General features: G+C 35.1%; 19 protein-coding genes and 5 long non-coding RNA genes across 58 annotated transcripts; 11 read left to right on the top strand and 13 right to left on the bottom strand.

The window, feature by feature from the left end:
* The first annotated feature begins 18,569 nt into the window (after window positions 1-18,569).
* Window positions 18,570-319,046, top strand: fru (sex determination protein fruitless). 7 transcript variants are annotated; one of them, XM_070113189.1, is made up of 7 exons: window positions 18,570-18,708; window positions 279,194-279,341; window positions 279,411-279,611; window positions 279,684-280,466; window positions 281,379-281,678; window positions 285,288-285,417; window positions 301,687-302,550. In XM_070113189.1, exons 1-7 carry the CDS (start codon window positions 18,587-18,589, stop codon window positions 302,271-302,273), a joined length of 2,271 nt encoding a protein of 756 aa, XP_069969290.1. In that variant the 5' UTR covers window positions 18,570-18,586; the 3' UTR covers window positions 302,274-302,550. The 7 variants fall into 7 exon arrangements, with proteins under 7 accessions (XP_069969290.1, XP_069969286.1, XP_069969288.1 ...); XM_070113185.1 differs by lacking the exon at window positions 301,687-302,550 and adding an exon at window positions 292,983-297,453; XM_070113186.1 differs by lacking the exon at window positions 301,687-302,550 and adding an exon at window positions 292,983-297,449 and having other exon boundaries at window positions 18,571-18,708; window positions 279,684-280,460.
* On the bottom strand, window positions 45,476-142,931 carry LOC138859035 (uncharacterized). The gene is made up of 4 exons (XR_011398076.1): window positions 141,931-142,931; window positions 133,412-133,502; window positions 99,023-99,101; window positions 45,476-46,212 (listed from the first exon to the last, which is right to left on the bottom strand). It is a non-coding gene; the product is annotated as an uncharacterized lncRNA (long non-coding RNA).
* On the bottom strand, window positions 115,855-116,596 carry LOC138859036 (uncharacterized). 2 transcript variants are annotated; one of them, XR_011398077.1, is made up of 2 exons: window positions 116,416-116,596; window positions 115,855-116,326 (listed from the first exon to the last, which is right to left on the bottom strand). It is a non-coding gene; the product is annotated as an uncharacterized lncRNA (long non-coding RNA). The 2 variants fall into 2 exon arrangements; XR_011398078.1 differs by having other exon boundaries at window positions 115,855-116,349.
* On the bottom strand, window positions 182,814-186,505 carry LOC118680004 (uncharacterized). The gene is made up of 3 exons (XR_004975533.2): window positions 186,224-186,505; window positions 186,017-186,121; window positions 182,814-183,143 (listed from the first exon to the last, which is right to left on the bottom strand). It is a non-coding gene; the product is annotated as an uncharacterized lncRNA (long non-coding RNA).
* On the top strand, window positions 218,426-235,956 carry LOC138859034 (uncharacterized). Of its 2 annotated transcripts, none has more exons than XR_011398075.1 (3): window positions 218,426-218,703; window positions 231,453-232,060; window positions 233,720-235,956. It is a non-coding gene; the product is annotated as an uncharacterized lncRNA (long non-coding RNA). The 2 variants fall into 2 exon arrangements; XR_011398074.1 differs by lacking the exon at window positions 233,720-235,956 and adding an exon at window positions 232,157-233,194.
* Window positions 319,047-329,740: 10,694 nt separating the features above from the next.
* On the top strand, window positions 329,741-342,343 carry LOC106620332 (mitochondrial protein C2orf69 homolog). Of its 5 annotated transcripts, none has more exons than XM_014238795.3 (7): window positions 329,741-330,038; window positions 335,100-335,339; window positions 336,160-336,287; window positions 336,378-336,482; window positions 336,556-337,177; window positions 338,564-338,729; window positions 338,796-342,343. In XM_014238795.3, exons 2-7 carry the CDS (start codon window positions 335,154-335,156, stop codon window positions 339,197-339,199), a joined length of 1,611 nt encoding a protein of 536 aa, XP_014094270.1. In that variant the 5' UTR covers window positions 329,741-330,038; window positions 335,100-335,153; the 3' UTR covers window positions 339,200-342,343. The 5 variants fall into 5 exon arrangements, with proteins under 5 accessions (XP_014094270.1, XP_014094267.1, XP_014094266.1 ...); XM_014238792.3 differs by lacking the exon at window positions 329,741-330,038 and adding an exon at window positions 330,288-330,868; XM_014238791.3 differs by lacking the exon at window positions 329,741-330,038 and adding an exon at window positions 332,734-332,772.
* Window positions 332,864-334,435, top strand: LOC118679687 (TWiK family of potassium channels protein 18). The gene has a single exon (XM_070113191.1). It carries the CDS (start codon window positions 333,228-333,230, stop codon window positions 334,383-334,385), a length of 1,158 nt encoding a protein of 385 aa, XP_069969292.1. The 5' UTR covers window positions 332,864-333,227; the 3' UTR covers window positions 334,386-334,435.
* Window positions 342,344-343,844: 1,501 nt separating the features above from the next.
* Window positions 343,845-345,029, bottom strand: LOC106620334 (transmembrane cell adhesion receptor mua-3). The gene is made up of 2 exons (XM_014238799.3): window positions 344,463-345,029; window positions 343,845-344,408 (listed from the first exon to the last, which is right to left on the bottom strand). Exons 1-2 carry the CDS (start codon window positions 344,780-344,782, stop codon window positions 344,090-344,092), a joined length of 639 nt encoding a protein of 212 aa, XP_014094274.1. The 5' UTR covers window positions 344,783-345,029; the 3' UTR covers window positions 343,845-344,089.
* Window positions 345,030-345,268: 239 nt separating this feature from the next.
* Vti1b (Vesicle transport through interaction with t-SNAREs 1b) lies at window positions 345,269-346,237 on the top strand. The gene is made up of 2 exons (XM_014238800.3): window positions 345,269-345,424; window positions 345,487-346,237. The coding sequence occupies exons 1-2, from the start codon at window positions 345,269-345,271 to the stop codon at window positions 345,694-345,696; spliced, it is 366 nt and encodes a 121-aa protein (XP_014094275.1). The 3' UTR covers window positions 345,697-346,237.
* Wdr37 (WD repeat domain 37) lies at window positions 345,984-348,886 on the bottom strand. 2 transcript variants are annotated; one of them, XM_014238798.3, is made up of 6 exons: window positions 348,751-348,886; window positions 348,433-348,596; window positions 347,767-348,367; window positions 347,312-347,692; window positions 347,003-347,249; window positions 345,984-346,942 (listed from the first exon to the last, which is right to left on the bottom strand). In XM_014238798.3, the coding sequence occupies exons 2-6, from the start codon at window positions 348,572-348,574 to the stop codon at window positions 346,817-346,819; spliced, it is 1,497 nt and encodes a 498-aa protein (XP_014094273.1). In that variant the 5' UTR covers window positions 348,575-348,596; window positions 348,751-348,886; the 3' UTR covers window positions 345,984-346,816. The 2 variants fall into 2 exon arrangements, with proteins under 2 accessions (XP_014094273.1, XP_014094272.1); XM_014238797.3 differs by having other exon boundaries at window positions 348,687-348,883.
* Window positions 348,887-349,472: 586 nt separating this feature from the next.
* On the top strand, window positions 349,473-355,325 carry Skp2 (S-phase kinase-associated protein 2). 4 transcript variants are annotated; one of them, XM_014238804.3, is made up of 6 exons: window positions 349,473-349,633; window positions 352,938-353,616; window positions 353,684-354,202; window positions 354,288-354,699; window positions 354,779-354,938; window positions 354,997-355,325. In XM_014238804.3, exons 1-6 carry the CDS (start codon window positions 349,575-349,577, stop codon window positions 355,181-355,183), a joined length of 2,016 nt encoding a protein of 671 aa, XP_014094279.1. In that variant the 5' UTR covers window positions 349,473-349,574; the 3' UTR covers window positions 355,184-355,325. The 4 variants fall into 4 exon arrangements, with proteins under 4 accessions (XP_014094279.1, XP_014094280.1, XP_036213746.1 ...); XM_014238805.3 differs by lacking the exon at window positions 349,473-349,633 and adding an exon at window positions 352,091-352,599; XM_036357853.2 differs by lacking the exon at window positions 349,473-349,633 and adding an exon at window positions 352,091-352,512.
* A 5,909-nt stretch (window positions 355,326-361,234) lies between these two features.
* On the bottom strand, window positions 361,235-367,546 carry Vps15 (vacuolar protein sorting 15). 2 transcript variants are annotated; one of them, XM_036357850.2, is made up of 16 exons: window positions 367,376-367,546; window positions 367,215-367,317; window positions 366,954-367,134; window positions 366,706-366,876; window positions 366,353-366,636; window positions 365,709-366,297; window positions 365,438-365,633; window positions 365,158-365,376; window positions 364,603-365,083; window positions 364,421-364,535; window positions 363,450-363,663; window positions 363,184-363,375; window positions 362,642-363,098; window positions 362,144-362,573; window positions 361,914-362,089; window positions 361,235-361,844 (listed from the first exon to the last, which is right to left on the bottom strand). In XM_036357850.2, the coding sequence occupies exons 2-16, from the start codon at window positions 367,301-367,303 to the stop codon at window positions 361,610-361,612; spliced, it is 4,029 nt and encodes a 1,342-aa protein (XP_036213743.2). In that variant the 5' UTR covers window positions 367,304-367,317; window positions 367,376-367,546; the 3' UTR covers window positions 361,235-361,609. The 2 variants fall into 2 exon arrangements, with proteins under 2 accessions (XP_036213743.2, XP_014094276.2); XM_014238801.3 differs by having other exon boundaries at window positions 367,215-367,545.
* A 9,672-nt stretch (window positions 367,547-377,218) lies between these two features.
* Window positions 377,219-743,949, bottom strand: sba (six-banded). Of its 3 annotated transcripts, XM_036357846.2 has the most exons (9): window positions 741,664-743,942; window positions 738,108-739,089; window positions 644,340-644,463; window positions 511,194-511,536; window positions 393,155-396,873; window positions 392,993-393,086; window positions 390,451-390,741; window positions 382,830-383,328; window positions 377,219-380,338 (listed from the first exon to the last, which is right to left on the bottom strand). In XM_036357846.2, the coding sequence occupies exons 2-9, from the start codon at window positions 739,040-739,042 to the stop codon at window positions 379,804-379,806; spliced, it is 6,540 nt and encodes a 2,179-aa protein (XP_036213739.2). In that variant the 5' UTR covers window positions 739,043-739,089; window positions 741,664-743,942; the 3' UTR covers window positions 377,219-379,803. The 3 variants fall into 3 exon arrangements, with proteins under 3 accessions (XP_036213739.2, XP_036213741.2, XP_036213742.2); XM_036357848.2 differs by lacking the exon at window positions 382,830-383,328 and having other exon boundaries at window positions 377,219-380,267; window positions 741,664-743,944; XM_036357849.2 differs by lacking the exon at window positions 382,830-383,328 and having other exon boundaries at window positions 380,171-380,338; window positions 741,664-743,949.
* Window positions 743,950-744,274: 325 nt separating this feature from the next.
* Ndc1 (Nuclear division cycle 1) lies at window positions 744,275-746,589 on the top strand. The gene is made up of 3 exons (XM_014239995.3): window positions 744,275-744,927; window positions 744,984-745,606; window positions 745,684-746,589. The coding sequence occupies exons 1-3, from the start codon at window positions 744,512-744,514 to the stop codon at window positions 746,406-746,408; spliced, it is 1,764 nt and encodes a 587-aa protein (XP_014095470.2). The 5' UTR covers window positions 744,275-744,511; the 3' UTR covers window positions 746,409-746,589.
* Window positions 746,590-746,603: 14 nt separating this feature from the next.
* LOC106621239 (optic atrophy 3 protein homolog) lies at window positions 746,604-747,522 on the bottom strand. The gene is made up of 4 exons (XM_014239998.3): window positions 747,330-747,522; window positions 747,101-747,269; window positions 746,890-747,032; window positions 746,604-746,827 (listed from the first exon to the last, which is right to left on the bottom strand). Exons 1-4 carry the CDS (start codon window positions 747,463-747,465, stop codon window positions 746,697-746,699), a joined length of 579 nt encoding a protein of 192 aa, XP_014095473.1. The 5' UTR covers window positions 747,466-747,522; the 3' UTR covers window positions 746,604-746,696.
* Window positions 747,523-750,288: 2,766 nt separating this feature from the next.
* LOC106621238 (putative OPA3-like protein CG13603) lies at window positions 750,289-752,373 on the bottom strand. Its single transcript, XM_014239997.3, has 5 exons — window positions 752,290-752,373; window positions 752,087-752,229; window positions 751,608-751,776; window positions 751,405-751,547; window positions 750,289-750,963 (listed from the first exon to the last, which is right to left on the bottom strand). The coding sequence occupies exons 2-5, from the start codon at window positions 752,226-752,228 to the stop codon at window positions 750,665-750,667; spliced, it is 753 nt and encodes a 250-aa protein (XP_014095472.2). The 5' UTR covers window position 752,229; window positions 752,290-752,373; the 3' UTR covers window positions 750,289-750,664.
* A 678-nt stretch (window positions 752,374-753,051) lies between these two features.
* Window positions 753,052-775,019, top strand: LOC106621241 (probable Rho GTPase-activating protein CG5521). Of its 2 annotated transcripts, XM_036357835.2 has the most exons (8): window positions 753,052-753,679; window positions 761,084-761,194; window positions 761,998-762,015; window positions 766,305-766,476; window positions 766,546-770,848; window positions 770,918-771,915; window positions 771,977-772,146; window positions 772,228-775,019. In XM_036357835.2, exons 1-8 carry the CDS (start codon window positions 753,574-753,576, stop codon window positions 772,470-772,472), a joined length of 6,123 nt encoding a protein of 2,040 aa, XP_036213728.2. In that variant the 5' UTR covers window positions 753,052-753,573; the 3' UTR covers window positions 772,473-775,019. The 2 variants fall into 2 exon arrangements, with proteins under 2 accessions (XP_036213728.2, XP_014095474.3); XM_014239999.3 differs by lacking the exon at window positions 761,998-762,015.
* Window positions 775,020-782,359: 7,340 nt separating this feature from the next.
* Window positions 782,360-822,323, top strand: LOC106620604 (uncharacterized). 14 transcript variants are annotated; one of them, XM_070113194.1, is made up of 8 exons: window positions 798,828-799,104; window positions 803,763-804,114; window positions 804,914-805,066; window positions 819,414-819,680; window positions 819,740-819,910; window positions 820,097-820,238; window positions 821,308-821,463; window positions 821,533-822,323. In XM_070113194.1, the coding sequence occupies exons 3-8, from the start codon at window positions 805,003-805,005 to the stop codon at window positions 821,954-821,956; spliced, it is 1,224 nt and encodes a 407-aa protein (XP_069969295.1). In that variant the 5' UTR covers window positions 798,828-799,104; window positions 803,763-804,114; window positions 804,914-805,002; the 3' UTR covers window positions 821,957-822,323. The 14 variants fall into 14 exon arrangements, with proteins under 14 accessions (XP_036213729.2, XP_069969295.1, XP_069969294.1 ...); XM_070113193.1 differs by having other exon boundaries at window positions 803,763-804,094; XM_070113200.1 differs by having other exon boundaries at window positions 803,763-804,094; window positions 804,994-805,066.
* LOC106620605 (mitochondrial import receptor subunit TOM40 homolog 1) lies at window positions 812,210-813,616 on the bottom strand. The gene is made up of 3 exons (XM_014239147.3): window positions 813,111-813,616; window positions 812,482-813,032; window positions 812,210-812,418 (listed from the first exon to the last, which is right to left on the bottom strand). Exons 1-3 carry the CDS (start codon window positions 813,390-813,392, stop codon window positions 812,295-812,297), a joined length of 957 nt encoding a protein of 318 aa, XP_014094622.1. The 5' UTR covers window positions 813,393-813,616; the 3' UTR covers window positions 812,210-812,294.
* A 9-nt stretch (window positions 822,324-822,332) lies between the features above and the next one.
* LOC106620603 (aldehyde dehydrogenase X, mitochondrial) lies at window positions 822,333-826,929 on the bottom strand. Its single transcript, XM_014239145.3, has 6 exons — window positions 826,734-826,929; window positions 824,630-824,734; window positions 824,439-824,539; window positions 823,784-824,355; window positions 823,371-823,720; window positions 822,333-822,784 (listed from the first exon to the last, which is right to left on the bottom strand). The coding sequence occupies exons 1-6, from the start codon at window positions 826,767-826,769 to the stop codon at window positions 822,491-822,493; spliced, it is 1,458 nt and encodes a 485-aa protein (XP_014094620.2). The 5' UTR covers window positions 826,770-826,929; the 3' UTR covers window positions 822,333-822,490.
* Window positions 826,930-830,586: 3,657 nt separating this feature from the next.
* Window positions 830,587-833,304, top strand: LOC138859038 (uncharacterized). The gene is made up of 2 exons (XR_011398081.1): window positions 830,587-830,971; window positions 832,142-833,304. It is a non-coding gene; the product is annotated as an uncharacterized lncRNA (long non-coding RNA).
* LOC106620599 (aldehyde dehydrogenase X, mitochondrial) lies at window positions 831,397-835,759 on the bottom strand. Of its 2 annotated transcripts, none has more exons than XM_014239139.3 (6): window positions 835,582-835,759; window positions 833,700-833,804; window positions 833,464-833,564; window positions 832,816-833,387; window positions 832,396-832,745; window positions 831,397-831,810 (listed from the first exon to the last, which is right to left on the bottom strand). In XM_014239139.3, exons 1-6 carry the CDS (start codon window positions 835,615-835,617, stop codon window positions 831,517-831,519), a joined length of 1,458 nt encoding a protein of 485 aa, XP_014094614.1. In that variant the 5' UTR covers window positions 835,618-835,759; the 3' UTR covers window positions 831,397-831,516. The 2 variants fall into 2 exon arrangements, with proteins under 2 accessions (XP_014094614.1, XP_014094615.2); XM_014239140.3 differs by lacking the exon at window positions 835,582-835,759 and adding an exon at window positions 835,004-835,058.
* A 2,633-nt stretch (window positions 835,760-838,392) lies between these two features.
* On the bottom strand, window positions 838,393-839,635 carry LOC106620601 (leucine-rich melanocyte differentiation-associated protein). The gene is made up of 5 exons (XM_014239143.3): window positions 839,374-839,635; window positions 839,076-839,312; window positions 838,855-839,003; window positions 838,588-838,766; window positions 838,393-838,524 (listed from the first exon to the last, which is right to left on the bottom strand). The coding sequence occupies exons 1-5, from the start codon at window positions 839,413-839,415 to the stop codon at window positions 838,439-838,441; spliced, it is 693 nt and encodes a 230-aa protein (XP_014094618.1). The 5' UTR covers window positions 839,416-839,635; the 3' UTR covers window positions 838,393-838,438.
* A 31,787-nt stretch (window positions 839,636-871,422) lies between these two features.
* On the top strand, window positions 871,423-873,929 carry TwdlC (TweedleC). The gene is made up of 2 exons (XM_014239144.3): window positions 871,423-871,665; window positions 872,583-873,929. Exons 1-2 carry the CDS (start codon window positions 871,569-871,571, stop codon window positions 873,629-873,631), a joined length of 1,146 nt encoding a protein of 381 aa, XP_014094619.3. The 5' UTR covers window positions 871,423-871,568; the 3' UTR covers window positions 873,632-873,929.
* Window positions 873,930-877,803: the final 3,874 nt, after the last annotated feature.

An 877,803-nucleotide genomic window follows, 5' to 3' on the forward strand; every position in this document is an offset into this window, starting at 1 on the left:
GAGTGAGTGTGTGTGTGGGGGCACATATCACAAGGCACAATCACAACATTTTGGCTGCAGTCACGTACCGGTATTATTATTCGCATCGGCATTAGTCGCGACAATCGTCAGCATACAATCGGCACACAGTCAGTGTGAACAGCTGCAGGAGATGGACTCGGAGTGGATGAGTATTGCAGCTTGAGGAATCAAGCAAATGCACGCACTAGCATTCACTTCAACTGTTTCTTTCAGCAAAAATATCCTATTGGAGAATACGTGCAGCAACTTATTGCTACAGACTATAATAGTTTTGTTCACTTAACGGTTGTTTGTATTACCTCCAATAAATCGAAAAATATATAGAGTTATACATGTATGGTATATATAAATGATCAGGATGGCGAGAAGAGTTAAAATCCGGGTGACTGTCTGTCCGTCTGTCCGTGCAAGCGATAACTTTAGTAAAAACTGAGATATCTTGATGAAACTTGGTACACATATTCCTTGGCACCATAAGACGTTTGGTATTTCAGAGAGGCCAACTGCCACGTTCACAAAACGACATTGATCGAAAATTTATAATTTGGTACAACGGATCGCCTCGCCTCCTAGTGGGTTTAATATATATATCTCTCAAACCATTCAAGCTATATCACTCAAGTGTGCACAAGGCAAATCTTTGTGATACTCCTTATGACAGTGTGAAAATAAGGTGAATTCTTATGCCCCATCCCGGCCATTCGCCACATAACGATTTTTTTAAAAACTACTAATAGTGCGATAAAGCAATAGCTACATAATTGCCTCAGAGACATTAGGGATGATATAATTTCAATTTCAACCAAATTCGGTTGGTAACATTATTCTGACATTTCTATGTTTTACTGCGAAAATAGAACTCAAACCACGCCTACTTTCTATATAACACAACTTTGAATTACATCTGATTCTCTCACTTTTAGTATACAAATCAAGCACCAATTAATATATCAGGATAAAACTTTTCACAAATAGTGCGTATAAAGTATGCCATCTCAAGTCTAAAAACTGCCAAAATCGGGTCTCAAATGCTCAAGACCTTGGATACCGAAGGTGTGAACCCACTCAGAGAGTATCTTTTCCTGTTTATAATTTGTATTGTAGTAATGGCCAAAATAGATAAAATCCTGTAATTAATATCCTTATCTCACATATACCTAATATACGATTTTCAAACTTCCGGTTAGCTCCTTATGGTTTATCAATATGTAAGACATCTTAGCAAAATTAGCTGAGAGTATAATATTGGATATACAATAATATATATGATATTACTCCAACTGCCGTATTTGGTACTAAATTCAATATAATGCTTTTCATGAGTTCAGAATCAAATAGGGATTTTACATCCTTTTGTTGAAGGTTTCCTCATATTACCCATATAATAACCTCCTATACTCTATTGACTGAGTTTATATCACTTAATAAAATACTATATTTTATTCTAATCCATCCACGATTTCGTTGAATAATGAATGTTTAATTCTTCCGCTACATTTTTATGTTCTGGCAACTTGTTGCTACAGAGTATAATAGATTAATTTACCTAACGGTTATTTGTATTACCTAAAACTAATCGAGATATATATGGTCATGATGGTATGATCAGAATAATGAGACGAGTTGAAATCCAAGTGACGGTCTGTCCGTCGTCCGTCTGTACATTTGTACAAGCGATAAATTGAGTAAAAATTAATATATCTTAATAAAACACGTGATACGTAATACACTTACACGCCCACAAAACGCCATTAATCGAAAACCTATAAATTGCTAAATCTAATGTTTTAAAAGTGGTCGGGGCCCCGCCCAATAAAAGATTTGATGTATATATCTCCCAAACCTCATTTCAACACTTCTTGCAACTGTATGAAAAAAGGTGAAATCAGATGATCCACGTCTACTCACCACATAAGGGTTTTGTTAAAACTACTTAAACTGCGACAAATCAATAACGAAATGCGTCAAAAACATTTAATTTTGTACAACGGGCGTGGCGCTGTCCACATTTGGATGAAATCACATGTCTCGGGACTTGGGGACTCCACCGATTTCAACCTAATTCGATATATAATATTACTCTGACATTCCTACAGTACATAGCGAATCGACAGTTTTGCGATAGGACAGCAACAACGCCTACTTTCCATGTAGCATAACTTTAAATATCACATAATTTATTTCACTACCCAGTATACAAATCAACCAATAATTAATATATCGGGATAAAATTTTGCACGAATATTTCATTTAAGGTACACCATATCAGGTCAGAAATTTATCAAAATCGGACCATAACTACGAATGCCCCCAGATACCGGATATGTGGACCCCAGAGCTTATGTCTGACGTTTTGCCTAAAATATCGGTCAATATATGAGATATACGGTATAATTGAAATTCGGAGAAAATGTTTTCTTTTATAATAATAAACCCTTGTGTCAACAATGGGTTGAATCAGATCAATACCTACCTTAGGCCCCATATACTTAATAAAAAGATTTTTGAACTTCCTGTTCACTTTATACTGCCAGTTATTTTACTGAAATTGAGAGGTTTTCTAATAACAGTAAATTTTTGTGTTTGGATAAAACCGGGCGAATACTTCCCTTAGTCCCCATATAACTGATTTTCACGATTTTGAAGCTTCCTGCTGACTTTACTCCATATATATATTAAGTTTTTATTTATATATTTATTTATACAAATAAGGAAGGGCTAAGTTTGGGCGTAACTGAACATTTCATACTCCTGCAACTTACAAAGAGCAAAGGCGGAGAAGCACCTACAGGTTTTGGCAAAACTTTACATCAAACTAAGGAAAGTATCGCTATGATTTCATCTATTTAAGGAAAGAGGATACACTGTTATTAGAAAGAGATTCTTTCTGAATTTCTTTACGATTTTTTTCATATTGATCAATAGATGGTACAAATTGAACCGGACTTTCGAAAATATTTATGTTAGGTATATGGGGCTAAGTGCTTTTACCCATATTTGGCAAAAGTTATAGTGCGATTTCGACAATTTTTGGATGTAAGATGAAATACCTTGAGGCTACTATTTGTGCAAAGTTTTATTTTAATAACATTATTGATGTTATTTGTAAACTGTCAAGTAAAAGATTCAGACAGAATTAAAAAGTTTGTTGTATGGGAATTAGGCGTAGTACTCATAAGATTTCGCCCATTTTTCTTATTGTCAGTGTCTAATAGAAATGGAATTGGATAACCTCAACACAATAGTGTTCTGGGGCAAAACTAATTTATCTGAAGAGAATATTCAACATTGCTGACACCATTTTTTTCTAAGATAAAGGTGAAGTCGGCAATTTCATGGAATATATGGTAAACAGTTAAATATTTAAAAATGTATTTTACTAAAATTGAGAGAGCGTGGTTTTCTGATAACAGTAAATCTTTGTGTTTGGATAAAATCGGGCGAATACTTTCCTTAGTCCCTATATAACTGATTTTCATTGGGTTAAAATTAGTATTTCATTTTTAAAATGCACAGTTTTTTTGACAATGAAGTTTGGATATGCGCAAAAATTCGCAGTTATCTATTATACGCTGTAATAATGACATTTTACAAGCTTTATTATTTATTACAATTTTTTTAGACTCCACTTTGGTAGCGGCAAAACAAACTTTATTGACAGCATTTTTCAGCTCATGCTCATAACTATTGCTCAGTTGACATATACCTACATTTTAATACTATTGCAAATTGTTTCTACAGAGTATAATGGTTTCGTTAACCTAACGGTCGTTTGTATTACCTAAAACTAATCGAAATAGATATAGGGTTATATATGAATGGCAAGACGATTTGAAATCCGAATGACTGTCTGTTCAATCGTCTGTCCGGGCAAGCGATAACTTCAGTAAAATTTTTGATATCTTGATGAAATTTTGTATACATGTCCTTAGCGCCCACAAAACGCCACGGAAACCGATTAAATACCATAATTAAGCTCTAAATTAAGATGAAAAACTGTAATTTGGTACAGAGGATTACAGGTGTGAGGGGCATCTGTATTTTGAAAATCTTTAAACATGGGGCGTGGCCAAATTGGTCCTGTAAAAATTGGTGATGTCAAATTATAACCCCGCAAACTCCCCATACATCGACTTTATTAAAACTTACTAAACGTACGATAAATCTATAAAAAAAAATGAGCCATAGACATTAAATTTTACATCCGAGATGGTAGGCTTTATTGGAGCTGGTGTTAAATTCGAGCGATGGGCGTGGAACCGCCTACATTTAGGTGAAACCCCATATCTCGGGACCAACTCGAGCGATATCTACCGAATTCGGTAGGTAATATTATCTTGATATTCCTACACTACAGTGCAAAAATGCCGAAGACCACGCCTACTTCCTATATAGGTAAGTAACACAATTTTAAATTCCTTCTGAATTTTTCACTTTCCAGGATACAAGTCAAGAACCTAATAATGTATCCGGATAAATAATTGCACTAATAGTTCCTTTGAAGTGTGCCACTATTCAAGCAACCAAATACCGAATATTTGGACTTCAGTTCCTATTGCGAACTTTATATCGAAAATATCGATTAATCTGTAAGATATAATATAGAGATTCGGAGAAAATCGTTTTCTGATAATAATATGTCTGTGTGTCCAAAATGGGTTTAATCGGGTCATAAATTCCCTTACTGAACGTATAATATTACATATACAAGAATTATAGTTTAATGCCGAAAATATGCGAAATTGGTCCTAACACTAACCAAACTCCCATATACTACATAAATGGTTCTCGTTATTCTAGCAAACCTTTTGCACCAAAAAATATTTCGCCGACTTTAATCCGTTGCAAGAGTTTAAAATGTTCGGTTACACCCGAGCCTAGGTCTTCCTTACTTCTTATACTTACATGCGACATTTTGCAATCAGTGTTGTACAATCATGTAATCGTATATGCCATACAATTACACACTAATTCATATATTTTTTCGAACCTGAAGGCACTTAGTTAACTTAAGCAGCTCATAAAACCCAATAAAAGTAAATGACATTACCACAAGCAGTAAAAAGTGCGAACTGTTGATTTTTTCAACTAAAATGAGAAATTGTAAAAAAATTTAAAAACTGTGTGAACGTCATATAATTAAGCAAAATATGTAAATGTTGCCAAATATATTTAATGGAAATGTGCCTGTGTTAGCAGTCATTGATAAATAGTAGATTTAACAAATGAGATAACTGATTAGAAGACTTTGCTATTTTTAATACAAATTTTGTTGAGCTATTAAATTGCAAATAATAGTAGTACTCAAATAATAATTAAATATATACCATATATGTGTACATAAAGGTTACTTTTATATATGTATGTATAATTTTTCTTTTATCTATCTATCTTCTATGTATATAGGTATATAAAAATGAAACCCGTTTCCCGTTGTCACGCCATAACTTGAGAACGGCTAGACCGATTTGGTTTTTTTTTTTTTTGTAGTTTTCTAATACTCTGTAGAAGGTTCTTAAGAAAATGTCTCAGAAAGATTGGAAAAATACGTTTAATTTTGCATATTTTAAAAAATGCGCGTAACGAATGTCATCGACATTCAGAGTCATAGACTATATTGAAAGAGCATCATTTGTTCGGAAATGTGGTTACTTAATTAAATTCTATCGCACTAATTTACTAATTTTTTAAAATTACTCGCCACAATTAAATGTACCGACTTTGACGGTAATATTAATAAAACATATAACTAAAAATATTGTTTATCAAAAATAATTAGAATAAAGCAGAGAAGGGTATAGAGGCACCATGTGGGCGTAACCGTGAGAACTCCATTTATGTATGTGCAAAACTAACATCAACTCAAATAAAGCTATTAGTTGCTTTCTAGAGCGCGCGTGGTGTTGAGCTCAGTGTTTACTTCAAAATGCCAAGTTGTTCGGTAGCTATTTGTAAAAGTGTAAGTGGAATTACGAAACCCTATGGAATAAACACTATTATGACAAAAAATATTTTTTTTTTATTTAATAAATAAATTGAATACGTGCTCATACCTAAGATAGGCCAACTGTCAGCTATACAAAATAAAGTAGTGCATCAAAGCTACGCTATGGCAGTACGAAGTTCGCCGGGTCAGCTAGTATTAAATACAAAAATTAATAAAATTGCTATATTTTATTCACCTGTCAACTGTGTCTTATTAATTCTTTAACCCTCCTTTTCTTTTTTTTTCAATATTTTCTACAGGATAGTCGACCTCACCTGGCCCATAATCAGAGTGAAGTTTCCAATTGCTTATTCGTATCTGGTATATCAGCTATAGTCTAACTTAGTCGAATGACGTGATCTAGTTGAATAATTTACAAAGCCACTCTTTGATACGAATCGGTAAACAGCGAAGTGATTTTGCAGTAATTTTCAAAACTTTTATACATACATATTTTTGGTCAAAATTAAAAGTTGAACTTCCCCTTATTCGCTCATTTTGTGAACGCTTTTAAAAGAGAATTATTCAACTTATTAAAAGTCAATATATTATCGTATACTTATAACTTGCCACGAATATGTGTGAATACAAATGATAACAGAAAAAGAGTCTGAATTTTCGCTATGTAATTAGTCTAACAACAATTCAATAAATAGTTAATATCATTCAAGCTGGGTAAACGTTAAAATTGTTGCTGGCCAACGAATATCGTAGAAACGAAAAAAGAAAATGCTCAAACGCATATTTCAAGCGGCTCAATGGCCTAGTGTATGATTCTTGCCTTGGGTGCGAGAAGTCCCGGATTCAAATCCCGGTTGAGTCCAAATATTTTTTAAATTTTTTTGTATTGTGGAAAATTTGTTGTTGTGCAAATAATGAATCAGCTTATTTGAAGCTAAAATTAATATAAATACAAAACCGAGCTTTAAATATAGGCAAAGAAAATATCTTAAATAATTTCAAAATCCAATTCTGGTTTAGGAATTCAAAATGAGGACAATGCTTCAATTAAAACCGTAAAAACTACATCTGGTGCTAAAATATGCAGTTAAATGCGATATTGTCAGAAACATTTTCAATTCTAAATTAATTCTACATGCATACCTGTAACCATACGGTCACTCACTATGTTTTATTTGAATATTTTCACGCAATTTCATTTATTGTTTACTGTCACATCATGGCGCCCCCTGAAACCATTTGAATTATGTACAATAGTGGCTGCCAACGTGTGGGCTGGATACACCGCCATATATGCATGTATGTATATACAAACGAATGATTGTGTTTATTTATGTAAAAGTCCGTTAGGATTGTAATGGACTGTTGGTTTGCAGTCAGGTGAAAATCAATGCTCAATGTGAATTTCATTTGGCGAACGAGTGTGGCGTTTGGCTGCTGGCTTGTCAACGCTTAGGGGACTACGGTGAGTTGTCACTGGTCAGCGCTGACTTTATTGCATTTTGAAAGCTTAGCTTCGCCCAAAATCATGTTGGGAGTCCATAAATTTTACATTTACCATCGTCGAGCAATTTCAAGTACCTGCTCGCTTCCGTATATGGTTTTTGTAGTCCCAACGAAAAAAATTGCTCACCTGTTATTAAATGTTGATGACGTTCACGATGGAATATTTGATCGATGTTATATTTTATGCGATTGCAATTGCATTTCATTACTAGTTATATCTATATATATCTATATCGGGATGTAGAAAGTGACAAAGTGTATTGTACCTCCATAAGGAAAATTAATTGTTTAAAAGCACAGAAATTCTAATCTTGAAAATTCAATGTTTTTTGCTTTCATTAATTTTCCTTTTAAAATTTGAATAAGAAATGTTTCTCACCAAAAAATAGTTTAATTCTTTAAATTAGGGCAACCTTCATTAGTCTATAGGGTACAATTTTTATGTCGACATAAAACGATAAAAAACAATGAATAATATTACTCAAGTAATGGTGAGACAAGTCTTGGAAACCTCAATTTATAATTTGTATCTTTAGTCGCCTAAATAATGATGCGAATAATCGGAAATATTTTTGGAAATAGGCACCGTCCCATAACACTATTCGTCAATCGGATTTTGTTTCAAAGGATGGAAAGAGTTCATCTTCTTGCAGTGCATCAACGACCAAAACTCACGAATTAATTGACTGATAGAATATCGATTATCAACCACCATTATTGAAGGTGCGTTCCAAAGTAAACAGAACTTTAAAAAAAAAAGACAGAACAAATGGTTTTATCGGCAAAATCAATTAATTTTATTCAAAATAGTCTCCTTCTGCTTTGATACAGCTTTTTGAACGGTCGAAAAGCATGTCGAACGAGTGTTTTAGCTCGTTGCCCGATATGGCCGCCAGTATGCCGGTGCAAGCCTTTTGAATGGCCTCCACGTCTCCATAACGCTTTCCTTTCGTCGGCAAATGCTTTTTTCCGAAAAGATAGAAGTCGCACGGTGCCATAACAGGTGAATAGGGGGAGTGGTTGATTGTTAAAATCTGATTTTGGTCAAATAATCGGCCACAAGCGTCGATCGATGAGACGGCGCATTATCGTGAAACAAACGCCAACTTCCATCTTTGCGATATTCGGGCCGAATACGTCGAATACAGCGCACCAAACGCTTCACAACTCCAAGGTAGAATACCACATTAACGTTTTGGCCGGGTGGAACAAATTCTTTGTGGACAATACCCTATAAAAACAAATAAGCATTGTCTTTATGTCCGCACGACCACTTTGAAAACGTTGAAACCACTCGTGCACTCTGCTACGGGATAGGCAATCATCGCCATAAACTTGTTTTATCAATTAAAACGTTTCGGTAAAAGTATTACCAATTTTAAAACAAAATTTAATGTTGGCTCTTTGTTTGAAGCTCATTTTCGCACCGATGACAACAACATACTGACACTTAAAACGCAATAACTTCACTTCCAATATATGAAATGTCATGAAATTTTTACTGGCAGTCGATAAAGGATAGCAGATTCTAACGCACTAGTCGACATATAGATGGCGCCACTAGAGTTTACTTTGTTACTTTTTTACTGTTTACTTTGGAACGCACCTTGTAGTTCCGAAAAAAGGAAAATCGTATCAAAAATGGCTTGTCTGTTGTAAATAATAAAGTTGGCCACTTGATTGATATCGAACTTAATTATAAAGAACCAAATCAAATCAGAATATTAACTTGGGATTTCTTAAAATTATTCAACGCTTACATACCGACGTAAAATATAATGGAGGCTTTCCTAATATTCTTTATGTAGGCGTGGTTTCATTAATGGTTACATACTTTTATCTAAATATCTTAGAAACTGTCACTTAATTTGTTTAATGTTACTCAGGATGTAACTAAATTGTTTACATATTTTCTGCAATGGCAAATGTTAAGAACATAATAAAATCCCGATAGAAACCCGCAACCACTTAGCAGTCATAATGTATTTACTTTTGGCATTAAACGAAAGCATGCCTGATATGATCTTTTCACCCACTATTACTAAGACGACTCACACATTGACCGATATATTCTGCACAAAGTCGACTTGAATAACCATGTATGTATTATATGGGGGCTGGGATAATTTAGATTTCATTCACTTTCGGTGCCAAAATACAGTATATTTAATCAATGTTCACGTAATGCTAATGACATATTTTACATATTGACCACTTTATAGTATATGATATTACGTAACCGATAGTTTACACATCCTTATAATAAGTATACAACGGGTAGAGGAAGTACTGAACTGATTTTATCCATGTTTTTGACGGATTATGAAAATATACCTTCTGAATTTCATAATGAATCTCGCAGAATGTTCGATAAAAAGTCAGCTATAGACACTAAGTTCAACATATTTGGTATGAGGGCTTGAAAAATTATGATCAGTCATTTTTGGTACCATAATATGAAGAATAATATGAGGACACTTTGTTTGCAATGTTTTATTTCGATATATTATAAAAGCTATATGTGTATATTGAAAAATTAAGGTTAATTTACAAAAACCGATATCCAGGAATTGAAAACTAATCTCTACCTATCTAATATATACAGTGTCGGACATTATATTAGGCATACATTTTATTTTCAATTTAGCCTAGTTTGGTGCTTCCGAGTTTCATATGTTTTTAAGGTAAATTAAAATGACTTAGATTAACTTAAGTTGACTTAAGCTATGTCGCAATATATGCAAACATATTAATCTACGTATTGGTATGTAAATTTATTGCCGAAACTATACGAATCTGCCATTTTGTACCCACATACATATGTACTCACATAAATATATACTATATAGTTTGTATTTTTGTATAACAGCAATCGCTTCAAGGGTAGTGATATATTTATTACTCGTATGTTAACTTCACATATATGCGCCGCTATTTTCAATGCAAATTACTTTGTAAAAGACGACTTCTACTGATAATTTCCGCTCAACCCAAGTGGGTGCCGCGATGCTGCTGCTTGCTGCCGGCTATGTAAAATTAGTGATTTATCACCGATAAGATTAGAAAATGGTATTGCAGTAAACTGCTATCACAGCATTTACAACGATAAATTTGAAATTAATAAAATAAATTTCACATAACTGTTAATAATTACATTTCATATGTGTGTACATATGGTTTTTTTAGCACCAATAATGATAACATTTATTTTATTGTTTGTACTGCAGAAAAACTAATAAAGTAACAAAGAAAAAAGGAAAATCTTTTTCAAAAAAAATTCCTCATTGTTTTTTGCACGCAAATAGTGAACTTAAATTAGTTTTTCAACTCTATTGCATACTATTAGGCGAAGGGTGAAATAATGAGCATATAAACTCGCTTGGTATTAAGACAGTACAGCTTGATAAACATTACTTACAAGTATTAAATATTTCTTGCAATTAAACGTTTATTTAGTATATGAGGGTACAATAATATATATGTATTTAGCTTACATTAGAAATAAAAAAATTTGGAGAAAATGGCGTCTTATTTTTCAAAATATCATTTTAACTCAGTATACTAGTATCAGCTATTTTCTATCTTCTTTAACCCGTGCGTCTGAGTAATACGTTAACTACCGGTCTTCAATTTAGGGCTCCGGGGCAGCGATTCAAATTATCGGCGAGGAGCTTTTTCAAGTTTGAAAACAGAAAGAAATTTACGGAGCCAAAACTGAGGTGCATGAGGCAACAGATCGTTGCCAAATTCTACCGAATGGCTGTGTAAGCCATTGTAATTAAGTATTTTTTCGCTATAGGAATCAGCTCAACCTTCTCCAGGCAGGCCGTGTAGATCATACCGTTGGAATCCCAGAAAACAGTGACCATCCTTTTTCATACTGACAATAAAATCCATTGTTTCTACTATTCCTTAGTCACTAATATGTATCCATCGGCGACGGTCGTAAAACTATGAAGAAACATCTTCCGATTGCGCTGAAGGAGTATCACACACTGCTGTGAAGGTTGTTATCCGAAGTGAGCAAATGCGGCACCCATCGTGCTACAGCTTTCTCATACCCAATATTTTAGTTGCTTGCTCTTATAGCTATCTCGCATAAGTTCAATTGAATCCGATTCGGCTGATTTTTGGAAAGTAGCCGACTACTGGAATGCAATATATGTTAATAAATTTATATAGCAATAGTGGCGGCATTGGGCATTGATACTAAATCATTAACGGACCGCCTTCATATCTTAAGCATATCCTGAATCATATTCAAAGAATTTATAACTCAAAAATATATTCAACCCAAAAATTTTATATTTTTCTCATTAAACGTAACTTCATAAAATAATAACTGCATAAATAATAATTTAATTATTATTAAGCATCTAAGTTTCCCTAACTAAATTTCGTTTGAACTTTATCAAAGCAATTAATTTAGATTTCGTAAGAGCTGCACTCCGGAGAAGCGATTATGGCAGAGAGCAGTAACCAACTTATACATAGTTCAAACAGTTTAAGAAGAAAATCTCAACCCACATTTATTTTTCTCATTGCAGCTAACGTCCATCAACCAACCGCCTAATCTAAGTAAATAGCCGTCAAAATGTTGGCCATGTCACAAGGTTTCTTCGATAATCCATATGCTCAAATACGTGCGCCAACAACAACGATGCGCCCACCACATGGTGACAGTCCGCTCAACACCACATCGGCGCTCGATTTGCAGACATCGAGCCGAGCACAGGTGCCGCCACCGCCACCGCCGCCGCCGAGGTAAGGTTACACCCAGCGGCGTGAGAAATTAAACAAAACAAATGACACATAAAATTGAAATAAAACAAAATAAAGAAATTTGAGATTGGTTGGCAAAATAAAGGTTGTCTTCGCCGAAACATCTCTGCAATCAACATTTTATGAATAAAAAATTATTTGGGGATAGAGAGAGAGAGATATCGGCAATTACTACAATCAACATTTGCATAAAAACCTCTTTGTACGAATTTCTCTAAACTTTTTGACTAAACTCACAAGCGCTGAAGTTTCTCTTAAAAAATCGAAGCGAAAAGTTTGGAAATTTAAGTATTAGTAATAAAACATCCCAAACGACTTCAATTATAGAGCTAAAGGCAACTTATGTATACGTAACTCATAATCGAATTTCGAAGCATTTTTTGATGAAATTAAATGTATTCAATCTCGCATTTTACCAGCTTTCATCCATACACATATGAATTTGTAGTGAAAATATATTTTTTTAATAGTTGAATGACAAAGAAATATAAATTTTGGTTGGTACTATCTATATATAAATAAATATATGTGCTGCGCTGAAATTCTAAAATACGTAGCTTAGCTAAGATCAAACCTTATCTCGATAGTATTGCAATATATATATAAATAATTTTAACCTAATATAAACAACTTTGATTTAGCAAATTTCGAATATTCAGTGCTGTATAAACAATTTTTAAAGGACTACATGACCCACTAACATACTTGGTAAAAGCAATTTTAGACTATAATATTAAGTGAAATATAAGCTTAAATGTAGAAATAATGACATAATGGTAATGGTATTAACTGCTTTAAAAATTTAAAGCCATAATTAGTTTAGACGAATTTACAAAAAATTAAGTAAAAATATACATATTTTCTACAGAGTTAGTGGTAATCTCCATTTAATGGTAAAAAAATTATTCAGAATTGTACAAAAAATAAAAAAGTAAGTAAATAAAAAATAAATTAACAAAATTTATAAAAAGCATATATAAAAACCTGAATAAATTAAAAATACAATTAAATTAGGTAAATTACAAAAATTCTTTAACTAACAAAAAATATAAAAAATAATTCAAATTCCAAAGGAAAAATAATCGTAAAAAATATTATTGAAAATAAATATAGACAACAAATAAAAAACAAATATGTATATTGTTTCACCAATCTGAACTAAAAAAGCTCAATTATTCGTACTATTTATATGAAACTCCATTAAAGCTAAAAAAGTGAACAAATCATTGGTGGCTGTTTTTTTGTTGAATTTTTTGTTTTTTTTTTTTTGTACAATTATTAGATAGCATAAAAATAGAAAATTCGGCATGCCTAATGCTCATGGAATGTCGTAGATCAGTCTAATTAGCATTTCAATGTTAGCTCGCTGAATTTCGAAAAATGAACTCAAATGAAACATTATAAAAAGCATTGGGACAGTTTGAGTTGAGACAGATGAGCTGAGTTAATTTAGTCGTTGATATCCGTCTGTCTGTCAGTCTGTCTGTATATATACAAACTCGTCTTTCAGCTTTTAAGCTATCTATTTGAAATTTTATATCTGTCCTTTCCTCAAAGGAGCTGCTCATTGGTCAGAATGGTCAATATCTGACCGCTATAACATATATCTGCCATACAAACTGAACAATCGAAATCAAGTACTTGTATGAGAAACTTTTTTATTTGACGTAATAATGTAATCTCCGAAGAAATTGTTTAGATTGGGTCACTATAGCATGTAGCTTCCATAGAAACTAAACGATTGGAATCAAGTGCTTGTATGAAAAACTCTTTAATTTGACGAGGTATCTTGAAAATTTGGTACGGATTATTATTTAAGGCAATAATCCAACTTCGAAGAATTTTGTTCAGATCAGAGCACTATTTCGCAACCGAAGATAACATTGTTTCTTGTTCTGGAGTGTGATTGGCTGACGTCATTTCGGGAACTGTTAGCCTTAACTAAGATATCATACAATTATCAACATTTTAGTCTGTGGATTGGTAGGATTTATTTTTGGAATCACTTTTTAGTGCATTTCCTACCATTAATCGTTTCATGCTGAAACAGTGTGCCATAATAGATTGTAAATAACCCTTTCACGCTGTTTACTCAAGTGCATGTTGCATGTCAAGTGAGAACTGAAAGTTCATTCAAGATCCCATTTTTTTAAATTATTCTTATTGTACATACCGACATAAATTTAAAATACATGAAACAACATTATATACAATTAAAACTGAAAAAAAATAATAATAATCGAAATATATTATTAGATATATATAAAATACAAACAATAAGTATAAAAGCTTATTAAGTGAAAACAAGTCTTTATTCCAAAACTATGTCATTTACAACAAATAAAAGCTAATCAAACAATAAAAATTTAAATACAATTACGATATAAACCAATAATTTACTGATCATTAGTTGTAAAAAATGTAAAATATTACTACGCTATTATATGAGAGTTGTAAGACAAATGTCAATAGTAAATCATGCCAATATTTATTATAGTAATTAATAAATATATATACTATTTATAGTACAATTCACTTACACTCATATGTATATAATTACGTGTGTAAGCTCATAGCTAATTTAGGATTATCAAACGCCACAATATATACGATAAATTCCTAAAAAGCCATAAAAGCGTTGTAAAAATATTTGAATATTTGTATTTGAAACAATAGTTACCATAGGTGACACAAGCAGTAAGCTTTGTATATTTATTACTTACCATATTACATTTTAAATTCCATTAAATATAAAATGAAATGCGATTAGAAATTAGGTGTTAGCAGTAAACATATTAATTAGCATTTAAAAATCGTGAATTGGTATTAAATTATTTAACCCAGTATTTTAAATAATATTCATATATCTAAATGAATACTTATTCTATTTATAAAATATACAATTCAAAGTTATCCAGCTCAATATAATCCCAATACAAAAAAAGTTTGTAGAATAATATTTGTGGCAAAGTGGAAGAGTAAACTAGTATAAAGTAGCTTATAATCTAAATCTTTTATATACGGCTTTTCTCATATGAACATGTATATAACATATAATCCATTAATCATATCAATATTTACAATAATCATATCTAAATTTTTCAATATTTTTAAAATAGCAAATCATTCGTAAGATATTAATATATATAAAAGTTTGGTCGTACGTTCCAACCAGAATTAAAGGAAATATTATAAACGAATACATTATTCTATTATATATTAGACAGCACTCATTTTCGCAAGATATTCTAGTAACAAAGTAACGGCATTAATAAACTTATGTTAAATGTATTTATTAACTAAAACTACTCACATATATAAACGCTAATGAATAACGTAAAATCTGCTGAATATAGAAATTCATCCGTAGCAGACAGACAAAACAGAATATCAAATCAAAATTTTACTTAGAATTATCTATGTATATATCTCGTCTTTGTCTTTGTGCTCAAATTCGAGAGATATATTTTTTTTGTTTCTTAATAATAAGCAATCTCACTCGTTTGACTCTTCGAATTCGCGATTCTCAACCATTTATACAGCTTACAAATATTGAGATTATATTTCAACATTCCGCAGGAAACATAGATAAAATGATCCGAAACTCCTCTCTTTGCTTTCTGAGAGAGCTCATAAACTTTCAGTGCTGCCAAAAAAAACCACGAGTCCATGAGCTAAGATGACAACCAAAACAATGAACTACCACTAAAAATTCCGCAGAAATAAAATGCGAAATCAGTGGGTAATTTGTGAGATCAGATTTTTTGGTGACTTTTACGTATATTTCTAATCTTTATTTAAAGAGTTTTAATATAGCTTTGATTTTAAAAAAGAGCGTGTATTTTGTCGCAGAGTATTGTTTTGCTTAGCAGTACCAATTGCCAACGTATATACATATTTAAGCTAGAATTCCCAGCAAATGTGATGTAAACTTTGACTTCCGAATAAATTATCGAAATATATTTGTTTATTCAGTATATAAAAACTAAGTAATGTTCATGTTTAGCTTATTTAAAACTCGAAAGTGTTTTGAAATATTAAAATATTTTGGTAAAATTAGTTTTAAAAGTTAATTTAGAAAATATTTTGTGATTAAAATATACAAGTACATATATTTAAAAGTCATATAGGATATCTAGCTTGTTAAACTAATTTTAATTATGTATATTTTTCTGTAAAATGGAAACCTAAAAATACCCAAGAAATACATTTAAAAATCTCAAAAATTATTTCTTCCCTTAATGGCACTACTGTCAAATGTTATAAAAAATGTGGACTTTGACAGCGCTCTCTCAAATCAAAGAGTTTCGGATAATTTTATCCATGGCTGGAAACTCTGTAGCAGAGATAGAGAGATGACTAACTTTCCTATCAAATCAAAAACGTAAATCACCTATCCGACTTTGACAGTTGACTGCAACGGGTAGGTTTGACGTTTAGCAATATTGGATGAAATATTTTGATGCTTCAGGGTTTCAATTCACAATTGAAAATGTTAAAAAATAAGAAAAAATTATTAGTTGACAGTTAAAAAGTTTAATACACTTTATTTATTATTGAAACTATTACTTTGTCGCATAAATAGCTACTCAACATATTTAGCGGCCAATACACTTAAAAATTTTTAATCGTAATAAATGATTAGTGTTATAATTTAACAACCCAAAAATGATGAATTTGTCTGATTTGGCAACAGTGTAAAATGTCATAGAAAATTATAATTTTGAGGCGCTCTCACACTGGAAAGAAGTAGACCTCCCCTTTATCCCTACAACATAATAAATTTCTTCAAGAAACATGCAAAGACATGTTCTATTAATTTACTCTAGTAATTAACTTCAAAACCCCAAGAATTGTTATTTGTGCTCCCCGAATTTAGTTGAACCACTTTCTAAAATTTATTGGTGAATGTAAAATCTATATTTCTCTATCTAGACGAATCTTCTATGGAATATAAAGTTTGTTAAAAGATCAAGAGATGTGTTTAAAATCATATCCTCCTTGAGCGAGCTTCATTGCTATTAAATTATCGATAATTTTTATTAAAAAACGTAATACATTTTACAAAAAGAAAATCAAATATTAATCAAGTACTTTGCATAAAACTAGTGGTTTAGATAAATATGACATATTCTGAAAGCGTTTAATAAATGGTTTGAAAAAATTGCATTTAATATATTAGTGGCTATTTATCATGAATACTAATATGGTAGTAAGTTTATAACTACAAATAATAAAAAACAATAATTTGCAAAATTAGTGCATTACAACGATTATAAAACTATAAAAATCACAATGTATACGATACAGTGCTGCTTAATAATTCGTAGAATAACATATAAAATACTACTAACCAAAAATTCACTACTACTTACAGTAAAACAATAATATTTAAATAAAAAAAACTTACCTGCAAAAAAAAGTTTCACTACTATAATATACAAATTAGAAAATTCATTTCTAGTAATCGTATAATAATTGTAAAATTATTTAAAATAACATTCTAAATATATATATACATATTGTATATATATTTTTTTTTCAATAATACAGCATTTATAATGCATAGTAATACTTTAGCTAAGTAGAATAAGTACCAAAGGGAATAATTTTGTAAAATATCTACTATAACCGAGAGTACAAAATGTCAAAAAACTAAGCGATTAAATCCAGTTACTACTTGGAAGCATACAATATATTCTAACACATACATACATATAAATATATAGATTATAAGCATACAAATTGTATACAAACACCCAAAGTAGTAATTAAACTAAATGGTGATAAACGGTGTAAACACGGCCAATCATGCTTTGTACGTTATATTTTCAAAGGCACTGTACAAAAAAAAAATAATAAAAGCAACTGCAACACCAATTAAAATAAATTAGAAATAATTCTAGGAAAAAATATTTATAATCGATATTTAAACTATACTAACAAAAAAGAATATAGCATTACGGTTAATATACATATACATATAATAAACTCTTTAAAGTTAACTAAAAGGTATACACTAAACACTTTGCAAAAACAACTTCTTCCTTAATAGTAGTCGTGTAGTGAAAATATTTATAGAAAACTATTTATATGAAATATAACCAAAATATATCTATATTATATAAGCTTGTATGGCTAATAAAAATTGCATTTAAACAATTAAAATATATAGAAACTAGTATCTGAGAAAATATTAAAACCAACCAAAATTTATAATACAAATATCATAAGAGCGAGTAAAAACTACATCCAAAAGTATGAGAAAATAACACAAAATTTTTTCGATAATATTTAAATATCCTATTAAACAATGCAATCTTAATATTAATGCTATATCACTACTATTCAATGCTATTAATTGAACCACGCGCGATAATTAAAGTTATTCTGAAAGTTTCGCGCTTCAATCAACCAACTATTTGTGTAAACCATGCAATTTGGCGCCTTCGGTAAGTCTGTTATTTAATCTCTATACATATAAATATACTACAGGAATGAAATATGCAAGAAAATACATACTTATGTAGATAATATAACTTAGCTAGGCTCGATTAGATTATATTTATAAAACAACTATTAAAGCATTTTGAAGTAGAGAATTAATAAAAAATATAAATAAATAGATATATATTTAGAATAAAATTATTAAAACAAGACTGATAGAGACGTTACGTTACGCAATCTCATAAACAAAAGGAAGTCTCCTATTTTCATAATAATTTTAAGCACGTCATTCCCCCCCTTCTTTCCTTTCTTTATGACGTCACGAACCCATATTTTATCTGTCAAATGCACACTATAAATGAATGAGATCAAAATGTCGTAACAATGTTTTTATCAGTCTTGTTATTTAGAGATTATAATAACGCAACTTAAACTATATAATATTTATTCAATATATATATATCATAAATAGACGTTCATAAATATTTATATATACATATACTACTTGACATCAACAATTTCTTTTTATATTTTCTAAATTTAAACGTTTTACTTTTATTGTAAATGCTAAATATTTTAATTAAACTGAAGTTAGTCGCGATTATATGATTTTGCTGGACTCATTCACAATACTACATTTACACTTTATGTTTTTTAAAAGTATGTGGTCACGTTAATGTACCTAAAAGACTCCCCACGAAAATAACTGAAAGTAAATAGGTAATGACAAAATTGTATGGCTAAAAAATTAGTTTTACTGTTTTGTCGTTTAAGCTTACAGTTCAAAGTATTACAGTTTTCCGATTAGGTACTGTTATACTAATTTGCTGTATTATAGTATAACATTGAATATACATACCCATTACTTCCGAAGGTGAGAAATATGGAAACATTATTTTATTATACTCTCGCAACATGTTGCTACAGATTATACTAGTTTTGTTCACCTAACGGTTGTTTGTATTACCTCAAAAAAATCAAACTAGGTATAGAGAACAATATATATATATCTAAATGATCAGGATGAAGAGACGAGTTGAAATCCAGGTCACTGTCTGTCCGTCCGTCCGCCCGTGCAAGCTGTAACTTGAGTAAGAATTGATATATCTTTATGAAACTTTGCACACATGTTTCTTGGTACCGTAAGACGGTTGGTATTGCAGATGGGCGTAATCGGACCACTGCCACGCCCACAAAACGCCAGTAATCAAAAACGAATAAATTGACATTACTAAGCTCCACAATATGATACAAGACTGTTATTTGGTACACAGGATCACATTAAAGAGGGGCATCCGCAGTTTAAATAAAACTAAAGGTGGGTGTGGTTCCGTGGTCCCTAATCTCGGTCGGTATAATGTGCATATCTCCTATACCACTGAAGCTATAATAACAAAATGCACTGGGAATTAATGTTTTTAGCATCTCTATCGACGGTGTGAAAATGGGTGAAATCGGGTGACAACCCCGCCCACTCCCCATATAACGGTACTGTTAAAAACAACTAAAAGCGCGATAAATCAAGCACTAAACAAGCCAGAGACATTAATTTTTATCTCAGGGATGGTATGAGATTACTTTGTAGGAACCGTGTTCAAAATTAGATAGTGGGTGTGGCACCGCCCCCTTTTAGGTGAAAACCCATATCTTGGGATCCGCTTAACCGATTTCAACTGAATTCGGTACATAACATTATTTTCATATTTCTATGTTATAGTGCGAAAATGGGCACTTTCCACTATGCAAACCAAGCAACAATGATTGTATCGGGATAAAAATTTGCGTGGATAATGCGTAAAGTATACCACCTTATAACCAAAAATTTTCTAAATCGAACCAAAACTGTTAAAGCCCCTAGGTACTGAATATGTGGACCTCAGTTGAATTTTTACCGAAAATATCGGTCAATGTGAAGGATGCATATGTTCCTTTAATATAAAATTTTGCCAACACCTGAAGTAATTTGCCGTTCTTTGATCTTTGCAAATTGCGAGAGTATGAAATGTTTGTTAACACCCGAACTGGGAACTTCCATACTTGTTTTTTTATATTTTTATTTTTAATTTTTTATTTTTTTTTGCAATGTGGCCCTCTCCCATTAGCTTCTCTAATATTACTAGACTACTTTCTATGTAATGGACACTACTTGAGGCAGCTACAGTAATAAGTAGTAACAAGTAGTTGACTTTTTTCTAAAAACCAAACCAAACAAAAAAAACCTTTATATATATGCCTATGCAAATTCCCAGTAAATGTATAAAATACCTTTATGCTATATGTCGATTTTTGTGTGTGAAAATTTGTATTTGCCTGATATTATTTACGTTATAATAACTTAAAAGTTTTTAAAAAATGATGAAACGATTTCATACTATTTAAATTAAAAGAGTGAAACTACTTTGTTTTAATAGTTTCTTCTTTACAGTGTCTGAAAACTTAACTTACCATATCTACGGAAAAATCGAGAAAGAAATTTGTCCGAGAAAAATTACCTAAAGTATCAAATTTTTATAAAACTCATTCATTCTTTTGAATCATCATTTAATTGAATGCACATGTAGTTAGAAAATGGTTTTAGTTTTATTATAACACTCTCATTCATTCTATAAACAAGTGACCGAGACTATCAAAAGCTCTGTGCAAAGTGTGTGAAACCACTCGCATTAAAAATCACAAAAAATAATGCAAGAAATGGCAAAGTGCTTGCTCATCCAACTTATTGTTCGGATCTGGCACTAAGCAACTTTTCGCTTTTTTGTAAGAGAATGCTGGAAGTGAAAAACAAATTGTGAAACAATCATTGCAAGGTTCTCGACGTCAATAATGTTGAACCGCAAAATCGAATTTTTCCAAAGAAAGATGTGTTCCTTTAATCTGTCTATGTGGTCAAGAAAGAGGTTTGCCGGACAAGAAAGAGTAAAGATGTGATAAATTAGCGGAGGTATCAACCTTATTGCAGTAAAATTTATCCGATGCATAAAAAACTAGCAAATAAAACTAATAGTTTCAAACATTCATTAATTGGCATTGAATTAAGCATAAAATTCGTTTTATTTCATTTTACTACAACTTTTTAAATTAACCAAATTAAAAATATTTCTTTAAGCAATTTGTTACCTCGAATCACAAAAATTATTAAATATTTCAAACTATTAATTGAATAATGTATGTATATACATTGGACAATAGGAAGAAAATATAATGTCCTCATTCAAATTGTAAACATAACTGCGTATGAGTAACATTCTGAGGCTTTGAATTTTAGGCATACACGCGTGCAGACAATAATGTTTGTCCAACACCATACGAATGGTCTTAAGCGATTACAGCAGCGAAAAACCACATCTACAGTAAAGACAGCCGCTGTGCCTTGGTGTGTGCACAAATTTCTTCCAGCAAAATGCCAAGATGAATAACAAAGGAATTTGCTCAAGATAAATTTAGGCAAAATGGTGAAAAAATAATAAATAATAAAAAGGCTTAAACGCACAGATAATATTTAATTTGCGACAAACAAATATGGCTAAAACTATATTGCACTTTCAAATTTTCTCAGAAGTTCAAAAGCGTAAGAAAAACGATTACAAAGCAAATATTAAATATGTGCCGAGATTAGCACTTGACAGCTAGGCGTGCAAATATCCCATTGTGTGCAGATATTATTCAACTTAAGCGTATGTTAATGTCACGCACGCTTTTGTAATTTTGCCAAAGTTTGATGCAAATTTGGGCGATTGTCATAAATTGAGGGACTTGCTTGTTTAGTTTTTAAATGTATGCAAGTCGCTAGAGATCTGTGCGATTGTGTGTAGTAAATAGCAAATAAAATTTATTACTTATATAAACAATATTATTTGCCCCATCTGAGTAGCTTTTATTTGAATTATTTGAATTATTTTATATGTTTGATTTATTTATTATTTTAGTTCAAGTTCTTACTTATTCGTCAAGCAAATGTCATATTCACACTTTTCCAATTTCCATTTTCATTTGGCCTATGTTGTGTGTATATGTGTGAGATCTCCCGTGAAAAAGCGAGAGTGTAATAATTATTCAATTTCAATTTATTTGAATTTTTAGTTTCTCAGCAAACATTTTAAAGTATTGCAAAGTAACACTATGCGATGAATATTGTAATTATATTTGTGAAATTATAAAAGAATTAATAAATCTGCCATGATGAGTTACTGTGACAAATGCTAGTCCATTTATTTAACTTTTCTTGTCAGTATTATTTTTAGCAGAAATAATTCAAATAAAACAGTGGTTTTATCGTCATAGATATTTCTAGAATATCTTATTTTACAGGAATTTCAAGATTTGGCTTAAGCTCTAAAATTCATTTTCGTTACCATCTCGCAAGTAATAACATAATACAAGTAGATACTCTCCTCAGGGTATATTAAGTTTGTTACGAAGTTTTTAACACCAAGACCCAATAAAATATATAAATGATCAGCATGTCGACTTAGCCATGTCCTTCTAGTCTCCCAGTTTTTGAGATATCGATCTGAAATTTTTCTCACGTCCTTTGCTCTCCAAAAAGCTGCTTACTTTTTGGAACCGCCGATATCGAATTTATTAATTTCTTTCATATTTCTATGGGTTACCTCGAAAAATTTGTGATTTTTGTCTTTACAAATTTGATCAAGTCATCTGAGAAAGGTGCAATCTCATGCTGCATTTCTGGGATAGAAATGCTCTTATAGATTCCAATATGGATTTAACTGTCACGTTAGATTCACCTTCGTTATTTCATCCATATGCGTTCATATTTCGTTTATTGCCGTTACGTACTTTGTTCTGCACAAACCCTTATGATATAATCGTATATAGTATTAAGATTTTAATATACCTATTATTCAAATTATAGTTTCTTTCAGATTTCTATTGTTGAATTAAAGCAACTTTTCACCACATTTTTCCTCGTATATTTTTAATCAGATGTTACTAAACATTGACTTTCAGACAATAGAGTTCTAGACCGAAATTTTATCTAGATTAGCAATAGGCTTTCAGCCTTACATTCCATCTGGACCAAGGATTCCTAGCTTATAATACTGGCTTCAACACAATACAACATATTAGAATAATCTCCATACTGCTGTTTTCTAATAAATTGAGATTTCAACAAACTATAAACTGGCTGCAGCCGCTGAAAGATTTTACAATAAACCTACAATTCACTGAATAAATTTCACACCCTCAATGTTCTATTAATGATGGCTTTTTAAGATTATATTAAATTTTTCAGAAAACTTCAAATCCTGTGAAAATAAATGAATGAATAGTCTTATTCCCCTTTGAATAGTTTTGTTCATCATACGCCGTGTTGACTCCTCAAGTAAAACTGTTAAATAGTTACAAATACTTATTCTGTATTCCCTTATATTTAATTAAGGCTTTGATATTGCCATTATTCGATGGCAAATCAAATTTCAATATATTTTAACGTTTTTGTAAATAGCAAAGAAACTACTGAAATTTAAAATTAATTTCATCACAAGTGAGAGGTATTAATTTCTTCGAGCATTCTGGTTTTGACAGCATCTTAAATAATATAATTCAGCTTTAAAATGAAAATGCACTAGAACTTGTCTGCCCATTATGAGACTACCAGGAAGTTATTGTGTGTATGTAAATTTAATATAAAATCTTTCTTCTGACAGGTTCATATTTGCATTTCGCTTGTAAAGGATGCTTCAAGGGCTTTTGTTATTGTCATCTCGTTTGACACTTTTATAGTTCCTTATGTCATTTTTGTCTAGATATATGAGCTTTTGTTGTTATATTATATTTGTGTTGCAAACTAAATTGCTTTGTTTAAGGTATGACTATATAATAAATATTTAAATTTCAGTTTAGTCGGAAACTAGTTAAATCCCCAGGAAACAAAAGGCTAATTTTCAAAAAATAAATAGTTTCTTTATATTTCTCTGAGTTTTTGTACAATGTTTATATAAAATAACTAAGAAAAGACAGTTCTTGTAACTGTGTATGGTTATAATACCACTACGCCTAGGGTTTTTTTCTTTTGCCAGCTTCATCAGCTTTTACAAAAGAAGATATAATTCATTCGATTCAAAGAAAAAAAAAATTTTTTTTTTTATTATTTTTAGAAAGATATAAGCAATGTTCAGGATTAGGTAAGTTTTGTACGTTTATAAGCTCAGACATGGCGAGTTTTTCAAAATATTACAATAGGTCTAGTAAAATTCATTATTTCTGTATTAAACCGAAGGTTTTATTTAGCATAGCTATAATGATCCGAGGTGTGGCACCTATACATCGAGCTTCTTTAATGGTTCCAAACAGCTTCTTTAGCTTCTAGACAATCGACATAGTATTTTCATGACCGGAAAATTTGACGATTTCTATCATTTTATCGATATTCCTAACAATTGGCCTTCCAAAGCGTGGAGGACCTTTGACATTAAAACTATATAATTATATTAGTGGAAGGAGTTATTAGAACACAAATTATTTGACAAACTACTGACCAATTTTTATACTACTTGTTGCTACAGAGTATAATAGTTTTGTTCACCTAACGGTTGTTTGTATAACCTAAAAGTAATAGAGTTAGATATAGGATTATATACAATATATATAAATGATCAGGATGAAGAGACGAGTTGAAATGCGGGTGACTGTCTGTCCGTCCTTCCGTCTGTTCGTCCCTCTGTGCAAGCTGTAACTTGAGTAAAAACTGAGATATCTTTTTGAAACTTAGTACACATGTTTCTTGGTACCGTAAGACGGTTTGTATTGCAGATGGGCGTAAGTGGACCACTGCCACCCCCACAAAACGCCATTAATCAAAAACAAATAAATTGCCATAACTAAGCTCCACAACAAGGTATAAGACTCTTATTTGGTATACAAGATCACATTATGGAGGTGCATCAGCAGCTTAATTTTTTTAAGTAGGCGTAGTTCCGCCCCCTAATAAGTTTAATGTGCATATCTCCTATACCACTGAAGCTATAACAACAAAATTCACTGAGGGCAAATGTTTTTAGCATCTCTATCGACGGTGTGAAAATGGGTGAAATCGAGTGACAACCCCGCCCAATAACGGTACTGTTAAAAACTACTAAAAGCGCGATAAATCAAGCACTAAACAAGCCAGAGGCATTAAATTTTATCTCTGGGATGGTATAAGATGATTTTATAGGAACCCCGTTCAAAATTAGATAGTGGGCGTGTCACCGCCCACTTTTAGGTGAAAATCCATACCTTGGGATCTGCTTAACATATTAGTATGTTATAGTATAAAAATGAGCGAAATCGGATTACAACCACGCCTATTTCCCATATAACCTCATTTTAAATTCCATCCAGTAAATTCTTTCCAGTATGCAAATCAAGCAACAATGATTATATTGGAGTAAAACTTTGCGTGAATAATACGTTTAAAGTATGCCACCTTGTGACTAAAAATTGTCTAAATCGAACCAAAACTGTTCAAGCCCCTAGGTACTGAATATGTGGACCCCAGTGCCTATACTAGACTTTTTACCTAAAATATCGGTCAACATAGAACAAGGCGGCAAGATCCACAAAGAAATCTAAAACGAGTGTACCATTTGACTTTGTGAGAGTATAAAATGTTCGTTTACATCCGAACTTCCATTCCTCACTTGTTGTTGGTTGTTTTGTTTTCCAAGGACTGCTAAATTTTTTTTCGATCCTTTTATGAAATACTTAAATCAATATTCACGATCGTTGGAATCTCTCTTTCATGAATAAAGCTTTCCGAAAAGCTTCACATTAGAGAAAATTAGAGTTAGAGATATTCTCACATCTGTTCCATAACGGAGAAAGCATTTAATATAAGTAATTTGAATAACCACCGGGAATTCACAAACAATAATACTGCGTAGCCCGCGGAAGCCTATAATCAAATAGTTTTAAATTCAGTTAATTCACTTGACCAATAGTCAAATTAACTCGTTATAAATTACGGTACAACTGGTACGAAACAATTGCAACTAGTCTGCTAACTGCCTTTTTCCATAAGGTCAGATAGTATTTTCGACGAGTTTATGTCCAACGGAATGCTGCTGTCAAGTTTCGGTCAGAAATACACCTGTCTCATACTTTAATTTATAATCTGAGGAATAATTTTGCAATTTTGCTTAGCCCCTTCAATTTTTATTCAAAAATCAATTTTCTAAAATTTAATAAATGTTTGACTGGACCGATTTTAGTCCGAAAATTCTGCATATAAACTGCTTATTTTTTCATGACTAATTTGATGATTCACCGCGGGGTATCTAAGAGAATATTTATTCGTGCCATACGCCTGGTCAACACATTTTTGATTGTAGGTATTCTATTGGTTTTTTTACTAAACTTAAGCCATCATATACATATAAATATAACAACAGTTTTAAACACATTTTCTGAGTGGGAGCATGTACTCGTATGTACATATGTATTAATGAGATGGCACGTTTTTTAAATACTTATTATATCCCTAATATAGAAAACATATTTTCATGTATATAAAGGGTGCTCTGTTAACCAAAAAAATTATTTTAAATTAAAGCTGGTACTGTTAAATGTGGTAGTTGCATTTACCGAAATATCAGAATATACATACTTATCCCGGACTGAAATCAAGACGAAATATAAGATTCTGTGGCTGCTACAACAACAGCAATAGCAAGAACTCAGGAAAAAAAAAACATCTGTATTTGTGAGCTCCGGGATCTACTACTGAATCTACTCATGAATCAACAGTGTCTTCAGCCTTTGGCTGGCACAATTACTCGAAAATAATAAGACTGACAATAAATCACCCCACAGTCACCCTGTATGGTATGTAATAATATAAATTTATTGCAAATATAATCGAATTGAGTGTGTATTGAATGGCAATTTCGGCAATGCAATTGTCAGTTGACGCCTCAACCATATATAAATAAATTGTGCTCAATTGTTGAAGTAATAAACATAATAAATAGTCCAGTCATTTAAGCTTTTGTATTTTGTATTCTACAATATTGATAATAAATACCAATAGCAAAAAACCCATAGGAAATGAGATTTTTCAAAAAAAGCGCAAAAAACCGATTTTTGTGACCTTTGACCTTGAAATTTAACAGTTGCGTACACCCTACCATATGTAAGTTTTGAGACAACTTTTGGGTGTCAATATACAAGTATTTACAGACTTACAGCTGGGTATCTGAATTCCGAGGTGAACTTACTAAAATGACTGGAACATTAAGGAACACTTACAAACAAGTAAGTAAGGGCTAAGTTCGAATGTAACCGAACAGTTTATACTCTCGCAAAGTCAAATGGTATACTCGTTTTAGATTTCTTTGTGGATCTTGCCGCCTTGTTCTATGTTGACCGATATTTTAGGTAAAAAGTCAACTATAGGCACTGTGGTCCACTCACAATTTTTAGTCACAAGGTGATATATTTTAAACGTATTATTCACGCAAAGTTTTACGCCGATATAGTCATTCTTGCTTGATTTGCATAGTAGAAAGTGAATAAATCAGATGGAATTTAAAATGATGATATATGGGAAATAGGCGTGGTTGCAATCCGATTTCGCCCATTTTCTTACTATAACATAGAAATATGAGCAGAACATTATGTACCGAATTTGGTTGAAGTCGGTTAAGCAGATCCGAAGATATGGGTTTTCACCTAAAAGTGGGCGATGCCACTCCCGCTATCTAATTTTGAACGCGGTTCCTATAAAGTAATCTCATACCATCCCTGAGCTTAAAATTAATGTCTCTGTCTTGCTTAGTGCTTGATTTATCGTGCTTTTAGTTGTTTTTAACAGTATCGTTATATGGGGAGTGTGCGGGGTTGTCACCCGATTTCACCCATTTTCACACCGTCGATAGAGATGCTAAAAAATTTGCTCCCAGTGAATTTTGTTATTATAGCTTCAGTGGTATAGGAGATATGCACATTAAACCGACCGAGATTAGGGGGCGGAACCCCATTCACTTTTAGTTTTATTTAAACTGCAGATGCCCCTCCCTAATGTGACCCTGTGTACCAAATAACAGTCTTCTATCATATTGTGGAGCTTAGTTAGGCAATTTATTTGTTTTTGATTAATGGCGTTTTGTGGGCGTGGCAGTAGTCCGATTATGCCCATCTGCAATACCTACCGTCTTACGGTACCAAGAAACATGTGTACCAAGTTTCATAAAGATATCTCAATTTTTATCCAAGTTGCAGCTTGCACAGACGGATGGACAGACGGACAGACGGACGGACGGACAGACAGTCACCCGGATTTCAACTCGTCTCTTCATCCTGATCATTTATATATATTGTATATAACCCTATATCTAACTCTATTAGTTTTAGGTGATACAAACAACCGTTAGGTGAACAAAACTATTATACTCTGTAGCAACAAGTTGCGAGAGAATAAAATCAAGAAAAAACGTTAACTTCGGTTGTAAAGAAAGCTATAATACCCTTCAGAAATACAAAGGCTCTTTACAAAAACTTGATTCTGATCGTTCAATTTGTATAACAGCTATATTATATAGTGATCTGATCTGAGCAATTTCTTCGGAGAATACATTGTTGCCTTAAACAACAACTCGTGCCTAACCTGGTGAAGAAACCTCGTCAAATGAAAGAGTTTTTCATTGAAGCGCTTGTTTATGATCGTTCAGTCCGATACCGGCCGTTCCGACAAATGAACAGCTTCTTAGTGAGGAAAGGACGGGTCCCAAATTTCTATTGAAAGCTTAAAAACTGAGGGACTAGTTTGCATATATACAGACGGACAGACAGACGGACATGGTTAAATCAACTCAGCTCATCATGCTAATCATTTATGTATATATTTTATAGGGTCTCCAACGTTTCCTTCTGAGTGTTACAAACTTCGTGGCAAACTTAATACACCCTGTTCAGGGTATAATATCAAGTTTCCTCTCTGAGTAAGGGAAAAATTATTTGTCCACAAAAAGTGTATCCTATTCGATTTAAAGGTAAATAGTACAAAATATTATTCATATGACAATATTACATAACAACGTCTTTCATAAACTGCATGACATTTCGGTATTTTTTGATGGTTCATTTTGTGTATTTATTGTAATATCCGGATGACATCTGTTGCCAAGTGGTTTAAGTGCATTGTTTTTCGTTTTAGGTAATGCTTAAAATCATAATGCAGAGCTTTATTGTTGTTATTGAGTGGTTATTTAGCGCTTTTTAACGGCAAATGGGTTAAGTATTGCCTAGTTTGAATTTACGTTCATTGGTTATTACTCATATTTGTAGCGCTTCCCTTCGGTTATGTTTCATCTAACCAAAAATCAGATAGTTTCTCTCCTAAAGCTACGTAATAGCTTCTTCGGATACTACAAAGTGCTTGTTTCCATATATATTTATGAGATAACAAAATTCATCACAACAAAATCCCAAATGAACAAATGATGGAATAATTCATTAGCCTCCTAAAATCCCTTGGCAACTTTTGTTTGGCAAATACCTATTAAATTGTTAGAAAAATAATTAGCGTCCTCCTGAATCACTAACAAAAATGGATTACATTGGAATTTTTTGACAGTTAAAGTTTTAAATCACCCTAGATTACAGGATCAACTCTTGGACCAGGATAACATCAGTTAAATGTTGTTGACTGTCAATAAATTTGAACAGTGAGAACTGCACATTATATTACTTGAAAATTAAAACGAAAATTGATATGAGTTTATTATAATGGATCAACAGAACACGCACTTGGTGATGAAATTTGATCTTTGGAAAATATTCAACTATATCGATATTTTAGGTAATTCTGTGCAATTGGCGAAAAACATAAAACCATAGACCATAGAAATATTAGAAGCATATGTAACCAATAATTGCTGATAAAGACTCTGATTTGTTGAAAAAGGAACACATTCCATAGATTCAAAAACTGTCATCTAAAAATGTTAAATCCGAAATACCCAAATTAATTTTACTCTAATTGACTTTATACCGTATAATACAATATATAATACCTATATCGTTAACTATTATATAAAAGGTATCGTACATATCGGTTCGTGAGGGTATATCGAAAAATATATTTCGCTTAGCATAATATGTTGGTTGGTTTGTTGAAAAAGGAGGCCCATTATGCTCCTGGAGAATAATATGTACTAAATGATATTGGTTCATTCATAAGGGACATGACGTCTCATAGGGTACTACTTTCAAAGTTAAATTTTTTCATAAAATAGCATCTAGCTGATTTTAAATTGTGCTGATATTTAACTATTGGAATGTAATAAAACAAATTTAAATGAATTTAATTAGTATTTATTTTTTTTTTTTTTTTTAATATGTTAATTAACAATTTGTGGTACTTTTCAGCCTTAGCTGACATGAGATCCTTGTTTAGCAGTTTAATAGACCTTATATAAATAAAATGACCAATTTTACATTTTTTAATAAAAATCTAATTAAGAAAGATCACAAAAACACAAGTTCTGACACCTACTCAATTTGATATAAATCATCGGCCATTTTTGCACAAGAGGCCAGCACATTGCAGACATATGGGATTGCAACTCCCGACACATGTGTACACTGTGATTCTGTGCAGTTTGGGCAGACGAATAATGCATGCCCTTCGCTTTCCCTGACTAGTTTCAGAACTTTGGATACCTCCTTCAACCATATCCTCACCCAGTACTCGCTTTAACACTAGCCGTAGCGCCATCGGTTACTGACTGCACACAACACGTCTTTACATTTGGGGTAGCAGTAGCGAGCGGGCTAAAGACTTAAAAATTATATAATATATAGGCAGCTATGCCCCAAAAAATTTCACAATGCGGTAGAATAACACCATTGGCCATCTGCTCGTTCGGCGGCTGCAGGAAAAAATGGAATATTTTTTATCTGCTTCATCGACGCCTCCTTTTGTTGTGTCACAATACAGAATTATTGCTAGCTTTCCAGAATCGGCATCAACTGCTTTTCCATGATGCATTGAGGAAACAATTATCACAGCTCTTTTCTTCTTAGGATTTTGATTTGTAAATCCAAAAAAAATTGACTGGAAATCTCTATTTTTTGGGCTAAAATTCGCTTGGTATTTCGCGTAATAAATCATGTGAGATCATCCTCAAAACTTCACTAATCTCATCTTTGGTGACGCATTCACTCAATTCACTCAAATGTTGAAAATAAAGGATATAGCGGCCAACTTATAATCGATTTCCTTTCAGCGCGATCGTCTGGATTATCGAAACGCAAACACAGTAACAAAATAACAAATATATTTTCTGACATGTCACATCCAAATATTTCACACCCTGTGCCATCCCTAGCAAATAAGTAACTTGTGCGTTCGTGGTTAGATTTCAAAATAGCTGAATAAAGTAAAAGACCCACAAAAGCCTTCAGCTCAGTTATGTCTATAGTTCAGCTTTATTCTGACAAAGAAACTTTATTCTATTATATAAGGAGACATTTTTCGGTTTGTCCAAGTCAATATTTGTTCCAGCATTTGCTCGTCAAATAATTTATGCCAAATGGTGATAGGGTCTTTAGCATCCGCGTCTGTCTTAGACCATTTATTAACATTTTTTCCGTAATAAAAATTCGACCTTCGTAATTTCGAAAGAGGCGTGGCATTATCAAAACTATCGATGCTACCTTCATCATCGGAAACCAACAACTCATCAATATCATCTTCACTGACAGATTGGTCTGAAGCCAGCAAGAGGGTATTGAATTCCTCTTGAAATAATGGACTGTCTACTCGTAATATACTTATAGCGTTTTCAGCCATTTTGCACTAAAATGAAAAAAATATTTCAAAAATATATTTGTATGAAAACTAAAAAAAAGAACTAAAAAAAAAGCTACTGAGACGCGGGTTCGTGGCAAGTGGGGGAAATTGATCAATTCTGAGAATTTTCGAAACACGCGACTCCTGTGAGACTAGTTAAAGGTTAAAACAACATTGACAACAACTGAAACGATATAATTTGTAAGTTCCAACGATTCTCCCATGACCCTTTTGCATGGTTTTTTTCGTGTGGAAAAAGCCACATGTTTAAATTTGTTAAAGCTAAGCGACCTGAATTGGACTTAAGAACCGTGTGCGAGAGGCTAGACAAAATAATGGTAGAGTGCATGAGCGTAACTTCCCGTCGGTTGCCACTTGAATTTATGAACCGAGCTATTTCACACTTCACGCTTTTTATACTCTCGCAACCTGTTGCTACAGAGTATAATTGTTTTGTTCACCTAACGGTTGTTTGTATCACCTAAAACTAATCGAGTTAGATATAGGGTTATATATATATAAATGATCAGGATGAAGAGACGAGTTGAAATCCGGGTGACTGTCTGTCCGTCCGTCCGTCCGTCTGTCCGTCCGTGCAAGCTCTAACTTGAGTAAAAATTGAGATATCTTTATGAAACTTGGTAGACATGTTTCTTGGTACTATAAGACGGTTGGTATTGCAGATGGGCGTAATCGGACCACTGCCACGCCCACAAAACGCCATTAATCAAAAACAAATAACTTGCCATAACTAAGCTCTGCAATAAGATACAAGACTGTTATTTGGTACACAGGATCACATTAGGGAGGGGCATCTGCGGTTAAAACTTTTTTTTAAAAAGTGGGCGTGGTCCTGCCTCTAATAGGTTTAATGTGCATATCTCCTAAACCGCTAATGCTATAATAACAAAATTCACTAGAAGCAAATGTTTTTAGCACTTCTATTGACGGTGTGAAAATAGTTGAAATCGGGTGGCAACTCCGCCCACTCCCCATATAACGGTACTGTTAAAAACGACTAAAAGCGCGATAAATCAAGCACTAAACACGCCAGAGACATTAAATTTTATCTCTGGGATGGTATGAGATGACTTTATAGGAACCGCGTTCAAAATTAGACAGTGGGTGTGGCACAGCCCACTTTTAGGTGAAAACCCATATCTTGAAATCTGCTCAACCGATTTCAACCAAATTCGGTGCATAACGTTCTTTTCGTGTTTCTATGTCATAGCGAAATCGGACTACAACCACGCTTACTTCCCATGTAACACCATTTTCAATTCCATCTGATTCTTTCACTTTCCACTATGCAAATCAGGTAACAATGATTATATCGGGGTAAAACTTTGCGTGAATAATGCAATTAAAGTATGCCACCTTGCGGCCAAAAATTGTCTAAATCGAACCAAAACTGTTCAAACCCCTAAGTACTAAATATGTGGACCCCAGTGCCTATAGTTGACCTTCTACCGAAAATATCAGTCAATCCACAAAGAAATCTCAAACGAGTATACCATTTGACTTTGCGAGAGTATAAAATGTTCGGTTACATCCGAACTTAGCCCTTCCTTACTTGTTTAATGTACAGGTTGTGTTTGGCAAAAAACTCTTGGTCACAAATGTACTTTAAAGCAAAACTACGGTTTAAACGAGAACTACAAGTATGTTAATGTAAAGGCTTATGAAAATTCAAAATCTTGAAATCTGCATTTCTTTTATTTCAACGGAGAAATAGGTAGGCATTTGAAAACACGCAAGAAGTTAATTAGATACATACATAAATGGATAATCTTGCATATATAGGGTGTTTTTTGAGAACTGTGGCAGCTGTCAACTCAACTGTCAATTTTTCACGGTTTGCTTACGCCTTAAGTTCTCTAACCCCAAAAAGGGCAATATATCATGTGTGGTTTCCGTTTCCGACGTCAAACACGTGTAACATATTTGCATATTTTAAACAAAATTTATCGATGTGATTGTGCTTATATAAAAAATTAAAATCACCATTTTACAGTGTATTACAATCTATTTAGTTTAAAATAGAAAGTATTATTCTCATTGATTTTCATAAAGAAGCAATAATGACTGTGAATTGGCCTCCCTTTAACCTACAGCAACGAATATATGTGTAGTATATCTTATCCTTCAAACCTTTCTTACTGTAATCAGTTCCAAAATTAGAACTCATGATCTCGCCAGAGTAGTCAGTGACACTTTTTTCTTCAATGCTAGGCTAATAACTAGAGTCTGATAGAAGCGGGTCTTTCTCTCTCTGAAAAGTCAACCTTGTTTAATTAAAGCTTTAAATTTAAATATCACAAAATATTCTCAATAGAGTATCGGCCGAACACATACCTATCAGGTCTAAAAATACGAACACAAACTTATGTAACATACTAGTATCTTAAGGGCACACCTAGTGTGACAACCTAAATGGGGCGATTTTTGGGAATTTAAACAAAAAACTAGTCTATCAATTATTTTTGAATTTTATTGGTATATTTATACCTATGTTACCACACAGTATAATGTTTGAAGAGTAAAATTCCAAAACTGACAAATGCCGACGTTTTTAAGAAAATAGTTGAATTCTATCCAAAAATGTTGGTGGTTTTTGACCCTCGCTCGCTGTAACTCAAAAACTATCGGAAATATCGACTTATTTAATACTTTTTGTTTCTTATTTTAAAAGGTATATGTTAACCTATTGAAATGAGAAAAAATAATCGATTTTTTGCCACTAGGCGTGCTCTTAAAAAAATATTTTTTTATAAATTCATTTACTTAAGAGTATGTGCGATCTACATGATGGTCCAAAATTGCGGCACCTTGCAAGACATATCCAACTTAGTTTTAAAAATTTCTAAGGTCTATATGGAACAAAAGGAGCTTGCCACAAGTTAGAGCCGAGATTGCTACACTTCTTTTACTGTGAGAATAATTTTGGGTCTAACGGAAGCTGTTAGTAAAGAAAGAAAAACTATGAGTGCCTTTGTCGATCATTTGAAAAGGATAAAGAAATATTGAAGTATTCGGTGGTCGAAAACAAAAAAAGGACCAAAAACAAAATCATTTAATGGCATTGAGTCTTTATAAGAATTCGATAGAAGATGGTTTAGCAAACCGCAGTGATCAAGATTGTACTATAATCGACCCATGTTTGGCCTTTTTCCCAATTTTTTCTTAATAATCAAGAAAATCTAGCTCCTTATCTAATTTTTTGATTATATTCATATTCGCTTTTGCTCAGTTAAATCAATTAACGAGCTGTATTATTTCTATCAGTTTCTGTGATACAAATAGTCTGTTCCAATAGACTGTTCACTACAAAGTCATTCCGAAAAGGTGCTCTCTGTGCAATTAACGGCCTATTTCGTCAGATGCTATTGGTGGCTGGCGAAATCAATTAATGTTGCGACTACCCTTTTATTAGTTTTGTTAAGAAACTAAGCATTACGGGTTGTAATCTCACTTACTATCTAAATTCCTCATGGATAATGAATCATCATATACCATATATACTTTTTATGTACATACTATATACTTGTAGTTCTTATCAACCCGAAATATCAAAATTTATTTATAAACTCGTTCTCTTCCTTTGAAATTTCGTTCAAACAGTATAAATATAGTCACACTGTATCCTTATAAAGGTGTCAGAATAAAATCGGCCAGCAAACGGAATTGCGCTCCAGGTGAACAAGTAAACAACAATGTAAATACAATTTAATAAATTTTCCCCTTTACGGCGCAGCGTGATTGAAGTGTCATAGCTTGTGGCTACCACTGCGAGCCACCGAAGAAGAAGGCGACAAAATACTAAATAAATAAAGCAGCATGGGATTGTTTGCTTGTTTGTATTATTGCGATTGCTTTCCAATACACATAGCCATAAGCCGTTGTAATCCGCTTAAGATTTCCGGTTGGCAGCAGACACGTGTCCTTCACTTACTTCCTTGCTTCCCAGCAAGTGTCTGCACATGAACTACTTTCATCAACACGTCAGCTTTCTCACTTTCTCTGCACTTTATATACATATAAAAATGTGGTTGTCCACACTCACTTTATTAAAGAAACGGAATTCCCCCAGGACTTAGCCTTTCGTGTGCGCTCAACACTTGTTGCCATTGATTTTTCACCAATATATGTATGATGTTTGTCACTTTAAGTTGCTTCAACTTCATTGACTTTGTGCTTTTATTCCGGCAATTATTGGGAGTCGTGCTAGTCGAACATTTCCGGTAATCAAAGAAATCCTTGCCATTTGCGGTTATATGCACCAGTATTCAAAAGGATATGGGCTTAATGTGTGTACATAAGTAGGTCTGTTAAGTGTGGTATATTAATCAAAGATGTGTGTGGAAAGTGGTTTTTAATCAAATGCATACACATGTGTGTATTAATTGCTTATAACGGTAAAATTACTTAAACGTAATAGAACTCGTCATTATATAATCAAACCTGGCCTATTGTTCAACCCTTTAATATTCTTGAAATTTTTTATAAATATACTATCAATTATCAAAACAAGATATGTCATCAGCCCATTTATTTGGTCAGTCCAGTCAAAGTATTATTTAGGCCGATAGGATGCTCCACGTAACTTGCCCATCAGCACAAATATACAATTTTAGAAATACATTCCAAAGATGCTGGAATTCTTACCTCATAGACAAAATTGCATGTTAGCATTGTGGAAGATTTTCTAAGAAACCTTCACACTCAAGTTCTGAGATTTAACAATCCACAAAGAAAAAATGCTCCTACATCAGTGGAATTGTAGCAGAGAGGGCAGGAGCAGTGGCAGGTTTTTCAGCTACAAAGTGGTTGAAAGTGGTTTGGGTATTCTACTTTATTAAGACCTTAAGTAATTGAGTGGCACCCAACATTCAGTGAAAGTCATGAAGTCACTTGCTCATGCGAGTTATTCCTACAACTCTACCTATGTTAATGACGATAAAAAGTATAACAACCTAGCAGAGAATCCTACATTCATCAGAAGCAGCACTATTGGAGATGAGACGGGGGTATATGCATATGACGTCGAACTGTCGAACAATCTCAGGAATGGTGCCGAAGGCCATTCTAACCGAAGGTTATAAAAAGTGTATGAAAATTTGGATTAACTTTGGCATGCTTGCATTAGTTCAGGAGCCATTTTGGCAACGATAATATTGATTTGTATTAAAATACGTGCACATATTTTTTTTGTCAGCCCGGGTCAAATTAGATTAGATGGTATTTCTATTGTAATTATTAACCAAGGGAAGCTCGAGCTTGTAGGGATCTTTATTGCGAACATATATATGTCAATCGATCGGCTTTTGCCAGGAACTTGGGACCAGTCCAACTTTGTTCACGATGCAGCAGTTCAGACGGTCGTATAGCTCTGCTCAAATGGACGTTCGAATTATAAGTCTGGGGTATTAGTCACGCCACTGCCTGATTATGTGATGGTCTACTCTAATATATATATATGGCGTTAGCGACTTTATGACGAAAAGTCTTCTATATTAACTTCTGATATTGTAAAGATATATTATCGAGGGACTCGACCTAATGAGAATGTACCACTTAAGTGTTAGAAATTAATATTCTAAGTCTTATTTGATAGTAGGTATGTAACTCTAGGGCAGAAAACGTTTACATTTTTTGGTAAATACTGATTAATTTTAGGAAAGTACTTTTAACGCAATTGGGAAAGAATGCCTTGGTTATGCAAGTCAACTCGAACTCTATATAAACTTTGGTGATGTTCTAAAGGTCACGTCATCTCGATTAAAAAGTTAACGAAAGTGTTAATAGTTGTGAGACTGGTTGGTCACTTTTTTTATAAAGTTGGTCAGTTGAGCAATCTGTTTGTTGATGATCGAATATTAGAAACTTAATAAATTAATTGGCTTTGGAAAACGTTTAGATTTCATTTAACGCGTGTTTTTGGAAATAAGTGAATGTCCTTTGTGACTCAAATAACAAATATAATCTCGGTTGAGAACATTAGAATTATTATTAAACATTTTAACAAAATTGTAATTAGTTGCCGAGAGTTAGTATTTAAGACATATGAATCTAGTTTAGATTCATCATCTTCAGTAATCGCAGCTCTAGGATTCATCTCCATACTTTGAGTTTAAGCCGACAGCTGATGAAGTTAATCAGGAAATTTTCATACCTGAAGTACTCGGAGCTATTTAACGGCGAGAAGCAGAAGTTGGAACAAAACAAGAAAAAACGTTAACTTCGGCTGCACCGTAGCTATAATAGCCATCACAGGCTCATTTCCTATAGCAACTATATATGCTCCGATCTTAATTTGATCGGAGATTAAAGCGTGTCAGTCAAATTTCGTGAAGATATCTTGCCAAATAAAAAGGTTTTCCACTGCTGAGTAAGTAGTTTGCATATATACAGACAGACGTACATGACTAAATCGACTCAGCTCGTCACCCTCATCATTTATATATGTATATACACCGACGTTTCCTTCCAGGTATTACAAACTTTGTGGCAAACTTAACCTGTTCAGGGTATAAATGTTATAGTAGGTCTGGATTCGAACATACAACTCGAAGAATATTGATATTATAGTCTTGTACTCAAAGTGCTTTCCAATGTATATATTGGTAAAAAATTTGGTTTTCTGTAATTTAATTCGACAGAAAATATATGTATATTAGGGTGGGCCAAAATAAAGGCTGTGTTTTTTCGCTTCTCTTAAAATTTTGTTTATAGACTCCTTTAAGAAAGGCTCTCCATGTATGAGCTCTTAATTGTAACGGGGAGGACCTTCCCTAACCTAATGGTTTTATATTTTTTTCTTATTATCAGATAGAAAAATCCATACCTCGCTTCCAATCATTTGAAAAGATATTTCTTTCATGAATTTTGTTGGAAATTGAATACTTTACAAAATGGTTTTTAACGGTTTTTCTTAAATTTAACATTTTAAAAGATATGACTAGTTTGACTATTTTTACCCAAATTTGTTTTTTTCTTTTGATATGATATGATTTTATAACTCAAAAAAAAACATCATTTTAAATTAGAAATCTAATATTGTAGTATTGTAACGAATTTACTGGTCTCTTTTGTTTCATTTTTTTTGTGTTTTCCTTTGATAGGCATTGATATTTGACGATGAATATCTCGTATATTCTTAACTTTATCAAAAAATTAAACATCCCATTTTGTAGAGCAAAAAATTCCCTACAATACTATGATATTTTCAATTCAAAATGTTTTTTCATTATATTATAAAATTCAACAGAAAAAAAATTCTCTTAAAATAGTCAAATTTCAACTGCTGATATCTTTTCTACGGTTAAGTTTACGAAAAAACGTTATAGACTTGTTCCGAATTCAAATTTTTACAAAATCCACAAAACAAAATATGCTTTCAAGTAGTTCAAGAGCTCGTTCTTGGAGAGCTATTCCAACCAATATTTTAGAGTAAGAAGCTAAAAAAAAAACATTCGGTTTCTGACCCACCCTAATATATATCTATGTATATCGGACCACTTCGGTGCACCCGAAGTTAACGCCTTTTCTTGATTTTATAAGTTGACTTAAGCCTGCCCCAATTATTTCTGATTTTCTAATATAAATATGTATATAAAGTCGGTTGCACTGAAGCTATAATACCCTGCACAAATACAAAAGATTTCATACAAGAACTTGATTTTGATTGTTCGGTTTGTATTCTTGGAGAGAATAGGACGAGTGTCAGATCTGTATCTCGAAGACTAGTAGTTCAGACTGACGGACATCGATTATGCTCCTTTTGCTGATCATTTACCTATATATTTAGTATGGATGTACTCTCCGAAGTTTGTATTTAGGGGTTATAAACTCGTTAATACTGTTCAGGGTATAAAAACACTATTTTAAGAAAATAATCAAAGAAATTAATACATTCAGATAAAATATTTTTTTCTTGGAAATTTTTCATATTAATCAGCATAATTTTTTACCGTGATTTCCTACAGGCCCACATACCACTTGCTTAACCAAAATCTCGTCAAACAGGTTAAAGACATTGTCGCATACTTTGCGGCATTAAAGATACCACAACATATTAACCCCTAAAAGTATGCGTCGTCCGCAGTGAACTGCTTTCAATTGCGCCGGTAAACCACTCTTGTTCATCCCAACGCCCATACACAAGAACATATATGTATATATACCAGTATGCAAACTGCAAGCCATGTGACATTGGCATGACAGCAGAAAAAACCAAAAACACAAAAATAGCCATACAAAATGCCATAAAAGTAAAATAAGTCAACAACGAAAAATTTTCTAATCTAATTATTACCTGCTTTACATTTTCCACAACATTTACTTTGCTATGCAGCGACAAAAAATCGTAAAAAAATTTAAATGCACACATGACAACCCTACGCATCTACCGACGCCTCCAATCGGCCAGGTGATTATTACTAATACTTTGCGCGAATGTCCGCACAACGGCGCCGCCATTTCTCGTTATTTTGTTGCAGAATTATAAGCCGATTTAGTAATTTACACGACGCACTCACTGTCCAACATAGCCGGCGTACACCGTGTTGGCAGTCGTCTGTGGGCCTTCGGTGGGCGTTAGTGAGTTACCTGTTTAGGCATTTTGCACCAGATTCACACAAGTAGCGCCGGAGCTGCCGCCATAGACGCCTTCAAGCATGCAAGGGTTGCGTTTGAGCCGCTTCAACGGTCAAATGCCAACATGGTACCTTTGATGGCCTTCAACTGTCACAGTTACAGTTAGCTGTGTATTGCCGCAAATAGCCTGCTTTCACCTGTCAGCTCTTTGCACGCCTGGCTTTGCTTTATTGTTGTTTATGTATGTACATACATATAAGTATGTATTTTCGTGCCGGTTGGCATTCGCTAACAGTCATATTGTTGCTTTTGTTATTGTCTGTAATAGAAACATGAATATCATGCCTAGCGCCAGTCAGCAAAGCTCTTGGGCCGGCATGCGAAAGTAAGCAAGAACAAAAAGCTCGCGGGAAGTAGTCGAAAGCTCAATGGCTAATTTTACGCTCAAATGCCGAATTGAGCTCTAACGAAGTGTCGGCAATAGGCAAAATGAAATATACATTGAGTCTTTATGACAGCGATTTCGCTTCAAAACAGCTGTTTTTGACAACTCCTACGGCAGTGTGTGTTTGTGCTGCTGCCAGCTGTAAAATAACAATTTGCTGTATGTAAATACACAGAATAGAAAAATTTATGGCTACATTAGGTAGGTGGTGGTTTGTCACTATATAGAAATTAGTCGATTTACATACAAGTATATACCATCTTTATATTCGAATGCAGCGCTGATTTAATATTATATAAAGGTTTCTTGTGCTGATGATGCGTTCTAACCAATATCCGGTACTCAATTTATGTTGAACGACTTAATATTATGATGATGTTCGATAAATGAACGTTTTTTTTTAGACAACGGTCTGTTCAAAAAGGTGAACATTTATCAAGAAAATTTTTTTAAGAAAAAATTCATCTGGATTTTTGAAGAAAAAATTTCATATTTTATTAATTTCGTATCTGGGCGTATATAAAGTTGCCAATGAAAGTATCTAAACAAAACTAGTTTTAAAGATATTATTATCAGGAAGAAATTTAGGGATTTATATGATGAAACATTCTCTTTAAGATATTGGTTTAAATTAACACTACAACTTAACTTGTTTTCAAATGTAATATAACCCATATCATGAAGTATTTTTTGTTATATCTACAAATAATTCTTATGTTGTCATTGTTCAGAATCTTTTCATGATATATTCCGACATCCTACCTCCTCCTTAATGGATTCTTCGATCGTTCGTCACTTTTACATCACCTTGGTCTTTTAAGTCCCTTCTTTCTTCATCAGTTTCCATGTTGAATTCCTCTTTTTCTCTTCAAGTCTTCATTTGTTCATTTGTTAGAGAGTTTTAATCTATTAATTTATTAATCTTACCGCTTAACAGAACATTAAAAAATAAATACAAAATCTGCTTTGGGTATTTTTTAAAAAAATTGGGTCTGAATACTTAATTAACGGACTTAAAAACTATAAAAAATAAATTTGTAGTATTAATAATGTCATACCCTACGATGACTACGAAATATACAGAAAAGATAGAGAAAACCAGTTTTCTCTCTCCTTAATATCATAAAACTGTTAGTGAGTGAGAGTACAATTATCCTTTCGTCATCTAGCGCTAGATGACTGGGCCCCAGATGAGCTTGATGACCGTGTCGAACTGCGGTTAGGCTAAATATTCTATGGATGCGAATCGTTAAAGTTAACTGAAGGAAGTCGAGTTCGAAACACCTCGACACTTTTGGTTTGTAAGGTTAAAACATCAAACTAATCCAAGATACATTATCGTAGATTATGTTTGTTTATGGTGAAATCTTAATACAAAGAAACATATTTCTATAATTATATACGTGCGGTTTGCCAAGAGATGGATTGTGCGTCTTTTTTAGTATATGTCATGCATTTGGTTGGGGGAGTTCTTTTTCATTACTTTAATATGAAGAAAACTCAGCGAAAAGTATTTTGATGAAAGTTTATAGTGAACCTACTCTAAGCGAGCGAACGTACCTTGCACGATTCTAGTCATCTTGGCTTGGAAAAAGAAGTTCTGGGTGGCCAAAAAAGTTTGAAGATGAGAAATTGGAAGCATTGTTCGATGGAAATTCTTACCAAATACAAGTAAAGCTCTTAGAATATAACGGGTTATACCATTAATTGGGAATGCTACCGACAACAAATCATCAAATTGAAGCGAACGCTTGCCGAAAAACGCCCTAATTTTGCAACTAGGCACGAGGCACGACGCATTAATTTTCCATCATGACAACATTCGGCCTGATGTCGCAGGACTGGTTCAAAACTATTTGAAAAACAGCGAGTTGTCCGTCTTATAGCTCAGACCTTGCCTGTTCTATTCAACCATTTTACGGGCGACGCAGAGCCCCTTACTGAACAGCAGTTCATATCAGAATGAGGTATCAAAAATAGGATTAATTCATTGTTGGCCGCTAAGCCCGCGAAGTTCTTTTGAGCTGGAATCCACAAATTGCCAGAAAAATGGGTAAATGTTATAGTTTTATATGGGCAGTACTTTGAAAAATCATATTCCCATGATATTCCAATCGAATAATCACAATATTAAGGTCCGTAAACTCAATGAAGAAATTCGCCAATTCTATTCGTCTCCGAAAAAGGATTTTAATATCCGATTAATCAATAGCATTAAAAATTAATGATAGCAATGCCGATTAAAGTACAAGTATATTAATATAAGTATATATCTACGCCTAATTCATCATACGCCGGGTAAGTCATCCACACATAAGTAACTGTCATCATATCACCTTCAACTACGAACTCGATACGCTTGAGTGTCTGCAAACCGTGTCGAATCATTGTATTAACGGTAACTATCAGCTGCTCGGCGCAGCTGACGTGAGCAACCTGTTACTGCGGCACGTGTCAATTCAGCTGTAATTTGAGCAGCAAGTGTTTATTACATACATATGTATGCGAGTGCCGTTATTGCGGCGAATTCGGTTATGTTGTTTTTATCAGCTTCGCTTTCGTTTGCCCATCAGCAACAATAACAAATTGGAAATATCAAACGCCAAAGCCTCAACAACAACAACAAGCCATATTTGTTGCGTTCGGTTTTCGCAAAAGAAACTGACTCATTTGAAGAAGTATCCCTCATTTGTAGGCATGTTGATGCATGTGGTCGTTGCCAATGGCAACACATTGTCTAAGTTTCACTCAGGCGTTCCACATTTTTCAAAAAGAAAATAAGAAACAGCGATAAGATGTGAAAATAAAAATCGCTCGAGCAAAATGACACTTGCGAATACTATTTTGAGGCAATTCGTGCAAAACCAGCCAAGTGCTGAACGCCCAAACTCAGCTTGATGCTAAATAACTGTTTTAATTTGTTATGAAATTACATTTGTTGCTCTGCTAATAGGCTAATTGGTATCCTATTGTTTGACTGTAGCGGAATTGGGGTGCAATAATATATAATAAAAGCAGTTAACTATACACAAGGTGATTGCAAAGTGATTTGTGTGGCAGCATCTATATTCGGCTATGCTCGTGCCGTTGCTTGCCGGCAGTTGAAGGAAACGGCGCAGAGCAGGTGAGTCGTGGAGGTGAATAGCAATAAATTAGAATACGTAAAAATGTGTGTAAAGAAAGTGAGGCTCTTTACGTTTTCTCAAGCCTTCAAAGGCTTCACAGAAGAAGAGAGGATATGATAAAATATACATAATGTTTAAAAATGTATCCAGGTCATCATATTGTAATGTCAGCAAGCTAATATAATTACAATTGTAATGTAATGTATAGATAGTATTCAGTATTATAATATAATCAGTTGCTTTCCTTTTTACCAAAGAGTTCTGCCTCTTAGTATTTGCAAGGCCGAATACTTCTTTATTTCCTTCTAAACACTAACAGGTACCGTATATCCTAATAGCCGGAAAATATATGTATGCTCTAATCATAAATGGCTCAGCAGATGAAGTCACTGAGTTTTCATCATACGTCGCTGAGGTACAGTTAATAATATGAGCTCTCCGATAATCAATGAAAATAGCCTAAAATTCATTATAAACTCTCTCCGGAATGAGTAAATAAACAAAACCATAAACATTTCGTATCAGAGCTGCTAAATCGGCCAGATCTGCTGGTGATAGGTGTATACGTATGGTCAAAGTACACTCCACAGACCCATTTGCCGGGGTTTCTAATCTATTTTCAAAATAATTTGTTATTATTCAAAAATCTTAACATTTACTGTTAAGACAATTTCAATTTACCTAAAATTTCGCTTTTCTACTATCCAATAGCTTACAAAGATCCCCTCCAATTTTGTTAGGCTATTACTGGTAATAAGTTAAAATGTATTAAATAATAATTAAAATATATTGGTCAAGTAAGAAGTTCGTTCGGTTTTTTATTGATTTTTCAAAAGATGATAACTTTGTGTACATTTTGCCAACGAGATGCCAACTGCATTATATCCTTCTCGTAGAAAGCTGCGTCCCTATTGGCAAAAAACTCGGAGAGCCAACTTTCACAGGCCTCTCTTGAGGCCAACCATTAAGCGCGTTCGCCATGGACAGGAAAAGATGGTAATCACCTGGTGCCAGGTCCGGACTATAAGGTAGGTCCATAAGGACCTCCCATCCGAGCTTCTGGCGCGTCACCAAAGACATGTGTGGCCTGGTGTTGTCCGGATGGAACACAATTCGGCCTCTGTTGATCACAGATGGCCTCTTCTGGATGAGTGCTGCCTTCAAGCGGTCCAGTTGTTGGCAGTAGAGGGCCGAATTGGGCGTTTGGCCATAGGGGAGCAGCTCGTAGTAGATGATTCCTTGCCAATCCCACCAAACACACAGCAAAACCTTCCTGGCCGTCAATCCGGTCTTGGCCACCGTCTGGGCCGCTTCCCCGAGCTTTGACCACGACCGTTTGCGCTCGATGTTGTCATAAGTGAACCATTTTTCATCGCCAGTCACAATCCACTTCAGAAACGGGTCGATTTTGTTGCGATTCAGCAGCGATTCCCAGATGGAAATTCGGTCCATCATGTTTTTTGCGTTAGTTCGACATCGAGCTTCTTTTTGAATCCAAGGTTATGCAAATGGTTCCAAACGGTTTTCTGGTTTATCTTTAGTTCCTCAGCTAATTAGTAAATCAAACTCAGATTTAAATGACAATTTATAGTGAAATTAATTTATTTAACAATTTAACTTAAGTATAACATACCACTTCAACTTAAAATCTCTGTATCTTAAAGAGTATTAATATTTTCGAGATAATTCCAAAAATACGCGAATTTCATGGAAAAATTAGGTTTGGGGGCCCGTTCTACCCCGCAGGTGCAAGTTATAACTTTACCGCAATGGAGACTTTTGTAGAGCGTTCGATTCTGAGGAATACCTAATGACGGGTGAGATAATCCCATCAACTGCCGCTAAGTTATAAAATTAAAAAGAAAAAAAATCAAGTTTTACGTGTATTTTATATGGGAAATCTTTACAGGCCTAGGTCTAGTACTTAATATTAAAATTAAAGTCCCAAATTTTTAGGGAATTTTTTTTTTGGTATTTCCAACAAAATTACACCATGGGATCGAAAAAAAAAATAGTTAAAAAAAAAAGCAGTCTAATGTATATATTTTCTCGGAAGCATGACTTAGAGCCAGAGATGTGTAACTTTACAGTACTGCCAAGTGACATATCAAATTACTACTTGAAACTTGAAAACAATGCGGTACAACAACTAGGCAGCAATAAAGGCATGTACACAAAATTGAACAACCACAACAACATAATTAACGCTTAAATCGACAGCTGGCAAGCGCCAGCTATTAATGGCGCTAATAATGTCCACTCGAGTTGTTTGCTCGACCAACTGTCACACACACACACATGTATATATCTCCAATGTTTGCGCACCTGCAATTCGCGCTTTACGCCTGAGAAATGCATCGCTCCCCCGGAAACAGCAAGCCCCAACAACAAACTATTCGACCATTTAACCGTTTGTCCAGTTGTCAACTGGCGCGATCGAGTGTCTTTAGCTGGAAGCGATGGCCGCAAATAAGTTCGAAAACCTGAGCATGTAAGTGTGTGTGTTTCGGAGCATATTTTAACGCCTGCATTCCAAGGCAGTCCACACAGTGCCGTTGTCCGTCCACGCAGGCGGTTTGTTTGCTCCAAATTGGCCGCCACTTATGTTGTTCCGTTTGTCAGCGCAAATTGCCACACCCTACTGCTGCTCGTGCCCGCTGTTAGAGTTTTCGTGGCTTTGCTTTCTTCTTCTTATGCGCCTCTGTGGGCCACTCTTGTCCTGCAGTACCAAGAATGAAACGATTACAATTACTATGGCGACCTCAAACACAATGTCACTTTGGTGTTGTTGTTGTAATTTGTGCGCTGGTTTGCTACTGCATCCAATACTTAATGTGTCCTACCGTTGCGCCTCGAAGCTACCGTTTCAATTGCAAATAGAAGAGCACTTTTCTCAATTACTTATTTGAATAAAATTATCTAGCGTAATAGCTCTGCACACATGCTTACATACATATAAACACAAATTCTTTTCTTTTCTTGCCACCGCGTTGCAGGCAATAATTTGGAATTTGCGTGGAACTGACCTGCAAGTGGCAGGAGATAAAGAAAATTAGTTTACTCGCCCCTTTAGTCATTTGTGTTCGCAATTACCACACATGTGTATGTGTGTACAGGATGGTTGATAGGGGTTGTGTTTATTTTGAAAAGTAATAAGAGTGAAGTTTGCCAGATTTTTTTTTGATTGTTTTGGAAGACCACCTTCGGTTAAGAGACTTTCTCGAGTAGCTTCACAGCAGGGAACTTATAAGTTAGTTTTGCAAGACCTTGGAGATGGTTTTGGTCCAATCTTATAAATCACTAAAGTCTTGAAACAATGAACCTCAGAGGTGAACCTCAGGTCTTTGAACATTAACAACACAGGACAAACCACAAAAATACTTTGGGGTAGTGTTGATGGTGAACAGATCAAAAAGCTTTTACTTTTAGGCAAGAGGGGACTTAATAACATAGTAAGGGTCATCACAGGGCATGTATCTCTAAAATCTCACTTTCGAAAAATTGGAAAAGTGGATTCGGCGGAATGCAGAGCTTGTGTGGAGGAAGATTATATGCTGGCACATTATTTTTACGAATGCCCAGCCTTCAGCCGGTTGAGACGGAATATCTTCCACGCTCCCAATGTTCCAACTTAAAAGACTGCCCAATAGCTGGGGTGAAAAAAATCAAATATAATATTTCACCAAGTCAACTAAGTTGCTGAATAAGGGTCGGGAGCCCAATGGGCCTAATGATGGCCTAGGTTCGGCTGCCTGTGGTCTGGCACTCCTGCACCTTTTTTTCCAACCAACCAACCAAGGTCTTGAATCTTCTAGCACCGAAGAGCTGACTCGTAAGACAATTAGTGAACTAGTCGCTCAACACATCGATTCTAGTTTCAGTTTCTATGTATGTTTCCCTATCCTACTGAAACCAAAGATCGTTCAAAGTTTTATTTTACATACATACATACAAAGTGTATATTGATATACTTGTACTATTTTCACCAACGTTTCAAGGAAAAAGCTAAACCACTCATTCCATAATTTTTCAAAGTCTACTCCAACGGCCACTCTCTGCGGATGATTTACTTCTGAACCATAAAATATCTTAAACGACCACAAAAATGTTTTAGAAAATATATTTGGAAGAGTGAATTCGTTGAATCATTTCAATCCGCAAAAATTAAATAGATATAATCTCTTTCACCCCTTCTCTCTCTCCCTCTAGACATCCAGCGGCACAGACTTGTCATTATCGAAACAACCCAACAAGTATTTTGTATGCGATATATTTTTAACCGATCAGGTGATTCAAATAAGGGGGAAAATCAATTAACCGGGGGTCAAAAACGAATGATACTGTATTTATTAATATATGTTTGAAAAGAAACCACTATATAGAACACCCTGTATCTATGCAGTAAATCCACATAGCATTCCAATACTCGCTTAAGCCTGGCGTGGCAATTTTCCAATTGCTTTGTATCTGCTACCTCGGCACCTTACGGCGTATGAGCGTATGGTATACGCTAAAATCACTCTTGTCATTCGTCGGCATCACGTTCTCACTATATTCCCGCCGATTTGTGTCGAGCGAGTAAATAGTGGAAATTTAGTGCATTTCAAATGCAAAGTAAGGAATGCGAAAAGCGGAAAACAACGGTGCGTTGCTGCTGTTACAACGCCCGCCCAGCTTGGTTAACTACTCCATTGCCTGCCACATGCAACACACTGTCAATCAAGTGGCGGCGGTTTACTTCCTAGCACATAAAATTGTTGTAGTGACAGTTACAGTTGCACTCGTGGAAAATTATAGCGATCAAGTTGGAGGAATTCATTCGTCATCAGCTGAAATGTACTCCGCAATTGTTGTGCTCCTAGCATACAGTGGATTGTATTAGGAATCGTGGCATATAGTTTTTATTTGAAGATAATTGCGAATTGATTTTAATTGACGATTCAAGGACTTACAAGGTTTAATTCACCTCCGAGTGACTGATAGATTTCGTGAGAAACCCTATTATATCAAAAATATCGAAGAAATAAGGTTTTCTTATCCCTTTATGCTCTATAAATTGTTGCTCTTTACCTCTGGGTTGTATGGTATTTTGACTTAAGGGTTGTTAAATCTATCAATGAAACTAGGCTCCGACTATAGGAATATACACATGAATCGTCTTTTAAAACCGAGATTTCTTACATTGATTCCGATACTAAGCTTGTATTTTACAATCAAAGAATAGTAAAATGGTATTTTCTCACGATAGCGCAAGGGTCACCGATACTTCAAGCGACTCAAAAGCGGTCGTTACGTTCAAATAGCCAATAAGAAGGTATCGGTGAATGAAAATTCCTGAGGAAGGTAAAGATGTATGATAAAAACTTTAAAGAGATTAGGCTGATACCACAAAGGATGGGCTTTTTATATACGAGGTGTGTTCCAAAAATAACGGGAATGTTTACCTTAATGTTGTCGCCTTCGAAGTATTTCCTTTAATTAATTAATAATTTAATTGGCCTTCGAACCTGCCATAAAAACATATGTTTAAAACGGAAGCCGTTTGCACTAAGACAGATGTCCGCAGTAGCCGTCACTATCATGTGAAATAGTCGCTTTGTCCTATAAGAAAACGAATTATTTGGAAAAATTGAAAAATCCAGTTACTAAATTCATAAAGCGAAAATACGACAAATTTAGGTCGTATTAGAAGCAGTTATATTATATTTGTTATATTTTTTCATAAGCGTAGAATCTGTCATATTATTTTGTGTCATAAAACATTTGCGACCCACTGTGGTATATCAACGTCAACACAGTTTCCAATCATTCGACATCCAGATGTGCTGGTGTTCCAATGTGTTTAAGTCTCTGCGTTGCTGCGAACGGCAATTGCAAATTCTATGCATGTAAAACCAGATGCCAGGCTGATAATCAACGTATTATCTCACCGTTTTACCCTCGATTTCCTATTCGCAACTGATACGCACACCTATGGCTTGGATTTCTCTTTCTTTTCTTTGCTTTGTGATCTCTATTCTACAGCCTTAGAGACAGCTTCACCGCTATATTAGCCGCGATGCTAGTTTTAAGTCGAAACACAAAAAAAAAACGTTGCAAATAGAGCAACACGAAATTTTCAAGTGGGCACATTACGGCGCGAAGAACTGCCGTAACAGTAACAATAAAAACATTAAGTGCGATGAAAGCACACAAAGGCATTTGCAGTGACAGGTGGCGCTGACACTCCAGTAGCGCAGATTCCGTTTTTAAATTATAATTAAATTTCGCCCCAAAATCCAGTTTTCCATCTCTACACGCCAGCGTTTAGCCAGCACATCAGCTGTGCTTAGAGATGTATGTGCATACGTATGTACTCAGAGCTGACTTGCACCGTTGCATAAATATGTATGTATATTCAGTAATTTTACAACATCGGTATCAGCTGTTAGCCGGTTGAAGTGTGAAATTTAATGTTCACATTAGCCGCAGCATGAGTTAACTATGTAGGTTTTGTCGGAAAGTCATAATGTAGCTCATATAAGGACTTATAACCTTTCGGAGCTTAATGGAAAAATAAAAGTAGATCCATCGTGACAACTTTCAACTTTACCGGACTCTTCAAATGCACTATTTCTTTTACATGCATTAGAAAGGAAGAGCGGACGACCATTTAACAAGATTTTATGGTTAACACTTTTTGGATCTTAAAAAATTATGTTTTTTTAATGCCTGACATAAAACAATTTGAGATTACGACTAATATTATTTTTACCTATTCATGTAATTATTATTTTATTGAAATATGGAAAACTAATATATTTCGTTTAAACTCCGGTTATGTTAAAATTTAAAGTTTTAAATTAGCTCTTGTAAAGTTAAATGAAGTAGAAAAGTTAGAAGGTGTATAACTATCATCAAGTACATTCCTATGATTTCAATACTTATTTTCAAAGCACGATGATGTAAATCATCTGATAAAAAAAGGCCACGACGAATAATGGAAAACTTTCAAGCATTATCAACGAAAACTAAATTTAAAAAGAATTATATTATACTTGGAAACTCCTTTCGATTGCACTTGTTAACACTAAGTTCACAAATATTGAGTATTGATATATCTAAATGGTGATTGCGATCGATTCTTTTACAAATTATCTACTTTGGGAGACGATATTGCACAACACTAATATATAATTTTTATTATATTTATTCCCAGAACAGGACATATTAAGTTTGCAGGTTTTGAGATATCATCTGAAATTTTGCACACGTCATTGTCCCCTGCTTGTTTGGTGGAACCGTCGATATCGGACCACTATAAGATATAGCTGCCATACAAATTGTCGGATCAAAAATCAAAGTAAAGATTTTCATAATTTTTTTCCTTATTAAGTAGTTTTAATTTGACAACATTCAAGGCGACGTGGCTAGAGCTTATACATATAGTTGCTAACCTAAATGCACCTGTGAAGGATATTGAGACTTTGGCGCACTCGAAGTTAACGTTTGTTATTGTGTTATTTTTACTTTTATTTTTATTTTTATTTTACGCTTAGGCTTATCAACATCTCCGCAATAATTTGCCTGGAAGGATGCAGGCATTTGCCAACTAATGGCATCGTTGCCCATTTCTCGATGCGTTAAAGTTCAGGCATGTGGAATATCTGGAGTGTAATAATCCCACAGCTTATGTAGTTAATTTTTCATCTGAATGATTTTTCCAACAGCTACCGAAATAATCGTATTGCAGCCACAATGGCCGGACAGTTGTGCCATGACACAAAGGCAACAACATGCAACAGCAGTAGCAACATCAATAACAGCAAATGGCCAAATGCGTGTTGGCAAGCGGGACTTCTTTAAAAGATGCACCTGCAGTAAGCTCAAAACACACACACACCTGAAGACATGGTATTTGTTGTAAGAGCGGTTGATGGCGAGCAACGGCGCTTTCTGCAGTTGCAGCTGCTATGATTGCCTTTCGCAATAAATCTCAATTGAAATGGCGCCCAGCCTCGGCAACTTAACAACGGTTTTTTCTGCTTTCTTTCATTGCCGGTTATTTACCATATACGAGTGGTTGCATGAGGATGTATGTGTGTGTGAGCAACGCTTTTGTAAGCGGTCATTGCGGTTGTGTGCGTGTGTGTTCGTGTATCGGATTCACTTGCGCTACTTTTCTGCTACTTAAATGCTTTCTGTCGGGTCCATTGCAGCCTTCTTTTGCCAGCACGTCGTTTTTGCCACCAACTGGCAAAAAACCATTCAATAACCGTTCAACCATTCAACCGTTCAACTGTTCAACTATTGCCGTTCGATTCCGTTTTATTCGCTAGCTTTGCTAATATCTTGTAGCAACAACAATATAATACAACAACAAAAACAACCGTAATAAGCCACTACCACATTCGCTGCGATTATTATCCGAACGCAATTTATGCTGCCTGCGCCGGCATTGAAGCAAGTGGTACAGGCGCAGGCTGTATGAACGCGTGTTGCATTATTGATAAGGCCAAAGTCAGCGTGTAACAGCAACATGTATACATGCATACTTATCAATATATGCGAAGCTATGCCACATTTAACAACAACAACGATAAAATGCAACAATATGTCCATGCCAATGATGACATGATGAAATGCAGCATCACTTGCGATCTGTTGCCAACTGTCAAAACCAGTTGAACACGCGCCAAAGCGTTCACTTTACAACATTCGCCGCCGCTTGCTAAACAAACATGAACATTCGCACACTCACCTCACACACACACACATACATGTGCGAGTTTACGATCACAGCTATCACGATCGCCACGAACTGCCAAGATGATTTTGGCAACAGCTTGCTGTCATAGCCGTCGATCTGCATCGACAGACAGACAGACAGGAGAAGGCGCAACCAGCGACCCGACATTAGCTGCCCCCCTCTTCACCCTCCAACGTCTTCGTAATCGAGCTCATCATGGGATTAGTCACCGTTTGTGTGTAGAATTGGCCGAAAATTATTGAAATAAAAAAGAGAGCCGAAGCAAAACTTGATCTACCGTTGCGCTACGACGGCACTCGTCCGTGAAAAATGAGCGTGAAGATTAACATACGGCCTAGAACGCATTTGAAATTTGAAATGCGCTGTGCCAAGCTGGACAGGATCGTGTACTTTCCACAACAAGATTGGTTGGAAATTTGCGATTGGTTTAGGAATTCAATTTCTGCAATGCAAATTAGAGAGGCGCAAGAAGGTCGTTGACCCGAACTGTGTCTGTAATTATGTTATTGCGCAATATTTGAAGATTAAAATAACCGACATTTGCATAAGTTGGAATTTCAAAACTAGCCTTACTTTTAGAGAGTGGATATTTTAGCTATATGCAGCAAAGCTCATTTTTTCTGTTCTTATAGTTTTGAAAGTAATTTTAATTTTGAAATATTTGTTTATGAATATATTTTTTAATAACTAAACTATTGAGCGATGAAAAACTCGATTTTTTTTTATTTCGAAATCTGTATATCTATTCTGATCTATGTTTTAGTTATCTGGATACCAAGAATGGGCTAATATCCAATAATGTTGTTTTACTAGGAATGATGAGATCTGTTTGTAGTTTTCTACTTCGTATACCTGATCCAAAATAACAGCAGATCGCAGCACAGGGTGTATCAAAAGTTTAAATTTGGTTTGATTAGAGTATTTTCGAAAAAATAATTATTCTAATATAGAGAAGTGTAAATTAAATTTTACATTTATTCGAAAATGCTGATGTAAATTTTGTGATGTCTGGTTTGTGATAGAGCTGGGCACTCACAGAGGAAGCGTAGAGTCGTTTCCTCCCTTATTCCGAGTTTGCAGCTACGGCAAGTGCTATTATAGGGCATACCCATTTTTAGCACATGGTCTCCAATGGCCAGTGCCCTGTTATGATAGCTGTAAGTCTATATATATGTTTCCTGGGCCTATGTGATAAGTCCAGAGTTTTTGTCTTGTCATAATTTGGCGTATCTGTTTGACTATCCTGCATTTTTTTGTGGATTTCCATCTTATTAGCGCTATTTGTTGGAATTGCGTATTGAGCTGCCTCGTGATCGTTCCCGGCGGACACGGTATTGTCTCTGCCTCGGATTCGTCTAGAGAGGCTCCTGGCTTAGCCAACTCGTTCCAGTGAAGTTGAAAGAGTCTATGCTGAAAAAATCAATACTGAACGATATAGTGCGAAGTTACAGTATTTGTATGCTCCAACCCTATACACTTCAATAATTTTAATCGACTTAACTGTAAGTTTTGATTACAACCCTCAATATTTTCAGGAATTAAGGAAATATATTCGGGAAGCTCGGTAGGATCATGCAGCGAATTTTCACTTCAAACGTTTTAGAGGGTATGTAAATATTCCATAATGACATCCTTATTTACGCATTGTCGTAATATATACAAAGTCGTTATCTTCGTTTTACAAGTTTGTAAATTAGTCATAACTTCCAAATGGTTCCATTGAACGAGAGTTTGAAAGAAATATTTTCGAACTTCTATTAATCAACTTAATTTTGTGTTTCGCATTAGCGTCAATTTCGAAGTAAAAGTAAAAAAACAAATTGGCAGCCTTATGAAATGATGATCCATTCCAATCCAATCCATTATGAAAAGCTTTATTGAACCCTATTATAAACAGAAGCATTATGATATGCATTCGTTGCAGGGATGATCCCCTTATTCTTTTAGCCTGTGTAGATAGACATACCGAGAGCGACTGCAGTCAAAATCGAATATGTAGATGTTAACGGGAGTAAAGCATATAGTAACTACGATCACAGGGATTAATGTGTAATGATAAATATATATACAAGTATATGATCGTAGGTATTAGCTCTCTTTGATTGAGCTGGATTGCCAAAATAACAATAAGTAACAACAACAATTCAAAGATATTAAGTAAAATATGCTTACTGCACAATACAAATCTACAATAACAATAAAATTAGTGAAATCAATAGGCCGCAAAGTGGCCATAATCCATAAAAACGATAATCTGATACCACAATAGCTACAAATACCAACAAACTAACTAACTTGACAAGCAATGGCAACGCGCTCTTAAACGAGGTATGAGATATAATCAAGAGAGAAAATAAATTAGAATATTAAAAAAGCAACAACACCAATGATATTGGCAAACGAGCAAAAAAATGCGAAAACAGTAATAATAACAACAAAAAAGCGGACTGACTTCGAAAAGCACAACAATTGCAACAGCAACAACTGCCACACAAAAGTGAGTTAAGCATATGAAAACAGGTGGAAAAACGGTTGCCACAACGGCAATAACAACAATAATAATAACAACGATAATAATAGCGCCAACAACAGCAGGAATAGCAACAGCAACCAAAAACAACAAGATCAATAGTTACTTTGGCACTGGCCTATTGTTCAATTGTTCAATTCTGTGGCAGTTAATTGTATCCATTGCAATTACTACCGTTTGTTGTTGCCACTGTCATTCCTGTTGCCTTATTCTTTTATTTTCCACTCGGCGAGTATGCAGCGAAAAATGGAAAAAATTAAATATATTTATTACCGATAAGCGTTGGAAGGCTACCTGCAACAACTACAACAAAGCAATTGCAGCAATAACAACAACAACAGCATGGTGTTGAACTCAAATAAGTACCGCAATGTCGATCGGCACAAATGAACGCGCCAAGAGACACACCACACGCATACATACATATATACATTCAACCATATTGGCCTAAACATATGCATATCTGGACATGGATGTATGTGTGTATATGTGCGAACTGGAGTCAATGCATAAGCAAGAGATATTATAGAGCAGGTTTTGCTTCAGTACCAGGTAGTGGTATTTAGGCAGAAGACTGAACTAAACATAAGTTGCGTTATTAAAAACTAGTGTGGAATGGAGGTAATGTGGTAAGGGTATTCCACAAGATCCTTACACCAAGAGGTTATCGGGTGCCAAGTAGAGCCAGAGGATTCCGTCTCTCAACAAGCTTTCTTTTGCCTGTGGTATATTCACCTTCGTCTGATGTAGTTTCGACACCAGAATTTTAGAATGGCTTTCGCGCATTTTATATTATAAATTATAAGCTTTCAGCTGGAGGGTCTTAAAAAAATATGCCGTTGCTTTATTATCAAGTCTTATCAAGATTCAGAACCAGTTTTTATTTGGTTTCAGTTATCACGAGTTCCTAGAATTATCGACGCCCGTAAAACTCTCTTGAAAAAGGGAATCCCGAGGATTGGTCCAGTCCATTTTATAAAGAAATTTTATTATAATTATTAATTTATTCACGTATTTAGTAAAGTTTGAAAAAGAGAGAAATTTGGAACCTTTTTCCTTACTTAAAAAAAAAATATCAAAATTATATGTTTTTGAGGGTTACACCCGGCCTAACCCCTTAATACGAATTACAATAGCGTGCACCCACTAAAAAAATATCGTTAGTCACTAGCTCTCTGTACAAACTAGTTTAAACTCAAAAATAACTATTTTGAAGTTAATTGATCACACCACTTGGCTTAAGACACCGTTATGGAAACTGTTATTGGCTATTGTGGCGCTTTGTGTTGCTTGATCATCACTTGTTGGCCACTTGTTGTGCTTGTGGCGGATTCCTTTTTGCTACTTTATTGGCCACCGTATAGCCTTGGTCAATTTCTACTTTGCTGTTTTTTCATGTACAACGTTCCTGTCGTTCGCATTGTGTTTGTTAATAAAATAATTATGGTTTTTGCCGCATTATTGTCTTAATAGTTTATTGTTTTGTTATTGTTATACTGACAAAAGGAGTCAATTATTCGAAATATTTGTGTATACCGCCTTTTGAGCGTTAACTCAATTGCGGGAAAATTTTAAGGAATCTCATGAGTGTACATAAATAAGTTAATCGTAAATATTATACTCATCTTCTACTTTATAAATCTTTAATCGATCGTATCACCGACATAAATGGTGTGCTCTTTAATTGAGATATGCACATTTTTTTCCGATATGCTGACAGCAGCAATGGAATTTGGTTTTCCAAAGAAAAATTATCGACATCTTTGTTGGTACAGTTAGAGCACGGATGACAGTTGGCAGAAAATTTTTATTACCTTAGTAATAAGACATACATACATTCATTCAATGCAATATGTGTGTCAGCTTTGAACAGTTTTATTTAACAGTATTCAAACTTTCCAATTTTGTGGCGGAATGCGCAATGTGTAACGCTTGTAAAAATGGATGTAAGTATTAGTAATAAACTAATTCGTTTTACATTTGATTCCTTTTGTACTAATTTTAGAGTTTAAGTGAGAATTTGACGTAAAGTAGCCGCTTTATTTAGGGATGCCGCGTCGGCGTTAACATTGAGCGGTAAAAAACGCACCGGTCGACGCTTTTATGTAGGACGGCAGTAACATTTACCGCATTAATAAACGCTTTTAAGATCGATTTTTGGGGCATATAACGGTGATACCACATTATTTTCTGGTCAGGTGTAATATAATCCGAAGAATCCCTGTTACTGCTTTCGTATGTATTACACTCTTACCTAAGTTTACATACACGAGGATCAATTCCCACTTCATTCAAGGAAAACGCATAGCAACAGTCGGTTCGGATTCGGCAATTCGGTCACAGTTATATACAACTGAATACTTGTATTTCCTCTCCTTTTGCCTATATAACTTTGTCAATATCTTCCACGTGGAAATATGAGACATTGAAAGGCCGGTTGAGATACAACAATAGAATAATAGTACAAGTTGGTAGCAAGTTCCAACAGCTTGGCAGTACTATATTAGCAACGAATACTGTATTTCAAAGTGTGAACGCAAATGTTAGATGTTTCTAAATTTGGTGGCGAGGCGAAATACATATTTCTAACAAGTGATCTAGTCAATATTGAACATTCTTTAAAGAATAATGTTCCGCCTCATTACTCTTTAAAGAATCATATCCATATAGTTTTCGTTCGAAGCAATACTGGAGCTCCAAGAGGTATATGTGAGACAACCTAGCAAATGTGAGGGTTGCCACCTGTACGAAAGTAAAAAAATTTATGAGATAAACTAAATGTTACGTTAGGGGTATCAAACTATCAACCTCATAGTTTAAGGCTTGTAGTTTGATATATTTTTTATAAGAGTTGCCATTTTCTAACTTTTTTATTAAATTACATAGAAAACATAAGAATAATATTATAAAAAGGGAATTTAACAAAGTGTTTAAGCAAAGTTCCTATCGGTTAATAGTTGGAAAGGGTTGCCACACAAATTTATAAAATAAACACAATGTTGATTTCAAAGTAAAGATATTTGCGTAACATTAGTGGAAATATTTTCAAATGGATCAAAAGTTTGTGTTGCACTTTAGTTACTAATCGGAACTATGTTCTTCACTTACTTTGTCTATAATTATTACTTGTTAAATATCCGTACTCTCATATATCCGTATATCCCTTTACTGAATTCACCGAGAAGAGTTTCACTTCTGGTCGCACACAATTTCATTTTCCTTTCAACAAATAAATTCCATCAACATTTTTGCTTTATACTCACAATGTAAATGGAACCTAATTTACATGGCTTAATGTTATTTATACTTAACCGTAAGTTTTCAAAGCTCAAAAGCGGAATAAACCTCAAACCTTATGCGCATGTGCAGCTTAGTTATTACTAATGCGGCTTGTTGTTGTGGTATTTTTATCGCTCAATGGGTTCCTTAATCCTCCATTAGTCATGCCGCAAAGTACATCAATAATCACAAACACACTCGCCTGCTCAGAGATTAAGTTGACCCGCCTTCAGCTCGTATCGGCACACCCAGTTGTCAACGTTTTCATTGAATGAGAAATATTTTTTATTTTTTGCTTGTATGTGTGCATGAATTCACCAAAAATTATGGAAAGGTTGACAGTAAAATAAAATAATAAAAACATTAATAAGACAAAAAATATTATGTATACTACTCAAAATAATTAATAAATTTAGGTTTCACTTTGATTTACTGAAATTCAACATAAAACATAAATAAAGACCGATATATTTTTTGAGGAGGGCACACTACTCTAGTGGAACGTTAGTTTTTACTACCGCACTTATTATAATATTAAATAAAATGCTCTTTTAATTTTTGGTGGAAATACTAGGAACTCTATGCATTCTTAGAATTTTATTGAAATCAGTGAAATTTCCATTTTTGATTTAAAAAATTTCGACGACCAGTGCGAAAAAAGACGTGCCGCGCACAATCGTTGAGGTGTCGAAAAGCGTTGAATCACTATTGTATGTATTGAATGTGTAAGCGAAAAGGTAGCGCGCGGAATCGTTGGCGTATAGAAGCGCACTTAACGCGGAGGCTAGCTTTCGTATTGAGTGTGTTGAATCGAATGTGGTGGGGGCGATGATCCCGCCCTTCTTGTTAATTTTATGTGTGGTGTTCTCAAATGTTGAGTGTGGTAGTGTCGGCGTATGTGATAAGATCTTGTGAGTGTTCAATAGGATGCTCCAGTTTTTACCGTTTAGAGTGGTCTGTTAATTTACTGAGTCTTAGTACAATAAAACAAGAACAATGGGGGGTATGGACCCAATTTTGACCATTTTTGGCAATACGATATATTATTAGCAGAAAAATATGATCTCTGAGTTTCATTAAGTTACCTCACAGATTGGCCGGTTATCCTAACGTTAGGTATATGGGAGCTAGAGGACCCACTGAACTGAGTTAATCCATTATGATTTTCATTATTATCAGAAAAAAATGCCCATTGTTAATCTATTTTACACATCTGCATAAAGTCAGTCATAGACTCTGAGGTTATCCTCTTTTGTATCTGAAGGGTGGAAAAATTATTATTCGGTATCTGACATTATTAGATGAGCCTTTATGTTACTATGTATTTCTGTTAATTTTTTTGCGATATATTTATTAGAATTTTAATTATTAATTACACTGGCCTACAGTGGTTTTGTTGCTCATGCAACTAGCAATGATTTTGTAAGATTTGCTCTAGTTTACTTGTAAACAGAGGGCCAAATGTTATATTTCAATAAAACTATTTTTATAAACTTCAGTTTAATATTTTTTTAGTTGACAATCTCTGAGCAGTAATTTGTCATCATGTGACGATCCCATCAACTTAGATACACTCCTCATCACTTTTGGATCCTAGTGGAATGACTCTCCTTTTTCTTCACACTCGAATAACTTTTTATGCGATATAATTCTAGATATCTCTTCGTTTGATATTTGTTAAAACCTTTAAACCTTTCGCATAATTATACCCTGAACAGGGTATATTAAGTTTTCCACGAAGTTTGTGGCATACAAAAGGATACGTTTTCGATTAACGGCACTTTGTGTGCGTGACAATGCTCTGAGTCCGCCCATATGTAATACCAACCTCCTCAGAGCACCAAAGAACTATACCTCCAAGTCCAAGTCTCATCGCAATTTCTAAATATTTACTCAAGTCATCGCTTACACTTCAACTACTCTCTACATCTTAATCAATTTGTTATATACCATATAGCTCTACATCTACAACTATATCAATTTGTTCTAGGTGTTACAAATAACCATTAGGAGTACACAAGTATTATAATCGCTGTTGCTACATGTTGCAAGTTTATTAAAATACTTAAATTTATCAATAAGTTTTATACTCTTGCAACATGTTACCACAGAGCATAAATTTTTTTTCACCTAACGGTTGTTTGAATCATCTAAAACTAATCGAGTGAGATATAGGGCTATATACACATATATAAGTGATCTGGATGATGAGAAGAGTTGAAATTCGGGTGACTTTTCTGTCCGTCCGTCCGTCTGTTCGTCTGTGCATGCTGTAACTTGAGTAAAAATTGAGATATCTTTATGAAACTTAGTACACATGTTTCTCGGTCCCGTAAAACGGTTGATGTTGCAGATGAGCGTAATCGGACCACTGCCACGCCCACAAACCGCCATTAAACAAAAAAAACTTGTCATAACTAAGCTCCATAATAAGATACAAAACCGTTATTTGGTATTCGGATCATATTAAGGAGATACATCTGCAGTTTAAAATTTTTTTAAAAGGTCAGCGTGGTCTCTCCTCCTAATAGATTTAATGTACATATCTCCTAAACCGCTAAAGCTATAATAACTGAACAAATTCTTTTGGCACCTCTATCGACAGTGTGAAAATGGATGAAATCGGGTGGCAACCCGGCCCACTCCTTAAATAAAAAAAATTAAAGCGCGGTAAATCAAGCACTAAACACGCCAGAGACATTAAATATAATATTATCTCTGGGATGATATAAGATGACTATAAAGGAACGGTGTTCAAAATTAGACAGCACCGCCTACTTTTAGGTGAAAACCCATATCTAGGGATCTGCTTAACCGATTTCAACGAAATTCGGTACGTGATATTCTTCTCATATTTCTATGTGACCAAAAATTGTCTAAATCAAACCAAAACTGTTCAAGCCCCTAGGTACTGAATTTGAAATCCCAGTGCCTATAGTTGACTTTTTAAAAATGTCGGTCAATGTGTAAGATATATAATATAATTGAAATACATATTATATAATAAATTAATGAATCTCTCGATAATAGTATGTTTTTGTGTCAAAATGGATTGAATCCGATCAATACTTGTTATAGCCCTCATATACCCAATATAAAGATTTTTGAACTTCCGGAAGACTATATACCGCATATATCGGCCAATACGTGAGTTTTCTCAATGAAAATGAGAGAGCATGTATCTCATAATTTGAGTAAATTTAGTTTACAAGTTGCTCTAATTAATTTGACTGTGAATGTAAATAACTGAAGCAACAGTTCCTACTACTAATTATTAAAATATATATAGAAATCTCTTACGAGTATACTATTTGACTTTGCAAGAGTATAAAATGCTCGGTTACACCCGAACTTAACCCTGTGTAACAATGTGACTTTATTCGCAAACTGTGAAAATTTTTTTGCTCCAATTATTTTCAGAAAATATGATTAGCAATTTGGCACTTTCATAGAAAGTGTGCCAATAAATATCTATCAAACAGAGTTATTTAAATAACAAACATTCGACTAACTGCGCGTTTATTAAATAATTTGTACAATAAGGCATACTTAGATAAATTAGGGTGGTTTGAAATTCGGGTTTTGTGGAAAGTAAGATATCAATAAAGACTGCTGGACATCCTAAATCATAAACTCTGCGTTAATATTAAGAGATGTGAGGTTATTGGATATGTATACCTTGAGAATATGTTAAAATTAGAGGTAAATATAGTACAATAATAAATTATCATTATAGAGAACTATAACGAGCGGTTCTAAGAACGAGCGGTTCCATTTCTAACGTTACGATTCTTGTAAACTTTGGCTAGGAGGCTTGTTGGACTTCAGAGTTTTAATTTTAATAAAGATAATATTAAATACGAGTAATAGAAATACGATCGTATTTTCTTTTATGTCTTAGTTTTGAGTTTGAAAATTCTTAAGCTTAAACTTACAACTCGATTGAATCTTTTTGACCATATGGGGATTACATCCATTACTTTACTAAGATAAAATGACAATAAAATTTGTGAATTAATATATCGAAATTGTTTTACAATGTTTTATTTGTAATAAAACTCTTATAGTATAGTATATATCATATTATAAAATAATGTCGCTACTGTATCAAAAAAGGCAAACAACTGGGGGCAAGATAAAATGGTTTTTGGATCTAAGTAACTTAAATCAAAATTACAAAAAAGAACAAGAAAGAACGTTAACATCGGTTGCACCGAGGCTATACCATAATATCTTCATACAAAAGGTTCTTTACAATAACTTGAGTCCGATCGTTCAGTTTGTATGGTAACTATATGCTATAGTTATCCGATCTGAACAATTTCTTTGGGGATTGCATTATTACCTTAGACAATAATCCATTTCCCAAACTAAATTTCGTGAAGATATCTCATCGCATGGAAAAGTTTTCCATACAAGCACTTGATTCCGATTGTTCAATTTGCATGTCAACTGTATGCTATTGTAGGCCGATACCAGCCGTTCTGACAAATGACCAATATGCGAAGTTGTCGAGATTACTAGGAAATTTATGAAAATAAATTAAAGAATTTACCGAAGATCAATGCAGATCAGTTTTAGAAGCATAGTCAATTGGAATCCTGAAAATAAGGATAAACCTAATGCGCACACACACATACACTTGTACACTTGCATATCAACATACGTGCATTTACACCGTTATACAAAAGTCTAGGTATGTAATTCGAGTGCAAAAATTCACGCTCGGTCAATATGAGGACAAAATATGCATCATAACAGCACAACTATTCAAATAGTCTACAATATAATTGTATGTACATGTATGAATGTATGTACTTGTATGTATGCTCGCGTGTGCAAATGTTACATGTAGTGGCATGCTGTTGCATAGCAAACGGCAATAAATCAACATTGCAACCGTTGCAACAATGTGTTGCATTCATTGCATTTCGCAATTTTTATGCGAATCATAACAAACTTAATTTCATTGGAGAAATACATATGTTCTTTTAGATCACACAAAAAAAGTCACCTGTTTGTATAGAAAATGAAATTCAAAGTTCGTACAAAAAGAACAAAAAGTTGATGGCCTGAAATACAGAGACAAAAGTTAAGAATGGTTGTTTGTGTATATATGTATTTATATATTATATATCTAAAATCCATATATATCTTTGAATTTCATAATACATTTTAATACGTTTATAATGGGGCACACCTAATGTGAAATTAAAAATAATCGATTATTTTCATACTTCGATAGGTTATACCTTTAAAAAACCTTACTAAAATTTTAAATTACTATTTTAAACGATTTTTTAGTTACAGGCTTCTAAACTGTAACCACTCAGTTTAATAACAGTTTAACAGATGAAATTCTTAGTAACCACAGTCCAAAAAATATTAATAACAATAATTTTCGAAATTTTTCCACTTTCGAATAATCGTTAAAGCTGCATTTTTTATTTATCGTTTAGAACCAAAAAGCCAGAAAAGCTTGACCATCGAAAAAATGCGGGTACACTTGGGAGGTTCTGTTTCATATATTAAAGGTTTCGAAAACTCTAGATTGGTCTAAATACTGTTATAGCTTACGAGGCGGATTGTTCCAAGATCAAAACCTGAAATAATAATTGTATACTAGCAGTCCCGTTAGACTATATCAATTACATATTTGAATTGCAAATCGGCCTTAAAGTGATAAATTTATCCATATTAATATGTTATTTAAAGTAATTTTACCTGTTTACCTATAAATTAATACAGGTGAATAGAATACACAGTTACAGCGTGTTTTAGTTTCTGGCCTTGCGTAAATATTCGTACATCTATGTTATGCTTCATTTACGAAAGCCGCTAAACGCTTGCAGAAACAACAACAGTATGCCAGCAACAACAATATCCACGATATAAAGGAAAATAATCAGCCGCAACTAGTAGTTAAAGCAAAATAGTTACAAATACGCAAGCGAGACAAGACGGCCGTATCCAACTACGGCTGCCAGTCGGCCAAACCGTCCGCGGCTCGGCAGGCGCCCGCACAAGGCTAGCATTAATAATAATAATTTTTGGGAAAATTAAATTAGCACTAAGAGTTGCACGGAAGATTACAACAACAGTAGCGACAATAGCAATAACAAAAACAAATGCAATAAACACAGCGGACGGTACATGGCAACTATCTTGGGGCGGGAAAACAATTATGCGCCACCAAGGCTTCGAAGAGCGATGCATTGGATGCCTGGGAAGCAGCCACCGAAATTTTTTGTGCAAAGCGCTGTTTCCTTTTTTGTGGTCCACAGTGCTATTGCCTCGAAAGACAGCTAGCTGTGTGAATTTCCAACGAGTAACTGCATTTGGCCAGTCTTCGTGCTATGCTGTGTTGTCCAGTTCGTGTGCCGTGTGGCACCATGAACCAGTGGCAGTTTGAGAAGGCGGAGCGGAAGGGTTAAATGTTTTAACTGTTGTGTTTTTTATCTTCAGCTCGGTTGGGCCAAAATGGTTATGTAAATTGAGTTTACTTTTGGGCGAATCAATAGCCACTTGCAGTGTGGTGGATAAGTAATTGTTGGTTGTAAAGTTAGCTGTATTTTTTTTTGCATTTTCTTAGAGCAAGTCTTTTTTAAGGTTTTTCTGGTGTATAACATTGATTGTTATTTTCAAGCATTGTAAGTTTAATGTACGTAACGTAATGTACGTAAAAATTGTCTTAATCGGTCCATATCTTCTATCAGCTTTCAAATACCAAATATGCGAATCTCTTTCCTTGTTTTTGGTCGACTGGATAGCGTACTCTTGTGAATATATGAAAAAAATAAATAGTAAATTGGTTCTTACTATTTTCTACTCTATTTTCCGTACTCTTGTTATAAGCCTCTGCTGGGACCTTAAACGAATTTTGGTTTATTTGGTTTAATCTTATTTTTGGGTCGCCACTCTCTAGATTGTTGGACTGTTACAATTTCGACGTCACATTGATAAACTCATGTCTCATCACCAGTAATAATGTGTTTGATAAATGCAGGATTCTCAGCTACGTTGTCAAGTTTCTCTTTTGAGATCTCTACTCGAAGTGGTTTTTGCATGTGTATAATTGGTACACTTCATATACAAATCATGAACAAAAGTGTGTTAAGTCGATCCATAAGAGATGTTGTTCCTCTGATATCTCTCTAATAGCACGATGATTTTCAAGCACTGTTTTTTAACATTTTCGATGTATAGTCATTAGAGATCGATAGACGACTCGCATGAGGCAAGTGTTCGTCTTTTATCAACCTAGGAAAAAATCTTTATTGATATCAATTGTTAGAAGATTCTGCAGTCAAATCTTTACTTTACTGTTGACAAATGTGACAGTTCACCAACACATACTTAATGTCAGTCAAATTAAACTCTCAATTTCTTAAACACCACAATGAATATACTTCGAACACAAAACTCTCAATGTGAGTTTATGACCCTGTAATCCGTTCCCATGACGTCAGGTTTTGAAACGGAACGGATTTATATGCGGTCAAGAACTAACAACATTGTCAAAAAAACCACCATATCTGGTAGTATCAAGAGAATTTAAAAGAGTTCGATTGAATATTTTTCAATTAAATGAAATAATTCATAATTTCCCGAAATATTTGTCAATAAAAGTTTGTTATAGTGTGTTCATTACGCAATTATAATTATTACTAATGTGGATCCTTATCTCAGATGTAATTAAAAATATCAGACTACAAACATACCATATACTAGCAAATCCTTGTTTAATTATTTAAGAAAATCATTAACCCTGCAATCATTTATTCTGCTCAAATTCACAATCAGCCCGGCATTATCCGCTCAACGCAATCGTTTAAGCAATTATCGTTTACGACAGTCCGAGTTAAACCAGGATTTTTCTCATCAATCCCGTCACATGGGCAAATAAACATGGAAATGCACTTTCAAATGCTTTTCATAAACCATAACGGCACGCATAATGCAATAGTGACAACAACAACAGCAGCGGCAAATGTTATAGCGGTTAATCTTTCACTTGGGTGTATGTAAAAAGACGAAAAGAGAATGGATGCAAGAAAAAAAGAAGACAAAATTAAGAAATAGGAAATATGCCAACTCATTCAGCCCCGACACAGCAGGTCATATTGGCAGTAAAATGTTGTTGTGAAGTGTAGTGCAGACATACATAAATCGCCAAGTCAAGCTTACGCAAAGTCCAATACACGCATTAAGGGGTATGCACATGTGAGTATATGTGTGCGTTGCACCGGCTTATGGGTTTAGAATTTTCGTCAGTTATTTTTGCCTGTAGATGCGTCGTCTGCGCAAGTGCACAATCGCAGCGCGCAACTGACGCCGCACAAAGGCCCGTCGTCGGTCTCCATATTTGGGCTGTGCAGGCTCAATGCAGGAGTTAGAAAGCTTTGGTGAGCAGGCGAAGCGACTGCAACAACTGACAAATTGCAGTTAGCTACGGGGCACAACAACACTAACCCGGTGTCTCTTTTCTTGAGATTATTGATACTTACAGTTTGCTATGCTCGCTGGCAGCATTCATCTTTTGCATTTTATTTATTGTGCTAATTGGTGAAGCTTCTTTAGCTCATCCGTCTATGGCCAGTCATTTCAAGTTATCAGCAATAATAGCATTAGTACAACAAAAATAAGTATGCACATAGGAAAGTTCAACGATTCATTGCTGTCACATTGTCGACGGTAGCCGAAATGGATTAGAATGACTTGAGCATTTATGAGTGGCACTCAGGAGTCGTAGAACAGAAAAGGTGTAAAGAATTGATATTTTATTGATATTGGCGGCTAATGGAGCTAATAGTTGACTGAAAGGAATAACTCGTTTAATCTCTTTTGTTTTTAACGACTCTCTTGGTATACAAACTTCGTCCTGACTAGGGTTGCAAATAATGCCTTCACTAATAATTGAGTTAGCTTTTAACATTTTTTTTATTTTTTTTGCTTTTATTCCAAAAGTTCTTATTAAAAATAATTTTTTTATTTTTATCCCAAATACCGGATTAAACAATAATAAAAAATAATAATTTCAGGTGTATAATTAAAAATTTTAAAAATTGTTTTAAAATTTAAATGTTTTCGTTCTTGCGAACTTTGTATTCTACCATTCTGAATTAGCGTTCGACAATGAAGCCACCCTGCGAGAGGACGATCCTCGTAGCGTTGGACTTGTCGAAAGCCTTCGACACAGTCAACCACACAACGCTACTTGAGGACATCGAACAATCTACGCTCCCTCCAGCGCTGAAACAATGAATTACCTGAGCCGTCGGCATTCATCCGTACTGTTTCGAGGTCAAAACTCCAAACTGAGAAGAATTAAATAGGGGGTTCCGCAGGGTGGTGTCCTCTCCCCTCTACTGCCGCAACAAAATCCCGAAATCGCTTGCCGGCAGCTCTTGGAGAAAAGACAAAGAAACGTTGCTTTCGACATACAAGGCAATCGGCCGGCCGGTCCTAAATTATGCAGCCCCAATATGGTCGCCTGTATGTAGTGTCACGCAGAGGAAGAAGCTCCAGACCTGCCAGAACACTGCACTCCGGATTATCACGGGATGCCTCTTGAGGTCCCCAATCGAACACCTACACAGTGAGGCCCGTATGCTTCCGGTTAAGGAACATAACGAGCGCCTCTAAAAGCAGTTTCTGCTGCGATGTTCTTGTAGAAACCACCACTGATTTCTTGATTACGTCGACGACATTAAGCAGTACGCCGACCGGACTTCGGACGCAACCAACTTCAGACAGGCACTGACCGCCATTCACAGTGGAGCCATCAACACCTTCACCGACTCCCTCTCAGTGAATGGCGTATTACGAGTCAAACCACCACCCATAGCAGACGTAGAGCTCGAGTTGCCTTGCGAAACCAGAGTGACCCTCGCGCAACTTCGTTCTGGATATTGTAGCAGGTTAAATTCCTACATGTCCTGCGTGCAATGAGTCTCCGCATGACACTAACCACCTCTTTGCATGCCCAATAAACCCCACTCATCTAACACCCTTTTCCCTATGGTCTGACCCTGTCGAAACAGCCCGTTCCTTGGGCATCTTGTTAGATGACCTCGACGACAACCAATCTGGAATTTATCACCCAAACGGGGACTAGGTAACCGTTACAACAACAACAGCGCTCGACAATGCCATCATCTTCAAAATTCTAGAGCACTGGTCGGCAAACTTACGCACTTAAACGACAGTGGAATTAAAAATTGAAAATATTCCAGCATCACAGATTAAAAATTGGATTACAAAATGTAAAATTCTGACTTTTTAATTTTTAAATAGAAACCTCGAGACGCTTTAAAATCATACAAACATCATCCTAGTATAAACTTTCAGACAGACTATCAATAATTTTAATCAATATTTCATTAAAATGGGCAACAACAATAACAATTTATCCTGATTCTATCTAGTTATTGTATTTGATAATTTTCGAAGGGCTCTTATAGCACTGTTTATACAATTCCACATTCAAGCGCAAACATATATTTTATAAAAAATAAGAAGTATGACCTCGATGATTTTGCCACAGCTCATAAAGCAATAACAATTTCATATGCATGTCTGCTATTCTACTAACCACCAAAGTTGAGTCACCCCCAAAAATAGTATGTGTTCGTAGTTTTTTTAATGACAAGGAAAAGGTATTTTACTACTCTTAAAAGATCTCTAATATGAGTGCCATACTGTAGCATAACCATTTCGTACAAACTATATCGCAACATCTGCGTACACAACAAATAACAAAAAAGTGTTCCCATATGATTGATAAGGCATATATTATATAAGTTGTATACCTATATGGTCCTCCATGAAACATAATATCACAAGTTGTAACAAAAAATTCTGGAATTCCCAACTTGAACTGGCCAACATATTGCATTAGAATCTTTCTAATCTTGGAAAAGACCGTAGTATTCTAGATATCATATAGAATCACATTACACAGCATCAGTACCCGTGAAACTATTGGACCATAACAAATATAATAATTTTCTTTTAAAATAATTATAAATAACTTACATACATATATTGCTTGATCATTCTATCACATTAAATCACATTTTATTTTTCCAAACCATATGACATCAGATTACATCTTAAAACATATCTAGGTATATTCCGAAATTAATGCCATATTTAACACTACATTTCATCAAATCTTATCATAACATTACTTACAACTAAAAACATATCACATCTTCATTACATCAATTTATGTGTATCATATTAGTTAAGATATAAATTTATTAAAAAATTATTTAAAATTGTCAAGTAAGCATCTCAACAACAGCAGTATAATTATTCCCTTGACCCTCTATCATAACATAACACACCACTTCATTTTAAATTATAAATATTTACCATACATATTGCTTTAAATTCTTGTTGTCACATCATGTAAGATCCTAATAAACTTAGGAAGGGGAAATTATTTCCAAAATAATTTGGAGGAACGCTGCCGAGTTAACAAAACTAGGCCGAATAAAAATACAATTCCGTTCCGGTGACGTATGCATGTCCTAGGTCAAGGGAAAGGCTATTAACTGCGGTAATAACGTTTGTTTCTGCTGATAGTTTGAGGATCGATAAGCAGTTAAAAAGAAGAACACTCTTATTCTGCATTCCCGATAAAATATTACTATCTAAAAAACTGAGAGGTTGTGTTTAAAAAATTAAAAGTCTGCGTACGAAAGAACCTCACTTCACAAAACTTAAGGTCCTGTGTGAATTGAGTTAAACAGGCAGAGGACCAAAAAAATTACTGACGACAGGAAGATTGTCACAAAAAAGAGGAAAAAGAGGAATGAAGCCCCGGCGAATCTATCACTGCTTTGGTCAACGTGAAAACTCGAATGACGACTTCGTCATACATCTGAATGAGAATATCAGATAATTTAACGGACACAATGAATTACAGGTTGAAGGTTAAATGTTGTTGTTGTCGCACGCACATTGACGGTTTGCCTTACGTCTTGTATTACTCTTGTTGTCACCTCTGTTGCAAATTGCGACGCGCCGTCCATTATTCGATAATGGATAATCATGAAACATTGTAAAAAAAAGTTTACTGGTGTTACGCGAAACTACTTACGGCAGCGGCAGCAGCAGTTGCCAAACAGCTGAAGAGACAGCAAAGTAACGTAAGCTAGGCAACTGACCAAGCATGCGACCCAGAGTCAGTCACTCAGGCACTCATCCGCTCAGCCATTCAGGTAATTAACAGTCCACCTCAGCCCGCTTTGTGCTACTTTAGAAGGCTATAAATTGATTTATTTTTAGAACCGTGTAGTTTATTCTTTGCCACACAGCAGCATGCAACAAACAACAACGGCGGACAGCGAGTGGCAAGCCGCGGCCAACTTGAAGCCATTCCAAGTGGTCTCTTCAATCAGCGTCAATTGTTTGCAACAACGTGGAACAAGCTGGCAAAAATGAAAGATGCATGGAGTGATCAGTGCTGGCTGTATAAACTGCGCTCGGTGCTATATGCCACACTGCTTTCCTCATTTGCATCCACTCCGTTGTCGCGTGGCGGAGTTCACGGTGAAAAGAAACGGACAGTGGTCGTGTGGACTGTTTATCTTGTTGTTGTGACGGTTATTTACTGTTTATAGGTTTGTCAGCTGGTGCCACTTTTATGCCACCATGCTGCCATTGCCTAATAAGCTATTAAAAGGAACATCAAGGTGCGCGCTCATGTTAAAGACGACGATACCTGCACCGCCGCTGCACAAACATACAGAAACAATAAAAAACACTTACGGCGATGCAACAACAACAAAGCAGAAGTTTGAAAGAGTATCCACAACAACAACGGCTATTTTACGAGTACTGTCGATATGACCATTAGCGTTAGCTATTTGCTGCCGATATTGTTGACATTGTGACTGCTGTAAGTGCAACTAAGAAGTGCGCAAACCCATACACACATACGTATATATCAAGCATTTGTGCAGCACACAATTACACGCCACTAGCAACAATTTTAATCGCAACAATTTGCAATTAGAAACATCTGAACTTCATTGTTGTTAATGTTGTTGGTGTTTTTGTATTCTTTTCACATTTTTATTGCATTTCTCCTTTTGTTCGCTTACAACAACACAAATTGGTACAGCAAAAGGACATTGTTCTAGGTTATGCTGTTCCATGGTTATAATCAACAAAATTTTATCCAATTTGTATGTTACTGTTTGCTAACGGTATATTGTCCGTCTTCTTCCAAGTTCTTTGCTCATAAGCTTTTTTATGGAAGTTTGGGACTTTTTGTTGCAACATATTTGTTTATTTAGTCCTATTTTCTTTGTTTTCACTTCGGAATAATTTGTTCTGAAAAAACCCCACAATTACCCTATTGAGTACCTGAGACGTTTACGACCGAGAAACCGTCTTAAAATCATTAAAAATCACAAAAGCAGTTGATAACGGGTTTTTGCTTTATAAACTAAAAGTTCAAGGGGCACATCTAGAGTGATAGCCTAAGAAGGGGATTTTCGGGATTTAAAAAAAGTATTCCAGCAGCGGATCCAGAAATTTTTTGAGAAATTAAGTGATTCCGTCTTTCTCCGTGGATGCCCACTGGTCCTTAATAATGCCAGATGGAGACACAGTTTAATATGAGCTGCAGTCTTTGTCATATAGGACGTCAACGCTTTTTGCGGACCTTAAGAGCGACTTGATATCTAGTTTTCATACTTTACCCAGTCCTTTTAACTGAGAAGCTCCTAGATATTTAAGTCGAGTTCACGATAATGCTTGGCAGAAGCATAAGACGGGTTCCAGCGTCTCTTTCATGCCTACTTCCTACATGTAGTCGTTACTTACGCCCATCCGGCTCGCATATGATGCCACTAGGTTGTGACCTGTCATTAGACCAACAACCGTTTGGCAGTCCTTCTGAGACCGTGTGAATAAAAAGCCGGCGTGTTTTCCTTCGAGGCTCTTGCACATGATCTAAGGCTCACTGTTGTTAACTTGAATGTATAAAAACAAAAGTTGAATTTTACCCAAAATTTTGATCTGATCAAAAACCTGGTAGGTCAGTGTATAGAGAACTATATACAAAACATGCAGAAAAAATTTGATAGAGATCGGATTATTTGTCTCCGGTCTCCAAGTAATCACTGCAGCAAATCTGTTTGAACTGAGCAGCCACACTTAAAAACTATTTGAGATAATGAATTAAAATGTAAAAGTGTTATTTCTAAAGATATAACCTAACGATATATGAAAAAACTATTCACTATATGTTCATCTTAAACGATGGAGCCGTGGTCACTAGGATCCATGTTGAAACCGGCAGCATCTGTAAGAATTTGTTTAGTCTTCGGTAATTATTGATCTTCAGCTCTAGATCTTTTAGATGTACTACATTTAGTCATGAGTTGTTTTGCGATATGCTGTCTAAGTAACATAAAAATTATCTCAAATATTTGGAGAAATAATATACATACACGTACATATCTCTATATACTCGATCTGATCTGCCAACAGACTTAAAACTTTAAAATCCATTATTTATTATTGGTGAAAAATGTGGTATCATAGTAGTTAGTTTGACTAACTAGTTGACTTTCCGTTTCCAAAACGCTACAATATCCGTATCCGAACTTCAACATAACCGGTATGAGTTGTCAGGATTCATTAAAGTTTATTACAAAATATTTGCAAATATATCCAAGAATCGTAAGCCACAATTCACGTTTCAGTTTTGGATGGTATTAAGTTAGATTACTATGATTTATTTAACTTATATTTCAAAAAATAATGTAAGTGTTGCCGGATTTTGTAGTATAAATTTGCTTTTTTGTATGCAACTTAATTCAATATATCATTCAAAAATATATATAATCGCTTTCTGATTACAAAATCTGCAGTAGTTAATATAATTTTTCCGTGGTATCGTAAATAATTTTCTAAACCAAAGAATTACAATGACATATACATATATAATGTCATATCTAATTGTTTACCCTCATCTCCAATTCCGTCCAATATCCCCTCTTTTTCTTTAAAGTCTACCTTCAGTAACAGTTTATTTTGTTCGACTATTTTTTCACCGTTTTCAGAAACTCATTGCGCTGACTCGCCAACCAATTCGTTCAAACACTGTAGTAATCGATGTTTTATATATGATAATTTTTTTGTTCACGATTTTCTTGGATGGCTCCAGTGTTCATTCAATAATTTGGATTTGATACGTTCCTCAATTCCTACCTTTTTACAATTGCTTTCAATTTGTTAATGTGTCGCAGAATCTATTATAAGATCATTTAATAATTTCAGAAGCTCTGCGGATTTATCCTGAAAGATATATACAAAGCCAAACACCTTCTAAGATATATAATATTTTCAGTTCATCTTTAACAATGGAACTATTCTTTTTTTTCTCTAAAACCCTACCCCAAACATTAGGTCTCCTGTTGTTATCTCAAAAGAAGTGAAAAACCTTTAAGTTTTTGGGAAAGAACTCTGCCATATAAACAATAAATGAAGTCTATTTTAACTTTAGGACAACTACTCGACAGTTTAACATATTCAAGTTAGGGATGCTTTAGCTTCTAAGGCTGTACACATTCCATAAATGGACATTCGAGAAAAGATGGTAGGAAGGTTATGTCGTAAAACTTTCTAAACAACTAGTGCAATGAATATTTTTGCTATTTTAGTAATGACCTTGGCGCCAATCTTTTTTTTTCCAGAATTCCAGCAAATATCACTGAAGTTGACTATCAACTTTCGCGTCTAAACGCAGGACAACGAGGAAACTTTCTGAAAAACGAAATTGCGAGAAAGGAAAACTACTTGAGTTTGTTCAATAATAGAATGATATAAACTGCTTCAGCGGCTACCCGTTCGAGTCTGCGGTGGAGTGCAAGGAATTGCTGAAACGTGTGCGAAAGCAATGCATGCGTATTCGCCGCGACACGAAGATAACAAAAGGATGATGAGCGAGTAAATGGCAGGAACGCTGCCTCGATGCCATGTCGAAACGCAAAGCAGAAAGTCAGTTTAGGCAGCGCAGCCAATGTCTGCACTGAATGACGAGCGCAAGCAATTTAATCTGGCTGCTGGCTAAACGTAATAGGCTACGCGTATACTCACCCACCTACACACGCTCGCAACTGTGAGTACGAAAGGACTTGCGCGCCTGAACTAACAAATAGTTGTTTTGCTTCTCTAGTTGTTGTAATAGTTTGAGTCATTGTTTGGCAAAAGTTTTCACGCTGCAATGAATCCGCTATTTCCCTTATCTGTCGAGCTTGTTTGTCGCCTTGTTTGGTGGCAATCACCAACGGAAGTGTTTAAATAAGCCACCCAACCCTATTAGTGTGTGGGTGACTCTGTGTCTTGCTTGTTGTTGCCATTGGGTTTGCGCTTTGTCAGCACTCGTTTAGCTTTTCATTGAACGACACTTCAGCGCAAATGATATTCCTGGTCCATAGTGCGTAGAATATTCAAGTAGCAACAATCTGTGCTGCCGTATGTGCGACAACGGTAAATCAACGCACCAATATTCGCTTTCCCTTTACGTGTCACCACGACGAGTATCCCTGCTTTCAGAGGACTCGCCATTTTCACTTGGCTTCTTCTAATATATGGTTTTAGATATACATAAGTATACAAGTACATGTAAGTCTAGCATTACATCTGTTTGTATTTAGCCATCTTGTGTGTACCCCCATTGCGTTGAAGGATTATGATGCGTTGCATGCCTTCAATTTCCTTGCTGTTGGCTTGTTCTTTTCACCAGCTTCAATTGTCCACTGGAGCTTGCTGTGTAAGTTCTTGTCTTGGTTTTTTTCGTAATTTGGTCCACATTGCGTTTCTGATAAGTATTCCAGTTTGACACTTTTACGAGGATAAGATTAAAGATTTAAGTGAGCACGTTTAATTGAATTGCTTGGTGTTACTCAGTTCCCGTGGCGGAAAGTAAAATAATTCCACCACTGGCATTTAGATAATAGATTTATTTGAAAGTTTAGTCTTAAGCTATGCGAATACGGAAAATTGAATTTTTACAAAAAAAAAGAGAACCAACAAATTAATATTTAGGTGGTTTAAATCTATGGTAGGGAGATGCGATGTTAATAACACGAGACAAGACATTAATAACGGTTGAGACACACCTAAAATGTCGGAAAAAAAACTTTAAAGGAAAATTTAAAAAACAAGTAAGGAAGACCGAGCATTTTATACTCTTGCAAATTGCAACAATCAAAGCCCTGGAAATTCCTTCAGGTGCTGGCAATACTTTATATTACGAAATGTTGCGAAAGAATTAAACATCCATTATTTGATGGAATCGTCAATAAATTACAATAAAATTTGGTGAATATGCCACTCCTATTGAAGGCCATTAACTTAGACTTAGTATTATTGTTCTAAAATACGCGTCAGCTAAAAATATATTAAAACCACCTTCAAATGAAATATACCATATGTATGTCAACTCAATCGAAGAGGCTAAATTTAATATATGGAATTTATGTGGAAAACTTCAACCAGAGGATCGGAATTCATTATATTAGGGCCCAAGGTATAAACCAATTCCATTCTAATTCAGCGCTAAACCACATTATTTGTAAGAAAACTTATCCATTTAATTTCATTTAAATATTACATTTTGACCAACCTGAACGGTTTAAAGTCCGGTGGAAAGACGGCAGTCATAGGGGTATATTGAGGATAGAGGGGCTGATTGCATTAAGTTTGACATTGCTCTAGGAATACTCGAAAACATATTTTGAAGCAATTTTATACATAAATAATATTCACTGACCGACATATTCGGCATAAAACTTTTTAGAATAACGAATATCATTATAATTATTATATGGGAGTTGAGGGGTAGTATTGACCCGATTTTATCGATTTTTGCCAATATCTACTAATATATCACAGACTTATACTAATGTTCCCAAGATATCGTTAAGGTATATCATATACCATCACCAATCATATGGAGTAAAGCCTGTCGGATGTTCAAAAATCTTGATATGAGTTTATGAGGGCTAGGTAAAATTTTCACCCGATTTTATCCATTTTTTACCGGTATTTTCGGTAAAAAGTCAACTATAGGCACTGGGGCCACAGGGGCTTGAACTGTTTCGATTCGATTTGGACAATTTTTGATTATAAGTTAGCATACTTTAAAGGTATTATTCGTGCAAGGTTTTATTATATAGGAATATCAGAGTAATGTTATATACCGAATTTGGTGAAATCGGTCTAGCAGAACTTGAGATATATGATTTCACCTGAAAGTGGGCGGTGCCACGCTTATCGTCGAATTTTGACTGCGGCTCCTATAAAGTCCTTTCAGGCCTCTTGGGGGAAAAATTTAGCCCACTAGTACCCCTTGCTACTGCGATTTCCTGCACAAGGAATATTTGTATAAAGTTTCATCCATATATCTCAATTTTTAACCAAGTTATCGCTTACACGGACAGACGAATCTGAATTCATCTCATTACCCTGATCATTTATATATGGTATATATAACTTCATATCTATCTCGATTAGTTTTCGGTGATGAAAACAAAAATTAGGTGAACAAAACTATTATAATATGTACCTCATGTTGCGAGAGTATAAAAAATAATAATTTATTTAGAGTAAATATTCTTCGTCTCAAACTGAGCTACTCTGAAGCCTAATCTAACCAAACATCGTTTCTTACTTTTTTTTATCAAATCTGTACGCAACAAGAGCTTTCAAGTACTCGCATTGCTATTTAGCATATTTTGATTTATGAAGGATTTACAGTTAGCATTCATGTACTGTTAGACCAGCACCTTTTGCTGTACGTATAGCCTAGAAAACTAAGAAATGCACTTGAACACGTAGAGCACAGATGCAGAAAAACAAAGTAACTGTAAGGCTGATGCACAGCTAAACTCCCAGCTATTCTGAAGAGGAACGATCAAATAAAGCCACACTTGCACACACGATAGCACACATTAGAACTCGTATGCAAGAAGTGTGAGCCAATAAATATTCTAAGTATGAAGAGAAACGTTATAAATATCTATGGTAAGTAAATATAATAAAATATTTAAAGCAGTTGCTGCTGGCCAGTAAATTAGCTTAACAAAACAAGGAAAGCTCAAGAGCAAACAGCAAGCATGCCGGTGAATATTATGTATAGGGTGAGCTATCTAAGAAGGTTCATTTATGGTATTCATTAATTTAATTGACAGAAAGTTAACATATTCCAAATTAATGTTTTGTAATATAAACCAACCAGAGTTTTAGTTGAAATAAAGCAGCAGGTTCTTCAAAATACTCCTACACCATTCACGAGAATCGCCATAATCGGAAATTTCTGGCTTAATTCCGAGTAAACTCGCCATCGAGTTCTCCAGCTCAACTCATTATCCAGCAGTACAATATAAAACTGGACCAAAATAATAGAGTTTTTCCGTTCCTTTTTGCTAATGACCTCAAAACAACTCGCGATGATCAAGATTTGAATATATTTTTTAATGAAAATCATCTCCAAGTTTTTGTAAAGAATAAAAACTACATTATTCAGAGAGCGGATAAGCCTCTAGCAGTGATCACCACGAAGACAAAAAGTTCTTAGAGAAAGAGACCGCATTGTGCTCATTTTGGAATGAGTATATCAATTATATTCTCCACACAAGTATTTTTTGTGGGCGGTGATTAGAGATAGGGACTTGGGCGATGTTGTTCCTGTTGTAGTTACCCAAGCAATTTTAAGGAATGCTGTTGAGTTGCCAGACTTTGTCCACTAAAAATCCGGGCCGGCTCTGGTTAAGTGGACAGGACGTTATGGTAGCGACCGACTTCGACGATATTTATTATAGGTGGGAAGTTACGCCCACAAGCGTTCTCTTAAACTTCAAATTCTAAAAAAGCAACCACCATCTCTCTTTGACGTCGTTAGCTGTTTTGGAATACCAAAACCCCTTGCTACGAAAATGAAGAAAGATGCATCCAATAGATCAAAATTATTATATAAAATATTTTACTTTCTACAGTAATAGAGGGTGTATTAGCGATCGTTGAAAAACTCACCTCTCTCTCGAGACTCTCTACATATTTCGAGTTATATTTCCGTACTTCTTTCTGATTGACTGCCGAAATGATTTTGGTTGAAACCAAACGGTTAATAAAATGTGCTCCAGATTATGGATGTGTGGATCCGAGAAAAATTCCAAAGCAGAAAAACGAAACAATCAATAAAAAACGGATTGAAGTAGAAGTATAACCTTTTTATCACCACCCTGCACCTGTTGGCACTCATATCATAACGTGAGAGTGTTACTCATATCAGCACTCGGGAATCCAGCTAATCATTCGTTAAACATCAGCAAATGTTGCCGCACAAATTGTTGTTGTTTGTGTACATTAAACAGCAAATAAAGTTTATATTTGCAAAAGAGTAAAAGAAATTGGAGCTGATAAAATGTGTGGAGGAAACTTAAAAATACACAGACCAACAAAAACATAACAGGTTACTTAAGGAATCTTAGCGAGTGGCAAACGCTACTTTTCTGGTGACCTCACCTATCTACGGCGTTGCACGCTGGCCAATCGACCGACAAACGAACGCATCACGTTCGGCAAACGTTCGCTGCAGCGGTAGCTGCATACCTTGAGAAGGCCGCAAGTGCGCCTGTGTTGCACGCTGCCCGTTACATGTTGTAGCAATACATTTTCGAAGCTTTGGCTACAACAACATACAGTTTTGCCTTTAGCGGTCAGCAGCAACAATATCACGGCCATTGATGTTAAAACCTTTGATTACTGTTGCTTGCCACACCACACCACGCTGTACAAGGCAAATATACATCAGTGGCGTGTTGCGCATGTTTCACCGCCACTCATTTTCTCTTGCTTACTTCAATTTTTTCTTTTTGCCATTTTTGAGGCGCTCATTGAAAACTTGAACTCGATAGTTGATCTGCGCGATCTTCACCTGATCTAAAAGCCAATCACTGTTATACGTTTATTTTCTATTTTTCCAATGCAAGTTAACCCTCTTACAATGTTGTTGTTGTTAATGTTGCCGCCTAGATTTCTGTATTTCTTTATTTATATGCAGCTTATTCGCATTGCTTGCATTGTTCCTGTTTTTGACGCCGTTGTTCCACCACATGTGGTTTTTGAAGCACAGTTAAAGCCGCAATTGCTGCCAAACGCTCACTCCACTCAACTTTCAGCTTAAGAACGCATTTATTTCGTAGATATTCTCAAATATTCTTCCTATAATCCCAGCTCATAGACGATCGCCTGTCGTTTCTCTTTAGGATACATTAGAGTTCCTCAACCATCGGGACCGAATAAAATCAATTCCAGATATGCCACAAATACTTAGGCTATGAATATATGTAATCTTACTTAAAATACATACATACTTGTAAGTGTATTTGTTAGTATGTTTGACAGCACCGCATATTTGATGCGTGTCAATTTTGTTTAGCGCAGAAGTTGGCATTACACGCGAAAACATGGGAATGCCATTGTTTTTATACTCTCGCAACCTGTTGCTACAGAGTATAATAGTTTTGTTCACCTAACGATTGTTTGTATCACCTAAAACTAATCGATTTTGATATAGGGTTATACCTATATATATAAATGATCAGGATGAAGAGACAAGTTGAAATCCGGGTGACTGTTTGTCCGTCCGTCCGTCCGTCCGTGCAAGCTTTAACTGGAGTAAAAATTGAGATATCTTTATGAAACTTGGTACCGTAAGACGGTGGGTAGATGGGCGTAATCGGACCACTGCCACGCCCACAAAATGCCATTCATCAAAAATAAATAAATTGCCATAACTAAGCTCCGCAATAAGATACAAGACTCTTATTTGGTACACAGGATCACATTAGAGAGGGTCATCTCCAGTTAAAAAAAAGTGTGCGTTGTCCCGCCCCTAATAGGTTTAATGTGGATATCTCCTAAACCACTAACGCTATAATAACAAAATTCACTGGAAGCAAATGTTTTTAGCATGTTTTATTGACGGTGTGAAAATGGGTGAAATCGGGTGACACGCCCGCCCACTCCCCATATAACGGTACTGGTAAAAAATACTAAAAGCGCGATAAACCAAGCACTCACGCCAGAGACATTAAATTTTATCTCTAGGATGGTATGCGATGACTTTATAGGAACCGCGTTCAAAATTAGTCAGTGGGTGCGGCACCGCCCACTTTTAGGCGAAAACCCATATATTGGGATCTGCTTAACCGATTTCAACCAAATTCGGTGCATAACATTATTTTCATAATTTTATGTTATAGTGCGAAAATGGGCGAAATCGGACTACCTATTTCCCATATAACACCATTTTCAATTCCATCTGATTCTTTCACTTTCCACTATGCATATCAAGCAACAATGAATATATCGGTTTAAAACTTTGCGTGAATAATGCAATTAAAGTATGCCACCTTGTGACCAAAAATTGTCTAAATCGAACCAAAACTGTTCAAGCCCCTAAGTACTAAATATGTGGACCCCAGTGCCTATATTTGACCGTCTACCGAAAATATCAGTCATTCCACAAAGAAATCGCAAACGAATATACCATTTGACTTTGCGAGAGTATAAAATGTTCGGTTACATCCGAACTTAGCACTTCGTTACTTGATTCATATACATATATGTATATTTTCTAATTAAAAAAAGAGTAACACATCCCTGAAAAATAAAATTAATAGCTTTAATGTTACAAAATTTATCTCTCTAAAATTAAATTTAAAAAAGCGTTAACTTCGGTTACAAAAGTGTTTAATAACGCTCGCGGTTAGATGCAGAAGATGAAAGTAGATTATAGCGGATTGAAATTAAACACAACCTATCTCTTCAAAATCCTTTATTAAAGAGAGCGTAAAAACTAGTGATAAGCGATACTTCACTTCTAGTGATTTTTTCACTGTGATTGAAAAAATCGCATATGGCAACTGCGATCACTTTTTGTAAATAGCAATTCAATTATGTGAATTGCGATAGCAGTTCGATTCTGTGAACTGCGATTCCAATAGCAGTTCGCAATAAACTTGGAATTGGAACCGCAATTTAAAACCTTCTGTATCGAAGCTCTCAACAACGAGTAAATTAGACACAAATAAGCCGAAAGGTACTAGCACACCGAGGACAATAATCGAAGGTGGTCATTAGCCAAACAGAAGATTCGTTGCAATGGTGGAAAACAAGTAGTTATAAGGTACCTATCACCAATTGCGCGTGATTAATTAGGATGCTAAGCATAATCACTGCCTTCTGAAAGGTTATTTTCTACGGCCGGAATAATACTAAGCGAAAGGGGTTTTTACGATGAAAAGGCGAAAATGCTAATATTTTTTAAATGCAAATGTTAAAAACATGTCTTGCAACTGGTTATGGAATTTTTATACTCTCGGAACATGTTGCTACAGAGTATAATAGTTTTGTTCACCTATCGGTTCTTCAGATGAGTATACCATTTGACTTTGCGAGAGTATAATATGTTCGGTTACACCCAATTTTACAATTTTATATATTGTTAAAACCAAATTTTAAAATTTGCGATCGCAATATAAAATCACAGTGATTTAAAAATAGCAATCACTGAAATCACAGATATCGAAAAATCGCAATATCGCTCATCTTACTAGTGATGAGGATGCTAGTTTGACAGCAAGCTGTAATACCCTTTAAAAATAAAAGTAGTTCCATAGACTTAGTTTTGATCGATCAGTTTAAAATAGAATTGAATTGAGACTTGCACCGCGACCTAAAACCATGTTCCGACCGACACTGAATTACTAGGTTTAGGCTATTGAGTAAATTATCTCACTAATCTACTTGATTTAGAAAGGTTTCGCCATAAAAAAAAGACATTTGTTAATCTCGTCACCGAGGAGATTTGAAGCTAATCTACTTGAAATCTCCCTGTGCGCCCCGATTTAGCGTCATCTGTTAGTCACTAGAGAAACTTACACATTATCACAGATGATTTAGACACTACAAACTGTTTACACTACTACAACTACAAACAATTAAACAAACAAATACAATAAAAAATAAGATATTAAATCAGTATATACCAAAAAAAGGAGGCTAATTTAGAGTGAGGCTGCCGAAGCCGATATAATAACTTCAAATTTTTGGTGGGAACATAGTATAAGGTTTATTGCGTCCACCCCTCTATCATATGCACTCACACAGGCCCTACACTCTGATGAATTTTAGGAGTTTGCTGGGCGCTATTGAGATGATGTGATTCCTATCCAGAATATGAATCCAAGGGCCTTAAACGTGTGTTTAAAGATTGCTCTGCAACCTAGAATCAGGTGCTCAGGAGTTTCCGGTTCCATGTCAGAAAATCGGCAGTTTGCACAAGAGGCTATGCTCATACATGTGCTTCTTGAGCCTGCAGTGCCCAAAATGCGACTAGTAGACGGAATTTGTTTCTGTGGAGTTTTATCATGTTTTTAAACCTTGTTAGATTGCAACCATATCAGCAGCTTTGCATGGCGTATACCTGTTGCTTGCTGCCAATAACTTTCTCTGCCCACTCTCTTCTTCGTCGGAGCAACTTATTTATTGTGTAAGACCCCACCATAACATAGGGTTCTAGTTTCACCATACTAGTTCGTGAGTCAGCTCGTTGCCCGCTTAGTAGTAGATCAAGCAAGGAATCATTCCATTCAGCTTTACTGTCGAGGGTAACTTTGCGCTTCTTTGTGAAGTTTACCCTTTTCATAACACCGGAGGGCTAGTGGTGTGTCTTCACCTAAGGCCTTAGTTTGTTGAGACGTTATTATCTTCCTTTTCCATACCCTTTTTGCAAGACTATCATGGTACGCTATGCTGTCTGATTGTTTACTATATGGAGCGGTGTGAGCTCCAGCATGACTTCAAGTCTTTCAAGCTTCGATAGGTGAAGTTCTATCAAAGTTTGCGACGCCTTCGGGGTCGCTCTATATGTCACAATCGGTCTCATGGTATACAGCAACCTGATGATGCTTGGCTTACAACGCAGGGATTTGCTAGCCAAACGTCTGCCAACCATTAATATTTTTTAGATAATGTTAGTTCCACATGCCTATTCAACTGTAAGGTGGAGTGCAATGTGAGGTCTAGGTTTTTGGTCCGATTCTAATTCTCTGCCACCAAGGGTTAGAGACCTTAAAGCCCCTTTGAACTATATCGCACAGAGTATTCTCGAATTTGCCTCATGCCTTAATAGCACTGTCGTCAGTGTAAGCTTGACATCGAATACCGTTGTTTGTGAGCAGCGCAAGGAGCTCATCTACAACGACTCTTTAAAATACAGGGGTCAGTACCCCACCTTGAGGGCAACTCACGTAGTACCAAGAAGAAGCTGCCACATACGCCTTCTCCAGTGCTCTAACTATACATGCGTGAGACGTATTGGCAAAAGCACAGTCGAGGTCTAGAAACCTTTCTATTTTCCAGCGAATAATTAAAAAGAAGATATATGTACTAAGCAATAATGATTTAGATGTTGTACAAACAATCATCCTTGGATGAAAAATTAAACAACGTCCAGATTTCTTTTATTGCTATGATGAAGTGGACTTTTGATATCGGTTTCCCATTAGCATATTCTTTTATTTCTTTTAATTCATAATTTTGTATTGAAATCCTGGCTTTAAAGATACACCTTGCAACTCTTAGAACAACAGATTTTCCAAATTCTGATTTTAATTATTTTTGAAGTCCATTTCTTCTGATTATTGTTATCGACGTATTTGAATAAACTTATATGAAATGGTTTTTGAGGTTCCGTATCAAATTTTTTATAGGTCTACAATGCTAAGCATAATATAAAAGATGATTCCTTCTGTATAATAAGTTAGTATAAGTGTTGGCAATTAAATTAAGCGGTTATTTCTTCATACCGCCCTTCGTATAGGGCTGTTAATCAATTAGCAGGCTCTTTAAATCATGGAGATCGACAAAAGATGTACTAAAGTCGGGTTCCGAATTCAAGTCGTTACCAGATGTATTACGAAACGAAGGCGCAGGCATCCTCAACTTGGTAACATCAATTAAAGATTAGTTTCGTATTATCTATAGTATCAACTTAGTGTACAACGAAGAAATTTCTGGCCCGCTGTGATAATTTCAACCAAAATTGTATCGGCAAGCCGAATACAGTTTCTTGTCAATCGCTATTAAAGGCTGGTAGAAAAAGGAAAATATTCATTATAACAATTATGGTGATCGATTGTCCAACTCGTCAATTAGACATATCAAAGGCAACTCATAACTAGTTTCGGCACCTCATCGGAATTCCAAATGGCTTGGATGATATTTCTTTCAATCCAGACTACATACAAGTAGATAGAAGCAATATCAAATAAAATCCACCATATAAGGGGCATCGTCTAACCTGGGGATTATTCACTCGAGAAAAAACGCGTGATATATCATCTGCAAAAAAAAATTCTTATATACTTAATATAATATTTATTCAATTCAATATGAGTTTCGAGGCATTTTCGACTAACGGTACTTTTCCTTGCAGCTTGTCCTGCAGCATTCAGCCTTACCACGTAAAGAGCAAAGACACACATTTTTATTCGTATACTAACCTTAAATTCTCGAACGTGGTCAATAAAGGCCCAACAGAACAATTCTAATGCACTTGTGCGCCCAGAGATGGCATTAAGAGGTAAATGCAATCGTTCTTGCAACACACATACACTCTCATATATACACTCATTTTTCGCGTAACAGCTATGACAATAACAGCAAAAGCAATATTGAACAGCAAATCAAGTTGGGAAATTTTATAGATCTTTTTACTTGTTGCTGCTTTAAATGTGAGTACACGTTTATATGTGTGTATGTATGAGTGTATTGTAATGCTAAGGAACTCGTTTTCGGCCTAAACATTTTATTCTAACCGTTTGATGATGATGATGGCCATGCTGATGCCGTTGTGGAGTGAGTATTTGTTGTTGTTGCATTACTTGGCCGCAGTGATCGTCGTCATCCACCAACAACAGCAACAAGATGGACAGCAAAAAAGCGCAATAATCTGAGCAGACTAATAAAGCGCTGCAGCTGTTGACGCACCTCTACCTCGCGCCCAACCGCCCCACCAAACCCAATGAACGAGCGCGCAACGCATCACAAGCGCAGGGATAAACGAGTCACAACAGCACCGCTGCAGCTGCATAGCAATGGGGATCTATTGTTGCGCAACGCTAGCTGGACACTGGGCCTACACGCTGTACACGCACACCTGCACACACGCTCACGTCCATAAGCGGTTGAAGTATGCGGATACCGGGGGGAGGGCTTTCGTATGCGAACCGCTGTGCGGCCAGTCGATTTGGATCCGCGTCACCGTTTCATGCCTTGTTTCATGGGCATGTCGTTGATTATGTCTAAGCCCGTGCCCATGTGGCGGTGTGTGCGTGTGTGTGTGTGTGCAATTGTGCAGACATTGCGCACTTGCGCATTTCGCATGTGAACCTTCGGGCTGTGAAGATACAAAATTCCTAACTGCAAATGCTGCTCAAATGAACATGCAACAGGCGTACAAGTGGGGCTTGGGCTTGGGCTTGGACTTTATCTTGCATTCATTATTAAAAGATTTTTTACAGCCCTGTATGAAAGTTGAATGAAGGCTGCTGCGATAGTTTTAGCCCGTTGTAAGTATTCATGGTTACGTATTCGGTTTAGAGTTGAGTAACCGCTTAGAAATGTAAAAATGGTTTCAGTTTTGTGAGTGTAAGTAATCTGAGTTTAGGTATCTTCAGTCTTATGTGAATAATGATTTAGTTAGGTTATGATTCATTAGGACACCAAAGACGCTACACTCCAATTGACCTTTCTAAAGTCACGTCATTCAATGAATCCGAACGAGGAAGTGGAATAATGACGAAATCTCTCCAAAATCAACTAACTACAATATCGAAAGGGCCTAATAATATCTTTCAACTACAATTTACGCCCCCTCCGCCATAACAATATGTCACAGGGATTGAGTTTAAACAATGAAAAAGATGAGGTAACTGAGGGGAACAAGGTAATATTGATATCAGTTATTGATGTTTAAGGAACAGTAAACATTTCACTAAGGAACTTTTGAAAAATCTTCAAGTTTTGAAAATTTTGGTTTAAGTATCTAACTGTAAATGTTCCCTCCAGCCTTTAGCTCTTACTTTGCAAAAATTTTTGCATACGAATTCTAGATAGGAATACCAGATCATAAAAATATTTACGAGTTCTGGGCCAATAACACTTCGACATACATTTCGCAGTGTATGCTCTGTAGCATTTAATTTTCTATCGAGATCTGAACATTGCATATAAGTGAGGGTTAGAAAAGAGAAAGGTACAAAAAAAGACTATTCTACAAAAAGTCATAGGTCTCTCCTCCCGTATTGGTACTAACAAGTGGAGTCCTTAAAAATATGTAACTTCCCACTCCACAAAAAGTAACCACTCCACCATGCACAGCACTAAGGTGAGCAACCAAAAACCAGCACAACATCGATGGAATGAGCACCAAGTTGTTCCATTAATTCACTGCGCATAAAATATACAACAACCCTATGCAACAAGATAGCGGAAAATATGCTTCCTGCTGCTACAACTTCTTGTGGCAAGTAACCGTTTGTCGGAGCTGTGAAGTTAAGTTACGGCCTCAACCTAAGCCGCAGCAATAAGAAGTCCAAGTTAAAAATGGACCCGCTGACGTCGCCGTTGCGGCAGAGGTTACAACGGTTGGACAAACGAGCAGATGCAAAACAGGTAAGCGTACAGCGGAGAGGTATGATCAAGACCAATAGTGGCAGCCAAAAGCAACAATAACAATACAAGTATTAATAGAAACAACAATAACAACAAACAACGCCAGCAAATGTAAAGGCAGCAACAATGCAGCATCTAGGGATGACAAGCCGAAGCTGGCAAGTCAAGCGGACTAAACAATCTGCCACACGAAGCGACAGCAAACAATAACAGCAACAAACTATATGCATACATGGGTTTGTATGTGTGTGTTGCGTGTGTTTGCTGGCAACGATAAGCAGTCCCGCAGGAAGGAGGGGAAAAATGAATAAAAACAATTACCCAGCTCCGTATGAAGACGAAGGTAAATGATGCAAGGTAGTGCGCTCGTGTGTTGCCACGTAAATATGTATGTGCGTGTAAATATTTGTGGGCAAGCGTGTATGACAGTCCACTTGCCTCGAGCCATTCAAGCCAGCTGAGTGCACTTGCATAGAGAAAGATGCATGTAATGACAAGAAAAACAACAACAACAACTGAAGGCAAGCAGCAACAACAGTAGCGATACAAGTTAAAGCCGTGCTGCGCCGCCACCAACTCGGCTTTGTGGTAAACCAAATATTTAGTACAACATTTGGCAAAGGGGCAGCAATGAATTTGGCTAAATTTGTTGGTAGCACCAAGTAACTAACCACACTACGTGGACTATAACTAAGGGAAGCTGCGAGTCGGGCGGTGCGCGCATATGTGGGAAGCATTAACAGTTGCCCCTTGAAGCGTTGCAAAATAAGAAAGAGCGCCGGCAACAATAACAACAGCAACAGTAACAAAAACAACTGCAGCAACAGTAACAATAACAGTGCCTTATCTACAACGTACGTACCTCAGCGCCTACAGTATTAAACGTAGCGCGCCACGCGGCCCACGTACGTACTTAGGTTCGATAATATATTGTAATAGCGGTAGAAGCACACATACCCACACACTTTTCTATATTTATGAACCAGGACAGGGCGCTTTTGCATGATCGCAGCGAATTAGGCAGATCGTTGACATCGTGGCGCGCGAGCGCTAAGAGAAGGCTGAGGACCTAGTAGTTGCAGGGCAGACGTATATGAGTGAATGTATGCGATGGTGAGAGGCCACTGTGGATGGGGATGTGTATGTGTGCGGCACCGCTTGGTAGAAAGTCTGACAAGGGCGCTGGCTGCACGACGTGCGCATAGCGTGGGCAGGTGAATGCGGCACTCAGTGCGGTGCCCGGTTAGGGCATGGGCTGTTCAGCGGTGGCAATTGCATAGCTCACCTAGCTTTGTTGTTGATTTGCATTGCCACTATATAAGAAATTTTTTATTTGCATTCGGTGCGCTCGTGTCGCTTCGGCCGGTTCCGCATTGTACTTGCAACGCGCGCTGCTTGCCGCTTGCTGGCGATTATTATGATAGAATTTATTGCTGTTATAAGTTGGTGGTTTTTTTATACCCTGAACAGGATATATTAAGTTTACTACGGTATTTGTAACACCCAAAGGGAAACGTCGGATATCCTATAAAATTTATAACTAAATGATTAGCATGAAGAGCTGAGGCGATTTAGTCATGTCCGAATCATGTGGAATCAAGTACTTTTATGAAAACCTTTTTCATTTGACAAGATATTTCCAAGAAATTCAGCTTGTATATTGTATTAAGCAACGGTGCACTCTCCAAACCAATTGTTCACATCGGATCACTCTAGCATATAGCTGCCATACAAACTGAACGATTAAAAACAAGTCCTTGTAAGGACGTCCATATATTTGACGAGATATCTTAACGAAGTTTGGCAGAGATTATTTTCTAAGACAACGCTACAATACCTGAAAAAATTTTCTAGATCGTACTACTATATCAGATAGCTGTTATATAAACTGAACGATCAAAATTAAGTTCGTGTATTCGTTATTTGTAAAGGGTATTCCAGTTTCGATGCAACCGAAGTTAACCTTTTTTCTTGTTTTTTTTTTTTGCTTTGCCGCTCTTTCGACTTTTTTCTAAGCAGAGCGCGTATCATACTACATTCCCTCGCATTACACACTTGTTTTATCCGCGCGCTTCGAAATTAAAGTGTTATTAATGTTTATTATGGACGAATGAATTTAATGGTTTCTAAAGTTATCATTAAAACGCTATAAAAATGTGGCGAGAAAAAGCAAGCGAACTCAAAGAAGCGGCTCATAAGAGCGAAATTTCTTATTATTTCAACAGAGGCTTCCATTGATGGGCGGCAGTGGCCTTTCAAAATTGAATTTATAAAAACAATTTTACATATTTGTTGTTTTTACTGGTCCTTGTCTGTTAACTCAGTACCAGGAAATGTTTTGCATAAACGACGTGCGTGGCTGGATGCGTCATAAAATTAGCTAAATTCGAACTTAAAATAATTAGATTCTATTGTTTGTTCAATACTTTAATGGCTTACAGGTGTTAACTGTGGTCTTAGAACGTTCGAAAATTGTGTAGCAGTAGAACAATGTCGTACACAAGACGAGTCAGTGATGAGTGACGGAGTGGGCGCGGTCAACCTCAGTTGCTCATTTTGTGCAATATCGATTCAATTAGCACTTAGAACTCGATCCTTCACAGACTCCTTAGCATATTCAATTCTAAAGTATCAGCACTACGTAATAGAACTTATCGTTTACTGCCTAAAAAGGGTATCTAAACATCTTAGAGTCTGGCATAAAGCTACTAGTTTAATGGTAGGTGAAGTAAAGTGAACTAAAGGTGAATTTTAGACGTTGATTTGAATTGGTCTAAATTTGTAGACACATCAAGCACATAGACTTGGTTTCAACTTTTAATGTGGTTCGCCATTAATTTGAAACCTTACTCAACACTTAATTATAGGAAGAAAATATTATGAAGCATTAAGTTTTAGTTGATATTTGTAACGAATTATTCGTTTACAAAATGCTAAATACTTTTCGAATCCAAACATGGAAAAGTTAACATAACACCCAGGAATGTTTCTATCCATTATCCTGGAAACCGCTCAATGGATAGCGTTTAGAAGAGATAAAGATAGAAGAACACAAGAGAAGAGTCAACTTGCGATTAAGGCCTTTGGTAATTTTGATTACAGAAAAATTGTTTGTAGCTTGTTTGAAAAGGGAGTTCGAAAAATGACTGACGCCAGTGGTCGCATTCAAGCCATCATTGGGTCATTCTGTACCCAATTCAATCCTAGTCAGTCTAACCACCGTTCTACAATTAATGAAGTTTTCAAGTTTTTTTCCATCCTAGTGGCCCAATTTCCTTAAAATTAAAGCATTAGGAAGCGTACCGTCCTCTCATGACAATCTCCAGCCTTCTGCTGATTCCAAGCTATTACTAAATCTCTACTTCCCTAATACCCCCATTCACATTACATCTTATTTTGTAATCGATAAATATTCATACCGGTAATCTGCTAATCAGACTTTCGTGGAATTGGACCACAATACTTCTGCGAAACAAATTAAGGCTTTAACTTAAAAAATGTATAATATTATTACAATATTATTATTCCTTATATCAACTCATTCCCGCTTTATATGTTTGGATATATCGCATCGATGCGCTATTTCTACACGTACTTGTTCGAGTAACGGAACGACAAAGCCAATGTAGCTGAAAATAGTATTTCCTTTAAGGATTGTGCTTATCAAGATCTTGAAAACCTTCAAATCTCTCGACTGTATGGCTATATAGTCTACTCTTTTTGCTGCAGCGTGGTTGTTTGAGTTACTTGGCGAAGTTACTTTGGCTATGAAAAAAAGTTTTTATAAACAATGATCCGAAAAATAATAAAACCTTTAAGTGTTATCTCATACTTACTCTATGATCGAATACCCCTTAAAAATTATAATTCATCCCAGTAATCTTGAAACGCAACAGGACTTCGTTAATTTTAACGGTCAATTGAGTTGGACATTTTTAATACACACTCAGATGCTTCGAACGGAATGGACAGTTAGTTTTCTAATCGAATGCGCTTCGATGACGATGATTAAAACAAAGCAACAGCACCGGACAACAACAGCAATTACATGCACGCGAGTACTTGTCCCCATAGAAAAATGTGTGCAAACAGGAAAAGGCATCTCTTCCAGTCATCAAAGCAAGTGTGTATGCGTGTGAGTATGCAGCTGCAGTTAAGTTCCTACGACAGGTTTATTTGCCAACGTTTAATGTATTCTAAACATGGGCAACAGTGCAATAACATTTCAACAACAACAATAAAAATAACAAGTAAGGAAGAGCTAAGTTCGGATGTAACCGAACATTTTATACTCTCGCAAAGTCAAATGGTATATTCGTTTGAGATTTCTTTGTGGATTGACTGATATTTTCGGTAGAAGGTCAATTATAGGCACTGGGGTCCACATATTTTGTACTTAGGGGCTTGAAAAGTTCTGGCTCGATTTAGACAATTTTTGGTCACAAGGTGGCATACATTAAACGTATTATTCACGCAAAGTCTTATCCCGATATAATCATTGTGGCTTGATATGCATAGTGGAAAGTAAAAGAATCAGATGGAATTTAAAATGGTGTTATATGGGAAATAGGCGTGGTTGTAGTCCGATTTCGCCCATTTTCGCACTATAACATAGAAATAGAACGTTATGCACCGAGTTTGGTTGAAATCGGTTAAGCAGATCCCAAGATATGAATTTTCACCTAAAAGTGGGCGGTTCCACGCCCACTTACTAATTTTGAACGCGGTTCCTATAAAGTCATCTTATACCATCCCAGGGATAAAATTTAATGTCTCTGGCGTGTTTCGTGCTTGGTTTATTGCGCTTTTAGTATTTTTTAACAGTACCGTTATATGGGGAGTGGGACGGCTTGTCACCCATTTTCACACCGTCAATAGAGGGGCTAAAAGCATTTGCTCCCAGTGAATTTGGTTAATATAGCTTTAGCGGTTTAGGAGATATGCTCATTAAGCTTCTTAGGGGCGGGACCACGCCCACTTAAAAAAAAATTTTAATGCAGATGCCCCTCCTTAATGTGATCCTGTATGCCAAATAAGAGTCATGTATCTTGTTGTGGAGCTTAGTTATGGCAATTTATTTGTTTTTGAATTATGGCGTTTTGTGGGCGTGGCAGTGGTCCAATTACGCCCATCTGCAATACCAACCGTCTCACGGTACCAAGAAACATGTCTACGAAGTTTCATAAAGATATCTCAATTTTTACTCAAGTTACAGCTTGCACGGACGGACGGACAGACAGTCACCCGGATTTCAACTCGTCTCTTCATCCTGATCATTTATATATATATAACCCTATATCTAACTCGATTAGCCTTAGGTGATATAAACAACCGTTAGGTGAACAAAACTATTATACTCTGTAGCAACAGGTTGCGAGAGTATAAATATAGAGAGCATGCCGCACGGAACGTTACAATAATTCGCATTCTTGTAAACAATTTTCTACTTGACTACGTTTTCTGCTACACAAAAAAGACACATACAAGTAAATAAAACGAAGAATAACTAAGTCTTTTGTTCTATCAAAACCAGAACCGAAAAGTTGTAATACTCAACGCATACGTATATATTTAAATATATGCACTGATTAGAAAAATTGGTGTGGGCCTTGAGAGTATCTGATACAAGGAAAAGAGCTCAAGACACCTTTAGGAGCTAATGGAATTAATGAGATATTTTTCGTATGCCAGCACTGTCACATAGAGCCTTTACTCCTTTTAACCCCCGAAAGCTTGTTAAATTTTCCTAAATTGAATTTTGCCATCTCTAAATCGCTCTTCACCCTTCAAAAAAGGCTCTACAAATATAGAAGTATACGAGACGGGAAGAACCAATAGAAACCGCGGAGTTGTTATATGTGGTTTTCTCTCACAATATTTCTGACAGGATACTGAGTATGAGAGATGGCTCTCTTTGTTTTGTAAGGTGTTTTCATGTATCAAGGTATCGAGTAGGTATCTGTGCTTAAAAGTATTTGAAGAGGTCACTAGCTAACTGCAAAGCTATATATTTGTTCAAAATACAAATCAAAAAAATATAATTTCACTATTTTTTTTTGTTTTTTTTTTTTACTTTACGTCAAATTGTGCTTTGTAATAATGCTATAAAGAATATGCTGGAACTCATCCTATGCTACGTAGTTCAATTACCTCCTATTTAAGGAGAGCTTGAAGAGTACAATTATGATTCGTATACTAGGTATAAGAACACCTCTTTTGACAAGGCTGGATGGTTTCTGATGAGGTTATTTATCACAAATATGAAATATTTTATATATACCGTATCCACGTTGTGATAGATGGAGTTTTTTCAGCAGGTATTTAACTTCAAATATGGAAAGTGTGTACCACGCGTTCATTTTAAAAAAATACCTCTTCAAAACAAGTTCAAAAAAAGGGATATTATCCTTGAATTGGTTTTGTGAATGCCAGGTTATTTTCCAATCAATTCTTTTTTTCCAATATAAATTTTTATACTCTCGCAACTTGTTGCTACAGAGTATAATACTTTTGTTCACCTAATGGTTGTTTGTATCACCTAAAACTAATCGAGGATCAGGATGAAGAGACGAGTTGAACAATGTTGTTGCACAACAAACACATCAACTTGGACAAATTACATTAATACAAAAACAAATAGAAATATATACAAAAATGTATAGGTACTGTATCTTGATGGCACTTCTAATATATAGAAAACCGTTGTAATGCCGGTTCGCGCGTTGCAGCGCAATCGCAATCGCAATCATTTTGCCACGCAGCGCAGCCGCCACAGAAAACTACGCCTATTCCGTCATGTGCAATAAAAATCATTTAGCGCACATGTGTGTGTTTGCATTCGCACACCCGCGGCATAGGGCTACGCCAGATTGAAAGCTGCTGGACACCCTTACGTGGGCATATTATGTGCTCGGCGCGCTAAACAACTTCAAGCTATGACTGACTTGCAGCGCTCACACGAACGCACACATGTTTGCAGATAAATGCATTTTTTTGTATGAGCGCGCGCGCAAACTTCTGATTAACGCATTTTTCATTCGCCATTTATGGGCTGTTGTCGCCGCGATTTCTTTCAGCATAGGTGCCCAAGTACCTACACTGGCTCTGCCGCGCGTACATTGGCCTAATCCTGCCGCGCAACTTATGTGCGCGCTGAGTGCTTGGGCGGCGGGTGCATTCGGGGCGCCCGCTCAACCGCTGATCTACAGTTGCCATGGAACCGCTATGCTTGTGGCATCTTGTAACGCGCGATTTGCACTGGGAGCCGGAGTAGACAAACCTGATATTGATAACGGCTCATTGTGGCAGCGGCTTCGAATGGCTGTGGCATTGCGGCAGTAAAGTGCTGTTACTCGTGGACTCGTCTCCGTGAAGCGACTGCAGCAGCCGCATACTGAATGCTGTGCGGTGCCTACTGTTGTTGTTTGTGCCATTGTGAATGTACAAGCTGGCGACAACAATAATAAAAATATGCTAACAACGAGCTATCCTGCTTCTAATGCCTTGACGCCTTACTGTTGCTGCTGCTGCCGCTGGTTGTGAGGGACAAAACGCGTTTTGTGCTTAACTTGCCACAAATGTTGCATGCATGCATGCATACGCCTGCCAAGCCGCTTATTTATTTTACCAACCAGCCGACTATTGCTGTTGATGCCGCTGTTGTTGTTGCTTTTATTTTTGTTGTTTAATTCCAGTTTGTGCTGCTTAAATAATCGTAGGTATTTTACGAGCGCTCACTGTGGTGGCGTGGCGACGCAAGGGTGGCACCTGAGCACAGGTGGCACGTTACCTCAGGTGTAACCAAATCGTATGTTGCACGTATGTACCGTTGATGTGGCTGCTGTTGTTGTTGTTATGTTTCTTGCCATTGCTCGTTAAGTAACGCTGTTGTTGTTGTGCTGGTTCTTATTGTAATTTTTCGCTTCGGCGTCGTTGTTGTTGTTGATGTTGCCGCTGCAATTGCATCAGTGCAGCATTTCCAGTTTGTCTCCTTCTGCCAGTTTTAACTTGGCTTCGCAATTATTTTTTAGATCTTTCGCAAAATTAGCAGCTGGCCCACAATCAAAGCGGCATGCCTGCAGCGCTCCAATACCTTTTATAAGCTAGTCGCATGCATAGTTTTGCTCGTAGCCGGGCGCGCCGCTATCCCTCCGGCGCAGGCACTGCCCTCGCATACGTTTCGATTACACACTGCGTACCTCAAAAGGTGAATGTCCACGGCTATCCATCCAACCCAGTCATCCATCCACACAATGCAATATATGTATGGGCAAGCGACCAAGCAGCCAGGAAGGCATACCGCTACCCGCCTTGTCGCGCCGCGTACCGCCACCTCATTGCAACTTGACCACGATTGTCCGGCCGCAACAAATCAGGAACTTGATTCTAATTGTGAATTTTTGCAAATGTTTAATTGCCGCACTCGCAAACAATCCAATCCCATTACAGCGCTTAACTGTGGGACTCTTAGCCACTAGCAGTCGCCGACTTACATATTTAAATCCCTGCATTCTTCTTATTTTATTATCAGTTCCTTTAATACCGCGTTTGCCAGTATTCTCATAGCGCGGTTAATTAGGTAAAATTGCACTTTGATTGCAATTTGCGAAAAAAACCACTCATTATACACACATATACAAGCGCAAACATATGGAAAGAAACTTGAAATTATTTGTTCACTCTTTGTTACCCCTATACATTACACAGTGTGCTTCTAAAATGCTGGTATGAACAGTTAAATTATTATTTATACATTTGTTGACTTATAGATCATTACCACATACACAACTGCTAGACCCTTGGTAGAACTTCTACGCTCATATGTGGACGTAGCTTTATTCAATCCGGCAAATCGAAATACCTACAAGTATTTGTCAACTTTTAACTATTGATAAATTGGAGGGGTTCATATTAATTTAATATCGGTATAATATTTAATTTAATTTATCTTTTTAACGTAAACATTTCAAAAAGATGGCAACATCAGATATCTTCAATCTGCATGAATTAATTTTCATATTGTCATAATTCTATTATTTTATCTATTCACTTGAATAAAAATTTCAAAGAGTTGGCCACCCTGTCTCAAAATATTTCAATATTTCTATATCTATTATTTTTTCCAAGAAATTTGTAACACCCAGAAGGAAATGTCGGAGACCGTATAAAATATATGTATAGTATCAAAATTTATAAATATGATTGTTAGATCCAAATTCGAAAAATCCAAAAACTTTCATGGAACGGAGACCAATTAGAAGATACGGTAGTATGTAATTCATGGATCCCGGAATTGTCATCTATAACTATCAAACACTATTCGTTACAATCTTAAAATGTAGGGAATACGTTTAATGATTGAAACCGATAGTGATACCTGACTTATACTACATAGTACAGTAGTTGTCAGGCCTTTAAATCTCAAACACATTTTTAGTAATATTTGACAATCCCGTTCATCTCCACATAACTTAAATCAATTGATGGATTTTGAAAAATACGCCTTACTTGTAAATCCTATTCTTATATTTCTTGAAACCAAAACGAAATATTAACAAGTAAGGAAGGGCTAAGTTCGGATGTAACCGAACATTTTATACTCTCGCAAAGACAAATGGTATACTCGTTTGAGATTTCTTTGTGGATTGACTGATATTTTCGGTTCACATATTTAGTACTTAGGGGCTTGAACAGTTTTGATTCGATTTAGACAATTTTTGGTCACTAGGTGGCATACTTTAAACGTATTATTCACGCAAAGTTTTACCCCGATATAATCATTGTTGCTTGACATGTATAGTGGAAAGTAAAAGAATCAGATGAAATTGAAAATGGTGTTATATGGGAAATAGGCGTGGTTGTTGTCCGATTCTGCCCATTTTCGCACTATGACATAGAAATATGAAAAGAACGTTATGCACCGAATTTGGTTTAAATCGATTTAGCAAATCCCAAGATATGGGTTTTCACCTAAAAGTGGGAGGTCCCACGCCCACTGTCTAATTTTGAACGCGGTTCCCATAAAATCATCTCATACCATCCCAGAGAAAAAATTTAATGTCTCTGGAGTGTTTAGTGCTTGATTTATCGCGCTTTTAGTAGTTTTTAACAGTACCGTTATATGGGGAGTGGGCGGAGTTGCCACCCGATTTCAACTATTTTTACACTGTAGGTAGAGGTTCCAGTGAATTTTGTTATTATAGCGTTAGTGGTTTAGGAGATATGCACATTAAACCTATTATGGGCGGGACAACGCCCACTTTTAAAAAAAAATTTTACCTGGAGATGCCCTTCCCTAATGTGATCCTGTGTACCAAATAACAGTCTTGTATCTTATTGCGGAGCTTAGTTATGGCAATTTATTTATTTTTGATGAATGGCGTTTTGTGGGCGTGGCAGTGGTCCGATTACGCCCATCTACCAACCGTCTTACGGTACCAAGAAACATGTCTACCAAGATTCATAAAGATATCTCAATTTTTACTCAAGTTAGAGCTTGCACGGACGGACGGACAGACAGTCACCCGGATTTCAACTCGTCTCTTCATCCTGATCATTTATATATATATAACCCTATATCTAACTCGTTAGTTTTAGGTGATACAAACAACCGTTAGGTGAACAAAATTATTATACTCTGTAGCAACAGGTTGCGAGAGTATAAATTGGCTTAATGATAGAGAATTTGAGTTTAGTAAATTTTTTCTTTCATTTGGTTCTATTATTGCTAAAATTGCAACGCCAAAGACTTTTCTAACATACTGTACATATGAATACGGATTTAATTTCTATGCGCAGGAATTCGAATTATGGTTTAAAGCTGATAATCATTCGACATTAGTATTTAATTATACGATTCGTTCTATTTTTAAATGCAGTACTAATTTGAAGGGTACTTATTGTACTTTAATATACTGTATGTAAGTATACATATGTACATGTATGTAAATGAGGAAATCAGATATAGTGTAAATGTATGAATAGACGATTAAGAGTTTCTGTTATAATGTAGAGAATGCATCTACTTACCTTCAGAAGGATAATTATTTGCCTGGACACTTCCTTGTTACATAGGCTGTTGATTAAATATGTCCAGTTACCGGCAAAGCTATAAATATATAAATTGGTTCAACTTGTATACTCTCACAAGAGAGTAATGGTTTTATGTAATAACTTAAAACAATAGTTTAGGTTATTAATATCAAATTTAAACAAAGTAAAATCATTACGATTAAAATTTGGGAGTAGCTACACTAAACTCACATGCAGTAATATATTTCAGAAATGCTTTAAAATTCTAAACGATAATAACTAGATTGCGAAAATAGCCTTCAAACATAGTACCCCAAGAAATATATTTCGGACGAGCTTTGAGGTGGAGCATCCGAAAATTATTTCTGTAATCCTACTATAGAATAAATTTGTATAATATGCCATTCAAATAGTATTTTTCTTCGATTCCTTTTTACGTCTACAATAGGCAAATGCGTACCTAAGAGTTTAAAAGTTATTTTTAAGGATTTTTCTTTGTTAATATATATGTCAGATAAATAACAAAAGTGAGTTTTTAATTAAATGTAGAAAGTGTTCTTCTATAGCTCATAACTAATATTTGAATTTACTTTGAGTTTAGTCAAGACGGTATATGACGTATGTTCAAAGGTTCTTAAAAGAAATATTGATGGGATTAGCGAGTTGAATTCATTTTAATGCATATGAATGAAAACTTGAACAAAAATTCAAATATATCGTATATGTATACATATTGATTATTATACAATAAAAAAAAATTTAAGTAATCTAACTCAGTAAGTTATTAACGTAAAAACTGGGAAAAAGGCAGCAGTTTGTTTTTTGACATTCTCATAATGTTCTCTTGATAGAGTTTCCATTGGGATCAATCGGATGTCGTTTCAATTATATTCAATTCAATATTACATCCAATAAAACGTCTTTTGTTATTTGTCGTATTAATAACTCAAGCATCAACAAAGATGTCGAAATAAATCTCGGCACAAATATTACTTTTTACTGGTAAATATTATTGGCGAAATCGGGTTATATATAGACCTAACCCTCATATGCTGAATATGAGAATATCTGTCTCTCCTTCCTTTCCTGTCTCTTTATACGACATGTGTATATCGATCAATACGTTAAATACTACAATATAAAATACACATTATGTTATCCTCCATATACCCACTATAATGATCGTTGTACGTTAGGTGAATTTTTGAAAATAATCATGTGGTGAGGTGATGTAAGATCCAAAAAGGAAAAAAATCTTCTTATCTTCCTTTAAGGGCGAATATTTATCGATCATTGTAATTAATATAAATATTCAAACACGTAAAAGCTACTGTAATTTACTATTGGCCACTGTATATAAAATCATGTGATTAAGTTAAAACCCGCCATTGTTTTTTGCGACAGTGGTGGATATTATAAAAGAAACATATATATTAATATTACTTATTACTTATACTAGCTCTTACTTATATAGCTCGCATACTCACACAAAGACAAACCTATATTCACATTACCATATGTATCAAACAATAGATATTCGTAAAAATTATACAAGTAATTCCGAAACATTTAAACTAAGTTTAACTCTAAAAGTCAAAGCTTGAATGCAAAAGATTTGTAGCTCTATGACGGTGCCCTTGACAAATCACCAAAAGCAGATGAATTTCAAATTTTATTATATATACATATTCACGAATTTATTTCAATATATTGTTGTTGTTGGGCAACTAAAACTTTGCGAATTTTTTGCGAATTTCTAATTAAGCGGAGATTTAATGCTTTTGCTTTGCATTTTTATGTGTGCAGATTGCCATTTTTAGGGTGAAGAGCATCCGCATATGTTTATAGCCACATAGTTATGTGCGAGGCTGTGTGTCTAGGTATCTATATGTATGCGTTTGCAAAATTCGCACATTTATTCATCAGCTCATAGTAGGTGATTTTTTGCTGTTGTTTTTGTCGGTTTCTCATTTGTTATTTATTTCTTCGATTGTTCATCGGCAGCGCAAAGTGGTGCATGTTGGTATCGGGTCTCACCTGCCTGCATATCATCGTTAATTTGAATAGTTTTATCAAGTGATTTTGTGTGCAAATTAGCAATTATATGGACGGGAGAAGAAAAGTTTCGAGAGAAAAACTAGTAAATCCAGAAGTGTGCATTCGTTGTCAACTTTTAATGCTGATACACACAGTTCTATGTTATGGTTATTACTCGACACCAGTCAAAAAATAGAGTTGGCAATGAACTGGACATTATTGCAGCGTCGCACTGCTTTGCATCTCATGAATACTTGATAATAACCTTGAGCTTTGGAGTAGGGTTTGATACTCTTTTTTTTATTGTTTTTGGTAGATTGTAACGAGTTTCTTTTTGGCATAACCGAATGCGCATATATGCTTATATATTAAGTGTTAGAAATAAATAGTTCGATAATTTTTATTGTCGACTCTCTTTGCACTCAGAGCTTTGGAAATGAAAATAACTTAACTTTAACTTATGACTTCTAATACGTGTTTAAATATGCATATAAAGTTTTTAATTTCACTCTATCCAATACTCATTCAGAATCAGTATATAAAACGAAATCCATAATTTTTCCATTAAATTTAAGGTTTTATTTAGGATAGTTAGAATGATCAGGTTTAAGTCAAATATGCTACCTTTTGCTCGATAACTTGCTAACATTTTGAAGGTAATTTCATAATTACACTCTCATAGAAACCCTCGTCCCTACTGTCAAAAAACTAGGACAGTCGATTCTCACGAGCTTCTCCTGTGATGAATTCTTCACAAGGAAAATCATTCATCATAGACAGCAAGAGGTAGTAATTACTTGCTGCCTGTCCTGGACTATAAGTTGGGTGCATAAAAACCTAACACGAACACGAAGAAAACCCTTCCTGACTATCAATCCCCGATTTGACGGCGACCGTTTTCACTTGCTATTCGTAGCTTGAAAATCGATATATAAGGTTTTTTTTGCGTTAACTCGTGTGACATCCATACATCGAGCTTATTTTTGTATCCAGCCATATTTGAATGGTATAAACCGGAGTTTCGTGCAATGTTTAGCTCCTGAAAAATCGAAAAAGTGATGACTGTCGACATTTTCGATAATTGGCCTTCCAGAGCGTGCATCTTTGACTTCAAAATTACCGGAACGGAATCGACGAAAGCAAAAATTGTGCTTGATTAACTGTAAAAAGATATAAATTGATTTCACCAAGTTTTTATCATTTGATCCACATTTTATTTTAAGTTTGTCTAGTTTTTTTAATTGCGCGAGTCAAATTAGTCAAATTAATTGTTGTTGTTGAATGTATGAGAGAAACGGGCAGCCGTATTCTGTTCAGATCGGCCAAATAAGTATTGTAGTTTATGTGACATCTCACAAAAGAAGTTCTCACTAAATTCTGAGGTTTTATATATTTTTAGGCAGATTCAAAGAGTACGGTTATAAAGGAAGGGCATATATAAATTATTGGCTAAATAATTATGCTGATACATTCTAAAACTTTATCAACAACACCAAAAACAGTGCAATTTCTTCGAGGGCACAGTTCGATTCAAGTTTCCTTAATCCAGTAAATCGGTTTAACTACTCAAAATGAAAAACATGTCCAAATCATAATAGTTGATCCCCCATGTTTAACCGTTTTGGGTGGCCAATAAAAGTGCTCATTTTCGAACATCAGCCATTTCTTGAGGTGTGAGCTGCTAAATCACAACCTCGCATGTTTCATTCATCAATTTGTACATTAGGGTATTTAGAATCATCATCGGTGAACAACCAATCAAAATTTCAATAAGTTCGCGCTGACAAGCCGTGCAGCCTCATAATAAAAAAATAAGCATTGGGTATTTTAAATTATAATGATACTTTTTTATTGAACTCTATCTATAAAGCAAATAAGGAAAAAGGGAAAAGCTATTTATACCGGACTATGTGCAGCAGTAGCACTACTATTATTTTGACCGCAGCTGTATATAAATGAGTAAACTTTATATTTGTTTATATACGCTGATATAGTTTTGTAGGTATAAATTGATGATATATGATTTTTTAAAAGCCAATATTTAGGTAATTTGTTTTATCACTCTCATGTGGAAACTTTGTGAACAGAGATAAATATGCGAGTAAATGTCTTGTGGTTAATGAACCCATCCAAGTGATTTTTTTGGTTTTTTGGGTTTTGTAGAGCCTTTAACAGTCATGAATAAGTAAAATTTAAAAAAAGCTCATAATATCTTCAATATTGTTCAACTCTAGATGTGGATGGCCAACTTATAGGCAAAATTGGCATTGGCCTCCCTGACCGCCTTTATTCCCCTTCAAAAAGTTTCATCTGCATCTGAAGATGCCGGTTTTTATGTCTCATCGTAAGCCATTATCATTAAATTTATTAAACTTGAGTGCATTTGTCTTCCTTCATTCTCTAACAGAATTCATCTCTAACGATAATATATTATATAATGCTAAAAGTGGATTATCGCCAGTCGTTCCACGTGACGGTTTACCAAATTTCAGGTTGTACACCGATGCATCTGTTGAAACATCACTGAAAAGAGTGTACAAATTTATCGATTTCTTATAACTGTGTGTGTAAGATCATTCTCGTAATTTAGATTTCTCTCTAGTAGAGATTGCTGCAATGCCGGAAGGTTTTTTAAGCTTGTTAGGAGTGCATAACCGGCTCAGTGTCTTCATTTTATGATTTCACCTCATTCATTTAACATAATATAGACATATTCAATTAAGAACACATTTCACATTTACCTACAGGGTCACTCGATCTACGGCAGACAATATGGTTTCTTTCTTTCCGACCATCCACACGCAACTCCCTCATACATCCCCGCAGCACCATTTGCGCTCAAAAGCCCATTACGCGTGTTCTCATCCAGCAACCACACTGGAGAACATATACATATAAATACATATGTATGCATGTGTTCGATGAATATTACACCAACTTATGGCACATGTCTGTTTACCTACGCAAAATCTAAAGCAAATATACAAACTTACATTTTCATTTGGTCGCTTTCAATACGAAATTGCTTTTTTGGATCGTTTTTTCGCTTCTATTTTTTGCAACAATGTTGTTGTACCTATTATAGAATTTATGGGCATGTTGTTGCTTTTGTTGTTATAGGATATATTGTAGTTTATATACCACAATGATTTGCTCATCAAAATTGGGCCAAACGATTTGTTTACACTGACACTAAAACCTAAAATCTAACGTATAGTTCGAGAGTTCTTTTGTAATAACGGCGAATGACTGTTAAGCAGATGGCGAGTATTTTTGTACATACTTAAGTACATACATATGTATGTTCTTTTACACGTATGTTTATGCTTGTTGTCATATGGGAAATAAATTAAAAATCTAAATATATGTGTAAAAAGTTGTTGAGAGAATGTAGAACCACCTAAACATTTTGTGACAGGAGTTGGAATCCAACATATTACTTTATCTTAAGATCTTCAACCATTGATTTGGACGTAATGAAATATGTACATAATAAAGGAATTGAAAAAGGGAGTAATCTTAATTGCGCGTACATATGTAGGCATTTAAAAAGTTGAAGTTAGAAAAAATTCATTGGAAATGTAGCAAAGTCTATATTCATATGACACCATTTATAAAATAATGGAAATTTGTCTCCGATATTGACCTAATTATGAGACTAGCGCTAATCTCTAAGTTGTTACAAACGAGACACAGAAAATGTAGAGCTTCATACATTTCGACTAGGTTTTAACCCAAAACTATATTATATACTAAATAATCCGCCCAATCTCCCAGGTCGGCCTTCGCCTTAAAGAACATCAATCTTCAAATTACAGGTAAAAAATTGGCCAAACACGTAGTACAAAAACAAATGTTGATTCATGAGTAATAGTTTTAGAGAACTTTAAACGATAATGGTTTTTACTGACACTGACAAAGGTCTATCATGTTTAAACAAATCGTTAAATAAACTACAGAATAAGCAAGTAAATGGAGTTTTAAAGAAAAGTTAAGTTTATAATTGAGTCAAATATCAGTGGGAAGATAAAAAGCTTTTTTCGACATGTTATCAGCCATAAAGTATAAAATAGCTGCTGGCAATATATATAATATATAGACTAATATTTCAAAAAGCCAAAAGAGCGGAATTCCATTTATTAGGGATATTAATATAATTTTATAACTTTTAAGAAAACGTGTCCACCTAATTATATTAAAATATCTCCCATTTTGACCAACCTAAACGGTTTAAACTCAGGTGGAAAGTCGGAATCCGTTATATATGATATTATTGGGGCAGAGAAATGGAAGGGCTGACTGTACTAATTTTATACATTGCTCAGGTATGCATGAAAACTTATTTTCAAGAAGTTTTATAATATATTCTAAATATAGGTAAACATATACTTGTACATATATGTAGTAAAGTCAGTCCGACGTTTTCAAATCCTTAATATCACTTATATGAAGGCTAAGGCAAGTTTTCACCTGATTTTATTAATTTTTGGCACAAAGATACATTGTTTATTATAAAAATACGCTCTCTGCATTTCACTAAAATAACTCCTACATTAGCCGATATATGTGGTATAAAGTCAAGTGGAAGTTCATCTTTATATAATATTAGGTACATATATGGGACTATAAGAAGTATTGACCAGATTCAACGAATTTTTGACATAAGCGTATATTATTATCAGAGAAACACTTTCCACGAATTCAAAAAAATATATTTCATATCCGCCATACGTACTGGGGTCCACATGTTCGGTATGTGGGGGCTTGAACGGTTATAGTCCGATTTTGACATTTTTTAAACCCGAGATGGCACTTTTTGATTTTATTGGAATATATTAATTAGTACTTAATTCGAGTACTGAAAAGTGAAAGATTCATATAGAATTAAAAATTGTGTTATAAGGGAAGTAGGGAAAGTAAAGGAAGGGCGCAGTTGTGGTCCGATTACGCACCGCAATATAAGGATGTCATAATAATGCAACCTGTAGAGTTTGGCTGATAGATTTGATATGGGTTTTCACCTAAATGTGGGCAGTGCCACGCTCTTCGTTATAAAAACGGCTCCTATAAAGCTCTCTTGTAACATCCTGGGCGTAAAATTTAATGTCTCTAGCGATTTAGTTAATTATTTATCGAACTTTTAGTAATTTTTAAAAAACCCATGATATGGGAAGAGGACATTTTTACATTGACGGTAGGGGATATTAAAGAATTTATCCTGTGCGAATTTTGTTATTTTAACTCTTAGAGGGCGGAGCCACGCCCACTTTTTTCAAAAATTTTAGTTCGTAAGTGACCCTTGCCGTTGCGATCCCCTGTGCCAAACTTAATATTTATACTCTAATTTACTCCTTAGTTATGTAATTTTATAGATTTTCGATTGATGGCGTTTTTGGGCGTGGCAGTGGTCCTATTGCGCCTATCTAACTCGATTATTTTTAGATGATACAAACAATCGTATAAATAGAGACTCATTAGAGTTGACCAAAAGCGATCGTGTTTTGTGAAAATATTTTTTGCATTAAATAGAAATGTTTGAGAAGGTAAAGGTTGAAAACCAGAAATTAAAAAACTTATTTGAAACACTCTAATGTATATACAATATACATAAATAACAGTGAAATTACATGGTTTACTTGGATGTCTATAGTCCTAGGTTAATGAAATGTTTACAATAAACCGATCCACAGATCCCAAGAAAAAGTGTAAGCTTCAATAACACCTACACATGCTTACATAATATGTAAATATATCCTTATATAATATTTCATACGAAATTGTCTTTCTTCAGTATTCCGTTCATGATATAATTATTTATGAATTTAATAAAATGTTCACGTTTATTGCCCACTGTGAAAAGAGCGCCAAAAATAATGCTTCAACACTCTTAACTGCTCTCCAATGAACTCGTTTTTTATACTCTACTCTTCACTTAAAACACTTTTATCACCATATACACCTTTATAAAAATGTATATGTACACTTCTCAAAACATTTTACTAACAGAGAATAAGCAACGCACTCGTATCAACGAAGAGTGTGCGAAATAAGCGTAAAAACGAAGCTTTTCACGCTCAGCGCGCACTTTTTGCGAAGCATTACGACAAACGACCTTGCCAATTACCGCAGCCGTCAATTCGTTTGCTCGCTTTCTTAGTGTTTGTTCGATTTTCTCGCTCCGAACCAAGTAGTTAGCATGCTAGTTAGATCGCTGATGTTGAGCGCTGGAGTCAACAGAATTGATGAGAACTTCTCCCATACAATACACAATGTTTCTTCTACTTGTTTAGCTGTACTAAACTCGATTTAGAGATGTGAAAAGCCATAATAAGCCATTCACACTTCTTTAATTTCTTCTTAGCGAATTTTATCAGTTAAAAATTGTTTATTGTTTGTTACTAATAAATGTTTTAAACTGATAAATGTACATAGATAGGTATATTTATCAAGCAGTGTCTGTCCCATATTATAACAACCCTCTCGACAAAAATTTACAAATTTTTTTAATCAGAAAAATTTTAATTTTTGAATGTACGCAGTATAGCCAAATAGTGCATTCTTTTTATACTCTCGCAACCTGTTGCTACAGAGTATAATAGTTTTGTTCACCTAACGGTTGTTTGTATCACCTAAACCTAATCGAGTTAGATATAGGGTTATACCTATATATATAAGTGATCAGGATGAAGAGGAGTTGAAATCCAGTCACCCGGTCTGTCCGTCCGTCCGTCCGTGCAAGCTCTAACTTGAGTAAAAATTAATATATCTTTATGAAACTTGGTAGACATGTTTCTTGGTACCGTAAGACGGTTGGTATTGCAGATGGGCGTAATCGGACCACTGCCACGCCCACAAAACGCCTTTAATCAAAAACAAATAAATTGCCATAACTAAGCTGCACAATATGATACCAAACTGTTATTTGGTACACAGGATCACATTAGGGAGTGGCATCTGCAGTTAAAATTTTTAAAGTGGGCGTGGTCCCGCCCCTAATAGGTTTAATGTGCATATCTCTATAGGAACCGCGTTCAAAATTAGTCAGTGGGCGTGGCACCGCCTACTTTTAGGTGAAAACCCATATCTTGGGATCTGCTCAACCGATTTCAACCAAATTCGGTGCATAACGTTCTTTTCATATTTCTAGGTTATGTGCGAAAATGGGAAAAATTGGACTACAACCACGCCTATTTACCATATAACACCATTTTCAATTTCATCTGATTCTTTCACTTTCCACTATGCATATCAAGCAACAATGATTATATCGGGGTAAAACTTTGAGTGAATAATACGTTTAAAGTATGCCACCTTGTGACCAAAAATTGTTTAAATCGAACCAAAACTGTTCAACCCCTAAGTACTAAATATGTGGACCCCAGTGCCCATAGTTGACCTTCTACCGAAAATATCAGTCAATCGGTTACATCCGAACTTAGTCCTTCCTTACTTGTTTATCATTCTTTTTCGTTATATAATTGTTAGTTCTGATTCCTTTATAATTTTATTGAAAAAATCTACAGAGTAGTGAAAGAAAACGTTGTTAGATCTGATTAGATTTAAATATAATGGAAACGTGAACATAACAGCAGACAACTTTCCCTCCACACCATCTTTGAAGCAATCGTAAAATATTTAGATTATCTCCCGGTGAATACGTACCAAAAAACCGACAGTTCAAAAGACTTTCTCTCCATTATTCATTTAAGAAGACCATTTTATGTGTTAAGTGATAATAAGGAATAATACTAAGAACTTGTAATCTAAGGAAAAACTAAATATATAAGACAAATATTTTATTCCAGTAAATATTGGTTGTAACAACTGGGACGACTTCGATCTAAAATTATTAACAATATTCGGTCCTTTCAAACGAGCAAGTAAGGAATGATCAAATATTTCCATAGAAGGGGTTTTAAATTAAAAGTAGTAATATTGTACCACAATGATCCAGTCTGATTGTCTTCATTACGTAATAATTATATCACTATAAACACCAAAGCTACTTGGTTCCGTTTGCTACCTTTCTGTATATCATCCTGTCCCAACGCCCTTACGAAAATGCTCCTTCAGCCACAAATTACTTCATATGCAAAGAGATGTAAGTCTCTTCAAATCCCATTTTGCTTAAGTATCTTTATACTTTGTTCTTTATAAGTGCACTTTTACATTGGGACTCAAAAGAGTCTCAAACCAGTTTATTGTGGGCGAGGGGACGACGAGGAAAGACGAAGGGACCGTGCCACTTGTGTTCGGGTGGCACGCTTTGTGTTCTTGTTCGTAACAGCTCGCTGCTACCCCTTTCAGCATTCCTTTTCACTTTCAAATCCTTTGAATGGTTGCAAGAGCGCTCGGTTTCAAATGAATTCGATCGCAAATTTGAGTTCTGTTATCTATTTTTGTATCTAATATGCAAATATGTATGCATTGAATAATAGAAATATTTTCAAAAATTGTAAATAAGGAGAAAATTAAGATATAGATTATGGTGGAGTGAAGAAATTATGAATTTTTAATACTTAAAGATTAGGAAATTCCTATTATAAATTTGGCCTTGAAAATATTAGTAGCGGATATTCAATACATTCTTGTCTTTAGTATTCCTTTGAAAATATTTAGCGGGTAGGTACTTGTATTATGCATATTGTTCTACCATATTCATGGTAATTCATTGCAAGCAAAATGTGTGACCATCATCTCAATATACAAATGAAATACGCAGCACGCAGTGTTGCGCAGTCGAACCGCACAAATATTTACGAAAATTTTGTGAAAAGGAATGCAGAAAAACTAGACTCGAGTTGCTGGACTCTTTTTGACCGTGTGAATGCACAGAGCGACACCAAAAGAAAATTTGAAAAAAATGAGACTCTTTTGAGTCCCTATGTAAAAGCACACTAAGTAGGCTTACCCTCTTTTGTATTCGTTATCTTCTTAAGCTTATTTCCATTGTTTACCTCTTACCCTTTCTGTTTTCCATTGTATCTCTCTGCGCTTTTGTGTGTCTTACCCACATTGTGTTCTGTCTTTACATATGTTTTAGTAAACGCTTTGTTTAGTGGAGTCCTCCAATTGAGTATCGGATGTTTGCCGCTTTGTTTGTTTTGCCTATTATTATTGTTTTTATTGTAACTGTCATTTGATGTGCTCAGATAGGAGCTAAAGACGAAGTGAGCGCTTTGCTAGCGATGCGATCATCTGTAATCTAAGTGGGCTTTTACACACAGACTCTTTTGTAAACCAAACCGGTTTATTGTGGGCGAGGGGACGACGAGGAAGGACGAAGGGACCGTGCCACTCGTGTTCGGGTGGCACGCTTTGTGTTCTTGTTCATAACAGCTCGCTACTACCCTTTTCAGCATTCCTTTTCACTTTCAAATTCTTTGAATGGTTGCAAGAGCGCTCGGTTTCAAATGAATTCGTTCGCAAATTTGAATCTGTCAAATCTGAATCAAATGGAATCTGTTATCTATTTTTTGTATGTAATATGTATGCATAGAAACATTTTGAACAAGTAAGGAAGCGCTAAGTTCGGATGTAACCGAACATTTTATACTCTCGCAAAGTCAAATGGTTTACTCGTTTGAGATTTCTTTGTGGATTGACTGATATTTTCGGTAGAAGGTCAACTATAGGCACTTGGGTCCACATATTTAGTACTTAGGGGCTTGAAAAGTTTTGGTTCGATTTAGACAATTTTTGGCCACAAGGTGGCATACTTTAATCGCATTAATCACGCAAAGTTTTATCCCGATACAGTCATTGCTGCCTGATTTGCATAGTGGAAAGTGAAAGAATCAGATGGAATTTAAAATGGTGTTATATGGGAAGTAGGCGTGGTTGTAGTCTGCTTTTACCAATTTTCGCAATATAACATAGAAATATGAAAAGAACGTTATGCACCGAATTTGGTTGAAATAGGTTAAGCAGACCCCAAGATATGGGTTTTCAGCGAAAAGTGGGCTGTGCCACACCCACTGTATAATTTTGAACGCGGTTCCTATAAAGTAATCTCATACCATCCCAGAGATAAAATTTAATGTCTCTGGCGTGTTTAGTGCTTGATTTATCGCGCTTTTAGTAGTTTTTAACAGTACCGTTATATGGGGAGTGGGCGGAGTTGCCACCCGATTTCAACTATTTTCACACCGTCAATAGAAGTGCTAAAAACATTTGCTTCCAGTGAATTTTGTTATTATAGCATTAGCGGTTTAGAAGATATGCACATTAAACCTATTAAAGGCGGGACCACGCCCACTTTTTAAAAAAAATTTTAACTGGAGATGCCCCTCCCTAATGTGTATTATACTCTGTAGCAACAGGTTGTGAGAATATAAAAAAATTATGGGATTTTAATACTTAAAGAGTAGGAAACTCCTGTTATAAATTTGGCCTTGAAAATATTAGTAGCGGGTATTCAATACATTCTGGTAGATTAGGGAATTCCCGTCTTAAGTATTTCTTTGAAAGTATTAAGCGGGTATAATGCATATTGTTCTACCGTATGCATGGTAATTCCCTGCAAGCAAAATGTGAGACCACGACAAACAACTGAAATATGGCGTAGCCGAAACGCACAAACGTTTGCGAAAATTTTATGAAAAGGAATGACAGAAAAACTAGACTCGAGTTGCTGGACTCTTTTTGCTCGTGTAAATGCACAGAGCGACACCAAAAGAGAATTTGCCGAAAACGAGGGTCAAAACGGTCTGTGTGTAAAAGCCCACTTAGACTACCACTGATTGACAGCGTACCATGTTAGAATACTCGTAACCATATGAGATCAAAGCAAATAATAAATTTGGTTTCTCGTGCAGCATCTTTTCGCGAACTGCCCGCACACCCAGATAGTGTTTGGTACTTAGAAATGGGTGAACATTTGTAAATATATACATACATATTATGATATAGTTGTAAAGCATACATATATTAATTGCCGTTACGCAGCATTCAAACCCAAATTTCACTAAGCTTTGTAGGCTCAGACGATCGGCGTTAGAACGGAGCAGTTTGAATCGGCTGCTCATGTGGTTTATATTCGAGAGAAAAGCTCACTCTTCTGCCATAGCGATCTCCAAATTGAGCGGTTTCTACCTTTCTCTACAGTACCGTTTCTACATTGCGTTGAGCTATTTTATTGAAAAGTTCTAAGCAGACGGTATAGCATGGTCGACTCAGCAGCTAGTCTACCGCTCTTTCAGGGCCCCATCTATACTTTCTCCATACATATACAGATGGATGTAAGTATTTAAATCACTATCTAACTGGCAACTCTAGAGTCTACTAGACCGTACATCGAGAGAATAGCAGCGGTAAAAAAACAACAACAACTAAAAGTAGCAACAACGCTCTGTCCGTTATCGGCGCTGAGAAACAAGAATTCACGAGTAACACAATTTCATATAAGAGCAACAACAACACTAACAACAAGCATACGCATAAAAATACAGCTTGCTAGCGAAACTCCAGCAGAACCAGAATATCTAAGCCTATTCTAATGTTGCTGCTGCTGCTGGCTGTTTGCAGTCATCTCTGCACCCGACTGCTGCTCGCTTCCCTCGCCCAGTGCCGATAGCAAGAGTCAGCATCTGGCACTCATGCGCCCGATCGCCGCCTGTGTGTGTGTATGGTAGCAATTTCAATTGCACTGTGCGCCAAGCTAACAATCACAACAACTACAGTAACAACAACAACACGCAGCAATGCAAAGAATACTCTAACAGCAATCATAACAGCAAAACATTGCCACTTGTGCTTGCGCCTGCCAGTTAGTAGCCAGCCGACCATGCCTCCACCTTCCCTTCACCAATACTCTGGGCGGTGGCAGCAGCAGCCAACACTTTACGCGCACCATCGCTGGTGTGTTTGGTTTATTTAGTCGATTTTGTTGTAGAATTTTTCTTAGGCACTTTTCGTTGGTTGCTGCTTGGCTGTGCATTGTTGTTGTTGTATTGTTATCGTTTGCGATTTTTTTATTGTGCACGCCACTGAAAGTATCTAATTCAAGTTAGAGACTTTCAGCACAAGCTGAGGCATTTGCAACGAACACTCGCGAAAAACAACTGCAACCGCAACGTTGTGTGGCACGCGAATTTAAAACGGAAGAATCGAAAAGAACTGCACATTTTGATGTTTAATATTTTTTTTTGTTTAATTTTGTATAATTTAAAACACATTACAAACGTACATAACTTATTGGTCGAACGTCTTTTTTTTATTGCTTTTGCATTGTTTGTTTGCTCGTCCGAGTGTTTGTTTCATTGGAACGGAAGAAAACAATAAAAACAGGATTCCAAAATTGTTGTTGTGCACACAAAAGCGTGATTTGATTTTCTGACAGTACTCATAATATTTGACATCGATTTTTTCAAACAATTTGGTGAAATGCGCTGCCACCTCAGGCTTGGCAAATGAACTAATCAAAGCAGGTGGCAAGCAAATATGTAGCAAGTTGCAGGCAACGATCCTTACTAAGCAGAATGTTTGAGAAATAATAGTAAAAAAGTTTTTTTTATAAAAGCCTATCACTTATATTGGAATAATAAATGTTAAAAATGAAGACAAATATATATAAATTACTCTATATTTGTGAATAAGTAGATATAAATATACAAATATTTCATTATAAAAAACGTTTTCTTTGACAAGATAACCAAACCAAAATAACTTACAACTAAATAAATGTATATATATAATATAAATAAATAATAAAAATTTAAGCCAACAAATTTATTTCAAAATCAATTTAAATTTTGTACATATGTAACATACAAGAAAAAATATTATTAATCAATTTAGAAACAAATGTATTTTGTAGTTTAATAATTAAATATACTATAAAAAAAAATTACAATTACAAGTAAAATAAAGTAATAATAAAATAAATAATAACAATATAACTAATTAAAACATAAAACTTTTAAACAATATGAAATTATTTGAAAATTAAAATAAAGCAAGTGTAAGTTTTTAACTTATAAATAATGAAAACCAAAAATCATTAACTTTAGCTGCACCGACTCTTCTCAAGTTAAAATAATTTGATTTGTATCGGTCAGTTTATGGGGCAGATATAGTTTTCCGATCCCAATAATATATTGGGATTATAAATATATTTCGTGAAGATATCCTGTCAAATAAAAAAGTTTTTGATACAAGATTTTGTTTATGTTAAGTTTGTATGGAAGATATATATTAAAGTGGTCCGATATACAATAGTATAGAATTGGGCAGCATTCTTCGGAAGAAAATGATGTGTGCAAAATTTCAGATCAATATCTCTAAAGCTGAGGAACTAGCGCGCGTGACTAAACCAACTCTACTCGTCATGCTGACTACTACTTCCTAGGGTCTCCGACGTTTCCTTCTAAGTGTTAAAAACTTATTGGCATGATTAATATACCTTGTTGAGGATATAAAAATAATTATTTTGAATAATCAAAATTTTATTACAATAATTAAAAGGAACACAATTTTAACTATCTAGATATAAACTAGTAAAGAATTCAATGGATATAACGAAAATAATTTATTTCTGGAACTTATGTAAAATTGTTAAATCTATAAAAAATGTTTATTATAACTTTCTTTATATAACTGCCGCTTAAACACAGTTAGATCAACAAATTTCAATTTCGAAAAATCGAAATAAACTAACTTTTACGATATAGTATTTTAATCATTTGAAATAGCCATAAAATAATATTAATTTGATTTAATAAAGTAAAATACTAAATATTTTAAAAAATAAAAAATAATTTTACAATATTAAACGTGAAATGACGATTGGAAATGAGTATAAATAATTTAAAAATATAAATTCAAAAAATATTTTAAAAGTTTTAATCATCAAAGTTCTTAGGAAAAAATAAACAATAAATCCATACAAGTATTCAATTAAGCGCTTTAAAAACTGTAATAAATAAATAAAAACAGTAAAAATATAACAAGAACTGTGCAATACTCCAAACTGACAAAAGAAACTTTTTTATCGAAGCAACATAAAAGTGCTTTAAATTATATAATGTAACAATGAGCTCATTTAAAAGAAAATGGTATCTAATACAAGGGGCTTGTGGTGCAATTTGACCTATTTAATGCTAGCTTTTTGAAAAAGTAAAAAAATTTACGAAAATAAAACAAGAGAACACTGAAAAATAATATATTTATATTTAAAGACACACAAAAAATTAAAACAAAACTTCTTTAGAATTACAAAAAAAAAAACAATTATTAACGAAAAAGTACTGAAGGCGCAAACAAATTAATAAAGGTTGTTGGTGCTTAATTAGATTAATTAAATCACAAATATAGCAAGTTAAATCAAGAAACATTGCATGACAGTATTAAAAAATATTGAATAAATCCAAATACAAGTGAGGAAATTTGCATCGAAGTTTCGTTAAATAATGGACAACTTTTAAAAACTTAAACACCAAGTTTCAACCACAGATACAAAGGACTCGCCTGTGGGCGTTGCTTTTGTTGAAATTATTTGCAATTAAGGTAACGCATTTAATTTTGTATCATTTACATAGACTGTACACCTTTCCATTACCTGAAAAAAATTTTAACAAATTTCTTTTACTTTTAAATAAAAGTGTAACACTTATCTCTAAAATAAATATTATATAATTATATTTTTAATGAAATTTAATCATCAATTTAGCTTTTTTAATTTGTATGAAGTGTATGTATAAGTTTTATTTTTTGAATTTGAAATCTAATTAGTATCATGGCTATTCCGGAAATTATGACAGTAATATATCACTTGTTCTAGTGAGCTGCTGTAATTGAAGCCCTAAAACAAATGTGCTATACAATATTGGTAGGTATGTATAAAAGTGCTCGAATGCAGAGACAAATGAAAAAATTTTCATAAAAAATTCGTCACTTCTTTTCAAACGCTCAAATTGCAGACAATTCCCATTTCTCGAATATATGTACAAGTACATACAAATTAAAATTATAGCAAAACTAGAAAAAAAAGTCGGTTGCACCCAAGCTATAAACCCCTTAACAAATAAGTATTCCATACAAAAACTTGATTTTGATCTTTCAGTTTGTATGACCGATATCGGTGACTCCAATAAATGAGCAGCTTCTTGAGGAAAAAGGACAACATTTCAGATCGATATCCCAATGGCTCCTTTGCGTGGTGGCTAATTAACTCAACTTGTCACCCTGATCATTAATGTATATACTTTAAAGGGTATCCGACGTTTCCATCTGCGAGTTACAAACTTTGTGACATTTTAATATATCCTGTTCAACGTATAAATATGAATCTTCGTTTATAAGATAAAAACAAAAGAGGTTTTACTTAGAAGTTAAATAAATGTTCACTAATTTACCAGTACGGTCCTAATGGATTTGTTTTCTATTTACGGTTCTCTAAAAAATATGATACATATATTTTAATGTTCCGCTTAACTTCTAAATTTTATTAACCCTCGTCGAAAATATATTTTGAACTGAAAGCTCACTTAAATTTATTGACTTTGATGCTCATATTATATTGTTTCATTATCTTGCCAAAATTTTTGACTCGAATACAGGTAATTCTTCTTGAAAGTATTTTCAATGCAGATCTTACTCAAATATTTTTAGTTTGATGTCAGTATTCTGAGAATCAAATATTTCTAAAAAGTTTTCATAGGGACGACAACTCTTCTTAATGATATTCTTAATCATTTCTAGTTTTATTCACATGATGTACAAACTGATTTAAGTCATCAATTTTATGAAAATAAAAAATTTCTACAGGTGGCAGTCATACCCAAAAATACATAATAAACTGTAAGCTTAACTAGAAGGTATGGCAACCGAGTTACTTCAACCTTAGTCTGGTAAAAGCTGGATAATAGAAATCTTCACCTTCATCTTTATCAGGACAGCGTCCAGTTAGAACACCTATTATTCCTGGGACGTGAACCTTGCTAATAGCAGCATCAATAGACACTCTAGGGTTGACCTGAGCCGAAAATATATCACAACCGCATAAATGCTGGTTGCTGACCAAAGCTTGTTGAGCTCGTGCGCGACCCATAGATCCAACGTCAAAACGCACAAATACAGAGAAACACGGGCTCGTTCCCATCCTGAAGAAATTAGCTCCTTTAGGTACTTTATATTTGAAAATTTATTTTTACTTTAAAGTTGAGTTTAAAGTTAAAAACTGGTTATTATTTAATCTAAAGATTACGACGAAAAAACCAAATGAAAATCATTGAGACCATTTCAGTATTTTTTCTGGTAGACTGTACCATGCAGGTTTGACGAAATTGTACTACAGATGTTGTTGCAGACGGTGTATTTTATTACTAGTTTTCTTACAAATTATAAGCGTTTATTAGATAAGATTTCTTTAACTGTTCTGCTGATTGGGGCTTGTTATATTCATTTGATTCTGTTTCTGTATATTTAATAGTCAGATCAAAGGTTCTTAATGTAAGTTTTATCAAGCACCTCTGATTATTGCGGGGTTAGGAGGGTTTAAGAAGTTAAAAGAGTTTTCTTTTTTACTATTTTTTTAGTTTATACAATCACATTTAATTTAAACAATTCAGCATATTAATGATACATATATAAACAGTATTTTGTGAAAATTTATTTATTTACAATAAAAATTTCGAAAACATAGTCGTTGGTACCTCATCTCATTATATAACTTAATATTATTTCATCTTAAATCAAAAAATAAAAATAAAATTCAGTAGTAGTACATAAATAAGTATATTTATTGGACGAAGGATAAAAATAATTAAAATTTGAATTTTTGACTGGCATTGAACACATTTTTTGGTTAAATTTACGTTTACGTGCGAAGCTCTGTACTGATGTGGCCTGATGGGCTCAACTTCCGGATTTTGAGTAAATATTTTAAGCATATTGAACTATTCAATAAGACAAAAAAACAAAATCGATTTTTTTTAAATTCTCAAACCCACCTAACCCATACGTGCAAACGCATAGTTGATATTGTTGTTTTTTAACTGAATACACATCGTCTATGTAATAGGGACATAACTATTAAAAGACAGGTAAAAAAGATCAGTACTTGATATTAATCTTGTGATGTCTGTCTTTTATGCCGCCGTGACTCGAAATGGTGAATGAATAGATATTAACAGCAGAATATTACATTATCCATGTATTATCTGTATAAAGCAAGTACAGCCCGGCACAACAAATTATTTTTACCAGAACGAGAACAATAAGGACTCCTTTGGCATCGACGAGCTTACTTTCAATAAATATTCACTACTCCCTTTTTATACTCTCGTAACCTGTTGCTACAGAGTATAGTTCTGTTTACCTAACGGTTGTTTGTATCACCTAAAACTAATCGAGTTTGATATAGGGTTATGTATAATGTATGTATGTAATCCGGGTGACTGTCTGTCCGTCCGTCTGTGCAAGCTGTAACTTGAGTAAAAGTTGAGATAGCCCACAAAACGCCATTAATCAAAAACAAATGAATTGCCATAACTAAGCTCCACATTAAGACACAATACTGTTATTTGGTACACAGCATCACATTAGAGAGGGGCATCTGCAGTTAAAAATTTGTTTTAAGTGGGCGTGGTCCCGCCCTCTAATAGGTTTAATGTGCGTGTCTCCTAAACCACTAACGCTATAATAACAAAATTCACTGGAAACAAATGTTTTTGGCACCTCTATCGACGGCGTGAAAATGGGTGAAATCAGGTGGCAACTCCGCCCACTCCCTATATAACGGTACTGTTAAAAACTACTAAAAGCGCGATAAATCAAGCACTAAACACGCCAGTGACATTAAATTTTATCTCTGGGATGGTATGAGAGAACTTTATAGGAGCGTTCAAAATTAGACAATGGGCGTGGCACCGCTCACTTTTAGGTGAAAACCCATATCTTGGGATCTGCTTCACCGATTTCAACCATATTCGGTACATAATATTGTTCTCATATTTCTATGTTAAAGTACGAAAATGGGTGAAATAGGATTACAACCACGCCTATTTCCCATATAACACCATTTTAAATTCCATCTGATTTTTTCACTTTCGTGTATGCAAATCAAGCAACAATAATTATATCGGCGTAAAACTTTGCGTGAATAATACGTTTAAAGTATACCCTCTTATGACCCTTCTAAATCGAACCAAAACTGTTCAAGTCCCTAGGTACTGAATTTGTGGACCCCAGTGCCTATAGTTGACTTTATGCCGAAAATATCGGTCAATGTGTAAGATATATTAGGTCAAGTAAAAAGTTCGTTCGGTTTTTATCTAAGAGATGGCGTTATTGTCCATAGTAGTAGTTTACGTGTCGCATCATGTCATACTATACGGTGCTGAAAACGTTTTTATTCGCGCTAAAAGTTTGTCTTTGACAGTTTTTCAATTGATTTACTCAGTTAGTTGTGAGCGCTCGTCAAAGATGGACACCAACAAAGAGAAAATTTGCTATATTTTACAATTTTTCTTCGATCAAAGCGAAAAAGCAGCCAAAGCGGCTGAAAACATTAATTTAGTTTATGAGTCCGATACTGTGAACGAACGTGTAGCACAAAAGTGATTTGCTAGGTTCCGTTCCGGTAATTTCGACGTCAAAGATGCACCACGCGTCGGGAGGCCTGTCGTCGAAAACTGCGATAAAATCATGGAAATAGTGGAAACAGACCGTCACGTGAGCACTTATTTAATTGTTGAGGAACTAAAGATAAACCAGAAAACCGTTTGGAACCATTTGCATAACCTTGGATTCAAAAAGAAGCTCGTTGCCGAACTAACGCAAAAAAACATGATGGACCGAATTTCCATCTGCGAATCGCTGCAGAATCGCAACAAAATCGACCCGTTTCTGAAGCGGATTGTGACTGGTGATGAAAACTGGGTCACTTATGACAACATCGAGCGCAAACGGTCGTGGTCAAAGCTAGGGGAAGCGGCCCAGATGGTGGCCAAGACCGGATTGACGGCCAGGAAGGTTTTGCTGTGTGTTTGGTGGGATTGGCAAGGAATCATCTACTACGAGCTGCTCCCCTATGGCCAAACGCTCAATTCGGCCCTCTACTGCCAACAACTGGACCGCTTGAAGGCAGCACTCATCCAGAAGAGGCCATCTTTGATCAACAGAGGCCGAATTGTGTTCCATCAGGACAACGCCAGGCCACACACGTCTTTGGTGACTCGCCAGAAGCTCCTGGAGCTCGGATAGGAGGTTCTAATGCACCCACCTTATAGTCCGGACCTAGCACCAAGTGATTACCATCTTTTCCTTTCCATGTCGAACGCGCTTAATGGTGAGAAGAGAGGCCTGTGAAAATTGGCTCTCCGAGTTTTTTGCACATAGGGACGCAGCCTTCTACGAGAACGGTGCATATTTGACTTAAATCGGACAAATGTACACAAAGTTATCATCTTTTGAAAAATCACCGAACGAACTTTTTACTTTACCTAATATAATTGAAATTCTTATAATAAAATATATGAATGCAACTCTCGATAATAGTATGTTTTTGTGTCAAAACTTGGTTGATCGCATCAATACTTTCTTTAATATACAATTTTGCAAACAACTGAAGTAATTTCTCGGTGTTTAATCCTTGCAAGTTGGGAGAGCATAAAATGTTTGGTTACATCCGAACTTAGAAATTCCTTACTTGTTAAAATTCAACAACAGCCCCGAAAAAACATATAAAAAACCAGTTCTGTATCAACCGATCAGCAGAATATTAACAAATAGAATTAATTAACAATGAAAGTATGAATGTGTGATGTAAGTTTGTAAATAAGTATGACATTAGCTCATTCAGATATTTAAGGAAAAAACACTTTGTCATTCTTTGTTCATATGTAAATATGTCTGCGCGATGATGTAGGCTATTGTATTGCAAAGGGTACAAATTCTGTCATCTATGGAAGACAAGATCTTCAATGCTTACAGAACAAGGCATTAAAATGTGCTCTCTCACATTGCTTTTCAACTGTCTATCCTGTTATTCCCTTTTGCTAATTTATTCTGGTTTTTTATGTGTACTTGAATGTGTGTATGTAAACAGGAAAAATCGAATTACAACACCCTTTTTTGCTCTGCTCTGAACTCTGCCAGAGCAAACCCTGCGTTTTGATGGCTTCTCAGGCTTCGCTGGACTGCATTTTTGAATTGGAATTTGTGATTTGAAAAATTATTCCGAAAATAAAAATGAATACAACACAACAAATAAAAGAAAGATGCACAACCAGATATACCTCACATACACACACACATACATGTGTACATACAATATGTTATTTCAAAATGATCCGCAAGTAAGTGAGTGCTGTTGTAGACTTTTGTAAAAGTCGCCTCGATTTCACATTTGGGTTATGGCGTTCTTACACAGTCGACAAAAAAGTGATCACCGCACACAAAATCACAGATAAATACAAATACATACATATAAGTTATTATATACTTATATGGCAGACAGTCATTAGAAAGGAACGAAGTCTGTAAACTTATGTGCACAGACACACAACCAGGCACACTTAGATGTACGCTTACCTCTCCTTTCGTTAATACTTACATTTTGTTGTTCGTTTGCTTGATCGAAAGACAATAAAAGCGCTTTGAGCCTAAATACCAGACAGCCGAATTGGAATAACACATACATAGATACATATATACACACATGTATATACATAGCAGTACTTACGCGCTGCGCCAAGGAGCATGACACCGTTGTATATGCTAACATTGAACGCAAGTTTTCAAGGGCACTCGGGCCTCCTGTCTGTGCCCGTATGTGGCACATGTGTTTGCACTTCTTTGAATGGGAATATTTTCGGTTGTTGTGGTATTTGCTAACCACTTTTGAGTTTTTTTGTATTTTGCATTTGGTAGGTCTGCGCGTTAAGACAAACTTTAAGTTCGAATAAGCTCTGGCTCCAGATTAGAGCTACGAAAATCACCGATAGCAAGAGGTAAGGATAGAATTTAATATGAAACTGATTCATTGTAGGCATCAAAGGAAGCCGCAATAATTCAGATAATCATTCAAACAGTATCATAATCAATATTTTAATATAAAAACAGGTTAGGGAAAGTTTTATATTAAAAACCTACAATAACAATCAAGTTGCATCGTAGGCATCGGAAAATATTGTAGAAGCTCGCATCCGTTTATACGATTAATGCTACAAACGCTTCCATAATCATTAAACTGCTTTGAATAAAATCGGAAATAGCATCCGAAAGAATATTTACGGTAAAATCTAGTATATCGATAGGCGATCCAAAAATTCTTATGATATATCCCTTTGCGCTTGATACTACTCCCTATTACAGTTCTCTGAGTATTAAAATCCGCCAAGTACTCAACTATCAAAATAATTTCAAGAAAATGTCAGACTCGTATATCTCAATAACTCTTTGGTATATGCCCAAGTAGTCTTACTATTGCAACTATTCGGTCAATCAACAATCTTTAAATACATGACAAAATTTGCTAATTGGTTATATCAAGGTCTAGTATAAAACATTTCACCTATGTTAAAAATCTGAGGCACAGTTTTTATCAAAAAAAAAATGTTAAAACCATCAAAAGCTCATTTCCGACAAAGTCCGACAGAGAAAAAAATCTAAGTTATATTCTATTCAAGATAACAAGTGTACGGAAATAAATTTTGTAGTAGTATGGACCCTGGAGTCACAATCAAAGATTATTATTGCAAAAAAATCTACAAATAGTATCAAGAAATGCTAAAAAGTTTATTTTTCAATGTAATTGGATCTTTCATGATAAATTTTGATCATAATTTTAATCCGATATTTTAAAGTATCTGAACACTTCCTTAGGTGGGTTTAGTCGATTCGTTTAGTCATAACTGTCCCGATTACCTTTTTCCCGAGCTTTAGATTTAACCTCTCATACAACGGATTATTCAACTATAAATTTATCTTCCAATTAGGTAACTAAGAAACATGTTTACTGAAATCCTTTTCGAATAAACAAACTCACTAACTTATTATCCCTGCAGCTCATATGATTTTGAATGTTTTAATAATTTCAAGGTACGATTAAATGTTACAAATTTGGAATACATTTCCTTCCATAGAAGGTTTGAAATAACTTTTTATCTTAAAAATTTTTCAAACTGAATCGCAATTATCTCAAACGTCAATATACAGAACATATAGTATTTTATCTTTATTTTTCAATTCAAATTTTAAGAAACAAAAAGACTCGTGTAAAGACTCAGTAAAATGTTTTTTTTTTTTCTAAAGCATTAAAATTTACAACGAAAAAGCATTGTACTTGTAGTAAATGACAAAACACTTGTTTTCGTAACAACTTCTGTACAAAACTTTTCATAATCCATATACAAAACAATAAGTATATCCGTGCAAATCTAATCTGTATACTAAAACATTTTTCACATATCAATTTAAGAACTTCCAAACGAAAAACATTTCCAGAAAAAAAGCTTATTGTAATAAACACTTTTTTCCTAACACATTGCAGATAAAGAATTCTGATTTCAAGTTTGCAAAATACGCGAATTTGGATTGCCAATATTTTTATTTGGGTGTCTGACTTTTGCACAACAAAAAACCACTAATGACACGAACGAGTGAATTGTGAAAAATTTTTGAGTGAAAACTATTGTTTTTTTTTTTTTGGCGAAAAGCGTGAGTTGTGCTTCGGACTACGGGTTGAGTTGTGAGGAAGAAGCAATTAACAAAAAACAGGACTTAACAAATTTAAAGATTTTCCTCAAGAAACCATCGTGAATTGGAAAGCTCTTGAAATTCATTGAAATTTGAAATCAAAAACGTGCAGATTTTAAAGTTTTCACCGAGGTTTGAAGAAATTTGAAATCAAAAACGTGCAGATTTTAAAGTTTTCACCGAGGTTTGAAGCGATTTGCAGAAGATAGACGAAGGTCAGTTATTCTTTCAGTTGCTCTTGTGTGATTCTTTATTTCAGTGGACTGAAGGAGTATAATAGCACAGACACTTTTTCATGAAAAAAACAACAACAAATTACAAATTTTATATGTACACAACAATGCTCGAGATTATGAGAGAAATTCAATACCGGATGCCTCTTTCTTTCCGTCCATTGTGCACAAAAGTCATAGCTTTGGAAAAAACTTGGATATCTGGAATATTCTATCGTGACATTCTGAGGTGATTGGTATTAAGTTGAAGTTTTTTATGTAATGCCTTTCCCACCCAAAATCATAATGCCAAAATCGGAATATTATGAAATTGTACAGATGTACTAAATCATCATAAATCTTTTAGCAGTGTATTAAATGATGTATACTTTGTCGATATGACACAAGTTTAATAAGAAACATTTTCGATGGATAACTTCGTGTGACTATGATACAATGCTCCAGTTTTAACCCCTTTTTTTGAGTATTGTATTGTTGTATAGAGGTGTAACGGTTTACAGGACACTTCCTACCAAACCATTACAGCTGGTGCCCGTAGAACCTTTGTCTGTAGAAGTTTTTGCCTTTTATGTGAACATCATCTATAATAAAACATAACGGCATTTTTTTCTGCGAATTCGCGGTTCGAAAATACCAACCTTTTTGAACCAATTCCTTTAGATAACATTTAGTGAACTTTGGTGAACGCATTTCTCTTTCGATAACCTGAGTTGGTGTTAAATATATGTATATTTATTGATTAATGAGATCGGTGATACCTTTTCTAAATTGTACATAACGAGTTTCTGATAACCGTATATAGATTTTTTAGCAGGCTCCTCAAGCAATAGATAAAAACACTCACTGGAATTAAAGGTCCAGATAAGCTGATTCAAAGTCGTGGCAATCGTTCATTCACGTTCACTGGTTACCATCGCGATATTTTCGTAATAAATTTATGAAGGCATCTCGAAAAGTTTTAACCATCTTTATTTTTAGTGAAAGGAAAATATTTAATTAAAAATTTAAAAAAAAAAAATGTTTTTAAAACCGTTAACTTCGGTTACACCGAAGCTATAATCCCTTCACAAACACAAATGTTCCCCTCCTCTTCAAATAAAAAAGTTTACCTTTATTCCGATCGCTCAGTTTATATAGCAGCTATATGCTATAGTGATTCGATATCGGCCGTTCCAACAAATGAGTAGCTTCTTAGTGAGGAAAGGAGCGACTAGTTCGTATATATACAGACAGACGGACGGACGGACAGACAGACGTTTCCTTCTGGGTGTTACAAACATCGTGAAAAACTTAATATACCCTGTTCAGTGTATAAAACTTGTAATCGGACGACGGAAACACAGACTTGTCGAAATGAAACCGATTCGCATTTTAGGTTAAGGCCCAAAAAAGTGTATAACATTTGCATTTCGGTCACAATAACTATGTAAATATATCACACGATGATGACTAACTAACTTAAAACACATAAACAACAACAACAAGAGCAACTCATTTAACACCTACAATATTTGTTGAACAAGCAAATTAAATGCAATAAATTCCGAAGCGTGAAAATCTAGCCAAACAAACACCAAAATACACACACATATTTGCAACAACAAACATGCACATGGAAATGGCAACAATTGCATATTCAATTACAAATATAAACATGTATGCAGTTGCGGGCGCTTGTGTAATTAGCTTGTTAGTTAAAGCGTAATCAATTAAAAATAAATATACGTCATTGATTGTGAATTTCAATTTGAATGTCAAACTCGCGTGCAAATCACACGATTGCAGGCGAAAGCCACGCGTATGGTGTGTGTGTTGTTGGCGCTTTTAGCGCTGTAACGGCTGCACTAGCCACCCACATGCGGCTGTTTGGCGGGGAGCTAGGAGCGGATGTGCTGGTGGCTAAAGCATAGTCTGTGCCGGCGGCTCGCTAATTCGTGCTTGCAACGTGGCACTCGGACTCACTTTGTTGCGTTTGCCAGTCAAATTTGGCTAATTTAGTTGTTTGCGAATTTTCGCAATTTGCAGTTATTATACGTGAACACACATCCACATTCACGCTCTTCGACGTTGTTGCATCGCTAGCATAGTTGTCAACATTGCTTACACGCACACTCATTAGCACATCAACACGTCTAATGACATTGTGTGCGTGTGTGTTTGTTTGTATGCGTGGGCGTTTCGAGTCGAGCAATGCAGGCTGCCAACTGCATTTTGCTAAGCACATGCTCAAATATTTGTAGAGATAAACGACAGCCCAGTCGCCAAGAATATTTCCACCAAACAACTAGTTACAAATAAGTTTGTGGCATTGGTGTTCGGCACAAAACAATGACACAAGAGAAAATTTGCTAAGGTTACCTAATCTCCATTTCTATACTTACCATATATACATAAAATAAATATTAATTTACTGAAAATTACATAAATCAACTAAAAAATGTATAGCAAATCTATTTATTGAAAGAAAGTGGCAGCAAATAATGCTCAACTCGGATAAAATTGCATAAAATTTACTTTTCAGGTTTCTATGTTTTTTATTTCTTTGAAAAATATAAAATAATCTCTAAACATTTTATAATTTTGGGCGAATAAAAGTCAGCTTCATTGTCGCCGAGTCAGGTGAAGAATGTTCAGTTTTTGTATTTTCATTGATCGAATTTCCAAAATCCTTAACGAACTGCGATATTTTCATCAATGAGATAATCTCTTTTTATATCTACTGATTACAATGCAAAGAACTTGACACATTAAAGTAATATTAGATAAAAAATACATTGCATAATCACGCAAAAAGAGCCAAACAAAATTTCCATTATTTAAATTAGAAATTAACTAATTTCCGAAAGATAATAATGATTAAATTGAAAACTCTCAAATAAAAATAAATTCACAATTGCTTTATTTAATTACTTATGACAAAATTTTAATCTTTACTCATACTGCTTCAAATATTTCCTACTGGGTATTAACCGACTTTGCAAAGATGAGCTGCAATCTTTGGCGCTGTCTTATGCTAAGCATTCGTTGCAGCTGCACGCATGTAGGCGTCACTGCCGTTGGTGACTCTATTAAAGCTGCTCGACAGCAACTAATTTGCAACAATCAATAGTCGAATTTAAAATGCAATAAATGTGTAATATTTATTTATATACTATTCGAGCGCAGCTTGTTTCGTTTTGTTGTTGTTTTTTTTTTTTTTTTTTGGAATTGTTTAACTTACTTCTGCTGTTATGGTCTGATTAATTGCCCACACGTAACGCGTGTCAATTGAAATAAATGTGTATTTAATTAACACTAAATTCAACTGATTTCGTTGCACAAATATGGTGAAGTGATTCGAAGCAGAGTTTAAGTAAGAATTGAATGTCAATAAAGGCCACCATGGTTTGGTTGTTGTTTTTCCAAGGTTTACATACATAAATATTATATTATATCAGCGACTTGAAGGATGCACCATTTTTGGAAATTTTTTCTGAACAATAAGTCTTTTTAAGCTCCAAGAACAAGTTACTTGCTACTAATCGGCTAACATATGCTAAGTATATATACTTGTATAACTACTATCGTATGGGATAAGCGGTGAGAATTTCACCACTAAACTCAATGTTGAGAAATCGTGAAGAGATGGTAAGGCATCTGTTTGAAAATTTTTTTGTTTAATTGTTACAAATTTTTCTAGACTTATAAAATAAAGTGAACAGTGACGAGTGAACATCGTGACGAGCTGAGTCGATTTAGCCATGTTCGCCTGTCTATATGTCGCATACGCATATACGCAAGCTAGTCCTTCAGCTTTTGAGATATCGATCTGAAATTTTGCACACGTTCTTTTCTCTCCAGAAAACTGCTATTTTGTCGGTACCGCCGATATCGGACCGCTAGGCTAGACCGGACTGGCGATCGGTTTAGTTCATGTATGGAAAAAATATGAAAATTGATATGAAAAAGTGAAAATATAATATTATAAAATGTGGGCCAAAAATAACAGGTGACTTGTAAGGCGTTTAATATAAAAATAAAAAAAAAATTTCCAAAAATCATTATTCATATTTTAGACGGAAGTAAAGGCATTCAATAATTTTTAGGACAGGGATAGGTATATATATGATATTTAGTGCCGAATCTCTTTATTCTAAGCGAAATACTTTCACTTAACTGCAATGAGATATTTCATCCTTCGTAAGTCAGACAGATGACAATCAATATATTGATCATATGGGACTTAGGGATGGCGTGGACCCATTTCATTGATATTAAAATTCAGGCCATAACGGAAGGACGGAAATACTTGGTATCAATTTATGGGACCTTGCGAATTGTACGGATCGATGATGGTCATATTTAACACATGTAAATAATACTATTTTTGCTAAGTTTTATATTGTAATGTAAATCTGCATGTACATCACAAGAACAAAATGTGTTCGTAAATTGAAAATTTTTTTACAGCTTTCTTTTCTTGATATCATTTACTTTTGGAAAAAATACTGAAAGATTTGTCATGGGTTTAAGGCGCTTTGTCGACAGTGAAGACCTAATTAACGAGTGCTTTGTCTGGATTCACAAAAGAACCAGCCCCATGGTAGAATATCAGTCATAGAACCTAACCTTACCTAACTCTGGTAACGATCTAAGTTTATGCTATAATAGGGTGCGGAACTCCGACAACAGTCTGAAAAATCGTAGATGAATATCATATGATAACTTGATACATCTGTAAAGACGGTATGCTCCCAATTTAAAGCTATGATGGAATGATCGTATCGCCGGATTGCATAAGCCCGTATGCGTACTAGAAATCGGTTCACTAAAAAAGGTGTTTTGCAGAGAATTGACAACACTATGTAGTATATGGGTTATAGTAACGCGAAGTTTGAAACCTAAAATTTATTTGAAAAATCTCAAACAGTAACCAATTGGAATCATCGGTTTTATTGTATTAAAATAATCGAATGATGTCATTCCGTGTTATTGCTGCGCATCGGCAGACAATATGTTGTTATGATTCTCCTGGCATTGTCACATTTCGTCATACGTCCAATGAACCAAATGAAGCAATCAACGAATTTAGATGAGAACAACAACAACATCAACATATTATAAGACGATATAATGGTGGCAGCAGCGGCGCAGATAACGCTCACTGCAGTGACAGGCATGCAGGGTCAGGTTAAAGTTGAATCATTCATCAGAGCATTTACATGCTTACAAGCATAATATTTGTCGCCGCTTTCTGTAGCCGTTTAGAAAAGCCAAACGCTGACCAACTGGCAAACGCCTGACAATTGTCCGTTGACAGATGCAAGTGTGTCAGCGTGGAAGCGCTGACCGGCTGCCAGCAACAGCGATGAAAGCAACAAAGACAGCTACACGATTTCGTTGTCAACGCGACTGTTATGGCAGTGCGCGTCATCACAAATATAATATCTCCAGCGCGAGGTACGAGCATTGAGACGTGGCTCTCCAAAGTAGACAGCGGCGCGCAAAGTGACCGCATCAGCGTGTCGTATGCGTTATTGAATGCTTTTACTTTGGTTAATTAATCAAACCTACTACGAACAATATTGAACAATATTATAATTAACTGCTGTTACTACAATAATTACATACAAATACGGATAAGTATACTTAATGGTCAGCTGCTATGGTGGCCGCTCTAAGTAATTAATCGCTGTGCAAAACCCAAAAAGCAAAAAAAACGCATAAAAATGGAAATTGCATGAAAATGAACAACTGTTCGGCTAATGAAGCTGCGCGAATTTCGTGCGAAATATTGAACGCTTTCAGATCATTTATTTCTCATGCGTCACAACGCTGGCCGGCCAAGCGGCGCGGTGCGGAGGTCAGACGTCGCGGCACGCCTCTTACATACACTTGAAAAGTAACAACAGCGCTCTAGCCGCCACAAACACACATAGTACATACCTATGCGCGATCCCAAACTGATTTATGTATATATATATACCTAAGTGTATATGCTTGTGTGTGCGTGTGCATGCGAAAACTTTACAAAGTCGGCTTGTATTGTGTCCTTGAAAAACTTTAATTCGTGCTGTTACTAGTTTAATATGTATTTATTGCGCACTCTTGTTGCTTTTATTGTTGCTTGTGCGACTCGCCAATTTCTTACAAACGCAAAACTGTATAGTCTCAAACTAAAAGCAACAAAAAGTTGTGTGTTAACCTTGAACGCGCGAATTTGGTTTGTAAGTCACGTCTATCGCTTTGTCGTTATTGTTATTATTTTCTATTTTTTTTCGTTTCTTGGTTTTGGTTTTTTTGTGACGACAACGCAATTGCAAAAAGGTCTCGACGCAGCACAAAATGAAAATATGTAAGAGATATAAAAAGTAACAGCGCGTCTGCGGTAGCACGCATGCGCGGTGGCCAGAACAACGCCAGAAGCAAGATGTGCCATGGGTTAAATTTTGCACATTTTCTGTGCGCTTGCGAATTTTTGTTTATTTCAAAGTTTTTTTTTTCGTTTTTTAGACTGTTTATTTTCATTTTACCTTTACGGTTTTCATGTAGTAAGCAATAGTTTTTTAGTCGCTTTTATCAAAATTATAATAAAGCATTTTGCTGACCACATTGACGAGAAGTTTTGCGTCTTTTACACGTTTCCAAATTAACGCGTCGCGTCTTTAAATGCCTCGGTTATTTATGCATGTTGGCTCACATATTTCAAATACTTCTGGTTTGTTTCGAGAACTCAGCATTTAGATAGTTAGTATTTGTAAAGTTTGTATTTGAACAAACACCTCAATGCCAAATCGACATTGTTTTTCCCTTTACTTATTTATCATAAAACAATCACGTAACTAAACGAGATAAACTTCAAAGTAGTCCTATCTTGAAAGGATTTTATCATTTCGATAGCCCAACTTCTAAGGAGGCTAATGTATCAAAGAAGCTATACGACGAAATTTCGTGTGAAAACTTACTATAAGAAGAAAGATAAGTTTATAATATACACTTATGGACAAAATAATAGGTGTGCGTTTAGCTGGTACTGTTTTTTATCCAAATGGTGAAGTAACTGTTTCTTTTTTTGATACCGTTACATATTTGCGATGAAGGCGAAAGAGTAGTACATAAGTATCAACAAATTGCACTACTATTTTGTTAATTTTGTGTATAAGTAATATGTTTTAAAAAATAAATGTTATTTCGAAGTGTTTTTCATATTAATGTTCCTTTGAACAACATAAACTAAAAACAAGAAATTATTTTAAATGGGTCGTAAAAGCCACTGTTCCGATGTAGAGTATCGATTGGTAAAAAATTGCTTGATGAAGGAAAAACGTATAAATTCATTGCAAACACGTTAGGGAGGTCGAAAAACTTTGTAACTAATGCTCTAAAACAAAAAAATGAAAAGGAAACTCGTGGTCGTAAAAGAAAAACTGGCCTGATTAATGATTGCCGTATACTTCCCATGGCAAAAAAGGAACATTTTGTGACTTTAAGGCGAATTGCAGCAGAAGTTGGACTAAATGTTAGCTCAGGGACAATTCGGCGTCGATTAGTGAACCTTAATCTACCGGGGCGTAAAGACAGAAAAATTTCTCTTCTAAGAAAGATCGACATACAGAAGAGAAAAGCTTTTGCCGCTGAACATAAAAATTGGTTCGGTCCCACTGAAGAAAAAAATGGCGAAATATTTGATTCAGTAACGAAGTCAAGATTAATTTTTATGGAAAGGATTACCGAAAAAATGTACCGAAGAAAGGATAACTTGAATTTTTTGATTTTATTCAGAAAAAAATATTTTACTTATTTTATTTTGACCAATGATATTTCTTATTTTGAAAAAAAAATTCAGTTTTAAAATTCGGAATGAAAGATTTTCGACATATTATATTTAATAAAGTAAAGCGTAAATATGTCTAAAACAACAGTTCTTATGATGTAAGTTCAACTAGTTCAAATTCCAGTATTTTTCTGCTAAGTTATTGAAGCACAAAACTAATAGACTAACTCAAAAGCACTTACAAACAAGTAGTTTTACAAATTTATATTGACAAGAGCAGGCAAACGCCTCAAAGGCATTTCGCATCAATAAAACGTGAATATTGTGTGCGACTAGAATATGGCAAAAAAAAACAGAGATTTCGAAATCATGAAATATTGCGAACAACGCAAAAAGAAACCCTATAAAGAATGTAAAATTTGCAAAACATTATGCGAAATAAGACGAAATAAGACGAAATGAAAAAACACCGAACAAGAACTGTAGAAAAAATAGACAGAAAAATTAAAAACAACAACAAAACGCATGTTAAGCTTACTAAAACACCTTTGAAAAGGCGAAACGTTTAGAAGCGAACAACAAAAAGCGCTAACGCGCAAAAATATTGATACAAAAATGTGCAAAAACAATTACACAAGCAACAACTAGATAGAATTTTAGCAGCAAGCAAACGAAATTAATATAAACATTTGTGTGAATTTTATGTCTTCCTTCTAATTTGCAAAAAGAAGCAATAACAACTGCGCCGAAATAAAAAAAAAGTGTTGCTATGTTTGCATTGCAGTGTCCGCCCGCGCGCCGTAAACTCCTGTACTGCGTCAACAACAACCACGCGCACTAACACATGCGCAATACATGTAAAGTCGGCGAAGTGTTGGTGGACGCGCACAATGTTTGCACGTGTTTGGGAGCGATTTTCTATGTGTGCGTGCGTGCTACGTGTAAATATGTTTTCGCAAAAATTTCAAACTTTAAATTGAATGAGCTCCAATAAACACTTTGTGCGTGTATGTGTATATTTGCAAACGCGTACCTAAATTGAACCCTAAACAACTGCTGCTCCAAAATGTTTGCATTCTCGCACTACTCACTTTTCGTTTGCGCTCTGTCTCCGATTCGCACCTCACACACTTCGCATTCTCTTTCGTTATGTGGAGCGCGCGTTGCCCGTAAGCAAAGCTTTGCTCAAATTTATGCTGAGCTTAAGCGGCGCAGTGAGCGTGCACTGACCGACTGACTGAGTGCCTTAGTGACGGTCACACGCGCATTGTCCGAAACAACGGCGATGCGCTGATCCAACGCTCGCGCGGCAGCGACATCATCAGATGCGCTGCGATGCTTGTCATCGATATTTTAGCAGTTAATGTCAAAGTTAATGGTGTCATTGTTGTTGTTGTTGTCATGTAAATTTGCTCTTATTGTGATGCTGGCTACTGCTGCCGCCACCGCCTAAACCTCACTTTTCGGCTTTGCGGCTGCCGCTGATATTATTGACGTAGTGTTGTTGTTGTTATTACTATAGTTTTAACTGCTGTCTTTGCAGGTTTCTGTGAGGTTTTTCTTATGTTATTTGTGTAGCTGGCATCATTGCATGTTGTTAGGTTTTATTTCTTCGCCATTTTTTTTATTTCACATACATTTTTGTTGTTGTTTCTATTGACTTACTTACGGATTGGCTGCTTGTTTGGTTACTTTGTCTGCTAGCTTCAGCTGCCGATCCAAACTTCTTGCCATTCAAGGACAGTCCAAATAAAACCTAAAGTAAATAGATATATGTATATAAAAATATATATTGTATTTACACATCACATATACAGTTGTGTTCATAATAATAACAGCACTTCATCAAAATTGAAAATTAAGCAAATAACTTTGGTTCTGTGTATTATACAATTAATACTATATATTATTAATATAATATATATAAAGGAGGTGAAAGAGGTGAGGGAAAAAGAGAATGCTAAAAATAATTGTCCACTGAGATTTAAAGATACAGTTTTTGTTGAATATATGAAATATACGTTGTTCACAAAAAAAGCAGCACTGCATATATTGACACAAACTTAAAAATTGCAAAAACATAATGAACTAATTCAAAGTTTTAATCTTATATTTGATTAATTAATTAATATTTAGTAGCAAGGCCAGCATTTTTGATTACAGCGTTACAACTGCGCTGCATGTAGTCAACTAACTTCCGACTCTTGTATTTTCGTCCAAAGCTCTGCACTATTTTTAGGCTTAGCTGTCTTTATTGCGTTTTTAACATCTGCCTTTGATGGGATTTACATTCCATTACATCGATTTCTTTTTTATGGAACCATGATTTCACCCGCTGGCTAGTATGCTTAGGATCATTATCTTGCCGATACACTTTAAGCGGCATATTCTCCTCCGCATAAGGAAACATAGTACACTCAAGGACTTCCTAATACATAAATTGATCCAGGACGCCAGAAATCTTGTTTATCGGATCGTCACCGTAGTATGAAAAACACGCCCATATCATAATGGCAGCACCACGATGTTTTACGGTCTTCACTGTGAATCTGGCGTTGTATGCTATATTAATTGGTCTTCTTACATGTTCCCGACGTCCATTAGAGCTGTCCATTCAAATCCAGAGCTGATTGTTGGACTCATTTTCGTCATTTATACAATTGTTCGTTCTATGCGAGCACTTGTCGCACAGCTTGTTCACGAGTTTCACGTTAATTTTTCCATTTTATCGCATTTGAGATCATTTTAGAACTGCATTCCATAATTGTTTCAATTTTCCGGTATGTTTTTTCATTTTCTCTTAGTTTTTTAATAACAGTTCGTTTTTCTTTTGTGCAGTGTTTAGATCGGCCCATTTTACTACGTTTTTTTAAATAAGCAAATTTGTAGATGTATTGTCTAAATATTCAATAACACGTACCAATCTTAATAAAAAAATTTCTGTAATTAAAATGTTTACGCAAAAATAGACATTCAGTATACGCTGCTATTGACAGCTTGAAACGCACGTTTGCAACTACCATAACTGCCTGCGAAAAACATTTAACCATTCATTTTTGCCTGCACATAATACACCGTTATAACTGCGCATAGCAATAGTAAAGAACAATATACCATAAACTGAGTGCTTGTAAATTAAACTTAACAACTGTTAGGAAGAATAAAATTGGATGACATGCTGCTATCTTAGTGAACACAACTGTATATGTGTACGCTATATCGTAACTGCTTCGCCTGCAATTTTCAGTTTATCGAGACGCAATTTCAAAAGGGAGTAATAACTTTGTAGCTTTCATGAATTTTTAAGACTTGATGAGGCTAAGAAAATACAGTTGACGTCTAAAATATGTACTGTATGCAATGTATTTGTATGTAAATGTCTATCCCATTTTCTACGTCCTGCATCTACAAGAATTTGTGCAATGTGCCATAAAAAGGGCACCTACCTAAAAATTTGTTGAGAATTCATAAAATTGTTGATCAGAAACACTTCCTGAGGTGTATCAGTGTGTAACGAGTGATATTTCCCAGTTAAAAATTAAGTAGAAAAAAAATCTATGATGCTACGCAAACCGCTTATCTTCTCTCACTAAGTCGGCGTTCACATGGGGACTCTTTTGTCGCTCATTATCGGCAAATTCTCTTTTGGAGTCGCTCTGTGCGAACACACGAACGAAAGAAATCCAGCAATTCGAGTTTCTCTGTCATTTCTTTTCACAAAATTTTCGCAAATGTTTGTGCGGTTCGGCTGCGCGACACTTAGAGCGTGCTGAATTGTTTAATTTGTATGTTGGGATAGTAGTCTCGCATTTTACTAACAAGGAAGTATCATAAATAGGATAGAACAACATTTTGAATAACCGCTAATAATATCTTCAGGAAAAACGGAAACCCCGAAATGGGTAGCAGCGAGCTGTTACGAATAAGAACACAAAGCGTGCTACCCGAGCACGAGCGGCACGATCCCATGGTCTTTCCTCATCGTCCCCTCGCCCACAATAAACCCGTTTGGGCGACAAAAGAGTTCGTATATGAATTGGGATTAAATTGTTTGATTTGATGTCCATATTTGCTTTATCTAAGTAAATAGTTGGACTAAACATAAACAGATGGCAGCCTTCCCTTAAAACTAGAAACAACTTAAGGGTTTCTTAACCCCGTTTAGTTTGATATCAAATTGGTATTAATTTATATATCTTACCAAAAGGTGTATTCAGGTTCGGTATCCCCAAAAAAAGTTTGTGAATTCATAGATTATCATAAATAGTGAACTTATCGCGTTGTGGAGTACGAATGAGTAATTTCCATGTTAACTATTGTGAAGACACATGTATGGTGGGTTGCTGAATTAGTTTAATAGCATTTTCTTTTCTCGGTCCAAATATTGCCGAATTATATAGCAGCCTTATATAAATGCTTCGTTAAACCTTGTAAAAATGTTTCATTTCAAACATAAAAAAAGAAAACAAAAATGCCAACTAACCCATTCCCAGTTTCCAGCATTGATTATAATAATTATTAGGAAAATTGGATTTAAATAAATAACTGTCAAAAACAATAAACACGCAAGCAACTACCACCTTTACGTTTTGAGAAGGGCAGAAAATGCGGCTGGTTAGAAGTCAACATGCCTCGAGCATGGGGCAGAATAAAAGCAATATTTACGGTCGCTGGAATGGCGGATTTTATTCTGAGAACTAAAATGACGTTAACAATTCTGAATTGATATACATAATTTCAAGGGAGTTAATCTATATAAGGGTAGTAACAGTCTCCTCTGCGGTTAGGTAAAATCGTTTTTTTGTGAGCTGGTAGATACTCCAATACTTCTCTTTATTGCTTAAGATAATAAAAATTTAAATTTAATTGGTCCTGCCTTATTATCCTCTAAATTCTTTTTAGATTTATGCATAATAGCATTGAATTTTCTACGGACCAATCTACATATGTATTTAGGATTATGTAATACATTTTTTGACCATTCCTAGTACAAAGTATTAAAAGAGACCAGCACGTCCAGCATATGTATGTAAATCATCTGAAAAATGTGTACCTGAATTAAAATTTAAAGTTGGTCGGTTGACATAATGAGTCACGACTTGTGTAAATATATTGGACAGTATTTTTATAACTCTATATATTTGTTAACAAAGAGGTTTGATTTTTTCACCGAAATCTGTTTTACTTCCTGATGTAACAATAAAGGTTGGTTTAGAGTTGTAGAAGTGCTATATATAGCACATGGATCGATTAAAGTCTAGAACGTTAACTATTTTAAATACGAACGAAGAAGCTATCGTCATTGTAAAGAAAAGTGTAACCCCAAAGTTATTGGTTTGACTTCTTTGCTTTTCGAGTTTCACAAAGCATGTCTCAGGGGACAATCGTCTTTATTAAAAAAATATTTTCTATTACATTTATATTGTAGCATTGAGTACAATTTAAGTAGAATATAATCACATAAATAAAAAATAATTTTTTGATACTCGTGTCTGTAATGATCCGATTAAAGTCGACGTTTTTACGGATACTATCTCTCTCTACACCCTCACCAAGTGCATACCCCTGTTCTACTACCACAGTATCCACTTATTGGAATCACAACCATCAACTATCAATTAGGTTATTTGTACACTCCTGTGCATAAAAAACCGGACAGCCTGGAAGCTCCATTTTTTTGAGATGGTATCGAATTTATAAAATGTGTTGTGTTTTTAATACAAAATTATAAAGTCAAGTAAATATGCTTAATACAATTTTTCAATATTTTCATACTTTATTTGTTTTTAGCATATTCAATAACAAACGTTTTATTGTCAGTTTTTCCTTATTATTAGATCTTACAACAATTTAGCCGTCCCACCGCTTTAATAGATCTTGGCATTGATGTAACCATTTTGCAATAATTTTTCTGAAATACAGTTGTGCCAAGTGTTCATTATAATGTTATCCAGATCAGTTTTGTTTTCGGCTTTTTTCAGCTACCTGTTTCTTTACAGCGGTCCAGAGGTTCTGAATTGGGTTTGGGTCGGGGCTATTACCGGCATTTCCAATTGGACAATGCCGTTTTTTTCCAGAAATTATTTTACCTGCAGCATATAAGGAATAAATGATTGGTTTTTGATTTGAAATTTAAACAATACACTTGCAAGATATTAACAAAAAAACTTTACTTGCCTTCTGAGATCGGCTACTTACAGTAGGCTATATGCATTCAGTATTGTACCCTTCGCCAGATCTGCGTCTCACATGGTGGATACATGCCATGGACATCACCTATTAGCTTCGATCTTGGCATATTATTAATGTAAACACTTGTCACAAGTCAACTATTTCACTTATTGGTTTAATGATGGTAGAAATATATTCGAAACTGTTCTATTTATACACAAAAAAATATACCTGCCGCTAAGAAGATTCACACCCAAGTTTTAGAACTTCAAATAGGGATATTTTACTGTCCTTTTTTTTTGCACATTACTATATATCGATATGTTTTTTACTAATGCGTGCGTACTTATATTAAGGGAAAACATTTTTTTTCTAAACAACTTTACTTATGTTCCCGTTATCGTTTGGTAATGACCTCTTCTTGCGCCCGCTCTTATTACACACTTTCTGCACGTGGCTGCCTTATCAGAACCCAATTCACACGCCGCGCTGCCTGAGTACATTGTGAACGACACATTCGTGCGATAAGCGAATTGAAGAAAATGATAACGTTCGCGACACGTACTGCGTTTGCCAAAAACGCTTATTAACTCACAGTAGTAATAGTCGAACCTTTTGCATTGAATTGCGCCAAAAAAATTAATTCTTAAAAATGTTTTTTATGGAACGTGGACCGATAGTAAGCTTCGCAGAATCGCAGACTATCTATCTATTTTGATTCAGGAAATTAAGCTATTTATATACTGGAAACATGTTGCATAGTTTTGTTCACATAACGCTTGTTTATAGCACCTTAAAATAATCGAGATAAATTTACATAGAATGACGAAAAGGCAACTCTCTCATAAAAAGTCTCCGTCCTCGATTCGCTAATTATTTGTTCTTTTTTGTGTTTGAAAACTCCTCTCTAGACAAAAATTTTACAGCTGAATACAATGATAGTAATTTTACATAATGTTAGATCTAGAAGAGTAAGAAAAAAGTCTAATGGGTGGTTTCTTTTGAGTACCAAGTTAGATCGCAAGTTTATTTTCCTGGATCTCCAATCGACAAAGATAACGACTACTAAATTCTTTCTTTACGGTGCGCTTCGTAAATAGAAAGAAGCTATAGTCCGAAGAAATGTATTTAGCGGAGTTGCCCCAGATTTGGATTCCATAAGACCAGATCGGTCGGAACATATAAAAAATTTAATATACATATGTTATAATATACTATGTACATATAATATATAAAAAACAAGTAATCAAGGGCAAAGTTCGGGTGTAACCGAACATTTTATACTCTTGCAGTTTGCAAGAATGAAATGCCTTCAGGTGCTGGTAAAACTTCATATTAAAATGTTGCGAAAGAATAAAAACATTCATTACTCGAATCTATCTTCCTGACGTACATAGGTATATTGAACATCATTAATTTAGACTTAATTTTATTGCTTTATTTTAAATCGCTTCAGCTAAAATTACATTTAAGTGAGATATATTGTACTTATGTATGTGACAACCACGCCGTTCGTTTTCGACCATTATATAGGAATGTCGGACGAATGTTATATACTGAATTAAGTTGAAATCGGTCGGGCAGGTCTTGAGATATATGATTTCATCTGAAAGTAGGCGGTGCCGGCAGATTTCATCCATTTTATTACATTATTGATAGAAGTGCTCAATGGATTTGTCCCAAGCGTATTTGGTTATTTTAGCTTGAAAGGTTTGGAAGATATGTACAGTTAACCTTTATAGGGCGGATTTTAAACAAAATTTTAACCCACCCCCCTTGCTACTGCAATTTCTTGTGACAAATCACAGCTCTATATCTTAATTTAGTGCTTAGTTATGGCAATTTATCACTTTTTAATTATTGGCGTATTGTGAGCCAGGCAGTGGTTCGATTACGCCCATCTATGAACACGTCTTCACTTTTTTGCCATGGAATACGTGTATCATTCGCTTGCACAGACAGACGGATAGACAGACGGACAGAAGACCGTCACTTCGATTTCAACTCGTCTCACGATTAGGTTTAGGTGATACAAGCAACTGTTAGGTGAACCAAACATTCTCCCATATTGAAACTGTCGGAAGGTTAAGTTCTAATATTTTACAACTCCTAGTGATAAGAGAAATCCATTTGGAGTGCCTTCATTCGTTCCATGGTATCTGTTTTATAATACTGATTCTTTCTCTTAAGAAGAATATAGCTTAAAAAAAAATATTCTTTTAAGAAATTACTTAAAAATTTTTAAAAAGTAGATGAATTGAATATTACGAAAGCTTGGTCTAAACAGAAAAATGCTTATTTTTTTTTTTTTGTTTACTTCCTTTGCTAGTTGGTCAAAACTGTTTAATTTGGTCGAAATTTGGAAAAAATCAACATTTGACTACCAAATGTTCAACAATAATGTTTTCTGCCTTCGCATTGCGTTGATTTACTTTTAGAACATCACAATAATTTTATTAACATCTAAAGTGATCCGGAGATTCAAAAAATTTATGTTAATTTTATGGGGGCTAAGGGAAGTGTTCATCTGTTTTTACCCATTTTTGGCACAAGTTATAGTGCGACTTCGACAATTTTTAAACGTTAGATTAAATATCTTTAGGGAACTATTTGTGCAAAGTTTAATCTGATAACTTTATTGAAGTTTGATTTGTATACTGTAAAGTGAAAGAATCAGACGGAATTGAAAAGTTTGTTATATGGAAATTAGATGTGGTGTGTGTGAATGGGAATTAGATGTAGTCATCCGATTTCGCCCTTTTTTGCAGTGTCTTGTAGTAGGTAATGTGTGGGGTACATTAAATTTGGTTATAGTAGTTCCGGTCGAGTAGTTCCTGAGATATAGGATTTCACATATGGTGGGCGGTGCCACGCCCTTTGTCCTATTTTCACACCAGATGCTATAAAGCCGTTTTCTTCCATCCTGCTTGCGAAATTTAACGCTTGTGGTTCATTTAATCAGTGAGTAATCGCACTTTAAGTCGTTTTTAACATAACCATTATGTGGGGAGTGGGCATAATTAATATCCGATACCCATTTTCACACAGTTTGAAAGGGTTCTAAAAAAACTTCTTCTTTTTAGCACGCTTGGTTGATATATCTTAAGCGGTTTCGAAGATATGTACATTAAGCAATTTGGAGCCACGCCCACTTTTTAAAAATGTTTAGCCCACAGGTGCCTTTCTACCGCGATCTTCTGTACCAAATTACAGTTAATTTGCGGCTTAGTAGTATGTAGTGATGCCAAAAATATATAAAATCGGGTACATAGTACACCTATCTCCCATAAACCTAACATAAGATTTTCAAACTTCTAGTTGGCTTTATACCGTATATATCGGTCAACATGCAAGACATCTTAAAAAAATGAACTGAACGAATAATATTGGACATACTATAGTTTATTGCCGAAAATATGTGATATTGGTCTAAAGTTACCTAAACCTTCATATAACACATATAAAGATTTTCGTTAGTCTTACAAACCTTATGCTAAAAATGTCGATCAGTGTATAAGTTACTTAAATATTTATAAAATTGAATAATTAAAGGAATTTCCCCGGATTTTATATGAAATATTCGGTTACACCCGAACTTGTTATATACATTTTTGGCAAATTTGCGGTCAAATATCTTAATATACATATGTGTCTGTGTATGTGTTTGTGTACATACACTTACCTAACAAACGATATCTGATAACGACTGCCAGATTCCATGAGAAAATAAGGAAAATCGACTATTCTCTGACCAAACTTTATTGTAATCTGGCGTTACAAAACAATTTCCCAGAATTTTCATCGGTGGAATATTCTAAGCTCCCAAATATACATACAGATGATGAGAGTATGAGAGAATGAATACGATTTTTTAAAATTATATATTATATCTTTTGGATTTGTAAATTGTAGTCAGTGTTTACTGTATAAAGAAAATAGTTTTTTGAAAATTGCATTAAAGATATCAAAAAAATTTACTACAACGAAATATATACAAACCCATACATACTTACAGACGTACTCGTAAATACTTTTGTATCTCGATATGTCTTTATATATAAAGTAAACGCATTCAAAACACTCTCCTCTGACGAATTTAATTCTTAAAATGCTCTTTATTCTTACTGCTTCAATTAAACAAATTCACCTATCCCCCAGTCCTTCTTTACACCAACTGCTCTCAATTGCTACTGTTTTGCATAGGAATTTCTTTACTTATTTCTCGCCTCATTTATTTAATCAAAACATTTGGCGTTGTCTGATTCGCCCTGTGCCGTTCTCTTTAATTTTGGTTTTGTTTCTATTGTTGCTGTGTTTGTTGTCCCTTGCGATAGTTAATTTGTGTTTAGCTGTTACTCTGCTTCCTCTTATCTATTTCGCAAACATTTTGGCACTTTTTCTTGCTGTCAAGCAATGACTGCGCTGCGCGGGCCTTACTACAACATTGCTCCACCACCGCTACCTCCTTTGCCCACACTGCCTCCCGCAACTACAACACCAGCAACGGCACTTATGTCGCTTTGTTTCAGCGACGAATGCGGAATCGGTGAATACAGCTTTGTCGACCCCATATTCCCATTGTGGCCTCAGCAGCGCGTGTGCGTGTATGATTTCACTTGGCTGTGTGTGTGTCTGCCTGTGTTTATGTCGCTCGTTTTGCATTGCACACTGGAGTCTCCTTAGCATTGACCGTGTAATGCTATTGTATTAATTAGGTTTCTTGTTGGTGTTGTGATAATTTCGTAATTTTTTATTTTCCACGCTCACTTATGTGGTTGTACGTATAAATATTTCTTGATGTATATGTGTGTGTGTGTCCGTAAGTTTACTTCAATTTGCCAATATGCTTTATTGTTGTTGTATTTTATTGCTTAATTGCTGCTTTTTCCTACTTGCTTAGCCTTTCAACAACAACAACAAAAATACAATAACAACTATTTGCTTAACGCAAACAACTGTTCGTATGTATGTATAATCAAACACATACATATGTATGTATATATGTATTTATGTGTGTAATATATTTTCGCACATCTCTTCGTTGTCTTCATTTCATCATATCGCTGTGGTTGTTGTCGCGACGCGCTTATTGTTATTATTATTTTTTATTTTCTTGTTGGCTTTTATATCAGTTTATTTTATTTTGCCGTTTTTCTCCTTTTGCATGCACGTTTCGGCAATGACCTTGATTTTTTACTTCGCCTAGTTGTTGTTGCTTCTGTAGCTGTTGTGGTTGGTATTTTGCTGTTGTTGTTGCCGCTATGTTAGTGCGAGTAGCTGGGTCTCTGCTTATAAGCTGCCAATGTACGGAGCACAGCATACATATATGTATGCAAGTATTTACATATACGTATGTATATGTATATAGTACATATATATAGTATGCAAGTTACTTGTACTTGTATATATTCAGGTACTATAAATACTCTCAATTTATATGTGCATACATCCTCTACAAATTAATTCTAATACACCTAGACTCTGAATTCACTAACGATTACTTCCATGAAATTCGACCATGGAGGCCAGCCTCAACAAAACGACGCGCGACAGTGCGTTTTATATTCTTGAATCAACTTCATCTAAATTTTTCCTCCACTTTAACTCTGTTGTAACAGCCTGATACGTCATACTAGCGTCTAGCAGATCAATCTTGCGTATGGCAGGTTACAAATTTCGCCACTACCAATGATTTATGACCATTTCCATAAACAAAATTGGTAAGAAACAACTATACTATAACCAGTGACTCCCCACCAGGGCTCTCCCCCATTTCAGCCTGGTCCTCAGCAACAATTTTTTACTTACATATATACTTGTATACAAATGATCAGCGTGTCGAGATTTGATTGATTTAGCTATGTTCTTATGTTTGTCTGTCTGTATATACGCGAACTAGTCCCTCAGTTAGAGATATCGCTCTGAAATTTTGCACACATCCTTTTCTCTCCTTGTATGGAAGACTTTGTTTGTCAGACAAGATATCTTAACAAAATTTTGCATGGATTAAAATCTAAATTATTACTGCAATATCAGAATATATTTTTTAGATCGGACCACTATAGCTTATACCATAGCTGCCATACAACCGACCGATCAAAATCAAGTTCTTGTATTGAAACTTTTTTACTTGTGAAGGGTTTTCTCTCGTATTAGCTGATTTATGTATGTATGTATTTAAAGTAGTTTAAATATTAGAGTGAGCAAATAAGAACGTTTAGTTTCAATCGATTCGAGATGGCATTTTGCCCTAAAATAACTTTTGAACGAGTAGACTTAGCAAAAGAGCTTGTTTGTAGATCCTTATATTCCCTAAAACAATAACTTTTCATTTTCACTATACAATTTGTTCAAATCCATTAAACTTCCAAACAAAATAAAAAATATATTCCTGTTTTGTTCATATGGAAAATCTAAAATCATAATGCTCCACCTCTTAATACTAATATATATTAAGAGCATAAGTTTTGGAAGAATTTTTCTTCATTAGTAAAATTTACAAATATCTGTAACATCAACACATCTAATAGTCCATATCTAGCATTCTTTTGGTGGAGTGGTTTTTCAATGCAGTAAGAAAATTTTAAGGAAACGATTGGAAAAATTAAATTTTTACATACATTTTACGTAGGTTGTCTTTTATATTCCTGGATTTGGCAATCCTAGTATTGCAATCTGGAAACTCACAACTTTATCATAAAGTTTGACATTTTTGATGATATACAACTTTTTGACATACGAGTGTTATTTGTATTGTTTACAGTAACTTAAAATATTTATCTCAGCCAAAATATGGAATTAAATCGCGAAAATTCTCGTCCGATTAATTTTTAAAACTTTCCACGTGGATTAACTCAGTAAAAGTACATCGATGAACTTAATTCAAATTTTGACGATGAAGCTCCATCAAGGCTTATCGATGGTATGGTGAATTTAATTGAGGTCGTAGATCACCCGAAGAGAAATTTCGTGAACCAGAAACTTTTTTACTCAATCATATATTAAGTTTGCCACAAAATTTGTAAGGAATTGGATAATTTGAATAGTTTTCCTCCGGAACGCGCTCACTATTCACGCTTTAAAATCGTTTTCTCAAAAGTAATGTTTTTTATAAGTTTGGCATGCTTCTAACAAAACTATAGAGGATATTCTATATCTTTACATTATTTCTGATTGAAATTTTTCTAAATTGGTGCCATATTCTTAAATTTTCCAATATTCAAAAAACCTTGTTCTGAAGCTGAAGTCTTTTTCCAAGAAATCGACTACGTCGCACTGAGAGTCGTACAATCAAGGACGCGACAAGGGCAGAGTTTTGAAAAAAGTTATTATATTTTCTATATCCAAGTTTAAAAATTAAAAACTCGACGAACAAGAAAAAATTCCCTAAACGTTTTCAAGCGAACTGTTCTACAAAAGATCTTCGCTCTATTCGTAATGCGTTCGTTAAATATAAAAGGCGAAACGGAAAAAAGATTGCAGCCTATTAACGATATCACGACTCGTGATGATACGCTGATATAAGGCACTATTTCCGTTATCAAAATTATTCGGTCTAATCAAATACTTAATATTGATTAAGATTCTTAAAATTTTAATTTCAGAACAGAACTTAAAATTATCAGTTTTATTTTTGTAATTTCAATCAAAATTGCTACCAAAACATTATTTACCCCCCATTACTAAAGCAATTATAGGGGATTCTATATTTTAAACGTAAGAAACTTCATAAAAATAAATTCTAAATTCAGAAACAAAATGGAAACAAAAACAAAACTTTTTCCTTAATGGTTTTCAAAATGCGAAAAATGTTACTAAAAACTTCATATAAAATGCAATAAGCGTGTATACCAACACTTGCGGAGAAACACATTCACATATAGACACCTACAGGGTGGTGCGATAGTGCATTTGCTTGTCGTCTGCCAGCAGTCAGCTCCGAGTGTCATTTAATTGTCAACTTAATTAAGCCAACAACTAAATATTATTATTCACAATAAATAGTTGGCCGTTTAACTACAGAATGCCGAGCAACGAAAAACACACACATACACACACATGAGTAGATCGCACTCGAAATGGTAGAAAGCGAAAGCGAGAGCAAAAACTTTTGGCTGATTACTCAGTGTCAGCCGAGCGCTAGGTTGCTTGGTTGGTACAGCACAAGCGGCGCAAGAAAGTGTCACTAGATTTTTGGGTTTCTATTTAATTTTTATTAGTTGTAGATATTCGCCATGTGCTTGTCGTAAGAATAAATTTGTTAGCTTTTACTTTTAACAATCTTGCCTCCCAATTGCTTTCAATTTGATCAGTTTTTATTAATTTGACCTAAATATATTTGTTTTTAGCGAATGTGCGCCAATACTAATATTTGATTAGTGCGCTTGCATTACATTTAATTTATATCTATTAACTATATTTAGATACCAGATTTGAAGTGAATATATACAAGTATTTATTAAATTAAAGTAATGCATATGAAGCGTAGAACGTGGAATCATATTTATGATACATAACCCGAAGTTCAACAGCACCTTCATCCGAAGCTTTTGGAACCTCAAAAGGCACTATTTTAGACTAATTCTCAGTCAGATAATTTGATTAGCATCTACCATTATTATTTCATTGAAAATGCTCTGTAATTTGTATACATCAAATTAGAAAGGGAAGAAAAAGATAAATAAATAACGTGTGTATGGAGAATGTAAAACTTTTTTCTCCAAATTGTCAATGATTAGATGATCTGTGCAACTCGCGAACGCTTGAAGAACCTAAGATTGATATTTACTTCATATTTCTAGCTTCATCGATGATTTCAAGACTTAAAAATATTTGGTAGTGATCAAATTCAAGAATTATTCAAAAGAATTTATACAAAATACTTTGCTACATCTCACAAAGGTGAAAGCGGTACTTTCAAGAAGAATATCTCGTCAACAACGCGGATGTTTAAAAATATAATTTAACACCATTGCACAAAAAAATTAAATTGAAGTGACTTTGTGTGAATTTTATTAAAATGTATACTTAAATAAGTACAGTGCCGGTGCAACGGGGCGTATGCGTACCATTGGGTGCCAAGTGCCTCCAGTTTGCCCAACAATGCGGGTTAATGGGGAGCGCTCACTTCTCGGGCAATATATGTTTACTTAATGGCTGCGATGACGATGATGGTGGCGACGATGACAATCACACACACACACTGGCAACAACAACCGCAATTTGGACAACAAGCAATGTATCAACAACAACAACAAATTGTAGCTGTGATTAAAGAGTGTTGGCGTCGACAGCGTCTACCTACTTTAGGTGCCGTTAATTACGAGTCCCCGCACCCGCAGCCGCACCATCGCTTGCATAGCGGTACAATAAATACATTGTACAATATGCTGTCATTGTCCACTTGTTGGCCTCCTTTGCGCTGACACTTATCTTTATAATTAAAAGTAAATTTTACATTTTGCACTCGGCAAATATTTGAAAATTTAAATTTAGTTGCAAATAACCACTACACTTGTTGTTATGCATGAATTTCTTGTACGCTGCTTAGTGACCGTATGTGTATGGGTGTGTGTGAGGTTGCTTTGCACTTTGCATGCGCAAGCCGAAACATGTTGTCCATAGAATTTACTTAGAATTTAGTGGCACTCAGAGCATTACAACAACACACACTACATCCGCCGCCACAACAAACACAACGCCCCAAAGTGGACATTTGGAAATCTTCCATTTGCTGTTAGTTTCCCCTTTTCCCCTTTGCGGTGGCAGTAGTTCTTTCGCTAGCGCCTTCGCTTGTGCTCTTTCTGTCAAGTTTGCTGTCTTCTGATTGTCCACCACAACGCTGCCAGCGTCCCCCGACGCAAAGTGCGCTCAACTTTTCTGGTGCTTGTTGTCTATCCGTGTGGAGGCACCGTCAGCGCTCACTTCAAATTGCCAACTCTTAGTTCAATGGGACAAGTTAATTTCTTTTGTAAAATGTCTTGCACGACACAACATCAACAGCGCAGTGCACACACCTACACACCCACCGATACACGCGATTGCAGGCAGCCTTTGACTATTCCCTGCCTTTGCTTGCTTTCCGGCTAGCTTTTAGCTGCTGCCAGCGGTTGGAATACTCGAGCTACTTAGCAACGCATGAATGAAACATCAAGAAATGGAATAAAATGATAAATGATCCTTGAGGAATGTTGGAGCATTTGCTGCCAGCACTTGTTAGACAAATTGCCACGCTCGGAGCAAGTATGCGGCATGCCACAAACGCATGTGTTGGCACACTTATGGTATTTAGGCACGTGGATTTGCGTATAATTTATTTATGCGCATATTTACATATGAAGGGTGACTTTTTAGAGCTAAATTTTTTTTTATTTAATAAAAATTAATCAAAAAAATCGAAAATTTTACTTTATTAATTCGAAAATCATGTGGAAATCATAAGCAGAATGCCCCAAGAGGTCCCAGTTACCTTGTTTAGAAAAATAAAGCCAGAGACATGCCTCATCGCTGAAGAAAATATCCCGTCTGAACCGGCTGAAGGCTGGGTATACGCAAAAGTAATTTTCCAGAGTGTCATCAACATACACGCATGACTGCCTTCCGCCGAATTTACTTAACCAATATTTCAAGATGCAACCTTAGAGGTAGATGTCCTGTAATGATGAAAAAAAGAATTATGGCCACCATCAACACATCACAAAGTATCTTCGTGGTATGCCCTGTGATTCTAGAGTTCCAAGACTTGAGGTGTGTCTCTAGGGACCTTTGGTTCAAACAATCGTTGAAGTAGCTGAATGGTCTAGGGCCACTGAGCCACTGAGCCACAGTTTCCCACTGAGAGTTTAGTTATTATCTCTTTGAATCATCTAACACAGTGACACTTAGTATTGGTGCTACGACAGCCTTAATTTCCACTTGGCTTTCCATTAGAAGGTTAATGGACTTGCCTTCTGAATGCGTGGCACATGCATTTATTTATGTATCGACTGCTCTTCCTCCTAGGAATTCCATCCACGAAGCATACCCTTTATTTATACTTTTGTGCTGAAATAAAGTTTATTTTACCAAACCCACAACAACAATAAAAACAGCACCAAGCCATATAGCTCCATTGAATTTCGTAGTACACGTCACTCGGTTGAGGCTTTATTCAACAATTTGTAGAATTTTCGAGTTTACATGTAATAATGTGTAAGTTCCAAAAAAAACAAAATGTTCGACTAAGCAAACGACTTCAAAGACAAATATGACCAACTCCATGTTAAAATTTATGTATTGTATTATAAATATACCAAACACTACGATTGAAATGGTTTCTATAAACATATGTGGCTACCAACTATATTTTTCGGGTGTGAAGGAATGTTTGCACTGGACTTTCGTTCGTTGATCGAACTTTTTAATTTCCACTTTGTGTTCCAAGTAGCACCTATTGACAAGAACTATTCTGTCTTTTAGCGCAGTGCTATATTTTGGGGTCATTATTTGTTAAAGAAAATTTTCAACAATTTAGATTGAATAGCGTTCAATGATGAAGTGGAAGTGAATATTTCACTAATAATAAATGCCGTTTTACAATTATTAAGTATTGTGTTATACTTCTATAAATACAACTAATTTTTAAGTTTAAAACCAAGCTTTACTAATAAATGCTTACAAAAAAATTTAATTCAAAAGTCACTAAATATTACTGCTCTGTGGTTGGGCTTATACCGTATATATCGATCTATATGTAAGGTATATTAGAAAAATTATGTTATAGTATGATATTGGATATATTATTGTTTAAAGCTGAAAATGTGTAATATCGATCCACGAATTACCCTAACTTCCATATACTACACAATGATTTTCATTAGTCCAGAATGAAATTAGAATTTCTTATCCTTTGGTTAATATTTTCCTCATATACCCTACATATTAAATTAGCTTTGATTGATTAGATATCACATATATCTCATTTAAGTACATTAGGTTGATCTTAATATAATATTATATTTTAGACATGCAAAATAAAGTAAAGAAACTAGGTGAGTCTATGTAGACTAATAATAAACATAAGTTAATAAGACAACAAATTTGATTGCAATCTTTTCTCGATTTCGTCGAACAATTAATGTCGAATACTTTCAAAACAGTTTTGAAAACACCTGAAAGTATTTCTCTCGAACTTAACCCTTTATTACTTGTTTCACTTTATAATATAAAAATGAAGCACTAAACAATTGAAGTTATCGAAAAAACACTTTGCACAAATAGGGCCTTTATAGTATTCCATCTCGAGTCGAAAAATAGTTGGAATCGAACCATAACTTTCCAAGCCCCGGTACCTATGGCTGACTTCCCGAAAATATCGGTCAATCAATAAAATTCAGAGAAAATCTACACCTTGCGTGAAATCGGGCTCCTCCCCAGATTTTTAAACTTCCAGCTGGAATTATCTTCGGAAAACTAAGTGAACGTAAAATATTAACTACGGTATAATATAGTATAATGATAAGGATATGTAAAATCGGCACACGCATTAACAAAGCTGTCATATACTACATCTAATGTTTTTCTTTATTTTAGATTGATCTTTGATTTCCACCGAACTTAGCCCTTCCTTACTAGATATATAAATAAAATGTGTACTTATTTTCAGAAATATTAAGTTTTAAAAATTAAAGAAAACAAAAGAAATAAAAAATTATATTTTTTTTCATATTTATATGTAAATCTATAAGTAAAAATTCCGTTTTCTGACATTCATACATATTTATTTGTAACTTAAATGTGCAACCAAGTGCCAAAATGCCCCTTGTCGGCAGCATCCATCAGTCAACGTTATTACCTACACGAGAGATACAAGTAGCGGCGACATCTACAAACTTGCTCATACACATATATGTAAATATAAGCTGCCGCAATTTGGGCAACAAAGTGCCAGCGTTTACAAGTGGCTATGCATGACAAAGTGCTAACGATGGCACTTAAACGCCGAGGCGGTCAGCAAGCGAACTAGTAGGCTATTCAGTGGGCCAAGCTGCTACCGGCCACACAAAGTGCTCACCTACACACACAGAGACGCTTAGTAAAATCTAAGCAATTCTACCATATAATCTACAAGTAGAGATCATATTGTTTTGCGCCGCTTCTCTGCTTTCATTTATGCAACCAGCCGTTTGGCAGCTGCTTGCCACTAAGTGATTTGTTGTGTCTTTGCTGAGGTATTTTCTGCAAAATATGCTTGGGAGTAAAGTGACATGGCCCAAAGCGTGTGGCGTATTCTTGGTGGTCCAAGGCAATTATGGTGTGCGACTTGTAGGCCAAGTGAGATAATTTTGCGATTTAATTTAAATTTTCTTCGCAAATCAAATTTTTGATGATTTTTATTTTTTATTTATTATTTTTATATTTAATATTTTTATTGAAAGCACGAGAGTTATTATTTCAAATGTATTAATATATAAAAAAAATATTTAAATTACCGTTAAATTGAAAAAAAGTTTCAACCCAATTTACCTAATTTCATTTCATATATTAAAAACTTTACGTTTCAAAGTGCCATCAAAATAAATTTACGCTAATTGATTGTTTAAAACAACTTCAATCGTAAAACTGTCCAAATTGACATGGTTCTTCTTTTTGAAATGCGTAAGGTGTAAGTTTCCTCTGATGTCTTTGCGTTTGTCCAACACTCAAATGAAATGTCAAAACAAATTCATGATATGCCAAAAGCACTAAACGATAATTTATGATGGCGAGTGTGTTGCTTCGAAAATCACAACGCATTACAAAAATAAAAAGTGCAACAGTTTTGCGTTGACCGCCTATTATTGGCGTTTCCGGTGTGATTAAGCAATGAGTGCAATTTTAAATATATTAGAACTGACAAAAAACTAAATATGAAATCAAAATGTCTTATTTTACTTTATTTTTCTTTTCAATATAGAATTTTTTTATTTAAAAAGCTTACGATCGAGTTTGATTTATCGGAAGGTCAAAATCGTAAATGTATGTAGAAACATATTGATATATATATAAACATACGAGATTTGTTAAAAAAGTATCGCAAATTTTGTATTTCTTAAGAAAGTGTTTAGGGTAAATTTTAGAATAGCATCCCCTGAATTCGGAGTTAAAGTGGGAATGTAGCCCTAGTCGGTCCAACACCGGGGTGTCCTAAGTTCTTTCGCGTAGAACTCCATTTTTCGTTGGCGGACTTCCGCTGCGCATCAAAAGGATAACCTAGTCGGTTCAACATCGGGATTTACGAAGAGAAAGGAAATCCTGAAAGAGTTTGCGTTACTTATCTTTACTTCTTTTTTATTTATTTTTATTCCATTGGAAAATGTGGTAACACTTATTTTTTGTTCGCATACAACCATTTTGTTATTGTATGAATAAAAGGATTTGAACCAAAGTTAAATATTAAATTAAAGTTAGTTTTGCACTAATAAATACAAAACGTGTAGAAACGTGTAGAAACGAATTAATGAAGTGTTAGTGGATATAAAAGTTAAGAATATAAATCTAAGATTCATTATAAATCAAAGAAACACGCACTTTAAATAGTCGAATTTTTGAACTATAAATGCAAATATCTAAAAAACCATAAGTCAGTGGCACTATATATATTTTCTTAATCTGGTGAACATCCTCTATCCACATATACCCATTTTAACCCTGAATTCGGGGGATGCTATTCTAAATCCCAGCCAGTGTTCCTATATTCATAAATATCTATTTTGTCCTCTTCAAAGTAATCACCCCTAGATATAATATACCTACCAGCGAAAATTCAAAATTCACGGTACTTTGTGAACAAACTTCGTAATTGACCAAAAACAACACAATAATGGTACCGCAGCCACCGTATTCCCCAGACCTGGCTCACTCTGACTTTTTTGTTTCAATTAAAATTACAATAAATTACTTTTAGAAGTGCTTTGAGGATTGGAAAAAATGCTGGCTTAAGTGCATTATATCTAGGGTGGTTATTTTAAAGGGGACAAAAGAGGTATTCATGAATAAAAATTTCGTCTTATTTTAATGAAAAACAATTTCTTTTTCGAAATTCTCATTTATTCTTCAACAAAACAGATCTCAGAATCGGTAATTTCTTTCTAGCGTACATACTTTTAGGTTTGATTACGAGATGAAGTCTCTAGGGAGCCAAATCTAAAGAATATGTTTTCATTCACCTGTAATACACCTAAAACTAATCGAGTTAGATATAGGGTTATATAATATATATATACCTATATAAATGATCAGGATAAAAATTGAGATATCTTTATGAAACTTGGTACACATGTTTCTTGGTACAGTAAGACGGTTGGACGATCAAAATTAGATAGTGGGCGTGGCCTCGCTCACTTTTAGGTGAAAATCCATATCTTGGGATCCGCTTAACCGATTTCAACCAATTTCGGCACATAACAATCTTTTCATATGTCTATGTTATAGTGCAAAAATGGGCGAAATCGGACTACAACCACGCCTACTTCCCATATAACACCATTTTAAATTCCATTTGATTTTTTCACTTTCCAGTATACAAATCAAGCAACAATGATTATATCGGCGTAAAACTTTGCGTAAATAATACGTTTAAAGTATACCACCTTGTAACCAAAAATTATCTAAATTGAACTAAAACTGTTCAATCCACTAGGTACTGAATATGTGGACCCCAGTGCCTATAGTTGACTTTTTACCTAAAATATCGGTCAACCTAGGACAAGGCGGCAAGATCCACAAAGAAATCTAAAACGAGTATACCATTTGACTTTGCGAGAATATAAAATGTTCGGTTACATCCAAACTCAGCCCTTCCATACTTGTTTTATTTTACAAAATACCGAAATATGCGTTGCTCAAAATCTTTTACGCCACGAATCAATTGACAGCGTGTCTTCTCTCTACAAACCGAATGCATACAATTTTAGTGGCTCTCTCTCACTGAAACTGTATAAACTTTTGAACTTGCTTGGTAACTCAATAAAACAGAGTTCTCTATTTTTTCTAAGTCTCAAGAAGTCGTTTTACATTTTCCATAAACACTAGTATTCCTGTGGTCAGAAAAAATCAATATATAACCTTCCATGTATTTTTATGTAAAACTTTTGTAGTTGGACTTGAAACCTTTACAGTTACCTATCTAATTACGTAACGCTCCCATATGGAGAAAATTTTACAAAGAAATTATGGTTCATTGTACATTTACAGACATCCTTTTTAAAGAATGAATCAATATATTAAAATTCTTGGGTTGTTATCTCTATAGGATATAGATCGTATCACTTTCTTGTGCGTTGATCAACCAATTATTTACCAACTTATGGATATTTACTTTTTAGTTTGACATTCGTTCGCAAAGATTTTTCTTTTCGTTTCGTCGCAGGCAGTCAATATTTAGTAGATTAATATCAAGTTAAATACTAAAAGAATAGGAGCGATCTCCAAATATTGCTTGAAAAAAAATTTATTGAAATTTTACTTAGATAGACCATTGCCACGCCCACAAAACGTCATTAGTCGAAAACCTTTTAAATGCCATAGCTAAGCACTAAAATAAGTTATAAACCTGTTATTTGCTACAGAGAAATGCAGTAGCAAAAGGCACCTGCCGGATAAAATTTTTTTAAAAATAGGCGTCCCGACGTCTAATAGGTTTAATATACCCGTAGATATCTCCTAAGCCACTAAAGCTACAATAGCCAAATTCGCCTAGGACAAATTCTATAAAAACCACTACCGACGGTGTAAAAATGGATGAAATCGGATTATAACCCCACCCCATTTAACGGTTTTGTCAAAAACTACCAAAAGCACGATAAATCTATAACTTAATGCGCAAGAGACAGTACATTTTACATCCAAGATAATACAAGTGAGCTTTATAAGAGCACCGCCTACATTTAGGTAAAATCACCTATCTCCAGACCAATCCATCCAATCTCCACCAATTTTAACAAAATTCTGTACACAATATTATCCTGACAATCTTATGCTACATTGTGAAAATATTTTCCATATAGCATAATTTTAAATTCCATACATAAAAAGTAATGCAACCACCCCTTCCATTTCTCTGCCCCAAATATATCCTATATAATGATATCCGACTTTCCAAAATTATATAAATGGTTTGGCGCTTTATAAAAATGAAATTAGTATTGGTTCAAACCTCATATCCCTAATACAAGAAATGCAGATCTTTTGGTTGACGTTTTTCACATAAACTCAATATATTAAATTTAGCCTCTTCGCTTGAGTTTATATCACATAAGTATATGTATCTCATTTGAGGATGATTTTAGTATGAGTTTCGCTGACGCTAAGTAAAATATAGTAATAAAACTAAGGCAGTCTCCAAAATAAATAAATATGATATCAAATTTGATTATAATCCATTCACGATATCGTCGAACAATGAAGACGAACCCTTTCGATACATTTTTTTAATACTACCAACACCTCAAGGTATGTAGCCAGCTATGATCGTTGCAAGTTGCAAAAGTATTAAATGTTCGGTTACACCCGAACTTAGGGCTTCCTTACTGGTTATACTCTAGCATCATGTTACTACAGAAATGTATATATATATATATATATATATATATATATATGTATATAAATGATCGGGATGACGAGACGAGTGGAAATCCGAGTCCGTCCGTCCCTCTGACCATGCAAGCGATACCTTGAGTAAGAATGGAGATATATTGATGAAACTTGGTACATTTATTCCTTGGTACCCATTTCCAATAAACAAAACGCTATTAAACATAAACTTTTAAAGTGCTATAACTAAGACGCAAACTAAGGTACAAAACAGTAATTAAGTACAGGAGATCACAGTAGCCAGGGACACCAGTGGCCTAAAATTTTCATTAAAGTAGGCGTGGCTCCGCCCCTAAATGGTTTAATGTACATATCTTACAAACCGCTTAAGATAAATCAGCCTAACTTGCTGAAAAGAAGTGATTTTATCACTCCTTCAAACTCTGTGAAAATGGGTATAACGGTTATGTTAAAAACTACTAAGTACTACAAGTATAACTTACTGAATAAATGAGCCACAAGTATCAAATTTCAGTACCAGGAAGGCTTTTTAGGATTTTAAGTGAAAATTGGACAAGGAGGGTGGTTGAAATCCTATATCTCGGGAGCTACTCGACAGATTTTAACCAAATTGATGGGTGAGGTTACGCTATTAGACACTGCAAAAATGGGCGAAATCGGATGACTTCCACATCTAATTCCCATACAACAAACTTTTAAGTTCCGTCTGATTCTTTCACTTTACAGTATACAAATCGAACATCAATAAATTTAAAGTCATATTAAACTTTGTACAAATAGTTCCCTAAAGGTATTTAATCTAACTCCCTTCCCTTCCCTTAGCCCCCATATACTTAACATAAATATTTTCGAACCTCCGGTTGACTTTATATCGCATCTATCGGTCAATATATAAGCAATCTTATTGAAATTCAGAAAGAGTCTTTTTCTACAATAATAATAATAAATATCTTTCCTGAAATAATTGAAATCACGGCGCTACTTTCCTTAGTTTGATATAAAGTTTTGCCAAAACCTGAAGGTGTTCCTCCGCCTTTGTTCCTTGCAAGTTGCAAGAGAAATAAATGTTCGGTTACACCCGAACTTTATCCTTCCTAACTTGTTTTTTTATTAGATTGGCCTTAAGGGTGTCTCTTTGGAGTTTGAATGCCGTTTGTTTAAGAAATGCTCCCAGGAGAGGTGCTGACATTTTACGATGCTTTGAGAAACAAATAAATAAAGTTATAGTATTATACCCATACATACATACAGATCCACACAACATTAATTTCCGTAAATGAAAGCTCAAATGCAAGCAAGCTCTTCAAAGTATGGGACAGCGGATGAGCTCACGCAGAACGCTGTTGTTGCTGTTAGATGCGGTCACCATATCAGACTTTTTATCTATTTGTGTATTCACTTAAGTAGTTGCTTTTACCAAATTATATTCTCTGCATATTTTTGCATAATTAGGTGGGTATTTGCTGTTGAAGATTTTATCTAATGTTCATAAACTCTTTGTAAAAGTTGTTTGTTTCTTCTAATTTTGTGTCTAGTTTTTATTTGTACGTATACTACTATAAAATGTTTAATTTACTTTATACTTTTTATTCGACCCTATAGTAAAAATAGAAAAATGTATACGGTATAAGCCTTTCTTTGGAAGCAAAATGCAAAAGCATACTCTCCAAACTATGAAAAGAACAATAATTTTCTTAGTTAGGTGAGTTTTATTACATATAGGCGAATTTATATATTTTCTGAAAAAATTAAGATATTAGTCTAAGTAGTATAATATAGTTCAGTTCGGACGAATAAGAGATTTTACCATTGGAAAATAATCCGTCCGACTTTCCGTGAAGATCTTTTGTCAAATAAAAAGGTTTTCCATGCAAGAACTTAATTTTGATCGATCGGTTTATAGGACAACCATATGCAATAGTGGTTCGATATCATGACGTGTGAAAAATTTTAAATGGATTTCTCAAAAATTGAGGGACTAGTTCGCGTATATACAGACAGATGGACATAGCTAAATGAACGCTAATCATTTATAAACATTCATATAATATATACTTTCTTTAAAAGTTGGGCATTTTTGATGAAGGAAACTCAGAAATTTGGTCAAACCCATCGAGTTAAATAGTACTTAGTTGGAATCGCTTGAAAGTACAATATGAATAATATTTAGACCTTTCTTTTCAACCGAATAAATAAAAAAACCGATGTAATCACAGCATAATTTGCTTGGTTGACAGAATCAATCAATCAATCAAGATTAATTTTTTTACTGGGTGTATTTGGCGTACTTATTTTCAGACCCATATACAAACATACATACACTGACACATACAAAAATATATTACTATTTTAATGAGCTCTAGCTCTTAATCACTGATTTATGAACGCTTCTACATATTCCCGCTCGCGCAGACGGCTGAGGCGGTCGTTTGTTTTCACGCAGAATTATGACAACAACATTTAAATTCTTGTCGCATAATTGAAATTGCAATTCACAAAAAAATCTACAATTACACATTTATTATCCTTGTAAAAAAATTCAACAAATCCGAATGCATTACAGTTTATGCATGAAAGTGGGTCTTCCAATTCTTCAACGCATTTCTCACGCTTTTGGAGAGAAATTTTCTTACATTAAAAAGTTCTTTTGGAAACAAGTGAGGAAGGTCTAAATTCGGGTGTAACCGAACATTTTATGCTCCCGCAGGGTAAAGTGATATACTAGAATTTCGTATATATTTTAATTAAAAGTAGGAAGTATTGCATCCATTGTTTACAATTACAGGTAGGAAGTTACACTATTAATAGAAAGAGATTCTTTCGGAATTTCTCAAAGACTTCTAACATAATTACCATTTAGAGGGCAGGCCATGCCCACTTTAAAAAAAGTGCCTCTCCCTAATGTGATCCTGTATACCAAATAACAGTCTTGTATCTTGTTGTGGAGCTTAGTTAAGGCAATTTATTTGTTGTTGATTAATGGCGTTTTTTGTGCATGGCAGTGGTCCGATTACGGCCATCTGCAATACCAACCCTTCTTGGGTGCCACAGAATACGTGTAATAGGTTTCTTAAGATATCTCAATTTTTACTCAAGTTAACGCTCACACGGACAGTGGGACGGACGGATAGACAGTCATTCGGATCTCAACTCCTCTCCTCAGCACACATAAAGTGGATAGAAATGATCTGCATGAGTCAAAATAACAGCTGCGAAGCTCAATCGTTCTCAACAATTATCCCTAAATTGATATGTGAGGTATCAAATCACTGTCAAAATCATCATGTTGCACACTGCGTATGAAACCTGTCGCAATAAAGCAACGCCAAAGAGAAAATTGAATTCCGACTACGTGTTAAAGCTTGAAGTTGGATGGAGGCAGAACTGTATACACATAAATTGAAATATGTCTATTTTTTAGTAAAATATATATATACGTATGTTCAAATTTTTGAAACAAAATTATGAACTTTGAGAGAATAAGAAAATCTAACTTCAATCTCTTCCCAGGGTTGGAGTAGCTTAACGAACTATAGGGTATATTAAGTTTCCGTCTCAGTTTTGAGATATCGATATGAAATTTTGCGTGTGTCCTTTACTACCCAAGAAGCTGCTCATTTGTCGGAACCGCCGATATCGAACCACTATAGCATATAGTTGCCTAACAAATTGAACGACCAAAATCAATTGCTTGTATGGAAATATTTTTTGTTTTGTTTTAGGTACCAGAAATTTTCTTAAAATATTTTTAGTCCTGAATTTCTGATAAGATTGAATCTTGTCGATTTTTAACGGCTTGGAGTTGAGTTAGAATGTTGTTGAAACGTCGTTATTCAGCCTATTGGATCATATTATATTGTTGACCAAAGCAAAACGGCAAAATTAAGGCAGGCTACCACACTATTTGATAACTGCTTGTAAGGAATATGCCATATGCACAGATACAAAATAAAAGAATGACTTTACTACTCATCTCTTTTTGTTTCGACAGCTATCCAATATATAACTTTGTTGAGCTCCGTTCCATAAGCATGTCCGCGCTTCTTGAACCTGAACACCGCAAATTCTCCTCCAAATTTGTATTTATATATAATATTATCGAATTTCATTGTACAAAATAATGATAAGTACATTCAAAATTAAAATAAATTTAAATTTAAATTGCATGCGCACTTTTCTTGTAAATAATGCAAGTTATGAGTGCGCACTAAAGTTCAGGTACCACGTTATCTATTTAAGTTCATTTAAATGGTGTGCGCTCCCCAGTATATTTGGTACACATTTTATATAATATATAATTTTATATTTCCGTTTCCGAATTATTTGATTCCGATTTTTTATCCTTTAGGTATAATTCCATTATACAAAAGTAACCAGCTGTTCAGCTGACATATCTTGAACTGTGTACAGGACAACGATATCGTCCATAAGTTACAGTGAAGTTTTAATTTACTACATTTTGATTCATGTTAAAGAGTTATAAAACAAAATAGTTTATTGAGATATAACAGCTGTTTTGCTATCTAGATAACGAAAAAAAACATTGTCACCATATCAAATAAAAAACTTAACGTCGGCCCTAAATAATTACTACAAAGCACTTCTGTAATTAAGTTTAAGTATTATTCAGTCAAAAAGAAATTGGGTTAGCATTGAAAAATTTACCTGAGTTTAAAATACTTTTATCTCGTAAATTAGCTGACTTTAATCTTCTTTTGTATCCAACCTGTGGGATTTCATTCGAGATTAATACTACGTACATCAAAAATTAAATACCAACTCTGACTTCTTTTACATCAACTTCTTCCAACAACTATCGAACTATTGCAGCTGAGTCAGTAGGTCACAAATACTAAACTCAACATTTATCTAGTTTTTTACATTGCCAGAAGCGAAAGCTCAAAGGCGAAAATGAAAAAAAAAACTCCTAATAAGCTAATGTCAATGCTAATGACGGCATCAATCAAGTAATGAAATGAGTTCAGTGACGTTGTAAAGCCGCTTACGACACTAAACTAATTGAGATGCCGCTGTACCTGGGCTTAAGAGCGGCAAGAGGCTTAAACGACTATTAATTTAAATAGTAGAGTAACACCATTTAGACTTAGCATAAGCTAAACTGTGCCCTGCTGCCCTACTCGTTAGTGCCAAAAATCATTATATTATATATTATAATACTTGTATAATCATTTACTGTGTAGGGCTTTAAGCGCAACGATATATGGGAATTTCTTTTCCCCTTTCTCTCCTCCATCCTCTGCCGAGATTAACATTTTTATTCTTTTTTGTTTTAAAAATTTTATATTCGCAATACTTTTGTCTGCTGCTTCCTTCAAATTAGCATAAAAAAGTGTGTCAGTGGGGCAAAGGGCGAATTGTCGAAGGCACTACGGCGGCTAGTTGTTCGCGTGATTTTCGACTTTATTTGGAATTATAATTTTCCGATGTTGGAACTTTATTTTTAAATTTTTTGTGTGCATTTTGTCGTAAATGATTTAAAGTTTTAATCCAAATTTACACACATAACATAAGATAGTTATGGATTCAAAAATCACAGCAGCAGCAAGTGGTATGTACGAGTATATGTGTGTGTGTCTCTAATCTGCTCTTCACACACGCTTTATTACATATTTTCTCTATTACATTTTAAGCAAGTGTTGTTTGGCTTACAACTGCTTTTCAAGGTTGGCTCAAAATGTTACCGAAATTTTGCCGTGTCTGCGACCTTGAAATTTTGCGTTGTTTTGTTATTTAAATCGCGTTAGTCTCTTTTTATACTCTCGCAACCTGTTGCTACAGAGTATAATAGTTTTGTTCACCTAACGGTTGTTTGTATCACCTAAAACTAATCGAGTTAGATATAGGGTTATATATTATATAAATGATCAGGATGAAGAGACGAGTTAGAATCCGGGTGACTGTCTGTCCGTCCGTCCGTCCCTGCAAGCTCTAACTTGAGTATAAAACGAGATATCTTTATGAAACTTGGTCCACATATTTCTTGGTACCGTGAGATGGTTGGTATTGCAGATGGGCGTAATCGGACAACTGCCACGCCCACACAACGCCATTAATCAAAAACAAATAAATTGCCATAACTAAGCTCCGCAATAAGAAACATGACTGCTATTTGGTACATAGGATCACATTAGCGAGGGGCATCTGCAGTTAAATTTTTTATTTAAAGTGGGAGTGGTTCCGCCCCTAACAAGTTTAATGTGCATATCTCCTAAACCGCTAAAGCTATATTAACCAAATTCACTGGAAGCAAATGCTTTTAGCCCCTCTATTGACGGTGTGAAAATGGGTGACAAACCCCCCCACTCCCCATATAACGGTACTGTTAAAAAATACTAAAAGCGCAATAAACCAAGCACGAAACACGCCAGAGACATTAAATTTTATCCCTGGGATGGTATGAGATGACTTTATAGGAACCGCGTTAAAAAATTAGTCAGTGGGCGTGGCACCGCCCACTTTTAGGTGAATACCCATATCTTGGGTTTTTCTTAACCGATTTCAACCAAATTTGGTACATAACATTCTTTTTATATATCTATGTTATGGGGCAAAAATGGGCGGAAGCGAATTACAACCACGCCTATTTTCTATATGCCACCATTTTAAATTTCACTTGATTCTTTCACTTTCCACTATGCAAACCAAGCAACAATGATTGTATCGGGGTAAAACTTTGCGCGACTAATGCGTTCAAAGTATGCCACCTTGTGACCAAAAATTGTCTAAATCGAACTAAAACTGTTCAAGCCCCTAAGTACTAAATATGTGGACCCCAGCGCCAATAGTTGACCTTCTACCTAAAATATCAGTCAATCCGCAAAGAAATCTCAAACGAATATACCATTTGACTTTGCGAGAGTATAAAATGGTTGGTTACATCCGAACTTAGCCCTTCCTTACGTGTGTTCAACTCGTTTGCCGCCAACAGCGCTGACCGATTTTTTCTATCGTAAATTCATTGCTTTTACTTTTGCTGTGTTTGTCATTGTTGTATATTTTTTGTTTTTGTTTTCATTTGTTTTTTTTTTTTTTGTTTGGTACTCTAACCTTAAAGAGGGTCAGTGTTATGTAAAAAGTCGGTTAACATAATTAGTCAGCGATTTATTTCGCTTTATATACATATGTTTTTTCTGTATTTTTTTATTTTGCACGTTTTAAAAATCAAAAGGTTTGTCAGCGTCGTGTTGAGTTGAAGATTGGTTTGCAATTTTGTTGAAATGTAACCAGCAAATTATTGCAAAGTTAGCCTACTAATCTCTTTCAAGGCTATGCTAACCCCATAGGCCTGTAAAAATTGGCATACAAAAGATGTACGTGAAAGAAATGACTCATGTCAAGTATAAATCCATCGGCCTATTGTAATTCCATTAAGGCTCGTGGAATGAGTAAGAAAATTGTATATAACTTTGTATTTAGGTGCTCTAGGGGAGATTTATTGCTATAAAGAAGAGAACATAAAGTTGTTGACAAAAATGATAATTCACTACACTTTCATTTACTGTAAAAAATTATTTATCCTGGTCTATATTGCGACAATTTTGCCGTTAATCATTTGCTTATATTCATCAATAATCCAAGAATATACGTTGTGTTTCGAATAATTCGACAGGAAGTTAATGTCACCATTCCAGTTTCTTTAAATATGTTTGATGGGTCATGAGGAATGTCTAAATATAACGGAGCCTCACGTTTTAAATTTTAGATCTGTGTCACCTTGTCTCCGTTAAAGATTTCGAGAATGAAATAAGAGAAGAGGCATTTGTCTTCACCAGTATTTAACTCAGAACCGTTTTAAGGTAATAAAGAAAATTAAAGTTTTTGGCGAAAAATTTAGGCAAAGTTAGTTGAGTTCTTTGCCTTTGAGTTGAATTTCTTACTTCACCTCACGTTTTGCTACATATTTATACCCTGAACTGGGTATATTTAGTTTACCATGAAGTTTGTAACATCTAGTAGAAGACGTCGGAGACCTTACAAAGTATATAATACTGTGATTAAAAAGTAAGGTGAGGTAATTATCGTGGTGTGGTGCACTACTATGAATTCCAAAACTGTCAACAAAGAATATTATTATTTCAGCTATTCGACTGGAGCAGTTGGATTTATACAGAGATGGTCCAAAGTGTTAACACATTGGACTTTTTTTGCACATTCCACTGAAATCTCTTTTTCTTGCTATCATTTTTGTTGCTGGGAAATAAATGATATGTTGTTGTAAACCTTGATTTATGCCTCAGCGACTGAAGTAAGACTGACTTTATTTTCTTGTATTTATTTAACGATAATTTTAAATTTTATTGCTTAGCCTAACTTACTATTATAAGGTTATAAATTAGTAATTGGTTACATCGCCTTTCGCATCAATAACTGCCTGCAATCTGTTTGGAATTGATTCAATTCAATTCTGCGCAAAGTCAGCTGTATATTTAGACCAAATATCAGATATTTCAGTAATTGTGTCATTACGTTTTCGGTCCTTATCAATTGTCCTCAGACGTTTGATGAAAGACCAAACATTTTCAATAATGTTTAGATCGGGGCTCTGCGAAGCCATGAAAGTGCAATTTGCTTTGTTTTATTTCGTAAGTAACCATCCTATATGGAGCGTTGTCGTGTTTTAAAAACCAATCGAGTTGGAAAAAGCCGATTTCTCGATACAAAAGAATGATCGTTTAAAATTGTAGTATACCCGGACTGATTTAAAGCACGCTCAATTGGCACCAAATCTCCAAAGCCGTAGTAAGACAAACATCTTCAAAACATCACCGTGCAACCTCCGAATCTGTTTAGCGGCGGAACTGCATCTTACTTCTTCTCACGTCGTAAATACATGAAGCGTTTACTAAACGAGCTCTGGAACTGAAATGCAGCCTCATGTTTCCACAGCACGTTGTACCAAAACTGTATAAGCTTTTGGATGTACTCTAAAGCAAATGATAGGCGTCTTTCTGTGTAAATTCCGAAATGCCGACCACTTTACGTACAACGTAAGTGTTTATATTAATTTATTTTAGTCTCCGGTGGAATGTAGCATCACTGACTTTTTTCAATAAGTTGATTCGATGCTGCTGCACTCCTAACGTGACTTGTTGTTCGACTTTGGATGACTGGGCCTATTAATTTTCGACATTCTCCACTCTTAAACTTAGTAACAATTTCCGATCAAGTTTCAATAGACAATTCCTTTGTTTCCGCATTTTATTTGAAATTTTCATAATTTAAAACAGTTTAGTTAAATACGAATACAATATGTGCCAACCACTGCTCTGACCTGAAGCAAATTAATGAATTGTATAAATACTTTTGACGCTCTAAAAATGTGTGTGTAAACTCAAGAAGCCAATGCGGGGACGCCGTTTTAATACGATTGAGAAGATAAAAACCGAACAGAAGAAGGCTATACCGGAAAACCATATTCCGACTGTTTCAAGAATTGAAAAAACCATTGACAAAAATACGCTTTATCGTTTTGTTCTGTTCTCTTCTGTTTTAAAAGTTCCAAAATGGTAAAACATTAGAAGAACTCAAAGCCTTATTAAAGCAATATCCAAATAATTCCTCAGATGATCTGTACCATAAATCACCAATGCAAAGAATATGTACTCACACTGTATGATATGATACTTATTACACTTATGATAACTTTATTTATTTACTTATTTTTTGCGCTTAAACTGCTGAAGTGACAATAAAATATAGCAAGAGCTGTTGGTATTTTCGCTTGTCATTCGCGTTGTTCGGCTACTACTTGTACTTATCCGCTTAGGTATGTGTGTATATGCTGAAGTTCATTGGTGATATATTATATATTACTGCATGAGTTAATTGTTGTGTGGCGCTGTAATTTATTTCCATTTCGTATTGCTGTTGTTAATGTTTTTTCGAAATTTTATGCCTTCTATGCAAAAATATTTTCAATGAAAGTTGCTACAGTGGGCTGGTGTAGTGGAAATGTTTTAAGGGCATTAAATCTGTACACAATATAATATATATAAAAAAAATTCGTCGAGATCGATCATTGAATATACTCACTTGTTACACAAATTTTAGGAGACACCCGTTGACATTGTAGATCATCTCTTAAGAAGTACACCTATTGTGACAGCCTAAAAAGGGTGATTTTGGAAATTAAAAAAACAACTACCTTATCAATTTTTTTAAGACTACACAGTATTTTTCTATCGAAGAAGAAAGTTAAATATTTTTCGAGTTAGGCACGGTCTCCGACGGCGCTAAAAGCAAACGTCTTACACTGCTGCAGTAATCGCGATCGGAAATAATGCAGAAAAGCATATGGCCTGAATAGATTTGTTGTCCAGGGCTATGATAAATATGGTGTATATTTTCACAATAATCCTCAGTAAAAAAGACTAGTTATAAACTATTTTACAACTAAGACGAGTCGCAAGCCCAAACTAGTCAACAGTCTCTCTTTTTCTCAAACAAGCAACCGGTATTTTTAATATGTCGATGTTCTATGGCATGCGAATGGAATTCAGTCAGAAATATATCAATTCGATACTAGTTCTTTAAAAATATATATCTGGTCTATCAATTTATATTATATGGTTGGTGGTTTTCCTTAAGAACATTATTTTGCTAAAAAATCACTCAAAAGTTTGATGTTACGAAGCAGGTGAACACTCAACTCGATTAGTACAATCTAAGATTTTGTTTTGTCCTCCCGTCATTCTAAATCATACATACATATTTTGTAAATATTATAATATCGTTTTATGAGCGGGGCTCTTTGATTTACATATAAGAACATATTTATAACATAACAGTATCGACGCCACTATACCGCCTTGATTTTGTTAAAAAAACACTTAATTCCAAAAAATATTTTGATATCCAAACATTTCCAAAATGCTAAGCGCTGCAAATCATAGCTCATTCATATACATATATACAAGTATGTACATAAGCAAATATATAGAAATAAACATGCATATAGGTATATGTAAATATAATATAAGTATGTTTTTATGTGTCTATGCACTAAAATTTAACTCCATTTATTCACTTATGAAAGACTACAACCACTATGCGGCACATAAACAACGGCGTAAGCAGTTACAATGGCGCCGCGCCGCACAAGTCAAGTGGCCGGGGGCTGCGCCAAGCGAATAACGGCGCTCAAGCTTGAAATGTATGCGCACACGTCCGGTGGCGCCCCGCTAAGGTCTCTTACACACGTTCTTTATTTTGATTTTTGTTGCTGTTTTTTTTTAGCTCCGACTTGTTATTTTATTGTTTACCACTTTTTCTCTTCATCATTGTTGCTTTTAGCCACTCATTTTCGCAAAGTTGTGTTTTATTAACTAAATAATCGCGGTTACTGGTGCGTTTTCCACAGCTTGCTTAGGTTGCTTTCCGAGCTTTGGCACACGTCTGGCCAGTTTGGTTAAAATTTTGCATTCTGTTTTCTTTTCTTAATATTCTTTACCATTTCATTTTTTAAAATAACTATTTTTATTACTGCTCATTTCTGGCTGTGATCCCACAATTTCGCAAAAGTCAGTTCTACTGGAAATCATAAATAAATATGCTTTGCAACAGATTTGGCCATGCAACTTTAAGCAAACATTGTTTTGCATGATTTTCTGTTGTTTCCACTCGAGAATCATCTGTGCAGCTCAATTTGCGTTTGTTGATTTGATTTTTGTTAAACTGATTTAGAATAAAATCTGCGTAAACAAAGTGTGTGTAGTAAATTTGTGTGCATTCATCGAAATGCAAAACTTGTTTGTTTGCGTAATATAGTACGTGGTTATGGAGTTGAGGAGATTGAATTTATTCCTCTGAATTTTTTTATTTTTATTTAAGCGCACATGTGAAAAAAACGATTGCAGTGGCTCTACTCATAAACATACATAAGTATATTTTTATATATTTTTCTCATAAGTATAAGCATGTTTTATTAATAATATATAATGTACAATTTTTTATTCACTTTATACGAGTAATTTAATTATATTTAAGGTTCTTTTAATAAAATTTAAAGATATTCAGTCCGAAATTCTTGATTGAAACTCCGTGCTAAGTTTAGTTTTCATTTCATCACATTACTTTTCGACCAGTTACATCTTCTTTGGTTAGTTTACCAACGGTTTTTTATCTTTCTTCGACTCGCCAAGCAGTAGGGAGTAGCGGATCGAATAAACTATGCCACTTGTTCCGACAGCACAGTGCAACCTTGCGCTAACATATCCGCTTACGCGAAGAACGAGTATAACACTTTTATATTCACAAACGGCTATTGTACAAAAAACCACTACAACACGCCAAGTTAGTAATCACAGGAAAACATTGATTGTTTAAACTTCTCTGTCCCATTATTATAGACATTAGAACTCTTCTAGGTCGACTATGACGATCCTTTGACATAAAGCATATTGAAAATCTGTTGAAAATTTGCAGCGGACTCCTAACATCCCAATTTATAATACTCGTCGTAAGAAGTATTTGCAATTAATTGCATTATACTCATACTATGTACACAATTATAGTAAGTAAGTAATTTTACACATTATAACTGCCTTTCCTTGCGCTTACTGGTTGAGTGTTCTTTGGTTAAGAGATAGCTTCCCACTTCGCCGCTTCTCTCTCTCTTGTAGCGGTGTCTCCACAATTCAATTTGTCGCCGATGAAATATACAATTTAGTTTGGGAAATTAAATACAGCATTAAGAATAAAAACAGATTAAATTATAAAAACAAAATAAATGCTAAATAAATGGTATTTGGAATGGTCAGTCAAGAAAATGAGTGGGCAATGAAAGAAGTTTCAAAGTTAAGTTTGTAGAAAAATGTGCAAAAATCGCAACAAAATTTAATTTGAGAGATTATGCAGCTATACAAATAACATGGGAAGCAAAAGGCGCTCGCAAAACAACCTCCCTCCCCGTCGTTGTCGCACAACAAGCGTAGCTAGTTGGCCGGGTAAACAGCGTTACTAAGTTAGCGCTTCATAGCTGGTTAAGCTGGTTTTCTTTTGCACTGCCAAATGCTTTTGAACCAACAAAAATTTGTATTTTCTTTTTTGGTTTATTTTTTTTGCCAACAAACGATCAACATTAAAATTTTGTTAGTTGTTGCTGTTGCTTTTTTCTTCTTTATGTTGTTGGTTGCATTGTTGCATTTGTTGTTGTTAACGTTGTCGCATTTGGCTCTATGTCTTGTTGATGTTAGTTAGAGCTGCTAAATTGGTTGTTGTTACTGTCGCTATATGTTGTTGTTAACGATTGAAGGTCGTTGGTGTTGATTTCAGTTTAAATGTCGAGTTGTAACTCCAAGCTGAGCTGAATTAAGTTGCTTTGGCGGGCGGGAGCTCAGCGGTGCGCCTCAACTATGCGCACACCCACACACATACACACGGACGCTTTGCTGCGCATTTAGCCAAGTTTTTATTTTTTGCATTTTGTTTTTTTTTTTGTCTGATTTTATATTTCCACTTTAAGTTAATTTATTTTGCAGTAAATTGTATTTGAATTCGGACGAAAAAGCAAATAAAATTTCATATGTTAGCAGCGGTTGCTAGGCATGTAAAAATGTTTGTACTTATGTATGTAGTTTGCATTATTTATAAATATAAACTTACGTGTTCATTCGTGGCGTGTTTTGGCACTAAATTCGTTTAGAGCATTTGATCATTTTCGCCGTTTGATTCCACAATTAATTGTATTAATATGTTTCTTTGTTTTCCTTATTACCTTTTAGCTGTTGTATGTGGGCTGTGTGCAGTCGCACATGCGCTTTTGCAGCAACGAGTGTGTCACAAAAAGCTACTAAACCTTGACTTTACTCGTTTGCCCGGCCATATTTTTATAAAAGTTTTCCTGTGTATGTTCATGTGAGAGAGTAAATCTACATTTTAATTTATTATAATAGAAGATTTCCATCAATACTATTTCTTTCGATATTTTAAACATAAGATGTGATTTAGTAAATTGAGTATCAGGATAAAATAAAACTACTGAAAATTATTTTTAAATACCACGAAAACAAGGAGTAAAAATTTATTATAGCATAAAGAGGTATAAAAAGATCTTTTCTTTGACTTTGATCGATCAATTTGTATAATAGCAATAGCCTATATGCTGATCTGAGTAACTTGTTTGGAAATTGTTCCGTTGTCAATAAAAAGTTTTCATTCAAGAACTTATATCGGCGGTTCTGACATATAAGCAGCTTCTTGTGGAGAAAAGGTTGTGTGCTAAACTTCAGAGCGACATCTCAAAAGCTGGGGTTTGATGTCGCGTATATAAAGACAGACGTGAAAAATAGTAAAAAAGTAAAGCGAAAAACTTAAAATATATTAAATAAAGAAAAACAAAAACAAACCGAAAGTAAGTATAATTATTTTTTTAAAATTTCTTTAATAAATTGCTAACAACGCATCACGCACAAGCCACCGCGGCGGAGGCAAAAACAAAAATGTAGGCAGTGCAGCGCTCAATGAGCGTAAGTGGCACTGGGTTTGATGCACTTGTGCGCGCACTACAACGGCGCATTAGTCCAACGAGTATGTACATATGTTAAGTGGAAATAAGCAGTGGCAGGCAACGCGCGTCGTCGTCAAGTAGTCAAGCTCCATACGTTACCAATGCAATGCCTACAAGAGTTGCGCTAGCGCTAATCTTCATTTTAGTGTTTAGCTTACACCAGCGTTGTTGTTATTGTTGCCCCAAATTTATTTCTTAGTGCTCGCACGAGCGTTAACTAACTAACTGCGCTAACATTTATACTTCCACACATTCGTACTGCTGCTGTGCTTCGGGGCCCGATAGGCCTACATAGCTTGACTAACGGAACGGTTACCCTTTTCCTAGACGCAATTGCAATCAAGAAAAACAACAATGTGCTTGCTTTGGTATGCCTTGAAATGCAGTGAAGGTTTTAGACACAAATTCAGAAGCACTAAAACACATTTGGACATTTATATATATACATATATATATGTATACATATATACGTATATATATACATATGTACATACATACATACCTAACAAGTGCATGTTTCTACATCTCCATATCCATACCAACCAAATAAGTATGTATGTTCGCGTGTTGTTGCATTGGGCGTCCATATAAGGAAGTTGCATTTGTTGCAATGTTGCACGATTAAATGCATTGCCGCACTGCACTTGCTACAATCGGTAATCGGTTGTGGCGGCATTAGACAACTGCATAACTGTATATTTGCCTTGGCAAACAGCAACCAGTAAACCTTCCGCACATCTATGGGCCAAAACAATAACGACCACTATGCCACAGCGAACACAGTTGCATGCATATCTGCGATCAAAAGTTCTGCTTTTCTCTGTGCGCTTTTTTGCCGTTATTTATTTGTATGACTTTTTGCCGAGCATTTTATTAGCACAATTCATATGAGGCGGCTCTAAGTCGAAAAGGTTGCCGTAAATTTACAAAAAGTGCATTCCAGCGGCGCACATCCCTTTGCAGCACCATCTGCTTGTGAATGTACGTATGTATGTGGCATGTCTGCCATATTGTTGCCACAGCGGCGATATATGCCGGTGATAGTAAAATGCCACACAACCACTGTAAAGTGAATTGTTGTCCTAAACGCGACGCGGCAGCACATAACTGTCTTGCCACGGCAGGCGAACAATTATGTAGCACTTTAGCAAGTTGTAACTTTCCACATATGTACATGTGTATGTTAACGGCAAGCGCGGCAACGTATGGTCAGCGATGTCAACAGCAACAGCACAGCGCTTAGTTACGCAAGAATGCCAACAATGCGACTACTCTGATTCATACGCTATCATCTTTAAGAACTCTGCCACATGCAACACACACACACAATCACACATAGTGCATTATGGTGCAATGCTGCTGCACGGAGTTGCCTCTTACTTTGCGTGTTGTTGTTGATAATCGCAAAAGCATACAGTAACAACAACACGTTACAGCAACGAAGTCAACAACATCAACAAGCAGGACTAGAAATTCCAGCGCAAGTGACGGAAATGTTGATGATGACCAAAAAATTTAATTTTTTTTCTGTAAATGATCGGAAACCGTTGAACGCTAACGTACATATGAGTAGCACCGTTCGGCGTACCGTTCAATAAGCACTCAAGTCTTTCATTGCTGCCCATCCATACATATGCACTCAAAAAAATTACTCAACTAGCCGTGCCGCTTAATTGCCGCATAAACTGTTACTAAACCTCAATTCGCTTATGCAGCGACATTTTAGATCTACACAGCTAAGGCTAATCGCTCGCACCAATTTTTCCAAATTTTATTGAATATTACAGTTGCATCGGTTAATTTGATGGCGTTTGAAAGATAACCAGATCTTGGTGGTAAATTTATTGGTGAAAAACATACACTTGTATACATATAATTAAGTCATTCGGCCATTCTTTGAATTTGAAATACATTATTAGTGATACCTCTTGTCTATCTTCGATTCGGTAGTGTGTAACGCGTGGTGAATCGAAAAAAACACCGAGAAATTACTTTCTTTGCCACTTTAGCGAATCGAACAAGCTAAACGAGCTATGCAAATAAACTGGCAGCGAAGCAATCCTGCGTTAGCAATTGTTCTCTGACGCACGCCAAATTATGTTGCGCTTCTTTATTTAATGGAAAATTACTTTTTTCCGCTTCAAAGGCATTTTCGTTACCCGTTTATGGGACCATCCAAGTTATACGTTTTCTATAAAAATTACGTTTTATTTCGTGTCTTAAAATTTTAAACTCAATAAAAAAAATCTTTGTATTTTTATTTTGATAGTCATTTGTGCCTTTCACAATTGTAAAAATGTGTAGGAAACAAGTAAACATGTTAACTTCGGCTGCACCGAAGCTATAATACCCTTCATAGGTGCATTTCTTATAGCATAAAAGGGTATAAAAAGATCTTGATTTTGATTGATCAGTTTGTATGGCAATATATACAAAATCAGATCGGTATCACGTAAACTGTATTGTATATTTCTGGAACAACAACTGATTTTGGATGACATTCACGAAAAACGTATTAGAATGATCTCGACCTCGATTGCTGAGTTAATGAACGTCTAAAGTTGTAAAGTTGGCGGAAATGAATATTTTAAGTTACTGTAAACAACAAAAATAGCGCTAGTATGTTTAAAAGTTATATACCATCAAAAATGTCAAACTTTACGGAAAAGCTATGAGTTGCCAGATCGCAACGCTAGATTTGCCAATTCCTGAAATATAAAAGTCAACCTACGTATTAGTTAAACACTGGCGAAATTCAATTGAAAACTCTGTGACTTTTGTGGCAACAATTTTAGCAATTACAATCAAATACAGTTTCTAATTGGTCCAATAGATAAATCAGCCATATGCACTAGTGTTCAAATGCTTAGTGTCTGGGTCCTTGAAAAGTTATTGTGCGATTTCGACAATTTTTGCGCGTTACATTAAGTACCTTGAGGACACTATGGGTAGAAAGTTTTATCCTAATAACTTCATTGAGGTTTGGTTTTTATACTATAAAGATAAAGAATCGGATGGAATTCAAAAATTTGTTATGTGAGAAGTAGGCGTGGTTGTGAACCATTTCCGCCTATTTCCATAATATACAATAGTGATAATAGGTAATCTTACACACCAACTTTGGTTGAAATTGGTTAAGCAGTTCTTGAGATATAGGATTTTGCCTAAAAGTGGGCGGTGCCACGCCCATTGCCCAATTTTTACACTGGCTCCCATAAAGCCCTTTCCTACCATCCTGGTAACCAAAATTATCTCTGTGCAAAATTTAGCGAGAGTATAAAAACTGTTTAGTTGAGCTAATGCTATACAAATTTCAAATGCTTTGAATGATTGGGTAATATCTGAAATCTATTGTTTGGTTTTTAGCGACTTTGTTTGCCCGAACGTGTGTTAAATATTTGAAAGTAGGTACATAGGTAAAGCATTTTTTTTAAACAAACCAATGCGAAACTTTTATTTCTAAATGAAAAAGTTTGCCTCTAAAAAAATATAAGAACCTTCTGGCCTCTAGGAACTTTTCACCTGTTCCAACAAACAACTACTTGCCAAAGAAAACAAATGCAAATATACATATTTGTTAGTAAAACCATGCATGCTCATATGTAAACACTTTTATTTGAGTACTTTTCATATTTCATTTGCAACAAGTGGAACAAAATACTTGCATAGAATTAAAAAAAAAGTTGGGTTTTTACCTAAATGCTGCACTCAGCGATGAAGGATTTTTACACTCTTGCAACATGTTGCTAGAGAGTATAATAGTTATGTAGTTCTAACGGTTGTTCGTATTACCTTAAACTAAGCCAGACATAAAATTTTACAACCGAGATGGTACAAAAACGCGTTATAGAAGCCAGTGTCAAATTTGAACTATGGGCGTGGCACTGGCAACATTTAGCTGAAAACCCATATCTCGGGACCTACGCGACCGATTTCAACCAATTTCGGTAGGTAATGTATTCCTAGATAACAGTGCGAAAATGGGCGACAAAAACAACGAATTCTTGCCATATAACAATTTTATATTCCTTTTGATTTTTTCACTTTTCAGTATACAAATCAAGAACCAATCAATGTATCCGAATAAAATGTTGTACGAATAGTGCCTTTGAGATGTGCCACTTTATGACCTAAATTATCCAATTCGAACCAAAACTATTCAAGCCCCCAGATACCGAATATGTGGACCCCAGTCTCTATAGCTAACCTTTTATAGAAAATATCGGTCAAACTACGAGATAGAAATTCACAGAGGATCCTTTTCTGATACTAGAATGGCTGCATGTTTAAATTGGCTTAAATCAGTTCAGTAATTCCCTTAGCCCCTTATATCTAATAGAAAGATTTTCGAACTTCGGGCTGTGTTTATAACGTATATATTGACCAATATGTAAAATATTTTAGCAAAATTAAGTGAACATATAATATTGGATATACTATACTTTAATGCCCAAAATATGGGAAATTGGTCAACGAATTACCCAAACTCCCATATACTACATATATATAATTATTTTCGTTATTCTAACAAACCTTATGCCGAATATATCAATCAGTGTATAAGTAATAAATTTATAAAATTACTTGAAAATAAATTTTCGAATATACCTGAACAATGTCAAAAGTATGTGCATTTAACCAAAACTTTTTTTGCACCCAATATACCCTTTATAGTGACCGGCTTCCCATCTTTATTTAAACCTTTCCGTTTGATCAAAATGTGTGATATTTTAGTGAAAGCTTCTCCACTTAAGCTTTCTTAAAAATTTGTGGTTTAGCGCTAAACATGAATGGAGGTATTCTAGATCTTCGTCTTAATTTCATATCCCAGATATCATCCATTCCGATCTTCTGGTTGACGTTTTGCACATCAACTCAATATATCAAATTTAGCCTCTTCGGTTAAGTTTTTGTCAGGTATATCTCACTTGAGAAGGTTTTAATTAAATATAGTTATAAATCTAATTTAGTATGTGACCTATAATACCATATAAGTTAATGAGATACAAATTTGATTGACGTCCATTCACGATTTCATCAAACAATGAAAGTTGAATTCTTTCACAGAATTTTTAAAACTAGGCTGTGCCAACACCTGATGGTATTACCCCAGCATGTTGCAATGGTATGAAATATTCGGTTACCCCTGCCATACTTTTTAATTTACTTTCCTATTTAAGTTATTCTGTGGGTGTAGGGAATTTAAAGTAAGCATTACGGAAATACAGTATAATTATGAAGAATCGGGGAGAATTTGCATTTACAATTTCCAGTTGAACAAAAATCACATTCTCTAGATATTTTAATCGACTAGTCCACAACAATTAACATGCGCATAGAAAGTATAGAGCTTTGTCACCCGGTACTAAATATTTTCGGAATTGCTTATGACAATGAGTGCTTAGTAAATTGACAGATATATATTATCCTTTGTTCCTTTTCCTTATTCATTAATTTATGTCTCGTCTCAATATTACCAGACCTACTAGTATTTAATTATAACTATTGAATTTATTTCAAGTATACCTGCCACTAAGTACCTCACTCCTAATCCTTCACTTTGATCAAAAGTTTCTGCATTTCTGGCAGCCTAATAGTCAAAATTTCAACTCTAACCCAACTTTTATTAAATTTTGATTGGTTACAACTCAGCAGCACGCAAACTTTACCATGTGATTAAAGTGTTCCACTCAACAAACCAAACAAAGCTCTATTGAATTAACTTTCATGTTTGCCATCCGTCATACATACACACATATAACCAAAAGTCCAATGTATATTTAATGCTCCAAAAGGGAACGAATCATCAAAGATTTGAAATGATAAATCTGTAAAGCTAACAAACCGCTCACAGTTTTACAGTTAGCGCATATACCTATGTATATAACTTTTAGCAGTGTATATTACAGTTACATACCATACATAAATTCGGCGGAAAAGAGACTATCTTTTAAGTAGTGTAATTTATGCAAAATGTCAGACACCTCCCCACTACTGCAATTCTGTTAACTTGTAATGAAGAAGCATTGTCAGGGGCATTAAGAATAATTGTAAGGTAGCTGGTTTACCTTTTGAATTATTGTAGTTTAAAATTAGAACAATGGACGTGGCACCGCTCACTTTTAAGTAAAATCTCATATTTCAACCAAATTTGCCTCATTAGATTCCCTTCACATGCTTATGTTACATAAGTATTGAAAAAGATCGAAATCACTGTACAAACTCGCTTACTCTCCATATGACATTAGTCTAAATTCCATCAGGTTCTCTCTCATTATGAAGCTTCAATGCACGTATCAAAATGACTTGACAAAAATGGTCCTTTTAAAGAGTATTTTCATTTCAAAAAGTCAAAAAAGTCGGATCATAACTTTTGAAGTCGCTTATCGCTAAGTATGGGGACCTACATGCTTACGGCTGACTTTATACCGAAAATATCGGTCAGTTTGCATGGTATCGTAATGAAGATATTGTCGTGACCATAATGTGATTGGACTCAAAAGTGGATGAAAGCGATTCAGTTATTTTCTTAGCCTCCATAGTATATCTATTATAAAGATTTTCAAACTTCCGATTGACTTTATACTGTTTGAGTCGGTCAAGATAAAAGATATCTTAACAAATTAAATCCACTTAATATTTGGATATCTACAGAACACACTTCGGTTCAATGCCAAAAATAGATGAAATTGATTCAGACCCTCCCGTACCTAACGAAGTGATTTTAGGCTGGTGAAACCGATGCAAAGGTTTATATTCTAAATGGCTGTGCAGAATATAACTGACTTTATAGATTTGACCTATATATGAATAAAATGTGAATTCAAGATAGTTGGATCTTCATGGAGTTCACAAAAACCCTTAATCAATGTGATCGCCAGTAATGTTTTCAAATACAGTTGATTATTTGTTATCAAGTATTTAATGCAGAAGGCGATAAGCTAACGATTCGGCAGATGGCGCTGTAGTCTAAATCATTCAAAAGATCATATTCACCACCCGATTTCATTCAATTTTCGAAAGCATAATAGTAATAGATCTTTGTGTTAATCAAAGATGCAAGCGACTTTTTTAATTATCGTGTTCATTTATATACGACTTTTAATTTATTAACTCAATTCTAAGCCCTTGGAGACCTACTCTCAACTTTAAATGTGCTGGTTCCACGCCACACTCCATTTTACTGCCATGTTATTTATGCCCATATCCATATACCTACATATACCTATATCCATACATGTATAAACTGGCATACCGTAAGTTGCTCGGCAGCCGAGAACACACTCGAATGGTTTAGCTTTGACTTAGTGCCAATTGGTGGCAAAGTAGTTTAGGTGCAAATATTGACCTGATGCTATCTGAACTTTACACAAAACTTCTCGCACATACATACACACTGAGCCACACACGAAAGTGGCATAGCTAGCTGTAAAGAAGAAAGATCATGGGTAACTAATCCAAGCTTTGCAGCCGGCAGTTAAGTGCCACTTGGCACCGTAAGATGATCAATTATTGTTTGTCTACCAACGAAACACTCACTAAAAGAACTGCTACTGTGCGAAAGCAAGAAAAACAACAACAAGCACTTGCATTACAGCAACAGTTGTTTGCAGACGGTTATATACGGCTCGTTTTCAATTTGTACCACCTTTCCATCTTTCCATGGTCAAGTGCAAGAAATTTGTCAAATTTTTGCAACATTACTTGTTGAAGCGTGGCAACTGCTGGATGGAGATTAGAAGGAAAACAAAACAAACGGCAAAAACAACAATGAAAACATGTAGTTAGCTAGCAGTTGAGCAGTTGATTGTTCGGATGTGCATTGGTGGTCTCACTCCTCTTGACTGTCAGCCTGTTAAATTGCTTGCTCGCCTTGTACGCTGACAAATTGCTAGTGTGCCTAACTGTTTGCTGTGCCGCTACCGAACTGCTCAGCTAGCAAACGAGCAATTGCCAACTGTTGCACATTGCAATTTCATACTCATCCCAAAGGTGTCGTTGCCCACCATAGGTGTTGTGTGGAAATACATATCATACAACCCTGTTGCTCCCGCCTGTGTGCAAATTTCCTATATGTGTTGTAGCTGTGATTCGACGGCTGCGCAGAGTGACAAGTGAATGCATATCGTCGCTGATGGAGTTCAGCTGTTGGTGAATTGCAGTTGTCTACATCTGGTTGTTGCAACAACTGTAATTTTCAACGATTGACTGATTGAGAATTAACTCACACACATATCGCACAGTCAGCGTGCTGGCGCGGCAGGCAGGAAATTGTTACTGTAATCCAATAATTAGCGTTCCTGCGAGGCGTTTTCTGGTAGCGGTTCTTAATAATCACAATTATCTCGCTTTGATCCATATTATTTTCAATTGGATGAACAAATTAACTTTTGCTTGATGAGTTTCTGTCTTCGGTTTTTCATGGAATTGGAATTGAAAATTGTTGATGTTAGAAAATAGTTTAAGAAAATAAAATCAATTTTGTACTTTATTTCTAATTTATCTTCTAGTAATCTACTGACAGTCTTTGAGTCCTACAAGAGGATATACAAATACATTAGTTAAGAAAAGCAAATCTTCATTATAATCTTTGAAGCATCCTCTTTTTTGTACAATACCAGCTTCATTCCAGAACGAGTCTTATTTCTTTCAGGGACTTTCTTTTAGTGATCTAAATTTCCCACACATAATTTTGAGACCGAATATTTTAGTTTAAGGAACAGGATAACGTTGTAGAGAACCAAATCTAGTAAATAAAGAGTTCATAGTTGGCAAACAACTTACTTAAACATGGAGTGTTATGTGACGGCGCATCTGTTTGGTGAAAATTAGAAACGCCATATTGCAGGTAACAATCAGACTCAGCATTTTGCGAAATTCTGGAAGCAACAATTTTTATTTGAAATCAAAGGAGGTTGGAATTAACTTCTAACTGTCCAGTTACAATGATTAGTTGTAAACTTTCAAAACTAGCGTGTACACAATTTAAAAATAAATCGAGAAAACGCATTTAAAAATATACTAGTTTGTATGCTGAAGGAGAGCTGCTCACTTTAATGACTAATAATAATAAAACAAATGGAAATTTACATTTAAAATTTGCTGAAGATATTTTTCAACAATTTTTCTAACGATTTTATAAATAAAAGGAATTATTTTTGATCATCTAACCGTATTTCCTTCCCTTAAAGTCTTGTATGTCACCAGTAATCAGTTTCAAGCCAATCTAACGCAAATTACTTTCATTTCTAAACGAATTTTGTCTGAATCATTATCATCTCTCGATCTTTTTATGACCACAACAGTAAGTCTCAACTATATATATGGTAGTATATGGTTTTAATGAATTCTCTGAGGACCCAAAATTGGCAAATTCTTCTACATTTTCAAGAATACTCTTGGCCAAATATTGATCATCTTCTCGAAGAAAATTTAAAATGAGATCCTGGCATTTAGCATTAACTTATTTTTGTAATCTAGCCTCAATATAAATCATACGTATTTAACTTCTGAGATGTTCTCCGTGTTTTTAGTTATCTTCAATTAAATCTCATATCAGTCATAACCTTTTTTTTCTAACATATATGTATTAAAGTATTAATAGAATCGTATATTAGAACATTGCTCGCGGCAATCAATCCTACTGACCATAAATAGACTTGTTGTATATTTTTCTCTCAATTATGTCGTTCCGATAAAACTTATTATATTTTTAATATTTATATTAGACGTCTCAGATTCTCTGGTCACTATCTTTGGGCCCTGCTCTCTTGTCAAAAATGTTCTTCAGAAAATAATCTTTATCGAGTAGAATTATATACAATAGAGTATGCTGATACTTCATTAGCTTAATATAACCGCTATCATTAATTCTACCAAGGTTTGTTTTGAATTGCTCAAAGCAAAAATTTCAATTAAAATTAAAATGCAATGTTATTTTGTGGACTTTTACATTTATTTTTATTAGCCTTATAGAAGACGTAAGAGGTAATATTTGTTCGACACGCTACTCACAAACGTTTATCAATTCGATGACAACTTTCGATAATTAAATGTTCACGTTAATGCCGGTCTATACTATTAAATTAGTTCGAACTTAATTTAGGAATATATCACAGCATAATTAAAAAATAATGAAAAACTTATATATGTACATTTTTAAAAAAACAGAATGTTATTGTTGATATCATACAATATAATCTATATATTATATTACCTACATTTACATACAAATGTTAACAGTATCTGCTATTATAAAAATATTTAGTGGCACATTAGTGGTAGTGGTAAAATGCATATTAAGCACACTACTATTATTAGCAGATTAATAAGTACAGTTATTATATATACATAATAGTATACATATATATTATTAAGCCATAAAAAGTCGAATTATTAGCTTTGGCTGAAATAACAGTAATAATAATAGTAGTAGTTGCGAATAAAATTAGCTATTAACATATGAATAGAACAACGAGGTATGCAAAATATTATGGTTATGAAGAAGTTAATGACTATATGATATATATATATATATGGTATATATACATATAGATGTACATATGAATATTGATATATTAGTAATATATAAACTATACATATGTATATAAGGCGCACAGAAGTACAACTGAACAAACAGTTAATCATAATGCACAATTAAATTGTATGTATATGTGTATTTAATCTGATTAAGATCACTAAATATACGCCCAATGGCATATTTATAGTTATAATATTATATTAACACTAGTGCATAAATAAGTATGTGTACATATACTCGTACGCATTCGTCTGCCACGATTAACCGTAGTAATTACAATTGCATCTCCAATTGACTGCCGCATACTATTGCTCGCTCCCCAGCTGGTCGAACCGCACGCTCGCCAATGAAAATGCAAATAGATTTTTAATATATTTCTAAACACTCCTCTTCAATTGACAGAGATACTAATTGTTTTTCTTTTCTCTTCTCCCATTTTTGCTTTTTTCTTTACAGGTAAGTGTTAGCTAAGTTCGTAAGGTTTTTTTGACAGAGTTCTTGAAGTACTCATACAATATAACTTTGCCAAATAATGTGATGTGTTGACGAGAGCGATGTGGAATATTTATTTTAGATGATAGTGAAAAATGGTAAGCTATAAATGAAAATTTTATCTGAATATAGATCGTGAAAGTTCATTTTTATTCTTATATATGGACAGTTCTGAAAATTTATCTTCAAAAAACTAATTTTCCAAATCAACAAAAAGGTTTTATATACTATGTACATACGAAATGTTTTATTATTACTCGTGCTTTACAGTTTTATTACCACGGTTGATCATTAATCTATAAAGTATTACAAAACTCGTCCGGATTGAGTTTGAATATTATTATTCATGGACGGCTTATCACGCTTATCATTTATGTCTATATACGTTATATGGTCTCCGACGATTCCTTCTAGATGTTACAAACTACGTGGCAAACTTAATATACCCTGTTCAGAGTATATAAATCGCGTGAGGTAATTCGGTATATTTCCTAGGCCTCCCATATGGTTTACACAAAAAGGTTTACTTCAACTTATTTCGGATAATTTATGAATCCTGAAGTTAGTTTCTAATCACATTGTACTTAACTTTTAAGCTTCCTCCTCACTACTATCTAACACCAAATTTTTTATAAATAGCTACCATCATTGTATGCGATTAAATTAAATATTTTATTGTGCTGCGATTTTGATTTATTTGGCTTTGATTTTCTACGACGCACACAATTTTTACTCAATATATTAAGTAAAGTGGCAGCAATACTACGAACAATTGTCATCGCCGGACGGCAGATAACGAGCCAAAACAAAAAAAAATGTGCAAAATAGAAAAACGCCGTTAAAATGCCACATACGACAAGTGTAACCTGTCTGCGATCTTTTGCGCAAGTGCACAAACGAGCACAAATGGCAGCGTGTGTCAGAATGCCACGCCAAAACGATGCGATCGCTTGTAGCCTGCTGCCCACCAATGGCTGGTCCGATGCTTCTTGACGCCCATTGGGCTTACGGTACAATTTAATACGTCATATAGGGTGTCCATAAGAGGTACAGAATAAAACCGATTTCCATATGTAAATAAAAATTTAGTTTTACACTGCAAAACTCGAGACACAATGCTAAGTATATTGATGGTGATGATCGAGAACAATTCAATTCATTTTCGATAAATGTGTGTGCTGTGTGGAATTTGGTAAATATATCTCGTTAAATGAAAAGGCTTATATTGGTCCGAAATCGGCAGTTCCGACAAATGAGCAGGATCTTGGAGAGAAAAGGACGTATGCATTTCAGATCAATACCTCAACGGACGAACAGACAGACGGACATGACTAAATCGACTCATCTCATCATAGTGATCGTTTCCTTCTGTGTATTACAAACTTCGTGGCAAACTTAGTATACCCCATTCGGGGTATAAAAATGGCGTTAGGTTCTCGTTGAACTTCCAATATGGTCACCATTGGATAAATATCTTGATAGCACCCTGTATATGAAGCCTGCGTGCACAAACTTCCAGAGTGCATATGATGGACAATTTTGGAACAATACATACATAGTATGTATACAAGTATATACTTTGTAATTGCATTTGTGTTTTCTCAAATTAATGGACGTTTACCACCGAATGGTCACACTGTTTTTGGCCAAAAACCACTTTTGGCCTTTTCTGCCACAATGTACATACATATGTGGTAGATAGGCAACGATCGCATCGTATTTCTTAACGGACGCTATTAGATGCCGCTTCTGCACTATAGTTAGTGTAAAGTTTTTTTTGAAGTTTTGTTTTTATGCAAAATTACAAATCTTTTGCATAAATCGAATTGGCAAACAAATCAGACTTAACTCAGTCTTTTAACGTGGTCTATAAGTCAATGAAAACATTGCAGCGATGGTAAATTTTTGTTTATTATTTTATGCTCTTTGTCGTTGTCAAGTATAATTTATCTTTTAAAGATTTTAAAGTTTTGTATTGAGTATTGGTCACACTGAAAACGCAAAGAGAAGACACTACAAGGCCAACATCGGAGTGTAATTCTGAAAAGGATTTCCTCTGCATAAAACATAAAAGCTGCATCCTCCGCTACTGCGATCTGGAATACAAGAAATAAACAGTAGCTTCTTTGAGATTTGGTGATAAAGGAAAGGCAAGAAGGCATGTGGAGTTGAAAATTGATTTGATATTTAATTTTTAAATCTAACGGAAATGTGGGGGTAAACCCTACATTACTTAGTTGCCGAAGTCGATTCCTATTATATTTCTTGTAAATTCTTAAGTGTCGCCGATGACCACTAAAAAATTTGGATCTCCCAAACACACAGCAGAACTCTAGAGATTAATTTAATATGTAATGTCGGAATTTGTCACAGATTAGACAGTTCTCTTAAAATCTGATAAGACAGTGGAAAACAAAGGACTGTTTTTTTTTTTAAATACAATAGGAATCGAAAATATTTTTTGGAAAATTGCCACATATTATAAGAAGGTTAATATATGCCATTTTTTTAGAAATGACAACTGAAAAAATTTTAGGAACTAAAGCCGTAAAAATATGGGAGTCAAGCGAAAAAATTAAACAAGTTTTGTGGAATATATGTATGTATTATTGAAATTAAACTGTAAATAAAACAAATTTTTAAAATATACTGCGTACATAAATAACGGTTGAGCTTTGTTAAGGTTTACGTTTGAAAATATTTTTAAAAATTGTTGTCAACTATTTATACAAATATTTTTTAATTGAAGCACCTATTTTAAATAATTTAAGAAAAATAATATTATAATATTATAACTAACTAAGTAATCCCGCTTAGAAGAGTTTCGGTCGAATATAAATTTGGCAGATTAGCCACCTGATAAAAAATTAGCTTATAATAAATTTCGCTCATCAAATGTAATCAATTTAATAAAGTTATGAAATTTCATCCGCTTTAGGTTTGATTAGACTAATAGTAGATATAATAATTGGTAGGGGTTGTCATCTGTTTAAATTAATAAAATAAATGAATAATTTCGTGTGTATATATTTTTGAGAAGTGTTGATAACAAATTGAAAATCTGTTTAAGTGAAATTGATAAGTAAATACATTAAATCAATATTGATTAAATGACAATTTTTTGAAAAATTTTTTATTGTATTTATTTAATCTTATTTTTATAATAGCAAGCTTAAGCTTATAACTTTTTATGAAATACGCTCTTTTTTGCTGTAAGTGTAATGCCGAACTTGTCATGGTAAGAAATTATTATTTCCGTTATTATTAGCCTGGCAAATAACTGTCACACTCTCAAACAACCAAAACTTTACAAGACAACCAAACAGTAACCAAAAATTATAACTAATAAATGGCAACAGAAAATGTTAAACCAAGTGAATTCGATTGCAATCGGCGCAAACAGCTCCTTTAATGTGCCACACTTAACAATCGTGCCGACTCCCACACCCATTGTGACAAAAACCACAACCCTCATCGACATATAAATATACATCTATATATATATATATATATATGTATGTATACATACCCCAATGCCCGATCACACAAAAAATACCATTTAAGGTGACAAGAAAAAGGCCAGTTGTGAGTAATGACAGTGGACCATGGCGGTAAGCAGCGCCTAGAATAACAAACTAGCTACAAGAAAAATAATAATAACAATAAGTAACATTAGTATTGAAACTCAACGGTTAGTATTGAAACTCAATTCGCAAATGAATGCAACAAAATGCCCTTATAAAGTCAATTGCAAGCGAATACAAGGCTGAATGCAAAATAAAAAACAACAATAACACAAAATAAGAAAAATATAAGAAAATTACAAAGCATAAAAAAAAACATTTGTAAAATTGTAGCAACATAAATAACAACTACTCATCCACAGACGGATAAAAACCAATTGACAGTCTACACACAAAATCGGAAAAACCTACGCGCATGCGCCATAGCGTATAGTTGGTCCTGTGCATAGTTGCATATAAACAAGCCTACATACATATAGAGTTATATACATATATGTATATGCGCGTGTATAGTTTTACTCATGTTTGCTTTAATTCTAAAAATAAAAAATTACCAAAATATAACAACACACAGTTACATTCATACATACATATGTCAGTCAGTCAGTTGATATGTACTAAGAGTCTAATAACAGAACTAGCAAAAATAAATATTGCAAATAAAAAATAACAACAACAACAACCATGCGATCATGGCCCGTGATCGTGTCGAGAGGCCGCGGCCGCGGTCCGTGAATGGACAGCGCCTAGGCGCATGTAAAGTGTATTCGTTCAATTGTTATGCCAGCAACGTAACGCATTCAAATCACGATTTGCAATTGCGCGCACCCGCACCCCCACACTGCCCCATATCGATTAAACTACACCTTCCGTTTTCGTACCGCAACACAGCTCATCTACATGCATACATATACAATTGTATGTTTACATGTGTGCCTGGCTTTTCAATATGTCTGTATGTATGAATGTGTAGGTGGGTGGCTTACAGCTCCGTTGCAATGCAAATCCGCTGGTAACTGATACAACGACAAAGTTCTCTCCTTTTGTTCTACCAACTGCATCTGTAATGCTGCTATGGTCTGCAGAATAGTGTCAAGGAAACTGGCACTGGCAGTGGCGGTAAGTGTACTGAAGTACTGCAGTGCCAGTGACGACATCGTAACCTTTTTTTTCTCCATTGCAGCGATCGTTCAGCGTTAATCATTTTTGTTTTGCTTAGGTTTTATTGCTAAATTAATTTTTATAGGTCAACTCAAGCGCTCGAAAAAAGAAACATAAAAAGAATAAAAAGTGTATGGAACTATGTTGTAGGTACTACTAAATCATGACAACAGCTTCTAGGTATATACGTTGGTCAGCCAACGTTTACATACGAGGGTGAAACTGCAAATTGCGAAGTTTTTGCGGCGGTCAACAATTTTTGTGAAGACTTCTATAGATCTTACCGGAATTAGTAGATAGACTTCTGAGTACTCAAGTTGCTGATTTTTGTAGATAGTCTTCTCAGTGCTCACCAGAAATTTTCAAGCTCGCTGACATCATTAGGCAATCTCAAATCCAAAGGGTTGTTTTTAAGTAATAAAAAAAGGGTTTCTTATACAATCAGTCCTTTATGGGTTCACACTTGTAGATCTCTCAATTTATTTATTTACCTTTGAAACTCAGGTGCAAGTGTAAATTTTTGATTTTATTAACCGGAAAAAACTCTAAATGATCTCCCAAATAAACATTTGTAAAATTTTTAAATTATACGGTTCACAACATTTTCATAGTAGAGTCTACCTAAACCTCTGCAGGGATTCCATTCCTTTGATACAGATTGCAACAGCTTTCGAATCCCACTAATGTATAGTCAAACGAAACGATTTATGACATTTAGTTGCTCGTTGCTGGCCTTCTGGTCGTGCCCTATTGCTCAGCGCTTGCACACCTGTCTAACTCACAAACTACAATGTGACTGGCTACTAGTCTAAGCCATCGTAGCAAGCGTCTCGTAGCGCCTTTACCGCACAAGTTGTTATTGACTGTTGTGTGGGCAAGTTTCTACGTTTGATACCGCCGTTACTAGTTTCTTGTAGGAGTCTTTGCCACTATTCGATTTCTGAATTTCTAAAATGTTTGACATTCTCATGTTGCATGCCACTGGACAAACTCACGTAAAATACAAAGATTTCCACAAATATAATATATAAATAAAGCGGGTTTTCCCGGCAATCTCATACCTCATATTATATTTTCGAGATGAAAATTTTTCGAATAAAAATGAATAAAAACTTTGCCGAATTATCGTATGTGGATCAAAGTATCGGTTTGGTAAATCTTTAAATATTTAAATCATTTGAAGTTTCAGAAAGGACAATAAAAAAAGGTCCAATTAAGCTCCAAAAGCTACTTTTAGTGACTCCTACTAATATAAGTCTTTACTGCAGCACACCGAATTATTAATATTTTCATTACGCTGCATCGATGGAAAAGCGTAAAAAAGTAGGAAAAGGAATAAATTACTTAATCAGAAATCTTTAAAAGAATAACCCAAACTTAATTCTAAATTTTTTAATTAGCTGGACAATGGTATCTTCAACAAGTTAGGAAGGCTTGTTCTATGTTGACCGATATTTTCGGTAAAAAGTCAACTATAGGCATTGGGGTCCACATATTCAGTACCTAGGGGCTTGCACAGTTTTAGTTCAATTTAGATAATTTTTAGTCACAAGGTCGATTACTTTAAACGCATTATTCACGCAAAGTTCTACCCCGATACAATCATTGTTGCTCGATTTTTATAGTGAAAAGTGAAAGAATCAGATGAAATTTAAAATGGTGTTAATGGGAAATAGGCGTGGTTGTAGTCCGATTTCGCCCATTTTCGCACTATAACATAGAAATGTGAAAAGAAGGTTATGTAATTTGGTTGAAATCGGTTAAGCGGGTCCCAAGATATGGGTTTTCACCTAAAAGTGGGCGGTGCCACACCCACTGACTAATTTTGAATGCGGTTCCTATAAAGTCATCTCATACTGTCGCTGCTTAAGCAAATAACAATTTTATATACATTTTTTTAGATTTGTTTAAATAATTTTTTTTTTAATAATCTTTTATAACTCAAACATACATATGCATTTGCTTACCTGTACGACTTCGATACTTCAATAAGATTGAAGGGGGTTGAAAACTTACATTATTTTTGAGTATAACCAAGGGTTTCCTCTCAAAACACCTTAAAAAATAAATATCTGGCATTCAGCAGGTGTTAATGGATGATTAATATTCAAAGCTTTACAATGTTAACATTTTCCTCCTACCTTGCACTATCATTTAATTTATTTGCTTAAATTTGTATAATGCAATCACTGTTGTTAGCGTTCTCCACGATTCTTACACTCCTCACCATTGGTGACATCACACATATCCCATTTGGCGTATCAACACTTCCCTTAGGCCCACTTCTCTACCTTGATTTTCATTAATGTCGGCATATTTACTGCTGCAATGTTATGGTGGAATCGTTTTATTACTCTTAATAAGCGACAATAATTATTTTGTTGTTCCTCACGCATTTAATACAAAGAGCTAAGATATAGCGTAAATGCTTTTGCATGTAACCGATTGTGGCTATTATACCTAATATAACGTAGTGCATCTATATGACCCTGTAGGAATATATTTCTCAGAGAACTGAAAACCACAAAGCTACTTAGTTGTTAAGGCGTAACAAATGTGCTGAACTATTAATAATAGCAAAGCAGGACTTTGAGAATTGAATCCAGAATATTGGGTACTCATTTTGTACAAAATTCTGGAGCGAAATACTAGGATCACATATTTTACGTTTCCTTGCGGAAATCACTAAATTGTGAATTTATCATTCTACAATTTTCGATACAATGATGTTTCTAGCACAGAAAAGTAGAATCCTATTCATGAACTGAAATTTAAGAATTTTTCTGCAAGTGACGCAAACGCAGAATCTCAGATTTCTTGAGCTCGCTTCAATTGATAACCTCAAAGAAAAATAAACCAGCTGTGATACCTTATTCGGTTCAGCAATACCTTAATTGTTAGATTTAAGCTAGATTCTCTTCTGCTCGCCTCGATGGTCGTTGCAAATGCCAGAAAAATACCTATAAAATTTCTACGACTACCCGCACACACTGTCACCTCAACAAGCGAAAGTAGTCCTCGTTATATGCAACACAGCGCCATTGCAGCGGTTTGAAAGTACGTGCCACGCGCTCACACTTACAATTTACGTAAATGAATGCCACGTCCTAGTACTTACGAATACTTTTTTATCTTAAACCATTAAACCATTGAACCATTAAACTGCATTTACGCGTTTCTGTCTTGGCGCAGTAAAACGCATCTGCTGAGCTGCAAACTCTAGTCGCTAACAATAAAATCGTTACAAAACGAACAGGAACTAGCGTGAGGCATATAAAACGCAAGAATATTTCACTACATTATACATATTCTGGTGAATTTTCGAATTATTTTGGTTAAACGAAAAATTATCGCGCTCATTATTATTTACGCTTACAACACCGCGCCGACCACAGTGCAGCAAGTGGCAAATGACACAGCGATGCAAATTTGGTTATAATAAACATTTTTATTACTTAATCATAAATTTAGTATCGCCAGCGTTGCTCGAGGCCTGGGTGCTCGCCCCACCGGAAGGAAGCGGGGTGACGTCATAAAAGATGCACATTTTCTGTTTTTATTTTATTTTAATTTTGTTTTTTTGGCGTTGCATAAGTATTTAAATTCTCGCTACTCGCCACTTACTTTCGAATATAAAAGACTTAGCTGTAAGCCTTTGTCACCAAGTGAAGTTGTTGTACGCGCTTACATTACAAAGAGCTTTCGTCCACAAATTGCCAAGTGAATTTAAGGCGCTTGAGAGAGAAATTAAATTGAAAGGAAAATCCAAGCGCAGGCTATTTAATTAATATGTGACATTAAGTTGCCATAAGTAAATGATGCATTTCGAGAGGTATAGAATTTTTATTTCAAAAAATAAAACACAGAAATTGAATTAATGAAAGCGCCAATGATTTGACTTCATTATTTCCTTAATATTAAGGCATATATATAATAGATATATATTTGAATAAATAAAAATAAATACATATATATATTCCCATATATATTATATATCCCCTTAGTTTTTTTGTCGAACAATATACCCTATGGCAAGTGGCATATGGTGTTTGAATAAAATTTCGGGCATTTGAACACTGCGACTGTGTCTTCTGAAGACCATGTTTGCACTACTATAGACCTGCCGTACCTTCAGGAAAATAAATATAACGAAATCAAGACACATATGATATGATTCACTCATAGTCAAAACTCGATCCAATAAAGATGTAACTCTGCTTGAACTATTCAGCACTTAGGCCAACTTGTTTCCAAAACAGAAAACGTGTCCGCTAATCCAGTAAAAAATAATAGTAAAAGTATCTTAGAGTTTGACATATATGTATATACGTAGTTTGGGCTCAAAAGTGTAATGTCTGTACTGCAGCCAAACGTCATTAGGAATCCTGTCCTTCTTCACCCACACGTCTGGAGGTTCATATCTAGCCAACTGTTTCAACATAGTTTATAAATTTTCGATTGGGTTCAGATCTTTGCTGTCAACAGCCCACTGCATTAGATGAAAACTTTGATCATGTAGCCAATTTTATCATTATATTTGGTCTAGCTCTATGTTTATTGTAATGTCCGAGATGAGTTAGGCACATTTATCCATGAAATCTGCTCAAGTCTTTAAAATATGAAAAAAATCTTCTTGTTTCATTATCCCATAGATGTTCACCAATAGGCCGACATTCCGCAAAGTGAAGCAACCCCCTGCGGTACAACCTTGTGCTAATATGTTCTGATGCATTAAAAATTGAGTAGAACTAATTTTTTTGATGATGAAATGCATCTTTCCACACCAACATTTTAGTACCCCATGAAGCAGTATTTCAAGTATTTATAATCGAGAAGCAGGTCTAAAATTTGTCAAACAAAATTTGATGCCACTGAAGAAACCGATTATGCTCCTCTTGGGAGGTACTCACATACTTTATTTTTTTAAATTTTATTTGAGTGCGCAGCAGGAGACGATGGATCCGATTACTATCAAATTTTTTCTCCATGTTCTTTACATAATTCTCCATGCAATGACCTACCAGGGCGTCATTTCATTAAGTTTTTTTTCCAGCGCAGGTCAGGATAATAACTTCTAGTAGAGAATTTCGGTTTTGGGTTTTATTCACGGTAAAGGCAGCAGTGGAATATATTTTTTTAACGCCGTCGTAGTGTAACCCGAAAAATTTTTAATTTTATTCCTCAGAAATTTCACTGCGTATTCTTAAAATATGTTTAAATATGCATTAAAATTTTTAAAAGAATTGACAAAGTAGTTTTTTTTAATTACAAATGTCACATTAGGTGTGCACCTTGAATAACTTTTTCTCCTACACTATGTTAGCGAGTATCATCCCAGAGTATACCGTCACTTCTACCAGCGCGCTTGTCTTACAGAGTGAAACAAATGATTTGAAACTCACACACGCTTTATTATAAATTTTGACCACAACGTAATACAAATCACACCTTTCCATTAACCCTGCTAATATTACTCACGTGTGGATACCCCACACTCTACTAAACAGTAATATTTATAGACGCAAATAATTAGACAAATAAAAATCGGCTTCTGAAGTGGCAATTAATCACAACGTAAACTGTTATGCACACACACATACATACATATGTATGGCTGTATGTGTATGAGTTGGGGTTGATAATTTTTAAAGCAAAGCTTTTTTTTTTTTTTTAATCCTGAATTATTGTATCTAATGCAGCTGTTATTATTATTATTGTTGTTTTTATTCAATTTCATTTAATTACGGTATTAAAATGCAACTAAACAGCAAAAGGCACATACAATTATTAACTAAAAAAGCCCAAAAGCACACATCAAACAACACAGAGCAAATAATTGAATAATAAACGGTAATTGCAGAGGTGTTAAAACAAAAACAACAATAACATGAGAGAGAAAATCCAAATTAAAGCGTAAATTATCAGCTTTTTGTTGTTGTTTGTGCTCGAAAGCGCAGCAAGCGTAAGACGCTTGGTGCATGTGTGTGTGTGTGTGTGTAACGGTAGCGTTGAAAACAACCTGTCTTGACTTGACGCGCCGCCACCAGCCAACGCAGAGATTGCACGGTAATTCAGCGCGGCAGCAAGTGCAGCCAACAACAGCAAAAACCAACCAACAACCAAACCACCGGCAATTACACAATCAGACGAACGGTCCAAAATATACATAGGTATATATGTATTTGGCTATGTGTGTTCGTGGCTGTGTAGTATAGACAGCTGCACGCGGCCAAACGGAAGGAAAGGCAGACTGATTGCTGTGAGTACGTACATACCGTTATATTGCGCGCTGAATGAATTCATTCACTTGCGGCGGATAACCAACTTGACAGACAAACAGACAGACGGAGAGTTAAACAAACAAACAGCGAAAAGCCAGTCAGCAAGCCGCGAGACAGGCGCTAAGGTGGCTATACAAGAAACAAAAAATAAGCAGCAACAATAAACAGCGAAACAACGAGTAAAAAATGCTACAGATATGTTCAGCAATGAGCAATGGATGGGCAAACCGCGACTGGTTGCGCGAATGACTGAACAAACAATGATGTGAATAACGGCAATGGACGGATATTGTACGCGCAGCGCCAGTCGAGTAGATAGGCGTTCGTTGTAGTACATTACCTGCCTCAACAATGAAACCCGTTAACAGCAACACCAACAGCAACGGCAATAGCAGTAGCAATAGCAACAGCAGCCGTGTTGTGGCTGTGTGTGAATTCTGTTGTTAGCTATCTGCCAGTTGCGTTGATGCAGCGGCGTTGATGACGTGCGGCATGCGGTTGCCCACTAAGCAGCCGCGCGCTTGCACTTTCATACTACAATGCACAAATTTGCGCACGTTTGCGTGTATATGTGTGTGTGCGATACTGTACTTGCAAGTAAGTTAAGGGGGAAAAGGGCACGCGTCGTACGTTCCGCTGATAGCGCGGCGCTGTGTGTCGGTGCAGTGTTTGGCGATTTGTAGGGCGCGCTGCCACCGCAAATCGCTCTAAAATCAACTTCATCTTCACTTGGCAATCAGTGGTGTCCAACACTGTGGTTTTTAGTGTGTTTGCGTTTTTTTTTTTCGTTATTTATTTCGTCGGTGTTTTTTTGTTGCTGCTCATAAAGCGTGTCTGCTGGCGCCAATGTCTATTACTTAGAGCCACTTACTTGCGCGCAGCTTCTGCTCATAATACAAATGGATTTTGTTTTCAAGAAATAGTATTTCATAAAAAAAGTCAGACTGATGATTGGATGCATACATATATGGGTTAAAATAAATCAGGTTGTTTATTACTAAATAAATAATAAGAAAATTAAAAAAAAAACTTTACAGACAAAATTTTTTTTCTTACAAAGAAAAAAATTGTTTCCGTTTTCTTATGTCTTTTAATTTGACCGAATTCATTTTAGTACGCAATTCGCTTCTTAGTTTCACAAGTTCACTGGTTGTTGGCAATTCACCACACCAAATGTGAGCAAACTATATACATACATATGTAATTTGGCTGACGCTGTTGGGCTGAATTTTATCTGCTAACTTTTATTGATCAACACTTTATCATGCAGTATATGCGTCTCAACCTTACCTCATAAAGTTTCTAAAAGCAACAGTAATGACTTTAGTAAACTGTTTTTAATTTTTATAAGTTGAACCGACGACTTTACATCATCAGCGTATGTAATAATAAATTCTCTTGTTCCCAAAGCCGACTTTGCGAAAATGGAGAGTTTCCAGATTTTTAAGTTTCCAGATTTTGCTGGTAAGATGTTTCGGCGTGAATATTTACTTGTGGGCATTAATCTCTTTAATGACTTCTATACAGCGTTCGTTTAGCAAAATATTCAATAAAATTTTTAGAGTTAATCTATAAGGTTTCCACTGAGACTCTGATCTCCCTCGTGCTTTGAGGAAAAAGAGAAATGAACGACTCGCTTAAATCTTTATGTCACTAAAATGTCTTGAATTCTCGATACAGGAAAATCCGCAAAACTAGTTAAACAAGAGTTTTCATAATTCCGTGTCTCGTACTCGATTGCATTCCTACAACATTTTTATTTCTATTTCAAAAATGAACATACCAACTTTGTTAGCCATAAAGATCTATGTTGTACCTAAACTTCTCAAAGTTTACTTCAATATCCGATTATTTTTACTTCGGGTTCTTTAGTTGACTCCACACTAAGTTTTTTTCGATTCGCGTGGTTTACCAGAAAGCCAAAGTATTTCAACCCTCCTCCTGTTGCTGACAGATATTTGCATTACTCTACTTTAAGAAATTTTATCGATGTGGTAAAATGTTCGGAATACTACTTTTTTACATATGTACATATTTATTTCGGATATATGTAAAAGGTTGCAATTTTATGTCGATGATTTTAAATGTTTTGTGTTTCCTTCCAAAGTACTCATATGTGCTATCAAGATCTTCAGGTTAGTTTTGCGTATTGATTAGCAAACGTTTTACAGCCTGACACCTTTACTCCCACATCAAGTCAATAATTCAGTACATGATGATGTATTACTTGATAAAGTCTCTCACTAAATATGAACTTGATACGTAAATAGAATCTAGGTAGTCAAGAGCGTATGGTGTACAAAGTACAATCATACAATGTTTTCATTATTTTTGAATCCAACCCTAATTTTAAACCTTCACTGTCACCAACAGAGTATAGTCTAAGTTTATAAGAGGAAACAAATCTGCGACTGAAAGTAATTAAAAAATGCTATATTTTGTTTGTGCCACCTTATTTTTTTGATAAGAATTTGAGTGCAGTTTTCAATGTCTTCTCAAAATTTAAGCCAATTTCCTCTTTAAAAATATAAAAAACCAAAACATGGAAAGTGTTCGAACAAAAAGCACTCAAGCAATTCAGATATTTTCTAGTCATACGAGCGTGTTTGTTGTCCATCAGTTATTCTTCCAGTTCATACTTATATGTATACCATATGTACGATATACTGTCATGTACTTCCTCGAAGCTTTTACGCTCTCCTTTGCTGTTATTCTGCTTTCATGTCATCACTATCCTTTAATAGGTATGTGTTACATATGTATAGTCCACGCACGAACCTTGTAATTATGTATGTATATATTAGATGTTGTCTGTCACAGTGTCTGTCTCTTAGCACTCATTTTCCACAGATTACATGCAGACGACGCTGAACATTCTGGGTCTTCTATACACTCTTCTGCAGAAATACAATGTGAATAGAAGTAAAAACGACGGTATATGCATACATAGTGGTTTTTATACCGTAAATGTTAGATACTAATAATGATAGATAGGCTAATCGGTTAGCCTTAGTGAATGTGAAGAATACTTCACCTTCACTTTTAAAATCTTCTTCCAAGACTCTCAAGAAGAACGAAAATTAAGGCATCAAACAAAATTTTTTTTATTAATTTATTAAAGCCGTGCTGTACAGGGTATACACCACATTTCTGTTACAAACTAACGGCAAAAGCATGTTGCAGAATGCAACGGCAACAAATGAGCTGAACTTGAATGTTGCGCAATGACATAGAAATTATGGTTGACACACTTGCATCCAGCTGATAAATTACTTAAACACTTTAAGCAGTGAATATAAATCGGAAAATGTATCTCTTCAAAAATTTAACAATTGTATGTATATATTCTTTTCCTCAAGAATATAAAACTAAATCTGCAATGCTTTTCGAACTCGGAACTCTGCCAATGCCAAAAAAGAGTTGAGAGCTACGGCCGCAATTGATATACATACTTACATATTGGCTGTATAGAAATGTATGGAACTCACTTATAAAGAAGTACCCCATTGAATTCCAGAATAAAGGCAGTGCTCCTTGCATACCAAAATTCGTCGGTGTTAAAGACTAAAAATTCCTAAAAGTAACAGGCAACGGTCCCAATGTTTAACGCGATTGGACTCAGCATTACTAAGGACATGGCATCATGTTTTTTTTTTTCAAAAATTCGGCTAAATTAGCAAGGTGAGCGTAATAAGGTGATTTATAGACGAAGAAAATAACCTATTATTTCCCCGCTATGAAAAATGACCCAAAATCAGTTAACAACGATGTTGATAATGAAATCTAAATTAATGTTTTCAGCCGCTTTGGCTGCTTTTTCGCTTTGATCGAAGAAAAATTATAAAATATAGCGAATTTTCTCTTTGTTTGTGTCCATCTTTGACGAGCGCTCACAACGAACTGAGTAAATCAATCGAAAAACTGTCAAAGACAAACTTTTAGCGCGAATAAACACGTTTTCAGCGCCGTATAGTACTATAACACTAGTATTATGGACAATACAGCCATCTCTTAGATAAAAACCGAACGAACTTTTTACTTGACCTAATATAATTTAACCGGCACTACATATAATATTCTCAGCAGCTTGCTAAAATCGTGTTTCGCCGTCACCCTCGGAAGATCAGCAAAAACTTATATAAACTAAACAGTCCTGGAAAATTAGTACAGAAACTAATTTAGAAATTTTTATACTCTCACAACCTGTTGCTACAGAGTATAATAGTTTTGTTCACCTAAATGTTGTTTGTATCATCTAAAACTATTCGAGTTAGATATAGCATTATGTATATACAAATGGTCAGGATGAAGAGACGAGTTAAAATTCGGGTGAATGTCTGTCCGTCCCTCCATCTGTCCGTCCACCCGTCCGTCTGTGCAAGCTGTAACTTGAGTAAAAATTGATACACAAGTATCTTTATGAAACTTAGTACACATGTTTCTTGGTACCGCAAACTGTTTTTTGGTATACAGGATCATATAAAGGGGAAGCATCTGCGGTTTGAAACTTTTTAAAAAGAGTGCGTGGTCTAAACACGCCAGAGACATTAAATATTATCTATGGGACGATATGAGATGACTTTATAGAAACCGCACTAAAAATTAGACAGTGAGCGTGGCACCACCCACTTTTAAGTTGAAAAACCCATATCTTGGGATTTGCTTAACCGATTTCAACTAAATTCGGTACTTCTTCTTATATTTCTATGTTATTGTGCGAAAATGGGCGAAATCGAATTACAACCACGCCTATTTCCCATATAACACCATTGTAAATTCCATCTGTTTCTTTTACTTTTCACTATGAAAATCAAGCAAAATGTATAAAGAAATCTCGAAAGAGTATACCGTTTGACTTTGCAAGAGTATAAAATGTTCGGTTACTTGTTATTATAATTTTCTTCTCAACCAGTTTGTTGCAGTGCACCATATTATTATCACAAATTCTAAGCTTCTCCGCGGTCAATGAAACTACAACAGAATGTGTGCACAAGAGTGCGAAGTGTAAGTAATTTCTTTAATAAAATAATGACACGGCAGTCAATTAATTTAATTGTGGCATGTGCCATATGCCTGCCGAGAAAGCGAGCTGCCTGGCTATATTCTGTTAAAATTTTACCTCACAACGGTAAAATGCATTTTATTTCCTAAAAATATTAAACTTTTACAACTCATAATGCTGTCAACTATATTGATTATTAAACTTCAACAATAAAAATTGAAATAATTTAAGTTTCAAAGGCAGCACAGAATCTAAATTTTATGTGTTATAGATATTGCCTTGTCAAAAATCATGCAAATAAATAAAACTGACATCTTATGGAATATTGTAGCCAATTTCTTCTTTTTCCTTTTCTATATCAATTAATAAAATTTCTGTTACAAATTTAACAGAATGTACTACAACAGCTAAGTAATTAATGAATTTAGTTTAATTAAACGGTTAGCATATTTGAGAAATTTAAAACATTTATATATCCACATATGTATATGTAAACAAGTAAGAAAATTCTAAGTTCGGGTGTAACCGAACATTTTATACTCTCGCAACTTGCAAGGATCAAGGCCCGGGAAATTACTTCAGGTGTTGGCAAAATTTTATCATAAAGGAAGTACTGATCCGATTCAACCAATTTTTGACACAAAGACATACTATTATCTATCTTACACATTGACCAATATTTTCGGTAAAATGTCAACTATAGGCACTGGGGTCCACATATTCAGTACATAGGGGCTTGCACAGTTTTGGTTCGATTTAGACAATTTTTGGTCACAAGGTGGCATACTTTAATCGCATTATTCACGCAAAGTTCTACCCCGATACAATTATTGCTGCCTGATTTGCATAGTGGAAAGTGAATGAATCAGATGGAATTTAAAATTATGTTATATGAGAAATAGGCGTGGTTCTAATTCGATTTCGTCCATTTTCGCACAATAACATAGAAATATGAAAAGAACGTTATGCACCGAATTTAGTTGAAATCGGTTAAGCAGATCCCAAGTTATGGGTTTTTCAACTTAAAAGTGGGTGGTCCCACGCCCACTGTCAAATTTTGAATGCGGTTTCTATAAAGTCATCTCATACCATCCCTGACATAAAATTTAATGTCTCTGTCGATAGAGGTGCTAACAGCATTTGTTTCCAGTGAATTTTGTTATTATAGCTTTAACGGTTTAGGAGATATGCACATTAAGCCTATTAGAGTAGCAGGACCACGCCCACTTAAAAAGAAACTTTAACTGCAGATGACCCTCTCTAATGTGATGCTGTATACCAAATAACAGTCTTGTATCTTACTGCGGAGCTTAGTTATGGTAATTTATTTGTTTTTGATTAATGACGTTTTGTGGGCGTGGCAGTGGTCGGATTATGCTTACGGCACCAAGAAACATCTGTACCAAGTTTCATAAAGATATCTAAATTTTTACTACACAGTACAGTAATAGCTTGCACCGACGAACGGACGGACAGACATGCACCCGGATTTCCACTCGTCTCTTCATCCTGATCCTTTATATATATATAACCTTATATCTAACTCGATTAGTTTTAGGTGATACAAACAACCGTTAGGTGAACAAAACTATTATACTCTGTAGCAACAGGTTGCGAGAGTATAAAAATTTAAAAAAAAATGCAACTAAAATTTGTTGTCAAATAGAATAGAATTTTCGTTTTGGGTAATTTTAGTTAACATGCAGTTTATATAATTTCTTGTGAGAAAAGGAGCTTTTAAAATAGTTTTGATCCTCTTTTGGTTAAATAATTTTATTTGGAATATAAAGACGCTTTAAATTTTATAATAAAACAATTAATAATAATTTTAAAGCTTTTGAGAATTATTTTTAAGACTTTTAAGTAAGCCACTACAGTATTCGTCGCTTAAATGGTCAAAAAAATCACATATGAAGATTAAGTTCAAGTCAAGTCCGCTTTGGCGGACCAGAACATACATATGTTTCGAACAACCTCTGAGCGTATTTCTTTTATGAATAAATTTTCAAAAATCTGTCGTTTAATTTTTTAACTTCCCGCTAAGAAAATGGAAAATTTTCTAAAAATCGGGAAGATATTGGTTTCACCCCATTTCTACGATGATGTCCAAAAACTAATCAGTTCTAAACCTTGAAGAAACACATCGTTTGCCGCAAACCGGGTCGAAATCGGTTGATTTACTTGCTAGATATCGAAAACGAAAAATTTCGAAGAGCTCAAAAGCAGTGAAAAAATCGAAATTTGAACGTTAGCGTATGAAATTAGAGGGAAGTTGCAGGGATGGCCCTTGAGGCCAACCGTTTTCCACATTTTTTTTTAATCATAAAATGTCTTGGGTCTTTGCGGTTGTAGTACAATTACACTGTGTATTCCTGAAATATGTATAAATAGACCCTGAAATTTTCAGAACAATCGTAGTAGTTTTTTTTTCCAAAAATCAACGTTTTTAATGCTTTCACACTAGGTGTGCCCCTAAAATTGTCTTCTAAGTTTCAGTAATTAACAACTGTATAGAAATTTGTGTCTATATGTATGGCATGAAGATCTAAAAAAAAATATATCGGCCATTTCAAAATGGATGGTAGTGTCAGTTGGTAGTACAATTGAGTTTCAAATTAGAAATTGATGTAACTATGAAGAACCTTTCACTCTTCGCTCGAAATTATGTCTTGCAGTTCAACCTAACTAACTAGTTGATTTTTGTTGCAATAGTTGATTTTCAGTCTAATTTGATCGACACAGAGAAATTTTTATTCGATTATAAACCAAATTAAGGTCTTACAGATAAAATTTCATCGAGGAAAAAATTAAAAGTATTGAATTTTGTACGCACCACAAACGATCTCTAGTTTAAACTACTATTTATATGATTATTTGGTGTACTCAAATTGTCACAGCTAGATAGTATTTTATTAAAAATGTTAGTTTTAAAATCATATCGTAGATTTGTACATTTTTTTTAAAAACACCGAATATTCCATGAAGAAGTCTTTCAAAATGAACCATGTTGTCTAAGAATTGTCTACATCGGACCACAACTTTTCTAGCCCCAGATACAGAATATGTGAACTTCAGTACCTGTGGTTGACTTTTTATCACTAATATCGGTGAGATGTTTTCCCAACAAAACTGTGCTCTAGAGTCTAAAAGTGTCTACAACAATTAGACTGCAATAAAGTTTTCGAAAAATTGGAATATTGCTATTATTTGCGTATCGTCCTAAAAAGCATGTAATCTTAAAAATAAACCTGAATATTATCAAAAAAAATTAATAAATCAAACAGCCAGCTTGTCAAATTAAAAAGAATTCATGATATGCTGCGAATTATTTTTCTAAAAATATTTTGTACATTTTATCATGAATGCATTCATTAAATATATAATATTATTGAATAAAACCTACAACTATGTTAGCGATGAGCCATGTGAATCATATCATGCACGTTGTCTCTACAAAATGTGCTCAAGGAGCTTCGATTGCAATCTGAATTAAACTTAAGCCACAGTCATTCCACATTTACGATCTCTGCACCTCAAATGCACCAAATCTACCAAGTGTTATGAAATTTAATCAAATTGTTGACTGGAAAACAGAGCGAAAAAAAAGAAATTAAAACGATAAAAATAACAGAAGCTCAAATTACGATTGGAACTATTTGAGACGATAAAAAGCGCGCGGAATCGCCCATATGCATAAAAACACGATAACGAAAGGAAGTGTGGAAAATAAATAAAAATTTGAAGAAAGCGAGCTTGCGAAAACAAATAAATCGACGTGCTTAAAGCAAATTAAGGAAACAAAGGGAGGACGAGGAAGATGGGAGTCATCCAAGAGCAGAGCATGTCAGCGCTCGTAGTCTCTATGCCCCCGCCTTTATCAACAACCTGCAAACCACAACCAGCCATCAATCGCACTCAATCCCACAATGTAATTGCACGCGCAACGCCCAGGCACTCAAGCGCCAGTTGACAACATTTAATTGTGTCGGCAGCGCTGCGAATGAAATGGCTGCAGCAGTCGTTGCCGCTTTGCTGCTGTCAACGCTTATGCATTTTTTAGCAATTAAGGGTAAATTAAGGAGTGCAAACGATAAAATTTCAATTCACATAAACCAAACTGTCATGAAATATGTTTGTGTGCACGAGCGCAGCAAATAGTTGCCATGCACCGGCTTACAATCAGAGCACACTGCGTATACGCAACATTTGTGCATGCTGCACTGTACTGCCTTGGCGCTTGGCTTTATTATTATAATTTAATTGTGTCATAATAACACTCAGAATTGCAACGGTAGCTGCCGCAGAAATTGTTCGTCACTTCTTACATTAATAGCAACAACAACTTTAAATAAATTTTCGTTTGAATTGAATGCAATTTCTTCGGCCGAAATTTATTTCGCGGCGACCGTTGCGGTTGTAAATAATCACTGCATGCTCGCGCATTTCGCTGCACGAAGCGTATACACACACACATGTGTTAATATTAATCATTGCAATGTTATTATGATTATTGTTATTGTTTCTGTTGACTTAATTTGTGTTTTTTTCGCAGCGCAAGAACGCTTTAGGGTACGTTCACACGCGTGTTTGTACGCACGCACAACACTTCCACCACCATCGCTGTCAGCTCAATGCTCACGGGCATTGTATGCTAAGAGCAGTACATTGTTGTTATGTTAATTTGTCAAGGCTTCATGCGCCAACCGTGTCAGATCATCGGTCCGATTTTAATAATATTTCCTCTTTTGTGCGACTTTTTTTATCGCTATTTATGTCGTCGTTTTTTTCCGTTTTATTGATTATATACGAGTACACATGTATGTTGTTCTGCAGTTCCGATTGGCTGACATTAACAGGCGTGTGGCACTCGGTCGACTTTTCCAGCTTGCAGCGTCTATAACTTTAGTTTGCTTCTTCATGTTTTATTTAATCACCTCAGCACTGCACTCTTTGCTCTAAACGAATTACGTTGTATTTTTGTAATTTAACACTTCATTTTAAAGTACTTGGAGTGTATCGGAGATATCCCAAATAAATATAAAATGATAATAATTAGATGGTTATTGAATTTAGTTAAAGTGAAAAACAGTTATTTTTTCTTGTTTTTTGTATTTTCCCCAGTTCCCTCTGATTCACTGGCATTTGAAAGTTATATTTTTCGATAACATGCCGAACTTTTGCCTGAAAAAGTATTTTTGCATTGACTTCTTCTACATTACTTTAACATGAAGAAAACATCAGCCGAGTCATCATATTTTGGTGGAAGTTTATGGTGAACATGCTCTAGCTGAGCGAGTGTGCCAACGTGGTATGCACTATTTCAAAGTGGTGATTTTGGTTTGGAAGACGACAAACGTCCTGGGCTGCCAAAAACGTTTGAAAACGAAGAACTGGAAGCATTACCACATGAAGACTAAGGCTAAAGACAACAGGTGCTACCAGAATATTTAGGAGTCCCACAAACACTTATTTCAAAACGTTTAAAAGCAGCCAAATACATTTAAATGCAAGCAAATTGGTGGCCATGTGAATTGATGCCATGAAACATTGAAAGACGATTTTACATATCAGAAATGCTGCTTGAACGCTACAAAAAGAAGTAGTTTTTGCATCGGATTGTGACTGGTGAATAATATTGGATCCATTACGACAACCATAAATGCAAAAAACATATGTGAAAACCAGCCAAATCCACCGCAAAGCTAGAATAACGTGCTGCTTTATAAGATTCTAAAACCGGGTGAACCCGATAAATGTGAACGCTACCGACAACAACACATCACATTGAAACAAGTGATTGGCGAGAAACGAATACGAGGTAATAATTTGCCAACGCCCGGCTTCATGCTACAAGACCGGTGAAAAAATATTTGGAAAACAGAGACTGCGAAGTTTTGTCTCACCTGTTTTATAGACCTTGCCTCTTCCCCATTTGTTTTGATCGATGCCGCATACCCTCACTGAAATACGGTTCACAACAGAACAGAGTATTAAAAGTTGGCTTGATTTATTCTTTGCCGCCAAGCCGGCGCAGTTCTTTAGGGATGGGATCCACAAATTGACAAAAAGGTTCTAGCTTTAAATGGGAAATACTTTGAACATACGATTCTACATGTTTTTCATAATAAACATTCACATTTTGTAACAGAACGCACGAATATAGTCTCAGGCCCAATATTTTGCACTTATTTGTCTTCTGAAAGTAGAACCACTTGTATCGCTTGCAAGTGACACATCCGACTCTCTAACTCTTATAACAGTTAGGCACATGTTAACCAGAGGATTTCAACTTATTATATTATTATATAGATCCTTATACCTGAATAGAATATCTAATCGTCGGAGTCCTTATAAAATAAAGTCGATTTGAAAGTTTGCACACGTGCCTTTTTCACTATAACATATAGCCTTACAAACTTACCCATAAAAAATCAAGTTATTTTATGTAATCTTTTGTATTTGTGAAGGGTATTATAGCTTCGGTGCAAACGAAATTCTAGTTTTTTCTTGTTCTTGATTACATTTGACATAAATACTTCTTAGTTCGTCACATCATAAAAGAAACAAAAAAGAAATGTTTACAACTCCTTTGAAAGTTTGCCAGCTTCTACATTTATGACGTTTAAAGCCGTAGTTTGGAACTTATGTCTTTAAGCATAACTGATCTTTATTTGTTATGTAATGTTTTTGTAATTGTATGAGTAAAAATATTTTTAGAAATAATAGCTTACATAATCATAAATTTCATTAAATGAATGTAAGTTTTCATAAAATATTGGAATTATTTTAATTAAAGCGAAAAAGTTTCAATTTTATGTTTATATTAGGTAAAGTAAAAAGTTCGTTCGGTTTTTTATTGATTTTTCAAAAGATGATAACTTTGTGTACATTTGTCCGATTTAAGTCAAATATGCGCCGTTTTGTTCGTAAACTTGTTGCCAACGAGATGCCAACCTGATTATACCCCTCTCGTAGAAGGCTGCGTCCCTATTGGCAAAAAACTCGGAGAGCTAATTTTCACAGGCCTCTCTTGAGGCCAACTTCTCACCATTAAGCGCGATCGCCATGGACAGGAAAAGATGGTAATCACTTGGTGCCAGGTCCGGACTATAAGGTGGGTGCATTAGAACCTCCCATCCGAGCTCCAGGAGCTTCTGGCGAGTCACCAAACACGTGTGTGGTCTGGCGTTGTCCTGATGGAACACAATTCGGCCTCTGTTGATCAAAGATGGCCTCTTCTGGATGAGTGCTGCCTTCAAGCGGTCCAGTTGTTGGCAGGGGATGGTCGAATTGAGCGTTTGGCCATAGGGGAGCAGCTCGCAGTAGATGATTCCTTGCCCATCCCACCAAACACACAGCAAAACCTTCCTGGCCGTCAATCAGGTCTTGGCCACCATCTGGGCCGCTTCCTCGAGGTTTGACCACGACCGTTTGCACTCGATGTTGTCATAAGTGACCCATTTTTCATCACCAGTCACAATCCGCTTCAGAAACGGGTCGATTTTGTTGCGATTCAGCAGCGATTCGCAGATGGAAATTCGGTCCATCATGTTGTTTTGCGTTAGTTCGACATCGAGCTTCTTTTTGAATCCAAGGTTATGCAAACGGTTCCAAACGGTTTTCTGGCTTATCTTTAGTTCCTCTGCAATTAAATAAGTGCTCACATGACGGTCTGTTTCCACTATTTCCATGATTTTATCGCGATTTTCGACGACAGGCCTCCCGACGCGTGGTGCATTTTTGACATCGAAATTACCGGAACGGAACCTAGCAAATCACCTTTGTGCTACACGTTCGTTTTCAGTATCGGGCTAAATTAATGTTGTCAGCCGCTTTGGCTGCTTTTTCGCTTTGATCGAAGAAAAATTGTAAAATATAGCAAATTTTCTCTTTGTTGGTGTCCATCTTTGACGAGCGCTCACAATGAAATGAGTAAATCAATCGAAAAACTGTCAACAACAAACTTTTAGCGCGAATAAACACGTTTTCAGCGCCGTATAGTATGACATGATGCGACACGTAACACTAGTACTATGGACAATAACGCCACCTCTTAGATAAAAACCGAACGAACTCTTTACTTGACCTAATATATTCTGTTTTCATTTTCACCCATTAATCAAAGTAACTGATCTTCCCTCACCAAATATGGCGAGTAGAAAAAATATGTTTTCAATAAAACAATAGCCAACATTTGTCATCGATATCGCGGTTGTTTTTTATCTTATTTCTTAAACGAGAGCGAAATAATTAACGACCAAAGAGTAATCAGTGTGTCTGATAAGCGTGTAAAAAAATCAATTAAAACGCCTTGAATAACTATAACAGTAATTTACGAGCATGTAATTGCGGATTAAATGGTGTGGAATGCCGTTCAATTCATTTGTGTAAACACAATAAAAAAATCAGCGCAAATTAATCGACTTTACAAACATTAGTGGTAATTACAAATTCACTTCGGTTAACAAAAACACACACCCATACATATACAGGTAGATTTATGCACTGGCAAATATTTATTAGTTGAAAAAACTTGGTTTTATTGGTAACCATAATTGAGTTGCAATCGCAATTTAAATTAGCTCTGTCGAGAGCTGAAAATTATTAAAAAAAATGAAATTTCAAAATTATTCAAATTTATTTTAGAAACCAATAGTTGGAATAACTTAATGATTTGTTAGCAGTGTGACCACTTTTTTACCTAAAACAGTCTTCAGGGTTACCGAAACATATCAAGGAATTCAACGCTGTACAGCACGAGACTGGTTATTGGATTAAACCGATTTTTCGAGACATTCAATCATTGGTAATAACGTGATTTTTGCGCTTTACGAAGTTTCTAAATCGAAATATAGACCTATAAGTTTCGGAATTGGGAATATTGTAAAAACTTATTATTAAATATAGTAAGTGAGTAAATAAGGGAGCAAATATATATATATATATTAGTATGTTTCGGACAAACTGATATTACAGATTCTTAACGGAATCGAGGTCCAGATGTAATATTATGCTTTAAATATTTGCTTAGTTTGAATTTTGCAATGAATTTATTTCTGAGAAGATATTAACCGTCATCCGTATTTAATACAAAACATGAAAAACCGTTAACTTTGGCAATAATTTAAGAAGCTATAATACCATTCAAGTTACATTTCTTATAATAGCTATGCCATATTTACAAGTATAACTACATAATATTATATTATATTTGGAAGAAGTTCTTTCTAGCAACTTTGTTTGATATAAGCAACCTTCAAGTCGAATTACGACAGTTTATGAAGAAATGTATCTTGTTTTTGATCGGTTAGATATATGTGATTCGATCTAAACAATTTGTACGGAAATTGTAGAGTTCCCTTTGACAATAATATGTGTCAAATTTCGTTAAGACATCTTGCCAAATAAAAACAGTTTTTCATGCATTGATCGATCAGTTTGTACGACAGCTGTATGCTATAGTGGTCCGATATGGTTCCGAAATGAACAAATTCTTGGAGAGAAAATAATGTGCTTTAATGTGATATTTCAAAAACTGAGCGGCTATATCGCGTATAGACAGACACACATGATCTTATTCGATCTCCGACACTTCCTTCTTTCAAATTTTTTCTGGCAAATTTCATATTCCCTGTTCAAGTAATAATGAATTCACGCTAATTGCCTCATACTGACCTATATACATATACGGTTAAGGTCACCCGAAATAATGAAAATAATTTCTTATATGGAGACTGGAGAAGGACCGATTTCAAATCACAATATTTTTATTAAAATATTTCATATGCTGCCGATATGGTATAAAGTCAACTGGACGTTACGAGATCTCCATATTCAATTTTCAAAGAAAGTTCGTCCTTGTTGATTAAGGTTGAAATCTGTTAGATCTCAAATCCATCCTGATAAAATAAAAGGCATAAGCATTAGGTTTGAGGTTTGTGAATAAGAGGAGTATATAAGTTTTTCTAGTTTCACAAAGAGCTGTATTCAGTAGTAGAAGCGCGATACCCATTGTCGGAATCAAGGATAGAACATAACGAAAACTTTATTCACAATTAGTTTGCTATTTATCAGAGTTTTAAGTTCGCATAGCGCATATGGTATATACTGGCGATTGGCAATATAAGCCCACTTTTTACACAATGATGCACTTCAAAATCCGAATTCAATCTTAAAATACTGTTTGACCGTTCTGCACTATTTCAAACAACTTGGTTTACACCAACACCTTCTTAACGGAGTTAACTACCTAATCCAGCAACGGTAGATATTCTTATAGTACAAACAGTCACCGACATTTCTCCCCTCCGTACTTACCGTCAAAAGTTATACCCGTAATAGCTACGCAGAAATAAGTTGTTTTCTTTTGTTTTCATTTCACCAATGTTGCCATTGTTCTATTTGTATACACGATTTTTCGTTCATTTAAAAATTTAAAATCCAACTATTACCTATTTATAAATAAGTGTATTCGACTGTGATTTTGAGTTATTTTAAGAATATTTCAAATATATTCAAGTTCATTTTTTATTTACTACAAAATATCGAGATTGGCAACCCTGCGTTGCAAGAGATTGCTCTCTCACTCCCAGCTTACTCGTTCTTATGGAAAAAATCCAATTTTCGAACGGTAGATGCGGTGGTGACTGTTCATTTACATTGCGCTCTCATAAGATAGGTCGTATCAGCTGATTCGATCCACGGTTTTACGTCGGTGACTGTTTGTGCCATTAGATAGAGTCGTCCCTTTATATGCAACTATGTAAGCATTTATACTGAAAAGCTAACCTCAGCTACTGTGCAAAAATAATTTTGCGAAATTTGGAAACAGCTGTAAAGAGTAATATTGATGCCGAAGCGGTTCACACGCGTAAAATGTCATTAACTTCTCTAGTGCGGAATTTCTCCCTTCACTTATTACTTCAATTATGTGCAAACAAATATGGGTGTATGTTAATTAAAAGCAAAACTAAATATGTAAAGATGTTTGTATGTACGTATGTTCATATCTAAGCACATGTCTAAATACTTATGTGTTTACATTTACCTCAATTAAACATGTACGCATTCACACCTACTACATACATGCATACAAAGTAATCACACTACACATATACAAACCCACATACATACCAACAAACAGATCTAAATACATATGTACATGGCATACTCGAATTTAGCATTTGCGTTTGTTTACGATCTACTCGACTTGCTCCACTTTTTCCGCCGAGGTGAATGCACGACAATTATCATACACATACACATACATACAGACACCCACTGAAGATCATTGAGTATTTAGATATATAGTAGTTTGAATTTTTGTTTGTATTATTTTCAAACCTATTTCATTCACTTACAAGAACGCCCACATTCGCACATAACTTAGTAAAATACCACAACAACAACAATGTACAAGTCCATACACTCTTCAATGCCCCATTTATAGTGTATTGTAACTCGTATTTACAAGTATTTTTGCCATAGTGGGCAGTTTTGGCGTTTGAACGCACCAAACCAACATGATTTCTACCTTTTACAGTTACGGTTTTGGCTCACTTTTGGCTCTTGTACTTTACCAATTTCTGGTTGTACTGTCATAATAAGAAACCGATCGCATGGTTCTTCATTATTCAGCATCAAGTGCTGTATAATCACAAGTTCATGTATAGAATTTTCGGTATTTGTATAGGGTATTACAGTTTCGAATTAAAAGCAGAGTTACAACCTTTTTAAAAATGTTGGATCTGTAAACTTCCTTAAAACTATTTCATTGAGGGCACATATTGAAATATCTAATACATGGTCCATGATGATGATTATATTATGTATTATTTCACACAGTTGTCAACCCCACTCATAAATATTTACAACGTAAGCATTCTCTACCTTTTTCAGTTTGATACCCTTTTTTTTTGTTGTTTAAAAATATTTATTACCACAAATTTTGAAACTGGTGGCTACAATCCAACTTGGTTTTGTTTTTCATTAAATGTCTCCAACTAACACCTGGAGCAAAATGTTGCTTATAATTTCTATATTTACCCACTATCTTAGTGTTAAGTCTGTTCGAGATAAGTATAACTACGATATAAACTGATTACCGGATATATATATATGTACAATATGTAAGCCAATTAAAAAGTCCTATCTTACAAAAATTAATATTTATTAAACTGCGAATCACTATTGGAATATACTGTAGGGAATGTAAAGCCAGCAGTTTACTAAATATTTATACTCTCTACAGAGTATAATAGTTTTGTTCACCTAACGGGTGATACAAACAACCAAAAACTAATAATTAAAACTAATCGAGTTAGATATAGGGTTATGTATATATAAATGATCAGGAGGAAGAGACGAGTTGAAATCCGGGTGACAGTCTGTCCGTCCGTCCGTCCGTGCAAGCTCTAACTTGAGTAAAAATTGAGATATCTTTATGAAACTTGGTAGACATGTTTCTTGTTACCGTAAGACGGTTGGTATTGCAGATGGGCGTAATCGGGCCACTGCCACGCCCACAAATCGCCATTAATCAAAAACAAATAAATTGCCATAACTAAGCTTCGCAATAAGATACACGACTGATGTTTGGTATACAAGATCACATTAGGGAGGGTCATCTGCAGTTAAAGTTTTTTTTGTTTAAGTGGGAGTGGTCCTGCCACTCTAATAGGCTTAAGGTATAAGATATTAAGAGATATGCACATCTCCTACACCGCTAAAGCATACTAAGAAAATTCAATGGGAACAAATTTTTTAGCACCCCTATCGACAGTGTGAAAATGGGTGAAATCGGGTGACAACCCCGTCCACTCCCTATATAACGGTACTGTTAGCCCGATAATCAAGCGCTAAACACGTCAGAGACATTAAATTTTATCTCTAGGATGGTATGAGATGTCTTTATAGGAACCGCTTTTGAAAGTAGACAGTGGGTGTGACACCGCCCACTTTTAGGTGAAAACTCATATCTTGGGATCTGCTTAACCGATTTCAACCAAATTCGGTACTTCTTCTTATATTACTATGTTATATTGCGAAAATGGGCGAATTCGGATTACAACCACGCCTATTTCCCATTAACACCATTTTAAATTTCATCTAATTTTTTCACTTTCCACTATGAAAATCAAACAACAATTATTGTATCGGGGTAAAGCTTTGCGTGAATAATGCGTTTAAAATATGCCACCTTGTGACTAAAATTTGTCTAAGTCGAACCAAAACTGTTCAAGCCAATAGGTACTGAATTTGTGGACCCCAGTGCCTATAGTTGACTTTTTACTTTTTAATATCAGTCAATGTGTAAGATATATAATTGAAATTCATATAATAAAATAAATAAATGAAACTCCTGATAATGTATGTTTTGGTGTCAAAAATAAGTTGAATCAGATCAATACTTCCTTTAATATATTGGGTGTATGCATTACGTGTGGTTTTTTTTCGAAAATTAAGACTTTATTGTGAAAAAATTGTTATACATTTAATGTTCAAAGTATTGCCCATCGGAAGCTACTATGTTTGCCCATCTTTCTGGCAGTTTATGGATCCCATCCCAAAGGAACTTCTCCGGCGTGGAGGTCAAGAAAGAATTGAGCCAATTTCTGATACCCTGTTCTGAAGTGATGCGTACTCCGGTGAGGGCATTATGCATTGATCTGAACAAGTGGTAGTCGGAAGGTGCTATGTCTGGGCTATAAGGCGGGTGAGGTAGAACTTCCCACCCACAGTTTTCCATATAGTTTTTAACTGGCCTTCCAACATGTGGCCGAGCGTTGTCATGATGAAAAATTATTGATTCGTGTCTAGCCGCATATTCTGGTCGTTTTTCCGCGATGGCCTTTTTCAAACGAATCAATTGTTTTCGGTAGAGGTCCCCATTGATCGTCTGACCCGATTTAAATAGCTCATAATAAACGACGCGAAATGACAGTACCTTTGAAATGAATATAGCCACAGATGATACATATAATACTAGTAAAGCTCTCTCTTAGAAAACCACACGAATTAATGCATACACCCAATAAAATTTTGCCTGAAGTCACTTCCCGGGCTTTTATCCTTAAGAGTTGCGAGAGTATAAAATGTTCGGTTACACCTGAACTTAGAAGTTCCTTACTTGTTACCCTTGTGCTCATTTCGGATTACGAATATCGATTACTCGTTGGCTAGTAGTCACGTATATTTTATTTGAATTAATCCGCCGATATTTGTTTCCTGTGTCTCTAGGGTATGAAAAAGGGAGTAAAAAATTCGCATATTAGTTGAAACTACACTAATATATAGTGAGCATCTGTAATTGGCAGACTTAGCGAAGGTCCAATGCAAATAAACAAATTAGTAATTACCGTTTGTGAAAACTACATCAGAAAATCATATACACTCTTTCATTACCTTTTGAATCATCTACGTTCCCTGCATTGTTAGCATTGTACATAGATATGTATTGTATATATGCATAATAACGAGCGTCAACGATCGCTGGCGAAGTGACGAAACAACAAAAGAGCATTTACAGTTGTAGCGCTTCACTGAACTAATAAATGTATAGTAACGATCGTGTGCAAGCACCAATGTTCGGAAATAATCCAACTATTTTTAACTAAGAAGAAGAAGAGTAACAAATAGCCCATACTCTAAACGAGCTGCCTAGATATTTATTGACAATTCTTACGCAGCAATCATACACTGTAATGACGGAAAACAAACCAGTAACGATGTGTTTTTGGTGTTCGCAATGAAGCGCTCAATAAAGTTGCAAAAATTTATGAAAGAGGATATTTGAAGATTAGCTAGGACTTAATGCTTACCAAAAGTTTCCATCGACAGCTACAATATACATATGTATGTATAATATAATATATAGAAGTTTATATATCTACGTTTACCAATTACTTCTTTCCTAGTTTGAAAAACTTATCCTAGAAATCTGGCGACATTCGGAATTTTTCAACTCTTGAACCGCGCTATTTTTGTTCAAACTGTGTCTTTATTGCTTAAAAAGTTACGGTCAATATTAATATTGCATTTTTTTATTCTCAACTGGCTTCTACAGCTAGAGTTGAAAATTACAACAGTCATTAAATCAATTAATCTCACTCATTTCAGATCATGTTAATGATGCATCTTTTAAAGAAATAGCGTTGAAATCAAAATAAATACACAAGAAATCACAATGCTTGTAACTAAAAAGCGACTGAATCAATTTTAATGATCTTTAATGTATTGAATTCGTTGTAACTTAAGTTTAGCTTGACAAGTATAACAATCATTCATTGACAGTTACGCTGTTCAAAATTCACGAGGTAAATTAGTTTTTCATAAAACTCCAATCTCTATCAGACAAATTAAGAGTTAAAATTTCGGTGCCATAGATATTTTGACTGACGGGGTTCAATACTGGTCATTTGCCTATTTAATATTCTAATGTTTAGTGATCTCCATATATTTTACAACCGTTTAGTTGGTTATTAGTGCATTCAAGACGACATAATGAGTGGGAGCTCAGCCAGTGGAAATATGAGGTCTGGAGCTACGAAACAAATCTTAACCGACTTAATCCAGATATTAGCCGTCTTACATATGGCTGAAAGTAACAAAGATTCTTCCCAAATACGTTTCCATTGTCGTCAAGCACGGCGGCGAAAAAATCAATATTATTTTTGTTGTTGTTGTAGCGAGAGCCCTGTTTGGAGGAAAGTCAAAAATCACGTTCAATCGAAATCACTTAGCGGTTCAGGAAATTGGCTGTTTCGACGGGGTTGGACCAAAGAAGGAAGGTTGTTAAATGAGTGAGTTTAGCGGTTTTGCACGCAAGATATAAGTCTTGTATTTCGAGTTCTATTCTAGATAAGTAGGAGCTTAACCTACTACAGTATCCAAAACGAAGTTTCGCTAGAGTCACTCTTGTGTGAATGGCGATCAGTACATGTCTGAAGTTTGTGGAAGTCTGTAATGAGAATCTAACCCTCTTTGGAAAAATCAATATTTGCGGATACTTTTCACAGAACGGTGGTCTCAATAAATAAATGTATGTACAATAGTTTGATGAAAAAATGCGTAATTTGATGCTACCAGAGACAAAAACAAATATCCTTGTAAATTGGACTTATCAGCAAGATAATATTCCATTCAGCACGCCTTAATAAACAATTCTTTGAGCAAAACTCAGGGAGCGTTATTCCCTGGCCATCATTCAGTCTATATATTAATCTCACTGAGCAGTTATAGAAACGATGTCAACAAAATTTCAAGTGTCTCAAACAGTCAATGTATCGTCGGTGTAGTGCGGTAATACAACAAAATACAAGGTGTGTTCCAAAGTAAACAGTAAAAAAGTAACAAAGTAAACTCTAATGGCGCCATCTATATGTTGACTAGTGCGTTAGAATCTTCTATCCTTTATCGACTTCCAGTAAAAATTTCATGACATTTCATCTATTGGAAGTGAAGTTATTGCGTTTTAAGTGTCAGTATGTTTTTGTCATCGGTGCGAAAATGAGCTTCGAACAAAGAGCCAACATTAAATTTTGTTTTAAAATTGGTAAAACTTTTACCGAAACGTTTCAATTGATGAAAAAAGTTTATAGCGATGATTGCCTATCCCGTAGCAGAGTGCACGAGTGGTCATCAATGACTATGAGCCGGAACCCAAAACATCGCGCCTGGAGAAGTCAAAAGTGAAGACAATGCTGATTTGTTTTTATGATTCCAAGGGTATTGTCCACAAAAAATTTTTTCCACCCGGCCAAAACGTTAATGCGGTATTCTTTCCTCCTTGGAGTTTTGAAGCGTTTGGTGCGCCGTATTCGACGTGTTCGGCCCGAATATCGCGAAGATGGAAATTGGCGTTTGTTGCACGATAATGCGCCGTCTCATCGATCGACTCTTGTGGCCGATTATTTGACCTAAAATCACATTTTAACAATCAACCACTCCCCGTATTCACCTGATATGGCACCGTGCGACTTCTACCTTTTCGGAAAAATGCATTTGCCGATGAAAGGAAAGCGTTATGCAGACGTGGAGGCCATTAAAAAGGCTTGTACCGGCATACTGGCGGCCATACCGGGCAACGAGCAAAAACACTCGTTCGACATGCTTTCGGACCGCGCAAAAAGCTGTATTAAAGCAGAAGGAGACTATTTTGAATAAAATAAATTGATTTTGCCGATAAAATCATTTGTTCTGTTTTTTTTTAAGTCCTGTTTACTTTGGAACGCACCTTCTACAATAGATTTCCGACAAAATACAACTGATTGACAATGTTAAAAAAAAGTTTGTAAGTATATTTTCTTTGTTTATTTTTTAGAAGAAAAAATTCCTGGCACAGACATTTATGTGGTGTTTGACGTATTTATTTCCAATTAGATTTTGTGTAAATCATTATATCATGAAGTTAAGCTTGGATTTGATTAAATTGTGCTCGAAGATTATGAGGCAAATTGAACTTAAAATAGCCGGCACCACAGCTATAATTCTTTTGAATCGCTTAATTAATCCGAAAAAACCAAAAACCCGTCTAAAGTTAAAGACCAATACTTGTACCAGAAAAAAGTTACAAGTATATAGGCATACATACCTAAAAACACATATACACTTGGGAATGCATCATACACATACATATGTACGTATGTATGAAGGCATGCCCATTAAAGCATTAGTACTCAAATACACACGTAGTACACCGATTAGTAGCGGCCGACAGCATTCAAACTATGTACGATACCTAGGAGCGCGCAACTCGTGGACCAAACTGGTACTACAAGGTTCACTTCTGATCTAAGCTGCTTTGGCACTTACTGACATTGCGCAATAGTTCGATTTAAATGCGTTTTAGTGAATTTTTTTAATTTTTGTTTTGTTTGTTTTGCTTTTTGCTCACGCTTGTGTGTATGTGCGCGCTAATTTCGCAGCACAGCAAACGAGGCGCGTGCAAGGGGGACTGCCGCGACGCAGTCAGGTGTCAAAGTACTCAAAGTCAACGTACAAGCGAGCTGGTTCGGTGCCAGTGGCGACAACGGCGGTGGGGAGGGCGCACAACGTTTCAGGCGACATTGATAGTAAGTAGAGGCTAAGTTTTGTTGAGTGCATGTGTGCGTGGCGTGGCGCTTATTACAAGCCGCTGATTTTACGATTTAGCGGCGTTTATTAGTAGATTAGGTCATGAGATTCCGCGCTGCAACGTGTTGAGCGCGCAAAAGGGAAGGCCTCACTATGAGCTTGTGTGTTTGTATGTGTGTGCGCTTGTGAGACTGCAGAGTGATTTTTTAATGCCGGCGTTTTTTCTCAATTTTTCTTGCCGGCAATGCGACACCATTTAAGGTGTAAGAACGCGCAACAGCGGCAACAAAGTGCGCGCAAAAAGTCGGCGCCCCCCTGCAAGTTCTCACGCTCGTTGATAATACTATTTATGTATGTTCACATGTGCGTACAATTGTTTATGTATGTATGTCTCCTTGTAAGCGATCACTTTTGTCTAATTATGTGTATACGTCGTAACTCGTGCATTGGGGCGCGTTCGCTGAGGTTCACGCTCAACAAATGTATTTAGTTGCATTGTGTTTTTGTTGTTGGTGGCGCATACAAATCTTACTGACTAAAATAGTAAAGCGCAGGTATGTAAGTGAGCAGTTCATAGCCTACAATGTGGGCTTGTGGGTCACGCATGGGTGCGGTATCGCATGGCGCTGGGGGTAGAGTGTGCCAAGGCTTTCGCTGCTGTAAAAGGAGTTATTCGATTAATATCGCTGTCACATCTGGCGGTTTTTGCTATCCTATTCACAGTGATCTGCTTTATTGCCATGCCATTAGGGGGGTTTATGTGCAAGCAGACTTACGAAACGTGCTTGCAAACACTCGCGTCCACTTGTGTGTCTATGTTTTGGCACATCGTGAAGGTATCGCGTCATTCCAAAATATCATAAAACGATTTTTACGTTCCTTATTTAATTACCTGATCTCAATTGTATGGCACAAATTTTGTATTCAGCAGTAATTAAATACGAAGCAATACATAAAGAGAATTACAGTAAACGCACAGACACACAAAATTGAAAAAGGCCAAATTTGATTCAGCTTCCGATTTGCATATTCTAGCGCTTAAAGGTAACAGGCGCTTGCTTATACTATTCTGGCCAAGAAATGTATGTGATAGCCTAGCTTAAATTCTTGCTCAATTTGGACTTACCTATTAGGTATATACATATATGTATATATGTATCTATGCAACTGGGTCCCTAAGTAGTTGCTTGTACCAGCAAAATATCGGAACCAAGTATTAGATAAGCAAATATGGTTACATGAAAATAAAACATTATTCTGAACAAAATATAGCTCATGTCCTACTTTTACTCTCATGTTATCAGACAGTGAACAGGATATATTAAGTTTGCCAAGATGTTTGGAACACCCAAAAGGAAACGTCAGAGACCGTACAATATTTATATAGTATATGGATACACACGATCAGCGTGATCGATTTAGTCATGTCCGACTGTCCGTCCGTCTGTATGTACAAAAAATGATTTAAAAAAATTGACTTTGTCTCAAAAAGTGACAATTTTTAAATTTGTCTAATGGTCTATAAAATGTGATCTCTACATTGGAACAGCATTTGCAACAAATCGAATAAGTATACCGTCAAGAATAGGTTTTTGCGAAATTTTCTTGGAACCAAATGTAAAAAATAGCTGACAATTTAGATAACATCAAAGAACTCCAATCAATTATGAAGCAAATCAAGTTTCTACTCTTCTGGCACATCGTCATATGTACTTATTATGCCGTTAGAAGCACAGAATTTCATATAAAGCGATAGATATTTAAATATTAATGAATCATATATGTAAGTATATTATACATATGTATGTACCTGCTCCCTTCTCATCCACATTTACCTCGCTACCATATGAAGATTATTTATTCTCTAACATGGCACATATTGTATGTACATACATATAGTACATAACATACGTAATCAGAGCCCGAAAACCTACCCCGCAAAGTCCCATTCGGTTTTACGCGATCTTCCGCAAAATTCGCGCGAAATGAAATTTGTAAAATATATTGTATTAATATGTAAAACCGCCCCATTAGCTGAACTGCTTTCGAGGCCAAAGCGACGGCGGTGACGGTACATGCAGCCGAATGGCCTTCTACAGCTCACGAGCGCATACTTACACGATTCGCAAACTTAGTAAACAATTTGCTCAAATTTTGCAATTCTCTCGTTTGCATTAATCGCGCCACTTGCGTTCGCCAACAACACTGGCGTGGAGCTGATGATGACGCGCACTGAGTATAAGCAATTACGAGTTTGAAGGTGGCCAGATGTTTTTATAGAGAACAATGCTTTTACTACAGAGGTTACATAAGTTTTTCAATTGTCTCTGTTTTTACTTCTTGCCGACTTTTTCATTACTTTATAATAACAATATTGAAGCAGTTACTGCGCTACGAAAAATAATTGTTCATTTTGCAAATAACCGCTGTCCGGTAACACTACGTTAAGCGCTCCATTTAACTAATGACGATCGCTGATGCTCTTTGCGCACCTCATTGCTATTCATGTGCAAATATTTCGGTCACCTTCTCTTCCCTCTTCTTCTTGTTATTTGCAAATGCATGCTCATTCCATCACAGCTGTCTAGCTGTGGTTCTATTTACCGGCGGCGCTCTTTGCAAAGCTCCGCACTGTTATTGTTAATAGTGCGCTCGCCACGCTCTCGTAACGAAATTATTTATGTATATAGTATACGTACGTTAAAATATTGTTTGTACATTTCGCCAGCGAGTGAGAGAGCTTAACGCCACAATCATTCATTGCCTGTTGCTGTATGTTGGCAGCGGCGCAACGCTGCTGTCGCGCGCGTTTCCCGTGTCAAATTTTCGCATTACTAAAGTTCCATTTTGACACTTCGCTGCTAAGCTGCAGATAATGTTTGACAAGCGCTGTCGGCTTCACACGTCGACAGAGGTGGCGCGGTTACTCTTTGCGAATTTTTCGTTTGCTTGGGCGCAATTTAGTTACGTTTGGTTCGGTTTTGATACACATATGCGCGCGGACCTACTGTTTTCTGCGACTGTGTGCACCGCAAATACGGCGCTCTCCCCTCTCTAAAGCTTACCTCTCCCTCGGTGTTTACTGCGCGCCTTGCAGCGCTCTAATGGTATTTGGCTTTTTTTTAACTATATTTGAAAATTTTCTGCTGTTGCCGCTCGCATCGCGTACTTTTTTGCGCACTTTACGCCGTTTTGTTGTTGCTCGTGCTATATGTAGAGTGTTGTTGGTGGTCGCCACTGCCGCGCTTCTATATGTGTTTATTTAATAATTCGCATATTGGCGAATGCTGTTGTTTTCGTCATTATTGTAGTTGTAGTTTGGCAGCGACGTTTCTTGCTCATAATGAAGAATTTTTAGTTGTCTGCGCTGCCGCTCAGCGTTGCGTTGCGTTCAGTTCTTTTTTAAACGGTGCGCGGTGTAATTCTAATTCGATTGAGTAATAGCTCAACTCGCAACGCATCATCGCACGTTTTAGCGTACTAAGTTTAATTTGTACACGCAAAAAACTACATTACTAGAAGAAAATTGCACACATAGGTCCAAGCCTATTCATGCGTGTTTGAATTACTGGAACCAACGGTTGCTCTAAATATACACACCCTAATTGACTTTTTGGTAATTACTAAGTTGTTGGGGAATAATTACTAACAAATTATGAATATAAAAAAAGTGTTTTGAGTTCTATGCGAATTCGTCAAATCCGACGCTGAATTGATCACAATCGCGATCGCTTGAGAATTTTCTGATAGTTCTCATTGTTATTAACTTCTCATTCTTTGCCATACAAGAATTGATTGAAAATGAATTTTAAGTGAATACTCGCAATAAATCGTATAATATACATATGTATGTATGTACAACCTACATATTAATAATTAAAGTGTTTGAAGTAATTTTTTGTTCGAGGAAATGATTTTCTTTTCAAGGAAAATACCTAAACCAGTTTTAAATTAAAAAATAGCTATAAAAATTTTATAAAAAATTCGAAATGTCCCACATTGAAATAACAAATGATTAACAATGATTCCAAATATTAACATAAATGACATAAAAATTTAAAACGAATAACCTATAAAGTAATAAAGGTACAAAGAAATTTGAAACACAATCACCGACTACGCCTTTGCAAATAAATTAAAAGTTGTATTTAAAATAAACACAAACAGATCTAATATATTCAAGAGAGTGGAAATAACAGGAAAAATAATTCACTGAGTTTATTCGGTAATGGTTGGATAGCTGATGAAATCTTCTACTTTGAGATAATATTATATTTCTCTGGAATCAATTCGAATTCAGAGGCGGGTCTGTTAACTTTCAGATTACTTTGGTGTTGAGTTCGGTATAGCAATGAAACTCGAAAAGTATGCCGATTATAATCCGTCACTCACTATGGAAGTTCTTCAATAATTTGTAGCGCAGTATAATTATATTATAATTTTAACTCAATGTTAGAATATTAAAAAATTACTACCAAAGTAGCTTTTAACTTAAATGTAGTGCTCAAAAAGAAATATTTGTTCCAACTATGATTTTCGTTTGAGTTGTAGGCACCATTACTCATCTCGACACCACAAGAAGATCGCAGGACCTAATTTCAACCATTGTTTTAAATATTTCTTGGTTACCAGTTATTAAGGCATTATTACATTTGTGTCATACTAATAGTGATTCACAATCGGTTTGGGATTCAATAAAAGTTTAACGATATAACTGAGTATATTACCAGTTCATGCATTGAGAATTGTATTTCGCATGGTTCGATTCATTTTCGGCATCGCAGGACAATAACAAACGTAAGAAATTGTTACGAAATTGATTCCGTTCCCTGAGTTAAGGCATAGAACTGAATCTTTCATAGTATTCAATGTTCGGAAACAAGAGGTGAGCGACGAACGACATGCGAAATATAGTATACGATAACCAGAGCATAATGCGATAAGAGACCGACTATATGGAGCTAAGCAACAATTTTTTTTTGAAACTCTTTAACTTCTCTTAAATATAAAAAAAAATCATCGTAATAATAATTTGAGAACTAACCTTTCAAAGTTGACTGCTTTCACTATAGTTAAGAATACATATGTAACTCAACCACTGTCGGTTTTTTTTCTAAAAATTTCTGTCAAATAGAAATGTGGATGCATAGTTGCGATCTTACAATATCATTTATTAGATTTTATACTAGACTATAGGTACCCGGTACTATCGATACTCATCAAGACATTTTTGAAAAGATTTTTTGGCGAGTTTTATTAATGGAAAATAATAATAATTCTCAATAACTTTCGTTATTTATTACGTTTCTATTTCATTTTGGTTTATGAAAACTTATCAACTGCTATTTTCCTGAATATATTGACCAACACTGGTAACACCTCAAAAGTCAAACTAACTGTTTGTGGTTAGTATTTCATGTAACTTTGTTATTAAAATTCAGTGAGTTAATAAATTCAATTTATTATCAACTTCGCCTATCTTGAAAAATAGCCTTAAACAGCCTGAGCAAGGTATATTAAGTTTGCCACGAAGTTTGTAACACCCAAAAGGAAAGGTCGGAGACCCTATAAAGTATATAACATATACATATATGATCAGCGTGATTAGTCCCACAGTTTTTGAGAAATCGATCTGAAATTCTCCTCAAGAAGCGGCTTATATGTCGGATCTAATAGCGTACCACAGTTTTAATATAGTTGCCTTATATGAATTTCTGCAATTTCGAACAAACAAAAACGAAAAATTTATTAAAAATTGTATATTGTGATGAATTGCGCTTATATGTATGCGTACAAATATATGGTCGAACGGTATTAGGAAACCTATACATTGTGCAGCAAAATACTCTCACTTTTGTTTCTTATTTATTTATATAACTAATCGTATTACTTAGGATCTTATCGCAAAAATTTTATAATATATACACATAGTCATTACATACATGAACAAAAAAATATTAATGTTTGCATGTATATATGCATTAAAATATTTGTATATTGCTGGTACGAATTAAAATGCTTGCAAAGTTTTTACTTGATAAGTGTAATGAATTAATTTATAACCATATTTTCGTGGAATAATATATGTATATATACAGTACATGCATATACAAACAGGCATGCAATTTTATGCCCATCGAAAGCTCAAAGTTAACACATATATTACTTACATATAGGATCCAAAAAATGTATATATCATTGTATGTACAAGTACATTAGACATACGAACTTGAATACTTATTCGCGATGATAAAATCTTCAAAGCTTAACGGCGGATTGTATCTCTTTACAACGATACTTTAATTAACATATCACACCTCTCCTTTTCTCCCAAGAGGCTGCTCATTTGTCGGTACCGATATCGGACCACTGCATGCAAACTGAACGATCAAGTTCTGGGATGGAAAACGCATTATTGTTTACAGCAACGGTACAATCTCTAAAGAAATTCTTCAGATCAGACCAAAATGACCAATCAAATCTTTTTTGGAATCTTTTGTGTATGTGATGGGTGTTATAGCTTCGGTGCAACCGAAGATAGCGTTTTTTCTAGTTTCAAAATAATACGACTCTGTGTCACCTAATGCGATTTTATTGCATATCCCATATAATAACCTCCTTTCAAATACAAACAATGTTTTGACAAAATTTTATCGATGGCAGTGAAATGTTTCAACGTCAAACAAAAAAAAAACTATTCTATATATTTTAGCTAAATAATAATACTGTCATAAAATGGTTACAAATAAATATCTCAAACTTTTTAAATTGAATTTAAAAGCGTATCAGGATAGAAGTCGCTTTCCAGAATAATATTAACTTTCAAAACTCAAAAATCAGAGGGTTCCAAATCGGTTTCCTCACAAATGTGTAAAGTATTGTCGATTATGCCGATCAGTGATCTCTCACTCTTTATTCCTGAATTTCGGGGAATATTTTAGGAGTATAGGGGAAAAATAGTATAATACCACGTACGTGACTTCGAACTCGATTAGATCGCAAGGACCAACAACAGCGATCAAGCATACCATGTGACGGCATTTTGAATTATCTAAAAGGATAACTTAAGAGCCTGCTAAATATACATTTTGCAGCCGATATGAAGAAATAATAGTCATAAGAACGAGAATTAAGAATAAGAATTCGGTTAATTTTACAATGCATATCTTGATAAGATAAATAAAATATCTCTATAGAACCACTTAGGTACGTGTATTTTGAAATAATGGAAATAAAACACAAATTTTATGAAATTTTACCACTCCCTCGAGCCATATGTTGCAAATTTGAGAATATCTCTCAAAATAATTCATTCTCATTATTTTATTTTATGAAGAAACAAAAGAACCAGACCTCGTTACGTTGTGTCTTAAACGAAACGAGCTGCTAAATTTTCTTAGTACTTGTACTTGTGTGTCTTCATTAATGATGTCAAAAGGAAAGATATTTTCTATCTAACGCAGTTCAAACAACAAAAAATGTTATTACCCTTCACAAATAAAAAAGTTTCCATAGAAGAACTGGATATGGATCGATCAGTTTGTGTGGCAGCTATAGTTATCCGATCTGCCGTTGTAGCGTTGCCTTGGACACTAATTTATGCCAAATTTTTTAAAGATATATTGTCAAATAAAATAGTTTTCTATACGACAACTTGGTCTTGATCGATCGGTATGCATGGCAACTATATGTTAAGTATGTATATGAACATGAACAGATTCTTGGGGAGAGAGAAATATATTGAAAATTTCCGTTCGATATCTCAAAAACTTCGTGTCAAATTAATATGTCCAAACAAATAAGGAAGTGCTAAGTTCGGATGTAACCGAACATTTTATACTCTCGCAAAGTCAAATGGTATACTCGTTTGAGATTTCTTTGTGGATTGGCTGATATTTTCGGTAGAAGGTCAACTATAGGCACTGGGGTCCACATATTTAGTACTTAGGGGCTTGAACAGTTTTGGTTCAATTTAGACAATTTTTGGCCACAAGATGGCATACTTTAATCGCATTATTCACGCAAAGTTTTATCCCGATACAGTCATTGCTGCCTGATTTGCATAGTGGAAAGTGAAAGAATCAGATGGAATTTAAAATGGTGTTATATGGGAAGTAGGCGCGAATTTGGTTGAAATCGCTTAAGCAGATCTCAAGATATGGGGTTTCACCTAAAAGTGGGCTATGCCACGTCCACTGTCTAATTTTGAACACGGTTCCTATAAAGTCATCTCATACCATCCCAGAGATAAAATTCAATGTCTCTGGCTTATTAAGTGCTTGATTTATCACGCTTTTAGTAGTTTTTAACAGTACCGTTATATTGGGAGTGGGCGTAGTTGCCACCCGATTTCACCCATTTTCACACTGTAGGTAGTGGTTCTAAAAACATTTCCTTCCAGCGAATTTTGTTATTATTGCATTAGCGGTTTAGGAGATATGCACATTAAAACTATTGAGATATCTTTATGAAACTTGGTAGACATGTTTCTTGGTACCGTGAGACAGTTGATATTGCAGATGGGCGTAATCGGACCACTGCCACGCCCACAAAACGCCATTAATCAAAAGCAAATAACTTGCCATAACTAAGCTCCGCAATAAGATACAAAACTGTTATTTGGTACACAGGATCACATTAGAAAGGGGCATCTGCAGTAAAAACTTTTTTTTTAAAAGTGGGCGTGGTCCCGCCTCTAATAGGTTTAATGTGCATATCTCCTAAAATGCTAATGCTATATTAACAAAATTCGCTAGAAGCAAATGTTTTTAGCACTTCTATTGACGGTGTGAAAATAGTTGAAATCGGGTGGCAACTCCGCCCACTCCCCATATAACGGTACTGTTAAAAACTACTAAAAGCGCGATAAATCAAGCACTAAACACGCCAGAGACATTAAATTTTATCTCTGAGATGGTATAAATTGGCTTTATAGGAACCGCCTTCAAAATTAGTCAGTGGGTGTGGCACAGCCCACTTTTAGGTGAAAACCCATATCTTGAGATCTGCTCAACCGATTTCAACCAAATTCAGTGCATAACGTTCTTTTCATGTTTCTATGTCATAGTGCGAAATCGGACTACAACCACGCTTATTGTCCATATAACACCATTTTAAATTCCATCTGATTCTTTCACTTTCCACTATTCATGCCAAGCAACAATGATTATATCGGGGTAAAACTTTGCGTGAATAATGCGATTAAAGTATGCCACCTTGTGGCCAAAAATTATCTAAATCGAACCAAAACTGTTTAAGCCCCTAAGTACTAAATATGTGGACCCCATTGCCTATAGTTGACCTTCTACCGAAAATATAAGTCAATCCACAAAGAAATCTCAAACGAGTATGCTATTTGACTTTGCGAGAGTATAAAATGTTCGGTTACATCCGAACTTAGCCCTTCCTTACTTGTTTATTATATATACATACATATGTATATGTATATATTTTTTTTTGTTCTCGGCAAATTGTTCCATCATCGTTAAGTAACGATTTGTTGCACAATCGATAGACGGAAACCTTGGCCGCACCCACCACACAACTTTCATTCTCTACGGCTCAGCAACGAACAGCCAATATTAAGTTCAACCAAGTGTAAAAAATTACACCCACAAATACCTATATAATTGTATATAGTAGACATATGCGCGCATATAGTTGTATTTCGCCAGCAGAACACCAGCAAAACAAATTTCCTTCAATTAAATATTAGCAAATTTGTCTACATGCTTTGCCCTTCTTCTCTCCACCTAAGTTATTTTTACCTTTTTACTTGCAAAAAAATTATAATACCAAAATAACAACAACAACAATTCGCAGAACAAAACGAAGCAGCCCATTCGTAAATGTTCACGCTAAAAATAGAGCAGAAAAAAATTTAAATATAAAAATTTGAAAAGCAGATTATTCCAACATTTACAAGGTAATAGGGTAGTGTGCGAAAACGCGCACACATTGACACATATATGAGTATGTACCCTACAAGAAACTGCTGATGGGTTCACCAATACACTCACATTTGTTATCAGTACTGACGGTCTATTTACCCGGCAATTGACCGTCACTGTCGTTAAAAAGAGATCCTTACGATTTATATTGCTTACTATAGCTTTACATATGTAAGGATGAAATAACTGCATTCCTTAGTACTGTCACCACTGGCAGTCAAATGAACAGTAAAATGACTGTTAGTGTTTACGATTGATATGTAGTTGTTATTCCGTGCGAGAAACCAAAAATGTTGTGTGATCCTTATTGCGCTCTTTTTGTGTTAAAAAAATAAATAAATAACGAAGGAGTCTTCAAATATAATAAACTTGTACGTAAATTATTATTAAGTTTCAAATGATTATATTATAGTTAGTTAGTTAGTAAATTTTTATTTTTATTTTGTCATTTTTAAATTCAAAAATATCCATGAACTAGAGAAACACGTACAGCAGAGCTTTTGAGAGGAGCAAGCAGGGAATCAAGTGAAATTTTAGTTTATTATTCAATTATATTTTTGTTGCGCCCCTTTTTTATATTTATGTATATTATCATAACTGATTCTAATTAAAATTTTTGAATTTATTAAAGATAAAAAAAACTGCATTATATACTGCGCCAAAGAATTGTTCACTTGTGATAGCTTTTCAGTCATAACTGACAATATTCAGCTTTGATAGATTTATGATCAGCAATGACTCAGGAAAAGACATGAGAGTATGCAGTATAAATATATAGTGAATCAATTTCGAATATCTATGTGTTAAAGGGAGATGCAAAATCACACACATGCGTTGCACAGGGCTCTTAAGATATTCATATAAACTTAGCTCTGCGCGCACAAAAATTTTTCAGCCATAATATCGGTCAGATGACTGTCACAGTTCTCGTAGGGTATAACGTGGCTGCGGCTGTGTGCGTGCGGGTGCCCTCCAAGCACGCACACATACCTATGTACATGTCTGTATGTAAATGCGGGCAGAATTCGACTTACACATGGAGACAGGCGATAGCGGATCGTAAGCGATCGCGTGCAAATAAATAAAACTAAGAAATGCCAAAAAACGCCTGAGCAAAAAGCAGAAAAAATGCTGCGCGAAATGTACGAAAAAAAAACTATTAATAACATAAAAGTAACACAGGCAACAACAATAGCAACAAAAGTACTGTACAACAATAGCAACGCCGCGACAACATACATTTATGTAGCTACAGCCCTCGTGTGCGTGTATGTGTGTCGCGCTCTTTTGGGTCGTAAAGTTGACCTTCAAACAGCAACATTTGCCAAAAACAAAAATTCGCACAACCTTTTTATTTCTACATTTTTATTTTCGTTTTCGTGTTGCATGCTTTTTCCGTTGTTGTCGTTGACTTTTTATAATATTTTCGCTTTCTAGGCTCGCCTTTTCGTTGTGCTTTTGCAGCGGCAGTCGCAGTGCTTTTTGTTGAACAACTTTGTTGCGGGCTTCGCCCAGTTTAGACGTTTTCATTTCGTTTAATTCACGATCGCTTGATTGCTCTTTATTGTTTTTTGTTTTTGGTTGCTTGTGCGTTTTTTCTTTAGAGTGTTTTGTTATTAGTTCTCGGCAATTCGTCGAATGTCGAATTTGCAGGCAACAAAGCTGATTGTTTTACTGCCCTACACTGACTTCCTTATATACACACACACATTCATATATACACACAGTGAGTATCTGTGTATTGCCATCCAAATTTATTACACTTACGTGTGTAGTTGCAAAGCACAGTTGCGTATAGCGATGTTTTTGTTAATGTTGTATCGATTGTCTGCTTGGTAAATTAGCGTTGGTTGCGAAACTAATCAGTCCACCAACTGTACCAAAATGATCCAATGCTTCAGCGCCCTGCCCTGCCTGTGAGCTCTAACTGAGAGGATAAGAGTGATCTAGTTAGTGATCGTAGCGAACCAAAATGGGTTCGAGCTGGAAACTGTATAAGATAATACAAAGTAACCTAGTATTAATCGGTGAGTTTTCCAAAGAAACCGAAATTTCACGAATTGCATTTATAGTATATACATTCCTGGATGTCTTTCTAGAATTCCAAAAAATTTACAAATTTTAGTTAGGGTGCTGAATTCTATGAAAAATATTTTATGATCGATAATCATTCGCCACTTAACAAGTTATCTTCGATTAGCCAAGCTTCAGAGAGTAGCGAACACAGTAAAAGTCACATAGACTGGCGTTTCTTTCAAAGAGGGACAAGAGAGAAAATTATAAACAAAGTGAGCAGAAAAGCCGCATAGAAAATATGGGTATGCATTTTTTTTTTAAATTAATTGGAAGTACTTTATCCCTCAATTAACTCCCACTGTCTTTAAAAAATATTTTCTTTTAATACATACAGAATTCATTGTCAGAATACCGTTTAGAGGGTCCTATTTATAGGATGCTATTGAAAAACAATTATCGAAATGCGGAATGTCTTGCGATCACTATCACTTACGCCTTGTGTACAGGTTCAGTAAAAAGAACCTATGCTTATGAAATGTTAAAGCTTTAATAGATCCTTAAATCGTGACGTCAGTTTTATTGAACAACTTTCACTTTCACTACGCCAGCGACCCAATTTCTGAGCCAAAGTACACCACAAATATTTACATTTTTACATTTATACCAAGATGAAATGGCATTGGATTTAAAGCCTTAGGGTCACACCTAAAGGTTCCAGCCAAAGTCTAAAAAATGCTGCCTGTTAGTTTGATCAAACCGTAACGTTGCGGTAATTATTCCCATAAATATTATTAATAACTCGGTCCAACCTTTTGCAAAGCTGCAATTATCAATACTAGTTATCTCAGAAAAGCTCATTTCTACAGATTCAACTTAAAAGAGTGAATTTTAGTAAATACATATAAATTACCAGAATGGATTGAGTTCAAATAATCGAACAAATTTGGCAATATCACTGTTCACTGTAACAACTCGCTCAACAGTCAACCTAGGGCGCGTAGCTGTCAGCTCGCATACATAGATCGCACAAGTATATCGTTTATATGTATATTTGTATGTCTATCAACACTACACGCGCATACGTCATTTTATTGCCAGTTTTTCCCCTAGTCCCCAACAACGTACGCGCACGCTGTCGCAGATGGGCTTACAGCACTATCTGTGCCTACCTACCTAAACGCGGGAGCTTAGCTGCTTGCTTGCGCCGCGCTGTGTGCTTTGCGCACATCTAAGCATAACGCCTGCGTCAATGTCGCCGTCGTGATCAACGGCATTGTCAACGCCATCCGAGGCGCTGACGTCGCCGCACTATACCACCCGACGTAGCGCCGCGCCGCACCTTACTACCGATCGTGGTTTGCAGAATTTCGTTTTCGCATGTGGCCCACACATTGTTAGCAGTTAGACGCGCTGCTGCTCGCTCGTAAGCTTCAAATGTGCTGTAGGTGTGCGCTTGTGTGTGCGTTTATGCGCATATAGTTTGCTGGTAGGTGCACACGTACGCGGCTCCTCCACAGCGCCCACTGCGTTGATCGCAATTTTTTATGTGTTTCTTATTACTGTGTTGCTGTTGTTGTTCGCTTCATGTTTTTCGGTATTTTAGGTTTTGGATTTGGCGAGTGCGCGCTCGTGTATAAATGTGCGCGCGTGTGTGTTAGTTTTCTGCGATCGGTATCAAGGTTTTTGGCAATTCAGTTCGCGGTTGCGACTTTAGTCGGTTGGTTGATTGTGTTGTGTTGTCACCGTCGTAATCGTTATATTCGACGCTGATTAACATTGCGTTTGTCTTCAATCGTCTTTGCTTTCGTTCGCAAAATATTGATAAAAGTGCAACGCAGATTTTAAGGTGATCTTGTAAATCAAAAATTAGTTTTGCTATTATAGACTATTGCTTTAAACAAAAATAGGTGTGTAATGAAATAAAATTGGAATTTTATCATTCAAAAAGAGCTAAATATAACAAAACCAAAGTGCGCCAGTCAAGCACTTAGTGAATACAAGTGTGAGAAGATCACTACAAGGCCCTGACGACAAGCGCGCGTGTGTTGGTGTGCATTCGCTGGGATTGGGATAGAACTCACTGCTTTAAAAACAACAATAAACAAGAAATACATTCAGAGGCGTTGCAGTACGCTCATCATTTTGAATTCGTTTCAAATTCTTTGCGCTGGTGTGTGAGCGCGTTTTTTTGTACCTTTCTTACTGCTGCTGGAAATGTGTGTAAAGGGTGCCAAATACTTGTTATTGCGTTGTATGTACATCTCCTGAGGTGTGTGCGCGTGTTATTTGCTTCTGTTGTTGTATTACGTTGGCATTACTATTCGCCATTTTTTTTTATAGCTCGGTTGCATTAGTGTTAGTAGTTGTAGCACCGTAGCTGGCGTATAAGCCAGAAATGTGTAGTTAGTATGTATGTATGTATGTGGTAGTAGTCGTGGTCTCTTAACCCACGAACCAAAATCGAGACATTGAGATTGAGCCATTCGCAAACTTTAGTTACATTTATGTGTGGAAGCGCGCGCGGTAGATACGACAGCAACGGCATAGCCAAAGAACGCAACAACTATAGAACGGATACGGATACGGATGCGGATGTGCCTTTATAATTCTCAGTGCAACAAATATAAATTACATGTACTCATATACAAAGGCTTGTGAATACACTTCTGCAAAGGAGATGCACATTATATGAAACAAGTGCAAAAATGATTGTGAAAAAATATAGCAGTGCTACATATATCTTTAAGCCCAAAATGTGTGCAATATAAGAGTCTACACTATATCAAAACAAAATATTTTTAAGATTTTGCTACAAAAATTTAATTTCGGAATACACCAAATCTTAAGTGGGGAAAAGTATTTTGCGACGTACAAAAATTAATAACACAAAAACTATTTAACTTATCGAAGTTATTGGGCATTTTTTAAATAAAATTGTTTGTTGTTTTTCTAACGCTGTGCAAATTAACAAGTAAAAGTATATTTACGCGTTTAAGAATAAGAAAGAGTGGAAAAGAAGTAATTTTTGCAAATCGAAAATAGAAAAAAATTTTTATTAATTACTTAATATAAACTTGCATCAACACATTAAAATTTAAATTAATATTAATTACTTTATTAAAAGAGTCCCATAGTTTCAATAAAAAACATGAAAATATATAAAAGGTATATCTAGAAACATTTTCGAATTTATATTTAAAATAATAATTTCATAAACTCGGTTCAAAAAAACCAAAATTGGATCCAATAAAATAAATATAAAAAACATGGGTAATTAAAAAATTTAAAAAATTGAAGTATAAAAGTTATTATACATATGTATATAATAATAATAGAATAAAAAATAATAATAATACAAAATAAAAATAGAATAAACAAACCAAAAACTTATAATAAAATAATAAACAGAGTACAGCAAAATAAAAAAAAATTATTAGTAAATCAAATAGACAAATATATTTACAAAAATTGGAATTTAAAAAAACTAATATTTTTTAAATAATAATAATAAACAGTTAATAATTAAGTGCAGTCTTATAAATAAATAAGTTAAAATTTAATGAGCTAAAAAAATAATACTAATATTCTAAATTGAAAAATATTATATTTGTAAACAAGTTAAAATAACATAAGATACGTGGAATAAATAATACAAAATTAAGACATTAAATAAAGCAAATCAATCCAAGTCAAAGAAAATACAAAAAATAAAATATAAAGTTGCTATAAAAATTAGAAAATATAACATATTTTACTAATAATAATAGTATTTATAATATAAGTAATGAAAAATTAAAACAGAGCTAATAAGCCAAACAAAGCAATTAAAAATATGTAATTAAATGAAGCGAATTTTATTTAAAGAATTAAAACAAACAAAAAATTTATTTCGAATTGAAAATGTGTTTGAACTATCATAATAATAATAATATAATTTAATTTCATTTAATTAAAAAGGCAATCTAATAAAGCGCATTGTGTAATAATAAATGATCCAAACTAAAAAAACTTTAAACAAAAGTTTACGTACTTATAAAAATATATATGCACGTATCAAATAAATTTTTCATTTACATACATTACAAAACTAAAAGAAACTAAATTTTAAAAATAATAAGTAAAAAATATGTAAATGAATGTTAAAATAAAATTATAAAAAATATAGGTAATCGAAGAGTACATAAAGAAATTAAATAAAAATTATTTATAACTAAATTTTTCCTAAGCTATATGTTCTCAAACAAAAAAAGTTATAAAACTGCCAAAAACCCCAAACGCAAACTTCTTTATTTGAACAAAAAAAAACTGCTGTTTACTACTGAAAAACACTTTAAATGCAAGCTTCACCTATCAATTTTTCCAACAAACGTGCCAAACTCAAAGTCTTCCTTTCTTCCAGCAAACAATAGTGCCTTAAATTTTACTTATAATTAGTAATAAAGTAAAATTCACAACCAAAAACCATTAACCTGAACTAGCAGAATACAGAAAATCAACCAACTATGCGTTACAAATGAAAAGCAACAACAAAGAAAAATCACTATAACATATGTACAAATTATATACAATAAAAATGTATTGGGCTGAACATAATAAATATGCTGTGAAGTTGCAGTAAAAGTGTTCTTGAAGATTGCTCGAGTTAAACGAAAATCAGAAACACACACACACATACACATATACATACACAATCAATAATTCAGAACAAAGAAACAAAATTTTCCAATTATTAGTTTACAAATAAATAAATGAATCAGAAAACATATCACAAATCTCAGTATAAAAGTAACCAAGAATACCACAAAATAGTTCAATTGGCTCACCAACACACCCACACATTGGATTACTTTTAATTGGATTACATTGGATTTATATACCAAAATTTATTGAAAATAAGTCGAAAGAGAAAACCTACACGCTGGCTTACAACAACGACGAGAGTTCAGTGCAAGAAACCCTCTCACAACTGGATTACTACGCATATTGGTTGACACACTGTTTGGGAAGGTTAGTAAAAACGCCAAAAATTATAATACATACTTGTACTCTCTTTATTTAATTTTTTGTTTTTGTTTTACATATGTTTTCGTATACTGCACTCAGGGGAGCGGAGTGCGCTTAGAAAATACGTTAGCAAACACGAGCCATACCAAAACGCCATGAACTCGTTCGCCGCGGACACACTTAACTTTGCATTTATTATTTAATTATTTTTTCTTTGCTTTTGTTTGCTATTTGGGTTTTTTTAAGTTTATTTTATTTTTTCCTGTTTTGCTGCTCAACTACGGATCTTTTCAATTGATATAACTGTGTACAAATATTCATGTGTTTCGAAAATAAAGTTTATGCTGACCTTCCTTAGACCATGAAGGTGATTCGCTTTGCCTTTGGCTTGTTGTTGTAGATCACATATGTATGCAAAACATTTGACAGAAGGATAAAACTGAAAAAAAATATTTATTGAGCTATAGAAACACAATTTTACCCAAACACAATCACCCAACTTATGTGAAATTCATAGTTAACAAACTTTACTTAGAAGCTTTTGGAAATTTATCCAAAACTATGCACTATTCCACTTTTGGAACATTATAGGCTCTCAGCATTTTTTCTCGATTTCCAAGCAAAAAAGATTATCGAAAACCTTGCTTTTAAGTAAGATTTTGTTTGTCATTAATGATCAATGAGTGTAGAAATTTTTCCATCGAAGCTTTGCCTGCGTTATCACATTGACCAAAACAAGCGTTATCGCATTGCGATCGTAAAGCCACAATAAATTTAAATTGAGAAGAGAAAATATTTCAATCTCCTGATTAATATTTACTTTAATTCATTATGAAAAATAGTATGACTGTAAAGTAGAGCTCGGACATGTAAATTTTTCAATATTCGAAAATAATTAAAATGATAACGACATTACTTTTTTATTAAACGCTTTCAAAATATTTGGTTTTAAAATATTTTAAAAGACCTGGACATAAGAAACTAGTTTAAATTTAAATGACAGGTGGTAACTCTGTTCCAAGAAAAATTTACTGAATACTTTGCAGAATCTTCTCTTATCTTTGTTGAACTAATCGTTTTTAGTTTTTTGCCAGATGGCAAAATGTTCCGAAAAAATTTTAAATAAAAAAATGTATCCAACATTTTTCTTCATTGTGTTTGATAGCTACGTGTATTCTAATATTTCTTACTTTAAGATTTGTCAATATTAAGTCGCTATAAATAATACAATAATAAATTGCTCGTTTTAATTTTTTTGTAAAGGGACAACTCTATATCAAAAAGTGTCTAATTTAAAATTTATCGAACACTTTGATTGAAATTTTGCTTAAGAGCCTCAGTTTTACTTTTTGGAGATGTGGCAATCCTACACCGATTTATATCTAAATTGAAGTTATAAAGATTATTTTCCGTTTGATAGCTGCATATATTAAATCAATTCCTATTTTAGAATGTGTCAAAATAAAAAGGACCTGTTTTTGATTTCTAAATTAAAAATGTATCACATATTTTCCAGAAATTCTTCTTAAGCGCTTAATATTTTACATTCAGTTTTACTTTTTCGGTACGTGGCAACTCTAACTCAGATTATTATAAACTTAAACCAATTTTTCTTTCATACATATGGATGTTATTTTATGTGTTTCTTATTTCTTGCTTTAGGTTTTCAGATGCTACCTCGAGATATCGATTTCTGATGCAAGCAACGAAAGCTCTGCTCTCCGACTAGCTTTTCCTACCACCTATTACACAATTCAGAAGCTTCAGAAAGTTTTGGCTATAAAAGAGATTTTAAAACGAATAATAATCATTATTTTGTTTCCAATATACTTATTCAAAAATCTAGGGCACAAAAATTGTAAAGCCTTAAAAGTGTCAAACTCCAAATACACGTTGCTGGTTCATGTTTTCCGAACGTAAAATCTCGAAATAAGTAACCGAAACGATTCGGCTTTTATGCAGTTTCAATAAAAACTCCTTAAAATCAGTTATATCTAATTATCTAATTAATCTTAATTCAAAATGTAATGCACTGCACTCCAATACTCAAACGAAGGCACTTAAATAACAACATAAAGTCCAGGCGATACGGCAACCACAACAAGCTGATATGCAACTAAAACAATGAAATGCTGCTGATACGATTTTTTCAAGAAACTTACAAAGTAGCTAATTCATTTCGTTTTCTATCGCATATTCCTCTTTTACACTCTTGCCATTACTCGTAAATAAAAATCTACTTCGCGCACAAGTGCTGGCGTCACGATGAGTTGCTGCTCAATTAGCGATATCTCGAAAGCATAACTGTGTACTTAGATATTTGGCTAAATTAATGCATAATCACGAGATACCATCCAATATATCCACACACACATACAACGTAAATAATGTAACGTCGGCAGCTCCAATTTTGTTGTTGCGCTTATTTCTCAGCGAAAATTATTTAAATCGTTCAAGTGGTGCTGGTGATTTTGTGAAATTAAATTATTTTTGTATTCTTGTTAAATTACTCACTGATAATCGTATACAAATATTTAAAGTTCCATTTCGAATTCTGAATTTGTATTGAAATAATTTATATAGCAAATTTTCTATCTTTTTGCTCACCTACCTGATCATAAGTATACTAACCAGGTTGTAGATAAACATCTTAAAGTATACCAGATAATCGAAAAGGAGCCTCACGTGGTGCTACAAGAAGTAGTATTTGTAGTTGAAGTATATGACTTGCAAAAATTTAGGGATACAACAAGAAGGCTGAAAAGTTCGTAACGGTTTAGCTCACTGGAAACGGTGCCATCCTCAACAGCAAAGCATCCGACTCTGGATACCTTTTTGGTAGTTTGGACTATTTTTTTTTTAAATAGGCCTTAGTCTGGACGATTCCTTTCTAGCGATTCTTTTGTGATTTGAGGACAGAAAAAGAACTCTGAAGGTCAAATTCAAAAAATATGGGAAGCAATTCGTAGCCCATGCCATCGCATTAATGAATTTACGACACGGTGAACCCATTGATTATGGGTTCGTGCGCTACACACTTTCAATAGACTTTCGCATACAAAATTTTTTTCGAACTATCTTTTGAACTCGTTACATTCACGTCTATATAGTATTATTTATCAACTCATTTAATTTAAGACCATCCAAAATTATTACCTGGATTTTTTGATACTTTCGTCCGTAACAGCTTTTTTTGAACGTACACTTTGTTCGATATCCTCGGCATTCATTTGACCTATTCGGATTTAGGGAACCTTTATCTAATTGTTGCTTGGCTTAATGCAGAGCCCAAATTACACGCTACAACCCAACTATCGTTTAAGTCACTAGTTAATTACCCAAAAGCGCTACTAGAAATTGAAAGATAATCGAAATCTAAGCGAAACTCATGTGCGTGTGTGATCGCGCATCCCTTTCTTACTCAAAAGGCTTAACAGTTGCATGATGTGAGTGTGTTAGTTTCCACGTTAGATCTTAGTACAAAACAATTATATTGACTCCCTCTCATAGAAATTAGAATTCATAAAATTACTTGCAATCGTGAAATAACTTTGGGTGCCTGTGTCAATTAAATTTATTACGAAAATTGTCGAAATTTCTGAATTATGTAATGTCAACGCCAGTATGTACGTGACAAATATTTTCGAATGTGTACACGACATTAGAATATTATTACTTGCGCAAATGAAATCGTCGTCGGCAGCGCAACGTACAAAGTGATCGGCACAACGGGCAGCATTTGGGCAAAAGTACTGAAAATAAACCACAGATGTTCGTGCAAATTTTACCCTTGTAAATAGACGTGTGGAAATTTTTGTTAGCTGCCATACAGTTAAGGGCATATTAATAGTGATATACAATACTTGTAAGATATTTTGCGTGAAAAGTACGTTTTATTTTTATAGACTTGGACCTGAAAGCAGAGAGAAGTTATAAAACACATGGTGGATAATTATAACACATTGGCAGCTTTTTGTTTTTTGTAATGTATTTTATTTAAAGTAAGTTTTACAATAGTAATAACTTTCTGGAAAGTTTAAAATTTTTACCAAAACTGCAAGCATATTTAAAAAAAAATCAAAGTCTATCAAAATGAAATAATATTAAAAACTAACCTAATTTTTCAAGTTCAATTTTCAAAATTTTAATTTTTAAAATATTTTTAAACAAGATAATTTTTTTAAATTATGATTAAAAATTTAAATAAGCAGATTTTTGTTTCACATTTTATGCCCAAATTTTTTTTAATTTTTAATATACATAATTTTCATATACAATATGTATTTCAAAATAAATATAATATATGGTAACCTTGTCCGAAAAAGCTCATAGAAAGATCATTTCAGTTATATTATATTTTATAGTTGGTATCAGGCGTTTTGATCCTCGGACAAAATATCCCCGACAGAATATCCCCGACAAAATATCCCCTTGACACAATGTCCCACACACACAGTGCGGAAAGAAGTTTGACGCGATTTAATTATGAGCACCACGGTGTTGGACCGACCAGGGTTACACATTAATTATTCATATTATTTCAATCGTTCTTATAGTAATACTAATTATAAAAAAATTAAACTTTTGTTGATAATTTTGTGAAAAAACATTTATTAAAGATCAATTTCTCTTACTTGATAATACATTTACGTATTTATTTATGTTTTTGTTGTACAATGCTTAATCTGTGAATTATGTTTTTATGTGTTAATTAATTTTGTATTCGTTACTCTGATAAATTAAAATTTTTATTATTGAATTGCGCCAAATGTTGAAATAACTATTGTAATACAATTTTATTAATAAATTCAAGCTTACATTTGTAAGTAATTGTTAATTCATTATTATAACTGATAGTTTGTTATCAAAAATTTTTATTGTAGTATTAATTGTCGGGGATATCGTGTCAAGGGGATATTTTTTTTTTCCGGGGATATTTTTTCCGGAGATCAAGAATCATGGAACCTTTATAGTTACACTAGTTCACTAAATATTGCTTTCAAAGTTAAGAAACATGTATGGCAACACTATTTAAAAACTACAACAACTAACTAGAAACTATAATAAGAAATCTGGTAACCCTTATCAAGTTTATTTTAAGGATGAATTGGTAGTTACATATAATATTAATGTAACATCCCATCAACTTACCATATTTGTCATAAAAATTAGGTGGAAATTCGTGATCACTCTCATAGGACCTCTTAAAGGCATAAGCTTCGTCAAACATCCGCTCTACCCACCTACCTTATATTTACAGGAGTAATTTATCAAATTTCTGATGCAAAGTAAATAAAAATGAAGCAACTCCTTTCGGAAAAATTGTGATCAAAAAATTTAACTAATTTAGAAAGATCTTTTAATGTGGAATTTTTTTATGTAAAGCAAAAAACAAATACATAGCAACTCCATTTAGCTTATACTTATATAATTGTAACTAATTTGGTGAGAAGGTAATGTTTTTAGTTAAATCAGTAATGTGGCATATTTTTCGGAAAAAGTTAATAAAAACTAAAAACAAAAACTATTCATAAACATTGTAACATTATGGATATCCACTTCTGAAATATCTTATAAAGTAAGGAGTGCTGTCCACAAGGACTCAATTACCTCTGAACGCGCCATTTTGGTAAAATTGGTTTTAAAGTTAAGTAGCAATGCAAATATAAGTGAATGGCAATTCTGCTCATAAATACTTTCATGTGTATATATTACATACATTTTTTAACGGTTTTTTATAGTTAAGTACAGAAGCCAAAAAAATATATAGCAACCCTGTTCATAAATGGAAATTTATAACTAATTAAAAAATAATATGTATGTAACTTTATTTAGTTACTAATTAGTAAGCAAACTAAGATCTTTTAAAGTAATAAATATATTTGCGACTCTGTTTATAAATATTTCCATGGAACTTTATAACGAATAAGAAAACTTAATATGTCATTTTACTTACTTACTGTGTGAAAGTGATTTTTGAAGCGTCATCTAATACTAATAATAATTTTCCATAATTAACAATTCATGGCAACTCTATTCAGGAATTTTTGCTTGTAAAAAGTGTATTATATAATATTAAATAATTATTTGTCAGGTTATCTACAACAGGTGTACTACCTGACGTTACTATTAATCTGTACACCACTGTAAATCTGTAAATGGTATAGCATTATGAAAAAATGTACAATACCTTTGAAAGAACATATGCCAAAGCAATTATTTTATTTATTTAAACATTAAAATTTTACAATTTCTCCCAAGTCATATTTTCTAATACGACAGCTGTGCCGCTGATTGTTGCTGTTGTGCGTCCTGTTGGATGGCGATAACGTTTTTCGAGAGCACAACACACTTCTAAGTACTTATGTATGTATGTGTACATGTTTATGATGGTACGTTTGTGTGTTTGTTAGCAAAATTAGCGCTGAACTAGTAAATCAAACGTTGAAGTGTATAACATAGAGGCAGCCGAAAATCGTTTGACGTCACGCACAAAAATAAAAAAACCAAAAGCAAAAAGAACCAAAAAACAAAAAACGGCAGAGAGAAGTTAAAAAGCAAACAACCTATCCGATGAGGAAAGTTTGTTACACAATTTGGCAAATGAAAGACAATGACAAAAATTGTATGCCTCTGTGATCAAGTATAAAAAAACGTACAAATATAAATATCAATAAAAATGTTAGCAATTTTTTCATAAATATTTATGGTATATTATATAATGTAAATAGTTCATATGCATATATATATATATATATGTGTGTATGCTTGTATGTATCTATGTGTGTCTACACTCAAAGGCACGAGCTAGATTTGTTATAATTGATATAAAATTCGTATACGCTGCATATACACGCATACATACACACATACATATATTTTACGTTAATTTAGTTCGACCATGAGTGTAGCCGGCGAATGCGATTTTGTCAACAGAAGTATACATATATATGCTGAAACTAGGGTTATATATTTTACATATATATAATTGGTCAGGATGGCGAGACGAGTTGAAATCCGGGTTACTGCCTGTCTGTCCGTCCGTCCGTGTAATGTATGTAACTTGAGTAAAAATTTAAGTATTTTGATGAAACTTAGTACACATGATCCTTATCAGCATAAGAAGTATGGTATTGTAGGTGGACGTAGTCGGACCAACGTCACCCCCACAAAATCCCATTAATCGAAAACCTAGAAATTGACATAACCAAGCAGCAAATTAAAATACAAAACTAGAGTTTGGTACAACAAATCACATGGGGAAACCACATATCTTCGAAACCGCTTGACCAATTTCAACCAAATTTGGTACATAACTGTATCATTTCAATACTACACACTACTACAGTACAGGCTAATTCGGACTACAACCATGTCTACTTCTTATATATCACAATTTTAAATTCTATATGATTCTTTCACTTTCCGGTATACAAATCATAAATATACATATATGTATAAAACTTGACACAAATAGTGTCTTTGAGAAATATCTCATCAAACTAACGGAAAAATAGTTTAACAAATAATATCAGAGAGAATTTGTTGTAATTAGTGCAATGCAAAGAAAGAGAGAAAGAAGTTAGCAAAATTAAAACTAAGAGTGCGTTTATACGTATATGTGGCACTGTATTAGAGTTGTAGGAAAAACGCTTTAAAGTTACGGTTTAGACACTAAAAAATGTAAGATGAAGCATTCATAAGCGAGGTATAAAAATGTCATGATTTTAATTGTCATTTCAGCACATTTGACTTATCTGACACACTTTTCAAAATTAAAAAGACTTTATTACTTTCTCTTAAATCTTAGCTGTTGAAATTTTTGGTTATGTTGCCGAGCAGTTTTAGATTTCAATACACTCTTGCCTTTTCTGACTCTGCTAATTCCGCACGTATGCGGATTGCGTCCCTCCTAGACTCTAATACATTTAAATGTAAAAGAAGTCGGTTCCTGAAACGAGAACATCTTCAGATGGGAAAGATGATTGTACGGCAAATAGAACACCTCCTCCGATTCTGTTCAGTCGATCACATCTAAACATTTGAAATTCGCTGTTTAAAATCTCATTATCAATAACGTGAGGCCTTGGTCATGTTTCTGCAAATCCAATTATATGGATATTAAAATTGGAATTGTTTAAGTGCAAGTTGGTTAATTTTGTATTAAGACCTCTAACATTTTGATAATAAATGCTTAACGAATTTAAACCAATCAGTTTTTTATATCGGTGGTTGCTTTTGGTAATTTAACAATGTTTTCCTCAGTATGATTTCTAAGTTTAGACTTAAATTCGCCTTCAAATGTTATGCATTTATTCAAAATAAAAATTAAAAACCGAAGGATAAATTAGAAAACCCTATTCCCCCTGGATGAAATTCAGCAAGCATTTAAGATTTTCAAACTTCCGGTTGGCCTTATACCATAAAAACCAATCACTACGAAATATATCTTAGCAAAATCAACTGAACGTATAATATTTAATGTCTATAGTTTAGCACCGAAATGCGAATGCGAATACAAATTTGTCTCTACTCCCATTTACTACATATGTATATATATTATATATTGATTTTCTTTATTCCAACAAACCGTATGACGAACAAGTCGTTCAGTGTGTGAGTTATATATTATTTATAAATTATAAATATGTTAAATATATATTTATAAAATTGCTTGGAAATACAATATGCTCTTAAGAATACCTCAGCCATGTCAAAATTATCTGTTTTTATCTGCTCTCAATATAGCCTAAAAAATGTGGTATACTTTAATAAAATTAAATGAACACGTTTTCTTAAAAATTATGTGGCTTACTGCTGAATATGAACGAAATTCTAAACCTTATATGCTTAATATAATGAATTGCGATCCTCTGGTTAAGTTTGCACATCTACTCCTTACACTAAGTTTAGCTTCTTTAATTGAGTTTATATCACATATTTTTCATTTAAGGATGATTTTAATATAATTTTCGTTGACGCTAAGTAAAATATAGTAAGATATCTAAGTGAATCTATGACATTCAATATAAGTTAATAAAATACCAAAATGGATTGTAATTTCGTTGAACAGTGAATGTTGAATTCTTTCGCTACATTTTGTAATATGAAATTTTGAAAACACTTGAAGGTATTTAGCCGGCTTTGATCTTTGCAAGTTGGAAGAGTATAAAATGTTCGGTTGTACTCGAAATTAGCCCTTCGCTACTTGTTATTAGCACACATTGTGTGCTTTCCACCTATTAGAAGGGCAAATGCCCACAACTACTCCCCAACTGTGCTAACAAACAGCACACACAGCATAGGAATGAAAATAAATGCTGTAGTTAAATAAAAATACAAAAAAAAACTATTCGCCAAAACATTGTAATAAGCTCCGCACTATTTTCGGTTATTCGCGCGTGTGTGCGAACTTTATCTTTACAGCGCGTAGATAAAGTACACGAGTGCCCCCGACGCCGCCAACACCCGCTTATTCATTCGCTAGCAGCGTGCCTACCAAAAATCATATATCATTAATGTGTCATTGTTGTATTTTTTGCCTTGTCTCCTCTATGCCATCGCCACCCACTCGTTCTATGTATCACCGCCGTTGTGTGAGCTTACACATGTCGCCGCATGTTGTTTTTACTTTTGCCGGTGTTCTCCTCATGTGTACGTAGTTAAAATTATTCTATTGTTTTTTTATACTCTCGCAAACTGTTGTTACAGAGTATAATAGTTTTGTTCACCTAACGGTTGTTTGTATCACCTAAAATTAATCGAGTTAGATATAGGGTTATATTTATATAAATGGTCAGAATGAAGAGACGAGTTGAAATCCGGGTGGCTGTCTGTCCGCCCGTGCAAGCTATAACTTGAGTAAAAATTGAGATATCTTTATGAAACTTGGTAGACATGTTTCTTGGTACCGGGAGACGGTTGGTATTGCAGATGGGCGTAATCGGACCACTGCCACGCCCACAAAACGCCATTAATCAAAAACAAATAAATTGCCATAACTAATTTCGCTGGAAGCAAATGTTTTTAGCACTTCTATTGACGGTGTGAAAATAGTTGAAATTGGGTGGCAACTCCGCCCTTTCCCCATATAACGGTACGGTTAAAAACTACTAAAAGCGCGATAAATCAAGCACTAAACACGCCAGAGACATTACATTTTATCTCTGGGGTGGTATGAGAGGACTTTATAGGAACCGCGTTCAAAATTAGACAGTGGGCGTGGCACAGCCCACTTTTAGGTGAAAACCCATATCTTGAGATCTGCTTAACCAATTTCAACAAACTTCGGTACATAACGTATATTTCATAAATCGGACTACAACCACGCCTATTTCCCATATAACACCATTTTCAATTCCATCTGATTCTTTCACTTTCCACTATGCATATCAAGCAACAATGATTATATCGGGATAAAACTTTGCGTGAATAATACGTTTAAAGTATGCCACCTTGTGACCAAAAATTGTCTAAATCGAACAAAAACTGTTCAAGCCCCTAAGTACTAAATATGTGGACCCCAGTGCCTATAGTTGACCTTCTACCGAAAATATCAGTCAATCCACAAAGAAATCTCAAACGAGTATACCATTTGACTTTGCGAGAGTATAAAATGTTCGGTTACATCCGAACTTAGCCCTTCCTTACTTGTTTTTGGTTTGTTGTTGAACGCAATTGCGTGTTCTCTCACTTATGATATCCGAAGATCTTTCTGTCTCGCTCTCTAGCTTTCAGATGCTTATCGCGAAAGAAGATTTCGCACTCCTCTTTTGGTATTCAAAAATATACCTTCCACTTCTTGCTTTTGTTCATAAACCTAAAAGGAAACATCAGAAACCCTATAAAATGTATCATTAAATGATGAACATAATGAGTTGATTCGACTTGGCCATATCCGTATGTCTGTCCGTCCACACATTTTTTCCTCCCGGAACCGCCGATATCGGACCACTATATCGTATAGCAGCCATACAAATTGGTTGATCAAAATCAAGGTCTTGTATGGAATATTGTTTTATTTGACAAGAATCTCACTAAATTTAGCGAGCGATATTATATAATATATATAGTACAATCTTCGAAGAAATGATTCAGATCGAACCACTATAGCATATAGCTGCCATACAAACTGATCGATCAAAATCGATATAAAGATCTCCTTGTACCCTTTTATGGTATTATAAATACACCTATGAAGAGTACTATAGTTAAGATTCATCCGAAGTTACCGTTTTTTTCTTTTTACTAACGATTAGTGTTAAAACATAGTAGAAATAAGGTAGATCATTGAGGGTTACAAAGATATCGAATCAGCTCCATCACAGAAGTATACATACCTCTGAGTCTATGATCATAATCTACTATCTAGCCTGGCAGTGTACATGACACAAGAATATGTAATATTTGCGGGGTGTTCTCAAAAACTTCTGAACTAGGATTGCAATAGAATGCACTATGCAACACCGAAATCTGTTCACCAGAACTTTTAGCTAGCAACGAATTAGAATTGTGCACTGCTTTGGTTTAGTGAAAGAACGGTTCAACAATTTAAAAGAACTGAAAATACAAAAAAATATAACAGTTTTGCCTTTCCAGGGCACTGCGGATACATAAGGTGTTAAGCGCCACCCAAAAGATCCACTGAAGTGCCGGAGTACTTATTTGCACCTTCTTGTAAAACTTTTCGGCCGTCATTTTCTGAAAAACATTAACAAATCTGGAATAAATATATGCACATAAATAAAATTGTTATCTTCAACTGCAACATCAAGCGACTCTAAACTCTCTTTCACCATATTGGCAACTGCTTGCAGCAAATGAAGCACCTGCGACTCTGTCCAGCGGTCAGTTGGGTTAATGCGTTTTCGTTTTTGGTTTTTGCTATGAGTTCTATAATAGGTATAATAGTTAGAGTAGAAATTAATTCAAATATTAATTTTTAAGTTTAATGCTTACCTCTTCCACTTTGATTTGGCAGGGTTGCATTCATACCCTCGTAAGTTTACGCACATTTCTTGCACAACGAATTTGCTAAGTAAATTTATCCGGTGTGCGTAAATGAATTTTCATACAAATTTTGACAAGTCATTTACGCAATGGTAAACTTATATGGCTTACGAGACTTTTATCTATTTAAATGAATACCCATGGTAGAAATAAGGTAGATCATTAAGGGTTACAGAGAAATCGAATTAACTCCATCAATCTAAACTAATAATGCCTGATATTAGTATCAGAAGCCGCTTCGACTTAAATCCCATTGGTTGTTAGTGAAAATCGCCAAAGATGTGTAACCTCGAACGACTTGAAATTCTAGCATTGGAAGGAATGAGCTGTATTTACTCATAAAATTTCTGTTGGTAACCTTCATACAAGTATGTACATTTGTAGGGGAAACTACTACCAAAAGAATTTTAAATTCTTATGAGAATTGCTTTATGAGTTATGTAATTTTTCAGTGGTTTCACATATCTCTATTTGATATAGTAATTTATATTTACTTTCCCTTATTTTCAGGTAAGCATCCCTTAAAATTTATCACTTGATGTAAATCGTTTACACAATTGGCTTTGTAAGTAATCATATAAGCACACACGTGTCTCTTTGATTAGTTTCGTGAATAAATACATATATGTATATTATTAATATGTATATAAGTAAAATATATTTTATTTGCTAATTTTATATGGCTTGTTTACTGCAACGATTAAGGATGAAAACTTCTAGACGTACCATTTATTATTTTAATTTATGTAGCTTTCATCAAAGAATGAGATGTAAACCAAATACCAACACAAGAACGTATACAAAACCGGTTCAACAGAATAAATGGGAGTCAATTCAGCATATAAAGAGCTGACACAACCTTCCTCTCTTCAGTTATCCATACCCAACGCCTCTCATGACATATGTATATATTATTTGCAGTGAAGATATAATATGACATAAAGCGTCATTAAATCTACTTTTACAACCTGAACAGGGTATATTAAGTTTACAACGAAGTTTGTAAGACCCAGAAGGAAATGTTGGGGGTTGTAGTAATAAACTTCGTCTGCTGTATAAACAGGAACTGGTCCCTCAGTTTTTGAGATATCTATATGAAATTGTGGACATGGCCCTTTCGTTTGGAAATCACGAAATTTGGAATAGATTATTTTCAAATTATCTTGTTTTAATGGAGTTAATGCATAGTATCAGTAAGGATGGTAAATTATTATAATGCTTTTATTAGTTTCACCTGTATGTTTGTAACTTTTATCAATGCAAGCGATAACTTGAGTATAAATTGCTATCTATAATCTTGCTGAAACCTTATACATATGTTCCTTAGCACCCGGATCACTATCACGCCCACAAAATATCATTAAAAGAAAACGTATAATACTATGTTCGCACCGAATTGAAATCCTCTTGAAAACACAATTTGTGGATTGTGGAACCAAAGTCGTTTTGACCGACATTGTGCGTTTTCGATGAGTTTTCATTGACAGTTCACACATCTATTTGTTTACATTTGGTTGGTATTGCAGATGGGCGTAATCGGACCGCTGCCACGGCCACAAAACGCCATTAATCAAAAACAAATAAATTGCCATAACTAAGCTACGCAATAAGATAGAAGACTGTTATTTGGTACACAGGATCTCATTAGGGTGGGGCATCTGCAGTTAAAAGTTTTTTTTTTTAAGTGGGCGTGGTCCCGCCTCTAATAGGTTTAATGTGCATATCTCCTAAACCGCTAATGCTATAATAACAAAATTTACTGGAAGCAAATGTTTTTAGAACTTCTACCTACAGCGTAAAAATAATTGAAATCGGGTGGCAACTCCGCCCACTCCCCATATAACGGTACGGTTAAAAACTACTAAAAGCGCGATAAATCAAGCACTAAACACGCCAGAGACATTAAATTTTATCTCTGGGATGGTATGAGATGACTTTATAGGAACCGCGTTTAAAATTAGACAGTGGGCGTGGCACAGCCCACTTTTAGGTAAAAACCCATATCTTGGGATCTGCTTAACCGATTTCAACCAAATTCGGTGCATAGCATTCTTCTCATATTTCTATGTTATAGTGCGAAAATGGGGAAATCGGACTACAACCACGCCTACTTCCCATATAACACCATTTTAAATTCTATCTGATTCTTTCACTTTCCACTATGCATATCAAGCAACAATGATTATATCGGGGTAAAACTTTGCGTGAATAATACGTTTAAAGTATGCCACCTTGTGACCAAAAATTGTCTAAATGGAACAAAAACTGTTCAAGCCCCTAAGTACTAAACATGTTGACCTTCTACCGAAAATATCAGCCAATCCACAAAGAAATCTCAAACGAGTATACCATTTGACTTTGCGAGAGTATAAAATGTTCGGTTACATCCGAACTTTGCCCTTCCTTACTTGTTGTTTGTTTTGTTTTTTTCTGAGTCATTGCGGACCATAAATCCGTCATAGCTGAAAATTGTTAGTTATGACTGAAACGCTATCAGAAGTGAATAATTCTTTTGCGCAGTAGATAATATACTTTTAATCAAAATTAGTTATAATAATATAATTAAATATAAAAATGAATGCAACAAAAAATATTATATAATAAAATATGAAAATATAAAAATAAATTTTCACTTGATGCCATCTCCTCCTCTCAATAGCTCTGCGTACGTCTTTCTCCAATCAGTGGAGAGTTCTGAATTTAAAAATGCAAATGTAAATTAACAGTACTGACATATCAAATGAGAGTGTATTGGTGAACCCATCAGCAGTTTCTTGTAGGGTACGTTTAGGACAATTATGGAATGTAAACAAATTGTCAACTGACATTTAGGGCTGGCAAAATTTGTCTTCTAATACTATCGATTAAACTAGAGCAGGCACCGATTATAATGAGTGGAATGTAAGTTTTCAAGGGGTTTTCAGCGCGAAAACTGTTTTTTCGTTTGACAGATTTTGTATGGATGAAAACACAAGTTTTCGCGTGAAAACCTCTTTTGTCTATGAAAACACGAATTTTGTGTTGGTACGAACATAGTATAAGGTATCATAACTAAACACTAAATTAGGATACCGTACTGTAATTTGACACTAGGGATCGCGGCAACAAGGGACACCTACTGGCTGAAATTTAAAAGTGGTCATAGCCCACTAGTCAATTTATATAAGGAATTATTTTTCACTTTTTGGTTTTTTATTTTTGTAAAACTATATTTATTTCTATATCATTTAGTAGGAAACGTGTTCTACATGATTCTGAAAATTAACCAAAAATTTACAAAAGTCAAAATTACGTATTTGTATGTAACAGAAATAGCGCCCTAACACCTTCGTACGAAATACCTATAGTTGCTGTGGTAGACACCATAAGCCTACTGTATCTGCCCCCAAAAACAAGAAATGGGAATGTCGAAAAATTACGCACACAAATGCACATATGTACGTAGATACATATATATATTTTGAACACCACCTACGCCAAGTTTTCTTTGAATTCACCGCAATTTAGTACAGATAGTAATAATTTAATTTAACAGTTGTGCTCCTTTCAAGGCGGTTCAGTCGAATTTTTACCGGCCGAGTAAAACTTTAAGACGTTCATTCAAGAAATTCGCATTTCATTTGATATATCTACATATGTATAAGTATATGTATATGTACACATATGTATGTATGGTAGTTAGTAAGTCGATCTTTATTCTTGTTGCTGTTGCTGCTGCTGTTAAGTTGCTCACTTGTTTGTCTATTCTAAATTTAGGTCATGCTAAACACGCTGACAAATACAAAATGTCATTGTAATTGCAAATAATATTTGTTTTTGTATTTTGTTTAATTCTCCTAGTTTTCACCTTATTTTACCTTATTTTTTGTTGTTGTTGTTGTTTGGTTTCGTTGATATTTTGTTTTATTTTTTGAATATTTTGAAATTTCACTTGCTCTCATTTCCAAGTTCTGAGTAATTTTTCAAATGTTCAAAATTATTTGTATCTAGTGAACATATGTATGTTTGTAGTATTCATAAATGCTAAATTTTATTTCAAATAATTTCTGCTAGCTTTGTGATGATTTTGAATATGTGCAAAATTTAACATTTTCAAAATTTTACTTATACACCTACGTTCCCGCTGGGTTCCTTAATATTATTTATTTATCTTTAAAATTACTTACAAACGACTAATGGATTCATCCCCAGTCTCTCTCAATGGGTTTGAATAAACATTTCCCAATACTGATGAAGATGGATATTGTTATTAATAGTTTGAAAAAGTTGATTATATGGTAGAACGAGCGATCGCACTGAAGCCAGCGAAGCACTAGATATAAATTAAATTTTGTTTTTATAAACATCTCGATATACACTCACGACATCTATAGGCAGCATCGATTCGACCTTTTCTCTGCTCGCTATCTTCAGGTGATGTTCTCTTGTCAAAAACTTTACACACAAAAGCAACAACAACAAAATTGAATTTGATACAAGAAACCGCTCCCTTTTTTATACCAAGTTTTGCTCTACAGAGTTTAGACCAGTTTTACTAATGTGAAGCGCTCAAAAGCTCAGTACCTGCCAAATGTGACAATACAAAGAATGTACTAATTGGTTTTAAAAAATTAGGCTTAATATCGAAAATAATTGTTAAAAGTATACATAAGGCTTAATCAAACCTCGAAACCAAGAATTTGTTATTTGGCCTTTAAATAAACATTTCTCCACAAATGGGAGAAACTTTACACAACTTTGCATGCATCAGAGAACATATAAACGCATCGCTGCACCATAAATGCTGCCAATCCGTTTGAGCACCTGGCATAGTTTGATCGATTCGCTACTCTATAACCTTTAGCGTATCGAAAGCAACTAGTATTAAATTTAAGGGGTATAACCATTCGTAAATTGATTACAGTTGTTTGTTCGATTCTGCAAGAATTCGCGAATCGAACACAGCTTATATCTAACTAGTCGTGCTAAACTATTTTACGTATAACTGAGCAATGAACTTTAAAATTCGGATTATGAAACTTAAACTATTTTTTTATACCCTGAACAGGATATAGTAAGTTTGCCACGAAATTTGTAACTCGGAGATCCTATAAAGTATGTTTGTATATAACTGATCAGCTGTGTCGATTTAGCCATTTCACTCAGTTTTAGAAATATCAAACTGAAACTGTGCCCACGTTCTTTTTTTTCCCAACAACCTGATCATTTGTCAGAAGCTCCGATATTGGATATATCGATGAAAAGGGCTCGATCAAACTCAAGATAAAGTATTCTTTGTACTCTTTTATGCAATAAAAAATTCACCTGGGAAGAGAATTGGCATTTTATGTTATTGACATAACTGTCTTTGGCATAAATATTTGGAATGCATATTTCAAAAAAAAAGTGTTTGGAAAATTAAAAGATTTATAATAAAATATTCTCGACAGAAAATATGTACTTCTGCAATTAACGGAATAATAAATATTTTATAGACTGCGCTCAACCAAAATATAACTAATTTGCCTTACACAATCAACTATGCACCATCTTAAATCGATTTCCGCAACAAATAACATTTAAGTTCCTTAAAACACACACACATTTACAGCATCAAACAAGTACCGAAATTGACAAATTTAATCGCCAGAAGTTACGTCTTTAAGCAACGGCAAAAATTAGCACGCTTAATTGCCACAAAAGCTGCAACAACTTTCAGTTGAGAAACACAGCTGCACAACGCACACAAATATACCCAGCAAGCCAACATACAAACATACACAAACGCACTTACAAATGAAATCACTTGTCGCCACTGAGCAAAGCGGCAATTAGCCACATTACACTGTACACCCTGCACACCGTGCACCGCCGGTGCACCACCAACACCAGCGCTTGCCGCTCAATCAGCCGCTGTTTGGCAATCCGCCGCCTTCGTCGCCACTAAATGACAACTAACGGCCACCAGCGAGTGTTGTACATTTATTACTCATAATTCCAATATTTGTACAGCACATATGAGCACAGGCTGAAAATATTGTTGTTGATGTTATTCTGGTTAGTGTTGTTGTTGTTATGATTGTTGGAAATTTGCGTACGCGTAGGCGTTGCACACGTCTGTTGCAGCAAAGTTGCAGTTGCATGCCCCACACCCGGCACTCGCATCGCCGACGCAACTTGTATTTGCTCGCCCTCTCTTGGGCATTCAGTCGGTGCGCGGCATGCCGCTTTTGGCAGAGTGGGTCAACGCATCGAAATGCCAGCCGTCAGCTATTCATTACAAATTATTACAATACACTTTTTTGGAGAGTGCGCAAGTGTGGGTGTTGCTCTTGTTTTTGTATTCACATTTTTGTTGTTGCTTTTATTAAAGTGTTTTTGTTGCTGTTGCTCATTCATCAACTGTTGCTAAGTCTGCTTTTACATTGGGACTCAAAAGAGTCTCATTTTTTTCAAATTTTCTTTTGGTGTCGCTCTGTGCATTCACACGGTCAAAAAGAGTCCAGCAACTCGAGTCTAGTTTTTCTGCATTCCTTTTCACAAAATTTTCGTAAATATTTGTGCGGTTCGACTACGCAACACTTAGAGCGTGTTGCATATCTTATTTGTATGTTAGGATGGTGGTCCCACATTTTGCTTGCTATGAATTAGCATGAATGTGGTAGATCAATATGCATAATACCTACCCGCTTAATAGTTTCAAAGAAATACTTAAGGGAATTCCCTAATACACCAGAATGTATTGAATATCCGCTACTACAGGAATTTCCTAATCTTTAATGATTAAAAATTCATAATTTCTTTACTCCATAATCTATATCTTAATTTTCTCCTTATTTACAATTTTTCAAAATATTTCTATTGTTCTATTCATATATATTTGCATATTACATACAAAAAAAAGATAACAGAATTCAAATTTGCGAACGAATTCATTTGAAACCGAGCGCTCTTGCAACCGTTCAAAGGATTTGAAAGTGAAAAGGATTGCTGAAAAGGGTAGCAGCGAGCTGTTACGAACAAGAACACAAAGCGTGCCACCCGAACACAAGTGGCACGGTCCCTTCGTCTTTCCTCGTCGTCCCCTAGCCCACAATAAACTGGTTTGAGACTCTTTTGAGTCCCAATGTAAAAGCGGACTAACTAGACTAAGACTAATTCTCTCTTTCTTCTCTAACTAAACCTAGTGTGATGTGTGCATGAGCATATGTACATATACAAGTATATATATATATATACATGTGTGCGTGAAATGATTACATGACGCTCGAACTAACTTTTCTATTAAATATTGGGATTTGTTTTGTATTTGTAGTGAAAATTATTATTTATCCTATCAAAATTGGCGATTTATGAATAATATACATATGAACAACAACAAAAAATTCATTCGCTAGAATTATAAGTCGTTCGCAAACAGACCGAAAATTGTGGATCAGGTAGCCCGTCTAAAGGTATTTTCTTTATAACACTTATTATATAAATTAACCCATTTATATAATATTAAATGTTTTTTAGTTAGTCAACGCAATTATTACTTTAGAGCTGATAAAAGAGTTTGCGGTGACTTCTGTATGAAATAATTGAACAAAGTATGGACATACCAAATTAAACTTCACGAAGTTAAGTTTTCGTTTAGAACACACTACGAAAAATTGCACAGGGGACTTATCCCCTATATATATAGTCCTAGTCCCTACTAACAATTAAATACTTAATTGACAATAAAGAACGGAATTTGCCGTAATTGACTGGCAATTAAGTACTAATAGGCAATTTGAACAAAGTATTTAAACATTAGAATATATATTGGAAATTAAGTATTTATTGACAAATAAATTATTAATATAACAAATTAATTTGAAGAGCTTATTTGGACCTAATTGTTAATCAATAAATACATCCCCAATCGACTGGAAATGAAATACTAATTGACAATTAAGCAGTTGAAGAGGGTCTTTACCCCGAATTTCCAGTGTACTAATTGAAGATTTGAAGATCTGATACCTAATTGTCAGTCAAAAAATACAATATAATTAAAAACTAACTGACTTAGGCACTTGAACATGAAATTTATCCCTAATCAACTGAAAAATAATTTATCATAATATGTCTCTCCGTTTTTATATTGTACTTAGTTTAGAGGGAAAATAAGAATTTGGCTACAAAAATACGATTATCTGCCAACCGGAACCACTCAAGCAATTAGCGTTTAGCTATTTTACTTCTTTCAAACACGAAACTCTGCGGGTTTGCTTGAAAAGATTACGTAAAAGAGTGAAAATTGTCAATCCAAGCACTCGATATAAAGCCGGACCGCGTTCATGCACTTAGTTTTACCGATTCTGTGCAGGAAGATGAACTTCTAGACCACTGTCAACTGAATGGAGCTTTGTAACAAAAGAAATGCGTCGAAATTTGCTATAATATTTTGCATTAACGAAATATCATTTCACCGATGATTTTTTAAGTTTAAATACCATTAAACTTTACTAGTTTAGAGGCCGAATGAATCAATTATAAAGTGAAGAATAAGTGACAAAAAAATTACATGCAATTACCCGGCAACAAGTGTTAACCTTAGTAATGTTTGGAATTTCAACCTTCGTATTTCCCTGGAAATTATAAATGTAAAAGGCAAACATTCGCACACACACATACCCTACAGATAGTCAACAATAGACCATGTAATAAATCCCAAGTAACTTACACGTTTCTAAGCATTGCTCACAGTAAAAGACGCATAAAGCGATAAAAAGGTACTAATAGGTGAAATGTACCTCCAAGCGGAATTTCTGAAATGTACAGTGCATCATAAAAATAAATATGCAGTATTTTCACGTGTTTTACAATAAGAAGAAAAAAAACAAAGGAAAAAAAAATTTTTCAATTATTTCACAGTTTAATTAAAAGCAATTACAAAAAACAGAACCTTAAATTAACAATTTTTCAAATTCGAGAAAAAAATGTTAAATAGCTGAAAATTACGTCACTAAATTTTGTATGCACTAAGAATAAATTTCAAAAAATAAGTTCCAACGGGTTTATTTTTGAGCCTTGATGACCCGTAATACTTTGTTGGATAGCATATATGTTTGTACTTTGCCAGTTTTTAGGTCACTGAAGGTGGAATCTTAGCCCATTCTTCGGTTAACGCAAATTTCAAAGATTATTTGCTGGTTATTTAGAGTTCTGATTTTCATATTTTTTTAATGCACTGTATATGCACTCACATATAAACATTACAAGCATATATGTGTATGTGTCAACATAAATTGTTACTTCTTATAAGGTATTTAGATAATCACACATACCCATACATATACCATATACTCATATATATGCATAAACCCACGACCACGATTAGAACCCAACCGACGTACTTTACTCTTTACGCATGTATGTACTTATGTTACATACTCTTCAATAGCTTTGTTGTTATTGCAACAATGAGTACTGCTGACTGTAGAATAAGTAATTTAAACAACTAACTGTTGTTGTTGTGTAGACCAAAATACAAAACGAAAATCAGTAGATAAATTCGAAAGGAAATGGCAATAACAAACAAAAACGAAAAATGGTAATGGACAGAATAGGTGCAAAAAAATCCCAATTCATAGTTAGGCCGCACATTTCAAATACCCAAGGCACACACTCTCACCGCTTAACACACACGCAAGCGGAGCGAATATGAAATATTAATAGAACGAATGCTGAGCCCTACAGGAACAGTGACAGTCATCTGACCGGTAATATGACAGTCACAGCTAAAAAAATTTGTCGGCGCAGAGAACAAAGTGTCTCTCAAGCAAACGCATGTGTGTGATTTTGAATCTCCCTTGAACACATGGATATTCAGAATTGATTCACAATATATATATATTGCTCACTCTCATGCCATTTTCTGAGTCCTTGCTGATCCTAAATCCATCCAAGCTGAAAATTATGACTGAAAGTCTATCACAAATGAACAATTCTTTTGCTTAGTATATAATATAATTTGTATTTATTTAATAATTCAGTGCAACAAAAATATAATTAAATAATAAACTATGTAAAGAAATTTTCACTTTATTCCCTGCTTGCTCCTCTCAAAAGCTCTGATTTACGTGTTTCTCCAGTTCATGGATATTTCCGAATTTAAAAATGCCTAAATAAAAATGAACATTAACTAAAAATATAATTTTATTTGAAACTTAATAATAACTTACGTATATTATATTTGAAAACTCCTTCGTTATTATATCCTGAACAAAGTATATTGAGTTTGCCACGAAGTTTGTAACACCCAGAAGGAAACGTCGGAGACCCTATAAAATATAATGTATATAAAATGAACAGCATGTTGAGCTGAGTTGATTCAGCCATGTTCGTCCGTCCGTCCGCCCGTCTGTATATATGCAAACTAGTCCCTCAGTTTTTAAGCTATCGATCTGAAATTTTGCACCTGGACTTTTCTCATGCTTCCTTGTATGGGAAACTTTTTTATTTTACGTAATATCTTCACGTTATTTGGCATGAGTTATTTTCTAGGGTACAAATATAATTCCCGAAGAAATTGTTTTGATCGGATGACTATAGCATATAGCTGCCATACAAACTGAACGATCGGAACCAAGTGATTGTATGGAAAACTCTTTCATTTGACGAGTTATCTTCACGAAATTAGGCATGAGTTATTATTTTAGGCAACAATGGAATCTCCGAAGAAATTGCATTGATCGGATGACTATAGCATATAGCTGCTACACAAACTGAACGATCGGAGTAAAGTGCTTGCATGAAAAACTTTTTCATTTGACGAGGTGTCTTGACGAAATCTGGCATGAGTTATTTTCTAAGGCAAGAATATAATCTCCGAAAAAATTGTTTAGATCGGATCGCTATGTCATACAGCTTTCATATAAGCTGAACGATCGGAGTAAAGTGCCTGCTTGGAAAAAAATTTTATTTTTTATTGCCGATTCACGAAATTAGATCTGAATCAAGTTATTGTAAGGAACCTTTGTACTGTGAAGGGTATTATAGCTTCGGTGCAACAAAAGTTAACGTTTTTTCTTGTTTATTTATTTTTTTAACGCAAAAAGAGTTATTGCACAGAGGCACGCAACACTTTTGCTTAATCGCACGGAATAACAGCTACTAGGTATCTCACAAATTCTCGAAACTTCTATGGAAAGGTATGTTGTCTCTTTTCAACGTATATAGAATTTGCTTTTGGAAAAATCGCAAATACTGACAGTCATTTTACTGTTCATTTGACTGCCAGTGGTGACAGTACTAAAGAATGCAGCTATTTCATTCTTACATATCTAAAGCTATAGTAAGCAATATAAATCGTAAGGATCTCTTTTTAACAACAGTGACGGTCAATTGCCGGGTAAATTGACCGTCAGTACTGACATAACAATCTACCCTACAAGAAACTGCTGATGAGTTCACTAATACACTCACATTTATTATGTCGGTACTGACGGACAGTTTACTTATCAACGTCACTGTTATTGTTAAACAGAGACTTCTTCGAATCATATTGCTTACATGTGTAAAAATGGAATTGCTGAATCCTTTACTTAAAAACTGTGCGAAACAATTTTTAGTGTTCTTCTTGCCACAAACGAAAAGTGTTGCACGCTTCTTTTGGGTTTGGTGTTAAAAATATACATTTTTATGAAAGAGAGGAGTTTTCAAATATGATATACATACATAAATACATGCGTAAGTTAAATAAGTTTCAAATAAAACTATGTATTTAGTTAATTTCCGTTTGCATTTTTAAATTCAGAAATATCCACTGATTGAGGAAAGAGGTACGCAGAGCTATTGAGAAGAGGAGATGGCATCAAGCGAAAAGTTCTTTTCATTTTTATTTATTATTTAATTATATTTTTTGTTGCAAACCTTGTTATTTTTATGTATATTATTATAAATAATTTGGATTAAAAGTTTAAAAATTTATTAAAGATTTGTGACAGATTTACAGTCATAATTTTCAGCTTGGATGGATTTAGGATCAGCAACAAAGGCATGAGAGTGAGCAGTATAGATATATTGTTTATCAATTCTGAATATCCATGTGTTAGATTCAAAATCGCACACATGCGTTGTTTGTTCTGCGCGCTGACCGATTTTTTTCAGACTGTTCTTGTAGGGTTGTAGGGAAGATAGATGAGGCGAAGGCACACACACATACATATCTGTATATTTACTTATGTAGGCGAGCTTTTATGTTTTTACATGCGTGAGTGTGTGTGTACTTGTGTAGTCATAAGCCAGTCAGCACCTAAAGCTACTCAATATAACTGTAAATTTTACGTTAAGTGCCGCAGTAAAAGTGGCAGCGTGGATGTACACATATGGTGTGTTTTGTTTATTTAGGAGTGCCCTACCTACTCGCAATTTCTATTTAAAAAATGTTACTTGTAATATTGTAAAAAATGTTACGCTTAGTTTTTTATTTTTTGAATAAATACAAAATTTACTTTTGAATTTATCTTTTCTCGCAAAAATTTGATCAACATATTAATCAATTATTTTTAATTGTTATGTTTTAAATGGAAAATAATGCTTAATATTTTTTTCTTGTGTATTGATGAAAAATTTCGATGAAGGCCTTGTCTCTAGTGCTGTTATATTTTATAGGTAGTATAATTATTTATAATTGTATTTCCTTTAATAAATAAAATAAAAATTTATTTATTCTTGAATTTAAATCAAAAAATCTCAAAAATGGGTAAAAAATGCATATATTTTTGACATTTGACAAGAACATTAATGTATATTGAAGACACATTGTACAGTTTTCTGTAGTAATTTGATTAAATCATAAGTCAGATAGTAACGACATTTGTTGATCGAAAAATAGCAATCCAAAAAATTTAATAAATATTTTTAACTATATACTGATTAGGGTATATTAAGTTCCCTACGAATTTCGTAATATTCAGAAGGAAACGGCGGAGATCGTATTAAGTGCATATATAATTGAAAATAGGGACGAGCGGAGTCCATTTAGCTATGTTCGTCTGTCTATCCGTCCCTCTGTCTGTCTGTAAATACGCGAAATATTTACCTTAGTTTTTGAAATATCAATCTAAAATTTTGCACACTTCATTTTTCCTTAAGAAGCTGCTCATTTGTTGGAACCTCCAAGGATCACTAAAGGCCTGCAAAGACTATGTCTTTGTGTAGACAAATTTTTTTAGATTATTGTTCAAGGCAACGCTAAAATTTTCGAACACATTGTTCAGATCGGACCACTATAGCATATAGCTCCCATACAAACTGACCGATCAGAATCAAGATAAAGATCTTTTTATACTCTTTTTCTATAAGAAATGCACTTGTGAAATACCCTATAGCCTTAGTGGAACCAAAGTTAACGTTTTCTCTTATTTTTATTTTTTTTTCGAAAGTTTTTCAAAAAAATTAAAGAAATATGAGGGTATATCTAAGATTAATACAATATCTAAGATAATCTTTCATAAATTACTAAATACTTTTTTAGTTTCTCTCCAGCGATTTAAAAATATATAGGTATGTATGCATATAAAAAAATATGAGGACATCCCTACTATTCAACTAAAAGTTTGATATGATAGAATATTACAGCTAAAGATAGTGGGTGTCAAAGTGTGGTGCGCAATACACATGTGTGCAAATATATATATTATAAGTATACATAGAAACGTTAACATATATACAGGAACAAGGATGAGAGAAATGTACATAACATTACACATTAGCACCAACCCAAAAGGGCGCAAAGGTACTAATGTACATATGTATGACCAAAATGTGGGTTCATTACATATTAACAGTACCGCACGAGCACGCATACTTACATACGAATTGGTGGGCCAAGTTGAGCACTCAAAATATTGGAAAAATAGCGGAATTTTGATGGCTTATCTATTTTTACAACGGTCCAATTTGTGCAAATACATACTATGTACATATGTATGTATTATATTTATGTTTAGACATACTAAGAAAATCACGCCACTATGTCTATATGTAAGATCTTACATAATTAAATTTACGTATAGCAAGTCTTACGTGCAAATTGTAATATAATGTATTTTTTGACATTATAAAAAATGTGATATATATGTGTGTGTGTACACATGTACTATGCCCGAGGCCTGATAACTTTAAGAGCAGTAACAAATTGTCAAAAACGACAACCAAGGCATCTCGTACTAAAAAAACTATTCTGTCGTTCAATCTAGTAACATATACATACATACCTCCAACTGAGCAATCCACCACAGGGGTAATCGTAAGTGTTCGCGGCCAAATTGAACTTTACGACCCTTTTAATATTCAGTTAGTCAAAGTCATAGAAGCACACTTATAAATATATACATATGTACATAAATATGTATATACATAAATACAGTTGTGCATGCGAGCTCGCTTTCCTACTTGATTGCAAAATTTTTATTACTCGTCAGCATTCGAAAGACGTTTGAAATTTTTCGACAAATCAGCACTAATATACTACATACATACATATATACAAGCAATATTCCGGAAATCTGCTCTGCATTACTGAGTATTTTCATGATGATCAAAGAAAAAAAATTTATTAAGAGGTTTTCTAAGCATTACTTTTCTGTTAAAGATTATCACAAGCCAGGATATTAGTTATACTTGGATCTCAATTCAACCAACCCCATATTTATGAATTTAAATAGTTCACATATGGCTCTATTCAGAGCTTTCGACCAAAATACATTTATTAAAGAACAGTCTCTTCAACAGGACACTAACTGGTCGAACTGTGTCTGATACTATCCTTAGATCAGATCTAAAGAATGCTTAAACTAGAATAGATTCACACCGCTGACAGTAACTGATACCTTTACCAAATCTGTGGTCATAGATAATTGTTGCTTAGAAAGCTATTATTAGAACTGTTGTTGTATTCGTATAGTGGTTAAATGTGAGCTCTAACAGTGTGCAGGACTTGGGTTCGATCACAGTGCCGTCTAACATTTTAAAGGTTTTCTAATAGCGGTCCCCTGTCGATAGGCAACGACAAATCTTCGAGCGTATTTCTACTTCTTAAAAGCTTCTCCAAACATCATTTGTCCTTTGTCGTCGGCTGAAAACTTGAAGGGCGTTCCGTTCGCAGAATAAAATGGGAAGAGGATCTACAAAACATTAAGCGCACCTGTTTTGGGTAAATCTTCTAGTCTAGGGATTTACTGTCTTCAGGAAGGCTGGTATCCATAAATAATGACCAAAAAACTAGCATACAACTTATCGGCCCCAACAGGATTTATTGTCGAAATAAAACCCCTTGACCGTATTAAATCTGAGCCAACGCTTGTAACATAGAATTTGCAGCCGTGTTAATCAAAGCCATTCATGACTTCGCTGACAATTAGTAAATCAAAAAACAAGAAACATACGAAAATAACGTTAATAGGAAAAGTGCCCGATTTAATTTACTCAAAAGATACAGTATATTCGTTAAACAATTTTAAGACGGATATGGCTCAACAACACACCCACTTTACTTTTACAACAATCAAAATGCAAAATACGAGTACAACACCACTGTCACTTAAACTATTGTGATTGATGGCGTGTGGCAGAAAAGTATACAACAAAGTTGTTAACTCCACAAGTTCCAACTGCACAAAACAACAACAAAAACTTCTACAACATTTAAATTACACTCCGTTGATGAAAAGGCTGGGCGGTCTCGGCAAGTGTTGGGCGAACTGACGAATTTAATCGAAAGCATAATATCACACCACCCCGACACTTGCACTCAGTTGCAGACTTTGCTTTGTTATTGTTTTTTATAAAAACAGAAAGTTGCTAGATTCAAAGTGCATCAGCAACATATCCTAAAAGAATGGCTGAGAGCATTCAAGAAACACTTAAGAAAATTTTGCGCACGTGTAAATTGTAAGGTTTTAACCAGAATTAATTGCTTCTAACTGGTTGAAAGTCACAAATACTAAAAGTTAGTAATGGTATAAAACTTGATAAATATAATTGCTAGTATCTGCCGAAGGGTATATAAATATGAGTATGATTTGACAGAAATATGGAAATTCACTTTTTTAAAAATATTTTTTTTTAGTTTCATTATTATAATTTTTTTATTAAAATCAAAAACTATAATTACCCGTACAAATCACAAAAATATACACAGTCAGAATAACATTTCATAACAATAAAAACCCGTTATTATTTCATTCTCGTCACAATCACTGTCAGCTGTGAATCACTTTACAATTAATGATCAACAAAAAAATTAATTACTTCAATTCACTTTCACCCTTTTTTATTTGTCATGACTATGCATTTGCATTATTATAAATATTAACTTGTTTGCTGATGTCATTACAACAATAACAACAACAAAAGTAACCTTATCAAGCACAGAAACTCAATGCCGCGCTAAGCTTTGCATTCATAAAGTTTATTTTTAATGCTTTTTGTATAGAAATTCGCTTTCGTTCGAGATTACCTATTATCTAATAACAATACATATGTACATATGTTTTTATTTTTTTTTTAAATATAGTTTTTCTATCGCCTAACGTACTTGCTTTCCATGGTTTGCTTTTGATTTACGCTTAATTTCTCAAGATTTGCCGGTAGCGGCATTATGTTGATAAATGTTAGGTGCACACACACGCACATATATATGTGCATCCCAACAGTGAAAGGTCAGATTAGAAAGGTAAAAATATAGTCTACAATAAGAACCTGTGATTGATATCAAACTATTCGGGAGAAACGAACTTACATATGTTCACGACTCGCTTGTTAGTATTACTTTAATAAATAGGGTATTAAATTCCCGATCGAAAGGTAGCGTATCGGTTAGTGAAAAACGATACATCAGGCTATGACGTTATCCAGAATGTGTTTTCAAGTACCAAATTAAGAATAAGCATTATCGCACTCTCACTTGTAAGCATGTGCTGAAGAAAAGTTGCGATGCACATCAGTTGAGAACGCACCTAGAGTGTTCGAAACCCTTAGTTTTGTGAAAATCTTCCTAATATTGCGAGTTGAAAGGGTAGTTTTAGCGATAAATTTAATAACTTGACGGTACCTTAATACTTTCGGAACCAAGTAAGAAATTGTCAACAGGTTTAGCAATGATATGCTCATCATTGCACATATCGGAAATATCGAAACGGAATTATCGACACACGCGCCTGACGCACAAAACCGTGGAACCAGGCATGTTTTCCTTAATTGCGAGAAAGAAAAATTACTCAATATTATCATGATGTTTGATGATTTTCCAGAAACGAAAATATTTCACAGTCACAGCATATTTCCGAGTTTCGCATTGAAAGTGACAAGGTTTGGTGCCAACGACTTGGCACGGCTCGACTCCACGACGCATGCAAGATCTGCAAGGTTTCAGCATACACACAATGCCCGATCAAGCATTTCGATGATCTTTTACATACGAGATGGAATTAGTGGAGGCATAAGCGAACTACAAAAATGCCACACTCAGTTACCCAATACCGGTAATACTGGCTGATGTCACCGTTGGCGGTAGCTGCAAATGCACAAGCTGAAGCAACCGATTTCTCGACCGGCACCTGCTTGAAGCGACGGGTGTTCTCTTGCATTTTGCTGCAGCAAAATTCGATTTTAAAAGAGTCGATGGATCTGATTCTAATGCGCATTCTTGATCATGGCTTGCGATAATATTGGATTGGTATGACATATATGGAGGCGATGCATTATGGCGATATACCGAATATTATGCATATGGATTATGTGGCTCTTGTATTTTTTGCGGTTGAATAACTAAGGGTGCATTGGAGATCGGGGATCCAAAGTAGAAAAATACGCTGATAAATAATAATTATAATATAATTATAATATAAGCGCTTTGCATTGTTAGTTTTAAGTGTAATAAAAGTGCTAATAAATTCAAAGATGGTTAACTTTGAGTTTAGCTCTTAGTGGTTGTCATTGTAAAATAAATTCAAGTCCAATTTTATTAGAACTATTGAAATCACACGCTGTGCGAGTCAGAAAAGAATTAGATGGGAAGAGAGTAGATTTCTCAATATAACAAGCAAGCAGAAAAGTTAGTTTTAATGAAAATTATATTTTTTGTAAAGAAATCGATTTTATCAGAGAGACAATCACGATGGATGCGGAATCAATAAGAGGCCGAATTTATGCATTTTCGCTTCCGTTGATTTGTGGATTGTGGCTCGATGGACTGCATCTTATCCAAAAATACATGTGTATCGTTTTCCGATGGCCTATCACTTTTAAAGAGTTGCTTCGTCTAAGGAAGAGCTCGGATAATACTTATCAAGGCTCTTTTATACCCTGAAGAGTACTTGCATGGATAACTTTTTTATTTGATCAAATATCTGTACGGAATTTGGCATAGACTATTGTCCAAGGCAAGGCTATAACCAACGAATATATTGTTCAGATCGGGTCACTTTTGCAAATTGGTGTCAACGGAACTGATAGATTAAAACCAAGATAAAAGAAATGTCCTTATTAACCTTAATTCAAATTGAAGGTTGTTTTTATCAAATAGCGTACCTTAAAGGAACAAACCAAACGTTTTCCGTTAGGAGAGACTTTCTTACAGGAGTCTATCAACCTATTTTTCGGAGTACCGAGCGGGAAAAAAAACATTCGATTTTTGACCCACGCTATATAAAAAATGCTCTTGTGAAAGATACTTGTATTATATCTTCGGAGCATTCTTTGGTTTTATCATGTCCGAACTTAACACTTCCTTACTTAATTTATTTTTCTTTTTCTTACATTCATAATACCTAAATCACTCGGTGTCAAATTATATTTTAACAAGAAAAAACCTTAACTTCAGTTGCGCCGAAGCTATAATACCCTTCACAAATACAAAGGCCCCTTACAAGACCTTGATTCCGAACGTTCAATTTGTATGGCAGCTATATGATATAGTGATCTGATCTGACCAATTTCTGTGGAGAATAATTTCTTGCCTTAAGCAATAACTTGTGCCTCATCCGATCTATACAATTTCTTCGGAGATTAGATTAATGCTTAAAATAATAATACACGCCAAATTTCATGAAGATACCTCGTCAAATGAAAGAGTTTCCCATACAAGCACTTGATTCCGATTGTTCAGTTTGTAGAGCAGCTATATGCTATAGTCATCCGATCTATACAATTTCTTCGGAGATTAGATTAATGCTTTAAATAATAATACATGCCAAATTTTATGAAGATTCCTCGTCAAATGAAAGAGTTTTCCATACAAACACTTGATTCCGATTGTTCAGTTTGTATGGCAGCTATATGCTATAGTGGTCCGATATCGGCCGTTCCGACAAATGAGCAGCTTCTTGGTAAGAAAAAGACTTGTTCAAAATTTCAGATCGATATCTTAAAAACTGAGGGACTAGTTCGCGTATATACAGACGAACGGACGGACAGACGGATACGGCTAAATCAACTCAGCTCGTCACGGTGATCATTTATATATATACTTTATATGGTCTTCGCCGTTTCCTTCTGGGTGTTACAAACTTCGTGGCAAACTTAATATACCCTGTTCAGGGTATAATAAGAGTTTAATTAATTACCAAATTAATGAAAAACAAGAAAACCCGTTAACTTTGGTTGCACCGAAGCTATAATACCCTTCACAAATACAAAAGTTCCTTAAAAGAACTTGACTGCGGTCGTTCAGTTTGTATGGCAGCTATACGCTATAGTGATTCGATATCGGCCATTCCGACAAATGAGCAAGTTCTTGGTGGGAAACGGTATGCTTAATTAAAGACCGATATCTCAAAAACAAGAGACTAGTTCGCGTATATAGTTTTGTTGTCAGTTAGGATGATACTCTTGTATCGATCCTGGATGACTGATCTTGAACTAAAATGAAAGAAACAAGCTTCTTTGCTCTTATCATATGTTTATATCTCTAGGCATCCTTTCAAATTACATGTATCTTAACACTAATAAAACTGTACATATGTTTAGTTGGTGGTGGGAGTGTATATCAACATGTTACTATATGCAGACAGACAGACGGACATGGCTAAATCAACTCAACTCATCGGCTGATCATTTATGTATATATATAATATATTTTATATGGTCTCCGACGTTTCTTTTTGGGTGTTACAAACTTCGTGGCAAACTTAATATACCCTGTTCAGGGTATAATTAGGCATTTGTATCTGCGAAATCTAATTTCTAATCCTTTCACATGCATTTGTACAGGCATGTACTTGGCGCCAATTAAACGCATAATATTTGTGTTATCATTTGCGCTGTATTTCACACAATTACGCTACGGCCAAGCGACAATCACTGCAACAATAATAATAACAAACTGTGACAGCAGCGACGCTAAATGGCGCGGCGCGCTGCATCTGGGCACACGCTGTGAAGCATGCGAGAGACAATTGTTCTAAGCTATTACTTTTTTACCAACCGACCGTTTGCGCTGATTCTTTCTCCGCCTCACCGCCTATTACTGCGCGCTCAGCAGATAAACTTTCGCTTTCATTTGCGATTACGACTTTGCATTTGCATGAGTTGTTTGCTGGCTCTGCTCTTCGACAATCGAAAGTGACTACGTGAAATTGCATTTACAATCAGCTGTGTCAGCGTCATGCAATTGCAAACGCGTGAATTGCGGCGACGCGAGGGAATAAGTTGCGGCGAATGGTTTTTGCACTTGTACAATTAAAAAATAATAATTTCTGAAGTATTTGGTTAATTTTATTTGTTGTAGTGGGTCCTTTTTGCTCTTACTGATGCGGTGTGCAATCATCGTCATATGCAAACGTCGTAATAGAATTGTGCCTATCAAATATTTTATACATACAAGCTCGCCACACATACAACTACAGCGATGTATGTGTATGTGTGCGTAGGCGCTAATGTGGCTGCGTGTGTGCACGGCTTTGTTTGTGTTTTTCGTTTAGTTTCACTCGGTAATCATTTTCACTTTCTTTGTTTGAACAGCAGCGCAAGAACGGGCGAAGAGCGCTTGTCTGCAAAACACACCCAAAAGGTATACGTATATATATAAGTATACAGAAATATTATATATATTGCGCGCAGCCCAGCACGCGTCTTCTTTACAGATAACTTCTTCTTCTTCGGCATTTAGGTAAATCGTTGAATTATACTGCGTTCACATGGGAACTCTTTCAACGCTCATTATCGGCAAATTGTCTTTTGGTGTCGCTCTGTGCATTCACACGTTTTCAGTAAAATGATAGTCGAACTAAATACTTTGCGGTTAAAAGAAGTAAATACGAAAGCATTATAATATTTAATGTAATTATAAAAAAGAAAAGTTACCATTTTTGTTAGAATTATTTTATATATACTCTTATATTATTACTTCTAATACCGATATGTTATTAAACATTTAAATTGAATTTTTATCCTTATTTACAATTTTTAAAATATTTATCTTATTGTATGCATACATATTTGCATAATACATACCAAAAATAAATAACAGAATTCAAATTTCTGAATATGGTATATTTATTAGAAACCGAGTGTTCTTGCAGTCATGAAAAAAAATTTGAAAATGATAAAAAAAATGCTGAAAAGGGTAGCAGCGAGCTGTTTCTTTCCTCGTCGTCCTCGCCCACAATGAACCGGTTTGGGTTACAAAATAGTATGGGTGTGAACTGGTACTTACTTTTACGTCGCTCAGCGCAGCGCCAAACACAAGTTGGCAAGTATTTTTATGGACTCTAAAAGAAATAAATACCCAAAGGCTACATTGTGATCACAAATTAACACGTGTTAGGCCGGCGGCGGAGGGTGGAAATGCGCGGCGCAAGGTGTGATAGCCGAAGCAGAGGGGAGATTCACAGCTTTGTTGAACGAATGGGGGAGCAGATAGATAGTATGTCGTTGTTGGTTATTATTTGCGTTTGTTTTTTTTGTTTTCGTTATCTGGCAACAAAAGCACTCGACGCATTATGTGCTGCTGCTGATGTAATTCTCACATACAAATGCACGTAGTGAGAGATAACACACTTCACGCTATTCTATATTCTGTTAAGTAACAAGCTCCCGGTGTTAGAAATTCATTTTGTATGAAATTATGCTTTATAAAATTGTTATAACGCCATTATTGAGGTTTCACGTTTTCGCATTATATTTTTGTCGAAAAATACAATACACAAAAATCTCAATTTCCATTAATTAAATACCTAAGAGAAAAGTATGAGAATCAAAACACCCAGAAAAAACTAAAAGAATAGAAAGAATTTTTTAAGAAATTGACTATAGGTTAAGAGGTTTTGCCAATCCAAGTTTTTCTAGAACTCAAAGTTTTATATATAACTAAGCTCCACAATAAGATACAATACTGTTTTTTGGTACAGGGGATTACAGTAGCAGGAGGCACCTGTGGGGTGTACTAATAAGTTTAATGTACATATCTCCCAAACCCTCCAAGCTAAATCGGCCAATGTGGGAGGTTTTTCAATGAAATTAAGAGAGCATGTTTTTCTAATAACAGTGCATCTTTCTGCTTTAAATGAATAAAATCGGGCGGAAACTTGGCTTAGCTCCCAAATAACTCATATTCACGATTTAAAACATCCGGCTGACTTTACTCCATATAGATAATATATGTTTATATTTATATATTTATAAAATTGCTTGAAAATAAGTTATTAAGTATACCTGAGCAATGTCCAAAATTAATGCAATCCATCATCAATTCCATTTCTCTGCCCCAATGATTTTAGTATAATTTTTGCTGACACTAAGTAAAATATAGTAATACAACTAAGAGAGGCTATGAGGCTAGAGGCTATATATACCTTCAAAATAAGTTAATATGATACCAAATTTGATTGTAATCCATTCACAATTTCATCGAACAATGAAGTTTAATCATTTCGCTAGATTATTACCAACAACTGAATTTAGCCGGGTTTGACCCTTGCAAGTTGCAAGAGTATGAAATGTTCGGTTACATCCCTGTGATAGGCATTGATGTTTGACGATGAAAATCTCGTAAACGCTTAACTTAATCGAAAAATTATACAAACAATTTTTGCAGAACAGAAAATTTCCTACAAGACTATGAACTTTGCAATTTAAAATGATATTCTTTAATTTCAAAAGAAAAAAACAAATTTGCTTTAAAATACTTGTAGTCCAACTTCAACCGTTAATAACTTTTAAACGGTAGCGGTTTAAATTAGGTTAACGAAAAAGCTGTAAGAGACCATTTTCTAGAGCACTCAATCTCCTACAAAATCTACAAAATGAGATATTTTTAAATCAGTTGGAAACGAGATAAGAATTTTTCTATCTGAGAATCTAAAAAATATAGAAAACCGTTACCCAGAGGTCCTTCTCGTTACAATTAGAGCTCATACTTGAAGAGCCTTTTTTCGAAGTGTCTATCAACCAAATTTTCAAATTACAAAGCGAAAAAACATTACTTTTTTTATCCACCCTAATATACATACATATGTACATAGTATACTATTCATAGATTGTGCTTACGGTAGAAAGCATTTATTTGGCATTTGTAATGTAATCACAAAAGTTGTTCCAAGTATTTACAATCAAATATGCGAGTAATGTTGCGAGGCTTTTGAACACAGAACGCTACTGGAAAACTATGCTGTGGGAGATAAATAAAAACTTAGTACAAATTTGAATTATGTCAATTTAGGTATATGTACATATGTATGTATAAGTTCTATTTGTATAATATTTATTTATGTTAATAATTTATACATGTATAAAAATGTAAGTATTAAATAATATACACAGTTTTAGAATTATGTATGTGCTTTTGAAATTTTTTTTTCAAAATTTAAATTATACAGTATTGCACATACATACTTATGTATATGTATATACAAGTATATACGTTTTCATTATAAAATATACATATATATATATACATATTTTTGTTTACGTGTATTAGAATTACAGTTGGAGTGAAGTATACAAGTAATTATTTTCCAAATTAGCTGCTATATTTGCAAAAGTGTAAAAAGTTTTAATAAAAGTCATAAGTTTTAATTTCAAATGTTTATACTTACTATATACATTGTATATCTAATATATAAATATTATACCTACTGTATATACAAGTTATATATAATTATACACAGGTGCTGTTATCTCCTTCTTATTTCCCACTTCTAACTACCTTTATAATCTATGTACGCACTAGTCAATATATATGTACATAAATTATCAGTATGATGAGTTGACTTAAGCCATGTTCGTCTGTCTGTCTGTATATACGCGAACTAGTCTCTCAGTTTTCGAGATATCGTTCTGAAATTTTGCACACGTTCTTTCCTAACTAAGAAGCTGTTTGTCGGAATGGTCGATATCGATCCACTACAACAAATAGCTGCCATACAAACTGAACGATTGGAATCAAGTGCATGTATGGAAAACTCTGTTCTCTCATTTGACGAGGTATCTTCACGAAATTTGGCATGAATTATTTTTTAAAGCAACAATGTATTCTCCGCAGAAATTGTTAAGATTAGATCACTATATCATACCACACAAATTGAACGATCGGAATAAAGTTCTGTGAAGGGTATGATAGCTTCGGTTCAACCGAAGTTTACGTTTTTTCTTGTTTTTGCTTTGCTATTACCTTTTTCGTTGCATACAGCATTCGCTGTCCTGTACTTTGTAACTTGCACACTTTTTACGCTTAACCTACAGCTAATCTACAATTTATTTGTTATTATTATTTTGCCCTGTTTCACGCATATACGGCGCAATCACCTTACATCGGTTGTTATCACCATAAATTTACACACACGCAGTAAATATATAAGTAAAACATGTATGTATATATATATAAGTATTACATATATATGTGTGCATGGGTTTATGTACATTATATAGGTGTTTTGAAACTTTATATATTTGTTTACGCACATTTTGCGTTGATTGGGTTCATTGAACGCTGCGTGTGAAAAAAATTTGTTTTAAGTATAATGTTTGTATATAAACATACAGGCATACTTGTATAGTCGTATATGCAACGGCCTTAGATAAACGGGATATTTTATTTTTGAAGAGTACTAAATACCGTCGAATACCACACTTTTAGGCAATTTGTCAAATATTTTAGGTAAAACCGCAGGCAGGGTTACAAAGAAATGAATATTTTATGAAATTTTTTCAAAAAGTTTTCTATACGACTACTCTTATTTTATTGTTATCTGCACCGAAATTGGTTATTATTTTTTGTGAGGGACTGATAATGAAATTTTCTACTAACTCATAAAATTTCTTAAGAAGTCTTAAACTATAAAGCTGTTTTGGTTCCATTTGCGTACTTAGAATCAGAATTAATTTTGTCTCCCTTCTCTTTCATTGCTTTTTAACTCAATTGACTTAATCTCAACTCTATATTGACAAACTTATAAAAATAAAATTAAATATACCTGCAAAAAAATGCGACAAGCCGAAAATGAATCCATAATTGCTCTTAATATACTTACATATTTGTATATGTACGAACTGTTCTCATTTATTTAAGCATATCCTATGAAGAGACTAATTCCCCCTTCGTAACCGAAAGTCAAAAAGAGAGACTAAACACCCAAACTGGCACAGAATGAGACTAGTAATTTTTTATACAATTAATTCACTAAAGAAGAAATATTTAAATCAAAATTGTAAATTAAGATAAAGATTATTAAAAAATTAACCTTCGCTTCGAGTATTAAAATAAAGTTGTGTATAATTAGAACCAAATTTTTTAAAATATTTGTATATACATATGTATGTACATAAATTTGCTATTAATGGCAGTTACATAAAATGATAACGTTTCAATTACAATTAATAAATAAAAACTATTCAAAATCAGTTATAACATGTTAAAAGTAATTGATCACCTTTTATACTCTAAAATTTTCGTTAGAGACTACTTAATACATAGTCGTATCCTCCTAAAAGAATATGTTGCGGCCGGGTATACTATCTTTAAAAAAAAAAGTTTGGAGTGCTACTGATCTACCATTGAAAAAAATATCTAATCTTCTATCTATTTTTGTAAGTGTTGCCTACATTTGAGCGCCAAAGATTTCGGATACAAGTTCTGTATCGTTAAATGGTTAACTTATTTTAGAAAATTTTAAGTTAAAAATTGATTTCTTGTACAAATGTACAAGACTCAAGGATAAGTGGATTTTCTCTTATGAATAAAGTTATACAAGTTTATATTAAAACAAGTAAGGAAGGGCTAAGTTCCATTTCATATTCTTGCAACTTACAATGATCAAAGCCGGGTAAAAACTTTCAGGTGTTTGCAAAATTTTATATTAAGAAATGTAGCGAAAAGGTTCAACTTCATTGTTCGACGAAATGGTGAATAAATTACAATGAATTTTGGTATTTTAATAACTTATATTGAACTTACTTTACTTACTTACTTACTCACTTAGTTTTATTACTATATTTTACTTCCAGTCAGCGAAAATTATACTAAAATCATTAGGGCATAGGAATGGAAAAGCTAATTGGATTAATTTTTGACATTACTCAGGTATACTTGAAAACTTATTTTCAAACAATTTTATAAATATATATGGATTAAAGCCAGCCGGACGTTTCAAAATCGTGAATATCAGTTATGTGGGGCTATACTATATATGGGAAATAGGCGTGGTTACTGTCCGATTTCGCCCATTTTGGCACTGTTACATGGGACATGCACATTAGTGTAGTAGGTTCGAAGATATGTGATTTCGCCTAAATGTGGGTGGTGCCACTCCCATTGTCCTACTTTGACACCTGCTCCTATAAAGCCCATTTGTGTCATCTCGGATGTAAAATTAAGTGTTTCTGACGCATTTGCTTATTGATTTTTCGCAGTCTTAGTAATTTTTAACAAAACCGTTTGAGGGATATACATACATATGTACATATGTACTTAGTTTGAATAGTTTGGGAGATTTATACATTAAACCTGTTAGAGGGCGGGGTCACGCCCATTTTAAACAAATTTTCAAACGACGGTGCTCCTTATTATTGCGACTCTTTGCACCAAATTACGAATTTGTATCTTAATTTGCGGCTTAGTTACGAAAATTTATAGGTTTTTGATTAATGGTGTTTTGTGGACGTAACAATGGTCTGACTATGTCATCTACGAACTCATCCTCACTTACCAAGGAACCCGGGTACCAAGTTTCACGAAGATATCTCAATTTTTACTCAAGTTATCGTTTGCAAGGACAGACAGACAGGCAGTCACTCGAAATTCAACTCTTCTCGATAACCCTATACCTAACTCGATTATTTTTAGGTTATGCAAACAACCGTTAGGTGAACAAAACTATTATACTCGTAGTAACATGTTGTCAGATGATATACTATGTAATTACAAAGGCAATTAATACTGCTTCAGTACCGTACTTAAACTATTGGTATTAATGTATATGAACGCCTATGCAATGCAAAGCTTCTTATAATTTCTAAAACTGTAAGAAGCTTGTATCTCGATATTTCTTTGTATTTGTAAGTTTATATTTCGCATATGTATGTAGATATTTGCACCCATATAAATATAACTGTAAAAATCTCTCGCTGCTCAATTACATAAATCTTTTACGCAGCTGTGAAATTATCAATTAAAGAATATACTCGTGCGTGTATGTGTGCTTACGCGCCCTAAAAGGAGGTCAAACCGCCCATCCGGTATAGCGCAAATACTCGCATTACATACTTATTTACAAACACACGCGCGCTTATTGGCGCTGCTGAGTCGTCCAAATTACAAACGGACGTGCTCACTTGCTCAAATCCATCAATGCGAATGAGTAAAAAAGGCATATGCACAGACGCACACATACATACTTTTATATAGCAGTGAAACGCAACAACAGCGCTAAAGAATGTAACAATATTTATATAATAAAAATAAAACAACACATAAAAACAATGTTAATTACCTCCGCGTGATCACGATCTGTATACGATGCTCTCTCACATCTAACCGACAGCCGCGCACACACTCTCTCGTCATTTTTCTATTTCTCTCCTTCGCTCTCTACGTTCTTCTAGCAAAAATTTACATACATGCATAGGCACGTATGTAGGCGTAGATATAAAAGCAAAAATAACTATGAAAATAAGTAAAACATAGAGTCAGCAGCTGGTGAAGGAATGAAGTGCGAATAACAAAACCAACAAAACGTCAAAGAACTTTTTCGCAAACTGCCGTGCCGCTCTTCCAACTGTAACAGCATGTACACGCCGCGCAAAGCAATCGCCATGGCTTGGATGCCGGCGTCACCTGACAAAGTCGCAGCGCGTGCAGTGCCGACCGCGACATCGCACACTGTATGTTCTTTCGCAGAGCGCAAAACGCCTGATAGCGCCGCGCCATAAAACATCGCTTATAACGAGCTTTTTTGTGCAAAAACTTTATTTTGCTTCGGCGATTACGTAACGCTTACGTTGGCTTTGACTTTGTGTTGCGTTGCACTACGTTTCTCGTTATTGTTGTCGTGTATGTACTTAAGATAAGTTCTAGTGCGGCTACTTGTTGGACTTATTTATTAATAATGATTACGACAATGTAGTAGCAACCCTTGAACGCCTTCCCCCAACGTATTTAAATGGTAATTTGTCGCATATTCGTTCTTGGTTTGTAGGGGGTGAGAAGTCTGGGCTGAAAGGTGTGGGACACGAGTAAATGTGCATACGTTATAGCACAATTTAATCACTTTCTATGCAATGAGCTTAATTTGACGTACAGTGGATGACGTTAAAATGCAACCAACAAAAATTAGAGAGTTACGTAACCGCTTCCGTTGTATACAGATGAAATTTTAAGCGAAATTATGAAATATAATATTTTTTGAATATCGCATTGAACAAGTTACTAAATTTATAGTATTAAAAAAAAGTCACTTACCAATTTCTTTTATTTTACAGCACTCAGTATTTGAACATATTTTTACTATCGAAAGCATTTCGTTATTGATTATTTCGAACAAGTGCGAACTCGATTATTCCGAAAAAATATATTTAAGACCTGATAAGAACCATTTTGCTTAAAATGGTTTAACGCATTAATTTATTTTCTAGGGATTAATTACCGAAACACTTTTGTGTAGTTAAAAATTGTAGATTTGCCGGAATTTTTACAATACATGTTTCCCGCGAAAATGTTATGCTATCAAAGCGTGGCATTTCATAAATATTTGTTACTCACTTAAATGTATTACTAAATGCAAGTTTTTTTATACTCTCGCAACTTGTTGCTACAGAGTATTATAGTTTAGTTCACCTAACGGTTGTTTGTAGCACCTTAAACTTATCGAGTTAGATATAGGGTTATACCTATATATATAAATGATCAGGATGAAGAGGAGTTGAAATCCGGGTGACTGTCTGTCCGTCCGTCCGTCCGTACAAGCTCTAACTTGAGTAAAAATTGATATATCTTTATGAAACTTGGTAGACATGTTTCTTGGTACCGTGAGACGGTTGGTATTGCAGATGGGCGTAATCAGACCACTGCCACGCCCACAAAACGCCTTTAATCAAAAACAAATAAATTGCCATAACTAAGCTCTACAACAAGATACAAGACTCTTATTTGGTATACAGGATCGCATTAGGGAGGGTCATCTGCAGTTTACATTTTTTTGTTTAAGTGGGCCCACCCCCTAATAAGTTTAATGTGCATATCTCCTATACCACTGAAGCTATAATAACAAAATTCACTGTCAACAAATGTTTTTAGCATCTCTATCGGCGGTGCGAAAATCTGGTGACAACCCCGCCCACTCCCCATATAACGGTATTGTTAAAAACTACTAAAAGCGCGATAAACCAAGCACTTAACACGCCAGAGACATTAAATTTTAGCTCTGGGATGGTATGAGATGACTTTATAGGAACCGCGTTCAAAATTAGAGTGGGCGTGGCACCGCTCATTTTTAGGTGAAAACCCATATCTTGGGATCTGCTTAACCGATTTCAACCAAAGTCGGTATATAATATTGTACTCATATTTCTATGCATTCGAAAATGGGCGAAATCGGATTACAACCACGGCTATTTCCCATATAACATCATTTTAAATTCCATCTGATTTTTTCTCTTTCTAGTATGCAAATCAAGCAACCATAATTATATCGGCGTAAAACTTTGCGTAAATAATACATTTAAAGTATACCCTCTTGTGACCAAAAATTATCTAAATTGAACCAAAACTGTTCAAGCCCCTAGGTACTGAATACGTGGACCCCAGTGCCTATAGTTGACTTTTTACCGAAAATATCGGGCAACATAGAACAAGGCAGCAAGATCCACAAATCTAAAACGAGTATACCATTTGACTTTGCGAGAATATAAAATGTTCGGTTACATCCGAACTTAGCCCTTCCTTACTTGTTGACTATCAATTCAAATTGCAAATATAAGTTAAATTGTTAATATGGTATATTTTGGACTGAATCATGGTACAGAACAATAAAAAAATTGATATTGATCGGATTATTTGTTCCGAGTAATCACTGCAGCAAATTTGAAAAATGCTGTATCGTAAAAATGTATTTAAAGATAAACTGGTAGAGCTTATTGAACTGAGCGACTACACTTTAGAAGCCTGTAAAATATTTGAAATTATAATTAAAAATGTTAGTATGGTATTTTTGAAGGTATATGTAGACTATCGAAATATGCAAAAAAAAAAATTTTTTCAAGACTAAACACTAGGTGCCCTTTATAATACTGTGTTAAAGAAGAGCTTGTATGGAAAACTTTTTCATTTAAGAGACATCTTCACGAACTTTGGCATGGGTTATTTTCGAAGGCAACGATGCAATTCGTGAATGGATAATAATCAAGTATCATATCATATAACCTTATTTTGACTTGTTTTATTTCTATATTTTACTTCCAGTCAGCGAGAATTTTACTTAAATCATCCTGAAATGAGATATACTTGTATGTGATATAAACTTAACCGAAGATGCTAAATTTAATATATTGACTTGATGTAAAAAACGTCAACTAAAGATCGAAAGGGATATGAGGTTTAGATCAAGACCAATTTAATTTACATTGAGCGCCAAACCATAAATATAATTTTATAAATTTAAGGAAATCGTGTACGCTTAATTTCATTAAAATTTCAACATTTTAATTAACTTAAAAGATTTAAAGTCAAGTGGTCAAGCCAAAAATCATTGTATGGAATATACTTGTATTGGGGGCAGAGAAATGGAAGGGCTGATTGCATAATTTTTGACATTGTTCAGGGATACTTGAGAATTTATTTTCAAGCAATTTTATAAATATATAAATATAAACATATATGATATATGGAGTTAAAATAAATGGATGTTTTAAAATCTAAGGCAAGTTGTTATTAGAAAACAGCGCTCTCTCAATTTCATTAAAATAACTCCTACATTGGTCGATATTTATTAGGTATATGGGGGCTAAGGGTAGTATTGACTCGATGAAACACATATTCGGTAAGCGGAGCTTGAATAGTTATGGTCCGATTTTGACAATTTCAGACTCAAGATGGCACTATTTGTGCTATTTATCTGAATATATTCATTGGTGCTTGATTTGTGTACTAAGTAAAAAGTGAAAAAACAGAGGAAATTTAAAATTATGCTATATGGAAAGTAGGCGTGGTTGTAATCCGATTACGCGCATGTTCATCATGTGTTTGACATCATATCAACAGGAATTGTTAATTTAATAATTTGGTTAAAATTGGTAGAGTACTTTCGCAGATATTGGAGTGGAGTTATAACCCGATTTCATTCATTTCCACACTCTCTGTGGGGACTCTTATAAGATTTATTCTTGATGAATCCGGTTACGCCCATCTACAAACTCAACACAACTCCTCACTTTTTTGTCAAGAAACATGTGTACTAAGTTTCATTAAGATATCTTGATTTTTACTCAAGTTATCGCTTGTACAGACGGACGGACAGACAGGCAGTCACTCGGAATTAAACTTGTCTTGTCAGCCTGTTCATTTATATATACATATGTAAATAACCCTATATCTAATTATTATATTATACTATATTATTATTAGGTTATACAAACAACCGTTAGGTGAACAAAACTATTATAGTTGCTACCAACATGTTGCAAGAGTAATAATTATTACTACTATATTAGTATTATCTTACGGTTATTTGTATCTTTATTCTATTTGAACGGCATTTATGGCAAAGACAAATACGTATGTATGTATTATATACATCGCTCCATAGTTTTGCACATTAGTTAATACAGTCAAACCTGTTGGCATTGCATACATAGAATTTCAATTCTTGGTATTTAGATTATTGTTGCTATTCTAACTAATACATAATTTAATTATCGCCGCATCTTCGTTTTCACATTCGCTACCCATTTGCTCAGACATACATACATACTCATGCGCGTATGCATATAAATACAAACATTCCACCAATTGACTTTCACTTTCGTTTGACGTTCGATCGGCATCTGTTGATTGCTGTCGGAATTCGCCGGCGAATGAAGTAATTATTGAATTAAGAGTCACGGTGTCTGATTATTGTTGGTATTGTTGTTACTACTAATGCCTCTGCGGCTATACTGATTGTTTTTCTTCTTTCGGAATTCTTTATTTATTATGATTTCTTATTGTTTGTTTGGCCTATTACCTCATAGTAAGCAGACATTCGTTACGTTCTCACACACATAACATACACAATGTTTGTTCACACTCGTGCAAAATACACATTTATACTTATTATATTTTGTTGTTTTTTGTATTTGTGTATTTGTTTAGAGAAAGCGAACTTTTTTCGCCCATTAGTCTCGGGATTTGATATTATCAAAATATACTACATTTGTATGCGTAATAAACAATCTCCCGATATTTATTTTCGGGTGCATTCGCATTTTTGGAAGTTTTTTTGCGACACACAAAACAATGTAAATTGTACATATTGCTATTTTGGGGGAAAGATCAAGGGCAATGCTGTTTCCGCTATTAAATCTTTATGTAGTAATTTAGCACATTCTTTTTGTCATATGTGGGTAAATTAGGAAATTATAATAACAAAACTACTACAGAAATTATAAAAAAATATATACATATAAACCGCAGAAAGCTGTGAAAATTATTAAAAAAAAACAAAACCAAGTAAGGAAGGGCTAAGTTCGGATGTAAACGAACATTTTATACTCTCGCAAAGTCAAATGGTATACTCGTTTGAGATTTCTTTGTGGATTGACTGATATTTTCGGTAGAAGGTCAATTATAGGGGTCCACATATTTAGTACTTAGGGGCTTGAACAGTTTTGGTTCGATTTAGACAATTTTTGGTCACAAGATGGCATACTTTAAACGTATTATTCACGCAAAGTTTTATCCCGATATAATCATTGTTGCTTGATATGCATAGTGGAAAGTGAAAGAATCAGATGGAATTGAAAATGGTGTTAAATGGGAAATAGGCGTGGTTGTAGTCCGATTTCGCCCATTTTCTATCACTATGACACAGAAATATGAAAAGAACGTTATACACCGAATTTGGTTGAAATCAGTTAAGCAGATCCCAAGATATGGGTTTTCACCTAAAAGTAAGCGGTGCCACGCCCACTGTCTAATTTTGAACGCGGTTCCTATAAAGTCATATCATACCATCCCAGAGTTAAAATTTAATGCCTCTGGCGTGTTTAGTGCTTGATTTATCGCGCTTTTAGTAGTTTTTAACAGTACCGTTATATGGGGAGTGGGCGGAGTTGCCATCCGATTTCAACTATTTTCACACTGTACGTAGAAATTCTAAAAACATTTGCTTGCAGTGAATTTTGTTATTATAGCATTGGCGGTTTAGGAGATATGCACATTAAACCTATTAGAGGCGGGACCACGCCCACGTTTAAAAAAATTTTAACTGCAGATGCCCCTCCTTAATGTAATCCTGTGTACCAAATAACAGTATTGTATCTTATTGCGGAGCTTAGTTATGGCAATTTATTTGTTTTTGATTAATGGCGTTTTGTGTGCGTGGCAGTGGTCCGATTACGCCCATCTGCAATACCAACCGTCTCACGGTACCAAGAAACATGTCTACCAAGTTTCATAAAGATATCTCAATTTTTACTCAAGTTATAGCTTGCACGGACGGACGGACAGACAGCCACCCGGATTTCAACTCGTCTCTTCATCCTGATCATTTATATATATATAAACCTATATCTAACTCGATTAGTTTTAGGTGATACAAACAACCGCTAGGTGAACAAAACTATTATACTCTGTAGCAACAGGTTACGAGAGTATAAAAATGAATGCGTGAATAATACGTTTAAAGTATGCCAGCTTGTGACCAAAAATTGTCTAAATCGAACCAAAACTGTTCAAGCCCAGTTCCTATATTTGACTTTCTACCGAAAATATCAGTCAATCCACAAAGAAATCTCAAACGAGTATATCATTTAACTTTTCGAGTGTATAAAATGTTCGGTTACATCCGAACTTAGCCCTTCCTTACTTGTTTCTCCTTATATTGACATAAGATCGAAAAAACCCCAATTTTCCATCAAAAAATCTCTCAAATCAAAAGGTCTCTACTTTCAAAGATCACCTTACACTTCAAAGAGTAGATTAGCTTGTTTTCTTACTAAAGCATATGATGATTTATGAGACACATCAGCGAAGTCAGAAAAAACTACAAATAAAATTTTTTTAATCTACATCTGCCCCTTTTACACTCCAATTCGCTGGCGAAGGACGGGGATGACAGCTATATACTATAGTGGTCCGATCTGAACAATTCTTTTGGAGATTGTAGTGTTGCCTTGGATCTATGGATAATATATGCTAAATTTTCAAATAAAGAAGTTGTTAGAAACTTCCTGGCAAACTTAATATACCCTAATCAGGGTATAAATATAAACCAAAAGTACAAAATTTTCTTCAAATATTATTTTATTAGAACACCCTTTAATGATCAAATGTTTATCATAATGCTGGCCTAGTGTAGATATAAATATTTATAACTTTTCCTACCATAAAATCAACTAACTAACAGAACTTACAGAGATAAAAATATCTCTGGATTTTTAGCATAATTATAAAAGGTGTTGAATTAACACTTTAATTTTTTTTTGCAGATACCACACTGACCAAGGAGCTATGGACCAGCAATTCTGCCTACGCTGGAACAATCATCCGACGAACCTAACTGGCGTGCTAACCTCGTTGCTGCAGAGGGAGGCACTATGTGATGTGACGCTGGCATGCGACGGTGAAACAGTCAAGGTAAACTAAATTTGGCTTCCTAAATCTATAAATACAATAACTATATTTGAATGACTTTCATCGAAACAGGCACATCAAACCATTCTATCAGCATGTAGCCCATATTTCGAGACAATTTTCCTGCAAAACCGCCATCCACATCCTATCATCTATTTAAAAGATGTCAGATACTCAGAAATGCGCTCCCTGCTAGACTTCATGTACAAAGGCGAAGTCAATGTCGGTCAGAGTTCGCTGCCGATGTTCCTCAAAACAGCCGAGAGTCTACAGGTAAGCCAGAATATTTTACACTTTTACTTCTGAAGGAATAAATTCATGAAAATTCTCACTTATTCCACACAGGTTCGTGGTCTAACGGACAACAATAACCTCAACTATCGCACGGAACACCGTGATTCGCCCATATCCTCGCCCACCGGCCGTATACCGTACAGTAGTGGCGGTCTCGGTGGTGGCGGTAGTGGCGGTAGCGAATGTGAGCCACGCGAACGCGATCAACAGTTACGTGGCCGCGGTACTGAACGCGAAATGCGTGACGAAATGCATTCACATCGCAGCAGCAGCAGTTTGAGCGAACGTAATGCCGCTGCAGCAGCAGCAGCTACCACTGCAAATGTGGGCAGTGTGAGTGCTAGTCTACAATCTGCAGCAGCAGCTTTGGGCTTAGGAGAACGTTCGCCAATCACAGCGGCCGCAATGGCTGCCGCAGTAGCGGCTGCGGCCACACGCAGTGCCAGCGCCGATCCGCTCGGTGGTTCAACGAATACAGCCTGTTCCGGCGGCACTATCAGCGGTGCTGGTGGCATATTGAATAGTCGCAACAGCGATGCGAATAGTGAGCGCAGCGTTAGTGGTGGCGGTGGTGCTGGCAATGGGGGCAACTGTGGCGATCGTAGCAGCAGCATTGGTCGCGAACGCGCCGATAGTCGTGATGAACTCATGCAGCTAGACTATAGTAACAAGGATAACAGAGATCGTGATAGGGAGATGTCCACCACGCCGGTGGACCATATAGGTAGTAATAAGCGAAGACGTAAGAACTCATCCAACTGTGATAATTCGTTGACCTCGACGCATAACGCAAATGTACAGGATAGGCACTACACACAGGATTCTCAGGTGAGTGTAAGATGAAAAAATTAAGAATTAACAAAAAAATGAGTCTGCCTTGCTATGATTATTTAGGTATTTCACAAGCTTTGTATTATGTCTTATATCGTATTTCAATGGTGTTAACATATACGACACTTGCACACAGCACACCAAGTGGTTTTTCCTAAGAACTAGCCTCATTACATTAAATTTGTAGATTTGTAGATTTAAGAATTTTTGATAAAAATAGGCAACTACACATAAATAAAAAGACGACTTAGAATGAGTTGCGATTTCATTTCAGCCTAATTAAAAAGTTCTTAAATGGCTTTTCTTTAAATTAGGGAGAAAACATTTTAAAATGTATTTTAAGCTATGAATTATAGGATTCTGAAAATCCATTCTTTAAATTATCTGGAAACTAAGAATAACATAGAGGTGATAATATTAACAATCTCTAGTTGACACCACATGGAAAGGGTTCTAAAAATCTGAACACATTATAAAATTTGTGCAAACATAAGATGTCTAAGAAACTCTTTAGAAAAGGTTTCAAGATATCTTGAATTTGTATGTATTTTGAAATATAGTTGCCAGCTATCAATAACAGTAAATCCAATAACGGTAATTTAAAAAAAAGGGATCGTAGAGGTAAATTAGTTGGGCAGGCTTTAAATTGAATATGTGTCATAACGGAGTTGCCACCAATCGAAGAAAGTTTTTCTGTAATAATAGAAAATGTTGACCGCGGAAGTTTTATTCTTGAATGAAGCCCATTTAGTGTACCCAATCGTTAGACATTTTATGTCCATATTTGAAGGTATACATATCCTAGAAATATGAACTTACATGTTACAATAGTTGAAGAAAAGAATACTTTATTTATAAAAAATTTATTAATATATTCTTCACAAACATTTTCTAAAACATTCACATTTCCCTTAGGCATCCTCGCGCAGCAATTTTAAATCGAGTCCCGTGCCAAAAACTGGCAGCACGTCTGAATCGGAGGATGCCATCATCACAGGTATTAACGAACGGCGTGATTCACCACTTTCCGTCAGTCAATTGAGTATCAGTGGTGGCGGACTAGGTGGCGTAGGTAGCGGCAGTGTTAGTGCGATTCCCAGTAGTATTGGTCTCAGTCATGCGCTTAGTATTAAACAAGAATTAATTGAAGCACAGCAACAGCTGCAACAACAACAACGTGAGACTCATGTACCTTTGCCAACCGAATACTTGCCGGTGAGTAGTCATTACAACAAATTCGACAATTAAAAAATATATAGGCTTAAATACCTAAAATAGATCTGAGAAACTAAGAAAAAGCTTGAAATACATTTTTTTTGATATTAATGTGTTTGTCGTGTTGATAAGAAAATGTTTATAAACATGTTTCCGGTAGGAAATAAAATGTTATTTTATGTGTAATGTGAGGTTTAGTATATTTTGAGAAAAAGAAAAGAACGGTTTCATAATGAAAAAACATACAGGCACTTAATCTATACTCCAAAGAAATTACCAACATGTTCTCAATATAAAAACATACAATACATATTGCCTGTCGACATGTTTATAAACATTTTCCATTTCTATATACATACGAGTACATATGTATGTAATGTGGAATTTAGTGTATTCGTTTATAAGAGGTATCCAACTGAGATCCGTTTTTAAACTATCATAAGTACATACAACATTTGTGTAAGCACTATCAATTGTTAAGGTTTTTTCTTTGGACCGGTACGATGGTTCCAAGTCCAGTAAATACATACTTGTACAATACATATAAAAAACTTTACATAAATAAAGACAATAAAATTGTAAACTAGTTTTTAAAATATATATGCTGCAAAACTTAATGCGTAAACATCAAAAACAGTGTGCAACAACAAAAAAATTTTGCAACAAATACAAAGAAAATGCTTCCAGCAAATGTTTCTACGAAGCGTACAGCACAATTGTTTAGTACAACTTAAGAAAATGTGGAAATTCCCTAAACAGCAAGGACGAAGGATTTACGTTATTGCTTTATATAATTAATTAAACCAAAAATAAAAATAATAAATACTGTAATTTACTGTTTATTTGATCACTTAGTTAAGACAAGTCTAATAGCTAACCCTTGTAAATACTTACATATAATGCAACTTGCTCATCGTCCGAGAAAAAGAAAAAATCTGAACAACTTTGCTTTGCTAAATACCGCACCCGTCTCTTCGCTTGCTAACGCTCTCACCTTTCCTACGACCTTATACGCTCCTCCTTAATTCCTTACTTTCTTTCTTAACTTCACAGTAAACGTTTTTTCTTATAATAGTACTTCGTCCTCCGTACCCATGGCTTTCTCCTACTTTTCGAAAATTCATACTCACACATTCACGAAAAGGCGTTGCGGCCAGTCTCATAGCCATATAATTGCAAAAACGAAATCCTTCCTCCTCCCAAAATACTCACAAATTTGCCACTTTTCTGAAGTTGTTTTTGTTGCTATTATTTTTATCAACATTTTTATTTGTTTCCTTTATTTTAAATTTTTTCGAAACTGATTTCGACAATGCCGTCGGTCGGTAAAAACGAAAACCGGCGAAATCTACCGATATCACGCCTCGAACCGCAAAACACACTCTCACACATATGAAATATAGGAGAAGCACACGACTGCGAACGAGCAGTCACCGGAGCGTCGGCGTCGTGCATCGTCGTTGCTATCAGCGTCGCATGCGTCAACACAGGCGGTGCAGCAGCAGTATATGCGCCAGCAGTTTGAATTCCTGCAGCAGCGCGGAGAACAAGAAACACAGCAGAATATTTTGCTACAGCAGGCAGTACAAGCACAGTTAAAGACTATGCAGCAACAGCAACTGCGCGTAAAACATGAACAAACCCACAAATGCCAAAGTAACACAAATTGGTACTCGACGCAAGCGCAAGCACAACTCTCCGCCAGCAATCAGCCCGCGCAGCACCTGACCACCGATCTCGAACTCGCGCAAACCACCGCCACTGCAACAGCGACCATACAAAGACTACTGCAACAACAACAACAATTTCTGCTCAACACCACAAACAACTTTCAGCGACCGCTGACACCTGCCGACCCTAAAGCTGCCAAGTATGCGACCTACGATAACACGCCACACAGTAAGCAGTTCGTCACTGCAGGCGTGCATGCGGGCGGCAGCACGACCACGAGCAGTGGTAGCTTGCGCAAAAGTGGGCGCTTCCGCTCCAATTGGCTGTTTCAATTCGATTGGCTGCAATACGATGAGGTCGCGAACACAATGTTTTGCAAATTCTGCCGCAAATGGTCGAATGACATACCGGATATACGCACCTCCTTTGTGGAGGGCAATTCAAACTTCCGTTTGGAGATTGTAAATCATCACAATAAATGTAAATCGCATCGTTTGTGCTACGAACGTGAATTGCTGGAGGTCGACAAGTTGCAGCCGCATAGTAAAGAGAGCGCAACGGGTGCGGCAAGTCTAGGAAATGCTCAGAGTGATCTTGTTGTTGGTGGTGGTGGTGGTGGTATGCGCAATATGTCAGTGGATAGTGAAATTGGTACAATTTTGCGCGAGACTATGAACAAACGCAAGGGGGCGCCAGAAGTGATCACGATAAATGTGGGAGAGGATAGCGTGTGAAGTACACTCGCAGCGTTCTCAGAGAGAAAACAAACCACCCAACAACAACTGTATAAGATCTCGCCTTGATTGGTTAATTTAGTATTAAAGTGTAATTTAATTATTATTTTTGAATTGCAGAATTTTCAAAATTTTGTACTTTCATTATAATTGAAATAAAAAAATCTTGGTTCCATACCTTTAATGTGCAAGCACAAATATAGAATAACTATGAAGCATTTTCTTTGTGAAGTTGAACAGCGAATGTTATAATATGGTATAAATAAACGAATTGAAATTTTATAACAATTTTAGTGTTGCGATTTTAGTTTACAGTATCGTCAAGTTAAGACTTAAATTTTAATTAACCAACATAGCTATACATATATTTACTATGTATGTACCAATATGAGTATGAAAAACCTTAACAACTAAAGTTGAACTTAATTATTATAATTCTATGTTCCGGCTTTAAAGCTCTTTTTAGTTTTAACAATTATGGTTTTGAGTGCTTTTCACATAAGATAGAAAAGCTATATTATCTATATTGAAAAAGAATAGAAAAATATCGTTTTTGCTACGTACATCGTACTCCTACGATTTCTGAGGTTCAGAAGGCTCAGAAAGTTCATTACTTTTATTTTCTATCAATCTTATATAAGTCTAGAGATTAAAAAAATATATCCATTAAGTCGTTTAGAATTAGAAACTTAGGGAAATGTCATTGGAGACTCAACTGTATACTTAAATTAATTATTATTAAAATTGAAAGTTTGCACTATGTACCTATACATCTTGACAGAAAAGCATCTTCAAGCTACTCCAATTCTGATTGCTCTTAAAAAATGCTCAGTTTTTTTTTTTACAATTTTCGAAACGGTTATACTTCTCGTAGATTGGAGAGCTATTTAAAAAACGGAGTTTCAAAATAGAGCTTTTGGAAGCTTTTTGAATTAATAAAATTCCAAAAATTAAGAGCGGTATTATGAAAAATATCACTAGTTGCGAATAATTTTAAATTTGTTTAACCCCCTTATATAATTCAAAAATCAGTTTTACAGTCTTTCCACTGAAAATTAAACACTCACAATTTCAACGAAAATACGTTTTTAGAATTCTTAAAAGCAGTATTTTACATCCATAAATTCAAATATTTTCCATTAAAGTCACACAATAATGTCAACTTATCTATATCATTCAAAAAAAATCTACAAAACCTATACAGCCCGGTGCATTGAAGCTACACTCCGAGGAAATGTCTCAACTATTATCCTCACATGGCCTACAGCAAGAGAGTCGAGAAGATCAGAACGATGGTAAACAGCTACCACTGGATCAGTCGGATAACATTGATGGTGAGTACAAAAGTGCCGTTTTTGCCAAATTATTTTTGCGTTTTTTTTTTTGCCTTTACACACGCTCTCTCTATATATATATCTCTTTTGTCAATCGCTCATGCAGTTAAGGCTTTACTGTACTATATATATATCTATATACCAAACTCAACCACTTAGAAAGTTATATCAGCCCTTTGGAAATAAATAAAATATACTTTCCCTTTTTTGAAACTGACACCTGAACTTACCACAGGCTTCTTTTGTTTGCAAGTGAAAAATTTTTAATATTTTATATAAAGTTATTAACGTTCTATTGCAGTTAATAACAGTAATATAGGAATTCGTATATAAAATTTAGCGTTGATGTATGTAAAAATCCAAAAAACACGTTACTGTGTTTTTTACTTTTTCATTTGTAGTAATTACATAATACTAGTGATTGATTTATTTCCGTTTGCGTTAACCTTTCTTTTTGTTATTAGTTTTATAGTCAAACTTCATAATTTTAGTTGGCATTTCATAATATACTACATATATATAATATTGGCATATAGTTTGAAGACAATTTCTGTAATACCATTTTTTTTTTAATATTTAAAAAAAGCGATAAATGAAAGTAAATTTGTTGCAAAGGAAAATGCAATAAAAACTGTTGCAAGAAACAACAATCCAATTTTTAAAGAAAGAAGTAAGAAAAGCGTACTTTAAAGAAAACGCGCGATAAAAGTGAAAATTCCTTAATTTTCTGTTGCTGCTCGCGACCTACTAAGTGCCGTTACAGATTCAACGCGCGGCGCAACGCTGAAAAAATTTTCAAAAACTTTATAAACATACATATATTAAAAATTTGAATTGTCGCAAAAATATTTACAAATTACTTTGCACCTTCTAATTGGTGTTCATTTCGCTCAAAATACATTTAAGTAATTTTAGTTTCCTCTATATCCCAATATTTCCTGTTTACCTAGTTCTTACACATACTGATACATACTTATAACTTACATGCATACGCACATACATACATACATACTTCATTTAGAAACGCGCGCGCGTGATTTATCTCCAGCTTCCTTTTGTTCCTGAAGGGCTCCTTCCTACCTAATTATATTGTACAGGGTTTGAAGTGTAGTTGCCATTTTCCGAATATTTAACTACATAATCTGTGTTCTTGAATTAATTAAAATACTACAATGCTATTTATATATATGTAATTATATTACTTTGTAAACTTTTACCGCTTTCCTCTACTTTACTTTTGCATGATATAATTTTACTTTTTCTTTTGTTTAAAGACAAGTAGTTTTTTACAAAAAAAATTAATAATAAAACTCCACATTTTTTTATTAAATAATTATTAATAATAGTTATTGTGCCATTTGAATAACTCAAAGATGTGGAGTTTGGCCTTAGCCGATCATGGTATAAACAACACATTAACTTATAAGCTGGGAGTAAAGTATCTTGAACCACTAAAAGCTCGACTCAAACAATTATTGCAAAATATTCTTATAAAAGCAGGCAAAAGCTTAATCCCCATAAATCGATATGAATTTCTTCACTAATCCTGAATAATTTTAAATAAAGTGCAAATTGCACTAAAGAATTAGTGCTATAGTTAAAACTCACAAAAATATGGCTCTAAAACAGGGTGCAAAGAGAAATTTTAAAATAAATTAATTTCGAATAATTTTTAATCTAACAGTAAGGACTTTATGTATGTTAAAACATACCTGAAGTTAATAGATAAGTGCATATTATTTCAAAATCCGATTTTATTATCCAATAATTTGGCTTTAACTTTTCGATAATTTTTTTGTAGTACGATTTGTCTTTCGTGAGAAACAGACCTTACTCCCGATTTCTTGTGGCTAAATTTATTTCCAGCAAGCATGTTTTGAGGTCTGAGGACGAGAAAAAGTCGCTGGGCTGAAATTTCGAGAATACGCCTGCTATCAAATCAATTCGAAGCCGAATTCATAAACTTTTTGATTTGTAAGCTCGCATGGCCCCTACGTTTCAAAGGGTTTTCTCTTACCGACATTTCTAGAGCGGTATGTCCAACATCTTTCTTTGATATCAGCTATCTCGATGAACTTCTATTTACGATCATCCAAAATCATTTTGGGGCGCTTTCCCATTAAAACGTTACGCCGTATTTTACAGACTTCCTGCTCCCTCATTCTATCGATTCTAGCACAATTTTTCTTTTCCGTTGTGTTATTGTTATCCAAACTACAATAATCGTAAACTTAATGACAATACCAGTGAGATATTTGTCAAAAAGTTTGTCCGTGACTGACATCATTTTATTAAAATGTATATTATTATTCCCAGTGTAAAATGTGTTGTATATTTCTTGGTTTAAATAGTAATTTAATGGTAAAATTTATTGCTACATGTTTCAAAAAATTCTCTGTAAATTTACAAATAAGTAAGAATAAAACCAGCTGTAAAATAACAATAAATTTATATAAATTCAACACCTCTCCTACTGATTTTTTTCCTTTTGAAACAAACTTAATTTTTTCTAAATGTATTTTGCAAACGCATGTTGCAAAAAATTCAAGACTATTAATTTATCTACACTAATATTATTTATCATACTATATAGAACTTTTTTTTATTTATCATTCTTAGAAATTTATCTTATTTTTTGAATTTGAATTTTATTTACATAGTTCTTATGCCTGCGGTAAAGTTTAGTAGAGCATGTTTGTTTGCATGAACCAACCTCAGCTGTTACACTGTAAAATTTAATTAATTATAATACATTACGGATCATTTTGGCTTGGCTTGTTTTGATCTGTTCGATTTTTTTAGCTACAAGTTTCGTTTTCCTTTAGTAAAAGTTATTACAACCAATATTATTATTATTATTAATTTTTTCTGCTTTATTAATTTTTTAATATTTCTTACATAACTACTTTCTTTATTTAAATCAAATATTAATAATAAAATTATTTTTTTTACCGTTAATTATGTTTATTTTTAACTACACATATTCCTTGCCTGACGTTTATTTTACATTATAACAGCAAATGGAACATTTAGACTGTGGGTAAAAATAAAACAGCGAAATTTTGGAAAATAAGAAAATAATGAGCCTATGTTATCATAATTGTTAGCAGCAGACATTAACCAAATACAAATTATGGAAAGGGTTTAAAAAGATTTATAACGAAAGTAAAATATTATTTTGTTGAATTTGTTGTAAATATTTTTTATTATAGGTATATGGATACGAATATACCTGGCCCTAATATATAACAGCATCTAAAAATTATTACAAAAATCATTAGTTCTTTTTCCTTTCTCTCTTTCTTACTCGAAAACTATTATGTATGACGATATAAATAAATATATCTTCTTATCCTCGGTGCCTAAGCGCTAATACTTATGCTTTAAGTTTTGCGATGGGGTCAAATTTGACATCTATTTCTATGTTTTATTTTATCTATCCAGAAACTTTCAAGTTTCCTTCATTAACTAGATGAATAATATACTTTTAATATTCCTTTGGTTCTCAATTTGAGTTGAAATGTCGTCATACCACCGTGCCGCATTTTTAGGAAGTATTATATAATATAATATCTTAGCTAAGGGGTGTTTTTTAGACATTTGAGTTTTAAGAAGAAATAAGAGGCATGTAATTTAATATTAAGGCATGTACGAGTAAGTGACCCTCGCGGCTGGCTCAAATAAGTTCCAAATTTCGACCACATTTTGCAGCAATTGGGGCCGTATGTCAACAATAACGCGCCGAATATTCTCGATGAAGGCGTCAATCGTCTCGGGCTTTATCTACACATACCCCCACCAAAAATCCAGCATTGTTAAATCTCACGATATTTCCTTTAATAAATTTATTGTTTCGTTAGCTGTATGGCATATAGACCCATTTTGTTGGAACCAAAGGTCATCCACATCTATATTCTCCAATTCAGTAATTAAAAAGTCATTAATGTATGCGTTCCCCGTTGACTGTAACACTATAAGCGGCTTCATTTTTGAAGAAATATGGACCAATGGTTCCCTCTGCGCATAGAGCACACCAAACAGGGACTTTTTGAGGATGTAACGGTGAGACGCTGTTAATAGCTTGTGGATTATCATCAATCCAAATGCGACAATTTCATCGCTGAACGAAACTTTCTTGTGAAAATCAAGATAGGTGACTAACATATCTCGTTTTGGGCCCATTCACCGAACGGTGTTCCGGAGTAAATCTGTCCATTATGAAATGCCAAACCAAACTGAGTATAAATCAAGTAACAGCTGTCAAAAAGACCAAGCTCCAAAAAAAGTATTGCATCATTGAAAACCACACGTCTAAGAAAATACTCGTTATATCGGTACTTAGTGTTCTCATTTTACTGAGACTCGTTTGTAAAATCCTTGGAAAACTTCGGCAAGGCTCAAAATGCCGATTGACGCAATAGTTAACTGTTTAGAATGTTTATGCATAGTTATTTTGTAACAGGTTGAAACAAGTCGGTTATACTTTTACCCTTCTTTAAGCCAACGAATATTTATACTATTTCTTATGATGAAATTTGATTTCGGATTTAATATAGTATAATGAGTAATATAAAATATATTTTTGCTATTGTGCAATTCGAATCAAATTCTTTTTAACACATTAATTACCTATTACTTGCTTTTAAAACAACACTGTTCAAATTATTCTTTATAAAAATTATTTTAACTAACAAAACAAACATTTTGTCATTAATCTATATCCGATATTTATGAAATATCTTTCTCATTCGCTGTTACGAGAAACAAATAGTAAGGTTAGATTTTTTGATAAATAAGAAGGAGGCTGGAGAGACAAATCATTAAAAATAATAAAAATAACAAAGATATGTGAATTTTAAATACGATCTAATTCGTCTTGTTATGAAAATGTCAAATCATTTATTGGAGATACTAGTATATTGCTATTATGACTTATTTCTTTTATCTATTTATTATTATTTTCGATTTTTCAAGATACTTACGCAAGACATATATTTTTTCGTAAACGATCTGACACCTTAGAGAGTTTTATTCAATTAACAAATAACTTGAAATTCATAAAAGGTATTCTCGAAACATATTAGTGATCAAATAATATTAATATTAAAATATAAATTTACAATAGTTTAAAAAAAAATTTTTTTTTTAATTTAATTTCTCCAATTATTTTTATATAGCGGCTATCGTGAATACCCTTCCTAATGTTATCATTTTCATTCTTACTACTTTTCACAAATGAAAACTAAAGTAAAATACATATTTTATTACTTTAGTGTCATAGCTAATACCATTTTTTATTTACCTAAAAATATTTTTATTAACCTTTTCTTCACAATTCAAATAATTACCTCTTCCTGATTGCGTGTACTTTTTGTAAAAACGCTCTGAAAATTGCGAAGCACATTTTTTACTATAAAAAGGTCTGTTTCAACATTAAGAAACACTTCATAAAATAGATATCGAAGAAATTTAATCAACTCAAAAACAGCTAAGACGCAATACAATGCTAAAATCATAATGAAACCAAAAGCTTTGAAGTGAAAACTATAAAACGATTCAATGCGCGAAATTGCGTTTAAAATTGTATAAAATGCGTACTTTCCAATAATAATGTAGAGTAGAAAGAATAGAAGAAGAAAGTAAGGAGTTTTCATATTACTAAATGAATATATCTATGGCCATTTGTTTACACATTTTTTTAACGCAATTTACATTTTATTGAAATTGCATTTGAAATATTATTTTAATTTAAATAGTTTTTTCCAGAATATTATAAACATAATCCTTAGAAACACAAAAAAGATCCTTCAAGATTCTTAAAGAGACTTTGTTTTTATTATTGTGTTCACTTAATTTATTTAGAATTATATCATAAAATTTCCACTCATTTCAAGTAATTGTTTAATTTAAACTACATACAAATTATTGCAGTAATTTTTCGTTATCAGTCCCATACTATGCCACAATCGACCTTTACTGTTATAAAAAAGTTTACTTTACACACAAACATGGATGCTTAGAATTGTTTACCGATTATTACTTTGTTTTGTTACACCTTTCGTTTAGCATTTTCTCTTTTTAGCTTATTTGGCTTTAAGTTTTAATATACAATTAGAGCTTTGTTTTATAATAGTTTTGATATCTGAAAATCACTGCCTAGTTAAAAAAAAATAAAATTATTTTTTAAAAAAGAAATACATACATTAAATATATTTCTACATACTTAGCCCGATATATACCTTTACTACTACACATACTTAATTACATAATACAATAATATATAATAACAATTGTAGTAGATTGTCGTTAATTGCATAAAATTATACACCTTCGTTATTATAGACTAGAACTCCCTTTACATACATACACGCTTATATGTTTTACCAACGTTATACGTTGGAATCATGAAAAATATACCATAACCTCAATTTGTTGAAAAAAAATGTAAGGCTTTTGTTTGCCCATGGAATATAATTGGGTTGCTATATAAATCCTCCTTCTCTTTTCTTAATTTATTCCCATTTTTTTATATATTTATATAAAGGATTAGCGTGTGAAGCTGAGTCGATTTAGCCATGTCCGTCTGTACTTACAGACCCTCAGAGTTTGAGAAATTGATCTGAAATTTTGCATATGTCCTCTTCTTTCCAAGAAGCTTACCACCATAGCCTATAACTTATATAAGTAGCTATTAGAAATACATTTGTTAACATAAGTCGACTCTCACTTCGCAAGTTAGGTTAAGTTAACTTGAAAATGATTTCTTTCAAGAATATATGATAAAAAAAATGTTTTCAAGCGATTAGTGAGTTCTTAAAAACATGCAACTATTGAATTATTAGTTTGAATTTATTGCATAAATGTTGACGATTGCTTGGATCTAAACTCTCTAGAATGACACCAAATATACTGATAGATACCTATTTATAAAATCTTAGATTTAGAAATGATAGATAGGTTTTTGCAAAAGATTATCTGATAATGTTTAGCACACATTATATATGTATAAGAAGACTGTTAATTATAACAATTCGTTTCGCAGATTTCTGCCTGTAATTACTTTTGGATTACAATACATTACTATCCCAATACAAAATTCTTCACACCAAAGTACATACAAATTTTCATATAATATCCAGGTTCAGAGTTGCCAGCTTTTTAAAAACAGTTATCAGCTTTGATATGATCACATTTTAAACAACCTTTTATCATAAAAACCTTTAATAATTTTGCGAATTTAGTTGCCTAAGCTAGTTGTTTCCCCCACTCCTCATTGTTTTCGCTATTTGAGTTTGATGCCGACAAGCTTCCCCCGATTAGATTTGTGTTCATTTTGCGCTTTAACCAACTGTTCAATTATATTCCATGCTGAATGTACAGAACTATACGTAACTGTAGTCACTTGCCTCTTGCCCTCAAGCGAAATATGCTAGTGCAAGCTATTATTCCAAATTATACCCGCGAGTAAGCGCTACCACATCAAATTCCACCAAAACGTTTAATTCAGTCCAACTTCCAACCATGAAAGTGTCTGGTGACTGCATAATTCCCAACTGTGATTACAGGTGATGATGGTGTTGGTAGCAATGACATACGCGTTGAGGATGATGACGATGAGGATGATGATGACAATGAGGCGGGCGTTGATGCTGACGCCGAGGACGTGCATCGTCACATTGCCTATCGTCACAATAGACGGCGTGTTATACGTTCGACAGACGCCATACAAGTTCAGCAAAGCGTCGCCGAGCATATTGATGTTGTGTACGAAGGTCACACGCATGATTTGTGTGGCGATGAAGAGGATTACGATTACGACAATGATTGCCATAGCGATTGTGATCACAAAATATTGGATAGCAACTACAATTGTCACTACAAACGTTGCAAGCAAGAAGCGGCTATGAGTAGCCAACAAGCCGCACAGCAGCAACAACAACTGTACGCGCAACATCAGCAACAGCAAAAACATTTACAGGCACAACACTATCATCAGCAACATGTTGCTGAGATGATTTTGCACGCACGTAATGGCCCGTTTAACGATGTTATTGCGCTGACGACGACGCCGCAGCCAGCATTGTCAACACATCGTCACATGCATCCACAAACGGTTATTAATCTCGGCCGCTGTAGTAATGCTTTGGATGCGCTTTGCTCTGCCGAGGCTGCTGCCGCAGCCGCAGTAGCTGCGCTCTCGCCTGCTTCGTCGAATGCGTCGGCAGCATCGACAACACTACAGAAACAGCAGCAACAACAGCAACAATTTGCGTCCGCACAGCAACAACATTCTGCTCCAGTCAACTATCAGCAACAACAACAGTATTACCAAAAACATCAGCAACAACATGCGTTAGCAACTGCTGGCAACATAGTGCAAAATCGCCATAATCACCATCATCAACAGCAACAACAACACCATTTGCAAAACACCCACACACAAGTGATCAATAACGCCACAGGCCACGACAGCAACACCACACAATTGCAACTAATTGCCACGAACGCCAACCCATCCACCGTTGCCAACACCGCAAATGCGGCCGCCGTCGCCGCTGCAGCAGCAGCCGCCGCCAATCGTCGTGACCACAATATCGACTACTCCACGCTTTTCGTTCAATTGTCCGGCACGCTTCCCACCCTGTATCGCTGCGTCAGCTGCAACAAGATCGTGTCGAATCGTTGGCATCACGCCAACATTCATCGGCCTCAGAGTCATGAGTGTCCTGTCTGCGGGCAAAAGTTTACGCGTCGAGACAATATGAAAGCCCACTGTAAAATAAAACACGCCGATATTAAAGATCGTTTCTTCAGTCATTATGTACATATGTGATCAATTTTTTATGTGGTCAAATAAGCAGTTAAACTATTTATTAAATCCGATTAATGGCACACAAACACGTAGTAAAAATACAATAGGCTCACACACCCAGAGGACACACAAATGATACTGAGGCAACAAAGATTTACTCATCGAAGTCCGCACTTTTTGATTTAGTTTCACCACAATTGAAAATGTTGAGAAATGTTGTGAACTCATCTCTATATACTCCTAAATACAACAAGTGCCGTCATAAAAGCTGGCAACTTTAAAAAGCTTTAAGGGTTTTCTTAAATATCCGTGTATATGGGTTAATAGGCATAACATTGTCTATCTTTAGGCGACATGTGCAATAAAGCAGAAGGCTTTGATACCGGTGAATCTTCTTACTACATATAATGTGTTCGACTTTCGGAAATGACGCATACCTTTAGGCGTTATTCTTTGAACTATACATTTTCAATCTGTTTAGTTTGTTAGTTTGTAAATATTTAAGCTGTGAAATAAGCTTACCACCTATCTGAATAGTAATATTAAATTTGTCACCAAAAAGTATCGAGCTAAGTACAAAACTATCGAAAAAGAAGCATGTCTTTTCGCTTTATTCTTTGAATTACCAGTAGTTAATTTAATTCTTATAGTTGTTGCTTCAAAAAAGTCCTTCGAAATTACAAATTTTCTTCAATATTTATTAAATATCTCTTTCTCTAGTACTCTTGATTAATTTTTTAAAAAAGCTATTAAAATAAAAAAAGTTTGTCGACATTTTCTGAAGAGTGTTTTTAGTATAAGGTTGCCTATAGGTAGGCAATGTAGAATTGCCAAATTTATTCCAAGGAGGAAAAGATTTCCGCTTTCTCCCTTAAGACGAGCGGAGTCACTTGAACCAAATTTACTATGAAAATCTCAGCTAAATAAGCTTAATTTCATAAAACATTAATTACCCTTTATCAAATCATCACATAATTTTACTTTTGTGTGGCAATATAAGTTCAGTTGCCTGCCTTAATGAGCACTTCAAAGTTGTATACACACAAGCTCTACACAAACTAAATACTGTAGTACATTTCAATATTTTCTTAGAAAACAAATAAGATATCTTTAAACTTTCCTCGTAACTATACAAAATATATGTATTTATTATATATGTAGTTGTAAATCTCTAAAACACAGCAAGTAACCAAAGAACTCACCAAGAAACCCTACAAATATTATATGTATTATAAAACTGTGCTGGATTTTCGTGTAATCTGAAATTAGAACGAAGTCAGTATAATTAGTATTAAAACTTCAACGACAAAGCGATTGTAACAAAACAAAGTACTAGTATTAACCCACCCGAGTAATTTGTGGATTTTTTAGTAGACTGTAGTATTGCATATTTACCATTAGTATTTATTTCTACTAAACGAAAGTGAACACTGAGTTAAAGGGAACATTTATAAAATATACATTTTGTTTTTCTTATTTTAGCTGTTAAATATTTTAAATTTCATGTACACGCCAATAAACAAAAAATTATTGCAATCTCGCGTGAGAACACGTGTGTCATATATTGAGACGAATACTATGTACCGTTAAGTGCTAATACACTTTGTATTTTTTACCATTTCAATACCTTTGAAAAATATTTGAACAAAGCAAACAAGTATTATGTAGTTTAGGAATTCCAAAACGAAAGCGAACGCGATAAGTTAACACTTCTAGTAGTGAGTCAAGATTAACACTTTAAGCCCTGCCATATTTAGTTTTTAGTAAGTTAATTACAAATTGACTGTTTAGTTGAATTTATTAATAAATTAAATGTTTTCTGCGAATAAACGAAGAACTGAATGATTTTCTTTTCGTCGCAAACATGTATGTAAATTTACGAAAGTGTTGCCGCATAATTGATCAAATAATTGCCTTGCTGGGATTTATACATAATTGGCAATGCTTAATTTGATTGTTTTTAATTATTTTCGCTGCTTTGTAGAAATAAGCTCTTATAAAATTTCAGTCAGCTGTTTTTGAGTCTGAAATGTGCTAGCGCTAAATCTGGCAACAAAAAGTGTTGATTTGACTTAAACACCCAAAACTTTCGCAACATAGCCAAAAAGTGCTTACTTAAATTTGGCTTTAACTGTTTACACACATTTTGTAGGCAGTGTAGAGCAATAACATAGAATATTTCAGACTTTTTTGTCTTATTTGTCATTAATAAATACGAATGTATTTTTCAACTTGAACATACATAATGTGAGTTTCAGACAGCCGTTAATTGAGGCAATTAAAAATTTGTTCATACCAGTCGTTAAATATATTTTTTTAATTTACTAAATTAGAAAGATAATTCGCTAATTGAGATACTATTGAGGGCAGTTCTGGCAATCAAATCAAAATTTCTCGGTCTTACTTAAAAGGCCCTATTCTGTAGATCACTTTGAAACAAGAAGTTATATATTTCCTTTTTTTTCATTGAGCAAAGCAAGAGCAGTAAGAAAAGGGTTTCAACGTATGTGTGTAAACAAATGCACTTCATACAGCATTGAAAACAAGAAATTTTGAAAAATATTAATTACTATAATGTGGTTTAACAATATAGAACTAACATAAAATAAATAGTTCTTCCTCTAGACACAAAATAAAAATGATTGTATGTAGTTTACTGAAAGACATATCTGAAATCATAGATGAAAATAAAACTTTTCAGAATATTAAAAAAAATCGACCCAGAAATTAGTGTACATTTTTCTTATAAGTTTTGGTGAATTTAAATTATTTAAAAGCTTACGGGTAATAGAAGGTATATATGCGCTTTACAAAGCTTTTGGTTTGATTCAAAAGTTATAATTAGACATTTGCCGATATAAAAATACTGGATGTGATTTATGAAAAAAAATTTAATGCGGTTTTTATTTTTAAATTTCACACTAAAAGTCGCACGCAATCTCCACAAGCTACTCTACAATCTGTATTCTTTGCACTCTGTTTCAACTGAAGGAATTCCTAGTCTCCTCTGCTAAGAGTTGAACTCTTTAACAATATTATTTAGAGCATTTCTATGGAATACGTAGCTTTCAGTAAGCTTTGCGTAAGCAACTTTGCCATATCTACATATTATAAGTAAAATAACACAACAGGTTTTGCGATATCAACCGTTAATTTTTAAACTTCAAATGGTAAGTGTAAAAACTTTCTGCAGCTTTTTACGATTCTACTTTCGTTTATAACACTGTCTATCAACTAATTAAATGGAAAATAAAAGGATATACAATCAAAAATTTTATTTTTCAAATACTTATATATACATATTTAAAACTCCTAGTAAATTTTAAGTGCCCCAAACAAATAAAAATTAACCATCTCTAAGTTATGTGTATCATAAAATATAACATACAAATTTTATATATACATATGTACATAGTATACTATTTAATTACTGCTTTTGTTCTTCCTCTGATATTTGTGCCCACGGAAGTAACAAATGTGTGAAAAATATATAAAAATTGATTGTTCTTCCACAAAAATTTATATTACAAAATTTCGAAAACAAATATATGAAAAAACAGGAATTGGCCGACAAATTTGAAAATTGTTTAGCTAACGATGAAGACACTAAAACAAACATAACACAAATTATCTGTACTATTTAAATATCTAACCTGAAGAACCGAAATAAAACTACCTGTTTTTTGCCCACTTTAGGTTTTATACTTTCTACTTGCATACGTAAACACAAACACACATATTTTATAAGATGTTATTGCAGCAAGGAGGGGTGTTGAAAATAAACTAACTCATTATCACACATATGTCACGTATACATACATACATATATGTACCTACAAATGAAAGTCTATAAATTCCTGTCACTTGGACTATTTGCTTTAGATAAAAATAAAATTTAAAGGAAATTTCGATATTTTTTTATTATCTTTCTATATATTATGTTTGAAAAGCGCGTATAACGACTATTAACTAAAACAAAAAAGGAGTGAAAAATATCGTAAAAATTAAAAAAATATGTATATAAATTTATATTTTTATTTTTTTTTTTAATTTTATTTTTTTTTTTGATAAGCAATTAGATTTTTCTTTTAATTTTTTTTTCACTATGCATTATATCATATATGAGCTTATTAAATTTTCCCAAACATTTTTTTTTTAAAAAGCAATTAAAATAAAAAAATAAAAAAAACGTTAATTTTGTATAATTTTAATACATACATATATATTTTTCAATGAAATTCTATTGGACATTTCTAATATAATTTTAGGCGAACTAAGTCCCTTTTTTACCAAATCACTCCAACAAAGTTTTATTAAATCCTAAAAAGAAGTTGTCAATTAATGTAAAAAAAATATATTGTTTCCTACATACATATGTACATTTTATATAATATAATATTAATTGTAATAAAAAAATACTTATTCCTATTAACATACATAAACGGCTCTATCACAAACTAAACTTCAAAAATGCATAACTGTACATACGCTTATACATGCACACATATTACCAACCACTCAAAATAAATAATATTTGTTAAGGTTTTGAGAAGATAGGAAACCAAATATAATTAAAACGATAAAAAACATTTATTGAACTATAAAAATTATATAACAGAACATAAACCAAAAATAAGCTTGTAACATTAAACCATTAAACTAATGTGGACATTACATACAAAACAAAAACACACATACAAATAAAATACACCATCCCATTATTGCACACCACATCATAGCCAGCTAAAAACGCAGCACTTGAAGAAAAGAAATTTATATGTATTTACTAAGGTTTTGGCAATAAGTACTTGAACTGCATTTAACAAGAATTCTTCTGGGAACAGAATAACAAAGCAACATTAAATTATGCATACCATATATGCATTACAATCCCCCAACAATGTGGGTATTGACTGGCAGCTACACACACACCTATATTCATACAATATATATACATATACATTTTTTTAATATTTTTATTAATTTAAAATTACACCCTGCGCACGCGTTATTTACTTTACGTTTTTTTTCTCTTATTCTATTTTCATTCCCTACTTATCTTTGAAGATACATACATACTTGTATATAATATATATCCATTTAAATTCATATAAATACTCATCTGAGAATCAGTGATGATAACGCCCGCCTTTAAAGTTTTTTTGTCAGCCATCGTTACCACCATTAATGCTAATTTTTTACTTAAATTCTCAAAAAAAAATACTATACATAAGGTATTTGTGGGATAGGTGCGAAATAAAGTAGAGGCTACTTAGTTTCTCTTGTAGGGTTGCATTTACAATATTATTTTCTATAGCAGAATTTAATTAAATCCACCGTCTTCCCTTGCTTTGAATATTTTACCGACTTTTTCAGAAAAAATCGAAAAATTAGATATATATATATTATACAGAAATATGCATCAAATATAAAGAAATATAAATTATTCAACTAAATTTTAATATAAACAAAACGTCGAAACTAATTAATCTTATTTTAAAGGAACTAAAAATCACCAAGAATAATCAAACTAAATTTTGTATCGATAACTCAAGACTCAATGTTTACTTTCCCATACTGTTACATGAGCGCTAATCAGAACCCTATTCAATTTAATTATATAAAATAAATTATGGGTTCAACAATAAAGTTTTTCAGCAAGTCACTTTATAAAAAAGGTCAAACATTGTATAACTCATTTTTTACACGTGTTTTCTTAAAGACAATTTTATTTATTCCTTGTTCAAGCAATTAGTGGACTTATTTTAGATTAAAGTTTACTTCAATAACTTTGGGCTAGAATAGTGGAGTTTTACGTCAAAAAAATACAATTTAAAAGCATATATTTAATGAAGCCCTTTCTGGTTCAATTCTTCGATTTCGCTATTCACTTCTTTCACTGTAGCCTAGGAGTGAAAGCACTAAAGCTCCATATGAAAAAGCTGTTTTTGCTCCCAAAATCAAGATATGAGCAAAGATGGACTAAGAAATTCATTAGGAAATTTTATTTCATCAATCAATATTAAGGAGACCATTGTATTTCGGTATAAATGCGATATTGATACTTAAATTACACGTCATGAAGTAAAATTTACCGATTTTCAAGAATTTTTTAATAATCAAGAAAATTAGTTCTTCCAAATCGAATTTAATTTTTTTACTGAGTCTAATTGTTATATTTTTTAACAAAAACAAAAGTACTTACAATTTTTTCTGAAGAGTTTAATATTTAAATACGTTTAATACTAAGTCAAAAAACCGATTAGAATAAAAATATTATGTTTTGGTATCAATATCACTGTTTTTTTTCTAGTTTATTCATACTTCACATACTGTGCAAAAGGTTTTCATAACAAAAAAAAGAAGAAATTAACTACTGTTATCATTACCTTTCATTGCCTACTAACACATAAGCTGTCTTCGATTCGCCAAGCGCTGGAGAGTAATGAATAGAACAAACTACTGGCCTCTGACGCTGCGCAATTTTGTTGCACTTCCTTCTTTGATGAATAATTTTTAGACACCAAAGGCATTTTCGTAACACCTTACGCTTATTATAAAAAACTTTTACTTATTTCAAGTCTTATATATGGAAAATATATATAAAATATTTTTAATTTTAAAGAATAAGTTTTCATGCGAGCCCTTCGCAATGACAAAACTGATCTAAAATATGTAAAGCAAACTTAACAGCATTGAAAATAGCGGTTATACAACTTTACCCGCACACTCTCTTGTATCATCTCAACTCGCTAACTTTGTTGTTGATAGATAGCGAGCAGAGAAATGACGAATCGAAGGCAGCTTTGCATATTATGCACATTAGTTAAGAATTTAAGGTTAAACACGAGTAATCGAATAATAATTTAATGTATGTGTGTATAAATGTTCCAATGTATGTATGTATATATATGTACATATTATGGCTGTTAATTCAGAACCTTAGTCCGAAAATATGCACATTACCATAATTTTGCAAACATATAAACATATTTGTATATACCTTGTTTGTACCCTGAAATTTTTATCGCTCCTCTACTGCCTCTGACACCCTATCTATTTCACAATTTCTTTCACTCCATCTTAACCTCTACCCGTCTATCTCTTTTGCACTATATTAATTTGTTCTCTTCAAGTTTTCTATAACAAACAGTTCTTTTTTAATTCGTCTAATTTTAACTTTTCCTATTTCTCAACGCGTGCGATACTTAATCATTTACGAAATTATTAACCGATCTTTGTTTTTACATACATATGTACTTGTAAATTCCTATTCTTTGATAAATCTCTATGATGCAAAACAATTTTCGAACCCAAAAAATATATAAAACTATCCAAATCATTAAAAACCAATTTAAAAAATATTCAAAATTTTATATTGAATAAATTTGCAAACCCCCAATACCGAACAACGCTGTTGCCCACTACTGTAAATTCCACATTCCAACTGGTTACAGGTTCCAAAGCCTGGCATATGCGTCTAACTTTCGAACGTCTGTCCGGCGGCTGTAACTTGCACCGCTGCAAACTGTGCGGCAAGGTCGTCACTCACATTCGCAACCACTATCACGTCCACTTTCCCGGCCGCTTCGAGTGCCCGCTCTGTCGCGCCACCTACACGCGCAGCGATAATCTACGTACGCACTGCAAGTTCAAGCATCCGATGTACAATCCGGATACGCGCAAATTCGATAATCTAATGTCGGCCGCGGCCGCGACTGCCGCAGTGGCGGCGCAATCGCCAACAGCCACACAAATCGCAGCCGCCTCACAGGCGGCCATGGCGGCGGCGGCAGCAGCAGCTGCCTTCAATGCAGCACAACAGCAGCAGCAACAGCAACAGACGCAACATCAGCGCGAACGTGAACATCAGCAGCAGCAGGCGCAGACGCAGCAACAGCTACAACAACATGCTCACAATTTGACACAACAACTGCAGCAGCACGCACACAATTTGTCACAACAGCAGCAGCAGCAAATGCTCAGCGTACAACAGCAATATCAAGTGCTGCCGCATCAGCCACACAATGCGACAAGTGAATGATACAGCCAGTATTTGGGCTGGAATTATGGGAACATGTTGAACAGCTCATCAACCTCAACGACAGCAACAGCCGCAGCCGCTGCCGGTGCTACTGCCGCAGTCACTGCTGCAAGCACAGCTCCAGCAAATCCTTTTCTATGGAATGTCGATGAACTTACGTCAGCGCCGCCGCCGCCATCACAACCGCTCTCATTGGCACTGGCGCCGAAGCCACATACCAACACGCAACAACCACAGCAACATTTACCAAACTTTGCGCATGCGCCACCCTCGCAACTACCATTCAATATCTATGCGCGCGCAGTCAATCAGCACTATGGCGGCCACACAGCCGCAATGCGTGAGCGGAACTTCCATTTCTATAAACGTGGCGAGCAATTCGCCTACGAGCGGCAGCAACAACAATTGGAACGTCGGTTGCAGGTTAGCGAACGCAAAAGTGAACGCAACAATGGCAGCAGCAATAATAGAAACAAACAAAACAAAACGCTTGCGCAGGCCGAAGATGACCCAAACGAAGCCATATTGCTAAGCAACGACAGCGATGACGAGGACCTCCCAGCTAGTGGCAAAATGAATACGGATTACCACATTGCTGTGGAAAAATATCTTAATTTTGACGAGGCCAATAAAGAGGAAATAAAAGTAAATCTCAGCAAGCGGGAACAGATCAAATCGGATGCAATCGATATGGCAGCAAAAGTAATAGAGGAAGAAAAGGAGGAGCTGGAAGCGATTACCGAAACAAAATGCCAAAAAGAGGAGAGTAGCAATTTCCAAGAACTAATGGCCATGAACAATAAGTGCAATAACGATGACGCCACTCTCACCAACACAACCGTAACCATAACACCGGCCCGTACTGAGCTGGGTAATGAAAAGCTTAGAGATGCTGCTGGCTGCGAAAATGTTGCGCAGCATGTTGCACAAGTAGCGCTGCAGTAAACAGTTGAAAAAGTGAACACACATATACAAACAAACATAACTGAAATTGCAAACATACACACAATTGAAGTTACTCATACACATACAAGTGGCACATACACTTGAGAAGAAAAAATATGAAACAAACTTTAGGTAACTCCTTCAACAACACCATTTGTAAGCCAAGTAGTATTTGTCAATTCGCTGAATAAACAACAACAAAAAACACTCTATACCAACGGCAGCAAATATGCAAAACAATGGCATATTTGTATTCATTAGAGCGCAAAATCGCAAATCACAATTGACGTGACATTAGAAAAAATGCATAGGCGAGTATGCATTTATTAGTGCAATTGTCGGCGTAAATCGCAATAACATTCACAAAGGTTTCACATTAGATGTATCGATTAGAGTTTTAAGTGTTCAACACAATTATAAGTATTTTTCACAAAACAAAACAAAAACAAATATTTACTCAAACATCTCGATGTGATTTCTGTGTAAAAACATACAAACAACAACCATTAGGTTTCACAAAAATTTTAAAAAAATACCAAAATTAATCATAATAATAAAGAAAATATATGTATACAGAGAATAGACGAGTTCTATAGAGCAAAATCGATTGCGTGAGTTGGCAGGACAATTTAAGAAAATATTCAACCGCAAAAGAGGTACCAGCCAAAGGAAAATCTAATGTGTGTATATGTGTAGATTATGCATTTGACCGAATAAATATTTGACGTTTTTCAGTGGTGCATTACAAGTTATGCAATAATAAAAAGATGGCAGTTTTGTCTCATGTATTCCATTTGAAGAATGTTAAATTTTTCTTTGACAATTAGTTAAAATCAAACCTTAAATACAAATAATAAAGGATGCGCCATTAGGACGGAAAGTGGGACAATTTGAAATATCTAGGCGGTATTTATTTTGAAAATGCTACAGTGACTTTTGTCACTTAAAATGCATGTTTTTATAAAACTTTTTTTATACAACGAAAATGTAATTTTTATATAAATATGAAATTTTCGAAAATATTTTGAAAACTTTCGATTGGTATTAAAATGCTTTTATTTACAATTTTTTTATTTTTTATTGTTTAATTGTTAATATGATAATAATTTATTTAAACTACAACAATTTAAATTTCAGTAAATCTTATATTGACGATCCTAATGGGTCACCCTGTAGCGATATCAAGATTTATTTATAAATGTTTAGAACTTTGATAGCCCACTTTTCACAGGCAATATATAATTTATGCTTCATTTTTCTTAATTGTTTTTGTTTTACAATTTTGTGACGTGAACCATCTGAATATTTTTATTATTATTCCAGTATATGTATACATCAACAAAATTTTAATAATTTTTAATGAATTCAGATTTTTTTTGACCAGAATTTACAATAATTTTTTTCAGATTTAATTGGTTCAGTTAACTTTAATCGGAACTTAAGAAAATATGACTCTTTTGTCTTTTTTGGAGGTTATGCTCTCAATACGTAATGATCATCCTAGTATTATATAATGTATAATTCCATTTCATTTGTAGGCTTTAAACCATTTTCAGTTCCGAATTATTATTTCAAAGTTGAACAATATTTTCAAAACTTACTTTCAATTTCTTATAAATTCTTGAACTGAAGCACAAGCACAGAATAAAAAACACACTTAATGTTATAGATTTATATAAAAAACGATTTTAGCCAAATATTTAAATGGAATTTATACATAAAAAAGTAAATAACTAAAAGAAAGTAAGCAAAGCTCAATACACCCAAGTCGACCACTTGCCGCTTCAATGGAATATGTGTGAGTAACGAAATAATGGAATACGGAAAGTTCTGAAATTTGTTACAAAAATATTTAAAAAATATTTCCAAAAAACCATATGTAGCCACCTAAAAACGTCAACGCATTTTATGTGAATGTTTTATTAAAAAAAAAAATAAGTAGACAAACAATATGTCAACTGTGTCCATTAATCGTTGTAAGAAATAAAAAACTAAAACCATTAACTTAATTGCATCAAATGTAATATTAAATAAAAAAATTTTAACTTACATTGAAAGTAAAAAACACTACTGTATTTACATGAGTAACAAAAGAAGCAGAATATTTATCGAAACAAACGTGCAATGTAAATGGTCGCGCGACATCAACAGGCTGATCAGTTGAGATTTTTTTATTTTAACTGTTATACTCGCAGAGTATAAGTTTTTTTTTTATTGTTTTTACACGTCGTTTTTAATTTTATTTTTACTTTAGTAAGTATTTTAAGAAGTTGTTTATATATTTGTATGCATATATAGATAATATATAGTAGAATGCAATAACAGTTTTACTAACTAGATAATGTTTATTATTATTATATAAACAAGATATATATACTTATATAAATATATTTATTAAGAATTTATATTAACGCAGCCTTGCAGGTGTGTAAGCATTTTTATTGCAGCTAAATTGCAATTAAATATGTTAAAATATTATTGTTAATATTTCGCTATATCTAATACTACACTTGTGTTCAGAGTTCTTTTTCATTCACAATTACATATAAGAAATTAGAGCAGTGTTCGTGAATGGCAGACAATTATTATTATTTTTATAGCAGTTTTCACAATTTTTTTTTTAGTTTCTGGTTTATTAATAAAAGGAGAGGATATAGCTCACAGTTTTCAAAAATTTTGTAGCGTTTTGAAAAGCTCTTCGAAATTTTTTTGGAAGTATTGTGAATAGCTCTTCGAAATCTCTGCCCAAAGCTCTTTCAAAAGTTTTATGGAAAGTGTCGCGAAAGCCTTTTCAGTGATCTACTGTATACATTAAATTAGGAAAGCTTAAAATTGAAAATTTTATCGAAATTGTTGCGAAAGATCATAAAACCAAAAAGAACCTTTATTTATCAAATTTAATTATTTGTTATTTTCTATTCCATTTATTTATTTTAATTTATTTTATTTTTCCAAAATCGATTACCATTTATTTTTTATTTTGTTTATTTATTTTTTAAATAACTTTCACTTTTAGCACAATCAAATGGATTTCTTTTTCATAATCTACGCTAAGCACTACTAGTTTTTTTATAGCTTCAAATGACTTTTCATACTAAATTTACTGCCAGCTATAAAAGTATGTTAACTTTAATTTAATATTAAAAAATTAATAACAAAAGCCTCTCCAACATACGTATGTATTTATTTAGATTTCGAGCAACAAAAACTGGAACAAAGTATATGTAAAAGATATATGTATTAATTTTAACTTTTTTATAAGAAATCTTTTACGTCATAAGAAGGATATATGCATATAGTAATAAGTAGAAGCAGCTAACAATTTTATGAAATAATTTTGTTTTACTAAAACTGATGTACAAAATATTTTTATTAACAGAAAAATACTAATACATACTCTATTATATATACACATAAGGACACACACACACAAACAATTTGCATTTTAGCAATTTAGAAAAACACTTCACTTGACAAAAATACAGAATTTACTTGCTTTAAAACATTTAAGATAAGTTTTGTAATTAATTATACACTTAAATATCAGAAACATCAGAAACTCTATAAAGTATATGTATAAATGATCACCATGACGAGCTGAGTCGATTTAGCCATGTCCGTCTGGCTGTCAGTCTGTATATACGCAAAACAGTTTCTCAGTTTTTGAGATATCAGTCTGAGTTTTGTAAGCGTCCCTTTCTCGCCAGGAAGCAACTCATTTGTCGGAACGATATCGGACAAATATAGCATATAGCTGCCATACAACCTGAACAATCGGAATCAAGTTCTTGTACGGAAAACTTTTTCATTTGGCAGAGATTATTATGTTCAGATGGAACCACTATAGCATATAGCTGACATCCAAACTGACCAATCGAAATCAAAGTAAAGATCTTTTTATACCCTTTTATGCTACAAAAAATTAATTAAAACGTATATAAACGTATGCGTGCCACTTATAGATCCTAATATATTTTCATCGAACTTTATCCTTTAAGTTGTTTTTTACATTTACATTGTTTACAACTAATAATACATAATAATTTTTAGAAAGGTTTCTCTCAGTTAGACAACAGTCAAAAGTTGACTTACCCATTCGGTGTTCCTCATCTACAAATCAATTTTGGCGCATTTTGACAGGTTTTAAGATTCCAAACAAGCTCTGAAGTAGCACATAGAAATACAAGATAACTTTGACCTCTCCCTTAAATTGAACACTATTTAGACATCACTCATTTCATTTTCTGTCTATGCCAAAGTCTGCATTTAAAGCATAATTTCTACTAAAGCAATAATGTTTTTGGAATTTTCACAAGTTTTATGGATTTTAAATTTCAACATTACAACAACATTCTGATAATCAGGGCCGAAAAATAAAAAAAAAACCGTCTTTACACGCGTTTTTAAGTTTAAATTTCGTCATACACACATACATACATATATAATTAAACAGCAATTGAGGCAACAAATACTTGCATAAAAGATAGTGAGAAAGCATTATATAGTTATCATTAAGTCATGTGATAGCGTGAATAATGTATAGAGGACGAAGTAGCGTGGGAAAATAATGAATAAAATGTAAACTTATGATTGGTGCTTTTATATCGCTGTGTAGCAGCATTACACAACACGCATCACAAAGTTTTCTGGTGCTAAATCCAAAAACGAATTATAGCGAAAAATGTTTGTTAATTATTAGATATTTAAAGGTGAACTTGCAGCGAGATTAATTATCATAACTTTTTGTATTATTTTTCAAACTTATTTTAATTATTTACAAGGCAATTGTTTATAGCGTGCTTAAGTAATAGCGGCAAACTACTGCCCGAACGAGAATGAACCGTATGTGCAATAATCACTAGTTTATACATTTTTAACATAACATAATATATTTTAGAAATACAATAATAATCAAGTGAATGTTTGTTTAATGACAATTATTTAGCGTTAAATTTTTAGCATATGTTTTAAGCAGCAAGTTTTATTGGCAATGGTTGTCAAAGTAAAAGAGCCAATTATGTTTTTTAATGAATTTTTAGCGCATAATATATTTTAAACTTTAATACTTATTTTGGTTGCAAATATATTGCGTAGGTCAATAATTATAGTAGGCAAATTATGTTTATATTAATACAAATTACATATTAATAACAAAAAATATAAATACATTTTATATAAGTTACCATTTGTAATTTTGTTAAGCGCACATAACAAAAACCGTTATGTTGTTGAATAATACTTTGATTGCAAAAGCATTTTTTATTTATTGCAATTTAATTTTAGTGCAAATAACGCGTCACTGTCTAATATATTTATATTTGTAACGCAGTCTGTTGCATATATCAGCAACCGAACAAAATTTATGTATTACAGCAACTAAAAAAATTATAAATTTTAAGAAAGTTATTTTTGAAAAAGTAAGAAACACATACTCAACTGAAAGAATACTACTTGCGCTAACATTTTTGTGCAAAGTATTGTAAACAAATTTTTATAGTTCAGCATTTTACTTCACAAATTCAGCCAAAAAAACAAAGGAAATAATGAACATTTATTTTACATAGAATTTCGCAATTTTTTGTAATAATTTTTAACTTTTCTAACATACGTAGGCTTTACATTTGTAAGTTAACAATAATTTTAAGCAATTTATTTATAGTAAAGTGCATAAATTTATTTTTATTGAGCTGTAGCTGTTAAAGCGTGAAACAAATATAAACAAAAATACATACATATATGAATTGTAGAAAAACATAAGCATTTGTTAAAGTAACATTTTATATTAAAAATAATTTATAACAAAAGTACATAACGAAATGTTTGTTTGACGTGCGTGTTGAGTTAGTAAAATTTGAAGTTAAATAATAACAAAAATTAATAATAATAGTATTAGTGATACAAAAAAAAATACAATGAGTAAAAAAACGTATAGCAAGATTTCAAATAAAATGTATGACGAAGTTATTCGAAATGGCTTATTATTTGTTGATCGTTTTCATTTTAACTTTATGGCAAAAGCCTAACGGAGTCTTATTTCGTTTTGTTTTTTTTCTAATTTTATGTACTAATAATTTCAAAAGCAAGGTCAGAAATAACAACTGCGTCGACTGCGTGGTTAAAAAAGTTGATATGAAAACTGTGGGATAACTGTTTGTAAATAAAACGAAATAATTTTTACAAATCTCAAAACAGCTATATTTTTCTTTATTACCAATTCAATCAGAGAAAAATTTGTGCTTGCTTTTTGAGGTTAGCAAGGCAAAAAACGTCAGACTGTGACTTGTGCGAGATGAATTGTGCTTCCAAACTCTGCATTTTCCATTCAATTTTAATATACGATACATATACTTATTTCATATTATATTTTAAGCAAATTTTAGTAGTTATAATACAGGCATACCATACTTGTGTATTTATAAAAAAAAAATTGAAGGTTATGTGCGGAATGTGTATGCAATTTTGTGTGTTCTATGTCATCGTCAGCAAACGAATTTTCAAAATCAACGGCTCAATTCCTTGTTTTTTATACGTATAAGGGAAAGTGATTTTCAACTGCATTGGATCGATGTAGGGTACATGCCTTAATATCTACCAATTAGTATTTTTTATATTTCATAAATGCATTAAATTTTATGTTGTTATATTTTATACCCATATGTTATGAAATATTCATTATAGCATATTTATATATTTTTTATGTTTGCAAGATTATGTATTTGGTTTTTTTACACGTTACACAACATATATTTTAAGAAATTTTGCCATTGGGATATATTTGTTAGAACATTTTTAATTCTCGCTTTTGGTTCCAAAAAACTCCTCTCGTTTTATATATATAATTTGTGAATGGAAAAACACTTATATACAACGTGTTTTCGTTCTCTTGTTGAGAGAAGAATGAAGTATCTATTATTGCAGGGTTTATTTTCGCTTTGTTCTTGAATATTGCTGATAGTTTTCTTTAAACATTTTCGTACAAATATATTTTTTTGCTGTCCATATTCACTTCAAGAACCTAATTTTCTGGACCATAGTTTATATTTTTGCTTATATATATGTATATATTAAGCTCAAAAAATTTAATATACTTTATTCTCTATAAATAAAAAAAATAATAATTCTATACAATATTTGCATATTTTTAAGATTTAATTCTTTAGATTATAATGTTCCAAAACCTAAAACATTTTGATTAAAAAATTGGTATGAATTAGATTGAAAATTCAAAAATAATTGGTTTTACCGCAAGCAATACAATTTTGATAACAATTTCAGCGATTTGTGCATTTTTAAAGTGGAAACCGCTGCATTAAGTTTAAAAATTTTAATTTTTGAAAATATCAAAAATTACACCAATACTTTCAAACGTTGATAACGGTGATCACACTTGAAAAATTATGTACAATGTGTATTTTTCCAAAAAGAATTTTAAACAAACGTGAAATTGCTTCGCTTTTTTCAAGAACACGTTAGTGTCTTGAAACATTCTTATATTTATTTATTTACCAGGAAGATAATTTTAAATAATTATATTACAGTTTAAAGGCACTAGCAACGAAGGCTTTTCCTTTTAATTCTTTGTTAGTTAAACAATAAGTAATTAGTTTATATACAGTATTTATTATAATTGGTTACTTTTGTTAAATGATTTTTCGATTTTATTATTTTTACTTAGTAATTTTTTTACTATCCTTACTTTTACTTAAACGCTTCAAAGTTCTATTGTAATAAATTTTTCATTCTTCACTGATATCACTATTTGTTTTGCACATAAATTCCCTATATATACCCACATATATACTTATATTCTAAAACGCCTTTCTTCATGTCTTACATGCTTTTTACAGAAAGTACAAATATTTGAGTACAAAACTTTCAAATGTTGGTTTGTAAAAATATACATACAGGCAAAATTGTATACAGTGATAGTAGTAGCCACCATATAAATAGCAAACGTATGCGCATTAAGTCGGGTCGGGTAAAAAATTTGGAGCGATATGAGTAAGAATAATTACAGAAGAATTTATAATTATATGATATATGATAAAACATGGTTTTAATCATAGCTGAATGAAATACATATGTACCCAAATTTAAACGTTATTTGCACACTGTAAACATCTCTCTATCATTTTAAATTTTGAGACAATAAATAGAGTTGTCATTGCCAACGAATATAAATTTATGACTCATAATCTTAAATCCAAATTTTTAATTATATCTTGGGAGATTAGCTTTTACTACAAACCACCATATGCTTTGCTGATACATAATCGAGGCTTACCTTGTCAATCCACACAGTTTTATGAAATATAACTTGAAAAGACCTCATCACAAAATCTATTTATTAAAAAACCTATATTTTTTTTTACGTGAACAAGATCGACCCGCACTAATGTAATTATAGTTTTGTTCGTATGTGAAGACACTTTATTTGATACTTTTTTATATTATCTTTCTCTAAGCACATTTTCACGCTCTGTCCTTTACAAATATTCTAAGGCAAACACACATACACACTCATATACCCCTCACGCATATCATAATACCGCTAATCGCAATAAAAAGTTTTGAATTCAGATCTACTTTGGAAATTATTCCCAAAAGTTAGTCACCCTTTTTGCGTTTGCTTTTAAATATTTAGATTTTCTATTTAATTACAACAAAAATAACTCATAAACTATACATATACTACCTTATACGCATATGTACATATGTATGTATGTATATATTTATGTATTTGCATACACAACTGCATATGTTGCTCTTTGTTGTATTTGTGTAAATATATCGCTTACACAAATATGCATACACAGCTACACATATGTTAATGAATACAAACATACATATGTAAATATGGATATAGGGATAACTGAACGATGTGCAGAAAAGGCGATATCCTTGCCGTAAACAACGCACCTTAGTCAATTAAGAAAAATTTAGTTGCACCACATATATACTATGATTCCATACAAACATACAGACATACATACATACATACATCATGTCAATACCTTCTATGTACTATTTTCTCTATTTTTTCACTCTGTTTACTCTCTGTTTGTTTCTCTCGGGCTGATTATCGCCCTCCATGGCGTGGTGTGTGTTCTTTTTCGTTGGTTACAGGGCAATTGGGACGTCACCATCTATCCGTTACGCCGCTATCGACTACATCATCCGGTTCACCGCCGCCGCCACCACCACCACCGCACGCGCTCACCATGCATCTGAGTGCCGCGTTAAAAAACGAATACCATCAATTCGACATAATACGCGCCGGCGGTGGCAATCACAACACTAACGGCGGCCCACCATCGCATCTCTACAATCAAACGTCTCCGGGAGGTTTAGGCAACGGTCCAGGTGCCAATAGCGCCATCGTACACAATTCGCATCATCAAATGTCCTATCACAATATGTTTACGCAATCACGCGAACCGGGTACAATGTGGCGTTGCCGTTCCTGTGGCAAGGAGGTTACCAATCGATGGCATCACTTTCACTCGCACACCGCCCAGCGCTCACTATGCCCCTATTGTCCGGCCACCTACAGCCGCATCGACACGCTGCGCTCTCACCTGCGGGTGAAACATCCCGAGAGATTACTCAAATTGAGCCCAACATTGTAAGTAGCGCAGCAGCGACAGCATTAAGCGACGATGACGCCACAAAAGAGGCTGAACTGAACTGCTCCACTGAAAAAAGTTGTATAAACAATTCTATACAAACCCATGTGTACGTATGTATGCATACAATTTTGAAACACATACATACATACACATTTTTATTCAATAGCTCAAGTGGTGTAATAAGTGAAATTGAAATGTGCACATATATACATAGATACTTATACAATTCAAATATATACCAGCAATAGAGGCAATGAGACATAATGTACACACGCATACATATATGTATATATGAAAACGCCAAAAATTCATAAAAAGCTGAAAAGAGTCTGTGTAAATATATATGTACATAGAGTTACTCACAGCAGCAGCAGTGTTGTTGAGCAGGATAAGTGATCTTTTTCATAACGGTTGAGAGGCTGTTAGGTGGCAGCCAACAATACAACGGACCAACAGACCTGCCTTTGTGTTGGCTACCTTGCAACTTGAAATAATTAATGCGCTATTTGCCAACAGCAAGTCAACACGCAGCCACCGAGATCTAGCGAGCGCCAACTGTTCCACCAAAAAAGCAGACAACTAAATAAGCGAGCTCTATTGTCATTCGCTTTCACATATGTACAATATAAATATATGATTGCTACTATTGATATAATTATTATTACATACATACATACATAAATATATGCTTAGATGCATGCTTAAATATTATTAAATAGATTTTGAACTCAATACCTTTTAGCGGTGTACTATTTCATGTGCTAATCGGCGATCATAATAAGTGTCTCCTATTAAATTTATGTGTACATATAAAATATATATATACATACCTATATGCATAAATGATAGCAATTAAAAACTAAACTGAGAAAACTACATACGCGTAATTTTAATATCTTGTTAGGGTCTCCTGTTTCTTAAGGATATAAGTCTGTAAACTTTTTATTAGATTTTAAAAATTTATATTTTTAAAAGATTTCATCGATATTTTCAAGTGAGTTTTCAAATGTTTATTATTACACACCATTCAAAAAATCTAAACTGCAAGGAATCGTGTAGAGTTTGTAAAAAAATTTTAAAAATTCCCGTAGATTATTTATATAGCACCCACTAAATGTAAGCAGATTTTATATGTTAACGCGCTTCTTAAAACTTTTTGATGTATTTTAACCCTAAAATTGCCCTCGATATGTATAACAACAGCGATTGCTTTAAATAAAATATAACATATTAATATGTATTTAGACAACACAAAATATTAAAGAAAATGTTTAGTGTTTGAAGCACCTCTAATGTACTCTAAAAACAACAAAACACAAATATGTACGTACATACCTACATTTGTCAAGCACTTTAGCAATAGCCTAACTAAAGATGATCCTTTAAAAATGTCTCTTCATACTAGACGGTTAGGTAACATTTAAAATCAATAAAATTTTTAAACATCTAAAGAGTATTAGAAATTAACTAATATTTTACTATTACAATCTTAATCTGCATTCAACAATTCTCAATATTAAAATTTTCAAATGGAAAATAACAAACAAGACTATGCAAATATTAGTGTTAATCACTTTTTAAATAAATGAAAAAAAAATTTAAAGCATAATTCAGTACAACAATAAAAATTAAGAAACTATTTTATTAGAATCATTTTTATTGTTTTAATGTTACCATATTTTCGACAATTCCTATCGTCATTTTTTCAACAAAAATCCGTTATTTGGATTTTGTAGTTTTTATTTTATTATTATTTTTTTTTTTGTGACTATCTTCCTCTTGTTTTAGAAGTAATCCTAAAGAATTGTGTGCTTGTATGACTAATGAAATAATCTAGAAATGAATACCATTGAGTAAGAAGTAAAAACACAAATGTTTCTCATAAAAATTGGAAACACTTCAAATTCAAAATATAATTGTTTCGGAACTACGGTAAGGAAATATATATTTAAAAAAATAAACATATTTATTTATAAACCACTGGTTTCGTCTTACTCAGTTGCTTATAACTAAAAGAACTTTATTTCGTTTTAAGTTTCTCAAAAAATAAAACAAAAGTAAACAGTTTTCACATGTTAAAAACGTTATCAAATTCAAATCGTCTACAACTTTCTCTTTAACCATTTTAGTACCATTTTCTTAGCCTAATTGCTCGCATCCAATAGATGGCGCCAGCTCCATCACGAATAATTAAACTAAAATAAAAATCAGCGGTTTCACAACAGGCAATTGTTAACAAACAAAATTGAAGAAATGTCATAATCAAAAATAACCAAAAATTTGCAAAACAACACAACCAAAAAGGTTAGCATAAGCTAAAAATTGAAGTGTAAAACATAGAGAGAATCATCTGAAATATGAAATTAAATATACATATGTAAGTGAAATGTCTAGAGAATAACCGAGGAGCAAAAGAAATGAGCGGAAATTAAAAAAAAACTTACTACTTCAATAAATAGTACTACTATGATAAGTAAAAAATAAGGAACATAACAAAAAATTATTAAACACAAAATTTGACAAAATAATAAAATTAAATTCACTAAAGTGTTTTAGAGGCGTAAAATTTGGTTTCTAATACATGTACTTGAGACTATATAAATGTAAAGCGCATACCTTCATACTAAGATTTACTGAAAATCTTTGTGCTCAAACAATTTGAATGCAATTAGCAGTAATATTGGGTTATTTTTATGAATAATATATTCAATGCGCTTTGTGCAGAACTTGCTCGGTGTGAATCAATTTTTAATAACACAAATTTTACAATAAAATTAATAAAAATATAATTGTTTTAGCGCCAAGCTTAAAATACTATAAAAGAGTGTACATAAGTATATAGAAAGTAAGTAAATGAAATATATTCACGAAGTGTTTAAGAGTCTACGCTAAATATTGCACAACACTTATTCCTTAATTAATTAGTTACTCGCTACGTTAGATGTAGTGATGCTCGCTACTCAATCGACGAGTTACCCATCCTACCACCTCATTACAATTACTTGTGTGGGAGTGAGCACGGAGAGTAGTTACGAAGTAATGATTGCTCGTGCCCTACAGTCTGTTAATTAGATAAACTTTCATTTGTGTAATTATTTGTAAATTTTGTGCCCTTTAGATGCTTACAACAAAAGCAATTACAATTAAGTTGGGCTTTCTTTAAAGTTATGCTGTAATGTATTTAGTAATTTTAAGTGTTTTAATTTTTAAGTTAAACAAAGCAAAGATTATTTTGCAGCAACTACAAACAAAAATCAATATACCTCAAATGCATTTCAATTTTAATAAATACTTACATATACTTTTAAAAATTAAATGTGTGAAAGTAGCTACTAAATATACTATATATCATTAGTTACATATGTGCTATTATATTATGTATTGTGTTAAGTTAGTGCAAATACAAACTGAAAAGCAAAAAAGTGTTCTGTGTATTTTAGGTTTTAAATTTTTAACATATAATTTTGCTTAAATATTATTAGAAATATTAAATCACTTTTCATATTAAAGCTTATATAAAAGTGAAAAGCAGTTTGTAAAGTAAAATTCTTATTAAAATAAAGCATTGAACTCTGTCTGGCAACACAGTTCGCATATAGATTTGTATGTCTATGTGTAGTTAGCATTTATATGTATTCCGCTTGTTAACAAAAAATTACAAAAAAATATTAATAAATAAATATGAAACAGTTCGGTTATTGTTAAGCGATTATAACTACTTTTGTGCAACCAAGCTGGTCTTTTTCACCATTTACATGCTACTTCACGAATTACAGTTGTTTATGGTTGTAATTAACTTAATTTTAGCTGATAGTTTTTAAATTTAAATTTTAAGTGCCAATTTGCTGCAAACGCTTCACTGTCAAAGCAGTGTGAAAAGAAAATACGTTTAAACACAGTCCGAATGGCAAGCGTAATGTGCACTCGCTATAAAGAATCCTATTTTTATGAAGAAAAACATATATATACCTATGAACTAAGTTGGTTATTATATAATTACTTACACATACACACACACGTTTACAAATATGTATAAAATATTAGCATATGCAAACATTTTATTGCACAACTTTTTAGTTTACACGCGTGTCTAAAAAATCATGTTATTTTGCTTCTTTATTATTATAATTTTTTCGATTTTAAGTTTTGTTTGTAACTTTGTATAAGATTTTTTACGTTTCAAAATTATAATTAAAACTTATCAATAATATAAACGTAATTGAAGAGAAAACAAATCAAATTATATAAAAATTAAAATTAACGGAAATTTATGTGAAAAACATTTAATTAAAAAAATCGGCGTTAATGCTGGACATTGAAATTTTGTGATATTCAAAATTATTATTTTTGGAAATAAGTTTAGTTTTAAAATAATGATTTATTGTAGAAATCACATTGAAAACTCATTTAAAGCATTTCGAAAAATTGTTCATGTGATATTTTCGGTATCAAAAGCACAATAAAAATACCTAAGTAACGAAAATTAACAGAGTGGTCACTATTCTGAATCTTTAATAGCAAAAAAACAATAAAACAAAATAGCAAACAAAATTCCCTTTCGGCTCTCGTCCTTAGCACAAAATGTCAAGCATTAAAAATATTTATGTAAGTCGTAATAAGTATATTTCTAAACATTTGAAATCTGTAAAAATGTTATAGTCATCTAGTAAATAAAATTTTAAGTAATGTACTTTTGTTTTTAACGTTTTAGCTGTTTATGATTTAATTTTTAATATTTTTTAATTTTTGCTTTTCATTAATTTTAATTTGTTTATAGGTTATATGTTAAAAACGAAATTTGTGTATTCATTTTGTTACAATAAACTACAAAATTTATGTACCAAAAAATGTTTAAATAAAAAATATTACAAAAAAAATTATCTTACTCTTTGTTTCTTACCTAAGATTTGTTTTTAGGTTATGTCGTACCAATCAATAATGCTTTTTCCATCAATTAACAGATTCTTTTATTTATTTATTTTCTTTTTTGTTGTGTAAGATACAACATTTTTTTATTTTTACAAACTGTTGTTGCTTGCAGGCAGCTATTGAATATTACACATAACCTCAAATAGTTTAAAATGATTTGTACTCAAAACAATAGCAGCTATAAAACTGGATAAGGCTTAGTATATTTTATTTTTTGTAAAATTAACTTTAGCAGGTTTGAAGTAAGGTATTAAAAAATAGTATACCCAATAAAAATATGTGAACAGAATGGGCAGCAAAAAATGTGAATGAAAAGTAGTGAGTTTTTATTTTTCAACTTTTGCTTAAAAAGTCATACTTCTTATGGATAATTACAAATATTTATATATTCTTGTATAATATATAATATGGTTGCAACCCAGTTTTTCAATATATATTTGTATGTCTTTAAACCAGAAGAACCAGTGTTTCACCCACGAAAGATCGCAAAACAAAAAATATACATACATATATAATACATAAATAAATTTTGCATAAATATCTACATACAACTTTGGTGTATGCAAATATCGAGCGAAACGTCATTGGTCAACAAATAAGGTATTTTTCTTTGATAAAAAATACAAATAGTACATTGAAATATATAACAAATTATTTGCTCCTCCTTTATGTATGAATATAAACAAGATTTAGGTATTTACAACTACATAAACATATGCAAATTATAGAATAGAAAAACCACTTTTTAATGAAATATTGAAGGAAAATATGCATAACAGCAAATAAATTTCGTATCTAGCTTAAATAAATCTAAAAATATAACTAATTGAGTATTTCATACTTGCTATAAAAATATTTACTCGCAATATTATATAATATATGTTGATAAAAATGAATATGAACTCAAAAAGGTGTTAAAAAGAGCGTTTACTGAAACGATCAAAATACAAAAATGTAATGTAAAATTGGAGCATATAGATTTTGCGAACTTAATACATGCATGCCTACATTCTACGAGTGCATTCTCACATTATTGCTTATTTATATGAAAGAAAGCAAATTCACAGGAAAGCATTTTTATTGTAAAATATTTACATATACATACACTAGTATATTCTAGTAAAAAAACCAAACAAAAAAATACTCTATTTCTTATGTGTACTTTCGAAATAAAATAAGTCTACATTAATAGTAATGGTAACGAAAATATGATTCCAAAATGCTATAAGCGTGAATAAATCTGAAAATATACAAAGGAGAAATAATAAAATATTGCATATTTATTTATTATAAGTTAGTAAAATTAGTTATTGAAGTCTTTGGATAGGCATTCGTTTGGAAGCACAATTATTATTCAAGTATCGATTTCCAATGTGAAAATGCTATTTATATCTTAAAATATGTTTGACGAAGTCTAATAATTTTTTTATAAAAAAACATTTATTATTTTTCTAAAGCTCTATTGGAGATATTGCAGGTACGACAAATGTGTCACAGTAAGTACAGTAATATTTTAAGCGCAACACCGCAGCAGAGTTGCATGGGGGAGATACAACTATGGAAGATTAACGGGTTAGTACTTTAAGAAAATAGTTTATAAAAAATACACATATGTATATAATATACTATACATAAGACACCTAACGTGTAACCCTGACCAAGCATTGCCTTTTATCACTCTAGGTCGCTTTGAACCGGTTTTTACTAAATACTCACAGCTCAAATTCTATAAAGCACGTTGTACGACGACGAAAAACATTCCAGTTTTTCGAAAGTATGTTACCAATACTGGCAAATGAGGTGTTGTATATAAATCAAGTACTATCAAATGTCTGCTGAACTTGCGCAAGAGGGTTTTTCCGTGTCAAAAATATACTCGTAAAGTTGAAAAAGCGGAAAACCCGATATATCCACCTCAAATTCACAGATAACTTTTAGACCTTTTACCACGGCTACATATATTTCAGATATTAGATAATGATATATTAGGTGTAGTAAAAAGAAATACATTCTTTTTGCATGAAATTTAATGATTTAATTATTACATTTAGTATCCAGCCTTATTCAAATGATTCCAAACGGTTTTTTGTGAAATGCTTAGGTCCTGGATAATTGTAATCGATGTTCGGACTCGACGATTTCCATTATTTGATCGATTTTTACGATAATTGGTCTTCCAGATCGTGGTGCATCCAGAAAATGTTAATAAATAGAGAACGCAAATTCCAAAATTAAATTACATCACGTCAAAAAGGAACCTTCCCCTCTTTATAAGCGAACTCAACAAACTAAAACACTCTAAGAAGGTGCCAAGTAAATTTTCACCACCTTATAAGGGAACGGCAAATGTATGTATGCGCAGATGTTCGTTGGCATGCGTATTAAGGAATATTAGAATGCCAAAAAGAAATAATAGAAATTGAAAAACCTTTATATGAGACAAAAATTAAAATTAAATTAAAATAAATTCAATTAAAAGGTTTTTTAAAAATTAAAAAGGAAAAAAATTGCATCTGTGCTAGGATGTGAACACAGGCAAAATATTTGATGTGAATTTGCAAAAAAGGGCTGTGCTATATAAGCAGCTCCATAAACAATATTGGAACGATCTGCTCTAATGTATGAACATTATCATTTTCTGCTTGTTTCATATAATCAATTTGTATGTGAATATTCTCGAAATTGCCTTTCCTCCATTCGCATGTCCAAATATATTTGCATGTATGTACACATATGTACATATGTATGTATGTCCCTCAATATACCTTTTGTAAAAAAATCAAACATTCGCGCAAGCGACAAAAAAATCGCAGACGCACCATCATCGACCAATAAGAAAGATTCGAGCAAACTCGCACCATAATTTCTAAATATTTCATATTACAACGACAACCAATTCATTCATAAGGAACGCGCGTATGCTGCAAAACGAAATGTGATCGTTTATAACTCTTAACTGCGCTCTTTTTTTTCTGTGCGCCTGGTCAACCACATTTGGTTTTCATATGCAATTGCTACCACAAAGTTTAAATGAAAATGAATGAAATTGAATTTGAGTGTGTGTGTCTTTAGTAAAATTGAAGAATCAGCAAAATCTCAATTTTACAATTGATCCTACCATTCCCTCGCATTTGTATGTTGCCCACAAGCTCACGCTGATGGTAAAAATCAGAAATTGAAGAATTTATCTGATGTTCCCTTCAGAAAAGAGAATCGGCTACATTGCCTATTAACGACTTAAAATTTTAATATATATAACTTCATATTATGCACTATATATGGTATTAAAGTATAAAATATATATAAATTGCCATTGGTATCAAATCCTTTATTACTTCTATATATTCTAAGCACACTGCATGTAGTACTTTTATACAACATACTTGTACTTGTATGTTTACTTATTATCATTTTATGATTTAGCTCATTTTATATAAATATACGGTAGTCGTAGTATTTCAAAAGAGCATACGTCAATACGTCACAATAACAAAGCACCGCAAAAAGGACAAACGCGACAATATTGTCGATTCAAACAAATTTTGTCAACTCCGCGACGATGCGCAAAATTCGGCGTCAATATATATGCGAGTTCGTATATATGTAAGTTTGTCAGCAAAGTTGTCATTTGATTTTTTTCAACGTTTTGTCAGAACTCAAATTTTTGCTCCGCCCCGTCTCCGCGCGAACTCCCCGCAAAGGCGTTTCAACGGAAGATTTTTATCATACCATTATTTTGTTTAATTTGTATTGAGAAATACTGATATCTTAGGACTTATTTACGTAATATTATAATATTTGCGTAAAAATATAAGTTCATACTTATTGAAATGTTTTTAAAATAAATTCGATTAATAAAAATATATCCGAAATAATTATGTGACAGTGCGGCCCTGATCCCTCCTTGTCTGCGTGCGTTCAACTTGCTTCTCGCAAAAAGTGTAGACAAAAGTCATTGTTTGTACGGGGCAAGGAGAAGCAAGCATAAGCGTACGTGTACTTATGAATGCATGTGTGATTTTCACATTTAATAATAATAATAAATATTTATCAACACTCTCTGATTTTATAGCTTAAACACAAAACGGGCGACGACGAATATTCGTCGTACTCGGCAACGCCATCGGACTGATTTTCGCCGAGTATTCCCGCCGTGTAAAACACAATACGGACGATTTTCGTCGCAGCTAGTGTATATTCAGCAGCTCAAATATATCACAATAAATGACGAAACCAAACATAAACAATCTTAATATTGCCAACGCAGACATTTTCTTACATATTTTTTTAAAATCTTTAATATTTTTACTGAAAATAATCTTTCTCTGATATGGTGATGCCGTTTTTGCCGCCGCGGTCGGTGATAAAATTAGAAATAGCTCTATCTCAAAAATCGTCATGGTGAGCGAAATTCGCCGCCGTCGCGTATTGTGTTAATCTTCATATACAATCTTGTGTTCGAATCACCGTCGGCATCGCCGAGTACGACATATATTCACCGTCGCCCGTATTGTGTTTATGCTATTATGATTGCCGAGATCCGTTAACGTTCTCGATATGGGGGTAGGAAAAGTACTGAACCAATATGCTCACTTCATTTCATTAAGTTATTACCGCACTTTTAGTTGTTTTGAGGGGGGAGTAGGGTTATTTCGTGTAAAACAAAGCCCAGTTTCATGATTTTGTCTTATGAAACAGTTTTAATAAATTTTCATGGAGAAATATTATAAAATACGGCAATGGCAACAATTACTCTGGAGCGTCTCATAAATCGGTGCTGGATCATCTGAAATCAAATAATTAAAGTAATATCGACAGATAATCGCTTTTCCCTGGTAAGGCTGGAAGGATGTTTCGAAATTTAAATTTTTGAGAACATTTGAAAAAAAAACGCGATTTTTTGCAAAAAAATCAAGTAAAATGTTATTCTAAAACAAAAAATATTAAAAAATGTTAAAGTAAAAATTGCAGCGTTACTTCGTAATTTATGTATAGAAATAGTGTTCAAAAGTATCGCTGCGGTAGTTTTGAAGTTATGAGTGGCATCGACCTTAAAAACGAGTGGTCTGGGAAAAACGCCTTAAAGTTTTGAAAATTGATGTGAAACATTCATAACACCCAAATAACAAGAAAAAACGTTAACTTCGGTTGTACCGAAGTTATAATACCCTTCACAGATACAAAGGTTCCGTACAATAACTTGATTCCGATCTCATTTCGTGAAGACACCTCGTCATATAAAAAAGTTTACCATGCATTCACTATGCTACAATATAGTCAATACAATACAATACAATTTCTTCGGAGATTGCGTTTTTGCTTTAAATAATATTCCATGCCAAATTTCGTGAAGATGGATATATACAGACAGACGTTTCCTTCTTTGTGTTACAAACTTCGTGACAAACTTAATATACCCTGTTCAGGGTATAAAAATACTCGTTTACTGAATTTTGCTAGGATCGACTTGAAATTTAGAAACAAAATTATTGAGATTATAAATTCATTTAAGGCAAAAAAATATTATAAACCCAACTCCACTTTTTACTTTGAACTATGAAACCTAACTAGTAATGTAGGTATAGTATTTTGTAAATTATGTACATTAAACAGTTAAAAAAAAACAAGAAAAAACGTTAACTTTGGTTGCACCGAAGCTATAATACCCTTCACAGGTACAAAGGTTCCTTACAATAACTTGATTCAGATCTAATTTCGTGAATCACTTTACTTCGATCGTTCAGTTTGTATAGCAGCTATATGCTATAGTCATCCGATCAATACAATTTCTTCGGAGATTCTATTGCTGCCTAAAATAATAACTCATGCCTAATTTCGTGAAGATAACTCGTCAAATGAAAGAGTTTTCTATACAATCACTTGATTCCGATCGTTCAGTTTGTATGGCAGCTATATGCTACAGTCATCCGATCAAAACAATTTCTTCGGGAATTATATTGTTATCTTAGAAAATAACTCATGCCAAATTTCGTGAAGATATTACGTCAAATAAAAAAGTTTCCCATACAAGGACTTGCTTCCGATTGTTCAGTTTGTATCGCAGCTATATGCTATAGTGGTCCGATATCGGCCGTTCCGACAAATGAGCAGCTTCTTAGTGAAAAAAGGACAGGTGCAAAGTTTTAGATCGATAGCTTAAAAACTGAGGGACTAGTTTGTATATATACAGACAGACGGACAGACGGACAGACAGACAGACGGACATGGCTAAATCAACTCAGCTCATCATGCTGATCATTTATATATATATTTGTGGGGTGTTACAAACTTCGAGGCAAACTTAATATACCCTGTTCAGGGTATAATTACAGGCATTTTTGGGTAATGATCTAATTTAACTGTTTCATCAGACAATCATATACGAACCGAATTCTTTCAAAATATCACGATTTTTTTTAAGAAAATAATTCGTCTCATCATCCAATAGGATGATTGCAGCCCTTCCTGTTTCTGTTAAATACGAGCTATGCGTTTATTATAATAATGTACTTGACCTTGTTTGTGAAACCACTTTTTTTATTCTTCAGGGAATATTTTCAGAGTCATAAGCAATAAATCGTATAAATTACGTGAGATTTTTAACTCTTATTGAGGACTTCCTAACTAAACTTAAACTTGTACGTTCGGCAACACATAATTTTTTAAATGTAACTATTGCACCAGATGTATACATACATACTTGTATATCATACAATGAAATTCCCCAATACGGAAGCCCCCATAATCGGACAAAGTTCATGAACACATTTTCAAACAAACCAATTCCTATAACCGGACGCTCCAATGAGCGGACACGGACACTATTTTGCTATGGTTGGCCGCTATTTCCCTTCCGCTTTTTTGTCTTTTGAATTTCGCGGCTATGTACAAAGCGCTACAGAGCTCGTATCTGGCAACACTATACATAATTTGAAAGGTCTTGACATAACCTACAAAACAACGCTATGCTATATGATTAGTTTGGATATTGCGTTCAACAGTTATAGACGTGTAAACATGGAGTTCACTAACGCCGAAATTCGCGCTATTTTAAAGTTTTCCTTCGTTAAAGGCAAATCCGCTAGAGAAACGTTCCGTGAGATTAATGGTGTTTTGGGGGATGGTACTCTATCACTTCGAACCGCGGAGGAATGGTTTCGACGATTCAGAGCCGGTGAAAACGACACCATGGATAAGCCAGCCGGCGGAAGACCTGTGACGACAAATACCGATCAAATCATGGAATACATCGAGTTAGACCGGCATATGGCATCTCGTGACATCGCCCAGGAGATTGGAGTTAGTCACCAAACTATTTTGAACCATCTGCAGAAGGCTGGATACAAAAAAAAGTTTGATGTTTGGCAAAAAAACCTTCTGGACCGAATCAACTCCTGCGATATGCTGCTGAAACGGAACGAACTCGTCCCATTCTTGAAGCGGATGGTGACTGGCGACGAAAAATGGATCACATACGACAATATCAAGCGAAAACGGTCGTGGTCGAAGGCCGGTGAATCGTCCCAAACAGTGGCCAAGCCGGGATTGACGGCCAGGAAGGTTTTGCTGTGTGTTTGGTGGGATTGGAAGGGAATTATCCACTATGAGCTGCTCCCATATGGCCAGACGCTTAATTCTACCATCTACTGCGAACAACTGGACCGCTTGAAGCAGGCGATCGACCAGAAGCGTCCAGAATTGGCCAACAGGAAGGGTGTAGTGTTCCACCAGGACAACGCCAGACCACACACTTCGTTGATGACTCGTCAGAAGCTACGGGAGCTCGGATGGGAGGTTTTATCGCATCCACCATATAGCCCGGACCTGACACCAAGTGATTACCATCTTTTCCTGTCCATGGCGAACGCGCTTAATGGTGAGAAGTTGGCCTCAAGAGAGGCCTGTAAAAATTGGCTCTCCGAGTTTTTTGCCAATAGGGACGCAGCCTTCTACGAGAGGGGTATAATGAAGTTGGCATCTCGTTGGCAAAAAGTTTACGAACAAAACGGCGCATATTTTAACTAAATCCGATCACTGTAACACTTTTTATAAAGCATTGAATGAAAAGCAAAAAAGCCGAAGGGAAATAACGGCCAACCTTTATTTCGATGAAATTAGCTCTGACAAACGGAAAAAAATTCATAAAATGTATAAAGTAAATAATGTACAATTTATAGTTCCCATTTTTAAATCCTTATTAATTTGTCTCTTTTCGACAGTTTTTTTTAAAGAACAATACACAAAATAATCACAGCAATAAATAGAATTGTGCGGGTGTCGTCCGGTTTGCGGTGGCTCAATGAAAACTAATGGGATAATTGTCATTCACTCACTCCTCGCTGAAATTGGCTCGAATTCAATAGTTCAGTAAAAATAAAGTTCTGAGTTCCAGTATTTTTTCTCATTCTGAGAAATATGTTGTAACATGTTGCAAGAGTATAATAGTTTTGTTCATCTAACGGTTGTTTGTATCACCTAAAACTAATCGAGTTAGATATAGAGTTATGTACATACATATAAAAGATCAGGATGAAGAGAAGAGTTGAAATCCGGGTGACTGTCCGTCCGTTCGTCGGTTCGTCCGTGTGTGCAAGTTATAACTTAAATAAAAATTGAGATATCCTGATGAAACTTGATACACATCTTTCTGGGCCCGAAGACGGTTGGTATTGCAAATTGGCGTAACCGGAGCAATGCCAATCCACAGTAGAATACAAGATTTTTATTTAGTTCAACGATCACAATAGGGGGGAACACTTCTAGTTTAAAATTCTTTCAAAAAGTGGGCGTGGTCCCGCCCTCTAATAGGTTTAATGTGCATATTTTCTAAACCGCTCTACCGATTTCAACCAGATTAGGTATGTAACGTTCTTCTAATATACCTATTTTACAGTGCGAAATCGGACTAAAACCATGCCTGCTTCCCATGTAACACAATTATAATTGTATCAGGACAAAACCTTGCATTAATAATGCCTTTAAAGTATAATATAACACCTTATGACCAAAAATTCTTTAAATCGAACCAAAACTGTTTAAGCTCCTAGGTACCGAATATGTGGTCCTCAGTACATTTATTTTTCTTTTTTCCGAAAATATTGGTCAATGTGTGGGATATGTAATTGAAATTCAGAGAAGATCCTTTTCTGATAATAGTATGTCTGTATGTCAAACCCGATTCAGGTCAAAACTTCCCTTAGACAATTAGGACAAAAATTTTCTTCAAAATTATATGGTTAAGCGCTTTAACCGCTCCTCTGGTTGACGTTTTCAACATCAACACAATATATTAAATTTAGCCTCTTTGGTCAAATTAGTATCACATACACATATTATATCTTATTTTAAGGTGTGTTTAATATAATTTTAGCTGGCACGAAGTAAAATATAGCAATTAAACTAAGTTTATGGCCTTTAATATAAGTCAAGAAAATACCAAATTTGATTTTAATTACGATTTTTTCGAATAATGTTTAAAAAATGTTTAATATAAAAATGTAAATAAAAGTTTTGCCAGCACCTAAAGGAATTGATTTTTATTGAGTTATTATTCATTTTGTTATTACTAAATATACGAGTATATACATTCACATATATATTTATATATGGTAGATACATATGTATGTGTATATATATTTGTCTTCTTAAACATAAATAATTTTGGAAACAAAAAATATGTAACAAATTAAAAATTTTGTTCATTTTTGTGACTCTAGGAATACATTTTAAACACAAGTTTCGCCACTGTAATTGTACAATTCCAATAAAAGCTGCAGTTTCTCCTGTTTTCCCTTTTAATCACCCAAGGTTATTGTAATGGCTGTAGGTGATATTGGTTTATACTTTTATGAATATCAAAAAATACTGTTAACTGAATACAGAACTGGATGTTGTCGTGCTGCACAACTTTTTTCAGCGTACATACCGTATTAGGAAGGAAAACATCTACCAAGAAGATGTCATACATTTCGATACCACTTTTGATCCTACTATTTTTATACTTTTGAACTTTCGCTGAGACCCCCTTTACTCCATTCACAATTAACTTATTTCAAACAATTTGCTTTGACGTGGGATATGCAGCAGGGATGGTATTTGATAATTTTCAAACTGTGCTATACAAAAGCGTTTGCATATAAATATTCATTAATTTCATTCTTAGTGTGACTAACTTTGGGTCAATCTCTGTTAAATCAGAAACTTGTTAAAATAATTTTATCTCTAAATAAGCAGATAATGCTCTATATTCGTAATTAATTTCTTTAGCAATTTATACTATGATAAGATCTTAGATATTCTGTTTTTACACGATAGATTGGTACCAGAAAAAACCGTGTAAAAAAGACTTTGATCGTTCCCATAAATTTGTGCTATTTACAAGTGTTCTAACCAGTAAACTTGCTTATATCCACAAGGAGGGAATTGCTCAAAACTTGTGATATGAACACATTTCGCTAAAATTAAATCTGATAAACAAAATTTAAGCCCAAAAAATTTTTAATTGTGCTAATAATAAAAATTTATTTTCAAACCGTGTAAAACCGAATTAGGTGTATGTATTGTACATAATTTCGTCTTTCGTCAAATAGTGCCAAAAAGTAGTCGATTGTGCGCGAAATGAAGCTTAGAGTTGAAAGGGCGGAGAAATCTACAATTGTGCGTACTTTTTTATCACTGATAGACAGTAACTCTGCTTTTACACACAGATTCTTTTGTAACCCAAACCGGTTTATTGAGGGCGAGGGGACGACGAGGAAAGACGAAGGGACCGTGCCACTCGTGTTCGGGTGGCACGCTTTGTGTTCTTGTTCGTAACAGCTCGCTGCTACCCTTTTCAGCATTCCTTTTCACTTTCAAATTCTTTGAACGGTTGCAAGAGCGCTCGGTTTCAAATGAATTCGTTCGCAAATTTGAATTCTGTTATCTTTTTTTTGTATGTAATATGCAAATATATATGAATAGAACAATAGAAATATTTTGAAAAATTGTAAATAAGGAGAAAATTAAGATATAGATTATGGAGTAAAGAAATTATGAATTTTTAATCATTAAAGATTAGGAAATTCCTGTTAGAAATTTGGCCTTGAAAATATTAGTAGCGGATATTCAATACATTCTGGTGTATTAGGGAATTCCCTTAAGTATTTCTTTGAAACTATTAAGCGGGTAGGTATTATGCATATTGATCTACCACATTCATGCTAATTCATAGCAAGCAAAATGTGGGACCACCATCCCAACATACAAATAAGATATGCAACACGCTCTAAGTGTTGCGTAGTCGAACCGCACAAATATTTACGAAAATTTTGTGAAAAGGAATGCAGAAAAACTAGACTCGAGTTGCTGGACTCTTTTTGACCGTGTGAATGCACAGAGCGACACCAAAAGAGAATTTGCCGAAAACGAGGATCAAAAGAATCTGTGTATAAAAGCCGTCTAAGTTATAGAATGGCTTAACAATTCCACAGCGCTGCTAGAAGCTTCCAACCTTATTCAATTGTTGATATTGCAGTGCGAATTCAGCAGTTCGGCAGTTCCGTTTGCTTAATTAAAGGAAATAAACGAAACATACTCACTATGAAAAAATTTATTTATATATAATAGAATAGAGAAAATTTTTGAAAACCCATTTTTAAACTAATATAACATATTTGGCTGGATTTAAAATTATATTTTCTTATAAAATGGTACCTAATTAGCTTAAATGGTTTTTGTCAAAGTAAACAGTTGACATATTAAAAGAACAATGAGTGAACAAAATCAAAATATATTATTGCAATTTGGCTTTCTCCGCCATTATGTACTTAAAGCAAATGCAAATGTCCGTCAATAATACGAAAATACGTTGTAAATGCCAAAAAATATTCTTGCAGTTTTTGTATCTAAGTGACAGCAGATCCGTAGACAGCATAATAGAATGGAAAGAAATCGATGGATTTCGGTGTTGTGGAAAAAGCGATGCATTCCAGTTTAAGAAAGAAACGAGAAAAACTCATAAAGAAGAAAACTGCGAAATTTTGTTGAAATTCGGGCGCAATATTGTGTAGAAAAGACTATAATTTGTTTAAAGTTATAATATTGTGTATGTTTTTCATGAAATTGTTGAAATTTTAAAGGCAGATGTCAAGAGAAGTGAAATTTTCACATTATTTGTAAAATTTGCAGCAAACTGCATTGGTGATTTTTCTGCGACTTCAGCTGCAGGGAGGGCGAAGCGCATACATACAGAGATTATTCTCATTGGTGTATAACAAACGCTGTAAGTTATTTACATACAAAGTTTGTAAATGCGTTAATTTCCAGTACCGGCTTTGGCTACGAGCCAGAATATGCATATTTGTGAGAATAAAGTTTACCCATTTATTATTGTCACTTACAATTTAACCCGCTATTGTGCCCTCAACCCGCTATTGTCCCTTCATATAGTAGTGCCAAAAATTGCTCATTAGAGGTGTGAAAAAATTGTTTGTCGCGTTCTATTTCCATTCCATTCTCACTTTTTCCCTTGTATTGCTGCTGTCAGTGCGCACCTCCTTTGCCGTCGAGTGGGTAGTGGAAAGTACAGCGCGCCACCATTTGTGGTGATTTCAGTGTAAAATTTTATAATGTGCTAATGTCTGGCAAAACCGTTTATGTAAAATTGATGAACAAAATTTTGGAGTGACATCGCCTTTCATAAGGATTACTGCAGCTAAACTTAGTCGGTGTGAATCGTGCAAACCTCAAAATCTGCTAATAATTAGCATATGTACATTTATATAAATTTCTTCGCACAGATGCATATGTGTGAATATAGAAAATGCTGAGTTTAATATTCGCCGTATTCCAGTGCAAAAAGCAAAATAGTGAAGAGTGAAAAAGTGTAGATATTTTCAATGTCATTCATATACGCATAGGATTAATTTCAATAAGATTTCAAATGTGTTTTGCAGTATAATATTCTATATTGGCTATTGACATCGAAACATATCGACATTGATTATTCAATTATCTAATTTGAAAAATATTAAGAAATAAAAACAAATCATTAAAGGCTAAACAGCTGGTTTTGTTGACAGCACGATCTTGTTTTTCATATATTTTACCATGGTAAATATTTAAAAGAGTTTTGATATTTTGTTAATATTGTATCTATATCGCAGTTTCTATGGAAAGACGACTACTTGATGGATCTGCCAAAATTATCCTTTAAATACATGTAAAATTGTGTTGTCTTTCGTGGAGAAGTTAGCATATGATAATTGTTGTCACTATTTTAGTAAGACTTTGTAGACTATTAATTTTATCAAGAATTTTAATACTCACACCCGCAAATAATTTATCCAATATGAGGGAGTGCAACAGACACTATCTGAGCTTTTACATGGTCAAGGTATCAATATTTATCTAAAAACAAATCATGTAATATGTACATTTTATACATACAGTTGTCTATAGAAAATTGCTAATGACCATATGAACAAAACGAATTTCAATAAGAAAAAAGTTTTTCATCTCAAAAAGTGTGTACAACATATTCACTAATGATATATTAATATTTCATTGTCCATATATTTCAATTTATGCTAAATAAACTGAAAAACTAGTTCCACATAAAAAAGGAGTATTCTTTGTAGTATGATAAATTCTTAAAAGTGTAAAGTAAAATGATTTCAAACCTCTAGCTTAAAATAATTCATATTTCATTGAATAGATTCGGGACGCCGGACAAAGTTTCTAAAAATTTTACTACCAGATAATTACATTTCATATTCGTCTGACCATATATATTTTACCATTTAGCAACGGGCCAGGAGGCATGCTGTCTTGCAAATTGTATGAGGACTTCCACGAGTTTATTTTTTAGTAGCGGTACCTTTCGTGGACTTTTTGATCTGTAACAATCGCCTATAAAGAGTTTCAGTTTTAACTGACAAACCTAGTTCATCGCTGATGCTTCAGGCTGACGCAAAAGCAATATTTTTGCAGTAGTGTCCTATATTGGGATCGTCTGCAATGGGTGTTTGTCGCTTTCGTCCGTTTGTTTATTTTTTATTCCAACAATTAAAGGTTTGCTATATTTGAGCAAAATTTATTCGATTTCTTCGATCTCGTAAAACATTTTCCTAGTTTTCTAAATTTTTTTTTTATCATTTCCCACTTTACGTCTGTAGAATGCTTTCCTCTACCAACTAAAGAAAAATCCAATATTAAATTAACAATAACTAATTCTGCTGCTAGACTTACTTTTCTAATTTTGCGAATATTTTTTAGGTTAAAGATTATTTTAGAAAGGAAATGTCTTAACACTCCTATTTTTTATAGTAAGCAATAACAAGGGTGTCCGAGAACTAGCAAAGCTGAACGAGAAAAAGGATATGCACAATAAAAATTTGTTCAGTATTTTAATGTCAATATATTGTTATGTATGCATCTATTGTACCTCACTATTTACATATGATCCAGAATAAATTGAGATCCTTTTAAGAATGCTTCAAGGCCACGTGAAATGACATTTATGTATATATACACCTACCTACGGAATATAGTATGAAAATATAATAAATATAATGGTAAACAATTTAAAGGATCACTAAGTTAAGATGCTAGTTGAATTTCAATATGAAATTTAAGCGAGCAACAAGTCAATTGTGCCCTAACTCAACTTAAGCGGCACAATTAGCAGAAATACATATGTGTCAGTTAAACACTGCGGTAAATGCTTCACAAAGTAGCAGGGTATTTATTATTCTTATTATTTCATACAAAATTTTGTTGTATATAAGAATATACATACAAATATATATATATATATATATCCATAAGATATATTCTAAATATTGTAGAGATACAGTCTTTTTGATGCAATAAGAAAATAGAGTCTTGAAAACTCTCAATCATAGATTATTAGTTTTATAAACCTTGCAGCCATGCACGAAATGCAATAGTTTCCCCACAAAATTATTAGCAATGGGAGCAAGTTTGGATCAATGTGTAAACAAAAATCTTATTTTGTAAGCACATGAATGTTAAGAACAAACGCAAGTATTGTATTTTTTATATGTATAATATGCAACGAGAGAGAAAGTTTCAATGACTGAGCGTTGCTGGACATTGGAAAATGTATATGAATACATTTGCCTTTAGTTGCGTTCGGTATACGAGATCGATCAGACCAGGACAGTTTGATGTGCGTTCAAGCGTATATTTCGTTAAATTTAATATGCAACGCGTCGCGCTTAAATCTATTTTTAGTGCTTCTTTAATTTATGGAAAATATATTGAGACTGTGATGAAGCACTAGTATATGTAAATTTAATACTGACAGTTTATTAATTGACATATTTGAAGGAATATAAAATCGTGCTATCGCCATGAACATGCGCCGCTGGGGCTAATTATATAATGGCGAATTAAATCAAGTGGATGACTACATTGAACCTTCTGACGTTTGTTTACGAAATCGAAAATGTCGAAATCTATGCGAAGTTCGCGACACAACAGCCGCGCCGGATCCTCGAACTCGTCCTCCTCTCTCAGCAACCCACCGCGAAAGCGTGTCAAACGATGTTGTCGCAATTTCGTTACATTTATGTGCACGCAAGTGGGTGTGGGCGCATTAATTGTACTGTACGCTATCTTTGGTGCGCTCTCCTTTATGCATATAGAACGAGAATACGTTGACGAGACGACAGCTTATGTCAGTGATTTACGGCATAATTGCGCAGAAAAAATGTGGAATATCACTGAAAAGTTTAATACTTTTGATCGTAGCGAATGGCAAAATAATACCTTAGATATACTGCGACAATATCAAACAGAAATTGCCACATTAATAAAAAATGGCTATGTTGGACGGACACCAGAACAGATTTGGTCCTTTCCGGCGGCGTTAATGTTTTGTTTATCGGTCATTACAATGATCGGTTATGGTAATATGGTGCCACGTACACCTTGGGGGAAAGGTTTCACGGTCATTTATGCCACTTTTGGTATACCCCTTTATATACTATATTTCCTTAATATGGGAAAAGTGTTGGCGCGATCATTCAAGTTCCTTTATCGCAGCTTACATGAGTGTGCGCAGGAACGTACCATTTATGAATCTCGTTTGGATGCACTAGAAAACGGTAGTTTAGGTGAATTACAAGGGAAAAAAATCATTGTACCATCGACTGCGTGCCTTTGGGTTATCATATCATATATTTTAACGGGCACTATTATGTTTGCGAATTGGGAGAAATGGTCTTTTTTGAACTCTTTCTACTTCTGCATGACATCGTTGTGCAAAATTGGTTTTGGTGATTTCGTGCCTGGTGCATCGTTGATAACAGCGGCTGACATAGATGCAGCATCACTAAAAATAAGAGAAGATGCCTCTGCTGATCCCGATGATTTGTTCAATATGCAGTTAATTACTGATCAAAATTCAAAATTGGCTATAAATTTTTTCTATATGCTAATAGGCATGGGTTTGGTTTCCATGTGCTACAATTTGATGAGGGAGGCGGTACGCATGAAAATAAGAGAGATAAAAGAGGATACGAAACTGTGTTTAGAGGATACACGTGCGCGATTTTTGGGATGTTGTGGAACACGAGAATACTATGACGAAGACTACTACTAAATAACTTTCAAGACATTTGCCTAAATATGTACATTATTTTCAACATTGATACAGAGTGTTTAGTGAGTGAGTGTGATATCGGCGTGCCTATCTCGAGTGTGTGAGCTTAATTATGTTTAGCTATTATTTTATCAACAACGAAGGTGCTTAAGTGGTCAAAGACAAGACTAACAAAAAATTAAATTAATTGTGTTCATAAAAATAAATATTTACATTTTCGGGTAATTACTAAGTGAGTGGGGTATACGAATGAGCTTTCAAAACCGTTTGATTTTTTTTTTTTTTATAAAAAAACAACAAAAACCATATATTTAGTGGCGTACATCCAAGAAAAGAGGAGCTGGGAGGAGGAATTATTTATCCATAATGGTTCGGTAAAAAAATTCAAATTCCGTATCAAAATTTTTCAAATGTATATATTTCCGTATAGACATTTTTTAAATAGACTGTAACTTAACACGAAAAAAGAAACATAATTCTAAATATTGTATATGTACAATACATAAATGAGCTATATTTGTATGGAAATACACAAACTATGTTTTGGTATAGGTTTAGTACTAACAATTACTATAAATATACCGATACACACAAGGGTCAAATTATTATATTTTAAATATTTTGAAAACCATGACAAAAAACACTTCAAGGCTCAACATTTGGTTATGTCAATGAAAGCTTTATTCGATAATTCTAATGATATTGTTTTTGCAGGCAATCATTGAACATTTTTTGAAACTACAAAAAAGGGTCACAAATTTCGGGGTAATGCTAGGCGGCAGTACGGATCGTCTATGCACACCGAGCACATCAGCTGGCCCATTTCGTATTTTTGCCGTGACTGGCTTCCAAAACCGGGCAAATGATATTGTCTATTGTCCACCGATACGGCCGACAGGCAGCGAGAATGCTGAAGATTCCACTGCCGTTGTTTACTTCGGTGGCGACGTACAGGTATGTTCGTCTTTACAATAAACTATATAACAAATTAATGACATACAAGTATTATATTATAACAAAAAGAATAATAATTATTTAAATCGGTAAGTGAATAGAGCAAAAAATTGATTGAAGGTATGTTACAAACAATAACTCTTAATTACGACAAGCGTTAAAATGAGCTTAAAACTTTTATTTACATTTTCTTTTTGGCAAACATTTATATGCATATGAACCCATTAATAACCGCATTACCCTGATGCGAAGTAAAACAAGAAATCCTCTTAATTGTTATAACCTGAACATGATGAGCTGAGTTGATTTAGCCACGTCCGTCTGTCTGTCTGTATATACGAACTAATCTCTTAGTTTTTAAGCTATCGATCTGAAATTTTGCAACTGTCCTTTCCTAACTAAGAAGCTGCTCATTTGTCGGAACGGCTATAGCATATAGCTGCTATACTAACTGAACAGTAGGAATCAAGTGCTTGTATGGAAAACTCTTTCATTTGACATGGTATCTTCACAAAATTTGGCATGGATTATTGTCTAAGACAACAACGTAATCTTCGAAGAAATTGTTTAGATCGGATGACTGTAGCATATAACTGCCATATTAACAGAACGATTGGAATAAACTGCTTGTATGGAAAACTTTTTTAGTTAACGATGTATCTTCACGAAATTAAATCGGAATCAAGTTCTTGTAAGGAACCTTTGTATATGTTAAGGGTATTATAGCTTCAGTGCAACCGAAGTTAACGTTTTTTCTTGTTTTATTTTAATTATGAGTATTCGTACATATGTCGTTAAATGATTGTTCTTCTTGTTTTAGGACTTTCCGGAGAGCATGGAAACGAATCGAGATAGTCGTGGCTACATGAAATACAATTTGGAGAACTCCGCCATACTTCTACGTGAGGCTTTTCCGCGCGCACATATTATTGTCATCCGTCCTGTAAGGTAAACAGCGAACCTTTATTTGATAGCATATTTGCTTTTATTATTATGATAACATAATTAAAATATTTATGTTTTCAATTGTAAACACAGAATGGAGTTCAAAACATTTAGTTGTTTCGACAATTTCGTACGTGGTAATAACGCTGGTGTCCCCGACCATACTCCAATGAACCACGCTTTACAACATTTGGAAAAGTAAGTAGCCACTAAATATAGACCTAACAATGGTACGCCATTAAAATTTTATTTTTTATTTTTATTATTACAGATTACTTCAAAATCTTTCTCAACGACTGATCTCTATACCAGAAAACGAGATAATGGATCAGGCTGCTCAAGCAGCCGCCGCTGCTGCTGCTGTGGCTGCCGCCGCCGCATTGGTATCCTCTACACTTTCCACAGCAACGACTGACACGTCCGCTTCTTCGTCAGCATTAAATGATAATAATCAAGACATGGACATTGATATCTTACAAGTTCAGGAGAACGTAACTGTGGATGCAGATGGTGCAGTAATATTTCCAAATGTCACCAGTGCTGGTACTGGTGGTGGAGTTAGTAGCGGCAGTAATACTATCACTGGTGGCGTTACCCCATCGACAAATAATGCTGCTAACAGTAACATAGCATCAACGGCCACAACACCACATAGCACTCAAAAGGCTCCTCTACAACCTACCGCTCATCAAGCGCAAACAAATAACGCACATTTCAATAATATTGGGGGTGGTAGTAGCAACAGTAACGAGTGTGTAACACAAGCACAACAACAATCCCAACAACTCACCCGTCAAAATAGCAATCCTTTGTGGTGGAGAGAGAATTTGAATTTAGACAAAGCGAAACTGGTTTTAATTGGCTTCAGCAAAGGATGTGTGGTCCTCAATCAAGTGAGTCACATTTGGTGTAAAAATCTGAAAATACATTCCCTTTCACACTTGCAAGTAATGCCTTTAAAAGTACTGCTTTAAAATAATTATGTTGAATAAAGATTATATCATTTTTATACCCTGGTATATTAGTTTACCACGAAATTTGCAACGACCAGAATTAAACATCGGAGACCCTATAAGATATATACATATATATATATAAATGAGCTCAGTTGATTTAGTTGTTGTGGTAACGGTTGTCTAGTCCCTGCTTGGGTGGTAAAATTCAGGTTGGTTGTCATCGAAGTCATCTAACGGTAGGCCAAGAAAGCATGTTGTTTCGATGGGGTCGAACCATAGGAAGAGGGGTGTTAGATGAGTGGGTTTCGCTGGACATGTAAAGAGGTGATAAGAGTTATGCGAGGACTCATTGCAGGCTAGACATATATTTGGTATGTCGCGGTCGATTCTGGATAAGTAGGAGTTTAACCAACTACAATATTCAGAACGATTTACACAAGGGTCTCTCTTGATTCTCGGGGCAACACGAGCTCCTCGTCTGCAATGAATAGTGGTTTGACTCCAAGTACGCCGTTCACTGAGAGGGAATCACTATGAATGGCGATCACTGCGTGTCTGAAGTTTGTTGCGTCCGAATTCTGGTCGGCATACTGTTCGAAGTCATCGACGTAGTCAAGGAAAGACTTCTTAATGTTCCTAGGAAGCGGCTCTGCTTTAAGCAGACGACAGCAGGGATGGTTTCCGAGAAAACCTCCCAGAAGAAACTGCTTGGAGAGGAGTGTTTTATGCCTTGCCCGTTTGTCTGCCTGTATATACACGAACTAGTCCCTTAGTGTTTAGGATATCGATCTGAAATCTCGTCCTTTTGCCCCTAAAAAGCTGCTCATTTGTCGGAGCCGCCGATATCGGACCACTATAGCATATAACTACCATAGAACCTGAACTATCAAAACCATATCCTTTTATGGGAAACTTTTTTATTTGGCAAGATATCGCATGATTACTGCCCAAAGCCATGCTACATTATTCGAATAAATTTTTCAGATCGGACCACTAAAGCATATAGCTGCCATGCAAACTGAAAGATCAAAATCAAGTTTTTGTATGCAAAAATTTTTTATTTGACAAGATATTTATATTCGGAATGAGTATTGCCCAAGTCAACGATACAATATCCGAATAAATTTTTCAAACGATGAAAATCAAGTTCTTGTTTTGAAGCTTTTTGATTTGTGAAGAGTATCATAGGTTCGGTGCAACTGAAGTAAACGTTCTTATATATATATAATATTACGTATTTTTAGAGGCATAACCATTATCTTGCATAATATTCCATAAACTTCCAAGTATGAGTACAGTATAGCTACGCCTTTATTATTGCAGTTCATTTATGAATTTCACTACTTAAAAACTCTTACACCGGATGATAGTACAATGATACGTTTGCTTTCACGCATCAAAGATATGTATTGGCTAGATGGTGGTCACGGTGGCCAAAAGAACACATGGATTACGTCCAGAAGTCTGCTGGAAACACTAACAAGAATGGGTACTTTTAAATCAATACAAATGAATTGTTTTCTCTAATTATATTATTTTTACCACACACACATAGGCATGAATATTCATGTACATCTGACACCATATCAAGTGCAGGATGATCGCCGACCATGGATACGAAAGGAGGAGAAAATTTTCACAGACATGCTTCGACGCCTGGGGGCACCAATCACACGTCATCTGCACTATGACAGTCAAACAGCGAATTTAATGACACATTTTGAGGTGTTACAGGCTTTTTGCCAGCACATACATACGCTAAATCAGCAACAGCAATTACAAATGCAACAACAACAGCAAACAACACAGCAGCAGCAACAACAAGCATCGGCTCTACAACCGCTGCAACAATCTTCTAGTAACATTCAAATTAATGAACAATTACAACAACAACAAACACAACATAACAATTCAAATCGTTCAGAGTTGGGCAAGGCAAGCAATAGTGGAGCGAAGTGACACCATCGTCGTCGCAATGTTGGCCGTTTACATTTGCGTAGGGTAGCAGCGACAGCAGCACCGATCAGCAGCACATCGGCAATGACGGCAAAGAAAGTAATGCATGTATCGCCACAACCACAACAACCATTACTGCAGCAGCAACAGCAGCACCCGCAACAACATCAACCCGTAGTCGCTGCACCATCAAATTTCACATTTCTCGACATAGCAACCACATCAATTGTAAATAATTATACGCGACATTTTCCACAAAACACAATCATACCAGCTACAGCTACAACCACAACAGCAGCTATACATAATCGTCAACGCCAAAAAGCGCTAAATTTGCAAAAAGTTCGACCAAGACCCAACCAACGTCAGCACCAACACAGAGGGCAACCAACTAAAATTCACCATTATTCGCGTGCAAAAGGTAGACTTCTGCATCACCAGACTTGTCGTTAAATGTACCGGACACTAAGGAATCGTACGCTCTTAACATTGAAATGAAATGTGTCCTTCGTGTTCTGCTAAATTATTATTTATCAATTAGTTTTGTGTTGTAATTTAGTACGTTAAGAAAAGTTTATTTCATTAGCGATTCATATAATCTAAAAGCATAATAATACAAAAAATTCGAAAGAATGAATGTGTATGTAAAAAGTATGTCAACTGAATAGTTTAACTTGGCTTATATTCACTGCTAGACATAAGTGCTATGAACACATTCATAAACAATTTAAATGTTGTACAATTCTTTCTCCCACTGAGACCAATGACCTTGCCGTGGGAAAGGATCAAGAATATGGTTTACATGAATTTTTAATATTAGGCTACATTTAATTTAAGTATTGCTGTCAAAGAGAATTTGGTGCACTAAATTTAAGCGTTAGTTCTATTTTAGGTAGGTTGCTATGTATATTTAATTCAAATCCATACATTTTTATAATTTTGATAAATCTGTCACAGATAAATTTTTTTATACACATTAATCACAATTAACCAGTGCAATTTCTTTAGACATTTACATTTATATTGGTTTTAGTTTTCTATTATTTATTCATCTCTTAATTAAAATACATTCTTCTAAGATTACTTACTTATCAACAAATTCGTAAACAAAAATTTCTTGCTAAAAAACAAAAATATATATATATATTTTTATTTAAATGCAACACAGACAAAATATATTAAAATGGTAATATTATGTTCAAACTTGACACAACCATATACAATTACTGCAAACAATAATATTATTTGCTCAAATTATAAACAATTACGGGGTTAGGTGAGGTCAAAGACACGAAAAAACAACAATTTTAAATATTTTTATTTTTACCAGGCAATTATTTTATTTTATAAAAGTAAAACATAGCATCACAAAAATTTGAAAAAAAAATAATATAAATATAATGGCTGTTTGTTTTGTTTCAGTTTCAACCGAAGCTCCTTGCGGAGGCTATCACTAAGCCTTAGAGTTCATCAAACATCAATCGGCCAAAAAAAATTAGTTTTAGGAACAGATAATCTAGTTCCTTGCCGAAGCTTTTTTTTTTAATTAACAAAATAGCTGCCTCGGAAAATTTTTTTTTAATACACTTTCAGGATAAAACCTGCAGTTAAATGTTTACAAAAATTGGTTTTCGAGCTACAGTGGTCACCAGTTAAAAAAAAAACATATGTAGTTTTGAGAAAAACGTATTTGAAGTTTTAGCCACCTGATCTAGAACGTTTCAGAGCGCCCGAGAACCATTTACTAATTATCGAATAACTCGAAAAGTATTTGTCAGATTTGCTTCAAAACTTCAGAGAATGTTTCTAAGGCATTCTACTTTAAAAGAATTTTTCTTTAATTCTGGCTACTCCTAACCCTTTATGATAACCGCATTTCGAAGTAATTGTAAAGATATTTTTGTTTACGAGAATATCTCGAACATAACTACCGCATATTTACAGTCAAAGTTTATATTACTATATAACGTTGTGGTAGTTGTGTAATACATGAAGCGCTTGCTCTGCATGTCAAAAAACAGTTTCACAGTTTAGTTAAATAATAAGCAGGTCTTACAAATATTATGTCGACGAAATGCACAAAACATATAAACTTTAAGAATACATTGTAAGTAATTGCTTTTAACAAATTCTAACTATTTCCGAGTCTTTCCAATAAAAAAATATTTGATTCGCATATTTCAAGTATATAAAGCTTAACACTGCTTTCTTCAGATTTGTGGTATGCTTGCATAATTTCTAGCATCTTTGTTCGGTAACGAAAAGTAAGTCCTCCGCATAAACAAATTCCGTTTAAATTTTAAATTTATCCGTACATTAATTTTATATACAATTTGTATTGATTCACTCAACATACTTTGTTTAACATTTGTCCCACATTAAAGTATTATTTTTATATAATAAAATATATTCTTTTATATTTATGCATATTGTTCTTTTTTGCATAAAGTAAAAAATATAAATTAAATAGTTTAGCCTATTATAGGAGACCGTACAGACATGAGTCGGACCTTACAATATTATCATTATCAAAAAAACATAAAAATCACTTTTTAATTCCCTTGCATTGGTGCAATCATACTTAAGAAAACACCAAAATTGACAAAGAAAAAATTTTATATAATGCTTTTTGCACTTGATATCTCAGAAGATAAAGTAACTCATTCAACTAATTCGCAGTATAAATATTTTCTTAAAAATGTGATTTCGCACATAACCTAAAAATAAATAATTATGTGTAAGTAGCAGATAGCTTTAATGAGAATTAAGAGCAACACTTTATAGTAAGTGTCTCATATAAGAACGTGATTTGCAAATTATTGTAAAAGTTTGCTCTTGCCAAAATAACAGACGAATTTTACAAATTCATTTTCATGCATCTACATACATATGTATACCTGTTGCAAAGCAACCCAATTTAAAAATCATTTTTACCAAGAGCTACCATTGGATGATCAATTCATTTACTGTTACCTTTATAATTTTACGGTTATTTCGGCAAAAAAATTATAATTTCAACAAAGCTTTGCATACATTAATATAAATGCGGTCGCGCATCTACCAATGTATATCGGAACAGGCCTACATCTTAATGTGATAAGAAACGAGTTTGTGAAATATTAACAAAAATATTTGTTTTGTATTAAATGTCAATGAACACAATTGCACTTCCGACAATCCATCACACATTAGTGGTGCAATTGCTCTTTGGCTCTGATTTGGAAATAGGTCGACAGCGATTCTTCAGAGTATCCACCATGTACCATACCTACCAACCACCTTGTTCAATGGTTGCCGTCGTTCAACTTTACTATCCTTGTTTTGTACGAATATTAAAAAATAATTTAGAGGTATGCTTACGAGTTGGTTGAAATCTCGGTCCGTTCCGATTAGGCAGACCCGACTGTCGTGGGAAAAGTTACTCGAGATTGAGTGATTTTCTTCGCTTTTATTAATGTTTCTACAGTTTTATTTTTCGAACTTGTTTTTTTAAATGGTGGTTTGTATGATCAAACACTTGGCTAAAATTCAGATTTTTTTTTGGAATTTTCTATTTGTGGAAGGTACTGGTTCAATTTCTCCAGAATTTATTTTATTCATATTAATAGTGGAAAAAGTGGCCCGGACATAATTCATTCAACCATAAATTATTTATAAATATAAACCCGTTAATATTTCCCAATTTCGGTTTAACACACTTCACTTCACTTGTCACTTTAAACGATGAAAAACAGTTTGAAATACGCACTCGTAAAATTATGCCATAAAAAGCATAGAAATATCACTAATTTAAAAAGAGATTATTAATATAAATAAAACTTTATCATAAATGCTAATGAATTATACATTAGGAAGTTTACTTTCATGAAAAATGTACCTTTTCGAATTTGCAGTTCAAAATTGCCATATTTAAAATACTAAAGGAACCAAGTCCAAGCCATTGTTGTCTATATTTATGTATTTCTTTTAAAAATTATTCGTAAGTGAGAAAATACTTTTATTTGTATATATTTGGCACATTGAAAATACATCTGAAAACATTTACAAAATTTCAAGTATACATATATTTAGTGATACTTGATGTTAAATGTATGTGAAATGACAATTTCTCTTAAAACATTTAAATCAAATGTTAAATAACAGATATTATATATTAGTCGACATAATTTCAAAATGGGCTCTATGCTTTTGTTGTTGTATTCAACCAATATGTAAATGAAAAATTTATTATCGTCGTAAGCCCTTCTTGAGATTAATAACTCCTAAGAAAATATAAAAATTATATTGAGGAGAAAATAAATGAAAGCAAAGTAAAAATATAATTTATAAATGTCAACTGATGAAAATATATTAAGCTATCTATAATTTTTGTTTGGAAATATTCCTCGTATATTTCAAATATAACTTATTAGCGTAAAATGGTGGTTTTCGTTAAATTTTATACAAAGTTAACTAGAAATGCAGGTAAGTATTAATATTTTTTTGATGGTAACAATACATATACCCAGCTACACCAAAGAAAAATGGCTTCTATATTGAATATTTGAATAAATTAGTTATAAAATTTATTATCATTAAAAAATATAATCATACATAATCAATCCCCTAGTATTTAATAATTGAAATATTTTAATATACATTTTATGAATTAATTTTTTTCTTTGAGTATAGAAGCTAATTTATTCACAAATGCAAATTAGACAGACTTATAAGGCGATTTTTTAATGCACAGCATCATTTAACATATTCGATTGAAAATCCTATTTATTTTAAAGTAAACCTACATTAATTACCCTAACTGACAATAGCATTTTTACCTTTTTTAAGAGTATTGCTTTTAAAACTAAATAACTGATTACAAATTATGGTGTATTACAAACACGATGTATATATTTACTGTGTGCATTTATTTGTACAGCTAATCGTCAACCATTCATCGCTGCCATCGCAGCAATCGCAGATGCCATCATTGACACGACTACTGTGTATAAATACATCTACGCCGCGTCCCGTGATGTGTCTTTTCTGGTATTTACAATAAAAACGCCCTTTTTGACAAGCGTTTGTGCTGGGCTCATCACTTCCATCGAAAAGACAGTCGCAAAAATCATCATTGACACGTTCAAATAACACTTCTTTACTACCGTCCAAACAGCGAAACTTGCCATCAAAGTTTGGTTTATACGAATCATAATCGAACAGACGAATTCCGCTATTAAAACAAAGATCATGAGCAAAAGAAATTTTCAATTATGTATAAATTCACCGTATAATTTTAATAGATTCTTCCGCAGGATTAATTTCTAATGCCGCAACTACGTGTCCGCCTCCTCCGCCTTCATCGTAGTCATCACTCTGTTTTCGTCCAAGAGATTTTATCACTTCCAAATGTTTCTTTCGAAGTCCATTCATGGTACCTTCTAAGCTCCATGGTGTACTTGCACTATGCAATTGATTTATGGAAAAAGCTTGATAGATTATAAACACTATGCCTAATAGGAATACTCCTAATAAGAACATCTTGGACTTTTGCTTATAGAATGGTTTATAATAAATATTTTCACGTTTTACCCAAGTTTTTCGCATTGTGATTTCTATTGAATGACTTTTTGTTATTGCCAATATCTGATTGTTTTTTTTTATATAAAAAATAACAATTTTACTTATTCATAAATATAAAAATGTAAATGTGTCAAGAATTATTTTTGTTTACTTGCCACTGATTTTCTATTGTTCGTGCTGCCGTGGCAAGGGTTAAGAATTGAAGGGTTGTATTCCTATAAATTTATCAATAATGGTAATTAAATAAAATGTACTATTTGTAGAAACAATGGTTCCAGCGACATTCCTTTTATTTTATTTAACAAACAACTGTAAAAAAAGTTTGAAATAAAAATAAGTAAACAAATTAACCAAAACTAAATTATGTGAAGATAACTAATCTTCACTATCTGGTAATACTATCATATTGAGTTCAAAACAATACAACAGCTGATTATTTTTATTATCAAGTGCAAATCATTTTGTTGAAAAATAAGTCGTGATTTGTTAATTCGAAGAACATTATTAAAAATGTCGGGTCCGTACGATTGGCAAAAGTCTACAGAGCAACAAAATACTGCACAGTCTCATTTAGTGGCAAATAGTTATGATATCCTTGAGCGAAGCTCTGCCAGCATACAACGATCCAATCAAGTTGCAATCGAAACTGAACAGATAGGCACTGAAGTCAGCAGAAATTTAAAAGGAAATTATTGTAATTAAAATGCATTTTATTTTCTTAAATCTAGGTATTATCCGAGTTAAATGAACAACGAGAATCTTTACTGCGTTCTACACGACGACTGCAAGACGCAGACGCAGATATTGTGCAGTCAGGAAGCGTTATAAGAAAACTGCGTCGTGAAGTGCTTTATAATAAATTAATTTTAGTTATCATCATAATTTTAGAAATGTGTATATTAGCCGGGGTGATAGTGCTCAAATTTGTACATTTTTAATTTTATATTAATAATTAAAATTAATTGAATACTCGTGTAAGAGAAACCACATCATTTTTCCCCAAGCCACTTGAGAGCACGGAACGGGGATGACTCAGACATCTATCGCAAACAGCATGTTGAGGTTTTAGAACAACTACAACGATGACGTATATTATCGATATATCCCGAGGACTAAACTTGGCGTAATTTTAATCTCTACAAATATTTGGTAATTTTTTGTGACTTTGGCACAAAGCAAAAAAATACAGCATAAAATTAACTAAACTTTACTGGAAATCTTTCAATTAATTACATACAATTCTTGTTTTATTTGATATTTATGTAAATAACAATTTTCCTAGAACATAAGCTAAACAAATATTTCCGGGTGCGTTTACGTTAAGAACTACTAGTAATCAATACACATCCAGAAGTAAACATTTATGGTTGTATATTCATATCGAAAAAGAAGTATTTAATAAATGACATTTGCATTTGTATGTGTGCAGTTATGTATATTTGTAGTATGTACAAAATAAATGATAAACGTAATATTCGACATATTTTGTATGCCTTTGTATAGATAATTTATATTGAAGCAGTTGGCTCCAACTGTTTATGTTCCTAAAATTTGCTAGGCTAAACCAGCTTGTCATTTGGAGAAAATGCTAATATGGATGTATATGTTCTTTAAATATATCAAACAAATGCTTTAAAATATATTATATATATTATAAACATACCATTGCATAAAAATGGGACCAATAGATATATTCACAATTTTTATATTCATTTTAATACATACCAAACTTTAGTGTAATTTAAAAATTAAAATACTATCAAAAAATTAATTTCGGCAATTTAAATATTAACTGAGACTAATTGTTAGAATTAATAATCAAATAAGTGCATAGTCTATATTGTCTGACATTTTAATGCTGTTGATAATTAGAACAGTTAGAATAAATCTTTATGACAGTCCTACTTATCTTCACAGCAATTACATCTACGGATGTTCATCTACATAAAGATTAAATAAATAAATTCTTTTTCTTCCACGCAATAACCGTAGCTATTGTACAATTTTAAAATGAGTTGGAAATTCGTAATAAATAATGGGTTAAACTTTTAGTGACTTTCAATTTTCTTTCGGTAAAATTATGGACCAGCCGAACACGCGCCTATCAAAGCCACATGAAAATAAATCACAATTGAATAATGGATCTTCAGCCCAAGCAACAGAAGACACCATACGACGATGACCCTATGAAAATATATGTTTTCAAATGATTTCTTATATAAAAAAATATATTTAAATGCAAACCTGTCGGCTGGTTCGTGGTAATCGCGCCACACGTTGTCCATTCAAATCGAATAAACGTATTTGCCTATTGTCGTGTGGTATGGCAATAATTCCGACGCTTGAGACAGCCAAACGATTAACTGAGGAATCTGTTCGTATAGTCGCCAGAGCAGAGCGCATATTTCGTAATTCCCAAACTTTTACTGTTCGATCATCCGATCCAGACACTACTTTATCATCGCGCGCAAACACAGTGGACGTTACACTTCTAACAATATATGTAAATTGAATGTAATAAATTTACTATTACTTTCATGCAGTTTTACTTACTCCGAGTGTCCCTGAAATACCGATACGGCGGGAATTTCATAGCGAAAATCCCAAAGACGGAAAGTTGAGTCGCGAGATGCTGTAACAACTAATCGTTGCGAAGCATGTGCAGATACGTGCGTTAATTCATGGTCGTGTCCAGTAAGAGTCTGTACAGGCTCGCGTGATTCTACGTCCCACAAAATTGCTGTGCGATCCCAGCTGCCTGTTATTATTTGCCTATGATCCATGCTGGGCAACCAATCAGCTGCCACTACCACGGATGAATGACCACCCAGACCGGTAAATTCGCACAAAGGTGTACGCAGCGTGTCAACGCGATCTCGATCTTCCAATTGTTCGTCACTGTCGTCAAGCTCTTCCTCTGAAGAATGGCCTCTTCTGTAGTTAAAATATGAATACAATTAGTTACTCTGTAGAAGTTTTTAACTTGATGCATATATATTGGGAATTACTTAGAAGATTCCCAATTAACAGCTGCTTGCCAAATATGTGCTGTGCCATCGCCACTACCTGTTAACACCAAGTCGCGGTTCTGATGAAACTTTACAGAATTAACAGAGCCAGCATGCCCTTGATATTGTAGAAGGCATCGACCATTTTCGATACCCCAAATGCACGCGGTATGGTCTGCTGATGCTGTGCCTATAATTGGCTGTCCAACCTTTGCAGTCACTTGCCAAACTCCATCTTTATGCCCACAGAATTCTCGCGTAACTTGACTAACCACTGTTTGTGCCTTGAAACTTGATACAATTCGACTCGTTTGCGCCTTAATTTTGTTACTGGCTTTCACTTTGTTACTGCTAGATGTAAATTTCGCTTTCAGACCCTTACTTCCGCCACCACCAATTATTGAAACAAGTGCGGTAGTATCTCCATCATCATGTCCTAAGGCGGATGTAACATTTGTTTGGATCGTACTAGTTAGTGCCGTATTCGATGTATTTCCTGCGATAACGTTCGTACCACTACCACCTGCAGCAATTACTCCAGCTGAGCGTTCATATGAGCAAATCAGATCTTTGCTCATGCAGTGATCAAGTTTCTCTTGCACTATTTAATTTACAAGATTTAATTATGCTTACATTATTCGATTAAAATAAATCTGTAATACATACAACTTAAATTTTCCAAGTATAACATTTCGAATTCTTTTTCTATCTGCCCAAAGAGCGAGTGCAAGCGAACACGAAACGGTGCATCCTCCGGAATCGTGATATCTTCTGCCAAGCTGGACAATCGATGTTTGGACGGCTTCATATTTGTGTAGTTTTTTATAAATCTGTTTATTTTAGAAGTTGTTTATATATAAAAATTTTCCGTTTTCCGTACGCTTAAGTGCTACTTGTACACTAACATATCGATCACTTACAAGCAATCACGAAATAAATTACGGTGTAATACTGCAGATTCTTATCGCTCAAAAATATACCTACTAGATAATTTAATTAACGTTTGTTTATTTTCTGCATTGCCATATATTTTTCTATTGCTGTACACATTAATATGAGATTTATCTGGATGCAGCTGAAAATATTGTATGCCCCTTCTTTGTAAACGGTCAACCACATTCACAAGAGATATTCACAATAAACAGCACAGAGAGTCTCTAAATGCACATAGTTAAAGGAACGTAATAAAATAAAGCTGCGTTGTTATTGACCTTTCCGTGGTCAAAATTACTGTTCATAACAATATATCAGTCATGAATTTTCAAATGTTTGGGTTTTCCTTTTCTACGACAATTTGATTTGTTTTACCAGAATAAACATGGATATATATACAGGGCAAATTGTCTTAAAATCCAAACCTATCAGGAGTATGTGATACCATATAATTACCAGCGTTTTTTGACAAATATTGAGAAGCAGCTGATATCGCTGTATAAATAAGATCAAACTAAATATTTTCAAACGACAACAAATTTTACAAGATATATGTAAAATTACATATTCGAGAAATTTTTGCTCGCAAATTAATGACAGCAAAACTTTTGAACACTATATCCAAGATTGTATAAAAATAAAATAATTATCCGTTCTCTTTTATAACATCAACTAACACATTCTTGATATCCACATCGAGCATAGTGAATTCATGAAATATTAAAAGTGCTGGAAGCCCTATAGGTTGGAATGCAGAAAAGTTGGCAATCTTGCACTTGTTGATTGTGGAACTTTTACTCGCAGCGAAATTCGCTTTGTGTTATTAAGCAAGAAAATTAAAGTTTTAAATAATAAAGTGAAAAGTTATTTATACAATGAGTAATAAGAAATTGAAACAGACAGATAATATTGAGAATTTGTGTCCGACATCAAGGTAAAAGGAATTTAGCTTAAAATGTGTAAAATATTTGATTAATGGCCCCATTCATAAAACAAATGTACTAGTATTGGGTGGTGTAGTTTAAATAAAAAGTGACCCCAGAAATGGCGCAATTATATGACAGGAGTGACAGCGTTGGCGCACATTGTTGGCAACGTGTCGGTCAATAGTGCGTATGAAGCACAGTTCGCCGTATAAATTGTGAGGCTCAATGTGGGTGTGTGGTGTTTTGATTTTGTATACAATGCATTTGTGTGTTATGAGTACATAGAACGTAGATTTCGGAGGGGTACTCGAGGACGAGGAGAGGATTTCACCACAAAAAATTATTAGCGGGTTTCACCAGAGTTTTACCTCGGCGGACTCGAAAATAGCAGGATTGACCATTTTCAGTGTTAAATGAGAAAAACGCTTACATATTCGTTTATTTACAATGCGCAAACGACTGCATATAATTTATACTTAAATATTCTCTATATATTTGATATCAAAGTACATAAGTATATACGTACGAATTGAACTATTTCATGATGAGTTTAATGAAATCTTTTGAAATATATAATAAAGTAACGTTTGTATTATTACCTAAATATGCAGTTTATATAGGTTTGATGAGTTATATATTTACATATGTATTTATTTGTTTTGGTCAATAAAAGTTTTGATAACATCTGAAAAGACCAAGCGGATGCACATACGTATACAACTGTGCAGGTAAACATATATGAAAGAACGCATAACGTTTGTAAATTTTTTCTACGTACCTATATAAATATATACACACGTTGCTTTAAACGCTGAACACACAGCTGACGACAATCGACAGGCAGTATCTGTTAAATATTAATATACACACTGTCGCTGTCGCTAAATTAAAACGATTTCTAATTTTGCCGACGAAAATGTAGTGTTGTCACTAATATGTGAAATATAAAATTATACAAAACTCTAACAAGTCTAACGTTATTTTACCAACAGAAGCAATAAATAGCTAAGATATATCATTTGTAATTCCAATAGATAATTTAAAACTTATTTTTTGCAAAAAAAATTTCAGTTTGAACAAAATATTTAAATTTCATTGAAGTGAATGGTTTCAGTACGACAAGAAAATTTCTCTAGCGTGCAGTCGTGTTTGGGTTCAAGGCCTCATCATGCGAAACCTCCCTTGTCACGGACAACCAATGGCCGAAGCTCACGTTTTTTGTTTTCATGTCAAAGAGTAAATGTGTTGAAAGATTGACGCGACGACAAGAACAAACGAACGATTGTCGATTGTCGTCGCTTCCCTTGCCGCTCTAACTGCTTTGCCTACAAATTATCCTAAATATGTAGGTTTATGTATGAACAACTTTTTGCGAGCCACGGAAAAATATTTTAGAATTGACAAATTTTTAATCGACAAGAGTTTTTTTGTTGCCAAAATTGTCACTTTTTTCTGTGTTTTGCGGGTTTGCGGGGTTGTCAGTTTTCCCCCTCCAAAAGGAACATCAGAAAGTTCTTCAATTTAAGATTTTTATCTTTTGCCATCGTCGCAAAAAGACGCTTGTAGGCAAACGCTTGCTCGGGGACAGAAATAAAGAGATGCCCTTCTCATCTCTCACTGGAAATATGAATAGTTTTTGACTTTTAGCAGTTGGAAAAGACTGACGGCCAGATTAAAATTTTACCAAAAAAATGTGAACAGAGATTTCTTGCCACTGTTGAAGAAAACTAACAAAAATTGGAATACAATGAAAATTATAAAAAAAAGCATTTAATAATTAGGAGCTCATACATGTATTCACCTTATTAAGTATAGAAAATTCAAACAGTTGCTTTAATATATCACAAAATCACAAAAAAGAATTTAATTAGTTTCTCCATATGTTTAACGGTTACAGGTATAATAATATTGAATCTTAATAAATATTGAATTAAAATGTGGTTGTTGTGTGTTTTACTATAATTTGGGCTTTGGCTGCCATGTTGTCTTGTGAAGCTGCTTATTCTGTTTGAGACGATTGTTGTTTTTGTAGAACAATACTTGTAAAGTTTAGTTTTTGGTTTTAATATATTTACACGTGTACGTATTATTTGTGTGGCAATGTCATACACACATATCTACACATCTACATATGGAACAGTACGCGCATATGTTATTACTGATGAGTGATAATATTATATCACTGATTTGAATGCGTGTACATACAACATATATACATAATTGTATGTGTATGATACGTCAAAAGGCTAACATTCGTTCATATCAGTATGTAATATCAAAGCAAGTCTCTAATAGCACAAACAGTCACCGACATTCCTCCCTTCCGCACTTACCGCCCATATATCATATATATTTAAGTTTAGTTTTTTATTACTACAAAATATCGAGATTGGCAACCCTGTGTTTCAAGAGGTTGCTCTCCCACTCGTTTCTACGGGAAAAATTAAATATTCGCGGATATCCTACCGTACGGTCTGTTGAAGCGGACGGTAGAAGCGGTGGTAAATGTTTATTTACATTGCGCTCTCACAAGATAGGTCGTATCAGCTGATTCAGTCCACGGACTGTTTGTACTATAAGCATAATTTTTATTCAATGCTAAGCTTTGTTCACTCGTGGTGAAATCCGCCCATCGTATATTGGAAGATTTTGACAATTCACAAGCTAGTCCGCAATTGAACCATTGTAGATTTATACAATGAATTGAACCTTCTTTATAATATACGTTCTCTGTCTCTGATGTCAACGAATAAGGGCAAAACGGAAGATAGACGATCGCTGCCGAATGACATTCAGTGGTTGACTTTACCATCAAATATACTTATCTATGAAATATACTTGTTGTCAAACAAAACACGGTTCATATTTTGTCGTATCTGTATAAATGGTGTATATCAAATGCATTTTTAAGTTTATAAGTGAATTATTGTACAGATGCAAACTGAAATTATATTATATGCGAAATATTTTCTTGGTAATAAATATATTTCCCAATAAATATGTAAAATTGATTCCTAGAATACATCCTGCAAGTGTTTGTCACGTATGTGATACCAACTTCCACAGACCGTCTTTCCGAAAGCCATTGACTTGTAATATTTCATTAAAAAGTAGAAAATAGTGCCAGCATTTACTAATTTTTCCAAATCATTTCTGCTGATTAATTAAATAAGAGGTTTGTGACCCTAACCAACTAACTGCTGATATGTATATAATCGCGCTTCAACATAATTTTCTGAAATAGACAAAAATAAACTTGTGAAAGATATAAGTTTGCAGTAAAAAAAAAATAAAAGAGAAAATTATTTGCAGAAAACGCCTTAAAACTAACCCAGTTACAAATTGGAAAATCGCTAAACTTGAGTCGAACTCATCCCCAACCGCTCTGACAAGTGAACATTTGCACGAGATGGGCATTGGAATGCTTGACTCAGAAGAAAGCTCGTCTTCTGCCGCTTCCGCCATAGCATTAGTGTTGAGCGGCAGTGCAGATGAAAATTCTAATGGTGCCACACCTAATTTGGATGCGCCAAAGATGTGCCATCAACGTATCACATCCTATCGCACACTAGATAACACCTTAGATAGTACTTTTAATAGTGACACTAGCGATAATACAACAATAGCTACTCCAGGCAGAGGACTCATTGAAGTCGATTGTATTAATACAAGCCATCATTGCAACAACAATAATAACATCGCAATGGATTCATATGGTGATAATAACAATAAACAGAATTCGCAACAACAATGCGGCGATAAAGTATTAGTCCCATATAGGAAGGTAGCTATACTTGGTATGGGTGCGGGAAATCCTGTTAGCAGCTCATCAACACATACAACGGCAATCACCCCCCAATTGTACACCACAAATTCAAATTCGAATTCGCCTTCTGCTGGAAGAAGTACTCGTAGTCCTTTGGCTATTGTGTCGGGAAACAACAACATTCGTGCCCCTCGAAGTGCAACACAACATATTCAACAGCAACAGGTATTATTGAAAATAGTTGAAAAATAACCAAAAATATACTTATTTTAATATATATAAATTTTGACAGAGTATGAATATTGGTGTTAATGTTGTTGCCACTATTAATACTTCAAATGTTTATAATAATGGTGGGTCATCGCCAAATAGTTACGCGAGTATGCCTTCAACAAGTAAACAATCACTTCTCAGACATCAACAGCGGCAGCAGCAGCAACAACAACAACTGCATACTCAAATTCAAAATAAAAGTCAAAATCGAACATCGCAAGCGGCAAATGAACAACAGCCGCCTATGGTTTTATATGATAATTTCTTTTTATTTAGACAGCAACAGTTGCGGGATCATATTTCCGATGGCAAAGATCATTTTAGTACCCTATCGGATGAGATTATTTTACAAATTTTCAAATGGCTGCCGAAGAAAGCACTTATACGTTGCAGTTATGTTTGTCGACGGTTTAATAGATGTGCCAGCGATGAATCACTGTGGACGCGTTTGGATTTAGGAGGACGGCACTTGCGGGCAGGTGCTATGGAAAATATTCTCACCCGCGGTGTGGTTATACTACGTTTGGCCCAAGCCGAGGTGAGTATTAAGTAAATGTACAGAAACCATTTTAATTTCATCAAAATATGCGGAATATATTCACACATTTTTTATTCCTTTTCAGTTGAGTCATCCCGTTTTCGATAATGACTTTCTACATGCAGAACCGAAATTCGAATCAAAGTTGCAGTATTTAGATCTAAGTATGGTATCTGTTGCAAAGCCCTCGCTCAAGATGCTGTTATCACGTTGTCGTCAATTGAAAAAGCTCAGCTTGGAGCATGTACCAATTAACGATGAAATTTGCAATGAAATAGCAAAGAATCTCAACTTAGAGGCACTGAATTTAGCCATGTGTATTGGATTGGAGGCGTGGAGTATGCGCAAGATAATGGAATCATTAAAACATTTAAATAGCTTAAATATTTCGTGGACAAATCTGTCTGTAGATGCTGTTACATCGGTGGTGACAAATGTGACACCAAATCTCTTGCGATTAAATATGGCAGGTTGTCGTAAAACATTGTATGATTCTCGTAAGTTTTCGCTATAAAATATGCAAATTGACTAATAATTTGAAAAATATTGTCTAATATTTGTGGTATTTTTTTGCAGATGTGGCGAGCTTAACTAAACGATGTCCACAACTTTTAGAAATCGATTTTTCCGACTGCACTGCATTGACTGGCAATGTCATTAACATTATTTGCAGATTTAAAATGCTTGAATATTTATCACTTTCGCGATGCTATCTTATTCCTGCCTCTGCTTATATGTGAGTACATGTGTTTATAATAATATATGCCGGACACTTACGAATGCAATTATTTTAGGGAACTAAACAACTTGCCCACACTGACCTATCTCGACATATTTGGTATGCTCTCAGAGACTGGAATGGAATTGCTGGAGCAAAACTTTCCCAATATAGGAATTAATAAATTCATACATAGTTCGGTGGCTAGACCGACAGTAGGCACACGCCGCACATCAGTGTGGGGTCTTCGTACGCGTGACTAGAATATAAACACAGACGGAAATAATATGTGTATTAGGCTTAGTAACGGCACAGAAATCCACTGCAGTTTTGTATTAGTTTTTTAATTAATTGTTTTATATCTGATACAATTAGCTTCTAATAAAATTGTCATATTGTGAAAAATCGTTTGAAGAAACATTAATTATGTTAAATATTATGAAGGAACTCAACATTTCATTGTTATAGTTGTAATAAGGATACAATTAGTGATGTCTTTTCGTATGCCTATAATAAATAAACTTCTAAGGTCATTTGTTCACACTTAAATAACGAATCTGGATTTCTTTTTTTGGGAGATCTGATCAAAATTCTTTAGAACAAATTTCACGTATGCTGACAGATAGACCACATTCGACAATATTAATCGAATATCATCAAGCCAATATCTATTTAAATTAGTTTAATAAATTCTTGTAGAATATATGGTGACAGTATAAAACTTTTTGCCAATTTTCGATTCCTACTAAACATGGTCGCGAATTTTTTAATTAAAAATTGTTTGAAAATTTAATAATAAAAATTTAACAATTTATTTTTAACTGCAAACATCTTGGATTGAAAATTAAGAAAAGGTTTTTGAATTAAAAAATTGGAGCAACAAAAAAACATAAATATTATATATTACATACATATTTCTAACTCAAACATTATAACTAATAGCAATTTAATATAATATAAATAAGATAAAAAGTGTTGAGTACTAGTTGAAATTTTATTAAAAACAAGAAAAACGTTAAGAAAAGTGTGGCAGGTAAAAAAAATCTGCAGCTATATGCTAAAGTGGTCCGAAATTGGCTGTTCGGCCAAATGAGCAACTTCTCGGAGTGATAAGGACTCGCGCAAAATTTTAGATCGGACATGGACATCGACTCAACTCGACCCAATGATCATTTATATATACAGTGAAATTCCTCATAACCGAACATAAACGTCGTAGAATTTTTGTCTGGCTATGGGAATGTAGGAAGAACTTATATTTAAAGTGTGTTTCTAGAGTCATAAAAATTAACAAAACGTTTAATTTATTAAATATTGTATGTTTAGCAAAATTATTTTTATTTAAGAAAGAAATATTACATATATGTACATATATATTTGCATATAGAATAGAATAGAATGAATGGTCCTAAGTGACGAACTGCCAGTAGCCCTTCTCCCAACGGACAGCATTACCAAAGTACCAAAGTAGTAAGCTTCACTAGGAAGTTCAAAGTTACCCTTAGCAGTAAGGTGAAATGGATCGATTCCACGCTGGACTTACTGCTAAGGGATAGTACTATCAAGTGGTACACCGTCGGCTCGAAATTGGCATTTCCATGGGAAGTTTTCCTAGCATTTTCCAGGCTGAAGTATATGCTATAAGTCGGCGTGTAGAGATAAACCTCCAACGAACTCCGCTTATGACTTCAGATCGCTACTAGTGCAGGAGTGCATAGAACGGCTGAACAGACTATCTAACCACAACAAAGAGCACCTCATTTGGGTGCCTGGTCACATGGGTATAGCCGGGAATGAACTGGCTGACGAGTTGGCCCGCTCTGCAGCCTCCAAAAAAATCGTAGGACCAGAACCATGCGTAGCGGTTGGTCCACATACCATTAAAGAGCTGCTTCGTAAAGAGGAAAGAGCAGGCAGGGAAATATATTGGCAACAACTCCAAAGCATGCGCCATGCCAGGTTGCTGATGGGGGGTTACGATCTTAACCGTAATTAACTTCCCGAGAAACACATTTCGGCTGCTTATCGCGTTCTACACCGGCCATAAGCATCTATTCAACATGGGCTTAGTCTCTTCTGCAAACTGTCGGTTCTGTGACATGGAGCCGGAAACCCCAGAAAACCTGCTAGTGGACTGCACAGCAGTCTGCCGACGCAGAATTAAGGCCCTGGGATCCATGTTTCCAAACAGGGATCACATCGCTACACTAGCACCTAGCAGTATATTGGAGTTCATCTATATGCTGGGGCTAGATGAGTCATTGGTACTTAGGGGAGGGCACAATAAATCATAGATCGCGGTGCTTACCTCTATGCATATCTATTCTACATATATATATATATTAGGTCAAGTAAAACCTTCGTTCGGTTTTTATCTAAGAGATGGCGTTATTGTCCATAGTACTAGTATTACGTGTCGCATCATGGCATTATATACGGCGCTGAAAACGTGTTTATTCGCGCTAAAAGTTTGTCTTTGCCAGTTTTTCGATTGATTGACTCAGTACGTTGTGAGCGCTCGTCAAAGATGGACACCAGCAAAGAGAAAATTCGCTATATTTTACAATTTTTCTTCGATCAAGGCGAAAAAGCCGCCAAAGCGGCTGAAAAAATTAATTTAGTTTATGGGCCGGATTCTGTAAACGAACGTGTAGCACAAAAGTGGTTTGCTAGGTTCCGTTCTGGTAATTTCGATGTCAAAGATGCACCACGCGTCGGGAGGCCTGTCGTCTAAAATTGCGATCAAATCATGGAAATAGTGGAAAAAGACCGTCACGTGAGCACTTATTTAATTGCTGAGGAACTAAAGACATGATGGACCAAATTTCCATCTGCGAATCGCTGCTGAATCGCAACAAAATCGACCCGTTTTTGCAGCGGTTTGTGACTGGCGATGAAAAATGGGTCCCTTACGACAACATCGAGCGCAAACGGTCGTGATCAAAGCTCGGAGAAGCGGCCCAGACAGTGGCCAAGACCGGATTGACGGCCCGGAAGGTTTTGCTGTGTGTTTGGTGGGATTGGCAAGGAATCATCTACTACGAGCTGCTCCCCTATGGCCAAACGCTCAATTCAGCCCTCTACTGCTAACAACTGGACCACTTGAAGGCAGCACTCATCTAGAAGAGGCCATCTTTGATCAACAGAGGCCGAATTGTGTTCCATCAGGACAACGCCAGGCCACACAAGTCTTTGATGACGAGCCAGAAGCTCCGGAAGCTCGGAAGTTAGGTCCTAATGCACCCACATAGTCCGGACCTGGCACCAAGTGATTACCATCTTTTCCTGTCCATGGCGAACGCGCTTAATGGTAAGAAGTTGGCCTCAAGAGAGGCCTGTGAAAATTGGCTCTCCAATGCAGTCGGCATCTCGTTGGCAAAACGGTTGGTTTTCGAACAAAACGGCGCATATTTGACTTAAATCGGACAAATGTACACAAAGTTATTATCTTTTGTAAAATCAATAAAAAAAAACCGAACGAATTTTTTACTAGACCTAATATATTCTATATATTTATATGAATGTGTATATATTCCGTAGCCACACGACAACATTATCAATAACAAGTAAGGAAGGGCTATGTTCGAGTCTAACCGAACATTTTTTACTCTTGCAACTTGCAAGGAATCAAGCCGGGGAAATACCTGGTGTTGGCAAAAATTTATATAAGGAAATGTAACGAAAAGGTTCAACTTGATTGCTCGACGAAATGGTGAATGGTAAATTATACTAAAATCATTGGGGGCATAGAAATGGAAGGGCTGATTGCACTAATTCTTGAAATCTATATGGAGTAAAGTCAGCCGGATGTTTCAAAATCGTGAATATGAGTTTTATGGGAGCTAAGGCAAGTTTCCGTTTTCAAATTTTGGTATAAAGTCAACTGGAAGTTCAAAAATCTTTATATTATATTAGGTATATGGGTGCTAAGGGAACTATTGATCCGATTCAACCCAGTTTTGAAAAACTATATCCCCGAATTTAAATTATATATCTCACAGATTGACCGATATTTTCGGCAAAAAGTCAGCGATAGGCTCTGTGTAGTTATGGTCCGATTTTGACAATTTTAGACCTGACTCCTTATCCCGATACATTAATTAGTGCTTGAGTTGTTTACTGGAAAGTGAAAAAATAAGATGGAATTTAAAGTTGTGTTATATGGGAAGGAGGCGTGGTTACTGTCCGATTTCGCCCATCTTCGCACTGTTACATGGAAATGTCAAAATAATCTTATGTACCAAATTTGGTTGAAATAGATTGAGTAGATTCGGAGATTGCAAATAAATGTGGGCGGTGCCACGCCCATTTTTCAATTTTGCACCTCCTTCTAAAAAGCCCTCTTGTGTAATCTCGGATGTAAAATTTAACGTCTCTGACGCATTTATATATTGATTTGTCGCAGTTTAAGTGGTTTTTACAAAAACATTACATGGAGAGTGGGCGTGGTTATTATCCGATTTCACCTGTTTTAATGCTGTCGCAAGAGGTGTCAAAATGATATGTCCTATGGAAATTTAGGTGATATAGCTTGAATACTTATAGATATATACATTAAACCTATTGGGAAGCGGGGCCACGCCCACTTAAAAAATTTACAAACCACAGGTGCCCCGTATTATTGCGATTCGTTGTACCAAATTACGGTTTTGTATCTTAATTTGCGGCTTAATTACAGCAATTTAAGGTATAGATTTTCGATTAATAGCGTTTTGTGGGCGTGGCAGTGGTCTGATTACGCCCATCTACGAACTTGCCTTCACTTTTTGCCAGAGAACACGTGCAGTTTCATTAAGATTTTTACTCATTGCATTAACCTTTGACATTATAGATCGAGTATACGAAAACATATTTTCAAGCAATGACCGATATATTCGGCATAAGGTTTGTAAAACAAACATCACTTTATGTACATATGTAGATAGGAGTAGTATCTATTTTTGGCATTACTACATATTGATAATGAAAAAAATACTCTCTGAGTTTCATTAAAGTACCTCACATCCCATCACCAATATAGAAGGAGTATAGTCAATCGGAAGTTTGAAAATCCTGATATTAGTTATATGAGGGCTGGGGCAAGTTTTCACCCGATCTAATTCATTTCAAGCACACAGATACACCGTTATTAGGAACCACGCTAGCTCAATTTTATTAATATAACTCTTATATTGGACGATATATGCGGTATAAAGTCAGCCGGAAGTTTATAAATTTTTCTATTAGTTATATTGAGGTTAAGAGAAGTATTGACCTGATTCACCCATTTTTGACATACATACATAATACTATCAGGAAAGGATTGTCTCCGAATTCCAATTGAATATCTCATAGATTGAAAGATAATTTCGGTTAAAAGTTAACCATGGGCACTAGGACATATTCGGTACCTAGGGGCTTGAACAGTTTTGGTTTGATTTGGACAAATTTTTGTGCATAAGGCGGTACACTTTAAAGGCACTATTCGTCATTGTTGCTTGATTTGTAACTCGAAAGTGAAGAATCAGATGGAATTTAAAATTTTATTAAATGGGAAGTGGGCGTGCTTATAGTCTGATTTCCTGTAAAGTTAGAAGAACGTTACGTCCTGGATTTGGTAGAAATCGGTCGAGCACGTGCCGAGATATGGGTTTTCCCCTAAAGGTGCGCGGTCCATTGTCCATTGTCCAATTTTAGTTTTGGCCCTATAAAGCTTAATTGTACTATCCTTTGTGTAAAATTTAACGTCTTTTACTGGTTTATTTAATGAGTTATTGCACCTTTAGTAGTTTTAATCAAAACCGTAATATGAGGAGTGAGCGGGGTTATCAACAGATTTCACCCATTTTTACACTGTCGATAGGGTTGCTAAAAATATTTGTCATGAGTGAATTTGGTTATTATAGCTGTAGCAGTTTTGGAGATATGCACATTAAACCTATAAGAGGGCGATATCACTTTTTAAACAGCAGATGCCCCTTCCTAATGTGATTCCTTATACCAAATAACAGTCCTGTATCTTATTGTGGAGCTTAGTTATGGCAATTTATATACAACAATACCAACCGTCTAACAGCGCCCAGAAACATGTGACCCAAGTTTGATCAAAATATCTCAAGTTACAGCTTGCACGGATGGACGAACGGACAGATAGTAATATATATATATACCCTAGATCTAATTCGATTAGTTTTAGTGATACAAACAACCGTTAGGTGATCAAAACTATTATACTCTGTAGCAACAATTTCCAAGAGTATAAGTATTCAAATGTTTGTTCAATTATTTCTTATTGCAATAAAAAAATGTGCCGTCAGTATTTAAAAAGCAATCAATTATTTGTTTCGCTAGTAAATAATTTGCATATGGTATTTTATTAACTTTTCACATACATATGTGCACGTGTTTATGTACTTATGCAGTTTTACTTAATATTTTCAAGAACAAACAAAAAAAATTAAATAAAATTAGTTACAAAACGTAAAAATATTCTAAGGTAGTATTGCATGTATAAAACACAAGAATTGGATGAATTTTTTTGACGAATCACAGGCATACGTACATATGAATATATATGGTATATAAATATACGAGTATATACGCACTCGCTAATACATGTACATATATAAAATATTTTAAGCTTATACAACTCATTTTTTTGTATTATATAAAAAAAATAAGTTATTTTGAAATAAATAATATAGCTATGTCTATTTCCACAACTTGATAACACCATCACGGGCAGCAGAAGCCACGTAAATCTGCGCTTTATCAGTTTTACACATAAGTAAATCGGTAATAGCATCGTGATGACATGGTGAGGGCATGTCTGGGCCGGAACGAGGGTTTTCTTCCATTGAACAACTTGGCGAATTCAAACCCGTTGGATTGTTCAATTTAAGCTTTTGTTCATAAATTACTTGACTGCCGTCTATGATTTGCGAGCTGAATATAGAAAAAAATTATAAAGTTAGTAAAGTTAAAAATAAAATTATTTTATATTTAAATATGTACTCGTAGGTAAATGAAACGTCTTCTAGGTTATCTTTGGCGGCCGGCACTTTAAGCGACGAATTTTTAGGCTCGTTTAGATTCCAGTAACGAATGCGTTGATCTGAGCTACCAGTTAATAAAAATGGCGACTTGTCCACTACACCGCTCAGCAGACCACATGAAGTTGACGTCTCGTTCTAAACAAAACATTAAGTTGTAATAATTTAAATTTGACTGCTACAACGATTTACCATTTGAACGTTCGATAGCACGGGTGTGGAACTGGCCCACAATACTGCTTGGCGATGACCTGTTTCAATGTTCCACAGCGATACCTCATTGTTGGATTGTGAGGCCGAAATTAGGTATGAGGGCTCTGTGGGGTGACAGGCAACTTTTCGTATCCGCGAACCATTTGGATGCTTAATTTCAGCGATTGGCAGGCGAAAACGTAAATCCCAGCAAATATGCTTGCCACCACTGGTACCGGTAGCTAACCATGAACCAGCCAAATCGACACAAATTGTCGTTATGACACCGTGTTGCAATTCGTTTTCTAATCGCCAGACGGGCTTTTGTACGCGCGTATCCCAACCAACAATTCCGCCGTACACAGTCGCATAGATAATAACGCTTTGGTCGTAGGTTTGCATATCCACCACGGGGCCATCACTATTTTCACTATTGTGTGTAAAAGTAAGTACATTGAAAATGTTTTAATATATATGTATGTATGTTACGCCGTTTACCCTTCGTCTAAATGCAATGCCTGCTGTAGCGTCATTTTAGAGGAATTTCTGTCGATACGCATAATAAGCAAGCTACCATCTTTGCCACCGACGGCCAACGACTGACCGCCATCGCAAGCGACCAGCGCGTAAATTGGCGTATTGGCCGAGTACACTTGCCGTGATCGATTGATGCCCTGATTTCCGTTTAGCTTATTGCAGTCCCAAAGTCTCACTGTGCCGTCAATGCTGCCACTGGCAAAAATGGCGCCATGCGGCTTCAAAGATGTCATCTTAATTACAGATTCAGAATGCTCATGCAGGTGAGCTATCATTGTGCCATTTAGCGACCACCCTTGCGGATAAACTGAGTTAAGCCTCTCGTTATGGCTGTGTTGAGAAAACGCTAGCATACTGTAACGATTTTTAAATGTAATACGTAGAGCGTCCAAATCTTTACGGCACTCCGACGAGCGTTCTGTGATTGTACAAAATATATTAAATTCTTCCATAATTATATAAACGTAAGTAAATATTTGAAAGACATTGCTTAGCGTTCATACCCTGCCAATAGTTGCGTTCGGGCATTGTATACTCTCCAAGCGAAGTGGCGGCGCATACAGTTGCCGTCGGATGAGGTGTGCCACCAAGTATAGTAATGCCAGTCGGCGTGCTGCCAGCTATACCGCCGAGCGACGTTCCAGCTACCTCGTTTGCAGGTGATGCAACAGCAGGCAGAATGCCTTCATTTGCACCTACAAAGGGTAGCGCATACATTTTAGACTAAACCTTTATACTAGTAAAGTAGAACATTTCTGAAATATCTTACGTGATTCCGGTGGCGATTTGGAGAGCTTATCAGCTAGCGGGTATTCGTGGCATAGTACATTTTTGCGTGTGATTACAATGCGTCCGTTACCGAATGTGGACTCGTCCACTTCTTGTTGTGATTTATGTTTCAACTTGAATAAGTAGGGCTTAAAGGCTAGCAGCTGCATTTCCACTAAGTCATTGAGACCTTCAGAGGTTAAGCGGCAGAAAAGCTAAGGAAATTAGAATACTATATTATTATAATAAAGCTTTACTAAGCAAATTATCATTAAATTTCGAAACAAGTACACTTCCCCAGGTAGTAAAGCTTTGTTATTCGGCTTCACCGAAGCCTTCACAGTTGAATTATTTATAGCAACTATATGACTTTGTATGACAGCTATATGCTATAGCGGTCCGATCTGAATAATATTTTCGGAGATGTCAAATTTTGCCATCTTGTTGTCTTAAACAATAATCCATGTTAAAGTTCACGAAGATATTTAGTAAAATTAAATAGTGTTCTACAAGTATACAAGAACTAGATTTTGATCACTCAGTTTGTATGGCAGCTATATGCTATAGTGGTCTCAAGTTAACAATTTGTTAGGAGATTACTGCGTTGCTTTAGACAATAATCCGTGCCGATTTTCGTGAAGAGAAACTGTTCAGGGTAAAAAAATTATTTCGTACAGACAGAAATATAGCTGAACAAAATAGCTTTTTTCAAGGTAGTCGTGTCAACATAATAAAATTGAGCATACAGTACAAGTACTGTTATTTTTGTTGTTTTACCACCATAAAATAGTATTAAAAATATTATTTTGGGTATGCTGCAGAGAGGTCCATCGATGCTACGTAGTGTACCTGGAAACTAAGCGATATAGTCAACACCGCTGTGAGCTTAGCGTTTACCAAGTTGACTAAGGTAGCACAGCGATAGAGTACAGTGGCACTTAATAAGCCGTACAAATAACTAACATTTCTTACATTTCTCAAAGCTTGGCTAGAGTCATCGTAATGCGGCAACAATACAGGTCTAGGATTATTGCGAGCGATGGCTCGAATTTCCAATTCATTCACCAACATTGGTATATCGTTAAACCTAAAAATATATAAAATATAAGTCCACATTATCATAGCATGTAAATATATAGTTGTAAATAAACAACCTGATAATACTATCGTAGATTTGTTGCGGAATGGGTGGCTGCAAGCAATCCAGTAACAAATCGGGTTTTTCCACTTGAATCAGCGGTATCTTAAGGAATCTCTTAATGGCCGGCATAATCTTTACTTGTACATCTATTGCGCTCAATGTGCGTGCCGCTGTTGAAATCATGCCACAAATTTCATGGCGTATCCACAAGTTCGGGTGGCATAAATAGCAACACGTTTCCTTGATAATCTCAGTGATTGTGGGCTTCTTTATATGGCCCAATTCGATGAGTATCGTAATAGCACGTATAGCCTTACTAATGACAAACTCTTCGCGATCCGTGAAACCCTGATGTAATAGTGGCACAAGTATATCGGAGGCCTGCCAACCGACATAACCAGCAACACCGGCGATATTATCATAGAAAGAACCGCGCAGATTTTTGTCTTCATCATTCAGGAATGTCATGATATGTGACAGTATAATATCATTTGCTGCAAATATGGGTGAAATTTGTAAATGTAAATGTGTTTTATAAGTTTAATTCTAACAGGAGATGCAACCAAACCTTTCTCCTTGCCAAAGAAGCCGCATAGATCACAAATGCCCGACTCCATGAGGGTCTGCTTGACAATTGGCTTCGAATCGGTCAGTAGACTTAGCACATTTTGTTGTATTATGTCATGTAAGGCGTTCAATTCGGCCTCGTATCTGCGAGCAGGCATATCATTTGGTGCATTTCGTTGTGTTTCTTCTAGAAAATATATAGCAATCTTTGCTAATTTGGCTGCGAATGAAAAAATATGACAAATGAAATAATTTTTCTTTAATTGATACTGATTGCTTACCAATATTTCGCGCAAATGCAACGCGTACAATAACTGCGCTGGGTTCGCTGCACAATTTTTCTATCGAGGGCAAAATGTACTCGGGAAAGACATTAGCGTCACTTAACGGTATTTGCTTGACCATGCTAAGACACGAAGTTAGCGTTTCAATTGCTTGAACTTGTACTTTTGATGTCGAATATTGCGCCAAATGAAGCTAGAGGTCGTTAAAATTGTATTACTTATATAATCTAATAATGCTATTACTCATAAAGCGCAAATTCATACTTACAATATAAGGTAATATGCGGTCTAAAATCGTTTCTGAAGTGGTATACTTGCATAATCTATGTAGAATCTCTAGTGAACAAATTTTTGTGTTTGATTGTTTTAGGCCGCGTATGCACGAAGTAACAACTGTGATTATCAAAATCAAGCCATCCTGTTCGGCCGGCAAGCGTTGGCAGTTGTCCATCTTTTTAGTAGTATAGATAGCACCGGTTTTTTCATCAACATCCGGTGTTATGTTCGGATCATTGGTTAATACTTTAATGCAATGCCCAATATCAGAATGTAAACGTAAGATTTTATCATCTGGCGACATTATTGGCGAAGAGGAGAACATTTGCAAATATGATTGCAGAAATGAGTAAAAGTATTCCGGGAATAGACGTCCACGTTCTTCGTCTAAATAGTCTTCAGCACTTTTTCTGTACATTGAATTCAAGTTTATCATGGAACCGAGTAGTGCACGTAGGTGTTCGTTTTCAATGCTCTCTAAATGCTTGTAAACCAGTTCATTCTCACCGCTACGATATGAAAGTAGCTGCGAGAGTTCAAACGGTGCTGTCCCCTCAGTCCACAGCTCCAATAATGCGCAACTAAAATTAATTTCAAAATATGAAATTAATTTAAAATTTTCAGTTTAAAACATACCCTGCGGAAAATATATCCATCGAGGGTACCAGCGTATTATCTGAAATATATGGCCCTAGGCGCACAAGTGAGTCAGTGGGTAACATAGCTCCATAGCCTTCAGCATCGTCAGAGGAGAATGTCTTGACGAAACGTTCAGGTGCTATGTAGCAAGTGCGGCGCCTGCTGGTGTCAAAGAAGTATGTGTAATCGGCGGGATTATCTTCGGGGAGGTACGTTGGTTTGAAGGATGCGAAATCGGAGAGTAAAACCCAGTTCCAGGAAGTTATCAATATATTCTCCAACTAGTGTTATCAAGAATTATGTATTAGCATATATATATACGCCTATAAATTAAGCGCATGTTTACCAACCTTTATGTCACCGTGACAGATCTTTTGTTTGTGACATTGGTTCAATGCACAAAGTATTTGAAAAGTTATCCATTTCTTTTCAAGCGTTGTGAGGAAGGGTCGTGTGGAGACACGGTCGTACAAGCTGTGCTTCACATATTCACGCGTTATGTATGCGGCTTTATCAGTTAACTAATTAAAACAAATATAATGTTAAATACGTCCAATAAATCATACCAATTATTTGTCAATGGTAGATTGATACATACCTCTACTCTCTGAAACGGTAAGCAATTAACAGCATTTGCCAAGGACTTTTTTATGTACTCAAGACGTTCTTTGTGATACTCTAATGGTAGTGTAGGATCATGTCTCACAAACACTTTCACCACCACTAAACCTTCCTCTGATTTTGCTTTGGCCACTTTGAAGAAACGGGTACTGCCCATGCTGAACACAAATTGATTGAAAATAATACTTGCATGTTTAAAGACCTTGTGTTGTAAAAATCCATTTGCATTAACACTTACTTTGATTCGAAAACAATTTCAGTACCAGAAAAATAATGATCCATTGGGTATATTTGGGACGGGGCTATACCCACCAGCTGGTTACCCATTTTGATGTGATTAACTTCAAAACAGTTGTGACTTAACTTACTTCACTTTTTCAATGATTTTATTAAAAGTACCTTCTTTAATAAAGATGAAAATCAACAATAATTCCGTGAAAAAATATTAAAAAGCAGCTGTGCAAAAAATGTTTACTTGCTTAATATTTATGAGAATCAGCTGTTAATACAAGCGAACAGAAAATGTAATAGATACTCAGCAACATAAAAATGATGGAATCGAACATTAAGGGAGCCATATCGCTTCATGGCATATCTAAAAGGAGATCGTTTCCTAAAATTGTTCTTTATTATAAAATATTATATTGTATAAAAGTACGTATACCTTGACATGTACTTTTCAAATTGTGACTTTTTTGTCAAAACCAAGCTCTGTTATGTCAACAGAAAGTAAAAAACAGTACGGAAAAGTGCCAATAATATATACTAGCAAGATAATGTTGAATTTATTACATTAGCTTCAGATACCATATATAATCCCGTTTAGTTATACAGAAAACTTAGAAGAGCGAGAAGGTGCAGGCCATTGTATAAACCTACTTAGTGCACAAACAGTCACCAACATTCCTCCCTTCCGCACTTACCGAGTGTATCAAACCAAATTTGTCAAAAGTTATGCCCGTCGTTGCAACGCAATAATCAGTTGTTTTTTTGTTTTCGTTTCACCAATGTTGCCATTGTTCTATTTGTGTACACGATTTTTCACACATTTAGGTTTTTAGCTATAATTTTTCATAATGTAAAAGCTCAGAACTAAAATCGAACTATTACCTATTTATAAATAAGGGTATTAGTATGTATGTATGTATATAATGTATGTATGTTTGTCGATAAAGTCGTCATTTGGTTTTTTTCAACAACACAATGTCCGCGCGAACTCGCCGTTACTTCCATGGCATGCTACTATGCACAGTTTTAATTATAAATTAAATTATAAATAATTAAATGTTTTTAAAATAAATTCCATTAATAAAAAAATATCTGAAAAATATCTGACCCGCCTTCAACTTGCTTCGCGCAAAAAGCAAAAAGTTTAGCAAAAAATTTCATTATTTTTGCGGGGCAAGAAAAACAACCATCAGCGTACGTGTATTTAAGAATGTTTGTGAGATTATCACATTTGTGTAAATACGTATAAATAAGGGAATATTCAATAATCCTAAACATATGAACATGTTTTCCAGAAATATTTTAATTATCTCAGGAAGTAAAATATGCTATTAAAGTAATTAAATTGAGATATGTTAAAATTCCAATTAATAAAATAAAAAAGTTAATTAAAGTTTAAGTTTCGTGCGTCTTAGGATTCGAACGTATATGTTTGTATTCGGATTGAGTCGAACGCTTACGACCTAAGCCACCACAAAAGTGGAAAAATGGCCACTTAGCCACCGTTTCATTGTTATCCTTTGCTCACGCAACGCACATACATAAGTTGGAAAAATAACCTATTAAATGTTTATTTTATTATAAACTCTGGGTTTTTTACCAGTAATACAGCTTTTTAATTCAGAAGGCTTTTCATAATTATAAATTTTGTCATATCATAGAAATTGAAAACACAAATCTAAATAGGTATTCGCACCGATTTTTCATTATAACGAATACGATAACGAATGTTGTTAAATAAATTATGCGCATGCTGATTTCCATTTGCATATTACTAAATATCATAATTTTATAATTTAAAATAATCCTTCAAATTATATAAGAGGATTATTGTTTAAAGCCGCAGAATTAACAACAAAATAAGTAATTAATAGATAAATTTTTCTACACATTTTTGTGCGTTGCATGAACAATATCTAATAGGCAAAGGATAACAATAAAATAATGGCTAAGCGGCCGCGGTTTCACTTTTGCGGTGGCTCAGGTTGTAAGCGTGAAGGAGTTAAGCCATTCCGAATACAAACGCTGACGATCGAATCCTGAAACTCTTAGATCCTAATTTTTATTTTTATTTTATTTTATTATTTGACATTTTAGCTGATCGAATTCAGTAACTTAAATAGCAAATTTTACTCACTGAAATAATTAGAATATTTCAGCAATATGTTTGGATTTATTGCATATTCCCTTATTTATGCGTATTTAGACAAATGTGAAAAACACACATTCATTCTTACATATATACACGTACGCTGATGCTTTCTTCTTCTTGCCCCGCACAAACAATGACTTTTGTCTACACTTTTTGCTTTTTGCGAGAACAGCTAGAACGAAGCAAGTTAAACGATCGCAGGCAAAAAGAGATCAGGGGTGCACTGCCACATAATTATTTCAGATATATTTTTATTAATCGAGTTTATTTTAAAAGCATTGAAATAAGTATGAATTCATGTGTATTCATATTTTGACTCTAATATTATACTATTACGCAAATAAGCCGTAAGATATCAGTATTTCTCATTACAAATTAATCAATATAATAATGATAAAATCCTCCGTTGAAACGCCTCTGACCGTGATCGCACGCCATGAAAGTAATGGCGAGTTCGCGCGGAGACGGGGCGGAGCAAAAAATTGAGTTCTGACAAAACCTTAAAAAAAACCAAATGACAACTATGCCGACAAACATATGTACATACGAGCTCGCATACATATTGACACCAAATTTTGGGCATCGTGGCGGAGTTGAAAAAATTTGTTTGAATCGACAATTTTACGACAATGTCGGTCGGCTATGTTGTCGCGTTTGTCCCTTTTGAAGTGATTTGCTATTGAAAGAGACTTATGCTCTTTTGAAATACTACGACTACCAATTGGGCTGCATTTCCATAGGGTCGTTTTTAGGTAAAATGGGCTAAGTCGACAAACTATGAAATAATGATAATAAGTAAACATATTGTCTATTTTCCAACCCTTTGGAAGTATTACACTCACCACTCACACTTCAATATCGTTTCGCAATAATTGAATACACTTGAATATTTTTCGCAGTAATCGAGTAAACTGAATTTTAATATATCTAACACCCACTTGATACAATGTCACTTGCGACGCAGCGCATTAAAAAAAGAAAAAATGGAAAAATGGATTGATTGTCCGGTTCAGGTTCGATACTTCTACGGGAATCAGCACGGTGACGAGATGTCCACTTCGAATTTTGATACGCAAAAGAGGCCAGCCGCTACCCGTGTTTTGGTTTTGTTGATGGTTGGTGGGGTGATCGCCGGTGTGTTGGATATCCTGGGTGGTAGTGTCGTTGTGTGAGGTGTATGGTGAATGTTGCGAGAGGTGATGTGGTGAATGTTGCTGATGTGTGATGTAGATTGTGTTAGTTGATGTGTAGATTGTGTTAGGAGTGTTGGCGTGTATGTTTTCGGGACGACGTAGGCTCATTTAGCCATCCCGGCCCCCCTAGGCGAATATTAGCCTAGCAGACGCTGAAGTTGTTGCAGCGTGTATACGACGCTGCTCAGCCCAGTGGCACGGCGGGGTGGTAGCCGAAGCTGGCTACGGCGCGTAATTGCTTCGTTGCGTGGGCGCCAGGAACGCGGCTCCGGAGGGGGGGCCAAACAGCGAGGTCGTGTGTCTGGGGAGTCGCCTGACTACGCCGCGGCGGTGGGATTCAGTTAGTCGACCACTGTCGCGCCTCGCGGTGCGGTGAAGGAGTGTGTGATGCTGCTCACCGCACATCTGACAATGGCCCCTTGACTCACATGCGGTTGTTGCATGGGTGTACGCCAGACAATTCAGGCAGTGGCCATGTGCCTGGGCGATTTGCTGTCGTTGGACTGGTGGCATACCTTTAAATATGCCGCAATGTTGCAAGCGGTGTGGGCGACGACATAGCGGGCATCGGAGGCGATGCTGCTCCGCAGACAGCGAGGATGACGGGGTTAGTGGCCGCGTGCCACTACGAGGAGCGATTGGAGGGGCTGTGGTAGCCGTAGTTCGGGGTGCAGGATTTGCCCCAGGGCGTGGCACATTAACAGCCGAACGTATTGCTGGCGTTGGTGTTGGTGCATTTCCGTCCATAATGATCTATATGGGAAAAAGTTATTTAGATTATAAGTTTGTCGCATGATTGAGTTGGAAATTTGGGCCACGTTAAGTGGCATAAATGGGTCGTTTTGTCGATCGACCTTTTACCGGATTTAGGTTTTTCTTTTTTGATTTATTAATTTTAGCGGTTTTTGGTTCTTATCGGGTTATTATTTACGTTTGTTCGGTATTATCGGCGGTGGGTAAAAAGCATAGTTTTACGAGCGGTCTCGTTAATGTTTCGGTTTGCGTACGGAGATCGACTACTCGGATGTGACCATCGGAACCGTGGTGAAGGTTTTCTATGCGGCCAAGCCGCCATTCAGTAGGGGGAGACAATCATCGTGTACTAGCACGCAATCTCCAAGCCTCGGCGCCTTTTCTGGAGCTTTCCAGCGGTACCTCTTGTGGAGGTCCTTTAGATAATCTTCTTTCCAGCGGCGACTAAAATTGTGATGGAGAATTTTGATTCTTTCCCATCGGTTTAATAAGGATAGCGACTCCACGTCTGGCTCAGGTATGGCTCCTTTGAGAAAATGCCCAGGAGTTAGGGCGGTGAAATCGGAGGGATCTTGCGAGAGGATTGTGATTGGCCGTGAATTGAGTACGGCTTCAATTCGAATTAATAAGGTCGAGAATTCTTCATAATTAAACTTGTAGTTTCCAGCTACTTTTTGAAGTGGGATTTGAAGCTTTTTACAGCTGATTCCCATAAACCACCCATATGAGGAGCGCTTGGGGGGATGAACTGCCAATTAATGCCTTGGGGTGCGTACTTCTGTACAATCTCAGGTGAGACTTGTTGGATAAAGTCCACAAACTGTTTCTCAGTGGCTCTTTTGGCTCCAATAAACGTTTTGCCGTTGTCACTCATAATTTTTGAAGGAAAACCACGCCGTCCGACAAAGCGAGCGAATGCCGCGAGAAAAGCCTCTGTCGTCAGATTTGTACATAGCTCAAGGTGAACAGCTTTTGTCGTAAAACAAACAAAAACTGCCACATAGCCTTTCATTAAAGTGGGAGATCTTAACATTGAAGCCTTTATCTGGAAAGGCCCAGCAAAATCGACACCTGTTGTTGTGAAGGGCAGAGCAAAGTTGCAGCGTTCAGGTGGAAGTGCTGCCATTATCTGCGTTCGCATTTTTTGCTTGTACGTTGTGCAAACTTTGCACATGTAAATGCACTTATTTATTTGAGGCTTAAGACGGGGAATATAAAACTCTTGGCGGACTATTTGTTGCATGAGGCGGTGCTCGGCGTGTAGCATCAGTATGTGGACATAATGCAGATATAATGTGGCAAGCCGTGCTTTTTCTGGTATGATTATAGGATGTCGTTCGTTGTATGTCAGGCTGGAGTTGACAAGCCGACCATTCGCACGAAGCAAACCCTTTGTGTCCAGAAATGGATTTAGTACTAAAAGTGAGCTCTTTTTATCGATTGGCTTCGAATTTTAGCAATGATATTTCTCGGCTGAAGTAGCGAGTTTGAGTAGATGCGATAAGAGCGCCTTTTGCTTTTTGTAAGTGTAGGTGCGTTAATGTATCGCATTGGGGGTATATTGGAGGTGTTCCGTTAACTTTAGTTTTGAGCTGCTCTATAAATTTGATCATGTATGCAACTATTCTGAGGGCTCGGGGGTACGATGAGAATCGCTCAAGGATGTCAGTATCATCCGATGTTGCATGAAAGGAGTCGATTTTTCGACTTTCTGGGGCAATTATATTGCGCATGGGCGATTGTGGCCAAGAATCGGGAGATTCTGTTAACCATCGGGGGCCATTCCACCAGAGGGTGGTGGTGGCAAGATGCAGGGGTTTGCATCCTCTTGTACCTAGATCAGCAGGATTGTCAGCACTGGCTACATGTCGCCAAGTGGCTGCTCCTACTAGGTCAAGGATTTGAGACGTTCGATTGGAAATATACGTCTTCCATGCATGTGGTGGTTATTCTAACCAGGCGAGTACGATTTCAGAATCGGACCACAGATATAGTTTGTATTGTGCCATGTTTAAATGCGTTTGTACGATGGACACGAGTTTGGCTAGTAGTAGCGCTCCACATAATTCAAGTCGTGGTAGACTTATTGTTTTTAAAGGAGCCACTTTTGCTTTTGCTACTAGTAAGTGGCATGTGGTCGCATTGTCGCTTTGTGTGCGAACATATATAGTTGCGCAATATGCCTTTTCAGAAGCGTCACAGAAGCCGTGTTGTTCGACTTTGTGCTCTGGAGCATAATTTACCCATCGTGGGATTTGTATCTGTGAGATATCATTTAGATTGCTCGCAAACTGGGACCACTTTTCTAAACGCAGTTGTTTTACTCGTTCGTCCCAGTCGGTTTCATCTAACCATAATTCTTGTATCAGAATTTTGGCTTGTATCATAACTGGCGAAAGCCATCCTGCGGGGTCGAAAAGTTTCGCCACCGAGGATAGAATTTGCCGCTTTGTTATGGCGGATATTGCAGATATTGACTCTGTAGTGTATGAAAACTGGTCAGATATTGCATTCCATTGGATACCCAGAGTTTTTGTTGTACTTTCCTTTTCGATTTTAAGGAAATTAGTATCTAACAAATTTTCATGTGGTATATTTTTTAGAATATTAGGGTGGTTCGCCGTTATCTTTTTCAACGGAAACCCTGCGGTATTTAAGGCTTGTATGACTTGTGATAGTGACTCGTATGCTTGTGGAAGACTGTGACTTCCAGACAAGATATCGTCTACATACGTTTGTGTTTTTAACACCTGGGTTGCCAGAGGAAATTCTGACTTGGTGTTTTCTGCCAATTCGTGCAGTGTGCGAATGGCTAGATATGGAGCACAGTTGACGCCAAAGGTAACTGTTTTTAATTTATAGTCGCGGAGTGGACTATTGGGAGATTTTCGGAAAATAATTCGCTGAAAATCTTGATCGTCTTTATGTACGACTATTTGCCTATACATTTTTTCGACGTCTCCGTTAAATACGTATTTGAATATACGCCAATTTAAAATTAGTAGCATTAAATCTGGTTGGAGCGTGGGTCCCGTAAATAGAATATCATTTAGGGAATTCCCCGAGCTAGTAGATCTTGATGCATTAAAAACAACTCTTACTTTAGTTGTTTTTTTGTCTGGCTTTACTACTGCGTGATGAGGCAAGTAAAATGAGTAATATTTGCCATTTATGATTTTTTCGCATGGGCTTACTTCCTCCATGTGGTCTAAATGGAGGTATTCTTCTAACACGCCATCGTATTCTGGCTTAAGCTCACCTTTTTTAAGTAAGTTTTTTTCCATACTTAAAAACTGCTGTATAGCAGAGGTGCGAGAGTGACCTAAGGCGAGTGTGTTAGGAAATTGTTGTTTTAGTGGTAGTCGTACGACGTACCGACCATTATCTGATCTAGTAGTTGTGGCTTTGTAAAAGTCTTCACAATACTGATCTTCAGGGGTTGTGATTGGTATGGGGGGGAGTTCTTCTAACTCCCAAAATTTTTTCAATTGTGAATTGAGGTATTCGTTTGAGATTTTCTCAACCTGAGTGGTCATGGTGGTAACTGGTTCCGAAACTAGTCCACTTAGGATCCACCCAAAAATAGTGTTTTGAGCCAGAAGTGTATTTGAAATTTTCTCAATACGTTCGAGTATTATCTGTGGTATGAGATCGCTGCCTAATAGAAGGTCTATTTGAGCGGGAGTGTTGCAGTTGGGATCTGCTAGCTTTAGGCGTGAAACCTTTTGCCAATGCTTGCTATTTATGTGATAGCTTGGAAGCATATTTGTAAGTTGCGGTAAGACTATAGCTTCTGCTTGTATGTGCTTATCCGCTTGGGGGGAAATTAAGGTAATGGGGCAGATTTTATTAGAGTTTTGAACTACTCTTCCGCCCATTCCTGTAATTTCAAAGTTGGCTTGTTTTGTTGGCAGTTGTAGCCTATTTTGAGCCCTTCCTCAATCCTTGGTCTATTAAGGCTCTAAGTTTAAACAGCTCTCCTCGATGTTCGATGGAGACGACTGCTGTTGGTAGTAGTACTCTACTTTGATTTTCGCTGTGTAGCGTTTGGGTTTTTAATGTCTTTGAGCAGCATGGTGCTTCTTGGCAATTATCGGGATTTCGCACTTCGGGATTTGCTGTTGCAACTAAACCCGTGGCTCTTTTTGTATTTGCGTTGTTTGGGGGTGAGCTGGAAAATGTGCTGTAATGCAGCATTGAATGATGGCGTTTATGACAATAAACGCAATTAAATTTGCTTTCGCACTCTTTAAGTGTATGTGCATGTGATAGGCAATTTGTACAAAGTCTTTTCGTTTTTATAAAATTGTTTCGATCGAAAATATTCATCTTTTTGAATCTCTCGCAAGATTTGAGCTTATGCCCCCCTGTACATAGTTCGCATGACGTATGATTGTTCTGTTCGGATGTGAACGATTGAGATTTGTAGAAGCTTCTGTTTAATTTGTTTTTGCTACTAGCTTGGGGTCTATTGAAGCTTCTTTTTAGGTCGTTTTGAACGTTTTTAGTTCTAACTAGCTTTTTGTCTACCCTTTCAGCGATTTCGTACTGGGTAGTTAGAAAGTCTTTCATTTGTTGCCACGTGGGGCATTTCTTTCGTGATGAGAGCGATTGCTCCCATAAAAGTAGCGATTTTTCTGGTAATGCGGCAGTGCATATGTTTACCAGTATAGGGTCCCAGCTGTCTGTGGGAAATAATAGTAGATATCCGGCTCGAAGGACCATGTCTATTTTCCAACCCTTTGGAAGTATTACACTCACCACTCACACTTCAATATCGTTTCGCAATAATTGAATACACATGAATATTTTTCGCAGTAATCGAGTAAACTGAATTTTAATATATCTAACACCCACTTGATACAATGTCACTTGCGACGCAGCGCATTAAAAAAAGAAAAAATGGAAAAATGGATTGATTGTCCGGTTCAGGTTCGATACTTCTACGGGAATCAGCACGGTGACGAGATGTCCACTTCGAATTTTGATACGCAAAAGAGGCCAGCCGCTACCCGTGTTTTGGTTTTGTTGATGGTTGGTGGGGTGATCGCCTGGGTGGTAGTGTCGTTGTGTGAGGTGTATGGTGAATGTTGCGAGAGGTGATGTGGTGAATGTTGCTGATGTGTGATGTAGATTGTGTTAGTTGATGTGTAGATTGTGTTAGGAGTGTTGGCGTGTATGTTTTCGGGACGACGTAGGCTCATTTAGCCACATATAAAAGTACTATATGCAGTATGCTTAGAATATATAGTAGTTAAAGATTTCATATGAATGAACTTTTTTCCTTAACACACATGCCAAAGAACATCTGCGCATACACATATAATATTAGCCGTTGCTTTATAAGGTGGTGAACATTTACTTGGTTCCTGCTTAGAGTGGTGTAGTTTGTTGAATTCGATTATCATGAGGTTTAGGTACTTTTTTGACGTGGTGTAATTGAACTTTTGAATTTGCGCATTTTCGATGTATCCTTTTAATAGTTAACATTTTAGCACAGCTAACATTTGCGCCTTCTCTATTTATTAACTTTCTCTGCTTCTACCATTATGTAGGATTAAATATACGAATCTAAAGCATGTACTCATTTGTGCTCCCTACTGTATGTATGTATGTACATATAGAACAGTGCGCGCACATGTATTTATTGATAATATGAAAAATTTTATTCCTCAATGTGTACATACCAGAGTATGCAAATGAACTCCATATTGATGTACATAAGTATGCACATACATTAATTATTAATTTTGTAACAATTGAAATTATAAAATTATTAAAAAAGTAATATACATATATATTTTTTTTTTGCATAATCTTTCGCATTTTATCATGCCATATGTCCATTTATATTCTCTTGTTTGAAGTCGTTCTGCCAATTTGAATTGTTCAAGCGTCACTTACTTTAGGAAAAACATATATTTTTTTGGTTAATTGCATTTATTTTGAGATTAATAATTTATTTAATGTTCTTTGATAATCTATACATTATTATGTTTCTTTGTTCTGGTTTGCTTGCATACACACTAATACAAGTTAATTATGTATGTTTTTTTTGTGTCTCAATTGCTTTATTGTAACTATTTTGTTTTATTTGTTTTTGCCTGCTTTGATTTAGTAATGACACATTAAATTTTTTTGCCATAATTGTTACTGAGCTTACTGTAGTTATTTTTTCGTATAGATGAACATCTAAAAAGCTAAACTAAAAAAATAACAACAAATTTATTATAAACTAGTAATGTACATATATACTTAATATTTGATTGTTTTTATAAATACAATATATATGCATAATTGAATTTTCGGAAAATTAAATTTTTAGTAGATTCTTTCTAAAAACAACAAAAATTAATACACAAATGTATACAGTGGAATAATTGTTGACTTTTTGTAAATTACATAGTCGATTTATTTATTTGCGTTCTATTTTTGGAGATATATGCATTTTAAAGAAAATTAGATCAAATATTGATATTATTAATAAATAAAATAAATAAATAATAAAAACAAATAAAAGTATGCACAAAACATTTGCGATTCGAGAATAATTATATTACATGATGTTTACGAAAAAATGGTAAAACATTTGAATAGCTTTTTCAATAAACAAGCATATTTTTTGTTTAAAAAATTTAATTAAAGTTGTGCACATTAATGTAAAAAAAAAATTTATACTTTGCTTAAGTTATTCTTTATACCAGTATTTTTCTAACGATTTTAATTAAAATTTTTATTTTTACTTCAAAAATTATATCTTAGCATTTATATTTCACGAATGTTTGTAAATAGGCGTATAAAACCCCAAATATTTGTTAATTGTGTACTATAGATTTTGATTAATCTTTGATTTTGATTATTAGCGTCTTAAATACATTTATTTTTAAATTTGTATTTTTCGCTTCAATTTTTATAATTTTATTATTCTTTTTTGTTTAAATTATTTATTGTTACTGCATACCTTAAGTTTTTTTATCTACAACTATGTTTTTACTGGTCTAAGCTTCTTCAATGGCTTAGTGCTAAATATTTTATCTTATTTTTTGTAAAACTAAATAAAAAAAATTGCAACAAAAACAATGTATTTAGAAACAAACAAGATCTGCATAAAATAAAATGTTAACTTTTTTAAACAAGACTTATCTAAACAATTCAGCATAGTTGTTACTCACTTTTTCATAGCTTTTTTACGTATTTCTGTGTGTATCATAATTATTTATTTAAAATGTATGACTAATTTCCTGTAACAAAACGGTTTTCATACATAAATAAATATATATTTCTGTAGCTACATATGTATGGTGCTTATTTATATTAAAATAATAATTTATTTCCTCATTTGTTTATTGTCATTAGCATTAACTGAAATTCTATTGTAGCATTATTGAAAAATTATTTTCTTTCCTTTTTTAATATTTATAGAAAGCAAAAAAAAAGTGTTGCCAGATTTTATTTTTGTTTTTTTCCAATATGCTTCAAGCATTAGCACGTTTTTAACGCCTAAATAGAAAACGTCAGGGAAAAAGGTTTCTGTTTTTAATAATATATTACAAGTAATTTTTACCTTTAATCTTACATTTTACATGCTTACACAGTAAAGTCAATAACTAACGAACAAAGTACTTCACATACCTCTGCTTTCAATTTGTACAATTAAAATTCATAAAATACTATTACAAATTGATTTTATTGTTTAAATATGCTTAAATATTTGTGTTTTTTATGTTCTCAAAGAAACATACTTATTTACGGTTGCTCCTAAACTATATACAACTATAAGAAATTTTAACGAAATTTGTTGCAACAACTAAATCTTTACAAATTCACAAAAGCGTATTTTCATAATATTCATATTATCTCTTATCATAAAAGTATTGTAATATGATATTTCAATATATTGAAGTATTTCGAAGCTGTTGTTACAATGGAAAAATTCAAATTCAGAACTTTAAACATTTCACTTGTTTATTTATTTACGTTTGGATGTATGCATATAAAACTGTTTGAATAATTCTGCATATACCATATATATAAATATATATGTATGGATATATAAATGCATTACCATACATAAATAATTTTATACGCATTAACACATACATATACTCAAATACCATACATATTGAATTTTTATAAAATACATATATATATGTATGTAAATATGTTTATCATATTTTATTTCATGTTATTTATGATTATTTGTATACACATTTATGCGTAAACGCTACATATGACATGCGTTGCTCAATTCCGTTACTACCTCATCATACATCGCTAGTCAGCTGCCGCTCTCGCCGCACCTTCGTCCACACGCTATGCAAACGCTTTCGGAGGCAGCTCCTTAACTGACGTCGCTGGGCATCTTGCTTAACTCAACGTGTCTCTCCACCATTTATCACTCATTGCTCCGCATCTTTAACGGCGCCCATCAGCTATTTGTTGTGTATGACAAGCGTGTAGGTTTGCATGGACCACGAGACTTGTGCGCACGACTCCCCGTGTCATTTGCCCAGCGCCGAAAGCTGTTGTGTGGTGGCTTGTTGTGCCGACTGCGTCTGTGCGTGGTTGAGCGCCACTGTAGTACCGGTTGTGGTCTTGTTTGGTGAACCGCTGGCTGGTGCCGGTGCCGGGGCTATGCGTATTGGTTTGCTGCGTGGCGCTGTAGCTGTTGTTGGTGGTGCGCTGAAGCTGTTCTGCGTGCTGGTGGTGGTGGATATAGCGTGTGTGGGTCCACCAGATGTTGGCACAGTTGCATAACCACCGCAGGCGGTGGCGGCAGTGCTGCCAGTAGTATTGTTACAGTTGTTGTTGTGTAGACGCTGCATGGTGTTGCTGTGGCGCTTATTGCGATTTGGACTGTTCGAATTATTGTTGGGCGTTGTGCTTGTGGTCGATGAGGCTGTTGCCTGCTGCAATTGCTTACTGGTGACTGTTGCGTTCACAAATGTTGTTGTTGTCGAAGTAGCTGAAATACGATCCAATTCAGTCATTGCCTCTTGAATGGCACGCTCGAGTTGTGAATTCAATTTTCGGCTCCTTTTTGTATATGAATTTGTTTTTGGTTTAATTTTTGTAATTTTGTGGCGAGCCAATTGGGGAAATGTGTGGAATGTGTTGTTTTGATTTGTATTTGGGATATTTGGTGGTGGGATTATTTGTTGTTGTAGACAATTGATGGCAATTTATTGATTTTGTTGGTGGTGTGGAGTTGGATACATTCAACATGTACACACACATAGACAAATATTCACATGACATGTAATCAGCGGGTTGGAAGGAGTAGAAAAATCAATAAAAAAAAATCAATTATTAAAACAATAAACAGTTATTTTGCACATTTTTAAACATAAGAATAGAATAAAAAGATATTTAGCTATGCAAAGTCCGCATTTGAAAAATTATGCTTTTGAGTTTAGTGTTTGCATATTTGCAAACAAAATAGGAAATAGTTCACAATTTAACTAATAAGTGCATTTAATTTCGTAGAAATTAAAAATAACTACAAAAGTTATTGGTAAAAAATATAATAGTAAGCAAATATATATAATATTTCTACATAAAGTTGCAATCGAAAAATTTAATAATAATTATATTAAAGTAAATAAATAAATAAATAAAAAATTCGAAATAATAATTAATACCGTTTGAATCTATATATTTTGCAGCATTCCGGATATAATATTCTAACTTATATACTTTACGTATTCAACAACATCAAGTGCAATTAAAAATAATTTACTAAAAAATACTTATACAGTTATAATAAGCTTCAAAACATATTTCTTTAACCGAAATTGTTGAAAATATCGCTGATCGCGCAAAAAATACAAACAGACTAAATTTTTGTAGGCTTTTGGGCTTCTTGGTTTTTGAGCTTTTCGTATATACCCTTCAATATTGAAGGGTATATACGAAAAGCTCAAAAACCTAAGCAAAGCGAACAATATTAAAAAAATCAAGAAACAACTTTATCTTCGGTTGCCCTTCACAAATACAAAACATTTTATACAAGAACTTGGTTTTCATCGTTCGGCTTGTATGGCAGCTATACGCTATAGTGCTCCGATATGGACGGTTCCGGCAAATGAGCAACTTCTTGGGGAAAAAAGGGCGTTTGCAAAATTTTCGATCGATACCTCGAAACTGAGGGTCTAGTTCTGGTATATACAGACAGTCGGACCGACATTTGTATATGTAAGTATATACTTTAGAGGGCTCTTTCTGGGTGTTACAAACATCGTGGAAAACTTATGTATACCCTACTCAAGGTATAAAAATAGTTGAAGAGAGAACATGCTTAGTTTTGTTATCCTACGTATAGGGCAAACGATAAGTTAGAATAATAAAATAAAATTACTTTAGGAACCCGAAACTTTCGTTGTCGAAAGAGGTGTATTCTAAATTTTTTCATGTCGTCGATTTATGTGTTTTTTCACGATACATACAGTACATTACAGATGGTATCTGAAGATTGAGTAAAAAGAAAAAAGCGCCAGCGTTTGTTCTGTCGCGAAAACATAAAAAACTCGACAATCTTCTGGTTCTTTTTGGTTAAGGGTCGGTTACGCCAGCCTAGGATTTTCAACACATACGACATTTTTTTCGCCTAAGGTAACTTAAGGGTTCTAAAAATTATTCAACTGAGAGAATAGTAAAAAACTCCGTTTAAAATAAGTCAGCTAGAGTACGTAAAATTTGAAAAGCGATTGTTTCTCATTTTTGAAATCGGGCGAAGATATTACTTCACATTAACATTGTCTACTTTTTCTTGTTGTTAATGCAACTTTTTTTGCACAACAATTTACTGCTAATATTTTCGGTCAAATATTTAACTTTTTTTTACAAATCCGTCATCTTGCGGAAAATTAATGTAAGGCTAAAAAACTTAAATAAAGAAGTAGTAAGATTAGTAGATTACGATCCCGAAATTTTATTTATGAAGCTTTTTTTTTCTTAATTGTGATAAATGGGCAATAACATTTCTTTATAAAATCCAAAAAAGTTAAATTTGAAAACTTTCCTCGAATGACAAATGAAAGAGCTCTAAAATTGTTTACATTTTACAACAAAATTTACAAAACAATTTCAACATATGAGAATATAACTTGCTTTTTTTACCTATATAGTTTCCACTAGATAATTTAAGTGTTTTTTTCATGGATGGCGTGATTACAAGTAGCAACACATTCTCAAAAAGTTAGAGGTAAAAAATCAGTGAACTCGATTATAAGTAGGGCTAAGGTGCGAATAAAAAGCTCTTAAAGCTCAAATATATCATATTTCTGCATAGTCATGTAGTCAGTTTCGAAACCATACGCAACCGTGTTATACGGTGAATATCAATATGTAAAAAAAAAGCAAGGACTTTATTTTCAAAATCAAGTTCCCACTTAAGATTATATTTAACCTAGTTAATTAGTAGACTGTTAAAATCTTGAATATCAATTTTCGTTTAGAGTAGCACATGTAGTAAACTTCGTATCCTAAGTACTTTACTAAACCTTTACAAACTAACTTAAGTGCTCACTTTCTGGTATCCTTTTGCGCTTTATGATGCGCCTCCAGACCATCAGAGAGACTGTGTAACGAAGTTATCGCTATTAGTTCGGTTATGATACGACCACCACCACTGAACCACTGCACCCAAACTGCTAGCTCACCATTAGCGGTTTGTGATTGCTCATCGGTTTCCACATTCACCACTTTACCTGGCCAGGCGGGATAACCGCGCGATGGACCCCAAATCAATTCACCAATTGCAAATGTTTGTGTCGCTGTGGTTGTTGTTGCCACTGCCGTTGCTGTGACGCGTGTTGTTGCTGGCACTACGGTGGTGTCAGCAGTCAATTCTGTGATATTGGTGGCGGTGTTGCGAGTGGCGCGGGTGGCACGAGCCCGTAACAGTTTGTTTGGCGATTTTTGTTGCGATTTACGGTTTCTTGGGTTGTTGGTTGTAAGTGTGGCTAGTGTTGGTGGTGGTGTGGTTATTGTTTTGGTTGTAGTTGTTGGCGAATTTCTTGGCGACTCTACGAATTGATGAGGTTATTTAAAACAAATTGTTGTCTGCGCAAATCTGGGCTTGATTATCGATACTATTTATTTTTCGATGGTTTTTAAATGGGTGAGTTAAATGCGAAGAGTTTTGTTATCTTATGAAATTGAAGGACATCATGTGGTGGTATATTAATTTGAGTTAATCGACAGACAGATGAGGAATGAAATTAAGTTGCGTGAAACAAGGAATTTCACTCCGTATAAAAGCCATCACCAATAGTCTCTTGTTTAGCTAGACATATTGAATTTATATACATTTGGTATTGTACAAGTAATATGTGTAGTAATGCCATTAGCCATGGTATTAATCCCAAGTATGAGTAGATTCAGTGTTTAAGTGGTTGAAGTGTACACGAAATGTTAGAAAAATTATAGTCTTTTTGCAAATAGTCACGAAGTATTCTTATGTATGTATGTACCTACATCGGTATATTTTCGCCTTCTCTTCCGCCTAAAGATATGTATATTGACAGTTATATCACTAAATGTACGGTGTTATTTACATAATATACGTATATCGCTTATACTTTTCTCTAATGAGATCAAATATCTCCAAACAATCCTCAACTCGTAACTTTAAAAGAGAGATTTCATCATAGCTGTTAATCGAATGAAGCAAAAGCCGGAAACTTTTAAAGTTAATATAAATCTGTAATGATTGTAAACGAGTACTTAAACTATGTGGCAATCGAAGGGTTAAACAGAGGTCTAAGACGCACACTTCAAATGCTCAGCTAGCCTCGCAAAGGTTATATAAGTTCAGTTAAAAAAAAATTAATGTTCTATTCGAGGATCTAATACATTTTTCTTTTCTCTGTAAAAAACAATTAGTTATCAGAAAACCCGAAAAAAATTGGAGCTATTAGTAGTGTTGTTGAGAATACAAATAATCGGCCCTATTCCCGTTGTCGTTTCCAAGATGTTTCTGTTGTCACCGTCGCTTCGTTTCTATGTTCGTATTATTGAGGTATATCCCAAAGCCAAAGAAAAGTTATAGAAATTTTAAATTAAAATGAAGAAAGTATGATAACGACCAATAGTGTCATTACATCTGACGTTGTTAATTGGCGTTTTGAAGAAAATATGGTATTTGAACCTTTTTGTAATTTTAAGTACATAATAAATAAGTATTTTTTTGCATTAAGTCGTTTCGAAATATTCAACGGTTTAATCCCCTTTCTAAACTCTTTGGCATACGCAGGATTTTTCTCAGTAATTATTTGTATTCATGTTTTCATTTCACTTCAAATAATCGCGCTCGTTTCTATCTCTCTCTCAATTACTACAACGACAAAGGACGGCTCTTTCTATGTCGTTATCATAGTCGTTTCAAAATAGCGAATATCAATTTATTTTCGATTTTCCAACAGGAATGCCACATAGCTGTTTTTATTTTGTTTTAAAACTAAAACAACAACGGCAATAGGGCTGAATATATAAAGATGTGCTAGTTGTAGTCCTAGAAGAAGGATGATTCCACAATCTTCGCCATCTACCGCAGAGTTAGTCTTCTTAATAATGGATTCGAATTTTTTGAGTGTAAATAGAGTTCGTCGACACTATCCGAACTGCTACAAAACTACAATAGGTTTTGAAATAATTGTTTATACAGGGTGGCCCACGAATCGTACCGAAAAGAGGGTTTGTATAGTGCAGCGGTACCATGCTTTGCAGTCCGTCATTTCCGTCCCATTCCGGAATTCAGACGTAATTTTGGCGGCACACCCCCGAGTAGATGGACCATTATGAGAATGGTAAACATGTTTGCTGAATCTGGAAGTATTGCAAGAATACGGTACCATCGAGATCCGTATGTTCGTGTTCAAGAAACAATCGCGTCTGTTGAATCGTCAATTCAGGCAAATCCAAGAGTTTCGACTAGCAACTTAACGGCGCAACTTGTAGTTAGCAGACGGTCATTAAAACGGATAATCATGAATTAAATCTGTTTCCGTACAAAGTTCAAATAACAAGCCGGTTGAACCCTCCAGGTTTGCCTATTCGTCTGGAATTTTGCCAAAAAACGACTGAAATGGCCGAAGAAGACAATAACTTTATTAATTGCCTGTTTATGTCTGATGGGGCCCATTATGATCTAAACGGAAATGTCAACAAGCATAATTGCCGTATATGGAGTGAATCAAATCCCGAAATAAACCACGAGACGGAACTGCACTCCGAACGAGTCACTGTGTGGAGCGCAGTTTCAGCAAGGTGTATTGTCGGGCCATACTTCTTTGAAGAATACGGTGTAACAGTAACTGACAACGGATACCGTTCTTTAAAGACGTTTAATGAGCCTTTCTACCCAGAACTGCTCTGAAGATTCCTTTCAATAACGTTTGGTTCCAGTAAGATGGAGAACCTGCACACATAGCCAGACCAGTTATTGCGGAGCTTCATCGAAAATTTGAAAACAAATTAATATCACGAAATTCCACTTTCCGCTGGCACACAAGGTCACCTGACCTGACTGCACCAGACTTTTTTAATGGGGTTATGTTAAGCAAGAGGTGTACAAAATAAAATCCAGAAATCTGACGGAATGGAATCAGTCCATTAAATCATTAATTGAGGCAATCCCAACTTCAACCCTTCAGGCCGCAATGAATAATTTTGTCGCATATGCGTGTCATTTACGGTCCATAATTTTAAAAATAATTAATATATATTGTAGAATAAAATAAAATTTGCTATACAATAAAAAGAAAATAAATGTAATGCATGGATTAAAACAAAATTATTACGGTTTGTTTTTGTAGCACGATTTGTGAGCCACCCTGTAGCTGAAATATGTCTGCGTACATATTGATGTCCTAAGAAAGTCCAGCGTAGTAAAACCCATCATATAATGATGGCTGCTTAATTTCTAAGAATACATTCAGAATCCTCAGAATTAAAGGTATTAAATGCCATGCCGCTACTGCTTCTTTCTAATTCTCTATTATGAACCATTAGTTATTTCTTACTACATCTTTTTTTGCAGCTAATATGGACTTAATTCCGCAGAAACATAAGATGAGTAGGCAAAACGTAATTCAAAAGGCAAATTATTGACTTCCAGAAAGGTTCTATTTATTGTAATATAAAAATATATTATTTAAAAATACATAGTGCTGAAATTTACAATTCCTCATTGATGTTGGAGTTCGAAGAGGAGCAATAACAGTGGAATAATTGAGGATGAAAGATTGCTGTTGCAGTACAATAAAATAAATGCATAACTGCTTCACAGGAGAATATAACTTATGTATATACAAATACATATATACATATATGTATGAATGTACATATGTAACTACAACCAATTCTTTGTACAGTATTTATGATTCGCAAGCAAATTCAGTTTATGTGCTGATTATTTCGTTTACGCAACCTCGTTTTCAATGCCTCAAATGATGATCGACTTATTTTTTTTTGGAAACACATTTTTGTTTCTACCTATGTACAGGTTGGTTGTGAAGTTTCTGCTTGTATTTTGGGCTGGTGAATTTAAACGTGGTCGTACTAGGCTTGAAGACGATCCACGCAAACGACGGACAAAAACCTCCAGAACTCATTGAGCAAGTTCATAATATTGTTAGTGAAGACCGAAGTTTGTCAAAGCTTGAAATTGCTAATGCCATAGGCATCTCAGAAGTTAGTGCCGCACATATTAGGTTGGCCGTTATTTCCCTTCCGTTTTTTGTCTTTTGAATTTCGCGGCTATGTACAAAGCGCTACAGATCTCGTATCTGGCAACACTATACATAATTTGAAAGGTCTTGACATAACCTACAAAACAACGCTATGCATGATTAGTTTGGATATTGCGTTCAACAGTTATAGACGTGTAAGCATGGAGTTCACTAACGCCGAAATTCGCGCTATTTTAAAGTTTTCCTTCGTTAAAGGCAAATCCGCTAGAGAAACGTTCCGTGAGATTAATGGTTTTTTTGGGGGATGGTACTCTATCACTTCGAACCGCGGAAGAATGGTTTCGACGATTCAGAGCCGGTGAAAACGACACCATGGATAAGCCAGCCGGCGGAAGACCTGTGACGACAAATACCGATCAAATCATGGAATACATCGAGTTAGACCGGCATATGGCATCTCGTGACATCGCCCAGGAGATGGGAGTTAGTCACCAAACCATTTTGAACCATCTACAGAAGGCTGAGTTCTACATCTTTTACGTGGAGTATTTAATATGAAAACGTTGTTTGGAAAGTTAGTGCCGCACATATTAACAGTTCAACAAAAACTGGATCGAAAACAAATTTCTCAGCATAATTTTAAGCGTTTCAAGCAGAATAAAACCGATTTCTTGCGTCGTTTTATAACTATGGATGAGACTTGGATCTACTATCATGTACTTAAATCGAAACAAGGACGTTTACAGTGGACTGAAGCTGGTTGTTCAGCTCCAAAGCAGGTGAAGTCACAACGATTAGCAAAGTTATGGCATCAAAGAAATTTTGTTGATTGATTACCTGCAGAAAGGTAAAACAATCAACTCTGAATATTATTGCAGCCTTTTGGATCAGCTGGATGAAAATAAAGTCGTGATCGTGATAAAAGATCACTTTTCATCAAGACAATGCACCTGTGCACAAAGGTGTTTTAACATTGACAAAATTCAACGAATTAAAGTGCGAATTGCTAGTAATACTAGTCCATACTAATATTATAAATGTGAATGTAAGTATGTTTGTTACGCCGAATCCACTTAACCGATCAGTATGAAACTTTAAACACATATACTAATGGTATTAGAAAGGACATAGGATAAGTATTATTAAAAAATATATAAATTTTTTACGGATTGTGCAAAAAATTATTTCGGAAGATCATATCTGTTTGTAAAATAAGTTTGAAAATTAAAAAAAATTATTTTGGCATATGTAGGGTTGTTTGTCGAAAAATGTAAGAAAACAAAAATGCATCAAAAGCGCAATTCAGAGGAATACCACCATCACCACCATAATGATATACAGTATGTATTTTGTTTTTGTTTTGTTAGTAATCTTTGATATTTATTTAAGGTATTCAATGCGAGCGGAAAGAGAACCATTAAAGCTAGAAATCAGATACGACAGCTTCGTTGCGTCACTTTTGATTGGCCTAGGCCTAGGTGTATCGAAAAACATCCACTCTAAAACCGTCATGAACGAAGGAACGAGGTAAGCTTTGTTTACAACTACTATTAATGAGGCCAGAGAGTAGTTATTGAAAAGATAAGCATAAATTTCGCTGAGAAAGTAACTGTTTGCTGATGGAAAAAATTTTAGTATTTGATATTCATCATCAGAGAAGCCGACCTGCGGCAAAAAAAAACTTTGTTTAATATCTATATTTGCAATCCCTTTTAGAGAAAGCAATAGCTTTTATTCTCTTGTTTCTCAGCCAACAATTATAACTAGAATGATGAATGCAGTTTTGAATTATTTTCTATGTTGATGTGTATGTATATTATACTATACGACTATAATAATAAATTACGAAGTACACTTAAGATTAAATGTGACTCGGACTAGTCCATATAAGCTGCGCGAACAAATTTGCAAACTGTGCAACTAGGACGCTATTGCTGCTGAGGCAGAGTATCGAAGAAGACGTGTATGAGTCTATCCGCCATCGCGCGCAACAATTGTAGCTGTTTTGCAGAAGGATCTTGGTTTGCGGGCTTAAAATATCCAACTCGTGCAAGAATTGAAGCCGAACGCCCACTAAGCGCGTCGCACGTTCGGTGAATGGGCCCAAACAGATTGTCACCGATCCCGATTTTAACAAAAAAAAGTTTGTTAAGCGATGAAGCTTTGTTGAATAAATAAAATTGTCGCATCTAGAGTAATGATAATCCACATCAAAAATGTTAGAGTCAATGGGAAATTCTATAGAGACATGATTAAGGACTTTTTCGTGCCTGAATTGGAGGATGTTAATGTGGACGGCATTTGGTTTCAACAAGACAGCACTGCGATCCATATAGACAACAAAACAATCAATTTATTGAAGGCAACTCCGCATTACCTCGCGTTGTGGGTTTGTCGCGGTCACCAAGATCGAGCGGTTTAACGCCGCTGACTATTTTTAGAGGGTTATGTAAAGCCACTTGTCTACGTAGATAGGCCCGAGAAGATTGACGATTTGGAAGGGAATATTCGGTGCGTTATTGCTGACATACGGCCCCAATTGCTGCAAAAAGTGGTCGAACACCAGAGCCAGCCGCAGCGGTCACTTGCCCGAAATAATTTTTAAAACAAAGTGGTAAGCCCTTATCTTTATAGTAAAGTTACATTTTTGGCGATAATTTTATATGTATGTACCTATGTATATCTGACCGGCAACTTTAAGTTTTAGAGGTTTGGTGATTATTGTCCAATATTGTAAGACAAAATTACATAATCACCCACCAAAATCTCATATCTTCTATTTGTTTACCAAAACTAGTTTCATTTTGATATATTTTAAGAAGTCGGCCTAGAAAATGTTTGCGAAATTATTTCGTAATAAAAGCTTAGATTACACCTGTACTATTAGTAATATATGAGCACAGAAAGGTTTATATTGACATGCATTAGTTATTTAAGATTTATTTAATTGTGAGGCGATTTCGCTATAATGCATTAGGCATAACGATGAAATTTATCACATGCGAACAAACATAAACGCAGATAATAAAGCAAAAAAACAAAAATATGCCAATCACCGTTAACAGTAAGGAAACGAATACAAGGAAGATGAGTCAGGATATTTCCAAATATGTACTGATATACTTATAGGTCTAAAAATATGTATTTAAAATATGTGTGTTTTAGAAAGTATTAATGTGTGTATTCATTCATTCATGTAAGATTACTAAATATGGTAACTTATGTATGAAATGTGAGATTTTCGTTATTCGCTTTGTTAGTAGACTTTTAATAGAGCCTAAAAATTCAATTCACAATTACAACAAGGATAACAAGAGTATCAACAACATGTGCATACAAAAATTTATCTCATCTGTACGCTGTTAACAGTAAAAATTAACGAATGCATGAACTGTAACTGATGCGACAGCGCTGCGCCATTTGATTAGCGGACTCGGCTTGCGACAGACTACTTACCGTGCGAATCGGGCTTAATTACAAAATCCTGGTGAAGAGAATGATGTTGTTGCATCTGCTGATGTTGCTGTTGACGTTGTTGTTGCTGTAGCTGAAGTGTAGTGGCCAAAGCTGTAGATGTCGGGGCTGAGGTGATGGTAAAGCCAATGCCACCGGCTGCGGTTCCACCGCCGGCATTAATAATACCGCCACTTGCGCCCACATTCTGCGGCGGTGTTTGTACGCGTCGTATCTTCGCTTCTGACGGCTTGTATATGCTTGTGGTTTGATATGCGCTTGACATAACAAGTCCTGATTGAGCATGATGGCAGCACAAACAGTAGCCATAGCGATGAGGCAGGCGGGAAAGAGAGAGGGAATAAATAAAAAAAATGGAAATTTATTTGAAAAGTCAGTTTGTCGGCAAAGAGTGTTGAAGCGAAAGGTAATATTTACTAAAAATCATAAATTGCCGTAAGTAAATAAACACCGTATACATACGTATGTACATACATATATATATCTATGTATTATATATACGAGTATATGTATTGTAGCAGGTATGTGTGTGTACAGACGCAATTGTATCGACAATATGGTATATTGTTATTATCAGCATGAGCAGGCGAAAATTATCGCAAAGCCGTGCGGCAACCAAAAGTGCTGATGTTTCATTCTTGCCTCTAATACGCTTAGCTCTTGCGCCTTTCTTCACTGTCTTCTGTACTTAGCTTTTACGGCACTCAAATGTATTTGAGGTTGATTGCGGCTGGGATAAGCGTATAATAACTGCGTCGCAGTATCCACATACATATATACAGAGAAATTTGAACCCGTTTGAGCATGAACGCGACTTAATGTAGCCAGAGCTTTGGCGCTTCCACCGTTGCGACGATGGTGGTGGTATCTGCTAATAGAGCGTACAATTTACAAGCCTACTTATTTTTAACGATTCTTCGCTTCATGCTTATCTTCCCCCGCTACTGCCACTTTACGTTTTGGCCTTTTAGCCCTCGTTCACCGTTGCTTCCTCCCGCATTTTCTGCCGTCTGCACCTATTCAGAGCACACTTAGAATAGTAGGATAGTAGGTTGCGTGCGCGTATAAATGTCGATTGGAATTTAATGTTGCGCTTAACGTCTTGATTTCTTCATTGAATGTGAGTAGCATAAAATGTTCCCCACCCCACCTGCGGCAAATCTTTTGTGAACTGTGTATTTCACTGCGCTTCAAAAATATGTTCGATTTTTTGCCGTTTATGTGTTTGTATGAATGTGTTTTTATCAGACAAGCATAAAAATGCCCTAAGGATGTTGTATGATACATATTTTATTGGTTTCTCCTATGCATAGCTACAATACGTTCGTGCTTTTTGCGTGCGTTTTTATTGCTTTCATTGTACTTTCCCGAATTATAGCCTTTTGGTAAATGTGATAGTGTGTGTGCGTCTGTTATGTGTAGTTGCATAGGCGTGCGAGTGGATTGTACGTGGTTAAAAGACGATTTTACGAGTGCATTAGGTCTCCATTTTAAAACATTTTATGCTCGCGCTATTCGAATTTAATACCGTTTTCGCAGTTTTTATGTAAAAGGTGTCGAGGTATTGCAATTATTTTTTCATATTTTCGAAGCAAAAGTGCGAGGTTGCAACGGAATAGATAGAGACACTTTAGATACTCTTATGATAAATAAGGCTATGTAATATATTTTTATGACATCAAATCATATTTTAAAAGATATAAGAGTTGAAAGCTACATATGTGGCGTATATGCCGGTCACATGATTAAAAATTTGTTTGTTGGCTGACTTTCCGGATCTAAAGTTTCTGATTGTTCACACGATGAATGCAGTTTAGCCTCAGTTTAAATGCCTAAAAATTGGAAACAAGACGCTTCGAAAAAAAGAGACTTTTGGTGAAATAGTGACTAATTTCTCAATTTAGCCTCCTTTTAGTTCGATGCACTTGGCATAGCGTCTGAAAAATGGCTTTCAGTTTCCTCCCATTCAAACACTTCTCTGAAGGGATCTCACGGTTGCGGCTGCTGTTCGGCACCTATCGCGCTGATATGATTCATATGGGCGTGGCTCAACAAAAACCGATAGTCGTCATTGAAAGAGAAAATCGCTGTATACAGTATCCAAGCGATTTCTTCGATTTCGCCGTGCGATTCCCTTCCAAAATTAAGATTATAATCACCGAATGATATTGCGCTTTTTTAAAGAAAAATTATGATTCCATTTCGGCGATAGTAAATTTTTCTTGCGATTATGTGGTCATAAGTCTTTGAGGCTAAGTAGTTATCGAACCTAACCAAAAGTATGAGTTATTCTAACGAAGACAACACTTTTTCGGTTCACACTCTAGTTGGAAGTTTATAATTTTTTCACAGACTCTATTGAGCATCAAAGTCAACGTGATATATATAATTTTTGGGCAGATTTGTATGTTAAATTGTATATGATTTATTATATTGTTAATGTAAATGGTTTCTCAGTTATATATTTTAAATCTCTTTAAATTCGATGCAATAGCATTGTGCAAGCTTGCATTTGCACTCGTACCTTTCTCAGCGTCCGTAGTCGATGGAGACTGCCGACTGTCAGCACTCTGTGGCGAGGCGGAACCATCCGGTTCTGAGCTGGATACACATTGTACCTGCAAACGGAAGGGAATGAGTTTAGTAATCGATTAAATGCAAACAAATAATAATTTTTTTATTCCACCATATCACTGCCACCACTGCGATGACTGGGTGGGCGCTCTGGGCTGCGAGGGCTATGGGTGGTGGTGTCCGGTGGACTAGCTACCACCGAACGCTGACCACTGCGACTTGACGAAGTCAACGATGACGTGGTTGCTGACGAAGACGACGTGGCTGATTCCATAACGATGTGCTCAGAGCTCAGCATGGTTATATGTTGTTGCTGATTTGAGTGATGTTGTTGCTGTTGGTGCATTGCAGCGGTGGCCGGTTGAATAGCTACGTGATGATGGTGTTGTTGCTGCTGTTGTGCTGACACGTGCTGCTGCACTTGCACCTGCGGCTGTGACTGTTGTTGCTGATGCTGTTGTGCTTGTGGATGTTGCTGCACTTGTATGGTCGCATTCTGCTGCATGTACGTGGCTGTACCGGCCTGTTGTTGTGCCGTTGGCATAACCAAACCCATTGGTGTTGAATAAATTTGTCCGATCGGACTCAATTGCCCATTGCTGCCTACAATGAATTGTTGTCCGGTGGCCGTGGGCGAAATGAATTGTTTATTTTGGGGTGAGGGTGTGCGCAACATCATTGTTGTGCCTTGCGGTGTGGTGGTGAGTATGCTCGGCCCGCAAGCGCCCACATTCTGTATTTGCAGCAATGTGGTGTCGGGTGCCATCACCAGACCGGTGGGCACAATTAATTGCTGCCCAATGAGATTCATTGGTTGTATGATTTGACCATTCTGTAAGATAATTTGTTGTGGTTGTGTCGATGTAGCGGTAGCTGACTTATTGACTACAATGCCCTGTATACCAGGGTTAAGTTGAAATTGTTGCTGATACTGTGGCGCAGCGGAAGCGATTTGTACAACTTGCGGTTGTGGCGGAGGTGGTGGTTGCGACTGCTGTACGGCAACGGCTGCAGCGGCAGCGGCTTGTTGCTGTATAATCGCCGTTTGGTTTGGTATAGTTGGTGAAATTTGTGGCGAAAGGCTCGTGATGGGCGTGCTGGTAGGTGAGACACTGCCAGTGGAACTCTTACGTTTCTTCGCACGTCTCTTCACATCCGGCGATGTGATAATAATGCGTTGAGCCTGCGCTTGCTGCTGCGTCTGTGGGCTCTGCTGGGTTTGTTGTACGTAGGCTGTAGTTCCATCGGCCTGTTGAACAATCTGACTAACCACTTGACCATCCAGCGTGGCGAATTGCTGCTGAGCAGCAGGCTGCTGCTGCTGTTGGATAACATAGCCACCGTTAGGTAGCGTATTCAAGACGACCGCTTGCTGCCCGTGCAACAGGCCTGTTGTAGCCGTAGCGGCGTTCTGTGTGGTGGTTAACAGTTGATTGCCGGAAATTAGTTGCTGACCGCCAGCATGAATAATATTGCCGGTATTGGCAGTTGTCGCCAACGCCACTTTAGTCCCATTGCTTGTAGTTAGTATATTCTGACCAGCTGAATTTAAAATAACTGTAGCAGGCTGCAATTGTGTAGTAGTGGTTGTGGCACCCGCTGTGGACGCTTGACCTACAATGTAGCCACCTTGATGTTGATGCTGCTGTCCATTTTGTAGTATGATGCTGCCATTTGCGGTGGTCAGCTGTTGGGGACCGCCCAGCACTTCCAGTTGGTTCTGTGGGTGGTGCTGATGTTGGATGATAACGTTGCCGGTTGTCGTTTGCCCAGCACCACTGCCTGTGCCGTTGCTATTGGCAGCTGTGGTGATCAGCAGTTGCTGCTGGCCTTGCGCTTGCTGCTGCTGCAATTGTGCAGTGGGTTTGCCATTAGTCGGCATAACAATTAACTGTCCAGTGGAGGTCATGATGATTTGACTTGTGGGTAGCTGTAGTGGAATTGTGTTGTTGGGCTTCTGTACTGTGGCTTGCAACTTTTGCGGTTGTGGGGGCGGAGCAAGCGTGTCTAAATGCTGCTGGCTAGCGCTTATTGTGTGTGTTGTTGCTGCGGCTGTAGTTGTAGTGGCGGTTGTTGTTGTAATGGCGCGGCTAGCGGCTATGGATGTGAGAGTATTGCGCGCAAGCGCTATGCGTTGTGGTTGTTGTTGCTGATGCTGTTGTTGCGGTGCCTGGCGTATAATGCGTATCTGCTGTGTGTGTTGCTGTTGTGGCGGCTGTTGTTGTACACGCATCTGTACTACCTGATTGGAGTTGGCTTGCGACGTGTGTTGTTGCTGCTGTTGCATTGGCGATGGCGATGCAGTCATTTTGGAGGAAGAGGCGCGTGAGCTGCCCGACTCGACAGAATCAGCTGGAGATGGACATGGCAATGGGCTCTCATTGCTTGTTGATATTGCACCGACCTGTTCTGGTCTTGGCGTATGACGATGTGACTCGGGTATGGAGCGCGCAAAGGCGGTGCTTGAGGAGACCGGCGATTCTTGCGCGGTTGGCACAAGATTCAGCTTCTGCGAATGTTGCTGTGGTTGCGTTTGTTGTTGCCTATATACCATGTTTTGTTGTTGCATGAGTTGTATTTGTTGTGGTTGTTGCTGCTGCTGTTGTAACTGCATCTGTTGTTGTGGGTGTTGTTGAGGCTTCAAAGTGAGCGTGAAATTTGCACCACCATCAGCAGCCATTGAGGTTGGCACTATCAGCTGACCGTTGATGGAAACCAGATTCATTGGCTTTAGTTGCTGGTTTTGCTGTTGCTGTTGCAGTTGAGCCTGCTGCTGTTGCTGTGGCACATGCACTTGATTAGCGGTTACAATGATTTGCTGTGGATGAGTGCCAATTTGTTGACTTTTACGTTGCTGCAGCTGCTGTTGTTGCGATTGCTGCTGTTGTGGTCGGTAAAACATGGTCTCCTGCTGCTGCTCTTGTATCTGTGCCTGATAGTGTGCCACACCATTTTGCACATAAACTTTCTTGGCATAAGTGCCTTGTGGTTTCTTATCACAAATTGAAGTGCCTGTCGTTTCCTGCGGCATATGCCGCATATTTTGTTGCATTGTTGTATTGACATTACCGTAAGCAATGTTGTTGTTGCCACTTGCCATATGCCTCAGCTTAATCTGCTTATCTTCCTCAGACACGCTTTCATAGCCATCAGTGTCGTCGGCATCACCCCCATTATCAGCCATTTCTGTGTCATCCTGAGCACATGCATCGGCTTCGAGCTCGTCGTCTTCCTCTTCCTCGTCTTCGTCGTCGTCTTCGTCTATAGCAACATTCATCATTGAGCTGTGCAGCAGCGCTGTCTGTTGCTGCAGGTATCCTGTGGGATCATCTTTAAAATTCGGCTGCTGTTTCTTCACCGGCGAAGCGAGTGAGCGCTTTATGTAGCGCGTTGTGTTTTGTTGATGGCTCATGCCACTGCCGCCGCTGGCGGTCGTCCAAGTGGGCGTTGCCACATTGTTTTCTTCGCCAGCAATTGTGGTTATCGCATTTGTTGTTGTAGTAGCAGCTTGCGGCAATGGTGGCACACGTTCAGCATCTTTGGGCCACATTTTGTTGTCTGTTTTAAGTGAGTTGGGCATTTGTTGTTGCTGTTTTATTTTGATGTCTGCATTGTTTGTCACATTCTTTATCACATTTTGCTGTTGCTGTTGTTGTTGGTGCTGCTGATAATGCACCTGTGCAGGCGGCATCATTTTATTAGGGTTTTGACTAGCTTGTTGTTGTACATTCGTGTTGACTGCTATTGTTGCACTTACGCTAATATTAGTAGCTGTGGACATTGAAGACGACGCTATGCTGCCATTGTTAGCCAACTTGCCACTTTTAATGTCTGAAAATAAAAGATAAACAGGGAAAAAGTGAGCATAAGCGGGTTTTAAATAATAGTAGTTAGGCATAACTAAATTGCTGGAATTACAAAAGTTTTCATTTAATATAAAAAGTATAAGTAAGAGAGCGATAAGTTCGGGTGTAACTAAACGTTTTATACTTTGGCAATTTGTGTGGTCCAAAGGCGGCGAAATATTTTCAGTTGGTTCTGTTTGGCTCGCAACAATATCAAGTGTCTCCGCTTGCCTTGCAGCAAGAGAACTTACTACAAATAGAGAGTTTTTTAAGAACAATCCGCAAAATGATTACAGCAAGCAAGCTGACTGGGGCTGGTGCCGTCTGGGTCGTCTGCGTCTGGTTCGCGGTAACTCACTCGAAACTAGCGGAATATTTAATCGTCATTCAGTCACTTAGCTATATCTAACATTGCTTTGTTGTTAGTCCAATAGAATTACTATTTTAAACTATTATGTTATAACTGTTATTATTGGTGTTTTCGGGTGATGCCAGAATTAAAGTTTTTTGTCACCCCTGCACTGCAGTACTATAAGCTTTACCTCTTTATAATAAACTCTCGGGTTTTCCAATAGGGATGATATGATTTCTAAGTGGCGTTTCGGCTATTTTAAATATGTCATGATCTGCAACTTTTTTTCATTGTATTCAGTAATGTTTACATTTTTATCATGGAAAGATATACGCAAGAACAACGTTTACAAATTAATCAATTTTATTATCAAAATAATCGTTCTTCAATTGCATCTTTTCGAACGCTCTTCGAGGCTCACTTTCAATGGTGCAGTAAATGAACAAAACTATCAATTCTGGTGCGAAGAAAATCCAAAAATTATTCATGAACAACCATTACATTCACCTAAATTGAGAGTTTGGGGATTTAACACCATTGGGCTACTTCTTGTAGGGTTATTTGAAGTCATTGGTCTTTAGCAATAAACTCTCTTCAATCTTTAGAAGTCAATATTGAATGTGCAATTCATGACATACGACTTAATTTAGTGGAAAGAGTAATCGAAAATTGGGTTAATCGAATTCGTTCCTGCAAAAAAAAAAGTCGTGGAGGGCATTTGAATGATGTTATATTCAGAACTTAATTGTATCGATTATACTTTACACCAAATAAAAAACATTTGAATTTCCTTAACAATTAGTGGTTTTTTTTTAAATCATATCATTCTTATTGGAAACCCTTTATTTCTTTAGAATATTAAGTTTGCAACACCCAGAAGGAAATGTCGGAGACCCCATAAAATATTTACATAAATGATCAGCATGATGAGCTGGATTGATTTAGCCATGTCCGTCTGTTATATACAGACAGACGAAATAGTCCCTCAGTTTTTAAGCCATCGTTCTGAAATTTTGCGCCTGTCCTTTTCTCGCTAAGATGCTGGTTTTTTATCGGAACGGCCGATATCGGACCACTATAGCATATAGCTACCATACAAACTGAGCAATCGGAACTAAGTGCTTGTATGGAAAACTTTTATATTTGACGTAAAATCTTCACGAAATTTGGTATGAGCTATTTCCTAAGGCAACAATGTAATCTTCGAAGAAATTGTATAGATATAATTACTATAGCATATATCTGCCATATTAACTGAACGATCGGCGTAAAGTGTTTGCATGGAAAACTCTTTCATTAGACGAGATATCTTCACAAAAAACTCTTTCATTTGACGAGGTATCTTCACGTAATAAGGCATGATTTGTTGTTTAAAGCAATAATGTATTCTCCGAAAAAATTATTCAGATCAGATCACTATATCATATAGCTGCTATACAAATTGAATGATTGGAATCAAGTTCTTGTATATGTGAAGGGTATTATAGCTACAGTGAAACCGAAGTTAATATTTTTCTTGTTTTAATAAATATTTGTTTATTATTAAAATAGAGAATAGAGATCAGCACCGTTGAAGGAAAAGAGAGCGTATTATCGAAATAGGTAGGTAGGAGAGCTGTCCACATTGACGTAAGTAGCGCTGAATGCGCCATTTTGGTGCACTATCGTAGGACCTTATACTTTTGCTATCTTGTTTCATCGTTGAAGTATTTGGTATCGGGTTTGTTATAGAGCGGGCATTCACAGAGAAAGTGAAAGACCGTTTCTTTATTCCCTTTTAGCTTGCAGCTGCGGCAAATGTTGTTATAAGGCAGGCCCATTTTTAGCGCATGCTCTCCAAAGCGTCATCGCCACGTTATAGTGGCTGTGAGTCTATATATACTGTTTCTGAACCTATTAAATAAGTCCTTGGTTTTATTTTTGTTAAACTTAGCAATATCTGTTTGGTTATCTTGCAACTTGGTATTGATTTCCATCTGCTCTGTGCTATATGTACAAAATGCATATAAAGCTCTCTTATGATCATTTGCAGCGGTCATGTAATTAACTCCGCCTCGGATTTGTCTAAAGAGCCTCTCGCTTTGTTAACTCATCTGCCTTTTCGTTGCCAAAAATGTTTCTATGACCGGGAACCCAAATTATTTTTGAGTCGACTTGACCTTCTAAAGAGCTTAAGGACTTCCTGCAATTGTATACTACACTTAAAATAATCCTTGGAGCCGACAAGGCCAGCATTGCTGCCTGGCTATCCGTGTATATTGTTGCTTTCCGTATCCTTCCGTAGTTATTCAATAGAACTCCACAGGCCTTCTCTGCACCTAGTACTTCCGCTTGGAAGATATTGACTGAGTTTGGTAGACGGATAGAAAGAGGATGTCAAGATCATTGGAGTATACTTCTGTCCCTACTTCGCAGTCCATTTTGGACCCGTCGGTATAGATAGAAGTATTATCTTCCTCCCCTACTACCCCTCTTCTCCATTCACATCTAGAGGGTATCCTCACCCGAAAAATACTATTGAAATGTAAGCTTGGGTATCCACCCATAGATTGACTTACTTAGGTTAAGCTGATTCAGAATGGCACTATGTCCACATTCTTTCCATCCACAAGTCATGTCGTCAATGCCGTCATATGACAGAGATTCGATAATTGTGCTTATTTCTATGTTGTTGAAAGCTCCTTCTATATCAAGAAAGGTTGACATTGTGTATTGTTTGTTCTGAAGTGATTTTTCGATTACGTTAATCACTTCGTGTAAAACAGTTTCGGACGATCGACACTTTATGTAAGCATGTTGTGCACTCGATAAAGTATCTCCTAGGATTAGCCTTAAGTGTATATCCATTAGCCTTTCTAGAACCTTTGGCATGAAAGAGGTAAGGCTTATTGATCTAAAGCCTTTCGGAGTATGTAAGATAATTGAATCCTGGCATTATATATCTTTTTTTCCCTTGCAAATTATTACTCACATACATTTATTACCTAAGTTGTCATCACCGAATAAATGTTAACACATTGGATTAGAATGGTAAATTTTAATCAGCTGATTATATGTCTGCTGAATTTCTCGATTACTGGCAGAGAAAATGAAAATCTGTTAAATGGAATATAAATTTGAACAAATAGTCGAGAATACGAATAACTAAGTTAATATAACTTTGAATTGAGGTGTACAAATTACTTTTTGTGTTCTATCATTAGGTCTACATACCTTCAACATGGGTGTAGGGATTAAAATTAGAATTACTAGCCGCCGATTAAAATTTAATTCATTTTCATCTTTTAAAAAGGTGAATTAATTTTAACTCACATGGCAACTCAAACATTTCTTCGAAAACTTGTTCCTATCACCACCGCTTCTCTTGCACTTTTGATTAACGGCACACATTGATTCATAAATTTTCAATGTGTATATCAATGTCTATTGCAAACCCACATTAAGGATTCCACAATAACATTCAAGGAGTTGCTGCTATCATAAGATTGGAATCAATAAATTCTCACTTTAACCACGGCGTAGCCGCCCAAATATCGGCTGCGGCGGAATCGAGGCAATCAATACTTGCGATTTACACACTTTTAACTTCTACTCAGACAATTAATCATCATTGCAGACACCAGACGATTGTTCACATATGTTCGCACAGCAGTGGTCCGACGGTAGACGTCGGCGATCAACGAAGTAGAAATGCGAGAGTGACTCTCATATGTATGTATACGAGTATATATAAGCTATAGTAGCGTTGCTGTGGGCGCTGAAGGACCCAGCTTAAGTGAGGAGAGGCACAGCGAGTCGATGCACTTTAGAAAACTATGGAATTGTTATACTATATGTGTATGTGTATGGGTATAATCGTTTTCAATAGCGTCAGTATTTGTTGTATCAGCGGTTAACGGTAGCGCGCAGTAAATTAATTCACCACTTTTACCTGCAAAAGCTTCATAAAAGCAATCAATTAAAATGCTTCGATAAAATCTACAGCAACAAGAGCGTATACGAGTACATGCAAACACAAACTCTTTAACTGTGCATAAAACGAATTGCTTCCAAGTACATACATGAATATGTATGTATGTGCGCATAACTGTCCGTACATATATATGTTCATATTTATATGTGGAAAAGGCATAAAAGCGCCTACGCCAGTGACGGAAGGACCAAATTGCTGCAAAACGGCAATGTAAATATCAGCGCATAAGGCATATGCATGTGCGCAGAGTTTACATACTTATACACACACACATACATACGAGCATAGGTAGGGGTGCATAACGTGTTCATTGCGGTTGAGTTGACAAAGCCCCATGGCTTTTGGGGGAAACTACTGTAACTTAAGTTTCATAAATGCTGCACTGTTGGAAAAATGCGAACGAATGAACTTGTAAAGAATAAAAACATAAAATAAAACAATAAATAATTATGAACAGACATAATTGTCGTAGTTGCGTTCCCTGTTTCTAACTGCTTCTATGGCATATTTCATTATTTTTGCGCTGGCTTATCGCCTTAACTCAATCTAACCCACAATTATGGCGCTTTACAGTTATTTGCACACACACACACTTCTGTATGTACAGCTGTGTGCAAGTACTTTGGCAGCGAAAATGAACAAACAAATATTGACCAGCGAGGATGTTGCATGTAAACAAGTGTAATTATGCTAAGTAAAATGGCTTGACGCTACTGTGACTTTGCATTCATACATACATACGTTGCCGTTATTGTCGCGCCAAATGTGACTATGTAAATTACTTTAACCTCTTTATCACTGGCCGCGATATTACTCATACGCAACTCAATCTGAATTTTTCTGTGTGTTTCTGTTAGTGCGGCACGGGTCAGCGAAAGGTCGCACACGTCACGTATCCGCCGATTACACAAATATGCCACAATTAAATACCAGCGAGGTATTTGAAGCACAAAAATGTGGTTAGCCGTAGGCGTAAGGGCATGACCAAGCACAAACACACATTTTTGAAAACTTATGGTATTTTTGTAAATGTGCACAGGAAAGCATGCAAAAATTTGTTTATTTGCTTTCTGATGACCGATATGATCGCGATTTCGATAAGCACACATGCGAATATTTATGGTTGTTTGTATGTAAGACAGTGTAATAGATTTGCATAGGCTGTGCGTGATTAAGCGGTGCAGCTCTGTATATGTAATTGCATTCACGTGCATGCACCGGTAGATAAAAGGAGTTGTAGCAAATGCCAGAAAGGGGCTGTATGGTCGATAATTAAAATATTTTCGTTTAAATGAGTCATGGATATTTAGAATTAGCGTTGCATGTGAATATATTTATGTGTATGTGTTTAAATATCTTCGAACACGCATTTATCTATATATTTGCCTAAACTAAAAATGTTCAAATATACTTGAATATGCTTATCTTAGACAAGGAGCCAAAGAAAACCTGAGGAGGTGTTACTGGTGTCTCGAATACGGGCCCCTTGCGAAATCATGTAATAACTCCGCCGATAGAAGCCAGTTTTGTGTCAAGTGTGAAGAAAATGGACATTTTGCAAAGTTATGCGACAAAAGCCGTCGTGTAGCGTATGTAAGAGTAAGGGCAGGGAAAACACCGAACACCAAATAGGTAGTAAGAAATTCCCCTGTACCAAGAAGCGTGCAGATGCCCCTCCCTAATATGATCCTGTATACCAAATAACAGTCTTGTATCTTATTGTGGAGCTTAGTTATAGTAATTTATTTGTTTTTGATTGATGGTGTTTTGTGGGCGTAGCAGTGGTCCAATTACGCCCACATGTGTACCAAGTTTCATAAAGATATCTAATTTTTTACTCTAGTTACAGATTGCACAGTCAAACTTTTACAGTTGCTATATCCCACCAAGCGTATCTCAAAATGATTTAAAAAAAATCTTGGATGAACTGGTGAGAGAAGCATTAACTACTACAATGAACGTGGTCGCAGGCGATTTCAATGCATGGGCGATGGAGTGGGGTAGCATCTGTACAAACAGTCGTGGAGATGCTCTGTTAAAGGCGTTCCCGTTGCTAGAGATGGTGCTGCTAAATGCCGGAAACAAAAACACCTTCGAGAAAAATGCTCGTGGCTCTATTATAGATAAAACTTTCGTTAGCAGTTCCCTGGTGCGGACAGCAAGCTGGCAGGTGTGTGACCTTTATACTCACAGTAACCATCAAGCTATTATGCTAGAAATCGGGCACCCAGCAACCCAAAATCGAAGGAGGAAGGACCGCTCGCAAAACGGGTACATAAGAAAGGGTGGAAGGTCAAAACCTTAGACGAAGAACTATTTAAACTCTTACTAGACGGTAATATGAATTGCGCGGAAGACGCAGATCAACAGGCGGATATGCTGGTAAGACATATTAGCAAAATGCGATATGAGCAGAAGAAAAAGTGGAGCCTACAGAAAACCCGTATACTGGTGGAGTAATGAAATCAATACCCTAAGGAGTGAATGCCATTAAGCGAGGAGGCGCTGCAAAACGAAATGCAATGACCTTCAAAAAGCACTCAAAAAGAGTAAAGCCTGTTGCTTCAAAAAACTTTGTGGAAAAATCAAGATAGTCAAATGTCAAAATTTAAAGGTGGCAAAGGGCAAACACCAACCTGCCCCAAGCTATTGAAAACCGTCTTCCCAGCACAGCCATAAAAGAAACTACAGGCTCAAGCAGAGGGATATGTTGAAATGAATGTCACAACAGTCAACGACGTGGATGTGACTCAAGCGGCACATATAATACATTATATATTAGGTAACACGAAAGCGCCAGACCTGGATGGCATTCCAAATAAGGTCTTAAAGATTGTCATCAATCACAATGCGAACCCATTCACAGAATTGTTTACACAATGCCTTAGGAAAGGTGTTTTCCCTAAAATTTGGAAAAAGCAGCGACTTGTCTTGTTACAGAAGCTCGACCTTTTTGCATGCTCGATACGCTTTGCAAGATACTAGAGCAGATAATCTGTGTACGATTAGAGTCGCACTTAGAGTACCAGAGTCTGTCCGCAAATCCATACGGATTTCGGAAGCGGAAGTCTACCGTTGATGCAATAGAAAAAGTCACTAATATTGGTAACAAGACAATCGAGGGAAACAGATGGATGTATGGCACAAAGGAATACCGCGCAGTAGTAACATTCGATGTAGAAAATGCGTTTAACTCGACTTATGGCCTCATATAATAAGCGTCTTGGAACGTAAGGCAACACCGGCTTACGTAGTGAAAATCGTATCCAGCTACCTGTCAGATCGACGGTTACTGTGCGATACCGATGACGGACCGAAAAAATATACGGTATTAAATGGAGTACCACAGGGTTCTGTAGTCGGCCCACTGTTGTGGAATGTACTCTACGACGGTGTGCTGCGCCTTCCACTACCGAGGGAAGTGCATAGATCTATAGAATTACGACTAAGCAGTCATTGAAGTACATAGGGGTCCTTATTGACACTAGACTTAATTATAAGACGCACATTGACAAAGTCTGTAAAAAAGCGGCCCAACATCGGTGGCCAAGACAAAATAGGCGTGCGCTATCAGGAAGGTGAGCCAATCTATATTGATGGATGTATATTGGGACCAGCACTGAGGAGTAAATCCTACGTTAAGAAAGAGAAATCTGTAATTCGGCTCAGTACCATTAGAGTCACCTGCGAAATAGTCACAGTATCTCACGAGGCAGCAGGTATCATACCACTGGACATAATGGCCATATAAATTAAAAGAGTTTCGATAGATCCAAAAGTATAGAAAGGCGACTAACGGTTGTAGAGCGATGAAATAGAAACGATGGGACACATCTACGAAAACAAGGGTAGAAAGGAAACATGAATATTTCCACAAATAGTTTCGATAGATCCAAAAGTATAGGAAGGCGACTAACGGTTGTAGAGCGATGAAATAGAAACGATGGGACACATCTACGAAAACAAGGGTAGAAAGGAAACATGAATATTTCCACAAATACGAATGGCTAAGTTTGGTTTCACGATGTATTGCCTAACGGCAGTTCCGTGGGCCGTACACAAGCACTGATTATGGAGTTAAGGGTTTAGCATGTAGACGCGTTATTCCTCAAGTCTACATGGGCGTGGTCCCGAATGAGGTGAACCCTTATTCGGACAATTCAAATCGTGCATATCGTCCGCAAAAATGACGATCTCTTGGAAGATTCCCCCTCCGAACAAAAAAAAATGCTTATCTTAGACAATGCCGAGACAGTACAAAACATACATACATACATGCAAACATACACATTTATTTAGATAGATAAGATAGATTCAGAACTAGTATACATATAAGAGGTGAAAATATCAAAATGTTTGTGCGTCAAAATAAAATCAGAATGAAATATTTCTCACTAGATGAAATTGTTTTTGGTGTCATATATGATCGCTCTATTTTATACCATGAAGTATTTGCCTCAACGTTTGTAACACCCAGAAGAGACCCTAAAAAATATAAGTATGTAACTCTACGATATACAAGTATAAATCAGCAGCATGACGAGCTGAGTTGATTAGCCATGTCCGTTTGTATGTATATACGCGAACTGAAAAACTAGCAGTTTTTGAGATATCGCTTTGAATTTTTGCACACGTCCTTTTCACATCAAGAAGCTACTTATTGGTTGGTACCGCCGATATCGGACCAACTGGAAAACTTTGTTAATTGAAGAGATATCCTCACGATAACCGGCATTAATTATTGTTCAATGCAACGCTACAATATTTAAAAAAAATTCTAGATCGGATTACTATGGCGTATTCCCGCTATACAAACTGAACGATAAAAATCAAGTTCTTGTATAAAAACTGTTTTATTTGTGACGGGTATTCTAGCTTCGGAGCAATTGTAGTTAAAGTTTTTTCTTGTTGGACATAATATAGGAACTAATAAATTAGGGAGCTATTAACTTATGACTTTGAAATATATGAGCTTCCGAGGAAGGCCGTTTGAGTTTTATAAATATAGTGATTAGCACAAATATGCATGTAAGTTTTTATTTTAATCAGCAAGGGAGTTGGCTTGTTCGTCACATTTGATTTAGACGTCTAACTAAATTTATGTTGCGATTACCTCCACCAGCTTTAGATAATGGTACCTTATACATTGTCCTCAACCAATTAAAATCGTCAGCTCTGTCAACATTAGAAAATATCTCTTTAAGGATTCTCAGGAAAGATTCTCAACATATTTTCAGACGGAGAGTATATCTCGTAATTTATTGAGCGGTCTGTTCATATCCAAATTATTACCGACTTACTCGAACCCGATGTCAACACCGAATTCATCTTGTTAACTTTAAAATTGTAAACAAAACTTCGTAAAAATTGACCCAAATATTACCACTGAGAAGTTTTAGAATGAGGTTAGCCATAATTCAATTAGAGGACATTGATTAAATGCCAATCTAATGGTTTAGCAATGCTTCAAATTCAGGTGCATATAGTCAATATAGAGATGAGTTGAAATCTGGTTGACTATCTGGCCGTCTATCTGTACAAGCTGCAATTTGAGCAAAAATTGAGGTACCGTAATAAAACTTAGTACACATGTTCCTTGGTAAAAAAGTGAAAGCGGGTTCGTAGGTGAGTGTAATCGGACCACTGCCACGCTTACAAAACGCCATTAATCGAAAACTTATAAAGTGCCATAACTCAGCACTAAACAAAGGTACAAAACTGTAATTTGGCACAGGAAATTGCAGTAGCAAGGGGCACTTGTGGTCTAAAAAATCTGAAATAATAATAATAATAATAACCCAACGATTACCCTCCTCTCGCCCAACCGACGCTAGGGGCGCAATCCGTATACGTGCGGAATTAGCCGAGTCAGAAAAGGCAAGAGAGTTTTTTAAGTGTTGAGATCTAAAACTGCTCAGCTACAGAAACAAAAGTTTCAACAGCCAAGATTTAAAGTTACAATATAATTAATTGTTACATTTTCATTTATTAAGAGAAAACAATAAAGTCTTTTTAATTTTGAAAAGTGAGTCAGATAAGTTAAATGTGCTGCAATGAGAATTAAAATCATGACATATACATATATATATATTGATCTACAGGATTTTAGCAGTAAAGGTCTAAACTGCCTCGAAAGGCGAACCGGGATATTAAATTTAATTTCAGGCAGGAGAAAAGAACTGCAAACTGTTCTATTCAAAATTTTCACTAAGATTATTATGCCAAGCATTTCCCTACGACTAGAAAGTGTAGGTAGATTGATAAGTTTTAAACGACTAGTGTATGGCTAATAGTTTAAAAATGTATGATATCAAATTATAACGCCGTCTTCATTCTTCGTCAAAATTGGACGATGGGTGTGGCACCGCCCATATTTAGGTGAAATCACATACATTCCTATGTTACATTGTGAAAATGGGCGCAATCTGACTACAGCCACGCTTACTTGCGATATAACATATAGAACTTTTAAATTCCATCTGATTTTTTCAATTTCCAATTAAGCACCAACCAATGAATATATTCGGGTAAAATTTTGCACAAATAGTGCCTTTGATATATGTCATCTTGAGTCTAAAACCGAATATGTGGACCCCAGTGCGTATGACTGAGTTTTTCCGAAAAATATTGGCCAATCTGAGCCAACTCAAAATTCGGGGAAAATGTTTAATGATAATAATATACGCTTTTGTCAAAAATGGGATGAATCGGGTCAATACTTCCCTTGCCCCTCAACTTTCAGTTGCCTTTATACCACATATATCCGCCAATGTGGGAGATATTTTAATGAAATTGAGATTGCGTGTTTTACCCATAACAGTGTATCTTTGTGCCTAAAATTAATAATATCGGGCGAAAACTTGCCTTAGCTCTCATTTTAGCCTTAGCTCTTTATTTTAGCCGAATTTATTGAAAGTATAATATTTGATAGTTTAATGCCGAAAATATGTGAAATTAGTTTACGAACTACACCAACATCCAAATACTACATAAATTGATTTTAGTTATTCTAACAAACCTTATGCTGAACATGTCATTCAATGTGTTCTCAAGTATACTTGAACAATGTCAACAAGTAAAGAAGTTCCAAAGTTTAACTGAACATTTTATACTCTCGCAACTTGCAAGGATCAAAGCCCGGAAAGTACTTTAGCTGTTGACAAAATTTTATATTAAAGGAAGTTTTGATCCGATTCAACGAATTTTTGACACAAAGACATACTATCATCGAGAGTTTTATTTATTTTATTATATGAATTTCATTTATATATCTATTTTATTGACTGATATTTTCTTTAAAAAGTCAACTATCGGCACTGGGGTCTACATATTCAGTACTTAGGAGATTGAACAGTTTTGGTTCGATTTAGACAATTTTTGGTCACAAGGTGGCATACTTTGAACGCATTATTCGCTCAAAGTTTTACCCCGATACAATCATTGTTGCTTGGTTTGCATAGTGCAAAGTAAAAAAATTAGATGAAGTGGTGTTATATGAAAAATAGGCGTGGTTGTAATCCGATTTCGCCTATTTTCGCATTATAACATAGACATATGAGAAGAATGTTATGTACCGAATTTGTTTGAAATCGGTTAAGCAGATCCCAAGATATGGGTTTTCACCTAAAAGTGGGTGGTGCCACGCCCACCGCCTAATTTTGAAGATGCTTCCTATAAAATTTAATGTCTCTGGCGTGTTTATTGCTTGATTTATCTCGCTTTTAGTACTTTTTAACAGTACCGTTATATGGGGAGTGGGCGGAGCTTCACCCTACACTGTCGATAGAGGTGCTAAAAACATTTGTTCAATGAATTTTGTTATTATAGCTTTAGCGGTTCAGGAGATATGAGCATTAAACCCATTAGGGCGCGACCACGCCCACTTAAAAAAATTGTTTAACTGCACATGCACATGCAATTTATTTGTTTTTTGATTAATTGCGTTTTGTGGGCGTGGTAGTGGTCTGATATAATGAGCTCAAACTTTCCACCTGACGTTAAACCGTTTAGGTTGGCCAAAATGTGAGATATTTTCATGAAAGTTAGAGGACTCGTTTTTTTAAAGTTATAAAATTATATTAATGGTTTGGCGCTCAATATAAATGAAATTGGTCTTGGCCTAAACCTTATATCCCTAATATAATGAATTTCGATCTTTTAGTTGAAGTTTTTCACATCAACTGAATACATTACAAGTAAATCCTGCCTTTTCGGTTTAGTTTATATCACCTATATTAATTTAAGTATAATTTTCGCTGACGGGAAATAAAATATAGTAATAAAACTAAGAGATTCTATGACGTTCGAAATAATTTAATATGATACCAAATTTAATTGTAATCCCTTCACGATTTCATGGAACAATGAAGTTAAACCTTTCAGTAAATTTTTCAATATAAAGTTTTGCCAACAACTCCTGATTTTAGCGCTTCCTTACTTGCTATAAAAACACTTTTAACCTAAATTGCCTTTATCGTTAAAACATAAAAATTGTAAACAATTTCAGTATTCATTTAGTTACACTTGTTTATCAACCACTATTTTCTAATCTCATTCTTAGTGAGCTTTTTAATTAAAATAAAAACACAACTGTACAAGTACTTATGAAAACATAAAAACTAAAATTTTCATTCGCTATTGACGCGGAATTAAGTCGAGCCATTGCATTACAATTATGCCATTTTTTCGTGGGCTTTTATCGATATATGTACGTCAATTTTTTTTCGGGCAAATATTTAACAATTAAATTGTAAGTTTATAACGAATTCATTTCGAGCTTTGGCGGATTTTTAATTTTATGCTGGCTCAAAATGGCTATATTCGCACACATCTATACACACACTGAATATTATATGGTTACCATTTATTTTTTAATAACATTGTTTTTGCATGAGCAAGCTAATACTTTTAAACCGCAAAATCCCTTTCATATATTATATATATAATATTATTGAAAATGTATATGCGGAATCTTTTTCCATAGTTTTTTCCCGTCGCCATTCATGTCATTTAACTTAATTTGTTCCAATTAATTGTGTGGGGACATTGTGAGCATATGTTATAATGCAATTATTTAGAGTGTGTAGCGTTCATAAATAATACGTATTTATATACAAGTATATATTATATATATTCTATATTTTTAATAGCACTACTGACTTTAGAAATATTTATAATTGATTTTTGATTTGCATATTGTTTTTATACTTCATTTTATAATGCTAATCAGTACATGTCAATTATTCAATTTCTTTCTAAAAGCTACCATATTTCCTGAATTTTCTTAATAATGCCAATGATGACTGAAATACTACCAAAACAAACAATGTTATGTAAAGCCCAAACACAAATGTTTGCAATATCATGCAACACGAAGTTGCATTTCTAAGCACTGCCATGCAAAAGGCGATTTCCGTGTCTAGTGAGAACTTCTACAACTCTTTTGTAGGCTTGTAAATGAGTAGAAAATGTAAATCCTAAGTATTTATATGTATGTATGTATTTGTGAAAGACGCATAAAACCACGTGGAATGAAAGTAAACCCCACACGGACTTTCAATATTTATTGCCGCGATTTGCCTGATTAGATTGTAACTTTTTAACTTAAATACCCGTAGCAAGCCAAATAAGAAGAAAGTTAACATAAAAATACACCCAGTGTATTTTAGTAAATTTGATTTATACATACATATGTGAATACATACATGCATTCGGTTTAGAAAACTAATTCAGATCTCTATTTTGACATTCAATATAAGTATGTAAAGAGTAGAACTCACTTAAAGTTTTGCAGTTCGAAATATTTGGTACCCTTTTCTATTCACAATATTATATTAAGGATTGCTTAAATTTTTCAAAGTATGGTTAACCACTAAATGAACATATAATCAAATAATTTGTTAATAGTGACAATAAGTAAACTACTCTCAAAATTCTTGGTTAGACTAGTATAGGATTGTAAAAATTCGTTTTGTTTTCGTTTAAAGTACTCTTTAAGCTTCTAAAAATTTTATTCAATTGGTAGAATGGTGAACAGAAATTTTCTTTGGCTATTCCGCGTTTTGTAAAAGTTTTCGTGTCTGTCAGGTTCAGCATGTAAAACTATATACGCATTTTTCGAATCGGGCGACGGAGAGGATCGCCTGTATCCATTTGAAATTGTTACTGTAATTTCACAGTAACTTAATAGTATTGTAGATAGATACGAGTTCCTACAATTTCCGTTATATTTTTTTATCAAAAGGACAATATAACCATTTTTACATCACAAATACAAGTTAAATAAAGCCAGAAAAAGGGAAATACATTTGTTTTTTCCTTACTCCCAAAAGAAAATGTCAAGATGTCAGGGCTCTAGACTGGTCTAACTCCTTAGATCTTTCTTAACAGGTATGGTCTTGCATTGCTTAAGAAAACGTCATCATTGGCATTATTAAGAAAATTCAGGAAATATGGTAGCTTTTAGAAAGAAATTGAATAATTGACATGTACTGATTAGCATTATAAAATGAAGTATAAAAACAATATGCAAATCAAAAATCAATTATAAATATTTCTAAAGTCAGTAGTGCTATTAAAAATATAGAATATATATAATATATACTTGTATATAAATACGTATTATTTATGAACGCTACACACTCTAAATAATTGCATTATAACATATGCTCACAATGTCCCCACACAATTATTTGGAACAAATTAAGTTAAATGACATGAATGGCGACGGGAAAAAACTATGGAAAAAGATTCCGCATATACATTTTCAATAATATTATATATATAATATATGAAAGGGATTTTGCGGTTTAAAAGTATTAGCTTGCTCATGCAAAAACAATGTTATTAAAAAATAAATGGTAACCATATAATATTCAGTGTGTGCATAGATGTGTGCGAATATAGCCATTTTGAGCCAGCATAAAATTAAAAATCCGCCAAAGCTCGAAATGAATTCGTTATAAACTTACAATTTAATTGTTAAATATTTGCCCGAAAAAAATTGACGTACATATATCGAAAAAAGCCCACAAAAAAAATGGCATAATTGTAATGCAATGGCTCGACTTAATTCCGCGTCAATAGAATGAAAATTTTGACTAGACAGAAAACAAAAGCTCATAACAAACACACATAAACAAAAATGCCCACAGTAATACTTAGTTTTTCAAATATAACTACATGTATTTTTCTAAATATATACAGATACTTAAGTACAGTAGCGGTTGAAAAAACTGTAGTGACAATTATGAACACATAAGGAATGATGGCGAAGGATGACCTGTCAATAGCGCGTTAGAGTATTGTTGACATCGTTAATGGAGGGTAAAATCTCCTATAAATCCTGTCTGAGGAACTAAAATGGCCGTTTTTTAAGAAAAAAATATTTTACCGCCTATCAAACAAGAGAAAGTGTGAAAGTAATTTCGAGGAGTTAGGTCAAGAGCCTCAAAAGCCTAACTTTGCCTTTTTGTTCTGGAACTAAAGAAGAATGAATCGAATTCCTCTCTTTCAGGTTTTATTTTACTTGTATTTGAGTGTATAAAAGAATTTGTATTGTCATTTTGATACAGAAAAAAATGTAATTTTGCATTTTTCATTGAAAATAATAAATTGTTTATTGAAAAAGTTGCAATAAGAGTGAAATTATCTACGCTAGTTTACTGGATAATGTTACTGTAAAGTTGCACGGAAATTTTGATATTGATATTTCTCGAATGCCGTCATTGTCCGCTTTTTTAAGTTTGACGTTCAGTTCAGAGGAATAATTTTTTTTTCAGAAGTCATGTAAAAAACGTGTTTAGGACCCCAAAGCATTACTTTTGAGTTTTTTCGATTTCTTTGAAAGTCTTCATAACATAAGCTGTCTTCGATTTACTATTTATCTGCTCTTTCTACAACAAAGTTAACGAATTGTATTCGTGCAAGAGAGTACGCGGATACCTCAATATACGATTATAGTCACTATCTTCACTGCTGCCAAGTTTTCTTTTGCATTTGTTAGATCAGTTTTTCTATCGTGAATGGTTTAAATGACAAATGAAAGTATAAATCAATTATAGTTATTTATGGAAAACAAAAATAAACGGTTCAAGCAACGTTTTTAAACGCAAAAAAAAAAAGAATTTCTCCACATAGAAAGAATCATAACACTATTGCGCATGCTTCAGAAGACATATTAGCTCTTGGTTGCATCATAAGTGCTGCCCGTTTGTTTGAACATCTGGTATTGTTTGTTCGATTCGCTGGAAAGTAACGCCTGGCGAATCGAAGACAGCTATTAAATAGTTCAATTATATTTATAAAACTTTGTTTATCGAAAAACAAGAAAAAACGATAACTTCGGTTGCCCCGAAGCTATAATACCCTTCACAAATACAAAGGTACAAGAACTTGATTCCGATCTAATTTCGTGTAAATACCTCGTCAAATAAAAAAAGCTTTCCATGCAAGCACTTTATTCCGATCGTTCTGTTAATACGGCAGCTATATTCTATAGTCATCCGATCTATGCAATTTCTTCGGAGAATACATTATTGCTTTAGGAAATAGCTCATGCCGAATTTCGTGAAGATATTACGTTAAATAAAAAAGTTTCACATACAAACACTTGATTCCGATTGTTCAGTTTGTATGGTAGCTTTATGCTATAGTGGTCCGATATCGGAAGTTCCGAAAAATGATCAGATTCTTCGTGAGAAAAGACAGATTCAAAAATTTCATATTGATAGCTTAAAAACTGAGGGATTAGTTCGTATATATACAGACAGACAGACGGACATGGCTAAATCAAAAGTATAATATTTTTGGACATACATATACATATGTATGTATGTCCTTTCGTATGTTGCTGAGTGAACGATTAGTTATAATAAGCTTTTAATTGAAAACGTTTTGTATATACACTTATTTCTGTAGTCCAACTTTGTTTATGACTGCTAATTTTGTTGGAGGTATTGTACTTCCCATGCCTCTGCAATGTCTAGCTTATATTGGCAGCTTGTTGGCAAATTTACAAAATAAATTTTGTATTTGCATGCTGCAGTGAATTTGATATTTTATTAAATATTTAAATGTTTTGGCGGCGATAAGTCTCGGAAAACACACGCACATACACACATAGATAGAAAGTAATCCAATAAAAAAGTTTACAGAAAAAACAATTCAAATAAATTAATAAAAACAATTGCAAGTGGCAGTGAATAAATAAATAGATATGCATGCATGTACGTATGTATACGTAGAGTTATACACACACACTCTCGCAGACAAATTTATTTATATTTATTTGCCGTTATGGTCCCAGCTGGGCGCCTGTTTTGGTAAATCAATTAAATGCAATTTCCTAAACAAAGGACTGGCAATGCAGTGGCCCAACAAACACAACAACAACTGGTTATTGACTGCTCAAACACAACTGTCTCAGACCTCACATGCACATATACTTGTTCCACAGGTGGGGGGACAGATATGCAAATGCAAACAAACGAAAATTGTTAACTCGATTTTCATGTTGGCAAATTATATAAACAAAGCAAAATATTTATTGTCATTTTCATTATTAATACCGTTATACGCAGTTTGTGCGCATAAATAATAATAGAAGTCGCAGTTGTCCGTATGTGTGTATGAGAGTATGTTTGCTGTTGTTTTAGCTTTCTATGTGCCGAGTGTTTTTTCCGCGTGTTTTGGTGATTTGTGCAAATTTATAGGGTGTTAAAAACGCCACAGGGGATCATTTATGCGCTTGATACATGCAAACTCACACGCTATAACGGCATTTTAAACTTATTTACGTATGTGTGTGTGCAGTGTTCATATACAAGGTGCGTTCCAAAGTAAACTCTAGTGGCACCATCTATATGTCGACTAGTGCGTTAGAATCTGCTATCTTTTATCGACTTCCAATAAAAATTTCAAGGCATTTCATCTATTGGAAGTGAAGTTATTGCGTTTAAAGTGTCAGTATGTTTTTGTCATCGGTGCGAAAATGAGCTTCGAACAAAGAGCCAACATTAAATTTAGTTTTAAAATTGGTAAAACTTTCACCGAAATGTTTCGATTAATGAAACAAGTTTATGGCGATGATTGCCTATCCCGTAGCAGAGTGCACGAGTAATTTCAACGTTTTCAAAGTGGTCGTGAGGATATAAATGAGAAATGAGCCCAAACCCAAAAAATCGCGCCTGGAGAAGTCAAAAGTGAAGACAATGCTGATTTGTTTTTATGATTCCAAGGGTATTGTCCACAAAGAATTTCTTCCACCCGGCCAAAACGTTAATGCGGTATTCTCCCTTGGAGTTTTGAAGCGTTTGATGCGCCGTATTCGACGTGTTCGGCCCGAATATCGCGAAGATGGAAGTTGGCGTTTGTTGCACGATAATGCAATTTAACAATCAACCACTCCCCGTATTCACCTGATATGAACACGTGCGACTTCTACCTTTTCAGAAAAATGCATTTGCCGATGAAAGGAAAGCGTTATGCAGACGTGGAGGCCATTCAAAAGGCTTTCACCGGCATACTGGCGGCCATACCGGGCAACGAGCTAAAACACTCGTTCTACATGCTTTTGGACCGTGCAAAAAGCTGTATTAAAGCAGAAGGAGACTATTTTGAATAAAATTAATTGATTTTGCCGATAAAACCACTTGTTCTGTATTTTTTTTAAAAGTCCTGTTTACTTTGGAACGCTCCTTGTACATACATGCAATCGTGTACAATTATTTTTATAGATAATAGCAAACATTTGGTGTTTTTTGCGCCACCGCAATTTTGTAAAATATATTATTTTATTTTATAAATTCATTTATGCCGAAATATTTGCGTTTATGCTTTAAAGCATGCATATATGTGTAACTATTTTGCCAATTCCCATGACTGCACGATTCCATACTGTGCAGGGCGCCACATTTAATGGTTTCGGGTTAGAATCCAGTCTCGTATTACTAAATGCAAATACGAATAAATCACGTAATTTTTTTAATTATTTGCTCAGCGACATATCACTGTGTAATTTTATTTAAAATAGGCTTTTTATTTTTTTTTTTACTCAAATAAATTTGGGTAATAAATTACGGCATCGATGGATTGCTCATGGTTTTTATTCAATATGTGATGCATGTATAAGGTGGTAATAGGGGAGTTGCTACTTGAGCGTTAACCTATCTATAATTTTATAATTTCATAATTTAAATGCTTACATAATTTATTTGTTTGTTTGTGGTGTTCATGGCATTTGGATTGATATTTGTTAACTTATTATTTGCTCTTGGGAGACGAACTTAGGCTTAACAAATTCCCAATAGGTAACGCAACAGTCTAATCACAAGCGAAAACCATATTTATAATTCCATTTCGCTCATATTTGGAAAACGTGTTTATTGTTGAGTAAGAAAAAAAATTACTAGAATCGTTTTAACGCCGAAACTGGTAGTTTTCTTCGATTACAAACATTTAGAGACTGTCGAATCGAACAAACAACTGATCTAAATCACAAAGACTATCAAAATTCAATATAGAATATGGTTATACCGCTTTTATGAGCAGTCCATATACTATCCTCAAATGAATTTGATTTTGGTGTTACTTTAACAAATCATTAATGATATTGGTCGACTTAAATTTAGTGTTGCTGCTCACGCTTTTTATACTAACTACATATATTCTCTAATTAATTAAAATTGTTAAAAAAGATTATTATTACTGTACGAGACTTTTAATTGGTTTATAATCGACTCCAAATGTTATAATTCGACAGGAAAGTCTAACATTCAGATTTGAACAATCGGTTATACCTTGGGCTCGATACTTTCACATTTCGGCTGGAATTTTGACATTTGGAATAAGCAAAAATTGAAAACGAACCAAAACGCGTCCAATCAAAACAGCTGTCAAAAATTAACTAAACATTCAACATGGTCGACCTTATCGAAAATCGAATACACCTAACCCGCGAAAGTTCGAAATTCGTTATACTTTTTGAACAAACCTCGTATATTTCTGATCATAAGCATGGGTTCAAATTTCGAAACAAAATGTATTACTTTCTTCATTGACCAATATTTGTATCTATTGTTTTCAAACCTAAAATACAATCCCTTGGATTCTTATACCGGCAATAATATTTTCGCCCTTATTCGTAATAATACTTTCATTGTGTTGAATAACTTATTATAACAGTATTTATTGTATACCATAGCCACAACGCGTGCCAGGATCTCCTAGTTTATACATATATACAAGCTTGTATGTACTTTACAGAGTCTCCGATCCATCTGGATATTACAAACTTATTGGCAAGCTTAATATACCCTATACAGGAATAGATATAGAAAACATCCACGGAAAAAATTCAAGTAAAGGGTGTCAATTCATATTTTTTTTATTCTTATGTTTTATTTTGATACAAGTCATAACGATTTCTAAACAGTTTTTGAGCTAGAACCCTGAAAGATAGCAGGAAAATACTTTCGCGAGTGTTTGACACCTGTGGAAATATGCAAATACATACAACTACATACATATATACCTATAAAAGGCTAGGATTCATACGTTGATATACAATTGCACACAATTCGGAAAGCTTTTCAGAAAAAGCATATGCAGTAAAAGTGATAAACAATCAACGAATGGAAAAATGTGCAATGAATAGTGAAAAAGAAACAGGCGGCGCGGGAAGACAGAGCGGAATCGAAAGAACGCTCGTTTGGTGCGCCGACAAAAGCCTAAAAGGTATTTCTGGAAAACAAGACCCATAAAACATATGCGTTTCGGTGCGCACACAAAAGCAATCGCGGAAAAATCGGCAACGCACAAACAAACAAACACAAGTTTACAGTAACATACTTGTACATATGTCTGCACGTACACATATAGAGCAGTCGACGCATGCACCACCAAGAGCGCAATCAAAAGTAAATGTCGAGCCTCTTTGCGTGCCAAACTTACTGCAAACATGAAAAGCAATTTTTTAAAAGCCGGAAACGGATGTAACTGCGTTGCACAGCACTCAAAAGTAAACGTACAAACACTCCAAAGCGTAGACACACAATCGCTTAAGTAAATACCTGTGTGTGTAGACATATGAAATGTGCAATGCGAAACTGTTCCAAGAGAGACACCTTCCGAAACTCGAACCTCGTATGCTTTAGTATTCAGGTGTGCGCTTTTGAGAAAGCATTCGGTGCATACTTCAAGGCGTCAACGCGTTTTAGTATCCTTAAGGGTGTGCGTGGTGGGAAATGCCAAACAGACTACTCTAATATCAAGCGGCAGGCGCCTGACGGCTGTGTGGAGTAATTTCATTGAGAAGAGTACGATTGAGGCACAGATAAAAGTCGAGTGGCTACTTAGCGGCTGGTCTTATACAATTTATGCAACTTTCGTTAGATATTTTGTGAAGCTTAGACCATGTATAATGCTAGTTTAAAACTCTAGCCAAATATTAAATGGAAATTATTTATAAATGGGCTAATATTTTAATAACAATTCTTTATTAAAGTCCTTTAGAATGTTGTGAAACTCTATGAAGGATGTCATTTCGTACCTTTAATACTATTTTAGGGCAAATATTTTTTATTATTTATAATTACGTTTTCTAGAAATATTTCACTCTTGAAACTTCCAAAAAAATATTGCCTACATTTATGATGTGGTTGTTTTATAGTATGGAATTTATTATGCAAATATTGTAATAAAAAACTACAAATATTATGTTTTATTATAGATTTTTAAAGAAATGTGCCTTTAAATAATTTATTGTATTACAATAGTTATTAGACTTATCTCAGAGTAACTTCGACTATTGTAACATAAGCACCTACTAAGCCACTAGCTGCTTATTTTGAAATTAGCGAAATGAAAAAATAATGGCCCAATAAATATTACATTTTTCACAAACGTTAACTTGCACTTGTTAGACTTTATAAAATATGAACATATTATTAATACAGAGCAAACGTAAGTATTTTAACCTCAAAAAGTGTGCAAAGTTCCACATACATATACGTACTTCAAAGACTGCCTCGACACGAAAAGTCGGCAGAAGTGAAATTTTTAGTAAAACCAAGTTCATTTGGAAAATATAGTTGTGAGACTCAATTCTGGACTCTGATTATAGCTCTTGCTTGTAATACGAGAAAAAATTATGCTCATGAAATATATAAAGAAAAGTGTCATATTTCTTTGCCATTCCTCTATATAAATTTTCAAATAACTTTGTTTAATTTTGAAAGCTATCACGAAGATACGTAAATATTTTATCAGTTTTGGTTCAAACCACTTCATAAACTTTAGCGTACCTTCTTCTCCTTTCATCGTTTCAATAGAGATCATCTCTCTGTGGATAAGATCAAAGTTCCGAATGGATATCAAAGATGAAAAGGCTTCTTTTGAAAGCCAGCGGACCTACGGAGAGGCCTTGAATCCTATTTTTTGGATACATTTAAGAGGTATGAAAGTTCTCAAAATAGCTATTGAATATTTTAATACAAAGAAAGTCTTAAGAGCTCTTTTAGAGTTTGGAGATAACAACGACATAAGTAAAAGTTAGAAACAAATCGAAGAAATATTTTTTTTTATGTGCAACAATTGGCTACCTGCCACATAAGCTCAAATTCAAGGGCGAAAAGTCACAAAAGTGAACAAGTGTGTTTAAAATGCCTAGACATAAAGCGAATACATAAAAATATAAGCGCATGAGAGCGCTTATTGAATTGAATTGCGCACCGGTTCTTATACAGGATGTTGCGATGGTTATAACTGCAGCGGAAAAATAGTTCTGAAAACAAACTTCTAACTTTGTTTAAGCGTTTTTTTTTCGTATCAATTTTAACACATATATGTAACATGTAGTACGCTTATGTGCTTCCCTATAGGGTTAACTGTACAATTTCATTTTGAACTATTTAATGCTACCTTTTCATTTGAGCTTTTGTATAGGAATGAATAACGCCGCAGAGAGATACTTATGTATACAATTCAAAAGCCCTACTTGAAAAGTTTTACACCATTCAATAGAAAGTGTAAGAATGTACTTGTTAACTGCTATGGGTGTGTGAATGCGGAACGAATGAACTGGAGTTTGACCCAGAGCGATTTTTAACTAAAGTGTGAGTGTCAAAACCATTCGAGTTTCGATCTTATATTTAATAATTCAGTGCATTATTGTTAATCTGAGGGCCTGGTTTTTAAAAGTTATGGAATTTTATTGTATGGTGTTGAGCATTTATACAATAAATAAACTATTTATAAGTAAAACTCTCAACTTTTTATTTATATTTTTTTTATTATTGTTTCAAAAAATTTGTAAACATTTATACAAGGTTTTACTTTAAAGTTTCACAGGCTCATTGTAAATATTAACAAACATTTCTTTAACTGAAAAGTCCTCATGGAAATATGTATATTGGATCACAGTAATAAGCGTGTGAAAACCATGCTCAATGCTTGTGTTCGTGAAAAAGTAGGCTCCCAAAACACTTCTGCAACATTTTCAACGGTTCCGTAGCGTGATTCCATTGGACACACAATTTCAAGAAAATTCGTTGTTCAATTTTATTTTGCAAGGCATATATCGCCAGACAAACTTTTGGCGTCGTAAACATCGATTTAATAATTGGAAAAGGGTTTTTGATTTGTTTTATATATTTCTATATTCCCTAAAATATATGGGTATTGCTGAATGAAGTCACCGTCTGATGAAATTTGATCTGGGCCGTCAAACAAAACACAATATTTTTATGATCTTAAAATAATACTTCTTAAAAAAATATGCTTATTGTATGGTAAGTACAAGTAAGTACAAAGTAAATCAATAACAGATTCATTGATGGTATAATGGATAGTAAATTTTTTGAACTTTCGAGAAAAGTCTAGTCGACCTATATTTTTTAGTTGTGTACCCTAGATAAGAATTTTCTTGCGATCTTCGATCGGTGTTTTCTGTGAAAAACTGTAGATATGTTTGTACGAATAAATGAGAGAAGGCAAGATGAAATTTGTGTACAAAAGATTAAACAAATACAATTGAGTCAATCAAAATGGGTTTTGAGAGCTTTCATTTTTCGATTTCGATCAAAGATACACATACCATCTCCCTATTTCTAATACGGTGGCTTAAGAGGACAATTTGCTTAAGTTTTTCGGTGCTATCATCATTAAGAGCGGTTAGTGTTCTACGATCTCACATCCCTAACTGAATACGTAATGCTACCAAACATATTGCGCTTCTGATAAAATACATCACCCAAAATATTTTTGTAAGTATTTTAATAGTTGCTCTCACTGAAATTTAAAATGAGTGTCAAAGAGTATTCACTGAACCTAGAAAATTTTTTTTATAAAACGAATCAATAACGAGTATTTTGCAAACAAAAACAATTACCTGTATAACAAAATAATCTAAAATGTGATTTGAGCGCAAAATTATGTTTAGGCGAAAAGTATAATAAATAGATAGAAAATCGATATAACCATTATTTAAAGATATCTCAATAAAGATTTTTTATTGATTTTCGAGTTCTGCGATTTTTACCGTTTTATTACTGGAAAATAAAGCAAATACAGTTATAAAAACATGTTTCATCACCATTAGTTTCCAGAGAAAAGCATTTAAAGTTTTGAGTAAATTACACCCACTCTATTCTCCATTATATATTATATGTACATATGTCTAATTTACGATGTAGAGAGTAAACAACTCTAGTGGATACACATATTTGGCCATAGTCAATGCAGTTTTGGACGTAATATACCGTTAAGTCGTTAGTGCAATGACAAGTTTGCGTTTGTAAAGTTGATAACTTCAAATTCATGCACAAAAACAACAAAATATAACAAATATGACTCGGCAAGCGGAAAAACCTTGCCTCTGGTGCTTCATTTTATATGAGCACTTATGAATTACACAACGTAAGTAGACGCTGCTGTCGCACATTCACATACGGAGACACATGAGTTCATGTTGACTTTACTTGAGTGTCCTTTTACTCGTACGCTTGGTGATTACGCAGCGGAAACGGAAGTGTTCGTTGTTGTGTTGGGTTTGCATGGTTTAATTATCATATTGCAACTTCCAATTCGCTTTTAATAATAACGTTTCTGCTTACAAGTTTCCTTTCAACGGCCATACGCGCTGCTTGTTTGCCTTGCTTGAGTCTCACTTTAAGTGTTGTGGCCAAAAACGAAGACCGGTTAGACGAAATGTAATGCAAAGGTTAAAAGTGAGTAAGCGAACGGTTTTGGTGACTTGCAAAATATGCAACTGCAGAGCAAATTACGTTAAATGTAAAAATTTGCGGATGGCGACAACATGCGGAATGTCTAGACGTCATTTAAAAATGTACTAAACGATAACTTGCTGCTATCCCTTAGGTAAATTAGTGGATGGTTTAGTGGAAGTATGGAAAAAGTGGAAAAAGGTAAGGAAATTATATACACATTTTAAGAAGTAAAAATCACTTGGTATTAGTCACGATAATGAATTTTAATGAGAGTCTACAGAGTAACGATATAAAGAGGTAAAGCGGTGATTCGTAGAATTAACATGCAGTACTTAGCAACATATTATATTAAAACAAGAAAAAACATTAACTGCGGCTGCAGGTGCAATTCTGATAGCATAAAATGGTATACAAAGATTTTTTCTTGTTTCTTGTCAAACTCAAAAAAAAAATTCCATAAAAGAACTTAATTTGCATACGCTTCACGTTGAGTTTTAAAATGTTCCGCACGAATGAATTTATGAAACAACACTCAAAGAAAGTTACGACAATTTGCCAATAAGCCACAATGAAAGCTTGATCACATTAATTTTATATATGCCAGAAAGTTCAGATAAAACGAAAAGTGCTGAGCTCAGACGAAAGCAATGCATCTGCATAGACATTTCATCTGCGAATGAAAGTTCGATAAGAGCCATTAAACGTATGAACATTTAGATGCCCCCAATAAACTTAAAAAGTTGGAAAATTATGCAAATACTTAAATTAGCGGGGGTTCGCACTTATATTGGCTCGTCATTTCGACTTCATTAACCATATCCTTTATCTGCCACTAAAACGAGAAATTTGCATAATCTCAGGCACGGGTCGAAGCACAGACAGCCAAAGCAGCCTAATAAATCACCAAAGAATGCGTCAATAAAAAGTTAAAAAGCGAGAAAAATTGTGGCAGTCCAGCAATGAAGTGAAATATATCTAAAAATTTCCACAAGAGTCCAAATATTTTCTTTTACCATGGGGGACTCACTTGCTCGTGCCTTCACTTGTCTGTCTGTTTACTGTATTAAACCCACTCACACAGCCGAAACCGCTTGCTGTGTGGTATCAATGAAAAATGTCCACATGAATTGCTATCAACTTCATATTAACCAAACTTTTGACCTTTGCCTCTCTATCCTCACCTCCTCAAAGTTTGTCTGCCAAAAGTCGTCGCTTGGCGTTTGGCATGAGCGCATGGTACCATTATGCCCCCCATCGAGCGTCAGTGCAGCATTATTGCCGCTCCCACTCACTTACGGTGTAAATATACTCTCCAACACACATACTCTCATACAAATATAGATTCATATCTGTGTGTTTATTGAATTGGAATGCTTTCCGAAATCAAATGTATGAATATCCGGCCACAACTACCGAATGCCATATTTGTAACTCCCACACACATATTTACAAGTATATTCGAAATCATACTGAATCTTCTGCAACAGCACTCGGCCGTGCCTGCCGCCATTCGCTTTCGGTGGAACAAGTTAGAATCAAAATTGAATTTGAGTTCATCAACGAATGCGCTAATAGAGTAAAGCAAAGGGTGCCGCATAGCATTCACGTGCTGTTTGCTTGGTAAATAGGGCTGAGTTCAAAAGTTATTGCCGAGTATGCAATGATTTATAAAGGCATATAGCCTATTTCGTTTCGAGCAACCTCGTGGTTGAGGAGTGTGGGTGACAGCATGAATTACTGCAGATATTGCTTTAGATATCTCGCAAGTTGAGTGACAGTTTTCACAATACAATCAAGGATTTGAATCAACTGCAGCGGTGTCATCGACATTCAGTTCCAAAGCAAACTATACAGTTACGATTGAACCGCCCTTATATGCTTTAAAATTGTAAAGACTGGGCTACCGAGATAATAAGACTAGTTTGGATGAAGCCTACTTTGGAAACATGGTTTATTACACTCTTGCAACATGTTGTTACGGAGTATAATAGTTTTATTTACCTAAAGGTTGTTTGTATCACCTAAAACTAATCAAGTTTGATATAGGGTTATGTATATATAAATGATCAGGATGAAGAGACGAGTTGAAATCCGGGTGACTGTCTGTCCGTCTGTGCAAGCTGTAACTTGAGTAAAAATTGAGATATCTTTATGAAACTTGGTACACATGTTTCTTGGTACTGTAAGACGTTTGCTATTGCAGATGGGCCTAGTCGGCCAATAAAACGCCATTAATCAAAAACAAATAAATTGCCATAACTAAGCTACACAACAAGATACAAGACGGTACGCAGGATCACATTAAAGAAAGGCATCTGCAGTTTAAATTTTTTTAAAGTGGGCGTGGTCCCGCCCCCAGATCGATTTAATGTGCATATCTCCTAACCACTTTGTGATCAAAAATTTTCTAAATTTTTTCAAGCCCCTAGGTACTGAATATGTGGACCCCGGTGCCTATAGTTGACTTTTTACCGAAAATATCGGTCAATGTGTGAGATATATATTGTAATTGAAGTTCATGTAATAAAATAAATAAATGAAACTCTCGTTATAAAAAGTATAATTAAGCTGCCTTCAGAAACGTGTAAAGAGTTTGTGTGTGCTTTTTATAGTAACCGTGTTGTTCTTATATCGTTCTGTCGAGACAATTTTTACTCTATATCGATTCATAGTTTAATACATTACAGATTTCTCTAACAGATTGTTTTCAAAGGTATGAAAGACATTTCCCTGAGTACTACATATTTTTCAAGATATCTTGTTCTATGTATAAGGTTAAGCCGTGCTTCCAAAAAAATCAATATCAAAATTTCATGAGAGATTGAGAGCAATGTGGCATAGGTCTGAAGTTTTGTCTGTAGGAGTTACTGACAAAAAATGAAAAAACAAGACGCTTCGAAAAGAATGCATGTGATTACAGAGGGACTCAACAAATTACGTGAGCAACGGTTGTCGATTTAGTTGTCATTGTAGATAACAATAAGATAACTTAATTGCATTTGTTCTGACTTTTAGAATGTCAGACTAGAGTATTTTTCGAAAATGCTGTTCCTATAAAATCAGAGAGTTTCAAAAAAGAGTATTAAAGAGCACTAATATGGCTGTGCATGGTCTTGGTGCTGTTCTCGCAAACTCGATAAGTAATAGCCTAATAATATGTTAGCAAAAATCACAACAATAAAAATACAATCAATACGATAAATATATATAATAAGAGAGCTAGAATGATATAACACCCTAATATTAGTCAAAATAAATTTTTCCTGAACCCTAGTTTGTACAGCGAATTTGTATTATTACGGCACTCGTTCTTATAATATTGTATCTACATTTTTGTTTTACTTTCCAAGTCGCTTTTCTTTTCGCTGCACTATGCACTGAGCCTAACTTAACTTGAACAAGTAAGGAAGGGCTAAGTTCGGATGTAACCGAACATTTTATACTCTCGCAAAGTCAAATAGTATACTCGTTTGAGATTTCTTTGTGGATTGACTGATATTTTCGGTAGAAGGTCAACTATAGGCACTGGGGTCCACATATTTAGTACTTAGGGGCTTAAACAGTTTTGGTTCGATTTAGACAATTTTTGGCCACAAGGTGGCATACTTTAATCGCATTATTCACGCAAAGTTTTATCCCGATACAGTCATTGTTGCCTGATTTGCATAGTGGAAAGTGAAATAATCAAATGGAATTTAAAATGGTGTTATATGGAAAGTAGGCGTGGTTGTAGTCCGATTTCGCCCATTTTTGCACTGTGACATAGAAACATGAACATGACACCGAATTTGGTTGAAATCGGTTAAGCAGATCTCAAGATATGGGTTTTCACCTAAAAGTGGGCTGTGCCACGCCCACTGTCTAATTTTGAACGCGGTTCCTATAAAGTCATCTCATACCATCCCAGAGATAAAATTTAATGACTCTGGCGTGTTTAGTGCTTGATTTATCGCGCTTTTAGTAGTTTTTAACAGTACCGTTATATGGGGAGTGGGCGGAGTTGCCACCCGATTTCAACTATTTTCACACCGTCAATAGAAGTGCTAAAAATATTTGCTTCCAGTGAATTTTGTTATTATAGCATTAGCGGTTTAGGAGATATGCACATTAAACCTATTAGAGGCGGGACCACGCCCATAAAAAAAATTTTAACTGCAGATGCCCCTCCCTAATGTGATCCTGTGTACCAAATAACAGTCTTGTATCTTATTGCGGAGCTTAGTTATGGCAAGTTATTTGTTTTTGATTAATGGCGTTTTGTGGGCGTGGCAGTGGTCCGATTACGCCCATCTGCAATACCAACCGTCTCACGGTACCATGAAACATGTCTACCAAGTTTCATAAAGATATCTCAATTTTTACTCAAGTTAGAGCTTGCACGGACGGACGGACAGACGGACAGACGGACGGACAGACGGACGGACGGACAGACAGTCACCCGGATTTCAACTCGTCTCTTCATCCTGATCATTTATATATATATAACCCTATATCTAACTCGATTAGTTTTAGGTGATACAAACAACCGTTAGGTGAACAAAACTATTATACTCTGTAGCAACAGGTTGCGAGAGTATAAAAATGGAGTAACGCCCTTTTCTAACTGACTAGTTTCTGCGACACTATTGTAGCTTTTTTGCAAACCTTTTCTGTTTAAAAATAAAAAGTAAATTAAAAAAATAATAGCGCATACATACTTTTGTGCTTTTACATATACCATATACAATTCCGTGTATCTCATAATAGCTGCCAACACACACGGGCATAGCAGTTCATGATGAAGTTGCGTTTAGACCTCCCTTTCCTTTTGAAAAGCAAGTTATTACGCGCCACTAAAGTCGCTGATTTACTTCGTCATTGTCCGTGTCTGGGAATTGGATTTGCTGCTACCGCTCGTCCTACACCACCTCGCAGTAAAACCCGCAACCCTCAATTTTCATCATCTTTTTAGTGTGTGCGTGCTTGGCTTGCACCTTAGTTGTCGCTGCTGCCGCTGCCGTTGGTGAAGTGTGTTACGCTTGAACGCATTTCGTTTGCAGCGAAACTTATGCAAAGTTTTCAATTATGATTGCCGATATTTGCACTGTAGGAAACTTCTCAACCTGACTCGTTGCCAAGCACACTGTTTACATACACACAAACATATAATGGTAAGTAACTCAGCTCTCGCTCTCTCGCTTTCCAGATAGTGATTGAACCGTTTTCGGTAATTTACTTTCAGTTTGCAAATTGTTTTAAAGTGTCGGTTGAAGTGCACTTCAGAGCTCAATTAAATTGTAATTTTGTATTTTTTCTTATCCAAATTAATATACAATTTTTTTACGGATTATTTTGAAATTTAATTTCATATTCGATTTCAAGAATGTAGCGAATATTAGTGGGTGATAAAGTATTAAAAATTAAGGACTTTTACATACTCGAGTATGAATATATACATATACACATAAGCATGTACATTTAAGTCAATCTTTAATGACTAAAAGGACTTCAATATATACAGAATTAAACGTTGAAAGCCGTTAAGCTAATTTCGGAGAAGAGTCACCGTATCCACCATTCGATTTTTCTTCCAAAAACATGACACGAATCACCGATCGATATTGCTCTTTCTCTAAAATCCACGGAACGCTCGCCTCCAAATGTGGTCAAAACAAAACGGAGATTTGCATGCCAGTACGTTCCCACGACATTCGGTTCTACAAGTGTGGATCAGGTCTACGCTGCGCTGTTTGATCACCGCATCCTTTCCCTTATTTTCTATATAATACTCTATTTCATTTTCTTTAAAAAATTGATTTGAGTATTTTGTTATTTAGGCTTACAACAGTAATTTAAGAAACCTTAAATTAAGCGATATCCGAATTTCTCAGTGCATTGTGTAGCAAAAAGAAGTTGTAGAAATTAATACGGCGAAAGCGAATACTCCTGACAAAAAAAAACACCGAAACAGAGTACCGTATTAGTAACACTTTACATTGGAAATATTCATTGAAATAGAAATTATATTTTTATGAGACGCCAATTTACACTGGTGCCGTTAAAAAAACAAGCTAAGTTTATTTGGTGAACAGAAAATCTATTCAAGAACCAAGAAAAGCCATTTCATGATCAAAAAGCGACATTGGACCATACTAATCTGATAAAAAGTAAAGTGGACACCAGCAATCTTTGGACTATTCACAAATCGGACGATGATGCTCGAAAAAAGTTATGGAAAACGCAGCCAAAAGATAGCTTATTTTTCTATTTGATTGATTTTGTATTCGCAGAATCGTCCAAATTAATTCTAAAGGACCAAATTAAATAAATCAAACTCATATATATTTTTTTTTTTTTCAAGTTACAAAATTCTTACAAGCCGAGATAAAAGTCTACGCTCCTTACATGATATGTATATACTACTTGTATGTATATATAAAGTTTACAGCAAGTTTTTCCATCAACTTGCCTGAGTATAGAGTTGTGTTTACCTGTAAGTAAATATATGAAAATAATGTTCAGGAACTATACATATATTTATACTTTTGAACATATCTATGCATATATACTTGTAGGTATATAATTATAGTTACACTAACCACTCATTAACGGATTATAATAAGTAATTAATGAAACAATTAAATAACGCAAAGCCTAGACAAAGGTGCACTCTTATCCTGCCACCTTCTCTCTATTAGTTACACTCTTCTATGTACTGCTACAATTAATTAATTCATTAAGCTAGAGTTTCAAAATACCTCACACTTGTGAAATTTTTAATCAAATTAGAATGAAAATTAAATTACTGCGGTTGTTAATTGCTTCAAAAAGGATTAATTTGTTGTTAACAATAATGTAATGAATAAAGCCGTTCGAGAGTAAGGTAATTTTGCACGGTATATGAATGTTAAGCTGTTTTAGTATATCGAGATGCGCACCCAAATTAAATTATATTATGATAGTAATAATAATCTCTTTATGGAACAGGTAGTCGTACAGGTAGTTTAAGGAACAGGTAGGTGTAAACCAAAAATTGATTATACTAACGTTGAGAGGATTGCTTTTACCAAATTTTATAAATTATTGCGCCGACGATAATCGTAATCTTCTTAATATTCACTTGGAATTCTTTAAATGATTTTGAAATAGTCTTTCCATTGAAAGCACACAATTTCAAGCAACATAGTTTTACTACTAAATATATTTGTCAGACAACCTTACTCAGCCTAAGACTCAGTAAATATACAAGCACATTAATGACTAGAGCAGGTTGTTTCAACTTATGAAATTACTAAATGATATGCGTGGAACAGATTAGGTCAAACTTCATGGATGATATTTATTTTTATGGAAGTTATACTTTATAATAACAAACGTCTATAGAAGCTGTTGCAAATTAGTCTCCGAAGAAAATGTAAAGATAGGATGACTGATCTAATTCAGATCGAAATAAAGTGCTTGCATGGAACATTTTTTTATTTCACGAGGTATATTCACGAAAATTGGCATGGATTATTATTTAAAGCAATAATGTAATCTCCGAAGAAATTGTTCAACTCAGATCACTATATCCTATAGCTGCCATACAAACTGAACGATCGGAATCAAGTTCTTGTAAGGAACTTTCTGTATTTGTGAAGGGTATTACAGCTACTGTGCAAACGAAGTTAACGGTTTTTCTTGATTTTTTTCTGTTTAATTGACAGAACATCTGTCAAACATATTCAATAACCCTACAGTCATTGAACAAACAAACATCATATTTTTTTATTGTGCTAAAAAAGATACATTTTGTACAGGAAAGTGATGATTTGAGGAAAGCTATAGTTTTTGTTTTCATTCGAAGAAAAGTGCTGCAGAATGGCATGGAATGCTTGTCGAGGCATTTGGTGATCATGCTCTATCAGATGCAACATACAAAAGATGAATTCAATGGTTCAGAGATAATGATTTTGATGTGAGAAATGAAAACGTGGAAGACCACCAAAAAAATTGAAGACTCTGAACTGCAAGCAATATTAGATGAAGATTATACTTGAAACCTATGGGAAAGAACCAAAAGTGTGGAAAATGGTTGCCTCGTGAATTGAATGAAAGACAAATGTATAACCGGAAAAACACATATGAAATTTTCCTTCAAAGACACGAAAGAAAATCAGGTTTGCAACGAATTGCCACTGGCGATGACAAAAGGATTTATTTTAGGAATCCTAAACGTAGAAAATCATGAGTTAATCTGGGACAACCATCAACTTTGACAAAAACAGATCAGAAAGCAATGCTCTATGTTTGGTGGTAAGAACTACACAGAAGTCGATTATTGGGTGTCTGGTTGGTTTGCTTCAAAAGAAGAACATTTATATTGCCATGGTATCCACAAATTCCCAGAAATATATACAACATTTTTATTTTTTGAAATAAGTCTCTTCAGAGACCCCTTTGAAAGTTTTGCAGCGAGTTATACTTTTTCTTAGGCCTTTACCAAGAAGCCACACTCGTTTTAAATGTATTACTTAATTATCTACATTTGCATAAAAGAAAGGAGACGCAAATAAATAAGAATATTCATAACAAACAATAGCAAAAAAATCAGCTTACAAAGTTAAAATTTCTCAGAAAATTTATGATTCCCTCCATTCCAGGGTGTGCTTACTTAGTACCTTTTTGCGATCAATAAATCACACATGTATACAGAAAAGGTGAAAACATGGCAAACATGATAATTTCGTATTTGGAAAATATAAACCATTGTGGGTTATAAAAGTAATGCCACCAACAAAACGAGCGCCAAGAATGATTACGCAGCAAAAGGATCGGCTTGCGGCTGCAAGACCGGAGTGTGGTGGGGTGACACAGCATTTGGGTTTAACACGACTCTGCTCGGCAGCGGCAATAGCAAGCTTTGGGCATCCACTAATGCTCAAGGGAAGTTTTTTTTACATTTTTCCCAGCTGTGTGTGTGCGTCACAAACTTGTTGCCCATCGGTTGGTATTTTCGATAGAAGCAAACTTTATTATTTTTTGTAGTTGTACGCTAAAATCGATGTTTGGTGTAATTTCTTCAGCAAATTTGTTTGTTAACTAAATGTTTTTCGGGCTCCAATGGCGGTGCTGCCTCACCACACGCCAACTGAAAGCTGAAAGTTAATTGCTGACAACATACTCAAGGACAGATGTGGAAAGATGCGCGTGCATATATATATATATAGGGTGATCTATTTCGAGGTTACCTACTTTTTTAAAGAAAAACACAGAAAATCAAATTTAATGGAGAATGTTTATTTATTATTATTTGAAAGAACACTATTTGACACTTAGTTTTCTAAGATTATCTCATTCCATCCCTTTAGTCTAATATTCGATGACTCGTTCGAGCATTTCGACAGCTAATTGGCGAATGACACGCGTGATGTTTTGGTCGAAGGCCTGAATCGAAGCGGGATTCCTCGCATAGACTCTAGACTTTACATATCCCTACAGGAAAAAGTCTAACGGTGTGATATCACACGATCTTGGTGGCCAATCGACCGGCCCAAAACGTGAAATTATTTGCTCACCGAAGTGTTCTCTCAATAAATCCATTGATTGATGCAATGTGTGGGAAGTGACGCCGTCTTGTTGAAAACAAATGTCGCTGAGATCAGGAGCATCAATTTCAGGCATTAAATAGTCGGTTATCACGGCGATGACTCCACCGATCCATAAACCACATCAAACCGTTGCTTTTTCTAGATGAAACGGCAGCTCTTGAATCTCTTCAGGTTGCTCTTCATCCCAAATGCGGCAATTTAGCTTGTTTACATACCCATTGATCCAGAAATGGGCCATTGATTATGTTGACCATAAGTTGAGCGAAGTGCGCAAAACACATTCTTTACAGAACGTGAATTTTCGTAATAACGTTGAACGATTTGTAAACGTTGTTTAGGCGTAAGTTTTTTTTTATGATGAAATGTCAAACAATAAGTAAGTACCTCTGCTTGGATTACCCTTTATATATGTATGTGTGTGCGTATTGGCGGTAACAGGATGCTCGAAAACTAATAACATGCGTTCCAGCGCATGCATTAGAGTCAGTCGGTTCTCGGGGCAGGTGGGCGACCTATTAGTTGGCGACGCAAAAAGCCACCGGTGGAAATTTGCTGATGATGCGCAATGCTAACGAAGCTAGGGTGAAAAAATAAAAATGTTATTGGAAAAACTGAAATTTGAGCAGCGAAAAAAGGGGGCGAACATAAATGGCTTTGTATTGAAAAACGGCAAAGTCCAAAGGCTTGAGCGGCGGCTGAGGGCAAGGTATAAGGCGGTCAGCAAAAACTACAACCAAGTTGTTGACATACACCAAGGCGAGGAAGTCACTGGCTAATGTCGTCAATAATAGCAAATTTTTGGTTTCTTTTTCACTTAGTAAATGGGTTGTCATTTTGTTGTTTCCTTTTTGCAAGCACGCACATATTTATGACTGTTTGTTTGTATTTGTGTGTGACACATTTTTTCTGCTTCTTTGGCGTTGTTCGTTGGTGCGGTCAACTTTTTCCAAAAATTCTCTCACTAACCACTCGCCTAACCAACCACTTCACTATTTTATGCTTCGATTGGAGTCAAGCGAACCCCGATATTTGTATGGGTGTGCGTTCTATGTATGTCATAGACCGTTTACTGGGTACAGCGTCTGCAACTGAATTTACGGTACGCTTGGGAGCTTTATAAAACAGTTGCCAACAAATTGTCAACGTTCGGCTTCGATAAAGTGCGATAAAATTGAAATAAAATTATCAAATTGTTATAAATATACAATTTAAGGTTTGTGAATAGTGGTCATGGTAGAGCCAGGATGTAAAATATTTTATATACAAATAAAATAGAATAAAAACGAAGTCTTATTAGCTTAGAAATTAGGTATAATGAAGGTTAGTTTTGGTTTCATAACCGATTCCCACGAAGACTATCAGGGGTATACCATTTGTAAAGTTGAAACATGCTTTGCCAATGCTTTGTAATGACAAAACTCCCAGGTATGGATTATGGTTTCATATTTCGTGGAAACACTTTGAGCATATCCAAGATATGTGGACAAACACCGAGTTCAAGTTATTCGGCCATTGATTCATATGTTGTTATGTTTAAGATTGAACCAGCTTTTGTTCCTATTCCTTTGGTTTTTACTATCGAACATTCGGATTTTAAGGATGAAATCATTGGACAATTTTAGGCTGCTTCTGAAAGTTTAAATGATTTTTATGAGAAGGTTTTTTATGACTGAACTTCGCTTTGAGATTTGCAATTATCGAATCGTTATTACCGTTAAAAAACTCTTCGAGATCCTTAAACGCTAACGTCAAAAGCCAGAAACGGTGAACGAACTTGGCCATGTTGCTTTTAATAATAATTCGTGTCCTCGAGATTTCTAGTTATAGAGTAAGCATAAAGGAGATGAAGAAAGGATTAAGACCGAGGATAGCAAAACCCCTTAGCAGAGAGCGTAAGTGATCGTATACGTATACACACGGATTGACACTAACACGACGATAAAGCTAGTCTGCAACCAGCGGCTGACTGAACAGATCGGTGCGGATGGAGGTCCATATTTTACGTATGAAATTAAACCAATTCTTACTCACAAAAATATTATATAGTCTCTTTTTTAAATGCCAAAATGTCCAACTATAATCTAATTACCACTCAACCTGAAATAATATTATATTAATTTTGATACATTCATTTACACGTGCAAATATTCAGACTGCTCCCCCTGATTCAGACCCGCTGATTCGCTTTGTCAAATTGTAAACACACTAACACAATGTCAATTTGTGACAGTCGTTTGGTTGTGGTCGTGTCCATCCTTGATTAAGATAGATAAATATCTTTAAAAGATAGCCACCTCATATCTCAGTTTGCGAAAAAAATTTAGTCTTGAGATTACAATATAAATAGTCTATAGTTTATACTCTCTCAAAGTCAAATGGTATACTCGTTTTAGATTTCTTTGTGGATCTTGCCGGCTTGTTCTATGTTGATTATATTTTCGGTAAAAAGTCAACTATAGGCACTGGGGTCCACATATTCACTACCTAGGGGCTTAAACAATTTTGGATTAATTTAGATAATTTTTGGTCACAAGGTGGCATACTTTAAACGAATTATTCACGCAAAGTTTTACTTCGATATAATCATTGTTGCTTGATTTGCATAGTGGAAAGTGAAAGAATCAGATGAAATTTAAAATGGTTTTATATGGGAAACAGGCGCGGTTGTAATCCAGACGCCCATTTTTGCACTGTAACATAGAAATATGAAAAGAATGTTATGTACCGAATGCGGTTGAAATCGGTTAAGCAGATCCCAAGATATAGGTTTTCACCTAAAAGTGGGCGGTGCCACGCTAATTTTGAACGTGGTTCCTATAAAATCATCTTATACCATCCCAGAGATAAAATTTAATGTCTCTGGCGTGTTTAATGCTTGATTTATCGCGCTTTTAGTAGTTTTTAACAGAACTGTATATAGGGAGTGGGCGGGGTTGTCAACCAATTTCACCAATTTTCACACCGTCGATAGACATGCTAAATACATTTGTTCCCAGTGAATTTTGTTATTATAGCTTTAGTGGTCTAGGAGATATGCACATTAAACTTATTAGGGGGCGCCACCACACTCACTTAAAAAAAAATGTAACTGCAAATGCCCCTCCCTAATGTGTTCCTGTATACAAAAAAAGAGTCTTGTATCTTGTTGTGGAGCTTAGTTATGGCAATTTATTTGTTTTTGACAAATGGCGTTTTGTGGGCGTGGCAGTGGTCCGATTACGCCCATCTGCAATACCAACCGTCTTACGGTACCAAGAAACATGTGTACCAAGTTTCATAAAGATATCTCCATTTTTACTCAAGTTAAAGCTTGCACAGACGGACGGACAGATGGACGGATGGACGGACAGACAGTCACCCGGATTTCAACTCGTCTCTTCATCCTGATCACTTATATATATATAATCCTATATCTGACTCGATTAGTTTTAGGTGATACAAACAACCGTTAGGTGAACAAAACTATTATACTCTGTAGCAACAAGTTGCGACGAGATTATAAAAAGCAACACTCAAAATCTTAATCCAATATAAATTATTTCAACCATCCAATAAAATATATACAAATAAATACCACCCACCACAATATGTCCGCAAGTGGTCTCAGTTCGCTGCTCTTTTTGCAGCACACATTTAGAGACCGAACACACATAAATATTTAACACATATGTATGTACAGATGTATATTTATGCCTATATATATATATACATGCCTGTGCAGCTGGCTATCCGTCAAATCGGTTTTTATTTATTTGCTTTGTCGGTTTGCGACAATCCGTTTTAAAACCAGCGAAAATTGCCACCGCATGAGTTGTGAAAATCGTTTTATTGTATTAAAATGTCAAACAAAAAGTGCGCTCTCCCAACTGAAAATGCCATATATACTCACATATATTCATACTACATGTGCATGGCCGGAGGTGAACACATACGTATGTATGCACTTTATTGACACTCCAAATGAATTGTGTTTGACAAAACCATTTTTCTTTCTCTGAAATGCCACTTTTTTTTTAGCTGTGCTGTGGGTGCGTCCACGCTGTTAACAACCGTTCGAATGGATTTTTCAAAGCTTAAATGCTGCAAACATTAATCAAATGTTAGATAGAAATCAGTTAAAACCCTTGGCGGCATTAAAATGATGGCCAATTATATTGATGAGTGCAAAATAGTGGTGAGTGGGCGCATGAATTGATATGAGTGAGAGGGAAAGTAAAAGTTTTGAGGGAGCTGAAGGGAAAGAGTGTGCATGTTTACATTACTGTAAAGTGTATGATAACACTGTGAATTAAAAAAATTTTTTATTTTTTGTTTCCTTAACCCAGTGGCAATATCTTTCGGTCGTATTGACCAAAAATACCAAAAATATGCATTATAAAAAGAAGTTTATAAATCTTTTGTTTAAATTAGCTGTATTTTACATGTTTCGAAGATTCAAGAAAAAATTCAATTATATGGTTTACTTGTATCCTGGTGAACAATTTTTATTTGATGTAAATATTTGTTTGGGATTATCAGTGGAGTCTGATGAGGATTTTATCTTCAGGGAAGTTCTAGTCAATAATTACCCACATTTCTGAGAAAATAAATTTTAATTTAAAAAATGATTACTATGATGAAACCTGGGTAGCTGGGACACCAACAATAATTTGAGTAAATTTAGGTAGCCCGAATCAGTTGCGTTACTTAAAAATTATTGAAGACTATAAAATGCTGACTTCTCGGCTCATAATGTTTTAAACTATGTATGTGGACTGTTGTGTTTGAGTGTTGGATTACGAGTCTAATCTAAGTGTTGTGTTATTATATATACAAATTTAAGAACAATTCCTGTTTTTATACTCTTGCAATATGTTACTTAAGAGTAAAATAGTTTTATTCAAGGTTGTTTGTATTTAATCGAGATAGATGAACAGTTTCATATACCATACCGTCTGTCCTTCCATAGAAGCGATAACTTGAATAAAAATTGAGATATCACATGAAACTTGGTACACAGCTTCTTTGGAAAAAAAGGAATAGGTCGTAGATGGCCGCAATCGGACCACTTCCACGCCCAGAAAACGCCATTAAATGAAAACCTATGAAATGTCATAACTAAGCACTAAATAAAGACATGAAACTAACAGGGGATCGGGTAGAAAGGGCACTTTTGGGCTCAAAATTAAAGAGCGTTGTCCCACTCTTCTAAGAGGTTTGAAGCACCTATCTCCTAAACCACTGAAGATACAATAACTTTATTCCCTCAGGACAAATCCCTTAATCACCCTTACCGACACTGTATAAATTGATGAGTTCAGTTCGGTTAAAAACTACTAAAAGCGCGATAAAGTATTAAATAAATACACCAGAGACAATAAATGTTATACACGAAGGACCTTTGTAGTAGCCGGGGTCAAAATAAGATGATGTGGCATCGCCCACATTTAGGTGAAAATCCATATCTTCGAAACTAGTTGTCCGATATCGAACATATTTGGTAAATAATATTACCTTGACATTTTTATGTGTGAAAATTAGCGAAATCGGACTACAGCCACGCTTACTTCCAATATAACACAATTTTAAACTCCAGCTGATTCTTTCCCTTTCCAGTACGTGACCCTAGGTCCTCCATCGCAAGTTTTATCGAAAATATCGGAGATATGTGATATATGTTATTTAAATTCAGAGCAAATCGTTTACTGATAACAGTATGCCTGTATGTCAAAAATTAAAATAAAAGCGGATGAAAACTCGCCCTAGTCCCTTTATAACTAATATTACGATTTTCGAACATCCGGCTGACTTTACTCCATATATATTGGTGAAGGTAAGTGTACCTTAATTCATTCAGCATATTATAAGTATGTGGCATTTTAATAGCAAGTGATATTGCCAAAAATTAATAAAACCTGATCAATACATCCATTAGACTCCATATACCTAATATATAACTTTTAAACTTCCGCTTGATCTTATATCATACATACAAATTACCCTCACTCCCACGTACTACATTTAATAATTTTCATTTTTCTAACAAGACTTACGACGAATATACCAAAACTATATCTAACTTATGGCCCGTCTCTTTATTTGCCCTTTAAATCGTACAGGTTGGTCTAAATGTGTGATATTTTAATGAAACTAAACGGACAAGTTCCCTTTAAAATTATGTATGTGGTTTATCACTGAATATGAATGGATATGTCTACCCCTCATATTCCTAATATAAAGAATTTCGATCCTCTGATTGATGTTTTCCACATCAACTCAATACATTAATTCCTGCCTCTTCGGTTTAGTTTATTTCATTTACAAGTATTTCTTATTTTATGATGAATTTTCGTTGGCGCGAATAAAATAAATTAATGAAACTAAGTGAGTAGATCAATATAAATTAATAAGGTATCAAATTTGATTGTTATCCATTCATGATTTTGATTATGTTGTGTTTTAAATTTGAAGACTTTGAGAATGCTTCATTTCTCAAATAGAAGTATCATAATTTTTTGAGAAATAATTAATAAATGTCTAAAAAGTATATTTTATTAAAATTATCTCAGACAAGGGATTTTTATACCAAGCAAACATTTGGGTTATCAAGAGGAGTTCATTGCTTTGTAAAAATTAATTCTAAAAAGCATATTCGAAATATACAAGTTGTTAATATGAGAACAAAGTTTGTTCAGACTAATAAAAGATTATGTGCATATAAAATGCAGTAAAATCGTATAAAATATAATATATATTTTTATTGAATTTTTATTGAAAAAGCAGTAAATTATATCAAAGAAGATAATTAAATTATGAGATTATTTTGGTTATCTAGTTAATTATTTAACTTTTAACTAGTTAAAAATTATTGTACCGACCAAAAAAATTCCAATTTGTGATTCATTTCTCTCGCGGTAAGTTTTTTCGAAGCGCGAAAAAATTTGAAAACATCTGTGGCCATAACTTACCAAAAACCGTTTTATTGCGGAAATATTTAAATGTTAGAAGCGCGATTGAAGGTAAATATTTCATTTGCGTACAAAAAGTGAAATTAAATCAATAAATTTGGCGGGCATGATTTTTGTTCTTTTGTAACAAGCATATTTCAGGTGTTTTTTTTTTGTTTTTTTGTTTTCAGTGAAATTTATATATTTCTAACTTTTAATGGTCAATTATACTTTTGCATGACCATAAAATTTACTCTTTGAGTGGTGGTAACTTTCACCACTCGGATTATACCGACTGAACCCAGTATAGTAATTCTTATATTATGTTCGAAATTTGGGTTTCTAAGACTGGACACAAAGAAAAAAGTGGAAACACATTCAATGATTTGAATGATGATAACAATAAGGTTAGTGAGATATCTATTTTAAAAGGTTAGTGAGATATCTATTTTGAGAAGTGTAAGATTTGGATTAAATGCGCTGTGAACTTTTCACAGCGAGGACCGAAATTAATACAAAAAAAGTTTTCTGAATGCACTCGAAAGTTCGGTACAATTTATAAATTACTTTTCTAAGGACAAAATGTACTGATTGAGTTCAACCGTTCTTTTTGCACACGTCTTTTACTGCTTCATTTTAAAAGCTTACATGGACAAATGTGATTTTGTACGCTGTCAAATCCATTGTTAAGCATAGGTGCCGGTTATTCATAACTATGAAAGCGTATCAAGTAAGTGAACAAAGTAAATCTACAACTACTCTAAAATCTTTTAAATGCCTCGTTGCTCTTGATATATCAAACACCAGAAGGAGTTTCTCTTATTATATCCTAGAAACATTGTTTTTCAATACCCTCCTCTTCACACTTATTCGCAGCGAAAAATTAATTTTTATTTAAATTTTTAAATTGAACGGTCAGCCAAACGAAGAACATCGGTTTTTCTTATATTGGTTTTGTTTCGAGGAGTCTTATATTAGCTGCTTTTAGTATTACTCGTTTCATTTGAAAAGCACCCTATTGGCTCCTCTCTGAACCACCCCGTAGTTCTGATGAACTTCATCAGTGAGACAAGTTTTACACAAGTGAGTTACAGTTTGCTACGAAGTTTGTAATACACGGAAGGAAACGTCGGAGACCCTATAAAATATATATGTATATAAATGATCAATATCACAAGCTGAGTCGAGTTAGCTACTTCCGTCTGTCTATATATACGCGAACTAGATCCTTAGCTTTTGAGATATCAATATGAAATTTTGCATATGTCTTTTTCTTTCAAGAAGTTGTTGAAACCGCCGATATCGATAATCTATAGGATATAGCTTCCATACAAATTAGCCGGGCTTTTCTTTTAGAGAAATCATAACGCTGCCAATTTACTCAGATTAAGAATGCTGAATTGTTAAAATAACTATAATTTTGTTCGAATACTTCAAGATTCCATATTTTTGTTGAAGAATTATTTGTTCGCAGAATCAAATTTCACTAAAATTACTTAAATATATGCAAATGTAAGCGAAGATTTTTGCCAAGTGCAGCAGTCAGATATACAACAGAAGTCATTGATGTTAAACAAACCATACATAAGGGTATACATATAAACACGTTCGATAAGCAGCGTGTGTCATTCACTTTATTTCTCCATATTTGTTGACAACAGAGATGATTATACTTACATATATACATGCATAGAAACATACATACATTTATAAATATCAGCAACCAACATTGGCTTTCTAAACCTGTGGCAGCATATGCTACCGACTTTGACTCTCGACTTACACACACACATACACGCAAATATTTTTTCACAAATGCTGCCGCTAGTGCAACTGAGACTGCTGGAGATTCCAATTTATTTACGATTTTATGTGATGATTGCCGTTATAGTTTTTGTTTCTGATTTTTCTTTATGTAGATTAGGGTGGGTAAAAAAAAATGAAAATTTTTGTTTTTCGCTTGGTACTCTGATAAATTGGTTGATACACGCTTCTAAGAAAGTCTCTCCAAGTATGAACTCTCAATTGTAACGGGAAGGTCCTCCGCATTAAAGTTTTCTATTTTTTTCTTATTATCAGAATTCATATCTCGCTTCCAACTACTTAGAAAAATATTTCAAATATTTAAAGGTAAAAAAGAAAAAAAAAAACAGAGACCATTTTTGTAGAGCAGTACATTTTTTACAAGACGTTAAAAAGTTTTAAAATTAAAAATAAACACATTTTCCTTAAAATAATCAAACTGCAATCGTTAATATTTATTAAATGGTTGGGTATACGAAAAATTCGTAATAGTCATTTTTCGAAGGTATAACATTTCCTACAAAACCCACAAAACGAAATATTTTAGGGATATATTAGTTTTTCTATCGGATAATAAGAAAGAAACAGCAAATTGTAAGGATGATGTCTATCAACCAATTTTTCATAGTAGCAATAAAAAAAACATTATTTTTTTTACCCACCCTAATGTACACACATACATATGTATGTATAGTTGTAGTTTGTTTACGTAAATATACTTTTACACTGCTTATTTGCTCTGTTTGCTCATTTGCATTGTGCCCCCTGACTCGTGTACCGTTGAAACATTTGTTATGTGAAATTCAATTAACCGTTTTGTTGACATCATAACTTCCAACTCAGAAATCCAACTCGTCGTCGCAATTCTGTTGTGTGGCAATAAAAAATTACTAATGAAAATTATCCAATCTATTAAAAATATTTTGGAGTATTTATTATTATTGCTGGTGTCTCTATTTATTTCCTAAATGTATGTAATGTGTTTGTCACATAGACAATAAGTAATTTGTTTTTTAATCCAAAGTGGCAATGTTGTCTTGCCAAACGCACACATTCAAATAAAACTTATTTTGAAACTGTAAAGGAAAACACTTTGAAAATTGTTTACCTTCGTATAAAACTGTACTTCTGTGTTCTTTGCTACCTGCTTTGCTGTTGAAGTCACTTTGTCAAACTTTGTTCTGATTTTATGAGCTGTTATAGTGTCTTTGGCATCTAATAAGGCTCCACTGCTATGTTAGTGGACTGAGCATTATTTAGTATAATTTACTACGATTGCCGGGGGTGCGTCTGTTAATTGGCCAAAAATGTTGGCATCTGGCCTGGATTATATTTGGAATTAATGTTGGAGAGAATAATATATTTCCATGAGAAAATGTTGATGGCAAAATAATCGTGTAATACAAAAAATTAGAGATTAAATTATATGTGTACATGTATAGCATATTACTACCTATATATATAAGTATGTGCATAATTTATTGAAGTATCAAATAAAATAATATTTCTTATTGATAAAAATTTTAAGCTCTGTATGACCAGCCGGCCATGGGCAATGCTTTCCACAAAAACGGGTTTTCAAAGTAGTATTTGAGAAAATTTATTATTAATTTTTTTTCTTGCAGAAATGCCGTAATGAAAAACACCAACACTTTATTTATTCGTATTAAGCTCCTTTGAAATTTAATAGTGCCTTTATAATAATATTATTTTTCATTAGATTACAAATACGCAGAAGGCAGTTCACTTCCAAAAGAGGCTATAATGGACAAAAACTTCTAATATTCCATTCAAAACGATATCAACATTGCTTTCACATTAATCATATTGGGTCTGGCCTTCAGCATTATTCTACTTTTCTCAGATCTCAAGAGAATGATCGCTAGACATAAATTCAACGACAATGGAGAAGTAAGTAATTTTTTGTGTTATGTAAATTAATGAATTTTATTCAATGATACATGCAACTTATCGGAAGATTGAGTCAAAGAACCAAAAAAATAATTTTAAATTTTGACCGCGATCTAACCATGCTTCGGTCAATGCAATGCACATTTCTATATCAGATAAATTATTGTTATGTTAAAATCTAGCAATGTGCTTAATATAAGTTCATTTGTCTTTCGCGTGCATATGTATGTTTACACTTTAAATTGCGATATTAAATATGTATACTAAATATATACGAATACATACATAAATTCAAGGAAATTAAACCAAATTATATTTTTCCGAAATGTACATACAAGTGTCATTCAAACCAAAGAAAGATAAGCAAAAACGAATACTCATACGCACTGCAGAACACACATCTCACTCCAAAGCTCTACACTGCGTATACGTAACCGCAAATGGACCCGTCAACCACCAACACAAATGAATATACTTCCAATTTAGAAAGGCACACGCTTTTTTATTCTTCGCACTTCTTCAATGTTTCTATGGTGTCCGTGAAACGGAAAAGGAAGTGAATTACAGCCGGATTTGACAACAACAACACCAGCAACCAACAGTGTGGGTTGCCAGTGCCAAGCAGATCAAGTCATAAGTGCTCGTTATTAGAAAACCACTTTCAGCGCCAACTTTCTGGTTGCTACTTAGAGCATACTTTATGCAGACAAAGATACACACACACCCACATAGTGTGATCCGCATTTGCTGCGGATTAAATTGGTCGTTCGTAATGCGTAGCGGAAATTAAAGGAAAATGAGTTTGTCTCTCATGAGTGCGCAATGGAACTGTTCTTATTCTTCACACTAGGTGTCTCTACATATTTGTGACTGGATGTGTGTGTATTTTATTATGTAGCAGTTATAGCCGTCAGCTGTTTAAATCTGTTTATTGGCGCAATTTTCCTGCTGAGCGATTATGTGCCTTTTTGAAGTTTTTGTAGTTGTACAACAATAATACATAATTTGCACATTTACCGTTATGAGATTAACTACTTAAATAGCTAGTAATTCAATTGTTGTGCAGAAAAGTACTCTAAGTGAGCAGAGCCGACACTCAAAGTGCTGTTTTCGAGCAATGAAAGTTATGTAAATTGGAATGTATTAAAAAAAGTGACTATGAAGATAGGTTAGGTTAGGTTAAGTTAGGAGGTCGATCCCAGAAGGGATCCCACTTGGACAGCTTAAGATGCCAGTCCGTTGTGATACCTACGACTCCTATAGTCCGGATCAAAAGACCCTTACAGGTCGACAAGACGTCTTGTGCTGACTACAAACTTGTTAAGACGGCCAATATCCATTACGGATAGGTATTCAGGACCGCCAAACGGTATTCAGGACCGACTATGAAGATAGTAAAGTTGCAAAATGTAATAAAATATTAATAGATGATATTTAGAAAAATACTGAAAGTTTAAAAAGGGGGCTTAATTTTTGAACTTATAGTGAAATACTACATTTTGAAATAGCAAAAATTATTTTAAAAAAGCTCTCGCTTTTTCTCTAATTTTATTCTTCCTTAAAGTATAGATAAACTTTATTTTAACATAAACAAAAAAAATCGGAAGCATCGCCTGCGCCGAAGCTAAAATACCCTTCTAAAGTGAATATAGCATGGCTTTGCCCAATAATCTAGGCTAAATGTCGTGAAGATAAATTATCGAATAAAAAGGCTTTGCATTGAAAGACTGGATTTTGGTCGGTCAGTTTGTATGATAACTATATGCTATTGTAGGTCGATCTGAACAATTTCTTTGGATATTGTACCGTTGTCTTAAACAATAATCCGTGCCAAATTTCGAGAAGATATCTCGTCAAATAAACGTCTTGCATATAACGACTTGAATTTGATCGATAAAATTGTATGGTAACTATATCCTTTAGTGGTCTGATATCGGTGGTTTGAAGAATGAGCAGCTTCTTGGGGTGAAAAGGACGTGTACACTTTTTTGCGTTTCAAAATTAAGTTACTTTTTATATAAATAAAAAAAATAATAATATTAAGATAAAAAAGTATTAAAGTTACTAAATAGTTTTAATTTAAAACCAACAGAGATTATCAGGACGCGACTACACCAACACTAATGCAAAGAATTCCGTTCAAGTTCACACGCACACATGGAAAAGCACATGGAGAAGTAGTCATGTAGCTATAATTTACGCTCAGCACGTGTTGTTGGGAAAGTGTAGTTATTAGCACGCCTCCTTAGCAGAATAAGGCGACAGCAATAATATTAAACAGTAACAAAAACAACAGCAACCGAAATAACAAGTGGTATGTTGGTGTAATAATTTTCGGCAGTAGTTGCAAGGCTACAAGCGAGCGAGTCGAGCGCTGACAATGCATGAAGCTGTTGCTGGCACCCACACACATACATATAACACCACCACAGCTGGAAACTGTCGGCATTTCTCTACCAAATGCCACTGCTAACGACAGTCGATGGCGGCTTTTAGTTGCCTGCGCTAAAATCACTTCCGATTTCAGTGTTGCTTTTCGCCGTTGACTCTTTGCGTACGTGTTGCAGTGAAAGTTTTGCATGCACTTCGTCTATGCGACAGTGTCTACAGCCGCAGTTTCACTGCCTTTATGATTTTACAAATACGAAATTTCGCCTCGTTTCCTCCCTGGGTTGGTTTTAAACTTTGTAATTGAAGAAAATTGAGTTTCATTCGACCGACGCTGCCGCTCACGATGTATGTATGTGCAATGTGAATGTATGTGTTCTTATTTGGTTTATGCTTTCGGCTCGCCTAAGTGAAATGATTGTGAGCCCAACACGTACTTGACACTGAATTTAGCAGCTTAGTTGTGGCTGCAACTGTAATTGATTTACAGCCACAGCAATGTGCGCCCACCAAGTGAATGTTGTGGAGTATGAAATTTGCAATAGTTAGTCTTAGTTGTAACTGAAGGGCTGCGAATTAGCGTTCTTTTGACGGCTCAACGCTTTTGTTTGCATTTCAAAGTTGAAGCTAGTGGTTGGAAGGGGAAACAGAGAAATTATGGAAATGTACGCGGTCGCAGCGCGCAAGCAAGCGAAGTGCGAGGAATTACAAATGATGGGCTACTTCGAAGTGGATTACCGGTTAGCAAGTAAATGTTGAATATGTGAGTATGATATGCTCACTAGTCGTTAGAAGGGAGTTTTATTTAGAATTGAAAACTGATACCTTCTAAAAAAAATTATTTTTTCACTTTTATGTTCCGAAGTTCAAAACTTTTTATTCTTAGTCCACGGTATAGGGCCTACCCACAATGTTAGTTTTGAGGATTAGTGGAATGTGGGTCTAGCTAAATTTCATTATTTTGCAATAGGTATTCCCAAATGAAAAAACCCATTTTCCCGATTTCCCATAAAAATGATACGGGAATATTTTCTTTTGGATGTTTAATGCATTTGAAATACCATATTTATTGTATTGTGAAAATGAAAATTTATTCTCGTAAGGAATTTCACGATCTACCAAAGAGATCTAATATAATGTTTTGCTAAGTCGACTTGCTCAAAAGTTACATAAGTGATTTTAAAGTCCAACCTTAAATCGGAAAGGACAATTTTTACAATTTTTTATATAATTTCATAAAATAAATCTTCGAAATCTTATTTTAAAAAGATATTTTATAATAGCAAATTTGATCTCCATAAGTCAATTTAAAAGGCAAACGGTGCAAAGAAGAAATAATATGCAAATAATTCAAATTCCGCCAGTATAAGTGCGTACCTATTTATATGCTCGTGGGTATTTTGCGGTACTACGTGTGAGTTTAGCTGCATACAAATCTGTTTGTTAAGAAATTAGCAAGCACCACAAAGTAATTGATTGTACTACCCCAACCGATATGCAATTTATGTGCACCAACCTGCCACGAATCATACAAATTGTTGCTGCTACCGCCTGAATTAAACCACATATTCAATCGTTAAACACACAATGCCACAAACGTCTTTCTAGCCAAGAGACTGTTAAACATTGTTAGCTGGCTGTCTATTTGGTTAACGTGCTAACTGAATACACATTTGCCGCTAGTCACAATGGCAATCACGAAGTGTTGCAACAATTACTGTTGCAGCAAATTTCGTACGTGCTGGCGATAATATGTCAGCAATGAAGTTATAAGGCTCGCTGTAGCCGGAGTCGGGCGCGAGGGTGTCGCATGAAAGTGCCAGAAAAAAGAAATAGAAGAAAGCACGAGCAAAGTGGACTTTTCACAGAGTTGTTGTGTTTTTGTTGTTATTTGTATACTAAGCATATGAGTGTGTGGTGCACGTAGTTGCATGCATCAACTGACATTCGTTACATTGTTGCGCAAATGTTGCGTGTAGTAATTGGCATACGGATGGTTTACAGGTGATTCGAACATACTATTGATAGTGTATTCAGAGGTTTGCATTGGAAATTTTAGGCCATTTAAATTTTTTTCTGAAAGAAGATATTCTATGATTTATCTGTTGAGAAGTAAAGGGTTGGCTTCTACACAATACTCTCTTAAGTTTTACATAAGCAAGAGTACATGGACTGTCTAAAATATATGAATCTCATGTTTTTCTATATCCATATTCAATAATTATTTCTACATCTGGTTATTTGTTCGGCAGCAGGGATAACTTTTAATATGATATGTATTGTTATATCCATACTTTTCAATTTATGCGTGAAAGTTGTTTATGTTGGTCTTACAATGTTCCATTAAAGAGAATATAAATACATGAGAGGAAACCATTAGCATGAAATAAACTTATTTTGCAGTTAGACCTAACCTTCAAAATACACATTTACTTGTATATAGTTTACAGCTGACAGGCAATTTGTTTGTGGGATATGTACTTTGAGTGAGGGGTGTTTTGGTATTTAAAAAAAAAAATGGATAAATCAATGTTATCGGTGCTCTGAGCGAAACAACTATTCCAGCAGAATCTTGCACGATCGAACATCAAACAATATTTTTAAATATTCTTCTGCAATCTATTAAACGTACGGTGAGTCATCTATCAAAGCAAATACTTTGATAATATTCCCAAGCTAGTATTGTATATAGGCACTTCCGTCATTAAGTCGAGATCCTCTAGCATAGCAAAAAATGTAGGTTGGAAAATCTTCTATATGTATATGCACCTAACTCGTAGTGAAATAATCTTTGGTTAGAAGAGGTTTTTACAATAATTGAGGACTTATCAAAGTTTTCAATTTTCCTGCCTACATAGTTTTCAAAAATGGTTCAGTTAAAGGTATGGATGAAATCAAATGTTAAGGCATATGTGTATAGAAAAAAAATCTCTTCTTATACATTTAACCTTTAAGTGCTAGCCAAAAAATGTAGTTTTACCGTTACTTCAATGAACTATTAAAACACAACTTGGAAGCTCGTTAGAGGCTTCAAAGATTTTAGGGGATACCAATTTTTATGGTACTATGAAATTTCCTTCCTAAACTGTCCATATCAACCATAAGATTTACCTTATGTGTGTAAAAATTATTAAAAAATTTGTTATTACTACTTTATATGTATATTTTAATTCTTGTGAAATAATATTTACGGATCTTCAATTTTTCTGCGACGTCTAGAGACAATAACACTCCGGAACTGCAGGAATACCCCAATGCCGTAACAATTCTTCCTTTTGGGACATTTACGATCCTAAATCTACCAACAAAAATCCTTGGATCTAATTTTAAGAATCTTTATGCTACAATTTTCCTACAGAGCACGACACGTATGAGTTATATAGCTTTCCAGGTGATTTACGAGCTCACAACTGTGCGGAATAGTACACGATATGGGTATATATATGTATACATACATACATATTATGTACATACATATTATGTATGTATGTAGTGCTAGAGCGGCAGTAATAATCTCACCTGTGTGACAACACAAAATGAGAGTGGCAACTATATGCATACTATATATGGTAGAGTTATGCATGCAGCAAGCACACAAGTTCGCTGTAGTAGTGGTGTCGCGTTAAGCTTATCGTTTCGATGCAGACAATATTATTATTTTGAGAGCGAGAAAAAAGAACAGAATACGAAATCAGATTTGCATAAGTAGTGACAAGCACTGCAACTGATTGCGTTGCAAGTTTGCTGCACCGTGTTGCAAGTAGACATAAAAGCGTGCACACACAATGCTAATCATTTTCAATGCAGCGTGCATTCGATATGTCAGCAACAACAACAATATCATGCACAAAGACGGCAGCTATAACAGCAGAAGCAACAACAACAAATGACAGTAACAGCGGCAGCAGTACGTGCAAAGACTATTGCTGCACGTGGAGTAATAATAGAAAGAAGCATGCGACTACAACGCATTTCGGCTGTGCCCCATGCGCTGCGCTCAGTCATTGCCTGGACTGTTGCGTATTTGGATTTTTCGCAAGAAACCAATTTATTGCGTATTTAGACAACAAAAACATAGTTTGTATATTTGTTTGATGTGGGGTAGCATAGCGGCAGCAGCCAGCGGTGGCAAGTGTTAACTGTAACAAATTTGAATGCAGAGTTCAAGCAGAGCACACAAACACATACATAATATATATGCTTGGGCGAATGTTTGTGATTGCATTCGAGAATTGCCAATTGCCGACTGCTGGCAGTTACCGGCCTCTTGTCAGTTGCACTAACACACACATGCACCTAAATGAGGTGCCTACAAAATGCAATCACACTGCGTTCGCTCGCTGCCTGGCCGGACTCACTGTCTGCCAGCCTGGCTGATTATGCTGATTGTTCCCAGTTTTTGCAGTCAATTAAATTCAATTTGCGCTGCACTGCAGGGGAGCCAGAGCGCAACACATTTTATTGCTAGCAGATAGAAAAAAAAATTGATTTTATTTGATTGCACGAGCATGCGCAATGGTTATTGGTCTGACAGTCGCAGTGAGTTTTGAGTTGCGTGTCGGCAACACATTCCATTAAATGCCTATGGTTTTATGTTTTTCTCTTTTTATACCTCACTCCAATTAAATTGTTGTATTTTGATTTGTTTACTTTCTTTACCCACCATTTGCTTCATGGCTGACGCGTTAATTACCTGCAATGACATTAAGAAGAGCTATTGAGTAATTATAGTCATGAGCACATTGCTTAAGAATCGTATGAAGTTTTTTATTTAAAAGCAACAATAAAGTTATTTGGTAGAGAATTCAGTAAAAGAGTGGATAACTCATTAATATGGTGTAATGACCTGCATTTATTGTTTGATTATATGTATAAGTATATTTAATATAACTATGTGAGCAGTTTGTTCGATTCGACGTTGTTTTTAGTTCTTGCGATTCGATGACAGCTACCAAAAGTGTAAGCTTAATTCAATACTTAAAACTACTAAAAAAATAGTATACTGTCTATTGTATTTAGCTTTTAATACTTTCAGTATATTTGTTGTATTATGTCACAATATGAACTGAAAATTCGTATGAATTCTTTTCTCTCCAAGAAGCTGTTTGTCGGAACCACCAATATCGGATCACTATAGCATACAGATGCCATACAAAATGATCAAAATCAAGATGAATATCTTTTTCCTTATTAAGTAGCCTTAATTAGATTTGAAGGTTGTTTATATTAAACAATGTTGCTAGAAGCAAATAGCACAATGTTTTCCGCTGGTTGTCCGGTCACAGTTTTAGAATCGCCTATACATATACTTGTTATAAAAAAGGCACATGTGAAGGCTATTATAGCTTCGACGCAACTGAAGTATTGTTTGCTTTTCGAACATATTTCGAATATCACTTTTCCATTTCACACTTCACGAGTCCTGTTCAGTAATTCAATATGCAATCGACAAATTATATATATGTATATATAGATAAGCTTTGCTACTTCTGAATAGCCAATCAGATAACAATAAAATTTAACATAATTACCACTGCTAAAGGCAAGCACTATTACAATAGTTAGCCTTTATCGATGTGAAAGAAAAGAATGCCAAAAACACGAAGATGACCAAGGAAACAATGCAAAACTACAAAAGCTTAACAGAAGTGGCAATTTAATATTGATTCAACGTGTGTTTCGACCACCACGAAACGGACATTGAAATAACCGTTTGAATAGCGGCACTCATAGGAAACTTAACCAGCAATATTCGCACAAAAACACTGGCGCGGCACTTCGGCATGCTGGCATGCGTGAGCGAGCACATAAGCAAATGTCCGGAAAGCGATATAAAGGGACTTAAATGTCCGCACTGACAAGGAATTATTGTACAATGCTAATGAAATAACAGATTTTATTGGCGTCTTCACCAGTAGAGGTGTAGCATTTGCCACATGGTGCAGTAACAAAAATGCGGCACTCTCAAACATACACATAGGGAGATAGTTGCTCGTTTTAATGCGCAGAAAGTGCTGAATGCCCATTGAGCGTAGTGGACAATATCCTCAAGCGGCATACGGTCGGACCTCCAGCCGACACCCCACGATAAAATGTGCCTCGCGTAGTTTTTTTCTTTGTATCTGATGTGGCTTGTGCTGGTCCCTCCGGATACTCAAAGAACTCGCTCTCAATGTACTAAAATTCTATTGTGCGTACACGTGCAATAAAACGCCACATTAACAGTTGTATTTGCCTTGAATAGCTTCATATTATGCTGGTGTGGCTGTAATCCTAAGGTGATGCAACATTTTCCCTAGTAATCGTGTGTGTGTATTGGAGATATGTACTTACACATTTACAAATGTATTTAACTATCACATGGGAGACATGTGCTGTAGTTTATTTGAGCGAATCAACTATGAGGGTCATCAACGTAATCAGCAATAACAACAATGGTGAAACTACACGTCGCTCATTCATATCAGTCTACCACATGTCCTTTGCAGTGACAGAGGAATGTAGAGCAGCAATAATACAAACGTCAGCTGCAGCAAAACTTACATTGGATTACAACAACACTTTTGTTGGAAAATAAATACGAAAAACTATGACTATTTTATAAATTATTCCGAATATGTTGGACGGGTGTAATAAATTTGAGTTTACGACATCAAGTTAAGACATCAATATCGCATAAATGCCTCTTTTAGTTTGGTATCCTTCCATCCGCCTCGATCTTTCTTTCTGCGAATGGTCGATTAAGGATGTCAAAACATCAGAAATTACGTAGCTTTTTTTTTAATTTTTAACGAAATTTTAAAATTCCATTTTAAAACTTTCTTTATTTATTATTTTGGATAAAGGTGCTTGTTTAAATAGTTAGAAATCTCTGGTGTTGCGAAATGGACAACTTTTTTGTTATGAGGTACCGATATAAGATACTCTCTGAAATTTGTAGATTTTCTTGTTTTTATTACGACAGCAGCAACAACAAGTGAGACCTATGTGTATGTTCTTTTTAAATTAATGTAGATCTGTTGCTGTTCATGCCGTCCGAAAAAGATACAATCGAATATGAGTTCGCCGGGCTCACTTCTTCATACCTAATATAAAGAATATTATATTCCAGCATCAAACTTACATTTTTTTCTGCTGTTGTGATGAATGGTTAAAATCGGTTCCTTAAAATATTTTCTCCATATGTAATAGTTAAGAACAAAATAAAAAGAAACCCAACAAATTTTAAAAATTCTTTAGGTAGGTAGGAAACCACTTAATCGAATTCTTAAATTAGTTTTAAGTGATTTTTGAGTTGGTAAAACGGCTGAATCAACAGTTTTCTGCGATACTGCCATCTCTATTTACTTATAAAAGCCATTAAGTGCAGAAAAATCCGCACGTAAAAAATACCTACGCATATGAGGCTAAACATGCATTTTATAGGCACATTGTTCGACCATCACTCTATCCAAATGTCTGTCATACAATTATTATACTCTGAGGTTGTGTAATCACCCCCGAGCCGATTTGCACGTCCAGTTCGAAATGTCCCCTCAGTATAAAGGCTGATTTTCTGTCTTCCTCCTCAGTCGGTTTCTATTATTACTTACAGTACGGCGCAGCAAAGTGCCAATACTATTTATTCGACAGTTAACGGTGTTTCTAACCAATAATAGTCTCAAAGTCTCACATGCGAGTGCGTAGAATGAATTTGTTAATCGCCTGACATACTGTCAACATGTTTGCCGCCTGCCATTATGTGTCCATTACCTGAGGCCAACTACTCGTATATAGGTATGTGTAATAAGGTGTATGGGTCTCGCGTTCTGAAATGGAACAATATTGTTTAGCACATCGGAGCTTTTCAACGCACATTGGTAATGCGTATTAGCAATTTGCGGTGGTCTAACGAGACTGAGCCTTCTCTTATAAGGGTGGAAGTGATTATTTTCATTACTCTTTCTCTTCTGTTGTGCTATTAGCGTTCGTAAGTTTGCCTTTTCGTCTGCAAAATTCAACACATTATAATCAGTTCAGTTGTGGCATGCTAAGCAATGGCTTTTAAAAGAAGCGTACAGTAAGTAGCTTAGGCTTAGTTTGTTATGCGTTGCTCATATTCACTTTCTGAGTTGTTTTTGCAGCCTACCACCTTTTACTCTCAGTGTTTTTTGTATTATTCACTGTCATTTGTCTAGGCCGATTATTAAATGCAGCTGAGGTTCCATTTACGCGTTGTCATTGCGCATTAACACGCGGAAATATGACCACTAAGCGATTAGGTACGCAGCCCTCGAGGGAGTTACCCATTAGAAATGAAGTACCAGTACACGTTGCAGTTTATTTGATCATATGAAAAGGAAATTATATTTTCTATGATTTTCAAGAATTTAAAATAAACATTTTCCGGTACGAAAAATGGACTGGCACAGAGTTTGATTTTTATAATTACATCTATTGTTCCCGAAGTTTAATTTTCTTAGCTGTAGCTAGTTTTTATCCTAAGAAGTGTTATTTTGATAGATCGACAATTGAAGTTTGTACTGCAATATGTGGTTGCTCCTTCTCACTTCGCGGTGCCCCATCGAGATGCAGTATTCCAAAAAATAATAGAGTTATTGTTATATATTGATTACGTCATTCTATACTATTTATACTAGTTGCTTGTTCGAATCGCCATTATCTTATCTTTTCCTATCTCGACATTATATTCGGCTTTTACTATGGTAAGAACTCGGGCGATTTTTAACTGCAAAACTTCTGCTTGTTATTTTCTTACTTGATTTATAGAGAAGTGATATACTGAGTGAAGTCAGTATTGTCCAAAACTATTTGTATTGAGTTTACCTTCAGCTTTTAATACAATTTTCGAACAGATTTTAAAGCTATACTTCTTATTGCTAGGAGTAACAGGTTTAACTGGATTTACAGATTTGCGGTAGCTACCGTATTAAATAAATCCAAGATGTTTGGTATTAAAAGTTAAATTAAAAATTTAAATTATTAGGTGTGAAACTAAGTGGTTACAAATGAATTATTCGAAGTATTGCCCATCGCTAGTCACAACTTTTTCCCATCTTTCTGGCAAATCTCGAATACCATTACGGTAAAAGTGTTCATCTTTTGACGCTATCAAAGAATGAAGTCATTTTTCGATGTCGTCTTGTGAGTTTGTTTGACAGCTATATGCTATAGTGGTCCGATATTGGCCGTTCCGACAAATGAGCAGCTTCTTAGTGAGAAAAGAACAGGTGCAAAATTTCAGATCGATAGCTGAAAAACTGAGTGACTAGTTTGCATACATACAGAAGGGCAGACGGACATGGCTAAATCAATTTTAATTTAATTTAATATTTAATTAAATAAATAAATTTATAATCCCAAAATCGGCATTAAAAATTGAAAATTTAACTTCATTTAAAAAGTTGGAATTACAAATTGAAAACCTGATTCTTAACCCGAAATATTTGAATGAAAAAAGTCGCAACCCTTGTAGCAAGGTAGTCCTTTTCTCGTTGACCCACCCCGTCATTTTTTCGATGATGAAGTATAGTCCTTATCACCGTGATATAGTCGGCAAAACAGAATTGCCTTAGCATCTACATATCTATATGAAAATTCATGCAGAGTACTACGTCTTACAAGTATATATCGTTTTAAAAGATCGACAACCTTTCCGTAATATTCTAGTAACTTCACGGCTATCTAGAGTTTTTCGATAATTCCTTTTTGCTAGTATCAGATTACAACTCTGCTCTTTTAAAAACACTTTGAACTACGAAAATGTTATTTGATTTACCACTAAAGAGCTTAGCAAAGCTTTAGGCATACAAATTTTAGCATAACTTACAATATATTTCAATTCAACAAGTTTTATATCAATTTAATTTCATTTAAAACACAATGTTCTGATATGAAAATTAAGTGAAATGTATTCCAGGGTTCGAATACTTTAGTCTAATAATTTAAACCTATTTGTGAATTCAAAGAGAGCTGTGGAGTGGCAGTGGACAGCTGACAGCAGTGTGTCAGTACTTTTGCGGTTGGCTAACGGTGACGGTTGTCAAGGCATTAGAGCGCATTTAAGAGCTCATGCCGTTGGCAAAATACAAGTGGCTTTGAATAGTATTAATGTAAGTGAAAAAACGTAAACAAAATAAAGAAGCAGAAAATAAATATGAAAAGCCACTTTGGCACCTGCAGAGCTTAAGTTACATAATAGCTTCAATAACACAGACTTGTTGTTTGTTGTGGCAACATACAACAGCGACCCCGCAAGCGCTACATACCCGGAACGGCAACGAGTGATTTAAAATAATAATCACATTTAGTTGCCACTGACTACTGCTATTGCTATTGACTTCCTGGCTTGCCACTTAAGTTCAGCCACTTTTCACGAGCCACATATTGAGTGCAGAAAGCCTGGCAAGAGGAAGTGCGTTGCGCTTGTGACGCTTAAATTACCGTCGGTTGCTGCGCGTGCTGGCATTCAAATCAACACAGCGTAAACTCTTTCAGTCATTTATGCATACACACACACACACATAAATACATACCTACAAACATATGCACATATTTGTCCAGCTGCTCCGCTTGCCTGTTTTGTATTCTAACTAATTTCGTGTCTGTCTATTTGTTTGTGATTCTTACTAACTGCCCGTCGGTTCGTTTGTCCCAAAGTCCGTTTTTATTGCCATTTCGACCGGCTATTTGTGTGTCTTTTACTCGTTTGGTTTACGCCTGTTGCCATGACATTATTTCATCTGATAAAAATTTGTTACCAGTGATGTCTGTTGCATTCATTGACTTCTGCCAGCGATTTTTGAGAGGAGGAGTGGATATTATAGGAGGAAATCTACTTTAAGTGATCGAATTCGATTTCAGTTTTTTTGTAGAGAGAGAAAGAGAGGAGCTAGTTATCTAAACCCAAATTTTCTTTCGTAGAACTGTTGATATGGACAAATGACTGAATCAAAACCATTTTTCTTATCAAATACTTTTAATTTCAACGATTTCTCAAATCCAAATGCTATTTGGTGGAAACCCAAATAATATGTGCTATAATTATCCTTGAGTTTCAGTCTTTTAGAGTAGGGGTTGTGCGAATTGAGTGGTGATATCAATCGCATTTTATTCGCTTTCCAAGAGACACAGTGAAAATCAAAAATAATTTTTAACCAAATTGGTTAGAAAACATAGTAGAATTACCTCACCATAAGTTTACTTCATCCTAACTAGAGAAGACTACAAGAGTTCTCAGAAACTAGAGATGTCTACGAATTATACTCTGTTTCTGGATGTTTATTCTTTTTCACCACAAATACACTTGCAAAGATGAAGTAACGGCTGAAAAAATATATATGTGACTTATTTGCAATCTTGGACTATAGACCTGGCTTTATCGAAGGGGTTTTTCTGTCCATACATATATACCCACAGCATATGTTAATGAGAATTATATGTTCTGTTAAGACTTTTATTTATTTTAAAAGTACTAAGAAATGGCTAAATATTCCTAAAATTTCCAACTGCCTTAAATTAGCCGGGAAAATCGTAATTTTTACTCTCCCGGAGCAGAGACCGCCATCTCATATTACTAAATGTCCTACGCCTCAAAACAATTTAACGATATTTTCTACTTACAAACAAATATATTTATCTGTTTACAATAACACAATAGCATACTTAGTTCTCAAGACACAAAGGTAAATAATGAATCAAAAGTAACCAGTTGAGTGCTTTCAATCGCCAACATTTTCTTCCGCGCGTCTAGATTCGTTTACGGCTTCCTAAACCATTAAGTGCAAGGTGTACTTCAGGCAACAAAAACAGAAAAGGAAATATAAATATGTAAGTAAAACTAATTTATCCAAGTGGGCATTCATTCATTCAAGTGCCCAACGGCTTAGGCGCGCCCATACAAAAACCAACCTAACCCTTTTTTGAATGAGAAATTGGCCACTTTTAGAGCATATATATTTTATAAAATTAATTTTCGCAACTTTTGTGCAGCCCAGGCTCGTTCTCTTCTTTATACAAGCCTGTTTATAGACCTATACAATCGCTTTATCCCGCACCAGTTGGCTCATCTCCGCTCATTAAATAAGCGCTAAGTATTTAAATAAGTAAATGTGATTTTTGTATGCGATATTTTGAATTATTTGTGAGGCGTTATGAGTTAAATGAATGAACTTCCTGCCGCCTCTCGCCTTTCTCACTCTTCGCTACGTGACTTCTGCTTTGCAGCGCCGGCGTTAAAAACTCATTTAATGATGTTGGCCTTCAAACGGCATTTAAATGAGGCTATCAAAAAATTAAAAGGGATACGCGTATCGCACTAAATACATCCTTGTCTGTAAAATTTGTATGTGGAAAAGGTTAAAATGCAATAAAAGCATACAGAATTGAAATAGAAGGATCGAGTCAAGTACATATCTGAAAATGTAATTTGCTTATTACAGCTGCTGCAGCCAACAGAGGGCGAGGCAAAGTGCGGGTTTAGTTACTATCTGTGAGGTTTATTGCCTGTTTCGGTCAGTAAAAGATTAAATGCTTACGTTTCCATTGAAAGTTTGGAATGGGGCTACTGAATTATGGCTAGATGTATGATTTGGGTATTTCTTTTTGTTTTTTGTTTAGCTTCCTTGCTGCGGGCGACACGAGATTTGATGGCGGGCTCTTTCGCTGGTTAGTTAAAAATGTTTGCAAATCAAATAAACCGGACTAAAACAACAAATCGTAAAATTTGTTGAGTTTATAGTCAACAGTGTGCATCTACAGTTTGTGAGTAGGGAAAATGAAGCTAAATTAACAAAATAATATATATATATATATCTATTTAAAGTAAGTGTTTAAAAAATTAATAAAATATCTTTAAAGGTTCTAAAAATTAAGTTCAAGTAATACATATATACATAAACATCTAAAATAATAACTTACAGCAACACTCAAAGTTTTTATAGAGTTATATTTACCTGAAAATACAAGAAATAATATAAAATTAGTTTATATATTGTACATATGCATATATAAATTTATATATGTGTAAAGCAAACTTATAATAACTTATATGTGTATCTATTTACTTTACTTTCTGACTGGAGCGTAAACGAAATCTGTAAATTTTACGACGAAATATGCTTAATATTTTGTAACATCTTAGAGTGATTTTCGAGAACCCATGTTCGATAAACAGCTCTAGTTTAATTGGCTATACACGTACAGGTTATTGGACAAATACAAATAAATAAATGAAATATAAAGCAAATAAATAAAAATTTTAATTTATTAACAAATAATATTATTGGACAACATAGCCTTCATAATATTATCAACATCTCTGGAATATGCATAAATAGATGCTGATAAAAATATGCAGTTTTGTACGAAAAGTATTTATTGATTTCGAATACTTACCGAGGTACTCAGAGAAGGAGAGAGAGAGAAGAAAAACGGATACAGAAAGGTAAAGGAACAGGCAAATGGCTTATTGAGAGCAGATGTGTCTTTGGAATAATTCAATTTATCTTCCAACGAGTATTGTCTTTTCAGACAATATAACAAAACCAGCTAGTAGAAGTATTATAAGCAAATAGAAATTATCGTCGCATCGTCGCATTTCGACAGGCAATATCCATTGTCAACCATATGTAAAATCTATTGCCATTAAGGTATATATTTGTGTGGTCAATGGTATCATAAAATAATCATTCTCGAAACGGCGTCGGGGAAGTACATATATTTGAGCTGATGTAGCACATGTTTGAACTCTTGAACCGTTTAAAATTTTTATGAAAATGACAAAAAACATATGAGGAGAATAGAAATAGTAGAAATCTACTTTTGAAAAATGTATTTTTTTGAAAAAATAAGATTTGATATTCTATATGCTTTAATATAGTCTTATAGAAAAAAGTTATATGGCAATGTTGTAGGTAGTAAGAAGATCTACCACTTTTATATAAAGACTTTTTTCACATATCCTCAAAACCTGTGTAAAACATTCAAATAACCAATTTTTGTTTTTTTTTTATCTTGTACCAAAAATTTTTTTCTTATATGAAATTTGTATTTTTTTATTTAAAATATTTATTTTCATTTTTTCTCCTTATATTGACCTAATATCGAAAACAGCCCTAATTCTCAATTAATAATTCTCAAGCCAAAATTTCAGATTTTTTCAAAAAGTCAGAATGCTTTATGTTCGTTGGTATATCTATATCCTTTCTGATGATATAAAAAATATATACATAGCTATGGTAAAGTTTCTCAGAAAATTAAAAAGAGGACCCCGCTAATGCCTACGAAAGGAATTGGCAGATGCAATAAAAAAAAAACAGTTTTGAATCGTTTTTCAGCTGTTAAGTGGGTAGTGGTAATAATTCTTACGAAATGCGCATTTACCAAATCAATAATTAAATATGTGAATAGATATTTATATTATATATGCTAACGATTATCATTAAAATATTAATCAAACTCATACATTCATACATACATATGTATTTAGCTAGTTAATTACAAGTACTATTTTTCATGTGTTGTTAAAATTTATGTGTTAAATAATACTTCGCTAAATTGCAGTTTATGCAACAAAACATAAATCATCGGGCACTGCCATTTCAGCTTTGCTGGCATTATGCGACCGGAGCTATGTATTTACATGTTTCTGCTCCAAAATTGACGGGTTTTTTGCCAGCAATGGATGTTAAGATATATATTATATTTAGACAACTATTGGAAAGTAACACAAGTTGTATCGCATTAATACAACACAGCTGAAACAAATTCAACCTTATAAAGAGTATTTTTATCATTCTGAACCACAGAACTTTACCCTAGAGTTCACCATATCATTTTTACACTTTGACGCTCACTGGCGAGCGAAGTGCTTGCGTCCACTAGCTGGGTCAATCATTTCGAATGACTTAGTAAATTATACGTGCTTCCATTATCAACATCAGTCATTCGTCAACGGTTACTAACAGGGTGGTAATACGCTACAATTCACTTTGCTAAGTGCCCATGTCACACTTTGGTAGCCACTGGCCGACGGCTAAAATACTAGTTTATTGTTTCCATACGCTTACTGCACAAGGATATATATACAAAGGAAAATAAAAAAGATGAAAAAGGTAGTAGAAGTTGAACTTCATTAAGTGTTGTGTTTCTTTGCGTTTTGGCGTGTATATTTAATCTAAGAAACTAAAATTATTGAGAAAGACGGCAATAATTATTCATCCATTTAAATGTATAAATAAATATATGTCTTGTATGTTTGCTTATTTTCAACACCGAATACCAAGCAATAATAATAACAGTAACTTAAAGAAAGCAACCAAATCAAATCAGCGGCAAAGTGTATTTATGCATAATGCATGAAATGTAATTTGTCAAAGACAATCTCTTCAGATGTGAAGCGACAGGAATAAAGACAAGAAAATATAATATTAATAAAAAACAACAACAAACAAAACAAAAAAACCGAAAAAAAGAGCAAGACAATGGAAGTAAATTAAGATGAAAAAGAAGAAGCATTAGCAGCAGCAAAGCACCCACCCACACATAAATAATAGGGCCAACAACACCAGAACAAGCGTCTGGGGCGTCTCAAGGATACAAAGCGAACTGCAAAGGTCAGGTCGAATGACAATGCCAGCAAACGCGTGAGGCATGAAACCAAAGAAAACGAGACAAAAAACACCGAACACCGCATAGAGAAAAGTATTCTGCGTCAAAATTTAAAAAAAAAAAAATAACAGAAATGAAAGAAAATGAAAAGAAAAATATGAGAAATCGAAAATGAAGAGAAAATTTGACGAGTGGGCAACAATGGAAGCAAACAAATATTTCATAGCCAGCAATACGCAAAAAACCAGCGTAAAAACACTTGACAATAACTGCTTGACAATGACAGATAACAACGGCTGCGCCAACAACGGCAACAAAAACGAAAACAATAAGAACGAATCACAAAGTGTATGGCGTAAATATAGAAAAAGCATAAAAATCAAGATGTTGAGTATCAGCGTTCGAAATCAAAGGCAAATATATTTGCCTCGCACAATAAGCGAAGAAGAGTGAGCAAGCGTAAGAAAACAATGGATTGCATATGGCGCAAAGCAAAGACAGAGAGTGTGAGCGAGACACAGAAGTTAGAGAAAAGAAGATAAGGTTAAGGAGTTCAGGCAAAGTGAGCTGAGGGAACGGAAGATGTCTGGCTTCGCGTACCAAATGCCGTACGAGCGATGGCAACAGACGACAATTTCTCAAATATCTACACAAAAAACCAGCTACAAGCCATAAGATGCGCAGGCAGAGCACCGAGTTTGCGTATACGCCCTGTGCAACGAACGATAACGACACACAAGATTCGTCGGGCAGCCAACTAATGCTAGCAGTTGTGAGTGAATATTGTAATATGTGTATGATCGAACTTTGTGCAAATAAGTGTTGCTGGATCCACAAAGTGGACAAAGTTGCAGGACATCGAGAGAAAGCTGACAATGGCAGACGTTAAAATTAGTTTTTGCATAAAAGCGTTCACATATGGAAAAGCGCATGCACAATAACAAATTAAAAAAATACACAATTTTATAGAATTTACAACAACGAAATCTGGGCAATTTTATACAATTAACAACAACAACAAAAACAGTATGTTGCAACAAAAAAGTGAAAAACGAAAACAATAGCATTGATAAACAATCACTGATAAGCAAGCAGTCATTTCAAGCGTGTCAGACAAGCCTATAACCGGTCTGTAGCTCAGCCAGTCCGACACGCGCACAAGCGAGGCGAAACAATAAAATGTTTTCGGAAACCGGAAATAAAGCTCTAAGCAAACTACAACGATTTAGCCCTTAAAAGCCTACAAATGGCGTCGTATGAGTTGGAAATAAAATACAAGTTTGCTAAAAGTGAGTCGTGTGCATCTGGTACCTGGTGAAAGAGGTGGAGCATCAGTGGGTGTGGGGACATGCCGTGGGTGGATAATAAAAAAGTTCTGCAAACAAAGTATAATCGTTTACTAAAGTTACTGCCACTTGACAGGGTACATGCGTACGCACACACACAAAACACTCATATATACACAAGAACATAAGTATAAGCAGAAACAAAAAGCACACAGATTTGGAAAATCATGTAACTGTGCAGCAGATAGGAGATTAAAAAAAATGTGTAGCGCAGTATGGGTGTGTTCGCCGAAAAGTATGCAAACAAACATCAAAAAATGAGAAAAACGAGTATATAAATTTTACAACTTTCTAATTGTGGTTGGCGAAAATCTGTGTTGCATGCGGCAAATGCATATTTATTAAAAATTTGTGTGTACACATGTCTGGGCACAAACGCTGCCATCAAAAGCAAACGCTAATGCCAGCACGTATCGTGTACAAAGGTGTGTTTATATGTGTGTACCGTGATGCTGATGTTTGCACGCTGTCTCTCGACAATATATTATTTTTGTGTGCGCCAACTCGACTTTTCGTCTTTCTAACCCTTCAAATTTGCAGATTCGCCTGTGTTTACGTATCCCAGGCCATATATCCATAATATTTTAACATTTGCGCAAAAAATATGAATAAATAAATTTAAAAATGTTGCTTTCTTCAGCATATGCATACTCGTTAAGCTTAAGCATTTGCTTTGACTGCAGCGCATTAAAGGGTTAGATAGCCTGGCAAACATACTTGAATTATAGCACAATAACAGCTTTGGGGTGTGGTGTATGTGTAAACCTACCTTCGGTAATTTTATGGATAGAGCCTATCTAAGTACTTTTGTAAAATATACAAAAGTTAACACAGTCGATAGATATAACGAAAATCTGGCTCTTAGCCGTAATAAAAGACAAAGGATACTACATACCTATACCGCAACTTCATACCTTAGCAAAAACCATTTACAATTTTATACTTAAAAAATAAAAGAAAACAATATATTTTCTAAATCTTATTCGCTTTTAATATTCCTAGATCTGATCTGTGTTTTTTGTTGCTAATTTATCACATTAATTTACAATAAAAATATGCATCTTAGTTGGTATAATAAATAATTACCTATAAACATATAATATGTTTTATTTTGTTGTTTTAAATTCAAGTACGTTTCTTTATACGTATACTAAGCTTTTTATTAATTTTTTTTGTTTTTTTAATTCTTGTATATTTATTATATTAACAAAAACAAGTAAGGAAAGGCTGAGCTCGGATGTAACCGAACATTTTATACTCTCGCAAAGTGCAATGGTATACTCGTTATATATATAATATATATGCTAAAAAAAATATTAATACTCACTGACATAAAAGCATACTAATACCGAGAGTTTCATTTTATTACATGAACTTTAATTATATATCTTACAGATTGACCGATATTTTCGGTAAAAAGTCAACTATAGGCACTGGGGTCCACATATTCAGTACCTAGGGGCTTAGTTTTGACTTGATTTACAAAAATTTTGGTACAAGGTGGCATCCTTTAAACGCATTATTCACGCAAAGTTTTACCTCGATACAATCATTGTTGCTTAATTTGTATAGTGGAAAGTGAAAGAATCAGATGGAATTTAAAATGGTGTTATATGGGAAATAGGCGTGGTTGTAATCCGATGTCGCCCATTTTCGCACTGTAACATAGAAATATGAAAATAATGTTATGTACCTAATTTGGTTAAAATCGGTTAAGCAGATACCAAGATATGGGTTTTCACCCAAAAGTGTGTAGTGCCACGCCCACTGTCTAATTTTGAAAGCGGTTCCTAAAAAGGCTTCACCCATTTTCACAGTCACCCGGATTTCAACTCGTCTTTTCATCCTGATCATTTGATATTCCCTATATCTAACTCGATTAGTTTTAGGTGATACAAACAACCGTTAGCATGCGAGAATATAAAAATAGGCGGCTAATAAAAATTGTGAGACAATATTTATTCTTTAAAAAGCTGTTGTTAATTTAGTATTGGAATTTGGTTTGTAATCTTAATTATTTTGTATTGAAGTTTGCCTAATGAGCCTAAAAGGCAACGGGTTTAGTAGGTATAACCTTAATACAAATAAAGTGGCCTACATTTAATATCACATGCATAAAAAGTTTCATATCAACCAAGAAAGTATTATTGAAAATTAGAAGGGTGAATGGTAAAAATATAAAAGGATTTAAAATAGAAAATTATATAGACAAACTATAATTTCAGTCATTGCAGTAAAAATTATAATTACTTCTGTGGTGGTGTGTATTAGAACCATAAGGAACTTAAAATCGTTGAAAATGGCTAGAAGAAGATGGTAAAGAAGTTTTACAAGTATATGCGTAGGCAAAGTCGGTCTTCAAGGGACTTCAAATTTACAGAAATATGAACAGCTAACGGTTCTGCATACTTATGTTTAAAGGAAGAGACAATTTCCAAATGGCCTCTACGACATTATTTAAGTCTGCATATAAATTAATTTTTAGTTAGGTTTCAAAAGTAATGAAGTTAAAATTTGTACTGAAATTCAATACCTCATCTTTTTTACATCAATGTCTACCACAATAAAAGATAGTGCCCACATAAACTTGTTACTGACAGTTCTTAAGCACTAAAACTTGTTAGGACCCAAACAGAAATAGATGATCTCAATATTTTATTGTCCTAGAAAGTTTCCAATACCAAAATTAAATTCTTCTATAGGACTATACAGGGGATTCTATGTACGATAGGTTATGTCTCGAGGCTTTGCACTGATTTTTCGTCAATGACATTGCTATTTATATGCTTGGGGGTTCAAATTCGCGAGACTTCATTGCTTTTAGTTTTAGTCAAAGTTCTCAAGATAAGAAATTTTCGCAGTTAATAGCCATTAAGATTAGAATTAAGTCTTTTCATAGTGCCTGAATCATCTTTCGAGTAAGCAAACAGATTGTGGAACGACTGCCGTTTCTGTCGGATCTTTCATAAGTTTTGGTGAAAGTAGTGGTGTATTTTGAGATTTCATAACAGAAAAACGAAAAGGGTTTGACAATGCTTTCTAACGGGTGGTACAAGTAGAGATACTCTTTTCAATAGCCCTTCTTTGACAAATCACGCGTGAGTCGTGTCAAGCTGTCATGTTATTTTTGTTCAGTATTGTTTGGCATTTCATCACGGAAAGACTTACGCCTGAATAACGTTTACAAATCGTTCAACTATATTGCGAAAATACACGTTCTGTAAAGAATGTATTTTGCGCGCTTCGCTCAGCTTATTGTCAACATAATCGGCCCACTGAGCGTACTATTCACAACACTATCACCCATTTTGAGACTCAGCATTCATTATTGGACAATATTCGACTAAACAGACCACGACCAGCGGTCGTAGCTGAAAGTGTACACGGAGACCGTGGAGAGTTGATTCGGTGCCGTTCGCAGCAACTCGGACTGACGTATGGAACGACTTGGCTCATTTTAAGTCGAGATCATAAATTGAAAGCGTACCAAATACAGCTTGTGCAAGAACTAAACAAGCAAAATAAATGACGACCTTTATCGCGCCATGATAACCGAATAATTGATTCCTGAAATTGAACCTCGGGATCTCGGCGACATTTGTTTTTGACAAGACGGGGCCACTTCGCATAAATCAATTGGATTTTTTGAGAGAACACTTCGGTAAGCAGATACTTTCACGTTTTGGGCCCGTTGTAAAGTCAAAAGTCTATGCGAACAGTCCCGCTTCGATTCTGGCCTTGGAGCAAAACATTATGCGTGTCATTCGCCAATTAGCAGTCGAAATGATCGAACGAGTCATCGAAAATCCAAAGAATGTTCTTTCGAATGATAATAAACATTTCCCACTAAATTTGAATTTTCTGTGTTTACAAAAGTAGGCAACCTCGAAATGTATCACCCTATACTATACTATATCTTTAAATTTTATATCGGGCAGAAGCCATAATCCTAAATGTGATAGCCATGCACCTAATCAAGATCACACTCAGTAACAACATAGATAATAATAACACCCAACGGTCCTTTTTCGGGTTTTCTTTCCAGCACAAAAGATAACCACAACAACATAATAACCGATGTCACATTAAAAAAAGCAAAAGCCAAAACCATATAAAATACACATCCATGACGCCCTGCTGAGTTGAGGCTTCTTGGTACTTAGCATTGAAAATTGTTTGCATGAAATCTGCACACACTTACGCAAACACATATGTGTGTGAGTGAGTTCACCGCAAGAACATTACATCAGGCTTTGCTGGGTGTTTGTTTGCGAAAATTGTTGCTATTGTTTCGCATCTGTTTACTTGCCACTTGCTTAGCCGCTAACGGTAGACAGTGGCAACTTTTGCTGTTGCAACATGGCTTTTGCACATTAATTTCGCTTTGTTGTTGTCGTGAAAGCATTTGAAAAATATATTCTAAAAGTATATAATTTTGTAATTATCCCGTTTTGCAAGCTGCTCAAGTGAGCGTCACTCTCTGAACTCGGCGTGTGGAGGAGGCGAGTTGTAAACAAACATAGAACGGCGCATAAAGCAATATCTATGTGTGTGTGTGAATTGCTGCTCAATTTATTAGTGGTTCGTTCGTTTAACCTTTTCACCGCTTTACCCACACACATACGCAAGTGAGGAATATACTTAGTATTGTGGTTGGCAAAACTTTTTAATTCAATACGTTTTGCAACGATTGTAATTTTCCTTTAATTGTTGTTGCTGGTGGTTGTTTAAAGTTTTTTCTTGCACAATACAAATGTTTGCAAAACTTTTGTGGAAAACTTTTCGCTTTGTGGCAGGGCGAAAACGCTTTGAACTCGCTTGTCGTTAAGTACGCATATGTGTAGAGGGGGGTGGGGGGTGCGTGTGGTTCTGAGTCTGGGTTTTATTGTTAATGTGCATATTTATGAGTGTATTGCAGTTAAGATTACTAGAAAAATATGGTTTGGTTAACCTTTGTTGTAAATGTTGTGCTCTACCACAACTAATTGCTGGATTAAGGGTGCTTGTTTAGGGTAGCAAATACGTAGAGACAAAATTATAGGCCAAACGAAGTATAATTAACAAAGGAGTATAATTAAAAGAGTCGAAAATAAAACAAGCCAAAAATACATACTGAGTTAAGATGTAACGAAACAAGGACTCTCGTACTTATGGTAAGAATCAACCTAGCGTCATTAAATAATAATCTATACGTGGTATTGAATCTGCTGTCTTTATAGCTTACTGAACAAATGAAAGTATATACTTTTTGTGAACTATGGGAGATAGGAAGAGTTATGGTCCAACATTCCCCATTTGAGATTACTCGCTTACATTTTGAAAGATACATAGGATATAGAGCTACATGAAGGGAGTTATTTTGCAACTGCATTTCGCGTTGTATAAGATAGCCATGTGGCATTGGAAAGATAAGATTTTGTACTAGAAAACTTCTCAGACAATTGTGATGGCTTAAGGCAGTATTATTTGCATACGCGTCAAAGATGGACACCAGCAAAGACAATCGCGAAAACGAAAGCCAGGCTGTTGAAAATGTGAATAACATTTATGGTTCTGATACTGTACCATTCCAGTAATTGTGATGGGAAAAATGCACCGTCGACCGACATGTTTCAACTGCCCAAGAGCTAAACATTGCACAAAAAAAAAAAACATTTGGAACTATGTAAATGAGGCTGGATACAAAAAGAAGCTCGATGATTAGGCGCCATTATCGATACATTTCTGAAGCGGAAGGTTGCTGGTGTGAAAAGTTTAAAGCATTATGAAATTACTTTCAAAAAAAGTAAGGAAGGGCTAAGTTCGGATGTAACCGAACATTTTATATTCTCGCAAAGTCAAATGGTATACTCGTTTGAGATTTCTTTGTGGATTGACTGATATTTTCGGTTGAAGGTCAACTATAGGCACTGGGGTCCACATATTTAGTACTTAGGGGTTTGAGCAGTTTGCTTTTAGACAATTTTTGGCCGCAAGGTGGCATACTTTAATTGCATTATTCACGCAAAGTTTTACCCCGATATAATCATTGTTACCTGATTTGCATAGTGGAAAGTGAAAGAATCAGATGGAATTGAAAATGGTGTTACATGGGAAGTAAGCGTGGTTGTAGTCCGATTTCGCGTTATGCACCGAATTTGGTTGAAATCGGTTGAGCAGATCTCAAGATATGGGTTTTCACCTAAAAGTGGGCTGTGCCACGCCCACTGTCTAATTTTGAACGCGGTTCCTATAAAGTCATCTTATACCATCTCAGAGATATAATTTAATGTCTCTGGCGTGTTTAGTGCTTGATTTATCGCGCTTTTTTAACAGTACCGTTATATGGGGAGTGGGCGGAGTTGCCACCAGATTTCAACTATTTGCACACCGTCAATAGAAGTGCTAAAAACATTTGCTTTTAGTGAATTTTGTTATTATAGCATTAGCGGTTTAGGAGATATGCACATTAAACCTATTAGAGGCGGGACCACGCCCACTTTAAAAAAAAAAGTTTTAACTGCAGATGCCCCTCCCTAATGTGACCCTGTGTACCAAATAACAGTCTTGTATCTTATTGCGGAGCTTAGTTATGGCAAGTTATTTGTTCTTGATTAATGGCGTTTTGTGGGCGTGGCAGTGGTCCGATTACGCCCATCTGCAATACCAACCGTCTCACGGTACCAAGAAATATGTCTACCAAGTTTCATAAAGATATCTCAATTTTTACTCAAGTTAGAGCTTGCACGGACGGACGGACGGACGGACAGACAGTCACCCGGATTTCAACTCGTCTCTTCATCCTGATCATTTATATATATATAACCCTATATCTAACTCGATTAGTTTTAGGTGATACAAACAACCGTTAGGTGAACAAAACTATTATACTCTGTAGCAACAGGTTGCGAGAGTATAAAAATGACAACAAGTTATCAAAAACGGTGCTTATTGGTCTTAAATAGGATCAATGATTGTAGGAACAGTCGAGCTATGTTCCGTCCTCCTGGATGCGAGTAACGCGCTTTAAGTAAATTTAAGATTTAGGGACGTGGTTATTACCTGATTTTTTCAGTTATTATTTTGTAGTATTGAGTTAGCTTCTGTAGCAGAGGTAGTACCTTACCAGTAGCTGGTACTACGTCCACTTCAATTCAGTTTGTATTGCCATTCTGATCCCATATCTATCTGCACTATTTCAGAGTGCTACTAATTGACACCTTCAATACTCTCCAGCATAAAAAAATTTTAGTTTTTCTATATTTCAGGAAGATAACTCACATCTTAAATTTTATTGGCTCTGTCATCGACGTGGAATTGTTGATATTAAAGAACTGTATCTCTCTCTTGGTGTATGTTCTGAAAGTGATTTGCTCGTACATATCTAAAAATTTAATAACTACAAGCAATTCTATGTATAATATTACTTGAGTGAACTGTCAAAACACCGATTTTAGGACTACACCTAATTCTAATCTTACACGGTAGATTAGTTGCCGGTAAAATCGTGTAAAAATAGACATTGAACATATGCAAAAATAGGCGATTGGTTCCTTGTTTTTAAAACAAGTATTAATTTTTATTTTGTTAAATCACATATATACATATATAAGGTGTATTAAAGTATGCAAGCATAGTTATAAAAGAAAAAAAGATACGCACTTTGAACAAATTTGCATATAAAAAGTCTATGCAAAAAAAGGGAGTTTCCCCATTTACAATTGCTCTGACCAGTAAACTTACTTGTATCTACAAAAAGGGAATTCCTCTCAATTTGTGATTTGAACATATTCCGCGAACTTTAAATCTGACAAATAAAATCCAAGTCCAAAAAATTTTGAATCGTTCTAAATGGAATAAAACTGTGTAAAAAAATAGGCCATGTAATAACAGAATTAGGTGTATTAAGGTGAACATTACGAAATCATAAAACGGCAGGCGAAGATAAATCGTAATATTTATAGTATATTATTTTTTATTAAGAGATTATAACACTTTTCAATTTCAAAAATTCGACTATTTTCGCGTGCATATACACTTGTAATATTCTTAAAAATTTTAAGTTGACCCGGCAAATAGTTTCGCGGATAATAGCGTTTTTGTAAGAACTAACTTAGTGAAATCGGCTCTCTTAAAAATTTAAGCGAACATTTTTATTTATTTATAAAATAAAATGTCTCCAAAAAAAAAATTCTCATAAAAACGCGTTTTTTTTACTTGCGATCTCTTAAATAGTTACAGCCGCAGAATTAAATTTTATTTTTATTGAAGACATAATGTATGGTTTCTTCAAAAACTTAGGAGGAGAGCAGAATTCCTTTACCAATGTAAATATATAATAAAGAATTATTCGTGGACTCATCAAGTTCAAATCCAAGGTCTGGTTTAATCCTTGTAGATATTAGATAGTCACAAGCGTCCTTTTATTGACAAATATGAATAAAAATTCAATAAACTTTTATCCTTAGTATATTAACTGAATCACTGCTCCACTAACTATGTACGTTCCATGCCACATTAGTATGCGCTAACAAAGTCCAACGCTCCCGAAGCGTTGCAACAATTCAATTACTCTACACAACCACGGAGACATCCACATGTAAATATAAGCGATTTTCAGCTTTCGAGGGCGATTAAATTAAAACTACACATATAAATACATACCTATATACGTGTAAGTGAAACATAACCACTTAACTTGCGGCACTGGCCCTAACTGCAGCAAAGGATTTGCGGCGTGCAAAGTAATTAAATTAAAATCTCGACCATTTGTAATATGTGGCAACCAAAAAATTAAGCTTAAATACAGCGAAACGCCCGGACCAACCAACCAACTAACCGCATGCACCACGCCGTTGGCCCAAATGAATGCAGTCGCAGAGTGAATTTGTACATCGTCACAGCTAATAATTAAATTTAATCACCATTTTGTCGGTTGCCAATTCCATCCAATTAAGTCTTAGTGGATTCCTGCGTGCATTTAGCACAAGGACGAAACCCGAAACCCCCAAGCTGCGCCGTTGCCACAGCATCCGTTGCTTGAACGAAATGGTTAATTGTAATGAAAAGCATGAAATTAAATGTGTCTGATTTCCATTGATTATGAGTGTAGTTTTGTGTTTTTGGGTGTGTGCGCTCAGCTGCTGGTCGTTACAGGCGTCGATAGTGCACTGTAGATAATACAGGATTTTTACTAATTTGCGGATATTGTCTGGCATATTGTAGGGCGGCCGAGCGGGGGAGAGGAAAATTTGTGCGCTCAAATTTAATTCTCCCGCATTCAAATGCTGAAAATTGGAACTGTAAATATGTCTGTAAGCGTCGCATATAACTCATGGCGCGTCTGTGTGGGTGCAGAACTGCAAATAACTGCATCAACAATGAAGAATTTGAGTGGGGTCTCCAAATTGAAATGATAATTTGTTCGCTTTTCGGTGAATGTGACGAAATCTAATTAGCGTTTTAATATTGCTGTGTATTTAACAGAAATTATTGCGAAATATTTGAAGAAAAACCTATAATAGCGTTTGCTTCAGCAGTTGTTTAAGTTAACCCTCCTGGTTGTTTTCTAACAAACTAATTTCGAAACAGTAAGTAAGGTTGTAACCAAATATTTTCACAGCGGCAATCAATGCATTAGGGGCACGAGGTTTAAACAAAAAAAAAAATAGAATTAACATTTAATTTAAGAAAATTTATTTAGCGAAACGTAGATGAATAGTTAAACTAACTCAAAGTGAAATTTTTGTGATTCTAAATAGTTAAATAATCTTCTAGCAGATTATCTACGAACGAAATAAGTTTTAATTCCCTCATTTGAATTGGTCTCATACTTTTTATACTCCAGTATAATAGTTTTGTTCATCTAACGGTTGTTTGTATTACCTAAAACTAATCGAGTTAGATATAGGGTTATATATTATATAAAAGATCAGGATGAAGAGACAAACTGAAATCCGGGTGACTGTCTGTCCGTCCGTCCGTCTGTCTGTGCAAGCTGTAACTTGAGTAAAAATTGAGATATCTTTACGAAACTTGGTACACATGTTTCTTGGTACCGCAAGACGGTTGGTATTGCAGATAGGCGTAATCAGACCACTGCCACGCCCACAAAACGCCATTAACCAAAAACAAATAAACTGTCATAACTAAGCTCCACAACAAGATACAAGACTCTTTTTTGGTACACAGGATCACATTAGGGAGGGTCATCTGCAGTTTAAATTTTTTTTAAAGTGGGCGTGGTCCCGCCCCCTAATAGGTTTAATGTGCATATATTCTAAACTGCTAAAGCTATAATAACAGAATTCACTGAGAACAAATGTTTTTAGCACCTCTTAAAAGCATGAAATAAGTGAAATCGGATGACAACCCCGCCCACTCCCATTATAACGGTACTGTTAAAACTACTACAAGATACATTAAATTTTATCCTTGGGATGGGATGAGATGACTTTATAGGAACCGCGTTTCAAATTAGACAGTGGGCGTGGCACCGCCTACTTATAGGTGAAAACTTATATCTTGGGATCTGTTTAACCGATTTCAAGCAAATTCGGTACATAACATTCTTCTCATATTTCTATATTATAGTGCGAAAATAGGCGAAATCGGATTACAACTACGCCTATTTCTCATACAAAACCATTTAAATTCCATCTGATTCTTTCACTTTCCATTATGCAAATCAAGCAACAATGATTGTATCGGGGTAAAACTTTGCGTGAATAATGCACTTAAAATTGTGAAGAAATATGTTTAAAAAAAGATACTATCAAATTTTGGAACTATTATTACCTCTTCACATTGTCCAAAAAAGAGATATGTGACCTCGCTTTGACATGCGTAAATGTAGGCGTGAACTACTCCTTGAAACTTAGCACACGTTCTTTTGCTTCAAGAAACTGCTCGTTTGTCGGATACAAACTGATCGATCAAACTCAACTCCTTGAATTGAAAACTTTTTTTATAGCATCTAGATGCCATTCAAACTGACAGATAAAAATCAAGATAAAGATCTTTTTATACCCTTCCATGTTATAAGGAATGCACCTGTGAATGGTATTATAGCTTCGGTAGAGCCAATGTTGGCATTTTTTCTTGCTTTAATTTTGTATTGTTACATCTTTTACTCATACTAAATCGATTGATCGATATTGTCTACGTTCTCTAGTCAAGATATCGCAATTGGCGTTTTACTTTGTTTTGTTCAAATTAAAGCGTAACCAATATTTAAAACAACCGTTAGGTGAAAAAAATATTACGCCTGGCTGAATCAAGTTCCACCTTTTAATGAATTCATGAACCTTCGACCTAAAGAAATAAATGCCTGCTATGCAACAGACGTACAGACACCAATTCAAAACAAATATATTTATAAGCTTAGTTGTGCTTGTCAACAGTAGCGATAAGCAAGAAAACGTCAATAAATTTATTACTGACAGGTCAACATAGCACAATGAGAGGCAGCTGAGCCAAATATACTGACCAGTGTTGCGAATGGTGCGTTAGTCTATGTGTGTGTGTGATTACGTGCTAGGACAGATGAGTGCGACGTTTTCACAAATATAATCTATGTATGTGTGTATATGTGGACATGCAATCAATTGATTTGCAATAATTTGCCTAGAACCGCGGCTCTATTAACAGTAACATGTCACATTCATACACACATACTGATGTCGCTTCATCGCTACAGAAGCTTATTTACAGCACATGTGTAAATACACATACACCCTTCCGTCACCCCGCTGCCTTACAGAAAGTGAATTGCAAAAGCAATTTCACATTCCTTACTAACTCAAATCGATTCGATTGACTGAATAGGAAAGCAGCTGGCTGCGGCTGGTTATGGACGCTCGCACCGTTGTTTTGCCGGCAGGTATCTGCTTCATTTTGTATTCACATTAATTTTAGCTGTCACTCTACGATTTTGCTTAGTCGCTGACTATGCAGAATCGCCATTGCTGTTGTTGTTGCAATTGCAGCTGCTGTCATTGCTGCATGCCACTTTTCAATATCACAAATTGGCAGTGTCGTTGCACTGACGTTGACTAAATGTTGCTGGCAAAATATTGTTGTTGCCCGTGTTACGCATGTTGTATCTTTATTAGATATCTTTGTATATGTGTGTATGTGATGAAATTGCGCTGTTTCTACTGTTATTAGTTACATTGATGTTATTTTGCCCGCCGTTTTAACGCATCCGTGATCGAATTGCCCTGTCGTGTCCCATCATCGAATTTTCCATATATGTATATATGTATTTGGATGTTCGTGTGGTTGTTAATATATATGTTCCGTTGCTTTTATTGTTTGTCGTGCAAGCTTTGGCATTTTGTGTTCCTATCCCTACCTTCCATTATAACACCGCCACGACTATTGTTGTTACTGTCACTGCCACAGTCAACGTCACGGCCATACGGTCATTCATCTATTTATGCATGTCGCGCATAGAGGTGAGTTCTAGCAGCACTACTTAGTGGCAAGCCTGGTCGATGCGGTGTTTATTCCCTTAGTTGGCTGCTCTGTCAATTGTGCGTTACCGCCGCTCCGTTTGCAGCTGCTGTCGATCTGTCATTTTTATTTGCTACTTGTCAGTTGCCAACTCCAGCACAATATTTCAAAATAATTTCATGCGCATGGAGGGCAGTCTGGACCGTTGCTGTTAGTAAATGGTGTATGTCTTCGTGCGCTCTGCTAGGAAGAGTAGGAAAATTTTTAATGAACATATTTGCCTTTTGTTGGAGCGACTTTGAAAACTTTTTTCGTTGATAACTTTTTTGTAGAGCTAGTAATGAGGGGTGAGTGAGGCACATTACAACTGGATTGAGGTTAGGATGACTTGGTTAATATATAGGTAAATAAAGATGTAAAATCGAATTAAGAATTTGAAAACTTGAGTAGAATTTAATTTTATCTTGGATTTGAATTTTTTTTATTTCGAAAAAAAATAAAAACTATCCAGCTTTTAATCTAAATTTGGAAACTATAATTTCAGCGGGTAAAACTTACAATTTGAGTTTTTTAATTGAGATGAATTGGTGATCGGGCAAATTTATTATTTTACGCTGATCCTTGACCTCCAATAAGGATTTTTTTTAATATTAACTCTGAAGTTCTGGAGTATTATGTTTAATAATTTTCAGCCAAATACATCATTTTCATACTACTTCATTGACTTTCTTCTTTTATATAGCAAAATTCTGGTGTAAAAACCTAACCTCAATATACTTGACACTATTATCAATACACTAGATGAGGGTCTTTGCTATCATATGCCTTATTATAGACACTGATTTATTTTTGTTATATTAGTGCAATTATATTAGGAAAGAAGATAAGACGAAGGGAATGGAAGAACAAAAAGGATGAAAAAAAAAATTGTATTTATGGTAGGTGTCGCTCCAATATAGACCACGTTACGCAAAATTATTTTTATTGATATCTTAAACAACTGAAAAAGTTTCCGACATTTTTAGAAGTCATTTTAGAAAGAACGAAATATTCGACAAGACAATCAAAAATATATTATAGCTTAAACACAATATGGGCGACGACGAATATTCGTCGTACTTGGCGACGACGTCGGACGGATTTTCGCCGAGTGTTGCCGCCGTGTAAAACACAATACGGACGATTTTCGTCGCAGCTAGTGTATATTCAGCGCTCAAATATATCACAATAAATGACGAAACCAAACATAAACAATCTTATTATTGCTAAAGCAGACATTTTCTTACATTTTTTTTGAAAATCCTTAATATTTTTACAGAATATAATCTTTCATTGATATTGTGTTTATTATTATGTTTTAATCTAGGCGCCGAGCATAGAGGAGATATGCCTAATTATAGGCAATGATTTTCGTTAGATTCCTCTGCTCATACAGAGAAAAGTAAATAACCAATTAATAGTCATAAAATCATAAGTTAGACGCAATACTCAACTCAAAATTGCACGAATATGAAACGAAGTGAGCGCTCACCGGAGCTTAGCAGCCATCTGTAACCGCGCGTCACGAGTGACACATGAAGATGTTGACTTAATTAAAGTTACACAAAAAAAAAAGAAAAATAAATTGCGTTTACGATAATGGCAAGCAAATAAAAAATGATAATAATAAAAATAGCTTCAATGCGTGAGCGATGGCAACTTGTGGGCAACGACGTCAAAGGTCCTTTATTCACAGCTGCTATTTCCATGCAAAAAGTTTCTTAATTAAAATAAAACTTTCCACTTTTTTGTTGATATTATGAGTGGGTGTGTTTGTGTGGGATTAAAGCCACATAAATAATTTCACTTCGACTGGCTGGCGTGGTCGGCAAAAAAAGTCACCGAAAAATCAGCAGTAAATGTAAATTCGCTGCCAACCGATTCACACCTGGGCACCCAAAAGGTTTTGCGGATAGACACTGGGTGCTCATACTCAGCAGGCAGCTGATGGTGGTCGCGGTTGCGCCATGTGGTAGCAATTTTTCGCTACCGCAAAATAGAAATGAATGGAAATGATTCGGTTGCACCGAAGCTATAACACCCTTCATAGAACTTGACTCCGATAGTTCCAATAAATAATAAATAAAATTATAATCAATAACAAATTTCGTGAACATATCTCGTCATATAAAAGTTTTCCATGCAAGCACTTTACTCCGATCGATTAGTTAATATAACAGCTATATGCTATAGTCATCTAATCTATACAATTTATTCGGAGATTACATTATTGCCTTAAATAAGAATCCATGTCGAATTTCGAGAAAAAGTTTCCTATACAAGCACTTGATTCCGATAGTTCAGTTTGTATAAAAGCTATATGCTATAGTGATCTGATCTGAAAAATTTCTTCGAAGATTACATTATTGCCTTAAATAATAATCCGTACTAAATTTCGATTAGATACCCCGTCAAATAAAAAGTTTCCTATACAAGTACTTGATTCCGATTGTATGGCAGCTATATGTGATAGTGATCCGATATAGGTCATTCCGACAAATGAGCAGCTTCTTATTGAGAACACGGCATCGATACCTTAAAAACTGAGGGACCAGTTGGCGTATATACAGACGGACGGATGGACGGACGGACGGACGGACAGACGGACATGGCTAAATCATCATGCTGTTCATTTATGTATATATTTTATAGGGTCTCCGACGTTTCCTTTTGGATGTTACAAACTTCGTGGCAAACTATATACCCTGTTCAGGGTATAAAAATAGAAATAAAGGAGCGCGGTAAAAAGTTTTAAAACAGTAAAGCCGCGCAGTAAAAAAGAAAATGCAAAATGCGTCAGTCAAACTTTGTTGGCGACGCAGACTTTGCATCAATTGTTGGCAGTGCAGTAGTCTGTGGAGTGTTGAATTATTGTTGCACCCCCAAACGCCGGAAATCGCATCAATCTCGGCAACAGGACACGTTCAAGGATCTGCGCCTGCGTTATTTAACATATGTATACATATATGTATATATATAAATACTTATACTACATACAAGTATATATATATATCTATATTATTTTTTCAACAGCTCTCTATGAGTACTACGTGGCACGGTTGGTGGCTTAATATTGTATTTTCCGCTCACTGAATTGTATGTATGTATAGACGATGATATAAGTACTGCGGCGACTTTTGTGACCTTCCTTGTTTTTCTTTTTAATTTTTACTTTACAATTACTTTCCGCTGACCTTTTATTGTGTTGATTTGTGCTTTCTGCCGCATGATTTTCGTTTATTAGCGGAAGGATAACAGTCTGTATTTAATTCTACGGTTAACATAAATATATTATAATAAAAAACAATTTCGGTAATAAAAATTTTGTTTCCGACTTAAAATATGTGTAGCCTCAAAGTTTTTATATTGTTTTAATTAAATTTTTGTTGGTTCGGGAAATCCGATTACAAATTGTGAAAATAATTTATTTTATCTGCGGAATATAGTATGCGTTATAATTATTTTGTATGGTGAACAAATTGAAATTACTTTAAATAGCGAATTGTCTGGAGTCTAGCAAAGTTTTTGTCGGGAATATTAAAGAAACTGGTACATCATATAGCATTGCAGCAATTTTTTTTTAAATATTTGAATATTTTCCTGAATTAATCTTGGGATTAGCACCTAACAGTAAGTAGGTAACAGGTTTGATTAATCGAAGGACTTTATCTAGCAAACAATCGAAACTGTACTTGTTCAATACCTTGAATAATACATTTCTAAAGTCATCTGTGCAATGAATCCTCAATGGTCTTAGGAAAGTTATTTAGTACGATTTTTTATTGGATCATTGAAGTTATTACAGAAGGGTAAAATATTCAGGAAGATTATTCTTAGAAAACATAGTCTTCACTAACCCAAACGGCCTACATTTTGTGGTTACGAAACCTCAGTGTTATAATTTGGCAACAATTTTTTATTGTTACCTGTATATTAGATTTTTTTTGAAATGTTAAAAAGAAAGCTTTTCAAAATCTATGATAGAAAATGCGGCCTCTTCAAAGAACTGAGGTAAAATCAAGCTTTGTTCCATGTAAGTCAAGGTTTGACCTTGAGTTTCTTACCACCATTAAAAATATATAATCCCGGGAAATCTAATTTAAAAATTTTACAAATTTCGCACGCGCAATTAACTTTTTCAGAATATTTCCCAATTGTTCGAAAGATTAGGCCGCAGTCTTAACCTAATCCAATGGAAGAAAATAGGCGACAACCTCATAATATATTTTTATAGTAATTTGTTAGTTAGCGTTCATTTCTGATTTATACTGAAATTTATTTTGAATTAAAGGTTAATCTTTTCAGACATTAGAAAAAATTTCAACATTATTTACGACGTGGCAACGTTTTATTGCCATATTATACTTATAATATTTTAAATAATATTACTTTGCTTTTCATATTGTATGCTTTCTAATTTCTGATTTAATATATTTAAAAATTGTAAATGGTTGGCAACCTTGTTTCGTTGTTCTCAACTTAAGTCGGTAAAAGTATTGAACAATTTAGTCTTAAAAATTTAACCACGCACCTTCCCTTCCTTTTACCAATCTCAGATCGACCGTAAATACTTTTCCTTCAATGCTTGTCATTTTATATTTCGTTTCCGATGGATTTGAATCCATGAAGAGCGTAATGGGTGACAAAAAATTCAATAAATGCGGAATGGCATAAATGAACAAACTTTTCTTTATAGATTAAAGGTAAACGTTTTCAGCATTGTTTTACATATTTTTCAAATTTTTTAGTGTTAAGAACGCATGAAAATTTTCAATTTGTTAACAACAATTTATATAAAATCATATTATTAATAATAATATAATAATACAGTACAAATACTTTTCTTTGAGTTCAGTTTATGAGAAAATATTTTTACAAGTTTATTATGCTATAAAATTCAACCTTCAATAACATTAACAAAAAAAAAACAAATTTCGACGAAATATTTATATCAAGGTCAAAATCGGTGATTCGGGTCCACTTGACGTGGTTTATTAAAATAAGTGTGGAAACTCATTTGCTCATTCTTTTTGTATATAAAGATATGAGTCGTATTATAGTCTGTATTCTTTATTATGCTTTTCTCCTGTACCGGTCGTATTCTGATTAGTTTGGCACTGTTGAAAGCGACTAATTTTATAAAAAAAATATTTCCGCAAAATAACTGTGAGAAAGCCAAAGCAGCAATTAAGTGAAGAAAGCATCGCTTCTTGCATTTTATGACAAAATAAATGCTTTTCAAGGAGTTTCATTGAGCATATATGTTTGGAGGCAATAACAATAGTAAATTGATGGACTTTGGGCACAACTTCAAACAGTGGAGAGAGTGAGTTAAGTATCGCGCACACATCTACAAAGGGATATAAGCGTATATATACATACAATAATACTTGTAAAGATCTATATCTGCGTAGGTTAGCATACAAATGAACCTTGTCACATTGTTGATTAAGCAGCAAACCGAAGCCGGTGACCAGCTTCAGCTTCATGCCATTTGAAGGTTAGAAGCAGAGGCTGCGCACAGCTCTTATAGTTAATGGATGCGTACATATGTACTGGCCACATGCAGGTTGTCGTTACACGTCGGTTGCCTTGCCGCATTCGTTGGCAGCATGTTTGCCGTCCCTACATGCCACAAACCACAAGTTCCATTTGTGACAGTCGCATTGCGATGTGCGGCGACTTTTCAACGCCAACTCTCAAGTTTTTATTGCCCGTACAATGCGCAACGACTGACCTCTGAGCGTAGCAATAAGTAACTTTTGTTTGTTGTGTTTGGAATGTTGTCGCTCGTTTGCTGGCATATTGATATGTGGAAATTTCAATTTCAAAATTTTCGCTATTTTCAGCGTTTTTATGGGTATTATTTTTGATATTTCACTACAGCTTTTCGTTGTTGTTGTTATTATAGCTTTCAACAGCCATTGTCACGTCGCGTCAAGTTAGCGAGACAACTTGCTGCCTGCAATGCACAGCCAGTAACGTTGACGATTATACATTTACAACAACAGGTTGCTGGTAGTTCCGCTTTTAGGTGCTGCTCCCATAAATGTAACGTCGCTTTGAGGCCGGCAGAATTGACTTTTATTGACATAAACATGCAACTCAATGGGCTTTGCCGCCTGCGGTTGATGCGCCCATTGCCTGAGGCCGTCTGCAATATGGGTTTTATCATTTGTTGCCTGAAACGCACTTTGCAGCTTTTGACAAAAGTTGTCGTGATGTGTGCGTTTGCATAGTTTCAATTCTGGCTTTTATTTCTGGTGCATTTTTGGCAAGATTAGGTCTTTCGAAAAATAGTGTTTATCAGGTTATCAAGCATTGTTGAGAATCCATGCCACGATTTGGCGTTATCTTTACCATTTAACAACAAAACATAATTTCATATTGTCAGATATGGAAAGCGTTTAGCTTCATACTTGAATTTTAAGATTCCTGTGCGAGAGTTTACACCTCTGGCCACCCGCATATAGGTGGACCACAACTTCCCGCCTTTTTGACAGTTGTAAGTCGTATTTATGGCACTACCGAATTCAGTGACCTTGGGGTTTGATTATTATTACCGACCCTTCGTGAAGTAGCATTATATGCTTTGCTTTATATCTGAATTGTATCAGTTTGATATCTCATTGCATTGGAAACGGTTAACGGAGACAAAGTACGCCAGAGATTGTAAATAGTCCTGGAACTGGAATCAGGTGGTTTGGGAATTAATTTTTCGCTATGAACTTCTAGTGATTAGGGGGTTGCATTTCGAGATGCTGATCAATATACTGATCTAATATTAATTCAAATTTATCATTGAAACATTTTTTGCAGAGAACCCATTGCAAATATATAACTATGGATATTGCTTCATTAACTCTGGTGGCAAATATGTAAAAGAGGAATAAATCGAAAGTCTTTTTCGTCTTTAAGTTAGATGTTATCGAAACCTCTTTTTAATAATCGAATTACAAATTCTGCCTCTCAGCGAATAATTTCTGATTAATTTGACATAGGCGGAGGTATATTTGCATAAACATAAACACCTTACTTCTACACTGGGGCAAATGGCCACAAGAGAAATTAACTTATAGCTGGGACATGCACTTAGTCTGTACGTAAGTACATTTCCATTGTATTGATGATGCGTGGGATAAACATCAAAGGCATTTCAGCCCTTTGCTGATTAAATTCCAAAATCGAGTTTGCTAAAAGGCGTGCAAACACAGTTTTGAATATGCTAATGTGTATATGTATTTATGTATGTGTGTTTATGGATGGTAAACATAAAGTGCCATAGATACATATTTTATGATTTATTTTCGAAAAATAGCTTCTATTTCAACCCATTCTTCCGAGCTGCGAGAGCAGACAATCAGGTGAAAAGTGTAGTGTCAGCTAATTTCGCGCCATCAAAGAGAAAATGCAAATTTTCACCTCAACTAACGAGTGGCTGAAAAAATATGTACTTATATGTTACAATACAGAGGTGTATGCTGTTACATGGTGACATGCATAAATGTAGATATATACATTGGGGTAATCCATTAAAAAATAAAAAATTTTCTAGGCACGATATTAACATTGATAACTGCAACGACATTGAGTTACGCGTCACACTCGCATTATACTGGGCTTTTCTTCAGTAAAAGTTGAATTGATTTAATTGAAGGTTACCAGCTGTTATTAATTAAGTTGAAGTAAAAAACATTAATATATTGAAGAAATACTGGAATATAAGGATTTAACTGAGAATATTTAAGAAAATAAATAGTTGAAATATTTTTTGAGGATGATTGCTTAAAGTTTAAAGAATTAATAAAACAACATTATGAAATTAATGAATGGACTAAATTATTTTATAAAGTTTGCCCCCTGTTTTAATTTTGCATTGAACTAGTTGATCAGAAATCGAGAAAAAACATTAACTTCGGTTGCACCGAAGCGAAATAAAAAAGTTTTCCATACGAGAATAAAACCTTGATTATTCAATTAGTATGGTAACTATATTATATAGTGGTAATTTCTTCGGATCTTGCGCTGCCTATATATATGACAATAAATTTGGTGGAGAGAAGAATAATTTTGCCAAATATCGTGAATATATCTCGTTAAATAAAAAAGTTTTTCATACAAGAACTTAATTTTGATTGTTCAGTTTGTCTGGTTATGCTATAGTTGTACGATATCGGCGGTTTCTACAATGGCTAACTCAACTCAGTTCGTCACGCTGATCACTTACATATATATATATACAAGTATATACACATATTATTGGGTATCTGACGTTTCTTTCTGGGATTTTCAAACTTAGTGGCAAACTTAATCCTTAACTAGATTTCTGTTAGCTATATTTTTGAGAAGGTTTGCCTAAATAAAGGGATAAAATAAGTAATTTAATATTGGTATCAAATGTAATTTTAATAAATTTAAAATAAATTGAGGTCTAAAAAATTAAATAAATTAAATAACAAGTCTCAGTTCAGTGGCACATAATTCTATGGACTCTCACTTTTATTATTTTCCTTACTCTCTCAATCGCAAATCCCATATTACGAAAATATGAAGAAAATACTACTTTAAAAAAATTAAAAATTTTTCGCGGCATGGCCGAAGTCGTTAGAAGATGAAATTCATATAAATGGCGCACTTGATTTAGTTTCCATAGTATATTAATAGTAGTCTGAAAGTTGAACTCCTCGCAGTACACCTTAACCCCCATATAAAAAAATTTATACTAATAACGGTTATAGTATTAAAAATTTTTTTGAATACTTTCTCCTAAAACTACCGCCTTAATGTACATAAAAATGCTGTGAGGAACTTATTCAAATGCAAATACCCTAAAGGTAAGGCTCAGCAATTTATTACAGCTCAAACGGTGTGCTCCCTGTTAGTCGCCGCAAGGTGTTAGACGCACAGTCCGCCAGTTGAACGGACGGGCAAACGGACGGCGGTGGCATGATAACAGCCGGACTTATTAAATAGACCCTTTTTGCAGTTTTCTAATGCGCGTTCAAGCGTACCGACGCGGCTGTTGGCCAACATTTTTAAGCAAATTTGTTTGGCAAAACCTGTTGTGCGGTTCTATGCCATGCTATGCATTGCCACAACACACACACATTCATACAGCTAATTTAATTATGCTGGTAAAATTGTCGCTTTTGATTCTGCCAGTCGGCGTGTTTTTAGCTAATTGATAAATGACTGATTTTGGGGTGGATAAAATTGTCACGATTGCTTTTAGATATTTATTCTGGCGCGTATTTATTGTTGCTGCGGGCGCTTGTCTATCGATAAAAGTGTTTATTGACGCCATTTTGTTGAATATTAAATGCAAACGTGTGCATTCAGACAAATTCGATTTGCATATTTTTGCCACTAAGTCAGTTAGCGAGTAATGAACAGCAACAAAACCAATAAAACTATACGTTATTGCTATGTAAAAACAGTTAGACTTAATTTGCTAAATAGTATTTCATTGCTTTATTTACAAATGCCTACATAACTGTAAATAAAGCTATGAAAATTGAAACGGTTGATATTGCAATCAGAACTGCGGGATTGCACTGACTAATCGAGGTGAACAAAATTGATTGCTGGTATTTATTATTATGGAGATGGAATATAATGAATAAAAGATACAATATTAAAATAATAAATAAAAACACTAAATTGTTCTTGCAAAAGTTTTTCAAAACTTAAATCTTGTTGCTCCTTTAGAGACTGTGTAGTTTACGTGCGGTCCTTTTCTAATATTTGTTACCTTAAATATAAAACTCAGAAAGATCTCAGGGCTAAGTGACTTGTGCTGACTTCTACAATGCCACTTGTGATTGAAGCTTCCGTAAAACTAGAAGTCTTTTTGTCTGTACACTATCCGCAATACTTCAAAGTAATATTTTGACATGCCATTTCTTGGTAATATTCCAAGAACTTCGAGGATAATATACTTTAAAGAGTCATTATTAAACTAATTCCTGCAACACGTTTATTCTCAGGAACCGTTTTGGTGTTCAAAACAATTAAAACTTAGCTAGGAAATTGATGTGAAGAATAATTCATTTCTTAAAACAGGTTGCTGGTTGAGCTTACTCAAATTTTAATATTAATCATCAAATGATTGATAGCAATAGTGTTGGATTTAAGGGAATTTTCCTAGACATAATTAATAGTATAATATTTAAAATTTATTGAAAAATTTGAACAAAATGTAAACAAAATCTAATAAAAGTTGTAGAAAACAATTTACAAAAAAAAAATTTATAAAAAAAAATTAAAAATTAAATATTAAAAATATTTGAAATTTAATGTGCGTTAGAAATGTAATTGTAACAGAATTCAGTGTTGCAACACATAAAGTCATCACAAATCCGTCGTAAACGATACACAATTATCCGATATATGTTTTTACAACTTATACAGAACAGCGATGAAATGTACTTCTGTATACGAATGTGTTAAGTGATAACGCGCCACCGCGCCACCGCGCTTGTAGTTGTTGTATTCGCTAAATTTGCGTCAACGCATTTTTATCTGTGTTCCCGTTGACGTACATGGGAAAAGTTGCTCACTTCTGCACGTTTTCCCCGTTCAACGGTATAAATTTTATCCATATACGTATGTCAACGGCCACACAACTTTCGTTGTGGATTTACGTGAGTACCTGCCGGCGACGGCCTTACCTCACGGTGTTCCAAAACACAGTCAAAAAATGAACAAAAACTTTTCTGTTAGCGTAATCATATATAGATTTCTAGAGTCAAGACTAAGCTCGAAATATGTCATTCGACCTTGGATTTACCGTTAGACTGTCATTAAAATTTGTAAAAAAAAAACATAAAGAAAAAAGGCTATACTTTACATAAAAATTTTTTTAGGTCTATATCTATACACTTTTTGTGTAAAGAAGACTCTATCAAGCGAGTGGAGTTATATGAATATTTACATATGTTTCTTTGGAAGGCACTCAAATATTCCAACAATAAACCAACATCTCAATTACCACCACAACTACAATAGCGTCTTAAGGATATTCGAGGCATGCGGATCTTCATTAAATGGATTTAATGTCTGCATAATTCTTTACTGTTTTATACTTCCCTATTCGCGTTTGGTTTCCAGTGTTAAGTATAGCACCTTAGAAAAAGTAAGATTAATCATAACTATGGGCTTCCTCGTATATAGTATGTATGTTACTAAGATCACACCTCTCTTGTAATTTTAATTGCTCCTTTCTCTGTGATATCCGGATATAAAAATGCCTATCGAATACTTATTATCTCAAAGAATTACAATTTTAAATCTAACTATGCGTTGATATTAATGAAAGTATTCTGAGTTATTGAGAAGAGACCCCCTGGAAAATCTATTTTTCGACTAAATAATTTCAAATATTTTTCAATCGTAACCTAAACAAATAAAATAATGAGATTCAGTAGTGTGGTTGAAAATCAACGCAATTTTAACTTGATCAGAATGTTTTTTTGCTGTTAGATTTTATAAACAAGTTAATAAAAAGTAGTAATAATTTAAAATTATTTTCCTTACTAATTATAGATTTTATGAACATAATTGGTTTGAAGTAAGAAGTTAGACTAATTTGTAAGCAGCAAAATGGGAAGGCATCAAAAAAAGATTGCGGACTAAAAGTAAGATATATGTATCTTCAGAGAACATATGGCTCACAGCTGAAAACAATGAATATTTGCCCATAACATCCACACAATACTTATTTATATGTGTAACCCAAACCAAAGTGTATATATTATGTTATGCAGATATCTGTATGAGAATATAACTTATAAAATAGATTACATTATAATATACTTTCAATATCAAAAATATAATTTATGTTTGAATGGATTACACATTGTAAATATTTCAAAAGTAGTAAACAACATGAAATAGTTTGCACTCCATTATGATCAAGTCAATTAACACTACATTTCAAATTTTGTGTTTGCATTTCGTCTGTTTTTGATTTAACTGAAATGTTATTACTCACAGACACACATGCAGGTGTAAATTTATACGGATAATCTCATGAGAATTGAAGAGGATAAATCAGCTTGTCACTGAGAATTTAATTAAGCATAGATATGTATATATATGGTGTTTATCTCTAAATGTGAGAGTATGTATGTGAGAATATAGGCACATTAGAAAAGCTTTCATTCAAAACAACATAAAATTGCTTAAATAATCATAAAAGAATTTTCAATGTATAAATACTCGTATTTATTTTGTGAGAATTTTAATACCATTAAAATTTGAATATTGGAATTCATATACGGTTCATTGATTTTAAGAACAAGACCAAAATTTCATTAGAAGTTGTTGTAAAAATATTGAAAAATTATAACATTGCCTTGGTCGGTAATTCATGCAAAATTTCGTGAAGATATTTTGTCCCACAAAAAAGTTTTCCATATAAGAAATTAATTTTGAATTCAATTGCATGCCAGTTTCGACAAATGAGCTGCTTCTTGGGGAGAAAAGGATGTGAGCAAAGTTTCAGATCGATATCGCAACAAGCAAGGAAGTTCTAAGTTCGGGTGTAACCAAACATTTTATACTCTCGCAATTTGCAAGAATCAAAGCCCAGGTGTTGGAAAAAATTTATATTGAAGGAATTATTGTTTCGATTCAACCCATTTTTGACACAAAAACATTTCACCCACTTTTTAAAAAAATTTGCTCTGCATATGCCCCACTGCAATGTGCCAAATAACAATTTTGTATCTTATTGTGGAGATTAGTTATGGAAATTTATTTGTTTTTGATTAATGGCGTTTTGTGGGCGTGGCAGTGGTCCGATTACGCCCATCTGCAATACCAACCGTCTTACGGTACCAAAAAACCAGTGTACCAAGTTTCATAAAGATATCTCATTTTTACTCAAGTTAGAGCTTGCACGGACAGACGGACGGGCGGACGGATAGACAGTCACCCGGATTTCAACTTGTCTCTTCATCCTGATCATTTATATATACATAACCCTATATCTAACTCGATTAGTTTTAGGTGCTACAAACAACCGTTAAGTAAACAAAACTATTATACTCTGTAGCAACAGGTTGCGAGAGTATAAAAACCGTGTAACTAGTTCGCGTATATACAGACAGAGAGACGGACATGGCGAAATGAACTCATCACGACATGCTGATTCTTTATGCCATATATACACTTTATAAGGTTTCCGACATTTTGTTCTGGGTGTTATAAACTTCGTGGCAAACTTAAAAAGCCCTGTTTAGAGTATAAAGAGTCTTGATGTAAAAATATTCAAACAAATAGTTATGACGTTGCGAGAAATAACCAGATAGAAGTAATTTTTTGCACCTCGAAACCTGTTAAACATGAAAATAAGATGGAGAATTTGAACTTCATTCTGGGGCGAAGTTTCAAAAAACTCATGTAATAAGCTTTGCATCAAGTTTTAAAATCATTTGATAGTTTGGTAACAAATGACTTTTGGTAAAAAAAATTGAGTAATAGAGGCATGAGTATGTTTTTCTAATCAATTTCATGTCAATTAATATTACTAAGTACTTGTACTATAACGAGTATAAAATGGTACAAATCTTATAACTATCACCGGGTTACAATGTAGTTTTTAAAATTAGAATTACCTGAAACAGAAAAATTTACGCGATTATTAGTGCAAATAATATTATGTATCCTAATAATAATAATAATAAATACATGAATGACTAAACGACAGATTTATAAAAATCACCTGAATATCAGATAGTAAAACTTTTGACAAATGATTGATGATAACTTTTATAATAACATGTTGTAGTCTCCTCAACAATACACCATTAAGATAGCTGTAGAGCTATTATACTGTGAAGAAAAAATGATCCTCAAACACCAAACTTTTTATACCGTATCTTATGTAATATAGTCAGATATTGGTAATTCTTTCCTCGTCCAGTTGGAAGTTAAACGTTTTTTTCTTAAATTTTTTCGAAGCGGTAAGTAAATTAAAAAACAAAATAAATTTACAGAATTTAATGTACTTTTATAATCAGCGATTCATTTCGAATAATTTTGGATTCTCTTGATGATGAGAAGCCGATTTCCATGAGGAACTCCGAAAACTGGGTCTGGTGGTGCGGAAGTATTTTCTGCCTAAAATTATCTCAAATTATAAGACCACAAAAATTTACTATAAGAATAGATGAATACAGGTAATGACGAAGAACTAGTTAACATTTTTATTTTTGACAAAATGGCGGCTTCCCAAAACAGTTTTTTCTTAAATATACTTAGGCTTAGAAATCCAAATCATTATCGAAAAACTTTTTATTTCTATCATTGTTATATTTTATTATTTATATATTTGCAATCATCTTAAGATTGCTCGAACTCTTTGAGGTGTATATAATAACATAATCCTGAGATTACATCAAGCAAACAAAATTCCAGACTGTATGAGCAATACACATAAATTGAACTAAAACATTATATCCTCTCTGCTAATCCAAATGGGCTAAATGTCAGTAATCGTCATGCATAGATGTAGTGTATTTGGACGATGGACTAGGTTATGTTTACTTTGAGAGTATCGAACATGTTTTCCTAGCTGAGAAAGTTCAAAAATTCTAAATAGAAAACTCCGAACGTAGAGCTTAATTCACGTCACTTTCGAAGCTGGTGTTCATAACTATGAGCTTTTAATAGGTGACCGCTGAAGAGTACGTTCCGGAGGCCACATATCGGTCTTCACAAATTATAAAAAATAAGTACAAAACATTTTCAATTTTAAGCTTAGCAGACATATAGCAGTTACTTAGCTCGGAATTTTATAGACCTTATCGTGAAAAATAAAAGCTGCAAACGATCAAACTTTCGCACTTAATAATAATAGCTACTCGCATTTAGAGATACATATAAATGCATGTATAAAATAATGGCAATACAAACAGCGTAACGAATTTTATGAGTACGAAAGTTGCTAAGCACCAGCTGAGGTTAAAAATACCCAACCTAAGTACATTAATACGGTTCAAAGTAGGGCGTGAATAAATGTGAGCGAAAAGCATAAAACTGCGAAAGCGGTAAAATAGTAGGAGCAAAAGTGGAAAGCGATTCGAGCGCAACCAAATACCCATCAACAGGCAAATCACCGCAAACAAAACTGATGCAGTGTATAAAACACACCCGCACACACGCACACACACTCAAATATTACTAGTAATATTAATGAGGATAATGAGACGCACTGAAACCACAAACGGCTCATACACGGTTGAGCATGTGCTCGTGTGTGCGGGATGAAGCTTTAATTCCCTTTTGAATTGTGAAAACATCAAAGTCATAAACTTCAACACCACAACAGCACCACTTGAATGCAGATTTCGCAGTACCCACACATATCCACAACCGTGGCCTTTGGGTGTGAACCTTTTTTAATGGCAACACGCGGCTGGCAACGTGTAAATTACAGCTGAATTGCAAAGCAAACTCAAGCAAAGCTCAAGTTGATATCCATAATGAAGATTGTTTGCACCGGTGAAGGGGACCTATAAAAAAATCTTACGATTTCGTGTAATTCAATTGCCGATATATTCGTGTTTAGTTAGAAGCATAAAAATGTAGTCTCCCTGCATCGCCACGGCCGCTGCCTCCACAATCATCGCCGCCACTTTTGGCACTAATCAGGCGGAAATGTATAATGAGGATCAAGAACACTGGCGGCGCGACAAGTTGGTCGCAATCAAAACAGGGCACCCGGCATGGATGCACCATTGGCGGCGACACCATTCAATGGCCATTCAAAGCGACAGCCAGCTGCAACAACAAAACATTCTTCACAAATTAATGCTACCAGCAACGACATTGACATTCATGCGCACACCCACCCACACACATACAAACACAATCCGGCTATAGGGGTGTTTGTGGGCGAGTGGTAACAACATGCTTGTGTAATAGCGTAGAACGGAAGCGAGGGCAAAAGGCATGCAAATGAAATATCCTGTGTTGTTTCTGATTTTGAGTGCTGCTTGTGGCCCTGTAAGAAATGGACGGCTTAAGAGAGGCAGTAACTATACATAGTTAAGACGAACTTTCCCTAATGTGACAGATCAAAATTAGTCACACTTTTATAGTTGTATACAATGTTCAGAAGCTTACTCACATATAAATATGTATGCTTCTGAAAAATACGAATATTACAATATGCTTTCAGCTTTGTATAAACCCAGAAACCCTAGTGTCGTAACTTTTTATGTAAATGCGTCGGAAGGACCCACTCATCCATTTGCAAAATAATATTCGGTCAGATCAGATGGGTAAAAAACAATGATCTATGACGATAAGCGCTCCTATCTGGTCAAATCTCTTCTAGTTTATTGGAGACTCTCTAAAAGACTGAAACAGCTAATATTTCGATTTTTTAGCGTATTTAAGAAGTGCTTATAAGCAGGTAATAGATATAAATAGAGGTGCGGTCTATTGTGGCAGCGCAATAAGGAAGAATGGAGGTGACGCGGTACTTTTGCGTATGCGACATGCCGAGGATTTAGCTTTTTCTTCTTGTAATAACTGGCAAATTAAGGAATATCCCCATGTCATTGCCGCAAAATTATAAAACCCGAAGAATTCCGTCGATGCAATTTTCAGTGGCCCCTCAGCCTGCAATGGGCGAGTACATCGATAAAGTTCAGGTTGGTTAAGAAGTTTCTGCTCTCACCAAGAACTACTAGCTCCATTTTTTCTCAAATCTATTAATTCTTTGTTTACAAGCCATTTGAAGTTGTCGTGTCAGAGTATTTTTTTAATATGGAAAAAATTTAATATCGCGCAGTTATTACATTTTTTGTTTTGAAAAGTTTAAAAGCAAAGGAAATTTATGAAAAATTTTTAGAAGTGTATAAGGAGTCACCTTCAAAACGCTCCGTTGAATTTTGGGCTGGGAATTTAAACGTGATCGTACTAGGCTTGAAGACTATCCACGCGAAGGACGACCAAAAACCGCAACCACACCATAAATCATTGAGCAAGTTCATAATATTGTTAGTGAAGATCCATGTTTGGCATCTTAGACGAGCGAGTTCTACATCTTTTACGTGGAGTATTTAATATGAAAACGTTGTTTGGAAAGTTAGTGCCGCACACGTTAACAATTTAACACAAATTGGATAGAAAACAAATTTCTCAGCTTAATTTGGAGCGTTTTAAGCAGAATAAAACCGGTTTCTTGCGTCGTTTTATAACAATGGATAAGACTTGGATCTAGCACCATGATCCTAAATTGAAACAAGAACGTTTACAATGGACTGAAATGGTTGTTCAGCTCCATATCAGGTAAAATCACAACGATTAGCAAAGTTATGGAATCAGTTTTTTGGGATGCAAAAGGAATTTTGTTGATTGATTATCTGCAGAAAGGTAAAACAATCAACTCTGAATATTATTGCAGCCTTTAGGGTCAGCTTCGTGAGAAAAGTCCTAATTTGCGTAATAAAAAAATCATTTTTCTTCAAGACAATGCAGTTACAAAGTTTCAAATCATGACATATTAAAAATGGTCGAAACGACACTTACAAATCATAGCATTCCTTTTAGAAAATCCGATATTTTAGAAAAAGTGAATTAGAAGTAGAATTTTACAAAATTTTTCCAAGATTACATACGCTAATATAACAGCAGCATCAATTAGTTATATACATATGTATATTCTTATAAGAATGCATTATATTTTAATAAAATACAAAAATGTAAAGAAGCATAGGTTTGTTACATTTTAATGAGATACCAACGAGATCTATGGTATTAGATTCAACTGTATAACTGTGTTTTAAGGCCATAGAAACGATAAATCAATGGCAGCTTACATTATTTTTAAAATGTTATGACGCTGGCTGGCAAAACCTTTTATTTAGTCTCGTTATAAATTTCTAACTAAAAATGCGAAGTATATATAGAAGAAATTTGTAAAGAAGCAATTACAATCGATTCTATAAAACGAAGTAACACCCTGCCGTCGCCAGTGCATAGCCTACCATAGCTTATTGTCTGGCTAACTAGGATAACTGTATGGCTCCCCAACGACTCATGTTGTCAGTTGAATTTGCGGTTTTTCCGTTATAATACTATCATTGTTGTTGGTGTTAATATTAAAATTGTTGTCGCGTCAATCGATTGAAATTGTGAACGGCGTGGCAGCAGTGTCAACAACTGAGCTGTCGGCTTTGTTTGTCGTCAAGTTGGGAACACACAGATCACAGATTGGCGGGGGAGTTGCGTGTCGTCGGGTCGAGGTTGGCGCTTCGATTTGAATTGGCGCATGGTGTTGATGGTTATGAGATTTTATGTACCATTTTAATTGAACATGTGGTGCGCGCGAACAACTACAAATATGCAACAACAGCAACAAAAGCATGCAAAATTAATAATAGGCTGTTACAAAAACAACGACATCGAAGAGTGGGTTGGTGAAGAGGAGCGGAAGAGGCGCCCAGCGAGTGGTTTGAGCGTGTCAAATAAGCTGTCGCAGCTGCATACATACTTACTTATATATACATACGAATTTCAACCGATATAAATGTGCGCCAATTTTGATTATATACTCTTGTGTGTGTGTGAAGGTTTTGCAAAGCTCGCATGTGTTTGTTTACGGTTTGTCGGAAAGACACGCGTGTGTGTGTGGCAAACACGGTATTTGCCTTGTTGCGATTCTATGGAGGCAGAGAAGCGTTCAACTGTAATGTACCTATATACATAGTATGTACGCATTGTGCATTTATGTTGTGGTTTTGCGGCTGCTGAGTGGATTTCCAGGCGCGCATTACACAAACACCACAGGGTTGACTCCACGAGAGGTCGAAATGATAGATGTACTAGATAATGCAAACAGATGTATGCGCGCATATAAAAAGGTTGATAAATGGTTAAGCAAATGTAAATACAAGTATATATGAATTGAGATGTGAAATCGAACGCGTGACTGATCAAAAGAACACTCGGCTAGATTTGGCAATAGTGTGAGTGGGATATTTTAAATTTAAATGCAGTTTTTCGTTGTCTAAATTCCCGCAACCTAAATATCATTGCAATTTTGCTTTGAGGGAGACTCAGCTCGACTCTTCTTTTAGAGCTATCCTCCAGCTAGCAGGAACCCTCTCTAATGTTTTCTTCCTCTCTCAACCTCTTTGCACCGCAAAATTAAAATGGAAAGATATATAATAATTTGTAGCCATCACATCTGTCACTTCTGTACCTCTCACCCTTCAAACGCAGGAGATTCGCAAAAGGCCACAAGTCGCTCACGCAACTCTCACCCACAATAATGAAAATTAAAATTTGATTATAACAAGAGCAAAAAAAGTTGTATGCAAAACCACTGACAGCTGCCGCTTTTCGGTTGCTGTTAAACAGCGGAAAGGATTTCGAAATAAACGAATTGGTTGCAACGCGAAAAACTTTCTCTGCTTTTTTGGTTATTTGCGGGCTTCCATTTTTAATTGGAAAACTTTTCGATTTTACGTTGCCAAATGGCAGTGAAAACGTCACGTGGAGGCTGGTCAAACAAGTGAGTGAGTTTTTTCCAAGTTCGCCGTATACGAATTGACATTAGCCAGTACAACATACGAGCAAGAAAGTGACTTTAAAGCACATGAACAGAAAAATATTTAAATAAAAATTTTTTTTAATTAATTGAACATAAAAAGTTGTTCAAAGTTTTGGAGCTAAAAATATTATTAAAACAAATAAGGAAGTTCTAAGTTCGGGTGCAAGCGAACATTTTATACTCTCGCAACTTGCAAGGATCAAAGCCCGGGAAATGACTTCAGGTGTTGGTAAAATTTTATATTAAAGGAAGTATTGATCCGATTTAAATCATTTTTGACACAAAAACATACTATTATTAAGAGTTTCATTTATTTTTTTTATTATACGAATTTCAATTATATATCTTACACACTGACTGATATTTTCGGTAAAAAGTCAACTATAGGCACTGGGGTCCACATATTCAGTAGCCAGGGGCTTTAGCAGTTTTGGTTCGATTTAGACAATTTTTGATCACAGGGTGGCATACTTTAAACGCATTATTCACGCAAAATTTTATCTTGATACAATATGCAAATTAAACCTATTAAGGGGCGGGACCACGACCACTTTAAAAAAAAAATTATACTGCAGATGCCCCTTCCTAATGTGATCCTGTATACCAAATAACAGTCTTGTATCTTATTGTGGAGCTTAGTTATGGCAATTTATTTGTTGTTGATTAATGGCGTTTTGTGGGCGTGGCAGTGGTCCGACTACGCCCATCTAAAATATCAACCGTCTTACGGTACCAAGAAACATGTGCCCCAAGTTTCATAAAGATATCTCAATTTTTACTCAAGTTACAGCTTGCACAGACGGACAGACAGACAGTCTCCCGGATTTCAACACGTCTCTTCATCCTGATCATTTATATATATATAACCCTATATCTAACTCGATTAGTTTTAGGTAATACAAACAACCATTAGGTGAAAAAAACTATTATACTCTGTAGCAACAAGTTGCGAGAGTATAAAAATCTAGCGAAAGGATTCAACTTCATTGCTCGACGAAGTCGTGAATCGATTACAATTAAATTTTGTATTTTATTAAGTTACATTATAGGGCATAGAGTCACTTAGTTTTATTGACTTCGCCTTTAATATATTCAAGTAATGTGGAAAACATAAACGAAGAATCGGTATTCATTGTATAAGGGATATGAGGCTTGGACCAAGACCAATTTCATTAATGTTGAGTTATATGCGGTATAAAGCCAACCAGAAGTTTGAAAATCTTATATTAGTTAATTTCACATTCTAAATTTGATAACTGGGAGTAATTTTGATACATTTAGACATGAATACAATAAAAAACTAAAATGACAAAAAAATACTAAATTGAGATACATATAATCCTTTTCGTAGATTTTCGATAGAAGCCATAAACACTATGTAAAAATCTTAAACGAACTTACCGTGTCTACCGAAAAATGTAATATTTCTCTCGTATAAAGTTAGTTGATGCATCAAATGGTATATTACCACATACTTAAGAAATTAAATTGGACTACCCTAAATAGTAATTTACTTTAAAAGTTGACATTAATGTCTCACAAGTTCCATGGTAATCTCTGCACAAATTGAATAAATTCGTAAATTTCAAGTGACAGCTGTATGTAAAGCTTTAAAACAAATGCGATTTGACATTTGCAACGCTATGTGTGACAACAACAATAAGCGCTCAAATGAGCACAGCATGAAAAGAAATTGAAGAAAGTTCAACAAATCAAGGGAAACTGACCACTATGGCAGGAAAACAGTTTTAACACTTAAGCGTGTATACACACAGATGAAAACAGACATATATATATATATATATATATTTATATATACTAACGTGGCAAGATTTGCTCAATGCAGTACTATTGCGTAAGCTTTCGCCCTTTCTGGCTTTGCGTACGCTTGCGACATCCCTTCATAGGATTACAATAACAACTAGAGCGTAGTACGTTTAGCAAATATACATAGAATGGAGCGATAAGAGAAAGTAGAAAAGTTCACAAACGAGTAATGACATTTCTAAAAGGGCCAAAGCAGCAGTGATAAAACGGCAAGATAATTTTCAAATACATATGTGTTTCAAACAAATTCACATTATCGCAACGCATGTATGTATGTGTGTGTAAACTTCCATTAAGACTTAAGTGGAAAAAGAATTGTGTATTAGTTTTGGCAAGGTAAACAAACAGAATTCGATTTAAGAATGTGGCAAGATATAAATGAAACGCACACACATAAGCATAAGCGTGAAAGGTGCTTACACACATGACCAAGTCGTTGCGAACACCCTTTATTTAAAAAGATGTTGAAATAACTAAAACGACGTGCAGACGACAGTGATTGTCAGCAGGAAGGCGGGACAACGGAACGACAGGACGTAGGACCAACTAAGGTATTCAAAAAGAATGCGAGGAATTCAAACTTTTAAATCGATGTGTGTTAGTTGGTGACGAGGTGGGGTTGCAGGGACTACAAGTAATGTTCAACTAGTTAAGTGACCGCACAATTTGTAGACGGAAATGTCAAGGAAACTCGGGCGGGCATATGAGCAGAGCCGAGCAGACTCAAGAAATGCGCAGTAAGTAAATATAAAGTTGTGGCGATCGGTAAGTGTGTGTGTGTGTGGTGTGCATGGGTGCTTATCGGAAATGGGGAGTGAGTTAATTGAAAATCGGTGCGCCAGCAGATGGTGTGAAAGTTGAAATGATTTTTATTTAATCCTGTGCAGTGTTTTGAGAACTTTTCACTTGAAAGAAATATGTAACTATAATTTAGAAATAGCAAATTGAAAGGAAATTGGATTTTTCATTCGATAGAAATAGTACAGAGCATAGATTTGTGGACAACTAAGTGTTGTATTGAGCAAAGAAATATTTACTGATGTTCAGAATATGAATTTTTTTCATGAATCAAATACAAAAAGGAAAGTAGAAATAGAACAAGTAAGGAAGAGCTAATTTCGGGTGTAAGCGAACATTTCATATTATTGAACCGATTTTTATCTATTTTTGCCATTACCACTGATCTCTGAGTTTCATAAAGGTACCTCCCATACCATCACCAATATATGCGGAATAAAGTCAACCGGATGTTTTAAAATCGTGATATTAGTTATATGGTGGTTAAGGCCAGTTTTCACCCGATTTTACCCATTTTATGTACAAAGATACATTATTAGAAGAAAAACACGTCTCCTCATCCTGATCATTTATATATACACGACTTCATATCTATCTCGATTAGTTTTAGGTGAAACAAAACGTTAGATGAACAAAACTGTTATACTCTGTAGCAACATGTTGCAAGAGTATAAAAATAGAAAGTAAGCTGATTAAAATTTAAAAAAAGATAGAAGGCCAAAAACATTTTTTATTAGTGAAAATAGTTTTGAATATAAATTTTATAAATATTAAGAAAGAAAAATAATATGTGGTTCAGTATAGTTTCAAAAACATAGTTTAGGTTAGTTGGTTACGTTTTTTGACCTTTGTGATGACACTTTTTCGAAATTGAGAATATCAATATATGTTCTCGAAACACCGTTAGATTATGTTTCATCTGGATGACTGAGAATGTGCTGCTTTCTTCTTAATCTTGAAAAAGTGAGGCTATATTGAATGCAGTGTTGTAATGATTTCGTCGCATTGTCTTCAATAAAACAGTGTTAATTAAAATAATATTACTTTCAGGTTCAATAGCCATTAATCTCTGAAAAAAGCTGAACTGCGAAGCATCTGTGCTTGAAAAGCGGACAGTGTTCTCGAAGATTAAAATCGGAATTGATAGAGAGTTAACGTCAGCAGATTTTCCAACCAATATTCGAACCTTCTGCCGAACCACTAAACACATCCTCGTAATATTGTATGATGATCCTCGTGCAAAAACTAGCAGCAATTACCTTAACTTTATGAAACAGAAGTACATGAGAGTTTCAGATGATTTAAGCTTAGTTCCATCCACGTAAGTAGGTTTTATTTGATTGTTACTTTTAATTAAAGACTTGGTAATTTAATGATTTCTTATTTGCTTTAAGCATAAACCTTTATCTTAGAAAAGTAAATATAATTCATATAGTATTGCAAGCAATTTCTTTCAGTCATTTGCTACTAACTTTGATGCCGACTCGCACTTCGTAAGGTACTCCACTTCTTAATTTGTGTATGCTCTGCCTGCGCGCATAATTTTTGGTGTAACACACACTGGCCGTCACCACAAACAACGCTAACAAAACATTTTTGTCAATAAAAGTATGTCTAAGATGGAATACAAAGTTCTTACAATCGACCATTTGTACTTTTGTGTCTGACTTACAAAAACAAATAGGACAATCAAATTTGAATTAAGAAGCCTGCCAAAACCGCCCTTAAGCAAAGACAAATAAAACTCACAAACAAATATTACGGGTTGTACGAAGTTTTCCATTAATTTGACAAACAAAATTTCGGAGATGATAAATCGACTTGAAAATTTGCCGTGAAGAAAGCGAAGACTAGTTGTTGTTGGCAGATGGGTAAGTGGCGAAAGGGCAAAAAGTTCCGAGATTGAATTGTTGGGTAAATGTGCATACAAATAAATTTCACAAATATAAAACAAATAACATAAAGTCCTAATTTAACATCATCGATGAGTGTACCGAGGGATGCGCATGGTAAATAAGGCGACGTCTCGTTGTGTGTTGAAGAAAAACAAACGGCCAGCCAGATAATTCTAAATTTAGACAGGCAGTTGGACGCGCAGATAGTTAGTGGAATCCGGAGAATTCGCCATACACACTCACCCAAATACATGAACAAATAAACAGCAAAAGGACACACGGACTAAGATTGAGGACAACAATTTTCCAATCAATAAATATAATGTTGTGCTGAGCACAAGTGGAGTGAAACCGGGGCGATCACTAGTAAATATACATCGCACAAGACTGCAGCCAATGAAGCAGAACTAACCAAGACGTTAGCTTCCGTAACTCCAGGAGGCGCTCAAAGCAAGGGACAAGCGTTAGCTGGTTGGAGGACGAAATCCCAAGAGGCCATTTCACATATTCACATAATCGCACTGAGCCAAAGGATAGTGTGGAAAGAAGCTTTCCTGCAAGTAACGCACATCTGAGTGCACGGCACTGGGTTTGGGTTGCACATAGATGGCGCTTTAGTCAATGCGGTGTGTATTGCGATGGAGTCCATAAGAATTTGCTGTACGTGTAGAAACAAAAATTAAATACAAGCTAGACGATGACTGCTGGAGGTAGCGCAGTAGATGTTCAAGTCTAAAGTAAAGCTTATTGAAGCATACAACTAGGCAAATTACCATGTACACGTAAGGCAAGCAAGCATACCAAGAAAGTGGAACGGAGTAAACGATTGTGGCAGAAAAAGAGAGCTTGAGATAGGGTGAGACACATGAAGCGAGTAAGCAAATGTATGACTGAATGGTAGCAGCGACTGACTGACTGACTACTGGAGATTTAAGTAGTAGTAATATTTGAAGTAGTAAAAATAAATTGACCAATGCAGTCAAGAGCCACGGAACGGTCAAACGATGAATGTGGATTTGAAGAAGGCAAACCGTAGCAAGAAAGCCAAAAAAACGAGAGAAGAAAACGCTTTAAAAGGAAATGAGTTTGAAAGGTATGGTTGGCTAGACTTGCAAATGCAAATATCCTGAAAGGCTGAACTGAACGTTGCCACAGTAGTTGAGAAATTCAAAGGTAAGTAGCAGCAACCAGGCAGAAGAAGGGAGGTGAAATGTTAAGAAAACTATCTGAAATTGAAATCGCGCATATACAAGTCAAATTGGATTCGAAAGCGCAAGCAGTCAAAAGGGCAAATAAAGCCAAATAAAAGCATGAGCGTGCAAGTGACATAAAAGAGGTGAAGGGGAGAGATAGGAAGAGCAAAAGCGGATGAACAACTGCAGTGGTAGGAACACTACCTAAATATAAAAGCAATAGCGTGGAGTTTCACGCACACATACACATACATTTTTGCATAGTGTAGTGCATGTCCAGCGTGTATGCGCGCCCAGTTTTAGGCAAAGCATTGCATGCAACAGCAGCAAACGAGTTAGAAAAATAAAAAAATCTTTTTCGGCAGGAAAATAGCAGTAAGAAGAGTGGAGACGGGACCATTGAATGCCGTAGGCCTTTGAGTTGCGCTTTCAATAGTTAGTTTCAACTGTTGCCAGTTATACACCAGAGTGGATAGCGGGCACACAAATTGTTTAGATTAGAATGGGCGCATAGAAATTGAAAGAAATGTTAGAAATGAGAGCGTCTGATAATGGAGGGTTGGAGGTTAAATAACTTTCGCACGCTTCTTTTATTTTCAACATTAAATGGTATTGATAAATACGAATGTGGGGTATTATTTCGGCAGTAGTTTGAGAGGGTCGGTGCATTGTGAATGCGTTAATTCGGGCTGAACGATGTTGTTTTTTTAGCTAATAGCTAGTTTAAATACACTGAAGGGGAAAGTGTAGAGCATTTTAGCTTTGTTACTTGTTTAGCAATTAAATTGAATAGCGGAAACTGTTTTAATAGGTTTTATAAAGAATGGCGTTCAAAATATATTATAAATATATGAATAATATAAAATTTAATTAAATTGCCAACAATAAAAAGAGAATAGTAAACTAAACTAAGAACTTCAGATACAATAAAGGCCTACATTATTTATGAATGTCGCATAAAATTATGGTCATAAGAAAATACCTATAGAAAGAGGCGAGTCAGAGAAATTCAGAGTTACTTAAGCCGTATGAAAAAAAGCATGAAAGTGAATGATTAAGCTCTATGTCTGCTCTCCCAGACGATGGTGCTCACACTTAGATAATTAAATCTTTTGTGAATCCAGACAACTCCTGAAAATGGATATAACATATCGACAAAACGCCTTGTACCAATGACAAATATGTTTAGGTGTTTTATTTTTATTCAATTAGTTTACATGGATGGCTGAAGGTATGACCACGGGTGTTTCAATCACAACTTGGAAAATATGGAGTAGCTTTACGCTTAGAAGCAATGGTATGTGGGTTTATGTGTATTAATTCTCATTTTACTTTCCTAAAGTTCCTTATTTAAAGCAAAACAAACAAAAAGTGGTCTCAACCTCAGGTTAAAAATACAAGCAGTACGAAAAATTCAACTCAGAGCTTGACGGTCAATATTAAATGCTGATCAGATTAGGTGATATTACTTATTGTCTATTAGTCTTCTTTAATTCACCAGAACTAGAAGGTTGATGCAATAAAGCAGACCAAAAAAGGCTGCACCGCAATAGAATATCCTTCACAAATAAAGAAGTTTCCATACAAGAATTTAATTTTGATCGGTCAGGTCGTATGCCAGTTATATAATATAGTGGTCGGATTTGGAAAATATTTTCGGAAATCGAAGAAATAGATTTTGATCGATGAGTCTATATGGACGTTATATGCTATAGTGATCCAATATGAGCGGTTCTGACAAATGAGCAAGACGGGTGTAAAATTTCAGACCGATGTCCCAACAAATTCGCATATATGCAGACATGACTTTCTATGCTGATACATAGGGTTTCCGACGTTATATCCCTGTTTTAAGTTATTCAAACACTTTATGGTTATACAATTGACTTATGTGTTATAAAATGAGTGTTGAGAGACCTCCAATTTACGGAGTTTTTACGGCCAGAAAGAAGTCATTGAAATATATATACAATATCAATGGCCCAGATCGTTAATCGAGAATGTGATTGAACTTTAAAGAAACATTTACTCGAAACATATTGAAGATTGCATTCAATGATTTATATACTACTAGCTCAAGTGGAACGCACGGCATTTGACTTTTATGGACGAGCCGAGTGACATTGCCTATATTTAGGATTCAATGGAAATTGGTTGCTCGCCCAACAAAACTGCGAAACATTCAAAGGTATCAATTGCTATTCCGTTTATCAATAAAAATAGGTGTGGACCGAATCTAATGCGAGAGAGTGGAGATGAAAGCATTGAAAAACGCAAATAAAATAATGTATGCAGACAGCGTGATTGGCAGACCAGCAACGTGTCATCAAAATAATGGACACTTAATGCACAATGCAAAATGCGTCCGCTGAGAATTCCTTTTTCTTTTACATTCTCGCTCGATTTGTATTAATTATTTGTTGTTATTTCCCGTTTTCTACTTGTTTTGTATAGTGGCGTTGTGCGTTGGGGAATTTGGCAAATAGGTATGAAAAACTTCAAATGGAGTGTGCTTTGTAGACGTGACGCAACGCTTGAAAAGGCACAGACGATATAGAAATTTCTTAGCGCTACACTCGAATAGCAGCCAATTCAATGTTTGACTCTTGAGAGGAGTGGGAAGGAATGTAACCGTAGATAAAGTGAAAAACGCTGAAGAAGAGGGTTTGGTGTTAACGGTAAATAAAAATTGTTCAAAGCGCCGGAGAGATGAATGCAGCTTAATGAGCAGTAAAAGACAAAAGATGACGCTGTAATCAACTGAGAGCAAAGCAATGTGTGGGCTGTCACAAAAATTAAGTAAAAATAAGAAAATTAAATAAAAATATAAACACCCAATAGCTTACTACTACTTTCATACCTTTCAGTCTTGACTGCTTCAAATACGAAGCTCCTTAGCCAAAATGTAGCGGCTGACTGTTATCTGCGTACATTCCTCATGCGTGCATAACTTCACCCTCCTCTTCACTAGCACAGTAGTAAAACCTGTACATTACATTTATTTTTCTTAGCAAAAGTTTCGGCAATTTTATGCCTTCACTTCATTTGTCGACTGTGTGGCGCTTTGTTAGCTGAAAATTGCGTCGGTGCCTAATAGTTTTATTTAGGTATACATTACTTTCTTGATTTTTCTTTCATTTCACAGAATTTGCTGCACAAATACAAATAAATACAAAACAAATAGATGTTGGAATACAAGTAGATAGAAAAGTATACAAATAACCACTTGGTGTGTGATTTTAAGTTAACGGTAAATACGAACGCCAAACATTCGACATAAAGGTAAAGGAATAAAAAAATTAAACAAAATTAAAATAAAAACAAGTAAGGAAGGGCTAAGTTCTGGTGTAACCGAACATTTTATACTCTTGTAACTTGCAAGGATCAAAACCGGCCTTAAGGTGTTGGCAATATTAAAAAAGTCTACAAGGAATTCAACATTCTTTATTCGACGAAATCTTGAATGGATTACAATAAAATTTGGTATTTTATTTAGTTAGGTTTGTTATAAGTTTAAAATCATTTTCAAATGAGATATATCTTAAATTAGGGAGATAGAGGTAGTATTGACCCGATTTAGTCTATTTTTGGCATTACTACATATTGCTAACGGAAAAATTGAGTTTCATTCATATTCGTTATAAAGTCAGCCGAGAGTAAGAGAAGTATTGACCCAATGCAACCCATAATAATAATAATAATTTTTCCGAATTCCAATTATTGTATATATCTCATATATTGAACGACAATTTCGGTAAAAAGTCAAACATCGACATTGGGATTCAATCATCCTGCGCAAACAAATAAGGACACTTTTTTCATAAACGTGAATAGATAATAATGGATATGGTATTTCCGCCGCTAAACGGCAAAAAAATTAATCGAAATATTACAATATCAAATCAAAATAATTTTTTGCGACTTAAGTTATCAATTGCTTTGTTGGTGGCAAATCGTACAATTTTTGCCAATTCAGGCACACTTTCAGAATTATTCACATTTATTTCTATCGACACGGAAATTAAATAAAGAGTGATTTTTTTAATACACAGCTTCCCCCAGTAGATAATTCTGACTATATAAAGTCTCCCACATGTATTCTGTTCATATTTTTCTTGACACAACTATTTATAAAATAATATATAAAGTATAACGCTATTGAGTAATTAACTAAATTAGTCTATATGATGCTACAATAAGGCAATAAATATAATAAAACTGTATGAAACTGTTAATAAGGAATTCCGCCGAATCGCATATTTGCGATCGAAAATCGATCAAAGTTGCGAGTCTTTGCTCCATGACAGCGCTTGGTAAAATGTGTGAAATCTCTAAAACTACTTAAAAAAGGATTAAAATTGTTATCTCGATAGTCATAAAGCAACAGTGTCGTTTATAATAAACATATTGTTGTCAGAATTAATTAAAAATTTAGTTTAAAAGTTCTGAAGAAATGAAAATAAAAGTTGTAACTAAATACTTAAAAAATCTCGAATTTTAAATAAATCTTAATATATATTAAAATATAAATTAATTATTTTTCCAAGTAATCTGTATTTCGCGTTGAATTAGTGAAATCGGGTTACGCAACACGCAAGATTCCAGATGTCCAGCAAAGAGAATGTACGTTTTTTTTTAATAAAAGCGAATTTTAATGACGCACCACGCTCAAGAAGGCCAATTTTTGAAAATATCGATAATATAATGAAGATCGTCGAGCCCCGTTTCGATCGCCCAGGAGCTAAATATTACAGAAAAACTGTTAGAACCATATATGTAAATAAGGCTAGATACAAAAGAATGTTGGATGAATGGGTGACCTGGCGAAGCCAGTACTGACGATTAGAAAGGGTTTGTTATGGATTTTGGTGGGATTGGCAGGAAATCATCTGCTACAAGCTGCTCCCTTACCGCCAAATTCTTAATTCGGACCTGTACTGTCGACAAATGAACCTTCTGAAGTAAGCAATAGCACAGAAGTGGCCAGCTTCGGCCAATGGGAGCTGAATTGTGTTCCATCAGGACCACATATCGATAGTAGAGCTGAAGCTCCGAAAGTTTATCTGGCAGCTAGTAATTACTACCTGTCCCTGCCTATGGCGAATTATTTTGAAGCTTTGATGATTGAAGTTGCTTCTGAGAACACAATTTCAGGAATAATAATCATATTTTATCATTAAAATTCCAAGAAAGTTGGGTTATATTTTCGAGCTTGTTTAACAAAGCTTTCGCATGTAGGACTGTTCACTATTTCCAACTCCTTACAGTACATCCTCTTACGTGTGATTTAGGTAAAATTTTAGTATATCTTAACTCTTAAGTCCATCTAGCTTTATATATAAATGAATACTCTCCACAAATGAAAATGCACGGCGAATGTTCATATGTATCTTTCTTTTTTAAAACCGGCATTTGAAATGCTGACACACATACTAACAAACTTCTCTCCCATGAGATACACCCACGCACAGAAAACTAAATAATGCACGGCACTTTGCTAACTGCAGCTTTTAGCTAAGCAAACATGAATACGAGTCGTGAATGGAAAAAGAACGAACAAACAGCAGGTGTGCAAACTGCGATAGTTCAACTCCGTTGGATATTCGATGCAGCACTATCTTGGCCACCATGCATGTATGAGAGTGCGAGAGTATGCATGTGTGCACAAGGTGCAGCTTAACTAATCCTTTCACTTAGCAATCAAAACATATCCTCGTCGGGAGTGGAGCTTCTCTATTTCTTTTTCATTGCAGTCAATATTTACATTCTCCCCAAGCAGCTGTAGTACTTTTTGCATCACCTCTTCGTATTTTTTGCGAATCTCGAACTTCGCTTTGCTGTAAATGTCGCAGTGGATGTGGAAGAAAGATAGAGTATGAAGAAAAGAGATGAGGAACAAGCGAAGTGATTTAAAACTAAGTGTCTAGTGTGTCCACAGCGTTTTGCTGATGCATATGCTTTCATGCATTCGATGCAATAGATTTTCGCATTTTTCAGCATTTCGCTTTTCTCAATGCCATCGTCGTTAAAGTCCAATAAAAAGACTTTGACGTTGCAAGGAATACTTTGTGAAAAGCAAATATTAAATTGTAGCTGGCCCTGCCCTGATTCTCTTTACAGATGAGCCTGAATTTTAGAATCGAGGGTAAATTGAAGCCTCACGCAGAAATTTCCTTTCAATTATAAGTTAACGTAGTAATTAACCTCATATTAAGTATAGCACTTTACATTTTTAAATTTCAAAATATATATGTATATATATTTTTTTGCTTATGCTTCGGTTACTAACCGACGAGTCGCCCTTCCGTGGTGACAACGTTGTTGTTATTGTGCTCTTTTGATCACATATGAGTAATGTCGCCGTCCGTAACGTGGATATTTGCGCAAATTGGATTTTTCCCGTAGAAACGAGTTAGCTGATTGCAGGGTTGCCAGCTGCGAAATTATGTAGTAATTAAAAAATGAACTTGAATATATTGGAACTATTCTTAAACCAACTCAAAATTACAGTCGAATGCAATTATTTATAAATAGATAGACTATTTTAAATAATTGTATTTTAGTATTGTATTTTATTTTAGTTTTAATGTTTTACAATATGAAAAATTATAACTGAAAAGTTAGGTGTGTACAAAACTATCTACAATATATAATTTGAGCAATGGCATACTATTTTATTTTATTATACCCTGAACCGGGAATATTAAGTTTGCCACAAAGTTTGTAACACCCAGAAGGAAACGTCGGAGACCTAATAAATATAATAAATGATTACATATACTCAAAAAGACTACTTCCGCGTTTGAGATATCGATCTGATATTGTGCTCTCGTCCTTTTCTTCCCAAGAAATTCTTCGTCTGTCGGAACCACCGATATCGGACCACTGCCATACAAACTGATTGATCGTAATCAAGTGCTTGTATGAAAGGCTTCTTCATTTGATGACATAAATTCAAGAAATATGGCATGGATTATTGCCTAAGATAATGGTGTAATATTCGAAGAATTGTTTAGAATGTAGTTGAATAGTGCTTGTAAGGAATATTTTGTACGTACGTTGTTTCTTGTACTTTTTTGAATTTTAGATTAAAAAATTTTAAGCAGAAAAATTTTCCTCATCGCATATAGTCCTCTTTTTCGGAGGTTCTCCTCGAGTATCGATAGCTGATGATAAAGGAATGGATGTATTTCACAACTTATGGAATAAAAACTCTATAGCTACTATCGTTAAGCCGGTTCTGTAAACGGACTTTGAAATGAACGCGACCAAGTAATGATCAATCTGATATTTTTTGTTAATTTAACCTACTCAGTTCGGATTTCTAATTAATTTCCAGAAACTCGTCATACACACAATATCAACAAGTAAGGAAGGACTAAGTTCGAATGTAACCGAACATATTATACTCTCGCAAAGTCAAATGGTATACTCGTTTGAGATTTCTTTGTGGATTGACTGATATTTTCGGTAGAAGGTCAACTATAGGCACTGGGGTGCACATATACAGTACCTAGCGGCTTGAACAGTTTTGGTTCGATTTAGACAATTTTTGGTCAAAAGGTTACTTTAACGCATTATTCACGCAAACTTTTACCCCGATATAATCGTTGTTGCTTGATTTGCATACTGGAAAGTAAAAAAATCAGATGAAATTTAAAATGGTGTTATATGGAAGGCGTGGTTGTAATCCGAATTCGCCCATTTTCGCACTATAACTTAGAAATATGAAAATAATGTTATGTACCGAATGTGGTTGAAATCGGTTGAGCAGATCCCAAGATATGGGTTTCCTATAAAGCCATCTCATACCACCCTAGAGATAAAATTTAATGTCTCTGGCGTGTTTAGTGCTTGGTTTATCGCAGTTTTAGTACTTTTTAACAGTATCGTTATATGAGGAGTGACCGGGGTTGTCACCCGATTTCACCCATTTTCACACTGTCGATAGGGGTACTAAAAAAATTTGTTCTCAGTGAATTTTGTTATTATAGTTCTAGCGGAGTATGCACATTAAACCTATTAAGGGGCGGGACCACGCCTACTTTAAAAAAATATTTTAAACTGCAGATGCCCCTCCCTATTGTGATCCTGTATACCAAATAACAGTCTTGTATCTTATTGTGGAGCTTAGTTATGGCAATTTATTTGTTTTTGATTAATAGCGTTTTGTGGGCGTGGCAGTGGTCCGACTACGCTTATCTAAAATATCAACCGTCTTACGGTACCAAGAAACATGTGCCCCAAGTTTCATAAAGATATCTCAATTTTTACTCAAGTTACAGCTTGCACAGACGGAGGGACGGACGGACAGACAGACAGTCTCCCGGATTTCAACACGTCTCTTCATCCTGATCATTTATATATTATATATATAACCCTATATCTAACTCGATTAGTTTTAGGTGATACAAACAACCGTTAGGTGAACAAAACTATTATACTCTGTAGCAACAAGTTGCGAGAGTATTAAAAGCGCATTTCTCATATTCAATATAGAGCAGCTTATGAAATACGGTTTTACGTGCCACGCAACAAAACAAAAAATAGAACTCAACTAACTGTTTTATGCAACAAAAGCCTTCTACACGCGCCTTATTTGTTTCGTGCTCATTTTCCAGGCTAAGTCTTCTATCACAAGTAGATCTGCAATGCCATTTCGTTATCAGCTGCGACTAGTGCTCAATAATGCATTGTTTTTCTAACCTGCCGATTTACTTTAGTTTCTTGCTGATCTGTTAGATACTCGTACTCTCTATTTTCGCTTTCCTTGCTGTTACGAATTTTCCTTAGCACTTTTGCTCAGATATTCAAAGAAATATTGCAGAGAATGTAACGCGTTGCATAAGCAATGCATACTTTTAGGAGCAGATACATATGTGTAGAAATGTACACCCCAACATCATAATACGTGTCTTTGAAAGTAAACCAACGGCGCTTGTAAGTGGTATGAATTCAGAGAATGCAACAAAATACAATATAAATTTCTTCAAGAGACGAAGAGACGCACAATAAATACAAACTTAGAAACAACAAAAAAAAATCAACAATGGCCCTAGAGAATGATAAATCATTGTTGACTGAAGCCAGCGAATATGGCGGAAGAGCGGCGAGGAAAAGATAAATAGTTGAGACATAGCACACACACAGGCATGTGGAAAGACAAATGCGCTTTCGTGCGCAGCACAAACGAGTGCAAAGAACGAGCAAAACCAACGGAAGCAAAATAAAATACAAACAGCAACGCAAAACTTGGCAGATGCACACAAGACCACAACAAAGGTGCAGTTGCAACAAATATAAGAAAGGAACGACAAGAATAAAAAATAATAAAAATCACGCAATCTCCAGCCGGCTGTCTTGTCTGCTTGCGCTTTCTACACGAATGGCTAGCATACTTTCCGGCGTATGCATCACACAGTTCTAGTGTGTGAGCCAAACACCATACACACGAGAGTTCATGCAAGTGTGCGTGTTAGCGCTCTGTGTGTCTTCGTGCTGATAAGGCATACATGCTATCGCAGCACAACACGCGCTCTCCGCTCACTGATTGGAGACGAGCAACTGCGAGAATGTGTGTAACTAGATATGTTTGGCACTAAAGATTTATTTTAGCGGGCAATATGGAAGACGTACGACCACAACAAGTTCATGAAATTTATGCTTGCACGCATTTTAACGCTTTATTGAAGTGTAAAAAGTGAACTAAAGCATGTTGTACTACTTCTAGGGGCACACGCTAGGTGATAGTCTGTACATGGAAGGCACTTAACAGACGGTGCAAAATTGGTGTGAGTTGAAAAAGGAAGAAATCGATTGTAATTAAAATGTTAGACCTAGAATAATAATTTAGTGTTTATCAGAATTATTTTTATTTCATAATTTATCTTAAAAATTAGAGTAAAAAAAGAGATAGGTGATAGTGCAGCAATATAAAATATTCTTAAAATATATTCGGTGACACTTCTTTACCAGTTATGAAACCGTATGCTCCTAAAATTCGGCAAAGTTTCGTAAAATAAATGTATTTTGACAAGTTTAAAATTCAAGAGCATACATTTAGGCCACTTATAGCTTTGTTTTTATTGCAGTTTACCAGCAGTAGCCGATTGATCAGAAAACAGACTTAATACCCATTTGACTTCAAATATAAATAGTTTCTTCCAATAATTCAACTCATAAATTTTATTGCTTTATATAAGAACGTTACGTAATACTGAAGCCGTCAATTATTCATGGGTGTTTTGCAATCCAAGACAAATTTACGTAGTTGGCAGAATTGCAAACCAATTCTAATTTTCAATAGTGTCACAGAATCTGATTAGATTTTCGTCTTTCCGAACATATGCAAAACCAATATTCGAATCAGCAGATTACTAATGTGACAGTACTTGCGAATGTACAAATTTTGAAGTGTTTGATAAATTTAACAAACTGAATAAAGTCCATTAAAGTTTACAATGAGTTCCATTATTTTAGCTTTTATTTTATTGAAAAAAAGCAACGAAAAATTAGAAGGAATATATTAAGAGATCACAGTAATCCACTTGATGTACCAGGGAATCGCTTGTGAAATATAACTTGCATTTACTTGTATCCTTGTAAACATGCTTTCTTTACAGATTTATATCACATTATCGACCGAATAAAGACGCATTTGGGTGTTAAATTACGTTTATTATACTTTGTAAATCCTCTCAAATATCTGGATTTTTTCCATAAACTCAATAATTATGACATTTTGGGTTAATAATAATATAAATAAATTTATTAACTTACATTTCAAATCTTTCAGCGACTATCTTCTTGCTTTGCTTCTGATAGTAAGACCGCTAAAATTGGTTTCCGTGACACCCAAAACCGATATAATTTCTGTCTCGAACGTCAAACCAATAATATCTAAATTTATGATACGTACTACATATTTTTGTTATCGGTTTCAATTCTCATTCCGACAATTATCAGATTCTACAACACCCCTGATTAAGAAAGGATATAGGGAAACTTTCTTTTCAACTTAAAATACCTTTAGATATGAAATGTGTGGATTATCGAAGAAGATACTGAAAAGATAACTGTTTAAACGGATAATTTAAATTTAGTGTTTTATAGGTTTTTGTTTTATCAAGGTTAGAGGATCGAACTACTAAGTGTGGGCGTAGTTTTTACCTCCTACATATCCCCTAACTTCGAAATTTTAATGTATGAATTGTGGTTTTGTAGATTTGGGTGTTCTACTCGTAAATGCCAAGTATTATGAAACGATTTAAATTTACCGTAATTTATTATATTACCGTAATTTATCATATAAACATTAAACTGATTTCTCTGCGAAACCCTTCCCAGTATTCTTACTACAAGTATTTTTTCCTATACACTACAACATGCACTCGTATGTCACTTATAACTTTCGACGAAGAAAAATCACCTTAATAAACTAGAGCTTACCTTTTGTTTGCGTTGAGGACACATCCATCGGTTGTGCATGTAATTGCTGCGATTCCAGAAAACGTCGCTGATGCAAACATGCCAAGGATGATGACAACGACCCCAACGCTGACGATGCAGACGTCGACGACGACGACGACGACTGTGAGGACTGCGAGGACGAGGATGAGGAGGAAAACGGCGAGAGGGACGACGTTAACGCAGAGCGTGTAGCAACAGATGTTGGCGTGGAACAAAATGTATTCGTCGTTGAGGCGGGTGTGATGGCATTCGTGTTTGTGGAGTTAGTGGTGATGCAGCCATTTTCGTCGTGCGTTGGCATTTTCAGTGGCATATTAGGAACCTGCAATAATAGAAGAAGAATACAAATAAAATTAAATGAAAGTTATGCACAGGGAAAATTAGTTATTATGTGTGTGTGGAAAGTGGATTTGGGCGAATGGAGATAAGCAAGCTTTGGAAATACATACTTGAAGTGCGGAGGAGGAAAACATATATTGCAGACAAAAGGTAAATTAGCTTGCGCCAAATTAAAGAAAATCATATTTTGCGAATACGTGAATAATGGGTATGAGCGGCTGGCGGGAAGTGAAGTGGGGTAGAGTGATATTCAGCAAAGACATTTATGAGAACTGATTGAAGATGGATTTTCAATTACAAGTGTATTTTTGTGTATATATTGACAGCAGTTTGATTTCCGTAGTTATAATTGCATTTGACAGGAGCAAAAGCGTGGAGAAATGAAACAAAAGACGTACTAGTAAATTGAAGAGGGAAATAACAGTGATTTTGATTTGAACAAAAGTTGAAAGATCGATATAATTAAGGCTTGTGAAGAAGATGTGGCAGTATTCGCCGAAGTTTCCCCATCTGATCAGCGAGAACAAAAAAAAGAGTTTTGTCGTGAGGCGTCAAGGATAGGCGGCACTTCTTCTTAGAGTGCCCGCAAACAATTGCAGTCCATGGAACTCAAGTAACTCAAATAGATACGACTTGAATTCAGATTACTTTGGTTGGCAAATGTGAATTCGGCTAAGGGGATACTTTAACTGTTCTCCTATATCAAGGCAATGTTTTGGGACGTTAGACGGTGTTACGGACGATCTTGAATGATGTTTTGTAAACGTGAATGAAATATGAGACCAGCACAAATTTTTCAGATCGAATAACTATAGCATATAGCTGCCAAACAAACTGATCGATCTAAATCAAGTACTTGTATGGAAAACATTTATTTTACTATATAACTTCACGAAATTTGGCTTGGATTAAGTTATTCAATTGTGTTGTAGAATCTGATAGTTGTCGGAATTAGAACTGAAACCGATAAAAACATGTAGTAGCTGTCATGAATTAAAATAGTATTGGTTTGACGTTCGAGACAGAACTTATATCGGTTTTGGGTGTCACGGAAACCAATTTTATCGGTTTTATTATCAAAAACAAAGCAAAAGGATAGTCGCTGAAAGATTTGAAATGTAAGTAAAAGAAATAATTTATAATAATATTAACACCAAAGGTCATAATTATTGAGTTAAATTTCACATGCGATTCGCCTGGTACATCAAGTGGATTATTTTGAACTTTTAATGTCTTCCTTTATATTTTTTCCTTGATTTGAATAAAATAAAAGCTAAATTAGCGGAAAACATTGTAAAATTTAATAGACTCTATTTAGTTTTTTAAATATATAAAGCGCTTTAAAATTTATTCATTTGTAAGTTTTGTCACATTAGTAATCAGCTGATTCGAATAGTGGTTTTGCGTATGTTCGAAAAGACGAAAATCCAATTAGATTCCGTGACACCATTAAAAACCAGAATTCGTGTGCAATTCTGACACCTACGCAAATCTCCCCTGATTATGTTGAGTTCAATGGAAAATAATATGTGTATACCTCACTAAATTATTATAACTGTTAATAAGCATATTTGATGATACGAGTATAATGTATTTCTACTATTTGTTTGTTTGATTAAGCAATTTCCAAAGGCTATTAGTATATATGTACAAATGCAGGTAAATATCTAAAGATTTTTTCTTTAATTAAGCAGAATTACTTCTCAATTTTAAGTGTGCTTTCTTTGTTTAGTCTTTACCTTATTAATTTGTAATAGACTTTACACTTCAACTTCTTATGCTCTAATTACTTCATATTTTTGCTTGTTTGCTTTTGAACGTGTTCATAGAAATCAAATTGATTTCTCAAAGATTCGACTGCGCTTTTTCATGCTAATGAGCTTTTCCTCTGCGTTTATTCAACTTTGGCACAGAGCAAAGGCAAATCCACCTTTTACTCACTCAGTAAATGGAAAGCAGCTCTATAACTATAGATATATAGTATGTGTGGGTATATATTATATAAAAAATACCACTGCAGGTTTTCATAAATCACCGTTCAACGTAAAAGGTGCCAAATTAATCGCAGAAAAAGATGAAAAAGTCAACAAATCGCACACTAACTACAAAAGAGTCGGAACTCAAAAAAAAAAAAAAGAAGAAATTTCATTGTCATCAGTATCTTACTTAACTGAAATATCACAGTTAGGTGTACTTTTGTGTTAATTGCATCTTTTTCCCCGCTTGTGCAGTATAAACTAAAGAATACCGCTTTTGCTGAAATAAATCGCAAAATTTTCTGCTGTATTTTGCGAAGTTGTGTCTCTTTATTTGCAAAAAGTGAGTTTAATAATTTGTATTATTTGAAATGTGTCACTTTCGATAAAATAATTGTGATTATTCGACGTCTTTAAAATGTCCTTTAATTTCTCTGTTAAACTGGAAAATCAATAATATTTGAGTAATAGGCTCTTTGAAGAAGGTACTCTACTTTATGGACGACGATTTGACTGTAAAATTCCAATAGTTTTTATATTTTTTACTGCTCCTGGACATTTATAACTTTTCGAGTTGTGACTCTTTTGTAGTTAATGTGCGAAATGATTTTGGTGCAAATACAAATTCAGTTTGGAAAAAATGCCGCAGCAAATTGCAGTTACGCGCTAAATTCGATTTGACTTCCTTCGTTTGCGTCCTCTCCCAATAGTTTTCCTGCCGGCTGACTTGAAGTGTGCACAAGACAACTTGCAGGTAAATTACATTGCCATTCCCACAGTAAACACCAATTTTTCCGTTTTTTTTCAAACTTTTGCCGAAACTGGTGCCGCGAGACTTACAATGATGCAACAATAATGTTTTAGTACAATAAGTTTGTGTGTGTGTCGGTGGGGGTTTGTGTAGTGCATCAACCAAACAAATTGAAATTATTTCGGAACGGCCGATATCGGACCACTATAGCATATAGCTGCCATACAAACTGAACAATCGGAATCAAGTGCTTGTATGGGAAACTCTTTCATTTGACGAGGTATCTTCACGAAATTTGGCACGGATTATTATTTGAGGCAACAATATAATCTCCGAAGAAATTATTCAGATCGGATGACTATAGCATATATATATAGCTGCCATACAAACTGAAAAATCGGAATCAAGTTCTTGTAAGGGGCCTTTGTATTTGTGAAGGGTATTATAGCTTCGGCGCAACCGAAGTTAACGTTTATTCTTGTATAAAAAGGTCTTTGTTTTGATTTTGAACGGTGAGTTTATTCGATGTAGCTATATTCTATAATGCTTCGACCTGAACAGTATAATCGGAGATTGTAGTGATGTTTTAGATAATAATCTATGCCAAATTTTGTGACGATTTCGCAGCTTCTTGGTGAGAATAGAAAGTGTGAAAAATTTCAGGCCGCTATCGCAAAAACAAAATCAACTCTGCTGGTCCCGCTGAGCATTTTTACATAGATTTCATAGGGTCCCCGAAGTTTCCAACCTCGTGGCAAACTTAATATATCCTGTTTATGGCATAAAAAATTAGAGCATTCTATGTAGTAAGTGTGCTCGCGCGGTTTGTCGTTAACGTTACCTCACGATTACGGAATTTAACGCCAAGAGAAATGGTGAATTTAGAAAACATCCAACATTTTAAAAACAGCAACAACACCAAGAACAATTCAACCATGAGCTCAGAGTACTTGAGTGCGATTGTTGCAAATGTTCCCTAACACGCTTTTGCCGAAAGTACACTTTAAGCGATTGCCAGCCGCCACCTTCACTGCCCTCAACAAGAAAACGACTGACCGAACTAAAAACCCGATTTCAACTCTCTCCTTCTCCGTCTTTTGAAAAGGGCAAATGACTGCAACTGCAACTCTCCACAAATAGCAACTGAAGCTTTATGTAAAGCGAAACGTAACTCAGTTTTGTTGGTAGCGGCGGAAGGGAGGTGGAGGAGAGGGCGCCATGTTTTCGCTGTCACATTGGCGAACTTTGATTGTCAAAGAAAATGCAGCGCACTGAGTGAAATATAATGGCAACCGAGCAAAGCACAGCAATCAGCATTCTAAAGTGGGTGTGAAGAAGCGCAGTAGAAAGAGGTAGAGGAAGAAGGCAAAAAGAGAATGCTGAAAAATTAAATAAAGGGTCGGTGTCTTACGCGTACACATAGCGGTGCTAAGCGAAAACTTTTCGGGGTCACCGTGAAATTCAAAAACTTTCGCAAAGATAAATAAAAAGAGAAATACAACAACAACTATATGGTATATATTATATATCAATCACCATATTTCACTGCTTCACAGTTCTTTTGTTGTGGAAAAGATGGAATGTAATTTGCTGCCAAAAGTTATGCAATTTCACCGCTGGATAACATCGAAAGAAAATAATGCCCAAAAACCATTAAACCGTTGCAGCAGCTGCTCCAAACTTCACTGATGGACCGACTCAGTACATTTTTATTAATGCCGCCATCCCATTTTAGGTGTATTTAAAAAGTATCTGAATTTTTGAAAAAATTTCGTTTAGGCAACAAAAGCCATGGCTAACTAACCCTGTCAACAAAACCTGTGACTAATTTCTGTTCCAGAAAATCAAATATATGCTCGGAAAAGCGCTGTATAACTCGATTGATGTCATAAAATAAATTCGATAAAGGTGATACTTCAGATACTTAATGTTATATAGAAAGTGGGAAAAATCATCAATGAACGCTATATTGTGCAATTGTATTTCAATCATCTTTTTTTGGAGTCACATGACTTTTCACGATATTTACTACTGCGGTTCTCCCGAAACTATACAGCTAATTTTTTCTGTTAAAGTTACTTGTATATGTAATAAATACCTCAATCCGGTAATATTTTAGATATTTAAAGTGAATTGTAGATTGGACATCAGTTCGATAGCAATTCAGGGTGAATTTAGATTTTTTGCAGCAATTTCGAAAAAATTATAAGTTATTTTTGCATATTTCGATAGTTTATACCTTTAAAACTACCATTATATAAATATTTCAAATATTTTTAAAGTTGCAGGCTTTTAAACCAGCCACACAGTTCAACTAGCTTTATCAGTATATCCTTAAACGCGTTTTTCTCAAAAATATCATTTTTCGAATTTGCTGCAGTAATTTTTTCCATTTCATCAAATTTTCTCTTCTTCTAGAGATAATTTATTTTTAGGATTCATCCACAAAGAAGGACGGAATCACTGCAGCAGTGGAAAGCTTTTTTATTTAGCGCCGTCGGTGAACGCGTGCAACTAGGAAAATATTAAATTTTTTTTAATTTCGCTGTGTATTCTTAAAGTATGTATAATTATACCCTTAATTTTAAGCAATTGCTACAGTAGATGTTCTTTTTTAATTCCCAACAATGGCTCTTTCAGGCTTGCACATTAGGTGTGTCCCTTGTTGCCCAGATAATTCTTAAAATTGGAGTTCACTCTAAGCTCAACTAAGTAGTGTCCATCAGCTTATGTATCAAGTAGTTTATAATCAACGTGTTTTTTGTTCGTTAGTTAATGCATTAGTGTTCTCGCAAAAAAATTAATTCAATGTTCCAACTTTTATCGCAACTCAAATGTCAAAGATGTAAACTAGAACACATTTCATGGCCTTGTGTTTGGGGAAAAAAATTAAAAATAATAATAAACTAATTAAAAGTAAAATTAAAATTAATTCTGTGCATTTCCATTAGCATGTGAGGAATGTGGCTTTGTGGATCAGTATACTAATTTAGATATAAAGGCAAACATTTAAAAAATAAATCAGTTTAAATATTTTTTCATTTGCAAAATTTAAAAGCATGCAAATTAAACTGTAACCTAATCTGTAAATAAATCTGTGCAAATTTCACATCAGTGTCATTGTTCTGCAAATTATAAATTAATAGAAAAAGTGTGCTTAGAATGCGCTTCTATTATAGATTGTAGAAATGCTTTAGACAATAATCCATGCGATATTTGACGAAGATATCTTGTCTGAGATAAAAGTTTTTCATACAAGAATTTGATTCTGATGGTTGAATTTGTATGGAAGCTATATATTATAGTTTTTCGATATCGGCGGTTCGGACAAATGAGCAGCCTCTTGGAGAGAAAAGGATGTGTGTCACGCTGATCTTTTATATACATTTTATTGGTCTCTGTTTCATTCCAGGTGTTACAAACTTCATGGCAAACTTAATATACCCTGCCAACGGTGATAGCTCTGGATCGCAAAAATTATTAAGCTGCTAAGTCAAAATCTCTTAACTTAGTTTCGGGCAACTTTCTTTTAGACTTTTATTTAAATTTTAAACTGAGGGCGCACTTTTGATTCGTAATCATGCTATTACAGCTTAAATATAATAAGAGATCAACAAGATAAATTGTCGAGGTATTCAACTCTGGGGAGTAAATTTGGGCAGTATCTCAGCTTGTTTTAGCTCGAGTTAACACAGATAACAATAAAAATATTAAAGGATTGAGCCTCCTTCGGGCAGTGGATGTCACCCTAATACTATCTTGAAAGAATATAATATTAAACTATAATTGGAAGTTTGAAAACAAAACCTATATATGTTTTTACTCTGTATTTTACAGTTATAACGACGGCACAAACTAAAAATCTCTGAATGGCGACTCGACCCTTTTAAATTTAAAACTGCAAGTTGGAACAAAAAACACAAATATGAAATAACTTTCGATGGCAAACTTAATTAAAATGTTTGCTCATACACTGAAATATTTATATTTATTGACAATACTTATTTACTTCATCTACTTATGTCATAGTTCATATTTTATTTATTTATTTCATAAATTCAAGGGCGTGTTGCCTAAACAATTTAACATACCAACATATTTGTAAAAGAATTAGCAGTAATGAACTTTTAATATATACCTAATTGACAGCTTTTAAATACTTGTTATGTCCAACAATTTTTTATTAACTTGTATTGCTTCATTGAAATAATACCCAAAGAAATTTTGCAACACCATCAATAATCAGTAATTTCGTTTAAATTCGTTTTTTAGACTAACTTTTGCATGTTTTCTTCATTGTGGAAAAGTAGTTTTTTACTAGTCGAAATATTAAATTTTTATTTGAATTTTATTCCGATGGTATATAAATAATTTTTTATGTTTTATTCTAACCAGTTGCAATCTATTTCAAAATAACCCCTACAGTAAACTTTTTTCACTTTTCACGTTTCAGTAGCAATTTAATTTAAGAATTCTACGAAGATCTTCATACAAAGTTTAAAACATACAAAACGGTTTAAAAATGTGTAAAAAAATCACAAATATCTTTATAAAACTGAATATACCTCATCTCTTTGTTATCTTTGTAGAAACAATATTTATTATGGGACACATATAGTGTGCCATTTCCAAAGCATCGATTTTTTCTAAAATTTTAAATCGATATCATGTATCTCCCCCGTTCAATTAGTTCCATCAGCTCCATCGATTTATCTTTAAACGATATTTCCCGAAACAGCAGTATTCAAATTTGCTTGTGTGATTACTCGGAGACAAATGATCTGATCACTACCAAATTTTTTCTGCATGTTCTGTATATGCCTATCAGTTTTTTGACCGACCAAAACTTTGGATAAACTGTCATTTTTTTTAAACGCAGTCAGTTAGTCAATTTTTGTTTTTGACCGGAGATTATTGTGCGGACAATCTCATTATATTCACCCTTTTCTGCAAAATTTCTTCAAAAGGTTCGAATTGTAGAATTTTTAGTGAACTGTTACAACAATAACGAAAATGTGCTATTAGAAGCTAAAAGGTGTTTTCGGACGATCCCAAGAAAATCTATAACATTAAATCATTTAAGATAAGAAAAAATTGGAGAGTAAATACGTACGAGTATCGAACTGCAAAATTTTGAGTTGGTGACTACCTCAGCATGGTGGTTAGAGTTCTACCCTGCCGCTACTCAGAAGGATGGTTTGATCGCTTTTCCAAAAATCAACATAAACATTAATATATATAATACATCAAAGCATATATTTAAACGATTAATATTTCACATTATAGTACAAACATAAAAACGCGCCTAATTGAAATGCATCGAAAGTTGCGAGCGCACTTCGGTAGACGACGCTCGGTCTGCGATTTAAGTAGCACGTAGAGGCCAAAGTGTTTGTTGGTGTTTAAATGATATATGTAATATATATATACTCATATGTATGTATTTAGATATTGTATATATATATATAAATATATGGTATGTGCGAATTTATACAAATAGTACTTAGATTTATGCATAGAGCTTCGAATTTGTTGCGCATTTTAATTGCGTATAATTCTAAAAATATAAGAAATAAATGAGTTTTTATTGCAGGCAATTTGCAGTCATAATCGTCGGCGCCAATAAGTTGTAACTCATTCATTCCAGCTATTAAATGCACATACAAATGCAATTGCAAGCTTAATGTAGTAGTGCGGCGGTGTGACGGAGTGTATGCGGTACTTGATTGCCGCATGGAATTGCAAATACAATGCCACTACTACTACAACACTACAACAACGTTTGAGTGCAAAAATGCAACAAGTGCAGCATGAATAATGGAAATCCGTCAGTAATGCTTTATCGCTTTGCTATGCCTGCGTACAAAGCTGATTTCCATGACACGCACACAAACACACTAGCACATGTATATGTGTGTTAAGGCACGTTTGGACCTGTCAATATTTGTCTCTCCACATTTTTAATGTCTCGCTTGCTTTTGACGTTTCTCAAGTGAGACTTGCCATTGCACGTTGGCTCGGGTGGCCGCGGGCGGTAGGAGGCAGCGGGCGTGGTCATTGGTGGCTGCGGTGCCGTTGGCATTATAATTAGCTGTTTAGTGATTTAATTAATAATCGCTCGCGCGCAGACAATTCGCGACTCAATTAATTGCCCGTTCTCCTGCTGCTTTTGCTATTATTTTCGCTTGGTGACAGTTTATTAGTATCTTCATAATGGCGCGGCGATTAAATGAATGCAGTAATTTGCTTCAAGCATTTTTATTGACAATTAGTAACGGGTTTGGGCTGCCATAAATTATTTAGTTTTCATTCCGTCATTTGTACAAGGCGCTTTTAACTTGGGAAATTTATGGAAATATTAGTTGGATGGAATAATTAAGTTGATGCATTAATAAGCTGATATTTTTACAGTTAGTTGTAGATTAAACTCAGCTTGAATACTGTATGTTTCAAAATTTGAATATAAAATTACAATTTTTTAACAGAGTTTGTCACCTTTATTCAATTTCAAATTCTTATAACTCCTGCTTTGGAAATAATTATTAGTTTAAAATTTTTAAAAATAATGTGATATTAAAGTTTTTAATATTTCAAAGTCTTAACTATTAGTTACTAAAGATTGCCACCATTAAATATTATAAATTGTTATTAAGCCGACACTAGACAATTACTGCAAAATCTACACAATTTAACAAACTTTATGGATTGTCTGGGATTGCCACCGAATTGGAAGCATTACAAAGAACATTTTTTTCGATAAGAACTGCATTTACGTGGTAGCTTGATGCTTGACTAAGGACAAAGAACGGCGAGGTGTGAAATCAGTAGTTGACAAATACATAGGCTAAAATATTAAACGTTATAAAAATAAGAAGATAAGATAATATAAAAATTTTAAGACGTAAAAAAATGTAAGATTTTCTTATTAATATTTTCGATTTAAAAATTAATTTAACTATTTATTCATTTTCCGAAAAAAAATTTGTATTTTATTATTTTTTATAACTCAACCGTCACCTAACCGCGCCACCACTAGGCACGTAAAGCACCCAAAGCTCACATTTCTACAAATTTGAATTCCGTACATTTTCTTCCTTAATTAAAATCTCAAAAAGCCAAACAAAAGAGTTGAGATATTATTCAGCGCACACACATCATATAAAATATTTAACAACACGAATTAGTACTAAAAAGTGCCATGAAAAGTAAATCAAAACAACGCTAACACGGATTTTATCTATACAAAATGGGACGCGAGGCGAGGCGAGTCGAGTGGCGTGCAAAGTGTAGCAATTTAAACAAATTAAACATTTATGTGCTGCCAACCAAAAGCTAAAACCAAGACGGCAACGCAGTCACGCAGACCCAACAACAATATCAACAATTGTAGTTAGCCAAGCCAAAGTAAGCACAGTTTAAAGAGTCAGTTATTTAGACAACCAATAAGTCAGGCGGGCTGTCAGCTAGATTGTAAGTCAGCGGCGCAACAAGGCGTAGGCGCTGCTGGGTATTACGTGCAAGTACACGGACACACGCACATACAAATTCCCACTTGGGGTATGCAAATTAGCGAAGGAGTTTCGTAGATTCGCCATTGTATTATCATGCGCTGGAATAAATAAATTCAAATCCTTAAGTACTTATCGCAAAATCGCACAACAACAACAAAAATGTCAAATACATACATACACACATATAGCGGGCGCATTACTATCGTATTCTTTGAATTCCAAGCGAGTCAAGCGATAATTTGGTGTTGTTTTTGTGCTGATGGTGGGAGATATGGTTGTTGGTTTTTGGTTTTGCTGAAAATGGTTGAAAGCGACGATGCCGTTAAACAACTTTAATTAAATTCATTAGCTTTTAAACACTTTACAACACTGGAATCTAAAGCTATAAATCTTTCCGGCTGGCGATAGGCGACACATAAAACCAGCAAGAAACTGGCGGAAGAAGGAGAAGCGGGGTATGGAGGCATGTACAGTGGTTTGTTGTAACGCTTGGGAAATAATTTAATCAAAAGAGTTTTTGACATCTTGAAAGTTCATTTGAAATAACATTGCTTATTGAAAGTTATACGATAAGATGATAAGACAAGTTAAATAAAGATAAGTTAGAATGAGATAATATAAATAACTTAAGATAAGTTCTGTTAGGGATAGTAATTATAAGAACAAATAAGCAAAATGGAGATCAGTTAAAATTATCTAAGTTTTATTAATAAAGGATTAGTTATGTCAATGTAAAATAAGTTCATATAAGAAAATAAAAGCTAAATTAAAATCAGTAAAGGAAATGTAAGTTTTGTTAAGAAATGTTAAGTTATATTAAGTTAAGTAAAGTTAGTCAAGTTCAGAATATAGACACTCAATTAATATCAGTAAAAAATAATGTAAGTTTTGTTAAAAAAAACGTAAAGTTATGTTAAGTTAAGAAAAGTTGGTAAATTCAGTTGACATAAAAAAACATAAACCCAGTTTGGACCAATAAAGGTTATGTAAATCTTGTTTAGAATAGTTAAGTTACGTTAAGTAAAGATAACATAACATGAAATAGACTAAGTTAAGATAAGTTAAATGAAGTTATGATAAGTTAAATTAGTATAAGCTAAGTATGTTGACATAAGTTAATATGAGATAAGATATAATTCAGTACAAAAGTGATAAAACATGATTAAAAATGAGGGGAAGAAGAAGAGGTAATAAAAACAAGAAAAACGTTAACTTGGTTGCACCGAAGCTATAATACCTTTTACAAATAAATAGGTTTTCCCTACAAGAACTTGATTTTGATCGTTCAGTTTGTATGGCAGCTGTATGCTATAGTGGTCCTATCAAAACAATTTCTTCTTGGTAGAACTCAAACAAGTAGTCTCTACACAACTAGCTAGAAGTATATCAGAACTTTTGAAAGAAATTAATTGTATTGTTGACTCTGTAATACAGCCTGTCTAATTTATCATTTTTTGTACATTACTTTATAAAGTATTGTACATAGTGTAACAAAGAAGAGCGCAATGTTTACAAAAAATTGTTAAAAATGAATTCAGAGACCTATTAAACCTGCAATCAACCTGCCTGACCGCCTTATTAAGAGAATAAAATAAAAAGCATTGAAAGTTGGCAAATCTTAAATTAAAACCACTCAAAGTTTAGTTCAACATAAAGAGGAGCTCGAAGCTTAAAGCCAGAAATTTGGATGTTATATGAATTAGAGCCAAGAGACGTTAAAAGACGATTTTGCATGCAAGAAATGCTGTTTGAACTGTATAAAAAGTAGTCGTTTTTGCATTGGATAGTGACTGGGGTAATGAAAACTGGATCTATTATTACAACTGTGTTTAGCCTTAGGTTTCGGTAGAAATAATTACCAACATTTAATTTTTTTACATTTGTATCACTTTCTCATTATTATTTTTTAATTACAAAAAACATCTTTAATTCTTCAGACAATTTCGCATCGGAATTGCTCGGCAACTTCATGCATTTCAAAAATAAATTTGACAAGTATTCACTGCATTAGCCACCACTGTATCTATCTGCTGTTACTGCTGCTTAAAGGCAGCTCTTTGAAGTAGAAGAAATACAATCTCCGTAAGGATGAGTGATTCGCTAGTGAGGTAGGTGATGGTTTGCATTGCGAAAGTTTGTTGCACCAAGGAGGGGCAAGTATGCAATCAGTTAGTGAACAGTTATTACGCTGCAATGAAAATCTCGTATCCCCTTTACATCATTACATCAACACTCTTAAGCGGAGACAACTACTAAATCATGCAAAAAAAACCAAAACAGTAGTCGGGGGCATGTCAGCGATGCTGATAGCGCCAGTGGAGCTGTAAAACTGTAAACTTAACGTTTGTTGTTGTTGTTGCTGCTGCTATTGCAGTGGAAGCTGCTAGCGAACTTAGGTATTAAAAGGAAATCTCAAACTTTGGCTGCTGTGAAATTGGACGAAAAATGCAAATGACCACGAAATCGAGAGACAACAACAACAACATATATATATCCATAATATATATAATATATACGAGGTGTGTTCAAAGAAAAAGGTTAATTTTAATTTTTCGCGGGCTGTGTACATTCGATATTTATTTTGTTTTTGTTATAATCGGACACATATGATTATCATGTGCTTCCATTAGGAGTCAATTTCGATTAGTAGTTTGTTTTTGACAACAGAAAAGGTTAGTTACGTTTTTGTGTGCTCTTCGATTTTTGACTTTTGAAAGAAATGGATTAAAGGATATGTATTAAATTTTGCGTTCAAAATGGAATAAAGTGCTCTTGTGGCATTCGGTGAGTCCACTTTGTCTCAAAAAAGTGTTTATAAGTGGTACAAGCGCTTTACAGAAGGCCGAGAGGATGTTGATGACGATGATCATCCTGGAGGTGCGACCAAAAAAATTTTTTTTGAAAATCGTCGAATCACTATTAGGGAAGTTGCAGAGGATGTTTGCATATCAATCGGATCATGCCATTCAATTTTATCGAATGTTTTGGGCATGAAACGTGTGGCAGCGAAGTTTGTTCGGAAATTGCTAAATTTTGAGCGAAAGCAACGTCGCATTAATATCGCTCAGGAGTTCTTGAATGACGTCAACAAGGATCCGGGATTGCTCAAACAATTTATTTGGCTCCCTGTGACCTTTTCCTATTCCCAAAACTGAAGAAACCAATGAAAGGAAAGCGTTTTGCTACAATTGATGAGATCAAGTCAGAATCGAAGAAAGGCCATACCGAAAATCGCATTTCAGAAGTGTTCGAGGATTGGAAAAAGCGTTGGCACAAGTGTTTTATTTCCGAGGCGGATAACTTTGAAGGGGACAAAATAGATATTGATAAATAATAAGTACTTTTCAAAAAAATTCAAAATTCACCTTTTTCTTTGAACACACCTCGTACAAACATAGCAGCTAATTTAGCACCAGCTGGGAGAGTGCAAGTGCTCTGCGACTTGATGAGGAATAGCCGCTCAACTTGCAACGTGCCACATTACAAACATGCAAATATTCATTCTTAACTATTGTTTGAACATTTCATTGTCTAGCTGGCGCTTTATTTGTACGTTTGTATGTATATGCATATGTGCAAGTGGTGGATATGGCGCACGTTGTAGCAACTGCTGTTCGCGCTACGTGCAACAGCCAATTGCACTAAACACCGTTGTAGGTGCTGCATATGAATGTGTGCCCATGTGTGTGTATGTGAATATGTGGGAGTGTAGTGACTATAATTTATTTGCTGTAAAAGCGTTGAGCGTCAAGTAATAAAGTACAATAGTGTCTGCAACAAAAACAACAACAAAATATATTATACTTGTATATTTACCAAATGTGACGTAGCACACGAGCGGAAAAACGAGCGTAAGCGCCAGGAAGCAGTGGAAATAAGGAGAAACGTAAATGTGAATAAATTGTTTAACAAAAATAACAAAAAATACACTTCGTTAAACGCAAAGTCGCATGAGTAATGTCAGAATAGACATACAAATTTTTTCGGTGAACAGCAATGGTCAACCTACCGCGTTACAACTTATTTGTATATTTCGCCCAACTCACTTTCTTAATTTGTAATTTGATTTTTGACGTTTTTCTGCTTTTTTTTAAAGAGAATATAAAAACTCTTGATTGGAGAATGTTAAAATTGTTTAAAGTTGCACTAACTTAATTTTGCGAGCTCTGTAAACGAAATAATACTTTTTTCAGAGTTGGTCAACAGCCAATACTTGATTTAGACTTAGTTTGGTTTGCCATGTCATAATGAATAGATTTCCTTCGGAACAATGTTTGCAAAAAGTGCAAATTTTTTATCAAAATAATAGTTCGGCTCGCGCGCCTAATAGAGTCGGTAATTCGACCAAGCAAGGATCGGCTTCGAACCACGTTTACTCTAGTGCATAATGAGCAACCTTAGAGATGCCGTACAGTGCATACCGAAGATGCTATTGCTGCTGTAAAGCAGAGAATCGAAGTGCCCAACAATTAGAGTTGTGCCCATCTACTTTATAGAAGATTTTAAGGAAGAATATTAGCTTAGGGCATACAAAATCCAACTCGTGCTAGAATTGATTCCGTAAGTCCATCAAGCTCGGTCAATGGGACCAAACTGAGATGGCCACTGGTACAGTTTTTCACAAGAAACATTTGTTCAGCGATGAAGCTCACTTTTAGTTGAATGGGTACGACAATAAACCAAATTATTACATTTGAAGTGATGATAATCTACCAGCCATTGTTGAGACGCCGTTACATCCTCAAAAATTCATTGTTTAGTGAGCTCTATGAGCAGAGGGAATCATTGGTCCACATTTCTTCAAAACTGAAGCCGGCCATAATGTCACAGTCAATGGAAAACACTATAATACCCTGATTAATGACTTTTGCGAGCCTGATTTGGAGGATGTTGATGTGGACAACTTCATGCCATACAACGACACAATCAATGTGTTGAAGAAAATTTTTAGCTGAGCGCATTATATCGCGTCAAGGGCTTGTGGTGTTGGCCTCCAAGATCGTGCAATTTAACACTGTTGGACTTTTGTGAAATCGCTGGTCTACGCAGATAAGTCCGAGACGATTGACCTTTTGGAAGGCGTAATAATTAGATAATTTAAAGAAATTTTTCTCTATATATATTTAATTTTTATCTATATATAGAAATGAAAGAACAGTTAGTTTCAAGATGTGGTAGTAGAGGAGCGTCGCGGGTGGCAACTCCATCCGAAAACGTAATGTGAAATTTGAATAATTCGCTCAAGTGGCTTATGCTGCAGAATTCTCGTTGTATTTGCATGTTGCATGATAAGTGGCATGTATTGTTTACACATTTGTACGAGTTTCGCGCACGTATCTATGTTACCTTGCAGTTGCGAGTGACAAAGTTTTCAACTATCAAAAGCTCAAGTAGTTTGTACGCATATTTCTATTATTGCAACACTTTGTTGCGTTGGCTGCAGCGGTAGCTCGATGTTCGCAAAGATATTTTGAATGTGAATTTTAAAACTTTTAGCACTTGTCTTGCTAATAATATACATGTGTGTGTATAACTGTACTCGTACGAGGGTACCTACTCGAGTTGTATGTACGTAAACAAACCATCTACAAGCTTTCGGAAACTTTTTAATATTGTTAAAAACGCGCGAATTTGTCACCAACAAAATACAAGTAATAAAAAATACTACAAAGAAGTTGTAACATGTGGCATCATCCCTCTAATAAGTAGCACAATAGAAATATCAAATTGGTTTTGCGACTTATGGGATTTTATTAAATATTGAATACCCAAAATATGATTTTTATTAAATAAATAGGTGGCAACCACATGCTGGTAAAAAGCTTTTTCATTATACGGATACATCTATAGTACATATAATATTTAGTATAACTCCCTTATTTAAATTTGGCTATTTATATTTATTGCATTAAATGGCATCGCTGGACCCAACTACATGTCATAATTGCATTTAGTTTCTTTTAAATTTCCAATAAGGTGAGAACTCTATGAACAATATATACCTTGTAAGGTTCAATATATACCTAAATCGGCTGCTGTTACAGTTTATAGCGTTTTTATTTGTTTATCAAATTTCTTCTGGATATGTGGCAACACACTTGCGACTTAAGTTAGTTTTAAACTTTTTAGGTGATCACTCATGCAAAATATGCCTCATTATTTTTGCTGCTTTATCATTTTTCAATAATTTTGACCGTATACCTGATGATAATTTATTTTTTACCGTGGCATCACTGTGCAAAACATAACACCATATAAATTCGTTACAAGTAATGTACGAACATAAAAAAGTCTTTATTCTGAAATTAGTATACAGTTTTGGTTAATTTAATTTAAACTTAATTTAGGTGGCAATCCTATGGAAAATTACAGATTGAGCAGATATGTGGCAACATATTTCCGACAAATATCAAATTTTAAGATTTTCAAACAACTTAGAATTTTATTTAATTTTTTTTTATATAATAAATTTCAAACCGCGTACCCAAATTCTTACAGAAAAGATTTGAAATTCGGTAGACCGTATTAGATCTATCAATTAGCGTATGGTGGTACATATTTTTGAGATTCGGTTAGTTTTTTTTATGTAACAAATTTGGATTTGATAATGATATTATATTATGTAGCATGTACCCACCTTTTTATATCAGGTACCCTTGGAAACGAATTTTAATTTCGCAACACATCCGATTTATATACAGTTAACTCTTTAGGGGATAAACACTACCATAGTGACTTATCCACATAAGTATCGGAGATTTGAACAAATAGCGTCTGAGGTGTAGACTGTGATTGTTAGTGGCAACGTAACGAGCCATTTTCGCTTTCGCGGTTTCGCTCAGCTCGTTTAGTCGGATTATACACTGCTTATCAAATAAAATGCTGAGAAGACTATACCATATAATAGACAACACGCCCAGCAGTAGCTAAACGGCCAACAGCTCGATAATTAAACGGCATCAAATCAGAAACATAATCTGTGTATGCAACGCGGCCTGAAGCGATATTACTTTATTCAGCTAGCAACCTGCCACAGAAGGCTTTAGGCGCAGCCAAGCTGTTGAGCGCGTTGGGTCATCAAAGGCGATTGCAGCTGTTCATACACAAGATCATTACTGACATACCATGAGAGCGTGATGAAATAGGTAAAAATGTGTGCGTTATTCACTGCCAAATCGGCTTACTCGGCTCCGTTTTGCAGTAGATGTGGCGCGGTGACAACAATCGCCGATAGCGGCAAGATGTGAAAACTCTTTTACGAAACCATTTAGATTTCCCTGCGCGTTCGGATCGTTTGTCCACGATACGCGGCTCGCTAAGCTGATGGGCACCTAAACTAAACGTTCCCAATGTTCGCGATAAATAGTCAGCCGGATATCGAAATAACAGCAGTGCTTTAGCGCAGGCGATGTGGTGACGTTCTCATGCCGCTTAATAGGCAAGTGTTTGGCGTCGCTATTGGTATCATCGCAGTTAAGATAATGTGCAGCGTTCAGCACATTATCAATGCAGGCAGGCAAGTCCAATTGAATTACCAACACCATAAATGGCGGTAGAAACATTTGGACTGCGCAAACTCAACAAATTCCCGACAAGCATAGACGCCACCTCGTATTGCACGCGCTCCACAATCCAAACGGATGGCTAAGCTCGCAGATTTCACCTTAGCGCGGCACTAAAGCGTTGCAGCCGCTCCCAGTATGTGGATGCTCAATTATTTTATCGCGGCACGATCGCTGATGCTCAGCGTACAAACACATTCACAAACATTTGCAGTTAGTTACGTGTGTAAGTCAATGGCTTTGTGTGTGTACTGCGCAGTACTTACAAGTCTGTCATGTCGTTGTCACTGTTTCTGCCATTTATATTGCTGATGCTGTATAAACCGTTGCAGCTTAGCCAATTGCCCCAACTTGGTTTTGTGTATGTAGCTGCCACTACACACGACTCATCGCCACTTGTCACTTGCTCTTTTGTTAAGTATTAGGATATATTTCAGCTTTTATGGTAACTCCTCAGTTGATAGTGTAGTTTGACGTTGCTGCTATACTATTTTCTTCTTACAATAAAGTTAATATGTGATGCCACATTACTCGCTCCTCAACATATAGTAGGTAGAAAGTTTCTGGACTTTGAGACCTAGCAAGAAGTAACGAAATGATTCAGCAAAGTCATGGAAGGGTCAATTTTTTAAGTAGACTAGTTCAGTTATGACTTACAAAGTTGTACAGATATCGTCTCCACGTAAACGCTTTCAGACGAACGTATGCAGTTATTATTAATTAAAAAAAGGGTCAACTGTCTTTACGGAAAACATCGAACAACTCTTGTGCATTAATAATAAAGATAATATATATGAAGTATACAAGAAAATAACTTTATATGTATTTCTGGCGATCGAATACCAGCAGAGAAATGGATGGAATGATCGTTGAGGATGAGCACAAAAAACTTCTATTTAGATTAATCCAATTAGGTTAATACAGAAACAAAAGCCTTATTGGCAGAATGAATAGTCTGTAATATAAGGCTTAACATAATTTATTGAAGCTAGCGATGGCCAGCCTTAGTTACACTCAACAACAATGTAAATATTGTACATCGACGTGTGAGATGCCAACTCACTCGAGTTTAATTCTCCTCTGTCTGCTTCGGTAGGATGACCATAATACTTCTTGGAATCGCCTATAAACACAGTAAACTGTGTGAAATCACATATCTTATTTCCCTCAGAAGGGTCGTGAAACCGGTTAGACGATTTAAGATGAAACTATTTCGATTATGCCACAACAAAAACATTCATCATATAATCTGACTACCAAAGAACCTAAATTGGATATCTATCGACTTTCAATAAAACAACAAAATAATTTCGGGCATTAAACGAAAAGTGAATTTAAGGGCGAAAGCTCTGATCCAAGCAAAGATGTTAATGCTTAATAGAGTTGAGAAGTTAAGGGACGTAAAATTTACAACAGCCAGTCTGCAAACAATGTTGCATGCAACAAAATACTCTACAGAGTCAAAGGACTTGTACTTTGTATTTACCTGGTTTATCGCCGACTTTAGTGCCAATATTAAAAGGTAGTAAATGAGAAACAAAAAGAATGGCAGCAAAAGAATTTACTATAACAGCTGAAAAGTACAGGCAGCAACGGTAAAGACAAGAGCACATACTATGCAAAAGAACACGCATGTCGCATATTTGGATAAAATGCAACACGCATACTCATATATGGAGATGTGTGTGTGTGTGAAATATATATGTGACATGTTTTTGCCAAAGGGACAGCAGCTAGTGTTGCCAATTGACCACAATTGGATGAGATAATCAAGCAATTAAGTCGCCAGCTGCTTGCTGCCACAAAGTTAGTGCTATTGTTGTGCTTGTTGCTGCTTAAGGACACGTTGCTGCAATGTGTTGATGCTTCTCGCCATATATTGGCTTGCTGCCTCCGAGCGGCTTCGAGCCTAAGTTATTTACGGGTACTTGTAAGTGCCCAATTACTGAACTTGTTGGTATTTTAATTGTTGGGCATGTGGATAACATGTTTTAGCACGCAAACACATGAAAAAAGAGTGCCACGTTTGATAAAATATGCAAAACTTTCAGAAGCTGGCTCTTGGGTGCAAATAAGGCATTACCTTTTTAGGTTTAAATTTAGCTTGTTAAGCCGCTGTTATTATTGGCATATTTGCTGCTGGGGCCTCGACTTCTTTACAAAAATAAAAAAAATTGGCACCAAATACATAAAAATACATTCATCTAACACTTCATTTAAAACAAATAATTTGGATAATATAAATATCTGAACGTTAATGTGGTCATCTCATTTACAGTTTTTATATTCTTGCAACATGTTGCTACAGAGTATAATAGTGTGGCACCTGTGCACCATGCCCTCTAATAATTTTAACGTACATATCTCCCAAACTATTCAATCTATATCACCCGAATTCGCTTAGAACAAATCCCCGGGATGAAATCGGATTATAACCCCGCTCTGTCCCTATGTAACGGTTTTGTTAAAAACTACTAAAAGCGATAAATCAGTAACTAAATGCTGCAGAGACATAAAATTGTACACCCGAGATGGTACGAGAGGGTTTTATAGGAGCCGGTGTCTAAATAGAACGATGGGTTGGCACCGCCCACATTTAAGGAAAATCCATATCTTGGGCCATACTCAACCGATTTTACAACCGATTGGACCAAACATTTTAAATAAACCTGACGCCAAATATATGGATCCCAGTGCTAAAATATCGGTCAATCTGTGAGATATATTATAAAAGTTTGGGGGAAAATGTTTCCTTATTAACCCTTGTGTCAGAAATAAGTTGAAGAATATAGAGATTTTTAAATATCTAGTTGACTTATACCACATAGGTATATCGGCCAATGTTGGAGGTATTTTAATGAAATTGATAGATTTTTCTGACATGTACATCGTACAGTGTATCTTTGTGTCTAAAATGGATAAAATCGGGTGGATATTTGCTTTAGCCCCCATATAATATATTTTCACAATTTTGAAACGTCCGGCTGACTTTACTCCATATACCTTATATGTTTTTATTTATATATTTAAGAAATTGCTTCATAATAAGTTCTCAATTATACCTCAGCAATGTCAAAAACGAATGCAATCAGCCGTTCATATATATGCAGATTTCTCCAAAAACATATGACATTTTTTTAACAACAGAGGCAGATTGTCATTCTGAGATATATAAAATGCAAAACACACACGCTTAGCCGGTCGTGTAGCAGCGCTATTAGTGAGTTGTAATCAAGTTTTTTTTGGATTTTTGTATTTTTCTGATATAAATGAATATTTTAACGATTATTTTACAGAAAGCAAAATGTTAGCCAAATAAATGACCAGGTAAGCAGCTGGAATAATAAATAAAACAACTACTACTCAAACTTTCTGGTATGATTATTCTGTTTTGGTGAGTAATATATGTATAGTTGCAATTAGATCGTGTTAGCTATCACTCGGAAATTTAAATAAGATACTAAAGTGGTATAACTATATATTTTTTAAACGATTTTATTTTATGTAGAAGGTAAATATATGATGTGGTAATAGCCCTGTGAAAATATTTCACATAAAGCATGTCGTTTAAAAATACACTGATTTTCTTTCCTGCTTAAAACGCCGAACAGTGCAGTAAACGATAGAACTAAATTTCAAATAACTAGGATGTAGAGATCTTTCGTGGTACATGCAATCTACGATGGCAACTTGAATTTTGACATTACACATGCTTACAATCTCTACTTAGACAATTCTTCACCAACCATGGCGCCATACATACAATACATATATGTTGAATTCGTCATTTGAATATTTAAGGCTTCGAAATTATATGACAAAACAATATATAATAATTTAATGAAAAGATTTCTCCAAAAAGTATTCAGAACTTGTATAACAGAAATTGATAGTGTGAAGAGTAGAAAAATCAGAATGCGTCGCTTTCGACTGAAAATATAGCTATCGGGAAACTTAATGCTACACAAAAAGAAATTAATTATTTCCAGACAAATTATTTTATCAATAGTTGCCTTGAAATCGAAACTAAATCATATATCTTATTTATAAGGTCCGCTTTTTTAAATGAATCCAATTCCAAACATGAATAACCATCACAGTAGATCTCATTTACAAATTTAGTTCGTTGGGTTTGTATTTTATATGGTTTGGACGACTTCATGTCTGAAGGTTTTTAGAAAATTTAGGTAAAGCCTATAATTTACGGAACAGTTAAACATTCTTCGTACATTGATCGTTTGAATGGCTATTCGTTGGGTTAAATATGAATATGACGAATGAGAAAAAATTGCGCAAAAACAATTAATTTTGAGATTAATTTCTTATTCAACTATTAAGCTTAATCCAATATCCGCAAAGGCCATTGCGATGCTTCAATCATCATTCATTAATATCTAAAGTATTGGAGATTAGTTGGGCTTGCTTTTTTGAGCTTGTTAGGGGAAAACCTAACCAATAGCTAGTTATGATGGGATGGATAGTTGTTGGTAGTAATTATTATATGTGTTTAATTTCTAGTCATTTATTTAGTAAAGCCAAAGTTAATATGATGGATGTTTTTTATTTATATATACCATAAAAAAATCTCAAACCAAGTTTGTATGGATTACAGAGATTAAATATTCCTACCATTACGTTTAGTTGATCGTTACACTCATTTATGTTTAATAGATTGGGAAGCTCTACACACTTACGGTATGCAACGGTATGCAAATAGTCAATCTGACGAGTATTGTGATGAAGTTTTAGACTCGAAGAAATTATAATTAGAATATAGTTTCATATGTTTCATAGTCAATTTTCCCGCCAATCAAATACTTGAATATTGCGAATTTTGAGTTGGCACTTTTAAATGAGTCGCTACAAAAAGGTGATGTAAGGCTCTAGAAGAAGTACTAAATATTTGATTTTTCATCGGTAGTTTTTAAGTCGCCACTATCTAAAACCTTTTGCATTTATATAAACAATACAGCCGCCTCACTCTTGCTAAAATTAGTGTAGTACACCTTGTGGTCCCAAAAATATTAATCAATCGGTGGAATAGTGAAAGTTTCCTTGTCCATTCCGCTGTTGTGTCGAAGCGTTTGGGTCCGTCAACTTCAGGAAGAAAAACTTTACAATTTTTTTTCTCAAAATTGCAGTTTTCAAATCGAGAGACGATGGTGCTCAGAGACTACTGCAAGTATTCACTTAAAATTAACATTTTGTGCTTCATAGTAATACTACAAGTATATAGTACACTACGATACTTTTTATTATTATTGCAACTTCTTTTTATACTTTGAAAATGGTATATTTCGTTTGCCACAAAGTTAATAACATACAGAAGGAAACGTCGGAGACTCTATATAATATAAATATAAATTATCCGTCAGTGTGTCTGTATATACGCGAACTAACCCCTTAATTTTTGAGATATCGATCTGAATTTTTGTACGCTTGCTTTTCTATCCAAGAATCTGGTCATTTGTCAACATCACGTCCTTGTATGAAAAACCTTTTTATTGGATAGGATATCTTCACGATGTTTGGAAAATATTATTGTATTAGGTAATACTACAATCTCCGAACAAATTGTTCACATGGGAAAACTATAGCATATAGCTTCCATACAAGCCGATCGATCAAAATCAATTACTTTACTTTGATATTTGTGAAGGGTATTATAGGTTCGGTCCACCCGAATATAACGTTTTTCTATTTTTATAAACAATTTAAACACTTCAGTAGCCATTTTGTATCAAAATGCAAAATGACATATTGCAAGACAAGTTTAATAGAGGTTCAAAGTGATATATTCGCCTTTTTCTTTATCCTTAGAATAATTTGTTAAAGTAAAGCATTTTTTGTGGACATTTTTAGACCGGCCAAGAAAAACACGTATTCACAATGTTTTTCTATAGTATGACACACTGTGAACCTATTGAAGTTTACTTATCGAAAAGCAGCAATAAAACCTTTCTAATATTTTTTTCATTAGAAAAATTATAATTTTCTCAATAATGCAGCTTTTGTCACACTTTTCCGCCAACCCTGATAATCACCTTGTCATAAGCTTGTAAATGAGCTAAAATTTACGAGTTTCAACACGTCAATTGACATGTGCAATGCATTTTCGTTTTATGACTTCGCGACGCACGACTATAAATGGAGTGGCATAAGCACATACGGGTGCGTAGCAATCAAATATAACGGGTGTTTTTTTTAGAGGTATAGAACTTTTAATTGCAATGATGCAACGATGGATTATTCGATTGACATGAATTTTATTTATCCGAGAGATATTCTTGTGGCATTACATTTTAAATAAGATTTAAGACATATGACCGCCACAGCTGGCTCGGACGTAGTTCAATCTGGACGTCCAATTTTCGATGACTTTTTCCAACATTTGTGGCCGTATATCGGCAATAACACGGCGAATGTTGTCTTCCAAATGGTTAAGCGTTTGTGGCTTATGCGCATAGACCAATGACTTTACATAACCCCACAGAAAGTAGTCTAGCGGTGTTAAATCACAAGATCTTGGAGGCCAATTTATAGGTTCACGAGCTGTATGACATGTTGCGACGTCTTGTTGGAACCACAGCTCCTGGACATCATGGTTGTTCAATTCAGGAATGAATAAGTTAGTAATCATGGCTCTATACCGATCACAGTAAGGTTTTCTGGATGTAACGGTGTTTCGACATACACTTGAGGATTAGCTTCACTCCAAATGCGGCAGTTTTGGTTGTTGACGTAGCCATTTAACCAGAAGTGCGCTTCATCGCTAAACAAAAAAAATGAATGTGGTGCGCGATACGTATTCCACACAGAACCATTATTTTCGAAATAGCATTGTACAATTTACAAGCGTTGTTCAGGTGTGAGTCTATTCATGATTAATTGACAAACCAAACTGAGAATAAATCACTTGACAACTGTTAAATCGGTCGCCATTTGAACAGTAATGCCAACTTAAAGTTCTATACTTCGAAAAAAAACACCCGATACATACATTTGTACACATATTTCTATGTTAACAGTTGTAGATATGCGACCACGGCGCAGTATGGTACAGTGTTGTTCGTGATCATTAGCCAATTTAATGCACATTCCAAATCGCATTTGAAACCAGTAATTTACAGCAACTATCAAACGGTAAATTTCACGTTTATTTGCCGCTTATCTGAGAAACTACGTTTGGTCGTTCGTTTGGTAAGCCCCAAAAAAGTTAACTGTAAATTGTCGTGCTGCTCTACTTTCGCAAACACACATATATACACACATAAATAATATATGACATTGCTGCCTCGTACTCATATGTTTGCTTGAAACAAACGCTGTAACTCCAGCCGATCTTGCCACATATATGTTGTTGTTTGTGCGCGATCAGCCAATTTGTGGCTGATATTGTATAAGAGTGTTCGATTTCCTGCTTTCTCTGCAAATTTTCCTTTGACCATTAAGTGGCACGAATCTCGCGCACACCTACACAGACAGTGTGGGTATGTGTAGTACTTCATACAGGCCATAACTCCAATATGTACAGCCAATTTGTGGCATATCAATAAACGAATATCGCATTTATGTTTACACAAAGATTTGTTGTATTAATTCATCGTGATCTCATACTTCCTCTTATTCGCTTTCAGTTTTTTCTTTCTCTCCTCTTCGTTAAGTCGCAATCACGATCATCTAGTCCAAGGTGCTGCTGTGATTTTCGTACCACTTTGTAGATGAGAGTTTCTCATTGCATTCCAATTTGGTTTTGTTTTTGTAGACAATTTATATTTATTGGCAGCTATAAAGTCATCAAGATCGCCGGCACTGGCTGTGCGCATGCGCAAGCGCAGCATGACCAGTCATGGCATTTGCAACTGCGCTTTCGCTCCCCGTTTTTTTTTTTTGATTTTGTTTTTACTTTTAGTTAACTTATTGGCTTTATCATTGCTGTTGTAGTATTTGCGCTTACACATAATTCAGTAATGCGGAAGTTTAAACTGCAGATCAATGATCTTGACTGCATGACTGTCGGTTGGCAGTTCGTACCTTGTGTTTATTTCGTTAGCTAGCGCTCCACATATTTAGATTTTTTATTATTTTTTGTTTGTATTGCGACTCAGTGTTTATTTACTATTGTAGGGCGTCTTTGTTGCTTTTTGTGCTTAGATAAAAATGGAGGAGTGTTTAAGGTAATATAATCAAGTTAAGAAGCTTAAATTTCACAATCTATTTTGTTAATCCACGGGCTGGACTGTCTACGATAGATCAGAAAATACACAGTGATTCACTTGGTGTAAATTCCATTTAAAAGCCCTTTTATTTAAAAATATTGTTTAACACATATTGGCCGGTAAACTAGTAGGGAGAGCGATGTTTAATTACTAACAAAATTAAAGGTTCCTTTTCAAGAAAAAGAGTTTTGTAATAGCAACTCTTTCCAGATAGATTAAAATCCAAAGTCATTAAAATATGAACGACATTGAATGATAAGTCTCAACCAATCTTATGTGTTACGCGCTTCTTTGATTACCGATTTTCAATATTTTATGAAGCTTATTGAAGTTAGTATGTATGAAAAAATCTTTCTTTAAAGTTTAGGGCCCACAGTAAGGGTGTCGTTTTGAGTTCAGTTAATCCTATTTTAAGTAGAGAGCTAGATGCCGGAGTATAATGAATAACTGTTGAGTTGAATTAGGGCCATTCTTTTATTCGCATCAACGATAGAAGGGAACTGCATAAGATACAACTTGAAATATCGCAGAAGAGTTTTTTTTAAGAATACGTTCAACAGAATTGCAACCAACGGTATATTTAATCTTGCTTTCAATAGTAGAGAAAACTATAAGAAAATTAGACCGTGGCCTCTGCAATAACCATTGGAAAGTACTCACTTTACCTAACATTAAATTTAGATTTAGGTTTCTGTAAAAAAGTGGGAAAAAGTTATCCACGCAATGAATTCCTTAAGCTCGGTAATACTCACGTCAGAGCTCGTAAGTATTGAAAGAAGTTGGTCAGTTCTCATTGAAACCCGTGTCAACCCACTGACCAACTATTGAAGTTCTCCGGAAATAACGTCTATTTTTTACAAAAAAACGTGTACAAATATATTGACTTTGACATCCAATTGTGTAAGGCAACTGCTGTCTACTAGAAATGGCTACTCTATCAGGATTTTGTAATACGTATGTCTACTGTTCTTAGTATGATATCATACTTTTGAGAGGCAATTGGCGGCTTTACCCAAATTGTGTAAAGCGGGTTTGAAAATAATGCATTAAAAAATAATATACTTTTTTTTTATTTTGCAATCCCTTAAATCTGAATTTAAAAAAATCCTAATAACCGGATTGGAAAATAAAAATTAAATTTTTAATTATAATTTTGTGATTGAAATTCGTAATCCTTCACACCAGTAATACGATGTAATACGGTGTTATGTTAGTGAAATCGATATTGTTTGAGAATACGTCTTCATAAAATCTTTAAATAACAACGATTTTTCAATCGCCTATATTTAACATATCTCTTTACTGTAACAAGAGATGGTAGCAATATATAATACACAAAAAATGACGACTGGCTACTCATTTATGCGACGGCCTAGCGGCTACTATACAACGCTAGTTGTCATACATAATAAGGGTGTTAGTTCATAAGAATAGATTTTAGTTTAAGCAAGTATCTTATCAAGCTTTCCATATTGGTATAGAAGGTATCGTACGGCGACACCCAAAAAGTGTCTGGCACGGCGTTATTAAGGCTATTGGAATACATGTATTATCTGTATTTCAATTTTTAAACTAAATTCATTTTATCGGCAAACATTACATAAGGAAAAGTTCCATGCAATCACTTCGGAACTGACGAGTATATTCTACTTGTATGACACAGCAACAACAACTACTTAGACTAATCAAAGGAAGATCACTCTGCACTTCACTACTTGAGGCCTTGTTAGAGGCACAAGGCACACAAGCTAAAAAACACCTCAAGTGCGTAGTGCACAAACACGAATTGTCTTGCCACAGTGGGCGAAGCTGAACGAAAGTGTGAACCTGCCGAGGGCTTTATTTATTTTATCAAATACTGTATGCAAAAAAGATCTAACAAGAAAAAAGGCGAAAAAAATGCAAAAAAGGGTGTTGCATTTGATTTTATGGCACAATAAATTACTTACAATTTCACGAGCAGCGCGAAGATAAACGAAATCGCATTAAATCAACTTTGCAGTTTAAGATGGCACTACTAACTACCGCAACTGCTGTTTGCATTAGCGATGCGTTCGTTTTAACTTTTGCCTTTTGCTGCGGCATGCTCATGCTACAAACGTGCATAGCGACAAAAATGTGGGAGAAAAGCGTAAATTTACACGCTTAAAAATGAATTTTAACACACACGCACACACATGCACTCACTGTGCAACACACACACATATATATATTTCGGCCATAAATTGGCGATTTTCATGCGTCAAATGAGTTGCGAGCTGCCGGTGCGGTGGCAACACCAAACACAGTACATCTCAGCCGAACCCAAAACCCAAACCGTTGTGAAGGCGCCTGCCGCTGCTGAAAGCGCCCGGGGCTTGTTTCTGTCCAATGCAGTGCGTCGCTTAACGCCTTGCGATTTAACTCCGCCACGTTGTATGCCGCAGCTGAATTTGCTTTGAGTTCAGCTCGACGCTGTGTGGTCGCTCGTTGTCCAAAGGCATTGCCTTAAATAAATGGCAGACATTTATTAGCTCGTTTGTGCAGGCAGTCTACCTGCGCCGTTTAACTGTTGCCACAACGCAAGTGTGTGTGTGTGGCATTGCTATAGCAACAACAAAAATGCCGCTTTTGTTACCTTTCACCTTTGCTTCTCGGCTATTTACTCAACACTCGAGACACACACACAAGCAGTGTGCCACACAATTGCCTTCGTAAGGGGTTACCACCCTCCATTCCTGCAGTTGTTTGCTTCTGCATGTCAGTGTGAGTTATGTGAAGGCTCATATTTTAAAAATTTGTTTTGCTGTTTTAACGTTTAAGTGGCTCACTAACGATGCTGCCACTTAGTTAAATAGTGTTACTTCTTCTCTCTTCTTTTATTTTATATATACACACACGCACAAAGATTTGGTCATAGACACACCCATGCCGGTGATTTATGCAGTTATGAGTACGTTCTATGTGCATTTTGGCTTAAATTTGAAGCATTTGTTACAGTGGCAACCTTACTTGTCGACGAAAAACTAAGCAATTACCCAATATTATGAAAATTCCCAAAACTGCTTTATCAAACGCATACATTTTTCTTTAATTGGGCTATTATCCTAAGTGGAGTTTAGCTGATTATTCTAAGGCAAAATAAATTAAATGTAGTTTATAAATATATAAAATAATTTGCTGATAGTCTCTCACAGTTATTTGCTGTCATGAATAAATTGGCTTCATTGACGAAAAAGTTTACTGAGTTGTTGCCGTTAACTGATCAAAAGTTTCAGCCTACACCCTCTTATCTGAAGTGCATCCGGCATGGATAAAACATAGCTACAATTTATATCTTTACAGTATTCATGGTATACTATTATATACATAGCTTATTCGAACAATTGGATAAACTCTAACACGGAAATAATATAATAATATATTTTTTTTTTAGCATTTGTAAATCCAATCAATTAGGACTAGCACTATTAAACGGAGAACATTATTCCACTTGCAAGTTAGAAAATAGTCGTTTTGCGTGATTTTGTTTCAGACATTTTATTTAATAAATAAATAAAAACAGGTACACTTACAGAATCTAATGTACTTTAATGATCGGCGATTAATTTCGAAAAATTTGGATTCCCATGGCCGCATAGCTGATCTCCAAGAATACTCAACACTATTTTCGAAAAACTATGTTTGACGGTGGGGAAAATTTTTCTACTTTCAATTATCTTAAATGCAACAACAAAAACCAAAAAAAAACATTAATATAGATGAGTACAGGTAATGATCGAAGGTTTAGTAACTTTGGAGCTAGTCTTGAAATGCACATATTCCATATTTCATCAAAAGAGGTGCATAGATATTGATGAAGAAGCCAAGCTGAAGAATATATATTAAAATCGAAGTGAATTTCAATTTCAATTGCCTAAATTCATAAAAAAAAAATATTAAAAAATACAAGTATTCCAGGATTGGCATATCTAGTGTACGTAGATCGATTTTTCTGTTTGTTGCGCTACTCAAATTTTATCTAATCTTATCTTATTTTACAGCATTGTCTCGACACGGTTATTAAATTATTAAAACTTCCAAATGCACAAAATGTAAATTATGACTAGAAATAATTTATGCGCCAGACAAGCCGTTTGCCTTTAAGTCCATTAACTGGTTATTGACATGGCATTTAAAGGCAATTGAAAAGGCGATCACAACTTGCCAATTACTCCGCTTTGAGTGTGTCTTTGCCAAGCAATTTGCATCTAATAATGTCGAGCCACTCGAATGAGGTTTACTGCCAATCACATACAGATGCCGTGAGAAGTTTGATGTGTGTGTGTTTCTAGTGTACAGTGTCTTGCACTGTCGGTTGAATGCAACATAATTTGCACAATTTTATGCGAGTCATGAAAATATAACACATTCATTCGGACAGTTCGATTTGAGCGCATAAACACCAATAGACATGAGTACGCCCACTTTTAGTGCGCATACATACCTACACACATATGTACCAGCAGAAAAGCGCTTTCAACAGGCGCTGCGTCGTAACTAAATCTCAATTTCAATAAAAAAGTGAAATATTAAAAAAGAAAAAAATATAATAGCCCGTACGCGAGTGTCTACGTTGCGCGCCTGCGTGCGTGGGCGTGTGTGTGTTTTGCCATTTGCACTCAACGCATTCGCCTAAGCGACGACTGTGAGCGCGTTGCAAGTGATAAATATAAAATTTTATTGCCGCAGACAAAATGCCACTTAAATGTGCATAAACCCGGTGCTGTTGCTGTTGTGCGGCAAACAAAATCTTATTAAATGCTAAATAAGTTATCAACGCAACCTGCTTTTATGAAAAATGCAGTATATGGTGGGCTTGGGTTTGAAAATATTTCCTCAACTCGTTGAAGGTGCTACACCTTGCCATATCAGGTGGCAAGAAGCCGCAAGACAATTTGTGGCGTAATGAATCGGTTATGAAAACCGATCGCACAGTTGCCAAGACCAGCTATTTTGTCATGTGACGCCGATAGTTAACATTAATAACCTACTATAATAAGTTTTTTAAATTTTTTGTTTTACAAAAGTATTTCTAAGTTATATAAACAATTATTTGAGAACTCGTGGGAGAATTTAATTTTCATAAAAAACTTTTAATTGTCTAAAAGTATAATATCTTAAAAATATTGTCTCAAAATTTGAAGCAAATCCGACAAACACTTTTCGAGTTATTCGATAATTAGCAAAGGATTCTCGGGCGAGGTTCATTTTATTGAAATTAATACAGCTTTTTGAAAACATGAGACACTAGTGCACTGATCGAAGGCTCTTTTCAAAATTTTTATAAACCATTAATTGTTGGTAGTTCTGTGAAAATCTGGAAAAAAAATTTCGATGTAGTCATTTTGTTAATTTAGATTATCTATTATAAAACCACTTTTTTTGTGCAATTGATTTTAGATGATTCTCCAAGTATCCAAGGATAAGAGATGGTCACCGCTAGGAGTTTCGATTGGAACTGGATCAAACAGCCATTACTTTTAATATTTGTAATGTTTTATTCAAATTTCTGCCAAGTCAAGTCGAAACCTTATCTAATGATGCTATGTTTTTACTTCTTACAAAAAAAAATTATTTAATTGGAATTTTTTCATGTTTTTACTAACCTATTCCTTAAAGCGCTATTTTTTTAAAGCTTTAGTCAGCTTTTAGATTACTGACATCACTGCAAGCTCGTCTAACCAAGTGATTTAAGTTATTTATTTTTCAAGATAAAGGAAGAGAAATCAAAAATTGTTCGTGATATAGTTAAGGATTGATAATGGAATTTTTCGATGATTAAAAAATAACTCAAGGCTTGTCAAAAGATACGGTTATCAAAAAGGTTGTTCCAGACGGATGCTGCTGGGAATGTCACCAAACCAATTAGACGAAACATCTTTCATAGTGGCCGAAATGAAATGGGCAGATAGAGTTTGCTGTTAAATCTTGTGAGTTATTGCAAAGTACTTAGCACTTTGGTACCACAAGCACAATAAATCTTTTAATCGCATATGTAAGGCCGATAACAGTCTGACGTTGATTTGAATATCCTTTTTAACTAACCAATAGTTTAAGTCTTATGTAAACGACTTGGTAGTAGTATTTTTAGATGATGGTTGTTAAAAAGAAATATTATCTGTTGCCTAAAATTAGGCGCCCTGAACGAAAATAATTGCATTTGTTTATTAAATAATTTCTGATTTCAGATAAAACTTTCTCACTGAGACAACTGACAACCAATAATATGTCTAATTAAGTTTTCAGGTTGTAAATATATTTTTTTAAAAACTAATTATTGTATTTGAAGTTAAAAAGATGTCGTAAAAAAAATAAAATAATTCCCGTGCAAAAGTTTATGTGTCATGTCACCCTTCGTACTCATAAAAAATCGTGATTTTGCTGAAAAGGTAGTCTGATGCCGAATGTGATACAAATATGTTAAGTTAAAACCAAACCAAGCATAGCGGAGCAAATACAAAAAAGAAATAAAAATTAAAAAAAAGAGATCAAAAATAAATGAAAATCCACTCAGTCGTTGTTTAACATCAAAAGAATCGATTGATAAGCGTTTAATTACTTAATTAACTTGAAAGTACTTCAAAAGCATTAAAAAATACGCATAAAGCACCGTAAAAACTCAATGAAAAGCAACAAAAAGCTAGTCGGAAAAATTGCATACTTCTTACACATATTTATTTTTCCGCTTTTTTTGTTGTAAATTAAAAAGTACAAAGCTTTCGTGTTTGTTTGCAATTACACGCCTCGATTGTTCCTAAGGCAACACAGCGAGGAGGAAACAGTCCGAATTTAAAGTTAGTTAGGTTAACTGGACAAACCAAACAGAAATGACAAGGTAAAAAGGTGGATTAATTTCAAAGGAAACGTACAATAGTTTTAGGTAAGCTTGAGCTCTAAAGCTCTCTAAAAAGCAACGAAAGAGTCAAAGTCTTATATTCATGTATAATATTTAGTCACCCTTCAGTCATCGAGTTTAATATTATAAATTATGGTATATGACAAAACACCAATTTTAATAAACATAAACACAATTTGTTAAAGTTTAATTGCTGTTTTGCAATAAAATAAAAGTTTCGTTATCACAGTTCCTACTGTATTATATTTATAAAGTCGAGAAACTCAGCATTCATAACGATTACAAAAACAGAAAAAAACAGCGAAAAGCTTAAAACCAGACTGAATTTCGGGTAAAGACAAAAGTATAAATGCTTTTATTTTAAAAAAACTTTGTTGTAAATACGGGTCTGTGTGGGAGAGTTCATAGTAGTAATGGCAATTAATAATAGTATATCTAGGGATTAAAATACCTAAGTCGAAGCGTAGAGTTCACGGTCTGCAAAGGAGTTCCGAAGTAAGCTACGACTTAGAGTTAAACGAGTTTGAGTTCTTATTTTTCTATGTAAATATCTCTACCGTAGACGTTACACAGAGAGCATTCAATGAACCCACTGAACCTTGATATAATACTTCTTTTGTCTGCTTGAGTACGTGTTTAATGATCAAAATGGAAATAAGATAAAAAGAACAAGTAAGGAAGGGCTCAGTTCGAATGTAACCGAACATATTATACTCTCGCAAAGTCAAATGGTATACTCGTTTGAGATTTCTTTGTGGATTGACCGATATTTTCGGTAGAAGGTCAACTATAGACACGGGGGTCCACATATTTAGTACTTAGGGGCTTGAACAGTTTTGGTTCGATTTAGACAATTTTTGGTCACAAGGTGGCATACTTTAAACGTATTATTCACGCAAAGTTTTACCCCGAAATAATAATTGTTGCTTGATATGCATTGTGGAAAGTGAAAGAATCAGATGGAATTGAAAATGGTGTTATATGGGAAATAGGCGTGGTTGTAGTCCGATCTCGCCCATTTTCGCACTATGACATGCAAATATGAAAAGAACGTTTTGTACCGAATTTGGTTGAAATCGGTTAAGCAGATCTCAAGATATGGGTTTTCACCTAAAAGTGGGCGGTGCCACCCCCACTGACTAATTTTGAACGCGGTTCCTATAAAGTCATCTCATACCATCCCAGAGATAAAATTTAATGTCTCTGGCGTGTTTAGTGCTTGGTTTATCGCGCTTTTAGTATATTTTAACAGTACCGTTATATGGGGAGTGGGCGAGCTTGTCACCCGATTTCACCCCTTTTCACACCGTCAATAGAGCTGCTAAAAACATTTGCTCCCAGTGAATTTGGTTATTATAGCTTTAGCGGTTTAGGAGATATGCTCATTAAACTTTTTAGGGCGGGACCACGCCCACTTAAAAAAAAAATTTTAACTGCAGATGCCCCTCTCTAATCCTCTCTGATCCTTTGTACCATATAACAGTCTTGTATCTTATTGCGAAGATTAGTTATGACAATTTATTTGTTTTTGATTAATGGCGATTTGTGGGCGTGGCAGTGGTCCGATTACGCCCATCCGTAATACCAACCGTCTTACGGTACCAAGAAACATGTGTACCAAGTTTTATGAAGATATCTCAATTTTTACTCAAGTTACAGCTTGCACGGACGGACGGACAGACGGACGGATATATATATATATATATAATCCTATATCTAACTCGATTAGTTTTAGGTGATACAAACAACCGTTAGGTGAACAAAACTATTATACTTTGTAGCAACAAGTTGCGAGAGTATAAAAACGTTGTTTTTCCCTTTTCTTTAAAGAAAAGTTTACGAACATCAACGAAGGCAATTGTTTTTGTTATGCAAATATTTTTCAACTGACTGGCAGATATATTTTCTCGTATACAAATGCAATTTTCGCAAAATCTCATTCAATTACTAGTTTAATTGCCTACTTGCGGTCAATTTCATCAATTACTGAGCTGGCGAAGTATTGAGGGCATTGCCTTCCTGCAGCTTGTAAAAAGTGGCATTCAAAAGAACTAAGAGAATGGCAGCATTTGACACTGGTAGCAACGGCTGCAGCGGGACTGAGTCAAAACAGGGTCATTTACGGAGGGGGTAGTTTACTCTAATTGTCCACACACCAGTGAATCAGCCAATGTTTCGAGTTGAACATTCTTCAGCTTGCGGTTAATAAAACTTTACAATGCTTCTGCGGTTTTCTGCTTGCTCACCCTCTCTTCGTGCCTCGATCGGCCTCTTTCTTTCACACTCTCTCTACAGTAAGATGTTACGAATAATAGGAAAATTTACAAGTTTCTTAATGGCAAAGTTAAAAGTTCGAACAATAATACTTGGCAATGTTTAGCATGGCAAAAAAACAAACAACACTGCCAACAACAACACCACACTATTTGAAGTCATTCTACGCCTATTGTTGAGGTTGTGTGAGTTTGAAGTGAGCAAAAAGTTTTGTTTCGTAATTGGAAAATAATTGCAAATGAAATGTTTGTTGATGATGCAGAAAAACCAAACGAACTTTTTGTTGACTTAGTGCCGAGAGTGGGGTGACCAAAATTTATGAGAACAGTTACATAAAAGCAGTCAGTTGTGCAAAGTTTTTGCTGTTATCTTAGATTACAAACGGAAATGTGATTTGAATATTGAAAAGCGGCCTGGCAGTGAATGAAAAATAAGATTAAGTAGAGCAGATCTATGTATATATATAAGTACCGTTATTGGCACCCTATTAATTTAGGAGAAAATGTGTTTAACAACAAAGTAAGAGAAGCGTGTGGAAAGTACATAAATGAAACAGATGCACAAAGAAGTATAACTTAAAACAGGCAGGCTTATAAATACAAAGCAAATAAAATCCCCAAAAATATTTTTAAAAGATTAGCGGAGCGGGAAATGCGCTCAAATAGTCGTGGTGGCTTTCGAAATTTTGACTAAGTCATATTTTTTATCGTTTAGGATGACTTCAAAGTGGCTATTACTTTATTAGAAATATACATTTGACTATAATTGGTGGAGGAATTTCGGATTTACCCCCACTTTGTGTAAGAAAATTGGGGAGAAAATTTAAGAACTGCATGTTATGCTTTACGTTTTGCATAATTGTAATGAAACAAAATTTTTATTTATGCTTTCCAATCATAAATATGTAGCCATAAATGTAAGCTACATTTTTTTTATAAAGAACAGACACCTTATGTTATTTCAAAAATGCTTTGCCTACAATTAGACGGCATAAAAGTAAACAAAGACATATTACTGCCAATGTCGCTATGAAAATGTTTAAATTTTTAATGAAAATTAAGCCTCTTATATGCCAAAATAGTAGGCTTACATATATATACTATATAAAATTTAGTCAATATTGTAAGGGTTAAATTTAAAAAAAAAATATTTTAGGAGCCAGATGCTACTACTCGATTCGAATTCTATTTGCTTCACACCTCGAATCTTTTCTTCTGGTACGAACAAAAAAATCAGATGAAGTGTCTTAATTATAACAAACAATACTGCAAATAGCTGAAGTAGATAAGTAAAATGGACGACAGCCAACCCAAAAAAGGAGCCGAGTGAGCTGTGATTTTCTAAGATTTCTCAAGTACTCAATTCGAACTGGTTCATAAAATTTCCTAGTTTTGCAAATGGGGTACGAAAATATACGGTCATTGTTAAATTATTACTTACATATAAAGCGATCCATTAATAACCTAATTAATCGTTTTGCTTCATTAATCTCCGAACACTCGACCTACATAATTACTTATTGTTTTCATTTTACATTATTTATCTTATTTAATGCGGCAATAAAGATATAAACCAATGCAAATAATAAAATTTAAGAAGACGATTTTCTCAAAAGGTACAAAATTAATCATCCATCAACCGTCTCATCGATTATCTATTCACACGTTTATTCCGCTTGGGGCTTTCTTTGGTTATCGTTTTCATAGCTAAGGCAGCACATAAAAGTAGATAAATGTCTGAGAGTGATAAAAAATTGTTATTATTTATGGCTACTGGCCCATAAATAAATGATTTTTTATTAATTTGAATATGGATTTTTAGTATCGCGACGAGTTCCAAGAGGAATTTACGAGGCTGACGAAGATTTCAAATTGACCTCTATTCAGTGATTTTAATTTTGATGATGCAAAACAAATTGTAGGATCTGTAGAAATGATGTAGTATTATAATTTTAATTCATAAAATCATAATTTTTGACTCGAAATTAAGGAAAAATTATCTTCGTTATGGTTTCTTAGGCGCCTTGCAGTCAATCGGAAATGAAGTAATAAAATAAGCCTTTGTTGAAATTAAAAAAAGAATTTTCATAAATGAAATTGGTTTTGATCGCAAGCTAGAAAAGAATATTATATAAGTGATGAAAGAGTTTATCGACACCGATTTAAGTTTTTCAGCCATCTACAGAAGATGGATTTTATCAAAAGTCTTCCGAAATTCTGAAGTTCTGCTAGAAAGATCATCAGACTCTGTGCTGGATGATCAACATTTTTAAATACATATAGAAACTCAAGATATCAAAAGCATTCCAATAACACTTAAAGCAGACATTCTGAATCTACTGTGAAGACATTGAGAGGAAGCCAACTGATTTACTCTGCAAGATTTGGGGCTTAGAGTACTGAGAAAAAAAATTTTAACATTTGTCGCTTCAGATATACATATGCTATACAGCGATATATATATTTAGAAAATCCCGAGACAAAGAGTTATTTGAGAAGCCAGTACATCATACGAGTGGAAGCTGGAATGATAAGGAGAGGGAGAGTGAAAGATGGAAAGTAAGCGTAATAGCGAAAAACAACGAGATCATTTGTAACATATTTCTGGGCGGCATTGACTTGGATGAACCATAGATTCAGGATATCATCCACTGTTTTTGCCACGATTGATATTTTTGGTGAGTTCGGTCAGGTCACACTAATTAGTCTTCTTGGGTTTTGTTGAAAAATTTAGACTTTTTTGTGAAGCGCTAGAGAAAAGTTGTTTATACAAGAACTTTATTTTGATTCCGTTTTTATGGTAGTTCGGAGATTGTAGCAATGCCTTGGACAATAATTCATGCCAAATTTCGTGATGATATTTTGTCAAATAAAAAAGCCATTCACATAAGGACTTGATTTTGATCGTTCAGTTTTTATGGCAGCAATATGCTAAAGTGGTCCGATATAAGCGGTTCCGAAAAAGCTTTTTGAGGAGAAAAGGATGTATGCAAAATTGCAGATTGATATCTTCAAAACTGATGTACTATTTCGTTTCTATACAGACAAACCAAAGAACAACGCTAAATCGCCTCAACTCATCACGCTGATACGTATGTACATATTATTTTAAAGGGTCACCGACATTGCCTTCTTGGTGTTCACGTTATAAAAAAACAACAGCAATAAACAACAAGTAAGGAAGTTCTAAGTTCGGGTGTAACCGAACATTTTATACTCTTGCAACTTGCAAGGATCAAAGCCCGGGAAATTACTTAAAGTTTTGGCAAAATTTTATAATAAAGGAAGTATTGATCTGATTCAAACCATTGAAAACATACTATTATCGAGAATTTCATTTATTTATTTTATTATATGAATTTAATTATATATCTTACACATTGACCGATATTTTCGGTAAAAAGTCAACTATAGGCACTGGGGTCCACATATTCAGTACCTAGGGGCTTGAACAGTTTTGGTTCGATTTAGACAATTTTTGATCACAAGGTGGCATACTTTAAACGAATTATTCACGCAAAGTTTTACCTCGATATAATCATTGTTGCTTGATTTGCATAGTGGAAAGTGAAAGAATCCGATGAAATTTAAAATGGTTTTATATGGGAAACAGGCGCGGTTGTAATCCAGACGCCCATTTTTGCACTGTAACATAGAAATATGAAAAGAATGTTATGTACCGTATGCGGCTGAAATCGGTTAAGCAGATCCCAAGATATGGCGTTTCGCCTAAAAGTGGGTGGAACCACGCCCACTGTCTAATTTTGAACGCGGTTCCTATAAAGTCATCTCATACCATCCCAAAGATAAAATAATGTCTCTGACGTGTTTAGTGCTTGATTTATCGCGTTTTCAGTAGTTTTTAACAGTACCCTTATATGGGTAGAGTTGGGGTTTTCACCTGGTTTCACCCATTTTCACATTATCGATAGAGGTGCAAAAAATGCTTGCGGAGCTTAGTTATGGCAATTTATTTGTTTTTGATTAATGGCGTTTTGTGGGCGTGGCAGTGGTCCGATTACGCCCATCCGCAATACCAACCGTCTTACGGTACCAAGAAATATGTGCACCAATTTATTAAGATATCTAAATTTTTACTCAAGTTACAGCTTGCACAGACGGACGGACGGATAGACAGTCTCCCGGATTGCAACTCGTCTCTTCATGGTGATCATTTATATATTTATAACCCTATATCAAACTGAATTAGTTTTAAGTGATACAAACAACCGTTAGGTGAGCAAAACTATTATACTCTGTAGCAACAGGTTGCGAGAGTTTAAAAATTGTATTGCTCTATGTTCACAGCCTACAGTTTTGATAAAGACAACTCTGTATATATAACCCGGTATAAGATTATAATAGCGAGCAGGTCTTTGTTTGGATAACTCTACCATGTTGTATCTTTTTGCTAATTATTTATTATAATTAACTTAATATGTTTTTTTTTAGTTATTGTATAACTCCAATGCAGGCACACACATATATATGTATAGAGGTGGAAATTTCACAGTACCACAGCTGTGTCATTATGTAAACAAAATTAACTCAGGCAAATGAAAGATTAAAAATTAATGCAGCGAAACGCACCGAAACCGCAAAAAGCAACAGAATGGGAGAAACCAGGTTGCATGTGGCAATACATACACATCCATATGAGGAAGGTTGTAGTGCTACGCATCTTGGTTGTGAATGGTAATCCATTTATTACATAATATCATTATACAATCAATCGATTTCGACGGTTCAAAAGTAACGGATAAATGAAATTAAAAGCCACAATGGAGCTGCAAAATTTGCATATTCCACAGTGTTACACAAACAATTTGACGGCCAGACACAAAACCCCCAACAGCCACCCACCGGCACATGGTTACACACAGCAAAGGTGGTTGCGTTCATGCTGTCACATCAAAGACCACTTGAAAAATTATATAAATAAAGCGCACATTCACCGAGAGTATTAAAACCAAATATAAACGAGAGGCGTGGCAAGAGCGTGCAGCAAATAGCTGTGTGGCAGCGTGAAGCTACAGAGCCATAGCGCTTTGCGCAGGTGAATCGGGTGATGGTTATATGGTGCTAGTGGTCGCATTGGATGTCGGCAATGCTAACAGCAACAATAGCAACAACAGCAATAACGGTAATGGCTCCTGCATTCATTTCAATTATTATCGCGCTCTAACGACATCAAAGCCCAGCCGAGCGCATTTTACACGTTTGACATGCTGTTTAACATAATAATTTCATTAAAATGCATTATGGCAAAGTGGCAAAATGCGCTCAATGCCTGATGGCTGGCGGTGAGGCTGCTGCTGCTGCAGTTGCTAATGGCAACAGTCAGGCTTTCACTCAGTCATTTAGTCAGGCAGGCTTAAGTCACCTGCTGTATAATATGTTTTTATGTATGGATGTGTATGTACTGGTTGGTTGGCTGGCTGGCTGTCTATCATATTGCTGCCACATGATTGCATGGGTGCATGCACCACTTCTTTGACTGCGGGCACCTTTCGAGTGTTTTTCGTTGGTGTGAAACCAACACTTCAAATGTGTTGCATTTCATTAACAAAATGCGGGTCTAAAGTATAACAACAAAAACAACAAGTAGCGGCGGACTCACGCAGCGGTAGGGTTGGTGACTACATTACATAAAGACCCAAGTACCCATTGGCACAAAAATCACAGTATACCTGTTTGCACACCGAATTATATTGCACTTGACTTTATAATCTGCTATGAATTACATGGATCAGCAGTTACATACAGACGCAGGCAGCAGTCACTGGTAGCTAGCAACAATAGCAGGTAAGTAAGTGAGCACTTTGCAGACTTTGGACGCTTAACTGCTATTAAATTCACCCAACAAAGGAGAAGCTAGTAGCTTTTGACTTTGCCACAAAGAATATAAAAAAAACGAGTAAGCTACTAGAAACTACAAAGAAAACGAAAGTAAATATTAAATAATACCGTCATGAGTTATGATTATAAAGTAAAAAAGCTCTCGCTCTATCCCTTCTCATTACATCTCTTCAAAGATTCAGATTTCATTTTATATCAATTACCGCTAAGTTGGTGCGAATAATATAACTGCTGGTCTTACTTCTGATCAATCCTTATATTGCCAGCCAATATGCTGTTAGTTCTTGCCTCAGCCTGCATTAAAACCCACACATTTACTATTACTCTTTGGCTGATTCGGGTATTTCGATGGACATGTAGATCAGGTAGATATAGTAGGGGATGTCGAGGATAAATTGCAATAAGCCCTTACTTACACACCTGGTTGCGATTTTCTGAAGGAAATATGCATGTGAGAAAGCGCGGGGTGAACGGTTCTTTCCAATGAGGGCCGATACTGACACTACTAGTTGGATTATCCAATAGGATTCTAATTTGTACAGAGTAAAGAAGCCTTTGATTTTAGTATAAGATCTCGTAAAAAAACATAATTTTTCCAGAATACGGTTTTATTAATCTGTATCTTGAACTGTGTAAGCGCGATCGGGTTACGCTACAACTTTTCAGACAATTTTGTGACTGCTTGACTCAGTATTGTTTGAGCATGTGTCAAATATGGATAAGCTATATTTTAAAGTGTTTCTTCGATAATGAGGAAAACGCAAGATAGGTGGCTGAAAATGTGTATACTGTTTATGGTTCTGATACTTTCACAGTCAATCCCGCGCTCTTTTGATTTCGTCGATTCCGTTCCGGTAATTTCGATATCAAAGATGCACCACGCCCTCGTATTACAATTGTAGAGAATATCGATAGAGCAATCTCCCAGAAACGACATAACATTGGTCAATAGGATAGAAAATTATTCCATCAGGACAACACCAGGCTACTCACTACGATAGTGACTCGATATTAGACAAAAGGTGTGAAACTTGGGTAAGTCATAAATACGAGTACTCGTACGCCTACTACGTATACTTAAGTAGTTACTAGAACCTCTGTATTCGCCTTTTAGTACAAACGAAAGTCATACTAATCGTCTTGCAACCTACAAAGTTACTTAACACAGGAATGCATAATTGCCCTTAAGGCACTTTAACTGACTACAGAACATTCATAGATTTTCATTTTCGCCAAGAGAACGCCATAGTCTGTACCTATCCCTTGATTCTCACAACAACTAATTACCTTAATTGTGTTCTAATATATTTTAATTGCATTTGCAATCCGCCAGCTAGTCGAGTCCTGATACTATAACTCTGCGCTATTTAAAAGTCCTTGTTTACCATTAATGTCCTTCTGTCTGCAATTTCAAAGCATTCTTTTGTATTCGTTTTAGCCAAAGGTAGCCAACCACTATACATTATCGCTTTAAAGTAGAATGTCATTAATTATTTGCGACAAGTTAATTGCGGTTTTTCCATGGGGTTAAGTATTGTAATTAAAAAGGTGATTAAGGTGGAAAATGGTAAAGACTTGTGTAGTTGTCAAACAATTTACTATTGATATTAAGATTGTATTATGTTACTTTAATATTAACTCTGTTTTCAATAGGTCATAAAAGCTCATAAAAATGCATTACAGCGGAGATTAAGTCACGTTACTTATATAATATATAAATAATCCTTTATATTTTAAAGTTCTATATCGTATTGAATTTTATGTTTCTGTGTTCAGTTCCTTAATTACCAAAGATATGTTACTAAAGTTTAACTACGACCGATCTAAGGAAGACTTTGTTCTAAAAACCACACACAGACTTTTTTGATTTTCTGTGAAATCTCTGCAAATAAGAACTTGCTTCCTTATGAGATTTTTGTAGATGAGGGTTTGGTCTCTTATGAGATTGCTGTAGCAGAAGACTTGATCTTTTGTGAAATCTCGAGAAAACTGTGCAGCAGAGGACTTAGGCAAATCTTCGCATGAGAGAAGGCGTATAACGAACACAAAATTATTACTAAACTCAAAGACTTACCTCAGGCGAAGCGCTCTTTAGTTTAGTTTTTATGGCGATATTCAGAAAATATATGTTCTTGAAATATTGGTAGGAATGCTTTTCCGATAATATAACTTCTTGCAATTATCCAGCTTTGTCTTGGAATCAGAGTGCCGGCGTTAAAAGCTGCTCCTGAACTGAAGAGTGAGACTTGTTCCAAAAGGCCTCCTCAAACTAACCTCACTTGTTATGTTATGTCGTAATTTTTTTCAGAAAATTAGCACGTGACTCGGCCTTTTAAGGCTTCAACTGTCGACTTTGCCGAGCTAGCAAAGGACATAATGCTGCGATATGGTCGATAATACAACGTGGTATCTCTGTTTTTTGTGCTCTCATAAATGTTATATTATATATATTATAAAATACGAAGACAATGACGGTTTTTTACGAGCAGTTCTGGACAGAAAATCAACAGCAACAATTAGGGCATCTTATGACAGTTTTTTATATGCATTCAAACCGTCATGAAACCCAAAGAAAACATAAAGCACGCGTACTCCCAAAATTTACCTTTGGTGTACCATAATACATACATGTTTTGCTTTAATAAAGATGTATGGTTTGTAGTAAAACGCTGTCACGCAGAGACGACAACTTACCTGAAAGAGAACAAAAAGGAGAAAGAGAAAATCGATTAATGGTGAGCCGGCCAAAATACAAGAAAACAAATATATATGGATTTTTTGATAAGTTGAGATATATAGCATACTGCTAGGCGGACAACACATGCCACGATATAATATTTAAGAGGCACTAAAAATTTAATATATCATGTACTATCACAACATGTCATAAATGAGTCATAAACAATGTGGATACAACTAAAGGAGACCACAAAATGGCAGAGCAACAGTAAATTGAACAGCCGCCACACTTAGATAATGGGCAATATAGGCAGTACGCCTAAAAGTATGCTTGCGGTGCGTAAATTAGAGCAATGAACTACAGACACATTTATGGTTATTTGATACCGTCTACGTGGACGCGCTGTGGCTTATAATGACCCAGACAAACGAGACGATAAAGAAACCATACGAAATGTTACACGCAATGGACAAAACAAACAATAAAACGTAAAAACATATATATATAAAAAAACTAATGTTCGAGTTGTAAAAAAATATCTGAAATCACCTAAAAGGACTTTGTGTCCGACAAAAAAGTTCACTGGAAATGAAATTCGAAGAAGCAAAAAAAAAATTCAAAAAGTATTGACTTCAGGCTACTGTTGTCTGGCAGGGGTATGAGCGGTGAGCACATGGACAAAATGTAACAAATTTTCAAATTGTTTTTAAATGACTTTGCGAAAAACTTGCGCATATAATTACGTTAGTTCGGTGCGACAGGACTACAAAGAAAGTTCAAAAAAGATAAAACAAAACAAAAATAGAGATGAAAACAAACGAGCACCCACACATAAGACAGACTCGGTGAAGCATCTACCAAATGTGTGTTTGTTGTTGCGAGGCAAATGTGCTGCGTTACTTGGTTGCCTTCTACCGAAAAGTATCTGCAAACTGTGCACGCTTGGGAGCGCAAACTACGCGTGCAACTTTTCCAGAATTTGTGACACAAGTTGAATTACAAAGGATCTAAAAGAAATTTCGAGCACAATATTAGTTAGTTGTTAGGTGCGAAAATATGTGTGAATACGTGAGTAGTGAAAGCAAGTAAAATAAGAACGCTTGACTGACTAGTTTGGTGCACGGGAAACCAGTTAAAATTGAAATTTGTGTGAAGCAGCCTTGACACACTCCAGATAATGCTCGTCAAAGTATGAGCACAGTTAAAAAACCATTCACTCGAAAAGCATACGTGGAAGTAATTGTGTATATTTTTCAAACGTTCTTTAAGCACTCTAATAATATATGACAAATCAATTCCAACAGAACAGCATATATACATCTAGTTTGGCATTTCGAAAAAATAATTTTTTGTTGTGTACTAAAATGTTAAAGGAATATTTCAAAAATTTGTTGATAAAAGCCTGTTATTTAATCCGCGTTTTTGCCAAAACTAGATTTTTAAATTGGCTGCAGTTGTAACTTGGAAATAAATCACACTATCGCTTCGGTTTTCTGTTTATTTTGTATACATTTCTCCATAAAAATCATCTCAAGTTTGAGAAAACTTCGATATTATTTATCGTTACCAAACAAATTTTTTGTTTAATCAGCAAATTAAACTCTGAGAAAAAAAATTTTTTTTTTTAAAAATTGCCAATAAAACATATTTATGAAAAACAACTTCGAGCGATTTGAAATATATGGTCTTCGTTAAGATGAATATGATTCATGGAATCCTAAACTTTTAAAAATGATAACGCATATTTTGACTGCTTGTGAGGTTCGTGGAGCGAATTTTTATGATATTTACGTACGCGGATACTTCTTTTTCTCTCTCTCTCTCTTGGCAAATATAAGGATCTAATTTCTCACAAACATTACTTTCTATATACTGGTAACTTAATACGGCTTTCATTTATTTTCATATGGCTGTCTGTGGAAGAACAGATATTCAGTTTCTAATTGGGAACACAATTCTTTAATACTTAACACTTTTTTTTATACTCCCGCAACCTGTTGCTACAGACTATTATAGTTTTGTTCACCTAACGTTTGTTTGTATCACTTAAAACTAATCGAGTTATATATAGGGTTATGTATACATAAATTATCAGGATGAAGAGGCGAGTTGAAATCCAGTCTGTCCGTCCGTCCGTCCGTGCAAGCTCTAACTTGAGTAAAAATTTAGATATCTTTATGAAACTTAGTACACATGTTTCTTGATACCGTAAGACGGTTGGTATTGCAGATGGGCGTAATCGGACCACTGCCACGCCCACAAAACGCCATTAACCAAAAACAAATAAACTGCCATAACTAAGCTCCACAATAAGATACAAGACTGTTATTTGGAATACAGGCTCACATTAGGGAGGTTCATCTGCAGCTAATTTTTTTTTTTAAGTGGGCGTGGTAATAATTAAATGAAACTCTCGATAATAGTATTCAATGTGTTGAATCGGATCAAAACTTCCTTTAATATAAAATTTGGCCAACACCTGGAGTAATTTTCCGGGCTTTGATCCTTACAAGTTGCGAGAGTATAAAATGTTCGGTTACACCCGGACTTAGAACTTCCTTACTTGTTATATTTAAAATTTTTTTTTTTTTAAGTAGATATATCAGAAATTATAGTTATTATAAGTCGCTGTCGGAAGCTAAAAAGCTTTAAAAGCATTAAATAGGATTTTCAAAACTAAAATGTTCCAAAGGCATGCAAAATTATTTTGAAAACAAAAAAGTTCCAAAATAATTTTCAAAACTAAAAAGCGTGAAAAACAATTTTCAAAGCAATTCAATTCAAGCCTTAGGCTAAGCACATATATACTGGCGCTACAATGGAGATGCTTTGCTCCCTTCGACTTTTTAATTTTTCCTACGTAAGTTTTTAGCATAAGAAATTTACATAGACGCCAATTTATTACAATACGCCTAAAGGCTCGAATTTCCTTGGATAATGAAAACACTTCTCTTCTCTTCTTTTTTCGAAGTGTCTCGAAGGGAATAAAAATGCATAAATTGAACGATAATTTCGCACAGGCATCGAACACATTTCAATGACGCGCCGTTCAAACACAGCAGCAGCAGTAGAACAACAACAAAGCACGCGAGCGATATTTTATGGCGCTTGGGGAGGCGAAACTGGGTCAAATGCATTAAAATTGTAATAGCAGCAAATAAATCATGACGCTATGCATAAACAAATACACACGTACGCATACATACACACGAGTTCGGACAGACGGACAGATAGATGGAGAGACAAACAGACGCAACAGAACAGCATGAAGCGAACGGCATACAGGGCATGAGAACGCACATAAAGTGCACGCAGATAAATACAAATTAGTAACAACAACAAGCAAATACATCGCACATAAACGAATCATTCAAAAAAATAAAAACAAACTAGCGAGGCTGTGCAGCTGGTTGACACAAGTGAGGGAAGCAGGTGGATGAGGGAAGCAATAACAAAATATGCTTTAAATGCATAACTTACACAGTGATATGTAAATAGTTTTGCACTCAAGTGTGTTTATTGATTTTTCGTCAGCAATTTATATGTGCAACATGAAGAGGCCCTGTCAAGGCAGCGCACGCGAACAGGGCTTCGGTAAGGATGCCAGATTACACACAGATTATTTTGCTCCACTTTTATTTGTTTATTATTGTACATTGTTGCTTAATAGTTTAAATAAAGGCCGCACTCAATATATGATAGACGATAACGAGTTTGCGAAAGCGCCCATGCACACAGATGGTCCTATAAGGCTATATGTTACACAATGGTAATCAAGTAGGTCGGTGGTGTTTTTTGTTTAACTTCCCGCTAAGAAAATTGAAAATTTTCTAAAAATCGGTAAGTTATTGGTTTCACCCCATTTTGCAAAAATCGAGTTCTCAACAGATCTCGACGTTCTGAGGGTCGAGGAAGCTTTCCCGAACATTTTTACGATGATGTCCGTATGTCTCTATGAATGTGTGGATGTATGTAAACCTCTTATAACTTTTATACGGCTCAACCGATTTGAATAAACTAAACGGCATTCCAAAGGGTTTCATTGCAATTGAATTTCGTCTATTTTGGTCCCAATGGGACCAGTAGAAATCTCAAATATAAAAATTTTGAAAAAGGCTTTTTTTTAATTTCTTCCAAACGACTCGACCGAACGGTACCAAAACTAATCAGTTCTAAACCTTGAAGAAACACATCGTTTGCCGCAAACCGAAAATCGGTTGATTTACTTACGAGAAATCGTTAACGAAAGAAATCACCAAAATTGATTAGTCTTTGAGAAATTTGGGAAATAGTGTTTTATTAAATTCCCATTAAGCAGTGAAAAAAGCGAAATTTGAACGTTAACGTATGAAATTAGCGGGAAGTTGCAGGGATGACCCTTGAGGCCAACCGTTTTCCACATTTTTGTTTGGTAGTTGTTGTTGCAGTTGTGCAACATTGGTAGTAGAGAAATAGAAAACACTGGCAGACCAAGTGACTAAGGAGTCTTCATGGTCCTCGCGGCTTACTGACGTATGTATTTATTGTTGACGTAACCAATTCCATTTCATGACGCGCGTCAAAGGTGCATACATTTTACTCAATACATAAACCTCGAGGTGACACAAATTCACATAGATATTAAGTGAAATGCTTTAAAATTTTTTAATTGAAACCAAAAATGCGTAAAATCTAAAGCATTATGTGCAAATCGTTACCTAATAGCCAGAGAAGGGAAGCGCAGGTCTTCACAATTTTGCACCACGCACCCTAACCCCGTTGCGTGGAGACTCTAGCTGTCTTCAATTCCTCTGCTCGTATCTGCTCTCTTGCCAAAAAATGATCCAAAAAACAAATGGAAATACAAATTACTTCTTTTCTTGTATTTTTAAAACATAACACTTAAAATCAATTATAGTAAGTAATAGAAACCCAAAATAAATGGTTACATCACCGTCTATTAACGTGAATAAAAGAGTTTATCCCCTAAGGAAGAATCATTACATTATTCAGCATGCGTCAGAAGACATGTTAGGGAGGGGTCCCGCAGTTTTTGAGATAGCAATTTTGTACATGCCATTTTTTCTTCAAGAAGGTGCTCATTTGTCGCAATCGCAATTTTCGGACCACTATAGCATATAACTGCCATACAAACTCATCGATTAGAATCGAGTTCTTTATGGATTTTTTTCTTTTTTGATAAAATATAGTGACGAAATTTGGTATACGAGTACATTATTTTGCAAAGAAAGGCTACAATCTCAGAAGATGTTGTTCAGATCGGACCTTTATAGAACATAGCTGCTATGCAAACTGACCGATCAAAATTCAGCTAAAAACCCTTTGGATCATAAAAAATGCACACTGGAAGGGTATTATAGGCCGAAGTTAACGTATTTTCTTACTGTAATACGATTTATATTCAACATAGACACCACCTTCAGCGATTTGTTTGTAGCGATCATTCTCTTGAGAGAATTGCTGCGGCCAGATCCGGAGGATACCACGGATACCTAAGCAAATTCATTCCATCATATTAATTTATTTTTGATAGGGTAAATCATTTGATTGTGAGCTAATGGGGTTTGAAATAATATTTTATTAAGAGAACCTTCTTCAGAAGCTTAAGAGCAATAATTTTCGGAGACTTCACAATAACCCTTTCTAGTTTGGGCAAATTATTTGAACCCACAATTCGTCCGTGTACAAAAAGGATATTTGTCATTACGAGATCATTATATCTCCTCTCTATGTTCTCACATAACAGCTGACAGCTACTGTGACAGTGTCTTCATAAACTGATTTGTAAGCATACACTGAATAATGTACCAAAAATTTCATAAAATTACTAGGCAACCCTGAATCAATAAGTTTTCAAAATGCGAGTCCGTGAGTCCAATAGAAATTTAAAAAAAACCACAATTGTTGTGTACATTTCTTCTGCACCTAGCACTGATTTAGGCGCACAAGCACGTGCCTCAAAAGCAGCACATATATAATAACACTAGCCATTATATTGATAAACTAGGCAACACAAGCCAACATAAATAAACAAGTGAGGTACTGCAGCTGACAGATAGAGGAACACCGCAATGAAAAAAACAAACAACGCAAACAACATTGACACACACACTTTCACAATAACTATTTATTTTTTCTACTGTGTTGTTAGGCTGACTTTATGACTTGACAATGAAAAACTGTCAACATTATTTGACACTTCTCAACTCGAAACGCCCAGAAAACGGACGACAAAAACGCTGACTGGCAGTCATGACAGCGGAGAATGTGAAAAATAACACACACACCAACAGATTCTTTCAGGCAAAGGAGAATACTTTATTTAGTTCGCAACAAGGTTTACATAAAGGCTCTGCAGCACAAACAGAAAGTGGGACAAACTACACACTTACATTTACATATATACATGCACACAGTGAGATGTGAGTGGCGATTGCAGAAGAAGTAGGATGGCTTTAAGAAGGGCGCAGCAGTAATGAACATCAAATGATGTACTTGTCTTTGTATGTCTGTATGTATTTGAATGTAAGTGTAAAGTTATGCACGCATGTCATACTGTCAACACGCGAACGAATGTGCATGCCGAGTTGAGGGCGAAGGGCGGCGACAACACAATGTGAAAAGATTCAAGCTTTTTTCGGTTCTTCAAATAAGTGGGGGAAAGACAGCAACAATAGCAGCAACTCAGCATTTCAGATACGAAGAAAGGCAGTCAGAACGCATAATTTACTAATGGAAATTCAAGCCAAACAAAGAAAGTGGCGACACCGAAAAAAGCATAAAAATTTAAATTATTAAAAATAGACAGCAAAATGACAAAATACCCGAAATCTCGCTCTTTTGCAAGAACTCAGACGAATAATTAAGGCCAACTATTTACGTACATGCTCACAAACGGCACTGTGTACTCGTTGTTTGACAGCGAATGTGTGACATGTAAATGCACGAAATGTGAAACACTTTGTAGAATTGTTTGTGGAGAAAGGCGAAAGCTTACTAGTTCGAGATGAACATAAATGAGCTTCGACGTATACTGAAATGTTGAAAAATAAAATTTTTCTTTCATATTTCAACGTTATAAATGATTATGGTAACGGAAATTTTTTGCATCTTCCGTTTCGCATGTTCACATGATGACCACATCATCCGTCATTGTGGTTGTAAGTGCAAAAATACTTTTGATGGACATTCGCATAGTTTTCTATATTTATCTCCGCTTTTGTACCGAACACTATCTGTGACTTTGTAAGTGGCCGTCGTTTCGTATCAAAATGCCAATATAAAAATTTGTATACACTTGAATACATATTTAATCAAACCTGAGAATGTGAAATTCGGTTTTTATTCCTTGCTTCCAGAATAAGTTGTGAGAGTTCTACCCGGTTCTAGCCCCAGTGGCCTGATTAAAGCCCAGTGATAATTTTAAAGCACAATGAAACTTCAAAAATGGCTTCGAAAAATTGGAACAACGCAGTAATCGGTGTAGAATTTTGAATAATAAATCGAATTTTGCCATAAGATGAGCTTTTCTGTAAAACAATTAGAACTTTTTAGCCGACCTTTAGCGCACTAAAGTGATAACCTTTGTTCACTGCCTTAGAAATAGTTTGTTCATCGGAAACTTATGCGAAATTTCCCTGATTTTTTTATAGATATATAACAACACCTCTTGAAAAGCTTAAGCTGCGCTAGTTCAAAAACAGTGTGGGAGAACCTAATATACAGAACTTATGCAAAAATCCAATCTCTTTTTTCGCGCACTTTTCAGATGCAAAATAATTTAATAATCTTTGTGGTCTATGAGCCTAAACTTCTGCTTTTTATACTAATTATATTTTAGTTGTTGCTGTTTTTTATATCGATTTATTGATTACAAATATTCAATACGAATTCAAAGTTTCGCACATCTACATATAATATATTTTTAATATAATTTACAGACATATTCATAAATTGTGCTAGTTCTAGAATGCATTTGATGTGCTCGTTGAAAAATCATCAAAGTCAATAAAAATTGCAATAAATTGCATTGAAGGGTGATAATGGTGCTAGATGCAAAAATAGATTTTCGAATGAACACTTCTAGAAATATCTGTATGTACCATATGTGTAGAGATTTGTGAAAATATTGCATATGACCGCATTTCTAGAAAGCTTAGTAATTGTATTTGTTCAAAGATTCCAGGAAAGTGTGTTTCCTTCAAAATTTATGGCAATTTTAGTGTCATCGAACGGATGTTTTGTTCATATACGCGTTTTTATTCGCTAAAACGAACTGACACATTTTATGTGGATCACAGTTCAATATAGTAAAAATAATGGCCTCTGAATCATAGGAATTTCGGAACAAATGAATATTGGTATTTTAACAAACTTAACGAATGTAATCTACGACACTTCTATAAATGATATATTTTTTATCCCATCTTAGCTATAAATATAATATACTAAAATATATATTGATATTTTCTATTTCTATATACTCCAAAAGTAATTATTGAAGGAAGGAATCACGCCTATTAATCTGTTGGAAATATTTTTGATCACAGGTCCCCTTTTGCGATTCAGATATTTATTTTAGATAAATACGTACTAAGATTAGACCCAAAATTTTATTTGTGTTTGACTGAAATTACGAAGTGGATTAATCTATAGCAGTAGTTTTTCTATGATCATCACTTGCAGTTACGTGAGAAGACCGTGGGACTTTCTTCTAATCTCAATTTCGAACTTCGAATTAGAAGTGAAGAATAACCTCTTTTCCCCCTCGTAACATACTTTCTAACTAACGATTGACATTGCGGCGCCCCTCTAGGTTTTTGAGGTATTACAAGTGGTTAGTTTTTTAGTATTCATCTAGATTAGGAACCTTTTAAATGTATATAAGAGACTGTTAATAAAATGAACGAGCCGAAACTAAAAAATTTTTAGGTTCGTTTACAGGTGAATGAGACGATTTAACAGATTCTTCCTTTAGATATTTCAAAAAACTCTCTGCCTATAGTTTGAAGTGAAGGTCCTGTTAAGCGTTCTCTTACTACAGAGCTCTCGAATTTTTCAGCGAAGATAAGCAAAACAAACGAGTAATCTGAGACGCGGTAAGCTTCTAAGTGTCATTAATGAATTAGCCAATAAAAACAGAATTTTTTGAGGCGTTGTATTATAACTTACTTAAATTATCAAATTATATAAAATATTACCGAATATTTACTGGTTTTACAATTAATAATATTTTCGCCAAGGTTGCGAATTAAAAAATTATAGATTAAAAATTTAAATTTCGATGATAAAACACAAAATCTCAATTAAAAATTTAATTGTTAATCCGAAAATCAGAATTAAAAATAGATAAAATATTTCTGATTTTAAAAATTGCAATATCAATTGTTGAAATTTTATTTAAAATGTACTTTCCTTTCAAAAAGGTAACAGATATTTTAAGACATTTCATATGAAATTTAATCAATTATTATTATTTGTAAATTTGCTTTAGCAAGTATTCCTTGCTCAGAATTATTATTAGGCATGCAGGATATGGTAAAAGCGTGTTGTACTATATAAAAAATGTTTTTCTTTTTCAGAAATCGTTCTAAGATGCTAAGTAGACAGTTCGAGTTTTTCGCTAACTAGTAACTTCTGTGTGTTCGGGATTCTTGGGATTAACATTTTTTTTTATTTTTCATAATGTATTAAGAATAAACATTTAATTTTTAATTTTAATCCGATTTCTGAGATTAATTTATTTGTTAGAAATATTAGATAAGAAATTTTAAAATACTTTTAATTTAGATTTTCAGGATCACCAATAAAAAATGTAATTCAAATGTTAATTCTATCATCTCTTCAATGAATTACTTGCAACCCTGGCTGTCGCTCATAACTGTGCGGAATAATGTAAATATTTCAAGGATCGGCATGTGCTCATTTTACTGAAATTCCCCACAACCATGTGCCCATGTAGTGTAGTATACATCAGACGTAGTCTAATCCAGCCGACCGCAAAATTATCAAAGCATTCTCTAATGCAGTAGCAATAGTAGAATAACAATAAAAACCAATAAAGGAGAAATAATAATTAAAACGATAATGGAAAAGGAGAAAAATCAATTTCATAAAATAAATGATTTCCCTTATTGGCTGGCAGAAGACGAGCAGTCAAAAGCGGCAGTGCGACTACTGGCAATGCGTTGATTGGAATATAGACACACATACACCACTACACACAAAACTGGTGTCCACAACGGCTGCATGACATATTAAAGCACACATAAATATGACTGCAGTGTATTTGTGGCAAGTATCGCGCAGCGCTTTGTTAGTTGGCGCGTTGACCGCACAGACAGCATAATAAATACGCGCGCGCCAAGTCAATTATTCTTAATTGGATTATGCGAGTGAACGGCAACGCGTAATATGTCTGTGTGTAGCTGTGTGGCTCCAAGTGCAGCACATGGTGTTCCCGATTCGTTTATAGCCTGGTACTACTGTGTAGTGCGAAGTGTTCTAAAATTCATTATTCAGATTAATTGCTTGCAATGCGTCGAGCGATTTGTGGTTGATCGATAAAGGGTGTGTGTGCGTGCGCCTGCGTGAACATCCACAAAGTTAATCGGGTGATTTATGCAATTGCGTATTGGAGTGTATTTAATGGAAGTAAAATTATGGCGTTTATTTTAAATAAGGCATTTCATGATACGGTCAGTTTGTATGGCAGATATATGCTCTCGTAATTCGATCAGACCAATATGTCCGGAGATTGTAGCATTGTCTTCTGTAGGACATAAAGGCGTGCGAAATATTTCAGATTGAATTTTTATCAATATAAATACATATATTGGATACTCATATAAACTCTGCTTAATTGCCTAAATTATTCAAGCTATCTCACCCAATTTTGCACAGCACATATCATTTCGACACATCTTGGGACAGAATGAAACTAGCCAATGTGCTAGTTATTTCAATGAAATTGAAAATGCGTGTTTTTCTAACAACTGTGTATCTTTTTGTCTAAAATGGATAAAATCGTTCGAAAACTTTCCTCAGCCTCTATGTAACTGAATGATATTCCCGATTTTGAAACGTCCGGCTGATAGTACTCTATATATATAATTGTTTATATTTATTAAATTGCTTGAAAATAAGTTCTCAAGTATAACTGAGCAATGTCAAGAATTAATGCAAGCAGCCCTTCCATTTCTATGCCCCCAATGATTTTATTTTACCTATTCGCTACATTTCCTTATAAAATGTCGCCAACACCTGAAGGCATTTCCCCGGCTTTATTCCCTGCAAGTTGCAAGAGTATAAAATGTTCGCTTCCACCCGAAATCAGCCCTTCCTTACTTGTTTTTAAATAAAATTAATGTTCATTCGTCGTTTCACATTTTTATGCATTTTTATTTTTCTTCGACGAAGAATATTTAGATTGTGATGTGGAGCGAACTCACAATCGAAGGTCAAATTTACTCCAGTTCAATGGCCTTTTTGGCCTTCAGACCAACGCATTACCGATGTGTACCCTGTTGATTTAGAATTACCAACAAAATCTAACCTAACCTAACCTAGTATAGCATTATATTAAATAATTACACTCAAGAGCAAATTAAATCGAATGTACTGGCATATACCATAGTATGTCAAAATACAATTACATTAATTAAAATACACAAAACTATGAAGTTTTCTCTCGTATGGTTCACATACCATACATGCAACTACATGATTTCGTAACCCACTTGACGAACTGTCAGACGCATTGACGAGTTGCATCAACATTCATTTATTTGTTTTTCCTTTTTTGTATTTTTTGTATGCGTTAAGTGTTCAGTTGACAAGTCAGAAAAGCCAAACGATGTCAGGGCTATATATTCAACTCGTTGCGCCTCACAACGCCGAGAAAATAAACAACTGTTGGGTATTACATTAGTAGTACTTAGAAATTTACCCGAATATGTGTAAACACGCGTTGTTATAAATCGACACACATGGAGAAGAGATACATACAAGTGCAATTATGTAGGTAATAATGTACATATTTTACTAGTAGTTATGTAATCAATAAGCGCTTACACTTTACAAATAATTCCGTTTAGTGATTTTGAAACAAAGCGACTTTGTTCATACTTTGCTTTGACATACAATCGAGCACAAAGTCAATTGCTTTTCGTTGATCAAATTCAATACCAGCTAAATTAGTACTTTGTTAGCGTACAAAATTAAAATTACAAAAGAAATCAAGTAAAATTCTAATATATATTAAAATAGTAAATCAAGAGTAATGGAACTCAGGGGTAGAATCACTTAAAATTTTTTAAAACCTAATTAACATTAACAGTAATATTAATGTTAAGATTAAAAACATGGACATTGACTTTAACATTAACACTTTGACATTCACAATAATATTAACATTTTTAATAACACAATTAATACTAACGTTACATTAATATTAGCGTTAACATTAACATCAACATTAAAATTACCATTTACCTTAGCATTAAAATTAACAGTAAGATTAATGTTAACATTAAAATTGACAATAACATTAACATTAACATTCGCATTACCATTTTCAATAACATACCTAATATTAAACATTAAATTTGACGTTCCTATTAACATTAACATTAATATTAGCATTAACATTCTTTGTCATTGTAATAAACATTAACATTTTCAATAACATAACCAATACTAACATTAACATCGACATTTATATTAACATTATAAATAGCTCACTAAACTAATATTCTGCTGTAATAGTGTTTTTTTTACAATTTTCAAGTTCCTGAAAACATTCCGCAATTATTACAAAGTACAAGTTATCAACTTCATGAGAGAATTCTATTAGGAGCTTTGTGTGAAGATTGAGCATTTAAAAAAATACAATCTTCAAAAGTTTGATGTGACTACTGTTTATTATTCTTTCATTGCAGGTTTCAGACCTGGTTTCATCATAGTGACAGAACACTGCGTTTAGTTCTTTTTAAAAGGGCTTATGTGATCAAAATTAAATTGCGGCAATATACACCCGAGCTCTTTATTTATGCTCGAAGGACCAATGTTTAAAAACTCAATGGAGTTTTTGTGCCCGTTTAACATTAACATGGCTTTTTTAATTTGGCCCAGCACTTAATCTGGCTCAAAGAACCAATGTTAATAACTCAAAAGAATATCCTAAATATCTTACCACTGGCGGGGAACAGAAAATACTTTATTGAGCCGAGAATATTTTCATTCTGATTTTATTTTAATTTTTCTCGTCTTTATATACAATTTTAATAATAACTTATCTAACTTCAAGTATGTGTGCATGTGTATGTTTTTATGTATTTTCGCACCAAATGGGGCGGTTTTTAATTGTACAACTCAATCCATGTCAGCGTGTGTGTGTTCGTATGTTATCTATTTTATGTGATATGTGATATGGGTTTCATATTTATGTGTACATATTTAGTTTTCAAGTGCACAGAATTATAGTTCATAAATGTATTTTCAGAAACTCTATGCTAAGCAAGTTCAAATATATTTGAACAATAGCATGAACATTATATCAACATTGATATTAGCATTAGCATTCATGTCAACATTACCATAGACAATAATATTGAAATTAACATTAACATCAATACTAACATTTCGGTTATAATTAACATTAACTAACCAAAAGCGAACATCGTTTCTCACATCTTCTAAACCACACGAACCGCCAGGTGAGTGCATTTTCGGGTGTTGTTAGTAAAAAATATGTTTTCTTGTTGTACTGATATCTTGTTGCAATGTAGACTGCTGCAATACAAAGTTAGGTTACCTATATCTTAGAAGGATTTGTCATAAAATCATATGTACGTCAGTTACACAAACATACGTATATACATATATTTTGTTTTAAAACTATGACAAGCAGCATTGAACAAAGTAACAAATTTAGGTATTAAAAGTGCAAACTCTATTTTTCCCCAACGCCACACAATGAAATTTTAAAACAATCTAAGCAAAGCAGCGCTGCCCGGCCCGTATGAATCTGCTCTGTTGCAGACTGAGTTCTTCTCTTCCTCCCAACTGTCAATGCTACCGCCTGGCTTTGTCACATCATTATATTTGTTTTATACCGCCATTGCCATGATTCACTGCCTGCTTGACTGCTTGCTTGACGCCGCTGAATGGGCGGCCAAATGACGAACGGCGGTGAACCTCATTGATTGAGTTTGTTTGTTGAAAGTTCATTTTAAGAACATACACACAAACACGGGAAATCATAACAGTACGTACATACATTCATACATATATGCAGCGCTGTATTTGTTGAAGACGTGAGTATGTGGCACGAAGACGTAGCTACGCCACAATTTAAATTTATCGCAATAATGGAAAATAAATGACAGCGCCGTGAAAGGGCACAGACGAGTGGGAGATGAGTAGTCAGCCAAATGGTTGGTGTGTCGGTTGGTTAGTCAGTGAAGCAACGCTGACAAAGTGAGGTCTACAAACGTGTCTGATTATATAAATAGATAATTTAGCAGATTTCTTGGCAGGCCAGCGGAGTGAGATGAAAAAAAAAGTATATTCATTAAATAAAAAAAACTTCCACTTCGCTGAGGTGCTCACCGGCCGCAAATGTTTAGTTTTTAACTATTTGCCTTCTGTGTCTGTATTTGCGAAATGTGGCACAATTAAAATGAGATTTGTCGATTTGCCGCATAATATAGGCATTTATTTTATTTGAGGGCGAGGCCGTTGTAATGCCAAGCGATGTGCCCCAAACGCCTTTCTAAGCAAATTATTTGATTTTTTTTAAGCAACCTTTCCTCAGCTATTCACCAAATTCTATTGCATTGTTAACTTGCAACAACAATAACACTGCACTTTATTGTTTGCGCTTGCTCCTCAGCGATTTGAACTCTTTTTCGCAACAATTAATTGAATTTAGACATCAACGACTGCGCCACGACCTGCCCTGTCATTTCAATGCAAAACTACAACAACAAGAACAATAACAAAAAAAACAAAAGCAATAAATATGTAATAACAATGAAAAGCTGATTTTTATTCACATTGCATGTGCTCTTGTATGAGTATGCTGCATGCATTCTGGCGCGAGTGAGGGGCTATGCGATGAGCTGGAGGCAATGTTGTAGCGGCAATTTATCTTGAAATGACAAGAATGCTAGTGCTTTGTAAAAAATTCAATAGCCTATGATTGCACGCTTCAATGAACAACGTTTTTATGTTGCAAGTTGCTTGAGTGTGTAAGTGAGTATGCTCGGTGTATGTATGCATAGTATGTGTTGCAATGGCTGTTGAAACGAAGTTTGCTGTTGTGTTGATAGATTGCCGCTGCTCAAGCGTGAAAATAAAAACGATAGACAGTTAAAGTTTTGCCAATGCATTGCCACATTCTGTAGCACAAGTAATGAGAATGTTGTAAGTAGAATTTTGAAAATTTAAAATTTGTTGGCGGCAAAAAGCTTTTATAATTTACAGTCAAGCAATAAAATAAAGAGAAAGCTTCTGAAAATAGTCGGCGACACCCTTCTGCTCTTTATGATACTATCTGCCGCATAAGAAATATCGCTTAAATGTTGTTTAATGACTTTACAGTAGTCATAAAAGTGTTAAAACGCATACAAACTCACTCACTTACTATGTCTGTATGTATGTAAATATAACTCGAATGGCAACTTATGGACACAAGGATCGATGTGTTGACCGTGTACAGAATTTCTAATCGATTTGGTCTTGAAATGAAAAGCAGCAAATATATACTTACATAAATACAAGAATATATGGATGCAAGCAATAGTACTATGCTGTTCAGTTAATACTAGCCGAAATAAACTGACCGTTATTGATATATCATGGATTTATTTGCAGTTATAGACAAACAAAGGCATACAAAACAAGTGGAAGGTCAGTGCCTTAAATGTAGTATTTATACTCATTTTTGAATGGATCTTTAAATTTAGCAATAAAGAGAAAATGTAAATTATATATAAATTATATTTTCTCTTAGTTTTTGAGATATCGATCTGAAATTTTCCCCATTTCCTTTTCTCTCAAAGGAGTCGCTCATTTGTTAGAACTGCCAATATCAGACCATCATCCTATAAGAACAAAATCAAGTTTTTGTATGAACAAATTTTAATTTGACTAAATATCGTCACTAAATTCGGTATAGAATTTTTTCCTAGCCAGCGCTACAATTTCCGAACATATTGTTCAGATCAAGCATATAGCTGACATACAAACTGATGGTGAAACTCCAGATAAAAATCTTCATGATAGATATTTTTTCCTTATTAAACAACCTTCGATTGAGTATTAATTTTTCTTCTTCTCCTTCTTTGGCACTGCAACCGTGGGTCAGTCTGGGCCGAGAACACAAAATTTCGCCAATTGTCTCTATTGTACAAGGTCCGTTCCAAAGTAAACAGAACTTTTAAAAAAGACAGAACAAGTGGTTTTATCGGCAAAATCAATTAATTTTATTCAAAATAGTCTCCTTCTGCTTTAATACAGCTTTTTGCACGGTCCAAAAGTGAGTGTTTTAGCTCGTTGCCCGGTATGGCCACCAGTATGCCGGTGCGAGCCTTTTGAATGGCCTCCACGTCTGCATAACGCTTTCCTTTCATCGGCAAATACATTTTTCCGAAAAGGTAGAAGTCGCACGGTGCCATATCAGGTGAATACGGGGAGTGGTTGATTGTTAAAATGTGATTTTTGGTAAAATAATCGGCCACAAGCGTCGATCGATGAGACGGCGCATTATCGTGCAACAAACGCCAGCTTCCATCTTCGCGATATTCGGGCCGAACTCGTCGAATAGGGCACACCAAACGCTTCAAAACTCCAAGGTAGAATACCGCATTAAAGTTTTGGCCGGGTGGAACAAATTCTTTGTGGACAATACCCTTGGAATCAAAACAAAAACATTCAAATCAGCATTGTCTTCACTTTTGACTTCTCCAGACGCGATTTTTTGGGTTTCGGCTCGTCCGGCGCCTTCCATTCAGCACTCTGGCGTTTGGTTTCGGGATCATATTGAAAACCCCATTTTTCGTCACCAGTCACAATCTTTTAAAGGACCTGATTTTTTGCCTCTTTAATGATGTCCTTCGAATGTTGAATTCTGAGCAATTTTTGGTCGTCAGTCAATCATCGCACTGATTCGCACCGATGACAAAAACATACTGACACTTAAAACGCACTAACTAACTTCACTTTCAATAGATGAAATGTCATGAAATTTTTACTGGAAGTCGATAAAAGACAGCCATTCTAACGCACTACGTATAGATGGCGCCACTAGAGTTTACTTTATTACTTTTTTACTGTTTACTTTGGAACGCATCTTGTACTAATGCTAATGGTCAACAATACAATTCTACATTAAAAATCAAGGCCAAGTTTATCATAAAATGGGCTCATTGCTGCCAATGCCAAACGAACCACATAATTGTTTACAAATCTACTTCATGGGCGGCAAGGATTCAGGAAGCGCCACGTACTTTGTCTTGCCCTAGTTCACCACAAGACCAATCTTTTTCGCTTCTGTTTTGAGGTTGGAAAGGCTGCGCTGACGGCTCTGTTCTTCAGGCCTACGATGTCAATATCATAAAATCCACCATTAATAAAATTAATTTTTTAAGATCGGATTATCTGTACATGATAATATAAGTCATAGTCTGGGCTAAAATTTGTTTTTTTAACTCTGTTTTTATAATCGTTACCCGTTTTATAATCCTTAAATACTTGTAGCACTTTTACGTCTGCTTTTCATTCAGCATTATTGCCATACTCATGTATACTTATATATATATATATATATATATATTTATATATAATATACATATGTCGCATACGCTTATTGTTTCCCAAGAGAAATTTCACCTTAGCAACATCTGCCGGCTGAATCAACTTAATCTGCAGTTTGCAGCAACACCCTCAGCCCACCACAGTGACTTGAAAACCCTAAGAACCTTACGCACATACATATGTAAGCACACAAGTATGTATGTAAATGCGAAAACACTCGCCTACAAACGCATAACCCCACATTAATATTTTTCATAGCTCTTTCGTGGGTAGATATAAAGTTCTTGTTGCTGTTGGCGTTGTACTTTAACAAGTAATGCCTTTTTAACCAACTTTCTAACAAACAGAAATGCATACATACAAACACAAATCGACAAGCATTTATTTCCAAGTGCACAAATACTCGACTGAATGCAACCATGAGGCAGCTTGAAGCGAATAATGACACTAAAAACAACAGTAAAATCAGCAACAAGCTTGAATGTGCATTAAGTGCAAAGGTTCAAACATGCTTGCAAAACTGTAATGACAGCTGCAACAACAAAAATAACTTTCTATTGGCAACAATAGCTCGCATGCTGAGAGTAGAGCTTCGAACGAAAGGTTCGTTTGAAAATTATTTTATCGATTTTTCTCACATCACCAGCAGACAATGACATCGTAGACTGAATCAACGTAAATTAAAGAGCATTTAACTTTGCCATCAGCCAACACTAAAGTCTTTTAAGGCGTTTGCTTTCTAGCTTTTACTCACATGATATGCGTTCGGAAGAAATTTTTGTAATAGCCGTAGAAGCCTTGACGTAAGGGCCGGTCTGTTATTATGCTACGTAGGGATTACCATATTACAGGTATAGGTTTATAGGCAAACTCTCTCGCTATTAAAAAAAAAGCTATTGAAATTTAAATAATAAAATCATGTTTCCACCAACACTCCGAATAACATAATTCGTTCTTTTTGGGGAATTTTTTTTTTTCATTAATCGAATTATGTCGGGAATGTGCTCGCATGCCATGACAACATTTCCTAACAAAACTAAAAATACAAATTTTCCATACAAATCTTCCGCTAGGTATTCCCTCTACATACATATACCGCTATTTTATTTCATTTTTATTTTTCCAGATTATTCGTTAGTTAGAGAGCAAGAAAGTTGGAGGAGTTCACAAGTTGTTCAATGAGTTCGATGAACTCTTTTGCGGGAAAAATTAAAAACTGTCTTAATAAAAATTTTTTTCAACGTGTGAGAAACCAGCGGAGAAAAATGCGGCAACAGTGCTTACTTGTAGTTGCTGACTTTTCAAAGAGAGTAGCTATAAAGTAGACTTCGAAATCCTCACGTAAAAACTTTCGTGGAGAAGTAAAAAGACGCCTGTGAAAATCAGCGCCCTTAATATTAATATTAAGAGGTCGCGCATCGCTATCTATTTCCCATTTAAATAACACGGAAACAATTTTTCTTTAATTTTGGAATTTTGCAACTCTGAAACGGTTTAACGGATTGTTGAACCAAATTATATTCTTATAGGAAATTTGACGCTCTACAAAAATGTCTTAAGAAAATTAAAATAAAAAGAAAATATGTGTTTTTTTTTGTAATTTTAAGTTTGACCTCGAATATCTTCTAAGTGGTTAAGATAATCAAAAAATTAAGCTATAAAGAACTTTACTATATCTTGCTGGAAAACAGTCTCATAATTTCCCTAAGTGTTTTGATGTCGTAAAATATTACGTTTTTACATAAGCGTAACTACTCAGATATAGAATATATTAAAAGTAATTTGAGAATGTATATACAGATACCATATAGATATTAAAAATATTTTGAGAATGCATATACACACACCACATAGTAACTATTGGATTAAGCTATTGCATCTGAGTTGAATTCGACACAAGGGAGTGTGTAAATATCGTGTTTTTCAATAATACAAAGTTTTTCTTCTACTTTTTAGGCAAGTCTTACTATTGTTAATATAATTGAGCTATAAAACCTTTTGCAAAATATTAAACCAAATTTAATGTTAAAGATAACTTAAGATTTGATTCAAATTAAAATGTTTGTAGAGGACGGAAGGCATGGGTACTGTTCAAAATCAATGAGTTACTAAAATTTTATTTGGCGCCGGAAAAATCATGAGTGCATGAAGGAAAGAACTTCCAGACAGTTTAAACAAGGTTGTTCGATTCACTGCTCGCTAACGATTGACGGATCGAAGGCAGCTATCATCTGGTGCTTAACGATTTATTTTCAGCAGAAATATAGATGGTGGCGAACCATTTGTTATAATTTTGACAACAAAATAGTCGTAATTCTAATTGAAACTGTTGCAATGTGCCTTCAAAAGACAGTTTTTGAATTTTAATTATTCAAAAAAAGGTTCTGATGTCAGACATAGCCTACCTTCGTCGAGTTGCCTCGAAGTTTGTAACATCCAAAACGAAATGTCGAAGACCCTTTTAAGTATATATTTATATATAAATGTTCAGAGTAAAGAGTTGAGACGATTTACCCACGTCCACGTAAGTCTGTCTGTCTGTCCAATTGTCTGTATATACGCTAACTAGTCCCTCAGTTTTTGAGATATCGATCTAAAATTTTGCGCACGTTCTTTTCTCCCCAATAAGTAGCTCATTTATTGAAACTTTTGATATCGGACCAGGATCAGAGCTTTCATACAAACTGACCGATAAAAACAAGTTCTTGTGTGGAAAACTTTTTGATGTTTGACAAGGTATATTCACAAAATTTTACACACATGATTGAATGAATCTTCGAAAAAAAATTTCTGATCGGACCACTATAGCATCTAGCTGCCATTCAAAGTGGTCGAACAAAATAATAATAAAAGATATTTTTTCACTTAATAAGTAACTCTAATTTGACTTAAAGGTTGTTTGCATCAAACAACGGGCACAGAAAGGACTTTTCCGTTTGATGCAAACCGTTGGTCGGTCTTATTTTCAGATTTAGTTTTACATATAGTTGCTATAAGAAATGCACCTTTTAAGGGTATAATAGCTTCGATGCCGTCGGATTTAACGCTTTTTCTTGTTTTTTGAATTTTTATACCCTCGCAACTTGTTGCTACAGAGTATAACAGTTTTGTTCACCTAACGGTTGTTTGTATCACCTGAAACTAATCGAGTTAGATATAGGGTTTATATATATACATACACATGTTTCTTGGTACCGTAAGACGGTTGGTATTGAAGATGGGCGTAATCGGATCACTGCCACAACCACAAAATTCCATTAATCAATCCATCAATCTGATTTTTCCACTTTCCAGTAGGCAAATCAAGCAACAATGATTGTATTGGGATAAAACTTTGCGTGAATGATGCGTTTAAAGTATGCCACCTTGTGACCAAAAATTGTCTTAATTGAACGAAAACTGTTCAAGCCCCTAGGTACTGAATATGTGGACCCCAGCGCCTATAGTTGACCTTCTACTGAAAATATCGGTCAATCCACAAAGAAACCTCAAACGAGTATACCATTTGACTTTGCGAGAGTATAAAATGTTCGGTTACATCCGAACGTAGCCCTTCCTTACTTATTTCTATTATTTTTTGGCATACCGATTTCCAACTAACAATTCACCATTTGAAAGTTAGGCACTCTAACCCAAGTTTTCAGCGATCTATAATCACAGTTTTTAATACCCAATGGCCTCTAAAGTATGTATGCATAAGTAGGTATGCAATATAGTGGCATAACTTTCATATGTAAAATATTGAAAAGTTTTTACAGCACTTCGCTAAATGCTTAGCAACACCACCGTATTATAGGAGTGCCGTCAAAGGCACGCTTGGTCCTTTGCAACCAGCAAAAGAGATGCCCAGAAGTACGAGTAATATTGTGATATCTATTTATATGGGTATGTACATATGTATAAAATAATATTATACTCGACATGTATAATATTAGCAGATATTTTTGAAATTTATGAGAAATTTCTTTCACACTTTCTCAAATTAAAGTAAATTTTGCACAGCCAAATGCACTTAGCGTTGCCAGTATAAACACACATATGTATACACTACAGACATAACTAAACAGGTGTGTTTGCTGCATGCAAGCATACATACATATGCATGTGCCTGTGTGTATTTTAGTGATGGTGTGGCAACTTTATTGCCTTTGTAAATTTGTAGAAATAAGCAAAGAAAAAGTTTAGAATTTAGTTAATTCCTACAAAGTAACTACAGCTGCTGCTCAGCGTATGCATACACTGCCCTCGATTGTGCTGTGTTGTGCTTTCTAATGCCAATCGACGACACTTTATAGCAAATTTACACAGCTTGCTTGAAGCAGATTTAGTTTAGTATTTATGCAGGGACATGCACATACAAACACAAGTTGTTAATGTTATTATTTTTTGTTTTTGTTGGGACTGTTTTGCTCAGAGCTGCAAGAGGCACGGAAAAACTAAATCCTTCGTCTGTGAAGTTTCGAGAATAAGTGTTGTTACTGGCTCTGCAGCAGAGCAAGTACAAATTGTTGCGGCCTGTGGAAGATGAGTTAATAAATAAAATGCATGCGAAACAGGAGTCTCGATGCAGTTACAAAGGAATACATATGCACAAATTTATTTTTGAATGTCTGCAAATTTGCAACTGCCACATATTTTATACACACACATATACATATTCATATATACACACATGTACATATACAAACACACATATTGTATATATACCATACATATGTATATTCAAGTAGCTGCAATGCTGCATCAACATCTAGTCATAGCTACTTTTCTATACTAACCAAAAGCAGAAGTTGCTAGTCTGCCAGCTCAGTTTAACTTTTTCCATTTCTATCGAACTACTTGTACTTATCCCCAAACCAAACTAAACCAGTAAACTGCTCCGCTGCCACCAGCCAGCTCTTCTTAGTCAAGTTAAATGTGAATGCATTCAACTGCAATTTGCAGGTTGTGTTGCTTCGATTGCTTTATCGTTTCGTGGCAAGTTAGTCAGGCTACTCACTTTGTTGGATCGTTGTTGTTGTTGCTGTGAAATGCTATGTGGCAGAGTCACATTCCGCAGCATTTGAATTTATCTAGTTCTGTTATTTATAGAAATTCCTTGGGATTGTCGCTTTGACGCATCAACTGCCGATGCCACGGCTTCGTTGTCGGCGCTCGATTCTAACTTTTCTTTGAATTTTTTCATTTTCTGTGTGCTGCATGCCATTTTTGTGCATCAACTTAGGTGCAAATTTAATAAACATGGTAAGCGTAATGCTCTAATTTTTATAAAACAGTGAAGAAGAAAGTGGTTTTGTTTAAAAATTTTGATGCTCTTTGTGGGAATAGGTAAACTTAAGGAAGCGAAATTTAATCATAAATCCTCTACTTATCAAAAAAAAAAAAACTAAATAAAAAATTAGATCTGTGAACAAACGAGTATGTATACCAGAATCTTGCTTCTCAAATAACAAAAAAAAAACCTTTTAACCAAGCAAAATATAGATATAGATTATAGCCGACCACACAATTTCATCCTGAATGAAGGCAACTAATTTTTGACAATTTATAGCATTCATACTTATATAGTATAATATCGCCTACTCTTGGGCGAATAACACCTTTCCACATTTACCATAAATGAGTTTAGATCAAACTCTCTAGCACAATATAGCATTTAGTAATTTTGAAGATTTTCTGACCCTTCACTTAAGTTCTGTAAGAACTTGGAAATTCTACCACTATAAAAATAATATTTAAAAAAAACTTAAAATTATTTTTAGCCCGATATAACAGACGTTAATTGTTATTACAATACAAAGATAAAATTCAATTGAGAGCACTTTCTATCCTGTTCTCCTATAAAAAAAAAGCCTCTAATTTTTAGCAGTATACTATTCTAATGATAATCACAAGCGGCTCGGTATCGTTTTCCCCAATTATGAAGGGATTGATTGCTGCTGGTCGGTAAAGAATATTTTGCCTACCATAATTTGTACAGATATAACCGTAACTGAGTTGTCTTATCCCTGACCGGAACAAATGATAGTTAGAGGGGCAAGGTCTAGGCTACAAGGCGTGTTAAGCCAAACGTTCCAATTGCTATTTTCCAAATAGTTTTTAACCGGTTTTGCAACATACGGTCGACCGATATCATAATGAAAAATTATTGCTTCATGCTTAGACGCAAGTCTAATGTTTTAAACCAATTTAAAAGATCATAATGTAGCACGCCCTTCTGATCCAACCAAATACAGAGCATTAACTTGGTGTAATGGATATTCGGCTCTGACATTGATTTGGGTGGTTGGCCAGGTTTCACATATGAGATCATAATGGATCCATTTTTCCTCACCAGTCACAAATCAAATCAAACATTTTTTTGTAGCATTCAAGTAGAGTTTTTGACATGCACAATCAACATACTACATATTGAAGAATCTCGGATTACATTGGTGGTATAACATTTTTTGCATCGGTTTGTAATCCAAAAATAACATAATAGAAAAATGCAATGTCATGCAAATGCAAGAAAAAGCATGTTTTAATTATATATCTTGAGATTGATGTACCACTCAATAAAGTTAAAAAAAAAAACAAGTAAGGAAGGGCTAAGTTCGGATATAACCGAACCTTTTTTACTCTTGCAAAGTCAAATGGTATACTCGTTTGAGATTTCTTTGCGAATTGACCGATATTTTCGGTAGAAGGTCAATTATAGGCACTGGGGTGCACATATTCAGTACCTAGGGGCGTCAATAGTTTTGGTTCGATTTAGACAGTTTTTGGCCACAAGGTGGCATAGTTTAAACGTATCATTCACGCAAAGTTTTACCCCGATTATATCATTGTTGCCTGATTTGCATAGTGGAAAGTGAAAGAATCAGATGGAATTGAAAATGGTGTTATATGAGAGAGAGGCGTAGTTGTAATCCGATTTTGCCCATTTTCGCACTATATGAGAAAAATATTATGTACCGAATTTGGTTGAAATCGGTTAAGTAGATCCTAAGATATGGGTTTTCACCTAAATGTGGGCGGTGCCACGCCCGTTGTCTAATTTCGAACACGGCTCCTATAAAGTCAGCTCATAGGATCCCTGTGTTAAATTTTAATGACTCTGGCGTATTTAGTGCTTGATTTATCGCGCTTTCAGTAGTTTTTAACAGTACCGTTATATGGGGAGTGGGCGGGGTTGTCAACCGATTTCACCCATTTTCACACCGTAGATAGAGAGATAACATTTGTTCTCAGTGAATTTTGTTATTATAGCTTTAGCAGTTTAGGAGATATGCACATTAAACCTATTAGGGGCGGAACCACGCCCACTTTTTAAAAAAACTTTAAACCGCAGATGCCCCTCTCCAATGCGATCCCGTGTGCCATCAGCCTTGTATCTTATTGTGGAGCTTAGTTATGGCAATTCATTTGTTTTTGATTAATGGCGTTTTGTGGGCGTGGCAGTGGTTCGATTACGCCCATCTTCAATACCAACCGTTTTACGGTATCAATAAACATGTGTACGAAGTTTCATAAAGATATCTCAATTTTTACTCAAGTTACAACTTACACAGACGGACGGACGGACAGACAGACAGTCACCCGGATATCAACTCGTCTCTTCATTCCGATCATTTATATATGTATATATAACCCTATATCAAACTGAATTAGTTTTAGGTGATACAAGCAACCGTTAGGTGAACAAAACTATTATACTTTGTAGCAACATGTTGCGAGAGTATAAAAATTGGCAACCCTAAACACGTAATAGAAAATTATATACTGTTATTTTGTCATTCTTCAATCATAGAAGTCAAATATACAAATATCCAAAATGTAAAAAATGCAATAACTTGGCAACCCTGTTTCCGCAATAATTTTCTTAAACTCCATCAATAACTGACTGCCGTTATTCTCACCACATGCGGGGCATAAGAAACACGCAAAAGGTCACCACCCAAGCAATCGCCACTGCCAACAGTCACAGAATTTACTGCACTCTGCCAATTGTCATGCCATTACGCCACTGTTGCCAACTGGTCTGGCATGCGAGATGCTGCTGCAACCGAAATGTCGCTGCTGCGGCTTAAGCAACCGCTGCAAATTGCGGCCAACTTCACGCCACTTTTGTTCTCTTCTTTACAACAGTTGTTGTTGTTTTTGTTGCTGTGGTGTCTATTGGTAGTCGTCGGTGCAGTGCTGTTAAACGCTTTCACACCAAAATGGATTTGAATGGAATAGTTGCGCTAAACTATGCAGTTCAGTGAAGCTGCTGGCGGAAAGTACGATTACAGTGCACGTTGCACGCACACATACACGAATGCATATATATTATATATTGTATACCCTACAAGAACAGTGACGGTCATCTGATGGGTAATATGACAGTCATAGCTGAAAAAATTTTCAGAACAGAGTTTCTATCATTTTCTTAAGAACCTTGTGTAAAAACTGATGTAAACAAACGCATGTGTGTGAGTTTGCATCTCTCTTTAACACAGAGGTATTCGGAATTGATTCGCTATATATCTATACCGCTCACTCTCATGTCTTTTTCTGAGTCATTGCTGACCATAAATCCATCATAGCTGAAAATTGTCAGTTATGACTGAAACGCTATCATAGCTGCAATTTGTCAGTTATGACTGTAAATCTGTCACAAATGAAAAATTATTTTGCGCAGTAGATAATATAATTTTTATTTCTTTAATAAATTCAAAACTTTTCATTAAAATTAGTTATAACAATATACATAAATATAAAAAAGAGTGTAACAAAAATATATTTAAATAATAAATTATGAAAAGAAATGTTCACTTAATTCCATGCTTGCTACTCTCAAAAGCTCTGCTGTATGCATTTCTCCAGTTCATGAATATTTCGGAATTTAAAAATGCCTAAATAAAAATGAAAATTAACTAAAAATATAATTTTGTTTTAAACTTAATAATAACTTACGTATATTATATTTTAAAACTCCTTTGTTATTTATTTATTTTTAATAAAATAAAAATTGTTATTACACAGAATCACGCAACACTTTTGGTTTATCGCACCAAATAACAGCTAAACAAGTATTTCACAACTTCTCGAAACTTCTATGTATGCTGTCTCCTTTCGACGTCTACAGAACTTGCTTTTGGAGAAATCGTAAACATTGACGGTCATTTTACTCTTCATTTGACTGTCAGTACTGACATAATAAATGTGAGTGTATTGGTGAACCCATCATCAGTTTCTTGTAGGGTATATATATGTAAACGTGTGCCGTGCTGCTGTTGGCTGCTGGAAGCATTTTGCACTAAGATTCGAGTATATTTGTTGAATGTGCAGTTATTTATATAAATGCGTTTAGTAGCTGGTGTGTTAAGTGCCACTGGCAGGCGATTTTCGCTCCGTTACATTTCGCTTGACTTCGCTTTTATTTATTTATTCATATTTTTCAGTTTGCACACTTTTCAGCGTGTCCCGCATGACGAAAAAAAATCGAGTTCTACTTGCCATTTGATTTATCGCATGCCAAATTTATGTGCTCTTGCGATATTCAGTGTGAATTCACAATAATAGACTAGTCATAGTTGGTTTACATACCAACATACTTAATATGAATACATACAAACATGTATACATATAGTATAGTGTATAGAAAGACAAATATATTTCCTATCGACGTTCAGTTTTATTGCTCTTGTCGTTCAATTTTTGCTTTCATATACACTTATACTCGTATACATATAGATACACACATATATTTCTAACTAAGTGCAAATATGCATTTTGTGGCACTCTAAACTAGTGTGCAACAAGCTTTCATGCGTTTTACACTTCTGCAGAAGTAAAAAGTACACACTAGGGGTACCCTTAAATGTAAAAATAAAAATTTTCAGAAATTGTTTCGAAATCTTGTTACTATAAGAGTCGCATTTAAATATGCTCTTGACGTAGAGAATAAAAAATTATTTTGGAAACCCCCGTAATGTACCATTTCGATCGCTATAGGAAGGCAATGTTTCACTAAAATTTCGAAATGTTATAAGAGTTTCAGATATAACATAAAAATGCACCAAAAATAATATAATATGTTTGAGATCCCCCTTAATGCACCTACAAAAAATATACTTATTGCTACAAGTGTATTTGCCATGCGACACAAGTCATATCCAATTTGGCTTTTCCCTCACGGATAAAAGTAATCGTCTCGTATTTTACATTTGGCATTTCGTGCATTATTTATTTATTTATTTGTGACAGTTACATACATTCATGCAACCATTTACTTCTGTTGGCTTGCAAGGCAATTGATATACACATCAGCAATATACTTTTGGCGTAAAACAATTTTTCATATTTTATTGCAGCTTTCACGTTCGTAGTTTCAACAAATTCAGTTGAAGGTGGAAAATGTGTTTGACGCGCATGTGAACATAAATATTCGAGAAAGGAAGCTAGTTAAGTGACTATAGAGGAGGTCGAAAAACTTTTATTGGCAAAATATTCATTCATTTATATACCTAGAGTCCACAAAGAATCCAGAATCTGGGCCACAAAGTGCCGTTTATTATGGCGACCCGATCTAATATCTACTGAATATTTAAATTGTGTGACTGCAGCAATAACTGAGATCGTTTAGTGCTTCGTGAACGTTGTTTGAGCTGTGAATTGTTAAAAAGAATCATTTTAACGCTGAATAGTAATCTTTCCAGATTGTCGCCTTTTGAGGGACAGCGCCAAACCTGCGTTTCAGGCTAAAACTTGTGGGAAATATTATTTCTTCTAGATTGATTGAAGATAGCTTTCTCTTTGTCGAGGAACATCGGAGAATTCACCAAACAAATTCCTTAATCCTAAGGAAGGGAAAACTTCAAAACTCCTTATTGTTATGCCATATACCTTCGGTCACAACAAAAAATATATTTGTATACTCTCGCAACCTGTTGCTACAGAGTATAATAGTTTTGTTCACCTAACGGTTGTTTGTATCACCTAAAACTAATCGAGTTAGATATAGGGTTATGTATATATAAATAATCAGGATGAAGAGACGAGTTGAAATCCGGGTGACTGTCTGTCCGTCCGTCCGTCCGTCCGTCTGACGGATAACAACACTCCAGAAGCCTCATAAGTAAGACTTCCACAATTCCCAATTTTGCTTAATCTTTCGTTCTTTTATGACAAGAATAAAATGAACAAGTAAGGAAGACCTAAGTTCGGATGTAACCGAACATTTTATACTCTCGCAAAGTCAAATGGTATACTCGTTTCTTTGTGGATTGTGAAAGAATCAGATGGAATTTAAAATGATGTTATATGGGAAATAGGCGTGGTTGTAATCCGATTTCGCCCATTTTCGCACCATAAAATAGAAATATAAAAAGAATGTTATGTACCAAATTTGGTTGAAATCGGTTAAAAAGATCCAAAGATATGGGTTTTCACCTAAAAGTGGGCTGTGTCACGCCCACTGTCTAATTTTGAACGCGGTTCCTATAAAGTCATCTCATACCATCCCAGAGATAAAATTTAATGTCTCTGGCGTGTTTAGTGCTTGATTTATCGCGCTTTTAGTAGTTTTTAACAGTACCGTTATATGAGAAGTGGGCGGAGTTGCCACCCGATTTCAACTATTTTCACACCGTCAATAGAAGTGCTAAAAACATTTGCTTCCAGTGAATTTTGTTATTATTGCATTAGCGGTTTAGGAGATATGCACATTAAACCTATTAACGGCAAGACCAAAAAAAATTTGACTGCAGATGCCCCTCCCTAATGTGATCCTGTGTACCAAATAACAGTCTTGTATCTTATTGCGGAGCTTAGTTATGGCAATTTATTTGTTTTTGATTAATGGCGTTTTGTGGGCGTGGTAGTGGTCCGATTACGCCCATCTGCAATACCAACCGTCTCACGGTACCAAGAAACATGTGTACCAAGTTTCATAAAGATATCTCCATTTTTACTCAAGTTACAGCTTGCACGGACGGACAGACAGTCACCCGGATTTCAACTCGTCTCTTCATCCTGATCATTTATATATATATAACCCTATATCTAACTCAATTAGTTTTAGGTGATACAAACAACCGTTAGGTGAACAAAACTATTATACTCTGTAGCAACAGGTTGCGAGAGTATAAATATACGTGTGGCACTCAGGGATTGCCGTGGTAAAATTATTGCATAGCAGTTTTTATCAACTTATGCAATTATAATTATTTATTTATTTTTTATGCAGTATTTTTTTTGTCTTAGATATTAACTCAAGTTTTTTGTTTGATATTAATTCAAGCTACACTTTTTGAGCGTGGTGACCGATAAGTAAACACATTCTTTTTTATGACTGAACAACTGAGAAGTTATTATTGTAGGTTATTCAGGAATTTTTATATTTGAAACCAGGGATAAAGGGATAACCAATTTATTCCAGTGTGAGAAGCGCCTCAAAAATAAGATTTTTATAAAATTTTCCATTGTTGCCAGATCGGAGAAAATAACAATTTTTGGGAATTTAAATTAATTTATCCAACATTTATTAAGATTAAATATTATTACACATGCATCCGTTAAACAAATGCAGAAACTATTTAAACCCTCTTTTGTGATTTTGTAATATATTAAAATAATTGATTTTTGAACTTTCAAAACTTAATCAAAAGAATAAATGTATTAGCTCTCAATTAATAAATGTTTTTTTATAATTTTAAATTGAAAATTAATACCGATAAGCATGGCATCACAAAACATCACATGCATTCCTATTTCGCGTTTTCTTTCAATTACATTGTTTTCCAATTTTTCACGTTTGCCTACAGTTGCCTTTTTACCGTCAACATAGAACAAGGCGGCAAGATCCACAAAGAAATCTAAAACGTGTATACCATTTGACTTTGCGAGAGTATAAAATGTTCGGTTACATCCGAACTTAGCCCTTCCTTACTTGTTTTAAAAATCAATTTTTCCGAAAGGAAAGTTGTCAACGGCTCTGATTTTTTATCAGCGAAGTTAATGTTGAAATCGCCAGCCACGATAAGTGGAAATTTATTACCATTAATAATCCGATTAATATACCTAATTCCAATTGTATTGTTCAATTCAAACGAAATACTGTTCCAAAAGGTGGTGTAGCTATTATTTACCAAAATAAAAATAATGTTACTAATATTATGACTCCGAATATTGAGTAATTTATTTGTTATTAGTTAAATTTTTATTAAATTCCATATTTTTATTTGCCATTAAAAAAATTGTAATTGAATATTATATTTGAATCACCCTGCTCTTCAATTGATTTTTTTTTATTGTAATATTGCGCGACAATTGAACGAAGATAACAATTAAGTTAAACAAAGACTACTCCAATTAATTATCCATTGGCCCATCAAAAAAACATTGGAGATGTTACCGTGTGCTTTAAAAATACCGAAAAAAATACCCAGATTTTTGGCAAAATAAATCAAAGCTTTGAATGTGATGATGCAGTTCAGGCGTTTTAGTTTTTTCGTGGTCAATGCAAAAAAATGTAATACTGTTATAATGACATCACTCAACTTTTTCGTGCTTTCAATGAAGAGCTCAAGGAAAGAACGACGTTAGAACACTAATGGAAATAGGCTGTCACTTGTAAACAAGTGACAAAATAACACTTGCTTACCCAACGAAAAACAGTAAGAAGAAATCTAACTAGTTTGTCCGAGCTCAGAGAGTTTTAATCATATAATATGTAAGCGGCATAAGATGTTCATCTCTCAAAATATCAAGAAAAACCCAAATGGAATATATAAAATATTTCATCTTAAATACCTATAGGAAAATTGTATCCAAGAATGATATCAGAAAAAGTTCTTCAGGCAACACCACACTATATCTGAGGGAGGCTACTTCAAAAGTGAAGAAATATATTAATAAATATAACAGTATTTATCAGCAATAAGTAATATGTTGCATTATTTGGGCAACACCAGATATTCTATAAAAAGTTGATCAAAAATCAATTTCAACAATACCATTCTTAAAGCGCAAAGCTAGATTGGCAGCAGTTGACACACGGAAATCAGCTAAATAGACTCAATTAATATTACAAAATTATTGGATAGAGTAAACATCAATGGGTCGTCTGATAAATGTACAATCATTATGCAGTTGCCACAAAGATGGAATGGAAAAAATGATATCAGGAAATATTTGATTGGATACTCCGCTCCACACATACACATTACTTTACGCCCAACTTCCAAATAGAGAGGAAATTAACGTGTAGTAAGAGCACTAATGGATCAGCTCTTGTGCATAACAATCAGAAGCCATTTGCAGGCGATATCCACAAGCAGACGCAGATGAAGCCGCAAGTACGCTTATGGACGCAGTCATTTGGACAGTTTGTGGGTATGATGTGTTGCATGCTGGTACGAGTGCGACGCGTTTGCGTGCGTGTGGTAAATGCCATTAAGGGACTCAGCAGTTAAATGAGACAACAAAACGCAAATCTGCAGCATAATCTGAAGCAGGCAAGTGCGACACTGGCAGCGGTATGCATAATGTTTGCATACAACAAGAGGTAAGCATACATATACATATGTACATATGTGTACATATGTAAATGAAGTTGAATGTGCGTGCTAATGTCTGTAAGTAAGTGAATTTGTGTTGCAGATAAAATAAATAGATTCGTACAAATGAGAAACACAAAAGCCAAGTCGAGCCAAGTATGGTAAATGGCAATGAGGAGGACCTGCCAAGCAGCCAAATGGACAATGGCAAGCAAATGAGGCAAAAAGACTGGCGCAGATTGGTATACTTGTACGTTGATGGTAGGGTAGATGAGACAACTACACAGGTATGCTACAAACATGCAACACACATGCCATAACGATGCTGTTGAGGCACGCAGCAAAGCGTCACGCAAACGCTGAAGGCACTGAATGGCGGAGTAGTGGAGAGTGGTGAAACGAAATTTCGCAATCGCTTTTCGCATACTTTCTAAATGTGCTACATGCAACACACAACACATACTTGGATGTTTGCGAAAACATCAGTCGTGTGTAGAGAAAAGTGCGGTTCTAGGTAACAGTGATAGGCGTCATGCAGCATAGGCAGCACGCAATTTGTTGCACATGCAAGGCGTTGCAGAGTTGATAAAAATGATGTGTGGCAGCAGTAAATGGGCTATGCCAACATGCCAACAATGCTTGCAGCGGTGTGGCATGTCAGCATGCCAACGCGCGTCATCAGCCCAAAAATAACCATACAACGTGTTAAGGTAGCACGCACGGCACAGCGCCCGAGAATGCCGTGGGCGAGTAAAGTGCGGCAGCATTGTTATTTACTTATTTTGCAATAAATCTAACTTGCAACATTAATGAAGTGCACGCTGCGGCGGTGACTTGTAGTTGCCGCCTGCAAGGCACTACAACTAGTAATTGTTTAGTGCGAAAAATGTGGCAAAAATTGCATAATTTTCGCTTTCCAATTTCCATTTCAATTTAACGAAGAAAAAATGTTTTTTTAAGACACTCTACAGCGTAAAAGACACAACAGATGCGTGTTGCAAGTTGTGCGGTTACGCGCCACACCACAAGTGCGACTTACTCCACTGCACTCGGCCACAGATAAGCATAAACTCTTTGCACCTTACATGCACACACACATTTATGCCCTGCTTGCTAAAACAGCCAGAGAGGTGAGTTGTTTGAATCGGGTCAATTGTTGCAAATAAACATGCCACTAGAATGTGGCTCGTTTAATACATACAAGCATGTGGCAAGGGCCACAAGGAATTAACAGCGGCATTCACGCGCATTAAACTTCAAAAAGAGTAAAGTCGTTTGTCCAATTAGTCTCTCAAATAAAGACAAAAGACAGCTAACAAGTCCGCGAGCGCTCCACAGTCTCAAACGGTTCGGCAACGCCAACAACAACAAAACTTTTGGTCTATCTTTAGCTGCAACTCAAAAAGCATGCAAAAATAGGAATTAACATTTATTCGAAAAAAAAGTCGCTAAACTGCACAAAAATGTTGCATGCAACGCGTACTACGAATTTGTTATACCCATACGATGCTTTGTTGTTCTCCTGCCAGCCAGGCATGTTGTAGGTATGAACATAAAAATGCTTATAACAACGAATTGCTAGCGTTCTTGTTGTTGTTATTGGCTTTATTGCTTTTCCGGGCTTAGTAGGTGTCAATGTTGTTTTTGTAGATGTTTTATTTATTTTTGGCAGTATAGCCATGTCACAGCCGGCATCGTTTACGTTAAGTAAACAACAGTCATCGAATAAATTGGTATAGCCTTGGCACAGTGGGTCAAAGGTGGAGAAATTTTGTATAAATTTAAGTTGTGCATAACAGTTATTTACTCTGCCGAAATGAAAAAATTTAAATTTTAAGTTTTAATAAAAAAAAGTCGCTAAACTGTTGAAAAAAAGTTAAAAAAATATGTAAGTAATTTGTACACATGTATAGGTATAACATACTAGGCTATATATATTTATTTTTTTAGATAATGTAAGTGGCGATAAATATCCTCACAAAAAATGTAGCCCCAGACTGTCATAAAAGGTTTCAAAGCGACATTTCTGACATCTTTCGAATGGTTTAAAGAATCAACTCTGGAAAAATTAAACCATATTATATAATAACTTTTGTTATTTCACTCATAGAGGATAGGGATAGGAATAAAAGTATGGCATTTAGGGTGAGATAGGAAAATAATATACATTACATTAGAATTCACAATCAAAAATTCAGCCTTCTCGCAATAATTTTGTTAACAGAAAAGTGGATTTCAGATAGTCAAACAAAACCTTTTCTACTTAGGTTCCACTCCAACCGACAATCAAAAAAGTCACTCCTTGGCTGTTTGCTCAACACAAACTATTATGAAGTAAAATAGAGACAGATATTATATGTTCATATACATAAGCTGAGGAAGGTACGCATTTCACTTAGATCCCACTACAACCCACAAACTAAAATAGTCCCACTTGCATGTTTTTTGAACTGAGTCCAGTTTGAGTTCAGTCTAAAAATAGAAAATACTTTAAATTTAAGTGCCTACTACTACAACTACAACCCATAATCAGGAAAAATAATTTCATGCGAATTTTCTGATCACAGAGTAAAAAATATTACATTTCGTGTCAGACGGAGAAATATCAAACGGAGAAATTAGGTTCCACTACGACCTACAATATGTAATGGTCATAGCTTGCGATTTTCTGAGGTTTTTCATCACAATACCTGCCTACGCAGTGCACTGTGCACTTCGGCAGGCATCGTGAGACATTCGTTGTTGGTGATGAAGATTCACTGGCCCGTAGAATGCGAATTACGCGATCATTTTGAAATTAACATAATCACATGCGTTCCTTAGCATGGCTTGTTTGCCATGTTGCCACCATTGCGCCAACAACACCATCACGACCATCGCTTGCTATCACACACCTCCTCAACGCGCAGTGCAGGAAGGAATAAAAGGAAAACGCGACAGTCAGTTAACCCGCCAGTTAGCCAGCTGGAGTAGCAGCCGCCGTCACTCAGTCGCTTAGGCGGGTAGCAAACAACATATGGTTGCAGTTGCGTCGCGGTTGAGGTAAGATAAATGCGAACTTTCCTACAAAGAACTGCCAAATTTATGCAGCGCTTAGTCGCAACACATATATATATGTGCTTGGTTGACGATTTTGGCTAAGGCGGCGACTACGCGCCTGGCACAAAAGCTGGTGGCCGAAAAGCGCCTGCCGACAAGTTCTCGCGACTCGCGCATTTCAGTTTGAGCGACTGCTTGGCAGTTTAAATTTAAATTTCCATTGTGGCAAGTAGGGAATGTCACGCATATATGTTTGTTATAGTTGTCGCTGTTATATGGCTGTTGGTTTAACCTTTTCGCATGAGGCTATGTGTGTGTGTAATTGAGTTTTTTTCTTCCTCCCTCAGTTCTGCGAGCTTTTCTTGGCCGCCGAAATGGGAATCGGTTGGTCCTCGAAGTGAATAAGCTGTTTACATATGCACTTTTTATTACATTTATATGTATCAATTTCATTCCCAGTCTTCACACAAACATCTACACCCATATCCAGATAAAGACACACACACGCAGGAAGACGGAAGTGACAAATTACCGACGGGTGACGGCAAGGCGCTGACTAAGACTATAATTAATGACACTTTAATGCAAGTTTATTTGTGAAAAAAAGTCGAAAGACAAAGAATGTAAATTTTATTATCGCTGAAATTCAATTAAATTGGTGTTTAATTATTCTGCGGAGCGGTGGAAGGTTGCAAGACGTGTGCTTTTGCATTCACTCGCTCGCTAAATAACGTGAGATAAGTGGCGAAGTCTGTAAATTATAATATAACAATTGATTTCTTTCCTAGCCGAGTCGCTGTGGTGTGCTATGTGTGTGTGTTACCTCCCGTCGTAAAACGATAGGCAAAATTCAAACTTCGTGTTAAGTGCGGCTGAGGTATCTCAGCAAATATAATTTGAACAAAGCTTAGTGCCGTCTGGTATAAATTAAATTACCAATTAGAAAAACAGAGATTAAACACAATATATGTAAAGAGGTGGCACCTACGTAAAACAAATTTTGACAAATTTTTCTAAACTACCATTTATTGCATCTAACATTGCATTTTTGTTCATTTTCAAAGTTACATCACAAAATTTTATAGCAAAAATGTAATAAGAAGTACCAGAAAAAATTTACAGATTAGATATGGGGTTATATATGGTATATATAAATGAATAGAATCACGAGACGAGTTGAAATCCGAGTGACTGTTTGTCCGTCCGCCTGTTAAAGCGATAACTGGAGTAAAAATTGAGATATCCTAATGAAACTTGGTACACGTATTCTTTGGCAAAAAAGGTGAGGACGAGTTTGTAAATGGAATGAAGATGTAATCGGACCACTGCCGTGCCCACAAAACGCCATTAATCGAAAACCTACAAAATGCCATAACTAAACACCAAATTAAGATATAAAACTGTAATTTGGTACAGGAAATGTGGGCTCAAAATGGCGAAAAACTGGGTGTGGCCTCGCCCTCTTTAAGGTTTAATGTATATAACTCCTAAGCCGTTCAAGCTATTATAACCAAATTCGCACAAGACAAATCCCCCAAGCACCCTAAATCTGCTGATTACATTGCTCACTACCCATATAACGGTTCTGTTAAAAACTACCAAATGCGCAATAAATCAATAATTAAATGCATCAGAAACATACACTTTTACACCTGAGATCATAGGAGCAGCTCATTAAGTTTAACGATGGCCGTGGCACCAACCACATTTAGGTAAATAAAAACCCATATTTCAGGACCTGCTCGACCAATTTCTGTGAGAATGGACGCAATCGGTCTAAAACCACGCCTACTTCTCATATAGCACACTTTCATATTTGATATGAATCTTTTACTTTTCAGTATACAAATCAATCAGCAATAAATATATTAGAACAAGACTTTGCACAAATAGTGCATTTGAGGTATGCCATCTCGAAAAATTTTCAAAATCGGACCATAACTTTCGCAGAACCCTGACGCCAAATATGTGAATCCCAGTGCGTAAGGCTGACTTTTTGTCAAAAATATCGGTAAATGTTGAGATATGTTATTGAAATTCGGGGAAATTGGTTCTTTGATAATAATATACACTTGTGTCAAAAATGTGTTGAATCGGGTCAATACTTCCCTTAGCCCCCATATATATAATACAAAGATTTTCGAACTTCCAGTTGACTTTATACTACATAACTTAATTCCGCTAATGTGAGAGTTAGTTTTCTTAGCTAATTAAAATGAGTCCGCAAGTCTACTGGAGCAATGTCAAAAATTAATGCATTCAGTTATTCCATTTTTCTGCCCCCAATTAGGATATACAAGTATATATAATGACTTCCGTCTTTCCATCTGGCTTTAAGGCGTTTAGGTTGGTGAAAATGTGGGATGCTTTAATAAAATGAAGTGGTCACGTTTTCTAAAAAGTTTTTATATTGTATTAATGGTTTGATGCTCAATATAAATAAAAATAGTCTTGGTCTAAACCTCATATCCCCAATACAACGAATTTTGATCGTTTGGATAACGTCTTTCACATCAACTCAATATATTAAATTTAGCCTCTTCGGTTGAGTTTATACCACATATATCTCTTTGAGGATGATTAAACCATAACTTTCGCTGACGGGAAGTAAAATATGGTAATGAAACTAAGATGTCTTTGACGTTCAAAATAAGTTAATATGATACCAAATGTGATTGTAATTTATTCACGATTTTGTCGAACAATGAAGTTGAAACCTTTTGCCACTTATTGTACTGTAAAGTTTTGACAACACCTGAAGGTATTTAGCGGCTTTGATCTTTTCAAGTGGCGAGACTATAAAACGTTCGGTTACACTTGAACTTAGCCCTTTCGTACTTATTATAATTCGAATAAGGTGACAACGCTAAAAGAGAGATTTTAAAACTTAGTATTATTATAAAGTTCAAATTTCGTTGCCTTTTTTTTAGTTTATAAAATTAGTATAAACTTTCAGTTTTAGCAAAGGTGGCAACACCTGTCTAACCTATATTTAAACTTAAGACTTTGAAAATTGTTAAAACATATATTTACAACGCACATCTATTCAATTTATTATTCATTTTCATAAATGTATTTCAAAACAAAATGGCAATGCCTAATCTTCTATATTCTATATATATTATATGTACTGTAACTTAGATATCTTTGTGTGAGTTCTTTTTTATTTATCTTTAATTTTTCAATAATCTTTTGACGAAGTAACCATAACCGTTATTTTCAAACCTTCCTTTTTTCTTGGACATAATACAAGGTGCATTCCAAAGTAAACAGGACTTTTAAAAAAAGACAGAACAAATGTTTTGATCGGCAAAATCAATTAATTTTATTCAAAATAGTCTCCTTCTGCTTCAATACAGCTTTTGGCACGGTCCAAAAGCATGTCGAACGAGTGTTTTAGCTCGTTACTCGGTATGACCACCAGTATTCCGGTGCAAGCCTTTTGAATGGCCTCCACGCCTGCATAATGCTTTCCTTTCATCGGCAAATGCATTTTTCTGAAAAGGTAGAAGTCGCACGGTGCCATATCAGGTGAATACGGGGAGTTGTTGACTGTTAAAATGTGACTTTTGGTCAAATAGTCGGCCACAGGCGTCGATCGATGAGACGGCGCATTATCGTGCAATAAACGCCAACTTCCATCTTCGCGATATTCGGGCCGGACACGTCGAATACGGCGCACCAAACGCTTCAAAACTCCAAGGTAGAATACCGCATTAACGTTTTGGGTGGAACAAATTCTTTGTGGACAATACCCTTGGAATCATAAAAACAAATCAGCATTGTTTTCACTTTTGACTTCTCCAGGCGCGATTTTTTGGGTTCATGTTCATCGTCATATATGTCTTCACGGCCACTTTGAAAACATTGAAACCATTCGTGCACTCTGCTACGGGATAGGCAATCATCGCCATAAACTTGTTTCATCAATTGAAACGTTTCGGTAAAAGTTTTACCAATTTTAAAACAAAATTTAATGTTGGCTCTTTGTTCGAAGCTCATTTTCGCACTGATGGCAAAAACATACTGACACTTAAAACGCAATAACTTCACTTCCAATAGATGAAATGTCATGAAATTTTTACTGGAAGTCGATAAAGGATAGCAGATTCTAACGCGCTAGTCGACATATAGATGGCGCCACTAGAGTTTACTTTGATACCTTTTTACTGTTTACTTTGGAACTCACCTTGTAGGATTTAATTGATCGGTAATTGTCAATTTTTATTTCATTTATCACTTTAATTACACTGGAATTTTGAATTGAAACTGAATTGAGTCTGTTTGAATACCAAATATAATAGGTCAGTTTAATTACGTTATATTTGCCTGGGCTCCCATAGATGGTCTGCTTGTATATAGATCAACAGTATAATCTAGTCGGTGTGATGAATTCGTAAAATATGCATTTAACACGTTGGAGCTTTGTTGCTACCGTATCAGCCTAAATAATTTTTCAAAACTAGGGTATTATAACCTTCACAAATACAAAAGACAGTTTTTATGGCAGCTATAGGCTATTGAACAATTTCTCTGCAGATTGTAATGCTGCCCTGAACAATAATCCTTGCCAAATTTCGTTAGAATAAATCTTGTTAAATACAAAATTTTTCACACAAGGATTGGATATTGATCGATCAGTTTGTATAACAGCTATGACAGCATTTCCCTCTGGGTCTTACAAACTTCGTGGCAAACTTTATATACATACCCAGTTCAGGGTATAAAAATGGTGCTTGCTGGATGTAGCGTAACTTATTTAGAGGTGTTACTGGCCGCTTGTACTTTTCCTCCCGTGACATTGTAAGTACTTTCTGTTGCGAAACCACAACTAGGATTATAACACCGTTGTAATGCAGGTTGAGAAGACATAGAATTGGAAAGTGTAAAAGAATCAATCAAGGAAGGGTTTTGTTTGAATCAATAACGTTACATAGGATGTATATCTGCTTTGCTTTTGTTTCAGTGTGATTTTGGCATTTGTTCCTGCATTTGCTTAAATAAACTTATTGGAGCTTCTTTAATAATGAAATCGAACCTTCGTTCCAATTATATCGGAAGTTGCAATCCCAGATATTCTACACTTCCAATTATTATTATATTAATTGCTCCAAGTTGTGCGAAGAAAAATGTGTTAGAATACTTAGCACAGACATCACTTATCTAATTACAGTTACATTTTTCTTGCCTCGCTTACGACTACACGATTGAGTTGCTCGTGAATAACCTCAAAAACATTTAAAAATCGAATTGCAGCCAATATTTCTACTGCTTGCAAGAAGCACATACAAGTCGTTGGCATGTGAGATGGGGTCGCTACAACAACAACAATTTGTATGAAAGCAATAAACTTCGAAATGAGCTTTACGAGCGCGCACCCTGCCGCTCTTGCTTGCTCATAGGCGCCACACTGGCTTTAGCGGCGATCGTATTACAAGTACGAGTGCCAGCAATATGATGCTACATTAAGAACTGCAACAACAACCACGGAGCGAAAAGCAAAGCAACAAATAGCGCAAGAAATGTAACTAAAAACTGGCTAATTTTGTTACCGATGCAAATTTAAATGCACATAAATAGCCGGTGCTGCCTTAATGGTGTTGCTACTGTAGCACACACAACTGTGTCGGACAGCCGATGAATGGCTGTTATTTTAGCTGTAATGAGTTTTTAAAAGCATTGCGCCGTAATGAGTTGCAACAGCAGCAGCTGTAGCAGCGGGCGGTGCACAGCTTTTGCAATTTTAGACGCTTGGCGCGCGATATCGTTATGTGATCGCGGAAAATAATTTTATATTTATAAATATTGTATTATTTCTCCTTAATTTTTATACCCATATTTTTTTATATTTTTTCTATATGAAATATTATATTAGTGGAAGCATTTCGAAATTCTTTTCAAACTACTTGCCGCAGCGCCAACGCGATTTCCTGCCTCACTCAACTTGAAAGCTTTTGGCAGCTGTTGGCTGCCCTTCCGTCCGCGCGATTAACCCGCATTTGATTCAACTCATTATTACATAAATATAAAAAAATCAATTTATTTTAACGCGAAAATAATCTTTGCTTCACCGGAAATGTGTTTACAATTGCGAAAAGCAATTTTCTGCGAAAGCGATGGAATTTCTGTTGCTCCTATGGAACACAGGAAATGCGCACACAAATCGGTTTACTTAGTTGCAATGAAAAGCAAATAATGAAATTAAAATAATAAATGATCGAGGAAGATGCTAAGCATGATTATTTATGCCAATTTATGTATTTTGAACTGTAACGGTAGACATTTTCGACTCGAAATATAGATGTTTGGTAACTTTGTTGGACTCGTTGGAGCCTCTCGAAGATATAATGAAATACTCAATTACGGAACTGAATTTTCCTTGCTGATACACTAGTTTAATTAAATTTTTTAGAATATGAGTACTCCGTTCTATCTAAGTTGTCCTACGTATGCTAGGCGTTCAGTTGGTGGAAATAACACTCAGACTTCCTTGATAGCCACTGTTAAGCCTAAAGGAGGTAACATCTCAGATTGCTTGGATGCTAATGGGGTTGGACGAAGTTTTAATTTCTGAGAATGGTATGGACAGTCATATTTAAGAAGCTGTAATATCAATACAGCTTGTAAAAAATAATATTATTGTGTTAAGTTAGTAAATACGCCATTTAGCTCCTTCAAACACGAAGTAGATAAACACAACATAACCTCGAAAAAGTAAATCAGGAGTAGGCTATCTAGCTCTTACTCATTTCCAAGCAGGGGTGGATCAATCAGATAAAAATAGTTTATTGTTTCTATATAAATTACGTGTTCAAAGATATTTCTCAGAAGTAGTACTCTAGCCGTCAAAACTTTGAAAGTGCCAATCGAACAAACAAAAGGCATGTCGACTAGTATATCCAAATAGAGTTAAAATAGAGACAATTTCTACAACATTAACTAAAGAGGATAACTTTGTCTTTGACTTCACATGCGATTCGGTTTAGGCGAGAAAAAACAGAGATTGCGAGCGTTAAGAAAGATAGTTAAGGTTGTATTGAAGGGGCAGGTAATTTTAATTAACAACTCCAATCTTCGATATGGTTTTACATAGCAGATTTCACCAAAGACTCTAATGAGATTTCATTGATTACTTTCTCTTACTTTAAAGATTTGCTTAACGAGAAGCAGGAAGACAGAATTCCTCTGAGTAGTTGAACAAATATAAAAAATAAATGAACTTTCCTGTCGATTCCGAGTCAATAACTTTATTACTCGCAATTCAAGTAATCTATTTAAATTAAATCAAAAATTGTATTTAATGCTCACCGCAGAAGGATGTGTCTAACAGTCACCGCTTATATCACTATAATTTGCATCAACTCATACGTTTAAATGGCTAGTAAATAATTTGAGCAATGCTGTCGAGTTGGCCATTTTTGGTCGCATAAAAATTTGGGTCCGCTCCGTCTGACTATCGTGATAACGGTAGATGTTAATCTAGTCAGTTTCCATTGACCGCGTCCGCCGCAACCACTGAGAAGAACAACTCGTCCTACTTTCTATAACCTCTTAAAAGTATATGAGGGTACGGATTGCTCTTTTCTAAAGCTTCACCGCCTAAGGAAAAGCTAATGGAATGACCATTTAAAGTGTAGGTTTATACATCTTTTATACTCAGGATATCGGCCTGAAAAATACACACACTAGCTTTTTTTATTTCTCTTCGCCTTGCTGCCAATAAAAATATTTCACTTTCGATTCAAGTTTAAGGTCAATCATGATCGTGCCACTTAAGGCCGTTTGTCGAATGTTTAAGTTATTTATCGAAGTGAAAATAAGCGAACAATAGCTTGTAGCAAGCGAAATAAAACAGTTGCACGGAATTGTGATGATGATCATCAATAAAGTGGGTAAATTAGTGGCGGAGCATAGCGTGTGGGTAGGTGGTAAACAGCAGATAGTGGCTACTTCAACGCAACGATATCAATAACAACAACCATTGACAACCAACTGGGCTATTATCGTAAAATATGGAGAAATGCGAATAGTAACAACATTAAGAACAACAAACAGTCACACATACATAGCCATGTATAGTTGTATTTATGTGCGTGTGTGAGTGTGAAGAAAGCGGTAGCTGCAAGATGCTAAGTGTTTGCGCAAACAAATTAAGTGTCAATAAACCTGGAATAAATAGAAAAAAAATTGAATCTAACGAAAAAAAGGAAAACAAAGCAAAATTATAAAAACAAAAAAATAAATTCAAAATTGAAATAAAACGCAGTGATTACAGCGTGTTGCAGCTGCTACTGCCAGGACCACAAATCATGCCGGAAGGAACAGCGGACTAGAAAAACTAGTGGCATCTAAGCACATACACACGCATGTTGTTGCAGTGGAAAGAAGGCAAGTGGTCGGCAGCAGTGGGTAGCTGGCAACTTTGCGTTGCCACATGCTGTGTGAGCGGCCGAAGATTGATGTGTGCAACTAAGCAACTACATATACCAAGGAAAACATGTATGTACACATGCTAAGGCAGACAAAGAATAATAGCGGGCGCCTTAAGTGAGGCCCCAACAAGCGTGAATGAATGCGGCAACACTTGCGGCACCGCAGGTGGGGGAGCGCAAGCCACTGCGGTTGCCACTGCCACAAAAGTCACAAATGGTCAGTGCAGTTGGCTGTGTTGGCATGGCAAATTGGACAGAAAATTTACAAACTATGCACTTGAGGCGAGAAGTTCTCGGCAACAAAAGTGATGTATGATGACGTGAGGCAGAGTGTGTGTTTATTGTAATGTGCTGTGATAGTAGTAAAATATGCTAATTAACAGCATGTCAACAATGGCATAAACAACACAAGAGCTACAACAACAACAAAGACAATTGGGTATAGAAATAACATGCATATGAAGTAAGGTGGCAATAAGTTGAAAAGCAAATTTACGACTTTGTAGGCAAAAACAAAATTTTCAAGTTCGAAATTAATGAACGTAGACGTAGCACAAGCCAAGGCGCACATATAAGCAAATATAGACACATACACATACATAAGTGTTGCACAAGTAGTACACGAGTAAGGTGAATGGCGACGGTAGCAAGACACTCATAAACAACGAAGGGCAAGCAAATAAGTTTGAGCAACGATGCGTGTGAGGCCCGCTCACATATCCTTGAATCTCAAAAGGCAGGTGAGCAGCAAAAGAATGTTTTTTTTTCGCTTGGTACTCTGACAAATTTGTCAACCACTTAGATCTGTATTTGGAAGGTCCTCTATTTAACGGTTTTCTATTCTTTTCTTATTACCATATAGAAAAATTCATAAGTTTACGAAAACACCGTAAGAAACCATTTTATATTAGAGCATTCAATTTCCAACAAAATCTATAAAACGAGATATTTTTTAGCGCAGAACCTTCTCGTTACAATTAAGAGCTCATAATTGGAGGAGTCTAACAACCAGTTTTTCAGAGTACCAAGCGAAAAAAAACATTCTTATGATCATATTCAGACAAATACTTACACCATTACCATTATACAAAAAAAAGAGAAAGTAAACCTAAAAAATTAAAATTTGAAATTAATAACTAAAAAAGGGTATTACTCATACGAAAGAAGCAAATCATAAAATTAAGGAAGCTCTCATTATTTTCTGTTAGATTCTTTGGTAGAAACACGACTTCCATGGCTCTTTTTAGTATCTCCATTTAGAGAAAAACTTTTTATGGTTGTATATGAGAAGATAGCTGTTATAATGGCAATCCCGGGATTGATGGCGACTCCACATCAAGCAAAATGGGATGTTACAAGATAAATTAGCAGTTATGTAGCATAAATAACATATATGTTTAAGGCCTTGCAAAATTAGGAAATAGCATTTCGTTTAGTTATATAGTGTTATTATATCACTCAAACAATAAAAATAAAAAATCGTGTGAGAAGTACAAATGAGCAATATATTATATATTATATACAAAATAAGGATTAGGCGATAGTGTGGTGTTAAATTTTTTGACGCAAGTTTGTCAGTGAAGAGAAAAGTTGATTGTGAACGATAAAAATTAAAAATCATGCTCCATGCTTCCATGCTTGTCACAGAATCGCCATCGACCCACAAATCTTATAGAAAGACCGGGCAACGGGAACTAATTTTCGCTCTCGAAAGGTCATTTTAGAGGTGTGTACGAATGGGGAGTTACGCGGAGCAACAAAAAATTAATTTTCCAAATACATCGTGAAAGTTTTAGTTGAAAGCAGAATCATATTACTGCACTTTTTGCCATCAGTTTGGCGGATTTTCAATAATTAATTAATCAGCGATAGTTATGAGAAAAACTCACATAATTTTAGTTAATATTTTTATTCCAAAGTTACTAAAATAATCCGTCATCAGCTTAAGTATTAGCATATTCTTCGGTTCAAAATAAGTTTGTCGAGAGGTAAAAATTTTTGAAACTAAAAAAAAAATTGATTTTTTCATTTTTCGATAGGTAACATCTAAACTTTTAAATCGATTATCTCAAAGTGTAGCCGGTCAATTCAATTAGCTTAATCAGTTTTCTCTCAACGCGTCTTTCTTGAAACAGCATTCTTTGAATTTGCTGCAGTTATTACTAGGTTTTTTAAGGCAAAATTCAAACCAAGCTGTTAAAGCTTTTGCTGTAAAAATGCCATCTCTTGGGAAAGACAAGTAATGTACTACTCGGATTTTACCTGAAAGTTAGAAGAATTTTTAGAAATGATTTCCAAATTTTGGTAGCTTTTTCTTATTAATTTTGTTGACAGCTTTTAAGTTTTCGTAATAAAACACTGATTACCAACTACTGTAATGTAAATGCCAAGTATAAAGTCCATTTGAGCTTTCATAAGAATAATAATTTTACAGTTTGATATTTGAATCAAAATATTTTAACATTATGAAAACCCGCTTTGGTAACCCGTGAAGCTTTGGTAGCTTTTTCACAACTACATGGGTTATTTATGGTTTGGACTTTTCATAATAATAATATACATAATTCTTATTATCAACTGAGTAATCAATGACAGTTAGACTTATGCTTATTATTTACTTACTCAGTGGGAAAATATTAAAGTTTAATAATACAATAATTATGGCCCAAATCTGCCGTAACAATGGAGAATGCGCTGACACGATTGAAGTGAAAGCTCTTACACAGACCACAAGAGAGACAAATGATCTGCCAAGAATTCACAAAACAACTGACAGTCATGACAAACATGCCTCGTGACAGTTAGACAAGACGCGGAGTTCGTGAAGTACTCAATGACATGACATAGTGGCTTAAAAAAGGGATATACATTCATGCCACAAACAAGGTTGTGGCATTGCGACTTGGAAAAGCTAAAACACTCGCACGAAATTCTTAGGCCATCAATGAAAGCAGAAAGGTAAACATATTGCCAGACAAACAGATAAGTCAACGCAAAAGACACAGAGAACGTAGAAACGGCCTTCATACAAAAAAGTAAGGAATTGCTTGTGTCAACAAATTGCGGTTAGCAACGAAGGCGTTAAGCTGCTTATTTTTGCGGTTCTGAAAAGCAAACAGCAAAAAGGTGAAGTGCAAAACAAGCAACAAACAGAAAAAAGCGCTAAAACAGGCATACAGGGGCAGGAAGTTCATATTTTCACATATATATATATAAGCGCGGATGAGCATAACCCTGACGCTGACTTGCTTTACATACTCTTACATTAATGATATACTGAACCAGGTATATTAAGTTGGCCACGAAGTTAGTATCACCCAGAAGGATGCGTCGGAGACCCTATAAAATATATATATAAATGATGATCGTGATGAACTGAGTCGATTTAGCCGATTTGAAATTTTGCACACGTCCTTTTCTCCTCACGAATCGAACCACTATTGAATACAAACTGAACGACCGAAATAAAATCCCTGTATGGGAAACTTTTTTACATGATGAGGCATCTTCAGTAAATTTGGAGGGGATTATTGTCTAAAGCAACGGCATTACCCCCGAAAAAATTGTTCAGATCGAATCACTATAGCATATAGCTGCCAGACAAACTGGCCGATCAAAATAAGGTTGTTTTATGAAGCCGTTTGTGTTCGTGAAGGGTATTATAGCTTCGGTGTATCCGAAGTTACCGTTCTTTCTTGTGTTTTCATGTACTTATATACAAGCATGATATATGTATGTAAATAAGCGAGAGCTTTTGCGAAAGACACTTGAAGCATTTACATGCAAATTCAGAAACCGCACGCACGGGTCTTTATTTAATTCCATTTTATTATTATTATTTTAATTTTTCGGTTTCATTATTTTCCGTTTGCATGCGCTTCGGCTGCGGGGCGCCACAAAAAGACAAAAGACAAGCGCATTTAAGTAGCATGTACGAATTGTGTTAAGTTGCGAAACAAACAAACATTAATCAACGTCGCTTTAGCGTTAAATGTGCAGCGTTTTCAACTGCCGTAAAGCAAAATGACTGCAGCACAGCTTCCAGCCGTAGTAGTAAAATGCTTGTGACGACATTTCGACATGCTGAAGAAGAGAAGAAAAAGCATAAAGAACAAAGAGGAGCAAAAATAAACCCCCTTGGCAACGAGCGAATCCAAAGGAAGGGCGAGTGACAGCGCTGGACGATGTACGGTGGACGGCGGCGACAGCAGCAGCTTCATCAATCAATGCTATGACTGCAATAAATTTTTAATGTTTCGACTGGCATAAAGAAAATGTTGTGTTAAATTGTATTAATTAAATTGTTGTTTGCTTTATTGATTCATATTTACATATTTACACTGTGACAAAATAGTATGGATATACATAATCCATCCAATATGTAAAAATGCCAATGAAAGTGAACAACAAAATCGATGAGCTCTTGGATTGTTTTTCAAAAAATAGGACTGAATATATTTCGGCTTTAGACACTTTCAACAACCACTTGAACTATTCGGCTTAGAACCACTATCACTGTCAAAGAAAAATTCATAATTCTGTTAATTCCTAATATTATATGTGGAACAACACTTTCGAGAAAATAAAGGATCTACTCCACAATGTTCACAAGTTTAGGGGAATATGAAAAAATAAACTTTGAGGCAAACGTATACTTCATAAACTCGACACTCAAAAAAATTTATGTTGATCTGGATATCTTTGCAAAATTGACGTTTTGTGTTCTGGACACTTCAGATTCCGAATTTATTCATGAAAGTGTCGAATGTTTTTATGATTATTCCAAATCTTATACTTTAGTCAGTTATAGGCTTGTGAGTGATAGAATTTATTTTCCCAACATTATAAGGGTTCTGCGCATCTTTTTCTAGCATACAAACATCCCACGACCGAAAATGTGCGAAACAAGAAAAAACGTTAACTTCGGTTGCGCCGAAGTTATAATACCTTTCACAAATACAAAGGTTCCTCACAAGAACTTTTTTCCGATCGTTCAGTTAATATGGCGACTATATGCTCTAGTGATCCGATCTAAACAATTTTTTCGAAAATTACATTGTTGTCCTAGAAAATGAGTTATTTCTTAATTTCGTGAAGGTACCTCGTCGGTTACAAGCACTTGATTCAGATTGTTAAGTTTGTGTGGCAGCTATATGCTATAGTGGTCCGATATCAGCCGTTCCGACAAATTAGCAGCATCTTAGTGAAGAGAGGACAGGTGCAAAATTTCAGAACGATATTTTAAAAACTGAGGGACTAGTTCGCATAAATATAGACACACGGACATGGCTAAATCGACTCAACTCATCATGATCATCATTTATGTATATATTTTTTAGGGTCTCCAACGTTTTCGTCTCGGTGTTACAAACTTCGTAGCAAACTTAATATACCCTGTTCAGGGTATAAAAAGTTCGGTAAGTTGTAGTCAAACGTGGTGATATCATGACTTACAGTCTACAAAATGTTGAGTTTTATTCAATTTTATCAAAGCTATGACTGTTCCGGAAAGAGAGCTTGAAAAAGTTTTACATTGATTTGATGAAAATTTCGCAATAATTTACAATATGAAACTATAGTGAGAAACAATGACAGCGGTTCCACCAAGATCTAAAAGTGATGGAAGAATGTTATCAAGTTGATGGATCCTCACGTTATGGCAGATTACTAATGGTGCTTAAAAACAAATTGCCGACTGGAAAATTATAAAAGAAAAGCCCGTAGAAGGCGTTTATTGGAAATATAATATAATATATTTTTTCGCCATTTTTATCCTTATTTTTTAAAACAAAACTGACATTACAAATATATATGTTATTTTGTTTCATGTTTTTTGATTTTTGAAATACAAAATGGAAATAAATATTGAATAGTAAATGAGAGCAAATCTCACAAAATCATTGATAGTTTCATCAATTGCGAGCACAAATATATCCAAAATCAATCTTCTATTTAGGACCACTGTAGACCAGTGTTATCAATAAATGACAATAGAACTTTAATTGGTTTTTTGATTTTAAAGAAAAGCATACCAAGGTATAGGTACAAACATGGCAATTTACAAACTTAATAAACATGAAAGTATAAAAATTCTAAACTATTTCATAAAAACTAAATAATTTACCATAGAGTATTTACCATAGAGTATAAAATGTGTCCGATTACGCCCATTTCCGCACTATGACATAGAAACATGAAAAGAACGTTACGCACCGAATTTGGTTGAAATCGGTTAAGCAGATCTCAAGATATGGGTTTTCAGCTAAAAGTGGGCTGTGCCACGCCCACTGTCTAATTTTGAACGCGGTTCCTATTAAGTCATCTTATACCATCTCAGAGATAAAACTTAATGTCTCTGGCGTGTTTAGTGCTTGATTTATCGCGCTTTTAGTAGTTTTTAACAGTACCGTTATATGGGGAGTGGGCGGAGTTGTCACCCGATTTCAACTATTTTCACACCGTCAATAGAAGTGCTAAAAACATTTGCTTCCAGTGAATTTTGTTATTATAGCATTAGCGGTTTAGGAGATATGCACATTAAACCTATTAGAGGCGGGACCACGCCCACTTTAAAAAAAAAAATTTTAACTGCAGATGCCCCTCCCTAATGTGATCCTGTGTACCAAATAACATAACAGTCTTGTATCTTATTGCGGAGCTTAGTTATGGCAAGTTATTTGTTTTTGATTAATGGCGTTTTGTGGGCGTGGCAGTGGTCCGATTACGCCCATCTGCAATACCAACCGTCTCACGGTATCATGAAACATGTCTACCAAGTTTCATAAAGATATCTCAATTTTTAATCAAGTTAGAGCTTGCACGGACGGACGGACAGACGGACGGACGGACAGACAGTCACCCGGATTTCAACTCGTCTCTTCATCCTGATCATTTATACATATATAACCCTATATCTAACTCGATTAATTTTAGGTGATACAAACAACCGTTAGGTGAAAACTATTATACTCTGTAGCAACAGGTTGCGAGAGTATAAAAATATCTATATCATAAAATGCTGTGCAAAATGATAACTTCAAACCCAAGAGAAACTACAAATGAGTTGGTAACAGAGCCATTTGTTGATTCGAAAATTAGAGCAATTCCGTTAGAGAATATTTAAAAGAAATCTTAAAATGGATATTGGAGCCAAAACATACCGAAGCAATAACAGGAACAGAGAAGCTTCACTAAAGTCTAAAATCAAAGGCTGCGTAAATGCATCAAGCATTTATCTACAAAAAATTTAATAAAAAGTCATCCGATGATGTAACATATCTTCTCGGGTTTTTGAAACTATACGCCAAAGGAGCGATAATGGTAAAAAGAAAGATATTTTTTCTAGACTAGAACAAGTCTAAGAATACTGACACATATGACATAAAAAAATTAGAATTCGGAATTTTTCAAAGTGTACAGTCGCTCACTACTCCGCCCAGTGTGGTCACTGTCACCACTCATTATCTGCACACTGCTTATTTGCACAGGCTCAAATTAATGGGCAATAAAACAAGGCAAAACTGTAAGCGGTCAGAAAAAAAAAGAGTTGTAGAAAATCTTTAAAAGAATAACAAAAACAAAAGAAACAAGTAAGGAAGCGCTAAGTTGTAACCGAACATTTTATACTTTCGCAAAGTCAAATGGTATACTCGTTTGAGATTTCTTTGTGGATTGACCGATATTTGCGATAGAAGTTCAACTATAGGCACTGTGGTCCACATATTCAGTACCTAGGGGCTTGAACAGTTTTGGTTCGATTTAGACAATTTTTGGCCACAAGGTGGCATACTTTATTAGCATTATTCAAGCAAAGTTTTATCTCCATACAGTCGTTGTTGCCTGATTTGCATAGTGGAAAGTCAAAGAATCAGATGGAATTTAAAATGGTGTTATAAGGGAAGTAGGCATGGTTGTGATTCGATTTCGCTCATTTTCACACTATAACATAGAGATATGAAAATAATGTCATGTCACCTAACAGTGGGCGGTGCCACGCCCACTGTCTAATATTGAACGCGATTCCTATAAAGTTATCTCATACCATCCCAGAGATAAAATTTAATGTCTCTGACGTGTGCAGTGCTTGATTTATCGCGGTTTTAGTAGTTTTTAACAGTACCGTTATATGGGGAGTGGGCGGAATTGCCACCCGATTTCACCCATTTTCATACTGTAGGTAGAGGTTCTGAAAACATTTGCTTCCCGTTAATTTTGTTATTATAGCATTAGCGGCTTAGACGATATGCACATTAAACCTATTAGGGGCGGGACCACACCCACTTTACAAAAAAAATTTTAACTGCAGATGCCCCTCCCTATTGTGATCCTGTATACGAAATAAGAGTCTTGTATCTTGTTGCGGAGCTTAGTTATGGCAATTTATTTGTTTTTGAATAATGGCGTTTTGTGGGCGTGGCAGTGGTCCGATTACGCCCATTTGCAATACCAACCGTCTCACGGTACCAAGAAACATGTCTACCAAGTTTCATAAAGATATCTAAATTTTTACTCAAGTTAGAGCTTGCACGAACGGACGGACGGACAGACAGTCACCCGGATTTCAACTCGTCTCTTCATCCTGATCATTTATATATACATAACCCTATATCTAATTCGATTAGTTTTAGGTGATACAAACAACCGTTAGGTGAACAAAACTATTATACTCTGTAGCAACAGGTTGCGAGAGTATAAAAACAGTAGCAGCAACAAACGGCAACGATGTCTAAAGACAATGTCCATAAATGAAGTTAATGACACCACGAGCCCATTGGAGCTTATTCATGCGCTGTTAGCCTGCGAACAAAACAAAAGCGATGTGAAGTGGTCGCACACACGTACACGTCCAGAGGACTCGAAACGACTGCATTTCTTACGAAGACAATAGGACTGACTGAAGTCGTCTTCCAGCGTTATCCCCTTGGCGACCCGAAACTTTTTTCAAAGTAGCGATTATCGTCGGGTTGCTCTCACTTAGTTGTTGTTGCAATCGACTTGAGTGTTCATCAGCTTGTTGTTATTGCAGGCGAGGAAGGCGAAGAAGGCAGGAACCTGCAAGCATAAATTTCATTTTCGACTTATGTGATTGTTCATTTTCCTCCGCTTAGTCATACATTGGGCAGGCAACAACCACGAGGCGAGTGTAGCGCGCGCAATGAAGGCATAAATTAACTCGACACTTTTGCTTTTGATTTCCCTTTCGAGTAATATATGGACGAAAATATGCGAAAATGTCAACGAAGCAGGCACAAAGAGCAATTAAAAGCGATGCGAATAAATATTTTGTCGCACCAATAAGGGAAGTAGCCGCTTTTGTTGCTAATAAGGCGACACCACCCCTAGCAACAAAAAGTTTTCCATTCAAAATGAATTACTCATACAGAGGCTTTTAATTGTATCTAGGCTTGTGCGCCCGTGTGTTTGTGTAAGTGGCATTATGAGTAGGCGCAGCACATATGTATGTGTTTAAGCCACACAATGGACGCATTTTAGCACTTATTCGCCATGTAGCACAAGTGTCATTCATAGCCGAGCATAAATGAAGGCGAGTATGTTTGTATGTGTACGTGTGTTTGCACAATGAGGTTAAGAGCGCTGCAATATTGGCATCATTCGCAAAAGAAACAGCTGCTTATTAGTCGAATTAATACAGATTGCTTTCGTGCGGGACTAAACACTCTAGTGGCCCATTACTCACATTTATACACAAATATAATATAGGTATGTGTGTATGAGTATGTGTAACGGATTTTCGGTCGTTTGATGACACATTCTCCCGCCTGTTGTAGCAGTTCAAGTAGCTGGTTGTCTGCTTGTCTTCCTGACAGCTGCGTATATGTGTGTGTGCTACGCACATCCACAATGAGAGCCAATGACACTTGACTGATTTATGAATACTAATGCATATGGCAGGATATATATGAAACATATCTACGCACATATGCAAGCGCTTGAACACACACAAGGCTAAATCGATGTGCTTAAAAACACACATATGTATAGAAACAGTTGTAGTTATGTACTTTATTGCAATTGTGAGCCGACCGCATTTAGGCGGCGTTGAAGCGCAGGTGGAAACATCATTAATTCAAAGAATGTCGTCGTTAATAAAGCGGAAAGGTGTCTGTGAGCGCATGTGGTTTTCAGACAGTGGCTCAATGCAAGCATGTGGCATGTGGGCGTGATTAATTAGCAAAAGCTGTAGATAATAACGCATGTAAAACCAGCTCTTTTTGTGGTAGAAAAGCGCACAAAGACAAATCCCTTGATAATTATTTTTGCATGCATTACTTGAATATTTAGTACTTTATGACGACAAGTACTATTTGCGTATATCTTTATTATATATAATACATGATATATGGAAATATGAGATATAAACATGTATAAGTAAATAGCAATTTTTATACTCTCGCAACCTGTTGCTACAGAGTATAATAGTTTTGTTCACCTAACGGTTGTTTATACCACCTAAAACTAATCGAGTTGAATGTAGGTTTATAAATATATAAATGATCAGGTTAAAGAGACGAGTTGAAATCCGGGAGACTGTCTGTCTGTCCGTCCGTCCGTCCGTCTGTCCGTCTGTGCAAGCTGTAACTTGAGTAAAAATTGAGATATCTTTATGAAACTTGGTACACATGTTTCTTGGTACCGTAAGACGGTTGGTATTGCAGATGGGCGTAATCGGACCACTGCCACGCCCACAAAACGCTATTAATCAAAAACAAATAAATTGCCATAACTAAGCTCCACAATAAGATACAAGACTGTTATGTTATTTGGTACACAGGATCGCATTGGAGAGGGGCATCTGCGGTTTACATTTTTGTTTAAAAGTGGGCGTGGTTCCGCCCCTAATAGGTTTAATGTGCATATCTCCTAAACTGCTAAAGCTATAATAACAAAATTCACTGAGAACAAATGTTATCTCTCTATCTACGGTGTGAAAATGGGTGAAATCGGGTGACAACCCCGCCCACACCCCATATAACGGTACTGTTAAAAACACTAAAGGCGCGATAAATCAAGCACTGAACACGTCAGAGACATTAAAGTTTATCTCTGGAATGGTATGAGATTATTTTATAGGAAGCGCGTTCAAAATTAGACAGTGGGCGTGACACCTCCCACTTTTAGGTAAAAAGCCTTATCTTGGGATCTGCTTAACCGATTTCAACCAAATTCGGTACATAACATTCTTTTCATATTTCTATGTTACGGGGTACATCGAACTAAAACTGCTCAAGTTCCTAGATACTGAATATGTGGACCCCAGTGCCTATAGTTGACTTTTTACCGAAAATATCGGTCAATGTGTAAGATATATAATTGAAATTCATATAATAAAATAAATTTCGCCAACACCTGAAGTAATTTCCCGGGCTTTGATCCTTGCAACTAGCGAAAGTATAAAATGTTCGGTTACACCCGCACTTAGAATTTCCGTACTTGTTTTAATATTTTTTTTTCTACTGGGTTGGTGGCGACTAATCAGCCGTTTCATTATGAAAGTATATACGGTATTTGTAGACAACAACAACAAATTGAAAGTGCTTCTTGGAATAAAAAGAAGCAAATAACAAGTGTTCAGTCTTGCCGCTCAGAAAATTAAAATCAAATTAGTAGTCGATTTTTCAAAAATATGTTTTTTAGAATTATTAGTATTTATAGACAAAAGGATGGATCGCACTATTAAGATAACATTAGTCATACTTTCTAGTGATGCGGTTTTATCATTTAAATTATACTAAACCTTATAAAAAAATTTAAGGCAAGAAAAATAAGTTAACACCTTAGATGATCTTGTCAAATTGATTTTGGTAGGTCAGTTTATATGACCACTATATGCTGTAATGGTCCGGTCTGAACGACTTTTTCGGAGTTGTTACCGATGCCTTGGACGTTATATATATCGTGAAGATATCTTGTCAAACTAAAAAGCTTTCTATACAAGAACGTGATATATGCTATACGCTATATGCTATGGTAGCCCGACCTGAACAATATGATCGGTTAGCTTGGACAATAATCCAAGCCGAATTTCGTTAAAAAATCGTATCATACTAAAAAGGTTTAGCATATAACACATGGGCTCAAAAATCGCAGGTGTAACGAAGGAAACACGGTTTTTTTTTGTTCAAAATTCGCTTTATTCGTCATTATAACCTCCATCAAGAGCAAGACAATCATTCTAGCGCTCTAACATAATTAAAGTGCAATTCATACATTTTTGTCATTGTTTTGAGTTCTTTTTTTATAATTTCGGACTTCAAACGTTCCAATAACGCTATATAATAGTCACTATTGATGGTTTTTCTCTTCTCAAGATAGTTGATCAATATTACACCTTTCATATCCCAAAATACCGAGGACATGACCTTTCCAGCTGATTGTTGTGCTTTCGGGCTCTTTGGATGAGGTTCACCAGCTGCTGTCCACTCAGATGACGATCGTTTTAATTCCGGAGTGAAGTGATTGGTCCAGGCTTTATCCAGATTTCCAGAACCATCAACACGTCGCTGTTTTTGGTGAACAGTCAGCAAAGCGGCACCCCCTTTGAAATCCTTACGATGTCAACTATATCACGCAGCTTCACTTTCCGATCATTCAGAATTATTTTGTGGACTTTTTTAAGTTTCTGGAGTTACAGCCACATTTTGACTCCTACTGTGTTTTGCATCATTGATGTCTCTACGACCACGTTTGAAGTCAGCAAACTAACGTTTTATTGTGGTTTCTTTTCAAGCCATTACTTCTCTTGAACGGTATTTTCTCCCATCAAGAAGCAGTATAACATTAAAACACGAAATTGTTTTTAAAATAACAAAAGTAGTGTCACTCTTAGCACAATAACTCGCAAACTAATGGATAGAATTTCATGAAATTTTAACAGCTGTCTTTTAATAATTTAATATATATGTACTTTATAGGGTATCCGAAGTTTCTTTCTAGGTGTTAGAAATTTCGTCGCAAACTTAAATTACCCGCTTCACCCCAAATGCGTTAATAATTGGCTTATGTTTTGACCTTCTAATTCTTTTAAAATAATTCTGTATTGCAAATTACTTTCCTGTTCAATAAATTAAAAACAACAACCATCTTACGCCCACAACTCATTTGTGTCCATTTTGTATTAAAAGTGTAATTTGCTACACCGACTTATTAATCCTCTTCATTATTTTCTGTATTGCCCTAATTTATTGCGCTGCCAGTAATTAAAGTTCCCCGAATTAAAGCCTACAATTCAATAAAAAAAATGTATATACCGTTAAATAACACAAACGATTACTAGTATGAATGGAATTTTATGAGCCATACTGATGTTATTATGCAAGACAACTCACCCTAACAAGCGCACTACTCAGGCACTACAATCAGCCCAAACAAATCGTCTGACTCAGCTGGGAAATTTCGCCGACATAAATCATATGGAAATTTGTCGCTGTCACACGACATTCAATTCGAGTGGTAAAGAAAAACAAAGCGACATAGTTAAGACGAGTCAGAAAGAGAATAACTCACGATTTATACTAAATAGCACTGAAACCAATTTTCCTTCCTTCCACACTCTCACTCTCCTTCACTGATTGTTCCGATTTACACTAAATATCACAAACCTGTTCTTTCTATTTCTGCGCGCGAGGGAGACCTCTCATCCTCGGCCATCACGTTTTCATTCAATATTTCACTTGTATAGCACAGCTTATTGGCCTTTTTCAGAGACGTTTGTACAACTTGGAGATTTTGTTGAAAACAGACAAACCACTTCATTCAATTGTGAAGTGCTTCTTCAATGCTCGACCACTTGACAAATATTCACAATTCACAATCGCCATCAAGTGGAACACCAAACGGCGACGACGGCTTGCTGTTCTTCTCTCTAAAACTCATTGGCTTGAGTGTGCAGCGAATATCAGACGAATCTTGCAAGCAGTTTCATAGCGCTCAGCATCTTCAAGACGGGCGATTTGCTCGGTTGCAGCTCGCAAGTTAAATATTACATACAATGCGACGTTTGCCGGTCGGTTCACAACCTTTTCTTGTGGGTTGAAAGCGGTGACTGTGGAGGGCGGAATATAATTCATTCATTTTTACCCAACTGTCAAATTTCATATTCAAAAGAATTTTTACAAGTAAATTGATGAGAATTTCAAATTATATATAGTATGTACATATGTATGTTTGTGTGTATAGGTGAAAGTCTGTTAGCTTTTGCGAATAGTGGCGAAATAGCAAAATTTAATTCAATTCTACTTTTTTTTGCACTTTTTCTGCTCGTACCATCTGGGTCTGGAAAACAATACAAAGCGATTGGCGAACATTCACACAAAATACAGTAAAGCAAACCACCAAAAGGCCAATAGACCTTACCGGTTGCCTGTAAGTTAGGGCAATCGCTTTCTGCTTCTTTGCTGTTTTTTGATTATCTTTTGTATTTTGTATAACCCTCTAACAAGCGTCAATACATAGAGGCTTTTGAAGGTTGCTGCTTGTGAATGTTTCTCTATTCTATAATGCTTCACGCGATTAGCTTAAGAAAACTTGGCATAAATTGTAAAATATTTGAATTTTGGAAGAAAAGGGAATTATTTAACATTTGTTCTTTTAAAGGTCCGTTTTCAGATGAAATTATTGTTCGGTGCTTTCATTTTAATTTTTTCAGCTTGTTATTTATTTTTATTGTTTTGTTGTCATAAGGAATTGTATAACAGTGCTTCAAATTGAGACTAAAGAATTAAGCTATTGTATACAATTTGAAAATCTAAATATTAATAAGTTGAAGTAACACTGCGTGAGGTGAGGCAAAGTATTTAAGTATGGTGAGTAACTTCACTGCAGCCAAGAGTCTGAATCACTCGAATGAAGAATACCAACTTTACTAATACCATTATATTACAGAAAACAGCCTTAAGTATTAATCTGAACCAGTAGAGGGGTTATAGCTTTATATCCCTTTTCGATAACTCCAGACGTTTTGATTTAAGCTAGTTGCTCGTTTAATTCGCAATTTCTCTCCTCTTTTGAAAATAAAATTGGCTTGTTGGATACAGTACCTCATTAAAATGTACAATCTGTTGCAATTACTTATCATATCATAGCAGTTGCTTGATCGATTCGGCACGTTCCTAGTTTTGACAGTCATGGTTAATAATGACATATGTGCATACCGATATTATGATCATCAGGCTGAGTAGCACTTGACCATTCTATAAGGTGTGAGATAGATATTAGGATATTTCATTTCACAACCACATTTCGTACTTATGAAATATAAAATATTCGTATATTTTGGTTGTCACTTCCAGCAACGAGATGAACGAGTTTTGAAACAAGCAATCCAGATGCTCTTAAAAACAACTTGCAATTACGAATTTTTTTCGGTGTACGCAACTTTAATCCTACGTAAACTTCTTTATGTTGAGGACCGTTTTGTAATATTCCCATTTAATACCACTTTAATTGAAACAAAATAGTAAACAGGTGACATCCCTACTCAAAAAGATTTAGTACTGTAGACAGTTTTCAGCTTTTTTCTAAAATTACAATAAAAATCTATAATTGTAACGGATTAAAAAATTTAAAACAGGTTGCATCCCTACTCAAAAAATAAAAGTAAAATATACTATAAGCATACTTTATCATTAATTTATAAGTTAGATATTCACTTTGTTATAATGGGTTTCTATCAATGTTATTCAAAAAAAATTCGAAGAAGTGATAATCCTGAATAGCTGATAGAATTTACGAGAAAACCTATACTAGCAGGTTTTGAAAATGTTTTTTTTCCAATTTTACAGTTAAGGTGTACTTTACCTAACTTCTTTGGTGAATCCAGCGAGTTACACCTTTCAACACGAAAGAGTCAAATATAGAAAAAATTAATTTCTAAAGTCCATTTAACGCGCTTATCTACGCAATTTATTTTAAATGTACCATAAAACTCAAACCTTTGTCCCACAAACTTCAAGGGAAACTTCAAAGACTATATTTACAGCTCACTGTTGTTGTTATTTTATCGTCTGTTTAAAAAGCAACAAAAACGCTTTTTTTCGTAGATTAATTTTTCGGTTTGAGGCTAAGATTTATCGAGCATACCAGCAAGCTCAAAGCCAAAAAAGAAAAAAGGACAGAAGTAAAGTTGCAAGCAAAGCGACTGTCCCAACAGCACCAATACGAAAGTGACTACAATAAATTCCCGTTAGTTAGCGCACGTGCGCGTCGTAAAGTATCCTTTGCGCTGTGTATTCAACGCTGGTCTTTTGTGAGTGTCAAAAATTGTCCCTTTACATGTTACCCTGCCACCCAGTTTGGTTTGTTGCATGCTTTCTTTGCCCCGCATAACATATAACGCAATCCGTACAATTCTTCCGATCGACTTAACTTCAATACTTAAAGCTTTGTGGCGCTACCTTTGCCTCTTTGCAGTGACTAAGTGTTTTGTTGGCATGTTTTGTTGTCAAAGTTGCATGCAACAAACCACTAATTGCCGCTCTTTTGCTTGCTGACGCTTCTGTGTTGCACTTGTAAGCTCTTGAAGCTGGCGTTGGTGTTGTTGTGCACACACTTACCACGTTAGAGATCATTAATTTAAATTTATGGTTTGACTGGCACACTGAAATGCCACTCACATTGGCCTTATTGTCACTTTTCTGTTCCAAAATACTACTCTGCTTTCTTGTAAAAAATATTTACTCAATTAAATTCAATACAAGAGCATATCTGAATGCCTCACTAAAATATTATAGTATTAAGGTGTATATCTTTATATCACTCTTTGAAAACTTCATATGTTTATATCTTAAACAAAGTATATTAAGTTTGCCTCGAAGTTTGTAACACCCAGAAGACAACGTCGGAGACCCTATAAAATATATACATAAATGAAGAATGATGGCCTGAGTTGATTTAACCATGTCCGTCTGTCCGTCTATATATATGCAAAGTAGTCTCTCAGTGTTTAAGCTATCGATCTGAAATTTCGTACCTGAACTTTTCTCACTAAGAAGCTATTCATTTATCGGAACAGCCGATTTCGGACCACTATAGCATATAGCTGAATTACAAACTGAACAATCGGAATCAAGTACTTGCATGGGAAACTTTTTTATTTGACGAGGTATCTTCACGAAATTAGGCACGAGTTTTCTTTCTAAGACAACAATGTAATATCCGAAAAAATTGTTCAGAACAGATTACTATAGCATTTATGTAACTGCCATACAAAATGAACTATCGGAGTTTTTGTAAGGAGCCTTTGTATTTTCGAATGGTATTATAGCTCCGGTGCAACCGATGTTAACGTTCTTATACTTTCGCAACATGTTTTTACAGAGTACAATAGTTTTGTTCACCTAACTGTTGTTAGTATCACCTAAAACTAATCGAATTAGATATAGGGTTATATATGGCATATATAAATGACCAGAATGACGAGACGATTTTAAATCCGAGTGATTGTTTGTCTGTCCATCCGTCCGTCCGCCTGTTCAAGGGATAACTGGAGTAAAAATTGCGGTATCTTTATGAAACTTAGTACACGTGTTCTTTGGCAAAAAAAAAAAGTGAGGACGAGTCTGTAAATGGAATGAAGATGTAATCGGACCACTGTCATGCCCACAAAACGCCTTTAATCGAAAACCTATAAAATGTCATAACTAAGCACTGCAATAAGATACGAACTGTTTTTGGGTACACAGGACCAGATTAGAGAGGTATGTGCAATTAAATTTTTTTTAAAAAGTGGGCGCAGTCCCGCTTTAATAGGTTTAATGTTCATATCTCCTAAACCGCTAAAGCTATAATAACAAAATTCACAGAGAACAAATGTTTTGAGCATCTCTATCGACAGTGTGAAATCGGGTGACAACTCCACCCACTCCTTATATAACGGTACTGCTGAAAACTACTAAAAGGGCGATAAATCAAGTACTAAACACGTCAGAGACATTAAAGTTTTTCTCTGGAATGATATGAGATGACTTTATAGGAACCCCGTTCAAAATTAGACAGGCGGCGTGGTTCCACCCACTTTTCTCTTGGGATCTGCTTAACCGATTTCAACCACATTTGGATACAACTTTGCGTGAGTAATGCGTTTAAGGTATGCCACCTTGTGATCAAAAATTGTCTCAATCGAACCAAACCTGTTCAAGCCCCTAGGTACTGAATATGTGGACCCCAGCGCCTATAGTTGACCTTCTACCGAAAATACCGGTCAATTCACAAAGAAATCGTAAACGAGTATACCATTTGCTTTGTGGGAGTATAAAATGTTATAATACATCCGAACTTAGCACTTCCTTACTTGTTTTCTTTTTTTTTTTGTAATATGAAAGATTTCCATCTTAAAACAATTCAATTGGTATAATCAAGTTTTTACAAAACGTCTTCGCATGGCTAACGGTTAAGCTTAAAATAAATCTCTTGAACCCACCATTCACAATAGTCTGAAAAAATTACAAACAAGGATTAATGCAGTAGTTTACATAATTTTAGTTTTAGAATGGTGTTGCCACCTATAGAGAAAAGTGAAGCAGAAAATGTTACAAAATAGCTTTGAAACAGCATAAAGAGCTGCAGGACGTTTAAATTAAAACATATTTTACTGTAGTATTGCCACCTTCCAAGAAATGTTATTTCAACAAAATATTAAAAAATGTGTGGCAAATATACGGCATGTAACACAGCCGGGAGATTCTAATGTAAAATTATTTTGGCGTAGAGTTATCATCTTTCTGAATTAGACTAACTCAAGGTTGTTGTTGAGCCTGTTTGGTGAAACGTTGCTCTTTGGAGGGCTGGTAGATCTTTTCTTTCTAAGCGAGTTTGATTACAGGAATGTTGCAAGGTATTAGCTAGTGAATTCGGAACTCCCGGAGTTTAAGCTCGTATATCTTTCTGTTGTCCTCTAATTCTCTCTTTACCAGGGGAATACCAAGATCTACGTGAATGTTTTCTTTTCGAATGTACCATGATGAACCCGTTATCGCTCTGAAAATTGTTTACTGGAACCTCTTTAATATGTTAATGTTAGTACAGCTCGTACCGCATAGTACCATATATCCATATCGGTTTTATCGCCGCGTTGTATAGCAGAACTCTGTTGTCAAGGCTAAGTTTAGAATTTTTATTCAAAAGCCAGTTTAAATTTGCTGCTCTTATTTCCATGCTAGTTATTTTGTTGGATATATGTTCTTTCCATGTCAACCTTCTGTCTAAGTGATTGTCAAGACAGGTTACATCATTTGGCTGCTGTACAAGGATGTTATTCATTTTAATCGGCTGACACATTGTTTGCCTTAGTGAGAATGTAACATGCTTACACTTTTGTTCATTTACACTTATTTGCCAGAGTGCTAATCATGCTCTTATAGTACCCTTGACGCTCTGATGGAACATTTATTACGGCATACTATGGCTGTGTCTTAAGCAAAATCCGATGCAAATATTTTATATTATATAAGACGCCGGTGTTAAGTCCTTCCCGGATTTATCTATCTGCGTCTTTTTTCATGAATTTGGACAATATCCGAAACTGAAAATTACATCAAAAAGTAAGGAGAGTATTACTACAGCAATATTTGGTAGCTCCATTTACATTTTTGGAGTAATTTTATCGTGTCTGATAACTTTTTTAGATTTACCTCTTTTATAATATTTTTATTTCAAAAGTTGAAATCTTAATAGACAAGAGCGACTTGGTAACAGTGTCGAGCAAAGTTGGCAGCTCAAATTTGTTTTTTAACAATTATGCAGAAATACCTTCCCTAGGTGGTTTGCGAAGCAAGTTGCCTTTTTCTCATCACTTCGAGCCCTCCTTGGTTGAATTTGGGCTTAGTTTCTTAATATAATTTTCAGTGCTATATTCTTCCGTACACTTAAGCGCTTTTCTTAGTTTACGTATATCATCCATGAATTGCAGCTGAGTTAAACGAGATCGATTTGCTTGCCATTCACGTCAAGCTCGCCTTTTCTTTTGCTACTATCGTCATCTTACGAAAGCTTAATATTGTATTGCTGTTACCGACATTAGCAAGTCTAGTCCTCAGTATTCATTTAACACTTACTAAAAGTCATGCCACCTATTGCATAACCCTTTACTTAAAATTACACACGTACCTCATTTATGTTTCTCTCTCAAATTTAATGTCATTTCGGTTAGCCTTCATTATCACATCATATTTTCTGCATACACATTTCATAATAAGGCAATAATTGACTAAATACCAAGCAATTAACAGCAATTCACACTTCCAAAAATAATTGCAATTAATTGCTTATAAATTATCTTAAGTATGTATGTAAATGTGAGTGCGTGCTTACCTGTAAAGAAAAAGAAAAAACAAAGAAACTTAATAAGCAAGTTATTAATTGAATTTGCACGTGTGTTGCACGTACAAATAGATACACATATGTGAACGGCAGTGAACCCTAACCTCAATAACAGATGGGCAGGCGTTTAGGCAAAGCCACCAGCGGGGCCACTATGTGAATGGATACGTCGATATTTATGTGTGTGTGGTATCTGTTAAATATAGCAAACGCAGTTAGGCAGCATTGTGCGACAAGTATGCCACACAAATTTGCAGCCATGTGAACATACGAGCGGCACACCCTCCCTAGACGCTAGCCTTGCGTATGGACTCATAGGCAAGATGCCACATATTTTGCGCACAAATTGCCATTTGCGGTTGATTGTGGTCGCGCACAAATCACCACAAAATGAATTTGCGGACATGTGTGAGAGCGCGGGGCCATGAAAATGTGCTACGCACAAGGTGGGTAGAAAGTGGGCGAAGAGGAGGAGAGAGTGAAAATAAAACAGCCTGCGAACAGATGGTTTGCCCATGCAGCAAGCGGTTGGACAAACGGCTGGTAAAGAGCCATACAATCAGCTTGTTGGCAACGGCATGATGCGCGCTGCTGTGCGCACGCCATAAGCGGTAGCGCGTAGAACAGACAAAAGAATGCAATAAACAAGCATTCATGTTTTATTTGCAATGGCCAAAATTGAGGTTAAATATTTTACGGCTTCACGCATGCGAAACGCTTGTAAATGCCGCTGACACAGTCAGAGCCGTAGCTGCGGCAGACAATACGCTAAATAAATAAACAGATGAAAGTAGGTTGCAATCAGCAATAAAAGCGGCAGCCACAGATTGCATAATACTCAAGAATGATGGAAGAATGGAGGCGCAGGCGACGCGCTTGCACGCGGAAGCGGCAATCGGCGAGCGTAAGAAATCGCTGTGAATAATCGCCGCCTTCAAATATTTCCTCCGGCATTTAGGCAAACAAAAACCGGCCATTCGTCGAACGTAGCCAATTAGCCAACCACAATGTTGTCATCAACAGTGCCGTCTTCGTTGCAACCGTCGTCCAGCTGCGACAGCAGTAGAGCTGCGCTGAATAATTCATTCACCACCGCTTGCCAGTCACAGTCGCAGTCGTAGCGGCAGCTCGTTTCAACGTTTTGTTCTATCAATTGACAGTTTGCATTTCAATGTTTTGTATACGTGTATGTGTGTGGTTTATGACCAGAAATGTTGGGAGTTCTTGCTTTGTGTAACAGCAGCGCTTTGCAAAGCGGCTTCGGTGATCCAGTAGCCAAAGGCAGTTCAAGTATTGGGGTTTTCCAATAGGGATGATATTGTTTCTAAGTGTCGATTCGGCCATTTTTAATATGTTATGATCTATAATTTTTTCTATTATATTCAGTAATGTTTACAATTTCATCAAGGAAAGATGTACCCAGGAACAACGTTTACAAATTATTCAATTTTATTATCAAAATAATAGTTCTCCAATTGCAGTTTATTTAAGAAAATCATCTTTTCGGATATGGCTCACTTTCGTCTGAGTGGGGCGGTAAATAAACAAAACTGTCATTTCTGATGCGAAGAAAATCCACAAATTATTCATAAGCAACCACTACATTCACCTAAATTGACATTTTGGTGTTTGGTCTGGTAGAATCATCGGTCCGTAATTCTTTCGAAATGAAACTGGTGACACCGTTACTGTTTATGGAGAGCGGTATAGATCGATGATAACCAACGTTTTATGGCCGCAATTTGAAGAAGTTGATCTTGACAACATTTGGTTTCTACAAGCCATGAAGATGTGATTTAACACCATTAGACTACTTCTTGTGGGATTATTTGAAGTCATTGATTTTTAGCAATAAACCAGTCTCTCTTCAAGATTTAGAATTCAATATTGAACGCACTATTCGTGATATTCGACTTGATTTAGTGGAAAAGGTACTCGAAAAAATTCATAGAATTCGTTCCTGCAAAAGAAGTAGCTGAGGCCATTTGAACGATGGTACATTAAGAGCTTAATTGTATCGATTGTACTTCACACGAAATAAAAGTATTTGAATTACCTTAACAAATAGTGTGCTCTTTTTTTAATCATATCACTTTTATTGGAAAACCCTTTATAAACGAGTGTGCGCGCCTTGCTGTTTTGTTTTATTTTACTTCCCATTCGCGGCTCCCTGTTGCCAATCAATGCATGATAGAATAGCAGCATAATTTAAAAGCAAATAGCTTTGGCATAACCATAAATACAGATGTACCTACTACACATGCAAATATTTACAAACCGTGGCACCATAGCTTCATCGCAACCACCAGTGTGCGAACCACAAAATATGAATAACGCCAAGCAAACAATAGCCGCAAAAAATAATCCGTTATTGCACAAGTATTTTTTTTATTTTGACTCATTGTGAAACATTTTGAAGTTATGAATTTTCAAAATTTCAGCGCTCGAAAAAAGTACCTTTAAACATTTGCGTATTTGAAGTGAAGTATTTCATTATTGAAATATCTAGCCGGCCAATGAGATATAGGTACATACGTTGAATTTATTGAAATTCTTTTTATAAACAAAATGTAAAAATTTATACACAAGTTTTTTTTTTATCAATTTGGACCTATTTTTATTCCGTTTTTTTATTAAAAATTTACCTTCGACTTTTCAGTTATCAGTCCGTGTTTTTATTTAATTGAAATTAAATTTTTTAAAGACCCCACAGCCACTACTAACTATAAAAACAAAAAAAATTAAAAGCGGCAAAAACTTATTTTTTAATCCTTTCAAAATAAAGCCTTTAAGAAAAAACAGCGTTAGTAACAAGCTCGTTTTATTTCACCAACTTTAATTTCTAAGATTCTTACATCGAATCATTCAATATTATCATTTGAGAGTAGTTTTAATAACTTATAAAGTTGTTTGTTTTAATCATCATCCTCATCATGGGTGATTAGTTCAAAATTTAACATACGAGTGTTTCAAATTAGTGTGTATGACAAATTTTATACAATAATAATATTTACTAATTTTTCCCAAAAAAGTTAACAAACATCAACATATCGGAATTAAACAAACCTTTGTTTATTCGGGGTAAATGCGCTGCCAACCGTCTGACTGCGAATAGGTTCAATTAGGAGGCATTTTACGAAAATACTGTAAAAAGTAGTAGTTCGGGTCCGATTTTTTTTATATTTGAAATACATAGATTGTACAGTCAGAATAAGTAAACAACCGTTTTGGTAAAGCTGATAGTGTAGTTGTAATGTAAATCGGTCACCAGAGCGTGCTTTCATGCAAAAACTATCCATAATATTTCTTTGGGATCAGTACCAGTCAAAGTAACAATTCGTAAATTGCATGAAATTGGTTGCAACAACATTACGAAGCCATTGTCTATAAATCGGTTTGCATTTTCAAACCATATAAATCGCCGATTTTGAAACAAAAAACTTTCCATTTAACCTACCTTTAACAAGAAAATCAAGATTTAGAAGATAGTCTGCTTGTTATATTAACCGATTCTGCTTTATAAAAAATCAACAAAAGTATTTTAATCCAAATTGATTACGAGGTGTGTTCAAAGGAAAAGCCATGGCCATCACCTCTTTCTTCGTTTCTGACTTGATCTCATCATTTGTGGCCAAACGCTTTCCTTTCATTGGTTTATTCAGTTTTTCAAATAGAAAAAAGTCGCAGGGAGCCAAATCAATTTTTTGAGCAAACCCGGATCCTTGTTGACGTCATTCAACAACTCCTGAGCGATACTAATGCGACGTTGCTTTCGCTCAAAATTTAGCAATTTCCGAACAAACTTCGCTGCCACACGTTTCATGCCCAAAACATTCGATAAAATTGAATAGCATGAGCCGATTGATATGCCAATATCCTCTGCAACTTCCCTAATGGTGATTCCACGATTTTCAAGAAAAAATTTTTCACTGCCTCAATGTTTTCTTCGCTTGTTGACGTGGTCGCACCTCCAGGATGCTCATCGTCATTCACATCTTCCCGGCCGTCTTAAAACCGCTTTTACCACTTATAAACACTCTTTTGAGACAAAGTGGACTCACGGAATGCTACAGTCAACATTTCAAGTGAGTGGGAGCACCTTATTCCATTTTTAACGCAAAACTTAATACATATCCTTTGATCCATTTCTTTCAAAAGTCAAAAATCAAAGCGCACACAAAAACGAAACTAACCTTTTCTGTTGTCAAAAACAAACGACTAATCGAAATTGGCTCCTAATGCAAGCACATGATAAACATATGTGTCCGATTATAACAAAAAAAAAATATACAAGTAGATAATCGAATGTACACTGCCCGCGAAAAATCAAAATTCACCTTCCTTTCCTTTGAACACACTTCGGATAATATAATACGATAATAATGTTGTATCGTATAGCTAAAACAATGCTTCTGGTCCACATTGATACTCGATTGAACGTTGGATTTATACATTTTTATACTCTCACAACCTGTTGCTACAGAGTATAATAGTTTTGTTCACCTTACGGTTATTTGTATCACCTAAAACTAATCGAGTTAGATATAGGGTTATATATATAAATGATCAGGATGAAGAGACAAGTTGAAATCCGGGTGACTGTCTGTCCGTCCGTCCGTCTGTCCGTCCTTCTGTGCAAGCTGTAACTTGAGTAAAAATTAAGATATCTTTATGAAACTTGGTAGACATGTTTCTTGTTACCGGGAGACGGTTGGTATTGCAGATGGGCGTAATCGGACCACTGCCACGCCCACAAAACGTCATTAATCAAAAACAAATAAATTGCCATAACTAAGCTCCGCAATAAGATACAAGACTGTTATTTGGTACACAGGATCACATTAGGGAGGGGCATCTGCAGTTAAAATTTTTGGGCGTGGTCCCGCCTCTAATAGGTTTAATGTGCATATCTCCTAAACCGCTAATGCTATAATAACGAAATTCACTGGAAGCAAATGTTTTTAGAACCTCTACCTACAGTGTGAAAAAAGTTGCGAAAATGGGCGAACTCGGACTACAACCACGCCTATTTCCCATATAACACCATTTTCAATTCCATCTGATTCTTTCAATTTCCACTATGCATATCAAGCAACAATGCGTGAATAATACGTTTAAAGTATGCCACCTTGTGACCAAAAATTGTCTAAATCGAACCAAAACTGTTCAAGCCCCTAAGTACTAAATATGTGGACCCCAGTGCCTATAGTGGACTTTCTACCGAAAATATCAGTCAATCCACAAAGAAATCTCAGACGAGTATACCATTTGACTTTGCGAGAGTATAAAACGTTCGGTTACATCCGAACTTAGCCCTTCCTTACTTGTTTTATAATGTATTAGAATAGTATATATCAAATATCACAATTATTTGCTGTTACTCAAAAATTACTCATACATGAAAACATTTATTATATTGCTTGTACCCTTTTAATATTTGTTTAAACCAATATAATTTGGCATTTTAGTCCAATATTAAAAATTACTGAATATTTTTTAAGACTTCGAACTGGTTTATGAGACGACCTTCGAATGCGTAGCTCTAATTGTAGCTCCTATTACAACCATAGGAGAGATGAAACCAGTTTTCGAGCAAAAAATAAATGTATATAGGTATATATATATAAAAATGCCTTTCGAAATTGTTGTACCTTAATACATTATACAACTTGTAATATAAACATTAATGGCATGGCATTGAGGCTCATACGGATCGCCGCGCGCGTCGCCCTACAGAAACACAATCACTTTTCAACTCAAAAACAAACAAATAAATAAAATGCTACACGAAAAGTCGAGAAATAATACTTCATCAGAAATCAATCAACAAATTAAGCATATAATTTTTTGAGAATTTATGTGCGTGCGCTCAGCATTATAAAGCATTATAAACGAGCAATCGAACGAAACGATAGACGCCCACCTCAATTCACGCCTAAATGATTCTGTCAATAAGCCAGCAGCAGAATACGAACAAAATGTCGCATAATAAAATAGCCAAGCTAAGCTAGAAGCACGAGTGGAACTGATGTGAACGTGTAGACAGTTCAAACGTGAGCCTGTCGAGTTCATTGTTGTTGTCGCTGCTGCCACTTGACTGTTTTATTGTGCAGCACATCGAGCCATTAGCATTACTTTAGCCCCTTGATTTCAATTTTTATTTGAATGTGCTTTGGCTTCGCAGCTTTGGAGCATTAAACAATAGCATGACAGGTAGCTAGAGAAGTGATGAAATACATACAAATACAAGTGAATATAGGGTGTGTGTGTGTGATACGAGAGTGAATAAGCAGTCAACGAGCATTAAAGCGCTGCACCACGCAATAATCGAGAGCAAAATGTTGTCGTTGGATAACAAATATACATAAACTATAATAATTACAAATATTATTTTGTTACGAGTAACTCTAAAATGTTGTGTATCAGTAGCTAGAGAAAGAAATTTTTCACACGCTCACGCTCTTCGAGTAGCTGCTCATTTCTTAGAACCGCCGATATCAGACCACTATAAGAAATAGCTGCTATACAAACTTACCGATCAAATTCAAGCCCTTGTATGGAAAACGTTTCTATTTGGCGAGATCTCTTCACGAAATTTAACATGGATTTTTTTGGATTCCCCGTTATGCAAAAAAAATTTCAATTTACAAAACGGGAAATTATCTTTTCGAAAATGTTAAATGATTTTCTGAATAATAAAAAAACATTGCAATTCGAAAAAAACAACAACTGACAGCGAAAATAAGTCTTGGTTCAGTAACGAAGCAACTTCGAAAATACGCAAAGCGAGGTCCAAGTGTATATATTATATTATATAGATGACAACTGCCTAACCGGTTTCCCAGTCGATTTGCCCAACAAATGAATGCCATTAATTTCAATTGTACGTTAGTTATTGCTGTTAATATAGAGTAGATATATTCTAAATTGTTATTTTATTTTGAAATTCGCTACATGTCAAGAATATTTAAAGACATTAGTAGAATTTGTGTTGAAAACAATAAATACCAACAAAATTAACAAAGAACAAGTAAGGAAGAGCTAAGTTCGGATGTAACCGAACATTTTATACTCTCGCAAAGTCAAATGGTATACTCGTTTGAGATTTCTTTGTGGATTGACTGATATTTTCGGTAGAAGGTCAACTATAGGCACTGGGGTCCACATATTTAGTACTTAGGGGCTTGAACAGTTTTGGTTCGATTTAGACAATTTTTGGTCACAAGGTGGCATACTTTAAACGTATTATTCACGCAAAGTTTTACCCCGATATAATCATTGTTGCTTGATATGCATAGTGGAAAGTGATAGAATCAGATGGAATTGAAAATGGTGTTATATGGGAAATAGGCGTGGTTGTAGTCCGCTCATTTTCGCACTATAACATAGAAGTATTCCTTTCAATAGCGTTTGGTTCCAGATGGAGAACCTGAACAAATAAATAGCGAGAAACTCCACTTTCCGCTGAGCCCCAAGGTCATCTGACCTGACTGTAGCAGACTTTTTTATGGGGTTATGTTAAGCAAGTGGTGTAGCAGTCCATTAAATCAATAATTGAAGCAATCCCTAATTTTCTAATTAGGTGTCGTATATGAGTGGCTGAGTATCATTTACGGTCAATAATGTTTAAAAATAATTAATTAACCGAAGAATTATGTAAAATATGTACTTCAGAACAGTAACAAATTTCAAAATAAATAGTAATATCCGTAGGAAGGAAGTAATGGATGTACTAAAAAGTAACAAATGAGTTCGGCCATTCAGATATGTATCGTATAGAGTAGCACAGCAGTATGAATGTTTAGACACTATATACCATACACATGTCTATAGTCTTCATGGTTTAAACTATACTTACGCTATCTTAAAAATTGATCTCAGCGCCATCTACCAGGCGCAACTGCAACTCAAATATACTTTTGAATATCTGACACGACTGCAGCGCAGTCTGCCGGAATTCTATTTAAAACGTTCGAACATCAACCACAATTTATAAACAAAAAAATTTATTGTTAAAACATTATCTAGTTGATCGAATTGTGATTCTGAACTATTCTCAAACCCCCTTGAATACACACGAAAAATTTCATCAGAATCGGTCCAGCCGTTTACAAGGAGTTCAATTACAACACACGTACAGAAAATTTATATATCATATATAAATATACAGATATATAGTATATGAGTAAAAAAAAAAGCTTAATTTTAATGGGAAATATTGTTTTTAGACAAAGTAAGTCATGTTATTGTGGATCAGTAAGTTAAATTTGAACAGCAGTATCCTAGACAAATATGAAGTCTAGGAAAAATGTTCAAAAATTGGAGTATTAAAAAGTAGAAACCACTTGAATTAAAAGCACAAACTATGAAGATTTGATATTTGTCAGATATCTAAAAATGTATATGCAAATTTGATTAACTATATTCATACATGTATTTTCTGCTCAGCTGATACTTCTTTGTTTCTTCGTTATTTGGTATATTTTGACCTATATACGAAATATCACATAAACATTGAAAAAACACTACATGAAGTTATTTACCCGATAACCAATTAGATTTTAGTTCAATTTGAAGTTAATTGTCAACTTTGAGCAGGATACTCACATAGATATTAAAAGCTCAATTAAAAATCATAGCAATTATGTTTCTTAGCCGAAAAAAGTATTACTAAACCTAAAGTCAAGTGTCATCCCTAAAGAATATAGGATATAACTAGCGAAGTGATTCTAAATTTTAGATACACTGGGGAAACACGTTTTTATTTTTTACAAATGAGCACATGTTCAATTGCGAAACATGAGTGCTCAGTACAAGAAACTTTTTGAAGCAGCCTTTCTAACTAAAACTGGACTATTAAAAAAACCTGCAAATTATTTAAACCCAAGTTGTACTTTTGTGAAGAGGTGGTCTCACCATTATGGAGAAACTGTATGTGACTGTGTGACATATAAAAGTGAAAAGTGTTCTCCGTTTTGTGAAGAAACTACTGCTCAGCCTAAGAGAAGCTAAAAAAGTGTGCTTAAAAAGAGATCTTCAGGAATTTGGCATCAAACGCAGCGGTACTTAAACCTCTACTTTCAAACAAGTAAGGAAGGGCTAAGTTCGGATGTAACCGAACATTTTATACTCTCGCAAAGTCGTTTGAGATTTCTTTGTGGATTGACTGCTATTTTCGGTAGAAGGTCAACTATAGGCACTGGGGTCCACATATTTAGTACTTAGGGGCTTGAACAGTTTTGGTTCGATTTAGACAATTTTTGGTCACAAGGTGGCATACTTTAAACGTATTATTCACGCAAAGTTTTATGTTTGCAGTCCGACTCGCACTATAACATAGAAATATGAAAATAACGTTATGTATTTTGTTGAAATTGGTTAAGCAGATCTCAAGATATGGGTTTTCACCTAAAAGTGGGCTGTGCCACGCCCACTGTCTAATTTTGAACGCGGTTCCTATAAAGTCATCTCATACCATCCCCGAGATAAAATTTAATGTCTCTGGCGTGTTTAGTGCTTTTAGTAGTTTTTAACAGTACCGTTATATGGGGAGTGAGCGGAGTTGCCACCCGATTTCAACTATTTTCACACCGTCAATAGAAGTGCTAAAAACATTTGCTTCTAGTAAATTTTGTTATTATAGCATTAGCGGTTTAGGAGATATGCACATTAAACCTATTAGAGGCGGGACCACGCCCACTTTTTACAAAAAAGTTTTAACTGCAGATGCCCCTCCCTAATGTGATCCTGTGTACCAAATAACAGTCTTGTATCTTATTGCGGAGCTTAGTTATGGCAAGTTATTTGTTTTTGATTAATGACGTTTTGTGGGCGTGGCAGTGGTCCGATTACGCCCATCTGCAATACCAACCGTCTACCAAGTTTTATAAAGATATCTTAATTTTTACTCAAGTGACAGCTTGCACGGACGGACGGACAGACGGACGGACGGACAGATAGTCACCCGGATTTCAACTCGTCTCTTCATCCTGATCATTTATATATACCCTATATCTAACTCGATTAGTTTTAGGTGATACAAACAACCGTTAGGTGAACAAAACTATTTTAACCTGTAGCAACAGGTTGCGAGAGTATAAAAAGATTACATTGGCCGCAGGAAAATATTAACCATGATTAGAGCAATATTATTACATTTACAGTTGAGGCAACTTTTGTATTGTTCAAACTCTTGTGACGTGAAAGGAGTGTTAAGCACCCTGAAAAAGTGCATGATTATTGGTGCTTCTCTGCTCTTGGATTTGGGGTTTCATGGAACTTCATAGAAAACCTGAACGCCGTTACAATGATAAATAGTATAAAACGGTTTACTGAAGTCAGCTGAAATGCGGCACAAATAAGAAATCGGAATATTGTTACTTTAGATTGGCCATCACAGTCACCAGACGCCGATCTAAATGAAAGTGTTTGGGCTTTAACGAAGGCCAAAATATTAATAAAACATTTAACGTCAAAAAAATATTTCATTCGAGTACTTCAACATACCTGGAGGTCGTTTTCTGTGGAATATGCGGAAAATTTTGTTACAAGTTGCCATCAGCAAATATTCAATAAACTTCAGCTAGAGCAAAACAATGTAATTTTCAATAATTATAATACTTTTTTCAATAAACGCTAATTTGGAAAACGAAAAAAATATTTTTTGAACGCATTGTAAATTTCTGGTTAAAAAAAAGAACCAAGCACTGACGTTTGCATATGGTTATAAGCGAAATTATAATGCCCAAAGTGGCAGTCAATTTGTGACATTCGTCAACTTTCGAAAGCACAACTCGAGTGACATTTACCAAATTCAGTAAGGAAAGGTGTGGGCGATATGTAACAACAACAACTAACGAGCGAGCGTCTCCCATATACATACATATTTATATATACCACATACACAACTTCAGTGTAAAAATACACTAATGACATTGAAATCATTGAAGTCAACCTGGTGAGAGAGAAAAATGCCAGACAACTGTTCCCTCACACGATAGTTGTTGTAGAGTTGGTTTACAGCCGCATTTAATATAAATTACTTTTGACACTTTTTGTCAGCGAATACAGAACTGTTGAAATTATTAACACATATTTATAATTAAACACATGATAAAGTGTGCAAAACCAAATATGCGCCATAAATAAATGAAAGAGACACAAACGGGGAAAAGTGAAAAAATTTAGGTAAATTTAATTTATTCACAGGCCAAATATGTAAATGCAATAAATGCATGTGTGCATATGTAAATTGAAAACTCGTTCAACCGCAAAATCGAAATAAAATTGTTGACGTAAAACGCGAAATATGTGATGCAACAACAAAAAGAACCAAAAAAATTACAAATAAAAAGAGTAATGAATAACAGCATGTATTTCTATGTATATTTTTGTCCCACCATGTTAAAAAAGCTCAAGTTGATTTAATCGAAAACTGGAATTTCGATTTCTAATTAAATCTAGGCTTTATCCTTTAATTATTTTTTAACAAATTTAGTATTCTTCAATTCCAAATTATTGTTTGAGTTGAAATTCAGCTTCGAGGCTCGAAGAGATTGATCAACATAACTCTAAATGCGCTCATTAACTTATGTCGACTTAAGACACTTTAACGTATCACCTACGTTTCGTGTGTATTTGTTGCGACAGTAATGGAATTGGTTTATCTTTTTGCGTTAATATTTATTTTATGGCAATTATGCGCATATCCAGCTACTCATAAGTATGTCTGTGTATGTAAATGATATGCAATTTTAATATATTTAATATTATGCAAATAAGCTCGAAGTGCTTGTTTGCATTAAAACATAATATTTAACGCTGCATTGCAAATGTGAGCGTGAATAATTGGAGTGTAAACATGCCGATAATTGTTGGGGAGAAAATCAGAAAGCGGAAATTACTCATTCATGTTGTAATACTAATAAATGAAAGTGTTGTTACAATTGAGGTGAAATGTTGAGTAAGGGGTAGTGAAGGTTAGGCAAGAGGCCGTATATTAAAAACAGTAGTAAACAAGTAAGGAAGGGCTAAGTTCGGATGTAACCGAAAATTTTATACTCTCGCAAAGTCAAATGGTATACTCGTTTGAGATTTCTTTTTGGTTGTAGTCCGATTTCGCCCATTTTCACTTTATAACATAGAAATATGAAAATAACGTTATGTATTTTGTTGAAATTGGTTAAGCAGATCTCAAGATATGGGTTTTCACCTAAAAGTGGGCGGTGCCACGCCCACTGTCTAATTTTATACGCGGTTCCTATAAAGTCATCTCATACCATCCCAGAGATAAAATTTAATGTCTCTGGCGTGTTTAGTGCTTGATTTATCGCGCTTTTAGTAGTTTTTAACAGTACCGTTATATGGGGAGTGGGCGGAGTTGCCACCCGTTTCAACTATTTTCACACCGTCAATAGAAATGCTTAAAACATTTTTTCTCAGTGAGTTTTGTTATTATAGCATTCGCGGTTTAGAAGATATGCACATTAAACCTATTAGGGGCGGGACCACTTTAAAAAAAAAGTTTAACTGCAGATGCCCCTCCTTAATGTGATCCTGTGTACCAAACAAGACTCTTGTATCTTTCTGTGGAGCTTAGTTATGGCAATTTATTTGTTTTTGATTAATGGCGTTTTGTGGGCGTGGCAGTGGACCGATTACGCCCATCTGTAATACCAACCGTCTCACGGTACCAAGAAACATGTCTACCAAGTTTCATAAAGATATCTCAATTTTTACTCAAGTTACAGCTTGCAAGGACGGACAGACGGACGGACGGACAGACAGTCACCCGGATTTTAAATTCGTCTCTTCATCCTGATCATTTATATATATATAACCCTATATCTAGCTCAATTAGTTTTGTTACAAACAACCGTTAGGTGAACAAAACTATTATACTCTGTAGCAACAGGTTTGCGAGAGTATAAAAAAATATTATAAGAAGTCAAAATTAAACATGAGTTCGGTTCCATGGGGACGAATAATATTTCTTGTGGCCATAGAAACAAAAAGCAAAATGGGGTATTGTTTATTTAAAACTGGCCTTTTACGCCTCCTAAACTCAACGGGTTCTATACTCGATCTTAACTTAATTTAGTCCAATTCCAATACAAAAAATGTTTTGATAAGAGATTTTTGAGTATTTTTTCCACTATAACCTCAGTTGTCGCAAAAGCAATTAAAGAATAATAACTACAACAGATAACACCTTCACACTTATCTAAATCTTTTTTACTAGATACTGGAGACTAGTAAGAAATTCAAAAACTACCTTTTAACACGAGTTGTCCTTTGAAAAAAAAATTAATAAAACTGTTCAATCTGTTTCCTAAATCTAATTAGATCTAACGATCTTAAACTTTTTGCATTACATATTGTAAGGAATCATATGTTAGAGACCGGGTGAGATGTCATACTTTTGGAGAGCAGACAATTTTACACATCTTAGATACTTTTCTTGAGGAGACTATAAGAAATTCAACCCTTATCTTTTAGCACGGACTTGTCGTTTGGCTAAGACTAAGAGACATAAGCTGTCTTCGATTCGCATTCCTTGTGCGTTGCAACAAAAGTTTTCGAGTTCAGACACAAGATAATATGCGCTCCTTTTTTATAGTGGTATAACCGCTATCTTCAAAGCTACCAAAAGTGAATGCAACAAATAAGACAGCATTCTCCTCCTACATACATATATACTTAAGTACATAAATAATATGTACCGGTTCGTACTAGTTTATTACCATCTACAAATAGTATGGACATTTACAACCGCCGCCTTTCAACTTTCGCCAGTCCGCAGTCACGATTTTCCAGCATTCGTGAGCACTTTTTAATTAAATGAATCAACAGAAAGTGGAGATGTTTCAAAGGCGACAGAAAGCGGAGAAAACCTCCAAGCAGTCCAAAGTGCACATGCACCATTACGTAATTAAACACCAGAACCACCCCTACCATCGCTATCATGTCGGCAAATAGAGCCACAACGGCAGCCGCTGTCACCGTCGTCATTGTCAGACTTTCACTGCATGTAAAATAAAGTGGCAATGCTTACGAAAACTAATCGAAGCAATTTGTTCAGATGTCAGCTTTGTCTCGTGTAATTTCAGAAAAGCACACTCGATAACGGCACATGCACACATACATGCATACGTGTTTGAATGTGCAACGCATGACAGGTGGTCGGTTGACACAGCGCGCAAATATGTAATTATACAAACAAACACACACATATATATTAATATATGGGCTGTCCCCTATAACCACATTAAATGTTAGACAACAACTTGCTTTCACGGCTTTATTTGCAATCGTATTGTCTGTCTGAGCTGTGACACTCGCTCAACCGCCGCAACGGCTGTCTAACTCACTCACCGGCTCACTGTCAGGCTGACCAACTGACTGACTATGTGACAGTCCGAATGTGTGAGATAATGCTAAAGCGCTGTAGTTGTTGTTATTTGTGTTGTTGCATGTATGATATTTGTTTGGCATTCGTTGCGCTTTTTGGGTTGCGGGGACATGGGCAGTCAGTATTCTAAATAGTTGAAAGAAATCCGTTGTTTATGTTGCCTACGGCAAGCGATATCTAATTCAGCTTATCCCGTCGATGCGTTTTGGTAACCAATACCGCGACCACCACACACTTTTGGTGAGACAAATGAGTTGCACAATGACGTGGAACAGCAGCGCATAGACAAATGGTTGCGCCTGACTGACGTACAAATAGAAAGAGGTAAAAAAAAATAAAGCGACAGCCGCAGAGTGGCAATAGGAGCTGAGGTGTCTATTCAGTGCAGCTTAGCTGCATGTTGCTTGTTGGTCAATTTACATATTTCGCTATGAAAAACGCGCTTGATGTGCCTTTAAACTTAGTTTTGGGTGATTTCTTTGTCTTTGCGAATTGTTAACAGTAAAGACTAAATTGAATTCTTAAATTTTTTTCTAAAAATGAGTCACAACTCAAGACTTTTATACCCTGAACAGGGTATATTAAGTTTGCCACGAAGTTTGTAACACCCAGAAGGAAACGGCGGAGACCATATAAAGTATATATATAAATGATCACCGTGACGAGCTGAGTTGATTTAGCCATGTCCGTCTGTCCGTCTGTCCGTCCGTCTGCATATACGCGAACTAGTCCCTCAGTTTTTGAGATATTGATCTAAAATTTTGAACAAGTCTTTTTCTTACCAAGAAGCTGCTCATTTGTCGGAACGGCCGATATCGGACCACTATAGCATATAGCTGCAATACAAACTGAACAATCGGAATCAAGTGCTTGTATGGGAAACTCTTTTATTTGAAGAGGTATCTTCACGAAATTTGGCATGTATTATTATTTAAAGCATTAATCTAATCTCCGAAGAAATTGTATAGATCGGATGACTATAGCATATAGCTGCCGTATTAACTGAACGATCGGAGTAAAGTGCTTGCATGAAAAAATTTTTTTTTGACGAGGTATCTTCACGAAATTAGGCACGAGTTATTGCTTAAGGCAACAAATTATTCTCCACAGAAATTGGTCAGATCAGATCACTATATCATATAGCTGCCATACAAATTGATCGTTCGGAATCAAGTTCTTGTAAGGGGCCTTTGTATTTGTGAAGGGTATTATAGCTTCGGCGCAACCGAAGTTAACGGTTTTTCTTGTTTTAATTAAAATTTGACTCAAGAAATTGAGTGCCGATCTAAGGCTTAGAGTAAAATATTATGATGCAAAAGATTATTTCATAATCGGTTTCTTTCGATTTGAATGCTTCTTTACCCCGTTTCCCCTAAATTGGCTCGATAGATGCCACTGGGCTTAAAATTCTAATAAATCCTCATTTGCTTTGTGCATGGTCCATAATTACGCTGCTATACGAGATATATATTATATTAAAAAAAAAAACCAATTCTGTGTGATCAGCTACTCAGTAATTGCCGCTGAGGCTTTTCATGAATTGTACCAATGTGGCATATATTAATAGGCTTTCTAAAAGTTAGTAGGATTCTCCATCTAATAAGTGCTTAATAACCTTTGCAACACTTTTGAATTTGATGTTAAGACTTTTACTTTTCAATTTTGAAGATATCTAGCCTTGAAATATTTGATGTTGAGACTTTTACTTTTAAAGCTCTTGAAAAAGTGATTTTTTTGTAATTTTAAGTTAGACCTCGAATATCTCCCAAGTGGCTAAGATAATCAAAAATTTTCTAAAGGCTTTTTGTAGAGCGTCAAATTTTCTATAAGAATATAATTTGGTACAACAATCCGTTTAACCGGTTTAGAGTTGAAAAATTCCAAAATTAAAGAAAAATTTTTCCATGTTATTTAAATGGGAATAAGAAATCTGCGATGCGTGACCTCTTAATATTAATATTAAGGGTTCTGATTTTCACAGGCGTTTTTATATATTTCCACAAAAGTTTTTACGTGAGGATTTCAAAAAAAAAAAAATTAAATTTTTTTTTTGAATCAGCCTACTTTACATATAATCTTTTGCGGGTGTCGTAAGTATTCTTGTTATATTTTACTTTACTAGAGTTTTAATAAAGGTTTAGAACATATTTGTGCAAAAATTGTAAAGCTTTATAATTTCCTCGCTTTCGAACGGAAGCCAGAAAGTTTGCGTTAAAGCTTTCAGGTAATTAAAAACAAAACTAAACGAATACATAATAAACTCTAAACTAAATTTTAATGTTACGTACTTATGTACGTGAAGTATTAATATTTTCTGCAGCTTTCCTGAAATCTTTCATTTTATAGTTTTCCTGAAAGAAGCAGTATTTTTCAATGCAAATAAAGAAAATTGAATTGAATGAATTTTATTTAATGCGTCAGTACATCAGCAGAAATTATTTCCTTTATCGTTTTACAAAAGTAACTCAATCACATACATTTCGGCCGATAGCAAACCAGTTGCTATGCAATTTATTTCACTTTCAGCAAAAGACTTTCATTAAGAATACTTAAGAAGATAAGTCATTTACCAACAGCAGAGACTTCGCATATGATTACAAGCAAATAGAAAATCGACAAGTTGAAATTATATTTACAAAGTATGCCTGGCTACACCTTCCTCAGCTTAGCTCATGCATATGGATAGCTGGTAGTGACCACAGCAGAATGCCAACCAGTAGACCAAGCTTTGCGAGCTGCCCCAGCCTTCTCTTTATGATGGCGCAGCAGGTAATCCAATACGACATGTCACTACTAAGAAGATGACTCTGGTGTTTTGCAATTATAATTTCGCCGCCCTTCCTGTGCCACCTATGGATTACAACCACTGAATGGTGAGCAACTAGCGCACTCAGAGACACATACTCGCGCTAAATCTTTCAACAGAAAACTCTACACTAGTGTGGAATACGAACGCAATGTCTGGCAGTGGAGTGTAGAAAAATGTAAATCCCTCATCAATTAAAGTGAACATGCTTCAAGAAGCACCTGCTCATTTGTGCCACAGAAATGAGTAAGAAGAACACCGAGTATAGCAGTGCAACTATGGCTGTGCGGTGAGTGTTCATTGAGTAGTGTCAGTCAGTAATGGTCACAGGACGACGCTGAACAACAAGAACAAAAGAATTAACAAAAACAGGAACAAAAACAACAACTAAGTGGCGCGTTGAAATTGTAGCCGCAACCACAAACTGCAGTGCGGCAGCCACATTGTGCTGAAGGGGTCTGTATTTGCGACACGGGGTAGCTGCAACACGACGCAGCAGCAGGTGGCAGCGGCGTTTCGCAGTTGGCATTAAAAATGAGACAAGCCAAACAGTAAACTTACATGCAACGTCAGGTGAAGCCCCGCATTGGCTTTTTTTGTGACGCAAAAGATGCAGACAACCGACTGACTAAATGTCAGCCAAGCCAGCCAGCCTATGTAATGTAGACACATACCTCGCTACATAGAAAGACACAAACAGTTGCAACATCGAAAAATCGCCGGTAAATTGAATGACTCCTTTTCAGCCAGCCGCCAGCCACCGGCCCGTCAAGTTGAGCACTATTCGCATTACGGAGGGTTTGATTTGCTGCCACAACAACAACTATAACTACAATTATGTAACTATGTCGTATGTACATATGCAATTTTTTTAACATTTGCCACTTATGCAACGGACAAAAGTAGGAATATTTTTGCAACACTTGGTGGCCAGCGCCTGGTGTGCGACGGTGAGTACACGAATATCTATTAAATTGGCGACAATATTAACAAGCATTAATCTGATGGAATTCCATGTTCGACATTGGTTTTTGTGCGACTTCTTGTTTAGTCATTTGCTGTTGTTGTTGTTCTTCCACTTTTTTATGGTTCGACGAAGCCAATCAACCGCGCTACAATAAAAAGTGTAGAAACAACTAAAGCAAAGCCTAAAGTTCCTGTTGCAATGTGGTTGCCTCCTCGATTAATCCAACAGCACTAATGGGTGGGGCCAAATAAACCCCTACGAACGGACTCGAATGGTCTGGCACTGTAGCCTAACACCGGAAATGGCAGCAAAAGAGTAGCTGTTTCCAATTGGCATTGACAGCACATTGGTATGTGTCCACGAGTTGGTTGTTGGCAGTCTAACGGTGGCAGGAATTAGACTTGTATAACAGATAAAGGCCAACACTTTCTGGCAGCCGCACATATATTCGGTTGCAACGGCTGACACAATTTAATTGCCGCTTCTGCCACCTGACAATTTGCTGGCATTGATGCTATTGAAGTGAAGTTTATTAAAGTGCTGCAGACGAATATCAAGCACATGAAGACATAAAAAATAAGACCAAATTTTATGGCACGGGGTACAAAATGGCTTAAACCACAATGCTATAATATTTGTTTCAAAGAAGTATGGTCCAATCACAAATCCAGATGAAAGCCCTCAGGAACTAGTGAGTATCTCTGAATCAATAATTTCGATATAATAGGTAAAGATTTTCAGAATAAAAAATATTACCAGAAGATACACCAGTGAATTGAAGTTACTATAAGAACCAATCATTTAAAGGTCGTTGACTTAAGACATCGATAAATTTTTATAAGAAACGATACAAATTAATTTTCGGACAAACTTTATAACTACGAAGCTCATTATTGTTTCTTAAATTTAAAAAGCTTTTGCAAAGTTTCAATATTTGTCTTCTCTTCACGATATTAGGTGTACAAGGTTTGTCCTTTGAGTAAGAAAATGAGTGCCTACATTTAGGATAAGACTCGGGAAACGCAGTTAGGTTAGGTTATACCTGCTGAAGTTCACTTTAATACGAGCCGAAGTTTTCGTCTAACAAGACGTCAACGCTTTTTACAATCTTATCAGCTATATCGTCTCCTGGAATGCTCTTGTGGCCTGGAATCCTGTATATATGCGCCCAGTACATACACGGCTATGTTTCTAAAAAAGCAAAGCACATTATAAAACGAGCAATTAGTCAAGAAAAAAACTTTTATTTATTGCGTCATGGACGTCGGAGCACTACTCCTGTTTCGTGTTCACGAAACTTGAAATGGATTATTGTTCAAGGCAACGGTACAATCTTCAAAAAACTTGTTTAGATAGGACCACTATAGCATGTATCTGCCATACAAACCGATCAATCAAAATCCAGCCCTTGTATGGAAAACTTTTGTGTTTAACGAAATGACATCACCAAATTTGAGATTGATTACTATCTAAGACAACGATACAATCTCGGAAATAAATGGTTCAGATCGGACTACTATAGCATATAGCTGTCATACAAACTGATCGATCAAAATCCAGTCGCTGTATAAAAATATTTTTTATTTTAAAATATATCTTCACGAAATTTGGCGCAGATTGTTGTCCACGGCAACGATACAATCTTTGAAGAAATTGTATAGATCGGACTACTATGGCTTGTATCCAAACCCGAAATTTTCGAAAAAATAGTTTGAACCCCTTTGCAATAAGGCTTTCCAACTTTAAAGAACACTTAATTAAAATCTCCAAAATTTAAACTACAGTCTACAGTCTACCCTTTAACGAAATAATTACATTACTGGAATTAATTCCTTTTTAAATAGCCAACAAAACACGCTAATAAATAGCAACAATCAGACAAATAAATAATAAGAGATAAGAGCAGCAGCAACTAAGAACATTAAGGTTATTTCTGAACTTATATAACAACGGCGCAACTTAATCGCGATAAAAGTAGCTCCCTGTGGGCTTATTATGTCTACTGCTTAACTCTTCTTTCTTGCCCCCTTTTTTCGTTTTATTTTACATTTTCTGCTTAATTTTTTTTATCTCGTCCACCAATTTGTATTTGTTGTTATACCATGTTGTTGCGTTTCTGTTTGTCTACCTTTAATGCTGAACTGGCTCGAATGCCAAAGGACTTCCGGTGGTGCGCCGCCGCATAGCTCTAAAAAGCAGCAATTGAAGTGCAGCGAAAAAGAGTCAAGTTGAAAATAAAATTGTCACAGAAAGCGAAAGTCTAAAATGAATTTTACGCTTCAAACTAACAGCAGTAAAAAATACGGCAAAAAATGGTGCACCGTCAATGGTGGGAATAAAGTCTGTGCCGCAAATATCGCGAAATCGATGCAGCTTGCCACTTTTCAATCAAAACATGTTGCGACAACACCGACAACTTGTGTACCCTGTTTGCTGTTGGTTTTGTATTCTTGACGCTGAACTCATCGGATTTCAGTTGAGAATTTACTGTGATTTGTCCTCGTATCTCCACAAACTGCATATTTTTGTGTAAAAGCTTGTAAGTTGTGTAAAAGCTTGTAAGTTGTGTAAAAGCTTGCAGACGGTTGCTTTACGGTGTGCAGTGTTCAGAAGCTGCACGAATAGGCACCATGAAATTATTTTAAAAATTTCAAGATTTCTTTAATTGAGGGTCAAGGTTTACTACATAAAAGTATGTCTGGCCAAGCTGTGGACTACACATCTCGGATGACTCTCTATAATATACAATTTTATTGAGACCCGAACTCTGTGGACGTAATACTGTATTAATTAAGGAATAATATTATACTTTTATGTTTATTTCTTGTATCGGTTAGCGAGGTATCAACCAAGTACTTACGTCTGATAATAGTCATTAAACCTGCCAGTTCACTTTCGAACCTTAAACTATTGAAAATATAAGAAATTACATGAGCTCTTCAGTGGAATATTTACAAGATTATTTAATATTTCACAGAATGTGTCCGTCTTCGTGCCAATCCACACTCTACTCTTATTTAGAAGAAGTTTTAACCCCTCACGAACCATGCTTATGAAAAGGAAATAACGTGAAAATATGCTAAATCATATTAATTGATAACTAAAAGGATCGCATAACATTTTCTGCAATAGAACTCTTGGAAAGAACTATAGGTTTATATATATTTTTAAAGGTTATTCTCTCTGTTTTAAATTATTTCAAACTGCAGAGTTTTGAGAGAGGTTACACAATTGGCTGAGCCCCAGAAGAACTTTTACCGAGGGTTTATAAAGGAAAGTCAAATAATAGTTTTATGCAGGAATTGTGTATTGGGGAGTAATCTAAAATGATGCCATAATTTTCAAATGAATACGAGTATCTCGAAACGTAGATAACTATAATTAACAATATATTTTTTTTGTCCGCTCCACTGTGCGGCAGTTCATTTCGCAGTACTTATAAGCGTTGTTGGTGCTTTGTTAATCGACAATGCCATAAAGTGATAAAGATGGACGCCAACAAATTGTCAATGGATCAAAATAAAATGATTTATGGCTGGACACTGCTTGGTGCTGTTGTTGTTGTGTTTATGCTGCTGACGAGTGGTTGCTGCCAAACTAGATTGCCGAACCGGCATGGAAAATCGGAGCTGCAGGAATATGGTGAGTGGGTTGTTTGTTGTTGCGACAGATTCCCTTCGTTTTGCGCAACTTTCGAGTGGATGTATGCCGCATTCACCTTTATTATTCACATTCATACACATATGTTTATATGTATTTATGAGTTAATATATATAGTGCATAGCTGCTCGTCCGAGGGGACACTTAACATGGCATACCAGTTCTCTGTCCTTCAACAGCCCCCGCCACATACGGTTTGTCGCATTACGAATTTTATGCATTGATTTCTTTTTGGAGTCGGGAAAGAATGCTGCCTCGCTGCTGCCTATAATTAAGTTTTATAATTATAATTGACATCCTAGCGTAAAGCCAATTATTTTGCTGTCGACTTTTTCATGGTCAGTACAGGAGATACACCAGTACACGTGTACCCGTGCGTCTTCCAGTGGTGGCACCGGCAAGTAACGAGGATATGTGCCCCACTGAATTTATGACTACTATGTGTTAACAAAAACTGCTTAGCCGGCAGGCCAGCGCGAATATGACGATGACCGATGAGCAGCTAGAGTGTGACTGCTCCTAGGCACAACAGCGTGTATGTACGTATATACATACATGTCGCATGGGCACTTCATTCGCCTGTCAAGCGAGTGACTGTATCACTTGTCATGCCAATGCAACTTTATACAGCAGCAAGGACAGACTTGTCTCGTCAATTGTGTTGATTTATATCGTGCAATTATTTATAATTAAATTTTACTGAAGGCCAATTGTAGTGAAACTATAAAAAAATTAAAATAAAACGAAGGGCCGTGTCTAAAAAAGGCTTTGTTGAAGCTAGGAGCGGAGAGTTGGCAGTGGACGATGGCAAAGAAATCATGGACAAAATACATTGAATTTGTATGTACAAATATATGCGCTGACATGTACTGCAACATGTAATTATTAATCGTTATAAGCACTTTTGTGATGCGACAGTCACGAAGTGAATCGCTGTAGCCAACGACAAAGGAGAAATCAGTGAAACTACGCTTATTTATTTAATAAATTATCGAATAATTAATTGCTGAAGCGTAACAAAGTTTTAGTTAATAATGCATATATTAATTGCTTTTATATTTTTTGTTGTAAAATGAGGAATTAATAGATGCATCACAATGTGGTGTTTGACTTGCATTCAAATATCCGATGAGCTTCATTTATAGCTTTAACAGTCAACTTATGCCTCAATTCCGTTCTACAGAATGATATTTTTTGATACACTCGCGAATTTGCATTCGGAATGAGTGACTTAATCTGGGAGCGACCAGGGACCAATATTTTTCATACAGCTCTGCATTTCTCTTCTCTGGGCCTATGAAATTTGATAATTATAATTTTAACGTTTATTGTTAAGACTTCATTAAGATTTGCATTTCTAGACAAGAACTCTTAAAAATACTGCACAGATTTAAACTGGTCCCCCATTTCAAAGTTCACAACCTGACAAATTTAGTTTATTCGGGTGGTTTTTAGATGAAAACCGTCGACCTTTTTTTATGATATTATGAATTAAATTTTGTGTTTTACATTACTTAAAGGCAATAAAATTAAGATTTTTAGGGTCCAATATGTTCTTTTTAAGAAATCAGGAGACACTTCTTTACCATAACACGGAATAAAAAATGTCTCACTGGGTGTCTTTAATTTCGTGCTCACTTATACAGGCGCAGTTCCTTTCATGCCGACCCCTGGTTTAAACCAAAACATACAAATTTCATTAATAAGTCGAAGCTTAATAAGACCACTAATCTTATATGTCTTAAAGATTCACCAGTGACTATTTTCAATCAATCAGATTTTTCATTATGGAATGATCTGACCCCCCAAAACACCAAACAAGGAAAAACAATAACACCGAAGAAAGAATATTCTTCACGAAAAAACAAGATCCCATACAAGAACTTGATTTTGATCGATCGGTTTGTTTGGCAGCTATATGCTTTAGTAGTCCGACCTGAACAAGTTCCTCGGAGATTGTACCTTTGGCCTTAGCAATAATCTCTCCAAAATTTCATTGTCAAATAAAAAATGTCTCCATACAAGAACTTGATTTTGATCGTATAGTTTGTATGACAGATATAGGCTATATTGGTTCGATAAATTAGCAGCTGTTTTGGACAGACATACGGATATGGCTTAATAGACTCAGCTCGTCACGCTGATTATTTATATTAATAGCGTCTCCCACGTTTCCTTCTGGGTGTTACAAACTTCGTGGAAAACTTAATATACCCTGTTCAGGGAATAAAAATAGCGCCACATCTTATGTATATACTACGAAACAACCAGCTCCTTAATAGCAAAATGTTTCACAAATTCATAATATGTTTTACTCGAGTGTAATGAAACCTTTTTGGGAGCACACCTGGCAATTTTACGTATGAATAAAGGAAAGGGAAGACTTTCGGTTTAGTCTTGGCCGATATGCTAGAAAGATGTTTTTCGATTTTCGTTATTTTTAAGGCCAATTGGTAAAAATCTGTATATAGGACAGGGCAATGTTTAAAGGAAAGTAAACGACCAGCAAATTTTACGTATAAAAAAAGGGAGGAATAAAAGCAAAGTTATTCTCTTAGAGCTTTCTATAAATTCAACACAAGTAAATGTAACATTTCGATAGCTTGTCTGCTAGAAGGCTTAATAAGCTTTGCAAAATGAATTCTTTACTCTACTTAACAGCAAATAACATTTTTTTATGTACTTTAAGTAATGCTACATAAGTTCGACATCCACAAGATGAAGAGGCTGACGGCGAATATACAGCTGAAGCTCAGGTTGCTCCTTTCCTGTTAATACGAATACACCAAACTCTATAGACCGATATCCGCTCTGTTTACAAGAAATATCTATTAAGCAATTCTATTAGAGCCATTTACACAATTTCAACCCATCATAGATTGCCAACACAATTCCCAAAGGGTTGCCGCAAACCGTACCACTACGCAATAGTTTTGCAATATTTAATTTAAACCAAAACCACCCGCTCGTACTAAGCAACCGCAACTTCCGAGCAAAAACGGTTGACAGGATAACAGCTGCGTCGGTGTAACGGGACATTTGTCGCTTGGCTTACATTTTTACTGAAAACAAATTCAATTGCACTCACCTGAGCATTGAAATCGAAGAAATACTCCGGCCGCAATGGACATGGTAGACCACACTTGCAGGTACCCGGTGACAATAAATAATCCTTTATTTCGTACTGTGTACGAAACGTTGCACCGGTTGGGCTGAAAAAAGAACAAAACACGACAGAATGAGTTGACTGAGGTAAAATATGTAACAAATTAAAAATGTGTAAAACTTGCTAAGTACAAGCAACACACAAACACTGATACACATACAAATCTACATATTTATAAGGATATTTAGCAATCGGTAGCACTCGGCGACACACGCCAGTGAGCACAAAATTAATTCACTCTTTATTTTACGACATGTTTTCGAAAACCTGTAAAGCGGTCTACGAGGGCAAGCGCAGACAGGCGGCAAGTTAGTCCGAGCGAGTCGCATTTGTCAAAGTAGGCAGTTCGTTGTCGTATGAATCGCATATGTACACGCAATTTTAACTTTTTATTTTTTATTTTTATGGTGCGCATCTTGTTCGACCACTTGCTTCGACGGCTGTCTGTCTGTGTGTCGGACTGGCCATTAGTCATTACAATTCCTTGGTTTAGCTCAATTTCAACTAATTATTTGCCCGACGTTTAATTAAGTCACAATACAACAATAACGACATGAATTACCACACAATGACATACAGCTGAGTGACGTCAGCTCTCACACGAACAACTGACAGTTGATTAGCACTGAGCGACTGAGCCGTTGATGGCAGGTGGGTTAAATGTTGAGTTGACATTTTGAGACGCGATTAGTCATGTTGCTGTTTCAATTTATTTATATCAATTTATTTTTTTAAATAATAAATTATTTAATAAAATAGAAAATGTGCTATCATGAATGCAGCACGTGTGATTAAGCGGGGTGGTTTTTATACTCGTGTAATTGAATATTTACCTTCGTATATAATAAGTTGCTTTGAAATAGATTAACATAACCTTACTTTTGTTTAATTTCACAACCTATACCATGATATTTTCGATAAAAACGCTTGATTGAGTCAAAAAAATTGCTGTAAATTGTATTGCCACTCACAACACGGTTTCCAAGTCCGGAAGGACCGGTCTATGAGTATAAACAAGTAGGCCTAAAGAGACCCTACAGTTAAGACATAACTGTGGAGTTCTAAAAATTACAAATCATCTTCCAACGATAAAAACCGTATGTCGCTGAAAATTCAAGATTTTTTCCGAGCTGTGTTTGGACTCAACGGCTTATCTATAAAGTTTTTCGACCAATCCACGCGACTGGGCTACTCGTTTTTCACTTTTTACTATAAAACCTGACGTTCTCATAAGGGAGAAAACTCTGCAGTATATTTAAGGAATTATCAATCAAGTTTATTGCCGAATATATATTGCGAAACCATTAATTAATGAACGTGTGTACAGCTTGTTTACATTAACTGCATAATTATATTTAAATTACTTTTAATTTTCAAATAATAAAAAAATGGGACCATGAAAAATCACCCTTCATAGAGCTAATCTCCAAACCTTCACCATAAAATCCACCAAACAAGTAGATTTCAAAGCAAGTTCGCAAACCACCTGCCATATTTGGGGCATAACTTTTAGTTAATTCAACAATAAAACTTTGGCAACAAACCAGAGCAAATCATATGAAAACACTAATAACACGCAATATATGAGAGTACAACAGCCAATTGGCGGATGAACCATTACGGCCCTTATATAACACGTTTGATATCGAATCAAATAAATGTTTGTACTTGAAATAAGAAGTTTACAGTTTGCTGAAAAGGAAAAGCCAACAAATTTTTCTTCTTAAGTAAAGTAAGTCGTATGGCCTCGAGCGGCTAATGTCTGCGGCCTATCAACACAAAGTCACCGAACAACTTAAATAGCTGACAGCAAAACTTTGAATGATCCCAAAAAGTTTGTGCACGTCGACAGCAACAGTTTACATGAGCAGATATATATGTACTTGAAGCACATAGAGTTTAGTCTTAAGACGCTGATAAGCTAAAAGTCAAAGAAAGAGCTGGACAGGCCAGAAGCAAGTTATATTTAACCTTCAACTTAAGACAATGGTGTAAACAAACTGCACAAAAGTGACAACCTGAATGTGGCACAAAAATGAAAATAATAACAGCAATAATAAAAGGCACAACATTGCATGAATAGCAGAAGCATAATGGAGGCATTGCGGTTCGGATAATAAATAGAAAGCAGAACAATAACAAAAAATTATATGATAAAAATAAAAAAAAAGTAAGGCATTGAGCGAGGAATGCAATCGGCTGAGAACCGCAACCTATTAGTTAGAAAAAAACATTAAAGTAAGGGAGTGCTTGATGTGAACGAAACCAAGAGCTTTTATGGAAGTTTAGGGAAAAGAAATATGCTTTAGTCTATCATCATTTATCGTTAAAAGTTTCTCAGATTCTAGGGTGCTTAGCCACACCGTCTGATGGCACTATTATCGCAATAGAAATATAGTACGCGGTTGTGGGTTGCTGTTGTTTTCAGCCGAATCGAAGTAGTATATTTGTTTTGACAACGTTTTGAATCAAGCGTGTTCACGGATTTAAAACAAAAATGGTAAAATAGAAATATTAATCGGACTCTATTATCGTTGGCATCGGACGAAAATTGTTTTGCCAAGTGCTACCACGGAGGATAACAAGATAAAAGTACACGATCTCGTACCATAAAGTTACCGAATGAAAGCTTTTTCCGGTGAAGGTTTCATTTTCGTTTGAGTAATGCAATACGTCTCGATTTATCGCGAATTTTTCAACTGATCTTAATGAAACTTTACACAGGTCATCGATGTATAATTTACAAGGTTTTGCACAAAGGAAATTTTTGTTTTTACAAAAAAAAAAACATCAAGAAACTTTCACAAAAATTTGCATTCATTTGTAAAAACGTTTGCTAAAAATACAATTTTCACTTTATTTTTTTCTTCGTCCAATACCTAGTTATTACTTGATCCTATAAGAAGTTCTGCTGTCAACGCGGAGGCACCTTTTCTCCGACTGCCTGTCTGAAATAACGTCGTATTGGGCGATTTTTTGAAAATTTTCATTTGAAAATTTCACAAAATCTTAGTAAAATATGTATCTTTGAAATAATAAATTTTTTTTATAAAATATTTAATTTTTTATATGAAAAAGAATAATTATTGAAAGTGTGCCGTATTTTGCTCGATGAAATCCATGTAACCCTTTATCGAGATCACACTTTGCGTTTATTGTAAGGACTTGTCGCTGAGGCGACAACCTTCTATACGACACTGACTCGGATTTTTTTGAGTTGCCCAAAGTCGACTCTCCTTAGAATGGTTGCGGTTTTCTTTGACGCACACTAACAGATCGTTGAAACTTTCACTTGGTGTTGTTTTCGGCGTGATTATTCCAATGTGACTAAGAAACAATAACACCAAATAGAAGGATGTGAAAGCAGCAGCAATAATACAAAAAGCATAAAAAAGAAATAATAAAAGCAAAAACGGTGATGCATAATAAAACACTGTAATCAAACCTTGATAGTCAGCCCTCAGGTGTAATGAGTAAGCAGCAGACAAGCTGCCACACAGAGCCGGACAGGCGGTCAGGTTGCACGGCGTCGGTGGCGCCACCGCCACAGTCACCACTGATGCGTTTCACTTATTGTTGGCAAATGATGTGCTGGTGGTCGCTGCTTTTGGTACACACACGCACATGCACTCATAAGACCGTGAGTTGGCACTTTAGGTTTTGGGGTTCTGGGTTGAGGTTGAGCATTGTTGCGGCAATAACAGCAAAACTTATACTGCTTAAACAAAACTTTGCGATAAACTGAAAGTTGAAAAAGCTTACGGAAGCATATAGCAACAACAACGGCAATCAAATTGTTTACAATGCAGGAGAACATGGTAAGGTTCGGACCGAAATCAAGTGAGTGCATGTAAAAGTTTCGAGCTGAATGTGCAAATTCCTTGACTTTAAGCCACCGAGGCACATAGGAAAAGGTAAACCGCATACGAGTGCTGGCAGCCACTGAGGAGCCAACACTAAAATAATATGTGAATACACTTATACACACGAACTTGCTAAGCTATTTTAGATCGAACAGGAAGTAAATCTGGTGAGCGAAATGAGGAAGTATTTTTAGCATATAAACAACAACATACACACACATGTGTATACACCAACTTTGTATTGTTATGTGTAAGTCTTTAAACTTTGGCACTCGACCAGTTCATCAAGTTTCAGTGCAGCTGCTTGAAAGTGGCTCAACTCGCCCCCTCAAGTTGCTATCGTCATTGTGAATGTGCATCCCGGCTGTGGTATGAACTTTGGACAACTACTGATGTTTACGAGTATTTATTTTTCACTCTCAGTTAATTTGCATGCTAATGAGTTTATTAAAGTATGCGCCAAAAATGGTTGAAAATTAATTTGCTCCAAAAGATATGCAAAGTAAAAAAATAAATTTAAATATTATACATGAACAATGAGTAAGCTTTTATCACAGTTTCATTACCTTTATGGTATGGTGGTCATTAGTTGACCCTAAAATCTCTTACAGTACCTTCTTATGTTGCTTGGGCTTGGGTTGGTTGTCAGCAAAAACTTCGATCACCGTTGAGAACACTGAAACACTACTTACAATCAACGATTGTACGTCAAACAGCTAGTTGCGTGGAACTCGAACTCAATTGCTCAAATCTGCAGAAATATAATAATTTTCAACCGGAGAGGAAACTAACTAACTGTAGTAAAGGACAGAAGTACATATGTAAGAGCTCTACAGAAAGCGAGCCCCTGTTAATGCCAGAGGTGAAAATCCAACTCACGGTTTAGCATCAAACTATGCAAAAAAGTTTGGCGCCAGTTGGAAATACCAAGCAAAACGACGCCACTCTCCACCTGATCTTTCCAACGCAGTGGAGGTCTCTGCTTTCACCAGTGGATACCGCATCGAACACCTTTAAAGCTGGATGCCATGGAAAAAAGTAACTTGACTGCAGTTTCATGGAGGTATTTTTTAAGAGAGGACCTCTGGTAGCGTCAACAAGGACAACTGATGCGGCAATTTATTATACTTCTCCGAAACTAACAGGATTTTCGGTTTTACCAGATTTTCAACAAATACTTACATCTTTCGGTAACTAGGGAATTAAAATGTAAATATTAGTTAATTTTTAACTCTAGAGAGAATATGTGTTCGGCACACAATTCATTTTCTATCATCATCCGGTGACTTGATCATAGAATCATCGCCAACAGCAGAGGCTCTCGAAACTTCTGAGATAAAGAGGGAACAACTTTAGCGCACATGATTTGAAAGTACATATAGCAATCGTGCCTGAACGACTGCACCGCACCGCTTCTGACGACAGGTCAATCGTCTTTGCTACTGAGAGCACCTGTATAGCCTGACGTCCAAAATCAGCATTCCAAAGTACTCAATAGAATTATACAGCTTTCCATGGCTATACAGCTAACCTGTCTGAAATTGTAGATGTATTAGTTCTCCGGCCCTTTTCCGTTACATAGTTCAAGGGCTTAGTGATAGCACATAGCAAAGTAACTTCCTACGAGAAAGAGAATTTAGTTAGATCTCCTTTTTTTACTTATTCGTGCCCAAGCAACTATCTGACTAAGCCTAAAGTGTTTAGGGCTGCCTAAATATTGCCTGAATATTACCTAAATTCTTCCCTCCCGCAACAAAAAAAAAAAGTTCCATTTGGAAGAGAAAATTTCCATCATTATATAAATCACTCAATTCAACTGTAATTAAGCTTGAGCGTATATGGATGTGAGTTTCGTGTCATTAAATCAATAATGCTCGCAACAAAAGGCACACTTTAATCGTGTTTTGTGTAAATATTTAGCGAAGTAGAGCTTCATTGTGCTCTCCTGTGTTTCAATGTTAATTTGATGCCATTAAAAATGTATGGCAATTCAACACTTTATTGACTCACGCAAAGACACGAACGGACGGACACACGACCAGTGAAGGCGAACACATATACATATGTATATGAAGGTTTGTGTGCGCGGGTTTATCAGTATAATTCTTGTAAATGCAAATGACTAAACAAATTAGTGCGGCTTTTCTGCGAAACAAACACAAACAGAATTTGCATATAAACAAACATATATGTATACACAGCCATTTTAGTATGTAAATATATATTGTACATCGTATGTTAGTAAGTACGATGAGTTATAAGCGCTCATGCAATAAATAACGCCACTAAAACCGGATATAGTCAATTGCTCAAATTGTTCGTGTTGATTTGCAATGGAATTTATGCTACAATTGTGAGATAAAGATTTGTCAGTTGGCGGTAAAGACACAAATAATATACCAATAATGCAATATATAAAATCAAAATTCCATAATACAAGTAAGGCGGAACGAAGTTCGGAATATTTGTTAGAGATGTTTGCAAAAAATATATAATTTACCTATTCTATATAAGTCTTTGGGATTTTTGTTATATTTAAGGAAACCCGAATTTATTACACATTTCGTAAGGCTTTACCTTTTAAAATAGCATACTAAAATTGATCGATTTTAAATAGGTTTTGAGTTGCAGCCTTCTAAAATATAACCGCTCAGTTCAATCGGCTCTAACAGTATAATATATAACACGTTTTTCTCGAAACAGCATTTTTCAAATTCGCTTTCGTGATTACTTGGGAACAAATGTCCAATGGTCCATTTCAAATCAAACGACCAAAATAATATTCAATTTTTTTAACGCCGTCTTTTGTCTTCTGTGAGAATTCTTTTTTTCGGTTTCATCTACGGAGTTGCCAGAAATCATCGCAGTAATGAAGGAGTGTGTTTAGCGCTATCGGAGACCGCGTGTAACTCAAAAAATATTTAATTTTTTTACTGGGTATTCTTTAAATATGAATTATCACGGTATGAAGACAAACGGAACTTTGAAATTCTTCACGACGTCACGACATACTATTGTATTACCAGAGAAAGATGCTATCTCTTTATTAGGATACCGCTCAATCTATAAATATGTTATAAAGTCAACTAGAAAACTAAAATTCTTATGTTAGATATATAAGGCTAGGTGAAATATTGCTCCAATTTTCACAGGACGTGAATGAAGTGCCTTGAGGGCACTAATTGTGTTAAGTTTCGCAAGAAATATGATAAAATTTATAATTCTGATATAGGAAAAGTAGAAGATAGAGATAGCCAATTTTCACATTATTTTAAAATAATGTCAGGCTACTGTCTTACGCCAAAGTTTGTTGAAATTGGTCTAATAGTTCCTGAGATAAAGAATTTCCTCTAAAGGTAGGCGGTGCCACGACTGTTATCCAATGTTTACTTTGTGAAGCCTTTCGAAACCATTTTGACTATGAAACCTAATTCTTCTGATGAAGTTAGCATTTTTAGTAGTTTTCAACAAAATCGTTATATGAGGAGTGCGGTTCTCATCCAATTTCATCCATTTTCACACTGTATATGAAGGAGCTAGAAAGACGACAACTCAGCAAGTTTGGTTGATTTAACTTAAGTGGTTTGTGAGATATGTATGTATATTAAACCTATAATGGGGCAGGCACACGCCCACTTTTAAACAAACCACAGATGTTTCACCATACTTCGAAACCCTGTACTGAATAACCAAATTTTTTTTGTATCCTAATTAGTGGATTTTTTAAAGTACTCATTTTTCGATTAACGGAATAATTTCGCATATCTGCAATACCAACGTACTCCTAGTACAACAGACCACTTGTACCAAGATATCTCAATTTTTACTCAAGTTATCGCTTACGCGGAAAGAGATATACCCAATCACTAATATTATATTTCAACTCGTCTCGTCATAATTATTAATATATAACCCAATATATATATCGATTAGCTTTAGGTATTTCAAACAACCATGAGGTGTCAAAACTACATTACTCTATTCAAAATGTTGCGAGAGTATAAAAATATATCAGGCAAATTGAAATTATGAATAGCGTCATTTGTTATATGTAGTAATTAAAGCGAGATATACGTTGACGGTCATCAAGTAAATATTTTTTTTTTTTTATGACAGCACAGTTGTACTCGTACAAGTATATATGTAAATACAATATAATGACACATTAGTCGGCATTGCATCAATAACGCTGTTTGCGGCGCTCATATATTGTCTGTCAGAAAATGAGATTCACCGCTCGCTAACGGATAGAGGCCATTTGCGATTGTTTTATTTATTGTTGTGAACGGCTTGACTTGTACAACATTTCAATATCGGGTTTTGGAAAATTTATGGGCACCAGTTATTGTTGGTGTTCTACATTTTTTTACTCTAAACGGAATGAATACAAAAATGTGCTAAAATATGAACGGGTAGATTAACCTATTTAAGGTGTCTCTGCTAAGAAAAATGTTAACCAAATCTCATAACCTATCCTTTGGCTTATCATTATGGTGAAACTATAGGGTTAAGCTATAAATTTAATTGAGTGATTTTAATTTCTACTCGCATTTTCAATTTTCTTGCTCAATTTTATTACGAATTATAATTACTTATTATATATTACTGTAGTAATATTGATTTCTATTTCTATTTCTTATACGGTTCTTCAAGTACATGGTTCCGAATGACCCATCTTTTTCTCAACGAGTTTGAAAAGTGAGCAACCTACACTGATTGGAAACCTTAACAAAAATTACTTTTTGGAAGTGGTGTGGTAAGGAAGTACAAAATCTTTCATTCCTATAAGGTAACCAGCTGGATCTATAAGTCGAAAATAGAAATTTAATTATGCAATGTACAATTTTAACTTTTTATAACGACAGACCACAATGACACCACACCTATAATATTTCATGAACCTGGCGAACCCTTTTTCGGGCCGCAATTTTATCCTTACGATATATGTATACCAAAGGATTGGTAGTGATTAAGAGTGGTATTTATCCCGCTTATCCAACCCATGAAAAGACATTTGAAGTTCAAGCGACAAATGTCACCTGTCATTGAGTTGGTGGGTAGCTCAACTGGCAGTAATTTCGGCTACACAGTCTACGGGGAGCAGAATGCCCTTGGACTTCGGTCCAATCTGCTCATTGGGTTTGGCCCTTTGTGGTGGCTGTAGTTTAAACCTAAATGCTGGGAGAACTGAAAATTCAGTTCAAAAAAAAAAGTGGCAGAAGAAACTGGGTTCCGTACCCGAAAACGAAAGAGGTTTTAGGTCGGCCTCGAATCCTACCAAGATGGTCAGTGTGCCCATACACACTGGCCGCTGGTAACCAAATAAATACTTGCAAATAGCTCGTATTGTTTGGGGCGCCGATCAACGCATTGTATTGATACGCTGTGCTTTTGAGCACCGTGAGGTTAGGCCGTGGCCGCCAGGTACTCACAACGCAAGTTATCCCACCGAATAGAAAAAATTATAAAAAAAAAATTAAGACTTATGAGTGCTAGTGCCTTCATGTTGAAGATTCTGGAAGACTGTTGAGGAGATTTAGCATACGATTAGTTTGATCGACATTCACAGTAGAAGACGGAAATAGAAGTTTATACAGACAATATCGTGGTGGTTTTTTTTGTCTCCTTTTCTTAATAATCACTTAGAATACGAGAGAGTGTTTTGAGAACGTTACAATTCTAGACAATGCACACGATATCTTTAAGAGAAATTTTTTAACGGATATTTTGAATATTGGAACGAAAATGTTTTTAGATTTTTATGTATACTTTATTCCTGAATAATTAAATGAGCATTTTAAGAAAAAATAGTACAATATGGGTATCAGAAGAAATGAACCAATTAAAAACATTTAGATCGGCAACGTATTAAGAAAACACCTTCAGGAAACACTTGACCTACACTATTTGGAAACAGTGTCAGCCAAATATAAAAACTTCGTGCAACAAACTAAAGACGCTTAAATAGAACTTCCCAAAAATATTCAGGTGTCTCATATATGTCAATTCATTTATATCACTTATGACACACCAATTTCAATGCCCAAATAGCAACAAGTTATTAATAATGACTTAATAAACGCCAATATAGTCATAGATTCATAAAAACATGTAGAAAAATAAGAGTAAACAAAACAAGTAAGGAAGGGCTAAGTTCGGATGTAACTGAACATTTTATACTCTCGCAAAGTCAAATGGTATACTCGTTTGAGATTTCTGTGTGGATTGACCGATATTTTCGGTAGAAGGTCAACTGTAGGCACTGTGGTCGACATATTCAGTACCTAGGGGCTTGAACAGTTTTGGTTAGATTTTGACAATTTTGGGTCACAAGGTGGCATACTTTAATAGCATTATTCACGCAAAGTTTTATCTCGATACAGTCATTGTTGCCTGATTTGCATAGTGGAAAGTCAAAGAATCAGATGGAATTTAAAATGGTGTTATATGGGAGGTAGGCGTGGTTGTAATCCGATTTCACTTATTTTCACACTATAACATAGAGATATGAAAATAATGTCATGTACCGAATTTGGTTGAAATCGGTTAAGCAGATCCCAAGATATGGGTTTCACCTAAAAGTGGGCGGTGCCACGCCCACTGTCTAAGTTTGAACACGATTCCTACAAAGTCATCTCATACCATCCCAGAGATAAAATTTAATGTCTCTGGCGTGTTTAGTGCTTAATTTATCGCGCTTTTAGTAGTTTTTAACAGTACCGTTATATGGGGAGTGGGCGGAGTTGCCACCCGATTTCAACTATTTTCACACCGTCAATAGAAGTGCTAAAAATGCTTCCAGTGAATTTTGTTATTATGGCATTAGCGGTTTAGGAGATATGCACATTAAACCTATGAAAGGTGGGACCACGCCCACTTTAAAAAAAAATTTTAACTGCAGATGCCCCTCCCTAATGTGATCCTGTGTACCAAATAACAGTCTTGTATCTTATTGCGGAGCTTAGTTATGAAAATTTATTTGTTTTTGAGGGCGTGGCAGTGGTCTGATTACGCCCATCTGCAATACCAACCGTCTCACGGTACCAAGAAATATGTCCATAAAGTTTCATAAAGATATCTCAATTTTTACACAAGTTAGAGCTTACACGGACGGACGGGCGGACAGACAGTCACCCGGATTTCAACTCGTCTCTTCATCCTGATCGTTTATATATATATAACCCTATATCTAACTCGATTAGTTGTAGGTGATACAAACAACCGTTAGGTGAACAAAACTATTATACTCTGTAGCAACAGGTTGCGAGAGTATAAAAATTATGTAGAACGATAGTAAAAATGTACACATAAGCTGAAATAAAAATCATTGACCACAAAACTGACTAAACAATGAGAACAAGTTTATATGGACCAACAAACAAAACAAATTCAATTCAATTGGTAAAATTACAAAGCCAAAGAAGATAGGAAAAAAATTATAAAAACAATATGGGAGAAAACCAAGGCAATAGAGAATTAGACACACGTTCATTTGCTCCAATTATTGTGACCATGTTTAAGTACATACAAATTATTATTGCGCGCGTCTGCACTCACGCACCAGACAGACGGTCGGTTAATTCAAGTTCATTGCAAGTAAGTGACACAGTTGATTAGTCCGTCGGTTAATCAACAACATCAATACGAGTGAATAGTTGTTGCAAAGAATATCAGGTAAAGCGCTCTGAAAGCCAGCTATGTTCTTCTGTAATTCAATTTGTCGCATTCCAGTGCATAAAAATAAAGACGCGGACCGAATTTGTTTGTTCATAATATAATAAAAGACAAGCTCGTTAATAGCTAACATTGATGGCGGTTGAAAAAAAAACATCAATTCAATTGACTTTTGTCACAGCTGACAGCGTTGGCGTTAATGTTTTGATATTTCTTGCAGACAGATAACCAGTCGATCAGTGATTTATTGCTTTCTTGCTTAATGAGATTTTTGATATTTTATGGAGATTGTAAAATGATAGTAAATAATAAGAGAATCTAGGAGAATAATATATTTTTAGTTTTCTTAAGAAAGGAAGGCTTTAGTCAATTAAGTAGGTGTTTCAGCTCCGTTATTTAATCAATGATACGTGTATTTAATTCGCTAATTTACTAAACTAAGTGTCTATCTAACTATAACGCCTTTTTAATGAGTGTTCTGAGGACACTTAATCAGAGTCAGAGGTAAAGATCAAACTAATCTTACTGAAGCTTTTAGATAGATCCACGACCCTTTGAACAGCATCAACTAAATACGAATACATATGATTTAAAAATGCGAGCTGGAAAAAAATCAAAGACGGAATAAACCCCCTATAACATAAGTGTTGTTCTGGTCATTATATCGAAAATTTAGGTTTAACATTATATCGACAATTTAAGAAAGTAAAAAAGGTACTATATTAAATGTGTCAGATAAGCCAAAAGTATGTGTGTGTTGTCAAGATATCTTCCAAATGAAAAAGTTTGCCATACAAACACTTGATTCCGATCCAACAAATGAGCAGGTTCTTGGTGACAGGTGCAAAATTTCAGACTGATATCTTTAAAACTGAGGGTCTAGTTTTTATATATACAGACGGATGGACAAGGCGAATTCGACTCCGCTAATCATGCTTATCATTTATCCAATATATAAAATTCTCGTGTCACAATGTTAGTTATCGTACTCCTCCGAAACGGATCAAACGATTTTTACAAAATTTTATATGCGTGTTCAGTAGGTATGAGAATCGGATACTATTTATTTTTCATGCACCTAAGTGATAAGGGTTGTTCAACTTTTTTTTTAATTTTTGGACGACATTTTTTTTGTTTTTTTGTTTATGTATCAAGTGTAGTAGTACCGTTTACAATTATCATATTGCTATCTCAGTGTAACTTCCATATTAACTATTAATTATTACTATTTCATTCATAATAATAAAATTATTAAGTTTAAGTGTATTTGGCACAATTAGTTCAGTTAATCAAGTTTTAGTTAAACAAGTGATTTACATAACCTTAAAAGTACTCAACACATGTCACAAACAACGGATTTTGAGTTGTAAGTATACTTTTTTTATACTCACGCAACCTGTTGCTACAGAGTATAATAGTTTTGTTCACCTAACGGTTGTTTGTATCACCTAAAACTAATCGAGTTAGATATAGGGTTATATATATATAAATGATCAGGATGAAGAGACGAGTTGAAATCCGGGTGACTGTCTGTCCGTCCGTCCGTCTGTCCGTAAAAATTGAGATATCTTTATGAAACTTGGTAGACATGTTTCTTGGTACCGTGAGACGGTTGATATTGCAGATGGGCGTAATCGGACCACTGCCACGCCCACAAAACGCCATTATTCAACATAGAAACAAATAACTTGCCATAACTCCGCAATAAGATACAAGACTGTTATTTGGTACACAGGATCACATTAGGGAGGGGCCTCTGCAGTTAAAACTTTTTTTTTAAAAGTGGGCGTGGTCCCGCCTCTAATAGGTTTAATGTGCATATCTCCTAAACCGCTAATGCTATAATAACAAAATTCACTGGAAGCAAATGTTTTTAGCACTTCTATTGACGGTGTGAAAATAGTTGAAATCGGGTGGCAACTCCGCGCACTCCCCATATAACGGTACTGTTAAAATCTACTAAAAGCGCGATAAATCAAGCACTAAACACGCCAGAGACATTAAATTTTATCTCTGGGATAGTATGAGATGACTTTATAGGAACCGGGTTCAAAATTAGACAGTGGGCGTGGTACAGCCCACTTTTAGGTGAAAACCCATATCTTGAGATCTGCTTAACCAATTTCAACAAAATTCGGTACATAACGTTATTTTCATATTTCTATGTTATAGTGCGAGTCGGACTACAACCACGCCTATTTCCCATATAACACCATTTTCAATTCCATCTGATTCTTTCACTTTCCACTATGCATATCAAGCAATAATAATTATATCGGGGTAAAACTTTGCGTGAATAATACGTTTAAAGTATGCCACCTTCTAACCAAAAATTGTCTAAATCGAACCAAAACTGATCAAGCCCCTAAGTACTAAATATGTGGACCCCAGTACCTATAGTTGACCTTCTACCGAAAATATCAGTCAATCCACAAAGAAATCTCAAACGAGTATACCATTTGACTTTGCTTGAGTATAAAATGTTCGGTTACATCCGAACTTAGCCCTTCCTTACTTGTTTTTAATTCAATTTTTGACAACTTTTTTCAAATTTTTTTTTTATGAAATTTTTTAAAATAAATTATTTTTGCTATAAACCAGGCCGTAATTATAACTATAACGTTTTCCATCATTAAGTGATTTCATTAATTCTACAATATTTATAAGTGTTTTCTATAGTAAGCAAAGCCAAGAAAACGCAAAGGGGCTGATTTGAGCCGAAATACAAGTAGGTCAAGAAGTATTAGAAATAAAAGATCCCGAAGAACTGAAGAACAAATCCAGCAACAAAATGCCGATGCACGTGTGAGCATGGAACAATTGTGTCAAGAACAATCAGAAGATACGGTTAATAGACGCAAAACAAATGACCAACAACGCCAATTGGTCAACAATACAATTCTACATTAAAAATCAGAGGCAAAGTTTATCATAAAATGGGCTCATTGCTGCCAATGCCAAACGAACCACAAATCTACTTCATGGGCGGCGAGGATTCAGGAAGCGCACTTGCCAATCGCGTGAATGCACGTTGTGACTATAATAGCATTGATTTATTTTTTGCTAGGCGCATTGTCAGCTACTTGGACGCTCTATTGAACGAGCACAATGAATTGTTGAAAATATTGAAATCAAACATGCAGTGATAGTGCTACTGTTGTAATTAATAAGTGATACGTAATTTTAAAAAATAAACTATAATAACCTAAAAATAATATTGTTTGGCGTTTGTTATTTTTATATTCCCTTATCGTTCACAGCGCTCTATGCTTATTTCACGCATACCACATTTACACACTTATAATAAGTAAGTTACTTTTTGTCTACACTAGAATTTATCTAGAAACTAGAAATAATTTATATGACAAAAGAATGTTTGCCGGGTCAAATAGTACAAGTATATATGTTATATACCTCTTCCGGGTATAAAAGTTATTGTTGGATAAGAGGCATCCCTGCCAAATATTTACATAAAAATAGCTTTTTTCTGTAATTTTTTATTATAATTGCCACAAAAAGCAAAGCCCAATCACTCAAACCGTTGCCTTATATAAATTTTATATAAAATTAAGTACATATTTATATAAACACATACATATATATATATGCATAGTAATTACAAATATTTGCACTGCTATAATGAGATAGTACGTTTCATTGCCGTTTCTTTAGTTTTTAAATTACGAAAAACGAGTATCGACTTAAGTTCCTGGTGACTTATCGCGAGCGCACCTACAACAAAGGTTAAAAACATGTACACATGTGTGTATGTCAGTTTTAATACATACATATACATTTTTTAATTACAAGGGCTTTGGGAAACAACAACAAACCCAAAAAGTGTGTTAAAGAAAGGAGGACACAATGAAAATGGCAAAACAAAGCAAACAATCGGTGGGGAAACTGTGTGAGAAGGGGGGAAGGGAAAATACAAATTCAAATAAATAAGCAGAAAAATGGTCGTTGACATGCGTGGCGTGGCAGTCATTGTCTTTGTTGGGAACAAATTCATAAAAATAAATTATATGCGCACCACACACACACATATATGTATATGTATGTATGTATGTAAGTATATAGAGTAAGCAGGAGTATAAATGCCTACTTTGGTTAAATGTAAAAGCGCAGAAGCTGCAGCGTTTCAGTGTAACAATATTTATTTTCATATATGTATTTGTGTGTGTAAGTGTGTGTCTACTGTCATTCGGAATGGCAAACAAACAAATGCGCGGCAAATAAGCGATGAATCGAGAGCCGGTTAGTAAGATGATGATGATACTACTGTCGCCGCTGCTACAACTGCTTGTTTGTGATGCAAACGTGCGACGGAGTGTCTGTAAGTGGGGAATGCAGGAATGTTGTGGCAGACGTCGAGTTTATTTTGACATTGAGCGAAGAATAAACATGTGAATAGCTACGACGGCGATAATGAAAACAGTGGCAATTGTAGTAACAAAAAAACAACAAAAACATATAACAATAATAAGAACAACAATCAACATGAGAGCAACAGCAGCAATAGCAATTACAGGCAACAGCAATTAAGTGTGGGTGACAAAGTACTGACGGAAAGACAATTAAACGTTCATTGCAACGAAATTTTTACAGTCAGCGAAGAAGCAAGCGATGCGCGGGAATATAATAAACACATTATAAAGAAGAAGCATGGTGGAATTAAAGAGACGCTTGCAGCAAGTTGTGTAGAGTGCGATAAGCGTTGAGCAGGCTCGGCTTCGAAAAAAAAGTGGAAATATATAAATATACATATTATATGTATGTATGCATATAAGTATTTATGTAAATTTGTAAATGCCCAGTTGACTGCTTTTCAACTAGTGTTTACCTTGCTATTGTATTTAAAAAAAAACAGTAATCTGTGTAGGTAAGTGGTCGCAGCAGTCTATTTAATAATAGTCACTTCGTGAGATTATTAACTGTCCGCTTGCTGATTGTGCTGTCCAATAACACAATGCTTTTGTTTTAACGGTAAAAACAAGGTGGGAAATGCGAATAGTTATGGTAGATCATGACAAGTTGTTCACAGACAATAATTGAACATAATATTAAGAATAGGATTCCCTATTTTGCATTTGAAGAATACCACAGAAATCCACAATAACAGAAACTTACCAAATCAAATCTTCAAAGGCAGTATAAGCAAAGTATAAGTTATTTAATAATATTATATACCAGACACTGTTTTGAAAGCATCATCTTCACCTCTTCTTTTATTAAGGGGGCTCCCGTGTGACGGCGGTTTTTTTGTTAATGTTTATGTAAAACACAGAAATTCCAAATTTTTACTATATATTTATTAAGCCGTTAGCTGTATTTGTGAAATTTTTTAAGCAATAATAGCTAAGCAATAAGCTAAGCAATACCTTTTTTGAATCAAAAATGTATATGTGAAAGTAACAACAATTTAGTTGAGTTGAATTTATCATAAGAGTATGTGCCACATGTACCGCCACATTAAATTTTCTTTAATGCTATCAAGTGTCGTTTTACAGATTTTGGAACAGTTGCTAAGTGTTATTTTAAAGAAATACAAATTATTTACGAAAATGACAATAAAAATAATATACTTATTGATTTTAAAAATGTTAATGTTATGTGTTAATGTGACACATATTTGGTGTCTCGGTCCTTGAAATGCTATAGTCCGATTTCGACAATTTTTGGGCGTAAGATGAAATACCTCGAGGGCACTATTTGTGCAAAGTTTTATTCTGAAAACTTCATTGATATTTAATTTGTATAATGTAAAGTGAAAGAATCAAGTAGAATTTAAAGTTGTGGGAGATATACGTGGTTGTAATCCGATTTCGCCCATTTTCACAGCGTATAATAGAATGTTTGGATAACATCACACACTAAATTTAGTTAAAACAAGAAAAAATGTTAACTTCGGTTGCGCCAAAGCTATAATACCCTTCACAAAAACAAAGGCCCCTTACAAGAACTTGATTCCGAACGTTCAATTTGTATGGCAGCTATATGATATAGTGATCTGATCTGACCAATTTCTGTGGAGAATAATTTGTTGCCTTAAGCAATAACTCGTGCCTAATTTCGTGAAGATACCTCGTCAAATAAAAAAATGTTCCATGCAAGCACTTTACTCCGATCGTTCAGTTAATATGGCAGCTATATGCTATAGTCATCCGATACATACAATTTCTTCGGAGATTAGATTAATGCTTTAAATAATAATACATGCCAAATTTCGTGAAGATACCTCGTCAAATGAAAGAGTTTTCCATACAAGCACTTCATTCCGATTGTTCAGTTTGTATGGCAGCTATATGCTATAGTGGTCCGATATCGGCCGTTCCGACAAACGAGCAGCTTCTTAGGGAGAAAAAGACTTGTTCAAAATTTCAGATCGATATCTCAAAAACTGAGGGACTAGTTCGCGTATATACAGACGGACAGACGGACGGACGGACAGACAGACGGACATGGCTAAATCAACTCAGCTCGTCACGGTGATCATTTATATATATACTTTATATGGTCTCCGACGTTTCCTTCTGGGTGTTACAAACTTCGTGACAAAATTAATATACCCTGTTCAGGGTATAATTAGTAAACTAGTGCCTATTGTCTAATTTTTATACCTGCGCCTAAAAAGCTCTTCCCGAAATTCTTAGTTATGAAACTTAATTCATGTCGTGAATTTGTTTAGTAAGTTTTCGCACTTTTAGTTGTTTTCAACATAATCGTTATATGAAGAATGGGCATAGTTACTATCTGAATTCACCCATTCACAGTGTATGAAGAAATACTAAAAATTTGCTTCAGCAGTTTAGATGATATGAAAATTAAATCATTTACCGGGCGTAGCATTAGTGCGATTACGCCCATCTCCAATACCTTCCCCCTTAAGCGCCAAGGAACATACATATGTAGCAAGTTTCATCAAGATATCTCAAATTTTACTCAAGTTATCGCTTGTACGGACAGGCGGAAGCACAGATAATCATCCAGATTTCAACTCGTCTCGTCATCCTGATCGTTTATATATATGTAACTCTAAATTTATCTCAAATAATTCTTGTTAATTCGCCTTAGCGAATTGTATTTTTAATTGCTATTACGAAATAGTCGAAATGTGAGAAAGGATTTACCTCAACAGAAAATATTTAATTGTATATGTATAAGCACATTACGCACAAACATAATAAAATCACAGTTAAACTACAACAAAAAACATAAAATAAAAGCAATTACAGGAGTTTTATGTATTTTTGTATTATAATTGTTGTTTTTTTTTATACGTGCGCCTGTGCGTAACATGAAATCACTTAACAAAAATGCGCTGAAAGCACTTCTCTTTGTTTCTGCAACAAATGTAAACGGCCATGTGGCAATGATGCAAGTCGAAAGTGTTCGATGAAAGTTTGACGTTGTGTTGCACAGCGTCAGTTTCGTAGGCCAATATGCGTGCATGTGCAAGGGCAACAATGCCACAAGAATTTTCCACTGGCAGTTGCATCAACAGCGTGCGCTTGTCTGGCGCTCCTGGCTGCTGCACACAGACACTGTAATCCAGGCCGTGGCAGGAACTCGCACCGCAACACTCGGCGGTTTTCACATATCAACAACTTGACAGGTGTGTGTGTGTGTGCGGTGAAAAGTATTCATTGTTACGTTTTTTTTTGATCTCAGACATATGCTTGGAATGTAATTTTTATTTATATACTTTTTCTGGAATTATGCCTGACAAAGAGTTAAGGCTCTCCACATTAAAATCAACGCCAGTGAGTGAAATGAATACACGACAAGCGAATTTGTAATAATTTCGGGTAACGGTTTTTTTTTTGTTTTTTAGATATATATAGGTAATTAGTATTTAAGTAATTATCACTTTAAATACTGTTCTTAAAAATAATAGTTTTATTTAATCTATTTCAGAATTGTTCTGTGGAGTTGTTAAAATCAATCATTAAAAGTTTCCCAAATATTCAAGCAATGCATTTGTAAAACAATTCCCGCAATGTCTGCCCTACAAAATGTTGGCCCACCAGGGCGTATGATGAATATTTGATTTTATGCACACTTTTGCCTTTTAATTACAACTCAGAGCATTTAGTTAAGCTATACAAGACTATTTGTGGCATTAGAGGACAGCAGCTTAGAATCACGCAAATGAATACGGATCTCACACATACATACATGCACACACAATGTGAAATACCGACTTCAATTACATTCAACAAATTAGCTGTCATTAAAGACGCAAGTGCCGTTGAAGAGTATAAATGATCAAGAGGAACGTGGAAAGGACGTTAAACGCCAGTAGAAATGCTAATGAAGACCAGGAATAGCAGGACGCGAAAAGTACCTGAAGAATGCCGATGAGTGAAGGAGCTACGGGGCGGCGTTGACTGGCTGTGATGATGATAAATGACAGATGGATGGGTAGGTAGATGATGTGTTGGAGTTATGATGTTGAGTTGTTGGTTTTACTGTTGTACAAATTTCTTTATGTGCGTCGTTCCATGCTTTTCAATTGTGTAACATTTACATGCGTGTTTTATCAAATGATACACTCACTTGGAGAAAAATTTGTCACAAAATTCCTGACGGCATGTATTATGTAAGAAAGAAAATAAAACATGCTAATACGATAATACACTTTAGACAAAAATTCACATATTTGTCTGAATATTCATAATGTGTCGCGCTTAATAAACCGAAATGTTCATTAAGTATAGTCTTCAGCAATAGTTTTTCTAAAAGTATTTTATTTTTGTGAGAGTTTAACCACTATTAATTATATGCTTTAGCCTTAAAGACGTATTTAAGATATTAATTCCGTATACACGAAACGTTTTGAAGCAGTCTTTCTTTTTTCCATTCAAAAGGTCCCAAAATGTATCACTTGAGTACTGCAAAGCTCCTAAAAAAGTCGAAGGCGTTTGTTTAACATTGGAACCACCAATATTTGGTGCACAAAAATCGGGCGACTTACCGGTTCGCGCATTTGCAGAGCTACCTCAGAACAGAACGAATTTGTGATAAAAACATATTCTATGTCTGCATTTGGTGGGATCAGAAAGGCGTGTTGTATTGGAGGGTTCAAAAACTGGAATAAACCATTAGTGGGCTACCAAAAGCTCTTCAAATAAAAACGAGCAATAGCCGAAAACCGCCCGGAACACGAAGCAATAATTTTTCATTATGACAACACTCGGTTTCATGTTATAAAACCGGTTAAAATATATTTGGAAAACAGTGGCCGGCGCAGTTCTTTTGGGATGGAACCTTCAAATTGCCAAAAAGATAAGAAAATGTTATAGCTTCAGATGAGTAATACTTTAAATAATACCACTGAACAGGTTTTTCTTATATACACGTCCAATTTTGAAAAAAAAAATATAATAAAAAATAAAACCGCAGTGTAGGCCCAATATTATGCATGTTTCGTAATTTTTATCTCTTAGTTCATTTAATGATTATTAATTTTATTTGATTTTTGTTCACTTGCCTCACAAAATGTTATCCATTTTGCTTTTTATCGTAAAACACCAGTTTTTAGAGTTTGTTGTACAAGTCCTAAATACCACTTTTTGGTGTTCAAAAAAAAGTTTATTTACAAATTTGATGTTTAGCATTTAACACTAGTACGCAGAGCTATCCATAAAGAACATTTTCCTTTCACTCGTTTTGAACACCACTCTCCGGTTTTTATAGAAGGAAAAAATTAATATTTTATAATCAACAAATTGTTTTGATATTTGACCAAAGTATATATAGAAAAAGTCCAATTAAACTCTGGGTCTCTTAAACATCCCGATGAGTACACTTGACTCATAACACTAAACTCCGATTGTAACGTAAGTGAAAGTATAGTATTTTGCTCTTATCAAACATAATTTGATCTTTTTATTTTTATCTTATACGTCCGGTGACCCCGCAAATTAAACTACTAACTACTGTTGCGCTACTTTTCAACCGATCAGTTAAAAAAAAATCAATTAACTGCCAAGAGCGCAGCGCAGATTAGTCAATGGGCTTGCCAACAACCAACATGCCAAATGTGTGCGCTTAAATGCTTCTTCTTTATTGTAAAATCAATTTCTGTAATTCTCGCTTTCAATTAGTTTCCATTTTCGGCGCAGACAAATTCAATCGAATCATGCTTTGGCAGTGAGCAAGCGACCGAACGAATTAGTTTCGGCATTGGCGGCGATAATATCGATACTTGCGTGTATTAATGCCACAGAGACTATTGGGATATTCGTCTGTGCCATAGTCCGGCACCATGTATGGGCATTTTCCCGCCGCTATCAGCAAAGTAATCAATTAATGTTGTAATTACGCAATTTGGATACCGAAATGTGCCTACAACATTGCCACACTTGTTTGCGTGTGTGTGCAATAACAACAACAAGAATGATATCACAGCTGAGCATTAGCAACAACAGTGTCAACAACAAATGAAGCAACACTTTCTTTATGGGGTGTGAAATGCGTAGCTGTTAACCTTTACGGCGGAGAGTGTCAGGCGAGCTGACAGCAAAAGCCTGCAAATACGAATTTGAATCCAAAGTGTAGATCGTGTTAATTATGTATAAGCAGAAGCAATAACAACAACAGCAGGTGTTCTGACTAATCGATGCATAAGTTGTTTGTTATTAGTGTTGTTGCATGCGTATTTTGACAAGAAAAGAAGAGTGTCTGCGGTGGTTAGTGCCAGAGCCACAACTAAACGAAAATAATTGCATGTCAAGTCACATCAACTCAACTCGGCTGTACTTCGCTCAAGTGACGGGAAATTGTGGTGATGTTTGTGTGAAAAAGGAGAGCATGTGTAGCAACAAAAACAAGAATAACAACAATAAACATTTATAAGTATCAAGGGTTTGCCGCCAGCCAGCAAGGTGTTTCGAACGCAATTCACACAAACCATTCAAATGCATTCATATGTGTGTGTGTGTTGTTGTGCACCTTAGGTTTTTGACGGAATTCGTAAGAATACACATTGCTAAGTTGTTTTAGATAAATGAGGGCAACGACTGCAGACTATATCTGCTGTATGTTTGTGCGGCTGTCCAATACCTCGGTACGCTAGCTAGCCGACGACCAGCCCGCCTGTGAGCAATTAGTTGTGCCGCAACAACTGTCAAGTATTTGCAACCGTAACAACAAAAATAACAAATGCCTTATGTAAGCGCATTGCAGAAGTTTTGGTCTTTTGAGTGATAAATAAGTGCAAATTAAACTTTCGAAATATTTGCCAACTAGCAAAGGCCAATTGGGGCATTATTGAGCGCTTGTGGTACATACACATACTAGCAGATATAAGTGCATACACATGCGTACTAAATAGTACTTGCTCTGCACAAATGCTTTGTGCAATTTGCTATTTAAATTGCTATGATTTGTTTTAAATCGACCGAGCAGTCAGAGCACCATTTAGTCAAACTGAAATTTCAGTATAGGAATTGCCACTCACATTTTGTCGAATTATGTTGCCAACTGCAAATTTGGTCCAACTGCTGGTGCAGTTGATATGCACCAAGGTAATTGGTGAAGGGTTACCCCGTTTATGCCAAATATTCACTTGTGGGAGGCAAAAGGTGTGCATTGCGCTAAGTTTTGCAGCCAAAAAATAAAAATTAAATTTTGGAAATTCAGGACGGGAGCATTACTTGACTAATTCCATTTTATTTTTATATTTCACATCATTTTGTGCTTTCAAACGGAAAACTTTACTACTAAAATACTGTTACTATTTAAATTTTATTTTTATTTGACACAAACTTAAAAAATATAATTAAGAAAATTTGAATTTAAGCTAATTTAATTTAAAACAAGAAAAAACGTTTATTTCGGTTTCACCGAAGCTATGATAGATTTGTATGGGAGCTAAAGTAGTGCGATCTAAACAATTTCTTCGCAGATTGCACCATTGTCTTGAACAATAATTCATACCAAATTTCGTGAAGGGTGTAATAAACGATTGTAAAATTAAAAATTAAAATAGTGAAATTTTATTAATTATATAGACTGAAATGAATTGGAAAAAATTGTATTTAAATAAAGTTGATCTGAATTGCATTGAATTTACAAATACATTACGGTTAACAACACAACTCAGTTTAAGCAATTTAACTTCAGAACAGAGTTCCAGTTTAAATGATGTATGTATAATTATGGGTAAAATTTCACAGAGAAATTTAAGGCAATGCGATTTGGTAATATTGAAAGCTTTCCTTTGACGAATCGTTTATACCGAATTTCATAAATTCAACTGAAATGGAGTCGAGTTGTAAACGGTAATCGGAGCATGAAAATGGGTACATTAAACTGAGTTGAACTGAATTTAAGCTAGTTAAATTCAATTGAAACCGCAAATCTCACTCCATATTATTTTATTTGGCAATCATTGTACCGGGTTTACACAGGAAAATTGTAATATTTTTGCACTCGCCAGAGAACAAATTTCAGCCAATTTTCTAGTGGAATATTGATATACAATATTACTTTCTGAAGAAATATTTTACATTTGGAGTTTATTGGCATTCGGCGCGAACTGTCTATCGGCTGTACCTCTGAGTGAAGACGGAAACAATTTAAGAGCAACTTTAAAGCATGAGTGGCGTAGATTGCTCGACGGTACGGTATGATTTTCAGATATAAAATGATTTGAAACACAAACATTTGTTTATTTCAAAGTTATATTTTTATTTTTTAATAATGATATTCTTTTTATTTTCTTACTTCTGCTGAAAGCGTTTATTCATACAAATACGAGTAAAAAATGCAAGGTTTTGTGCTTACCTAAAAAGAAAAAGAAAGAAAAATGATTAGACATTAGTTTATCCAGGTTTATATACCATACATATAAATATATAAATATAGGAATAGGAAAGAATAAAATAGTAGATGAATAAGCAAAAGCTTTTCTAAAACCATATATTCCATGAGTGGTAATTCAAAATTGATTTCTTACAAACCTAGTGCAGGGAGGAACATCCAAATATTACAAGGTATGTTTTTGTCGAACGAAAACTTTAAGTAAATGAATTTTGTTTTTTGGTGAAACTATATTTGCAAATATACCACCAATGACAAGAGAGCGCTCTTACTTTAGCATCAATCAAAACTAGGAGTATGCCAATCAAATAACTCAGCCAAAATTTCGCCACTTGTCAATTGTAAAATCCAAACAAGCGCGCTAAAATCCCAAAATCGATATTTACACGAGTAAATAACTTTGCCAGCAATGCAAAGCAACAAATAACAACAAAAAGAATTAAAAGACACCAACAAAAAGCAACTTCGCGTCAGTCGACGGCATTTACACAGAATTTCTGGCACAAAAATCAATTAACCCCAAGTGTCAGTGTTGGTAACCTCCGAAAAAATGCATTCAATTTTTCTCTGAAAGCTTCGCATGCGCATCAAAAAAATGCAAAACCGCAAAACGCTATATGTAAAACGTTTGAAAGTCACTCAACCAAAGTGCATGCACTGAAACGAATTCCGCCGCTGTCATTCAACCAACGACGACTTGCCGCAGCCCACTGGGCACGCAATGTCCCCAGGCAATCGTTGGCGAGGCAGCAAAGCGCGGCGGGATGGGTTACATTTTGGTGGTGCCAAGTGGTGTTAGATAAATGCATCGAGCGGCGTTAGTGCGTGAATTTCAGTGGACTATCGCAAATACCAACTCGCACATAAACGCGCAAACATACATTTACCCGCGTGCGCATGCACAACGCTGCACTTAAGATCATGAATAGTTTATAGTTTCGTATTTATGTACTGCCTGCCACATGTGGGTGTATGGGGAAAATGCGTGCCGATGAATTAGTTTTGCAGTGCCATCAGCGCGTTGGCGTTAATGTTGACGGCGCTAGCGTTAATTGTTTTAAATAATGCAAGGCATTGCAATAAACAAAATAATTGCACATAGGCCCATAAAAGTTTATGTACTAGGACGCATGTATGTGTTCGTAAGTAACTTAAAGCGGAGGAATACGCATGTGGGCGCGCTGGGTGGCGGCGACACAAGGACGCCAATATTTGACACGTTGCGCCACGCCACGCCGCGTTACGCCACGCGGTGTCAACATAGTCGTTGCCGCAACATGTATTGTATTTGGCATGCAATTACCGGTAAATAGTTGCAACATATTGCAGTTGTGGCCCATTGCCGTAGTTTATCGTCGGCGTACAACACATTAACGTGCGTGCATGTACGTGTGTTGTGCAAATTTATGTAGTGCGCGGCGCAAATACGTGGTCCTGTCAGTTCGAGTGCGTGGCTCACATATTGAACGTCGGATGCGCTACAGTTTCTAATGTGTAAACAGCAATTGACATTTTTAACAAGAAATATTTCGAAAGCGTTATGCGGAAAAATTATGTACGACAGCTTTTGGCGCCACGCAATTGATAGTAAGCGAGGGAAATATCATTGTGTAAATTTTGGTGTAGTTTCTGATAAAAGTAAAATAATTGTTGGTTTCTATGAATTCTTAAGTTTTCGACAGTATAATCTTTGGATTAAAGAGATCACCAAGTAGTCGAACCTTGTTTTTATATTTCTACTACCGGCTTCAATAAATCGCAGAAATTCCTATCACATCCTTGTTAAAAAACTAGTTAGTAACAGAAACAACAGGTTGGCAAAAATCCTCAGCTGAACCCTCCACGAGGGTGCCGACTGGAAGTAGATACCACAGGTTCACGTCGTTAGTAGTGAGGTGTCTAGCTAAGGTCAGGCTTCCTATCTGGGTGTTCGGTACTCTTCGATAGTGCAGCATCCAGCCAGGAGGTCTTACCATGGTAGGAGGTAAAGGGCTGGATCAAGGTGTCATGCGACCCGTGCCGAAGATCAACCTGGCTGGGGGCCCTTAAATAGCCCAGTCTCGCACGGAGCTTACGGATACCTGGCGCCCTCCGTAATAAGATAGCCTTACTTGCGTAGCGGGAGCTATGCGCAAGCGGACATACTTTCCCCTACACTCGTGGGTCCAAAATATGAGCCAAAACAATAACATTATAAATAAAAACAAAAAGGAGTCCGGACCTCCTTCAAAAAGACCGTAGGGAGCGGGTTGCTCCCAGAGAAGAGCAGCGTTTGGCACGAGCTCGACAACAGCCAAAGCGAGGACAGGAGCGAAGCTTGGTCCGGGAGCAAAGGCGAATACTAAGGGGGCAGTAGCGAAGGCTGGCGCCACAAAAACAGCAACTAAATGCTAAAAGCGAAGCTGCCAGTAGTGGGTCAGCCAGAGAGTGGCCTTCCTTCACGATTGATGACCCGGCAAAAGCAAAGTATGCAGAGAGGCGACGCGCTGCATACCTGTTGAAGAAGGTGGAGCTGCAACCGCCAAACAATGAGGAGCTCACAAAGGAGCTCCGAGAATCCATTGATTGCGCGAGAGCTGTCCTACCTAACTTCAAACTAGAAGCGCCGGTAGTGGCAACAAAAAGACAAAGATCCGCTGAAGAGGCTAAGCCGTCAGCTAAGAGACCGAAAACTAAGGGCGTGACGCCCGTAAGATCTTTTGCTGATGTGGCCCGAAACCGCATTGTCATTGGTGCACTGGTTGAGGGTGATCCCGAAGGAAAAATCCCCAGAGCCCAATGGAAATGGGTGCAAGCCGCACTGACGAATGTGGCTTTGGAAGTGCTACTTAGCAATCCAGGTCCACCCCCGTCATGTACGGATGCCGGATGGTATCAAGGGCAAATAAAGATGATAGCGTGTGACGACGAGAGATCGGTTCAGCTATATAAAGCAGCAATAGCTAAGGTGGGAGAGGTCTACCCCGGAGCCAAATTGGTGGCGGTAGACAGGAAAGATATCCCATCCCGACCGAGAGCAAGGGTATGGATCCCGGCTACACCATCGCAGCCGGACCAAATAATGCAGCTCATAAGAGCCTGCAACCCAAATCTGCCAACGGAGGGATGGAGATTCGTCAAGGCCTTTGACGACCCAGAATCTGGAGTGGAGACGAAGCGAGCCACAATGCAGATTCTGCTGCTTCTAACAAAAGAATCCGTAGAACCGCTAGCGAAAAGTGGCGGAGAGATCAACTACGGATTCACAAAAGTAAAGGTCATGACCTACAAATCAGACGCCGATGCAGGAGAAAACTTGGCATCGGAATCGGAGTGCGAAGTCGAGGAAGATCCAGTGGAGTCCTCGAGCGACGCAGAGATCACGGATCAAGGTGAGTGTACTTCGGGGTCTGAACTTGCGGACAGACTCTCTAAACTCTACACTGAGAGTGAGCTTTTAAGCGACTCTCATGATGATGCAGAGAAGACCATAACTAATGCGTCTTCTCCAAATTAATTTACACCACAGCAAACTAGCGTCTCTAGCCCTAGTTAACCGCATGGCAGAAGAACGGCCTGACTTTGTCCTCATTCAGGAGCCATGGGTTAACGGAGGGCGTATTTGCGGTCTGAGGACACCAGGTTACAATCTATACGCGAATGGTTGTGTAGGTAAGCCTAGGACATGTATATTGGCTAACAAAAAGCTTAATGTCTTTTTATTACACAGTTACAGTAGTAACGACACTACGGTGGTAAGCTGGGAGACGAGCAAGAGGAAATACCGGCTCGCATCATGCTACATGCCGTACGACGAGGTAGCAGTACCATCGCAGCTGTTCAAGGAGCTGGTACGAGACGCCGAAGCATCCAAGTGTTCGATCATACTTGGATGCGACTCCAATGCGCACCATAATCTATAGGGAAGCACGGACATTAATGAAAGGGGTGAGTTGCTCTTTAATTATCTAATAGGAAGTAAGCTTCTGTTATGTAACAAAGGTAGTACGCCAACATTTATAACCAGAAACCGACAGGAAGTATTAGATATAACACTGGTATCGGAAGAACTGGTGGATAAAATAACACATTGGAGGGTATTGGAAGAACACTCCTTCTCAGACCACCGCTACATTGAGTGTATAATTGAAGAAAATGTAGTTAGGGAAGAGAAATTTAGGAATCATAGGAAAACGAACTGGCAGATGCACATGCAGGAGCTAAAAAAGCGTATTCCTATGATTCCACCATTCCAACCGGAAAAGAAAGAGGACCTAGACATCCTCGTTAAACGATTCACAGAGTCTTGTCGTCAAGCACTAGAGGTAGCTTGTCCATTAACGCACAGTAGGGGAAGAATTAGACCTCCTTGGTGGACCCCAATACTTAAGAACATGCAGAAGAATTGCAGGAGGCAATTCAATTCTGCCAAACTATCCCAAGAAGATATAGAGTGGGATAACTATCACAACCACCTTCGGGCATACAAAAAGGAGGTAAGAAAAGCAAAAAGAAATTCGTGGAAATCTTTTTGTAGCGACATCGAAGATACAGCAGAAGTGTCCCGACTGAGAAAGATAATGACACAGTCGAAACATAGCATCGGATACCTTCAGATGCCAGATCACAGCTGGACGGAATCCAGTAAAGAGACTCTGGGCCTACTAATGGACATTCACTTCCCAGACAGTTCCGAGAACCTCACAGGCGGGCATATAATGGGGAGTGAAGTAAGCTCAGAGACCCCTCCGCTAGACATAGTGTCAGATGACAATGTTTATTGGGCAATAGGCAGCTTCAAGCCTTATAAAACGCCGGGAACAGACGGTCTATTCCCGGCCCAGTTACAGCAATCCCTGAGCTACACAATAAACTGGATAACAACCATGTTTAGAGGGGCGCTGAAATTGAACTATATTCCCTCGACATGGAGGGAAGTTAAGGTGATATATATCCCAAAGGCGGGCAAAAGCTCACATATTAATCCAAAGGATTTTAGACCAATTAGTCTTTCATAATTTCTTTTAAAAACGCTGGAAAGACTAATAGAAATACATATAAAGGACATACTAAACCCAAGAAAAATGGCAGTTTCGCAGCATGCGTACTCGAAGGGTAGATCCAAAGAAACGGCATTAAGCTCAGTGGTAGCAGAGATTGAAAAGTCTCTGGAAATAAAAGAATACACCCTCGTAGCCTTCCTAGACATAAAAGGTGCCTTCAACAACATCCAGCCGAAGGTCATATTGAGCGCGCTTAAAGATCTGGGCATATCTGAGCCTCTCCGGAAATTAATTGAACAGATGCTCTTGGGCAGGTCAATTATTTCAACGCTGGGAGCTTCAACGATGTACAGATCTGTCCGAAGGGGTACACCCCAAGGAGGCGTGTTATCCCCACTTCTCTGGGTCCTGACAATGAATAAAATGCTTGTGGACCTAGAAAAGAAGGGGACACATGTTGTGGCCTACGCTGATGATGTGGCAGTCTCGGTTAGGGGCAAGTTCCCGAACAGCCTCGCTAGTCTCATGCAGACAATACTAAACGAGATTAATCGATGGGCCGTATCATGCGGACTGAATTTAAATGCTAGCAAGACAGAACTAGTATTGTTTACTAAGAAACACAGTACTCCCGAAATCACGCCGCCATTTTTAAATGGCACCAGGCTAACGATAGGGGATAAAGCAAGCTACTTGGGACTAATTTTGAAAGGAAGCTTTCTTGGAAACAAAACCTGGAAGCGAGGGTAAAGAAAGCTGCTCCAGCGCTTTACACATGTAAAAGAATGGTGGGGCCCAGGTGGGGACTGACACCTCGGGTGGCTCACTGGCTGTACACAGCAACTGTAAGGCCGATCATGACCTACGGGATAGTAGTATGGTGGCCAATTACAGAAAAGAAATATGCGATTAGAAGCATGGAAAGTATACAAAGAGCAGCTAGTATTTGCATCAGTGGAGCTCTCAGAACTACGCCAAGCCAGGCACTCAACATAATTTTACACTTGCTGCCAACAGACTTATATTGCAAGCAAATGGCAGCGAAGTCAGCTCTAAGACTGAGGGAAGCCTCCCTAATCGCCTGTAACAAGGGACATTCTAGGATACTTAGGAAGTTCCCGGTTCTTCCCATAACTACGGATTTTCGCAATCCGGTGGAGCTGAACCTAAATCCGGTCCTCAATATTACCTTTCCCTCCAGAGAGGAGTGGGAACGGGATGTAGTGGACAAGGAAGAAGGGATTAGCTTCTATACGGACGGTTCCAAACTGGTTAACCGAGTAGGCGACGGTGTCTTCTCGGCTAAATTAGATACCAAAATCGCCTTCCGGTTACCAGACCACTGTAGTGTCTTCCAAGCAGAGGTCACTGCAATTAAAGAAAGCCTTCTTGTACTAACAAAAAGCGTAATCACAACAAGAAGTGTATTTATATATACAGACAGCCAAGCGGCTTTGAAATCTCTGATGTCTCATAGGATTTCGTCGAAGACAGTGAAGGATTGCCATGATCTTCTAGCGGATCTGTCATCCTATTTCACTGTAAATCTGCAATGGGTTCCAGGACACAGTGACATCCCTGGTAACTGCGTAGCAGATGAACTAGCCAGAGCAGGCACCACCCTACAACTAGATCCTGGTAAGGTGGACATAAATATGCCTCTGGCTACGTGTAGATACCTAATCGACAAACATGTCATTAATATAGCCGAGTGTCAGTGGAATCAATCCCTGACCTGCTCAACCAGCAGGCAAACATGGCAAGAATGGAATATAAGCCGCACATGCCGACTGTTAAAATTCAAGAGGAATGATATAAGAACTCTCGTAGGAGTACTAACAGGCCACTGTCTAATAGGCAGACATGCAAGTAGACTTGGCGCGCCATATAACGACTATTGTAGAAGCTGCCAGGAAGTAGAAGAGGAGGAGACCATTAAACATCTTCTATGCGATTGCGCAGCACTATATAGGAAAAGAATCGCAACCATGGGTCGTGGGTTTCTTGACGACGTCTCGGAGGTTGCACAGATAAAACTTGTCACACTGATGAAGTTCATCAGAAGTACGGGGTGGTTCAGAGAGGAGCCAGTAGAGTGAGGGGATCACAGTCCCAGTGGTATCACAATGGGCCTCCTAAAGGCCTAAGTGTGTCGAATGACAGCCACTTTACCTACCTACCTGCAGAAACAACAAAGGAAGAGTGTAGAAGTAAAGAAATACACTTCTCTTTCTGTTTTTATTGAATCACTAAACTATGTACCACACCAATTATGGCGCTCAATGCCATGCTGGCTTTCGTTTCTCAACTACTAGCAGCTGTGCAGCCTCAAGGTCCTTCTGACCCTGAGTAAATCGTAAGAGGTCTAGTAAACTCTTCACCCTCAGTAAAGTCCACTTTTCAATGGTTGCCGGAATTATAACTGGACACTGTCCGATGGGGCTTCATGCGGTAAGATTGAACATCTATCTTTTATAAGAAGATGAGGCAGAATCATCTCAACACTTCTTCCTCGAATGTCTCGCCTTTGCAAGATCAAGGCAAAAACACCTCGAATCTCATTTTTTTAGACATCCAAGTGAAATATCGGAAATAGAAATAGAAATAAAGCACGTGATCAACAACAGGAGTTTTTCATCCTAACCTAACCTATGCAAAGCGCAATACAAACTATACTAAACTATATGATACTTAGATGGTGTTAAATAAAAATGTTAGAAAGTTGCCCCATGTTGGAATATATGAAGTAAAAAACGTTGTTACCTGTTAAATGTTACGCAGAAAATGTGTAACAAAGCTTACTCTCGAAAATAATTCTGAGAAAAAAATATTAGATAAAACGCGTAAATATGGAAATCAAAATGAAGAGTTTCAAGAGGGATTTAAATCAAAAGCATTAATTTAGTAGAGTTATCACCTATTTAAAATATTAATGCAATAAATTTTATAAAGAATACAAGAAGTCTTACGTCAGGGGTATTTTGTACATCTAGTAATACCAAACCTTGTATCTAATTTTATAGGTAAGTGTGTCTCGTAATTTTTTTTTTTAGCACTATATAGAGCAAATTAAAGGACGAAAACCCTAGTTTTACTTGATGTTTGTAATTTTTTGTCAAATCCGTTGATGAGTCAACTAAGCGACACTAATCTCTCCAGCACCGACATTTTCGGTAATTTACAAAATCTTCCATAACGGAACCAATTTATTTGAAGAAAAAAAATAAGCTTTAAAGAAAAATTTATTCACTTCCTTCATGAGCTTTTTCAATGAAAGTAAATCGCTTACAACATGGGTTTAACAACTGACACGGGCAGACGAGTTTTTATTTACAAAATACAGTTGTCTCACTGCTGCATTACATAATAATATAGTCGTATATCTCGTTTGCTTCGCATATCCCCATCAAATGAGCTATGCAAATAAGTAGTAACGGATTCTTTGTCGACATTTTATGCGTTCAATCGAACGTGGCCTCTCTATCAAGAGTTGTATTATGCAAATGTCGCGCTGATTGTTGTAGGGCGCGCAAACAACAGGCGACATACGACCACGACTCTACCACGACCTGCGTACATCCTTGCTGGCAAGGATATTATATTTCCGCTGGGTGGGGTTAGGAAAATAAATACACGAGTCTGTGTGTCACATATGAGAATTGCAAATAAAATTTACAACGAAGTAAACAGCGGCAGCTAAAAAATTGCTGGAGTCGTCATCAATTCGCCAGCGTGCAGCACAAAGGAATGCCATGCTTCGTTTTGCATGCGAAAGTTTGAGAGTGCGCCTGACTTATGTGGCGGAGGAGGTATTGGGGTACAACTTTTTGTTAGCAAATCACTGTCTGTCTGGCTGTGCGCCGTAAAAACCGCATCATGTGAATGAACTTCAATTGTACAAAGTCGATTGTTAAACGCATAATTTGCTATTTTTTCTGCTATTTTCATTTTCATTTGGTTGTCGTTTTCGCATTCAACTTTGCGCCGTTTTTATGTTTTGCTATAAAATATAGTTTATTGTATGAACTTGTGAAAGGGAAAGGGCATCATTTATTGCGTTACTTTGTAATTGGCTTTTGAGCAGACTTTATTGATTTCGTCCGCTTTCCTTCGATATCTGATTTATGCGTGTATTATTTATTCATGGAGCAGAACTAGTTTTACAGATCATATACATACGTGTGTAAAATATCGAGTATGTAATTTTTTTTAGCAAATAATTTCTTTTATTTCTTGCGTAAACTGCGTATACAGTCAACCCTCCTATAACGCGGTGAGTGCGTACCGCGTTATATGGAAACCGCGCTATAAGAACCTCGGATTTAACCGTACAAACCAGGCTAATTCGTAGCGCGTTGTATGGAAACCACATCACTCGTTGCGAGTTATATGGAGACCAATAAGGATAAGATAAATTATAAATTATTTTTATTGAACTGAAAGCTAATATAAAGAAATGATACCAAAACTAAACTAAAAACTGTTTTCCAACAGAAACAAGAAAGACTTTTGTAAATTTAATATTTCAATATAATATTATTATATTAGAACAAATGAAGAATATTACTTACAGTATTGTGTAATGTTGTCCAATTGTAAACCACAAATTAAACACCAAAAAGCTGAACGAACGGACGGTGCAGAAAAATTTTTAGAAAGACTTGGTCACCAACAAAACGTGTGCACTGTGAAAGAACTCTGAAAAGACTAAAACCGATGTCGCTATGCGATAAGGATATATATAATATATCCTATAGAAGGGCTGTCGCATTTTCAGCTCCGCGTTATATGGAAACCGCGTTCTGAGAGTACCGCGTTATAGGAGGGTTGACTGTAGTTCTTTTGTGATTTGATGACATACAATTACTTCACATATAATGTATATGTTTTGCAGATTAGCACATACATACATACTCACATATATACAAATATATCGGTTTACCATAGCTCGTCAAATAAAAAAGTTTTCTATGCAAAGACTCGATTTTGATCGTTTAGTTTATATAGCAGCTATATGCTATAGACATCCGATATGAACGGATTAGACAAATGAGCAGCTTCTTGAGCAGAAAAGGACGTATGCAAAATTTTAGAACAATATCACAAAAACGTTCGCGTGTATAATGACAGACGGACATTGCTAAATCTACTCAGCTCGTCACACTGATCTTTAATATATATATTTCGAAGCGTCTCTGACGTTTCTTTCTTCTTGGCAAACTTAATATATCCTGTTCGGGACATAAAAAATTTCGAAATTTAAAATTTTTAGTTAAGTATGTACTAAGATTTTTTCGTAAATTGCCCAATATTTTTTATATAAAATTCCCCATAGGCACTCATATTAAGTATTTGAGAGCTAGAAAGAAGTCCGATTTAAGATAAGAACCACTAATTTAGCAAAGCTTAATGCAATGATTTTATAATATATCCACGGAGCACCGTTGACTACTTCAATCATGAGGAACCAAAATTTGAGATATTTACCTGTACTAACGAATCAAGTACCACATATGGAAGCGATAGTACAGATGCACTAGCTAGAGTTGGAAGCTCTTTGGAGAAATACGAGGCAGATACACTGTCGTTAAAAACTACTAACAATGAAATATCACTTCAAATTACAAACTCACAAAGTAAAACTGATTCGGATATGACAATAAAAAACACAAATGGACTTCACAGAAAGTAAAGAGAATGCTGAGAGTTCGGACAGAAAGAGGTTATAATTGAAGGGATTTGCAAGCAACAAGTGCTCATAGAATTATTGTGCAAGAGGGTATCTAACTGACAAAATCTCATAAGTTCTAAAATGATGACCACGAAAGGTATTAACGGAAATTTTAAAACTTACTCGATAATAGTAGTCGTGGTTCTCATTAATGTGGTATAACTGCATCCTTCAAAGCTACCTTTTTTCTTTCAGATATTAGAAAAGTTCTACGACGAGGATACATTTTAGAAACTTTATCAAGAAACCAATCAAGTACTTTTTGGTCAGGAAGAAATTTTTCGCTCCGATTACTCGATTATCCAAACCGATTCTGTATATAATTTTTTAGTATTCTGAATGAATTTAGTGAATTTATTTGTTAATTTCATTCCACTTATTTGCTTCTACGTTTTGTTTTCACTAAATAGCTGCGTGACACGAAGACACACACACACGCACACTTAACCGACTGCATTTTCTGAATTTTCAACTTAACTGCATATGCTATATACATGCATATGTCTTCATTCTTATGCTTTCACATATGCATTTAAGTCGCACACTTAATTTTTAAGTGAATTCCACACAGATTTGTGGCCGACATCAACGAATGTGACAAACACTTTCCGCAAATAAAAGCGCTCAATGAACAACATATCGCTGCAACGAAAGAAAAGAAAGAAATTGCCGCAAAACATAAATGAGCTGAAAGTGCTATGCCAGTAACAACATCAACAGAGCAGCCTGACGTGATATGTAAAGCAGATGTGGTGGCTAGGCATTTGCATGCATAAATTGACATTAAATACACCAGAGCACACAGGCTACAACAACAAACCGACAAGTGCATATAATATACACATATGTATAGGTAAGTATATAAATTGCATAGCACAAAGCTTATAATAAACGCATGAATTGCATTCATTGCACGCTTGCTGGTAACAGCAAAGAGCGCGGGCATCTGACCACACCAGCGTCATCTATTGACAGCGGCTATGGTAGGCTAATGGTAGAATGAGGATGCCGCAACTGCTGTGAATCGGCGATGGTTTTGCGTTTGCTATGCCGCCACTGTTGTCAAGTGACATCACATTCAGAGTCATTATGCACAAGCAAAAATTGACATATAGCATATGTGGGGTGTTTAAAAAGTGCACTTAGTGAGTAGAAGTTGAAATTAAATTATCATTATTTTAATTTAAACAAAAAAACGACTAGTAGTAAGCTATCGAAAAATTTAAATCAGTCCAAAGTATTATTAAAAAAACTTTATCGAAAAGTTCGAAAAAATTACCTCTCCGGCCTTGTGAGTACTGCATATGAAAATGAAGAAATCAGCCATTTTGGAATCTTCGGAGCTTCTGCTGCTAGTTTTTAGGTTTTGAACCTGGACGGGCTATGTAAGGGACGAAACTGGTTAAATGTCTACATTGAAAAATGTCGAAGAACGCTGATAACAATCAGATAATTTTATTTTTACTGACCACCATATTTGAAGTTACCGAGGCGGATAAACTGATAAATAACGGATGATGTCGCATGACTATTCCTAATTGAATTAAGGAAAATATTGGTAAGAGTTGTTTGAGATCAAGTTAAGATGTAAAAGACAAAACTTTGTACATCTCTAAAGCCATACAGCAATTCTCTGTTCATAAGTAAAAGGGTTAAATCCATAGATGATGACTACCATTAAGATAGCTTTTGGTATGGCTTAGATGATTAGGTAAAGAGTCCATTTTATGTTTTTTGTCATAAAAGTGCATGTATGTATGTATTCCCTATAAGCTTGGCTATTTTAACCTATTTTAATATTGTTACAGGAAGCCAGTGCAGTTAAGCCACCGAAAGTTCAACAACATGAAAAGAAATTGTCCTTTTTTTTATAATGCCGGGCATTTTTATCCTCTCGCAACCTGTTGCTACAGAGTATAATAGTTTTGTTCACCTAACGGTTGTTTGTATCACCTAAAACTAATTGAGTTAGATATAGGGTTATATATATATAAATGATCAGGATGAAGAGACGAGTTGAAATCCGGGTGACTGTCTGTCCGTCCGTCCGTCCGTGCAAGCTCTAACTTGAGTAAAAATTGAGATATCTTTATGAAACTTGGTAGACATGTTTCTTGGTACCGTGAGACGGTTGGTATTGCAGATGGGCGTAATCGGACCACTGCCACGCCCACAAAACGCCATTAATCAAAAACAAATAACTTGCCATAACTAAGCTCCGCAATAAGATACAAGACTGTTATTTGGTACACAGGATCACATTAGGGAGGGACATCTGCAGTTAAAATTTTTTTTTTAAAGTGGGCGTGGTCCCGCCTCTAATAGGTTTAATGTGCATATCTCCTAAACCGCTAATGCTATAATAACAAAATTCACTAGAAGCAAATGTTTTTAGCACTTCTATTGACGGTGTGAAAATAGTTGAAATCGGGTGGCAACTCCGCCCACTCCCCATATAACGGTACTGTTAAAAACTACTAAAAGCGCGATAAATCAAGCACTAAACACGCCAGAGACAGTAAATTTTAACTCTGAGATGGTATAAATTGGCTTTATAGGAACCGCGTTCAAAATTAGTCAGTGGGCGTGGCACAGCCCACTTTTAGGTGAAAACCCATATCTTGAGATCTGCTCAACCGATTTCAACCAAATTCGGTGCATAACGTTCTTTTTATGTTTCTATGTCATAGTGCGAAAATGGGCGAAATCGGACTACAACCACGCTTACTTCCCATGTAACACCATTTTCAATTCCATCTGATTCTTTTACTTTCTACAATGCAAATCAGGTAACAATGATTGTATCGGGGTAAAACTTTGCGTGAATAATGCAATTAAAGTATGCCACCTTGCGGCCAAAAATTGTCTAAATCGAACCAAAACTGTTCAAACCCCTAAGTACTAAATATGTGGACCCCAGTGCCTATAGTTGACCTTCTACCGAAAATATCAGTCAATCCACAAATAAATCTCAAACGAGTATACCATTTGACTTTGCGAGAGTATAAAATGTTCGGTTACATCCGAACTTAGCCCTTCCTTACTTGTTTTATATCGATTTTCTGAGTCAGAGCATCGGAACCGTTATTCAATTCTTCGAAAGTAGGAAATTTGGTATTAACTATTTTTCCGGTACTCTTCATAAGTCAAAAAGTTTATATCGTTAAGTGAAATTCCAAAATTCAAAATTTTTTCAACAATTTACACATTTTTTGATTCCCCCCAAAATCAACTCGATTGTATGTTTTTCGTTGATTGAGTCGGTGTCATTGCGCCAAGGCCAGCTTCGTATTTGTCAGCTGATCAGTTTTGGCTGCTGTTGAAATTCATTAATTGCAATTTTTTTAATTAAACGTTCGACAATGGCGGCCACAGCAGTAGCAGCAACAGCATTGTCGGCAGCCGATCACATCAAGTAAACACAGCATGCCGACGCATTTACGCTATCACACTTTATGATAGTTAAAGAAATATTGTTGAATAACTGACAGTTAAAAACAATAAGATAAGCAAAAATAAAGTATATTTAAACTGACTTTGTAGATAGACGTATTTCATTTGTTATATGCCCACACATATGCACATTCATTTAATATTTTTAAGCTGTCTACTATTGACTGGAACGGCGGAGACTGTGGCGCGAGTGTTTTTTAAATTCAGTAGCGAGTTGAATTTCGTTTAAATTTCGCTATGTTTGCGTTTCACGCCACTTTGTATTGATTTCCGTGAGTTAATCGCCTTTTTATTTAATTTTTTTTTTGCAGTTGTTTTCAGTGAAAATATCTTTCATAAATCACATGTTACATTCATCTGGCCGAGCCGAGCGCTTGGTTGTTAATTAGTTACAACTGTCAATTCACTCAAACTCAAAACTGTCGCTATCTATCGATCGTGGTTGTAAATACATACGAGTACACGTATATGCATGTATGCTGTTAAGCGGTTTGTAAGTGGTTATATGAAAATATATGACAGGAGCCAACTCATTCAGGTCGTGACCAGCGCAAATGAGCACTGCATGAAGAAAAGCACGAAAACTTGAAAACAAAGTATGAAGAAATAATATACATATACTTTAGTTCGTTTCTGTTGTTTTTACGCTTTCGCATGACCTCTGCTCACTACAAATCTTTTGATGAGAGGGCATGCACAATATTTTTGCCAGCAAATCTCATTGTACTTTTGTGTGTTTAAAAATTAAAGTTTTTCTAGTTTCGAAAATATTTTTCTTCAAGATTTAGGGGTAGTCAGAATTTTCAAAAAATCGATATTTTTCCATTCTCTTGAAGTATAATATCGCAGTAATACTCTCTGCAAAATTTAAGTAAATCCGATAAATATCTTTCCAGTTATTCGGTAGTTATCAAAGGGTTCTCGGGCATGAAAAACTAGTCCTCTGATAGTAGGGTTTTTTAACTTCAATTTTTCTAAACAATTAACAGTTAGTTTTGGTTTTGGGATGGTCGCTACAAGGAGCTTTCGTTGGTATTAGATCAACACAAACAGTTATTACAATAATTTTAAAATTATTACTTATTTTTTTCAAATTTCTGTCAAGTCATGTCGACACCTTATTTAATGATGGTATGTTTTTACTTTTATAAAATAAAATAATTTTCTGGCAAAAGAAAAAAATTATAATTAAAAAAAGTGTCATTATTCCTGTTTCCGACTACCGGACATGAAAGATTATTGTTGGATATACTGTAACGATTTGTATCCGTTAAATCAACTTGCACGAAATTTTTAAGGTAAATTATAACAAAGTATAATGTGAAATTCAGCGTAGTCGAAAAAAATCGGCACACTTGCCCATGATATGGAAACCAAGCTAGCGTCTGTTTTATAACAAGTGGTACTAACGAAACTTTTTTGTTTTTTTGTAAATAACTAAATTTGCCAAAAAAATTATATTTCTAGGATTATTCGATCTTTTGTACAGTTCATTGAGAGCATTTTTGTTTTTTATAAATAAATATATTAAAACATAAAAATTAAAAACATTTTTAGTGACACAATATCGTGTTTTTATTGTATCGTTATAATATCGTGATCCCATTGGCAGCAGCTTATACTAACTGGATTAATTTGTACACATAACGGATCTAGAAACGGGTAAAGATTCGGTAATGGTGCCAATCCGTGATATTATTTTTTTATCCAATGAAAATGTTTCTTAAGAAAGTGGATACCATTTTTCACTATCATGAAAGCGATGATTGAACAAATATCCTACTAATTATACATTAAGAAAACTGAGAAGTGAAAATTTCGTCCAGTTTTTAAGCTATCAATTTTTAGACTATCTCTTGTCGGTAATTTAAGTCCACGATTTAGTGAATAGTCGTAGCATATAACCCTCCGTCGAACCAAAGACCCTAAAAATCCCAAAAAGTACAATAGAACCCACTATTTGCGACCACTGTTGTATGTATTTCACACGGATGCCGACATACCATACTGCATTAGTTCCATTTGAAAATTTTGGCTGAACGCCAAAATGACTTGCCAAAGCGTCACGGTATTATTTTCATTGGTCTGAGCTAGCAAATATTTTCGTATTTTCTCACAAATTGTTTTCGCTACCAAAGAATGTGCAATGAAAATACACACTGCGAGGGGAAATTGGGTTTCGGAGTGGTGTTATATGCCACAGATGCCGAGATGAATGAAAATATCTTGCTATATTTAGTAGATAAATTTAATAAACCACGCCGATATTCATTGAGTGAAGTTCGTGCAGAAAATCAAATCTAAGCTTTCCAATAAATTTCTCCAGATAGCTGATTATAAATTTGTTTATATATAGCATTAAATACCCAGTCACGCTCTTAATCTTTTGTAATATCTCATAATTTATACTCAAGGAAAATGACAATAAATTTTGTGCACTTGGACATTCACCTCTCATATTCGAAAGTAGTTATTTGTATTTATTTACAAGAATGCACTTAGTGAGCAATCACGATTTCGATGTTAACACCTTTCAATATAAGCGTTTATTTGCAAACAAGTCGCCAGGGGGCAAATGGGAAAATGCTTTAATGAATTGCACAGTTACGTAGAAATATGTGCCTGGAAAAGCATACGCAAAAGCACTCACCCACCTGTATATATGCATGTATATGTAAACGCTTGTGTGAGTGAAATCAAGCTACATCAGTAAGTGTTGCTCGAGCATTGTGGCAAAGGGCATGCGAATATTCCTAGATTATGCTTTTGATGTTTTCGGGCAGTAAGCTGTTGGAGTGAATAAAACAGTTTGTAAGTTAAATTTTTATACTCTCGCAACCTGTTCCTACAGAGTATAATAGTTTTGTTCACCTAACGGTTGTTTGTATCACCTAACTAATCAAGTTAGATATAGGGTTATATATATAAATGTCCGTCTGTCCGACCGTCTGTGCAAGCTGTAACTTGAGTAAAAATTTAGATATATTCATGAAACTTGGTACACATGTTTCTTGGTACCGTAAGACGGTTGGTATTGCAGATGGACGTAAGCGGACCACTGCCCCGCCCACAAAACGCCATTAATCAAAATGAAATAAATTGCCATAACTAAGCTCCACTATAAAATACAAGACTGTTATTTGGTACACAGGATCTCATTAAGGAGGGACATATGCAGCTTAATACTTTTTTAAAAGTTGGGCGTGGTCTCGCCTCCTAATAGGTTTACTGTGCATATCTCCAAAACCGCTAAAGCTATAATAACAAAATTCACTGAGAACAAATGTTTTTAGGACCTCAATCGACAGTGAGAAAATAGGCGAACTCGGATTACAACCACGCCTATTTCCAATATAACACCATTTTAAATACCATCTGATTCTTTTACTTTCCACTATGCAAATCAAGCAACAACGATTGTATCGGGGTTAAACTTTGCGTGAATATTGCGTTTAAAGTACGCCACAAAAAATTGTCTAAATCGAATTAAAACTGTTCAAGTGTGACTTTTACCGAAAATATCGATCAATGTGTATGATATATAATTGGAATTCATATAATAAAATAAATATATGAAAGTCTCGATAATAGTATTGCCAAGACCTGAAATAATTTCCCGGGCTTTGATCCTGCAAGTTGCGAGAGTATAAAATGTTCGTTTACACCGACCTTAGAACTTCCTTGCTTGTTTTCTTTAGTTATTAAATATTTTTGGAAAATTTCAAGGAAAGAGTGAAAGCAAATGATATTTTTAGCAACTGCTTTAATTTTGGAAACGAGCGTTAAGCTATAATATCGTTAGTCGGCTTATAATTTTCCTTATTTTCCAGTGCCTTCATATAGGATAGTGGGTAGGTTCTAACCCCATATAAGGCAAAATTTACAACACTCGCCTTTCCGTGTTTAATGGCACTACAAAAATTTAAGAGCTTTCATCTGAATTACCGGCTACTTAATTAAATAAAATGTAATTAGAACGCGCCCTTCAAGAAAATGTTTATGCTTTTAAGATAAAATACTGAACAAAAGAAATTTCACCAAATAAATATTTTTAACTTATTTGTCCTCAAACTAGATTAAAAATGAATGCCCAACCGAGTTTGCTATATAAATGATCATCAAATAAAAATAAATATCACTGATGAAGTTCATCAGAAGTACGGGATGGTTCAGAGGGGAGCCAATAGAGTGAGGGGATCACAGTCCCAGTGGTATCACAATGGGCCTCCTAAAGGCCTAAGTGTGTCGAATGACAGCCACTTTACCTACCTACCTACCTACCTTGCTATATAATAGAAATATAGGGCAAATAGATTAGCCTATGCCTGCCTTTTCTGATAGCGATCAAACGTCTGAATGTCTTTATGACAAGGAATAGGTTCCATAAAACTTTTTCAATTGCCGAAAGCCGGCGAAAACCTTGCTAAAGCACGAAGTTTCATCGAGCTCTCAAAGGATTCATATTCTTGAGATTGCGACGATTATAAACGCTTGAAAGACTAGAAAAAATATCTTTAGCCTGAGGCGTCAAAAAAATAAACTCGGCGATACATCTAACACTTTACAACAACTAGAGTAAAACCAAGAAGAAACTACCTGATGAGCCAAAACCCGTATTGTGTACAATCGAGGATGATACTAAAATACAACATAGTTATGTAGGTATAATAAGAATAATATATTTGATTAACATACATTTACATATTTTGCGATCCGTAAAACTGAGCAAACGACTTTGATATATTTCATGGAATTGGTGAAAGGTTACAAACTTTTCGTGCTTAGATTAAAATGGATGGTCCGATGTCATGGGAGAATAAAAAGATGGTCAGGCTCATCGGCATCGGCTAACAAGCGACACTTTTTTTGAGTTCGTTGTAACAGTTACTTTGCAATGACCCATTAATTTGGCGAAAGATAGCTTATGATAGTTATAAATGCTTGCAGTAAAAATTCTCGTATATGAAATGAGGTAAAATATTTTATTGCACCTTAATTGACAAATAAATACCGGATAATTCTGCGTATCCAATGTTAAGTGGGAATTTAACAAGAAACTGGTTTATTGTGAATGAGCTCTGGAAAAGTTTTGGGAAACTACAGCTCAGCTCACATATAACAATTTTTTTTTCATTCGCAATGAAAACCAAATATTGATATTAGTAACAGTGTTTGTTAAATTAAACGAGTAGTGTTCTTTTGCTATATTATAAAATAAGCGACTTTAACTTCAACTGTATGCTATAAGTATGTAAAAATTATTAAAATAAATATAGGTTTTTTTATGTTTATGCAATACAATTATTAGAAAACATGTCAAATGAAATGCAAACAGGTGTGCATGCGAATAACACAACAGTGCAAACATAAAAACTATTAAATTTTTGACTAATCTATTATTTTTTTGGATGACGAAAAGTGGACCAAAAAGTAGTTCTAACAAAGCAATATCAAATTTTAGAAGCTTTTATGCAGAATCCGAAGACGAGTTTCATAATAAGTGCCATTTCTTCGATTAATTTGGGGTTAAGCTTTCTTTAGAATCCTCTTATGTAGATTGTATTTTAAGATTAGCAGACCCCCGAAAGAAAAATAAGTGTCCTCTAGAGAAAGAAATCCTATTTGTACTTGAGTTTCACTGTGGAAAGTGATCTATTCCTCATCCATTGTTGGTCACCATCTTCTGAGCATAAGAAACTGTAAATTCACTTTTAATAATTAAAAAAGCGTATTGCTTGTTTCCCTCTCTTTATATCTCTGAGAACTCTGTTTATTTTTAGTCATATTTAGTACAGACCAATAGCAATTAATGCAAGGTTACGCGAGTTTTCTGAACACATTTGTTCTGAAGGGCTAAGTTTAAAAGGGTTTAAGATATTAGGTCTATAACTATATTGCGAGCTATTTATGAAAATTTGAATGTTTATTTGGGAATAATAGTATTATTAAAAGTATTATTTGAAACTATAACATTTTCCCATCTTTTTGGCATATTGTGGATTCCATCACAAAAGAACTGCGCCAGCTTGACGGCGTATAATGAATCTAAACAATTTTTGATATTCTATTCTGATATAAATTGTATTCCAGTGACGGCGTTCTGCATCGACGGGAGCAAATGGTGATCAGAAGGGGCAAAATCTGGGCTATAAGAAAGATGAGGCAAAACTTCCCAAATAGCTTTTAAACGATTTTGCAAAAAGAGGCCGAGCGTTGTCGTTATAGAAAATGATTGTCTCGCGTCACAAATTTCGAGCGTTTTTCGGCAATAGCTTCAATCGTCAGTTACATTCCCCGTTGATGGTTCTAATGCGTAGAAGCTTATAATACACTGCGACCTTTTGATCAGACGAAATACAGAGCATTAGTTTGTCAGGTTTCAGACATGATTTTTGTCAAATTCTTATGGCACCTAATTTTCGTGCTATTGAATTTATTGGGATTCTTTTAAACGTTCTGATAAAGCTATTTAAGTGGCTCCCAAAGATCCCTTCATGTGTTTGACAACAATCTTCGTCGAGTAATGCTTCCAGTTCCTCATCTTCAAATTTATTTTAAGACATATATTCCTTGTAGAACTTAAGTGAGATATTGAGCTTTTTTCAACGATGTTAAGCACTTTAAAACATGTTTCATGTCTTATAAAGAGACCTTACCTTCATCATTCAATTTTATCATTATTTACAGTTTCATACTACCCAACTCTTCGTAACCGTGTTGCAATGACACATTTTCTCCTTTACGTAATAGTCTATAAAATGTTTCGCCTCTGTGATATTTTTTTCGAAGCACCCCCCTTTCAAAAACTATTTGTGAAATGGAAAAATTGGCAAAATGTCTGCGTAAGCAGCCTTGCCTTTATTTCTGCCACCGAAGCAGCCACGATGTGAACCAACGAACGGACTTACATGGGCAATGCAACAAAACAGAAATGCGAAATGGCGAAACTTAGTTGCTAATGTAGCAACCAAAGCAACCAAACAAACATAGCAGTGGCAACACATTTAAATTGTACAAAATTGTTAGCTTGTTGCCAATTTGATTTTTTGCCAATGCAATAGCCTTACTGTTGCTGTTGTTGTTGCCGATGCATGAGCTCTAATGTAATAGACGCTGTTGTATGCGTGAAACGTTTGGTGTTGTTGTCGCTGCAATCACTGTCATTTGCCACAACTGTTAATGTCTTTCGCGCGCTCGTAGTCAATTCCTTTCATGTGCAGTGTTTGTATGTGAGCAGCAACTACAAGCGTTGCTTTACGAAAACACTACAACAACAACAAAAATACAAATCACAACAACAATAACAGCGGCAGCAACCAGAAATCAGCAAACAGTGCAATTATAATAGTGGCGAAAACAAAAACAACAACTGCAGCAAATACAGTCAATTGCCTAAATGACTAAATAACCGAAAACAACAAACAAACTCCGCGCCGCAAAGTGCAACGCTCGAAGCGACTCGTTGGTTGTATGTCTAGCGGACTGGCTCACGATTGAACCTAGCTGTTGGCGCGTCGCTGCAGTCGACTGGTCAGTTGCGGCAGCTAAAAGTGCGGCTTTGCCGAGTCAATTGACCAAAAGAGCAAGTCCGCCAACTAATCCAAGCACATCGTTTGGCTACTTTTGCTCTTGCAGCCTGTCAGCTGCATGCATGCGAGTAAATGCGCCAGCAAAGTGTCTATTTGTTTATTTGCCCATCTGTCTGTCTGCCAGTCTGTCTGTTTATCCGTTTAACCAGCTGCTTGTTGTTAGTCTGCCCATTCAAGTGAGATGCTTAATTGAGCAATTGTGTATTTGACTATCAGCTGGTTGCCGCTGCTTTTGACGCTGCCGCTTCATCGCCTGTCTAATAGCGTTTTTGTTCGACTGCTTACAGATGTGGCTGCAACTGCAGGGTCATAAAAAGGAAAATCTCAGGCACTATAATAACCTTCTCTGATTTATGTAATAAATGGCGTTATATTTGTTGCTGGTATTTTTAATATTTATCCTTTACCGTAATATTCGCGGAAATAAAAGCGCTTTTAACGAAATCAATCATTTTGTGTCGCCACTAAACTAACCAGTTGGGACCCTGAATGTAACGTTGTAAGTTGGACTATATTGAGAAAGCAATAAATATAAATCAGCTAACTGTATGGTCGCAGCCCACGTCAGGAATGAAAAAAAAATATCGGAAAAGAAAAGTTGCAACTTTTTTTGTGAAAATATATTCATAAAAGAAGTTAAATCATAGCTTAAGCGAAACACATAGCGTGAAATCTTTAAAAGGTCGCTTTTTTCAAATTTCAATACGTTATATCTTTAAAAATAGCATACTAAAGTTGTAAATCAATACCTCAAATAGTTTTTAAGTTAAAAACTTCTAAAGCATAGCCGCTCAGTTTAATGAGCTCCAACGGTTACTTTTAAACGCATTTTTCTCAAAACCACATTTATATTCTCCATACAATGACCTACCAGTTTTTGGACCTTTTGATCAGGTCGAATTCTGAAATTTGGGGAAAAAGAACTTTAAAAATAAAACGTCGCCATTTTGTCAATTTTATTATTTTCGAGCTTAGTCATTATATGGACAATTGAAATTAATTATAAGCCTAGAAATGCAATTTTTTTATAAGAGTACCAGAAGCTGTTCTAAAATTTCGGCGGTGATTTCCACGTGCATAAAGAATTAAGAGACTGAAACCACAATCAATTTCACCAACGAAAAATATCACTCAAATATTATTAATTTATTTTGTGGTGTATTATCGCATATGTTAAGGCCTCTCACAGTCAGCGAACGCTCAGAGTTGCATTTAATAGCCGTTGCACGTTCACTCAATCACCACAAAAGATTGCCCCATTTATTGTTGGTTGCCGACTGCTTGCAATTGCATTGAAATTTTATTTACAACTTCCGCGTTCGGTCATTTATGCGTTATGAAGCAGCAGAAGACAGACACTCAACAAAAACTAACAGTTAATAATCGTTTTACGTTTATTTGAAAAGTATAGACGATTTGTTGTACAATGTGAAGAGGATGCTGCCACAAGCCCTTTCCATAACAAACACTGCATATCAGTTCACATATATCACTGTTGGTGGCGAAATGCCTATAAAAGCCGCTCAAGTGACACACGCGGGGTTGCTGTCGCAACTAGAATTTTTTTTTTTCAATTTATTTGCGCGCCTCAATTGCACCCTGTATCTGTGATGGCACAACAGCAGCTGCAACACGCAGTAACGGCATTGTAATCTGTACGTGCGCATGCATTAACATTACTCATTTTTATCTCACTCACTTTTATTAAAATATTTATACTGCTCATATATGCATGCCAAGACGACTGTAATGGAAATAAATTACAACAATTTGCATTTTAATTTGTTTTCATTTCGCTTTGTGTTTGTGGCGCGTTCGTACGCTTGCCGCGTTGTTGCAGTGGCGTTACAGTGTTGCAATAATGATTGATTGGTGACGGCAGCAATCAATTCAAGGCATTTATCGCGCGCCTGGTATGGCTGTTGTTAATGTATTTTTAACGCTACCGATAAGATTATTTGCAATTACAAGCTATTTTTAAATCTGAGCTTGTTGTTCTACTAGACAGTCGCGGCCGCCTTTTCAGCTTGTTTATGCATATTTAATGGCTCTCTGCTTATTAATTCTACAATATTTTAATTGAGTTCTTTTTCGCGGCATTGTTCAGATTTCTTATAGTGATAAGTAAGTGTTGTTGTAAGCGATGTATGATTACATTACTATTAGAGAAATATATATATATATATTTTTGCAATTTTTATTTAAATTCTTAGGAATATATTTGCTTTCCTGATAGTTGTAGCTTGTATTTGCCAACTCATGAAGAAAACCAGAAAAAACGTTAGCTTGAGCTGCACGGAAGCTATAATACCCTTGGCAGGTGCATTTTTTATTTGTCAAATAAAAAAGTTTTCCATACGAAGACTTGAGTTAGATCGGTCAGTTTGTATGACAGCTATATGCTACAGTGGTCCGGTATCAATGCAGTAAGAGGATTGCTCGTTCGAGACTTAAGTTAACCGCGAAGCGCCGTCATGATATACTACCATGTGTTCTTGCTTCTACCGCCTGAAATTAGGCCATTTGTAAAACTCCAAGACTCATTCCCGATCAGGTCTCTGTAATTATTCATATGAGAGATGTCAGGAAATTATGGATGTGAGTTTGCATGAAATTTTAGTCGGTATATTTATCAAGCACACTTTACGTCTCTTTCTCTCTAATATACCTCTGCTTGTGGAATCACAAGATTTGTATAATATTATATAACATTATTTAGTTAACCTACAAAATCTCTGCAAATGAAATATGAAGATACATACCTTGAGTAGCAGACCATCAGGCATTTACAAAGAGCTTTATGTGTTAGGGAGCAAATTACAGGAGAGAGGAAGCATAAATGAACATAAGATTCTCAACATATGTACAAGTATATGCTTCAAAGAAGTGTGAAGTAGAATGTGTCTCTCTCTCGAGTCACTGCGACTAAAGCTTTTTTAAGAATCAAAACCAAGTTTACGCAAAAGTTTTCAAATTAGAACAAGTGCTTCTACGGAAGTCTATATAAGAAATTACTCTACAGATTGAACACACCAATGAATTATAACAAAGGATTAAGGGAAGAAGAAATAGTGAATGAAAGAAACAGCAACAAGAGGTTGACCAAACCACGTGAAAACCCAAAGTCCAATGACCAGCTAATGACCGACTGCCAAAAATGTAGCAGCGCAACGATTCTAGTTCTGGAATGGTTCCAAAACTGAAAATGAATTCGAAAAGTGGAGAAAGAATATTTCTAAAACAAATACAGGCAACCGCATTTAAAAGCACCACAAACATGGCAAAAATAAACACTAAAACAATGAACAAACACGAAAGCACAAACGCAAACAATGCCAAACCGGTGAAGTGTGCCAACAAAAACAAAAAAAGGGTGTGTGCGGTCACAAGAGAATCCTTGGTGCGGAAAATCGCACAGGACCAAACAAAAAAGTAATGAAGCCAAAACAATACAATAAAATATGGAACACAAACAACTCACACGCACACAGGCATGCATGCCTATTGCAAGTAAAGTGGCAGCAGAGTTTTAGAAAATGCTAATACAACTGCCAAGCTGAAAGTTAAGCAAGAAATTGCGACGTAATTTGAAAATCATAAGCTTGCGAACTGTGCGCTTTTGGCAAAGGATATACCTATACATCTATGTACGAGTATATATGCGTGAGATTTAAAAAAATGTGTGTGTGCGGTTATGTAGAAAGCAAGTAGAGGCAGCGACAGCAGTTAGTTTACTAAAAGGAAACACCGCAAATCTGCGCCAAAAATACACAAAGCGCAAATAAAAATCACACACACACAGATAGACACACTGTCGCATACACATGCACGTAGCATATGCATGCAAACAGTGCAGAACAACTACACATCCTGGCGTTGCAAACAGCTGCCAAGCGCCCCTGAAACAAGCAACGAAGCACCGGGAAAATCGAACAATTAAATGAATTTTTCATTTAAACACTTTTGCTTGTATTTTATTTGCGGCGCAGCGCACGGCAGTTCGGGCAGAAAACAAGGAGTGACCACAAAGTCGAGCTTACAATAAAATCGGCTAAGTATTATGGTCACCAGTGTAAACAAGCGCAGCAGGCAGAAGGGGGTGGAAAAGGTGTTGTTACCGCATAAAAACCCACCTATGTGTGTGTGTGTGGCAACCTACGGTTCGTATTGAGCTAAAAAACTCGCTCCTGTCGGACAGCACTAGGAGAAACGTGAAAAACATGTCCGCAATATCCTTTTTTCTCCGAACTTGCAAAGCCAGCACCCCTTACCCCGCAAGCTGTCCTCGCGGTGCTTTCTGTAACAACTCAAATTGTTATGCAAATATGCTGGCAAATAGAAATGCTATGGTTAGTGAAAAGCAAAGGCTATACAAACATATATATATGCCCCGCCAAGGGATGAATACTTTTGGGTGTATGTGTGTTTGTGTGGAAAAATCGACCATTTGGGTTTCTAGGTAATTTCCTTTGGTTTGACAATGAAAAAGTTGCCGCTCCTCCAGTGCTCAATAAAACCATCGACGAGCATGCGTCTGACAGTAAATTTAGTTTTGTGTAACCACGAGCAGACGCAAAGGGACAGCAAGCAATAAAAAGAGTTTAGTGCGCCGAGAGAGGATGTGAGGCACACTGTATAGAGATTAATAGTATACTTAAAACGCCGAACTTTCTTTTATATGCAAACATTGCGACATTACGTGACTGCTATTGTAGTAGCTAATATTTGGCTGTGTGTTGTTGTTGAAAGTTGCTAACATAAAACGCATTGGTGTATGCTTTGATAACCGTTAATTAGTTAGGAGAAGAACAGGAGAGGGACAGAAAACTAAATTTCAAAGGGGAACTAAGTTGCAGAAGATTGCAGAATCTAATCATTGGGCATCAAATAATAATTAATCTAAAATATTTTATGATGAAAGCATTTATGAAACGTAAATGAGCGAAAATTATTGGAATTTGCATTGCAGATTTAGTGATTGAGAAACATACTTAGGTTGAAAAAATCATATTGTAGCTATTTTTGTAGACTTCGGGAAGCTGGGTATATGAGGGACCCCGGGCAGGGATACACTGAAATTCTACGCTACTTCGATTGCATTCCTCACAATCTAGATCACTGGATCGCGAAACCGTCACCTGACGGTTCCTTTTCTGCTCACACACCTGCGAGGAATTTGTGGGCAGTGCGAGGTTCGAGAAGAGGTGCAGTGAGCTTTTTCACGGATGGATGAATTTCCATCGAAGTTAAGAGGGAAGGCAGTTGGAGGAGTTTGCTATCGGAGGCTCTCCATCAACTCTACGTTCAGGCTACCACAGCACTGACGGTAGTCTTTCCAACGGAGGTGGCTGCCTCAAGGTACAACGTCCGGTGTGTTTTACGTGAGTACCTGCCGTCGATGGCCTTACCTCACGGTGCTCCAAAGCACAACGTATCAAAACAATGCGTTGATAAGCGCCCCAAATAATACAAGCTATTTGCAAGTATTAATTTGGTTACCAGTGGCAGTGTGTAGGGGCACACTGACCATCTTGGTAGGATTCGAGGCCGACCTAAAACCTCTTCTGTTTTCGGGTTCGGAACCCAGTTTCTTGTGCAACTTTTTGTGGACTGAAAATTCAGTTCTTCCAGCATTTAGGTTTAAACCACAGCCACCACGATACTCCCCAAAGGGCCGAACCCAATGAGCAGAGTGAATTGATTAAAGTCTATAATATCAGTTCAAGCTGAGTATTATAGCACTATTTCTGACCTCATTACTATGCTGACATGTCTAGGCAAAATAAAATAACAGTCATAGTGTATTTGGCTTTTAGTCGCCTCTTACGACAGGCATGCCTTACCGCGGGTAAATTCTTACCCCTACCCGCAGGGGGAGCCTCAAGGTACAGTAGATGTACTGCTCCGAAGTGCAGCACCCTTCATAGAGGTGTGGATTCACTCCGGAAGCCGAGTTACTATACTGGTTTTGGTGTCGCTAAGTGCGCGCTCGAAACTAGTCAAGGAATACATGATCTCGTTAACAATAGCATCAAACTTCTTTCGTATTGGACTTATTTGGTTGCCTGCAAAGCCGATAAGCTTACCAGAGAGGACACCCGTACTTGCTCTTAGCATAGTCAATCTCAAAGCAATTGTAGGTGTTCTCACTGGATACTGTCGGGTCGCGGTGCGGCTAAATATTTTGTCGGAGGCTCTTTGCCAAAGATGTATAGAGGAAGTCTTGTCACTTATGCCAGACTGGGATTGAAAAATTTCGGTAGACACACCAGCGAAGTAACGGTGATTGATAATAACCGCCTTAAAAAATTTGTTTTCAGGAGTTTATGGGTAACACAAAGGACGAAAATCTGTCCAAGTGAGATCAATCGATCAGAATCAATTCTATGATCTAGCCTAGACATATGGTCTTATACCAGTATCATGATTTCGCTCAAACAGCTTATAATTGTCATTTCTATATTAATTCATCACGTGATCATGCGATGTATTTATTTCTAGAAAAATTTGTTGTACCCAGTACCTTCTAAGGAAATACTTAACAGCATTAAGTACAGAGTTTTCCAGTAAGTAATCAACTTGTTCCAATTGCAACTATAAAAAGTTGGTTATCATCGATTTATACCGCTCTCCATTGACACTAACGATGTCACACGATGAATGTAATGGTTGTTCAATGTAATGGTAGGAATGTTTTGTGGATTTTCTTCGCACCAGAGAGTTTTATTTATTTACCACACCACTCAGATAAAAGTGAGCCTCATCGGAGAAGACGAGACATCGTTATCGTTTTTAAGTTGCTACAAGACAAAATCAGCAAATTCACGACGTTTACAGGTGTCCAACAGCTTCAGTTCTTGAGTGAGAACAATTTTACACAGATGCGTCTTGGATTCGACAAATTGCAAATGGCCGAACGACACTTACAAATCATCATCATATCAACTTATACCACCTCATCATGCGACGTTATTTGAGTTGTACTTCACATTTTATATTTTACACGATGGAAAACCGTATACAATATTATTGTTTTTGCATTATTATTATTATTTTCAACAATAACTTAACAAGTGAGATTATGTTGAGCCATGTAATGAAATGAAGATATTCCAACACTTGATATTTTCAAACAATATTTGGTATGGATGTTTGGTGTCCATTTTAAAGTATTGCATCTTAACTGCGTATTACATAACTTTTAATAATTTAATATTTATCTTAGCATTTGATATCGTATGATATACCGCGGTGTGACATTTTATCATAAGATGCTGCATACATCACATAATATTATATTTATATATATTATATTTTTATACAACATTTCAAAGTTTTTACATTTATTAACTAATCTGTAATAAAGAGACTATGATTTTTAAAATAATAACTTAAAATCTAATTAAGTGATACCTAACAAGTGATATTTATCAGAAAATATTTGTATAAAATATTTCTTCACATGATTATCAACCGTATGATATTATAGATTTATGTTGTTTACTCTATAAACTGGTATATTCTTGCTCAGTCTGTGATCATGTTTAATTTATCCAACTATAATGTATTCATGTGATGTACTAATGTGTGACATTTTATCATTTGATCATTTCATATAATATATAATACTATGTTCGCACCGAATTGAAATCCTCTTGAAAGCACAATTTGTAGATTGTGGAACCAAAGTCGTTCTGACCGACATTGTTTTTTCGATGAGTTTTCATTGACAGTTCACACATCTATTTGTTTACATTTGTTATGTACCCTACAAGAGCAGTGACGGTCATCTGATGGGTAATATGACAGTCATAGCTGAAAAAATTTTGTCAGCGCGCAGAACAAAGTTTCTACCATTTTCTTAAGAGCCTTGTGCAAAAACTGATGTAAACAAAGGTATGTGTGTGAGTTTGCATCTCTCTTTAACACATGGATATTCGGAATGGATTCACTATATATCTATACTGCTCACTCTCATGTCATTGCTGACCATAAATCCGTCATAGGTGAAAATTGTCAGTTATGACTGAAACGCTATCAGAAGTGAAAAATTCTTTTGCGCAGTAGATAATATAATTTTTATTTCTTTAATAAAGTTCAAACTTTTAATCAGAATTAGTTATAATAATATACTTAAATACAACAAGTAAGGAAGGGCTAAGTTCGGATCTAACCGAACATTTTATACTCTCGCAAAGTCAAATGGTATACTCGTTTGAGATTTCTTTGTGGATTGACTGATATTTTCGGTAGAAGGTCAACTATAGGCACTGGGGTCCACATATTTAGTACTTAGGGGCTTGAACAGTTTTGGTTCGATTTAGACAATTTTTGGCCGCAGGGTGGCATACTTTAATTGCATTATTCACGCAAAGTTTTACCCCGATATAATCATTGTTACCTGATTTGCATAGTGGAAAGTGAAAGAATCAGATGGAATTGAAAATGGTGTTACATGGGAAGTAAGCGTGGTTGTAGTCCGATTTCGCACTATGACATAAAAACGTGAAAAGAACGTTATGCACCGAATTTGGTTGAAATCGGTTGAGCAGATCTCAAGATATGGGTTTTCACCTAAAAGTGGGCTGTGCCACTCCCACTGTCTAATTTTGAACGCGGTTCCTATAAAGTCATCTCATACCATCCCAGAGATAAAATTTAATGTCTCTGGCGTGTTTAGTGCTTGATTTATCGCGCTTTTAGGTGTTTTTAACAGTACCGTTATATGGGGAGTGGGCGGAGTTGCCACCCGATTTCAACTATTTTCACACCGTCAATAGAAGTGCTAAAAACATTTGCTTCCAGTGAATTTTGTTATTATAGCATTAGCGGTTTAGGAGATATGCACATTAATCCTATTAGAGGCGGGACCACGCCCACTTTTTAAAAAAAAGTTTTAACTGCAGATGCCCCTCCCTAATGTGATTCTGTGTACCAAATAACAGTCTTGTATCTTATTGCGGAGCTTAGTTATGGCAAGTTATTTGTTTTTGATTAATGGCGTTTTGTGGGCGTGGCAGTGGTCCGATTACGCCCATCTGCAATACCAACCGTCTCACGGTACCAAGAAACATGTCTACAAAGTTTCATAAAGATATCTCATTTTTTACTCAAGTTAGAGCTTGCACGGACGGACGGACAGACAGTCACCCGGATTTCAACTCGTCTCTTCATCCTGATCATTTATATATATATAACCCTATATCTGACTCGATTAGTTTTAGGTGATACAAACAAACGTTAGGTGAACAAAGCTATTATACTCTGTAGCAACAGGTTGCGAGAGTTAAAAAGGAATGCAACAAAATATGTAATAAAATATGAAAATATAAAAATAAATTTTCACTTGATGCCATCTCCTCCTCTCAATAGCTCTGCGTACGTCTTTCTCCAATCAGTAGATAGTTCTGAATTTAAAAATGCAAATGTAAATTAACAGTACTGACATATCAAATGTGAGTGTATTGGTGAACCCATCAGCAGTCTCTTATAGGATACGTTTAGGCCAATTATGGAATGTAAACAAATTGTCAACTGACATTTAGGGCTGGCAAAATATGTCTTCTAATAATATCGATTAAACTAAAGCAGGCACCGATCATAATGAGTGGAATGTAAGTTTTCAAAGGGTTTTCAGCGAAAACTGTGTTTTCGTTTGACAGATTCTGTATGGATGAAAACACACGTTTTCGCGTGAAATGAAAACACGAATTTTGTGTCGGTACGAACATAGTATAAAATGTTATATTATATAATGTTTTATTGCGTTATCGTTTTTAAACATATGCAACATCACATTATTTTAAATTTATTATTTATAACAACATGTTGCAATTTAAAAGCAAAGTTGAAGTGGAGAATCACTTTGCTGCATCAAATGTATACTGCAACAATTTCACAATTACATATACATGCATATTCATTTATGCTAAGTCACTTATTAGGGTTAATATGCACACAAATCATTTGACGTAAAATCAATTATGCACAAATGAGGATACAACTTCATTAAAAGTCACAAACAAGCAAAATGAAATGTAAATACATTAATTACTTGCGCATATTTAGGTGCGAATGATTTACAGTTATAAAATATATTAGTCTGACGCTAATCAATGAGAACGTGCCGCCCACTAGCAATGGGCCCAATCAAACGGAACACAAATGAGGCAAGACAGCGACAGTCGTTTAATAAAATCACAGCTAGCAGCAGACGGAATAATGTAGTTATCGATAATTTATGTGTGCGTGCAAACGTAAGCAAGCTTTTTCGATGCTTTGGAATTGTCCATGAAAAATTCATTACGAATGCAAATAAAGCGTAAATAAATTAATTAATTAATTACAAAACGGCAAAAGTTACAAAGAACAAAAATGTTGGCGAGCGACGCGCTAAAGGCGACAGACAACAAGCAAGCACAGACCAACAGGCGCACAAGAGTTGGACACATTATATAACAGTATGTAGCTGAGACTATACACGCAGCGAAAGTCAATTCAAGGCAGACACGTTTTCGCGCTCGACTGCGTCGACTCTAGTAGCAGGAGAGCACAATGGCCCAGGAGTGGTGACGCGACGGCGAGTTTGGCGAAGTAGGCAGGAAACCGAAGTGTGTAAAGGTCGCGTTGACGCGAAGGTAAATCAAAATTAAAATGCCGTTGGCAGCAGAAACTTGTGATTACACACATACATACATATTTATATACTTGTATATGCATATCGAAAAAATACAACAAAGCAATGCTTGTGCAAAGACGTTGCCGAAAAAGCAGGACAAGCGAGTTTGTGCTACAATGAGGAGGTATCTAACGGCAATGGAATGCACAGCAGAGCGCCGGATTATCAACAGGAACTCTACGCAAATATGAATTTAATAAAACAAAATGCCGCACAGAGTCAAACAATAAAACACAAAGTGACAGGATGTGCCTTGACGACAAATAGCATAAACACACATACACACAAATACACTTACACATGATATATATACAAAAAAACGATTATTAAATACAGGATATAGGTAGAAACTTTTGTTAATATCCTGTTTATGGCAGACAAGAAGAACAAGAAATAAAAATAAATACATGCAAACACATTCTTCCTCATAAAAAAAAATAATAGCATTTTTGACACAACAAAAAATTTAAGGATATTTTCATTCCACTTTTTTCTTATGGCACGCACCGGAAATGGGCAATTTTTATGAAATAAGGCTACAAGCAGGGAGAAAATGCAATTACTTTTTGACTGCGTAAGCAAGTAGAAACTTATATGGCGCAAATACTTAAAATATTTGCAATGGTGTTTGTGTGAGCATCTGTCAGGCGTTGTTGGCGCGTAGGTGCGTAGCCACACGCCCTTACACGAATACATACGCATCCTCGCACTCACTTGCCGCCTGTGCGCTGAATAAGATATTTGAAGTGCTAGAAGCAGAACTCGCTTGCGTTACGCCATTTGATATTTGCCGTGTAAAATTAAGGACATAGTAATTACCTGCCAACTGATAAGGCAATGGACTGAGCTGATGAGCTCTTTACGGTTTATAGGTGGCGACGCACAGTGGGACAGGATGACCTAAAAGTAGGCATCAACTAACGGCTAAAGCCAGGAAGCTGAAAATCGGTATACTGATTCCTCTTGCTAAAATAGGTATGTGCACCAAATTTCATATTGTGCTTCATATTTCATTGTGCTCTCATATAGTAATTAATGGCGACTGGTTTAATTTTTACTTTATTTTATTTCAATCATAAAACTTAAACTATGGAAAGAATTTGAACAATATAAAATATATAATATGACCAAAATAACCAAAATATTTGAAACTAACTTAAAAAGTGATTAGTTATTATTGCTATTTTCATCACTAGACAAATTTTGATTATCTTCACCATCATCATCGTCAATCATAATCTCCTTCATCGCTATTAGGGATAATTAGACCCAACACAACACGAATGGGTACAATACTAGTTATGAAAACAACAGAATCATAAGCATCAATACCATGAAACGATTGCTTATATGAGCTATGGCTTGAGCTACCATCGATTCCCCACTTTGTGTACATACGCAATTTGTGTAAATCTTTTGTGGGAATAGAATCTTGCACAACCCTCTCTGCAATAATCAGACGAAATATTGTGTGGTCTAGTAAGGAGTGTAGAGTTGTACAGACAACCGTATTAGTTGCCTTGATGTGTTCTTTCAAAGGATTACAATTCTTGTTTTCTTCCTGTATTACTTTATAGGAAGGAAATTTATCCCGAGCAGCCAATATTATTATATTGTACTGCTTCCTTGTCAACTTGGCATCTACCACCACAGCCAAAACATATTCACCTGACAAAGAAGTACTTTCATAATGGAATAATTAAGTTTTTGAACACATATTTGCACTATCATAATTCGGGCTTCCATCAAAGCTTTACCCGATTACCTTAACTTCATTTGAGTAGCATAACTCAGAACATCAATTGACGTAGTTTTCCTCAAATCTTGTGTTTTCATACATTTGGTTCGCTGTGAGCTATCTTCAAAAGATCTTTTAGGACCAAATTTTCGGCGTGAATTTTTATACTCTCGCAACCTGTTGCTACAGAGTATAATAGTTTTGTTCACCTAACGGTTGTTTGTATCACCTAACACTAATCGAGTTAGATATAGGGTTATATATATATATATATATATGATCAGGATGAAGAGACGAGTTGGAATCCGAATGACTGTTTGTCCGTCCGTCCGTGCAAGCTGTAACTTGAATAAAAATTTAGATATCTTTATGAAACTTGGTACACATGTTTCTTGGTACCGTAAGACGGTTGGTATTGCAGATGGGCGTAATCGGACCACTGCCACGCCCACAAAACCATTAATCAAAAACAAATAAATTGCCATAACTAAGCTCCACAATAACATACAAGACTGTTATTTGGTATACAAGATCACATCAGGGAGGGGCATTTGCAGTTTCAAATATTTTTTTAAAAGTGGGCCTGGTCCCGCCCCCTAACAGGTTTAATAAGCATATCTCCTACACCACTAAGGCTATAATAACAATATTCACTGAGAACAAATGTTTGAAAATGGGTGAAATCGGGTGACAACCCCGGCCACTCCTCATAAAACGATACTGTTAAAAACTACTAAAAGCGCGATAAATCAAGCACTAAACATGCCAGAGACATTAAATTGTATCTCTTTAATTTTAAAGTATGCCACCTTGTGACCAAAAATTGTCGAAATCGAACCAAAACTGTTCAAGCCCCTAGGTACTGAATATGTGGACTCCAGTGCCTATAGTTGACCTTCTACCGAAAATATCGGTCAATGTGTAAGATATATTATTGAAATTCATTTAATAAAATAAATAAATGAAACTCTAGATAATAGTATGCTATCAAAATAAAGTTAAAAAAACCGTTATCTTCGAACTAAACTACACAAAGGGTGTACATAGGCACAAGTGCGAATAAATGCCAAAACCTGCAAAATTAGTTTTTCCTCAAATAAGTACAAGTACATAAATATACGTATTACTGGATAATTAAAAAATTCCTGCCGACCATGCCGGGCTTACTAACTTCTTCAATTTTAAAATCTGTAAAAACACAAAAAGCAAACTGCACTTATTGCGAACATAAACTCTATGTTTGTAAGCCTGTGAGAAGAGGGATGCTAAAAATTACATTTAAAAACAGTTGATTTCTTGTTACTAGGATTTTCATAAACCTAAAGCAATAAACGAAAATTATTACCGGCTACTTAGAAAAAATGAGTTTTTGCCAACTTTTCTGGTTTGTTGCCCCACTGTGCGACACAGCAATGGAATGTCGTTCACAGACACCTAGACTTAAGTTCATTTTAAATACATAAATTCACATCCTGTAGGAAATTACACAAATTATGAAGTAACACATTGAAGTGATTTTACTTAAGGGGTTAGGGGTAGTTATAGTTTCCAAAAAATCTATTTTTTGCATTTTGTTAAAGTATATTACCTTGGAAATATTCACTGAAAATTTCAAGTAAATCCGAAAAATTCTTAGGGGGTTTAGGACGCTTTTGGACGTTCTTTACAAACTTCAAATGCGTTTTTCTCAAAACTATGTTTTTTGAACTGGTGAGCACTGTAGCTCGAAAACCTCTCGGTAGCTTTATGAAAACATGAAATACTAGTGCTCTGATCGAAGGATTTTTTTATCGACAGTTTTTTATAAACAATTAACTGTTAGTTTGGGTTCGTGATTGTCACCGCAAGGAGCAAACAAACACCCATTATTTTCAAAACTATTTTTTTTTAATAACTGTCAAGTCAAGTCGAAACTTTATTTAATGTTGCTATGTTTTTACTGTTATAAAATAAATTAATTTACTGGCAAGAAAAAATTATTTTAAATTGTCCTTATTTCATACCTCTGACTACAGTTAACATCTTAATCCTAAGTTCTAAAAATAAATAGAATCCTATAAAAGTGACCTATATTGATTTTTTTTTATAAAAAGCACATATTTACAAGCTCATCTCATTTGATTTGGATTGTTAAAAATATTTACCGTCTACAAATGGAACCTCTCTTAAGTCAACAAAAAATATTCCATGTTTGGTCGAGTCTTTCATACAATGAGTCACGTGAAGACAAATCAGGAGGATAAGGTAACTGAGCTGAGTTATAACCAAAAACGTTACTACCAAGGGATTTTTATCTGAAAAGCCTATAAAATAATCTATTCTGTGATTTGAAATATGGAACTTAATGTTATCTTACAAACGGAGTGCACTTTTTTACGATATAAAACAGGGTTAAAGAAGTTTAGCCCACGTCAATAGAAATTATAATACAGACAAGCAAGATATCAGTTGAACTGATATTTCCTACTACAATGCGCATAGCAAGTGTATGGAAAATAGCAATGAAAAATTGAAATTAACGGCAAGACGATTTGAACGCAATCAAAGCATATGGAGAACATGGCTGATAATGCTAAGTTGAGTGTTTGTGAACCTCTTTTTAAATTAAACTTGAGCAGCCCCATTTTTTAATAACCACCGAAGGCATTTTGCGCCTCAAATAGATGGGGTGATATTACAGTACAATTTTTTCAGACTTTCAATTTATACTGCAGGCGTAACATTACCGAAAAGATGGGTTGAGATAGAGCGAGGAGAATTAAAATTAACAGAAAAGGTTTTCAAGTCATACAACTTTATTATTTCTTATTCTTTCATGAACATTAATGCTTATCTTGGGTAATGATGAAATCTATGATGATTATTTTTTCTTTGTCGATAAGAACGCACCTTTACTCAAGTAGGATAGGTGATTTGAAGCGGCTTCGTGAAACTCGCGCTAATAAAGAGAAAATATGTTTAACTTCATTAAGTTGATATCTAATCTTACTAATTACTCAGAATACTTCATAAAAATATTCATATAAATCTATCGATGACTTCCGAAAAATGAGTCAGTACCAGAAGGAAGACAACAAAAAATGTGTCCGGAAAAGTAAAGTAATCTCTCATAACAAGGGAGTAGCTCTTGAAATATAGAAAGTTTCAGAAAGGTGGAACCCCTATATACCACATATCTTTTATACTTCCCGAACTTGAGCAAATATTACCCACCAGTTAACAACTAAACACTTCTTTGTGAGACTCTTTCAAGATTTTAAACAATTTGATAATAAGACTCAGGTCGAGACCGACAAACCTTATTTACTTTCACAAGAGAAGAGAAAACCCAATAGAATGAAAATGCTGCGACAAACTCTTTTTCACGAAGAAAATAAATTTAAAATATAATAAACAAATAAAGAATGACAACTGCCTACATATGGACGCATATAAAAGTATCCTTTATGACATCTGGCAGCGAAAATATTGAGCAGAGCAATAAAATCTGAGTAAGAGCAGTGAATATCTGTTAAAAGGATTCAGATAATCGAGTGTCGAAAATAAACGCACGCGAAGAGATAAACTTGCAAATAAAACGCAAAAGAGGAAAACAAAAACAGAAAAAGGCAATCGATTTCGCATTCTAAATAAGTACACGTGAGCAATAAAAAACGGGTCGCAGAACGGATTGGAGCGAATGCAAACACACGCAGGACAAATCGAAACATCAAAGATTTCGTGCACACCTACATACGTATAAGCTCTTCGGCAAATGGGACAGAAGGCAGGCGGAAAAATAAAAACGGACAAGTGTTGATTTTGGTATTTTTTACAAACACATACACATATATAAATACATTTGTGTGTGTATATTAATTTTTATATTCCTACAAGTATTTGCTAACGACAACAATAAACGACAAAATAAAACGCCTTAAAAGTAAATAAAGTAAGCGAAAATGTGAACACCAAAATCTGAAGACTATGAATGATGAAGAAAAAGACAATTTAAACGTTTACAACGTAACAATAAAAATAAAGAACAATAAGAGCAAACAGCAATGGCGCTTGAGTTAGGAAACAGCTCTTCCTCTGCTGAATAAGCGAGATGAGCTTTCAGTTAGAGCAACCAGCACGCAAATGGCAGATTTTGCAAAAGAACACGCCAACTCGGTTAATGTCGCGAGGGTTGTTTAACGACCACCTTTGCATATATTATGAAGAATACGGTGGGCTGCTAGCCATGTCTACTAGATGATTATAGCATGATTCAAATCATCTTTTTAATTGTTTCTCGAAATGTTCTGATCTAGGAATTCAATTAAATGGATTATTATTGGCCAAATGAAGAACGTTTAGCCGAAAAAGGAACATGAAGCGATATCACCAAATTGAGGTAAAACGACGTAGATAAAAGATATACAGATTAACCTAATGGCTTTTTGTGTTTGAGATTACATGTAGTAACAAGAATTTTGACGGAGCCCTGATGGAGATAACTGCACAGAGGATGTGATACGTCAAATTAGCGGAAATTTGTGTCTTTTTAGGATTAGTCAGCGCGTTAGGGCCAAGGACTATATGTAATTGTAGTAACGGCTCTGAAAGTTGAATGAATGCCGAAATTATTACTCACGCAGGAGTTAAAAGCAATAAGAACCTATACAGGCGCAATTTACAGTACAGACAGATCACACGAACCCTGAAGAAAACAATGTAGAAGTAACACTACAAGTCACACTCTTCAGGTATGAAGAGGCTACAGATAAGATCCATGTCATACCGTCCATAGTTTTATAATTATTATATTTCAGAGAAACAGCAGTTTTAAGCCTGGGTTACGAAAAAAGGTAAACTGCACCCCACATCAAAGGGAGTTTAAGTACAAACTTATGCTAACTAAGAGTTAACTATTGGACTATATTATTTTCATGCAAAAATTACATAAATAAGGAATTCATAATAAAATGGAAGCAATCACAAAATAGAACGAGAAAGATACAGCAAGTAGCAACGGCTAAAACGAATTTAGGGTATTCGTAAAACTGAAAAAAAGCGTCGAAGCAACAAACGGCGAAATTATATTATATAAAAGGATAGTGGGCGTTTAAAGGGTAGTGATGCAATCGCACATACACATAAAAGCATATCCAGTAGAGGACAAGACGCAATTTGTATTTTTTGCGTGCATTAAAGACCACGCAAAATCGGCAACAGACAACTCTTTACGCCCTGGATAGATTTCAGGAAAAAAAACAGTCACAAACAAACAAACAGAGTGTAAATGAAGACGGAGGATTATATGAAATAATGTTGAAAGTATCGACATATGCACACATATACACATAAATCCATGCATATATAGTATATAGGTAATATGCGGTATAAGAACTTAAGAGCTAAGGGTGTCGAAAGGATATTGCGTTTCATATGTAATGTGCAGAGCAGACCTGGAGCAGTTTGCCAAGGAAATGAAAGCATACCGCACAACAAAGTGCTTTTTGCGAGTGCAAATCGAAGAAGGAAACAACAACTCAACTTTGTAGCTGATGCTGGTGTATGTGTGTCTGTATGTATGCAGGAATTGGAATACTTAAGAGCACAATTGAATTGAAGAGAGGCGCAGATACAACAGCGCACGAAAACGGAAACAAAGTTAAAAAAAATTAAAGTAAACGCATTGTAAATGCCGGGAAGCGCAGGAACCGCCAAAAAAAGGAAAAGCAAAAAGAAATAAAATAAATTTGTTCAAATAAAAGGATTCTTGAAAAGCGCAATTGCGTTCAAACAGGATTTCGAGTTGAGCGTCTAATGTCGGCAGCGGCTGCTGAGATAGCAAACTGATACGATATAGTGGTTTTCGCAACTAAGCTTCATTTTTATACGCTCATATCTTAAACTGTGCAGCAAAGAATTCATATTCATTGACTAAAGCGCTGTTAAGTGTAAATTGCGAGCAGCCGTTTAGTGGCGGCTTAGTGTGATTTTCAAAACGTTTTTTGGATGCAGCAAAGCCAGCGAACAACATCTAGAGATTTTTTGGGTGGAGCTGCTTGTGATGATATTGGATAAACTTGATAGAATATACGTACAAGGTACCATATAAGCCATATGAGTATCGTAGACGTTGAACACAGTGAACGTTCAGAAGGGGTAGTTACGAACAAAAGCATAAAAATAGCATACATGGACGAAGCACGAGCTCACATTAGTTTTAACTCAATTTCGAAACTTTCAAGTAAATCCTTTGCATTAAAAAAGTTTCTTTCTTCTAGATCTTGCCAAGGGCTAAAAATCTATTACAAATCCTTTCTATTTTCGGAAACTTGGAAACTGCGGATATCTAATATAAATCTATGACAAATCCTTTCTATTTTCGGAAACTTGGAAACTGCGGATATCTAATATAAAGCGGATAGATAAAAGTTATTATGAAGTTAGTACAATTTCTAGAAATCTCTGGCTTTTTCCGGAGCTTTTATGTGGAAAAAGATGACTGAGCCCAATTCAAACTTTTAAGAAATTTAGTTCTCACTGACAAACAGTTAGTCCGTGATTTGCGAGCATTCATGTAATGCGAAAGTATTCTGTGCTCATATTTATATCCATTAAGCAACAGATGAACAATTCTGTAATAATTCATAACGCTTTATTCGGAGTGTTTCTTAAAAAAATATTTCGGGGCCATTAACATTTTCTCTGCTTTTTAAGTTCTTCTTTTTTAATATTTTGCTCCATATACTTAAAGTACTAGTTTGTGCTTTGCGAGCTTTCATGTCATGTGAAAGCCTTCTGGGCGCACATCTTTATCCAGTAATCCATTATTCCGCCAACTTTATGAGGCTCTATTCAAAGTGCTCCTTAAAAGAATATTTCGGGGTTCTTTACTTTTTTCCTACTTTTTTATATCCACGTGAAAGATTTTTGTGCTCACGGCGATTTTCAGTAAACGATAGATGACTTACTTTCATTATATAACTCCATATTTCCACTTCTTATCCCATTTTTATGGTTTTACTGTTTTGTTGTATTTTTTCATACAAAATGTACTAGCTATCGGTGTATTAAGAGTTATTCCTAAGTCAATACTTCGGGTTTCCTTACTTTCCCTTCTTTTTTCGTTTTTGTAACGATTTACTGTGCTTATTATACTCTCGCAACCTGTTGCTACAGAGTATAATAGTTTTGTTCACCTAACGGCTGTTTGTATCACCTAAAATTAATCGAGTTAGATATAGGGTTATATATATATAAATGATCAGGATGAAGAGACGAGTTGAAATCCGGGTGACTGTCTGTCCGTCCGTCCGTCTGTCCGTCCGTCCGTGTAAGCTCTAACTTGAGTAAAAATTGAGATATCTTTATGAAACTTGGTAGACATGTTTCATGGTACCGTGAGACGGTTGGTATTGCAGATGGGCGTAGTCGGACCACTGCCACGCCCACAAAACGCCATTAATCAAAAACAAATAACTTGCCATAACTAAGCTCCGCAATAAGATACAAGACTGTTATTTGGTACACAGGATCACATTAGTGAGGGGCATCTGCAGTTAAAATTTTTTTTTTTTAAAGTGGGCGTGGTCCCGCCTCTAATAGGTTTAATGTGCATATCTCCTAAACCGCTAATGCTATAATAACAAAATTCCCTGAAGCAAATGTTTTTAGCACTTCTATTGACGGTGTGAAAATAGTTGAAATCGGGTGGCAACTCCGCCCACTCCCCATATAACGGTACTGTTAAAAACTACTAAAAGCGCGATAAATCAAGCACTAAACACGCCAGAGACATTAAATTTTATCTCTGAGATGGTATAAGATGACTTTATAGGAACCGCGTTCAAAATTAGACAGTGGGCGTGGCACAGCCCACTTTTAGGTGAAAACCCATATCTTGAGATCTGCTTAACCGATTTCAACCAAATTCGGTGCGTAACGTTCTTTTCATGTTTTTATGTCATAGTGCGAAAATGGGCGAAATCGGACTACAACCACGCCTATTTCCCATATAACACCTTTTTCAATTCCATCTGATTCTTTCACTTTCCACTATGCAAATCAGGTAACAATGATTATATCGGGGTAAAACTTATCGTGAATAATGCGTTTGAAGTATGCCACCTTGTGAGCAAAAATTGTCTAAATCGAGTCAAAACTGTTCAAGCCCCTAGGTAATTAATATGTTGACCCCAGTGCCTATAGCTGACTTTTTACCGAAAATATTGGTCAACATAGAACAAGGCGGCAAGATCCACAAAGAAATCTAAAACGAGTATACCATTTGACTTTGCGGGAGTATAAAATGTTCGGTTACATCCGAACTTAGCCCTTCCTTACTTGTTTTTTTATGCTTTTCCTTTACTTAATTTACGAGTAATAAATTCAAAGCCATTCAATATGAGTTAGCGCCAAGTACATTACGGAACTGCATCTATATTTCCAGCTCTCCGCATTTTATAAGTCATAAAGTACGCAGCCATTATCATTACCATTAAACAATTCGAAATAAAAGTATAGAAAGAAAGCAATGATTCGAGTTTTGGCGTTGTGGCTTTCACGCCCAACTGTCATTGACAATATTTTAAATTTCATGCACCGCTGGCAAATTATGCACTTCAACCCGCTTCACATTCAAAACGCATTTATGCAACTCATATATGCCCACATGGTGCCACCGCTCAATGAAATTATGCGCATATATAAATTTGTACAATTGCATGTAGATAGTGTGAAGCCCGTAAACTCGTTTGAGAAACAAGTTTTTTTTATTTTAATCTCTCTGCTTTGCCTCCACATGCGCCAACTGTGGCGGTGGCTGATAAAGCTGACATGCAACGTGCGTTTAAGTGCACCTTTTTTGTTTCCAATAAAAAGCAAGGAAAATTATGCTCAAGTGCCACTTTGACATACCAGGGTGAGGGAAGCGTATGTGAAGTGAGCATATACGTATGCATATGTGTAAGTGCATAAATGTGTCGGCTTGTTGTGGAAGTCATTAATTTTTTAGCTAAGTGACAGTAGTTTTGTAAGTGCATGTGCACATAATTGAAATGTGTTTATTGGTTGAGTGATTTAGTTTATTGAATTTTATGGAGTATGACAAGATTAGAAAGCCATAAATATGCATGTGATTATTTAAAATGCTCACAAGTTCAGCAATGCTGTGAACCTTGTTTGGGGAGGAAGACATATCACGGTTGAGTGGAAGCGAATGTAAAAATAGGTTTTTTGTTTATTGATGCATCAAAGTGGCTTTTATGTAAATTTTTTACATTTCTTTTATATTTTTATACAAATAAGTAAATCTGATGGAAGAAATAGTTTTTGGGGTACACAATTGAAATTTGAAAGATCTGAAAGAGTATCCCCAAACTAACTTTTAGGTAAATACTTTTTCCTGGAAATAAAAATTTTAATATTTTCTCGAGGAAAATAAACAGATTTTAAGAATATTCAAAAAATATATGGGCTATAAACATTATTTAATAATTTGATCTCGAATATATTATCATCGCTAATGAAAGACTTCGAAGAGCAAAGTATAATCGTTATTTTATAATTTAAATATTAATTAATATTAGCACCGCTTCGAAGTGCTAATAAGACTTCAAAGAGTAAGGCATAATTGTCTTCCATTCGCCATTTTTGTGCTCACTGGTTCACTATGCTCTCAAAGATATCCAATTGAATTCAATGCAAGAGAGTATGCGATACCGCATTGAATTTGCATAAGCGATTGCTATTCTTTCTCTATTCGTTAATGCGAGTAAGCTGTATTTATACTAGTTGTATGTTCGCTTCGCTGCTCTACACAGCTTGGCTTTTGTAACAGCGATTTCTTCGATATTCTCCAAGGTTTGACAAAAGCAACAACATATATCTCTAATTCGACCCTTAGGAAGCTTTTATTCAGCTTTTTTAGAGGTGTCATGGAATAATAAACATTTTGATTACTGTTAGATATATGTATGTATGTATATTTGAAATACTTACAAAACAAACTTTTGCCCACCAAGCTGAACATAGAAGATATTTACCTGAAAATAAAAGTAAAAGCAAGAATAATTAGACTAAGTTATTTTTTACTTTGATAAAATAATTATTGAGAATATTTCTTTACAAAAAAACAACAATAGGTTTCGTAGTCAAACGGTACTCACTTGCAGGTTATTAATTTTCTATTGTTGCAATTAATTAAGAAAAACCAGGGCATATAATTATGGTGTAATAACGATTAAAAAAGTGAGCTTTTCGAAACTATTTTTTTAGTTTAATAGATCGTTTGCTTTAAACAAAGGTCACTGTTCTGGCGGAGGATCTTTGAGGTCAGGAACAGGAAAAAGCCCAATGCGTACATCGTCTTGAATGTTCATAAGACATTTAATAAAAAAATTAGCATACAACGTATATGGTTACTTCACCGGATATAGAGCCCGAACAACAATCATTAATTTTTTAGCATAATTTTTTTCCGTAAAAAGTAACGTTCCATTAACACACGTAATTATTTTTTTCATATTTTGTTTTTTCAACTACTTAAACTTGAGTGAATTAAACTGATATTTCCGAAACAATTGTTGGACAGCTAATAAATTCATATACAAGTTTTTTCAAAGTTCGTTCTATCAAAAAATATATAGATTCAGTTCTTAAAGTGCTCCTCGTAAAAACCTGTCTGGTATATAACGTAAAATAATTAAAAAGCTTCTACATATATTCTTCATCTCAGTTATCAGCTATAAAGTCCCACATCCCACAACTTTGGAGAAAGAAGCCGCAACGACGATTACTCTCTGAAATCTGTCTAGCGAGACTAAAACCTTAATATCATGAATCAACATCGCTACCGATAAATAACCGACGCAATACCGTTCTCTTCAATCCAAAACTAAAAAGTTTTCAAGTATACCGTAATTAAGTTACTTTTATTTAATAAGCGTGAAAGTTTCGAATGAATTCCTGAGCTAGTGGACACTAATAAAGAATCAAAGGCCTATTATTAACTTCGTAATTTCCGTAAATAAAAAGTTGCGCAGCACTTCAAACATGATGATATTTAAATATCTGCGCACTTCTTGTGCACATGATTCCCGGTTGCTTGGGAGCGCAGCAAAAGGGAAAGTGAACTTGCCTGCCCAACCCGCCTACTTTTCTATGAACATCTAAGATTACGCACATTTGTACACCATTGCATTATGATTTCATGTGCCGCATAATTTGATGTTCCCAGTATCATGTTTACATACATATGAGCATATGTGACAACAGGCCGGAGCAGGAATGTATAATCTACACACGCTTTGGTTTCAATTAATTTCATGCTTTGTCTGAGCGCCAGCAGTACTCCTCTGCAAAAAGCTACTGCACAGACGTTTCATCAACATCAATTTCTGCCACATCAGCCGTCACTCGTCAGCTAGCCTGATTGTAGATTCCAATGTTCTAATGTGAGCTTTCATTTCCTTGTTGTCGGCTGCAGGCGCCGTTAGTTTCTTACGTCGTAACTTTTAACCCGTCAATGTCTCATTCTTTCATATAATATGCCATTACCTTTATTTCAACAATTTCAAAGCTACAGCAGCACCAAAAAATAACAACAACAATGAGAGCGAACAAAAATAACTGAAGCAAGAAGTAACAAAGAAGTCGACACTGTGTTTCCTTTACTATTCTTTTGTCTACGTTGAAAAAACACCCTTCTGGACTAGCATACGTACATATGTGGGACGCAAAGTGTGACAAATCACAAAAACATTTCAAAAAATATAATTTTTTAGGCATAACATGGATCTACCTCCAGAACAAATATCAAAATTTGAATTTTTTTGAAAAGTACTATTTTATTCATCAATATCTATTTAGTCCCCTACAAAGTTATCCCCCTCGGATATAATACACTTTTCCAACGCTTTTTAAAATCCTCAAAGCACTTCTGAAATGCGCTTTTCGGTATGGCCATCAGCTCTTTCCTCAATTCTGACTTGATCTCGTCAATTGTGGCAAAACGTTTTCCTTTCATAGGTTTCTTTAGTCGCAGGAAGCCAAATCTGGTGAACACGATGTTTGAGGCATGATTACGTTTACATTATGATTATCTTGAGAGATACTAATGCGACATTGCTTTTACTAAAAATTTAACAATTTGGTAACAAACTTCGCTGCCACACGTTTCATGCTCAAAACATTCGAGAAAATTGGATAGCATAATCCGATTGATATGCAAATATCCTCTGCAACTTCCCTAATAGTGATTCGACGATTTTCAGAAACAACTTTTTTCACTGTTTTGTTGTTTTCTTCGCTTGTAGACGTGATCGCACCTCCAGGCTGATCATCGTCATCAACATCTTCTCGGGCTTCTGTAAAGCGCTTGTACAACTTATAAACACTTTTTTGGAAAGTGGACTCACCGAATGCCACAGTGAACATTTCAAGTGCCTGGGAGCACTTTATTCTATTTTCAAAAAAATTTTCGCAAAATTTAATACATATCCTTTGATCCATTTCTTTCAAAAGTCAGAACTCGAAGAGCACACAAAAACGTAACTAAACTTTTCTGTTGTCAAAAACAAACTACTAATCGAAATTGACTCCTAATGCAAGCACATGATAAACATATGTGTCCGATTATAACAAAAACAAAATATAGATAATCGAATGTACACAAACCGCGAAAAATCAAAATTCACCTTTTCCTTTGAATACATCTCATATAGCTAAATAAAAATAAGTTTTTTAACTTTATAATCATTATTTTAACTGAAAACGGTGTTGTTGTTTTTCAAAACATTCTTCAAGATTTTTCAATTCAAGTCCGAAAAATTTTGTCTATAGCGATTGAAACGGCTCTAAAAGAAACCATTTAAATACAACAACTGCTGTTTGTTGGCGCAGGCGACTTGAGACAATATCAAGAATCGTAAAAAAATATAAAGGAAATTATGTTATTGTTTGTATCAGCCCTTTACAGTGAATGAGTATCCCAGATGCACAGCATGTCGCTACGGCGAATATGCTGTAAATTCGATATTTTCTATAATCATCTACCAGTGGTGTGAAAGCTTACATTAAGTGGGTATCCTCCATCCATATCAGGTCATTACGGCGAGTATTCCATATGAACAATTCATTCAGTGAGGCGGTGTTGCCTTAGTCAAAGATGACTTTTCTCATAGGGTTCTTTTTGGAAATTTAATTACAGAATTGTGGTAATCTATTTATTGTCTAAGCGACAGCATTTTAAGAAAATCACCATTTTTCTTAAAGACATTTCGAGAAAAACGAACAGACTTTCAATCAGATGAGATTTCCTTAAAGCTGCATAAAACTTTGCGTCATACCAATACCGCACTTTTCATCATCTGTGTGTGCTCAGGCGACACTGTGCGATGTCTTGGCAAGAAAAAGAAAGCTCTACGAGTAGTTTTCTTAGTGCGCACAAACATATCTATATACATAAGTAATAACTGTAGCCAAGAATGATGTTGCTCACAACGTTGTCAAGCTGCCAAAGTCATGTTAATGTTATGTGCTCTTGCTGCCTACCACCAACCACTCTCTCATCACCCTTAACTATCGCTTTCTTTGCTTCACAACTTCTTGCCGGCAAACTCAGCTCAACTTGGCGCTGACTATAGTGCGACCCTGCCGCTATTGTCTAAGTCTGTTGGTATTGCTTGCATTTGGCCTCAATATTGCCTCCTGCTGCATGCCACACACGGTCATACAGCACCCAACGACGGCGCTTTACTGGCTTATTTTCCCTTAAACATTTCCTTGATGTCTTCGTTTAACTGTTGCCAGCTATTTTCCTACTGTCATGGGCTTGTGATTTGTTTTTCTTGCCTTGGCGCAACACTTTGGGGTTATACAAATATGTTTGTACCCTTACCTCCATCCATACATACACACTTTGAGCATTCACCGGCAAGTAGAACGTAATAAAAACCAACTAGTACACAACAACAATAAAAGTCAGCATCAGGAAGCATGCACTCTTTAGCTTGGCACTTCCTTATGCGGCATATTAATATAAAGAGATGTGGGTTCCAAGTACTACACATACGTCACGCTCACTTAGTGCGGCTAAGTTTCAGTGAGGTTTATGCCGCAACGCAGTGATTCCCGTTGATTTTCTAGTATTGGTTGTTGTGTAGTTTGGCGGTTTCACCAATTGGATACGCACTCTTCCAGGGCATTAGGAAGCGTGGTTTCCATAAAGCTTTTTGGGTTCAGTTGTGTGCTTTTGTGACTGCGTGTATACTTTGTGGAGTTAAAAGGGTATAAGTGTGTACATCTTAAGGTTTCCTTCTATAATAATGAAAATAATACCGGGATTAGAGTATGTACTTTAACCTTTATTAGGTACGTTTGGTGGGCAGGTGAAAATGCCAGTAGAATCCTAATGAGTCACTAAGAACTTTACGCAGCGCGTATTTGGGCAAGTGGGTGTGTAGATCTCAATTAATAACATCGTGGAAATAATAGCTTTTAGTGGTTAGATACCGTACTTGTATGTAAAGAGTGTGTTGGAGATTTCGGAGCGTCACGTTATACCTCTTCGGCCAATAATTTTTTACTCGTCTAAAAAGTGCGTTTGTGGTAATGGATTATTGAAGCCTCTTAGTTTCAATTTGGTAATTTCTTCTCTTTCATATACATTATGTTGTGTCGTGTACATTTATCAGGAGATCGAATTAATTCAGTCAGCATAACGTTCCAAGCCAGTTAAAGGGGTGTGCAATTTTACTAAAATTTGTAGTCGATATCTCAAATAGCTTCTGAGTTACAGCTTTCTAAAATGTAACCGCTTAATTCAATCTTCGGACAATATCTTCTAGTAGAAATTTTTTTTGGAGACTAACAAGTCCGGTATCACTGCAACAGTGGAGGACGTGTTGTTTAGGGCTTCGACCGCCCTAACGGCGTATAACTCTAAAACTATATAATTCTTTTCTTCAAAAATGTTACTGTGTATTCTGAAAATATGTATAAATAAGGCCTTGAAATTTCAAAACTTATATAGTGTTTTTTTAATTCCCAAAGACCTGCAATTGGCCTTCTCAATACGGAGTATGCTCTCCCGATTCTAAATTGTTTTAGTGCTGAAAGATACGTTGTCATTTTAAGATAGAGCTTTAGGTAGCACTAGAACGGTCCCATTAGAAAAATAAAGACAATACCATATCACAAGTCAATTATTTCCGGTCCCACCGTATACTCTGTATGAAGCACCATCTAATTTTTGTTGTTGTCTGACCTTAAGAGAAATTAAAATTTTGATAACGTTGCCGGAACTGAGTTCTATTTTGGAAATAATATGCAAAACGCTATCGAAAAGTTAGAAAATAACTATAAAAAAGTATCGCACATCTCAAGAGCCGACTGATCGGATGTAGTAGCTTATCTAATAAGTTTTATTATTGTTGGTTGGAAAGGGACTTCAAAATTCATTTCAATTGCTTAATCACTTCAAGGTAACTATTTTTGTCAAAATTGATTTCTTTGTCACAAAATGGACGAAACTGTTTATGACTTTGAGCTTATGACAGGCACCAGTAAAGTGAGAGATACGAAGAGAGGTAATCAACGAATTCACAAACTTTTCATTCGGCAACAAACGAGATATAATCCACTTTTTGTAGAAAAGAAAAGTTTATTTAGCTTTACTATCGATTAAAATACTGATATTTTATTTACCGTTTGTTTCTTTATTTTTACTTTTTTGAAACCTCATCAGAATGCCCAAAGCAATTTGATTTATTGAACTGAGATTACCACACTTTTATCCAGTGCATTGCACAGAGGTGGAGCGAAACTGCGACAGACATAACTGTTGTCCTTTGAGCACAATTTTCAGGTTTTTGCTTTTTACTTACAAAATTAATCTGATTTCACGTAGCATACAAAAGACTATAATCTGCAGCATTTTTGTCAACCCAAATCTACATTTCAATACGAAAAACACGACCATTTGCAAAAACACACACACAGTTATGTATAAAACACGCATGGCATTGGCGTAATCTTGTTAAAACAGTAGCCAGCAAATGAAAGGGGCATTCGGAAATGCTCTTTTAAGTATGGAATATCTTAGGTATGCATGACACATGTCTATTGTGAGTGTAGCAATTTGGTAGCGAGAAATAGCTGAAGACATTTTTGTTGCTTATTTACCGTTAAGGTATCGTAAACTTATTACATATGCCAAACATGTCCTTATGCAGACACATTATCCTGATTCGTTACCTAATTTAACATGTCACTTGACGTTGATGCCAAGCCGAATGAAAGACACGAGGGTATTTGCGATAGTTGGAGTGCGACAGTGTTTCGTAAGAAAATATCTCGAAGTTGACAAACAAATAGCGATTTTCAGCAGACTTATTTTGAGGGTCACAAGCTCGACCTGCGTGTAGTAAGTGATTTGATTTAGGTTGTTGAGCAAATAAAAAAGGTTCAGAGATAAGTGAAAAGGATGACTGAAAATGAAAAGCTCACAAAATGGTAATAAAAGCGAAATTTAAGATTATTTGCAGGTTTTCGTTTTGAAGTAAAGCTTTGTGAAATTTCTCAGGGCGCAATATTTCTAAACAAAAATCTCGCAAGCACTGCTGCATTGTACTTATACATAAATAAAACCAGAAAGTGTTCAGAAGCCCAAAAAATAAATTAATTAATATTAAAAACTATTATACTATGCAGCAACATGTTGCGAGAGTATAAAAAGATTCTCAGATGTATTTTATGTGGAGATTTACATATTTGTTTCTGCTCACCACTATCTAATAGACGCAGCAACGCCTTGCGCTTTTTGCTTGTACATATCATTGAATTGGGTTTGAGTAAATTTTCCCTCCAATAAACCGCAGGCAAAATACTTGCGCATACATTATAATACAAAATGGGCATAATCCAGCTTACACAACAGCTAAGACATCACAGCATAAACATACACGTGAAACAAAGAGCGAGCACAATTTAAGCGCACAAACGCAAAAGGGTCCTTTGAGTCCCCTCTATGCATGCTTATACTTGTATGTATATATACGCATGCATACTCCTGTATGTGTGTTTGCATTGCGCACGTCAATCGCATAAAAAAATTCGCCATATTTATTACAGTCAAGCAGGCATGCATTATTAAAAAGATACTGATGCTGATTACATTATGATTACCACAAACATACACACACTGCGCAAACGGACGCAATCACACAGTCACTTTGTACCGCAATGGTAACAAGCATAAACCAAAAAATTGACAATGGAAAGGGAAAGAAATCAACGCAAAACCACGCAAAGATGAGTTTAGCATAGGAACAACGCAGATTAATTATACATACACACACGTATATTACTGATATATGTATGTATGCGTACGAAGTTTAAATTTTCATATGCAGTTGCATATGCGCTAATATACAGTCACGAACCGTTTACCAATTACAATAAAAAAAATATTTCTAATTACTTTTTTAAGCAAAATAATTGTAAATTCTTTCGAAAGAAGTATTTTCTAAATTATTATACGGGATTGTACCAGTTGAGCACTTTCAGCTTCTGATCTGTTTGTTCGTCTACATTTCATTATATGTAGTACATACATACATATGTATATTGTCAATAGTTATTATTCACTCAGCTACAGTTGCATTTCATTCTATTTTTTATCAAATCGATAAAATTCCATTTAATTACATGGTAATGGCTCAAAACAATATTTGTACAACGGGAGGACCAGTTATCTCCGAATATAGTATGTGTTCAATATTTTACTTTCAATACTAAAACAAGAAAAAAAGTTGACTTCGACTGCATCGAGGCTATAACACTCTTCACAAGTGCATTTTTTATAGCATATATGATATAGTGTTTCCCTCTGAACAATTTGCGCGGAGACTATAGTCTTGGACAATAAACTGTGCAAAATTTTGTGTAGATAACTGGTCAAATAAAAAGTATTCCATACAGAGACTTAAGATTGATCCATATTATACAAATTGACAGCTATATTCTACAGTTGTCCGATTTGAATAATTTGATCGGAAATTCTAGCGCGGCTTACAAACACCCTCTACTATCATCAGCCAATTTTTTGTCAAAATTGCGACACGCAATGCCATAAACGAAACCAACCGTCAAGGTTTCTCAGTAATTGTAAACAATTGTTCTTTCATGACAACACAAATTAATTTATTTTCCGTAAAACGCACTCTAGAAAAGTAACGGAACAAAATTTCCGTAATCTCTATCTCGAGGAATCTTACTACCGTCCCTAAACAAAAGCTTCAAGTGTTGTGTCTTCATTTTTTTTAAGCTTGATTTTATATGCTTCAGTAAATCAGAACTGTGAAGCTGAAGAAATTAAAGTAACCTTTTTTTAAATTAATATTTTTGTATATTTCATTAGTCATTTTAACCTTTCCCATTTTTAATTGCCTTCGTCTCCAACGGCGGCCTATCAACTACATCCAACTTCATGCCGTAACGCGTTGTCAAAATTGAGCTCGAAAGTTACTTCTAAGAACATATCTACTACCACTATTCTACAGGTATCAATTTTTCACAAATGTGGAGAAGAAACATTTTTATAAAAAAAATTAAGAGTTCTGATCAAATAAAGGGTTAAGTGGTTAATTCATTATTTAATAATTTTTTCGAGGGATGCAGTCATTACGAAAAAGTAATTTTCAGTTTTTCGAAATTTGTCTTCAAATTTGAGCCTATTGGAAACACGTTTTCCTCTTTTTTCAATGCTGTATAACACCTTCGGTAAATCTATATATGTTACAAGATTTCGTAGTTGGATCTTCGAAGAAAATACAAATTTTATATTTCAAAAATACTGTTTCGACTTTGAAAGCTGGTACTATCTGGTTTACTCTGGTTTTCTTTACTTTAAAAATTTATTTAGCCGGGTAAAGTATTTCGACACTATCAAATTACCCACAAGAATTCATATAAACATTAAAACTGCCGACAAAGTGTTTCAAGAAGGTGAAGTTAAGTTGCCAACAAACTTTTAAACTCACCAACCAAATGTCAACTCAAGCTTTAAATGCAGAACCCAGAAGCTATTGCGAATTCTCAAATGTTTCCTTATTATGACGCACAATACTGTATATCGCTATGTCAGTGGAATAAGCTGCGTTGATTAAAATTTCGCAACCACTTAGGCAGATCACAATAACAGAGCTTCATTGACTGCCTGAATGAACAAATCAGAAAAAGGCGAGGCACTAAAAAGAGGTCGCTGCGTTTGCAACAAAGAAAGGGCAGGCAGGGCAAAAACAAAAACAAAGTATAATCATATTTTACCTTTGTGCCGAGTAGTGGGGAAAAGTGTTAAATTATGTCAATATTTTTTTGATATACGCGGAGGCAGAGTTTTGACTGAAATACAATGCATGTGCCTGCAATTATTTTTTTAATGGCGATGAAGTTAATATATGTGCATGCAATGACAGTTATAACGGACACAAGTTACGCGCATTATGTATGAGAAAATAATTTTTTGGTGATTTTACGCATTTTTTCTTTACAGGCGAAGGTTATGTGGTAGATGTTGCACAAATGAAATAAAAAAATTAATATTTTATGTGAAGCATACTTAAGTTAGGGGCAAAGTAATTCCCACATTCAAATAAAATTGTGTAAAAAGATAAGATATGCACCCAACAACAATAACAAAACACTTGCGTTAACGTAATTCACTTAAACTACACCGCATATTATTTATGTGCTGTCGGCTTGTTGCAATCGTGACGCGCTTGAAAATTGATGCCAGTTACCGCCATAGTTGCAACATGGCATATAAGCACTTTACACAGTTAAAGCTGTGCATAATGTTTGTGCGTAGCACACATGATGCACTTAATAAACAAAATCAGTGTGAAGAACAAATAAGTTTTTTTGTAGTATGTACATATGTGCGTTGAACACAGAGATTGCCGCATGAGGAGGCAGTAAAGCGCAGCTGCAAATGCAGTAAATGGAGCGTTCATAAATTTGTATGTATGCAGAGAAGGCATTTGTCTCGGCAAAGTGCAAGTTATGAGCAATGTGGCATGACGACAATTGTAAAACTCTCGTTTCGCATGCAACTTTGTGCGAATGTGGCGAAGAAAAAAAAAATCATAAAAAGCAGGAACTGCGAAATTTATGACGGATTCACACGTTGTGAATAAAATGGAACACACTGTATTTAATGGTTGTGCTGAGAATGCGTAAAGCAGCCACATGTGCAAACCGGAATTTGACATCGTGTTTGTTCTTTTGTGATTTTTACGAACTGTGAAGACGATGTAATGTAAGCATTTACTGACATTTCAACGATATGTCATAAAAATAGCTTCATACTAAAATAATCGAAAAGTGCATGCCAGGCCTTTCACGCTATGCCTCTCAGCGCTCAATAAGCTTATGAGAATGTGAGTATGGAGTTTAAACATTTTCTAAACCCTACAAAGGGTTCGCGTATTTTATTTAATTTTGAATATACCGATCTTACATACTATAGTACGTCATTTATAACTGAAAAAAGATTTTAGACCTGAAATAACGACCGTTCTTCGGGGGCAAAGTTAGTCTTTAAGATTTTTTTCGTGAGAGTATATTTCATTCTTTTCCGCATTTCAACGAGTTCGAACTAAAATAATTAGAGAAATAGAATAAGGAATTTGACCAAACTTCTTGCAAAATATAAGTGCTTCAACTCACTGACCGTCCCCTCGAGAGTTTGTTTAATAAATGCATGGCCTCACTATCAGAGGCAGTTTCTTCATGATTAATCCCAAGATGTTGGAAGGCTGATGTGCTTTCAAGGCTAGACTCTACAGATTCTCTAACAGTTGAGGGTTACACCTCTCACCTAACTAAAAATGGTCGAAATCGAGCCATAACTTTTCAAAGCTCCATGATATAAAGTCTTTATTGCCTATGGCTAACTTTAGGTAAAATTTTTGATCAATTTGTAAGATGTTCTAGTACTGTCCCTTGGTTATAAAAATACCATAAATAGATGAATTCGGTTTTGTAATTCCCCCAATCCCTATAATCCCAATATATCTATTTTCAATTTCTGGTTGACTTTATTAGGTTTATAGTGGCCAAAATGTACCATATTTTAATGAAATTAAGTGGAAAAATTTACTTGACAACATAATTGACCCCAATATTCGATGTCGACACATTCGGCCAGCAGCAAACATGGATCGGTTTCGCACCACATTTAATTTAGCATTTTAGCATCTTCAGAATCCAACTCGTACAAGAATTGAAGCCGAATGACTATCAAAGGCTTCGCCCCTTCGACCGCGATTGTCGCAAGAAAATTTTGTTTAGCAATGAAGCTGACTTTGGTTAAATGGGTATGTTAATAATTAAAATTCTCGCATTTAAAGTAACGATTATCCTCAATCCATGGTAAAGACGCCGTCACATCCTTAAAAAATCACTATTTGGAGTGCTCTATGAGCGGAAAGAATTAATGGTCCATATTTCTTCAAAAATGAAGCCGACCATAATGTTACAGAGAATGGGAAACACTATAACACCATAATTAATGACTTTTTCGTGCCTGAATTGGTGGATATTGATGTGGACGAGCTTTGGTTCCAACAAGACGGCGCTACATGCTATACAGCTAACAAACCAATCAATTTTAGTGAGCGCATTATCTCGCGTCCCGAGCTTGTGGTATGGCCTCCACGATTGTTTGATTTAACACCGATAACTTGTCCGAAATCATTAGTTTTTAAACATAATGGTAAACATTTATTTTTATAATAAAGCTAAATTTTTGGCCACAACGTTAAATTATATGCGTTTATTTCTTCTTTAAAACCACATACCTAAAAAAAAGCAACCCTAACAAGTAAAAATGGGCTAATTCGGGTTTAACCTAACATTTCGTACTCTTGCAACTCAAATCCGGGAAATTACCTTTAAGAGTTGGCAAAACGTCATATTCAAAAATGTTGCGAACGAATTCAACATTCACTATTCGACGAAATCGTGAATGTATTACAATCAAATTTGGTCTTTTATCGAATACTCAATTAGTTTCATAACTATATGTTACTTCCCTCCAGCGAAAATTATATTAAAATCATTCTTAAATGAGATATATCCAACATAAACTTTACCGAAGAGACCAAATTTAATATATTAAGTTGATGTGCAAAACGTCAACCAGAAGATCGCAATTGCTGATATTAGGGATATGAAATTAAAACCAAGATCTAGACCACCTGCAATCATGTTCAGCGGTTCGTTAGAAGAATATAATATAGAATGTAATATAATATAATTTCTCATATTTTCGGCATTAAACTTATGTATATTCAATAGTATACAATCAGTTAACAATATCTTACATATTGACCGATATATACGATATAAGGCCATCCGGAAGTTTGAAAATATTTTATTAGACGTGGTTGTAGGCCCATTTTGCCCATTCTCGCACTGTGATATGGGAATGTCAACGAAGTCCTAGGTACCAAATTTGGTTGAAATTGGTGGAGTACATCTGGAGATATGTGATTTCGCTTAAATGTGGGCGGTACCACGCCCATCATCCAATTTTGACACCTGCTCCTATAAAACTCTCTTGTACCATCCTGGGTGTAAAGTTTAATATCTCTGACGCATTTTGTTATGGATTTATCGCACTTTTAATAGTTTTTAACAAAACCATTATATGGGAAGTCGGCGGGGTTATCATCTGTGTTCACCTATTTTCACTCTGGCGCAAAAGATGTCGAAATGATTTGTCTTGTGCAAACTTGGATGATATAGTTTGAATGGATTGAGTGAAGTATACATTAAACCTATTAGAAAGCGGGGCCACGCCCACTTTTAAAAAATTCTTATACCACAGGTGCACCTTCTTAAGGCGATTCTTTGTACCAAATTACAGTTTTGTATCTTAATTTGCGGTTTAGTTATGGCAAATTATAAGTTTTCGATTAAGGGAGTTTTGTGGGTGTGACAGCGGTCCGATTACGCCTACGCTCTACGAACTCATAATCACTTTTTTGCCAAGAAACATTTGTACAAAGTTTTATTACGATATCTTAATTTACAGCTTGTTACAAGTTACAGCTTGCACAGACAGACGAACGGACAGACAGTCACTCGGAATTCGACTCGTCTCGTCCTGATCGTTTAGGTATATTTATTGTCTAACCCGATTAGTTTTAGGTGATACAAACAGCCGTTAAGTGAAAAAAACTATTATACGCTGAAGGAACATGTTGGAAAAGTATAAAAAAAAATATTTAAGCCAGAATGTTAAAACAATGACTAATGACTCTTTAAATGAAATTTGGAGTATTTAAATTTAAAGTATTTTGACGTCATAGAAGTATACAATACGATTTATTTAAGGTCCATCATCCGTTGAGAGAAAATAGAAAAAATCGTAATTTGTAGGACACACTACATATGGGAGACAAAGTAATTAAGTTTTAAAAAATAGTTATATATTTATCTTTTTTCGTCGTTCTTTAGTATTTGTCACATTATTGAATTAAAATATTTTGCAAATTTTCGTTTTTATCTACCGACTGGCACGCATGAGACGCTGCTCAGCAGTAAAAGCGCAGAGATGGACAAGAGCAGCGTGTTCAAAGTCCGGTTTTTACCAAAACCACAATGCCGCACCTCCGCTACCTACCACGGCAATGCAGTGAAACGTGTTTATCTTTTGTTTATTTTTAAACTTTTACGCTCAGATGCGCTTGATCAAACCTTAAAGCAGAAATATGAAAAAGATTGAATATTATGTACTTATATGGGTATGAGCAGTACATATTAAAAAGCAACAACAAACACACGTAGGCGCTCGTTGGAAATATTTCACTGGAAGACGCACAAGCGCATGCGCATCACTGGACAAACAATTACATAGAGTTAAACCTTATAGAACGAAGAGGGCAAGAGGCGCCTCGTTGCACTGCCGAGTTGCAGTCAAAACGACCACAAAACCGACCGAGCCCAACCAACAGCATTCTGCATTCTCTAAGTAGCCGGGGTTAAGGCAGAGCTCAGCTGCTGCCATAAAGGTAAGCACTAGAAAGTATCTGCAATATAAATTGATTAATTGTTGTTTTTCTTTTAGTTTTATGTCATCCACAAACTGGAATTAAAGAAAATTAAGAGAACTGAAAAACAAGTCGTCGATCGATACAATTGTCGACGACAAAAGCGCTTGGCAAGGCAGCTGCTGCTGCTGTGGCTGGCGGCTGGCAATGCAACCAACTCGAGATACAACAACAAATTTGAATGCACACTCGATTACGCTTTCATATTTTCGCGCCTGCTGAACGAAATGCACAAACAATAAAAAAACGTTAACTTCGGTTGCACCAAAGCTATAATACCCTTCACAAATACAAATGGGTCCTTACAAGAACTTAATTCCGATCGTTCAGTTTATATGGCAGCTATATGCTATAATCATCCGATCTATGCAATTTCTTTGGAGATTATATTTCTGCATTAAATAATGATCCATGCCCAATTTCGTGAAATAAAAAAGTTTCGCATATAAGCACTTGATTCCGACTGTTCAGTTTATATAGCAGTTATATGTTATAGTGGTCCGATATCGATCGTTGCTACAGCAACTTCTTAGTGAGGAAAGGACAGGTGCAAAATTTCAGATCGATAGCTTCAAAACTGAGGGACTAGTTGGCGTATATACAGATGGACGGACAGACAGACGGACATGGCAAAAATCAACTCAGCTGTATGTATACATGTATTTTAAAGGGTCTCCGACGTTTCCTTCTGGGTGTTACAAACTTCATGTCAAACTTAGGGTGTATTAAAGGGTGTTCAGGGTATAAAAAGGGAATGCGAGGACTGGCTTGCGGCAAGCAAAACACACACACATAATTAGTGTATGTATGCTGATTGCCTAATTTGTGTCGTAGCTCGGTTTTATTTATTGAGATTGTGCAAATAAAATTTTGTGGTCGATAAAATGTGAGAAACCGCAAAACAAAAGACGCGTCAACAGCAGCAAAGCAGTTGCATGGGCTTGTTGTTGTAACTAACAGCGTGGAATAGACCTTAAAAAAGGATAAAAAATAATATAAAAACTGCAATAGTGTGGAAAAGTGCGGAGAAAAAGTTTGGTGCATAGGGAGACCGCAAACAGCAACTTGCAGCCAGCGACTGCAGCAACGCTCGTTGCGCTGTGAGTGAAATGCTGCTGCCCCAACTCCGGCTTGCTGTGCGCAAGCGCTGTTACAGCAGCAACATAGGCAACCACAGCCTCGAGCCGCACAGCCACAAAAACCAACATATTCTAAAGGCGCACAGAGGGGTGAGCTGCGGCGGGGTGCTGCCGTAAAAGTAATCGATAATGAAGAAGATGTAGCAAAAGTTAACGACATCATCAACGTTCGTCTTTTTTTGCATTTTGCACATTTCTTTTGTGTGCTCCGCTCCACCGAAGGCAAGACTAGCAATCACTAGTCGACACAGCAGCATCGGTGGCAACAGCAACGTAAAATGTGCAGCTGTTGTGGTCACTAAAAGTGAATTGGTGTGTGTTGCACGTGATGATGCGGCAGCTATATATCTGCATGTGTGTGGCTGTTGTAGCTTATTGACGCTGAGTAGTAGCTGTTGCAAGTCTATGGCTGCTGTTGTTGGCTTGCGGTCAGTTGGGATTAAATGAAAGTGCGAACATGGTTAAGAAGTCCAGCTTCTTATAAGTACGCACTCGGTGCAACACTCACTTAAGTTGCGCTAAAGATGGGATGTTTGTTGTTGGGGCTCGTTATGCTGTTGGCAGCTTAGCCGATTAAATATCATTTCCTTTTGTGATTTTTTATCCTTAAAGTTGTAGTTCTTTTAAGCGGTTTATGCATTAACGACATTCATTGTGGTGCTGGTGGTGGTTGTGTGGCAGTTAAAAGCCATTCACGTTCTTCGCTCAAAGTAAGTGAATTAAGGAAGTTGTTAACACTTTCGAAGACACACACCGTGCAACGAAATGGCGATTTGTAACACAGTTTATAGAAATTTAAGTGCAATGATATTCAGTTTTATAGGGTGATATCAAATACCACACGGAAATGTGAGTAAATGCCTAAAACTTGTTACTGGGGAGAAAGCTTCAGGCAAGTGTATGGCAAGATGATAAGAATAAAACATAAACGCTGAACCATGAACGCTTTACCATGCTGAAAAATCTACATTGCTTTTTGTAGTTAGACCTAACTTTTAAAATGCACGTGCAAAATTTTCACACTTGTCGAACAAATGGTTAGAAAATAATGTGTCTATAATATAGCATTTTGCGTGAGAGTTTTGAAAAAAATAATAACGGATAAAAACGAATTCTCTTTTAATTTGAGACATTATTATCTATGAAAGTATCATTAAACCATTTTTAATCGGGTTCTGCGTCAGCAGCAATAATTTGTAATCGGTTTGCGAAATTCTGTACAGACAATAAAAGTACCGAAGATGTTGGTCCAAGTGGAATCCAGCAGACAGATATCTACCGATCATGCAGATTGCATAGAAGACTCTGAAGACGTATTTTTTCAGTACCCTTGTTTAGTTAAAATCTACACTCGGCGGTAGTCTAATAAATGGAAAGCTGTCAGCGAAGCCTCAGCCTAATTATGACGAAACTAATATGCTTACCACATATTCGGAGTCATTCGTAAATAACAATCGCAGAGACTTCAGTTTATCTTTAACATCCTTAATAGATATTTTAGCTCAAATATAAGACCCAAGTTCGTTAAACTTTTGATAAAACAAATTGTTATGACAGTTTATCTATAACATTTATTTACTCTTGTCTAGAAGGATTCTTTAAACTACATGCTCAAGCCACGGATCATCGGGTGATAAGCCGCTAAAGGATGACAATGGAAACCTCATGATCTTTTATCCGAAAGGTAATATGATCCAAGGTACGAATACCAAGAAAACTGAAGAAATTTCCATTTCGAAAGTATTTTCAAACTTTACAGCGCTCGTTCAAAATGGGAAACTATCAGGAGACGTTAGCAGCTCTTGTTCACAAAGTGAAACTACTCAGTAACGTTAAAGTTGACTCAATATACTTTGCCTTACAATAAATTCTGTGAGGACCATAGAGAAAAGGGTGTTAGATAAGTTGGGTTTGTTGGGCATGCAAAGAGGTGATTAGTACCATGCGTGGCCTCATTGCATGCAGGACACAAACTACTCAGTAACTTTAAAGCTGACTCAATGTACTTTGCCTTACAATAAATTCAGTGAGGACAAATTCGCAGAAAAAAGTACTGTTATTTTTTATTATAATTTGTATAAAGAGTTGTTGGGTCCCTACTCATATAAAATAATCAGTTCAGTGTTGGTTTTGTTTATTTACAATAGAGTGGGGAGCTAAAGAAAATCGTTTTGCAATGATTGCCCTACATAAGTGTGGAAAAAGCGCATGTGAAATTTATAAGATTCTCTAAAATTTTAATATTTCGAGAATGTTTGTTTACCGCACCATTGATCGCTTTTCCAAATGATTACAGTTGATGACAGAAAGAGTGGTCTATTCGCGAATGCATTCGCAGAAATCCCCTTAAAAAACAACGAAATGGATATATTGACCAGATCGAAGTCAAAACTTATTCGAGAATATCTCCACATGAGAGCCTACCGTCGGTGAACTAGTCATTTTCTGACAACGGCCTGAACTTTTAACAGAACTTATGGCAGAACCAAGTACAGAGCAACTTACGATAACATAACTGTTTTCCTGATTATGACTAATTATATGTACCTATACTCTAAAATGGTCTGTGCTCCTCAGGAGAAGTAATATACATAAAAATTGTATTTAATGTTTTATTCTCATCGACCAATGAATTGCTTAGCGTTAAGGACAGAAGGTAGATTAGCTTCGAAAATACAGAGATATACTTGTATTTAATGTTTTACTCTCATACCATTTTCCACTACTAGGAACTGGCTAAAAACTCTTCTTGCTATGTTTAGGTGTGCACATAACCTTAAGTTAAAAAGTTAAGTCATAAAAGGAAATTAATAATGGTAAATGTGACACGACTGAACTGCAAGACGCCACAAGAGAATTGCCAAGTGTAAAAAACAATAAAAAGGTACTACCTGATGTGAATTGCAAATAGAATAATAACAATAATAAAGGAAATACCTCACAACAGCGTAAGCGATTACCAACAGCGTTCATGGCCAAGTGCGAAATTTTTGTCTCGAAACCAACAGCTAACGGAGCGTCCTTGAGTGTATATCCACAAAACACAAAAACAAAACAACGCTGTCAAACGCACTGGGTATCTAGAAACTTTTATACTAACATGAGTGGAGCTTAAAGCATTGCCACGAAAAGTGTGAGCAAATAAATTTATTGCTAGTAAAAACAACAATAATTTATAGCAAATGCACCCACTCTTTATTTGCGAAGTTTAATGTAGCTGGCGCTTCGTAGCACTTCTAGACACATTTCGGCACACAAAGGAATCATTCCTTGTGTTACCACTTTGGACTAAGTATTGCCGTACGTTGGTAGAGTCACGTTTAACTTACGCGGAAAAGATTTTCCAACAAAAAAGCTGGCAAAGTAAACAAATACAAAAACCGAAAACAATCAAGCAGAAAACACAAGAAAAATGAACCAAAAGAAGCAAGTTGGACGTGTAGCGAAATCGAGGGGCATTGAGTGAGACCTAAAAAACTTTTAGCAAGCAGTTGTGGCACATTATGAAATTATACGCTTATGTTGAACTGCCTACGCGTTACCAGCTGCGTCAACACAAAGTACCGTGCAACATGAATTATTTGTATGTACATATGTATGTTACGAGTTGCTTGGACTCTTGCTAATATGCCTGCAAAATAAATGCCTCGTCACAGCTATTCCGCATTCTTGAGATTTGTTTGTGGCACCGTGCGCCAAGCATTCTCGTTACGCTTGCCACGAATGCTACCAAGAACAGCATATACAATTTCGAACACAATTCCCAACACGCATACCGGAGTTGGTTGAATTGTTATTGTTGTGCATTAACGTTGTGTTAGTGGCATAAACATGATTTATGACTTTTCTCGCTTTTCTTAACTACGCCACATGCGTACAACACTATTCATATACGATTGCATGCACACTTTATACTGTCTTTCGCAGGCAGCGTGCGCATACGACAACCTGCCTTGACTGCCTGCTTGCCTGTCAGGCTGCTACATTGCGCCGTGACCTGGAAAGGTTCGCTATTTCGTTGAGGACTTATGCGCACAACGCCTGTTTCTAGGCCACTACCACAGGCTGTGTCGCATTGTTGACAGCAGTTTCAGTTTCGGAGGATGAAAAAGCGCAAATTACGTCACATTTAATGCAGAAAAGGGAGTTTCTTTGATGTTAAATGGTAGATTAAGAAATGTTGGCGTCAAATTCAGTTGTGCATAATAAAACTGATGCTTAAGTGGATTTGTGTTTTGTAGTATTTGCCCACATTTGCTGTCGCCACACAAACCTAACTGTGAATATGTGATTAAGCGACAGTTGGTGGGTGTTCCCATGAATTTGTAAGAGCTGATTTGCAAATACTTGACAAGAACCCTTTCGCTTGGCATCTGCAAACGCATTACGATCCGTAATCTGAATTTGACATGAATACTCAATGGCCTTTTATTTGTTACATTCTGTTTGTTTAAATAGACGTTCGTGACATTGAAAATGGATTGTGGATATTTGGAAAAATGTTTAAAGAAATGCATAAGTACTTTTTAGTACTGGGCAGTCCATTTGTTTTTAAGACTACTTTTCTTTGTCTGATTTCGAAATACAATTTACAAACTGAAATCAGCACTCTATTACTCTCTCCTAATTCAGAATTGAGATAATTATGATTTAAAATATAACCGCTTATATATATTTGAATAATATCTTCGATAGTATAATGGTCAGTATCTTGTAAGGATATTAACAACCAACTACTTTTTAAAAAACTTACCGTTTTTATGGCATGGGTCACTAAAATTTAGTGTATTATAATATGTATATTATATATCGCATTCGGACCTAACTTCAAAAGAAATAAAAAATTAAATTAAATTAAATAAAATTAATTAAAAATAAGTAAAAAAAATTTACCATTTCTGGGATAGCCTTGACAGCGTTTCCCAAAATTATTGAGCACATTTTTGTCACGCGAGGTTAAAAGCAAGCAATACATCAATAAAATCGAAGGAAAAATTTATTCGATTTACACTATCAGTAGAATGCGCTGGGCTACCATCGGTTCTTGCGCTGTCAAAGCATCTTTTTGGCCCAAGGACAAGCGTAAGAAATCCAGGAGGCTAAGCCCATGTTGAATAAATGCTGATTGAGCATGGAATGGCCAGGGTAGAACGCGACAAGAAGCCAAAATTTATTTCTCAGAAGATTGATTATCCTGCACTAGCACCGATTTAACCTCATAGGTAGAGATCGCTTTAATTGCCGCCTGACTAGCGCTGAATATGGCAATACTTTCATTGCGATAGTTGCGTTGGAGGTTTATCTCTACACACCCACTTATAGCATAGACTTCCCCTTGGAAGATTTTAGAAAACTTCTAATGGGAATGGAGAGTTTGGTGGGTGGTCCTGCGACTCTTGCACCAATCCCCTCCGACGTGGGGGTTCTAACAGATGATTGGTCTATCGGCGCCCATGCTGTAAGGTTAAGAATCTTACCGAATGCCAGCTGAAGAAACTGTATGGAAGAACACACGGTAGAAACATCTCGACACTTCCTTTTTCTTCCTTCTTGATTGTCTCGCGTTTGCGAAATCAAGCCTTAAACATTTGGGAGCGCACACTTTCACATATCCCATTGAGATAGATATAGAATTGAGGTTTGAACCGCGAAGTAAGGTCTATTATGCCCTCACAAATTTTCAGTGGCATAGCAAAAATAGAAATTAAACGCCTAAGCTAATTGGTTTTGGCCTCAAGGCTTTGAATATTAAATTCGAATTTTGCTACAGGAAAATGTGTGTGTTTTTTTTAACAATACAAACTTTTTAGCCTGACTGTTGAAATCTTTCATTTTCATCAAACAAAATATCACGTAGCATGATCTGTAAATTTACGCGATAGTATAGCGAACTGGAATCGAACTTGGGACATGCGTTGTGGTCATAATATAACATTATGGAGATTGCGGTTCACCAACAACATGAAATTATAATTATAGTACAAAGCGGGGAATCGGAAATTGTTTATATTATTTTCCTCTTTTTAACTGAATTCGCCAATTTAAATTAAACTTTGCTTGAGTCTAAAAAATAGCCATTTTGAAATCACGAATACTTTAAGTTTTTTGCTTTTGTAAAGTTAATGCACAGTAGTTCAAATCCTAAATAGGGAATAGAATTCTTTAGGTTATTTCGAATTGTGGTTTGAAAATACAATATCTTAAACAAGCCTTATTATAATTAATTTAGGTTTTTATAAGTAAGTAGATTGCTTATAATGGAGTTTATTAGATATACAAGTATATAGCAAACAATATGTTCTAGTTTTCACGACCTAATTTCGGTCTAGCTTTACTGAATAATATTTACGTAACTGTTTAAATTTCCAACGGACAAAATTATCAAAATAATACAGTTAGTTATATAGTAAAGCAAGCTACCTCAAAATAACTGTGCATTTATCTACATGTAGGTACATTTGTAAGTACAGATAACAATGGGTCATAAAATGCTGTTGCGAGATATTGTATATGCTCAGCATAATGAAAATGACATATCAGCATTGTGTGGTAAATAAGATTTGTTTGTTTGGCATTTATAAAGCATTCACAATTAACTCTTAAGCTAGAGTGACATAATTTGACAGCTACTTGGTAGTACAAATTTCCGTAGAAATACCGTAAGTATGTATTTTGAAGCCTAAATTATAAAATCGGTAGAAATAAATTATCTGACTTCGAAGAACTTCAAGTTAAGAATACAACAACACACAGTATTAGACTATCACATTTTGTTAATTTAAGCTAATAACGCAAATATTTACAATAACACCAAACAAAAAACATTTTATGGCTACCAATAAAAGTACACACTTTAAAGCATTTGCGAAAGCTCCCTACACATCCGTGACACCCGAAATATGTATGTAGGTATGTATGTTGTTCTACGTGTTGGCACTGTTTGACTTGTTCGTAGTGTTAATTTTATTGCTACATGCCTCGCGCATGCGTTACTACCGCATTTGCAAATGACAGGCATCTGAAAAAGCAGATGTTTATATGGCTGCCGTATGGGCACTCGACCGTGCAACACATTTAACAAGCCAAACATATATATTGTATGTATGTATGGTAACAACTTTTATTTGCACAACCACACTCGCAAATAATCGAACAACCGTACAAGCAATCAACGAGCCAAACAGCAAACATAATGTAAACAAAGTATGTAGATACCGCACATAAGTTTGTATGTATGTAAGTCAACGTGGAAAAGATGTTGTGTTGGAAAAAAGCTTTGGGTTATTGTAGCTTATGAGTTATTTGTAATTATACTTGATATCAGATACCATAAGCAAATATTTGCTTTTGACAGATACTACTCGTGTAGTTTATGCTTCGGGAAGAATAAAAAAAAAACACGACGCGCAACACCACAACAACATACATACAACTTGCATGTTTACCTAAATCGCCCAATAAAACGGGGGAAAATGTGAATGCGGCTACGTGTTGGAAGTCAAGCGACACCACTCATGAAACATGAAGTGAAGCACGGCGAAATGCGTGAACACCAAGTGTTTTTATTTTCAATGTGCATGCCTATGTATTTGAGTTTTATGTGCATAATATACATACATACACAAACAGTCTTTGTGTGCTCGTACGCGCAAAACGTAAGACCAATGAAATAAAGATGAATTCGTCGAATGGATAAACGCACCTTGAATATGTTTTACACACCCATCGGTGCTCCTAGTTGTCTCCGAATGTTTACTTTGAGGCACGTATGTGTGTGTATGTGCGTCCATAAAACGGGTTTGTTTGTAAAACGAAAATAAAGCAGCTGCTGGCATTTTGCCAAAGTGCTCGAAAATATTTTGAAAAAAAAGAAGTTTTTGCAAGATAAAAACTAAAAAAAAAAATTTTTTTAAAAAAAAATTTAAATTCAAATTTAAAACTAAAGAAAAATTAAACTATGGGGACAATTTTTGAAAAAATTTAAAATAAATAGCTAAATAAGAATATTTAATAAAAAAAATTAAATCAAAGAATTAAAAAAAATGAATAAGAATATTCAAAGAAAAAAACTATTTAAAATTTAAATTCAAATTTGAAATTTAGATAAAATAAATAAGTTGAGAAAAAAAATTAAATGAATTTGCATATGTTCTCTTTTCTTCAAACAGGTAATTAAATGTATCATTAACGATAGATTACCAGTGACTTTGGCCAATACAAGTATTAACCGCTACTTAAGCCGTCGCAATAATGATAATTACTTACACTAAATGATATAGGTATGTAGATATTTGCAAATTACACAAAAACCTACACAGAAGTATGTATTCAGCATCGATTTTTCCTAAAATGAGTTAATTGGGAATTCCTCTGCAGTTAAGCTTACTACGAGTATATGCAGTAGAAACAATGGTAACGTAAAAGTATAACGGGTAATTATAACCTAATGTGTATATACACTAACAAGTGCAGTATCTCAGCGTCATCAAATATTAATTGATTATTCAATAACCACATACATATGAACGCCGTGCTGATGGGTAATGTGCGCAAATACATCTTCTACATGGCTCACAAATCGGGTTAGGGCCTTATGAGCGGTATGCAGTGGAGGGTTCAGACAAGGGTATGCAGCAAATTTGTGCTATTTTAAGGCTTGCCAATGGAATAATTGACCATAATAATTAATTAATAGCGGAATGTTGGTCACTGTGGCAGTCGAAAAAGCAGGTGACATACTGCTGGTGGTAGAGTATTGTGGCAGTTTTGGTGACAGACTGTATTTTGAAAGTGCAACGATTTTATATTTTGATCCAAAAATAATGACAGCAGAATAGTCTTCTAATATGAGCAACAGAAGGTTGTCAGTCAATTAAATATATCTTTAGGAAACCAAATGTCAAAAATCTAGTTAAAACAGGCAAACTTGGGTTGCACCCAAGGTAGAATACCCTTGACAAATAAAAAGGTTTCCTTACAAGAACTTGTTTTTGATCGTAAACTGACACGGCTAAATCGATTCAGATCGTAAGGCTGATCATTTAAATATATATTCAATAGCGTCACCGACGTTTCCTTGTGGGAGTAACAAACTTCGTGACAAACTTTATTTACCCTGTTCAGAATATAAATATGACGTTTTTATGTCAGTGGTATTCCTTGAATTAAAGTGATGAACCTCAGTATTCATTTGAATAATCTCTGTACATTTGAATAATTATGTACATATATGAGGACTTCTTGAAACTAAAGGTTAATGCATTTAAAATTTAACTATGTAAAGCCCAATGAAATATCTGGGTTATACTACAGGCTACAACAGAGAGAACTCTGGAGGTCAAATCTGACGAATCTTGTGAGTGGGGGACTAGTACACAGCGTAATTCCTTCAATAGGTCGGTCATATCTCAAGCTGTATGTTCATAGAATGCTGCACCCATCGCGTATAAGGGTTTTTGATATGAACTAGGCTCCTATGATGTAAACCATCTCACTAAATTTCATTATGTATGAAATTCATTAAACCAATATTCGGCTATTGGATATTTTGTAGCAAATTTTGTCATTGCTATTGCTTTGAAACAACGGTATTTTTTTCCTTCAGGAAACGATGTCTTACCAAAACACGAAAGGTCATTAACTTAAGAACGTTTGGAGCAAACGTCTTGAAACTTTGACATTATTCTGTTGAAGGTTAGTTCTCTAAGAAAAGAATATCGATTTTTTGTATGTGACGCGATCTCTCGGATAGGAGAAAGCCTTTCAGCCGATTTAGTAAGCACTTGAGGAATGCAAAATTGGTTGAGCAACCACAAAAATTGCGTTTACTATAGATGAAAGATTAAACGGGGAATTAGTAAGAAACCCTAATTAATTAAATTCTATATTTCTATTAAATTAGTTTCGACTGAATGTGTACTCACCTTATATAGATGATTTCATCATTATTAGCTTGTCTACGCCAACCCGGTGCCAAATTAGCATTGTTAGCGCTGGCAACACTCGGCTGTCCTACGGTGGAGTTTGTGGTTGTCGCCGTAGTGGTAGCAGATGCAGCACCAACACTCACATTATGGGTGGTAGGGGTATTGGTTGTGGTAATATTTTGGCGTGAGGCAATTGTAGGGGGCGCTGCCACAACATTATTATTCACTTTTAGTGAGTGCTGTTGTGTTTGGTGTTGTTGCAATCGTGTTGGCGGTTGCTGTTGCTGCTGCATTGCTACTTTATTTTGTTGTGTTTGCTGATATATATTCATTGGTTGGCTGTGTGTTGCACTATTACTTGAAGCAAATATAGTGCCACAGCCATTTACAAAACCACTCGACAGCGTGTGTTGCTGATTTTGTTGTAGCTGCTGCCGCTGCAGCTGTAAATGTTGTTGGTGCTGCTGTTGTTTCTCTTGTTGCTGCTGCAATTGTTGTTGTTGTTGTTCCTGCACGTGTTGCTGCGTGGACAGTGGCGAATTGGAAACGACACGTGTGGTGAATTTCGCAGCACGAAATTGCTGTTGCTGCTGCTGATGTGCATGCTGCTGTAATTGCAGTTGTTGTTGTTGATGCTGCAGCATTCGCTGTTGTCCATTATTTAAGTGTTGCAATTGCAATTGTATATGCTGTTGCTGTTGCATTTGTTGTTGCTGTGGCAGCTGCAGCACCGCTTGTTCTTGCAATTGCAAAGAGTGCTGTTGCTGCTGCTGCTGTTGTTGTTGCTTCATTGATTGCTGAATTGGTTGGCGCAATCCAATTCCATTTATATCTTGCTGTTGTTGTTGTTGCTGATGATGTGAATGATTCAGCTGTTGCTGTTGTTGTTGCTGCTGCTGGTGCAATTGTTGGCCAGCACTAGCGGCAGCCATTCTAAATGCACAAATTACACTTCAATGAGAACTACACACAATGTTGTCTGAAATGAACGAAAGAGTGGGAAATAAAAATTAATCAATTTGTGGTTAAACATTGTTAACACATCAATCAACAAACAAAAAACATTTATTTATGCAATTCTATTCTGTTATTTAGCCTATTTAACACATATCTCTCTAACTTATAAACTCAAGAATCCATTAATTTTTGTGACTTTTCAATGAACTGTCAAATTCTGAGGAGAACGCGTCCAAAATAGTTTGCTTTTCAACATCAGCTACCTGACACACACATACACACATCCCTCCATTTCACACACGCATGGTTCGTTGAGCGAGCATATGGGTTCTACTACATACATACATGTGTGTATGTATATATTTATATTTAATTTATTTAGGTACCTACTTGCAAGGGTACAAAATACACCAATTGTGTATTTTCCTTGGATGTTTGTTGTTCCGTCCTTGTTGTTCCCTATTTGGTCTTCTAATCCGGAGCAGGTAATTTTTTGTTTGAGCCTCTACTTTCAAGTGTTGCGCAGTGATGACTAAATTTCGGATTATCTCCAATCAGTGCGGGTTATTCCAAATATTTATTCCGATACATTGATTTTGTGAAATTTCGATGAGTCAGTAAAAAATGTTGCCTTCAACACCAGGATGACACTCATACATGTATCTAGGTAGTATATGCCACTGGCGTTAACGCCTTAATTTTATATTTATTGTAATTCTTATTGAAAAAAAGTTTACATGTGCGTTCAAGTGTGTGCGCCTTGGGAAGAACACACAAGTGGTTGTTTCTTCTAGCGTGTAGAATTACAAACATTTCCTTTTATCAACCGGATCAACCGGTGACAGACGTAGAGATTAGGTCATCTCTCTTCACTTAATTACCATACACACCATATAGGCACTACAGGGCAATGATACATATCTAATATATACAACAAGATATAAGTTCGAAACTTTGAAACAGAAACGTCCCTTACATTTGCTTTATTGAAAGGAGGTCTCTAGAAAAAATTACATACCGAATTTTAAGATAAAGGAGGAAAATTACATTAAAAAAATGATGGTGTTGTGATACTTTCATTTTAAAACTGATAACCATGTGTTTAAATAATCAAATAAAAATAAGACTAAAATTCTAAATTTTCAAATTTGTCTAATAACTTTTAAAATTTTAGTTTTAAATTTAATATTTCGTTTTCAGTTTTTAAATATCAAACCATTTTCAACCAGCTGTCCAAGCCAGGGTTGCAAATAAATAATGCATCAATGACATGAGTTTACTTTTAGATTTTTATACCCTGAACAGGGGATATTAATTTTGCCACGAAGTTTGTAACACCCTGAAGGAAACGTCGGAGACCCTATAAAATATATATATAAATGATCAGCATGATGAGCTAGTTAAGGCAACAATGTAATCTCCGAAGAAATTATTCAGATCGGATGACTATAGCATATAGCTGCCATATTAACTGAACGATCGGAGTAAAGTGCTTGCATGGAAAATTTTTTTATTTGACGAGGTATCTTCACGAAATTAGACACGAGTTATTGCTTAAGGCAACAAATTATTCTCCACAGAAATTGGTCAGAATAGATCACTATATCATATAGCTGCCATACAAATTGAACGTTCGGAATCAAGTTCTTGTAAGGGGCCTTTGTATTTGTGAAGGGTATTATAGCTTCGGCGCAAACGAAGTTAACGTTTTTTCTTGTTTTATATTAATTAGTTCAACAATAACTTAAATTCAATATTTAACTTTTTTTCCATCCGTTTTATTCACACAATAACAATAGGGATGCATTCTAACAAATAATGTTACCTTATCTACATATTTTACAAAAACCAAAAAGAGTAAAGAAAACAGATAGTACTGTAATGATAGGAAATGTATTGGCGGTCTTCGGCCTCGCATCAAAAAAACAACCCTCCAGCACCAGGATTTACAAAAAAAAAAACGAAATTCCTAAAGAGTTTGCGTTACTCATCACACGATTATGAATTTTGTATTGACGGCCAAATCCTTCCTTTTTATTTATTTTTAATCGTTTGCAAAATATGATAACACTTATTTTTTGTTTGCATGCAACCATTTTGATATTGTATGAATAAATGGATTGGAACCAAAGTTAAATATTGAAATAAAGTTAGATTTGCACTATTTAATACAAAACAAATGTGTAAAAACGAATTAGTGAAGTGTTAGTGGATATAAAAGAAAAAATATAAATGTAAAATTCCTTATAAATCAAAGAAACACGAACTTTAAATAGATAAATTTTTTAACTTTAAATGCAAATATCTCAAAAACCTTAAGTCAGTGGCAACTAAATGTATATATTTTTTTAATCTGGACTCTATCTATACCCATTTTAACCCTAAATTCGGGGGGTGCTATTCTAATTCATTTTCTTATTCACATAATGCGACCTCAGGATATTTGCTCTATTCTGTCTCAAATAATTAAAAGATTAGAAACACACTCGTAATTAAATCACTTTAATTTTTTATTACTACACATAACACTTTTATCATATTACCGGTTTGCATAAGCTCTTCAACTTCATTTCATTCAATTAGCAGCGCCACTCACCTGTTTATGCAATAATTGTAGACTTTTGATTCAGTCAAACGCTTCATATTCCGACAACAATGGCATTGCAAATGAACTGCTGCTGCGTGTTGATGCAGCTACAACGCAAGCAATGGGCAGGGAGATTTACACGATTTTACAAAATGAATGCACTAACACACAACAATACGCGCATATACATCTTAGTCAACGGCGATCAATAAAAAATTTGGGATTGTAGAGCATTAAAAGACGACAATATTTCTCGCAGTTTTTTTTAAATTTTGAATTTGAATATTTCAATGAATTTGCACCGCTTATAATTAATTTCAAGCAACTCAGTGCCCGTGTTAATTGCTCAGACAATTTATTTATTTATTATTAACAATGAAAAACGATGTTGACTTGCAAAACGATTTATTTAGCTTCACTTTATTTGATTTAATTAAATATTTTTTTCCGTTGGTTTACTTTGCTACCGAAGAAGAAGACGATATACCGATAGTAGTGAGACTTAACGATACGTAACGCGAGAGCCGAACACATGAATGTGACGATTGGCAAAGCGGAGAGCCACGAAACACGCGACAACAAAGTTGCTGTTAGCTAGTGGGTTGATAGCAGCAATTCAATGTTGGGTACTGTGGGAGGTACAACTACGACTACTACTATTATGGACAAAAGCAGCAACACACGCAAAAGTAGGTGAGTGGAGCACACACACCTTAAAAATTTTGCGGCTGTGGTGGCTGCTACTGCTATTGCTCACACACTAGCGGAAAACGGCTACTGCTATGCTATTTGAATTTTCACACTTTTACGCTTTTGACTTTAGAGCTGCATTCACTCATAAGCGCACCAATGCACCTCAATTTCAATTGTTTTGTTGTCTATTGCTGTATCTTGGAATGAATATTTTTCGCGTTTTCATTTACACTATTTTTCTGCTATAATTGTATACACAAATCACCGTTATACCAATAGCACAAACGCTTAGTAATTTATTTAATTTCATTTATTCATGGCTTTCAAAACAAATTTTGCTTGTACCCATTGAAGTTTTAGAATAAGGACCGTGTTTATTGCTGTTTTAGCTGCTACATCGTGATTTCACTACACGCGGTAATGCCGATAAGAAATTTTAACTTTCAATATTTGACACTTTGTAGGCTTTAAAATTTCACTTTCATAATTTCTATGTATTTTTAACGAGAAATCATTATTATTTATGTATGCCGGTTATCATATAACTGTACGAAACGAATAATTAATATTTTGGTACACTATCTGTCCACTGCAGCACAGGTGATAGCTTTGCGTACTTAATTATGCTTGCATAAGGACGATCCAATAGTAAGCGGTGTGCGCCCTACGGGCTTTTGGAAGTGTTTTGCCCCAAAGACCAGCGCAGCAGCTGTTTATGTTTTTTATTTTTTTCCGTTTGCTGGTCAACAAGCGATACATACACTGTTGCTATTGTAGAGGTACATACACACAAACACACGATAATACTTTCCCCTTTAGCGCACGCTTTGATTTCAACACCACTTTGCTACGTATGACCTCAATATGTGCTTTTCATTTTCTGATAGCTTGTTGTATTTTCTTACGTATGTAAATTTTTTCATCGACATAATTACAAAAACTTCTGTTATCAACTATTATATGTATTAGACATTGGTATTTTAACGCTGCACTAATTTATAATTAATTTTTACACTTTTGACATGTTCAATTAACTCAAATATAATTTCATTCACTTTCGCAAATGAATCTAAATTTCTTCTCTTCGTAATCTCACACCTTATATTTGTTGCTACAATATGCTTCTTCTTATTAATATTTTTCTTCTCTTTCCACTATTTCACTTCCCATTCGCATTCATATAAATTCACTCATTCACCAATTTGATTACCATAGATATCTAATAGCGATTTGCCATGCAAATTTTCGGTGCAAATTATTTTTGAAAACATTTTATTTTTACTTGCACTTTCTGTACAATTGGAATTTTATTTTAATTTTTTACAGCATTTATCGGCACAAATTTCAAAGACTTTCGAAAAAATTTACGCGTAACCGTCATGCGAACAAGTACTCAGCACTAAATTCAATACAAAAGTGAGAACCAAATATTTTCTGACTTTCGTGCTTTCGTGCCTGGCTCGCTCGTCCATTCTTCGTGCTTTATCATCGTTTTTTCGCTGCTCGGTATCGGATTTTGTTATTGCGACATCTGTTGTGGAAGAAAAACAAGAAATTATGAAACTTATGATAAATTGTGAGCAAAACAAAAGACACAAATTATGTATAAAAAACATGTAAAATATTTAAAGAAATTTATTGAACAATAACTGTCGATTATCAGCAGCAAGAGCAAGTGGTAATCACTTTCTGTTCGCCAAATAGATATTTAGTTTATTTTGTAGTATCTTTTAAATGTTCCCCAATTATTCCACAATATTTTACGAGAGAGATTTTCATTTAGTTTTTCCTATTTAAGTAAAATAAATTAATATTACAAACGCAATATTAATGTACAAATAATTGGTTTGGCACTACTTTAATGTTAATTAATTTTATGGTTTGTCAGCACTTCCCGCTGCTGTCAAAACCATCTGTTCGTATTTTGTAAATTGGCGCTTATAACGTATAATTGGTTGTTCGTAAAGGTTCATAAGTGAGAAATAAAACTTATGTTCATATTTTTTAATAGTAGTTATTTTTGCTCGTTTCTTTACAACGTTAATTTTTTATCTATGGTTAATGGTTAACAGTTAAATCGTATTCATAAAGTAAATTTGGACCGGCTACTCAAACTAACCTCAACGTGCTGCCGATTCGACACCACTCATTTGCAAAATATTTAATGAATGAACCTGGTTTGAATAACAAGATGTCATTAATAGTGGAATGCAAAAAGCTGTGCTTGCGCCGCTGTATGTTGGCGTTGTTTTACAGCATAGCCATGCAATATCTGCTACTTGGCTTCTTCCTTTTCTTCATCAACTTTCATGTTCTGCATCCTTTGAATTGGATAAGCGGCACAATACGTGTGCTATTTTCGTTCTATACTTGGTTTAGCATTTTACCCCTGATTGGTTCCGTCGTCTTATATAGCATATTGTTGGGAAAATCATTTCTCGCTGTGAAACATTACTATCCAACACGCTTCCAATGGCTCATCTACACAGCGCCACGAAAAGTACTGTTCTTTATTTTACATTTACTTGTTGGTTACTTAACCGCATGGCTTTATACTAGTTTTTTGCACGTAGATTACCGGTAAGTACTCGAAAATACTTATTATTTAAATGACTATTAATTTTATTCCTTTACAGTAATATTGTATGCGAATGCTTTGGCACAAAATGCATCAATAGCCGTTATTTATTCTTAATTTGTGTTGGGTTTTTCGCTTCTTGTTTGCATTTCACTAGAGAGAATTTACGTACTGATCCCGAATTGGAATTCCCCATAATTCAGGAGTTAATGTTAATTCGAATTCGTTCTCTTGTTTATCGAACCTTATACAATTCATTTTTGAAATCCTTCTCGCCTACAATATGTTTTGCACTAGCTTACTGGCTAATTGCCGGCATAATAAATCGTTATTTTGCTGGCGTTTTCGCGTTGGATGTTGATGAAACTACGTTATCATTTATTTCTATCGCTGTAAATATCCGTCTTTTGTTCTATGCTTGGATCCTGACGGCGCAAATTTTAAGTAATATGCATCTGATGCATCGTTTCTTCGTCATACATCTTTCGGAGGAAGTTGCTTTTATTATTGAACGCAAGCCAGTGTTGTGTGGCACTGGCCTAGAAGAAATAACCTTAGTGGATGCGCTAAACTCGTCATTAGTGCCAGTGGTGCAGAATTTGGGCGCACGCGATCTGTATAATTTGTCAAGCAACAAAATGGATAACAGGCGCAAAGAAATCTTTGCACTCTCAGTACCAGGTAATCTTTAATACTATTTGTTTATTATTATTATTTTTTGTTTATTTTTTTAATATATATTTTCTATTGACATTTAGGTGCCCATCCATACAATTGGAATCAGCTTTCTTCACAGTGCTTATGTCTTATTAACGCCTTTACCGAGGAATTAGCTGCATCTCTGAAAAAGATTTCAGTTGTTAAAACAGCGCCACTATTTTCCACAATCAAACCCACCACCGCCACCGAAGCTGCTGAAAAAATTTTGCTACGCCAATATAACGAGACCTATGGCATTAGACGCATGATGACCGAAACTAGTCAAGAAAATGCCGAGACGGTAAAGAAGATGTCACCGGCTTGCAAGCGTATACATGATCAAGTTGAAAAAATAAAGAAACAATTTGAGGAGACTTTGCGTGCCGCCTTTCGTACGATTCCCGGTCTGTATTACATGTTTGGTGAACCAGAAGGCGCTAAAACTGCTTACTTACTCTCTAATTCGGAAACGATTTTGTGGATAGTGCAAGGTTTGGCCAGTGTATGTACAGCTTCACTGATGGAAGACAAATATGGTGTGGTACAAATTACTCTACCACAAGTAATCAAGTCATTGTTGACACTAAAAACTGAATTGGATAAACTGAATAATGTTAATTTGAATGGCAGAAAAATGGATCGCAATTTCATCACGCTGAAAAACGGCGTAAAACGTAGCTTATACAATATATGCACAGTTTTCAGCGACTATTTGCGTGAAATCGTGGATAGCTCGGAAGATTTGCGGAAGCTACAGTGCTATGTGCACTACGTGGAAACGTAAGCAGGAATACGTGACTTATGCTAAATTATTCAATGAGCTGACTGTTTGTAAATTAAGTTTATTTAAACACTTAGAATGTAATGTTTTATATAAATGTACGTTTTTCTAAATAATTAAATTTTAAGTCAACAAAATTCTGTGCGAAATAAAGTTAAGTTTTCCTATGCATTGAGAATTAAAATTATACTAAAACTATTAACTAATAAATATGATAGATTTTATTAAATTAAAGTCTTGTAATCTATACGTTTTGATTATAAATATCAGCGCGCAAAAAAAATATGTATTTTAGATTGCCACCTGCAGTTCTTTATCACTTGTTGATACCGTTACTTGTGTGTCAATCGACCTGGTTGTAATAATTGGTCGCAATAATTTACTTTCGAATTGCTCCGGCTTTGGCACCTTAATATCTTTGCCTGCGTTTATTTAACTAAAGTAGTTGGGGAGAAAGCTGAAGCATTTAATTTGAACTACCCACCTAAAGACTTGAGCGCCTTTCTGATTTCTTGTATGTACTGCTCCTGTTGTTCTATGGTTTCTTCCATGTGTAAAATATTGTTTGTTAAATTAATTGCTGCTTGTATTTTTTCATCTCTTTTACGACGTTCTGAACGCATTTGTCTATATTTACATCGTGAATAGAGTGGATCAATATTTATTAAAGAAGATTATATGTTTGTACAACCAACCGCGAAACTTCCGATACAACTGCGGCTCCACAGATTACGAATAAAACAAATTCGCCCAGCATACTGGCACCCAAATCAATGGCTGCCGCTTCTGACAGAGGCTTTATATTTTTCGGTTTGCCCATCTTCATGGTCCACATCATGGTCCTGGTCTCCATTCTGTTGTACCCTTTAAAGGTTTACACGCATCTTGAGTTGTACTATTAAAATCTTTCGGCGGTTTACTTACATTGTGCCGGTGGTACACAAATATATTCACGAAACATTTTATTATCCTTCGCTTTTTGCTTAATAAAATTCGCTACATATTTACTTAGCTGACGCACGGCCAACATACCCAGTTTGAACACGGGTAAGGCGGGCATTTTAACAAAAAAAATTTAATTTTTTCTATCACTGACAGTCTTAACTATTTGTTGCATATGTTTAGTTTTACGACTATCTTAAGAGTTGGAAAGTGAAAAATTATATTTGTTAGTTGCTGTTGTTGTTGTAACGGTTACCTAGTCCCCGTTTGGGTGATAAGTTCCAGATTCGTTGTCGTCGAGGTCATCTAACGGGAGGCCCAGGACACGAGCTGTTTCGACGGGGTCGGACCATAGGGAGAAGGGTGTTAGATGGGTGGGGTTTGTTGGGCATGCAAAGAGGTGGTTAGTGTCATGCGGAGACTCATTGCACGCAGGACATGTGTTTAGTATGTCGGAGTCTATTCTGGATAAGTAGGAGTTTAATCTGCTACAGTATCCGGGTGGGTGGTGGTTTGACTCCTATTACGCCATTCACTGAGAGGGAGTCTGTGAAGGTGTTGATGGTTCCACTGTGAATGGTGGTCAGTGACTGTCTAATGTCGTCGACGTAGTCAAGGAAAGACCTCTTGATGTTCCTAGGAGGCGGCTCCGCTACATTCAGGCGACTACAGGGGTGGTTTCTACGAAAACACCCCAGTAGAAACTGCTTGGAGAGGAGTTCGTTGTGTTCCTTAACCGGAAGCATACGGGCCTCACTATGTAGGTGTTCGATTGGAGACATCAAGACGCATCCCGTGATAATTTGGAGTGCAGTGTTCTGACAGGTCTGAAGATTCAGCTTCGCGTGTCACTGCATCCAGGCGACCATATTGGGGCTGCGTAATTTAGGACCGGCTGGCCGATTGCCTTGTATGTTGCCAACAACGTTTCTTTGTCTTTTCCCCAAGAGCTGCCGGCAAGCGACTTGAGGATTTTGTTGCGGCTCTGTACTTTGGCAGTTATCGCGGTCGTGTGAGGAGTGAAAGACCACAGACTGTCCAAAATGACGCCTAAAATTTTAGGATTATTTACTGTCGGAATTTTTGTGCCATCGACTTAAATATTCAGGTCCAGTCTGTACTCCTTCGTCCAATTTTTGAAGATGGTCGCTGTGGATTTAGTGGGAGAGAGTGTTAGGCTCCTTGCAGAGAAGAAGCGAGAAAGATCGGAGAGGTAGCTGTTTACTTTTAAAAACATGCCATCGATACCATTTCCCGACGTCAATATCGTACAGTCATCAGCGTACGAGGTCACTGAAATTCCCGCTGGTGGCTGCGGAAGTTTCGAAATATTATATAAAAATTAAACAGTAGTGGAGAGAGGACACCGCCCTGCGGAACCCCCTGTTTAATTTTCCTAAGTTTGGAGTTTTGACCTCGAAACAGTACGGATGAATGCCGACCGCTCAGGTAGTTCATAGTCCACCGCTTCAGCCCTGGAGGGAGCGTTGATTGTTCTAGGTGCTCAAGTAGCGTTGTGTGATTGACTGTGTCAAAAGCTTTTGACAAGTCCAACGCTACGAGGATCGTCCTCTCGCAGGGTGGCTTCTGGTTCAGGCCATGAACTATCTGGGCGTTTATGACGCTAAGTGCTGTGGTGGTACTGTGCACTTTACGGAAGCCATGTTGATGATCTGCTAGGCTCAGGTGGTGAGTGAATGACGGGAGTAACAAGGCGATAAGACTCCCCTTTGTTGGCGGGTTTCCCAGGTTTCAGTAGTGGGACCACTCTTCCGACTTTCCACACATCGGGTATTTGAAGAATGGCTATCGACAGGTTGAGGACCTTGGTGAGATAATTTACTCCCGGTTGGCCTAGGTGTTTTAGCATCAGCATGCTTATTCCGTCAGGGCCAATGGACTTAGACGATTTCGACTTTTTGATGACACTCTGAACCTCCCCATCGGTGAAAGTAAGTGGTGCGCAGTCTTTTGGCATTTTGCGCAGCCGTCGGGTAACACGTCGTTTGGCCCTGTCAGTCGAAGGGTGCAGTGTAAGTTGTCGGCTGAAATAGCTCGCGCACTTCTTCGGGTCCGAGGAGGCATGACCATCGAATTGAATTTCAACCCGATCGTCATGTCTTCTCGGATTTGACAGGGCCTTGACAGTAGTCCAAAGCTTACTCACACCGGTGGAGAGGTTGCAGGACTTCAGGTGCTCTATCCATTTTGTCCGCTTATGATGATTTACCATTCGCCGAATCTCCAAATTGAGATCCCTTATTCGGGGATCACAGGGATCGGCATGGCGTAAGGTGTCGCGCTCGTTTGCTAATACAGCTGCTTCGGATGGGAAATTAGGGCGGAGTTCCGCGATTCTTCCAGCCGGTATGAAGCGAGCAGTAGCTCAGACTGGGAGTCATGCTGTCTATGTGAGCTCCTTAGGGCCGTGGAGGTCCTATCTTGGCCACTCGACTGGAGTGGCAGCGCAGTGCGCGAACATGGTGCAGGTTGCACAGCCGTTGAGGCAGATGTCGCATTATTGCGTTGACAGCATGGGGCCACGTAACTTGTGGTCCACTTCCTATGTGTCTTAAGGCCTGAACAGGTCTTAAGATGGCTCCATCCATTGCATGTATTGCACCTAACCGAGGTGGAGTTTGGATGGAGCCTTTTAGCGCAAACACAGCAGTAAAATTCCTCGGGGCCCGAGTTGGACTCGATGCCAGCACGGGTCAGGAGGATACGGAGCAACCCTGCTGCTAGGCGTTGCTCCAATGACGACAAACTTAATCTAAAACTCACCGATCCAAACAGGGTTAGATCGCCGAAATAACAGCCCTTGGCCGGATAAAATCCGGGTCAATTCCGGTACCGCAGAACCGGCTGTTGTGGGAATTGTATATATTTGTTAGTATTTTTATGCGCTTTAATTTTCAATCAAAGAATATTTTACCATTAATATTTTTATTACCACTTTTTATTCAAATTTCAAGCATTAAAACACTTTTGGGTCCTACAAAATAAGCAATATTTACAACCAGAATGTATGAAACCTACATATAAATATGGATCTGCAGTACTGAACTAAGTTTGCTCGAATACAAAGAATCACATTTTAAGCGCAAATGCAAATTAAATCCTCAGGCAGGATAGAAAATAAAACTTGTACGTTTACATCATTTGATCAACGAGTAATTGTAATAGACTTGTTAAATAAGATTACAAATACGTAAAAAACTTATAATTACACTGTAGAACGGATGTTTTATTTTTGTTTTGTAGCCGTTTTGATCGCATATTCCAACTTGGCTAGCTCATTATTCAACTGGAGTAATTCACGCTCTTTGTTTTGTTGTAACATTTTTTTGCACCGCTTCACTTTCCACATGTACATACGGTTCGATGTCCAAGTTATTGCTTACAGGTAAAAGTAGAGTGGTTTTTTTGCTCTTACGTCCATCAACAAAAACATGCGTCTCTAAAAAATTTAATGCTCTGTACAGCAGGCCACCATTCGGATCATAATCACCAACGAAGTCTTTAACAACGGTATTGGTTTGATCGGGTGTATTTGGATTGAAAGGCTGGTATTCAGCTATTGTTTCACGAGTCCATTTGAATATATTACGTGATTCTGTATAGAAATAATTAAATATGAGCGGTATACATAAATATTCATTATTATCGCAGGACCTCGCCAGTCTACGCTGGCTTCATAACTTTTTTGGCGCTTTTGTGCCCGATGAGGAAACAGCAGGCGAAGCTGTATTTACTGAAGATGCTTTATTGTCTGATGTGTCGGCCAAAATTGGCGTACTTATAGGTTTTCCTGAGAGAAAATAGGCAAAACATAGAATTGAATGAGGTTTGAAATAAGAAATCTCGTATTCGACTCGGTCAACGAAACATGTACTAAAATGTAAAACACCAATCGATAGCGTATGGCTTAACAAGCAATAATAAAGAAATAAAATTCTAATGAATGGTGAACAAGAATTGTGCGATGATTCTAAACAAAACTTTATCACACAACATAGCATCATCAGCGAACACAGGTTGGGTTTAACAAATTTACCTAAATCTGCCAACGCCCGCGTCATTTCCCTAATTTGTGCATCTTGGCGTTCTAAACGGAAGCCCATTTCAGCCAGTGTTATTGCTAATTCGGCTTTTTCATGCCGAATTGTTTCTTGCTTTTTCGATTCATTGTTAGATTGACTGTAAATAAAAACATATTGTTTTGTATATTATTTAATTATTATGCAATATTAAACAAACCGCGTATATTCGAATATAAGTACTGCTGCACCAATCACAAAAATAATGGCTTCGCCAAGCAAATTGGCGCCCAACTCAATGGCCATAGCCTCGTTTAGCGGCGGTACAGCTACGGGTTTGCCCAAATTCAGCGCCCACATTTTCGTTTTGACTTCAACCCAATTGTATACTATAATGAAGAATTAGTAAATGGTTGTTAGTATTTTAAATAAATAGTCAGAGCGCTCTACAATTAACGAGTTTGAAAAGTGCTCCCTACTTTTAAATGGATGTGTTATTGTGCTTTCTACAAGGGTAACTAATCACTTTCAAGATGAGCATTTAGCAATATCTGATAAAGAATTTTAAATTATACATTTATTGTACATTAATTTTTACAATTTTTAATGTCACTGAATCATAATGAGTAGATATATACACACTCTCGTGCTTCACACATATGGATCAACGTAATAACTCAAAAATCTTGCTATACTTACACTGAGCCGGTGGCATACAAACATATTTGCGAAATATAGGACTCTGCTTGGCATTACTTTTAATTACGTTAGCTATAGGTTTGCTTATCTGTTTTATGGCCAAAACACCTAATTTAGCGGCGGGAAAAGCGCCAATAGCCATCCTAAAAAAAGGACTTCAGTAATTTTTATGCTGTTATATGAATAAATACCAAGGATTGTACTATCTGATTTACGTAAACAGCTGACTCCTTTGAGTTTTTTTATTGACATTTGTTTAACCCGCGCACGCTCAAAGATATCTTTGTTCAATTGGTAAAAACAATATTTGCATATATCAAGATTTTTAGTTGAATACTAATAAGATTTTTTACACTAACATTACTTTTAACGTTGCCAAAATTCTTCCGGCTTTGAATATATATATATAATTTTAATGTGGAACATGTTATATTGCTTACGGGTAAATTACCGAATTTGTTTTATATTCTTATTCAATAAATTTACTGATATCTGGTAAAAATCAAATTAAATGTATAAAATATCTGAATCAAAAATATATTTTTCCGTGAAATTTGTACAGATTCGAAAATCAGTTGGAATTGAACAATATATAAAACATATAAAAGTATTACCTCGAAAACATAACTAAATTTTCATAATCCAAGATTTCTCACAGTGTGCAAGCTGTCAGTTGGAAACGACCTTACGCAGAAATTACCTGTGTTTACGAATGAGTGAGAACAATAAAAGAAAATGTTGACAAATCGTGGTACCATATTTCATTGTAAAGTTAAATAATGTGTTTAAATATTAATAAATAAAAGGCATCACTTAATAGCAAAAATGTACATCTGTATAGATTATCTAAACTTAATAAAAAATATTAAAAATATTTTCTAAAACAATTTAGTTATACCTCTATTGGCCAACACCGAATTGCAACACTGTTATTTACTCATTTCTTTCACCAGAAACGTCAACAATTTTCTTACTATTCGGTTTTGTTTTACGCTGTAGAAATTTTCGCAACCGATTTTTTACAATTAAAAGGTGGTTTTAATGCATACAATTATTCGAATATTGTAATATAAGTTCTAAAAAATCGTATTGTAATAAATTTTGTTACAAAATACTAATCTGAAATGCAGAAAAGTGCGTTTAAAGAAATGTGATACAAAGAAAGTCTTAAAGTGGTCAAGAAAAAGATGTGAAAATTTTTTGCCAGCAGTAGAAGTAGTAGTGTGGATAAAAAATACAACAACAACGATATAACCAAAGCAATTTCTAACATTGTATGGGGCTAGAAAAGTTACTACGCACCTGTCGATATAACCACCTATAACGGCTATAATCCATTGAATGGTGTTCCCGATTTTTTCCTTGAATGCGTTGCGCCTAAATCCAAATAAGCCCACCGTTCGTCCGTATGGATAATATTAAGCAGATATTATGACCTGACAGTAATAGTGTGTGTAGAAAAAAGTGATAAACACAGCGGCTACAAAATGTTTACAAAAAAGTCGCATGCGGATATAAAGAAGTCTACGGGCAAGTTTCAGGACTGCAAGAAGGATTCAGCATCTCGCTTGCGTCATTTGCGTACAATTCTAGGTATGTTGTAATCAACTGCTAATTAATATCACCCATATTACCAAATGGGTTATTGAGTCAGTTGTTATAAGACATTTTAAATTATTCAGCCGTTTATCTGCGTTACGGTGTTAGCTAATGATATTTGTGTAGGAGTGAAATACATGCTCTTATTGAACAAATATAGGCAAATGAATGAAAACCACTTTGCCGGCCTACGTGCTAGAGTATGATTAAAATCAAAAATCTGTATTGACACAGTCGCAGCGGCAGTGGCAATGACAATCATGGTCGCTAAAGCAAATGCAACAAAGTCACAACAATCGTCAGTTTACAATCAACCTTATTAGCCATTAAATTTGTCTATTACAAGACTCCAGGTTAGCCGCATATACTTATTATATATTTTGTTTACTTACCTCTTTCTTCTCCATTGTAGAGTTAACGTTACGTTTTTAAATTTGCTTTTTCTTCCTGCTTTTTTCTTAATGTATCTGTAAACGTGTACCTATTGATCAGTCGAATTAAGTAAAGCATTAAAATCATGGCGTATTAATAATTTATGCCAATTTGTTATGTAAAAATATAGGTATGTATGTATATAAATATGTATGCCTGTAGGTTCTATGAAAGTAAATCGTTGTACAAAAAAAAACAACAAAATAGTATTAAAAAGTTTGCCAATTCTTAGTCGCGTCCACTCTTCTGCATTAGCGCGAAAAATTGTACAAACTTGTATTCGTACGCTATATACATTCATTAATATGTCTATTTGGCAAATGTAAATGATAGCCATGCATATGAAATTGTGCGCCTTTTGCGACCACCGGCAATCGTGCACTAAACAGAATGGATAAGCACCCAAGTTCGGTGCGCCTTCGTGGTGGATGTGTAAGCATATGTGTGGCTGGAACGCTGCAATAGATATGTATCTATTATGTGTTTGTAAAAGCTTAGTTTTTACATTTTTCTTAATCTGCCAGCCATTCGAATTATCGGCGTCAATGGCAAACGTGGTTGTGTGCTACTCTGTTGTTCTGTGTGTCTGTTTGCTAGTTTAAGCATGCTTTTCACGCTTTCAGTATTTTTTTTACATTTTTTATATTGTCGTTGCGTTGCGGTTCAGATGCTATAAATTCGGCTGCTACATACATAAATTCATATGTATGAACAGAGGTATATGCTTTGCGACGTTATTCCAATTCCATTTGTTTAACTGTTACTAGGCTTTATGACAGTCAGACACTTAATTTTTTTCCATTCTTGCTGTTCACCCAGAGCATTGACATGCGCCTACATTCAAGCATGTAGAACTTCATTGTATGGTATATAATATATGTTATTTGTACATACATATGTTTGTATGTGTAAACCAAGTTCTATTTACGTTGTAATTATGATTGTACAATACATAAAATTATTAAAGGTCTTGCAGTGGTATGTGAAAGGAAGTAGACCGCTTGTCTACATCTATTGCTATGTGATAAAAATCAAACACCCCACAACCTCTGTACTTATATACACACATACATAGATAGCTAACCCAACACTAGGTTACAGTGCCACAGTTGCGGAATGTTGTGAATGACTCTAGACTACGCGCCGAAAAAGAAGGTTATTGATATCAAAAAAGAATCGCTACGTTTTAAATTACTTGTCAGCGATTGCTTCATGCTCGGCTGCTCTGTGCTAAATATCACAAATATTAATTTTTATATTTCGTTTACATTGCGTCAATAGTCTTCATTCTAACTAAAATTCCAGCTGGTGTTCAAATATGAATCATTACTCTTTTTGTACCCTTTGCTTTGGCATTCATCTTCATCATTTATAGCACGTTTTTTTGCTGATGACGCACCTACATCACACCTCTAATTCAATTTATCATCACATTCCTTTTAGCGGGTGAAATATTGTAGGATAAGAAGTGACTGAAAATGATTATCAGTTAATCTGTTCCTTTTTTCAACTGGAGTGAAGTCTTCTTCATACACACAAGCGGTCAGTTAATACATAATACAAACATACATTACGTTGAATGCTGATAAGATAAACAACTTTATTTGGTCACTAACATTAATTTGTTATTGGCTCATTTAGTTCAATCACAGATAGTCATTAATTATTATTAGTAAATATATTCATATAAATATCTCGTTCTGCTCATAAATGTACATTAGGCTTTAAAATAAAATCAATTTGGTATGAAAAAAAATGCTTCCTAAGCGAATCGTTAGAAACATGCTGTTCCCTTTCGTCGACAGTCGGGTCTAAGCAACCTGTATTTTAATTTTTATCCAAGGACTGTCAACTCGGCACCATTCCTCGAAATTTCTTCAGGAATGTTTTCTGCCGCTAGTACAACAACAAGCCGTTGTAACGGCATAAAATATGTTGCCGAGCTGCCAGGCTTTGGTCGGCAACAAAATCAAATCTGTTATGGTCAGCATCTTTTGCAAAAAAAGAAAACTGATACTGCCTAAAGTTCGTTTCACATATGTCCTTGTGCTGTATCCTTGAAGTAATTTGTAGGATGCGGCCGAGTTGAGAGTCATTGGCCGGATAAAAATCCATATTCGTTCCGGTCAAGTTGATCCGACTGGCGTGGGAGTGGACATTTAAGCTTCAGTGCTTTTGGACAAACGAAGATGCAAAAAAACTTTTTTCTCCTACTTCGTTCGAGGATGGAAGTTATTTTGTACATCCAATGTAAATTAATATAATATTATTTACTTTTCTTCTTTTGAGAATACGGTTGAAGACATATTGATTGAGAAGATTCAAAAAGCTGCCGATTTGATGGTATTTGGCTGAGTTTTAATTATTTTTTTTTTTGACGCGGAAATAAAATTCACTGAAATTAGTGTTTGACCTCTTTAACCTCTTTGACCTCGAAAATTTTATACTCTCGCACTTTGCAAGGATCAAAGCCCGGAAAATCAACCCATTTTTGACACGAAAACATACTTTTATCGATAGTTTCATTTATTTATTTATTTTATTATATGAACTTCAATTATATATATATAAGCAGTAGGTATATTCAGTACCTAGGGATGGAAAAACCCTATATCTATATAGGTGATACAAACAACCTGTAGGTGAACAAAATTATTATACTCTGTAGCAACATGTTGCGAGAGTATAATTATACAACATTGTGGCGAACACGAATACCAGAACAAATCAGAATCGACGATAAACTGCCAGAAGCAACTAGACAGCGAATTCGTAGTTGCCAGAATGTGCTAGTTGCCAACTTTTGTTAAAAATTTACTATATAAGGGCTGCCGGATTGTGCAACAACACAGTTCTAATTAGAGTGTTGCCGTGTAAAAAGCAATTAGCTATATGCAATAAGTTGTAAACTCGAATATCGAGCAATAAGTGTTAAGTTGTTGGCATTAGAAATAAAGATAGGTGTATAGCCATTAAATTGGGACTTTAATTTAACAATCCAGTGATCGAACTCAAGAGTGAGTTACAGGTAGACGATTTATGAAGAAATCCGTTACAATTGGTCTCAGAAGTGGGATTGTCAAATAAATTCCCAAGGAGATAATTATTTGAAAATGGCCAAGTTTAACGATCTGAAGATTTCACAACTAAAAAAGGAGCTGGAGCAATGAGGTTTGGCGACAAATGGATTAAAAACTGAATTACAATCACGGTTGAGAGAGGCCATGGAGGCGGAAAAAATTAATGTTGAGAAATATGCCTTTCACATGGAATTAAACGAAGAAGACAAAGAAAAGACGGCTTTCAGCGTTGGAGATGGTCTATGGCAATTTACCGTAATGCCCTTTGGACTATGTAACGCTCCTGCTACGTTTGAGTGACTTATGGACCAGGTACTAAAAGGATTACACTGGAAGACCTGTTTGGTATACTTCGACGATATCATCGTGTTGGGTAAAAGCTTCGATGAACACCTTAAGAACTCGGAAGAGGTATGCCAACGAATAGCTAGCGCTGGTCTTAAGCTGAGTCCAAAGAAGTGTTCCCTTTTCAAAAAGGAAGTAAGCTACTTAGGACACAAAGTGACAACGGAGGGCATTTGCACAGCTAATGAAAAGATCGAGGCAGTTAGAGATTGGCCCGCTCCTAAAAATTTACATGAATTGCGGACTGTGTACTTATTATAGACGATTCGTTCCAAATTTTGGTAGCGTAGCTAGTAGCCTCCATGAACTCACGAAAAAGAACAGAGTTTTTGAATGGAATAAAGAACAGGAAGTTGCTTTCCAAACTCTGAAAAAACGGTTAAGTACTGCGCCAATGTTAGCATACCCGGTCCCAGGATTAACGTTTATTTTGGATACGGATGCTAGTGAATTTGCAGTAGGAGGCGTTCTATCACACGTCTTGATGGGCATGAGAAAGTGGTTGCGTATTACAGCCAGACCATAAGCAATCCAGAGAGAAATTATTGTGTTATTACTGGCGTTGGTGAAGTGCATAAAACATTTTCATAAGTACCTTTATGGCCAGCGATTTCGGGTGAAGACAGATCATGCAGCATTAAAATGGCTTCTACAATCCAGGAACCCTGAAGGACAGTTGGCACGGTGGATTAAGAGACTCCAAAGTTACAACTTCTCTATAGAACATCGCAAAGGTAGTAGTCATGGAAATGCTGATGCCATGTCCCGCCGTCCCTGTAATCTGGAATGCAGACATTGCTCAAAAACTGAGGCCAAAGAAGACATTATAGATGTCCGATTAATGACTATAACATCAGACTGGGATCCGGAGGAGCTACGGAAAATTCAGCAAGAGAACCCAGATTTGAAAAGTGTAATACATGGATTGGAGATAAATAAACGTCCAACCAGAGAAGAAATAGCTGCAGAAAGCCCAGTCGCTAAGGCTTATTGGGCACAATGGAATAGTTTGAAGTGCATCGCGTAGATGGGCAAAGCTCACGAGCTCTGATGATTGTTCCAAAAATAAGAATTCCTGAAGTTCTTAATGAGCTGCGCAACGGTCCAAGTGGAGGACACGTGGGTATCACTAAAACCTTGGAGAAATTAAAACATATATATTATTGGGTCGAGTGCATTGCTGCTAAAGGGCCGCGGTCCAGGAGTCATGGTCAGATGAAGCAGTACAATTCAGGTGCGCCGTTTGAGCGAGTAGCCATGGATGTAGCTAAATTAGGAAACATATATGTTTTGGTATTAATGGATTATTTCAGCAAATGGCCTAACCAAGAGGCGATGGGAACAGTAGAGGATGTATTCATCAACAATTGGGTATCGAGATATGGTGTTCCAATAGAATTACATTCTGACCTAGGGAGAAATTTTGAATCAGCTCTAATACAGGAGATATGCCAGAAGCTGGGTATTCGGAAAACCCGTACAACTGCACTACATCCGCAGTCCGATGGCATGGAAACCATTTAATCGAACTTTGGAAGAACATTTGAGGAAAGTTGTGGACAAGTATCAAAAAGATTGGGATACCCATATATCCTTGTTCCTGATGGCTTATCGGTCTGCTGTACATAAAACAACGGGGCAGACTCCAGCAAAGGTAATTTTTGGTAATGATCTTCGACTACCGATTAATTTAAAATTTGGAATTAACGCAACGGAGGAAGGAATACTAGGGAATTCAATAGCATCCTAGAAGACGAGATGAGGGATATACATGCTATGGTGAGACAGCGCACCAAAATTAAGAGCGATAATTGGGAGGGACCACACCAGGTTATTAAACGACTCAATGATGTAGTGTATCGCATACAGACCATTGGAAGACCAAGGAATAAAATGAAGGTGGTTCACCTGGAACGGCTTGCAGCGTTTGGTACCGCAAATATGTCTAATCGGCACGATCAGACTTAGGTAGAGGGCAATGTGGCGAACACGAATACCAGAACAAATCAGAATCGACGATAAACTGCCAGAAGCAACTAGACAGCGAATTCGTAGTTGCCAGAATGTTCAACTTGACTACAATTCCCCGCAGTTCTCCATGCGCAGATCGCGCGGTTGCGCTATCTCTCTTACTCCCTTACAAAGGATCTATAAATTAATCTATTAATCGTGGCGGTCCTTATAAGGATAATGGGAAACTGTTATCAAATTATTGCATTGTCATCGGTCCACACGTGTGCAAAGTTTCGAGTTGTTTAGACTTCTAGAAAGCAGTGAAAATTGAGCTCTAAATTCCATTACATACATACATACAACCCAAGCTAATAAAAGCATGTGAAAAGTAGTAGGTAATGTTTGGTTGTGCTCGAACTTAAACCTTCCTTACTCGTTTAATTTAAAGGTTCGCTGCTAAAAAAACATTACATAATCTAGGAAAAAAATAGCTAATCAGAAAATGATGAAGATTGTAAAAAGTGAGTATTTGTATTTAATAGAATTGGATTTTAGCGATGCGACTTATTAAGCAGGCTAGTTTATGTCGAGCAGATATAGAACTATACGGCAAAAATTACTTTTTCTGAGTTTTGGACCAAACTCAATTTTTTCGAGAGATTCAGTCATAAGCGGGGATGGGCACGACCACAACCAAACCATCCTCATAAAATGACGTTTACTGTGTGACAAAGCGAATCAGCGGGTCTATGCTGGACTGAATATGCAAATGAATGTATCAAAATTAATATTATTTCAGGTTGAGTCATAATTAGATTATAATTAGACAATTTGGCATTTAAAAAAGGGACTGTATGATATTTTATAGAGTAAGAATTAGTTTAATTTTATGCGTTATATTATACCTCTGTACGCACCAAGTCGTTCAGTCAACTGTTGATTGCAGACCATGGATATTGTGCTCACCAAAAGTTTCCTTCAGTAAATTGATTGCTTCTTTGCATGTATATCATGTAGCGACGTCTTGTTGGTACCAAAGGTCGCTCATATCAACATTATACAATTCAGGCACGAAATTGTCATTAATTATGACTCTATAGCGTTCCCCATTTTTGAAGAAATATGGAACAATAATTCTTTCCGCTTATAGAGCACTCCACACAATGATTTTTTGAGAATGCGACGGCGTCTCAATAATGGCTTGTGAATTATCATCACTTCAAATGCGACAATTTTAATTATTAACATATCCATTTAACCAAAAGTCAGCTTCATCGCTGAACAATATTTTGTTGTGGAAATCGGGATCGGTGGCCATCTCGTTTTGGGTCCATTCACCGAACGTTCGACACGTTTGAATGTTTTGGAAGTGGATGGGCACAGCTCCAATTGTGCGCGATGGCGGCTGGACTCATTCGGGTCTTCTTCGGTACTCTGCTCCACACATGTTAAAGTATTGTACTATATACATAATATATATATACTCTACCACTCTTTTCCATCATTAATTAATATGTCACAAATATTTAGAAAATATAATAAAATTCTCAGAAATCATTATTTTGTTATGTTTTTCTTTACATTCCAGACAATGTTGACCAAGAAGAGGCAAAATCATTATTTGAAACGAACTATAGTCACGTATATTTTATACTCTACGATACCTTTATTCAAGCGGAGGCGAACTTAAAACAGAAAGGTACATTTTTTAAACTATATTTGAAATAATATTTTCATTAAAGTAGTTTGTAATTAATTTTATGGTTTCGGTAAAATATATTTAACTGCAAAAGCCACGATTCCGACATGGCAGTGGTTGCGTCAAGAGTTTTTCGATAATTTTTATTTATTTTTATGTGTTTAGGTTTTGAGCAACAAACACTTATTTACTTTTAAAGCGTCTAAATGTTGTGGCTAGAAGCGATTAACTTAATTTATTTAAGTTTGCGTTATTATCCATTACTACTTTGTACCTCGCGCATTGTCGTGCAGCTATGCAACTAAAAACATTAAACAAAAAGAAATATGCACATAAAAATTAAGAATTAAAAAAGTAAATAAAATTGTGTAAAAAACGGCAACAAGTAAAGCATTCAAAATATTGTTTGCAAATGGAAAAAAAAGAAACATAAAGTGCAAAATAGTACACTAAAACAAACAACTATAAGCACACTCACACACATATACGAGTACATGTGCAGAAAAATCTTGTGAGAAACCCACCTGTATGGTTGCTCTTGAAAGCGAATACCTGCACATATAACATACATATGTTTGTGCACTTGTGCTTCTTTAGAAGTATTGTTAAATAATTGTGTTTGCAGTTTTTGTGTGTATTTTGCTCTTATTTGGAACTCTATTATTCTACATAATCGAAATTTTTTCTATGTTTCTCAATTTGTTTCTCTTTCTTCTTCCAACACAAAACACCATTTATTCCGCTATGTATTCGAGTTTACACATCCACTCAAATTATATGTATATATAAAAAAAATATGGCAGAACTTCCGTTTCATATTGGTAAGTTTGTGCTTAATTTTATGCAGTTTTTGCTGTGGCTTTTTACCCATTAGTCAAATTCTCATCCACAAATACTTGATTTCTACACTCATGCACATTTAAAAGAAAAAACCATGTATGTTCAGACATACACCATACCATTAAGTTAATTCAGTATCAGTTAATTTAGATGTTTAGTTGCATTTTGAAAAACGCTTTTAGTTTCTGAGCTATCTAACGTAATTAGTGTTTTTCTTTCTTAAACAATTGTCATAAAACTTTTTTAAGAAACATATTTTTCAAGACCACTTGATGTGCTTAATAATATCTTGCTTATGCCTAAACTGGTAAATAATGAGCACTCAGTCTTGTTTTGGAACCTCTACAATGGATTAGTCGTCTCCAAGTCCATTTAAAGAAAACTGAAACACTCCGACATTTAGTCCATGTTTTGTTTATGCGTCGTTTAAAGCCGACCTTGTGTCCATGACTATATTTGTGCGTTTTTTTTCATAATTTGAATGTTTATTTAAAAAAAACTTTTAATAGTCTTATTCAAAGTGTTGCTCATCTCAAGTGATAACATTTTCCCATCTTTCTGGCAATTTGTGGATTCCATCCCAAGAATGAATCATGCCAATTTTTGATACACGGTTCCGATTAAAACCGTTTTCCAGTGATGGCGTTCTGCATCGACCGGAACAAACGGCAGATGAGGTAAAATTTCCCAACCGCTGTTTTCAAAATAGTTTTTAACCGATCTTGCAACATAACCCCCCCCATAAGCCGAACGTTGTCATAATGGAAAATTATTGTAATAAGAAGTCGGTATATAAACACTAAACTCTCTTTTTCTTTAATTTGACTTTTACAATTATTTTGGATTACTTTGTGAATACAACAAATTAGCACTTTTTGCCATTCTATTCTTGCGAACGTCTTGGTCGTCGATAAACTGATAACCTCTCACTGTTCACTGTTCTGACAAATTTGACATCCAACATTGAGTTAACACTAAATTATTAAATTGAGGTTCCCAAAACATATCAAACCTGTCCCACATTTGGTATAAATAGTATAACCAAAGTTATAAATTTTCTATTAAACTATTTTTTCACCAGATAAAAACTTCTTAATTCTTGAAAGAAACGTTTTCGACTCTCTGTACTCTTTTAAGCTATGACACTAACAGTAAAGGAAGACTACCTTTCTTTCTCACCCAGAATCTTGGTGGCTTCTGGAACGGGTGTGTCAAAGTACCGGTATTTTCGTACACCTCTGCATACTATAATATATAGATGCATATATCGAAAGCTTAGCAGCACTCAAAACCATGGAAACTGAAAGGTCAAGTGCAGAAACATTTTGGATAATCCGTACATCAATAGTTTTCTAAAATATAATAAGTTTCATTATAAGAGCAATTTACTTTGGTTGAAAATCAGAATTAGGGAGTTGATCATTTATTTGATATCGACCGAGTATAGGGCACACTTTTTGTAAAATAATCATGCCAATGGTGTCTGTTAAAACTTTGTGCACATGACTCACCTGATGACTATCTAAGTCATTTACGTAAAATCATTTAACATACACTTGGAATTTCAAATAACATCATCACTTGTATGCATTTATAACGCATGTATGTTATGCGACTACTAACTTCTCACCCATTAGATTTCTAACTGTTACATATACATACCTTCCTATAAGCTTTTTATATCTAACGCTTAAAACTAACACCAGCTGATGCAGTTTTTAACAATAGTAATGTGAAGCTTGTATTAAATTCAATGGTCTGGTTTACCTTCTACATAAGATTATTCATTTCCTTGAAAAGGGAAATCATATGTAAAATCTTAAAGCTTACCTATAATTATGTGCGGTAGTTAATATCTTTTGTGTTAATTTGAAACAGTAGTGGCATGTATAGAGAAACAAGAAAGGTATGCCTAAGTTCGGGCGTAACCGAACACTTTATACTCTGGGAATATTCAAAGATCAAAGGTAGGGAAATACTTTCAGGTGATGCAAAATTTTGTGTTGAAGTAAGAATTTAACATTCAATATTCGACTAAAGGGTGAAATGATTCCAATCATGTTTAGTATCTTATTAAATTGTATTGTTGTATGTTGTAGACCCACTTAGCCTCATTACAATATTTTGCTTCACATCCAAGATATTGGTACTAAAATCAACCTAGTTTACTCAAATGAGATATATGTGATATAAACTCAATCGAAGATGCTAAATTTAATCGGCAGTCATTATATTATATTAAGGATTATACCAAGGTCTAGACTAACTTTATTTATATTCCGCGCTAAAATACTAATATTTTTGATTCATAATTTTTAAGAAACCTTGTGCACTTAATTTTATTAAAATATCACACATATTGACCAATATAAACGGATTGCAGTCCGGTAGATACTCGTACTTCGAAATCACTACATCGGGTGTATATGGGCTAGGGCAAGATCTGGACTGATTCCATTAACGTTTAGCATTACACAAGTATACTCATTATATACACACATTGATCGACATATTCATCATAAAGCCTGCTAAAATAACGGAAGTCATTTTACTATGTAGTTTATGAGAGCCGATATTCGTGGACCGATGGTACGTTCACTAAATTTTCCTAAGATATCTTAAATATTGACCTATACATATCTACGGTATAAAATCAACCGGAAATGTTACATTTTGTTAAATATTTCTGACGTATTTATTAAAAAAAATTTTTTTTAATGCATAATATTTCAAGTATTGAAATTGACGAAGTTACACATATTTTTTTACCTGTCTTATGAACGTTTTACATCAGAGTTTTTAGTGTTCAAAGCTTTAAAGCGTTTTCCCACAACTCACGATTTTAAAGTCGGTGCCCTACGTAACTTCAAAACCACTGTATCGAAATTTTTTAATATTGAACACTATATCTGTACATAATTTTCAAGGCAACACCTAAGCGTTATTTTAAAATTTGTTAATAATTTTTATTTTTCAATAACGAATAGGCCTGTTTGTCGATTAAAATTGAGGTTGTCCATACAAAGTGTCTACAAAATTAAAAATTGGAATTTCGAAAAACCCTCTCGGCGTTACCCTGGAAAAACTATTATCTAACACAAGTGTTGTCGTACTTTTAAATATTCCTTCGTGAAAACTGTATAAAACATTTTTCGAACGTTATACTTTACTGTACCTTAGGTTTTAGTACAGATATTAATAAACACATGCATATGTGATTCCCTAAACATTGGCTAATGGCCACCTATAATTGATCACAACTGTTCATAGGAAACCATAAGATCACCCACCAATAAAGAAACTTAGATTAATGTCCCGTATGATACATATGGCTTTAAATTTACATATGTCGATGTAAGTCTGAATTCTTGCACGACAACCAAATGTCCTTTGGTCATAATCTTCCCTACTTGATTGGGCTATGTAAATTTTTTATTATTTAATCTGAGTTATACAAAGTATATATGGATTAACAGTCTGAGCCTTCAGTACCGAGATTTTAGCAATCATTTTGTGGTTCTTGTCCGTTGTCGTTCAAGGACGGCCATTATTAGGAGCCTATTGTGTCCCCACGAAATTATTCATAATAGAATACAACCTTCGGTTAATAATTAATATCGTTAGCAAAGTTACTGGTGGCCAACTTCGATAGCTTACATTCCATCTCATTGCTATTATTTTCAAACTGCAACAAATTCCGAAACTTCCGTCGGCAATATTAGGGAAAAATTACAGAATTCTTACACATACGGCCTGGACCCCGATATACTACTACTGACGACCTTACGTCGTATGAGTATGTAAATAAAGCTATATTCAGTTATCTACCATATATTCTCCTCCAGTACTTACCTGCGTCAAATCGAAACAGCTCCGCTCTTGAGCCTACCCTCTTTCGATTACAATGTCTAACATTTAGACCTTACTACACCAAAAATAAATAAATCAAAGTGGTTTTTGCAATAGCTGGTTTATTTTGGAATTTTAGAGTTGAATTTTCCGTCGAGTTTTTCAAATATTTTGTCCACTACTTCAATCATGTTTGTCATCTTATCAAGTTGTCACTTACACACGTCTCACTTGCACAGCTATTACAGTGCTCAACATAAGTATTCGTATAGCTAGTCTAAGTATATATGTGTTGATGTTGCTTGTTATATACAATTCTCGTTTCATTGTTTGGCTTCTAAGTTATATATTTTTGCCTGCTGAGAGTAGAGCTCTGCAATTTCTATATGTCGATAATATTAACATTAACTTTGTGATTTAGTACACAAAGCTCATCGCGAAGAATTGGACGGCTCGCTATGGCTGCTCGAGAAAATATTGTGTTGGCTGCCGGAGTTACTGGCACGGCGCTGGCAATGCCACTCACTCAGTCGCATTATGGCCAAATTGTTGCATTTGGGGAATTCGCCGAAGCTGCGGCGCGAAGGGGTGCGGTATGTCAACCTTATACATACATACATACTGACATATATTCAAATTTGCATATTTTTGCCTCACGACAGCTATTTCCTCTTGTGGTATCAGACGCTGGGTGAAAATGCACCGTCCTATGTGCATTCCATGTATGCCGACCTGATACCGGGTTTGATAGTGCCGCAAAAAGGCATTGTCGGTCCGGATGTCGAGTTCAATGCGACTGATTTTCTCAATCATCCGAATATGAAAGTCGATGGCGGCACTACTTCGGTTTTCCACGATACCTTTTCGCATCCGGTGCAGAATTCCGAAATTGTAGCGTTGCTGCCGCCCTCCTCGAATGAGAAATCCGCACCGCCTGATCCACGTGATGGCTTGGAAATTCTACTAAATAGTATGTTGCAAACTGTTGCTTGTTTGCGCTGGCGCGACAATCGCTCGCAAAAGGATCACAAGGCATTTGCGTTTTTGCTGCAGCGTTTTAAGGATGTTTTTCTGTCTGTGTTCTGTCCGAATTTCGATTTTAGCATGTCCGTGTATGAACCGCGTCTGGAATTGCCCACAATGCGATCGGTGAACAAGAAGGAGGAAGTGATGTCCTCTTGTGTGGTGGTGCTGATCAATTGGATCTCGCATTTTACGCACGAGCGCACCATGAATCATCGTCTAGATAATATGCACATCAATGAAGGACATCGTCTGCGCGCCTACCAACAAAGCTTGATTGTGCGTGATGTGCTGTATGCGACGCGCGAAAATATAAATTTCGTCCACGAAGTGTATCGACAAGCGTTCTTGCTGAATTTCACAACGAAATTACAAATCGATGCGATACGCACGGCAATTGCTGTTTACCGTGACTGGATGACGGGGACCACACCACCACAATTCTTGCTCGAACCGAACGACAATGGTAGTGGCAATACATCGTTACCGAACAATAGTTCGGCTGGCAGCACACCGCGTAGTCAACGCCTGCGCACACCTTCCTACGTTGGTGCTATGAGTAAGGAGAATATAGCGGTGCGCGCTGGGCTACAAAATGTGCTACAGATTTTCGTCACTAATGCCGCAAATGTGTTTCTGGTCAACACAAGCCATTTGAACATAAACTTTTCGACCAAATCGCGCGACTATCGCTCCACGCCTTTGCACGAGCAAACGGAGGTGTGTAAGAAAGTGCTTAATGTCTATCGCACGATGGTGATGAACACGCGCATGGAGCCGAAGACTTGGGAACAGCTGTTACTGGTCTTGCTGCAGGTGACTTCGATTGTGTTACATCAAAACCTCTCTGGTTCAAAGAGTTCCAGTTTGGGTGGGATACTTGGTCAGGCTATCTTTCAAACGCTGATTGTTACATGGATACGCGCCCATACAAATGTGCCGGTAAATGTGCAACTTTGGGAAAAATTTCTAGCTGTTCTCGCTTCACTAACGTATCGCGACGAGCTGATCATCGAATGGGATAAGACTATACAAACGTTGACGCGTGTCTTCTCGCGTTATGTATACGCGTTGAATCTGCAAGATCTGCCGTTGGATCGGCTGGCCGAAAGCAAGGGTAAGCGCCGACGTATTGGCAGCGTATGGCAGCAATCGGGCGGCTCTGCTATAGGCGCGATGAAGGAAGGTCGTGATCGTGATAGCGCAATCGATCGCGAACGTGAATCGAACAGCAGCCGCTCAGATGAGCAATCAAATACGGGCGCTGGTGGGCTGTTACACTCTCACCAAAATTCGCTGAGCGGCGGTGGCCATGGCTTACATGCGCATGGTGGCGCTACATTGCGTTCAGGACATGTCGCTACGACGCCGCAGCTTAGTCGCAGCTATAGTGAAGGTAGTTTGGCGTCAGTTGCGCGGAATTCGCGCATGCGCAGCCGGCGTCATCGTAATATGCAAAAGAGTGCTGTACCACCGGCACTGCCGACAAACGTCGAGCACTCGCTGAGCGCGTTGCTGTCGCAACAATCGACGTCGGAGTTAACGCTTAGTACGGAAACTCTAAATGCGCGGCGTTTTGGAGGCGGCGCGTACACACATGCTACGCAACAGCACAACGATATGCGGCGCGCGATGTCACTAGATTCGGTAGCGAATTTCGGCGCGCGCCAAAGACTTCGCAAGCGTCGTCAACGTTGCTCCACACATGGCGATGACGAAGAAGATGTGCTAGATGGAGAGGACAATGAAAGTGGAGCAGATTCGCGTAGTCCATCGCCAACGGCAAGTAGCGGCATTGAAGGCAGCTCTATTAAGGATGCACAAATACAGATGGATGTGCTAGCGGTGGACAGTGGCAGCTTAGAGGAAGGTAGTTCAGGTAGTTTTCTCGGCTCCGAAAGGCGCTCTATAATACTGGGAGGTGTGGCCACTGGTTGGCTGCCGGATTCAACGGCTATTATGTGGAAACGTATGTTGGGTGCGCTCGGCGATGTAAATCGCATACCCAAGGCTGAGTTGCATGCACAAGTTTTCAAACATCTACTTGACATGACCACCAATTTAATAAAAATCAAGCAAAATCAGGGCATTTCCACGGATAACCAAAGCACACCGCCACCACCTACACTCGTGCCGCCCATCGGCATTGTGGCGCCTTGGTGCTATGGCGCACTTGAGTTAGATAAATCATTTAAAAAGGGCAAACTGTTGGCGCTACAGCTGCTTTGCTCGCTAGCTGTGCACGGCGCTGTGTCGGGCATGCAACATTTGTCACTCTTCTATCACTCGCTACATAAATTACTCACGGGTGAGGATCGCGATTTGATTTATGCAATTCTAAAACATGTTGAGGGACCACGTTTCTTGAGTCTGTTGCTGCCTGGCCACACGCTACTGTTGCTAGACGTAGTGCACGCCTCGGCGATACTACTCACCTCGCTTGAGGCGAATCGCAACACACCGCGCGCAGAGGTAGCCGCCTTGCTCGGTTCGCTACTGTGTTACCCCCCAACGCTCATACCGCGTCCAGTATTGCAACCGTCGCCACAAATATTCGAACTGATGGAATGTCCCGATCTGCAAGATCACATACTAAACATAGTGTTGCGTTGCGCGCGTCGTGAGCCATCCGCCAAAGCGCGTTGCATCGCGCTCTCGCAGCTCGGCCAGTGGATTTTGTTAAAGTTATCCCATCCGTTACACACAAGCAGCCGCTCCCGTGGTTACTTTCAGCAAGCAATTCCACATCCACCTGGCGTGCAACCGCGTGACATCCACCATAATTTGCAATTCAATCCACGCATACGCGAAGCGTTGCAAGTTCTACTCCAAGCTTTGCAATTCAAACATCGCACCATTGCGATTGTGGCGGTCGACGCTTTGAAACTCTGTGCGGAACGCGGACGTGAGCTGGCATCTATTGAGCGCTTACCACAGTTAATTATCACCGCTATATGTAAGGCACTAGAAATACAGCAAGTAGCGAATCCAAAAGACTCTGACAAGGTTGTGCTTACTTCGCTGATGCTTTGCCTTGGTGAATACTGCATGTCATTTCCGGTATCCTTGATGTTGGCGCCGCTTAACGAACGCGGTGACACACTGGTGTTGTTGGTGTTGCGTGTGCTAATGCAAATCGCTTCGGGTGCACCTAGACACGAACGCGTCAAATTGACCGCCGACGACGACTTCGATACGCACATCTCCAGCGATGATCTGCAGACGGACGGCAAGCTGCCTGAGGCGAACTACCAGACCTCGGAGACAATACAAGCGTGCATTAGCGCTATAAAGATGTGCGCCAAAGCTATAGCCATGCATTTGGTTACACATTTGGGACATTTTCCAATGGGTATTGGCGCCTCCAGACTCAGCTCGATGGTGGAGGAGCAAGATGATGTCGCGGCAAATGCCAGTTCGGGCTCACAGAGCGTTGGTGCTAGTGCGCGTCGTGATTCCGTTGAATTGCCTTCAGTGTTGCATGCGCAGAATATGCAGCTTTTCATGCTAAGTTCGGGTTTGGTGGCAAGTTTCATTGAATTGCCAGCGCTTAAGTTGCCGGGTGGTGGCGCAACGGCAGGCTTAATAACCGCTGATAGGCAAGTGCGTGTGCTGCTGCGCGATTTGAACGGAAAAGCATGTTGGGATGCATCGATACTGTATAGTGAACCGCGCAAATGCATCAAGTCCATGACAAATGAAAGTACAACTTCGGCGCATGCGGCTGGTGGTAGCGCAGCTGTGGAACGCATAGGCGATAGCATGCAACGTAGCTTCAACACAACGCCACAACATCGAAATATGTCGCAGCCGATGGATTCGTTGATATCGTCAATCATTGGCCTAGATATGTTGCCACCGCGACATACTTTACGACATCGTCCGGCGGGTGAGTTGCCACTAGCCAAAGACTTGGCACCCGATCTCGATCAACTGGATGATGTGAGTTACAAAATAGTAAATAAAATACCAAATATGATTTGTAATAATATAATTGTGCATTCCTTTTAGCTTTTGGCCTACATTGGTCACACAAGTCCTGAGTGCTTAACGAATCCTTTGGCGCCGCTAAATACGCCTGGGCCCAGTCCGCTGGGCAGCAGCTTGGAGGCACAAACCATTTCCATTATACTCAATCAGCGCTCGCTAGAACAAGAATATGTCTCAAATCTGAATCAACAAGCTTTACAAAATAACACCAACACCGCTGCGTCACTACAGCATGATCAGCATTCAATGCATTCAGTCGAACAAGCTTCACACGCTTCATTCGAATCATACAATACGACAAGTCTAACGGGACGTACGGAAATTCCCTTCCAGTATTGTCGCTTACTTTTCTCACACCTCGGCATGGCCGGCTGGGAGCGTCGTTCGCGCACACACCTGCTGCAACGCACCGAAAAGCTATTGCGCGAACTGCGCAATGTGGATCAACAACGCTGTCGCGAAACACACAAAATGGCGGTGATTTATGTGGCTTCCGGTCAAGAGGACAAGAGCAGCATATTGAACAATGCAAGCGGTAGCAGCACTTATGAAATGTTCGTCTCAGCGCTGGGTTGGGAAATCGATTTGGAGACACATAACGGCTTTCTTGGCGGTTTGCCACGTCAGGGGTGTGGTGCTACAGCGCCCTACTATGCTACACCATTTCTGGAGGTGATTTATCATGTGGCTACGCGCATGCCCTCCGATTCGCCGGAAAATTTGCTATTGAAGACGCGTCATCTGGGCAACGATGAGGTGCACATTGTGTGGAGCGAACACTATCGCGATTATCGACGCGATATATTGCCGACAGAGTTCTGTGATGTGTTGATTGTGGTGTATCCGCTGAAGAATGGTCTCTTCCGTGTGACGGTGAATCGTAAGCCAGAGGTGCCTTGGTTCGGTCCGTTGGCCAATGAGAGTATAGTAAGTGGTGCCTGCTTGGCGACGCTAATACGCGCAACAGCAATTAATGCGAGTCGCGCTAAACGCGCAGCCTTGACGCTCTTCCAGCAATAGTGAGTGTTTTGTAGACTCCATAAGCTGTTTTTATTGAATTTTTATTTTCTATATTTGTAGTTATGAGGAACGCAACCGTTCTTTGGAGAGCGTCTCATCGCGTTACAAGGAGAGCACCACCTTTGAGGACTTCGCAAATCGCATCTACAATCCAATGCCGCTACGTGATACCAGTGCAGCAGCGCCACTTGCAGCTGCTTTGATCGACCACAATCGCTCATCAATAAAGGGTGAACGTACAACTTTTTCATATCTATTTGTGTTTATTTTTACATAAATAACATTTTAACGTATCTAATTGGCCTCAACAGGGTGGGTGCAGGCTTCCATCGATTCCAATACAAAAGATATAATGCATACGGGTCTGGCGCCCTCCGCTTCGGCTACCACCACCGCTGCTATGGAGGCGGCAACGAACAGCTCATCATCGCCGCGCGGCGCACGCAAATTGGGCGCGCCCTTTAAAAGCGCGAACGTGCCAAAGAAAAACGCTTTGCAAACCAGTAGCAACACACCACCGGAGAGCCCAACATTGCCTCTGCGACGCTTCAAATAATTATATAACAATAGGCTACACTTAATAAAAAATTACTAGAGAATCCGTTGAAAGCCAGTCAACAGAATGAGCGCTGCAGATGCAAAATATTATTCATTCCTTTGTGGTTTTTAGTTGAAACTTGACAGGAATGAGTTAAGTTAACATTTTTTTTAATGTAATTAACATAACTTTTAATGTGTAAAAGGCATTTAATTTTTCAAAAATGTTTATTTTTTTTAGTCTCAAAATATTTAAAGTAGAAACACACATTTCAAAAGTATTTCCATTACAACTTAACTATGTTCTCTATCTCACTCACACTCTCTAAATTTTAATAATTATATATAATATATATTTATGTTAAAAAACTATTTTTAAGTTTAACTAATTTTTTATTAACTTTTAAACTTTGTGTATTATATTATTATATTTTAAGCTTTACATAGCACGCTCTGTATTTGTATTGTAATGTTATTATGTTTTAGGCAATATTTATTAAAAATAATAATGGTATGAATGCCAAAAATCTCCGTTCCACACATTTTGCTTTAAATCAAATATACATATTTTTAATTTATTTTCAGATTTTATGTTTTATTTTATTAAATTATTTTTTTTTCTTTCTTATAATTTTTAATTTTGAATGGATTCTTTTAATTTAATGCATTCTTTACACTAATTTTACAAATTTTTTAAACTTTTTAATATTTTCTACTCTAAGCTTCTATTTCGTATCGAAAAAAATTGTATTTTTGTCTTTACTTTGCTTTATATTTTACTCTGAACATATACATTTTTTTTTATTGTTATTTTCACTTTTAATCTTTTTTATTAATATCTTCCATATGTTATCATTTTCAATATTTTTGTTGTACAAATATTTTTAATTTGGTATGTTTTTACTTTTTGGTTTTTAATTTTTACTTTTTTATTATTATTTATTTTTTAATTTTTAATAATTTTTTTGTTTGCAATATTTTTTTATTTGTTACATTACTTAATTCTCTAATATTTATTTATTTCTAATATTATTTAATATAATATATAAAAATATTTTTAATTATTATTTTTTTATTCATTTTTTATAACGTTTTATTATTTTGATTTGATTTCAGATTTTAATTTTAACTTATTTATATTTTTTTAAGTTTTTTTATTTTTATTATTTATTTGAATTTGATTTGTCATTTTAGTTTGTATTTTTATGATGTAATTCTAGTTTCCTATTTTATACAACATTCAATACACGATATACAATACAAAAAACAATATACACTATATTAATAATTAAATTTAATTTATTGTCAAAATATAACATCCATTTCGCCGATATTTTCTTTTGTAATATAATTTTAATTTGAAAATGAATTTTGTTATTGCAAAAAGCGTGTCGCGAAATTATAAAATCGTCTGTACCATAAATTCTACTGGTTATAGTAGTATAATAAAATGTGCAGTAAACATTAAGTATTAGCAACAAATAATTAAAATTTATTACAATAATTTTAAGTGCGAAGAAAACATCAAAAAGTGAAACTGTTCAAAACGCTAGCATAAAAAATAAAACTATTAATGCATTAACAATCGCAAATTAGCTGTAAAAATATGAAAAATTAAACAATTTAATTAAAAAAAGAAAATTTAAGTACATTTAAATGCAAACTTAAACACAATGAACTGCTGTAGGTCTAAAGCAAAAAACATCAATTTATTTTACGCCTAAATGACGGTATATTATATATATATATATCCATATACTATACACTTACATACTTACATATATTATTAAGCTAAAATTCGTTTAAAGCGTTATAAGCATCATACAAGTACATATTTTTGCAATTAGTAAATTAAAATATGATATCTTAATACCAGCAAATATGCAGTTACTTATGTATATAAGTGTAAACATACAAACAAAAATAATAAAATTTAAAAAAAAATTTTTTTTTTAAATTAATTTAAAAAAGTAAATAATAAAAAAAAATTAAATAATTATTAAAATAATAAAACGAAATAAAACTTATAAACCTACGCAAATAAAATATAGTTAGGTCGCGCAGCACTTTTTTGTTATTTTGTATTTCGTGTTGTAGGTGTAGTAGTTATATTCACGAATGTGTCGTGTTGGTACTTTTTACGTACTTTTGTGCGCCTTTTTATGCACAAACAATTAACTACTAATGATTTTCAAAATATTATTAAAGAAAAATTTAGTAATATACATATTAAGAAAATGCGAAAATATTTGTATACAACTTTTAATTATTAAAATTTATTTATTAATTTAATATTTATCATTTCACTTGTATGCATTTATGTTAGAGATGTAAACAAATGCAAGATTGAAGCAAAGTTCTGCTTGCGAATTGCGCATCGCAAATTAATATAGCTCTACACACATTTACATACATACGAACATATACATATATCGAATAGTGTAATATAAAATATTTACTTAATATTAATAAACGCATATGAAGATTTGAATAAAAACACACTAATACACACAAACACATACACACTTTTTTCAAATTACAAATAAAACTTTTAACTATTTACCAATTGTTGTTGGATGCTATTATTCATATTCATACTTGTTACTATTTTCTTGATGTGCTATTTATGATTACTGTTCTTGTTGTAACAATCAGCAATCTTGCAAGTATAGTAAACATGAAGAAACGCTAGTTTCGGCTGCTCCGAAGTTATAACACAGTGGGGTCTACGTAACCGGAAAGCACCCGCATTTTTATCAATCAGTATTCCTCCAAATTATTTCGGGGATTATTTCTGCCGCTACAACATCAACTTGACTTTGATTGATCAGTTTGTAAACAGTTATTGTGTTCCGATATCGACGGTTTCGACAAAAGAGCAACTTCTTGGAAGGAGAAACATTTCAGATGGATATCTCAAAAACTGAGGGACTCGCTTTAGTATATACAGGTAGACGGAAATTACTCAGCTTATCACACTCATAATTTCTATATTAGGTCTAGTAAACAGAAATCCATTTCAATTTTGTGATTGCTTGAGTCAGTATTATTTGAACATGCGTTAAAGATGGGAAAATATTTCATATTTTATATTTTTTCTTCGATAAAAGCGCAAACGCAAGCCAAGCGGCTGAAGAAATTAATAGTGTTTATACTTCTGATACTGCATGAGTCAATCATGCACAATTTTGGTTTCGTCGATTCCGTTCCGGTAATTTTGAAAATATCAATAAAATAATTGAAATCGACAACGTCAAGCGATAACGGTAGGACCAAGTGGCGGTGGCCAAGTTAGGAATTATTGTCAGGAAGGGTTTGCTTTGCGTTTGGTGGGATTAGCAATTAATAATTTACTATGAGCTGCTCTCCTTCGAATCCGTTTTGTCAACAATTGGACAGTCTGAAGTAAGGAATCAGCCGGGAGTGTCCAGCATTGGCCATAGCAGAGGACTCGTGTTCAATCAGAGCAACGACGGACCACACACAGCGATAGTGACACACAGTGAAATAGTGGTGCAGATTTGATCTAAATCGGATAGTTCTAACTAAGCTAAATATAAAGTGAAAAACAGAAAAACTCGAGCCTTTAAAAATTTAAAAAAAAACGGTTCACTTGTCGACTATTCTAAGTATTCTCTATTGCGTCGACAATATTTTGACCTAAACAAAAAATGTTATAATAATTACTTAAATAAATTAAAAAAGAATATTGTAAGTAATCCAAAATCGTTTTAAGAATTTTTCAAGTCAAACTACTGTAATAATTCTTCCAAAACTTTTTCTTATCAGCAAGTGCTGTGTTCGAATACTTTAATTAACGCTCCAATTATTTCTGAAGAAGACGTCCTACTTAATTTACATAAGTTAAAACCATCTTTTAGTTATGGCCCAGACATGATACCCTCATGCTTCCTAAAAATAGTACCAAATATACCTATATACTTGCCTTTGACAATTATATTTAATTCCTCTCTTGAACACGGTATATTTCCTTCAATATGGAAACAGTCATTTATAATTCCTTTGCATAAAAGTGGATTTAGATCCAACATTTCAAACTATAGAGGTATCGCAAAACTATCAGTTATACCTAAACTTTTTGAAGCTATCATCACTGACCTTATAACCTTTTCGATTTCTCCGTTAATTTCCTCATCTCAGCATGGATTTCGTAAAGGGAATTCGACTATAACAAACTTGCTTGAATTTGTAAACCATGTATAATTGGGTTTTAGGGAACATAAGCATACGGATGTTGTATACACAGACTTTAGCACAGCTTTCGATAAAGTAAATCTCTCGATTCTCATACATAAACTTGATCTGCTGGTCTTTCAGCCAAGATTCCTTCAATGGGTATCTTCCTATCTTTATAATAGAACACAACGAGTGATATTTGAGGATACACCTTCAGATACAATTAATGTTTCTTCAGGTGTTCCGCAAGGTAGTCATCTTGACCCGATTCTGTTCTTGTTGTTTATTAACGATATCTCTTCAGTAATAGAATTCTCAAAAATTTTATTATACGCTGACGACGTAAAGCTTTTTAAATCATACACTTCAACTGAGGAAAGGTGTCTGTTGCAAACAGACTTAAACAATTTGGTTGCATGGTGTGATAGAAATGATTTGCCATTGAATCTCAATAAATGTAAGATGATGTGCTTTTCCCGTAAATCTGTGCACCACTCTTCTTATGTAATAAAACACCATATTCTGGAGCAAGTTTTTAACTATGTTGATTTGGGAGTTAATATGGACCCTAAGCTTAATTTTAGTCTTCATATCGATACCATGGTCTTGAAAGCAAAAGCTGTCCTCAGTTTTGTTAAACGTTGGTCTAAAGAATTTAGAGATCCGTATATTACTAAAACACTCTATACAACTTTGGTTAGACCTATATTGGAATATGGCTCTGTTGTATGGAACCCTAGCTACCAAATCCATTCTGACAAGTTAGAGTCTGTTCAAAAACAATTTTTACTTTTCGCCTTAGCGCATTTCCGATGGGATTCTAGGGTAAGTCTACCTCCATACACTAGTCGTTTAAAACTTATTAATCTACCTACACTTTCTAATCGTAGGGAAATGCTTGGCATAATATTCTTAGTGAAAATTTTGAATGGAACATTTTGCAGTTATTTTCTCCTGTCTGAAATTAAACTTAATATCCCGGTTCGCTTTTCGAGGCAGTTTAGACCTTTACTGCTAAAATCCTGTAGATCAAATTTGAACTAAACGCGCCATTCCGCCGTATATGTCATGATTTTAATTCTCATTCCAGCACATTTGACTTACCTGACTCACTTTTCAAAATTAAAAAGACTTTATTGTTTTTTTTTAATAAATGAAAATATAACAATTTATTATATTGTAACTATAAATCTTAGCTGTTGAAATTTTTGTTTCTGTAGCTGAGCAGGTTTAGATCTCAACACTTAAAAAAGGAGCGTAATCGTTGGGTTATTATTATAAAATAAAATCTTCAATTTAATGCGAAGATAACATATTTCATTTTGCTAGACCTTATATATAACATACTTTATAAGTTCTCGTTTAACTTACCCTGTTCAGGGCATAATTATTGTATGCCAACATACTCGTATAGACAAAAAAGTATATCATATGTTTATGCTGAGCTCGGCAGAAGACGTTTATATTATATAAAGACCGTTTCTACTATAGAGGCAGCATTATGTTAGGTACTAGGCATCGAAGGATGACTTTCCTGAGGGGATTCCGCTATAGTTTGGTACCTTTCGTGAATACTAACTGATATAACTTTAGGCCGAAGCTCTAAAGTACCACAAAAAAGTGATTAACCCCTCAATTATCATACAGCAATAATAACGAGAGGCTCTCAATGTCTATATAGGTACATACGATTACTGAGATATTGTAATACAATTTTAACAACTACAACTTTGATATGGCCATCTTTAAATGGATTACAAACCGGTACTATGGTATATGGTATATCGTAATCGTCTGTTCAATATTAATGTATTGTAATGTAAAAGGTTAACTAAAACCACTTTTCACTACACCACGGCCTTAGTGTGCTTAATAAATATATTATTATTCGGAAGCACTTTACTAGAACTCTTTGCCCCTAACAAATTAATTTCGTATACTCAAACTTATTGTTGCCCCAAAAAAAGAAGCTTATCTAATTGTTGATATCTGGTGAAGTAGCCAATTTAACGCGTTCAAATATTTAAGGAGTGTTTACAACAACTATTTTGACCAACATATTTATTTACATTAGTGTGTCTTTTCGTCAACGCACCATCAAATAAGAAAGCGTTGCTGAATAAATGCTCCGAGCGGATGTCCTTGCGTGCCAAACTAATTTGGTTAGTCGGTCATTTATGATTTAAAATTGAACACCTGGGAGTTGTGGTCAAATGAGTCGGAGCGAACACATAGTAAACCAACTCAGAAATATCTCTCGCAGGTGTCATTTGTAAAGCAGTACAGCCTTGAGCGGGAGCAAACAGGACACTAGTGCCGGGGAGGTTGGCGAATAGTTCGTACAAGCAGTAGCGCCTAAAACTAAAGTCGGTTGTGTGTGTGTGTGAGGGCGATTGTGTGCTAGGCGTGCTGCCAGCGCTCGTCGTGCTTGTGTGAGCAAGGGGTCATTGTCATCGTGGCGTCGCGTTGTTAAGCGCCTGCAACTAGACACCGAAATGCTAGAGTATACTTTCTTGCTTTTATCGGCTGCCTGAATGAGTAGTTTGTGTATGGTTTGTAAAAGTATTGGATATACTTTTTATAGTCAACTGCCTCGCTACATTTTCCTATTTATTGTCTTCATTTCAGCGTTGCTCATTGTTGTTGGGAGCATTGCGCTGCGCTTTTAGGGTCGTTTTTGTTTATTTATTTATTTTTTAAAATTCCTTTTACTATGCATTTCCGCTTGCAGCTGACGTTATTATCTGAGCCACATTTGCTGTTGGAAATGACTTCAATGGTCCTAACTGTAATTTAATAGACCACCACACGCGGAGTAGAAAGAGTTTTTTTTTTTACTTTGGCGCATTCATGTTTTTGACAGAGGAAATGCAGATGACGCGCTTTTGTGTTGGCGAGTATAATCATTATAATACACTATAGTAATGCATATATTTTAATATATCTAGAAGTAGATGAAATTTTAATATTAGCATGATAAAGACCCCAAAAAATTTGACCTTATTAGGGTAAAGAATTCTCCGTTCACAAGCGATTAAGCTAAAAAGTCGACAGACTTGACATTGTTGGTTCGAAAATTTACGATCGAACAACTCTTTTGTATAAATTCCGTTATTTCTTTGACTAACTTTTTAAGTCTGAAGAATTGACTTTCACTGAACTCAAAACAGCTACCAACAGAAAATTCTACATCGATCGTATTATTCACCTAAGTCTGTGGCAAAGTCTGTAATGTCTTAACTGAAACCACATCGCAAAGTGTTACATGTGCCAAGATAAATCTACTGAGATGAGCGATATTGACAACTGCTTATTTAAAAAAAGTTCGAACAGATCGTTACGAATTTGGATTGTCTCCATCACATACCTACAATAAATTTTTTGAATATTTTCTTCACGTTTCTTATAGACTTGAAGTCAGACAAGGATATATTGGTTAGGAAGAAAATGAGCGATTATTAAGAAGGAAACAAAATATTCAGGGCGAGTTTCGTACAAAATTAATGGTTTAATTGTCGACAAACCAAAAACTGATAATTGAAGAGCTGAAATAACTGGCATAGAAAAACAGCTAATTGAAAATTGTGCAACATTACTGTAAACCTTATCATCACGATATAAAATCAATGTGGACAAATTTAGAAAATGCAACAGAACTAGCATCCAAGTATTCCTTGTATTTTCGTCATACTTCAGTGCATACAACTTATTCACAATTCCGATGCCATTCAATACGTATTAGTTTTAATTAGAGAGCTCTCAGAAGAAGCTGCGGAGTCAAGGAATAAGGACGTTAAGATGTATCGACTGCATCATACACGAAAGAACTCATAGGTGGCTACAAATCAGGACTTGTTTAACTTCAAAGAAAATTACTTTGCAAAAACAAGCCGATTCGATTCAAATCAGTTCTTGAGTTACTTGAATAATATTAGAACTTTTATCGCTTATCAACTTAAACTATTTGAATTAAATTTGAATTCATTATCATAACAATTACCATATTTCTCCAAAATTTTGTTACTTTAATAAAAAAAAAACCAGTCAAAAGCAAAGCAAAATATTTTGTGTTTTTTACAAAATATTTTTCAATGGGGTCAGGCGACTTGGGTAGTAGGAGAGGATTCTGGAGAGTGTCATTAATGGTTATATTACTTATTTTTCTTATTATAATTACATAAAGCTAAGAAATGAAATTCACTTTGATAAAGGTAGTGGAAGTATTTTTGCCCGCTGATTCCATACAAGACCGACCACTGTGAGACGGTATGTATAAAAGCAATCGGACCATTTCCATCCTCAGTTAATAACTCTGTCTGGAGTATCTTCTCAGAAAAAAAACATTTCGCCTGCTAATGAACATTTTAAGGAAGGCTGAAAATAACAACAACAAAAAAAGGTTAAATATCTGATCGAGATGTCAGCCTAGCTTTCCTCATTGTGTTGCTTTCTTATGTAGTCTGTAAAATTAAAACTGTCCGACATTTCTTATATCCCACATCAATCCGTTATTATCACTTGTTGACTTTAAATAACATATAAAATAGGAAAAATAATTTTCTAAAGATTCAGGCTAAATTGAAAAAAAAAGTATTTCGAAAGGATAACAGTACTCGTTTGTTATATGTGTACCTACATTTGTATGAATAAAAATTATTTTATTTGACTATTTAAAAATTGTAGATGGCCTCGTCCAGTTTCGGGATTATACACAATGAGCTCAAAAAATGTTCACTGTTCTGCATTCTCGATAATTACAGGCAGCAAGGAAACGTTCATGTTATTTAGTAAAACACAAAATGATTCAGCATTTAAACTAAAATAAATTATGAATCTGCAACAAACAAAATTTAAAAGCCATTCAATTGTCAATAAAACTTTGACTTTGACAACAGTTTTAGCCCCAAACATTTTTTCATTGTAATATAAAACAAAACTATTGTTCATTTTTACAATTATTCAGTTTTTGTGAGTAAAAACTGAACTGAATTCTTTTGATTTTTTGTATAAAAATTTTCAGCTATTAAATTATGGGCTACTTTTAGGCAACACCAATGAAAATTCGATTAAAAATAATTGAAGATCGTAATATCAAAAAAGTGTTGGGTTGATCTTAAGTAATAGAGGTAATCAAGTTCTTATAGGAATATTCATATGTTAAGCGATTCCCGACCGCAATGCACTTGATTCTGGGTATTATGCTTTCTATAGATGACAACTCCCAGTTGTTCTACTAAAAGCATGAGTACGTACATATGTAAATATAAATATGAACACATTCTCAAATGTATGCTCTTACACCAAATCGTAAATTTTGAGTTCCCAGCATAAACACATATCATATGTTGTTTCCACAACAACAATTAACCAGCAATAGCCACAGCTGATTATGATGTTGTCACTGCCGTCGTGACCGCTGCTGTCGTCGACATCGTCACTGCACAGCGACGCAGCTGCGCAAGCTGACGCCATCGTCATTGAGCGCCTTTGTGTGTGGAATTGGAAACAACAAAACTATCGATGGCGACGTTCACAATCGTAGCACCGAAACAACAATAAATATGAATAACACAATTCTGTGTGCTCGCAGCGGCGAAATTCCGCCAAGTTGTAAAGCCGAAGAAGTAAAGAAAAACCTAACTGAACTGCGTTTGAGTTGTTTGAGTGTAGTAATATTTATCAAACGGCTCTGTTACTATTTCAGTTTTTATCGAGTAGTCGCATAGTTACAACGTGTCTATAGTCCAACGTGATAAATATTGGGAGACGACGAGCCAACTTACGACATTTCAATTCTTTATCAATAACAACAACAAATTAAACTATTTGTAAAATGCGTTCGCAAGTTTTTTGCTTTTGTGTGGCGCTTCTGCTCATTGTTTGCATTCTTTAATTGTTTGCAAATACAGCTAGAAATCGGCGCATGAAATGAAGATTTAAAAAAGTGAAGAAATCCTTTAAAATATCCATAAAAATGTAATTAAAAAAAAACCGTTTAATAGTGCGTAGTTTACCATACCTCCCTTAAAGCATACATATAGTGGTGAATTTGAAATTTAAACCTTCCACACCTGCAAAGTATACTTTATTCTGACCGTTGCTACCTTCGCGGGTTCTGTGGGCGCTTCCGTGAAGATGAATGCAAAAGAGGCTGACAGCAGTGAGAAATCGTCTTGGCAGACTAAAGAGTCTCAAAAGCAATTGACCAGGCAGGAGTGTAAGTACAAACCTATTTATTAAGCTGAAGTATTATTTTTACACCCTGAACAGGGTATATTAAGCTACGAAGTTTATAACTTCCAAAAGAAAACGGTAGTGACCTCACAAAGTATATATACAATTGATCAGCATGACGAGCTGAGTCGATTTAGCCTCAGTTTTTGAGATATCGGCCAGAAATTTTGCACACGTTCGCCGATGTCGGACCACTATAGCATATAGCTCCCATATAAACTAAACGATCGGAATCAAGTGCTGCTATGGAACGCTTTTTCATTCGACGAGATATCTTCGAGAAATTTGGCATGGATTATAATCTAATAGTTCAAACAGTCACCGAAGCAAAACCGTGGACCGAATTAGCTGATACGACCTATCTTATGAGAGCGCAATATAAATAAACACTCGCCACCGCTTCTTCCGTCCGCTTCAACAGACCGTACGGTAGGATATCCGGAAAATTGCATTTTTCCCGTAAAACCAATTGAGCTGAGAGTGAGAGACCAATCTCTTGCAACGCAAGGTTGCCAGTCTCAATATTTTGTGGTAATTACAAAAAATTAACTTGAATATATTTGAAATATTCTTAAAATAACTCAAAATCACGGTCGAATACATTCATTTATAAATAGGTAGACTACATTTTTATTTTTTAGTGGGATTTTAGTTTTGAGCTTTTACATTATGAAAAGTTATAACTAAAAAAGTAAATGTGTGAAAAATCGTGTATACAAATAGAACAATGGAAACATTAGTGAAATCAAAACAAAAGAGAACAACTGATTTCTGCGTTGCAAATACGGGCGTAACTTTTGACAAATTTGGAGGAAAGTCGGCGACTGCTTGAAGCATAAGACAATTAGGCAATCTCCAAGAGAATTGTTAAGATCGGACCACTATAACATTGAGGTGTTTCTCTTCTAATTATGCTAAGGCCAGCTCTGAACGGCTGAGTGTATAATTCCTAAATACAGCGAGCACTACACCTTTTCAGTTTAAAATGTTTTCCTTTCCAAGCTTCAAAATTATGTGTTATGTAACTATGACGTTGGATTTATAAGAAGGATTACTTATTGTAATATGTAGATCCAATAGAGATCCCGACAAAGTGTTCTCCGTCGTACTATAGATTTTATCTGCAGCTTCATAATCCTTCCGAGAGTAATTACTTTGTATACCCAGAACGGGGTACATATATTAAGTTTGCCACGATGTTGGTAACGCCCAAAAGGAAACATCGAAGGCCCTATAAAGTATAATGTATATAAATGATCAGCGTTTCGAGCTTAGTCGATTTAGACATGTCCGTCGGTCTCTCTAAATATACGGGAACTAGTCCCTCAATTTCTTTTCACCCCAAGAAGCAGCTCAAGAAGAAGCTGCCGATATTGGATCACTTTAGCATATAGCTGCTTTACAAACTGAATGACCAGAATTAAGTTCTTTTATGTAAAATAAATTTATTTTATAAGATATCTTCACGAAACTCAAGACTACGCTACAATCTTTGAACAAATTGTTCAGATCGGATTTCTATAGCATATAGCTGGCATGCAAACTGACCGATCAAAATAAAGTTGTTGTTGGATTATTAGAAACTTTTTTAATTGTGAAGGTAACGTTTTTCTTGTTCTTATCATCTTTCAATTTGAGCTCTATGCTATTTGAAGATAGGTAATAATTACCATATCTACATACTTATTATCCAAAGAATAGCATCTAATCATAAGAGGAATGATATTCTTTTTGGAACAGACCGACTTTATAAAGACATGGTTGAAAATTCTAGTGAATTTAGAGAATTTTTTTTAATCCTTCTTCTATACTTATAGGTAAGTAAATCAGTAGAGATTCCACAAATTCAAATCAAAATAGCAAGCAGTAAATTTTCCTTTAAATATGTATGTATATGTGTTGAAAAACGGTACCAGATTAATTTGTCGAGAGAAAAACTAAGGAAGAACAGAATATCCGAGAGGAAAACTTTGCTTACAAGAGTTGATCAGAAAGTTCTATCCAAAATCGGCCCAGCTACTCGTAGCTTCAAACCCGTGGAACAAATTGAAAAAATCAAAAGTACCATAAGTTGGGTAGCAGTTATGGCGATATTGGGAGATTTTATACAGGAAACATATTTGCAGTTTGCCGATGATATATATATATATGTATACGTAAATAGTATATCTGAAATATACAACAGAACTTTGAGCTATTTTGTATAATACTTAAATTCTTTTGAGGTGATTGTCCAGTTCGAACAGTTGAACAGCAGAAAAGAACCGCTTTAATATCTTTTGCAATCAAAGTTGTTTGTTATAAATAAGAGAAGAGTTTTGTTCATACCTTCTACTATAAATAAAACATACTCTAAGCATACATGTTGTTTTCAAAGGCGAAGCTAATAGGCGTATGGAGGGGGCTTTTGTACTTGAGGCTGTATACATAGAGGCTTTTAATCAAACACAATTTGTGGAAGTAAAAGAAAGAACTAAGAGACCTAAAATTATTAAGCTCTTTTATAGCAGATGTTAGTATACTAATCTAAAAATATGGGACCTACAAATTTTAAGTCAAAGCCGAAATTTAAATAAGGAAACCTCTTCGTACCAGATATATTCTGAGGCACTTGGGCAGTACTATCAAAAGAAGCTTGCCATTTTTATTCCTATCCAGATGTTTCGGTTTATAAGTTTAGACTCTAAGACCCACCGAGATACAGTCCCAAACTATACGGCTTTGACGGACGACAGGACCATAAGTGTAAAAATTAGGGAATACACCAAGATATAATTAATAAAAATTTTGTATGTTTGTATATATTTTATTTCACAAAAGCAAAAAGAAACGATTATATTCGTATATATATACTTATAAGACATTTATAAGAAATATATCTTTGTGGCTGAGTCAACACAATCAATTAATAAAGCCTCACTTTCGTTCACAAATTAATATACCCATAAATACATATGTACATACATGCATATGTACATGTACCCAATCGTGTGTACAAAGTTTAAATTAATATAATTGTGTGATCTCATAATTTAACGAGCAATTAGAGAATTGCGTAGACAAGTTGGAATGGGCCCACTTTGGTGTCGTTACATTTAACGATCACAGGTAGTAGGTAAGGTAAATTAGTGTACACATGTATAATTGTATATTTGCATATTAACATGACAACAAAAAGAAGACGTCGGTTTTTCCTGTTTTCGTTTCTTTAGCCAGTGAAAATATTTATCGATGAAAATCAAATTTTGGACATGACAGCGAAAATCTGGGTGTGAACTAGAAATAAATTAGCCCAAAGTTGTTTTGTTTGTTATGATAAATTGAAATTCAAGTTAAAGCATATTTTCTGAAAGCCACACCATACTAATTCCAACTAACAAGAATTTTAATTCAAACAAATTTGAAAAACACAATAACAAAAAATAAAATAAAAATAAAAGCGTGTACAAGTATATATTAGTGATGTAGATATATTTGAGTTTTACCGTCGTGAAATTTTCGGGATCCTAATCAATCCCGAAATCTAGGAGTTTTTTATTTATTAATTCGAATCGACTTTAAAGGCTGCATTGATAACAATTAAAAGCAAACTCATTTTGTTTCAATAATTGTAGAAAACACCCAGATTAAATCCAAATGCAAATATTGTTAAAAACTAAGGAATTTTTGCCAGGTGATCTTTAAATTTTTAGAAGAAATTTCTACTTAGCTGTGTCATGATACAAAATTGTCTTGCATTGGATTTATAAATGGGTACAAATCTGAATCCTGATTAATTATAACTTCGAATAACTCGATTTATGTTATGTACATTAATCTGAGATCTAGGCTATGACAACATGGTAATGAGCTGATGAGATCGCCTAAGGCCGGATACTCTATTGATGGACACGAAATGGCGAATAAAGTTAATATATAGATAAATGAAAACGGTTAATAAAAATAAGAAACAATTAAATAATATATACAGTCGTCCAATAAAGTCTACATACCACCTGAAAAGTGCAATTCTGAGGCATTTATGCACAATAGAACAACAAAATACATTCCTAACGAATTCTAATTGGAAACAAAAAGATATTTGGACCAATTTTTTGCATTTTATTTTCATGTTTATTAAGAATATTTCATCAAAATTCTAAAAAGAGTTCTACATGGAGTCTAACCTATAACAGTCCTTTACTCTGAAAATACCTGGTTCTGTTAAGAACCTATATCAGTTATAGGCATATAGGATTCTTTCACAGAATCTTTTGGATAATCTCACCGAAGCCGACGAAAACGCTGGACAGCGTTCCAGTAAATAGACCACCCACGATTCCGTAAAAAACGAACCAAAAACCGAATGGTTTTTTGATAAATGCGATTTCCCATCTTCATTTTTAAGCATATAATTTATAGCTGTAGCATATTCATAAGTATATGAATATATATTTAAATTAACTTTCTTTTGACCGCCAGTGTGTACGCGTAAGTATTGTATCAAACAGATGTGGTATTCGCTTTGGCACTAACACTGACACTGGTGCCAAACGATCGATGACGTCGTCGTCAGTGTTGAATCGCTCCTCCGAAAACTGAATGAAAATTAATTATAAAAAAATAAAACAAATATACATACATACATATATTTGGTAAATATATACGTTCATACATATGTATGTGTTTATGGAGGCAATACTCCATGGGGAGAAAAGACTACAAAACCAAACATATAAACGCGAATGTTAACATCATCGTTTTATTTTTAAAAATACTTATGTACATATTTTTGTGTTATATACATACTCGTATGCATGTATTTAAATAAATTATTGGAGGCACATAAATTGTCACAAAGTAAATCATTAAATCCGGTTGTTTATGCACATTTACAAGAATAAGAAAACAAAAGTTTAAATTAGAAGCGCTATAAACTTTAACTATTGACGAATTTCTTTACAAAAAAAAAAAAACGTTGGAAACAAAACAGATTTTAAGAAATATTTTTATACTCTCGCAACTTGTTGTTCACCTAACGGTTGTTTGTATCACCTAAAACTAATCGAGTTAGATATAGGGTTATGTATATATATGTATATTTAAGACGGTTGGTATTGTAGACGGGCGTAATTGGACCACTGCCACGCCCACAAAATGCCGTTTATCAAAAACAAATATATTGCCATTACTAAGTTCCACAACAAGACACAAGACTCTTATTTGGTATACAGGAGCACATTAGGGAGGGGCATCTGCAGTTAAAATTTTCTTTTTAAGTGGGCGTGGTCCCGCCCCCTAATGAGTTTAATGTGCATATCTACTATCCATTTTTCATATAAAAATAATTAAACCATCACACTGCGATGAAGCGAATTTAAATTTATAGAATTTGAGGAAATAGTGAAGAAGGCATCGGTCGCCTTACATACGACTGTATACTGCTGTAGAGTAACAATTGATTAGAGGTGGTGCCTCTCATCAAATGTGGTGTACAGGTTCAATGAATGATTGATTTGCTGCGCTTTTGATCGCCCTGTAGTAAGGCTGTCGTAAGCAGGTACCCACGTTAAACACACCAGACATTGTGACAGAAAATTAAAAAAAACCCCTCACGTAATTTATGGAAGCCCCCTTATCTAAATATATAAAGTTTACTATCTTGATTTAGTTATGTAGCTCACCCTATAACCCGTAGACTTGTTGTTTTGGTAAAAATATTTCTTGTTATTATGTAAACTGCAGAATTGCGATATTTAAAGACAACTTTGGACCAGCATAAACTCGAGACAAAATCCAACGTGGCAGCAATCAATATTGTCAACATGTACCGCTTAAAATTCTCTTTCGACGTAAAAAAAAAAGTCCTAATTAGTGGCAGCAGGGAAAGGAGAAGTTCTACCCTCATTAAGTAAATTATTAAAGAATAAAAAACAACGTTAACTTCGATTATATCGAAGGTATAATACCGTTTACAAATACAAAAAGTTCCTTAAAGAACTTGATTTTGATCGGCCAGTTTGAATGACAGCTATATGCTGTAGCGGACCGATCTGAACAATTTGCACCATTGCCTTGAACAACAATCCATGCCGAATTTGCTGAAGGAATTCCGTCAAATTTCCGTACAATTTTTGTCAAATTTCCCATACAAGCACTTCATTCCGATCGTTCAGTTTGTATGGCAGCTATATGCTTTAATGATCCGATGTCGGCATTTCCGACAAATGAGCAGCTTCTTGGTAAGAAAAGGGGTATGCAATTCCAGATCGATGTGTCAAAAACTGAGTGACTAGTTTGCGTGACTAAATCGACTCAACTCGTCATGCAGATCATTTAAGTATATAAATACATTCAATACATATGTATTTTATAGGGAGTCGGACGTTTTCTTCGTGGCAAAGTTAATTAAAATACCCTGTTCAGGGTATAGTAAAAGGCTTCACTTAATGTTTTGAACTGGCGTCAACTAGTCAAGTTAACGAATCAAAATAATTGTTGGTTTAGAGCACGAGAGCACAACTTGAATACTATTCTTGTTACTCTCACTTTGGAGACTACAACATTTTCTTTGGCTACACTTCTTAACATTTAAGTTAAGTTGTTAAAATTTATTAATAGAATGATAAACTTACATACTAGACGTATAGGAAAGTAAAATAGCAATATAAATATTTTATTCAGTGGATATGAAGAAGCTGAAAAAGAAACCTGCATTGTCAGCTGGCAAATATCTTTTTTCGACTTCCACACACATGGGGTGGATGGGAGGAGGATAGAAAAACATTATGAAGAGTAAATTGGCGCCACTGAAAGTATTTAGTTGATGTTAAAATGGGAGCGGTGCTTGAACTCTGCGACAGCAATAACACAACAAAGTAAATATCGAGGCACCTGATATATGTTCGACGTTAGTTTTGGATGTGGACGAAAAGGATACACACTGAGTGCAATATATAACATACATGGACTGTTTGTATTTTCTATTGAGAATTGAAATAGCAGAATCAAATATGGTGATAGGAGTCTGAGTATGATATGAATATTAAATACTAATATATAAACAATAAATAATAATTAAATAATAAAGTGATTTTGCACATATTCAAATGAGTGCACTTACAGATACATGCATATATATACATACATATTTCCTTACATTCCACTCTCAATCAAATTAACACCTGTTGCTGTCACTCACTACAACAAGAATCTAGATAATAAACCAATTACATTTCGAAGGACATTCGCGGGCAATATCAAGTCGTATATTCACACGCGAAATTTTGTATGCTGCTTGAACTCCTTTTGCTTTCGGCAATGAAAAGACATTGTGTATGCAGGCAGTGTTGGAACCAAAGGTAGAACTGTATAAATATTTAAATGTATTTGCAAAAATACTTTGCTTTATGTAAAAGAAAGTAGAATAGAAAAAAAAAAATAATTTGCTGGAAGAAGTGGAAAAGTAACAGCAATGCCTCAGGTCAAGCGAAGCTGTTATTTGAAGACAGATGCGTCAAAGTAGACGACGGACTGGCTAGTCTTACTGGGGATGCAAACAAAATATTACAAAACAAAAGCAAAAAGTATTTACTTTACTTTGAATTCATTTAAGGTAATAGTTGTCCCCGCTTGGGTGGTAAGTTACAGTTTGGTTGCCGTCGAGATCATCTAACAGGAGGCCCAGGAAACGAGCTGTTTCGACGGGGTCGGACCATAGAGAAATGGGTATTAGATGAGTGGGGTTCGTTGGTCAGCTATACCCTGACATTCAAGGGTAGAATCCCTGCGGTCGATGTCAATATCGATTAGACGTATTGCACGGTGTTGTGGAGTATGAAAGCTAGGCCATTTATCTCGCTCGCGATCCTTACGCAAATCGTTGAAACCTGCACAACTCAGAAGATCTGAGCGGCTGTTAAGTTTGGTTTCTTGGACCGCTGTTAAACTGTAAAAGTCGGGTTTGTCTCGGCTGTCTAGTGGTGATACTGGGAGTGAGGGATGTACGTGTAGGTGGTGGTATTGCAGCTGTTATATTCGCATGGGCGCTTGTCGCACTATGGCGTTGTTTGGCGACGCCACTATATAGCATGTTGGCAGCCTGGGGCCACGTAACTCGTGGTCCACTCCCTATGGGTCTTAAGGCCTGAGCAGGTCTTAAGATGGTTCAATATATTGCATGTATTGCACCTAACCGTCAGGAGGATACAGAGCAACCCTGCTGCTAGGTGTTACTCTAAGGACGACAAACTTAGACTAAAACTTACCGATCCAAACAGGGTTAGATCGCCGAAACAACAGCCCTTGGCCGGATAAAATCCGGGTCAATTCCGGTCACGTAGATTCGGCTGTTGTGGGAATCGTAAGGTAATAGTAAATTTGGACGGAATATAATTTGTGCTATACAAGTGAGTTAGTTAGGTCATTGAGATGTTAATGAATTCATCGTTTTCATTGTTAACACTTAATCAATTTAGCTCAGACAATTAGATTACAATTACCAGTCTGTCTTAAAATACGTAGTTTGTTATATAGCATCACAAATTCTATGTCTATTTAAGAGGTTACGCTTGTCTTTTTTTTACTTAAATTGCGAGGTATGTTCAAAAAATAACGGAAATTTTAAAATTAAATTTTCGCGGGATTGGAGAGTTCAATTATCAAAAATTGTATGCTCTTGCACCAAGTTGATACAAAGTATAATATTTTTGTTCATCTAAACCTAATCGAGATAAATAAGGGTTATGCATGTAACGGGTGACCCAAGTAGAGTTACGTTTTTTCTTTCTTTGACAGATCACGCGTGAGTCGTGTCAAGCTGTCATGTTATTATACTCTCGCAACCTGTTGCTACAGAGTATAATAGTTTTGTTCACCTAACGGTTGTTTGTATCACCTAAAACTAATCGAGTTAGATATAGGGTTATATATATATAAATGATCAGTATGAAGAGACGAGTTGAAATCCGGGTGACTGTCTGTCCGTCCGTCCGTCCGTCCGTCCGTCTGTCTGTCCGTCCGTGCAAGCTCTAACTTGAGTAAAAATTGAGATATCTTTATGAAACTTGGTAGACATGTTTCTTGGTACCGTGAGACGGTTGGCATTGCAGATGGGCGTAATCGGACCACTGCCACGCCCACAAAACGCCATTAATCAAAAACAAATAGCTTGCCATAGCTAAGCTCCGCAATAAGATACAAGACTGTTATTTGGTACACAGGATCACATTAGGAAGGGGCATCTGCAGTTAAAACTTTTTTTTTTAAGTGGGCGTGGTCCCGCCTCTAATAGGTTTAATGTGCATATCTCCTAAACCGCGTATGCTATAATAACAAAATTCACTAGAAGCAAATGTTTTTAGCACTTCTATTGACGGTGTGAAAATAGTTGAAATCGGGTGGAAACTCCGCCCACTCCCCATATAACGGTACTGTTAAAAACTACTAAAAGCGCGATAAATCAAGCACTAAACACGCCAGAGGCATTAAATTTTATCTCTGAGATGGTATAAATTGGCTTTATAGGAACTGCGTTCAAAATTAGTCAGTGGGCGTGGCACAGCCTACTTTTAGGTGAAAACCCATATCTTGAGATCTGCTCAAACCGATTTCAACCAAATTCGGTGCATAACGTTCTTTTCACGTTTCTATGTCATAGTGCGAAAATGGGCGAAATCGGACTACAACCACGCTTCCTTCCCATGTAACACCATTTTCAATTCCATCTGATTCTTTCACTTTCCACTATGCAAATCAGGTAACAATGATTATATCGGGGTAAAACTTTGCGTGAGTAATGCAATTAAAGTATGCCACCTTGCGGCCAAAAATTGTCTAAATCGAACCAAAACTGTTCAAACCTCTAAGTACTAAATATGTGGACCCCAGTGCCTATAGTTGACCTTCTACCGAAAATATCAGTCAATCCACAAAGAAATCTCAAACGAGTATACCATTTGACTTTGCGAGAGTATAAAATGTTCGGTTACATCCGAACTTAGCCCTTCCTTACTTGTTTTTGTTCAGTTTTCTTTGGCATTTCATCATGGATAGACTTACGCCTGAACAACGTTTACAAATCGCTGAACTTCATTACGAAAATCGGCCTACTGAGCGTTCTATTTGAAAAACCATCACCCATTTTGAGATCTAGCATTCATTATAGGGTAATATTAGACCACAGCACGCAGAGAAAAAAATATAGCGGCCGTAGCTGAGAGTGCACACGAAGACCGTGGAGAGTCGATTCGGCGCCGTTCGCAGCAACTTTCGGTTTTACGCCCAGATCTTAAATTTAAAACGTACAGTTTGTGCAAGAACTTCTCAAGCGAGTTCTATATAAACAAGCAAAAATTTCGCATTTGGAAGCTGAGCAGATTCAAGGGCTACCATATCATCCAGAAAAACAACGGTTTGGTGTGGTTTGTGCGCCGGTGCAATTATCGGTCCATATTTCTTCAAAACTGATGCTAGTGAGAACGAAACCGTCAATGGCGACCGTTATCGCGCCATGAAAACCGACTATTTGGTGCCGGAAATTAATTGAGAGATCACTTCCGTGAGCAGATAATTTCACATTTTGGGCCGATCGATTGGCCCCGAAGATCGTGTGATATCACACCGTTAGACATTTTCCTGTGAAGATATGTAAAGTCGTAAGTCTATGCGGACAATCCCGCTTCGATTCAGGCCTAGGAGCAAAATATCACGAGTGTTATTCGCCAGTTACCAGTCGAAATGCTCGAACGAGTCATCGAAAATTGGACTCAACGGATGGACCATCTGAGACGTAGGCACGGCCAACATTTGGAAGAGATAATCTTAAAACAAGGATGGAAGGGCTAAGTTCGGATGTAACCGAACATTTTATACCCGCGCAAAGTCAAATGGTATACTAGTTTGAGATTTCTTTGTGGATTGACTGATATTTTCGGTAGAAGGTCAACTATAGGCACTGGGGTCCACATATTTAGTACTTAGGGGCTTGAACAGTTTTGGTTCGATTTAGAAAATTTTTGGTCACAAAGTGGCATACTTTAAACGTATTATTCACGCAAAGTTTTACCCCGATATAATCATTGTTGCTTGATATGCATAGTGAAAAGTGAAAGAATCAGATGGAATTGAAAATGGTGTTATATAGGAAATAGGCGTGGTTGTAGTCCGATTTCGCCCATTCGCACTATGTCATAGAAATATGAAATGAACGTTATGCACCGAATTTGGTTGGTATGCAACTTTTTTAATGTGTGTTTTTGAAAGTAGAGCTTTAGTTATGTTTTATTACGTTTGATGCCAGATCTCTGAAGTCTGTCCCGTATTGTATCTAATTATAAATAAAGTTTCATAGTTCCCCATCTTTTCCCTGTATGGAAAAAATTGTACTCAAGGTTAGAGGTAAAAAATATAATAAAATGTATTATAATCCCTTTTAAAAAAATTAGTTTAGCTTCTCCTAGAGTGAACAGTGGTTTCTTCTTAAAAAGGGGAACAATATCTTTCCTGCCTCTTCCTGGCTTGTCATTTACGTTGCCAGTTTTCCGCGAATTGATCGTAAAAAGGAAGAACATATTATATGTACAAGTACATATGTATGTATGTTCTTATATTAGGTGAGTATACATACATATGCCCATGGCCATTTTCATATGAGTCTGTTCAAGGAAAAACCAAAATACTTAGCACAAAACACCCGGATGTGAAAAAGGACCATCATTTTATAAATTATTAAGAAAACTTTTCTGTTTAATTTTCCTTCGCATTGCTATTCGAAATAGTCCAAAAAGAGAGGCAATTATTGGCAACGTCTGAAACTCAATACCTTTGGGTGGGATATGACACCGTTAAACCCGAATTGGACAGTAAAAATTTCTAAATTTCTCTGTTGTAAAGCATATTCTCAACAAGAAAAAACGTTAACTTCGGTTGCGACCTTCACAAACACAAAGACCCCTTACAAGAACTTGATTCCGAACGTTCAATTTGTATGGCAGCTATATGATATAGTGATCTGATCTGACCAATTTCTGTGGAGAATAATTTGTTGTCGTCAAATAAAAAAATTTTCCATGGAAGCACTTTACTCCGATCGTTCAGTTAATATGGCATCTATATGCTATAGTCATTCGATCTATACAATTTCTTCGGAGATTAGATTAATGCCTTTAATAATAATATAGGTTGGAAGGTATCTCCCTTCCGCTTTTTTGCTCTTCATTCAATGCTTTATAAAAAGTGTTACAGGGATCGGATTTAGTTAAAATTTGCGCCGTTTTGTTCGATGATCTGTTTCCATCTAGACGGCAACTTCATAATACCTTCCTCGTAGAAGCCCCCCTCCTTATTTGCGAAGAATTCGGACAGCCACTTTTCACAAGCCTCTTTTGAGTTCAACTTCACACCACCAAGGGCATTCGCCATGGACAGGAACAGGTGGTAATCACTTGGCGCTACGTCCGGGCTATATGGTGGATGCGATAAAACCTCCCATCCGAGCTCCCGTAGCTTCTGACGAGTCATCAACGAAGTGTGTGGTCTGGCGTTGTCCTGGTGGAACACTACACCCTTCCTGTTGGCCAATTCTGGACGCTTCTGGTCGATCGCCTGGTTCAAGCGGTCCAGTTGTTCGCAGTAGATGGTAGAATTAAGCGTCTGGCCATATGGGATCAGCTCATAGTGGATAATTCCCTTCCAATCCCACCAAACACACAGCAAAACCTTCCTGGCCGTCAATCCCGGCTTGGCCGCTGTTTGGGACGATTCACCGGCCTTGGACCACGACCGTTTTCGCTTGATATTGTCGTATGTGATCCATTTTTCGTCGCCAGGCACCATCCGCTTCAAGAATGGGACGAGTTCGTTCCGTTTCAGCAGCATATCGCAGGCGTTGATTCGGTCCAGAAGGTTTTTTTGCGTCAAATTATGCGGCACCCAAACATCAAACTTTTTTTTGTATCCAGCCTTCTGCAGATGGTTCAAAATGGTTTGGTGACTAACTCCCATCTCCTGGGCGATGTCACGAGATGCCATATGCCGGTCTAACTCGATGTATTCGATGATTTGATCGGTATTTGTCGTCACAGGTCTTCTGCCGGCTGGCTTATCCATGGTGTCGTTTTCACCGGCTCTGAATCGTCGAAACCATTCCTCCGCGGTTCGAAGTGATAGAGTACCATCCCCCAAAACACCATTAATCTCACGGAACGTTTCTCTAGCCGATTTGCCTTTAACGAAGGAAAACTTTAAAATAGCGCGAATTTCGGCGTTAGTGAACTCCATGTTTACACGTCTATAACTGTTGAACGCAATATCCAAACTAATCATGCATAGCGTTGTTTTGTAGGTTATGTCAAGACCTTTCAAATTATGTATAGTATTGCCAGATACGAGCTCTGTAGCGCTTTGTACATAGCCGCGAAATTCAAAAGACAAAAACGCGGAAGGGAGATACCTTCCAACCTTATATATGCCAAATTTCGTGGAGATACCTCGTCAAATGAAAGAGTTTCCCATACAAGCACTTGATTCCGATTGCAGGCTGACTCAACTCAGCTCATCATGCTGATCATTTATATATATAAATTATAGGGTCTCCGACGTTTTCTTCTGGGTGTTACAAACTTCGTGGCAAAATTAATATACCCTGTTCAGGGTATCTAAAGCGAAGGATAATCGAAAGCCAACAAAGCTGACTGACAATAACATCGTTTAGGCGCCAGACATGTAGACCGCTAGACGAAGCCAAGTGGGTCTGAGGTGCTACCGTACTTCATACAATCATAGCATTATACAAGCATTTATGGAGTATACCTAACAAAAGTTTTTCAATTGTAACAACAAATAGTACTACGAGAACTTGTAACAACAAAATCAAAACAGAGCGAGATTTTTGTTGCTTGAGTAGAAATTGTGTGTTGAATGCGAGAGACGTGGAGTGCAAAGCTTGTGAGAGTGTATGACAATGAGCGTATGGAGTAAATTTCATTTTGGTGCTCCCTTAATCATTTACACTAGTATACAGAATATTTATTTATTTTGCAAAACTTTGTTTGTTAGCTGTACTTTGTATGCGAGTGAGGCATGTGGTAAAGATAAACTTATATTGAGTTGTCACATAATAAATATGTATGTATCTTATAAGACAGACCGATGCCGCTGATGTGGTCGTGGAATAAAGCGGTATAATAAAAAATAATAATAATAGTAACAAGAGTGAAGAATTATAAGTAACTTAAGTCTTGATTATTAAGTTTCGGTATAAATTGTCCTCATATAGTGTCCTCAGTCTTCAACATATTTTCAAGTAGATATTCATTGTGGTATGAGAAAGAAATATAGTGAGTGGGACAGAGAAGAAATCTGACAACTTAGAAATGAGGTTAAACTTTTAGATGTACGAGTATAAGTTCTACAGAACTTGGTTTCTTATTGCCCTATTCACTTGATAGTTCTAAATTTAGACAACTCTTTTTTGAAGGCTACGTATCCGATACCAAAAGTACTATTGTACCACGTCATCTATGGAATACTATTAGTGGTAGTTCATTATTGGTAAATACTGAATATAACATATTACTAACGATTAATGTACATGGTATGAGCCCCTAAGAGAAATTCTGACATGAACATTTACACCTAAAATGTATCGAAAGAGCTGGAGAACAAATCGTATAGTTCACAGTTGCCCCATAATTGCAAATGCTCTAAAACCTTCATAAAATCATGTTAGAGTATATTGGTAAATATGAAGTTTCTGATCTGAATATGTGAAGTTGGCACTCAAAAACGCTCAATAAGAGCTAGTTTAGCGTCCTGGTCATCGATAACTGCAAATTAAAATATATTAGGTGTAGTAAAAAGTAATCCATAATTTTTGCATGAAATTGAATGCTTTGAAATCCTGCTTTCCATTATTTGATCGATTTTTTCCATAATTGATCTTCCAGAGCGTGGAGCATCTTTGACATCGAAATTACCGGAACGGAATCGACGAAATCAAAATTGTGCATAATTGAATGTACAGTAGCAGGACCATAAATCTTATTTACATTATCAGGCGCCTGGCTTGCGTTTTCGCCCTTATCGAAGAAAAACGGTAAAATATAGCTATTTTCTCTTTGCTAGTGTCCATCTTTGACCTGCGCTCAAACAAAACTGAATCAACTAATCACAAAACTGTCAGACAAGTTTTCTTAGTACGAAATCTCATCTTTTTAACGCCACTTAGGCGAACTCGATCGGACTTAAACAACGCGAGATACAGATAAATAACGTCATCTATTGGAAAAATAATGGATTTCGTTTTACTACACCTAATATTAGGAAGCATTGGCTAATGATAACTTTGCCTCCATTTCTTAAATCGCTTTAATGTTGTCGAAATCTTTATTTTTCTCATATCGAATTTCATAGCATTCAAAGGTTCCATTTGACGGTTAGGTTACGTATTAAGGCAGAAAGCATAAGTGCAGATGCGAAAGCTTTCGAAAAAGAGTTTGATGAACTGAAATTCTGAGTAAAATAGAGCAATGTAAAGCAAGCAAAGCTCGCCAGGACATAAAGTTCGAACTTAAATCTTGACTTTACTTTTAAAACTAAGTCGATTTAAGAAGCTCGGGGGATTTCAATGAAGATTTTTTCAAAAATCTCCAACTTATTATTTCTTCAGTCGCTCTTCCCAACATAATTATTCAAAAAAGATTTAATTTATTGAAGAGTGTTGCATACTTGTAAATATGTACATATATCTTTACATTGTTGGGAGAAGGAGTCTGTCGACGCTATTGTTTATCCAAAAAATAGTACACACAATTGTTTTAGAGTAGGGGACATACAGGGTAAATAAGCTCTCGCCGACTGGTTTGTGTGGCGCCGGATGCTACAACAATAGCAACAAGCACACATACGCACCATTTGCTTCGCGCATTTGTAGACTCCAAGCGGTGCTTGGCTTTGTGCAGTGCCGACAACTAAGTTCAGTGGCGTAGTAACGTTGACACAATGCGGTACGGCTTCAAAGCGTCGATTGCTCGTTGTTCAGATTTAAAGCGGCCAAATACCGACGCGAAACGCTGATTTTAACATTCAAATCAATAGAATCAAGCGGTGGTTGGGTGAGCCTAAAAGCAAGGCCACTAAAAAAAATTAACAACAAAAACTAAAGAAATAAACATGTGGAAATAATTGCGTGTGTGTCGGTGAAAAAAATTTAGTTTTGAATTTATAATTTTGCTTACACATAAGTATGTTGTTTTTGGTGGTTGGGCAGCGAACACACGATATCCGAAGTTCGCTTGACTCTAAAAATACAGTTATGTACTTGAAAGGTGACCGTTAAAGTGCTTCAAGTTTGTGGCAAGATTGCTTGCGTGTTTCGGGCTTGCAGCAAGCAAGCAGCTAGTTTAAAATCATATATTTTAACATTTTCAGTCTACCTCTTTGCGGAAGTTAGTTTCCTACTGGCGTCATTTCTAGAAATTCACCGTTAACTGCATTCATCTGTACATATGCTTACCATAGTGCGATAGCTTTTCAAATACACATGTACTTTTTGAGTTACCGGAAAAAAAGGAAATTCGATAAATTGCTATTTGAGATTTTCAAAGCTGTTCAACTTTTCATTAGTTAATTCGCTCCAACATTTATTTTTACGTTTTAGCATTTTTTTTATGTATTGTTTTAACTTTTGAATGTTTTTTAACGCTTGCCTCAGCTTTTTGTGATTATTCTGCAGGTGTTTATCTAAAATGAATGTTGCTATCCTGTTTCTATGTTTATTTGCTTGTTTATATAATTAATTGTGCGTGGCGAGTAAACAGCGTGTGGGTGTAATAAATGGGCAATTAAGTTTAGAAAATCTTGTTTTGCGCACATAATAATAAAATGCCTGGAAGTTGTGTACATACATAGTACTAGAGTCTTGGTAAATCCAGAGAATTAAAAACAAAGGGTTTATGACTGAGCCAACAGAGTTAATGGTTTAAGCATCGATTATATAAATAAAATTTATTTCCTCACAATTTTCTAAAAACATTATATATTTAGACCGGCCTCTATCTAACCTTACAATATTTTTTCTGAAATCAACAAAATCTGTATTTACTTCAGCGATGACAACTCCTTTCGAGCTAACTCACTTACCGTTTGGTGTTTTCTATAGATATATACTATATATATATAGAGTCTATAGTATTTAATCAATATGAGTTTAACAAGAGCATTAACTTTTTATCCTAAGTAAATAATATTTGCAGAGTTATTAAGGCCTAGCTACGATGGCCTAGTACTTCTTAGAATAATAGTATTTTTTTTATCTGTTTCTTAGCCTATTTTGTTTGTGATGCCTCCGAAAAGGTTATCAACATTTTCGCCTTTTCCACCGGAAATTCCGTTATATTTAAATTATTTATATTATATTTCGCTGAAAAGTTGTTGTCGTGACATGGAGATCGCGCCATAAGCAAATCTCTATTTTACAAATGATAGTAGAATTTAGTTCTCTCTGACTAAACCAGCGGATCACCAATAACATCAAGTGTTGGTAAAATCTCATATTAAACAAGTAAGGAAGGGTTGAGTTCGGATGTAACCGAACATTTTATACTCTCGCAAAGTCAAATAGTATACTCGTTTGAGATTTCTTTGTGGATTGACTGATATTTTCGGTAGAAGGTCAACTATTGGCACTGGGGTCCACATATTTAGTACTTAGGGGCTTGAACAGTTTTGGTTCGATTTAGACAATTTTTGGCCACAGGGTGGCATACTTTTATCGCATTATTCACGCAAAGTTTTATCCCGATACAGTCATTGTTGCCCGATTTGCATAGTGGAAAGTGAAAGAATCAGATGGAATTGAAAATGGTGTTATATGGGAAGTAGGCGTGGTTGTAGTCCGATTTCGCCCATTTTCACACTATGACATATAAATATGAAAAGAACGTTATGCACCGAATTTGGTTGAAATCGGTTAAGCAGATCTCAAGATATGGGTTTTCACCTAAAAGTGGGCTGTGCCACGCCCACTGACTAATTTTGAACGCGGTTCCTATAAAGCCAATTTATACCATCTGAGAGTTAAAATTTACTGTCTCTGGCGTGTTTAGTGCTTGATTTATCGCGCTTTTAGTAGTTTTTAACAGTACCGTTATATGGGGAGTGGGCGGAGTTGCCACCCGATTTCAACTACTTTCACACCGTCAATAGAAGTGCTAAAAACATTTGCTTCTAGTGAATTTTGTTATTATAGCATTAGCGGTTTAGGAGATATGCACATTAAACCTATTAGAGGCGGGACCACGCCCACTTTTTTAAAAAGTTTTAACTGCAGATGTCCCTCCCTAATGTGATTCTGTGTACCAAATAACAGTCTTGTATCTTATTGCGGAGCTTAGTTATGGCAAGTTATTTGTTTTTGATTAATGGCGTTTTGTGGGCGTGGCAGTGGTCCGATTACGCCCATCTGCAATAAGAACCGTCTCACGGTATCGAGAAACATGTCTACCAAGTTTCATAAAGATATCTCAATTTTTACTCAAGTTAGAGCTTGCACGGACGGACGGATAGTCACCCGGATTTCAACTCGTCTCTTCATCCTGATCATTTATATATACATAACCCTATATCTAACTCGATTAGTTTTAGGTGATACAAACAACCGTTAGGTGAACAAAACTATTATACTCTGCAGCAACAGGTTGCGAGAGTATAGAAATGTTGAGAAAGAATTCAATATACATTATTCGACGAAAACGTGAATGATTTAGTCGATTAGTTTTATAACTATATTTTACTTCCCGTCAGCGAAAATTATACTAAAATCATCCTCAAATGAGTTACTTATATCTGACATAAGCTCCATTCAGATTCAGCGCTAAGCCATTTATATAATAATCTTTGTTAGTATAACGGAAATTATTATATGTATTATAATATAATGTCCCATCTTTTCGGCTATACGATTAATTAATTTTGCTAAGTTGTCTTACATGATGACCGATATTTACGGTATAAGAATAACCGAAAGTTTGAAAATCTTTTGCTAGGTATATGGGCGCTAATTGAAATATTGACCGGATTCAATTAATTTTTGACACACAGACTTACTATTATCAGGAAAGAATTCTCGCCTAATTTCAATTATATACCTCACACATTGACCGATATTTTCGGTAAAAATCCAGCCATATTGTTATTGTGATTCGTTGTGCCAATTACAGTTTTGTATCTTAATTTGCGGTTTAGTTATTGCAATGTATATGTTTTCGAATAATGATTTCGATTTTGTGGGCGTGGCAGTGGTCCGATTACGTTCCATTACTTAAGTCCTCAGTTTTTTGCCAAGAAACACGTGTACCAATTTTCATTAAGATATCATCATTCATCACTCAAGTTACGGTTTCATCTTGGTCTTGGCCTGCAGGATATTTTGAAGTACCTACCTACCCTCTCTTACCTAAAGTGTAATTCCATTTATAATTATTCTGATGTGATGAGCTGAGTCGATTTTGTCATGTTCATCCGTCTGTCCGTGTGTAGGTCCGTATATACGCGTACAAGTCGCTCACTGTTTGAGATATCGATCTTTAGTTTTATAAACGTCTTATGCTGCCCAAGAAGCTGCACTATAGCGTATAGCTGTCATACAAACTGACCGATCAGTCTTAAGTCCTTGTATTGAATCTTTTTTGTTTGACAAGTTATCATCACAAAATTTGGCATATATTATTATCCAAGGCTCCGAATATATTGTTCATGAACCACTATAGTATATAGCTGCAATAGCATCTGTCCGATCAAAATCAAGATAAATATCTTTTTAAACCTTTAATGCTATTAGAAATGCACCTCTGTAGGGTATTATAGCAGCCGAAGCTAAAATTTTGTTCTTGTTTAAAAGTTTTTTTTTAGTTTTAATGGAAATATTAGCTAAACCGAAAAACGGGGTTCCTATGGGGAAACTACATTACTATTTTGTTTTTATAACATTGCGTTATTAAATCTTTGTTTTAGAAAAAAAGGTCTTTTAACTTGGGTGGTTTTGAACTTTTGCCAACATACAAAGTTTGACTAGATAAATTCTGCCAAGCAACCGTGAATTTACATGATTTCACCTTCCTCAAGATTCATAGAAGCATGAGGACTATTCTGATAAACTTTCATTTGTTTCGAAAAAGTTAAAAAGCTTTCGTTATGGAACACTTACTCGTATGAATGCATAGATATCGTTAATGAGAATGGATACATTGCAATGAAATAAATATATAGGAAGAAATAATGGAATTGATCGATCTTGGATACATAAGTGCTATAAAAATAGAACAGCTTAGAAATGTTTATGCCGTCATGTTATTTGAACAATAGTGATTTATGAATTTCGTTCGATAACTGGGCTTCTGCAAGAAATCATAATTTGAAACCTAACGTAAGGAATGGAGCTGCGCTAAAGTGCGGCCCGTAACTTTGTGCTACTGGAGTAGCTTGCTATCTACATTCACCTGTTTCAAATTGACAACCCATTTATGTTGATTGAAAATTCCAGCAAAATCACAGTACTAATCATATCTCCAGGAATTAACATCTAGTATGTGATAAAATTACATTTAGTTGCACGTTCATTTTCCACTGTCCCAAAAATACATATCAACTTCATAAAAAAGCAAATAATATTCAAAGCAATATGATTTTTATTGTTTTTTGTATATACTTTTATATGTTCATAATTCCCACCACCCCTCTTTGCACGCCACTCATCAAATAAGCTTTATCGCCACAAACATTTCTTCGCACATTTTCCCGGTCAATCGAGCTGTGAATCGCGTCATCTGCCAATTAATAGGGTTGCACTTCATATTCTTTACCTGTTTCTATTATCTATTTTGTGTTGACATGAATTTACGAGGTGTGCAGTAATACTCGCTTATAATAAAGAATAATATTGCGGCAAAACGTTTGTGGTAAAGTGATTAATGGAAAGTGAAGAATTCAATAAATTAGAAAGATATATGTATGTATCATGCATAGATCTACATACACGTACATAAGTATATACTCGTATGTGCTTGTATGTATCTGATGACACATAACACAAATGAAGGGAAAAATATCACAAACTTTTGACAATTAATAAACGAGAAATTCAATTTAAAAAAATATATTTCAAACTAAAGAGTAAAAATTTTATTGACCATAAATGCGACATAAATAAACAATAAATAACAGAATAAACAAAAAGTAAGAATAATATTGATCAAGTAAGGAAGTTCTAACCGGGTGTAACCGAACATTTTATACTCTCGCAACTCTCGAAAGTTTCATTTATTTATTTTATTATACTTGTATGAATTTCAATTATATACAAGTATCTTACACATTGACCGATATTTTCGGTAAAATGTCAACTATAGGCACTGGGGTCCATGTCTCTGGCGTGTTTATTGCTTGATTTATCGCGCTTTAAGTAGTTTTTAACAGTTTATGTTTATGTATTATATTACCCCGCCCACTCCCCATATAACGGTACTGTCAAAAACATTTATCTCTGGGATGGTATAAAATGATTTTATAGGAACCACGTTCAAAATTAGATAGTGGGCGTGGCACCGGCCACTTATAGGTAAAAACCCATATCTTGGAATCTGCTTAACCGTTTTCAACCAAATTCGCTACATAATATTCTTCTTATATAATATTTCTATATTATAGAACGAAAATGGGCGAAATCGGATTACAACCACGCCTATTTCCCATATAACAGCATTTTAAATTCCATCTGATTTTTTCACTTTCCAGTATGCAAATCAAACACCAACACCAAAACTGTTCAAGCCCCTAGATACTGAATATGTAGACCCAAGTGCCTTTAGTTGACTTTTTACCGAAAATATCGGTCAAAATAGAACAAGGCGGCAAGATCCACAAAGAAATCTAAAACGAGTATACCCTTTTACTTTTCGAGAGTATAAAATGTTCGGTTACGTCGGAACTTAGCCCTTCCTTACTTGTTTTAAACAAATTTTATCACGTTTCAAATGCTTTTATGCTTTCGTGCAGAGAAACATTTAAACATTTAATGCAGTGAAATCCGCCGAAAGTTTTTGAAATATAAACAATTTATATTTCTTGGAATATAGCATGCCAACATGGAACTGATAAGAAAGTATAAACAAGGAAACCTCACCACAGCCGACGTGCGCACTTTAAATAGTATGTATTATGTATGTATGAGTTAAAAATATAAAAATTGCCTTTAATAATATACAGTATATCCAAGTTTAACGAAATCGGCTTTATTGAGTCTTTGTATCACCCCATAATATCTGTGGGGCAGTGTGGATGGTGGACAGTTCAAAAGGATTCTCCTTTTAGGAAAGCGGGACTTATGAATTATAATAGTGGTCATCACATTGAACTTACCCCTGAAATCTCACCTTCAGAAACTTCGTAAAGTAAAATCGACAGAATGGAGTACTTTCATAGAAGATAATAAACTCTAGAAAATTACTTCTGCGAAAGCTCTTTTATTGAGACAGGGTATATTCTAGGGTTATCAATGTTCAATTTTAAAAGGAATAACAGTTAGCGTGAAAATATATGTTTCTAAAATCCATTAGGCCAGTTGCTTAGAAATATATGCTCATGCCTAAGATAATGAATACTCAATATTTCAGGTCAATATTTTAAGTGCAACTATGCGAGATAATAGTGTATACTTATACACATATACAAGTAGGTATAAAAATATTCGATTTTTTTGCACAGATTATAAAGGTGTGTTTGGAATAATTAAACCATTTGTATGTATGTTGGAGTATATGATACTGAAAATAAATATTTATGCCAATATAAAAATTAAACATTTGTTTATATTCAAACAAACTCATTTTTCACATGGTCTTGTTACTTACGTTTGAATCTTTAATTCCATAGCAACAGCAGGTAATTGCAATCTACAGATTTCCCAATTACCTTAGAGCTGGTGTAAAACGGATGAATAGTGACTCAGATAAATTGATAGATTGAGCTGTAATTCTTATTGTAACATGGAGGTATATTTTGTTATGTAATTTGTTAAGAACGTATTCTTAAGTTCCCCATATATAGGATAAGTGTCAGGTGGAAAGGCACAGTTGAAAGAATTTATCGACATTCAGTATCACCTTCGAATGAGATAAATCTGCGATGGGTTAAAATTGCTTAAAATTATACAGGATTATATACTGATATAAGCACACATGTTTACTAACTGGATCAAAAATACCTTGAAATTACTTCACTTATACTGTATAATAATGAGACTTGAAATGTCACCACCCGTGATTTGCAACGACTGCAATCCTTCACCAATCGTTGTGTTCGCAGAATACTACTTTACTTTAGTGGTCAATAGGAAAAAGTTGGGACGAACTATAGCATATAGCATGTGAAAGGATTGATTGAATTTATTTCATTGAGGTTTTATGAACCTTTCTGGAGTAACACTAACAAATATATGTAATATATGACCACACTTAATTGTCTATCTTTTGCTTAGTACTCCAATATATATTTTAAAAATGATCTAACTCTCAGAAATCAATAGATCCATGATATTAATGCTCGTCATCAGTCTGATTTACCGAAATTCAAGAAATTTCTTGTGATGGGATAAGCTATGGCTCGATATTACTAAAACTTGGAACGGAATCACCATATGAAAATTGAAATTGTATCTCTTTATTTTATTGATGAAATCCAACATGTTGAGTGTCTAAATCGATTTCATCCAGTTTTGATTGAAACCACTTGTGCTAAAATTTTTGAAGTATTTATCTGTTTGGCTAATCGACACGTCGACATAAATTAAATCATATAAACGGAAATCTCTATATTGGTTATATGGAGGTTATAGATAGTTATGACGATTTTAAATATTTTTTTTAATCAGAGTTGCCAAATTTTGCAAATAGTAGAGTGTAGGGTAATTATACTTAAAATAAATTTCAATGATAAGTCCTAAGGGGACTTGAGGAGAATAATCTATACCAAATTTTCTTCAAATTGTTCAAGTAGCTTTCATTAAGTCCCACGTTAAGTGTGCTAAAACTGAATTATAGCACTTTATGTTTTTTATGATTACCCAAACCAACAAGAAGTATACCTAATTAACTTGTTCCCTAGAATGGCACCAGCTGTTGAAGTTTCAAATACTGTGAGGCCTATTACATCTGATTCCTTATAGTTCGGTCATGGCTTTACTGCTTTCCTTGTGCTTTAGATTAACAAAAAGTTTGTGGGCGTGTCTTTATTCCATTTTGATTCGATTCGATTGGAACAATTTAATACACATAGATATACATATAACTTGGTATGTATCTCTCTTTGGTGGGTACTATCAAGGTGAATATCACAATGAGAGTAAAAACTCAGCCAAGCACCTAGGGGCTAGATGTAAGCTCAAAACATTTGCATACATATGCATATAATTATATATTCGTATCCATATTTGACTGTAATTGTTTGATTTCTTTAAGAGGTTGAGACGACGCTTCATTCAAATATCTTTACACTACTTCCAATTAAAAATCAGTCGTGCCGCTTCGTATTGAAAATAAAGTGAAAACTACACATTTTATGCAAATTAATTGGAATTTGTATGTAGATATGTTTGTGTATGTATCATACTGCGCTCGATGTTGCCCAAATAAGAACGCAAATTTTTTAAGCACAAACATTTTAAAATTGAATTAATGAGTTTTCAAATGAGATGACATCACTGATTTGTTAATAATATATTATATATTTAATGTGCCATCGCATAGCTGCAACAACATATCTTATGGCGCATAATACGAGTACATACATATATATTTATATATTATATATGGTATGTATGTACCTACATGCTTTTATTAGGTTGTTATTTGGGTTTCTATAGATTCGTATTTTGAAGGCATCCAATTCCAATTGATCAGTATTGCAACAACTGTGTTTATACTTCTTTTTAATGCCCACAGTGTGCCTCGAACTATAGAAAGTAGTAAATTGTAGTTTTAGGTGAGGACGCGACGAGGCAAGACGAAGGACCGAGTCGCTCGTATAAAGGCAACACCCTTTGTGTTCTTGTTTGTAATACCAAATGAACTTTGTAATTTTTAATTATGTTTACTCGTAGTTCTATAAAAATTAGGCTAGTTACACATCAAAGCAAGAGTAATAAAAAGCTGACATCATTAAAACACACAATAAATGTGAAACTCTTTCAAGGTGTTGGCAAAAAGAAAGATCAATACGATTTAAACACATCATTCACGCAAAGTTTTACCCCGATACAAACATTGTTGCTTGATTTGCATAGTGGAAAGTGAAAGAATCAGAATTAAATTTTTTAGAGGAATTTAAAATGATGTTATATGGGAAATAGGCGTGGTTGTAATCCGATTTCGCCGATTTTCGCACCATAATATAGGAATATAAGGATAATGTTATACATAAATTTGGTTGAAATCGGTTAAGCAGATCCCAAGATATGGGTTTTCACCTAAAAGTGGGCGGTGCCACGCCCACTGCCTAATTTTAAACGCGGGTCCTATAAAGTCATCTCATACCATCCCAGAGATAAAACCTAATGTCTCTGGCGTGTTTATTGCTTGATTTATCGCGCTTTAAGTAATTTTTAAGTGGGCGGGATTATCACCCGATTTCATCTATTTTTAAACTGTCAAAAGAGGTGCTAAAAAAATTTGTTGTCAGTAAATTTTGTTATTATAGCTTTAGTGGTTTAGGAGATATGTACATTAAACCTATTAGAAGGCGGGACCACGCCCACTTTTAAAAAAAATATTAAACTGCAAATGCTCCTCTCTAATGTGATACTGCATACCAAATAAAAGTCTTATATCTTATTGTAGAGCTTAGTTATAACAATTCATTTGTTTTTGATTAATGGCGTTTTGTGGGCGTGGCAGTGGTCTGATTATGCCCATCTGCAATACCAACCGTCTTACGCTACCAAGAAACATTTGTCCCAAGTTTCATAAAGATATCTCAATTTTAACCCAAGTTATAGCTTGCACAGACAGACGGACGAACGGACAGACAGACAGTCTCCCGGGTTTCAACTCGTCTCTTCATCCTGATCATTTATAAATATATAACTTTTTGTCTAACTCGATTAGTTTTAGGTGATACAAACAACAGTTAGGTGAACAAAACTATTATATTCTGTGGCAACATGTTTCAAGAGTATAAAAATGTTGGGAAAGAATTAAACATCCATTATTTGATGAAATCGTGAATAAATTAAAATAAAATTTTGTATCTTGACTTATATTGAAGGCCATACACTGATACATAGTTTTATTGCTCTATATTAGTTCGCGTCAGCTAAAATTATTTTGAAAACACTTCAAATGAGATATTTAGTTGATCTGAAAAACGTCAACCAGAGGATCGGAATTCATTATATTGGAGAGACTTAGACCAAGGTTAAGACCAATTCCATTATAATTTAGTGCTAAATCGTATAATTTTTAAGAAAACTTGTCCATTTAATTTCAGTAAAATATCACAAATTTTGACCACGCTGAACGGTTTACACACAAATGTTAAGACAGAAATCATTTTATGAGGTATATTGGGAAATTTCGACTTTGCTCAGATATTCTCTCCGAATTTAATTATAAATCTTACACATTGATATTTTCGGTAAAAAGTCAATTATAGGCCCTTGGATCCACATCATGGGCACCATGGGGCTTGAACAGTTTTGGTTCGATTTGCACAATTTTTAGCCATAAGGTGGTACACTCTAAAGGCCCTATTTGTGCAAAGTTTCATCTCATTATATTAATTCCAGCCACTCATAACCCTATATCTATCTTGATTAGTTTTAGGTGATAAAAATAACCGTTAAGTGAACAAAACTATAATATTATACTCTGTAGCAAGAGTATAACAAGTATGTTGAAAGTTTTCATATTTTTGAAATTTATTGGTGTACTATTGTTATTTAATCGAAACAAAATCATACTTATCCATTGTGTCATTAATACCTAATTAAAACATGAATGCGGTAATGGGAACATTTCGAATTTGTTATTCGAAAATTTGCCGTACTTTTCGGGTGATTTGAGATTTTTAATTTGTAGCTCTTTATTTAGTTTGAAAACTTTTTGTTTTGTAAGTGTTAGCGAATAGTATTTGTTTTTTTTCGTTCATAAACAACATAAGAGAATTTTTTTTGAAAATACTTTTAACTACTCTGAACACGCTCTCATGGATTTAATATTTTTAAGTTTATCACATTTACTTTATATTTTTTTGTGACAGTAATGTATACAGTAAATAATACAATCCTTGATATCTGATTCAATAGGGTATATACTTGTATTTATTTCATTACCAAACGTAGCAAAATCGCATTGAACTCTATTGCTGAAAATCAATTATCAATGTTGTATAGAGGTTGGTGATTGCCCAGCTTTCAATGGACTGAGATTGAAACATATCAACAGATTTGTGATGACCTTAAAGCGCTTCGTAGATAGATGTGAGTTTTTTGATTCATACCTAAGAGTTACGGCAGCAACTGTATAAGTAGTAGTAAGTAGTATTGATTTCGTGGGAATTAGTCGGGATACCTAACCTAAAACGGTGACTATTAGCGCAATCGATAATATAAAGTCCATTTTTATCGTTGACACAAACAGGCATCCTTTCCTATATTATTCAAATTCTGATATAATTTGATTAAATCTTGAAATGACCTAACTGTATTAGTTTTTAAAATAGCCACAAGCTATCAATCTATTGGTTAGATTTGCTTGAAATAGCACCTAATAAGCTTTATCTAGCCATTTAATTACGCAGTCAAATGGTAAAACTATTGATTAGCTAACGCTCCGAAGTGCCATAAAGTTTCTCTTGTGATTCACGTTGTCTTGGTTCTTGCTCGAGCTATAAACAAATATAAACATACAATCAGACTCGTATACGTTAAAATACACTTAAGCTCAGCGGTATGATATCATTAGTCAATAAAAAACACTGTAAACAATTCATTAAATATACCCGATACACACATGAGCAACAGCAACCAGCCGCTCAACTTTCGTTGAAATAATATTGGTGTGAGCGACGTCATACTGTCTCGTGCTGAGTTGTGGTATACACCTACCATATATATGAGGTGTACTCAAAAACTTACGGGAATATTCGATATTTTGAAAAAAATATTTGTTCATTCGTCTACATTAATGTTGTCGCCTTCAAAATATGGTCCCCATTCGATATTATGCACTTATGTCAGCGCTTCTCCCAATCGTCGAAACACTTCTCAAACTCGATTTTTGGGATATCCTTTAGCTCTATTAGTGATGCGCTTTTAATGTCATCTATGCTTGTAAAAGGACGGTCCTTTAAGGTTCAATTCATTTTTGGAAATAGGAAATAGTCACACGGAGCCATGTCTGGCGAAATGGACTTGTTACTGTATTGTTTTTGGCCAAGAAAGTGTCAGCAGGTACATTAACGAAAATCGCCAAACTCACAAAAGACAAATTTAACCTCAGCGGCTGCTACAGACAAAGCAAGAAAACAGCTAAAAAAATGTATCGTACTTTAATGTATATCAACATAATAAAAAAAAATGTTTGACAATTCCACTCTAAAAATGAGCGAAATTTAAAAATTTCCATTATTTTCTGAATAGACCTCGTGTCCTACATTTGAAAAGTTAGTGTTGCAACTTGTAAGTTTCGTTCTAATGAATAACTGGAAAGAGCAATCTATCTTTTAAAAAGTGTGTGCATTCTCTTTGCATACTTAAATATTATGTACTCCCAAATCTGTATGTGAGAAATACATCTTGTCTTACCCAAGTATACATATCTAGAGACTTCTATATATTAAGGCAGCCAGAAACCACTCCACTTGACAAATAGAAAATAAAAGAAAAGAAAAGAAAAGAAAAGAAAAAACAAACAATTCAACGTCTTCCACTTTTTCAATTCCATAAAGTGGTTTTAAACAGCTGGCTCAAGCTCACAACTCTAGTTGACGAGCAATTTGTATTTATTTAACTTAAGAGAGGGGCTCTTTGTCTCTACGCTACTCAGAGTTCGAAACGCATTGAATAATTTTAGATCTGAAGAGTGGTATCGCCTGTTTAGCCCTGTTCAAGAACATGAAATTTACTATGGTTGAAAACAAAAACTCTATTAATATCGTACAACTCTTTTTGGAAACTGGGAAAAAAGTATCAATATTTGTCTTTACCCACTTCTATATGGTACGTAATTCTACCAGGTTAGTTTTCCAAGATTCGCTTCCATTTGTGTCATAATTACACTAATAAAATCTGATCAAAAATGCTTTGTCTTGGATTTTAATTGATTTTTAAATGAATCAAGATTCAAAAATAATTGATTTAAAAAAGCCACAGATAGTCCTTGTATCATTCGTCACCGCGTCTTTGCCCACTAGGATCCAAAACAAATTTAAGGCCAAATGCCAAGCGATTGTTTAATAAACTAATCAATGCACTCAAACCCATGCCACACGGAATATGTGGAAGTGAACTAAAATAAAGAAAGATATATGAGATTAAAGTAAGAACGTTCCCTGTAAGAAGCTAGCTTTACCGATAATACTGAAAGCCTACGGAGAGATCAGAGTTTACCATACTGCGCACAACAGAATCCTCAAAATCCCATTGATAACTAATTGAAGCGATAGTTTTCTGTGTCTTACGATTCCAAGCGACCATGGTTGCCATCTGTATGCGTTGGTGTATTCGCTGCCAATAGCTGATGTCAAGGCCCCGGCGTGATGCGGATGCCGCTACTTGATAATTATGTTTGCTGTACCGTGCAGCGAGTGCCGCTTCGGTTATCAGTGAACGTGGATCGGTCCATTCGAGCAGTAACTCTCCACCAAGCGCCCACGAGTTGGTAATCGAACGCATTAGAGATACGGTACTGCGACCCCTCTGCGAATGGGCATTATACAAGTTCCAGGTGAGTGTAGTCGATGGACGCATGAGCTCGATAGTTGTCTGAGTTTCGAGCGGCAAATCTTCGGCGGCGCGTTGCATGGCTGCCTCCAATCGTAATGCGTGGTGTGGAAAAAAAACGATACTAACATTGGAAGCCAGTGTAGTTGGATTGATGTCTGCCATGATGGTGGGCGTTTGCTTTTGAAAATAAAAAATATATGTATTGCGAATTTATTTTTATCCTAACGGTATTTTTTTTTGCCTTAAAGAACATACTAAAAAATCATCATATAGGCGTAAAGAATAATTGCCGCCGAAACGAAATCCCGAAGGCCGAGTGCGACTCCACAACCAATTGCACGTGATAATTTTGTTGGCCGCAAGCCGATGTGCGTAGTCCAATTCGATGCCATCGTAATATTTCGGATTAATACGTTGTGCAAATAGATGGAGATCATGAATATTGCCGGGGTTCTTTTTCTCCGTAGAACCGGGGTAAGGCTGGAAGCATGCTGGAAACTGTTGGGTGCACTTCCGTGGACACCAATCGCACGTCATGAATATGAGTTGAAACAATTAAGCAAATACGCGTGTTAATACCGATTTTTGCTTGCAAAAGTTGTAAATTAATACGAAATATAAAATATATGTGCACTCGTTATGATGAACCGTTTTAGCAGCGTCACCGAACGTTCGTAGTTTCCCAGAAAGAAAACTGAGAGCAGAAGTTTTAATTTATAAAAGTCTGACTGTTTTACTTTTGAAAATATTGACTGAAAATGTCAGAACGGAATTGATCAAAATAAGGTGGAAATAAGTCGTGAATTCTGAAAAATACAGAGCACACGAAATATATTTCAACGTGGTAAATTAGTAATTAGTATAAAATTCGTAATCCACCATATAAATAATACTCTACAAATTGTACTAAGAGGGTTTCAAATATAAGGTTTCCTAAATATAAATCCCTTAATTTTTCATTAAATTTAAGGTTTTATTTGACAATATAACTGTTGACGATTTTGTAATGGCACTTCATCGACACCTTCATTCCTATTGGCAAAACGCTGGAACAGTTCAATTTTACAAACTTCACTTAAGGCGAATTTTTCATTAGCAATGTTATTAGCCATTGGATGGTGGTAATCGATTAGTGTTAGGTCCAGAATAAATAAACCTCACAGAAAAGCCCAAAGAGCCACAGCGCAGATAGAAATTTGACCCATGACGGTTTTGCGTTAACTATATATAGATATATATTACTAAATACATCTTTTGGTAAAATAAAAAATTTTTTATACCCTGAACAGGATATATTAAGTTTGCCACGAAGTTTGTAACACCCAGAAGAAAACGTCGGAGACCCTATAAAATATATATTGTACATAAATGAGCAGCATGATGAGCTGAGTTGATTTAGCTATGTCCGTTTGTCTGTCTGTATATACGCGAACTAGTCCCTCAGTTTTTAAGCTATCGATCTGAAATTTTGCACCTTGCATTTGTCGGAACATCCGATATCGGACCACTATAGCATATAGCTGCCATACAAACTGAACAATCGGAATCAAGTGCTTGTATGGGAAACTATTTGGTTTGACGTAATATCTTCACAAAATTTGGTATAAGTTAGAAATTGCTTAGATCAGATCACTATAATAGCAGCTATCATATTACCTGAACGATCGGAGTAAAGTGCTTGCATGGAAAACTTTTTCATTTGACAAGATATCTTCACGAAATTTGCCATGGGTTATTGTCAATGGGGTATATCCAAAGAAATTGTTTTGATCAGATTAATATAGCATACATCTGCCATAAAAACTGAACGATCGGAATCAAGTTATAATCATCAATACCTCTTTAATAATTTCCACTTCCAAAAGTATACTAATCATTACCGCAGGAGTTAGAAATGGGCACATATTAGGTAAATTGTACCTCCATATGCACAGAATGAAGAAACTTTGTGTTGTGACATCTGTGCGTAGCCAGTACTCGATTAATTAAGACGAATGTACTCAAAATTCCAAGAAATGGACAACAAATTTAAAAATTTAATGTGTTAGTTTAAAAAGAAAACGTTAAAAAAATGTACTGAGGACCACGATTTGGTATATCTATTTCTCAGATTAGGTACGGTTTGTCTTAAAGTCTTACTTCAAGACCTCCCATTTTCAATAAATCTACCGATCCATTAGGGACTCTCCAAAAAATTGTGTTTTACCTTAAGTCCTTAAACTGTGTTTTTTGGAATAAATGTTTCATGCTAGAACTATATGAGACGTGGGAGGTTGTCGATTGATACAAATTTTTTAGATCATTGAACTGCCGTCCAGAATCTAATTTTTATACCTAAGATATGTGTATATAATATTATATATACTAGATATTATATTATGAACATTTATTTAATGATGCTATCTTATCTATTTATACTTGATATATAATCATCCTTTAATGTTTCCCCGTTAGTCATTAATTTTTGACTTTCAACACGGAACGAATATACTTATACCTATGTACATTTATTATATTTTATAAAGTGTTCAAGGTTATGCCGTGATATAGCCGCCTTCGTCAGCAAATGTTTGGGACACAAACAGAAAATTAATAAAAATAATTTTTTAAGAAAATCATCTTCTCCGATGAGGCTCAGTTTCATCTGGGTGGTGCGATAAATAAACTAAACTGTCGATTCTGGTGCAAAAAATTATCAATTATGAACAACCATTACACTCACCTAAATTAACACTTTGGTGTGGTTTTTTGGTCTGGTGGAATCATCGGTATTTACTTCTTTCGAAAAGAAGCTGGTGACACCGTTACTGTCAATGGAGAGCGGTATAGATCGACGATAACCAACTTTTTATGGCCGAAGTTGGAAAAAGTTGATCTTGACAACATCTGGATCCAACAAGACGGGACTACGTGCCACACAGCACTTGCAACAACCGAATTATTTCAAGAAAAGTTTGGAGAATTGATAATTTCAAGAAATTGTGACATTGAACATCTGGATCCAACAAGACGGGATTACGTGCCACACAGCACTTGCAACAACCGAATTATTTCAAGAAAAGTTTGGAGAATTGATAATTTCAAGAAATTGTGACATTGAACATCTGGATCCAACAAGACGGGATTACGTGCCACACAGCACTTGCAACAACCGAATTATTTCAAGAAAAGTTTGGAGAATTGATAATTTCAAGAAATTGTGACATTGAAGGGCTTCCAAGAAGTCGTGATTTCACACCATTAGACTACTTGTGGGATTATTTAAAGTCAGTGGTCTTTAGCAATAAACCAGACTCTCTTCAAGCTTTAGAATTAAATGTTGAACGTGCTATTCGTGGCATACGACTTGATTTAGTGGAAAAAGTACTTAAAAATTGAGTTCATCGAACTCGTTCCTGCAAAAGAAGTCGTGGAGGCCATTTGAATGATGTTATATTCAGAACTTAATTCTGTTAGATTATCCTGTTTTGATATATATCTGATTATACTTCACATTTAATAAAAAACATTTGATTGTCATTAGGCATTAGTGTCTTATTGGAAAACCCTTATTTTATAAAGTTTTTAGAGTTATGGCGTTACATGGCCGCGTTCGTTAGCAAATGCTTAGGACACCAACAGAAAATTAATGAAAATTAATAAGCGAATAATACTTGTAGTATAGAAGCACAATAGCACTATTCTAAAGAGATTATTTTGGAGTGAGTAAGCAGGAGTAGTGACATTTTAACCAAACAAAAATAATATAATATCCAACTATACCAGATGCTCAAACAAACGGGCAGCACTTGTGGTGCAGCCCTGCACTAACATGTCAGGAGACAATGCATGTGCAATAGTGTTATGATTGTTTCTTAGTGGAGAAATTATTTTTTGCGTTAAAAAACGTTGCTGTAACCATTTATTTTGGTTTTCTATTAATTATTATAATTGATTTTTGGTTTTATGTTTAAAAAATACAACAAAATAAAAAGAATTTGTATTTTCATTTGTCATTTGAACGATTCTTAATAGTAACGGCGAGCTAAAATTTGTAAAACTAAGCTTGGCAGCATTCAAGATAGAAGTTATACACTGTCCTGCTTTAATTCAGCTCGCTAACCTTGTTATTAAGAGCAGACAAATGACCTTATTTTCCCTTTGTTTTTTAAATGGCATAGACAAAAATTTGTTTTTTAGTTGAAAATACAAGTTGTCTAAAAATGGCACACCACACCATACAGCAAATGATATGTTGCATAAACATAGATGATAACAATCTATATATCATCCGAAAGGATATGGACGATTTAACTCGGAAAGTATGCCACTTTTCTTTACTAGGTTCGTTTATGCCCAGAGAGCTTACAGCGTTTGCAGCAGATGTTGTGGTGGGTCACACGTTGCCATTTAGTATCAAAAAAATGTGATAAGCCTCGATTGACTGCGTAGTATACTATAATGAACCAGCAACCTATTGGACATTTTTTTGACACGTATTTACAAATATCAATCTACTGCTTGGCGGTCGACAAACCACCAAACCACAAAAAATGAAATCGGTCAGCAGTCTTACTAAATGTCTATAGTCCCATGTGAAGGCATTTAATAGTAGCAGATAAATAGCTATAGAAGGTTTACTTTAAGATGAAAACTCACTTAATTACTATATATGATCTGGATTACATAGGTGGGGGCTATTTAACCATAAATAACCATAATGCGCTTCTCAAGGGAAAGCAAACAAAAGAAATTCCGCCGAACTAGTAAATAGCTTATAATAAAAGCTGTTTTCATGTTTCTCTGATTTATACATGTATTTTATAGTATTTGCTAAGAGTATTTATTTATTTGTATTCGTAATTAATTATACAAAAATATAAATTTAAAGATACTGAATTAAAACAATAAAACACGTTAACTTCGTTTGCACCAAAGCTATAATACTCTTCACAAATACAAAAGATTTCATACAAGAACTATTTTTTGATCGTTCAGTTTGTATAACATAAGCTATAGAGGTCCGATCTGAATAATTTCTTTGCAGATTATACAGTTGCCTTGGACTATAATTTATGCCAAATTTTGTGAAGATACCTTGTCAAATAAAAATTTTTCCGTACAAGGATGTGATTCTGATCGTTCTTTTAGTTTATATACCAGCTATATGCTATAGTGGTTTTATATCGGTGGTTCCGACAAATGAGCAGCTTGGGGACAGAGAGACACGCGTAAAATTTGAGATCGATATCACAAAAACTGAGGTACTGGTTCACTGATACGCTGATATACTGGCAGACGGACAAGACTAATTCGACTCAGCACATCACACTGAATATATTAATAGTACTTTTTAGGGTCTCAGATCTTTCCTAGTGGAAGGTATAAACTTCGTGCAAACTTGTTATACCCTACTCAGGTTATAAAAAAAAGTATCCCCTTTTTATAATTCCCATCAATAATATTTGTGTAATTTGGACCATATTTTAAGACACATAAAGACTCTCCCGATAATTTTAGTGTCCGATAGGCTAAAAATTCTTAAAGTATTTATAAATATGTTATCGTTCCAGAGTATAACTTTCCCTTGCTTGATAAAATGTTGACATTTCTCGCTATTTCCATATTCTCTATTCTTTCTTAGACAGTACTTGGTCCACCCGTTGCGTACTGCGACCAATAAGTGGACTTCATTCGCTTGAATAGTACATTTTTACAAGCTCTTCATATAGTACAAAAATCTCCGGTAACTTAGTACCATCAAAAATATGTACAATACATACATAATACGTACGTAAGTATATATGCTTTTCATTAGCACCACTTTCCGACTTGTGAAGATTGTTATTTTTAAAAGTATACTAGTATTATATACTTCATCATTTAAATGGGCTGCCTTTGACTGGCCAAATTTAGAAAGTGGCGAACCGAAAAAACAATGCATTACTCTAGCATATTAAAATACCGTTAAATTAGGAAGAGCTAAGAATATTAAAAAAATGTCATAAATATTTTTCAAATAAAGTGAACACTTTTTCAACGCAATTATTTATACTCGTATGGCATGGCGGTTGTCCTAATTACACCTCATTTTTTTATAAAGGTCATCATTAGTTCGTGTACTATATTTACCGTTACCAACATTCATAAATCTTTTGTAGGAACTTTTTTTTAAATATTTGAAATGAGCGTTGATGATCTTTAACGTTTCTTTACAGTAAATAACTAAATTTTGTTTTATAAGATTTAGTAAAGAAGGAATGAGATAGCTCAGAAATCGGATAGGATATTTTAATAGTTTTCCTATTTATTATCCTCTCCGCTGCTGCTTCTTACGTATAGCACCCAATTCAAACCACAATGAGCTGTGGTATGCTTCATGAGAATGTTTGGCCAATCTTTCATTACTGACAGTTGTTTGATAGATACCTTCAACTCTACAACTGTTATGATAAGATATAATATTATGTTATATTAAAACCGTCTTTAAGACGTCCCTTGTCTTAAAAATATAAAATTCATATAGTGATGTAAAAAAAAAATATATATAAATTAATCAAAAAAATTTGTGTATTACAGATGCCGTTATATGCCTTATGGTAATTCTCGCATTGACCTCTATTATTTGGAGCATTACCATACATATAATATCTGGTGATTTTTATCATGGCATTCTCGGCGCTAAATTGGCATTCCGTGAACGAGATTTTCGACAAATGGATGACCATTCCAAAGAGATTTTCTACCATGACTTGGACAAATTACTAAATGAAACATACACCGAAATCGATGTGGACGATCAGGTTGAAGATGACAAAACCACCCTGACGCCTTTGGAATCTAATGGTAATACAAAACCTTTTGGTATATGTAAAAAGTTTACTAATTTATTTAAACTAATTTAGCAACCACCAAGCAGCACAAGGTGAGCAAGCCCTACCACATTTTTCAATTGGTACGACCCGACAAGGACGAAAATAAATCCGAAGAGGACGTGGTGTCGGGGGAGGTCAGCACTACAGCGCTGCCAGTTGTGAAATTCAATATGACGCATGATCGCCAGTTTTTGACTACAAGTATGTATGAATAGTGATAGAATTTCAGAAATGTGTAATGTAAATATAATATTTCTGGTATTTAGCAATCTTGTGTGGATTACTTGCAATTTTACTTACATCACACATATAAGTACATTTAAATTTCTTTTCCTTCTTTTATTTTTTTACTTGGTTTATGCTTTAATTGTGATTATTGCTTTGCAGTGATGCTAGATGTACACAAAACACGCTGGCGCCAAAGCGCCGCCGTTCAATTCATTTATAGTTTTCCATTTTTGTCGGAAATCTTTGCGATAATATGGACTGCAATGTGTTTAATATTTCAATCGGGCGTGCAGAAATATTGGTGAGTAAACAATAATGTTGCTGTTTAGAGAGTGTTAATGAACTGGAAAGTAGGGGAGGTCGAACCATCTGAGGTTGTCGTCTTTACTTAACCCCTCATACATTTATAGTTGCCATGCTTCTCACAGCACGGTCGTCAGTCAGCCAAGTTTAGTTTAAGTAATTTCAATTTCATCGTCGATCGATTTTTCATATTTAGTTCTTTAACAAAGACAATATTATATTTGGGTTAAAGAAAAATATTAGTAATGACGGGTCTGGCGCCATTTTAGTTAATGGACGGTCTTGCGTTATTTATAGCCATATGTGACGAATTCAAAATATTTCTTAGATATAATCGCTATAGCTGCGTGCATTGATTATGTAACCAACATTTTACAGGTTATTTTTTTTCGTAAAAGTCACTTTCGGGACGCCTTAGGACCAACCATTTGGTGGTAAACATTTAGAAACAACCACCCAATAAGAGGGTACCCTTGGACAAAATCTGGTAGGAGTGGTAGATGTGAAATTGGAATCTCAATTTCACAAATTAAGTGAGATAATATTATCCTTCGTTCGTTCGATCTAAGGACGTCACCATCGCGGGCTGTTAACCAAGGCAGGAAGTGTGGATTCTACAACATTGTTTTCAAACCGAATGAAGCAGTATGTAGAGGCGACAAGGTGGGAGGTGTCATAAAATCCATCAGCCGATTTAGGACCCCCCATTTAGTGATAAATATTAAGACAAAGCCAAATAGAGGGTAACCTTTGACAGGTCTGAAGCTGAAACACCAATTTTCAAATTTGTATGAGAAAATAATGATGTTACAGTATTGTTCTCTATTAAACTTAAATGAATTCCCTTATTTTATAACATAACATACAATAGAACTACGACTATATCCGGATTCTTTTTCTTTTTAAAATTAAGTTTAAAATCTTCTAATTTCTAAATCAATTATGGTGGATGATTTCAGAAATTCTAAACCGATAACTAGTATCTAGTAACTTTCATATTTATGAGCAAATCCCTTATGCAATAAAATTACAAAATCTGTTTCACAAAATACCACATTTCTTAACAGGGGACTTCCAAAACCGTGGCGTATTGTCATACCTTCTATACTGGTATTCTCGCTCATGACACTGGGCACGCTGGGCTACACAATTTTGGCCAGCACCTATTTAAAAAATCTCTGCAATGGATTACGTGAAAACCTAACAAAGCCCGATGCGATCACGTAAGTGAAAAGCGAAAGTATTTAATACATTTCCTTTTTTTATACATTTTTTTTATATTATACCCACAGCTGCGGACAAGCCATCTCCGTGCTGCGTCCTTTCATTCGACAACACGAGTTCAAACACGATGTCTACTTGAACCTCTTCCGCTTCGCCTATATGCTCGCTTTGGTCTTGTGGCTGCTGGCGCTGCTACTAATGTTGCTGCGCTACTTCTTTGCCATCGATTTCCAACTGTTGGATGTACAATCCTTGTATGATAACAAATTGGCGCGTCGCTTAAGCCGTCCAGAACCGGAGTTTACAGAGGTGCTCTTGGACAAGGCGCATTCACCAACACTGCTACTGCCACGCCACGAACGCAACAAGTCGGAGGATGATTTTCAAAGTGCAAAGTCGAATTTGAGTGAAGTAGCAATGCCGTTAATCGATACTGGCAAGCCTCGATCAGTGCTGGTGCAGTATGTGCCAACGCAGCAACGCGTGGTTTAGTATAGGCAGCATCTGATCTGATCTGACACTGTTAAGTAGAGGCTTAACCAAATCTATGTATGTACAGGTGACAAGGTGGGAGGCGCGTATAATTTTGTGAACAAGCGCTTGAGAACAGGTTTACCTCAGGAATCTCATTTGATCGAAAACTGACCAATTTCTTTTTCCATGTTTTCGCAGCCGCTATTTAATATTTATGTGTATGTACGTATGCATCACCAATATTCGCCTAAGCCAACTTCGGCTCTAATGTGCAGTTTAATGATATTATTTTACTAAATAAATACAGATTTATAATTGAGGCAACCGTCAAGGCCAAGCAATAACAACTTACTTATATACATGGCTGAGCCTTTGTAATATTTAAGTTAACGCGTTATTTTATTTCAAATCCTATTTATTGATTTTTATATGAATTTTAATGCTTTTAACCACTATGTGCGTGTATAACAGAAATATATTAACATATATGATTAAATATGTATAAATGTAAAAAAAAATATTTATTATGTATCAAACTACTATGGCGCTGACTTAAACTATTTTCGTGGTAATAGTTTTGGTCTCCAGATAACTGTTCAAACCATCGCGACCCATTTCACGTCCGATACCAGATTGCTTGTAGCCGCCGAATGGTGCTTGCGGCAGCACTGCATTGTAGCAGTTGATCCAAACGGAACCGGCATTGACGTTGTTGGCGAATTTCGTCGCTTTGTTGATGTCATTGGTAAGGATGCCAGCGGCTAAGCCGTATTCCACGTCGTTGGCGCGATCGATGACTTCTTCAATGTCGCTAAATTTCAAGATAGACATAACCGGTCCAAAGATCTAAAAAAAGTAAATGAATTTATTTACAATATAAATAGTTTGGAATCATTTTGGAAAAAACAGCTGGGTAAATAGGAGAAGTTGAGCCAAAAGGCCCTACACATATAGGTATATGTATATATATATACAAGTACATAGCACAGCTTGTAATGTGCTCCTGGTTAGGTGGTACGGATTTTTTTTAGTTCTAGATATAACTGGCTGAGATTGGGTTTCAAAGTTCCTTTATATGAGATCATTAAAAATAAAAAATGCCTGTAAAGGTTCGAAGTATAAGGACATAATTAGTACTATCAAAGCTTCCCAAAAGACAAAACTATTGTGAAAGTGTTGCGAAATTATCTCTTGAAATAAAAAATACATGTTTATGCGTCGCTATTGTCGAAATATAGAGTAAGAAGAAATGTAGAAAACTGTTATTTAATTCTAATTCGAACAGCTACTTTTTGAACAGTTTTTCTTTTAAACGTACACATACTGATTTAACACATACTTAATACTGAAAAATTTTCTTCCAAAATCTTACTTAATTCATAGTAAATTTCCCTGCGAACTTCTCAAAAAATTTGCCCGAAACATAACTTACTTCTTCCTGTGCGATTCTCATTTTGTCTGTAACATCGGAGAACACCGTTGGTTCAATAAAGTAACCGATATTGCCGACGCGCTTGCCACCACACTGCAGCTTGGCACCCTGTTTTTGGCCAATGTCAATATAACCCAAAATTTTGTTCATCATTTCCTCATCGATTTGTGGACCATGGTTAGTTGACGCCTCGAAGGGATCACCAATTTTACGAGTCTTAGCCAAAGCAACAGTTTTTTTTACAAATTCATCGTAGATCTTTTCATGAACATAGGTGCGGGTACCGGCGCAACAAGTTTGACCTTGATTGGGAAAAATTGCGTCGTGTGTAACCTGCACAGCTTCGTCAACTAAAACCATACACAAGTTCAAGTTAATTTGCAAGTAGTTGGAATATGTCAACAACAGCTTACCATCAACATCGTCGAACACCACAAATGGACTTTTCCCACCCAATTCCAGCGTGACGCGCTTCAAATTCGATTTGGCTGCCGCCTGCATAATAATGCGGCCAATTTCTGCGGAACCAGTAAATGCGACCTTCTGTATACCATTATGCTCTGATATCGCAGCACCTGCTGTGGGACCGTAGCCGGGTATGACATTGATGACACCAGCAGGAAAACCAGCTTCCTTAGACAAAGCAGCCATATGCAGTGCGGTAAGTGGCGTTTGTTCAGCGGGTTTCATGACAATCGTGCAACCGACAGTAAGAGCGGGTGCCCACTTCCATGCCAACATAACCAAGGGATAGTTCCATGGAATGATTTGACCAGCCACACCAACAGGTTCTTTCCGTGTCTGTACAACGAAATCACCACCGGGTATAGTGTCGCCGAAAAACTTATCGGTCCAGCCGGCATAGTATTTCAACGACATAATGGCGAACATGACATCACCTACGGCCGATGTGAACGGCTTGCCATTGTCTTGGGTCTCCAGGCTAGCTAAAATATATTTGTCGCGCTCCATAAGACTGCAGAGCCTGTTTGTGCAAAGAAGGGTAGAGAAAAACAATTGGTTATTGGAAAGGAAAACTAAAAGGCTAGCTGAAAGTGATCTACGCACTTGTTGATCAGATCTGTGCGTTGGAGCGGGCTAAGTTTGCGCCATTCCGAGTTCCGATGAAAGGCTTTATTTGCGGCCGCTACAGCCAAGTCAACGTCAGCCTTTGTGAGATAATTGAAAATTTAATAATTTACATACGTATTAACTATAATTAGTAAAATACTATAACTTAATTTTCTGAAGGCACTCACCTTATCACCCTCCGCAATTTCGGCTATCACTTTGCCAGTTGCAGGATTAATAGTTGGAAACTTTTTTCCAGAGACAGAGTCGACGAATTCATTGTTAATGAAAAGCTGAAAATATATAATTAATAATTACTTATTTAGTATTAAAATTTTTGTTTTTTTGTTAAATTAAATTGCAAATTTAAAATAAAAATTTGTGGTAAAGCCACTTGAAAATTATTATTGACTAAATTGTTAGATTTAGAGCACTTATGGTTCAATGGAATCCAATATAAATTAATAGTTTTAGTTAATGAGGACTTCACGAGCCTCCAGAACAATGATCCTTCAATCAAAGTAAGATTTACTAAACAGAACTTCTCAGATAGCAGTAATGTTGTGAGTTTTGAAGGGAGGGGAATATTTTTGGTAAAAGAAAATATTTGGAGTAATATGGACTTTTTAGATGCGTAAAATTATTTTTATTTGAATCATCGACCTGTAGAAAGATAAATCCGGTTCTGCAACACCAAAATTAATTGGCTACATTAATGTAAGTTAAATATTTAATAGTTTAGAATGTGTTTTTGCTGACATTTCAGTTGACTGATCATTGATATTAATATTTTAAATATTAAGAAACCATCCATTTAAATACAAAAGTTTTCGACCAATATATTGTGACCCTGGGAACACATGTGTTACTTACATAGATCAGACTTACAAGATAGGAGAAGTTTTTGATATCCAAAAACTAAAAGCGATCACCATTTTAGTATGCAATGAAGAAAAAACTGTAGCTGCAGCTTTTGGAGAGACAAAAGAGACAGAATGTGATCTGATGACTCGACGTATTCCATTTTATGTATCAGCAGACAAATCAATGCGTTGTACGTGAGACGTGTTCGATAGATTGTAATCACCCAGTGATATTATCTACCAACAAATAAGCTTTAAAATATACAATTCTATCAGCTAGCGTAGCACTTTTATTTAGCATTTTTCGAATCAGGCATTACCGAAATAAAAATACTTATCAGTTAGCAATGACTTGCAAACATTTCATTTTTTTCTGTTGCCATGGAATTAATACTGTAGGGTTATGCCGATGTTAGTACTGATATCATATAAATCTAATTAATCATTTTTTGAAATAGAATTTTAAATTAATTTTATGAGAGGTAATTAGATAATATGTGCAAAGTTAGCGGAAAAATTTAAATTGCTAAGCCTTGTCTTTACACCCAAACAGCCTTTGTTCCCTTACAAATCAGCGCGTGCACAATAACAACACCCGGTTGATAATTTTATAACGATTAAATATCGTAAATATTTCATAGTTCAATTATATATAACTATATATACATACGTACTCTCAATATTTCATAGTTCGAATTTTAATGTTTATGTATGAATCTTTTAATATATACGATTATACATAACATACGTACGCTCAAGATATATCTACAAGTATGTTGGTGTACATAAATGCGTAATCACGAATCAAGCATTTTTAACTTTATGGATTTTATGACAAGTAGAAAAAGTTGGCGGCGTACAGAAGTTTTAAATATTGAAAATAAAATAATTTTAATATTCATTTCTTGTTTTCTAATGTCATACTACGAATTGGTTTTTACTCCATTCAGAAGTTCTTCTAAACACAAATCGACGAAATTTCGACACAAAACTTAAAATTGATTATGTTGTGTTACGGCCATAGTTGAAATAAGGGATGGCTGTGGCTTAAATATACCAAAATAACAAATTTTAAAAGTATTGATGTCGAAAGATGGAAATCCGAACATCAAAATGTAGGGCTTTTAAGATAAAAAAAAAAAAAAATTAATTGGCAATGTAAAATTATAGTCTTCTTGTCTGTTTCAAAATTTCTGAATATCTAGTATGGCAGTTACTTTGTGAGTAAGATCTTTACAATATTTGTAAACTATATCAGTTATTTGTAATAAATTTTATGGCTATGCAGTTTTTGTTTAAATATTTTATAGATTTTTATATATATTTTTATTTAATGTTAGAAATGTAAGCACCTTTCCATACTTCCTATAGCGTTTGTATCAGAGAAAACATTATGAAATTTATTTATCAAATCTTTCTTAACAATTACCTGTGTATATTTTGGTACTTCATTAGGATTAGCCATGTCGTTTGTTGTTTTCACTATTAATTATTTAAAATATTTTAATTTATATTTAGAACACTTCAATTTCGATGACTATACACTTCACGCACCGGCTTAAGTACTCTAAGAACTATTTTCACCACAATTGCGTCTGCAGCACTGGCACAACTAAATTTTCTGATTTGTGGTCGCTTTTTATAAGTTAGCCGACAGTGTTTACAACAAATAAGCAACTAATTCTCTGCACTCACTCTATAGAACGCATGCCGGCCAGTCCGTCGCCTATTTTGAACACTCTCTTCATTTGTTGATAATCATTCTTTTTATACTCTTGCAACATGTTGCTACAGAGTATAATAGTTTTGTTCACCTAACGGTTGTTTATATCACCTAAACCTAATCGAGATAGATATATAGATATAGAGCTATATACATATATATAAATGATCAGGATGACAAGACGAGGTGCATTCCGAGTGACTGTCTGTCCGTCCTTCCGTCTGTTTGTTTGTGCAAGCTGTAACTTGAGTAAAAATTAAGAAATCACAATGAAACTTGGTACACGTGTTCCTTGGAAAAAAAGAGAGGACGAGTTGATAATTGGCCGTAATCGAACCACTGTCACGCCCATAAAACGCCATAAATCGAAAACCTATAAAATGCCATAACTAAGCACTTAATTAAGACATCGAGCTTTTATTTAACACAACAGATTGCATTGGCAAGGGAAACCTGTGGGCTAAACATTTTGAAAAAATGGGCGTGAACCCGCAATCTAACATATTTGATGTATATATGTATCGTCTAAACCAATATAGCTATAATATCCAAATTCGCTCAGTATAAATCGCTTAAACAAAACTACTGACACTGTAAAAATGGATAAAATCGGGGTTGAAATGGGTTGAATCAGATCATTAATTCCCTTAGTCCCCATATACCAAATATAAAAATTTTCGAACTTCCAGCGAACTTTATACCGCAAATATCGGTCAATATCTTAATGAAATTAAAAGATCATGTTTTTCTTATGACAATGTATCTTTGTGCAAAAAATGGATAAAAATAAGATATCTTAGCAAAATTAACTGAGCGTATAATATTGGATATTAAAAATGGATTTTATATTTAATAACGAAAATATGTGATATTGGTCTACGAATTACCCCAACCCTCATATACCACATACTTGTATAATGATTTTCGTTATTCTAACAAACCCAATGCTCAATATGACGGCCAGTGTATGAGTTGTATATTTATAAAATTAATTAATTGAAGAATTTTCCCCGAATTTGATCCTTACAAGTTGCAAAAGTATGAAATGTTCGGTTACACTAGAACTTAACCTTTCCTTACTTGTTGAATATTACTGTTATCACGCTAGTTGTTGGTAAGCAGAAAACCTAAAAGCTAAGAGCGCGTTAGCATAGTTCGATTAAGTGTAGGTATATGAGTATGTATGTATCTGAACACATAAATTCTTACGTGGACACGTATTAAAAGTTAACTGATAAATACGCAATTTCTATTAATAATTGATAATTGGCAGCAACTGGTTTCTGTAGCAACTAACTTCTTATATAAGTGACGAAATTAACACATTTTACATAACCACAAATAACAGTATTTACGAGTGGAGTCATTCATATGTCCGCCACTGTTAGTAGCGTACCAATGACGTGCCAAAAATTTTTTTGCTACTCTCTTAATTGGTTGCTGAAAATCGGAAATGTTACAGTGAACCCCCGATCTCAAGCATCCTAGTATAATATGAAGCAAACCAACAAGCTTTTTTGGTGCATGAGGAAAATTTTGAAAATGACTATGCACTGAATTATATTTATTTATTTCACAAAACCTAAAGTCCGTTTGCGGAGTGCCTGACCGGAGGTCAATAACTTTACTTGTTTGAGCTCGTTCGATTATAATGAAAAGTTTCCTCTCTCGTAAAAAGATGGAAAATATTTTTAAAATTAGGCCTTTGATATCATTAGCCTGTAATTCATACTTAAAAGTTAGTGGTTAAATTTATCAAAGGCCAATTTTTGCTCACCATAATGAGAAGCTCCAAAATGAAAACAAGACAAAACGTTGACTTCGTTGCACCGGAGCTGTAATACCCGTCACAAATAAAAAAGTTCCCATATGTTACAAGAACTAAATTTTGATCGGTCGGTTTGTATGTCGGCTATATGCTGTAGCGTTGCTTTGTACAATAATACATAGCGAATTTTATGAAGTTATTTGGTAAAATAAAAAAAAATTTTTTACAAGAACTTGTTCTTGATTGTTCAGATTTTATGGCATCTAATATTATAGTGATCCGATATCAGCGTTTCCGTCATATGAGAAGCTTCTTGAAGAGAAAACGACGTTTGCGAATTTTCAGATCGATATCTGAGACAGACATGGCTTAATCGCGTTATTGTATTGTATAATCACGAAACTCTTTCTGAGAGGATACCTAAAAGTTCGGGCAGGTTATCAGCCGCACTAGAGATAAACTAAGACAGCATATAGCTAGCGTATGTAAACTGATGGGTTCTGGCACCTTCAACAGAGACACTAGAGGCTATACTCCTTTAATGGTAAGTAATTGCAAGAAGATGGGGCAAAGCCATTGAATCATCAAAAGGAGCACATCACCTCCATTAGCCATCAATCGAGGCTTCTTTAGTGTGTTTGGGTGATGTGATGATGTATGGGCTGAAAAGCCTTGGGCTTCACTGAGAGATTGAACATTATTACATACATATGTAAGTCCAACCGACATTCTGCTGAATGGTTGTTCATCAGTGAAGGTCGGACTACTTTTTCAAAGATTCTAAATATGCAAAAGTTGGCTTTAAATGTTTTAAGTTGCCATATATCCAATATTTAAAATTAGTGCATTTGGTCAATGGTATCTCGGACATTAAGCAAAGCGTAGTAATGTTATTAAGGGAACAAAAACATGATTGAAATCTATTCACAACTTCGTCTTGCTGTTTGCAAATTGCGAGAATATAAAATGTGTGCTTACACAGGAACTTAGGGCTTATGTACTTCTTCAATTTAAAGCTATGTCAAACATTTAACATATTTCCCCGCCTTTGATATTCAAATCGCCAGAGTACGAAGTGTTGGAACTACTCGAACCCAGCTCTTCCCTACATGTTTTTGAACATATACATAATTAATTTTAGAATTTCTACTTGATTTGTACCTACATATATATGACAAGGTCTAATGAGTTTTACGAGCTTACCATTCCAACTATGTAATGGTGCTAGATTATAGTTACCGATATACTTGATCTGGTTACTATAACAGAAATGTTGTCTTGCGTTTGGCTGCTGGTGTCAGGTAATAATCCTGAGCTTACATTTTTCTGAATAATAAAAGAAAGTAAAATGAAACATAAGGAAAGGGAAGAAAAAAACAACGTTCATTAAAATTTGAAATCATTATGTTTAATAGACGTGAATTAATTTGCACATATCGCAAGTTTTATTCAAGCTTCAAAGGTCGCAAAATACAGTAGGCAACTGATCTTGAGTATTTGGTATGCGGTTGCCTATCGGCTGCAATCCTCAAGATAGTGTTCATACACAAGGTCATATCATTGACAGTACAATCTTCAGCACTACTTGTTTAACAAACTGACTTTTAGCGATATTTTATCGTATTCTTATCGCTAATTTTTATATAGGTATTATTATAAAGATTTTAAATTTTGCGCACGTCATTTGCTCTATACTTGTAGCATATAGCTGCTATACAAACTAAACGATCAAAATCAAGGCCTTCTATGTACAAATTTTTTACTTGACAAGATATTTTCACGAAAGTTTGAATGGATTAGTGTCTAAAAATATTCTGCTTGTTGAAAAAGGTCTCGTCAGTGAAAAGACCGTCCAAAACCGAATTTAATCCAAATCATTGTATCAAACTGTTCACATATAATGGAGAGGGCAGTTTTTATCACTATTTCGTAGAGCCAATACACTGAATCAAGGATATCATGAATCGGCTCAGTTATGTCAGAATTATGCATGCAACCACGAGGCCCCATGGTAGTGATAAAATGCCATTGGTTAGGTTTTCCAGCAAGATAATTATCCTAAGCACACAAACAAAATGGCAAATAAGTGTCTCCCGAACGAAGATGTCTCCCGAACGAAGATGCCTTGCGGGCAGACATATAAAAGGAAGTCGATGTTAATGAGCTTTGGAAGCAGGTAAAACTAGCTTGTAGCTCAATTTCATCATAAAGATGCCAAAAATTTGTGTAATCAATGCCAAGGCGTCGTGCTGCCTTGATACGAAACTATAAAGTCACAGTTACATTATTTCTTTCAGCATTATCATATACGATAGAAATTAATTAAGTGGAATAGTACAGAAAAAAGGTTATAGAATTTTTTGCGCAATTCAGTTGGCAGACTTTAGTCTAGATTAACTTCATGGGATAGTTTTATGTATATTTATTAATTTTAATATGTTCGTATATTCTTAATGTTGTCAATTAATATACGTATGCATTTATATACGATAGAAATTAATAATGTGGAATAGTACAGAAATACAAAAATAGTAAAAAGAAGTTATACAATTATTTGCGCAATTCAGTTGGCAGACTTTAGTCTAGATTAACTTCATGTAATAGTTTTATGTATATTTATTAATTTTAATATGTTCGTATATTCTTAATGTTGTCAATTAATATATATATATGTATATATATATATATATAGAATTCAGTTGGCAGACTTTAGTCGAGACTCTAGACTAGCTTCATGGTGATTGTTTTGGTTTCCAGATAACTGTCCAAACCATCTTTGCCCAGCTCACGACCAATACCAGACTGTTTGTAGCCGCCGAAAGGAGTTTGCGGTAGTACGGCATCATAGCAATTGATCCAAACTGAACCGGCATTGACGTTGTTAGCGAATTTCGTTGCCTTATTAATGTCATTGGTGATAACACCAGCTGCGAGACCGTATACCACATCATTGGCACGGTCAATGATCTCCTCAATGTTGCTGAATTTGAAGATTGACTGAACCGGTCCGAAGATCTAAAACATATAATAATAATATGAGAATAATAATATGAGTAATTAATGAATTATAAAGATAGTAATTTATTGTTTACGTAAAATCTAGTTGAAATACATATTGTGATATCATATCGAGAAAGATAGAAGGTATATTGAGAAGACTTGGAAGAGAGGCAATGCCTTCTAAATTTTTGTTCTCAACTTTTTGGAATTTGAGCTACTAGTGAATGAGAAGATGGGATGATTCCTCCTCTTTATCATCTGATCAACCAGTTGGCCATGGTTATGACTTGGCCCACTTGAGAACACAGGCTTTGGCAAAAAGCTTTTATACATTTTTCTTTTTCAGAGTATTGGCGCTTAATTTGCTTTGGAAAGGACTAACGGAACTTGAATAGGCTTTTAACAAATGTTTTGGCAGACATTTTTTGTAAGTTTTTTCTTTTTCAAGGAGTTTGCGCTTCATTTGTAAAGAGCTAACGGAACCCGAAATCGCAAAAAATTTAAATACGTTTTTTGTCTAAAGTCGGTCATTTAGAGGGCCATGAAATATTGTTCATGACCTAATCGATGCAACAATAAATAAATAAATAACAACCGTACCTCCTCTTGTGCGATTCTCATTTTATCGGTAACATCCGAGAACACTGTAGGTTCGATAAAGTAACCGACTTTACCGATGCGCTTGCCACCGCATTGTAACTTGGCGCCCTCTTTCTTGCCACTTTCAATATAATCCAAGACCTTATTAACCATTTCGTCATCGATTTGTGGTCCTTGTTTAACGGACTCATCGAATGGATTACCAACTTTGCGGGCTTTGGCTGCCGCCACAGCTTTGGCAACAAACTTATCGTAAATCTTTTCGTGCACATATGTGCGACTACCGGCACAGCAACTCTGCCCGTGATTTGAGAAAAGAGCTTCGTGAGTAATATCCACCGCCAAGTCAACTGAAAATGGTAAAAGGAAGAAATAGCTGTTTACTTTGAAACATAATTATTAAATAAATGTCTGCTTTACTGTCAGCGTCTTCAAACACCACAACCGGACTCTTGCCACCCAATTCCAGCGTAACGCGCTTCAAATTCGATTTGGCTGCCGCCTGCATAATAATGCGGCCAATTTCTGCGGAACCAGTGAAGGCGACCTTCTGTATATCGTGATGTTCTGATATCGCAGCACCTGCGGTAGGACCGTAGCCGGGTATGACATTGATTACACCAGCTGGAAAACCAGCTTCCTTAGTCAAAGCAGCCAAGTGCAGTGCAGTGAGTGGTGTCTGTTCGGCTGGTTTCAAGACGATCGTGCAACCAACAGCGAGAGCTGGCGCCCACTTCCAGGCCAACATAAGTATTGGATAATTCCATGGAATGATTTGACCAACCACACCAACGGGTTCTTTACGTGTCTGTACAATGAATTCACCTCCAGGAATCGTATCGCCATAAAACTTATCGGTCCAGCCGGCATAGTATTTAAATGTCATAATGGCGATGTCAATATCGAAAACAGAGTCAGCATAAGGCTTGCCATTATCTTGTGTCTCAAGGCTGGCCAATATGCTCTTATCGCGTTCCATGAGGCTGCAGAGTCTGATGTGTAAAAGAGAGTTAGATTTTAAAATAATTGTTTAAGAAAAAAGGAGATAGCTGAATATCATCAACTTACATGTTTATCAGGTCTGTGCGTTGGAGTGGACTCAGTTTGCGCCAATCGGAGTTTCTACGGAATGTGTTCTTTGCGGCAGCCACAGCCAAGTCAACGTCTGCCTGCACGGGGTAAGAATAAAGTTACTTGAATCGGCACATAATGATTTGTATGTATGTAGAAATGTTTCATAATAAAAATAATACCGTTATTTATAGATCATGTGATATTTTGATTAACGTCTTTGCTGCACTAACCTTATCACCTTCAGCAACTTGGGCTATCAGTTTACCAGTTGCAGGATTGATGGTTGGAAACTTTTTACCAGATACGGCGTCGACGAACTCATTGTTGATAAAAAGCTGTAAATAATAAAATATAATTCATGCTTTTAAAAGAGATAATTGAGTGTAACTGGAAGCTTGATGGTTTTTATTGGAACAAAGAAGAATGTTACAATCGATTTCGTTTTAGTTAAAGCTTTTAGTTTACAACCTTCGGGGACAAAAAACTAGGCATTGGTGGAACCTATAGGTTGCTTGCCAGAGTTTCCCTAATATCATCAGCTCATTTTCAGCTAGCTTAGAAATTGAATATCGACAACATTGTATTATATACATACATATACATATGTAAATATATGATAGAAACCTATTGGAGCTTCTCTCCCAATTGTGTTCTGTTTCTTGATGTTATCTCCGAAACATTAGTGGAAATTACCGTAAAATTTTTTGTGCTTGCATGAGCGCAAACGCTCATAGAAAACCTTTTTTTGCGTTGGTTTCTCAGTCACTTTATTTAATTCTGGTTCACTTGAAACTTACAGCTGGAGTTTTTATTAGCACTGTTATTCAAAGACTTTCGTAAACTCTGTTTTTTTCTCCTGAAATTTAGCAAAACATGTTTGGCGTTGGAGCTTAACATATCCCTATCAATATAAACAAAAATAAAGATAGTAGGATTTTTTAATCAAATAATTTTTTTGATTTTGACAAAGAGAAATGAGTGCTAGCATTTTCTAGTTTTGTAGTATTTTAAGCAAAAAGGTAAGGTATTTATAAAATTATAGATTATAGATAGATTATATGTACATATCTACTGCCAGCGATGTTATTTTGCAAACTAGAAAATTACTACTTTTAACATATTTTCAATGTGACAATGTATCCTGAAAAGAGTATATTAAGTTTTTCACTACATTTGTAATACCCAAATAAAACGTCGGAGACCCTATAAAGTGTATACGAGTATATATATAATTATATTATACACTCGCCAGAAAAATTATCCGTACACCTCGACATGAAAACAATAAACTGAGAAATTTGTGATCAAATAACTTATTATGTATAAAAATAGTATCCAAAAGTTTTATTCAGTATTATGCCTTATGGTTATACAAGATTTAAATCGAATTACCGATGTAAACAAAATAAAAAACGGTATAATCATACATAATAAAACTTTATCAATACATACATATGCAGTAACAAGCGCATTTGAGCAACTTTTTTATTCCTATAGTTTTGCAATGTGAATGGGCACCTTTACACACACTCACCTGTGTATACTTTGACGATTGATTAGGATTTGCCATTTTTGCTACAATGAAGCTTTTAATATACTTTAAGTTAATAGAAATTATTTCAGTAATCTAATCTTCAGTAATAGTTGTATAAAAAAAATTTGTTTTTTACACGATATTAATTTATTTAGCACGATTTAAAATTTGTTGGGCTCAAATTTTATTTGTCAGATCTAATTTTTGCCAAATTTGTTTACATCAGAAACTTAGAGGATTTCCTTTTTTGTGGATACAAGCATGTTTACTGCTTTGACTAACTGTACGAGTCTACCGTTTAAAAACAGAATTATGTTAGGTGTATAAGAAAGAGCAAATATCAATTTATTTTGACCAAATCGAAAAATTGCGAAATCTTAAGATGTCGGAGACCACTTGTGATATAAATAAATAAACACATACATACATATTTGGAAATTTTATACATATTTATATATAATTCTGTTTATTATTTTGTTTATGCGCTCCCCCTTTTATATAACCTAACATTTTTCGGCACTTCACAAATGACTATTTGAGTTTCCATATTATTAGTTACACAAGCCCCTACAACTTACCTGTGTGTATTTAGGCACTTCATTTGGATTTGCCATTTTGTTACAATTGATTAACTTTAATTTTCAACTAGCACGCTAGTATTGTTAGCTTTATAAAAATTCACTTAACAAACCGGCAAATTAATGAACAACTAAAGGAATGCTGTCAGCTGTGCTTCTGAAACCAGAAACAACTGAGGGCTCTCACCGGTCCGCCTTATATATTGTTTTTTTCACGAATGTGAGTGTTAAAGTGAGTTTGAGATAATAGACAGCGGTACTCAAGTGCTTTTGATAATAAACAGGTTTGGGTCTTGGCTATAATAAACTTATTTTTATTGCGTACAGGGTGACATGAAGATATTAAACAATTCTATGAAAGTAATAGCTTTTATTAAATCGATCTAAGTTAAATTTTTATATTATTGAATTTTGATTCGTTTATTTAAAATATATAAAATATAACATTAACTAATATTACTAAATGAATACCTAAATTACATTGTATGAATAGAAGAGAATTTCATAAGACGCCTTCGAATTAGTGAATATTGTGAAGTATTTTTTTAATATTCTACTGTTTAGGTTTCGCTTTACGATTCTACTTAAGTTGTCTTACTCTTCGATAAAACTAATTAGATTTATGAGTTTTCAATTATTATTGACGTCTTTTTCTAAGGTTCTTTAACAGAATTTGACAGAATCTATGATAATATTCCACGTTAATTGTATCTTCGTAAGAGCGTGTGAAACGAAAAGAAATCCTTCTTCATTACGTTTTATTTATATAAAGTAAGGCTCGCTCTTCTGCTATGAATACTGCAGAGGAACATTTCTATAGCTAGAATTTTGCGAGTTAGCCGGTTTAGTTGAAATTTTCTCACTTCAAAAATTGTTATATCTACATATATGTATGGAACCATTTAGGCTATAAAACCAAACCTTGGCATAATGACCATTTTGCAGAAGTACTTATAGATGCCTATAGAAGAATGCTGAATGAGGTTATAATTGATTTTCAAATTAGTGATGACATGAGAAAGCTTTAAAACTTATCTATTTTCGAAAAAGTGCAGTGCGTGAGAAGTTCAGCCAATATCTGGCATAGTTGTAGGCGCCAATATGTCTATTTATTTATTTGCATTTATATCATATTATTCGAAATTTGCATTCATTCGTTTTCCTTGTGAATCAAAATTTGGGTAAGTGATAAAAACAAATTTAATTTAAATTACTCGTTTTTATATTATTTAATACCAACTAGGAATGGATCGTGTTAAATATTGTATAATTGGGTATGATACAAAAATTGCGCAAAAGCGATTCACAATCACAATTCTTTTTATAATTTTGATTTTAATATATTGTATCAGGCCACAAAATGGTCAGCACAGCAGACGGGTATAAAAATGGAAAAACTGGTTGTTTTAACTAGTACATTTATTTTTGTATAATTTAGTTTTGTATTTTTAAGTGAGTCAATGTGAATATAATGTAAGTTTTGTTTATATTATATAAATAAAAATATTTTATTAACTTATCATCCTTGAGACTATTTACACATACAAAATGTTGCAGGTGTTGCAAAAATCCGTTAATATACGGGAAAATTTCTGGGAGAAAGTGGTGTTTTGGAAACCATTTTCGATATTCGGTAATTAAAAATTTAATTATTTGGTCTATAACTATATTCGTGAGATTTGTCAAAAGATGGGGTAACTTGATTATTATTCCAATGTTCCCTAATTCGGAACATGCGTAGGAAAGCTACTGTTCTTGTGCCTCGTTTTCAGTAGTTCAGAGTACTTCTTCATTACTTCAATATGAAGGACACCTGAGCCGAAAGTCATCGTATTTTGGTGGTTTTGGTGTCACCAGCTCTAGCTGAGCGAACGTGCCAAAAGTTGTTCGCAAGATTTAAAAGTGGTGATTTTGACTTCGAAAGCGAAGAACGTCTTGGGTGGCCAAAAAAATGTGAAGACAGGGAATTGTCAGCATTACTAGATTAAGATTGTTGCCAAACACAAGAAGAGCTCGTTGAATCTTTTGGAGTCACTCAGGTTGCCATTTTAAAACGTTTAAACGCAAGGAACCTGGGTGCCATAAGAATTAATGCCGAGAGCGTTGAAAGCCGATTTTGCATGTCAGAAATGCTTTTTGAACGCTACAAAAAGAAGTCCTTTTTGCATCGCATTGTGACTGGTGATGAAAAATGGAACCTGACTAGCGAAATCATCGACAAAGCCGAATGTTATTCACGCCAAGATAGTGCTCTGTATTTGTTTCGATGGGAGGAACGTGTTTTATTATAAGCTTCTAAAACTGAGTGAATGGGGATAATTACCGACAACCAGAAACGCTCGCAATTTCCGACTAAACACGAGGTAATAATTTTCCATTATGACAACACTCGGTCTCATTTGCAAAATAGGTCCAGATGGGTCAGTTATTCTAGGATGGAATCCACAAATTGTCAGGAAGATGAGAAATGTTATAGTCGCAGATGGGCAATACTTTGAGACATATGATTGTTAAGTTTTCTTAAATTAACGTAAAACTTTAGAGAAAAAATGCACGAATATAGTTATAGACATAATAAGTATGAGGCAACGCTTACAACGAGCCGTCTCAAGATTTTAGACAATTGTCTATAATACTGAAACTGAAATATCTGTAGAGCATAAACGACTGGTAGAGCTATTAATAATATCAAACGGAAAAATCTACGTATTCACCAAAGCGTCTAATGTGCAACAGGTATATTTTTCTTGCGCTTATGATGATGAAACATCTCCAAGTCATGGTTCTAATAATTTTTGAAAAAATCAAAAATTTAGTACAATTGTATTTTGTTTTTATTTTATATTTTGATCGATTTTTACAATGTTTTATTTGTAATGCTGTAGATGACCTCTGATTCTCCAATTTGTAATATACTTCGAATTCTCCGAGGAAGTAATTTACCTAGTAAGTAAGTTATAACTCAGTAAGAGTAAACTCAGGAAATTTAAGTAATAAAATCTCTACCGAATTTGAAGCCTTCGGTTATAGATTGGTTGCTCTGTCCTGGAAAATCATTAGGCCAAAACTTTCGTTTAGATGTTTTTTGATGATGTAATATGTTTCGTGAACGTGACATCGATTTTCTCTTTAGATCATGATGATCTAGAAATTTCAATTTCCCAAAAGCGCTTGTAATCTGCGACCTGGAAATATAATACAACAAGCATAGCTGATCAATAAATAACAGTATAAAGTAATTTACCACAGACAATATGGTTAACTACTTTGTACCTGTAGTACTCATATTCATAATTCACGTATTCACAAAATGGCTGCAGCTCTAATTCATCGGGACAAATAGGGTTTCCGTGCAAACTGAGGTACTCTAGATTTGGAAAAATGCTCGCCAAAAGTTGAATAGTCTTCTGAAGGTCCATCAGCTTAAAAGCAAGCGACAATACAAATCAAGTATTTAGTGATTTTTTTATAAGAATATCATATTAGCATTTCACCTCGTTGCGGTTCAACATCAGCACCTTCACCTTCGGCAGCGACCATTGCAGCTGTTCGAAGTGCGTTTCGTGCAGTCGATTGTTGTCTAGAATGATATACTTCAAATTCTTAAATTGATACAAGTGCGAGATGTTCATCAGTCGATTGTGACTGCAATCCAGATATTCGGTGCGTTCACCAAATAACTCTATAATCTTCGCCGACAGTGAAACGTAATGGCAATGGGCTAAGATGAGCTGTAAATAAACAATGACTTGCTTTGTTATCTACGATTAGGCTCTTGCATTGGACACTCACCTCCTTGCTCTGCGCATTATAGCGCATCTCCGGATGGGCCATTACACACACCCCCACGCACCTGCGCACTAAATACCTTTCTTATTTTCGACGGCTATTGGTATTACTTTCTAATTTAGCATATAACTGTATTTAATTCAATATTTACAGCTATGTGTTAGCTTTTTTGGTAGAACTCGAAACCGCAATTGTTTAGTGTTGTTCGTTCTTAGTTCTTCATTACAATCTGAGTATTGCCGAAGTACTGAAGGTGCAAGTTTAAGAAACAATGTCTTCTGGCCGTTGAGTTATAGCGATAATCGCAAAGAGATAAGACGAATGTAATAAATTTGAGATGTAGATGGCAGCTTAACGCGTTTCCGTTGGGGATGTGCATCCAAGATCGATACATTTTTGTTTAATGCAAGAAATAATTCATTATAAGAATACAAACTTGTATATGCCCTCGTAGGAATTGTCTCGTTTTCTTTTGGTTAACTTTCTTAAACTTATCGATTTTATATCTCATATTGGCAGGAACATATTAAGCGTCAATTTCGATTGTTAAAATTACTTTAATCGTTACAAGTTTCAAGACGTTTATTGAAATGCCCAAAACCGAAAAGAAATAAGTAAGGAAGGGCGAAGTTCGGATGTAACCAAACATTTTATACTCTCGCAAAGTCAAATGGGGTACTCGTTTGAAATTTCTTTTTATATATTTTTATAGTAAGAAGTAGTAACTGTTGCCTCAGTCATTTTGACAATTTTTGGTCACAAGGTGGCATACTTTAAATGCATTAGTCACGCAAAGTTTTACCCCTAAACTATCATTGCTGTTTGATTGGCATAGGGAAAGTGAAAGAATCAGATGAAACTTATGGTGTTATATGGGAAATAGGCATGTTATAATCCGATTTCACTTTAACATAGAAATATGAGAAGAATGTTATGTACCGAATTTGGTTAAATTCAGTTAGTGTTTAGTGCTTGATTTATCGCGCTTTTAGTAGTTCTTAACAGTACCGTTATAAGGGCGGTGCGCCGGGGTTGTCACTCGATCACACTGTCGATAGAAGTTCTAAAAAAATAGCAAATTATAGATTTAGAGGTTTAGGAGATATACACATTAAACTTGTTAGGGGGCGGAACCGCGCCCATTAAAAAAATTTTAACTGCAGATGCCCCTCCCTAATGTGATCCTGTATACCAAATAACAGTCTTGTATCTTATCGTGGAGCTTAGTTATGGCAATTTATTTGTCTTTGATTAATGGAGTTTTGTGGGCGCGGCAGCGGTCCGATTAGGTCCATCTGCAATGCCAACCGTTTAGTTCTAGGTGATACAAACAACCATTGAGTGAACGAAACTATTATAATCTGTACCAACATGTTGCGAGAGTATAAAAATAACACCTGAAGTATTCTAAAACTTGGGAAACTGAACCAGGAAATTCGTATCCTTTTACATGTTTAAACAGAGAATATAGGAATATTCTGTTCCTTCTTATAAATAATAAAGATAACAAATATAAAATTCAACATTTATAATAATTAACTGTAGAATTACCGGCGTGGTCGAATTGCAGCCGTTTTTGTTGGACTTCGGATGAAAACTTCCACAATACTTACAAATGTATATATACTATTTACTATCAAAAATTATGTGGCATTTGTTTTATTATGATTAACATTTTTCTCATTGTGAATTGCTATACCTGTAAAGTTACTCAACTTATATGCCGTTATTTACAATTTATTGTTATATTACAGGTTGGATTGCACCTGATACTACGAATTTGAATTTGGCCTACTGTTTCTACTGTCGTGCGAAATTAGAGGCTCACAAAATGAATTTAATTAGTCACGCAAAAACCGTCAAACATAAGAAATTTATTCAATGGGATAAGGCAGCCAACGCAACTACATCTATGTATTTATATCACAAATTTATAAACCAGGGTTAGCGGAAACTTTCGTTGTAGATTTACGTGAGTACCTGCCGGCGACGGCCTTACCTCACGGTGTTCAAAAACACAACGTATCAATACAATGCGTTGATCAGCGCCCCAAACAATACGAGCTTTTTGCAAGTATTTATTTGGATACCAGTGGCAGTGTGTCTGGGTCCACACTACCATCTTGGTATGATTCGAGGCCGACCTAAAATCTCTTCCGTTTTCGGGTACGGCACCCAGTTACTTGTGTAACTTCTTTTTTCGAACTGAAAATTCAGTTCTTCCAGCATTTAGGTTTAAACCACAGCCACCACGATACTCCCCAAAGGGCCGAACCCAATGAGCAGATTGAACAGAAGTCCAAGGGCTTTCTGCTCCCCGTGGTACCGGAAAGTCTCCGGTCAGACTGCGTAGCCTAAACTACTGCCAGTTGAGCTCCCCATTACTCAAATGACTGGTGACATTTGTCGCTTGAACTTCAAATGTCTTTTTATTAGCTTTTTTTATTTAAAGTGTTTCTAATATCAGTTCAAGCTGAGTATTATAGCACTATCACTCCATATACTATGCTGATATTACTGGGCAAAGAATATAATAACAGTCATAGTGCATATTGGCTTTTAGTCGCCTTTTACGACAGGCATGCCTTGCCGCGGGCATATTCTATCCCCTGCCCGCAGGGGTAAGGGTTAGCGGAAAGTACGAAAATTACTGAATTGAAAATAGCTGCTTTTATCGTCCAACACTATTCTTGATTAACAGTTGATCTAATAAATATACTACTGCAGCTAGATTCTTCATCGGATACATTGAAAAACCTTAAACTTCATCGTACTAAGTGTTCGATGATGCATGAAGCATTAATAGAAGACATCGGTAATTCTCCTTACTTTATTATTTATTATTTATAATTCTAAATTTACTTTTATTGATTAATATTAATAAATATTATTATAATTTAATATATATAAGTTATGTAACAAGATTTTATTATTTATTTTAATAATAATTATTTTTTAAGGAAATTTACTCTATTTCTGTTGAAGTTTTAGAAAGAACATTTTTTAAGAGTTGCTAACACTGCTTTGCTTCTATTCAGTTCTTAGAGTAAAGTCTCGATAATATGCGATTGCATTAGCCTAGACGAAGATTTGGTTTCAGAAGTTTACACCGATGATAAAATGTAATTTTGTCTAACATATCTCTTCGGAATCAATTCAGACAGCTCGATACCAGAAATCCGTTTTCTTATGTCCAACCCATGCATTTTCACTGTTGCCGAGTGATCAAAGTATCGCATCGATAAATCATAAGATGATGCATTACAAAATAAACAATTTTTGAGACAATTTTGAAAACTAAATAAGTAATTTATTATTTATTACCTATTACACTGGGAAATAGTAGTTTTATTTTTATGAAGTTTCTTACCCGATTTTGTATGATTTTGCCACGCTGATTCCAAATCTGTAGTCAGATTTTCGTTAGCAGCTCTAATTTTAAAATATGAACATTATACATTTTTAGCCAAAAATACTACAATTTTACTTAACTGAAAAAAAAAGTTTGTTTTGTGCTTTTCTTGCATAAGTAGAAACAGCAGTCTTGTTTTGAATGCTCGGGCAGTAATCAGCCATTCTATTTGCAGTCCAACGACCCTAGTATCGCTCTTCCATAGTGTGAATATCCTGATGAAAGTGCTTTCCTTGTTCTTCGCTTAGTTCCCCTAAATTTTCTGGTAAGCGGTCGAAATGGCTGCAGAGAAGGGTATCTTGAGGCTCATGTTACATCCTAGTCTCTGGGAGTGCAACATGTTGTGCTTAATGTGTTGAATGCAGTTTGGGGACTTTTTTCCTAGGAAACCCAAATAAATTCAATCAGTATAGATTTCTCCTTATCTATCATACAATCAGTAAAATGTTGGTCGTGTTTTAGTTCCATGATCTGAGGACCTTCAGAAATACTAGCTTTAATTTTTTCTTTATTCAATTTCGGAAATATTTTACTGATATATTTAAAACATTCCCATCCTTGTTTAGAGCTTTTACAAACTATTTTATCAGACCTAACTTTATATGAAGAGAGGGTAATATAATGCGGTCTCTGATTACTAGAGGGGGATTCATTACAAATTTCATAAGATCATGAAGCAGGGGTATTTGCGTCCTCCTTGTTGACCTAAAACAAATTTATCATTTTAAGATCGACGCATATCAGCCAGTTATGTTCTATGTATTTTTTTTCCCAATATACCTGCTTATAGAATAGATAGAACAACAACTTTTCTGATCATTTAAACAGGTTCTTCTTAATGTAGACAAATTTATGAAATTTAGTAATTTTTTGCCCCAGAACTTTATTTCAGTAAGCCGAGTTACGTTATATTACGATATATCAAGGATAACGGGTATCACTAATACTAGAGCTGTTAGGAAAAGACTGAGGGTGCATTTGAAATCAGCGACGTCAAATTAGTAAGAAACAGTGTAGAGACCTCATAAAACAAAAAAAAAGTTAAATTTTTTTTACCAGAGTTATCTAAATGAATTCAAATGTGAAATATTAAAATTGTTCAAAAAGCATCAACTTATGGAGATAGGCAAACAAGTAATTAGTCTTCAAAAGAAAACATGACTTAATCAACATAGGGTACATTTAGTCTACCGATTCATCGTTTCTCCATTAAAAAAGATTTGTTTTCTGGATGTATTCAAATATACCGCCATGTCGGCGACTCAAATTTCTGGCTAAGAATTTTTTCAAGTTTGGAAGTACAAATATGTCAAAAATGGTCTAATCCGATGTACGGTGGATAGGGTAACAGTTAATAGCCTAATTCGTACCAATTGCTTTTTTTGCCGATGGAGAAATTATTCTGCAATTCGGCATCGTAACGACCCAATAAATCATTATAGTAGAGCTCTATGACCTTTTCACTACCACTTTGCGATTGTGAATTATGGTATTTCACACTGATTCTTATTGCCTAGTAAATACCGTAGATACGTGTTTCGTCGACGGGTAGAAAGAATGCAAAGAATTTTTAGCGTTTACACTGAGAAGTGGTCATAGTTTCGCTTTTTGTCCGTAGTGAACAAATGAAGTACCCTTTACGCCAATATCTTTCTAAGGTCCAATATTTAATAGAGGATATTATCCTCGCGGTATTGATGATGTTGATGTCTACCACCTCGTGCATCTTCAATCGGCACTCTGCTAATTAGAGATAAGGTAATGGGGAGTCATCTATCAAAAATCGACTCTCTACTACGTGTTGAAAACAAATTTTTAACGGTCACAATCGAAGGAAAAGAGTAATCATTCTGCAGAATTTTGACAGTACTAGCCTACCAGAATACCACAATAGGTATATATTTTTTTGGATTAATTGGATCCCTCTCGTATTTTATTGGCTAATAGTGACTCGAGAAAAATATGCTGATTTCAAAAGTCAAAATTTTCTTCCAAGAACTTTTTTTTCAACGCGAACTAAAAACATGCAAAAACGTTAACTTCGGTTGCACCGAAGCTATAATACTCTTCACAAATACAAAGTCTATTTACAAGTACTTGATTCCGATCGTTCAATTAGTATGACAGCTATATGCTTAGTGATCTAATTTCGTGAAGACATCTCGTCAAATGAAAAAGTTCTCCATGCATACACTATATTCCGATTGTTCAGTTAATATGGCAGCTATATACTATAGTGATCCGACCTAAACAATTTCTTCAGAGATTACATTGTTACTTTAGATAATAACTCATGCCAAATTCCGTGAAGATATTACGTCAAATAAAAAAGTTTCCCATACAAGTACTTGATTCTGGTTGTTCAGTTTGTATGGCAGCTATATGCTATAGTGGTCCGATATCGATATCGTTTCGACAAATGAGCTGCTTTTTAGTGAGAAAAGGACATTTGCAAAATTTCAGATCGACAGCTAAAAAACTGATGGACTGGTTTGTATATATACAGACAGACGGACATGGCTAAATCAACTCAGCTCATCATGCTGATCATTTATGTACATATTTTATAGGGTCTAAGACGTTTCCTTCTGGGTGTTACAAACTTCGTAGCAAAATTAATATAACCTGTTCAGGGTATAAAAACTTATAAGATAGTGATACAGCATAATTTTCAACGGGTTAAAAAAGTCATAGATACTTGAAATATTATTAGTCAATGAAATGTTTCGGTATTTTGTATGTCTTGAAGTAATATCTTTAAGATTCTCAATGACCTTATCTCGAAAATCATCAGTATTGTAATTTCTTTAACACCAAAACCGCTGACTTTAACGAATGGGCATTCTGAAGAACTTAACATCACTTGAAGATGTATTGCCGCCATTAAGATTGTCAAAACTGACAACTTTACATTAATCAGTCATGAAATGAGATATAAATTGTTAAAGTATTTTATGAGAAATAAATAAATGTTTTTAAATGCCTCTTGTTGGTCGGCTTTTTGGGTACATCGAACAATTATTGAACACACTTAGTCCTTCAGGTATTGGCCTTCACTTGTTTGATCGAGTGTTAATTGGTGCATACCTATTTGTGTTAAGAGTCGATATATATGTACACATATGGTTTTTATGCGGTTTTCGCGAGTATTACAAAATTCTACTTGAACTACTGAAATAACACATTGAAGTGTAAAAACGTGAGAAACAACGGACGCAGCACTAGGCAAAAGTTTTTACAAATTAATTGTAAAAAGCAATGGTGGATAAAAACGGTAAAGCGTTTGCTAAAAACAACAATAATAAGATGAAATATCTGCAAAATTTATAAAGTGTGCTGAGGCATGCTAATTGGAAGCTTGAAAAAGTAAATGTACTGCGAAAATGTATCAAGTAATGGGGTTGAAGTTCAGGTGCAACCTAATTCGCCTATGATAAAAAATTGTTATTAAATTTTTAAAAGCCACTGTTCAATTTGTTTCTCTTCATTGAACTTTTTGCAAAGAATAAACTGTGCATTAAGAAAGTGATAGACCTTAAGTTAATGTTTCAGGGCTAAAATTCTGGTATACCATGAAACATATCTATAGGTTTGATGGACTGCTAAGGTAGCAACTTTTAGCTAAACTGACTACCATAGATCAAGCTGATGTCATCGGACAGTAAGAATTGGACAAGTGTCAAGAAGGAATTGAACGATAAAATAGCTGTTACTTTAAATGCATGAAAGTAGAGGTTCACCTCCAAATTAAAGCAATTTTTTAATAAATTGGATCTGTCGAACAAATAAATAACCCCCGAAAATAACCCAAATATTGAGCATAAAGACCTAAGCTCTGGATGAAAAACCGATTCGGTTAAATCAAGGAAGCCTTGCATGTAAAAAAAATTTTAGTTGTTTTAAACTCCGTTAAGAAACCACCCTGCAGCAGTTAGTGCTTTAGTTTTAAAAATTTGAACCCCCAGACGAAAAACGTCGGCGACCCTATAAAACATATATTTAAATGATCAACATGGTGAGCCGAGTCAATTTAGCCATGCCCGTCTGTATATACGTGAAATAGTCCCTCAGTTTTTGAGATATTTATTTGAAATTTTGTGCACGGTCTTTTTTCGCAAGAAACTGCTTATTTGTCGGAACCGCCGAAACCAGACCACCATAGCATATAGCTGCCATACAAACTGAACGATCGGAATTAAGTGCTTGAAAGGAAAAAAAATTTATTTTGAGGAGATATCTTCAAGGAATTTGGCATGGTTATTGTTTAAGATAACGGGGCAATTTCTGAAGAAAATTTTCAGATCAAGTCATTATAGCATATATTTGTCATTCAAACTGACCGATCAAAATCAAGTTCTTGTAACGAATCTTTTGTTTTTGTGAATGATATTATAGCTAACAGGGTATATTATATGGGCAACTTCCCAGACATCGTCAAGAAACCCGCGACCGATAGCTGCGATTCTTTTCCTATACAAAGACTTGCATCGGCATAGGAGATGCTCTAAAGTCTCTTTTTCTTCTACCTGGTTTGTCATTATTTGTGGCCAAAAGTTGCAGACTACTGTTTATATAATATTAAGAGACCTCCTTGACATATTTTTTTCTGTTGATGAAATCTAAATTTAAAGGACTTTAGATAACCTATCGTTCTTTCTCTGCTTTGTTCTGTACGTTATTAATTTTAACACCTACTGGATACTTATTTTCATTTTTTAGAGTAGTGTTGCCACAAAATTGTAATTTCCTGACATCAGGTATAAAAATTCAATATAAATAAGTAATGAAACACTGATATTTCAAATTGGTCAACTGAAATTTAATAGTGTAAAAACAACATATATGTACAAGTAAAATATATTTATGTCATCCTTAAAAATATGTATACAGGTTTAAATTTTCAACGGAAACTGATACTTGAAAAACCGAAAAAAAATTAAATTAATTAACTTAAAAATGAAAATAAATTTCTACCATTGTTATTCCATATGTTTAATTTGTTTACACCCGATTTACATTTATAAAAAGATGTTGGGGTGTGGGAACAAACGAAGTTCACCAGTCACTATTTATATGCGCATTTTGAGCATTTAAAATGTGTACAAATGTGTTCAATAGAAGTATATACATATATGTACATACGTATGTATATACTTACAAATATTAATTACTTATAAACGTTCATAAATATTCTCTAGCGATTAATATTTACCCTAATTAGAAATATGAGGGTATTCATACATATATGGAATGATCTATCGGCCTTGAAGATACCTAGACTTGGATCTTATAAAGCTTATTCAAACTAACGATAGATAGTCCTAACAATGGACTAGGTACAAAGTACAAATCCTTAAACATTACTTTTCTTCGCAGCAATTCATTTGATGTGACCGTCAAGTCTACGGGCGGAGTGGAGCGATGATAAAAACAGAGATTCAAGCAAGCAAAACCAAATATACACAATATCTTGCACTGTAAGCAGTAATGTAAGGGCGATTAGAGAATACGATGCACGCAGTGATTGTTCAAACTGATACGTACGAAAACATCGAAAAAATCACAGCAAAGCTAAGTGTATTGAAATAAATATAGAAAAGCTATCAGTAGTGACTATTTTATAGCCTTATTGGACTACTATTTGGTAAAAAAGAAGGGGATGTTTCATCAAGACAACGCACACAATCCGAAATCAAACAAAACGGTTACATAGGTCCGCATTAGAATTGCTTGCCCAACCACCGCAACTTTTTCCCATCCCCACACCTAAACGGAATGCTCGCTAAAAAGAAATTGTTGAAAATGCGCCCTATTTTTAAGCATGTTTTTGAAGTACTACAAAATTGGCATCAAAAAGTTGGAAGATCTATATAACCGCTGTATAGCTATTGATGTGTAAAAATTAAATCGAATTTTGAACCAGGAAGGTTAATGAGTTGCAGTTTCAGCTGAAAATTACCTTTATACATTTTTTCACACGATGGCCTTTGGAGGATATTATCTTTTCACTTTACCTTCATTCCACTAAATTATGTTATTGAAATATTAATCATTGTGACACTTCCTGAGGAATCATCTATACTATATAAAAACTGTCATATATAGTCCTTCGAAATCTTCCAGTTATGACCGGCTAGTTGATTAATACTTTTCAATTCTCGTTCTCGGTATTCTCGAAGACGGAAGGGTAGTTACAATAATAGGCAAATGCAGGCCTACGAAAGTTTACAAAGAATAAAATGGATAAATATATGTACATGTAAATTTTGAAACTACCTTGTAATATTATGGTCTCTATGTCATATGGTATCCTTGGAACACAAGCTCCAACTAGCTTTTAAACTTTTAGGCACTGTATCTACCGATAGAGCAGGTAGAGATGGAGACATTTGTTTGCATTTGTGGTGATGGTTTTATACGCGTTTGTTTCAAGGGAACAATAACAACGTTTTCTTTTAAACAGGCGGCAAAATAAAACGCACTTTAATGCCAAACCACATATATAGCTTTAATGTGAGCTTTCCGAGTTCGTCTAGGTTTGTTACGTAATAAATGATGATGAGATCGGAATAAATCGCTCAGATCGGCCCACTGTAACCTTTGCCATTCAAGCTGGCTGATAAAAATCTTCATAAAATATATCGAATTTCGAATAATAAATTGTCGAAATCTGACCATAATTCTTTCCTAATAATATTATGTCTGTATGTCAAAAATGTGTAGACTCCAGTCACTACTTCCCATATACATAATAAAAAGATTTTCGGTTAATATGTGAGTTATCTTAATAAAATTGGATGGATTTATTATAGTTTAATACCGAAAATGTGTGAAATTTGTCTACGAATGATGATTTTCGTTATTTTAACAAACCATATTTTGTTCGGTCAGTGTATGAGCTAGAGATACATTTAAAATTGCTTGAAAATATGTTCTCAAGTATACCAGGGCAATATCCAAAGTTAGTGGAATCAGGTCAGGTCTGAGTCTATGACCTATATTACAAGTATAATAATTAATAAGATACCAAAGTTGATTTTAATTCATTCTGGATTTCGTCGAAAGTTTTTTCACAAGTAGTGCCCTCGATGTTTTTAATCTTATGCCCAAAAATTGTCGAAATCGGTCCCAAACTTTTCAAAGACCCAGACACCATATATCTTTTTTACCAAACATATCGGTCAATCTGTGAGTTCTAGTATTGAAATTCGGGGAGAATATTTTTGTGATAACAACATGCCCTTGTGCCAAAAATGGGTAAAATCTGGGAGTCTTTATACCGCATCTATCGGTCAATATGTAAGAGTCTCATTGTAATAACAGTGTATCTTCTTGCCTGTGATTGTAAATAAAGACTCCAATTCTTCCTACTTTTAATTAAATTATATATTGTACAAAATTTCTTACTTGTTATACTCTTGTAACATGTAGCTGCAGGTTAAAATAGTTTGTTCACCCAACGGTTGTTTGTATCACCTAAAACTAATCGAGTTAGATATTGGGTTAAATATATATAAATGATCAGGATGAAGAGACGAGTTGAAATCCGGTTGACTGTCTGTCCGTCCACATGTTTCTTGGTACCGATAGACGGTTGGTATTGCAGCACTGCCACGCCCACAAAACGCCATTAATTAAAAACAAATAAATTGTTATAACTAAGTTCTGCAATAAGATACAAGACTGATATTTGGTATGCAGTATCACATTAGAGAGAAGCATCTGCAGTTTAATATTTTTTTAAAAAGTGGGCGTGGTCCCGCTTCCTAATAGGTTTAATGTACATATCTCCAAAACCGCTAAAGCTATAATAACAAAATTTACTGACAACAAATTTTTTTTAGCACCTCTTATGACAGTTTAAAAATAGATAAAATAGGGTGACAACCCCGCCCACTCTCCATAAACTGTTAAAACTACTTAACGGGCGATAAATCAAGCAATAAACACGCCAGAGACATTAAATTTTATCTCTGGTATGGTATAAGATAATTTTATAGGAACCACGTTCCAAATTATACAGTGGGCGTGGCACCGCCCACTTTTAGGTGAAAACCCATACCTTGGGATCTGCTTAACTGATTTTAACCAAATTCGGTACATAACGTTCTTCTCATATTTCTATCCTATTCCCCATATGACATATGACATTATTTTAAATTCCATCTGATTTTTTCACTTTCCAGTATTCAAATCAAGCAACAATGATTATGTCGGCGTAAAACTTTGTGTGAATAATGCGCTTAAAGTATGCCACCTTGTGACCGAAAATTATCTAAATTGAATCAAAACTGTTCAAGCCGCTACTTACTGAATATGTGGACCCCAGTGCATATAGTTGACTTTTTACCGAAAATATTGGTCAACATAGAACAAGGCGGCAAGATCTACAAAAAAATCTAAAACGAGTATACCATTTGTACATAATTACCATCTATGTGAACCGTTATTATCAGAAGAGACCGCCGAAAAAGAGGGAGTATTGAAACAATTTGGTTCTTAATAATATATCATTATAAAAATAGTAACAACTAACCTTTTTTGTTATTATTTGTAAAAGAAAAAGCGAACATTTCCATGTGTTACACAATATACAGGTATTTTTTCCGGCATTCGGTGTAGCACTCGTACTTTATTGCCAGTGGTTGTGGTGCGGCGTGTCGCGGTGAAACGAATGGAGTAGGGAGCCCAAAGCACAGCTAATTATCTGTCAACATCTGGGCATTTATTTATACGTGTAAAAGTTCAATGTCAATCGGATTACGCCTCGTTCGATATTCGTTGATCGACAAGCGCGTCGAAACACTCACCATGCGGTTGATGAATGAAAAGGGTGATGTGCAAAAAGCGTATATAAATGTTTATATAGACATGTGCAATACATACATATGTATATATGGTATGTACAATTGTGTGGATCTATTTTCAACTGTAAGCATTAATTTTTGCTATTGTCTAATAGAAACTCAAAGCCCTGCCGACAATTGTATATAAATATTTATATGCTCCTTTTCATGTGATTTTTGTTGGAAAAATTATTCTATAATTACATGTAGTTGGTTTTCTTGAATTATGAACTAGAATTTTGGAACGATATTTGAAATGAAAAGAAAACGTACAAAATCTTAGCACTTCCTACCATATTTCACACATTTTTCCTTTGAATCGAAATGACATGTGTAGTATATTGTAATTAAAGGTTCAGGTTTACAAATGAGTAAAAGATTGGAAATAATCATCATCCTTCTTTGCAATCTTAATCTATTTAACATCAAGTTCTTCAGAATCTTCAATTACATTTATTACTCATAAAAATTATTTTATAGGTACAGTATAAATTGTTGTTGCTACAATCAAATTGTTCATCAACTTCTTAAGAGCGGGCATATTTCCTTTCATAGAGCTTCGATTTACTCAAATAGAGTACTGAACCGATCATGACCTCTTAGATGATATTATTCGCAAAGATTTGTTATAAGGTGCACCTGGGGATAATTTTAGCTATTTCTGACAGATTTAGATACATGAGAAGCTATATTACCGCACTCGCACTATTAAAGCTTTTCGAAACATCTTGCAGCTTTCCAGTCTAAAACATACTCAAATACTTTCTATTGGATACCGACATTGACATATTATATGTATATGGTTAATAACCCCATTTTAAGAAGTGGAAACCAAGTTTAATATATCTATTTTTCCAACAAGACGATATTGAATATATTTCTTAAAGACTGTACATTTAATATGTACTCTTTATTTATATATTGGAGTCAAATTCTTCGAACAGGTGGCAATTGTTTCAAAAGTTTTCAAACACACACAGGAAGACTTTCGTATTGATTGATTGGACTACGCTGATAAGTTTCTATTACTTAATATTTGCTATCATAAAGCATATTTTCGTAGACAGCTGCTGTGAAAATTTTAGCCGTAATCACACTCGTAGTTTAAATGTCGATCGGTGTTTCTCTTATCTTTTAATACTGTACACGGCCATTTTACTTATATATTAGCAGCCAAAGATCTCTTACGCGACATTATCGCTCCGAATATCAACATATTTATAATCTTATTGTGTATTTTGGGAAACTTTGAATTCTTCTTTGTATATATTTACATTCAGTTTAAGAGAATCCCCATTACCTATTATAAAAAGAGTTGATGTGAAACTTATAACAGAGCATATTTGTAGAGTAAAACATAAAATGGTCTGACCTACATATCGCACTGAACTCGTTTACTGAAATAAGTCAGCGTCTAGAATAACTACAGCTCCTATACTAATTATGATCGCGCTCCAGACACATGTACCCTTATTGGGTATACGAGAAAAAATAAATAAACCACATCATGTTTATGAAAAATTGAAATATCACATATATTGACCAACACAAACGACTTAAGGACAGCTAGAAAGGTGGAAGTCATTATATTGGGGGCATTGGATAGGAGAAATCCTGAACTGATTGCGTTAACTAGTGGCATAGCTCAAGTACATTCGCAAGTCTCAGCGCAATTTTATGAAGGAAAACACACACTGGCCGACAAATGCGGTAAGTAGGAAATTTTTATATGTAGTACATGGTAGCTGGGGTAATTCGTTGACCGATGTTACTAATTATCTGCATTTAACTATAAAATATTCACTATTATACGTTTACTTAATTTTACTAAGATGTCATATTAAGATATACGGAAAAAAGGCAACCGGAAGTGTGAAATTATTATATTGGGTATATGGGGGTTAGAGGAGGTATTGACCCTATTTTATCCATTTTTGATACAAAGATACAGTATAATCAGAAAGAGATTATCTCCGAATTTAAGTAATATATCCCATTTATCAAAAAAATGTGTTCTGAGAAGCTTTGGTGATTTGGCTTAGAAGGTCTCGGAGATAAGTACGTTAAAACTATTAGGCGGAGGGGCCACGTTAACTTTTTCATAATTTTTGGAACTATAGATGATCCTCCCTAATGCGAATCAAGATAACCCTACCTATATACCTAACCCTATACCTATTTCGATCAGTTTTAGATGTTACAAATAACTTTTGGGTGAAAAACACTATTACACTCTGTAGCAAGATGTTTCGAGAGTATTAAAATAATTACTAAAAACGTCTAAATGTGAATTCCCACTTGGAGTTAGCCACAATAGCCTATGAAGTTCGGTGGCATGTAGTAGTGTAGTTCGGTCTAGGAGAATGTCTGAACTGAATACATTAACTTTTGGCATTACTCAAGTATACTACCGAAAATTTTTAACGCCATTTATTAAAAACACACATAATTCACACTACGTGAACCGATTTCACACATATTAGGCATTCAATAATAATATTATGCATTCATTTAGTTTTGCTTAGATACCTTATAAATTGACTGATATATACTATATAAAGCCTACGAGAGGTTTAAATATAGGTAATATTAATAGGATCGAGGTAATATTGAACATTTTGTCCGTTGTACCCATCATCAGTGTCAAGAAGATCTTTCGCATATTTATCGATATATATGGAATAAAGTGAACTTAGTAATTTTATTTCAGGTATAATGGTGGCTAGGGAATTATCTCCCCGAATTTATAGTTTTTGGCACCAGAACACATTATTACCATTTTATCGATATTTTCGGTAAATACTTGTATTCAACCATAGGCACTTAGGTCCACATATTCGGTATCTAGGGAGCTTAATAAGTTCTGATTCGTTTTCGACTATTTTTAGGCGCTACCATAAATGGCATACCGTGATGGTATTATTTGTGAAAACTTCCATCCCACTTCATTGGTTCTAGGTATTGGTAAGGTGAAATAATCAGAGCAAATTGTGTTATATGGAAATAGGCGTGATCGTAGTCCGGTTTTTGTAGATATAGGATTTTATCTAAAGGTGGGTGGTGCCGCGCCCACTTGTTTCATATGCATTTAGAGAGTTATCGCGAATTTAACATTTTACAACATAACCGTTGTTTGGGGAGTGGTGTGGTTATTATTCGTTTTAACCAACTCATTAACTCGTCTCGTTTAGTGTATAATTCTCGATTAGTTTTAGGTGTTACAAAAAACTGTAGTAACTGATTACAAGAGTAAAAAAATAGCATAAATAGTGACACTGACATGTGACATCTCTCATATAAATATGGTTGAAATCAATTTATATCTTTATATTTATATAAATTTATAATTATACCTCTTTCCTAGAACTGTCTCCTAACCTACTTTACTTCATGTATTTTGAGTTCTCAACTCCAAGCCTCATGGTTAATATTTTTCTAAGAGACACAATTTATTCTGAGTAAGGTTTAAGAAAGTGTAATGAGATATGTGGCGTCCAAGCAGCATAGCAATTATCAGTCAAACTTTCTGCCAGCCCTTCTCCCACTACAAATATTTTTACATGTTCTGAGTGCACGAAAATTCGTTGCTTCACTTGCCTTGGTTATTAATCAAAACTATCTGAAACACATAGAGACAGAGACAAAACACAAGTGGACCGCATGAATTAGTTAAAAGCGAACATCATTTGAGGTGTGAACGATTGCCCATATAGAAGCGACACTGAGAAAAGCGTCATGTAGAGCACAATTTTTAGGGGTTTTCATGTCGTGATTGTTGTTAGTTGACGAACTAACGATTTGTAGACGAGGTTTCAATGATTGTCAGCTACCACAAACCTACGTAAACTTGTGTGCCTGTGTTTTTTTGTAGCCGCTGTGAATTGCTTTTGTCATTGTTTTTATGGTTTTTGTTTCGCATTTTCTTGTTGGCGGTAATTAAGCTTGAAATTGTGTTAATTCGAGGCTTCTTGTCTAAATATCATAATTATCATACGGTATCAACGCATTGCATTGTTGCTGCTTGTGCGTCAACAGTTGGGGACCAAATGAGTGGGCATTATAAGTTTCACGTACATACGAGGGCGGTCCATTAAATCCTTTGCTTACTAAAGAAAAGCGAAAATTTTGAGAAAATGACGAGTTATTCTTTAGCCCGATACACTCAACCCTCCCATGCTCCAAATTTTGTATGATGTTTTCAAGACGCTAACAAAAAGAAGTTCGCCCGAGAAATTACGTTTACTACTCTAATTCGACCACTTTGGCCGTAGCGATAAAACCGATAGTAAACCGGTGAATTGTTCCTTTGAAGCAGGTTCTTATCCGGGGCGAGCAAACGCCACAGTCATCACGACCTCAGCTTTCTCATGTCCAACATTCCATGCACTATATAACCCTTACTGTATTTCGAGATGGCTACTAACTCAACTATCTCGCCCACCTTTAATCGTTGGTGTCCCTTTTTGATATCGTTTCCTTGTTAGACGTTATCTTCTGTGACTGCCGTTTTCGAGCCACCTGGATCTATAAACGTGAAATTTTCTTAAACCAAGACTAAGCCACTGTAGCCGTCATCCAAACGCGTATTTATTTTAATGCGGGATTTCCCTTGTAAAAACAAGAGTCTAATCACCGGCTGATATTTCTTCTAATCCATTTCCCGGGAATAGGACGCGCTAAATGCGGTCAAAGCAAAACTATGACTGGGCTGATATTTTGAAAACAACGAAACACCAGAATATATATACACACGTTAGTAATAGCACCTTCGGTCGGTGAAGCAAAGTATTATATTTATCGGACTGCTATCTTTGTAGTATATTATATATATCGTTGTGAGATTACGAACACATGTATGTATGTATGCCGGTCTTTTGGCCCAGTTTAGATGGTTGGCTTAGTGGAAGACTACTGAATGCTAAGGGCTGTAGATTGATGGCTTATTTTTGCCGCAATGCACAGCCGTTTTTAATTTCATTAATGCTGATGGCAACAAATAAATTATATATACATATATAGATACATAATTTTCGTCCGTCTACTCATAAATATTTGTATAAAAAGCTGTAGTTAAATATTTCTTGTATTGTTATATGTAGTATTGGTCCATTTGCTACGCTTTATTAAATTTGTTTTGTCATCAGCTCTTTTGTTGACGCTGCTGTTGCTACCAAGCACATACATATAGTATGTGTGGGGTATATGTGGTACTAAGTACAGTATTATTGACCGCTTATGTGGGTTAAGACTTTTGTAATTAATTTTCGAAAGCACAATCCCTATACTGATTCATTTGTTTCGCTATTAATTATGCTCTGATTATTCGTAGATAAGTGGGCTGTCTCTAAGATTCACTTAAATGCTTGGCATACTATGTATTATATATTATCAATTGATTTGCTTTTCACCTTTTTTTAATACCATTTACCAGCCTCTTACTGTCGGTGCTCAAGTTTTAATCATTGTTATTTCATTCGTCTTCATGTTAGCACCTTCCTTGCGTTAATCTCTTCTCGAAATTAATTGTCTTTGCGCACTAATCTATGATTAGTCAAAGACGGCGAATTACCTTGAAAGTGTTGTATGGGAATGTGGGCTAAGAAAGATTCAGTTCGTAAGCGAGTACTGTTGTTTTGTATTCGGGGCACTTGTTACTTTCTTTGGAATTGTAACGAAAGAGAGTCCTTCTTAAGTACCCCTGTGAAATGATCTTCCATTTGCGTTTGTTCGAGCACCCTCCGGATCTTTACCGAAAATATGCGAAAAATTATGCGAACGATTTTAAGACTTTAATAAAAGTCAAAAGTAGAGATATCTAGACTTATAGTCTACAAAATGCCTTGTTTTATTCGATGAAAATCGCTCTTAAATTTCAAAAGTAATTTCCATGCCCTCAGAAATAGTCACGTTGCCAAATTCCCAGAAATCGGTCCAGTCTACTAGTATAAGTGAAGATTGGAAGAATTGAAAATTGGTCAAACATTTTCTTGGTAACCATAAAGCATAAAATTCGAGATTGTGAAAAATATGCCGAAAAACTTTGAAACAATCATAGTGAGGAACAGAATGGTTCCACCAGAATTTAGTGATTGAAGAAAGGTACCAATATTGATGGGATCGTTTTATGTTGGCATAATACTGCTGGGTTTTGAAAGAAATGTTCATAAAATGAGCTGAAATATAAATATGTTTTTGTCATTTTTCGATGTATCCTTATTTTTTAGACAAACCTGACGTTATAAATATATATGTTATTTGGTTTCATGTTTTCTGATTTTTTAATTAAAAATGGAAAGAAAGATTTAAAAAGAATCGAGAGAAAGTCTTAAAAAATCATTGATAGCTTAATGAATTGTGACAAAATTTAAATATGTACTCAATATATTAAGCCGTCAATATATAATAATTTTTCATCATAATAAATGTTAGGTGTTCTAATTTAAATACACAAAAATGAGGATACATGTTGTCTGATCTGGTTACAATGTAAAATGTTATAAAAATGAAAATTTGATGCGCTCTCATACTGGAATGAGTGGGATATGCCTTTATCGTTGTTTGTAAGAATCTGTAGAATTTCAGCTTTGTTAACATGTTAAACCAGATAATACTTAATAATGTGCAACCGGGGAATAAATAATAAACCGATATGAAAGATTTGATTCACCTAAGTAAAACAAAATTATTGTTGAACCACCAATAAAAAGTGTCAACTCAACTGCCCAGCGAATGTACTTCTTTTCTCTTTGCAAATACTGGCACTAGAAGGTGCAAATATAGTTTTTGCCCACAACGTTGAAAAATTATGGATTTTACGAGTGTATTATGCAATATTTTGTCCGAATATTTGGCACTGACAGTGAAACACTGACCCAAATTCATAACTACTTACTTGTATTATGTTAAATGTTATACATTTTATTGAGTAAATTGTAGTTGATGGGAAAGTAAATAATAGTGATGAAAATGATAGTGAAGCTCTTCAAAAACTAGCGCGATATAAACATGATTTTTAACAAGTAGGGAAGTTCTAAGTTCGGGTGTAACCGAACATTTTATACTTTCGCAACTTGAATCGATCAAAGCCCGGGAAACTACTTCAGGTGTTGGCAAAATTTTATATTAAACGAAGTATTGATCCGATTCCACCAATTTTTGATATATGGATTTCAATTTATATGAATTTCAATTATATATCTTACACATTATTCACGCAAAGTTTTACCCCGATGCAATCATTGTTGTTTGATTTGCATAGTGGAAAGTGAAATAATCAAATGGAATTTGAAATGGTGTTGTGTGGGAAATAGGCGTTGTTGTAATCCGATTTCGCATTATAACATAGAAATATGAGAAGAATGTAATGTACCGATAATCGGTAAAGCAGATACCAAGATATGAGTTTTCACCTAAAAATGGGCAGTGCTACGCCCACTGTCTAATTTTAAACTGGGTCCTGTAAAGTCATCTTATACCATATCAGAAATAAAATTTTTCTGGCGTGTTTAGTGCTTGATTTATTGCGCTTTTAGTAGTTTTTAACAGTACCTTTACATGGAGAGTGGGCGGAGTTGTCAACCGATTTCACCCATTTTCACACTGTTAATAGACGTTCGTTGTCAGAAAATTTTGTTATTATAGCTTTAGCGGTTTAAGAGATATGCTTACTAAACCTATAAGGGGGCGGGACCACGCCCAATTTAAAAAAACTTTTAATCTGCAAATGCTCCTCCCTAATGTGATCCTGTGTACCAAATAACAGTCTTGTACCTTATCGTGGAGCTTAGTTATGGCAATTTATTTGTCTTTGATTAATGACGTTTTGTGGGCGTGGCAGTGGTCGGATTACGCTCATATGCTATACCATCCGTCTTACGATACCAAGAAACGTGTGTACCAAGCTTCATAACGATATCTCAATTTTTACTCAAGTTACAGCTTGCACTGACGGAGCGACGAACGGACAGACAGGTACCCGGATTTCAACTCGTCTCTTCATCCTGATCATTTATATATACATAACCCTATATGTAACTCTATTAGTTTTAGGTGATACAAACAACTGATAGGAGAACAAAACTATTATACTCTGTAGCAACATGCTGCGAGAGTATAAAAAGGCTATACAAATTATTTAATTGTAGGCTGACAACAAGAGCTAAGCGAGTACCCACATATGCACATCTACACGTACTAATAAGCTTGTTTCAAAGTGGTAAAGAAAAATGAGGTAGGAGAGCGCACCTGTACTCTTGAGTGCTCTAAATGGCTACGCCTGCGCAGCCGATTGTCTTGAACAGCTAAGAGTAAGAAGGTATGTAGTCCAGCTTTGTAAACCTGTGTGTAAAGGGAGCAACACAACGAAATACATTACAGCTGTGTTGTGTTTAAATCAGGTTTTGGAAGATCAAAAGTTAATAGGCAATGGCAACGAGGTGCACCTTGTTGTTGTTGCAGTGCAGCGTCAATAAAACTCTTTTTGGGCAGTAATTGAGTTTGATGCATGTAAACAAGTATCCGTAGACAGCGGTGCTTGCGCTGGAGATAGAGGCCGGTTGTAACATATTGTAGATTAGTTTCGAAATCACTGTCTCAGGTATTCGAGAAGAGCGATATTCATTGAAGAAATATTTTTACGTTAACCGCCCGTTCGACCTATATCATTTTCCGACACAATGTCTTAATTAATTTGTTTTGCAGTTAACATATTGACTTGGTTGTCCTTGAACCTCTATTGTATTTTCATTTTGAACTAAACATACCATTCCGCCGCATATGCCACGATTTAAATTCTTATTCCTTCACATTTAATTTATCTTACTCACTTTTCCAAATTTTAAAGACTTTATTGCTTTTTCTTAATAAATAAAATCGTAACAATTTGTTATAACATATTTTAAACAGCTTAGCTGGTGAAATTTTTATTTCCGTAGCTCGTATGCGGATTGCCCTCGCTTCGGGCAGGAGAAAGTGTTATGAAGCGTCTAAAAATTCGAAGCTATGCTTTCAACTATTAATGTATCTCGCGCCAGTGAAGAGTTAATATATATACTTATCTTTAATTGTAACCTTTTCATCCATTGGAATATCTTTATAATATAGTTACTTCGCAAAGTTAGCGGAGTGCGCTGAAAGAGTACCAATCTTAAAGTATCTGACATAAAAAACTTTCTTATAGCATCCGGCCAACGGTCCGTATCCAACGGAAAACGTTTGGTTAGTTCTTTCTGGCTTCGTTCTTAGATATAAACAACTTTCAAGTCGAATTAAGTGTATTTAATAAAAAAAAAATTTTGTTTAAAGATCTTTTTCATGATCGATCAGTTTATATGGCAGCTATTTGCTTAAGTGTTCAGCTTCTTGGAGAGAAAAGGACATGTACAGAACTTCAGATCGATATTAAAAAAAAAAAAAAAACAGAGGGATTATTTCGCCCTTATACAGACAGACAGGCGGATAAGGCTAAATCGCCTCAGCTCATCCTGATGATCATTTGTATATAATGAATGGTAAACTTCATGGCAATAGCAATAATAAATGTTTTGAGATAGTAGACCAGGGTTTGAGAGTAATTACCTTGCCATTGTTAACAGAAATCAGCTATTATTTTCCTTTTTCTAGATATACACCGAATTTTACTATCTGGTTGCATATTCATTTTCTATTTTAAATAGAGATCGTAAGATTATTGAAGATGTCAAGAACTCTTTATTTAAAAAGTTTATTTGTTTTTCAGTATATATTCAAGTGTAAATACATATGTACGATGAGATGTAAATCAAGGGTGAGGGTATCATGGGTGATTTCACCTCCAAATGTCGCCGAACAAAATGGAAAGTTAAAGAATTATCTCAGCATATGCACTGGCTTTTGTCGATTTTGACGGTATCTCTTCAATAGGTTCTCATTTTTCAAACAGGATTGCTGGGATGGGTTATAGCTTTCATTGCGTACAGCAAAATGCTTACTTGTTTAGTTGGGATAATTTGGAAGCATAATTTGATAGTATTTGGTTAGTTGTTCCTCAGCCAACGAGGCATTTATGAGTAACTTAAATAGAAATATTGCACTTTTTCTTATATGGAATCTACTTTTAATTGCAGTCTAGCTGGGGAAATGAGCATTTAAAATAAAATATTATATTAGAATGTTATCGACTTATGAGGCTAGATCTGTCTAATGACCTCAAAAATGGCGATTTTGACAATTTATTCTGCGAGGAGGGAAAAAATGATCGAATTACTCTCTTTAAAGCTTAATGTATTTGAGTATAAAAAAAATAATTTTGATACACAAGGGCGGATACAACGCTAATCAAATCTTCGAAAACATCGTTATCAAGCCTCTACGGGCTTCGGTTATTTTGGGATTTCGTGTTATCTGTTATCGTACACAGATTACAAGGTAATGTGACTCTAAAGATACTGTTAAAATTTCAAGTTAATACATGCGTCTTCTTAAACAATCGTCGACAGATTTAAAAACACAGTTAAAAGAAAAATGTGTTTAAAATTTTACGTCCTGAAGTTGGCAGAAAAAGTCTTTCACTTTACTACAAGTTGAATAATGTTTTTAGGACACTATATAAATTCTCTAGGCCAAAAATAAAATTTCGATTTGTTGAAAATCCTAGACTGTCTTAATTCTGTGAGGGACGGCACAAACATTACCCGACATTTACAACGTGATTGGACTTTTCGAGCTCGTACGTGGCCTGTTTGTATGGAGCAATAATAAAACTCCGTTAAAATGTGATAAATATAGAATAAGTTGCGTTGACAACAATCAAAGCATGTCGTTGCGACGTTTGTGTATAGCAGTCAGCAACAGTAATTGAGCACAACAAGAAGAGCGATTTCAGGTGAGTATGTAGTTAAGAGTACTGTTTTTTTGGTCCAATAAACAAAAAGGTTTCATGTTCACATTGGATCTCTCTGAAATTGGGTCAGCTATGATGCTGCCGGTTCTGATGTCATTGTTTTGGTGCAGCAAACAAGAAGTGAAGCAAAATATATTAAAGAAGTCAAAAACAACAAGTAAGGAAGGGCTAAGTTCGGATGTAACCGAACATTTTATACTCTCGCAAAGTCAAATGGTATACTCGTTTGAGATTTCTTTGTGGATTGGCTGATATTTTCGGTAGAAGGTCAACTATAGGCACTGGGGTCCACATATTTAGTACTTAGGGGCTTGAACAGTTTTGGTTCGATTTAGACAATTTTTGGCCACAAGGTGGCATACTTTAATCGCATTATTCACGCAAAGTTTTATTCCGATACAGTCGTTGTTGTCTGATTTACATAGTGGAAAGTGAAAGAATCAGATGGAATTTAAAATGGTGTTATATGGGAAGTAGGCGTGGTTGTAGTCCGATTTCGCCCATTTTCGCACTATGACATAGAAACATTAAAAGAACGTTATGCACCGGTTGAAATCGGTTAAGCAGATCTCAAGATATGGGTTTTCACCTAAAAGTGGGCTGTGCCACGCCCACTGTCTAAATTTGAACGCGGTTCCTATAAAGTCATCTCATACCATCCCAGAGATAAAATTTAATGTCTCTGGCGTGTTTAGTACTTGATTTATCGCGCTTTTAGTAGTTTTTAACCGTACCGTTATATGGGGAGTGGGCGGAGTTGCCACCCGATTTCAACTATTTTCACACCGTCAATAGAAGTGCTAAAAAAATTTGTTCTCAGTGAATTATAGCATTAGCGGTTTAGGAGATATGCACATTAAACCTATTAGAGGCGGGACCAAACCCACCTTTTAAAAAAAAATTTCAACTGCAGATGCCCCTCCCTATTGTGATCTTGTGTACCAAATAACAGTCTTGTATCTTATTGCGGAGCTTAGTTATGGCAATTTATTTGTTTTTGATTAATGGCGTTTTGTGGGCGTGGCAGTGGTCCGATTACGCCCATCTGCAATACCAACCGTCTCACGTTACCAAGAAACATGTCTACCAAGTTTTATAAAGATATCTCACTTTTTACTCAAGTTAGAGCTTGCACGGACGGACAGACGGACGGACGGACGGACAGACGGATGGACGGACAGACAGTCAACCGGATTTCAACTCGTCTCTTCATCCTGATCATTTATATATACATAACCCTATATCTAACTCGATTAGTTTTAAGTGATACAAACAACCGTTAGGTGAACAAAACTATTATACTCTGTAGCAACAGGTTGCGAGAGTATAAAAACCAAATTATCGAAGAAGAAAAATAATGCTGCTGAAAGTCTTATAGAATAGTGAAAACACTTCCCAGTTCATTGTCACTGGCAGAGGTGGTGCCCTTCAAGAGCGTCGTAAGTAAACATACACACTTTAAGTGTATATTATCACTACTTATCATATAAATAGATTTGTAAATATTTGAAGATTATCCATTATCACTTATTTATATTATTTAAATTATGTACTTAAACATCTCGTACAAGTTTTATTGCTTTAACATGCCCTTGAATCGTTAGCATCTAGAAGGCTATTCCATTTTTTTATACAGTTCATTGTTTACTACATACAAGTATGACTAAGTTCTGATTATTAGTCAATCACCTTTTTGCAAGCATACATTTCTCTCATCCTCATATAACGGATACAACAATTTCTGGCATTACGCTTGACTTGACACTGCATATATCGGTCATTAAGTAAAATATCTTAATATAATTGTATAAAATAGGTGATATTGGTCGACACCATTCGCTTAATTTCATTTAGTGAAAATCAAAATGCCATTGGTATTGAATTCCTCGTATTTTGGATGCAGCGCTTTGAAATTTATTCCGATGGATTTCAAAATTGTGTTATATAGAAAGTAGGTGTTATCATAGTCCATTTCGCCCATTTATGTGACAGTAATATTTATCCAGAATGGAACAGTTTGCAGTTCTCTTCTCCTGTATGAAGTAAAACTTAATATCCCGGTTCGCCTTTGAAGTCGATTCAGGCCCTCAAATTTTGAGCTACAGCTAACAAATGACAAATCTTACTGTGTCACTTAACGCAGTTTTAGGTGTTACAAGCAATCTTAAAGTGAGCAAATGTGTTATACTCTCTGGCAATATATGTTCCAAATGTATGAAAATAACCTTTTTACCGCTAAAATAGACTCGTCAGGCCTTTAAAACAACCATTATAGTATAAAGTGAGTCATAGTTTTAGTATAAAGTAGTTATGGTTTTACTTAATCAACCAAGAATTTATTGAAAACTGTTTAACGGTTTTCTAAATAATAAAAGATAAGTTTGCAAAGCAACACGAAATTAGCCTTGCAACAGTTTAAAGCATTAAAGTAGATACTAGTTGCATGCTTACAAAGTGTTATGAAGCGTCTAGAAATTCGAAGCCATGCTTTCAAATATTATATGTGGGCGCCTGCGGTTTATTTGAAATTGTAGCCCGAGCCAGTGCAGAGAGTTTGAGCTCATTTACTTAACGAACTACATACTTGTATATACGTATTTGTGAATGTGTGTGAATATTTGCAAAACTATAAGCTAATTTAATTACATTTGTTTTCCTCTACTTTAAAGGGGTAAATTTAGGTGGAACGAAGCAGTCCAGATTGGTGTGAATGTTTAATTTTTCTATTGGCCAATAGGCTTGTGAGAAATCTAAAAAATGACGGGTATTCATTTTAAGTCTTTTGACTTCAAAATTAAGAGCTTTTGTTATGTAAATCTTGCAACATGTTGCTACGGAGTACAATAGTTTTGTTCACCTAACGGTTGTGTGTATCACCTAAAACTAATCGATATAGGTATAGAGTTATTTATGTATGCTTATATAAATAATCAGGATGACAGGGCGAGGTGAAATCCGCAAGTCTGTCTGTCCGTGCAAACTGTAATTTGAGTAAAAATTGAAACATCGTAATAACACTTGGTATACGTGTACCTTGGCAAAAAAATTTATAGATGGGCGTAATCAGATCACTGCCACGCCTACAAAACGCTTTTAATCGAAAACCTAGAAATTGCCATAACTAAGCCGAAAACTATGATACAATTCGGTACAACAAATCATAATAACAAGGACACCCTTCCTTTGAAAATTTTTAAAAAGAGGGTGTGGCTCCGCTCCTAATAGGTTTAATGTGTGTATCTCCCAATCCATTAAAGCTATATTACCCAAATTTGCCCAGGACAAATAATTTCGATCCTTCTTACAATAGTGTAAAAATATGTGAAATCGTATGATAACCCCGCCGACTCCCCATATAATGGTTTTGTTAAAAACTATTAAAAGTGTGATAAATCAATAACTAAATGCGTTAGAGACATTAAATTTTATATCCAGAATGGCCCATTTAATTGGAACACGTGTCAAAATTGGGCGGCAGGCATGGCACCGTCTACATTTAGGTGAAACACGGGAGGAGTTTCTCTTATTTATTTGGAAGAAATTTATCAATACAAAAATTTCTCTACCACAAACATATCTTAGTCACAAAAATATCTTATGAGAGAAATTTATCAAGCCAATTCACACACGTTAGGATAATATAAAATATTTATACACAACCTAATGCTTGTGGTACTTCAACATACATTTATTGGCGCAATTATAATAATAATATAAATATATATCTCACATCATATCACAGATAATTATATATATAAATATATAAAGTGTTCCAATCACACATCAACAAGGGCTTACTGATCACGCAAAAAACCCATAAACTTCCTTACATTCATATCAGCAGCTTGCGCCCGATCATTTAAACTTCCATGCCAGCCCTCGATTGGATTATTTGTACAATGGCCACCGTCAATGGTCGTGTGATAATGATTCCACAGCCCGATACCAAATGTCCGACATGAAATGTTCCGTCGGCAAACCAAGTATCTGATGTTTGACGATATCTCAAATTACGCTCAGTTGTAAAAATAATATATCTTCCACGGCGATTATTAGACAGCCCACGTAAATAATATAGCAATAATTCAACTCCGCTCCAAGCCTTACGATACGCATCGGGAATTAATAATTCATTTATTGATACAGGATTAGCAGGGATTATCTTATTATCAGCCCTTATACGAGACAATGTACGTCACATGTTCGAACGCTTACCAAGTAAACCGTGAGCAGACGTTGAGGCGGTGCTAACTGCAACTGCAAAGGTGCTGCTTGATGGCTCTAATCGAGCCTAAAATATCATAAAAATATATCAACATATTAGACAAATAATATAATGTAACATTATCTATAATGAAACAAATACTTATCGTTCCGGGACTTAGACGTTGTATAACACCGACCAAGACCTTCCCTTGGTATAATAAATACACCGCCAAATAATTTTATTATCACCATCGCGATAATAACTATACATAAAACCCTTTTCGCAAAGGGGTTTCTTTGCCTTTTGATTAATTATAAAATGAAGATTAATTTTATTACTAAACAAAGTGGCAACAGTTATAATCACAACACATCATGCAAACTAACAGGTGAAAATGGTAGAAGCGACCTTCACAAAAGTGAAAGGAATATAGGGAAGAAATAAAGCAGAATGTAGAGAAAATATAGAAAATAAATATACACAAATAAACTACAATAACAATAGTATATCAAACGATTTAACAGCTATAATCACGGCACTTCAGCAATACCTCTCATAAACATTACATCGCCTTTTTTCTACTTTTTGCAATGAGAAATTATAGTGGAATATATTTCTACCATGAGATATTATAACAAAGAGAAACATTTTTGCATAATGAATTATTTCTGAGAAGTTATTGCATAAAAAAAATAGACGTCCACCAGGTGAAATGACATATCTCCGAACCTACTCCACCAATTTCAACCAAATTTGGTACCTAGGACTATTTTGACATTCCAATGCTACTGTGTGAAAATCGAAATCTCACTACAACCACCCACATAACACAATTCTAAATTCCATCTGATATTTTCACTTTCCAGTATACAAATCAAGCACCAATTACTATATTTGGATACAAATATAGCTTTTATGGTATCCATCTCAGATCAAAATATTGTCAAAATCGGACCATAATTATTCAAGTCCCCAGATAGCGGAAATGTGGACCCCAAAGCCTATGGCTGATTTTCTACTGAAAATATCAGCCAATGTGTGAGATATATTATTGAAAGTAGGATTGAATCCTTTCCTCACTAACTGTCTTTATACCCCATATGTCGGCCAATTTGTGAGTTATCTTAATTAAATTAAGTAAGTATGTTTTTCTCCTAATGGTGCATCTCTATGCTAAAATGAATAAAATCGGATGAAAACTTGCACTAGCCCCATTAAACTCATATTAGTATTTTCAAACATCCGGTTGACTTTACTTCTTATATATTGATGACGGCATGGGAGGTACCTTAATTAAACTCAGAGGACATCTTTTTCTGTTAATAATATGTAGTAATCCAAATATAGATCCAATCGGATACTGTCAACACCCTTAATACCATATATATTGGTCAATATGTAAGATATCTTAGATATATTAACTGAACGTATAATATTGGATATATTTACATTCGTTCAATGCGGAAAAAAATACAGTCATAAAACTAATTGAGAGTATGACCTATAATATAAGTTAATAAAATATTAAATTTAATCATAATTCATTCATTTTTAGTATAAAGTTTTGCCAAACCCTGAAGGTATTTCCTCAGACTTGATCCTTGCAAGTTGCAAGAGTATGAAATATTCGGTTACACCCGAACTTAGTACTTCCTTACTTGTTGAAATATACAATTTTTATATAAAGCCCGATTTTATTTTTCCATTGATTTTGATCGTGGAATAAATCAATGTTTTTACTGTTTTTTTTTTTTTTAATTGCATCTATAATTAATAATAATGTTTTCCACAAGTGGAGTTTCGAAATTAGAATACCATATCTCATTTTATTTGGCTTTTGGCTAAAAATGGGAAAATTACGGATGGATTAAATAACTTTGTAATATCTCACTTATTATATACTTTTCATTAAATAACGAATTTAAAAATTTTTATCCAGTGAATAGTCATCATCTGCGGCACCTGCCACGTTTGTCTGCTTGTTGAGTAAATCAGTGATTGACTCCACTGAGACTCTGCTATGTCGATTAAATAACTACAAGTAGCCAGAGGTATATATATGTCCTCCTTACCAGGATTAAGTTTTAGGGTGGCGCCTGTTCTGGCTAGATCATCTGCTACATAGTTCCCGGGGATATCATTATGTCCTGGGAACCATTGGAGGGTTATCATGAAAAAGGATGTCGATCCGCTAAGAGATTAGTGCATTCTTTCACTGTTTTAGACGAAATCCTATGAGACATTAGAGATTTAAAATCCCTCTGGCCGTCTGTACGTATAAAGATATTTCTTGTTGTGATCACTCTCTTTGTCAGTACAGGAAAGCTTTCTTTAATTGCTGTGACCTCTGCTGCACTGCAGTGGTCTGGAAGCCGAAAGGCAATTTTGTATTTAATTTAATTTTTAAGAAGACACTGCCGCCCACACGGTCATCTAGTTTAGAACCATCTGTATAGATGCTTATCTCTGACTCCTTCGCCCCTTTCCCACTCCTCTCTGGAGGGGAAGGCAAACATGGGGGCGAGCTTTGGATTCAGCTCTGTAGGATTTCGAAAAACCATGGTAATGGAAAAAAACGCGAACTTTATAAGTATCATAGATTGCCCTTATTACTGGCGACTCAGTCTAAGAGCTGACTTCGCTGCCATTTGCTTGCAAAACAAGTCTGTTAACAGTAAGTGTAATATTACGTTTAGTGTCTGGCTTGGCGTTGTTCTGAGAGCCACTGACAGCAAAACCAAAGGCAGCCAGTTGCCTTTTTTTTCCGTTGTGGGCCTCCATATCAATATACTGTAAGTCATAATCGGCCTTACAATTGCTGTGTACTGCCAGTGAGCTACCCGAAGCTTTAGTCCCATCTGGGCCCCATCATTGTTTTACACGTGTAAGTGCTGTTTGCAAGAAAGCTTCCTGTCTAAAATTAGTCCTAAGGAGCTTGCAATTCAATTATAACTTAAACTGGGACCCACTACAAATAAGTAATGAAGATCTGCCTTACTATACATTTAAATACATGTGAGCTCGTTCACAAGTCTAACGGGTTTCCGTATAACATCGATATCTCTTATCGGTTTTGACATATAATATTTATATTAAAAAAATCATTTAGCGTAAGTTTGAGTGCTAACGAAATATGCTAGCGCAATGATGGTCAATAATTAAGTGATGCCATAATCTATATTCCATTAATTAATAATATACATTTGAACTGTAACTAAAGCATGAATGTTATTCTCTACGAAATCTTCTTTTTCCGAATGGAACCGGAATTACATATATTATAAACTGAGACAGAATATTTTCGAAACCCCAACTAGTTCCTATGGTCTATATTATTTTTACTGTGTCAATATTATAATATGAGTTAGGGGTGGAAAAGATTTATAAGATTAAATTGTCGTGGCTGTCGCAGTTTCTTGACTTAAAGCCAACTGCGGACACCGCCATGGCAGAAGAAGTGTATCACAGAAAGCTGGTTTGTCGCGCTTTAACTGCCCAAAACGTGAGCGTGAAGCTTCTATTCTTGTCCGTATTAAAAGCTTGGCTTTCATGACATATTCAAAGTATCTTTCAGAGCTGTGATAGCTGTGATTACAAATTTCAAGATCTTATAAACAATTGTGAAATAAAGTAAGCATTCATTTATTTATGAAAGAATAGCATTCAATAATATGACATCGCTTAGTCATAGTTATGCACTCAAACATACACACATACAAGTTCATGCTCATTTATATAGAAATTTATGTGCGATTGTATGTGTGATCAAATATGACTTTCAGTTTCAACTTAAGTGGCAATTGCCCGCAATAAAGTTGCAGTCCAAACCACGAAAAAGCTAACATTCATAGCAACAACAACAATCACATCCTATTTACATATGTGGTTGTGCCTCTTGTATGAAACTTAATATTGGCTTAATATGAAAATAGCTCCAGTTTACTTGTTGTTCCGCAGTTTATCATTGATGTTGTTGTAGTTGTAATTTTTCATGCATCTCTTGCTGGAGGCACATCACTCGAGCGAAGGTTTTTTGACACTCAACAAATCAAGACGAATAATAAATTTTTTTCACGCTTCTCGGCTTTGCATCTCAAACATCAAAAAGAAGATAGATGTGTATGCATGAAATAGTGAATAGGTATTCCTTAAATATGCCTTTTCTGCTTTGTTGCCTTTTTAATGACGCACGAACAATATTTTCAATATTTATATGCACATACATATATTATATATGTATATATCATATGTGTGTATATCCTCGTTAATTATAATAATAATTGTAGTTTTTTAGGCTACTTCTTCACTGTTGTTGTTAATTGCTGCTGCGTCCACTAAAATAGCCTTCATTCGCACAAGTCAAAGGTTCGCTCTCTTTCTTGGCTCTTTCAAGTCGCTCTTCATTTCGTCCGGCTGTGCTTACTGTCCGATCGCTTTTCTGCTTTGCTGTTTCGCCAAAGTTCAATTACAAATTTTAATGGTATTTTAGTTAAAAAAAAGTTTGGTTATTTTTGAGTTTTTTCTCGAAATTTTGACTCTTTTGGTTTTTGGATTTTCTCTGTAGTTGTTGGTATTTGTTGTTGCAGTTGCCTTGTATATGTTTCAAGTGTTATTGGTTGAACGTCAATTGTTGCAATGCGCATCAGTTTTTTGGAATCATATAAATTACAATTGTAGCCATTGATTTGGCATCAGTTTGTGACTTGCTCTTCCCCACAAAGCTTCCTTTGCCGCTATATAGTGCACCGTTCCGGTAGATAAAGAAGAAGTGTTATACAGTTTGGAATACTTTCAAATTTTTCTTCAAAGGATTTGCAGCCTATAATTTGATAGTGTTTTTGTTTATTGTGCATAATGCGAGTATTCGTGCTAGTTAGCTGCTTGATTGCGGGCGCTTTGGCGCGTCCTGAGGCGCCGATTGTAGGTTACACCTACAATGGACTACTGCAGAGTTAGTGTTGGGAATAAAAATTAAAACATATAGCTAAATAAATAGAATATACGAAATATAACTTGAAAAAAAATATTTCCCTTAAATAGTGAATCTAATAAATATAATTTAAGATTATGTTCCAAAAGAGTTGATTCCTTGGATAACAAAATTAAGTCAATATTACTGCTCAAAACTTGAAAATATATATGAGCTCTAAAATGTGTTTTCGAAAACATAACTAGCATATCGAAAACTAATTTTGAAATATTTTATTGGTTGATTGGATTTTTAGAAAAGTTCATTAAGTTAAATTTGGTGATCCAGTCAAATACTTTTTTTAAATTCTTAAATTAAGTAATTTTTTTTTGTAATTATTTAAATTAATTCTAAAAATTTAAGAACTAACAAATAAATAAAAGTTAAAATCTAAAACTAAAGTTTCAAAATTAAATTAAAATCCTGTAAACATGTTTTTTATATTGTACAAAGTCTAAAGAGTCCATAAATTGCGCCAAATAATTATTCAAGAATCTCAAAACTGAATTATAAAAAAAATTTAAAATCTGCTTGGATCTGAAAAGGTTGGAAATTATAATTTTTTTGTTTTTTACTCAAAGTTTGTATTAAATACAAAATAAACAAATATATTTCTGATACTTTTAAATACTGATTTTTGAATTAGTCGGTTTTTACAATATAATTAAAATTTTTGGGAAGAAAGTTGAAAACAAATTTTTAAAATAATTATTTAGACAAACAAAAGAAGTTATCCGAAAGAAAAACTTGTTAAATAATATCTCACTTTTTTAAGTAAAAGTTCAAATCAAACCACAAAACTTAAAATAGACTGTTAATTTTTTTCATTTCAAACATTTTCACTCTCAATTACACCTACAGCTTCTAATCAGCGACGCACTCTCTTGTTGCATTTCCAGATACTGTCTCACTGCACCAGCAACTGCCCTCTGAGCATGCCTTTGGCGATTTTGCCGCGCCACCACCGACTACTTATGGCACTCTGCCCACTAGCGAGATCGCATTGAACAACATTGAGCAGCCAGCCGAAGCAGCCGGACCCGAAGATGCCAATCAGCAGCAATACCAATCGGTTCAACCACTGCCACTCGATCAGCAAGACTCCTACAATGCCGCCTACCAACAGTCGAGCATAGCACAAGAGGGCGGTTACGCTTACGCATCACAGCCGACCACCGTACACAAACATGTGTACGTACATGTGCCACCCAAGGATTTCGAGGATGAGGATGTGATCGAGACACGCTTGCGTCATGCACCAGCCGCCAAGCAAAAGCATTACAAAATCGTTTTCATTAAGGCGCCAGCACCACCATCCATCCGTTCCCCAGTTGTACCACCACCACCACAAAACGAAGAGAAAACACTGATCTATGTGTTGCACAAGAAACCCGAAGCCACCAAGGATATTGTTATACCCACTGCTGCACCAACCAAACCTTCCAAACCGGAAGTCTATTTCATAAAGTACAAGACCAAGAAGGGGGAAGCTCCTGTTTATGGACCACCACCACAACAGCAACTACAGCAACAACAAAATGATATTACCAATGATAACGTCAATGGCAACAACAACATTATCGCTGCCGATATGGATCCTCGTCATGCTGATGTGCCTGTTGGTGAGTATGCCGCTCCTGCAGGTGATGACTTCTCTGCTGATCTCACTGCGCCACTTACCACGATTCAGCCTGCATTAGAGTTGGAGCAGCCGCAATCGCACGACCAGCCGCCACAGTTCGTAAACGATTTGCCCGCCGAGTCCTTCGACTTGCCAACTGCATTGCCCTTCGTCGCCGTCGAACAACCCCAGCCCACCGTTCAGGTGCCCAGCAACCAATACTTGGCTCCGGCACCCATGGCACCCATCGTAGTGGAAGAGCCAACACACTTGCCATCGTCCAGCTATGGACCACCCAGCAACCGCTTCTTCCTGAAGAAGAAGTAAACAATGTTAGTTGGTAAACAGTAAGCGGGAGCACCGGGGTGCTCCAAAATCTAGTAAATTTACACAAGCATATTTAGTATAATAGTCACCGAAGCGAGAATAGCGGAAAAAAGATTTCGGTCATCAGTTGGCCATTTACACACTCATACTCATACGCGTCAACATACAGCACATGTTAAACTTTAAATGCACTTAACGTACTTATACATCCGTACATACATACGCGTTAAATAATTATGTTTGATTTTGTTTTATGTTTTTTAATTAATTTTAATGTCTATAAAGTTTTAGTACATAATAAACCAATTTGTTATATAAATGAAATCGGCTGAGTTTACGCTTATGAAATGCTACAAAAGTAGTACAAAGTGAAAGGTAATATTGTGTCGGATGTTCAGCTTAAAATAAACGAAAAAATATCATAATTTCTTTCAAAAAGCTTTTGACCTGATTGTAATGGCTATTAGCGAATGCATTTCCAGCGTTAAAAAACAATTATTTTGGGAAACTACGTGGAATAGTAATAGTTTAAAATTGGACATTTTAAACGAAGCTTCATCTACGATACACATACGATAAGTAGAAATGAAGTCTGACAATTATTAAGTTTTCCTGAAGACTGCTGTTAACATATTTATTGGCTCGCATAGTTTGCACTTATTCTCAATGATGATGTACATAGGCTTACATCTGAAATACTGAATCCTGAGCGATAGGAACCAAAGGTAAGACTTATATAACATTCTTATAATACTGTTGCTTCCCATAAAACGATCATCAGATAGTTAAAAAAAAAATAAAAAATATGGAAACAAAATCTTGACGTGTAAATTTGTTCCAAAAGTATCAAAGCGAAACTAAATGAATAAATTGGACCTTGGATTGGTACAATTATTATAAGGGTATATATCTTCACATTATATTTTCGTATATACCGGGCAAGATATGAGGTAATGTGTTGTAAGTACTAATAATCAATAAAATAGCTTCATATTCCTAAAACCCTAAAATCGAATATATCGATTTATCAACATAAGTGATTTATTGATTAAATTACGTTGACATTACTATACTATATTTTGAATTTTAGTATATTGTGAATTGGTATCAAAAATTAATGAAATATATCCATACTTTCTGGTAGAGTATTTAATTAAAGTATTTAATCTTCGGTTGCGTTTCAACTCTTCACTTCTTTACGCATACTGGTACATACATACACATACTCGTACGTTACATACCTATATGAGTACTAAATGGTTTGATTTCTACGATAAGGCATTCGTTAGAATGTTTTCAAATTCTGTTGAAGCTTTCAGCTAAGTACTTCAACTAAGCTGACGTAATTCAACTAAGAATAAATAAAATATGAATTATGTTACGGGGTAAAAGCCGTTTGAGTTGGATGATAGATTTACTAATGAAACCTGCGTGGAATTATTTCAAGAGCTTATTCGAATATTAAGATCAAAAAAATGTTTACGAGTTTTAAGATCGACGGGCAGCGCTATGATTCCGTTGAAATCGCAGTTAAGTGCAAGTTTTAGTTTCAGCACTAATCTGTCTATGCTTATTCTTAACCTATGATAGAACGTAGGAAACTTTTATCGCAGATAAGTAATCGAAAGACCAACTTCAAATGCTTTAACGGAAATAGGTCAGAAATTTTAAGTGAGATACATGCATATGTTAGGGAACAGAGCTTCTATCAAAACTTTTCATCAGTAGGTGTGATAATTTTTTAGCAACTTTAGGACTGAGAATACTACTACTACTAAGTATTTATTTTTTACACAAAAAAAAAAAACCGAGAAACGAAAAGTTGTCGATGACCAGATATGGAAATATAAGAATATGTCTGTAAGATTTCTCATCTAAGATATAAATTGATTTATTCGTTAAAATAAACCATTTATTTTTGGTAAATTTTTTAAAACATCTGTATTTAACAATTTCTGCTTCCTTGGACCCTGACAAGCCGAGTTCCAGGACATTAATATAGTTCAAAAACTTGAAACACATTGGCTATCGGCATTAAGGTAATACGCTTGAAAACGTGCAGTCTACTGAAGGGAGAGGCCTCCATTACTTTAGAAGTATTATATATCGGAGGACTGGAATTCTCTTATTGGTTTTGGATTTTTTTGGGAAAAAAGAATATAGACCAGGATAGATATTTAAACAATACAAATCTAGTTTTTTATATCATATACCCATTATTTCGAAGTAGCAACTGTTTAGTGGTGCCGTTTTTTGCGTTTTCAGAGAAAATTTACCATTGTAATGTATTTATTTATTGTACTACAAGAAAGAAAAGATTTCAACAAACACTGACTTAAAAACAAAAAATATTAAAAATCCACGTGAGAGCTTTCGATTTTAAGTCGAAATAAGGTCGCCTCTTTAATATTTTACACACATTTGTACTCTCGCAACTTACAAGGATCAAAGCCGGGAAAATACATCCAGGTATTGACAAAACTTTATTTTAAAGTATGTTGCTAAAGAATTCAACAAACTGTATTCGCCGAAATTGTTAAAGGATTTCAATCAAATTTGGTATCTTATTGACTTATATTATAGGTCATAACTCAATTAGTTTTATAACTATATTTCACTTCCCGTCAGCGAAAATGATATTAAAACCATCTTAAAGTGAGATATATGTGATACCAATCAACCGAAGAGGCTTTAGTTGATGTGGGAAACGTTTACTAGAGGATCGAAATTATTTTTATTATTGATATGAATCCGGGATATGGACCAAGTTTTAGATTAATTTCATTCATATGCTACGCTAAACCATATTCTTTTTAAGAAAACCTGTTCAATTAATTTCATTAAAATATCACACATTTTGACTAACCTTAATGATTTAAATTCAGGTGGAAAGTTCAAAATCATTCATAGGGTAGCTCGCTAAGATATGAAGTAATATTATATTAGTTATACACATTATATGGTATAAAATTATTTTATAGGAACCACGTTCAAAATTAGATAGTGGGGGTGGCACCGCCCACTTTTAGGTGAAAACCCATATCTTGGGATCTGCTTAACCGATTTCAACCAAATTCGGTACATAGTATTTTTCTCATATTTATATGTTATAGCGCGAAAATAGGCGAAATCGGATTAGAACCACCCCTATTTCCCATATAACACCATTTTAAATTCCTTCTGATTTTTTCACTTTCCAGTATGCAAATCAAGCAACAATGATTATATCGGCATAAAACGTGAATAATACGTTTAAAGTATGCCTTGTGACTAAAAATTGTCTAAATTGAACCAAAACTGTTCAAGCCCCTAGGTACTGAATATGTGGACCCTAGTGCCTATAGTTGACTTTTTACCGAAAATATCGGTCAACATAGAACAAGGCGGCAATATCTACAAAGAAATCTAAAACGAGTATATCATTTGACTTTGCGAGAGTATAACATGTTCGGTTACATCCGATCTTAGCCCTTCCTTACTTGTTTAAATTTTGTTCTAAATACGAAACTTTGCGTCATTAAAAATGCTAAACATATAGAGTGCCATAACTAAGACACAAATTAAGATACGAACCTTGAACCCATCGAATTTGAAATTTTTCATTTTACCAGGACTGAAATCTTCTGATAGTATTATCGGAAACGATAGCCTCAAATACCTCAATGCTACTATAAACATTTGTGATGACATAATTAGGTTCGGTAATGGCAAAGAAATAAAAAGAAAAATAAAAATCAAGTAGAAACTTTGTCCTACGGTAAATAATACTGACGCTAGAACAGAACATATGACACCTTCTCAGACATTTCATATTCATAAACAAATGAAAGACTGAGCTACACTACCACCGTAGTAGGCGAAATCAGAACTTCTTCAAATACACCCCACACTAGATATTATATTATCCATATCCTATTGGCATGAGAGAGTTTGTCACTAAGGAAATCCAAACTTACTCAAAGATGGGTTAATAAGACTATCACGTTCTCCATACAACTCACCTGTGTGGGTCATTGCGCAATTAGGGAATAATAAATATTTTCTGTATTGGATCCAAAAAGCGGATTCCACCAAATTCCTTTGAAAGAATCCGACATTGAGAAAACAGCCTTTTCTGTTAATAATGGCAAATATGAGTTTATACGACTCCCATTCGGGCTGAAAAACACGCT

Source organism: Bactrocera oleae, chromosome 2 (assembly GCF_042242935.1).
Source record: "Bactrocera oleae isolate idBacOlea1 chromosome 2, idBacOlea1, whole genome shotgun sequence".
Classification (NCBI taxonomy): Eukaryota; Metazoa; Arthropoda; class Insecta; order Diptera; family Tephritidae; genus Bactrocera; species Bactrocera oleae.

Coding starts and splice junctions, on each gene's coding strand:
- LOC106621241 (XM_036357835.2), top strand. CDS start 753,574: ATGTTTACAAAAAAGTCGCATGCGGATATAAAGAAGTCTACGGGCAAG. Junction 753,680..761,083: donor TCATTTGCGTACAATTCTAG/GTATGTTGTAAT, acceptor TTTACATTCCAG/ACAATGTTGACCAAGAAGAG. Junction 772,147..772,227: donor CAATCGCTCATCAATAAAGG/GTGAACGTACAA, acceptor TGGCCTCAACAG/GGTGGGTGCAGGCTTCCATC.
- fru (XM_070113185.1), top strand. CDS start 18,587: ATGCTATATCACTACTATTCAATGCTATTAATTGAACCACGCGCGATA. Junction 18,709..279,193: donor CATGCAATTTGGCGCCTTCG/GTAAGTCTGTTA, acceptor TTTTTTTTGCAG/ATACCACACTGACCAAGGAG. Junction 279,612..279,683: donor AAACAGCCGAGAGTCTACAG/GTAAGCCAGAAT, acceptor TATTCCACACAG/GTTCGTGGTCTAACGGACAA.
- LOC106620605 (XM_014239147.3), bottom strand. CDS start 813,392: ATGACGTGCGATTGGTGTCCACGGAAGTGCACCCAACAGTTTCCAGCA. Junction 813,033..813,110: donor GCCTATATGATGATTTTTTA/GTATGTTCTTTA, acceptor TATTTTCAAAAG/CAAACGCCCACCATCATGGC. Junction 812,419..812,481: donor GTAGGCTTTCAGTATTATCG/GTAAAGCTAGCT, acceptor TCTTTATTTTAG/TTCACTTCCACATATTCCGT.
- LOC106621239 (XM_014239998.3), bottom strand. CDS start 747,465: ATGCCCGCCTTACCCGTGTTCAAACTGGGTATGTTGGCCGTGCGTCAG. Junction 747,270..747,329: donor TTGTGTACCACCGGCACAAT/GTAAGTAAACCG, acceptor AAACCTTTAAAG/GGTACAACAGAATGGAGACC. Junction 747,033..747,100: donor GTTGTATCGGAAGTTTCGCG/GTTGGTTGTACA, acceptor ATGTAAATATAG/ACAAATGCGTTCAGAACGTC.
- Wdr37 (XM_014238798.3), bottom strand. CDS start 348,574: ATGAAGCCGTCCAAACATCGATTGTCCAGCTTGGCAGAAGATATCACG. Junction 348,368..348,432: donor ATACTTGGAAAATTTAAGTT/GTATGTATTACA, acceptor TAAATTAAATAG/TGCAAGAGAAACTTGATCAC. Junction 346,943..347,002: donor TACCACGAACCAGCCGACAG/GTTTGCATTTAA, acceptor ATATTTTCATAG/GGTCATCGTCGTATGGTGTC.
- TwdlC (XM_014239144.3), top strand. CDS start 871,569: ATGCGAGTATTCGTGCTAGTTAGCTGCTTGATTGCGGGCGCTTTGGCG. Junction 871,666..872,582: donor CTACAATGGACTACTGCAGA/GTTAGTGTTGGG, acceptor TTGCATTTCCAG/ATACTGTCTCACTGCACCAG.
- LOC106621238 (XM_014239997.3), bottom strand. CDS start 752,228: ATGGCTATTGGCGCTTTTCCCGCCGCTAAATTAGGTGTTTTGGCCATA. Junction 751,548..751,607: donor CTTATATTCGAATATACGCG/GTTTGTTTAATA, acceptor TTTTATTTACAG/TCAATCTAACAATGAATCGA. Junction 750,964..751,404: donor GCGGGCGTTGGCAGATTTAG/GTAAATTTGTTA, acceptor ATTTCTATACAG/AATCACGTAATATATTCAAA.
- LOC106620332 (XM_014238791.3), top strand. CDS start 332,749: ATGTGTAAACAAAAATCTTATTTT. Junction 332,773..335,099: donor GTAAACAAAAATCTTATTTT/GTAAGCACATGA, acceptor TTGTTTTTGCAG/GCAATCATTGAACATTTTTT. Junction 336,483..336,555: donor GCTTTACAACATTTGGAAAA/GTAAGTAGCCAC, acceptor TTATTATTACAG/ATTACTTCAAAATCTTTCTC.
- LOC106620599 (XM_014239139.3), bottom strand. CDS start 835,617: ATGGCAAATCCAAATGAAGTGCCTAAATACACACAG. Junction 833,388..833,463: donor CGCACAGACCTGATAAACAT/GTAAGTTGATGA, acceptor TTTACACATCAG/ACTCTGCAGCCTCATGGAAC. Junction 832,746..832,815: donor GGTGTTTGAAGACGCTGACA/GTAAAGCAGACA, acceptor TACCATTTTCAG/TTGACTTGGCGGTGGATATT.
- Vti1b (XM_014238800.3), top strand. CDS start 345,269: ATGTCGGGTCCGTACGATTGGCAAAAGTCTACAGAGCAACAAAATACT. Junction 345,425..345,486: donor CTGAACAGATAGGCACTGAA/GTCAGCAGAAAT, acceptor TCTTAAATCTAG/GTATTATCCGAGTTAAATGA.
- LOC118679687 (XM_070113191.1), top strand. CDS start 333,228: ATGTCGAAATCTATGCGAAGTTCGCGACACAACAGCCGCGCCGGATCC.
- LOC106620334 (XM_014238799.3), bottom strand. CDS start 344,782: ATGCGAAAAACTTGGGTAAAACGTGAAAATATTTATTATAAACCATTC. Junction 344,409..344,462: donor GAATCTATTAAAATTATACG/GTGAATTTATAC, acceptor TTGTTTTAATAG/CGGAATTCGTCTGTTCGATT.
- sba (XM_036357846.2), bottom strand. CDS start 739,042: ATGGCTGCCGCTAGTGCTGGCCAACAATTGCACCAGCAGCAGCAACAA. Junction 644,464..738,107: donor GATGAAATCATCTATATAAG/GTGAGTACACAT, acceptor TTCTTTTTTCAG/CCCAACCGGTGCAACGTTTC. Junction 396,874..511,193: donor GTCCTCAACGCAAACAAAAG/GTAAGCTCTAGT, acceptor TTTTATTTTCAG/ACATTAAAAGTGGCAAGTTG.
- LOC106620604 (XM_036357836.2), top strand. CDS start 782,786: ATGAATGCAAAAGAGGCTGACAGCAGTGAGAAATCGTCTTGGCAGACT. Junction 819,911..820,096: donor TCGCCAGTTTTTGACTACAA/GTATGTATGAAT, acceptor ATTGCTTTGCAG/TGATGCTAGATGTACACAAA. Junction 821,464..821,532: donor ACAAAGCCCGATGCGATCAC/GTAAGTGAAAAG, acceptor TTATACCCACAG/CTGCGGACAAGCCATCTCCG.
- Vps15 (XM_036357850.2), bottom strand. CDS start 367,303: ATGGGTAACCAGCTGGTGGGTATAGCCCCGTCCCAAATATACCCAATG. Junction 363,099..363,183: donor CGAACGCAACTATTGGCAGG/GTATGAACGCTA, acceptor GTACAATCACAG/AACGCTCGTCGGAGTGCCGT. Junction 362,574..362,641: donor GCATTGCATTTAGACGAAGG/GTAAACGGCGTA, acceptor TACACACAATAG/TGAAAATAGTGATGGCCCCG.
- Ndc1 (XM_014239995.3), top strand. CDS start 744,512: ATGAATGAACCTGGTTTGAATAACAAGATGTCATTAATAGTGGAATGC. Junction 744,928..744,983: donor TTTTTGCACGTAGATTACCG/GTAAGTACTCGA, acceptor ATTCCTTTACAG/TAATATTGTATGCGAATGCT. Junction 745,607..745,683: donor CTTTGCACTCTCAGTACCAG/GTAATCTTTAAT, acceptor ATTGACATTTAG/GTGCCCATCCATACAATTGG.
- Skp2 (XM_014238804.3), top strand. CDS start 349,575: ATGAGTAATAAGAAATTGAAACAGACAGATAATATTGAGAATTTGTGT. Junction 353,617..353,683: donor AACATATTCAACAGCAACAG/GTATTATTGAAA, acceptor AAATTTTGACAG/AGTATGAATATTGGTGTTAA. Junction 354,700..354,778: donor TAAAACATTGTATGATTCTC/GTAAGTTTTCGC, acceptor ATTTTTTTGCAG/ATGTGGCGAGCTTAACTAAA.
- LOC106620603 (XM_014239145.3), bottom strand. CDS start 826,769: ATGGCTAATCCTAATGAAGTACCAAAATATACACAG. Junction 824,540..824,629: donor AAATTGCGGAGGGTGATAAG/GTGAGTGCCTTC, acceptor TATCTCACAAAG/GCTGACGTTGACTTGGCTGT. Junction 823,721..823,783: donor GGTGTTCGACGATGTTGATG/GTAAGCTGTTGT, acceptor GTATGGTTTTAG/TTGACGAAGCTGTGCAGGTT.
- LOC106620601 (XM_014239143.3), bottom strand. CDS start 839,415: ATGGCCCATCCGGAGATGCGCTATAATGCGCAGAGCAAGGAG. Junction 839,313..839,373: donor ATAATGCGCAGAGCAAGGAG/GTGAGTGTCCAA, acceptor GTTTATTTACAG/CTCATCTTAGCCCATTGCCA. Junction 838,767..838,854: donor TATGAATATGAGTACTACAG/GTACAAAGTAGT, acceptor TTATATTTCCAG/GTCGCAGATTACAAGCGCTT.